Source organism: Dromiciops gliroides, chromosome 2, assembly GCF_019393635.1.
Source record: "Dromiciops gliroides isolate mDroGli1 chromosome 2, mDroGli1.pri, whole genome shotgun sequence".
NCBI lineage: Eukaryota > Metazoa > Chordata > Mammalia > Microbiotheria > Microbiotheriidae > Dromiciops > Dromiciops gliroides.
The window spans coordinates 605,579,518-606,732,950 of NC_057862.1; the positions used below are offsets into that span (position 1 = coordinate 605,579,518).

The 1,153,433-nt window shown below is 40.3% G+C and overlaps 3 protein-coding genes and 2 pseudogenes across 6 annotated transcripts; 3 read left to right on the forward strand and 2 right to left on the reverse strand.

The window, feature by feature from the left end:
• Nucleotides 1-22,300: 22,300 nt before the first annotated feature.
• Nucleotides 22,301-22,332, reverse strand: LOC122745159 (annotated as a pseudogene).
• A 1,121-nt stretch (nucleotides 22,333-23,453) lies between these two features.
• LOC122738576 lies at nucleotides 23,454-24,108 on the forward strand (annotated as a pseudogene).
• Nucleotides 24,109-95,446: 71,338 nt separating this feature from the next.
• On the reverse strand, nucleotides 95,447-763,297 carry PRKCE (protein kinase C epsilon). The gene is given in 16 exon segments (XM_043984305.1): nucleotides 95,447-99,011; nucleotides 136,943-137,089; nucleotides 147,995-148,183; nucleotides 152,203-152,341; nucleotides 224,138-224,262; nucleotides 224,265-224,297; nucleotides 326,810-326,983; nucleotides 329,402-329,601; nucleotides 333,941-334,037; nucleotides 338,569-338,711; nucleotides 360,167-360,296; nucleotides 368,154-368,239; nucleotides 369,843-369,877; nucleotides 370,982-371,141; nucleotides 530,003-530,066; nucleotides 761,880-763,297. Coding segments are annotated over 16 exon segments (2,217 nt in total). The 5' UTR covers nucleotides 762,228-763,297; the 3' UTR covers nucleotides 95,447-98,864.
• A 67,546-nt stretch (nucleotides 763,298-830,843) lies between these two features.
• On the forward strand, nucleotides 830,844-1,127,127 carry SRBD1 (S1 RNA binding domain 1). 4 transcript variants are annotated; one of them, XM_043989808.1, is made up of 22 exons: nucleotides 830,844-830,962; nucleotides 835,542-835,641; nucleotides 837,098-837,177; nucleotides 838,731-838,911; nucleotides 842,810-843,196; nucleotides 856,361-856,527; nucleotides 862,756-862,873; nucleotides 865,965-866,103; nucleotides 868,927-869,023; nucleotides 870,292-870,427; nucleotides 886,728-886,831; nucleotides 912,778-912,885; nucleotides 916,891-917,048; nucleotides 927,874-927,964; nucleotides 929,352-929,459; nucleotides 999,506-999,597; nucleotides 1,018,395-1,018,477; nucleotides 1,099,007-1,099,113; nucleotides 1,100,482-1,100,658; nucleotides 1,103,095-1,103,283; nucleotides 1,122,737-1,122,921; nucleotides 1,126,235-1,127,127. In XM_043989808.1, the coding sequence occupies exons 3-22, from the start codon at nucleotides 837,098-837,100 to the stop codon at nucleotides 1,126,522-1,126,524; spliced, it is 2,997 nt and encodes a 998-aa protein (XP_043845743.1). In that variant the 5' UTR covers nucleotides 830,844-830,962; nucleotides 835,542-835,641; the 3' UTR covers nucleotides 1,126,525-1,127,127. The 4 variants fall into 4 exon arrangements, with proteins under 4 accessions (XP_043845743.1, XP_043845747.1, XP_043845746.1 ...); XM_043989812.1 differs by having other exon boundaries at nucleotides 1,103,098-1,103,283; XM_043989810.1 differs by having other exon boundaries at nucleotides 830,915-831,132.
• LOC122744351 (eukaryotic translation initiation factor 1b-like) lies at nucleotides 992,679-993,020 on the forward strand. Its single transcript, XM_043989813.1, has one exon. The coding sequence runs from the start codon at nucleotides 992,679-992,681 to the stop codon at nucleotides 993,018-993,020; it is 342 nt and encodes a 113-aa protein (XP_043845748.1).
• Nucleotides 1,127,128-1,153,433: the final 26,306 nt, after the last annotated feature.

The following is a 1,153,433-nucleotide window of genomic DNA, read 5'->3' on the forward strand; positions in this document are numbered from 1 at the left end:
GGAACTATTAAAAGTAGGGTTTCAATCCCAGGTGAGCCATAGCAATAGAAGGCTCCATTTCTAGCTTCAGCATTGGCACCTCTTCAATCCTCCTCTCCTCTTTTTCCCCATCAAGGGACTTGGCACTTCTCAGAGTGAACGTGCCATTTGGAGACTAAGGTCTTTCCTCTGAGGAGTCTGGCCCCAGCCTGGCTACCCAGGGCCCCAAGGGCATCCAGGAAACACCTCCCCCTCTTTCATACATTTTACAATACGAGTTCCATCTACTGATAATCATAAAATCATTCACAATGGCTCAAAGGAAAAGGCAAAGCACAAAAGCGGAAGTTTGGGTGGAGTTTTCTAGGAAGCAGGTTTTGCTCTGCTCCCACCACCGCTCGCGCCTCCAACAACTCTTGCCTGAAGACCAAAAAAAAAAAAAAAAAGAAGAAGAAGAAAAGAAAAGAAAAGAAAACAGTAATCCATTTAGATTCAATCACCTCTCAGTAATATAAATGTTTGGCAAAGAGTTTCAACGGAGCTTGCAACAGTATCTTGACACTGGAAAGCCCTGAAGGGCATGTCTTTAATTCACAAGCATCTTCCAAGAAATCTTCCCTTTTATCTCATTTGAATCTCCTGTGAGCCAGGTAGCAGTAGGTGGCTTAGCAGGGGAGTGATGGGCTTGGAGTTTAAATAAACCTGAGTTCATATTCTTCCTCTTACAGCTATGTGATTCCAAGGAAGTCACAACCTTTCTCAACCTCAGTTTCTTTATCTGTAAAAGTGGACTCATCATAGCACTTATTCACAGGGCTATTGCAAGGATCAAATGGGATCATAGGTGGGAATTACTTTGCCAAACAAATATCAGCCACATAGTAAAGTGACCAAGGGGCTGTCCCTTATCACTTCCCACCTGGACTGCTGCAGTAGCCATTTTCACTGTCTGTTACCTATACCTGAAATGTCCTTCCTCCTTATCTTTGCCTTTTGGCAATTCCCAGCTAAAATTTCATCTCTTGTAAGAAGCTTTTCCCATCTTCCCTAATGCTAGTGCCTTTCCTCTGAGATTATCTTCAAGGTATACAAATTAACCCACATATTCTTCTTTGTACAGAATAGTAATAATATTAGCTAGCACTTATATGGTGCTTTAAGATTTCAAAAGTGCTTTACAAATACTATCTTGTTTGCACCTGTTAACCAAAAACAATATCACAAGTACATTGGACGTGTGTTGCAACTGGATTTATTACAAGACAAAGGCACATGTATGTGGGAACACCCTATACTAAGGGACCTTGGGAAGTAGGTATTAAGCTCATTTTACAGATGAGGACACTGAGGCAGACAGAAGTTAAGTGATCCCCTGGGGCCACACAGGTAGGAAGGATCTGAAGCTCAGTCTTCTCCCTACTTTGTCACCTAGCTACATAGCTATCTGCATGTCGTCTCCTGTCATAAGATTTTGAGCTCTTTGAGAACTGTTTTGCCTTTCTTTGTATTCTCAGAGCTTAACATACCTCCTGGCACATAGCAAGGATTTAATAAGTGCTTAATGATTTGACTTGATTTGACCAAAGGTCAGTTTTGGAGCTAGCCCCCAGTTTTGAACCCAGCCCCCTCACAAAACACACACACACACACACACACACACACACACACACACACTTTCCCATTAGGATCACAAGCTGGATCACAGAAGTAGCTGGTAAAATTCTTAGGGTTCATTTAGTCTGAAGTCCTCATTTTACAGATAAGGAAATTGAGTCACAGAGTAGTTCAGTGAATTTGCTCAAGGTTATGCAAGAAGTAAACCAGGATTCAAACTCAGGTCTTTGGATTCCAATTCCAACTGTCAGCCCATATCCCCAGTGGATTTTTTTTACTTTACTTGCACCTTATTCAGCAATTTCATTGTTGAGGGAAATCAAACATAGACAGTTTAGTTGAGTCTCTGTTAAAAATGTCTATATCTGCAGTCTCTAGGGTAGAACTTCTTCTTAACCGTTTTTTTGTGTGTCCTAGACCTCTTTGGAAGTCTGGCAAAGCCTATGGATACCTTCTCAGAAAAAAAGAGTCTTTGAATGTATAAAAGGAAATACATAGAATTGCAGAGGAAAGCAATTATAGTGAAATAGAGTTATCAAGATATTTAAAAACCAAGTTCATGGACCGTGGGTTAAGGAAGAAATAAATGTAAGGCAGAATATGCTTTGGGTTTGGGACAGGGTCCTCAGAAACTGGGAAAACAGTGGAAGAAAGCTAACAGAGCCAGCCTGATCTCACCATTATTCAAAATACTGTCTTTTGAACGAAGAAGAGTCTCCCAAAGGGAGGAAGGAGGGCTAAGGAACAACAGACCCATATTACTCCATTCCCCACTCTTAAGAACCTCTCAGTTCTAGCCCTAGCTATCTTCTCTCCTATCACCAGGAATCAGCAGAGAGGGTCAGGCCAGAGGCAGGAGAGGCAGCTATAGCAACCAATCATGGGAAGAAACAGGAAGGTTTGGAGAGTGAGGAGAATACTTTTCATTTTCTTCCCAAACATACGCTTCCTTCTTCCAAAAGCCATTCCAGACACCTTGGGCTTTGTCCCCATGTCCCTAGATTTCTGTTCTCAGTAGGGAGAAGGAGTTGCCCTGTGGGCAGGGTCCTGGCCTGAGTCAAGAACAGTGGTTTCTATTCTTGGTTCCACCACTGACTCACTCCAATCTTGAATGATTACATTGGGCTGCAGCCCAATGTCTAATTCTAGACTCTGTACAACCCCTTTGGTGTAGTTAGAGTTCCAGAAATGGCAGACGGTCCTTGAGCAAAAACAGCATGAAGCTGATCCTCTCAGGCTCAGTTTCCCAGGCTGCAAAATGAGGTCCACAGTATTAGCCAGCTTTCATATTCCTTTGTGTCTGATATATGTCAGTAGCCCCAAATCACTAATTTTTTAGATTAATAAGCTTTATTAGTATCTTTTTTTAATATTAACTAGATCCCCTACCCCCACCCCACATCCATCCCTTCCAGGATGTTATCCCTTATAACAAAGAATTTATTTCTATAAAGGAGCAAAAGTGATCAACAATCAAATAAACAAATAAGCAAACAAACAGATTAAATAAATGAATGAATGAATGAATAAAAAATAAATGGATAAACAAATAAACAAGTGAATGAATAAATACATAAATGGCTAAATAAATGAATGAATGAACAAACAGATAAATGAATAAATAATGATTAAATAAATAAATGGAATCGATACAATGTCCCACACCTATGCAACTTCTTGGGGCCAAACTTATAGTTTATACTTTAGGGAATTTAGCTTTTGATTGTCTTATGGTTGTGGTTGTAGTTTTTTCCATTTACATTGTTGTGGTCATCTAACATAACAATTTTTAAAAGATCATTTATTCATTTGTAGGCAGCTAGGTGGTGCAGTGGGTAGAGTGCCAGACTCATCTCCCCAAGTGTTTCAGACACTTACTAGCTGTGTGACCCTAATAAGCTAAAGAAGGAAATGGCAAACCACTCTAGTATCTTTGCCAAGAAAACCCCAAATGGGGTCACAAAGAGTCAGATATGACTGAAACAACTGAACATAATTCATTTGCAGAATCTATCAATTCATTCTAGGGGGAACATTGTACAGATTGAGGCATTTGGTACAGGAAGAGGGACTCAAGTACCAAGGTTGTTAAACATTGACAAAGAGTCAAGAAGAAAGATTGTAAAATCTCCTGTGTGATGGGGAACAGAGGAAAAACAGGAAGGATTTTTTTTTTAACAGGAAGGATTTTTAATCAGATAGGGGTGGTTCAAGTACCATTCTTCTTGGAGGCAGAGGAATGGACAACTTGGACAGATTCTTTAGGTGCCAGATTGCAACTTACCCTTGATGTGATCATTTCTCCCCAAAGGAATAAAAAAGGCCCTCAAAAATAACTATGGTCAAAATCCAAATAGTATTATCAAAAACCAAAGCAGCCAGTGGGGGAGAGTAGAAGGAGACTTGGCATAGGAGCTATATGACCTTCATGAAACCACTTCAAGTCTCTGGCCTTATTTTTCTCATCTGTAAAATGATAGAGGTGGAATGGATGATCTCTAATGCCCCTTCTCTTTGTCACTGTGATTTTCAAGCCACTTTTCTTTGAGGAACACCAGGTATTTTTACCTGCACAATGTAAATGGGTATTTCTGCCAGGTGTCAGGCATGCATTTACTTGCTGTTTATAAATAGATCATTTCCCAAAGTGTTTTGCAAAGGGCTCTGGGCTCTCAAATGGGATCTCATAGGGGAGAGCCAAGATTCACTCCTGAGCTTATTTAAAGCTACTACAGATAAGACTTGCACCCAACTGGGGGACGCTTTTGGTTCCCTCAATTTGTGATCCTTTTATAAAGTTTTCTTTCCTATTGTAATTATTCACATTAAGTCTGACAGACAAGAAGTGAAGAACCTACTAGGTGATTTCTCAGATCATATCCAGGTCTACTATTTTATGCTTTGATGATTCTTTTCAGAGCTTTCTTTCTCAGATGCACTGAATGGAAATAACTCATATTTTAACTGGGGACCTTCAGCAGGTCTAACCCAACTTTCCACCCTACCAAGACAAACAGAGGAAAAAGTGTTATCTTTGTTATGCCTGAAACTACAGAGCCACTAATTTTGTTATAAGACAATCATTGGGCAACCCAATTTAATGAGTCAATCAATGAAAAATAACAAAGAATTTACTAGTATAAAAATTTAAGTGTAACCACAATATTGAGGTTCATGGACTCTATTTTCCAAAGTATTCAAATTGTCCTCTTTGTGTTCCCTTCTAAACATCTTTTTGCTTTCTTCTGCTTTATATTTTCTTCTAATTTTTCCATTTCTCCCTTTGTTTTTTTAATCATAAAAGTATTTTATTATTTTCTCTACAGAGATAGTTTTCAACATTTGTTTTTATAAGATTTATAGTTTCAAATTTTTCTCCCTCCCTCCCCTCCCTTCCCCCTCTCCAAGACAGTAAGCAGTCTGATATAGGTTACATATGTTTAATCACATTAAACATATTTCTGCATTAATCATGCTGTGAAAGAAGAATCAGAGAAAAAGGGAAAAACTTCATAAAAAAACCAAAAAAGTAGAAATAGTATGGTTTAATTTGCATCTAGATTCAATAGTTCTTTTTTTCTGGATGTGCAGAGCATTTTCCATCGTGAGTCCTCTGGAACTATCTTGGACCATTGTATTGCTAAGAAGAGTCAAGTCTATCACAGTTGATCAACACATAATATTGTTGATAATGTGTACAATGTTCTCCTGGTTCTGCTCATCTCACTCAGTATTAGTTCATGTAAGTCCTTCCAGGTTTCTCTGAAATCTGCCTGCTCATCGTTTCTTAGAGCACAATAATATTCCATTACATTCATATACCACAACTTGTTCAGACATTCCCCAACTGATGGGCATCCCCTCAATTTCCAATTCCTTGCCATCACAAAAAGAGCAGCTATAAATGTTTTTGTACATGTGGGTCCTTTTCCCTTTTTCATGATCTCTTTGAGAAAAATACCTAATAGTGGTAGTGCTGGGTCAAAGGAATAGCTATATAGCCCTTTATAGCCCTTTGAGCATAGTTCCAAACTGCTCTCCAGAATGGCTGGATCAGTTCACAGCTCCACCAACAATGCATTGGTGTTCTAATTTTTCCATAGCTTCTCCAACATTTATTATTTTCCTTTTTTGTCATATTAGCCAATATGATAGGTGTGAGGTGGTACCTCAGAGCTGTTTTAATTTTCATTTCTCTAATCAATAGTGATTTAGAGCATTTTTTCATATGGCAATAGATAGCTTTGATTTCTTCATCAGAAAACTGCCTGTTTATATCCTTTGACCATTTCTCAATTGGGGAATGACTTGGATTCTTATAAATTTGATTTAGTTCCTGATATATTTTAGAAATGAGGCCTTTATCAGAAATATTGGCTATAAAAATTGTTTCCCATCTTTCTGTTTCCCCTTGTAAAAAAACCTTTTTAATTTAATGTAATCAAAATTATCCATTTTGCATTTCTTAATATTCTCTATCTCTTGTGTGGTCATAAATTGTTTTCCTTTCCTCTCCCTTTGTTTTAATATTTCTTGTTGTCTAACAAGTGTTATTATTTTCTATTTGGTATATTCTAATTTTCAGGGAGTGTGTTGCTTCAGTAAAATTTTGAATCTCTTGAGCCAAGCTATTGATTCCTTTTCCAATTATTTCTTCCATAGCTCTCATTTCTTTTCCAATTTCCCCTATAGTGCTCTTGCTTAATCTTAAAAAAATTTTAAATATTTAAAAAAAAAACTTGCTTCATTTGTCCTAGGAATTCTAGTTGAATTTGTAACCAAACTGTGTTTTTCCTTGAAGCTTTGCTTATAGATTAGTCTCAGCTGAGACAGCTCTACTCCTGAGTTCAGAACTAGGTAACTGCAGCTTGCTTCTGAACTTACTCTTTGGTACACTGTCTAGTTTCTGTGACTACTCCTCACTCTGGAATACCACCCCTAGGTACAGGTTCCTTTCTCAGTCTGACTTGTATCTATGACATAGAACTGTGTAGTGAACAAAAAAATCTGCCAGTTGGCACTTATTCCTTTTACTTGTATAAGTTTATGGCCCTATGCGATTGATTTGGGATCTCTTCTTATTCTGGTATACAGCCTCTCCCTGAGCTGGAATGCTCTGCATGGTCATCCCTGGCTAGACCCCATTCCCAGTGTCTGCAGACCTTTCTATATCTTTATGTAGACTGAACCTGGAAAAATGACTATAACATTTTTGTGGATTTATTCATCAGGACGTAATCTAGTATGTTTTCTAGATCTGTTTGTAGGAATTTCAGCTACTCTGACATTTTGGCCCTGCCTCTTAATTTATAGTCTTTAAAAGTTACCTCACTACATAGTTCTACGTCATAGATACAGGTCATACTGAGAAAGGAAACTGTACCTAGGGGTGGTATTCCAGAGTGAGGAGTAGTCACAGAAACTAGACTGTGTACCAAGGTGAGTGACTTGCCCAGGGTCACATAGCCAACATGTGTCAGAAGCAGAACTTGACGTTAGGCCTTCCTGACACTAAGATTGTCCTCTCTCATCCAGGCCATACCACCTCTGAAACCAAGTACTGTATACCAACCCAATGGCTTTCCCATCGTTTTGCATGTAACAGTTTTGGAACTAAGTATTTTTCATCCATTTGAGATTTCTTTTGTAGATTATTGCCTTGATCAATAAATCTAAGGTGGTCTTATAATTTTTTTAAAGTTATTATGGGGTAGAATAAAATTCTAGGTTGAATAAGTTTCTTTGGTATGGTAGAGAAAATCCTGGGAATTTTTATGCAGATTGAAGCATACTATGTTCACTTTTGTTGTTGTTTCTTCTTTCTGCTGTTTTTTTTTCCTTTTATTCTTCTCTCACAACACGACTAACATAGAAATATGTTTAACATGATTGTAAGGTATAACCTATATCAGATTGCTTGATGGCTTCGGGATGGGGGAGGGAAGGGAGAGAGGGAGAAAAATTTGGAACTCAAAATCTTACCAAAATGAACATTGAAAACTATCTTTATGTGTAATTGGAAAAAAAATACTATTAAAACTAAAAAATAAACACAATTGGATCTTATATTTCCTACAGTTTTCTTCTTCTTCTTCTTCTTCTTCTTCTTCTTCTTCTTCTTCTTCTTCTTCTTCTTCTTCTTCTTCTTCTTCTTCTTCTTCTTCTTCTGATGGCTACAACATCGGTTTTAATGGCAGTAACATCCAGAAATTCACAATCAGGTCTTGTTGGCAACTTCATGACCTGCTTCTTTTACACTCCCCTCTCAAGCCTGCTCTTTCTCCCCATTCTCAATAACTGCAAAACAGTCACTTCCCCCCACCCCCACCCCCACAAAAAAGAATTGCACTGTTTGACATACAGATACATAGACTTTCTCCCTCCCACTCTCCCTCCCCCCATTCCCCCAGTTTCACACATTCATGGGTTCTGTTCATACAGAAGAGTTAATAAAGGCTTTCAATTATCTGTTTGACTATGAAGATGCTTCCTGCTATAGAATATCCTTTTTGAAAGCCTACTTGTTTCCTTTTCATGTTGTTATCATGGATAGTATACACAGTATATGAGTATATACTGTGAAATATTTTTAGCAATTAGAAATATTGGGGCAGCTAGGTGGCACAGTGGATAGAGCACTGACCCTGGAGTCAGGAGGACCTGAGTTGAAATCCAACCTCAGATACTTGACACTTACTAGCTGTGTGGCCCTGGGCAAGTCACAACCCCAATTGCCTCACCAAAAAACAAAAACAAAACAGAAATATTTAGAAATTAGAAATACTTAGAAATTTAAAATATCTTATAGAAACTGGAAAATAATCATTTGAATCAATAGCTACTAATATCTTCTTGATTATTTGTACTTTTTGCTGTTATTTGGCACCTTCCCCTCTTTTAGGTATTTTGAAAATCAGTCCTGTAATTCTCTTAAAACTATGTTATTAAACTGCCTATAACTTTTGACCCAGCAAAACCACTACTAGGTCTATTCCAAAGATGACTAGGGAAAAAGGAAAAGAACCTATATTGTTAAAATGTTTTTAGTTGCTCTCTTTGTGGTGGCAAAGAACTGGAAATTTCAGGGGTGTCCATCAATTAGGGGATGCCTGAACAATTTGTGGTATATTATTATGATGGAATACTACTGTGCTATAAGAAATGATGAGTTCAATAATCTTAGAATATATGAAAAGACTTGTATGAACTAATAAAGACTGAAATGAGCAAATTCAAGAGAATTTTGTACACAGTAATAGCAATATTGTTTTAAGAACAACTTTTAGTGAATTTTGACTATTATAAATACCCAAATTAACTATAAAGGACATATGAAGAAAGATACTACTTGCATCCAGAGAAAGAACTGGTAAATAGAAGTATATATAGTATAATGTTACATACATACATACATACACCTATTTGTGTCTAAAAGTGGCCATCTCTAGGGTGGGAAAGAGGGGAGAGGGAAGAAAAAAAATACATTTACATAACTCTGTTGTATATTTAGAAGAAATAGCAAGTAGTCCATAGTAGATTTGCAGTTTCATGTGCAATTATCTCTTTTATAGCTATAGAAATGCTTGTTTTATTACATAAATTAAAAATAAAACAATTTTTTAAACTGTGTCACTTTCAACACAGATTTCTTCTGTGTGTACTCATTTTATCCCAGCTCCTCTTTTGAACTTCATTTTTCAAAAGCATGATTTCCATACTGGAGACCGAACTCACTGTGGACTACATACTAAAATCAAAATGTGACCCTGCCATACTATTATTAGGCTTAATAACAATAATAATAATAGCTAGCATTGATATAGCACTTTAAGGTTTGCAAGGTATCCATATAAGAGCTCAAAGAAAAAGGAAAAGGACCAATATGAACAAAAATCTTTATAGAAACTCTTTTTTGTAGTGGCAAAGAACTGGAAACTGGGATTGCTCATCAATTGGGGAATAGGTAAGTAACTAATTGTCTATAAATGTAATAGTATATGGTTGTGCTGTAAGAAATGAATATGGAATAGTTTCAGAGGATTCTGGGAAGAATTAATATGAACCAATGAACATTGAAATGAGCAGAATTCATATATAATTTTTTTTTTTAGGCAATGGGGGTTAAGTGACTTGCCCAGGGTCACACAGCTAGTAAGTGTCAAGTGTCTGAGGCCAGATTTGAACTCAGGTACTCCTGAATCCAGGGCCGGTGCTTTAACCACTGCGCCATCTAGCTGCCCCCAGAATTCATATATAATTAACACAAGAACAACTTTGAAAGACTTAAGAACTCTAATCATCACAATGACCAGTTACAATTCCAGAAGTGACACAGAAATAGAAATCAAGAGTTTGCCCAACAACTGGGGAATGGCTGAACAAGTTGTGGTATATGATTGTGATGAAATACTATTGTGCTATAAGAAATGGTGAGCAGGATGCTTTCAGAAAAAATCTGAAACACTTACATGAACTGATGCAAAGTGAAATGAGCAGAACCAGGAGAACATTGTATACAGTGGCAGCAATGTTGTACAATGGTCAACTGTGAATGGTTTAACTATTCTCAGTAATACAATGATCCAAGACCATGATAAAACATGGTATTTACCTGACAAAGGGGTTATGGATTCAGCGTTCAAATTAAGATGTATTTTTCGCCCATGACCAATGTGTGAATTTGTTTTGCTTGACTATGCATAATTTTTACAATTTTTTTTTCAATGTGGGAAAGAAACTAGATTTTTGTTAATTGAATTTTTAAAAAAGTCCAAAGCATTTTGGAGAGCAATTTAGAACTGTGCCCAAAGGATTATAAAACTGTCCATACTCTTTTATCCAGCAATACCACTGCTAGGTTTATAGCCCAAAGACATCCCCAAAAAAGGGAACAAAACAAAGTCCAAATGTGGTGGTTCCAATGTCCTAAATGCTAAAATAAATAAATAAGTCACTAAAAATACTGAATCATCTATTACATTGTCTACTTGCTGTTCTTTTTTTTAATTTCCCCTAATTACATGTAAAAACAATTTTTAACATTTGGATTTTTTTAATTTTAGAGTTCCACATTCTCTCCATCCTTCATTGAGAAGGCATGTGATTTTATATAGGCTATACATGTGCAGTTGTGTAAAATATATTTCCATGTTGGTCATTTTGTGAAAGAAAACAGACAAAAACTCCCCAAGAAAAACAAATGAAATAAAGAAAAAGTATGCTTTAATCTTCATTCAGACTTCAACAGTTCTTTCTCAAGAGAAGGATAGTATTTTTCATCATAAGACCTTCAGAATTGTCTTGGATCATTGTATTACTGAGAACAGTTAAGTCATTCACAATTGACCATTGTACAATGTTGCTGTCACTGTATACACTGTTCTCCTGGTTCTGCTCATTTTACTTTGCATCAGTTCATGTAAGTGTTTCCAGGTTTTTCTGAAAGCATCCTGCTCACCATTTCTTATAGCACAATAGTATTTCATCACAATCATATACCACAGCGTGTTCAGCCATTCCCCAATTGTTGGGCAAACTCTTGATTTCTAATTCTTTGCCACCTCTAAAAGATCTGCTAAAAATATTTTTGTACATATAGGTCCTCTTTATTTTTGTTTTTTACCTCTTTGGGGTACAGACCTAGTAGTGGTATTGCAAGATACTCCATCTCCCGACTCTGGGCATGTTCACTGGCTGTCCTGCATGCCCAGAATGCTTTTCCTCATCACCTCTGCCACCTGACTTCCATGGCTTCCTTCAAGTCCCAGATAAAATCCCATACTTCTCTGGGATGCCTTTCCTGATCCCCTTTAAGTCCAGGGTTTTCCCTCTGTTGATTATTTCTCATTTTTTCTTGCAATGAACTTATTTGTACATAAGAGTTTGCATGTCATCTCTCTTATTAGATTGTGAATTCCTTGAGAGTAGGAACCATCTTTCTCCCTTCTTCTTATCCCCAACACAAAGAATGACTGCAATAAATGTTTGTTGGCTGACTTGGCCTGAGAAGAGAGGATAGAACTAAATGATATTAAAGTCTCTTCCACCATTAAATCTATAATCCTATGATTAGAGTTTGAGAATTTCAAAAGATTGTGTAAAAGAGGATTTATATTTGAAGAGATGAAAAGGAGCATTTTGTGTTGTTCCTTTGCTAATTTTTTAAAACTTGCCAACTAATAGATTTCACTTTTTATTGATGACATCTTTATTTGTAAGTATCACCTTTCATTTTTTACAGCACCTTTATTTGTAAATATTTTCTTTCCCTTGCCCCTCTACAGAGAGTCACCCTTTGTAACAAAGGCTAACAAAGAGGGGAAAAAACCCAGTTGGACAAAACTAACCATCTAGGCTGAGTCTGACAGTATTTGTTCCACATTGATAGACTGCCACCTTTGCAAATAAAGGAGATCCATTTTCTCTTCTCTTCTTTTGGACTGAACTTGGTCATTGTAATGATACATTGTTCAGTTTCATTTTGTTATTGCCATACTTTCCATTTACATTGTTGTAGTCATTATGTATAAGGCAATCTTGGTTCTACTTCAGTTTACATTCATTCATTCATCATTCTTCTCTATATTCATCATAGTCTTCTTTTCTTATGGTACAATAATATTCCATAATACTGAGATGCTTCAATTCTTCATTCATTTGTTCATATTTTTTATTTTTACCATTTCTCAGATAATGGACTTCTACTTTGTTTCCAGTCTTTGTCACCACACCAAAAAGTACCCCTACAAATTTTTACTATATATGCAATATTTCCTGCTGTCTTTGACAATGGAATATCTGGATCCAGTTCCAAAATGCTTTCAAGAATGGTTTGATCAATTCACAAATGCACCAATGGTGTATTAGGGTTTGCACCACTCATTTTAAAGGAAAGTTTGTGAATTATTAAGGTTTTAAATTGAACCCATTTAAAACAACTAAATTCACTGGATTAGTTCTTTTTTTTTTTTTGGTGGGGCAATGAGGGTTAAGTGACTTGCCCAGGGTCACACAGCTAGTAAGTGTCAATTGTCTGAAGCCATATTTTAACTCAGGTCCTCTTGAATCCAGGGCTGGTGCTTTATTCACTGTGCCACCTAGCTGCCCCCACTGGATTAGTTCAAATGTCAAACAATCAATCAAAATGTATTTGTTAAGTGCACAATATGTGTTGGGACAGCTAAGTGTCTCAGTGGCTAGAGTGATGAATGGGCCTGCAGTCAAGAAGACTCATCTTTGTGAGTTTAAAACTGGCCTCAGACATTTATTAGCTGTGTGTGACCTTGGGCAAGTCACTTAACCCTGTTTACCAAAGTTCCTCATCTTTAAAATGAGCTGGAGAAGGAAATGGCAAACTACTCTAGTAGCTTTGCCAAGACCACCCCAAAAGTAGTCACAAAGGGTCAGACATGACTGGACAGCAACTGAGACATTCCTTCTAGGAGCATTGCCTGGAGCAGACAAATGGTGCATCTAGGCATAGTTCTAATTCAGAACTTCATGTCTGTAGCACAATTCAGGAAGAGAAGTTGACCCCATGTAGGCATAGAATTGGATAATTAGTTCAAATCCCAACTGGTTGATTCACTTATTAAAGAGGTCGTAGGTGATGACCCAGAGGTCCTTCCCTAGAAAGAACAATCCATCAACATTTATCAAACACTCACTTTGTGGCAGGCATTGGGCTAAATTGGGGCCACAAAGAAAGGCTATAAAACAACCCCTGTCTTCAAGGAAAGAAGCTCACATTTCAAGTGGGGAAGATGGTACAAATAACATACACACACACACACACACACACACACACACACACACACACACACACACACACGAGGTTTATACTTAGAGTAACTGGGAAGTGACCACAGAGGGGAAAGCAGCAGCTTCTGGAGGCATGATGGGGTATAGATGTAATTATGTGTCAGGAGATAGGGAAAGACCTTCTGAAGAATGTGGGCTTTGTTTCTGTTGGTTTTGTTTTGTTTTGGATGTGGTAATTAGGGTTAAGTGACTTGCCCAGGGTCACACAGCTAGTAAGTGTCAAGTGTCTGAGGCCAGATTTGAACTCAGGTCCTCCTGAATCCAGGGCCAGTGCTCTATCTACTGCACCACCTAGCTGCCCCCTAATGTGGGCTTTGAAGGAGAAGGAAATTTACCTGACCCTCCACTTCTTAAGGAGCCCCATTAAAACAAGAAGAGAAGGAAATTGTGGCTCTTCTAGAGAGACTCCAGAGTTTTTGATGCCATTCTCATCTCTTCCCACCCCCTCTTCGTAACACACACCCTTTCTGTCTGATTTGATGGAGGAGCTGACAAGGGTGGTGGTGGATCCCTGGGGTAGGGAGAATACAGACTCTTTCGGATGCTGAAAGACAGCACATGAAAGATAGCCATTCAGATCTGGTACGGCCTGTGTTGGTATCAGGTTATGTCTTTCCATTTATGCATTCTCTCCAAACCTCTCATAAGTTCATTAGTTTGGGACTTGGAGACTCGGTGAACTGAGAGAGCCTTTGTCTCAATGATATCCTCTTCTTCTCATAGGACTTTGCCCAGAACAGCTAATGGAGCCAAGGTATCCTCCAATTTATGGTAAGCTCCTTGTGGACAGGGACTGTCTTTTGGCCTTCTTCATGTTTAGCACAGCACCTGGTAGAGAGCAGGTATTTAATAAATATTCATTGACCAATGGTACTAAGATACTCATGGAATTCTAGAAGGGAAAAATCAAGGGAAAGTCCCTGAGAGAGAATTTTCATGAATCTGGGCATAGTAAAGGATATATTGCAGAGAGCCTGAAAGTATTCCTCAGTTTTCTCAGGCTCTCTTCACATTTCCTGACCTGTTCCAAGTCAGATTCTTTAAAGCCAATTGTTCAATTTCCAGCGTGAGAATTTACATCTTGAAAATCACAAATGCTACAAAGCCAGGACTTAATTTAGGATTATGTTGATGATCTGTAACTAAGAAAGTGCTGGAAAAAAATTTAATAATACAGATTAAACTTTAAAATGTGTCAGGTGATAAAGCATACTACCAACTTCCAAAGAAAGAACTGATATTGATGGAACACAGACTGAAGCATGCTATTTTTCATTTTCTTTCATTCAAGTTTTCTTATACAAAATGACTAATATGGTAATGTTTTACATAATAGTACATGTATAACCTATATCTGATTGCTTACTCCTTCAGGGAGGGAGGAAGAAAGGGAGGAAAGGAGGGATAGAATTTGGAACTCAAAACTTTAAATAAAAATGTTTATTATTCTTATTAAAGTATATTAGGTAGACACTTCCCCCCAAGAGGTGGCTGGTAAACATTTACCAGTGGGCAGCTAGGTGGCGCAGTGGATAGAGCACTGGCCCTGGATTCAGGAGGACCTGAGTTCAAATCCAGCCTCAGACACTTAACACTTAACTAGCTATGTGACCCTCGGCAAGTCACTTAACCCTTATTGCCCTGCAAGAAAAAAAAAATGTACCAGCACACCTTTATCTATTGCCTATTAGTATAGAAGCTTCTTGAAGGCAGAGATTGTTTCACAGTTTTGTCTTTTCATCCCTGGTGCTGCCTAGAGTAGTACCTGGCACATAGTAGGTCTTTAATGAGTGTTTATTGATGACATTTAGCATAGTCCCCACTACATAGTAAGCGCTTAATAAATGCTTGTTGACAGACTGATAATGTCCCTCACTGATTTATGGGAAGCAGCACCAGGCTTTCCAAAATGCCCTGAAGGCAGAAAGTGTATTTAATGACCCCAAATAACATTTGTCCTTATCTTGTTAGACTTACTCTATAGAAACAACTCCTTGTGGGCACCAGTGTATCTGTGGAGTGTGGGTAGGAAGAATCCTTTAGTAGATCCAACCTTCCTCCATGGCCAAGTCCTCAAAGTAATTTTCAAAAGAAATTCTCCCTACTGTGAATTTTCCTAACAACTTAAAAAAAAAAATTCTTTAGCGCAGGATCCCCGCCCCAGCCCCGCCTCCCCCAGGTAGCATAGTTATTTGTGTGCCTATCTTCTCCCTCCTTGTAGGCTTGAAGTTCCTACAGAATATGGGTCTCTACTTTGTATCTTACTTTGTGTTACCTTTGAAACACAGGGTTGGCACTTGGAAGATATCTGGTGAACGAAAGAATGAATGAAATGAAGCAATCTTGCCTCTCCCTCCCAGCCATATCTCCATTCCAAACTGATCACAGGAATAAATAGGGCCTGTGCTTAATAAATATTGATCTAGGTTACCCAAAGCACCCAGTTTCCATTTGATCTTGATAATTCAAAGCTGGTGCACAAGAAACAAACATTTATACTGATTTCATTTTACACAATATTTTCTCTTGAAGCTGCATGTAAATGAAATTTTTATAAGCCAAAGCCTTAATTTAAAGACATTCAAAGTAAGCTCACAGAGGAATCCTTTTGGGGGGGATTCTGAGGAGGAGATTGGTTTGTGTTTTTGTTTTTGTTTTGTGGGGCAATGAGGGTTAAGTGACTTGCCCTGGGTCACACAGCCAACATGTCAAGTGTCTGAGGCCAGCTTTGAATTCAGGTCCTCCTGAATCCTGGGCCGGTGCTTTATCCACTGTGCCACTTAGATGCCTCCAGAGATTGGTTCTTGATATCTTGTGTGGGATGGAGGGGCAGCTGCCCTTCATGACCCAACCCCATTTTTAATTAGCATAGAACTTTGGCCTGACCCCTCCTTAGGCTTTGTCCTCTCAAATTGGGAGGGAGAGGCTCATCATATTGGTGCTGAACTTTAGCCCTACTACATCCTGAATGCAAATGATCCATCAACTTCATCATCCCCAGTAGTAAGGGACTGTACATATCCCCCATCATTCCCAGCTAAGGAATCCTATTGAAATATTTGTGTAAAGTGAGTGACCACCTTATAAACTTCTTGAGTTTATTTAGGGAATGTAATCTGGCTTGCCTAACTTTAAAAATAGAAAGCCCTCTTCAGTCATCTGTTGCTCAGGGGACCAAGTCTGAGATAAAGATTGAATTATATTATCTCAAAAAAAGTAAGCAAACCCAAGGCTATTTCTCCACTACAAAGTCAACACCTGTTGGCTTTGACCCATCCTCATTCCTGTAATACTAAAGTCTTCACGTTGAGGAGAGATGAAAGAGGGTTCAATTGTTACTAATACCTAGGCATAGCTTAGCTTCTGGTAAACCAAGGATTCATAACTACTGCCAAATAAATATGGAATTATTCTTTAGGAGCACATGAGGCCAAGCTCACTCGAGGAGGCAACTCTGTACCGTGGAAAGAGAGACAGATTTGAATTCCAAGGACCTGGGTTCAAGTCACAGATGGGTCCTTTACTATACATTCAAGTCACTCTTTCTGGGCCTTGGTTTAATGATGGTTTTAGAGGATGTGGTCTCTAAGATTCCTTCTGGATCTAAATCTGTGATCCTGTGACCTCTCATAAAGGTATAACCATGGTAGTGGCATCTTATAAAAGAAACAGAAAATGACTAGATGTCGAGAAAGAAGACATGGAGGACACTTCTTAGGCAGTCAGAGGGGCCTCTAGTGACATTTCTTCCTGTATTTGAAAGGGGGAGACTTCTCTTGTTGATTATTGATACTTTCCAAAAATTGTTATTTTCAAAAATCAGCCTTTTGTCTTTTTCCTTGATTTCTCAAGAAATCTCCATCTCCCATAAGTTCTAGGCATTTATTAAGCACCCACTGTGTACTCCAAAGTGAATAAGAAAGAAAAATCAGCCCTGCCCTCTGTTCTCAGGGACCTTATAAACTAGTCTGGGAAATAAAACAAGGCCACGGCACACACTTAGGAAACAGAAGACCAAACAGTAAAGAATGCAATGCTAAATTATGAGGAAAGGGAGTGATCAGCAAAGGCTTCTTGGAAGAGGTGGAACTTGGATTGCGTTTCAAAGAATGGATAGGATTGGCAAGAAAGGACATCATTTCAACCACACTTACTGAGTTCCATTTCTAACCCCTCACTTCCCATCACAGTGTTGGGGATGACCAGAGGCCTTAGAACTGGAAGGTGACTCATTGATAATCCAATTCAGCCTTCACATTTTACAGATGATGAAAATGAGTCCTGGAGAGAGGGAAAGGAGTTCTGGAGCTGGGTTCAAATCCAGCTCTCTTCTAACATCAATTCCAACATGCTACTATATAATAACTCCTAATGAATATGAAAATAATTACAAGAAGAGGAGGGAAGGGTTGGGTTGATTGCACTTGTTGGTACCTTCCAGAATGATTTAAAGAGCTTTGACTTGGGGGCAACTAGGTGGCGCAGTTCACTGGCCCTGGATTCAGGAGGACCTGAGTTCAAATCCAGCCTCAGACACTTGATACTCACTAGCTGTGTGACCTTGGGCAAGTCACTTAAGCCCTATTGCCCCTCCCAAAAGAGCTTTGACTTGAGGGGGTGCTTATTTAAGAATGAGTATATGCACATATGTTTGTTATTTCTCAACTCTGCCTCATTACTAGGTATTATCAATCAACTTCCTGATAGTCTTATTTGGCTGTTTCATCAACAGAGCGTGGGAGAGGTGTGGTACAAAAACCAGGGCACTCTCTCATAAAGTACAGGCATTCAATTCACTTTAACAAACATATATTAAATAGATTCCATGGGCAAAGCCCTGATGAGACCTCTGAGAGGCCAAACTAAAGATAGGTATAGTAGAGAGACCACATAGGGCATGGTGTAGGAGCAGCTGGGTGGTAAGGTGGGTAGAGTACTGGGTTTGGAGTCCAGAAAGTCCAGAAAGACCTGAGTTCATTTTCAGTCTCAGGTGTTTACTAATTGTGTGACCCTAAGCAAGTAACCGAGTCCTGCTTGCCTCAGTTTCCTCCTCTGTAAAATGAGCTGGAGAAGGAAATGGCAAACCATTCCAGTATCTTAGCCAAGAAAACCCCAAATGAGGTCACAAAGAGTCAGACACAAATTAAAATGATTAAACAACAACAACAACATAGGGCATGGTGTATCAGTGGATGAAAGGAGTAGATCCTGACTCTGGAGTCAGTGACCTATGTGACCTTGGTCAAGTCATTTAACTTTAGTTAAATTCCTCAGTTTCCTCAACTATAAGATGAGTTGTTGGGCTAGATTGGCCTCTAAGGTCCTTTTCCAGCTCTAAATCTATGATCTTATGAGGTCAACTTAAAAACATTACTTTTTATAAAGGTACCATTAAAAAAAAATCTTCCAATGACTCTGAGACTTTGTTGATTCAAAATTTTCATTCAATGATGTAGATTGCAACTCATCCACTTCTGCCCATCCTGTGAGACTCCTGTTTGTATTCCATCTGGTGCCCACTCCACACACTGGACTTCTTTCTCAGTTTCTCCTGACATTAGGAGAACACCAGTGGAGCTCTCAGACTGTCCCCTTGCTGTGACTCGCCCTGGCAATGTGACCAACACATCTTCTCTTCCCTTCATATGATTTTTTTGATGACATCTGTTATTCATACTTTTCTTTGCAATTCCTCACTGTTTACATATTGCAGCCACTTAAACCCACTATCCTCCTCTTCATTGTCCTCTTTACAGTGCTCATATTTATTTCCTCAGAGGCCATTGTATTCCATGTTATGGTGCCATTTGGCAATGCTGGTAGATTGTTGGTGTTTTAAAAATGGATCTTTTAATAGATTAAAAAGATGGACAAGAAGCTTGGGGAATCATTAAAATAACTTGGCAGTTTTTCTTTTTAAAGTCATAAAATCCCTGTGTCCTTTGCAAGACACAGGACCTCTCCAAGGTTTTCCTTATATATAAAATGGGTATGATAATAATTGCTCTACTTACCTCTCAGAGTTGCTGTTAAGGAAATCACTTTGTAAACAGTGATAGACTACATCAGTGTGAGTAATGGTGATGTATTAAAAAGGGAAATTGTATGTGTTACAGCGAAGGCTCAAAACTTCCCATTAATAGGTGACACACTGAGGGCATCATATTCAAACCTTTTCCTGAGTTTCACAAATGTCTTGTCCTGGTTCTGACTATCTCCAATGATACTTGGGTATAATTATTCTTCTTTAAAAAAAAACTTTTCTTATGAACTTCACAATCATTAACATACTCAAGCATTCCATATCTAAAGGACAGAAAAAGATGATTGCCTATGAAATTGTGACTCTACCATGTACAATTTGTTTTTTTTAAATATACCTCAAATTTAACATGCTAGTAACAATACTGCCTATCCTGTCTCTGTCTCCTTCTGAATCTCCTTCTCCTTTCTTCACTGCACTTGAAAAAAATGTTTTATTGGTACTCTTTCTGCCTCTCTTTTTATACTGCTAGTACTTCTCCTCCGTGGATTCCTCCTCCATTATAACAAAGAAGTGTAATCAAGCAAAACAAATTTGTGCTGCATTGGTTTTCTGAAGAAGTCTATCTCATTCTGCACCTACAATATACCACTTCTCTACCAAGAAGTAGGAAGCATGGTTCATCATTAGTCTTCTAGAGTCATGACTGATTGATTCTTGCTTTCAAAGCTCTCTTTCATAATGCCACAGTCAATGTATAAATGATTCTTTTTAACTGCATTCTGCATCAGTTCATAGAAATCTTCTCTGGGTTCTCTGAATCTGATTCATTATATTTTCTTATTGTTGCTGTGTCATTTTTCAGTCATGTTGGACTCTTTGTGACCCCATTTGAAATTTTCTTGGCAAAGATAGTGGAGTGGCTTGCTATTTCCTTCCTCAGCTCGTTTTACAGATGAGGAAACTGAGGCAAATAGAGTTAAGTGTCTTGTCCAGGGTAACCTAGCTAATAAGTGTCTAAGGACAGAGTTGAACAACATTTATCATGGGACAATAATTATTCCACCATTCTCTAATTGGTGGGCACCCATGTTGTTTCCAGAGCTTTACTGTAATAAGAAGTGCTTCTATAAACATTTTTTGTATATATGGGTACTTTCTCTCTGATATTTTGAGAGTATACATCAATCAGTGGTGTTTTTTGTTGATTTCTTAGGCATAATTCCAAATTGCTTTACAAAATGGTAAGTACATTTCACAATGGGAAATTCACCAGTGTGCCTATCTTCCCACAGCTCCTCCAGTAGTTGTCATTTCCCTTTTGACAACTCTGTTGATCTGGTAGATATGAAGTAGAACAGAGGGTATAAGGTTCAAACAAGAATGTAAAATCTGTGAGAAAGGGACAAGTGGATGGAGTTAGGAAGGGTTGAATTCCTTTTCTAAACCCAGCTCATAGGATTCTTTTTTGTAAATCATAAAAGCATTTTATTATTTTCCAGTTACATGTAAAGATAATATTCAACATTTGTTTTCATAAGATTTTTAGTTCCAAATTGTTTTCTTCCCTTCCCTCTCCCCCTCCCCAAGACAGAAAACAATCTGATATAGGTTATATATTTATAATCACATTACACATATTAGTGTAATGACTCATTAGTCATTTTCACAGGATTCTTTTTTAAGGGGTGTGCCTACCCACTCTCTGGGGTCCTTATTGCCACATACAAAAACATTGATCTAACCTTGATGATTGTCTCTTTGATAAGGAGTAAATTCCTTAAGTTGTCCTTGATACTAGTTGCTTATTGACACTGCCAATTCACAGATTCCTACACCGAACTAGCTAGTCCTTGGAGGAAAGAGAAGGGGAGAGAGACAGAGACAGACAGACAGACAGACAGACAGACAGACAGAGACAAAGATACAGAGACAGAGACATAGAGACAAAGACATAGAGAGATCAAGTGAGACACAGAGACATAGAGATGGTGAGACAGAGACACACAGAGACAGAAATGATGGACAGAGTCACAGAGAATCTGAGAAAAGCTAACCTACTTATTGAGCCAGAGACTGAAGAGCTTGGAATAGGGAAGAGGAATGAAGAGAGAGGCTTTTGGAAAGCAGGGGACACTGAAAGAAGGGCAACACAGAGTCAGTTCCCTGGAGTGAAACTTGCATATCCAACTACCTCCTACAGTGTACCAGATAGCCCAGGGGAGAGACAGAGCACCCTGCTACAGACTATTTCATTGAATATAAAAGTAACTATAGTTACTTTTGGTTATAAGCCTAGATTTTTTGCCTTTTCGAATATCATACTTCAAGCTCTCTTCTCCTTTATAGTGTTGGCAGTTAAATCTTGTATGATCCAGACTGTGGCATTTTAGTACTTGAATCCTTTCTTTTAGGTTGCTTGCGATATTTTTGTTTTGACCTGAGACCCCTGGGTTTTGGCTGTGATATTCCTGGGAACTTTCATTTTGAGGTTTCTTTTGGGAGGTGACTAATGGATTCTTTTTATTTCTACTTTGCCCTCTGGTTCTAAGACATCTGGACAGTTTTCTTTTATGATTTCTTATAAATATGATATCTAGACTTTTCTGTTCATAGGTTTTAATTAGTTCAATGATTCTTAAATTATGTCTCCATGATCTTTTTTCAAGGTCAGTTGTTTTTCCTATGAGATATTCCACATGTTCTTCTATTTTATCAGTCTTTTGACTCTTTTATTATTTTTTAATTATTCATGGAGCTATTAACTTCTATTCGGTCAATTCTAATTTCAAGGGAGTTTGTTACTTGGGTTAGGTGTTGGACCTTTTATGCCAAGCTGCTAATTCTCTTTTCAATTCTTTCTTCCATAGCTCTCATTTATTTTCCATTTCCCCCTTCTGCCACTTTTGCTAACCTTCTCTCCTTTCATACAACACCCTTCTGCCACTTTTATTTGGATTTCAAAATCATTTTTGGCTCTTTTCTTAACTCTTGCTTTAACTCTTCTAGGAATTTTTCTTGGACTTGTGTCCAAGCTGCATTTTCCTTTGAGGCTTTGCTTGTAGGTGTTTTTGAGTCACTCTCTTCATTTGGGTTTGTGTCTTGTGCTTCCCTTTCACCACAGTAGCTCTTTGTGGTTGGATTATTTCTTGGTTAACCCATTCTTCCAGATTATGTCTTGATTTTGAACTTTATGTTGGTACTGGGCTCTGTACATTTCTGCCTGAGTTTCTGTCCTCTTACATCCTTCCCCATAGCTTTCAGTGCTTACAGACTGTTGTGATCCAGGACAAGGTTGGCTCAGTACCCTTATGGTTTGAACTCTACAAGTTCTTGATCTATGTTTAGGTCTGTTAGCTTGTCCCTTTTGGGGACTTTCAGTAGGGTGTTATGGATTCAGTCACTATTAGCTCACTGGGAAACTCTGTAGGTTAATAGTAATTAAACTGCAGGCTCTCCTTTTCATCTAGGAATGTTGACCTAGTTACTTCATGGCAGCCTTCCGTGCTAGCTAGAGACTAAAACTGAGCCCCTTGATTTGCTCGTAGGATTAAATCCACACAGTTCCTATTTGTTTCCAGAACTTGTTCCTTGATCAGTACACAGCTATGGCCCACACTCATTATTATTCCTCTTTGCTTGGAGTCATGACTTGGAATTCAGTAATGAGCAACAGAGCTCCCAGGTGGTCCCCATTCTTGCACCTTGCACTAGTTCATGTATCTCCTGGGATCTCTTTCAGTTCTGGTGTTTCCTGCCACGGTGGTCAATACTGGCCTTCTTTCAGTCCCTGGGTGCGATATTGCTCTATACATGATGGGCCTAGCAGACACCACACCCACTGTCCACAGACTCCTCAATCTATCTTGCTAAGCTGCCCTGGAGGTGGCAGGAAGAATATGACTTCTTCTTCCCAATGGAAATTATGCCTAGTATGTGTTCTAGATCTTTGCAGAGGTGGTTTGGTGAGGAGCTGGGCTGTACTGCTTCTTCTTACTCTGCCATCTTGACTTCATCTTTTCAAAGGGAATAGAACCTATAGTGGCCACAAGAGAAGATGGAGGCTCCTAGTGCATCCAGGATGGTCTGTCAGGTAGGACACTTTACCACTTCAGTGGGCAGATAATTTGTCAAACTGATCAGGCCTCCACTTTAAGTGTATGGTCTAGAAAGCCAATATGCCATTGCTCTTTATTCTGCTGCATCTAAGCAGAATAAACTAGACATGGTAGAAAAGGAGTTACTCAGAGTAACAAAATTTTGGAAGGAACCCAAATAATTAACTCTATTATGAATCCCCATATAAAGTGTTCTGTTGAGATTAAAAACCTTAAAATAAATAAATAAATAAAATTTAAATGATTTTTTAAAAAGTTAAAAACTCTAAGTGACATGATAGCAAAGGAGAAGTTTCCCCCATCACAATCAACTCATGAAATTGCTTGCTGAAAATGGTCACTTAAACAATTCCTCAGGAGTCAGTTCAGCATTTCCACTATGATGAGTGTGCATCATGGAGGACAGTGCTCAGTTGCTACTGCATCTACTTTAGATGAATTAAAAACAGTCCTGAACAGCTTCCTAAGTAACAGCCAAGACTGACCCTTCGATCATGGCAGGAATGATTTGTTCATATAGGAGAGAAATATGTTGATATGTCTATAAGAGCCAAGATCCAGAAGGTAAGCAGGATTATGAAAGAAGCTGTTTGAAGGCAACATTTTCCCACAGTTCATCAATGAAACTTCCCCAAATGGTGGAAACAATAAAGTACTTGGAAAATTTCACTGGGTTAATGTAGTTGAAATATGAAATGCCAGCAGTCTTGAATTATCCTGTTATGTGAAGCCAATGTGATTTTGGTTTAACAAAGTTTAAAAAAAAGATGTCTCATTTATAAATGAAATTTTCCTAGATTTTTAACCACAAAACTATCTATAATCCACCTATGATATAAAAATTGTCTCAACTACTCAATTGATGTCCGTTAAATCTAGTATTTGAGGTATCTACTGTGTAATTTAAGATTCTAAATGTGGATTCTAATCTGTTCCCCCAGTTTTGGGGGAAACTGACTAAAATCACTGATAAAACGAGTTTAGGTTTTTAAGGGCTTATTGGAAAATAGAAAGAAAAAGAATGAGAAGAGAATTCCAACAGCCTGGCATTCCTATCTTTCCTCAAATTTCCTGTGAAGTCCTCTGCCGCCACCACCATCCAGTCAGGAACCCAAAAAACCCCAGAGCTCTCACGCAGGCTCCCTTTCCTCCTTCCTGTCTCCTCCCAGACCATAGGAGGCTCCTCAAGTTGATTGGCTGGTAGCCTTGATAGACAGCACCCATGAGCAAACGTCATTTCCTGACGCCAAGGAAAAGCCACAATGCCTCTGAGGCATTTTCCTCATGGTGGAGCTTTCCCACAGCAAGTCTCCAGTAGGTGGCATCATTCCAATCATTACACTACATTACTATAACAAATGTAAGGAACATTTTCCCCCAGGATTACACCACTCATTTAAATGCACCAAAGGGAATCATAAGTGAATTTTATAAAAGTAACCCTCCCCCGTCAAGTTCTAATCCACCTGAGTTCATCTTCGTCTGCTCCCCTTCACATACTCCATATTCTAGCCCAACTAGACTACTAGCTCTTCTGAGAACTCAAGAACATTTAGTCTCTGGTCTCTGTGCATTTTCAGAGAACATTCCTCCATGTCTGGAAGGCACACACTCCTCATTTCTGCCATTCAGAATCCTTCTCTTCCATTCAAGACCCAGCTCAGTTACCATGCCTTCTGTGTGCTGCTTCCCCAGTCAAGGCTCTTCCTACAATGATTCATCTAGGTTTCTCCTCTGACTCTATCATGCTCAACCTTGTATTATAGAATTTGTGTTCTCTTCCCTTCTGCCTCCCCTTCCTCAAAATGTGAACCCCTCAAGGACAGTATTTAATTTCTGTCATTTTATCTCCAGTCCCTGGTGCAGTGCTTATATGTACCTAGTCAGTAATCAATATCTATTTATTATATTGCATTTATAGAGCCCCAGAAATATAGACAAGTAACTAGAATGGTGAGTGTACTTCCCATTGAGGCCTGCACCTCCCCTAAATGGGACAGTGCCCCCAAATGCCCTAATATAATTATAGCTCTGACTTTCACACACATCACTCATTTGATTTTCACAATATTCCTACAAGATAGGAAGAGCAGGTGGTATTATTCCCATTTTACAGATCAATAAATCAAGATTCATTGAGGTCAAGTAACTCACCACTTCACACATCCTATAATCCAGCAACACGGAAACAACCTCCTTGCATTTTCTTGCCCAGGACGTACCATCTCTTGACTCTGGGGCTTTTCAAAGGCTGGCTCCCATGTTTAGAATGTCCTAGATTCTACTAGATGCTGTAAGACTCAGCCCAAATCCTAGCTTTTGCAGGAGGCCTTTCCAGGTCTCTCACCTTCCCTCTTTGATTAGCTCCTATTTACACTAGATGTATCTTGTATATCCATAGAGGTTTGAATTTTTTCTCCCCCAACAAGACTGTGAGATCCTCAAGGGCCATCACTGTGTTTGCCTTTCTTTATATCCCCATTGCTTAGCACATAATTAGTGTATTTCAGGCCCTTAATAAATGATTGTTAAGTGTTGACTAACCCAAGGTCACACAATGGGTCGTGTTGTTGGTAGAGCTGGCTTTGGAAGTATCTTCACTCTCTAGAACATTATCCCATTAAAGATGATGTCAAACAAGGCAGGCACATGCATCTTGTAATTAGAATCATCTTCTTCATTAAATGTAATAATTTTCTGTTAGAATACAAGGTGTTCCTCTTATACAACTCTGCTCTGATTTTTGATTGGTTGGCTGTGGAGATGGGCTAGTCAAGGAAGGCTCACAAGGCAGAAAACCAAATATCTTGTTAGGAACTCTAGTTGGAGATGTTGGTGCAGTAGGCATTCCTAGAATTTTAATTACATAGCTGTAATTGGTATTGAAAATCCTCACAAACATCTTCCCATGGGAATAACTCAAGTTTATGAGATCCTGAAGCTTCCAAGAATGAAATTATTGAAAACTATATATTGGAGAGGCAGCTAGGTGGCACAGTGGATAGAGCACTGGCCCTGGATTCAGGAGGACCTGAGTTCAAATTCGGCCTCAGACATTTAACACTTACTAGCTGTGTGACCCTGGGCAAGTCACTTAATCCCAATTGCCCTGCCCCCCCCAAAAAAAAAGAAAGAAAGAAAAAGAGAAAACTGTATATTGGAGAAAAGAGGAAGATTAAAGGAGAAATGGGATTACTTCTCAGGATGACTGGGATACAGATGAAAGAGAGAAGGTAAAGCTGTCTGTCACCTTGCTTCGGTTTTCTCTGTCAAGGGGAATGAAAGATTCTTGTACTGGAATGGATCATCTTCAAATCATCCTCATGTGGTATGAACTTGAGGCTCCTATCCATCAGAGGTGGCGAGATGGCCCAGTGCATAGAGCCTTGGGAAGGGAATGAACCTCGGACAGTAGGTCCCATAATGCCTGTTAGAGCAGATGTCAATGGCAGCAGAAGGGTGGAACATCTGTGAGTGGAGGGCCAGACAGAATCGATGATGATCTGTAGGGCTTGCTTTGACAGGGCACAGCAACAGCCAAGTAGGGAAGTATCTGCAGGAAGAGTTTTCCGTAAAGGAGCAGTGAGGGCATCACCATAGAGAAGAGAAGTGAGCTGAGCTGCAAAGGCTCTTACTCTTCCTTATATCATCACTCTAAAGACCATTATAAGGCCTAGAGATGGGACAGGTCCCTGGAGGAAGGAGGTTCTTAACTCTCCCAATCTTAATTCCTTATGAATTCAAATATTTATGCTTTTTTTCTTGCAGGAAGTCTTGACTTAAATCCAGAGGACTATACAGGTCCCTAGAGGACAACAATGGCCCATTACATAAGGGTCTGAATTTGTTATGGGAATGACTGTAGGGTCTACCTTTTGTTAAGGCTGAAGCCAGGATAAGGCTGTAAGTCATGTTGGGAAGGGGAAGGGAATAAGCATTTATTAATTGCCTACTATGTACCAGGCACTATGCTAAGTGCTTTACAGATATCTCATTTGATCCTCACAACAACCTCAGGAGGTAGGTGCTATTATCATGATTCCCATTTTGCAGTTGAGGAAACTGAGGCAGACATGTTAAGTGATTTGCCCAGAACCACATAGCTCATAAGTGTCTGAAGCCAGATTTACACTCAGGTGTTTATGATTCCAGATCCAGCACTGAATCAATCAACTGCATCCACCTAGCTGTCTATATAAAACTCTGCCAAGATGAGGAGAATCATGAGTCTCTCCTACCTTTGGAATCTTCTCAGTAGTAAAATACAATCCTCCTCTTAGTATAAAACAAGACACTCATATATAATGTTGATTCCATTTTTATTCAGTCACACACACACACGCACACACACACACAGAGTTACATACCCTACATCTGTTTGCCCTCAGTAAGGAGATAGCTTTTTACAAATTCTAACATGGGTCAGTTCAGTTGCCCAGGGTATCTCCTGGACCTATATAGAGTTATACTTGTGGTACTGTGTCCTTGATAGAAACAGGGCAAGTCTCATTGAACAGAAGCACCATGGACAGGGATTTTGACAGCATAATAGGCTATGAATATGGTCCGCACTAGATAGTTGTTAATTCAATATTAATCAAGATAACTCAGTCCCACAATAGGAATTTCAAAGTTGAGTACATTAATTTCTCCAGGGAATGGGGCCATGGTTTCTGGGAGTAAGTGCTGTTATAGGTGGGAAGAATCAGGGCAGGTGGATGTTTGGATGGGATATAGTCTCTTCTGAGATAACAGCTATCCCTTGCTTGTGGGATGGTCCCTTGGGAGCCTAGGCCCACAGGCCCTTGGCAAAACTTATTATACATAGTCTAGAACTCTTACAGGACTATGAGAGAAATATTCACAAGCAGGAAGTATATTCATAAGCCCTGAAGGTATGCTTCACCTATACAGCTTTCTTTTTATAGGGGCTGGGGAACTCCCAAACTAAGGTTTTGCCTTTGTGATTTGCATTAGGCACAGCAAAGTTGTTTTGAATTGCAGGATAGAGTGGCATGTTTATAAGAATCCTAAAGGAATTCCTTGAATAGGGGTAATCACCTAAAGTCATAGGTGAACCATTCAAACTCATTGTGATTCTGGGTTAATTTAATGGTTGACTTTCAGGAATTAATTAGCCATCACATCATAGGGGCAATGAGTCAGAGAAGTGAGAAATACTTAAAAGTGACCCAGTCCCTCTGTATCAAGGGGACCTTCTGACAAAGGGTTTATAGATGAACAGGATAGGGGAGAGACTGGAGGCAAGGAGACCAGATGATAGCTATTTCAATAATCCAGACCCCAGAAAAAGTAATAAGGGTTTGAAGTAGGGGCTGTGGAAGTATAAATGGAGATCAGGAGACAGATGTGAGATGTGGAAGTACAACTAATTGGACATGACAGCTGACTCAATGTTGAAGGTGAGAAAAATATGACTCCCAGGTTTTAGGCCTGGGTGACTGGTAAGTGGGAGGAACTTTTTTGGGGGGGGAGAAATGATGAGCTCCATGAGATACGTGGTAAATTTGGGGTGTTAGCTGGACATCCAAGAGGAGATGTCCCATGGGCAATTAGAAATAAAGGACTGGAACTCTGAATTAGGTAGATATGTTTGGAAGTCATCTGCATAGGAGTGATAACTTAAGACATAATAGTATATGAGATCATCAAAGGAGAAAGCATAGAGAGAGAAGAGAGCCTAGAACAAGGCTTTGGGAATACATCAATGTTTAGTGGGAGAAAGAAGGAACATGAGCCAATGAGGGAGATAGACAAGGGCCAAGCAGAGAGGTAAGATGAGAACCAGGAAAGTCACAGAAGCCAAGAGAAGGTGGGGGAAGAAGGGGGAAGAATGAAGAGTCAATAGTATCAAATCCTATAGAAAGGTCAGGGCAGATGGGGATGGACAAAAAGGCCATTGGCAATTAAGAATTCATTGAGAATATTTTTCAAGAAATTATCGAGGAAAACTGCCCTGATATCCTTGAACCAGAGGGCAAAATAGGCATTGAAAGAATCCATTGATCACCTCAGGAATAAATCAAGTATCTGGTTTTATTAAAAACCAATAAGATAGGGGCAGCTAGATGGCGCAATGGATAGAGCACCAGCCCTGGAGTCAGGAGTACCTGAGTTCAAATCCGGCCTCAGACATTTAACACTTACTAGCTGTGTGACCCTGGGCAAGTCACTTAACCCCAATTGCCTCACTAAAAAAATAAAAAATTTAAAAAATTTAAAAATTTAAAAAATACTAGTCAGCATAGGAATAAAGGGAATGTTTCTTAAAATGATAAGCAGCATCTATCTATGGGGATAAAAATAAAAGCTTTTCCAATAAGATCAGGGTTTGTGAAGCAAGGATGCCCATTATCACCACTATCATTCAATATAGTACTGGAAATGTTAGCTATAGCAATAAGAGGCAAAAAATAAATTAAAGGAATTAGAATAGGCAATAAGGAAACAAAACTATCACTGCATGCAAATGATATTAGAGAACCCTAGAGAATCGACTAAAAAAAAACTACTTGAAATAATGAACAACTTTAGCAAAGTTGCAGGACTTAAGATATACCCACATAAATCATCAGCATTTTTTTAAATAAAAATTTTTATTGAAAGTTTTGAAAAAAAAATTTTTAAAGAAAGTTTTGAGATCCAAAGTCTATCCCTCCCTCCCTCCCTTCCCCATTCCCTGAGGCATTAAGCAATCAATATTTCTTTATATGACCAACAAAGCCCAGCAGCAAGAGATGGAAAGAGAAATTCCATTTAAAATAACTGTAAATGATATAAAGTATAAATCCAGGAACTATATGAATACAATTACAAAACACTTCTCATGCAAATAAAGTCATATCTAAACAATTGGAAAAATGTCAGTTGCTCATGGGCTAAGAACTCACTATTTGACAAAAACTGCTGGGAAAACTGGAAAACAATAGGACTCAAAGTAGGACATCTCCCATCCAATCCGAAGATAAGGTCAAAATGAGTGCATGATATAGACATAAAAGGTAACACCATAAGTAAATTAGAAGAACAAGGAAATAGTCTACCTGTCAGATCTATGGGGAAGGAAGGAATTCATGGCCAAATAAGAGAGAGCATTACAAAATATAAAATAATTTTGATTATATTAAAAAGTTTTTATACAAACAAAACCAATGCAACCAAGATTAGAAGCAAAGCAGAAAACTGGGAAACAGGTTTTTTTACAGCAAATGTCTCTGATAAAAACCTCATTTCTTAAATATTTAGAGTATTGTCAAATTAATAAGATTATAAGCAATTCCCCAACTGATAAATGGTCAAAGGATATGAACAAGCAGTTTTCAGATTAAGAAATGAAAGCTAATTATAGGCATATGAAGAAGTGTTCTAAATCATTACTGCTTAGAGAAATAGAAATTAAGACAACTCTGAGGTACCACCTCACACCTATTAGATTGGCTAATATGACAAAAAAAGGAAAATGATAAATGTTGGAAAGGATGTGGGAAAATCGAGACACTAATGAACAGTTGGTAACGTTGTGGACTGATCTAACCTTTCTGGAGAGCAATTGGGAACTATGTTCAAACGGCAACCAAACTGTGCATACTCTTTGATCCAGCAGTACCACTACTGGGTCTGTATTCCAAAGAGATCATAAAAAAAGGAAAAGGGCCTACATGTGCAAAAACATTTATAGCAGCTCTTTTCTTGGTCACAAAATAATGGAAATTGGGGATGCCCATCAATTGGGAAATGGCTGGACAAGCTGTGGTATATTAATGTAATGGAATACTATTGTGCAATAAGAAGTGGTAAACAGGCAGATTTCAGAAAAAAAACCCCAGGAAAGACTTGTCCAAAATGATGTAAAGTAAAATGAGCAGAAGTAGGAAAGCATTGTACACAGTATCAGCAACATTGTGTGATGATCAACTATAAATGACTCAGCTCTTCTCAGCAACACAATGATCCAAGACACATACAAAGGACCCACTAAGGAAAATGCTATCCACATCCAGATAAAGAACTGATGGACTCCAAATGCAGATTGAAACATATTTTTTCACTTTATTCTTTTTCACAGTTCTTTTCCTTTTGAGCTGATTCTTCTTTCACAGCTGTGACTAATATGGAAATGTGTTTTTTATATCGATAGCACATGTATAAGCTATATCAAATTGCCTACCATTTTAGGAAGAGGGCAGGTGAAAAATTTGGAACTCAAAATCTTGTAAAAATGAATGCTAAAAATTGTCTTGACATGTAATTAGGGGGGAAAATACTACGAAAGAGAAAAAGTAAGACACTTCCTGCTCCCCAAGAGCTTACATTTTAATGGGAGGAGCAATATATATGTAAAGTTTTAGCTATAAGTCAAATGGAAAAGTACCATGGTCCTTTGGGTGAAACTGCAAGGTAAAAGTTAATGTCACTTCAAAAAAAATTCATTGAGATATCCATTTGCAGGAGCAGGAGGCAGGGTCAAGGATAAAGAGTGGTTGATAGTGAGGCAGTATTCTAAAGGATTCACACTGAAACCAAACAAGTGTTGATTAATTATCTATTATGTACCAGGAATTGGATAGATAAGGACAAACGGGAAACATTGACTGTCCTCAAGAAACTTAAATTCTACTGGAGAAGTCCAGGGAGATTTCTTTTTGTTTGTTCTGGAGTCGGGAATACTTGAACAACTTTATAAGGGAGGAAGGAGGCAATAGAGGGGGGAAAGACAGAGCTTTACAAATGGAGCAAGGACCTGGAGGTGAGAAGGAAGCACAATGAGAATGGAGTGCCATTGAGCAAGGTAATCTTCTGCCATCTTTTTGTTTGTTTGTTTGCTTTTGTTTTTGTTTTGTTTGTTTTTTTAATCTTCTGCCATCTTACTCTGTAAAGTGTGGCAAACAGGTTAATATTCTAAACTCCTGTCCCACTGGATTGCACCACATTTGAAGTTGGCAAGGAGATTGACTGTTTGCTGGCTATGTCATTTTCTGGGTGGCTTTGGCCTCCTTGTTTGTGGCGATAATAATAGCTGACGTCTATATAGCTTTTAAGTTCTGTAAAGCTTTTGACATACATTATCTCATTTGATCCTCATAACAACCCTGGGAGGCAGATGCTGTCATTAACCTTATCTTACAGATGAGTGATTCTCTTATACTGGTTAAACTTCTGTAGGAAATAATAAGGATCGGCACCTATGTGTTTCCTTTTATCCATTTTCTGTTTTCTAGCATTCATGGCTTCTATCACCAGCATGGGTTGGAGCCCTTTTGGCTGCCTACAGTGTTGTCTTCTTGTCTTCATCCTCCCCCTTCCCTGATTTCAGGGTGGTTTGGATCTTTTCTCTAAGGAGTCAGAAAAGGGAATGAGAACTACCTCCCCTCCTCCTATTGTTTACCAGTTTTCATGTCTCTCCTCTACTCAAGAAGCATTAATGGTCGCCTCTTGCCTTTAGAATAAGATATAAATCCTTCTCAATCTGGGCCCAGCCATTTTCTCCAGACCTGACTTATGTTATTGTTCCTCATATACTTTGTGTTCCAACCAAATTGACCTAATCTCTGTTCACCATAATTGACCTTCCATGTCTTCCCTCTGTGACTTTGAAGTCGGTCCCCTAACTCTGGAAGAGCAATACCTTCTTCCCTCCTACTTTTGGAATCCCTAGGTATCTTCAGGGCTGAGCTCAGGTTTCATTTCCTATGCAACATTTTTACTGATCCCAACACCATGCCCATCCAGTATTTAGTACCCAAATTATTTTGAATATGTGTTGTATTGAGGGCAGGGACTGATTTATTTTTTCCTTTATAGCTCTACTGCCAAGCACAGTGTAGGCAGCTAGGTGGTGCCTCAGATAGAGTGCTGGCCCTGGAGTCAGAAGGACTTGAGTTCAAATCTGACCTCAGACACTAGCTCTGTGACTCTGAGCAAGTCACTTAACCCTGCTTATCTCAGTTTCCTTATTTATAAAATGAGCTGGAGTAGGTAATGGCAAACCACTCCAATATCTTTGCCAAGAAAACCCCAAATGGGGTCACACATAGCTGGACATGACTGAAACGACTCAACAACAACAAATTAGCACAATTCCTCTGACATAGTAAGCCACTTAATAAATGATCGTTGAACTGTATTTTGTTAACGTCATGAAATGTTGTTTTCATTCTTTCCTGTGGTCAAATTCACTATTTTTGTAACATTATACATTGCCTGCTATGTTCATTGTCTCCCATCTCAGAAAAAAAATTATTCCTTATATACAGGAAGCAGAGATGGAGTAGACTTTAGGAAGCATCTAATCCAATTCCATTTAAACATGAGGAACTAAAGCCCAGAGAGGTTAAATGACTTGACCTGACCAAGATCACACAGGCAGAGCTGGGAGCAGAACTGGGAAAAATGGGGAGAAGTAGCAAAAAAAAAAATACTTCAGGTGGACACGAGGGTGTTAAAGTAAAACTTTCTAAATATTGGTACCATTTAAAAATGGAATAGGTGGCGTTAGGAGGTAGTGAGCTCTCCATTACTGTAGCTCTTGAAAGGAAAGGCCAGATGAGGACTTGTTAGAGAGGTTATGAGAGGGTCCTCATGTTCAAGTTGAGGTTGGTTTGGATGATTCTATAATGTCACTGACTATTCTATTAGACTGTGATATTGTTTTCACCTTTATTTTCCATATCCTTAGCACTTAGCACAGCGACTGACAAGCAAATGCTTAATAAATGCATGTGAGGCTCCTTTAAATTCTGAGCTTCTATGATTTCACTAAGTATTCCATTAAAATGTGAGCTCCAGATTCTGGAGTTGTTTTTGTTTTTGTTTTTGCCTTTGGTGGTGAAGAGTGGAGTGGCATCTGTTATTCTTAGCACAAAGACTGACACGCAGCAATTGCTTAATAAATGCTTGTTATTTTGATGCAAAATATGTTTCTATATTAACCATGTTGCCAAAAAAGGGAAGAAAAATAAAGAGCAAAATTATGTTTTAATTTGCATTCAGACTCCACCAGTTTTTTCTTTGGTGATGGATAGCATTTTTACATCATAAGTCCTTCAGTGTTGTCTTGGATCATTTGCTCAGTATAGCAAAGTCTTTCACAGTTGTTCATTATATAGTCTTGCTATTACTGTATACAATGTTCTCCTAGTTCTGCTCACTTCATTTTGCATGGGTTCATATGAGTCTTCTTGGTGGTGGTGGTTGTTGTTTTCTGAAACCATACTGCTCATCCTTTCTTAAAGCACAATAGTATTCCATCACAATAATATACCACAACTTGTTCAGTCATTCCCCAGCTGATGAAATCCTCTCAATTTCCCAATTCTTTGCCATCAAAAAAAGAACTGCTACAAATATTTTTGTATATATAGGTCCTTTCCCTTTTTCTTTGATCTCTTTGAGATACAGACTTAGTGGTAGTATTGCTGGGTCAAAGGGTATGCCCAGTTTTGTAGCCCTTTGGGCATAGTTCCAAATTGCTCTCCAGAATGGTTAAATCAGTCCACGACTCCACCAACGGTGTATTAGTGTTTCAATTTTTTCACATTCCCTCTAGCATTTGTTATTTTCCTTTTCTGTCAGGTTAGCTAATCTGATAAGTGTGAAGTACTACCTCAGAATTGTTTTTTAATTTTCATTTTCTAGTTAATAATGATATAAATCATTTTTCTTATGAGTATAGATAGTTTGATTTCTTCTTCTGAAAACTGTCTGTTCATAGCTTTTGACCATTTAGCAATTGGGGAATGACTCATATTCTTATAAATTTGACTCAGTTCTCCATACATTTGGGGAATGAGGCTTTTATTAGAGAAACTCACTATAAATCCCCCTTCCCTCACCAGTTTCTTGCTTTCTTTCTTTAATAATGTTTGTTGACAGGACCCAAGACCAAAATTTGCTCTCTTGCCTGAGCAACAGATCAGTCAACAATAGCTCTGGTGCTTGCAGTATGTTGTAATTTTGGTGGCTTTTCTACTATCCTCCAACAAAAACAGATATGTACTATAGAGCCACATGCTTTTCTAAGACTATGGCAGGTATCCAGGCCTAAGGAATAGAGGAACAAGGCCACTCACAAATATTTTTAAACATAAGCTCAAGTCGGTCAAAGACTTGAGAGTTGACTTATAAACAACAAGAACTTGGAACTGATGTAATCTTCCTCTTGAGAACATTCTGGGCAAGTAAGTTACTGTGGGGGTTCCACAATGACTGGCTGAAAGAAGACTCTGGGCATGGAAATCTCTGTCAGGGTCCTATAAGTACTGACTGCAAGAAGACTCTGGGAAAGTAAGTCTTTGTCAGGGTCCTATAACTACTGACTACAGGAAGATTCTGGGAAAGTAAATCACTACAAGGGTTCTACAACTGACTTCAAAAGTCCCCTCTGGCACAAGCAGTTAAATTCTTATTGATACTTTATGAGTTTTATCCTCTTCTCTGAGTCAACCTTTAGGATGGTCTATAAAAAGGAGTCTTCATCAAGGACTTGACCTTTTTCCTGCTAAAATAAGGGAAGACTCAGTCGGTGTTAGCAAGAAGGCAGCTGTTGCTAGCCTTTGGCCATAGTGTCATCAACTATCCATGCCCTTTGGTGTAGGCCGTGCCTTTAACCCTCCAGAACCTTACAATACAGCCTTCTACATGAGATTTCCCCAGAGACAAATGTAATACCACAAAATTAGAAGGACATGGAAAGCTACCCAGATAAACAGATTCCCTAGAGCCAATCTACTATGACACCGAAGGTTCTCTCCCTTGTCTTCCTCCTCTACATTATAAAAGGCAGTTTAGAAATTCCAGCCTAGAAACCTGGGCCAGCTTGACTTTTATAAGCTGGCTCCAAACAGCCTCAGAGAACTGAGATAAGTAGCTGGTGCCCTCATCAGAGTGCCTGGCAACAACTAATTGTGGAAATGGTCACTGTCCCTCTCTGAGACTCAGTTCCTCAGTTTATTAAGGTGAGAGGATTGGATTAGGTGAATTCTAAGGCTCCTTTTAATCCCAAAGTTCTATTAAATCTGAGGATACTAACAAGAGAATATGAAGCATTTTCCTCACATTAACCTTGTGCGGCAGGTTATTATAACTTTACAGATAAAGACATTGAGGCTTCCACCTTCTTCAAGAAATTTTCCCCCAATACCCCTTAATGTCAGTGCCTTCCCTCTGAGATTTTTGTTGTTTAGTAGTGTCTGACTCTTCATGACCCCATTTGGAGTTTTCTTGGCAGATATACTGGAATGGTTTGCCATTTCCTTCTCCAGCTCATTTTACAGATGAAGAAACTGAGGCAAGCAGGGATAAGTGACTTGTCCAGGATCACACAGCTAGTAAGTATCTGAGGCTAGATTTGAACTCAGGTCTTCCTGACTCCAGGTCAAGCACTCTATTGACTACATCACCTAGCTGCCCTCCCTCTGAGATTACCTCCAATTTATCCTATCTATATCTCGTTTGTGTACAATTGTTTGCATGTGTTGTTTCCCCTACCAGACTGTGACCTCCTTTACAGTAAGATATCTCTCTCTCTCTCTCTCTCTCTCTCTCTCTCTCTCTCTCTCTCTCTCTCTTTCTCCTCCTAGCACTTAGCACAATGCATGGTACCTAGTAAGTTCTTAATACATGTTTGTTGACTTGCCTCAAACAAGTTCAGTGACTTGCCTAAGGTCACACAGGTAGTAAGTAGCCCATGCTGGGATACAAACTGAAGCCCTCTGATTCTGTCTAGTTTTCCTCCAGCTCCACTAGCCAGCCTCCCCATAAGATCAAAGGTTAAGCCAAGTTTTCACCCTTCATTCCCCTTCACTTTGAGCATTCTCCCTAGGAATTCTCCTCTACAAACCTGGGGCTCCATTATCCCAAAGCAGATCAACGAACAAAAGATGCTGATAAGAAGTGCTTCTTGGTTTCAATAGTGAATTAAGGGACTACAGTAAAATTATTTTTCAGAGTATTTTTTTTTTTCAGTGAGGCAATGGGGGTTAAGTGACTTGCCCAGGGTCACACAGCTAGTAAGTGTTAAGTGTCTGAGGCTGGATTTGAACTCAGGTCCTCCTGAATCCAGGGCCCAGTGCTCTATCCACTGCACCACCTAGCTGCCCTTCAGTATAATTATTTTTACAAAACTGAAATACAGAGGTGCCTTCAGGAGCTATAGGGCAGTGATGTCAAACTCAAATAGAAACAAAGGTCACTAAGCTGTACTGAAGAAAAGGGGGAAGAGCAATAAGAATTTGTATAGCACCTTCACATACATACACATAGCACCTACTATATAGTTTTATTTATATAAATATCTTCATATAGTTTATACTTAATTTATATTGTCTGCCTATTTATATAACCAGGCAATGCGCTTAGTGCTTTTTACACATATTATCTCATTTGATCCTCACATTAATCCTGAAAGGTCCAATTATCACCATTTTACAGTTAAGAAAACGGAGACAAAGGGAGGTTGAATGACTTACCCCGGGGTCACACAGCTAGAAAGTGTTTGAAGCCAGATTTGATCTCAGGTCTTCCTTGAATTCAGGCCCAGTGCTCGCAAGGACCTTTTGCTCCTTTCCTCACAGCTCCATAAGCTGACTCCTATAACCTAGACCTTCAGGTCAGCAGTGGAAAAATCACCTAACAGCTTGATAAATCAATAACCTTCATTTTAAACACAATATAAAGTCAATAGCCTCTGACCTGAGGCTGGTTCCATGCCTCCCTTATACAGAAAAAATAAATGGACTTTATGACAGCCATTCCCCTCACTGGTCATGCCAACTTTGCTTGTTTTCAGGACCGCTGCCGCAGCCAGACACAATAAGGGGAAAATGACTATAATTTGAATAGAGAATGCGGCCTCAAGCCATTTAAAAAATGTAACCCTCAGTTATTTTATTGACACTATGGATGAGGTGATGGATTTGTGTTCTCAAGCAAAAAAGCAAATTTATTTTAAAATGTAATCCTTGTGTCAGAGGTACGCAGGCACCAAGGGACCTTTCTCTAAAAGAAAGACAGAGAATACTTATGTGGACAGTGTTAGCAAATTGATTTTCTCCCCTTCCCACCCCACTTTTTCCCTTCTCTTCCCAGAACCCCAACACATACACACACAGAGAAACAGAGAGACAGAGACAGACAGACACAGAGACAGACAGAGTCCCTAAGTCAGTTCCAGGCTAAAGGATCGTCCATGGGGGCCTGTTGAACTTCCCTCCCAAGTCATGTCAGGAATGCTGCTCTTTGTTTATGGGGCCACATTTCTCCTAGTCTGTACCTTCAAAGTGGGGGTGATCATCTAGTGACTTGAAAGATCCCCATATGTTTTCCTCAGAACACTTCTATTCAGAATAATCTGCAGACATCATTTCCCTCCTGATATAGACAAAGAAAGGGAGGCTCCTACAACCTGCCCACAGTCACACCGCCACAGTTTTTCTCCAGATACCATGGGTGTCATCAGAAGTGTAGATTATTTCCCCCATATCTAGCTGGTAACTAAGGAAGTCCAAAGGAGAACCTTGCTCTTGTGATATCTTTGATCAAAGGGTTTCTTTCCTAGTAGTTTAATCATCCTGGGTTAGTCACTTAACCTGTCTGAGCTTCAATTTCCTCATGCATAAAATAAGGGTTACACTCTGTGCCCTCAAAGGTTCCTTTCAGTTAGAAATCTATGACCCCATGACCTCTATTAGGCCAATCCTCTGAGGGGGGGGCGCAGAAGACCATTGGGAACTAAAGAACTCTACCTCCCCGTTCTCCCATTCTCCCATCCTGTCCAGCTCAAATCTGTGCTCTTCTGATCTGACTTGGAAGGACATTCCTGCTGATGCTATATTTAGTTAGGGTTACTTAGGCCTCTGCCTAGCCCTGGTGTCTTCTCAACTTCCTTAGAAACAGGGGAAATATTCTTCCCCAAAGAAATATTCTCTGGAGGCTGCCCGGGTTGCCCATTATTAGCCAGTTTACTCCCACAAGACAAGATGATGCAAATCAAACAGAGAAATTCCCAATGATCAGGAGCGATACTGATCAATAAAATCGAATAGAGAGGCAGGATGGTGTAATGAACCAGGAATCAGGGTTTGAAGCCCTGCTCCAATACTTACTAGTTGTATGACCCTGAACAATTAATTTCTCCTTTTTGATTCTCAGTTTCTTCATTTGTGAAACAGGGTTGATAATATTTACTCGCTGGATGGTTATGAGAAAAGTGCTTGTCAAATCTTCAGGAGCTATGAAGGAGCGTTGTCAGGAGGCAGAGAGCAGGCTTCACTGCTTTGGGGAAACTGGCTGGTGCTTTCAAGTAAGACCAGGTTTGTCTTTGACACAAAGCCCCACCTCCTTTCCCCCAGGATTCCCTGTAGGAGGCTCTATGGCGGTGAATCATGGAGCAATAAAGACTGACATTATTTATGAATGCCTCCGGTCGCTGAATTCCCCTCAGTGCTTCCATTTTGAGGAAGGTTCAGACCAGTCATCCTTCATTCTCCCGAATTTGCCGCCACGGCCCGGGTGCCTCCTCCCTCACACCACCCACCCCACCCCCTTTCAGCTCCCTGGTATGCCATCTTCCCGAATGAGGATGAATGTAGGCTCCTCTGGGGCAGTGGACTTAACTGATTAATAGGGCTTTAAGGTCAGCGCAGTGTTTTACTCCATTATCTCCCTTGGGCTTCATGATAGCCCAGTGAGGCAGGTACTACAGGCATTTATCACACTCATTTTACTGATCAATGGGTCTCATTTTATAGGAATCGAGACTTAGGGAGACTAAGCCTATGATCATACTTTTAATGTTAGAAGCAGGTCTTGAACTCAGAACTCTTAACACTTTGCAACAGGACTCCATGACAATCATGATCTCCACGTTCCCTTTCTATGAAATACCAGAATCCTCAGTGAAGCAAAATTTCAAGTGACCCAAAGAATAATGGAAAGTCCTATGCCGAGTACAAGGCAGTCTGCAGCATTTTTACACTAGCTATGGCATAACAACTACAACAATTAACTTTTCTGTATTGATCACTATGTGCTGAGCCCTGTGCTAAGTGCTTTACAATTTTGATCTCATTTGATCCCTCACCCCTGGATGCAAATGCTGTTATTATCCCTATATGACATATGAGCAAACTTAGGCAAACAGAGGTAAAGAGACTTACCCAGAACCACACAGCTAGTACGTATCTGAGGCTGGATTGGAACTCAGGTCTTCCTAACCCAGACACCTAGCTGTCTCAGTGTAAAAATCATCAAGATATCTGTATGATCAGTAAAGGAGGAGGACTGATCATGTAGCAAGGCTGAACAAGGCTGGACCCTGAGTCAGGAAAACCTGGGTTCAAATCTACCCTCAAAACTTACAAGCTATGTGAGCTTGGACAAGTCACTTAACTTGCCTGCCTCGGTATCCCCATGTATGAAATAAGGATAAAAATAGCACCTACCTGGCAGGGTTGTTATAAGGCTCAAAAAAGATAATATTTCTAAAGTGCTTTAGAAACCTTAAAGTGCAGCCTAAATGCTTCTATTATTATTGTTATTATTAGACACTAGAAGGTAGAGAAGGCCTCTCACTTGGGGTGGAGCTTCCTTATCAGATTTGTGGTTTATGGGAGGACCTATTCTATAGCATAGGATGAGAAGGCATGGATGGGCGGTGGCCTGGTCAGCTGGAGGGATCATAAGGTCATCTAGACAGCCCCGCCTCATTTTGCAGATGGGGAAACTGAGGCCCAGAGATGTTAAGTGTCCTGCCTAAGGTCACACAAGCAGTAAGTTGTAGAGTTGGAAGGTGTGAGCTAGCCTCCTATTTATATGAGTACCCACACTGATGAAAGCATTGCTTCCCGATGTATTCAATTACAAGCAACTGGGGTGGGGTGGGGGAGCAACTAGAGCACAGTGGATAGGAGTTAGGAAGACTCCTCATCCTGAATTCAAATCCAGCCTCAGACCTTACTAGCTGTGTGATCCTGGGCAAGTCATTTAACCCTGTTTGTCTTAGTTTCCTCATCTGGAAAATGAACTGGAGAAGGAAATGGCAAATCACTCCAGTATCTTTGCCAAGAAAACCCCAAATGGGATCATGAAGAATCAGACATAACTAAACAACAACGATAATTATTTTCCCCAATGGAGATAAAATATGGGATATTGGAAAGGCCTCAAGACTGAAGAAAGTTTAAAATTACAAATAAAATAATTTTTCAATTATCTGCATGGAAGGTTAATCCCCCAAGAGAATAATCTACAACGCATTTAGCAAGCTACGGATAACCCCAACCTAGCATCTAAATTTTGAACGTATGATTTTGTGTCCTAATGGGTGGTTCTAAATAAAATTCAAATGTTTGGTGTCTGCTTCTTTATAAAATAAAGGGTTTGGATTTCAGTGATCCCTAAGGTTACCTCCAGCATTAACATTCTAGGAGTTGATGAGCCCCCAAATTCTTAGACACTGATTGAAAAAAAAAATTGGAAGTTGGTCAATAAATGGCTAAGGTTTCACTACTGGGACGTCGGTCTGGGGTAAATCATGCAAGAATGTGCACTCCTCTGCTAACAGGTGAAATAAGGTGAAAGTGACTACCCAAGACAGCTGGCAGGGAAGGAAGAGAAATCACCAACCACAGCACTGGGGTGTGTTTGGGAGCTGGGTGGAGCAGTAACCAACCTCCCCAACATCGTGGCGATGCTGATGTGTATATGTCCTAAGGGATCGATGATGATGATGATGATGATGATGAGACCATGATGATTTATCCCACTGGCTGGCAATGTTACTTCCTCCTCCTCATCTTCTGGTTCCCAGAATCACTCCCTGGCAGCTCTTAGCATTCAGCCAGTAAGCTGACAAAACCTACTATCCAGTGGGCACTAGGCTAAGTGATGGGGAAACAAATAGAGGCAAGCACAGATCATTTCTTAGAGATTATCCATATTGTGTATTGCACCGAGGGCAGAGAGAGATGAGAAATCTTCAAGGATATAGTACAGTGTCTGACACACAGTAGGCACTCAATTACTCATAAAGAGGTGTTGAACAAATGGATTATCAAAACATGAAGATAATCAAGGGTTTCTACTGCTTTTAGCCTTGGGTTCTTTCTGTTCAATGGAAATTTATTTAAGATCTGCTTTCTTGATTATGACTCAGGCACAGGATGCTTTTCCTGAGTGTTTGCTCTGTGGTTGGAACTGGGGGAATGTGAGCATGAAAATCTGGTTTGGGAAGAGTAAAGAATGAGAGGTGATCACAGAGCTTGAACCACTGGGCCATAGATTGTACATACACCATCCCAGGTTGTTGTTTAGTCGTTTTTAGTCTTGTCCAGCTCTTTGTGACTCTCTTTGGGGTTTTCTTGTCAAAGATATTGGACTGCTTTGCCATTTGCTTCTCTAGCTCATTGTACAGATGAGGAAACAGAATTAAGTGACTTGCCCAGGGTCACACAACTAATAAGTGTCTGAGGTTGAATTTGAACTCAGGAAGATGAGTCTTCCTGACTGCAGGTCCAGCATCCCAACCATTGTGCCATTCACCCATCCCACTGGAGCTAGGTAAACCCCCCCACCCCCACTAGCTATGTGGTCATAGGCAATTCAATTAAAGTGTCTGGAGCTTTATGGGGCTATTGTGATATATGTTGACATTTGACTCTATATTTTGCTGTTGAAGAGACACGTTAGTTTTCTGCTTTGGTGTCAGTTAATTAGCACCTACTATGTGCTGAGCATTGCACTAAGTGCTGGGGATACAAAGAAAGGCAAAACCAAACCAAATAATGAAGCAAAACAAATAGTCCCTGCTGTCAGGGAGCTCATGGTCTAAAGGAGGAAGGAGACAGCATGCAAACAACTGTATACAAATAAGATATATAAACAGAACTGGGAGATAATAACCAGAAGGAAGATGAGAGCATTATGGGGACTCTCCTTCCATTTTTCCTGGGATTCCCACTTGGTTTGGGCCTCTAGATCATTCAGTGGCCTTCTGCCTGGGGCTCTTAGGGGTCAGGGATCCATGGAACTGCTAAGTCACCCTGACCTGAGGGAAGATCAAACTTCGGAGGCAGGTGGGAGATCTTTTAGTCTCACATGACAATGATGCACTGTCCCCAGAGCTGTAACAGAAGTGACAGTTCTGGTCTCACACCTAGAGCTTTGCATCTTCCAATTAACCTTCAGTGTGATTATGAAATGGCTGACGTTGGTCTTGGGTGTGCCTCTCCCTGGTCTCCCTTTTCATGGTCTTCCTAGGGTCTTCCTAACCCTTCCCCAAACCCCTACCCTAGGACCTTCTTTTAAGACCTGGGTCCCTCTTGCCAGGGAGAGAGGAGAGCTACTAAACTTCATCCTATTAAGCCCACTTCAATGGATGTTTTATGTGATGAGTGTGCATAGGGCTCAGTGCAAGATGCTGAGGGAGATACAGCTAAGATACATTCCCTGCCTTCAGGGACCTCATAGTCTTATGCAGGGATTAAAAAATAATAATTGGTGACATTTATATAATAGTTTGAAGTTTACAAAGCATGTTACATGTATAAACACCAGTAGGTAGCTGGTTGTTATTGTCTTTAAGTTATTTTCAGTCGTGTCCCACTCTCCATGACCCGATTTTGGTTTTTCTTGGCAGAGACACTGAAGCGGTTTGCCATTTCCTTCTCCAGCTCATTTTACAGATGAGGAAACTATGGTAAACAGGGTGAAGTGACCTGCCTAGGGTCACAAAGTAGTAAGGATCTGAGGCTGGATTTGAACCCAGGTCTTCCTGATTCTAGGCCCAGCATTCTATCCACTGCATCATCTTAGGTATTCTTATCTTCCTTCGAGGACCTCAAGCACAGAAGAGTTCTGCCTTCCTTAAGCTCATAGTCAGTAAGCGTCAGAGGCAGGATTTGAACTCAGCTCTTCTTGACTTCAAGTCCAGTACTCTGGCCACCATACTATTAATCATAGCTCACATTTAGCTTTGGGTAAGGCATGCTTACTCTACAACAACCCTGTGAGGTAGCTAGCACACAGTGGGTATTTTGCAGATTTTACAGGTGAGGAGACTGAGGCACAGTGGCCTTAATGAAGTGGTTTGGCTAAGGACCCACAGTTGGAGAAGTGAGGACTCAAATCCAGGTCTATTGACTTCAAATGAGTTTCTCTTTCTAGAGGGATTTGCATTTTATAAGATGACAATGAGATCATGCTTAACCCAAAGGAATGAGTCTCTAAGGACATCATTTCAGGCAGAAGTAGGGGAGATATTTTGAGTGAGAAGGGCCTTCCTGATGCCCCCAGATGTCAATATAGATCCCATTCTACTCTCACATACTCACCTCTCTCCTCCTTTCAGATACCCATTTTGGCCTTTAGTTGGCAATACACACCAAGCCATCCTTCTGACACCTCCCTTATCCATCACCCAAATGACTCATGGAAAATCTGAGAAATCACTTAGTAAAGAAGCTGCCCTGGGGGAATGGACAGGTAGAAGACTTTAAATAAATGATTTCATCTTATGCTTAATTTAATAAGAACTATACCTATAGTGTATCTGCTGGTAAAGAAGATAGACAGAAGATAAGTGGCCATGATGCAAAACCTGACACTGTTCGGATATACTTACTTTGTTTGGGATTAGCCCAGATACTTGAACACGTAGGCTCTTTCTTTGTGCCCTGGAGCCTCCCTCTCCCAGGGCACACAGCCACCCAACTGGGAAAGTGACTTTCTATTCAACAGGAAAATCATGCACAGTTCACACTCTCTAAGAGCCAGCACCCAAGCTCTAAAAACACTGGACAGTCTGGCTCCTTCCCAGGAAGAGAGGAGAGGAGAGGGGAGGAGAGAAGGAGAAGGAGGAGGAGGAGGAGGAGGAGGAGGAGGAGGAGGAGGAGGAGGAGGAGGAGGAGGAGGAGGAGGAGGAGGAGGAGGAGAAGGAGAAGGAGGAGGAGGAGGAGGAGGAGAAGGAGAAGGAGGAGGAGGAGGAGGAGGAGGAGGAGGAGGAGGAGGAGAAGGAGAAGGAGAAGGAGAAGGAGAAGGAGAAGGAGAAGAAGAAGAAGAAGAAGAAGAAGAAGAAGAAGAAGAAGAAGAAAGTGATCATGAGGAAAAAAAGATAGGACACAACTGAAATGACTAAACAGCAGTGTCAAGGATGCCTGTCTACACTCCCTCCTTACCTCTGCATCGCAGAAACCCTCTCTTCCTTTAAGATGCAGCTCAAGTACCATATTCTGCAGGAAGCCTTCCCTGATTCCCCCAACAGCGAGCATCTCCCCTCCTAAACTACCTTGTACCTAATTATTTTGTATTTATTCTCTTCATATTTATTCAGCAAGTGTAAGTATTCCTCATTGTCCCCCTTCTCTACTTCCATATTGATCATATTCATCCTGAAGTCCCCCACCTCCAGATCCATATTTCCAAGTACCTCCTGGCTATTAATACCGGGATGTTCTGCTTACACTTTAAAAGCAACATGTCCTAAGCCTGTGCATTTGCCTCATTTCCCTATTTTTGTCAATGGCCACTATTTTCTTAGTCTTTCAGATTCCAGACCCCAGTGCCTTATGTAACGCTTTTTACTCCTTATTCCCCATAACCAGAAAGTGCTATCATTTCCACCTCTACTACTGAGACATGCCTTTCTTTCTCCAAAGAGGTGGCCCTATTCTTGCCAAGGCAAACCCCTCCACCTGTACAAGAGATCTCATTCCACCCCATCTCCTCCAACATATTGCCCCTTCTGTCATGCCTGCTGTCTATTGGCCCCTTTTCTACAACCCACATATGTCCATGTCTCTCACCATGACCACCCCCATCCTCAAAAAACCTCCCCCCTTGATCCTTCCATCTCTGCTAACCACCTTCCTATATCTCTTCTGCCCTCTGTGACAAAACTCCTTGAGAAGGTCAGCTCCAGTAGAAGATTTCACTTCTCCTTTTTCTCTCTCCAGCTTAAATCCCCTATGATCCAGCTTTTTTTTTTTTTTTTTTTTAGTGAGGCAATTGGGGTTAAGTGACTTGCCCAAGGTCACACAGCTAGTAAGTGTTAAGTGTCTGAGGCCGGATTTGAACTCAGGTATTCCTGACTCCAGGGCCAGTGCTCTATCCACTGCGCCACCTAGCTGCCCCCTTATGATCCAACTTTTGATCCAGTCTTTCCACTGAAACTGCTCTTTCCAAAGTTACTGATGATTTCCTAATTGCCCAATCCAGTGGCCTTTAGGAAAAATGCTTTTGTATTTAATTGGATTGAAGTGGGGAAAGATCAACAGGCAAACCAACCAGCAGGCTATTGCAATAGTCCAGGTGTGAGGTGATGAGGGCCTTCATCAGAATGGTGAAGAGAAGGGGATATATCCAAGAGATGTTGCAAAACATCTATTGTCAAGGCCTATCACCTCCATACTCAGTCAACTTTGATGTCTTCCTATCACCTCCAAGATACAATACAAATTCTTCTGTTTGGTATTTAAAGCCCCTCCTAACCTTTCCACTCTTCTTATGCATCACTCCCCTATATGTACTCTTTGATCCAGTGACACTGGAATCCTGGATGTTCCGTTAACAAGACACTCTATCTCTTGGCCCCAAGCATTTTGATTATCTGTCTCCTATGCTTGTAATATTCTTCTTCCTCATCTCTATCTCTTGGCTTTTCTGGATTTCTTCAAGTCCCAACTAAAATCTCATCTTCTACAGGAAGCCTTTCCCAATTCCACTTAATATGGTATCTTTGTGATGTCAAAAGAAAGAGAGGACAGGCCCCCACATTATTGAGTAGACCCCTTATGGTGAACTTAAGATAGGAAAAGAACAAGAATCATCAAGAGTTGGTAGCCATAGTTTGATAGCATCTTAGAAAGGAACCTCCAGTGGAAGACAATAGGAATTTGTACTTGACCATGTGTTTTCAATGTTTGGGTCAATGATTTGAGTAAATGTATAGCAGGCATGCTTGTCAAATCCATAGCTGATGGTTTTGTCTAACACAAAGCGTTACAGAGTGAGGATCCAAAAAGATTTTATAGTCTAAAACAGAGGCATCAAACTTAGAGACTTCTGGGACACAAAACTCCCAAATTCACCCTGAATGAAATTAAAATGTAATTGGGAAATGTTTAATAAAATAAATAAGAATACAATATAACATTGATAATGTTAATTTGTGATTTTCTAAGTCAACATGGGGCTGTTTCTATTTATATCACTGGTATAGAACATTAGCCTTCATCTAATTAGGTGAAATATAATATGGATAATTATAAAGTCTGATACTTGGTTTCAAAGGGCAAACTTTATAACCCTTAGATAAGAGAATGTGTGACCAGATAACAACTCTTCTGAAAAGATTTGGGGGTTTTAGTGATCTACACACTCTATGGGTCAAAGATGTGATATGGAACCAAAGAAATCTCATGCATTCTTGGGTTGTATTAAATGAAATGCAGTTTCCAGGAATGGAGGTAATGATATTTCTGAGCTCTATCTAGTCAGACCACACTTGTATCCCTTTCTGGTATCCACATTCTGTTGTAGCTACCTTAGTCCAGGTCCTTATCAGTTCTCACCAGAACAATTATAATAGTCTCCTAATAGTTTTCCTGCATCTAGTTTCCCTCCTCTAAAATCCATCCTCTACCCAGCTGCCATGTTTACCCTGAATCGCAATGTGGCTTTCAAGCAGGGAGGTCAGCTATGGACATGATTTTCTTCCTGCTCCAACTGCAAGAAAAGTGCAGAGAACAAAGAAAACCCCTCTTTATTGCCTTCATAGACCTCGCCAAAGCGTTTGATATGGTTAACAGAGAAGGTCTTTTCGAAATTCTCTTGAGAATTGGTTGCCCTCCTAAACTCCATAGCCTCATTCGCTCCTTTCATTGCAACATGCAGGGTGTCGTACAGTTCAAAGGCAACACCTATGAAGCATTCAGTATAAACAGCGGAGTCAAGCAAGGATGCGTGCTTGCTCCCATGCTGTTTGGAATTTTCTTCTCCATGCTGTTGCGTCATGCTTTTGGTTCATCAACTGATGGCATCTATCTGCATTCCCGGTTGGACGGAGGCCTGTTCAACATTACATGTCTGAGATCCAAAACCAGAGTGAGAGGTAGCACCCTTAGAGACCTGCTTTTCACCAATGATGCCGCATTTGCCTGTCACTCAGACCATGAATTGCAGACCTTGATGGATCGCTTCTCCCAAGCTTGCATGGACTTTGGCCTAACCATTAATTTTAAAAAGATGAAAGTCATGTGTCAGAGTGCTATGTAGCCCCCATTGATACACATCGGTAACTACCAGTTGGATGTAGTAAGCCAATTCTCATATCTTGGCTCTATTGTCAATGACAATTTATCACTTGATTCTGAGATCAATCAGAGGATTGGGAAAGCTACTTCAACCATGGCTAAGCTTGCCAAGTGTGTCTGGGCAAACAATAAACTGACAAGACAAACCAAATTTGCTGTCTATAGAGCATGCATCCTGATTACCTTACTGTATGGCAGCAAAACTTGGACTACGGTATACTATACAAGAGAAGAAGCTTAACAGCTTCCACATGTGCTGCCTTCGGTGCATCCTTGGCATATCTTGGTCAGATAGGATCACCAAGTGCTCTAACGCACCCAACTTCTGAGCATCTACATGCTACTGAAACAAAGACAGCTGCATTGGCTGGGTCATGTGCACTGCATGCAAGACAGGCACATTCCTAAAGACCAGTAGTACTATGGCGAGTTAGCCTCAGGCCAAAGACCTGCTGGACGCCCCCAGCTTCGCTACAGAGATGTATATAAGCGAGACTTGAGGGCTCTGGGAATAGACATCGGCAGCTGGGAGGAGATGGCCAAGGACCACACCTGATGGAGTTCAGTACTCAGGAGCAGCTTGCTCACAGCTGAGATGGGCCTTCAAGCTCGGGAGGAAGAAAAACGAATGAGACAGGAACCGACAGGCAACAGAGAACGCAGTTTTCTGATGTCCTCATTGTGGCAGGAGCTATGGCTCCCGTATCAGACTGCACAGCCACACTGTGGCCTGTGGCTCTTCAAGGTGCTGATCCATGGTCATCTTCGACTGGTGGAAGCCTACTACCCAGCTGCCAAACCGATGTTCTTAAAGTACAGGTTTGATTATGTTACTCACCCATTCAAGAATTGTCAGTGGTGATAAAGGCCTCATTTCTCAAATATATAAAGAACTGAATCAAATTTATAATAATATAAGTCATTCCCCAATTGTTATATGGTGAAAGTATATGATAAGGCAGTTTCCAAAACAAGAAATCAAAGAAATCTATAGGCAAATGAAAATGCTCTACATTATTATTGATTAGAGAAATGCACATTGAAACAACTATGAGGTACCACTTCACACCCATTAGGTAGGTTGATATGACAGAAAAGGAAATGGTAAATGTTGGAAGGGATGTGGGAAAACTGGAACACTAATGCACTATTGGAGTCATAAACTGATCCAACAATTCTGGAGAGCAATTGGGAACTATGCCCAAAGGACAACCAAACTGTGCATACCCTTTGATACAACAATATCACTACTAGCTCTGTATCCTGAAGAGATTTTTTAAAAGGCAAGAGAACCTATTTGTACAAAAAATATTTATAACAGCTTTTTGTGGTGGCAAAGAATTAGAAGTTGAGGGAATGCCCATCAATTGGGGAATGGCTGAACAAGTTGTGTTATGTAATTGTAATGGAATATTATCATACTTTAAGAAAGGACAAGCAGAATGATTTCATAAAAACCTGCAAAGACTTACATGAACTGATGCAAGCTGAAGTGAGCAGAACCAAAAGAATGTTGTACACAAAAACAGCAATATTGTATAATAAACAACTATGAATGACTTAGCTATTTTCAGCAATACAATGATGCAAGGCAATCCCCAAGGACTCGTGATGAAGAATACTACCTGCCTCCAGAGAAAGAACTAATGACATCTGAATACAGAGCAAAACATATTCCTTCCTTCCTTCCTTCCTTCCTTCCTTCCTTCCTTCCTTCCTTCCTTCCTTCCTTCCTTCCTTCCTTCCTTCCTTCCTTCCTTCCTTCCTTCCTTCCCCCTCCTCCTCCTCCTCCTTCTTCTTTTGCTGCTGCTTCTTTCTTTCTCTCTCTCTTTTGTTTTTGTTCAAGTATTGCACATGTATATAACCTATATCAGATCACTTACTGTCTCAGGGAGGGGGGAGGGAAGGAAGGGAAGGATAAAATTTGGAATTCAAACTTGAAAAAAACAATGAATGCTTTAAAAAACTGCTTTTACATATAATTGGGGGGAAAGTAAAATATTGTTTTAAAAAAGACTCTTCAGTGGCTCCTATAAAAGGATTTATGTTAAAATACAAATGATTGGTTTGACATTTAAAGTCCCTCACAACCTAAATTAATTTACCTATTCAGTGCCATACCAATCAGACTACCAAAAATTATTTTGTAGAGCTAGAAAAAATAATAACAAAATTCATCGAGAAAAGCAAAAAGTCAAGAATATTAAGGGAATTAATGAAAAAAATGCACAGGAAGGTGGGCTAGCCATACCAAATTTGAAGCTATATTATAAAGTTGCAGTCAGGGGCAGCTAGATGGCACAGTGGATAGAGCACCAGCCCTGGATTCAGGAGTACCTGAGTTCAAATCCGGCCTCGGACACTTAACACTTACTAGCTGTGTGACCCTGGGCAAGTCACTTAACCCCAATTGCCTTACTGAAAAAAAAAATCCTTATAAAGTTGCAGTCATCAAAACTATGTGGGACTGGCTAAGAAATAGAGTGGTGAATCAATGGAATAGGTTAGGCACAGGAGACACAGTTATAAATGACTATAGTAATCTACTGTTTGATAAATCCAAAGACTTCTGGGATAGGAACTCAGTATTTGACAAAAACTGCTGGGAAAACTGGAAGATAATATGGCAGAAACTAGGAATAGACCACCATCTTACAACTTATACAAAAATAAGGTCAAAATGAGTTCAAGATTTAGACATAAAGGGTGATACCATAGATAAATTAGGAAAGGAAGGAATAGTTTACCTCTTAGATCTATGGAGAGGAAAACAATTTATGTCCAAACAAGAGTTAGAGAATATTATGAAAAGCAAGATTTAAGACTTTGATTATATTAAATTAAAAAGCTTTTGTACAAACAGAAGCAATACAGCCAAAGTTAGAAGGGAGGCAGAAAACTGGGAAACAATTTTCACAGCCAGCATTTCTGATAAAGGCCTCATTTATAAAATATATCAGGAACTAAATCAAATTTATAAGAATGCAAGTCATTCCCCAGTTGAGAAATAGTCACAGGCAGTTTTCTGATGAAGAAGTCAAAGCTATCTATTGCCATATGAAAAAATGCTCTAAATCACTATTGATCAGAGAAATGCAAATTAAAACGACTTTGAGGTATCACCTCACACCTATCAGATTGGCTAATATGACAAAAAAGGAAAGTAACAAATGTTGGAGAAGCTGTGGAAAAATTTGAATACTAATGCATTGTTGGTGGAGCTGTGAAGTGATCCAACTATTCTGGAGAGCAATTTGGAACTATGCCCAAAATACTATGGGACTGTTCATACCCTTTGATCCAGTGGTACCACTTCTAGGTCTGTATCCCAAAGAGACCATAGAAAAGGGAAAAGGACCCACATGTACAAAAATATTTATAGCAGCTCTTTTTGTGGTGGCAAAGAATTGGAAATCGAGAGAATGCCCATCAATAGGGGAATGGCTAAATAAATTGTGGTATATGAATGTAATGGAATACTATTGTGCAGCAAGAAATGATGAGCAGGAGTTCAGAGAAACCTGGAAGGACTTATATGAACTGATGCTGACTCAGAGGAACAGAACCAGGAGAACATTGTACACAGTAACAGCAACATTGTGTGATGAACAATGGGGATAGACTTGGCTCTTCTCAGCAGTGCCATGATCCAAAACAGTTTCAAAAAACTCGTGATAGAAAATATTCTCAACATCCAGAAAAAAAGAACTGAATTATGAATGCAGATTGAATCATACTGTTTCTACTTTTGGACTGGATTTTTTGGTTTGAGGTTTTTCCTTTGTGCTCTGATTGTTCTTTCACAAGATCACTAATGTAGAAATATGTTTGATATGACTGTACATATACAACCTATATCAGCCTGTTTTCTGTCTTGGGGACAGGGAGGGAAGGGATGGGGGGAGAAAAGAAAAATTTGGAACTAAAAGTCCAGTGAAAACAAATGTTGAAAACTATCCTTATATGTAATATGTAACTGGAAAATAATAAAATTAATTTTTTTTAAATTAGAATGCAAAAAAATAATAAAGTCCCTCACAATCTGATTTCAGTCTCTCTTTCCATGCTGATTATACATTGCTCCCCTTCATATCCTCATGGCTAGAGGTCTGGGTCTGGAGTTAGGAAGACCTGCATTCAAATTCAGCCTCAGATACTTACTAGCTGTGTGACCCTGGACAAGTCACTTAACTTCTATTGACCTCAGTTTCCTTAACTGCAAAATGGGGAAAATAATAGCACCTACCTCCCAGGGTTGTTGTGAGGCTCTAATGAGATACCATTTGCAAAGTGCTTAACAAGATGCCTAGCACACAGTAAGCATTTCATAAATGCTTTTATTAGCTATTATTAAATTGGCTTACTTGCAGCTCCCTGTATATGACATTCCAATGTCCCACCTCCAAGCCATTGCAAAGTTAGTACTCTATCCCTGTAATGCTTTCCTAATTCATCTCCATCTCTTTGAACCCCTGACGACCATCAGATTTCAACTCAAGTGGCACCTCCTTTAAGAGGCCATTTCTGATTCCCCCAGATGTTAATATGCTCCTCCATCATTGTGTGTATGTGTGGGTATAATATATATGTATTTATATACATATAGAGAGCTATATGTCTATGTACATAGACATATATGTATACGGTACAGTGGATAGAGTACCAGGTCTAGAGTCAGGAAGATTCCTTTTCCTGAATTCATATCTGGCCTCACACACTTATTAGATGTGTGACCCTGAACAAGTCACTTAACTCTGCTTGCCTCAGTTTCCTCATCTGAAAAATGAGCTGGAAAAGGAAATGGCAAACCACTCTAACATCTTTGCCAAGAAAACCCCAAATGCAGTTATGAAGATTCAGACACAATTGAAAAATGACTAAATAAATAAGTATACTCACCTATACATATGTAGATATAGTTATAGATATACAACATATCTCCTATATTTATAACCCTTAATAGACTATAGACTCCTCGGCAGCAGGGACTGTCTCACTCTCATTTATATTTGTTTCCCTACTACCTAGCACAGTGTCAGGCGTATAACAGGCCTTTAATACACTGACTGATTAAGCATTAAAGCTTTTCCAAAGAAGGATGGGCTTCCTCGTGAGGCAGTGAACGCCCCCTCATTTAAGGGCTTCTAACAAAATGTAGAAGACGTCTCGTTGGGTATTTGGTGGAAGGAATTCTCTCGTTCAAGTCCAGAGTTGGCTTCTGAGGTCCTTGCCAAACTGTTCGATTTTGTGATTTGGGAGCAGAATACAGCCCAGCTGAACCAAACACAATTCCCCCCACCCTGGAAGGCAGATTGCTTCTCTTAAGTCACTGACCGAGTCTCCAAGATGCTCTTGATTTTAGCCAGATTCTAGAGGCTTGATGAGAAGGTAGAACACCAGATTCCTCTGGTTCTCATCAGGCAGTTCTGAGGTCATTCATTCCTGGACTGACCTCAGAGCTAGCTGGGGGCTGGTGGGTTGGCAGACAGACTCAGAGTGCAGCCGGGCCTGCCTGTGGGTCACCCTGTGGGAACTATGTTTCTGCACATACTGGAAGGGCCACATAGTTTTCTACCACAGCAGGGAAAGGGGAACATCCCCCCTGCCCCAGAATAACTTTATCTAGGCGTGATCTTGGTGACCTCATCTGTCAAAGGTGCACCTGAGGAGCCAGAAGGGAAGGCTCATTCAAGAGACAAGTTTTCTTTGTTCTTTTCCTACATGCTGGCCCAGAAGGCTCTAGGTGAACTCTGGTTCTGTGGGCCCTGGGACAATTCAATTTGACACAGATTGATCTTCCCTTATGTGCTAGGTACTAGTTATACAAAGATGAAAAATTACATCATTCTTGCCCTCAGTGAACTTACACTCTCCTGGGGTAGGAAAGAGAGAAGGGGTGTGACATAGGGGTGTTCACTCTAAACCCAGGATCGTGTCTACGATTAAAACCAATATCATAAATTTGTCTGGTGCAGAATTTTCAGGGAGGTGGGGACCATCTGGTCCAACCCCCTCATTTTACAGTTGAGGAAACTGAGGCTAATAAAGAGTAAACAACTTACCTATAGAGACACTGGAAGTGGGAGGCAGAGGCAGGAATCCAACCCAGGTCTTTTGAGTCCAAATTCAATACTCTTACCTCTGTGCCATTAGCTCCCACACCATTTCCTCATCTGTGAAATTTGGATCAGGGGTCATTCACTCGGCCCACTGTGGCTAGCAACATCCTGGAGTGCTGTCTGAGCTAGATTAAAAATATAATTAGGAAAAATATCAATGGAAATACAATGGAATGTAGATAATGTTAAGATGTTGTTTTCTAAGTCAATATGAAGCCAAGAGGGATCCTTATGTACAATTTAGTGGCCGCCATTTTTATATGAGTTTGACTGGACTACACCATGGAGGGAGGCAGCTTGCTAGAGTAGGGACTTAGAAAGTTGAACCTGGAGTCCCAAGTTTAAACACTTTCTGGAACAAGTCACTTGATTCTTCTAGGCCTCAGTTTCCTTATCTGTACAGTGAAAGGATTGGACTAGGTAACCCTGTGCTCAAAGGTCTCTACAACTATGCTATTGGAGGGTTCTAATCAGTCTATCTTTCTTGAGCCATCAGCCCATCCTTTCCTTGGCCTAGGAGACACTGTTGGTTCTATAATCTCTGACTTTCCTGATAAGAGGACCTTCCCTCCTCTGAAGGTTTGATTCCACCTTGGGGTCTTGGGTGGTTGGGTCCTTAGACCTTCCCCTCTTCCTTGCATCACAGCTGCAGCAGTTGATAACATATTGTGCAGTTACTCAGCTCTGAGAAAAACTTGGCACCTCCCTGATCTGCATTTTTTTTTTTAGTGAGGCAATTTGGGTTAAGTGACTTGCCCAGGGTCACACAGCTAGTAAGTGTTAAGTGTCTGAGGCCAGATTTGAACTCAGGTACTCCTGACTCCAGGGCCAGTGCTCTATCCACTGTGCCACCTAGCCGCCCCTCTGATCTGCATTTTTAAAGGTTATGACCCAAGTCTGACCCTGGGAGCAAGTAGGAGTCCTTGCTACCATGTCGGATGACATATGGCCAGACCAAGAATTATGGCTTCTAAGCAGAGCCCAATTTCCTGACTAACAAATATTCTTTATTCTGTTCTTCCTTTGCAATCCCTTGTTTGTAATGGCAGGCAGTCTACTCACACCAAGACAGCAGAACAGGGATTTTTACCCTGGAATTCTGGAGAGATTTCAGGAGATCTATGAAGTAGAATGGGAAAAGAAAATAATGCATCTTTTGTTTCATTGCCTCTGACCAACAGTAAGCATGTTCTTCAATTATGAATGTAGGCAACAAACATTGTTGTATTCTGAGAAGGGGCGCATAAATTTCACTAGACTGTCAGAAGGGTCTAATACACAAGAAAGTTAAGAACCATTGTTCTAGAAAGATTGTTATTCAAGAGACCTGGGTTCAAGTATTGGCTCTACCCCTGATTCATTGTGTGACCTAAGGCAAATACTAGAAGCAGTGAGGTGGTCCAGTGGATAGAACACCCAATCTGGAATCTGGAAGATAAGTTCAAATCCAGTCTCAGACTTTTTTTTTTTTTGGTGAGGCAATTGGGGTTAAGTGACTTGCTTAGGGTCACACAGGTAGTAAGTGTTAAGTGTCTGAGGCTGGATTTGAACTCAGGTCCTCCTGAATCCAGGGCCGGTGCTCTATCCACTGCACCACCTAGCTGCCCCCAGTCTCAGACTCTTACTAGCTGTGTGACCCTGGGCAAGTCATTTAACCTTGTTTGCCTCAGTTTCCTCATCTGTAAAATGACCAGGAGAAGGAAATGGCAAACCATTCCAAGTACCTTTGCCAAGAAAAATCCCCAAATTAGGTCACAAACACTTGGACATAACTGAAACAACTTAGCAACAACAACAGCACATAAAATGCCATAAAGTAGATATAAAGTGTAATATTCACAGGAAGCAGGTCCCACAGCTCCCCCAGGAAAGGCAAATCTGTTGTCTTCAATGAAAAAGGAGGCAAAGAGAACAGTAAGAGAGGCTTAAACTTCTAGCAAGAGTCCACCTTTCTTAGAAGCCAGGTTCAAATTTGGGCAAGACACATCACCTCTCTGGAACTCAGTTTCCCTATCTGTAAAATGGACTAGATGACCTCTAAGGTCACTTCCAGCTATAAATCCCATGACCTTATGATATCATGTCCAATGAGAGAACCTGTTTGGCAAGGTGGTGGTGTTGTGTTTCTAAATCATTGTCATTGTCATTTTGTTAGGTGCTGGATATACAAAGAATAAACCAATTCCCTTCTCAAGAAGGTCCCACAGTGTGATAAACTCCCTAGAGCTTAGTCCCATTTATCACCTTATTTATACCTTGTGAGACAGGCCAAGCATTTGACATTTAAAGTAACTGAGGCCCAGGGAAATTCAAGGTCATCCAGAGAATTATCAGGAGTTGAACAAAAACCTTCGACTTCTAGGTCTTGGGCCCTTTCCACTAGAATACAATGCCTCTCTTCAAAAAATTATTTCATTAAATATTTCCCAATTACACATAGAACATTCTATTTATTTACCTATTTATTTATTTATTTGGATGCATATATATTTAATTTTTCCCCAGTTACATGTTAAAATAATTTTTTTAGCTTTTAAAAAAAGTTTTGAGTTCCAAATTCTATCCCTCCCTCCCTGAGACAGTAAGCAATAAAACATAGGTTATACATATGCAATCATATAAAACATTTCCACATACAATACCTCTCTAGCATCTTTCTCCTCTCTTCTCTTCCCCAACCCCTGGCATGTATCTCTTTCCTCTGCCCCATGGAGATTCTGTGAAGACATAGGAGCTAAAGGCAGTGGGGGGGGGGCTAAGAGGAAGACCTTGGGATTGACTGTCTGCCCCAGGCAACCCAGTCATTGCCAGGACACTCAGCTCCAACCAGCAACAGGAGGGAGGAGGCCAGCCAGGCATCCTTTATAAAGTACTCCTATCATCCCATTTCCTCCCAGCCACCTGTCCTCCTACATACAGCAGCCTGAGGGAAAACACCTTTGGCCTAAAGGAGTGGGGGGAATGGATACAAACAGAGGTATGCTGGCCTCAGCTTGTACAATTAATTGTCATAGGGAACATTTATACCTTGGAAATTATCAAATACTACAAATTAGGGCTTGGTTTATTGTTCTGTTAATCAAATGACACTTGCAAGAGTGCACCCAACCTCATTAAAATGTAATTGGGAAATATTTACCAAAATAAATAAAAATGCGATAAAACACAGATAAACATTGCATTTGAAAATTAACTCAATACATAGCCTCTTGGGATCCTTAGGTATGGTTTAGCAGCTGCTGTTTCTATTTAAGTTTGATAGCACTGGTCTAGACTTTTTTTTTGGGGGGGGGCAATGAGGGTTAAGTGACTTGCCCAGGGTCACACAGCTAGTAAGTGTTAAGTGTCTGAGGCCAAATTTGAACTCAGGTCCTCCTGAATCCAGGGCAAGTATTTTATCCACTGTGCCACCTAACTGCCCCCACCACTGATCTAGACTTAAGAAAGTGAGGAAGAAAATGTTAAGAATGTAAATTAAACTTTTCTGGAGGGTTGATTGTTAAATATTTACCAGCACATCCTCCCTGCCCGCCCCCCCATCCCTACCTCCCCCCCAAAGAAACTTCCTCAGGTCTCAGCCCTTTGGGAAAGGGGATGGGTGGGGCTCGACTTGAGTTTCTTTTTTGCATTAACATCAGAAGGGACCATAGCAGGAAGGACTAAGGTTTTAGGAAGCAGGTACTGATTTGGGGCCTGGCCAGATATTGAAAACTGGGCCTGCAAGTGGCTGAAGAGAAAGGGATGAGCAGCAGCTAACATTCTGCCATGGTTGGCAGACAGGACAGCCCTAGGTCTGTATCCTCTAATTCTTCCCTGGCACTTGTTTCTCATCGAGTTGAATTGACACGCACTGAAGAAAGTAAGGGCTTTGTCTGCTCGTGTACAGAGTATCTGAAGCAGGCCGGGCTCATCTCCATGGTGTGTGACTTGATGCATAGGAGTTGGGGGAGGAAAAGAGGCAGTTAGCTTTCCTGAAAAGATCTGGGGCACTCCCAGTCAGTCAGTCAACAAGCAATCACTAAACACTATCTGCTAGGCACTGTGCTAAGTGCTAGTGATAAAAGAAAAATAAAAGGTAGACCCAGGGCCTGTAAGGAGGAAAAGCTCCCTTGGGTTCACTTTGAGTGAAATTTCAAAGGTTGGGCTCCAGCCTGCCATCCTCGCAGGCATCTGGGTGTGAAGCTGCCTGACTGAATAAAAGCCTTCTTTGACTGGGAATGGCCCATTGTGTGGGGCTCCAAAGCTCTCAGCTCCCAGCCTCCCCTCACCATCTCCCCTTTTGCTGGCAGCCATTCCAACTGCTATGAGGGTGGAAGGCAGAGGGGGGAGGATGGGATGTAGAACCTGTAACTTTGGGGATCAGACCTTCAGGCCGACTCTGGGCTTGTGACAGGGCAGCAGAGGAGGGCCCTTGCCCTGAGCTGAAGCAAAAGCCCATTGTACCCAATAGCCACTTGGACACGGGTCCTGCTTCTCTTTCCCCAGCATCTTAGAGGAAGCTCTCCACTGCTGGCCAGGCTTCCCAGTCCTATCCTTCCTGGAAGCCCTCCTGGACTTCCTACTGGGCTGAATGGGCTCTCTGTCCCCTGGCCCTGGGCACATTCTTCCACTAATTGAGATGCTGGAACCAAGTCAGGGATGTTTGAGAGGCCTCAGAAGACATGCAGGAGGGCACGGCTATTCCAGCCCCCACCCCCACCCCATTCAGGCTCTCTCCTCCCCAACCAGACTCTCCCCCTCCTCCGCTGAGCTTTAGGGCAGCAGCAGCAGGATCAGGATGCCCAGAGAAGCAGACCCAGGGCCAGACAGAGCCCATGAGCACAGCTCCCAAAGGCATTCTGGGATCAGGCTTTTCAACCTTTGAAGGAGGCTAGGACATGAGGTCTCTAAAGTCATCTCAAAGGAGTTTAAAGACCTCTCATTCTAACCATCTCATTTAACAGAAGAGGAAACTGAGCCCTTGAGAAGGGAAATGACTAGTCACACAGAGAGTTAGTGACAGGGTCCAGAGAAGGACCCATAACTCTGTCCCCTAACACCAGGCCACTCGATGGAATGGAAAGAACACCAAATTTGGAGGCAGAGGACCCAAGCTGAAAAGTCTAGTTGGACCACTCGCTACTTGTGTGACTCCAAACAATTCATTTCTTTTTTTGTTTTGTTTGTTTGTTTGTTTTGCAGGGCAATGAGGGTTAAGTGACTTGCCCAGGGTCACACAGCTAGTAAGTGTCAATTGTCTGAGGCTGGATTTGAACTCAGGTCCTCCTAAATCCAGTGCTGGTGCTTTATCCACTGCGCCACCTAGCTGCCCCCCAATTCATTTCAATCAATCTCTTTAGACTTGTTTCTCATCTGTCAGATGAGTGTATTGGCCTGGATGATCTCTGGGGCTCCTCCCTGCTTCAGAGACTGCAATCCTATGGTGCTTGCTGGCCTTCAGAAAAGAATGAGGGGAAAAACCACTGCTGGGACTGGGATTAGATGGAGTTAATGCTACCAGAATACTGACTACTTGTTTCTTTTTTTGTTTTTTGTTTTGATGGGCAATGAGGGTTAAGTGACTTGCCCAGGTCACACAGCTAGTAAATGTCAAGTGTTTAAGGCCAGATTTGAACTCAGGTCCTCCTGAATCCACAGCCAGTGCTTAATCCACTTCACCACCTAGCTGCCCCCTGGCTACTTTTTTCTTAAGAAAGTCAGCTGATGCTACACAACAGGACACACTACCCCCCCCCCCCCGCTCAAAACAAACAAAAAACCCAACAACAAACCCAACAACAAACCTCAAACCAGCCCAATGATGAGAGGCAGCCCGAGACCATGGCCCACTTTTCTTGAAGCCTGGACCCCTGGGTTCAAATTTCACCTCTGATAGCTTTTAGTCTCTGGCAACTAACTTTGTAAGACATTTACTAAGTAAGGGGAAAGTTTCCATCTGTTTTGGTGGAGGAAGGTCTCATACTAACTCTGCCAGCCCAGTTCCAACTCCATCAGACTCATGCTGAGGATGCTGGCCTGAGCTACCAGCTTCTGGTAGGACTCTCTCCCAATTTTAGCTTCAGCACTTCATTCATCTCTTATCATCATCTCTTCCTTCCTGACTGGGCTTCCAGGTTCCCTTAACCATGCTTTCTCCACACAGGTCATAGCATCATCTTGCCTTTTTCAGTTATTTCTCCCAGGCTAATAAGAAAGAAGATTAACAGCTTCTTTTCCACAAACAAATCAGGTTTTATTAATGGGAATAAAATATACAACAAAGGTGAAGTTAATAAAGCCAGGGACAAGGGAATAAGGGAAAAGAAAAATGGATAAGCTCCCTGGCTCTAGCAAAGACTGACTCAATCCCCAAACTTGCTTCTAGCTCAGCTAATTCAAAGAGCGGGCCTCGTTTCTATTAACTCACCACCTGGGGCCTGTAGTTTCTATGGGAGTCAGCTGTGCAGCCCTTCTCCAGTCTGCTTTCAGAAGCTCCCCAACAGGAAAGAGAGAGCTCCCAGCCTCAGCATTCTCTTCTACCTTTTCTCTCCCTCCCCCAAAAGGGAGGTCCTTCTGTATGGCTGAGAGAGTGGTCCCCCTGCTGACATCAGCAGTATATGTCAGTCAGGGCAGGCCAGGTGTGGCCTATATCTAATCATCCCAAGTACGTACCTAGTCAGTTTCTCAAACAATACTAAATCAATCAGGTGGGACTCCTGGGTGTCTGCCAAATTCCATTATTTTATCACAATCTTCAATTAGCTCAGTCATTGAGGGACAACCTTGAACCATTCATCTAAACATCTGTGTTCCTCAATGGACTTCTCTCTATCCATTGATACTCTTCCTGGACTCATTCCTCATTCCTCGGTGATTTGCACCCTCCTCTTTCCTACCCTCTATCCCTATTCCAGTAGTAATTAACCACTGGGCTGCTGAAGAATAAATCCCATTCTCCCACTCCCACTCCCTTATTCCCAACAGTTTCAACCCTATCCCCTGCCAAGATCCTGCTCCACATCTTCCCACCCCTTTCACTGTGCCTTCTGGAAGGACTGCTCCATAATTAACACACTTAATCTTCTCGAAAACATTTTTCTTTCTTACTCCTTTCATTTGGGGCTCTCTTTGAGACCTGGATCCTTCCTGATCACACTACATGTCTGGCCTTTCCAGTACTGGATACACTTTTTCTCCTACCCCTTGACTCACTGGTTATGGAAGGTAAGTCAGAATAACCCTTGCTATCTGTCTTCACTGTTAGAATCTCCCTCTACATGATGCCTCAACAACCTCTCCCCCTTTGAACTTCATGCTATGTAAATTTGTCACCCAATTCAGATCATAAGGGCTATAATCTACCAATACCCAGCTCACTCTTTCTCCTCTTTCTTTTCTTTTCTTTCTTTCTTTTTTTTTTTTTTTGCAGGGCAATGGGGGTTAAGTGACTTGCCCAAGGTCACACAGCTAGTGTCAAGTGTCTGAGGTCAGATTTGAACTCAGGTCCTCCTGAGTCCAGGGCCAGTGCTTTATCCACTGCTCCACCTAGCTGCCCTCTTTTTCCTTTTTTTCAGTGAGTTCAGTGCCTGCTTAATTTTTTCTCCCCAACTCAACTCATGTCCTTAGACTAGCCTTCAGCATACACATTGACATCAATCTACTCTGTTCCCTTAACTTACTCCTCTGCTCCACTTCAGCTACACAAAGAAGTTGTCATACCCTTCCTGCATCTTGCCATCACCGGCCAATGGTCCACTCCTGTGTTCATGACCTCCAAAATTCCTTTATCATATCATAATCTTTTATCACCCCATCTTTCCCTTTGCTTTTTGACACCGATCCTGTTCTTCACCCTCACCATGATCTCCATTCCCTCCACCTCTTAGTTCTTTCCCAGGTCATTGCTCCTTCACAGGCTACACTCCAAAATGTAATTCATTAATTTCCTACTCAAACCCTCCTCTGTTCCAAACTTTCTTATTACTCCTGAAGGCACCACCATCTTCCCAGTCACAGAATTTCAATACTTAGGTATCTTCCTATAGTCCTCACTCTCCCTCACTCCACATATCCCATCACTTGGCAATTCTTGATATTTCTACCTTCACAACATCCCTATTTTTCCACTCACACAGCTACCCTTGTTCAGGTCCTCCTCACTTTCCACTAGCCTGCATCATATCTTCTGCCACTCCAATCTACTTTTCTAAACACGGGCCAAAGTAATTTCCTTCAAGTATAGATCTACCACGTTATCTCTCACTGCATGCAGTGTTTTCCAGTGGTTCCCTATTATATATAAAGTCCTCTATTTGATATTTCAGACTCTTCACAACTTGGCCCCTTTCCTACCTTTCCAGTCTCCTTATATTTTCCTTTCAATACATTTCACAATTCCATTTACTTGTAGTTCTTCAAAAACAACATTTTCTCTCCAGTCTTTGTACCTACCTGTGCCTTGGTTGGATTCTATGTCTGGAATGTTTTCCCTCCTTAATTCAGCCTCTTAACCTCTCTGCCTTTTTCAAGGTTCAATTCAGATCCCACTTTCTGCAAAAGACCTTCAGCCACTTGAACCTGCCTCTCTGAGATGCCCTCCCATCAACTCAGCCTCTCCTGTTAAAATGGAAGTACCTTGAACTCAGGAACTGCTTTTGTCTTTCTTTAAATCCCCAGGTTTTAGCATAGTTCCTGGTACATTAGAAAACATTTATTAGCTACCTGTTGATTGATTCAGTGATTGACCAACAAACCCATATATATTCACAATTAATTATAAGGACACATAGAAATAATATTTGTCCTATATGCTATCTGGGATTATCAATATCCTAAATTTCCTCCATTGGGAAGATAATCAGATAACTGGGGGTTGAATATAAACATGAAATTTAGGAATAGACTTTGAAGTAGATGAGTCAGATAGTTGCATGTGTGTGTGTGTGTGCACACACATGCATGTGCACGCAGAGGAGAAAGCCAGAATGAAGGAATAGGTGGGTAGAGCTAGGAAGTTTTGTCTGGTTTCCCCATCAACCTCTCCCATCCCCAACCCCCATTCCATACAGCCAGCATTTACATAGCTCTTTATGAATACCTCATTTTAACCTCAACAATCTAGCAGGCAGGTGCTATTATTATCCACGTTTTAAAGCTGAAGAAACTGGTCCAGAAAGAAGTTTAATTAATTCCCCAGGGTCACACAGCTAGTAAGTGTCTAATGCCAAATCTTAACTAAGATGTTTCTGAGTCCAGACCCAGGGCTCTATCCATTGTACCATTAGCTGCTTCTTAAGGCATCATCAGGGTGAAAGTCATGTAATCAGAATACCTATGTTGGCATCCAGGCGCTAATACTTTTGAGAAATGTGTAGGATATAAATAGAGTATCTTCTTTCTGGGGACAGTTAGGTGGCAAAGTAGAAAGCATGCTCGACTTGGGGCAGGAAGACTCATCTCTGTGAGTTCAAATCTGGCCTCTGACATTTACTAGCTCTGTGACCCTGAGCAAGTCACTTAACCGTGTTTGCCTCAGTTTCCTCATCTGTAAAATTATCTAGACAAGGAAATGGCAAACCACTCCAGTATCTCTGTCAAGAAAACCCCAAATGGGGTCACAAAGAGTCAGATGCGACTGAAAAATTACTGGACAAATCAAGATCTTTCTCCCTGTTACCACTGTCCCATGGGGGTGTAATTGAGAGATGTAGAAAAAAAAAGTAATTGGATAATGCTTTTTGTTTTTCCTTAGAGAGTATAAAATATTCTGCTCATCTATTTATAAAAAAGATTTAAGAATAGGAAATTTTAAAAATCTAAAAATATATGTGTCATTTGCATATTATGGCCAGTTAAGAGATAGGGAAGAGGAAGATGGGAAAGGGGAGGGGAATGGGAGGAATTGAGGAGAATGCTCTGAGAGAAGGACAGAGCAGGATGGAGAGCTATGGAGAGAAGCAGAGAGATACCCACAGTGGAGAAGGAAGGCAGTGATGCTCAGCTAAAAAGACTGAAGGAGAGAAGCTCAAAAGATTTTGAGGTGAGTTGAATATTGAATTGGAGCTCACACCCGGGTGTGTATTAACCTTGTAGGTTTCAGAGTAGTCACCCAATGCATCCTTCTCTTTAAATCGTATCTCCATTTGGTCAATCAGTGAATGTTCACAGCTCTGTAGAGCCAATTCATAGACTTATATAACAGGCAGCCTACATTCCTAGATGCTTCCAGTCCTCATGCCTCTCCTTCTCTGGTTCATTTTTGCAAACCAGGGTGTGCTGGGACACACTGACTCATATTCATTGAGTTTTGGTTGGTGTGTTGAGAAACATTGGGTACTAGGTTATTGAATATAAAAATTAATACTATGAATAATTATATTTAATGTTCTACTTAACCAGAATAATGAATATAGTAATCATAGTGTTTAGAAAAGACATAAAACCTCCCAATACTCTTCTGGTTGCTGGCAATACAAAGATGGAATTGAACAGTTCCTGCCTTCAAGGGGATTACATTCTATAGTGTTCTGCTTCTTCTATGAAGCCTTCTCTGACTGATCTTTCTACCAGTGTTTCTCCTCTGCAATCCTCTAGCACTCATTTGGCAAGTAACATATACAGGAGTGTATATTTTTGAGGATGTTTGTCTTGTTTCTTCAAGCAGACTAGAGACTTAAGGAGAGAGACTAGATCTTCTTTTCTCGTGTTTCCTAATGCCTAGCATAGGACTGGGCACACAGTAGGCACCTTCCCAGGCCAGGCACACAGTAAGCACCTTAATAAATATGAATAGAAGTTAACTAAATTTGATTTAGCAAACCCATATTGAGGGAATGGGACTTTAAGACCCCTGAATTAGGGGCCAGAAAACCTGGTGCTTCTTCTTTGCTCTTCCCTTAACTATGACCTTGTGACAATTATCTTCTAGGTTTTTTTTATCTATAAAGAGAGGGGGCTAAGTTAGATGGTTTTTAAGGTCTCTTCTAATTCTATCACCTGTGATCCCATTAAGCACCAGCTGGGCTCTAGGAGAGACAGACACAGTGTGTTCTAATGACTAGACACCTTGAAGTTAGGAGGAAGACTTTGGTTCCAGTCCTTTCTCTGATACATACTAGGTGTGTAATCTTGAGGGTACAAGAGCCTCTCGGTGCCCTCCAAACAATTCTCTTAAATTAAAAAATGTCTGATCTGGTGGGGGGGGTTGTTTGTTTCTGTTTTTGTGGGGAGAGCATGAGGGAGTGTCCTCAAAGGAATTTTCTTCTACTGTGGAACCCTAGATCCATATTCTGACATGTCTCCCCCACCGAGCAATGTGACTGGGTGCTAAGAATACAAAACTGAGAGCCTCCCTCTCTTGGGGAATTTCCTGATCTAGAGGGAGAGCTCTGATGTATACACAAGTGTGAGGCAGAATGTACTTCATGGTAACTCCAACCCTTAAAGGAGAGATAGAGGCATTCTTTAGACCCCAGAGCTGGAAGATAGTACTTGCCTCAGATGGAGGCATTGGTGAGTGTTCATGGAGGAAGGGGAATCCAAGCTGGGTGTCAAACAAAGGGAAAGATTTTTTCAGTATTTCTTTTTTAAAAATTATTTTTATTTTTTATTTTGAATTTTCCCCAAGTTACATGTAAAAAAAGAAAAAACCCAAATTTTTTCACACCGATTTTTAAAAATTTTGTGTTCTATGTTTTCTTCCTTCCTCCCTCCTCAACCCTTCCTATGTAATCAAGCAATTCAATATAAGTCATACATGTGCAGTTATGCAAAATATCTTCACATTACTCAGGTTATGAAAGAAAACAGAAAAAATAACTTTAAAATATGCACTCCTCTGTTCGTCATTTTATTGTTTGTTTGTTTCGTTGGTTCTTCTTTTTTTTTTTTTGGTCAGGGCAATGGGGGTTAAGTGACTTGCCCAAGGTCACACAACTAGTGAGTTGTCAAGTGTCTGAGGCTGAATTTGAACTCAGGGCCTCCTGAATCCAGGGCCGATGCTTTATCCACTGTGCCACCCAGCTGCCCCCAAAATAACTTTAGAAAGAGAAACTAACAAATAAAATTATACTTCAATCTGTATTCAAATACCATCAGTTCTTCCTCTGTTGATGGTTTGCATTTTTCATAAGTGCTTCTGATAGCATCCTGCTCATCATTTCTTTCACAGTTAACTATTGCTAACTGTATTACCCTCCATCCTATTCCCTCTCCTTGATATTTACTCTATTTTCCATTTTCTTTCACAGTACCCCTCCTCGAAAGTGTTTTGCTTCCTACTGCCCCCTCCCCCAATCTGCCCTCCCATCCTTCGATTCTCCCGCTTTATCTCCTTCCCCTCCTACTTTCCCTCAGGGCAAAATATATTACTATACCCACTTGAGTGTGAATGTTATTCCCTCTTTGAGCCAATTCTGATGAAGGTAAGGCTTACTCATTCCCGCTGCTCCTTCCCCATCTTCCCCTCCACTCCATAAGCTTTTTCTTGTTTCTTTTATGTGAGCTACTTTACCCCCTTTCCACCTCAAAGGGAGAGATTTTAATGGGTACAGATGGGGGCTTGTGGTGGAGGGTGGAAAAAGGGTCCAGTCTTGGAAGGGAGGAGTGAAGCTGTGGAAATAGGAAAGAACAAACAGTATGAAATCGGGGGCAGTGAGGAGGACAATGTGATGGGAAGAGTATAAGAGAAGGGGAATTGTATGCTTTTCAGGCACAGTAGGGGAAGCATGAGACTTGAGACCCAGAGAGGTTTGGGTTCTAGTCCCACTTTTACCACTGACTTGCTGGGTGACTTTGGACAAGTGCCTTGACCTCTCTAAGTCTTGGGCTAGATTGTTCTTTCAGATTCTTTCTGGCTATTGTAATACGTTATCTGCTGTACTTATTTCTGCCTACTGATCCTGAATGAAAATTCAACACCTTCCACTATTTGCTGAGTCAGAAGGAAGGGGAGAGGGAAAGGGACTGACTTTGTCGTCTGAGACAGACATCCAGGAGATGGGGAATTCTTTGTCTGTTAATCCATTTGAATGGGCATAGACTCTGGGACGCTCAGCATATCTGGGTGGGTTGTTTTTAAAGCATTTCTTGAAGGGACTGAGCAGATATAAAGAGCCCCTCTCTGCCTATCACTCACTCAGTGAGCCAGCAAAAGTAGAAAGTGGTCTCCTGCCCTCTAACCTCTGCGGATAAACAACGGGCTTGAGGAATGCTGTTTGCAAGTGCAGGTTCTAAGGAACAATCAGAATTGTCATAAACATTTTTTTCCTAAGAGACCATGGAGAGAAGGGGGCTGGAAAGGGAAGGCAGCCCGGGTCTTAGGATGTGACAAGGGTCCTGAGGAAATAGCTGAGGCCATCTCCTCCCTCATCTCAGGAAAACAGCCCCACCAGGATGCACTCTCAGCATCTGGCCTTTTCCTTAGTGATGTCACCCTGATGGATCCTCTCTGCCTTCCCAAGGGCAGCTGGAAGGCTGGGGCCAATCTGACTCAATTCCATTCAAGCAGAATTTTCAGGGAGACTGACAAGGATCAGTCAGGCATATAGGAAGAGAAGGTGAAGGGAAGAAATCTTACTATTTATAGCTCTTACTATGCACCAGGCACTGTGCTAAGCCCTTTACAAATATTATCCCATTTGATCCTCAAAACCACCCTGTGAGATAGGTGCCTAGTATTATCCCCTTTTCACAGCTGAGGAAACTGAGGTGTGTGACCCTGGGCAAGTCATTTAACCCTCATTGCCCTGCAAAAACAAAAATTAAAAAAAAAAAAGAAGATGGCAGGGTTGAGTGAAAGGGTTTTTATTGTTATTTTCTTAAGGAAGAGGAGACCTTTCCATGCATCTCTCTATCATGCTCAAAATTTCTTAGAGCACAAGAATATTCCATTACATTCATTTATGGCAATTTGTTTAGCCTTTTCCTAATCGATGGGCATCTACCTTGTTTTAGTTGTTTGTTACCACCAAAAGTGCTACCATAAGTAGCTTATTGTATATGGTCCCCTTCTTTTACTCAATAATCTCCTTGGTGTATATGTCCAGCACTGGAATCTCTGGGTCAAAGGGTATGGGTATTTTAATTACTTTATTAATTCCAAATTGTTTTCCAGAAGGGTTTTACTGATTCACAGCTCCACCAATAATGCATTAGTATGCCAGCTTCTCCACACCCCCTCCAAGATCAGCTACTATATTCCTATCTTTTGTCATCTTTACTAGTTTGCTCGGTGTGAATTATAAATAACCTCAGGCATGTTTTGACTTGCAATGTTGGGGGGGGTGTCAAACTCCTGAGGAGAATGGAGAGGACAGAGTCAAGCACACAAGTAGAAGTGTTGACTGTGACAGGGAAAAGAGACTAGAGAAAAGGATAAGATGACTGAAGATCTATGGGAGTACAGTGATAGAGATGAAATAGCTGAAGTTAGATGATTTATTTTCTCAGAAAGGAGGAGGCTGAGAGTGGCTGTGTTGGGAACTTGAGGAAAGAGATGATTTGGAAGGGTTTCTATAAGGAGTGTTCTAGAGAGGCAACCAGGGAAGAGTCAAAGGATCACCGTGTAGTAGTAGTGAGGGTCCAACTGAGATTCTTAGATAACATGAATTTGTAGTGGAAATAGTCGACATGGGTATAGGATTTCTTCCAGCAGTGTTCACCAGCTCAGGAGTAAGCATACAAAAGGAAAACTGTAGATGCTCCAAGGTCGAGGGTTGTTAGGGTGTGGGACAAAGTGTGTAGTGCATTCAAGGCTGGAAGACACTGGATAATTGAACCAGGGTACTATGGAATCCAAATTGAGCATGGAGGAGAATGAAGACAGAACAGGGGGGATGGTCTAGAAGAGCTAGAGGAAACAGGAGGACTGGAAGTTGACATGAGGGTGCAATATTCTTCAGATATAGGAGGAATAAGGCAGAAGGAGCAGCAGAAGGATGGGAGATATAATTAAAGAGGAGACTTCAGAGGTTAAGATGGTCAAAGGAGAACATTCAATGAAGTGTAAAGTGTGCCTGTAGTTGAATACCCGAGTCATGGGGGTTGAGGAGATTTGTGAACTAGGAGGTCAGTCTTCAAAACAACCTCGGTATGAATATTGAAATCACAAGAATATGGAAAGGCATGATGGCTAAGGAGTGTAGTGGATCGAGCACCGGCCCTGGAGTCAGGAGGAGCTGAGTTCAAATCCAGCCTCAGACATTTAACACTTACTAGCTGTGTGACCCTGGGCAAGTCACTTAACTCCAATTGCCTCACCAAAATAAAAAATAAAAACAAATAAATAAAACAACCTCAGTATGAATATTGAAATCACCAAGAATATGGAAAGGCGGGACAGCTAAGGAGTGCAGTGGATTGAGCACCGGCCCTGGAGTCAGGAGGACCTGAGTTCAATTCTGGCCTCAGATACTTACTGGCTGTATGACTCTGGGCAAGTCACTTAACCCCAATTGCTTCCCCCCGACACACAAAAATATGGAAAGGCCAAAAGGACATGGAAAGTAGCTAGATACTGAACTCTTTGAGAAGGGAGAAAGAACAACCTGGAATCTGGTAGAAGAGAACAAGGATCTAAATAAAGTGATGTAAATTAACGGAATGATTCTCAAGGGAGAGAGGATTGCTGAGGGATGGCAGCAAAGGGAGGTCTGGAAATGGCAATGTAGATTAAGGAATATACCAACTCTTCCTCTCAGCTCAGTGTATTATTGTTGTTTGTCGTTTGTTCTGGAAGAGGACCATGTCATTGGGGTGATGTCATGACTTGCAGTGAGTTGAATTTAAGTGAGGGAGGGCTGTGCAAAGTCACCAGCCTCACTCTCTCCTCCAGAGCCATCTGGGTCCAATGGCAAGATATACATCAGGATGACTGGAGATGGCCCCATATGTTTGAGGCAATCAGGGTTAAGTGACTTGGCCAGGGTCACACAGCTAGTAAGTGTCAAGTGTCTGAGGTCAGATTTGAACTCAGGTCCTCCTGAATCTGGGGCCAGCATTCTATCCACTGCACCATTGAGCCAATCCCTCCCAGCTCAGTGTATCAGCAACCAGGGCTGAAGAGAGTGACCAGGGATGAAGACTTGTCCAAGGTCCCACAGGTAGGAAGTTACAGAGCCAGGATTCTGCATTCCTTTGACTCCAAAACCATTGCTCTTTCCACTACTTCTCACAAACAAGGATCTGGTTCTTTGACATTCTTGAGTCTGGTTAATTAGCGCAGGGGCCCGCTGAAGAGTGGAAATATGTGCCCTTGGCCAAACTGATGAAGAATCCTAAATCTCCAGGGGGAGGAGCCCAAAATGTCCAGTCTACCCCCGGACACCCAGAAGACTTGGTTTGGATTTTGGTCATTCCACTATGCTCTTCTAAGTCTTCTCTTCCCTACTTTTCCACATCTAGAGATCATAGCATTCTCTTCTTTCCACTGCTTCATGACTTTCCCTCTCAGGATTTGAACATGGCTGAATATCCTCTGTTTCCTCTTTAAGATGAGAGGGTTGGGGGCAGCTAGGTGGCGCAGTGGATACAGCACCAGTCCTGGATTCAGGAGTACCTGAGTTCAAATCCGGCCTCAGACACTTACTAGCTGTGTGACCCTGGCCAAGTCACTTAACCCCCATTGCCCCACCAAAAAACCAAAACAAACAAACAAACAAACAAAAGATGAGAGGGTTGGACTAGTTGAGATTCTGAGATTCCTTCTCACTCAAACATCCAACCATTCTGTAAATCTTCTATCAGCTTCATCATTTCTCACAGCACAATGCAATTCTGTCATATCCGTAGACCATAATTTGTTCAGCCATTGCCCAAATGAGGGGTACTTGCTTAACTTTCAGTTCTTTGATGCTACAAAAATACCAGTTATAGACATTTTTGTCCATTTTGACCTTTTCTTCTTTCTTTAATCTCTTTGGGATATAGATCTGGCAGTGGTATTGTTGATTCTAAGCATATGCATGGTGCCTCTTGGGGCATTGTTCCAAATTGCTTTCCAGAATGGCTGGGCCAATTCATATCTCCACCAATATCGATGCTCCTGTTTTCCCACAACCCTTCCGACATTAGTTATTTTGTCAATTTTCCCAATCTGTTGGGTGTCAGGAGGAATCTCAAAGTTGTTTAGTCTTCATTTTTCTAATTATTACTTGTTTGGAACATTTTTTTCATATACCTATAGATAAGTACGTGGATTTCTTCTTAAGAAAACTGCCTATTGAAATTCTTTGATCATTTTTCAGTTGGGGAAAGGCCTAAGTTTTGTTTTTATGCCTTTAGGTTGCAGTAATTGTCATAGTCACCCACAAATACTCAGTATTTCAAGTATATATATTTTCTAGTGTTATAAGGAAAACATAATAATTAAAACTCATTTCTATAGCACCTAAAAGTACTCAGTGTAATCATTACTTCTATTTTATAAATAGAGAAACTGAGGTTCAGAGAGGTTAAGTGACTTATTTAGGGTCACATAGTTAGCAAGTGTTAGAATCCTATGTTTTTTCCATTATATTATATGTCTTTGTGTGTATGTGGAGGGGACAAGGATGGGAATGGGGGAGGAAGTCAGTGGGGGTAACCTTTAACTCTCATTCCTGGAGAACCTCTTGTCTTCTCCAATGGTTACTCTAGGAAATCCTTGGAGCTAGAAAGGAGATCTTGGTCCACAGTTAATCCATTTCTCCTCACTGGCTATGGTAGATAGCATTTTACTTCAGGGGCAGAATAAGCAAACAGATAAGAATATTGCAACATTTTTTTCACAGTTGAAAAAAAAAGACCAAGAACAACAGGAAGTTGAACAGGAAATTCCCATAGAAGATGAAAATATTTTCAAGCCCTGCTGGGAAAAGAAGGAGCAAGGATAGAAGACATCTCAGGATTCAGAAGTGGCAGAGACTAGTGTATGCCACCACCAACATTTCATCCCAAGGCTCCTTGGGTTTGGGTTTGCTGTGTAATGCCTCCAATTCATACATTTAGGAATGTACACACATGCATGCCTATATAAATACATGCATATATACATTTGCATGAATACATGCATATATGTGCATGCAGACAGAACTGTTGTTATTCTGTTACTTCAGTCATGCCCAACTCTTCCTGACCCCATTTGGGGTTTTCTTGGCAGAGATACTGGTGTGGTTTCACCAGCTCATTGTGCGGATGAAGAAACCAAGGCAAACAGGGTTAAGTGACTTGCCCAGGGTCACTTAGCTAAGTAAGTGTCAGAATCTAGATTTGAACTCAGGAAGATGAGTCTTCTTTACTCCAGGCTGGATACTCTATCCATGATGCCACCTAGCTGTCCATGTAAACAGTTCCAATGCAAAAAAGACCATTCTCATAGATCCATATTCCCAAAGACTTCAGTACCCTCGGGAGGCAAAGTAACTTCCTAGACTTGTCCTCTCCAGGCAATATCCTGAGTTGCAGATCTATTCTGTAACACAATTTACCTGTCTTCTATATTCCATTTCCTCAGAGCCCAGATTTGAGTCAATTAATTCATTGTCATTGAGGTGCCAGTGACAAATGATCTAAATATGTTTTCCCTTTCCTTGAGAATGTCTTTAAACAAAGAAATAACTCTCTAAGGGTGGAATGTCAATCAGAGATATTTTTCCCCCTGCAGGGCAATGAGGATTAAGTGACTTGCCCAAGGTCACACAGCTAGTAAGTGTCAAGTGTCTGAGGCAGAATTTGAACTCAGGTCCTCCTGAATCCAGGGCCGGTGCTTTATCCACTGTGCCACCTAGCTGCCCCCAATCAGAGAGATTTTTAAGGAGGTTTGGAGGTCTTCCTGAAACCCTTGAAATTATATCACAGAAAAAGACAGGAACACAATGGATCTATGAATCACTCCAATCATCCTGGAAGATAAGGGGGTAGTTGTATCTAAACAGTCCATATGTTTTGATCCAGTCATACCCCAAGGAAGTCAAAGATAGAGGGAAAGGTATTATACACACACACACACACACACATCTATGATGGTCCTTTTTTATGGAAGCAACAACCAGGAAACAGAGAGAGTTCCCTTCAGTTGGGGAAACACTGAACAAACTGGGTCATCAATATAAAGGAACATAATTGCACTGTAAGAAATGACAAATATGAAGAGTTCAGAGAAGTTTGGAGAGATTCCATTGAAAAATTGACTGTCTGCAGAACTCACAGAACAATTTACATAATGACAATAATAACATAAAGAAAAACAATAGGGGCCAGCTAGGTGGCCAGTAGATAAAGCACCAGCCCTGGATTCAGGAGGACCTGAGTTCAAATTTGACCTCTGACACTTGACAGTTACTAGCTGTGTGACCCTGGGCAAGTCACTTAACCCTTATTGCCCCACCCAAAAAAACAAAACAAAACAAAACAAAACAAAAAACAATGAAAGACTTAAGAACTTTGGTCAATGTAAAGACTAATCATCCTTCCTTTCCTGTAGCAGAAGAGGTTGTGGACCATAGGTGTGGAATGAGCAATGGTTTATTTTGCATAATTATACATTGTAATTATAGGGAAGGGTTTTATTTGTGTGTGTGTATGTATGTATGTATGTATGTATGTATGTATGTAATCATTGGGAAGTGACAGAAATGTTTAAAAAGTATCAACAAAACATTTTTTTAAAAAGAAGAAATTAGAGTATGTGGGTAGCCACCTACTTTGCTTAGATATAAGGTCAGGGTGTCACTCTTGGCTGCTGATTATAGAGATAACAGCCTTGAGATCTTTATGCCTTTGTTGAACTGACACTGCTTTAGGAGGGGAAGTTCCTTGGAGCCTCACCCCTCTGAGAAAGACAATAAGGATGATGTGTGTTATCTTAGATTTCATTCAGTGGTCAGCCTTTTCCAAAGGTCTTCTCAGGTTCCTTTCTCTCTTCCCTAACCATAGCTTCCCAAAAGCTCTTGCACTTCTAAATAGAGCAAATCTAGGGGGTGTGCTGGTAAATATTTAACAATCAGCTCTGGAAAAAAAATGTACACATGACCCACTTTTATATTTAAGCTGCATTATTATCATTTTCTCCATCATTTTACTGCCTGGACAATCAACAAAACAATCTATCAAGTTTGTTGTTTTTTTAGCCTTTGCTGACTTTTGAGGTATGAATGTTCACACTGAAAATTTAACAGTTACCTCACACAAGGAGGTACTCATGCCCCTGAGCATATCCACCATCCTCTTTACAGATGGGGACATCAAAATACAAGGATCAAGGTGAAGGAAACTTGACAGGGACAGATAACATGGAGCCAGAAACCAAATTCTCCAATTCTGGAATTTCTTCCATTCATCTCAGGAATGAATTAAATGGAGCAAAGTAATATCCTAGCACTTCACATCCAGAGCATTAGGCTAGCTTTCTCATGCATGACTCCTATAAGAATAATAACAAGAATATAGTGTTATCTCCATTTTTTAAAAAAAATCTAGCAATAGAAAATGATTTGCCTAAAGCTACGGTGTATTAGTAGAATCAGGACTGATTTCGCCTCCCTCCATCTCGTTGCTAGTTCCTTCATTTCCAAAAATTACATTTTATTTATTTTGTATATATGTTGTAAGTACTCATATGCATTCATGTTTCTCTCTTGTAGAAGATAAGCTCCCTGAGGGCAGGCCCTGTTTCATTTTTATCATTGACTCTCCACTGCCTGTCAAATAGCAGGTGTTTGAAATGCTTCTTGTTTGAGTGAATGGATGGGTTTAAGGGTTACTTGGCAACTGACTTAGAGAGACACCGTGGACCTGGAGTTCACAGCTAGAGAGGCTGGTATCAGTTGTTTGGGCATTTCCCAGGTCTAGTGGGTCCCACTCTTCCCTATTAACCCAGAGAATTAGGAGTTTGTCATTTTGATATCTCTCAGGATTATTCCCCCCACACACACCTTTTAGCTTTCATTGCTGTCATCCACACCTGCCTACCCTGTGATATGTGGACCTGTGCCAAGCATTTTCATAATTTCTTGGTTTCTTGGAAGCTAGCAGGCATGCAGTTCAGCAGGGAGAGTTTGGGACTTAAATCCAAGTGGCTCCCTGAGGTTTAGAGGATTACTTTATATCAGTGGGCTCTCCTCTGTGTATGTATATAGTGCAACTGACTCTAGTAGTATAGCAGAAGAAGCAGTGAATTCATTTGATCAGCATTTGTACATTTGAATCACAGCTCTGCTATTTACTACTTGTACAATCTGCGAAAAATCCATTCTTTAGTTTCCTTGTCCTATAAAAGGAGATTGAACTCTTAAGGTTTCTGGTGCAGTAGAATGAACACGGCATTTGAAGTTGGAATACAGTTTCGAATCTTGGCTCTGATACTACCTGTGTGACCTTGGGTCAGTCTGTGGCTGAGATTAGGGGTCAGTTGATTTCTGGTCAAGAATCAGCATTTGGAGCAGCTAGGTGGCGCAGTGGATAGAGCACCGGCCCTGGAGTCAGGAGTACCTGAGTTCAAATCCAGCCTCAGACACTTAACACTTACTCCCTGTGTGACCCTGGACAAGTCACTTAATCCCAATTGCCTCACTAAAAAAAAAAAAAAAAAAGAGTCAGCATTTAGGAGAGATTAGGGTCAGTTCATTGTTGAGAAATGCTTCTGTTCTTTGGGAAGTTAACTGGCCCATCTGACAATTAAATCTGGGGCCTTGGCCTTAGAAACCTCAGTTCCCTAATTCAACCCAGAGTATTAACTGCTTAAATGGCCAGTTGGGGGAAATAATCAAAGCTTTGAGTGAATAGCTTTTAGGTGACATGGTCCTAACCAAGAACTCTCCAATCTCCAAAGAGACAGGCACATCATGGAGGTCCCCTGAGGAGTGCTCGATACAACCCAGGCACAAGCTACCGACTCTGCCCCGCTCCTCCCCTGACCCATTCACCCATCCCCCCCCAACTAGCCCTTGTGACAAAGGCCCAAAGTCAGCCTCCCAAGGTGAAGCAGCAGACATTTTTCTGATGGAATTCCCTGCTGGGCAGCTGAAACAGCTACAAAGGCTTAGGACCCCCTGGAGACACTTCCTGTTTTCAAACTAGACCGAACCTGTAGTTCCTGATTAGAAAATTCTGTAATGACTTTGGTAGTGGTGGTGGAAGGGGGTGGGTTTTGTTGAACTAGGGCTCGAGACTTGGGAAGTAGAGATAGAGGAGGGAAGTGTCCCCATTCCCATCCCACCCTTCCCTCCCCGCAAATAATAAAGAAAAAGAAGAGAAACCTTCAAATATCCCTCCCCAAACCAAGGACCATGGTTCTCTGTGTGTCCATAAACATAAGCATAATTTTTTTCAGAGGAAAAGATGGAGAATTCTGTCAAACAAGCATTTTTTTTCCTTGAAGAGGACATTTTATCACGTTAATCTGAAGATAGGCTAGACTGTTCAAATAAGAGCCCTTTGAAAGGAAAAGCAGAAATCCAATTCCCTTAAATAGTGTAAATATAAAAGAAACGGAGAGGAGAAGAGAAGAAAGAAGGGAACAAAAAAGAGGTGTTTTTTTTTAATAGAGTAGGGGGTGGGGGCAGCTAGGTGGCGCAGTGGATAAAGCACTGGCCTTGGATTTAGGAGGACATGAGTTCAAATCCATCCTCAGACACTTGACACTTAACTAGCTCTGTGACCCTGGGCAAGTCACTTAACCCCCATTGCCCTGCAAAAATTAAAAACAAACAACCAAAAAAAAATAGAGTAGGGGGTGCAGTGGATAAGCTTGAGGTTAGGGAGACCTCATGATGTAATGACCGTCTCGATGTGGCTGATCCTTTAATCTCCCTCTCCTGCCACAATTTCTCTGTTGACTTCCAATCTCGCATCTCCAAACCATCATCCGTTGAGATGTGTTTCATTCATCTGGAACTGGATGTCCAGTAAACATCTTAAACTCAACTCGTCTGAAATGGAACTCGTTGTTTTACCCTTAAATCCTCCGACCCTGTGACTGTAGAGGACAACCCCGCCCTCCCATCCCTCAGGTTCGCCACCTAAGGAGTCTTGCCGGACTCCTCTCTACTGTGTCTCTCACCACCTCTGCCCCACCCCCATATCCAAACCGCAAAGGTCTGCTGATTTCACCTTTGCAATATCTCTCAGATATGCCCCCTTCTCTCCTCTGACATGGCCGCTCCTCATCACCTTGCTCCTGGATTATTACAGTGACCCCTTGGTAGGTCTGCCTGGCTTAAGTCTTTCCCCTCTCTAACCCATCCTCCATTCAACCACTGAAGGGATTTTTCCCAAAGCACAGGTCTGATCATGTTACACACCCCCACCCCCAATAAAGTCCAGTGGCTCCCTATCACCTCCAGGATCAAATACAAAATCCTCTGTTTTAAAACAAAAAAACGGAGCAGCTAAGAGGCACAGTGGATAGAGCACTGGCCCTGGATTCAGGAGGACCTGAGTTCAAATTCTGCCTCAGACACTTGCCACTTACTAGCTGTGTGACCCTAGGCAAGTCACTTAACCCTCATTGCCCCGCAAACCAAAACAAAATCCTCCGTTTTTGAGGATTCACAACCTAGCTGTCTCCTACCTTTCCAGTCTTCTGATACCTTACTCTTGGATCCAGGAACACTGAGCTCCCTCCTGGATGTTCTGTGAGGAAGAGCCTTTGTCTCTCAGCTTCTGGCATTTTCTCTGACCTTTCAGTAGGCCTGGAATGCTCCCCCTCCTCATGTCCATCTCTTGGCTTCCCTGGCTTCCTTTAGTCTCAACTAAAATCCCTTCTTTTCCTAGAAGATGTCCCCAGCCCCTCTTAATTCCAGTGCCTTCCCTCTATTTATCCCGCAGATAGCTTGCTTGTGTGTGTGTGTGTGTGTGTGTAATTTATATATTATCTCCCTCATTAGATTGTAAGCTCCTTGAGGGCAGAGACTGTCCTTTGCTTCTTTTTGTATCCTCTGTGGTTAGCATAGTGCCTGGCACATAGTAGGAGCCTAATGGATGTTTATCCATTTATTGGACTAGGTGACCTTGACTAAGTCCCTTAACTGGTTTAGTGTTCCCGGCAGTGATTTAAGATCAAAAGGTGCTGAAACTGTATTGGTAGAAAGTTTGCTCAATGCAAGGTTCCTAGACCAATGACTATACAGTTTGTTTGTTTTTAACATTGCCATGTGTTTGAATTCAGTCAGTTTGAAGGGAACAGTGGGACCCTCATTACGGAGGGCTCAGGATGAGCCTCATTCTGGTCACCCTATGGGCCTCACTCTCCTTACCTATAAATAGGATAAAAAATACTTGTGCTAGGCAACCCCGGAGATTGTGATGGTGAAGGAAGACTCTTTGGAAACCTGAAGGCACCATCATCATTATTCTGGTCTTTCAGGTGATGAGGCATTCTGCGATTCATCACCTCCCTTCCAAGGGTACACAGTTTTACAAAGCATTTTACACCCCAGACTTAGCCCACTGGGCTTGTAGTCAGACACCTAGCTGGTGATTATCCCTCCCTAGCCCCCCTTGCCATGCCCTCCCCTCTGCAGACCCTCTCCCAAATCCCTCAGTTCCCATAACCCAAGGATTGGGAATACGACTGACTCCCCAAGGAATATCTTGGTCTTGTTTCTGGTTTCGCCTCTTTTTTGGTATCCCCAATGTTTAGCGCAGTGTCCAACACATAGCAGATACTAAGTAATGTGACAGACTGACTCCCAAACCCATTGTTCACCTCTGTCTTCCCACATATCTTCAGCTCTCCCTTTCTCACCGTTTCCTCACATCAGAAAACTAAGGATTCTTGCCCCGTCCTGTCCTATCCTGTCTTACAGGAATCCTTTTCAGCTACACTTCAACTCTTTAGGCAAAGGTAGTAGTTTGGGGGTTTGTTTGGGTTTTGGAGGGGAGCGTTGCAGGAAGTTGTATGACAGGCAAATCGAAAATAACCTTAGCCTCAGTTTCCTCATCTGTAAAATAAGGGGAAGAGTTGCTGCAGGGGGAGGGAATGATTGCTGTTTGCAAGTATTTGAAATGCTGTTATGGAGAAGAGGGCAGATAAGTGACCCAGTGGATAGAGTGTCAGGCCTAAAGTCAGGAAGACTTATCTTCATGAGTTCAAATCCAGCCTCAGGCACTTACTAACTCTGTGATCCTGGGGCAGTCACTTAACCTGTTTGCCTCAGTTTCCCCATCTATAAAATGAGCTAGAGAAGGAAATGGCAAACCCCTCCAGTATCTCTGCCAAGAAAACTCCAAGTGGGGTCATGAAAAGTCGACTAGACACGACTGAAATGACTGAACAAAAACAACAGAAAAGGGGAGTGGACCTTTCTGGAGACAGATCTAATAGTAATGGATAGAAACTGTAGTTCACTTTGGGATCCCTGTGAGGAAAACTTTGGAATGACAAAAGCTTTCCTAGAATGAAGAGGGCTGCCTGTAGAGGTTGGGGGGTTCTCCTTCACTGGGTGTCTATAAACAGACTGCGATGACCACTCGGGTGTGTGGGAGAGAGCAATCCCACCTTCATGGGTTGGGCTAGATGGCTGTTGACCCTGCTTCCAACTCAGAGCTTCAGTGATTCTGTGAATACTTGTTCTGATTTCAGAGTTGTCCTGTGTAATGGATTTTATTTATTTATTTATCTATCTATCTATCTATTTATTCATTTATTTTGGCGAGGCAATGAGGGTTAAGTGTGTGTGTGTGTGTGTGTGTGTGTGTGTGTGTGTGTGTGTGTTTTGGTGGGTGACTTGCCCAGGGTCACATAGCTAGTGTCAAGTGACTGAGGCAGAATTTGAACTCAGGTCCTCCTGAATCCAGGGCTGGTGCTTTATCCACTGCGCCACCTAGCTGCCCCCTGTGTGTAATGGATTTTAAAGCATTACATAAAAGTGAACCCTCCTCTACCCTCTCTCCTCTTCTCTCCTTCTCTTTCTTCTCTCCTCCCCCCTCTCTCCTCTCTCCCTGCCTCCCCTCCCCTCTCTTCTCCTCTTTGCCCTTTCCCTTACTCCCTTCCATTTTCTTTCCCCATCTCAACCTCTCCCCCTCTTACCCTCCCCTCTCCTCTTTCTCCTCTCTCCCCTTCACCTCCCCTCCTTTCTCCTCTTTACCCCCTTTCCTATCCTCCCTTTTTTCTCCCCTTCCTCCTCCTTCTTCTCCTCCTCTTCTCCCCTTCTCTCCTCCTTTCCACCTCCATTCCTCTTCCTCTCCTCCTCCTTTCTCTCCTCCCCTCTCTCTTCCTCCCCTCCCCCTTCTCCTCCTCTTTACTCCCTTACCTATCCTCCCTTTTCTTCTCCCCTTCCTCCTCTCCTCTTCTCCTCCCCTCTCTCCTCCTCCCCTTCCTCTCTCCTCTTTACTCCCTCATCTCCCCTCCCTTTTCTCTCCCCTTCTCTTACTCTCCCCTCTCCTCCTCTCTCTTCTCATCTTTCTCCTTGCTCCCCCTGGCCCCTCCCCTCCTCTCTCCTCTTTGCCCCCCTTACCTCCTCTCCCTTTTCCTCCTCTTTCCTCCTCTCTTCTTTTCTATTTCCTCAATCCCCCCTTTATCTCCCTCCCCAGTATAAAACTGAAGTATATTTTTTATTATCGTTATACTCAGTGAATAAAGCTGCAGCTTTCTTGTTCTTAAAAAAAAAAAAGTTAATTTAACATGTTAAATGATGTTGGTTCAAATAGAGGCCAAAGCTCACAAAAGCAAGTCCTGCTGAGAGGTTAAAAATAACAGGTATTCGCTGAAAAATTCCTCAACATACACGCCTCACTCAGTTTTCACGGAGCCTCACGGGTCAAGTGGGGCTTATGTCTGGACTAACAATGTTTCTCTCTGAAGGAAAGTGCCGCAAGTCACCGCAGCCTCTAGGGGCTGCTCGATTGATTTTTCTGTGAGCCAGTAACCAGCGAGAGGGAACAAAGGTTTCCCAAGCTCTGGTCAGAGCAAACTAAACACCATTCCAGGGCTGGAGTCTGCTCTCAGCTGCTGCTATTCTTCTCATTGTTTGCTTTCCGGAAAAACCACCACCCAAACCGGCTACTTTACAACGAGACGAAAATCCCAAAGGAAGTGCTCCCTAACAAGGAATCTGTTTGACTGGGATTGTCCAGAAGGAAAATGGCTAAAGGGAAATTTAGGGCTAGGGCTAGGGAGGGATCAAGCCCCAAGGGGACACCCCCTCCACCCCCACCTCCCTCCCTTGCCAGGCTGCTTCCTGGGGAACTTGGTGGGAAATGAGGGTGACTGCTGAGTCACAGTCAAGGCAGGGCAATGCTGAGTACGGGCGAAGTGGGGCTGACCACGTCAGCTCAGCTCTCAATAAGGGGCTCTCAGAAGGCCAGAGATCCAGAAACAGATGGCAGACAGTGTGTAAGGGCAAAGAAAAGTGAGCCATTGTGCTCCTGCACAGGGGGCAGAGTGTTTACAGACTGGGTATTCAGTCCTTTGGCCACCCAATAAATATTTACTGAGTGCCTACAGGGCTGGCCCATGGCTGAGCTGAGAAGCTGGGGCCTTTGTTCAGGGTATGTGCTCATCTCCCTTTCTGGGCTTTGCTACCTCTTATCTTAGGCTCCTATGCTTCCTGGAGCATCCTCAGAGAGCACCCCACCCAGCCTTGGCTTTCTGGGGCAGTGGCTTCTACTCTGACCCCTTCTATCCAAACACCCCCATCACACTTAGCTGTCTTGAGTTGGGGGGTCCTTGAATTGTAGCTCTTGCCACCCTCTCAACTCATGTGTAAGGCCTGAGACCCCAACACCAAAGATAAAACTCCAAACAGTTCCTACCCTCAAGGAGCTTACATTCAAATGGGGGAAACCAGATGAATTCAGGTGAATCATTAGCTTTATCTAGATAGAAACCAGGTTAATATCACTTCCTAGGGCATCCCATCATCCTTCTCCCCATCCCTAACATGCCTTTTATGTGTTATCTTCAACTATCAGAATATAAGCTCTGAGTGCACGGACTATCTTGTTTCCTTTTATATGAATTCCTAGCACTTAGGACAGTGCCTGACACATAATAAGTACTTAAATGGTAGGTCAGTCTGTCTGTGTCTTTCTCTCTCTCTTTCTCTCACTCTCTCTCTCTATCCATCCATCCATTCATTTCTCTCTCTCTTTCTCTTTCTCTCTCTATCCATTCATCTATCTATCTATCTATCTATCTATCTATCTATCTATCTATCTATCTATCTATCTATCTATCTATCTATCTATCTATCCTACTATAGGTTTAGCTCAGACTGGAATTTTATATTCCTTTAAATGATAAACAGACAAATGTATATTTTATTCTAGAAGAAGTAGGGAGCCACTGAAGGCTTTCTGAGCAAGAGGGTGATATGATCAGGTCTGTCTAATATCTTTAAGAATATCAACTTGGAGAGTAACTTTCCAGAGCTCCCCACACGATCCCTCCACATTCCTCCAAATAATGCCATAAGACAATTGCTGGAGCAGCAGAACCCACAAAATGACAGGGTAAGATCGTTTTCCAGCCTTAGAAGATAGGCAGGAAGGGTCTGTTGTACCGGGGTGAGAGTGGAACATGGAGCTGGGCCAGAACTACACAGATCCAGCCCTGGGGGCGAGCCTCCACATAAAAACAGGCCTCTGGGAATTCAGAGTCATCAGCATCAGCAGCTACTTCTGGAGTTTGGCTCATAGACCAGTGAGGGGTCCAGCTGTTGTCTGGGGGGAGACAGCAGGGGTCTCTGCTGGAGCTGAGGCAGAACACTGTTGTGTTGCCCATGCTAAGAACAAGGAAGCTGATTTGAGTGGCAGTAGCCCAGGTTGGGGAAGGGTGCAGGCACAGGAAACTTGCAACCACAGTGAATCAGGTTTCTGTTTCCAGGTTAAAGAGCAAACAGGCCCATGGGTACTTACAGACCAGAGCACAGGCCAGACGAGTTGAGAATGTGCCTCTCCTTAAACCGTACCACTTGGGATAGTGCATTCTGGAAGCAGTACCCCACTTTAAGAAGGAGTTAAAAGTCAAGAAACAGGCTAGAATAATGAGAAGACAGAAAAAGATGTGACCATCAAAAGTTTCTTTGGTAATAAGGAAGATCAAAATACACCTTCAGAAGAAGATGACACAGTCAAAGCTCCTACATCCAAAGCTTCCAAGAAAAATATGAATTGGTAAGGACTTTGAAGATAAAGTAAGAGTGGTAGAGGAAAAAATGGAAAGAGAAATGAGAGTGATGCAGGAACATCATGAAAAAAAGGCAACAGCTTGAAAGGTCAAATACAAAAGATCTCTGAAGAAAATAATTGCTTAAGAATTAGGATTGAAGGGGGCAGCTAGGTGGCACAGTGAATAAAGCACCTGCCTTGGATTCAGGAGTACCTGAGTTCAAACCCGGGCTCAGATACTTGACACTTACTAGCTGTGTGATCCTGGGCAAGTTACTTAAGCCTTGTTGTCATGGGGAAAAAAAGAATTAGGATTGAGCAAATGGAAGCTAATGACTTTATGAGAAATCAAGACACAATAAAGCAGAACCAAAAGAATGAAATAATAGAAGGCAATGTGAAATATCTCCTTGGAAAAACAGCTGACCTGGAAAATAGATTCAGAAGAGATATTTGAAAATCATTGGACTACCTGAAAACCATGATCAAAAAAAGAGCTTAGATATCATCTTCCAAGAAATTGTCAGGTGAAATTGCCCTGGTATTCTAGAAGCAGAAGATAAATAGGAATTGAAAGAATCCACTAATCACATCCTGATAGAGATCTCAAAATGAAAACTTCCAGGAATATTATAGCCAAATTCCAGGGCTCCCAGGTCAAGGACAAAATATTGCAAGCAGCCAGAAAGAAACAATTCAAGTACTGTGGATGAGGCCACAGTCAGGATAACACAAGATCTAGCAGCTTCTACATTAAAGGACTGGAGGGCATGGAATATGATATTCCAGAGGGCAAAGGAACTGGGATTACAACCAAAAATCACCTACCCAACAAAACTGTGTATAATCTTTCAGGGGAAAAAATGGGACTTCAATGAAAAAGAGGACTTTTAGGCATTTATGATAAGAATACCTGAACTGAATAGAAAATTTGACTTTCAAATACAAGACCCTAGAGAAGCATAAAAAGGTAAACAGGAAAAAAATCGTGAGGGATGTTAAAAGGTTAAACTGTTTACATTCCTACATGGGAAGATGATACTTCTAACTCATAAGAACTTTCTCAGTATTAGGGCAGCTGAATGGAATATACTTAGAGGGCACAGGTGTGAATTGAGTATGAAGGGATGATATCTGTAAAGTATTTTTTGTTTCTCTTTTTGTGTGTGTGTGGAGCAGTCAGGGTAGGGTGGCTTATGTCTGAGGCTGGATTTGGGCTTGGAGCCTCCTGGGTTCAGGGCTGGTACTTTGTCCACTGCATCATGTAGCTGCCCCATGATGACACCTTTAAAATAAAATTAAGGGATGAGAGGAATGTACTGGGAGAAAGAGAAAGGGAGAGGTGGAATAGAGTAAAATATCTCATATAAATGAAGCAAGAAAAAGCTTATGGAGTGGAGGGGAAGATGGGTAAAGAGCAGGGGAGTGAGTGAGCCTTACTCTCATCAGAATTGGCTCAAAGAGGAAATAACATACACGCTCAAGTGGGTATCGTAATATATCTTGTCCTGCGGGAAAGTGGGAGGGGAAGGGGATAAGGGGGGAGAGGTAAAGGAAGAGAGGGCAGATTGGGGGAGGGGGCAGTAAAAAGCAAAAAAACTTTTGAGGAGGGATAGGGTGAAAGAAGATTAAAAATAGAGTAAATATCAAGGGGAGGGAATAGGATTGAGGGTAATACAGTTAGCAATAGTAACTGTGAAATAAATGATGAGCAGGATGCTATCAGAAGGACATATGAAAAATGTAATCCATCTACAGAGAAAGAACTGATGGTATCTGAATACAGAGTGAAGTATAATTTTTTTTTAGTTGTTAGTTCCTCTTTCTATAGTTTTTTTCATCTGTTTTCTTTCACAAACTGACTAATGTGAAGACGTTTTGCATGACTTCACATGTATAACATATTGAATGTCTTGAGTTCATAGGGAGGGGTGGGGAGGGAAGGAGGAAGAGAATTTGGACCACAAAATTTAAAAAACATCTATTTGAAAATTTGTTTTTACATGAAATGGGGAAAATTCTAAATAAACACATTTATTACGGAGAAAAAGAATATCAACTTGGTGACTATGTGGAGGCTAGATTGGAAAGAGAAGAGGTTGGGTGCAGAGAAAGTATTTAGGAGACTAATGAGGTCCATTTGGATGGTTGTGGTATGAATGGAAAGAAGGGAACAAATGAAAGAGATGGAGTAAGTGAGAATGAAGAGTAAAGGATTAAGTCCTACCTAGGCTGTGGACTTGGGTGCCAGGAAGGAAGAAAAGAGGAAAGAAGGGAGGGAGGGAGGAAAGAAGGAAGGAAAGAAGAAAAGAAGGAAGAGAATGAAGGAGGAAGAATATAATAAATTCATAAAAAACATTTATTCAGTGCTTATTAATGTGCTAAGCACTGTTACAAGTATAAATGAAAAAAAGAAGACAGTCTGTACTTTCAGGGAACCCAAATTTTAACTAATGAAGACAACATAAACAAGAGAATTCAGCTGCAGGGTGGGTCAAAAGACCCAGACTTCATAGGAGTACACAAGTAAGGAGGGTGGCATGACCCAGTAATCCTTAGAATTAGCCAGGTGGCTCAGTAGAAAGAGTACTTGTCTTGGAAGACCTAAGTTTAAATCTGACCTCAGACACTTCCTAGTTGTGTGTGACCATGGGCAAGTCACTTAACCTCTATACCTGCCTTGGTTTTTCTCAACTGATAAATGGGGATAATAATAGCATCTACCCTCCCAGGTTGTTACAAAACATGCTGGATCTCTTGGATTACCCCTTTCTTTTTTGAGATCTTCACTAGCTATTCCTCTCCTAATATACTCTAGAATTTTGCCAGGAATCTAAGTCAAACTCATGGGCTTTTTGTTTTCAGATTCTATACTCTTCTCTTCTTTGAAAGTTGCAACATTCACTTTTCTCCAGCCCTTCACCTTTTTTGTTTTCCACAATATTTCTGCGACCCCGACAGAGGCTCGGCCATCATAGTCAATATTTCATTCATCATGTTGGCGTGTAGTTCATCTGGACAAACTCATCCAATGTAGCCCGGTATTCCTTTATCATCTCCTTACTCTTCCTGGATTTCAGTTCCCAATTGGCCAATTTTATTCCTTTCCTTCCAGGCCAAGGGTCATTTTTTTCTCAATGGAGAAAACAGAAGCAAAACAAAATTGGGTATTTCTATCATCTGTCTCTTCTGTCCCATGATCATCCCCTCATCTCCTAGTTGGCATGAATCCTTCTTTAATTCTCTTTTTCAAGAAAAAGATCAAATTTTTTGCTATGCTCAGCACTTATTATCAGTGTCCGCTCATTCTCAGCTTTAGGGCTACTGATGCTGACCTTACAAATGAGGTGATATACTTAGAATGCTGTGAAAACCTTAGTGAACTATACCAACATGAAATTTTAAGACCAGTCCATTCTAAAATCCATTCTTTCTTTCTTACTCACCTTTGTTTCCATCTTACATACCTATACTAAAACAATTTAAGTTCATCATTTAATTCCCATTGCATTAATATTATTCTCCCCTTTCTGCCCTCATTAGAATCCTTTTTGCTTGTGTCTTCAGAATCTCATTCTTCAGTGGTTCCCATCTCCTCCAGGGCTTATTGTCCCCTTAGAATTTTAGGGCATGAGAGCATCTCTAACTTTTCTCTGTACCAGGTGAAATCTGTTCTCTTCAAATCAAGAATATGTGGAAGATAAAGTCAGGCTTTCTTCTCCATTATCATCTGTTATAAGATGGAACATTCACTTTTCCCAAAATTCTCATCATTCATTTATCTTTGTTGGCCAGGCTTATCCAGAATAACTGTTATCCTTCTTCATTCTATATGGTACAGTGGATAGAGCACTGACCCAGAGTCAGGAAGACCCGAGTTCAAATTTGGCCTCAGATATTTACTAGTTGTGTGACCCTGCTCAAGTCACTTAACTTTTGTTGCCTCAGTTACCTTTATTGTAAAATGGGGATAATAATAACATCTATTTCTATTGTAAAAATAAAATGAGGGAATATTTGTAAAGCACTTCCCACAGTGTCTGATACCTAGAAAGTACTTGTTGAGTGGTTTTCAGTAGTGTCTGCTGATTCTTCATGACCCCATTTGGGGTTTTCTAGTCAAAAATACTAGAGTAGAATGTCATTTCCTTCTCTTGCTCATTTTACAGATGAGAAAACTGAGGCAAACAGGGTTAAGTGACTTGCCCAGGGTCACACAGCTAGTAAGTATCTGAGGCCAGATTTGAACTCATGAAGATAAGTCTTCCTAACTTTAGTTCCCACACTTTATCCACTGTGCCACTGTGGAAATTTATTTTTATTTGGGGACCCTACCTTTGGGCTGAGATTAGAAAGCCTTAGGCTCTCAGGGTCTCTTCTGTGTGGGAGGAGCTGGTGCCCCTCCCCCTCTGCTTCAGCTGAGCCAAAAAGCCCCGTGGGCTGTACAAGACACCAGGTCAGACAGCTGGCGGAATAAAAGCCCCCAGCTCCCTCCGACCTGAGCAGAGCTATCCGGAAGATCCCAGATAGCCTGTGCTGAGGCACGGGAGGCTCGAGCATCCCCTCAGCCCCAGGCGCAGCCCTGGCTGGCGGATTAACTTGGTGTGTGGGTGCAAAAAGTCCCGAGATTTGAGTGGAGAGAAGGAAAGATATATATAGACCTGGGGGTTAGACTCAGAAGGGAGACAAGAGAAGGGGGCTGCTGACGAGATTAGAAAGGTTGGAGAAGATAGACAGGGGGCTACAAGGACGCAGGAGAAGACGAGAAGGACTAGGAGCAGAGAAAAGAGAGGACGAAGGGCAGACTGACGGAGCAGACAGACAGACAGAAGGTTGGTGAGAGAGAAACACAGGGGTTCAGTGGTGGCAGTAAGGAGAGAAAAGTTAGAAGCAGGGGGATTTACAAAGTGAAAGGGGCTCAGAGTTAGAATAAAGGACCTGAGTGCCCTAAGGCAAGAGGTGGCTAAGGCCCTTATTGTATTAAAGAAGTTCCAGGCACAGCAGGTGGGAAAGAGGCGCAGCGGAAAGAGACTCACCGCAATGTAGTCAGGTTGTACATTTTATTTCCCTGTATTCATAATTTTAAATAGTATCTCATAAATAAACTCTGCTTTGATTATTTAGTTAAGAGGCTTCTTAATATTTTGCTTATCAATTTGGGAGTGGAGCAGTGTGGTGGAACTTTATAAATGGTCCACATTAAATTAATAGCAGTCAGACAGCCAGTCAGTCAAAAGTTCTAGATTAAGTACCCCAGTCAGATTAGCCCCCAAATTAGGCCCAGCTAGTCATCAAAAATATTCTTACATTTGAATGGCGACCACAAAGGGACTTACGGCCCAATTATAATTTCTCTAAACCTATAATTTCTCATATAATAATAATTTTTCACAAATCCAAAATTATATAATTTTTCCAGATTAGATATAGTTATTAATAATTAATTTTTGTACACTACCTAGCTGTGCCTAGTAGGTGCTCAGTACTTATTCCTTTTCCGTGTTCCGGTTACCCTTAGAAAGATTCAATTATCATTGAGAAAAGACCAAAATTTACCAGCTTCTCCTTTTGACAGAGAGCACTCCGGAAGATAGGTGGCTAGTAGAAATTCATCCATGTGACTATACCACGTCTCCATCTTTCCAGACACCAAAGTTGGCAACATTAAAGTAATCCTTGACACCTCCTCCTCTTTTACATTCCTCTCATATTAAACTGATCGTTAAGTTTTGTTGATTCCATTTCCCCAACATCTCTCATAGCCATCCCTTCCTTTCCACTCACATCATCACAATCCTAGTTCAGATCCTTATCACAACTTACTTAGATTACTGTAACCATCTTCAGCTTCCTGCTTCACTTTTCAATCCAGCCTGCCACGTCAATTTTTCTTGGGGCCCATAAGGAATCATGTCATCTCCCTGCTCAAAAATTTTCAGTTGTTTCTCTCTTTCCTCTTTTACCTGCAGACATTTAAGGACCTCTAGGACCTGACTCTCATTTACCTTTCCAGAATTATTTAGTATTGTTCCTCTTCATGAATTCTACATTCTAGCCACACTGACCCACCAGGTCTTTTTTGGGGGGGGGCAGGGCAATGAGGGTTAAGTGACTTGCCCAGGGTCATACAGCTAGTAAGTGTCAAGTGTCTGAGGTCAGATTTGAACTCAGGTCCTCCTGAATCCAAGGCCAGTGCTCTATCCACTGCGCCACCCAGCTGCCCACCCCCCTCACTGGGTCTTCTTCATAAACAACCTCCCACATCTTTGTACAAGCTGTCTTCCATGCCTGGAATGCTCTCTGTCCTCACCTCTGCCTCTCAAAATCCTGAATCTTCCTGACAAGCCGTTCTACCAAGTCTCAATAACATATTTTGTTGTTGTTTAATCATTCAGTTATGTGCAACTCTTTGTGACCTCATTTGGAGTTTTTTTGGCAAAAATACTGGAGTGGGGGCAGCTAGATGGCACAGTGGATAGAGCACCGGCCCTGGAATCAGGAGGACCTGAGTTCAAATCCAGCCTCAGACACTTAACACTTACTAGCTGTGTGACCTTGGGCAAGTCACTTAACCCCAGTTGCCTTACCAAAACAAAAAAACAAATAAAAATACTGGAGTGGTTTGCAATTTTCTTCTCTAGCTCATTTCATGGATAAGTAAGCTGAGGCAAACAGGGTTAAGTGACTTGACCAGCATCATACAGTTAGTGTCTGAGGCCGGATTTTGAAATCAGAGCTACTTGACTCCAGGCCCTGGTGCTGTATCCACTGCGCCACCTAGCTGGCTGCCCAAGCAGTAATATCAATGAGGTCAAATTTGTCTCTTTGATTTAGGTCCTTTGTGAATTGTCATTCACAATTTACACATTTGAGCATGCTTCTGAGACCCTGTTTTGTTTTGATTCTGTAAGTTTTGGGGCATCTCCACTATTGTCTTTCTGTTTGTAAATATTCTATATAGCATTTCTCTTGGTAAGTATAACTTGATAGTCTTATCCTTTCTTTCTCCCTTTACAATCAATTGATCAATCAACATTTGTTAAGCACCTCTGTGCAAGGCATTGTGCTAAGCTCTGGAAATCTAAAAAGGCAAAAGATAGTCCTACCCCTCAAGGAGCTCACAATCTAACTTTTCATTTGAAAAACCTTTTGGATAAGATTTATAGCTCTTCAGACAAATGTACTTTTACCAGGCTTCAAATGCCCATCATTCTTGGAGGTTAAGTAGTGGTCCAGAATTCCAAATTCCATGCTTAGATTTCATCTTCTCAAATATTGGCTAGCCTGCTAAATCTGCCTTTCTGCCCCAGCATCACTCTTGTATCAAAGATGCACCACTTGTGCCTCCAAGCTCTTCCATTTCTTGACCAGCACTTCATAATCCCCAGCAATGCTTTCTAGGTTTTTTTCTGCCCGTATCTTTTGCCCATGATTCATCAGAAACAGAGCTTAGTCATAAGTTTCGACAAGTCATAGAATCACAGAATTTCTAAGTTGAAAGGTATTTTGGTGACTATTTGCCTGATTGTATTTTTAAAAAGAAAAAAGAATCCCCTCTACATCTCTGACAAGTGGCCATCCAATCTCTTCTTGGAGCCGTCAGCCTCTATCATGCCATAGATGTCTACCTCAGGAAGACATCAGACTACTTTATTATTATTATTATTATTATTATTATTATTATTATTTTAGTGAGGCAATTGGGGTTAAGTGACTTGCCTAGGGTCACACAGCTAGCAAGTGTTAAGTATCTGAGGCCGGATTTGAACTCAGGTCCTCCAGACTGCTTTATTATTAACATCAAGTCAGGAAATAGCTGCCTTCATCCCCTCAGCAGAGATGAGTGGCTTTGACAAGATGGTGTCTAAAGCTCTATCCAGTTCCAACATTCTAAGAAAATTGTTTATCCCACGGATCTTGTTTTAGAGAGTGCCGAAACGCCTCTTCTAGTCAGGATCTGGGAATTCACCCTAGAGAGTGTGGTGTTTAGGCCCCTCTGGGTATTCTGTTAGTGGGAGAAAAGTTAAATGATGAAAAGATAATGAAATTTTCTTAAGGAAAATGGCTTAATGTTACCATAAGGGGAAAGCGTGCTAGATGTGAATGCAGGAGAGATATGGGATTGAATCTCAGATTTGATTCTTCAATTTAATTTAAGTCAAGAACTTATTAATTACCTAATATGGACCAGGCACTATGCTAGGTGCTGGATTGCCAAGACCCAAACAAAATAGTTCCTGCTTCCCAGGAGCTTACATTCTACACTTACTAGGTGTGCAACCATGGGCAAATCACTTCCTCTCTCTGAGCATCAGCTTCCACATCTGTCAAATGGGGATAATAATGCTTTTTCTACCTACCTGATGAGATTGTCCTTTGTCTTCTCCTTGTTAAGCAAAGTACTATATGTGTATGTTACTATTATTATTACTTGTAATAGTAGTATCATATGTTATAAATATTTAATAAAATATCACATATATAAACAACATATTATCTAAAATAAATGATAAATGTTTAATAAAATATTATTAAATGTAGAATAATAAATATAATGTATAAAATCATATATAAATACAACATATTTAATATAATATATAAAATTAAGTGTATCACAAATGTTCAATAAAATATAAAGTGTAATACACAAAATAATAAAATAAAATGTTATAAATGTTTAATAAAATATATAAAAAACTATATAATGGATATTATAGATAAATTATATAATAAATAATATATAAAATAGAATCTATAAAAGATATAATACATAATAATTTATAAAATAATGATTATACTAGCTAATATTTATATTCCCTTTAAGAAAAAACCCCACCAAACTAACTTGTATGAGGGTAAGGTGTTAGAATATTGCTATAGTAATAATGATAATAATGAACATTTGTATAGTGCTGCCTATGTGTCAGGCACTGTGCTAAGTCCCTTACAGTTACTGTCTCATTGGATCTTCACAACAACCCTGGAACTTAGATGCTCTTGTTATCTCCATTTTACAGATGAGGAAATCAAGGCAAATAGCAGTGAATTGAATTGCCCTGGGTCACACAGTTAGTAAGTGTCTGAGGCAGGATTTGAACTGAGGAGTCTTTCTAATGCCAGGCCTGGCCCTCTATCTACTGTGCCACTTTTTGTCTGGCATTTCATGGAATCCAGCATGGGCATCATAGAGAAAGCACTAGATTTGAACCCAGAAATGCTAAACCATACTGGCTCTGCCACCTACTTCCCGTGTGACTGTAGATAAATCATTCTCCTCTCTGAAGTTGTCTCATTTCCTATAAAATGTGAAGTTGGAATGGACAGTCTGGGAGGTCACATTTAGCTCTCAAATCTTTGACCTCTCAGGGCCATCCTGAATTAGTGTAGGTAGAATTTGTGGTGATAAATAACATAATTGAACAGTTTTATCTTGCTTGCTCTTTGAGTCAAGACTTTTGTGTTCCTGACTCCCACCCAAGAAAGCATACAATTCAATTAAAGAAACAAAAAACCTGAATTTCAGCGAAGAGGGAACCCTGTTTTTTATGCACCATTTTGAAGCAGTTGGAAGACATGTGAAGAGGAAAAGAGAGGATTACATGTACTGAGAACTGTTACTCTCTGTCACTCCGGGTTGGCAGATTTGAAAATCTTGGCCAATTCCCACAATATTCAGGGAATGGGATGTTCTGGTTGCCTGTACCATCTGGTGAGTGCAAAGTTCACAAAGGACTTCCTTGTTCAGCCTTTTGGGAAAAGTTGTGTTTAAGGGAAGGGAAAGGCCCAGTGTTACAGCAGTCAAGGGGATAATATCATTGCTTTAGAGCTGAAAGGGTCTTTAGAGGTCATTGATGGAAGGAGAAAAAGCACAGACACTGGGTTGGATCCAGGGGTGTGCTGGATCCAGCTCCAAGAGCTGGTTGTTAAATTTTCAGTCTGAATATTGGGACCTCAGAAATTGGCAAACGCTACAGATCAGGGCTTGATTCATTGTTTTGTTGATTGTGTAGACTTCAGAAAGTGAGGTTAATAATTCTGACGGAACTTAAAAGTATCTTAGGTATATATATATATATATATATATATATATATATATATATATATATATATATTTCTCTTTGGAGAGCTGTTTGTTAAACATTTATCAGCACACCCATAGCTAGATCCCACCATTGTGGTTATCACTAGATATTTACTGAGTAGCCACTGGATGCCAGACATTATACCAAGTTCTGTGGAAGGAACAAACGAGAGTAAGACATGGTCTGTCACCTCAAGGAGTTCTTTCCACACTAGAACACATCATTGGATTAGCCGGTAACAAGATAGCAGTCCAAAGGCCTCCAGAATGCTGATGTACAGCATGGGAAAATGAGGGAGACCAAATCCTCTTGGGGGTCTCTCTGGTCTCATAGACCCTCATCATTTACTTACTACAAAATTCCACCTTTGACACTTATTAGCTATAGATGAGTCATTGAATTTTTTTTACTCCGAGTTTTCCCATCTGTACATTGGGAATAATATTTATATGGGAAGCGGTTCAGAAACTTTATATAAAGTCAGCTCTCTTTTGGTGCTTGTAGAATAGAGGTCCTAGACTTAGAGTGTGTAGACATTTTTGTTTGTTTTTTAAATATTTTGATAACTTTGTTTCATTATAATTGTTTCCTTTGTAATCCTACAGCAGCTAGGTGGTGCAGTGAATAGAGTGCTGAGCCTGAAGTCAGGAAGACTCATCTTCCTGAGTTCAAATCTGACCTTAGACACTTAGTAGTTGTGTGACCCTGGGCAAGTCACTTCACTCTGTTTGCCTCAGTTTCCTCATCTGTAAAACGAACTAAAGAAGGAAATGGCAAACTGCTCCAGTATCTTTGCGCCACCCCCCCTCCAAAAAAACCCAACCCAAACCCCAAATGGGGTCACAAAGAGTCAGATGTAACTAAAAAAATGAAGGACAACAACAACAAAATTGTAACCCTAACCATTTTATTTTATGTTCTTAAATTCGTTATTCTGAGGAATCCACAGGCTTTATCGAGGGGTCCATAACACACACACACACACACACACACACACACACACACACACACAGTTAAGAGCCTCTGTTTCAGGGGAACACAGACTAAAACTGGGCACCCTACCCGTCAGAATCATCAGCTAGTCTTGTTAAACTAATCCACACCATTTTATCTCTAGTGATCAGCAATCGCAGAAATAGTAAGGAAGTATCCTAGTCCATAATAGGGAGAGGGCAGCCTATACATTAGATTCATTTTTCATGAAAATGCTAAATGCAGAAAAGCCCATTCTGAAGGCGAGATGGGCCAAATAATTTGTCCCAAACCAAACAGTCTCTTTTTTGAGTAGAGCTGGGAATATTTTGGGGGAGGGAATAAATATGTTCACTCAGATTTTAAGTGATAAGATTGAACATCAGTTGTATTTATTAGGTTCTGAAACATACACATTCACATCCTTTTGAATACAGTACATTTGGCACAGTCATGTTTACAATGAAAATAACACTAATGAATGGCAAGAAATTCAAATTACATCCATAAAGGAAAAATCCTGTACAAATAAAGCATCACAATACAAAAAAAAAGTCCCTAAAACTGAATGAATACATTTTCTATATAGCTGGAACTATTTTGCACATAATTTAAAAAGAGGTAATTTCTGAGCCTTTTTCTGAGAGAGAGAGAGAGAGAGAGAGATGGAAAAAGGGAGGGAGGGAGGGAGGGAGGGAGGGAGGGAGGGGGAGGGGGGACGGAGAGGGAGGGAAGGATGGAGGGAGGGAGAGAGGGAGGGAGGGGAGAGAGGGGGGGAGAAACTTTTGGGGAAAATAATATTTCCACTTAAAGTCCATATTGAAAGAATATTAGAGGACAAGATAGCTATTCTTAACTCTAGGGGCATTCTGAACTCTGGTGTTTTGTGTGGTTTGTTTTTTTCCCCTTGGAAAAAGAGAGAGAGAAGGAAGAGGAGCGAGGGGAAGAGGAGGAGAGAGAGAAAGGGGGGGAAGGAGAGAAAGAGTGACCCACAGTCACTAGAAAAAATGAGAAAGAATAGGCGGAAATGTAACAGTGTGTCCATTTTAAGGAACTCTCTCTTTTAAGAATAAAATAAAATAATAAACACTCAAGGTAACAGACAAAGTTATTAATGGAAACCCGATAAAGATGAATTTATTGACTGTTGGGGTGAAAACTCCGCTGTAGGATACTTCGACAGAGCCTGAGGCTTGTTATAAAAACCCAAGGCTTTATGAAGACTGAATTCCCTGCAAGGGAGAGGGAGGCCCCACTGGAGGCTTGGGAGTTGGGCTTTGTGGACTCATTCCCCGCCCCCCCCCACACACACACCCCTAAAAAATTTCCAATCATATGGGAGAAAGGCCCTCTAGCTGTTCTATCAACAGCAGAACACTATAAATAAATGGCATCTTCCTAACTGTTTAGTCCCCTGGGACAAGGGCACTCTACATGGTGGCCAGTTTTTGTCTTGATGTCCCAACCTAAATGTGATGGGGAAAGAAAAATACAGAGAGCAGTAGTGACACATGAAAATGTATGGGCAGTATTATCATGTCTTCCTAAAAATGAGATGACGTTTCTGTGCTTGTACTCAACTCCAGAAGATAGTCTTTCCCCAGGATATAAAGTCATTGAAGATAAATTAAATTAACCTAATGTTTGCTTGCTCCATTACTTCACCTGTATGCCAACAGATACACAGACTGATATAGCGTAATCATTAATATTTGAAATCATCATAAGAATAGATAATAATTACACCTGAGTTTTTAAAAGAACAAATTCGAACTGAACATCATCAATAGTCTCAAAGGCTGTGACCAGCCAGATGTGAAAAGGACACAAACTCTCTCGTGGATACCCACGTGGACGATATCTTCTGGGAACCACGGACTCTATCTCTGCTGCTGCTGCCGCCACCCACCCCACCCCCCCTGAACATGCCTTTCTCTTTCCTATCACGGTCATGATATAACAGAGTATAAGAGAACTATAATACAGGGGCTGGAGCATAGCTTAATATATGTTTACATCTTTTCAAACAAAACAAATGAACTGAAGAACACATCCCCATCTCTCCAACAATAACTTGAACCAATACACATACAGAGTATTGCACCTGGACATTATTATAATTATTCTTTCATAGACTAAAGTTTTATAATATGCCTGGACATGCAGCAGTTGATACCTTTATATTCAATGAATTAATTCCACAGGCCTTGCAGCAAACACTATGTACAAAAATCTCACCTGTACAAAAGGCAAAAAGCTTTGTTGGGCTCCTTTGCCACTCACAAGTATATATATATATAATATGTATATATTTATATATATGTATATATATATGGGAGGGGGCAGCTGGGCAATCCATGTACAATGCTTAACATGGATTCTGTTTGCTGCAACAGTAAAAGAGATAATCAAATGACCTCTGCGCTCAAAGTACACAAAATCACAGGGGATGAATACCTGGAAATCAAAGTACATAACACTATTAGCCTATCTACAGAAGGTAACTTCACAGTCATTTAGCGGCATTCGCCTAAGTTACCATTTCATCCCGCCACATGCGTGCACCCCGCCAAATGGTCATGATTCACACATCTTGACCTTCCGCCATATTTTGCTTTCTCCTGCTTCTTCCCAAAGCAGAGGTTTTAGATTAAGTTTTATACAGTCAATTAAAAACACACACATACATACACACACACAACACAACATAGTAGTACTATGATTTTATAAAAGTGTGCAAAAGTAACACACTGCAGTGAAAAATAAATATAAATAGTTGATGCAGGGTCATTAGGACCAAAAACCAGGAATAGAATTTTGGAACTGAGCTTCTCCTAGATCACCAGTGTTTCTGGCTCTTTCTCCAATGGCACATGTGTTCAGGCAGAATCTCACTAGCTGGGAGAAGTGTGGCATGTTCATCTATCTATAAACACTTGGAGACACCTATGAAAACCCCTCTCTACTAAAGCTATGATGTTTTGTATTGATTTTGGATAATCTGGTTCTCATTACATTTTAGTCCTTGAATAGCCACTTATACGATATCAAGGTTTCTTCTCTTTAGCCAGTTTGATATTTTTTTTAATGTTCTACTAATTCCAAATGCAATTTAATCAAATCAATATTAAAAAAAATAATAGTGATTCTGTTCTCGAGATTCAAGTTTATGAAGTGAGATTTGCCATCTCTCCATTGCCAAAAATATAGTTTATTTCTTCTTCTTCTTCTTCTTCTTCTTCTTCTTCTTCTTCTTCTTCTTCTTCTTCTCCTTCTTCTTCTTCTTCTCCTTCTTCTTCTCCTTCTCCTTCTTCTCCTCCTCCTCCTCCCTCCCCTTCCTCCTCCTCCTGCTCCTCTTCCTCTTCCTCCTTCTCCCCTTGCCCCTCTGCCTCCTTCTTTATCTCCTCCTCCTCCTTCCTTTTTCCTGTTCAGTAAAAAGCATGAAATTTGCATCCTTGACAAGTGACCCCTAGGAGTAAAACCAGGCTTGCAAATGGTAAAAAAATATGGCAGTGTGTTACATTTAGAATTTCTGGGACAAAGTGATTTTGTGTTCCTTGGTGAGACAGAACTTAGAGTGCCTTTGGGTCACAAGGTAGAAGATGGGCCAGGGTGGGCTAGGCGGAGCCTGAAGGAGATGGGAGCAGGGAATACAATAAATAGAGTTATAAGTAGGGGGTGTGGGCTCTTGGCAGATTGTAGTTCATGAATTACTGAATCTCAGGAAATTTGACTTTCATGGAAACCCTTCTTGCAGTCTCCTGAATCATGTATCCTGGGGCAACTTCTTAAGGGAGCAGCTCATCTCCAAAGTAGGAGAACCCCTTGAATTCCTCTTGATTGATCTGCTTAACAATTGCTTCATCAACTAGCGTGAGGACTGGTTCTTCCCGGGTAAAGTCTTGATCAAAGTTATTGACGTCTCTTTTGGTTTTCTGCAGGAGAAAAAAAAAGGAGAGGAATTGAGTTTGGGTTGATCTTCCTACCCAGGGATCTCTATTAGGAGTGACTGTACTTGATCAAAAGCCTCTTGCTCAAGGCAGGTTGCTATTGCTAAGTAAGGAGTAATCAACACTGAGGGAAGTGAAGTTATATCACTCAGATAATGAATAATAACTACCTTTTATATAATGCCTTAAGCTTTACAAAGCCCTTTACAAATATTGTCTCACTTATCCTTCCTATCCTGTGAAGCGGATGCTATCTTCATTTTACAGTTGGGGAAACTAAGGCAGAGATTAAGTAGCTTGTCCAGGGTTACATAGGAAGTGTGTGAGGCCATTTTTGAACTCAGGTCTTCTTGACTCCAGTCATAGCACTCTATTCACTATACCACTTAGACTGCCTTGGGGACAAGGGAAGGCAGCTGGGATGGAGAGGGAAGATGGGTTTAAGAAATATCTGGCTCTGTTTCTGGTTGAGAAGGCAGAGGAGGAAGGGTGACTGTGAATGATGGAATAGCAGGTAAGTGGGACTATAATACCTTATACACTCTTTGGAATGTGGAAAGGATGTGATACATAGTCAGATACTTCTCGCTTTTCAGTAACTTGTCTCTCATTCCTTTGGAATGCTCCTCTCCTTTGCCTCTTGTGGCCATGGGGAGACCTGACTTTCCCTGCCTTCCATTACACAGACAGATAAATTAGTCACCTTTGACTCTGGGCATATGATCTCCTTCTATCCCCAGATGAGGCCCAGACAAGGATTTTGATAGAGTCCAACAAAGCATTCTTACCAAACAATGGGGAATGGATGGGCGGTATCATGAACTGGAGGCAGTATCATGAACTGGAGACACCAGTTAGAAGGACGTAGCATTGATTGGGGGGAATTGGGGTCCAAGCCTGGGAAGAGAGCTCTGGAGATCACTGCCAACCTGGGAGACCAGGCAAACTGTAATTCAAAAGTACTGAGCAGAGAGGCTTGACATCTGGGTTTTCCTGCTTCTGCCACTTACTAGCTTTGTGACTTTGGGCATATGACTTCATGTCCCTGTGCTTCTTGCTTCCTTAGCTATAAACTGAGGGGAATGAACTTCAATAAGTCAAAAATCATTTCCTGAGTACCTACTGTGTGCAAGGTACTGCACTAAGGATAGAAAGATATCTATGACAGAGACTCTTTTGTCAAAGAACTTATAATCTAACAGGAGAAGAGACCCATAAATACATAACTATGATACAAGGGAGAGAGTGGGCTGAGTAGAAAAGGAGGGGTCCCAGGCAAATGATCTCCATGTTTCCTCTAACATTCTGATTTCCTGATTACACAGCATCAGGTGTGATAGGAGACACACAGAAGAATTCATGGGCCTTGCTTGCCCTCAGAGAGTTAAGCCTCCTTAGGGAAATACAGTAGAAGTATATGAAAAGAGATCTCAAAACCTAAGGCAGCATTGCCAAGAAAGTAACAGGAGATGTAGCTTAGTGGTTAGTGAGCAGCTCTCAGAGTTAGGAAGATCTAGAGTCAAGGTCTGTCTCAGATACACACTGACTCTGTGACCCAGGGAAAACCACTTAACCTCTCATGTGGACAGAGGTCACTTTGTAACGTTCTAACAGAGCAGGGGCTCATTTGTATTGGGTTGAAGCATTTTCCTCAAGGAGGACTCCCTATACCAATGGAAACATACACACAAATAGGTACTGAGTTCCAGGTGAGTGGCATCCTTATAAGGACCACCCAAGAATTCTGGAATGGGAGAGGTCAACATGGCCACAGTATGGGCAGGGAAGGCCTCCTGAGGAAGGTACAAGAGGAGTGTGCTTCTAAGTATTTAACAACTGACTCTCCAAAAATAAATGTGTGAGTGTGTGTATACACACACTTATGTGTGTGTGTGTGTGTGTATATGTATATATATATAAATGTATAAACTAAATAAACCTAGTAAGTTTGTCCTGTGTGTGCGTGCATATATACATGCGTACACACACAACAAACTTATTAGTTTCATCTGCATTATTAACACTTTCCATCCCTTTCCTAAGTCTAGACAAGCAACAGAACAAAACCAAACCAAATAAGCCTCTATTTGTAGCATTTGCCAATTTTAGTGCAGGTTTGTAGGAGGTCAGAAAGGTAGGTTGAAAGCTTCATGAGGGATTTCTAGCTCTTCATTTTAACTTTCTATCTTTCCTAAGGACTAACAGTACTCTGCACATAATGAGAAATTACATTTTGAATGAATGAATGCATGTATACAGGCATGAATGAATCAGCTGAGGCCAGATTGTGGGGGGCTTTGAGTGCCAGGGCAAAGAATTACAATCCAGGCTAAATAGCGTATTCCTATGATAGCTAGCAGACAACTGCACACAAAATAGTTGTGTAAAGGTTAGTGACTTGGAATGGGTGTAGATGGGTCAAAATTCCAAGTAATTTTGGAATGCTAGGAAATAAATCAGAAAAAAGACCACACTAAATTAAGCCAGAAGTTCAGAGCAAGATTTCATACCAACACAATGTGGGGAAGGGCTCTGCAATGCTCTACAATCACTATGAAAAAAAGATCTATGGGTCAGAGTGGAAAGCAATCTGTCCAGGAGCTTGTCCAAAAAAAGACATTTAAAAAAACCCCAAAAAACACAAGACCGATTTGCAGACTTGGGGAAATATCATAGAGAAGGGGAAGTTATCTTGTCAACTTTTAAGGACTGGTCAGTTGAGAGAATAGTCAGACAAAACAAAGGGCAAGTAAACAGTTGGTAAACAAAACATACAAGAGAAGACTAAAGGAATTGATACTATCTTAGCTTTGAAAAGAGAAATCTCAATGGGCAAAAAGTCTAACATGGCCTATTATAAAAGACAGTGAGCAACTATTTGGCATAGTGGCAAGACCCCTAGACCTCAAATAAGAAGATCTAGGTTTAATTCCCACCTAAGACACTAACTAGGTGATCTCAGGCAATTCACTCTACCTCTATGAGTCTCAGTTTCCTCACCCGTATCATGGGTATAGTTATGCAGGGTGGACCAAAAGTCACAAAGGGATCTAATGTTTTAATAACTTTTTGAAAATTATTTTTCCTTATTATGTATATATATGTATACATTTATCCTATATATGATGTTATGGTATTATAAATTTAAAACAACAATTAAGGAGTTATTAAATATTGAAACCCCTTAGTGACTTTGGGCACACCCTGACCTTGTACCACCTACCTAATGATGCTGTTGTGAAGGAGGCATATTTTAAACTTTAAAGCTGTATGTGTACATGCCTGTCTGCATGTGTGTGTTAAAAGCTAGTATTTATTACTAGTTCTTCACCTCTAAAGATAAGAGGAAAGGGATATAAATGACAACATAAAGGCTTTCGACTATATAGAACAAATAGCTTCATGATGGTGATGTGTACTTGACTGGGGCCAAATGATGGAGAAAAAAGCTGAGAAATCTCTGAGGCTCTAGAGGTCTCTTCTTAGTCTAAGATGGGTTAAGTGGGAGTGCTACATCTTCAAAGAATGGCTCTGTTTGGTTTCATGGCCAAAAGTTTGGAGGGTGGTCATTTGGGACTGGACCGGATGGGTACTATAATGGGGAGTTCTCTCTAATCATCTAATAGGAGAAAAGACATAAACAAGTAACTATGATAGAAAGGAGAGTGGGGTAAATAGAAGAGGTCTCAGGCAGATGATCTCTTAGGTTTTCTCTAACACTGATTCCCTGGCTATATGGTGTTTCTAGGCACTATAGGAGGATTCAGAGGCATCATTTGTGGGTCCTGCCCTAAGCCTACTTTATGGAAATATAACACATGTAAATGAAAAGGGAGCTCAAAACATAAGGCAGTATTACCAAGTAAGTGAAAGTATTTTCTACCTCCTCAGATTGTCCTAGGTCTCCTCCTTGCCCCCATCACCCTCTATTTTGAATCATAATTATCTATGATTATTCCACATTCCTGACGGTAGGATGGATACTCTTTGATAGCAGGAAGCATGTCATTTTGAAAATCATTGTATCCTCACTACTTAGCAAAGTAGTTTGCACATAATAGGTGATTAATAAATATTGGCTAAATGATAATAAAGTAATAATAGCTGGCATTTACATGGTGTTTTAAGGTTTGCAAAACACTTTATAAATTTTAGCTCATTTTATTCTCACAACAACCCTGGGAGGCAAGTGGTATTGTTATTCCCATTTTGCAGATGAGGAAACTGAGGCAGGCAGGGGTTAAGTGACTTGCCCTGGGTCACAGAGTTAGTAAGTGTCTAAGTCTGAATCTGAACTCAAGACTTCCTGATTCCAAGTCCATTGCCCTTTCCTTTGTGTCACAAATCTGCCTAGGTGAACAAATGAGCAAATGGGAACCCAGAGGGTCCTGAGTTGATTAGGAGGCAGGAAGGAAGAAGGTACAAGAGGGATGCAAAAACAGAAGTGGAAGGAAGGCTGCCAAAAACAAACCCGTTTACTTTGACTTTTTTTTTTCCAGAGGCTAGCCTTCTTTACAAAGAATCTCAACTTCAGTTCCCATGACCTTGTCATTCCTGGCTGCCTACAAAACTGGCTGTTAATAGGGGGTGAGTGGGAAGAACATTAGCAAAACCCTAAGTAATGTTCTATTTGCACTCACTGTTTAGCTAACAGGTTATGCCTTGATTATAGGCCATTAGGAAAGGAAACCATGTTTTAATATCCAAAAGTACATTGGAATTTTACAATGCTTTCATCCGAGGTTAGAGAGCCAAGTTCCATCAGCACTTAAAAATGGAAACACCTACAGTCAAATTGCTAAGCATGACAATGAACTTACACTTTGTCTCTGGAATTAAAGAAAGCACAAAGGGAAATGTCATTAATTCGGGAACTGTTACCAGCACACTCTCCCACCTGTTCCCATGCTATTCACTAAGCTTGGAATGTCTTCATTTCTCCCTCCACCTACTGAATCCTCATACAACTTTTAAAGTCTCCAATTCCACTGCTGCCCATTGAGGAAGCTTTTTCTGATTCCTCTTCTTTCAACCTTTTCCTACCTCCAACCCCACCCCAACCCCTCCATGTTTGCAGAAGTCCTGGGATTAAATTCTGGTTCCCTTACCATCTAGGTTACCTAGGGCAAGACATGGTGATTCTCTGTGCCTCTATTTCCTCATCTATAAAGCTAGGATAGTAATTCTTGCATTATTCACTTCATGGGGTATGGTGAGAATCAAATGGCATACACCATGTCACTTACTCCATCTACTGCAAAGTATTATATAAATCTCAGCTATTATAATTTTCATTTCCCTTATGTACTTTTCATATGTACTTTTCGTATGTTTTAGCTATGCATATTTGTATCTTATCTTCCCACCAGACCATAAGTTCTGAGAGGTAAATTTTGTATCCATTTCAGTGTAGAGTAATTTGTATATAGTAGGTATTTAATAAATATATATTGAGCTGAATTAAAAGGGAAGTAGCAGGACACAGTGGAAAGAGGGTACTGGAATCAGAGGACCTGGGTCTGAATATTGGCTCTGCACTTTACAACCTGTGTAACCTAGAGCCAGGCCCTGGGCAAATCACTGAACTTGTCTGCCTCAGTTTCCTTCACAGTAAAATGAGGAATAACAATAGCACCTATTTCTCAAGGTTGTTGTGAGGATCAAATGAGATATCTGCAAAGTGCTTAGTACAATGCCTGGCACATAGTAGACACTTAATAAATCCATTCTTTCTACCCCCACACTCCAGTTAAGCATTAGAATAGAACTTTTCTGGAAAGCTATGATAAATAAATGAAATAATGTGACTTGATCATGAAATCCTAGAAGGAGCTTGCCTGATCTGGGTCCTTGCCTCTGGATTCTTGAAGATCCTGCTAGAAGAATACAACCTCAGCAGGTCTTGCCAAGCTGGAAAGGTTTGGAGCATCATCCCAACAAGAGACTTTGTCTGCTCTCTGAGGACCAGCCCAGTGTTAAGGCTAAAATTCTAGCGAGTCTGTCTAAAATATCTAATGAGTGGTCACCAATAAATTATAAGCTTTAGCAAGAGTTAGGCTTTTAAGCATTTATTAAGGAGAATAAGAATTTGGTAAAGAGAGAGAGAAAGGCCTACATTCATCCATCTATTAAAGGGAGAGCACATTTCTAGCTCTGCTCTCCACTAGAGTCCAAAGGAAAGAGAGCGAGACAGAGCACCCGGCTCCCCCTTCCTCCTCCCACCAGCCAATGTCACTTCCTGACACCAAAGAAAAGAAGCATGGTCTTGTCCTCAAAGACCTTCCTTTCATGGCAGAGCTTTTCTACAGTAAGTCTCCAGCAGGTGGCATCATTACAATCGTTACACCAGCTAACCACCAGAAGGCTTGTCACCAGCAGGTTGGCTGCTAGGTGATGGATGAATCATGTGACCAAGGCAATCCAGGGCTCGTGTCTCATGTTCTCTCATATACTGACCACAATAAGTCAATGGCCTTCCTTGCATTCTCCTAGCATCACAGGGATACCAGAGGAACACACAAACAATATACCTGTTACTGAAGGATAACTTGCGCATTATAATCTAGGCAAAAGCGATTCTTGATTCACTTACTTTAGGGACCAGTCTAACTGTGTCACTCCTCTGCTCAACAAATGGCTCCCCTATTTCCTCTAGGATTGATATAAACTTCTGTGTGGCTTTTAAAGACTTTCAAAATCTTGACCCAAACTATCTCCCCAAACTACTCTCTTCTCTACAGTTTATGGCCTGGCCAAACCGGCCCTCTTCCCATTCTTCAGACAGAATACTTTCATCTCCTATCTCTGGGTCTTTATACTGACTCTTCCCCATGCCTGGAATGCAATCCCCTTCATCTCTCCCTCCTCATAGAGTACCTTAACTTCTTTCAATATTCAGCCTGTATGCCACATTTCCATATCTGGCCAACTGCTATTGCTTTCCCCACCCCCCACTGCCCAAACTACCTTGTTTTTATCTTGTATGTAATTTGAATACACTTATGTATGGTGTTCCAAAAGTCTTAGTATAGTCTATAGCTTTAAGAACTTTGATAAGTCACTAAGACCTTTGGGACACCTGGTGTTTGAATGTCTCCTGCAACAGACTAAACATGGGCTCTTTGAGAGCAGTAATTGTTCCATTATTGTCTTTGTAGCTCCAGCACCTATTGCATTGTCTTGCACACAGAAATTACTTATAAATGCTTCCTGAATGACTGATTCATAGATTGATCTCATTGAGCAGACCCTGTAGTGTGCTAAGGTTCATTGAGATCAGCACGATGTCATCGGTAAACAGGAGGATATGAAGAACCACCCATGGAGATTTCTTCTTGTATTTGGACTTAGTGCCGGACATCCTCCATGGCCTTAATGAACACTTTTGGCACATGAATTAATTCCTTATTTTATGCCTTGCTTGACATACCAGAGGATCATTGAGCAAAGATATTTCTGGTTGCCGCTGAGAAGGAATCTTGCATGATGTGGGCTCCTTGAGGGTGGAAACCATATTTTTGTCTTTCTTTGCATCCTCAGCCATTAGTACAGTGCTTTGCACAGAGTAAGCACTTAACTAATGCTTGTTGACTGACTGATCTGAACATATGCATAGAAGATACCATGCTCGAAGCAAGTCTCTAAGGCTATATTTTGTTCTACCAAGGCAAATTTCTTTCTTTCTTTTTCTCCTCTAGTAATCAAAAAAATGATAAACACAGTGAGATCTCTTATTTTCTACCCCTCTCAGTAGCTGCAAGGGTCATTCTGTGGAGTTAAAAAAGAAATTAAGTATAGGATAAAGCAAAGACTGTCCTACTGAGAAGCAGTACCAGTTTGAAGCATAAATAGATTAGAGAAAAAAAATCAGATAATTTTTTAGTGAGTTGATAGAATGAGGGACCATTAAGGATTCCTGGGGAGACATGTCCCTAACCTTGGAGGGTGAATCCGGGATGATGACCACACTGTCTCTGAAAGTCTTGTTAATTCCCCAGTAAAAGACAGGATACTGGGGCTAATAAGCAGGGATAAGGGGAGGATAATCCTAATGTTCTAAAAGGAGTAGAGATTATAAACAAACAATCATGATAGAGAACCCATTCATCAGACACTGTTGATCACTATGAGAAACAGAGCATGAAATAGACCCACTGAGATTGGTCAGTCATTAGTCTGCATGCATAGGATGTCCATGTTCTGAAAACCATGCACTTTCCTGTTACCCAGAATCCTCCTTTTACTTCCCTCTGTCCCTGCAACCTTGAGTTTTTTTCTTCACTTCACTTCTTCACATTTCATCAAGGCTGCTGGTTAACTTGCCATATGGTTCTTATTTAGAAGTGCCCTAACTATATTTAAATCATAATCATAAGCTTTTAAAAGCCAGTGGGCTTTCCGTTCATGTTTTCTACTAATTGTGAATTGGATGAGTTCAAAAGTAAAGGGAAAACACTTTGGTTTCAGCATGGGGCAGGATATTTATTGAATGCAGTCATCTCTTCACCTGTCCTTGCTTTCTTTTTGTTCTGACTCAAATTTATTTGCACTTGAAGCCAGAGATGATCTTGTCCCAAAAGAGATAACTCTAGAACAGAGGGCTTGTGATTGAAATATAGTCTGAATAGTTCTGAATAAGAACTGATTTATTGGATGGAAGTTCAACCAGTAGCTTTGATGTCATGTAGAAGTGAAGATGTTGGGCCAGCCAAGGGATACAAATTCCTCAAGCTAGCTGGTCTCCTTTTACAATGGCGAGAAAGGGCTTGTGGTTGAGGAGAAGCAATGGCTTTCTTGCTTTGATAACACACAATTTGGGTCTTGTCTTTCAACACCCAAATCAAATTCATCTCTTCCATGAAGCCTTTCTTTACAACTCTGGCCTTTCTCCAAACTCTAGTGGCAAATTTAATAACTTGATCCAGAACTTAAGTCTTTATAATGAATGAAAAAATAAATGAATGAATAAAAAAGCACTTTACTATGTGCCAAGTACCTGCTTAGCTCTGGGATACAAATACAAAAGCAAAGAAAATTCTTAACCCGCAGTGGCTTACATTCTAGGAAGGGAAGATAATACACATAGGGAAGTGATGGCTAGGGGGCAGTACTTTGCTTGCTGGTATGGTGAGTTGGGCTATAGGGAAGTAGATTGAAATACTTTCCAAGGACACTGAAAGCTAGGGCTAGGGAAGAAGGCAGTTGGAGAGGGCTGATGGGGAGGTGGTACAGTGGTTGGGCCATGCCAAAAAGAGTGGACTGGAGGCAGCTAGGTGGTTAAATGGATAAAGCCCCGGCCCTGGATTCAAGAGGACCTGAGTTCAAATCCAGATTCAGACACTTGCCACTTACTAGTTGTGTGACCCTGGGCAAAATCACTTAACCCTCATTATCTGAAGAAAAAAAAAGAGTGGACTAGCTGAAGCAATCATCAATCATAGGTCAATCCTGTCTCCTCAAATAGACTCTATGTTCCTTGAGAAGGCCCAACCCTATCTTTTCTTACCTCCTCCTAAAGTACTTAGCACATGGCCAGCAATATAATATTCACTTAATAAATTATTTGTCAAACTGAATTATTATTCACTTTGATAATCAAACCTTGTGTCCTTTTGGCTTTGAAACTCTAATCCTCACATCTGAGTTTCATTTTTTTCCTAGTCCTTTACCAAACATTCTAAAAGAAAAAAGTCAAAGCTCAATTAATGAAAACTCTATTCCTCAGGACCCTCAAAGAAGGGGCTTTCGACCAGAAAGTTGAGCCAAGACTCCTGGAGAGAAGAGGAGCAACTATGTGGCTTCAGCACTGGAGGGGCAAAAAAGGATAGTGCTCTGATGCAAACTTTCTTTTCTACTACTATAAGTAGTCTACTACTATAAGTAGTCAACAAATGACAAGCATTTATCATGCTTGGCTTTGGGAATACAAAGGCACGAACAGTCACTACTCTCAAGGAATCTACATTCTAATGGGAGGGATGACATATAATCAATAAGTACATACAAGAAACCTACAGTAAATGGAAGGCAACCTTAGAAGGAAAAGCTCTGATTACTGAGAAAACTAGGAAGAATATCCTATATAAGGCAGCTTTTGAGTGGTCTTGAAGAGAAGAGATATGCAAGTTTTGGTGGGGGGAGGAAGAGAAATGGAGTTAGCACCACTAGTGGCTTCTCTTTTGGTGGGAGTTTCAAACATAGGATGATAGCACTATAAATTTGGAGAACTGGAAAGGGTCTGGGATGTGCTTTACTGGAAAGGGAAGAAGAGTTACTTTAAACTATTTATGGGCATAAGGACAGGTGATTTGGATACTGCATTCCTTGGGTCTGATATAAATGCTGTCTTGTATTTGGAAAAAAATAGAGACAACATCCAGATACTTATAGAGGAAAAATGTCAGAAGAAGTCAAACTGGTGATGGGGATGTATTCAAGAAATCAATTACTAGGACAGGTATCTCAAGTCTAGCATACTGGCAGATCAATCTACCCCATTTCTAGGTCCTTATCCAGGTCTACACAATATGGTTATTGTTCAGAGTGAGGCAGCATGTGGGTGATGGGGGCTGTTTGCTGACTCTGACACTAGCTAGTCAAGGAACTACCTCAGCAAAGTCCATTAACGACCTTCCTTTCATTTTCCACCTTTACCAAATACATGTACTCCCTGCCTCACTAGATCCTTTATAAATTATAAAGTATTCTTTAAATGTGAGCTATGAAGAAGATGATCCTGGGCCTCAGTAAGACCCTTTTTCAACAAGGATCTTACAAAGACAGGAAAATTAATTTCAGACAATTGAAAAAAAAACAATTAAGGAAGACTGAAAAGTTTTCTAGTTAACTGTTATTTACCCCAGAAATTCTTTGAACAAATCATCCATCTACTAAAGTCTTCTGTTTAACTGAGGTCATACTTTGCTTTGCATTCTTCCCAGCAAAATATCTAGAGCAGCTCTCTTTGTGCTAGTGCAGAGGTGAAAATGAAGTGGGCACTCAAACAATTGGAAAATTCGTAAAAAAAACAAACCAAACCAAACCCTATAGTATAGGAATATAATGGGAAGGGGAAGGAATAAGCCTTTAAGTACCTACTATGTGGCAGGCATTATACTGAGTGCTTTACAAATATTGTCTAATTTAATAATGAAATATTGTAGTGCAGTAAGAATTGATGAATATGAGGAATCCAGAGAAGTATGGAAAGACTATCAACTAGGGGCAGCTAGGTGGCGCAGTGGATAGAACACCGGCCCTGGAGTCAGGAGTACCTGAGTTCAAATCCGGCCTCAGACACTTAACACTTACTAGCTGTGTGACCCTGGGCAAGTCACTTAACCCCAATTGCCTCACTAAAAAAAAAAAAAGAAAGAAAGAAAGAAAGAAAGAAAGAAAGAAAGACTATCAACTGATGCAGTAAATTAAGCAGCACCAAAATAATTATATGCATAATGATTATAATGTAACACAATATGATAATATAAATATTACTAAAGGAAGCCAAACTACTGAGTACTTGAGAAAAAAATAAAATGATAAAGAAGGAACGATAAAAAGCATACCTCCTTTCTTGGGGCAGAGAGAAGGGGTTTTACCAGGACAGAACATTACATATATTATCAGATATGTTCAATCTATGGGATATTTTGCTTAGTTGTTCTGCTTTGATATAAGAAAGGATACAATCTGATGGAGGGAAATAATGGTAATACAGAGGAAAAAGGCATCAATAAAACATGTGTTTTAATAAAATAAAACACTCCCCCTATACAACTGGGATACAGTCTGGATTGCTTTTTGCCTCAGGTGCTTGAATTCCTAATTATGGTTCTATGTAAAGAGAGTATGATCTACACTGGTGGAGAAAGTACTCAAACCCATACATCTTTGAAGTATGTCCATATTAACTCAAGAAGCACTCAGGTCCCATCATTTGATTATATTGCAGTTAACTATAACTCTGTCCTCAAATCATTTCTCCCACTTGTTGTAGTTGTATCAAGTAAACTCTTAGAACTAAATGCAAAGCTTTATGTGCATACTCATTAAATTTCATACCCAAGCTTGTCATGAGATCACTTTTTATCCTGATTCTGATATCTGTTGTAGCAGTGCTCCTAGTTTCATGTCATCTACAAAGGTTATTAACATTCTTATTTTAATATGTATTTATGCATGTATGCATCTTATTTGAATATGTATATATCTATGTATTTGAATATAGAATTATGCTGGATAAGGCCAAGGACAGAGGTCTATGGCATAATACTATAAGCCTTCTCCATACTGACACCAGTCCATCGATCAATATATTTTGATTTGGTTGTTCAATGAAATATTAATTCAACATATTCTACTATTGATCTGAAGCCATATTTTTTCCATCTGGTTCAGATGTCATGAGAGACTTTTCAAATGCCCTGCTGAAACCAGTGGGCAAGATAATGCCTTTGTTCTACCAGTCTAGCAATCCCATGAAACAGTAAAATTAAGCTAGTTTGGCATGGCTTATTCTGAGTAAACCTGTGCTGGCTCGGAGTGATCAACATTTTCTTTTTTAAATGCTCACAAACTATCTGCTTAATAATAGAACTTCTAGAATTTTTCTGGGGACTTGAGAGCAGGGGTTATTTTTTGCCTTTCTTTTTTAACCTTCAACGCTTAGCACAATGCCTGTACACACTCAATAAATAAATGCTTGTTGACTTGATATGACTAGTGATCAGTGTCAAGCTTTCTGTAGTTTCGAGTCCAGCCTTTGTCCCTTTCTGAAAAATGGGGAAAACCTTTGCCCTTTTCCAGTGTTCTGACCTGCCTATTCTCAGTGATTTTTCAAAGGTTGTTGACAATAGTACTGGGTTCACACCTTCAAATTCTTTTAACTTCCTGGGATAATTATCTTTGCCTGGAACTGGAAACTTGCTACTTTTTACTTCATCACTTAACTTGGGCCCTAATTTTCTCTTCACTATGTTTCTTCTACCCTTCATTTTTAGAGTCACTTGTGCTTCATCAGCCCATTAACATTTAAGTGATAAATGGAAACAAAGTAAGAATTCTATATCTCTTTTCTTGCCTATGTGATATCACCTAGTACCACTAAACTATTTTCCCTAAGCAAAAAATTCCAAAAGAACTTGGCTGACGTCTATTAAACAACCAGAAATTCTGGGGGGGAATTAACAGTAGCTGAATTCTCTTAGTCACCAGTTGTTTGCTAAGACTTACCTATTTTCCCCTAAAATAACTGGTTTCTTGTCTATTTAAAAAGGGAAGGGAGGGGCTTAAAGTACATTTTAAAGTGTTTTGGAAAAACAATAGTATTTGGTTACACAACCTGTTATTGACTAAATTCAACTCCCCAACCCTGCCAATACCCCATGGCATGATGGAATATAGCTAGTGGCTCCTCCCACCCCTGCCACCCCACAAACAACTGGTTTGTGTAAGTAGACACTGCTCGAGAAGTCCCACAGAAAGGAGGCTTTTGGCTCATAGAAACTATACCTTTTCAAAACATGTTGGTAATTTTGAGAACTAGTAATTTGAATTTCTAAACAAACTTTCAGGGCAGAAATTGGAAGAGTAGTTTTAGGTAATGTCCAGGTAGGAGGTCTGTTGAAGCTTTATAAGAAACACTCTCCCTTATGCTTCCATAAAAAACAAAGGGACAAAATACCACCAAAAAAAAATCTTTTCCTTAATTGATATTGGGAAGGAAGGAAGGAAGGAAGGAAGGAAATAAAGAAAGGAGGGAGGAATGGAGGAAAGGATGAAAGAAGGGAAGGAGAGACCAAGGAAGGGAGAAAAGGAGGGAGGGAGAGAGGGAGGAGCGAAGGAAAAAAGGGAGGAATGCTGTGTGACCCTGGGCAAGTCACTTAACCCCAACTGCCTCACCAAAAAAAAAAAAGAAAGAAAGGGAGGAATGAAAGAAGGGAAGGACAGAATGAAGAGAGGGAGGAAGGGATGGAGGAAGGTATTCAAGACAGCAAGGCAAAGTATTTTTGGAAGTTTCTTTGCCCCTTGAAAGCAGTTGGGAATCTCTCCCCAGAGGTAGTCTGGTTAAGCAACTTGTGTAGAAAGGCCTGCTATCCCTATTCTCTCTCAAAGGTGAAGGAGAAAAGTCAATTAGGGCCATCCCACCCCAACTCTGGCTCCAGCAGCATGGTTTCCAGGGCTACTCTTGGCCCTGATACTGAGATCAGCAGCTCTACTACATGACGTGCCCCCAAGCTGTTAGTGTCCTCCCGTACCCCCAAATATTATGTTGTATTGATTTTTGTATATGCTTACTTAAGTACAAACTCTTTATCTTGATAGGATGCTTTTTGTCTTATTGACAAAACAATGTACAAAAGTGAAGGATGATGATGGCTTGATTAATTCTGAGGCAAACCAAGGTCTCTTAAGTGTGATGCTGTGTCATCCCTAGACCTCTCTGTGCTCAATCCTCCTGACAATTCCTGAATTCTCCTCCAGGGTACCCTTTTTAGATGCACATACCACTCTGACTGGTAAATACAAGAACAAAAACGAAAGGTTAAACTCAGTCCAGAGTTATTTTGGTCTATGTAATGTCAGGCAAAGCCTTTGTTATTATACATTTTGGTCCTTGACCATTTCTATATCGTACTTTACCTTCACAGTCTTGTATCCATCAGATCACAGGATTCAGAGCTAGAAGGGACCTCAGGTATCATCTAGTCTACGCCTCTCATTTTATAGATAAGAAAAAAAAAAAATAAGGCAGGCCCAGAAGGCTAGGGAACTAGCTTAGGGTCACAAATGGTTAAAGAGCTGAAGTGGGATTCGAATCTAGCTCTTTTGACTCTAAATTCCTGCTCTTTCCAGTGTATGCTGTGGGCTCTTAGTCAATTGTTTTACATTTATATGTTTTATTGAAGGTAAATACTTAACAACTAGCTTCCTTCACCAAAAATGTCCCCATGACATACTTTTAAATTTAATCTGCATTATTACCATTTCCCCCCCACTGATTTCTTAAGTCTAGAACATCTACAAAACAATAAATTAAGCCTTGGTTTGTTGTGCTTTCAGATCTCTGAGGGGTAAATGCTCACACTGAATATATAACAACTGGCTCGAATCTCAACAAGCTGTCTCTGGCACCTTTTCCCAAATGTAAGAACCTTGAGTTTCTTGCCTTCTTTGACAACTCCTAGTGCCCAGTATAGGGCTCATCATAAAATAGGTACTCAGTGGATGCTTGACAAATTGAATTCACTACCTTTAAATAAAACCCAAGAAGAAAAACTTTTGGACCAGTTTGCTTTGGGAATGGCCTAGAACCTGTATCTACAAAGCAATGGGGAAAACAAATTAGTTGGACAATTTGGCCCCTAAATAGTAAGAAAACCTAAAAACTTAGGATGGAGGGAGTAAGGTGAGGGTCCGACTTGATTAACACCAAACACAGCAACTCGGTGATATACAGTGTCTAGCGTACCCAGGTATATTCTCTTTGCCCCCTAGAGCATGAGGATCAAATGAGACAAGGCACCTGAAAGGGATTTCAGAAGCATGAACTGCTGTCCTAATGGCAGGACTGGTAATGGGCAAGTTGGTGGTACCCAGTTCAGGTCTCCACACAAACCTCCTTTTCCCTAGACACCAGGGAAGGAACAAGTAAAGTGTGAGTAGGGAGAAGGCAAAAAAAAAAAAAAAAAAAAAAGGCGGAGGAGGGGATGCTGAAGATGAGTTGGCAGCACCTTTGGTTAATTTCTACCAGCCAGAGCCATCAGCCCGGGGGAATAGCACAGTGCTTCAGCTTGCCACAGGGATCCATGTGCGTCATCTATCAGACCCCAGCAGGGCACGCCACTGCCGTGGGATGGGCAGGAGGCCAGATCTGATAACACCTTTAGAAAGTGTGCGTCCTGGACTGTTAGTGGGAGGCAGGCCCAGAATAGCTCTGCTGGAATCCGGGCACCCTCTACTTAGAGCTTGTTTTTAATCAGAGGCCTTCTCGGTTCTTTCTGCCTTTTACTACAGGGACATCACTAAGGTCAATAGTGGTGGAATATTTATTTTGGGGCTGTTCCTGGTGCTTAGAGAAGAAAGTCTCCTATCTCATCCTGGCAAGGGCTGGTGTTCCTGCATTCACCTCTTCTTAATCCTTTCTCTCTTCCCACCCCCCCCACCACCATTTGTGAAAATGTTCCAGATAAAGATCTTTTCTCTTGGCTCAATATTTATTAGAACCCTGCCTGCCCTGAAATGGGAACTGCAAACACTTAAACACCCGCCCTGTGAGGCAAGATGAGGTAACCTACCCTTCCCTGCAATCGAATGATATTCTGTGGTTTCCTGAGGCACAATCCTGATGCACTGCATTCCAAGGGTCTGGAATAGGTCTTGGGTCAAAGAAGGGGAGAAAGAAAGGCAGTGTCTGTGTGTGTGTGTGTGTGTGTTGGGGGGGGGGTCTGAGTGGGAACTGGAAAGTGCTCTTTGCACAAAATATAGAATCAGAAAAGCCCTCGGTTCAAAGTCAGCTGTGGCACTTACTACCTACCTGTGTGACTTTGGGGTAGGTTAATTCTCTTCCCTGGTACTTGGTTTATTTATCTGTAAAATGAGGGCTTGGTCTAGTTGACCAGTGAGGTCATTTTTTGGCTTTTAGTCTATGATGGTAAAATCATTAAGGGCCGGGCTAGAAGAATATGCGGAGGGGCTGGACCAAGCACCCTCAAATCTTAGACTCCCAGAATGCTTGTGGGGAAGGCAACTCACAAGTCACTGAACCTCTCCAGAAGTCGGATTCTTCATCTGTAAGTAAAGACTAGATCAAGAGTAAGTTTTAACCCAGGGTCCATGTACTTTATTAAAAAAAAAAAATTAATGACTATTTCAATATAATTGGTTTCCTTTGTAATCTTATGCATTTTATTTTGTACACCTAAAAACATTTTTCTGAGAAGGGGGAGAGGAGGGTCTGTAGACTTCAAAGGGCCTATGACAAAACAAAAAGATTAAGAACCACCTAGGCCTTTGCAGCTCTAGGTGTGCTCAGGGGCTAGGACAACTCCCCCATTTTCCAGGAAGTCGTGTGGTCAAGGGGAAAGAACAGTTAGGTTTGAGACTCACAGGCTGGATCACAGTCCCAGCTCTGCCCCCTGAGAGGTAGGTTTGGGAGGCAGATCATCTCACCTGCCTGTAAACTGTAAAACACCCTGCAAATATGAAATGTGGGACCTATGACCCAGAGATGGTGACAGAGCTAAGGATAAAATCTACATCTCTTGCTTCCAAGTCCAGTCTTCCTTCTGCTATGCTAACCTGTGTTTCTTTTTCATTCCTGACCCATTTCAAACCAAATAAAGCCTGCAGCTTTCTGAAGAGTAGCAAGAGATTCATCAGCTTTTGAAAGGAGAGGAAGGCTGATGTCTATCTAGTAACTGCTGCCACCAAGAACAGTGGCCTTGGAAAGTGAACTCATAAGGGCAAAGGGTGACTTAGTGGGAAACAATGATAGAGAAAGAGAGAGAAGGAGATGAAGAGAGGAGGGGAGACCAAGAAAGAAAGAAAAAAGGAAGGATGGGAAAGAAGGAAGGAAGGAAGGGAAAAGAGGGAGGGAAAAGAGGACCAGAAGGAAGGAATAGAGGGAGGGAGGGAGGAAGGAAAGAAAGAACAAAAAAAAAAAAACTAAAAAAATACACAGAAGAAATAACAACAATAACAAAGGGCACAAATAAACAGGACAATTTTATTACTACAAAGTTATATTCTATATACACTTAAAAAAACAAATTGTATATAGAAGTTCATGGTTTCATATGCAATTCTCTTTTTTGTAATTTTTTTTCATTTTTGTAATTTTCACACAAGAATTTCTGTATTTCTTGGTGATAAATTTATTTTATAAAAATGATATATTTAGAAATAACAATCAAGTAGACTCATTGGGGGAAGGGGTACAAGTCTCTCCCTACCCCTAACCCTCCCTTCCCCAGGATTTATTCACGATGCTTGATAATTAAGGATTAGGGGAAAGTTTGGGAGCATTATGATATTAAAGACTTGGTCAAATCACATGTAATTAATATGACTTCTGATATCTAGGCCTATTCTGAGAGTAATTACTTTTTTTTTAACTTAAACATAAAAAAACCATTTCTTTAGACACAGCAGAACATAAAAGACTATAGTATATACAAATAAATTTCCATCTCCTGCCACTTTCATAAAAAGTTTCTAATAATTCCACATTGCTTTCAAGACTATGCCGCTTGTCTGTGCTTCCTTCTGAACTTCTTTCTGTTCCCTTCTGTGTATTTTTTTTTGAATAGTAATTACTTTTTTATCATTGCCACCTAGGGAACAAAAGCCTGACAAACTTGCTTTCCAAATATGATGAAAGGGCTCAGACTCTTTACACCTCTCTATGCAAGGGAGTGGGTATAGGTGGAGCTTATACCTTAGAAGGTGGGGAGGGGCAGTTAATGAACCAAGAGGTCCAGGGCGAAGTGACATGCAGAGGATTAATGTTGCAAGTCTGAGTCAGAACATCACCTAGACTTGTTGTGATCTTCCTTGGTTTTGAATGCTGAGTTGGAACAGGGATTCCCCCTACCCCTGCCAAACCAATCTCCATATTGGTTATTTTATCTTGCTTCTAACATTCCCTTGGAATTCACCATATCTCTGAGACAAGAGCTATATGTGTGGATAAAACAATAATATAGTGATTTTATGCGTGCAAATAACCATTACTGTAGCCACCTACTTAAAATGCTAGTTTGGTTACTAAAAGACAATCATAAATAATTGAGTCCAGATGGCTGATGTGGGAAACACACTTGCCACCTTTTGGTATAGAGCTGGTAGTCTAAAGGTGTGGGAATTGCTGTATCACATGACTTTGTTCAACTACTGCTTTTAAAAATAATGTTGTGGGGAGAAGATTCTGTGAGGGGATTACTGGGAAGTGATTGTGAAAAAATGTACTAACGACATAAAATTGTCTCATTTTGTGCTGCTGATTCAAATCTACACTGGAAAACACTTTAGAAAGAAGAGCAATCCTTGTGAACTGTACAGCATGTTTAAGGCTCTTCTAGCTTTTATTTTATGCTATCAATAACAATGAAGAAAAAACCCTATTTATTAAGCACCTATTATTGTTAGAGTTTTATGCTCAAGGGGAATATGGAAGGTTATGCATACCGTCCTTAAGATGTCTATAATTTTATAGCTGTTAGATTACTATCTCAGTTAAGGAAATAAGGCAGGTAGAATTATTTCCATTTCACAGATGAAGTAACTGAGACACAGAGAGAAGTGTGACTTCATTTTGTCCTTGGAAGTTTCCTTTAGTCTGATTTCAGGAGGTAAACAAATTAGAACCTTAGAGTTTGAGAAAGTCGCTGGCTCTAGTCCCTGACTCCATGTTGGAATCCTTCTTTCGCAGTTGTTCTGATAGGTAGTCATCAAGCTGTGTATGTACAACCCACTTCAAATTATTTAGCATACACCTCCCCAGCAGAATCTAAGCTCCTTCAAGACATGGCTGGTTTCAATTTTGTCTTTGCATCTCCAGTGCCTAGCTAGCCAGTGCTTTGCCCATAGCAATGGGTTACTAAATTTGTGGAATCAAAGTGAGGTCATCTACCTAAACGGGCACAGTAAACTGGTGGTTTGGTGAAGGTCAAATTCAGATCGCCTCACTCCCAGTTTCATCCCAGAATACACACTCTCTTATATCGATGTGACACGGACTGGGATCCTCTTGGCAGTCACACTGGCCTCCTCGCTGTTTCTTGAACAAGACACCCCATCTCTTGACTCTGACCATTTTTGCTGACTGTCTCTGCCTCTTGGTTTCTTTCCCTGCCTTCCTTCAAGTCTCAGGAATGGAACTTTCTTGACGAAGCCTTTCCAGTACATTGTAATTCTAATGTCTTACCTCCAAATGCTTATTCCGAATTTATCCTCTATGTACATAGCTCTTTGCCTTTTGTCCACCGCCCCCCCCCTCCCCAATTAGGCTGTGAGCTCCCAGAGAGCAGGAAGTGTCTTTTGCCCAGTGTCTGCCACATAGTACATACCTAATAAATGTTTATTGACTGAATGACTGACCCTGTGGAGCCCACTTTCATTACCAGTGCCCTAAGATGAAAATGTTTCCCTAGGAATTCTATTTCTTCCAAACAGGGACAGAGAGAACAGGTAGAACTGGCTTGGGATTGTCTTCTAATCTATGTCAGCTAAAGGAGAAAGACTAGAAGGTAGTTTGGAAATTGAACTGTTGTTTAAAATAAAAAAGATGGCTTCTAAGAAAGGGATTTGGATTTCTGGATTATGGCTTGGAATATAAGAACGACAGGGTCATTTCCTGTTCAGGGATTTCTTGTTGTTCAGTCATGTCCAACTCTCCATGACCCCAGTTGGGGTTTTCTTGGCAGAGGTACTGTAGTTTTTCTAGCTCATTTTACAAATGAGGAACTGAGGCAAACAGGGTTAAGTGTAACCCAGGGTCACACAGCTAGTAAGTGTCTCAGGCCAGATTTGAACTCACGGGGAATTTATCCACTGTACCACCTAGCTCCCCAGGTCAGAGACAGAGTATACCTAACATGGACTGCTAGGAATTGGTTTACCTGGATTCTGATAAATCTAATCAAAAAGACTTTAAACTGAAAAGAAAGAAGAATAAACTGTGTGTGTATACAAATATGTAAATGTATCTGTGAACATATCTAAGTATCTATATCCACCAAGTTAGATAGGGAAGGGAATTAACATTTATATGGTGCCCATTCTATTCTAGCCACTGTACAAAGCGCTTTACAAATATCTAATTTTATCCTTGCAACAAGCCTGCAAAGTAGGAGCTATTAGTGTCTCCATTTTACAGTTTACAAAACTGAGGCAAATAGAAGCTAAGTGATTTGCTCAGTATCACACAGCTAGTGTCTGAGGCCAGATTTGAACTTAGGTTTTCCCAACTCCAGGCCCAGTGTCCATCCACTGAACCACCTAGCTCAGAAAGCATGAAGAAGAAGTTCATAGGACACACAATTCAGGAAATAAATCAGCACTAAAATCCATGGTCTGATGGCTAGACAGAGAGCCTACTACAAGAAGGTAAAGTTGTGTTCAAATGTATCACTGAGAATGGTTAGAATAAAACCAGTGAGTAGAATATGGCTGACAAACAAGTCAGGAAAAATGCTGGGTCAGAGAGCAAAGGAGCACTGGTGAAATACTCAGGGTAAAATACAGGAACTATGGTTAGGGGTAAGGGGGAGAGAAGCATGGTGGAGAGCATCTGGCTAAAGATCATTCGAGAACAGAAACAAAGCAATATTGTAAGAAGAATATACTACAGATGATTCTGACAAAAAGAGCAAATAGATGAGCAGATCAGCAAATGGATCACATTGGGCATGATATAATAGTGATGGCAGATTGCCAAAATCTGGGTTATTTGCTGGAGGTCTTTTTCTACTAAAAGCAGAGTGGCCAATGATTTTTGACTTGCCTTAATGATAATCTCATCTTTTCCAAGTGGGGTTCTTCACTTGGGGTCTGGAAATTTGTGTATTTTAAAAAAAAATACATTTTGATATCTATTTCAATATAGTTGGTTTCTTTTGTTATTTATTTGTATATTTAATTTTATGTATTTAAAAATGTTATTCTTAGAAAGTCATTCATAGATATCATCAAACTACAAAGGCATCCCATGATCCAAAAAAGGGTGAAGAACTCCTGCTTTACAAGATTACAGTTAAGAAATCAATTAAGAGGGGCAGCTAGGTGACACAGTGGATAGAACACCAGCCCTGGAGTCAGGAGGACCTGAGTTCAAATCCGACCTTAGACACTTAACACTTACTGGCTGTGTGACCCTGGGCAAGTCACTTAACCCCAATTGCCTCACTAAAAACCAAACAAATAAACAGAAAACAAATGTCAAGAAATCAATTAAGAGAAATCTCATTCTTGATCTGATTTTTATCCACAAGGAGAAAAAGTCTGATGGGGGAAGTGATAGGAACTCTAGGGAGAAAGTAACTTATACACACACACACACACACACACACACACGCACACACGCACAAACACACAGAGCAATGTGTATGTGTATAGCTGTGTTATCTGAAAATTATATAGCCATATATAATAACTGTATGTAATAACCATATATTATATGTATATAATATATAACACATACATGTGTGTATGTATGTATGCACATAAAATATGCATAATAAATAGTACATGTATATGAATATGCAGTTGATCCTCATTCACAGATTCTGTATTTGTAAATTTGCCTACACTCTAAAATTTATTTGTAACCCCAAAATCAATACTCATGGTGTTTTCGTGGTTTTTCATGGAAATGTGCAGAGTGGTGAAAAATTTAAGTCTCTGACACTCTGCTTTCTTATTTCTGCTCTCAATACTATAAACACGTGTCCTGTTTGTGGTCTATTTAGTGCTATGTTTTTCTCATTTTTGTGCTTTCTGTTGGTGATTTTGCTGTTTAAAATGGCCCCCAAGCAAAGCACTGAAATAGTGCTCTTAAATGTAAGAAGGCTGTGATGTGTCTTGTGTTTGATACATATTTTTCAGGCATGAGTTATAGTGCTGTTGGCTGTGAGTTCAATGTTAATGAACCAACGATATGGTACATCCACAAAAAGGAAGAGGAAATTCACCAATCTGTATGTGAGGCCAAAGTAAATGTTGTGATCAGAGGCTTGTAGGAACCTAAGCTTGTAGGAGCAATAGCTCAGTCTTCACTAATTCAGTGTTTTGGCATCTTTATGAAATATAACTACTGGGAATGATGAGTACTGACTGTATGTATCAGAACTGGCAGATGACATTAGTTAGCCACTGTCAGTGATCTCTGAAAGATCATGGAGAATGCAAGAGGTTCTACAGGATGGGAGAAGGGCAAAGGTCTTGATTTTCAAAAAAGAGGAGAGAGTGGAATTTATAAGTCATAAATTCTCAATATGAGGCAAAATTCTAGAAGGTATAAAAAGGGGATCATTGATTAACATTTAGAAAATTAAGTACTCACAAAGAGCCTATAAATTTTCATTAAGAACAGGCCAGGGAGCAGCTAGGTGGTACAGTGGATAAAGCACCGGCCCTGGATTCAGGAGTACCTGAGTTCAAAGCTGGCCTCAGACACTTGACACTTACTAGCTGCATGACCCTGGGCAAGTCACTTAACCCCCATTGCCCTGCCAAAAAAAAAAAAAAAAGAATAGGCCAGGCCAGACTAGCCATATTTCTCTTTCTTACAAGGGTTATTAGGCTATTAGATGAGAGGGTCATTGTAAATATAGTTTACAGCAAAGTACTTGATAAAATCTTTCATACTACTCTGGAAAATATGGAGCGATATAGGCTAAAGAAAGGTGCTTTTAAGGAGATTCAGAACTAGTTGAATATTTGGACCAAAAAGAATAATCATTAATCTTCAGTGTCAACATGGCAGGATATCTCTAGTGGAGCATTCCAGAGAGCTATCCTTGGCCTTGTGTTGTTTAACATATTTGTCAATGACCTGGGTAAAGGCCTAGATAGCATGGTTATATAATTTTCAGATAACACATAGTTGGACAGGATATACAACACACTGAATGAGATAGTGTCCACAAAGAAAATGACAGGTTAGAATGTTGGGCCAGATCTTAAAATATGAAATATAATAGGAGTGAATGTAATGTCTTATACTTGAATTTTTTAAAAATCACCTTCATAGGTATAAGGTAGAGGAGGTATGGAAAGATCTAGACATTTCAGTGGCTTGCAAACTTCATGTTAACAATATGGTAGCCAAATATGCTAATACAATCTTAAGTGACATTAAAAACAGTATAGTGTCTAGAATCAGGGAAGTGATAATCCTGCTGTACTCTACCTTAGACGACACCTAGATTACTGTTTTCCACTGTTGGTGCCACTCTGTGGAAGGACAAGGTGGGTAACCAAGATGATGAAGTTACCCAATGAGAATCATCTGAAAGAATCGAGCATCTTTAGCTTGGAGAGAAGAAGACTTAGGGGAGCATGTGATAGTCATCTTCGAGCATTTGGAGAGCGGACTATCCCTTGAAATAGGGATTATACTTCTTCTGCTTAAACTGGAAAGCAGAATTAGCAGTAGACAGAAGCTAGAGAGACACTGATTTAGGATCCACGTAGAGAAATACTGTCCAACAGAACAGGGCTATTCAAGTGTAGATTTGGCCATTGCAATGGGAGTAGGTTCCCCTTCATAGGAGATCTTTCTGCAAGGACTGGATGTACTCTTGTCAGGCACTTGTAGACGGAATTCTTGTTCTGGTTTGGGTTGGACGAGATGATCTCTAAAGTGCCTTCCAAATCTAAGGTTCTATGATTCTCCAGTAAGTTCCAATGGGACTTCTTCCCATCATCTCATTCAAATGAAGTATCAGTTCTTACTTTCCCAATCTATTCTCATTCCATTCATATCCCATCTATGTCTATGAACCTCAAGAAAACCACAGTGGAACTGGGGGGTGGGACACAGAGATTGGCAACCAAAATGATCTAGGAGTTGGCAGTGTGGGAAGTCTTCCTGAATAAAGCTAGACTAAAAATAAATCAGGCTCCTAGTATAAAAAGATGAAAACTGACATGGAACATGACTGAAGGCTACAAAATCATGGAGGGCATGAGGGTGGGTATGGTCAGCGAAAGCTAGAAGCTGAGGAAGAGGGGTACCCCCTTTGAAGCATTAGAAAAAGTAAATATAGGACAACCTAAGGCCTCTTCTATTTCACATTTTGAGCCATCCTAGTTATCCTGAGGGATAACATGGGATGGAAATGTGATGGCAGACAATTTAAATTCATGGATGGTAATGTGTTATACAAGTTGATGATGTTGGAAAGGATGACAATGGCCTTCCCTGAATGGCCCCTCTGTGGCCCTATCAAAGATAGAATCTTGGGGTGGGGGGAGATGACAGGAAGCCTTGTTCTAGGACAATTAAATATTCTTATGTTCACATCATCATCACCCTCAGCCCCACGGGTAGACAAGTGTGTTAAGGATGGATGGAGATACACACACACACACACACACACACAATATGAAACAATCAGAAGCCAGGGCTTGGCATAACATGAATATGGGCATAGGAGATGAAGAGTGTTCATTATTTAGGGTTTTCCAATACCCTATAATCCATTAGCACTCCCAAAAGAGAGGCTCTAATGAATGCTCTTTTGGGACAATTCTTAGGAAAGGATGGGAAGAGGAAGTTGGAACAGAGTAGACATAAGGGTCCATGAATTCACTGGATTTCCATCATCCTTATATCCCACAGGCTTATGAAGTCCTTCATGGTCTCTTTTTTTAGAGGCCCAGTCCTCTGAACTCAGGAAGGGAGGAACCCTGTTCCTTTCATCAATCAAAACATGAACATAGCATATAGGAATGATATCTTGTGTTAGGTTGTTCTCTCAACGTCTCACATGTCTGTCTTGTCTCTCCAAATAGACCATGAAGTTCTCTGTTTTGCACTCATCTTAAACATCTCCTATGATCCCTAACACAAAGCTGAGCAGGAAGCACTCAATAAATACTTAAGAAACCAAACTGAAGTACATCTCCTACGCTGTTACTCTCATGCCTTGGCTCATGGTTCTCTCCCCTCATCTGGAACTGGCCTCCTCTCCTCTAGACTCTCTGCTCCACTGATCCAAGCTCTACCCATCCTTCAGGGACCAGCTTAAACCCCAACCTTTTCAAGACTGATACTAACTACTGGTTTAACCTTAGATAAATCCATTTCCCTCTCTCACCCTCTGTTTCCTCATCTGTAAATGGAAGGGATTGTGCTGAGGAATGAAGAGATGACCTCTGAGGCTCCTTCCACCTCTTCCATTCCACGATACTATGACAGCCTTCCATCATCATGCCATCCCACACATAAAGCTCTCCTTTCCCTGAATGATGGAAGCTTTTAGAGTCTGCTATTCAACCAGTCCCTTAAACATCTGCTCCAATGGTCTGTCACCTCCCCAAAGTCAGACTGTGACTTTTCTTTTTCTTGTCTCCTATGCAACAACTAACATGGGATTGGACACAGATGGTGGTATGTAGGGGTGTGTGTGTGTGTGTGTGTGTGTGTGAGTTTATTTAACAAACAGACAGAGACAAATCTTGACCAAAGAACTAGAATCTGAGTGGATGTTCCACAAACAGATATCTTGGACTTTTCAATCTCATGCTCCCCTAGAGCTCAGCAATCACTGAGGTTAGCACAGGGTCAGGTTCCTTCCCAAGGGCTCGCCAAGGTAAAGACAGAGTTAAAAGTCAAAATGATTCACTGATGACTGGCCATTGACCTGGCAATGCTTTGATGCCACTGCAGAGGGAATTCTCAGGGGAAAAAACAAATGCAGATGGTCCTCTTGTACAAATGTAAAAAAAGAACCATAAGGGCTGTTTAGCTTATAAATATTTGGAAACCTGCAGTTCTGGGAAACATCCTCAATACTTCTGTGCTTTCAGTGCTGGGGCAATCAAAGCCTCAAGCAGCTGCCCTCAGCAATCACACCACAGAAAACAGAAATAAAGATGAGCGAATGCATATGAAGTCCAAAGTAGAGGGAGCTGCTGAAATGGGGGACCTGGGCTTCTGAAGCCATGGTATGAAAGAGTTATTTTTTTCATGATGGTGGCAATGTTTGGCGCAAGCAGGCTCACTCTTCAGGATGATGACATCAGGAATTTCCCAGCTACCCTTTCAATCCTTACTCAAAGTGGGGTGGGGAGGGGGGAATGCCACTGCCCTCATCCTGCTTAGACTGTGCTGACTGTGTTGGGGTTGGGCCTGAACAATATAGAAGAGCATCCTGTTTCTCTCTTGGTACTGGTACATCATTCTAGCTTGCCTGTATCTCTGGTCCCTGAAGCCTGCCTTTCTGGATTCTGATCTCTTGTCTGATTCTCACCCTCTGCACCTGAATATGCCTTCCCTCTAGTCTGCCATCTGGTCACTGGGATCCGTTGGCTCTACTGTGAGCGTCACCCTCTGCTTCCTGGGCCTCTCTCTTTCCTGATATACTGTGACTTACATTTTAATTCTGGAACCTCACTCCTGTTTCCTTTCTTATTGCACTTGCTCACCACAGCCCAGAACTGACACTGATCCATCCCTCAATGGCAAATCCCCCCCAAATGGTTTTCCCGGTATAAGTCATAGGGAAGATGGTACAAAGGTGAGAGGGCATCCAGTTGTTCACTAGGGAGTCCTAGTCAGGGAAGGTGTAAAGCAGCCCTTCGGCTGGCTTTCTAGACTGTCAAAGGAGGTGATGACTCATTGAAGAGGGGAGGGGGTCCCTTCTCACCCATCTGCTGAAAACCAGCCATACTGTATCAGCTCTTTCCCCATAGCCCACTGACTATAGTCTCTTCTGAGCTACATTGGTTTGTCACAAATTAATTGCCTTATCTTATTTTCTAGAATGTCTGGACAATGATATGAATAGTTATGCTACTAACTATTGGGGCTGGTGACATAAACTCTCATAATCAGCATAGTGCTGGGAGCTGAGAGAATCCCAATGAATGCTTGGGATATCATTGAGGCCATCCCCCTGCCTCTTAAGGTATGTAGGTAACCTGTTAAATTATCCTGCCCTGTTACACGCAATCTCTTCCTCAGTTCTTCAAAAATCAATGGTTTCTAATAATTTTTCTGGCTTTTCAAATCAAATGAGATAGCCATATGAAGTGTTTTATCAATCTTAAAGCATTATATAAATGCTACCATTATTGCTGTCATTATTATTTTTATTCTCTATCTCCGTGCCCTAATGCATTGTGAGGGTGTAGCTTTGGAGCAGGGCCCTGTTGGATCCTACCTGTCTATTCATGGGAGTGGCATGGAGATCTGTCCCTGGGTCTCCTCCACAGGCTGCTTAAGTGAGTAAGGGCCTGGGTAGAGGGTCTTAAATTCATTTCCCAAGATTTTATTTCAGCATAGACCACTTCATGCAAGGGCATGCACCCGGGCCTTCTGCTTAATGGTTATAGCCGTGCAGCGCGGATGGCTGGATGGAAATCAGTCATGATGTTGAAGGGACACCTCCAAGTTACCAAGCCTGAAGGTTGACCTACCTGGAAAGTTTTCCCATATTGGAAGCCTTACCTTAAAGAGGGGCATTCACACTGAAGCAAACTTGAAAAAAGAGAACATTCATACAAAGAGAAATTTACTTGGCCTGCATTTTCCCCCTTCTCTTTTGCTATGACTGAGAATACAGGAGGGTGTTTTCTCCCTCCCAGACCAGCTTCCCCTGATCCTGGTGCCACGATATTGGGAAGTCAGAACTGTACCAGAAACTTTGAGTCTAACAGTTATTTGTTGTTATTTGGCATTTCTGGGATTTTTCAATAGAGTACACAGAAGAGAAGCTGGAATGTGGGCAAAACAGTCTGTCCTCTGGCTATGGCCCCTCCTCACTTGGAAAGCAGGAGGACGATCCCCTTGGGATATTCAGAAGCTGAGTTTGGTCTTGTTTCCTGGTGTTCATGAAATTTATGAACCCCTCCCCCCAGCCCCCCCACAAAAAGACGAATTTGGAACAACAATAAAATACACCTTCCATTAGCATCTAGACATAGGATGGACATACATCTATATATTCTGACCACTACGGTATTGGGATCTCTGACACATAATAAATTTCTGTCTTACACCTATCAGAGCCAATCCCCTGACTATGGTGCGTTGCTTGTGTAAAACCGACTCCATGTAGACCTTTAAGATGAGAGCATGTGCATGGCTGGAGGCAGGACATGGGCATCTGAAACCACCTAGCTTGAGCCACAGCCTTCTAAAAGGTGCACTGTCTGCCATGGAAGAGTAATGCAGCGGAGACCAAACTGAAAGCAATGGATAGCCACACTAAGAGTCACTGTGGTAGGGACAGGGGTGGGAAGAAAGGAGGATGGTGGTGATGTAGTTAGCAATCCCTCCTCAAATAACCCGGGAATGAGTCAACTGTGTACACATTGCATCCACAGAGTGGAATGTAATAAGCTTCTTGAGGGGAGAGACTGTTTGTATCCCTACTGCCCTGCCTTGCACAGAGGTTTCTTGAATTGAGCTGAACGGGGTAGGGTCAACCAGGGGGAAGACAAACAGGACAAAATTATTGTAATAGGCGAAACAAAAATCTTAAGAAGTTACAAGTCTAGAGGGGCCACTGGGGAAGGGAAGGGAGGGATGGGGCCTCACCAAAGGCATGTACTCCACTTGAGTATCAAAAGGCCTGTGCTCCCCAAGTCCCATTTCTGTAACTTACTCAACTATTCAATTGGGTCTGTGATCTCGCTGATTGAAAATTCCCTCCAATGATGCTGATTACAGCTCATTCCATACCAGCCCATCCTGGGCCAGTCTTGTCTACGTATTCCTGTAAGTTTATTGCAAGGGATCTACTTTTCACTACCTCTGTCAAATCTTAAGGTCTCTTACAACTCTGAGATTCAAGAATTAAATGAAAAGCCAAGCTTTGGTTGTGAATCAGAAAATATCTTCAGGAACGTCTACGAGAGCAGGGATGAGTTTCTTTGGGAACAGATGGAAATCTCAGTCTGGGGGTGGAGCACAATTGAGTGGAAGAAGGGTCATTAAAATGGTCTGGTCCCTTCCTAACACTCCGGAACATGTAGGACTGGAACCTTCTACCCACCTATGCATGCACAACTTGGGACATGTCCCATCTTTGCTATGCTCTCTGCCAGGCAGGCCCTGCCTAGAACAGATCTTAAAGATTTCTTTCTACCCAGGTAGGGGTAGGAAAGCTAGCCTTGTGGGATAGAAGGAACCACAGGGCTTTATTGTCTGTCATTTAACAACTACAGTTATCCCCTCCACATGACAACTTTCCCCAATGCAGTTTCTATATGTCATGAATGGGCATAAGAAATTTAATGGGAATTTGGGGGGAGTTCTGAGGAAGCTGCAGACTGACACGGGAAGACCAAAAGACAACACAGAGCCTATGACCAAATACTTAACCCAAAATTTACAATAATTATAAACACTCCATAAAAGAAAAAGAAAAAGAAAAAGAAAAAGAAAAAAACTCAGACTTTTCTGGCACAAAGGAAGGACCAAAAGTATTTATGTTGATTTTCTAGATTGTCAGTGAAGAGGGCGGGGACGGGGCTTCTTCGTCTCTAACCCCTGTGATGTAGAAGGGATAACTGTAATTCTCCTTGGTCTCTGAGCCAATTAACACAACATTTTACAAGCCCTGTCCCTCCAATCAATGAAATAGCCTGGGAAATTTCTACCATGAATGACCAGGATGGCTGATGAGTCACTAAATCAACCCTGACTAGACAGAGGTGGATGAATTCCATGGAGCAGACCAAAGCAAATTCCCTAGGGCTGATGGGGGAAGGGAAGGGGAAGGAGGAAAGTGAAGGAATAATGAGTGATACTAGATGAATGAAAAGCCTTTATTAAATGCTCACTATTTGTTAAAAACTATGGTAAGTGCTGGAGATCCAAATACAGAAAGTGAACTCAATGATATTTGATATAGCAGAAAAGGCACTAAATGTGGTTTCGGAAGAGCTGGGTTCGAATTCTGACTCCACTTCTTACTAGTATGTGTATGAGTGTGAGTAATTTCTAGGGATTCCTTCTACCTCTGAAATTCTGTGATGCTGCAGCCTTGGGTGAGTTACTTAACTTCTCACTTTCATCTGTAAAATTCTAGACTTCCACTAGATAATCTCTAAGGTCCCATCTAGCTGTAAACTTTATGGTCCTATAACTTGTGGAGTTTGGCAAGTGCTCTGTGTAATGTTAATGAGGGTGGGAGGGGGAGGAGGTAGAGTTTAGTCAGAAGAATCTAGAGACCAAGATCTAGAGTTTAATCTAGAGTTTAGCCAAAAGCCCCTAAGCACATGCTAGAATTCTCTCCAAGGGAAACCAAACTTGGTTGGTTATAAAAAAAGGTTACTATACCTAGTGTTGGCCTTCATCCCATCACTTAGGCTAGCTAACCTGGATCAATTTCTCAGGGAAGCTTCCTTTTCCATCTAAAGTTCTGCTCTGGGACTCTCAAAAGCTTGTGGAATCTAGATCTTGAAGCTGGGACTTTGGCCACATTGCCATGATCTCCTAGACCCACTGTATCTGGATTCAGGATTTGAATCAGTCTCTCTCACTTTCTCTCTCTCTCTCTCTCTCTCTCTCTCTCTCCCTCTCTCCTTTTTCTCCTTTTCTCCTTAACTCCAGCCTCCATGGACATGTGTCTTTATAGGGAGGGGAAAAAACCACTCTCTAATAAATTAATTCAAGTGGAGAAGGTAATGGCTGACAAGAACGTGTCCCAGTCTCTCTTCCAAGAGTATTTACATTTCAAAGGGGAGAATGCTTTTACTCAAGGGAACTGATTTGGAAGAATGTGGAGGTGAGGGGACTAGTGAGGCTGGTGAGGGAGACATATGGGGGTGCCTGGAGCCTTCCCAGTACTTCTTGAATTCCACTATGTAGGCAACCAGCTAGGCACTTTACAAGCTCCCTGCAGGATACTGCTAATTCCCTGCTGGGATTAGAATACAGAGCCAGGACAGTTAGCTATCCAGGGCACTCAGGCTACTCCTCTTTCTGTTAGAGCTTCCCCAAAGGCTGTTTCTAACTTCATCACTTTAACACTTGGGGAGGGATTAAAAAAAAAATCACTCAAAAAGTCTACATGGTCTCAAAACTCCATTTGGAGAGTGGAGGGGTTGGGGGGGGGGAGAGGGGAAGCTGGGCTAGGAGAACATGCACAGAAGAAACTTCCAGTATTTCCCCCTGAAAACCATCCTCCATACAACTGCTAAACAGAAGCTCCTACGTGAGCCCTGCCAGGAGATGTGTCACCCAGCATCCTACCAGGTGTAGTCCATTTGATCCATCTCAACCATGCACAAATGAGAGTACTAGAGATGGCTTTGGATACCTTCGAGTTTTCTAGGGACAAACTCTAAATTGAGGGATGGAGGGGGACAACCGTGCAAAAGGGCTAAACAGGGCTCTCATTTTTATTTTTATTTATTTTTTTTTTTGGTGAGGCAATGAGGGTTAAGTGACTTGCCCAGGGTCACACAACTAGTAAGTGTTAAGTGTCTGAGGCCGGATTTGAACTTAGGTCCTCCTGACTCCAGGGCCAGTGCTCTATCCACTGTGCCACCTAGGTGCTTTTAAAACATTTCTTTCCCAAACTGGAAGTTACTAGGCTGAGGTTCCCCACAAAGAAACGGCCTGGAGAATTTAAACATAATTGAATACTTTAATAAGTCCTTTGAGGGGGACAGCTAGGTGGCACAGTGGATAAAGCACTGGCCCTGGATTCAGGAGTACCTGAGTTCAAATCCAACCTCAGACACTTGACACTTAATAACTGTGTGACACTGGGCAAGTCACTTAACCCTCATTGCCCCACTAAAAAAAAAATGTCCTTTGAGCTTCACAGCCTAGATCATTTTAAGGACCAAGGATTGAAGGCACAGAGACAGTCAGCATGGCCAGGCTAGGAATGTGTCCCCAGAGTCTGCATCTTATATTATTTTAATATAATGTTTAATTTTTCAAGTCAAGTTGACAAGCATTTATTAAGAACCAATTTTGTGCCAGGCACTGTGCTAAGTGATGGGTATGCAAAGGAAGGCAAAAACAGTCCTTGCCCACTCTTTTTTTGGGGGAGGGGAGGGGCAATGTGGGTTAAGTGATTTGCCAGGGTCACACAGCCAGTAAGTGTCAAGTGTCTGAGGCTGGATTTGAACTCAGGTCCTCCTGAATCCAGGGCTGGTGCTTTATCTACTGCGCCACCTAGCTGCCCCCCTTGCCCACTCTTAAACATATTTTTGCCTTGTGCCTCTCTCTCTTCTTGGGAAATTGCATTCTGTAAGTTCCAGCTAGGTCCTCAAATCAGATGAAACCAATAAGGCAGAAACTGGCTCAAAGCTCATAGCTTTGTGAGGATGTAGAGGGGGAGACCATGAGAACATGCAAGGGAGAGATTCTCTGCATCTCCTCTTCAAACCATCCTCCACACAACTGACAAAGCACAGATCTCATCAGGTCACTCCTCTCCTCAAGAAGATTTAGGGGCTCCCTCTTCCCTCTACGATAAGATACAAATTCTTCTCTTTAAAGCCCTTCACGAGTAGAGCCCAATTGATGTTTCTAGTTTGATTTCATGTTATGTTCTGCCCTCTCCCTCATGCATTTTGCATGCCAACCAAATTGGCTTACTTGTTCTACAGGACATTCCCTCTCCCATCTTAGTACCTCTGCAGAGATTATCCCCAATGCCTGGAACACTCTCCCTTCTCATTTCTGCTCCTTGGGTTTGTTAATTGCCTTCAAGATTCAGCTTAAGTGCCAGACCTTTCAAAAGGCCTTTCCTGATCCCCTTTGGTTTAATGTTCCCTGTCACTGCCCCATGATTATTGCATATTTAATTATCTGTATTATTTCCTCTTAATAAAATGGTAGCTCTTGAAGGCAGTGACTCTTCATTTTTGACTTTGTATGAACAGATGAATGAAAGAAGGAATGGATGAATGAATGAATGAATGAATGAACGAATGGGTAGATGAATGAATGCATGAAAAAAATTATTTGTTTTGTGTTTTGGTTTTTTTGTGGGGCAATGAGGATTAAGTGACTTGCCTAGGGTCACACAGGTGGTAAGTGTCAAGTGTCTGAGGCTGGATTTGAACTCAGGTCCTCCTGAATCCAGGGCTGGTGCTTTATCCACTGCGCCACCTAGCTGCCCCCATGAAAAAACTTTTACGTGACTGTCATTTGCTAGACACTGTGCTAAGTACTGGGAATACAAATGTAAAAAAAATGAGAAAGCCCCTGCACTCAGGAAGTTTATGTTCTGATGGGAGAGACAGCACATAAGGGGAATAAAGGCCAAAAAAGGGAGTTTTGCTCCAAGGAATGAAAGGGATTATTGGTCCATAGGGCAGTCAACTGACATGCCCTTTTCAGAAGCAATGGGGTTTTGTATTTCCTGCACCTGACAGACTAAATGCTTAATCAATGTTTGGTGAATTAAATTGTGTCAAGATTTAGTCTGAGAAAGAAAGCTCTGAAAGTCAGTTGGAATTCCTCGTCAGTGTCTTTTGTTTGCCATCTCTTCAGCTGGAACTCCTGTCTCCCCAGGATGCCAACTAAAGTCACCGCCAGGAAAGGGATTGGTGACTCTGACTCCTGCCATCTCTTTGCTCAGGGCAATGTTGGCTCCACCGAGCAAAGGAGAGTCATTCCCTAGGCTATGGACATGCTATAGAAGGCAGGTTGGAGCTCCTTGGCCTGTGTCTCTTCCCAGGGCTGGGGATACCATTTCTCTGGAAATGGTTGCCTTCCTACCGCCCCAAAGTCAGTCTCCCCAGCCCAGAGGATGTAGCTCCTCTCCTCCCTCACAACTCTCTGCTCTTGGGGGCTCTGGGTACACACCTCGCTCCAAAAAACAGATGTAGGTTCTGAAAGATTCCAGCTGGACATCTAAGTCCTCAGCAAAAACTTCCCAGGAGATCTAAGACCAGTCCGATACAAAATTACCAAGTAGCCAATTTTGTGTCTCCATTCTTGTCTTTCCTCCCTCTGCCCCCAGGTACCCTTCTCTCATACTCCTTCCAATACCTTTATCACATCTCTTCTGATGAAAACCATGACCTCGGATTCTTTATTCACCCTGAAGTGTGAACTGGTAACAGTTGAAAGCATGACCCCCTTGTAGAGGGATATGTGTTTTAACAGGGACCAAAACCTTAAAAGGATGAAGCTCTAATTGGGGGGGGGGGATGTGTGTGATGGAGGGCTTTCCTAGTGTTCTTGAAACCAATCACACAGCTTGTCTGCAACTCTAATCTGAAATGATACAGGAATGGCCTTTGGTGACAAATATCTCTGGCTAAGGCTCTGAAGTTTCTAGTAGACCTACAAAATATCCTGAGTCAATACTTCAGACACTTTCACTTTTCCCTCTTGACAAATTAAAGCTTTCCTGATTTCTTCTTCTTTGGGGGGAATGTCCTTTGCCACACAACAAACTGCCTCTTCTTCATAACTTTCTGCACATTGCGTTCCCTTGTCTTCTCCCTCCCCACCCAGATTCTGTTGCCAAAGCCTTCAACCCTTTAATAGCTTTTCATTCTCTTTTTAAACAATTCACAGCCTTGCTGAATTAGCAGACAGCTGTTCCCCACCGCCCCAGTCTCAGTTGGGCCATGACAAAGGCCCACTTCATAGAATATTTTAAAATCTTTCCTCTTCATACTTTCTCTCAGAAATAGCATCCCATTTCAGGCTCCAGTGGGATTCATGATCAACTAGAGTACCCTGGAATCTTGCTCAGGGCTCCTTCTGCTTACTCCCTCTGGATGGTCTACTTGGCTCTTGTGCAGAGTATCCTTTCCCTTGACTTTATCTAAATTAAAAATCTCCTTTTGATAGTTCAGGCCCCCTTAGCATTTCCCCTTTCTTGTGGCCCGTGGTTGGCAAGTTTTCTTGGCAATGTCTTCCTCAAGGCTTGCTCCCAATAATATATTAATAAATATATTATTTATATAGGCTCCACAGACTCAGATAATAGAGTCTGACTTGAACTTTCCCAATGGGAAACCCATGGAGGGCAGGCAAAGGATATGTAGAGGTCTTCATCGAGAGAAATGATTATTACATAACCAATCCACTGGGGAGATCCAGGGTTTTTTTTCAGTTCCAATCTCCTCATTCTCTACTGGGTCAGGTTAGCATCTGAAGGAAATTGCTGATAAAGAGACTGAATTAACTTTCTCCTCCACCCAAGTAGGGAAGCCTATTGCTCTACTCAGGCTTGGAGCGGGTAGGGGTGGGTGGAATAGATCCTTTGCCCAGATTGCCTGAGGCTGGGGGTGGACTGGGAGCTAGAGTGATCAATGTCATGTCCCCCAGCCTTTCATTAGAATGGGTTCACCTCTCATTATAATATTCACTCTTTTCACTAATTGTTAACTAATCAGAATTGAATGCCACCCTCAGGAGCACCCACTCTTCCAAGGGCATATAAACATTTAGTGGGTTCTGCGAGAGGGTCTTTGGCATTTGAGAGTGCCACTGACCCCTTTTATTCAATATCCACTAACAATAATTAATAAAATGATTAATTATTCAGAAATTATATCTCTTGAGCTTTTTATATGTCACACTGAATCACCCTATGATAAGATTGTTCAGGGTGGAAGAAGGGGCTGGGTAGAAGTTCACAGAGATGGTGATGGCTTTTAATCAAACAAAGGGCATTCCCAAATCAGGACTGTAATGTTTTAAGTTTTATTTTTATTACACCAGACCTGGCATAGGGAACTCTCAATGAGTAAATGTCCTCTGCCAAAGCAGAGCAATGCCTTCTCTGCCACATAGAGTCGTAGAGAGTTGTCTAGAACATTGAGAGGTTGATACTTGCCAAAGGTTACACAGCCAATAGTTATCAGAGATGGATTTGAACCCAGATCCTTAAGATTTCAAGTCCAGCTCTCTATTCACTACATTTTGCTGTCTCTCATCTCTTATCTGTTATGGTTGAGGGATTGGGTGTCCCCAATCTTCTGATTAGATAAGCATTACGGTATATAGAATACCAAAAAAGTAAGCACTATGTAAATGTGATATTTATCATTATAATTTGCCAAGATTTGGATTACCAGTGTAATATTTCATGCTAAAACTACACTGAACATAATCCCACATTTCCCAGGGTCCAGCCATCATTTAGGGACATGGAGAAGGATATCTACCACTCCAACAGAAGCAAATGTTAACAGAGAATTTGGGTCAGCAGAATGCCAGCTCGCAGGAAGTTGGAAGTAACAGGGTTTTGATGTTTGGTGCCTGGAGCCACATCTTGGGCAGGCCATTGGACACCAAAGTCCTAGGGTACCAGGTATGGGACAGAATCTTATATCACCCCCAGCCAGTCAGCCAGCCACTCTACACCCTGCTCACTCAGCCACCCATTCCCAGGATGAAACAAATGCAATAGTGGCTTTTTAGTTTGTTTGTTTGTTTGTTTGTTTGTTTTACGGGGCAATGGGGATTAAGTGACTTGCCCAGGGTCACACAGCTAGTAAGTGTCAAGTGTCCGAGGCCGGATTTGAACTCAGGAACTCCTGAATCCAGGGCCGGTGCTTTATCCACTGCACCACCCAGCCGCCCCAATAGTGGCTTTAAAAAAAAAATCAATAAAATCAGAATCTTTCCTCCCCTCCTTTCATCTGGAGGGAAGCCTGAATCTAAAGCAAAAAGACTTAGGGTTCATTCCAATGGCTAGAAGAGGAAATCCTAACTTGGAAGAGCCTCTCTTCCCAATCCCAATCCTGCTCCCCCATCCATCTGCAGGGCACTGCTAGTCCTTGCTTATTTTTCTCTTTCTTTATGGGTTTCCAAACTCTGAGAGGCCAAGAACTCTTTTTGGTTCATGGCCCCTTCTGGCCTCCAGAATACCTGGGGCAAGGGTTTGTGCAGAGCACTTTCAAATTTCTGGGGAGATGCTTGAGTGGAAGAGACAGAGAAAAAGTTGAATGGGGAACAAAGGAATCTCTACAACAAGAAAGGGAAGGCTTCAAGCCTTCTGTGGGCAGCAGTGCCTCCTGTTCATTTATTTACCTTCTCTAACCTTAATCAGGCCCAGGTGTTCAGGGAGGGGCTGCTCCTGGTCGGAAGGTCCTGTAGTGGCCAGAGAACGTGGTTCTCCTCTGATGAGCTGCTTTCCTACCCAGCCGCCCTGCCCTGCCCAGCCATCCTCCTAACGCCCTGCGGAATGTAGGGGTTTAGTTCTTTCCCTGGGTATCTAGGTGTCTAGGTGTGAGCCATCCAAGGTGGTACTTACAATTCGAGGTTTGAAAGGGGGCTTGATCTTCTTTTGCTCCAGCAGCACCCAGTCAATCTCCTTGAAGAAAGGATGCTGTCTGATGGCTTCCTCCCCGCTCTGCGTTGCCACACAGCCCAGTCGCTTATTGGGGTTTTTCGTCATGAACTGGAAGAGGGAGAGATGATCAGATGGCGTTAGTGACAAAGACCCATCAGGGTCTGATTTTCTAGGGAGAACTGCTATGCTGGGAGAATTGTCTTCCATTGCCCCCTTACCTCTGCCCTTTCCTACTGTCACCTGTAAATCCACTTCTCTCCGAACAAGGCAATGTGGCATTGTGGAAAGAATGCTAGATTTGGTGTCTTGTGGGTTCACATTTCACCCTAGACCCTTACTGGCTCTGTCACTATGGGCAACTCACTTAACCTCTGTCAGCCTCAGTTTCTTCATCTGTAAAATGGAGACATGACGACGCTCACCTCCCAAGATCAAATGAAAAAAAATGAAGAGTTTGTTAAAGCACTTTGCAGACCTTGGGGTGTCATGTAAAATGTCAGCTATCGGAGTCTCGGCACAAGATTCCACAAAGCCCTGCTTGGATGCCCACTGTGACTTGAAGAGTTGAAGGCCAAATCAGCACACTGAAAGGTCTGGCAGCTTCTACCACGCTGGAAAGGTTTTGACCATGACCTCAGTAACAGGCTGAATCTGTTTTCCAAGGACTAACCTAGTTAACTACAGAGAAGCTTATCTTCCTCTGGCAACCTGCTGCTCAATGTTTTGACCAAAGCAATGTAAAATAAAGAACTAACGTGGCCTTGATCCTATGCAGCCCCTTCTGCAGTGACAGTGGCAGTGTCAAGAGAGGGACAGAGGGTGCTAAAAATCACATAGTTTTAGACTGTCGATCAATTTTAATTTAAATATTGGAACTCTGAATGTCAGATCTTTGCCTAATGACCAATGAATGTTGCTGGTAGAGCTGAACTATATTACTCTTGACATTGTTGCTATAAACAAAACTAGAAGAAACAAGGACGCTGCAGCTATTAGACTGTAAGTTCACTGAGGGCAGGATCCCTCCCCTCCCTCCCTCCTTCTCTCTCTCTCTCTCTCTCTCTCTCTCTCTCTCTCTCTCTCTCTCTCTCTCTCTCTCTCTCTCTCTCTCTCTCTCTCTCTCTCTCTCTCGTGCTTAGCACATTGCCTGGAACTTAGCAGGCCCTTAAATGTTTATTAACTGAGGATGGCTATTAGGGAATTTCTTGGGGATGCAAAAAAGAGGTTATTAGACTGGACTTTTCTTATAGGCATAAATGCAATAAAAGTGTTATTTCATGAAATGTTTGATCATCACAATTATTAAAGTATTAATAAGTATTTCCAGATGACTACTCTAAAAATAACTGTAGCTTATGTATCAACATTGGTTGATGAGGATGAAGATTACTGGCACCTAGTAGGCTTTTGAGAATTGTTTATTGACTGACCAAAATGAAGAATGCTCCCAGTTAACTCCTCGGAGATGCAAAGAAAGGGGGTTGCCAGAGTGAGGTTTTATTGTATGCATAAAAGCAGTAAAAATATACACATTCTTTCACAGAATATTTGGTCATCACACATTACAGTATTAATGACAAGCATCTGCAAATGATTATCACAAAAATAATTACAGTTTAAGCATCAACATCAGTTTCTGAGGATGAAAAGGAAGAGAAATTCTATGGAGAACTTGATGTAACTCTCCAAATTAAATCAACATATGTTGTGATATTGGTGACAAATGCACAGGTGGGAAAGGATAAAAACGGAGAAATAAATGGAAGAGCATGGTTCAAAAGAAGGAATGGGAGAGGCCAAAGACTTATAGATTGCATTGAATCCTCTATATTACGGCCATTTCCTTTGAAAATGGAATCAGTAGGTCCTAGACTTAGAAAGCAAAAAATAAATAAACAAAATAAAAAATGAAATGAAGAACGAAATGGGGGGCAGCTAGGTGGTGCAGTGGATAAAGCACTGGCCCAGGACTCAGGAGGACCTGAGTTCAAATCCGGCCTCAGACACTTGACACTTACTAGCTCTGTGACTCTGGGCAAGTCACTTAACCCTCACTGCCTCACCAAAAGAAAAATAATGAAATGGATTCTATTTTAATGGACAGAAGAAGGCTTATTATCAGTGTGGAGGTTATCCTTGATTCAGTAATTATACAGCTGGACCATCAGCTCCTCGGAGATAAGAAGAGAATGAGCAAAAAAATAAGAAGAAAGTCATGACAAAAAACGATATACTGTAAAATAAAAACAACTTAAACCTGAATTATTTAAATAAATAATTGGAGATGGGACAAAAAATGGGAAAAGCACAGCACAAATGAAAATGACACCTAACTAAAATACTTTTTAATCAGAAGTTGAACTTAAATTAACTGCCACAGCAAAGAGACCAAAAGAGCCCAGAAAGCACCTTAATCAGCAAACATCTCTCTTAGTTGCCAAACATAAAGAGAGCTGCCAAAAGCAACATGAGGTTAGGATATAAACTCATTTGTAAAATCTTACGTTGCAGGATGATGGATGGCTATGAGCCAATCTGTCTCCTAGAGCAGAAAGAATCAGTGGAAGGCAAAGCTGGTTTGTAGAAACTGTGGTAAAAGATGCAACTAAGCAAAGTCACCCTAAGAGCATTCTGGGCTGATAGTGGAAGGAGAATTAGAGACAGCAGAAAAATGGAAACGGTTTCCAAAAAATAATTTTTACAAATCATTTCTTCAATCAAGAACAACGGAATTGGGGCTGCTAGGTGGTGCACTTGAGTCAGGAGGACCTGAGTTCAAATCTGGTCTCAGACACTTAACACTTACTAGCTGTGTGACCCTGGGCAAGTCACTTAACCCCAATTGCCTCACAAAAAAACCAAACAAACAAAAAATCATAACAAAGAACAACGGAATTGACCCACTTGGACCCGAATAACAATGTTCCAATGTGTTGATAGAGGAAGCATTAAAGAGAAGGAACATAGACATGTCAGGCAGATTATACAAAATATGTAAGGTGTCCCAAATGCTTTTGTGTGGTTTTGAGCTTTTAACAATGGGCAGGTAGGTGGTTCAGTGGATAGAGTGCCAGGTGTGGAGCCAGGAAGACTTATCCTCATGAGTTCAAATCTGGCTTCAAATGCTTACTAAACCCATTTGCCTCAGTTTCCTCATCTGTAAAATGAGTTGGAGAAGGAGATGGCAAATCACTCTAGTATCTTTTTCATGAAAACCCCAAATGGAGTCATGACATGACTGAAAACGACTGAAATGTATCCTCAGAGATACAGTGACTGATGCCAAGTGCTACTAAATGATTTTTGATTGATTGGGTAAGGCTAAGCAATCGGGATGGGTGGGAAGTGGTTTGCATGAATGGATAAGTAGCAGGGTTAGGGAGCTAAGTGTTAGGCAGAGGAGAAGCTAAGTGTTGGTTAAAAATAACTCATATTTGTATAATACTTTAGAGTTTACAGAGTTTTTCTTCCAAAAAGCCCATGAGATTGCCAATTTAAGGATTCTTTAATCTCATTTTTTAAAGATGAGAACTATAAGGGTGAGAGAGATGTAGTATTTCACCCATAGTTACACACCTAATAAGTAGCAAAGCCAGGACTTGAACCTAGTTCTTTTGGGTCTGAATATAGAGGTTTTTAATCTAATTACTATGTCATGTTGTTATTGAGTCATTTCATTCATCTCCAACTCTTTATGACCCCATCTGGGGTTTACTTGGCAAAGATACTGAAACTGTTTGCCATTTCCTTCTCCAGCTCATTTGAACTCAGGAAGATGAGTCCTCTTGACTCTAGACCTGGCATTTTATCTACCTCTACCATTGGCCAAAGTCTGTAACCCCTAATATTGGTCATAGATTGACCCTTGGCTTTGATCAGGAACCGATCCTAAGTACAGATTGTCCCTTAATCCTAGATGCAGATTAATCTCTGTGCATAGTGCCTAATAAATGTTTGTTAAACTGAACTTAATTGAACCTTGGTCATAGACTGACCTGTAACATAGGCCAAAGACTGAACCCCTAATGCTGGTCATGGATTGACCCCTTGTCTCTCACCATAATTTGGCCTCTAAGTCTGAGTACAGATTGTCCCTTATCCCCCAGAGGCAGGCCAATCCATGCGCATAGTAAGCATTTAATAAATGTTTATTAAAATGAATTGAATCCTGCCCACAGACTGACCTCCAATGTTAGCCAAAGACTTAATGATTTGCAGGAAGACCCATTAACAAAATGAATCACACCAACTGCGTCTGAGGCCTCTGGGAGCTTGCCATCTAACAAACTCAATTTGACAGAGATGTAAATGCCTACTATGTGCAGTGCAGGTTCAGAAGAGATAGGTGTAGACAAAGAATGACCTTTGGCCTGAGAGACCTTAAAGTCTAGTGGGAGATGTGACATATACACAAAAAAATGATACTGAAAAATCATACAGCATATGTGAGGGGCCATCAATATGCTGTGTGAAGTCTGCTGTAGACAAAGTGTCATTGGAATTGGGTTTGAAAGCATGGGTAGGAATTCAACAGGCAGAGGAAGAGGAAAGGGGAGTACATTGTAGAAGGAGGGAAGGCGCTAATCAAAGATATTAGAGGTATCACAATTCTGAGGGTAGCAATCCCTCCACCATATCTAAAATACAACAGGGAAGTAGCACTAGGTAACGCTGGAGAGGCAGAGAGGTCTTGGAATGCCAGGCAAAGATTTCAAACTTTATTCAGTAGGAAAGAAGGAGATGCTGAAGATTCTTTGAGGAGAGAAGGGACACAACCATATCTATGTAGAGAGAAGACTATTTGGCAGTAATTATCATCTCCATGCCAATGACCCCAGATCTATATATCTCCAGTCTGGGCTTCAGTCTCATATCATCCAGTGCTTATCGGATATTCCAACCTGGATACTGAGACATCTCAAACTCAGCATGTCCAAATCAGAAATCATTTCCTCCCTCCGCCAACATCCAACTCTTTGTCCATCCTTTTCTATTTCCATAAATGGCCCCACCATCCTTCTAGTGTCCCAGTAATATCAATGCCATTTTCAACTCCTCAACCTCCCTCGCCCCATAGATGCAATCAGTTGCCATATGTTGATATCTCTCATTCTACAACCTTTCTCCCACCTGACCCCATTCTCTGTATCATGAGGGTCTAAGCCTTTCTTTAGACCTATCACAGAAATCTTCTAATGAGTCACCCTGCCCCAAGTCTCGTCCATTTTACTCCATCCTCTCAACTGCTGCCAAAGCGATGTACCTCACACTTGGCTCTAACCATGTCACCCCCCTACAAAGGCAACCCTAGTGGCTCCCTTTTGCCTTTAGGATAAATTACTGACTGTTTTGATTTTAAAGCTCTTCACAACTTGACCCCAAGCTATTCTTCCAGCCTCATTAGAGATCACTTTCCCTTCCCTCTACAATTCAACCAAACTGGTCTTTTCTATTCCTTCCATATAATATTCCATCTCCTTTGCACCAGTTGTCCCCATGCCTGGAATGCCCTCACTCATCAGCTCTGCTTTAGGCTGCCCCTCTTTCTTCAAGATGCCACCCAAATACCACCATCTTCATCAAGAGTTCTTCACCTTTTTTGTGTCATGGATCCCTTTGGTGGCCTTGTAAAGCCTATGGACGCCTTCTCACAAGAAGAGTTTCAGCTCTAAGTGAGTGAAAATAAAGATCTATTTCTTCCCATTCAAATTCACAGACCCCCTGAAATCTTTTTACAGACTCCCCAAAGGATTAGGTTAAGGACTCCTATTCTATAGGAAACTTTTCTTTATCTCTCCAACTGCTAGGAACTTCCCTTTTTAACTAACTTGCTTCATTTCTTCTTCTTTTTCTTCTTCTTCTTCTTCTTCTTCTTCTTCTTCTTCTTCTTCTTCTCCTTCTCCTTCTCCTTCTTCTCCTCCTCCTCCTCCTCCTCCTCCTCCTCCTCCTCCTCCTCCTCCTCCTCCTCCTCCTCCTCCTCCTCCTCCTTCTTCTTCTTCTTCTTTTTTTTTTTTAAGTGAGGCAATTGGGGTTAAGTGACTTCCTCAGGGTCACACAGCTAGTAAGTATTTAGTTGTCTGAGGCCGGATTTGATCTCAGGTACTCCTGACTCCAGGGCCGGTGCTCTATCTACTGCGCCACCTAGCTACCCCACTGCATTTCTTCTTTATCTTTATCCTATATAAACTAATACAACATGATATGATATAACATAATGTGACATAACAATATATATCATATGCTATGATATAACATGATTAGTGCAACAATGAAACCGCATATTATAATGTAACATAATATATAACATAATATATAACGTTACATGACATAAAACAATATACAATATGATATAAAACATAACATATGACATGACATATATAGCTAGTCTAAATTTCATTGTTTGTACTTGTATTCCTAGCACCTACCACAGTACCTGGCACATAGTAGGTACTTAATAAATAATTTTTTAAAAATAATAAACATTTTTATTTAAAGTTTTGAGTTCCAAATTTTACCCCTCCTTCCCTCCTTTTCTCCCTTCCCTTTCCCCACTCTGAGGTTGTAAGGAAGATGTAGGTTATACATGTGATAAATAATTTGGGGGGAGGCAGGGCAATGAGGGTTAAGTGACTTGCCCAGGGTCATACAGCTAGTAAGTGTCTGAGGCCAAATTTGAACTCAGGAACTCCTGAATCCAGGGGCGGTGCTTTATCCACTGTGCCGCCTAGCTGCTCGATAAATAATTTTTGATAGAGTTATATGAAGGATAGACTAGCGTGTGAGACACTAGAGATGAGACCATCTATTAGGGGGCTATAGTATAATTGGCATGTGGTAATGTTGGCATGGTAGTGGCAATGGGAATAGAAAGGAGCGACTAGGTACAGAAAGGGTTACAGAAATGGAATCAACAGTACTTAGAAAATGGAGATGAGAAGTAGATTGGGAAGAATTAAAGACAACCACAAATCTATGAATATAGGGGAAAGGGTAAGTAAATGTTGGTACCATTGACTTAGTGAGGTCAGAAGAAGGACAATAGGCTTGGCTTTGGACATGAGTTTGAAGTATACTCCTAGGACATCAACTCAATGTCCTGTACACAGTTGCAAATGGGAGTCTGGAGCTCAAGAGGGAGGAGCTGGAGATAAAGATTAGAGAGTCACCTCCATTGAGAGGGTAGTTAATACTTAGGTAATACATGAGAATATAAAGGAGAAAGTATATAGAGAGAAGAGGACTAAAGGCAGAGCCTTGGAAAATGCCTGCCTTGTGGAGTGGGGGAAGAGGGCAAGGAGCCAACAAAGAGAAGAAAGGGGGAAAAATGGAATTTACATGATACTTTTATTATATATTTAGAAGGAATTTCAAGTTGTATATATAGATTTGCAGTTTCACGTTCTATCATCCTTTTTATTATACTATGTTACGGAAATACTTGTTTTATTCCATAGATTAAAATTAAATTTAAAAAGGGATATGATTAGATCAATAAAAAGGGGATGAGGAAAGCTTAATGTCTTTGAGACCAATGGAGCAGAGCTGATGCACAAACAAAGGGTGGTCAATGTTGCCAAATTCTCTTGGGACAGAAGGGAAGCTGGAGAAAATGATAGGAATAATGGAAATAGGGGCAGCTAGGTGGCGCAGTGGGTAGAGCACCAGCCCTGAAGTCAGGAGTACCTGAGTTCAAATTCGGCCTCAGACACTTAACACTTACTAGCTGTGTGACCCTGGGCAAGTCACTTAACCCCAATTGCCTCACTAAAATAAAAAAGAAAAAAAGAAAAAAGAAATTTTAAAAAAGGAATAATGGAAATAACATCCAGGATGTTTCTAAAATCTTATTGCTAATAAAGTTTATATAATCATTTAAATTATTAGAAATGTACCCTGTATAATGCTTTAAGGTTTTTTGGTCCTCACAGCAACCTTGTGTTGGTAGCTGCTATTCTTACCTCCACTTTACAGATGAGGAAGCTGAGGCAGGCAAAGATTAAGTGACTTGCCCAGGGTCACACAGCTAGTACATTTCTGAAGCAAGATTTGAACTCAGATCTTCTTGGCTCTAAGTCTAGCTCTCAATCCACTGTTCTATCTCACTGAATTACTAGGAGGAATGAAATTGAGAGTCAAGAATCAGTTGATCAATAGATATTTTTAAGCATTATGTCCAAGTTGAGTCAAAGTGTCAAAGTAAGACACTTTGCTAGGCCCTCAAGGATCCAGCCTTCTGTTGGGGGGGGAAACAGTAAGCATATAAAAATGTAAACAAAGTAAATACAAGGCCATTTCAGGGTGGGGAAGGACCTAATACCCAGAGGTATTAGGTGGGTGAGAGACCAGGGAAGGGCTCTTGTAGGGGCAGCATCTGAGCTGAACTTTGGAGGATTCTAAGAGGCAGAGGTGAGGAGGGAGTACACTCCCGGCATGGGAGAGTCTATGCAAAGGCTCAGAGGCTGGAGATGTGGAAGGAACAACAGTTTAAGTCAGTTTGGCAGGGTCCATGAAGGGGAGTGACTTTAACAAGTCTGGAAAGTCAACTAGGGTAAAATTTTGAAGGGTTTTAAATGTCAAACTGCAGGGTTTCTATTTTACCTTAGGGACAATGGAAAGCCATTGAAGAATGATGTGATTGGACCTGTGCTTTAGGACACTTTGGTGTTATATGGAGGATAGGCTGGAGAGGGAGAGACTGGAAGCCAATGAGGAGGCTCACATGTATAGTGACCTTCAGTTTTTATAAATTACTTTCTTCACCATAAACCTTTAAGGTAGGTACTGTGAATATAACTTACCCCCATTTTACACAAGAAGACACTGAAATCCATGGAGGTTAAATGGGCTGGCTAATAAGTGTCAGAGTCAAGTTTTGAATCCAGGTCTTTTGACTACAAGTCCATTGTAATTGCTCTAAATCATGCAGAGGTAGCAAGATGAATGCAGTGGATAGAGTGCTGGCCCTGGAGATAGGACTTATTACTTCCTAGTATACTAACTAGCTGTGTGATTCTAGGCAAGTCACTGTTTACCTCAGTTTCCTCTACTGTGGAACGGGGATAATAATTGTTGTGAGGATCAAGTCAGATAGTAATCATGGAGTGCTTAGTGTCACATAGTAGGTGCTTACTAAATTCTTCTCCCTTCCTTCCCTTCCTCCTTCCTTCCCTCCTTCCTTCATTCTTTCCTTCCTTCTTTCCCTTTTCCCTTTTTCTCTTCCTTCCTCTTTCCTTCCTTCTTTCCCTTTTAATTTTTTCTTTCCTTCCCTTCCTTCCCCTTTTCTTCCTTTTTCCCCTTTTTTCTTCTTTCCTTCCTTGCCTCCCTCCTTCCTTTCCTATGCCCCCCCCAAAATGACCTGATTTCTAAGATCCTTTCCAACTTGAATTCTGCAACCCCAAGATTTGCAAAGAAAAACAGAGAGAAAAGAGAGTATGACCCAATAGACAATTTTAGCAGACAATAATCTGCCAAAGGGGTACAATAATACATACTCTTCTCATTTTACAGAGTTTGCAGGAAGATACAATGAGAATAAGACAGTGCTTATGAAGCATGAAGCATTTGGACATGTGGGAGAAATCAGTGTGGTAGAGATGGACATCTTGTCCAGCTAAACTGCTAATACTGTGAGCGAGAGCTTTTATGATCAGCCATATTGCTATGAAGATGCTATTTTTATTTAATCCATGCGTGCTTGCTTTTGTGCTCGTGCTCGTGCTCGTGCTCTCTCTCTCTCTCTCTCTCTCTCTCTCTCTCTCTCTCTCTCTCTCTCTCTCTCGCTCTCTCTCGCTCTCTCTCGCTCTCTCTCTCTCCTTGAACCAGGAGTGAAGACACTCCTGTTGGGTGGCATGTTAGGCAGGACGACAGTATTCATACAGATCTCTATCTGATGCTCCCTCCCCTTCCAGTCAGTAATCAGGATGTGATGTGTCAGGGAACAAAGATAACAAAGCAGCTTAAGTTTGTTGTACTTTGTCTTCTTCCCCCTCCCACCCCCACCCCCAGCCCCCCCAAATCTGATGCTCGAGGAGATGGATTTAGAGAGTGCACAACCACAGAGAACACAAACATTCTGTTTCTTTCCCACAAGAAGAATAATTTATCCCGAGCTATATCCTTCTGACAGCAGCCTCTGAACTATGCCTGAACTCCCAGCGCAGTGCCTAGCCTTAAGTCCTCCAATTTGGCTATGAAAGGGAATAAGAAAGACATGGAAGGATAGAAAGGGAGGGAGGGAGGGAGAAAGAGAGTCAAGGAAGGAGAAGAAGGAAAAAGGAGGGAAGGGGAAATAGAGAGACAGGTGGGGAGAGAGAGAGAGACAAAGAGAAAGAGAGAATGATGAATGAGAGAGTGAGAAAGAGATGGATATCATCCCTATCACCTAATTTGGTGATACCTCTGGGTCTATACCCCAAAGAGATCAAAATAAAGAGGAAGATGATACATATGTACACAGATATTTATGGCAGTTTTTTTCATGGTGGCAGTGAACTGGAAATGAAGGGCATACCCATCAAATAAGGAACGGCTGAACAAGTTATCATATATAAATGAAACAGAAGGCTTTTGTGCCATAAGAAATATTGAAAGAGATGGTTTTAGAGAACCCATAGAAGATCCGTATGAACTGATGCAGAGTGAAGTGGGCAGAACCAGGAATGCAAGTTACACAAAAATGATATTCTAAAGACAAGAACTTTGAAAGAATTCCAAACTCTGATCAATGTGATCATCAGCCACCATTCTAGAGGATCAATGGTGAAGCATGCATCTCCTAAAAGAGGGTCCGGAAGGCCATCCGACACATCCAATGTGGAGATTTATTTTCCCTGACTAGGTAGATTTTTCTCAAAGGCTTTCTTTTTCTTTTCAGTGGGGGAAGGGAAGGGAAGAAGAAAAAAACCCAAATGCTTATTACCTGAAAAATATATAATTAAATTTTAAAAGGTAGTGAGGCAGAGATAGAGGGAAGGCTATGGGAATAACAAAGGGGCTTAAAGGAGAGATACTCACTGCTTTGAGAATGCTGACAGCTTCTTTGCTGAGCCAGACTGGGTAGAGCACGTCATCATGGAGGATGGACTCAAAGAGGTCATCTTCATTGTCGGCTTCAAAGGGGGGCTGCCCGGCCATCATCTCATACATCAGCACTCCCAGGGCCCACCAGTCCACTGAAGGGCCATACTCCAACTCCTGAAGGATCTGTCCAGGGTGGGAAAAAGCTAGTTAGTGGCAGCGCCGGGACCCCGGGAAGAGCCAAATAAAGCTTGGGCAGACAAAGTTCAAGGGCCAAGAGGGAAGCTTTGAATGCTGATCTTTTTCTTACTGGGATTTTTTTCCTTAGAGAGGACACTCTGACTTGAGAGAGGTCTGTGTCAATGCTGTGTGCTTGACCCACACAATCCCTGAGCTAGCCCCACTGCTAAAAAATGAAACGTGGCTTTCCAACATGGTACACGATCTGTCCTTTTGTGTCCAAAATATGTTAGGTGGCATCTCACATGGAATTGAGATGGATACAATGGTATCACCAAACTCCCTCCACTCTAGAATTATCATGAATCGGGAACATGAAACATACACCACAGAGCTGGAAGGGAAGCTGGACATGATTGACTGCCGTTCCCTTACTTAACAGGTGAGGAAACTGAGGTCTCCGGAAGGGAGGTGGCAGAGATGACAGAACTCTAGATTGAAGCCAAAGGACCTAGGTTTGAATCTTGCTAATCATTTCCTTTGTGACCTTGGACAAGTAACACTATTTGTGTTTCCTCACCTGTAGATGAGGGAATTAGACTAGATAAGGGCTTAAACTTTTTCCACTCATGAGCCCTTTTTACTCAAGAAATTTTTACATGACCCCGGGTATATAGGTGTATAAAATAGGCACACATAACTTTTTACTGTTGTCAAATTTTTTGTGAACCCCCACATTCAGTTACATGACCCCATGTGGGGTTGCAACCCATAGGTTTAAGAAGCTTTGGATCAGATGACCTCTGATATCCTTTCCAGTTCCAAACTCTAAATGCTTAGAAGGGAAGTACCTGAGGTGGCACAGCTCAGTCAAGAACAATAATCGGTGAGGAAATCAGGCTGAGAACAGACCCAAGTGCTCCATAGCCCATCCTGCTATGTGGCTTTATAATGACCCCCACCCCAGCCTCTCTGGGGCTGAGTTACTGCTTGATGCCCTCCAAGACATCCTTTTAGGGCACCCTTCTAGGTCCCTGGTTCTTGTAATTCCTGTGGAAATGGTCAAGGGGGGGACTCCCATTGTGAAGCACTTGGTCTCAGGCTGAGATCTGAGATTCAAGAGCAGTTAAGTTAGGGAAGAAGCAGGCAGGATGGAGGGGTCTGGCTCCTTCATATAATGTGCTCACTCCCATCTAGTCTTAACGGGTTGCTGAATTTGGATTTAAAAAGGCAATTTAAGGAAATATAGCTTGTTTACCTCAGTTTCTTGTTCTGTAAAATGAGCTGGAGAAGGAAATGACAGACCACCCCAGCATATCTGACAAGAAAAACTCAAATGGGGTCCCAAAGAGTTGGACATGGCTGAAACAACTTAACAAAAAGTCTGCTCCCTAATCTTGACCAGCCATCTCACAGCATAGAGTGTAGAGCACCAGACTCTAAGGTCTCTTGGATTGCCTTAGATGAGCTATAGGGTTCTTTTTTAATTTGGGGTCCTACAATCCCATAATCCTTTCAGTTCTCAGTCCTACAGTACTATCAAATGGGTGCCTACAAAGGGAGAATTGGTGACAATGTGGATGGCTCGGCACAGCTTACTCCCTCTGTTGCAGAAACCACTCAAAGCATAGACCTCTTTGATGATGGGGTGGAAACATCATCATCATCGTGTGTTCTGGAGAGCATATTGTTACTGGCCAGTTTTTCAAGTCCTTGACTCAGTCTGTACCTTCCCTTTCTTTGCTCAACAGCATCTCCCCCAGAGAGAGGGCAGAGGAAGTAAAAATAAATAAAATAGAAATCTATCCTAGCAGCTGCCTCTGAGGAACTGCTTAAAGACTGCATGGAGTTTGTGGGAAAGTTGAAGGCATCACTTGTATCATTTTACTCTGTTGTTCTCTAATCATCCAATGCTCCCCATTATCCACAGAAAAGTCCCCCAAGATTTTTGTGAAGAGGAAATAATTTTTCCTTACCATGAAGCCTTAAGATTAGAGGAAGGATATTAAAAACAAAGTTCTTAAGAACCCCTTTAAGCTCTTCTTTCACCAGCTGGTCTACTTTTTTTTGAGGGGGCGGGGCAGGCAAGGAGGGTTAAGTGACTTGCCCAGAGTCACACTGCTATTGTCAAGTGTCTAAGCCTGGATTTGAATTCAGATCCTCCTGAATCCAGGGCCAGCACTTTATCCACTGCACCACCTAGCTGCCCCCCAGTCGGTCCACTTTGTTTTGGTTTTGGGTTTTTTTGGGTTTTTTTAGTGAGGCAATTGGAGTTAAGTGACTTGCCCAGGGTCACACAGCTGGTAAGTGTTAAGTGTCTGAGGCCGGATTTGAACTCAGATCCTCCTGACTCCAGGGCCGGTGCTCTATCCACTGCGCCACCGAGCTGCCCCAGTCGGTCCACTTTGAATCCCACTTCCTCCATGAAGCCTACTTTGATCACTTTATTCCCCTAGATGAACAAGAACCACTAGTTAAGTCACTGCCTTCAGTAACAGGGAGGACACCTTGTCTCTGTCTCCCTAGTACATTGGGAAGGTAACCTTTAGGTGAACTTTACACTATCTTCCAGGTGAATTTGATTGATTCCTTGGTGCCACCCTCCTCACCCTTCCCAGAGGGTTCCCACTTCTTTTGGGGTGCCATCTTTTGTAAGATTCCTGCCAGGTTTAGCTGGTAATCTCTACTTCCTAACTGCCTTCTTGAAGAGTAAGACAGTGACAGCCCACACCATGTGGGAAGGCATGCAGATCTGCAGTCAACACCCAGTATAGATAAGAATTAGAATTGTGGAAAAATAGGCAGTAACTGAACCCAGAAATGGAAGCGTCTGGGCTGTGGTGCTGCCAGAACAGGGTTAATCAGCAGCCAGAGATGGATGGGAAGGAGGAGAAGAGAATTCAAGAGAGATCTGGGGATGGGAGCCTGCCCAAGCACAGAACATACACTGAGGAGAACAGTCTCAGGGCAGAGCTGACAACCCCCCCAGAGCACCACCTCGCCTTCTTTTTATCCCTCACCTCTAATGACCTCCAATCATTACACCCAGATGTTTAGTTATATTTGCTTATATAGCCGCTCATGCTTTCCACTTCCACCTAGGTAATCTCCTTTACGTTTTCCCAATAGCCCTATTAGGGCAGGTCCTCCAGCTCTCCCCCATCTGTCAGAGGAGGAACCTGTCAGAGAGGTTTGGTGACTGGATTGAGGTTACACAGTAGATTAGTGGTGGCGCTGGGTCCAGAATGGGCTTCCTGACTTCCCACGCCTGAGCTTCCTAGAGCACTCCCAGAAGGAGCATATGAATCAAGGATGGACTGGTCCTCTCTGCTCTTCAGAGAATTCACATGTCGAGTGAGGTATCTGACAAGAGCTTTGAAGATGAATGACCTACGGAGCATCCCTGTGGTAAGGGGAGGCAATGGCTTGTGAAGAGGCACTCGTTTCCATTTTATTATCATTCAAGACCTTCCCAACTGGTCCTTTTCAAGCACCTGTCCTAGGCCATGCCAAAAATGATCTTTATTGCCCTACAACCAGGTTGGTTTGGAGAAGCTGAGAACAAACACAAACTAGGATGAGTTTATTTGTTTTCACTTTTAAAACCACCAACATGCAATAAAATGACCCATTTTCAATTTAAACATACAGGTTAAATTTCCCTTCCCTTCTGTATCCTGTCCTGTTGCTTTTGAGGGAGAAAAAAAAAAAGTCCAAATCAAATCCCTTGGGGTGATAAAGAGCCATTGATTTATTTTTAGCAATTCTTAATTCCTTGCTGCTCTTCTAGTCCTCATAGGTTGGAAAGCAGTGAAGAAAGCACTGGGGTGTGATGTGTTTCTCTTAGTTCGGGGCTTTGAGCAGGTGACAATCCTGGCCAGTTCCCTCTGATTGAATTCAACAGGCTTCTCTTCCACCTCCCCCCTCCCCAAGACGATGATAGTTCCTTCAAGGCCAGCACAGTGGCTGGGAGAAGCTGCCCACCTTTTGTGGGCTGTTCAGACCACTGTGGATGGAGCACTCACCTCTGGTGCAATGTAATCAGGAGTCCCACAGAAGGTGGTTGTGGTCACACCATTCAAAATTCCTTCCTTACACATCCCAAAATCAGCCAGCTTACAGTGACCTTCTGCATCGAGAAGAATATTATCCAGTTTCAAATCCCTGCATAGACAAAAGAATAAACCACAGTTCTTTTTTAGTGACAAAAAAAAAAAATAGGCACACCATTAACATGGGATACAGGCTTTGTCCTGAACTGACATATCCGGTTGGCTAGGGAGGCATCTCCCATGGAAATCTGAAACAAGGAAGTCTTTCTTAGATGATATCCTAAGGGGTTCCCCTATGGCTATTAAAATGAAGCCTGTGTTTTACCAAAAAAAATATTTTTTTCCTTTCTCCCCCAGAACAGGGGAGGGACTCTTGATAAAATGGGGTAATATACTAGAGTTTTTACAAATCATTAAGAAGACAAATATTTTTTTAAAATTTTAAAAAAGACAAATATTAATTTATTACCCTACGCTACACATTGATACAAAAGTGGTCCCACGTTCTGCCCTCAAGAAGCTGAAGATCTAGCTGAAAGAACAATGTTCTAAGACTTGTAACACTTTTGTTTTATCCCTCCATAACTTCCCCCTCCCTGAGGTGGTAAGCAATCAGATATAGGTTGTACATGTGCAATGATGTAAAACATTTCCATATTAGTCATTTTGTACAAGAAGGCTTGGATAAAAGGAAAAAAAATGAAAGAAAGTGAAAAATCGCATGCTTCAGTCTGTATTCAATCAATATCAGTCCTTTCTCTGAAGGTGGATAGTATGTTTCATCATTAGTCCTTTGGGACTGTCTTGGATCATTGTATTGCTGAGACTAGCTAAGTAAAGCTTCTAACAGGACATCAAACTCTAACTGACAGTTTTCAACTGAGAGAAATAAAGAATGTTAATCACTGGAAGGGGCCTCTGAAGGATCTTTTCCTTCAGAAGAGTCTCAGTTTCTTTGTCTTGATTGGGGGTTGAAAATATTGGCCTTGCCTCCCTCACAGGACTGCTGTGAAAATCTAATAAGATTATCTATGTCTTCATTAATTAGAAAGAGGATCGATGACATCGAGGGGTGTTATCTTGACTAGTGCGTGAATTGCAGTTCAATGAGACAGAGTTGCATGACGTCATCAGCCTCACTCTCTCTTCCAGAGTCATCAAAGTCCAGATTATTTATATGGAAGCCATCTGAAAACCATAAAGGGCTGCCCATGTACAAAAAAGACCCTCTGCAGTATGACCAACACACAGCGATCAACATAAGACTATGTGGAATCAAGGGTGGTACAGACTCCCAACACATGGCAGTGCAGATGAAGAGGAAGTTAATGAGAAGGCCTGAAGAGCATGGGGAACGGTTTGTGGAAGCTGGGCCTTAACAGAAGGCCCAGGTTTGGAAAGGTAGAGAAAGAGGTGGAAGGCGTTTTTCTAAGAAAAGCAGAGGGAGGTTGGGGTGGCAGTAGTGGATGGGACCAAAGTCACAAAAATCTAACTGTTTGTGTTCCTATTTTCTATCTCTGGAATGAACGTGGCACATGGGGAAGAAAGGAAACAAGAAGATAATCCCAACAAGGAAAGAGGGAGTTAAACATATGTGAAGGGAAATAGGAAACGGGGTGGAGGGGTGGAGTAGATGGCCCTCGAATACCACATTAAGCAATTTGGCCTTCACCCCCAAGGGCAAGGAGAGGCCACTGCAGGCAGGCAAATGACTTGAGGAAAAGAATGTTTTAGGAATATCCGTCTGGCAACAACAAGGATGTAGAAGCAGGCAAGGCAATAGAGGCAAGGAAAGGTCTAGGCAAAATGGTGGACCGGACTTGGATCCAGAAAGACCTGGGTTGGAATCCTACCTCCTGATGCCTCAGATATTTATAGGCTGTATGTGGGATGCTGAGCTGGTCCCTGTGACAAGGCTGGACTTCACAGGCTAGAGGGTCCCTTCCAGCTATAAATCTGAGATACTAAGGTCTCGGCAGTAATAGAGCTATCTTAGTGTGTGCCTTGTCTAGAGATAAGTCAAGGCCTGACTCATCTGCTCTCCAGTTCATATTCATACAATATGAATTACCCTTAGGGAGCCTTGGTCTGGAGACAGGAAGCCCTGAGTTCAAATCCTATCTCAGATACTTCCTAGCTGTCTGACCCTAGGCAAGTCATTTAACCCTCCTTTCCTCAGTTTCCTCATTTTAAAGATGAGGAAATAGCAAACCAGTCCAGTATCTTTGCCAAGAAAACCCCAAATGGGGTCACGAAGAGTGTAACGCGACTGAGACGACTGAACAACCACAACAATTACAACTAGGGAACCTGGATCTGGAGTCAGTAAGACTTGAGTTCAAATCCTGCCTCAGGTACTTCCTAGCTGTGTGGCCCTGGGCAAGTCATTTTAGCCCTGTCTGTCTCAGTTTCATCAACTGTAAAATAAAGATGATAACAACCCCTACCTTGCAGGAGTGTTATAAGGATCAAATGAGCAAATATTTGAAAAAGCACTTAGCACAATGCCTGGTATGTGGTAGTCACGATATAAATACATATTGTTTCCCCTTTCCCCCTAATGAGTTTAGTGCCAAGGATTAGTGTGAGCCCCACTCAGTAGCCTCTGTACTGCGGGGCATCAGAAAGGATGCCCCCACCAAAGGAAACCAGAAAGCTGCTTATTATTATTATTATTCCTTTCAAACAAAGAGTAAGAGGGCCTCCGGAGCATTTTTGTTGAGGGGGGTCTGTGAACTTGAACTTGTTGACATTGTTTAACATTATTCACTCAGTGCAGTGGTGGGGGCAGGAAATATTTTCAACTCTCTCCTCTCCAGCATGTGACCCAATTTCCGACTTCCAGAGAGTATAGGGACTAGCTCCAAAATGTGCTGACACAGCACACGAACGACTGCAGTTGGAGGAATAACAGCCAGCACACGGGAGAAAATGTCTCTCTTTGCTAGTCTCTCCAATCAGCTGCCTTAGCAAAGCACCCCCGAGCCTCCTTCCCAGCCCAAGCACTTCTTAACTGCTCCTTGTTTGTAGAACCTTGGGCTACTTGCTAGGGGACGATGCAAAGTGAAGATGAGACAGATTCACTGTACTCAGGGAGCACAGGTAAACACAGGAGATGTTATGTGAGGCATCTATGAGACAAAGAGTATCTGGCTTCCTTTGCCGGGCCAGCTCAAAGGCCATTTTCTGCAGGAGGCCTTTTCTGGTCATCCCAGCTGCCAAGGCTTTCCCCTTTCAGATCACTTGCTTCTTTTCTGAGAGTCTTTTCTCCCAGGTATCTATCTAAATGGTGTCTCCTCCATTAAAATGAGCCAGGGGCTGGTTTTGTGTCATTGCCTTTCCAAATGCTAGAGCCTTACCTCAGAGATTATCTCCAATTTGTCCTTTGCCCAAGGTTGTTTGAGTGTTGTCTCCCCCATTAGAGTGTAAGTTCCCTGAGAGCAGGGCCTGTCTATTGCCTTTCTCTGAATCCCCAGCTCCTAGCACAGGGCCTGACATATAACAGGCACTTAATAAATGCTTGTTAACTGACTGCCTTTCATATCCCTGGTGTTTAGCACAGGGTCTGGCATATAGTAAGAGCTTGTTGACTGACTAAAGTGCTATTTGAGTCCTGGAGATCAGGGAAGGCTGCCTGGAGTCAGTAACATTTGAGCTGGGCTTTAAAGGTTAAGTAGTAATCTAACACGGTCAGCTAGGTGGTAGCGTAGATAGAGTGCTGGGCCTGGGATCAGGAAGACTCGCTTTACTGAGCTGAAATCTGGTCTCAGACACTTACTAGCTTGTATAACTCTGGGAAAACACTTAACTCTGTTTGCCTCAGTTTCCTCACCTGTAAAATGAGCAGGAGAAGGAAATGGCCAACCCCTCCAGGATCTCTGCCAAGAAAACTCCAAATGGGGTCATGAAGAGTCGGACATGATCAAAAGCAATGAGCAGCAACAGCAGCAGTGATGCAACATATAGAGAAGAGGAGGAAGAAAAGAATGAGCAGAAGCAGGAAGGTAAAAAAAGATCAGGGTAAAGTAAAGGGAGGGTCAGAGAATACTCCGGTTTGTCAACAGAGGAAAATAAAGGGAAGGAATTTGAACACTGGAAATGTGGAGCAGAAAATTGTAGGAAGTCTTTGAAATTCAGGCAGAAATTTTACAGATAAGAAAACTGAGGCAGACATGATTAAATGACTTGCCCAGGGTCACACAGCTAGTAAGTGTCAAGTGTCTGAGGCCGGATTTGAACTCAGGTCCTCCTGAATCCAGGGCCGGTGCTTTATCCACTGTGCCACCTAGCTGCCCTAGTCCCCAAGTCTTTGTGGAGATGAAAAGGAAGGGAAGAGAACATTTATATCCTACCTACTAAGGGCCAGGCACTGTACTATGTGTATTTTTTCCTCCCAAAATTTTACCTTATTTGATCCTCATAACAACCCTGTGTGATAAGGTACTACTATGATCCACATTTTATTTTATTTTTTTTTAAATCAGCAAGCATTTATTAAGTGCTTCATATACTTTGTTTTTGTTTTTTTTTTGTGGGGCAATGAGGGTTAAATGACTTGTCCAGGGTCACACAGCTAGTAAGTGTCAAGTGTCTGAGGTCAGATTTGAACTCAGGTCCTCCTAATTCCAGGGCCAGTGCTTTATCCACTGTGCCACCTAGCTGCCCACTATGATCCCCGTTTCAGAGCTGAAAATACTGAAGCAGACAGATATTAAGTGACTTGCCCAGGGTCACATAGCTAGTATGTTTCTGAGGCTTGATTTGAACTCAGGTTTTCCTGACAGAGTTCTACTTAGATAGAGGTCCCTCTCTTAGCTACCTCATGATTATGAGGAACAAGAGTCACTGAGAATACGAAGGGAAAGGGAGAGATACAGCCCTTCTGTGGCACAACCTGGTACCTCTGCTAGGGATGACTGGAGGAACTTCGGTGACCTGTGTTTTACCTCCAGAAGTAAGGCCTGACACCAGTCATCAAGATTGGTGGTTTTAGTTTTGTTTTTTTTGTCTTCCTTTTTTTATTTAGAGAGCGCTCTGAGGTTTCCACAGTGAGCTACATGCATATCGGGGCTTGGAGCACGTCGAGATCACCTAAGATGTGGGGAGACAGCAGGGACCTGCTTCTGGGAGAGGACCTCCCCTGTGAAGTGGGTGGGAGCAGCCTCCTTCCACAGACTTCCACCTTTAAAACTACCAGACTGGGACACACACATACTCTTTCTCTCTTTATCAGCTCGCAGGGAGAGTAAAGTCCTGTTTCGTGAAGCATGGGCACTGTGCACTAAGCTGGGTGAAGGGGAAGTCCTACCTTGCCCGTCTCCTTCGAAGCCTTGTGGCCCAGAGAAATCAGCCTGGGGTTTTGATCTGTTTCATTTGCTCTTTTCAGTTTTAGATGCAAGTGGTGGTGTCCCCAAATCGAGGTGGAATATTGGGGCCAGCCCAGCCCAGCCCAGCCAGGAAGCCTTGAGCCAGGGCGCTGGGACTGGATCCCAGGGGGCTTTGGATTTAGAATTCAGTGGGACCACCGTGATAGAGCAATTGAGTTAAACCGAGGCAATGCAGGGGTGGTGGGGTGGGATTATCCACCACCCCCCCCCCAAGGTGTGGCGGGAATGTCAGTATCTTTGTTTTTTTCTAAACCTTCCAAGTAAACATTCCTTTGTAAATGGAACTGAGGTGCTGAGGATCCCCTAAAACTGAGGAGACACTGACTGAGACTAGTTACCTCCCAAACCCCTCAAGGGAACCAGTGAACCCTGGGGAAGGGAGGCAGGTAGTGGGGGCAGGGTGGGCACTGTCACATTATCTGTTATCTCATCAGAGCTTCACTCCAACCTTATCAAGGAGGAACTACCACAGATAATGTCCCCATTATGCAGATGAGGACCCTGGAGTTCCGAAAGGTTAAAAGACTTCCTGAGAGAAGGGAGGGAGGGAGAGACAGAGAAACAGAAACAGAGACAGAGAGAGAGAGAGGGGAGGGGAGAGGCAGAGGCAGAGGCAGAGGGAGGTGGAGGGGGAGGAGAGGGGAGAGGGGCAAGGGGTGAGAGAAGAGGAGAGAGAGAGAGAAAGAGAGAGAGAGAGACAGAGACAGACAGAGAGAGACAGAGACAGACAGACTAGAGTCCTAATGCTTACATAGTAGTTCAACAGATTGAGCTGAGGTGAAAATGGTTCTGTTTCTAAGCTTGACAATCATTTGGAGCTTAATCTATCTGGGCACCACTGTGGCATTCACTCAAGAACACTTAACCTCAAAGACACCTTCTCAATCCTCTGGCACACTGTTTAAACAAAACACAAGCACAGGCACAACCCCACTGTGAATTCCTTCAGTCACTTGATAATAGTAGGAGAGGTTAAAGAATTGCTTCATGGCCCAAGTATCTGAGTTGTGAGAGGGGCCGTCTCTGGAGAAAGACTTTAGAAATAACACAAGAGTGTTCATATTTTGGCAGAAAAAGGAGGATTGTAGTTTACCCTGTGATAAAGACAAGCTATCCTCACAGCTGTTACCAAACATCTTTAAAAAAAGCAGTCAAAGAAAAGTCTTTTTCCCAATATAGTCAAGCTCTAGACATGTGAACTCTCCATGGTCAACTTTAAAACCCCAACTGGCTTCACCTTTCTGTCGCACACTATGGTGGAGTAACAATCTGAATTCATTTGGAACCCACAGTGTAGCAGTGCAAACTCTGAACTTACACAGACCAGGTTCAATCTGGGTGAGGGAGTGTGGAGAGGAGGCTACCCCCTAACTGTCCCTTAACAAGTGGTTTGGGGGGGGCAGCTAGGTGGCGCAGTGGTTAAAGCACCGGCCCTGGACTCAGGAGTACCTGAGTTCAAATCCGGCCTCAGACACTTGACATTTACTAGCTGTGTGACCGTGGGCAAGTCACTTAATCCCCGTTGCCTAAAAAAACAAAAACAAAAACAAAAACAAGTGGTTTGGGCTTCATGCCTTTTCTGGATCAGCCAAATTTGCCTTGCTATTCCTCACATATAAACATGTTCTCGCCTATCTCTCCACGTTGTGCTGGTCATCAACCATGTCTAGAATGTTTTCCCTTCTCATTTGTGCCTCTTAGGATCCTGACTTTCCTTCAGAACTCAACCCAAATGCCACCTTCTACACGAGACCTTTCCCTGACCCCCTGACCTCCTTCCCAAATTGATGTGAATCTCCACAACCTGGCCCCAACCTATCTTTCCAACTTCGGCAGTCTAGCCAAACTGCCATTCTTACAGACAACATCCTTGATTGTTCTCCCTTCTCACCTCCACCTCCCAGAACCCCTTGTTTCCCTTAAGAGTTAGCTTCAGCAATGCCTTTCCTGATTCTCCCCACCTCCCACCCCCAAATAGTGCTACCCTTGCTAAAATTGTCTTGTACTTATATGGCGTCCATTTTACATTTTGTTATTGTTGCTGTTCAGTTCAAATCTTCATGACCCCATTTGGGATTTTCTTGGCAAAGATGCTGGAATGGTTTGCCATTTCCTTCTCCAGCTCATTTTACATATGAGGAAACTAAGGCAAACAGAGTTAAATGACTTTGCCCAGGGTCATATCATTAGTAAGCATCTAGGGCTGGATTTGAACTCATGAAGATGGGTCCTCCTGATTCCGGGCTTGGAGCTATATCCACTTGGCAACTGATTAGATATGTGGAGTGAAGAGGAATGTGGAGTCAAGGATGATACCAATGCTGAGACCTTGAGGACTGGAAGCACTTAATGTGCTGCCTCTGCACACCTCCTCTACAAAGACTCTCCTGACTCTGGTCAAGAGGAAATGAGTTGAGGCTTGCTTCTGGCACTGGGTATGGACTATGCTGAATTATCCATTGTCCACGCTACTCCTTAAAACCAAGAGCATTCATTGTGAATTCTGATTGGGAACAGAGTGACAATATCTTTGTGACCTTGGGCAAGTCACTTCTCAACTGCAGGCTGCACCTTCCTCTTGTGTAAATGAGAGGATAAGACTTCTGTGGAAAGAGTATGAGCTTTGGAATAAAAAAAAACCTGCGTCTAAATCCTGCCCCTGCAAATAACTACAAGGCCTTGGGCAAATCCCTCTATATCTCTAGGTCTCATTTTCCTCATCAGTAAAATATGGGGACAGGACTAGACGACTTCTCAGGTTCTTTCAAGTTCTAAGTCTGAGCATAGGATCCATTAGCTTTCTTCCCACTGGAAAGGGAACTGGACTACACGTGAACCAAACCCATGATCTTAGTTGATTGATATGTGGATTTCCCTTAACTTACAGTTTTTGAGACAAGACTTTCCTAGTGTGAATTACATTTTGTTTTTTAAGTGAGGCAATTGGGGTTAAGTGACTTGCCCAGGGTCACACAGCTAGTAAGTGTTAAGTGTCTGAGGCTGGATTTGAACTCAGGTACTCTTGACTCCAGGGCCGGTGCTCTATCCACTGTGCCACCTAGCTGCCCACTGAATTACATTTTAAAAAACCATGTTCCTAGGCTGACAGACAACCTCTGTATATACCTGGGGATAGCATTCATCAACGAATCCAAGAATCACCAGACTCAGTAGCCTCTCTTAAAATGCTTCTAATTACTGCTTTTATTCTCCACTTAAATTACTGTTTTCAATATGTTATTCCCCTGCTTAAGAACCTTGAATAACTGCTGTTTATCAGATCAAATCCAGACTTTTTACCCTGGCATTCAAAGCCCTTCATCAAGTGGTAATGCCTTGTCTTTTTTTCCTTTTTTCTTTCTTTTCTTTTCTTTTCTCTTTTTTTCTTCCTTTCTTTTTTTTTCTTTTTTTTTTTTTGCAGGCAATGCGGGTTAAGTGACTTGCCCAGGGTCACATACCTTGTCTTTCTAATCTTGTTTTGCTCTGTTCCTTGACCTCCTTGCCCTTGCTTAAGCACAACTCTCCACCAGTCCATTCCATGCCCTTTCAAACCCACCTGTTCCCCATGCTTGGAATGCTGTCCTTTCTTGTCTCCATCTGCTGCCTTCCCTGGCTTCCTTGAACTGTCAGCTAAAACCCCACCTCTTGCAAGAAGCCTTTCCTGGTGCCCGTCGGTGCTAGTGTATGGATTATTTGTGCTCGGCCTGTGGTGCCCAGCTCTGGGTTTGTATTGGTCTGATCAGCCACAGGCAGACACACCACCTTGATCACGACATAGTGCTAACATTTTGGTCCTCTCCGAGAATGAAGGACACCAACCAAGCAATGCTAGTGCCTTCCCTCTGAGATCGCTTCCAGTTTACCTTGTCCATCTCTAGGATCTACCGGACAAACTGAGGGAAAGGACTGTTTTTTGCCATTCTTTGTATCCCTAGCTGTTAGCACAGTGCCTGGCACCATGTGACCCAGAGCATCATTTTTCCTCTCTCGGTTCCAGTTTCCTTCTTTGTAAAATAAGTGGGTTGGTGGGATAATCTCCCTTCCAGCTGCAAATCCTTTGAGTGTTATTCTTCAGTTTAGTTCGGCTAAAGCTTCCACATTTATTTGGAAAACTTTTGGCAATACTAGATGGATATTTTGTAATGACTCTGCAGTTCCCGGCATGGTTATCGCAATCCATCCATCATCATTCCCTGGGCCTAACCACAGTGTTGATGGCCTCCGTTTTCTTGAAGTTTGCTGTAGGAAAGTCAGCCAGCCAGCCAGGCCACAGTCAAGGAATAGCTCTCCCCTGCTAAAGGACCAAGAGTAACCTTTGATTGGGGTGGGGTAAGCTTGGAAACACAGAGGGAATAGATTGTAAAACCTCAAATAAGGCCCAGCTTTCTCAGCTTGGAAGACGAGACTACTATTCTCCAAAACCCTCTGTCAAGATGAGAAATTGTCTAAGAGACGTCCCAGGCTTCCAGGGACACAAGGAGCCGCGTGCTGGAACAGCAGTTGGCCCCAGCCCTGTCACCCCAGCCCAGATAAAGAGTTGAGGAAGTATAAATGGAACTGAACCCAAGGTGAAGGGGATGTTGGGAAGCACGTCTTCCTGCAGAGGGGAGGTCACCAAAACTACTGGCAGGATAGCCGAGGCCTCCCATAAGGGCAGGGGGGACTGAAAACGGACTGACCCCAAAGAGGACAGAAAACAGTTTTTATGATTATTGAAAAGAAATCTTCTATTTTTATTTGTTTGGCTTGGCTGGCGCTCGCTTTATGGTTGTTTTTGGTCTCTCTATTGACAATAACCCACACGAAGACTGTATATGCATATGTGTTTGTATGGGTACGCGGGCTATAGGGCCGCTGCTCTGGAAGGGCTAGATAAGTAGGCATGTGATTCCACGAGGAGAATCATCAATTTTAAAGCTATGAGGGCCCTAAGGTTCATCTGGTCTAGCAAGTTCTTAACCCTGATTTGTGTCTTGGATCACTTTGTGGCAATCTGGTGAAGTCTAGGGATCCTTTCTCAGAACCAGGTTTTTAAATGCATTAAATAAAATAACAAGATTAGAAAAGAAATCAATTCTATTCAGATATAGTTAAAATAAGAACCCCTGATCTAATCCAACTCTATCTTTCATTTAATTCATAAGTGCCAAAGAGGTGTGTGGAGCACGATGTGAGGCACTGGGGCGGGCTAGATCAGAATTCATATAATTGCAGCAGTTTTGGTACCAGCTCCTATCTATCATCTTGTCTATAATCAATTTCTCTCTCTTTTTCTCTCTCTTCTCCTCGCTCTCTCTCTTCCTCTCTGTGTGTCTGTCTCTCTCTCCCTCCCTTCCTCCTTCAATCCCCCCTCCCCTCCCCATCTCTTTCTCTCCCCTTCTCTCTGTTTCTGTCTCTTCCTCCCCCTCTCCTTCTCTGTCTCTTTCCTCTGTCTGACTCTGCCCTCCTCTTTCTCTCTCTGTCTCTTTCTCTCCCTCACCACCCCTCCCCAATCTCTATCTGTGTGTGTGTGTGTTTCTCTCTTTTTCTTTCTCTCCACTTTGCCATATACATTGCATCATAATGACTCATGTACTTGTCCCTTCCTTCCATTCAAATATAAGTTCCCTGAGGGAGCGGACCATGTATATTTTCATCTTTTTATATTCCCAGTGCTTCATCAGGCTGCTAATAAATGTTTGTTAAGTTGAGTTGTACCACACATACCTAGTTATATGTTTGTACAGATGTTCACGCTGTGTGTGTAGGTGCCTGTTTCCATGTGCATGTGTGTGGGCAGACATTTAAGTCCATTTAATGCATGCAGGCATTCATTCAACAAGCATGTCTTAAGTTTCTTCCATGAGCAGATTACTGTCTGACCAAACTGAGATAAAACACATCCCTTGCCCTCATGAAGCTCATAGATAATGAGCCATTGGGATGGGGACCACAGCTGGGTTTTCACTGGCACACAGTACTCCCAGGTGAAGAAACTGCCTCTACCAAGGCAGGTCAGTACCTTTTCTATAATTTCTATAACTTTTCTATAACTTAGTGTCTTAGAGAGCCGACTAAAAATGAAGTGTCTTGCACAGTATGTATCAGAAGTGGGACTTAGCCTTAGGTCTTCCTGGCTTCAGGCTCTCTAGCCATCAGGCCATGATGCCTTTCCAGTGGGTTAGACAGTTGCAAAACAAGGTATGTGGTCTTAGGTGGTAAGGTCATTATTGAGCAGGTGAACCAAGGAAGACTTCATGGAAGAGGTGGTATGCGTATGTGTACGGGCATTTAGATGTCTCCAATCCTAGAGCGTTCTTCCTCCTTGAAGTCCTGGCTTCCTTCAGAGCTCAGCTTAAGTGCTTGCTCCTGTACAAGGCCTTTCCTGATACTCCCCACCACCACCTTCTCTTCCCCTATCTGCAAATTAATCTTGTGGCCCAGTAGATAGAAGGCAGACCTTGTTGTCGTCAGGAAGATATCTTCCTGAGTTCAAATCTGGCCTCAGAGACTTACTGGCTGGCTGACCCTAGGCAAGTCACTTCACCCTGTTTGCCTCAGTTTCCTCATCTGTAAAATACGCTAGAGAAGGAAATGGCAAACCCCTCCAGTATCTTTGCCAAGAAAACCCCAAATGGGGTCATGAAGACTTGGACACAACTGAAAAATGACTGAATGACAACAACAAAATATATATGGATGTGTTGTTTCCCCCATAGCACCTCAAGGGCAGAGACTTCTTCATAATGATCTTTGTATATGTAGCACCTAGAACAGTGTCAATGGTAGCTTAATAAACACTTGCTGATTGATTGATAGGCTCATCTACAGTTGTATCCAAATGCATACAGGGCAAAAAGAGGATGAAGGATACCCAGACTCCATCTGGTTTTTGTTATTTTGTTTGTGTTTTCCCCCCAATCTCCAGGCCTTCAGTCTCCAGTTCTGAAGAAGAAACAAAAATAAGTTGTACTTTTTCACGGAAAAACAAAAACAAAACCAAAACTTCTCCTTTGAGATCACATCCCATACAACTTGCTCTGGTCTAGTGGTTGTTTTCAGTACACCAAAAGCAGGTATTAAAGCCCTTTGACCTAGAGCTCACACCAATAGGGCAAGACCTCAAGGAGATCAGAGACTGAAAGAAAGAATCCCTGAGAAAACAATTTATTAATCACAGCCCTCTGAGCAGTAGCAAAAAAAAAAAAAAAAAAAGCCAGAAACAGAGTGAATGCCCATTGATTGGGAAATCACCAAAGAAGTTAAGTCAATGAGTACAATAAAACATTATTCTGTCCTAAGAGATGATCAATATGAAGAATTCAGAGATGAGTGAGAAGACATGTAGACTCAGAGGGAAGTAAAAAGACCAAGAAAAACAAAGTACACTAAGACTATTATAGTTCAAAATGGAAAGAACAACAGTAACACAACTGAATTACCATTAAACAACTATAGAGAAGACAGGAGAAAATGTATCCCTTCTCTGCAGAGGCTGGGGACCATGGGTGTGGAATACTTGGTAGATGAATCAATTAACTATTTATTTTCTCTCTTTTAAATTTTTTTCTTATGAAATATGTTTTGATGTATAAGGGAGGGGAAAGAGAGATATGTAGAAATCAAGGCATGTAAAAACAAAATGTATTAAATAAAAATCTTTAAATAGGTATAGGTATATGTATATATATTCTAGACGTGATTCTGGGAAATAAAAGAAAAAACAGGGGACAGCTAGGTGGTGCAGTGGATAAAGCACTGGCCCTGGATTCAGGAGGACCTGAGTTCAAATCCAGGCTCAGACACTTAACACTTACTAGCTGTGTGACCTTGGGCAAGTCACTTAACCCTCATTGCCCCACCCCCCAAAACATTTAAAAAAGAAAAAAGAAATTACAGTTGTTTTTTCTTTTAAATCATTTCCTATGCTCTTCAACAACTAGTTGATAAGCTAGTTTTCTGTAATGAAAATAGTCACCAAAGTTCTTAAAGCAATTTCAAGAGAAAACTGGGTTCAAATTTTACCTTAGTTTTTCCATCTGTAAAATGAAGGCAATAAAACTTATACTATCTACCTCATAAGGTTCTTGTAAAGAAAGTGTTTTTTGGGGAAAAAAAGTGTTTTGCAAATCTTAGTGCTGTGGAAATGTAAACAGTTTTAATTATTAGGTTCCTAAATCCTAGGTAACTCACGATCAAAATGGGCAATGAAATCATCTGGAGACAAGAGAAACCTGGGTTCAAATCGTGCCTCTAACATTTACTAGATGAGTAACCATGGGCAAGTCACAACTCCTATGAACCTCAGCTTCTTTTTCTGCTAGGTGGCACAGTGGATAGAACACCAAGCCTAGAGTCAGGAAGACTCATCTTCCTGCCTGAGTTCAAATCTGGCCTTGGCCACTTACTACCTGTGTGGCCCTGGACAAATCACCTAACCCTATTTGCCTCAGTTTCCTCATCTGTAAATGAACTAGAGAAGGAAATGGAAAACCACTTCAGTATCTCTGCCAAGATAAACCCTAAATGGGTTCATGAACAATCAGACATGACTCAAAAAACAACTGAACAAAACAAAAATTGGAATGATGATGCTTGATAGATTTACCTTAAGAACATGTTGGCAAGTTCAAATGAGATAATGTATGCAAAATGCTTTGATAACCCTAAGTCACTACACAGGGTGTCCCAAAAGTTATTAAAGCTTAAAAGTGCATTGACTTTTGGGATAAATGCATAAATGTCAGCTATCGTTATTAAATGGATGATAATCTCCTAAATTACTGATAGCAGTTGAACATTATCTACTTGGCAAGGATGAACTATGAGACACACCCGTGCCCATGCCTGTTTTTATTTGACTTGTAAAATTTCACTGCTTATGGAAAATTACCGCGGGGCACATGTACAAATTACAAAACAATTACAGTCATAAAGCCAAGTCAGAGCCATTCCCACAATCGCCCAATGTCAATTAAAGAAATGTCAATGAAAAGAGCTGTGCCCTGAGCCCGCAGGTGAGCAGAATGTAGGAGTAAGTGCAGATAGGGAAAGCTCCCTACTGCCAACACCATCATGGCTGAGAGTAGCTCTAGCGAAAACATCCTGCAGCTTCCAATTACCAGAGAGGATGGAAGAGGAGATTGGTCAACACCATGCTGGTGGGTTAGTGCTCTTGCTGTTATTTTAATTAGTTAATTAACCAACCAACAAGTATTTCTTGAGCATCTAATATTTGCCTCGCCCTGTTTGGTAGAGGATATAACTCCTGACCTTGAATTTGGGGAGCTCGCTATCTATCTGGGTAGGCGACATAAAATAAGGAGAAAACAAGATAGGATGAAATATAAATAACTAGGGGCAGCTAGGTGGTGCAGTGGATAAAGCACCGACCCTGGATTCAGGAGGACCTGAGTTCAAATCTGGCCTCAGACACTTGACACTTACTTGCTGTGTGACCCTGGGCAAGTCACTTAATCCTCACTGTCCTGCCCCCCCCCCAAAAAAAAAAGAGAAAAGAAAAGAAATATAAATAAACAAATACTAGATAATCCGCTTCAAGCAAGATAGGAGTTCAGGAGAACAGGAGATCAGTGTGGACTGGAGTGCTCTGGAAAGCTTTGGAGGAACAGCTGGGCTTTAGCTGACCCACAAAGGATGAGCAGGTTTTGTACTAGGCTAGAAGATGGAGGAATGAAGCCATTCCAGAGAAGGGGAGGAGCCTGATAAAGGCAAGGAGATTGGGGCAATCTGGATATGTCTGGGGGAGAATCACCTGACTAGAGCTGAGGATGACTATTGAGGAGTAGGGGAAGATCAGGGGAGAGACAATAGGAAGGGTTCCAAATATGGAAAGCCATCAACACTGAGGAGTGGGCTTCTACAATTTTTAGCAAAGGCTAAGGAGAAACAAGAGACTAAGGAAAGAAACAGAACTTCTTCTGATCATTTGCAGGAAAGGGTCAAGCATCTCTGCTTGCCTAGGAGCCAATACACTTTCCATTCTGGTAACTCATGAGAGTGATCTTGGGGAAATGCTTTTATTTTACCCTCTCTTTTTGCTGTTTATGCCAGAAGCTCTTTGAGTTGGCTCCAGATGAATGCCTTGGCATGGAGCACATTGATGAGGGGAAGAACACAATTAACTCTTATCTGCATTCAGTTTCCCTTAAGCGTAGATGCCGCAACCCATGTGGCTGCCCACGTTGGTCAGAAGTGTCCAAGTCCCACCAGTCAGTCCCTCATTCTTCGGTTCAAAAATTTGACTCCACAAGTACAAGATGGAAGGGGTGTGGTTAAAAGGCAGTTCAGCAGAAAAAGATTATGGGTGTTTTACTATCTTCTAGACATGGCAGCCAAAGAAATCCCAATGAGTTTAGGCTACATTTAGAAAGGTCTAACTTCTAGGAATAAAAAGAGGTTTTACTCTCCCCTGGTAAAATGAAGCCTGGGGTATTATATTCAGTCTTGGGTGTTCTGTTTTAAGAAGGACACTGATAAACTACAGATTCTCCAAAGGAACTAGAGGTAACAAGAAGGGTGAAGATCCTTGAGTTCATTCAGTATGAGAATCGGTTCAAGGAACTTGGTATCTTTAGCCTGTCAAGTAGAGACTTATGGGGTACAGTAAAACTTTTTTCAAGTATATCAAGAGCTGTCATGTGGTGAGGGGTTAGGCATGGTCTATTTGGCCCTGTAGGGCAAAACCAGGAGAAATGGGTAAAAGATACAAAGAAGCAAAGTTTAGTCTTTATATCAGGAAAACTTTCTTAACAACAAAAGCTGTCCCAGGGTAGAAGACAGAGAGTATCCCTTCATGAGAGGTCGGTAAGCCAATGCTGAGGACCACCCATTAGGTATTTTATAGTGGGGCTCTTTTTTTTTTTTCCAGATATGGGTTGGTCTAGATAACCACACTGAGCCCAATTCTACACATTCCAACTCAGAGATTCTACAATTCCTGTACTTTATTTAGCCCCTTCATGAGCAGTAGAGGCAACTTCACCAAATCACAGAATGTTTTGTCCTTAGAGATGACCCAATACTAGATCCTCTTTTTTTCCCCTAAAGAGGAAGAAACACAAAAGTCAAAGGTCAATTGACTTACCCAGGGTCACACACCACTAAGAGACAGGGCTAGCAATTGAACCCATGTCTTCAGTTTCCAAGTCCCATGCTCATTTCCTCATATTACTCCCCGTCCCTAGCCCTCTCCAGGCCTCTACTGCCCTGGCTTCTGCTACCATTCCAACACATGCACTTTTTTGGGTAAAGTATTTGATTGATTCAAACTCTGTGACCTTGAAAAAAAGCCACAATCTATTTTGGTAATGTAAATCATAAATTCATCAAGAAAAGACAGGGAGACAGAAATTGAAAAAGAGGAATGGACGTGCCATGTTTGTGCACAGGCCTAAGACAACAAGCTTAGCCCAGGGCTGCCACCATCTAGTCCAGAAACCTGACTAGGCCTGGCTGGCTGTCTTTGAGGCTCCACTTTGATTCATTTTTGGTTTCTATACAATCTCTGACTCAGGCTGTTACAAACAGCATGGTACTTAAAGGGACCTAGATTTTTTTTTTTTAAATCCAGCATTTTGGTTTTGGTGTCATCATTGATTTTTCCAAAAGAAAGACTTGAAGGAAACATGGCAAACCACATGCCTGCTAGAATGACCCCTAACTCTTGGAGCCGATGCATCTCAAGAAGCACTTAAGTGAGAGCCAGCCATGCATCCATCCCTGTGTCAGGCCACTAGGGAACCACGAAAAGGAGGTATGAAAGTTGCTGTGGAATTATGTGACTTCTCATCTCTGGACCTCAGTTTCCATTCCATAAATTGAGGAGGGCTGACCAAGATATTCCCTGATCTTCATGAGGGTAGATTGGAGAATCTAGTGGAGAATGACTGTGCAAAACAGAATGCATGAATGTAAGGGAATATCCCTGCACCAAACGAGATAGTGAATATGAAGAATTCAGGGAAGCATGAGAATGATATATCAACTGATTCATGGTACAGTAAGTAAAAACCAAAAACATAATGTACATAATAACTTCAACATTATAAATGGAAAACCAACAAAACCCCAAACTGAACAGTATGAAATGATAATGACCAAGCTTGGCCCTTGATCAAAGGAACAAATGAACCTTCTCCTTTTTTCTTTTTTTTTTAGTAAAACCTTCTCCTTTTCATAGATTCAGAGGGGACTATGAGTGAGGAGTAGTGCATATAAAGTTGATGTGCTGGTTAGTTTTATTGCACTTCTTTTTTCCTCTTTTAAAAATCTTTAATACAATCACTGGATATTCTGTATCATGTATCAGGCTCAATGGAAAGGAGAGAGATATATTCAAAAGTAAAGGTAATGTAAAAATAAAAGGTGGCACACTGAATAGAGCACTAGGCCTGGAGTTAGGAAGACCTGAGTTCAAATTTCACCTCAGACACTTAGTAGCTGTGTGACCCTGGACAAGTCACAAAACCCTGTTTGCCTCTGTTTCCTTATCTGCAAAATGAGTTGGAGAAGGAGGTGGCAAATCACACTCCAGTATCTTTGCCAAGAAAACCCCAAATAGGGCCATGAAGAGTCAGACGTGACTTAAACAAATGAACAATAAAAAAAAAGGCAGAAATAAAAATAGGATGAACAAAAACAAAGATGGTCAGATTTTGAGGCAGGATAAGGAACCCAATATGCAGAGAACTTAAATGATTGACAGGCAGAATTAGAAATACAACTCGATGTGAAAGTTGGGCCTCGTGACTCCCAATCCAGAGTTCCTTCCCTTATAGTTTGTTTAAAATCAAACTGGTAGATCAGAAGAGATGAGGAATTATGACCCATTTAGGCTGAATGTCTCTACCCTCACTTGTTAAGGTCCACCCTAATGGAAACATCAACAGTTTTTGAAGGAACAGGATGTCAATAGGATGAGCATCTCACTTGGGACATGCATAAAAAGACAGACAATGAAGCCCAGTAGACATGATGAATGATAGATAGGACTTCCAGCTGTTAGCTTTGACCATTCCAGATCTAAACTTGGAGAATTTGGCTCTTCCTGTGAAAGACTGAGTAACATATGGACAAAGACCCAAGATGCTGCCTGACTAGTCTTCCTTGGGGTTGGGCTCTCATTTCAAATCTTACCTCAAGTAAAGCCTGCTGGGTTTGAAAAGGCTCTTAATATTTGCCTCCCTGTGATGTGAGCAGGGCTAGTTTCACTGCATGTGGGCCAAAAAAGGCTCAGGAGAAACCAGGAAATAAGTGAAAGCATGATGATGTAGTCCCATTGAACACACACACACACACACACACACACACACACACACACACACACACACACACACACAAATGCTGAAGGAAGCCAAGCATTTACTGGACTTCTGTAGAACAAAAAAGGGCAGAATTCCTTTTCTAGTGATGTAATTGAAACCCAAATGCCTACCTAATTAGGACAGTTGAAAACAAAAAGCCCTCTAAGGCAACTGTATAAACCCTTGAGGGTAAAGCATTTGTTTTCTCCTCTTGTATTACCCCTAATGTTGGCCACCTAATCAGTTATCTTCCTGGGCAACTCAAACTTATGTCTAAGACCAAACTCAACTCTCTTCTCTCTTGGTTTTGGTTTTCCAGTTCCCGTCCTTGTTGTTTGATTGCTCCTGCTCTGTCTCCTCATCCACTGTGGACATTCCCTGAGGTTGTGCCCTAGACCCTCTTCTCTCCTCCCTCTCCTCCCTCTCCACTCTCTTGGTAAACTCATCAGTTCCCCTGGATTTAAATGTCATCCCTATACAGATGACCCACTGATCTGTATCATCCAGCCTCAGTGGCTCCTCCGGTTTTAGGCCTCCATCAACATTTCACACTCAACATGTGTAAGGCTGAACTCATCTTTCACTCTAAACCCTCCCCTCTTCTAAACTTCTCTCTTTCCGACTAAAGCACCACCAGTTTTCCAGGCTCTCAGGTTCATAACATAAGCATTATCCTCAAGCCCTCCTTGTGCCTCACTCGCATACCCAATCACTTGCTCCATCTTGCTCTTTCTACTTTCAGAACATGCCTTGCATGTGATACTTCCTATCTGCTCTCAGAGACACTACCTTCACTCAGGATCTTATCATTTCTTACCTTGATTAGTGCCAACAGTCTCCTGATTGGTTTCCTTTCTTAAGGTCTTTTACCATTCCAGTTCATCCTACCCAAGTGATTTTCCTTAATCACAGATCTGATCATATGACTCTATGATTCAATCAACTCTGGGGGCTTCTTATCAGCACCAGGACAAAATGTAACTCCTCTGTTTAGCTTCCAAAGCCCTATACAACCTGACCTCCACCTTTCTTTGTAACCTCACTGCTTGGTACTCCCCCTCCTGCACCCTAGGGAAGACATAACACTCCATTCCCTGACTCTTTGTCTTTCTTTGCACTGTCTGTTCCCCAAGCCTGGAATGAACTCTTTCTACCTAGGAAAGTCTCTTCCTTTAAGACACAAGTCAAATGCCACCTTATACATGAAGCTTTTCTTCATCTATGATCTTTTTCTTGAGCAACTAGGTCGTGGGATGGATAGGGCGCTGGGCCTGGAGTCAAAAAGACTCATCTTTGTGAGGTCAAATCTGGCCTCAGACATTTACTAGCTGTGTGACCCTGGGCAAATCACTTAAGCCTGTTTGCCTCAGTTTCCTCATCTGTAAAATGAGTGAGAGAAGAAAATGGCAAACCACTCCAGTGTCTTTGGCCAGAAAACCCCAAATGGGGTCATGAAAAGTTGGCCATGACTGAAAGAAATGAACAACAAAATTTCTTGGTTCACTCCAATTGCTGATACACTCTCTCCAAACTACCTTGTATTTAACTACTTAGATTATATGTATGTTGCATATACTTGTCTATTTACTTACTGTTTTCCTCATTAGAATATAACCTCATGAGCAGGAACTGTTTCATTCAATATATTCACTAAAATATATAGAGAACTGAGTCAAATTTATAAGAATACAAGTCATTCCCCAATTGATAAATGGCCACAGGATATGAACAGGCAGTTTTCAGATGAAGAAATTAAAGCTATCTATAGTCATATGAAAAAATGCTCTAATTCACTGTTGAGTAGAAAAATGCAAATCAAAACAATTCTGAGGTACTACCTAACACCTATCATATTGGCTAATATGACAGAAAAGAAAAATGATAAATGTTAGAGAAAATGTGGGAAAATTGGAACACTAATCCATTGCTGGTAGAGTTGTGAACTGATTCAGTCATTCAGGAGAACAATTTGGAACTATGGCTAAAGAGTAATCAAAATGTACATACCCTTTGATCCAGCTATACCACTACTATATCTATATCCCAAAGAGATCATAAAAAAGGGAAAAGGAACCACATTTACAAAAATATTTATAGCTGCTCTGTTTGTGGTGGAAAAGAATTAGAAATTAAGGGGATGCCCATCAATTGGGGAATGGCTAAACAAGTTGTGATCTATGAATGTAATGAAATACTATTGTGCTATAAGAAATGATGAGGGGGCAGCTAGGTGGCGCAGTGGATAGAGCACTGGCCCCGAGTTCAAGTCCAGCCTCAGACACTTGATTCGTACTAGCTGTGTGATCCTGGGCAAGTCACTTAAATCTTATTGGCCCCCAAAAAGGAAAAAAGGAAAAAAAAAAAAGAAATGATGAGCAGGTAGATTTCAGAAAAACCTGGAAAGACATGAATTGATGCTGAGTGAAATGAGCAGAACCAAGAGAACATTGTACACAGTATCAACAACATCGTGTGATGATTAACTGTGGTGGACTTAGCTCTTCTCAGCAATACAATGATCCAAGACAGTTCCAAAAGACTCATGATGGAAAATGCTCTCCACATCTAGAGAAAAAACCATGAAGTCTGAAGGCAAATTGAAGCATACTATTGTCACTTTTGTTGTTTTTTCTTTCTTGTGTTTTTTCTCCTTTTGTTCTGATTCTTCTTTCACAACATGATGACGTGGAAATTTGTTTAACATGATTATACATGTATAACCTATATCAGATTGCATGCTGTCTTAGGGATGGGGGAAAGGAAAGAGAATAATCTGTAACTCAAAATCTTACAAAAATGAATGCTGAAAACTATCTTTACATGCAATTGGAAAAAATACTATTAAGAAAAAAAAGTATGCACTGTTGCCTGATTAATTTTCTTAAAACACCATTTTCAAAAAACAAAACAAAACAACCCACCATTTTCATTATGTTGCCCTGGTATGACTGAATTTGTTTACTGTCTATAGAACCAAGTCCAACCTCCTTGTCCTAGGATTTAAGGCCTTCCACAATCTGTACACCACCTGCCCAATTCTACAAAATTATCTCTCTTCCCACTCTTCTCCAATTCAATAAAAATGGTTTGCTCATTATCCTCCAAACATATCACATGTATTCAATCAATCAATCAATCAACAAGCATTTATTTGGGCCTGCCTACCTATATGCTGTGCTAGGTATTAGAGGGAGGGAGGGAGGGAAGGAAGGAAGGAAGGAAGGAAGAAGAAGAGAGGAGAGGAGAGGGGAAGAGAGAAGAGGGGAGGGGAGAGGAGGGGAAGGGAGGAGAGGAGGGGAAGGGAGGAGAGGGGAAGAAGGGAAAGAATTCTTATTCTTTTTTGTTTGTTTGTTTGTTTGGTTTTTTTTTAGTGAGGCAATTGGGGTTAAGTGACTTGCCCAGGGTCACACAGCTAGTAAGTGTTAAGTGTCTGAGGCCGGATTTGAACTCAGGTACTCCTGAATCCAGGGCCGGTGCTCTATCCACTGCGCCATCTAGCTGCCCCAAGAATTCTTATTCTTAAGGAACTTACATCCTATTCGAGGAGACATGTACATATGTTGGTTCCTACTTCTATAGACTTCCTCTTCCATCCTCTCCTCTATTGCCTGGTTTAATTATGTTATGTGTGTTAGTCTAATTTTCCCCACTAGAACACAGGCTTAAGAGGAAGAACCATGTGTTTTATGTCTTCTGTAACCCACCTCCACATCACTGGATTTGTAAATTCTAGCTCTGCTATTTGGAATCTTGGACAAGTAATGTGACCTCTTTGGTCCTAAGTTTCTACATCTACAAAATCATGGTTTTCGACTAGCTGTTCTCTGAGGTCCTTCCTAGAGCTAACATTCTGTGATTCTACAGTCTCTATACAGTAGTAGATGACTACTCAGCCCTCAATAAATAATGTCTCTCCTTGGTTTCATCATAGCATCACCCAAAATTCAGACCAAGCAGATCCTTGGCCATGGTTTTGAAACATGTCTCTTCTCCACAATGTAACATCAGTTGCTAATAAGTCTTATCCAAAAGGTTTTGTCAAAGGAGCTAATGGTTTTATACCATGAGCAATTAGTCCAGAAGCCCAAGAAGAGTAGTTTTAAGAAACTTTTCTTTGATTTCAATGGTGACTTGGGAAAATCATTCATTGTTGAAATGCAGAGAACCCAACCTTTTTTTCTTTTTTTTTAAAAAATAGCTATAAATTAAATTTTAACTTTAATTAATAAGCATTTCATCAAAATTAGTTCAATTTTAATTACTTAGTTTTATTTGTTGCCCTATCTTTGCATCAGTTATAGCCACATTCATCCAGATTGAACTCTTGCTTATGACAAAGAAAACGAGCCAAAGCAACCAGTATGGAAACTGTATTTGAATATTGTGTATATATACTTGTATGTATACACACATGTATAAATATACATCCACACACATGCATATACATGAGTAAATATACATCCACATACATGTCTATATACATACACATATACACGTGTGAGGAGGGAAGGAGGGAGGGAGGGAGGGGGAGAGAGAGAGAGAGAGAGAGAGAGTTATCCTACTAGTCTCCTTCTACCCCATCCCCTGCAGGTGAGGAGGTAGGTTTTATTTTAGCTTCTTTGAGACCTCCATTGGTCTTGCCATTAGTCTCCCAAGTTTTCTTTTATCTGAAGTTGGTATATCACTAGAGAAATGAATATGTAGCAACATGGGTAGAACTGAACATTGCCTCCTTTTATAATGTCTGGTTATACCATAGTGGAAATAATGAGTAAATTACTGAAATGGCAAAAAGATGGTCAAGGAAAGAAGGAAATGAGTGAGGAAATGTCAACCCTGTATAATTGAGAGGTAGCTGGGTCTAAGATTCTCCTTCCCACTCCTCCTTTTCCCTGGAAACTTATCAATTTTTTAAAATTTCCGACTATGGTGGGGCAGCTAGGTGGTGCAGTGGATAGAGCACCGGCCCTGGAGTCAGGAGGACCTGAGTTCAAATCCGGCCCTCAGACACTTAACACTTACTAGCTGTGTGACCCTGGGCAAGTCACTTAACCCCAATTGCCTCACTAAAAAAAAAAAAAATCCGACTATGCTTTCTTCCCTAAATGGGCATAATAATCCCTTAAGGTCTGTATATTTCTAATAGTTACAAGACTTAGGCTATCCTGTTTTCCCATACCAAAGATGTACAGGCATAGACTAAGGAAACTTGTCAGCATATTTGGATTAGAGATATATTCATTCATTCATTAATTCCCCAAGTATTTATTAGGCAATTGCTTTGGTGGGTACAGTCCTGTGTTATGTAAGTGTCAAAACCACAGTTTTCCTTGGAAGAAGGAAGAAGGCTTTCTAAAAGCATCACAAAACACTTTTGAAAGAGATCAGATACCAGTTTAAATGGCTCATTGCTTCTCATTTTACTAAGATTTATGTCTATACCAGCTGTTTCTGCTCTAACCTCAAAATACTGATGTAAGTGCATTATATATTAATGTGAAGGATCAGTGTCGGTGCCACAGAATGAAAAAAGATTCCAGGAGTCCAGGATGTTTGTTATGTCTCAAAAGCGAATTGTTAAAAGGGCAAGGATCAACTCATTTGAACTGAAGTATACCCTTAAAGTTACAATCATACCCTAAGCATCTGAAACAAATCTTGCTCTAGGACAGAGTCAGGGATAAAGAAGACTGAGCACTGATCAAGTAATTAAACAATAATTAACTAGAATTCTAGACTTTTTTTCAACCTGTAAGAATCTGTAAGCATCAACTCGATTGATTGATTGAGAGATACCAAGCTAGAGCGGCTTCTATGTGCAAGGCACTGTGGAAGACTCAGAAGAAAGTAGACCTCGAAGAATTTGCAATCTAAGATGACACAGTTATAGGATCTAGAACAAGAAAGGACCTTAGAAGTCCCTTAGTTCAATCCTTCTCCCCTTATTTTCAATAATGTTTAAGAAGGTTAAATGTCTTGTCCAAAGTCACAGAAGTAGTAAGTAGTCGGGGCGGATATGAACCATGTCCCTTGGTACCAGAGGCAGGGATCTTTCCACTGGACTACTCTAACTACCTAGGGGGAGTTAGGAAGTACACACATGAAAAAATAACTACTACTATAAAGCAGTGTATGGTATTCACAAAATTAGAGTCTAAGTGAGAGAGTGAAATGCATTGATATTGGCAATCTGAAAGCATGCCTTCCTTGGGCTGTTAGCTCCTTCCTTTACATCTCCCCATAGTACCTATGACAGGGCTGGACATAGTGGATGTAACTATTTCTGATGTTAAGGGCCTTTATTAACAAGTTCTGCTTTTTTACTTCAAATTTGTAAACAATCATTAGGCAGTGATACCTGATATACCAGGCACTGTCCTAGGTGCAGGGAATACAAATACAAAGAATGAAACACCTGAAGGAGCTTATAGGCACCACAAAGTCAATATCGACAATATTATGCAATTGGCAAAGCTTGTCTCAATGCTCCCTGGCCTTTGCTTGCTTTGTGACTTCCTCCCACCATGGGCTGCTCCCTTCAATCTCCCACTCCACCTGAAGCTTCCAATGACTTCTATTCCAATACTTCTATTGTTTTTGTTGTTTAGTCATGTTTGGCTCTTCATGGACCCCATTTGGGGTTTTTCTTGGCAGAGATACTGGAGCAGTTTGCTATTTCCTTCTCCAGCTCATTTTTACAGATGGGGAAACTGAGGCAAACAGAGTGGAATTGTCTGAGGCTAAATCTGAATTCAGGAAGATGAGTCTTTCGGCCCTGTGTTCTATCCACAGCTGCCCCATTTACATCCTGGCTATTCTCTGGAATTTTATTTATCCCTTAGTATGAATTTAAGACAAGGTTCCCAACCCTGTCTCATTGTGGAGTGAAAGATTATCAAACATCAGTGAAAAGGTGGATAGGTGTGCTAGGGGCAGGGGGTCCTTCCCGGTAACCTGAAATTCCACCGGATATGCAATTGCTTTCATAATAGCACCTGCAGTAACACCTGGCCACTCCTGAGGAGGAAGCCATTCACACCATGTATATAAAACAAGCCCGTGAAATGATAGGATGTTTCACTTTTCAACTGGTGGCTGTGATGATGTTATGTATATGGGTTGGCCTGAGAATAAAATATGGAGCTTTTGTCACGATTTCAGTTTTACATTTTGATTTTTCTTCATAGTTGAAAAAAAGAATCATACTACATGCCATGGAAATCAGTCATCTGGTAAAATGTATTCTTGCCGTCAGGGATGAGGAGCTTTGATCACCGAGGTACCAATTAACCAATATATTCTTTTCTTTCTTTTTTTTTTTTTTCCGGGGCAATGAAGGTTAAGTGACTTGCCCAGGGTCACACAGCTAGTAAGTGTCAAGTATCTGAGGCTGGATTTGAACTCAGGTCCTCCTCAATTCAGGGTTGGTGCTTTATCCACTGCGCCACCTAGCTGCCCCCAATATATTCTAAAATCATAGACTTCTTTAACTTAGTTTTTTTAAATACTCACTTTACAGATGGAGAAACCAAGACCCAAGTTTGTTTGTTTTTTAATCTGTATAGAATTATACCAGTCTAATGCTCCAGCCTGATAGTATCCTTCCGGATCCTGATTCTGTCATCCAGCATGATAACTATCCCTCCCAGCAAAATTGATAGCAAAACATCAAATTGTTAAATAGCACAATCAAGTCAAGTCAAGAAGCATTGATGAAGTACCTACTATATGCAAAGCATTATCTAAGTGCCAGGGACACAGAGAAAGACAAAAATCATCTCTTCCGTCAAGCAGCTCACAACCCAAAGGGCCAAGTCCAGATTCCTTTGACACTCCAGTGGAGATCTCCCATCATGCTGACACTTCCTGTACTACTCCAAGCCAAGCAGCCAAAACCAGGCCCCTCCCCACCTTGGCTGATAGGTCTGCCTTTGCCTTGTCTTGTCAGAATCAGGGCCGCCATACGGTTTCCCAGTCTGTGCCATTCTTGGCCACTACATTCCTACTGTATCCTCTCCCCCATTTCCAGCTCCTTTCTATGTGTTGTCTTCCCATGTGAGAATGTAAGCTCCCTGAAAGCAGGGACTGTCCTGTTTGCTTGTATTTGTATCTCCTGGGCTTTACTACAGTGTCTAGAACATAGTGTTCACTCACTGAAAGCTTTTTTTTTTTAACCTATCCACCTGAACCATTTACAATATGAAAAGATAATAAGAGGTATCAGGTGGTGCCAAATGAGAAGCAGAGGGAATAAATGTTCTTAGACCTTGGAAGAGGCTAGTGTGGGCAACCCACTCAAGAAATAGACACCTTGGAGGCAGCTAGATGGCGCAGTGGATAGAGCACCGGCCCTGGATTCAGGAGGACCTGAATTCAAATCTGACCTCAGACACTTGACACTTACTAGCTGTGTGACTCTGGGCAAGTCACTTAACCCCCATTGCCCTGCAAAAACAAAAAACAAAAACAAAAACCCAAAACAGAAATAGATACCTTGTCATAAAAAAAGCACATGAAGTCTGATTTTTTTCCTCCTGAAATTAACTGATCCTCCTGCCAGTGAACAAATGCCAGGTTTGTGAAAGAACACTCTGCTCTACCTATCTCTACAAGAACCAACCTGCTAAGGAATTAGAGGGTTGGCCTGGCAGCTACAGGAGATATGGCTACTTACAGCTGCCGTGTTGTTTGCACAGATCATGCTGTCCTAATACCACATTAAAAAAAAAAAACAACCAAAAAACCAACCCAATCATTTTAACCAGGTTCCTCATTTCAGTTCAATGAAGACATGTATGATTTGCTTCTTACTCACTCCATTTTATTATGAAAGCAAAACCCAAACCCAATAGGCTCTGATTTTTATGGATTTTTTCTCATTAAATGTGAATTAAGAATGACTTTAGTCTCCTTATGCAATACTGTCTGCATTAAATTCCCAGAGGATATGTTGATGAAATTAATCCATTTATAAATGATATATATGTACATAGATGTGTTTGTAATATACAAATTTGGGGGTGGGGGAATTTTTTTTAAAGTGGTACCTACCAGAAAGACACTAAATGGTCCTCCACCAAAATGGTGCTTATGAGAGGCAGCTTGTGTTGTGGATAGAGGGCTGGCCTTGGAGGCAGAAGGACTCAAGCCATGTCTCTGATACATCCCAGCTATGTGACCCTAGGCTGGTCATTTAACTCCTCAGGGCCCCACACAGCTCACTAAGACTATAAGTTATGGAGCAGCTGCATTGGCAGAGGGACTTTCTGTAACAGCAGTTCCCCACATTGATGAAATCACAGATTCAGGGGAAAAAAAAAAACTACTTGAAAAGAGGCAGAACCTACCTAGTTTGTCTTCATCGTGCTAACTTTCTTTTTCACCAAATTGACCTAGTTTTCCTACTGAATAGATATTGTCAATATCACAAACGTTAGCAGAGAGATGGAGACGATCTAGCCCCAGTGCTGGTGTAGGGACTCGATGTCACAAAGGATGAAGGCATTGGAAGGACACATGATGACTCTGGCGTCATCTGCCAGTAGTTCTGCCTCTCAGCGGGTTAGTGCTTTGATAGTTTTGCCAAGATAAAATATGAGACAACCCAAACTTATTACATACTATTCTCCTTCACACATTCTTCTCTCCAGCCAATCTGGCCTATTTGTTTTTTGTTGTATTCCTTTTCCCACCTCTGTGAAGGCTACCACCTTAGAGGCAGCTAGGTGGTACACTGGATAGTTAGGAAGACCTGAGTTCAGATCTGACCTCCAATACGTTTTTTTTGGGGGGGGGGTGAGGCAATTGGGGTTAAGTGACTTGCCCAGGGTCACAGAGGTAGTAAGTTTTAAGTGTCTGAGGCCAGATTTGAACTCAGGTACTCCTGACTCCAGGGCTGATGCTCTATCTACTGCGCCACCTAGCTGCCCCCTGACCTCCAATTCTTACCAGCTGTGTGACCCTGGGCAAGTCACTTAACCTCCATTTGCCTCAACTGTTAAATAGGGATGATAACAGCAGCTGACTTTCTGGGGCAGTTGTGAGGATCAGATGAGATAAGTGCTAAGTGTAGTAGGCCTTCATGCCTGGGATGTTTTTGTTCTTCATCTTCCCTCTTGGGATCACCTAGCTCTCTCCAGACTCAGTTTCCCTACCACTTCCTTCACAGGGCCTTTTTCTGAATCCTTCAATTGTTACTGTTCTGATCACCAAAAGCATGTTGTATTGGTTTTGCATGGATCCTTTGTTTACTCACCTGTTCATTTATATCCTCCTAGTAAAATGTAACTTCCTTAAGGTCAAGAACTGTATCATTTTTGGATCTTCCAGTGTCTATCTAGCATAATATCTGAAACACAGTAAGCTTAAGAAATGCTTGTTGATCGATCGATTGATCATGCTTTCATTTTTTAGAAGCAGGGACTCAAGACCTGGCCAAAGCTTTGGATGTATGGCCACAACCTGCGGGGTCACGGGGTTCCATTCTCTAATTAGCCTTTTTGACAGCTGCATTTCTAGCCATGGCTTTTATGTATCGAAATGGGATCTTGGGGATGGAAAGTCCTATTTGTTTATACCCAAATCACAGGGAAAGGGTCTCTGAGGTTCTCCCACTAATCTTGTTGTGAGGAAGAGGAAGAGACTGGCATGTGAGACTGAAGGGCTTAGGATCACTCAGAGAACCACTTGGGAAAAGATCATCCCTGGCTTTGCTGGATGGTTTGTACCTGCTGAGTCTTTATCAAGGAATTTTCCTTTCTTATACTTGGGATAAAATAGCAAAGAGAAAGCACTAACAGCCACAGCAAAACTCTGGCCCAGTAATATAGTTCTCCTTCTGTTCAAGAAACATTTATTCTGGGGGCAGCTAGGTGACACAGTGCTGGGTGATACCTTAAGTCAGAAGGACCCGAATTAAAATCCTAACTCACTCAGAGACTTAGCTGTTCGATTCTGGGCAAATCATTTTTTTTTTTAACGTGTCTACCTTGGGGCAGCTAGGTGGCGCAGAGGATAAAGCACTGGCCCTGCATTCAGGAGGACCCGAGTTCAAATTTGGCCTCAGACACTTGACACTTACTAGTTGTGTGACCCTGGGCAAGTCACTTAACCCTCCTTGCCCAGCAAAAAAAAAAAAAAAAAAAAAAGGAAACATTTATTCTGTTGGACAAAATGAATACATTGTCTTGGAAGTATCTCTACTAAACCACCTTACATTTTACTACTAACTTATATTCACAAATAAAGCTGTCGAGTAGGGATGAGATGCAGTCAGTGTGTGGTGGACAATGGGAAGTATGATAGTTTAGGAGCCAGAGGGTCTGAGTTCAAATCTCAGCTCTTCCATTTGCTATTTGTGTGACATTGGTCAGGTCACTTCACCTCTGGGGGAGGGGGACTTATTTCCTCATCCATAAAGTGAGGGAATTGGATTAGATAGCCTTTATTGTTCTTTTTCAGGTCTAAATCTATCATCCTATGTATTTTCATGACAAAAGTTTTCATTAAAGTTAAAAACACATTATCTGTACTAGGTCAATATCACCTTGCCCCATGTTTATGCAAAAATCTGTCCCAAGGGACTTTCTAAAGGGGTGCATACTTTTAGGACCAAAACTGATTCTGTTACTATTACACAAGGGCTCATAGTCAACAAACATTTATTGTTATTGTTTACTCAATTAGTTGTGTCTGACTCTTTATGACCCTATTTGAAGTTTTCTTGCAAAGATACTGGAGCAGTCTGCCATTTCCTTCTCCAGTTCATTTTACAGATGAGGAAACTGAGGCAAGCAGGGTTAGGTGACTTGTCCAAGGTCACACAGCTAATAAGTATCTGGGGCCAGATTTCAACTCAGGACCTCCTGACCCCTGGCTCAGCACTCTATACGCCGCACCATGTAGCTGCCCTAACATCACTTTTTTTTAAAGGCAATTAGGGTTAAGTGACTTGCCCAGGGTCACACAGCTAGTAAGTGTTAAGTGTCTGAGGCTGGGTTTGAACTCAGGTCCTCCTGAATCCAGGGCTGGTGCCCTATTCACTGCCCCAGCCCTAACATCTATTAAGCACCTCTCATTTGTAAGGCATGAAGAAAGGCAATGTGTCTCCTGTCCCATTTCACTTCTTTATGACATCTCCACTGTTATGAAATAATTACTATTATATAAGACCCAGATTCTAGGGAAGGGCTGACTTTTAATCTCAGCTTGATGATTTGTCCTGGTGCTGTGCCCTTAGAAAATTCCTCTACATAGTTATACAAAGGAGTTGCCGCTTCTCCTCGCTCTGCCTTTTGCATAGGCTATATGACCAGAAAAAAAGGGGAGGGCAGGAATCACATAAAGTAAGTGAAGGAGCAACCATTTGACAGTATGTGTGCTCCCTTGGGATCTATACAGTTGCCAATAGAACTAGAGTGAGGCTCCTGGCGTGTTGATTGGACCTCTTCTAGCAGATTCAGCAGAGGATGTAGACAACTGTTACAAAGGACGGGGCAGGCACAGAGGGGTTGCAATCTGCATATCTGGATTCCAGAAAGAAGACTGTCTAATTCTCAACATTTAGACTCATCTCGGGGCACGAAGATCCATGCTTTGGAGTCTCTTTTCCCATTTCTGTGCAATTTTCCAGGGATACTATTTTGTCCTCAACCAAAAAACCTTTTATTAAGAGCCTACTATGCACCAGGCACTGCGCTAAGCACTTAAAAGGATGGCAGGATCACAGATTTAAAGCTGAAAAGGACTTTAGAGGGTGATATAATTCAATATTCTCATTTCACAGATGAAGAAACTCAGTCTTAGAGAGGTTAAGTGACCACCTTGAGGGTCACACAGCTAAAAGGTGTCAGAGGAGGGAACGGAAGCCATGTTTTCCTGGGTTCAAGTCCAGTATGCCATTCCTGGGATGGCTGAATGTGGGCTGATGGCACAAGGTGACCTGGAGATAGAGCTAGACTGGTATCCTCAGGAGCCCCTTCTTCAGATAACTGCCAGGGCAGGACTGGGGGGGGGGGATGCGGGTGGGACCAAGACCCTCCTGCCTTTCAGTAGGAATAGCCCCTTGGACTGGTTAAGTGCTGCTCTTAGCATTTAAAAGCTACTCAGACCTGTTCACACACACACACACACACACACACACACACACACACACACACGGACACACACACATTCTCTTTGTTGATTCTCAGAATTGCCTAGGGAGATGGGCAAGTGCCATGTGTCCCTAACTGGAGGCCCCAGCTTGAGACATGAAAGTGTGGGGCTTCCTTATCTTTTCATGCTGGGTTTCCTTCAACCACTGAGCAGACAAAGAACATGCAGGGCTCGGCAGCTTTCGGCCTTTGTGAGGCTTTTCCTTTCTAAGTATCTGCACATTTTTGTTAATGAACTTGTGTGAACTTTATGGAAGTTTACATGTACGTTCTGAGAAGAAAAAAAAAAGGCTCAGAAATCACCATTCCTGGACAACCACTGGTCAGGGAGAGGGCATCTTGGTAAAGGAGAAGGTGGCGATTAATTCTCAATGCTGCCTCACCAGAGAGTGGACCCTGAAATTGATTTGAAATCAGCTCGTCTTGGGCCTGTCCACTCCAAATGGCATAGAATCAAACATTATGCCCAAGTTTAATGCCCCTGTAGTAGTAGTGCTAAGTAGAGCAGTGCCTAGAATGCTGGGCCTGGAGTCAGGAAGACCTGAGTTCAAATCTGGACAAAGACTTCCTAGCTGTGTTCCCCTGGGCAAGTCACTTAACCTTTCTCTGCCTCGGTTTCCACATCTGTAAAATTGGAAGAACAATAGCACCTGTCTCCCAAACAAAATAATATTTGTAAAGCACTTTGCAAACCTTAAAGCACTGTGTAGATGCTAGCTATTATGCCAGCTATGTAGGAGCTGAGGTCATGGCTGACTGAAGGGTGAGATTATAAAACAAAGAATGGTATAGCAGGATGGGGCTTTAGAGGCATTTTATAGCTAATGCAAAGCAACTGTTAATAAATGTTTGTTGACTGATTTAATGACTTAAACACAATCACATAGCTCCAAAGCATCAATGCTTGGGCAACTTGAACCCAGGGCTTTTCACCTAAATTTCACTCAACTTTTCACTATTTTAGTAGATACACAGCCTTGTGGGACCATTTCCTATTTATGTCTCTTGATGTGCCTTCCTGATCCTCTGCCAGCTGCTAAGACCTTCCCCCAAGTTACACTGTACATGTGTATGTGTGTGTATACTTGCATATGTGTGTATATATATATATATAGATATACATACCAATATATACAATATGTCATATACACATATATTTATATATACACATATATACATAAGAAAATGAATGTGTTTATGTGTATACACACACATATACATATATTTATATATATACACCTACATGGGGAACCGTGTATATATATGGACATATGTATTCATAACATACATATATAAACATGGGTGGATTCATATATATACATATACAAACATGTACATATAGAAAACGGTATTTGTGAATGTGTATAAATGTATTTGTACATGCATGTCTCTATATAAGTATGTGTGTATATGTGTGTACACATATATAATGTGTGCTGTTTCCCTGTAGCATATAAGCTCCTTGAGGCAGAACGATTTCATTTTTGTCTGTGTAGCTCCAGCACTCAGCATGGTGCTTGGTACACAGTAAATCCTCAGATGTTTACCAACTGATGACTTGATTGATTTACGTGGATACTTGGAACATCCGTGTTCACAGGCATTTCTATACATCAGCTTGTTTATATTTGTCTATCATCAGCTGATGTGCTCCTACCTATTGCCAAGTTGTTTCCCTTTTATCAATTCAACTCAGTAGATATTAAGTTGCTTTGTACAAAATACTCAACAAATCCTATACTCACTTAGTGCCTTCAGTTATTTCTAGATTTACCTAGTTTGCTTTCCTTTGATCAATGAGCCAATCAGCAAGCCTTCAGTGATTGCCTATGACATGCCAAGGTTCATGCTAAGTGCTACAAACTCCTTATGAGAAGTGGGTAAGTGTTTACTGAGAGTTTTACCTTAGGTCCGTTCCCGGGATACCAGGGCAGCCTCACCACACCTTGGAAAAGCCCCACTGCCCACATTCTGAAATACTTGCAGACAACGGGTCACCCTGGAGGCCTCTACCAGCATGAAGAGTTTGATTCCCTCTGAGGGCATTGCTCTGATTGGTTGCTCAGATTGGTTTCATGGCTAAAAAGCTACAAGCTAATCTGACCAAAAGAGGAGGTAGACACTAAAATGGGAGTGTGACACTAGATGCGGTCAGGCGGAAATAAAGACAGCTTGCCCTAATATTCTTAATCCTCTTCATTTTAATAACGTAAAGCCAGGTCTGGAGTCAACCTCCCCAGGAGAGATCCTAGTGAAAGGATGGTGTGAAATGAGGATGTTCTACTTGTAGCATGTTGGAATGGCTCAATGATGGCTCAAATGTCAACACGTTGTTAGAGACATAGTGTATCTGGAGTTTAAGTTGAAAGTTTAAGTTCTGGAATGGAATTATGCAGTTCAAGAGAACACTTTGGCTTCTCCAACAGTAAATTTTAGGGCTTTAAAACGATTTTCCTTCCCTTTCTGAACATGTCATTACATGTGCCAAATATGCATGTTAAGCAAACTCAAGGGACACCAGTGGTGGAAAAATTGATATTAATAAGAAAAACAGAAGGACTTCAGAATGCACCATTCATTACTGAATTAATTCACCAAGTGATTGCTTATTTCATGCATATTGACCAAAAAAAAAAAAAAGGACACTAAGCATTGAGGGGAGGAGTAGGACATGGCAAAAGAAAGAAGAATGGGGGGCATCTAGGTAGTACAGTGGATAAAGCACTGGCCCTGGATTCAGGAGGACCTGAGTTCAAATGCAGCCGCAGACACTTGACACTAGCTGTGTGACCCTGGGCAAGTCACTTAACCCTCATTGCCCTGCCCCCCCACCAAAAAAAAAGAAGAAGAATGGGGCTGACACTTTGAAATCAGCTCTACATGTAAATGTTAAATTGGAGATGACTTCACAAATATAGCAAGCATATCTTAGACCTCCTGGGGTCACAGGAGAGAATCATAGAATCCCATGATTAAGAGCAGCCTCAGTTCATTTCTTATATTCCTCCCTCAGAATGCCTAGTGTCAGGATAGGATCACAGATCCAGAGTTGGAAGGGACCTCAGAGACCACTTCATTTTATAGATAAGGAAAGTAAGGCCCATAGAAGCTGTGACTGGCCAGAAAGCACAAGCATCAGGGCTAGGTGGCGTTTCAAAGCAGGTCCTCTGATTTAAGAGCACACAATGGCAGCTCAATGCACACTTATTAAGTGCCTACTATGTGCCAGGTACTTATGCTAAATGCTGGAAATATGTACAGGCTAAACATATCCTAAATAGGCTTGGGAAGGAATTAGAAAAAACCACAGGTGAGACACTCTCTCACTCTATGTATATGTATATGTATATGTATATGTATATGTATATGTATATGTATATGTATATGCATATGCATATGCATACGTATACGTATACATATGTGTATGTGTATGTGTATAGGTATAGGTATAGGTATAGGTATAGGTATATAATGGGAATGGGAGAGTGTGTGTATGTATGTATATATATATATATATATATATATATATATATATATATATATATGAGTGTGTGTGTGTGTGTGTGTGTGTGTGTGTGTGTGTGTGTATAGGGAATGGGAGAGTGTTCAGATAATTCACAAAGTGCTATTTGGTAACTGGCTGAAGAAGAGAAAACCCTGGGCTGTGGAAAAGCCAGGAGTTCTGGATTCTCATTTTGACTTGACACCTTAGGGGAGTCACTTCAGCTATAAAGCAATGAAGCTGGGCTAGAAGTTTCCTTGCAGCTCTCCAATTCTCTCAGACTCTATTCATGTTGCCTAGCACTCTGGAGGATAGGAAAAGAAGGCATCATCCCTGCCCTCAGGATCTTACAATTTTGCTAGGGGGTAATATCAATGGGTAGCTGGGTGACCCATAGTGGTTAGAGCAACCGGGCCTGGAGGTGAGGAAGAACTGAATTCCAATGCAGCCCCAGACACTAGTTGTGTGACCCTGGACAAGTCACTTCATCCTGGTTGCCTCAGTTTCCCCATCTGTAAAATGAGCTGGAGAAGGCAATGGCCAACCCCTCCAGTATGTGTACCAAGAAAACCCCAAATGGGGTCACGAAGAGTCGGACGAGACTGAAAAATATCTCGCAGGAAGCTAGTAGAGAACAAAATAAGAAAGTTTATAACCAAGTGTTCGATTATGTGGTGAAGCCTTGTAAGGAGCCTAGACCAGATGAGTCAGAATAGTTCAGGAGGACTGAATCAGATTAAAATGTAACTGGGAAATTGTTAACAAAGTAAATAAAAATACAATAGAACATAATGTTGCGTGGTTTTCTAAGTCAATATGCTGGCCCACAAGGATTCTTACGGGGGCACAGGGGCCCCTGTTTCTGTCTGAGTTTGCCACCACAGGTGTAGCTGGCACCCCAGATCTTTGAGGGTGACATCACTAAAGGAACCTACCATGTGTATTTCTTTGGTTTTTGGTTTTTTGGTGGGGCAATGAGGGTTAAGTGACTTGCCCAGAGTCATGCAGCTAGTAAGTGTCAAGTGTCTGAGTTCAAATTTGAACTCAAGTCCTCCTGAATCCAGGACCTGTGCTCTATCCACTGCGCCACCCAGCCGCCCCGAGGCAGACACATTTAAAAAAAAAAATGATTTGCCCAGAATCACACAGCTAAGTTTCTGAATGAATTAGGATCACCCCAAACACTTTTAAAGTTTACAAAGAAGCTTATCTCCTCTTAAACAACACACAAGATGCTAGAGTTTGGATCTTCTGAGGAATAAAGATAGAATGTTATTCAAATAAGTAAGAGCAGTAGAATGCTTTACTACTGAAGCACAAGCTCTCTTAGGGTGAAGCTTTTCTTTAGGGTAGCCTGCCTTGAAGCACAAGCTTGAGCCAGGTTGGAAAGACTTCAGCCTTTAACCTTTAACCTTTAACCAGGGTATATCTGATGACCAGCCTCACCAAGTTGGGAGGTCATCCCCAGAAGGCTAGTACCTACCTCCCAGGGCTGTTGTGAAGATCCAGTGAGATAATAACTGTAAAGCGCTGAGCGCAGTGCCTGCCACCATATATAAGTGTTAGCTACAATAACAGTTATTAGTTTTACCTCTCCGGGTTGTTGTGAAGATCTAGTGAGATAACTATAAAGCACTGAGTTAAAGATAACAATGATAAATAACTCAGCACAGTGCCTGGTACATAGTAGGCACTATATAAATGTTAGCTACCATAATAATAATTATTATTATTTCCTCCCAAGGTTGTTGGGAAGATCCAATGAGATAATAATTCTATAGTGCCTGGCACATAGTAGGTGCTATATTAAAATATTATTGTTATTATTATTATTGTTGTTACTAGCCATCAGGTAACACATTTTCTGGTCATGTTATCTCTTGGAATATTATGCTCTTTGTAGGTAGAGGGATTATTTTCATTACACTTAAATCATATTTTCTAATATCAAAGGCAATTAATAAAGGGACAAAATGGTCATTATTGTTTACAGATGGTCACCCGTAAGGTGGTAGAAAGCCTGTGTCAGAGCAATGATAAGACTAGAAATCTGGGAGATTCAAGCTTAAACTCTGCCACAGATACTTGCTGTGTGACCTTGGGCAAGTCACTTAGCCTCTTTCAGCCTTGGCTTCCCCATCTGTGAAATGGGGATAATAATTGCGCCTATCTCACAGGGCTCTTCTGAGGTTCAAATGGAATAATATGTGTAAATCTATCCTCTCTCTCCAAGTCCTAATCTCACTGCATGGAGCTGGGCAGACTTTTACTGTGAATGTGCCATAACAGAATAGCAGTTACTTTGGCAGCAAAGGCTAGTTTCAGAGCTTCGCAAATATTAATGCTTTCTGTAAATGCTGGCTATCGTTAGTGGCCATGGATGACCAAGAACCTAGAAGGATAAGCCTACAGGGCTCCAACAGCTTTTCCCCATGAGTAGATACCAGTTTTAGCTAATCATCACCTTAGAACCCAGCGTAGGAGGGGAGAATAGGAAGTTAGAAGGAGAGTGACATATGGCCCACCCAAGTCCTACAAGAGGTGGGAGATGTGTGCCTCAACAAAGAAAGGAGGCCTGAGACCAGCTATCGTCAGGCTTTGAGTTTGAAGCAGTAGGAGAACATGAACAAAGGCAGAGAGTAGTGAGGCTCTCATCCAGGGCTCCAAGGGCCTTTCAGGCTGATGACACTCATAGTATATAATAAATAGTTGGCTTTAATGCAAGAGTTCTTTATTGTTGTTATCATCACCACCACTACCACCTCCATCATCATTATTATTATGCATCTTAGGCCTTTTGGCTGTGTGATGAAACCTATGGACCTCTTCTCTGAATAATGTTTTTAAATTTATAAAATAAAATACATAGGAATGCAAAGGAAACCAATTATACTAAAATATAGGTATCAAAATTTTTTTGTAAGTTCATGGACACCAGGTAAAGACCCCCTCTAATAATGACTAGTTTCAACACACTGATAAGGACACACTCCCACTTATATTTTGGTTAAATAGCCTCATATATAGAATTGGATAGAACACTGGACTTGGAACCAGAAAGCTTCCTCTTCATGAGTTCTGATCACAACCTCAGACGCTTAGCTGTGTGATCCTGGGCAAGTCACATAACCCTGTTTGCCTCAGTTTCCCTATCTATAAAATGAACTGGAGAAGGAAATGGCAAACCACTCCAGCATATTTGCAAGAAAATCCCAAATGGGGTCATGGAGTGTTGGACATGACTGAAAAATGACTTAACAAAAATCTCATATATACTTACATATATACTTATACTTCTGCTCTTCATGGCATAGGCCGTGCCCATGATGAACACAAATAATTCAAACCAAATGTGACCATGAGTAGTCTGATTAATTCTCTTTACAGAGTCTCATTAAATCTCCTTTTCTTGAAATCAGGACATACAAGGCATGGTTGCTGTAGGCAGGCCCTTAATTTTTTTTTTTTCAGAGGTTCCTTTTTAGTTAGAATCATGAACACATTTTCTCTACTCTCTTAAAAAAAAAAAGTTGATAAATACTTCCTAGTAGGTAACGTGGATTTGAGGGCATTGTTTTGGTTTGGGCTTTTTTGTCTCATAAAGTGTTGAAAATTTTAAGGAAAGAAAAAAAAATCTGAAATTAGGTTCATGTGCTAAAGTAAATGATATTCAAATATGAACCATAACTAGTGAAAATCTGTCCAGTTCCATTCAGTGAGATGAGGATGTAGAGAAATTCTGATAGATTAGACTCAAGGAAAACAGAGTCCTATCTAGAGCAACCTGAAAATAAATGATACTGAAAGAATGTTTTTTCAAATGATGATCATCCATTCTCTAGCCCTCCCAATTTGGAAAGATTTGGTGACATGATACAGATACAGTAAGAAGTTCCCTCATGTATGAGTATTCCAAGTTATTCTTGCCACACTTAGAAAAGGGGGGGATCTAACTTTTTTTTTTCCTTCTTCCACACAAAAAATAACAGAAGGAAAGCTGCTACTGTAATCAGCAGTGATTACAGGCATTTCCTGTATTTTTATATCAAACTGGTTGTTTTTTTCCATTACATACCCAGTGAACTCTAGTTAGGTCAAGACACTGGAGGAAAACAGGGCCAATTATGCCTCCTATCCCACCAAGCTGCCCACTTAGCTCGGTCTTTATTATATTTTTCAAATCACTGACAACCAGGAGGGGCGGAGATAAAAGAATCATCCTGGGTCAGTCCCTGCCTGCAGTTCTTCCATGGAGCACGTCCCTGCAGGACACTCCCTGCTCCTAGACAGCCTGCTTCAACACAGCTCAATATGGGGATTTTTCTCTATTTGTCTTGAGTTAAGACTCCACTGTAGGGGCAAGGGAGTAAAACTTCCCTACTGTTTGTTGGTTCCGGGTACAGTCTTGTATTTGTTTTTTCACAGACTCACAGAATCCCAGAGCGGGAAGGAATTCTAAGAGGTCATCTGGTCCAGCCCCCTGCTTTTAGGCAGGTAATTACTTAAAATAATCAGTCCCTATGTTTATCGACCTCTTGAAGACATCCAGAAACGTGCCCCCTCTTAAACCTTCAAGTCACTTATTCCAGTGTTTCATCTTCATCTGGTCAAAAGATCCTTCCTTATATTGGACCTCAGTCTCTTAATGGCTAATAACAATAACAGCTAGCATTTATATAAGGCATTGAGTCTTGCAAAGCACATCGTATATGTTAACTCAGTTGACCTTCACAACAACTCTGTAAGGTATGTGGTGTTATTATCTCCATTTTGTAGATGAGGAAACTGAGGCTGAGAGAGGTTAAGTGATTTGACCAAGGTCACATAGCTAGGAAGTATCTGAGTCAAGATTTGAACTCAGGTCTTGCTGACTCCAGGTCTTGCCATCTAATCTACTGTGTATAGTTCTTCTTGCTATGTCTTCAATGAATGGCAGCAAGCAACCCTAGTCTCTTCCTTTCACTTAAATCCTTTATGATGTTACTCACAACCCCTATCCTTCCCTTTTCTTTTTTCTTTTTAAAAATTTAATTTAATTTTTTAAAATAATGAACTCCCCACCCCCTTCCTCAGGTTAACATTTTAGCATCCTCCAAGGTGTACTAGAATATGTTGGCATATAGCACATTTGTATATATTGGAGAAAGAAGGATGTTGTTTGTCCTTCATTCTCAAAAGAGGGCCATGACATCAAGGTGATGTCATGACTTGCAGTCAACTGGATTTCAACGAGGGAGGGCTGTGCAAGGTCACCAGTCTCAATCTCTCCTCCAGAGCCTTCTAGGTTCATTGGCAAGATACACATCAGGACAACTGGAGATGGCCCCGAATGTTTAAAGCAATTGGGGTTAAGTGAATTGCCCAAGGTCACATTGCTAGTAAGTGTCTCAGGTGAGATTTGAACTCAGGTCATCCCAACTTCAGGGGCAGTGCTCTATCCACTGTGTCACCTAGCTGCCCTTGCTTTTCTTGTTGCAGCCCCTCTTTTACTTTTAACTCTTGCCGCTTTCACAGGAGATATATCCTAGGCAGCATGTTTGCATTATTTGGATTTTGTTGTTGTTCGTTGTTCATTCTGGAAGAAGACCAATGACATCAGGAGGGTGATGTCTTTCACTTGCAAGTGAATTGGATTTAAGTGAGGCAGAGAGCAGCACTGATATACGGGCTCTTGCCTCTATTTTTTCTACCAGCTGACAGTGCCCATTCTGCCGAAACTCTCTGAAAATGTGTAAAAATGCTGTTTTCTAATCCCAGCACTTCTGAAAGACGTTTAATAAGATGAAATCTTTTGCTATAACTGGGAAGTCTTGATTACCCCACCCTCTCCCACAGCTGCTAAAATACCTATTGTTCTCTGTGTGGATTTTATAAAGAAGTTTCCCTCTGTGGAACATTGCTCACACCCAAGTTAATCAAATTAGCTTAATTGTTACACAGAGCTCCTTGAAACCCAGTATGTTCTTGACAGGACTCTTAAGATTATATTCAAGTACTCACTAATATGAGTCAGTCAGTCAACAAACACTGATTAAGTGCTTATTATGTTCCAGGGCCATGGTAAGTGCTGAGGATACAAAGAAAAGCTCCAATAACAGTTGACATTCTAATGGGAGAAATGACACAGAAAGAAAGAGGTAAAAGAAGATCTGTTCAGAATAGATGAAGGATATTAGGGAAGGGGAAGGAACTAGGAGCTGGGAGGGGCCTGAAGAGGACTCCTGAAGAAGGTGGAATTTCAGCTGAATCCTGAAGGAAACCAGGGTGGCTAAGAGAGAAAGGTGAAGAAAGAAGTGTGTGGGGGGGTGCACTGTGAGAAGATAGGAGATGGAGGGTCAAGTTCAAGGAACAGCAAGCTAGCCAGTGTAGCTAGATCCATGGAATGGACGGAGAGCAATAAAGTACAAGACGATCAGAAAAGAAAGAATTGTAAAGGGTATTTTATGCCAAATAGAGGGCATGTAGGTGGTGAAATGAATAGGATGCTAAGCCTGGAGTCAGGAGGACTCATCTTCTTGAGCTCAAATCTGGCCTCAGACATTTACTAGCTATATGCTGGAGAAGGAAATGGCAAACCACTAGCTGTGTGACCCATGACAAATCAATTAGTCCTGTTTGCCTCAGTTTCCTCATCTGTCAAATGAGCTAGAGAAGGAAATGATGAAACCACTTTGGTATCTTTGCCAAGAAAACCCCAAATGGGATCACAAAGAGTCAGACATCATGACTGAAAAATGACTGAAGAGCAAACAGAGAAATTGATAGTTGATCCTGGAGAAAAAAGGGAGCTAGTCAGTAAGAAAGCATTTATTAAATGATTAATACACTCCTCAAGTCTGTTGGGTAGAAGGGTGACATAGAACTATTGTTTAAGACAATCTGTTTGGCAGCTGAATGAAGGATGGCTTTAGAAAGGGAGAGACAGGAGGCAGGGAGATCAGCTGAAAGGCTATTGCAGCAGTACAGGTGAGATGTATTTAGGGACTAAATTGGGGTGTCGTCTGTAGGAGGTGGTATTTGAACTTGGCTGTGAAGGAAGCTGGGGAGAACATAAGACCAGTAAGGAAGAAGCGAATTCCAGCCTAGGCAAATGCAAAGAGATGAAAGCTGGAGTGGTATGCACTACAAAGAAGCCAGTTTGGATTTATTCTGGAAATAACTTCATCTATAAACTCGTGTCTATATTGCATCCTACCCAAGTATGCTCTATCCTCTACCCCCAAAATAGGCTCCTTTTTTTTGTTTGTTTGTTTGGGGGGTTTTTTGGTCGGGCAATGAGGGTTAAGTGACTTGCCCAAGGTCACACAGCTAGTAAGTGTTAAGTGTCTGAGTCCAGATTTGAACTCATGTCCTCCTGACTCCAGGGCTGGTGTTCTATCCACTGCGCCACCTAGCTGTCCCCAAAATAGGCTTCTTAAAAGCAGGGACTGTTTAGTTTTTGCCTTTCTACCCCTAGCATCTAACATGGAACTTTGCACATAGTAGGACTCTAATGTTTAGGGATAGGAACTAGAACTGGCATAGGGAATTCCCTGATGAGGAAACTCTCTCGACTGAGGTAGGTCAGTGCCTTCTCTGATAATTTATCATCTTATAGAGCTGTCTAGAGCTCTGCACAGAGAGGGTCATTTGTTCAGGTCACAGATATCCCACAGATATCAGGAGTGGGGTTTGAAACCACATCTTTCTAGATTCTAGGTTGGTTCTCTGGCCACTTACCCCTCCATATAAAGTATTCTGAATGGCACTGAAGGAATTTGAAGAACAACATACACACTGATTATAGCTACATCAAAATAACAAGACAAAGGTGCAGTGCTCAGGGACGTAGAAAGGAGATGGAAGAGGGACACAAAACAAATCAACTGTCAAAGTTATTATTGGATTAGAATATGTTGGGTTTTTAAAAAATCAAAATGTAAATACTTAGGATTTTGTTTTTTCAATTGGAGCCCAATTCTCTATTTTTTTCTCTTTGTATTATTGAATATTCAATAAAAATGTCACAAAAATTATCCTTCCCTGGCCTCTTTTCCATTTTTTTCCTCATCTTTTTGGTTTGTGGGATTTTTATCTTTTTAGAGTATTCCAATGGGTTTTTTGTTTGTTTTGCGGGGCAATGAGGGTTAAGTGACTTGCCCAGGGTCACACAGCTAGTAAGTGTTAAGTGTCTGAGGCTGGATTTGAACTTAGGTCTTCCTGAGTCCAGGGCTGGTGATTTATCCACTGCGACACCTAGCTGCCCCTATTCCACTGTTTAAAAAAAAAAAAGAAAAAAGATTAAAATCTTAGAATTTTGGCATTAGAAAGGACCTTAAAGATTGAAGTAGTCCATTTGAAGGTTTATTTGTCTTAGCTATCAGCAGAGTTATTCTTCTCTTTTGGCAGGCACCCCAGGTATATAAGGCTATGCAAGGCAGGTCATATTTTCTTTTTCTTTTTTTTCTTTCTTTCTTTTTTTTTGGTGAGGCGATTAGGGTTAAGTGACTTGCCCAGGGTCACACAGCTTGTAAGTGTCTGAGGCTGGATTTGAACTCAGGTCCTCCTGACTCCAGGGCCAGCAGGTCATATTTTCTATGAATAAACTTCACATTCTTTAAGTGAACCAACAAATCAATCATTAAATAGTTACCAAATACCCCAGTCCTTTCTTTGCTAAGTGTTAGGAAGAATATGAAGAAGTGTAAGAGGTGGATGGTCTCAGTCTCCCTCTGCCACACGCTGGCAATTTTCTTGGGAAGACAAGCCATGAAGAGTAAAATAATAAAAAAAAGAGATAAATCATGAACATACAAGGATGCAGGTCATTTGGCCTGTGGCTATGGCCATGGCATGCACAGCCTGCTGGGTAATAATAATAGTTAGCATTTATATATTGTTTTAAGGTTTACAAAGTTCTTTACAAATATCTCTCATTATTCTTGCAACCGCCCCCCCCGGATGTAGATTCTATTACTATCCCCATTTTACAGATGAGGAAACTGAGGCAGGCAGAGGTTAAGTGACTAGGTCAGGGTCACACAGCTAGTAAGCATCTGAAGCTTAAGATGAACTCAGTCAGGTTTCCCTGACACCAGGTCCAGCACTCTATCGACAAATACATCAGTGCATAAGCACTCCAGTCCTATGCTTCTGGGTTGTCCCCTTCAGGAGCTATGCACTGGCTCCTCTTTTCCTGTCTGGCCTTCAGGTGTAAGGATGTGGAGTCAGAAGAAGTGGGTTCAAGTTCTGCCTTTGTTACTTACTACCTTACTACCTGTGTGACGTTGGACATGTAATTTGACCCCTCTGGGTCTCAGTTTCCACATCTGCAAAAGAGGAGATTGGATTAGATGGTCCCTAAGGTCTCTTTCGGCTCTAAATCAAGTATCCTCCTCAAGAATTGCATTGAGAGTCACATGCAAAAGCTAATGTTACCACTTTATGGTCTCTTGATACTTTCACCCAGCTTGGTCCTCCTTGTTCTATGAGCCGTGGAGATGGAGTGAAATGTAGCTGATGGACAATTCCTATGCTCCACTGGGAGCCACATGATGTCTAATGGATGTATGAAAGGTTCCCACTACGTTGAGTGGATCTTGTGTGATAGATTTAAGGGAGGGCATGGACAAGGGTCGTGCAGGATGGCTAGTCTTGGATATGCTGTGATCTGTATCACTGATGGGAGAGTTCATATTCATGAGAAGAGAGATCCCACTAGAGTACTGGAATTGATCGCCAGTTCTCTTCACCAAAGTGTCTGAATGACTTCTGGCCAATTCCAAAAATAGAATCCATAGCCAAATACTAAAAAAATTGCTGCTCCTCGGGGAGGTCAACAGTATGTGACCCAGAACTATATTCAAGTAAGAAAAAAATTTAGTTTGTTTTAGCCAACTCTCCACCCACCAACAGAGAACAAGGTCCTATACTTTCCTGAACAGCCCATCCCAGTGTGACTGCTTTGAAGGGCAAATGGATTTGGATACATGTGTTGTAAGGCATTTGTTAACAAGTTAGTCTTGGAAAGAAAACTGGAGCTGTGGCGACTACAACCACTTTCTGCAGCCAGCTGTGGAAAAAGCTCATGTGCCTAGAAACCACTAGAGAACTTGGGAACAATTCAACATAAGGGGAATAACCCAGATCCACAGTAAAACTGCATCTCCCACCCAGAAGAGGCCATGCCAACAAGGCCTCCCTCTGGGCTGGTTATTAATAACCCAACCACCTCTCCTTTCTATTGGAAGGCATTTCAGCGCTGCACCTCCAAAAGATAGAGCTTTGGGAGAACCTTGTAAAGTTTGGGGGTCTATCTGAGCAGGTAACAACTGCTCTGCAGCATTTGGTGCCCAGTGCTCCATTTCCCCCTTTATTGTTAAGAGTGTGTTTATTCTTGGTAGAGATAAGTAGATAGGTAGGTAGGTAGATGAATGGATGGATGGATAGGTGGATGGATGGATAGATGCATAGACAGACGGATGCACACAGAGAGAGAAGGTTTGGATGGATGATAGGTGAATAGATAGATAGATAGATAGATAGATAGATAGATAGATAGATAGATAGATAGATAGATAGATAGATAGATAGATAGAAGGAGTGTATATGGGCTGGGGAGAGTGAGGTGCAAAGCTGCTGCTGAATAGATAGAGAACTCTGAAAAGTGAATGGAGCGTGGAGTGAAGTGAACATGTCCTAGGCAATCATAATATGATAAAGACCAGGTCAGGGACTCCTTGGGTGTTGGTCCAAGTGAGAGAATCAAGTCAACAAGTTAACAACAAACAAGTTAACATTGAGCACGGACTATGTGCTAGGCACTGTATTAAGCAATGGGCATACAAAGGTCCCTGAGCTGTAGCTCACAGTCAAATGGGAGAAATAATATGCAAACAACTATATACATAGAAACTATATAGAGAATTAAGTTGGCGGTAGTCTCCGAGAGAAGGCACTAGATTGAGGAACACTGGCAAAGGTTTCTTTTGGAAGGTAGGACTTCAGCTGAAACTCAATAGGTTTGGGGGACAGCGAGTAGACATGCCCAGAGTCGAGGAGATGGAGCATCTTAGGGCAGTGAGGACAGCTAAGAGAGAGGCACAGTGGAGAGAGTGCTTGGTCCATTTGCTATCAAAAACAACTTAGCTAGAAAACAGATGGAGGAGAAAGAGCCTAAAAAAATCATTGGATTTCCTAAGAACAAAGACTAAACAAATAATCTGTGTACCATATTTCAAGAAATTGTTAAAGAAAACTGCCCAAAATTATTAGAAGCATAAAACAAAGTGAAAATAGAAAGATTCCACTGGCTCACCCCCTGAAATAAACCCCAAATGGAATATGCCCAGGTATTTTATAGCCCAGATTTAGAGCTTCCAGGTCAAGGAATAAATACTGTTAAAAAGACAGAAAGAAATAGTTCAAGTATCAAAGATACATAATCAGAATCACACAAGACTAAGCAGAACTATTACAAAGAAGAAAAATATCTAGGAATAGAATCTAATAAGGCAAAGACAAAGGCTTACATCCTAAAACAATTTATCCTGGAAAGCAGCACAATTCTACAGGGATTAGAAATGGGCCTTTAATAGAATAGTGGGCTTTTGATCAATTCTGATGAAATACCAGAGCTGGGCAGAATTCTAAAAATGCAAACATAGGAGATAAGAGAAAGCTAAATGATAAATTCATTTGAGCAATGAATGGGAAGGGGGTTAATGATGATTAAATGCTTACATTTTAATAGGGCAAGAAGATACAAGTGTCTTATTAGAATTCTACTGGCTTCCAGGGTTGCAGAAGGAGTCAAGAAAGAAATATAGGGCTTGGGATTGGCTTGGTTCCAAATTGTTTTAAGAAAGGAAAGGAGAGGGATGGTAAGAGCATACATTAGGGAAGAAATGAAGAAGAACTTACTATTTCTCATAATTGTAATATAAAAAAAGAATATGCAAAAATAAAAAGGGAGTTTGGGGAAGGGGCATATAATGAACCACATGTATCGGAACTGGACAAAGAAGAGTTGAATTCACAAGCACAAATACTTTGGCAGAGAATTTCATTAAATTCACTAGAGAAACTCGTAAGTACTTGGAAGAGGTGGAAGAGGGGAGTTTAAGAAAAAGGGCAGATTCAAGGCGGGAATTAGAACAAACAAAACAAAATTTACTTTAGAGTGTGGATCATAAAGGGGGGATCAAAAAGAGAGAAAGAAAGTACACAGATAAATATGTGCACTAGGTGAAAAAAGGGAGCAAAGGAGTGGGATTATTTTCTTCACTGTAAAGATGAGGATAGAGGGAAAATAAGGTGGAAAAGTATAAGTGGATATGACAAAGGGGGAAAACAAAACACAATTATCAGTCATGATCTTGGTTGTGAATGGATTAACTCATCCATAAAATGGAGGATAACCACATTGATTACAAAGAAGAACCCAACTATGTGGTGTTTACAGGAAAAAATACTTGAAACACAGAAACTCACACCAAATGAAGGGGCTGGAAAGAAATGTGTTATGCCTCAAGTGGATTTAAAAAAGCAGGGATGGCAATCATGACATCATCCTAGACAACAGTAAAAAGATGGCTAAAAAGATAAGGAGAGGAACTACATTATACTGTAAGGCACCATCAATAATGTATAACATCAGTACTTAATATATATGCAGAAAATGACATAACATCTAAGTCCTTAAATGAAAAATTAATATGATTCAGGGAAAAATAGACAGTAAAACTATAATAGTTGGAGACTTCAATGTAGCCCTTTCAAAACCAGGCTAATCTAACAAAATGATAAACAAGAAAGAAGTTAAAGAACTAAATGGAATTTTAGAAACGTTAGGTATCATTGATCCCTGCTGACTGATCTCCACTGAATGGAAACTAAGGGAGTATACATATTTTCAATCACATATCATTTTGGCATCATCTCAATCAAATGAACATAATAGCATAGTGTTTTGTAAACTTAAGGACCCCCTAACTACTAAGGTAAGATCTCACTATTTGGGGGGTGGGGTGGAAGATTGCTTGGAAATTTGAAAAAAGTATGGAAGAAATTAGGGTTAGACTAACATGTTACATAATATCCTAAGAAGCTCTGAATGGATAGATGACATAGATATTAAAAAGGTCATGTCATAAGCATATTAGAAAATTAGGTAAGAAGATACATTTCACAATTATGGATAGATGAAGAGTTATTGACCAAGCAAAGGATAGAGAGGATCACGAAAAAGGGAAATTTTTGATTACATAAAATTATAAGGTTTTTGTCTCCAAAAGATCAATAAAATTAGCATTATAATGGAAACAGTTAGCTAGGGGGAAAAAACTTTGCAGCAAATTTCTCTGAAAAAGTAAGGGTCTGATCTCCAAGACATAGAGAGAATTGATGCAAATATTAAAGAACAAAAGTAATTTTTCAAAAGAAAATGGCCAAATGATATGAATAAGTAATACTTAAAAGAAGAAATGCAAACTATTAAGTCATATAAAATGTTGTAAATTAAGAAAAATACAAATTATACTCATCAGATTGGCCGAGAGGATGAAAAAGGAAAATAATAATTGTTGAAAGGGGTATGGCATACTGACACACTATTGGTGGAGTTGTAAAGTGGTGTAACATTTCTGGAAAGTAATTTGGAATTATACTTCTAAATCACTAAACTGTGAATATACCTTCTGATATAATAATACCAACACTAGACTTTATCCACTGCACCACCTAGCTGCCCCTGGTCATTATAATTCTGCAATATCCAGTTTCAATTGTTTTGTGGATGTTCTTTGAATTTACATTATTGTTGTTTCTGGCTCCACTTGTTCCCTTTCCATTAAATCATATTTCTTTCCCATGTTTCTGTATATTCATCATATTACCCATTTCTTAAAGTTTGGTAACATTCCATTACATTCATATATCATAATCTGTTTAGCCATCCACCAATCAAAGAGGAAACCCCTTGTTCATGAGAACAATTTATGTATCCTCTACAACTCCTAAAAGGACAGGAACTTTGAAAGACTTAAGAACAATGTAATGGCCAGCCATGACTGCAGAAGGCTGATGATGAAGTATGCCCCTTATCTTAGTAGAAAGATGATGCACTGTAGCTACAGTATAAGGTATACATTTGCAAACATGACCAAAAACAGCACAAATTTGTTTTGCTTAACTATACATATGAATCCAGTTTTCTGTTGAGAGACAGAGAGAATGACAGAGGGAAAGAGAAAGAGAGAGAGGGTGAGGGAGGGGGAAGGAGAGAGGGAAGCAGGGAGGCAGGGTAGGGAGAGGGAGAGAGAGTCAACAGAGGCTCATGGGTAAGTCTAAGCTTTATTTGTCTATTTGTCCTCTTCCACAGTGTGGAATGCTCTTGTATAGAAAACACTTGTTCAGAACATAATAAAAAATCATCTTATTGACAAAACTCATTATAAAAGTGTAGACAGCAAATAAATAAGATTTAAGAGTAAATAAAGACTGGGAGGAAGTAGAGAAATGGGATAAATCTAACTGGTCCCAATACAGCAGCAACTTAGATCCAGGAAGGTCATTTCTTAAGTGGGTCAATGAGCCAAACAAGGCTCCAACAGCTCATGATTATATTTAATTGGGAGTAGCAGTGCCTTTCCCTTGCAACTGGCTGATGGCAGTGGTCCAACTCTGTATTTCCCAGGGTGCCTATCCTCTCTATAGGGCTCAAAAGTTCCAGGTTTCCTCTTCCTGTGCAGCATCCATCTCTCCTGATCTCTGAGTCCCTCCTTCCAGCTGAGAAAAATGGCATTTCCCACCAGTCTCTTTGCCAATAAGGAACTATATTCATTTATTTCAAGTAAGCACTTTGACTGGGAAGAGGGGCTTGTACAAGGGAATGGAGTGGTAATGAAAGGGATATAATAGAAAAAGAAAAGAAAGAAAAAGTAGCAAATTTTAAAATTCATAAAAGAAAGGAAGTTCAGAAATGAAAACAGACAAAAAGGACAGTGGACACTATCATATTAAATTTGGTGTAAATTTTTTTTAAAAAATACAAAAATACAAGCTGTTCATGGCAGGGTCATGGTCTTTCCATCATTCTTTGTATATGGAAATGTCTGTGGCTTTTTACCGATTGTAAGGCTAATAATAAAAATAATGATCATAATTGTATATTTGTAAAAAGAACGATTGAGGAGCAGCTAGAGGAATCCCAGAATGCTTCATGGAAGAGGTGCCAGCTGAGCTGAGCCTTGGAGAAAGAGGAGGATTCTGAAAGGCCAACCATGGGGACTGGTACAATATCAGGTTTCCAAAGACATAAATAACCCCTGCTGTTCTCCCTCTCTTCCTACTCAACTACCAAAATAAAATGGTTTGTTCTTAAGTCAATTTAGTCGTGTCTGAATCTTTGTGACCCCATTTGGGGTCTTCTTGGCAGAGATAGGGAAGTAGTTTGTCCTTTCCTTCTCCAGCTCATTTTACAGATGAGGAAACTGAGGCAAACGGGGTTAAGTGACTTGGCCAGAGTTTCACAGCCAGTAAGAATATTTAAGGCAGGATTTGAACTTGGGTTCTCCAGACTCCAGGGCCTATCTAATACACTACCTAGCTGCCTACTTGATGGTCATGTATTTATTTATCTGTTTAAATGACATATTCCCTCGGGATATTATAAATTACCTAAGGGAGGGACTATCTTTGGTTTTGTCTTTGTACTTCAGCTGCCAAACACAGTGCTATGCATGCAGTAGGCTTGAATGAATGAATGAATGAATGAATGAATGAATGAATGACACTGCTAAATAATTCTGGCTTCTCCATAACCTCTGTCCTGGGATGAATCAGGATAGTAGCTGCCAAAGTTCAAAGCCAGGTTTTTTCCTCCTTGTTTGAAGGGGAAAGAGGAAACATCTGGTATTGGGTAGAGAGAAAGCCAGGAAGACCACCTTGGTTCACTTTCTACTTCAGGTTGTACAATGCTGGGCAAATCACTTCACCTCCTCATGACCTGCACTGGTAGTTTCCTCAGGCTCTACCAATAAAATCACACACCTGGTCCTTAAAGGGAATACAGAGACCAAGGTTCACATGCAAACAATCCTATGACCATGTGATCTAGATTTGGAAAGGAACTTAGATCATTCAGTTCAACCATTTCATTTTCCAGATGAGGGAAAATGAGGCTGGCGAGGTTAAAACACCTGGTCCCTCCCAAAATCAATGCCTCACACCTGTTGGGATGAAGAACTCTGCTGTCTCCTCAAAGGGTGGGTTTTTGGTAAAAACCAGTCCCAACTTTCAATATGCTCATGGTCTATTAGTGAGACGACATGCAAACGACTACGTAGAAACCCAATCTCTTCAGGGTAAATTGGAGGCAGCCTCATGCCTTAATCAAATCCCCAATTAATGCACATCAGTTTGATGCACAATATGACTGTTTACAGACCTCTCAAAGAAAAGGGGGTTGGGTGGGGGGACAGGGAGGGCCTGTTAGAAATGATTAGAAATCTGAGGAGCCTTAGAGCTGATGCTTCCTAAAAGATCTGGCAAGATGATGACTTCTCAGGTGAGAAATCTACCATCTTTTCCTCCTTAACTCTTAGACAAACTTCCTGTCTATAAGTCATTCCAGATCCGATTGGGAGGGGGTGGGGGAACCTCTTTTCTGGAAGACTGGTCAGAAAGCAGAAGCTGTGGATTTACCAGAAAAGGCAGACTTACCCTTGAGCTCCACACCTTCTCCCACAAGGTTATGGATGAAGGCAACATCAAAGACAAACCTATCCAAACACACCCTCTGAGTCTCCCAGGGTGCCTCTGAAACAGGGGGGTGGGGGGAATGACTACATCCAGCTCCAAGCAGGCTCCAAGTATAGCTCCCTATCTTGCTTCCATCTAAAAGACTGATTTATAATCGAGGCTCAAACAAGTAAGAAGTTCAGGGGCTTTGAAGAAAACTTTGATGCACACAAGTATAGCTATTTCTTATATGCATTTTGGGACAGATTTATTTTCTTCATATTTCAGTCTTTTCATGACTTGCTTGGCACCAAGGCTTAAAGACAGATCTGCAGATTGTGTGATATAAGTTAGATGACAATGCATATCATAAATGTTGCTGCGGCAAATATTGCCTCCTACGGAACACAAGGGAGACCAAGCTCTTCTGCAGTAGGGCTTTGAGATCACTGGAGTCACATACAGGAAATCATCTAAACCAGCCCCACTTGTGCAAAAGAAGAAACTGAGGACCACCGGGAAGTGACGTGCCATGCTTCATATCCAGGCCTCTGACTCTTGCTACTGAACCACACTGCCTCTGTTTGGCCCAGTTCTTTACATGCCCAGTCCTGTCTGTATGTTTGTCACAAGCTCTGTATAGTTGACACAGCCTGTGTTGTAATTTTATGGGGGTGGGGATTTGGGGAAACTGATGGGAAACCTGATGGGAAGTCTTTTATTTGGATGAGGGCAAGACAAGTGCTCAGGCTGTTGTCAACAGAGGGGAACTCCATTACCTCAACTGAAGACTGGGGTAATAATGATTACCAGGGAGGCAGAAGGAAGCAATGAGTTGTGAGGAAAGCAGTGGACTTAAGAGTCTGGAGACCTGAATTCAAATTTGTCTTGAGTGCTATGAACTGGGCATACACAAGTAAGTCACTTAACTATTTTATGACTCAGTTTCCCCATTGGTAAAGTCAAACCAAGAATATTTTCAGTAGAGGGTATGAGGGAAAGACTTAGTGGTAGAGATTCAACAGAGTGATGGGAGTCCAAGCTAACACAGTGATGTTTTGTTTTTTGTTTTTTGTTTTTTTTGCAGGGCAATGGGGGTTAAGTGCCTTGCCCAGGGTCACACAGCTAGTAAGTGTCAAGTGTCTGAGGCTGGATTTGAACTCAGGTCCTCCAGGGCTGGTGCTTTATTCACTATGCCACCTAGCTGCCCCCTTTTCTTTTTTTAACTTTTGTAGGTTTTTTTTTTTAGTGGGGCAATGATGGTTAAGTGACTTGCCCAGGGTCACACAGCTAGTAAGTGGTAAGTACCTGAGGCTGGATTTGAACTCAGGTCCTCCTGAATCCAGGGCCGGTGCTTTATCCACTGTGTCACCTAGCTGCCCCCTAACACATTGAGTTTAGAAACTGTTGTGCCTGAAGCAGCTGACATTTTCTGAGATAAATGGTGTGGTTTTAGGGTTGGCCTTTCATTTTTGCTGTTTCAAAACTAATCAGTAGGAGCTCAAAGCTGTGACTGCATAGCTAACTGTCTACATGGTCCAAATGAAAGGAAAAACTGAGTGATTCTGCAGGGAACTGTATCAATGGAGCCTTCCTTTCACTGCCTGGCCATGCCCTTGGTAGCCATGTCACTAGTTACAATGTCCAATACCTCAAGCACTTATTGGGGCTCTCCTTTTCCTAGGAACGGGTCTGTAGGGCTGGTGACCCCCAGCATGTTACTAATCTGATGGCTTAGTGTCTGCATCTTCAAAGTAAGAGACTGGACTAGATCATCTTGAAGGTCCCTTTAAATTCTAAATGCTATGATCCCAAGGGGAAGCTTTAGGGTGCCTTCTAACTCTCACCCTTTATACCTCCTTACCCTAGAGGAAGCTAGACCTGAATCCAGATGATTCAGACTATAAATCTCTCTCTTCTCTGCCATGCTTCCTCATACCTCTGCCCTTTTAAAAACACAATACTCTAATTTACCATGTCTTTTACTACAATCTAAAACATTTTTTAAGCTACACCCAAGCAATCTGGCATTCTAAAACATGGAAAACAAGGCCTCCTGGGATAAAGATCATGAAGGTCTTAGGGTACCCAGGAATGGCCTGCACCTCTGGGGGTCTGAATCACAACTTGTCATCCTAGCTGGAGAATTCCCCAACCTCTCCTGGGAATGCTACCCTGCTAACTCAGGAAACTGATGAATAATATGACCATGGGAAACAAAGGTAGAAATGATTCTTCCCTCACTTTAGATGGTGGACCAACTCTGGGAAGAAGGCTCACTTAAAATTCCATCTCATAAAATATTACTGTGATGCAAAGATCTGCGGGATCATAGTACAAAACATTTCCAGAAATATGCATCTACCTAATCAACTACTTAACCATATTAGAAAACACCCCTTTTGGTCCCAACTTTAGGATCTGTCCAAACATGAAAAATGTGGATGGGCTGAGAGAGGGAGGAGTTGGGAGGGCAAGAAAGTGATTCATTCCCATTCCCTGATTCAAAAAAATTGCAATATGGGAAAAGCAGAGTCAAAATCAGGAATGAAATTTTAAAAAATATATAAAATGGCAGCAGCTGAAACAACAATGCATCCATGCATTGCAAAACTCTTTAAGTTTAAAAAACACTAAGGATGAGCACAATGATTCACGGCTCACTGAATCACAAAGCTGGGGAAGAACTTGGACATTCCCAGAGTAGAAAAGTTAAAAGAAACCTTAGAGATTATGCTCACACCCATGACCTCATTTTACATGAGGAAACTGAGAGCTAAGTGACTTGGCCAAAAGCTAATGAGTGGGAAAACTGGGGCATGAACAGGGTCTTCTTGTTCTTTCTCTAAGGCTCCACAAATTAAGATAGGAGATATTTGTTAGTTAAGTGATATGTGATATCATGATATGTGAACCATGCATAAGACCTTGGAAGCTAATTTCTACTTTTGGTGCACCAGGAACAGAAATGTGAGGTAGCCATATTTACTCATAGTGCAGTGTGAAAAAAATAATGGGATTTGGCAGACGTCCAGGGGCCCCACCTGAAGATTGATTCGGAGTTGACTGAATTAAGTGAGACTGACAGACTCTGCTGATTAACTCACTTAAAGTTGACTTGATTAAAACCACACCTGCCTGACTCCCAAGAGGGAGTGTTCTCAGAGGCTGTGGACTAAAAAATCAACATAAGACCACCCTCAAGTCCAGTGAACCAATGTATTTGGATGGCACTAACCAATCAGCTCGAAGCAGTGTGTAAGGACCGCCTCTCCTCCAGACCTATAAAAAACTTCCACATGCAGTTTGCTCTAGCAATTCGCCACTGAAGCAGGCTCATGGTGGAGGACTTGAGGAAGAACCAGACCAGGCTGGAGCTCTAGGCTAGATAGGCCATTTCTTAACTTTCTGAACTCCACATGTTCTCTTTTTAACTAGTACCTGGTATGCTTTAATAAATGCTTATTGTCCAAAGACTGGTGCTAAAGCTTCTAATTTAAGAAGACCACACATTTAGTTTTAAACGTTGCAGTAGTCATCAAAGAGTATCCAACTTGGAGCACTCCCCTTAAATATTCTGTGGCTCATCTTGCTATAGCCTAACATTCTATAAGATTCAATTACATACAGCACTCTTACTTCCACTTACTTCCAAGAGCATGTACAATTTTTCCTCATGTTTTCCCAAATGACAAAACTTGCACTTATTGAGAGCCTACCATGTATGGGGCTATAGACACAAAAGAAATAGAACACAGTCCCTGCCTTCAGGGAGCTTTAGTCTAGATGGGGAGACAAACCTAAAACACCCAAACACTGGAAGTACTATGTTCATTGGCACATTTTATCCTCTGGTAGAATGAAATGTAAAGAGAATGAGAGAATGGGACTGCTAGGTATCGTGGCCTATTTTGGGTGCTTTGAGGGGACCTGCATTAATTGCCTACGTGTTATATGTAACACTGTAGTGGACCTCTGGCATGGGGCAGGAGCTCCAATGACACTCCATATATGGGAGCTATTGGAGATCAGTGGTATTGTTACATGTTAGGTGATGCACTACTCATATAGCCTTCAGAGGCCATAGAAGCTCTGAGGATTTTTCCCCCACTTTCCACTGAGAGGTGAGCAAAGCAAGGCTCTATATCTTTCTTATGTTTCCATAGTTCCCTCGGGTGACAGCGGTGATTCTCTAACACCACTGGCTCAAGCTCCACAAGCATGCTTCCTTCCCATCCCCCAAAATCATCAGTTGAGAATCACTTTAGTCAGTCAACTGTAATTAGCTTTTTGGAAGGGATGTATACAAAGGAGTTATAGTAAGGGTCGTTGGCATGAAAATCTCCATCCTCTTTCCCTCCTCACCAAAGTCTCTATGACCACTACATACAGAGTACAGGGGAAAGCAGTCATGAGCAGATGGGGCAAAGTGGTAATAAGCTCCTAGTTCCTAGAAATCCTTTTGACCCCTTTGAAGCTCTCCTTAGGCACATTGCCCTTTCTTTGCTGGGCCTGCTATGGAGTTGTGAATCTATGTCTGGTCTATCCTTGGCTACCAATGAAAAGCCTGCCATCAACAAGTCTGGGGATGCTGCTAAGATATCATGGAGGAAAAGAGAAATCTGATTTTTGGAAGCTTTTAAGTTCTTGACCAAAGTAAGCGGGGAGGAAACCTTGGCCAAGGCCGAAGCTTTGGCCTCTTTTTCTCAGGGGAAAGCCACACTTGTTCCAGTGTCTTAAATGAATCCAAGCTTGACAATTTATAGGTGACCCCTTCAGCATAACCAAGTTTACTCAGCCTATCCAAATGCAGTTCATGTTCAACATCCACCCTGTTGCCCAGTTCTTTGGACATGTAGAGTAAAGCCTCTGATTGAGATGGATTAGACATCTTATAACTTACTTTAAGTGGGGATGGAGTGGCTTTATTAATTCACCCCCATCAGCTCACTCACCACTTAGGTAATCTTGCTATCTGATAAAAATTTAGGTGTGTGTGGCTTATGATTAATGTTGCAGTATCCTGGCCACACTGTCACCTTCTCTTAAGTATTTGTGAGGATCCAGGAACAAGGTGAACACTCCTGGGGAAGGGAAGAAAGGTTGCTTGGGTCCTAACTTTGAGAAAAACAAAGTGGCAGCTCTATATCTGGGTTGGAACTGAGATTCCAGGATGGGAGTGGGGTAGTTATAGAATATTGTTGTGCCATAAATGATGAGTTTGGGGAATCCAGAGAAATATGGCATGACCTATTTGAAACAACACACAGCAAAGAAAGCAGAAACACAAAAACATATATACAATAACCATAATAATGTAAATGAAAACAACCCTAAAAGCCGGACTCAAATTCTATGAAAAGACAAATCTCAGTCCTAGAACACAGATGATGAAATAACCTTCCTTCCTTTCAGGAGAAGAGTGGTGAACTAAAGGTACAGAATGTTGCATATGTTGTCTGGAATCACCATTTTCAATTAGTCTTCCTTGACTGCTTTCAAGGGAATAAACACTTAAATAAATGCTTATTGAATCGATTTATTGTCAAATTGATTATAGACAGGGGAATGGGCAGCTGGGTGGTGCAGTGGATAGAGCCTGGGCCTGGAGTCAGAAAGGCCAGAGTTCAAATCTGAACTTCAGATACTAGCTATATGACCCTGGGCAAGTCACTTAAGCCCTTCCTGCATAAACCTGGAGAAGGCAATGGCAAACCATTCCCCTATCTTTGCAAAGAAAACCCCAGGGACAGTTGATCCATGGGGTCACTAAGAATCCAACACAACTGGACATCAAACAGCAAAATATCAGAAAATGACTAAAGGTACAAAATCAAAAGTCATCAGTAACACTAAAATAAAGGGGGGGGGTTGTGGATGAGTCGTGTCACCCTAACCTCATTCTCTTTTCTGAAATAATCAGGGGAATGATACAAACATAACACCCCTGGATTTCAGCCTAGAACTTGGCTATGTTTCTCAGGATGTTCCTATGGACAAGATGAAGAGGATGACATAATTAGGAATATTCACAAGTAGCTCAATGAGTAGAAGAAAAGTGTAGTGGCCCATGCCAACCCGCAGGAAGGTCTTTGGTGTAGTGCCCAGGAATCTGCTTTGTTGATCTGCCTGCCAGTTCCAGTTTTACTAACATTTTTATCAGTGATTTAGATGATGGTACAGGTAACATGCTTATTAAGTTTGCAGTTGAAGCTGAAAGGTAAACTGAGAACATCAGAAAACAATCAGCATGATAAAAGATCTCCAGAGGCTAGAACACATGAATGAGGTAAAATGCAAGAAGGATCAAGGACAAGCTTCCATTGCATTGGGTTCTGTAGTGGTGAAATGGAAATTCAGCATAAGACAAAAGTGTGAAAGCAAGTGCCTTAACAGAGAGGCTCAGTGTCCAGCCTGGATGAGGGGCTAGTTACTCAAGCATAGACCACTGTGCCCTAGTCAGACTACCTCTAGGGGCTTGTCGTATTCTGGGTACAACATTTTTAGGAAGGATAGTGACAAAACAGAAGGTGTTCAGAGAAGGGCAACCAGGATGATGAGCAGACTAGAAGCAATTTCAAGTGAGAATTGTTTAAGAGATTAAACATGTGAAAGTAAAAGGAACCTCAGAGGTCACCTAGTGCCTCATTTTACAGATGAACTCACAGAGGACTGTGGTATGACAGAGTGGGGGTAGCTACCTTTGAGTATTTGAAGGGCTTTAGACATGTCACAGAATTAAACTATATCAAAATTATAGCTTTTCCCAAGTAATTAATGCACAAATGTAAAAGTCTGCTCTTACTTTCATTAACAAGAAAGGTTAAACTTGTTGGATTTGGAGCTAGGAGCAGAACTAGGAACAGAGGACAAAGATTTCAGCCCTAAATAGAAAGAACACTTAGAACAGTCCCAAAGTTGAATGGGCTACTTCGAGCAATAGCAATTTCCCTAATAGTGGTGAGCTCCATAGTAGAGCCTGCCTGACTACTTGGTGGAGATGTTGGAGAGTGAATTCCTACTGAGGCAGAGGCTGGACCAGGTGATTTGCTTCCTGAGGAATATATTCCTCATCAATAGTCATCGTTGATGACACAACAGTATAGCATAACATCTCTTCATCTGCTTCCTGAGCACAGGTCAGGGCAAGACATTCCAGTCTGAGATATAAGAGATGTCAGCTTCAGCAGCATATTTCTTTGCAGGGGCTATGTGACAATAAGTTTCTTCCATAAATCATTCACACTGGGATGCTAATCTCTCTCCATTACTAGTGCCTATCACACGTGTCCAGGAAACACTAAATAAATGAACATGCAACATTTTTGAGGTACCACCTGCCTTAGGTGGAAATCTCTCACTCCCAAGGTAGTATAATATAAAAGTGGATTCCTGACTACCTGGTGAAGTTTGGCACAGCAGAAAGAGGACTGGCTCTGGTGTCAAAGGATCCAAGTTCAAATCCTGCCTCCGACATTTACTATTGGTGTGATTTGGGGCAGCTCATTTAACTTTCCTAAGCCTCAGTTTCCTCATTTGTGAAAGCAATGGGGTTGCAAACCTTAAAGCGTTATACAAATGCTAGCTATTGTTAATGAAAGTAAGAGCAGACTTTTACATTTGTGCATTAATTACTTGGGGAAAGCTATAATTTTGATATAGTTTAATTTTGTGACATGTCTAAAATGAGGCTATGAACTGAGGTCTTGCTGACTCCAGATCCAATGCTCCATCCATTGTACCACTTGACTTCCTAGGGACACTAGCATCATTTTCCACATAATGTCTTTCCTACTCCCTTCAACGTCTGGTTCCTACTTCTCTAAATACCTTGTATTGAACTACCTTGTATTTTTTTTTTTTGTACTAACTTAAATGTACACATTTCAAATAGAAAGTCCCCCCCCATACTTGGTACACAATAGGCACTTAGAAAATGCTTGTTGCTTTCTTGTGTGATGATTTGCTTACAGTAAATGGTGTAAAGACATCAAGAAGGCCTATGAGTAGAAGAGGAGTTATGTAACGAGTGAATAAAAACAGAAGAATAACCTGCATGTTGCACCAAAATCAATAAATTATTAAAAGACCTAGAAGAAGGTCTCTAGGATACTTAATAGATTTTTTTTTTGGTGGGGGGGAGGGAGGATTTAGGGGAAGGCATAGACAGAAATCATTCAAGGTGTTACAGTGATTGCCTCCATCTGTACCAATGACAGTAGTGCCTATATCTAGTGGTTTATGGATTCCCTGAAATAAGTGACAGATAGATTGGGGGAAATAAGGGGATGATAGAGGCGGGGAGGCCAATCAGGAGACTATTATAATCATTCTGACAAGAGGCAATGAGAGTTTGTTCTCAGATGGTGGCTTCATGAGTGGAGAGAAGTGGACAAATATAAGAGATATTGCAGAGGACTTAGCAATGGATTGGACATGGTTGGGGAAGGAGAGGAAAAAGTCAAGGATGATCCTGAAGTTTCAAGCCTGGGTGACAGCAGGTTTCAGTTATTTGCTCCTATCTTAATTCAATTTGATTCCAATTAACTGATCATTCTTTAATACCTTCTTGTGCCCAGTCTGTGCAAGGTGATGTGGGGACAGAAAAAGAAAGGACACAGCCTCTGCCCATTTCCTCTTAGACGTATGTGCCGTTATTGAAATATTCAACCAAATTTAATCAGGAATTTCCCTCGATACTCCCAACTTCCTGTTTGTTCTCAAGCTGAAATGTCACAGACAGTCCAAATCCCGCTTCTGATCTGCCCGGACTAACACTTCCCTCAGAGGAATGGAAACTTGGCTCTCCTCCTGGCTAGCTAGCTCCCTCTTCCTCTGTTCTCCTTTCCCCACTCCTTGGTCACTTAATATTAACTGCATCCTCACCCCCATCCCCACCTCCATCCCCGCCTCCATTATCAGAAAGTAAAGGTCACCTGTCTATTTACACAAATACAACATTATACAGATCAGTATTGGACAAGGAAGGCCACACACTGAACAAATACAGAGCCCAAAGCTATGGGCATGCCAACCTCATCTGAAGGTACCAGCCTTCTCCCAGGGCTAGCCTGGCATCTTTCATGAAGCCCAGGGGTGATAGGACCAGCACTAATTATGACCCACTGAGGTCCGACCTATCTCTAGGTCAATGACTTTGGCCTGTCTTAGTTTCCTGATTTTCAAAAATTTGAGTACCAAAACAGGTAGTCACCTACTGCTATCATTTCGGGGGCCTGGAGGAAGCACTCATCATCTCCCCTAGACCCTGACTCAAAAGATCCTCTCCTTACCCACCCACTCTGACTAATGACTGAAATTCCCTCATCAGGAGACAAAATTCCTTCGACAACGGGACATTAAAGCAAAGCTCCCCCTGGGAGAGGAAACACATGAGTTTAATTTGCACTAACTCAGCTCTATCTAGCTAGCCCCGGAGCAGACCAAAGAAGACCATGTTTCAGATTCCCTCCAGCCCCATAGGGGCTACCCCAAGTCATCTTCTTGCCATTTGCTATGTCTCCTCCAGATCTCCAGACTTCTAGAGCCAATGCCCTGGGGGAACTTCATTGATTCAGGTTTAGAGTCTCCATCTGGGGTCCCTGCTATACTAACTGGTGTGTCAATGAGAACAAACTCACATAGCTCACCATATTTATCTGGCCTCAGACCATCCTTCATATCCATGCAGCCAGACACCCTGGCCATCTTCTTGTTTCCTGTGCTGTCTCCTCCCTCTCTTGGCTCTGGGAATTCTAATCAAATCAATAGTGCCATTGCTTTTGGAAAGGAAGAGTTCGTCAACTCCCTTAAGGTCCCATTTGTCATCTGTAGGATTCCCCAAGCCTAAACTCCCTTCCCTGGCTACCACCCTTCTATGTGTTTATCTTCCCCTATTGGTATATAAGTTCTTTGGGGTCAGGGACTATCTTCTCTTTTGTATTTGTATTGCAAATATTCACCATAGTCCCTGCCACATAGGAAGCATTTAATAAGTGCTTTGCATTCATTCATTCATTCACTAAGGTATCAGTGAGAACAATTTATGTTAGGCAAGGGAAGAAAGCAGAAAGGGAGAAGGCACCGCAAAGGGGTTGGGAAAGGGTAAAAAGCACAAGGAGACACTTCATAATATTGCTAGAGGCCAACCCTCTGAATGACCTCGTCAGTCTCCATGTACAGGTCACATGCTTTTATATGCATTTCAGCACTTGGAGTCTGAGCTTCTGACATTCAGATTTCAGACCATGCCCTTTGCTGAATGCATGCTCAACTCAGGATGGTGTCGGATTCATCCATCCTCTCCTTCCTAAACAGAGGTGCTGCCATCCTTATTTGTTAATCTCTAACACTTCACATTCCCAAAATCTTTCCCCATGTTCCAAAATGATAGGTGGCTATTGCCAGATTGAAAAAAAGAAAGGTAGGTGATAGATAATAGAGAGACTGATAGATAGATAGATAGATAGATAGATAGATAGATAGATAGATAGATAGATAGATAGATAGATGATAGAGACAGATGATAGAAAGAAAGAACATTTATTAAACACTATGTGCTCCGTGCCAGACATCGGGCTACATGTTGGGAATACACATACATCCAGAATCTTTCTGGATGGATGGATTCTTGGAACTGGAATTCCACACACTCTTTTTTTTTTTGTGAGGCAATTGGGGGTAAGTGACTTGCCCAGGGTCACATAGCTAGTAAGTGTCAAGGGTCTGAGGCCAGATTTGAACTCAGGTACTCCTGAATCCAGGGCCGGTGCTCTATCCACTGCACCATCTACCTGCCCCCCTTCATTTTTAATCAGAATTAAATGCTGTTCTTTAAAGGCCATTTTCAAAACCACTTGCTTAATACATGGAATAAATTGGTAGATAGATAGTGGGTGCTCCGGGATCCTGCCCTTTGGCCATTACTGCTTCTGCTCAGTACAGGTAAGGTAAATAGCTGCTTTGTTCGGCCTTTTAGGGTTTTCTGCTCTTTACTTCAATTGTATATGTGGTTAAGGTCTTTTCATAGTGAAGATCAAGGCGAAGAGAAGCATTCTAGGCTTCCTCCATAGGCCTTCGATCTCATCCCACTGCTTCTGAGCAAAAATCATTGTGGAATACCCTACCTAGTGCTGTCCTCCACTAAGGAACTAGGAGAAAAGGGCAGCTTTGGTGTGGTGGAAAGGGCCCTGAACTGGGAGCCAGAAGACCTATGCTCGAATCTTATCTTGACGTTGCCACTTGTTGACCGCATGACACTGGATGAACCTTTCTGTTGTCTAAAGGCGGGACGCTGAAGGGTTGACCATGTGGCTTTTCTGGATCTCCCTAGAATCCAGACTGATGAGAATGGACTCAGAAACACTCCCCACATTAGCCAGCTCCTCCCTGATGGCTATCGTCATCTTTGGGACACAAGCACTTGATATGGCCTAACTACCATATGGCATTGGATGAAGAAAATAACTTGTTTGTTCTTCAGTCATCCCTGGAAACAAAATCCACTGACCACAAACCGAGAATCTATAAGCAGCTTAAGGGCTGCTCCAAATTGATGAGGACAAGTATAGAGTGAAAGCCAGAGCCCAGAGGGACTTGTAAAGATTGTCTAGTCTGGCCTACTTCCTCTTTAAAAAAAGGAGGAGATGGATTTCCCCAAAAGTAAAGCATCAGCTTTATCAGGGTCACCCTTTTAATTAGTGGTGGGGTCAGGATTTAAATCCAAGTCTTCTGGCTTTCTTTCCCTGCACCATGCTTGGGAGAAAACACCGGAATCAGCCATGAATCCTTGATTCTATTAGCCAACACCCATCTCTTCCTTCTCTCACCTCCTTCAGCACTTATTGCCTCGTTCACACAGTAGCAGTTTGTCACAGTTAATGGCATAAGGTTATGTACTGCCCTTCCACTTCAGGAGTCCTAACTTGTCTCCCCAAACAAGGATGTTTCAAATTGCCTTCTCTCTGCAGTATGGGGCTGGGCTAGATTGGGCAATCACTAAATTATCTTGGTTCAATTACCTTCTCTATACTGCTGACTCTCCACCCTAATGTAGAAAAGATCTCTTTCATAAACTCTAGATCATCATCACCAGCTCTTTCTTTTATCTCTCCAATTGGATGTTCTATGGCCTTTCAAACTCAACATCACTAAAACAGAACTCATCATCTTCTCTCCCAAATCTCTTTCTTCTCTAGACTTCCCCATTTCTGTTGGGATCCTCTTTCTCATCACTCAGGTTCATAATGCTAACATCTTCCTCCAATCTCTACCATTACATAGCCCCTATCAGTTGTCAAGTCTTATTGATCCAACCTCCACAACTTGTTTCACATCTACCCTCTTTTCTCCACCCAAGTGGCCACCACCTTAGGTGATAATGGGCTCTCATCACTTCTTCCCTGAACAATAGCAACAATTAGTCATCACTTCTTGCCTGAACAGTTGCAACTGTTAATCCATCAATATGCATTTACCATGTGTCAGGAACTGTAATAAGGATTGGGAATATAAAGGAAAATAAAAACATTCAGGGAAACCCTGAGGTGTAGTTGAATGAGGAGGAACCTAAGGCAGAGACTCATCATTAGATTGTTAGTTCCTTGAGGTCAGAGATTATCTTTCTTTTTTATTAATTATATCTCTAGCATTTAGCATAGTGGCTGACATATAGTAAGTGGCTTAATAAATGTTTATTGGGCTATAAGGTTATAAGTCCAGGCAAGAAGTACTGAGAGTCTGAACTAGGATGGTGGCTGTGTCAACAGAGAGGAGACATATGCAAGAAATACGGTGAAGATAGAAATGGTAAGATTTGGCAATGGACTGGCTATGTGGGGTGGGTAATATTAAGGAGTAATGGGCCTAGGTGACTGGGAGGAGGTTGGTGTCCTTGACAATAACAGGGAAATTGGGAAAAGGAGAAGATTCGAAAAACAATGAATTCTCTTGGGGACATTTTGAGTTTGAAATGCCTAACGTATATCCAGTTCTAGATGTCCAAAAGGTAGCTGGTGATACAAGACTTGAGCCCAGGAGAATGACTATGAATGCATAAAAAGATCTGGAAATCATGCACAGAGAGATGATCATTTAAGCCACGGGAGCTGAAGAGATGGCCAATTTAGATAGTACAGATGGAGCAGAGAAGAGAGCCCAGGACAGAACCTTGGGGCCACCCCTAGTTAGTAGGGATGTCAGGAATGAGGACTGACAGAGGAATGGTCAGAGAGACAGAAGGAGAATCTGGAGAGAACAGAGGTCCTAAGAGAGTGATCTTCTTAGTGTATCAACCATGTTAAGAGGCCAAGAAGGATGAGCATTGAGAAGAGACCATTAGACCTGACAATTAAGGGCTCACCAATAACTTGTTCTTTCCCCTGTCTCATTTGTCCTCCACTGAGCTTCTTAAATGATCTTCCCTAAGCACAGGAGGGTCCGCAGCATTCTCCTACACAAGAACCTTGACTAACCCCCCAAGGACTCATTCTTCTCCCTTCAAAGTTGAAATGGTCGCACCATATTTTTTTTTTTCCAGGGCAATGAGGGTTAAGTGACTTGCCCAGGGTCACACAGCTAATAAGTGTCAAGTGTCTGAGGCCAGATTTGAACTCAGGTACTTCTGAATCCAGGGCCGGTGCTTTACCACTGTGCCATCTAACTGCCCCATGGTCGCACCATATTGCTAGCTGTCTGCTGTGAGGGCCAAAATTTGATATACAGAGCATTATTTGGGTGACTTGCCAGAATACTGGGGTCCTGGAATAATGAGGGACCTTTTAGGTTCACCCTCCCCTCTGAACTGCCCTTTTTAGATATTTCTCCCAGGCCAATAATAAGAAAGGAGCCTTTAAGCTTTAGTTCACAAAAGGATCAGATTTTATTACTTAAGAATTAATTAAACAACAAAGGTAAAACTAATAAAAATCAAAGATAAGGAAATAGGAAAATAGAAATATAGATAAATACTCTTAACTCTAAACTTAACCTATGCAATCCCCAGACCATTTCCAATTAAGCTAGTTCAAAGGAATTTGGGGTTTTCTGTAATTAACTCACCAAAACCTGGACAGTCTACAGTTGCCCTCGCCTGCCAGGAAAAACAGCCACCCGAGACAAAGAACTTGCACCACCACCACAAGGGGAGAAGTCTGAGAGACCTCGCTCCGGAAGAAGCCTCCGCCTCCCTTCAGGAAGCGTTCAATCTTTTCTCCCCCAAAAGGGGAGGTCCTTCAAAAACTGCCTATGGAGAGTTCTCCTTCTGACACTGCTCAGCACCATGGTGGGTGCAAAGGGAGCTCCCAATGGGTCCTCCATGTTCTCAGCATAGTAAGTGAAGGGTTAAAGGGCTAGCGTCTTAATTCCTTCAGTCAGTTGCTGTTCTACATCTCCTTGAAAGTCTGGGGGAGGTTCAGGAGCCTGGGTGCTACTGCTGGCCGAGCCCGTGGAGTTTAGTTCATCCCAGCTCCCAGACTTCACTATCACTGTTCTTTCCATAACTGGCACAGAAGACAAGTGAGAGAGACAAGATCTCCATTGAACAAAGAAAGGAGCCGAGATCACAGAATTCGAGAATTTCAGAGTTGGAAGGAAGCTCAGAGGTCATTTAGTCTAACTCCCTATACATCCCTGCAAGCATTCACCAAGCCAGCACCCCTCAAGGCTGCAAAATATTCGTCTGCGCTTCTCTGGTCATTGGGAAATTAGTCCTGACATCAGGACCTCATCTGACTTTGTGCAGCTAACACCCGCTGCTCCTAGTTCTGTTTCAACAGAACAAGTCTAATATTCCTTACATGCAGCAGGCCTTCAAATACAGAGAGTTGTTCTGCAGAGGAGAAGGCCCATGGAGGAACCTGGACTGGGACCCAAGTTCCTTGGCCAATGCATCCGAGTCAACCGTTGTCTAAACACAGCACAAAAGGCAGCTGCTATCTTGTGCTGGCCACTAAATAACTAATATTTATACAGCACTCTGAAGCTTGCAAAGTGCTTTACACATCACCTCATTTGATTCTCACCATATCTCTGTGGGGTTCCCCTTTTACAAATGAGGAAACTGAGATGGAGTGAGATTAAGTAATTTGTCCAGGTTCATAGGGCTAGGTAGTGTCTGAGGTAGATTTGAACCTGATTCCAGGTCCAAGATTCTACCCATCATACCATTTCACTGCTTCATTAGGCTGAAGAGTCAAAGGCTAGAAGGTCTGAGCACATGATGAATGAGGGAGGAGAAGATCCCCAGAAATCCTAAGTTTACACTCTTCTGGGTAGGCTCATTGCTTGCCTCAACTGGAGCTACATGCAAAACCTTCCCATCCCTCCATGGGCAACCATGAATATGTATGTCTCCAGATGTCCATGTATGAGTTTAGGTGCATGTCTGTATGTGCATGAACATCCATGTCCTAGTAGGAGGTACAGCGTGGAAAGAGGATACAGAGGATACAGGCAGAAGAACAACTTGGAGGATCTGGGGCTGGTGAGGACCTTCAAGGTCAGCTAGTCAATTCCATGTAGATGAGAAAACCGAGGCCCGGGTGGACAAGTGAGAAGCTGAGATTCACTTAGCTAGCAAGTGTCAAAGCAGGGACTGAAATCGAATTCTTCTTCTTTTTTTTCTTTTAAAACCAGGTCTTCTGACTTCAAACTCCAAGCTCTTTACATCACGCCATTTTGCTTCTGCCACTGGTTTATCTTTGTGACCGAACAAGCTGCTTTTCCTCCCCAGGCCTCCAATCCTCATTTGTACAGAGAAAGGTTTAGCTCTAGCCCCTATGATCCTAAGGTACTGAATGTCCTCTTTGCCCAATGAACACCTTAGAGGCTTCTGCCACTATTGACAGAAAACTGAAAGAACTGGCAAAAAGAGGAGACACACACACACACACACACACACACACACAAAGAGACAGACAGAGACAGAGACAGAGACAGAGAGAGAATGAGGGATGCTGGTCTTGCCAAGATTTATGATTATTTTTTGGCATTTTCATGTCATCTGCATTTCTTCCCTGTTTGCTCCTCCTCACTACATGAACCAATTGTCCCCATGAGGGCTTTGGTGCTCAGGCCTATTAGTCCTAGAAAGCATCTCAGATGGAGGCTGTTGGAAGCCTTGAGCCCTGTCTGTGAGCTCTGAACTGATATATGTATTTTGTCTCTCATGTCACTAACCTGGAGAGTTAAGAACTCAAGGAGGGGAGGGGACAGGGACAGGGGAGAGAGAGAGAGAGAGAGAGAGAGAGAGAGAGAGAGAGAGAGGAGAGAGAGAGAGAGAGAGAGAGAGAGAGAGAGGGAGAGGGAGGGAGAGGGAGAGAGAGAGAGAGGGAGAGAGAGAGAGAGAGAGAGAATGCAGAAAAAGTAAAACCAGCCATTGTTAGCAGGAGAGTGAATAAAAAGGAAATCTACATAATCCGAAACCAAAACCTAGCAAACTGACTGGAGACAAAAGGGTGCAAGAAAGCAGGAAGATGGGAGGGAAAGGAAAAAGAAGAGAGAGGGGAAGAAGGAAGGAGGGGGCAGAAAGTGAGGGGAGGGGAAAGAGGATGGAGAGGAGCTATGCTAACAGAGGCTGTGTTTACATGTGAACCAGCACATAGGGATGCAGGCTGTACTGGAAACCCACCCAAGGAAAAAGGTGGGGTCATGTTTATCACTTTGGGTCTCCTTTCAAACTGTAAGCAACTGGCCTGAGAAGCGACCTCTTCTTTTGCTTTTCAGAGATTGGCAATTTAACTGCTAATTACTTTGTATATAAATTCCAGTAGGCAGGGCTGGATATTAAGCTTTAGTTTCAGCTGCGAAACTAATCCTTCAACCCTGGGCCCTGCTGGACTGTCAAACACCCCTACCAGAGGAAGTGAGGAGCAACTTAGCTAATACAACACAGTGGATGATTCCAAACTAATCCCTCTTTAGTTCTGGAATAGTCGGAGAGACACAGGCAGGGATACACGCTCACCCACTTAATCTCCCTGCCCCTTTTGTGGCCTGGTACCTTCTGCTGGCAACTGGGCTACAGAGAGGTTGTGGGCCTGGTGAATGCATAAGGCAGAGACACCATCTATGGTGATATGGGACACGGGACATGGGACATGGGATATGGAATATGGGATATGGGATTTGGGATCTGATGGGGTGGGCTTGGGGTGGGGGAAACACGTGTGTGTGTGTGTGTGTGTGTGTGTGTGTGTGTGTGTGTGTGTGAACAAACACGTGTTTGTTGGGGAAATTTCTCAACTGTAAATGCTTCCAAGGAATTTAAGATCTAGTTAATGAGATTGTGCCTATACATACAAAGATAATAGAAAGTACAAGGCAGTGTAGGTTGAGTAACAAATTAATGGAAAAGATAAATAATACAGGAGTTTAGAGGACAGGGCCTGTCTTACACCAGTGTAGCTTCCTGGAGATGAATTTGAGCTGGAAGGAGGGGCATTTATGATGGATGCATTAATAGTAGAAGCAAAGACCCCAGAAGAGGAATGCAGATGGTGGGATGAAGGTACATGGAGTAGACCAAGAGAATTTATCTGGGGGAAGCAGTGCGATATGAGGTGTGGTAGGACAAAACTATGGCAAGCCTTTAAGGTCAAACAAAGGATCTGGATCTTATTTAACAGATAACAAAGAGTCGATGGAAGTTTTTGAGCATTTGAGGTACATGCATTGAACCTTGCTGATGTGACTCCAGACAAGATAGCAGTATCTCAGATTCCCAAAATGGAAAATGGGGCTGCCTTCCTAGGTTATAGATTTAGAGTAGAGAGGGATCTCAGATTGTACCACCTAGTCCAATCAATTCACTCTATAGATAGAGAAACAGAGGCCCATAGAAATTCAGTAACATTACCGAGGTCATACAGGTTTTAAGTGACAAAGCTGGCATTTGAACTCAGATTATCTGGTTCCAAATCCAATGCTCTTTCCATTATACCAACTTGCTTTATAGTCATCTTATTGGCTCACTTTTTGGTTGCTTTGATTAATGGGAACTGAAAAGGTGAGTTTTGTTGTATATCACGTGAGACAATGTTTATAACAGGCTTTGTAAAACTTAAAATACTCTAGAAATGCGAACTGTTATTATTATGTATGTGAGAACTATAAGAATAGTCACCATCATCATCAATATTAATAGAAAGAGGGACTAGACCTGTGATTTATTGGTGTAGAGATCCCAGATGAGGAAACTCCCTTCACCAATACAGGTAGACATCTTCTATGAAATTTATATTTTTAAAGAAGTGCCTTGGGCCTTGAGGGACTTAAGGTCTTGTCTGCTATGACACTGCCAGTATATCTTCTCTCTGTACCATTATGTTACCTTGCCTCTTTAACTAGTATTAATATTAGCATGTAGAAATACTGGACAAAGGAAAACCCTCCTCAGTGCTATTTCTATTTGTAGCCCTTCTAAGAAGAGTATTCTCTGCCTAGGTCTATGTCTTCCCCATTCTTTCATGATCCACACTTATTCCTTGGCTGCTCAATTTTCCTTTCATTATTCTCCCCATGGGTCTGGTGTGTGTCCTACTCTTACTCATCTATCCCATCCCCTAAAGTGTCTATCCATCCTTCAAAAGGCAACCTGTAAAGGTTTTCTCTGTGAAGTTTTCCTCAATCACTCCAACTCAAAATGGTTTCCCTTTTCACTGATGTCCCATTGCGTTCATAGTCTGATCACTTATCTAGCTCTTGTCGTAAACCGTCTTGCATTTTTAATTGTCTTTTTATGTCCTTGGTCCTCAACTAGACTGTAAAATTCTCGATGTCAGAAACCATGCCCCATACACACCTCTCTGTGTCCAACAGCATGATTAGCAGTGATCTCATCCCTGTCTTGTTTGCTGGTTGTTTTTCCATATCCTGTGTCCCCATAGTGCCTTGACCATACAAGGTGATCCAATCAATACTTGATTGATTGAGGCCTGGGATTTGAGTCAAACCAGATGGGACCTACGTGGACTCAACCAAAGCTGCAGCTCCTCTCTCTGAGGGGTTTATGGCCAATAGTAATAAATCCCTTGACTTGAATTTAAGAAAAGGAGGAAAAAATAGGAAAAAGCAACTAACTAAATGTAGCAGTTGACAGTAGCTGAAAAAAAAAAATCCCTCGAGGATCTTTAATGTCCCTGTTTCTAATAATAAGTAGTTGTTCCTCCCAGAATTCCTGACCTCATAGAGCAGCCTGCGTAAATGTGCCTTCTTCCTTACTGGAAAGGGAGTGATTGTGTGTGTGTGTGTGTGTGTGTGTGTGTGTGTGTGTGTGTGTGTGTGTGTGTGTTGTTTTCTTGGAAGGGAGATTCAGGGGGGGGCAACGAGCAAGGCTAAATGGTCTTCAAAGAGTCACTTCCTGTTGGGTGCCTTTAACTCCCCCCTTCCCCATACATCACAAACTGAGAACCCCTTGTGACTCCTCCTTTCCCGATCCTATCTGCTGGAGACAGCTAAGACAAACAAACTCAGGAAGTGGCAAAAAGTTGGGAAGCAGAGGAAATCTATGGCACTGAAGGGAAAAGTGAAGAGATTGTGGCTGGTCTGCAAGGGGAAGGGGAAGGTCACCCCAAGGTCACTTTGTGCCAAGCCCTTTAAAATATCTTGCTTGTACTTTAATACAAAACTGGCACACACACATTTGGCCAGGGCTCCAGGGACCGTTCAAATGTTAACATTCACAATGATAAACAGCCAAAAAAAAAAAAACCCCCAAACCCTTCTATGTAAGCAAATGGGAACAAACAAGTAATCTAAAGCTTGTTGCTAAGAGACCAGCGGGCTAGGAGCCAAACTCAGTCTAAGGGTCTAGAGATTTCACGATGTTTTGAAGCAGTAGCTAACCTGTAGATGACGCCATGTTGGTGAAGGAACATGAGAGCCGATGTGACCTCTGCAGCATAGAATCGAGACCGAGGCTCATCGAATCTTGCCGGGAAACGTTGAATCTGAAACATCAGGTCTCCCTCCATTTTACATATTCCATGACGAAAAAGAGGCGATCCTGAAATTAATCAAGATTGGGTCATTGAGCTAACTTCCTTCCAGAGGATCAAAGGAGTCTGTTTTACCAGGCCCGCCTGCCTCAGGAATCAGAGACTAGCTTAGACCTTAGGATTTGGGGTATAGGAAAGAAAGAGTAACCCCCCAGGAAATACATAAGTGAGAAAAGAGCAAGAAAATGAAGAACAGGGAACACGAGGAGAATGAGCACAACATAGGAGCTGGGTACTACCTCAGGTGTGGCAGACTGCAAAGAGTACTGGAGGGAAAGGCAGGAGAGGGGGTTTAGCACCCAAATCTGTCATTAACCCTAAATGACTCTGGACTTAACAAAAATGGACTCCACTGGTGTCATCTATAAAATAGGGGAGAGAACAATTCCGGCCATGCTTACCTTTGTGGTGTTTCTAAGAGTAAATGAAATAATATATGTGTCTGCACCTTCATAATTATAAATTTAAGGACGCCTTTTAGTTTACCTTAGACCATATCCCTAAAATGAGATCTTCTTGAAAAGAAAAACATGTCTAAATGTTATATATGCATGGATATTTAAATAAATAATTACTCCCCACTACTACATTATTTTGGAGGCAGAGACTACTTGGATTCCCAAACTTGAAGAAACTTTTCCCCCTATGGAGTAAGCAAAATAACAGATAGATCATTTTCACTTCCCACTTCTTGCTTCCCCTCTTTTCTCAATGCACTTCTAGAAACTGCAAAAACTTATAAATGCCATTATTCTGAAGAATCCATCATGCCCTGTCCCCATCCTTCACCTACTTTTGCTCTCTATGAAAATGCCTGCAAGTAGGAACAGGGGTCAAGAGACAAAGTAAAGTCTCTTTGGGGAGGACTCTCTCAGATCTGTTCACTCATGTACCTCTATGAGGCTTCCCTAGTCACTGGAATATAGATGACGGGGGAGAGAAGCAATTGATGGGCCTACATTGAATAAAAACAAAGATGGATGCAGTTCCCTCTGAGCATGGGGGTGGGAGAAATATGCCTCCTTTACAGTACTACCCAATGGAAGAGCTGCTCCAGTGTGTACAGAGACCAATTTCTGTTAGGGAGAACTTTCAATCCATCTTCATTCGTGTCACACCTACTAACCGGCTCTTCTGGGTCCTCTTCTCTACTATCTTGCTTGGTGGATTAATCACATTCCATGGGTCCAACTATCATCTCAACACAGATGACTCCCAGATCTATCTATCCAGCCTCTTTCCTATGACATCATCAATTGCATTTTGGATGGCTCGAATTGGAGATGGTGTAGGCATCTCAAACTTGACATGTCCCAAACACAACACATAATCTTTGCCCCACAACACTCCCCCTTCTTCCCAACTTTCCTATATTAGGGCACCACCATCCTCAAAGTCACCCAGGTTTGGTGTGATCACCTTGGTATAATCCTGGGACTCTTCACTCCCACAAACCCACAAATGCAAGCTATTGTTCTCATTTCTATCTTGATGTCTCCTTTCCCCTCCTTTGGCAAAAACCCTCATCATCTCACACCTGAACTACTGCAATAAACTTAGTGATTTCCCTTTCAGTAAAAGAAAAAAACAAACCCAGCAACATTTATTAAGCGCCTACTATGTTCCAGACACTGTACTAAGTGCTGGAGAAACAAATAAGGAAAGAAAGACAGCTCCTGACCTCAAGGACCTTACAGTCTAATGGGCAAAGACAATACACAAATGGAAATTATAAAAGAGGGAGTGAGTAAGGGCAGGGAGAGGTTGGGGAAGAAAGTACCCAGTAAGTGATGGTAGAGTCCACTCCAAGGAACACAATTGGTAGGTGAGGAGGAATTGTTGACCTGTGAGCCCTGTTTAAACAGAGACTTTAGGAAAAGTTCTTTGCTCTTCCCTCCAGGTCTCCAATAGGAGGGCAGAGAATACCGGGGTACTGATGAGGCATGAGTACAAAAATGGATGCGGTCTCTGAAGGATGATGAGTTTCTAATGATGTTTCCAAGGAACATGTTCATGGTGGAGTCTAACAGAATGCAGCTGGTGGGAAATGTCTCAAATCTCTTCCCACTCCAATCCATCTTCTCCCACTCATCTGCCAAAGTGATTTCTCCTAAAGCTCAGGACTTGAACATATCACCCTTCCTCTCCTACTCAATAAACTGGGTAAATTTCTATGCCTTTTTACTATCTGTCCCCCACACCTAGAACATTCTCCCTTCTCACCTCTGCCTCTAGGCGTTCCTAAAAAATCCAGTTCAAATCCCCACTTTCGGCAGGAAGTCTTTCTTTTTTTTTTTTTTTTTGGCTAGGCAAAGGGGGTTAAGTGACTTGCCCAAGGTCACACAGCTAGTAAGTGTCAAGTGTCTGAGCCTGGATTTGAACTCAGGTACTCCTGAATCCAGGGCCAGTGCTTTATCCACTTCGCCACCTAGCTGCCCCCAGGAAGTCTTTTCTTAATGTGCTGGTGCCTTCCCTTTGAATTGACCTTATATTTACCTTGTCTACATCTTATACATATATAGTAATATGTAGAAATCTACAGGTTTGTTCTCCCCCCCCCCCTCCTGAATTAGAGTTGTGAGCTTCCTGGGGGCAAGAGTCATGTTTTTGCCTTTCTTAGAACATAGTAAATAAGAAATGCTTGCTGTCTGACTGATTGATTGAGGTCAGCAAGGGCTAAGGTTGTGTTGGTGGCATAAAGAATTTATATTCAGGTTACACAAGCCAGATAGAAGGGGAATGTATAGTCTGTCTTAAGACAAATGTGGAATTTTTCACATTTGTACTCTTAGAAACCTATTTTTTGAGGGCAGGATAATGTAGTTATTTCATTCTCTGGGTCAGAGATTCTTAACCTTTGCTGTATCACACATTCCTGCAGAAGTCTGATAAAGCCTATGGCCCTCTGCTCAGAATAAAGATTTTGCTTTGGTTTTAAAGATTCAAAATGGAAGGAAATGCTCAATTTCAGTTAGAGGCTAGTGGTAATAAACAAGTGACTTCCCCCCACCAAAAGTTCATACACCCTATGAAATCTATTTAAAGACCCTTTGTGGGTTCATCAGTTTCAGGTAAAGAACTCCTGTTCTAGACCTTAAAGGTAGAAAGTGAAAGTTCAGCCTGTTCCACATCAAACATGTCCACAGCAGAGTTCCTTACACTTTTCAGAGTTTGAAACTGACCACGACATGCAGGCATGGGGTGCACACATAGAAATGGGCACACAGTATGTGCACACACACAGTAGGGATGGCTTCCTCCCTCACTCTTTGTGCTTGCTTTCAGGGTTTCATTCATTTTTGCTTTCGGTCCCTTGGCCACTGTTTAGTAACTATCTATTACCCTGGTGACCATTGACATAAGTTGACGTGAGATTAACTACGGCTCTTAATATGGGAACCATTAGGGAAGGTTGTTGAATTCTCACACAAGTACCTCCCCAGGTCTCATAAGGCTTCCCCCCTTTTAGCAGGTCACATTTGGTGTCTTGGGTGGGGAAGGGGGTGAACAGGGTGGTACCCTTTCCAATCCCGAATCTCGCCCTCTTATCCTTAACTACTTTCCTTCTGTCTACAAGATGTTTAATTCTTCTCCCTAACCTAATAAAATAATCAAACATCAACATAAACCCTCCTTTTGACTCTTTAACACCTTTAATTAATCTCATGCGTCCTACTTATCATACTTGGGCTAATTACCTCTCTGATCTCCAGTTCACTCTCTGTAAAATAAGAGAGTTGGACTGCATAGACTCAAAGGTCCCTCCTAGCTCTCAACGTATGACCCCATGATGCCATATCTCTTCTTTTAATTACTATCAAACTTCCTGAAAAAGTAGTTGGCGCCCACTATCTCCAGCTCCTCAACATCCTTACATTCCTCCTGACATTTACTTCCCTGTGTAACCTTGGGCAGAACCTCCTTTAGTGGGTCCCATTTGCCACAGGTGTAAATGAGAGGACTGGATCTAGAGCTAAGATCCCACAGACCCCTAACGCAACTGCAACTGACTTCCATACCCAGTCTGTCAATGAAACAGCTCATCACAAACATTAATGAGGATCTCCTCATTGCCTCTTCTTCCCCAAACTCCTGGATGCTTTTGTAGCATTTGACACGGTCACCTCCCTGTCTTGATGGTTCTACCTTTCCCCTAGCTTCTAAGACATTGATTTCTCATAGTTCTCTTCCCTTAATTATGACTGCTGGCTTCTTGGTCTTCACTACTTTCCTCTTTCATTACTCCCTGGGCTCCTTGCTCAACCTCTCTGGATTTCTGTCTCACCATGCCTCCATTGGGGACACCTTCTCTACCCTTCTCCCCCACCCCTTCTACTTCCTTTTATGTTGTTGTCTTCCCCCATTAGGCTGTAAGCCCCCTTGAAGACTATCTTTATGCCTTTTATTTGTATTCACAATGCTTAGCACAGGGCCATGGTAAGAAACCTAATAAATGCTTGTTGACTAAACAACTTCATTTCTCTCCTCCTTCTATCACGTATTGAGTTAAAGGTTTAGAACTAGAAGGAACCTTAAAAGTTCTCTAGGCCAACCTCCTTTGTTTCTTCACAGATGAGTAAACTGAGGAAGAGAGGGCCAAGAGGCTTATACAATGTCTCCCAAGTCGAATGTCTCCCCAATGCATCCACCCTTTCTACTCTCCCCCCCTCCTCCCAATACATAATAATACTAGTATCCAATTCATTGAGCAGCTACATCTTTACAATGCCAGGACATTCTTAGCCCATGGAACTTGACTAAAATGTCATTTTAAAATTTAATCCATAGATACATACACATACACACACATATATACATATACTTACACACACACATGATCAAATTGGGTAGAGCAAATGGTAATAGTTTATCAATATCACAGAGCACTGTTCCTTTAAGGATCTCAAATGAATTTCTTTTACATCTATTGAGTGAAATATGCCCCTAATAGTAGTACTTAACTGTGCTATTTTTGTCTCTATATTCTCATTGACTAGCATGGTTCCCCAGCACATAGTGGGTGATTAGTAGGTGCTTGACGAATTGATTTGCATTTGTATAACGCTTTATAGGTTAGAGAATATATTCACACATATCATCAAAGTATTATTATTATCATTATTATTAATTAAAAACAGTCTCTTCCTTTTCTAAACTCTCATAATATTTTGCAGCTCTCTTATAAAGTTTTTACATTCTACCCCGTATTATAGTCATGATGATGTCCTATCTTTCCTATTAGATTATAAATATGTTGAATGAATGAATGGTTAAGCTCCATGAGGGAAGGAGCTGTTTTCAATTTTTCTTTCTCTCTCCCACAATGCCTCGTACAGGACTCTGCCCATAGCAAGTGCTTAATAAACATTTCTTCAATGGACCAATCTTTATTTTAAGGCTGAATAAACTGAGGCTCGTACAATGACTTGCTCAAAATGATTCATCCAGCCAAAAAATCAAACTAATGTTCAAACCCAAGACTTCTGACTGCAAATGCATTACTTTCTCTTACTTAATCAGGTTTTCTAATATCTTTGGTTGCATATTCTCAGGGACAGATGTATAGAAATGAGAGCATATGCTATAGGAGAAGAGAGAAAAGGAAGCTTATTTGGGTTGCTGTGGTTGAATAAGGAGGAGGCTGTTTGAGTTGGGTTTTGAGGGAGTCAAGAGAAGCAATCTAAGTCATTCCCTAGGGATAAGATGAAACTTTAGTGGGCTGAATCTAATCTTTTCTAGGCTGCTGGGTATATCTAATTCACAATTCATAAAAAAGTCCCCTTGTGGTTTAGAAGAATGAGTACAAATCCCAAGGTGAATACCCAAATGATTCATGTAGACCAGAACTCAATAGAAATGGGGGCCACAAAACCACACATAAAGATCCCTGCAAGAGGCATATTGACTTAGTTTTAAAATGTCATATTATCTATGCTTTATTATATTTTCCTTTATTTTGTTAAATTATCTCCCAGTTATATTTTCATCTGCTTCAAGCCACACTGGAGTGTGTTATGGGGTGCACGCAGCTGTGGGCCACATATTTGACACCTCTCAAGCAGACCGTGGGAAGGTAGGGATCCCTGTATGATACTGCCCTCCTCCTCTGCCAGTGCTATTATTGCAATTTCACTTCAAATCTTCTAAATATGCTGCTCTAAGAACAGACCAGATTTACTTCTGGCCAGGCAGAGAGCAGCAGATGGGGCAGGATCTTAGGGAACTGCGTTTTAAAATGTATTTTTTTAAAAGGTCAGGAATGGAGCTCTGGTGCATTCCAGCCAATTTCCACTGCTGTAAATAGCTTCATGGAAGCCTCACTGGAGTCTGTTCCAGGCTGTGATCCAAAGCAGCACGGGATTAAATCAAGTGTTTCTAAGCTGCAGGCTTTGTGAAAATATGAGCATATCCTGGGCTGATTTGTTTCTTTCTGCAAAATCTCACAATCAATGAACCTTTGGTGAATACCTACTGTTTAAAGCTCTGTGTCTGGTGTTGAGAATACAATATACAAGATGTGGTTCCTGCCCTAATGGAGTTACATCTAGTTGAGGAGGTAGGGCATATATGTAATCCTTTGTCATCAAGGGGCCTGATGGGAAGTATAATTTCTCTCTGGAAATAGGGACTGAAGGGTCACAGGAGGTAAGGCCACTGGGGGACAGGGGAAGCTCTAGAGTGTTTGTGCCCCATAGAGAGAACAGGTTTAGGAGAATGTGGCCAGAGGTCAGCACCAACCAACCAATTGCAAGGAAAGGGGGCTACCACCCTAAACCAAATATAGCCATGAGAATGTAGAGCCTTGACTCGGCTCATTGTCCCCCTTAAGGAATGACCTGACTAGACAGAATATTCTGCTGCCCTGTGACAAGGTGAATTTATCCCCTCTCCACTTCTTTCTCCTACTCTGACTCATCAATTCCAGGCAAATACACATCATTTACCCTTAAAATTTATTTAGTTCCTACCTGTACTTTTATAATGGGATTTATCTCCAGATAAATGAGTGAATTTTTATTATATTCTGGGCCAAGTGCTTGTTACGAAGGAATGGATCATACCAAGCGGAAAGGCAAAGGAGACCTCTGGAGCAATACCTCTAGACATAATGGAAAGTCTCTGTTCTAAATGCATGGACTATTTTAATAGCCTCTTAACTGGGCTCCCTCCCTCCAGTCTCTCACCTCTCTTCTATCCATCCTTCATGCCCCTGCCAAAGTAATCTTCCTAAAACACAGGTCTGATTATGCCACTGCCAAATTTAAAAAGAACCTTGATTAGCATCCCATGACCCACAGGGAAAAAAATATAAAACTCTGTACTCAGGCATTTAAGCCCTCTACAACATGGATCCAAATGAGATTTTTCCAGGCTTATTTTATACTATTCCCTTTCATATTTTCTCTGCTATAGCCAAAGGACGATACCGGCTACCTTTCAATTATTCTCCCTCTTGCTTTCATAAATTTGCATAAACTGTCCCCTGTGACTAGAACAGACTCACATTACATTACACACTAGAAGTATTCTCTTTCCTTCAAGGCCTAACTGTCACTTCCTGGATCCATGAAGCCTTCTTCAATCTTCATCATCTGTCTCTCAGCCCTAGCTTGAAAGGATCCCTCCATTCCCCAATTTCTCATCCCCTTCTGTACAGTGATTTCTCCCAAGCATCGATCATATAGTAATTTGTATAATAGTCCTTAATTTACATGCTTCATCTTTCTTGAGACCTTGAGTCCTTAAGACCAGGGACTGTATTGTTCTTAACCTCGGTATCTCTAGCACCCTACATATGTTATAGCAGAAAGAACACTGGCTTTGGAATCACAGAATTAGGCTTAAATCTGAGCTCCTTTGCTGCTTACATGATATTGGGCTAACCACTTTGTTTCTCAGAGGCTTGGTTTCTTCACTTGTTAAGAGACTGGGTTACATTAAATACTTTCTGAGTTCCCTTCTAAATGTAAATCCTATGGCACAGTACACCCTTAATGCTAGTGTCTCTAATTGAATTGAATTTTCCATATTCCCTTTAGCATCTAGAACAGAGCCTTGCACACAGTAAGGGCTTAGGATCACTGACTTGGTAAGTCCCCTCAGAAAGTACCATATTTATTTTACACATCAATTTTTTTAATGAACAGTGCAAACTAAAGACAGTAGGTGCTGCTTCCAGGACACATTCTGAGACCCATCCACTGATTATCCTACTGGATTTGTTTTGGAGGACTCAGACCTCTATAGGAATTAAATATAAATGGTGCATTCATTCTTGTCAGCTCTGTATTCTGTGGAATTTTCATGACTTCCAGGAGATCCGGTTGTAATCAAGAACCTCAACTGTGTTACCAATGGAGGCTGGGAGTACCATGGCTAAGTCCAGTGTGTATAGAGAAATTGCTTCAAACCAGCTGGGTCAGAACACAGATCTAATTCAGGTGTAAGAGTGAAGGAGCATTCAGCGGGTTGGGGCCCCAGATTGAGGAAGGACTGACAAGTGAGAGAATCTAAAGCCCACCCTTCCAAAAGGAAAAACAATGTGGAGTCCAGGGAAAAATCTTTCTTTGTGTGAAGGCAGGATACCTACCTCATTCCACTCCACAGAATGGAGACATGTTCATCTGGTTGGGAAAAGGGACTCAGTTAGAAGGGAACAACAGAAGGGGGCTCGGAGGGTTTTGTCAAAGTCTGTGGCTTCTGTATCCACAAATAAGGTTAGAAGAAGTTGATTTTAGAAAACCTGAGGCACCTAGAGCTTTGTTAAACTGAATTCATTGGCTGTGGAGGAGCAGACCAAAGATTGGAGTTGTAGCCATCTATCAAGAACACAGATCCAGTACTTGATTACATACTGTCTTGTCCTCTGGGGCGGGGACAAGGTTAGTATATCTTTTTTTTTTTTTTTTTTTTTTTTTTTTTAGTGAGGCAATTGGGGTTAAGCGACTTGCCCAGGGTCACACAACTAGTAAGTGTCAAGTGTCTGAGGCCGGATTTGAACTCAGGTACTCCTGACTCCAGGGCCGGTGCCCTATCCACTGCGCCACCTAGCTGCCCCTAGTATATCTTTTAGTATATTTAGTATATCTTTTCTCTCCAGTTAGATTCTAAGATCCTCAAGGGCAGGGACAATGTTTTATACGTCCCCATATTCTACATTGCACCAAGCACAGGGCTAAGCAATTCGCCAATCAACAGCAAGCATGCAATAATTTTGTTTTTCCTTCACTTGGAAGAGGACCAATGACATCACAGGGTGAACTGGATTGAAGTGAGGCAGAGCTGCACAGTCATCAGCCTCACTCTCTCTTCCAGAGTCACCGAAGTCCAGTGGCAGGACAAAAGTCAAGATTGTTGGTGATGGCCCGGGACACAGGGAATGAATGACCTTGGCATCTTCTGTGTCCAACCAAGTTCTAAGAGTTCCACAGTGCCTGCTTCAGTCGCCTTCACGGCCATTAGAACAAATTGTTCTCATCTGCCCATTCCATCAGGGGAAGTCGTCACATCCTTGGGGTAGACATCCCCCAGACACTTGATAAACACTTGCTAAATGATGAAGTATTTCCCCATGCAAAAGCAAGCATACTACAGAGACTTGAAATCAGATAACCCAGGTTTGATTCCTGGCTCAATTACTTGGATAAGTCACCAAGTCACCTAACCTCTCTAGGTCTCAATTCCTCATCTATAAAATAAAGTGGATTCATAAATCTATATAATATGATCAATCTTAAATATAGATTAAATGAAGACCTCTAGGTCCTCTTCAGGCTTGAGATCAACTATCCTGAGATTTCTATCCTTAATCATTCATTCATTTTTTATTTCTTTTGACATTAGCCAATTTTGGACTTTAGCCTCTTGCTTAGGTTTTCAACCTCATCTACCTCATTCTGGCTTGGCAGAATGCAAATTATACTCAAGAAGACTTAAAATGAAACCTTTCTAACCCCATTTTCTTCCTTCCACTCAATGGATCTTTTTTGACCTCTCTATCCAATGCATCTGAGGGAGCATGTTTTGAGGCACATGAGAATCTTAAATCATTCTGGGAACTCCTTAATTACATAAACTTGAAATCAAAAGAAAGCTGGCAAACATACCAGCTATAAGCTAATCCCCTCTTGGCATTCTTAGAGAAAAAAAAAAACCACATACACACAAGAAGAAAAAAAAAAACTTCCCGGTAAAGAAAGCAAATATGTTTTCTGAGTTAATCAGAGATTTTAAAAGCCTTTTTTCCACACTCTCCCCCTCCCCACACCTCCTTTAATCTCTGTTGAATGTCTCAAAAGTTGTGGTCTTATGATAGCAAGTAGAATAATGAAATTAGAGAGATTGTGTGTCATTGTTAATAATGATCTTCCCAGACCAAAGGGACACAACACAAATTTATGATTCACACTGGGTTCCATTTTCCCAGTTCACTAAACCCTTCCTGCCTTTGAAGGGAAGATGGGGCACACCCTGTTCATTTTTCAAGGTGTGATCGATAGCCAGGAGCTTCCTATGAGCAGCACCAGATGTTCTTGCCAATTGGTTTTGTTTGGATACACAATTATTCACCATCTCTTAACTGTTTATATGTGCAAAGATTCATTTGTGAACCAAGTTCATTTAAGTTCTCAACAAAGGATTGGATGGGCAAGGATTCCGCTTTGATGTTCTGATTGGAGATTATCTTCAACTTACTGTTTAGGAGGAATTCTATCCCTCTCCTGGCCATGCCATCTCTCACCCTCCCTGTAAGGATCTCCTTTTCCTTTTACTATTGTTGTGAGTCACAAGATGGAGTCAGTGTGTTTCACTCAATTGCCTTCATTTCTTCAACTTTCTCAGCACCCACAATATTCATTTGACCAATTAAATGATTCTGCTGACTGCTGGAGAAACACATGGGGCAGGGCGGGAGAGGAGGAGAGTCGATAGGGTGCCAGCCTTGAGTCAGGAAGATTTGCGTTCAAATCCTACTCCTGACACAGGGCTTGTGTGACTTGATGTCTCAGATCCCCAAAGAGATTCCTTAAGACTACCAGTTGACGATAAGGTACACACCTGCATTGGCAGGGAGACTTCGATTCTCTGTAATGATCAAATCACGAGTTTGGTCCAAAAAAAAAAGAAACAGAAAAGTCTACACTGAGTGGCTTAGTGTGCCTAACCCTGAGCTGAGTGTGTCTAGAAGAATAAGCCAAGTCCTTGTCTACTGAGAGCTTGAAATTGATCTGGAAAACCAAGATGAACACGCTGGAAAACACATCACGCAGCCCAAGACAGGACAAGTTTAAGTGATAAATTGTATAGCTAGAACAGACCAACAGGGTAGAGGAGTTCAGAGGAGAGAGCTAAAAAAGGGTCAGAGGAATTTATCAAGGCCATTGTGTCTATCCTATACAGACATGTTGTCTCCCCCATTAAAATGTAAGAACCATGCTTTTACCTTTTCTTTAGATCCTCAATGCTTGGTACTTTGTTTTGTGGTTCAGTTGTTTTCAGTCATGTCTTTATAACCTCATTTAGGGTTTTCTTGGCAAGGATACTGGAGTGGCTTGCCATTTCCTTCTCCAGCTCATTTTACAGATGAAGAGACTGAGGCAAATAAGGTTAAGTGACTTGCCCAGGGTCACACAACTAGGAAGAGTCTCTTAGGCCAGATTTGAATTCAGAAAGATGAGTCTTCCTGACTCCAAGCCTAGTACTCTATCCACTGTGCTACCTTGCTGCCCAATAAAAGGTAACTTAAGGTTATTTGGAAAGAGGACAGGATTAGGAGTCTAGAGGCCCACGTTTTAATTTTGGTCCTGAGACTAGTTATCGTAGCAAGTGACACCGGGCCTCAGTTTCCTCATCTGTAAAGTTGGATTAGATGATCTCCAAACTGCCTCCCTCCCAACTCTTTAACATTCTTTGATCCTATCAGTTTATAAGTCAACTTAAACTCATCGACAATGAGCGCAAAGCAACAGAATGGAACCTTGGGAATCACGGCCATCTAAATGGCCAATCCCATTCTGAGCAGAGTTTAACTAGCTTACTCAAACAGATTTCGGTACGTTTCCTTATAGGAAACCATTGGCTTGTGCCAAAAATAGGGCCAAAGGTAATTGTTTTTAGCCAGACAATGCTACCGTCATTCATGACTCACTGGGTGAGATGGTTACATAGTTTATTCATAGGAATTTGAAATTCTATCTCTACCATCTAACAACTATCAGTATTTATTTTTATTTAAATGGATTAGTTCAAGGGAGTTAGGGGTAATGTTAGATAGTGAGAAGGCACTAAGATTAAGGAGGACTAGGGCCATTTTCACCCATTAGAATCTGAGTACAAAGGTATGTGGGGACAGCTAGGGAGCACAGGGGATAGAGTTCCAGGCTTGGAAGTCAGGAAGACTCATATTTCTGAGTTCACATCTAGTCTGATACTTACTAATTGCATGACCCTGTTTGTTTCAGTTTCCTCATCTTTAAAATGAGCTAGAGAAGGAAATGGCAAACCCGCTCATGTACCCAAACAGGGTCAGGAAGAGTTGGACTTGACTGAAAACAACTGAACAATCAAAGCAAAGGGATTTTAACACTCAGTCAAAAGAATTCTTTATTGCCAACTCAGTTACTGCCGATTGATCTCCACAGTTTGTAAAGAAAACAAAATAAGTTTCAATTCCATCCAGCAAAAGATGATTTCCTTTGCCTGGGTTCATCAATATCTTAACCAAAATAAATGTCCTACTGTGTATGCCAAACCTAACAGAGTGGCCCCCAGACAGTTTACTTTCTTGACCAAAAGGGAAATCTTGCAACATATCAAATAATGTAGTTCCTACTGCTATTAAGAAGAACATCTTTGGAAGTTAGGGAGGAAGCATTTTTTTAAAAAAATAGGGTCAAAAGTTTTAGATTGGAAATGTTGCCAATTAAAAAATATAGCTTTTTTTTTTTTCTGGAGGCCTCCCTGATGTCGCCTTCTTTCCCTGTCTTGATTAACCAGACCAGATGTTCAGTTTTAAAAGGACTCCTTCTCCCAGTACTCCATGTCCCCTCCAGATATGTACTAGTGGTGGCACTTAAGGGATTTTAGTCTGCATTGTGAGGTAGCTTTGATCAGATCCCATCTGAGGCATTGTGTTCAGGTCTACGTATCATGTTTTAGGTGAGACATTGATGACCTGGAGTGTCTGGAAGAGAGCAACAAGAATTAAGGGACTCAAGTTTATGCCCTTTGAACTCATCAGGTGAAAATAACTAGGGATGTTTACCCTCAAGAAGACTGAGGGGACACAGGATGGTTCCATTCGAGTATTTGAAGGGCTATTATTATATAAGAAAGAGATTAGATTCGATCTTTTTGCCCCAAGAGGGAAGACCTAGGAATACTAGAGGGAAGTCAAGTCAGACAACAAACATTATTCAGTACCTATCATATGCCCGGCACTGTGTTAAGTCCTGAGGATACAAAACAAGGGGAAAATATAGTTCTTGCTCTCAAGGAACTCACAGTCTAATGAGGAAGAACACTTGCCAATAGCAACGTAGAAATAAGATAGAGACTAGAGATAATCGATAGAGAAGAAGGTACTACCAAAAAAAACAGATTTAGGCTTAATGTCCTGGAAAGCTTCCTAATAATTAGACTGCCAAAGAGTTAAGTGGGCTGTATGGGAGAGACAGTGGGCTCCCCATCACTGGAGGTAGTTAAGCAGAGGCTAGATGACCACTTTTGAGAGATGGGGTTCTACAGAGAGGGTTCTTATTCAGGTATCAATTAGACAAGGCGGTCTCTAAGATTCCTTCCGATTCTAAAATCTTAGGTGACCTCTCTGGACCTTGGGCTGGGAGATGAGGTGTCCAAAAATTCCACTCCATTATGTTGTGCCCAATACGGTCCTTTAGGTGTCCCCTTAAAATATATTGAGGCTTCATAGTCCATGGATTGGCCAAAAGTCAGGAAAGAACATGCCCTACAGGTTCTAGGAAAAGTTGTGAAGTCATTCAAATTTCTCTTTAGTGCAGTTGGCTAGGAGGTGGTAATTTTAAAAAATTAAATTGTGGTTACTCTTTGGGATCCTGTTACATGAGTCTTCAGGCTACTGGAAAGCTGGAGTTAAAGATGGGACTTCCAATAATAATAATAATCATAAAAATAGTATTCAGATTGGAACTACTTGAACTCTCACTCAAGGTTCTGAAAAAGATGTCAGTTCCCCATGCACATCCTTCCTTTCTCTGACTTAATCAATAGTAAATATTTATAGGGCAGCTAGGTGACACAGTGGATAGAGCACCCGCCCTGGAGTCAGGAGGACCTGAGTTCAAATCTGGTGACAGACACTTAACATTTACTAGCTATGTGACCTTGGGCAAGTCACTTAGCCCTCATTGCCCAACTAAAAAAAAAGTAAATATTTATTAAGTACCTAGTATGTGCCAGACACAATGCTAAGCACTGTGGATACAAAGAAAGTCAAAAGACAGCCCTGCCCTCAAGTAGTTCACAATCTAATGGGGGAAGACAATGCATAAAAAGAAGCTTTAAAAGGGGTGGAGAGGAGGAAAGGGAGGGGAAGAAGGGTACCGGGCAGTTTACGGAAGGACCCAGAATTGGGGCATGATGAAGTCCTGCAGCCAGGTGGAAAATGACAGGGTGTCTGCCTGGTATTTCCTCTTTAAACAGAGGATCTGAGAGGAGCTCTCTGATGTGCACCCTCCACACTTTCCAGTCAGAGGGAGACAGGGGCCCTAGGGTCATGTAGTTACTAAGAGTCTGAAGTCAAATTTGAACTCAGATCTTTCTGACTCCTGGGGCAGCTAGGTGGTAGTGGATAGAGTCCTGGGACTGGAGTCAGGAAGACTTAAATTCAAATATGGCCTCAGACATTTACTAGCTGTGTGACCCTGGGAAAGTCACAACACTGTTTGCTTCAGTTTCCTCAGCTGTAAAATAAGCTGGAGAAGGAAATTGATAAACCACTCCAGTATCTCTGCCAAGAAAACCCCAAATGCAGTCATGAAGAGTCAGATATGACTGAAACAATTCAACAACTTTCTGACTCCATACCTAGGACAGGACTAAGCTAGGTGCTTAATAGATTTATTGATTGATTCTAACTGGCTTCCAACTCATCAAAGTCTGTGCTATTATCCATATCCACCAGGCAGAACAAACCCATTGCATCCCATCAATCTAATGCTTCTGGGTTCTTACCATTTAATGTCCTATGTCAAGAAACCAAGGACTTGAGTTTGAAAACTTAACTGCATCAGCCAGGATGAAGGCAGCATAACTAGCCAATAATACACGTGAATGAAATTGGCATGTCTTAGGGGCCTGAAAACTCAGGGTCAGTGACCTGTGACACAGAAGCTGGAAAGGTGACTGCAATCTGATGGTCTGTTAGTTGAGGCAGAACAAAGGAAGTGATCATTCAGACCAAGGAGATAGATAATAGTTCTGTTGTGTCCTCCCTTCTAAGACAACATCTGGAGGGGTGGGTTCAGTTCTTAGTTTCGTCATTTAAGACGAGTTTAGGAAAAACAGAGAGTGAACCATCCAGAGCAGGACAACTAAGCTGATGAGAAGAACCTGCCGAATAAAGATGGCTGAAGGAACTTGGAATGTTTAGCACGGAGAAAGAAGACTTAGGGACTGTTGTGTAAAAGAATTAGATTCATTCTGCTTGGGCTTGTGGCTGATGAAACTGGAGCAGAGGAAAATTTAGGTTCAATGGAAGGAACAATTGGAGCTATTACAAAATGGAAAGGGAAACCTTGGGAGGCAGTGTGTGCTCTCACTGGGAGTCCTTAAATAAAGACTAGGTGGAAGACCCTAGGTGAGGGATGCTATCAAGGGAATTCTTCTTTAGGTAAGAGTTGGACAAAGAAAATCTGACATTCTGGGTGATTTTAGGTATGTCCATGTAGCTCTACATTAGCAAATTAATTTTATGTGTGTGTATAAGTGTGAGTGTGTAAATGCATATAATATAATCAAACTGGATGGGGGGAGGTACCTAAAGCAAACTGACTTAAGTTTTTCACTTCTCAACTATTTTTTTAAGTCATGCTGATACATAGCATGGTTATCTCTTTCCTACTCTTCTTTTTCCCCAGAAGTTATATAAGGTGGTCCCTGATTTTTGCAGTTGTAAAAGTGAACCAAATGATTGACATCTGCTGACAGAAATCTAAGTGAGAAATTCATTTCTGTTATGTGGAAGGAAAAAAAAAAAAAACATGACCCACTGATCTAAGTTATCTAAGTTACTCAGGTCAACTCTTCAGGGGTTAAGGGGGAGGAAGAAGAAGGAGAAGAAGGAAGGAAAAAGGAAAAAAGAGGAAGGAGCAAGAAGGAAAGAAGGAAAAAGAAGAAGGAAAAAGGATAAAGGAAGACAGAAGCAACAACACTGAGTTCCCATGACATGTACATTCAGCCCAGGTTTGAGACTGTCCTCTGGGTACAAAAACTCCAAGAAATCCATTATTGGATCATCAGGAATACACATGTTGCTTATGGAAGAAAATGAAACTGGATAACATGCCGTCTATGGCTCCTTCCAAATGAGTAGGATAGTGGAAAGGGGCTTTGGAGCCATGAAGCACCTCGGTTCAAATCCTGTCTCCAATACTGATATGATTGTCACAGTCTCTTATAGCATCAATTTCTTCATGCATAAAATGGGAATAATAATAGATGCAGTGCCTACCCTTAACCTCTTTTCAAACTCAGTTTCCTCAAGTGTAAAGAAGGAGTTAACAACAGCACCCACCTCACAAGTTGTTGTGACGCTCAAAGGAGATGGTCTATGTAAAGTGCTTCCCCATGGCATAAAGTGTTTTATAACCATCTGCTTCCTTGTGATTCTAGTCTGTCTTCCATTATTATTATGAATGTTGTTATTACTGGTAACAGTAATAACCAAAATCTAAGAAGACCTTAGTCTGGTCTTCTTAGCTAGACCATGAGCTCATGGCTTGCAAGGAGCATGTGTTTCTGACATCTCTTAATTCTCCGACACCAGAGATATTAAACTACTGAAAGAGAAGCCATTAAATCATACATAAAGATCCGTGCAGACTGCATAGAAAACGACATGTTAGTGTAACATGTATTTTGTTGTATTTTTATTTATTTTGTAAAATGTTATTCAATAACATTTAAATTGGATTTCCTCAGACTCAGGAGAGTTGTAGACAACAATGGACTATGTGGATAACGCCCATGCCCTACAACTCTTAGCTCAATACTGGACTCCAAAAAGGTGCTTCATAAATAAATTTAACAAGTTAATCAAATAACTAAGGTAAAAATGCATATACCTGCCCTGAATAATCCAGTGAGACCATAAAGGCAACAGAAAACAATTAATAACTAGAACAGTAAAAAGCAACTTAATTTAGGTGATTTGGGAGACCTTATTTTTTTTTTTTTGAGACAAAGAAAGAGATGACAATAAAACATTAGTTTTTAAATTTAGGATAAAGAACACAAAATTCCATTCAATAAATGTGGCAGAAAATACTAGATCCTGTTCAGTGCTACATGATATCCTACTTAGAGGGGTAGAGACAGAGAGAAAGGAGAGAGAAATGCAGAATGCAACAGGTGGGAAGGGACAAGGGGAAAAAAAACAAAAAACCAAAGACTCAATTTCTGCCAAAACCCCAAGAGGCAAAAACCAAACTCATTTACCAGTATTGATGTTTAAAAATACACACACATTTAAACTGGAAAAAGGAGTAAATGTTGCCAGACTTTTTTTTTTTTAATTTGTAACTCTTATCTGAGTTTTGAAAGCACAAGAATCTAGCAATTCTTTTACTCATTTCCATAGAAAAAACAAAATCGATTCCCTAATTCCTCCCCTGGAAACTGGAGCACCGGATGCACTCTAGAGCTGTAAGGCTCTTTAGAGGTCATCTGGTCCAGTTCCCTTATTTTACAAATGAGGAAACTGAGTCAGAGACTTATCCAAGTTGACATAGGTTGGGAGAACTAATAAGATTTGAGTCTGGGTCTTGTGACTCCAGTCCCAGGTTCTTGCTACTTCACAATATTGCTTTAAAAACAATGGGTGGGCAAGGAAGGAGAGATGTCAAAAGAGGGATAGATGCTCTTTAGAATAGGGATGGATTCTTCATCTGATCCATCCATGGATAGAGAGCTCAGGTGGTTGGTAACTTTGTATGGGAAAAAAGAAAATCTGACATCTTTATTTTCCCTAACTTTGGCTTTCTGTGTAACTGTTAGGTATTTTATGCATTTAAATGTACATGTTATATATTTTATGCATTTGAGTCTATTGGCTTCACCAGACTGTTGCCAAAGGGGTCCATGACACCAAAAGATTCTCATTTTTTCTTCAACCCAAATAATGTACTTTTTTTTGGGGGGGGGGCACAGGGCAATGAGGGTTAAGTGATTTGCCCAGGGTCACACAGCTAGTAAGTATCTGGTGTCTGAGGCCCGGATTTGAATTTAGGTCATCCTGAATCCAGGGCTGGTGCTTTATCTACTGTGCCACCTAGCTTCCCCACCAAATGTACTTTTTAAGTAAAAGACCTTCAGTTTCTATGGAAGAGATAACTGGAGGATGATCACTCTCCCCAACTCTCATTTCCATTGGTTGTAAAGACAAAATCACCAAATCATGTCCATTTTCTTTTTTAGGAAAAGCAATGAGGACATTCTGGAGGAGGTTGCTGGGTTATGCTATGCATAGGAACCTGGGTGGCGGGCTTTTTCTGTACGGTCATCCTCCACCAGAGTCTACAGTGAACTTCGTGGTCCCTCTTTAAATGGAAAGGGATAAGACCTTAATGTGTCAAAATAAGGCACAGGGACAATCAGACTGCGAAGTTCCTTCTGGACTCTGGTGGTCCAACTCCCTCAGTTTATAGACGAGAAAGTCTAAACCTTTGGAGTTTACCTGACTCACTGATGATCATACAGCTTTTAAATGGCAGAAGGAGAACTAGAACCCAGATCCTCTAGCTCCAAATGCAGTTCTATTTATTAGCTGTGTGGCTTTGAACAAGTCATCCTAACTCTCTGGGCCTCAGTTTTCTTCTCTGTCAGATAAAAGAATTGGACTAGGTGGCCCTAAGTCACTTAAATTCCCCCTCTCTTTGCGTTGTTCAGTCATGTCCAATTCTTCATGACTCCATTTGGGGTTTTCTTGGCAAAGATACAGGAGGGGATTGCCATTTCCTTCTCCAGCTCATTTTACAGAGGAGGAAACTGAGGCAAACAGGGTTAAGGGACTTGTCCAGGGTCACACAGCTAGTAGATATCTGAGGCCAGGTTGGAACTCAGGAAGAGAAGTCTTCTTGATTCCAAGCCCAGTACTCTATTGACTACACCACCTAGCTGTACTTCCCTTCTCTAAAATGAGGTAAGTAACCCTCACACAACCCACCTCACAGGACCTCTGTGAGGACCAAATGAGAAGATATACATCGTGTTTATATGAAACTATAATGAAAGTTACTTAGAGGGGCAGCTAGATGGAGCAGTGGATAGAGCACTGGCCCTGGAGTCAGGAGTACCTGAGTTCAAATCTGGCCTCAGACACTTAACACTTACTAGCTGTGTGACCCTGGGCAAGTCACTTAACCCCAACTGCCTCACTAAAAAAGAAAAAAAAGTTACTTAGTGCATCCTTGGCTCTCTTGCCCTCTTCTACCATCGCCTCCTCTGCCCTCTGATTCCAGGGAAGCAACACCCAAAGGAAATCAAGCCTTGTGAAGGATGATAAGAACAAGTGACTGACATCTCCATGAACCACATTCCTTTTCATGTTCTAACTCCTTTCATGAAACTGATTCTTAAAAAAAATGTGCTAATCTCAGGAAAATTAGTAACCCAGAAGTAACATACCACCCTGCACACAAAAATGCAGTCCTGTGGATTCAGAGCCTTTGGTGCCGTTGACTTGAGCCTGACTTTGTGTGGCTGGTTGTTTAGGGCAGTCAAGAAGGATTGCCATAGCGTTTCACAGATGACAGATAAACTCCAAAAGGGGATTTAAAAAAATTAATTTCTTTGATCTCCGTATTTCCTTTCAATGTTGCTTTAAAGGCTGAACAGCTCTGATGAGGTAACTTCAAGACATCCAATATATTATCTCCATGCCCTTGCCAGGAATCTGCTTAACTTGTGAAGTGCCATTGTTTGGGAGAAGTTATTAAGTCCTGCTGATGTGGACCTAAGCACAGGCAGCCATCGACGCCCATGCAGTCAGTCAGCATGCTCAGGGTGGTATGGCTGATGTGGACCTAAGCACAGGCAGCCATCGACGCCCATGCAGTCAGTCAGCATGCTCAGGGTGGTAGGGGAGTAGAACAAATGCAGTCACACTTAACCTCTTCCCTAGCCCTCTGGGGAGAACCTGCATCTCTGTTGTTGATGACTAAGTCTGGGATGGTGGCAGCTAGGTCGATGCAAGAGATAGAGTCCTGAGACTGGACTCAGGAAGAACTGAGTTCAAATCTGGCCTCAGACACTTATGACCCTGGGCAAGTCTCTTAACCCTGTTCGCCTCTGTTTCCTCATCTATAAGTTGAGCTGGAGAAGGAAATGACAGACCACTCCAGTATCTTTGCCAAGCAAACCCCAAATGGGGTCACAAAGAGTTGGATGAGACTGAAAAAACAACTAAACATATATAAAGAAATGTGGTCATTTGATTGGAACTTGAACATTATACACTCAAGTGATCATTCAATCAGCATTCATTGAGCCCTTCCTTACTGCTTGCTGATTCCCATGTTAGGAAATAGAGAGTTTTCAGGCCCCTAACCTTTGCCCCTGTTCCCAAAAAGAGTTTATAATCCAGCTGAAGAGACCAGACCAATGCAGATGAAAGGACAGTGAATAATATAGTTCATTGTTTCATTACATAGTAGGGAATTCACAAGAGAAGGAAATCAGTGGGAGAATGGATTAGTCAAGGTAAGTATAGGATACAGTAGGGGCCTTGAAGGATGAGCAAGATTTGGATAAGTTTCAAGGAAGGAAAAGGGGATTTCAAAGGAAAGGAAAACAAGGGATAGGGGAGGCAGGAATGAGCACAAGGTACTCCAGGGGTAGGGAAGAAAGGTTGCTGCATCAGGAGCATGCCACATACCCAGCTATTGCTCTCAAAGGCAGACCAGGTAACACAGTCAACTAGGTCCAGGATAAATAGATGCACAGGCAGCAGAGTTTGAAAAAAATCACCCAATGGAAAGTAAGATGGTCCATGAAGCATACCTTATACACTTACCAAGAATAACAGCCATTGGGATTAGGGAACAAGGATGAGTGCCCAGATCTGTCTATTTGCCGCCTGCCAAGGCCAGACCTATGGCAAGGGCTCTTCAATCTCCAGGACACACTCTACTACATAAAAGAAACATGAGGCCAAACCCCATGCTATGTATTTAGTAACGTACAGGGCCAGGATGTGTGATTTTTATTGATTAAGAGGGAGCTCCAGGGCAGCTAGGTGGCTCAGTGGATAAAGGACCAGCCCTGGATTCAGGAGGACCTGAGTTCAAATCCAGCCTTAGACACTTGACACTTACTAGCTGTGTGACCCTGGGCAAGTCACTTAACCCCCATTGCCCCGCCAAAAAAAAAAAAAAAGAAAAAAAAGAGGGAACTCCCTTTCCCAATGCAGATTAGGACATCTCTGCAACTTACAATCTTCAAGAGTTGCCTAGAGTACTAAGAGGTTAAATGGTTTACCCATGCCCATGCAATCAGTACTGTCAGATAAAGGACTTGCATCCAGAGAGTAAATCAATCAATAGTCAACAACCATTTATTGCTATTGTTATTCAGTCATTTCAGACAAGTCTGACTCTTCTTGACCTCATTTGAGGTTTTCTTGACAGAGATACCAGAATGGCTTGCCATTTCCTTCTCCTTTACAGGATGACAAAACTGAGGCAAACAAGATTAAGTGACTTGCCCGGTGTCACACAGCCACTAAGTGTACAAGGTCAGATTTGAACTCAGGTCTTTCTGACTTCAGGCTTGGCACCCTAGCCCAAAGGTTCCTAAACTGTGGGTTGCAGCCCTATATGGGGTCACATAAGTGAATGTGGGGGTCGCAAAAAATTTGGCAACAATAAACAACCAGATAAGGAGACCCCACTGTCTATGATACACACCCAGAAGTCTCTCCCTATCCTAAAGAGAAAAAAAAAAAGGATTTTGGAGAATGTCAATGTGACTTCAACTTTGTCCAACGTTCAAAGAGCAGTCATTAGTGGGAGTTTTATAGGTGGTGGTTTCAGATGGATTTTATCATAAGAGAATAGGAAATGCATCATATGTGGTTAAAAAGGAGGTATTACTAAGTAAAATAAGTTGGCAGGTTTGAAAATAAGAGCCAAATTCCAATGTTTGTTCTATTCATCTGTCTCTCCAAAGTATGTTACCCTTCTGTTTCAAACCTTTCAACCATTTATTCCCCTACTGCCTACAAAATAATATCCTCATCTTTAAAATGAGGGGTGGGTGGATGGGTGAGTGGGCGACTAGATGCTCTCAAGGTCCTTTTTAGTTCTAACAATGACTAAAATACAAACTTCTTGTTCTCTCATTCAAGAACTTCGAGTTTGACTTGAATCTACCAGACCAACCTTTGGTAACTTCAACCCATCATTTCAGAAAAACTGTTCTCTTCTTGTCTCCTGGCCAAGTTTTATGCTCTCAAACATCTGTGCCTCTGTTAACTTTATTTCCTTATGTCTAGAAAATGCATGAGACTCCTCTGTGTCCATCTAAGCCATATGAATCTTATAAAGTCCAACTCAAACTGAGGATTGTCTTCTTATGACGCCTTCCCAGATGAAGGCACACCAAGACTCTTCTTCCTCTGAACTCCTAGTACTTTTTTTTCCCTTTGGGGTGTGGGGGAGGGTAGGAGGCTGTAGGGTTGGGATCCAGACCTGAGATTTCATTAGTGTGGACAATTACTAGTGAGGAAACCCTCTCAAACAATGGAAATGGACATCCGTTCTACAGCTTGCAGTCTTACAATGGTTAACAAATAACAAACAATGACTATTCATTGAGTGGTATGACCTGATTGATACAACTGGCAGAAAAGGCAAGCTTGGGTCAACCAAGGACATCTAAATTACCCAGCATGGCAGCAGTTACATTCTGTATCACACATATGAATTATATCCCATTTAGTCTTGTTTCATGAATCTTATTTCTCCATCCAGACTGTAAACTCCTCGAGGGAAGGATTCTTACATTATACTTTTATATCTACCACCATGATACCAAAAACCATTCTGAGCACACAGGAAGCACACTGACTTGTTGATTATAATCAACTCATGAAGAAAATTCCATTTTCTTTACTAGAAAAGCCAAATTAGAATTGTGGCTCTTATTTCTTACTGCCTTTCACCCAAGAAATCCAGAGACTGCTCTTACCCATGAATGCAAACACAATAGCAGATGTCTTTTTTTAAAAACAACATAGCTCACAAATTGTTTTACACTTGTTCTGTGACTAATGCTTCAGTCAGTGAAATAATCAGTAATTCAGTAAAAAAAAAAAAAAACAAAAAACCATAGAAATGAGGTTCTTGGCTGTCCTATCATGGTGCAAGGAAGCTTTCAAACCTTGCAACACCACCTCCATACACAATGCCAGGAACTTCCAGACTACCTGCCCGGAAAATAGATGGATTTCTACAATAATGGGATTTCTACTGTACCATGACATTTTGCCAGGATTTAGGTTGCCAAGTGAGGAGGAGACTTGAGCAATGGTTAGGTCCTTTTGGACCATGTGGTAGACCAGCCTCCAAGATCAGGACTTGAGACTCTGCCTTGAACCTATCTGAAGATTTTCTTTTAAAAAAACCAAAACCAAAAAACTTACTTTTAACAACCATTTACATTCTGAGTCATTTTTTACAAGGGTTTATTCAGCACGTGCTCTATGTAAGGCTGTGGTAGATGACAGGACCCAGGTCTCAAAACTCCCCAGTACTTCATTTTGCCTGAACACAAGCTCTCTGACTCACAAGCCATCATATTTATGCTTCTAGCTCCCAAGATCACATCAGAGGAATTGGGGGGCAGGGTGGGCTGTCATCCTTTACAGACCATCTCACACTTCCACATTTTGAAGAACTGCAGTTACCCACTTTGAAGTGAAAATTCAAAAAGGTGAGAGATGCTTAAGAAAAGCCATACAAGATGGAGGAATCAGTAACCATACCACAACAGGAAGTCAGCTTGATGAGTATGTGCACATTCAGGATGCTCTGGACATAAAACAAAAATAAAACAGGACCTGGAGCCGGGAAGACAAGATTTAAATTTTACTTGGTGCTTAACTGGTTGTGTGACCAGAGATAAGTCACTTGAACTTTCCAAACCTCAGTTTCCTTCTTTGTAACACAAGGATAATAATATAGGGTTGTTGTGAGAATCAAGGGAGATGCTGGATGCAACATTTGTTTTGCAAACTCTAAGGTGTTACCTAAGGGTCAATTATTATTTTACTGATGCAGAAAGTAAGTCTCAGAGAGATGGTCTTGCCTAAAGTCACATATTTAGTAGGAGCCAGTATTGGAAATCAGGTCCTATGACTCCAAACCTAGTTCTCTTTCCACTATATTTATTTAGATTAAATTGGAGGAGTGACATCAGCTTGTTTAATAGACTGGCTTTTGAAACACTTTAAAAACTGTAACACAAATAACAATAATAACTCACATTTGCTCCTGCCCCCAAGGGGCACACATTCTCCTAGGGTTGGTTACAAGATGTACACAGAACAAGTTTATTTACTAGGTAAGGAAAACATGATATGAAACAGTAGAAGAATAACAGTACTTTAGGGCAACTAGGTGGCGCAGTGGATAGAGAGCTTGACCTAGAGTCAGGAGGACTTGAGTTCAAATCCAGCCTGTGTGACCCTGGACAAGTCACTTAGCTCGGTTTGCCTGTTTCCTCATCTGTCAAATGAGCTGGAGAAGGAAATGGAAAAGCACTCCAGTATCTTTGCCAAGAAAACCCCAAATGGTGAGATGGAGAGTTGAACATGATGGAAACAACTGAACAACAGAAGCATTTTAAGATTTTTCTCAGGGCAGTCTTTATAACAACCTTGTTTGATTAGTAGTAGTAGTAGTAGTAGTAGTAGTAGTAGTAGTAACTATTGTTTATATAGAGCTTTAAGGTTTGCAAAGCTCTTTACAAATATTACCTCATTTGATCCTTACAATAACACCATGAAGTAAATGCTATTATTATCTTCATTTTACAGTTGAGGAAACTGAGGCAAACAGAAGTTAAGTGGCTCACCCAGGATCACATAGCTAATAAGCCTCTAAGGCAGGATTTGAACTCAGGTCTTCCAGAATCCAGATCTGGCACGCTATCTTCTTTGTTATCTTGCTGCCTTGGTGGCACAAACAGTATCATTCCCCATTTTACAACAAGCATACTAACGAAGTGATACACAAATGGATTCTTCTGTTTATACCACCTTTGCAATATCTCTCCTACTGGCTTCCTTCTGTCTTCTGACAATGCCACCAAACTGACCCAAGCCCTTATCACTTCATGCCTGGATTACTGGTTGGCCTGCCTGCCTGAAATCTTTCTCCACTCCAATCTATCCTCCATTCAACCGTCAGATTAATCTTTCTAAAGCACTGGTCTCACCATATCACCATCTTAATTCAATAAACTCCAGTGCCTCCCTATTACTTTTAGGATCAAATAGAAAATCCTCTGTTTGGCTCTTAAAGCCCCTCACAGCATGCTCCATCCCCTACCCTTCCAATATTCTGAGTCCCAGTGACACTAAGGACCTTGCTCTTCTCATAAAAACACCCATCTCCCAACTACAGGGATTTTCACTGGCCCCAACCCTCCCCCCCAGCTCCCCACTCCATGCCTGGAATTCTGTCCTTCCTCATCTCTAACTCTTGGCTTTTCTGTTTTACTTCAGGTCCCAGACAGAATCCTATCTTCTAAAAGATTTTCTTGGTCCCCCTTAATGCTAGTGGCTTTCCTCTAAAATAATCTCATTTATCTATCTGTACACACACACAGACACACACACATCTTAAATATTCGTGTGTGTGTGTGTGTGTGTCTGTGTGTGGATATAGAGATGGACAGAAGGACAAACATAGATAGATGGATGGATCAATGAATAGATGGGTGGATGGATGGGTGGGTGGGTGGATGAATGGATAGATCGATCTTGTGTATACGTGGTTGTTTGCACGTTGTCTCTGCCATTAGACTCTAAGTTCCTCAAGAGTTGGTATTATTCCTTTGCCTTTTTTTGTATCATCTGCTCTTAGCACAGTGCCTGGCACATAGTAAAGGCTTAATCAATTCTTGTTGACCTGACGTCCTTAGCTACACTTTGTCATCCATTCTAATTACTAGAAATAACATAAAATAATAAAACTGGGTATACTGTTGGATACATCAAAAATTCAGATTTCCCACCTATTTAAAACCCCAGTATGAGTGAGGTTTTACTGTCTCGCCATCTCTGTTGGAGATAAAGCTGAAATGTCCCAGTGAGACCCAAAGAGCCACTTGAGGGTACCCTGAGCCAGCCCCAAAGATGGTCACCACAAGAGAAATAACATCTCCACAATGTGCAGGCTTTCAGCAATGTTCCCACGTACTCACTAACATGGGTCAGCCAGTGACAACAGTTGCCTCTCTGGTCTGACAGTACAGTGAGAAACTTCTATCCTGCTCAGATCATCCAAATGGAAAATTTACAAAAGATACTGTTGTATCAGTTCACAGGCTATGCCCCAAGTGCCAGAAATAACTTATTTTCACAATTTATTTGGACAAAATGTTCTGTATAATGTAAAATTATTAAATTGATGTAAGAGCAGGATTCCTAACTGGGGCAGATGATTCCCCCTGAGACTGAAAATCGAAAAGCAGCAGGCAATGTTAACCAACTGAAGATCTGTCTCTTTCCGTTTGTGATTTGGAAGAGAAAAAATGAAACTAAAAATGTCTGTAGAAAGGATAGTTATGCCACCAAGACTCTATTCTGGGAGATTTGAATTTCACTGAAAGTAGAAGAGGATGATATATGATGGGGAAGAAAAATGCAGAGTGGGAAGAGTCCTTCATCCAGATGACCTGGGTTCAAATGAAAAAAGTGAAGACTAGAATTTTGGAAAATACTCAAATTTTTCCTTCACTGAGTCAACAGACCCTGGCTCAAATCTGGTCTCTTACTCCCTGTAATTACTACCTATGGGCAAGACATTTAATATCCCTGGTCCTTAGTTTCTTCAAGTATAAAATACAGGGTTTGGGCATGATGATGGTGGTGATATAGCTAATATATATTATCTCATTTGCTTCTCATAACAACCTGTAGTTGTTTTTCAGTTGTTTTCAGTCCTGTCCAACTCTATGTGACCCCATTTGGGGTTTTCTTGGCAAAGATATTAGAGTCGTTTGTCATTTCCTTTTCCAGCTCATTTTACAGATGAGGAAACTGAGGCAAGCAGGGTTAAGTGACTTGCCCAGAGTCACACAGCTTATAAGTGTCTGAAGCCAGATTTGAACTCGGGAAGATCAGTCTTCCTTGACTCCAGGCCTGGTACTCTATCTGCTGTGCCACCTAGCTGCTCAACAACCCTGTAAGGAAGGTGCTATAATTATTCCCATTTTACAGATGAAAAAACTGAGGCTGGAAAAAATTTAAATCACCTACCCAGGATTGTAAAACTAAGGAGGTATGTGATGCAGGATTTGAATTCGGACCTTCCCAGCTCTAAGAATGAACTCTATCCACTATGCCACCTAGCTGCCTGCATGGTCTTTGATGTTTCTTCAGGGTTTAAATCTTTCCATTTATGATCTTATGAAATTCTGACCCCACCATTTATTATGGGACTTGAGAAAAGTGATACACCATCTCTTGACCTCAGTTTCCTCATCTGTGAAATGAGTGGGTTGAACCATATTTTCTCCAAAGGCTCTTCGGGCACTAAATCCTCTGACCCCAACACAGACCATGTCACACGTGAAAGGAAGAGAAGTAACCGTTCTTTTCTTCCTTCTAGGTTGTCTGCCGCATTTTTCACTCTCCCTCCTCCACCTCCCAAGTGATGCCAACTAACTTGCCAGTTCTCTTTGGGGAAGTCCCGAGCTTAAAAAGAGAAATAGGGAGTCTTTTAGCCCAGAGTCCTTTCAAATGCATGTGAAGACTCCAGTATCCCAGAGAAAGGCATGGATTTTTGCCAAATGATTGGCTGAGGCTAAGCCGTCCACACTGCACAACATAGGACATGATTTCAACACAGATGAAGCCACCCCCGTGGCCCAACAAGCAGGAGGTGAGGGTATGCTGGCCGTACCACAAGACAATGAGATCTGCTAAGGCATGAAAGAACTAGCCTGGTCTATATTCTAAACTTGTGTAAGCACTTTCCTGGAATCAGCAACATGACTCAAAGCACCTGTGATACTTTATGACTTGGAAATATAAGCCAGATATTTTGGGAGATATTTTTGTGATTGGAAAATACTCAAATTTTCCTTTCTATTTACATGTTTACCCTCTGGTGGCATCAGATCTTGATAGTGTAGATAAAACAGACTTATCAGAAGTACCTAAATCTAGAACCAGACCCAGGGCATTAATTCTGCTCAAAATGAAGAAGCAGTTCACTCAAATTCCATGACGCCAGAACTTCTCTGGGCTGTTGTCTTGAATAGAAAATCCTGAGCAAAGCAGGCACCAAAATAGACCTTCTTTTAGCCTGACCACGAATTTTAAATTGGCACAGAGATTTATGTTAGAGGAGTCACAGGCATGGGGAGTCAGAGGCCATAACAAGAGAGGCAGTTTTAATTCCCTACTTAGGAAACAGCCCATTTCAAGTGCCCATTTGAAAAGTTTAACCCAAAAAAGGGAAATGCCTGGGCTAACCGAACATAGTCCAATAGGAGTTTTGAAGGGATAACCTGACAAATATTCCCTGAATGTCTGATATACCCTAGTACTTTTTCAGGCATCAGGGGAGAGACAACTAGTCTTATCATCTATTCCCTTCTCTTCCTCAAGAGAATTGTTTTCTTTTCCTTAGGCAAAGGCATATTTAGGCTTTACTAATCCAGCCTTTTAACCTACATTTTCCTCTTCCTCCTCCTCCTCTTTCTGGATTAAGAGGCTTGGAAACCTTTTTCAAAACAATCTATAATACAGTTCAGAAGTGTGAAAGAATTTAAATGAAAAGAGTTTAAATGAAAGGGCATTTTAAATATGAACTTTAAATGGGGAAAATTTTAAATTAAAAATGAATTTAAGTGAAAGGACATTTAAATATTGAAATTTAAATGGTGAAAATTGTAAATGAGAAATGAACTTCAATGAAAAGGCAAGAATGTACAAAGGTCAAATGCTGTAAGTGCTCGATCTTTCACGTCAAAGAAAAACCAACATTTTCACCGACACTAACACTTTCAAAGAAAGAATGACATCTATAGAAAGTGCAGCCACACTGTTTAAAAAGAAAAAGAAAGAAGAAATGTCATCCACGGGTCACAAATGGTTATGTGGGTTCAAAGTAGGCAGCTAGGTGGCACTGTGGATGGCAATAGACAGAGGCAGAATGCCCTGAGTTGGAATCCTACCTCGGACACTTGCTAGATGTATGTTCCTGGATCAGTCATTAAGCCTATGGGAGGGGGAAGGGAACAAGCCTTTATTAAGTGTCTACTATGTGCCAGGCACTGTGCTAAGCTCTTAGCAAATATAAATGGGGAAAATAATATCTACTTCACAGGATTTTTGTGGATGATCATGTGCATAATAAATGTAAAGCACCTTGTAAAATCTTAAAGCACTATATAAACACTATTATTACAACACACTACTACTACCACCATTACTATCAAAGTCTTAGAATCCTAGATGATGAGACTACTGACTACTGCTACTGCTACTACTGCGTGCTGCCTGCTGCTGTTCTACTACTACTACTACTACTACTGGCACCATAAAAATACTACTGTTACTATCAAAATCGGTAGAATCCTAGATGATTAGGCTTCTACTACTGCTACTTCTTACCACCATTACTATCAGTCTTAATAGTCCCAGATAATACTACTACTACTATAATTACTATCAAAGTCTTAGAATCCTAAATGATAAGAGAGACTCCTACTCCTCTTTCTCCTCCCTTAGAATCCTAGAATGCTAGATGATAAAAGAAACCTAATAACACCAAGTAACCTTTCCCTCTGCCTCTTCCATAGCATTCCCCATTCCTGATGATCTTTTGTGTGTCCACAACCACTAAGAGTCACTGAAACCACTATTTCAGCCAAAGTCTCCAAGATCGTAGATTTAGGGCTGGAATCCACCTTAGCAGATACATTTGGTTCAACCATCATATTTTACAGGTGAGAAACTTGAGACGCCTAGAGGAGCTGTGACTGCCCAAGGCCACAGACACAGAGGTAGTAAACAGAAGAGCTACGGCCAGACAAATGGTTTTTTACCCTCAATGGAGTATTTCTCTATGGCATCATGCTGCATCTCTTCTAACATTCCCTTCTCATTGATTTAATATAGAGAATACTCAGTAAATGTCTGTAGTGATAGCGATATGGCTACTGTTTTTCTAAACCCCTCCGATTTCAGTGCAGACTCCTTTGAATGCTGGGTCTACCGTCTTGTCTTTGTAAGAAGATATTTTGCATTAAGAATCCTGACTTCCTTCCATGCTCCATACCCAGGAGGACCATGCAGCCAATATTAGAAGGAAAACAGAAAGCTGGGAAACAACTTTTATAGCCAGTGTTTCTGATAATGTCCTCATTTCTAAAATATATAAAGAACTGTATCAAATTTATGAGAATACAATTCATTCCCCAATTGAGAAATGGTCAAAGGATATAAATAGGCATTTTTCAGATGAAGAAATTAAAGCTAACCATAGTCATATGAAAAAATGTTCTCAATCACTATTCATTAGAAAAATGCAAATTAAAACTACTCTGACATACCACTCATACCTATTAGATTGGCTAGTATGACAAATGACAAAAAAGGAAAATGATAAATATTGGAGAAAATGTGGGAAAATTAGAATACTAATGTACCATTGGTGAAGTTGTGAAATGATCCAATCATTCTGGAGAACAAGCCCAAAAGGCTATAAAACTATGCATACCCTTTAACCCAGCAATACTACTATTAGGTCTATATCCCAAAGAGATCATAAAAAAGGGAAAAGGACCCCATGTACTAAATATTTGTAAGTGCTCTTTTGTGGTGGCAAAAAATTGGAATTGAGGGGATTGCCCATCAATTGAAGAATGGCTGAACAAATTGTGGTATGTGAATGTAATGGAATACTATCGTGGTGTAAGAAATGATAAGCAGGCAGGAATTTAGAAAAACCTGGAAAGACATGAACTGATGCTGAGGAAGTAAGCAGATACCAGGAGAACATTGTATCAGTAACAGCAACACTATTCAATGATCAACGGGGATAGACTTAGGTCTTCTCATCAATACAATGATCCAAGACAATTCCAAAAGACTTGTGATGGAAAATATTGACATCCAGAAAAAGAACTTTGGGGTCTGAAATGCAGATTCAAAGCATACTATTTTCAACTGTGTTTTTTTTTTCTTTCTCGTGTTTTTTTCCTTTGTTCTGATTCTTCTCTCACAACATGATTAATGTGGAAATGTTTAACATGATTGTACTATACAACCCGTATCAGATTGCTTGCTAGCTTTTGGGGTGGGGGGGAGGGGGGGAGAGGGAAGGGAGGGATGAAAACATCCTAAACCCATATAGACAGAGAAGGAATCACCATTAAGAATGCTTCACTGGGAGAACAAAAATTTTAAAAGCAATTATGATATGATGGAAGAACTGCTCCAGAAAATGATGCAAAAATGATGTTTCTTGAGCTGTTTAAAGATGACCACCAGTCTCAGTGTCCTGGGAGCATCCTTCACTTTTCTTTTCAAACTCAGAGGAAAAATAAACAAACAGGGGCCTGATTCACACAACCTCCAATGCTTTTTCCCAAATACTGGTCCCGTCGCCCATCAGGTGGGCTTTTCAGAGCCAAGTTCATGGAAACATGTCTTTGGATGTGACCAAAAGGCAAAGAAAAATTCAAAAATTATTTCAGCTGTTGAAAGGGGGAAGAAAACCCCCACCAAGAAGGCGAATTGTAGCTATGTGTTTATTTGAAAAAGAAAAGCCTAGCCCTCCATGGTCCCTTCCAGCTCTAATTATTTCAGGGCTTCTTAAATGTTTTCTACTCCTGACCCCTTTTCACCCAAGAAATTTTTATGTGAGTCCACATATATAGGTATATAAAACGGATAGACATACCTTTTCGCTGTTGACAAATTTTTCACAACCCCCCACATTCAGTTACGTGACCCCCCCATATGGGATCATGACCCACAGTTTAAGAAACTTTAATCCATCTGATCCTATGGCCCAGAGCCTATTCTTAGTTCTCAGTTACTGGTTTGGGCTTAAGATCTTGCTATTCAAATAAGTACATCACTATAATGGAAATTTGGGCAATCTCTCCTCCTCATGATAATCTCTGTCCTCTTTTTCTTCTATATTTTGATCAATCTGTGATGCAATCAATGTGTCATTGTATGATTCTTGTCCACACTCTCCAGTAAATCCTTCAGTCCTTTACAAAGTATCCATCCAAATTTCTGGGAGCCTTCCTCAAGTTTTCTTGACATTGTAAGAATATTTTTCAGTCTCTTTTTTTAAAAATAATGTTTGACTCTTCATGACCCCATTTGTTTTCTTGGCAAAGATACTGGAATGGGTCCCCATTTCTTTCTCCAGTTCATTTTACAGGTGAAGAACTGAGGCAAACAAGGTTAAGTGACTTGCCCAGGGTCACAAGGTAGTAAGTGCCTAGGGTTGGATTTGAACTCATGAAGATGGATGTTCCTGACTATAGGCCCAGCGCTCTATTCACTCTTCCACCCAGTGGCCCAGAGAATAAGTGCTGTCTGTTGGGCATTCCCTCCTGTCTATGACCTACCCACTTCTTTTGCCAGAGGTTATTGTTTCTATAACAGTTGTTTTTTGGGTTGTTTTTTTTGTGTGTGTGTGGGACAATGAGGGTTAAGTGACTTGCCCAGGGTCACACAGCTAGTAAGTGTCAAGTATCTGAGGCTGTATTTGAACTCAGGTCCTACTGAATCAAGGACCAATGTTTCATCCACTGCGCCACCTAGGGGCCCCCTCTATAATAGTTTTTAACATTGCTTCTACTTTAAAATATTTCATTGGTAATATGTTGTCACCCATTCAAGGTCACCATATGTCTTAACTTTGTACCTTGGGGTAGATTCCAACTTTTCACTCTTTGGAGAGAAGAAAGACCACCTCTTCCTCAGACACTGGAGTTAAGGAGGAAAGAAGAGAAGATGATGTTTAAGGGGTTATGAGAGATCAAAGAGAAAAGAAGGCACTCACAGTAAATGTCCTCCAGTTTCTCAATAATGTATGAGGCAAAGGAGATGTGGGAAGCCTGAAGAACGGAAAATCAAAAAGATTCATAACAGTCACTGTGGGGAGTACAGTAGAGAATCAATTATACAGAAGTCAAAAGATGGTCTCTTTCAAAGGGAGGAGTTTGGTCTTCACTTCCTTGAATTTCACCAATCCCCTCAACAAAGGCAACTCAAAAGTACCTTCTTTGGGGGCCTTGACTCCCTTACTTAACACTTTCAGAATTTAACTGTCATTTTGGGCCCCTATATAACCTCAGGTATCGTTTAACTTTACCACCATAGGATCATCATCTAGGAGCAAAAGAACATAGCTGTGAGTCATTCAGGGAATTTACTGAAAAGGCAAAAATGATGTTTTTCAACATTTTTCTTTCTGATACAGTTTTCAATGCAGCAAAAAGCACCAGCTGCCTGTAGAGAGATATGTCCATGCTGGAAAGCAGGATTGAAAACTATATACGCTCTACTGAATTCTTGCAACACTGAAGAAAGAGGTAAAAAGAGGACACCCTGCTCATAGCACCTTGCACAGAAGCAGGACATGGTAACTCTCTGTGACTGCTGAATAAATGAAAAACACAACGACAAATGATACTGAAGACAGAGGACACAATGGCAATGATAACTGGTGCCTAGCTATATATTCTCCACTTCCATCTCCTTATGAAGTTGATATTTTGAACCCAGGTGTAGGGACTTATATTTATCCCTACTCAATTTCCTCTTTTTAGATTAGGCTACACTTTGGCTCAGCTAACAAACACTCTGCCATGTTGTCATCTTGATTCAACTATGTTGGCTTTCTAAGATCGCTGTTTCCCTTTCTAGAAATTAAATAGCCACCCCTTTAATAATACTTTCTAGAATTTTGCCAGCATCAAACTCAAGCTGAGTGTCTTATAGTTTTTAGAATCCATTTTTTCTTCTTTTTTGCCCTTCTCTCAACCTCCAGTATCATCTTCCATTCTCCATCTTTTCCAGATCACTCACTGTGGCTCCTTAGTCACATTTACCAGTTGTTGGGGTTTTTTTTTCCCCATACCTTGGGACATAGGTCACCTGAGCCTGGTGACCTAAATTCAAGGACAACTAAATGCTCTCTTTCTATCTCCCTACTGATCCTGCTTGTCGACTCTCTAACAGTCATTTTTGTTCTGTCTTCTCTAATCCAAAGATCATTTCCCTGGCAGAGGAAAGGAAGTCAAACAAAATTTGGACTGCACTGCTTTTCTGTGTCACCTGTTTTCATTGATGCTATAAATTCCCTCTATGCAGGAACCATGGATTGTCTCAACTTTGTATGACCCTCAGCACCTGGCATGGTGTTTTGCACATAGTAGGTGCCTCATAAATATCCATTGAATTGAACCTTGTTGACTGGGAACAAATCTAAATATTAGTTTTAAATGGATAACGTCCAAATGGTGAGTATGTATGTGGCTCAAACTTTCTACTGGTTTTCGGAAATGTTGAGGCATGTGAATGTGGCAGACAGAAAGTCTGTCTCTTAAGTCAGCCTGAAAACATGAAAAGAGCAAACATCTCCAAGACCTCCTTGAAATGGCAGCTGACTGAAGTCACCAGGATGTCAAACCCACAGGGATCCCAACAGCCTGGAAGTTTGAAGATTCAGAATCAGATGGGTTTGGTATGCCTTTGTGCCTCAGGAAAGAATGCTGCTGCCCAAAGCATAGGATCTGTGAAGGACTAGGGAGAGAAAAGGATCACCAGGAGCCTGCAGATTGCAGCCTATAGATTCTATAAGGCTCACTGGGAAAGGCTCAAGTGGCTAGGCAAAGGGAAACTTCCCCAGCTAAAAGTGATGCAAAAAAAAAAAAAATACAGCAAAGGAGGCACATGTGGTAATTGACTTAGGTTAGAATGTTATTTTAAGGTGATAGAACAAAGTGCTTTTAAGCCTAAGGAAACTCACAGTCTTTGAAAAATACCCTGGAACATCTGCTCAACAGAAAACTCAGTTGAATTTGTGCATCTCAGAAGGAGAATACAACACACGGTCCGCCAGGCGATTTGTGGAGCTTGTTTACACATTCAAAGCATCAACCCCAACTTTCTATTCAACCCTGCCCCGCTATCCCCCACCCCATCTATTCCCTACTCTTCTCCTCTCCCACCCTGGTTTGTGAGTGTTGAGACTCAGACCTTTTGCCTTCTTTCAATGTAGTTTTGTTTGGTCGAATAAATATTTAACATCCTGGACAATGAGCCAGTTCCTTCCGAAACATTTCATCCCATCTCCACACAATGACTGTCTATCTGGATCACAGCCAGTCCCACTCTAAGTTGCTGAAGACAAGGGCCGGATGGATGGGGGTGGCCATCTGAAGTTCTCCTGTCCTGACCTGCCCCATGCCATGGGCAGCTGGGACATGGAACACAGGATATTTATATCATACCCGCACAGAAGTTTTGTAGATTGAAAGGGGTTTACCATATTCAGGGGGAGGAGAGAACTGAGTTCACTACAAGGGAACCTGATCCATTTATCAGCTATAGTACCTGAACTGACTGAACTACAACCGTGCCTAACACTCTGAGGAACAGAAAATGACGTCTATGGGTTCATCAGCATAGGCTAAGAGGTGCAGGGCATAGGAGGAAGAGATGAAGGAGGGGGTGAGCACAAAGGATAAAGGGGGGAAATGGAAAAGGGGGCAGGTAGGATCAGAAATGTCTCAGACCCAGGGGGCAGCTAGGTGGTGCAGTGGATAAAGCACTGGCCCTGGATTCAGGAGGACCTGAGTTCAAATCCATCCTCAGACATTTGACACTAGCTGTGTGACCCTGGGCAAGTCACTTAACCCTCATTGCCCCACAAAAAAAAAAAAGAAAGGAAGGAAGAAAGAAAGAAAAAAGAAAAGAAAAAGAAGAAAGAAAGAAATATCTCAGACCTGGACGAGATCTTAGTCCAGGGGTTCTAAACCCTTTTTGTATTATGGATCCCTTTGGCAACAATCAGAGAAACCTATGTAGTCCTTCTGTTTTGAAAAAAAGAATAAAGGTTTGGATTTTTAAAAATAAATGCATAAAATAAAATATGTAAAATTACAGAGGAAACCAATCATATTCAAATACTTGTTATCTAAATATTAAAAAACAACAACTTCACAGACCCCAGGTTCAGAACCCCTAAACTCAATCCCTATCATCTTACAGATGAAGAAACTGAGGCCCACAGAATTTTCCTAAGATCACATAGCAAAGTCGTGGCAGACAAAGCAAAAAGGCAGGTCTTCAGATGGCCAATCTAGTGTTCTTTCTAACAGAGAGCTGAGTAATCCCTGCCTCCTCTTCCTACTCCTCAGAGCAATGGTATGAAAAAGATAACATATAAATTGCCTAGATGATGCCTATGGCATTGGTGGGGGGAGGCGGGAAGGGACGCAATCAAACACCTCTTCACAACGCCTTATTGAAGTCCTAAGCATTCATAACAATATAGGAGAAGATTAAAAAAAAATGCTGCAAACTCCCTAAGTCCCCACTAGTAGCCAACTTCTTCCTTAAATCAAATAATACCACTGGGGAGGAGGAAGAAAGAAGGTTTTGAAGGTAGCATAGATAATAATTACAATGAGGATTTATGATATGTTTTTCTTTGGTTTTTTGTTTTTGTTTTTGCAGGGCAATGAGGGGTAAGTGACTTGCCCAGGGTCACACAGCTAGTAAGTGTCAAGTGTCTGAGGCCAGATTTGAACTCAGGTCCTCCTGAATCCAGGGTCAGTGCTTTATCTACCGTGCCACCTAGCTGCCCCTATGATATGTTTTAAAGCCCATACTGGGTACACAAACATCTCGATGAGGTGGCAGTATGTTGAAATCACCAAGGGTAACTGATCGAGTCTTACTGTGTTCATTTCCAGGCTCCATGTTTTAAGAGGAACATTGGTGAAACAGTTATATCAGAAAAGAGCTAACAAAATGGTGAAGGGTATGGTTGTTCTCTCTCATGAGGAGGAGAGTAAAAGACATGAAAATGTTCCAAGCTTGAAAACATGTAGTATTCTTGTGGGCAAGTACTTAGAAGGCTATGGTACCGGGGCAGCTAGGTGGTACAGTGGATAGAGCACTGGCCCTGGATTCAGGAGGACCTGAGTTCAAATCCGGCTTCAGACACTTGACACTTACTAGCTGTGTGACCCTGGGCAAGTCACTTAACCCCAACTGCCTCACCAAAAAACAAACAAATCTTCTACTAGAAGGCTACAGTACCCCCAAGAATATGAGAAGGGTCTCTAGCTTCCGAGGAACGGAGGCTACTTCCATCAATGACGATGAGAAATGCCAGGCTTGCTAACTCGTAGAGAAGTTATCAGGAATTGCTTGAGGCATGTAGAGGTTAAGTATCTGCACAGTGAAGTGTCAGAAGTGGGATCTGAAGCCAGGTCTTCCAATGCTAAACCCAAGCCTATGCAAAGGGTAGACTTGGGGAATGCTGTAAATAATGATAGTGGACATGCAGAGCTTTGTTGGATCAAGCACTTTCCCAACAACATTCCTAGGAGGTAAGCAAGGGAGCTGTTATGATCCCATTTCATGGATGAGGAACCTGAGACTCAGAGAAATTCAGCAGATTGCTCAAGGCTTCTTGGCTAAAGATAAAAACAAAAAGAAATGAGCCCAGAGACTCAATTCTGTGTGGCCTTGGAGAGCAGAAACCAATGGCTAAGCATTCCAGGCAAACATTTTAAATCCGTATAAAGAATAACTTCCTGATAATTTGTGTTATCTAACATTGAGGTAGGCTGCCTCCTAAGGTAGTGATCTTTCTGTCTCCAGAGGTGTTTAAGCAGAAGGGATACTTTCAATAGGTTGGAGGTTGGATTAGCTGACATAGAATGTTCCTTCCAATTTTTAAGTTTCTATGAAAGCTAAATGTATACATGACCTATATTTATATATTGTCTGAGTCTAAGAATAACATGTTAGGTCATCTGTCATTACACTCTAAACACTGTACATATATGGTCTACATGCACTTTTTAGAGAAACGGAACTGTGTATATGGGAGTGGGGAGAGAGACAGGAAGGGATGTTCTCTGAGGCAGTGTTATGCAATGGGATAATCAAGAACTAAGGAAAGAGGACTGGGTTCCAATACTCACCCTGCTGCTATATTATCTAACTTAGGCAGGATCATTTAATCTTTCTGATTCTTAATTTCCTCATCTGAAAAATGGAAATATAATAGCCTTTTCTTAAAAGGAAGGAAGGGAAGGAAAGGAGGGAGGGAGGGAAAAGGGCATTTATTAAGCACTTTGTGACAGGCATTGTGCTAAGCACTTTACAAATATTATCTCATTTGATCCTCACAACGATCCTGGAAGGCAGGTGCTATTATTATCCTTGTTTTACAGATGAGGAAACTGAGGCAGACTGAGATTAAGTGACTTGCCCAGAGTCACACAAGTAGTAAATATCTGAGGTTAGATTTGCCCTGGGCTTCCTGACTCCAGATCCAGGCCAATTCCAGCATAATATCCACTGAACCACCTGGTTCCTTCCTATATACTCTGCAATTTCAGCTGTGTGAGTGCCACCTCCATTGATGCAGACTGAAACCTTCCTACACGACCCTCCCTCCAGAGCTTTTTTTTTTTTTTTTTTTTTTTTTTTTTTAAGAATCAGGTGGAAAATAAGGCTGGGATAAAACACTGAGGTTGGATTCCCAGTAAACTTCCAACTTCCCCTCTGGGCAAGGGGTGGCACGGGACACACAGGGCCAAAGTCAGTTTTTTCAGCCGGAAATGTCTGCAGAATCCCACTCCAGCAAACCTGTGGGTACCATCCCTGTCCTCTCCAACTTTTCCTGCATTTTCACAAAGCCAGTAAAGCCAAATGGGCCGACCAGTCCAACACCATGATTCCAGTGGCCGCCCAGCACAGGAGGACCCAAGAAGCTTGGAACGGACGAGGGCCTCCCTCTCTAGGCTTGTCTCAGAGCATCAAGGTGGTGGCTGGCATGTTGAGGACGGAAGATCACTCTTCCTGCATTCTCAGCCAGTTCCTCCTAAGGTTACCTAGCTCCCTGACTTAGTGCCATGTCTGTGTATTTAAGCACAATGGGCAAAGTCTGGCAACAAAACGCCCTGAAATCATCCTCAAAGTGAATGAAAAATGATATCTGCAGAAACCTCAACTTTAAAAAAAAACAAAATAGAAAAATTTGCCCCGACATGGACTTTCCAGATATAACCATCAGACCTGATGCAAGATCCAAGGCCTGTGAAGGGCCTGGACACAAAGCTCCGCACACCACAGTGTGTTCTTCCCCTATGTATGTAGCTGTAATGCAGAAGGTCGTGATCAAAATGCTTAATTCCCATAACATGGCCCTCTGTTCCTTCCATCAAACACTGGGGGGGGACACATAGCACATATCAGAGACATGATTGAACCCAGGTCTCCTGTGACCTATAGGCAAGTTACTTTACCTTCTGAGCCTCAGTTTCTTCATTTACAAAATGAGAGAGTTGGGTTAGAAAAGATATCCAAACTCTTCTAGCTCTAAATTGATCGTCCTCTAAGTCTTTCCTGTAATTTCACTGAAACTTATGATCAGTTCTGGAATCGAGAGAGTCTGGACCCAGAGTCTAGAGATCCTGAGTTCAAATCCACCTCAGACATTTAATAGCTGTGTGACCCTGAGAAAATCATTGTACTTCTGTCTACGTTAGCACCCTCATCTGTAGAAAGGGGGGTCATTTTGGCATCTACCACCCAAGGTAAAATTGTAGTGAGGATCAATGAGATAATATGTGTCAAGAGTTTTGCAAACCTCTAGGTACTATATAAATATTATTATGATGATCATTTACAAAGTAATCTCTCACTTTGATGAACTCCTGTGCTATTTAAGTCTACACGCACAGTGGGTTATCTCATGGTCTAGCTGGGAAGAGAAAGTGTATGCACACATGTGGAAAGGATAGAGTACTTACAAAGCTTCCTATCCATGAGAGGGGAGGCTATGCACCAGATGTGCAGAGGGGGAAGAGAGGATGAGATACGAGAGAGAGTATGTGTGTGTCTGTTGGGAGGGGCGTAGTTTTCTCTCTTTTCTAAGATGGACTATTTTGTCAAGGTCTCCCATTTGTGCCATCACTCCCTACTTTATATTATACTTATCTGTGTTTGTGTTATGGATGCCTTCTATAAAATGTAAGCTTCCGGAAGGGAGACACTGTCCTGTTTTGGTTTTTGTCTTCATATCTTCAGGGCCCAGCACAGTGCCTTGCACAAAATAGGCATTGAATAAATATTTATTGAGTTGAATGGAACTGAACTGAATTGAATTGAACATGAATTAATCAGGGAAAGTTTCCTGGAAGAGAAGAATTTTAAATCCAACTTTTCAGAAGAGCAGGGACACGTAATGCCAGGGACCAAGAGAACATCTGATTTCCAGTGAAGAATATTTCCTGCATGATAAATGAAATCCAACTTTTTTTTTTCTTTCCTCCTTCTTTTCAGGCATAATAATTCACTGATTCTAGGATGCCATCTCTAAATTATGTTAGAGGAATTCTGCACAGCGTGCAAAAGAGGATGTCAGCCTGAGCATACTTCCCACGCTTTCTGATATGCTTGCAGAAATAAATTAAAACCTTCCTCTGGGGCAGCCTTCCTGCTGCTAATAAAACTTCATGAAATCTACTGGCCCTTCTCCATCCCCAGGAAGCTGGAACCCTTTATCAATTGCTTAGGACTCGGTACTTAGCCCCTTGTTTCAGAGTCCCAGGGATGTGACAATTAGCCCCAGGTTTACAACAGCTGTGATGGAGATGGGGAAAGAAATCCTCAAAGCCCAGGCATTTTTTTTCAGAATCTCAAGTTAATAGGGAGGCCATATTATCTTCTGTAGGAAGCATAAGCTGAGGAACATTTGGAGTAAAAGTGTCCTATGCCTTAAGCTTTGCAGGTCTTAATTTCTGGTCCTCTCCTTTTGATCACTGGTGACCATTACCAAGTTTCTATTTCTTTTCTTTTCTTTTTTTTTTTTTTTGGAGAGACAATTGGGGTTAAGTGACTTGCCCAGGGTCACACAGCTAGTAAGTGTTAAGTGTCTGAGGCCGGATTTGAACTCAGGTACTCCTGACTCCAGGGCCAGTGCTCTATTCACTGCGCCACCTAGCTGCCCCAAGTTTCTATTTCTTATTTGAATGAATTAAATTCCTTGCACAGTGAGAGACAGAGAGAGACAGAGAGACAGGGACAGATAGAGACTAGGACAATAAAGACAGAGAGAGACAGAGATGGATAAAGAGAAAGACGGGGCAGCTAGGTGGCGTAGTGGATAAAGCACGCGCCTGGATTCAGGAGGACCTGAGTTCAAATCCTAGTCTCAGGCACTTGACACTTACTAGCTGTGTGGCCCTGGGGAAATCACTTAATCCTCCTGCCCTGCAAAAAAGAGAGAGGGGAGGGGGGGAAGGGGGAGGGGGGGAGGGGGGAGGGAGGGAGAGAGAGAGGGAGGGAGGGAGAGAGAGAGAGAGAGAGAGAGAGAGAGAGAGGAAGATGGAAAGATAGAGATGGATAGAGGGAGATAGAAAGATGGATAGCTAGAGAGAAATGGATAGAGAGGAGAAAGAAAGAGTAGAATGGAGAGATGGATACAGAGAGAAGAAAGGAAAGAGGGGGACAGAGAAGGATAGATAGATAAAGAGATGGATAGAGATGACAGAGAAAGATAGAGTTGGAAAGATAGATGGGTAGAGAGGGGGGGATAGAGGAGAAAGAAAGAGAAGAGAGACAGACAGACATTTGAATAGAAAGTTGGATAGATAGATTGATAGTTCTGTGATATCATGGGTATAGGGAATTCTCAGATGAAGAAACTCCCCCTACCAATGCAGCTCAGCACCTTCTTTTCATTCCATAGGTTTAGAGGGTTGCCTGGGAAATTGAGAACTTCTGGGACTTGTCCAGGACTAGATAAAAGGAAAGTGAGGAGAAAACTAATCACAAGCACAGGAACTGAGGAATGTCTTTAAAAACCATGGGCCCATTTTAGACCCAACTCACTCCTTGTGTTACTGTTGGAAAACTAGCTGCTGAACACCATAAGAACTGGCTCTTTTTTCCCCCAGTAGAATGGTTTTGCTTTGACTGAGGGAGAGAGATTCTTCCCATATGTGTCAGCTTGACCCATGCGTTCTTGCTCATTCATTCTACCTGTCGAATGCAGATGAGATCCTACCAAGAGAATGGAAGTAAAATTCAAAGGTGGAAGGATGTCAAGACAGCCTGAAGAGACTTTGCTATTGGTGGAGGGGTCATGCTCCTGCCCGGCTTGAGATGAACTATTTTTCTGGGTAGACTAGTCTGGTGGCACAATGGATATAGTCCTGAACTTGGAAGTTAGGAAGACCTGAGTTCAAATCCAGTCTTGGACACATATTAGCTTTATGACTTGGGGCAAGTCACTTAACCTATGCCTGCCTCAGTTTCCTCATCTCTAAAAGAGGGACAATAACAACACCTCCCTTCAAGGGTTACTGTAAGGACAAAATGAGATAATATTTGAAAAGTGCTTTATAAACCTTAAAATGCTATATAAATGCTAGCTTGCTATTATTGTCTTGAACATGCCCTTTGTTGACCCAAGAAGCTGAGAGAGGGCCAGGCAAGAGGGGAAAATAAAACATCACCACACCTTTTTTTTTTTTTCTTTCCAACTCTTAAGGTCACACCTAATGTCTTATAAATCCATCCAGACTGCAAGTGGGAGGGGGATATGTATGTGTGTGTGTATGTGTGTGTGTATATATATGTAAGGGAAATAAAAGACCAGAAATAATATTTTCTTTCCACTGCAACCCACGTGGTTTAAACCCATTAAACTCTGAGGTGATTACAGAAATTAGACACCTTTTAATGAGTGGGGCACCGGAGCCTGGGTGTACCACCCAGCAGGCATGTCAGAACGGCTTGGCAAATAAAACAGCTTTCTCATGGCTCAGGGATTCCAAGGAATATTGTTTACTTAGATTTAATAAACTGAACGATCACAAAGAGCTCATCAGAAATTTCAAGTGCCGTGAAGTAAATATAATCGAAAGGATTTGACTTTACAGACTAGAGATATGCATGCTGATGAGGACAATGACATCACCTGAGGTTGTCTCAGGGTGACTCAGAAATGAAGTGGATAACCTTTCTGAAACAGTTTTCTCATCGGCTAAACGTGGATGATTTTTTTTTAAACTCACCTTGTCTCTTTCACCCCCAGGGGGGTCTTGAGCAAAAAAGAGAAAGCCAACCCCCAAAGTCCAGTTTAAAAAGAAAAAAAAAAAGGCATTTACTGCGAGCCTGTTGTAGGCTCAGCACTGTGAATATGGGCTACCAAGAAGATAGTCTTTACTTTTACAGAAGCTTAGTCAAGGACACGTAAGGTATATACGTGGAGCAAGATCAGAGAGCTTGCCAGATGAGAGTATTGAATCCAGGGTTAGACACTGTGGCCTGACTCTCGGAGATATATGAGTGGAAGGCTTCGTGCAAGAGGCAGGGGAGGAGAGAGTCCATAGCAGAATGATCAAGGGAAAGCCTCAGGCCTACATCACAGGTTCCCTAGCCTTGATCTAGCACAAGCAGCAGGTGTGTGAACTTCCAGATGTTTCCCTTGACCAGAGGCATTTCCTAGGAAAATTTCAGCTTGATTAACAGGGGAGAGAACAAACCAGGTCGGCTCCCTGAGGACTGGACTCTGGCTTGGACCCACCATTGATTGCAAAACATGTGTGTAAAGGGCTTTAGACCAATCTGGTACATGCTGTCCCCTTCTACTGCTTCTCTATCTCTTGGCATTCTATGTCAACACAGGCTTAAAGGATCCATGTGCCTGGTTCATGGTGCCCTTCAATACTGAATGGGGTGGGGTGGTTCTGGGGGATTTTTATGGGACATGAATATGCAATGCATCCACTGGAGAGGAGCTGGAAGGGTAGAGTGTCTTCAAGGTCTTGTACTCAATGACCTTTTATCAAGGGGAAACTACTTTCCTGGTGATACCTATCTTTATTATAGCCAAATCTCACTTTATTGACACCTTATCTTCTTGGTCGAGACTAGATCCTCCCCCTCATTTCCTTTAAGGTATTTATTATCAAACCTGATGTGTCTGATGTGCAAGTTTCATTTCTCATATTGTTTTTGAAGCTATTAGTTTTTTCCCCTTTCTGGTACCTTCTCTTCAAGATCCTTTCATCTACAGTACTTATTCATCGTCAGGTTGGATTTTTCCCCCGATGCTTGGTCATTTTCTTGTCAGTCTCTGATGGGTTTGAATTTCCTTGGTTGTTGTTCATTCATTTCAGTCCTATCCAACTCTTCGTGACCCTATTTGGGGTTTTCTTGGCAAAGATACTGGAATCGTTTGCCATTTTACAGATGAAGAAACTGAGGCAAACAGGGTTAAGTGACTTGCCTAGAATCACATAGCTAGTAAGAGGCTGACTTTGAACTCATGAAGATGAGTCTTCCTCTGAGCCATGTCGCTGCCCCCTGAGGTTCTTTGGTTACTCTTTTTTCTCCATTACCTGTTTGTTTATGTGGAAGTCTTAAAAAAAATTAAGGATTAAGAGCTGGACTCTGTAATTCAATAGAACTTGAGTCCCCATTACTTCTGAGACAGCCCATTACACTTCTGGACAACCCTCCTTTGAGGGAAGTTCTTCATTATATACTGAGGATCACTTCAACCCATTGCTCTCAGTTCTTTTCTGTGAGGTCAAGCAAAATATATTTAATCTCTCTTACATATAACAGTCATCAGCCTTCTTCCACCCAGCCTCCAGCTCTCTAGGCTACATAACCTTGGTTTCTTCAAGTAAGTGTGGTTTTGAAACCTCTGAGCATCCTAGTCTCCTTAAAGTGTATTTTCCTAAATGGGCTCCATCCAGTTGGTCAATATGCTTCCTAAGATGTGCCCAGAACTGAAAACAACTCTCCAAATGTGGTCTGACCTGGGCAGAATACAAGAGGATCATCCCCTCCTTTGTTGTGTATGATATAAGTTAGGCAGCTAGGCAGGGCAGTGGATAGAACGCCAGGCCTAGAGTCAGGAAGACATGAATTCAAATCTGGCCTCAGACACTTACTAGCCATGTGACCCTGGATAAGTCATTTAACCTGTTTGCCTCAGTTTCCTCATCTGTAAAATAGGCTGGAGAAGGAAATGGCAGACCACTCCAGAATCTCTGACAAGAAAATGTGGTCACATAGAGTCGAACATGACTGAAACCACTAAGTAGCAACAGTAGAGCCTAAAACCATATTAGTTATTTTGACTATCACACCAAACTGCTGACTCATGTTGAGACTGTAGTCAATTAACCCCACCCCCCTCCAAATTTTTGTCATGGACTGTACTGTCAAGTCATAGCTCCTCCCATCTTGTGCTTATGGAGTTGAGGTTTTGAATCCAGGTGTAGGGATTAACATTTATCCCTTTTAAATTCCATCCTATTAGGGGCAGAACTATTGTTCTAGCCTGTTGAGATCTTGGAGTATCCTGATTCATCCAGTTTATCTATTCATTCCTTCTAACTGACTGTCATCTGTAAACCTCTTAAGTAGGCTACCAATGCCTTCATTCAAGTGATGGAATAAAAGATGCTAAACAGAAATATGGCTCCCAGCTCCACCAACATCCCAGGGCATCCATAAAAAAATTAATCAGAAGGCTGTTGCATAGCATCTGTCATTCCCCAACCTCACCAAGATGCCAGGACGGGCGAGCTCAAAAGCTACATAGGTGGGATTGCCCTTTTTCCTGTGCTGAGCTCCATGGAGGCACAATGAGAATGATGGGGTCCAGGGACCTGGATATGACTCTTACCCCTGATGTACTGATTACCAGGGGGAGCTCTCTGTGCATCACTTCCCTCATCTATAACATGGAGGTAATAGAAATTTTGCTCTCTAACTTACAGGGTTGTGAGGAAAACAGTTTGGAAACCTTGAAGACCTTGTATAAATGGTTTATTATTAGTAAGGAGGGGCAGTGAGTAAATGCACTGGACTTGGAATCAGGAAGACCTGAGTTCAAATTCTGCCTCACACCCTTACTTGCTGTGTGACCCTGGGCAAGTCACTTGACCCTTATTTGCCTCTGTTTTCTCAACAGGAATTGGGATAATAAAATCAGGATAATAATAGCACCTACCTCCTAGAGCTGTGAGGATTAAATGAGAGAACACGGATGAATTGTGCTTTAAAAACTTTAAAGCACAATATAAGTGCTATTATTACTATTACTATTACTTATTATTTCAGTATTACTATTATTATATTACTATTGCTATTTTGCTATTACTTCTCTTTTTCTGCTGCCCTTGAATTCGGAGATCATGACCCTGGGCTGGTTCTCTGTCTGTACTGTCTCCCAACATAGTTGAGCAATCACAGTCACTGGATAGGGGGAGGTATGGGCATGAATGAGAAATTCTTCCACTCTGTGGCATTCTTTTCCATCTATTATCTCATTTGACCCTCACTATTATTGATAAAGAAAAAAAGCAGAGAAAGGTTAAGGTCACAGAGTGAATTAGGAGTAGATATGCGGATAAGTAAATTGTTGCAAAGGTCCTTCTGATTTATGAGATATGAGAAATAAGGAATCTTGTTCCTTGCATATGCTTTAAGTCACACCTTCCAAATTACAGGGTCTTAAATTACTCCAACAAGACAGAGTAAACACTGTATCTTCTGCTTTTCTTGGTTTTCTCTTATTAGACTATAAGCTCCTTGAGGACAGGGACTGTCATTCTTTTTTCTTATTTATATCTACAGCGCTTGACACATAGTAAGCACTTAATAAATGAATTAAATTGAATTGTTTCTATATAATTTTGCTCAGGCCCACGTTCCACAATTAGTTCCAGATCAGAATTTGCTTACTTGGCTACTTCTTCATTCCCTTTTTCTCTCTAAAAATGATGGTTGGTCCCCTCTTTATTATTGCTTGTACTAGTCACTAACATACCCTCCTGGGACTTATTTCTGCTCTTACACATAATGACATCTTCCCTGCCTTTCTCTTTTCCTCAATGCCAGCTTACAATGGAGAAATGCATAAGTATGTTAAGAACTATCAAAGGGGATGGGATGGACACCCCAAGTTCAAAGAGTGGGAGATGAGGAAGAAAGGATAAACTCAAAGCCCTATTCAAATAGAGTTGAAAATATTTATTCACTAATTAAATAAGTCTTTATGTGCTTACTCTGGGCTAAGCACTGCGTGAGGAGCTTGGCATACCAAAATGAAAATAAAACCATCTTTGCAAAAACAAAATGTCCACATCAAGATGCACACAAAACAAATATAAAGTTATTTGGAGGTTGGGGCTCTAGCATTGGTCAGGGAAGAATCCGAAAAGGCCTTATGTAGTAGGTGGCAATGAGCTAGCTGAGCCTTGGGAGGACTCTACAGATTCTAAGGGGAAAGGGGATGGCTTCCAGGCAAAGAGGCAGCCAGGGCAAAAAGCCATGGAGACAGGCAGCGGAATGCTGTAGAGGAAGAAGAGAGAGCAGTACAGTTTGGAGGAATGTAGAATATATGAAAGGCAACAGTTTGCAATGAGGAAGGAAAAGGTAGTCTGAAGGCAGACCATGACGGGTGTTAAGTGACAAATGGAGAAGTTTGCATTTTATCCTAAACCAGGCCATGTAGCAAAGCCCTTCTCATAATCATGTTTTTAAATGTATAAAACAAAATATACAAGACTACAAATGAAACCAATTATAACAAAATATAGTTATAAGAATTTAAAAAAAAATAAAAAACCAAGCCATCTCTAGGGCAGGTAAGGGGGGAAGGGAGGGAAAAAGGGGAAAAAAAGAAATACATATGATTACTTTAGTTTTATTATATAATTAAAAGGAATAGCAAGTTCTAAATAACAGATTAGCAGTTTCATGTGCAATCATTTTTTTATTATGCTATGTTATGGAAATGCTTGTTTTATTCCATAAATTTAAAATAAAATTTATGTTATAAAAAAGAAATATCATATGAGGGAACCAATTAAAAGGGTCTAAAATCTAAAAATGAACATAAAAACCAGGTTCAAAGATCTCAGGCTAAGAGTGCCTGGGCTAGAGGTTCTTACCTCTAGGAAGCCATTGGAATTTACCGAAATAAAGTAGTGACATAGCCAAGCCCCTGCTTTAGGAATATCTATTTGGCAGCAGAGTGGACAATGGACTGGAGAGGGGAGAGACAAGAGCCAGACATATTGATTAGGAGGCTTTCTCGACAGTCCAGGTAAGAGGGGACCTGGAGTGGGTTGTGGTTTTGTGAGTGGGGAGAAAAGGAAAGATGAGAGATGTTATGGAAGTAGAAATGACAAAGTTTGGCAAATGACTTGATCCAGCAGGGGAGGGAGAAGAAAGAATCAAGGATAACTCCAAGGCCATGAACCCAGATAGATGACTAGAAGGATGGTGGTAGGCAAAGTAGAAATAGAGAAGTTGGGAAGAATGGAGCAGGGGAGAGGGAGGGAGAGGATTTGAGATGTCTCTGGGACATTCAGTAGAAAATGTTCATTAGGCAATTGAGGTCCTCTCTCTCTTAACGGGGTAAAATATCCTCTCATGACAAACATCCCTATTCCATACCATGGCGCCATATTTATGGCCTAACACTCAGAAGGTAGAGATTTTAAGCATCAGGTATTTCAGATATCCTACATTTTAGACCTTCCCTACTTTCTTCTGAGGAAGCGATAGAGAAATTTCATCTAGAAATTTTCTTTTCCTCATTCCATAATTGTTAGCAAGTAAACTATCAAAACTATCAAAGACTTGGGGTTACAAGTCACTATAGTTATTATCTAGTCCAACCCCACATTTGATAATACAAGGAAACTGAGTCCCAGAGAACAAATGGAATAGGCCTTGTAAATTTTAGAAAGCTCAGAAAAACACAGGTCTTCTGTCTCCAGATCCAACTATTTCTACATCTCTTAGGTCCAGGTCAATGCATGCAATTGTTATGAAGATCACACGAAAAATATTCAAGTGCTCTAGCTCAAAGCTTCTTAAAATGTAGGTCCTTCATATGGGATCACATAAGTGAATGTGGGGGTTGTGGAAAATATGGCAACAGTAAAAGCTTATGCAAACCTATTTTATAATACCTATATATCCAGGGTCACATAAAAATTTTTCAGACATCAAGGGGTCAGGACTGGGAAAAGTTTAAGAAGCCCTGAGCTAGAAAAGCTGGCTTTTCTTATGCCATTCTTTTTTTTTTTTTTTTAAGTGAGGCAATTGGGGTTAAGTGACTTGCCCAGGGTCACACAGCTAGTAAGTGTTAAGTGTCTGAGGCCAGATTTGAACTCAAGCACTCCTGACTCCAGGGCCGGTGCTCTATCCACTGCGCCACCTAGCTGCCCCTGCCATTCTTTATGTGAAGTGGGTGTCCGTGTTTTGAGTTGTTTCTCCAGGACCATCTGTGATATGTCCTATAAACAAAGGCAAAAGTATTCTCCTAGAATCCAAGGCCCTCCAAAACCCAGACCGATGCTATTCATCCAATCTTAGTCGCCATTATCATCTGACCCTAGTTTTAGCTTCTCTCTTCATTGCTCCCCTCCAACACTATTCCTGACTCCATGCTCTTACTCATTCAGCATCCCCGTCTCACATCATTCTCTGATTGTTCGCAACAGGTATGCCTCTGTCTCCTCAGTGAGGTTAAGTGATAGAATCAAGAACCTCAGAGTCAGAAGTTCCTAAAAGGCAAGGATTTTTGTCTTCTGCTTTTTTTCCTCTTAGCAAAGACAGTCATATAGTACGCAGTCGCCTGAGGAACTGAACTGTGTTTGTATAGTCAGTGGCCAAGGTTAGACACACATGATGTGATCATAGTACAGGCCATTTCGTAGTTTAAAAACTTCATTATCCTATCGAGAAATTGAATTTGCCACTTAGGTCACATTAGCAGGAGACAATAACCAACCAACCTAAATGAACACAGCCAACTTCCCTGTAGAGGAAGAAGAGAGAGCAGTACAGTTTGGAGGAATGTGGAATATATGAAAGGCAACAGTTTGCAATGAGGAAGGAAAAGGTAGTCTGAAGGCAGACCATGACGGGCGTTAAGTGACATTTGTTTTGAGATTGTGGCAAAAACATCAAAAGAATAAAACTTAATTTTTTTTTTGTTTTTTTAAAGCAAAATTCTGTCAAAACCAAAATTTTAAAAATCATCAAGTTCTAGGCAAAATGCTTAAATAAATGTCATTGTATCAGGCCACACATGTACGTGGTCTGATACAATGAATGGAGGGTGTGATCTGTAATCAGAGAAGCCAGGATTGGATCCTGGTTCTTACTTGTATGATCCCAGACAAGTTAAATCACTTCTCTCTGTCTCAGCAGTTTCTTTCTTTACAAAATGAAGGGGCCAGACTATTTGACCTCCAAGGTCTGTTCCAGCTCTAAATATAAGATCTGAGATGCCTTTTCTATGGGACATATCAACAGAAGTAAAATTAACTGAGAAGCAGAGACCCGAAATCTCTGAGTCAATTGACCTGGGGCCATGCTTCTTGGTTCCTTGATGGGCCCCAAAGAAGAGGCATGTTTACCAGTTTATCTAAACTGATAAAAATACAGATTCTTCATCTTACAATTTGGGGCATGTGTTTGAATGTTCTAAGCCATTCTTTCCCCTCACTTTCAGTAGAAGAAACCACTATTTGTTTCTTTTCCCTCAAGCTATAAGGGACAATCCTGGTTGGACTCACAAACAGGACTGTAGATTTTAGAAACTATCTCAGAGGCCATCTAGTCCAAGCCTCATTTTACAGATGAGGAAACTGAGGCCCATGGAAGATCAGTAATTTATCAGAGGCCACACAGTTGCTAAGTGTCAAAGAAGGGATTTGAACTCGGGTTTCTCCACAGACATGACTCTAATTACTTCACACTTGACACTGCATCATAACACAAAGCTGTGTTTCATTAGCCATCCTTTGAGGCTGAGTATTTTTTACTAGAATTTTAGTAACTAAGCATTTCTAGTTGCTATGTTCCTTTTGGTTGGGAGAAGTTGTATGTGTGTGTTAAAGAAAATGGAAAAATTACAGTACAAATGACTTTCACTCTGGCTTGAAAGATTTTTTTTTTTCCCCTGCCTTATAAGCATGCCTATAAGAAGTCCAAACAAGCTCTGAAAGACTTATATAACATATTTCGCATTTTTAGGGGCTATAATTAGGGTGATAAGATTATGGCAAAGATCCTAGAACAGATTAAGGGCACAACACTGTGATGAAAGAAGCCTTGGGTCAGTAAGAGTACAGACCTGAAACTGTTTGTGTTGAACAAGAGCTAGGCATGAGGGGCAAAAGGGAGCCTATGCTTTACACAATGCCTTAGAGAAGTTATTTTTCAGAGTAGCTACATAAAATAATCCATCTCCAAAGTTGTTACAAATTGGTTTGGGTTCGTTGTGCCCTTCTGGGTTTAAAATGAAGTTTTGAAATGAGAAGCACATAAGATAAATCAGAGCATTGCTACTCCACCCACCCCACCCCCCAAAAAAAAAAATAGGCTTTAAAAAGAATGGGAGGCAGCCACAGTATGATGGATTGATAATCAGTGAAATGAGTGCTGGGCCCTGCACTGCCATTCATTAGCTATGTGATTTCAGCTAAGCCATTTTCCCTTTCTGGGCCTTAGAGAAAGGGGCTAAATCATAAGTCAAACCCCTTCTGCCTGCTGGCTGCTGCCTCAGCAAACACACCTAATCTGTCCAAAGCAGATTAAAATATAAGTGGAGAATATTTGATGAGAATGAATAAAAATATGATAGAACGTAGATAATGTTAATTTGTGGTTTTCTAAGTCAATATGACGTCCACAGGAATACTTATTATGATAAGTGGCCATTGTTTAGTTTTGAGTTTGACATGCTAGATGACGGAGGTATCTTGCAACTCCAACAATCTATGTTTCTTCAGACAACCCAGAGCCATAGTGTATGGGGCAATCTTGGAGAGAGGAAGATCTGGTTTGAGCTGGGCCTCTAAAATATGCTACTTTGTGATCCTGGGAAAGTGACTTCACTTTTCAGTGTCTCTCACTACTTTAACAGTAGCAGAACAGTTAACAATCTTCATTGGTAGAAAGAATGTCCTCACCAAGAGTTCCCTACGTAATGAAATAGCAGGTTTGTAATATAGGCCCTAACATAGATCAGACACCCAATATAATGATGATGAAGATAATGACAATCAACTAAATCAGCACGTATGTTGCTCTTTAAGGTCTGCATAAGATTTTACATATATTATCTTATTTGATCCTCACAACAACCTATTGTTATGCAGATAAAGAAACTCAGGCTGAGAGAAGCTCTAGCGTCACAGTAAATGTGTAAACTTGGACTAGAAAATGTCCAAGAGAGGATATGAACTCAGTCTTCCTGATTCCCAGTCCAACACTATACATTACTACACCTAGTTGAAATACCACCAAATTTCTGAAGAGATTTCTGGTATACCATTAGATGTAGATAAAACTGAAGTGCTTAGTTTTACCCAACACAAGAGGCTGAACTATGCCCAATACCTTTTGAAGTCCAAACTCTACCTAAAGTCAAATCCACTATTAATCCAGAAAAGGGAAAAGTAAATGTACAAACATTTCTTCTTTAACCAGGTTTTTTGCAGTGATATGACCCATTATGGGAGACCGATCTTTTGCTTTCTTTCTACTGGTATGAGGTATGGGGTAGGGAACACAGATGAATCGACCCCCATTTATTGAAGAATTATACAGATATGCTAACACAGGGACATCAAAGTATAATAGAATGACGTCTTTTTCCAACTGAGGCTGATATTCTACCACCAAACAGTTAGCAGAAAAGGCCATGGGGAAATGACTCAAGAGAAAAGAGGAAGGAGAAATATTCATGGTCTAAAAAAGAAACTTGTGGAGCAGCTAGGTGGCACAGTGGATAAAGCACCGGCCCTGGATTCAGGAGGACCTGAGTTCAAATCTAGCCTCAGACACTTGACACTTAACAGCTGTGTGATCCTGGGCAAGTCACTTAACCCTCGTTGCCCCACCAAAAACACACACACACACACACAAGAAACATTTTAGAAAAAGCTAAGGGGAATGATGGGAGGAAATTAGAGATCAAGCATCCTATAAACTGTGTAAAGCCACTTTGGACAATCTCATATGAAGCCTTAAAGAACATATAGACCAAACTTTACATGAGTGAAGGTCTCTAGGTTCAGAGACCTACGATCTTTAGTTTTCTCCAATTTCTACACTCTTGTGGCTTTTGTTGGGTTTCCTTAATTCCTTGGTGACCATTTCTTGAGGAATAATCTAATCTTTCTTGACAAAACTGAAGAGGAAAGTGTTTCTTCCAAGTCATATAACAGTCTATATAAACTAGGAAAAGAGTATTCCACCAACCAAATGTGGTGGTTGCCACAAGAACAGACCAGTTCCAGAACTCAGAGAAAGTATGGACCGTTGGCTTGGTCACTGCCAGTAAGAAACTAGAAGGGAAAGAGCCAAGAGAGATCTCTCCTGCCCAGGTCATTCCATCCCACATACTAGGAATGCTAATATTTGCTAATGCTAATCCAATGGTTATAGCACAGCAAGTTTTTCTTTGTTCTGAGATTTGTTTTCAGGGTTCTTGTGAGCATCAAATTAGGTAATATATGGAGAGTACTTTGTAAACCTTGGTGTTCTATAAAAATTTTGTCAGCTATTACTGACATTTATTAATGATAATAAATTATCATTATAAATATAAATTAAAATTAATAATGATACTATCATCAGTTCACATTAGAGCAGTTTGGTTAATGTTCACTTTAATTGGCCAGTGCTGATGTTACCCACAGTCTGACCTTGATTCAAAATGACATGTGCTTAGAATCAATCAGAAGGGGTTTCTCCCATGAGAAGCAAAACCAAAGATAAACAGATAACAGAACAGACATATCGAGGAATCAAGGCACTATTAAAGTTTAGACTGGCTAAGTAGATATCAGGACAGACACCTAATAAATAAGGGGAGATAAAATTCTATAGCAAGCAAGAACATCAATTAGGTGAGTCTACTACCTGCTCAAAGCTAGGAGACAGAGATAACCTCAAGGGTCAGGACCATCATTTCCAAAAAATCCCCCTCAACTCTCAAGAATATGACAAGCATCCAAGCTTTTCCCACCCCACCCCAAAAGGGAACTTTCCAGTTTTCAAGTGGTCACCCCATCTATCCTCTATAAAAGCTTTTGCCTTCCCTCTGTCCTGAGAGGAGGAGAATGTTTCTAAGCCCTCTTCCCTTATGGGTGAAGTCTTTGACTTCCCTCTCCATCACTTTCCCTAGTGCCAAATAAAAACTAGTTTAATTCTAATTGGACTGTGGGTGAGAGTGTAGTTCTTTACTGAGGAATACCAAAGAACCACCACAAATCCCCCCTGTCAAGAACATGCAAAATAGAATTAAGAAAAAAAAATGAAAGTTATATAAGGGTAAATGCCAAGCTGAACTACCTACAGTAGTGAGAGCAAACCTTCAGAAATAATTTACTTCAGTAGTCAAAGACATCAAGTCTTTCTGTACATTAAAGAGGAGAGAACTGTGCTTAATGGAAAATTAAGTGTCTTAACTAGAAATTAAGTCAGTGATGGGGGCAGAGCCAAGATGGCAGAGGAAGGACATTAAACACACCGAGCTCCTGACACAATTACCCCCCAAACAGCAATAAAACAAGCCCTGGAGCTGCAAAACCCACAAAAACACACTGAGATTATTTTCCAGATTAAAGGGAGCCATACTGGGCTGTGAGCAGAATCCAACTCCCCTCCCCCCCCCCCCCGCCCCGATCGTGCCAACACAGACCCCAAACACACTGTGCAAGGGGAATTTAGACCCAGCCTCTGAATCAGCTGCAGTACCAGCGTCTTCTGGAACTAAGCTTACTGTCAGGTGAGAGGGATGAACGGCTGGCCCAGGGGTGGAAAACACAGGGGTGTCTGTGGGACCTGAGGAGGAGTTCGGCTATACCACCCCAGCAGGGAACAAGGAAGAAATCTTGAGCGGGAGGAGGCCCAGGAGGGGTGCAGGCTCATCAAAGCTAAAAACCACCACAGCACTCTGCTGGCTGGTTAACTAGCAAGTTGGCTTGAGGTTACCTTTGGACCAGAGAACAGGCCAGGTGAGAGAAAAGCCTGCCCTCCCTCAAACTGAAACACCTGGGACCCTTTAAAGCTTGACACAGTGTAGCTTGCAATAGGGCCCCACTGTAAGAGGGAGCTAAAGGCAAGTAAAAAACTGCAAGATGAGCAAGGAAAGAAAGTTGAGAATGATAGAAGGTTTCTTTAAGGACAAGGAAGATTGAGGTGCACCCTCAGAAGAGGATAACAACCTCAGGGCTCCTACATCCAAAGCTTCCAAGAAAAATATGAATTGGTCTCAGGCCATGGAAGTCCTCAAAAGGGACTTTGAAGAGAAAGTAGGAGAGATAGAAGGAAGATTTAGAGAGGTGGAGGAAAGAATAGAAAGAGAAATGAGAGCAACACAGGAGAGCTACGAGAGAAAAAAAAGTCAATAGCTTGAAAAGCCAAATGGAAAAGGAGATAAAAAATCTGTCTGATGAAAATTATTGCCTGAGAACTAGGATTAAACAAATGGAAGCTAGTGACTTTATGAGAAACCAGGATACAGTAAAGCAAATCCAAATGAATAAAAAAATAGAGGCCAATATGAAATATCTCCTTGGAAAAACAACTGACCTAGAAAACAGATCCAGGAGAGATCATTTGAAAATCATTGGACTACCTGAAAACCATAATCAAAATAAGAGTTTAGACAGCATCTTCCAAGAGATTGTCAGGGAAAATTGCCCTGATATTCTAGAAGCAAAAGGCAAAATAGAAATTGAGAGAATCCACTGATCACCTCCTGAAGGAGATCCCAAAAGGAAAACCTCCAGGAATATTATAGCCAAATTCCAGAGCTCCCAGGTCAAGTAGAAAATATTGCAAGCAGCTAGAAAACAGGAACTCAAATACTGTGGAGCTCCAATTAAAACAAGATCTAGCAGTATCTACATTAAAGTATCAGGGGGCATGGAATATGATATTCCAGAGGGCAAAGGAACTGGGGCTACAGCCAAGAATCATGTACCCAGCAAAACTGAGTATAATCTTTCAGAAGAAAAAATGGGAATTCAATGAAAAAGAGGAATTTCAGGCATTTGTGATAAAAAGACCTGAACTGAATAGAAAATTTAACTTTCAAATATATAAGACCCTGGAGAAGCATAGAAAGGTAAACAGGAAAAAGACTTCATGAGGGATATTAAAAGATGAAACTGTTTACATTCCTACATGTGATGAAATTAAGTCAGTGAGGTGGTCAAAAAGCATTTTATTAAGCATTTACCAAGTTCCAGGCACTATAAGAAGCTTTGAGGATACAAAGAAAGGTAAATTCACTCCCTGCCCTCAAGTAACTCATATTCTTTGTTGCTTGTTTTGTTTTTGTTTTTTGGTTGGAGGAGAGGAATGTTTATTTTTTTATTTGTCTTTGTTTATATTTTATTCTAAACTTGACAAACACCAAATAAACAAGAGTTTTCACACACATTGTAGAATAGAAGGAGGAACCTATACAAACGTAAAGCTTGAGTTTTATCAAAGTATATAGTAAAATTCAATATGGCGCTTTCTAAGTTGTTGTCCTTGTCTGTTCTAGCCTTTCTGACCTACCTTCTGTCCTCTTCTCATTTTTTTTTGCAACCTAATGCTACTCTTTTCATCTCTCCTCCTCCTCCTCCTTCTCTTCCTCCCTCCTTCCCCCAACATCCACTTAAGGAACTCATATTCTCATGGGGAAGGAAAAATGTAAAGTACATCCAAGATACATGGAGATTATAGCAGCAAAAAGGAAGAGCCTCCTGCAAGAGATGGAATTTGAACTGAGTCTTGAAGGATGCCAAGAAACCCAAGACATGGAGGTGAAGAAGGAGAATATTCCAGGTATGAAGGACAACCAGCACAAAGGCAAGAAGATGAGATTTGGAGTGTCACTTTTGAGGAACAGTACAGCTGGAGAATAAGTTGTTTGGGGAAAAGATAAGAAGGGGCCAGGCTCCAAAGAACTTCAAATGTCAAAGAGGATTTTACCTTGGATCCAAGAGGTAAGAGGGAACCACTGGAATTTACTGGGGGGGTGGGGGGGAGGGAGGGAGAGAGAGAAGGAGCGAGGGAGGGTGGGAGAGAGGGAGAGAGAGAGAATATATGTCTGTATGTGTGTGTGTGTATGAGAGACACAGAGAACAAGAGAGAGAGGGAGAGAGGGGGAATAGAATGGGAGAGAGTGGAAAGAGCGCATGAGAGAGTGAGAAAGAGACAGACAGACAGACATAGTCAAACTTAAAATCAAGAGGGTCTCAGCTGAAATCTCCAACCAGAACCTGATTTTTCCAATCTCTAATTACTGGCAGTGATGTTTTAGAGAAAATTCTTTTGGATAAAAGAATTTAAAATTTTATCCAAATAATGTAAAATGATCTCTAATTTAACATGAGGAACATGGAAGTAAATTCTGAAGAATACAGTTTCATTCTATGTTGTATGTTGTATGTTCTGTTTTGTATTGAAACAGCATTATTCGCTACTCCATTATTAACTTCATAAATGTCAAGTTTAGGACTTTGTACTTTCTCTGCCAAAAATGTCAGGATCTGGACAAAGCATGAGGCTGAGATGTTTAGAGGTCTATAGTGCATAACACTCTACAATGTAAGCTTTTTCTGCTTTCTTTTCTAAGAGCCAAGGAGGGTATGTGACATAAGCTGGGTTAGAAGGAGGGATGCACATGAATATCTTCTGCAGGGAAAAAAAAAAATAACCTGACACAAGCTAATATTTAAGACTAAGAAAGACAATTAGCAAACCCATGAACCAGCGACTCAAAAAGAAAAACTCTTCAGTGGATATGAACACCCTGCTCTCAAGGAATTGTTAGCTTAAGATCCTGGTCTTGATTGTAGATACTAGTAAATGAAAGCATCTGAGGCTGGGTTCCCATTATGAAATTCAAGATAAATAGAATTAAAAGTTATTTGTGAAATTAACACCCATTATCATTTACTCATAGGCATTAATGGAGTTAATGATGGGCAAAATATCAAAGTTAAAATAGATGATTATTTTGAAGAATAATAAAAAGTAAACAGGAAACAATTTCCTGATTGCCCTTTCAACTAGGTGGTGCAGTGAATAGGACAGGTGGACCTGGAAGCAGGAAGACCTGAGTTCAAATCTGGTCTCAGACATTTACTAACTCTGTGATCCTGGGTAAGTCACTCAACTTCTATTTACCTCAGTTTCCCCAACTGTAAATGGAGATAATGACAGCATATAACTTGAAGGGTTGTTGTGAGGCTCAAACAGGATAGTATTTGTAGGCACTCCATAAATGCTTATTCCCTTCTCCTCCCCTTTCCCACTTTCCTGATAGAGAGAGGCAGGGAGACAGACTAACATCTATGGAATTTAGTTGTGGCCTCAGCTAAAGTCGGCATTGCATCTAATATTGAAATTAGTCAACTGACTTGCGTTCTGTTTCAACAACGAACATTTCTTTGTGTTAATGATAATGAAAGCTGGAAAGAGACCTTCACTGTGAAAGTCCTGTCTCCAAACTTGCTATACCCCACAGCACTGAAGTGAGAGGACCTGGATTCACACCTGGGCTCCATCACCTGCTAACTTTGCGATTTGGGTTCTTCTCTCTAGGCTTTTGTAACAAGCAGAGGCGGATTTGGGGGAAACATTGGCTAAGTTAGTCATAAAGCCCCTTCCAGGCCTCATTCTTTTGTTTTGTTTTGTTTTGTTTTGTTTTGTTTTGTTTTGTTTTTGGCAGGGCAATGAGGGTTAAGTGACTTGCCCAGGGTCACAGAGCTAGTTAAGTGTCAAGTGTCTGAGGCTAGATTTGAACTCAGGTCCTCCTGAATCCAAGGCCAGTGCTTTATTCACTGTGCCACCTAGCTGCCCCCCTGTAATTTCATTTTTGTCACTAATGGTCTATGCAACCTCAGGCAAGTCCTTAAACCTCTCTGCCCTTTGATTTCCTGGATGCTACATTTTGGTCAATGAGGAGATAGGAGTAGATGGTCTCTCTGGTGCTTTCCAGTTCCAGTTCTATCAACCTATGAACCAACCTATAAGGATTTCCAGAAGTTGAAATGGTTTCCTATTCAGAGTCACTCTTCCTCAGAATATCTAGAAGCATAGAAACAATAACAACAATAACAAAAATTGTGAGAGGAAAATTTAGAAAAAAATGTCCTCCCCACTTTGGGTTATTTTCAGTCTTTTTCTTGGCCCTCATGTCTTTAGCCCAACTGTGAAACTATTTCTAATAGTTCTCCAGGGAATGAAAGCTCAGACAGTAGGTTTTCTCCCTCAAATTCTCACAAGGATCTACAATTTATTCTTCTTCTACTTCTTTTTTTTTTTTCAGGGCAATGAGGGTTAAATGACTTGCCCAGGGTCATATAGCTAGTATGTGTCAACTGAGGCCAGATTTGAACTCAGTTCCTCTTGAATCCAGGGCCAGTGCTTTATCCACCGCACCAGCTAGCTGCCCCCAGGGTCTACAATTTCATTGACATAGGTATTCCCTCCAGTGATGAAGATCATCTATTTATGCTGGCTCATTTCATCCCCAAAGAAATATATGATCCAAAAAGAGGACAGGCTGGTCACATGGTGAGAAAGGGGGATAATGGGCATATAGCCTGAGTGTGCCACTGGTATGTTCCCCGCGTCAGAAGAAAAGGGTAGATTCTTCACTTTGTGCCTTGGCCCCTTCTAGTTTTCTGGTGAAGCCTATCAACCCCTTCTCAGAATTATGTTTTAAAATAACTTTAAAAAAAGCTACATTTCAGTTAGAAGTCAGTAAAAATAAAGATATCCACACTGCGTGGGATACTGCTGTATGATAACAATGATTTTTGATAAATAAAGTTTCTTTTAAAAGCCCAGAAACTTAAATTCCCAAGAAGGAAGGTGATGAGTATGCTGAGATGAGTGGAAGAAACACATTATCATGGCCTTAAGGGGAAAAAAAAATAAAGAAGTCAGGTCCAGAAAATGAAATCAGGCTACAAGCAATGAACAATTTGAAAAACTGTGGAGAATGTGCACTGGTGAACTATTTCTTCATCCTCCTGTCATCTGCCCATTGCCAGTTGCATTTTAAGGAGAGTAGCCGGGACTGGGAGAATATCTGGGAGGCTGGTAGTAACATCATCACATTTGTGGGCTAAAGCACTTCTGAAATCAGTTCACTTGAAGTTCATACATGGACTAGTAGTTAACAGTAGTTTGAACTTTTAGCCTGAGAGATATCCTGCCCATTTGTAAGCAAACATGTGGTGGGGACAAACAGTTTTTATACAACCCTTCATTGTACCCTGATAAGATCTAGGGAAACTTTTTTTTTTCATAGTTTAGATTTCTTTATTCAAATATCACTCACAGAAAATTCCCCATCTAGCTCTGCCAGCATTCTCTCCTATCTGGGAAACAGCCTTAATTAACAATGCTATTGGAAACTAGAAGGGAGAAAATCTGCAACACAGCATCCGAAAGGCTGGGTTTCCTTTGGTTTCTTCAGGCAGCCTCTTCCACAATGGATCAGGGTGGGCTTGAACATGCTCAAAGAGACACTACCCCCACCTGCTGTCTCCGGCGATCTGTTCTGACAGCAGCTGCAAAGACAGTCATAACTGCCTTGGGTCTGTTTCACCTTCATTCCCTAGGGCCTGCCCCGAAATCGTACTGAAACTGAGACAAGTTTCAGTGGGCTGAGTGGACTAGGTGAGAACAATATTACGACAACGTCCTGCCTATACAAGGAGAATTGCTTGGGAGTTACATGGTGGTTGTTTCCTTCAAACACATCATAATTGGAGTGAATAATGTTGTGTGTGTGTGTGGTTTTTTTCCCCCCTCCCCTCTTTTCTTTCTTCTCCTTTTCTTTTTATGGAAAGTAAAACAATACAGAGCTATAGTGTTACAAACCTGGAAAAGCAAGCATTAGCCTGAGGGATATTTGAACTAGAGCTGAGTAGTTTGTGTAACAACCCAACGCCGCTGCTAAATACATTACCTGGTTATTTCTTTGTGTCTGTCAGGTGGTAATAATGCCACCTCACTTTTTTTCACAGGAGTATAATTACTGATGGGAAGAGGTGAAAAAGTCTCACAAGCCTACCGCAGAATTTTCAACTCTTATCTTCAGCTTGGGCTTATATATTTCAGGTCCTAAAACTGGGCTATAATTCTCATGAGAAGAGACCCTTGGGCTCTTGGGATTCCAGTGAGACCAGAAAGGAAGAAGGAAGAATCCCATAGATGTTAAAGGTTAACATCTAGGCACTAAGTAGGCTTGGAGTTTGGAAGGCAAATGGTTTGCAGTCCAGCTGGAGTGGAGAGAGGTACCCATTACTAGCAGGACATAAGAAGAGCTGAATTAGGAAGTCAAGAGGTCAGACCAGCATGTTGTGGGTCAGAAGATGACTACAGGGATGATAGGAAAGAAGAAAGACAGTAAAGGGGTGATTTCCCTTCAGAGTCTGGATAGGTTATCAAGGAAGATCTGGACCAGCATCTGAATAAGATGAAACTCAGGAATCTGACTGCCTGATTGGACAGGGACTGACTGCATCACCGATTTCCCAAAAACAAAATGCTTTCTTACAAAGCAGCCTGGTACCTTCTCTGTCCCTTAGACAGTTTTCTTGAGGCCCAGGCTCCACAAAGGCAGTAAGTGTCAAGAATAGAAACTGAACCCAGAGCCTTCTTGGCTCCGAGGCTAGTTCTCTGGTCAAAATGTTATCTTGTCACTCACCTGATAGAAAAATAGGAAATATGGGTTTTGTTTGTTTGTTTTTTGCAAGGCAATGAGGGTTAAGTGACTTGCCCAGGGTCACACAGCTAGTAAGTGTCAAGTATCTGAGGCTGGATTTGAACTCAGGTCCTCCTGAATCTAGGGCCAGTGCTTTATCCACTGCACCACCTAGCTGCGGATGAAAAATAGGAAATATGAAAGGGAGCCTATGGTTCGATTCTTCATACTGCTCTTGCTTTGGCAATCCAAAATCCTCCATGATCTGACCCTAATTTATATAATTAATCCTAGCTCCCACTACTCCCCTACACAAATCTGCTCCATGCTAACTGCTTACTGTATCCTTGAATACTGCTATGTTTACCATGCTCCTCCCTCCTTGCTTCTAGGCCTCCCTCAAGTAGGACCTCTTCCAGGAAGACAATCATCAGTCATCACGGGAACTCCTACAACACAATCCATTTCACTCAGATGACACTTGGCATGTACTGCCTTCTATTGTGATTCGCTATCCGTGTTTTGTCTCTTCATCTAGAATGTAAAACAGAAGCCTTATCTAATGCCTTTCTTGTATCCCCAGAGCCAGCAGTGAAATGAAGGAGTCAGCCTCTACCATTTTGCATGTGCATATTTTTTTTACCCAGGAGAGCTGGTTGTTAAATATTTATCAGCATAGCCCTGTCAAAGGCATGTCAAAGGCACTCAATAAATATTTCCTATGAATAAAAAGCGTACTCTCTGCTCACAGCAGGACTGTTTCTCTCTCACACCGGCTAGTTTCTTTTATTGAAGAATGGAAGCAGGGGAGAGCACTCACCAGTAGGCAAACATTGATGAGGAAAAAACTGGCAGTTCTGCCTCACAAGGATGAGAGAGAGAGTCCTCTATCTCTTTCTTCTACCATATCATCCATTTTATTTTTATTCTATGTCAATTCAGGAATGAATATCCTAGTCCGTAGGACTGAGAAGTAAAAGGGGAAATGGAAAATAATAAAATTCAATCCACAGCTATTTGAAAGGAAAGTTAAAACTGGTCACAGTTAAGTGTGTCTGCAGTCCTATTGTCCTCTATTGCCTCCAACCCAAAAAGGGGTTGTAGGTGCTACTCTAACAGCTACAGTAGGACTTTACAATCCTTGGAACAATGAGAGTCAGAGATCAAGAGAATGTTAGAACTGGAAGAGGCCTTGAACACTATCTGGTCTGAACCTTTTATTTTGTTGTTCAGTCCTGTCTGACTCTTCATGACCTCACAGACCACAAGATGCCAATACTGTCTCTAGGGTTTTCTTGGCAAAGATATTGCAGTGGATACTGAATTAAGGCAAACAGAAGTTAAGTGACTTGCCCAGGGTCACACAGCTAGTAAGAAAGTTTCTGAGACTATATTTGAACTCAGGCTCAGCACTCTATCCACTGAACCACACTAGCTACCTTATCCTTTATTTTACAAGCAAGGAAACTTTGGTGAGGGTCTTTATTCTTGGACTAGAAAAAAGTTTCTGAGTTTTTATTCATTTTCTCACCACTAGTGATAATAATATTGACAAGTCTAGTGAATCAAATATATGCAATGACATATCTGTGAGAAGATACACTAGACCTGGTAAAGGAAAAAACTAGTTCTTTCCCCCCAAAATAGTCCTATCTTGCACTGAATGACTGAGGAGGTCTATGACCTCTCTACCCCCTGGAGACCCTTAAAAAATCAGAGGAAATCCCCAAACATTTGGGATATTTTGAATATGACCTAGCCCAAAGTCAGAAGAATGGATGAGATAATCCCTCAAAAAAAACTTCAGTTCAAGGAATCTTACATGGGACAGCAGAACATGTCTGGGAGCAATACTAACTCTGAAGAATCAAATTTCCAAATAGCCAAAGGGAATTACAAAGATGCATGATAGCATCTAGATGTGTAGAGTATTTTTTCCTTTTTTTTCTTTTCTTTTTTTTTTTTTTTTTTTGCGGGGCAATGGGGGTTAAGTGACTTGCCCAGGATCACACAGCTATTAAGTGTCAAGTGTCTGAGGCCAGATTTGAACTCAGGTACTCCTGAATCCAGGGCCGGTGCTTCATCCACTGCCACTTAGCTGCTCCAAGGTGTATAGAGTATTGATCCTGGAGTTAGGAAGACCTGAGCTCAAATAGGAATCAAATACTTAGCAGTTATATGATCCTGGGCAAGTCACTTAACCTGCCTGCCTCAGTTTCCTCATCTGTAAAACAGGGAAAATATTAGCATCCAACTCCAGTGATTGCTATGTGAGGATCAAATGAGATGACATTTGTAAGATACTTCATAAACTTTATAGCACTCTATAAATGCTAGCCATTTTCACCGTCATTTTTTAAAGCTAGACTACAACATGTTACCCGATACAGTTAGTCACTAGAGAAGCAACATAAAAACGTATCAATAATAGTAATACCTAGCATTTATATGGCACTTTAAGGAATGAAAAGTTCTTTATCTATTATCTTATTTGATCCTCTGAGGTAGGTGCCATTATAATCTCTATATTACAGGTAAGGAAAATGAGGCTGGGAGTGTCTGAAGTCCCAGAGTCATACAGCTAATAAGTGTCTAGGTCACATGTGAATTGGACTTTAAGTCTAGCATTCTTATCCATCTCACCACTTGACTACCGCCCCCCACCCCACCCCAGATGCTTATGACTGGGAGTCATAGGAAAGGAGGCTATCCAGGCATGTTGTGTGAGTGAAAGGTGAAAGATAAAAGATGGACGCTGTCTGTCTTATCTTGGGACCCTGGAAACACCAAAGAAATCAGAAGAAAATTTAAAAAGTTGTGGTCTGGCAGACATAGCATTAGATTTGGAGTCTAGCACTACCACACCTCACATGTAGTAGATGCTTAGTAAATGCTTGTTGACTTGTCTTGAATCAAAGGACCCAGTTTGATTCGTGGCTTTGCTACTTACTGTGTGACTTTAGACAAGTTACTTCTCCTTTTGTGGTGGCAATCACACTAGATAGATGGTCATTCAAATTCCAATGCTTTACAACCCTAACTCTATACCCCACCTGAAAACAGACTCCAGTTCACTGAGTGGTTCTTCTCTCTAGAGGATTTATGGGAAGATGAGAATAAGAACTGCACAGGAAGAGAAGGTAGGGAAGGGTTACTCAGGTACAGGGAGTGCCACACCAATGAAACCACGGCTCCCACAAAGTATCCAAGTCAACAATCTCAGGTCAAACCCATTAGTTATGGCCCACCTTCATGGCAGCAGGATCCACTGAGACCTGGCTCACTAATTGCTGTGCTTTGCAAACAGACTGTGCCGATCACTTTGAGGGACAGTCAGAACAGGTCTCAGAAGCATTAAGTCACCTCACATGTAGGCTGAGTCTGTGACTCAGTGCAGCTCCATAGCTCCATAATTTCCTGGTAGATGTCACCAAGGCTAGCCCAACATGGAACATATCTGGATGGGGGCGGGGGGGAGGGCTTTCTGCAAGAAGCTCATGATATCCTTTGAGTGATGGCAGACAAAAACTAATGGGATTTCAATTTCAATTCAATCCAACCCTATAAACATTCAGCAAGCACCTATTAGGCACAAGACTTAATAAGGATACAGGGACAAAATGAAATAAGTCTTTCCCTTTAAGGAACTTACTTTCTTCTGGATTTCAAAGGTATATGGAGAGGAGGAAATTTTGGCCAATGAAAAATTTCCAAGATAAATCCTATAAAAAAAAAAACTATATAGGGGCAGCTAGGTGGTGCAGAGGATAGAGCACCGGCCCTTAAGTCAGGAGTGCCTGAATTCAAATCCAGCCTCAGACACTTAACACTTACTAGCTGTTTGACCCTGGGCAAGTCACTTAACCCCAATTGCCTCACCAAAACAACAACAACAACAAAATTTTTTTAAAAACCTATATAATCATTGTGTTATGCTCTTGTACAAGAACCTAGAATGGTTTCCTATGCTACCTTTTCAGGTCCAAATTCCCCTGCCAGGTTTACAACTTCCGACCCCACTCTTCATTCACTTGATGTAGATTATTATTATTAATCTTTCTTATTCACACACCTGACTTTTGCTCATACAGTCCTCCTACTCTCTGAATAACCTTTTCCTGGGCCCACATACATGACACTAGTAATCCTTCAAAGGCAAATATGTCCCTCTGCAAAGCCTTCTCCAACTACTCTGGGTTATATAAATTACTTCCTTCCCTAAATTTCTGTAGAATTTATTGGCTATACCATAATTTTATACTTATTCAGATGTTACATAATATTGCTTTCTCACTGTTTTACCTGTGTTAATCTTTTCACCCCTTTCTGCCCCCACCCCAAACAAGTAGACTATTAAGATCCTAGATAGATAGATAGATGGATGGACGGATGGATGGATGGATGGATGGATGGATGGATGGATAGACAAAAAGAAAGAGCACATTTATTAAGCATCTACTATGCGCCTGGCACTGTGCTAGGCATCTAGATGCAAGCCAACAAGACAGTTTCTACCCTCCAGGAATTTAAATTCCCAAAGGCAAAGACAAAACATAATGAGGAGGGGCAGCTAGATGGCGCAATGGATAGAGCACTGGCCCTGGAGTCAGGAGTACCTGAGTTCAAATCCGGCCTCAGACACTTAACACTTACTAGCTGTGTGACCCTGGGCAAGTCACTTAACCCCAATTGCCTCACTAAAAAACAAAACAAAACAAAACAAAAACCATAAGAGGAGCTAGAAAGAGGAAAGGCAGGCTACTGGTAAGGATGTATACCAGTCTAAACAGTGAGTTGAGCTGGCAGAAAACTCAATATGGCTGGGGTCCCTTATGATGTTAGCACGGGAAGGAACCTCAGAGATCATCTCATGTGACTGCTTTCAGGAGAAGAGGCCAGGGACTCATCAACCAAGACAGCAGGCCTCATCATAGGAAAGGTATCTCAAGGAGGGAAGAGACTAAATGCAGGGACCGGGTTTTATATCTTCATACTTTCCATAGCACAAAGCACATAGAAAGTACTCAGTAAGTATTTGAAAATGTGAATGGGTAATAAGCAACATTCTTATAGAAAGTGTGCCCCCAAACCCCTCCAATATCCCTACATACATGATAAATACAGTTGCTTGTACACCCAACTAGGTCAATATGCTTTTTCTTCTCTTCTCCCTTGCTGGACAGCCTATGCCTTGGAGCTGCGATGGGTGATCAACCTTTTCTGTCCCAGTATCTCAACTCTACAGTCTCTCAGTTTGTGATGGCAAAGAAGGCATTTCATCTGAGAGGAAACTGGATCAGGCCACATGGAGGATTTTGACTCTTCTAGGACAAATTTGAGTTAACTTCCACTGATGGAAGCCTGCAAAGGCTTAGTCAATTTCTGACCAGATTCTAAGCTCCAAATTTATGAAATGAGCAATGGCCAATGTTTCATTAGCCAGTGAGAAAAGAGTGCCTTAGCAAGATGGGAAGAACCTTAAAGGTCATCTAGTCCAACCTATTTTTGTTTACATTTAAGGAAACTGAGGCTCAGAGAGGGCAAGTTATCTGTGCAAGTTCACATAGCTAATAAATAGTTTAGAATTCGAGTCTGGTTCTTCTGACCAGAGCTCTTTCCACAATATCATGTTTCCTTTTTTTGCAGAAATGACCCTATATTCATTCCCATTTCTTACCTTCTTTAGTCACATCATTCCTCAACTCAAATGACATTACCTCTCTTAGACATTATCTAAAAAGTATCCATCCAGGGGGCAGCTAGGTGGCATAGTGGATAAAGCACTGGCCCTGGATTCAGGAGGACCTGAGTTCAAATCCGGCCTTAGACACTTGACATTTACTAGCTGTGTGACCCTGGGCAAGTCACTTAACCCTCATTGCCCCGCCAAAAAACAAAACAAAACAAAACAAACAAACAAACAAAAACGAATAAAAAGTATCCATCCTTGGGTCCAGAACCATACTCAATTCCTCCTTGAACTCTTCCTTAATTACTCCAACCCTTACTGATCCCCCTTCCTTTGAACTCCAGAGTAGCTAAGAGGTAGAGGAGCCTTGGAGGCCTGCAGTCAGACCCACTCTTGTACATCCATCTACAACATCCAGTCCAGTGAAGGAGAATCTCCTCCTCCAAGAAAGTCTGTTCTGCTCTTGGGCTGTTTGAATTGTGAGAAAGTTTTTCCTTATGCCAAATTCAAATCTGCCATTCTACAACTCCTACCCATTGCTTTTACTTCTTTTCTTTTCTTTTTCTTTTTTTTTTTTTTGGTGAGGCAGTTGGGGTTAAGTGACTTGCCCAGGGTCACACAGCTAGTAAGTGTTAAGTGTCTGAAGCCAAATTTGAACTCATGTCCTCCTGACTCTAGGGCTGGCTCTCCATCCACTGTGCCACCTAGCTGCCCTGCTTTTATTTCTTTTAAGGCCACACCATGTGAACTGAATGTTTCTTCCACAGGACAGCAATGAAGAGAGATAGTATGGTCCTTGCTGCCCTTCTCCAGTCCCTTCACCATCTCAATAAGTCCACCTCTGATTCCCTCATATTATTCACTACTGTTTTGTGACTACTGATCTTGAAAGCTCCTTAAGATCAAGGTCATGTCTTATACTTCTTCTGAATATATGTTCCGGTAGAACATAGCAAGAGTTCTTTATAAAATTGTGGATTACTTGGGTCAATGTCTCCACACCTCTCTTTGGGTATGGGCTACCACATTAAATGTCATAGGATTCAATTCAAATGAAAGCAACAAAAATTTATTCTGTATCAAGGCACATGCTAGGGAGAAAAAAAATGAATCGGTCCCTGCCCCTGGGAGTTTACATTCCACCAGAGGATGCAAGGTGTACACAAGTAGATAAATTCATAGAAATGTCCAGAGTGTCCTAATAACTGGGGATTGTGGGGGAGGGAGGATCAGAAAAAAATTCTCATGAAGGAAGTGGCATGCGAGGTAAACCTTGACGGAAGTTAGGGATTCTCTTAGCAGGAGAAAGTGAATTTCCAACAAAAGGGGTAGTGGGGCTTTTCCTGTGACATAAGAGAGCTCTTTCTCCTTTAAAACTCTCTTCCCCCCACTCCCACCATGGCCGTCCCATATCAGACCTAGTAAGAAATACGAAGCAGTGGTTGCCCTTCCTTCCTTTGACAAAAAGGATGGTTTAGTATCGATGCTGTCATTGAAAACCGATATGCTTTATTCAGAAGGCAATGTTTCTTTCATCTTCCCTCCCCTCTAATCCTTAAAGAAAGACTGAACTTCGTGAATGCAGTAAGTTGGTTTCTTTCGATTACATAACAAGGGGAAACGACTTGATCCACACTTTTTCTGTACCTTTTCAAAGTGATTACAGTCAAGAGTGGGTCTTTCTCCTCCAACTGGATGGCTCTCCTTCTATAAATGTAACAGTGACCTTTAGAAGCCGCTTTAATGGGAGCTACTTCATTTTCCATGTTTCTCTGTTTCCAGGACATGATTAATTCTTGGCAAAGACTGCTATTCTCACAGCTGAAAACACTGGCAGGCCACAAATGTGAATTACTAGGTTGGGAAATGAGAAACTATTGCTCTCCACAGAGCATGCTCCTTGGGAGAACTTTTGCTCGTGATTAATTAAAATCATTATTAATTCAGGCTTAATTAATCAATCAGGCTCCCAAATAGTTTGTGTGTGTGTGTGTGTGTGTGTGTGTGTGTATGTGTGTGTGTTGGGGTTTTTTTTTTAAGAGTTACACTGCTTTACACAGATCCCAGGTTATAGCCAGACCGTCTCCTAAAATCGCACCCCACAGCCGCCTGGTCACTTTCCTGTCCAGCCAATAAAAATTCCCAAGCTTTCCAGGTCTGTCTCTAGGCCAATTGGGATGAAAGGCAAACTCAAAAAGTATCACAGGGAGTTTACCTAAATGGAATAGACAAAGATGGAATAGAGGGAAGATTGACTGGGCAATGAAAAGGGTCTTATCAGAAATGTCTGCCCCCCTCTTTTAGTGACAGGTAGGGGAAGGTACCACTGGCTTACTAAGACAAGAACTTTTCATCTGCAGCTAATTACCCAAGTGTCAAAACCAGACCTTCTAAATTCAACACTAGCAGTGAATGATGAGTGGAAAGGGTATTGACAAGACTATAAGAGATATACATTTCTCCTCCTCCTTACTGTGTGGTCTCAAATCACTTCTCTGTCCCTATTTTTGTCAAAGATGGATCATAACAACTGCTGCAGGGTTGTTGTGAGAGAAGTAAAATGGATAACAGAAGTATAAGTCACTGGTATTATCGGAAGGTTCAGAACCCAACCAACTGACTGAGTGGGCTTCTGAATACTTTCTGCTGTGGTGAGGGCTTTCCATGAGCTCAGAAGAATCCTCATGAATTTCTCAAGAATTCAAGAACCCTCACTACAACAGTGATATGACATACATAGATCATACTTCTGTTTGTCTCAATTATAAAATGGAGATAATAATAGCACCCACCTCCCAGGCTTGTTGTTGAGGATCAAATGAGATAATTGTAAAGTGTTTGGCACACAGTAGGTACTATATAAATGTTAAGCTATTAGTAATCATTAGTTACCCTGGGCAAGTCACTTAACCCCTTGCTTCCCTCAGTTTCCTCATATCATAAAGTGCCTTTCATGAGGGATACATCTGTTTCACACCAACACCAAACCAGTTACCCACAGAGATTTTTCTCATCAAGGCCACCTTAGGAAGGATGACTCAAAGGAGGCCTTTGGAAGAGCCCACATCATCTCCAGGGGAATGTTTTGTAAGAGAATGCCCTACAGGGGAAGACATGGATGGACTTCATACTCATACAACGGCAATTATCCAGTGAAAAGAACTCGTTTACTCTGGGAAAAGCAGAGGCTGAGACAAGAAGCGGACGACAGTGAAGAAAAAGGTAGCTTAAGTCAAAGGGGTTACCATATGCCAAAGGCTTTACAAGTTTTACAGCACTCTATAAATGCCAACTATTATTAGAAGATGACACAAGACAATATACCCTGCTGTGTCAGAGAAGAAAAAAGGCAAGAGAATTACCCATCTGGGGACATATGCATGACTTCCCAAAGGGACCATGCATGTAGCCCCACCTCGGATGAGAGTAATTTCAGAATCCCAAAGGCTTTCTCGGTATTTAACAAGGGAAGTCCCCATGGGGTTACAAAGTAAGTTAAAATACAACCCAAACTGCTTTAACACTGGTGGTTCATACCCACCCACTGACATGCTCACACAGATGCTGTAGTTTACTGGAAGGAACCTGTGGATTTGGAGTAGGGGGTTTAAGCCCTGCTGGGCAGCTCATTTCATTTTTGAGGACCTAAGTTTCCACATCTATAAAAGAGGGGGTTGGCACTGCATAAACAAGAAGGTCCTTTCTACCTCTGAAATTCTACAGTTCTATGATCTTGGTGCAATTGTACAAAAAAGGAAAGTCAGCAGAAATACAAGGATCAAAAGGGACATCTCTGTCAGCATAAGACATTTTAATTTCTTTTATTTCCCCTTATTTTGTATATATTTCATATTTCCATGTATATGAGGTATCCCAAAAGTCTGTGTCATTTTAATCGATTAAAGACTTTAGGAACATCTCATATGTCTCCCCTAATAAAACGTAAGCTCTTTGCAGACAGGAGCCGGTTCTTCCCCCAGGAACCAAAGCCTTCACACATCAAGCCCAGAAGTAGTGATGATGCCCATGAATGGCAAACTCACTAAATTACCCTGCAGGGGGAGTCAAGCTGTCCTAGATTTTTTTTTCCCCTGTCAAATACCCAAGAATTTTCCACTTGGATCCTCAACACATCAACTATGGAGAGATTTCTGTGGACTGTTCCTCACCTTTATCTTGCAGTACAAGAGGTTAGAGAGACACACTGTATCAGGAAACAGTAGGCTTTAACCCAGATACAGAAAGAAGGATGATTAGGCTCTAAGTATAGTTGGGAAGGAGCCTCCCTAAATGGTGTAGTGGAAAGAGCACTGGTCCTTGGTCAGGAAGATCTGAGTTCAAATCCGGCTTCAGACACTTACTAGCTGCATGACTTTGGGCAAGTCACTTAATGCCTATTTGCCTCAGTTCCTCATTGGTAAAATGGAGAAGGAAATGGCAAACCACTCCAGTAGCTTTGCCAAGAAAACCCCATAGACAAACGCCCATGGGGTCATGTAGAGTTGGACACAACTGAACAACAACAAATAGTTAGGAAGCATTTTCAAAGCCCACCCCACCCCTAAACCCTCCAAATGTCATTGATTCCATTTAGAAAATGATGTGGAGAAGCCACATCTTTTCTTAATAGTTTCCTTCCATGCCCCTCCCCCTACACTCCAGTAGTCTCCCCATGGGGTGATATAATTATTTGCTTTGAGGGGTTGCAATGAGATATTCCACAAAATCCTGCGTCATAAGGCAAGCCTCTTTCAGCATTATTTGAGCAATTAGTAACACATAAACAGATTAGATTCATGTTCTGCCTACTAGACTTGCTCTCTTCTCCTCTCTGCAGTTATGATTAAGGAGAGCAGATACACCATACTCTGTCAGGTTCTCTTCTTGAGGCCACTGTTAAAAGGGCCCTTTGTTACCAGTTCCTACCATTTACTGATAGCAGAAAGCCCCCTTTTCTTTCTGCTATCTGCCCAAACCCTACTACTTCCCAGGGCCTGGCTCAAACCATACCTGACCACCCCAGCTCACACTAATCTCTCTGGACTGAGGACTTCTATTGCTTAGAGTAAGTGATGCATATTTCCATAGTATGAGAGCTCTTTGGGGGCAGGGATTAGTCATTAGCCTCAGGGCCTGGCACATAGTAGGTGCTTAAAACATTGAATTAAACTCATTTTATCAGTTCAGTAATCTCTGGGTTCCATCTTCTTATCACCTACTGATGACTCTAGGAAAACCTAAGGACAGAAAGTATGTCATATGGTGCTTCTACACTGCCAGTATACCTGGAGCCAGGTATGAAGCAGGCATAATAAAGGGCATTGACAGAATACTTTAAGATAGGGACTAGACCTGGGATTTTTCTGGGAGTAAAGAAACTCTCTTCCCCAAAGTAGGTCAGAGCCTCCTCATCACTGAGAGTTGTTGAGAGCTCTTAGTGAATGAGTGACTTGCCTAGTGGGACACAGTTAATAGTATCACAAGCAGACTCTGAACCCAAGTCTTCCTAGCTTCAGGGCCAACTGTCTATCCACTGTGACATGCTTTTTCATAGAATACTTTAAAGTTTGTAAAGCACTATCTCCATCTATCTATCTATCTATCTATCTATCTATCTATCTATCTATCTATCTATCTATCTATCTATCTATCTATCTATCCATTCATCCATCCATCCATTCATCCATCTACCTACCTATTTAACTTCATTTGAGCCTTATAACAACTCAAGGACATAGAGGTGCCACAGATATATACAGGACAACCTATTTGTTGTTGTTGTTGAGTTCTTTCAGTCCTATCAGCCTCTTCATGACACCATTAGAAGTTTTCTTGGCAAAGATACAGGAGTGTTTGGCCATTTCCTTCTACAGCTCATTTTACAGATAAGGAAACTGAGGCAAAAGGATTAAGTGACTTGTCCAGGGTCACGTAGCAAGTGTCTGAGGCCATATTTGAACTCAGGTCCTCCTGACGACAGGACTGGTGCTCTATTGACTGCACCACTCAGCTCCCCCTCTTAAAAGGTGAGGAAACAGGTTCAAAGAAGTCATGATATTATAAGTGCCAAAGGCAGAATTATTGATTGGCTGATGGATTGTTAAAGTTTCAGAGAAATTCACATGGTGAAAGACTCTTGGACAGCATATTTATGAGGATGAATGGGAATGCTCCAAAAGAAAAGAACTGGGATAAAATCGAGATAAATTTGAACAGATGTCTACCAAGTACATCATTTTAGGTGCCTTGAAAGATTACCCAGGTAAATCTCAATATCAAATGTCATATTAAAGAAATCAGATTTTGAGGCAGCTAGGTAGTGCAGTGGATAGAGCACTGGCCCTGGATTCAGGAGGATCTGAGTTCAAATCCTGCTTCAGACACTTAATACTTACTAGCTGTGTGACCCTAGGCTAGTCACTTAACCCCAATTGCCTCACCAAAAAAAAAAAAAAAAAGAAAGACAGAAAGAAAGAAAGAAATCAGATTTCAAATTCATTGGAGGGCCTACTCTGGAAAGTAAGTCAATGAACTTTTTTTTTTTGGGGGGGGGGGTGAGGCAATTGGGGTTAAGTGACTTGCCCAGGGTCACACAGCTAGTAAGTGTTAAATGTCTGAGGCTGCATTTTAACTCAGGTCCTCCTGAATCCAGGGCTGGTGCTCTATCCACTGCGCCACCTAGCTGCCCCTGTCAATGAACATTATTGAGCACCTACTATTTGTATGCCAGGCAGTGGGGGTACAAAGAAAAGCAAAAGATAGTTCCTGCCGTCAAGGAGTGCACAGTCTAACGGAGGAGTTGTTAGTCTATTATAGAATCCTCTTCAGAGTAGAGAGTGTGTAATGGAGATCCGTCTGCAGGGTTTAGATTGGAAGCTGTTTGAGGGCAGGAATCATGTCTTATTAGTGGCAGCATCCTGAATTTGGAACCAGAAGACCCAAGCTCTTGTTGCAAGTTGCTTCTTATTACTTGGGTGACTTTGGACAAGTCATTTTCCCATTCAAGGATTCAATTTCCTGACCTGCAAAATGAGGAATATTGGCCTAGAGAGGTCTAGACTCAAAGAGTTGAGCTTGACACCACTACACCATGTACAAAGGGGCCCCTAACCAGTACATAAGGATCCCTGCGGGCCTCCTTTTGACCTAGAAATCCACAGAGTAACAGTCCCTGTTTTTTTGCATTTTTATTCACTTTGTTAAATATTTACTGATTATATTTTAATCTGGTTCTAGCAGCATTCAGGACACCCTTGAACTAAATAATCTCTCTGGTTCCTTCAAGTTTGGGAGCTTATGGTCTTTGTTATCCACTAGCATGCCTTGCACAAGTCACTCAATAAATACCGTTTGAATCATTATTTTGTTGTTCAGTCGCGTCCGACTCTTCATGACCTTATTTGAGGTTTTCTAGGCAAAGATGTGGTTTACCATTTTCTTCTCCAGCTCATTTTACAGATGAGGAAACTGAGACAAACAGGGTTAAGTGACTTTCTCAGGGTCACATAACTAGAAAGTGTCTGAGGCCCAATTTAAAGTCAGGAAGATGAGTTTTCCTGGTTCCCAGCCCAGTGCTCTATCCCCCTAGCTGCCCTTGAATCATCATTAGGTTTTCTCAAAGCAGTCCTCATCAGTAGCCATTCAAGGACATGAAAAACAACCTCCCCTTCACATCCAGCCCTATTAACACTCGAGGAGCTGGACATGGTGAAAATACAGGCAGGCCAGGTGTATAATTAAAGTACTCAGATAAAAGAAACTAAGACATGTTCCCAAAGTCAACTGTATCCTGAAAATGCAAAGCTGAACAGTACTATGGGAAGCAGGCCTCACTGTGGTCTACAGGCTCAGCTGGAAGAGTCAGGGCATTGCTGAGGAATGAAAGCCCCAGGAAAGGAGTCACTCCTTTCCCTCAAAGCAGCTCTGGATAGTTTGGGCCATTCACTCTACCCTCCCAGCTCAGAACAACCACGTGACCAGGCCCCCTCATTTCCTGACATTCCCCTGACACAGACCACACTGCCAAAGGCAATAGGAAAATCATGACTTTGAGGGCAAAATAATAATGTCTGGACATTTTTCCCTAAGCCCATTTTTTTACTTTAGTTGGAAGGACTTGGTGGTTTAGGGAGGGCATGGAATGGTCAAAATACTTAGAATGGCCCTGCTGACAAACCTCTTCCTTTTACAGATTAAGAAACTGAGGCTGAAAGTTGACTCGCCCAAAGTCACGCAGGTAGTTAGTAGGCATTCAGACCCAGGCTTATTGTCTCCAAACCCAAAGTTGTTTGCGCTGTCCCGCCGCCTTTAATGCCCATGATTTATCTTAAACAGTCTTTTCCCCCTGTTTATTTGCCATGGCATATCGCTTAAGTATCAAAGCTGACTTGACAAGCCTCTATTGTTCAGGGCATCACTTCCCTCCTTTTAGGAGACAGACACTGTTTGGGGCCTCTCCCAGGTTTTAAAAAACTCCTTCTGAGATGAGAGATAGTGTCACTGTGATGAAACCAAGTCCTCCACTACCCCTGGGCTTCTTGGAGCCTGCATTCATTCCTCCCTTATTTTGCCAATCTCATGCCTTTCCCTCCCTGATACTGTCTTCTCAGCTCAGAACTGAGCATGACTTCAGTGAAGGGAAAGTTTTTAAAGGCATCAAAATATTATCAGGACTAAGTAATAACCTTCACAAATGGCATTTCCATGTAACACTTTAAAGTCCATGCTTAAATCTTAACATTTTAAACACTTGAATCACAACCCTTTAAGGTTTTCCCCCACAACAACCTTATGAAGTAGGCAAGGAAAGAATTATGATTCCCATTTTATTGATGAGGAAACTGAGGAGCCATGGAGTGGCTTGCCTGTGGTCACACAGTCAGCAAATCCCAGAGTCAGGATCCAGCCCCTGGGCTCCTGATCCCTAATTCCCAACTGGACTCATCTCAAATGTCACCCTCAGAGGTAAGATCTTTCCTGATCTTCCCTCAAGCTCCTCAATAGGCTCTGATCAAAATTACTTTGCAAGGGAGCACCTAGGTGGACCAGTGGACAAAGCATTGGCCCTGGATTCAGGAGGACCTGAGTTCAAATCCAATCTCAAACACTTGAAACTTACTAGCTATGTGACCCTGGAGAAGTCACTTAACCCTCATTGCCCTGCAAAACAAACAAACAAACAAACAAATTACTTTGTATTTACATTGCAAATAATTCACATTTACTTTTCTGTGTATATGTGGATATACTGCCACTTCCCATCTCCCTCCCACACCCCTCCTTGAGAGCAAATATGATTTTCTACTTATATATATATATATATATATATATATATATATATATATATATATATATATATATACTATTCCCTAGCACAGTGATTGACACACAGCAGGCTTTTAATAAATGCTTGTTGGACTGACCATAATTCCCCTTTTTCATACCTAATGTACTTAAATAACTTTTTTTCTCATTGCCTTTTACATTTCTTCCCAGTTTCATTTCATTTCTAAATATTTTCTGACCACCCCCTCAATAGCCCCATGTTGTCTCCTGATGCTGACCTTGCACTGAGTCATCCAGCCCACTTTCCCATTTGGCAGCATTGCCATTTGGGTTTTCTGCCCCTTTGTTAGGCCAACTTGGTTTTATTATGTCCCTTCTCTTATTTTTAAAAATTTTTTTATTTTTCTATCTATTAATTCTATCCCAATGTTTTTTTCCCCCCTCTGCTTCTCTTGCTAGTCTTTGGATATCATTTAGTCCAACCCATGACTTGGTACAAAGAAGTATGGGGTGCTTCAGCCTCATTATGTTAAAAATTAATAATTAAATAAAATAGCTGAGGTGCCTCCACCCATCCTGCTATGTAGGAGCACAGAATTTAAGAGTTGGAAGGGATGGTCTATTCCTTCAAGCATCTGGAAGGCCTCGATGTGTTTCCATTATCTCCAAAATTCCCTCTCTGACCCAGCTCCTACAGATGCTGAAAATATTCAGTCCCCATGGCAACATGCAGATTTTTTGTCTACTTTTTAATATGGTTGAAAATGTTATAGGTCACCACTTGGCCAGTGGGATGGCTGACAGCAGTACCTTTAACAACTGTGGGCATATAGATCTGTCTCCTGAGGGATTTGTCCTGTTCCAAAATTGTGAGTTTACAAAGACCTCAGGACATATCACCCAAGAGCAAAGCTCACTGGCCCAGACTTAGCTGTAACCACTAGACTGCTGAAGAGTGGGTGTGTCCAAGAAGTCCTAGTGACCCAAAAGAGTCTTAGAGAAACTTCAAGTTAGCTTCAAGAAATCTTTAAACCCGAATCATGGTGTCTTAGGTAGAGAGATAGATGACAGATGGATAGATAGGTAGACAGACAAGACAGACAGGTAGATAGATATAGATTTAGATATTTAGATAGAGACAGATATAGATATATATATTTAGAGATAGAAACAGAGAAATTTAGATAGCAATAAAGAGACAGATATAGACAGATATCAAGATAAATAGAAGTAGATAGATTTAGATATTTAGACATTGAGCTAGAGGGAGAGAGATGGTGGTAGCTAGGTGGCTCAGTGGATAGAGCAGCAGCCCTGGATTCAGAAGGACCTGAGCTCAGGTCTGGCCTCGGACACTTGACACTTATTAGCCGTCTGACCCTGGGCAAGTCACTTAACCCTCATTTCCCTGCAAAAAAATAAAAAATAAAATAAAATAGAGGGAGAGAGATATAAATTTAGATAGAGATGGATGGATGGATAGATAGATAGATAGATAGATAGATAGATAGATAGATAGATAGATAGATAGATAGATAGATAGATAGAGAAAGATGGATAGATGGATACTGAGATAGAAAGAGATATGGATTTAGATATTCAGATAAAGATGAAGATATTTAGAGATATAAATAGAGATAGAGATAGAGCTAACAGAGACTTCTGAAGTCATCTAGTCCAACCCCTGCATTTTAGAGATGAAGAAACTGAGCCCCAGGGAAGTTGAAATGATTTTCCCAGGCTCATCCTTCAGTTTTCTAGTTTTAAGATCTTGTCCCAACAACTCCAGCCTGCACTGACTTTTCAGCTACACCACTCACTCATTCTGGCAATTACTCACGGCCTTCCTGGGGTTGCTCTCAGTTTCATTTTAGTATTCTTGCTTCCCCAGTGCGGAGGACACCAGTTTGAGAGTCAAAAGACTTGGACTTATTTAAGTCCTATCCCTAAAACCTTTGTGACAATGGACAAATCGCTTCACCTCTCTTCGAGTTTCTTCACCTGAAAAATGAAGGGTTGGACTAAATAATCTTTCTGGTCCTTTTGACCTCAAAATCCTAGTACCAGAGGGTGAGCTCTTCCATATCTTTTTTTTTTTTCCTTCCATATCTTTTTCCCCCTTCTATGTCTTAAATGTCTCCCTCCTCAGAGCTGTAAATAAGCCTGGAGCTTAGGTCCAAGGTGCTGAAATTTAGAGGGAGCTAAGAGCATGGGTACTACTTCGAGCACGTAGAAATAATTGAGTTTACCACCCTGTAAGCAAGAATTATTCACTAATTTTTTTCTCCACCACAGCATCCTCAACTCAGTTTGTCCAACAAAGTTTATCTTGAGGCACTTTTCCTGCTACTTGTCTGACATACATTCTGTCAGGAGTCAGATATGCCTCTGTATGTAGCATAGGGCTCATCTATCACACATTGTTGTTCAGTCATTTTAGTTTTGTCAGACTCTTCATGGCCCCATTTGGGGTTCTCTTTGCAAAGATACTGGAGCGATTTGCCATTTCTTTCTTCACTTCATTTTACAGATGAAGAAACTGAGGCAAATAGGGTTAAGTGACTGTCCAGGGTCACATAGCTAGTAAGTGTCTGAGGCCAGGCTTGAACTCAGGAGGATGAGTCTTCCTGACTTCGGCACACACTATCCACTGTGCCATCTAGCTGCCTAATCACACCTTAATTAGAATTTTAATATTTACAGCCATAAGATACCTTAGAACACAACTTTAGGTCAAATTAACAAGCATCATTTTGGGGCAGCTAGGTGGCACAATAGAGAGTGCACTGGGCCAAGATTCAAGAAGACCTGAGTTGTGGGAGAGAAGGATTTTAGTTAAGATTTACAGGGAACCAGGAGACAGAGATGAGAAAGAAGATCATTCCAGGCACGGGGGACAGTCAGTGAAAACATAGTCTTTGAGGAATAGCAAAGAGACCAATGTAACTGGATAGCAGAGTATTTTATCTTTCTTTATAGACCCAACACTTAGCACAGTGAGTCACACATAAGGGGCATTTAATAAATCCTCACTGACTTGGCTTGACTGTTCTGACTGTGTCCACTACAAATTCATCATCCATTCTTCACTAGACTCTCATTGCCACATGTCAATGCTTTTTTTCTTCTTCCCTGATCTTAGTACTTACGATCCCAAAACTTTTCTTCTTTTTAAACCATTTATCCCAGCATGCTCCAACCACCTACTGAGCAGTGGATCTCACTTCATTTTTCATTTTTTAAAACTGTGGCCATCCAACATGAGTTTCTTCTCTCCCCCAATTCCATGTTTCAAATTATCTCAATGTTACACACCCTCTATTCTCTCCTAGTTTGCTCATCTTGGTCATCTTGATTCACTTCTTGCCACTGGACTAGATGACTCTGGAGGAGAGTGAGTCTGATGACTTTGCATAGCTCTGCTTCACTTAAATCCCATTCACGTGCAAATCAAGACATCACACCAATGATATCATTGGTCCTCTTCAAGGACAAACAACAACAAACAAGGGTTTCCTCGAGTCTCAGGGGTTGATTTCCCTTCTCTTGGAAAGTGACATCACCTCTATACCTGTGCCCTTGATGCCATATTCATTTGTTAATTCTTATTCCTCTATTCTGATTTTCCCATTATTAATAATCACCACTACCACTCACCCACCACTTTTTATTTATTTTATATCCTGGATTTAATCATCTGTAAACATACTATATTCCCTCTCCCCTAACCCCCTTAGCAGAATATAAACTTCTTAAAGGCAAGGACTCATTCACATTCATCACTGCCTGGCACAGTGTAGGTGTTTAACAGATACTTGTTGATTGATTACTTGGAAACAGGGTTCACTGATGCCAAGACACAATCGAGCTCTTCCCAGAAACCCTTCTACCACTCTGCCTCACCTTTCTTTTAAGTGTCTTTCAAGGGTCCTTGAGGCAGTGAGGTGTTATAGTAGATAGAACTCTGGGCCTGAGTCAAGAAGATCTGAGTTCAAATCCAACCTCAGACATTTACTAACTGTGTGACCCTGGCTCAGTCCTTTAACCCTGTTTGCCTCTGTTTACTCATCTAAATAAAATGAACTGGGGAAGGATATGGCAAACCACTCTAGTATCTTTGCCAAGAAAACCCCAAATGGAATCATGATACAAATGAAACACAATCAAACAACATTTATTTACCATCCAACCCTTTGGAGTATATATGAGAAACATACAAACTGACCTCATAGAGGTTCATCTGGTTAGGGAGACAAAGCTGACATAAATAAAATGCTTATAGCAACAAGAAGAGGACATGTTTAAGAACTGCCAAATGATAGACAAAAAAGTATTAGAGGAGTCCCTCCATTATCCGGCCTGGGCAGGGCTTGGGCTTTATGGCACGGGTGAGACTGGACAAAAAGCCAAGATTTCAACAGAGAGAAGAGAGAGGGGATAGATTTTCTAGATGGGGGCAGAGATGATACGTGGTGAGAATATAGGTGAGATCTAACTCCCTGGTCACCCAAACCCCCTTGCTGTAGCCCCAAATTCTCTCTAAGGAGCAGCAAGAGTCCCTCTGGATCGAGGAATCTTCATCTGGGCTTTGGGACTTTGTTTTTTACATTTTAACAATTGCATTTCAATATTACTGGTTTCCTTTGCAATTCCATGCACTGTATTTTACATGAATACATTTTTCTACCAGAGGGGCCACAAACCTCATCCAGTTGCCAAAGGGGACCACAACACAAACAAGATTACAGACAAACAGGCCGATGGGGTAAGGGCCCACACAGTCAGGGCTTCTGTCCAATCCTTCCCTGAGAAAAGAATGGCTTACAGCAAAATCAGCGAGGCCCATGAGCTATAGACTGGTAATAAGCTTAGCTGCCTGGCAACTAGCACACAAGAGTACCACAAAAAATGGATTATACACCACTGATTCGTCCCAGATGAGTATACTATTGACCTCTTAACTGAAATTAATTTTTATCTTCTGCCTCCTGGCAGGGCAGGTGAAGAAAGTGAACCCTGAGAAAGAAACACCTGGAGTAAGAAAACCCTGTTTCCACTTCTGCTCTCTGCTGTCTCTGCAGAAGAGCTGTCACAACACAGGCCTCTGTGTCAAACGCCACAGGAGATTCAGGCTGAATTTTCCTGGAGCCCAGCAAATCTCAGAGCTGGAAGAGGCCTCAAAGGCTACTAATGGTCAAGTGCTATGTTGTACAGAGCCGAGGTGTCGATGTGTGGCCTGAAAAGCTCCTCAGTGTGGCCAGACCGGATTAAAATGTCATTAAGAAGTATTTAACAAAATAAATAAAAATACAATAAAACACAGATTCCATTTTAAACTGAGTCAGTCTGTGGCCTGTAGGCATCCTCATGTCTGGGTTTGTGGTCCTCATTTCTGTTTAAGCTCAACCCCCCTGGTGTATGGTACAAGTGACTATCCAGGACTCACCCAAAACACTTCTAGTGACTCAGAATCCACCACCTCCCAAAGCAACAATAACAACAACAACAATTGTTAGAAAGTTTCTCTTTCCATCAAACCTAAATCTGCCTAGTCCAATTCTTAAATGTGACAGACTTTCAACTTCTGGAATCAGTACGGCAATCAACAGGCCCTGCGCTAGGTTCTATGGAAGCTGCTTCTCTTCCCCAGGCTCTCTTCTTTCCATCATTTCTCATGTGGCACGACCACCAGTCTCCTCACCATCCTAGTTATCCATCCTCTGAACGTCTCAATTTACTGATGTCCTCCCCAAAATGTAGCATCTAGAAATAAACCCAGTACTGCAGATGGGGTCTAACAAAGGCAGAAGACAGTAGGACTGCTACTGTCTGTATTATGGATACTATGTCACACGACAGCAGCCCAACGACAATTAATCCTGTTCATTTTAAGAGTGTGGTATGCTAAGAACTTCATTCTCCAGACTGAGCCCCGTCATGCCTCAGCTGCTTTTTTCTCTACCTCTGTAGCCTCCTTCTCCCATTAGTGAGTTCTTCCATTTTGAGGACTTTACCACCGTGCCTCCATACAGATTTCTCCTTCTGTTTCCCCTCTTTCCAGGCCCGTTTTGTGGCTCTTCCATCATTAAACTATAAGCTCTTGAAGACAGGGACATTTTTGCTTATTTATATTTATATTGTTTATATTTGTATTCCTGGCTCTTAGTATAGTGACACATAGGAAATGCATAATAAATGCTTGTTGACTTGATTTGACCACCCCAAATTTTCAATATGAGCTTATATGTAGACTGGCCTCTCCAATCTTGTACATGTAAATCTGATTCTTTGAATTTGGGCACTTTACACTCATCTTTATTAAATTTCATCTAATTAAATTCAGTCCATTGCTTTAGTCTGTTGAGACTTTTTTCAATTTTGCCATCCAAAGGATTAGCTTTGCCTACTAGCTATATAATAGCTGTGAATTTGCAAAGTATGCTATTCATGACTTCAAGTCATTAATAAATAAACTAATAGGGGCAGCTGGGTGGCACAGTGGATTCAGGAGGACCTAAGTTCAAATCCAGCTTCAGACACTTGACACTTATTAGCTGTGTGACCCTGAGCAAGTCACTTAGTCCTCATTGCCCTGCAAAATAAATTAATAAATGAATGAACAAATAAATAAGTAAATAAATAAATAAATAGATAAATAAATAAACTAATAAGGATGTTAGCCAGTGAGGCCTTGGCTAGAGACCTCCCATCAAGCTGATATTAGTCCATTAAAGGCACCTCTTTGGCTGTTGTCACCCAAATCATGGAATCACAGAATTGCAGGGAGCTACTTCTCAACTATACATGAATAGGATTCTTCTCTAAGACCTGATGAGTGAGCATCCACCCAGCTTTTCATTTGTGGTGTCTTAAAGATAGTCAAGACCCAGTTCATTTCTGTTTCTCTGCCAGTGTATCACTAGATTTTATCCTGATGGAATCCTAATAGAGCCCTTTAAAAGAGGCTGCCTTCTTTAAAAATGTAAGTATGTACCCTGAGGAGGTGTAACAATTTAAGCCATTATCATTCACTCAAATCTTACCTCAAATTAACTTAAAAAGGTTTCCAACCCCCACCCCCACCTAATACATGCCTAAGAGCCAAAGACTGAGAAGAGGGGAAGTTTTGACAAGTAGGAAGGTAATTTTGCAAAATGGGGCACTGCCCATGGAGGATAGCTCAAGGTGCAGTGCCGGTCTGGTGGGCTTAGGGTAGGGTGTGGCCTACTGGGAGGGGAAAGGAGGTGAAGAGGGAGGCCAGGAAGAGTAAGGTGTAAATAAAAGAAAAGTAGAGGGTGCCAAAGAGAGAGCCACAATTGGACACTATCGGGTTCTGTCTTTTTTTCTCCACTTATCAAGGAGACTACATGCACTACTGATGTTCTCAGGGAAATTCAAAGTGTTAAGTATTTAAGCAGAAGAGACTGTTATGAGGACCCTAAAAACATTCATTAAACTCCTATTTGTGCTGAGCACTGTATAGAACTATAGTATGGGGGTATGTGGTACTTAGGCTAGGTGGTACAGTGGATAGAGCGTCAAGTCTGGAATCAAAAAGACTCATCCTCATGAGTTCAAAATCCAATCTCAGACACTAAGTAGCTATGTGACCCTGGGCATGTTACTTACCCCTCTTTGCCTCAGTTTCCTCATCTAAAAAATGAACTGGGGAAGGAAATGGCAAACCAGTCCAGCGTCTCTGCCAAGAAAACCCCAAATGGGGTCACAGAGTCAGGTATGACTGATCAACAGCCACCACATATGGTACTAGTACCACACAATAAAAGACAGTCCAGTCCCTGGACTCTACAGGGTAATCTGCCATCTTAGAACACTCTATCCTCTTGCCAGGCCAATATATTTAAGTGGAATCACATTTTCGCAGATGTGGGAACTCTCTTGAAACCATGCAGATCACAACCTATTCAAAGCCTTGGAAATAATAACAGCTAGAATTTACACATCATGTTAAGTATTGCAAAGAACCTGACATATTTATCTCATTTTATCCTTAGACCCTGAGTGGGAGGTGCCATTAATACCCTCCTTTTTACAGATGAAGAAACTGAGGCAGACCAAGGTTAAGTGACTTGCCCAGGCTCACACACCTAGTATGCATCAGAGGATGGATTTGAACCCAGTTGTCTACTGACTCCAGATTCAGCATTCTACCCACTATACCACCTAAGCACCTCTGAGACTTCTGGATTTGGAGTCAGAAAACCTGTATTTGAATATTGGTTTTTCTACCTACTTTCCATTTTGTCCACTTCCCACTGGCCACTGCCCATCTTCTTAGATAAAGGATAACAGCATATTTTAGAAGCAGAGAGCTTGGGCTTTTTGTTAACCCCCAAGAAGAGCTTGCTTCTAAAAAAAGTATATGCTATTATTTACTGGAAAGTTGATCTGTTACCTAGAGGGCATATGCATGGAATTATATTTCCCAGAGGGGGAACACACTTTATTGACACCCTTTCTCAGGTCAGGTCCCCCCTTGTAACCAAGGGCAAATGTCTCTGAAATTACCTTATTGGAGAATCTCAGAATTGGAAAGGACTTCAGAAGCCAACGTGATCCTGAACAACAATCCCCTCTACAAACATACCCAACAGATGGTTCTCTGCCCTTTGAATGAAGACTTCCACTGAGCGTGAATTCACTACCTAGCAAGGCAATATTCCATTTCTGGAGAGTTCTAATTGTTAGTAAATGTTTCCTTCTATCAAGCCTAGTTTTTCCCCCTAAAAACAATACCGATATCTTTTGTTTTGACTTTACTAAGATTTCTCCTAGTATCTCTCCCAAAGAATCATGCCATATAACATTTTTAAAGATTAAAAAAGGAAAAAGTAGAAGAAAAGTGAGCAAAACTAATGGATCTAACAAAAATGTCTGGAAACAGATGCAATGTTCTATGCATACAGATCTTTTATCTCTGCAAAAGTATGTAGCGAGGGTGTCTTCTCATACCTCTTTTTTTGGGACCATGCTTGTTCTTTTTAATTCTGCAGCACTGACATTCAATTGTTTTGTTTTGTTGTTGTTGTTTTTGTGGGGCAATGGGGGTTAATTGACTTGCCCAGAGTCCCACAGCTAGTAAGTGTCAAGTGTCTGAGGTCCTCCTGAATCCAGAGCCGGTGCTTTATCCACTGCACCACCTAGCTGCCCCCCTCAATTGTTTTGTGATTGCTGTTCTTACTCAGGTGGTTCTAGTCAAAGTCAGTCTTATAAAAGCATTAATGATGTAGGGATATTATGTTTAGAGCTATAAGTGGCCTTAAATCTCTATGCTTATTTTCAAAGCTCTAGTACTATTCCTTATTTACAGACAGGGAAAGTGAGATTAAGAGAGATGAAATGCCTTGTCTAGGGCACGTCAATAACAAATAGCAGAGCCGAAACTCAGACCCAGGGTATGTGGCCCCAAATTCAGTGTTCTTCCCATTACATCAAGCCAAGTTCAGAATGAAAACTCAGTTCAACACTCAAGAACAGAGGATCCTAAAAAGTTTCATTCTGAAATCCAATAAAAGGCTTAGGGTTCCAATGAATAACAGCTGGGGAGGAAAATGGGCTTTGTTTGGTGCCTTTGCTGAAAGGGTTAGATAGCTCGGCTTCAGGTTTCAAGATTAAACTTTATTTTTATTTTTCATCTGCCCCACTAAGTACCCACTGAACTGTGCACAAATAATGGTCCTTTGGATTGGGGTGTGTTCCTTCACAAACTCCACAAAGATATTAGATGTCTCTCTTACTCCTTCCACCTGTATGTAACTAACAATTTGTGGAGTAACTAAAGGAGCTCAGTATCCTTTAATTCACAAGCAAGAAGAGCTTAGCACCCTGCAAATAATTCTTCAGTAAGAGGGGAATAAGACATACTGCATAAGGAGAAACAATATGGCCTGGTAGATAGAAAGTTATGGAGGAATAAAAACATGGGTTCAAGTCTTACCCAGAGCTGACACATTCTAGCCATGTAAACCTCCAGGAAATTCTGTTAAAGATTATAAATCACAGATGAGCTGTTGATCTTCACTGATGGAGGGATTTTACACCTTAGGAGTGGGGGTGGGGGACCCCTTCTAGGTAGAAGTATATTCAGAAATGACTGTGACATTGATAAATTCTTTTTTTTTTTAATGTGTATCTTTCTTTTTCCTTTTTATGGTGGTTTGTTTTTTGAGTTGTTTGTTTGTTTGGAGGTGGTTTTTTGTTTGTTTGTTTAATATTTTTCTAGACTTCCCTGAATTCAGACTTTATGTTATAGGACTAGGCTCTGAGTGCTTCTGGAGGGAAGATCTGGACCTTGATTGGTCCTGTCTGTATTCTTTGGTCTTTCTGAGGGTTTCTCCAGAGATTGAGTGTTATGTTCTTCAACGATCTCAGGGGCAGCTAAGGCTGAGTATCTATAAGCTTCGAGGGTATCAAACACAGTATGATCCAGGGAAAAGTCTTAGTGTCCCTCTCCTGACCTGAGCTTTGCAAACTCCTGCCCGGGGTTTAGATCTTAACAATACAACTGTGGGCTTGCCCTTAATGGGAACTCCAGTAGACTGCTGCTAGACCCCCCCCCCACCACCACCACCACCACCAAACACCTTCAGCTAGCTAGAAATCCCTGCAAGTTGACAGTCGTTAAACTTTAGGTTCCCCCTTAGTCTGAACTCTCTGCTCTGGTTATTCCCCTGTAAGATTCATCCTGGGCTACAGGCTAGATCTGAGACACTGCTACAGTTGGCTGGCTGCCTCTGTTCCTACTTCTTGTTTAGCACACTGCCTCTGCCTGTGACAATTCCTTGCCCTGGTCTGTCAATCTTAAATACAGGTTTCTTCCTTGATTCCCACTGGATCTGTAACCCAGTTCTCAAGTATGAATGACAGAGCTACTAGTTGCACCTATTCCAGCTCCCTGAACATCACTGTGCCTCTACTTGCCCTAGTCCACAGCCCCAGACCCCAACTCTATCCTCACATGTGGTGCCTTCCTGGCTAAATAAAGCTCATCCCCAGGGTCAGAAGATCTCTGCTGATCTCCCTACGGGGACCTAGGCTGGAAAAATAAACTCACTGTGATTTTTTCCCTTTGGATTTCCCAATCAAGACTTGATCTCAAGCATTTCCTAGGTCTTTATGAAATAACTGTGGCAGGAGCTGGACTGTACAGCTCTCTCCTATTCTACCATCTTAGCTGATCTCTTATTTTGTTTCCTTTTAAACCAAGTATTTTATCATCAGTTATACGTAACATCTGGCATTTCTTAGGGCAGGTAGCTGGCAAAACAGATAAAACACAGGACTTGCAGTCAGAAAGACCTGAGTTTGAATCTTGCTTCAAGCGCTTACTAACACTTAGCCTGTTTTCTCATCTATAAAATGGGCATAATGATAATAACAACTTCCTCACAGAGCAGTTGTAAGAAACTGACATTTGTAAAGTACTTTGCAAACTTTAAAGCCCTACATAAATACTAATTGTTATTGTTGTTATTTGTTATAGCTTCCCTGGTCCAAAGGAGTTGATGGGCATTTGTTAGTCTTTATTTATTATGAGTTAAGAGACAACTTATCTTGCAGTCAGAAAGCTCACTGACCATGCCAAAAAAAAAGCTATTCTCTTTGCTGTCTGTACCTCTGCTCATGCTAGTCTCCCTAAAATGCCATTTTTTCTTCTACCTATTAATCAAAACACTACTTGTCCTTCAGGGTGCCACTCAAGTCCCGTGTTTCTCCATGAAGCTCTCCTTGACCAACTCCACCCATAATGATTCATCTCTTTTCCTTGTATGACTCCTTTAATACTTACTCTTGGCATTATTCATTTGGGCCTCACCTCTCCAATCAGAAAGTATACTCTTGGAGGGGAGGGCCAAATCTTTCATATTCCACAGCAAACTAATATAGTTTGAAGTTGCCCACTAAAGATCTGTTGACTGACTGACTGACTGACATAAAGTCCTCTGAATCTCAAAACATTCCCTCCCAGCAAACAGTGAACTAGAAGCAGCTCTCCATATTGCCTTCTGCTCTGTGCCTGTTGTTGGAATTGTGTCTTAGTTCTCTTCCCCTTCTCCACCACCAAAAATCAAAACATCAGAAAAGCTGTCCTCATTGGGTGTTCTAGAGCCTTGGTGTTTGTTGGCCATGCAGGGATGTCATCGCCTTCCTAACATCCCAAAGTGACTTGTCATATGGGCTTGTCTGACCCCTAGCATAGGCTTGCCAGTAGGGAAATTATAAAAACAAAATCAAAGAACCAATGACACCTTAACATAGATTTAGGGGATGACATTTGATGGACAAAAATTCAATAGAAACTTGGCACAATTCTCCAAGAATGCACCTTTTACATAAAGTGAATGTCATCTACTGGAAATAAAAGCTACATATACAAATTGAATTGTGGACATAGAGTAGAATTAACTGTGATGTGTTAATGCTATGTGGGATTTGTGGGTGATAGGGATGGGGGTGAATTAGAGGAATGAACAAGTCATTACCCTAGGAGTTAAGGAGACCTACATTCTGGTTTTGACTCCCATGGACCAGTGGACTGAGAGTTAAGGAGACCCATGTGATCTAGTTTTGACTCCCAAAAGACTGGTGGAATGGGAGACCCTTGTTGTGACAATGGAGGAGAGACAAAACTGGAACACGAGTCTCCCCAGCTCCCATTCCACTTGTCTTTTAGCTGTATTTAGCTAGAGGAATCAGTCCCCAAAAAACACGTGCCCGTTAAATCCAAGTATATACACTTGTGTATGTAATGCGAAAGGGAATTTCAACTACTTCTTACAAAACACCAATGCCAGTAAGATCATTTACCAAATGAAAGAATGTTTACATTACACAAAAAAAGGAAAACTAAACAGGAGAAGATGCTTTGTTCACAAAAAGGCAAACCACATGACACTGCAACTTTGGAATGACTCACGACAACTTCATACCTTTGTCTGAGACAGGCTGTGGGATCCTAAGGAGAAGTAGGAGTGAATTCTGGCATCTGATCACTGCAAAAAGCAAATCTTATTTGTCAGGAATGGTCAGTAGGGTAGTTCAGTGAATAGAGAACTGGACTTGGAATCAAAAAGACTTATCCTCATGAGTTCAAGTCTGTCCTCAGACACTCACAAGGTGTGAGACCTTAGGCGAGTTCCATCACCCTGTTTGCCTCAGTTTCCTCATCTGTCAAATGAACTGGAAAAGGAAATGGAAAACTACTGCAGTATCTTTGCCAAGAAAACCTCAAAATGGGGTCACGATGAGTTGGACACAACTGAAATCACTGAACAAGTACAATTTGTCAGGAACTTTAGACACTGGGGCCCAATGGGGACAAGAGGAGAGGAACAGAAGAAGCAACTGAAGTCCAGACTTGGAGTAGGAGACAGCTTCCATTAAATCTTTGGGAATATTTTAAAACAGCAGGACATATCCTCAGGGCAAGGGTTGGTTGTCTACAGGGATTGAGAGATCTGCCAAGGAGCTGTAATGGATGGAACCTGGAAGGAAAGTCTTTCCAGTTCTATATAACCTATAGGAATAAGATCGAGAGTGGAAAAACAAAAATAATATTAACAACGATATCTAAAACACTTTAAAGTTTGCAAAGCGCTTACATATGTTATCTCGTTTGATCCTGACACAACCATGTGAGGTAGGTGATCCTCATTTTATTAGTGAGGAAACTGAGGCTAAGAAAGTTACAGGCTTCTCCCAAGATTCTCTACATTCCACTCATCATTCAAAGGTCATTTCAGGCCCTACCTTTCCCTAACAACCACAGTCCACATTGACCTCTCTTGATTCTTAAAGACCATGTATCACTTCTTGTCTTCACTGCTCACTAGGCATTTTCCCCCTATTTTCTTGCATTGTTCATTGATTTCTCATGAATAGAAGTTTTATCTCCCCAACTAGATCAGACATTCCTTGAAAACAAGGTTCGTGTCTTAGAAAACTTTGTCCCCTTCTCAGTGCCTGTGTTGTTGTTCAATTGTTTGGTGGTATCCAACTCTTCATGAACCCATGGACCATCGCACTTCTGTCCTCCGCTGTCTCCTAAAGTTCACAGTCCAATTTCCAAGCACTCTGCTCAAGTTCATATTCATTATTTCCATGATACTATCCATCCATCTCATCCTCCACCATCTCCTTTTCCTTCTACCCTAACATTAGCTTCTTTTCCAATGGGTCCTGTCTTCTCATTATGTGGTGAAAGCATTTAAGCTTCAGCTTCAGGATTTGACCATACAATGAATAGCCTGAATTAATTTGTATTGATGGATTTGAACCCAGTGTCTTGAACAGGTTCAATCTTTTTTTTCCCCAAATAAACATTTAATAAGTGCCTTCTGTGTGCCAAGCATGTGCTAAGCACTCTGGGATACAAACCAGAAAAAGAAAGACAGTTCTTGACTTCAAGAAGCTTACAATTTAGTGGGGGAAGACAAAGCAGAAAGCGAAGTTATATAGGGCCCTGGGGATAGGGTCAGACAAAGTATCCAGCAGGTGGAGTCAAATCCAAGGAGTATAGCTGGTGGAAAATGAGTCAATGAAAAGGTAATAATCACTTCTTAGCCCATCATTATGAAAGTACAAGATCTGGGGCAGCTAGGTAGCACAGTGGATAGAGCACTGGCCCTGGAGTCAGAAGGACCTGAGTTCAAATCCGGCCTCAGACACTTAACACTTACTAGCTGTGTGACCCTGGGCAAGTCACTTAACCCCAACTGCCTCACCAAAAAAAAAAAAAAAAAGGAAAGAAAGTACAAGATCCAGAAGCAACAGACCCTTATTGGTCATGAATATTCTGTGGTGGAATCACCTTTCTTAGTGATTCTATGAACTTCAGACCTGGCTCAGCACAAACAGATAGTTCTGTAACCTCTAACATGGGCCAAGTTTCACCAAAGGTTTTTTTTGTTTTGTTTTGTTTTTTTAAATGACAGAAGTGCTTATTTGAAAACTGATTAGTAGTGATTTGGTTTCAAGGTTACTGATTGACCTACAAATCAGTATATGTACAAGCCAGGTCAATCAAACACTTCAAAGTTATCTTGGCTCCAACTTTTTATAAGATTTAGAATTTTAATGCTTAGCACAATGTCTGGAACATAGCAGGTGCTTAATAAATGCTTACTTATTGATTGATCTAGTCCAATTCTCATATTTTTCAGATAAGGAAACTGAGACCTGTAGAAATGAAGTGAGTCAACCAGGGTCCCACATGCTACTATAGCTTTCTCTCTATGAATGTTGTGAAGAAACCTTCTCTTTACTCACATAACCAACCCCCACTAATTCAGACCCAAAAGCATCCTAACTGGACTCTCTGATTCCAGCCTCTCCCTTCTTCAATGCTCCACCCAACTACCAAATTAATGTTCCTAAAGCATAGGTCTGTGCCAGTTCTGCTCATCAGTGGCTCCCAATTGCCTTGATGATAAAATAGGAATACTTCTTTTTTGGCATCCAAAACCTTTCACAATCTGGCTCTAAATTCTTTTTCCAGACTTACTTCCCATTACTCCCCCTATGTATACTCTATCCACCAGCCAAAGTAGACTACTTTCAGTTCTTCAAACACAAGAATCAATCTCCTACCACCATGCTTTTGCATTGACTATTCCCCATACCTGGAACACTCTCCCTCCTCACCTTCATTTCTTCAAAGCACTGGCTCCTTTGAGACTGAGCTCAAATACCACCTCCTGTGAGAAGCCTTTTTGTGATTCTCCCAGTTGTTAATATTTCACTCTTGCTCCCGTAATTACTTAGTATTTATTTCATATCTATAGGGTAGTTTAAAACTGCAGTAAGACTCACACATCACATATTTGGCATTTATTTATCTGTACACATCTTGTTTCCTTTCAGAGGAATGGCAGCTCATTGAAGGCAGAGACTTTTTTGCTCCTATTCAATGCCTGGTACACAGTCAGTGCTTAATAGATACTTGCTGAATTATATTGAATCGAGTTGAAAGAGAAACCATCTTTAATCTAACTTATATGAATTCTCAGTATATTTAGGTTTTTAAAAAAGAGGATTTGTAATTGCATTGGGATTGTCACTTTTTCATGACATGGGAAGTTAGGGGGCCCATAGGAGAGAGTGCTTGACTAGGAGTCAGGAAGACCTGAGTTCACATCTTGCCTCAGACACTCATTTGCTATGGGAATCACTTAACCCTACTGTGCCTCAGTTTTTTCATCTGTGAAATGTGGATAATATAGCAACTATCCCTCAAGGTTGTTATGAGAATCAAATGAGAGAACATGAAATGCTTTGTAAACCTTAAAACGCTATATAGATTGGGGCAGCTAGGTGGCGCAGTGGATAGAGCACCGGCCCTGGAATCAGGAGTACCTGAGTTCAAATCCGGCCTCAGACACTTGACACTTACTAGCTGTGTGACCCTGGGCAAGTCACTTAACCCCAATTGCCTCACTAAAAAAAAAACAAAAAAAAAACAAAAAAAAAAAAAAACGCTATATAGATGCTAGCTATTGTTATCATCATCATTATTATTGGCCCACACAGTTCACGTCCACTTTACATCTCATGAGTCACTGTCCCTTAAAAAACAATGCATCCCTTGGTGGCCAACCTTGGCTAGGCTGGTCCTTGGAAAAAAGATACACAGGTTGATGCTGGGCTCATCCTTCTGCAATGCCATTCCACATTAGGAGAAACCAACAGGACTACTGACTCCCTGGCATTATACTTGACCAGGCAGGGCCCCATCCATGCCTCAAAGAGGCATCAAAGTAGGGCTTTGATATATGATTTTTGGACCTAACTTAAAATATTCCTCTCTCCAATCAAAAACACATAAACGCAGACTAAAATGAAAATTCCTCCCAATCATCCATACAGCTTATTGGTTGTGTGTGTGTGTGTGTGTGTGTGTGTGTGTGTGTGTGTGTTTATAGATAGCCTGTTTGCTATTCTTCAAAGCTAACAGTCAAAATAAATACCAGAGTTCATTGAAACGACATTCCCCCCCCCCCCCCGTCATGAACCCTTCCTCTACAGCAAGCAGAGAGAGATCACTGAAATCTAACTCATTTAAAAACATCCTTCTTTCTGCTTTTTAAGGATTTTTCCATTTGATGTTTCCCCCCATAGCAGTGAGAATAACTGGGGACTTATTCTCCATTTCCTTGCTGAGTCCTCAAAGCTGTTGAATATAAGCTGTACAGCCCTAGCAGGGAATCTTCCCCCAACCAAAAACAAAACAAAACAAACAAACAAACAAATAAATAAATAAAAATAAAAACACAACCCAACAATTTAGAAACAAAATTGCAATTACAAAAGAAAAAAAAAACATGCCTATATTTACTTGTGACAAGTTTTGTGGGATCCATTTGGTTGATATTGTTACCATGAGATCCCAAGACACAAACTGTGTATTAATCTAAATACATCTGAGAATTGAATTTCCTATGACAACAAAAACAAACTCACTACATCCATAATGTTTCCCCCAGGAAGAAGATAAAGGAAAGGGAACCGAGAGACAAGCAACTAACTCCTTACTGAAGTCATAATTTCTCTTCTATATTACCTATTTTTATCATTATTCCTACTTTCCCACAAAAACCTGAGCCCTGCTGCATGCATGGTATGCTCGAAAATTTTGAAAAGGTGCGAGAAAAAATATAGTGCAGTGGAAGGAGTAGGCATCCAGAGTCAGAGGGGCTGAACGCCAGCTCTGCTACTTACACCTTTGGGGGCATTTGGGCAAGTTATTTAAACTTCCTGTGTCTCAGTTTCCTCATCTGTAAAACAAGAGGGAGAGAAAGAAGTGGACTAGAAGACTTTGAGTTGTATTCTAACTCTACATCTATAATTATTGACACCTTAAAAAAAGTTTCCTCCAGTTGTTAATCACAGTTCTTTCTCAACTCTTCCGGGGCTGATGACTCTATTGGATAGAATTTCCCTTTTCTCTGACTCCCCTTCTTTTCTTGATCCTGCTCCTTTTATCACCTCCTTACAACCTCCTGGGGAAAAGTGATCTGGGACACTGTAAAGACGTGGTTTGCTTCTTATTGGAAATCTCAATAAATTATTAAAATTAGGCTGAGCAATTATTTTTTAATTTCCAGCAGCCTCCAATCCCTTAAGTCTACCTAGAACTGGCAAAGCTCAGCTCAGATCTCATGTGACATAGAAAAATAGACAGAGATAGATAGATAGATAGATAGATAGATAGATAGATAGATAGATAGATAGATAGATAGATAGATAGATAGATAGATAGATAGATATGTAAAATATATAGGTACAGATATAGAAATGTGTGAGTCTGTGTATATATATACACAAAAACATATATATCTGTATATAGACATGCATGCATACATACACATATACAATTGCATGTGTGTATATATGTACACAGTAGTGTATGTATACACACACATATATACACAATTATATATATATATATATATATATGCATGTATGTATATATCTTCACAAACACACATATATACATGGCCGTGAATGTATATATGTATATGTGTGTGCATATATATGGCTATGTGTATATATACGTATGCATGTATTCACATAATACATATATATACACATAGTACTGCATGTATATATACACACACAGAATTGTATATATCTTCATATACATATATATATTCATACATATATGTATATATACTTGTATCTATACACACATATCTCCATCTATCTATATGTATTCATATACACAGAAACATACATGCATACATATATATGCCAGAGCTCAGGAAGAGGGGATAGATATGTTTATCTCCCCTTCCTAAGCTCTGGTATATAAGTAATATTATAATATTATATATTATATTACATATTATCATAATATATTATATATGAATATGTTATAAGTATATTATCTATATTCTATCTGTTGTATATGCATACATATTATATATAAATATATTAATGTATATTTGTATATGTAAACATACAAATGTAATGATTGAAATGACGCCACCTGCTGGAGACTTACTGTAGAAGAGCTCCACCCATGAGGTGAAGGGCTTTGAGGGCAAGACCAGGAGTCTTTTCTTTGGCATCAGGAAGTGACATTTGCTTGTGGGAGGAAGAAGGGGGAGCCTGGCACTCTGACTCAGGCTCTTTCTTGTGGACTCTGGAGGAGAGGGGAGCTAGAAATGCGCTTTCCCTTTAATAGATAGATGACTGTAGGCCTTTCTCTCTCTCTTTACCAAATTCTTATTCTCCTTAATAAATGCTTAAAAGTCTAACTCTTGCTAAAGCTTATAATATATTGGTGACCACTCATTAGATATTTTAGACAGTTTAGCTAGAATTTTAGCCCCTTAACACAAATATATGGATATATAGTATATATTTATATTATGATTATTATTACATACTATATTATATATTATTATATGTCTATATATCTATATAGCTTTTTCATTCATATGTGTGTGTGCGCCGCACATTAGGCCTTCTTTCCCAAAATCATTGAGGAGTATCTTTGTATTTGTCTTTTTTACATATTTGTGTGTGTGTGTGTGTGTGTGTGTGTGAGTGAGATTAAGTGTGACAAAAGAAGATAGAAAGCTGACCTTGGAACCAGGAAAACCTGATTTGATTTCAGTTCCCACTTCTGATACATGCATGACTATGTAGCCCTGGCCACATCCCTTAACTTTTCAGTGGTTGAAGTAATTTCTAAGACCACAAGTCACAGAAAAGGTGAGGATGTGTATTAGTTGAAGAGATTTCTCATTTGGGAGTTCCTGATACCAGACATCCCAGGTCCAGTTCCTATCCTATGTAGCAAGGCTTCTTAAATTTTTTCTACTCTCTGTGACTTTTCACCCACGAAATTTTTACTTGGTTTTACAGGTATATGGGTATATAAAATAGGTATACATAACCTTTTACTGTTGCCAAATTTTTCACAACCCCCACATTCAGTCATGTGACCCCATATGGGGCCAAGACCCACAGTTTAAGAAGCTTTGCTATATAGAACCTGCTAGACTCCCTCATTGGGATGTAAGCTTCTTTTTTTTTGTTTTGTTTTTTGTTTTTGCTGGGCAATGAGGGTTAAGTGACTTGCCCAGGGTCACACAGCTAGTAAGTGTCAAGTGTCTGAGGTGGGATTTGAACTCAGGTACTCCTGAATCCAGGGCCGGTGCTTTATCCACTGTGCCACCTAGCTGCCCCGGATGTAAGCTTCTTAAAAGACTTTCTTTTTTCTCATTGTATCTCCAGCAGCTCACACAGTGCCTGTCATTTAGCCAGCATTTAATAAATAATAACGTACTGGCTGATTTGGACATAATTGGGGAGGGTCTTCTCTTCCTCTCTGACTCGTGTGTTAGCTGTCTTCCCAAAGATAGATTTTAAGCTCCTGGAGGACAAGAATGACATCTCCTTCTATGGCCTTATTCCCATGGGGACCAATTAATTCCTTACACTCCTCAACATGTAATCAGAGCACAGGAACCCACATTCAGTGGGTTTTTATTGGAATTCTGATTATTGTCCATGTCTATTATCTCTGGAAAATTAGGAATACTTCATTTGGTTTCCCCTCTTCTAGTCTGTCAGGGGAGACTGGAGCCCAACTAGCCTTCCTCACGAATGGATCCCCCCTTTTAATGGTCATTTGATGCCCCACAGAGCCTAGACATCACACACGTCCTCCAGGCCGATTTCAATGGGCTTATATAATTGACCTCCAAGACTCTCTCAGAGCAGCACCTAGCAGGGCCCCACACCTGCTCCCTCTGAAGCTCAGCCAGGGAGCTGGGCTCACCAAACACAGTCAATAGTTTCTTCTCAGCACTCAGACTTATGCAATGGGGAGGGGAATTCTCAAAGAAATGTTTTCCTAGGTGACATTTATTCCTACATTTCTAAATAAAAATAATCCCTCTAAAATAATTAAATCTGTACTTAACATGATTATTGCCTTGTGTGTGATAAACAAACAAGAGTGAAAGGAATCTTAATAGGATTGAAAGTAAATGTTTGCCTTCCTTAATGAGATGACGGCATCCAAGTCAAGACCAAGTTCATGGTGGGAAAGGTACATACTTGGCAAAGGAAATATGAGTCCAAGAGTAGTGAGGTGTAGCCAGGACAATAACATATTCTCCTTCTCCTCCTTCCCCCACCATCTTAGAATGCCTCCCCACCCCATCTTCCTTGTATGTACAAATCTCATTCATGCTTCAAGGCCTTTCACAAGACCCACCTTCTCCATGAAGTCTTCCAGGATTGAACTGTCACCACCCTCAACCACCCACCCAACACTATCCTTTTTCTTAACTCTAGCATTTTTTAAAGTTTTTTTAATTAAATTTTATTTTTTTTAATTAACAAAAATCTCTCTTCTCATAACAAATATGTACAATCAAGCAAAACACATTCCCCACATTGGTCATGTTCAAAATGTATGCCTCATTATGTACCCTGTAAAGGTGTTGAGTATTAACTATTTAAACTATACTACTGAACCCTTGGTTGTATATAGACAGAAAGTAATACAATGTTGGAGTCAGAAGGCAGCCCAAGAGTCATCTACTCCAAAACTTCTTAAACTGTGAGTCTTGACCTCATATGAGGGTCATAACTGAATGTGGGGGTCACGAAAAATTTGGCAACAGTAAAAAGGTTATGTATACCTACTTTATACACCTATATACCTGGAGTCGAGTAAGAATTTCTCAGGTGAAAAGGGGTCACAAATGGAAAAAGTTTAAGAAACCCTGATCTAGTATATATTATATCTATAGAAATAAATATGTTGTAAGGCAGAAGTAAAGGCCAAAGAAAAACTCAGGCAAAATATTGCAATTAAATTTGAGAAAGGGATAAGGTATTTAGCACAATCCTAAATTATAGAAACAATTCTCAATCAGGGAATCCTAAGTTTCCTAATTAGGTTATCAGGTAAGAGAGGTTTAATAGGTTGTCCCTGAGCTTTTCCTTGGAGGAAGGGAAGGATGTAAACAAATGGAGATAATGACAAACTTTCCAAGCAGAAGAAGAAGCACCAACAAACTGCTTCAGCTTAAGCCCCAACCTGGCATTTTCCCATGGAACATCAGAATTCAATTCCTGTTTGCCCATACCTAGATAGCAGTTGGTACCATCAGAAATTGGCTCTCGGGGCAGCTAGATGGCGCAGTGGATAAAGCACCAGCCCTGGATTCAGGAGTACCTGAGTTCAAATCCAGCCTCAGACACTTGACACTTGCTAGCTGTGTGACCCTGGGCAAGTCACTTAACCCCCATTGCCCCGCCGAAAAGTAAAAAAAAAAAGAAAAAAAGAAAAAAAAGAAATTGGCTCTCAAAGTTCTCACTGCATGGAGTTGGGGCCCCTCTAAGGGAGAACATCAGAATCTGGCTTTTATTTAAGGTTACACGGGAATAAGAAAAAGACCCTAAACTCCCATTCAAGCACTCAGGCTAACTAAACACCAAATATAGAATAGGATTGATTTCACATGACTAAAAAATGCAAAGACTTGTACCTGAGCCCATAAATAGGGACAACAATTCTCTCTATGTCTGTCTGTCTGTCTCCCATCTTGCCCAGGGACCTAATTCAACTGACTTAGACTAAGAAGGGTTTCTTAAAATTTTTCCACTTGCTACCCCTCTCCACCCAAAAAATTTTTACACAACCCCAAGTATAAAAGTATATAAAATTGGTATACATAACCTTTTACTGTGGCCAATTTTTTTTTTTTTTGCAGGGCAATGAGGGTTAAGTGACTTGCACAGGTAGCCAAATTTTTCATGACCCCCACATTCAGTTATTTAATCCCATATAGGGTCTCAACCCACAGTTTAAGAAACTTTGACTACCCTCAATAAGGGCCTGTGAAGTAGGAGCTGCTATTCTTCCCACTTTACAGTGAGGAAACTAAGGCAAACACAGGTTAAGTGACTTGCTCCAGGGTATTACAGTTAGTGTCTGAAGCTGGATTTGAACTCAAATCTTCCTGACTCCAGGTACAATATCCATTGTACCATCTAGCTGACATTTATGCCATTTTTATCTCTTCGGTCCCTTGGACTACTGGTATCAAACTCAAATCCCTAAATGCAGCCTATTGACTTAGAAAACCACAAATTAACATCATCTGGGTTGCATTATATTTTTAATTTACTTTGTTAAATATTTCCCAATTACATTTTAATCTGCTTCAGGCTTGGCACCACGAAGTGTTACATGACTGCTCTGTCCTAGATTATAAGTACAGTGGAAAGGACTTGATCTTCTTCTTCCCTTGGAATCCCAGAGTACTGGGCAAAAAATCAGGGACTCAGTAAATAGAATCATAGGACTTAAAGCAAAAAAGGGAGTCAGAAGCTATCAAATCCAACTCCTATTCACAAAAGAGGAAACTGATGCCTAGAGTGGATAAGTGACTTGCCCAAGGTCAAACAGACAGTCAACAGCAGAGCTGAAGTTGGAACCCAGGTCTTCTGCTTTCAAATCCAGTGCCTTCTCTCCTATGTCACACTGTTTCCTCTGGTTCCAAATCTACTGTTCTTTCTATCCCATTGCTGACTGATTGATATGATAAGAGAATTCATATTTACACAAGAAGGGATTAATTATATGGTGATTATTTGCTTTATGAAAGGATTCATTATGAGGTTCTTTTAATCTACTTTATGCTTTTAAACTAGCTTAGTGAATTTCAGAAAAAAAAATTTTAAATGATTCACTTTACAAGAATGTTATTGCTTGCAACTTTTCAGTACTGTGTGTTTTGTGAAGTGAAGCCCATCTGTACTCTGTAGTTTAGTGGTGGTATGAAATGGCCGGGGGGGGGGGGGGGTGAGGAGGAGGTGGAAAGATGGTTTCCCTATAACCTTGGAAAAGTGAGGGATGACTGAAAAGACTGAGTAAAATCTACCGTAGAAGTCAATACGTGGTGGGAAAAGGTGATACACAGGGGAGCAGAAGAAAGTCCCTTATTGTCCTTGTTGGTTTTGCTTTTTTGCTTTCCAAAATACAAGTAGAGGCATCCAGCACAATTCTATATTCAAAACAACTTTCCGGTTACACATTGGGTCTCCTGGGAAGCACAGCCACACCAAAGTTAGACAAAGTCTATACTGCCAGGCTTATAGTTATTCCCTCCACCCCCATGCATCCATTTCCACTACCAGAGACATCTGGAGGATGAGCCTCAATCAATATAAACTATACACCCCACTCTTTTGCAGACAAAGAAAATGAACACTGGGAGATTAAAGGATTTGGCCAAATTATACAATTAGTTTACTAGTTAGTGATAGAATATGAACTAGAATCCAAGTGTTTCACCTCCCAATTTAGTACTTTTCTCACCATTTATCAAATCTCGATCTCACCCTTTAGATGAATAGAAAAAGCATTGTAAGAGATTGAATTTTTCATCTTCAACTCCAGCTTGTATGGCCGATCAGTCCATAATATCTTTGCTTCTTTACTGCCATCTTCTGGTACCTGGCCTCTAATGTGTTATAGCATTGAATTATGCATCAATTATAATGTATTAGTATTATAATTTATAAAATGATGTCACTTCTATGATCCATTCCTCATTATATGGGGAAATCATTTGAGTAGATTTAATGAAATCTCTGCTATTCTACAGTGAAGAGGCTATGACCTAAGGAAGCTCATGGACTTTTCGAAGGTCACAAAGTAAGCCAGCAGCAGGGCTGGGACTAGATCCTAGGTCATCTGCATTTAAACTACTGTCTTTTCCGTTGGACCAGGAGTTAGGCCACATGATATAGCCCAGTTCTACCCCAAGGGAGTTTAGCTGTTGCTAGGATCCCTTCATTCCTACACAGCTAATTAGATAAACTCTCCTCTCAAAGAAAATCTTGCCCAAGGTTACACTGGTCTTTCCAAAGAAGAAACCCACCATGCTCATAGATTTTCTGTAGACAGAGTACACAGTGCTACTTCAAATGTTTTTCCACCTGAAATTCACCATTCTGGCATCCCACCCCCTCCAAGGAGACCCGGTTTGCTGAGCCGCCCTACCTTAGTCTGGAAGCAGCAGTAGAGTTGTGTTAAGTAGGGGTGTTTTCGTGCTAGGGCTAGAATCCTCTTTTCTGTCATGGTGCAATCTACATCATCATCCTGAAGGATGACATCTTTCTTTAAGACCTTCACAGCATATACTTCATCTTTGCCCTTGAGCTCTGCTAGCATGACCTGAAACCAAGCAAAATATTTGTGTTAAGCATTCCGATATCCAGATACCTATATCTAGGAAAAAACCCACATAGGGCAAGAAGGTACTTAAAGACCCTGTTCTTTGTAAATAACAAAGTTTGATCATATAGGCAAGAACTAATCGCATTAATTTTATTTATCTAATTCACATTTATATAGCACCACGTTGTTTGGAAAACACTTTCTCCATAATAACCCTACAAGACTGGTAATGCAAAGATTATTTTCTCCAGTTGACAGATGAGAAATTGAAGGCTCAGAAAGGTTAAGTCATATGAACATGGTCAAACGGCTGGTAAACATCAGGATTTGAATCCAAGCCTCCAAGTCCAGCCCTCTTCCCACTATATCATATTGCTTTTATATAGCAGGTAGGAAAGGTTCTTTTTTTATTCCCATTTGACTCATGACATTTCATGGCTATTCAACTGAATCCAGCAACTTAAAAATCTAAGTAGGGAATTCTTGATGCTGGCCTAAAGACCTTTGACCGCCTACACATAACCCACATTCTTTAAAATTTACTTAAGCTTGAGCTTTTCCCCCTAACAATAGAAGCGATGGACTTATTCGGTTAACATAAACTCTATCTTTACAACATGGAAACTCTGGATTGTCTAATTTTCCTCTCATAGTGCCAATACAATATGGTGTACTTAGAATGAAGAATATTAAGTTCAATTTCTCTCAAAGTTCTCACTGCACAGAGTTGAGCCTGGTCCCAGTACTGTGGTCCAGGTCTTCTTTAGCCTGTCTAAAGAATGTAGCTACTTCAGGAATTACCTTCTAGTAAGGTAAAGGCTTCTATCCTGGCCCTGCCCCTGAGATTTCAGGGTCAGATAGAAGGAGGTAAGGGACCTGGAAAAATACCCTGGAGCAATTGCATACATTCATTCTCTTTGAGGTGGTCAGTAGGAGAGACATGGAACAGGGCCATATGTCAAGAAAGCCAGCTGACCTACATACTAGGGCTTTCAAGTGTCCAGGACTTGCCAGAGCATGTTTTCCCTTCATCTGCCAGGGCTGGTCTGCTTGTCTCCAGTGTCTCTGCTCTTTACATTTCTGAACGGCCAACTCCTATTAGCTCCCTGTGCAATCCTTGGTTTAGAAAGGTGCATGATGACCCCAGATTAGGCTAAGGTTGGGGTTATGGAGGAGGTCAAGGGTTGGAGTCCAAGCCCTGATTTATTTCTTAGGCTTCCCATCTAGAATGAGCTTTATTATTATCTTTATACACACACACACACACACACACACACACACACAACTTTATATGATAGGACCATCATGAGGATTGCCACATCATCATAAACTGCCTTTAGGCAAGTGGGACATTGAATCTGTATCACCTCTCCTTATGTTCACACACCTGGGAAGTGAAAGCTGTAAAAAGCTAAGCCAGAGGACACTGCTTTAATGCTTTGGATGGACCCACATGTGCGTAATCCATCCTCTGTTGCAGATCACAATCTTTCCACATGCCTATGGGATTCCTGTTCATGTCTTTCCATTAATCCTCCATAGAGTATCTATCATGCCACATGCAGAGAGAAACACTGAAACGAAGGGGCAAACTGCATTTCCCTTACAAACAAGCCACTTTCTAGATTTGCTTTAGATCACAAGCTCACAAAGGATAGGGGTCTCACCTCATAACCTGCTTCATAGAGAACTTGGGCCAGAGCCCCAACACGGAGGGGGGGATGGGTGATTTTTGTTCTCTGATGTGGATAAAATGAGGCTAACATCAGACTACACTTGCTCAGGTAGAGCCCCTTAAGAGAAAATAATAAAGTCCACAGGGACCATTTACAAAGTCTTTGGAATGAATTAAAAGCAGGACCTCAGACTGTCCACTAGTGAAAGGAAGAAGGGGGAATAGGAGATAAGAAAGGAGGAGGAGATACAGGAAAAGGAAGAAAAGGAGATGACTATATATATGTATGTACATACATACATACATACATACATACATATATTTATACACATATAAATACATATGCATATACATATACACATGTGTGTACTTTAAACACACACACACACATTTTTTTTTAACTTTCCAAAATGTTTTTATATCATTTACTTCATTTGGCCCTCACTAAAACAAACAGCAAACACAGACGCAAAAACATAAAAATCTAAGGGTAAAGAGAAGCAAAGTGTTAATTTCCTCATTTTGGAGCTTCGGAGTTTAAATGACGTGCTAAGGTTATCCAGCTGGCTATAATAGGCAGGAAACTTCACAGGAACTATTTGAACCCAAGGTAACCCAGCATTAGAGAGTGTAAATGAGGCAATAATGCCTTGAACACCGTGAACCCCTAATGAATGCTTGTTGAACTAAATGGAACACCTGGTTGAGCAAAATCACAGCAAATCATTGACACCACACACCTTGCCAAAGCTTCCTTTGCCTAACACCTTGATGAAATTGAATTCTTCTAGGCCCATGCGCTTCGTCTGGCTCTGCCGGACCTCACCATTCTCTCCAGGGCTGGCCAGTTGACCATCTGTTGCTGATGCCGCCCGGTGCTCCTCCCCTCGGTTGTCAAATGACAAGGCCTTCCTAATGTTGTTTTCAAGTTCTTTGATTTCTGAGAACAAGGATGACAAATCATGGAATTAGGCAGACAGCTCCACTGGCCTCTATTTCCTTCTAATGTTCAAGCTTTTGAACTTGCTCCCCTCCTCACCCTTAGACCTCCTTCTCTACTCTCTCCTCAAACACTGTCATAGGCCCAAAGTGTTACACCTGTTGATTTATTTTAGACCCTAGGTTTAAACTGCACAGGGACACTGGACAGTAATATATTTCATACAGGGCCTGGCCCCATACCCATACAGGTAGACAAGACGAGGCTTTAGTTAGACCTCAGAAGCTTGTGACATTCCCACAGTAACAAGCTTAGCAGGTCCTATTATAGGATCTAAAAATAGTTCCAAGAATGACCATGACTACTAAGAGCAGCAAGTCACAGTTGATACCCCTATTTTCAAATAGTTCTCATCTCAGTGACTGCTTTGCTTTGTTCCTGGATTTGCCCCAATTACCTATTTAGCAATAAGGCTTTTTGGGAAGATGAGGAATGACTTATGATTAACAATAGAATCAGTCCCAAGTACGTATGGACATATAGAAGATTATCTCAGACATGGTAGGAATCCTTCCACACATTCAGGAGATTTCACAAGAACAAACTGTCTTTCTCTCTCTCTGTTAGATTATGTGACGTATATTATATGTGTATGATAACACTAGTTAATCCTTTGACCTTTCGTATTTGAAGAAGCTTTATCGTTAGCTACTCATTAACTAAAGGCACACACTAGACTGTGCCGAAATGGACTTCTTCAGCATAATCTGATTTCAAAATATGTCTATGAATAAATAGGATTACTAGAAGGGGTACATAGAATTATTAACCCTTTGGAATCAAGATAAGGCTTTGCTTTTACAAGACACCCCCCAGGTAAAAGGATCTGTGACTTTTCATCCAAAGACCTAAAGGTGTGCACTTTTGTTTGTTTTTCCCCTAGAATTTACCCTGCTGATTTAGAAGTCATCAGAGTCTAGGAAAGGAATCGGGTTGTGCCTACATAGATGTATCAGGATTCTAGCTTTGAAATTGGTTCTTTGAATATAGGTCATAACATGAAAGAACTAGAAGGGATCTTAGAGGATATGTAGGCCAAACCCCCAACTCTGAAGAAACCAAAGCCCAGGGAAGGAATGCCTTTCCCAAGGTTGCACAGCTCTAAATGACTCAGCTGGGTTTCAAACCCAGATCCTCTAACTAAAATCCAAGTCTCCCACTTCTGCTACCCTTGGCATATAGTGTTGGGGACAAAAGAAAGCCTCTCATTAAAGTGACCACCCTCCCCCAATCCAGAGCTTCCTGTCTCCAAATAAATCTGCGTTAACCTCCACTTACTGTCATGTAAAAGCAAGTCTCAGAAGGAAAAACTCTCCAAGAACACATACAACAAGGTCAGTTTTAGATGCTGTAACTTGAATAGCTTTTGGAGGGCAGTATTTCATTAATATAGGATAACGAGGCATGAGGCTCATGGGCTATTTCCTTAAAATACCTTGAGAGATCACAGAAAACATGCTTTCCCGTGCTCTCTAACAATGAGCAGCACACATAATACTACTTTTTAGCATTCAAAGTGCCCTGCCATCTATTTTTTCCCCTTCAACTTCACATTAACCATATGAGGTGAGTATCAATATCTTCAGTTGACAATTGAGGAAACTGAGGCTCAGAACCAAAGTAACTTGTCATGCAGTAAATTAGTCCAGTCCTTATAACCAAGTCTCCAAACTCCTACTTACCCTACTGTTCTTCCCAGAACAATCTCTAATGATCATAAGTGATTTTTTTTTGATAGAACCATAAATTTAGAGTTGAAAAGGACCTTAAAAATTAACTGGCCCAGGGGTCCTCAATCTGCAAGTCTGTGAATTTACTTTATTTTATTTTTTTGTGGGGCAATGAGGGTTAAATTACTTGTCCAGGGTCATGCAGCTAGCTAGTAAGTGGCACGTGTCTGAGGCCAGATTTGAACTCAGGTCCTCCTGAATCCAGGGCTGGTGCTTCATCCACTGCGCCACCTAACTGCCCCCTATGAATTTAATTTTTTAAAAATATTTTGATAACTATTTCAAAATGATGGGTTTCCTTTATAATATTATGTACATTATTTTATGCATTTAGAACCATTATTCTGAGAAGGAGTCCTTAGGCTTTATTAGGCTGCCAAAGGTATCCATGACATAAAAAAAGTTTTAAGAGCTGGTCCAACCTCTTTATTTATAGAAGTGAAGCAATCTGCTGATGGCCCCAGAAGTAGTAAGCAGCAGCAGAGCAGCTTTCTCGGCCCAAGTCCTCAGACTCTCAATCATACCATCTCTCCAGTACACCCTGAGGCTTCTCTGGGGGGCATCTTATAAAGCACATATGGTAACACCCACATAGTCCCAGAGATCACTCCTATTTATTCCAAAGCCACAGGCATAGTAGTTATTAAATTAAAGATCATCTTCAGCCTTTCTTCAAGGTCCTCATTCCCCAGTATCCCTCAGCAATGAAGGAATAACTAATTAATTTCCTTATGGTAAGCAATTTAACCCTGCAATGAAATTAGTTCCTTGTTAGAAGCTTAGGTAAATAATCTATAAATAAAAGGAAAATAATCTATCAATATAATTTGTAAATAAATTATAAATAATCACTTTTGTGGGATCTATCTTGAGGTTAGGCTACACTGAGCCAGGAGGCTGGGGTTCCAATCTCACCCTGGCCACTAATTCAATGTAACCCACACTAAGTCCCTTCATCCCTCTGGGTTCTAGCTTTCCCATTTGTATAATGGGAGCAGTAATTAACTATTCATTGGCCCTGCCAATCTCACAGGCTAACGGGAAGAGAAACAAAAGAAAGTGATTTGAAAAGACAAAAAGTGGACCTTTTCAGGGGCAGAGCCAAGATGGTGGAGAAAAGGCAGCTAATGACTCAGCTGGGTTTCAAACCCAGCTCTTGGAGCTCCTCACATGATCTCTCCAAAAACCTCCAAATAATGCCATAAGACAATTCTTGGAGCAGCAGAACCCACAAAAGGATGGGGTGAGATCATTTTCCAGCCAAAGACGGCTTAGAAGGTAGGCAGAAAAGGTCTGCTATACTGGGGTGGGAGTGGAGCCCACACCTGAGGCTGTGTCGACTCAGATCCAGCCCCAGGCAGGCTGGGCCAAAGAAAGAGACATCCGTAGCTTCTCAATCAGCTGCAGTAGTGGCCTCCTCTAGAATTCAGCTTATGGTCTGGTGAGAGGGTGGAGCAGTTGGCTGGGGAAGCGGGGTGGGGAGAGAGATTACAGGGGTCCCTGTTGGTGCTGAGGGGGAACTCAGCTGTCTTACCCAGCTGTCTGGGAACCAGGAAGCAGTCTTGAGTGGCAGCAGCCCAGGTTGGGGAGGGGCACAGGCTCGCCTAGAGCTTGCAACCACAGTGAAACATAATTTTGTTTCTGGGTTAAAAAGCAAGTAGTCCTGGGGTGATTTACAGACTAGAGCACAGGCCAGACAAGTATAGAACATGACACTCCTTAAATCATACCACCTGGGACCCCCTGAAGCTTGGGACAGTGCATCCTGGAAGCAGTGCCCCACTTTAAGGAGTTAAAAGTCAAGATATAGGCTAGCAATATGAAAAGACAGAAAAAAATGCAGACCATAGAAAGTTTCTTTGGTGACAAGGAAGATCAAAATACACCCTCAGAAGAAGATAACAAAGTCAAAGCTCCTCCATCCAAAGCTTCCATGACTTGCAGTGAGTTGGATTGAAGTGAGGGAGGTCTGTACAAGGTCACCAGCCTCACCCTCTCCTCCAGAGCCATCTGGATCCAGTGGCAAGATAGACATCAGGACGAATGGAGATGGCCCCTGATGTTTGAGGCAATTGGGGTTAAGTGGCTTGCCCAGCGTCACACAGCTAGTAAGTGTCTGAGGTCAGATTTGAACTCAAGTCCTCTCGACTCCAGGGACAGCACTAGCTGCCCCCCTAGTCCACTAGTGACTAGAGAAAAGAAAGGAAAGAGGGGAAAGAAAGGACCATAAACCTGGATGATATTTTGCTTCTCTATATTGGCACAGAGAAACTCTAGAAAAGGTAGTCACTCAGGCAGGGTTTAATAACTGAATGACTGAATGAGAAAAGGGAATGTGAAGACCTTCCTCAGACTGTGAGTCACTCTCACCCAAGCTTTCTTCCTCTGAGGAAATAGGACTTAAGTTTACCAATTGCATTCAGTTAAATCCGACACTTACTGAGAACCTACTATATGTCAAGCATTTCTGGAAAAAAAAAAAGATTATAACAAGCCAGAACCCCAAAAACACAATTTGAAAGTGAGAAAAAAACATCACAGCTTCTCACCCTGATCACAAGGGGAGGTGGGCGCTGACTTGGATCGATCTTCTTCAGATGGGGAGCTCCCAGGGACTGGCTGCTGAGACTCAGCACCTGCAATTAGCTGAGAACATACAAAGGCAGACACACACATGGTTAGCAGGAGGTTCTCTGGTCCCAAATCAGCCAAAGAAAGGAGAGGCAGCATGCTTTCCAAATATCATCATTCATTTTAAAGGTTGTGATCTCACAAGGCTTCAGCTCTCTTCTCATTAAGGGAGAGAGATACAGACAGAGAGACAGAGAGAGACAGCAGGAGAGGAGAGGAGAGGGAGAAGGAGAGGGAGAGGGAGAGAGAGAGGGAGAGGGAGAGAGAGAGGGAGAGGGAGAGAGAGAAGGGGAGGGGGATTTCCAAGTGTTTGTATGATGCTCTGATTATTTTTATTCCACCCATGAAGTTATTCTCAAATCCATTTGTTCTGTGAAAGCTTCCCAGATCACCTAGGTTAGAAGTGATTTCTATCTTCTCTCTAAACTCTTAGAACACTTTCTGTTTATACTACTCATTCAGCCCCTAATCTCATACTGCTTTGTACTGTTAATTTTTTATTCATTTGTTTAAATTTTACCAAAATTATATTTTGATTTAAATAAAAATAATTTTATTTACTTTATTAATTTTTATTTCTATGTAGCAATAGCTGGCTTATATACAGAAATTTACAAAGCACTTCAAGTCTATGATTTCATCTAATGCTTACAACAGGCATGTTAGGGAAGTACCAGGGACAGAGAGATTGGATCTGTGATATTATTGATATAGGGAACTTCAGAATGAGCAAAGTCCCTCTTCCAATGCAACACCTTCTCTGAAACTTATAGTTATAAGTGTCTTAAGTGGGGGCAGCTAGGTGGTGCAGTGGGTAAAGCACCGGCCCTGGATTCAGGAGGACCTAAGTTCAAATCCAGCCTCAGATACTTGACACTTACTAGCTGTGTGACCCTGAGCAAGTCACTTAACCCTCACTGCCCCTTCCCAGGCTCACACAAGGAGTGTCAGAGACAGTAAACCTCGAAGAGATCAAAGAAAGAGAAAAAGGACTCATGGATAAAAATATTTATGGCATCTCATTTTGTAGTTGCAAAAAAAATGGACACTAAGAAGGGGCCCATCAATTGGGGAATGACTGAACAAATCAGAGTATACTAATATCATGCCATGATTGAGCTCTAAGGAATGATAAAGAGAGATCATTTTGGGGAAGACTGCTATGAACAGATGAAGAATGAAATGAGCAGAACCAGCTGAACAATTTTTATAATAACAACATTAAAAATAAACAACTGTGAAAGCTATGAGAACTCTGATCAATTCAGTGATCAATCATGATTTTAGAGATCAATGATGAAATATATTATCTACCTCCTAACAGAGAAAAGATGGACTCAAGATACAGAATGAGACACCTTTTTAGACATACACAATTAGGGGAGTTATTTTGCTTGACTATGCATATTTGTTACATTTTCTTTTTGTTTCCAATATTGGAAGGATTGGGAAAGAGAGAAAATTGAGGGTTTTAAAAATCTGATTAAAAAAAGGATCAGAGGTGGGATTCAAATCCAGGCATTCCTGACTCAAAATCCAGAACTCTATCTGTAGAACCATGTGTGCACTTTTTTCTCCATTAAATGGGATTATAAATTAGTTAAGTGGGGAGGAGGCATGTTTTCAATTTCTCCACACGCCTCACTGTAGCATAATGAGGCAGTCACAATACAAGCTCATGCTCCTAACTTTACCAACATCTCTCTCCAGGGAATCATTCCCTGCCCTAGGCATTGGTAACCCTGTTGAGGTTTCCTTAGTAGGTTGGATTTCTTTGGCTCTTGCCCTTGTGGCCCAGAAGAACCATTAGGATGCACTTTCTTTCTGAATAGACCCTCTGCACAGACGCGGGCTTTGACACAACATCAAAATCAGGAACTGCAGCTGAGAAGCCATCTTGCGTTCCAAGCCACAGAGGCCTCTTTTTTCCAACCTCTCATTCTAAGTTGAGCTGTGGCAGTCATTCCGACAATGATATAGGAACAAAAGGGACTAAACCATTTTCCAGCATTTGGGTTCCATGGAATTTGAGTGATAAAAATATCACCATCATATACCCTTATTTTTGGTGGTGTCACTTGCTGAAATGATCCGTGTTGGCCTCCTTCCAATAGGCCTTACAATGATCCAGGATATTAGGATGAGGCCCAGCTGCTGGAGGGGCACAGAGCTGTGCAGAAATCTTTGGCTTTAATGTCATTTTTTATACTATATTTTAATCAACAATAAGATTGCTTTGTTACATTATTTCTGGCCCAGGAGAAGGGGAAAAAAAGGATGTCTTTGATGGAAGAGTTGACTCTCCCCTTAAGAATACTACTTGAAAAAGATCTTACATGTACAAAAATATTTATTTTTCCAATTTATGTAATTATCTAATTTATATAAATAAAACTGTATTTATCTTTTTGTGGTGGTAAGCAAATGGAAATTAAGGGGTTGTCCATCACTCAGGGAATGACTGAACAAATCTGGACGTAATGGAAGACCAACATGCTGTGAGAAACAATGAAGGGTGTGGTTTCAGAGAAATTTGAGAAATCTCATATGGACTGATGCAGAGTGGAGTGAGAAAAATCAGGACAATAAGTGAAACCATAATGTCACCACTGAAAAAATTAACAATTTTGAAGACTTAAGAGTTCTGATTCTTACAACAATCAATCGTGATTCCAGAGGACTGATGAGGAAATATGTTACCTACTTCCAGACAGAGAGATGATAGACTTAGGATACAGATTGAAACACACAGTTTTAGACATCATGAGAATGTTTTCCTTGACTATGCATATTTGTAACAAAAGTTTTGTTTTTCTTTGTTTTTCACTTTGTTGGGGGGGGAGGAGTGAGAGGAAGGAAAAAATGCTTGATAATTGAAAAAATGATTACTAAATATATCTACTGCATGATATAATAACTACTGACTCCTTTAGCTCCTTGGACTCCAATCCAGCCCTATTCTGGTTGGTGGATATAGAAATGAGAGGGTTGGAATAAGAAGATGACCACTAGAGACATGTAGGTCATAGTTAAATTCTCCTAACAAGGGTGACATTTTCCATTTAGCCTTTGCAACAATACTTTTTAAAGGCCATAAACTGGAAAACATGTTTTAGGAAGGCAAAATGTCTCAACCCTTCCACAGCCAAGGGCAAAAGCATTTTTGAGAGTCACAGGGGAAAGAAGGCAGGCAGCATCTATAGCCAGATGCTGTCTGGGAAACTGATGGCCCATTTAAGCAAGCTCCAATGATGAAGAAGAGATTTGGGGTTCTCTTGCTTTTCTGATCTAGTAGAGTCCCTTGGACATGCTTTCTTTCTTCTGGGTTGTCAACGTCCCCTGGTATAGATTTCTCTGGAAAGTTAGATGAAAGTCCTCTTAATTTTCTGCCTAGAGCCAGCACGGTAAAGTATTGGAAAGGGCTGGCTGATGGAGATCACTCCCCCATGCCAGGATTTATAGTTCAATTAACTTGCTTCCATTTTTCTCATAACCACTTTTTCAAAGATTTCTGAAAACTTCCAGGCAGGAAGCCAAGGTTGGTGAAGACCTTAAACACAAAGTTGCTGCTAAAACCTTGAGGGAACAACTTACATCTGTGGGCCCTGACTTATGAAAAAAAATATATACTATGTACATGTCATCTATGTATCTATATGTATATAAATACACACATACATGATATACATAAAATATATGCCTGTATATGATATATACCACACATGTATACACAAGTATGCACATATACACATGGCATTGTATATATACACAATATATACACACACACAGTGTATTCCAGTTTTAAGCTATTAAAATTTAAAGACATATACATGTACATAATCCATGTAATGCACACATACATATGTGATAGGTATATGTGCGGATGGACAGATGGATCAAAACAATCATTCCCCTGATCAATGAGTGGCAAAAGGATCTTTTTCTACTGCATTTAGAATTTCATACAGATATGAAATTCAGATTGGTTTCTCTGGAGAAAGACACAGATGTTTCACGTCATGGAATTTTGACCACATCCATGGGTAGCTACATTCCAACACTACCTCGTTTCTACTTTCCTTCCCCTCTAGAAAAAGTATGATGTTCCAGGGTTTGGGGCTTTGTTTTGTTTTTGGCATTTATCCTCATGCCACAGGTGGATTCCATCCCCTGATGCCAATCTTATGCCAAGCTGGGAGCATGGCACTCAGTGAGGTTTTCTGGAGGAAATTTCAAAGTCCTACTCTTTAAGCTTAGATCTTTTCTTGAAAAATTTTCCTCCAGGCCAGTGAAAAATAACAACGACTGGGACAGGTTTGCATCTTGACTCAAGTCTGTCTGTCTGTCTGTCTGTCTGTCTGTCTGTCTGTCTGTCTGTCTGTCTTCCTTCCTTCCTTCCTTTCTTTCTTAACGCAGAATCATTTCAAGTGAATACTATGAATCTCCATGGCTTGAGATAATCACGCTTCCTGAATCCCATTTTCCCCGCTCCCTACAAGGCAAAGCCAACAGTGTTGAAAAGTCTCAGAGCAGCTGCTTAATTTACCTTTTTCCTCCTCTGACCACTGTTGGTGATTTTGTCCGGAGTGACTCCCAGGTCGGCCAGCACTTTGGCGATCCCCCTTGCATCTACCCCACAGTTGGGCGCGACGTTTGTTTCACAGCGTCGATGTACATTCATCTTGCAGACTGAAAGGAGACATTGAGGATCAAATGCATATGTTTCCCAGAAAAAAAAAAAAAACTAACACAATAATAATTACAAAAATCCCTCCCAAGGTTCAGGAAGATGAGTGAACCTCATCTTAAAGAAGACAACTGATTTTTTTTTTATTCCTTCCATATTCGCCCCTTCCATGAAGCTAACATTGCCTCACTCTTCCCTCCTTTGAAATAGGGAATGCAAATTTCATTAATACCTCTTTTGCCAATGAGGAAACTGAGGCTCAGGGAAGGTCCAGTGACTTTTCACTGAGCATGCGGGAAATAAGTATTACCTGTGTGACCTTTAGCAATTCACTCTTAACCTCATCTGTTTCTGCATCTATAAAATGAGGGGATTGGACTGATGTTTAACATTCTTTCCAGCTCTAAATCTCTGATCCTTTATAAGTCATTCAATTAACATCTATTAAGTGCCTACTATGTGCCAAGAACTGTGCTAAGCACTTGGGGATAGAAAAAGAGGCAAAAGACAGTCCCTGCCCTTGAGTAGCTTACAATCTAATGGATAAGTCATGGAAACAATTTAATCCAGGTCTCATTACTCTGTCAGGTATGCTTTTGTTGTTGTCCCCTGTGGATTTTTTTTTAAGTTTCATTGATATTTTTGTTTTTAAATCACTTTGATTTCCTGATATACTCTACACCCCCACCAGCTCTCCTATTCCACATTATATACTATATATGACATATTATATTCTTTTATTTATTTACACACACACATTATATTCTTCTCTTGTGGCAAATAAAAATAGTTACTTAAAACAAACTGACCTCGCCTGAGAATATATATGACATTCCACACCCATAGCCTCCCATCTCTCCAAGGAAAGGAATTTATCATCTTCTAGAGATATAAAATGTCAGAACTTAGTGATTAAATGGCAAATATAACATTTGACTTGGACTCGAGAGGCCTAGTTTTGAATCTGGCCTCAGACACTTATTATCTTTATGATCAAAGACAAGTCATTTTACTTCTCAAAAGCAAGGCAGGGAGGTGGTGGTTGTGGTCAGCAGCAGGGACTTGGAATCAGGAAGACCTGAGTTCAAATCTCTGCCTTAGACACTTACTAGCTGTGTGACTTCAGGCAAGTTCCCTGACCACTTTTAGACTCAGTTTCCTCATCTGTAAAATGAATTACTGAGAGGATCAAATGAAATATTTGTAAAGTGGTTTGCAAACCTTAAACCTCTATAGAAAAACTATACTAATTATTTCTTTACCTCTAAAATGAGACTAGTATTATTCATTCTACTTACTTCAGATGAGGGAACACCTGATGGGCAGAGAGATAAATGATCTCCCCCAAATCATAACCATAATCAGAAATAGAACTAGGATTCTAACCCAAATCTCCTGACTTCCAGATCAGTGTTCTTTTTACTTGACCCAACCCCATGCACCTGTTACCTCCTCTGTATTGCTTTCCAGGTTCATAATTTGCAATATCTTCTCTTGAAGTTGAAAATGTACTATTTTTTTTTCTTAAGCTGTATCTTATTTTGGGTGGCCCACAGTGTTTTGTGAGAGCAAGCCCTCAAACTTCTATTTCTCTGATTGCTGACTCCCCCTATGGCTCATCTTTGCAGCAAGATGGTGCCCATAGGCTTGCTGGATAAATGAGGGAATATCACACTGTCCTGTATAGGTAGTCAGCACTTTGATTATAAAAGAGCAGGCTTGTCTTATCTGTGTGTCAAGAGCTCAGAGAAAGAGACCAGGTTGTGATATGTTACTGGGGAAAAGGTCACAGGGTCTTCTCAGAATTCTCTAGTCAGCACAGCAATTGTGGCTCTGTCTAGAACAGAGGGGCTGCTGGGGTGAGGTTAAAATTGCTTCCTCATCGCAGAATCTCTCAATCCCTCTTCTGTTAGAGGAAATGACAATCTGGAGGGATACATTTTTGGCCAAGGGGTTACAAGAAGTCCTGAAATGGATTTCTGGCCCTAAGTTGGGTGGCAGTAGAACTGAAAAAACCCAGGGTAAGGTAGTAGTTCACAGTTAAGAAGAGCTAAGAAAACTTAAAAAAAATTCAGAGAAGGACTCAGAAGAAAAGAAAGGAAGGAGGGAAGGAAGGAAGCAAGAAGGAAGAGAGAGAGAGAAAAAGAAAGAAAGAAAGAAAGAAAGAAAGAAAGAAAGAAAGAAAGAAAGAAAGAAAGAAAGAAAGAAAGAAAGAAAGAAAGAAAGAAAGAAAGAAAGAAAGAAAGAAAGAAAGAAAGAAAGAAAGAAGAAAGCAAGCAAGCATTTATTGAGCACTTTACAGGCTAAGAAGAGTTAATAGAAGTGTTTAAGAAGAGGTCAAAGGATATACCTGTTTTTAGCATAGATCTTTGTATGTTCTGACACAGCCTTGGCTGAGGAACAGGCTTGGACTGACGAAAATGAAGGAAGCTTCATTAGATGAGAACACTATAATAGTTACAATCCCTTCTGCCAGGGTGAGAATTACTAACCATAGCACCTCCATTGGAGAGAGAAATGAGTTGTAAGTGGTGGTTCTGAAATTAGCAGCTCAATTGAGGATATGGCCAAGGAAGAGATTCTCAAAGTTAGTCTATAGATCCTTGGGGGTCCCTGAGACCCTTTCAGGAGATCCGTGAAGTCAAAATGATTTTCACAATAATACTAAGACATTATTTGCCTATTATTTCCATTCACTTCAGCAACATACATGGGTGAGGCTAGATTTTCTAATTATATTTCAACCAAAACAACATATCACAACAGATCGAATGCAGAAGCAGATAGGAGAATCCACTAAGCCAGACATTAAAAAACAAAAAAACAAAAACCCACTTACAAAAAAGATGTAAAAACAAGGCTACTCTTCTTTTCACTATCTTTTTTATTTTTAAAAATATTCCCTAAAAATATAGCCTTTTTGGGGGCAGCTAGATGGCGCAGTGGATAGAGCACCAGCCCTGGATTCAGGAGTGCCTGAGTTCAGGTCAGGCTTCAGACACTTAACACTTACTAGCTGTGTGACCCTGGGCAAGTCACTTAACCCCAATTGCCTCACTAAAAAAAAATATATATATATATATATATATATATATATATATATATAGCCTTTTTCAATTAAAATGTTACTGATATTAACATGTAATGGGTTATTATTAAAAAATGGAAAAAATAAATGGACAATTACATTTACTTTGTGGAAGGCACTCTGCCCAAGGCTGGAGACACAAAGAATCAATCGATCCACATTTATTAAGCACCGAGAAAGCAAAGATGAACCCTGACCTCAAGGAGCTTATGTTCACACAGGGAAAGCAATACATTAAGTCACACCATGCAAGATAAAGCCTAAGCAGATGGAAGATAACCTTGGAAGGGAGGCACTAGTAGTGGGGTGAGAAGAGCAGAAAATGCCTCCTAGAGAAGGTGACAATAACTAGTGAAGTTTTTTATTGTGTATTTTTCAGACTAAGCATGAGTCTTTTCTTTTTTTCTTTTTCTGAGGCAATGAGGGTTAAGTGATTTGCCCAGGGTCACACAGCTAGTAAGTGTCAAGTGTCTGAGGTCACATTTGAACTCAGGTCCTCCTGAATCCAGGGCCAGTGCTTTATCCACTGCGCCACCTAGCTGCCCCTTAGACATGATTCTTAAAGGAAGCCAGGGAGCCTAAAAGTTGGAGGTTAGGAGGGAGAGTCTTCCAGACATGAAGAACAACCAGGGCAAAGGTGCAGAGGCAGGCAATGGGGCATCCCATGTGTGAGGAGCATCAAATAGCCAGTATAGCTAAATTGTAGCATGAATAGAGGAAAATAGAATGTAAAAGAATAATAGCATCTACCTCCCAGGGTTGTTATGATAATCAAATGAGATAATAACTGTAAAGTGCTTAGCACAGCACCTGGCACATACTAGACTCTTAATAGATGCTTCTTTCCTTTTCCTTTCCTTTTTCTTTTCTTTCTTTTCCCTCTCTCCCTCCCTCCTTCCTTCCTCCCTCCTTCATTCCTTCTTTCATTCCTTCCTTCCTTATTTCCTTTCTTCCCTTCCTCCTTCCTTCTTTCCTTTCTTTCTTCCTTCCTTCCTTTGAATTTTCTTTTTTTTTTTTAAAGGGGAGACTTTCTAGGCAGCAAAGAAGGAGCCAGTCAATAGGGAGAGGTTGAAGATTAGAGAAGTAAGGATAATAGTAGGAGCAATCTTTCAGAGATGAGATCAAGGGCATATGGGGTCAAGGACGGCAAGAAGAAGAACCACCTGATCATCAGAGAGATCTGAGTTCAAATTGAGCTTCAGACACTTACCAGCTGTGTGACCCTAGGCAAGTCACTTAACCTCTATTTGCCTCATTTTCTTCAAATGTGGAATGAGGATAATAATAGCACCTACCTTGATCAAGTAAGATAATAATTATGATTAGCAAAGTGCCTGGCACCTAGTAAGTCCTATATAAATGTTGTTGGTGGTGGTTGTTATTATTATTGTTATTATTATTATTAGAGCAAGGATTTCAAGAGTGGAAAAGAGTATAAAGTTGAACTGGTCTACCAGGGGGACAAAATAGGGAAAGGAGGAGAATGTAGAGTAATATAATTGGATTTGGAATTGGTTGAATTGACAGGTGCAAAGAATTTGCTTTGGCTTAATGGACTGATGTCAGTGTTTCTGAAGGTCTCAAATAGAATGCCCCAGGTATCTGTGCTTGGCCCTATACTGTCTAATACTTTTATCAGTGACTTGGATAAAGCATCAATGATATGCTCCTAAAATTTGTTAATGAAACAAAGTCAGGAGGGAAAAGTAACACACTGGATAAGACTTGAGAGCAAAAAATAAATAAATAAATAAGAAATTTTTAAATGTCTTAACATACTATAGAATTGGGCTGAATCTAGTAAGATGAAATTTAATAGAAATGAATATAAAGTCTTACGCTTGGGTTCCAAAAGTCAGTTTCACACTATGGAGGAACTTAGTTGGACATTAGTTTGTCAAAAAAAAAAAATGTTGGAATTTTATTAGACTGTAAATTCATCATGAAATAGCCAAAATAGCTATTGAGATCTTAAGATGGATAAGAGTTACAGCTGCCACAAATGAGAACTTCCCAGTACTAGTACTAGTCAGTTCCAGGTGTCATATTTTAAGGACACTGATAAACTGGAGAGCATCCTTGAAGGCAACTGGAACGTTAAAGAGTTTTGAGTCAATGCCACATAAGAGGCAGTTGAATGAACAATTTAACCTAAAGAATGAAGACTCAGGAGATATATGGCAGTATCAACTGTTTGAAGGGATACTGTTTGAAGATTTAATTTTTATTTTTAAAAAATTGGGGGCGGCTAGGTGGCGCAGTGGATAAAGCACCAGCCCTGGATTCAGGAGTTCCTGAGTTCAAATCCGGCCTCAGACACTTGACACTTACTAGCTGTGTGACCCTGGGCAAGTCACTTAACCCCACTGCCCCGTTAAAAAAAAAAATTAACAAGCATTTATTAAGTAACTATTCCTGTGCTATCTCATTTGATCCTTACAACAGCAGCCCCTGTAGGTAGATGCTATTATCACCCCCATTTTACAGATGACCAAACTGAGGCAGAGACAAACATTAAGTGACTTGTGCAGCATCACACAGCTAGTAAGTCTCGGAGGCCAAATTTGAATTCATTTCTTCCTGAATACAAATCCAAGGCTCTCTCCACTGCACCGTCTAGTAGCCCCTAAAGAAGTGATTAGACTTGTTCCATTTGGCCTTGGAGGGCAGAACCAGGCAAATCAGTGGAAATTACAAAAAATACCAATTTAGGCTTCATCATCAGAATAAATTTCTAACAATTAGAAGCTATCCAAAAGTAAAATGTGTTGCCTTGAGAGGTGATAGATTTCCTCTCCTGGGAGATCTTCAAGTAGAAGCAAGTAGGGACAATTAAGTGACTCAGCAGATACAGCACCCAACCTGGGGACGAAAAGATCTAAATTCAAATCCAACCTCAGACACTCACCAGCAGTGTGACTCTGAGCAAAACACTTAATCTCTGTTTGTCTCTGTAGCACCTACCTCCCGGAGTTGTTGTGAGGATCAAATGTGATTATAATTGTATCTGCCACACAGTAAGTGCTACATAAATGTTAGTTCGTCATCAGCAGCATTACCATCAGCCAGGCATGACAAAGGAGGGAATTCCTTTTTGAGGATGTGCTGGACTACTAGATGGTTGCTGAAGTGTATTCAGTTCTAAAAATTCTGATTCTATAAATATATTTTCCTTGTTTGACTCTCGAATCATCCAGTTGGGTAGATATATCAAATGCTGCTCACCAAGGGTTAAAAGAGGAACTGAGCAGAGGCCAAGCAGAGTGTCATGCACCAGGCCACCTGCTCTCCATGAATGACTGGGTCACTGGCCTGAGGGAAGGAGATGTCATGCGCCCACCCAGTTGGGAGAGGAAATGAATTACACTACTCAAACCTAAATGCCAGTTGCCCTGGGGACGTTTTAGGCCTGCTTTCTTGGAAAAAGAAACCCACTGTAGCCTCTCACACTCTCACTGGGGTCATCCCAAGAAATTGAATTATTCTTAATAAACTCCCTATATAAGCTCTAGTACCTTAGCTGGGTTGTCTGCACATAGTATTCCCCGCTGGGTAATTGGATGTGATTACAGGCTAATGGAAGCAGAGATTAGCTCTCTTACCTCCTCTCAGAAACAGCTGCCCTTCCCCCACTACAATGCCCTACCTGTTAACAAACCCATCAACCCAGGTTTTTGTGGTCCACACAAATTGGCCTTCTTTCTGTTCCTCACACAAATCGTTCCATCTTCCAGGCCTAGAAGGCTCTTCTTCCTCCCTCCCCCCTCAGGAAATGCTTCTCTTCCTTGGAGATGCAGCTCAAGTACCATGATTTCCCAATCACTCCCTTCTACTAGTACCCTCCCTGTCTCATATTTACCTACTTTTTATTTATTTTTATTCATATGCACTTATGCAATATAGGAATATATTGTTGCTGTTTGTCCTTTGTTCTCAAAGCGGGCTAATGACTTCAGAAGGTTGTTGTCTCGACTTGCTCGTGAATTATATATATATATATAGAGAGAGAGAGAGAGAGAGAGGGAGAGAGAGAAAGAGAGAGAGAGCGCAATTATATAGATATTTTATATATATACACACATATTATATATGTATACACACATACATATGTGTGTATGTACATGTGTGTGTATATTGCTATTTCCCTGATAGATTATAACCTTCCCTTTCCTGGGGCCAGGGGCTTTGTCACTTTTGCCTCTTTATCCCCAATACCTACGAAAGAACCTGGCATATAGTAGGGATTTACAAAATATTTGATTGGTTGATTATGGGTTAAGAGGAAGAGGAAGGACAAATACAGATCTCTAAGATTCAGGGATGTGCTGGAGCCAGTTTATACCAGTTTGCTGTTTGTTAAATTATCAATCTGAGCATTTACGCCTTAGAAATCAACAAACAGGGGGCAGCTAGGTGGCACAGTGGATAAAGCACTGGCCCTGGATTCAGGAGGACCTGAGTTCAAATCTGGCCTCAGACATTTAACACTTCCTAGCTTTGTGACTCTGGGCAAGTCACTTAACCCCAATTGCCTCGCTTAAAAAAAAAAAGAAAGAAAGAAAGAAATCAACAAACACTAATTGATTGATTGCTTCATTGATTGTCTAGACTCAAGAAAGTAATGGAGAAAATGTTAACAATCAGGTTAAACCTAAAAGTGTGGGGGCAGCTAGGTGGCACAGTGGATAGAGCACTGGCCCTGAAGTCAGGAGTACCTGAGTTCAAATCCGGCCTCAGACCTTAACACTTATTAGCTGTGTGACCCTGGGCAAGTCACTTAACCCCAATTGCCTCACTAAAAAAAAAAAAAAAAAAAAACTTAAAAGTGTGTCCATTGTATTGTGGGGTGGGGTGAGGTGGAGTTGGATGTTAAACATTTTCCAGCATAGCCCTGCTCAGATCCTACACGATGTCTAATGGAGGCAACAAGGTGGTGCTGGGTTCATTAAGTGTGTGAGCAGCATCTGAACTCTGTAGGTGCCACCAAGCCCAGTTTAGTTGGAGGCCAAGAATAGACTGTGTGACTATTGCCTGGAGGGAAACTATTGCAACTCACTAAGATAGACTTGTAAGGCAAGGAAAGTTTGCAACATGCTTATATGGAAGGAGCATCCACACCAGTGGATCCACAGTTCCTTTTAGATCCAAAGTATTCTAGAAGTTACCCATATAACTTGACCATTAGTGCCCTCTTGTGTTCATATGCTAAACCTACAGGTCTGAGATGTGTCAGGAAGATCTCAACAAAATCTTTATTTTTTACAAAAAGTTTTTTTTTTAAACTTCCTGGAAGAAAAAGCAATATTACTTAAATGGGGAGGCAATATTACTTAAATGGGGGGAGCAATATTACTTAAATGGGGGGGGGGAGAAACAATACTACTTAAATGGGGGGCAATATTACTTAAATGGGGGAGCAATATTACTTAAGTGGGGGGAGCAATATTACTTAAATGGGGGGGCAATATTACTTAAATGGGGGGAGCAATATTACTTAAATGGGAAAAAATGAATTTCTCTATGCACACTTTAATGAAAATAAATCATGTGATACAACCATAATGAAAGAGGCTCAGGGGCCAGCTCCTTCCAGAAAATTTCCCTGACCTCCTCATAGCATTTTGCCTCCATCTTTCATTAGCTCCAATCATGTTCTACATCATATCATATTCATGTGTCAGCACACCATGAGGGGAAGCGAAGAGTTGAAGATGACTTTACAGTTGCAAAGCTGACATGAAAAAGGGCAATTCAGAAAAGGGTCTCTCCTCCCTCTTCCCATATATATTCTCGCTCTCGCTCTCCCCTCCCTTCCCCCTCCCTCTCTTGTCTCCCCTTCTTTCCTTCTCTCCTTTCTCTTCCACCCTCTCTTTTCTCTCCCACTCTCCTTTCCTTTCCACTCTCCTCTCTCTGACTCTCTCTCTTCTCCTCTCCTTTCCCTTCCCTCTCACCCTCACCCTATCCTCTTCTTTCTTGTTTCTCCTCTCCTCCTTCTTCTCCCTCCCTCTCCTCCCCTCCCCTTTTATCTCCTTTACCTCCTAACTTCTCTCCTCTCTTCTCTCTCCCTCTCCCTCTCCCATTTTTATCATACAAGGAAATACTTGTTGCAGGAATTTCCCCTGACTTTGCCTCTATATTTTCATGTTTTCTGTAGCTGAGATCAAAACTAAGATATATAGATATATGTACAGACATCTATACATATATCTATATATATCTATATATATATGCACACACACACACACTGGGAGAGTCAGGACTATTGCAGATTCTGTCAAAGCCAAGAGACCAGTGTTATCTTTGGATTATAAAATCACAGGTTAAGAGCCAGAAGGGAAGTTATAGGCTAGAAATTCCAACTCTGTCATTTTGCAGATGAATAAACTGAGGCCCACAGAGGTCAAGTGACTTGTCCATGGCCACACAGGTAATAAAAAGCAGGGCTGGGATTTGAAAACAGACCCTCTGAGTAGCTTGTCTACTGTTTTAAATCTAATATTCTTTCTCCTTTGTCATGCTGTCTTGACATCAGTGAAAGGGATTTGAACAAAAGCAGGTCCCCTCTGCCTGTCTCATTCTCCTGAAAATTCCATCCACTCGACTCACAAGGACAGAAGGCTTTTACTTCTCTGGCCTCATGGGTGGGCCACATCGGGCCACCTAGAGAGTGTCAAATGCACCTGACCAAAAAAAAAAAAAATGCACAAAAGCTATGTGATCTCATCTTAGGGAGGGGGCAAAAGGGGATCAGGGAGGCTTAGGTCAGAAACCTCTGGATGCAGAGACAGTAGCTATCACACATTTGCAGTGGCCACAGCATGCCTGGGTGCTTTGAGAGAGAAGTTGTCCTGAACCCAAAGGGAACAGTCATTCAAAGCTTCCTTGGGAAAATAAAGAGAGTCAACATTTGTCCTCCCTGTACTACACGAGCCACCACTCGAACTACTGTTGTCTATTCTCATCAACCACCCAATAATCCTTGCTGTTCTTAATAATGATGCCCTACAAGACCTTGGAGTGCTTTCTGAATCATCCAAGGCAGGCTCAATCAAGTTCCACATTTTACTGTGAACACAGTGTACTCCTTCTGCCTCAGTGACATGGCTCCCGTCTCTTTCCCTGTCTGAAATGCCCTTTCTGAATCCCCTCCTCACCTCTGAGTCACAATTCGAGATCCCCCTCCTTCACAAAGCTTTCCCTGCCCACTCCCATCCCACACTGACATCTTTCCTCCTTGGTCTGATCTTTTACAACAGTAAACTTTGCCATTTCTTTGGCACTTAATCAGAGATAGCCTTATGACCTCTCAAATTAGTGTCTTCTGTTATTCTTTAATCTTTCACAAAGACATGTCTTGTCTCCCCAGATAAAGGAAGACACTGCAACTTAGATTTTCTTACATCACCAACAAAGCTTAGCTCAGTGTCCTGAACATAGTGAAAAATTCTAAATATAATCAATGCATTAGGGATCATTTTTAAATGCTGCTATGTATCAAATGCTATGGTACATACTAGGGAAACAGAAGAGTGACAGTTTCCCCTTGAGTAATTTACATGGGGGGGGGATGCATACATATCATAGATATTGTATATAAATTGTGGTTGTTTGTCCTTAGCTTTCCAAGAAAACCAATGACAGCACGATGGCTTGACTTTTGTGTGAACTGGATTTAAGTGATGCAGATTTGTGCAAAGTCAGCAGCTTCACTCTCTCTTCCAGAATCATCGAAGTCGTCAGATATAAGAGGCTCAGTGGGTAGAGCATCAGCCCTGGAGTCAGGAGGACCTGAGTTCAAATCTGGCCTCAGACTCTTGACACTTACTAGCTGTGTGACCCTGGGCAAGTCACTTAACCCCAATTGCCTCACCAAAAAAAAAAAAAAAGAAAGAAAGAAAGAAAGATGATAGATAGATAGATAGATAGATAGATAGATAGATAGATAGATAGATAGATAGATAGATAGATAGATAGATAGATAAATACAAGGGGGTAGCTAGGTGGCACAGTGGATAAAGCACCAGTCCTAGATTCAGGAGGACCTGAGTTCAAATACAGCTTCAGACACTTGACATGTACTAGCTGTGTGACCTTGGGCAAGTCACTTAACCCTCATTGCCCCCCCCAAAAAAATTTTTTTAATTAAAAAAATGCAAGGTAGTTTAGGGGAGGAGGAAACTAGTAAGCATTAGAAAGGCAGGTAAGGAAAGTTTTCAGGTAAAAGGTAATTCTGGAGTTCAGTCTTGAAGAAATAAGGGATTCTACAAGGTGGGGGCAAGGAGAGAGAGCATTCCAGGCATAAGTGTGAGTCAAGGAAATGGCACGGGGCCAGGGGTCAGAATGTTGTATACTAGGAACAACCAGAGAAAAGGTCAATCAGCCTGGACTGTCACACTTAGGAAAGGAAAACACTGTATATAACAAGAATTGAAAGGTAGTTTAGGACCAGGGTTTTCAAAATAAAGCAAGGAATTTTATATTTTTATTAATTTAAAAACATTTTAAATATCTTATTCTAGAGGTAATAGGGAGGTGCTGGAGTTTAATGAGTAGGGGAGTAACATTGTCAGATCTGAACTTCTGTAACAATCACTTCAGCAGCGGTGGGGAGAGGGAATTGGAATGGGGAGAGGCCTGACGCCAGGAGACTAATTAAGAGTTCATTGCAATAGTTCTGAGTTGAGAAGTAATGAAGACCTAAACTAAGGTGGTGGTTATGGGAGTAGTAACATGGGTGTGAGAGGGATTATGGATGTCCAAATGACAAGATTTGGCAATGGATTGGGTATGTGGGGTGTGAAACAAACAATGTTTCCAAGGCTTGGCCATGTTTACTGGGCAACTACCCTAACATGAGTTAGGTTATTTTAATTCTTTTCCTTAAGTAGTCCTGAGATGATCCTCTCGACTTGATTGGTTCAGTTGGCTCTCGACTTGATTGGTGGGTTCCTCTCAGAACCTCTGTTTTGAGGGCCCCAGTAGCCATCCTTCGTTCTCTGGACTTCTGTCTTACCCTCCCTTAGACTGTAACCTCCTTGAGGGCAGGGACTATCTTTTCTTCTTTGTTGTGTCTGTATCCCCCAAGCATAGTGCTAGGAAGTCCTAGCTTCTTGACGGACTTCCTGAATGCCTGAGGATTCAAGGTCACAAAGAGGTCTCACTCCCTCTAGGAATTATCTGACTGTACACCAGCAGCAAAATCAACACCAGGAAGCTGAATCAGTACAGTATTCCTATTGAATATCTTTGATGAATGTCTTTCTCCTGCTATGCTAAGTAAACCTCCTTTTGTCACTTGGTAGATGACCCCCTAGTGTCTCATTTTGTTCCATTGTTGAACCTAAACTACCAGGGACACCAGCCTAAATTAGGCCCAGCCCACAAAATGGGGTGTGAGAAAGTGAGTTATCAAGGATAATGTCAAGGTTGTAGAATGAGGAGATTGGCAGGATGGTGATGCCCTCAGCAGAAATAATGACTCACATGTGGTTAATGAATATATTTGACTAACCACAATTCATTTTTTTTTTAGTGAGACAATTGGGGTTAAGTGACTTGCCCAGGGTCACACAGCTAGTAAGTATTAAGTGTCTGAAGCCGGATTTGAACTCAGGTACTCCTGACTCTGGGGCCGGTGCTCTATCCACTGTGCCACCTAGCTGCCCCAACAATTCACTTTCAATTGTGCCATAGATCAATGTTGACTGGGTTATAAGAAAAACAAAAAACAAAACTCCAATATCCTAATCTTCTGATGAAAGGACCATCTGTATTTATTTTGTTGTGTGAATACCAGGTAAAATTCAATTTAAAAAAATAACACAAAGTAGCCAGACACACTTCAGGCATGTTGGCTTTAAGGAAAACAGCAGAGGTGGAAAATGTAAGTAGGGGCAAAAACGAGGGCCAGAGCAGTCAATTACAGTGAGTTCATACTTGGAAAAGTCTGGACTTGAACCCAGTCTTTGTGACTTCCTTTCCATTGGGTCATGCTCTTCCTTCCTAGTCCTAAATTCCTCAGGACTAGGGAGGTGATGCCCCCTGCTTACTCTGCCCTGGTGAGACCACACAGAAAAGATTGTGTTCAGTTCTGGGTAACACGTTTCAGAAGAAGGCAAACAGGCTGGGTAAAGGTCTCAGTTATGAAGGGCTATGAAAAGAACTGAGGCTGATTAGCCTGGAGAAGAGCTTCCTTCCTGGGCTCTTCATAACCCTAGATCCCGGCCGTCTCTTTCCCTGTAAAACAAAGGGATTGGACTCTAAGGTCCCCACTCCAGTTCTAGATCTACGATCCAATCTGAAGAGACGTCATGTGGAAAAGTGATCAGAACTCTTCTGTTTGGCACCAGAAGAGGAGCAACGGGCGGGAATTATACAGGGGCCGATTTAAAATTAATATGAGAAGACACTTCCCAAGGATGAGAGTGGTCCAAAGGTAGAATGGGAGGCCCCAGGACCTGGGAACTTACTTAGCCCCTCTTTGGGGTTTTCAGGAAAAGATTGCACAGCCACCTGGCTGTGTTATAGAAAGCATTCTTCTTCAGGTCTGGGTTGGATTAGGTGTCCACTGGATGTCCCTTTCCTCCGTAAGATTCTGTGAAGATATCCCCTCTAACTTAATCACTGAAGACAGAGGGATCAGAAACTCACCCACTTATCCACTGACTGCTGGCATATTGAAGCTCTATAGATAGTCAGAGTCTTATTACTAACCAAATGAAACCAGTCTGGAAGCAATATCACAGGAAAGGCAGGAAACCTTTCAGCTCTGAAAAAATACCCAGAGTCACGTCAAGATGCTAAGCCAGTCTGGGCAAAGACCCTTCCCTTGGCACATCTTCTAAACCTGTTACATTTAACCTCAGAGTTAGGTGGAACTGAAGCTAATGCCAAAGGGGACATCATGCATTAGATGGGGACAAAGAAAACCAAGGTGTTTGGCAGCACCTACAATGTAAGGCCTTGTCTGCTTTTTTTCTTAATTATATTTATCTCGGGTCCCTAATACCTTCATGGTGGCTATGAATGGTATATGATGGGATGAGTATCGGCAGAAAAGAAACAAGGGAGGCCAAGTGGGGACTGAATATCCTGTTTAGGAGGGGAGCAAAAATAATGATTTTGGAGTTGAGAGGGCTGGTAGTGTGTGTGTGTGTGTGTGTGTGTGTGTGTGTGTGTGTGTGTGTGTGTGGCTGCAATACTACAATGCCTCAACATGTCATACGAAAAATAAAACTCAGATGAATTAGGGCCTAAATCATTATCCAGCAGAAGGACTACTCATGTTTAATAAATCATCCCAGTTGAAAAAAAAAAAGAAGTAGAGCAAGAAAATTGTGCAGATGCTTCTGGGAATGGCTGAGGCATATTTATTTCTAAGACATTAAATAACCCTTGAGGTGCTTAGGAAAAACAAGGGATGGATGAGTCAAGGGAGAAAGACTTAGCTACTTTGGTGGGCCCTTGATTTACAGGACTAAAGGAAAGAATTAGGGAGTTTCTTTACACACACGCATGCACACACATCACTTTTTTTTCCTTTTCTTTTCTTTTTTGGTGGGGCAATAAGGGTTAAGTGACTTACCCAGGGTCACACAGCTAGTCAGTGTCAAGTGTCTGAGACCAGATTTGAACTCAGGTCCTCCTGAATCCAGAGCCTGAATCCACTGCACCACCTAGCTGCCCCCCTCCCTGCCCCCCCCCCACATCACTTTCTATGTCAGGATGTGTTCCCTCTTCTAAAGAAAAATCTATGAGCAACCATCCAGAAGCACCACCTTCCCACCCTCCAGAGCATACACATACAGCCCAGGGATGAAGCAAGCCATCGGCAGACCCGAGTTCTAATCCCAGCTCCATCCCTAATTAGCTGTAGGATCTTGTGCAAACCAATATACTTCTTGGGGACTCATTTTCCTCCTGTTAGACAAGCAGGAAGTGAAGGGGAAAGGGGAAGGGATCAGGCATTTATAAAGCACTTATTGCATGCCTGAAACCATGCTAATCCCTTTAGAAATATTTCATTTGATCCCCATAACAACCTTGCAGGGTAGGTGCTATTATTATTTCTATTTTACACTTGAGAAAACTGAGGTAAACAGGGTTAAGTGATTTGCCCAGGGTCACACAGGCGCTGAGTGTGTGAGGTCAAATTTGAACTCAAGTCTTCCTGACTACAGGATCAGTGAACTACCTAACTGATGATGAGGATGTTTGTTTCACAAGGGTGCTGTGAGGTTAAAATGATGACATTAAGATTCGTCAAAAATCTTTGAAGCTTGTCCACAATCAAGATGTCATCGTGTACTGCTCCTGAGATGGCTCAGGTCTCTAGAGGTTACCACATTCAGGAGTTGACAGATTCAGTTCAGAAGTCATGAGCCAGCCAGACATAGGCCATTAGTATTCCTACCATCCTACCCCCTCACTCTCACCTCCACCACTTCTGCCCATTTCTCAAAGAGGACAGAGACATCTACAAAGTGAATAATCTACCTGGCCACATAACTTGAGTATTTTCTCTCCTGTAGCCTCAGTTTCCTTATCTATAAAACAGGAGGGAAGAGTTAGGAAGAGAGTCTGGATTGTATAATTTCCAAGGTCCCTTTAAATTAAAAATTTCTGAGATTCTTTGTAGTAACTTTCCAATGGGAAGAAAATGGTGAATAAAGAAAAGTAGCCAAGAAGATGAAAGAATCAAATTCATCTCTCAACTGAATGTAGCCCATTAAGGAGGCAGGGAAGGGCCAGTACCAATTGTGAACAATAACTCCCTTGAGAAAGCACATTTCCTAGGGAGGTAAACAGGGGACCTGGGAACTGAAAGTGGGGAAAAACAGGAAGTCCCACTTTAATAGCGAGAAGGAAACTTCTCTGTTGTTTTGGGACTGCGATCTTCCTACTGACACAGAAGTATTCCTTTAGGGGCAGGCAGAACTTATTGGAAAGGAGAATGGAGGCAACCAGGACCCAAGAGCCTTCAGGATCCTTTTGTCCTTGGTCCTTTGTATGCTGCCTCTGGGTCAGTGAGGCACGCACACACGTGTGCCACATATTCTCTGGGGCAAGAAAAGGAAGAAGGAAGCTGGACAGCTGAGGCTTAATTTGGGATGGCCATTGCAAGAAGACAAAAGGGCTGAGAGGACTGGAATAGTTCCTAGAAGGACCCAGAATGCTACCCTGACTCAAAATGCAAGACAAAAATGACTTCCACTGGTGGAATAAGATGTGAAATTTGACAATTAGAGAATCATTTCTTTGCATTTTTAAAGGTCCTGGGATCTAGGCTGCTCCATTTAAATTGCAAATATTATTGGGTGGACTCAAAAATTAAATCTTTATCTGGTAACACATTAGTGCAAGAGTTCTTAATAATAGTCATAAGAATAATGATTAGAATGTTAGCTAGCACTTGAAGATTTACAAGAGCAAGTAGGTGATACAGTGGATAGAAGGATTGGGCCTTAAGTTAGAACAACTCATCTCCCTTGAGTTCGAATCTAGTCTCAGACACTTACTAGCTGTGTGACCCTGGGCAAATCCCTTACCCCTGTTTGCCTCAGTTTCCTCATCTATAAAAATGAGCTAGAAAAGGAAATGGAAAACCACTCCACTATCTCTGTCAAGAAAACCCCAAATGGGGTCAGGAAGAGTCAGACACAATTGAAACAACTGAGTAACAACAAAAAGGTTTACAAAACACTTTACAAATATTCTCTCATTTGGGGCAGCTAGGTGGCACAGTGGATAAAGCAGTGGCCCTGGATTCAGGAGGACCTGAATTCAGACACTTGACACTTACTAGCTGTGTAACCCTGGGCAAGTCACTTAACCCTTATTGCCCCACAAAGAAAAACAAAGACAAAAACAAAACAGAACAAAACAAATATTCTCTCATTTAATCCTCACAACAACCCTTGGAGGGAGGTGCTATTACTGTTCCCATTTTATAGATGAGGAAAACTGAGGCAGACAAAGATGAAGTGATTCACTCAGGGCCACACAACTAGTAAGTATCTTCGGCTACATCTGAACTCAGGTCTTCCTGACCCTAGGCCCAACACTCTATTCACCTACCGCCTTCTTAACCCTTTTTGTCATGCCCCACCCCCTTAGTACTCTGGTAAAATCTACGGACACATTCTCAGGATAATGTTTTTAAATGCATAAAAAAAGAATTTAAAAGGAAATCAATCATACTAAAAGGCAACTACTAGAATATATATATATTTTTAAAAACCAAGTTGATGAACTCTAAATTAAGAAACCTTGTCTAAGTGAGAATCAAGGCTTTGCAGCAGGGAATACACCCATAGCAGTCTTGGAGGAGAGGGATGGAGGTTGGAGAGATGTCCTGGGATTTAGCAGAGTGACTACTAGGAGGGTACCTGAGATAGCATACTTGATCAGAATATGATTGGAGGACTTGGCTGTTCGCACGGGATAAAGACAGTAACTAAAGAGTGACCGACCAGATTTAGAGAATTTTTCTCCATCTATAAAAGAACCCAGAGAAGCCCAGGCTTCCCCCTGCTTCTAACTGCAGCTCGGAGAAGCTGTGGTTCTCTGTCATCCGGGATGCTGAACAAGGGTGCTCTCCATGGTCAGGGGCTGGGCTCTGAGCACATTAATATTTCAGAAATGACAGCGTCTGCGTTTTAGTCCCTAGCATACATCAACATCTCACTTAAGATATTTATTTTTAAAAATCAGACATCACCTCATTGGTGCCTTATCCTAGCCAAAGCAGTGCTATTTTCCGCCATTCGTTCCGGGAAAGTTTCTTTTTCTTCTTTCTGGTGGCAAGTAGGAGCAAATAGCCCATACAAGATTAATCTTCCCAGAGGTCCGCTGTCCTAAGGGACACTGGCCTCCTTCTTGTTCCTTATAAAAGACTCTCAATTTCCCATCTACTTGCTTTTCCACTGGCTAATTCTCCGACATGGAATATTGTCCTTCCTATTCTCTACCACCCAGCTTCCTTCAAAGTCTTGGTGAAATCTGACCTTCTGGAAGGGGCTTTTCCCCCTCAATGCCAGTGACCTCCCCCATTTTGCCTGGCAGAGATCTTGCATGCATATAACCATTTGCCTGTTGACTCCACCATTACAATGTGAGCTCCCTGAAAGCAGGGACTGTTTTTGCACTTCACTTTATCCCAAGTACTCAGCATAGCACCTGTATGTTGTTCAGTTGTTTCAGTCCTGTCCGACTCTTCCTAATGCCATTTGGGGTTATCTTGGCAAAGACCCCGGAGTGTTTTGCCATTTCCTTCTCCAGTTTATTTTACAGATGAGGAAACTAAGGGAAACAGGGTGAAGTGACTTGCCCAGGGTCACACAGCTACTAAGTGTCTGAGGCCAGATTAGAATTAACAAAGATATGCCTGGCACTCTATCCACTGCACCACCTAGCAGCCCCACTTGGTACATAGTAAGCAGTTATTAAATACTTTTTAATTTGACTTGTCACTTCCCTGCTTAGAAACAGGAAGGGGTTTCCTGTTTTCTTCCCCCATCAAATCCAAACTTCTTTGCCTGAATTTCATGGCCACTTGCAATCTGTTCTTATTCTACCTCTTGAGCTTTGTCTTTGAGTGCTCCTAACATGGGATGTGAAGGACTTATCAACTGGGAAATGGATAGAGAGACATACATATGACAGAATATTCCAATGCCAGAAGTTATAATGAATACGAATAATTCAGAGAAGCATAAGAAGACATGAATTGATGCAGAGTTAAATAAGCAGAACCAGGAAAACAAGATATACAAGAACTGCAACAATGTAAGTGGAAACAGTAGCATAAAAGAATCTGAACATTGTAATTATAATGACCAAGGACTGCTCTGAAGGAAAGATGAGAACATATACTTCTCTCCCTTCTTCAAAAAGGTGGCAGACTATGCGTCTGAAATACTGCATACATAAACTGTCAGTATTGGTCAATGTGTTGGTTAATATTGTTAAACTGCTTTTTCTTTCACTTTCTTTTTTATTCTTTATTACTGTGAATGAGGAGAGTGATATAAAAACAAAGATATTAACATATTTAATAAAGATTTTAAAAGGATCTTAAAGATCACCTACTCCAACCCTTCATTTTAGATCCTTAAAAAGAGGAAATTGAGGGCTAGCAAGGTAAACTGACATATACAAAATCACGCAGGTAACACTGGAAGAGTCAGAATTTGAATGGAGCTCCTCAGATTCTAAAGTCTTGCACTGACCTGCCTCCCATGAACCTTGTGTTTTAATCATACTGGTCTCATTTCTATTCCAATGAACTAACTCATCATGCTCATTCTTAATTCTGATATTTAGTTTCTGTGGTTCCCCTTTCCTGGAATGATACTCTGCCTTCCTTCCAAATCTATCTCCTAACCAACTCAGGTCCCCCTTCCTCTAAGAAATCCTCTTGAGTACACCAACCCATATTATTTTCTCACTTCTCTGAACATCTATAGCACCTCAAATTTGGGCCACACAATTTCCCACTTTGCCCTGTCTTATGTTGTTCTCTGACAGTTAAGTATGTTTGTCTTATCTCTGCAACTGACCATGACTCCCCTTCTAGGCACTGACTCTACCTTATAACCTGTCCCCTATGGCAACTAACATAGTGATTAGTACATAGTAAAGCATTAGCATTGTAAATACCTGAGTAGTTGATTGTTGGACAACTGGTCTGCAAGGACTCTGGCCTCACTGAAGATAAGAATTTTTTCATAATATACATTTGTTCCAACCATTGTTTTCCCTTTCCCCCTCTCCACATTGTTGGCCTGGGTATGAGGTAGAGCAGGCCATCAAGGAGATTCTTGTCATAAAATATCCTTGGTATTCTATAGAAATTAACCTTCTGGAAGTGAGATTTAGATGGAATGCTGGAGATCAGTATTTGGCTGAGAAACAAATACGTAGGACCTCAGGGTCAATTCCTTCTAAAGTTAGTGGATGTAGGAACCAGTGGAAAAATCAGATGGTAAAATGGGTCAGAATGGTACCAACTGACAAATTTAGAGATATAGTGCTCTGATACTTTGACTTAATATGGATATTCTAGTACCTACCTATATTTCGTTGTCATTGCTCCCTGTCTCTGTGACTCTTGTCTGTATGCTCCCATAAATCTTTGACAGGGGACCACCCAACAGCCTGAGATACAGAGCTTCCCCAAGATTTTTTAATGTTGTACGGATAGCAATGGAGGATGGGGTTGTTCAGTGGTCACCCTTTATTCTCACTACATACCTGACCTACCTCCTATCTTGTCATACATCATTCTGACTGACAATATTCTCAAGTTGTCTCTCCTATGCAGTTGTTCAGTGGGAATAGGTCACAGTGTGCTCACGTCCATCATGCACCTCATCACTACCTCTTGAATGACCTCCAATATTCTCTAGGTTTCTCATTTCTCATGATTCAAAGCCACACAGTATCAACAGAATAGTGATATTTGAAAAGATGGACTTTTGTTTCAGGAGGAACGTCTAGTTATTAAAAGCATTACAGCAGACCCCCAAACAATCTGTTTTCTCTCCTCTTCCTTAATGCTGGATATGGTTCAGGCCAGCAAAGTATTGAGAATAAGAGACCCCATTGTGCTTACTGTTTGTTGACTATTTTCAAAAGCATTTTATTTGGTAGAGAAAAACAATGGCCTGAAGGTTCTTCTCCTTGGACACTTAAGTATATCTAATAAATATTTGTTGGATTAAACTGAATTAATTAAACCCTGGATAACCTACCTGTATGCCCTCAACAGGTGATATCACTTCTATTATTGAAAATTCCTACTTGATGAGACTTATCAAGGATGCCTCTAGGTACCATCATGGAACAAAGGAATGAAAGCTATTCCCTAATCTATGTCTGTCATCATCCCCTTGAAAAAGTCAGCTTTAAATTTGCTTCCTCTGGGGAGCCTTCCATGATTAACCCCTCCCCTCTGAACTTTCTACTTTCCTCATAAGACCCTAACCCTTTTGTGTTCAATTTACATGATTCAATTTTGTTGCTGGTTAATGTTGCATAAATATGTGTTTGTCTTGTCCCCCCAGCTAAATCATAGGGCAGGGACCATACCTTAAATCTTTTCAGTATTTCACCCTATAGTGTTTAGAATAGGACTCTTCATACACCGGGTGCTCAATAAATTCTTGCTGATTGATACAATGCAATATAAATTCAATGAACAAAACAAGGCAATGTATCTTAATCTAGTAGCTACTGTGTGCAAAGTATATAGTCTCCTTGCCTCCTTGGCCAAATCTAGAAATCAGCTTTTTTCATGGTAAGACAAAGAGGGAAGGGATTTTGATGAGGAGGAATGGCGTAAGAGCAGAGCAGCTGAAAATGCCTTACCTTTGCACTGTAAACCTTGTCGCAAGAGACCCCAGAGCAAGGATCCACAATGGTCACAGAAAGTAGGGACTTTATAGTTGTGGATACTGAATTTGTGGGGCATGTTGACACTGAAGCGCTGGGAGCCCACCTACAAGGAAGGAAGAACAGAGGGCTTACTCAGGATACTTTCCCTCCCAGTATTTTTTCCTTTTTTTTAGAAAAACACAAGCATCATACATGGAAGATCCTGGTTCACATCTGAAATACTAATGGTAAACAAGTTGGCATGGGGTCTTCTTCCCAAGTTTGAGCCTTTGCTCAGCCTGCTCTGTATTAACCAAGGATATTTTTCTTTGAACCTTCTATTCATTTTTCTTCAAGGCCCAACTCAAGTTCCACCTCCTCCATGAAGCCCTTTCTGAGTGTTCCTTCCTCTGAACTATACCACTTATAATCTGCAAACTCAAAACTTAATTATAGATTATTACTGTTAATACTTCCCTTTTGTTCTTACTCTCCCTACCCCAACTCCAACCCCAAACATACTAGACTGAAATTTCCTTGAAGGCAGGCCCAGTAACTGAGACTTCGTAAATCCCCCAGCACCACGGACAGCACCTTACAAAAAGTAAATACTCTACAGCCTACCTGAAAAGAATAAATGAAAGGCTACGTGGGAAGAGGGAAAGGGCAATGGCCTAGAAGATGGAAGCTCTGAGGTCAAATCTTGGCTCTGTATGACCTTCAGAAAGGTGGTTCATTCCATCAGAGAGCTATAGATTTAGAGATGGAAGAGCCATTGAGTCCCCTCATTTTATAGGAGAGGAAACTGAAGCACAGAGACTCATGGCTAGTGAGTGTCTGAGGCAGGATCTGAACTCCTATGTTCCTGATTCCACGTCCAGTACCCTATCCACTACTAGCTCTCATCTGTCAAACAAAGCCCACAGAATTTCTGAGAATCAAAGAAAATATGAATGAGAAAGAACTCTATATGGTTATGTGTCATAATATATATATATATATAATATATACACACATATATATGTATATATATATATATATATATATATATATATAAACACATTCATATGATGCTTCATGGCTTGAATAGAACTTTATATGAATTATCTTATTTGATTCTTACAACAACCCTAAAGAGCTATAGGTATTATTATCCCCATTTTATAAATGAGAAACCTGAGGCTGAGAGATATTAAATGACTTGCCTATGCTCACAGAGCTAGAAAGTATCTGAGGCCAGATTTGAACTCAGTTTCTCCTAACCCCATGTCCAGGTATTAATCCACTACACCATGTTGCCTTTCTAAGGAAATAAAAGGCCCAATTATTAACAGTTTTCTTTGAGGAGCATTCTGGGTTTTCTTGTTACTTAAACTGAGATGTTCTCTTCCTGCTTCCCATTGAGTAATCTAGATACATGCTGACTTTACCACCTCTACTCCCTCCCACCAAATGGCCTTGAGCAATCATAGAGAGTGGGGTGCTGTCATTGGCCTTTCCAAAATTGGTTGTCTTGTTGTGGGCTTACAAAAGTGACAAGACAGAGAGAGTAACTTCCCCGACTGTCTGCTGTTTTCTCAGTGTGGGCTGATCAAGGAAGTCTTTGCCAGCTGTTCAGTGACTCTGAGACAAAGGAGAAAAGGGAGGGCTACTATGCTTGGGCTGTCTGATAAAGTGTTGAGACTCCCAAAAAAAGCACAGACTCCCACATGCACAGAATCATTCCATGTTACTAATCTACCACAACAGAAACCAGTCAGATCCCTTGATAGCAAACTCCAAGAACCAGATCATCTCTCTTGTTGGAGCAGATGAGATTATATTAAATATCATTTGAGCTGAGTGAGACACTGTTTAGCAAGGGCCTTATCTAAATTTCTCAGCTCTACAAATTTATTCCACTCATGAACAGTTTGCCTGTTTCTCATTTGTATATTTTTGACCCTAAGCTCAGAGGCAGCATGGTAAATAGTGGAACAAATGCAGTCAGCAGAGACATGAGTTCAAACACTGTATATGCATTAACTAGCTGAATGTGGGTAAGTCATTTAGTCTTCCATTACTTTTCTCACCTGGAAAAAAAAGGGGGTAAGAGGTTATGAAAAATGGGGATGTTAATATCTCTCAGAGTAAATGGAATAATGTATATAAAGTCATTTGTAAGCCTTAAAGCACAAGGTAAATCTCCAGTATTACAATGCATTTTTAAATGTATCTAGTGTGTTGTTTACAAATCTAAATATGGGTTCTAATCTGTTCCCCCAGTTTTGGGGGAAACTGGCTAAAATCACTGATAAATTCACCAAGAGTTTAGGCTTTTAAGGATTTATTAAAGCTTGGATCTATTCTACCAAATTCCATTATTTTAACACACTAGACAGTGAAGTAAATTGTATCCTCTTCTGCCCTGTAGGACCATGCCTGTCTAATGCCCTGAAAATTCCCCAGGGAGACACATGGTGTCCCCCATGACACCGGGATGTCATGCACAGGGTGAGAGGCCAAAGGGAGAATAACAAGATGTGAATTACACTCATGTATGCAGGGGAGCCAGCTCCAACATTCTCTTCTATCCCCTTGACTACAAACCCCCTGAGGTCAGGCTTCAAGGTACAGAGAAGCAATGTTTTCATTTCAATCAATCAACAAGGATTTATTAAATGCCTACTAATTTCCAAGTACCATTAGGTTCTTGAGATACAAATGCAAAGATTGAAACAATCCCTCCTCAAGTGGGAGTTGACATTCGAAAAAGGAGATAACTATATTTATGAATATATATGGAATAAATATAAAGTGATTAAATACAAAGTCATTCAAAGCGAAATTGTTTGGGAGAAAGAATACTAGAAGTTGTATATTTGTGTATGTGTTTGAGGTGAAGGAGAGGGTTGAGGAAGGCTTCATGCAGAAAATGGTGCCTGAATTCTGTAATAAAGAAGGAAAAGGGGGGCAGCTAGGTGGCACAATGGATAAAGCACTGGCCCTAGATTCAGGAGGACCTGAGTTCAAATCCAGCCTCAGACACTTGACACTTACTAGCTGTGTGACCCTGGGCAAGTCACTTAACCCTCATTGCCCCGCAAAAAGAAAAAAAAGAAAAGAAAGAAAAAGAAAAGAAGGAAAAGGGTTCTATGTGGCAGCAATGAAGAGAGAAAGCATTTCAAGTAGACAGAACAGCCAGTGCAAAGTCACAGCGATGGAAGAAGGGGTCCTATGTCTGAGGAGCATTGAGAAGGCCAGTCTGGCTGTCTAAGGAGTGTGGGGGGGGAGTCAATTCCAGTAAGCCTGGGAAGATATTCTCATCCCACAGGAAAGAGGAGGAGAGAAGGTGGGACTAGAAAACAGATGCAGAGGGAGACATGCATCCTGTTACAAATAGACAAAGAGGAAGAGAAACTCAGGGAGACATGCAGAGAGAGAGAGATGGAGAGAAAGTGAACAAAGCCAAGAGAGGAAGGGAAGTGTTGAAATCACAGAAAAATAGCAATAAGTTGTAGGGGGGAGGTGGGGAGAGGAAGGCAAAAGAAAGGAAGAAAATCTGAGCATTGTTTGGTTACTGCACTTGAAGGTGCAGTGGTAAGTGTGAGCTCTTTCTTGACACATTTATAGTCATTTTCAAGGGGAGAGAGATAATGGGAGCCAATCTGAAAGAACACTTTTACAAAGGAGAGAAGCAAAAGAGGCTGATTCTTGCATCTCCATCTTTATTAGAATGTAAGTTCCTTGAGGCCAAGGACTGTCTTCACTCTTGTATTTTTATATCTAGAGCTTAGCACATAAGTACCTAATAAAAGCTTTTTCATTCATTTGTTTGTTCATTCTTTCTTTCATTCATTTGTTCATTCATTGAGTTAGAAGGGACCTTAGAGATCATCTACTCCAAATATCTCATTTTATAGATTAGCAACCTGAATCTCAGAAAGAGGGAAGTGAAGTGACTTGTCCAAAGACATATAGTTTGGGGCAGTCAGGAGTAGAAACCAGGACTTTTGAACTTCCAGTTTTTGCTTAATTAAGATTCTTGTTTATCTAAGAATCTTGAAGGCTTCTGCTTTCTAAGGCAGGGAAAAAAAAAATTTATCTGTCAATGGACACATGCTGATTTTATATATGCAATGTCTCTGACTCCACTTATGACAAGTCCAAGCTGCCTAAAGAACTGGGACTCAGTAATTTGACTCTTCTACAGTTTTATTTTCAAACCTCTACTGGATCCTTATGAGTTTTTCTAGCTCTTGCCCCCAGTGAAGTAATTCAGTACCTTATTATTTAGTTGTTTTCAGTCATGCCTGACTGTTCGTGACCCAATTTGGGGTTTTCTTGGCAAAGATACTAAAGTGGTTTGCCATTTTCTTCTCCAGCTCATTTTACAGATGAAGAAACTGAGGCAAACAGGGTAAAGTTGCTTGTGCAGGGTCACACAGCTAGTAATTATCTGAGGCCAGATTTGAACTCAGGAAGATGAGACCTCCTGACTCCAAACCTGGCACTTCATCCACTGTAGCATCTAGCAGCCCCACATTTCAGTGCTTTAGAAACTCAGATATACACATAATTTCTATAATTTCTTCCACCTCTTCCTACTGTCTGCTTGTGAAAATGACAAGACAGAGAGAGTGTGTGTGAAGACCGGTGGTTACAGCTTAGGGCTAGCAGCCAGGACACCCAAATGATAGCCTGAAGTCCTGGCACTGCTTCCCAAAGGAGGATCTTTAGAAAAGTCACTTCCTATCTTTGGGGTAGTCTACCTACCACTTAGCAAAACACTGAAATTCCCAAACCTTAGTATATAGCTTAATCAAAGGTTAAAGCACAGGACCCAAGTTAAAAACCAGCCTCAGACACTTCCTAGTTGTGTGACCCTTGGCAAGTCACTTAACCCATGTATACCTCAGTTTCTTCATCTGTAAACTAGAGATAATAATGGCACCTATAGGATTATTGTGAGAATAAAATAAGAAAATATTTGTAAAGTGCTACATAAATGCTAGCTATTATTAATGATACTATTGTTATTTCTCTTTAATAAACCATGAGTAGTCCATTTTTAACCTTTTTCTAGACAAAAGATCTAATTTCAATAAAAATGTATTTGCTTGTTTGCGAAAGAAGCTTACCAAAAAATTATGCACATGATACAACCTGGTAATCTTGGAAGTATTTCGTTATGGGGAATTCTTTCTTTCTTTTTAATTCTTTGTAGTCAGAATCTGACATTACCGCTAATTCCCCACCTCTTAATTACACCATCCAGACAGAGCTGGTATAGGGTACACTGGGACAATGTGGGGAAATGCTTGGAGAGGTAAGATAGATGTTCCTTAACCCAAGTCTCCCACCAAGAAGCACTGCCCTGCTCCTAAAAGAAGAGATTTTGCATCTGAACTGTATTATGCTATCATGAACCCTGGCCAAGGCCACCAAAAAGTAGTTTAGAGAATCAGATTTTTCAGAATTATAGAATCAAAGAGTATCAGAGTTGGAAGACAACATTAGTCATTGCATCTGATCCAGCATCTGAACAGAGGGTCCTCTACAATCTCCCCACAAGCATTATCTTGTTTGAATTTGAAAACTCTTAGCAATAGGGCACTCCCTACCTCTTAAAGGAAGCCCATTCTGCTTTGGAGTTGCTTATTGGTTAGGGAGTTTTCCCTAATATCTACTTGACATTTGCCTCTCAACAATTTCGTCTCCATTTGATTCCATTCCACAAATGCTACTTAGACATTTTAAGCTATGGTTCTAAGTCCCGTCCTTGGAGCCAAGCACAAGTCTAATCTCTGACTACATCTGGAGTGTTGTGTTTGGTTCTGGGCGCCAGTGTTTTAAAAAGATGTGGATAAGCTGGAGAGAGTCCAGAGGAGGGCAACCAGGAAACTCAAACTCCTTGAGTCGTATGAGGATCGCTTGAAGCCAATGGGGCTGTTTTGACTGGAGCAGAAAAGATTTAGGGGGAATCTGGCACCTGCATCCAAGTATCTGAAGAGCTATCAAGTGGAAGAGAGATTAGGCTTATTCTGTTTGTCCCTAGAGGTTGAATTTGCCAAGGCCAATTTAGGCTTGCTGTAATAGACACAACTAGGAAAGTGATCCAGGAGAGGAGGGGGCTGCCTGGAGAGGGGATGGATTCCCCTGGACCAGAGATCAAGCATAGGGTACAGAACCACTTCTTGGACATGTTAAAGTACACAGTCCTTCCAAGTATGTACTGGCCCAGATGGTTATTGAGTACTCTTTCCATTTTCAGATTCTCTAATTCGAATCCTCCTTCCACAAGACAACTTTTCAATACTTGAAAATAGCTGTGCTATCTCCCCCAAATCTCTCTTCCCCAAGCTGAACATTTTCATTTTCTTCAACCAATTTCTATTATAATATAGTACATGTCGAAGTATGCCTTCACCAACCTGATCACCCTCTTCTAGATGGGATCCCATTGGCCAATGCCCTTCCTAAAATGTGGTATCAGAACTGAATATGATACTCCAGAGGCGAGACTATTGTCTCTATTATCCTAAATGCTGCTTCTGTTAAAGAAACCTAATTTTTTAAAAAATTAGTAACAGGAAGCCCTGGTCACTGATGCCATAATGCCTACTTGTCTCTGTCTTTCTATCTCTTCGTCTATGTCTATACTACATATCTATATATAACTAGCTATATCTATATCTATAGGTCTGTGTCTGTGTCTACGTCTGTATCTGCATCTGTATCTGTGTCTATGTAGGGCAGCTAGATGGAACAGTGGATAAAGCACTGGGGCTGGAGGCAGAAAGACCAAAGTTCAAATCTGACTGGGTAAGTCATGTAACTCCTGTCTGCATAAAACTGGAGAAGGAAATGGCAAACCACTTCAGTATCTTTGCCAAGAAAGCCCCATGGACAGTTGGCCCATAGGGTCATGAAGAGTCAGACACAACTGAACAACTAAACAACAATATGTGTGTATGGGTGTGTGGGTGTGGGTATGTATGTATGTATGTATGTATGTACATGTGTGTATATGTGTGTATATAATGTAGAATGTATAAAAATATGTATGTATGCAACCATCCTGAACATAAATGCAATGCAGACCACATATACACACATAAAAACATTGAACATTTGTTCCCCTAAATATGTTCTTCTTCATTGTTTTTATCAGACTTGATTATTCTCCCAATCTCCCCCCACCCTCAGCCCCCCGCAAAAAATCCCTTCTTTCAATAACCTTTGATCCTTCTTTCTTTCACTCCCACTCCTAGCCAATCAGCCACAAAATCCTACCATTTCCTCCTGCCAAATAGCTTGGATTTGCCCATTCTTCTCCATTTTTACTGTCTCCAGGTAAAGACGCCACCCCTGGCTTACCACCAGTAGGCCATCAGCTCTCAATGTACCTCTGCTAGTTGGCATGGATTGTGTAAAACCATGCCAACTCTATCCATACGTGCCCAATTTTAAGACCTCCAGCTAGAATTAAGTTAGCCTTCAACTAAGAAAGCAGAATGGAGGTCCGGTACATGGTCAGTTAAATCACTGCATTTTTGCCAGGATCATCAATCTGTCTGATGGCCTGCCATCCATCATCCCTGGAGTTATAGGTAGTCCTGCTGCAATGCTAGCTCAGCTTCCTAGGCCCAGAAACAATCCATATTTCACCCACCCACCAATCAGCTTCTTCCAGTTTACTGGCAAGAATGAAAAACCAAAATAAAATTTATAGCATATTGTCCCTATAGGCTGGAGTCCCAGAACTCAGCTACCAGTGGCATGGTGCCCACAGACACAGAGAACTCAGATGAACTCTGGTGGGGGGGGGGGCGGGGAGAGAACAAACCAAACAAACCAAATCCCCAAGTTTTTGTTCAGCAAATGAGGAGACTGGATGTTAGACAACTAAGCCCCCCCCTCCCCCTCCAGCTTTGGGAAGGTTATAGGGTATGAATGATGGAGTAAAAACCCCCAAGACTTTTATGTTATCAATGTTTACCTCATCGTGTGTTTCCTGTTTCTTTAAGCCCGCACACTTCGTTATTATAAGTTCATGGCATCTCTTGTGAACCACGCAAGTGCAAACTGCAAACAACAGAAGATGGGCAGACTGAGCTTTGGGGGAGAAGATGGTGAGTGCACAGGGGAGAAGGGAATGGGGTGGGATAGGATTTCAAATATAAGATCGAATTGACAACCACAGAACTGTGACCCGTCTGTCTTGATTTCAAAGCTGCCCATCAGCCTCTCCCCTCAAACCCATCACAAAGCTCTTTGAAAGGTGCTTTGTCATCCCTGAAATGAGGATAGGCTAAATGCTTTTGGAGGAGAATTAAACATTTATGCTTAAACAGCATCTGTGGTTTTCCATGGTTCTGGGAGCCCTGATCAATTTCCTTGTTTCATTCAAAGCATACGCCAAGGTCAGGAAACCATTTCCTTTCTAAGCTCTCCCACTGGCATAGTTGTTCCTGTTATGGGCATTATGATGCTTACATGAACTCAGAACAGTGCCAAGTTGGTGGATGGAGCAGGGAAGCTCTTTAGCCATTAGTGGGTCTGCTATGACAGCTTTTTCGGATGTCTTTGTTTTTCTATCAGGTAAGGTCTCGACCTTCCACATTGTAAAAGTTCCATTTAATTTGTATCTTTGCATGAAAGAGTCCAGAGCCCTTTGAGTATTCCCATAGGACAAGGTGCCATGCAAGCCCCTAGTTAGAAGTGATAAAAAGAAAAGCACCCCACTCTGTGCTAAGAAGCAGTGGTAGGAACCCGCATTCTACCCTGAAGGGTATGATATTTTCTAATTAAGTTGAATAACTTCCTCTAATTTTAAGATACAAGACAACCAGGGCTGGGCTAGGCAGGCTGCTTCTAGTCCTGATAATAAAAAAGCAAAAATATGAATAAACGGGATACCCAGTTTCCGAATTATAAAATGGACAACCAAGCCTAACACTTATAGTAATTTTTTAAAAGACCCTTAAGCATTTCAAGGGAGACTTTAATTTTTAAATGGCTTAGGATGTTTCCCAAGTCAAACAGCAGATGGGGGCAAAGGAATCAGTATGGGAATGCTCAATAAATACTGAACAGGGTCAACAGGCAAGGGGGCTAAGTGTGATCTCATAGGATGCATTAACACAAGTGAAGAGATAGGACAGAAATAACCCAGGTCAATAAAGTGGGGCTTCTGCCAATCCTCTATCAGGAATTTTGGTTTGACAAAATTAAAAAAAAAAAAAAGAATTCAAATGTCTAAATGAGACTGAAAATTCTGAGCTATCTGTTGTAATTAGCAAATAAAGGACTGGGTGTGGCTGGTGCTCTTGGTGACTCCCCTGAAATGGAGTATAGTAGCCCCTGGATCCCATGACAAAGTGAAAGGGGAGGGGAGGGGAAGGGAATCAAGAAGAAAGCATATGAAGGGAAGAATCAGGGTGGGAGGGTCAAAGAGCCAGGGACTAGTTTAGCCTAGCACATCAATGAAAAGGTATCATTTACACACACCCTCCAAGTCCTTTAAAGAAAATCTATCCAGAGAGAGAGAGAGAGAGAGAGAGAGAGAGAGAGAGAGAGAGAGAGAGAAAATCTATCAATTCATCTATCTTGGATGGGACTCAGTTTTCTAGATTTGCTCATAGGCTACACACGAAAGCAGTGGCTTAGTTCATATTGTACCGCTTACCTTGACATTGGTATCCCTGTTTTCCTATGACACCCCTGAAAGCAAGAACAGGCTCACTTTAGGAAATGAAGTTTCAATTTGAGAAAGAGAGAGAGAGAGAGAGAGAGAGAGAGAGAGAAAGGGAGGGAGGGAGGGAGGGAGGAAGGAAGGAAGGAAGGAAAGGGGAGAGAGGGAGAAAGACAGGAAGGAAGGAAGTAACAAAGGAAGGAAGGAAGAGAAAGGGAAGGAGGGAGGGAGGAAGGAAAGGGGAGAGAGGGAGAAAGATAGGAAGGAAGGAAGGAAGGAAGGAAGGAAGGAAGGAAGGAAGGAAGGAAGGAAGGAAGGAAGGAAGGAAGGAAGGAAGGAAGGAAGGAAGGAAGGAAGGAAGGAACAAAGGAAGAAAGGAAGGAAGGAAGAGGAAGGGAGGGAGGGAGGAAGGAAGGAAGGAAAGGGGAGAGAGGGAGAAAGACAGAGAGACAGAGACTTACCTCCAACCGCCCAAAGCACAGGTATTCCAGGAAATGTTTAACTGGATTCTACTGACCAGAGGAATTTAATCCCTTTTTGCCTTTGAGGATGAAAGGATGCTTACCTACTTAGATGATGGATGCTGGCATGCTCTAGCCTGGGAGGTGAGTATACCATTTGGGTTATGTCTTGTCATTTTATTTTCTGCCCAAGCAGTGATTTGACTAAGGTCCCTCAGAAAGTTATTGAGGGAGCTGGGAGTAGAACTGACTCCCAATTTTCTGACATGCTCTCCAACAATCTTTTTTTTTTTTTAAAGGGGCAATGAAGGTTAAGTGACTTGCCCAGGGTCACACAGCTAGTAAGTGTGAAGTGTCTGAGACTGGATTTGAACTCAGGTCCTCCTGAATCAAGGGCCGTTGCTTTATTCACTGTGCCACCTAGCTGCCCCTCCAGCAATCTTTTTAATACCCCATGCTCCTTCTTACCCTCCACTGAGCCTGGCATAGGGCTGGATATTACCAAATGCATGGGATGTATTCATAAAAGCCTTAAAGATCTCGATTAAATTAGGAAGAAATAAAAGGGCAAGTATCATTGCTTTCCAAATAAAGTTTATAGCCCCCTGCCCACCCTGCCAGGCCTCCAAACTGAAGAAAAGAAAAACTAATGGGGAGGAAGAAGAGTCTTACCAGATGAAGTCCCTGCAGTGAGAACAATAGGTGGGCTGCCGAAGATAGGTGGCCATGAACTTGTGGCCATTAACTTGATGGACCCTGCGGCGGACAGCCCCCTGCCGCTTCCTTGGCCGCATCCGCTCCCTGAACACACGTTCCTCATTGTCTTTGGGTGCTGGGAAGGGATGAAAAAAAGAACAAAAGCAAAGACAAGGTGAATGAGGTGAAATCCTCTCTTTCTCCATAAGCAACTACTCCATCACTGGGTGACTGACTCTTAGCCTGCAGGTGACAGATTGGAAAAAGTCCTTTATTTGTGGAATAAAAACTAACGGCGTTCAGACTGCCCTCGTGTTCTGCTCCCCCATGAGCTCCTGGGGCAAAGACCTCAGGTTCCAATCCAATCCCCGAAACTTGGAGGCTTGAATTTATCTGGCATCTCTTTTCTTTCTCACTAGACCCAAGTCTTTCTGCCATCCTTAAAATACTTTCAAAGGAAAATCAGCAACACCCTCCCTCCCAGTATGCTTCAAACATCTGACCCGAGAGGAAAGGGACACAATAAAAATGAAAGGGCTCTAGTCCCTAGAACCCTCCATCTTAGGTTGCAATAAATACCCCAGTGTGTGTGTGTGTGTGTGTGTGTGTGTGTGTGTGACAGGGGGAATCCTTCCCCAATAACTCAATAATAAAAGGTTTGCCTTTTCCTCTTCCTCTCCCCTCCCACATCCCATCCCACCTCATCTCTCCTCTTTCTATATCACCTCCAGGAGACTTGTGGAAGTATAATTACAGGGATCGTTAGAGAGATTGTGCTCACCACAACCACTGGGATGTCATTTTGGAAGGAAAGCCCAGAGCCACCCCATGACAAATCCCTGAACATCTCAGAAGAAGTGCCAAAGCCTAGTTTCCTCCCAGACAGGCAGTAAGCATCCCAAAGCAGCCATCTGTACAATGTGGAGCAGGAGGTATGGGTTAGTTCCATTTGTGAACTCTGGGTCAGTTTGTTCTCATCTAGACTGCTGAGCACTTGTGAGGGAGGGCAAGGGTCAGGAGCCACCTTGCAGAGAAGCAGTTGCCTGCCACAGACACTTGAGGCCCCCTCACCCTCACCCTGAGGTAGCCTCCCACTAGCCTACCACAGTGCCTGAAAAATTTTCCCATGAGAGGTTCATTGCTTTGAATAAGTATTGCCTTTTTTAGGCTCCTCTTTTAAGACGCAAACCTTCCTGCAATAGGGGGACACATTCAATCCCTAGGAGGGCTTGTATTCATTCACTGATCAATTCCCATAACAGGAAAGGGGAGAAGGAAAAGGAAGGCAAAAGGAATGGAAGGAAAGAGGAGGCGAGAGGTAGGAAGAGAAAGGGAGCAGCAAAGGCCCAAAAGATGAAGCAAAGAGCCTGTAAGACAAGGAAAACTCTTCTGGCTCCATGCCTTGGCACTGGAGTTGGACTGAAAACAACAAGTTGGCCAATGCATCTGCTTAAAGTGGTCTCTACCCAGCAGCCCTCCCACAAAATGGAAATGCCCTTATGTTTCCAAAGGAAAGGTCACTTCTGTCACTGGGCAAGGCCTGGATTTCTGTGCTCTGGCCACCTTCAGCTTACACTGCCTGGTCAGCTGCTCTGTTCACTGACTTAAGGAAAAAACAAAGGCAGGACGGACTCCCGGAGTGCTCACACAGCTGTTTGGGATCCAGTTTATGAGCTGCCTCAGACAAAGAGAAGGAGGGTCAACCCTCCCCCCCCCCACACACACACACACAAATGCTTGGTTATTGGACTTAGTCAACTTTCTCAAAAAACTCCCTGGAAACCATGGGCTTGGCTGGTCAAATAAATAACAGAGATGTAGCTGTGGTTTGTGATGAAGGCATAAAGCTAAGGAGAGAAATGCTTTGAACAGCTGGCCAGGTTGTTCCATGATAGCCAGCATCATAGATGCAGAAAGCTGAGGGTCTCTGAGTGGTGGTGGGAGCTGAGCATGCAAACCTGTGGTCCCTGCTTCAGCTGAGGCTGAGTCAGGCAGTCGGATAGCTTCAGTTCAGGAAGTCTGAGCTATAGGGAGTCTAATACTAATCAGGGGTCTGTGCTAAGTACAGGACTAATATAATGACACCCTGGGAGTAAAGAGCTACCAGGTCATCTAAGGAGGCGGGAACAGGCTCAGGTCAGAAATGTTGTGAGTGGGAGATTGGGATCATGAGTGAGTGCCATACTTTCAGTGGAGAGGGGTGGGAGAAGGGAAGAAATGAAGGAAGGGAGGAAGAAGAGAGAGACAGATGGAAGGAAGAAAGGAAGGAAGGAATCCCTATATAGATATATATATACAAGTGTATGCAAGCACATGCTCCAGCATACATGTGAATGGTTTACTCCATACAAGGGGCAGCTCCATATATCTGAGGCAGACCACATCCCTGAGTCAGCATTCCAGGGACATTTGTCTGTAGATTGCAAAATGTTAGGTATTTTCATGCCAATCAATAGCTCATAGCCTCTGTGCTCATAAGTCCTTGAAACAGACCAAAGCGCATGATAGCATCAGCAGAATACTCTGCAGTCAACCAGAAAGGATTCCACATTGCATTTCTTATTACATTTTTTTTATCTTATCTTAATTTGTCTCCTTTCCTGGGCAGGCTGAGGCAACTTCACTCTGAACTGAGAAGCTAATGCTGACTCAGGGCTAGACAGCACACAGCATCATAGGTTTTGAGCCACAGAAAGCTTTGAAGATTATCTATTCCAGTGCCTTCATCTTGCAAGTGGAGAAACTGAGGTACTGAACAGTCATATGACTTTCCATAGGCAGCAAAGAAAACGAGGGCAGAGATGAGATTCAAACCCAGTTTTCTCTGGCTGCAAATCCAATGCTTTCCCCATTTTGCCACACTGTTCCATGCCCACTTTCATTCCTCAGGGATATCCCTCAGGAAACTACAAGGCAATGTGAGGGATAGCAGGCAATATAAGACTATCGCCTTCAGTGATTAAAGTGGCACCTTTCTGGAAGTTTCAGTGGGCCACCTTGTCTACCCTATCAACCAAATATTCCCCCAAATGCCCCTCCAGCAGTGGCAAATTGGATTTTTATTACTAACATTGATAGGAATGCTTAAGTACACAAAGTGATTTATATAATTTATCTCTTTTGAGCAGCAAAAGAACCTTGCAAGTGATCACCATTCCCATTTTACGGATGAGGAAACTGAGGCTGACAGGTGAAGTGACTTGCCTGTAGCCACAAAACTAACAAACGTCAGAGATGGAGTTTGATTCCAGATCTCCCTGACTCCAAAGTCCCTATATGGAATCCTTTTTTAAATCTTCAGGATCAGGGGCAGCTAGGTGGTGCAGTGGATAAAGCACTGGCCCTGGATTCAGGAGGACCTGAGTTCAAATTCATCCTCAGCCACTTGACACTTACTGGCTGTATGATCCTGGGCAAGTCACTTAACCCTCATTACCCCGCAAAAAAAAAAAAAATTAAAATCCTCAGGATCATAAGAATGCAGATTTAGAGCTGGAAGGCTCCTTGGGGGTCATCGCTCCCACTCCCCTCCATTTAACAATTGAGGAAACTAAGCCACAAAGAGGTTAAGTTACTGCTCTGGTGGTGTTTCTCTTTGGGTCAGGTGGGCTATCTACCTTTCTTCTTCCTGCTTCTGGAATGCTTTTTTAATGAAGAAAAGAAAGAAAGAAAGAAAGAAAGGAAGGAAGGAAGGAAGGAAGGAAGGAAGGAAGGAAGGAAGGAAGGAAGGAAGGAAGGAAGGAAGAAGGAAGAAGGAAAGAAAGAAAGAAAGAAAGAAAGAAAGAAAGAAAGAAAGAAAGAAAGAAAGAAAGAAAGAAAGAAAGAAAGAAAGAAAGAAAGAAAGAAAGAAAGAAAGAAAGGAAAGAAGGAAAGAAAGAACGAAAGCCTTTATACTAAGTGCTACTAACTGTAGAGAATTATGGGAAGCACTGGAGATACAAGTAAAAAAGGAACATAGTCCCTGATCTCAAGTCACTAACAATCTATTTGGGGGATGGGAGAGAGAGAAAACATATATGAGGTTTCAGTTAGATGGAAACAACTGAGGTTACTTGAGATGAAGAAACAAAAGCGATAGATGCTAAACTATCTTCATTAATGTCATTTCCACTGATAAAATCACAGCCATTTTTGATGTTGAACCACATGACGGTGCCAAAGACTTGGAGGGTTAGAACTTTCTTTTCTAGGTCTTTTTAGCAGCCAAGGAGATAAGGCTGAAAAGGTTACTTTGTATTTTAAGGGAAGGGGAAAAGTTTAATTAAAAGGTGCCCTTTGCAAATTTGTATGTTTTAAGTAAAGTTTGGTTGTTACATTTTTTTCAATTGGTTTTTAGTTTCTTTAGTTTGATTGAATAAAAATGTCCTTTATGACTGAGTGCTCAATAAAGTTTTTAAAATAACAAATATAATTCCCTGGGTAACTACTCTAAGGAAATGTATTATACTAGAGCTTGCATTTTTGTTTATATGTCTTATAACCTACCCTCTATTAAATGACAAGTGCCTACTTAAATTCTTGGGCAGCTAGGTGGCACCATAGTGCATAATGTGTTGGGCCTGGAGTCTGGAAGACATCCTTATGAGTTCAAATCTAGCCTCAGACACTGAAGTGTGTGACCCTGGGCAAGTCAATTAACCTTATTTGCCTCAGTTTCCTCATCTGTAAAATGAGTTGGAAAATGAAATAGCAAACTGCTTTAGTATCTTTGCCAAGAAAACCCAAAGAAGAGTCGGACATGACTGAAACAACAATTTAAATACCATTGAATGAAGCTGGAGAAAATCATAAAATGCTAATTTGACAAACTGCAAATTTATGCTATGTAATTTCAACCGGACCCTCACTGCACCAAGACAATCCTTTTAAACCTCCCCAAATGACATAATGGCCCATTAGCCATAGTGCTATCTCCATACCTTTTCTCCCTCCTCAAGTCTCCCGTACCACCTTCTCCCCCAGCCCTCTCAGCTGAAAACCTTGACTCATATTTCACTGAAATAAACTTGAAGCCATTACACAGGATCTCCCTCTTCTCAGTGACACTGGACTCCCTGCTGTTCCATGCACAAGAAATCCCATCTCCTGCCCATTTCTTTTCTTTTTTTTTTTTTAAAGTGAGGCAATTGGGGTTAAGTGACTTGCCCAGGGTCACACAGCTAGTAAGTGTTAAGTGTCTGAGGCCGGATTTGAACTCAGGTCCTCCTGACTCCATGGCCGGTGCTCTATGCACTGTGCCACCTAGCTGCCCCTGCCCATTTATTTTCACTAACAGTCCTCCGAACCTAGAATTCTCTACCTCCCAATCTCTGCCTCTTGGCTCCTCTGGATTCTTTCCAATCCCAGCATGATCCAACCTGCTACAAGAGCCCATGTCCCTTTTAAGGTGAGTGTTTTCCATCTGTTGAATAGCTCCAATTTCTCCTGTATACATCTTGTTTGAACACGGTTGTTTGCATGTGGTTTCCTCCATTAATCAGATCAAGTTCCTTGAGAGAAGGGCCTGCCTGTCTTCAACCTTTCTTTGTCCCCCTGGTGCTTAGTACAGGGCCTGGAAGGTGACAGGGACTTCATCATTCCACAAGGAATTGTTGTTGCTAACTTAGTGTTCTTTCCATTGTACCATTCAGATCTGAGTTAACTCCAACCCAAGACAATGGCACCCCAATGGACTTGGCTTAAGAAAGCAGAAGCCCAGAGCAGGTGAATTGTTCAGGAACCTACAATGGTTCCCAGCTGCCTGCAATAGGCACAGAATGGAAAAAGCATTGGGCCATGGTGCAGCTAGGTGGCATAGTGGATAGAGCACTGGGCCGGGATTCAGGAGGACCTGAGTTCAAAACTGGCTTCAGATACTTGACACTTACTAGCTGTGTGACCTTGGGCAAGTCATTTAACCCTCATTGTCCCATCAAAAAAAAGTTAAGTGACTTGCCCAGGGTCACACAGCTAGTATGCATCTGAGATCAGATTTGAACTTAGGTCTTCCTGACTCCACCATACCACCCAGCTGCCCAAGCTAGGTATCAGCCCTTATTTTCCACTATTCCCCCACACCCACTCTCCAATTCAGTTTATCTTTTCATTCTTCCCTGCCCACACCATTAACTTTCCTGCCTCCTCTATTTTTCTCCAACCCAGATCCCCTTGCTTCCTAGCAGGTGCCAGTCCCTTCCCTCAGAACATGCTCAGCTGCTATTTGTTGAGCATGTTCTGGTGTTGGGTGTGGGAAGGAGGGGGGCAGCCTTGACACATTCAAGTACTACATTTAGGACTACAACAAGGCCTAGGTTGCCTTCAACAACTAACAACCCACTTTGACTACAGTGCTCTAGTTAGTTCATTTGAATGGAAATCCAAATGGAACATTTTCTTCAGCATTGCAGAGATAGCTGACTTAGTTCTCCATTTCAGTGGATTTTGGAGACTTTAGTCTCTGATCCATTTCATAGGTGAAAAATGCCAAGATCAACTGAGGAAGCAGGGAAAGGGGGAAAGAAAGACAAATATCCTGAAAATAAAAATGAAAGAGTGGTGTCCTTTATCCCCAAAAGAAAATAAGCTTGCAATATTTTCTAGTTAAATGACTGCTGCATGACAATAAATTTTCAGCATTAAGTAAATATTTATGAAATGCCAAAGAACATGTTCTTCATGCTGAACTCACACAATACATTAAAGACATTTTCTACTCAAAACAGGAAAAGGGAAACAGCAATTAATTCCCCACAAAGAGATTATTCTATGCTATCTATATCTTCCCAGAATTTCAAACAATGTCGATCAGGAGTATCTTAACAGAGATCCTCCAAACTGTCTACATGTTGTATTTCCTTTGTAATCTAAGGGCAAGGGAGTCAGTGGCACTTCAAGATTTGTGTCTCAAAACTAAACAAAATAAACATTTTTTTTCCTTTCTCTGCTTTATTTTCTGAATGATTTTTCCCATGATCATGGTAGTGTCCACCTGATGCTCAGAGATCTCAAATAAAGCATCATTTGGAAATGGATCCCACTGTGTTTTATTGGATGAAAAGAAAATACGCACATTTAATTTCTATGTCAAATACTCTTACACTGGTAACAGGAAAGCAACAAAGTGAGCTCTCTTTGGAAGGGCTACCTCCTCACTTCCCATACCATATTTCTTTCCACAAATCTATGTGTCTAGAAGGTTCCCCAAAATAACACAATTTAGAAACAGAAATTTTTTTCTGCAACAACCATTTTGGGTTTGAGTGTTCGCCTCAAACATTTTGGGGTTGACAACACCCTATTCTGATGGGAACTCAAATGTAATATTACTTCCATTATTGCCGGGAAAGCTGACTTAGTTCTCCATTTCAATAGATTTTAGAGATCTTAGTCTCTGATCTATTTCATAGATAAAAAATGTACAGATCAAGTGGAGAAGCAGGAAAGAGGGGGGAGATGCTTTTTCGCTGACTATCCCTCTAGCCCGGAATTTACTCACTCCTCACCACCACTTAGACTCCATGGTTTATTTCAAGGCTTAAGTTCAAATACCACCTTCTAAATTGAAGGTGATTCATGTGAGATATATGGACCTTTGTCCATGTGAACTCAAATGGGGGTAATAAATTATATCTTTATTTTCACTAAACTCTAACTGAAATGTAGTACTTCCTAAGTTACAAACTAAAAACAAACAAAAACTCTAGGATCTAGAGAAAGGGTGCATAGGTTTTTCCAGACAGATCCCCCCAAAAGGTTAAGAATAAGAGGTCTTGTTCCAAATGAAGCTTTTCCTGATCTGTCCCCAACCGTCTGGTGCCTTTCCCCCAAATTTACCATGGGCAAAGTTGGATGCAGAAGCAGGAATTTTTTTTTCCAGTTTCAAGGATCACATTTAGGAAGAGGAAAGTCACAACTAGACAGAGCACTGAAGAATGCATTGAACATTTTTTGAGGAGCTGAGTTCTAAGAGAATAGAGAAAATCAACAGGAGAGGAAAAGGAATGAAGATTTAACCCCCAAAGTCCAGTTTGGTTCTTGGCAGATTAAGTTAGCTGACTGTATGACTTTCTGATGGAAGACAGATTTCCTCTGGGAAACCCATCTTGTCTTCAATACCATATTTGGCCAATATTTGCACATGACACAAGCTAGCCCCCCTTCTCTTCTTCTGTGCCCCTTGTTCAGAAAGCTCCTGTCATGCTTCTTATTCAGGGCACTGGGAGAATATGCTTTCCTTTTCTAGGGGAGTCTCACAGTGGGAGTGATACACCCTTCATCTTCTTTACTCTTGCTTGGTACAGAGAGGATGAGACATATCACCTGAATGCAGTAGCCACATACACATACTTGGTGTGGCAGAATGCCTGTCTTCATTCATTACCTCCTTGGATTGACAACCTTAATGTTCTCCCTTCCCTACTGTGGTGAACTCTGATGTAACTTTGACACTACATCTAAGTATGCAGAAATGAGAATGCCAAAGGAAGAAAATCTTTTAATATGGGAATGTGGAAGGTGGGTAACACTGTTGTAATTAACTTTTTAGGCACAGAAGTGACTCTGCCAACCAGTAGAGGGCAGCTCTGCCTGCTGGTGACCAGGTTCCTGGGTGCAGAGCAGTACCTAACTAACACCAGGACCATGGATTGCCTGTTTTTGCCTCTTGAAGGCTCCCCTTAGGATACTACAATATTGGCAGCCTTTAAACATGACTAACTGCCAAATGGATGCCCCATAGGGTAACTGCTGCAAACAAAGTAAAAAAAATAATAATCTCATGAAAGGATCAGTCACTATGTGAGGTAGAAAAATCTATTTCTAACATTTCTGCAAACTGGAAGCTTTCTAAGCAAAGCGTTTGCTGAACTTTGGGTGGTGTATTCATTGCCAACACAGCTGTAGGTGAAACTACAGAGAAGACAGCAGAGCGGGGGGAAGCACAAACGTCCCCCCCAGTTTGGAGTTCTTCAGGAAGCAGTACTTCAACCCCTCAAACATGAAGTGTGGACTGGTTAGCCTGGTGCTAATAAAGTCAAAGTTAAATCCTTATGAGGATGACTCTATTCCTTAGCCTTAGCCAGTGGTGCCCTTCTTACTGATCACACATGGGCCAAGGGAACCCAAAATGTCATCATTTGAAGAGGTACCAGTAGCCATTCAACACCCTAAACCTCAACAAGAATCTATCCTACAATATACCCAACAATTTGCCAGGCTACTTGAAGACTTCTAGTGAGGCAAGAAGCTACTTTGTGCCGACAGCAGCCTGTCCCACTCGGGGAGATCCTGTTTGGGGGAAGATTTCCTTTATATCAAACCTGAACTTGCTCTTTACAATTACCATCCATTGACACATGCTCTTGCTCTGGGGCCGAGCAGAACAAGATTATTTTCTCTTCCATTTATGGTCTTTTTCACAGACAACCATTTAAATACTTGAAGATTATTGTCAAGTTCCCCCTGATTAAGAGAGCAAGTATGAAGATGCTTTAGTGCAGTCCCAGCCCAGTTCTTAGTTCTCTGGATGGTAGTTTAGGTCAAGACTCAAATACTGGTGCCAGAAGGTGATGTATCTTTAAACTTAAAGACTTGAGCAATAAAGAAAATGCTCAACATAGACTTATTTCCAGGCTATGTCCCTACTGAGTCTTGGGCTTCCTGTCTTAGTGCTAACTGGGAACAGGAAGGTCACGGTCTCCAGTCCTGACATAAACTCAGGAATACTCAGGAATAGTCCTGCATTAAACTAGCTCACCCATTGTAAAGGCAACTCTAATAATAATAACTCCCATTAGACTGGGAGCTCCTTGAGGGCAAGGATTGTCTCTTCCCTTTCTTTGTTTCGCCATAGTAGGTCTTAATAAATGTTTATTAACTGACATTATGCAGAACTTTGAGAGTATCAAATCACTTTCCCCATGAGATGAGAGAAAAGAATATCTAGCTGTCTGTCTGTATATATGTATGTCTATCTTTCAAAGCTATCCATAATCTGGACCCTTCCTACCTTTCTAGTCTCCTTATACCTTTCTCCCTTCCACATAGTCATCAATGACTCTGGGTCCTTTGCTGTTCCTCCCATATAACTTTCCATCTCCCAACTAAGCATTTTCACTGGCTATTTATCATACTTATAACACTCTCTCTCCTCATTTCTTCCTCCTAGTTCCTCTGGCCTCTTTCAAGTCTCAGCTAAAGTCTCACCTTCTGCAAGAACTTTCCTGTCCATGTTAATTTTAGTGCCTTCCCTCTGAGACTATAGCACAGTGCCTGGCACATAGTAGGTGCTTTAAAAATGCTACTTAATAACTATATCTGAAACAAGAGATCAATCTATGCAAAGATGTACCCTGGAAAATAAAGACTGTGAATTTTATTGATATCTTACACGTCTAAGTGTGTTGTTGGATGGCCTATGTCATGTTGTCTTGGTAGTTCTGTGTCTTTAAATGAATTAGGTGCTAACCTGGTTTCTCTGGAGTAGAATTTGAGAAGCACTTGAAAAGTCTTGCTGTCTTTGCTTGATAGCAATAGAAAATTCCCTATAATAAACTTTGGTGCTTTAGCTTAAGGCTTTGATTTCTGGTAAAGATCAGTCATTGATGCCTCAATGTGGATGAGGTACAAATCTTTTTTTGAAAGAAAGATTTTATACTGGTGAGGAAAGGTGAACAGGGGGGACTGGGTCCCTGAGGTATTCAAGGAAAAGGCCAAAGAATGGACAGAAAGAGACTATATCGGGCTGGGAAGTTGGGAAGACATTATAGGCAAAGGCCATGGCTGATGCTGCTCAAAATGAAAGAGGCTAGCTCTTAAGATCTACCAAACACACAAAGGTCCCCTATAAATTAAGTATTTTCCTCCAAAAGAAAATAGAATAATGATGACACACACAGAGAAAAACTGACAAAGCCTCTGGAAAACTCAGAAAGATTATGTATTAGGGAGAGGGGAGGGAGGGAGAAAAATTTGAAACTAGAAATCTTATAAAAACAAATGTTGAAAACTGTCTCTACATGTAACTGGGAAATAATAAGGTACTTTTATAATAAAAAAGATTGGCTTCCAATTATTTATTGGTTTTAGAAATATTTTTATGACTTTTTCTTTTTAATTTACAATGTTTGTTGTATTTTGGTTTCCTATCACCTACATTTTCCAAAGTATCACTTCCTCCAAAGCCATCTCTTATAGAAAAATATAAAAAAAAAAAAACGGTTAAGTAAAACTGATTCAATAATAAAACCCAACATTATATAGAGAGTTGCACACCTTTATATTGACTCTGCCACTTCTGCAAAGAAAGGAAGGAGGTAGGTTCTCATATCTCTTCTTTGGGGTCAAGCTTGATCATTATAATTTCACAGCATTTAATTTTGTTTATTTTGTTATTGCTGTTTCCTTTTACATTGTTACAGTCATTGTATCTATTGATTTCCTGGTTCTGCTTACTTCACTTTGTATCAGTTCATGTAAATCTTCCCTAGCTTCTCTGTATTCATTGAAAAAGAAGACATAAAGGAAACATGAAGAAGTGTTCATACTTCCTTAAGAGATGTGACAATGCTCATTAATCAAAGTGTGTGGAATTATGGGGGAAGGAGCTAGTCCTTGTTTGGTTTAGGGCTTAGACATGGCTCTGCCAGGCTTGAAAAAGCCAGCTCACCAGCTCTACATTAGCCTGAGACAGGAAGAGCTCCATCAGATGAGACAACCCTGACAACTAAGAAGAGACTTAGCTATTGAGAAACAGAATTGAGAAGAAATTGTCTCTCTAGAAAGTATTTCTTCCATAGCACTCTACCCAAGTAGATTAAAATATAACTGAGAAATAGTTGACAAAATAAATAATAATACAATAGAACATAGATAATTTTAATATGTTGTTTTCTAAGTTACTATGGAGCTGCAGGGATGCCTATGTGTTTTAATGGTGCCATTTCTGAGTTTGATATCACTATCTTAACAGCAAATCACCCACAAGGAGATGCAGTGCCCAAGAGAGCCAGCACAGAGATGTGAACTGTGGAGTCAAGTTGAGCTGAGGAGAGCAGTAGGTCCAGGGAGCCTAATGAAAATGCATAACTCTGAAGGAACACTACACCCAAAGGAGGAGGTATGAGGACACCATGAGAAGGAAAAAGACATCTAGGCTCTGTAGTGCCAGAGATGTCAGCTGACTTGGATGTGTACATTCCCATCTTGTGCACCAATCTTCTAGTAGTATATTCCATGTATTTGCCTACTTTTCCCACCATTTCTAGGGGGAAGGGAATATGTATTTTTATATAGCACCAACTATGTGCTAGGCATTGTGCCAAGCACTTTTTACAAAGAATACCTCATTTGATCCTCTGAGCAACCTTGTAAGGAAGGTGCTTTTAGTAACTCCATTAGTCAGTTGAGGAAGTTGAAGCAAGCAGAGGTGAAGTGACTTGCTCAGGGTCACACAGCTAGGAAGTATATGAGGGTGGGTTTTAACTCTTTCCTTTCCAACTCCAGGCTCAGCATTCTATCGATTATACCACCAGTTGCCTCTATATGTAGCTGTGGGAAAGCATGCCCCAAATTTATACATTTCATTACTGTTATCCTTATTCTGCCATTTCAGTAAAAGCCTTTGCCTTGAGCTAATTATGTGGTCTAGCTAACTACTGGAGGTGAGGTCTTGTAAGCTATAGTTTTAGGAGTTTAGATAGTTTAGGAGTGTTGATCCACAGAGCACCTTAAACCTTCAAGGGGAATCATCCCCCAGGGAACCCAATAAGAGAATTCAAGTTGGGGTAGTCCCGAGTAAGAACAGCACATTTCATTTGACTTTTCCTCCTGAATAGTTAACATTTACATATGTTTTATGCTCTTCAAAGAATGGCAGGTAACATCTAACATTATCTAAAGTATGTTCAATAACATTATCTATAGACATCGAGTTGGTGCAGTGGATAGAGAGCTTGGCCTGGAGTCAGGAAGTCCTGAGTTCAAATCTGGCCTCGGACACTTACTAGCTGGGTGACCCTGGGCAAGTCCACCTCAGTTTCTTCAACTGTAAAATGGGGGTAATAACACAACTGACTTAACAGGGTTATGGTGAAGTTCAAATGAGATTATATTTGGAAAATGATCAGCATATTACCTAGCTCATAGTAGGCACTATGTAAATGCTTAGTGACCTCCTTTCCCTTCTGTCATCTTATTTGAGCTCCACAATAACCATGCTAGTGTTAACTAAAAACATATCACAAGTCCATGAGACATCGCATCATACCTAGATTTATTACACGAGGAATGAATGTGCATGTGGAGCCCTGGGCAAGTCACTTAACCCCAATTGCCTCACTTTTTAAAAAAATGAAAGTGCTAGTCTTGTTTTTAGAAAAGGGAAAATTTGAGAGAGAAGTTTTCTGGCTTATGTTAGAAAACCAGACCTTCTGACCAGGTCGAGGAATAGTTAGCAGTCCTCACCACCGCCCCCACCACCACCACCACAAACACACACTCACACCAACACACAAAGCCAGACTGCTTCAACCGCATGACAGAGAGAAGTTCAGGGTGCAGGAACCTGGCTAATTTGCCAAGCTGACTGCAGTAATTTGATATACTGAAAAGAATGGGTAAGGAAACACATGGTATATTGCTGGGGACTGGCTAGCCACCAGCTCAGCAGCAAACTCTTGGAACAAGATCTTCCTGCTTTGGGAGCCAAAAAGAAGGAAGAAGTTTCAGATGAAACCATCCCCTCCCCCTCAAACCTGTTCCAAATCAGCTGCTCATCAGCACCCCTGACTCTCCCAGGCAATCCTGAACCTGGAAAAAGGAAAAAGGGCCTGTTCCCTTCTCCCCATCACCAGCACCCTGCCTCTGCCCCAGGATGGAAAACCTGAGAACATGGAGGCCAATTTCTTGGATCGCCAAGATTTTCTTTTTCATCCCAGAGCAAGGGCCTCATGTCAGCCTCAGAGCCCATTTCTGGAATGTGGAAGCAAAGGGACTTTGGGATGATCATCAGATCTTCTGCCTTTGGCTCCATTAGACCACATACGAGTGAATGATATAGCATATGGCATTTATTAATTTTTAGAAGAAAATATCATTTATTAAATTTTAGAAGAAAATCTGTGTAGAGATTTGCTCATGAAGGCTTCCTTTTTTGTTGTTGAGACATGTCTAATTCTCTATGATCCTATTTGGAGTTTTCTTGATAAAAATACCAAAGTGGTTTGCCATTTCCTTCTCCAGCTCATTGGACAGATGAGGAAACTAAGGCAAACAGGGTGAAGTGATTTACCCAGGGTCACACAGCTAGTAAGTGTCAAAGGCCAGATAGATAGTTATATATCTATATCTATATCTATGTAGATATATATTTGGCAGGGCGATGAGGGTTAAGTGACTCGCCCAGGGTCACACAGCTAGCACATGTCAAGTGTCTGAGGTCGGATTTGAACTCGGGTCCTCCTGAATCCAGGGCCGGTGCTTTATCCATTGTGCCACCTAGCTGCCCCCTAGAGGCCAGATTTGAATTCAGGAAGATGAGTCTTGCCGACTGCAGGAGCAGCCCTCTGTCCACTAGATCACATCACTGTCCAAACGCATTCTTTACTTTATTACAATACTGCCTTGGAATACGGCAGGCAACACATTCTTGAGGTGAAAGGGCGCGGAATGAAGAATCCTTCCTGCAGTCTCTTTCTGAACAAGGCAGAAAATTACTTTCTGCTTCTGGAGGAAAGGCTGGGAATGCTGAGAGCTTGGGTGAAGTAGCCTTTCCCTTCCCCTTCCCTTCTGCTTTCTCATGTTTCTTACAATCTAAAAGTAAATTAATCTCCCTCCTTTGTGTTCAAAGCTCATTGCCAGCATCATCATAACGCACTTAGCATTCTCTGATATGTTCTAGTTATTTGAATCCGTATGCATCTACCGGACTAGAAGTTACCTTGACAGAAGTAACAGTTTCTTACCTTTGTTTCAATCCTTTTGCCTAGACTATAGTAGATATGTAGGAGATGACTCGGTGAATGAGGAAAGGAATACCAGAATCCTTTGAAATAGCCTCTTAAAGTGGACCATCATTTCATCATTTCTTACGGGGAAATCTGTCTGTTCACTGGTTAAGGGAGGAGAGCAACTTAGATTGGAATTGGATAAATAAGTTTTTTGCTATCTAAGAGAGATTCGGAGGGAAGGAAAAGCAAAGTCATTGTTGCCTCATCCACATAGGCAAAGGCAAAGTTGTTAAGAGTGCACTCTTGAGGGGGCAGCTAGGTAGTGCAGTGTTTAGAGCACAGCCCTGGAGGACCTGAATTCAAATATAGCCTCAGACACTTGACACTTCCTAGCTGTGTGACCCTGGGAGAATCACTTAACCCCAATTACCAAAGAAAGAAAGAAAGAAAAGAAGGAAGGAAGGAAGGAAGGAAGGAAGGAAGGAAGGAAGGAAGGAAGGAAGGAAGGAAGGAAGGAAGGAAGGAAGGAAGGAAGGAAGGAAGGAAGAAAAAAGAGTACACTTTGGAGGGTCAGCTAGGTAGAGTAGTGGACAGAACATGGGCCCTGGAGTTAGGAAGACCTGAGTTCAAATATGATGTCAGACACTAGCCGTGTACACCATTGGGCAAACAGTCCAAGCAAATGCAATGAGGCCCTAGTGCACTGAAAAAAAAAATCTATCTCATTTGCAAAATGTGAGTGAAATACAAATGAAAGACATGTCAAAAGATCCATGTTTTATCCTAATAAGAGTCTGTGACCCTTACTTCCTGCTGAGAGGATACAACATGTAAATAGACTGAATTTCTCCCCTATATCATCTACCAGAAGGACAAGTACATACAGTAAGTACTTATACATGCTTGTTCACTGAGGCAATCCATCCTTGCCTACGATGTGCAACATACTGTGAATAACATTAATTAAGAATTCATTAAAGGAAAGATGGAGATAAGCAGAACAGTAAGATCCTTATTGCAACTTTCTGCTGGCACAAACGCAAGTCATTATGGGTAAGTCTTCCTAATGGACAATACGATTAAAATGCCTTCTTGCAACACAGAACCGCCCCAGTCTGTCTGAACAGCACAGCAATTCCCAAAGGGCCCATCAGAAGACAATGCGACAATATATTTAAAGCCTCCATGCACTAGATTCCTTATATACCCTTACCTCCACCAAGCAGCAGAGTTTTGTCATTTCCATAAAATAATAAAATCTATACATTTCCCTACTCTCCTAGAATTCCGTTACCAAAAATCTTTAATTAATAAGCAACCTCTATGAACGTTTCCTATTTTCATGCTTACTTAGCTTTAAACTTCATGAGCCAATTTAATTAGTTTGTTAATCCATTGGCCCACCCGGCAAAATAAAAGGAAGAACTTGTGCTACTGTCACCATGTTCAGAGTCCTATGCTACATTTCATTGCCTATTTTTAAATTATTGTAAGATAGAAGGTAGGTGGGGCTGTGATATTGACAATGAATCCTTATCTACACAAGGGGAATTTGGGGGCAAGGCAATGAGGGTTAAGTGACTTGCCCAGGGTCATACAGCTAGTAAGTGTCAAGTGTTCAAGACTGGATTTGAACTTGGGTCCTCTTGAATCCAGGGCCGGTGCTTTATCCACTGCACCACCTAGCTGCCCCCTGGAGATTATTTTTCTTAAGAAACTTTCCTAACTAGCTCTGGAAAGGGGCAGAACATTCACAGAGGACAAAGAAGTACTGAATGGCATGCTTGATTCCTACTCTGAAAATAGGAGCTCTTAACTTGGGGTTCACAGATAGATGTAGGGACATCTGTGAGCTTGAATAGGAAAAAATATACATCTTCATTTTTATTAGCCTCTAGTTGAAATGTAGCATTTCCTTCAATTATGACTTTTTCAAAGTGATGATGAGAAAGGTTTTCCAGGCTTCTCAAGGGTTCCTTCTTCTAGTAGACATCCATGGTCCTTCTAAGGGGACCAGACACAAAGCAACCTATCAGCAAGTGCCAAATGACACAGAATCAAATTCTTTATGCAGAGAAAAATCAGGCTGGATGAACCACCACAGGAAAGTGTGGCTAATCAGAGAAGGCTCCCTGAAGGAGCTTGGCTTTTTCAGTTGGATCTTAAAGGAAGTAAATGGGCCGGGAGCTGAAGAATGGAGGAAGAAGGGCATCTGGTCCCCATTGTAACCCACGTTAGTTCCTGCCTTAGCCAGCCCATGTTATGCCTCAGGTTGTCTTTGACTCCATCCAAGCCTCTACAAATTCCCAACTGCAGGAACAAGGTAAGAAAGCAAGTCAATCCAACTCAACGAACATGTGTGCAACACCCTGGCCAAGCTCTGGGGATACAAACAATAAAATGAAAAGCAGTCTGGGAGGGTGCTGGCTCCCAGGGAGCATGCATTCTGTACGCGGAGAAGGAAATGCAAAGTCAGATTTGAGAGAGAGAGAAGCTAACAATTGGGAGAGGAGGGACCAATAAAGGCTTGGGGCGGGGGGGGGGGGGGGGGGGGGGGGTGTTGAGGACACAACTTGAGAGGTGGCAGCTTCTCCCCCCTCCTCTAAAAGGGTCCCAGAGGAGACCTCCCATAGCTCACCCCACCCCTTCCTTACCAGTCACAACCTTTGTCCAAACCAGGTACCTTTCTGGCTCTCTGCTTCTAACATTAACAGACAAGGAGATTATTTCCCCATTTGACATCACTGAGTTGCAGAGATGGAGAGGGTTATGGACAATGAACCCAGAGGCCCCCAAGGCATAGGGTTTTTTGTGGGGCAATGAGGGTTAAGTGACTTGCCCAGGGTCACACAGCTAGTAAGTGTGTCAAGTGTCTGAGGCCACATTTGAACTCAGGTCCTCCTGACTCCAGGGCTGGTGCTTTATCCACTGCGCCACCTAGCTGCCCCCCAGAGGTGGTCCAAGAGCTCACTCCCCACCTAGGAGATGACTTTGCAGGGACCTTCCCACAGGGAAGCTTCTGAGGTTTCAGAACAGTACCTGAGCATTCCGGACCAGCAGTGCCCTAAGCTAGAGAAGGAGCAGAAGGAACCTCTCTAGGAGATGGAAGACAATATGGGGAAGTAAAGCATCTCCTTACCCCCTAATGCACTAGGAACAGAGACCTAACTTCACTAGGAGGGAACCTAAGCAGAGAATCAAGGGCATGTTACTCATGACAGATAAAGGGGCCTCCCCTCATTGCTCTGGCCCACGTGACTCTCCCTCTTCTCTGGACTCCAATATCACAGACTATCTATACTACACTTTGGCAATACCATATGCAGTCTTGTATTGTTATTCACCTGCTGTCATTTAGTCGTGTCTGACTCTGGGACCCCATGGACTATAGCAACCCAATGCTGTCTGTGGGGTTTTCTTGGCAGAGATAATTGAGTGGTTTGCCATTTCCTTCTCCAGTTCATTTTACAGATGAGGAAACTAAGGCAAACAGGGTTAAGTGACTTGCCCTGGGTCACACAGCTAGTAAGTGTCAGAGGCTAGATTTGAACTCAGATCTTTCTGACTCCAGGCCCAGTGCTCTTTCCCCTGATCCACCTAGCTGTCTCCAATTACCTCTTACATGTGCATTATTAGTCTTATTTCCTTAGTGACTTTCAGATGCTTGAGAGGAGGCATCTTGTCTTCCCCTAGTTTCCCTTAGGACAAGATGGGGTCATTCAGTAAATACTCAAATAATTATTTATTGAATGATTGAATGAATGAAAATCAATCTAAATTTGAAACAGTCTTAGTAAAATTTTTTTTTTGGGGGGGGAAGAACAAATCTATTTCTATGACTGTTGCTAGGAAGCTAAATCGCCCATAATTTAATTAATTGTATAGTAATATAAAAGTCCTTAACATCATAAGGCTTATTCTAGATATAGACCAGAGCTTATATGTAGGTTGAGTACACAGCCGTTTATGTGACTTGATGTGATTTGAGGGCATTCTTAGAAGGACTTGTCACTAGGCAGCGAGGTAGCAAAGTAGATAGACTGCTTGAAATGGATTCAGGAAGATTTGAGTTCAGTAACACTGGACAAGCCACTTGCCTTCTGCCTCAGTTTCCCTAACTGTAAAATGAGGCGAATAATAGCACTCATCTCAGAAGGCTTTTATGTGGATCAAAGGAAAAGTGCTTAGCACAGTGCCAGGCATAGAATAAGTACTTAATAAATGTTTATTCCTTTCCCCATATGCCCCTAGCATAAAAAAGTTCTTCCTCTGTTTCCTGATATTTTACTGCTAGACCTTTTCTTCTTTGAAGTAAGCAATGCTCTTCTTTTAAATGTAAATTCCTCTGGAAGAGGAATGTAATACATGAAGTCACAGGCACTTTGGTATGACTTAGTTTATGACCTGCATCTCTACCTATAATAGCATGCTGAGCCTACGCTATAGTCTTAAGAGGTACTGAAAGAGCAGGTCACAGAAGATAGACCTCAAGGGTCTCGCATTGCCACCTGTCTAGACAGATGTGACCAATGGTACATACAGATACACTATGCCCAGATTGACACAAAGGAAGGCACAAATGTGTAAGAAAGACTGATTTGGCAAGATACTGACTGATTTTCCCAAAGGACAAGAGATGGGATGGCATTTCCATCACAGGGTACTGGTGTGAGGCTAGCATCTGAGTAAGTAGTGTTCCAAAGTAGTAGAGATTAACGGAGAAGCTCTTGAGAAAGCCCCATATCTCAGCTCATCTGGGACCATTAAGCCTTTGTCACAGTCTTAACTGATGCAGGAAAGGGTCCCTCCCATGTACCCTGCCAAGTGGACAATCAGCCTTGTTCTCCCCCCTCCCCCAGCAGCGACCCCACGGAGTTAAGCCATTTGTTCCTACAGTGCAGTCAACTGAGCTTCTTGCTACAAAGAATGGCCGGATTTTCTTTCTCTCCCTTCCAGTGTCAAGAGTGCCTACTTCCATTCACAGCAAGAAAGCTTGGGGAGGGATCTGCTATGTTAGGCAAAAAAAGCAACGGAGCTATGGGCAACAGGATTTAAATAGAGCACGCTTTTATTTATAAGCAGGAGGGAGAGCACTGAGAAGATAACAGGCAGGTTCTGTGAGTATATTCTCCGCCCTGAAAATTCCCCAACTTGTGTTTCACCCACATCCGCTGCAGTACTGAGTTCACGAAGTACAGAGAAATGGCCTCAGGTATCATGTCCACTAAGCAGGTGAAAAGGGCAAGGTGGCTCAGCTGAGATCACCAGATAAGGTAGAGAGAGGGTCAACAACAGTCATCACCATACAGGTCACCACCTCAGCAGCAGTTCAGGGGAGAATGAGGGGAAAAGCAGACATTTCAGCTGGTCTTTTAATTCTCTGATTATAGTGCACCCACAAATAGCACCAAGCTGTCAAGAAGGTGGGGGGAGAGGGGGGACTCAGCGGGTATGCAGTGAGAGAAAGGGAGAAAGGTGATCATTCTTGCCAAAAGACATCACACCCATGGGAGGGGGAAGTCATGACTTTCAGCTGATGGAGCTGTGACAGCTAGGTGGGGCAGTGGATAAAGTGCTGGTCCTAGAGTAAAGAAGAGCCTGAGTTCAAATTCAGTCTCAGACCTTTCTGAGCTGTGTGACCCTGGGCAAATCACTTAACCTCTGTTTGCCTCATCCTCCTTGTCTGTAAAATGGGAAGAATAATGACGCCCCCGTTTGGGGGTTGTTGTGAGGATCAACTGAGATAATAATTGTAAAGCACTTTGTACAATGTCTGGCACATAATAACTGCTAGTTAGATGGCTGTTGTTGTTGTTATCACAACAAATGAGATGTTTATAAAAAGCACTTAGTGCAGCACCTGACACATAGTAGGTGCTATATAAATGCCCATTCTCTTCTCTTCCTTTTGAGTCCACCTTGACCTAAATCATGCAACTCAGAAATCTGGGCTTCTTCTGTAAAATGAAGGGATTCAACTAACTGATCTCTAAGCACTAAACTTCAATGACTTATGGTCATGTGATATCAGAAGGGGTAAATGAGTTCCATGTTGACTTTTATTTATTTATTTGGGGGGGACGGGGCAACGACAGTTAAGTGACTTGCCCAGGGTCACACAGCTAGTAAGTGTCAAGTGTCTGAGGACAGATTTGAATTCAGTGCTTTATCCATTGCACCACCTAGCTGCCCCTCTGATAGCAATAGCATCAATAGTGTCCCAGACCTCTGGGACATGGACATGGGCATGGGAACCCAAGATTCTCAGAATTACTACTTAAGAAACTGCAGTTCCACATAATGGGTCCCATAATTACTGTATCCCATGGACCTTTCCACTCTCATTGATGAAGAAGCACAGACAAGAGATATCTGCTAAATCACATATATCTGAACAACTATGGAAACTCGGCCCAATGGATTGGTCTCACTTTGCCCTCCAAGTGCCCACAATAATCCTGTTACAGTATGTTCTTACTAGATTCATGTACCACAGCATAGTATGAAACAAGTTCAAGGAAAGAGAATCCCCCAGAGGAATGGAGCCAGGCCAAGAAGAAACCCCAGTGTTCCTGACCTCGTAATCGAGTTTCTTTTCACTCTGCCATTCTTCCTCATGTAAATGCACTATGACATCTTTATCAACCTCCTTCTGAATTAAAAAGTGAGAAACTGAAATTAAGTAAACTGCCAGGGCCAGGAACTGAAATTCAGAGAGGGGAAAAAAAAATACAACCTAAGCCTTTTTGAAACAACCCAGTAAAACACTTGCATCTGTAGATGTCACTTCAAGACTAGTCAGATACCTTTGAATACCTATAACAAGGAGGAAAATGGGCAAATGCATTCATTAGGATCTTGTTTTTATTTCCTTTATGGAAAATAATCCTTTATTTATTTTAAGTAAGGCGTTTTGTCTTCATTAAAGTTATTGTTGCCAACAAGGAAATGAAAGTGTTTAAATTTCACATATTTCACATAGCAAAGGCCCAGACTTATTCCAGACTGACAAGTATAACCAAAGTACAGGGTTCCATGTGAGCTCAGAGATGCCGGTCCTTCACAACAGAATTTTAAACCAGACCCAGAGTAAAGAATGTATTCATTTTTACCTAAAATTATAGGTACCAGCTGGAGTCAGGAAGACCTAAGTTCAAATTCTGCCTCAGACACTTACTGTGTGACCTTTGGTAAGTCACTTAACCCTGTTTCCCTCAGTTTTCTCATTTATAAAATGAGTTGGAAAAGGAAATGGAAAACTGCTTCAATATTTTTGCCAAGAAAACCCCAAATGGAGTCAGGAAGAGTCTGACATAACTGAAAGACTAACAACAGGGGGCAGCTAGGTGGTGCAGTGGATAAAGCGCTGGCCCTGGATTCGGAAGAACCTGAGTTCAAATCTGGCTTCAGACACTTGATACTTACTAGCTGTGTGACCCTGGGCAAGTCACTTACCCCTCACTGCCCTAAAAAAAAAAAAAAAAAAAAAGACTAACAACAACAAAACAAAAAAGCTAGTGTCTTCTCTCCGTCAACTATCTCTAACTTATCCTGTATACATCTTGTTTATATGTAGTTGTCTGTCCCTGTTAGACTAAGCTCCTCGAGAGCAGGGACTGTCTTTTGCCTTTCTTTGCATTCCCAGGGCTTAGCACAGTACCCAGTACATAGCAGGTACTTAATAATGTTTATTGTTGACTGACTCTGAGACAAAAGTAGAACAAATATGATGATCTTCATTTTACAGATGAGGAAACCGAGACCTAGAAAAATAAAGTGATGGGCAGTACAGATTTGGAGTTAGACGGTCTGGATCCCAAGCCCAACTCAGCTACTTCTGTTTCCTCAAATCAATTAAAACCACCATTAATCAAATAGTGCATGATATGCCGTGGATACAGACAAAAATGAAACAGTTCCTGCCTTCAAGAAGCTTATATTCTTTGGGGAGAAAGAATATACACATGTATATGGAGACTGTATCCAAAATAAACATGGTAGGTAAGGAACTGTTCTTCTTACCCTGTGTGACCTTGGGTAAGTCACTGAAACTGGCCCCTACATTCTTTATCTAGCACAAGCTAGAGGATTGCTAAGGTCTTTTCCAGATCTAAATCCTTGGGCCTATGATCCTAATGATTCTTTGTCCACATTAAGAGAACAGGAATCATGACCAGCACCCAGTTTTTCTGGCTCACGGTGCCTCATGGCCTTCTTCAGCTACCTTTGCCTTGCTGGTTCAGAAAACACAAGACCAATGCACCACTCAGGGACCTCACCATCTGCAGAGAGCAGGCTGGCGACAGGACTACTGCTTTCTCAGCTTGGGTGTTTCCTGAGCGTGGCGATGACATCGACTGTCTCTAAAATTCTGCAGCCTCTGTCTGGCTCTCACTGAGTAAAGCTCCACAGGGATAATTTAAGAGCTTCTATCTTCTCTGGAATCCTCCGAGGGCAGGGTTACATCTGACTGCCAGGAGCCAGGGACACCATCTCATCGAGATTTGCAGTTTCGCGTAGAATCATCTTTTCTTATTATACTATGTTATGGAAAATGCTTGTTTTCTTCCATCAATTGAAAATAAGATCAAGGAAAAGTCGAGAAGGGAAGGCAGACCCTTGTAGGGAAATCTTCCCTTTGCACCCCTTGCCAATCCAGGGAAGAGGATCAATTACATAGTTCTCCAAAGCAGGTGAAGGCCAACAGAAAGAGAGTGGAGCCCTGGTATCTGTGGCAAAGGCTATTTGTAAGTGGGTGTGAGTGGTCCCTGGCTGTGGTGAGTGTGTGCTTTGGCAGGCGAGCATGGGGTAAGGTGACCACAGTCTGGCAAGGTGTGTCGGCTCTGTGTTTCATGGTGAGGCTAGGGCTGCAGTTCAAGCTGGAGGAAAGCTGGCCAGCTGGGATGTGTGGGGCTGTGGGGCCATCCATGGGCCTGGGAGTTTGTCTTAGTCAGGGTTTTCTGGCTGGATTTCTAGCACCACTTCTATAGCCTGGGGCCACTATGGAGCAAAAAATGATGAGAAGTGGGTCACCAGGCTTCCTTCTGAGTACAATTTAGCTAAATTTGGGGTAGAATTGAGCTCACTTCTGGTTTTCTACTTCACAAAGGTGTTAACTGATTGCCTGGAGGAGGGAGGGGTACAGTGGGCAATCCAATAACCAGCGTTTGATCCTGCTTTGTTTGCATTTTGGACACCAGTCTTTTAGAATTTATTTCATATTCACAAATTTTCTTTTTCTTTTGGCCAGGGGGTGGGGGAGAGAAGAGGGTTTGGAGGCAAACAGGGTTAAGTGACTTGCCCAGGGTCACACCATCTGAAGCCAGATTTTAACTCCATCCTCCTGACTGCAGGGCCGGTGCTCTATCCACTGCACCACCTAGCTGCCCCTCATTTTCACAAATTTTCGATGGAAAATAGGGCCAAGTTAGCAACCTAGAAAAACCAACAGATTAACTAATCGTCTGTGTGTGTGTCTAAAACACGCTTAGTCATAGCCTGTCCTTGCAGTTCCTGGCAAGCTTATCAGAGAAGCTGGAGAGGCCACAAAGACACAGCAATGGGCTGGAATGTAGGGGACTTGGTGTTCAGCTTGGCTCAGCCAGCTGACTTGTTCTGTGAATTCCAGCCACTTTGGCTTGTATCCAGATCATTCCCCATTGCTTAGTAGCTCTGGGACTTCCAAAAGCCTACAGTTACAAGTTGAGAATAACTGATCCTGTTTTCTTTCTTTTTAAAAAATTTGTTTTTATTCTGAATTTAACAAAACACCAAAAAAGAGAGGTTTTCATATACACAGTAAAAAAGAAAAGTATAATAGATGAAACCATAAATCTTTATTACAATTTGCTTATATGTGTGTACACACAAATGCATGCGCACACACACACATACACACTATATTTAAAGCTGTCCTACTTACTGGTTTCTCTTTGAATTTTCTTCTTTTCTTTTTCTTTTTCTTTTTTTTTTTCTTTTTTTTGGTGAGACAATTGGGGTTAAGTGACTTGCCCAGGGTCACATAGCTAGTAAGTGTTCAATGTCTGAGGCCATATTTGAACTCAGGTCCTCCCTAATCCAAGGCCGGTGCTCTATCCACTGCGCCACATAGTTGCCCCTCTTCTGTTCTTTTCTATACATACAATGATTCTCTTTTATTCCTTTTCTTCTATTTTTTTAGGCAGCTCTATCCCTAGCTTTCCCTTAGTCCCCAAATCCACACCATACACATGCAAAAAAAAATTTTAAGTAAAAACACAACTCTTGTAACAAATAAGTATAGTCAATATAACAAATCCACACTTGTGCAATGTCCAGTTATGTTCATCTCATTCTGCACTGGGTCAATCAACACTCTGTCATGAGATGGGCAACATGTTTCATCAATGGTTCTTTGTCATCATTCAGAGTTCTTAAGTCTTTCCAAGGTTGTCTTGTTTTACAATATTGTTGTTATTGTATAAATAGTTTACCGGATTTTTCTGTTTGCTTCAATCAGCATCAATCTTCCAAGGTCTCTTTTTTTTTTTTTAAGTGAGGCAATTGGGGTTAAGTGACTTGCCCAGGGTCACACAGCTAGTAAGTGTTAAGTGTCTGAGGCTGGATTTGAACTCAGGTACTCCTGACTCCAGGGCCAGTGCTCTATCCACTGCGCCATGTAGCTGCCCCCCAAGGTCTCTTTTTATCATTTCTTATGACACAACAATATTCCATTGCATTCATATGTCATAATTTTTCAGCTGTTCTCCAATTGATGGGTACTGACCCAGATGTTGTTTCTAGTTCTTTGCTACAACAAAGGAAGGAAGGAAGGAAGGAAGGAAGGAAGGAAGGAAGGAAGGAAGGAAGGAAGGAAGGAAGGAAGGAAGGAAGGAAGGAAGGAAGGAAGGAAGGAAGGAAGGAAGGAAGGAAGGAAGGAAGGAAGGAAGGAAGGAAATTTGGAAACTAATAAATCATCAGTAACTTTGGAGAAAAGAATTTTGTTGGAATGATAAGGCCAGAGGCCAGATTGTAATGGGTTAGGGTTAGGGTTAGGGTTAATAAAAGAGGAGAAAAAGTACAGACAGCTATTGTAGATAGCCTTCTTTATTCTATTGGGTCATGTCTTTTGTTTTTATATATTAAAATTTATTTTCCATATATCTTGTGTATCAGACCTGTCTCAGAGAATGTTGTTTCTGTGAAGATTATTTCTCCCCAATTACTTGTTTCACTTCTAATATTAACTGCACTGAATCTGTGCAAGAGCTTTATAATATTACATAAACAAAATTATCCTTTTTATCTTCTGAGAATCCTCTCTACTATTGAAGAATTCTTGTCTGGTTAGGAACACATTAATAATGATGATGATGATTACTAACATTTATATAAAAATTTGAGGTTTGCAAAGTTCTCAACATTGTTATGTCATTTGATTCTCACAACAGTCGTATGAGGAGTGTTATTATCTCCATTTTACAGATAAGGAAACTGAGGCTAATAGTGGTTAAATGATTTGCCCAGGGTCATATAACTAGTTAGTGTCTGAAGCAGGATTTGATCTCTGTTTCCTGACTCCAAGTCCCATACTCTATTCATTGTCTCATCTGATGGTCAATTATTTAGTTATGAAATGATTTTTTTCCCTTGCTTATCTAATTTGATTGAGATTTGTTCTTTTATAGGCAGGTCATTTATCCATTTGAAGTGTATTATGGTACATAATAAGAGATCCTGGTCTAAACTTAATTTCTCCCAGACGGCTTTCCAGTTTTCCTAGCATTTTGTTGAATAGTGGAATGAATCTTTACCCTAGTAATTGGGGTTGGTGGGTTTACTATATATACTACACTGATGTTTCTATGTTGTATGCCTAATTGGTTCCACTGACTGACTTTTCTAGTTATTAGCACCAAATAGTTTTGGTGATTATTCCTTTGTAGTATAGTTTGAGATCTGGTACTGTTAGACCTGTTTCCTTCCCACTTTTTCCATTATTTCCCTGGAGAACTTTGATCTTATTTTTTCCCAGATAAATGCTACTTTTCTGAAATTGTTTCTTGTTTCATTTAATTTTTAGTTGACTCCCTAGCATTCCCAATGAAGACTTTAATATCATTTGTAGAAAATGTTAATTTTATTTCCTCTTCCCCTATGTTTAGTCCACCAATTTCTTTTTTCTTGTCTTAATGCTATAACTAGCATTTCTATCACTGTTATAAGTCTGAAAAGCTCTTTCTCTTGAACAGTGGTGTTAAAGAATATATTTACTTGATCTAATCTGATAGAAAAAGGATTCTAGTTTATCTTGATTATATGTAATGTTGACTCTTAATTTGAGGTGGATACTACTTGCTATGTTACAGAAAAGTCCATTTATTCCTATCCCGCTTAGCATTTTTAAACAGAAATGAGTATTATATTTTGTCACAATCTTTTTCTGCATTGACGTAATAGTGTGACTTTGGCTTTGCTATTATGTGCTGATTATGGTCATCATTTTCATAATATTGGACCAATATAGTTGGTATGAATTCTATCTGGTTATAATGTATAATATTTTTATGTGTTGCTGTAGCTTCTTTGCTAATATTTCATTTAAAATGTGGGAGTCGATGTGCATTAGAGAAGTGATCTATAGTTTTCTTTCTCTGATTGGTCTCTCCCTGGTTTAGGTATCAAGATCATATTTGTATTATAGAAGGAATTTGGCAGGATCCTCTTTTTTCTAATTTTTTGCAAATAGTTTATATAATACAATACTAGAATTATTTTATCTTTGAATTTTTGATTAAATTAATTTGTAAATCCAGCTGGTGCTGATTTTTTTTCCCTTTAAGAGTTCATTTATAGCTTGTTCAACTTCTTTTTCTGAGATAGTTTGTTTAGCTCTCTATTGTTCTCTATTAATCTGCATATTTTGGTTTTATAGATATTTATCAATTTTAATTAAATTGTCAGTTTTATTGGGATGTAATTAGACAAAATAGTTTACAATAATTTCCCTTATTTATTTGTTACCTGTTATAATTTCTCCTTTTCTTTTTTGATACTAGCAATTTGGCTTTCCTCCCTTTTTTAAAAAAATCAGAGTAGTTAATGACATCTTTTTTAAAAAAACAGCATCTAGTTTTATTTATTACTTTATTACTTTAATTTCTTTTTGTTTTTGCTTTCAATTGTGTTAACTTCATCTCGAATTTTTAGAATTTCTTTTTTTGTGTTTATTGGTTTTCTAGGCTTTTTTTAAGCTGTATGACTAATTCATTAATCTGTTCTTTCTCATTCTGTTTATTAGAGATATAAACTTTCCCCTCAGGACTTCTTTAGCTACATTCCAAAAGTTTCAGTATATTATCTCATTGTTGTCATTTTTTGGATGAGATTTTCTATTGTTTCTATGATTTATTTTTTTGACTCATGAAGTCCTTAGTAATAAATTATTTATTCTCTAGTTAATTTTGAATCCTTTTTCCAAAGGCCTTTTATTGATCATATTTTTACTGTATTGTAGTTGGTAAAAAATATATTTAATATTTTTGCTTTTCTGCATTTGTGAGGTTTTTATGCACCAGAACACAGTCAATTTCCGTAAAGGTAACATTAATGCTTGAGAATACGTCTACTGCTTTCTATTCCTATTTAATAATCACCAAAGATCTATCATATTTCACTTTTCTAAAATTCTGTTCAAGTCCTTGACTTTATTATTCATGATTTAGTTAGACTTGTCTAAGTTGAGATGGGTACATTGTATTTACCCAACTCTTACAGTTTTAGTATCTATTTCTTCCTATAAAATGATTCACTTTTCTTTTAAGTATTTACATGTTGTGACATCTCATGTGTAGACGTTTATATATGTGTATAAAACACATTATATACATGTGCATGTGAAGGAATATGTGTGTACATTTATATATGTCTAAGTGCACATATGTATTGTACTTGTGTGTACATGTGTGTGTATGTATTAGATTTATACACACATACAAATACAGATAGGCATAGAGAGTGTCCCAAAAGTCTCAGTGTAGGGTTAAACCTACATATATTAAATATTGATATTAAGGCATTGTCAATGGTGTTTTTAAGCAGTTTTCTTATTTATCTTCTTTAATTATCTATTTGTACTATTGCCTTGCCCGAGGTCACTGATTGTCACCGCTGTTCTTTTTGAGTTTACCTGAATCACATAGATTTTTGTTCTTGTTTTCTAAATATTTTACAAGTACCCATCCATCACACATTCCATTTACTCAGCTTCAATTCAGGGTTGGCTTCAAGCAAAGGAAGCAAAAGTGGCTTGCTTTGGGTTGGAATTTGAAAGGCTTTTAGAAAGTCTCCCTTTTCTCAACTGATAAATTTTTTTGATTGAGTGTTATCTTTTATAGACTCCTAGTTTGGCTATAAATACTCCCCTTAAAGGAGCAATATATTAATTCCCTAATATCTTAGTCTAAATGAGCCTATAAGACCTTATTCCTCCTAAGGAAGAGATTGGGGCAACATAAAGGCTAGGTGGCAATAAATAATTATACCTGACATTGATATAACCTTTTAATATTTTAAAATTTTTATTTCCATCCACAAATTCTCTTCCTCCAGCCCCTGCCCCATCCATTTTGAAGGCAAAAAATGTGATACCCATTATTCATAGGAAGTCATGCAAAACATAATTGCCTTTTAAATTTTCCAGAGTACTTTCTTTTTGACATCTGTATAAGGTAGATTAGTATGTGTGTATATACACATATACATGCACACATACATATATGTGTGTATACATATACATACACATACACGTATGCAATATATATGTATCTACATATATATCTGTATTCTACAGGAAAGGAAACTGAGGTTCTGAAATGCTAAGTGATTTGTCCATGGTCACATAGCTAATGTGTCAGAGTCAATCTTTTAGGCCAAATCTCAGTTTCAAGTCTAGAGCTCTCTCTGCTCTTTTAAGTAGCCTTGTAGGAAAGGAAAACAGAAAGGAGAGTCTGGAAATGATGAAGATTTAGTGTTGAAAGGAATCTTAGGGGTCAACTAACCCAGTCATTTTACAAGTGAAGGAACCTAGACCCAGGGAGGTAAACTTTGCCCAGCTTCATACCTGCCATAAGAGACTGAGCAAGGAATTAAACCTAGGTCATCTGAATCCAAATGAAGTCCTCTTGCCACTACGCCATGCAAACGCTTGACCTGCCTCCACTATAAAATGCTTTCCAGGGAGCGATTCACCTGCCCGAAATAGAAAAGATGGGCTTGTCTTTGAAATAGCACAGACCAGCAGAGCCACCTTTTCATCACAGCTCAAAGGGAATGGGGCAGAGCTCATCATTCCAGGATACCTGACTGTGGTGAGCACAGGGCTTTTCAGTTCATCCCTGGCACCCTGAGGTTGCCTAGGAAAGGTTGAATAAAAGCAGCAGAAAGGAATCTGGATGGAGCAAATAGCGCATATGAAGGAGATGGCAAAGCTTAGCTAACTGAAGAACTGACAATATCCAGATAATTGGAAGGGGGAAAAAAGGGGGGATACTGCTATGTGAATGAATCCAATTAAAAATGTGGAGCCTGATTATCAGTTTGGTATGGCATCCTGGAAAAGGAACTGAGCCAGGAGCCAAGAGACCAGGACAGGGTTCAGGCCCATCCTGTCACTCTCTTTACCTATAGGACTTTGGACGTGTTACTTTACATTTCCAAGACAATCACCCAGGGGCAGCTAGGTGGTGCAGTAGATAAAGCACTGGCCCTGGATTCAGGAGGACCTGAGTTCAAATCCAACCTCAGACACTTGACACTTACTATCTTTGTGACCCTGGGCAAGTCACTTAACCCTCATTGCCCTGCCAAAACAAAACAAAACAAAAAACCAAGACAATCACTCCGAGAGATCACTCACTCCCACCTCCAAACTTCAGTCATTTTATGTCATTTATTCCATTGTCTGTTAGTTCTAAATGTCTATGAAATTTAATTTTAAGCACCAAAGTGATGCAGTGGATCGAGTGTTGGATTTGGGGTCAGGAAGACCAAAGTTCAAACTCTTCCTCAGACAAATAAGAGTTGTGTGAACCTGGGCAAGTCGCTTAATATGTTTCCTTCAATTCTCTCATCTATAAAATGGGGATTGCAGGGTTGTTGCAAGGATGAAATGAGATAACATGTATAGTGCTTTGTAACCTTAAAGCTCTCTATAAATGCTGGCTATTATTAATAGCAGTAACAACTATACCACCACCAATGATGATGGTGGTGGTGATGATGAAGATGATGATGATAAATTTCCCCGTTGACCTTTGGGTGGAATTCATGTTACTAGGTAATGGCTCAAATCTTTTCTTCACTTGGCTCACAGACACATTGCTGCCACCTTTGAGGGAGGCTATCTTTAAGGAATTCTGAAAAACAGAAACCTGGTGTGTAAGAAGAAAAGGGCAAAGAGAAGAGGCTGTTTACTTGGATCCTGTTGGACTCGGAAGAAGCAATCTGGGCACACTGAAATGTGGTGGACTCTTTACACCCACCCTTGTCTCTACTGAGGCATCTGGGACAGTGGATATGGGAAGCAATTCAGTAAATAAAAGGCCATGGCAAGAGGAAATTCTGGTCATGATGAAATCAAGTATGAGGCCAGAGAACTCTGAGTCCTGCCTGATTTAACTTGAATGGCAACTTCAATGATATGGTCACATAGCAAACAACCTTATTCAAGGTTAAAGACTTAACCCTGACATTAAATCCAGAATGCCTATTGATTTCACATTATTAAATCCTTAAAATTAATATTAATCCTTAAAAACTCACTGGTACATGCTAGGAAGCTGTCTGAGTTTCAGAGAGACAAAATTGATTTACCCATGGTCACACAGCTAGTAAGCATCATATTAAGGGCTAAAATTCTAGCTAATCTGTCTAAAATATCCTTGCCCTCAAAGACCTTCGCTTCATGGGTGGAACTCTTCTACAGTAAGTCTCCAGCAGGTGGCGTCATTCCAATCGTTACAATCAGAAGCAAAATTGGAAACCAGGTCTTCCTAATACAGTCCTAGAACTCTATTCATATTCATTTTAATATCATGTTATTTAGCAATTTGGAACTTTTGCCCCAAAAAGTTGTTAAACTGAGGGCAGCTAAGTGGTGCAGTGGATTCAGGAGGACCTGAGTTCAAATCCGGCCTCAGACACTTGACACTAGCTGTGTGACCCTGGGCAAGTCACTTAACCCTCATTGCCCTTGGAAAAAAAAAAAAAGAAGAAAAGAAAACGAAAAACAAACAAACAAAATGAAATGATGAAGGATGGTTTCAAAGACACATGTGTCCTGATTCAGAGGGAATTGAGCAGAACCAGGAGAACAAGTAATAGACAATTACAACAGTATGTGGTGTCCCAAAGATCTTAGTGCAGTTTTAGTCTTTAACGCCCTGTGCAGTGACCAACCATGATTCCAGAGGACTCATTTAATATTTTATTTTTCCCAATTACATCCAAAAACAATTTTTAACATTCATTTCTAAAAATCTTTAAGTTCCAAATTCTCTCCTTCCACATCCTGCCCCAAATTGAGGAGGCAAGCAATTTTATGTAGGTTATACATGTGCAGTCATGCAAAACATATTTCCATGTTAGTCATGTTGTGAAAGAAAACACAGACTACGAAAAAAAAACCCACAAGAAAAATAAAGCAAGTCATGAAAAAGTAGGTTTCAATCTGCATTCAGTCTCCATCTGTTCTTTCCCTGGAGATGGATGGCATTTTTTCATCATAAATCCTGATTCCAGAAGGCTCATGATGAAACATATTACTCACTCCCTGACAGAGAGGTGATGGACTCAGTGGAAAAGATTTTTTCTTGGATGAGGCCAATGTAGGAATTTGTTTGGCTTGGCTGTCCATGTTTGTAATGGGGGAGGGGGCAGAGAACATATTGTTAATATAATAAACAATACACATTTATATAGCACTCAATTTTAGACAATGCTTTCATCACCCACCAAAAACAAAAAACAAGACATGAGGTAGATGGTAAAGGTATTATTACTACCATTTTATAAATGTAGACGCTGAGACTCAGAAGACTGACCACAGTTATACAGTTGAATCACTGTTGGAGCTGGGATTGGACTTCAGATTCCTCCTAATTCTAAGACAGATATTCTCTCTTTATCTTACTAAAGGTTGTAAAATTGGATGGTATATCTAAGGCAATTGGTAACACAGAAGTAGAGCTACAAATATGAGTATTCCTAATTCCACTGACATTTAAACCATTTTCAGAGGAAGCTTAACACTTAATCCACAAATGAGTATTAAGCATCCAGCCTTGTCCTCCTTCCTATCAGAGAGGCCTTCATTGCAGAAAATGATGGTGAGAGCTGACAGTACAATTCTGTTTTTTGCCCTCCATAAACACTACATTATGTTCATCAAGATGGTCGATATTATTGATCATAATTCAACATAAATGACACTTGACCACAAAAATCAGCCTAATGCACTGTAGAAAGTTGCTTGCTTTCTACCCCTAGAGTTTTTCCTGAGCTTATTGAATTTGGAGAATTCTCAACCCCAGGCTGGAGTGAAGTTATCTGTAAGGTTTTTTTAAAAGTCCTGCCATGGGGGCAGCTAAGTGGCGCAGTGGATAAAGCACTGGCCTTGGATTCAGGAGGGCCTGAGTTCAAGTCCAGCCTCAGACACTTGACACTTAACTAGCTGTGTGACCCTGGGCAAGTCACTTAACCCTCATTGCCCTGCAAAAACAAAAACAAACAAAAACAAACAAAAGTCCTGCCATATCCAAGGCTCCTTCTAGGATAATCCAATCATAGGCCTGAGAAACAGAAGGTGTCTAAAACAACATCTAGGCTGATCCTCTAATTTTTCAGAGCAGGAAACTGAGGCCCGGATCTTATTGTTTGGCCAATCCTCCAAGGTCAGCCCTATTCAAAGGAATTGAAACTGCAAGGAAGCTCAGAGGCCCTTTAATCTAACCCTCTCGTTTTAGCCACTTCCCCAGGTTCTTCTTTGTTCTTCACTCCTCAATTCTACATCTTCCCAAGAGTTCCTGGACAGCACCCAGGCATCAGCAGCCAATATCCCAGCACTGTGAGGTTGACAAAGAAATGGATTTGTTGATCAGCCCACTGACAAGTGAAACTGGAATCCATGCTGGATACAAGAAGAGTTTCAGCTAAAAAGTAAGATGATCCCTAAAACCCAAGTGCTAAGTGGGAAGGTTGTGATGAATTATGAAGGAGTGGGCAAATTCAAAAATAAAAGTTTCACTGAGCTTCCAAGGGTTTGGTTTGCAAGTGCATTCAAGATATGACAGAAGCATTTTCTTGTCTTGTTCTCTACTTTTAATGACTGTGGCCCAATTCAACTTTTCTTTCAGAAATAACCTCCTCCAATTCCCCCAAGGAGCAAACTTCCTCTACCCTAAGGTTGGGCCACATGGTGCAAAACACTTAACGGCTGATAATCATATACCACCTAAAGGTTCACAAAACACTTTGCATGCTTAATCCCATCTGACACTCATACTAATTCCTTTAGTCAGGTATTTTTATCCCCACTTTCCAGATGAGGAAAACTGAGGCTCAGAAAATTAAATGACTTGTTTATGGTCACAAGGCAAGTAAGTGTCAGAAGTGGGATTTGGACTCAGTTCTTTCTGAGTACAGCACACTACTGAAAAAGTGGGCTGAGTTTGAATCCTGTACCTTTGTAACCTTCGGCAAGTCAATAATCCTCACTGGGCCTCATTTTCCTCATCTGTAAAATTAGGGGATTGGACTCACAGAATGTAAACTCCTTCAGAGCAGGAACTGCATTTTTATTTGTATTTCTGATCAAATCAGTCAATACTTAAAGAAATTAATTCCGGCTATCCACCGGAAGCTCAAATACTGATGCAGAAGCTTAAATACTCCAGCCACATAATGAGAAGATGAGACTCATTGGAAAAGACTCTAATGTTGGGAAAGATCGAAGGCAAAAAGAAAAGGGGATGGCCGAGGATGAGATGGATAGATGGTGTCATGGAAATAATGAATGTGATCTTGGACAGACTTTGAGGGATAGCAGAGGATAGAAAGGCCTGGCTAGCTGTGGTCCTTGGAGCATGATTGAACAACAACAACCACCAATTTATAGGGTCTAACATCATTCTCTGCACATAGTAGTTGCTTAATAAATGCTTATTGAATTGAATTAAATGAACTGAATTCAATGATCTCTAAGGTCCTTTCCAAATCTAAAATCCCATGTGTATAGCACTTTACAATTTACAATGTGCTTCCATACTTGATCTAATCCAGTGTTCATCACAGCCCAGTCAGAGGAGAAGCAGGGTAGAGATCCATATTACAAATAAGTAAAGTAAGGCTTACTCAAGGTCACATCAAGTCTAGGTAGAGTTAGAGAGACCTGAGAGACACTGCTGGAGAAGGGTTGTTTCTGAAGGAAAAGTTGAGTTGGGCCACAGTCCTTAAAAGCGGGGAACAAGACGAGAAAGTGCTTGTGTCATCCTATGTTATGTTGCTGATACTTCTCTATGTGGAAAGTCTCAGGCAGATAAGAGAAAGAGTAGTTATATCTTCCTGATCTCTTGATGCCCCAGGCCCAGCAGGACTAGATAGGTGTCATGATTTTGGAGGTCATTCTGTTCCCCCCACCCCTTTCTAGATGTGGAAGGGAAGGGGGGGGCAGTAATTGAATACATTAATCAAGTCACTACACCCTATCCAAAGTAAGTGATAAAATGTTACAGCCTGATTAAGACGCCAGCATTTCTTCAGATGGGCTCTCGTTACTTGGTTCATTTACTCAATCAAAATCTTAGCCATCTTGATCGCCCAGCTCAAGTCTCAACTCTTCCAATAAGCCTTCCTGACCACCCCCAGCCCCTGGTGTTCTCTCCATGCCCTGATCCACTACAGCTCTTATAGTCTGAAGCATTCATCTGGAAGAATATTATACTCTGTCCTTCAGTACTCTCTGACAATTTCATGACTGCACATTCTGTTTCTTTACAAACACAGGGTTATACCTGATTTGATGGGATTTCCATTGTAATTAAGAAAAAGTAATCAGGGGCAGCTAGGTGGTACAGTAGATAGATCACCAGCCCTGGAGTCAGGAGTTCAAATCCGGCCTCAGACACTTAACATTTACTAGCTGTGTGACCCTGGGCAAGTCACAACCCCAATTGCCTCACTAAAAAAGAAAAAAAAAGGAAAAAAAAAAGTAATCAGTCCAGAAAGCAAATTAACAAAGTAATATTTGGGATAGAGGGATAAACTGTCATTCTGTTTATTCTTCTGTTCCCAAGGCTAATTGATGATCTTTATTTCACATTTAATTCAGTTCTTATTTACAAATATTTAAAGTATTTAAATATTTTAAATAGTGACTTTAGTTTAAAGAGACCATTCAGCTGACAGTAGATATGTCAACATGAGTAAAATTTTGTCTTAGTGAAAATTAATAGATAGCCATGGTCATATATATGTGTGTGTGAATGAATTTTCTTCTTAAAAAAATAACATTCATGGGGTAGCTAGGTGGCGCAGTGGATAGAGCACCAGCCCTGAAGTCAGGAGGACCTGAGTTCAAATCCGGCCTCAGACACTTAACACTTACTAGCTGTGTAACCCTGGGCACGTCACTTAACCCCAATTGTCTCACCAAAAAAAAAAAAAAAATCTCAAATGGTTTGGAATTTTGTTTTTGCCAAATGAAACTGAATGAACATTATAGCTGCAACAAGACTTTTGGAATGCCCTGTGTTACAGACAAACAACTTGGAAAGACTTAGGAGGTCTAATCAATGCAATGACCAGCCATGATTCCAGAGGACTCATTTAATATTTTATTTTTCCCAATTACATATAAAAATAATTTTTAACATTCATTTAAAAAAATTTTTAAGTTCCAAATTCTCTCCCTCCAAATTGAGGAAGCAAGCAATTTTATATAGGTTATACATGTGTAGTAATGCAAAACATATTTCCATGTTAGTCATGTTGTGATAAGCACCCTTCTTCCCACTTGCTTGAAATGATGTATACTAGAGTCTTGTGGTTTGATGATTCCCCTCAATTGCCAGTTTTAGAACAAGGCCATAGGATTTGATGTACCCATTCAATATAAAAATCACTGAAATGTTTGGGTCTAGGGTCTGAGTTAATGTGTGGTGTGCAAATACAATAACTGGCTGGCTAGTCATGAATTATGGTGTAGAGAAAAGACAAGAAAAGAAGGGAAAGAGAGGGAGAGGGAGGAAGAGAAGAGAAAATGAGGAAGAATGATGCAGACAGACAAACATCAGGGAGTGGTCATGAAATGATCAATGTACCAAGCCCAGGGGAAGTTCAGGGTGTTTGCTTTTTTTTAAACAGAGAGACCTATTTGTTCTCTGAAAACAAATATTGGCTGCCCCATGCCAAGCCCAGCATGGTCAAAGGCTTCTGTGCCAACTCATGCCACAGACAAGTACAGGTTTCCTGGAAAGATGAAAATACGCAACCAACCAATCCCCAAAGCACAGAGGCTTTGCTCCTAGACGTCTCATGTTGACACAACCATGCATTCTCTTTATGGCATAACAATAAAAATTCCTTTTAAAAATTTAATATCATCTTCTGAGATCAAGGATGATTTCTGTATGCACACACTGACCCAGCAAAGCAGCATTCAGCTGGGCCCAGGAGAGCAGTACCTTGTGGAGACTACAAGAACAGGGACAGCATGGGCAAGGTGAGGACATCAGTAACCCAGGAGCCCTGAAACACCAGAGGCAGGAATTATCTCTTCTGACATGTCCAGAAACAAAATGCATTCTGCACTTCTCTACTTGTGAATTCCATGGTTTATCAACTCTCCCCTCTCACACGGTGTGTTTTTGTGGGAGAAGGTGTCTCAGGTTTATTTATGAAGAAGTGTTATTGCTACTGTTCTTATTATACCATTTCTGTAAATGCCTTCACTTTGAGATAATTGTGTTTTCTGGATGTCTGGAGTCAATACTGGTACAATGGATAGAGTGTCAAGCCTGGAGTCAGGAAGACTCATCACGAGTTCAAATCCTGCCTCAGACACTTACTATCGGAGTGATCCTAAGTAAGTCACTTAGCCCTATTTACCTCTGTTCCTCATCTGTAAAATGAGCTGGAAAAGGAAGACCAACCACTCCAGTATTTTTGCCAACAAAACCCCAAATGAGATCATGAAGAATCAGACACAACTGAAACAACTGAACAACAACAAAAAAAGTCAATATGAACACTAATGCTGCCAAAAAAAATTTATACACACAAATATATATATAAACACTAATGGGGCTAATGAGCTATAGGTCTATATAAGGGTCTATAGAGGACCTTGAACCTGAGGTAACCATCCCCTGGGTGACTCAACCTGCAAGTGAGATTTGCGATTTAGGGGAATAGAAACAGAAGGAATGTTACACATGCATAGTGGCAATACTGCAGAATGAGAGATCTGATTTAGACAGAAGTCTGAACAGTCTTGTCCATTAAGAGACCATCAGGGGGCATCTAGGTGGTACAGTGGATAAAGCACTGGCCCTAGATTCAGGAGGACCTGAATTCAAATCTGACCTCAGACACTTGAAACTTACTAGCTGTGTGACCCTGGGCAAGTCACTTAACCCTCATTGCCGCCCCCCCCCCAAAAAAAAAGGAAAAAGAAAAAAAAAAAAAGAAAGACCATCAGGGATCCAATGATGTTGGATAACACCAGGACAAGTTACTGGTCTGGTCTGGTCCTGACAAGGCTTGACATTGTGGTAATCTTTCAGCACCAACTTTGGCTCTTTGGTAACCACAGGAGACACATAGAGCTTAGATAATTTAGATTGAAAAATTTTTCAATCTCCTGCCTGTCACACCTTTTTTAAAAAATCACAGTTGTTCATGAGGAGCTAAATGGATTGTAGTAAGTTCTGTCTCCTTTCATTTTCTCTCCCTGCCTGGAAGGTGGAGAGAAGCTAATAAGCAGAGAATTCAATTCAATTTAACAAACATTATTTAGTGCCTACTATATGGCAAGCACTGTGGTAAGCAATGAGGATACAATATCAAAAAATGGAATCAACCCAATCTCAAGGAAATCTATCAAAATAGAAGATAAGGAGGAAATAAAGAAATAGGATGACTCACAGACTGAACAGTAAGATGGCATAGTGAGTGGCAAGAGCATAGGAGCTGGTATGATGAAGCCCTGCCTCAGACATTTATCTAGCTGTATGACTCTGGTCAAGTCACTTAACCTCCTCCCTCTGTCTCAGTTTCCTCATTTCTAAGCTAGAGATAACAATAGTACCTACCTCACAGGGCTGACATGGGAACCAAATGAAATAACAAATATAGCATGCTTGACAAATCTTAAAGCAATATATAAACGTGCTAGCTAACATCACTGCCATCATCATTCTCTTTGAACTCCTATAAGACTTAGCATTTTTATTATGTAATTTAGAAAGGTAGCATGGCCAAGTGTCCAACCGTGGATCAGGAAACATGGAGCAAGGCAGGGGCACGGAATAGAGCAGGTCAAGGAAGAACTACCACCAGTAAGAGGAAGGTGGCCTCTGGTGAGCAGTAACTGCTACATTCATGTGTTTCTGGGATGTTAAACACCTGGAAGTGCTTTCTCCCAGTGTATTCCCGGAAGTTAAGCTTCCTGGGCAATGCCCCAGTGACTCTAATGACCTAATTACATCTTTTCTAAAGAGAGCTCCCCTCACCCCCCCACCCAGAATGTCCTTTTGTCTTTCTTCCAGGGCCTCCATCTACTTTGTTGTTGTTGTTCAGTCATTTCCATCTTTTCCGATTCTTTGTGACCCCATTTGGGGTTATCCTTGGCAAAGATATCAGAGTGGTCGCCGTTTCCTTCTTTGCCCCATCTGTATAATGTCTCCCAAACCCCAGGAGTCAGAGATATTGAGCACTTATCAGAGTAGTAAGGCTGGATCTTACAGATATTTGTTTTATCCACAGCGCTTAGCATGGTAGTCTGCATCCAGTAGGTTCAGAACAAAATATTTATTAATTGATCACAACTCTAAGACAAAATATCCCTTTATAATCTCAGAGAGACAGTGGGGTATAATGGAAAGAGAACACAGGACCTGAACTCTGGGTATTATGATTAATTCAACCAAATCACCTTGTCTCTTAGGGACTCAGTTTCCTCACTACACTATGAGATCTTTGGGTGGCATGACCTCTAAGGCAAAGCTTCTTAAACCTTAAACTGTGGGTCACGACCCCATATGGGGTCACATAACTAACTGTGAGTGTAGCTAAAAAAAATTGGCAATAGTAAAGGTTATGTATACTTAGTTTATATATATAAAAATTTCTCAGGTGAAAAGGGGTCATGAGTGGAAAAAGTTTAAGAAACCCTGCTCTAAGGCACCTTAGGATTCTAAATTCTTTGATCCTATAACCTCTAAGGCCCCCTCTGGCAGTCGCATCTAAACTTGAGAATAGAGATTGTTTCATTTTTCATATTTGTATTCCCAGTCCCTAGCATGATACCTGGCATACAGGAGGTGCTTAATAAATGCTTGTTAATTGTTTGATTGATTGACTTTATTGATCCAATTTACCCTTAACTGAGTCACTGGGAGATTTCATGGCTAAATGTACTAAAATATTCCCAAGATTTGTGATTTCATTGCTCTCCACCAGTATGGCTCACAAACCATTTTAAGTACAAACAAGTACAGCGATGGATGGATGGATGGATGGATGGATGGATGGATGGATGGATGGATGGATGGATGAATAAATGCATTCATGCATGCCCCAGCAATCAGCTAATGAGAAAAGCTGTGTGTAGGCTTCAGGAGATCCCATTATTGCATTCACAAATATCTGCATCAAAGTGCTGCCAAGTGTTTAAATACTGCGTTTTCTGAACAAGGTTCCTCACGACCACACGGGGGCAGAAGAATCAATGTCTTGATGCTGAGGTTCCATCAGTTGTTCTCCAGACAGTAGATAACAGATCTTAGGAGATCTGTCCCTGGGCTGAACCTTTCCTGTCTGGCCCACTGCTGTAGAACAATGGCTCAGGACCACCCAGTTGCAGTGTCCCCCAAGGTCCCGGGGTGGGGGTGGGGGTGCGGGTATTATGCCTCCCTGCCTCTGCACCCCACCCCCTTGCTTCTGAAACTCTTTCCAAGGGTCTCTGCTCAACCCCCAGCCAGCAAGCATGCTAATTTACTACACAGCACGCAAAGGTGGGCAGGTAGAGACACTGAATAAATAAATCAGTCAGATTTTAAAAATAAAATGTCAACATGTTAAAAACAAAAACAAGCAAACAGACACAAAAAAAAACCACCCCTGAGGGAGCAAGTGAAAAGCACAGGCCCGAGAGAACAGGAGGTTTGGAGAGCAGAAAGTCCAGCCTGTTCTGTAGCTGAGGAACAGTCACAAGGGATGCTGGGAAGGAAGCCGTATGCTGCAGGCAGGCTGGTGGGAGATTGGGTTTCAGCTTCTGGGGAGGCCAGCATCATTCTGGTTCCCCGGGAGCTCCCCTAACCCTCACCCAAAGCTCTGACATCTGGTGACAGAGCATCCCCTTAGCAGCACCCAGAACTGGCCCCTCATCGCAGGAAACCACTCGTGGTCCTATACTGAACAGGCAGGGACCCCACAAGACACTGTTTATGCACCCTGCTGGCACAGAATTAGACCAAAGACAGGAGCCAGAGGCCGGGAGGAAGGGTACAGCTCTTACAAATGTTCAGAAGGCCGTCACCATGCCTCTAGCATGCTAGAAATCTGGCCAGTGTGGCTTTCCAAATTGCTTTTTCATACTTTCTCATACATCAATGTAACCTGCCAACTCCTGACACTTAACAAAGAGCCGGAGACTCAGAGTCAGGAAGACCTCCTGAGTTCAGATCCCGCACATTAGCTACGTCGACCCTGTCGCTTGAGTTTCCTCAGCCTCAGTTTCTTCATCTGAAAAATGGAGATAATAATAACACCTACCTCCCAGGATTATTGTGAGGATCGGATGAGGAGCCGTCTGTAAAACACTTGAAACACCCTGGACATGATTATTCATAATAGCAGAAGAGTAAGCCCAAGATAAGTCACTGTCCCAGTGACTCAAACTCCAAGAAGAGACATAGTAAATTCAATGAGGGCCCACTCTTCCCTATGGGACACTCTTTCCAATGTAACTGACAGAAAGCGTTAATGCCTTCGAGCAGAGGGTCGCATGGGAAGTCAGAAAACATACAGGTGGGACCCTTTTTAAAAAACCAGAAAGAGCCAAATGGGAAATTTACCAGACAGATGTGTCGGGGAGTGGTTATTTTATTTAGAGAAGCTGCAGGGTGTAATGTTCACAGTGCTGGGCTTGAGAGTTAAGAAGATTCAAGTCAAGGGCAGCCCCTGACACTTAACAGGTGTGTGATTATGGGCTAACCATTTGACTTTTCAGAGCTTTGGGTAATTCTCTTAATACTATCAATCGTAGATGGGATTTGTGACCTTATTTGGTGAAGGGAGTGCCCACACAGGTCATTAATATAACCTAATTGCAAAAGAAATGTCTCTCCCCACAATAGATTACCCAGGGAATTTGAAGAAATCAGGTATCTAGGTGGCACAGTGGATAGAGAGAGGGCTTGGCCTGGAGTCAGGAGTACCTGAGTTCAAATGCAGCCTCAGACACTTACTAGCTGTGTGACCCTGGGCAAGTCACTTTATCCTCTTTGCCTCAGTTTCCTCATCTGTAAAATGAGCTGGAGAAGGAAATGGCAAACCACTCCAGTATCTCTGTCAAGAAAACCCCAAATGGGGTCCAGAGTCTGACTCAACTGAACAACAAAATGATTCAGTACAATGCAGTCCTTGTTTTGCAGTCAGAAAATCTGTTTTCAAATGTAAACTCAGCTAAACTACCTGAGTTGCCTTGGGCAAGTCACATAATTGCTCTGTACCAGTTTCCTCATCCATAAACTAAGGGTATTGGACTAAATGTGAGTTTTCCTCTAGTTCTAAATCCTAAAACAAGCAAAAACCCAATTCACCTGGGACTTTTCCAAAGCACATCTATTACAAACATCAGTATGTATGGGTTTCAGGGGGCAGCTAGGTGGTACAGTGGATAGAGCACCAGCCCTGGATTCAGGAGGACCTGAGTTCAAATCCAGCCTCAGACGCTTGACACTTACTAGCTGTGTGACCCTGGGCAAGTCACTTAACCCTCACTGCCCTGCCCCCCCCCAAGAAAAAAGTATGTATGGGTTTCTGAAACACAAATCTCTCAGACTCACAGAGCTAGAGCAGAATCCATCCATCCTTAGAGGCCTTCTCTCCCCATCCTCTCATTCTTCAGATAAGGATACCCTGGCTCAAGGAAGCTGAAAGACTTGCTGAGTGTCTCACAGATAGTAAGTGCTGATAACAAATCCAGCCCACTTTGCCCGTGCTCAAGTTATTTCTGACCAGCTAAAGCAACGTGGCTTTTGTGCCAACAGTGTATGAAATAAAAAGTCCTGGTACAGGAGGAGAATGATTCCCTTAAATTGCAGTCCAGTTATAAGCATTTATGAAAGTATATTGGGGGGGGGGGCAGCTAGGTTGTGCAGTGGATAGAGCACCGGCCCTGGAGTCAGGAGGACCTGAGTTCAAATCCAGCCTCAGACACTTAACACTTACTAGCTGTGTGACCCTGGGCAAGTCACTTAACCTCAATTGCCTCACCAAAAGAAGAAGAAGAAGAAGGAGGAGGAGGAGGAGGAGGAGGAGGAGGAGGAGGAGGAGGAAGAGGAGGAAGGGGGAGGAAGGGGGAGGAAGGAGGAAGGGGGAGGAAGGAGGAAGGGGGAGGGGGAGGAAGGGGGAGGGGGAGGGGGAAGAAGGGGGAGGGGGAGGAAGGAGGAAGGGGGAGGGGGAGGAAGGGGGAGGGGGAGGGGGAGGAAGGGGGAGGGGGAGGGGGAGGAAGGGGGAGGGGGAGGGGGGAGGGGGAGGGGGGAGGGGGAGGGGGAGGAGAAGAAGAAGAAAAGTATATTAGGGGTTAGCAAAGTTTCGAAAGTTAATGTGTCTTTAGTGTGCATTTCTTTAAGGAGTTATCCCTTTATGGACGATTTGGCACACTGAATCACCAGAGTACTCTTAATGAGACCTAATAGTCCAAGCAACCTCCACTAATGCCTAACTCACCATCAGGGAGTATGACTGGGATGGAGAGAATCTGGTGCTCTTAGCTAGTGATGCCTTAAATCTAGTAACAAGAACAATAAGACTGGGAGCCAAAAGACCTGAGTTTCAATCCTGATGCTTCCCAGCTGTGTGACCAGGAAGGGAGCCAACAATTAACCTCTGGGTGTTTCTGTTTCCTCATCTTTAAAATGGGATAAATTTAATTCTTGAGCTACCAATCTCACATGGTGGTGGTGAAGAAAGTACTTTATAGACCTTATAACTTCATAGATGTGAGTAGTTATTGTTATTATAATCAAAGTATATGCTGGCTTTATCATTTATATTAGCACTTAATCACATATTGCCTTGCTATTTAATTTTGTATGCGTGCCAGTCCTGCTCCCAATTGGACTGTGAGGCCCTTCAGAGGAGGACTTTCTCCTTAACAATAATACCACCTTCTAGATTTGAGAGTTTGCCAAGAGCTTTCCCTGGTTTTTCTCTCATTTTCACAATAGCCCTTGGAGATAGGTGGGCCAGGCATTTTACATCAAGGATTCTAGTCTAAGCCTGTTAGCTCTATTGCTTGTGGCTCTGTCCTATACACCAAGATTTTCTCGCCTTGTATTACCCACAACATTAAGCCCCTAATAAGTGGACCCAAATACTGGCTGACTAGAATGTTAGAATATAATTAGAATAATGTAGTTACTATGGTGTTACTTAATACAGAAACATGACAGGCAAGCGTTGGGATGTTTATCAGGGCTGGGAGACACAGACACAGACAGAAAGAGACAGAGAGAAAGACAGAGAGACCCAGAGAGACAGAGACAAAGGGAGGAAGAGAGGGAGGGAGGAGAGGGTGAGGGAGGAAAGAAAGGAGGAAAGGAGGCAGGGCTAGCGACAGGGAGACAGAGACCCCTGTGTGTCTGCCATACCCCGACTTGCTCCAAGTGCATGTCAAGTCTGGCTATGAGCAATAAATAACCCAGCCTCCTCACCTGAACACCTGTTCACAAACCACAGATCCTGGAGCCAGACAAAACCAAGCAAACAACAGATGCATTAAGTATGTTCAAGGAAGAATAAGTCAGGCGAGTGAGAGGGACATTTGGGGGAACAGGATGCAGAGAAGTCTTACTGACGTCACTACCACTGCTGGTTGGCAGGTTTCTCCTGTGGCTTCCACGGTCTAAACATAAGCATTCAATTGAAAAAACTTGCTAAGAGAAACCTAACAGTGGGGGTGGGCCTCCTGGACCACTTTCCCTCACTGATGCTCACTGGCATGGTGAGACAACAAGGCACGATAAAGAGCCACTGGATTGGGAGTCAGAACACCTGGGTTTTCATGGTGGCTCTCCTACTAATGACCTGTTTGACCTTAGGTGAGAGACTTCACCACTCTGAGCCTCAGTCTTGTAATCAGTAAAATAAGGGGATTGGACGTCGCTCCCATTTACTAGCTGTATGACTCTGGACAAGTCATTGTACTTTGCCTCAGTTTCCTCATCTGTAAAATGAGCTAGAGAAAGAAATGACAAACGACTCCAGTATCTCTGCCAAGAAAACCCAAATTGGGGGTCACAAAGAGTTAGACATGATAACTGAACAACAAAAAGCAGGGTTAGGGATAGAATCTCCTTCTAGAAACTGGACTAGCTCTAGAGCTGAAAGTGATCTAAATCCCTAATATGACAGAAGAAGAAAAAAATGAGGTCTACAGTAGCTAATGCATGCCAGCCAGGAATTGAACCCAATGCTCAATGCTCTTCAATGTTCTCTACGTCAGATCTGGTGTTCTCACCACTATGTCCCATGACCTACTTCTTCTTTTGGGGGGGGGGGGCAATGGGGGTTAAGTGACTTGCCCAGGGTCACACAGTTAGTAAGTGTCAAGTGTCTGAGGCTGGATTTGAACTCAGGTACTCCTGAATTCAGGGCCGGTGCTTTATCCACTGTGCCACCTAGCCCCACCCACCCACCCCCAGCCTAATTCTAAGAGCCTGATTCTAACAAAAGAAATTGTTTCAATCTGTATTCAAATACCATCAGTTCTCTCTCTGTAGATGGATTACATTTTTCATACGACCTTCAGAATTGTCTTGGATCATTGCATTGCTGAAAATAAGTCATTCACAGCAGATCATCTCCCAATATTACTGTTATTTTGTATACAGTAGATTTCACTTTGCATCAGTTCATGCAGGCCCCTCCAGATCTTTCTGATAGTATCCTGCTTATCATTTTGTTTTTATAGTAAACTACATTTATATAGTACTTGAAAGGGAGATAAGAGCCTGATTCTTTGGCTAAGATGTCTTCTAGATACTAAAGGCACCCCCTCTAATTCTAACTCTAATTCTTGAATTGCAATTTCATCAAAATATACCTATTGGGGGCGGCTAGGTGGCGCAGTGGATAAAGCACCGGCCCTGGATTCAGGAGGACCTGAGTTCAAATCTGGCCTCAGACACTTGACACTTACTAGCTGTGTGACCCTGGGCAAGTCACTTAACCCCCATTGCCCCGCAAAAAAAAAACAAAAACAAACCTATTGTTGGATTGATGCCCAAACACAGCAATCCTTGGGTGAAACAATTATAGATTTGCAATATAAGTGACTGCTAATTGCAAAGGAACCCACCCCCAATAATATAAGCCCAACATAAAGTCCATCTCATTACAGTATCTTTCACTAATGAAAACTTAGCATCTTGCATATGAAGAGATAGCCTCCTCACCAGTAGGGTGTGGGTGCTGAGGGGTTTCCCTACTATCTGGCAACCTGGTCCATCAAAACTCATGACTTGATCTCCCTCTTTATCCATAGCACATAACTTAACTGGCTAGCCAGGGCTGGGAAGGCCATCACCACTTCCCCTGACCAACGTCATGGAGGAGTGAGGTTGACGACTACACAGCTCTGCCTCACTTCAATCCTATTCACTTGCAAGTCAAGACATCACCCTACTAATGCCACTGGTCCTCTTCCAGAAGAACGAATGAACAACAGCAGCGAGGGCTGAGAAACTAGATGGCACAGTGAATCGAGCACTAGGCTAGTCAGGAAGACCCAAGTTCAAATGTGGTTTCAGACACTTACTAGCTATGTGACCGATGGCAAATCACTTAGCCTCATTTGCCTCAGTTTCCTTGTCTGTAAAATGAGCCAGAGGAGGAAATGGCAAACCACTCCCTTATGTTTGCCAAGAAAACCCCAAATGGGGTCATAGAGTAGGATAGGACTGAAATGACTGACTAACAAAAACCAGGACTAACGATAGAATCTATATTCATTTCTTCATTCAACATATTAATTTGGATTTTTGTTTATTTATTTAGTGGCTGCTAAACACAAAGCACTGTAGGTGATTCAGAGATGGGTGAGACACAGTCCCTACCCTCAAGAATTTTATAATCTGGGGCAGCTAGGTGGTGAAGTGGATAGAGCACTGGCCCTGGATTCAGGAGGACCTGAGTTCAAATCCCACCTCAGGCACTTAACAATTACGAGCTGTGTGACCCTAGGCAAGTCGCTTAACCCTAATTGCCTCACAAAAAAACAAAACAAAACAAAACAAAAAACATCATTGAAGAATCTTATAATCTAGTGGAATAGAGGAAGTACATGAATAAATATTTAATAATACAAAGTAGAAGATGGTAAATGCATAAGAACTGTACCCACAAGACACAACTGAGACTTGTAGAGGAAAGGAACACTATGGAAAGATTCTGAGTAGGGGAGTAACATGATCAGAATTCTGCATCAGAAGAATCACTCTGGCAGAAGGATCTAGAATGGATTGGATGGGGAGAGAAATAAAGTAGGGAGACCAGTTAGAAGTAGCAATGACAGCCTGAAGTATTATGTTGGAAGGAAGAAGCTTGATGAAAGATGTACTGTGGAGGTAGAAGTGACAAAATTTGACAATGTTGGACGTGGTGGCAGCAGAGGAAGGATGAGAAAGGGAGAAGTCAGTGATTATAATTCCAAGGTTTTGAGACTGGGTGAGCTGGGAAAATGGTGGTATTGTTGGCAGAAAAGAGAAATGTCACCTCTGGGGAGGTGAGTAATAGATGATGAGGATGGTGAGTTAGCTGGGTTTGAGACAGGCTGAAGTGGAAACATCAATGGGACATTGAAGGGGAGGCATTCTGCAGGCAGTTGGAAGTGTGGAGCTGCTGGTCTTGCTTTTCTTTTGTCATCAAAGTAGAGGGTGACAATATGAAAGAGTGATACATCCTAATGTGTCCAGAGAGGGGGCACAAGATCTGGATGGTGGTAGAGAGAGCACTATACTTTTTTTTTTTTATCACCTTTTGTCTCTCATTACCTCTACCTGCCTTAGGATTTTGTTCTTCCCTCCTTCCCATCCCTTCCTGTACCTTCCCACCCCCCCACCCCCCTCTCAAATCACACTAGTCACACTGTGGCTTAACTAGTCTCTCTTTCATTTCCTTCATTAGTTTTTTCTCATTCTGTCTCTTATTTCTGTATTTTTCAGCAGGAGAGAGCTGATTTAATAAAGCTCAGAGAGAAAAGCAAGGTTGGACAGGTCCTGAGATGTCATACATACAGCAGTGGAGATGGGCACCTGTTCTGAAACTGATAGTTTTAGAGAGCTGCCTGGGGCAGAGGATTAAGTGACTTGCCCACACTGAAACAGCCAGTGTGTATCAGACGTAGGACTAGAACTCAAGTTTTCCCCTTACTCCAAGGCTAGCTCACTATCCACTAAGCATCTTACAAAACCCTCAAAAAAAGTGAATGTTGATGGGGGTGATGGGCAGCAATTCTATTTATTGGAATATTCTACTGTTTGGATTCTGCATAAAAAGGAGTTTTACTATATAAACAGTCAGCCTTCCCCAGAGGCAAAACACATTCTATCCTATTTTAAAATTCATTATTTATTTATTTTTAGCTTTCTTTTGGGGGGGGGGAGGCAATTGGGGTTAAATGACTTGTCCAGGGTCACACAGCTAGTAAGTGTCAAGTGTCTGAGGCTGGATTTGAACTCAGGACCTCCTGAATCCAGGGCCAGTGCTCTATCTACTGTGCCACCTAGCTGCCCCTAGCTTTCATTTTTTAACATTTTTGAGTTCTGAATTCTCTCCCTCTCTCCCACCTCTTCCCTATCCATTGAGAAGGCAAGAAATGTGATATCAATTACACATGTGAAATCATGCAAAACATATTTCCATATTATCCGTGTTGCAAAAAGAAAGAAAGAAAAGAAAAGCAAGAAAAATAAAGTGGGAAAAAAATAGGCTTCAATCTGTACTCAGCACATTCTACTCCAAAGGGATAACAGAAGGACTGCAGTTCTTTTTCTTTTCTTTTCTTTTTTTTTTTGAACATTTCTTTTAATTTGGGCCTTGGCTGCCCAAAAAAAGACAGTCCCTTTGGGTGCAAGAAGGAATAACAGAACAGTCATACACGTTTGTAAAAAACCTAGGAAACAGAAGCTTTCGGAAGAGGGTGAGGCTATTCTATACAGGCATCTGTAGTGAAGGGAAATGAATTCTTTGGTTCCCATCCCTCCCCAGTGCCTTAATTCCAGGATAGAGCCGAACTCATCTTTCACTGCCATCACAATTAGCGGAGTATTTTTAGTGTGTTATGTAATGCTCATCTGCCCAATTTGGTTGGTTTGGGTTCTTTTCTTTCCCCCCTTCACATTTCGATGGTGGATTGACCTGAGCAGTGGGGATGACAAACAGATCATGATGAGCCTGTAAATAGATTGCTGGGAGGGGGTGGTGGTGGAAGAGGAGAGGGGGTAATGGGGGGAGGGGAGCCGGTGGAAGGAGAGCTCTTGAGATAAAACAAGGGATTTTATTTTGGCAAGCTAGGGCTAAATCAGTCTGACCTAAAAGAGGAAAGTGGGGGAGGGAGGGGGAGGGAGCAAGGGAGGGGGGAAGAGAGAGACACAGAGAGACACAGAGAGAGACAGAGAGAGAGAGCGCGGGCGCTAGAGACAGAGAGAGCGCTAGTGCAAAAATTCTAAATTGAACGGTAATGTGTTTGGAAAATGCTATTCCACCCCCAAACCTCAGAGACAACACTTGAGAGCAGATGAAAGGGAAGAGGCAGAAAGCATTTTCCCAGAAGTCTGCCCAAATGGGGGACCCAAGATGACTTGACCCACAAGGAGCTTTCACTTGGGTGTTTCCTTACGTATCAAGTCCCAGATGGCTCTAGCAGAGGCTTTATCAGCACTATTAAGGGGGCAGAGATCCACCTTCACAGATTCTGGGGGAAAGGACCAGAAAAGCATCTCCATACACTCCTCCATTCAAATGCACTCATTTTAAAAAGGCCAATGCAAGTCGCACATCATATATGAAGCTTCCACTCATCACCTCAGCCCACACTAGTATCTACCTCCTTTCTACCACTATAGCCCTTATGCTATGATGCTACCCAGTGGGTATTTGTCACCAACTATATAACTGTTTATCAGAGCGTCAAACTTGGTCCGACTATGCACTACAATATGGTACCACAGGGATCAGCAATGGGAAAACTCGTGTATCTTTTGGGCCATTTCTTTCAACGCGTACTTTCTAACTTGTTATGTAGGAGAAAGATGACCATAAAGAGTTGTACTCTGACTCCCAGTCAAGGAGGAGGGCTGGGGAGTAGGAAATTAGAAAAACATAAAGGCATAGGGAGAGTATTAGGGGATAGATGACTTGCTAGCCTCTCCCTTATGTCACCTGGTGCCTTGAACATGTTGTTGGTTTTCAGTCGTGTCCAATTCATCATGACCCCATTTGGGGTTTTCTTGGCAGAGATACTGGAGTGGTTTGCCATTTCCTTCTCCAGCTCATTTTACAGAAGAGGAAACTGAGGCAAAGAGGATAGAGTGACTTGCCCAGGGTCACACAGCTAGTAAGTGTCTGAGACTAGATTTGAACTCAAGTCTTCCTGACTCCAGATCTGGCACTTTATCTACTGTACCACCTAGCTACTTCTGCCTTGTACAGAGCAGGTACTTAAATATGGATAAATATTGAGTTTAACTGAATTGAGAGATGAACCCAGAGCATGCTGGGCACTCTATGCCTCTTGGTGGAAGTCTCAGAGAATTCAGTCTATGCACCAAAAAGTAGATTATAAATACATGCCTGCCAACCTTGTCATCTCTCAGAACTTCCTGGCTATTTATACTACAAAGGGCTGTGAGATTCAAGTCTGAAATTTCCTGGGAAAGGAGAAGAAATAAATGGAGTATTTTCCTGGATCCTCTGAAAATAACATGGAGGGTTTTCAAGAGCTAACTATCAAATCTTATTTCCCACTGTTCCAATCTATACCTTCTGCTCCATCCAATACGGTCTCTTCACAGTTCCCACCCATGCCATGTTAATTCCCACCTCTGTATCTTTGCCTATGCAATGTCCCCACATGCACACCAGACTGAAAAGCTGTCTCTCCTTCCTTCCTCCTATCTCAATGTTACATGTCTGTGTATTCATTTTCCCTGGGTTCTGAGTATACTCTTGTTAATTAAATGACTGAAACTACAGACATGAGATGAAGACTGTAAGAAAGGTCTCAGATAATTTGAGGTTGTTTTCTTTGTTTATGGGAACAAAGCACAGAAACTGGGTGACACACTGGATAGAGGGTTGGACCATGGAATCAGGAAAACCTGAGTTCAAATCCAGCTCCAGATATCTGAGCTGGTCATTTAATCCCTGCCTCAGTTTCCTCATCTGTAACATGGGTACAATAACAGCACCTACATCCCAGGATAGTGGTAAGGATCAAAATAAGTTAATATTTATAAAGCATTTTGCTAACCTTATAGCAAAGTAGAAATGCTAGTTGTTTATTGTTGTTGTTGTTATTGTTATCATTGTCAAAAAGTCGAGTTATCAGGTAGTCAGCCCAAAGGAAGATATGCCACATAGAAACCCTCAAACTTCTACATAAAAGGAGGATTTCTGCATTTTCCGATGATCTCTTCATTCCCCAGTTTCTGCTGCATGGGCATTTCTTTAAATGCTCCCTGCTCATTTGTTGCCTAGTCTTTAATTAATCATTCCCTCTCCCCCTTCATCCCCCAATACAGTCACTCCATAGTAAACACTGAAAAAGACCCTTCCTCATTATCCACGGAATATGTGCTGCAGATTTTTCTCCTCTTAAATCTGACACAGGGAATCATCTGGCCTTTATAAGACCTGGAAATATCAAAACATGCTCTGAATCCTTATAAGTCCCAATCAATAATACACAGAAAGAAGCCTTCTCCTCAGATTACAGCTAGAATTCAAAAACTGAACTGTCAAAGGAAAAGCTGGGCGGTTTGCCGTTGGTCCAGGGCTACCCTGAACCCAACAGAATACACACTTTTTTTTTTTTTTAAACCTTAGGTCTCAACTCCAAGATAATCACCAAGCAACCAAACGCTGGCTGCTAAGCAACGCAAGCCACAGAAGTTTACCACTCATGTCTCTATTAAAGAGACCCAGGCAACAGTTAGCAACAAAGCAGGTACCCTCTCCCATCAATGAACTAGCCTCGTTCACACAGTCACGGGGTAGGGGGTGGGGGGAATCTGAGGATGAGGGAAAAAAAATGCAGATGCCTTGGAGGACCAAAGGTTTGGGTTTGGGTTTTTTGGGGGGAGACGACAATGAAGAACAGGTTTTCTATCCTTCTTCCCAAAAGGAAAGGAGGCAATGTGTTGCCCTAATGGTCAGAAACCTTGGAATCAAATCCTGTCTTTGAGCAAGTCACTTCTTCTATCCTCAGGGTCCCAGTTTCTTCCTCTGGAAAATAGGGGGTTGGGCTAGATCAGGAGATGTGTGAATTTGATTTTTTAAAAATTTCAATAACTATTCCAATACAATTGATCTCCTTGGTAATCTTATGCATTTTATTTTCTGCACTTAAAAACATGATTCAGGGGGCAGCTAGGTGGCGCAATGGATGAAGCACCAGCCCTGCATTCAGTAGTATCTGAGTTCAAATCCAGCTTCAGACACTTGACACTTACTAGCTGTGTGACCCTGGGCAAGTCACTTAACCCTGATTGCCCCTCAAAAAAAAAAAAAAAAAGGTTCAGGCTTCACCAGTCACCAAAGAACTCGCTTTCTCTCTCTCTCTCTCTCTCTCTCTCTCTCTCTCTCTCTCTCTCTCTCTCTCTCACACACACACACACACACACACACACACACACACACACACAGATAAGGACTATTATGTCTTTAAAACTAGAAGACAACTCAATCACTATCTCTGTGTTTCCTTCCAACTCTCTAATTCCTTTTTTTCTGTCCTTTTTCTTAGGATCATAGATTCACAAAGCTCTAACACTGGGAGGGCCTTCGGAAGCCATCTAGTTCACCTCTATTTTATAGAGAAAGAAACTGAGGTACACAGAAGCTAATTAGTAATTAGTGCCAAAGGCAGGATTTGGACCCAGGTCTTCTGAGTCCTTTGCTTTAACTAGTCATGACTGACAGAAATGAAATCAAGTCAAGGACTTAGAAGACCACCTTACAGTTCTATGATACTTCTCACTAAGCTTTGAGGAAACACAAGAGCAGGCATTGTTATCCTCACTCAATGGACCATATCAATTGCCCTGGCTCAGAAAGCTGACTTGCCTACGGTCACATCCCAAGTTGGATGCTGAGCCCAAACCCAATTCCAAGTCTCCTGACTCCCTACTTTCCCCACTAGACTACACTAAATTTAGCAAGAGGCTCTGCAGGGGCATTTTGAAACCATTAAGTACAATCAAATCTTGATTACTCGGGGGCTGATTATGAATCAACAAGCATTTCTGTCGCCCCTATTATGTATGTGCTCGGCATTGTGGGGGATGAAGAAGAGATAAAGTTGGGGGAACCAGGCTAATACAGAGGACAATAAAAGACAGCATATAATTAAGTGCTAAATTGTGTGGGGGGAAAAAAGATGATGAATCATGTAGCAATTCAGAGTGAAGAATTTCATATTCGGTCTGAGGGTTATTGGGCTCCCTCTCCCCTTCTCCTCCTCCATGTCCCTCCCTACTTACCTGTCCTCTAGTCCCCTAAAGGATAGTCAGGGAAGAAGAGACAGCACAAATATCAAACCGATCACTGGGCCCCTCGTGAAAAAAACTCTGATAAGAGACAGAGGTCTGACAGGAAAGAGATGGAGATGTCTGGACTCTCTTTGAATTTTGATTGCTTAGACTCTACCCCACACTACTGCCCAGAGATAATCCATTTCTCATTAAGACAGATGATTTCTAAGGTTCCTTCCAACCCTTTGACCATGCACAATTCTATGCCTCTATTCAATTTAACAAACCTCTATGAAGCCTGTCCTATGTGAGGCCCTCAGCTGAAGTCTTCTGATGCTGCCCCATGCTGCAGCATCAGTCCATTAGAATGTAAACTCCTTGCAGGCAGGGAATGTTTCATTCATTGCACTTAATGTGACACACAGTAGGTACTAAACAGAAATTGGTTGATGGATTGAATCTTTCTTTTTTTTTTTTTTTTGGCAGGGCAATGGGAGTTAAGTGACTTGCCCAGGGTCACACAGCTAGTAAGTGTTGAGTGTCTGAGGCCCGATTTGAACTCATGTCCTCCTGAATCCAAGGCCAATACTTTATCCATTGCACCACCTAGCTGCCCCCAGAAGGCTATTTCAATAGTCTAGATAAGATAAAATAAGGAACTGAGGCAGGGTGGTATCACCAGGGGCAGAAAAGAGAATGATGTCAGAGAAAGAGGTGGAAATGACTATCCTTGGCAACTTCATGGATGTGGGGGTGAATGAAAACTCAAAGCACGAACAACTAGCAGAGTAATAGTGTCATCAATAGAAATCACTCAGTAGGAGGAAACAAAGGTCAGAGCAAAGAGGGTGAGTTCTACTGAGACATATTGAGTGTGACATGTTGGCAGGACATTCAGAAGTTGAGCAGGCAGTTGGAAATGTGGGACTGGATGGTGCTCAAGGGAATGGACTGGATTAAAAAGAGATTTATTTGGGAGTTGTCCACATAGAGGTGAGGTGATAATGAAAGCAATGGAAGTGGACACTGGAAGAGATGAAGAGAACAGAAGAGAGTTCATAATATAGTCCAGGACAATGCCTACATTGAGTGGGCAGGGATGATAAACAGGAAACAATCAAGGTGATTGAGAATGAGCAGCCAGAGAAGTAGAGGAGAACTAGGAAGAAGCCAAGGGAGAAGAGGCTGGAGGGTGTCTAATATCAACAACCTGGAATCCTCCTGGGGAAATGAAGTTACACTAGGAGAGAGAGCAATACCACATCAAATAACATGACAAATGGGAATAGTCCCTTACATTTGGCTTTTTCACTTTTTCAAATACTTCCCCATCTGTTATTTCATTTGATTCTATTAGAGGTTTTTTTAGTAGATTATTAAAGAAGGTGTCTGACATGTATAACTATATCAGATTGCTTACCATCTCAGGGTAGGGAAAAGGGAGGGAGGAAGGGAGAGAATTTGGAACTCAAAAGTTAAAAAAAAAAAGTTTAAAATTGTTTTTTACATGTAATTGGGGAAAATATTATTTGAATTTTTTTTCAATTTGAAAAATAAAAAATAAAATAAAGGAGGTTTTCTGACATATATAACCTATATCAGGTTGCTTACCATCTCAGAGAAAAGGATGGTGAGGGAGGAAGGGACAGAATTTGGAACTCAAATTTTTTTAATGTTAAAAATTGATTTCACATGTAGTTACAGGAAAAGGTTATTTTAAATTTTATTTAAATTTTAAAAAATAAAATAAAGTATCTGACATGTATAACCTATATTACATTGCTTACCATCTCAGAGAAAAAGGATGGGGAGGAAGGGAGGGATAGAATTTGGAACTTTTAAAAAATGTTAAAATTTGTTTTTACATGTAATTAAAGAAAACATAATCTTTTTAATTTGAATTTTTTTTAATTAAAAATGTGTCCTAGAGGCAGCCATGGGTAAGTGGAGAGAGAACTGCCTTTAGAGTCAGGAGGTGAAATTATAGATCCAATCCAAAATTAGACTGGGAGATTTGGTGCTATTGTCTCACCTAGTGCAACTTAATCTCCCCAGGAGGACTGGTCTAAAGATCCATTGCCTACCCTCCCTACCCTGGTGTGAGACTCTGCTCATGACCAGTTCTCCTCTCAGGCACCTTCACTGGTTCCTATCCATCATCCTGTCCACTGAGTGTGGACCTCCTCAGCACAATGTTCTCAGCTCTCTTTCCTTATTTCGCCTCCATTCCTTGCTCCACTCCTGTGACTCTACTTGTCGCTTTTATATAGATAACTCCCAAACAAATCTCGCTCTAATCCCTTGAGCTCCAGTCCTACGTTTCTAACTGTCTGCCCAACCTCAGAATGTCCTGCCAATGACTTAAACTAAACACGTTTGAACAGAACTCACCACTTTCCCTCCAAAACCTGTCCCTCCTTCCCCAGATGGCCCATTTCTGTTGAGGATGCCAGGACTTACCTAGTCACCCAGTCTTTGATGCTTCATTTTCACTCACTCCCATATCCAGCAGGTTGCCAAGGACAGTCATCTCTGGCACGGTTCCTCTCGCTGTTACCACCCTAGCTCTTGTCCTGACTGCCTCTCATCCAGACTATTTTAATAGCCTCCTAGCTCATTCCCAGGCCTTTAGTCTGGGGTACGATATTCTGCTAATTCAACTTATCTGACTCTGGAATCTAGACTATATCGGTGGGCATTTTTGCTATCCTGAGAAGTTTTTATTACCTAGAACATTCATCTTTGACCTTGCTCTTTCCTTGTTTCCTTTTACAGGGCCAGTAAATAAGACAGAACTAGACAATGGTCTCTGTGAAAAACTGAGCCAGCTTGATAAGTCAACAATGTGACAGGTCAGACAAAATTGCTGCCATCTTTGAGGAGAATGGAAACCTAAGATATCACTCAAGTACAGAACTCTCAATAAGGAAACATCCTCAAGGAATGCATATCACCCTTCATCCAACTTATGATTTTTTTTATTGGCAGCTTAGTTTGCAGTAATAGAAGCAAAAGGTCCAGGAAAAAGGGAGGGGAGAGAACTGGAGTACTCTGACCTAGACAGTCTCCATTTAGAGTGATGGATTCAGGTTTGCGTGCTTCATCTTTTTTTTTTTTTGGGGGGGGGGGGTCAGGGCAGTGGCAGTTAAGTGACTTGCCCAGGGTCACACAGCTAGTAAGTGTCAAGTGTCTGAGGCTAGGTTTGAACTCAGGTACTCCTGAATCCAGGGCTGGTGCTTTATCCACTGCGCCACCTAGCTGCCCCTGCGTGCTTCATTTTAAGAAGCACATTGACAAACCAGAAAACATTCCTACTGAGGCAATCAGGATGGTGAAGGGGACAACATGCCATATGGAAATAGGTTGCAGGAACATGGGAAATTTAGTGTGGAGGAAATAAAAGATTTAAAGGAGGAGGGAACATGATATCTTTAAGAATTTTAAGGCTTCCATGTAGAAAAGAAATTAAATGAATTTTCTTGGAATGAGGAGCAATGGATAGAAGCTACAGAGAATCATATCTTGACTTGGGGGGGGGTGCAGGACACCGTTAAGTGACTTGTGGCAGGGTCACATGGCTAGTAAGTGTCAGAAGCCAGATTTGAATTCAAGGCCTCCTGACTCCAGAGCAGGTGCAATCTACTGTGCCATCTAGCTGCCCCCAGATGTTGACTTAATAGGATGAACTCTTTCCTGATGTGAGATATACAAAAGCAGAACTAGCTACCTCAGGAAGAACTAGAGTGCCCATTGCTGGAGGCCTTCAGGAAGTGGCTGGATGTCCCTTGGTGGGAAGCTTGCTAAAGTCTGATTTAAACTAGAAGGCCTCTGAGGTCTCAAAAAATCTGAGATGGCATCTTTATAACCAAAACTTGCTCATTTTTTCTTTCCCATTATCTGTCAATTGATTTTAAATGTCTTTCATTGTGAGAGAAATTGATAAGAATCATATTTAAGACACCATACACTTTTAGAAAAGCACTATCCTTTCTGACTCAGAACTTGGTAATATCCTTCCCCCTAATATCTTGCTAGGTAAAACAATCCACACATCATCTTTGTTCTACCCCAATCCTCTCCTTTCCTCCAGTCTTAAATAATAATGATAATAATAGTAATAACAATAATGCCCCTTGCATCCTAAGTAATGTATTTATATTTTATGAACATTTTTATTAGAAGGCTTTTTGAGGGCAAGGACTAAGCATTGGAATAATTACTAACATTTATATAGTACTTAAGGTTTGCCAAGTGCTTTATGTTTATTGTCTCAATTGGGCCTTATGACAACCAGACAAGGTTCAGAAGATCATAGATTTAGAGGTAGAAGAGAGGCAATCTAGTCCTCCCCCATTATCCTTCCCTCTTCCTCCCAATACATTTTAAGGATGATAGGTTCAGGGTGCTAAAGTGATTTGCTCAGGGTCACACAACTAGGAATTATCAGAGGCAAGATTCAAACCCAGGTCCAGCTTTGTCTCTGCTATACTTCTTGTACTTCCTTATATTTCTCACAGTGTCTTTGTACTAAGCTGAGTAGAAAGCAACTACTCAGTCAGTGCTGGTTGGTTGAGTGGGAGTAAATAAAAGATGGATAGATTTTAAATTTATTTTCCCTCATTTTATCCCACCTTCCACATCATCCATTTTTACCCTGGGGTTGAAGCACTTAATTTTTCCCCCATGGAATCTTTTTTCCCTTTTCTTTTTTTGACATTTAAAAATGTCCATAACTGGGGCAGCTAGGTGGCGCAGCGGATAGAGCACCGGCCCTGGAGTCAGGAGTACCTGAGTTCAAATCCGGCCTCAGACACATAACACTTACTAGCTGTGTGACCCTGGGCAAGTCACTTAACCCCAATTGCCTCACTTAAAAAAACAAAACAAAAAAAAAAAAAATTGCCCATAACAATCTGGTGTGGCCATTCGTAGCTCTTACCCTGACTATTTTTCTTTTTTTAATTTTATTTATTTTTTAATTTCTGGAATAAAATAAGTATTTCCATAACATAGTAGAATAAAGAAAAATGATTGTACATGAAACTGCAAATCTAGTATATACAACTTGCTATTCCTTTTAAATATATAATACAGTTATCATGTAAATTTCTTCCCCCTCCTTTTTTTTTCTCCCTTCCCCATGGAATCTTTAGGGAACAGAACATTCATTCAGAAGCTGATGTCCATATTCCATCTAGATGCCTGGGCTGAAGTGTTTGGATCATTGCCATTCCTACCTACAGCAAACAGAATGCCAGGTTTTCTGGTTACATTAGCAGAGAACTGTTCCCAGACACAGATACCAGGTGAGGGGTGGGAGGTGGGAAACTGGTCCATACAGTACACAGCAAGAATATGAAATGTTCCCAGCACACAGAGAGATAACCAAATCCAGATGGGACTGGCCCAGCGCCTGGCCTCTCTCGCCTAGGCTGCCCAGCTCCCCAGTTCCCTTTTGACAGGCCACTAGAGAATGGGCAGGGCAGAGGTGGGGTCTCCTGAGCAGCCCCTAAGCCCTAGGCAGAGAATACCAAACTCCCATTGCTCCTAACAAAGTTGCTCTCTCCTCCCCTGACAAGGTAAAAATGGGTCATGCTGTTCCCCCCAAGCTGGGGGAAATTAAACCATGATACTTAACAAAGGAATTACTGAGGCAGCAAATCTGCTAACAGAAACTGCCATTTGCTATAGATGGTGGAGGTCTTCAGAGAAAGATTCCGAAGGCCCTGGGGGATCTGCGACAAAGAGCAAGGCATCATCCTCACAGAGCTTCAGAACAAAGGCAATGGCTGCTGCCCTCCAGGCTGACTCGGAGTTACCATCATGAGCTGACACAAAGCGGGCTCTCCAGTTCTGGGGGCTGGCTTGTATTACTTTGAACAAGTCTCTTAACACCTGTGAGCCTCAAATGTTCAGATAAGGCTAGGAACACCTGCCCTCTCTATCTCTCCTGGGTATTCTAATGATTCAAATGAGCGAATGAGGTAATGGACTGGGAAGCCCTTGTGAGCCAAGACAGCATCTTTATCTCCATTTTACAGTCTCACTAGACTCAAAGAGATGAAACCACTCATCCAAGGTCACCCAGATCCTCAGGAGAGAACCGAGACGTCCTGAGAACTTTGAATCCCACTTCTAGTTCTTCATATTAGCCTGGATTGTCTCTCCTCCAGACAGACACGTGCTACCTAGGACACATGGAATGTCAAGTTAGTCGTCCCTACTGAGGTCTTTTTTGTCTAGCTTGGCTTTCAGACTGGGTCTCCCTATCTCTCATAAACAGGAAAGACTATGGCCACTGACTGGCTGGCCCTACTGCCGATCAGCATTGAAGCTTTGATGGACCCTGCTTCTGACATGGCCAATTCGCCATGCCTTAGACAACCTGGTGTCTGCCCCACCATCATCAGCCCTCCTCGTGAATGTCAGACTTAGCACTGGTACCCAAACTGGCTTTAACCCTGCTGAAGCTCAGAACTCCAAAGGTCTGGTGCTCCCCCAGCCTCACTAGCCAGGATTATAGACATTTGCCACCATGCCTAGCCCTGCCATCGTTTGTGTAGGGCAACATCTTTCATTGAAAGCAATATGTTTCTCTGGTCTATCTTGACTTTGGAAGCAACCAGCCAAGAGTCACAAATGTTCCCTATAAAAAGTGTTCCTGCAAACAAGGATCTGTGTTTTCTTGGGTGGTTTTGCCACTGTCATTGTCTCCTAGGGGTTTTCCCCACCTCCTATTCCTTTTGTGGTCTGAAAGATACAATTCAAACAACTCAGATCACATACAGAGTGCCAATTGTGTATGAGAGTGTGTGTTTGAAGAGAGAAGCCATCATTTCCTGGTTTAGAAGGGCAGGGTTCCAATCATGTTGTCCAAACTCAGGATCAAACACAATGACCCCAAATCAGAAGGATTTTTTCCCCCCACATAGAGTAGAGGGGAGATGTTGGGAGGAACCATTTCCCATCTGGGGGATCTCAGATGTTGCCGATGGAACTGAGCAATCTATCTCCAATTAACTTGGGGCCCATCACACCCCTTGGAAAAGAGACAGCATGTTGTGGGGACACAACCAGTCAGCCAACACCTTGTTTGCTAAAATAAATTGTTACATTGATGCTGTCAACTTGACTGTGTGTTTTCTTTCTCTTGACCATTTGCCCCCCTCCCCCTCGCAAACAAACTAGAGCCTAAATCATCTTTTTATCCTAGGTCTTAAAGAAAAACATCCCTTTGCTTTCAATTAAACTTAAATGAAGCTGGCTGATTTGCATAAATCCTCTAATCATGACAAAATGCTGTGGATGGGACCCAGGCCTCATCAATGATGTAAAGCTGGCTCAGGCAGCTGTTCAGAGCTCTGCAGACATCCTGGCTTTACTTACGTCAGCCTTATGCACAGCATCATAACCACTGTTATGACATTTCTACATTAGTCGAGCTAACCTTTTCACTGACCCCTGGAACACAGCACCCACATCCCACCTCTGCATATTTGTTCTTGTATTCTGTCTCGGTCCTTCCTATCTATTCAAACTCTACTTGTCCTTTCAAACTGAACCCAAGTTTCATCCATGAACTTTTTCCTGGCCACTCCAGTCCAAAATGAGTCCAATCAAGCCTCACTGTGTGTACCACTCCTTTGATACTTACACATGTCTTATTGAAACCACATGTATTGCTGTTTAACTAAGTGTTACATATGTATTAATACTCATCAAAAGCTTCTTCTGCATAGTTTGATCAAGCCATTCTTCCCAACCATCTTCATAAATTCAATTGACACTTCTTAAACAGAACTCTGTGTACATAGGCAGTAGAGTCCAAATGGGGTGATTCCACTATCATTATTGGTAAGGATAGATTACTGTTAAAATGTAGGCAGATCCATTCCACTTCAGTTCTGTTTGCTTTCCTTCTAGTTTCACCTACAAATACTTTTCCAGGATCATTTGGCTTAGCTAGATTCCTCACCAAGTTTTCTACAGGCACATTTTTTTAGCAGATGAAACTACTCCTAGTCTTCAGTTTTTCCCCTCTGTGATGTTTTACAAACTGTCCCCTCTAAGCCAATGTTGCCTTTGGCTGCTACATCTCTTTGCTTGGCACACTTTTGATGGCTGAAGCAATTTCCTGGCTCTTTGGTCTTCTCATTGTCTCAACTGTCTTGCATCAGTTAAACTTCTCTAGAAATGATAGCTACATGGTGGGTGTAAGCATGTAACAGCATGTTACTAAAAATGCTTTCTGCATGAGCAGTAGAATAACAGTTATTATAGAGGACACTTTTTTTTTTGAAGGGAGGAAGGGCCAGATCTCTGATTTCTTGAGCATGAAAACTCTCTCCCCTGTTAGAGATTATCAATTAGTCTCTAATTTACAGCCATCTGTAACTTAAGGGTCATTAGAAATTGCCCAAAATGCTGAGATGCCAAAACATGAAGGACTCCCATGCTTTAGCTGCCTTCTCAACCAGGAAGATCCTCTCATCCCTGAAACCCCTTCCTCCTTTTGTGAGTAAGGTCCCAGGCCAGTCATCCTTCACTCCTCTCACGCCTCCACTTCTAGCTCTATAGACTTTACCTCAACTGCTTTCTTTCCTTGAAATATCCCTCTCCTTCTGTAGCCCCCTCCTCCTACTGGTGAATTTCACTGAGAACTGTAAGAAATAGTGACCACTTGTGATCAAGGATATGCATTGATGAAGTGAGCCAAAAGTATGGGTGATCAGAGAACCAACTAATTGGTCCACATTAGGTTCAAGGTATAATCTGAAGCTTGATGATTTCATTTACAACTTCATGTTACTTTCCATTTTAAGGAAGAGCCCAGGACAATTATCCTTCTCTTCTCTTCCTGATCTATTTCTGACTCTCCAGATTTCAACACCAAGCCCCCATGAGGGGCCTTCCCCTTCTCTCCTCCCACTTTTCACCTTCCTTCCAAGAGTTGTCTTCCTCAATTTGCATGTAAACTCCTTGAAGGCAGGGACTATCTGTCTGAATTTGTATTCCTAACATTCAGCACAGTACCCAATCCATAGAAAGTGCTGAATAAATGCTCCTATTAGATGTCAGAGGCAGCACTTGAACCCAGACTATTAAACAGGATTATGCCTTGAACCTAGTATGGGTTTTTCTGATCACCTGGCTTGACTTTATCACTATATGTCCTAGGTCACAAAGGGACTGGTGAGAAAATGTGAACAATTCCCAGCAAACACTTTTTCCTTACTAGATAAAGGTTCAAAGCACAGGTTATCAATCTTCCTGACTCCAATTATGGCTCTCTATTCATTCCATCATACTTCTTCTCCATGAAAGTCATAAATGAGCAGAAAAGGAGGTGGAGCTGGTGATACAGCAAACATGAGAGGTATCAGATAGCCAGCCCAAAAGGGAGACATAAGACACTGGAACCCTCAAAAGAAAAGAACAAAACAAAAGCCACTAACATGTTGAGTAAATTCTCTTTGCATACAAAATTTCTGAGTATGTCAAAACAGCCTAAGTAAAAAATGATTAATAATGTAATGAAGAGTCACCTTCATCAGGAATCAATGTCCTCTCTATGAAAAGACCTCTTCCAGAAGCACATGAAGTTTTGTTTTGTTTTGGGGTTTTTTTAAGTGAGGCAATTGGGGTTAAATGACTTGTCCAGGGTCACACAGCTACTAAGTGTTAAGCGTCTGAGGCCGGATTTGATCTCAGGTACTCCTGACTCCAGGGCCAGCGCTCTATCCACTGCGCCACCTAGCTGCCCCACACATGAAGTTTAGAAGAAAGAAGGTACAGTAATGAAAATAGGTGGGGAAATACATAAATACATCAAACACCAAATCTGATTCTTTTGTACCACTAGCTGTGTGACCTTGACAAGGTCCATAAAGCTCTCACAGAGCCAGTTATCTTATTTGTAAAATGGGCTAGCACTACCCATCCTCTCTACCTCTAAGTACTTCATAAATTGAAATGCAGCATACACATCTTAACATTAGCATCATTATTATTGTTGTTAATGTGGTTATGCACAAAAGGGGGACAACTGGATCGCCCATGGCCTCTCAGAAGAAAAGCCTAAGATACTCTGAGCTCTAACAGACTTGCCTTTTTAATAGAATTTCTTGTAACATTTATCTCTTGTTTTTACATCACTGAGATTTTACACCCCCACCCCCACCCCGTCTTGTTACCCAATCCCTCTCCCAGGAAGCCATCCTTTGTAACACAGAACTTCTTTTAAAAAAGAAAAAGAAAAAAAAAGTAAGAGAAAAGGTCAGCAAAACTGACCGAAAGATCAGAAACATCCAACGTTATATGCGATGTTCCATGCCCATGTTTTTCTCAAGTCTGCAAGAGAGTCCGGAGACTTGTCTGATCCCCTCTCAGTCTTTGAAACCAAACTTATTCTTTGTAGTGTTGCAGCATTCAGCTTGGATTGTTCTGTGGTTGTTCCTTTCATTTACATTGTTGTGGTCATTGTGTATTTTGTTTTCTTGATTCTGCTAATTTCACCTTGTAGCTGTTCATTTAAGTCTATTTCTCTGTATTCATTATATTACTTGCAGCACTGAAATAGTCTTTCTAATATATTTTTCTTAACAAGTAGCAGATTCTCCAGGTATCTAGGTGGCACAGTAGATAAAGCACTGGCCCTGAATTCAGGAGGACCTGAGTTCAAATTTGACCTCAGACACTTGACACTTACTAGCTGTGTGACACAAACAAACAAACAACAACAAAACAAATAAATACACAAGTGGCAAGTTCTCCTTGACTAAAAGTTTAAAAAAAAAAAAAGCTTCCTGGGGGCAGCTAGGTGGCACAGTGGATAAAGCACTGGCTCTGGATTCAGGAAGTCCTGAGTTCAAATCCGGATTTAGACACTTGACACTTACTAGCTGTGTGACCCTGGGCAAGTCACTTAACCCTCATTGCCCCGCCCCCCCCCAAAAGCTTCCTAATATCTCTGCATTTCTACTAATTTCATTTCAACCCATCTCATAAAATTTTGGCTATAATCCATTGTGGGTACAAATAAACTAACTAAAGGGATATGACATATAATTCTCCCACTCTGGATGAGAAATGGGAAGAGTCTGCTGGGAGTTGTCCAGACTTTCTTACGTGGGCCCCTTTATGACAAGTCAATGTGTTGATAGACAATCAACCAAATGTAAGGGTTAAAGCTACTACTGGAAACATTGATTTCATTGACAAAGTCATCTTACTTAGACAAGCATGGAATAAAGGATTTGGGTCAAACTGTTAAAAAAATATATATATATATTTTTTTTAATTGCTTTTAAAACTTCTGTCTTCAAGTGATAATCTTCCCCTGGTTCTTTATTCAAATTGTATCCTTAGAGCAATAATAATTGGACAAGCCAATGAGAAGACTCATATTCTTCTGCTTCATGAAAAGAGATGGGTTTGAATTTTTCAGGATTGATTGAACCTTAGTGAACACCAAATATGCATATAATTTTCCAAATCAGTCAACAGTTTATTTTTTTAATCATTCTTCATTCATAGCTCACCAAGACATTGATCTTCATGGATATCTGTTTTCGGGAGGCCTACAGATGTTTCGGTTCGTAAATTTTGAGCAGCTTATGCTGACAAAGCCAGACTTGGACTTTTATCTGTGTAAAAGCACAGCTTTCCCTTCAGCCTTTCATAACACAGAAACAGCTAAAATTGTTTTGCAAGGACTTTCCAAGGGAAGAGCAGAAGTCGCATTTAGTCTAGAAATTAGGAATGAAAATTCCAGCGAATAAAATAATTTTCTAGAAATGTGATACTTTTATTCAATGTCATTACTTGTTCCACAATGATGCCTAATATACCTTAGAAAACAGTCGTCTTAAGCTAACTTATGAGTTTTCGGTCTTATATCATATTATTCCTTCTGAGACATTCTAGCTCTAGCTAAATTGGCCTCCTTGATGGACGTGACATTCCATTTCCCATCTCTGTGTATTTGCATAGACTGTCCTCTATGCCTGGAATGTTTTCACTTCTCACCTCTAACTCTTGGAAATCCCTACTCTATTCAAGGTTCAGCTTAAGTGTGACCACCTACAAGAGGTTTCTCCCAGTTCTTCCCAATTATTAGTGTTCCCCCTTCCTCTGGAAAATCACTTTGCATTTACTTATCTGTGTTCTTGTTGTTTTTGTCCATTAGAATGGGCAACTAGGTGGCGCAGTGGATAGAGCACCAGCCCTAGAGTCAGGAGGACCTGAGTTCAAATTTGGCCTCAGACACTTAACACTTACTAGTTGTGTGACCCTGGGCAAGTAGCTTAACCCCAACTGCCTTAAACTTCCAGGGCCATCTCCAGTCATCCTGATATATATCTTGCCACTGGACCCAGATGGCTCTGGAGGAGAAAGTGAGGTTGATGACATTGCACAGCCCTCCCTCACTTAAATGCAATTCACTGCAAATCTCGACATCACTCCCAATATCATGATCCTCTTCCAGAACTAAGGACAAACAACAATAACAATAACATCCACTAGAGCATAATCTCCTTGAGAGTGGGGACTACTTTCATTTTTTCCTTTATCTCCTCAACTAGCAGAATTCCGGACACTTAGTAGGCACTTCATTAAATGTCTATCAAATTGAACTGATGAAAAAATCCGCAACATGGTGGTAGGCTCCCTGAGTTAAGCCAGGCTGGTCCCCTCAGTGGCCACACTCAAAAGGCTAGCTTTGTAAGACAATTCAGAGCTTGTGTGTGCTCCACTAAAACTCCAAGCCACAAGGGGGCATCAGAGAAGGCCTTTGGTTAAAGATTCAATTCATAGTGAAAATAGCAAATGAACTCTGTATAGGGCTAACTCACTCAATTATCCATTTAAGATATCAATTGCTCACTACTTGCAAGAATCTGAAAAGGCAGAAGGTGATTAATCTGACACCTGAGAAACCTTATCCGTTTTTAAAATTCCTAATCTGATTGTAGCCCACGGACTTTTCCACCAAATTGGAATATCTATGACCCGGTGTCACTAGTCTCCCGGTTAGATCACAGAACCACAAAATATAATTTCATTCACCTTCTTGGGTTTCAGTTTCATTGTTTATAAAATGAAGGGGTTGGATTATGCTAGCATTTCTTGACCATGGCTCTGTGAACTTTTTTTTTTTTAATATTTTGGACAACTGTATAACTGTTTCCTCATCTATAACATGAAGAAGCTGGATTAGATGACATAGGAAGTCTAAGTCTCAAATCCTCTACAGGACTAAGGCATCCAGACCAGGGCACTGCCATTTCCAACCATCACTACTTCCCTCCCTCCCCAATATAACCAGATGTTACCCATTCCAGCAAAGCCCAATTCTTTCCTCCTTCAGGGAGCTTTCTTTCTTGTTATTCTAATATATATGATTCTCATACCACCCAATCTAGCTCTTGATTTTCTTCTCTTTTGTTATGTTACTTAATTCTTTCTGTTGTAATCTTGTCTTCCAAGATAAACTTCCCAAACAACTCAGGGCAGGAATCCAATCTCCCTTGTCTTTTAGAGAAGTCTCTATTACTTAATGGTTAGTCTAGACTTGGAGTCAGGAATGCCTGGTTTCAAAACCTACCTCAGACACTTATTTAGCTATGTGACCCTTGAAAAGTCATTTAATTTCTCTAAGATTCAGTTTCCTCATCTACAAAATGGCAATAACAAGAGATTTCCCTCGCTGTATTAGTGTAAGTAAGGATGAAGTAAGATCATTTATATAAAGCATTATGCAAAGCTTTAAATCACTATACAAAAGAAAGCTATCATTATCATTACTATTTTGATTTGTCCAAAGCACCTAGTATAGAGCTAGGCACAGAGCGAATGTTCAAGAGCTTTGTCACTGACTAATGTGTAAATGTGGATCTTAACTTGAGTAAATATAAGAAGAGCAGATAGACCGGTTGGGCTGTCACTTCTGTTGGAGAAATGCCACAGTTTCTTTAAGCAAGTCCATTAAAGTCCTCTGAAAAACAAAGAGACGGCATCCCACAAAGGCGGTTCCAGAAGCCTTGAATACCACCAGTAGGATTTCAGCAAAGGAACTTGTATGATAATATTAGAGTCATCACACAAACCAGATGAAAAATGGTCAAAATACCCACTGATGGGGGCAGCTAGATGGCGCAGTGGTAAAGCACCGGCCCCGGATTCAGGAGTACCTGAGTTCAAATCCAGCCTCAGACACTTAACACTTACTAGCTGTGTGACCCTGGGCAGGTCACTTAACCCCCATTGCCTCACTAAAAATATATATATATATATATATATATATATATATATATATATATATATATATATATATATATTATTTGTTATATGGGATAGTTCTCTGGAGGGAGGAAAGGATACTGAAAAAAAAACTTAGTGATGTCAAGAATTTTTTTTTAATTTTCAAACAATAATACCTGATTCTTAACAATTATTTTACAGATTAGAAAGCACTTTCAATACATTTGATCTCACCTGAGTCTCAGATAAGCAGTGAAAGTATTATCATCCTTATGTTACAGATTCATCCATTCATTCAACAAGCATTCATTATGCACCTGCTATGCACTAGGCACCATGCTAGGTGCTATAAACACAAAGATAAAAGTGAAATAGTTTGTACCTTCAAGGAGCTCATAGTCTATTTGGAGAAAATCACATATCATATACAAAGTAAATGCAAAGTAAGCAGGGGGTGGGGGAAACCAAGGACATCAGAAAATGGCTAATGTAGGAAATTACCCCTGAAATGAGTCTAGAAGCCGAGAAGGCCAAGTTGGGGAGGTAAGGGTAAATGATCCAAGAATAGGGGTTCAGGGTGAAGAAAGGAGGAAGTAGGAAAGAGTAGGGGTAGCCTGTGAAAAAAAGTACTCTGAGCCTCCAAATCATAATCTATGAAATGAGGAGGTTGGATTAGATTCTAACTCTGATATTTTATGGACTGTGATTTGAATAACGGCCATATCTGCTGCTGAGACTCTGATCGGGCTTCTTCTACCTGCCCCTCCCCCAAATTTGTGTTAATCATCATAGCTGTAGCTATGGGCTACATAACTGTGAACCAGTGGGCCTTCCTGTATCAGGCCATTCCTACCTTCTGCCCAGGTCATCAGGAACTTCTAGGAGGTGGCACAGTTGGTCAGTGACTAGTCTGCCACAGGTCCAGCAGAAAGAACATTCAATTCAGTTCCAGGAGACCTGAATTCTAGTTCTAATTTCCATCATTATCTTACTTTGTCAAGTCATAACATCCCTTTTGGACCTCAATCTCACCAAATATAGAGGTATAAAAAAGCATTCAAGACTTCAATTCTGGCAAAATTTTAGAATTAATTATTAAAGAGATGATTAGAAAGCAAATGAAAATCAAAGAAGCCAAATGACTTAAGGGAGGAAGCACAATGTGGTGGAAACAACAATGAACTTGGAATCAGAACACAAGGACTAGAATTCTGGCCCCAACTCCCTAGCTGAATTACCTCGGCCGATTTCTCTCTCTCTCTGGACCTGGGTTTCTGTAGTTGTAAAATGAGGAAGTTAGGTAAACAGTGGAAAGACTATGCTTTCTAGAGACCGAGGAACCGTGTTCAATTTCCAACTCTGATGCTTATACCACCAATGTAACCATGAATGCGCATCTCGGCTTCCCAGGCCTCAGTTTCTTTTCTTTTCTTTTTCATTTTTTTTGTTTGCGGGGCAATAAGGGTTAAGTTATTTGTCCAGGGTCACACAGCTAATAAGTGTCAAGTGTCTGAGGCTGGATTTGAACTCAGGTCCTCCTGAATCCACTGTACCACCTAGCTGCCCCCCCCCCTCCCCAGGCCTCAGTTTCTTAACTGTAAAATGAGAGTTCAGACTAGATGACTTCTGAGGTCCCATCCAACCCTAGATCTATGACCAAGCAAATAGACAAACAATGAGTATTTATTTCTTAAGTGCTTGTTGTGTGTGCTGAACACAGGGGTAAGCATCACAAATACAAACAAAAGGAGAGTTCTTATCCTCAGGAAGCTTATACAGTAATGGCTGAAGACAACACACAAAGGGAGATGAAATAGGGTGAGGGAAGGTACCCAAAGGGGACGGGGCGTAATGACAAAGTCTGAAATGTCAGAAGCTGAGCCAAGAAGGGAAGGAAAGTTGGTCAGCCTAGACCCCTCCACAAAATAGAGGCCTTGGGAGAAATTAACCAATGGGAGAAGGGGACTGGCATGGAAGATGGCTATTTCAGGGTGAGGAAGCCACAGATCCTATGGAAAGTTCCAGAACAAGATGGCAGCTGATTCATGATAACAAAATCTGGAATGTAAGAAACAAAGCCAAGCAGGAAATGAAGTTTGGCTAGGTTGGGCCCAATGATCCTATGATCCAATTATCCCTAAGATCCCTTCCAGCTTTTACATTCTGTGATTCATCCAAGGTCATACAACTAATAATATAAACTTAAAAGATATGTTAAGATTTGCAAATCATCATCATCAACAACAACAACATGCCTGTTAGGTGGCTGATCAGTGGGAGGTCCAGAGCTTGAACTTTCATCTACCTGGCCTGAAAAACTCTTCTAACTCCACCATAGGGCCTCCAAACAGTTAGGAAAAGCTCATTCCCAGTAGGAGAGAGTAGGGAAAAGCTTCATATAAAAGATGACTTGAAAAATGGGTAGGATTTCAATAACCATAGGTAGGGGAGGGAGGGAAGAAAAGAGAGGAAAAGAGGGGTGTGAATTCCAGACACAGGTGATGATGTGAACAAATGCATAGAAACAGGAAAGGGAAAAATGGGTTCAGAGAACAGTGAATAGACCTGGTTGGCAGACTCTTAGAGTATGCAATAAGGCCATAAAAGTAGTCAGATTGGAGCCAAATTGGGTTGAGCCAAATGATAACAAATAAGAGAAAATAGAGCTCCTCAAGTCTGGTTTGTGTGTGTGTTTTGTTTTGTCGTGCCATCTTCTCTATGGAGAATAATAATCTATAAAATGGAAAAGTAGAATATGGATAATGAGAGATCATGAGAGAGTACCTGGTCACTTCAAGCACATTTAAGATCCCAAGCCCAAATGAACCACAGACCAAGGAACTTGTAGATGTGACCTTGGAAAATTTGTTAGCAATCATTGGACAAAAAGATACCAGAATATATCACGGATTGATATGCAAATATAATGGAATAATACTGCTCCATAAGAAAGGGTGAATATGAAGCACACAGAGAAGCAAGGGAAGACATATGAACTGATGCAAAATAAAATAAGCAGAGGCAGGAAAACAATACATACAATGGCTACAATAATATAAATTAAAAGAACAGCCACCACAAAAGCAATGAAATGAAACAATGCGGCATAATTATAATGGTCCCAAAGAAAAAAGAAAAATAGGTACCTTTCTCTTCTTTGCGGAAATGGAGGACTATGGGTATGGAACATTGCATACATTGTCATTCTCAGTTGATCTGGTGGTTAGTTTTTCTGAACTGCTTTTTTTTTCCCCCTTTCTTTTTTTTTTTATTCTTTGTTATTAGGAATAGTCCTCTAGGCAGGGGAAGGGAAAGAACATATTTAGAAATGAAGGTGATTTTAAAACCAAAAATATCAATTTAAAAGATTTTAAAATAAATGTTTGTTGGATTGGGTCTAATAACTGTTCACGTAACTCAAGTATTGTCATGTGGGAGAGCATTAGACTTATTCTGTGTAATTGCAAAGAACAGAATGAGGACCAAAAGACATTAGCTATGGGAAAACAGATTTCAGCTCTACATAAACAACTTTCTAACAGAGCTGTTCAAAAATGAGATAGATTCTCTGTAGCACATAGTGATCTCTCCATGACTAATTGTATTCAAAAGGAAGCAGGATGATCCAAGATGTCCATTTCTCTGTATCAGGAATGTCTCAGAGAACTTTCCCACACTGGGTACAAGGTTGGATTAGGTGACCTTTAAGGTCCCTTCCAACTGGATTCCTTATGAGTTGGGTGTGGAAGCATGCACAGAGAGATTGATGATCAATGAATGAACTGCCAGCTTAGATTGCTGTGGCAGCTGGTTTCTGAGTATGTATGTGTATGAGTGAGACAGGGGGATTAGAGGGAGGGAGAGGGAGTTAAATAACTGCGTCATATCTTGAAATATAGTACTCATTCAAAAGAGGTATTCAGAGTGTAGGCTGAAAAATATTACACATAGGCAGTTATTAAGTTCTTTAGAAACAAAACAACTGAGAAGAGCTCAATGAAAATGAACTCTCTTCTCTTTCAGAGCCACAGAGAGGCTGAGGAAATCAGACTAATATATGTAGCTTAATTATATTATCTACTGAAAGAGTATTTTCCCTCTTTACATGTCCATTATGGTTAGAAGAAAACCTATAGACTGATTTGAAAGTTGTCGGAACATGTTCAAAGGTGGATCAAAATCCTATTACTTATGGGAACTCGGTGTGAGCATTCCCCCAAATCAAAGAGTTGGGGGTCTAGAGCACTCAGTCCTCACTAGAACAGAGGTTAACCAAAGCCTGCTAGAAGACATGCTGAAGTCACTGGCTACATGTAGAGCAAACACACCAAATGTTTTTCCCAACTAATGCTTCCTTTTTATTCCCACTGCCACCAATAGTTCAAACCCTCATAGCCTCATTATTGCAAATAGCCTTGGACCTGATCTTGCCTCCAATCCCTCCCTACTCCACATCAATATCATTACCATAGCCAGATTCACCTTCTGAAAATATTAACTTTTAGCAAGTCCTTCCAACCATTTAAAACCATCAACTGGGGCAGCTAGGTGGCACAGTGGATAGAGCACCGGCCCTGGAGTCAGGAGTACCTGAGTTCAAATCCGGTCTCAGACACTTAACACTTACTAGCTGTGTGACCCTGGGCAAGTCACTTAACCCCAACTGCCTCACTAAAAAATAAAAAATCCCTCAATATGTCTCCTGATTCCCAGAAACCTGCATGCCTAGAGTCTAAGAGAGGACTCCTCTGGTGAGTTCATAATCTCCTTGGTTGAGCTCAGATTTTATCTTGTTCCTGAACTGAAGAGCAAAAATGAGTCTTGTGTAGTCTGTCATCTACCCTAACCTGTAGAAACTGTCCCCAATTTCTGTTCTGTGGCTTACGTGGATAAATATGCATGCACCCTATCTGTGGTTGTCAGCTATGTAATAAGCTTTTGGTGGGAGGGAGCTAAGTTGGCCAACAGTGAGCTAACTGCTTCCCTCCTATAAAAGAGAGAAGGGGGAAAACAGGGAAAGTGGGTTTTATTCTGAATCCCTTAAACAACATCATGCCCTTAGAATATCTAATGTGTAGTAAATAGATGTAATTCTAGCCCAGGGGACTAAAGACTCAGTCATGACCCTCCTCCAACTCAATCCAATTTTGGAAATTGAAATGTTTGGAGATGTGGGGTTGGGTTCTGCAGATCTCGTCTCTAAATATATCCCTATAATACAGGCTGCCTCCGGATCCTGTGGTTGGGATTTGGACTTTTACATATATATAAAACAATCATCTAATTGCGTAGCCTGTAGACACATCATCTTATCTGATCCTTCCAACACGCCAGCAGGTTAGGAAGAGCACAGTTTTCTACATGAGGACACAAGCACAAGGAAGGAAACTGACATCCCTACTGGGACACAACATGTCAGAAACCCAGGCTCCTTAATTCATAATCCCAATCGCTTTTTATTGGACCACATGGCTACAATTACTGAAGTTCTATCCCCAGGGGAGGGTAATGTTTGAGCTGAAGGTTACTGCAACAGAGGCATTCATTCCCTACTCATAGGGGATATGGAAATGGGTAAGCAGATGGTAACAGAAGCTCAAAGTCAGAATTTTCTAAATGCATGTCCACATCTGGAGAAAGAAGGGACTGCACCAGATGTGCTTCAGGTCTTTTGCAGCTCCCAAGTCCTAGGTATCTGTGACTTTTACCCTTCCAGATGCCTAAGCCCAGCTTGTTTAGAAACCAATTCACATCCTTTGACATCTAGAGGCTCTTCCATTGAATGCGTGGACTGTTTCCAGTTTTGCTAAAGGGAAAAGCAAAGAAACACCGAATCTCAAAGTTGCAAGAGACCTCAGTGCAGCCCAGACCTGCACAATTAATTTCCCTCTGCAAGGGGATTGGTCTCAGTTGCTCTACTCAGATGATGGAGGTAAGGATGTTCTTGCCCTGAACCCCTCTCAGGCTGGCCCAAGTGCTGTTCCATGACTGCCCTTAAAGCAGAGGTACTGCCTTTCCGTGAGCACTTCCCTAGGTCATGGGTTCTCTCCCACCTCCTGAAATCTCTCCTCCTTGGAATTGTCAGTCAACAAACATTGATTAGGTGCCTACTATGTGCCAAGCATGGATACGCTAATCCATGTGATAGGGGCCTGAAGTGGGGTGTTGGCTATATGAATGAAGAGGAGTAGACTGTTATGAGATAAACAACAGGAGAACCAACAAACTTTGGCCACTGACTGACTATAAGGGGTGAAGAAGCAGTTGTGAATTTAAGTCCCTGGGAAGGATGATGATACCCTTGACAGTAACAGCAAAAGTTTGATTTAAGGGTGGGTTCTAGGGAAAAGACAACATAAGGAGATAGTCAAGGTAGATCAATCCCCACCCATGCCAGCTTACTGAGAATAGCTCACTCCATTCCACTCAAAAGGCAAAGAGAGGAGATAGAGTTCTTACTGGTCACTGCCCCGGAGCATACACCTCACCCTCTAAAAGACACTTGCTAAGACATGAGGATAGGCTTGGGGGTTAGGGAGAGGTTGAGGATGGGGTTCCAATGAAAACTTCGTGGTTATTGTTGGGGATTGTTGATAGTTCTTAGGCTTTAACTTCCGTGAAGGGCTGATGCCAGACCCAAAAGAGGAGAAGTTGAACTCTTGAAAAGTAGAGGGAGGGTAAGAGTTAGTATAGAATTGGGGGGGGGGGGAGTTGTTAGAAAAAAAAAGGAGGTATAGTTTGCTATTGCTTGGGTTGGGGGTGGGATATAGCCCATCTTTTTAACCTCCAATTGGTTGATGACACACCCTTTAAATTTGGCCCTGGAGACCACTGTTCCTTGTATTAGTGCCTCACTGGATAGAGCACGAAATCTGAAGCCAGCCTCTTCAGGTATTTGCTACCCATGTGACCCTGGGCAAGTCACTTCACTGTCTATGTCTCGGATTCCTCCTCTGTAAAGTCGTATTTCACAGAGTTGTTGGAAGGACTCATGAGATAATGTATATAAATACTATATAAATGTCAGTCATCATTTAGTCTCAGCTCTGCCACTAACACATACAAAGCCACTTTGACAACATGGGCCTCAGTTTTCTCATCTGTAGAACAATGGGGCTGAATTGACTCTGGTCCCATGAGTTCCTAAAAATCTATGCTTTCTGGGAGCCTGTTTCTCTATTTCTAAAATGGGGATAATAATACTCACTCGAGCTACCTCATAGGTGAATTATAAAGATTAAGCAGGATTAGGTGCACCAATATACATTAATGAGCACTCTGAAAAATATAAAGTGCTATAAATAAAAGTTTTCATTATTACTGCTTTGGTTAACAATGGCTGGACTAGAGGGGAGGAAAGAAGTCCTTTATCCAAATTCAATTGATAAAGCACCTAAGGGATGTTCTGCATTTCCCCTACCTCACCCTCTGCTGCCCAGAATCTTCCTATTTTACTTCCTTTTATTTGTCTTCCTATTGCATGCCTCAAAAACAAATAGCATTTTGTTCATCATTTAACTCCTTTTATTTTTTGTCTTGGAACATTCCTTAAAAACTAAGAATCATGGGGTTAAGAGAGTCATGGGATTGAAAGCTAAAAGAGACCTTGGAGAAGATCTTGCCAACCCCTTCATTTGGTAGATGATGTCACTACGAGGTCCAGGCTGAACCCACTTGTCCAAGGTCACCTAGGCCTCAAGGACAGAGCCACCATTCCACCCCAGATCCTTAAAAGCTAGTGCTCTTTCCACTAACTGATGTTGTCTCTTGGGATTCTGAGAGGTCATCAAAATGGTCACCCTGCTTCTGGGCATAACTGATCACTCCAAAGGCATCCCTATTTTTTTTTCCTTGAAAAATATTTTGATTGCTGTCACCTTCAATTCCAAATGATTCTTCCCTCCAAAAGAGTTCATGTCCTTCCTTTGTCACAAAGTATTTTTTTAAAAGGAGGAAAAAAGAGGGAGGAGTTAAACAAAGCAAATGACCGCATCACCCAAGTTTGAAAGCACACGCAGGTTTCCACACTTGTAATGTGGAAAAAAAGAGAGGGAAGTCCCAGGCTATTTTTTCAAAAGCAGTTTTTCAACCAGATATCAAATTTAAGAGAATTGGAACATCTCTGGGACAAGAAGAGATGAGGCCTTTTCTTGAAACAGTCCCATCTGCTTTAGTGAAGTCAGGGACACCTTATCCCAAGAGAGTCTGTGAAGTATCACATGTATGGGGAAAGAAGGGAGGGACAGGGAATAAGTGGCCTTGATCTCTTCCATGTGGAGAATTTGCCTTGGCCCAGCACACTGACACACTCATACATAATACAATTAACTCATTATAAAGTAAAACCCTTAAAATGTAATTTTGAGAAGACTGCTTTTATGCACTGAGCTCTCCGTGCCTTCTTTTTGCCTTCACACTATCCAAAAACCTTGTGATCTAGACAGAGAAAAAAAAACTTTCCCAAAAAATGACACTGATCTATAGGGATGAGAAGGAAAACAAGCTTCATGATTCACAGTGTTCAGAAATCCCCCTCGGAATTTAAATGTCAACACTTAGCAACTCCTGGGTGAGGGTGGCATGTTCTAGCCAACTCAAGAGACCATACAAAGCCCCAATATACACAAACTCGTCACTGGGAATAAATAGAGATAAATGGGAGAGCCCTTGAACAACTGTAAAGCCCATTTAGGTCTTTTCTTCGATTTCTACTTCAGAGGCCATCAGTGAATATTTAAATGGCTTTCTTCCCAGTTTCCCCCACCTCTACTTTGTCTCACTCATCCATACAAAGAAAGGAATGGACTGGAGTGGGGAGAAAAGCAGTGGCTTTGAAATCAGAGGGTTTGGTTTCAAATTCCAACCCTACTCTTATTCCCTGCCTGACCCTGAGGGACAAATCACTTCATTTATCTGATCTTTCATTGCCTCATCCAAAAGATGAAGAAGTGGGGCTCCGTGATTCCTGAAGACCTTGCCTGGCTTTAAATCCTATTATTTATGACTGCAGAAACAGATACCTATATATCATACACATATAGTCACTCACCTTCACTATAGATGTGCGTGCATGCACAGCCGTAATATAGATTATCTATGATCTATAATACATCTACATTATATGCAGATATTTATGTATCTATTTCCCACAGATAAGACAAAACAAACAGCTTCCAAATGAACACTTAGATGCTAACCTGACTGTGTCACTTTCCTTGATACCTAATATTTAAAGCCCTTGGCAATCCAGCTCCTATCTTTATTTCACCTTTATTTCATATTCTTCCCCTTCACACACTTTAAAGCAAATGAACTGTTCTTTAAATCTTCCCCTCTTCTGAACTCCCCTATTTCTTTCAAGGACACCTTCATCCTCCCAGGTATCCAGACTGCCAACCTCGGCATCATCGTCAATGCCTCACTCACACTCACACCATACGTCCAGTCTGTTGCCAGATCTTGCTTCTATCTTTGCCAAATCTCTCCAAGACACCCTCTTCTCTTCATTTGCACAGCCACAGTCGCAGTCCAGGCCTCATCAGTTCCTGCCTGCACTATGTGTACTATTCTTCACATTGGGCTCCCTGCCTCAAACCTCTCCTCTCTCCAGTACATCCTTCACTAAGCTTGACCATGTCACACTTCTGCTCATTAAACTCTAGTGGCTGCCATTTTCTTCCAAAAGTCAAACATAAACTCCAATGTTAGGCATCTAAAGTTCTTTATAAGCCAACCCTTTCCTACTATTCCAATATTCTTTTTTCTTTTTTGGAAGCATCATTATTCATTTGTTGTTGTTGTTGGGGTTTGCCATTTCCTTCTCCAGCTCATTTTACAGAGAAGAAAACTGAGGCAAGTAGGGTGAAGTGACTCACCCAGGGTCACACAGCTAGTAAGTGTCTGAGGTCACCCTGGAATTCAGGTGCTGCTGACTTCAGGACCAGGGCTCTATCTACCATGCCCCTAGCTGCCTCCTTTTCCAATATTCTTATACCCTCCTCTCTTCCAATTATTCTATAATTCAGTGGTTTACTTGTAGTTTCCTGAACACAGCACCCCATCTCCTGGGTGTCAGTGTTTGCACTGGCTATTCCCCATGCCCAGAATGCTTTACTCCTCATCAGGCCTTAGTTTCCCTGGCTACCTTCAAGACTCATCCAATCCCACCTTCTTCAAGAGGCCTAAGTCTGACCAAATTCTAATGCCTTCCCCTCTGACTGCTTTCCATCTATCTTGTATCTATCTTGTATTTATTTACATACTGATTTGGGTGTGGTCTCCTCTATTCAACTGTGAGCCCTTGAGGACAGGAATCATGGTGGGTTTGTTTTTTCCCTTCTTGATATTCCCATTACTAAGCCTAGTGCCTGGCATATCCTTAAATACTCGATAAGTGTTGCTGACCTGTTGACTATGCATCCCATCTTTCAGTCTCTAGAGCTTTGCATAGGCCACATCCCATAGGTTTCCCTCTTCCCTCCATCTTCAGGAATCTTTTGCTTCCCTTAAGAAGCAGTATATACAGGCTCCGTTTCTATACAACACCTTTGCAGCTCTCAGCCAGCCAGGTTGTGAGTGCCTTTTCCTCTTAAATTTGCTTTGTATTGACTTCTCAGTGCCTACCTTTGATTCCCCACCCCCTCAGCAGAACATAAGAGATAGTTTCCATTTTTTTCCTCCGTTGCCTAGTGCCTGGCATAGCCCCTCTATCATAGGATATGCTTAAAATAAAGAGCTGAAGGAAATTTAATTAAATAAAGTCAGTCTTTCTGGGACCTCAGTAGAACAGATTCAGTTGCCAAAGTCCCTCAGTCCAAGGCAGCTTCATCTATGGGAGCCTTCCCCTGCCCCAGGACATCTTTGATAGCAAGGGTATAGGATACAACAAATAACCACAATAAGGATGCAAGCAGTTTGGTGTCCTGGTGACTGGAGCCCCAGACCCAGAGTCAGGAAGACCTGAGTTCAGTTCCAGCTTCAGATACTTAAGCCATGTGACCCTGGACAAATCACTTAACCTCTGTCTGCTCTAGTTTACTCTTTTATAAAATGAGGATAATAATAGCATCTGCTCCACAGGCATGTTGTGAGGATAAAATGAGATAATGTTTATAAAGTGCTTTGTAACCTTTAAAGCACTACATTAAAGCTAAATAAATAGGAGTATGCAGACTCCTGTTTATATAATAGTTAGAAAAGCACTTTATTTATGTTAGTATTCAATGCAAAAGAATGCTTGATCTGGAGCCAGAGTCCTGGGTTCAAATCACAACTCAATCAGATGATGATCCAGAGCAAATTATTTTATCTCTGTGGGCCTCGGTTCTCTCCTCTGTAAAAGGAGGAGATTGGCCTAGGTCAGGGGTTGGACACGATATCAGGACTCTTGGGCCTCAAGATACCCTTGAGAGTCTGTAAATAGGAAAAATTGGGCTAGAAGATCCCTAAGAACCTCTCTCTTTCCAGATCGGATCCCACGACCCTACGTTCTCAGTCAGTCCTCACAACAACCCTGGGAGGCACCCACTACAAGTTATCATTATCACCATCTTGCAGACGGAAAAAGCTGAGTCTGGAGGACTAGGGATTTAGGGAAAGGGGTGGGGTATAAATGATCACAGCTGGTGAGTGACAATGATGGAGCTCAGCTATGTTCATATTTTTACAGTAACTGGCCAATTCCTTCCATAGAATCCTTCAGGAGAAGTGACACAGCACTGAGTTATTCTTCATTTTCACTTTCCTCTCAATGCCCCCGGGCTCTCATGCAGTGCAGCAGCTCTCTCTGCCTGGAACTTCTTGGAAGCCCTGCTGGGGAGGAGTTGATGTAAAAGGAAGGAGCCGTGGATGGAAATGCCACTTTATCCCTTCTACCTTGCTCATGAGCAGCAAGTGAGACTCCTGTCTCCACAGAGGAACACATGATTAGACCGTTTCCGTGGCAACCTCAAACAGCAGGTGGATGCTGGGACCAAATAAGATCCTGGGGAAATTAAGTTAGGGGCTGGAGACCGTGTTGGCTTAATCCTAAGGCACATCATGGAAGTGAAAGGCTGCTCCCTTCTGTGGGAGCACAGGTGAGGCAGCCAGGTGAGATGGGAGCTGAGAGAAAGAGAAGGGAGAGGAAATAGGCCTTGTTCTAATGACTGTCATCTAGAAGGACTATTAAAAAAAAGCCACAACAACGCTTTGGGCATAAAAGCCTCACAAGCCAGTGAGTACATTGTGTTCATCACAATGAGTGGGTACTATTTGTAAAATGCAATTTTCCATCTTGGAGGAGGGATGGGGGCAGGTGAGTTAAGATACTTGTCAAACTATAGAGTACGCTGAGCTATGCACTCTAGAAACACGATGGCCCCTGACACTCAAAGGGGCAGGATTAACACCCAGGTTATCATCTATATCGAAGGTATACCATATATCAGGCTTATTATACTTATGTGTTTGGAATGGCATTACCAAATCTGTCATAGGTTAGATTCAACAATAGCTATCAGGGCCAATGTGAAACTCAGGAAATCAAATATCAGAGATAAGGGCAGCTAGGTGGATAGAGCCTAGAGTCAGGAAGACCTGAGTTCAAATCCCACCTCAGACAACTACTTAGCTGCATGACTCCAGGCAAGTCATTTAACCCTATTTGCCTCATCTGTAAAATGAGCTGGAGAAGGAAATGGCAAACCACTCTGGTATCTTTGCCAAGAAAATCACAGAGAATCTGACACAACTAAACCAACTGAATAATAACAAGATGGTTGGGATATAGCATTTGGAGATGGAGGACCTGGGTTACAATCCTGTCGCTTCTACTTGCCATCCATGAATGGATACCCCTGTACACTTGTAGAACAAGGGGCCTGGGGCAGCTAGGTGGCGCAGTGGATAAAACACCGGTCCTGGATTCAGGAGTACTTGAATTCAAATCCGGCCTCAGATACTTGACACTTACTAGCTGTGTGACCCTGGGCAAGTCACTTAACCCCCACGACCCCGCCAAAAAAAAAAAAAAAAAAAGAACAAGGGGCCTGGAATAGTGACAATCCCTTCCAACACAAATCTGAGATCCTAGGATAGGCCACAGAATGGAATTTTCCCACTTGGGAAAGATGGGAGCAAAATTCAGAAAGTTAAACAAACGCAAAAGCCTCAGGAAGTCTTGTCTGAAGATTCAAGTTTGGACCCCTATTCTTACACATCCCTAAAAGCAGCCTCCTCTACAGAAATCAGGTTACATAAAGAGCCACATCAGCTGACCCCCGGAGGACTAGCCATGTGGAAAGAACAGAAGGAGGGGAATGGCCCCTCTCAAAGCTTCCCTGACTATCACTGGGATACTCCTCTACACCCAGGGAAAGCATCACCTTTTTTCCTTCCCAGAGGAACCTGCTGTATCTCCCCAGCAGGACCTAATTAGCCTCATTGTGTCTTATTCCCATCTTACTGGTGTTGAGAAACTCGTGGGTGTGAATTAGAGCTGGTGAGAAAATAGAAAAGTACTTTTTGCAGTTGTCGATGGGGACGGATATGAGAAAACTGTCAGTCAAAGCATGAAGCTTAGTATTTAAGGGTTAGGGAGTGGGAGGTTTGCTGAAGTCAGAGCCTCTCAAAATTAAGCATCATATGATGACTCCGCCGCCCCTCCCCGCCGTGTTTCCTGAATTAATTTAGGATCATAGACTTAGAGCTGAAAGGGTCTTTAGAGGTAATGTCATCAAAGACTTGAATCTTACAGACGAGGAAACTGAGGTCCAAAAGTTAAAGGGACCTCACGTCACCCTGGTAATAAATAGCAAACCCCAGATTCACTGATTCCCAGCTAAGCCCTCTTTCCATAAGTCCTGTACTCTTTTCGCTACCTACCTTTGGCTCTCCTTGTTACTAATTCATTCCTTAACAGAATTGCATCACCAGCCTCATTGTAGAGAGCAGTGTGGTTCAAGGGAGAGAGCACCAGACCCAACCCCAAAGGTACCAAAGGGGAATCCCTCCCCAATCACCTGTTACCAGTTTGACCTCATCTCATCAATCAGGCATCTCAGTTTCCTCATCCATAAAATGGGAGGTGGGAATGAAGGGTTAGACTAGACACCCTCAAAGGTCTCTTCTTTTGTTGTTCAGACACCTCGGTCCCGTCTGACTCTTTGTGAGCTCGTTTGGGGGGTTTTCTTGGTCAATATACTGTAGTCTTCCTGATTCCAAACTCTATGCACTGCACCCACCTGGCTGCCCAGATTATGTGAATCATGATGCCCTTTCCTTTTGAAACCATCTAAAAATGTCTCCATTCTGTCAACCTTGTTTCCTTTGGATCCTGCTTTGCCTTCTTCTAGGACTGAATCGAACCAGGCCAGCTGTTAGAGCTCCACCTCTTGTTGGATTCCCTTTAATACTTGAGAACTTACAGGTGCCATGTTTTAAAGGCTCCCTTTTGTCCCTCCCTCCAGCCCCTGATTCATCCATTGTGCTTTGTGATTACTTGATCATTTATTTAGTATGAATCCTATTCCTGCACAGTAAGCACCGGTGTCATTTAAAGGGTTAGCAAACTGAGCCATGGAGAGAAGAAAGTATATTGAATAGTTTTCTATTAGGAAAAGGCCTAGAAGAAGCCACCTAGGCTTTACCAAGCTCTGTCACTTACTGTGTGACAGAGAACAAGGCCTCTTATTTCTCTGTGCCTCAGTTTCTTCCCTTGCAAAATGAGGACTAAAAAAACCTGTCCTCTCTACCTCACACGGTAGTTGGAGACCAAATGAGATAAAAAAACATAGTTAATTGATTTTTCTTCATTTTACACATGAGGAAACTGAGACCTGGAGAAGGAAATGACTTGTACTAGGTCACACAGATAGTTGATGCCAGGCCCAAACTGGAATCCAGGTCTTCTGGCTTTTTAATAATTGGACTGCATGTCTTTGTTCTAGTAAGCAATCCTTAACTGATGGAAAATATTCCTCTACTGGGGAGGGACTGACATGCAGGCAAGTGTGCAGTTTTGGAAGGGATGTGAGGGGAAGAGAGAGGGAGAAAGAAATAAAGTGCCGTCTGGTGTGGCTGCATCCCATCCTGACCACACCAGGGGATAAAAGATATCTGAAAATGCTCTGGAAAGGTCAAAGGTCTCCTCAAAGGACAACCACTCACAGAACAGAGGTCTCTTGACAGTTTCACTCCATGGACCACTTTGGCTGGACAAGAGGGCCTTTGGGTAACATTTGCCTCCCGATTCTTTCTACAGCTCCAAGAACTCCCACAAATAACATGGGGAAACAGGTATATTTTATGAGTTTTCCCTGAAAAAAATGTAACAACTCAACTGTGAATTCATTTCCAGAATGAAAATTCCAATATTTGAAATGCAAATTCCACAATTTGTAGAATCTGTTAGAGGCAGCTGGGTGGCACAGTAGATTACAGCCCTGAGACTGAAGTAAGGAAGACCTGAATTTCAAATCTAGCCTGAGACACTTACTAACTCTGTGTGACCCTGGGCAAGTCGCTTACCCTCAATCTGTGTCAGTTTCCTCAACTATAAAATGAGGATATAATAATAGTGCCTACCTCCCAGGGTTGCTGTGAAGATCAAATGAGATCATTTTTTCCCCCAGGGGCAACAGGGGTTAAGTGACTTGCCCAGGGGCACACAGCTAGTAAGTGTCAAGTGTCTGAGGCTGGATTTGAACTCAGGTCCTCCTGAATCCAGGGCCAGTGCTCTATCCACTGTGCCACCTAGCTGCCCCAACATCATATTTACAATGCACTTAAGCACATCATAGGTCTTAATAAATGCTTCTTCCTACAAGAAACTGACCTGCCTGACCTGAAGAATATCCTTCATAGACAAGAGTTAGGGATCACTACCGTACCCATTTCCAAAACTAAAGACAATATACTTCAATATATTCCCCCTATATCTAATTTGACCAATGATAACTCTTGAAAGTCACTCTAAAGGTAGCTTTATTTATTTCAACTGCCAGCTGCAGCTTAAAAACCTCTGGGCAGCTATGGAGCAAAGTGGATGGAACACTGGCCCTGGAGTCAGGAGGACCTGAGTTCAAATCCAGCCTCAGACACTTGACACTTCTTAGCTGTGTGACCCTGGACAAGTCACTTAGTCCCAATTGCCTGGCAAAAATAAAAAATAAAAGAAAGTGAATAGGAAGCTAAGTACAGTGAAGGCCTTCTAAAACCCTGACCTGCTGAGACTGACGTCATCACCACACATTTACCCCCCAAACCCAGCACATTCTGAGCCGGGGGTCTCACCAAGTCACAAGTAACACTAGGTCTCAGGGCAGTTACCAGACCAATATCTGGAGTCTCCCTGTCTCTCGAAGATGATTCAGAAGCAGCAGCTGAGCTCAGCCTGCAGAGTATATACCAAGGGACCCGTTTGTAACTGGGGCCATCATCAGCACTGAGTCAGGGTCGGGTCTGCCTCCAACTTGAATGAGTCAGAGGGAGAGAGGCAGCAGAGAGGAGCAAGGATTCCTGAAATCCAGGCCAGTCCTCTGGTTCTGATTAACAACATCTAGAGAGCCCACCAGAAGTGCAAATCCTCTGGTCCACCCATCTAGAGCAGTGTACCTTGTCCCCAGACTGAAACCCAGGAGCAGAAAGGGCTTGTCTAGCGGTCCTGCTGTGTACAGAGCACAGCAAGGTGCTGCAAGCAGGAAGGGGGAATTTTTTTTTCCAAACTATGATATAAACTTTAAGTTACTTCAGGACAATTCTGCATTCAAAACCTATGCCTCAGGCACATAACCACCTTAATTCTGAAACTTTGGGGTATGGGCAATTTTTTAAACCTCCTTCCTTTGGAAATTTGTTTCTTCTAAACAAGCTTGGACCCAAAAGAGAAAAGAAAGTAGAAGGGAACCTCCTTCCCCTCCATGCAGAAGCAGGGGACAATGGTTATGGAAAAGGCAGTCAGTCAATAACATTTATTAAGCGCCTACTATGTGCCAGGCACTGTGCTAAGTGTTGGAGACACAAAAAGAGACAAAAGGCAGTCTCTGCTTTGAATGAATTCACAATTTAAAAGGGGAGACTTACTAAAAAAAAAAAAAAAGTACAAATAAGCTATTTGCAGGAAAAACAGGAAATCAATCAATTAACATTTATTAAGCACCTACTATGTGCCAGACACTGTGTTTTTCAATGGGGATACAAAAAGAGGCAGAAGATGGCTCCTGCCTTCAAGGAGCTTACAATCTCAAGGAAGAGAGAACATGTAAACAAATATGTTAGGACAAGATATACGTAGGAAAAATAGGAAATGATTAATCAAGGGAAGGCACTAGAATTAGGAGGGGATGAGAAAGGCTTCCTGCAGGAGATGGGGTTTGCTGAATACTGCCTACACTGCCAGACTCAGCTGACCAGTTAGTTAAGTTTGTTTTTGCTGAATTGCATTTTTTTCTCTTTTTTTTTTTTTTTATTCGTTTTTGGCAAGGACAGCTCTCTAGGGAAGGAAGGAGGAAAGGATCCCTTTAGAAAGGAAGGTGAGGTAAAAACAAAGGATGTCAGTAAAAGCTGTTGTTTAAGTAAATCTACTCCCTCTTGCCTTCTTCGTAGAATCCCCAGGGATGGCTGACCACAAGCAAGATGAACCACTAACATTTAAGGACAAGGTGACAACTTTGGTGCCAGTGGCACCCACGGGTGGAGAAAATGGAATTGAGTAGATCATTGTCTAGCACTCTCATTGGCTCAAAGGTCTTGTTTAAGAGTCTGGCACTGGGGCAGCTAGGTGGCGCAGTAGATAGAGCACCGGCCTTGGATTCAGAAGGACCTGAGTTCAAATCCGACCTCAGACACTTAACACTTACTAGCTGTGTGAGCCTAGGCAAGTCACTTAACCTCAATTGCCTCACCAAAAAAACAAAACAAAAAAACAACCCAAGAGTCTGGCACCGAGTGTATGCAGAGAGGACGAAATCAGGAATCTTAACTATCAGGCTTAGGAGAAAAGTCCAACTGGCAGTAAAATGCCATTCATACTCATCTCCTCCCACAAGAACAGCCCTCATGCCCACCCCAAGACCCTTCTTTTGCACTGTTCTTTCTGCCTGATTAATGATTTCCCCCACCAAGACCAATCTTCAGTATTCTCCTTGGCTCAATCCAAATCCCACTTGAGACTAAGGCACTGACACGGAGACAGAGTCCCTGGGTTTGAACTTCAGCCCCATCTACTGTCTCCTTGGATGGCCTTGGGAACCATTCTCTAGGCTTTGGTTGTTTGTTTTTTCTTTACCTATAACACCAGGAGGTCAGGCTGGAAGATCCCTAAGGTACCTTCTACTTCGACCACCAAACCAAACTTATTTCATGGGTTAGAGCTTGAAGGTACCCCCTCTGAAAACCGAGGCCTTAAGAGACTGTGACTTTTCCAAGGTCACATAAGCAGGCCATGACCAAGGGGATTTGAATCCACATGTTCTGACTCCAAATCCACTGCTCTTCCCACCCTCACTAATTTCCTTTCTCAAGGAGAACATGGAAGGGCCACTAGGTCCTAAATGTCTCCATAGTCCCAAATGCACTTAGCACAGGACTAGGTACACAGTTGAATACTTATTGATTGAATTTTTTGAGTGGAAGAACTAGGGAGAGGAAAGCACATGGCACTTTAGTCACCAAAGGTACCAGGTCAATTGGAATGAAGGACAATCTACAAGGGCATCATATCTGAGGTCTTTCTTACTTGCTGTGGGAGCTTAGGCAAGTCAAAACCTCAGTTTTCTTGTCAGTCAAAGGGGTACAATAAGATCTATCTTGTCTATTACACTGTTTTGGGGGGGATTAAATGAAAGGATGAATATGAACGTGCCCCCACATGTTATATAGTGCTATAAAAGAAACCAAGGAATGTGGAAAAAGACCTGGGAGTTTCAGGGAACTCACTTGTGTTAATATTAGTCAAAAGTTTGATATGGCAGCCTCCCCAAAATCTGCTGGGATCTTTGACTGAATTAACAAAAGTATAAGGTCTAGAATGAGTGAGGCTGGTATATGGCTATATATATCACTCTTCTCTGTCCCAATCAGCCCACATATAGTATTCAGTTTGGGGTGCTGAATTTTGGAAAGGCCATTGCTAGGCTGGATCCCATCCAAGATGGTGGGAGGACTTCCAACCTAGCCATATATAACACCCATTCATGATTTCAGAGAATGCATGATAAAACTCACTGCAATTTTCTGGCTACATTCAGGATTTTTCCCACCATGCCCCAGAAACTTAGGTCACCCTAAAAGCTCACTCCAGTCCTAGAATTCACTTGCTGGAAGTGCTCTCCAGTCCTGCTGTCTCTCCCTTGGATTGGATATCTCTTTCCCAAACCTCCATTTAAAGAGGGGCCCAGGCCAACTATGTCTCATTCCTCTACCATGAGCCATACTGGGTACCTTCATTCCCCCCATTGCTTTTTCAGCTTCCTTTTGTGTAGTATCTTTTCCCCATTAGAATATAAGCTCTTTGAGTGTAGACACTCTCTTTCTATTTAAATTCTGTATTCCCAGTATTTAACATCGTACCCGGAACATAGTAAATGTTTAATAAATGCTTGTTGACTACTAAAGAGACATGACAGATTTAGGGTACAGAATAAAGCACAAATATTTTTGTAATGCAGCCATCAAGGGAATTTGTTTTGCTTGACTCTGCGTATTTGTTAGGAGAAACGTGTGTTTCTTTTCTTTTCCCCCAAAAGAGTGGGGCATGGGACAGAGAGAAAACAGATTCGTGTGATTTTTTTTAAATGGAGGTGGGGGTGATATGGATTCAAGATGTTGCCTGCACTTTCAGACAAGTTCTCTGCATTATTACTTAACTTCAAACTTTGCTGCAAGAGAGGTCTCATGGAGTGGGACCAGTAGGTTAAAGTATATAGCATGAAAGCAAGACCCAGTGAAAGAAGCAGGAAATATCCAACTTGAAGAAGAGCAAACCTGTCCGGCACACGGTAGTTGTCTTCGGATATTTGAGGGGCCGGTATGTAAAAGACAGAGTAGACTCAAGAGGGAGTTGGTCATCTTAAGACTTAAGTGAGTGTGGACAGTGCCAAGAGCACTGGTCAGAGGAGCTGGGTTCTGATACTGTCTTGGATATTAACTATCTGTGTGTCCTCCTGTTCGCAGCCAAGTGGCGCCATAGTGCATAGAGTCCTGGGCCTGAAGTCAAGAAGACTCATGTTCCCCACTTCCAGTCTGGCCTCAGAACTAGCTGTGTGACCCTGGGCAAGTCTTTTAACCCTGTTTGCCTTAGTTTCCTGTAAAATGAGCCAGAGAAGGAAATGGCAAACCAACTCCAGTATCTCTGCCATGAAAACCCCTAACAGGGTCACAGAGAGTGAGACACAATTGAAAATGACCCTGGGCAGGCTTCTTCGTTCCAAAGTTACCTGGACAAGATGGCTTCTGAAGTCCTTTCCTACTCTAGGTATATGATCCTATGATTATTCTTGGACTCTAGGGACAGCTGGGTAGTACCATGGATATAAAGCCTGAGACGGGAATCAGGAAGACCTGAGTTCAAATCTAGCCTCAGATACTTGCTGGTAGCTGGGCAAATCACTGAACTGCCATCTGCCTCAGTTTCCTCAACTGTAAAAATGGGGGAAATAATAGGACCTACCTCCCAAAACTGTTGCAAGGACCAAATGAGGTAACATTTGTAAAAGTGCTTAGCTCAGTGCCTGGCTTGTGGCAGGCACCTAATAAGTGCCTATTCCTTTCTCTTCTCCTCAGAGGACAGAACTAGAAAAAAAAAAAGAGTGGAAATTGCTGAGAGGCAGATTTCAGATGAACATCAGGAGAATAACTACCCAGCCAGTTCTTGAAATGGAATGACCTGCTTCAGGAATCCCAAAGTCTTCTCAAGCTAAAGCTGGACAATCCTCATCAGGGATTTTACAGAGAATGCTTCAGGAACCTCTAAGATCCTATCCATTTCTTGGCTCCACTGAGTCTGAGGAAGGCCAGGTCACCTGTAAGTCTGATCGATGCAAAGAGATCCTTCTGAAATGCCAGTGAGATCTAGCCTTGTTAGTTAATTTCCCTCCTTTCCTGCCCTTCCTATCTCTAACACCAACCTGCATTTCCACTCAAAGAAGACAGCTCATCCTTTTCCAAACAGTGTGTGTCTTTATATGGTATGACCCGGAGACTCCAACAGGATTGAGTGGCTTTATTCTCCTCCTTCTTCCCTCACAGCATGAGGTGATGCTCCAACATTATCCCTGTCCCACTGGTCCCTTACAGAAGGCCTGCCGGGGTCAGAAGGCAATGAACACGAAGAAATCCCTCTCTCTGCACGGTTTTCCACTAAAGTACACACACACTGACTCTAGGGCACTTAATGCTGCTTTACCAGATTCCAGGATGTTTCCAGTTGATTATCAAAGCCGCAGTCTACTATGACCCATCAACAACCAATTTGGCCACATCCAAATGGATTCCAATTCCCTCCCCACCAGGCTCACAGCAATCAGCTCATCAACATACATAACACTGAGAAGCTTGATATTGATTGCAGAATCTAATGGACTCATTATTCAAGGTTCATTCTGACCTTTCAAATAATTGGAACGTTGTCCCTCTCAGGCTCCCAAAACCAGGCAAGGGATTGGAGGAAGGAGAAAGGGAGAGGGGGGGAGGGGGAAGCAGGCAAGGATGTGCCTGTGGCTTAGCTGAAAATTGGGCGAGTAGATGACCTGGGTTATTTTCCCAGCCAAGAGGGAGATAGCCTGTAATAGACTGCCTGCCCTGCAGCTTTATTCTGAATTAACAAGGAGCTGTTGTTGCTATAGGAGACAGCAGGGGAAAACGATGTGTTCCCAGGTGTGATTAACATTCATCTGGGCAGTTAATCTGACAGTGTCACGCCACAGCCATATCATCTGCAATGACTTGGTGTTGTTGCTGTTGGCCAAAAAATGGTCACCAGAGGTTAAAAACTGTCCTAACTCAACAAGCCTACCTCATGTATACACGCGCACACACATGCACACACGCACACACACACACATACACACACACACACAGCCTCATTCTTTCTTCTCCAATACACATAATACATCGTGCAACCATGCCTGCCTGAGCATAGCTTGCTGACCACTGTCAGAAACATGTCATGCAGTCTTCTCAGGAGGAGATAAGGGGAATTGAGTGATCTGGGGGAGAACAAGATAGGGGATGGAATTGTGATGGACCCATTTTCCCCACGACAGAATAAATGAACTGTCTGGGAGTTTGATCCCCATTGTCCAGCATGTTGGTATAATTTCTTTCAGGAAAAGATGAGTTTAGGATTTTATCTCCCTGACTACCTGGTGGAAATTAGCCAGCAGATAGAAAAGTCTGCTCAGCAATTAATGGTGGCTAGTCAGTGAGCATGAAGGCTACGGAACCTGATAAAACAGGAATCAGGATTTTTAGCTGGGGAAGACCAAAAGGGAACATCGGACAGTAGTAGTCTGGAAGTATAGAGTTTTCTGCTTCCATCTATCCAAATTCTACTTAATCTTGAGGCCAAGATCAAGTCCCTCCCAGCTCCTCCAAGAAGCTTCTCTGATGTCTCCTTTCTCTAAACATAAGTTATACTTATGAGCAGAACCATGTGAATTTAATAAGAAATTATTATGTATATTATATTATAACTGTAACAAATGTGGAGAAGCTAGGTGGCACGGTGGATAAAGCGCTGGGCCTGGAGTGAGGAAGACCTAGGTCCAAATTTGACCTCAGACACTTAGTATGTGTGTGACCCTGGGTAAGTCACTCAACCCTGTTTGCCTCAGTTTCCTCATCTACAAAATGAGCTGGAGAAGGAAATGGCAAACCACTACAGCATCTGCCAAGAAACCCCACATGAGGACAAAAAGAGTCAGACACAATTGAAAAACAACTGAACAACAAAAACAATGACTGTAACACAATGAAAGCAAAAATTGGACCAAATGCAAAACAGAAAGCATACACATCATTAACAAAACTGGTTAGAGAAGAATCGCATCAAGGTAGGTGAAAACCTGAAAATCTTAGAAGACAGATAAAATCCATAATTGTTGGCTCAAACACTTCACGGTGAGGCATGAATTGCTGGAAAGGCACTTTGCAAACTTCATCTGATGCAATCCCAATTCTGCCTCTAACAGAAGGTGGCACGTATCTACATCGAAAAGATGAGAACATCTGTGACCCTTCCAAAAATAGACCAAATATGTATTTATTTAATTGGATCATCACCCTAACCCTATAAAGTAGGTGCTAACATTGTACCCATTCCCTAAATGAGAAAACTGAAGTCCAGGAGTTAAGTGGCTTGCCTAGGGTCACACATCTATTAAGCATCTGAGACAGATTTGAAACCTAGGACCTCCTGACTCCAAGCATAACTCTCCATCTATGCTGTCTTCCTATCTAGCACTAATTTTCTAAATATATCCACTTATGTACATTTTCCAACCTTAGCTAGATTATAAACCTCTGTTTGCCTCAGTTTCCTCATCAGTAAAATGAGGAAAATAATAGTACCTGTTTCCCAGGGTGGCTGTGAGGATCAAATGAGACAATATTTGTAAAGTGTCTAGCATACAGAAGGCACTATATAAATGTTAGCTACTATGATTAATAATAATATTATTATTCATTCCTAGAGGTTGTGTCCCCAGCCCTAGATCTGCAGTAGGTATTTCTTTTACAACAACAACAACAAAACTTGTCAACTGACCAACTGCCCATTAATGATAACTGATCCATGTAACGTCAAATCTTCTGGGTTTGAGCACTGTTGGATTCCATGAAACCAAGAGTCACATTTTGACTTGTTCTAAAAGAAACACGGACTGTGAAGCCTGGGAGAAAATGGTCTAGGACAAAAGGAAATTGACCAGCACAAAAACATGTTTGTGAATGAAGGGGGGAAAGCCAACCATCTTTCCCTCCTCCCCTGCAAAACCATGTTTTTCCAGCCTCCTGCTGCTCTCTTCTCAGAGGCCAGTGTGACTGGGGGGATATGTTGAAGGGTTGTATTGACATGGAGAGCTGGTAGAATAATTTTAGCGCATATACTAGTTTTCTTTCATACCAGTGATTGACACCCTAAAAAACAGTGTCCAGGCTTCCCACAGTCAACATACCCAAACTTTATGAGGACCAAATAGTCACATGCCCAACCAACCACCCACTTCTCCCTCATATAATGACAAAATTTCAGAGTAGGGAGGGGCCTCATAGACCATTTGGCTAGACTCATTTGTGAACAGAAATCCTCTTTTACAGTATAATCAGCAAGGGGCTATAGATACAGCCTTTACCTGTAGAACTTTAGTGAGGAGCGATCCATTCCACTTTTGGAGACTTGTGAATATTAGGAAGGTTTTCTTTATCTGCTTATCTCCATCTTCTACCCCTGATTCCTAGTCCTACCCTCTGAGGCTAGGTAGAGCAAATTTAATCTTTCTTCCCAATAACAGCCTTTCAAATACTTAAAAACAGTTACATCATGGCCCTGTGCCTTCCTGGGTCTCATTGTTTTTCAGAAATCTTCTGGAGATTATCGATCCAGCCATCCCTGGAAATCCAATTCCATTCCCAACTCCTCCATGAATCCTTCCAAGTCTGCTCTAGCCCACAGTTACATCTCCTTTGTAAAGCCACAGATAGATTTCAATTGCCCACCTCACTGGTATCAAACTGAATTAGAAATGGGACCACTGGACCATAATGTAAGGATCATGTGAGTTGAATATTGGCTCAGAAAACCACAAATTAATATCAACTATGTTCTATTGCATTTTTGTCTTATTTCTATTGAACAGAATTTTATTTTCCAAAATATATGTAAAAACAAATTTTAACATCAATTTTTTTTTTAATTTGTGTTCCAACTTCTCTTCCTCCTCCATTCCCACCCCCCACCCACTAGAACTCAAGCATTTCAAAATAAGTTATACATGAGTAGTCATGGAAAACATTCCCACATTAGCTAGGTTGTGAGAAAAGACAGTCAAAAAAGACCCTATTGCATTTTAAAAGTTATTTTGTTCAATGTTTTAATCTGCTTTGGCCAAACTCAGGAGCATTGTGGGCCATGATGTGTTTTTGACATCTCTGGCCTACATTACTCATATTTATACATCTAACATTGCTTGAATTAGTTCTCAAAAAATGTTTGTTAATTTTACTGTAACACAATATCATATCGTCCCCAGATGTTGTCATTTATGTTAGATTTGTTCCCTACCAACTGGATGATAAGCTCTTTCTCTCTCTGGCAAGGTCTGGTAGATTAAATAATTTTTATTAATTAGAGATGTGCTACTTTTTTTTTTCTAGGTTGGGGGAAATAAACTCAGTTAGCCCCATCAAATTAAATTAGTTTTGTTCCTATACTAAGAGTGACATACATGGGAAGCTAAATTTGGGAGCAATCCCTGAAACTCTCCAGAAATTCACTCCATGTACAATTATTTCATCAAGGGGGTGACCAGCTGACACAGCAACCATGCCATTCATACAAATGACAGGCTCATAGGATATAGAAGCTGTTAAGGAACTTCCTGGTCCTACCTCATCTTATATGTGACTGGGGGGCAGAAAATCTTAATGAATCTTAGCTCCAACATTTAATCATCTACATGACCATAGGCAAGTCTTTAGTTCCTCAGTTTCTTCATCTTCAAAATGGGGGGGGGGGGTGAAGTATTCTTATCACCTCCCTTCAGAGAGCTGTTATAGGCAAAGTGCTTCGTAAAGACTAAATCAGCAGAGCACACATTTTTGGCAAACTGGTGAAAGGTTTTTATCAGCATGAAATCATTTCCCAGCTAAAAGGTAGTGAGGGCCCAGTACAATTTTGAAGTCTAGACTCCCTAACACAAGAGGAATTCAGATCAGGGGATTCCTATGGTCTTGATAGTTCTTAACCATTACTGACCTTTGCCCTTTATGCAATCTAGTGGGGGGGGGGGAAGGTAGATGTAAAAGGACCAGTTGGATGAAAATAAAGTCACTGCTCCTTCTCTTACTTAGGGTGCCTGGCTGGAGGTTACACTTTCCCACCAGCGTCCTGGAAGAATTTCTTGTGGTCTAAGTTCAGACCAAAAGTAGGAATTGTAACAATTTAATAGCATTTCACTCTTCTTGAGAGTTTTAATCTTTTTAAAAGTATATACTTTAAAAAAAAATAGGAGTCTCTTTAAAATGTGGATTTCTTTAAATATTTAAACCCAAATAAAGGGTGTCTATCTGCTACAAATACCCTTCACTATCTAAGAAGAAGCCTGTCTATCAATAGTCATTTTTTCTATGAAAAGTCATTTTTCAGAAATCTTAAAATTATATAACTATTGAGCTTCCTGCTATTCTGGTTTCTAAGATATAAGAGCCTGGTTTTATTCTTAATAGTCACCATGGTTTAAAAAAAAAAATACCAGGGCTCTATTGATTTTTATATGGCATTTTCTTATTCTCTCCTAAAAGGCCTGTTATAAAATGTTCAAATCTATAAATGTACCAGACTCACTGAATCCAACCCCCTTTCTTGGGTTTTCCTTCAAATACAAGACCCCAAATTTGCCCTATGATCACAATTACTAATTGTGTGATAGCTAGAGCAAATATGGGTGGGTGACTTCCCATAGGAGGGACTTCTGGGAATAATCCATAACCAGCCACTAATCTATACATAAGGATACCTTTTGTGCCATGCTGACTTAGTTTTAAAATGTAATGTTATCTAGACTTTACTGTATTTTCATTTTGTTCAATATTTCCCAATTGTATTTTAATCTAGTTAAGATGGGCCACATTCAAGGTTTGAAACCTCTGCACTAGATGACTCCTAAGAGTTCAGGGCATAATCACAGTCTAGTAAACATGAAAAAATAAAAATTTACCTGATACATATGCTGCACTACAGCTAAAAGCACAGTGACTATTCTAAATCTCCAGACCCTTTATATTCTAGAAAAGGGTAGAAGAGAGAAAAACCACCTCCCAACCCCCAAAGATCTAACATGCACTGATTTCTTTTTGTTGTTGTTGTTTTTTTGTGGGGAGGAGGTGGCGCAGGGCAATGAGGTGACTTGCCCAAAGTCACACAGCTAGGAAGCGTCAAGTGTCTGAGGTCACATTTGAACTCAGGTCCTCCTGAATCCAGGACTGGTGCTTTATCCACTGTACCACCTAGCTGCCCCTCATGCACTGATTTCTTTCGGAAATTCCTTTAGACCTTCCTACAAACAGCCTCTGCCAACAACACAAACTACTTCAAATACAGAGGGGTGCTGAGCCCTGTACTAGGGACCATAGAATGCTAGGATCCCACCCTTCCTGCACCATCTTTCCATTTCCAAGCCTTTACATAATTGGTCCCCAGGCCTGGGATGTATGTATTCACTCCTTACCTCTACCTTGTAAAATCACCAGCTTCCATCATAGCGAGTTAGGTACCACTTAATACCCTAAGCCTAGAGTCATCTTCTGAGTTATTAGCCCTCTCCCTCTTGATATATTTTTATAAATGCTTTGTATTTCCTCACTTGTGGACATGCTAGACCCCCAAAGCCACCTGAGACTTGATACTGGCAGATGAAGGGCTGGGGGAGGCTGCGGGGGGCCCTTAGAATACAGAATGTTAAAACATATAGTATTAGAACGGAAACTGCTTTGTATCACCAATGTCACCATTATCAGTGATAATAAATCTCACACATATTTAAAATGTTTGTTGAATTGAATTGAGCAGAACTGGATTGAATTGAATTGAACCAAATGCTCTGAAAGGCTTTTGGAAACGGAATTCTCATCCATTAAAGCTTGAGAGAAGGAAGAGTGGAAATTACAGACAGCTGAATGCAATTTCCCAGCTTTATCTTTGCCTAACACACTAAAAGCCTGTAAACACCAGGGGGAAAAAATGCTTCACATCCAAAGAGATAAAATTCCTGAGCTGTGTGAATAGGAGAAGAATAAGGGGTGTCCAAGAATGCTATTTCCTGGAACTCAAACACTAAAAAATCCCAAACTCAGCCTTTGGGGAACTTGCCATCACTGGGGCTCAGCCAATCAAATCCCAGGGTCCAAAAAGTCCTGGAAAGACTGAGGACTTCAGCTCCCAGAGGATGAAGAACTTTGTACTCTGTGTGTGATCTTCACTGTTATGCAGACCCTCAAATGTGGCAGATGTTCACGAGGATTATAAGGACAACCATTTCAGTGGTGTTTACTTTATTGTTTAACGATATATCTCTATGTATCAGAAAGTTCACAGTCCAAAAAGGATATTGTCCATCTGTACCTCAAGGTCAGCTCTCAGCATTCTCCTGAATCCCATTTTTCTGTCCCTCTTTTCCCACCTTCTGGTGCCCCTTCCTCTTGGGGCCTTTCCCCTCCCAACTACTGCGGCATCTCACTTAACCCCAGCTTTTGGTGGCTTCCCAATGCCTTTAGATTAAGATTCCAAGCTCTTCCATCTATCATGTCAAAATCTTCAGAGTTCAGCTGTAATTCACCTTTCCATCACACACTCATTTTCAGGACTGATTGCCCTCCCCCCAAACACATGCACGCACGCACGCGCGCACACACACACACACACACACACACACATACTTTAACATCTCTAATTCTTTGGTCACTTCTTATTTCCTACACCTGGAGTACCCTTTATCAACTTATCCCTTATCTGTGGATGTTGAAATTTTACCTATCATTCAAGACCCAACACAGACTGACACCTCCATGAAGTTAAGCCAGATCTCCTCAGACAATTTTTTGTGTTTAATAACTCCTTGCACAATGTCTTGTACAAGGTAAGCACTTAATACATTTTTTGAATAAATGAATGAATGACTTCCCTTGATAATGTCTTATCTTACAAAATTTTCTCTCTCTTCTATTGCATCAAAACTTTCTTCCCTTAGTGCCCTAATTTCAGCTCTTCTCATGCTTAAAGGGGCTAGCTCTCTTTTTGTGGTGGCTAAGAATTGGAAAACAAAGGAATGCCCATCAATTGGGGAATGGCTAAACAAGCTATGATATATAATTGTAATGGAATATTATTGTGCTATAAGAAATGACAAGCAAAATAAATAAATAAATGAATGAATGGATGAATAAATAAATAGATCAATCTCAAGTGAACCCCTGAGTTCCATTATCTTGACACATTCCCCGCTTTGTTTCTTCGAGGAACAGGGTGTTTCTTGATAAAAAAACACCCTGTTCCTAAGCTGATAGAATTGGGAAAGAACAACTGACTGGTGTACTAGATTGTAAGCACATCTGGCTGGTACTTAAGGGTACTTAATGACTTTGAATGACACTAGCCAATCAGCTTGAAGAACCTCCCATTTCTGGGAGAGGAACATGAAGCAGGAAGCAGACGCTGGGGAGAGTCTTCTCTCTCTTTTGGCTGGAGAGATCGGCATGGTGGCAGGACTTCACAGGGGAGTTTTAGGAAGGCGAGGATTTCAGGCTATAAGAAATCTGTTCTCGATCTTTTTCTTTTACTATCTTTCAATAAACTCTTTAAAAACCTATACTGGTTTATCAGTGATTTTAGTCAGTTTCCCCCCAAAAATGGGGGGATAGATTAGAACCCACATTTAGAATTTTAAATTACACACAAGACAATCCCAAAGGACTAATGATGAAGCATACTCCAAAGAAAGAACTGATTTTGACTGAGCACAGACTGAAGCATGTTATTTTTCACTTTATTTCTTTCATTTTTTCTTTTATTTGATTTTTCATACAAAATTACCAATATGATATTGTTTTAAATAATTGCACATGTATAACCAGTATCATCTTGCCACCTCAGAGAGGGGGAAGGGGAGGGAAGGAAGGAGGGATAGAATTTGGAACTCAAAACTTTAAATAAAAATGTTTATTAAAATAAAAAATAAATATAAAGGGGCTAGCTACATCCAAGAGTTGGAAACCAAGTGGGTGCCTATTTTTTGTTTGTTTGTTTGTTTTGTGGGGTAATAGGGGTTAAGTGACTTGCTAGTAAGGTAGGTGTCTATTAACAGGAGAATGGCTGAATAAATTATGGTATATGAATGTCATGAAATATTACCACACCATAAGAAACAAGAAAAGGATTATAACAATCCTCTTTTTCTGTGCTTCAAATATGGAGATGTTCATGTTTATAGATGCTTGTCAAATTTATAATTTTTTTTTAAAGAAAATTTGGGGGAAATGAAAGGGGTTATTAGTTAATTCAAAGACAATAATCTTTAATGGAGGGAGGATTTGGGGGAAATGCAAGAGGTAGCACTTTGAGGTTCATTCTCCCTACAAATAAGGCTAGTCCTGTTCCTCCCGACCCTTATTTTTTTGGTTTTTTGTTTGTTTGTTTGTTTTGCAGGGCAATGGGGGTTAAGTGACTTGCCCAGGGTCACACAGCTAGTAAGGGTCAAGTGTCTGAAGCCGGATTTGAACTCAGGTCTTCCTGAATCCAGGGTTGGTGCTTTATCCACCGCGCCACGTAGCTGCCCCCCGACCCTGACCCTTATTTTTAGCCAGGGAGAGAAGGAAAAAATGGTGAAAGGGAATTCTAGTATTCCCACAAATTATTAATATTTAGACTAGAGAGAAGAGGCTAGATACTCCCAGCCCACTCCCCCACCCCAAAGAGGCCAGACTCTCTCCCTCAGATACATAGTACACAATCCAAATGCCAAACTGGCAATACCAACCGCATTAATTTATACAGCCTTTAATACTGGCAGAGCTGTCCCATCCATCACCCCATTTGAACCTCAAAGCAACTCTATGAGTTAGTCAGGAAAGGTATTATCCCCATTTTCCAGATGAGGGAACTCCAGCTCAGAAAGGTTAAACATTTGCAAAAGGTCACACAGCTAACAAGCAGTAGAGCCAAAATTAGAATGTAGGTCCTCTAACTCTATCAACTTCAAGTGTTCTTTTCACAACACCATGAAACATGAGCTATTTACTCACTAATTCATTCAACAACTGTACTTGATCTCAACTATTTCATTCAGAAAAACAGCAGGACACAAAGAGAAGTCATTTTGGTCACATTATCTTCTTGACCCACATGCACAGTGGTTAGTCTGACCAAAGATCAGATGTGTCCAGATTTGTGAGTGTTCCATTCCCACAAAGGGTCATGGCAGCTAGATAAAGCCTTTTTTTTTTTTTGGTGAGGCAATTGGGGTTAAGTGACTTGCTCAGGGTCACATAGCTAGTTAGATATAGTGTTAATTGTACTGCCAAGTACACGTGGTACATGACTGCAACCCTATCTTGTAAATATCTGTTCATGTCTTTCTAAGGACAAAATATAACTTTTATTCACAATATTCCTATATTTCAAAATGGCAAGCTCTTCTCACTTCAGGGGTTGCATAGAAAACTCTGAAGAATCACCTAAAACACCAAGGCCATAGACATTACATATATAAAAACACATAAATGCAAGGATACATAGTTTGGAATGATGAAAAGAACAGTAGATGAGTATCAAGATTCAGAAAAGTCCTTTAAATTCTATGGGCTTTGGTATTCTCATCTGTCAAATGGGATAATAACTGATTCTTTTGTATATGTGAGTTGATGAATTGTAAGCTCGCAAGCTATATATGATTTTGTGTATAACTTGTATAATAAGATGATCACTGATTTATCTTTCTCTTCTTTCCTTTTTAATTTTTTTTCCATAAAACCCTATTTTCTCTCCCTTCAATCTCCCCTTCCCCTCAAAAAAAGAAAAACAGATTCAGGAGGACCTGAGTTCAAATCCAGCCTCAGACACTTGACACTTACTAGCTGTGTGACCTTGGGCAAGTCACTTGACCCTCGTTGCCAAAAGGAAAGACAGAAAGAAAGAAAGAAAGAAAGAAAGAAAGAAAGAAAGAAAGAAAGAAAGAAAGAAAGAAAGAAAGAAAGAAAGAAAGAAAGAAAGATAAAACTCAAATAACAGATATACACAGTCAAACAAAACAAATCCTGTTGTTAGCCATATGCAAAAAGTATGCCTTAGTGTGTACCCTGAGTCCATCCTCTCTGTCAGGAGGTGGGGAGCACACTTTATCACAAGTCATCTGGAATCATCGTTGGTCATTGTGGTGAATGAGGTATCTCTGAAATTCCAGGATTCTAGAATTCCTTGCAATATGCATTTCACAGACCTCAGAAATGTGAACTGTGATTCTTGTTCCTCAATGAGGTCAGGTGTTACTTTGGCACACTATACGTCTGTGGTATGGACCAATCAGAAACAGCAATTTTATACTCACTGCTTTGATTACAGCATACTTAGCCAAACTGCATAGTGCTTTATAGGAGGAAACTCCATACAATATGATATTTACAATAGAAGGCTGATTTCCTGATTCCATTACACAAACTATACTTTAAATTTTTTTTTTTAAAGCGGGGGCACAATGGGAAGCCCGAAGGAAGAAAATAGGACAGACTCTCATTCAACCAGCTGAGGCAGTCTTCAATCCTGAAGTGACTAAGCAGTGGCTCATTGGGAAATTCCCTCAATTGTCTATCCCCATGATGCTTCCTAGAGATAGGGATAAGGAACGAATGCCTGCTTTCTCAAGGTCTGTCCCTAAGGGTCTCAGATTCTTAGATCCCTTATTGTCTTGTATTTGTACGAAGTGTTACTCTTTTCCCTGGTCCTCAATTTCGCCATCTCTAAAACAGAGTGGTTAGAATATAAGGTCTTTCCCAATTTTAATAGTCTATTAATATCTTAAGTTGGTATAACACTTTGCAAATTTCAGAGTAGTATGGAGTGTTGAGAACAGAAGCGTGCTGGTAGATGTTTAATAATGGGCCATTAAGGATGGGGAAAAGGGGTGTGGGAAATGCACACACCACATGCTTTTAAATGTAATTTACATTATTTAACATTTTCCCCATCACTTTCTTAAGTCTAGACGATCAGCAAAATAATAAATCAAGCCCTGATTTGTAGAATTTGCCATTTCCAAGGTGTAAATGATCACACTGAAAACTTAACAGTCTGTTCTGGGAGCCAGCTTTTGACAGCCAGCTGCAGAAAACTTCTGGGTGAGAGGCAGCAGAGCACAATGTAGGGGGTGGGCAGGAAAGGGCATTAGATGTGGAGGCAGGAGTCTGGTTCTATGCAAAGCACAGTTTAGATGCCACCTCCTCCATGAGACCTTTCTTGAGCACACACATCCCCATTATGAGAACCCCACCCCCATGACACGTGTGTGTGTGTGTGTGTGTGTGTGTGTGTGTGTGTGTGTGTGTGTGTGTGCAGGGCAATGAGGGTTAAGTGACTTACCCAGGATCACACAGCTAGTAAATGTCAAGTGTCTGAAGCTGGGATTTGAATTCAAGTCCTCCTGAATCCAGGGCCGGTGCTTTATCCACTGCACCACCTAGCTGCCCCTGAAGTGACTTTTATTGTTTTGAATGTTGTATCTACTCTACATAGCGATCCTTTGAGAACAAGGATCGTTTCATTTTTGTCTGAGTATTCCTAAGGTCTTTGCTTCATCCCTTAATATCACCTGGGGCAATACCGCCACTACAGGTTACCAATCACTATAACCTCTGAAAGAATTTAAGATAAATATTACCCAAAAGGCAACATAAGAGGACATGGCCAATGTGAGGAGGCTGGAGCATATTCATTTTTTTTTTAAAGCAACTAGAAAAAAAAAATTTTAAAGGAACTAGGAAGAACTAGGAAAAAATATGTCATCCAAGAAATATGTGATCAAAAAAAAAAAAAAAAAGACTGGTCACATGACAAAGCAGGGGATAACCAATGAATCGGCAGCTAATAGGCTATACTGAAATACTAATAATATTAAGAGAAGATCCTTAACACAGTGGGTGTATCGATTCCATTATGAGAGGACATGGCCACAGGTCACACAGGTTAGATAGGCACAGATGGCTTGCCAACCGCATTGCTAGAGAGAATGTCCATGCTGATGAGATCGCAGATGCATTTTTGTCTCCCATAAGGCCTTGTACAAAGTAGGTAATTGATAAAGAAAGCACCCTAAATAGCCCTTCTCTCCTTTCTTCCTTCCAGGCATCCCACCCTCCCTTCTTTCCTTCTATCTTCATTCTACTGACATTAAATAAACGGTGGCTGGGCACATCACAGCTGGAGTATGACAGTGTGTTTCATAAATCAAAAAGTTGTTATATTGAATTCTGCCCTCCCTGATGGTTAGGTCCTAGGGGAATACTCATTGCTAATGGCTTGAAAGAGCAAATAAGCCTCCCCAGGACCCATTTAAATGTCTGAGTAGGATCTGAGGGAAGGAGAATTTGGGATCACTTATATCATCTTGGGTCACTTAAAAAGAACCTCCAGGGAGTCTCCTTATTCCCTTAGGAGGCTATTCAATATCCCAATAAGACTCACAAATTCTTAACAGCTTTCATAGTGTCCAATCTTGTTGTTTTTTTTTTCTTAAATTGATCCTATCCGTCCTTATTAAACTATGATTGCCTCTTCACCTCAGTTAGGGGAACATTTTTTAGAATCCTGTGACTTAGTTGTTGATCCACGAAACCAATCTGCTCCTTAATTTTCTCTCTTTCATCAACTTATTTTTGTTAATCGTTTTCAATTAAATAAACTGCAATTGGACTAGGCCATTCGGGTTCGGAGGTGCCTCATCGTCTCAGCTTGAACTAGAAGGCAAAAATCTGATTTGTCAGTCAATCAGCAGTTCTGCTAAGCATCTGTGGAGCTCTCTGCCTTGGGTCAGGTGCTGCGCAGGGAGACAAAGAATAATGCAGGGTCCCTGACCTCAAGAAGCTTATAGTCTAGTCAGGAAGATAGAAAACACACATGAAAAACACATAGAGAGAGACACCTATCGATGGTTAGAATTTGGTGAGAGGCAGACAGATTTACTATCACTCAATCAACAAGAGTTATTAAGCACTGTACTATGTGCTGGGGATACAAAGTAAGGCAAAGACATCATCCCTGTCCTCAACATGCTCACATTCTAAAGAGGGAGATGACATTCCAATAGCTGTATAAAGGAGATATATACAATATACAGGCCAATGTAATCTGAGGGAAGGCACTGGGGAAGGAAGAGTGGGAAATGGCTCCTCCAGAAGGTGGGATTTGGGCTGATCTTTGAAAGAAACAAACAAAGTGAGGAATTTCAGGCATAGGGGATAGCCAGTGTGAAGGAATGGAGTCGAATGCATGAGGACCAGCAAGAAGGCCAGTACAAAAATGAAATGCTCTCCCTATAGAAGTAGTGGGTTTCCAGCTACGTGGCCCAGTGGATAAAGCACTGGCCCTGAAGATAGGAGGACCTGAGTTCAAATCTCACCTCAGACACTTACTAGCTATGTGACCCTGGGCATGTCATTTAACCCTACTTGCCTTAAACATCTGGGACCATCTCTAGTCATCCTGATAATATATCTTGACACTGGACACAGAGAGCTCTGGAGGAGAGAGTGAGGCTGGTGACCTTGCACAGCTCTCCCTCACTTCCATCCAGTTCAGTGCAAGTTCTTATACCTGTCATGGTCCTCTTTGAGATCTAAGGACAAACAACAGTGGATTCCCCCCTGGAGGAGGTATTGGAGTAAAGCCTTGAGGACCACTCATCCGCTCTTCTACAGAGTATATTCTTGTTCGCGTGAACAAGATGGCTTTTGAGGTCCCTCGCCAACTAGGAAGTTCTCTGATCCGGAGATGAGGGAGGAAGGGATGTCTTTTCCTGATGATGAAAGTGCAATAAAAATGGGCTTTTGACTTCAGTAAATGCACTACCTGCATTCCAATGTTGGGAAGAAAAAAGAAATATATATACATATATATATATATTTTTTTTTTGAAGAAAGAAAAGCAAGTATGATGATCTTTTAGAATCTAAACTGTTCAAAGTACTGTGGCTTAAAAATGGTCATGACAATAATAAACAATACAAGGCGATGTGTGACACCACTGACAAGTTAGCACATAAGGCTAGAAAGCACTGAAGGAGTTCAGAAAAAGGACGGGTCACTTCTGACTGGGGTGGTCAGGGAAGGCTGAGCACTTCTTGAGAAGAGCAATTTTAACATAGGAGAGGGCTTAATAAATGTCTGCTGCATTGAAATCATGGAGGAAGTGGAACTTGAGACAAGGCACTTGAGTAGGCTGAATAGGACTCCTATTAACACAGAGAGAGGCAGGAGGGAGAATGTGCCAGGTGGCTCAAACCACTGTCTCCCTGAAGGGACCCTGGTAGAGAGAACCCAGGACCCAGAGCCTCAGAACCCAGAACTGCAGTTATGTGGCGGATCACTGATCCTGTTTACAGCCATCATTGAGGGGAACACCCTTTGTGAAAAAAGAGCCTGCTATTCCCACCAACACTAACCGTGGACCGACTACCACTGGTAGTCAGGTAAAGCCCAGGAGCCTCAGGAAAAAGCAGAACCACCCAGAGAGCCTACCCTGCTACCAGCTCTGTAATGTGAGGCTGCTACACAGGGAAGTGACTGGTCCTTGTAGAGACCTCTTCAGGTGATGGAACCCCCTGCCCCCCTACTCAGGGACCCAACCACTGAAAAGAAAGTTCTCACTAGCAAAGTCCCTTGTCACGATCCAATAGTTCAAGAGCAGACAGGGTTCCATCAATGAAACTGGCATGAAAGAAGATGCATTACAATCTGCTCTGCCCCTGCACTCTAAGGACATTAGGTCTTGCATATGACTTGCAGATGGCACATCCTTGAGATCAGGGACTGTGTTGTATCCCTAGCTATTAGCATAGTTCTTTGCACATAAGAAGCACCCTCTAAATGTTTTTTCCTTCATGTATTTGTAGGGAAATAAAGTGGGCAGGCCAAAGTTCTCATCACACTGGTCCCACTGAGCTAGCCATTTTCCTATCTATTTATGCCTGTCCTAACCTTCCATCTAACTCGGAAGCTCTAATCAATCACAGAATTTCTGAATTAGAAAGTCCTCTAGTCCAACCCATAACCCCCAAAATGACCCCCACTATAATACATCCTATAGTCAGGCATGAAAACTTTGCTTGAATGCAAGGAGCCCTCTGCGTTCCAAAGCAGTCCATTTCATTTTTTTGAATAGCTCTCATTCTTAGGAAATGTTTCTTCTCTTTCTTACGGTTTCTCCACGGCATCCAGCTTAGGGCTCTGCCCAAACCCACTGGATAGTGTTGACTTGATTAGTTACAGCCAATGCCTGACTAATCAGAGACTGACTCTCCCCCAAGGAGTCTCTCGGTCCTCTGGCAGAGTATTCCCTCCAGTACCTCTCTGACCTCGTTAGGACTGAAGACTCATTGGACTGTGTTCAAGCTAAAAAAAAATAAAATAAAATGAAGTCTGAATGCAAAATGATCTCCACAGATAAAAATGGCTAACCTGACGGGGGCCTAACAGTGTGGACATTGTTAGGAAAGTAAAAGCAGGCAGTTACACCCACTTCTGAGTCTGCTCCCATGCTGTGTTTATGAGGAGCTGGCCTTGGCAGGCACTTGGAGAAGAGAACAGAAATTCCATCTGCATTTTCACTGTGATGACCCCATGCAAATCCCGTGAACTTGACAACTGAAAGCTTGGAGAAGCCGCCTCTGGGAAGTCATCCATCAATGAAAGGCCTGGCACATGCATGACTGAGTCGAAGAAGTTTAGCTCACTGTGCTTTTAAGAGCAAAGCCGTCCCGGTTGCAAACTGTGAGAACAATCCATTCTAACCCCAGCGTGTGGTGGGAAATCGGCTTCATGCAAACTGCCCGTTTGGCCCAAAGTGGATGTCACTTTGTAAGGGGGTGGAGTGCCCTTATGTCAGTCTGCTTGGGAATCTCCTCCACTTGAATTTGGCTGCAGGGCCTCATTCTTAAACAGTAGTGGAACTTAAACTGTATACAGCCTCGCCAATGAATCATCCACTTAGTTTCTGCTGGAAATCTAAATTGGTCACACCCCTCCCGTATAGACTTTGTGGGGGGACCATTATAGGGGAACCTACAGATTCTGTGGGAGGTCCAGTCCAAACCTGAACAGACAGATGCATACACTCTGGAAGGAGAATGAGCTTAAACTAAGTACACGCGTGGCCCGAGGGTGAGATCACAGCTCCCAAGTCCCTTTCTCCCTCCAGAGTCTTTATGACATTCCTGGTGATAATTCTCCCATGTATTCCTTGGTGTATTTCCTCATGATCCCTGCTGCAGTTCTCTGAAAGAGTGGCTGCCTTTCTCTGGTGAAGTTGTCTTCCTCGGAGTTCCTCTTATCTCTGAACACAGACGCCGCCATTTGTCACTGCTGCTCCAGAGGCAGTTACCAAGGTCCTGACCCGGTCAGTGATTGAGAAACTCAGTCCTCCCATCTCCAAGGTCAAATCTCCCTCAGGACTCCCTCACTCCTGGGGGCCTAACACCACTTGACTGCTACCGGAATGAACAATTCCAAACCGGGCTGCTTTATTTATATATAGGACCAGAGGGGTTTCTGATCCTTTCATGTAAACTGACCATTTGGCCCAAAGATGTCTATCACAAGGTATTTCCCATGTGTCCTTCTTATGGGTTATTTTCGCAGAGGGCCAGACAAAGATCTCTAGGGTTCTCTTTTACCCACGAGGCACACCAAACGCCTCCAGGAATCCCTTTCACACATCAGGCAATGCCACTGAAGGCTCAGATAGAAATTTCTTCACAGTCCCTTGAAATTCCAATATGAACTTGATTATAGACTATCATATTATTCTCTGCTAGTTTCCTGTGTATTAGCCTTATCTCCAGGCCAAACTGTAAGCTTCCTGTGGACAATATAACAAGAGGCTCCAAGAATTATAGAGCTGGGAAAAAAAAAAAAAAAACTTTGAGACTACCTAGGCCAACCACCTCCTTTTTTTTTTCTTTTAAACAGATGAAGTCACCGAGCTGAAAATGATTTGTTCAAGTCACAGCTAGAACCAAGAGCACCTAAGTCTTGGTTCATTTTGTGAATTATCTGAACACCCTCTTGTTTTCATTAATCTCACCCAGGACTTTTTCTAATCCCTGTTGTCGTTCAGTCATTTTTCAGGTCTCTAGAACAATGTGTGACCCTATTTGGGTTGGTTTTTTTGGTTTTGGTTGTTTGTTGTTGTTGTTGTTTTGGCAAAGATACGAGAATTGTTTGTCATTTACTTCTCCAGCTCATTTTATAGAGGATGAAACTGAGGCAAACAGGATTAAGTGACTTGTCCAGGGTCACTCAGCTAGTAAGTGTCTGAGGCTGGATTTGAACTCAGGAAGATGAGTCCTCCTGACTTGACTTTATCTACTGTGCTACCAGCTGCCCCTTTTCTAATCCCTACCTGAGACCATTTAGGATATAATTAGGTATACTGAGCTCCTGCTGTGTGGCAAGTCCTCTGGTACCTGAACATTTACCTCTAATGCCCTATATCTGTGTGAAATTGGACAAGTCACTTATCTTCCCTGGACCTGAATTTCCTCATCCATAAAACGAGGGTATTGGACTTAGAGAGCACCTGAGCTCTCGTCTAGATCTTGATCTAAGATCTTATGAGCCCTGAACTATGCCCTATAAATGTAAATGTAAGAAATGAATTGGGGCAAGTATCATTCTTGGTCCTGGTATTCTGTGATCCTCTGAGATTCCTGGGGCTCAAGAAATTATATGATACTACCCTATTCATGCAGACATGAGACACGGATGGCCAGTTTAATTGTTCTAAGGAGAGCTGATAGCAAAGTGTCAGCACCAATTATCATTCTTTTGGCCCCTAGCCAAATGATAGCATGGTGGCTATCATTTTTCATAAAGGTGAAATCAGCAAAGGCATTTGATCAATTCGTTCCATAAAGAATGGTGTGTTCCAAACTCATCCTTCTGGTTTAATTAATGTCAATTTTCCATCACTTGCAGCTCTTGCGTTTGTTTAACATGAATATTTGGGACTACATGTTCAATATTTGCTACGTGTTCAAAAAAGAAAGGAAAAATGTTTTAAAGACCTACAATTCACTGTCAGGGAAGCCTAAGTATCATTTTAAGCTGAATGATTTCATTTCAGACCTTAAACTAATTCTCTCCAGATGCATTTTGTCTCTAACACATTGACATTTTCCTTGAGAGGCAGTGTTGTATACAGGATCATCCTGGATTTGGAGTCAGTAAGACCTGGATTTGAATCCTGCCTCTGACTAGGTGACCCTGGTCAAGTAATTTATCCTGAGTTTCCTCATTTGTAAAGTGAGGAAGTTGACTTGGCGACCTCTGAAGTCTCTTCCAACTCCAAATCTATGATCCTCACTTTCTACTTCTTTCACTTCTATCTACAAACAGGCCCAAAACGTTTTTTTGTTTAAGTCTTCACTTGACCTCACTCCCTCCCTTGAGCTACCCTTATGGGTTCTTGTCCTTCTACTACCAAACCTAGTGAACTTATGGAACCAAAGAGAACAAGTCTAATTTCTCTTCTATGTGACAACATTTCAAGGACTTGAAAATGGCTATCATATTCACCCCCCTGCCAATCTTCTTTCTTCTCACATCCAAATCAATTACCAAGTCCCAGAGAATCTGGTGCCATCATCTAGCTTATATCCGTCACCTTCTTCATAGTTTCACAGTTACTAAGGTTCTTCCCTGAACTGTTGTGACTTCTCCCAACTAATCTTTGTTCCTGCTGCTGCTTCTTCCTTCTTTCTTCATGACCTATAAGTCAAAGTCTGGGTTGTTCAGCTTAGCACTCGAGGTCCTTGATATCTGTATATTCTATCATTCTCCTCCATAAAGCCACCGCTTCAGCAAAAGTCTATATTGCTTGCAATCCCCTGCGGTTTCCTAGCTCAGTGCCTCTACCCATCCATGTCATTCTCTACTCCTGTTATGTTCTCCCCTGAACAGCACCACTGAAAACTACCCATTCTACAGAGCCTGGGCCAAGCGCCTTCACAACACAATCAAGTAAGAACTTAACACACTTTACTTTGCATTATATTTATTTTTGTTTTTAAACAATCATTAAGGATCAGAAAAGGACATGTCACAAGAGCAAGGGATAACAGACGACTAGGCCAAGTGCTACACAGTAATATATTAAAAGACACAAAAGAAAGTTTCCAGTATACCATCATTTACAACCTCATCATGCCCACAAGATCCTGAAAGATCAAATCATCCTTGTAATTCATACCTCATCAGTACCCTCTGCCCCTGCACCTATCCCAAAAGAGGGCAGAGCAAACGTCCTTTTAAGAACAGTCCCCAGGACAGTCATCTCTTTATTTCCCACCTAGTTGCACTACTTTGGACTAACCCATCATCCTCGCCTCCCTCAAGTACCACCCTCCCCTTTTTCAGCTCCCTCCCCCCTTTTTTTTTTGGTGAGGAAATTGGGGTTAAGTGACTTGCCCAGGGTCACACAGCTAGTAAGTGTTAAGTGTCTGAGGCCAGATTTGAACTCAGGTACTCCTGAATCCAGGGCCGGTGCTCTATCCACTGCGCCATCTAGCTGCCCCCTCAGCTCCCTTTTTAATGATGTTTTCCCCCATTAGATTGTAAGCTCGTGGAAGGCAGGAACTGTCTTTCTCTTTCATATTTTAATTCCCAGCATTTAGCACAATACCTGACACACAGTAGGTGCTTAAAAAATGTTTACTGTCTAGACTGACTGGTATGAAGCTCCATGAAGTATTTAAGGAAATACAAGGATTAAAAACTAGGCAGGAAAAGAGAGTGTAAAGGAGTTTTGAACTGTGAAGGAAGAAGGAAGTATCTATACTGATGAAGTCCCATAACAAAGTAGACAAGTTCTATCCACTCTACTAAACTATAATTCTCTACATAGAAGGAGCCATGTCTTACACTTTTTCTGTATTCTCCTAGAGTATCTACTATAGGGCCCGGTCAATAGAAGCACTTTTAATAGAATAAGGAGCGGACTAGAGTTGGAATCCTGAATGACTGGGTTTGAACCCCGACTCTGACACTTACTAGCTACATAATGATGAGTGGGTCACTTAAGCTGTTGGCATCCTTCAAGGCTCAGTTCAAGTTCCATTTTATGAAAGAAGCTTTTCCAGGTCCTCCTTCAACTTAATTCTATATCATAATTGTTTACACATCTACTATAGTAGGAATCCCATCAGATTCCTTTTTTTTTTTTTTTTTTTTTTGCAGGGCAATGGGGGTTAAGTGCCTTGCCCAGGGTCACACAGCTAGTAAGTGTCAAGTATCTGAGGCCGGATTTAAACTCAGGTCCTCCTGAATCCAGGGCTGGTGCTTTATCCACTGCACCACCTAGCCGCCCCTCCCATTAGATTCTTAATGTTGACTTCTTAAGAGCAGGATCTTTCTTCCCCCTTTCTTTTTATCCTCAGCATGTAGAGCAGTGCCTGGCACACAGTAGGCACTTAATAAATGCTTACTGACTAGACTACTGGAGCCTGGCAGGGTTGTTACAAGGAATGTTTTGCATGGAAGTATATGACACGTAGGCCTATAGTTGTATTACAAATATCGAGAAATAGCATCATGGTGGTGTCCTAACCTTAAGTCCTTGGTCTCAATGGAATCAAGATTTAATCAGTTTTCCTTGAATAAAAGTCTTAATCAATTCTGAGGCGCCTTGATTCCCTGAAACTAAGAGACTTGGTCTTTTTCTTTATAGACTAAGAGTGGAAATTACTTTGTTTAATTCAATTAAGAGAAGCATCTCTTTGTGGCTTTGAACTAGATTGAAAGGGAAGTCCCTGAAGAGGGAGTGACTGGTTTCAGAAGATATTTTCTCCAAGGGTGTGTCATCTGTAGCTCTGCTTGGTAAATCAAAGCAATAATAAATGATAAATATTGTTTCATTTGATCCTTACCACCATCCTGGGAGATAGGGGCTATTATCATCTCCATTTTACAGATGAGAAAACTGAGGCAGATAGGTTAAATGACTTGCCCAGGATCACAAAGCTGATAAGTGTCCAAAGGCAAATTTGAACTCAGGTCTTCCTGACACCAGGACCAGCATTCTATCCACTGAGTCAGTTAGCTACCTAAAAAACCCTAAACTCAAACTATCTACCTCTGAGGTAGAATTTTATCTTTTGTTTCACACCAACTAGAAAACATAAACTTGGAAGTTGCTTGGGAAAGAGAAGATGTTCTGATTAACCTAGGGAACAGAGACCCTCTCTCCAAGCAGTAACATCTATATGTTTATAAATTGTCTCTTAGAGACCTTGGCTAAAATGAAGAAGGTGGTTTTTCTTCCACATTTAGTAACCATAAAACACTATAGAAATGTGAGCCATTACAACTGATCATCCACAAATTTGTGGCTCAAAATTTAATTTATTAGTGAAAACTGAAGTAATGTGAAAAGCTTCATTCCTATCAACTAAAGCAGTTGCTACTCCTAAAATCGCATTTTAAGGGAGCAATGCAGAAGCCGATCTTGATTAGAAAAAGCAAAAGGTGCTAGGAGTTTGCCCATCCCCCTCCCCCCCAAAAAAATAAAATAAAGAGGGGAGAATGAATCTAAATAGTTTAAAAACAAAATGTTTTAAAACTCAAGTCATCGGGCATCTGTATGTGAATTGTCTCGTGCCTGCAGCAACAATCATTGCAAAAGGTAAGAAGAGGGTGTTCCAGGAGAAGATCACCAATGGCTAATAGATAATAGCACCTATCTCCCAGGATTGTGGGAGCTAGTACCGAGCTCCATTTCATTAGAGAAAGGCCAAGATTTTGTAAGAGCACCAAAGTCCCAAACATGTGATAAAAGCTCCCCCTCCCTCCCCATTTGTTAAAGCCTACAGTGAGATAAAGAAGCTGCAGAGAAAGGAATTAATGGGATGGCCCAAGCCAAAAACAACCTTAAAAAAACAAAAAAAGGTCAGTTGTGAACTATAGAGCAAAGCCTGCAATTTTAATCTGAGCAAGCCAAAGGCAGGGAGATGAGGGCAAAGAAGGGGAGGGGAGGCCAAGAAATGCTATCTGTGTCAGAGGAATCTGGTCTAAAGACTGTAATTTCAAGTTTAATATATTAAGGCAATCAATAAAGCCTCAGGAATTCAGAAATAGACCAATAATTAAATCTCACATTTCTTTTTGGCATCTTAGATAATCAAGCTTTTGGCATTTATTATCTCATTGGATCCCTATGACAATGCTGTGAAGTAGGTTAATATCATTACCGAATGACATATAAGAAAAGTAGGACTCAAAAGAAGGGAGATCACCACCCCCATCATTCAGCTTTGTTGTTGTTGTTCAGTTGTTTCAGTCATTTCTGACTCTTCATGACCCCATTTGGGGTTCTCTTGGCAAAGATACTGGAGTGGTCTGCCATTTCCTTCTCTGGCTCCTTTTACAGTTGAGGAAACTGAGACAAACAGGGTTAAGTGACTTGTCTGGGGTCACGCAGTTAGTTTCTGAGGCCAGGATTTAAAAATGAGTCTTCCTGACTCCAGGCCCAGCACTATCCATTGTACCATCCAGCTGACCTATTATTCACTCAGCTAGTTAGTGGCAAAGCCAGGATTCGATCCCAGGTCTTTTTCACCCCCAATGTCAGTGCCCTCAAGTCCACACTTACTCACACATAAAGAAAGTATCGGGGCAGCTAGATGGCGCAGTGGATAAAACACTGGCCCTGTATTTAGGAGGACCTGAGTTCAAACCCAGCCTCAGACACTTGACACTTACTAGCTGTGTGACCTTGGGCGAGTCACTTAACCCTCATTGCCCTGCAAAAAAAAAAAAAAGAGAGAGAGAGAGAGAAAGAAAGAAAGAAAGAAAGAAAGAAAGAAAGAAAGAAAGAAAGAAAGAAAGAAAGAAAGAAAGAAAGAAAGAAAATAGGATTGGGGCAGCTAGGTGGCGCAGTGGATAAAGCACTGGCCCTGGATTCAGGAGGACCTGAGTTCAAATCCAGTCTCAGACACTTGACACTTACTAGCTGTGTAACCCTGGGCAAGTCACTTAACTCTCATTGCCCCACGAAAGGAAGGAAGGAAGGAAGGAAGGAAGGAAGGAAGGAAGGAAGGAAGGAAGGAAGGAAGGAAGGAAGGAAGGAAGGAAGGAAGGAAGGAAGGAAGGAAGAAAGAAAGAAAGAAAGAAAGAAAGAAAGAAAGAAAGAAAGAAAGAAAGAAAGAAAGAAAGAAAGAAAGAAAGAAAGAAAGAACGGACGGACTCACAGGAACCGAGCAGATTTCCATGAGTATTTCACTTTGGTCCTTGTTCCAATTCTACCCTCTCCAATCAGTTTGGGTAATTATGGAACCTAAGGCCTGCTTCTAGCAGTTGTTGAGCAGAGCTGTCTCAACAGTTCTACATCAACACTCTCAGCCTTTGCTAAGAACTGGGCATTGCAAAGTCAGAGTCTATGGTCAGGTGGGAAATCTCCTACATGCTTGTAACCACCCGCTCACATGTCAAGTCCAACCTCACTCTCTAAGGCTCTCACTGAAATTGGATCCAGGATTCAGACCCAAGTATTTGGACGCCAAGTCCACTTCTTGCCTCTTAGATGTTATTCTCAAAAACAAATCTTATTGCTAAAATCTCCTCTAGAGAAGAACTTTTATATTGTTAAGGTGATGAAAGGAAAGGATCAATAGCCCAAGAAGATTTTAGAAGGGGCCCACAGAGTCGGGCTCTGGTTCCAGTTCAACAGTTAATTTGCTATGTGATTGTGGATCAAGTCCTATATCTCTCTGGGCCTCAAGTACTCTCATCTTTGAGATGGGGATAATAACATCTGCCTTAGGTATTCTAAAAGTAAAGATGTGAGAATCAAATAGGATAATAAGCATGAAAGGCCATTATAAAGGGGAGAAAAACCTAAGGAAAAAAGCTTTATTGTTCTCATCATCAACAAAATTATTCTGAGTACTTGCTATGTGTTAGACATTCTGCAATGCACTGGCTTATTAACACCTAAAAATCATGAGAAGAGGAATCATGTTTTCTCCTTGCTTATACTACTTTGAGACAAACACTTCAACAGCCAAACGATGCATGAGATTACATAAATGTGTATACTTATATAATGTGCATGTTTATCGTTTCCAGCACATTCTAGCTACCATCTTCGGACTTTGAAATACCTGTATGTTCAGTCCTTCCATGAGATGACAGCAAGTCTGGGGGTCGGGGGGTCTTTATTTTTCCTTATTATCACTTCCTTGTGTTTTTTCTGACCAAACACTGCTCGGCAAGAGTACAACGCTTTCTCTTAAGATTCTTCTGTTGAGATTACCCTGTTCACCTGATGAATGGTGGTTTTTACTTTCCACAAAAAAGATCGCCCCCTCCCTGCTTGGTTGGTCTTCATTTCACAAATGTTTGTTGAGTTTTCTGTGAGGCTATCATGAACCTGCTAGAATAAGGGACTTCTTCCCTTACACTGGCTCCATGCCCCTCTACACAGTCTCACTCACTAAAGGCAGGCAGAACTTTTCCCTCTCTAGGTCAAGTCGATCCTAGGAGCAAACCAGCAGAAATGAAGGGAGATGGCTGACTGTACTCCCATCTCCCATGGCACATCCTGCCCAAGCATGGACTGCGAATGTATTGAACCATTAATGGAGCAGTACTCTGCATTCATGCAAACCAAATATACAATAATACAAGTTGTTATGCCTGGAGTTTGGCCGTTACGTTGTCACCAGGACTAGAAGAGCCAGCCAGAAAATATGGCCGGGGCAGGGGCACACAAAGACCAAAGGTTAGAATGGGCAGCAGGTGAAGAATCTGGAGTCATGGATTTCGACTTGGATGGGGCCATAGAAATCTTATCCAGTGCTCTTGATTTACCAATGAGGAAACTGAGGTATAGGCATATGATGGAATTTATCCAAGGTCACTGAGCTGGGACAAGAGCCAAAGCCCTCTGACTCTAAACCCACTTCTGTTGTTATTGTTCAGTCATCTCAGTCATGTCTGACTCTTTGTGAACCTATTTGGAGTTTTCTTGGCAAAGATAGTTGAGTGGTTTGCCATTTCCTTCTCCAACTCGTTTTACAGATGAGAAAAGTGAGGTTTAAGTGACTTGCCCAGGGTCACACAACTAATATCTGAAGCCACATTTGAATCCATATCTTCCTGACTCTGGCCCAATGCTCTATCCATTGTACCAACTAGCTGCCCCAAAGCTAAACTCACTACTATACTACAAAAATTAGTATGTACACATACGCTCACATCCAAATGGAAGTCCACAAAGCTATTCATTTCACCACACAGTTTATCAATAGTGTGTAGGTCTACATTCCCTTTTGAGATCTGAGACAAAGTTTTCTCTGGGGTTGCACAAGGCTTTTGTAGAAATATTTTTGATGACGAGGGCTAATTTGGGGGGACTGATGCTATGGAGGACTAATCTGGGGACTTGTGACTATTTGGCTATCTGACTTCGTTAATTTAATGTGGGCCGTTTATAAAGTTCCACCACACTGCTCCCAAACTGATAGACTAAAAATTAAGAAGCCTCTTAACTAATCAAAGCAGAGTTTATTTATGAGATACTATTGAAAATTAAGAATACAGGGAAATAAAATGTACAACCTGACTACTTTCCTGCAGTCTCTTTCCACTGCTCTCTTTCCCACCTGCTGCACTTCGAACTTCTTGAATACAATAAGGGCCTTAGCCGCCTCCGGCCTCAGGGCATGTTACACTTTCTCTGGTTTGTATTAAGGCCTGTAACCTTGTCAGCCCTGTCTCTCCTTTTCTGAACCGAACTCTCCTCTGTCCTTGTCCGCGCTCCCCTCTAGTCAGCCCCTCCTTCTTTCTAGTCCATCCTTGCTCCTTTTCTATCTAGTCCCTCCGTCCGTCCTCCTGTCTCACTCCCAGGTCTATATATACCTTTTCTTCTCTCCACTCAAATCTCTGGGCTTCCTTCACCCCCACAGACCAAGCTAATCCACCAGCCAGGGCTGCAGCTGGTTGGGGGGGGGGGTAGCGCTCCAAGTTTGTGCCTCAGCACAGGCCATCCTGGACAAGGCCAGTATCTCTTGGATCCCTCCACTCAGGTCGGAGGGAGCTGGGGCTTTTTCCCCCAGCTGTCCGACCTGGTGTCTTGTACAGCCCACGGGGCTTTTTCGCTCAGCTGAAGCTAAGGAGGAGGGGGAGAGACCCTGAGGGCCTAAGGCTTTCTAATCTCAGCCTAAAGGTAGGGTCCCCAAATTAAAATAAATTTCCACACTTTGAACAAGAGAAATCCCAATTTGAAGATGATTCTAGGTTAAGGGGTAGACAAGATTAGGGATCCCTCAGTACCTTCTTCGAAAAGCATAGCTAAGGGGCTCAGCCTTGAGAGTTAGGGAGATGAGAAAGAACCCAGTTCCTTTCATTGCCTTCCTTCTACTTCCTCTGCTTATCTCATGGTCCTATGTTTCTCTGTCTACCTCACAAGTCCCCCCATGCCTCCACTGATCAGAAATGGAGCATAAGCCAAAAAGGGACCTTAGAGTTCACTGAGTCCAATCCTCTCATTTTACAAATGAGGAAACTGAGGCCTCAGGACAGGAAGTGAGATGTCGTGATTCTCCCCTTAGGATAACACGAAGATTGAAAATTCACAGAAAAAATTAAAGTTTAGTGTGAGAAGCTGGACAATGCAAATTAATATTAAATAATCAGTTCTATAGTGGGGGGGGAGTGGTAAAGGTGTACAGGATATACTTTTAAGTTTAATCTCCTTTATTAACTTTTCTCCACCACTTTCTTAAGTCTGGATAATCAACAAAACAAGAAATCAAGCTCTGATTTGTAGTCTTTGCCTGTTTCCAAAGTGTAAATCCTCAACACTGAACATTTAACAATTGGCTCTCTGAACTGGTATAAGGCTAGTTACCAACACACTCCTGAGAAGTGACCCTCAAGATCACCTAGTCAAACCCCTTCATTTAACATTAGAGGCCCATGTTAAATGGCTTGCTCAAAGCCATATTTAGTAGCAGGGCTAAGAGTACAACCCAAGTCTCCAAAGTCTTACTCCAACATTCTTTCCTCTACATTGTCTAAATAACCAATTGGCAGGAGAGAGACAGAGATAGAGAGACAGAGAGGAAACAAGAGAGAGAACAAGAAAGAGAGAGAACCAGACAGAGAGACAGAGAGAGAGAACAAGAAAGATAGAGAGAGACAGAGAGAACGAGAGAGACAGAGAGAGAGAGAACAAGAGAGAGACAGAGAGAGAAAACGAGAGAGACAAAGAGAGAGAATGAGAGAGAGAGAGAACGAGAGAGAGAGAGACAGAGAGACAGAGAGACAGAGAGAGAATGAAAACTATGTGCTGGGAGTGAATTTGTGTTAAATTAGGGTAAGAGAACCAAGGACAGAAACAATGAGCTGGGTGCTGTAATGGTGTGTTTGGGGCTTAGAGTGAGTTTGAACAGGTGTGGTGGGAGGGAGCTGAGAGGGATAGTGTGGTGAGAATAGAAACTGTGTAGGGGGTAGGTAGTTGTAAGCCTTCCCCCTCCACCTACACACACACACACACACACACACACACACAAACACAGAGTATTCTATACACAAGTATCAAGTTAGCAGTGGTTTAAGTTTCTATCTTGTACAGCGTGGCTGAGCCATAAGCTTTTGAACTCTTAGTGGTTTGTTTTGGATAGAGAGTTCCTGAGAGCATTGGATGACCCAGGGCACTGAGCAATATGGTCCTAAAGTGGGAATTGAGATTTCTGAGTAGTTGTGTAGGCTCACTTTACACTAATGCACCGTAATAACAAGAAATTCCCATACTTTAAAAGGAAAACTAACCCATAAGGATAAGCAAAGAGAGGAAGTGACTGAAGTGGAGGAAGCCATGATTACCAACACCTCTGCCACTAGTAGACAAACCACAAGTCAAGGAGTGGGGGCTACAAGCATGTACTGGACTCTGTCTTCCCAGTGCCAAGAATTCTTACCCATAGCAATGGCAAGGAAAGAAGTAGGCATCTACCTCCCTACTCCTTACACACTTGCAAGCCCTATATTGATTTTTTTAAGCTCTATAAAATATCTCTCTTGGTGCCTAGGGCTGCTAGACAGAAAGCTCTCTGGGGTCAGAGAAGTATCTAACCTAAATTCTAAACCCTGACACCTAGCAGAGTGCTCTGCTCACAGCAGTTGCTTAATGAATGTTTTTTTCTGCATTGCACTGAAAAATGACTTAAGGAGAGCCAGGTTTTGCTAGGAATCAGCAGGGTTCTAAGGTGGGAGGGGGGTGGGAAGAAAACCCTTTGGGACCATTAATTTAATGCTAAATCAAATTCCAGTCTCAGTTCTATTAATGAAACATACTTAAGGTTAACAGTAAAACAGTGCTACAAAAGCAATTTAAACTAAAAAAAGAATAGCAGATTTGGAAAGTGATGTTTAACTTCCCTTGAATCTACCAGTTAGGAAGGAAGGAAGGAGAAGTAGGGAGGTAGAAGGAATAGAGGAAGAAGGAAAGAAATGCATAGGGGCAGCTAGGTGGCGCAGTGGATGGAGCACCAGCCCTGGATTCAGGAGGACCTGGGTTCAAATCTGGCCTCAGACACTTGACAATTACTAGCTGTGTGACCCTGGGCAAGTCACTTAACCCCCATTGCCCCGCAAAAAAAAAAAAAAAAAAAGAAAGAAAGAAAGAAAGAAATGCATAAGCAAGATCTTTTAAAAATTATTTTTATAGTCAAGGCTATATAAACCCAATGCATTAACAAAGATTCAACAATTCATTTCAGTAGGCATGTATTAAGCACCAATTATTGTCAGGCACAAGGACATACAGATAAACACAAATTACTCCCCTTCCCTTAAGAAGCTTACATTTGGGGGTGGGGAGCCACAGGGCCCAGGGAGAATGTGAGGATGCAGCAAAGACAGAGATAAGACAAAATACAGTAAATTGGGGAGAGGAAAAAAAAGGAGATCATTATAACCTGGGACTTGGGGGGAGGGGAAGGGGAAGAGGGAAAAACCTCATGGAGGAAGTGATTGATACCTGATATTTAGAAGATCCATAAGCCTGATAAATTTCTGCAGACAATGCTCTCAGAAGAACTTTGCAAGTCAAGCATGTGTCAAAACTGTGCATTTCCTTCTATTAACAGCTTTAAAATACCTCTGAAAGAAAGTCGCTTCTTCTCTACATGGGGTTGTCCTACAAATGACTTTTTAAAAAATAAATGTTATTGGTGGTATATATCACTTAAATTTCTCCCACTCTATTCCAGAGAGCCATCCTATATGATAAATAATATTCTTAAAAATGGAGAAAAATAAACATAATTGATCAATGCATTGAAAACGTCCAAAAAGTAAGTCAATGTATCATACCCATGGACCTTCCACCTTTGCAAAGAGTGTGGGGGTGGGAAGGTGGGGGGCATGGGGGTATATCTTCTCATAGCTCTTCCTTGGAGCCATGCTTGTGGTTTTGGTTTTGGTTTTTGTAATTTCTGCAAGTTCCTCTTGGCAGAAGGTAGAGCTTGTCCTGAAATATCAGCAGGTCCAGCCAGAGATGGCATTTTAAACATTAAAAAAAAAAAAAAAGGTTTTGTGTAAAGGGGAAAAAAAAAAATCAACCTCAGATTTTATTGTTTTCCTGCCCTCATTTCTCTAACTTGTGGCCAGGTCTCTTTGGCTACAGAGAAACATGAAAATTTCCTGGACAATTCATGCAAAAGAAACTTCTTCTGCCCTCCAAGATTGAGATGAGACATAGCCTCGCCTTAAAAACTCTTTGGACAACTAAGTTCACTATACAGAAACAGGTTCCTAAATACCTTGTTTCTCCTGACAGCTAACGGATGGGATGCTCTCTCTAACCCCAGCTTCAGTCTGGGAGTCTGGGGAGCAAGGAGGACAAAAGAGACCCCGGGGCATCTTGGTTTATAGTTTTTCTCTGACAGGAGCAGCCTTGGCAACTTTCTGATTCCTAAAGAGCCCCACCTAATTGTGATGATAAATGTTATAATAACTAGCATCTATATAGCTTTCTAAAATTGCAAAGAGCTTTCTATCATATATCATTTAACTCTCAAGACAACCCACTGAAGTAGTTATTATTGGGGGGGGGGGGGGCGAGGGGCAATGAAGGATAAGTGACTTGCCCAGGGTCACACAGCTAGTAAGCGTCAAATGTCTGAGGTCACATTTGAACTCAGGTCCTCCTGAATCCAGGGCCAGTGCTTTATCCACTGTGCCACCCAGCTGCCCCCAGTAGTTATTATTTTCATCGCCATTTTGCAGATGAGAAAACTGAGGAAGACAAAAGTTAAGCAACTGACCCAAGGTCACACAGCTAATAAGCATGTAAAGCCACATCTGAACTCAGGTCTTCCTAACTCCAGGTCTAACATTACATCCACTACACCACCTCACTGCCTATATTTTGAACATACTTACTTTTATATACTTATATTTGTATGTGTCATCTTTCCCTGCGGAAGCAAGCTTCTTGAGTGCAAGGAATATTTTAATTTTGCCTTTTAATCCCCATTATCTAGTACCCTGCCTATCACACTGTGACACTTATTAAATGTCTGCTGATTGATCAACTGACTTTCAGTCACATCAACCTTCAGGAAAACAACCACAAATCTAAAAGTGCCAAGCAACCAAAACAGCCACCTTGAAGACCATGAAGTATAAAGACCAAGCACAAGAGCACAGTCCCTTGGAAACTCTATATCTTATTGACTTTTATTTAACACAGAATTCTAACAAGCTTGGTTATCACAATTTCATAGCACGTAAAATCACTGTGGCACAGCAGCAAATTAGAGAAGTAGGAAGGAGACTGGGCTACCAATGGGAGAGATATTCTCTGAAGTGACTATTTACAACAAGAGAGGAAATTAAAATATTAAAAAATAAAAAACAGCCACAAGGCAGTGCATACAGAGTGGGGCTTGATTGCTGTGTGTGTTTGCTGAGCTAACTTCTTTCTCTTTATTTATTTTTCTTTTCTATAAAGGACAAGTCTCTGGGCAGGGAAGGAGGGGCATATTGAGAAAGAAAAGTTATCAATAAAAATTTTTAAAGCAATTATAGGAATTTTAAAAGCACAGCACTGTAGGGTCATTCATTTTAAGAATGACTAGTCCAGTAGATCCAGAGGGATGTCTGTATTATCACTACTTGATATCCACCATGATCATCTTATACCATCAAGCCAATCTTCCAGTATGTGTTAGATCCATACAGAGTCAGGCCCAACAAATTATTGTTATTGTTATTAATAATTATCCATTATTATATTGTGTTATATTGTTAATAATTATTAATAATAATTTAAAATAAATTTAAAAATAATTAAAATAAATTATTTTTTAAAGGCTAAAATATAATTTATATATTCTGTTGAAGGAGGCAAGCAAGAGTTAAATATATTTGAGAAAGACTAGACTATGCACAGGGTGAATTTTTCTCTTTTTCAATTTGTAGGGAAAACTTCATTCCATGGATAATGTATTTATAGGTAATATTCATTTCTCAACAATATCATAAGAAAAAGGTCATTTCTGCATTAATAAACCCATGTGACTACAGCGATGTGAGCTTCACCCTGTGTTCTCTCTACATATGACAAAATTAAAGCAAATCCTGTTCTATATATGGATTCATTCCATTCTCTGCTTCTGCTACTCTTGACATGTTGTATATAGAGAGGAGGAACATGGGAGCACATCAAGGGGGTTAGTGACAATCCCTACAGATCTTTTTAGAAGTAGATCTTTTTATGTACCCTTGGCCATTTGAACTGCTGATTTACGGGACAGGATAGAAATTGAACCCCTCTGTAGCTATACAAAACCTCATGTCTAAAGTACTTGCATTATCTTTTCAGTTTTTCATTTCCTCCCACACTACACAACCTCTATGATATAGGGAGGGTGAGGATTTCTATCCCAGAATTACAGATGGAAAGACTAAGGCCTACAGAAATAATACTTCCCCCCATTCCCCCAGTCCTGTTTCCCTCATACTGTTGCAAACTCTTGGAAAGTCATTTTGTGCCTGAAATGACAAATACGACACAGATTCAGTGTCATCAAACAATGATAAATAATTGGAATCAAAATAATCACCAATTCTCAAGAGCCAGAAGGGGCTTTCAAGATTCTCTAAGCTCCTGAGGGCAACAAGTCCTTCAGCAGCACCCCTGACAAACGACATTCAGCCAGCAACAGAGAACATAGAACATCTCCAGGAAGAAACTCATTATTTGGAGAGTTATAATTATCAGAGAAGGCATCTTCCCCTGAGCTAAAACCCGCCTTGTCTGAAACTTTCTTAGTTCTGTCCTCTTGAATATTAATAGCCATTCATATTCTCTCCCCCATATCTTCTCTTCTCTAACCCAGTCATTTATTACTCAGCAAAAGAGTGGAGGATTTTTCCAAGATACCTTCAAAGGCGTAGTTTATAGGCCCTCTTCATCCAGGTGGCCCTCCTCTGAGCATGCTAGAGTTGGACAGTATGACTCCTAAAACAGGGCACCTCGCCTTGCAGACATTCACAGAGGGGGTCTTACCAAGACATAGTAAAGTGGGAATAGAAAGTGATCCATGACTATACTCAAAGAGCTATGGGACTGTGCATACCCTTTGACCCAGTAATACCACTACTAGGTCTGTTTCCCAAAGAGATCATAGAAAAGGGAAAAGGACCCACATGTACAAAAATATTTACAGCAGCTCTCTTTGTGGTGGCAAAGAATTGAAAATCGAGGGAATGCCAATCAATTAGGGAATGACTGAACAAGTTGTGGTATATGAATATAATGGAATACTATTGTGCTGTAAGAAACAATGAGCAAGAGGAGTTCAGAGAAACCTGGAAGGACTTACATGAACTGATGCTGACTGAGAGGAGCAGAACCAGGAGAACACTGTACACAGTAACAGCAACATTGTATGTGGAACAATGGGGATAGACTTGGCTCTTCTCAGCAGTGCAATGATCCAAGACAATTTAAAAGAACTCATGATAGAAAATGAACTGTGGATTCTGAATGCAGAATGAACTATACTGTTTTTACTTTTTGGCTGTTTTCTTTTTCTTGTTTAAGGTTTTTCCCTTGTGTTCTGATTCTTTTTTCCACAATATGACTAATACAGAAATATTTTTATTGTAGTTGTACATATATAACCTATGTCAGATTGCTTGCTGTCTTGGGGAGGGGGGAGGGAATGGAGAAAAAATTAGAACTAAAAATCTTATGAAAACAAATGTTGAAAACTATCCTTTCATGTAAGTGGAAAACAATGAAATACTTTTATGATTAAAAAAAAAAGGGATCTGTGATCCATGGGCATGATTCATGCCCATGGGATACCTGCCTCCTTGCTAGGAAAATTTACACATGTAAAAAAATCACCAATAATACAAGACACCAAATTTAAAATATACAGAATGAAACTAAGAGGATAGAACAAAAATCTATTATGCTTCAGATAACTAAAACAGAACCACAACCATAATTTCCAATACGGAAATAATATAAAATAATGTCAAGAAAGACAAACAGTCCCCACAAAAAAAAAAGACAGAGAAACTACATAATTTTAAACCCACTATTGGCAAAGGGGGGGGAGACATTAAATATCTGCACCAAATGAAAAAACATCTAAATTCTTAACAGAAAAGCTAGGCAAACTACAAGAAGATAATGATAGAAATGCATAAAGGAGGACTTTTTAATATTCTTTTAGAGCTACATAAATCTAACAGAAAAATAAACAAGAAAAGAAATATGGGGCTTTACAAATTCTTTGAAAATTAGATTTGACTTGTCTATGGCAACTTCTGAAAGGGAATGTTAAAGAATGCACATATATTTAGCATCTTTTAGTACCTTTCCAAAAATTTATCATGTGCTAGGATATAGAAGAAGTACAAGAAGACAAAAATAGTAAACATCTTTTACAGACCACAATACAACAAAAATAGTTACGAATAAAAGAACATGAGCAAAAGATACAGGTCCAAATGGGAGAGTGAGTAATGATAACCTGCATTAATCATAAAAACAACAAAAATTCTGCTAAAGAGATAATGACAAGGAGATGAGTTCAAAATTTATAACTAGAAGTAGTTAGCTTTCAGAGAAAAATGTATTTGTCTGAAAACATATTTATATCTCAGGAAAGTATAAAAACAAAGAATCATGGATTTGAGCATTCAAATAAAAAGACTAGCAAATTTTAAAATTAACCCTAAAATTATTACAAACGACAAAATCTGGAAAATTATAAGAGAAATAGAGAAACTTGGGAGCGGGGGGAAGAGAACTGATAACCAAAGCATCTATTTCTTTTAAAAGACTGGCAAAATCAACAAACCATTTGTCAATCTGATCAAGAAAAGGAGAAAGGAAGAAGAAATTACCAAAGTAAAAAAATGAGCAAACTAAAAAGGAAATAAAGAGAATCACAAATAACTACCATGTACAGTTGTATGACAAAACTGAGAATTCAAAAAAGTAGATAAATAGCTATGAAAAGATAAAAGACCCAAAATTAACAAAAGAAGAAATATAAATCTTATACACAGCCAAGGAAAAGAAATAGAGTAAATTGTAAATTAACTGCCCAAGAGAAAAAAACCCAGCTCTAGATGGATTGACAAGTGAATTTTATCAAATATTTAAAGAGCAATTATACCTATTATAAAGGTTGTCATCAAAACCAGAGACATACCAAATTCCTTTTATGGGACCAATGTGATTCTGAGATCCAAATCATGAAAATTAAACACATACACATACACACACACACACACACACACACACACACAGAACTATAGACCATTTACACTAAAGAATATGGATGCAAACATTTTCAATTAAATACTTATAAAGTATAGCCAGAAAATAATTCACTATAACCAAGTTGGATTCATGCCTGGGATGTAGGGATAGTTCAACATTTAGAAAACAAGTAGCCTAATTATATAAATAGTAAAAATAGCAAAAACCTCACTATCATTTCAATGGAAACAGAAACATCTTTAGACAAATTACAGTATGCATTTATATATATTTTTAAAGTCTGTAAAAAGCATTGTTGTGGTAGGGTCCTTTCAATATGATCAAAAGCATAAATCTAAACCAAGATCTAGTACTAATTATAAAGGGGAAATACTAAGCCTTCTCTCCAGTGCAAATAAGAGAAAAGCAGACATGATCTCCTTCCGCCCCCCTATGATAGGGAATAATTCTAGAAAGGCTACATATAGTACTAAGAAAAGAGATCATTCAATCAACAATCAACGGGCATTTATTAAACACCAGGTTCTAAGCATTGTGTTAAGGACCAAAAATACACAGATACCAATCCAATTTTTAAAATACACTATAAGGGGCAGCTAGGTGGCACAATGGATAGAGCACGGGCCCTGAAGTCAGGAGTACCTGAGTTCAAATCCGGCCTCAGACACTTAACACTTACTAGTTGTGTGACCCTGGGCAAGTCACTTAACCCCAATTGCCTCACTAAAAAAAAAAAAAAATTTCAATACACTATAAAGACACAAATCCAATACAAAATACAACACAGTCCCTACCTTCAAAGAGTTTATATTCTAATGAGGGAGATAGCATGTACACACATAAGTATACTAATAAAATAGACCAAATAAAAGGTAGTTTGGAGAGGAAGCTGAGCTAGCAGTTTAGGGGGATCAAGAGGGTAAAGTCTACATGCAAAAGATGGTCTTTGAGGTAAGTCTTGAAGGAAAGTGGGTGTTGCAAAAGGTCAGAGTAAGGACAGAGGGCGTTCTGCCTGGAGAGCCATTGCAAAGGCATGGAGATTGGATAGTGTCAAGTTGGTGGGAAGTCTCCCAGAGGAGAGCTTAAGGCGTCCGGGCTTGTGCTATTGTGGTGTGTCCATCAGGGGCACACCCCTCTGGACTTGTCCATCCAGTCCAGGAATCCTCCTCATCCTGGAAGTCCACTTCAGCCCTGGACCTCACACCTCCACAGTGCCCTGTGCCCTGGGGCCCCTCCCTCTGACTGGGATGGCTCTTCCCAATACCTTCATTTAAGGAGGGTGCCCAGAAGGGCTATTATTCCATTTCTCACCAGGCTGCACTCCTCCAAACTCCACCATAATCCACCCTGATCCAGGGCCTTCTTTCCTCTCTCCCTTTCCAGAGTCCTTTTTACCACTGTTTTCCCCATTCAAAAGTAAGCTCACTGAGAGCAAGAGCTGTTTTTTCTTTTTGCTTCTTTTGTCTTCCCAACAAAAAGTAAAGGGCAGGATGGGAATTTCAAGACAGTCACACACTGGAGCAGCAAACACTGGTCCAGATGTGAGGAGAGGAGAGGGTTGTGGGGGGAGATGTGTCACACATGGTGCACTTGTAGATCAGCTTGGCCAGCTGGGAGTTGAAGCCAGGGTGCTGTGTATGGAGCCAGGCATGAGCTCCGGCTGCAGACTTGAAGGCCATGAAATAAGTCAGGGACTTATGGAAAACTTGGCATTGTTATATCTGGATATGTGATTTGATGTTGACCCCACCAAAAACTTGGGTGCAGCTTGGGCACCTGCATCCAACACAATAGGAGAAGTGTAGACAGGCATCCCAAAGGTGGACTTAGAAGTTGGCTCACAAGGAGTTTCCCCCACACTCAGAACAGACTTGGGGGCAGGGAGCAGGGCGGCTCTTGGAGTGACTTGGGGAGCAGGGGGGTGAGCATGGGGCAGGTGCATGGACACTGGAACCGGAGGTATGAAGTCTGGCTGTCCGACCATCTGGTTCAGAGCCTCGGGCTGCATGATGAGTGCAGCACTGCACGACCAGCCCTCTGTCCTTGTGCTCTTGGGCACGGAGTAGGAGGCTGCACTTGAAGAGGATGCGGTACCCAGAAGGAGGCAGAGTCAGCCCCACCTCCACCAGTGGGCAGAGGTTGGGTTCATAAGCCTGCACCAAGTTCTTGGTATTGAGGACCTTGTGGAAAGCCACCACCAACCCAGATTGGGTCCAAGAGATCACCATGCCCCCAGCCCCCGTGGGCCTCGAGGGCTGAACTATCAACCTGGAAACCCTATTGACCTCCTGGCCCCAGCTCCCTGGTGCCATCCTCCCCTCAGCTTTGGGTGGGGTCTGGGGCGCCAAGCCAAGCCAAGGACATTTTTGGCCACGACCTTGGGAGTGGCCAAAGCAGGCAGGACTATGGCTTTATGGGCCACATTTGCTGCCGTCAGCATAGCAGCACTATGTGGAGCACTATGCCCTTCAGCTTTGTGCCATCCCCAAACTGGACACTTTGGGACTCTCGGGGGCAGAGGTCATGGGGGGGGGACCTTTGGGAGGCCAGCCCCAGCTGGGAAGACCCCTTCAGTCGAGAGGACAGCAGCAGGAGGATCAGGGTCTGAGGGAACACGTGGCACTATTCTTGTGACATTCCCCCAGGATGTTTTAATAGTTTTAATAGGAACTTTGAGAGGTGAGGAGGAACGAGAAGAGGCTGGAGAGTGTTGTCCCTGCCAGCTGCCTCTGAGGGGGAGCAGGGGCATATTTATCAGCTGTTCCCTCATCTTCATCTCTGGGTGGACTGGTGCCCAATGGTTTGGGGGAGCTGGGAGGATTTTCTAAAGCTGGCAATGACTTTTATTTTTTAAATAATAAACATTTTTATTTATAGTTTTGGGTTCCAATTTTTATCCTTCTTTCCCTCCCTCCCCTACCCCTTCCCCGAGGCAGCAAGGAATCAGATATGGGTTATACATGTATGATTATGTAAACATTACCATATTTGTCATTTTATACAAGAAAACTTGATTAAAAGAAAAAAATGAAAGAAAGGGGAAAATAGCCTGCTTCAGTCTGTGTTCCATCAGTATCAGTTCTTTCTTTGGAGGAGGATAGTATGTTTCATCAATAGTCCTTTGGGATTGTCTTGGATCACTGTATTGTTGAGAATAGTCAAGTCATTCACAGTTCTTAACCAAACAACATTGCTGTCTCTGTGTACAATGTTCTCTTGGCAATGACTTTTAAAAAGGGTCCCCACCCACCTGGGCAAGCTAACTGCTAGGAAGGATGCCTGCCTCTTTGAGGCTGGGGGCCACACCAGACCAGCCCAAGCCAGAAGGATGAAGGAGCTGTCACTGCCTGGCCCTGAGGTTCCTGAGCATAGGAAAGAATCAGGTGGCAGCAGAGAAGGCCCCCAAGACACTGAAGACCCTCCCCAAAGAAGTGTATCAGCTAGCATTTATATCGCACCTACTATGTGTCAGGCAGGGCAGTCAGGTGGTTCAGTGGATAGAATGCAGGGCCTGGAGTCAGGAAGACCTGAACTCAAATCTGGCCACAGATACTTATTAGCTGTGTGACCCTGGGCAAGTCACTTAACCCTGTTTGCCTCCGTTTCTTCATCTGGAAAACGAAATGAAGAAGGAAATGGCAAATCACTCTAGTATCTTTGCCAATCCCAAATAGGGCCACAAAGAGTCAGACGCAACAGAAATGAATGTCATGTCATGTACTGCTCAACTCTGACATTTGGTGGTTCAGTGACCATCATGGACACTCAACAGCAGCATACTGCAGCCTTCTAAGTTGTGGAAAGATGAGTTCCTTGGACCACCCACCACCTCCTCGTTCTATCTGACTAGTGTTGCCACATTGGGAGCATGAACAAATACCTTTTACCACATCCCTGAAAACAGTCACTCACCTTCCACTTGCAGACCTCCACTGATATTCGGAACTCGATACCCTCCTAAGTTTGGCCCATTCTATTTTTTATAAGTTCTAAGGAAGTGAGGAAATTTCCACTCACAGGGCCTGGTTCTATCTTTACGGATGATGCAAAACCTATCTAATCTTTCTTTCTTTCTTATTCTTCACATATTTGAAAACAGCTATCATGCCCCAAGAGGTCTTTGGTTAGCTTGTCCCTTACTACATCTTCTGCCTTTCAAGTTAAGTATCTCTGTTTCATTCAACAGATCCTCATATGACATCGTTTCAATTCTCCTCATCAAGAAAGTCTCCTTCCTTGTAACTAACGTTCCTCTATTTCTCAATCTCATGTGGTGTCCAGACCTGATAAGGTACTCCAAATAGGTTTTAGCCAGGGCAGAGTACAGTGGTCAGATGCTAGAAGGGATAGAAGATGGAAAGAGGAGATGACAGAAGGAGGCAGATAATATTATTGATAGGGTTAATCTTTTAACCTACAATTTTGCAGTATCACATCTGATCTAACCCAGCCTTTTCAGATCTTTTGGGGGGGGAGGTAAGTGTGGAGAGATTCTGAATCTGTCATCCAAGAGGTTCACTTTTCTACTCATCTTGATGACAGTGGCAAATCTGAGAAGCATGTTATCCATGCCATTCTGCTATATTACCTGAGTGACCTAAGACAAGTCACTTAACCTCTGGGGCCTCGGTCTTCTCATCTTTACAATGAGAGGGAGGTAGACTCCAATTGTAGGTCAATAATCCTATGATTCTACAACCTATAAAAATGGCAGAGAGCCACGTCCTTCCAAGTAGGCATTAAACATTGGATTAAATCATTCAAACCATGTCTAAATAGACCTAACCATCAGCACCTAGCCCAGAGATCACTCCCCCTCTGGGCCTCAGTTTCCCTATCTGCAAAATGAAGGTATTGAATTGATTGTATAACCTCCAAGGTGTCACTTCTAGCCCTTGGACTCTTTGTCTCCCAGAAGCTCATCCTCTCTGGATGAGTCATGAGCTGATACTTCTGCTTGAATCCTAATGAAAAGGCATCACCCCTAGAATAAGTCAATTTCAAATACTCAAATAACAGAGAGATTGGTTTTCTTAGTACCTGTACTTCTTTTTTCTTTTTTCTTTCTTTCTTTTTTTTTTTTTTTTTTGGAGAGGCAATTGGGGTTAAGTGACTTGCCCAGGGTCACAGAGCTAGTAAGTGTCAAATGTCTGAGGCCGAATTTGAACTCAGGTCCTCCTGAATCCAGGGTCAGTGTTTTATCCACTACGCCACCTAGCTGCCCCTGTAACCATACTTCTAATATCACTTCCACATTCTGTTATCTTTAGTTTAAGATATTGCCTTGCCAATTAAAAGAAAAGCCTATATCAACCCTTCAGCTGTTTACCTGAATTCCATTTAACTGCATTTAGAGATGTATTTAAATAATCTACTCTCAACTAGCCAGCAGCTGGAAGGGGGAAAAAACCAACTATCACCTTATCCAAGTTTCTCCTCTTGCAGTTACTGCTGATAAAGCAGGCTTTAATTTCTATCAAGAGAAGCCATATTAAGTCCATGAATTAGTTATTTATAGCTTTTCCTCAGAGTGCTGGATTATCTACCCACCAGTTTTATCTTGTTTTCAATCTCTAACAAATGAAGACTTTTATCCCTCTAAATGGAATCAACTCTCACCAATCTATGATCAAGGGGTCCTGTATCAGTGAGCAATCAGTCCATCCCACCTAGACTCCAGGGACTGAACACCTCTCCCGCTGATCCTGAAGAGCACATTAATGAAAAGCCACTGCCAGGTTGAAGATGCACCCCTCACTACCTCAAACCTGGAGGCCTAAATGTGGAAACCCCTACTCCCTTATGCCTATGACCACTAGGGGGAGATAAAGTTAGCTCTCACAAAAGAGCTGCTTCAGCCTGAGCCAAGAAAAACCCAACAGGCCAAGAATGAGACATCCTTGTCAGAATTAAAGGATAAACCAGTTGCCAATCAGGCCTGTATTTTCCCTGGCTCCAATGGAGCCCTGTGGTTTACGTTAATGGGGTTTTCCTTTGCTATTTATACCTTTGGATAAATTCAACCAGAAAAGTGGGGTGGGAGCAGAGAATGATGGAGACTATCGATCCTCATAGATGCCTAGAACTTCTTCTATTAAAATAATGGAATACGAATGCACTTTATCCATCTGTATCATAATCTGTAACAAGCCCGGTACTTTGCCTTCTTTGAAGAATAGCAGAACTAGAAGGGAATTTAGAAATAATCAGTCTAAACTGCCTCATTTTGGGGCAGCTAGGTGGCACAGTGGATAAAGCACTGGCCTTGGATTCAGGAGTACCTGGGTTCAAATCTGGCCTCAGATACTTGACACTTACTAGCTGTGTGACCCTGGGCAAGTCATTTAACCCCCATTGCCCCGCCAAAAAAAAAAACAAAAAACAAAAAACAAAAAAAACTAATAAAATAAATAAATAAATTGCCTCATTTTACAAATGAAGAAACAAGTCCCCCCCCACCAAAATGAGCTACTTAAGGATCATTAGGAGCCATAACTTCCAACCTCTTGGCCTGTGCTCTTCTTCTGCACCTCCCCCCACACACTTTGGGGGCTAGAGCTGTAATTTCATCTCTAGACAAAGTTCCCATAGAAGGGAAGCTGATGAAAGTCAGGAAGACCCGAGTTTGAATTTGGTCTTATACATTTCCTAGCTCTGTGACCTGGGCAAGTCAATTAACCTCTGTTTATCCCAGTTTCCTCATCTGTAAAAATGGGTATAATAATAGCACCTCCCTCTTCTGGTAGTTCTGAGGATAGATGGTCTGTTTCATTCCTACCCTACCAACATGCAGTGTGACGGCGGCCTGGCATCATAAATCCACATATGACACACAAGGAGACAAAAAGCCTGACTTCGTTACACTGGCTTATTTACAGGCCAATGAGGAAAACCGAGAAAAGAGCAAAGGAACAGCTAGGTTGGGGACATTATCCAATTAGGCCAGACTTTCACCCAGCTGAGGGAGCTAAAGCAGGTCTTGACCCTCTTTCTTCTCATCACATCTTCATTTCCCATAAACCTTTTACACACACACACACACACACACACACACACACACATATATAATCCAACCCCATCTTCATGTTCCAGGGTCAAATCAGAGATCCAGCAGTGTCTTCCTCCATCACCAGATAATAATAGCAAACAATAAGCCCTAACGAACAAAAGCCTTTAAAGGGAGTGAGGCTAATCAGAAACAACGGTGCAAACATATTTATTATGGATTTAAATGAATGGAGCTCGCTCTAGTTCCTTGCTCGTGTCCCCTAAAAGCCGCAGCATGGATCACTGTGCCTCAGGCTTTGACTTTGCAGACAACCATGCACAGGGAAAAGTGACAATTCCCTCATATTGGTATAATTTGTTAAGCCTTTCAAAGCTGTTCCCATCTGTGATCTTACTTTGGGAGATTGACAAGGGAGGTAATATTATCCTCATTATAGGGATGAGGGAGTGCAGACATGGAGACATATGACTCACCCAAGGTCACAAGGGTAAACAAAGAGGGAAGAGGAGAGCCCAAGGATTCTAATCTCTAGTCCAATATTCCACTATGAACGAGTGAATGAAGCATTTATTTGGCCCTTTCTGTGTACAAAACACTGAGCTAAATGCTGGGGATACAAATTGAAGAGAAAGACAGCTCTTACTCTCAAGATCTCCCTGGTCCTTAGGCTGCAGTATAGCAAAGCTGATGTCCATGCCTCCTCTGTAATGTCATTTGCACCGAATCAATCTCATCAGTTTCTGATGTTGAACCATTTGACAATGCCAAGGGCTTGGGTGGCAAGAACTTCCCTTGCTGGGTCTTTAAAAGCTGTGGTTGCCATACTTGCAGGAGCAGGTGCCAGGATGATGGTTATGGACAGTAGGCTGGGAACAGTGCTTTTTCCAAGGCTCTGGGGTTCAGTCCTTGTCTTCATCAAGGTCAGAGGGGAGATGGTGCCCCAAAACACTTCTAGGAGTGGCCTCCTTTTGCCATGGTTCTTGTCATTCCTCGTGCCAAAAACATCCTATTTCCCTCTGTTTGACTGCTGAAGTCTTAACCATCCTTTAATAGCCCCACTAAAAAGCCATCTCTTCCATGGAGCCTGCCCTGATCACCCACCTTTCATGTTGGCAATGAATTTCACCTCTCAAACTTCACATAGCACTTCATTTCAAAACTCCAATGCAATAGCTGCATAATACTGTGTACCACTGTTATCTGTGCTGGTGTTTATCCTGTTATAGGACTTCAACCTCAGGATTCTTCCTTCCCCACTTTGAATTAAAAAAAACAACAACACAGGAAGAAGTTCTTCTTATCTTCTGAAAAATACTAATATAATCCTGGCTTCTCTCAGGGTTAGTTTGTTTTGTTTTTGCTGAATAATATGTGTGTTTATCATTTTCATAGTATGTTCACATACAGGAATATTCAAAGCTGTTCTGCTTGTTGTCTCTGATTCCTTTTATTCTCTCTCTCTCTCTCTCTCCCTCCCTCCCTCTCTCTGAATCCTACCCAGACTTCCTCTCTCTGCCACAATACCAGTCCCAATGAAAAGAGGAAAAAGAAAAAGAAAGAAAAAGAAAAAGAAAAACCCTCTTCTAACAAACATGCATAGTCAAACAAAACAAATTCCTGCATAGGCTATTTCCAAAAATATATTTCTCATCTCCACCATGAGTCCATCACCTCTCTGTCTGGAGGTGGGTAGCTTCATCACTGGTTTTCTGGACTTGTGGTTAGTCATCACATCATAATTCTTAATTCTTTCCAAGTTGTTTTTTTCCTCCACATTGTTATTATTAGTGTATAAATTGTTCTGTTCACCTCATTCTAATCTGTTTTCTCAGGTTTCTATGAAACTGTTCCCTTCATCATTTGTAACCACAGAACAGTATCCATTCCATTCATATAATATAATTTGTTCAGCCATTCCCCAATCGATGGGCACCTCCTTTAGTTTCCAGTCCTTTGCCACTACAAAAAGAGCTGCTATAAACATTTTTGGGTATATGGTTCCTTTTCCTCTTTTCCCCCCAAAGCAATGTCCATGTATTAATATTATAACCAGACCCTACCAGAAAATCACAAAACCCTAGCTAGAGCCTTTTCCCTATACAACTGTGTTCCCTAATATCATTTCATTCAAAACTGTGGTTTTCATGGAACCAGTCAACAAAACAATCCAGGTCAGTCTATATAACATTTCATTTAAGGTTCACAACAACCTTGTAAAGTATGTTGCAGTTCGATGCTACGTTTTTAAAAAGTATTTCAAATTCATTCATTTTATGAAAAGAATTTATGAAAGAAAATGTATGAATTTTCCAATTTACGAAACAACAGAAAAGTCCAAAATAATAGATTCTTCCCTCCTCTCCAATAACATAAATTCAACTCAGTCTTTAAGGTGTAGCTCTAGTCTCGCCTTCAGCTGGAAACCTCCCCTCACTGCCCCAGCCTTAGTGATCTTTCCCTGCTTTGATTATGACCTCCTAACTCGGTCCTTAGCACAGACTGATTTATCTTGTTATTTACCTTTTTATATTTCTATGCCCTATCCCCTGATTAGAACAGGGACCTCTAGAGGCCCCTGGAGACCGAAGACTAGCTTTAACCTCTCTGTATTCCCAGAACCTGGCAGAGTATTATGTATACAGTAGGCATTCAGTAAATGTCAGTTGACCTCCATGATAATGATACTTCCACCCCATGAGATCCTGGGGCTTTCCAACAGAGATTAAAGGAATCCAAAACAAAGCAATAATTTACAAACAAGAGCAAATAATGATTATGATGTCTGATACACCAGAAGCCCAGACCATCCCTACAGCCAGCCCTTGAACACATCCAGCACTCCCATTCATGAGGCAAATCATGGGCACTCCTCCCATAGGGCTCCTCAGCCATCCCTTCCCCTAACATACACATACATCTCAATCCACCCCCATCCAGCTGCCTCCTTCTGCTACATTGGGTCCTTGGGCAGGCAGTACAGAGAGGCAGCAGGCGCCTGGCAGACAAGTATTTTAACCCAGAGTAAAACGAAAAGGAAAAAAAAACACACACACAATAACAATCACATGTTTCAAAACAGCTCACAGCAGAGGCGACCAATGCAGAGAAAAATGTGCTAGAGTTTCTAGCCTGCAGGCAACCCCTGCTGAGCTCTAAATCCAAGAATTCAAAGCACATGGACACATATGCATATACCCATGCATGCATGCTCAAGTGTGTGTGTGTATGTGCCTGCACACTTGAGCGCTCACACACACACACACACACACACACACACACACACACACACATCTCATCAAATCAGAATGAAGGCTCCTTCTCAGGAACAGAAGGGTGCTTTCAATCTGCATTGCCTGGCAATAAACGAGTCAGCTGACTGTTCTCTGCCTTCCATCAGGATCCAGAGGGCTGGGCAGGGCCCCCTTCTATTGTTCCACATGGCTGATTGGGAAACAGGCTTTCAAGCATCCGTGCCTTTTGAACATGGCACACCAACTTAACTGAATGGCTCTGATCGGAAGGAATAAATTTTTTTTTTAAATCTCTGTAGCACTCCACAGTTTACAAAGTGCTTTCCTGTTGAGATAAGTAGCATAAGAAATGTAACCTCCTTGAAGACAGGGTCTATTTTTGCTTTTGTTTTTATATTCCCAGCCCTTATCATGGTGCCTGGAATACAGGCACTTAATAAATGCTTACTGATTGATTGGTTCTCATTTTCTAGACAAGGACACTGAGGCACAAAGAAAAGACATGACTGGTCACAGGTCAAAGCAGAGACTTAACCCAAGGTTGCAGTGCTGTTTCCACTACACCACACGCTACACCTGTTGAGTTCAGGATGGCAAATGAATGGATTTTCCATCCCTGGGTAAAGGTATTTCACCAGCCTGTAGTCCATGTCTCTAATCATTACCTCCAGCACTCCATTATTGAGTGCCTCTGGTGTACAAGGCATCGAGCTCCATTAATGTTCACTAAATGAATCTGTCTAATTAATCCCCACCTAGTGGCTATAGATTCCTACTCCAGCTTAATTCCTGTCATAGATTCTTTGGGGACACAAGAAAAAAAGCATTCCTGCCCTTTAGACACTTAGAGTCTTGATGGGGATAAAAGACTAGCAGGCATGAAGCAATTAAGAGAAAAATTGAATCCAGGATGCAAGCAGGTGTTACAGCTAGTGTGTGATTCTATCTGTAAGTGCTTGAAGACTTCGGATGAGAGAGGGTCCAGGAAGGAATCACAGAGGAGGTGGTCCTTGGGCTAGGCCTTAAGAGAGCAGGAGGATTTGGGTAACTTGGAGAGCAGAAGGATCAAAAACAGTTCAGCAGGAGGAGAGATGGCTAAAAAAAGTACGTAGGGAGAGAGCCCTCAGGGTCACACTTGTTAGCTTCTGGCAGAGCAAGGAGAGAGTTAATATCTGGGTAACGACAACTGCCTAGGCAAGGCTTTCAAATGCCACGGAATCAACTGCATTTGGCACAGGTGCCATCTTAGGAGTCATGCCATGTATAGGAGGGAGCTGATTAAGGAGAGTTCCACTGTATATTTTTTTTTAAGATGAGGGTTAAATATACACCATAAGCCATGAATTATAATGCATAAGTACAGAGCAGGTAATTACAAAACCTTTTTATCCAGCTCTATTACACCTCATAAACTCAGCTCGCTCTCTCCAACACAAGAGAGTGCATAACAAATTAAGGACATAAAATCTGCCCTGCACAGAATCTACAGAATAATCTCTGGTGGGGCTACAGGGAACGTTGGCCAGGCATGTCAGAATCAAATTAATTACTCTTCTAAAACCCAACTCTTCATCCATAAAAATCAACTGCAATGCTGGGAAGAAAGCAAGAAAAGAATTGATGGCAAGGGCCAGGCAGGTCTGAGTTGTTGGCTTCGTCCACAAGGAACACCCAGACGACGGCTGCCAAGGATGACGGTGATAATGAGGATGATGAGGATGATGGAGGGAGGGAGAAAGAACTCCCCACTCAGATTGTTTTCCCAAAGGGCCAATTTCTTGTTGCTCTCCCAATTCACCACCCTCCTGCTCACTACCCCTCATATCTCTCCAAAGGGAGAAAGAAAAAGAAAAAAGAGTTGTAGGATTCTAAGCAGTGAGGGCTGCTTTGCTGACTCGTTCCCAGTGAGACACTTCTCCAGACAATCAGTTAAGGACTAGCCAAGAAGAGGTCATTGATCTCTGCTTGAAAAGCTTGGCTGGCTCAGTATGGGGAGGGTCTAGCACTTACCAGATGTTCCATCAACTGGCTGAACTCACGCCAAAGGAGCTCTGCAGATCTACAAAGGGACGTCTGTTCCCCAAAGCAAGCATCATGCAAAATCAAAAGTGCTCTTGACTGCCTCTGAAAGTGCTCCTCTTTTGATGGGCCAGGCATCAATGTCAGTCTGGGTATCAATGAACAGAACCCTGCCCTTGGCTAGGACCAAGCCCAGCAGCATAGGCTTGAAAACAGGAAGGCTCTTAGAGATTCCCTAATCCAACCCCCTGATTTTAGAGAGAAATAAACTGAGGCCTAAAGAAGGAATGCATGTGACTCATGCAGGGTCACATAGGCAGAAAGTAAGATACCTGGGATTTTGACCCTAAGTCCTCTGATTTCAAAGCCAGTCCATTCTCCATTACACCACCACAATCTCTATAGGCAAAGGCTCAGCCTGCCATGAGGGAGGGGTCTGTTTCCCCAGACTGGTTTCTACAGCAACAAGGAAAATGCTAACATGGTTAGAAAGAAGCCCAGCAAAGCTAGCAGGAGCTGCACCAAAAGTGAAGGCCAAAGCCTGGAAATCAAACCCAACCCCCCCACCACCACCAAAGAATATGCCAGCCCAACCAGGGGAAAAATTGATAAGCCTGGGGGCCAAACTCTACCCCCAAATGATTAAATTTCCTTCCCTCTCCTCCCTTCAGTTGTTGTTCAGTTATTTTCAGTCATGTCCAACTCTTTGTGACCCTGTTTGGAACTTTCTTGGCAAAGATACTGGAGCAGTTTATCATTTCTTTCTCCAGCTCATTTTTTTTTTTTTTTGCAGGGCAATGAGGGTTAAGTGACTTGCCCAAGGTCACACAGCTAGTATGTGTCAAGTATCTGAGGTTGGATTTGAACTCAGGTCCTCCTGAATCCAGAGCTGGAGCTTTATCCACTGCACCACCTAGCTGTCCCCTCTCCAGCTCATTTTACAGATGATGAAACTGAGGCAAATATCATAAAGTAACTTGCCCAGGGCCAAATGATTAATAAGTATCTAAGGCCAGATTTGAACTCAAGAAGATGAATTCCTGACTCCAGACCTGATGCTCTATCCACTGCACCACCCAGCTACCCCCTCCTCCTTTCTATACTACATCCCCCCCAACCCCCCCCCCAAAAATCGAAAGGTATACTGAACACTCCAGAAGCTTAAAAATGCATCCTTCCTCCAGTGTTCAGCACACAGGTCTTCACTAAATGTTTGCTAAATTAATAAGTATTTTTAAAAGGTAAGCAAATCATGCATATTAGACATGAACGATTAGATAGACTTGGTGAGGCATAGATACAGAGTGAGAAAAAGAGAGAAAGGGAGGGACAGAGAGAGCCTGTGGCAGTAAAGGAGAAGGATACTTAAATGAAATGGATAGATAAAAATATGCAGATACTACTTGACAGAAGTATGAGCTCAGGCTGGTTCAGATCAACTGTGGAATTAGATTAGATAGGAAGTGTGACAATAGGTAAAAAGTATTTTCAAAAGCATGTTCAAAAAATAAAGTCTGTGTGTTTTTCCCTTGCTGAATTTGATCTAATGACAGGGAAACTACACCCAAACCAGAAGAGAGGCATTCAAAGGAAATAGAAACAGACCCGCTACTATAGTGTTATTTCTAAATCCAAACTTATGATTTAAAAAGTTGTCTAAACACGTGAAACCTGTATCTGATTGCTTACCATCTCAGGGAGGGGGAAATAAAATAAACAAGTAATTGAGGGAAAACATTGTGCAAAGACTGTTCTCCACCCCACTTTCCAGATCATGGTGTGGACTAGAGTATGGACAATTGTATTTGGAGTCAAAGGAACTGGGATTCAGTACTGATGCTGCTACTTACTTACTACTGGGGACCCTGAATAAATAATGTAATTCCCCTGGGTCTCACTTTCATCTGTGCAATGAGGAAGTTGGATTAGAAGAACCTGAATGTTCTTTCCTGCTTTACATCCTAAGATCTGGGAAAGGGCTCCTTCTCTAGGCTGACACACGGAGCCCAAACAATGCTTAGAGTTGTGTGTTTGGCCTGAAGTCCCACTATTTGGTTCTGGAACCACTAACTGATAAAGGTCAATAACCTAAAGAAATCCCACATGCCCCAAGGTCATTACAGACTTAGAAGGTCAGAGCTTCAAGGTAGCTACAAACACCCTGATGTGTCCCAGAAAGAGGTACCTGGAGCTGAGGCCATTAGAGTGAAAGAACAGGTGAGAGTCAAGGAACCAGGGTTCCTGCCCCAGCTCTGACACTAGATATGCAACCCTAGGGAAAGTCAGTTACCTAAGTCACCTTGGGGAAGTGAACCTAAGTTATCCCATCTATTAAATGGGAATCAAAATACTTTCCCTACCATCTTGCAGTGGTTGTGAGGTAAGAGCTTTGTGAGCCTCAAAAACCTATACAAATGGGGGCAGCTAGGTGGCGCAGTGTGGATAGAGCACTGGCCCTGGAGTTGGGAGTACCTGAGTTCAAATCCGGCCTCAGACACTTAACACTTACTAGCTGTGTGACCCTGGGCAAGTCACTTAACCCCAACTGCCTCAACAACAACAAAAAAAAACAAACCCTATACAAATGAAATTATTATAATTATAACAAACCGCATGGTAAAGTCTGAGCTGATGATACCTGTAAAATAGGGGAAATAATACTTAAATACCTACCCATATGGTTGTTGGGAGGAGCAAATGAGATAACATAAGTAAGGTGCTTTGAAACCTTAATGTGCTATATAAATGCTAGTTATTATTATTACACAAGGCAAATTCACCCCTAAATTACTATACACACACGCACAATCTCATTTTTAATCCTATCCACTCTCTCCTTCCCTACAACCAAGCTCAAGTTGCCCCTATTCTAAATTTTTTTCTCTTGATACACTCAAATTACTGCCTTACATTTCTCCTTCACTGTGAAACTCCTGGTAAGAGCAGCCTCCACTAGCTGCCTCTACTTTTTCATCAACTATTTACTCCCTCAAACTCTTGCCATACAGCTTCTAAGATCATCCTTCTCTTCAACGTCATCAGTGACCTCTTAGCTCAATCCAATGGCGTGTTATCCATTCTCAATCTCCTTAAACTTCTGTGGCATTTGATTGATATTCCGTTCTAGATCTAAGATCTTGAAAGCAGGACGTTTTTCTGTCTGTCTTTGTAGCCCTGAAAGTTCCCTAGTGAAGCCCCTGATCCATGGGAGACATTTAACAAATGTTTGTTGAATTGAACTGAACTGACCCCTCGCTTCTTCAGGACACTGTCTCCCTGCTAGGTTTCTATGATGCTGCTCTCTCCTGGTTCACCTCCCCTTTGTCCAGTCATGAGCTCTTTCACTGATTCAACGTCATCCTCCTGCCCTGAGGTTGGGCATCCTCTAAGACTCTGCCCTAGGACTTCTTCCTTTATTATTTATTTTTTTTTTTGCAGGCTATGGGGGTTAAGTGACTTGCCCAGGGTCACACAGCTAGTAAGTGTCAAGTGTCTGAGGCCAGATTTGAACTCACCCGGCTGCCCCCTTCTCCCTTCGTTATACTGATGGTCTCTCCCTTGGCAATGTCATCTACTCTCATGGCATCAAACCATCATTTCTATTCGATTAAATCTCAAGTCTCTATAGAAGAACCTTGATCTCTCCTCCAGTGCCAAACCTACATTTCCAATGGTCAAAGCTGGAAAGGGCTTTAGAAGTCATCTGGCTCCATTTGATATTTTACAAATAAGAGCCCCGAGATGACAAGGGGAAATACAGTTTTGCAATCATTAGGCCCCCTATTCCTAAATCCAAAGAGGAGTCCCTTAGTCCTGTGCATCTCCTGAAAATGGTAAAAGGCCAAGCTCTTTCTCTTTTCAATAATCATGTGTTAGAGAATTTTGCAGCTGTTGCAACTTCCTCCAGATGGGCATTCTCAGTTCTGAGGGGGGACTCCTTTTAAGCAGATCTGATGCCAGAAAACCCAAAGACAGAAAACATAAGATCATCAAACTGGGAGAAAGACAGGGACTTAAGAGAGCATCTGGTCCAATCCTCTCATTTTACAGATGGGAAAACCAAGGCTCAGAAAGTCACTTGTCCAAGGTCAAACAGGCAGCAGCAAATAACAGAGACAGAATTTAAAGCCAAGTTTCAGATAGATTAGTATGATTCAGTCATCTCACGGGGGGGGGGGGGGGGGGGGGGGGGGGGAGTTTTCCTGAAAGGCTGATTTAAATATCAAGAACCCATGATTGCCTGAGAGCATTTAAAATTAAATTTACAAAAATTAGATGCAGGCTGCATGAATGCACGGGCGTGCACACGTGCATACACACACACACACACACACACACACTCAGTCACTCACACATCCATAGGTGCATACCTGTTACATAGTGAGGTGGCACCACGTTAGATGTAGGCACACTTCCAAAATACATGCTTAGCCTCAGCTATCTTTCCTTTTCTGGTGATTTCAGGCACACTTCTGAAACAATTTGCAGACTGAGAGCCTTAGGTTTGTTCATAAAACCAATAACCAACCTGTTAATCCATCTTTGTAAAGATTAAGAAAAATAAGCCAAGACAAAGATATCACACTCAAGGAAACACCAGCTCAAGCCTGGGGACATTTTGCTTTGTCATTTCGATTCTATTGACTTTTAAGCGGTCACTGAGTTGTTGCCTTTAAGGAACCACAGAGTTCACTATTTCAGGGCAGCTTGTGCAGACCGCTATAAAAAACCATAACACACTAGTAAGGAGAGGCCTTGTAACTGAATTGTGAATTTATTTCCCTCTGAAATGATCTTCCATTTATTCTGTATATATCTTGTATGTATATATATATATATATATATATATATATATATATATATATCGCTTCATCTGATACTTGAAAGAAGCCAAATAGCCTAAGAATCAGAGATGGGGGGGGGGGGGGGAGGAGAAGAACATTCCAGGAATAGTTGACAGCCAGGGCCAAAATGTGGAGACGAGAGTTGAAGTGTCTTATTTGAGGAACGTTAAGTAGGCCGGTGGAAGTGGATCATAGAGCATGGTATAGGAGAATAAAGAAAGATGAAAAATGGAGGAAAGGGCCAGGTTATGAAGAGCTAACTTTAAATATCAAACAGAGAAGTTTACATTAGATCCAGAAGGTAATAGGGAGCCCCTGGAGTTACTTAGTAGGGAGATGATATGGTCAGACCTGAGCTTTAGGGAAAATCACTTTGTCAGCTATGTGAAGAATTGAATTGGGGCAGGGAGATTTTTGAGGGAGAAAAAAATATCAATTAGAAAGCTCTAGTAATAGACCGGGTAATAAGGGCCTGAACTAGTTTGGTGAAGACAGGGTCATATGTAAGAGATGTTTTGACAACAGAAATGATAAGACTTGGCACAAGACTGTATATGAGTGAGTGAGAAATGAATCAAGGGGGAAACTGAGGTTTTGAGCCTGGGTGACTAGAAAGATGGTGGTATACTTAACAGTAATAGAGAAGTTTGGAAAGGGGGAGGGCTTAGGAGGAAAGTTAATGAGTTCCATTTTGGAGATTTTGAATTCAAGATGCCCACTGGAGTCTGAGATGTCTAAAAAAGCAATTGGGGGCAGCTAGGTGGCTCAGTGGATAGAGCACTGACCCTGGATTCAGGAGGACCTGAGTTCAAACACGGCCTCAGACACTTTACACTTACTAGCTGTATGACCCTAGGCAAGTCACTTAACCCCAATTGCCTCACAAAAAAAAAAAGGCAATTGACCAGTACTGTGTTGTCCCTGATTCATCACCCTACTCACTGTAGCAACTATTCTAAACCTTTTCTTCTCTCAAGTCTCCCACACTTCTTTTCCCCAAGCTTCTCTTTTGATGAGACTTACGCTTCATCAAAAAACAAAAAAAAACACCTATGGTCATTCACTAAGAGTTCCCTCTGTTTTCCTCATCATCATCTCATATGTCTCTGACATCACCCCTCACTGTTTCTTCCTTCACTCCAGTCTTGGAACATGAGGTGGCCTTTCTGTTTCCCAAGGCCAACCCCTTTTTTTTGTGTATCCTCAATCCCTTCCCATCTCATCTTCTTCAAAAGATTACTCCCATCGTTATTCTTTCTCTAATCTCTGTGGCTACTTGCTTACTCCCTACAAATATGTACAAGTCTCCTTCAACCTTAAAAAACCTTTGCTAGATCCTAGCATGCCTGCCAGATATTAATCTATAATTCTCCCCTTCTCAGCTCAAGTCCTTTAAAGGATCATAGGTCATACAAACTCAGTGCCTCCGTTTCTTCTCCTTTCACTCTTTTCTTAACCCTCTGCAATCGGGCTTCCAACCTCATTATCCAACTAAAACTATTCTTTCCTGACCTATAAACAGGTTCTTAATTGCCAAATAATGATGTCCTTTTCTCAACCCTCCTCCTTCTGAACCTCTCTGCAGCATCTGACCAATTGACCACCTTCTCCTGAATACTCTTCCTTCCTGAATGACCACCCTTTCTCACTCTCCTTTGATAGATCTTTACCCACCAACTACAGGAGTCCCCCAAGGCTCTGCCCTTGGTGTTCTCGTATTTTCTCTTCATACTTCCTCACTTGGTTAAATTATCATCTCTATTGAGGGGATTCACAGATGTATTCATCTAGCCCCAGTCTCCCTCCTGAGCTCTGACCTGCAATCACCAACTTCCTGTTGGACATTTTGAACTGGATATGCATCTCAAAAATCAACATGTCCAAAACAGAAGTCATCATCATTTCCCTCCACCTAAATACTCTCCTATGCTGAACTTCAGTGTTACTATTGGGCGTACCACCATTCTTCCGGTCATCAAAATTCAAAACCTCAATGTTATTCTCATCTCCTCAATCTCACTCATCATACATATCACCTATCCAATCTGCTCCCAAATCTTATGATTTCTCTATAGAATATCTCACAAATATCCCCTAGTGCAAGCTCTCATCACCTCTCACCTGGACAATTGCAATAGCCTTCTCTGTTCTGAAGGAGATCTGTGAAATCTTTCAATTGGTATTTCATTTTTTGTGTCCTGAAGTTCTAGGAAGTTCTCTTGCATTGTTTTTTGTATTATGGTGTTTCAGGATTTTCATCTTGCTATATTCTTCTCAAAGACCTATCTATGATCCTCAGGTTATCTCTACTCATTTTGTCTTTCAGAGTGAGTATATTTCTTTTTAGAGATATTGTTTTTTGCTTCTCTTCTTCTAGACTGTCTTTCCCATTTCTGTATCTGCATTCCCAATCTACTGTTCTCTCTTGTATTTCTTTGGTGAGACTTAGAATCACAGATTCTAGTTTTTCTATCCATTATTTTAGTTGTACAGGTCATAAGTTCTCTTTTCAACCACTGAAGAGCAGTGTGTTGTAGTTCCACGGTTTCCTCACCTTCCACAGGATCTTCTGTCTAAGTGTTGGATCATTTTCCTTTGTATTGCAGTATTAAGTCATAGATGCCTGAACTCATTTATTAGACCCAGAAGCCATATTTCCTTTTGTTATTGATATTTCCCCTGTTTATTAATCTGCTTATGTTCAAGGTCTTTGAGTTTTCTTTTTCCTAAGATGTTTGGTACTTTCAGAGTTGTTGGTTTTCCCCCCTTATTTCCCCCTATTGTTCACTCTCTGACTCTCTCCCCTCTCTCTGATTATTTCCTTGTGGGTTAGATCTCAACATCTCTCTGCCTCCTCCCAAACTGGGCAATTCATTTTTCATAAGCCTAGGTCTCTGCCCCAGGTGATATTTGAGGGGACAGAAAAGGCAGAGCTGAATACTGAGTTCTTTCCCTCAGACTTAGTGGACTGTCACACAGCACTCTCACATACAATGTGCTGTCCCATTCCCTCTGTTCCTCAGTTCTCTGACCTGACCCCAGCAGTTCAAAACATTATAATGCTGGTGTTAGCAAGGTTAATTTCTACAGTTCTGGTCTCTGAGACCCTGGGAAGAAGGATGTGAGGGTGTGGTGGTGAGCTCTATTTCAAACCCAGATGGGTATCCTGCCCCTTTTTCTCTGTTCTTCTGCTCTCCTGCAGAGATCTTTCACAGGAAAGAAAGGTATCCATATCAGCTTGTTGTCTGTCACAGCCCCAGAAAATCTCTGCCCCTGGAATGCTGCCATAGCGGTGACTGTTTCTTATGGTCCCAACAAACTTCCACAGATCAGAGCCAGGATCTCCACAGAATGGGGGGGAGGAGAATGGGCAGGGGAGAGAAAGGAACCAAGGTGTGGAGTTGGGTTTGGTTGTAAGCTCAAATATCAGGTTCTGCAGTAACTTGGTGCTGCTGATAGTGTGGGATGTAGGGAAAGGGTGCTGAGTGAGCTCAGGGTAGGTGTCAGTTTAAGGGTTTGTTTGTTTTTTGAATCTTCTTTTGGATTCTGGGTATTCCAGACCAGGGAGACAAGTGAAGAAGCTGCTTTATTCTTAGTGCATTAATATCTGTTTCAGAGTGAGAGGTCATGGGGAATCAGAGAAAATGTCTAGTCCTCCATCTTGCCAGTGGCATGGACCACAAAAGCCTTCTAATTGGCCTTCCTGACTCAAATCTCCCCCCACTCCGATCCAATCCTCCAAACAGTCGACAAAGAGATTTTCCTCAAGTAGATGTCTGAATATGTCACACCTGTGCTTAGTAAAACTCCACTCCTCCATAATCACATTCAGAGTCCTTTCATGAGGGGTATTGAAGTCCTTCACAACCTACCTCCTGTCCTCCCGATCATTGTGTATCCTACTCCCCTCCACCCATTGCATCATCTCGCCATAGTGACCCATCTGCTATTTCTCAAACATGATCCTCCATCTTCTACCTCTGTACCTTAGCACCGGCTATTTCCCACGTCTCAAATGTTCTCCCTCGGAACCTCCACCTCTTAGAATCCTTGGCTCCCTTTAAGATTCACCTCAAAGATCACCTTCTCTAGAAGTCCAGTCCTGGTTTTCTCAGCTGCTGAAACAAACCCCTCTAAGGTTACCTTCCATCTAGCCTGTACTTATCTTCTATGTTCTGATTCATCTGTGGACTTACACTTTGGAAGATAGCTCCTTAAAGGCATGAACTGGGCTTTTTGTCTCCTTTTTTGTTTGTTTGTTTTTTCTTTTTCTTTATAACCCAAGAGCTTAGCACAATGCTGGTCACACAGTAAGTACTTAATAAATGCAAACTGGCTGATTGATAAAATAACACTAATGAAGCTTAGCTACTTAACACAATCCTTTTAAAATGTAAAGAACAACCCTATAATTAATATATTTTCTAAATTTAATTTTTCTCTTATATCCCTTTTTTTTTTTAGCGAGTCTCACCAGTGTGACAGTGAAGTTCAGGAAATGGTTGCTATCCTAATTATGAAAATGTGTCCTCTTTGGAAGACCAGATTTATCAGGGTCTGTTGTAATTTCCTGCTTCTTCTCTAGGCCTGCTTTTCTTCTAAAGGAGTCTCTCTCTCTCTCTCTCTCTCTCTCTCTCTCTCTCTCTCTCTCTCTCTCTCTCTCTTTCACTCACTCACTCTCTCTGTCTCTTCCTCTCTCCCTTTCTCTCTCTCTCCCCCCCTCCCTCCCTCCCTCCTTCTCTCCAGTCTTTCCTTGTATATTATGGCAACACTCTGGTATACTTCCCCCTTTAAAAACTTCACCACCAGCACAACTGATGAAGGCCTTCAAGACCAGAATGTCAATGGTATTATCCAAAATGCAGCTAGGTGGCGCAGTGAATAAAGCACCGGCCCTGGATTCAGGAGTACCTGAGTTCAAATCCAGCCTCAGACACTTGATACTTAATAACTGTGTGACACTGGGCAAGTCACTTAACCCTCATTGCCCCACTAAAAAAGAAGGAAATGTCCTTTACCCCCTCATCCTAGGAACTGAAATGGTTTCATATTAACTTGATATGTTGATTCAGACAACTTCAAAATCTTCCATATAAACCTACTCACAGCGGCAGCTAGGTGGTGCAGTGGATAAAGCACCAGCCCTGGATTCAGGAGGACCTGAGTTCAAATCTGACCTCAGACACTTGACACTTACTAGATGTGTCACCCTGAGCAAGTCACTTAACCCCCATTGCCCCACAAAAACAAACAAATTCTGCCTCACTTAACCCTGTTTGGCTTAGTTTCTCATCTGTAAAATGAGCTCGGGAAGAAAATGGTAAACCACTTCAGTGTCTTTGCCAAGAAAACCCCAAAAGGGGTCACAAAGAGTCAGACACAAATAAAATGATACAACAATAATAACATCAGGAACAGTATCTTGAGGGTGACAATGAACAGGACCTCAACAAATGTTTATTGATTAAATAAACTGCAGTGATGAAATAGCTCTGTGTCTGATGAATGAGGGTCAAGGATCACTGCAAGAAAGAGGCTCCTGCATGGTGGCTGGAAAAGGTCTGTGTCATATTTTCTTTCTTTCTTTCTTTGTGAAGAGGCAATGAGGCTTAAGTGACTTGTCCAGGGTCACATAGCTAGTAAGTGTCAAATGTCTGAGACCAGATTTGAACTCAGGTCCTCCTGAATCCAGGGCCAGCGCTTTATCTACTGCACCACCTAGCCAACCAAGAATTGCATAAAGGATTTCATCAGAGAAATCTATGGCTGGAAAAGGTGAGGCCAACATGTGGGATGAGTAAGGGCTAACCCATGGATGGTTTCCATAATGTCTACGTAGCCACACAATGTTAATTGGGAGGAAGGGAGGGAGAGAGAGAAAGAGAAAAAGAGAGAGAGAAAGAGAGAGAGAGAGAGAGAGAGAGAGAGAGAGAGAGAGAGAGAGAGAGAGCATTTATAAAGCATCTACTAAGTGCCATGACTGTACTAAATACTTTGCAAATATCTCATTTGATCCTCAGGTTAGAGGAAGACTACACACACACACACACACACACACACACACATCCAATAGGATTATTCCCCTTTAAAGAATGAGCAGGAAGCCATGGAAATGAATTGGCCAAGGATGGGAGGGCACAGATGGATTACATTCCACATCACTGGATAGACATGTGATTTCCTTGGTTTGGGTATTCCTGCCAATGTGGATCGTAACTTATCCATGCCCTCTCATCCTTTACAACACTTCCCCATATCCTCCTGCAAATCTTCCACAAGGGGATCTATGAGATCCCAATTCCATCGAAATATCAACATAACATGGTATAATATGATAACGATGCAAAACAGGATGTTTTAGGGAGACAGAAGAACTTATGTTTGAAACACATACATGAGGAGGTTTATAAAATAGAGAAGGGAGATTAAAGGCCGAGTGTTAATGGCTCACACTTAAGGACAGTGAACGTACTTGATTCTGAAAATGTGAATGTTTCAACAAAGCTGGGTTAATAAGAAGAATCAATATGACTGCCAGCAATGGCCAGCTTCAACCGGATAAAAGAACCAAGTAATTGGTCCTGAAAGACAGCCCTCTAAATCAGGTTAGATGAATGGAAATACCCTTTTTCTTTGAAGCTGGGACACGTGGACACCAACAGCAGCAAAAGATTCAATTATAAGCCACTACAACCCAGTCTGAGCTAAGCTGAATACGGAGGTTTCAGGAAGTGAGTCCTCTTCTCTACAAAAGGGAGCTGGAAGGAGCCCAAAGAAACAGAAAGGTCAAATGCCATAGTACACAGAGGGCTTGTCAAATGTGAACCCAGCTTAAAATGTATCCTTTAACGTGTTTATTCTTTTATCAATTATTTCATTAGTAAACTGACAGACCAGTTGCTAAGAAATGTATATGGGGAAAGAGGAAAAGGTTGTATGTATATATGTATGTATGTGCGTATGATGTGTTATGTATGTATGAGAGTATAAAGCTTTCTATTGTATATAAAACTCTTCTCATATGTAATATAATATATAATTGATTTGTGTGTTTTAAATAATTATTTTAAATTATATATAATATGTACATATATAATTTACATGTGTATATATAAATTTATATGGGGAAAGAGGGAGAGGTTAAATGTGTGTGTAGGGGGTAGCTAGGTGACACAGTTGCATTGGCCCTGGATTCAGGAGGACTTGAGTTCAAATCTGGCCTCAAGACACTTGACACTAGCTATGTGACCCTGGACAAGTTACTTAACCCTCATTGCCCCGCAAAAAATAAGAAGAAAGAAAGAAAAAAAATGTGTGTATATGTATATATGTATACATATAAATGTTAGATTATTAGGGTTAATATGTTTGTAAAACTCCTCCCATGTATATAATATATATATATATAATTTATAAAATTATGGGGTTAATATAGAAATATGAGACTTCACTTCATATGCTTTATAATATATTTATATATACACATATTATATATATCTCTTTGTGTATAAAAATATATATGAGAAACTTTTCACTTCTAGACATGATTTGCACCTGGCAGCCTAGAATAGAGGCTCAGAAGCTAACCTTAAATCCAGAAATCTTGGATCTAAGTCCCATCTCTGGCACATACCAAATGTATGCAAGACACTTGACTTTTTAGTGCCTTGGACAGCCTTCTTAAAATTACAGAGAAATCAGGAGGATTTCCATACCAGGAGATTCCTAAACTAATCAAATTAAAGGTCCAGAACCTTCACTCCTCTCACCATCTCAATAGATAGACAGACAGATAGATGATAAAGGGAGCAATACATACACATATTTATTTACATTTACATTTTTGTTTATTTATGATTGTTCTTTACTATATATGCTAATTCTCATGTGAGAGCTGAAAGGGATTCTAGCAATTAAATAATCTAACTTTTCCATTTTGGGGGTAAAGAAATTGATGCGCAGAAAGGGGAATGACTTGCCCATGGTCACTTAGGCTGGTGGAAGTACAAGAGACTGGATTAGAACCCAAGTATCCTGAACCCCGAATTCAATTTTCTTTCTCCTGTACCATGATATCTCCCAATAGCTTCCCAGCACTTGGAATTTCTATGATAAAAAGCTGGTAATACTTTTGACCATGTTTCTAAAATAAAGAATGCTGAAGCTAAACCCACCATTCTCCTTGCTCATCGAGGGCTCCTCAAACATTCTGCCCTAACACCCAGGGAAAGCAGGCTTCATAAATGATCATAAATCGCTCTGCTTTCCAAAAACTGAGAATTCATTTTTCTTATTCACTGGCTAATGCTTGGCAGTCAGTGCTGTTAAGCACAGATGATTCATTTAAAAGGAACTTACTCTGTATCCAGAGGCCATTTGGAAGGAAATGAGCAGTTCTTGACTTATTTCTCATAGTGTATTTGTAGCCATGCATCTCTGAGACACTGGAAATGCCTTGACAGAGGCTTGAGGCTGTCTGTTCACAACATGCTATTGTTTCTGAGCTGCCTTGATGCAGCTCTCACACATCTGGCCATTCCTGAGAACCCCATCCCATCAGAGGAAAGGAGAGAGCTAAAACCTGGTGACCAAGGGCACTTCTCCCTAAGCTTGAACTTGAGAGGCCATAGGCAAATTACAGCATTCTTCAAAACCTGGATCAGATTAGGCTCCCCTCAAGTTGTCATCCCACTTTAGCCATTGCTAAGAAAACTGCCAATATCCAGCTTCTTGATCTGAATGCCACCTTCCTTGTTCCTTGAAACAGGGAGTGACCTCTTCCCTCTTCTGGACTCTCAGAATATTTTGCAGTAACTTCTCGTCATAATCTATTACCATAACTGAAGATCAGCATCTGCTCTGCAAGTTATAGTCTGGGGCTAAATGGAGATTAATTGACTAGCTCAGGATTAGAGAGTCAGCACTTGTCAGAGGCTAGTCTTGGGCCAAGTCATTCTGACTCCAAGGCCAGATCTCTCCCTCTCACAATATGGGGCATTCTTTTCTTCTATAGATGAGTAAACTGAGGTTCAGGGAAGGGAGGGAAGGAGGCTGGCATTAATTAAGCACCTACTCTGCTCCAGGCACTGTGCTAAGCACTTTACAAATAGCTCCTTTGATGCTCATAACAACCCTGAGATGTGCATTTATTAGGACCTACTATATGTCAGGCACCGTGCTAGGCCTTGGGAATGTAAAGTCAAAATGAAATTGTCTCTGCCTTTGTAAAGCTCTCATTCAGTCTGGGAAAGCAACAGGGACACAAATGAACTGACTTGACAAGGTCATACAGCAGGCAGATGATAGAGCAGGGACTCGAACCCAGTCAGCCCGTTGTTTATCTCACTATTCCCATCATCCCCATTTGACTGCACTGCTTTTTAATTATTTGGTGCCTATTAACTGGGAGCCAAATGATTTAAAATTAGATCAAGGGGCAGCTAGATGGCGCAGTGGATAGAGCACTGGCCCTGGAGTCAGGAGTACCTGAGTTCAAATCCAGCCTCGGATACTTAACACTTACTAGCTGTGTGACCCTGGGCAAGTCACTTAACCCCAATTGCCTCACTAAAAAAAATTAATTAAAAAAAAAAAAGAGTCATCTATATAGGGATGGAAATCCATGAGAGCTAATGAGATCACCATGGGAAGACCATAGAAAGAAATTGGAAGAGGACCAGGAAATAAGAACAGAGCTTTAGTAAACACCTATAAAGAGGGCAGCTAAATGATCTAGTAGATAAATAGAGCACAGGACTTAGAATCAGGAAAACTCACCTTCCTAAGTTCAAATCTGGCCTCAGACACTTATTAGCTGTGTGACCCAGGGTGAGTCACTTTACCCTGTTTGCCTCAGTTTTCTCATCTGTAAAAACGAGGTCAAGAAGGGAAGGGCAAACTACTTCAGTATCTTTATCAAGAAAACCCCAAATGGGGTCACAAAGAGTTGCGGTCATGACTAAAAAACAACCAAACAACAACAACGATACTTAAGGAGGTAGGAGAAGGATGATGGCAGTCAAATAAGATACTGAAATTTTTTCTGCATTAGAAGGAATACGTCACTTCTTATCCCTGGGCCCCAGTTTCTCCATCTATAAAGGGAAATAAGGAAAAGAAGGCTAGACTGGACAACCAGTTGACTTTTAAGGTCTCTCCCAGCTCTAAATCTTATGACTAATATCAATGAGTGCCATTGCTCATTATTTTTTGCTTGTTCTCTCATGAACATATTCTCAATGAAAAAGTTATTGCTATATTATATAGACTAATATATAACATATAAAAATGCCACAGTTATAAACTAAATACTAGTTCATGTCAACAGATAGGGGAAATTGGCACATTTATGAATAGTGTTTCTGTCTATTCTTTTGTTTCCAAAGTTAATGGAAGCATTAGGCTTAGTAATAAGTTGTGCGTTGATTAGAGGCACCTGGAAAAATGACAATGTTTGCAATCTACGAAGTTTGTATATTGTACCGGGGAGTTTTATTCACTAAATTCCTGAAATATTTTCATACTACTTCTGTTCAAAAAGGTCTTATTAAAAAGGTATCATTTAGACAATCACTAAGCTTGGGTACTTTATGTGAAAGTACCATTTATGGATTTGCTGATTGTTTTTCCCCATTATAGCCTTGAGACAAACTTTGAAAGATATCTATTGTACTGTGTTATTCAATACAATAGAAGCTTATGCTTGATAAAAAAAAACTTAATTAGCCATCTTTTTTATCTATAACCTCCCCAATTTTGTAATGTTTTCCCTGATACCTGCCCCCAAAGATGGAAGTGGTTTTCCTTCATCTGATTTCACAACAAATAATAATAGTGATGATAACAGTAATAGCTACAATTTATAAAGCATTTACCACGTGCCAGGCATTGTGCTAAAAGAAAGATTTTATTTGATCTTTAAAACAACCATTGGGAGTTTTGACACTTTCCCAAGACTCTGTTGTTGGGAGGTAGATGCTGTTATTAGCCCCATTTTACAGATAAGGAATCTAATTGGGCAGCTAGGTGGCACAGTGGATAGAGCACCGGCCCTGGAGTCAGGAGGACCTGAGTTCAAATCCGACCTCAGACACTTAACACTTACTAGCTGTGTGACCCTGGGCAAGTCACTTAACCCCAATTGCCTCACTAAAAAAAAAAAAGATAAGGAAGCTGAGGAAAACAGTTGTGACTTACCCAGCTAGTAATGTCTAACAACAACATATTTGAACTCAGGTCTTCCTGACTCCAGATCTGGTGGCCTATCCACTGCCCCACAAAGCTATCTAATACCCCTCTTATGTAGTCATCTCTGTACTAATTGGTATTATTTTGTGTACCGTCTTAGTATGTGACCCCAAAATTATAAGGTACCTGAGGGCAAGGACCCAATATTTCTAGCTCCCTTGGCTCCTATCAGAGCAATAAATATTTTTCAATGCTACTGAATGAAAATCTTACTTCATCCATGAGAATTTCCACGATTCTCTACCCGTGGACAAGATCTTCCCAGTCTATGGAAGCCCAGAGCACCATGGGTGCCATTTGTTCACTCACTCATCATATTCTGTTTTGTATTATACTGGTGGGTGTATTCAGCTTACCTCCCTGGGTGGACAGACTATAAAAATCTCTGAGATACCCCTTTATCTTTGTTGTCCAATACCTAGAATGGAGGCTCACACGTAGGGGGAGCTTAACAAATGTTTAATGAAAGAATAGTCAATCAATTAACCGGAAATGTTATTTTTTAAAAACTCCCCAAGATATAATACTCTATTAGTGCATATGATATATTAAGGCCCTAAGTGGAGACATCCTCCACATACCAAAGATTGCCAAATCTCTAAGTTAATTGATAAGTATGAGAGGGTTCTCTGAGGCTCAGAGAATCTATGTGACTTGCTTATGGGCACAGGGAGTCAGAGGTCACAGCTGGTAAGGGTGAGAGGTGGTATTTGAACCCAAGGTTTCTGACTCTGGGTCCAGCAGTCAGGCTATTATATTAAGCTGCCTTTCACAATTGTCTTAGACAGCTAAAAATAACATTCCCTTCAGCTCTAGAGAACTGAAAACACTTGGGCTCTCTGCAACAAATGAGAAAAAAAAAATGTTCCAAGCAGAGGAGAAAAGAGAGAGACGTATTATGTACACACCTTCACTTGAATACCTTCTGCCAGACAACTGTAAATTTATATGTATCCTGATGTTTTTGGAATATAGATGGGTTTTTCTATTGACGGCCATTTGTTAAGCTAGGAGGGTTGATTCAAGTTAATTATTAAGTGATGACAGAACAAAAGAGCTGTGAACAGAATCCAACTCAGCTCTATCTCCATTTCCACTTTGTGCAAAGTACACTCACTGGGGTCTTTCATTGTGTGATATTTCTTCTTTTGACATATGCTTGTATTCTATATAGATTCAGATATGAAAAGGACCCCAAAGACCATCTAATCCAATCCTCTTTTTCACAGATAAGGAAATTAGAGGCTCATAGAGTTTAAGTGACTTGCTTACAGTCACAAAGTCAAAGATCATCTGGTCCAACCCCCTCATTTTACAGATGAGGAAATCGAGGCCCCTGGAGTTTGAGTGACATGCCTATAATTCACCCACACATCAGGCGTGGGATTTGAACTCAAGTCCTCTGCCTCCTGGGTCAATGCCCTTTCCACAATAGCACACTGACTCCCTTTCTTTCACATATGTACATATCCTGTGCAGTGATCCAAGATTTTTGTCCAAAAATAGGTTAAAGGTAAAGGTAAGGGGGTGGCTAAGTGGCACAGTGGCCCTGGATTCAGGAGTACCTGAGTTCAAATCCAGTCTCAGACACTTGACACTTACTAGCTGTGTGACCCTGGGCAAGTCACAACCCCCATTGCTCCGCGCAAAAAAAAAAAAAAAAAAAAGGTAAAGGTAAAAAAGTTAATCTGTTGTGACTGTGTTTAAATCTAGATTCTTCACAGATCACCAATTACACCCACTCCCCCACCGCCAACACTCACTAGCTCCCAGCCTTGTCTTGCTGTCCTTCTGCAAACAAACCCCACGGTGGGCACCCGGGGCCGAAAAGTTCCTGGGTCACATGGAGTTAATATGGAAAAACAAACAGAAAACAATGAGATAAGAAGCTAAAGTTTAAAAAAACTGAAAGTTCTCTCTCCTTCCGATTGCTGGGATCTTGATCCCGGCTGGGATTTCAGAAATAGCAAGAAAGGGGAGGAGGGACTGAAAGTTTTCTTTTCTGGAAAGCAACACCTGTTAGCTCTTTGCTGATTCTAGCATCTGTCAGCATGTCCAGGGCAAGGAGTATTTTCATAAGATGGAAGAGATAAAAATTCACAAAGAACCGAGCCAAATGGAAATCATCTTAGCCATTAATGTGGCAATGAGAAGTAGGAGCAGGAATGAAATCAATTGTTGGTAATTTATTTATCTGTCTGACTGTCTTTTCCCTCCAGTTATAAGCAAATGTGTTTTCCTTATTGGTCAAGTAGAATCTTGCCATCCATTGCTTTATACAAAATTTAAAACTCTGCCCTCCTATTTGATTTCTCAAGTTCCCAGAGTAAATATACAGCTGAATATATACTAGCGTAATTTCTCGGCATAGAAAATGTATATTTAATTATCTACTTGACTGCAGTTTACATAGGGAATGGGTAAGTGATTAATTTTGCATGGCTGATGTCTAGCTGGAGTCTAAGCTCACACAGCCTATAGGAATCTTTAGTTTTCTCAGAATTGGGGGGGGGGAGGAAGAATGGGGAAATAGGGAATGGCACAGGACCATGATCAACAACATTCCATTTTCTGGGATAGCTTACATCACACTCTTTTTTTTTTTTTAATTTAGTGAGGCAATTGGGGTTAAGTGACTTGCCCAGGGTCACACAGCTGGTAAGTGTTAAGTGTCTGAGGCCACATTTGAACTCAGGTCCTCCTGAATCCAGGGCCAGTGCTCTATCCACTGTGCCACCTAGCTGCCCCGCATCACACTCTTTATAGTTGAAAATACAGGAGATAAGCCAGCAATGGCAACTGCAGCAAAGAGCAGAAAATGCAAATGACTGATTTGGGTGAAAATGTTGAAGTTTACAACTCATCCCCAGTAATGGAGGTCTGGTAAAGGCTTGATTAATTCTCACAATGATTCCTCACCTGCCCCTCCATCATCCCCTGCGGTCACTGAATTACTCTGAATTAATACAGCACATGTTGAAAATCAGATGATTAATTAGCCAAAGGAAAATCAGCAGACACCATTGAGAGAGGCATCATTTGTCCAAGTTCCTTTGGGAAACCTCAGATTAACTGGTTCCTTCTTTCCCCTTGCATCTACTCACATAGAACAGCAACAATTCAAAGCTTGTTGGGAACCTTAATAATCGCCCAGTTCCATACCCCACCCCTCTTTAGTTAACAGAGGGGCAGGGCAACTAGGTGGCACAATGGATAGGGCACTGGCCTTGAAGTCAGGAGGACCCGATTTCAAATTTCACCTCAGACACTAGCTGTATGACCCTGGGCAAGTCATTTAACACCAATTGCTTAAACATCCAGAATCATCTCCAGTCATCCTGATGTATATCTGGCCACTGGACCCAGATGGCTTTGGAGGAAAGAGTGAGGTCAGTGACCTTTGCACAGCCCTCCCTCACTTACATCCAATTCAGTACAGGTCATGATATCACCCTGATGTCACGGTCCTCTTTGGGTATGAAGGACAAACAACAGGGGGGAATAAAGTGTACTAGTGTGCAGCAATCAGGAAGAACTTGGTTCAATTTTGGTCACTGATATTTACCAGCTGCATAAGCCTGGACAAATCACTTTATTTCTATGAGACTCAGTTTTCTTATCTGAAATATGGAGATGATTTAACTCATAAAGTTATTGAGAAGCTCAAATGGGATAATATGTGTGAAAAATGCTCAAAAACTTTGAAGTGTTTTGGAAATAGAAAAGACAGTTTATAGATGTCAGCATCATTTCTAATTTACAGATGAGGACGCTGACACTCAGAGGTGCCAAGGGGTTTGGCCATATATACCCAGTGATTTAGTAGCAGAGCTTTGTGAGGCCCAAGCCAGTGCTCTGCCCACTAACTATGGATGCTTCCCTAATTCTTAGGTTCTCCTTCCCCCTGCAGGCCCTTTTCCTGCCTTACAGAATTCAGAAGCATGTCTCTGTTGCTGTCCTTTGCTGGAACTTCTCCCAGAACCTGGGGTCTCCTCACCCTGGGACATCCAACTATTTCCGTGGCTTTCTTAACCTGGAATATCCTTCCATAAGACTCCCCTCTCCCCTTGGTGAGTTTCTCCTGGGGCCTCAGTTTTGTGGATGGGCCCAATGTGGCTTTCATTCCCCTGTCAGCCCTTTTCCCAGCTTCTGGATTTCAAAAGTGTTCTGGGCATCTTCACTCCTCCTGCTTTACCACCACCACCACCACATTGCAACTGACTTTGAGGTGTCTTTCCCCATTGGAATGTAAGTCCCTTGAGGGTAGAGACTGTCTTTCCTTGGGTATTTAATAAATGCTTGTTTCTTTCTTTCTTCCTTCCTTCCCTTCTTTTATCATATACATATATGTGTGTGTGTCACACACTCACCCACTCTTACTTTTTTCCCCTAAAAGGGAAAAGAATAGATTATGTGGGTGTGGTAGTCTGTCTATGAACTTAATTATCTCAGTCTGGCCACAGAGACTCTCTCAAAATTGACTTTGAAGAAGGGTGTGGAGTCCTCTGTGACTTTCCTATTTCAGTACCAACCCCATTTCTTTAACCACTAAAATTAACTCATTGACACCAAATTTTTCCTTTGTGACAACACAGCCAATGCCTCTTTCCCACAATTTTCAGGGAGAATAGGAGGTGAGACAGCCTAAATAATTCTAATCTCTAAACAGGGCTATAGCCCAATTTACTCTTCCAAAGAACCTTTTGATCAGATATATTAAGATAGAGCTAAAGTGTCTGGCTTGGTTTCACATAGTTCCCTTGATTTCATTCTCACTCCCAACATAAAACCTCAGGTGTTAAAAAGTGAATAAATTACCTAAGAGACCCAGAAAACTGGGAGCAGAAAAGAGGAAGAACAAAGCAACCTTGAGCCAGGAAATCACCATTCTTCTCCATTATCCGTCGACAACTGGGAATCTGGGAAATTTCTCCACAAACTAACACTCAGTTGCTTATGGTCACATATAAGACAAGGTCAGTTTGTTTGCCCTGCCTCTAAGGAATGCTCCTACAGAAATTCAAATGTAAATATGCAAGTGTAACTATAGATATTGGTGACTTAGTCATTTCACTTCTGAAAACCCAGATACTCCAAACACCAAAAACCATAAGTGTGAACAGTGAGAAATGATCGTTTCTTTCAAGCTTGCCTTACAAAAACACTAGAGTAACTCCAATTTCCATCAGTTTCTCTTGGTAAAGCAGATTAGTAAATCAAAATAATCCCTGTTCTCTGAGAGAGTTAACAGGTAGACAGATGGCTTTTACCTTCTAGTATCCAGGCCCAAGCATTCAAATCCACCCCCCCACCCCTGCAACATCAACAGAATGGGATTAAATATTGCTTTGCCAGGTCTCAGCAACACTGAAGACAAAAAACTTCCCTTTTGGAGCACACCAACTTGGGAGCAGAGGAGATAAAATGCCAAGATCTCTTACCTTCACCTGATGACCCAGAGAGATCGATTATCACATATACTCTTCCTTCTGGTTCCAAATCAATCTGCAATTAAGAAAAGAATGGGAGACTTTATTAATGAGCTTCTGAGCATGGCCTGCTTTCCATATATGATTTGACATCACCAACTATATTTAAACTCAGGGCAACTGTAATAACAGACATTTATATGGATCTCTGTTTCACAAAGCCCTTTGCATTCAGTGTGCTTTTTGAGGCTCAACAACACTGCAAGGTAGGCATTTCATGTAGCACTATTTCTATTTAACACATGAGGAAATTAAGGTGTTGAGAGGTTACTAAGTGCCTTGTCCCTGGTCCCACAGCTAGTAAGTATAAGAGGCAAGATCTGAACCCAGATCATTCTTGCTCCAAGTCCCAAGCTCATGCTGACCTTCCCACAGCCACGTCATAATTCAACAAGGATTTACTGTGTGGCCAAGTCTGTGTAGAGGGCTTTAGGATTTACAAGAGAAGAATAAGGCGCAGACCCTGAACTCAAAGAAAATGTCACTCTGATTGAAGAGGCATGACAGATACTCATAAGAGAATATTTAAATGCTAAGTTGTTTGACACTTACTATAGGGAAATAATGAACATGTCAATGTTGGTTGAAGGGGTTATAGGAAATTTCATGGCAGTTCTGAGCCTTGAAGAATGGGCAGGAATTATCTAGGCTGAGGAAAAAGGGAATGGAAGGAGGAAAAAACCATACATGGAGGTGGGTACTGGCATGGCATGAGTGAGGAATAGCTGGAACACACAAAAATGGGAGAATCTCCTGCTGCTTCAAAGAGAACTTTTCCCTTGTTTTCCAAATCTCAGGCATGGGTTCTGCTGGGGTTATGGTATTAGAGAAGAGAGGAATCAGGCTTTGAGGCTGATCACGCACCAGGGATGCTTCTAGAAGCAATGAGGCATGGGATGCTACACCCCCAATTCCAGAGCACCTTCTCTGTGTCCCAGAATCAGAGGATTTCTGAGCTGCAAGGAATCCCGGCAGCTACGCAGTTCATCCCATGACCTAAAAAATCTTGGTTCTCTACTTTAACCAACAAACCATCATCTAGCTTTTTTGCTCAGAGGCTTCCCCTGGATGGTCCATCTCACTGTTGTATCATTCTAATGCTAAGAAGTTTTTCCTGCCAGCTAGCCCAAATTTGCCTTGATGTCCTACTCATCCTTCATTACTCCAGCCCACACTGATCCCTCCCCAACCTTATCTGAATTCCTATAGCTGTACCAGGTACCTGATGCTGCTGAACAGCATTCTGCCTTGCTCTGTTCTCTAACAGGTTCCCGGACATTAGCTGGGAACTAGACTATTAAGCTGGTGATAGGCAAAGACCATGTTTTTTCAATTCAACTCAACAAATATTTCTTAAGCCCCTCCTCTATCTACCATATGCTAGAAGCTGGGGGATGCAAAGATAGAAATGAAACTGCCTGTCTCACGGAGTGAAGGTTCTACTGCTAATAAACATGAAAGATCAGGGAACTGAGGATGTGCTTTGAAGGAATTCAGAAATTTTATGTGATAGAAGTATGAAATGGACCACATTTTAAACAAGGGGGAAGCAAGTACACAAAAGCATAGATATATGAGATGATCTGTCATGTAGAGGGAATAGCTATCAGGCCAATTTGAAGAGAAGGGTAAAAGACAGCCAGTCTTTGAAAGGCTTTGAATGCCAGGAAAAAGGATTCTGTAAATAGAGACAAAATGAAGCCATTGAAAGTTGTTGAGTAGTAGGTACTAGTAGTAGTAGTAGGTTTCAGGAGCATCCATTTGGCAGCTGTAGATTCAAGAGAAGGGTTTGGAAGCATATTTTCTTATATCACCCTCAATGCCAAGACAAAGTATATGACAGAGACCAAGGGTACATTGGCCAATTGGGTTGCAGAATGTTTCTATCAATGAGACTGAGGAGATGAAAGTGGCTAAAGCAGAGAGTTAGGGTTAGGGTTGGACCATCGTTCCTCTGTTATGGAGACAGGCAGACAGACAGATAGAGACAGAAAGACAGAGACAGAGAGAAAGACAGCAAGAGGCAGAGAGAGAAGACAATTAACCAAGCTGAAAACAAGGCAGGCCAATACACACTGCAGCCCACTAGAGCAAATGGTTTCAAATAAGGACTCTATACTGCCCTGTCCAGCTAAATTAATGTATAACTGAGGAAACCGTAATAATGGCCCGATCCAAGGCAATTAAGCTATTTAATATTATTTTTCTAGCAGAAACCCTTGGACAACAGACATATAATGTGAATGATACGATGCTATGCTACTTCATGCCTAAAACAATCTAATCACAAATTCTATTCAAGGATGACATCAGAACAGGATACTGTGGACAGAGGAATGAATTTGGAGGCTCTGTGACCTTGGGTATCTATCTACCTGTGTCACCTCGATGGTTCTCATTTTCAACTGTAAAACGAGGGCTTGGGATTAGGTGGCTTCTAAGGTCCTTTTTAATTCTAATTCCCAAAGACTCAGAAAAAAATTAGATCTGGCTCCCTCAGGAAAGATAGTTGAGAGGATTTATTATAATTATTTCAAACCCCTAGCCTCTAAGTGACCCTGACTATAATGACAAACAACATTTAAAGATGAATACCAGAGACTAACCCACTAGAGCCAGCTCCTTCGCATACTATATGACCTCTCCACCATCTCTTCACTATGTGGCCTTTATTCTAGTCTTCATTTTCACCTCATATACTCCACCCCACCCCTAATGTTGCACTCCTCCTCTGCATCCTTCTCCTCCCTCCATTGGTGAGCTTGTACCTTAGCTATCTCTATGTTGCCTACACTCTCCCCTCCATTCCCCCAACCTTCAAATCCCACCCTGTGCATGCTCCTCCTCCTTCCATTAATCACCTTATCTTGCTTGCCACAAAACTGCCCAGCCCCCTCTGCAGGGTGCCAATGCAAGCATCCCCCCTCTCCCACTTCCTTTTCCAGATCTTTATATACTGTCTTCCTCCTCTAGGGACTGTCTTGCTGGATTTTATTTGTTTGCGCAGGGTTCAGTACAATATCTGGAAAACAGTAATAACTTAGGAAATACTTTTCCTAGATATGTATAGCACTTGTGTTATTGGTAACTCAGTTATTCATGAGAAAAGGGAAAGACAAGACAGTGGACAGTGTAAATCCAAGGAAAAGCCTCCCCTTAACCAACAGTCTCAACCTCATGCCACTAAGCAAGATTTCTCCTAGACCCACTGAAATGAGTGGAGAGGAGCTCAATAGCAGATCTTCACATATTAAAGCTTTTTTTTTTTAACAGAAATTTAATTTCACTTTTTTTTTTTTGCGGGGCAATGGGGGTTAAGTGACTTGCCCAGGGTCACACAGCTAGTGTCAAGTGTCTGAGGCCGGATTTGAACTCAGGTCCTCCTGAATCCAGGGCTGGTGCTTTATCCACTGCGCCACCTAGCCGCCCCCATATTAAAGCTTTTAAAGACACTGCTCTGTTTGGGGATTTTTAACCTGTTCATAAAGGTATTTACTGTCACTTCATCTTCCACCCACACATCCTCCCCTACCCTTTTCCCTGGAGTTCCCCAAAGACAACCTACATTCCAGTGCCCCTTCCCCAATTCTGAAGACTCATCAATTGTCTTTCTATCAGACCTTCCTAACTTTTTCTGTCCCATGCCACATTTGTAAATTTGAAGGATTCCTTGGAAAGGAGGGAAGAAAGTGCTTTTAGCACTCAACTGACAAAATCATCAATAAGGAAATAAGGAAACCCAGTAAGTCTGGAAGTGTTAGCTGCCACGGTTAGCAAATATTCAGTTACTCAACATTTATGAAGCTCCTACTGTATGTAGATAAGATATACAAAGTTCAGATAAGATACTGTCTCAGCCTCCAGGAAGCTTACAGTCTGACAAAAGAAGATACAAACACAGATAACACAGTAAGGCTTTGGAAGGCACTTTCTTGGTTATATGAATCAGGCACTCAGATCGAAGAACTGCCCTTCACCTAAGAGGGTCCTCAGGTGTGGCTGAACCACTAAATCGGGGCAAAGCTGACAGCTTTCTCATCGCCCACTGGAGTGCCCACGATGTACACCATGGGCAGCCCCTCCAAGAGCCCTCACTCAATACAGCAACATTGGCCCCAGGCTGATTGTTACACTTTCCAAAGAGTAGAGATGACATTTAGCCTTACAAAGGTATCTGCTTCTGTTCTCAGTGGACCCAGTGGATCATGTGGTCTATGAGGGCGGGTCTTGTATACAGTCTCACCTTCGTGTATCAACAGAGTAGTCAGGTGAATGTTTGTGGAACTACAGTAGATTGAATGGAATTTACCTAAACATTTAAAGGCAAAACTGGTCCTGAGGATTTGTAATGAGGATAAAACCACTTTTGTGGATGCCTTTTTCAAGCCCAATAAATCAATGGCTTAACAAGAGTAGGAGACATTGTTCTCCAAACTGCTCTATTTTATTCACATCCAGCCTCAGACAATTACTAGCTGGGTGACCCTGGGCAAGTCACTTAACCCTGTTTGCCTCAGTTTCCTCATCTGTAAAATAAGCTGGAGAAGGGAATGACCGATCACTCCAGTATCTTTACCAAGAAAACCTCAAATGGGATCAGGAAGAGTTGGACACAACTGAAAGGACTCAACAATAACAACAACAACAACAACAACACACATTTTGCCTCTGACTCCATCAGTTGGAAAAGCAGTCTTCAGCTTTTTACCCTATGCCTGGATCAGGAGGGAATGCTGATGACTACATAAAAATGGGAAATCCACTGCTCTGTTTACCTCTCTTCTCCTCTTTAAGAGGTCATGAAAACATGATGAAATGACAAGAGACATTTCCCAGTCACCTCTCAATGATTTACATTATCCTCTATTTGGGTGATCTCTATATATACATCATGTCTCTACCAAAATCACAAACTCCCTGAGGAAAGAGATTGAGAGCCCAGTATGTTCAGGGCACACGTCAATGTTCGACTAAACCCTTCTTAAAGACTGAAGTCAAAATACCAAATAGCATAGAGAGTCAGTCCCAATTGTTAACGAGGTTTGCAAAGCAAACCTTACATATGTGGTTTTATTTGATCCTCATAATAATCCTTTAAGGTAGCTGCCATTATTATCTGCATTTTACCCATGAGGAAACTAAGGCACAAAAAGGCTAAGTGACTTGCTCAGGGTCACACAATTGTCTGATCAGGATCTGAATTCAGGTCCTCCTGACCGATTCCAGGTCCATCACTCTATCTGCTGTATAACCTAATAGGAACATTTTTCTTTCTTTTTTTTGTTTTTGTTTTTTGTTTTTTGGGGGGTTTTGTGGGGCAATGAGGGTTAAATGACTAGCCCAGAGTCACACAGCTAGTGTCAAGTGTCTGAGGCTGGATTTTGAACTCAGATCCTCCCGAATCCAGGGCTTGTGCTTTATCCACTGCACCACCTAGCTGCCCCTCTCTTTTTTTAATGTCAATGAATAGTATTACCTTTTAAACTCTGTGTGCCAGCATGTGGTTTTACACAGATGTTGTTCTTTGGAAGAAAGCCAAGGCATTATAATAATAATTGGGATAAACACAAACTCTTCTGCCTGGCATGTCAGGCTTGACTCCAGCCTACCTTTCTGGGCTTACTGCTCATTATTCCATCTCAGGGAGGGGAAGGTGGGGGAAGGAGGGAAGGAGGAATAGAATTGGGGACTCAAAAGTTTAAATAAAAGTGTTTAAAAACTGGGTGGGGGGAGGAAACCAATCAAAGTGAAGGAGGAAAAGGCGATCTAAGATCACAATTCTTGGAGAAGTTCAATAGTAATTGAATACAGGGGGAGGGGGGAGGATGGGAGGAGTGTAGAGATTTATAGAAATATTCTTAGGTAGAATATCAACTATTTTACTTGTCAGTAATATCAGTTGGGCTGGGAACCACTCATCTAATGGTTTCACTTCTTTGTAAAATCTCTCAGGTCAGTTATTTTGGAGTCCTATGTCAAATGTGGATCGGCAGAATTAGATTTCTAATGACCTTAAAGGGTTCTCTGAGTTTGGTCAGTCTTCACTCATCGAAAGAGAAGCAGGTTTTAGCTTATGGGCCAAAGTGTGAGCAAATAAACACATAAATAAAACACACACCAAAACTCCAAGAAAGAAAGAAAGAAAGAAAGAAGGAAGGAAGGAAGGAAGGAAGGAAGGAAGGAAGGAAGGAAGGAAGGAAGGAAGGAAGGAAGGAAGGAAGGAAGGAAGGAAGGAAGGAAGGAAGGAAGGAAGGAAGGAAGGAAGGAAGGAAGGAAGGAAGGAAGGAAGGAAGGAAGGAAGAAAGAAAGAAAGAAAGAAAGAAAGAAAGAAAGAAAGAAAGAAAGAAAGAAAGAAAGAGTAGTTGGGGGCAGCTAGGTGGCGCAGTGGATAAAGCACTGGCCCTGGATTCAGAAGCTGAGTTCAAATCCAACCTCAGACACTTGGCACTTACCAGATGTGTGACCCTGGGCAAATCACTTAACCTTTACCGGCCCCCCCCCCCAAAAAAAAAAAAAACACAACAACAACAACAAAAAAAAAAAACAGACTAGTGATGAGTGTTGAAGCTGGAAGGGATTGCTATTGTCTAGTCTAGTCCCTCATTCTATAGGTGAGGAAACTGAGTCTCTGAGAGGTGCCACTACTAGGAGAATGCTCACATTGGATGATGTTGTGAAAGCAACACCCTCAAGAACTCAAAGGTTTCACTGTGGCTGCCTACTTTACGTCTACCTACTTTACTGCCTACGCTATGGTCCCTACTTCTGGCTGCCCTCCCCACACTGCACCCCAACTGTAAAACCAACCTTCATCAGAAGTCCCATTTCTAAAAGTGACTGATCTATAAAATGCTGGGGTAGGAAGGGATGACCTGCTGGGGCGCAATGAGCCTAGATCTCAGCTAGGTATTTTAGGGTGAAACTAATCTGCAAAATTAATTTACCCTGAGGAACAAATGCCTGCCACATCAACACCCTCCTTCAGCCACCTGGTTAAGGATGTCTGCATTTTAAAGAAAACTGAACTCAGCGGAATCTATAGTTGCAGAGATTTTAGACAAGGTCACTGGGCTTAGTAAAGGCTTCCAGTAGGTTGAGGAAGAGATTTGGGCTTGGGGTATGACCCCTTTAAGCACATCTGGCATGCATAGGGGCAAGACTGACTCTATTCAGCTTATAGTTATTTACGAACTCCTTTTATGAGACCAAGAATTATTTAGTAAACATATAGTTTGTAAGAAAGCTGGTGAGAAGGACTATTTGGGAATCTTTTAAATATTTTATGCCTAGTATGTGAGAATTAAATAACTGTCATCCCCCCATTGCTAAAAAAAATTGTTTAAAAATATATGTAGACAATTTCCATAATGTGAACCGAAACATCTAAGGAAATGTGACTGACTGGGACATCTTTAGACCGTGAACAGATAAGTGTAGAAACCATATGCAAATCACTGTTGCAAATAAGAACATGCTTTATTTATTTATTAGAAATAAATTCTCTTAGAAATAGGGACTGAGTGAAATATTTATTGTATGAGCTCAAGTAGGATCACAGATGTAGGGTTGGAAGCAGCTTTAGAGGTTAGAAGATACTTTAGAGATCATGCGGTTCAATGCCATACTTTACAGATGAGTAAACTGAGGCACAGAAAAGTTAAGTGATATGTCCAAGGTCACACAGGTAAAAAGGGGTAAAACCAAGCTGTAGCCGAACAGTAAGATAGAGCTTCATGTAGGATGAGGAAGAGATTTGGGGGCTAATTACATCTGGCACACACAGGGTCTTTCTACCACACCATACTGCCTCACACCAGGGCCATGATTTCTGAATAAGGGAATCTGTGGGTTTCTGAGATGGAATGTCACAGAGAACCTAAGATAGCTAGTAAATGTCTGAAGCCAGATTTGAACTCAGGTCTTCCTGACTCTAGGCCTGAGGCTCTATCCACTGCACCACTTGGCTGTCCCATACATCAGAACAGAGATAATGTCAAATATGTAGTTTTCTAGTTGGCGGAATGTCCTGGATTTCAACCCTGAGCAAACCCTGTTGCTTCTCACACAGATAGATTGGGTTCCACAGAATCAGATCCAGTCATGTTCCATCTCATCAATGTAAGTCATCAATGTAAGGATGCTAGTGAATTAACCCAAACTTCACACACTTACTAGCGAGAAAGCACCTAAGAGGCCATCGTCTCCCTGATGGTGGGTCAATAACGTCTTCGTGAGAAAAGGCCAATACATACGTGCTACTACGTGGTTACTTTATCAATTCCAAGAAAGTCTTCCGCTGTGATTCATGCGGAAGGAACTGAAGAACCCCCGCAAATAAATCATGCATACTTGCAACAAGAAAAGCTCTTTGGATTGTGAACAGGGTCGAAGGAAAGAATGGCCAAGGGGCCTAAGGCATAATGATCAGGTTCCAGGCTGTTAGGACTGGTGGTCCTTGGGCCTAATTTAGTTCAATTTGTTAAATACTGGGATCTCCAATCAATCAATCAACATGCATTAATTAACCACCTACTATGTGCTCAGGTCCTCCTTACTCCAGGGCCAACACTATATCATCTAGCTTTGCAAGAAGTAGGATTTTTGGGGGGGTAGGGGGTTGGATTTTTGAAGGGCCTTGAGGGATGAGTAAATTTTGAGTAGGCAAAAGGAACAGGTGAAAAATCCAGGCTGGGGGTCCAAATGTATATAGATGGAGAAGATAAATCTGGGTTTGTCTCTCCTGACTTCTTCCTCTACCCCCCCACCACTAAAGACAAAGGATTTCCCTAAACAGCCCTGAGGCCTATCTATCCAGGATTTGCCCTGTTTCTCTAACACAGAGAATTCACAAAGCCTCTTTTCATTTCTTTCTCCCTCTTCATTCCTGCCCTCAGTGGACATGGTACAAGATTGGGACCTGCTAGCTTTTTTTTAGGATGGCAAGCTTTTCACACACTGTTTATTTCTCTTTGCACTGTCCTTCCCACTGACACACCCAGGTGAAGTCTGTAGAGTAAGGAAAAAAAGCATGGGAAAATGTGCAGCTCAGTGGGTGACTGAGCACATTCCCTGCTGCCTGCAGAGTCGGCTGGCCTTTGCAGCTGGTCCCTCTGAGACATTCATGGGCATCCCTTTTGAGCCACCACACGCAAGATTGCTATAGAATGCTAAGATGTTGTCGCTGGTGAAATGAAAGAGGAAGTCCCTCGGTCCTGTCATGGGACTATCAGCATGGGAAGTCACTGGGGTAGGTGTGACAGTGATGACATTTAATGCAGGAGACACAGTATCAGACACTGGAAGAGAACATGCGAATTCTAATCGGAGGACCTTGGTTCAAATCCAATCTGTACCACTTAATATCAGTTTCCTCATCTATAAAATGGGTCCCTTCCAGCTCTACCTCTATGAAAACTCTACTCTATGAGTTTTAATATCACTCAAGAAAACTACCTGCTATCTAGAGGTAAGGGGCAGCCTAAGAATTGGAAAACACAAAATGGAAGTAAGGGGATGCTACTACTCAAACAATGTTAAGGAGATTTCTTTTCTAGCTTTCTCCTCCAGAAAATAGAAGGATTAAGAACTGGCTAGGTTGCTGATGGAAAGCAAACTTGCAGATATTGTTGGGGTTTTTTGTTTGTTTGTTATTTAAGCCATCTCATTAACAACCAGTCTTTCATATGACCACATGACCCTTCCAGATTCCCCTATCTCCATCCCTACTCCTCCACTCCCACCTCTACTCCACCACAGCTTCTTTCCTTTCAACAGGAAGACTTTCCCAATCCCTCTGAATTCTATTACCTTCCTTCTGTTTATTACTTTCTGTTTCTCCTGTATAGATCTTTGTATGTAGTTGTTTGCATGTTGTCTCCCTCATTAGACTGTAAGCTCTTTGAGGGTAAAGTCTTGCCTGACTTTGTATTGACAGAGCTTAGCATAATGCCTAGCACATAAAAGGCAATTAATAAATGTTTACTGGTTGATTGATTGATACCTCTAGTTACTTTGACTCAGAGCACCCCAAGCCTAATACAGTCATTCTACTTTGACACCTCCCAAATTTAGAGGCCTGGGAAGAAAGAAGGCAGAGTCAATGACCACTCCGGTTCTTATCCATCTTTTCCCTCATTTTCATTAAGCTACTGCACTCTAGTCTGATCCAAGGTGGTTGGGCCAGAAACCATTCTGGGGCGGGTTCTTGACTTAAATACCTTCCATCACCTCCTTCAGTCCTGTGGCTGATCAACTTATCCTTAAAGGTTCCCTTTCTCTCTCTCTCCCCACTCCTCACCCGAAGGAGACTCAACCCTCTCAGGGCCTTCTCTCTTTTCCTGAGGAATTGACAAATCCCTACTTAAAAGGTATGCTGATCACTTAATCTTTCCCTTTCTTCTCTCTAATGAGGGCCTTTTCTGGATGTCTATTTACCTTAAAAGATGACAACAGAATTAATGAAGCTAAATCCCCTAATTGAATGGTTACCTGTTTCAGGCTGCAAGTTATTACTGATTTGATTCCCTAAAGACCACCTGAGCCACAGCCTGGATGTCTCTGGTGATGTCTGCCTTATTAAAACGTATGCAGAGGGGCAGCTAGGTGGTGCAGTGGATAGAGTGCCGGCCCTGGATTCAGGAGGACCTGAGTTCAAATCCAGCCTCAGACACTTGACACTTACTAGCTGTGTGACCCTGGGCAAGTCACTTAACCCCAATTGCCTCACAAAAAATAAATTAATTAAAAATTAAAAAAAAAACAAAAAACGTATGCAGAGCCAATTTGAGTTTGTGCTGGGAAAACTAGTGATCCCTTGCACCATGTGACTTCCTTCCCAAAAGACTGTAACCTCCTTCAAGGTTTTGTGTCTATATCCTCAGCACCAGCAGAATACCTAGCCTTGAGTCATTCAATAAATACTTTTTGCATGGATCAGTGAATGACCTGAAGTCTTTAGGAAGGTTCTTCTTGGCCCAAATTTTATCACCTCAAATACAGCCTAGTGCATCAGAGAGTCTTTCTTTTGGGTTAAGGTGTTGAAAGGAGGTGGTACAGCTAGGGGGCGCAGTGGATAGAGCACTGGCCCTGGATTCAGGAGGACCTGAGTTCAAATCTGGCCTCAGACACTTGACACTTACTAGCTGTGTGACCCTGGGCAAGTCACTTAACCCCAAGTGCCTCACCCCCCCCCCAAAAAAAAAGGTGTTGAGAGGAGGAATAGTAATACTCTAATGTAAATTAATGCATTAGATACTTTCAAAAAAGCAATAGAAAGTACTAGGAGAGAGGCATCTAGGTGGCACAGTGGAAAGAGCACCGACCCTGGAGTCAGGAGTATCTGAGTTCAAATCCGGCCTCAGACACTTAACACTTACTAGCTGTGTGACCCTGGGCAAGTCACTTAACCCCAATTGCCTCACTTAAAAAAAAAAAGTTAAAAAAAAAAAAAAAAGAAAGTACTAGGAGAAAGAATTGGACCAGTAGGCCAAAAGACCTGGGATTTAATCCTGCATCTGCCACTAAAGAGCCATATAACCTTGGACAAGGGACTTAAATTCTCTAGAATACAGCTTCTCCATCTTGAAAATAAACACAGTTAGAACAGATGGAATTACTTTTAACAAATAATTAATGGATATTTATTATTAAGATGATAGATTTGAGATGAATAGGACCATATGGATCACTTAAGTCTAATGTCTTTAGAGAGACTGAACTTGGAAGGCCCCAGGCTCAAATCATAGGTGAGACCCCTACTGGATTTATGATCATGGATGAATGTCACAAACTCTCAGAGCTGGAGTTTCCCATAAAATGGGGGTAATAACACTTGTAACATCTACCTCAGGGGCTGCTGTAAAGCTCAAATGCCAGATGTTATTATTTATTATTGTAAGATCTTGGACCAGATATGGCAGAGGTGGGGGAGATATAAAGAGGAGTAAGATTCAGTCCCTCAAAAGAACAACCAACTACCAAAAAATCAAAAGTGAATGTAACAAAATGTAAAAGATCAAGCATGACTCACTATGAGAAGACACCCCCAACCCAGCCTGGCGCAGAGGTGGGAGGATCATAGGTTTTACACATTGCTTGTTTTCTGATATTTCAATATATTGATCAGTTATGCTGATTTTTTTAAAATACTACTTATATGGGATGGCTTTTCTGGAGCAGTGGGATGATGATAATGATGAAAAAAATTTAAAAATCAGAAGACATCAATAAAACTTTTTTAGAAAAAAAGATACAGTCCCTGACTCAAGGGGAGTATAGTATGCGGGACAATGGTGGGAAGGAGAAGAGGTTCTAAAGCAAATGTGCAGAAAAACTGTAAGTCAGAATGCAGTGAAGGCCATAAGGGAGATATGTGCTCTAGAAAGGGGTGTGGGGATCAGGGAATACTTCAAAGAGAAGGTAACATTTCATCTGGGCCTTGAAAAATTGGTAAGATTTCAACTGATGAAGACTGGAGGGGAGGAGGGAGTTCTAGGGTGAAGAGAATACACCAAAGAGAAGCAAATAGACAAAGGTTGTAGTGGGGAGGTGGGGCTGGAAAAAGTGACCAAGTAGTATGGTTTGATAGAAGTGAAGAATATGCATGAGATATTACATATATATATATACTTGGAAATCAAAACTGGACATGGTCTTGAACTCAAGATTCAGTTTAAAATTTATTCTTTAGCTGATGGAGAACCATGGAACATTAGTGTTGTTGGTCTGGGGATGAGTTAGGTTGAGCCAATGCTGTGCATTAGGAATTCAAATCAATTAAGCTAGGTGAGGCAGTAGATAGATCACTGGGCCTGGAGTCAGGAAGACCTGAGTTCAAATCCAGCCTCAGACTCTTATTAGCTGTATGACCCTAGGCAAATCACTTAAGCTCTGTTTACCTCAGTTTCATCATTTGTAAAATGAGGATAATTATAGTACCTATCTTTCAGGGTTATTTTGAAAATCAAATGAGAATAGTTGTAAGGAACTTAGCCCAGTGCCTGACACATAGTAAGCACTATATAAATGTTAGTTATTATTGTTATTAACTCACTTCAACGAACATTTGCTGTGTCCACCATTTACCAAAAAAAAAGGGGGGGGGGGCCAGAAAAATTAATTTGACAGTGATATAGAGAATAGATTGAAGGCTGAGAAGCTAGGACCAAGACAACCCTCCAGTAGTGTATTGCAATAACGCAAGTAAGAGATAACAAAGGTGGGCAGCTAGGTGGCAAAGTAGATAGAGCACTGACCCTGGAGTCAGGAGGACCTGAGTTCAAATCCAGCCTCAGACACTTAACACTTACTAGCTGTGTGACCCTGGGCAAGTCACTTAACCCCAATTACCTCACCAAAAAAAAAAAAAAAAGAAAGAAAAGAAAAGAAAGAAAGAAAAAGAGAGAGAATGAAACACAAACAACAATTGTGAGAATCCATTAAGATTATGGGGGGAAAGTTCTCTCAAAAGTTAAAGCATAGCTCATCTGCATTTTAAAAAGCCAGAAGAGATAACAGGGGCCAAAGAGTTGGAAAACAAAGTGGGAGGAGTGAGCTCATGGTCAGCTCTGAAAATGTATGTTTCTATGACAGTTTTGCTAAGAGCAGATTTGTTAGCTGGGAAGGAAATGAGATCCATCCACAACCCGGGAGCTGCCACCCAAGAAGGGCAGGCTATGAGGAGTAAAAAAGGAAGAGGAAAGGGAAGGAGGGAGATCCCTGGTGATGTCCTTCCCACTTTGGCCAAAGCCTAGTCTCCATGTGTGCCTCTCTGTGGAGTGTAGGCTTGGGGGCTCTGATGCCTTCACCCTTATCAGAACACACTCACAAACGCTGGGCACAAGATCTAGAATCCAGCACAGCTTTGGCTGCTGAGGCAGCCCATCACCAACTCTTCTGTGGGCCTGTGAGTCTGTCTGTCTGGAGGGCCAAGAACTCCTTCAACAGCCGACAGGAGGGGCTAGGGAATTACTTGCAAATGAACAAATCAGGTGTGAAGAACCTGAACCCATCTGGTAGAGACAAACTCCCTCTGCCTTGGGAGCGTGCAGATGGCGTGCTGGGAATGGGACTTGGCTCGATGAGGACACAATTACCAATTCATTCTGCTTCTTTCTGCCAATTTCATTTCTCCTGTAGTTGCTTTGCCTATGCTGGAGTATTTACATGTACCCCTGATGCGTAAATCAGGTCAAATGTGATACTCTTCAACGTTTCCCCATCTGTCAAGCCCAATTAAGTCAATTCTAAGACAATGACATTTTCCAATTTAAAGGGAGCCCAAATTAGCAACCTCTTTGGGGCTAAAAGAATACAAGACCCAGGTCACCGCTCAGAAAGCCTGGCCACACCAGGAGAGCTGTCCAAGAACTGTGAGCGCAGTTTACCAGCCAAAGGCTTCTCTTGACTCCAAAAAAGCCAGGTACCCCCCTCCACCCACCACGGAAGCGACCAGTCCAAGTCCTCCTCTTCTGCAGGGCTAGTGTACACCCTAACTGTGGCATCTGGATTTTTCCAGGCACATGCTTGTGTGAAGCAAAATAAGACTATGTTAAACTTCTGCCAACCAGAACATTTGGTTAGCTGGATTCCCAACCCCTGCGCTGATTGACAGAATAAGATAATTTCAAAGGTGGAAGGAACCTCAGAGGTCAACCAGTCCAACCACTACCCAAACAGGAATTCTCTCTACAACATCCAGCCTCCACTGGCAAACTTTCAGGGACAAAGGAACTTGGGAAAATTTCTGTGTCATTCACTTCATTCCAGTTTCAGCTTCCTCCCTTATAACACCATTACAAGAGGTGCTTTTTTAAAAAAAGAAAAAGGAAGAAAGGGAGGGAGGAGGAGGAGGAAAAGAGAGAGAGAGAGAGAAGGAGAAGAGAGGAAGGAAGGAAAGAAGGAAGGAAGGGAGAGAGGGAGGGAAAGAGGGAGAGAGGAAGGAAGGGAGGGAGGGAGGGAGAAAAACAGAGAAAGGGAGAAAGAAAAGAGGAAGGAAGAAAGGAAGGAAGGAAGGAAGGAAGGAAGGAAGGAAGGAAGGAAGGAAGGAAGGAAGGAAGGAAGGAAGGAAGGAAGGAAGGAAGGAAGGGAGGGAGGGAGGGAGGGAGGGAGGGAGGGAAAGAGGGAGAGAAAGGGAGAAAGAAGAGAGGGAACAAAGGAACAAAGGAAGGAAGGGAGAGAGGGAGGGAAAGAGGGAGAGAGGAAGGAAGGGAGGGAGGGAGAAAAACAGAGAAAGGGAGAAAGAAAAGAGGAAGGAAGAAAGGAAAGAAGGAAGGAGGGAAGGAAGGAGGGAAGGAAGGAAGGAAGGAAGGAAGGAAGGAAGGAAGGAAGGAAGGAAGGAAGGAAGGAAGGGAGGGAGGGAGGGAGGGAGGGAAAGAGGGAGGGAGGGAAAGAGGGAGAGAAAGGGAGAAAGAAGAGAGGGAACAAAGGAACAAAGGAAGGAAGGGAGGGAGGGAGGAAGGAAGGAAGGAAGGAAGGAAGGAAGGAAGGAAGGAAGGAAGGAAGGAAGGAAGGAAGGAAGGAAGGAAGGAGGGAGGCAATGAGGCAGGGAGGCAGGAAGGAGGGAGGCAGGCTAGGCAGGGAGGAAAGAAGAACTATACACTACACAAAACATTGAGATGAGTAAGCTGATATGACTGAAAATGTACTGGATTTGGAATGAGAAGACCTAGCTTCACATTCCAGCTCTCCCCTCCTTAGACAAATCGCTCTGGGTTTGTTACTTTCATCAGTGAATTAAGCTTTGGGGCTAGACTACTGATCCCAGCTCTAAGCCCTAATGTCCTGTAGACTCAACTTCAGTCAATCAAATTATTTTGGGGAGAAAGACAAACTCTAAGGAAAAGTCTGAGAAGAAACATTAAATCACATTTTAACTCTCAAGGTCCATCCTGAGCTCAGCAAATACTCAGATTACCCTCATCTTGCTCTGTTTTCTACACAATGAGAATAGATGTTCAGGAAGAACATGCTGAGGCCCTGCTCCAGGCTAAATTAAGTTCAACAAATTATTATTAATCACCCATCACATGAAAAACACAACACAAGGCCCTGGTGATATAAAGGAGACATTAGACACAGTTGTTACCCTCAAGGAACATATATATAATCCAGCAGAGAGAGAAAACATATAAACAACTGAAATTCACAATGTGGTTGCTCTTATTATCATTATCATGATCACATTTTTGTTGGATTTTTCTAGGCATGGTATTTGTGAAAAGCAAAACAAAAACAAATGAAATTTCTATTGACCCGAATCTGATTAATCAAGATGTTTAACTGGATTTTGTCCCCTGCCCATAATAAAATTATTATAATATTTAATCCACTTTAAAGTTTGTAAAGTACTTGTCTCGGGACAGCCCGGAGAGCTAGGTAGTGCAAGTAATCATTTTATAGATGAGAAAACAGAGGCTAAGAGAGCTAAATGATTTACCCATAGCCATAAAGTTGGTAAAGATCTGAGTTGAGTCAAACCCAGAGATGCAAATGGCCTGTGAGACATGGAGAAGGAGGGATCACTTGTACCTGAAAGAAATGGCACCTGAACTAGACCTTTTGAAAGGAGAGTACCTATGAAAACTACATGCACAATGACTACAAGATTGTAAACGATCCCAAGTCAAATCAGCAAGAACGAGCACGGCCTCAGAGAAGAGACAGGAAAGGTGGCAGGTCCACATATATGGAAGTCCACAGATTTTCTTGATGTACTGACTACTTTTGCTCACTATTTTGTTGATTTTTTCCTTTAAAAATATTTTTTCAAATATGTATGAACGGCTCTTTGGGAGGAAGAGGGAAGAGATACTGGGAGAAATGTCCATAAAATTTATTTTTTAAAAAAAGGGAAGGACTTCAAAAAATAGAAAAGGGTAGTAGGGGGCAGCTAGGTGGTGCAGTGGATAGTGGTGCAGCCTTGAAGTCAGGAGGACCTGAGTTCAAATCCAGCTTCAGACACTTGACACTTACTAGCTGTGTGACCCTGGGCAAGTCACTTAACCCCAATTGTCTCACCAAAAAAAAAAGAAAAAAAAGAAAGGGGTAGTAGGATGAGACTAGGGGATAGTGAGCGGTCCAAACTGACTACAGAATTGTATCAAATAAGAGCACAAAACTATGCAGCAGGCAAGTGGCAAGAGGCATAGTAGGTATGGCCTAGTGGTGGTCTTGGAGTCAGGAAGGCCAAAGTATTGAACCCTACCTCAGACACTCACTAACTATATGATTCTTGGTAAGTCACTTAGCCACTGTCAGTCTCAATTTCCCCATCTGCAAAATGGAGATAATAACACCCACCTCCTAGGGTTGACATGAAGATCAAATGAGATCACAGGAGCACAGATTTAGAGAGCCAAGTGTATGTATGGAAAACACTTTGCAAAAACTTTAAATCACTATATAGATGTGAAGTATCCTTGTTATTTGTCTCTTCCTCCCTGCTTGTGGATGGAAAATCAGGGAATATATGTAAGAAAAGAGCTGCTGCAGGAAGAAGATGCACCTTGGGAGAGACACCAGGATAGACTGTGGGCAGCAGCTGGCTGGGACAAAGATGGGAGTGAAAGGTATATGGACATGGTGAGGCTGAGTCACATGGGGACTTACATAGGGAGAGGCAGAAAGAGAGAAGGAGAGAGGGAGAGAGGGAGAGAGGGAGGAGGGAGGGAGGGATGGAGGGAGAGAGACAGAGAAAGAGGAGGAGGAGGAAAAGGAGAAGAGACAGAGAGACAGACAGAGACAGAGAAAGAAACAGAGAAAAGCAAAGAGAGACAGAGAGAGGAGGAGGAGGAGGAGGAGGAAGAGGAGAAGAGACAGAGATGGAGACAGAGAAAGTGAAAAAGAGACCAAGATAGCAGCATAGGGGAGAGCCATGTGCCATTCAGCAGAAGAAATGCAAAGTCATGGGAGAAAGGAACTGAGACCTTACTCTTCATAGCTACTCTGAGTCATGAGTCCAATATATGTGGAGAGCAATTCTCTAGGGCTCCCAGTCCACAAAGGTAGTACTATAAGTCAGAAAGATACTATGTGTCTGTAAGAAGAGGGGCAGGGGGTTGTCTTGGCTGTCTTTGGGCTTACACATTAGGATTCCTTGAGTGGAAGCATGATCTCCCAAAATTTTACCTGGATCTTTGGGTTTTTGAGGCAATCGGGGTTAAGTGACTTGCTCAGAGTCACATAGCTAGTAAGTATCTGAAGCTGAATTTGAACTGAGATCCTCTATCCACTGTGCCGCTTAGCTGCTTGTTACCTGGATCTTTTGTCAGAAAAGCCACCAGCAGGAATGTTGCAGCCAGATTCTATTTGAATTCTATTTGCTAAGCAATAAGGATACAATGAAAATTTCTGAGAAGGAGAATAACATGATTTGACCTGTGCAATGGGGCAGTAATGTGAAGAGCAGATTGGACAGGAGAGAGAAGGGAGCTATGGGGATGGTAGTGGTAACTTTAACTAGGATAATGGCAGTGGAAATCAGCAAAGCTTTACTCCTCACCAAAACCAGCCAGGGAACCCAGATATTTCAGTTGGATTTGAGAAAGATTTAAAGGATTGTGAGATAAACAGCCCAGCTAGCACGAGAGAATTCAATGAGAGCCGAGTTGCCTTTGGGAAGTTGCACTGGGATCTTACTTCCTGTCTCTACAAAATTTTTGATGAAAATGATCCATACATATACATCAAGGGTAAAGATAATGAGAAGGGAACAGGCAGATTGAAAATTAAATTCGATAACAAACCATTTCTTTACACTCACATAACTGATCATAAAGGGTAGAGGACACAATATTGTTCACTGTATAAAAATAGCATTCGGTTTGGCAGAGCCAAAGGGCCACACCTTCCAACAAGGTTACCCAGGTATATGTCAAATTCATACCCAATTCCTTGAGAGAAATGAGAGAGACTTGCATAGGAAGAGCACATGGACAATGAGGTGAGTCCAGAGTTGAACTGAAGGACAGCTGTGATCAGGATAATCTTTGGAGAAAATAAGTAGTAATTTTATTGATTCTGAGTTTCTCCCTGAAACAAAGCAACAGCATTTTAACAATGGCATCCTTTTGGTGATGTTATATGATTTAGTTATAGAACATCATAGTCCCAAAAGAACTGAAGTCAAGAGTACCATAGCATATTTCCAACCAAGAACTGTCCAAGAGAAATGATGTAAAGGATGCCCAATCCAAGAAAGGTTAGATGGGAAGAGAAGGCGGGCCAGTGACATGGTGAAAGTGAGGGGTGACCCAGAGATAGCCTGCCTGCCCCATGGTCTAGACTCAAGAGAACTAGACAGAGGTCTCCAGCACAATGGCGGAAGTTCCTACAGAGGATTTATAGACAAGTATGGAGACGAGGCAACCACGTGAAGTGACCAGGGTTGTGTTACAATCCACATTATTGGACGGGAAACCCACATGGATGAGACCACAAATCCATCCATCAATCAAATGCCTTGTAAACAATGCTGAGAAAGCAAACACTCTGGGAAAGGGACTTGGACCAAAGCACATCGGGGGGTTGAGACCAAAGGGAAAATATCCCCCTATGGACCACTAGAATGACTGCCCTGTGCCTGATCCCTGCTGTCTCTCCGCCAGTCTTGCAAGGCAGTGAGAGCTCAGCACACACACCTGGGCATCAGTGCAGAGTGATGGCCTACGATTTCACTGATCTGATCCCCCATCCACACCCCTAGGGGTCCACACGAAGTGTTTCTTCCTAGGGTTGACTCACTTTTCAGACTCTGTAAACTGTGTGCTCTTAAAACACCATCTGGTCCCTATAAGCTCCTAATTAATTTTCTGCCTTCTGGAGGCAAAAGGAACAATTAGCTTGACTGTAGTACATCTGAGTACGCGTGGAGACACACATATAACACATATGTGTATTAAAATACACACAGCACAGAAAAATACAGGCCTTTTCAAGATGCTGAAAACTATAACAGTTTGAGAAAATCTTTCTCACCCAGCTCCCCAAGACTGACACCTTTGATGGTAAGTTAGAAAGGCAGTATGGTATAACAGAAACATCTCAAGAATCAGAGGATCTGGGTTCAAATCCTGACTCTGCCTATGACTACCTGTGTGACTTTGAGCAAGTCACGACTTCTCTGAATTCTAGGCACAAAGGAAGAAGAACGAAGAGAAGTAGAAAGAGGTAGGACAAAACCAGGGGCAACTAGGAATCAAGGCAGGCTGGGACAAAGAATCCATAAAGGGGTACAGTGTGAAATAATACTGGAAAGGTAAATTAGAGTCAGATTGGGAAGGGCCTTAAATACCAAGCTACATTTTATCATGAAGGCAACAGAGAGCCACCAAAAGATTTTGAGAAGGGGAATGACAATTATAGGGAGACTATGAACAGCTATGAGGACAGAGTGGAAAGGGGTGAGATTAGAAGCAATGAGCCATCACATGTGTCATCTCCCCCATTAGAATGTGAAGTCCTTAAGCTCAGGGACTGTTCAGCTTTTCTATCTGTAGGCCCAGGGAGCCTTGAAAATTTTCTTTCATCTATATATTCATTCCAGGAACTCATCTAGGAAGCTATTGCAGTAGCCCAATCCTGAAGAGGACAAAGATTCTATCCAAGAGAAGGGAAGACACACAGGGGGACGTAACAGTTGTCTTCAAAGATCTGAAGGTCCGGATTGTGGAAGAGGAAAGAGTTCAACTTTTTCTCCTAGGCCCATGAGAGGACAGAACCCCAAGCAATGGGTAGAAGTTTTGGAGGGGTAGAGTTAGGTCTGATGCAGGACAAATCTTCCCAGCAATGGAAGCTGATTGTGATGCCTTGGGAGGCAGTGGGTTCCTCCTAAGTAGTGGAAGTTTTCAAGTAGGGTCTGAGTGGTCACTTGTCAAAGATGTGGCAGCGGAGATTCTCAGTCAGATAGGCACCGGATGAGGCAGCCTCTGAGAGACATCTCTCCCGGCTCCCAGACTCTGTGGTTCTGTGCAAGCTACGGCAATCATTCGGATGGGCAGTAACGAGACGAAGAAGGGTGAAATGAAAAGAGAGGGGTGGCAATGGGAAAAGAAGGGATCAGATGGGAAAGATATCACATAGAAGGAATCAATGGGTTGGACAGTAGAGGTGAGAGAGGAAAGAGTCAAAGATAATTGTAAGATTTAAAACACGGGAGGAGTGGATGGTCACAGAAACTGTGAGGTTAGGAGCAAGAACAGGCCAAAGAAAGAGAACAGGTGATGATTAGCTACCAGGAGAAGTTAGGGCTGGGAGACTCAGCTAGCATTCCATGCTCTGGGCTGATTCACCTAAAACGTCTTTTATTGTGCTGTTGATCTCATCTCAGCCCTTTGAAAAAAGTCACAAGTTTGTCCAGGGCCCAGCAGCTACGCTCCCCAGACCAGCGATCATTTCCAACCCCCGTGGCATGATCCCTGTTCCAATGCTTTCTCTTACTTGCTTGCCTTTTTTTTTTAAAGAAAGGAAAGCATTCGAGCTCCATACATTATGGAGATGGAGGGCAACAAAGAACGTGGAGAAGGACCCCATGTTGATGCAATTATTTCCGTGTGTTCTTTCCTTATACTTTCACCATTGTTCTGTGTTGGGACACAGAGAGAGAGAGACAGAGACAGAGAGGGAGAAAGGGAAAGAGAAAGAAAGAGACAGAGAGGGAGGAAGGGGGAGAGAAAGAGAGACAGAGAGACAGAAAGGAAAGGAAAGAGAAAGAGAGACAGAGAGGAAGGGAGAGGGAAGAGAGAGATGGAGAGGGAAAGAGGGGGAGAGAAAAAGAGAGACAGAGACACAGAAAAAGAGAGAGAGAGAGAGAAGAGGCAGGGAAAGAGAGCGAGCTCAGAGTGACTCTGGAGCTTGAGAGTTGAGAGGAGGATGAATTATGGCCCAAACTGCATTCCACACTCCCCAGCTCATGATGTTCCCTTCAAAGCTGGAGTTCCATGGCTTTCAAGCCTTCTGAGTTGATGGGTTTCACAAACCCCTTTGCCATTAAGAGACTTTCTCTTTCACAGGCCACTTGGCTAGGCCTTGGCCCAATCCACCAGCACTGCAAATCACACTTCCCCTCCAGAAGGAATCCTGCCACACCCCCTCACTCCACCCCCAACGCATTCTGACACCCAAGAATCAAGTCAACTCACACTGAATAAGTCAATAGCATTGGCACCATGGTGGCTGCAGACTGCAGAGGAAGGAATTTGTCCCTTCTCTTGGTTTCTCCCCTTGTCAGGCCCAACCATCCTCCTGGACCCTGGCTGTAACCTTCTATATTTTAACTAATATCCCCAGGGGAAAAAACATCCAGAGAAAGGAGTCAGATCATGTAGATCTGCAGGGAACTTTGTTTTCATGGCCCCAATAAGGGATGCCAATAAGGGCACCTTCAGCTCTACGAGGATCCCAAAGGCCGAGGCCTCCTGACCCCTAGGCCACCCTCTGGAGCGCTTCTCCACATGAAGCAAGGAGAGCCATCACTAAATATCTGGGCATCCAAGACGTCCAAGTGAACAGCTCTGGCTCGCTTGTCACACCCCCACACACTCAGGAATCCTGAAGGCTACTGGATACACTCTGTGGTGAAGACAAGAATGTTTATACAGGTTTTTGTCGTTATCCGTGTTTTCAAACATGCGTGGTGACTGCTGAGGCTGGGCAAGAGAGAAAACACTGTTTAGGAGATGGAAAACAGGCCTACACCTCCCCCACTAAAACCTTGCCATTGTTTCCCCTCCAAAGCCATGAGCGGGCCAATTTCATGTACTCAAAGGCCTCCCTAGGAACACTGGACCCCAAAGAAAAATGAAATCAGTGAAAAGGTGTGGATGTGAAAGGGAGCTGGAGGTCAGAGCTCCCACAGTGGAACCATCTCATTTCCCAGGGACATCTTCTAGTATCTTCCTAAGCAAACATCTGCCTTGATAATGAGGGCTCTGGGTTAGTTTATTCCCCTCCGGTTACAACTTCCTGTGTGGTATTGATCTCATAAATGCTAACTTATGGCTCAGATAAAAGCCAACTTCAACATTCAGCAGAGGTATGAGGCACCAAGATTCTCCAGTCAATGGAGATCCAAAGTTAAAGAGATGGAGAACTCCAAGCCGTGCTGTCCTAATTACTTACACTATTGATCATAAGTATGTAGAATAAATACTTAGGATTATTTTTGGTTTATACCTATAATTTCATCTACATAGGGAACTCTGAAAATTTCCACCACCAATGCATACTGGCAATTCATCTGTAACTTATGGCCTTGGAGAAGGATGCCAGGGCACTGAAATAAAATAAGCAACTTGCCTGTGGTCACAGAGCTAGGTGTTGAGAAGCCCTGGTCTTTCCGAATTCAGTGACTTCTCTGTAAAAATTAAAATGTGTCCTCCTATGAATACTGAAGATGAGAACTAAACCTTCATTCCCAATGGGACAAATCAAGATATCTGTCCTGTTATTGGATAATATATGGCAAAGAAAAAGGTCACGCACGGGATCCTAACAGTTCTAGCTTTGTTCCCAAGCAAGGAGCTTCTCTGTGTCTTGTCTGGGGAAGCCTCCGAACCCCTTCTCAGAGAAATGGTTTTAAATGCACAAGATAAAACGTGTAGAATTGCAAAGGAAAGCAATTATAGCAGAATATATTTATTAGTATGTATAAACATATATATATATATATATATATAGCATATATAAACATATATTTTTTTAAAGGTCACATGCAGGGAGCAGCTGGGTGACGCAGTGGATAAAGCACTGGCCCTGGATTCAGGAGAACTTGAGTTCAAATCCCGTCTCAGACACTTGACACTTACTAGCTATGTGACCCTGGGCAAGTCACTTAACCCTCACTGACCTGCCCCCAAAAAAATAAAAAATAAAATAAAGTTCACATGCCCTACACTAAGAATTCCTATTCTGGAGGGAGTCTTCTCAGTGTTCTATCTCCAGGAATGAGGACTAACAAGTTATCTTCTTGTCACAGCCAAGATGCCCCAAGAGTACTTACTAACTACTTCCTTACTGCAATGCAGAGGATGGTAGGAAAATTACCATTCAGGCTGCCGAAGCTCCTGATTCTGCATTTATATATTCCAAGTCCGTCTGGAACTTGGAGAATAGGCAAGTAAAACCTATAAAGCTGAATCCCTAAATCACAGACTTTGTGGGAATAGCTGTAACACGGGCTGATATAATGCACTGATGGAAAAGGAGAAGGGCGAGTGGGGAGAGGAAGAAGGAGTTTCTCTAGTGCTCCTCCCAGGCTAAAACAAAATACCGCTAGCCCCATTTCACAAAGAAAAGCCTTGAAAGATGCTGTCTTCTCTCCGAGTCTATACCAGACATGATTCCCCGCTGCCATATTTCTCAAAAGTCAGAGGAATTAGCCTGTTTTTTTTTTTTTTAACAAAGGATACCATCACGCCAATGCCAATGGAGGAACCATCCCATTGTTCATAGAGATAATGATGCACATTTCTATAGCTCTTTGAGGTTTCAGAGCACTTGCCACACAAGCCCATGAAGTCATTGGAGCATTTCTGCCTCTCAACAGAAACAAAACAACTTAACATTTACAACTCAGAAACAGCAAAAGCCATGATTTGAACCCAGGTCCACTGACTCCAAGCTCAGCAGTCATCATTCCACCAGTGAGACGCCTCACACTCTCAGTGAGTGCAGACTGGTCCTCAAAATTCCCAATTCATTCCTATGAGCTGAGCATCTCTGAAGGAAACTTCATCAAGACTTTTTAAAAGATGAGTCAGACAATTGGGGGATGAGAAAACTGACAGTCACAGACTTTGTGCCTTTCCCGAGCCACATCTCTAGTTAGCAGTCAATCAATGAGTGTTCGCTGAGGGACAACCGTCTTGTCTAGGCTCCGGGTCTAAGTCAGATGCAAGGAGAGGAGATGACAGGCCTTCCCTGTCCCAGATGAAATAAAAGTCTCACTGGGCGACCTGGACTAACACAAAACAAATAGAGAATGAGAGAAAACTATATGTGGTACCGATTTTCAGCAATTCATCAGGAGAAAAGAACTGTGTGAGGTACACTGTTCCCAAATGGATTCATGGTGGAGGTATCAAAATATGAGAAGTATTCAGAATCACAGATTACTTCAGGAACACTCACCCAAGATGCAGCTGGCCATACTCTCTTCGTTTTTAGATTTAAGGCCAAAGCTTTGTCAAAATGCTTTTTGGAGTGTTGAATGTGGAGTCACAAGCCTTGGGTTTGAATCTTACATTAGATAGTTGCTGGCAGTAAGACCTTGGGCAAGTCACCCAACAATCAATGGATCAGGAAGTAATAAGCAAAAGGCATTTGCTAAGCAGCACTAAGAATGTGTCAGGGGGAGCAGCTAGGTGGCACAGTGGATAGAGCACAGGCCCTGGATTCAGGAGGACCTGAGTTCAAATTCAGTCTCAGACACTTGACACTTACTAGCTGTGTGACCCTGGGCAAGTCACTTAACCCTCCTTGCCTCACCAAAAAAAAAAAAAGAATGTGTCAAACACTGCTGGTTCTAACAATGACAATAACAACAATAATAATAGCTAGCATTTATTAGGCACTTACTGCTTGTCAGGCACTAAAGCACTTTTACAAATACTACCTTCCTTGATCCTCTCAACAAGCCTGGGAGGGAGGTGCCATTACCATCCCAATTTCAGCAGGCAGAATGTGAAGGACTTGCCGAGAGTCACACAGCTAATGTGTACCTGAGACCCAATGTGACCTCAGTCTTCCTGACTCCAAGTCTAATGCTCCATCCACTGAGCCTAAGCTCTGGGGATCTAAAGAAAGGAAAAATAGACAAGGAAAACAAAAACAAAAAAACAGTCCAGGTTCTCCAAGAGCTTCCAGACTAATGGGGCTGGTGATAACATGCATATAAATAGATACATTCAAGGTACAAACTGAGTTAGAAGGTTACCTTAAAAGGGAAGGATGAAGTAAGGGGAGGGGAGGCGAGGGAAGGGACAGGAAAGGCTTCCTGGAGAAGGTGGGATTTAAGCTCAATCCAGAAGGAAGCCAGGCAAAAGGAAGAGGCAAAGATAAGGAGGGAGAGTTCTCCTTGGCATGGGGGACAGTCAGTGCCGGGGCACTAAGATGGGAGATGGTGTGTCCTGTGGGAGGGACAGGAAATGGGTAAATCATGTGACTCTGGGGTGCGTGGAGGGGAGTAAACTTTGGCATAGGGGCAGCTGGGGAATGCAGCGGATAGAGCTCTGGGCCTGGAGTCAAGAAGACTCCTCAAATCTGGCTTCAGACACATACTAACTGTGTGACCCTGGACAAGTCACTTAACCCTGTTTGCCTCAGTTTCTTCTTCTGTAAAAGAAGATGGAGAAGAATATGGCAAATCACGCCAGCATCTTTGCCAAAAATATCCCAAATGGGGTCATGAAGAGTTGGACACAACTGAAATGACTGAAGAACTTTAAGACTTAGAAATGCAGGAGCTGCAACACATATTCTATTTGATTCTGAAAGTAACAGAAAGACACTCAAGTTTACTGAGGAAAAGAAAGGACATGGTTATATTCTCTCTTGGTTTTTTTCAGTCGTGTCCAACTCTTTGCAACTTTTTTTTTTTTTGGGGGGGGGGAAGGGAGTTGGCAAAGGTACTGGAGTGGTTTCTTCTTCAGTGAATTAAGGCAAATATATGTTAAGTAACACAGCTAATGAGTGTCTGAAGCCAGATTTGAACTCAGTTCTTCCTGACTCCAGGCCCAGTTGCTCTATCCACTGAGCCACCTAGCTGCTTCAAGCTACTCTACTCCTTAGAAAAATTCCTTTGGCAGCTATGTAGCGAATAGATTGGAGTGGGAAGAGGTGAGGCAAGGAGAGTGATTATAACATTATTTCAAAAGTCCAGGCGTGATGGGGACCATAACTAACCATGGGGACCATAACTGATGGCTCTGTGAATGGAGAGAGGGAGTAAAAATACAAAGAAGTTGAGAAGGTAGAAATGACAATATTTTACAAGTGATCAGATATATAAGGAGAGAACGAAGAGTAGAAAAGGCCAGGGTTGTGGAACTGGGTGATGAAGAGGATGGAGAAGAACAGTTAGAAGAGTGAAGAAAGGGTTTGAGAGGAAACACCATGAATTGTTATGGACATATTGAGGGTGAGATGCCCACAAGACCTCCAATCCAAAACACCCAGCCATTAGGCAACTGGTAATGGGAGACCAGAGCACAGAAGAGAGGATAGTGCTGGATGGGTATCTCTGGAATTGAGAAAAAGGAATGCAAGGGAGCTCATGAGATTTTCAAGGAAGATGGTGCATAGAGAAAAGAGAGCCTGGAGCAGAGCCTTGGTGGGCAGTCACAGTTAGGGGGCAAGATGAGGATGAAGAGTTAGCAAAAGAAACTGAGGAGTGAACTGATAAATAGAAGTATGTAGAGAATGCCGTTACATATATATACACATTTCCATCTAAAAGTGGCCATCTCTAGTATGGTGGGGGGCAAGGGGAAGGTAGAAAGTTTCATGATAAATTTATTATATATTTAAAATAGCAAGTTGTACAAAATAATCCGCAATTTCATATGCAATCATCTTTTTTTAAATTCTACTGTTATGATTTTAATTCATAAGTCAAAAAGAAAGAGAGAAGAGAAGAAAAACTGAGGAGTGGTCACAGGGGTAGGTGAACCAAAAATACAGTGTTTAATATTGTCATTTCTACATTCTCCACCTCTCCATATTCGTCCCCCGCCCTGCACTCACAGAGCTATCATTCTAGTTAATGTCCCCATCCCCTCTCCCCTGGACTACTGAAATAACCTTCTCATTGCTCTCCCTGCCTCACCTCTCCCCACTCCAATCTATCCTCTACAAAGCCGCCATTATGATCCTCAGTTTCCCGAAGGTGGAAATTCTCATTTCACAGGGCTATTGTGAGCTGATTTGAAAAATATAAAGAATATGAAGAATAACCATTATTGTCATTAGTATTATTATGTGATCTTTACCCAACCACTACGAAAGAGACCCTCCCAGACAGTTTGCTTTTAGAGGATATGTGATTTCATCTTCAATCACACAAGTCTCAGACTCACTAAATAAGCAGGGAATCGATTTAAGCATGAAGTGGTCTGCCCGGGATCACACACCTAATCGAGTGTCAGAGGCTGGATTTGAACCTCAATTTCCCTGCCTCCGGGTCCAGCATTCTACCACCATACAACTCAGCCTGCTTAACAGGAAAGCTATCCCAACTCCATATCCAGACAGCCACTTGGTAATTTTCCAACGAGGAGGGGATTTGACATAGGTGGGCTGACAGTTGTTTATCAATGTCTCATAGGGATGGAAATCGGGCAGGAGCATTTCATTCTGAGCATTTGCTCAGAGGCAGGCTCAGTTCACACTGGGCACTAAATAAAGGCTGGAAAGAGGAGCAATTGTAGCTGAACTAAAGGCTTCCCTTTCTTTGGCCTTCTCTCTTATCATAAATGCAGCCTGGGGAACCCAAGGGAAAAACTATCAACTCAAAGCCCAGCAGTTGCTAAAGAGCTGCAAAAAGCTCACCTCCCCAGGGATCCAGAGATAAAATGGTGGGGTTGGATAAAGCCCAGGAAGAGAGGACCTAAGATACCCAATTGTTGGAGGCCTTTTCTCTATTCCACCCAATACTGGCATCTCCTTTTTTCCTTTTCTCTTCTTCTTCTTCCTTTCAGGGTAACTAACCATTTTCCATTACTGAGTACAGTACACACAGGAGAGGCTCAGAAAATATTTGTCGAATGAATGAATTTCATTACTTTGTTCTCCCTGTCATCTCCAAACCTGTATGTGCACACAGCTAAGGTTAGAGTTCATTTGCAGGACTTGGTTTCCAGCACGTTTCCTATGGGCTCCTGCCAATAAAGCATTCCAGGTCTCTGGTGCTCTTTAAATCAACTCAAAAAATTGAATTCTTTTTTAATTTTTCAAAGAAAACAATACAGGGGAAAAAAAATGTTAGATGTGGCTCAGTGATTTCATCTGACATCCTTTAGAGCCAAACTGCTCTGTGAAGACCCCGGAGGAGTGTTTCCCAACCTAAATCATATTGTGGATTAGAAATTCTTTACCCTAGACTGTCCTAAAGTCAAAAAGCAGCAGTTCTCAGAGGCTCGGGGGCAAAGACCTGGGGCTCAGAACAGGCAGAGAATCATGGGTAAGAGAAGCAAAAATGCAGGGATAAAGCAGAGTAGAATGTTTGTTTTATTCCATCATTTTTTTTTTTTTTTGAAATTTAATTAAATTCTTAAAAAAAGAAACTGTGAGGTTTGGTTTTTTGTAGGGGTGAGCTTATGAGGTTTTAAGTGATATTGATGATAACTGATATTTATGTAATGTTTTAAGTTTCCCTGTCTTATCTCATTTGAGCTTCGCAATCCTTGTGGGCTAGGTACTACAGGTATTAATATCCCCATTCTCTAGATAAGTAAACTGAGGTTCAAAGAGGGTGAGATGACTTATCCTGAGAAGTTTAGCACTCAAAACAATGTGGTTCAATACCATCCTCCAAGTGGTGGAGATGTTTGTTCTTCTATACACAGATACACATTTTGGCCATGAATTTGATTCTCATCAGGATGGATTCCTTAAATCCCAACGGAGAGTAAGGAAATCTGACACTAGGAAGGGTGCCAGGAATTAAACAAGGGCTCTGGATAAGAAGGGTTCTGGCAAATTGTAGTGGTTGGAGTACCATGGGTCGTTCCGTTATCGTTGGCGCGGTTGCCAGGAGAAGAAGGAGCATCTCATTCCACAGCCACCCAAACAATGTAAGCAGCCAGACAACAAGGGTTCAGGAGATGTTTCTATTGTCTAGACTTTGAATTTCACCAAGAAAAGGGCTCTGCCTCATACAGCAGGTTTATTTTGGTAAAAAATAATAGTCTGGGGGCAGCTAGATGGCGCAGCGGTTAAAGCACCGGCCCTGGATTCAGGAGTACCTGAGTTCAAATCCGGCCTCAGACACTTGACACTAACTAGATGTGTGACCCTGGGCAAGTCAACCCCCATTGCCTGCAAAAATAAATAAATAAATAATAGTCTGCCATTCCCTGTCCCACCCCACCCCAGTGGCCTTAATCAGCCTCCTCTGGCTTGTAGAGCTAGGAGCTCACTGGGGACTGAAGCAAACACTGTGGCATGTTCTCAGTAGGAAGATGTGGGAAAAAGGATAATCCACCCTTACAGTGACTTGACTGGAAACCTATTGCTTGCCTCTCGGCCTGTTCAAATCCTAGCCAGTCCTCAAGGTCTTCCAAGTCCATGCTTCCCCAGAGATTTGTCACCAACAATAATGCTGACCAACCAAAGAACTTATGTCTATAATTATAGGCTTTAACACTTCATTTAATTACATTTTTATTATTTTTAACTTGTATCATATCAAGAGAGGCATCATAGGCTAGTGCAAGGTTTTTGGTTTTTTTTAAGTGAGGCAATTGGGGTTAAGTGACTTGCCAAGGGTCACACAGCTAGTAAGTGAGTGTCTGAGGCCGAATTTGAACTCAGGTACTCCTCACTCCAGGGCCAGTGCTCTATCCACTGTGCCACCTAGCTGCCCCTAGTGCAAGGCTTTTTAAACTTTTTCCACTCATGACCCGCTTTTGCCCGAGAAATTTTTATGTGACCTCGGATATATATAAGGTATATAACCTTTTACTGTTGTCAAATTTTTCATGACCCTCATATTCAGTCACATGACCCCATATGGAGTCGCAACCCACAGTTTAAAAAGCTAGGGTCTAGTGGATAGAGCCACAACCACAGAATCAGCAAGACCATTCTGAACCTCAAATGTGTCTCAGTGTGACTCTGAGCAACTCATTCCATCTCTCTGCGACCCATTTTCCTCATCTGTAAAAGAAGGGGAAGTGGATTTAACAGCCTCTAAGGTCCTGTCCAGCTCTACATGACCCCATATGGCCCAGTAAAGGCCACCCTTAGAGTCAGGCCTTTAAATCCTACTTCTGATACAAACTACCTGTGTGGCCACAGGCAAGTCAAGGAGCATCTCACTGACCCCAAGCAGCACTCTAAAATTACAAATGACAACTGGATTGCCAGTCTTCATTTGGTAGAGGTTGTTTCCACATCAGAAATTCTGCACAAAGATAAAATTATAGGTCTGAACCCCACACACACACCACACCCCATTCAAATGAAAAAATAAAACCGCATGTCATTTGACTATATTCAATTTAGCATTTCATTGACTGCTCTCCTGGATTGCTCATTCATTCTTTCAGAATTGTGTCTCTTGTTCAACCAGAGTGCACCATGTTCCTTGTGGACAAGGCTTCTATTTCTCTTGTACCCCAATCCTATAACATCCATGAGCAAGGGGACAGAATGTGAAAGAACCAAAGATCACATGCACTTCATCAGAGAACAAAGCGGTCTTTTGTTTAACAGATATATCTCTCATGGAAAGAAATTTACCGAGTTCAACCAGTTTGGAGCCCAGCTGTTAACCTTAGCACACGCTCTCTTATGGATGATGTGGACGGGTGATACACAAACCATACTCTTGAAAATGAGGCCCATTCCTTTGGCCTCCTGATCTTGGGGCAGAGGCCAGTGATCTTCTTTGAAACACAACCCATCCTGAGCCTGCACTCTCAAAGAACAGCTGTGTTTCTGAATATGGTTAGATAAGTGTCTCAGGAAGGTGTAATGGTTTCCTGGCTGGAGATTAGCACACTGGATGAGATAATGCAAAATTCCCTGAAGTTCTGCAGCCTGGAACTGGATGCCAAAGGCATATTAACTCTATCCCAAACAAGGTTATGCTCCTGGGCTGATCACAGAAGCAGGAAAACTAAAGGGCTTTGACATTTCCCTGGACAATATGCAAAAATGTCGCATCTTAAGCTAAGAAAAGCCACCAGCTCAAGACCCCTGTATGGAGGTCTGACAGCCCAAGAGACTTTACAGTCACACAGTTGTAGAGCTAAAAGACAGCTCAGCATCATCTGTCTAATCCACCTCTATGTATGAGAAACCTGAGTTCCATATGGTTTAAGGTCAATCAGTCAATAAGCAATTATTAAGCACTTACTGTTTGTCAGGCACTACACTAAGTGCTAGGGATATAAAAACATTGTCTTGACGATCACAGAGATCATCAAGTGATCTAGTGGCTAGGGACAGAACTGGCATTAGGCCCCAGATTCCCATTTCTGTTCTCTTTCCTCAAATTCCCCACCATAATCTCAATGGTCCTTCTCCTCTGCACTGGACCAGTGCTCCTTCTAGGAAGTCAGCCAGAAAAAGTCTCTCAGCACCTATCCATCACAGCACACACACACACACATACACACACACACACATCACACAGCCCTCCCAAGAGAAAGAAAACAGTATTGGCAAAGTAACTAAACCTAGCTAAGTCCCATGAACAGCCACCATTTCCATTGCTCTCTTTTTTTCTGTCCTCTAAGGTCCTACTCTAATTCCTGTTCAATTCTACTTAGAAGTCCGTGCAGTAGATACCCGAGTTAACTATGAACTATATGAAGATACTATCTGCATCCAGAAAAAGAACTAATAGAAGTATATGTAGAATAATTTTACATTTATTTTATATTTTATAGACACACACACACCTATTTGTGTCTAATGATAGCTATTTTTTGTCGAGAAAAAGAAATTTACATGATAATTTTGTATATTTTTTTTTTTGGTGAGGCAATTGGGGTTAAGTGACTTGCCCAGGGTCACACAGCTAGTAATTGTCAAGGGTCTGAGGCCGAATTTGAACTCAGGTCCTCCTGAATCCAGGGCCAGTGCTCTATCCATTGTGCCAACTAGCTGCCCCAATTTTGTTATATATTTGATTTGTTTTGTTGTTGTTGTATATTTGAAAGGATTAGTAAGCTGTGCAAAGTAGATTTGCAGTTTTGAGTACAATCATCTTTTTTATTGGACTATGTTAGGGAAATGTTTGTTTTATTCCATAAATTAAAAAGAAAATTTAAAAAGAAAGAAAGAAAGAGGACACCATGTGTTTCAGTGGAAGAATAATCCTCCTGATCCACACCGTACATAATTAATTTTAACTGGCAGATGCCTAATGCTGGACTCTACAGGGAATGGAAGGACAGAGGGGAGAGAGGTTCAAATGAAATAGAATATGGAATCTGTCTCTAAGACTAATGGGGATGATTTTCCAATTTGACTTTAATGTATTCCACAGTTCAAAAAAGCTGTTATCTCCCTTCGCTCTCCACCTACCTCACTCCAGCCTGGACAACTGCCCAAATCTGGAGCTGAGCAATCAATAAATAAATATTTGCTTAGCAACTAATACTAATCAATCAACAAGAATTTATTGAGCATTTTATTACATTCAGCCAGGCACCGTGGTAAGCACTGGGGGTACAAAATAAAACCAAACAGTGACTACCCTCAAGGAGCTTACTACAATGGGGGACCCATCCTGTAAATAACTATGTACCAATCCGATACAAAGGAAGTAAAGGGGAGAGGAAGGCACCAGCAGCTGAGGGAATGAGGAAAGGCCTCCTACTGAAGGTATCATCAGTGAGTTGCTTAAAAAAAAAAAAAAATCTGGGGATTCTGAGAGGCATTACAGAGGTAGAGAGGAAGAGCATTGTGCCGGATGCTGTGTGTAAAGGCCATGGGAGAAAGAAGATGTGGTTCCTGACCTCAAAGGGCTTATGCCTCTGCAACTCAAAGAGATCTTATTATTATAGGAATCCCTTGGAAAGATAGATGAGTGTCATCTGAAGCAAGACTCAGACAGAAGGAGAAGAGATTGAACACAGTCCTTGAAGGACTGTGTCAATCCAGAAGGGGGAAGCAGTCTAAAATCAATGTTGGGATAAGCTTAGTTCATGCACAAGAGAGGGAGGACACCCGCCTGCCTTCTGGGAACTGAGGGAACATGCCAAAGCATAGCAGGGGATGAATTCTGCTACAAGTAGGGTGCTATGAGATTGTAGACAGCCTTGAAAGCCAGTTAGAGAAGTCTGCCCAAGGTCCTGTAGGTAATAGGGAGCCAATGAAGGCTTTAAAGCAGAGGAGTATCAAGATGGAAGTCATGCTCTAGGACGATTGGTTTGAAGGAGACATGCAACATGTCCTGGGCAGGTGGGAGTGAGAGGGGATGCCAGAGTCAAGCATGATGAGGTCACTTTTGGGGAAACCATAGGAGGCACACCAAAACAATAACCCCTGAGTCTACAGAACCATATCTTCCTTAGTTGTGAACATCCACAGGCACTGTGGCAGACAGCCTTAAGAGGGCAGAGTTGAAAGGAGCAGGGAGTGTCGCCAAGTCAGGGGCAGAGACCACTACCGTGTCACTGCCCGATAAGGTAATAGGCAGAGAGCCCCAACCCAAGTCCTCTGTGTCATAGCTCTGCCTCTAACCTGTCTGGTACAACTGACCTTGGCGATAAAGTGTTAAGAGAAGGGATTGCCCAGCAGTGGGATGGCTTTGGGATCTCCTTCAGCAGTGAGCACAAACAGGAAGCTGGGGGATGAGTTATAACGGCTTCATCAGCTCTCCAGAAACACCTGGTCAGCTTCTCCTACTGCAGCGAAAGCCTGGGAGCATTGGGATTTGCGGGGAGGGGCGGGAGGGTGGTTATTATTCACCATAATGTACTAATGAAAGATGATGGGAACAGAATACCCTCCCCCTCCAGCCTTCCACAATTCTTTTTCCCTAAGTTCCCATCTGGCAATGGCCACTAGCTCACTTAGTCAACTGTGTTCTGAGAGCCCAAAATGCTACTGGAACAGTACTAGGTGCTATGAAAGAAACAAACAAGTACAGGGAAGGGTCCTTGACTGGCAGGATAACTACATGTGTGCCTGTAAAAACACAACTAACCCTCAGGGGGCTGGTGTTAAAGGGGATAGAGCACCACACTGGGGAGGCAGGAAGACCTGAGTTCAAATCCAGCCTCAGACACGTATTAGCTGTGGCTACTTGCTTCACCTGGGCGAGTCACCTAACCTCTATCTGCCTCCGTAAAATGGGGATAGTAATAGCATGTACCTTCCAGGGTTGTTGTATGGATCCAATGACACAATAACTGTAAAGCACCTGGCACAGTGCTTGGAACGTAGTAGGTGCCTTATAAAAGTTGTTGTTGTTAAAATGCCAATGACTCCCATAGGTCAGAGTGAATAGAAGTAAAGAGGAGGGAGAGGTCATTGTGAGAAGAGGTTCACAGAGGAATGAGGACTTGAGGTGGGCCCAGGATAGGTAAAATTTCAAAAGGTCAAGAGGCATGCACCCCAGTTGTGGGGAGAAGTGTTGAGCAAAAGCATTGTCCCCAAACCCTAAAGAAATTCAAGATGGTAAGATGATTACCCTGCATAGAATTAGTTGAGGTAGTGAGAGATGAGGTTGGAAAGATAGATTGGATAGATTGTCTAGGGACAATCTTGACTCCCGGGCTAAGGAGTCTGGACAGTTCTTCATAGGCAATGGGGAGCCATGGAATATTTTTACACAGAAGAGAAGCATGATGAAGAGTCTTGTTTGAGTCTCAAACCACTCTTTGACTTTCTACAAGGTATTTTCTCCCTTAATTTTACCCTAGGTAGATGCAAATGAAGTCCAAAATTAGGTATCAGGCAGCCCGGCCTAATGATGGAAAACAAGCAACCCAGCTCTAATCCAGTTCAATCCAACAAACACTTGACTATATGCTTGCTATGTTGGTCAGTCAGTCAATTAACATTTATTAAGAGCCTACTATGTGCCAGGTATGGTGCTAAGTGCTGAGTATAAGAAACAGAGTGGGGGAAATAAATATATACATCGTAGTGCACAGGAGATACAAAGACAGATGGGCTAACTACCTTGTTCTCATGAATGTGTGGTCCCCACTGCTAATTAACAGAGATTAAAAAAGAAAAAGGGGGAAAACACGAGAAAAAAATAGTTCCAAAGCTAAAGCCAATGTCTTGTTCCCAGTAACCACTTCTTGCCTACTTCTGAAGATAAAGTGAGCCCCCTTCCTATGTCCATGGGCTTTTTTTCCCCTCTGAATATCATGATAAATGCTCTTGAAATCCAATCTGTCTCTGAAGAACTGTAAAAGGCTTTCCAAAGTCAGAGGGATGTTCAGGGTTCCAGCAATCTCAGATGAAGACTCTCAGAATGGCTTCCATGGCAAAATTTCCTCAGAGTTCAAGTATGAACGGTGAATTCACTCGCACAGCTTCACACACACATGTTCACAGACTCATGAGCCAGAATCTCCACGCCCCAACACCCACAGGCACACTGCTCCCCATGTAGATGTCCCAAATACCCATCCTTGCTTAGGCCCTTACGTCAGTAGCATGATCACACATCCACAACTCTACTCTCCTCTACTCACATTCTCAGCTCCAACTCAGGCTCCCACAGGACTCCCAACATGTCACACACACACCTCCATATACTTACACGCTGCAACACAACCAGATGACCGAAAAGGAAATTTGGATTAAGCAATAATGGAGAGAGTCAAGTAGAAGCTGGATGACCACTTTTAGGGAAGGTTACATAAAGGATTAGAGACTCAGTCTAGCATTTATTAAGCACCCAAGATGTCCTGGGTACCATGTTAAAGTGCTGAATCTGATGGGGCTACTGAACAAGAGATCCTGTTGGGCCCATCCACTGTACAGGCTCTACGAGTCAAATATTCTAGTTGGTGAAAAAAAGAAAAATGGACCATTTGAATCATGTAAGTTACCAGAATATCTGGGCATTCTCCTCACTGGTCCCACAATTTAGATCATTTTTCACTACTCATGCAGGTGTGGGCAAGAGTAGGAATAAAGTTCTTGAGGAAAAATTCAGTGCACATTATAAAATAATCAGGTTTGCCATAATAAGGGTTACTGAATAAAAATTCGTCCATTTCTACCGCTACTCCCAAATATCCACAAACAGAAAAAGAAAGACATACAGTGTCTGGCATATACTTGGTGCTTATTAAACGTGTATTGACTGTTTGGTCCTTTCAGTCCAGTCTGACTCTTCATGACCCCTTCTGGCAAAGATACTAGACTGACTTGTCATTTCCTTCTCCAGCACATTTTACACACGAGGAACCGAGGCAAACAGGGTTGAGTAACTTGCCCAGGGTCACACAGCCAGTAAGTGTCAGAGGTTGGATCTGAATGATTGACAAAGCCAATTTGTGGCATTCTAGAATTAGGATCCAGAAAGATATTGAGAGACTAGAAGAAATACCACAGAAATAAAAATCAGCAACACAAGATTTAAGATGTGTGTTTAAGCAGCAGTTCACTTGAACGATCCTATGGAATCAAAAGTGTGATGTGGCTCTCAAAACAATGTGATTTTGTGTTGCATTAACAGAAGTGTGACCACAGTATAAGGAAAGTATTAATTCCACTACACTCAGTGCTGCTCAATCCACATCTGATATACTGTGTTGAGTTCTGGGTAACACATCTCAAGAGAGACATTGTCAGTCAAGTTAGACACTGTCAAGTACACAGAGGGGGTCAATGAGAATGGTGAGGTCTCCTAAAATTTAGCAAGGAGGATCAGCTAAAGGAAGAAGGGGCAGTTAGGTGGCACCATAGTGCACAGAGTGCTGGTCTCGAGGTCAAAACATCTTCCTGAGTTCAAATGCAACCTCAGACACTTACTATCTTTGTGAGCCTAAGCAAATCACTTAACACTGTTTGCCTCAGTTGCTCATCTATAAAACAAGCTGAAGAAGGCAATGTCAAACCACTCCGGTATCTTCACCAAGAAAACCCCAAATGGGGTCACAAAGAATAGGACATGACTGAAATGACTGAAATGACTGAGGAGGAGCAACAACAACAACAACAACAATAAATAAAGGAAGAAGGGCCTTTTAAACCACAGAAGAAAAAATTAGGGAAAACATGATAGCAATTTTCAAATATATGAAGGGCTACCAGGTGGAAGAGATTAAATAGACATTCTATATTGTTCCAGAGAACAGAAGCAAATTTAGTGCAGGGAAACTATTGAGAATCTAGGTCAATATAATGAAGAGTTTTCTAACGATTAGAGCTGTCCAGGAATAGACTAAGGTGCCATGTAAAGTAGTAAGATTCTAATCACCAGATGTATTCAAGTGGAGGGTAAATGATTCACTGGCAAGTCAAGACATTACCCTCCTGAATCACTGGTCCTCTTAGAGAATGAAGGACAAACAACAACAACAAATGACTATGTGGAGGACTTGTAAGATTCCTTCCAGCTCTTAGATTCCATGGCCCTGTTAGTAATCATTTCCTTTCCCCAGCCTGAAGCCAGGATAGTGTCTTCTCTTTTGCATCTATCTCCCTCCATTTCCCCTCCACTTTCATCCCCGCCCCGCCCCCCCCTTCAGTGTCCATGACAAAAATCTAGAGATGGCAGGAATTCACTAAATTCCCAATAACTCACCCAGTCCACCAGTCGGTGGTGTATATACTTCTTTTCCTAAACCAGGATTTCTCCTCCTTACTTTTTCTCACAATGAAAGGTGCATGATTTTAACTCTGTATTTAGATGCCTGGAGAAGTTATTTCAAACTGAATAGACATATGTGTGTGCATGTGTATGTATGTATTTGTTTTCAATAAAAGGGACCAACCTCCCTCCTTCTGTCCCTTCAGCTTTAAAGAAAAGGACAAAAACATTACAGAAAGGAGCCAGAAACGATCATGAATGATTCTTTAGAGTAGGGTTAAGGAGGTAGGTGCACTCCATAAGTGACTGGGTTTATGACTCAGAAAACATCCTTTGGGTTACGGTTTACAATCCTCTAAGGGAGTTTTTTCTCACCAGATGGGTCATCCTTACTTATCACTCTCAGTCTATTGATCAATCCCCTCCCTCCATCATCTCCAGGGATGCACAATATGTGCACAGATAGGGAGGGGGCTGTTAAAAATCCACCATTTCCATTTTTTCTGAGTCATCTTGAGGAGACTACAAATTGCATCATGTTGTTGTCATGGTCATTGTTGTTTTTCTCAAACAAAGCTGGAGAAATAAAATCATATGGAAATCCTTAACCGACAAAAAAATGAATTTACTCCTTTCCTAAAGGAGCTTACTACTGGACTACTCCAACCCCTACCTCACTAGACTCCAATAGCACTTATTGCATGAATCATTCATTAAATACCAGTGATTACATTGAAAATTCACTTTCTGTGCATGGGACTTGTCCCTCAAACCCTACTGTAAGCCCCCATGATGGCAACAATTCTGTCTCATCCTTATGTTTTTGTTCCCCACAGTTTACAGTATAAACCTGAGCCCTTGATAGAGACTCAACAGATACTCATTTAATGGAATTTTACTTTTAGAGAAGTTTTTAACATCCTGTTTGGATTCTATGCATTCTCACTCCCCTGCCCGATCTTCTCAAAAGAAACAAACAACAGCAAAAGGGTACTTTTAAGTAATTACATGTCATCCCCTGCATGGCCTTCCTGAGCAAGCAACCTCTCCTCCCCCTTCTCTTCTCCCTCTGTACTAGTGGGTTCTCAACCTTTCTTGAGGCATGAAGTCCGACCCACTTTGGCAGTCTGGTGAAGGCTACAGACCCCTTCTCAGAAAAGCATTTTAATGCATTTTAAAAATAGATAAGATTTCCAAGGAAACCAATTATATTGACTACATTTTAAAAACCAGTTCATGAACCCCAGGTTAATAACGCCTACTCTATATTATCCCTCTTGGTTATCTCATTGGCTCCAATCAGTTCAGTTATCATCCCTATGCAGATAATTTCCAGATGTCTTTACCCAGCCTGAATCTCCTCCTGACTTCTACTCCCACATTACCAATTGCCTTTTGTACGCCTCAAACTGGATGTTCAGAAGGTATCTCAAACTCCACATATCCAAAAGAGAAATCATCGTCTTACCCCTTTCCAAACTCTCCCATTACAGCGGAGGGCATCAGCATCCTTAAACTCAAAACCTCAGGTTATACCCATTATATCAAATCTAGTCATTTCTACCTTCAGGACAGCTCCTGCTTATAATATCCTCTTTTCTCTACTCACACAGAAAAGAAAAAACTTAGTACAAACCCTTGACTATTCCAACTAGTCTCCCTGCCTCAAGTCTCTCCTCACTCCAATACATCCTTCATAATGTTGTCAGAGTGATTGTCCTAAAATGCATGTCCAATTATGTCATCCCCTCTGCTCATTAAAACCCAGTGGTGGGACAGCTAGGTGGCACAGTGGATCAAGCACTGGCCTTGGATTCAGGAGGACCTGAGTTCAAATCCAGCCTCAGACACTTGACAGTTACTAGCTTTCTGATCCTGGGCAAGTCACTTAACCCTCATTGCCCCTCCAGGAAAAAAAAAAATGAAAAAAACCAAAACCCAGTGGTTCCCTATTGCCCCCAGAATCAGATACAAAATGTTCTGTTTGATATTTAAATCCCTTCACAACAGGGTCCCCTCCTACATTTTCTGCCTTCTTAACACTGGCCACAGAGGACCCTCTCCCAAGTCTGCATTTGCAAAGGCTGTCCTCCATGCCTGAACATATGAGTAATCACCAGCTCCTGGCTCACATGTCACCCTTCAAGATTCAGCTCTAGTCCCACCTTGTACAGGAGGCCTTACCCAGTACCCCCACACACACTACTAGATCCCTCCTGAGATTACCTTACATTGACACTGTATATATCTTATATATTCATAGCTGTCCTCATGCTCTCTCCCCTATTATAAGTGAATGCTTGAAAAGGGGGACATGTTTTTGCCCATCTTTGCATCCCCAGTGCTTAGTACTGTGTAAGACTTTAATAAATGCTTGTTCACTGAGTGAGTGACTGACTAGCTGGGCTTCCTGCTGCAGTAATGCTCTTTAATCTCCCATTTCATGTTCAGACATCAACATTGAATTGCCTGTTTCTAACGTGATCTAGATTCGATCAAATCTCTGGGCTCATTAGCTATTATTGGAAGGAAGAATGACAAACTCTTTCTGACAGGAAAGTTTAAATTGCTTTCTGAGTGGGGAAACTAAGTTTCTTCTCCATGAAGTCAGTCTCAGTTAGAAGTCCATTAAACTCAAAAACCCAAATCATATAATGTTTTCTGGGACTGAATACAGTCTTGTTCTCAGTACTTAGTTTCTTGTTCCTTTTTCCTCAAGTGATGATCATTACCATTATCACAATTAACACTGAAAAGGAAAACGAAGCACCTACAGGCAGCTTTTCCTGATTAACCTCAAGACAGAATTATGTCTCTAACATGTTCCCAGCATCTCCATTTATACAGTATGTTCTCCATGGTATCCAATTGGATAGACAATCCAGAGAAGTGGTCAATCATCCATCCATCCATCTACACATACATACATACATGTGCGGGCATATTTACACATTTATGTGTATATGTATTTGTATACACATTTATGTGTATGTGTATTTGTATACACAAGTACATGTGTCTCATACAAATGTATAACATATACCATGGTTGGATAATGAGCTTAGTTCAGAATTGAATGGGAAAATGAATGCAGGTTAGATTGTCTTTGGGAAATTGTGCACTACTTTTAGTGACTCCAAACATCTCCCTAACATCTCCTTTTAACACCAGCATTTTTCTAATAATGCAAGTGATGGAAAACCCCAGGCTCTGAAAAATCAAAGTCATAGGTCACCCAGAGAGCAATGGAGAGACAAACATGGTGGATGTGAGTAGAGTATCACATATTCCCAACAAAGAATTGCTCAAAGGAAGCAATGTAAAAGATACTTTCAGAGAAAGAGGTATGACTAGAAAAGGAGGTATGCTAGTCAAGTGGTAAGAGGGGGAGGGATTAACAATGGACAGCCCAGGTACCCCACTGGTATCCAAGGAATGTCAAGAGATCTAGACACACATTAGGTGCTCCACTTGTGGTGGACTTATGGGAGGATGCTAAAAAACAGCTGCCCATGGTGAGAGACATGAATAATTTGTGATTTGCACCACTTGAGGATGTAAAGGCATCGATCAGATCACAGACAGATGAAAGTACTGAATTAAGCATTATTTATATTTTTGGTAAGTACCTCATCTTATAATTTTGTCTCCACATTATATTATAAAGAGTCCATAGGAAAGGATTTTATCTTCTATTTTTCCTATGTTCCCCAATGGCATGTACTGTAGGGTCTTAGTTTTATGCATTCTGTTTGTTAACTAACAAGATAGATAAATTTTGTCTCCACTTGGGAAAGCTGCCTGATAAGCAACAAAAACTAATTTTTTTTCTTTCTTTTTCTTCTTCCTTGCAAGAGATGGTTTTCTAAGGGGAAAAAAAGGAGAGAGGAATGCATTTGGGAAATGTACGTGATTTAAAAAAACAAAATATAGCAATAAAAGTTTATTTTTAAAATTACTAAAGACCTTAGTCAACAAGCAGGTCCCAGTAACAGAGAAGCTCTTAGTGATGTTCTAATTATATACTGAGATAAGGTTGAGAACCATATTCTTCCCATTTAACAGATGACTGTAGATCATGGAGGGGCCAATGGTGTGGTCAAAGATCAACTTAGCCAAAGCAATACAACGAGTTCCAGCTCTATTCATTAAATAATCTTTTTGTGACAGTATTGAGAGGAAGCTACGGACTATTTTCTGAGACCTCACTAAAAATCTAATGAATACTTTATTTAGAATGGCTAAATGGGGGCAGCTAGGTGGTGCAGTAGATAGAGCACTGGCCCTGGATTCAGGAGTACCTGAGTTCAAATCCGGCCTCAGACACTGTGACCCTAGTCAAGTCACTTAACCCTCATTGCCATGCCAAAAAAAAAAAAAAGACTAGAATGGCTAAATGTACGAAATATACAACACATTTGGGAAATACAAAGTATACAACACATTTCAGAAATAATTTACTCAACATTTTTCGCACCAGCTTATATAAAACAACCCACAGGGATGGAAGCAAGGTTTTTGCTGAGAGGTACTTAAAAGACAGAGAGAGATCCACAGAAATATCAACAATAAATACTAAATAACAATAACAACAAGTTTTTAAAAACCTAAATTATAGTTGATAGTCTGGAAATGGAGAAAGAAAATCCTTATGAAAACGAGATACAGCGGAAAGCGCTCTGGCCAGATGAGTTGGCTCAAGCCTAGAGGCCGGTGAATGGCTTGAGCTGAGAGCTCTAAGCTACAGATTGGTGTTTGCTCCAATAAATGGTGAGCACCTGAGAACTGGAGATGGGAGGATCAGAAAGGGGAGAGACCTGGTTGCTTAAGGAGGGGAAAACCTACACAGGTCAGAGAAATGAAACAGATTATAAAGTTTCTGTACTGCTTAGCCATGAGGTCAGGCCCATGAGTAGATGCTTGTACCTCCTGCCAGAGTAAAGATAGTAAGACATAATCGTTAACAAACACACAAAACCACCTCTGAATTTGAAGTCAGAGGACCTGGGTTTGAACCCACTATATACTGTGTAGACTTGGGCAAGTCACTTCCTCTTCCTCAGACTGCTTCCTCATCAGTGGTTAGGCGAATTCATTTTACTTTTCTTTACATCCCAAATGAGATAATATTTGTAAAGCACTCAGCAATAGTGCCTGGCACAAGTTCTTTCATCATTTTTTCATTTGTGTCCCACTCTTCATGAAGCCTTTTTGGGGTTTTCTTGGCAAAGATACTAGAGTGGCTTGCCATTTCCTTCTCCAGATCATTTTACAGAGGAGGAAATTGAGACAAACAGTGACTTGCCCAGAGTCATACAGCTAAGAAGTATCTGAGGGTTGATTTAAACTCAGATCTTCCTGACTCTAGGCCCAGAACTCTATCCATGGCACCACCTCGCAATAACTGGTACTTAATAAATGCTGCTTCCATTCCCCACTCCCATCCCCACCCCTTCCTCAGCACTTAGCGCAAGATAGTGAGCATCTAATACGCATTTTATTGGCTGACTGTCCACCACACTAAGCTGCCTTTAGGGCATTCTACCACACAGTTAATAGGACTCGCTGCAGCAGCACCAGACGGAATCCATCAGCTGAGGCTCATGGCTCCTAAGGGAAATCGCTACTGTGACCAGAACCCACAATTCTGCAGTACCCTAAGGGAGGGAAAAACATTGCACTCACCATAGAAACCAGTCCCTGACCTCAGCTCCCCGCACTCAAATCTGAAATGCATAATTCTTGGGTAGGAAGTCATGAACACCCTACAGTTACATCATGTTGTAAGCTTGAAATCATTGGTAAAAGCTGCTTCCCTGAAGCGGGGCAATGTGGTGGAACTGGGCATGGCTCTGTCCCCAACCCCATCCTGCCTTCTCCTGCTACCATGCTCTCCCAGCTGAGGAAGGTTGTGTATATTCCAGGCCTAGGTTAATGGGCCCAATGCTCTCTTGCAAATCTTAGGCTAGTTCATGAAATGCCTTTGCTTCGAATGAATTGTGTTCTCTGGCTGACACCATGGGAGGTCATGAGCAATCATTTGGAGGCGCTGAGGACTCCACAGAGCACCACTGAGCCATCCCCCTTGGCAATGGGCACCTGCTTTCTTTCCAGTTCTTCATTTTCTTGTATGCCCTGTTGGCAAATTAGTGCTCTCTTCTTACACCCGAGATCCATCTCTGTGGCGCCCCTCATATACTTGCCTCTTTACTGGCCTTTTTCAGCTTGGGGATCTGGACAAAAGAGCTGCCCTGGGTTCCAGTCTCAAACCTCCTCTTGGGCCCCTATCACCTAGCATCCTGACTCCATCCTGCTTGTGCCCTTAGCCTAGGCTTCCTATTTCCTCTGGCTGCTTTCCCCCATGTCCTGATCTCCTCTCTTCCAGACCCCAGACTAGTGACTATCCCCGCTCCCCCTCTTGATTGCTCCCTTTGATTGACAGCTTAGTTTAATTTGGGAATACTTATACCCTAAACCCTTCTAAAGCAACTTAACAGGAGATGGGAATAACTTTATTCTGATGACAAAAGAGCATATGAGTGAGTCTAAGGCAGGAGTTCTTAACCTGGGATCTGAGAAGCTGCATTATCAATGTGTGTGTACACACATGTGTAGTGTGCAGTATATCTACACATGTGTATATAAATGCATGTGGACATCACATGTTTATATGTGTGTGTAATATAGGCACATACATAATACGTATGTGACTGTATTTCAATATGATCGGCTTCCTTTACAGTTGAATGCATCCTGTTTCATTCACTTAAAAGCACTCTTCTGAAAAGGGGTTCACAGGCTTTGCCAGACTCTCACCAAACGGGCCTGTGAGACACACACACACAAAAAAAAAAGGTTAAGAAAAAGGGACCCTGGGGTGTGCACTTTTCCCATTTCTCCTTCCTCAACAGCCCTTTCACCATGTTTTTATAATCTTATCCTACTTAAACTTGAAGAATCCTGGTTTCAGTCCTTTGGGGCCCACTGTTTAGTCTCTATACCCATCTGAACAATTGGCTTATTTGTGATGTTCATTGAGAAAGGGCCAAGAGAGGGAGGGCTTTGAACATATAGGCCTGGAAACCTCATTAGGGCTGGAGTCTCTACCCAAGATATCACAGAGCCAGCTCCCAAATTTATCATATTATGGTATACAGGGAATTCTTTCCAGGACCATAAAAGGAGAATATATACCCAGTCCCATTGTCCTGGACCTTCACAGAATAAATTACTCAGTTTAAAATATCCATTTTCTCTAGTGGCATTGGTATTCTCCTTCTAAAATTCTGCTTTTTCCATTAACTACAAAGACTAATTCAGTAAATAATACGTCTAAATCTGACCCCTTCCCTCTTCTCTCATAGTCATCATCTTGGTTCAGATCTTCATACACAGAACTGCAATGTGTAAGTAAATAAAACAGCAGCAAACTGAACATTATCTAATTATAATGAGTGAGTCTGCTCCCGATCCCCTCCACCCCCCAAAAAAAAAGAGATAGGAAAATGTAATCAGGAAAGCAAATTCAGAGCTCCAGACTGTCTTGGCTTTACCCATTCTAATGTTGTAGTCTACTGGGCAAAGCCATTAAGACCTCAAGGTTAAACCCTGGAGATTAAGTGTTTTACACCCTTATCACCCCATGGCCTATTAAATTCCCACCAACTGTTTGTTATTGTCTCCACCCAGTGTTATAGGATCATCAAAATAAACCCTGGGGGGGCAGCTAGGTATCGAAGTGGATACAGTACCGGCCCTGGATTCAGGAGTACCTGAGTTCAAATCCAGCCTCAGACACTTAACACTTACTAGCTGTGTGACCCTGGGCAAGTCACTTAGCCCCAATTGCCTCACTAAAAAAATAAAAAAATAAACCCTAAGTCCCACCTCCCATTCTCATTCCTATCCTCCTAAACCCTTCTTCCTCTGTGTCCCATGTCAATTCTACTATCCCTTTCCCTTGTATCCTTTGGAAATTCCATTCCTTAATGAACAAACTTCCCTCCATTCTAAAACTCTTCCTCTAGTACTTATTGCAGTTATATTTGTATTCATAGAGAGACCCGGCTTCTTCCAGATGACACTGCATCTTTGCCATCCTTGTCATCACTGTCTTTACATCCCTCTCCATGCAACAGGCTACCATCACACTGGTGAAAGGAGAATTAGAATAATTAGAATATTCCTTTCTCAGCCGAACTCCTGGGGTGGGGTGGGGGGGAACCTTTCTACACTAAATGTCTCCATTTTCTTCTCTCTCACTCCTCAACCCTTTCCAATATGTCTTCCAGGGATTAGAAACTATCACATGTGAGGATCAAGGAATTGGAAGTGTTTGCTAGAAAACAGAACTCTTTGGGATTAGATGATAATTGTCGTCAGGTATTTCAAGGTTAGTTTGAGAGATACGTCCATTTTGTTTTAAAAGATGTGTTATTTGAAAAATAAACAAATAAAAAATTTAAAGAGAAGTAGTAAGTTTCCCATTATATGAGATCTTCAAGCAGAGACTAAAGGAGGATTATAAAGGGGATTCCTATTCAGAAAAGGGTTGGACTAGATAACTTCAGAGATACTCTCTACCTCTGGCATTCTGGGATTTTATGAAGTAAAACAGCTGGCTAGAAAAGTAGGTTGGAGTTCAGGTTGATAAGGGGGTCAAGTGCAGTGAAAGTGGAGGTGAATAAATTGAATGAATGAGAAGGGTTGAACATCTGGAGGTCCTAGTAAGGGCATAAAAAGGGTTTGATAGATATATAGGGAATCAGAGGTAAGAAGCAGCTAAGGAAGCCATGGTCAGGGAAAGAGCATACCAAATTGAAGTTAAAGACAAACTTCTGTGGGAATTGTTTGTTGGTGGGTTGTTGTTTGTTTGGTTTTTTCCTAGAGAGTATTCCTAACTAGATTATAAACTTAAATGACAAAAATGGAGCTATAGATCTGTGTTAATAAGAGTCAAAGGGGTTAAGGAACCATAACATCAGTGGATCCAAAGGATCAACGATGTGGTAAGTTTGCTGAGGGCTAACAGTAGAGAATGGGACAGAGCAGCAGAATGTTATCTTGGGAAGATGGGAGTGGATCTGGTCTGGCCAAAAGACTATGGCATCAGGGAGATCTGAAGAATATGGTCCGGATAAATGGTACATATGGGAAATGAAAAGGGAAAGAAGGGTGGCATTTCCAATAGTAAGTGGCACTAGGGATAGGAAAGGTGGTTGATCACTCTCTTCTGCCACTGAGTCAAGTATAGTGAATGAAAGAAGAAAAGACTGCATTGGAATGTTCTCTCTCCTCTCACCCTGCCCCCAGCTCCTCTCTCTACCTCCCTTCCTCCCCCTGACAATTCTACCATAAGCTTATCAAGGCAGAGGTTGGATTTTATATTTCTTTGCATACTTTGCCCATGAAATGAGCAGAAAAAAAATATATTTACTGGCTGGCAGCAGGTATATGAGATGGTAAAGAAAAGAAACAAAAGAAAAGGGAGAATCAAAAATGAATGAAGGCTTTGTAATAACCTGTCAACTTGAAAACTATTCCCACCAAGAGTCTGTATTGGCTTTTATATCTGTGGGAGTTTTATTAATACACCTGTGCATGGCTCTGGGAAACCAACGCTGACCTCTTCAGAAGGTAAAAGGAGAAGCTGTAGGGAGATATCTAAAACTCCAGAAAGACCTGAGATGAAAGATTCAGGAACAGAAATTGGCCAGTCTTCAAAGAGAGCTGAAGGAGTCTTAACTAGCACCTGGCAAACAGGGCTTTCTTTCTCTCTGGGCACCAGCACCTTGGGAGGAGATGCATTTTGTGGGGTGGGGTTGGGGGGGTGGGACATACTGTCTCTCTGAGAAGGAATGCCTTTATGTTTATTTCATATGGTAACCACCATCCCTGTACCTAGCTACCTCTTCCTCCAGACTCACTGGGAACAACTACCTCAGTGGGTCACTCCAAAGGACAAGACGTCCTCTCTTGCTTCAATGAGGTACCTGGGTAGGATTACCCTCTTTACTGCCACATCTGCTCTAAACCCAGATGGTCCTTTGCATCATGCATCCCTAGTTCCAAATCTGAATAGCTCCTTAATCTTCCCCCAATCCAATTTGAGACCGGTGCAATCGCAGTCAAATACAATCCAAATAGGAAACTCAAGGCTTTATTCTGAAAGAATATGGTGAGAAGAGAAGTGAGGAAGAACAGAATTCATGTGGGCCCAGAAAAGGCCATCAAGTGGTCAGAGACACCCAGAATCTTGTTCCTCTGCAGTGAAGGGATTCAGATATTCTTCAGGTTCCTCGTGGGTTTTCCAAAAACCAGAAATGCCCCTCTCCCTTCCCTTGCATCTCAGACCTCCAGAAAAGATCTGTCTCCATATGAGCTGACGCAAGAGAACTGGAGAAGCATTTTCCTTTACCCTAGCCAGCTTAATTCACCCCTAAAAGACAATAAGCAACACCCAGCCTGCAGCTTAATGCCTTCCTGGCTCTCCCAGCAATGCATTTGCCATTTTCAAAGGCAAAGTCTCTCACTAAGGAATTCATTATTCATGGGAGTCACAGGCCCCAAGTGCTCCTCTCTGTCAAAGGAGTAGGCTCGGCCTGTGCTCAGAGTTTGTGAAAAGCATCCTTAGGAGAAATCACTTTTTTAAAAAGTCAATATCAGAGAAGGCAAGCAGAGAGTTTAAAAGGGCCATAATTCATAAATCGATGATGCCATACTCCCAAGGAAGACTTTCACATTGACTCCACGGTCCCATTTGCAGTGAGCTAACACAGCTGTAAGCCTCCACTGGGTCTCCAGTTCAGGTCCCAGCATAATTAGGCTTTGTTATTGTGAGAAATCAAAAATCTGCCCTCCTAGCATCCAAGACACAGAATGTGTCTCAGGCACAGAAAGAACAACGATCACTGAGTTTGTCTGGATTCATGGTCCAGCTGGCACATCTGGTCAAGACTAATTAATGGGAGGGAGACTTGAGGAAGTACAGCTCAAGACAGTTTTGACTGAGTCAGGGTACCTGCTGTAAAATGTGAAACTTATGAAATAAACGTGTGGGAAATTCAGGTAGATTTTTTTTTTTTGCTCATGGGTACTAATGTCCACAATCAACATTTTATTTAAAACAAATACAATGAAACTGGATAATATTTCTATAAACAAAACCTCACAGGTAAGGAAGCAAATTTGAAGGAGGTGGCTCCTGTCCTCACAAAGGTCTGCTCTATGAACCCTGACCTTCATGGAAGCAGGTTAAAACAAAAAAAAAGATAAAAAAATTCGATTCTGTCAGTAACGCTATTTGAGAATCATTGAAAGGATTGAGGGCTGGGAAATCCAAGGGATTCCAAACCTTAAAGATCTCTGCTCAGGGCTCATTCACTTCCTCCCTCACGTGACAGACACTTGGATAGAAGAAGGATGAAGAAGGGACCTGAGCAACTTTGAAAAAGTTGATTCTAAAAGAATTCGTGAATTTTAGGCCTGGAATTTTCAGTATTTAATTGAATTTCATAAGGATGTTATTGAACTCCTGTTCTACACCCATCCCTGATCCTGTTAGAAAATAAACAAAAAAGCTTAGACATGGCCCCTGCCTTCAGTGATCCTGCAATTTGACTAACATTACAGGACCTTAGGGCCAGTCATTTCACCACCTATATAATAAAGGGGTTGTGCTAGATGACCTCTGAGGTCCTGTGTGCCCTGTGCTTAGCACTGTGCCCAGCACATAGTAGGTACGAAAAATGACTTTAGAGATCAATCTAGTCCAGCTTCATTATTTTACAGATGAGGACACTGAGGCCCAGAGAGGTGAAGTAATTTGCTAGAAGTCACAAAGTTAAAGGGCTAAAGGACTGAAATACAGTAAATGACATTTCATCTTCTGCCTTTGCATGAAATTCACCACCTCACCCTCCCCCACCAGCCTGGAATGCTCCCTCTCCTTTTCACTTCCATATCTTACAAGCTCTAAAGCACTTCAAGGCTCAGCTCAAGGGCCATCTCTTACATGAAGCCCTAACTGATCCCCCTCCTTATGAGCGACCTCCTCTCTCACACACACCAAAATGACTTCATTTTTATGTAAGGGGGAATACCCCAATGAAATTTCATAAAAAGTTAAAGAGCATGAAAGGCCACATTGAGAAGTAAAGGGGACAGCTTTCAGAGGAAAAATAGCTTTTCCCCAACTCAAAAAGGGTGGAAATCGTGAATACCTTAATTGCATATGAAGAGGTTAGCAGAATGATGAATGTATCTCTAAAGCAGAGAATGCATTCACACCTTAGTTTCTAGCCACTCATCTATGTAAGATTTTCAAAGGAATATGGGAAGTGAAAATGACTAATCATTCTGAAGCTTAGGGAAAGACTTTTGAGCAAGGAAGAATTATTCCTAGCTGAACATAGTGCAGTATCCCCAGCCTAGCTAGTAGATAAAGATAGGGAGGGGAAAAAAGACTGACTTCAGGTGTCCCTGCAGAGATGGAACAGAAGAACAATAGACTGACCTAGTCAGCAGATGCACAATACTGAACCACCTTCCTTGCCCAGTCAAGCAATAGTAGACCAAGATAAGAAGCTAACACTTGGACCAGTGGCCTGGCCCAGTAGCAGACTGGCCTCCACGCTATAACCTAAACTCAAATGAAGTGTATCTATCAGTTAGTTACCAATCCTATGAAGAGCTAGTTCATTTGAACCAAGAACATGAACTTCATAATTTTATGGAAAGAAAAGGGACACTGAGACCCTGTAGTATCAAAGTTGAAAGTTATTGAACCTTCTGAAAAGAATTATGGGTTGTTTTTTTTGTTTTGTTGTTTTGTTTTTTGTTTTTTGCAGGGCAATTAGGGTTAAGTGACTTGCCCAGGGTCACACAGCTAGTAAGTGTGTCAAGTGTCTGAGGCCGGATTTGAACTCAGGTCCTCCTGAATCCAAGGCCGGTTATCCACTGTGCCACCTAGCTGCCCCAAATTGACCCCTCTAAAGTCTCGTCTAGCTCTAAAACCCATACTGCTATAAGTAAGTGGGCAATATGGGCTAATGAACATTTAACTTGGGCTTGGTCACTCCCCAAAGTGAAAAGTCTCCCAAGTACAGAGTACTCGAAGAGCAACCTTGCACTGGGAACCTCAGTTTGTCCCTTAGAGAAGAAAATGAGAGGAGAGAAATGTGAGCTTTTGCCTATCCTATCCCATGGTCTCATTTCCTGTCTCTTTCTGCATGTTTTTAATTAAGTGCCTCTAAAACTTCTGTGCCTCAGTTTCTCCATGAAGGGAAATAATCCAGCCTCCAAAAATCATACTTGCTATTTGATTGTCTGGGCCAACCACCTTGGAATATCCACCCCCACAACCCAAGAATAAGAGTACCATAATAAATCCATTCTCCAGCTCCCCCGAGCTGCAAAGGTTCGTCTGTCTCTCCTGAAAAATAAAACTGGACAGTTCCCCAACGCCCCCAAAATGTGTTCAGTGGCTTGCAACAAAGTTGCCAGCACAGCGGCCTGCATGTGTATAAATACTAGTGGCCTCTGTTACTATGCATCTCCTGATAGGATGACGGTTTCCTGCAGTACTGTTTCCTCTCATTGTACTTTAGTGAAACAAAAATGTTCAAGTGAGCTCAATTACTCAGGACCTGAGCTATTTTAATAGATCCACCACTATGAGCCTGAAATACCCTGTGCTACCCTCAGATAACAGGAGCAAAAGGGATACGTGTCCATGATGACCAGAAACCAGGAGGCTCATTGGTATTCTTTCCTGTACTCATCCAACATCTGTTTTTCCATGTTTTCTTCGTGTTCTCAGGGCATTAGCTTCTCAAAACAAAATGCAGCTTATGACAAAAGTTGCATGGGCAGACATGGCATAGACAAAACGGCTTCCTTTGGGTCTTGAGTACTTTGCACTCAGATGTCCACTTTATGTAAAGTGGACAGTATGTTCTCAGGAGTCTTCAAGAAAGATCCAGGGGCATAGGTGAGGCCCTGGTCAGTGGGAGGCATAATCCACTTGGGCCATGATCATCTGTGATGGAGCCAGAGAAGGCCTGGGAGGGTTGTCATTCCATGTCGCTCCCAGGCTTTCCTCTCTCTTTATCAAAGAAAAAATGGCTCTGTTGTGTCTTCCTTGGAGTCCCAGGTGTCTGATCAAAGCTCCTGTTGCCTTTGTTGCATAAACATGAACACACAGCCAAGCTGGTGTGAGATTTGTAAAAGCAAAAGGGCATAGTCTGTTGCTAGATACAAAAGGAGATGTACACAAATGAGAAAGAAGGGTTTGGGGTTAAGTACCTAAGAAAATGCAAGTTCCTGAATAGTAACTGGATAAACTGTCCCAGTCTAAAAACTTTAGAGAGTGGTTGGTTTTTTTGTTTGTTTGTTTTGTTTGTTGTTGTTGTTGTTGTTTTGCGGGGCAATGAGGGTTAAGTGACTTGCCCAGGGTCACACAGCTAGTAAATATCATGTGTCTGAGGCTGAATTTGAACTCAGGTCGTCTTGAATCCAAGGCCAGAGCTTTATCCACTGTGCCACCTAGCTGCCCCAAGAGTGGTTGTTTTTAAGGGCTTGAAATTGAAGGACTTCTGTAATTCACTAACTTGGTGGAATTTTAAAATAGGTGGATGAATGAAACTGGAACTCAAGTCTCCCCTGATCTATTCCAAACTCAGTTATCCTTACTTATCTAGAACCCAGCTGGGATAATGCGTAGGTATTAGGGTCCACAGATAGTAAAGGAAGGTACTGGAAGCTGGGGGAGGGACACGTGGCCCAGAGACGAGCTTTCCAAGACAAAGATAACTAACTGCCAGTCCTAAAAGGGTGAGTTCTATACAATTAAACAGCCATTTTCAACACCAGAACTGAGCTCTCAATCCATTTCTGTTACCAGATGCAAGAGCTCAGGACTGAGCAATAATTTTCTATTTTACATGCAGCCTTTCAATTAAATTAAATTCAACTACCATTTATTAACCACCTATTATATAGAAGCAAGTCACAGTTCTAGGCCCTCTGAATACGGTGAATCAGGAAAGCTTTCCTGTAGCGGGTAGCGAGCACCCGAGCTGATCCTCAAAGGAATCTAAAGATCATAAGGCACAAGTGAGGAGTTAGTGCATTCCTGACAATACGATATAGTCTACGCAAATGGCTGGAGACAGAAAACAGAATTCTGAGTCTGGGGAATAGCAAGAAGGCCAATTTGGTGGAACGGTGAGTGTGTTAATTGTATTTAGAGCTAAAAGAGACCTTAGAGGCCATAGACATGTATTGCTTTATTTTTACAAGCAAGGAAACTGAGGCCCCCTGGTTAAGTGACTTGCCCAGGGTCACACAGATTTGAACCGGGTCTTTCTCAACTCCAACACTCTAACTACTGCACCATACTGCCCAGTTTGACCACCGCTATAGGGTTTCTGGAGACAGCCCCTTCAGTGCCTAACATCATAGCCTATAATTACAGAAACTCTATGGTATGATTCCAACGAGCCTCTCCAACCTCATTTCTCCCTGTGGAGCAGCCAGGCCCGTCTTATCTTCTGCCAATTGACACTGTGCTCCTCACAGCTAGTTCTGCTAATTCTTTTCTCCCCACCTAGAATGTCCTTGCTCAAAATCTTTCTGTCTGAATCCTGTTCATCCTTCAGCTATCAGCTTTAGTCCCACTCCCTCCAAAAAAACCTTTCTGGGCCTCCTCAGCCCACGATAATCTAGGTCTCTCACCTCCCATATCCCAAACTGCCTGTACTGCTCACTGGATGATCATCACATTGTTATTAGGTTTTTTCCTGTCTGTGTCATCTCGGCAACAAGATTGTAAACTCTAAGAGGGCAGGATATTTTTGTGTATTTATCAACAAATAATGATACATTTTATACCTATTAGGAACAAGAGTAGCTAGGTAGCACAATGGATAGAGTGTCAGGCCTGTACTCAGAAGGGCTCATCTGACACTTACTGGCTGTGTAACCCATGGCAAGTCATTTAACTCTCATTGCCCTGCAAAAAAAAAGGAAAGGAAAGGAAAGGAAAGGAAAGGAAAGGAAAGGAAAGGAAAGGAAAGGAAAGGAAAGGAAAGGAAAGGAAAGGAAAGGAAAGGAAAGGAAAGGAAAGGAAAGGAAAGGAAAGGAAAGGAAAGGAAAGGAAAGGAAAGGAAAGGAAAGGAAAGGAAAGGAAAGGAAAGGAAAGGAAAGGAAAGGAAAGGAAAGGAAAGGAAAGGAAAGGAAAGGAAAGGAAAGGAAAGGAAAGGAAAGGAAAGGAAAGGAAAGGAAAGGAAAGGAAAGGAAAGGAAAGGAAAGGAAAGGAAAGGAAAGGAAAGGAAAGGAAAGGAAAGGAAAGGAAAGGAAAGGAAAGGAAAGGAAAGGAAAGGAAAGGAAAGGAAAGGAAAGGAAAGGAAAGGAAAGGAAAGGAAAGGAAAGGAAAGGAAAGGAAAGGAAAGGAAAGGAAAGGAAAGGAAAGGAAAGGAAAGGAAAGGAAGAAAGAAAAGGGAGGACTCATCTTCCAGAGTTCTAATCTGTTCTCAGACACTTACAAGCAGCATGACCCTGGGCAAGTCACTTCACCCTGTTTCCCTCAGTTTTCTCATCTGTAAAATGAGCTGGAGAAGGAAAAGGCAAACCTCTCTAGTATCTCTGCCAAAAAAACTTCAAATGGGGTCATGAAGAGTTGGGCACAACTGAATAACAACAATCAACAAGGTATGTTCCTTTGTGTATCCACATAGTCTTGAACATGGTAGGTCCTCAATATATATTTGTTAACTTTTTGGATGCAGAAATGTCACTGAACAAAATACATGGACAAGTTTTAAAGAGTAGAATATTAAGCTATTAACAACAATATGAAAAGGTGCTCCAAATCACTAAAAACAAGAGAAAGTCCTATTTAAATGACTGAATTTTCACTTCACAACCAGCAAACTAGCAAGGATGAAAAAAGATGGAAATATTAAGTGTTGAAGGGGCTCTTGGGAAACCATAAACTATATCTGTTGGTGTAGCCGTGAACTGGTCTACCCATTCTGCAAAACAACTTACAATTAGGCAGGAAAAGTCATTTAACCACATCTCTCTCAACTTCAATTCATCTTCCACATAGCTACCAGAATGATTTTCTCCAAGGATACATCTGAACACATCACTTGCCTACTCATAAACTCCAGTGTCTCCTTCCCTATGACCTCTAGAATCAAATATCAATCTGTTTGGCACTGAAAGCCCTTTGCAGTGTGGCCCCAACCTACCTTTCTAGGGTTATCACACATAGGTACTCTCCTTCATGAATTCTATGATGCAGATTAATGTTTTTACTGCTCTTCCCACACGTCCATCTTCTGTCTTCATCCTCGTTCTCTCTTAATGTCTGAAATGAAATCCTTCCTACTGTTGCCTCTAAGGATTCTTAGTTTTCTTTGAGGCTCAGCTCAAACACCACAGTCTATAGGAAGCCTTCTTTTCCTGATCCCACGGTATCCATCCCTCTCCCCAACCCCTCACTCCACCTGCATTATGATGTCTTTTCTCACAATCTACCTTCCATTTAAATACCTTATATTTAGCCTGCTGCAGGCCCTCATCACCTCACATCTGGACAATTACAATAGCCTGTTGGAGGGGGTCTACCCACCTCAAACCTCCCCTTACTCCAATCCATTCACCACTAAAATGATTTTCCTAAAAAAAAAAAAATAATAATTTTTAAAAACCAGGTGTGATTATGTCACCCCTACTACTCAATAAACTCCAATGGCTCCCTATTACCTCCAGAAGCAAATACAAAATCGTGCTTGGCATTCAGTGTCCTTCATAACCAAGCCCCCTCCTACCTTTTCAGTCTCCTTATACCCTACTCCCCAATACACACTCTTTGAGGCAATGATACTGGACTCCTGGTTTTTCCACAAACAAGACCTTCCATCTTTCTGCTCCAGGCATTCTCTCTGCCTGTACCCCATGGCGCGAATGCTGCCCTACTGTACTGTGATTCCTGACCCCCTTGGCTTCCTTTAAATCTATAGGAAGCTGGGGCAGCTAGGTGGCTCAGTGGATAAAGTACGGGCCCTGGATTCAGGAGGACCTGAGTTCCAATCCAGCCTCAGACACTTGACACTTACTAGCTGTGTGACCCTGGGCAAGTCACTTAACCCCCATAGCCCTGAAGAAAAAAGAAAAAAAAAGAAAAGAAATCTATAGGAAGCCTTTCCCAACCCCTCTTAATTCTAGTGCCTTCCCTCAGTTAATTACTTCCCATTTATCCTAGACATAGCTTGTATGTTTGCTTGTTGTCTCCCCCATTAAATTGTGAGCTCCTTGAGGGCAGAGACTTTCTTTGGCCTATTTTTGTATCTTTGGTGCTTCTCATAGTGTCTGGAACATAGTAGGTGCTTAATAAATGTTGATCAAATGAAGGAATATTTCTTTTGTATATATTTTTGTAGAAATATAGAGAAATGTCCTTGTCTCATCTAGAATGCAAGCTCTCTGCAGACAGAGAATATTCCTGTCTTTACAACCCCAGTGCCTACCAATCCGTAGACACCGAATAAATGTCTGTTCATTAACAGATTCGAGTGAAATGAACAAAAGCAGTAAAAACAGATGCTCAACATCAATCAGTGAGTTATGGGAGGATTATGGGCCCCAGTTACCCCAACAGTTGTTTGGGGAGGTCAAGGAACTTTTTCCTTGAAACCTCAGGAGTTTTCCCTTGAAATCAAGTAGGCCTCTCCTTGAGCTCAATCAAGGACATACACACCCAAAAGATATAAGCAGCACCAGATCGAATTGAGCATGCTCCAGGACCACCACCCTGCATTCCAGTTCTCTTGAGTACCTGGATGAGGTAATCCTGAGCACCTGGATGTGGTAATCCTGTTGGGAGAGACTACACCAGGAGAAGACCACCTGGAACCGCCCACCAGCAGACTGATCGGACCCATCAGGACAGAGTTAACGCCCATCACCAGATTGCTCACAACCTCTCTCTCCTACCCCAGCGGAACTCCAGAGAACCCCCGGCCTCTCACGCAATAAGGGACACTCTTACCCACGCCATCTAAACCCCATAAAAGGGCGCTCCCTGAGCTAGTCGAGGAGGAAAGCGTTTTGTTTCTTCAAAACCTTCCTCATGGCCAGTTTCTCTTGTACCCCAAAAAACCTGTTCTTTTATTCCCTAATTAGGTCTTGTAATTCTTTACAGAGGAATCCTAAGGACCCACATGCTTTCTCCCCATATCAAGTGAGTTATGATTCCAAAAATGTTTTAAGTCACAGGCCTTGAGAGTGATGGGAAATTGGATTTAGTAGCTGGAGCACTGTAAAGAGTTAATACTCTACTCATAAACCCACTTTGCATTTATGGACTGGGAAGGAAGAGCCCCAAACTCCCCTGGGTCTAAGTGAAACAAAAGCAAATGCTAATCAAAAGAAGGACAAAAAAAGTCATCTAGTGGACAGTCAGGAATGGTATTTACAAGACACATGTTCCAAAACTTCTCCCCCCCGGGGTAACTACTGCAGGAGGGATGGGAGAGACAAGCAAGTCCATGGGGGACACACCAGAGCATGACTTTCTAGTTAACATTTAATCCTCGGGGCCTGGAGGTCCAGAAAACAAGATCAGACCCAAGCTCCAAAGAGGGAAAGATCAATCAGTGGCAAAGGAAGCCTTCTCTTTTTATGACCTCATTTTTATACCATTTTCCTGCCCCTTCAGTAAGGTGAGCTCATAGAGACCTAAGGAATACAACCTTGGGAAGAAAGGCAAGGGTTTAGAATGGCAAATTACACAGGAGATTAGCCAGAAAGTGGAGAAAGGGGAGAAATTGAGGATTTAATGAAATGCCTCAAAGGAGACTGAAGGGGAAAAGACTGGGAACAAAGGCGTTTTGAGATAGCTGTGTTTAAAGAGGCCACAGAAGGCATTCCAACACTTACAGATTCAATTGAAAATAAACAAACAGCCCAATCCCACAGAAAGATAAAGACCTACAAACTGGTCTGCAACCCAAAACCGGGAAGGAGGCTGCCCCAGGGGCCAACCCTGAGCTATTTATGTTGGTAATGCAGTTTGGGTGGGAAGGCAAGGGAAAGTAAATGGATTATACTGTGGCCATAAGAGCAAAATCACTGAGGGGAGAAAAACATAACCAAATCATAAAGAGGAAGGACCCAGAGGAGGTCATCAGAGGGATGTTTTCTGTGGTTAGTTTCCGACTTGGATTTCTTTCTGGATTCAGAAAAAGGGAAACAGTATTGGTTGGTTACTAGAAATCATTCCCTAGTTCATTTGGGCTCAGGGTTGCACAGGCAGGTACCATGGGGTTGGCCAACCTCTCGAGGCCAACTAACTACACAAAAAAAGGCCAGAGGGTTCTGATCAGGTTTTTGCTTTAGCTTGGGTATGGGCTGGGCGGGGAGGGGAGGGAAGAAGAGGGGGAGGGGAGAAGACGGAAGAGACGGCTGGAAAGAACATTTAAATAAGTAAAAAATGGAGGGGGGGTAAAAGAGCACCAGATTTTAATACCTATTTGACCCTGAACAAATCACCTAAACTCGCTCTGTAAAATGGGGGTGGGGAAGGGAGAGGAGAAAGATGGAAGTGGATGACAGATTACTCCATATCTTGGCTTAAGTGAGTGTCATGGGGTGCAGAGCACCCCAGAAGTTCTCTGGGGCACATCAAGGAATCTTCTCCGTGAGAAACTAAACCAGAGGACAGATATGCCTAGAGAGATAAGCGGAACCACCCTTCATTCTGGTCTCCCTTACCCCTGGGGAGATAAATTTGGGTGTGGCTGCGGCCTTTGTGTCCTGAAGAGAGATCCGTAGCCACCCCTCACCCAATTCCTCCAGTCACTACCACTGGGGGATGGCCCTCCCTCACTAAAGGAACTTTCCACAGGCAGATGATCCACCCCCATCAGCAGTCTCCTGCTCGAGATTGGTACCTCTGAGCCACGTGCTTTGTGCCTATCTCCCCATGAGAAGTCCAAGGATTTCTTTCATGGTTTCCCTTCCCCCACCTTCCCTTCCCTTGCCCCTAAATAAACTACCATCTTATTCTTACTACTTTTGTGTATAAAAGGGTGTAATTCTTTAAAGAGGAATTCCTAAGAACCCCAACCCCTAAACCAAACCCCATACCCCATTTCCCCCATTACATGAGGAATAAAATAAAAAACAAAGAGCATTGGTTATGGAGAAAAAGGACCTCTGACACTGCCTATGTGGGAATCTTGGACCTCACTTTACTGGTTCATACAAGAAGGGGTTAAACTAGATGGTGACTTCTAAGGCCCCCATCAGTTCTGAATCTGTTACTTACAGAAAAGAAAAAGTAAGTGTACTCTCCCTTCCCTCCCCTCCTCCCTCTGTCTCTGTGTGTCTGTGTGTCTCTGTCTGTCTCTCTGTTTCTCTCTCCGCCCCCCCCCCCCATATTGTTAAGTAAGCTCTTCCACATCCTGGTAATAATAATAACAATTACTTTATTTGCATTTATATAGCACTTCAAGAAATACTCTCATTTTATCTTTACAACAACCCAGTGAGGTAGGTGCTATTATCCTCATTTTATAAATGAAGAAACTGAAACAGACAGACATTGAGTAACTTGGCCAGGGTCACACAGTAACTGTCTAAGGTCACATTTGAACTCAGATCTTCCTAACTCCAGGCCCAACACTCTACCTGCACAACCTAGCTCCAACAGGTAGAAACTGCAAGTTCAGTGCCTAAAAAAACCACTGGAGAGAAAGGAATTGTAGCTTGCTGAAGGGGTTTAAGAGGAACTCAAACTGAAAGTTCTAACCAGGCCATTTGGCATAATGGACAGAGCTCTTACACGAGTTAGAATGCTGTCTGAGATACTTACTAGCTTTATGACCTTGGACAAGTCACTTAACCTCTGTCTCAGTTTCCCCAAATGTAAAATTGGTAATATTAATAACACCATCTCACCCTTGGTGAAGATCAAATGAGATAAACTATATTGTGGTCTTTTAAAGGGCTATAAAAATGCTGGTTGTTAATTTTTTCTAGCCAACAGACAACAACTAATGTCAAACCCACTAGAGTAACAAAAACTTCTGATATTTACATAACCCTTTAGGTCTTCTTTATAGTACCTAGTAGGGTGCCCTTCGCAATGTAAATACTTAAAAAGCATTCACTGGATGATCTCAATTGAACCTCCCCACAGCCTTATGAATGGGTGCTATTAACCCCTTTTAGAAATAAGGAAACATGAGGGTCACACAGCAAGAAAGTACCTGAGGCACCAAATATGGCCATAGTGACACTTTGCCTCTGGGCAGGAGATAGGATCAAAGGCTCTCTTAGTCTGTTCTAACTTTATGGCAGATAAAAAGTGGTTGACATAATATATAACACATAATACATGCACATATAACATACACAGAACTTATATAGTGATGTGTATGTGTGTACATGTATATACACACATATACATATAGTTCTGGACCTAGGACATATACACATATGTTTGTATACTGTGTATGCATGCATGCATGTATTCCTAGGTCCAGAACTTATCCCTGTTTGAAAAATAATTTAGCAATACATGGGTAAAGGCACAACCAGTATACTGCAGGAGAGAAAGCACACCAGGATTTAGGCTCAGATCCTCTCTGATTTCTGGCTCTGCCTGTATAAAGCAGGTCAAGTCACTTAACCTTTGTGGGCCTGTTTCCTCACCTATAAAATGAGGGTGTTAGAATAGGTAACCTCTAAGTTCCCTTACAGCTCATGGGAAGTAGGAGTGGCCAACCTTTTTACAGATGGAATTCTGAGATGTACATCTTAAGAATCATATTGATTTCCTATTTCCTCTTGAAGGGCACCATTGGGGGGAAATCCCAAGAAGGCCCTCCAAGAGCGTCAGGGCCTTCTGCAAACTTCCCTCTGGACCTTTTTGTCACACTCTGGTGTGTGAGATTTAACTACTCTTCTTCAATGATTCAGTCACTCACAACAAAAGGAACTGGCAAAGAGAAAGTTCTGTGTGTGTGTGTGTGTGTGTGTGTGTGTGTGTGTGTTACACACACACACACACACACACACACACTTTGGAGGAATGTTTCTTAAAGGAGGGTGGGGAGGGGGAGGAGTTCAAAACCACAAAGAGCAGGAAGTGTCATAGGCTTCCCCTCACTGTGACATTATGGAAGCCAATCAGCATCCCCTGGTCCTGGCTGAGGCTTTATGAAAAGTGGCACGTACAGAAAAGACAGCAACAGAGCGCTTTCCAAATGGCAATCGATCTAAAAGAATTCAACAAGAATTTGCAAAAATACTCTTTCTTATACAGGATGGATCTCTGAGAGGGAGGATTGATACAGTAGGAAATTAAGATGATGCAAAAATGGAAAACAGCAATAAAACTTATTTTTTAAAAAGCTGAAAAGGCTAAGAGCCAACTATATGTCAGGCTCGGTGCTAGGCTTTGGGGACAAAGACGACCCCCCCTCCAAAAAAAAGGGACAGTCCTTGCTTTCAATACCAAGGAAGCAGCTGTTCTGATTTGTTTTGAGAGGAGGACCAACAACAGTAAGGGGGTTTTGCCTTCCTCTAGAGCAAAGCAGATGGAGGAAGGGGGAGGGGGCAGGAGGGAAGTGGGAGAACTTTTTGAAATCCCTTGGATTTTCCTCGCATTACTTTAAAGCCAAGAATTGAGTTTTTTCCTTAATACTCTTTACCATGTCACTCCCTTGATGAAAGCCCCCTGATGTCTTTCTGTTTTCTATCAGAAGTCCAAATTCTTCTGTCCTGGTTTTCTTGGATCTGCCTAATCTGACTCAGCTTTACCTGTATCCAACCATACTTCCTTCTCGAGACCCACACATTCTACTTACTCTAGTCACGTCTATCTCTTCCTCATCCATCAGACACTTAATGTGTACATTCTAGCCTCTGCTCTTTCAATCTTCTGAAATATTCCTCCATCTGCCTTCTGACTATCCAAACATTCAGGTTCTGCCTTCTCCAAAAAGAATTCCATGATTGCCCCAGACCATGCTGACCTCCCAACATCATTTATTACCTGTACCAAGAAATGTGGTCCTTCACTTGTCCTGTATTGTCTGTCCAATGTTACCCTCAAATGTTAGTGAATAATTCAATTCAACAAGCATTTATTTATGCAAGGCCCTGTACTAGGTGCCGGGGATAAAGAAATAAAATAAAGCATTCCTGAGCCACAAAAAGCTCCTCCTCCTCCTCCCTCTTCATCATCATCACCACCACCACCACCACCATCAAGTATTTCTTAAGTTACTATTATATGCTATGTATTGAGGATAAAAATTCAATGAATGAATGAAGCAATTCCTACTCTTCTAGAAATTAAATTCTAATGGGGGGGGGGAGCTAGATGGTACAGTGGATAAAACACTGGCCCTGGATTCAGGAGGACCTGAGTTCAAATCCGACCTCAGACAGACACTTGACACTTACTAGCTGTGTGACCTTGGGCAAGTCACTTAACCCTCATTGCCCCGAAAAAAAATTTTAAAACAAAAAACATAAAATTCTAATGGGGAGACACCAAGTGCATATGTAAGCACATGCAGAATAATACAAGAAAGGAGTGTATGGGTAGTTGTAGGAATCATGAAAAATGCCAGTTTGATCTGTCTTTTGAAGGAATTCTGAAGTGGAAGAGAGGAAGGAATGCAAAGGCACAAAAGCAGAGGTGTTGAGGGTGTGACTTAAGATGGTGAGTATAGAGGAGAGATGCTGGGGAGTTAGGTTTGACAACTGATGACACATGGGGTGTGGGAGAGTGAAGGGTCAAGGATAACATGACAAACCTGTGAGATTGGTATCTTCAACACAAATAGGAATGTTGGTTTTCTGGGAAAGATAATGAGTCCTACTCTAGACATTAAGTTTGAGATGACTGTGGGACAACCAGTTTGAAGTCTTCAATGGGCAACCAGTGATATGGGGAGCTCATCGGAGAGAATGGGGATGGATAATGTGTATAGATCAGAATCAGATAATCTGCATAGAAATGGTCATTAAACTCAAGGGAGCTGATGATGTTTGTAAAGGGGGTAGAAAGGAAGAGAGAGCAGGAGAGAAGGGGGAAGGAAGGAAGGAGAGAGAGAGAGAGAGAGAGAGAGAGAGAGAGAGAGAGAGAGAGAGAGAGAGAGAGAAGGAGGAGGAGAAAGAGAGAGAGATACATTCTACTGGTCTTGTCCCTTTTCCTCAACTATAATGTGATCTCCTTTGAAGGCAGGAACCATGAATTCCTTCACAGGGTTTAGCACTGAGCTAAGCACACAGGTGCTCAATAAAGTCATGTTGTTTAGCTAATTGAATATCTCTACTTATGGTGTGCCCAAAGAAGCATTTTTAAGATCTGCAATGACAACTTAGAACATGTGGATTTTGGACAGTAACTGTGAGATCTGATTTTGGCTGTAGAAAGACAGTAGGAGGAGAAGGGGGGAAGGAGGAGGAGGAGAAGAGAGAGGAGGAGAGAGAAAGAGAGAGAAAGAGGGGGGGGGGGAGGGAAGCTGCTGATGAAGATTGGTGTGTTCCACTGGATCAAGCCCAGGATCGGAGACAGGGTACCTGAACTTGAAGGCCAGCTCTGTGGATGGCCTCCTGTGTGACACCCTACTTAAGTGGGCCTGCAGAATCAGGGAGTTAGCCTAGATGGAACACTTAAGTGTTTTTCCAGCTCAAAATCTTAGGAGTCCTTACTGCATAATCCTATAATGGAAATAAGGCATTAGCCCAGAGGGTGGAGCTCTCGGGGCCAGGACCTGAACTCCCGCTAGGTGGCAATATTGTTTTCCCACAGCTATGCAAATAGGCAGAGGCCAGGGAGTGGGGGGAGGAATCTCTTGTAAATGGATATAAATGATGAAATCTGGACATAAAAACCCCTCCCAATTGAGAAAGGAGCATCAGCCTGAAAACACAGGGCTCCTGTAGGACACTGCCAAAGCACCCAGTAAGGAGACACAATGAACCTAAATCTGGGTCTAAGCTCAGTCAAGTCCCTGGGCAACAAAGGCTAATGGGCACAGTAGCTCTAAGCATTGTATAGGCAAAGAGCCCCAGGCAGCAAGAAGGTTTGATCGGCCAGCCATGTGACCCCCTGGTAAACCCCATCGCCATTCTGGATCTCATAAGTAATATAGAGACAGTGATGGCTTCCTCACCCACCTGGAAACTGAAGACTGCCCCTTCTCAAGTCCTTCTTCCAAATGGGAACTAATATGCTGACTTACTCTCTTCCCTCTCTCCATTTGCAATGTGAAGCCACGGATGATATCAATAAAGCATGAATCTCTCTTCTTAGAGGACAAACCATGTGCTTAAAGTAATTCAATAGGGGCAGCTAGGTGGTGCAGTGGATAAAGCATTGGCCCTGGATTCAGGAGGACTTGAGTTCAAATGTGGCCTCAGACACTTGACACTTACTAGCTGTGTGACCCTGGGCAAGTCACTTAACAACAAAAACAACAAACAGAAACAAATCAGAGTAAAGTAATTCAATAATTCAATGTAGTTATCCTATCCTCTTGGGAAAGGTTCATTCACTCAATCAATGAATCAGTGACTTACCTACTATGTGCTAGACACTATGCTAGGTGGTTGGGAATACAGAGACAAAAACAAAACAAAACAAAAAAAGCCCAGTCCCTCAAGAAAGATCTTCAAGGTCCTTACATTCTATCAAGAGAGACAATGGTATATACAGATGTATATACAACATACATATACAAAAACAAGCTAAATTTGGAAGGAAAAGCCCATGCAGCTGGAGGAGGGTGGGAGGGAGGATCAGGAAAAGCCTCATGTGACCTCAAGGGAGCACGCCTGCTGAGTTCTGAAGGAAAATAGGGCTTCTGAGAGGCAGAGGTGAAGAGAGAGCATATTCCAGGAATTGGGGAGGGAGGATCATGGGTGAGAAACAGCAGGAAGGCCACTTTGATTGTAGCGGCCCTCAGAGAATATGAAGGGTAATAATATATAATAAGTGCAGGAAAGTAGGTTAGAAACAGGTTGTGAAGGGCTTTAAATGTCAAACGAGTCTATATTTGGTCCAAAAAGTAGAAGGAAGGTCGTGGGGTTTTACTGAACAACTATGGTCAGACTCCTGCTATTTTAAGCACCTACTATGTGCAACACATCATGCTTCATAAGCCAAAAGTTTATTCATTTTCCATTTAGCTTCTTCTTTCCTTTTGACATATCTTGCTCAAAAACCTTCAAGGGCTCCCCTTCATCCACAAGATAAATGCTAAAGTCCTCTGGCTGACATTTAAGCTGCCAAAGTGACCATACTAAAGGGAAGGTTTAGATCATGACATTCCCACCTCCACGTGCTCTTCGATCCAGGGACAGTGGCCTCACCACTATTTCTTGAAACGAGACACTTCCTGACTCTGGGCATTCTCCCCTGGAACACTTCCCCTCTTCATCTCTACCTCCTGGCTTGTCTGGCTTTCTTCAAGTCCCAATTTAAATCCTGCCTTCTGCAAGAACCGTTTCTCAATCCTCCTTAATGCCAGTGTCTCCCCTCTGTGATCATGTCTAATCCAGCCTGTATATATCTTGTCCATATATAGTCATTTGCATGTTGTCTCCCGGCTCATTAAGAGCTGGAATAGCTTTTGACCTTTCTTTGTATCCTTGGGTTCAGCACAGGGCTTGGCACAGTTATCAGTGCTTAATAAATACTTATTGACTGATTGACCCTACCTGACCAACTCAGACCCTCTACTTGAGCCAGGCCATTCCCTTTACCATTTTGGACCCCGAAAATGACTCCCCACCTCCATGCTTTCCTCGTATTGTCCCATTCTTCCATATTTCCCCAAGCCTCCCCATCCTTCAAAGCCTAGAGGTAGAGACTAGGTCATGCATTGTTCTAGTATTCCCAATATAGCATCCAGCAGAGTATTCAGCACATATTAGGCAAATACCCAGATTAATGCAAATCGACTATGAAATAGGATACATTGGAATCCAAGTTTTCTTAGAACATTCAACTTTTCCATCCACAAGAATAACATTTTGCACTCAGAATCCAAAGACCCGATTTTTTTTTTTAGTGAGGCAGTTGGGGTTAAGTGACTTGCCCAGGGTCACACAGCTAGTAAGTGTTAAGTGTCTAAGGCTGGATTTGAACTCAGGTACTCCTGACTCCAGGGCTGGTGATCTATCCACTGCACCACCTAGCTGCCCCCCAAAGACCCGACTTTGAGCCCAGGTTTTGACGCTATACCATGACCTTGAATAGATCAGGTAGGCCTTGAATAGATGAGGCTTCAGGGGCCAGCCTCTTGGGAGAAGGAGAAAATTTTCACAGCAGATACCAGCTGTTCTCTTCAGAAAAGCCCTGAGGTCAGCGCAGAGATGCTGTTGTCCAACCGACTTTCGGGCCTGTCCCACACTAGAACACTATTCTAGAATACCATCTGGGCTGGAGTCGCTTCATCAGACATTGTCTAGTTTAGGAAAAAGATTACTGGAAATCCTGCAGTACAGGATGTGGGATAGGGTGGTAATATGGGGTGGTAGCCTGCTTCAGAAATTCTCAGACGGAGTTTGGACATGTGAGTAAAATGACGGCTTTTCTGAAACCTTGCTGAAAAAAATCTGCATGCTCTGGCTTCATCCAGCTTCTTCCCTCTAAGGATTTAGGACTGGAGTTTGGCTTCTTTAAACAGACTTAGTGTAATTTTGGGGAAGGGTGTAACATCATTAATTCATCGTGTGTGGTTTTTATTATATCATCTGAATTAGCAGCTCTCACAAGAAAGCCTTGATTAAAAATAAATAAGAAAAGAACAGTTTTCAAGAAGACCACCTACCTTTCCACTAGAAAATACTCCATTTGGTGCTGGTATCTTTAAGATGAATTCCCCTGGGGTAAAAGCCCATGGGAATGTTCTCACATGAGATTTAAAGCTGGAGATCACTGAAGTTTGGTTAGTCCCCCAAAAGACCCTGGAAAAAATTGCCTGCACTTTGTACTGAGCCCTATGCTAGGTACAATAAAAGGAGGAAAACAGAAGGTCTTGTCCATGAGAGGTTCCAAATTTAAAGGGCTCTAGAGCAATGTACAAACATCATGGGCATAAATGCTGGGAAAGTTCTTGAGAGGGAGAAAAATCTCTGTAGGCAGGAGCAGGGAGGGAGGGCTGTGGGAGGGAGGATTTGAGCCAGGGCATGAATGATAAGCAGAATTCAGAGAGATGTAACTGTTATTTGAGAGCTCTCATTCTCAAGACCAGAAAGACCCATAAGTGGGCATACAAAACTCCAGCAAACAAATTAGGGTTTCTCACCCTTCAGAGGTCAAGACCCAGACACTGGGATAGTGAGGTCCCTGGAATGCCCCACTACAAGACAGGGCAAAGGAATGACCCTTCAAGAAATATCAATTCAATTCAACAAATATTGATTGTCCTGGATGTTCTGAAAGCCCTTTGGAGAAGGGGAAATGCAGTATAAGTGCTAAATAGTATCACTGGGCTGACTCAACCTATTTCTAGAATTCTTATCACTGTGGTATCAAAGTACTCCAGATTGGACCCCAAGGGCTCCTAACTACTCCCCCAGGGAGTTATCCTTCCTGTCAACTGCTCAGAGGATTTTTCCTGCCTTTCTGTTTCTGATTATCCCTATGTAGAACTGTGCCTTGTCTAACACAAATTGGAACAGGGCTGTTTCTACCCATCCTTGAAGATCCAGCTCAAATGCCATGCCTCTCCCCGCCCCATGAAGTCGGCCGTGATTCTTCCCAGATAGAGATAATCTCTTCCTCAGACCTCAAACTCTCTCAGGCATCTGGGATTTCTGCTGTGAAACTCTTTATTTCCCACCCAGCTACAATTCTTTTTGACTTCTCCATCACATGTCCCTTCCCCATTAGACTGTAAGTTCCTTGAGGTCAGGGACTGTCTTTCTTTTATACATTAGTATCTACAGCACTTAGCACAATTGCTAGTACATATTTGACTGACTGACATTATACATTGCATCTATCCTCCAATAACTGTTCCTTGAGGCTGAAAATCACATCTTAGTCTACTAGATCAGGGCTTCTTAAATCTTTTCCACCCATGACCCCCTTTTGCCAGAGAAATTTTTACACTATCTCAGGTATATTGGTATATAAAATAGGTATACATAATCTTTGACTGTTGCAAAATTTTTTGCAATCCTCACATTCAGTTTAGGTGACCCCATATGGGGTCGCAACCACGGTTTAAGAAGCTAGGTACTAGACCCTCTCAGTGCTCTCCCCACAGGAAGCCTTAATAAATGTTAATTAAAATGAATTATTTTGGGGTTGTATCTCATTGCTCTTTCTATTCAAAGTCAGCTAGTTGGCACAATGGATAGAGTTCAAATACAGCCTCAGACACTTACTAGCGATACAACTTTGGGTAAGTAACTTCCATCTGCCTCAGTTTCCTGCAAAATGGGGATAATAACAGCACCTACCTCTTGTGAGAATCACATGACATAGTATTTGTAAAGTGCTTAACACAGTGCCTGGCACATAGAGGCACCAAGGCTAGCTCTCATTATTATTATTGTTCCTGTTGTTGTTGTGATTATCCACATAGGGATATTGGAGCACCAGCAGCAGCCTCTCACGTCTGCCATTATCCTTTGGTTTGCTCTGCTCTTAGTACTACCTCTGCCTCTCTTGCCTTTTTTTTTTAAGGTAATTCAAGGTTAAGTGACTTGCCCAGGGTCACACAGGTAGTAAGTGTCTGAGGTTGTATTTGAACTCAGGTCCTTCTGACTCCTGGGCCAGGGCTTTATCCACTGAGCCACCTACTTTCCCCAGTACGTCTGTCTCTTAACAAAAATACCTTGAACCTGTATAAGGCTTTTAACTTTTCAATTAATTATGAAAAAAGATTACTATCTGTACAATACAATTAACACTTCATCACTTACTCTTTGTGTAGTAAAGTTGTTTGTTTTTTTTAATGTGATTGCCTAGTTTCCTCTCTAGATGTTAAATTCCTAGAAGAGGAAGAATTTCCATCTTTTTGGTGCCCTCAAAAGCACCCAGTACAATGTCTTGCAAAGAATGATGAAGTCTTGAATAATTATTGATTGGTTTAAAGCTTTTTAAAGGTCTTTCCTCTCTATCCTTTCAGTTAATCTCCTGCCAGCACCATTGTGAAGTTGAGGACAGGGAATTTTATCCCCTTATTAAAGATAGGGAAAATGAGGCCTCCTGAAAGTCATACAGTTGGTGGCTGAGTCATAACTAGAAGCCAAAGTTAATTGATTCTCCACAGAGGGCTCCTTCCAATACCCATGGCTTCACTCTCCTTCTCAATACAGCATTGCCTCCCTAGATAGATCACTCAATGACTGTCAAGTCTTTGTTTAAAAAGGGTATCCTCTGCATCCACTTGAGCTGAGAGCTTCTTGCTACACTTCATAAGGCTGTGGAACTCTCAGGGTTGTTTTCTCATGAACCAAGAGGCAGCACAATCAGCCCATCCTCATCCACGGCCAACATGCTTTCTTACCTAGATTCCCAAAAGGAGCCATGCCTCCTCTTACAGAATCCCAGCTGACAACAGACTACTGGCTCTAAGGACTAAACTGGGCCAGAGAAGGCCTTATTGATGTCTAAGTCTTACCAGCCAGCTGCTAACGTGTTCACCCAGTGACCAGCCAAACACCTCGGGTGCCTTGTTGGCACAATGACCCATCAGCCAACTAGCTCCATTCAGCTGGAGTTTGGATAAGTGCCCAGAGCCTGCCTGGGTCCCTGCTTGGAGGCACCAGCCATGGCCTGCTAAGAACTAAGGGAGGAGGAAATGAAGAAGAAAAATGGATTAAGCCATAAGGTGCTAAGAGAGCGCCAAGACCCAAGCGATAATCATCCTAGAATCATTCTCTCTTTTCTAGACTAAGTCAATGCCAGCCATGAGGGAGGGAAAACACAGGAAATGACTTTGTAGTTTCTTTCATTTTCAGCCTCCTCAGTGATGCTTTCTACTGAATTCTGTACTGATGTGCCCACCAGATTCTACTTCAGCACAGCCAGATGGTTGGCTTCTTTGAAGGGTTTTTTTTTTTCCTCTTAGGGAAAACATTGCCAGAGGGAAAGATTCCTGTTCAAGAAATCAAAGTATTCAGGCTCTACTCTTAGCTGTGGAATCTTCCTCTCTCTGGACCTCACTTAACCCAGCTTTAAAATAAGGAAGGCATAATCCCTGATGACTTGATTTACCAGAGATGGTTAGCAGAACAAAAAGATGTGAAAGGGCTTGGAGTCAATTGGGTTAAAGCCATTTAGCCAAAAGCAGGATGGATAATTTTTTTAAAAATAGATAAGCACATGAATATTAAGCATGAGATAATCGAGTTACACCATCAGTTGATGTTGTGGACATACCCACACATATGCACACACTACTCATGTCTTGGACTCAACATTGGAAGCCCCCAAAACCAATATGTCAAATAACTGCAAAAGCAGCTAATTTGTTTTCTTTTTTTAATTTTCTTTTTAATTTATGGAATAAAACAAGCATTTCTATAACATCATATAATAAAAAGGTGATTACACATGAAGCTACAAATCTATTATATACAACTTTCTATTCCTTTAAAATATATAATAAAGTTTTATGGAAATGTCTCTTTTTTTCTTCCCTATCCACTCCCCCCCCAACATTAGAAACAAATGGGGGGGAGGGGAGAGTTTGTAAATACATGTAAAATTATTCTATACATAATTCATTTTCTACTGTCTGCAATGTTATCACCATCATCATTTTGTTATCCAGGAATAAGTTTATTGCTAGTAAAAAAAAATCCTCCTTATATATGTGTGTATTCAAAATATATTCAGCACCTATTATATGCAGAAGAATCCATCCTGGTACAGTGGAGAGAGAGCAAGGCACATCTTCTCAGGGCCCCAAGCAATTATCAACAAGTATGTTTCAGATAAGTTGCTGATCTGCATTGGTGGAGGGAGTTTCTGTACTAAGGATTCTAATCACCCATGGAATCACAGAGCTGTATTTCCCAACAAAAAATGAACAGAGCAGTGTGGTGGGTACCATGTATGTTGTTGTTCAGTCATCTCAGTCCTGTCTGGTTTTCTGTGAGCCCATTTAGGGTTTTCTTAAGAAAGATACTTGGACAGTTTGCCATTTCCATTCTCCAGCTCATTTTACAGATGAGGAAATTGAGGCAAGCAGCGTTAAGTGACTTTCCCAAGGTCACACAGCTAGTAAGTATCTGAGGCCAGATTTGGACTCAGGTCTTCCTCACTATAGGCCCAGCACTCTAACCACTGCACCACCCATCTATCCATACCATCCATACTTCATGACAAAATAAGACACCTGCAAAATTACAAAAACCAGAATCCCTGATGTCAAGGAGCTTATAAGCTAGCTGGGGGTTGAGAAAGAAGATAAACGTTCACAAATAGCAATAATACATGTTAAAATGTAATTTATATATGAGACATCAAATATAGATCGATAAAGGATTTGAGGAATAAACATTCATTTTGAACTAGAGAGACCATTAAAGATTTCATGAAGGAAGTCACAAATGGGCCTAACTTTGAAGGAAGAGGGTTTTGGTGGGTAGAAATGTGGAATAAACTTCTCTAGACATAGGGGATGGCCAATATGAATGTACAGAGATGAGAAAGGGCAAGATAAGATTTTTTTTAATGGCTGGAGTATGGAATACCTGAAGGGGAATAATATGAAGTGGATGGAAGGAAGGAAGAAAAGAAGGACAGAATGAAGGAAGAGAAGAAGGAAGGAAGGAAGGAAGGAAGGAAGGAAGGAAGGAAGGAAGGAAGGAAGGAAGGAAGGAAGGAAGGAAGGAAGGAAGGAAGGAAGGAAGGAAGGAAGGAAGGAAGGAAGGAAGGAATTATGTGCCAGAAATTGTGCTAAGAGCTCCACAAATATTATCTCATTAAATCCTCACAACAATCCTGAGAGGTAAGTGCCATTATTATCCCCATTTTACCATTGAGGAAACTGAGTCAGAGAGAGGCTGAGTAACTTACCCAGGGACATGGAGCTAGCAAGTATCTGAGGCTGGATTTGACATCAAGACTTCCTGATTCTGGCCAGGCCCACTGCTCTATACCCTGTGCCACCAGCTGCTTGAAATTAGAGTGAATTGGAGCCAGATTACAGAGAGCCTTGAATGTCGGAACAGGGGAGACATTAAAGGTCTTTGAACAGGAAAATGACATGAGCAGAGCTATACATTAGGCATATTAGCCTGAGAGCAGTGTAAAGGCTGGGTGAGAGAGGGCAGAGAATGAAGACCAGAAGGTCAGTTAGGGGGCAGCCCAACTCGGCCATCACCATGAAGAACAAAGAGGGTGGTCACTGCTGGGAACTGCCCAACTGAATGAAATTCCAAAGAACCTAGAGAGCAAGGCCAGCCGCTGATGGCCACTCCAATGGTCACTGATTGGCCTATGGTGACAACCTGAAGCTACTTTGTCCAGCCCACCCCCATTTCCTGCTGGATGGCCAGAACCCAACTCTTTGAACAAGGGAATGACTCCCAATGTTACCCTGATTCTCCTTATCCTGCCGGGCCCTCTTCTTGCCCTTTCAGTTGCACAAGCTGCATCCCTGATTCTTGGCAATGTGCTTGACAAAACCCTGGGTTTAGAGTCAAGAACAGCTTGAATCCTGTCTGCCTCTCAGTACCTGTATGGTTCCAGGGCAAGTCACCTAACTCCTCCCTGCCTCAGCTGCCTTACCTACAAAGCAGGAAGGAAAATCCCGGTAGTCCTTACCTCAAGGGATATAATATATGAAAAGGGCTATACAAATGTTTATTATCATCATCATTAAACACGGCTTATTCATACTACAATTCAGGTTCTTACTTGAATAGGAACTTCTCAGCTGTAACTAGCCTCTTCTCCCCAGACTGAACAGATTTTCCTGACTGACCTAACGCTCCTTGGGGAAAGGCATGGGGTTTTTGTTTGTTTGTCTTATCTTTGTATCCCCAGGAATGAGCACAGCAGTGCCCAACTCATGGAAGACGCTTCATAATTGTTTGTTGTATTTCATTTAATTGAATCAGTACCACGGACCCTGCTCAGGGGCAACCAATGTGACCAGCCATGGTGGGAGAGGGGATGGGGCAAGGGACAAAGAGAGGCTGTTAACAGTAATCCAGGCAAGAGACCAGGGGCAGCTAGGTGGCTCAGTGGATAAAGCACCCCCCACCCCCGATTCAGGAAGACCTGAGTTCAAATCCAGCCTCAGCCACTTGACACTTACTAGCTGTGTGACCCTGGGCAAGTCACTTAACCCTCATTGCCCCAACAAAAAAACAAACAAAAAAAAGAGTGGAGGCCATTCAAATAAGGAGGGGACTGATGGAAGAGATACTGGCTGACACCCCTGTGTATTCCATGCTCCTTTCAAAGGACAGGGATACACAAAATATTTGCCAGAGAAATGTCAATAGAGCAAAGGTAAATTCTAATGAAGAGCTAACCTAGATGGATGAACATGTGCATGTTTCTTTGCAACCTACCCTAACACATCTTGCCAAATCCGAGTTGTCTTCACTAAATTCCAGCAAGCTAAAGTTGTCTATTCGAGTCCCTGGTTCCCATAGGAACATAAGGAGTGGGGTCAATGCCCAACTCTGGCATGCTTTCTCACTGAATGCAGAAAGGGGTGAACCTTCGGGCAACCGGCCCCAAGGAGGCCTTCCTGGCTGCAGCTGGATTGGGATGGTGACAGCACACTCGCTCCCCTCACTAGGAGGCCGACACGGAGGGCTGAGGGTTGCATGTGCCAAAACATATCCCTTTGGATTTGCGGATTAAGAACACCCACCATGAGGATTTGCTGGAGCCACCAGACTGAGAGCACTGTTCCCTCTCAGTGTGTTGCATATTCATGTCTCAGGCTTGATTCAGAAGGTACAAGACGCCCAAGAGAGAACAAGCACTGACCGCATAAACTCAGCATGGGGAATGCTAAGGCAAGAGAAGAAAAGAAGGGAGAGGTAGAGAAGGTGTGGATTGAAAGAGCAAAGGGAGGAAAGGAGGGAGGGAGGGAGAGAGAGAAAGAAAACCTGGGCAAAGAATTGCTGATTGCCCAGAAAGGTGCCTGTCCTGATTCTGGCCCCCTGTGCTGTGCTCACAACTCAGTTGCACAAGTATTTATCAAGCTCCTCCCTCATGACAGGCTAGAAAACAGAAATGGTAACATTTGAGCCCAGCTTAGATCAAGTCATATCCCTGATACCTTGTGAAAAAATGGATTCATGGGTGAGAATTGTAGCAACCTTACAAGAGAAGAAAAAAAATAGACACTGACCAAACACCAGGAAGATATGAGACTGCCTGGCCTTGCAGCCCTGCAGGGGGAACAGCAATAGAGAGCTATAGGCGTGACACCAAGCTTCAGAACATCCCTCTTTGCCTGTACCTAGTCTCTTAGCATCCCTCCCAGAATGCCTCTCTTCTAATAGGGTTCTCAACCAGGAAATCCAACTTAGAACAGACCTTGTCTCTAGATGAGCAGTAGACTGAGTTGGTGTTAGGAGGGGGTGCAAGGAGATGGGGAGGTGGGTGGAGCTGGTGCAATGAGCCATCTCCCCCCAACCCCGCAGGGGATTTCTATTTCTGACTTGAGTTGCCAGTCAGCGGCAGCTGTGGTGTGACAGCAGTGGAAAGCTCTGGCTTCTGAGCTCAGACTACAGGGGACAGACAGCTCCACTGGAGCCAAGGTGTCTAGTGGATGGTGGGGTGAACCAGGTATAGATGGGAGCTGCTGCTAGTGTCCAAAGAGGAGCCAACAGCTAGGAGCTCTGTCACAGTGCTGCCTTCCAGCCCTCTGCAGGGATTCCTATGCCAGCAAGCACACAGGACTGGTGACCTTGGTTTTGGAGGCCCAGAGGAAAAGAAGATAACAAATGTGCTTGGAATGTGTCTTTCCTCTTCCCCTTCATGACTGAAGCACCACAGCCCCAGTCTTGGTAGTATCTGAGTCACACTCACAAGTATTCTATGAGTCTGCCACTGGAAAGGACCTTCAAATGTCATGTATTCCAGTCTCCTGTTTTACAGATGAAGAAACAGAGATTCACAGAGGTTAAGGGTGATTGGAGCTAATGAGCAGACATTGCCAAGAGGAAGATTTCCACTCCACATAAGGAAAGACTTCCAAAAAAGGCACATCCAAAAATGGACTGCCACCACTGGATGTCTCCAAGAAGAGACCCGATGACCACTCATTAGGGATGAGGTAGATAAAAGATCCATGAAGTGAGTACAAGTAGGGCTAAAAAACCTCTACTGTTCCCTTCACCTCTATTCAGTGCCTTGCCCCACACCCTACAGGGATACATACAGTCAAACTGCATGTGGCAAGTAGAAAGCACCTTGGATTTGAAGTCAGACGATCAGGGTCTGAAAACCAGCTGGGACATTACCAGCTACATGACCTTGAATAATGTCACTTCCCCTCTTTGAGACTCAGTCTCCTCATCTATAAAATGAGGAGGTTGACCTGGATGACCTCTAGGGTCATTTCCAGCCCTAGTGACCCATGACTCAAATCCAGCTCACCTGCTCTCCCAGTCTACTGCTGTCCTCATTGAACCATAAGGGCCACATCATCTCAGGGAATATTGCTCCCATTGCTGCATTTGTAATAATGACTCCAATTCTCTTACAAGCCAGAATTAAGGACAGGCATCTAGGCAATTACTCTATAATTCATCATCAATCTGATGTGAAGCTCAACCTGACTGATGCTACTCACTCTGACCATTCCATTCCCTAAGATCCTACTCTTATAGCCTGTTCCCGCCGATGTACTACTCTTATTCTGTTCCACATATGAGAGCACCATGATCCCTCAGAGAGAGGGAAACCGCCTCTCTTATGTGCTCTCAGTCTCAGTTCCCTCATCTGTATATTGGAAACAACATTACTTCATAGATTGTTTCATTAGATACATTTGTATCCTAAATGACCAGCACAGTACCCAACACATAGTAGACACATAATAAACGTTTATTATATTGGACTGGATTAGCAGGCTCTTAACAAATACTTGCTGATAGATTGATGTACTATGTTTTGTGACCTTTAAAATGCTACAATGAATGTTAGTCTTGTTTCCTCTTCTGTATCCCATCCACAGAACCTAGCACATTGCTGTGCACATTGGAGGTACTCAATAAAACAATTTAGCAATATACTTATTGACATAATCTCCTTAACATTTGGGTTAACAGCTACCTAAGATGACTGGATAGAGGCCACTTGGTTCCATCATACTGTGAGGGCACCAAGCTGATACTCTTCTTCATCTTTTTTTTAGGATTCTCTTTGTCTTTTCCTCCTTTTCTTCTTGTTCTCTATTGCTAACCAGCATGGTATGGTATTAGGAGCACTGAACTAAGAATTAGGGGGCCTGGACTCTACCCCTAACTGATTTCCCAGGAATAGTATAAGCCTCAGATGAGGCCATGAGAACCTCCTTCTTTTTCCAAGCATTTTTGGGGTTGCTCCCTAACTTTGCAGAGCTTAGGAAAGCATAAAGGGCTTCACTAGTATAAAAGGCAATTATTTGGTCCTTGCACCTATGACATGCATGATACAACAAAAATGACAAGAAACATTTACTAAGGGCCTATGATGTGACAGATATTATGCTAAATGCTTTACAAAGATTCCCTCATTTGAACCTCACATCAACTCTGAAGGGGAGATGCTATTATTATCTGCATTTGACATTTGAGAAAACTGAGACAGATTAAGTGATTTGACCAGGTTCATACAACTAGTAGGTGTCTGAGGCTGGATTTGAACTCAGGTCTTCCTAACACCAGGCCCAGTGCTCTATCCACTGTGCCATCTAAAAAGGAGTATCAGATTTGGGGATCAGAAAAACATAGATTTGAATTTTGCCTCTTCTACCTTGTTCTACCTTCTACTTTGGCCAAGGTTGCTTATTTTGTTATAATAATAACAATCCCTGACATCTATATCGCCCTTTCAAGATTGCAACATGTTTCACAACCATTACCTCATTTCCTCTCTGGACCTCAGTTTCTTCATCTATAAAATAAGAGGGTGGGGCTAAATGATCTCTAAGGACATTTCCTGTTCTAAATCTATGACTCTGACATTAACTTGGAGAAAGAGAAGAACAAGTTTACATACAGCTGTAGATAGAATTCTACCACTGGGTCACAGGGACCTTTGCCAAGGTTGCTGGCGAAGAGGTGGAGTTCTGTTGGGGAGAGGTCTCCTGCCATCACACCATCACCTGCATGTACCAACAACTGAAACCTTAAGGATCACTTTCCAGTCCTCTCCAAGCTACAGGTCTTGTGATTTGGGGCCATTATCACAGGTATTTTAATAGACATAGTCACCCCCCTGCCTGTTGGAAACTGAAAAAGTCCTGAGACAAAACAAAAAAGGAGGAAGGGAGAAATGGCCAAGGTCTAGCAAGGGGCAGCATGGGCAGCTCTTGGGGAAAGGGAGTGGGGGACCACCCAGCTTTGTACACTGTGCTGAAATCTCACAGGAGACACAAGGCAGGGACAGACATTCAAGTGGGAAAAGGTCAACTCCTGGCCAAAAGGTTCACTACCTCCCCCACCAGGCCTTCCAAAGCCTGAAGAGGTAGGAAGAGCTGAGCAAGGGCTAATGTCTCATTAGATGACTGATGGACTTTCACTAAGCTGACTGACAGCTAACAGCATCAGCCAGAAAAAGGATCCCTTCAACGCGGGCTCCTTTGATTCCTGTATAAATAAATCCTGGCGTGTTTTCTTTCTTTCCCTAGCTGCCCCACCACCACCACCACTTCCTTCTTCCTGAGCTGTTTTTCTGTCTGTTTTCCCTTCTGCCTCCAGCTCATCACCATCCCAGCCAACATTTGGGGAAAAAAGAATCACAGCTTGGAAGGGGGAAACTGGACTGGACTTCACTCCTCCTCCTTCCCAACTTCCCACCCCTCCATCATGCTCTACCACTAGAGACCTCAAAGACTAAAAACCTCCTCCACCCCCATCCAGGGATCAATTAGAGACAGGAGGTCACCTGGACCATTCTGAAGGCCCATCCCAAAACTGCCAAAAGGCTTCAAAAGAACACAACAGCTGTTTCTTCAAGTCTGTCCTTAACACAATCAGACTGGCCAACTCTAACAATGAACAAACTTAAACATTTTCCACCCACACAAATCAGCTCAATAATTCCTTAATTGCTTCCTATGAAAAGTGCAAACAAAGATTCTTACTTTGTTTTGGTTTGGTTTTACCGAGGTTTGAGATTTTCCTTGTCTCTGGGTGGTAATAAGCAGCTTAGATTTTATGAAGGATGAAATAAATTGGGTACAGACAGGGACAGCACTCATGATAATTTGCAAATCAAGAGAAGGTAATGGATGGGGCACTGGGAATCAGACCCTCAATTATATGTGTGGTCTATGTAAAGAAAGGGGCGTCTACTGAGAACTTTGGAGCAACCTACACATTGGTTCAAATTATTCGGATGAGAAAAACTTTTAAAGTTATTTCTATCTTTTCGTCCACTTTGGGTAGAGCTCAAGAAAATTCATAAGCTAAGTAATATAAGTTAATACCAAACTGCTCCACCCATTCCATCAGTTCGATCAGAAAGCTTTTTAATTGGCTTAAAGTGATGCTAAGATTAGAAGAATGAACCAATAAACTCAGTTCAAAGGGCCCAGGGGGGTAAACCCCCCGCAAATAGCCTGACCGCTGTTCTGGGAGAAAAGATTCCATTCCCCTCTGGGATGGGCAATACAGAGTGAGAATATCAGCAGATAAAGGTTCAGGTGCTAGGGAACTTTAGTTAAGGGTAAACTTAGAAAGTTTAGGTGCCACCTAGTCTAAAACTAGATAGATACATACTTCTAATTAATTCCCTTACCTTGTGTTATTTCTGAATTTGAATATTGTCTTTCTCCTTTTAAATAAGTGATAGAAATATTTATAGCATCGAGTGCATATTGAAGGAATAGAGGGTAATTGAGAAGGAAGAAAGCAGGTACTGGAAATGGGCGGATAGTTTAGGAGAGAATTTAAGTGACTGGCCCAAGGACACATAGGTAATCAGTATATGAGAGAAGATTTGAACAAAGGTATTCATGACTCAAAGTCTAATATTCCATCTGCTCCATCGCCTAGATCCCTAAGAGAAATCATCGACTCTGACATAAAATTCTAGACCTTAGAGATTTTTTAAAAACCCAGATGTTTGGGGCAGCTAGGTGGAGCAGTGGATAGAGCTCTGGCCCTGGATTCAGGAGGACCTGAGTTCAAATCTGGCCTCAGACACTTGACACTTACTAGCTGTGTAATCCTGAGCAAGTCACTTGATCCCAAATGCCTCACACAAAAAAACAAAAACAAAAACAAAACCCAGACGTTTGGTCTACACATTGCCTAACATCCATATATTTCAGTACCTTCCATTTTTTTTTATCCAGCTAGATATTTATTGTAACCATAATGAACAGCCCTAATCTGGAACTGTGACCCTTGCTGAACCACTCAGACTGGAGTGTCAATACATACACAACCCACCCCTGCTGAAGAACAGTCAGCATGACTTCAGAAGTAATCAAGACTAACAAAGAGGGTGGAATTTTTGTAAATGACTTGTGAACAGTACACATAGGGAGAGTTGCTCCCCAGAAACCTATTTGAATCATGGTTTTTAGGACTGAGGTGGGTGAGAATTGAAAGGGCCTTCAACGGTACCACACAGAGATGACTGGCATTAGCAATTAAGATTTGCTGACTCCCATACAGAATAAACCTGGTTAGAACTCTGGTTATTAAAAATGAGCTAATCTGATTTAGAGAATTTTTGTGGGATTGATTGCCAAGATCTCTAATAAATCAGAACAAATTACTTGAATCTCCCCCCACGGACCAGCTGCTAAAATCACCCAGTTCTTGGTGGGCACCAAAATCTGATTTTTTTATAATATCTGTGCCCTCGGTGACAACAATCAGCCAGCATTTATGTGTATCATGATGTGGATACTGGAAGGAAGAATAAGGCATCATCCTTAGCCTCAAGGAGTATACGGTCTAGTCAAGAAGAGGAAAGAAAAGCGTTAAATCTAAAGGAGATATAAACAAGAAGAATGAACAAGAATGAGCATCTGAGGGCTGTTGGGAATTTTCAGGAGAGAGAGGGCCATGTAGAATAATGCAGGAGGAAAAGGGTTCAGAGACAAAGTAGTGCAGGCATAAAATTTGGCCCAACAAGCATTAAGCACCTACTATGTGCCAGGACATGTGGTAGGAGTTGAGAACACAAAGGCAAAATGTTTTTTTAAGTCCCTGCCTTCAAGGATAAATATCCTATATACTGCATGATGTCCTCCTCATATCCTCTACACTTTATGATGTTCTCCCAACCAAGGTCAAGGCCCAATAATGTCATCAATACATTCGTTATAGCCTGAATCCCTATCTCATTCACCACAGCAATTGTTCCAAACTCTTTCTTCTCTCCCCAAGACTCTTATTTCATTCTCTCTCCCTACCATTTCTGTTGAGAACCTCTATTCCTATTATTTCACTGAGAAAATTGAAGCCATTAGCAGAGTTTCCCCTTCTCCTCCTCATCTCACACTTCCTTCTGATATCCCCAGTCATCTCCATTGTCACTGGTCTCTGATGACGAGGTGGCCCTTCTGCTTTGCACAGGTCAATCCTACTACACGTACCCTTGATACCATCTCATCCTATCTTCTGAAGCAGACTGCCCAGCCTTCTAATTTCTCTAACCTTCTATCTCTTCCTATCTACTGGCTACTTTCCTGTGCCTACAAACACATCCAAGTCTTTCTCATCCTTAAAAAACAAAAAACAAAAAACAAAACAAACAAACATGCCTATCAGCTGTCCTCATATTTGTCTCCTCCCCTTTTCAACTAAAGTCTCTGAAAAAAGGATTTGAAAAAGGCACACTTGGTACCTCCCTTTCCTATTCTCTTCCTCTCTTCTAAACCCTCTATCTGGCGATCAACTAAAACTACTCTCTCCTAAGTTCCCAGTGTTCTCTTAGTGGAAAATTAACGTTCTTTTCTTGGTTCTGAATCTTCTTGACCTATCTGCTACGTCTGACACTGCTGACCACGCTTTCATCCTGGATACTCTCTCCTTTCTGCTTTTCCGTAACACTACCTGCTCTTCTACTGTCTGCCTGCTCCTTCTCAGTCTCATTTGCTGTATTTTCACCCATATGACAACCACTAACTGTGGAGCTTCCCCGAGTCTTTGTTCTGGGCCCTCTTCGCTTTTGATTCTAAACTATCTCACCTCATGAGACAGTTGGTTTAATTGATTTAATTATCAACTTTATGTGGATGATTCCCAGATATATTTATTTAGCCTTAATCTCTCTCCTCAGCTCCAGTCTCTTACAATCAACTTCCAGTTGAGCATTTCAAATTGAACACCCCGCCCTCCGCCCCGTAGGCATCTGAAAATCAACATGTTTAAGAAAGAATGAATTATTGATTTTAGAAAAACATGAATAGACCTGCACAAAATAATGAAGAGTGAAATGAGTAGAACCAAGAGAATGTTGCATACAGTAACAGCAATATTGTTTTAATAACAATTTGGGGCAATTAAGTAATTTAGGCTATTATAAATACCCCAACTACAAAGGACCTAGGAAGGAAGATGCTATCTGCATCCAGAGAAAGAACTGATAAATAGAAATATGTATAGAATGATTTGTATATTGTATATATATATATATATGTGTGTGTGTGTGTGTGTGTTTGTGCATGCACGAGTGTGTATGTGTGTGTATACACACACACACACACACACACACACACACACACACCTATTTTTGTCTAATGGTAGCCATATCTAAGGTAGGGGGAGGACACAAAAAGGGAAAAAAAGATATTTACACAAAACTTTATTATATATTTAAAAGGAATAGCAAGTTGTTCATAATAGATTTGCAGTTTCATGTTCAATCATCTTTTTATTCTACTATGTTATGGAAATGCTTGTTTTATTTCATACATTAAAAATAAAGAAAGAATTTTTTTTTAAAAAGAAAGAATGAATTATCTTTCCCTAAAATATACCTTCTCTTCTGGACTTCCTCAATACTGTCAAGGGCACCACCATCCTTCATGTCACCCAGTTTCACATCCTGTATCACCCTCAACTTCTCTCTCTCCCCACATATTTAATCCACTGCCAAATCTTCCAATTTCTTTTTCTACAACATTCTTCCCTTGTTTATCCTTGTCTCTCCACACACATACAACCACCACCCTAGTTCAGTCCTCCATCACCCCTTGTGAGGATTATTGCAATAGCCTTCTAATCGGTCTCCCTTTCTCCACACCAAACCATCCTTTATGCCGCTAACAAAGTGATTTCCTAAAGTATGAGTCTGACCATGGAATTCCTCTACTCAATAAACTCCTTATTACCTTCTAGGATCAAATCAAAAAAGTCTTCTCTTTGACATTTAAACCTCTTTACAACTTGGGCCCTTCCTAATCTTCTTCCATTCTTCTCCCTTCCTTCCACGTAGTCTACAATTTAGCCATACTGGCCCACTCACAATTCCTCAAATACAACAGCCCATTTCTCATTTCTGTGGCTTTGCACGGCCTATTCCTCATGCCTGGAATGCATTCCCTCCCAACTGCTGAACTCTTAGAATGTCTAGCTTCCTTTAAGACTCAACTAAGTAAGCACCTCCTCCAGAAGGCCTTTCTGATCACCCCAGCTACTACCACCATTCTTTCCATCTGTTCTTTATCTACCTTGTATGTCCTGATTGATATATGTCACTTCCCCAAACAAAGCATTAAACTTCTAGAGGGCAGGAATTGTTTTTCCTTTTTTCCTTCTATCCCCATCACTTATTGAACACATGGCCTGCGACATAAGTATAACTCTAGAATAGTGTTCCAGGAAGGAAGGAGGCCCTGTGAATGGAGTGTGATATTATACAGAGCAGTATCTTCCTTAACCCACCCTTGGGGGAATCACACTTCCATTGGGTCATCAGGATCTTATCAAATGTTTCTGTTACAGTAGATAATCAAAGCCAGGTTCAGCTGGTATGCCTACATACATGTGTGCATGTAAGGGGTAGGGGATGGAGTGAGAAACTGAGTACTCTGTCCCAAATGATACTGGATGATGGAGCAGGTTTCAATTTACTTCTTTACTCCATCCATCTTCCTCACTCGAATTCATTACCTTAGGACCTAGCCACTGTATACACAAAGGCCCCAGATGAAAAAGAGAAGGGAGAGTGAATCATGCAGCTTCTTTATTTATATAATGCCATATATCTCCAGAAACAGGACCAGTGGCTGAACAGATAGTCTTCCCTTTTCCTTTAGAAACTTCTCTTCTTGCTCCTGATAGTCATTCCAAGGAATTCATGGAGATCCCACTTTTAAGGGTATTTAGGGGAGAGTCGAATTCAAGTTAGTCCAAGGTTTAATATCTGAAGCATTTCCAAAGATTGAATTCACTTTTTTCATTAGTGATATCTACTTCCTTTGTATTTCTCCTTCAAAAACCGGAGTTTCCATTTTCTCATATGTGCAATGGAGAGGAAGGGGGGGGAATAGAGCTAGAACTATAGTCAGAGGCAAAAGTGCCAATCCCAGTTCTGTCTTTTACTATCCTGCCTTGGTTTCCTCTTTTGTAAAACAAGGAGGTTGGACTAATGATCTCTAAGAATATATACTTTTAGATCTGGATAAGACCATTTGGGATGATCAAGTCTAACCCCCTCATTTGACAGATGAAGAAACTGTGACCAAAAATAGAAAGTGAATTGTTCGAGGTCACAAAGAAAGATCAGAGCTAGGATTTGAACCCTGGTCCCAAAAACAATGGACCAATCTTTCCACTTAGTCATGCTGCTATTGCTGCAGGATTCATTGGATAAGGCCATCCCCAGCCTCTAGGGAAAGAAGAAAGGCATTCTTCAATATAGAGGAGAAGAAAGGAAAAGGGCAGAGTAGTACATAGAACTCAATACTCACCTCATCTTTTTGTTGTTGTTGTTGTTGTTGTTGTTTTGTTTTTGCAGGGCAATGAGGGTTAAATGACTTGCCCAGGGTCACACAGCTAGTAAGTGTCAAGTGTCTGAGGTCAGATTTGAATTCAAGTCCTCCTGAATCCAGGGCCGGTGCTTTATCTACTGCGCCACCTAGCTGCAACCCCTCCCCCGACACCTCATCTTTGAGGTGAGAAATGTTGGTTCTGTCCCCTCAACTGTTAGCTCCTGCCCATCACTCAGATGCAAAAAGGCAATTTAACAATTGCCCAAGTTTTACGGGTTAATAACTACCTCTTTACCTCTCCTGGGTTGATTATTTTGGCCTGAGGCCTTCAGGTGAGAAAGAAACTTACCTGACTATGGTATCTATAGACCAGAATTCATCCTACCACTGAAGATCTCCAATAAACATAGCCCAAACTGGAAACCACCCAGTAAACAAAAGGGAGCCACTGACCTCAACAGAGTTAGGCACTGGTTTCTTTTATCATCTCCTATTTCTCTTTTTCCCCCACTGTATCTCTTTTAACTTGGGTAGTGACCATCTAACACAACTGGAACCAACTGTAGGGTTGGCTTTGCTGTGGTTCTTACTATGCTGTGCCTCTCAGTTCTCTCCACTAACCATGTTAACACAATTTCATTGATTTTTCCTAAACTTGAAGAGAGGAGGGTGAAAGAGAACTGGGGGTGGGGTGGGGGGTAGAGATCCCTATCTGAGCAAGGCTGTGTTTTCTAAAGTGAAAAATATGGCAGAAGCCCAGCTCTCTGAGGCAGTCCAACACACTAGTGGGTGGTCTCTTGATTTTGGGATTGGGGTGTGGAAGTCAAGAGTCAAAAATTCTATTTCTTCTTTCAAAATTCAGACCAAGACATTTAACTTAACCCTTCTCCCTAAACAGGCTGTTTCCACCACCCCATCCACCTAAATTGGAGTGGGGGTAAGAGCAGAAAACAAGAAAAGAGCTAGTGGGAGGATGGGGGGTGGGGTAGAATGAGACAAGGATAGGGAAGATGCTTGATATTAGCGTTTTGAGGGAAGTCACAGAAGGTTTTGCCCCATAACAACAACTGTTCTGTAGAAAAGGGTAGGATTTTGGGAAGAGGCCAGATTGAATAATAAAGCCTCCACCACAAAGAGATCCAAATAAGAACCTTCTGGTTCCCAACCCCTACACAGGTTGAAGACCAAAACCCAATTGAGGGTCCACTGAGATACTGCCAAAATTTTCCCCTCGCTGGACATGTTGTTCTTGTTTTCAAGAAAGCTTATTCCCTAGACTTACTCATCACATGGATCTTTAAAAAAAAAAAGCCAACAACAACAACAACACACAACACAACAATAATAATAAAATATTTGTGGATTTAAGTGAATATTAATTAAATACATATGGTTAAATTTCTCTGAGAATTACACATGGGTTTTCAAATGAAGGCAGAATGCTTCATCAAAGCATGTCTCGAGATCTGCTGAAACCCAGATATGTGAAAACCGGCTGTTGGCAGCAGGGTGGTGGGGGATGCGGTGGGGGATGTGGCACTGAGATGGCCCCATTCCTTCCCGGGTATCCACAGGCAGGACCATTGTTGTTCAGATTGGGAATAGCTCCCGCACCAGTCCTGTTCATCCCTACAAAAGACATAATCCACGGAGAGGCTGAGCGCCATGTCAGAGATTTGCTTCTCTTTAATGTGTCTGGGTCAAACCATTTCGCAATGCATAATAGCAAGATCAGGCAGGATAAAGGAAAGAATCACAAATATTTTTTTAATATGCATTTACCAATGTGGGCTTTGAAAATGCTATCTAATTTGTCTCCAACCTAACAGATGGCAATTTCTTTCAACTCCAAAGATAACTGTAATCCCTTAGCTTTACGCTCTGGTGTTAAAAGGTATGATTTGGATTTGCTGTAGCGTGGGCTTTCAAAATGAAGGGGTGAATTACTGTCAACTTTTACAATGGTAAATAATGGATGAAAAGAGATCTAGCCCAGTAGAAACTGACCAAGACTGTGCCTGCCTCTCCCTGTAAGCCCCAGACCTGAATCTCATGGAATTACCACTAACTCTGTATTGTTGGCCTCAGAGAATCATGGAAATTAACCTAGAAAGGACCTAAAAAAACCCTTTAGTCCATGAATTCTTAACCTGGGGTCTATAAACTTGGAGGGGTTTTTTTGCTTTTGATACTTTGATAATTGTATTTCAATAAATTTGGTTTCCTTTGTATACCTATTTATTTTCTTTTATATATTTAAAAATGAGAGAAGCCCATAGGCTTCATCAGAATGAAAAAGGGGTCCATGAACACAAAAAAAGCTAAGAACCCCTGCTCTAGTCTGATCTATACATGTTACAGATAAGGAAACTAAGGGATGCCAAGTGTGTTGCCAAAAAGATAAGGAATGGGGCAGTGAACTAGATGATAAATTCTAGGCTACGTCCCAGTTTTAAATCCTGTGAATCTACCGGGCTCAAGTATACAATAAGAAATATGAAAATGACCTCAACCTCACAACCCTTCTCATGAATATATAATAATAACACGACTAAGGAAAACTCAAGTTAGTGGTCAATTACAGGGAAAATTAATTGGTAAATTCATTAATTGGTTGATTAAGTATAAACAACTCAGTTACTTAGGATTTGTTAATAATTTATTTATAACTTGTCAATCATTTATTTATAATTTGTTAACCATAATAAATATTATTATTTTAATAAACTATTGATAATTATAATGTATATGATAAATTATAATAATATAACAAATAAAAGATTCAAATTATTTTTCGGTTAAGTTTTTGGCTTTTTGCTTTTGTAAGACTCCAGATTTCTTCCTTGTAGGGGACTCAGTGTAGAAACTACCTCCTCCCATTAACAATTTATTGTCAGAGTGTTGACTGGGGCAGTACAGATAAGGTGATTTCCCTAAGGCTACTTCACTAATATGAGTGAGGGAAAGAACTTGAACCCTAATCTTTATGAATCCAAAGCCAGTTGTCTATGTACTAAGACACACTCCCTCTCTTGAACTTCCAAAAATGTGTTAAAATGTCATGTCTTACATTTCATAGGGAGATTAGCCCCAGTTAATGTGTATTATATATAAATATAATATATCTTATAAATATTGACACAAAGACACGGTCTGCCTGGAGAAAGCTCAATAAATGAACATCTAGTTTAAAAAAAAAAGACAAGAGCTAACTATTCGTAAAACAATATTATATCGTTCTACTAAAGGGTTCAAATCCTAGGGTTCTTTGAAATATCAAGGGCCCCTAATGTATTTCAGATAAGCTTAAAAACTGATTTACATATAATTTTAGAAACACATTTATTATATAAATTGAGGGATATCAGTAATTGAGTCTTATCTTACTTAAAAGCAAATGCTTCTTCCCTGATGTGGCCATTAGCTACTGTTTATTAACAGCTCACATGGATCTGGAACTTCAGGATTTACAAAGCCATTTCCAACCCAACCCTGAAGCCCTTAGTGGTAATTTTCCCCAGTTTTACCAGAGAGAGAACTAAGCTTCCGAGAGGCAAGTGACTTGTCCACAGTGGAACAGCCAGTGTCTGGGCCAGGACAGTAGCCCAGATTCGAAGTCTATGGTTCACACTTCCCAAGACACCTCCTCTCCTCCTGGCTTAGTTTTTAGCTGTAACATTCATAAATACTCTTATACAGAGACCAACTGATTAAACGGTGCTCAGTGACTTTTAGTAAATTGGTGCCTCTTGACATTTCTATTTTCAATCTAAAAGTATTTAACCATTAGCTGCCAGCTTCATTAAGGCTCCAGGAAATCTAAAGGGCATTAAAAAAAAAAAAAGCCAATGCCCAACTCAGCTTTGGGAAGAAGAGAACAAATACAAACCATTCTGTGAAGCAAACAATATCATTTGGATTGACTACTACCCAACAGCAGCCACCAGCTAAATAAACCATTAACTTAAGAAAGAAATGTCAACACAGATGCTGTTTTAATTTGCTGAGGAGTGGTGGGAATGAGACTGTACACTCCTAAATGAGAGATTCTGTCCTCTTTAATCCCTATGAAGACCTATAGGGGCATGGTGCCTGCTACCCAGCTGAGGACACGACAGGTGTTCAGTAAATCTTCCTTGGCAGCACCAAGGACTGCGAGCTGCTGTGGGCAATGTAAAACAGAAAAACAGAATCCTTAATCAGATTTGATACTAGAAAACCCATATCAGTTTCTTCATAGCTACCTAAATGGGGTGCTTTCAGGAGTTCTGGGAAAGGTTTGCCCTATCATGATCCCAAAAAGCTATCCCACTTAAGGGCAGATGCAAGGGACAGCTAGACCTTCTAGTCCGAGACAAATCCTGCCTCATACACTTAATAGGAGTGTGACCCTGGGAAAGTCACTTAACATCCCAAGCCTAAGAAAATGAGGAAGCAAAATCTATAAAATGGGGATAATAATAATACTGCCTCAGGGGGTTATCGTGAAGATCAAATGAGAAAATATTTGCAAAATGCTTTATGAACCTTAAAGTGCTATAAACTTGCTTGAAATACCTCTACTTCAGGGCAAAATCTTTGATTCCACAATGAGTGCTCCAAGCTTAGGGTAACACCTAGATACTAGATAACATAACAGACAAATCACTGGCCTGGGTTTCAGACTATGTGGACTCTGGTCCCAGTTCTAAGACAGTCTTAGGGCTCATCTCTTTTGGCTTCCATTTTCATATTTCAAATAAGGGATTTGGACTAGATATCTGATTCTATGACTAAAAGTCATTCATACAAGGAATAAATGAATGCTATCAGACCTTTTTGTTGTTGTTCCTATGAAATATATCCAGGAGGGCAGAGGGGATAAGGGGATAGCACAGAATGAGGAAAAAGAGGGCAGCTATACTTAAAAATAAGAGAATATGAGTGCTAGGTTTATGTAGTATGCATATGTTATGACACAGATAGTGTATATGGTACTAAGTATCATCAGAGTTTGAAAGAAGAGGACAGCTATCTGGATAACTGTGGGTGACTGGGTGGAGTTAGAAGACAAAGCATATTGGGAATGAAAGCATATAAGAAATGAAATTGAGTAGGTTGAATGAAACCAGATTATGAAAGTCCTTCAGTTGACTTGGCACAATAGGAAATGCCAAACCTAGCTGTTTGGGGTTTTTTTGCAAAGCCATAAGGGTTAAGTGACTTACCCAGGGTGACACAGCTAGTAAATGTCAAGTGTCTGAGGCCAGATTTGAATCCAGGGCCGGTGCTTTATCTACCACACTACCTGGATGTTTCTGAGGAGCTTCTCTGTCCTTCCATTTTCTCTGCTCTCAATGAACAGCTGAATCTATTCTTACCAAACACTGCTAAGCTTTTAAGTTCATCTAAACACCAACTTTGCTAAAAGTTTTCTATTCTCTGCCCTCATTGCTCTAATATGTGACAAATTGCATCCCACTAAACACTACTCCACCGGAAGAGATGGTAACTCCAAGAGATGACTCCAATTCCTACATTCTTTGAGGACTCAGGTTTCTGAAGAATTTTCTTGGATGAGTGCTTGCCCCAAGTAGGATTAAAGGGTATGCATTCCTAATATCACTGAGCATGATAATCCTAGGCCAAAATTATTCCCTGAGTGGAAATTAATCACTCCAGCTAATTCTTGATTACCTATCCCTTTACAGAAGGGAGTTGGAACTGGGAGTAGATGATTGCCCTAAAATCAGTTCTTTGGCTCAGGCACAATTAATTAGGTTGTGAGATTCTCAAGGGCAGAGACTCTTGCCTTTCTTTGTACACCCAGCACTTAGCACAGTGTCTAGAATATAGTAAGTTCTTATTAAATGCTTAATGACTGACTGAGGGATGACAAACAACACCTTCCTAATCACTAAAATTACTTGGTATTAAAATTGAAATGCCATTCTTTCATTCAACCAACTCCAATGCCCCATTCATCCATGAAGCATTCTATGATTACCTCTACCCAGAAGTAATCTATTCTTTCCAGATTGTCTCCTAGGCTTTCCTTCACTTTTGTCTCTCTTACATCCTCATTATATTCTATTTTGCAATATGGTAGATTTGTTTTATGGTATCTAGGAGACATACTGCAAAGAATGCAGGACTTGGAGTCAAGAAGACTAGAGTTCGGGGGTGGCAAGGTGGCTCAGTGGATAAAGCACTGGCCCTGGATTCAGGAGTACCTGAGTTCAAATCTGGCCTCAGACACTTGACACTTACTAGCTGTGTGACCCTGGGCAAGTCACTTAACCCCCATTGCCCTGCAAAAAAAAAAAAAAAAAAAGAAGACTAGAGTTCAAATCCTGCCTTAGACATATACTAGCTGTGGGTTTTCTTGGCAAAGATACTGGAGTGGTTTGCTATTATTGTTGTTGTTGTTGTTGTTATTAATTTGTGTCCATATCTTCCTCCAGTAAAAGGTTTATACTCCTCAAGGGATACCATATTATATTGTTGTCACACAGTTTTGCATACAATAGGGACAAAATCAATGTTTGTTGAATATTTTTAGATGCAGCCAACGTGGGAATTTGCTTTGATTAATTTGATTAGGCATTTATGTTCTAAGGGTTTTGTTTTTCTTCTTTTTTCTATGAAGTAGGAATGGGGGGTGGAGAATGGGGGAAGGCTGAAGAAGAAAAATAAATAAATGCTAAATAATTTTTTAAACTAAAATTCAATTTTAAAAAATAAGTGTTTGTTGAGTTGTATTGACTGAAGGTGAATGAATTCCAAAGAAACAGCAAGTCATGGATGGCCCCTTTTCTCTAAGATATCTATTCTCAAAGTGTGGTCTGAGGACCCCTGAAGGTCCAAAGCTCCATTTTTTTTTTGATAAATTATTTTTATAATAATATTGAGACCTTATTGGTCTATTAAAAAACTCCTTTTTCCAACTACTCATCTGTGTGAAGCCAGATTTCCTTCTTCTACTTCAACCAAAACAACATATCTCAACAGACTGAATGGAGAAGCAGATAAAAGAATCCAGCTGTTTTATTTTTAAGCCAGACATTAAAGAGACTTAACAAAAAATGTAAAGCAATTCCACTCTTCCCACTAACTATCATTTTTTTTAAATACTTGGCTTTTTTTATCAGAAATATGTTATTTAAGTTAACAGGTAATAGGTTTCTTATTGTTATTTTAATGAACCAGTAAATAAACATTTTAAATTTGTATGAGTTTTCATGTTTAACATGCTATCAGTAGATACAAACCGCATAAACAAAAGCTCTTTGAGGAGTATAAAGGGACTGAGATGGAACCTCTCACACCACAGATAATATTACCCCCATTATACAGATGAGACAATTGAGGCTCATAGCCATTAATGGTCACACAAGTAGTAAATTTGAATTTACTACTGGATTTGAATCCAGGCCTACGGTTCTAGAGAAGGTGAGGAAAAAGGCATGAGTCATCAGTTTTGACAATTCATTTGAAGAATGGCAGAGAGCGTGATCTGGACCCTGCAGAATTGGGAAGGATTTACATGAGAAGAGAGGAGGAAAAATGACATTTCAAGGGAAGGTCACAGAAAACCAAAGACACAGATGTGGGTATAAGCATGAGTGTATTCAGGGAACAATAAGGTAAGCGTCCTGGCTGGAATGGAGTTTATATGTTGAAGAATAATGAGCAACAAGATCAGTTGGATTGGATGGAGGTAGATTAGGAGGTAGATTAGGAGGAAGCCTTGAATATCAGATTAAGGAATTTGCCTGTTGTCTCCTCCATTAAATTGTAAGCTTCTTGAGGGCAGGGACTGTCTTTTGCCTCTTTTTTTGTATCTCCAGCGCTTAGGACACCGTCTGGCATGTAGTAGGCATTTAATACTTACTGATTGATTGATAGCCCATATTTAGAGAACTGTGAGACTAAACATGTAGCTCCCAAAGTTCACCTCATATATAAAAATAGATTAGTTTTGGGGAACAACTGATTTAACATACGACATTACAGCACTGGGCCGCTAGGGGGTGAAGCCTTGCTCTTTGGGAGCTCGGACATTCTAATCCCTTTTCTTGTTTCTGCCACCAACCTCTAAAGCTCCAAACCCCACACCCACCCCACCCTCACCATGAGAGAGGCCCCAGCTCCCATCTTTGAATATGTTAAGCTGGTTTCCTTGGCCCTTGCCAAGCTCCCAGAAGAAACCTACTAGGTTGAATCAAAAGAGAAGGGAGCAGACATCTGAGCAAAAAGAGAAAAGAAAGAAGAAAAATGATGAGGATACAGTTGAGGGAAGGGAGTTAGGAAATACACAGAAGGCATTTTAGCCAGACTGATCCATCACTTGAACATACTAGTGCCTCTCCATGCGATGTGACCAGCATCCAGAACGCCTGCCCTAATCTTCTCTCCTTGGCCTATTCTTAGCCATCCTTCAAGGCAAAGCCATGGAGCAAGCAGCAAAGCCTTGGAGTCAGGAGAGGCCCTGGGTTGAAATGCCCCCCTCCAACATATGCTAACATTGTGACTTCAGATATATCATCTCACCTTCTGGATCCTCAGTTTCCCCATTTTGTAAATGGGGAAAATAATAATGCCTTCAGCACTTGCTTTACAAGTCTGTTGTAGGGACCAGAGAAGACTAACGGATGTCAAACGTTTTTTCCATCTCAAAGTGCTCTCTAAATGCTAGCTGTTAGTAGCTCATACCCTAGTCGTCCTTCCATTCTGATGAGAGCATCATTTATACCATTCCACCTTTCCTAACCAATCCTGTCCATGCTGCTCCCTCCGTCTGCCCGCTGCTAGCTCTTATCACTGGAGAAGGAAATGGTGAACCCCTCCAGTATCTTTGCCAAGAAAATCCCATGGACAGTATTGGTGGGCTATGGTGACTGGGGTCACCAAGAGTCAGAACCGACTGACCAACAGCAGCAATAGCCCTTACGAACCGTGCTTCACTTGTTATTACCTGCTTGATCTGACATTTAATCCATCTGGGAGTTATTGAGTAGCAGTTTCATCTCCCAAACTAGATTGTGGAGCCCATAGAGCCAGACTCCCAAGGGGTAGAATGAAAAAAGAGCTAAGTCAGTCCCAATTCTGTGTCTTGCTACCTGTCTGAGCCAGGCAAATCCCAGAGCCTCCTTCAGCCTCAATTTCCTCATTTGAAAAAGTAGGGGGGAAATACCTACCTCACAGGGTTGTTGGAAGAAAAATGCTTTGTAAACCACAAATTACAATGCAAATGTGATTTATTATAGCAATAATATTAATGATCCCAGTACCATTTCTAGCCAAACCTCAATTTTAAAATATCTGAGATAATTATTATTAGTAATAATACATCCCTCCTTAGGCAATGGGAAACATCAGGCCTGGTACACCGCTGATAGACAAATTAGCAGGGACCAAACATCTTTATTAAGAATCTGCCCTCCTTTTAGCCTCAGCATCTCCTACCACAGAGGCTAGAAGCAGGGGTAATTAAGTTGGAAGCTGCCCTAGAGAGAAAACCAGTGTGTGTCTTGGGAAGGGGGAAGGGAAGAATAGGATAATGAAGTCAAAAAGAAGCTGAGCAGGAACACTAAGATAAAGCAGGAGAGTCAGCCTCCTGCCTGACTGAGGCTCACCATGGATATCTTCAGTGACCTCAGATTTATTCCCCTTCCCTAGAATTTGAGACCTCCAACTCTTGGGTTCGTTCTCTCTCTCTCTCTCTCTCTCTCTCTCTCTCTCTCTCTCTCTCTCTCTCTCCTCCCTCCCTCCCCTGCATCCCTCCCTTCTCTGCCCCACCATCTCTTTGTCTCTTTCCCGCCCTTCCCCACCTCTCTTTCCCTCCTTCCCTCCCTCTACCTCCCCCCTTCCCTCTCTCTGATCTATTACAACCTACTCTTGGGAATGGATCTGCTAGAGTTGGTCACCTGTTCTTAGCACTCCTTCCCCCAAAACCTTTCCAAGACTACTTTCCTCCTCTCATCCTTCCTTCCCTCCCCTTTCCCATACCTTCAAGCTGTCTGATGCTCTTAGCAGGGAAAAAAGCTCAGATCAATTAATTCACATTCAAGTGTTAGAATTTGAATGTATCACCCTTCCCAAGGTGTTTGGATTTTCAAAGAAGAGCCCCGAAAAGATAATGTTCAATCCAAAAGAATAATAAATACACTCCTAGAAAAAGAAAACAAATAAGGTAGAAATTCAAGGTCTTTGGTATTTGGATGGGAAAGATTTTATTGTCTTTTTTTGGGCGGGGAGACAAATATTTTCTCAATATCCCTAAAAACACCTCTTGTGTGATTAATAGTTCTACTATTCATAAGGTCAGTCTTGTGATTATTGTGCATAGATATTTTCAGTGACTCCCTATGATATTTATTGCCTCTTAGAAAAAATACAAACTCTTTAGCTAGGTGGTACAGTGGATAGAGCACTGGGCCTGGAGTCAAGAAGACCTGATTTCAAATCAGACCTCAAACACTTCTTAGCTGGATGACCCTGAGCAAGTCACTTAACCTTTCATTGCCTCAGTTTCCTCATCTGTAAATGAGAATAATATTAGCACCTGCCTCTTAGGATTGTTGTGAAGATCAAATGAGATCATAACTGTATAACACTTAGCACTGTGCCTCGCACAAAGTAGGCATTTAATATATGTTTACTGAATGAATCCCCTTCAATTTTCACTATATATGTCTTGTATGTACAGGTACCTGCACGTTGTCACACACGTACATACACTTGGAATATAAGTTCCTCAAGGCAGGGACTAAATTTTTGCCCTTTTTTAATGCTTAATGTTTACACAGTGTTACACACAATAAGCACTCAATATATGCTTGTTTGCAGACTTACTGACAGAAAAAAATATATACTCTTTTGGGGGGCAGCTAGGTGGCACAGTAGCCCTGGATTCATGAGGACCTGAGTTCAAATATGGTCTCAGACACTTGACACTTACTAGTTGTATGACCCTGAGCAAGTCACTTAACCCTTACTGCCCCACAAAAAAATAAAATTAAATTAAAATACTCCTTTTTCCTTTGGTGGAAATCTATTATTCAAGCTTTAAAAAAAAAAAGTATTCCCAAACTGTAATGACTGGATTCTGAGGCACTATTCTCCCAGGAATACCTGAATGATGAATTATCAGAGAACCTAGGGAAGCAGGCAGAGCTAACAACCTGAACCAGGACCACTCTTCTGCAAGTGAGCTGAGCACAAAAGACATGTCATAGACAGGAAACAGGAACTTAGTGGGTGGCCCAAGAAAGTGCTTTTGGCTCTCAGAAGGAGCTGATATGAAGATAACAGGATCCAGGAAAAGATGACTCCCACTTGGGGGCCACTTGACCACAGGGGAGTCTACACCAAGAGAGTTTTGGCTTAGAACAGCAGGAAAACAAGTCAGACTTCACCAAAGCCCTCAGACTTGCAAATAGGTCAAATCAAGTCACTAAGTATTAATTAAGAACTAACTATATTCCAGGGGATACTTGTTGAGTCATTTTAGTCATGTCCAACTCTTCATGACCCCATTTAAGGTTTTCTTGGCAGAGATACTGGAGTGCTTTGCTATTTCCTTCTCCAGCTCATTTTACAGATGAGAAAACTGAGGCAAACAAGGGGTAAGTGACTTGTTCAGGGTCACACAGCTTAAGTAAGAGTCTGAGATGAGATTTTGAAGTAAGGCCTTCCTAAATCCAGGGCCTAGGCTCTATCCAGTGCTCCACCTAGGAGACACAAGTACAAGCAAGAAAAACAAAAAAACAAAAACCCAGCCCCTGCCTCAAGAATTTTATATTCTAATGAGGGTGAACAACACTTTAAAAGAACCCAGACTAGAAGGAAGGAGTGAACATGGCCAGCCTGCGCAATTACAGTAACCCAATATTGGGGGTTTTTTGTTTGGTTTTGGTTTTTTGGGGGTTTTTTGGTGAAGCAAATGGGATTAAGTGACTTGCCGAGGGTCACACAGCTAGTAAGTGTCAAATGTCTGAGGTCGGATTTGAACTCAGGTACTCCTGACTCCAGGGCCGGTGCTCTATCCACTGTGCCACCTAGCTGCCCCCCAATATTGTTTTAAAAAGAACTCTGGAGAGCAGATAGGTGGCACAGTGGATAAAGCACTGGCCTTGGATTCAGGAGGCCCTGAGTTCAAATCCGGCCTCAGACACTTGACACTAGCTGTGTGACCCTGGGCAAGTCACTTAACCCTCACTGCCCTACAAAAAACAAAAACAACAACAACAAAACCCAACAACCCTCTGAATGACTAAGCCATTTTGACTATTATAAATGCCCAAGGGGGCAGCTAGATGGCGCAGTGGATAGAGCACTGGCCCTGGAGTCAGGAGGACCTGAGTTCAAATCCAGCCTCAGACACTTAACACTTACTAGCTGTGTGACCCTGGGCAAGTCACTTAACCCCAATTGCCTCACAAAAAAAAAAATTTTTTAATAAATAAATGCCCAAATTAACTACAAAGGACCTATGAAGGAAGATGCTATCTGCATCCAGAAAAAGAACTGACAAAGAGAGGTATATATGGAATAGTTTTTACATATATATACATATTTTGTGTAGCTAGTGGGTGGGGGGCAAAGGAAGGATAAAAAGGAAAAAAGACAGTTATATGATAACATTATTACATATTTAAAAGGAATGGCAAAATATATATAATAGATTTGCACTTTCATGTGCAATCATCTTTTTAGAAATTCTATTATGGAAAAAGTTCTGTTATTTCATAAATTAAAAATAAAATTTTTTAAATTTCTAATAGGTAAAAAATAAAATAAAATGGAAGTTCCAGGAAGAACTGTGCAATCCGAGGAAGGGGCCACAATCTACATACAAATTAAAGAGTTCAAAAAGAAAAAGGGTTAGGAGTGAGACTAGGACTTGAGGGAACCTCTCTGCTGATCACCAGTCTCACATCTCCAACCGTCCTTCTGACACAGAACTACATTATCTTTCCCCTTAAACCCTCAACCTTTACTACCTTCCTTATTCCTAGAAAGGGTGACACCATCCTCCCAGTCCTTCAGTCATTCTGTGCTCCTCATTCTCTCTCATTGCCCATATCCAAGCTGTTGCCAAGGCTTGAGGATTTCAGCTTTGTAGTAGTATCTCCCTTCTCTCCTCTGACACTGCCACCATTCTAGGACAGGCCCCCACCTCAAAGTTTGATTACACCAATCGCCTGCTGGTGGATCCATCAGCCTCAAGTCTCTCCCCACTCCAATCCATCCTCCATTCAGCCCCCAATCTCAGACAAAGACAGAGACAAAGATTACTACAAGTCATCCTAAAGCAGAAGGGGGAAATCTTTGGGAGTCACAGAGGAAAGTACTTCTGCATCGAGCAGGAATGGGAGCAGGATTTAGGGGAACCAAGAGTGGAAGAACAGCTAAAGTACAGCAGGACATGGGGGGAAGAGGGCACTATTGTGGGACCTGAGCCTGCAAAGTCGAGGAGGAAGGAAGTAGGGTCTGAACCTCCCACCAGACCTGGCTGAGAATAGTAGTGCTGTCAACAAGACTCACTAATGTGGGCTACATACTGACATGTCTTTGTCTAACAACCAGAATCCCATGCTCTGTCAAGCTCTGTAGCCTCCATTCCTGGCACCCTTTTGAGGCTCACTGCTACCATAATTTGTAGTTTTTTAGCACAGTTCCCCTTTTAAGGTTTTAGGCTGTTTGTGGGTTTGTCAAGGGGAAGGAGTAGGTGTTTCCCTAGAAGTATCTATTTTCACCTTTATTCTTTTCTCTTTGAACTGCTTGGTTTGCTTGTGGCCACACTTGCTAGCCATTTTGGTAAAGTCTCTGTTGTACTAAATCAGGGGCTCTTAAACTGGGGTCCAAACTCACCCAACGGGTTCTTGGATAGATTTCAGGTGATCAATGAAGTTAAATGTAAAAAAATTTTTAATCGTATCTTTATTTTCACTATTTTAACATTTCCTTCAATTGCTAATTATTCTGAGAAAGGAAACACAGACTTCACCAGACTCCCAAAGGGGTCACTGGTACAAACAAAGGCTAAGAATTCCTATTCTAAATGAACACCATTTTAGTATATTCTACCTAGTTGTCTCATGGTCTCTAAAGTTGGGGTCCTCTTTTCCCAAAGTCTCATCACATCAGTTCCTTCCACCAAGTAGAAATACTCAGAATGTAGTGGGAAGCAGTGTAGCCCTGGTATCTAGGCATTACAGTGATAGTTGGATTAGACCCACTCTAGAAAAGGGAGAAAGAAGAATAACTGGGACATTAAGAATCATAATCGGGCAGCTAGATGGCGCAGTGGATAAAACACTGGCCCTGGATTCAGGAGGACCTGAGTTCAAATCCGGCCTCAGACACTTAACACTTACTAGCTGTGTGACCCTGGGCAAGTCACTTAACCCCAATTGCCTCACCAAAAAAAAAAAAAAAAAAAGAATCATAATCCAGGCAACCTGGTGTAGTGATAAAAGGACTGCATTTGAAGTCAGAAGACCTGGGTTGGAATCCCAACAGACAAGGGTGATTCTATCATAAGAATTAAGGATCTTTTACCCAACAAGTCCCATTTTTGAAGCTCTACCTGAACTAGCTCAGCTTCTTAAATCTTCCCTCCTCAGTTAAGCTACCCCAGCCCACAGTGATCTCTCTCCATGTGGTGGAACAAAGGATGGATTTGGAAAAAGAGGCCCTGAATTCTAATCCTAGCTCTTCCACAAGGTCTGTGTGACCTTAGGCAAGTACCTTCATCTTTCTTGGTCTCAGGTTCATGATCTGGTAAATCAAAAAGGTTAGGTTAGGAGGCCCCCAAAGGGCCCTTCCACCTCTAATCCTACGATCCTGCTTTTGACTTCCTTGGGCATGCACTGCCTCTGCTGCTCACCTAACACATCACACAATAGCTTCTGTCATAGATTTTTTGGTCTATGTCTTAGCTTCCCCAGTTAGAATGCAAGCTCCTTGAAGTTAAGAACCAATTATATCTTATATCTCTTCACAATACCTAGAACAGTTCCAGGCAAATGATAGGGACTCAGTAAACATTTGTCGATTGGTTGATAAAGTCGATATGATGAAATTTTGTCCAAAATGGAATCAAGGACACTTTTTTGTCCTATAATAATGCTAAATTTGTGGACATTTTTTCAAGCTTTTGACAATACGTATATTACAGTCTCAACGGTCCTGATGGATATTTTGGCCATTCTGTTCCATCCAAAGAGTATTTATTAAGTGCTTAGGCAAGGCTAGGCACTGTATACTAGGTAACGGGGGTACAAAGACAGAAGTCCCTTCCCCTAAAGAGAATCATATTCTACTGGGGGACACAACACACAAATAAAGATAAGGCAATCTGAGGAGGGAGAGAGCACCGACCCCAAGGAAGGTCAGGAAAGGCTTTTCCAAGGCTCTCCTAGGGATACTGAGAGGTAGAGGGGAGAAGAGGATGTATTCTGAGCATGAGGTAGATGATGGAAGGTAGAGTTCAAGGAAGAGGATCTAGCCAAGTTTGGCCAGACTTAGAGAATGGGTGACTGGAAGCAATGTGAAAGATGTCTAGAAGGTTGAGTTGGGCCAGACTTTGAAGGACTCTAAAGGCCAAAAGAATCAAATTATCTGCCTAATGGGAAGAAGGAGGCAAGGAAGATTCTTGATGGGGAAGAGACATGGTCGAGGTAGTGTTTTAGGAAGATTATCTTGACAGCTGGAGGATGAATCAAAGAGACAAGAGACTGGGATCGGGGGAACAATTATGAAGGTATGGCAATTGGGAAAGCAGTAATGAGGGGCTGACCTAGGGCTCTGGTTTGGTGAAGGGAGAGATGGGTATAGATTGAAAATACATCATGGGGACAGAATTAATAAGTCTTGACTGACTGGATATGTGAGGGTGCGGAAGAATGAAGAGTTCAGGATGAACCTGTTCCCAACAGGATGGATGGTGGTACCCTCATCAGAAATCGGAGAGTTTACAGTTGGGGGTGGGGGGAAGAGTGAATGCTCAGGATCAAATTGAGAAAGAATGACTACATAGGAACCAGAGCAATGAGTCACAAAAGTCCAGCATCATTTGCATACTCAGGGCATAGTGGCCCAAAGGTGCCAGCCCTGTCCCTCTGCAGCTGGGGCCCAGACCCTAAAAGCATGATCTCAGTATGTGCTCTAATTTTTTTTTTTAACTTAAAGGAACCAAAATGGACATTCCAAGGAAGGACACAACAGTTCATCCTTCAAAGGACAGTGCCAAGTTTGCCACTGGTGGCTCTGCAGGCATTTCTCAGCCTGCAGTTTCTTTTCCAGCTACTCTCAAATGTGAAAGGAAATTCCTGTTCTCTCAGTGTCTAAACAGCACAGGAAATGGAAGGGCACCAGTCCTAGCTGGGGCTGGTCTGTTCATAAATTGCGCACTGACATTTAATAGATAACGGTCATCATGCTTTATCTCTGATCTCAAGCTGATTTCCACAGAATATTCATTCTCCTACATGAGCCATTTTTTAAAAGGAACAAGTCAGACTATATTGACATATATCCTCATATGACACCCATGCACCACTGCCTTGTCCTATAATTATCTTTTTTTATGTGCGTAATCATTTCATCTTTGTATCTAGATTGTAAGCTCTTTTTTTCCCCTTGAGGCAATCAGGGTTAAGTGACTAGCCCAAGGTCACACAGCTAGTAAGTATCCGAAGCCAAATTTAAAGTAAGGTCTTACCGACTTAAGGAGTGGTGCTTTATCCACTGCACCACCTATCTGCCCCAACTATAAGCTTCTAAAGAGTAAGACCTGTGTTTTCTCTTATAACCTGCATTGGTCTCAGCACATAATAGCTTCTCAGTAAATATTTGTTCAGTGGAACTGAACTTCATTAAATAACTTGTTCATGTTTTTTCCCCAAGCCTTTTCCTACTTTCCCCACCCTAGCCATCTATACCACTTCATTTCTCCTTCAGTCCTTCCTTCTTCTCCCTACTTCTTCTGCCCCTTGTGTCTTCTTTAGAGAATCTTTTCATGTTCTTTTTTTTGGGGGGAAAGGGGAGGTCTTAGGACCCAGAAAATAAGGCAAGTTTCCTATCCAACAGCCTTCAGGATTCCAGATTATATCTTTATCTTTACCCAATTCATCCACCCTCACTGCATCAGAACAGGAGTTGGCATCACCCTGTTCTGTCTGGAGAACTTCACATCCACTCTTCTCCATTGTCAATCTCTCCAGTATTTGGAGGGAGTTGCATGATCTGTGAGTTATTAATACTCACCTACCTATAGCTCAAGGTTAATCAGGAGAAATGCCTTCTGCTGAGATCTGACCCTTCTACAGTCATTCCTGATGCTTCTATGATTCAGCATTCAGGATCACTTGTATCTGTCAGAAGCAATTTGCCCTCATATTCCTAGCATAGGGAAACTTCAGAATTGTCGGCTGTGGTTCAAAGGTCTCCAGTGATCTTCCCCCCCAAAAGCAAAGCCAAGCCTCCTCTCTTCACCACCTCTCCAAACCCCGCCCATCCTTCAGACCTCATCTTTTCCAGGAAGACTTTGCCCAGAACTAAGAGCAGCCCCTGTTCTCTCTCTCTGACTCGGAGTCCCTATGGAACTTACGGAATTGGCCACTCCTCTACCACCCTGTACTATTGGTAAGTTGTTCTGATGTACCGGGCTTTCCTACCTCCCCACCTATAATGTTCCTGCATCCTCTCCTTCTCTCGTCTCTCCCTGCCCAATCTCCAACACAGGACCATGCACACAGCAGGCATTCTGGGTCCAGAACCACCAGCCATTGCATGGAGAAAAACGAAAGTAGCAATGGTGGGAGGTCTCCCACCAAAGGGGTTTCAGAGGAAGTTGAAGGAGAAACCTTAGTACATCACCTAAAGAATAAATAGCAAAGAGAGCTGAGTTCAAATTCAAAGGACCTGGGTCAAGCCATGTCACTTCCTACAGCAACTCTCTCCCATTAAAAAAACCCAACAAAACAAACTCCAGTGGCTCCCTATGTCTTCCAGAATCAGATATAAAATGATGTTTGGCTTTTAAAGCCTTTAACAAGCTGCCTCTTTCCTATCTTTTCAGACTTACTATATGGTCCATTGACACTGGCTTTCTTGCTGTTTCTCTCTCTCTTTTTTTTTTGGGGGGGGGGTGCAGCAATGAGGGTTAAGTGACTTGCCCAGGGTCACACAGCTAGTAAGTGTCAAGTGTCTGAGGCCAGATTTGAACTCAGGACCTCCTGAATCCAGGTCCATTGCTTTATCCACTGCGCCAACTAGCTGCCCCTCTTGCTGTTTCTCAAACAAATACTCCATCCCCCTGCTAAAGGTATTTTTCTCTGGCTATCTTCCATGCCTGGAATGCTCTCTCTCCTTGTCTCTACCTCCTGGCTACCCTGGTTCTATTCGGGTCCCAGCTAAAATCCCACTTTCAGGAGGCCTTTCCCAGCATCCTTCTTGTTTGTTTGTTTGTGGGGCAATGAGGGTTAAGTGACTTGCCTAGGGTCACACAGCTAGTAAGTGTCAAGTGTCTGAAACAGGATTTGACCTCAGGTCCTCCTAAATCTAGGGCCAGTGCTTTATCCACTGTGCCACCTAGCCGCCCCTCAGCATCCTTATTTTTTTTTCAACTTTTTAAAAGTGAGGCAGTTGGGGTTAAGTGACTTGCCCAAGGTCACACAGCTAGTAAGTGTCAAGTGTCTGAGGCTGGATTTGAACTCAGGTCCTCCTGATTCCAGGGCCAGTTCTCTATCCACTGCGCCACCTAGCTGTCCCCACCCAGCTTTCCCTAGGAGATCACTTCCTATTGAATCAGTCTATATCTTAGTGGTTTGCAAATTCAAGGGGCAGTAGCTCCTCTTGGACCCTGTGATTCTAGCTTTCGACTCTGTTTCTACTTTAGAAAACTGCCTCCCGCTCTGGCTTTTTCAACTTCAAGAACTGTATTCTCGGTTGCTGGTGTCAGTTTATTCAAACTGCCTTTCTTCTCCCTATCTGGGTAGGAACCTCTCAGCTGACACCCATCTCATTCTCCCTCCCCCCCTCCCCCCCTCCACTGGAAAGGCTTCACCCAACACCATGGAAACCACTCAGCTCTAGCTCATGGTGAAGAGACACAGGATGGGTGATGGATTGATTGAATGAACACAGACTCAGGTTTACATGAAGACAGAAAGTCACAAGGAAATCAAATCAATGCAATCAAGTATGTATTGAGTACCAATCATGTGCTTAAGGGAAAATATAGAGACAGGAAAAGGCAACAGGAAATAGATAAGATACAGGAAACAGAGTCCATTGTATGTCTGTGTATATATATCAAGCGTGGTCACTTTAAGACTAGGGTACCCATCTTAGCTGTGGATAAATTGTGGATAAAGGTACCATGTACGTCTGTACATGTAATGTGGGGGAGGGGTGACAGGGTGTCTCCAGTTTCAACTTCTGTTTTTACTGAAAAAAGATCAGCCAAAAAGACAATAACAGCTACTAGACCCGTATGCCTGCTTTCGCATCACTATAACATCTTTAGAAGGATGACCTAGGAATACATTACGGGCATCCTCAATGAAAATATGCTAAGGGAAGAAACAGGCTTACATAGGTAATTTTCTACAATCACACATCTGAGTCAGACGTTGAGAATTGCAGGTCCCTCTGTGTTTACTGAATATTAATTTTAAGAAAGCATTTGGGGGCAGCTAGGTGGCATAGTGGATAGAGCACCGGCTCTGGAGTCAGGAGTACCTGAGTTCAAAACCGGCCTCAGACACTTAACACTTACCAGCTGTGTGACCCTGGGCAAGTCACTTAACCCCAACTGCCTCACCCCCCCTAAAAAAAAAAAAAAGCATTTGACTAGGCAGAGCAAACTACAGCCTTGAAGGCTCACCTCAGACAAAGTAACAACAAAACTCTACTAGATTCTATGATAGATACCACCCTGCTAAAGGATCTTGAAATCAGATGAGGTATTAAACAGGGAGACTGGATAAATCAGGATCACATCTAGAATAAAATAAAAATTCCTCAGGGCACCTAGGAGTTACTAGCTGTGTGACCTTGGGCAAATCACTTAACCCTCATTACCCTGCCAAAAAACAAAACAAAAAAACTCATCAAGACATTCAAGGCCTTCGGCTTTGCCCTTGCAGATGTATTTCTTTATTCCACCTCCTTCAAATTCACTATATTCTGGTCAGACTGGTCCACTAACTGTTCTCCAGACTTCTCATTATGTCACCCTGGTTTCTCACCTGACTTCACGAATCAGCTCAGTACTCCTCTGCCTCTGGAGCCTTCCCTGATTTCCCCAGGTGCTAGTGTTTCCTCCCTCAAGAGACTAACTTATCTAGGTACAAGTGAGCATCCCCTTGTAAGATGGAAGCCCTGGGGTAGCAGGGACAGGATCACTTTTCTCTCTGTATTCTCAGCACCCAGCAAAGTGCTTACATCCAGGTCCATCATCATCAGGGAAGATATCCTGTGCCATGGCCCAAACAAAAGAAAAGGATTTCCTGTTGTGGTGAGGATCTCTAAATGCTCCTCTTCATAAATGACATCATACTAATTGATCAAGTCCTCGGAACACAACAAAGGCTCCTTAGCAAAATTCTTATCAATGTGGAAAGAGACAAAAGACAGTTTGTGCAAACAAAGTGGATTAAAAAAAAGGATGGCCCACTGAATGAAGCCATCCATGTTTTTTGTTTGTTTGGTTGGTTGGGTTTTTTTGCAGGGCAATGGGGGTTAAGTGATTTGCCCAGGGTCACACAGCTAGTAAGTGTCAAGTGTCTGAGGCCAAATTTGAACTCAGATCCTCCTGAATCCAGGGCTGATGCTTTATCCACTGTGCCCCCTAGCTGCCCCCTATGTTTTTTTGGACAAGTGCTAGATAATGAGCAAGACCTAGACTTTAGCAAGAGGACGCAACTGGGCTAGATTCCATGGAGTAACTAACTAGAGTCTTCACGTTCTATGCTGCTCAACGCCGCAAACTTTCATCTCTTCCACAACCAATATTCTCCTGCCAATACTCTATAGCCTTGAAAATCACAGTTTCAGGAAAACTCAAAACGACAAATAGCCCAACGAGTAATGGAAATACACATGGTGAGAATAAGATGTCTGTGACAATTTGGTGGCCCAGTGGAGAGAGAGCTCCAGATCTAGAGTCAGGAAGATCTAACTTCCAATGGAGCTCCAGACACCTCTGGGCAGGTCACTAAACTCTGAGTCAGTTTCCTCATCTGTAATAACGGCCCCTACCTCCCAGGGTTGTTGGGAGGATTAAAAAAGGTCATATTTGTAAAGCACTTTTCAAACCTTAAATAACGACAGCATGCTGAGCAGGATGAGTTCTATTTGAAGAGTGTCATGACAGATACATGACAGAAAAGGAGATGGCCCAGTTATGTAGGCGAAAAAAGAGGCATTTGATTAAAGAGATACAAAAAGAACAAGAAGAGCCTCTGGTTCTTAGCTCCATTCACTATGGAGGATCTATGAACAAAACAGCAAGCAGGCTACCAAATGCATTGATTGGAGAGGCACCTGTACCAATGAAATCACAGTTCTTTTTTTTTTTTCCTTTTTTTTTGGGGGGGGGCAGGCAATGGGGGTTAAGTGACTTGCCCAGGGTCACACAGCTAGTAAGTGTCAAGTGTCTGAGGCCGGATTTGAACTCAGGTACTCCTGAATCCAGGGCTGGTGCTCTAAACACTGCGCCATCTAGCTGCCCCCAAAATCATAGTTCTTTTAAACCAGTAACTATCTACACTCATTTCCTCCCCCCACTGCCTCCACACACACAAAGCACATTGCCACTATATAGTTGGACAAATGACAGCACCCAAGGGCTTATGCAGTAGCAACATCAAACTCAGCTCTTTCTTACCCCTTCAGTATCACTGGGTCTATACTAGCACAAACTGGGGCTCTGTCCCTTGGTCATAAACGATCCCAGGTAGGGATACACTGGAGCCAACTTATAGGAGAACCTGCATCAAATTGCTCGCCTTCTCAATGAGGGGGTTGGGAAAGGAGGGAGAGACATTGGAACTCAAAAGTTTATAATGCGAATACTAAAAATTGTTTTTATATGTAATTGGGAAAAATAAAATACTCATTTTTTTTTAATTTTGAAAAACTTTCCCTTTTAGTGTTCACATCTTGAAAATTAAGAAACTACAGGTCAGAAGCCTAGTTTATTACTTTGTTAACTGCCTAAACCAGTGATGTTAAATGTAAATAAAGAGGGTGCCACTAAATCATATATAAGGATTCATTTCAGCCCCGTATGGATTTAGAAAAGTACATATTAACATTATCTATGTTTTATTGTATTTTTATTTCGTTAAATATTTCCCAATTACAGCTTTTTTTTTTTTTTGGCGGGGCAATGGGGGTTAAGTGACTTGCCCAGGGTCACACAGCTAGTATGTGTCAAGTATGAGGCCAGATTTGAACTCAGGTACTCCTGAATCCAGGGCTAGTGCTTTATCCACTGTGCCACCTAGCTGCCCCTCCAATTACATCTCAATCTAGTTCCTGAGACAATAGGGAGCATTGGGGGTCACAACAAGATTAACGCTTTTGGTCTGTACTTAAGAAAGTGATGGAGAAAATGTTAATAGTTCAGATAAAACTTAAAAACATAAGGTGAATTCTCAGAGAGAAAGTTGTTAAATATTTATCAGCACATCCCCCAACCATCAAACATCTGCTGGGCTACATTAGATACATGCCTTGTTATAATCAGGTCTAGCATTTAGCACAGTGCCTAGCATACAGTGAGTGCTTAATAAATGCTTATTTCTGGTAATGGTGGTGATTATGCTGCTAACTGACTTCAGTGGAGAACTTGGCTAACTTCTTATTCTATTTGTGTGTGCCTCCTGAATACTGGGCACGTTCTGGGCAATATATGGGATCTTCAATGACTGAGACAGCTTTGCAGAGGGCCATCACTGCATGCCAGCATCCCACTTCACTCCACACCCCCAGATTGCAACTGGCAAGCCTCTTAGCATCTCACAGTTGGACCATCTGGCATTACAGCTGATACTGCCTGACGCGGGAGAGCTTCCCATTGCAGAACACGTCAGACAGAACCACGGGTACACCGTGGCATTTAAATTGTCATCGGGGACCTTTGGTTTGGATGAGAGAGCTAAATTAGAAGCATGTAACATGTTAGAAACAACAACTCCTACATAAGGGGGGGAGGGGGAGAGGCAGCTAGAACATAGTGATATGCACCATGCTTCTGGCAAGGACCATGGGGCCACACAGCAGATGAGGTGTGTGAGCTCACATAGATCCCACACTGGAGAGAAAATTTTCATTCCCTCCCTGCCCCCCTCCCCCCCTCCCCCAGGAGTGGAACTACATACAAGAATAAGTTATTTACAAAAGGATAAAGGGGAACATATGAAGGACAAACTGTAACCCTCAAGTTCTATGAATGAATGGAGTGGTTTTAGCCAAGAGCTGTAAGGAAATCAGGCCACCTTTTTTCCTTCTTCACGGTAACTGCTACTGGTGATATTTCCTTATTGTTAAATAAGAGCAAATATTATAAATCAAGGCATCGAGGAGCTACAATTTCATTGAGGTTCAGACAGGCTAAGCAAGTTACCCATTATCACATAGCTAGTAAAGGTTAGCAACAGAATTTGAACCCAGGTCAGTTTGACTAATGGTCTAACACTATCCATTAGGCCCTGCCTTGCTAGAGTGAGTGTGTGTGTGTGTGTGTGTGTGTGTGTACAAATTAAGACAAATAATACAAGTAATGACAAGAGCTGACATTTTTCTAAAACTTTTCCAGTGTCTTAAAGGCTTTCTATACATTCTCCCATCGGAACTTCACAAGAACTTGCTGGACAGAGAATCAAAGTTCCCTACGCAGTCTCACATTTACTAGGTGACAGAGCCTAGTCTTGAACAAAGGCCTTCTTTCTCCACACAGTGTTTTCTTTCCACCACTGATCCAAGTTACTTAAATGACTAAACAGTTGCCTCTAACTCCAAGAGAGCTGAGAAACCAGCAGGAAAAGGGCCTCTAAGAAACAAAAACAAGTGATGTCTGAGAGCCCATAACAAAAGCTCATCACTTCTCCTCCCAGGAGAGCCCCTTCCAATGCCCTCCCTCCAAGCTTATTTTATTTTATCAAATGCACAACTGCCCCAAGATTGGTTATCTGGCTTCTGGAGACACCAGTGGTGAGTACAAAGGGAAGATGAAATATCACTGGAGGCTGGCATGAGGACAATCATGAAAGGTAACAATGAGGAAGAATACAGAAAAATTATCAAAAGCAAACACTTAAAAAACAAAATAAATGGGAAGTACAGATCAAACCATTAAAAAAAAAATGAGGGGCAGCTATGTGGTACAGAGGATAGAACACCGGCCCTGGATTCAGGAGGACCTAAGTTCAAATCCAGCCTCAGACCCTTGACACTTACTAGCTGTGTGACCCTGGGCAAGTCACTTAACCCCAATTGCCTCACTTAAAAAAAAAAAAATGAAAAAAATACAACCAGCCATCTGGGACTATTTTAGTATTGGGGCAATTAGCCTACACACCTCTGAGAGCTCGGGGGTACTCTACTGCCCAGATACTGCTAGTGAGGGTCTTTATAAAGACTCTGAGTCATCCCCAAAAGGTTAAATTACATTCATTTTGTTTTGTTTCAGAGGGATACTAGCTAGAGAGCTGGCCTTGGAGCCCGGAAGCCTGAGGTTCAAGACAGGCCTTTAACACAACTGACTCTGTGACGCTGGACAAATCACTAAGCCATCTGGGCAATGCTCTATCATGATAAATTTCAGAGAAGGTGACAGGCAAACAGCATTGGAAGTTTTCTCATTCTCATTACTTATATCAGTAAAATCATAAGTGTAGTTTTTCTTCTTTTTAAGAAGACAGGGAAATTTAAGAAGACAGCTTTGCTTCAAGGCACTTAAAAATGTCAGGCATTTTAATCAAGAAATATTTACATTTTTTAAAACGGTTTTGATGCTCCTATTTTCTGGAAAATTCACTTATGACAAGTCATCATTTTCCCTCAATGAATAATAAAATAATGATAACAATAATAATAGTATAGATATAAATGTATATACACCTTATACCAATATGCTTTATTAAAACCACTTCTGCCCTTGAAATATCCCCGTGACTAGTGGAAGAACTGGTAGGAATAGGCAGAGACAGGGGAAACATATTCCTCTCCTCTCTAAATTTGTTCAGCATCAGGAAGGACTCCATAAATCCAAAAAGGCTGCCCTTCCAAATCCTATGTGCCAGGAATCCCCATAAACACCCAGCTCCTCATATGCAGTTCAAAGATAGCACACTTTTAGGACAGATTTAAATAGTTTATATAACCCATTAAAATTGAACTCCCTATAACAAGGGTTGCTGAAGGCCAGTCCCTTCACAGCAATGGGCTGTTTGTTGGCATCTCTAAGCCACACAGAGATAAGGAGGGATTTACCTGGGACAAGGTGACCTGATTGCCTGCATTCATAGGGGCATAAGAGACTGGGGGAGGGAAGGTCAAGACAAATTGCTGTGTTTGGACCCTAAAGAATCAGAGCAATCTAGGCTTTTAGACCTTGGAGGTCATCTAGTCTAGTCTTCTAATTTCACAGACGGGGAGACTGAGGCACAGAGAGGGAAAATGATTTTGCACAAAGGTATTCTGGGAAAAGGAGAGACCAATGAAAGTCCTAGAGAACAGCACCTAAGAACAAAAGAGTTTCTGGTTACTTCTGGACCAGAGTCTTGGCCCCAAAGGCAGGAGCCTGCCCTAGGTTCTACTATACTATTTGGCTGGGTTTGGGGCATTATCTGTTGTTTTTTTCTGTCTCTATGGGAACTGCCTTTACAGCAGCAATTTCCTACTCTAACCCCTGTGCAGAAGAGTGAAAAAGCAGACTCCCAAAATGGAAGGAAGTACTGACTACAGCTCCTTTTGTGGTGGCAACTAAAGGGGCGCCCATCAATTAAGAAACGGATGAACAAATCAGGGTATATGAAGGTAACAGGAACACTATCTGTACTGTAAGAGATGACAAAAGGGACAGTTCCAGAGAAACCTAGAAGATTTGTATGAACTGATGCAGAGTGAAGTGAGCAGAACCAGGAGGACAAATTATAAAAAGATAATATTGTAAAGACTCACAATTTTGAAATATACAAGGAACTCTAACCCATGATTCCAGAGCATCACTTAAGAAACAAGCCAGGGCAGCTAGGTGTCACAGTGGATAAAGCACTGGCCCTGAATTCAGGAGAACCTGAGTTCAAATCCAGCCTCAGACACTTGACACTTACTAGCTGTGTGACCCTGGGAAAGTCACTTAACCCTCATTGCCCTGCAAAAAAAAAAAAAAGAAAAGAGGGGCAGCTAGATGGCGCAGTGGATAGAGCACCGGCCCTGGAGTCAGGAGTACCTGAGTTCAAATCCAGCCTCAGACACTTAACACTTACTAGCTATGTGACCCTGGGCAAGTCACTTAACCCCAATTGCCTCACAAAAAAAACAAAACAAACAAACAAAAACAAAAAAAAAAAAAGAAAAGAAAAGAAAGGAAGGAAGGAAAAAAGGAAGGGAGGAAGGAAGGAAGGAAGGAAGGAAGGAAGGAAGGAAGGAAGGGAGGGAGGGAGGGAGGGAGGGAGGGAGGGAGGGAGGGAGGGAGGGAGGGAGGAGGAAGGAGGAAGGAAGGAAGGAAGGAAGGAAGGAAGAAAGAAAGAAAGAAAGAAAGAAAGAAAGAAAGAAAGAAAGAAAGAAAGAAAGAAAGAAAGAAAGAAAGAAAGAAAGAAAGAAAGAAAGAAAGAAAGAAAGAAAGAAAGAAAGAAAGAAAGAAAAGAAAGAAAGAAAGAAAAGAAAGAAAGAAAGAAAGAAAGAAAGAAAGAAAGAAAGAAAGAAAGAAAGAAAGAAAGAAAGAAAGATAGATAGAAAGAAAGATAGAAAGAAAAGAATAGAAAAGAAATGTGCCAGCCACCTCCTGACAGAGAAGTGATTGGTAGATTCAAGGAGTAGACCGAGACAGCCAACGCAGGAATTTGTTTTACTTACATATTTGCTACCAGATTTAGGTTTTGTTTTTCTTTTTCTTTTTTTCCAGTGAGGGTAAGAATAGTTGGGAAAGAGAAAAGATCGATTTTGGTTCAAAAAAAACAATTTTTTTTAATAGAGGGAAAGGAAAGAGTTTTAGACCTTAACTAAAGGTTCAATGGATGGCTAAGTGGTGAGGTAGGTCCCCCATTCTGAGTTGTGGCCTCCAGCGGCAAACAGAAAACAACCACCAGCCACCAACCACCAACCAAGTGTAAAGTGTGGGGTCTAGAAGAGCTATTTATTTAAGAAATCTATACCACCACCTCCCAGGGTGACTACAATTCCCATGTTATTCATAGATGCTTAGTTTGGAAGGGTCCTTTGAAATCATCTACTTCAATCCTCTCTATTACCACAAGAGAAACTAAGTCCCTGATTTACCCCAGTTAGTAGCAAAGGTGGGACAAGAAGGCTGATGTCCTCGTGCCCCCTTCAGGACTCTTTCCATTGCATCATATGCTCACTCCTGTAATAAGATCTTGAGGGATAGGACTGTTAACATGGTTTGGGATTTTCTATCCTTAGAGCCTAGCACAATGCCAGGAACTGAGTAGGTACTTAATAAATGCCTATAGAATTGAAATTGAATTGAATTTAGACACTGTAACTCCCTATTGAAATACATATATGTTGATTGATTTTTTGTTTAAATCCTATTAGTTGTTTCTATCAGTTAACTAACCAGGCCAGTTCTGCTACAAACTGATATTAGTTCAGAATTGAACTAATCCCAGTGGGTCTACAGGCCTGGGATGAAAAAGGCCAGGCTCAAAAGAAAGTAAGCTTTAGGTTTCTGTTTTGGGGAGGAATCTAGAGAACCCCCAATCTCCCCTCTCCAAATCTACTTAAAGCTTTGGTTTCATTCCACCTTGGAATTCCCCTCAGGGCTCAGGGCCTTACTCAGAAATATCTCTCTACTCCGACCTTCTCCATTGGTGAGTTCCTTCCAGGGACCTAAAAGAGTCATTCTTCATTACCCTCTAATGACACTACTGACTTTTTGGACTTCAACATTTTGGGGTACCTTCTCCCTACATTCCCCAGTTTTTTCAGCTCCCTTTTGTGTATTATTTTCCTCCATTAAAATGTAAACTTCTGGGGGCAGTTATGTGGTGCAGTGGATAAAGTACCAGCCCTGGATTCAGGAGGACCTAAGTTCAAACCTGACCTCAGACACTTGACACTTACTAGCTGTGTGACCCTGGGCAAGTCACTTAATCCTCACTGCTCTGCAAAAAAGGGGAAAAAAAGGAAATTTCTCAAGGGCTGAGACTGTCTTTCTTTTTGTTTGTATCTGTATGGCAAAGATTTAGCACAATGTATAGCAAATAGTAAATGTTTAATAAATCCTTGTTGCCTGCATGAAAGGAAGGATTTACTTGGACATGGGAATATGAACACAACTTTCTGCACATCACTGTTCCTGGCCCCTAAACACATAATTCCTGTGTCACTAGTAAACATAGGCAAATCTAGGTAATATTTTCATCATTTGGAAGGTTTTTTTTAAAATCCCTATCTCATATGGTTAAACAAGGCTGTAACAGAATACCTATTTGTAATGATGAATTTCATATACTATTATGGCTATCTCATGTACAATTCTGGAGCAAGCATGTCTAGTTTGGGTCAAAGAGCCAGTACTTTTCCTATCATTAACAAGGTTGTTTTTCCTTATGCTCAATAGCATATCAAAATTCATATAATAATAAGTTTTACTAGAACAGCGTTCTACTGTACCCAATTCAGATCTCAATTATCTGCCTTAATGGAGAATAATCCCAAACAAAAGATGGACAAAACCTCATTTCCACTTGGTTCCTGAATACACTATAATTTGTTACAGTAGGTGCCTTCTAATGATATTCTTCTCAGTCTGGTGTTTTGCATCACTGAGTACACATCCAGGATGGCCCAGGGAGGACTGGTTCCTATTCCTATTTCTGTCAAGGACGATGCTATTCTTTGAGCCACCCAGTTTCAAGGCCCCGAAGTCATTCATCCTCAGCTCCTCACTCTCACTGACCCCACTTCTCCATAAGCTGCCAAATCTTATCATTTGATACGTTCCACATGTCTCACATCCATCCTCTTTCTCTTCATTCATGTGAGGAACTCATCACTCATCATTACCTACTCTAGGGCAATATTTTCCTAATTTAATGAATTTTCCTAATTCATTATTTCTCCCTATCTTGTGTCTCTCCATGCTGATCCATCCCCTACACAGTGGCTAAAGTCACATCCTAAAGCCCAGGTCTGACCCCATTATTCCCCAGCTTGCTAAACTCCAGAAGGTCCCTATAACCTCTAAGACCAAATACAGCCTCCTCTTTTGGGTATTTAAAGTCCTTCACAAGCAAACTCTAACTTATCTTTCTAGCCTAATTAAACATTACTCCCCTTAGTGAGCTCTACAATCCAGTCAAACCAGCCTTCTTGTCACCTGCCAGATTCTATCTCCCATTTCTGTACTTTGGCACAGGCTGTCCTCCATGCATGGTAACACTCCCCGCTCACCTTGGCCCCATCAAAGCCCTAGTTTCCTTCAAAGTTCATCTCAAATTCCACTTCCCAGCTACTAATATCTCCTTCCCAAAATGGTGGTGATGGTGGGAGTGGTGGGAGGGTGATGATGATGGTGGTAGTAGAGGTTGAGTCATGTCCAACTCTCCATGATCCCATTTGGGGTTTTCTTGGCAAGGATAATGGAGTGGTTTGCCATTTCCTTCTCCAGCTCATTTGACAGATGAGGAAAGTGAGGCAACCAGGGTTAAGTGATTTGCTCAGGGTCCCATAGCTAGTGTCTGAGGCCAGATTTGGATTCATAAAGGATCTTCCTGATTCCTAGCCCAGTGCTTTATTGACTGTACCATCTAGCTACCCAAAATTTACTTTGTATTTATTTCATATATATTTTATATGACATATGTATATGTATATATATTTTTTCCTCCCCCTAAAGAATGTTAGATTCTGGAGGGAAGGACTATTTCACTTTTGTTTTTATATTACCAGTACTTAGCAAACTGCTTTACAAATAGTGGGTATTTAATAAATGTTTGATTACTTCATTTGCTATGGAGAGTCTAGATCAAATAATCAAGGCCTATCTGTTTTCCTCCCAAGAGTTACCACCATTATCCATTTCACCTATTCATGCTAATAGGAATTAACTCCAGGGGCAGCTACATGGCGCAGTGGATAAAGCACCGGCCCTGGAGTCAGGAGGACCTGAGTTCAAATCTGACCTCAGACACTTAATACTTACTAGCTGTGTGACCCTGGGTAAGTCATTTAACCCCAACTGCCCCACCCCCCCCCCAAAAAAATAGGAATTAACTCCAGCCTACCCTGATGAAGTTTGAACTTCAAAATCAATAACTTGTTTGCAGATAGAAGTGGCCACCTAGCTCCAAACTCTAGAGATGAGGAACATTCCTTGTATTGAAGCCATAACTAATATCTGTGGTGCCTAGAGCAACCTCCACAAAATGTGTCCCTAGAGAAGCAACAGAAAATAAATCCTCAAATCAACCTTTAAAGACAAATTCAGCCGGGATTGGGCTCAGAGTAGAGTTTACCTGAAGTCTTAAAGACAGGCAGACAATAAAGTATATCATCTGGTAACTTCCTATTTTAACTACTTATTCTTGCTAATTAGGTCCTCAGCTAGGTTGTTTCTATACTGTTTTTACATTCTATAAATATTATCAATACTCCCCTTAATTCCAAGCCTTGGAACAAAGGCCTAATGACCACATCCTAGTTATAGCTTTGCTTTGTATTGTCTCCTAATTATCTCATGTCTATGTTTGTCTAGACCCAGGTTTCTTAAGCCTCTGTTCCTAACTTTGTGTTCTGTTCATAATATTCTTCACTTCGTGCCATGGATTCTTTGGTAGACTGGTGAAGTCTATAGAGCCCTCTCAAAATGTTTTCAAGTGCATAAAATAAAATACATAGAATTATAAAGTAAATCAATTATATTGAAATACCAAAATATTTTGTATAGTATTTTATTTTCCCCAATTACATGTTAAAATAATTTAAAAACATTTTTTAAAAGTTTTGAGTTCTGTATCAAAATGGTTTTAATGTATTTGTGAAGAAGGTTAAGAACTACTGATCTAAACTAGGAACTCTCCTACGACAAGGTCTTTCCCTCCTATATACCCTCAAACAGTGCCTAGCCAATGAATATAGTAACTGTTCAGAGAGAAATTGAATATATGACTCAGAGAACCAGCCCTGACCTGGTTTCTTTGTTGTTGTTCAGTCATTTCAGCCATGTCTGACTCTTCATGACCCCATTTGGGATTTTCTTGGCAGAGATACTGGAGTGGTTTGCCGTTTCCTTCTCCAAACTCATTTTGCAGATGAGGAAACTGAGACAAACAGGGTTAAATGACTTGCCCAAGGTCACACAGCTAGTGTCTGAGGCTAGATTTGAACTCAGGTCTTCCTGACTAAAGGCCGAGTGCTCTATCTACTGTGTCACACAGCTGTTCTGGTTTCTACCTCTCACTGTAATCACAGGCAGCAGTAGCCTTTGTAGTCAGAAAGAGCACAGTTTTAATCTTACCTCAGAGAGGTAGTAAGTAGGAGTAAGTAATCCCATCTTACTAGCTCTATGACTCAGGCCAAATACTTGATCTCTTTGGGCCTCAGTTACTTTATCATTAAAACAGGGATAATAATAGCACCTACCTTACATAACTGTTTCTTTTTCTTTTTTAACATGACTGTTTCAAGGATGTATATAAAGCACTTTACAAACCCTATAGGGTTATATAAATGCCAGCCATTATTACTGGATTCCTCACTGCCTAAACATTGAACAATGAGGGATGGCTAGGTGATGCAGTGAATAGAGCACCGGCCCTAGAGTCAGGAAGACCTGAGTTCAAATCGGGCCTCAGACACTTGACACTTACTAGTTGTGTGACCCTGGGAAGGCACTTAACCCCAGTTGCCTCACCAAAAAAAAAAAAAAAAGAACAATATATGAAAAGGTCTGTACCAATTCACTTTTTTCTTCTCAGTTCCATTAACTACAGAAAAACTAAACTGACCATGATTATAAGTGAGATTAAAAAAAAGCTTTCTTTTCCTTTAAATGCCAAAACAACCTTGATTTGGGGACAGCCATCAGTGCAAACCACAAATTCAGAAAAGCAAAACTTTCTTCTCCCTTGGCTTCAATGGAAAAGTCTTCCTTCAATTACAGATAAGCTTGGGGGTCAGACTCCCACCAGGAAGGGTGAGTTAGGACAAGAGAGTAAAGAAAACTGCCCAGAGAACATGGATGGGAGAGGTGAGCAGAGCAGAGCCCACTGGGCAAGGAGAGGTGTGAAATTCACAGAAGGATAGGATCGCCCTGAGGAGTTTCTGAACCTGCACTAACAAGCTGTGGGGTCAGGGTGGGTAGACAAGGGGCATTATTTATGACTACCTCTCAACTCCAATCTCACCCTCCTTCCTCTCCTTGCCATAGGCCTTCAGAGTTGCAAGTTTCCCCCCTACAGAAGGGAAATACACTCAGAGCAATAAAGGAGTGCCACAAGGAAGAGGACTATGCTTAGAAAAGAGAGAGAAAAGGGGCAGCTAGGTGGCACAGTGGATAGAGCACCAGCCCTGCATTCAGGAGGACCTGAGTTCAGATCTGGCCTTAGACACTTGACTAGCTGTGTGACCCTGGGCAAATCACTTAACCACAATTGCCTCACCCTAAAAAGAGAGAGAGAGAGAAACTGGAAATCCCTCAATTGTAAATATTGGCTCCTAGCTTGGCCTTGTACCTGATACTTTTGCTAGTCCCCCCCACGGCCTTAATCTCATTCTTTGTTGTGTTGGAGTTATTTGTGTCTCCATTTATAGTTAACCCTTCTTCATCTCAGGACTTAGGGGTGTGGCCCCCTGAGATGTAGAAGATCTGAGTAAACTGTTTTGGCCCTCCCTTTGTACCAGAGAAGAAGTCTGAACTATGATGGTATTAAAGGATAAAATATGTTGATATTATACAATACTATATGTATATTTTATGCATTTCTGAGTTTCTAAATATTTTCTGCCTCCTCTGCTGGCCTCTGTATGTTGCCTGGAGCTTCTGCAAAAATCCCAGAAAATTCCCATTTAATTTCTAATGCTGACCTGGAATATATTGAAACCCTGATGGGGAAAGTTGAGATGGAGAAGAGATAAGTGGAGTATATGCATGTGGTTAAGTGTATGTCATCTTCCCCTGAGCTCCCTGAGAACAGGGATCATAAAATCCTTGAGGACAATGGCCAGCATTTTTATTTTTGCACCCCGAGCATTTAACCAGTGTCTTGATATCATCAGGTAACAGAAATTTATCATGATCATTTCCCCCAAACTCTCCCCTCTTCCTACCTTTCCTATTACCCTTGAGGAGAGGACCTTCCTCCCAGGGACCCAGGCTTGAGACTTCACTTACCCTCGGCTCTTCTCAGACACTCACTCTATATACTCTGACCTGTTGTCAAGTCTCCTTTTTCTTCTTTTATTTTGTGTTTTTTGTTTTTTAATCTCCTTCTTCTTACCATCTTCATATCATCTCTCTTTTGAGGTCCTCTTCTCTCCATGCACACAGCCCACCACCCTGGGGCAGGCCCTTATCCTCCCATGCCTGGACTATGGCAATAGCCTTCTCACAAACTGGCCTCAAGTCTCTCCTCACTCATTCCCATAGGAAGGGATTTTCCTAAAATGACCTCCAGAGGCTCCCTACTACCTCTAGGATCAAATATAAAATCTCCTGTTTGGTATCTGAAGCACTTGGCACTGTGCCCCTTCCTACCTTTCCAGGCCGCTCACACTTTTCTCACCTCCAGTCATTCTACAGTGGCCCCCAGGGTGGGCCAACCTGCTGTTCTTCACAGCTGGCTTTCCATCTCCAGGCACTGTGCTTTTGTATCGACTGACCCCCTGCCTGATGGACTGTTCTCTCTTCTCACCTTTGCTTCCTGGTATCCTTTAAGGCTCCCGTCAGGTCTCATTTTCTGCAAGAAGTCTTTCCGATCCCCACACTTCTCTTTCTCTCCCTGTGTCCCCAGTACTTTCCCTCTGAGATTACACCCCATCTAGTATGGACAATTATTTCCGTATTGTCTCCTTCATTAAAATCTGCTCTCTACAGGGGTCTCTGTTTTTGCCTTTCTTTTCTTTTCTTTTTTTTTTTTTTGCAGGGCAATGAGGGCTAAGTGACTTGCCCAGGGTCACACAGCTAGTAAGTGTCAAGTGTCTGAGGCCAGATTTGAACTCAGGTAGTCCCAAATCCAGGGCCGGTGCTCTACCACTGTGCCATCTAGCTGCCCCTGTTTTTGCCTTTCTGACATACAGTAAGCACTTAAAACTTGTTGGCTCACTCACTGACTGACATTTATTAAGCGTCTCCCAACCATACAAGGACAAAAAAATCAGAGCATTCTTGTCTCCAGGAACTAGACCCTCATAGCCTATACTTGTGTCTATAGCAACTAAGAAAAGGACACCATTTTGGCTGGGCAAGGCCAGGCTACTGAAAGGGAACTTGACCATTTTTCTTATTATTAATACAAGAAATGTCAAACCTCTTGGTATAAAGTTTTGGTTTCTTTTTTTTACCCCCTTAAAAAGTTTAGGAATTCAGGGGCAGCTAGATGGTGCAGTGGATAGAGCACTGGCCCTGGATTCAGGAGGACCTGAGTTCAAATCTGGCCTTAGACCCTTGACACTTACTAGCTGTGTGACTGGGCAAGTCACTTGACCCCAATTGCCTTACCGCCCCCCCCCCAAAAAAAAGTTTAGGAATTCCCTGTAGAATTTGGTTTTTCTTTTACTTGTTATAAAAAGAGGGAGGAGGGATTCCATCTTTGTCTCTTCATTTTATTAATTGTCCTCCTCTTTTTCTTCCTTCTCCTTTTCCTGTCCCCTTGCCCCCCGATGACACAGAACATGACATATTTTTGTTTTGGGGGTGGGGAGGTTGAGAATGTGAAGGAGTCAAACAAGTTTCCTTTTTTTCCTTGGACGCTTTAGTCACCAGACTACGGTAGCAGGAGGGTCTAGGGCTTTTCACTGTTTGTTTAATAGAGATACAAAGAGTTGGTTGAACTAAATGGTTCTAAGTCCTCTTTATAAATAGACCATTCCGTGAAGCTACATTTATTTCATCCCCGTAACTGCTCAGGAAGCCAAGGAGAGCCCCACCATAAGAAACAAGCGTCCACTGGCTAGAAGTAGAACGAACTCTATCGCCCCTCCACCAGTCAACTCTCCCTTAACTAGACCTGGGACTCAGGGCTCCTGGTTGTAAAAAGTTCCTGGAGGGTAGAGCTGGTATTTTGTTTATATCTTTGTTCTCTAAGCCTTGCACAAAATCTGGCACAGAGTGAGTCCTAAGTGACAGTAGAATTGCATTAAATATTTGGTGGACCCTTTTAGTAACCTAACTCGGTCTTTCTCCCCCTGACACAGTGTCCTTCTCTTTTTCTAAGGGCAATAAATAAGTACCTAAAGATCAGCTCTATGGAGAGATGGCAGGTGAAATGAAGATACCAAAATGGCTGTTAGTTAGGACTTCAGACTGAAACTGTCTAGGGCAGGTCTTTGAAAAGAAGTGGAAAGGGAGAAGGGGTGGGGGGCCGGGGCGGGGGGAATCCCCAAGCCTAAAGCATGGATATGAGAAATAAATAAACAAACATACACAGATGTGGTCAGGCTGGGTGGGGCCTGAAATGTGCCCTGTAGCCTGCACAGTAAAGCGGGATGAGCTAACTTCCTAGGTTGACTTCAACTAGTTCCGTTTTTTCCGGTGAAAACGTCAAAGGAATAAAACATCCCACTCAACCTCGAGGGTTCCCAGGTCGCCATCTATGATCGACAGGAAGCAACAAGGGAAGGCAGAACCTCAAAGGTTTCCTCTGAGTTCCTAGAATTACATCTTAAGCGTGGGCTATTAGAGGTAACTCAAGCTTTACCTCAAATCTAACTAGAAACTTGTACCTCGGGGCAGCTAGATGGCACAGTGGATAGAGCACCGGCCCTGGAGTCAGGAGGACCTGAGTTCAAATCCGGCCTCAGACACATAACACTTACTAGCTGTGTGACCCTGGGCAAGTCACTTAACCCCAACTGCCTCACTAAAAAAAAAAAAAAAGCAGCTTGAGCTTAAAAAGTGTGTTGGATCTAGATAGATAGACAGACAGATAGATAAATAGATAGACAGATGATAGATAAATTTCTACCAGAGAGCTAACTATTAAATATCTCTTCCCCAAAGTTTCATTTTAAATCTAGCTTAAATTACATGGCTGCTCTTTCTTTCTTTTTTTTTTAGTGAGGCAATTGGGGTTAAGTGACTTGCCCAGGGTCACACAGCTAGTAAGTGTCAAGTGTCTGAGGCTGGATTTGAACTCAGGTACTCCTGACTCCAGGGCCGGTGCTCTATCCACTGCACCATCTAGCTGCCCCAACATGGCTGCTCTTTCTCACCTCAGCTCCATTGCCCTTCTTTGATAAGTAATTTCAAGGACAGGGCAACTAGGTGACACAGTGAGTAGAGCACTGGCCCTGAAGTTGAGAGGACCTGAGCTCAAATCTCACCTCACATACTTACTAGCTCTGTGACCCCAATTGCCTTAAAACATCCAGGGCCACCTCCAGTCATCATGATGTATATCTTGCCACTGGACCTGGATGGCTCTGGAGGGCAGAGTGAGGTTGGTGACCTTGCACAGCCCTCCCTCACTTAAATCCAATTCAGTGCAAGTCATGACATCGCCAGATATCACCATCTTCTTCAGGAAGAAAGACAAACAAAATTTCAAGGGCAAATGAAGACAGAGATCTGTCAGTCAATAAACATTTACTTAATACCTACTATGTCTGCTCAGTCAGTCAATAAGCATTCCTACTATGTGCCAGGCACTCTGTGGATGCTAAGGATACAAAGAAAGGTAAAAATTAGTCCCAGCTCCCAGGGAACTCACAATTTAACGAGGGTGACAACTACGAACAAACAAGATCTATACAGGATAAATCAAAGATAATCAACTGAAAAAAGGCACTGACATCCCCCTTTTACAGATAAGGAAACTAAGACTGAGCTAGGCAACTGGGCTAGAGTCATATAGCTGATGTGTACCCACAGCAGGATTTGAACACTGGTTTTCTTGGCTTCAAGGCCAGTGCTCTATGCCACATTTCTTACCACTCCTATAAAAGGTTCCTTAAGAGTAAGGAGTACATATTATTTATCATTGGACTTACCCTAGTACAATCAAATATATTCTATTCAAATCACCAACCATCTATTACATACCTGCAAAGGACTCTGGTATGTGCTGAGGATACAGACAAAGACCCCCCCCCCCCCCCCCCCGCCACCACGGGGCTTACATCATCTATGGGTATTGTGCAAATCATATGCTTAATAAATACTTGTGGAATGAATGAATGGCATTTATTGTCCTTCCCAATGTGCTCCTAGATGACTTCTGCCATTCCATCTTCTATTACTCCCCTAATTTGGATTTTCTCTTCAGGTTAGTCTGATCTCCTTCCTCTTCCTTGAACATACCATACTCATTCCTACCTCTGTGCTCTTTTTCATGTTGGTCTCCCTACTTACAGCCCCATCCCCCTTCTCGACCAAGCCAAACCCAGCTTAAATTCCCACTTTCTAGAGAACTCCTTTACTGACCATCTCAACCTGAACTGCCTTAGAGATCTTGCTAGTTACCTTTTCATGTATCTATTTACAGCCCCTGTAAGCTACGTGGAAGATCAGTAAGGATAAAACCTGTTTCTTTTACTTCTATATCCAGGGTAACGGTGTACACAGGGCTTTATATATAGATGTGATAGTGTGGTCCAGAAGGGATTCTTGTTCAGGTATAAGTTGGACTCCATTGCCTTGGAGGTGTGTTCAATTCTGAAATTCTGTTCTCCTGCTCAATAAATAAACGTGCTGACTCAGGTGGCTGAGACCTTGGGAGCCTGCCATTAAAACTCTGGGGTCCGACAACTGTGCTGATACCTCTGTCAAGAGAGAACCAGACTGTGATGAAGGCCAAAGAAGAGGCACTGATGTTGGAGATTCAACAGTGAGGGTCATGATTACACTGAAGCCCCCAGCAGAGGTCAGGAGAGGCAGTGGCCAGGGAAGAGGGGAGGAACAGAGAGAGAAAGCAAAAAGGCTTGGAGTGGGGGGAGGGGGGGAGGGGAAGGAACAGAAGTGGATTCAAGGGAAAGGAAGGGGAAGGATGAGAAGGGGAGAGAGCACAACATAGGTGGGAGGTGTTGAGAGGGAAAGCCTGACAAATAGCTGAGTCATACAGATTTGTTTATAGTAAGGAAAGAGTTTACCATGGCAGGGTCAGGTCATCACCAGCAGAAATTACAGAAGATTTATCCTTAAGAAATAACTCCAATTGTGCAAGGAAACCTTTGGCAAATTATTTAACCTCCCTGGGCCTTAGTCTCATCTGTAAAATGAGGGTGTTAGGGGGGCGGCTAGGTGGCACAGTGGATAAAGCACCGGTCCTGGATTCAGGAGTACCTGAGTTCAAATCCAGACACTTGACCACTTAGTAGCTGTGTGACCCTGGGCAAGTCACTTAAACCCCATTGCCCCACCAAAAAAAAAAATGAGGGTGTTAGATTAGCTGGTCCCCGAGATCTTTTCCAGATCTCTTTATGAATCTTTGATTCAGTCACCTGGTGGTGGTGGTTTGTCCTTTGTTCTTTGTTCTCCAAGAGGACCATGACATCAGGATGATACCATGACTTACAGTGAATTGGATTTAAGTGAGGGAGGGCTGTGCAAGGTCACCAGCCTCACTCTCTCCTCCAGAGCCACCTGGGTCCAGTGGCAAGATAAATATCAGGACAACTGAAGATGGCCCTGGATGTTTAAGGCAATTGGGGTTAAGTGACTTGTACAGGGTCATACAGCTAGTAAATGTCTATGCTGAGATTTGAATTCAGGTCCTCCCAACTTCAGGCCTCTATCCACTGTGCCACCTAGCTGCCCCCAATCACATGGTAGAAAATGTGCAACACATCACTGCAATTTTCAAAACTTTAGTGCCTACTGAATACTTAGCAAGACATAATGCAGTGGTGAGAATTTCATCAGAACCTCACTATCTTTCATAAACTAACAGATAAAAAATCCCACCGGACCCAGAACCTCATCACAGATAGAACTGCTGCTCACAATCACCCAGCTACAACCTTGATCCAAACAATAACAGCAACTTCAGAACAGTATTTATAAAAGAGGCTGACATACCCCAAACTCATAATCTCTGACCTACACAGAATGAAAAGCTTTCAAAATATAGAAACCTAGCAGAGAAATCTAAACGGGGGCGGGGGGGGGGGGGAAAGCTAGGAAGAGCTACATGTCATTATTGTAATCCTGTCTGAGGTAGCAGAGTTGCCCTTTCAGGGAGTTTGCATCCCAAAATTATTTAGTTACCAAAAGGAGGTGGCTTATTCACCTGTATATATTCACTGTAAAAGAATGGCATGAGTTGAACTTGCCCTCCAGCTAACTGTACCTGAATGCCTTCAAAAAAAGATGAGGCTGAGGAGAAAACAATAATACCCATTAACAGGCTGTTATCTGCCCTTCCTGATTCCATTGGCCCATGTGCGCTAACTTGCTCTGTGCCCCATAATAACAAACACAGTGCTTTGAGCTCTGCCAAGGATTTGACATATGTTATCACATTTGATCCCTCCAGTACCCCTATCAATGAGTAATACAGCATTATTCCTATTTTACAAATGAAGAACCTGAGGACAACAGAGATTAAGTGACTTGCCCAGGATCACAAAGCTAGTCCAGCCCTTTCTCCACTACACACTGGCAATGAATCAAATTCCAAATAGCTTCAGACTCTATTTGTGATGTTGGCAGGAGGTGACTCTCTGCAGAAGCACCCTGCCAGCCTGTGCAGAAGTGACCCAAAGAGGAAGGAATGGGCAGAGGGTGAGGAGAATGGCTTGCCTTGAACAAGAAGATTTTTAAAGGGAGATTGAAGGAAAAAAGGGTGATGTCATCTTTACCTCCTCACACCCTTCCCATAATTCTCTGCATCCCTTAAAGGGAGGAAAACCATTTTTAAAAATTCTTTAAGGCAAAGAATGACAATTTTTTTGGTCGTGGTGAATGTTCTGGCTTTCTTCCCATCTAATCCTACCCTGAACCATATTAGCAAATGGATATCCCCTTCACCTATAGTTCAGAAGATCAAAGTCCACACTATTTGAGTGATGATTCTCGGTCTAGGCACAGTGCCCAGAACATCTAGACCCAAGCCAGATGCTAATGCCCATATGCTAAGATGAGTCGTCCCTGTCTTCCTCCTGATGGATAGGTCCTGGCTAGGGGCCAAGTGCAAAGCAGAAATGGAGACTAGTGAGCCCCGTGAGCCCCATCTGTCCTCCGTGGGGGATCTCCTTCTCTTTTCTCTGCCTCCAGGGCTGTGGCTTATTCTGCACAAAGGACCCATCCACACAAACACGATGCCCCTCCCCCCACCACCACCTAGCTATGTTATATAACCCAGCCATCTGAACTTCATGAAACAGCATTCCTAAAGTCTTCAAGCAGCCTCAAAGAGGGCTAACGTTGGAAGGTGTAAGATATAAGCAAATCACAAAGAAATAACACAAGGGAAAGCCTCTCTGGGCCTCAGCCTCTTTCTCTGTAAAATGTACCTCCTAGGGAAGGCTCAAAAAATGTGAAATGTATGTAAAGTCCTCTGCAAATCTTCAAAAGTCATTTTCAAATGTGAGCTCTTATTGTAATAACCAGGGGATAGGGTTAAGTCAGGTTCTGAAAATGTCTTCCTGTTGCTACTGAATGGTGTGACAGAGAAAGCCTGGCCTGGAACCCCTTACAAGGTATCCATCCATATTGCATTGTTCCTCTCCTGGACCTGACCAGAGACGTTCAAGTCTGATGCAGTCAGGACCAGCCCTATATTGCAGGCAGACTAGGAGCATAGATTTCGAAAGTGACTTTCAAGAGCTTCTAGTTCAAGTCCTCATTTTAGAGAAGAGAAAAACTGAGACCCAGAGGGCCAAGTGACTTGCCCAAGAACACGCAGGTAATAAGATAAGTAACAAGCCCATGATTTGAACCCAGGTCTTCTGATCTCTATCATCCATTCACTGCACCAAGCTACTTTCTTAGTCATGAAACCTCATATTTTGTACAACACTTTTCACACTCATTATTCCAATTGTTCGTTCCAAGGGGTGGGCAGAGAGGTATTATTAGGAGCCTTATATTACAGATGGAACCTGCCTTCTTGATCTTCAGCAACCACAGAAAACTCTCTCCAACTCCCACTCATGCCTGAAATTCCATCGTCAGAATTTAATGCCTTTAGATGAAAACACTGGTTCCCATCTTATTAAAATGCAAATGTTCCTGAGATTTCACAGTCCACTCTGACATTCCCCTTACTAGTGATGTTGCCTGCCACAGGGAATTTATTTCATCACTGAGCCTCAGTTTCTTCATTTGCAAAATAAGGATAATGTTTGTAATGCCTGCCTCAGGGGGTTACTATGAAGAAGGCCTTTGGTCAACTAGGATATACAATATAAATGTGGGTTACTGTGATAATCAGAATTTGGGCTATTATCAATCAGGCAGGCACACCTAAGTGCAGACAACGGGAGGGCAGATCATAGATCACTTAGTGCCGGATGGATGGAAGGGCCTTATGATTCTGTAAAGTCTTAGGCTCTCAGCCTCATTTCCTCATGTATTAAATGGGGATCATGCCATCTTCCTCACAGGAATGTTGTAAGGATTGAATAAAAGGATGGGAAAAAATGCTTTGAAAAGTACTAAGTGGGATGTAAAATGCACCCGTGTTAAAATTAGAAGCATGCCAAGCATTATTTCTATCCTCGTCATCCCAATACTGGGTGGTTATAAATGGTTGGATACTCTGGATTTACCTAAAAGATAAAGTGAGATAATGCAGCCAGTCAGGCATCCCTTGAAGCAGGTTGAGATGAGGGCCACAACTCATTTATGCTCACTCACTTACTCACCCACCTACAGACCGGGAGGGATTTGATTTTGAAGATTGGTGTGTAGGAAGAACATTTGGCCCTTGAGTTGGCAGGCCTGGCACAGCTACCCTCCTGAAGGGGAATCTACCACTCCAGGCAAATGGGAGATACAGATCTACCCTTCTGGTAGGTAGCTGTCTGACAGAACAGCAGAGAGGTGTGGGGGCAGGCATACTGCTGCTAATGGTTTTCCCTAACTTTGGTTATTGTTACCTTCTTCACCTGAACTTTTAGCTGGTTATTCAAGGTCCACACAGCCCCGGTTCTGGATCCTCCACAAAGTCTTCCCTGACCAGGGTTTGTCTCTATGATGTCTCTTGACATATATCCCCTTCTCATCCTTGACACAGCCAAGACCCTGGTTCAGACCCCTGCATACTACTGTAGTAGCCTCCGAATCGGTCCCTTAGACTCCGTTGTCTTTCTATCCTGATTCATCCCCCACACAAATGTGATTTTCCTAAAATTCCGGTCGGACTAAGTCATTATTCTACTCAATTAATTAAGCAAGTAAGCATTCATTAAGCATCTCATATGTGCCAAGTACCGTGCTGGGGGCTGGGAATACAAATATGATTTCAGGGGTTCCTCTTGCTTCTAGGATCAACTATTACATTCTTCTGTTTGGCTTTTAAGGGTCTTCCCAACCTGGCCCCAAACTATGTTTCCAAACTGATTATACATCACTCTTCTTCCCACATTCAACTGATCTGTAAAAAAGGACCTTCTATACGGTTCCATCTCTCATCTCCACATCTTTCCACTGGCTGTGTCCCCATGCCAGGACTATATTTCCTCCTCACTTCCACCCCTTGGAATGCCTTGTTTGCATCAACACTCTGCCCAAGTGACACCCTCCACCAAAAGCCGTTCCTTTTCTTCCCTTCCCAGCCAAATAAATATCGCTTATTTTGTAGATAAGGGTGTTATGCAATGTATTGAATGTATATAAGAGTTGTCTGTCTCTATAGAATATAAGCTCCTTGAAGCCAGGGACTTTTATCATGGTATCCCCATTATCTAGCCAAGTGCCCAGAACATTGTAAATGCATAATAAACACCTATTGCCTTGATTTGTTGATTTGCCCAAATGCCACACAATTTATAGGGAACTGAGAGCATTTAGACTCTTTCAGTAGTAAAGAAACAACCGATTAAAGCCTCTGGTTAATAAGACTGATTGAAAACAGCTTAACTCCCTTCCTAGCCCTAGTTTTACTCTGTCTCTGTCCCTTCTCAAAGAAGGTCCTCCCAGCATCAACCTCCAAATGTTTTGATATCCTTTCTCTAATTTACCTCAACTAAATTTTCTTGTAAAAGTTGGGGATCACCCTTCATGCAATCTGACCTAGGTATGCACTTTGTCCTAGGGGCCAAAATTATGAGTGACAGATCTCCTACCCATTCAATATAGCCATCTATATTTGCAGAGAAGTACAGAGAGTGCTGGGCCTGGAGTCAGAAAGACTCATCTTCCCGAGTTCAAATCTGGCCTCAGACATTACTGTGTGACCTTAGGGAAGCCACTTAACCCTGTTTGCCTCAGGTTCCACATCTGTAAAATGAGCTAGAGAAGAAAATGGCAAACCACTCCAGTATCTTTGCCAAGAAAACTCCAGATGGAGTCCCAGTCAGATATGACTGAAAAATGACTGAACAACAAATCTGTTGGTTATTTTTAATGTGAAGCTATCTGATCTCCCACAAGACCATGAGTGAGTACCTTAAGAATAGGATGTTTTCTATTTCCTGGTATCTCCTCGAATGCCTAGCACTGGGCCAGATATACATTAAATCTTTATTTACTGAATACCCCTATGGAATCTGGGGGTTGATCTTCTTAGGCCTAATCCCTGAGATCTACATCTTGGAGGGAGACTCACATACAAACACAGCACAGAGTCTGTCTTGTACAATCACCCCAGAAAACAAACATGCCATTGTGATTCAATAGCATTCCAATTCTAGCCACTGGGAAGAAGTTGTGAAAGTCCCATGTTGGCCTATCAATCAATCAATAAACATCTATTAAGCACCTTACCTTGTCATATGCCAGACACTGATCAAGGCACTGATCTGCCAACAGAAGCTAAACAATCCGGGCATTATAATCTAATAGAGCAAACAACATGTGTATGTGTAGGTATAGACAAAAGTCACAAGGCACTAGCATCTGAACGTGCCACTCGAGCTAAGTGTTGAAGGATTCCAAAGAGGCTAAAGTAACTGTTCAGGGGGTAGGGGTCCAGCTGCTTTTCTATTCTGCATCTCTGGTCTTTTAGGTCCTCCTTCCTCCCCTCTCCTTCCAACCCCTCTAACCTTTCTTTCTCAAGTGCCCTGTGACTTTAGAATGTCCTAGATCCCTCTGGTCAGATAGGAAATCCATCTGATAAACTGGCACACTGAGATGAGAAGGATTTACTGTGTTCTTCCTCCCAGATAATTTAACCCAAAGAAGCTCTAAAGATGGATTCTGAAGCCTTCGTGAGAGAGCTGTTTGGGGTCAAGAAGGCCTTGCTGGTGACGCCCTGTAAGTCACACAACAAATGTCTATTTGTGAGCCATCCCCCATCCACCAAAATCAATTTTTAAAAGCCTTTTCAGCCTTGCTGTAACATCATGTTCTGATGGCTTGGACATGTCTGCCCAAATCACATGCTGACGTTTCAGCCCGACCCTGGCCTTGCTCAGCCACAGCCATTACCTTGACAGAGACCAGAGGCCCCACCAAAGACGGTGATGTTCTTGGGAGGAGAGCCAACAAGAAAGAGATCAACACAAACCTACCAGAAACCCCTTTTTCTGTCTGGGCTCACCAGACTCATAATGTATAGAGAGAAATCAGCTCTCTGGTCTCTAACACTCACCATCCTCTCTGGATCATAATTCTTTTTTTTTTTTTTTAAGTGAGGCAATTGGGGTTAAGTGACTTGCCCAGGGTCACACAGCTAGTAAGTGTTAAGTGTCTGAGGCCGGATTTGAACTCAGTTACTCCTGACTCCAGGGCCGTGCTCTATCCACTGTGCCACCTAGCTGCCCCCAATCATAATTCTTATCAATAGGCAAAAGAACATTAATAATGAATCACATATCACGTGAGAGAAGTATTTAACCCAGGTACCACTTTTTTAGTGGAAGAGGAAGGAGACACATTTATAACAACCCAGGATAAAATCTATAAAATTTATAGCCTATGTTCATAGCCTTTTCCCTCCAATTTCATGAACCACCCGGAGCGTATATGTACACATGTATAAGTATACCCAACTGTCAGAAAATACGTCAGTGTCTGCTATAACAACAAGCATAGTGCTTGGCACATAGTAGGTGCTTAATAAAGGTTTATTCAATTAGACTGAACTGAGAACAGCTTCTGTGTCAAAGGCACTTTAGTGTCATGTTTTCATACATAAGATCTCATCTGATCCTAGGATTAATGAGTTCAAACTGAAGGGAGCCCACGGGTCATCTAGTCTAACTCCCTCATTTTGCAAGCAAGTAGAGTGACAAAACTTTCACCAGGTCGGAAGGTAGCAACTCCCTCAGCCAGGATTCAAAACCAGGCCCCATCATCACAGGCCACAGGCAGTGCAACTATTTTTATCATCCCCATTTTGCAGACAAGAAAACTGAGGATTAGTTAAAAGAGATTTCCACAACAAGTCACCACAGAAGATAAGATAAATTGTAAACAGAGTAAGTGATTAATAAATATTGCTCATTGGTTGATTGAAACAATTAACAAAACAGTTAAATACTAAATTGTAAACAGTGGGGGCTAGAGGAGGGGAAGAAATCTTCTGGGGAAAATGGTGGATAGAATTTGAATAGGTAGAGAGAAAGAGGAGGAAGAAGGGTATTACAGGTAGGGAGAACACCAGGAACCAAGGGTGTGTGTCCACGGATACATGGGTAGGTATTTTTCAATTGAACACTCTTTATTTCTTGTTCCTGACTTGCAGAACAGTAGCACACAGAAATCTGCAAGACTGGCTTGTTTTCAAGTTGACTCCTCAGTCATGTTCTTAACACAGAGAAATGTGAGCATGAGGCAGTTGAGATCTGATTATCTATTGGCTGAGAGGGAAATTTCCTGGTTGCCATGAAGACCTACAGCCTGAAGTACTACTATGTTGATACCAGTATACAACGAATCTCATGATCCCTAAAACATCTGACAAAATGTGTGAGCAGTACCATTCCAGCTCCCATTGATTCTCCTAGAATGTCCAGAGGTGGCCCTTGGAATAATTGAAAAGTTACTGCTTTGAGCTTCAATGCCCCAAGGCTTTTTTTTTTTTTTTTCTGTGCCCCTGTTCCCCAAAGATGCCCTATGTCATCATTTATCTATCAACACTCCTTAGCAACAGAATCCCAGGAGAGGATCTGATATTCGTAATAAAGCCTGAATGATTGATGGGACAAGGTGTGACCCTTTTAAAACCAATTTACATTTTAATAGGGATCAAAGTCTTAATCCAAAATTTTGGTGGCAGGACAGTTGAGGAAGCTGATTTAGGGGCAGACAGCCCTCTCCTTGGGCAGTTAGGTAGTGCAGTAAATAGATAGAGTGCCAGACCCAGAGTCAGGAAGTTCAAATCTGGCCTCACTTACTAGCTGTGTGACTCTGGGCAAGTCACTTAACCCTATTTGCTTCAGTTTCCTTATCTATAAAATGAACTAGAAAAGGAAACAGCAAAACACTCCAGTATCTTTTCCAAAAACAAAAACAAAACTTCAAATCAAGAGTAGGATACAACTCAACAACAACAACAGTAACAACAAAAGCCCTCTCCTTGATGCTACCAACTGCTTATAACAAGACTTGCTAATCTCCTTCCATTTTACACAGCTCTTTCAGCTTCTCCATCAAAGGCACAGATTTTATCTATAATTTTTGTACTTGTAGTGATGCTCACTGCTGAAATAATGATGTCAATACTATTAACAACAGAAACCATAAGAAATGAACTTGTTTTTGAGAAAATCTTTGGGAATGGGGCAGCATTGCCAATACCATTATGGTTTCCAGCCAAAGGACACATTCCAAATGCATGTCACAGTGTGTCTTTCCAGTCCCACCCACACCTGGGTTGAAAACACTGGCAGTGACATCATCTATGATAACAAAGCATAGCCCTCTATTACCATCTCCTATTGGCAGAATAACTAGGGTGGGATCACTATGGCTTTGCCCCAGGATGCCAACATAATTGGGATATGCTTCCTCCCTGCATTAGTCTAAAGATCATCTCCCTATATTTATAGCATACTTCAATGTTTTCCTCTTCTGTTGAACTACTGGCCTAGGGTCCCTACACTATAGCATGACCATAGTATGACTACAGTATGATACTATAGTATCTACTATTGTAAATGCTCTCACATCTGAACCTGCCCAGCTAGTCCTTTTGTGATATTGCCCTTTTACCATGCCCACCTTCTACCCCAAAAAACCCATGGAGGCAAAGACTGAATTCATTGGGTGAAATCCACTCCTCTGAGTACAACTATTCCCATTGTTGGACCATCTTTTTTTCCTCAGCTGTCATCTGAATAAATGTCCTCTGGATAACTGTGGGGGCCTATCTCTCCCTTTCTCCCAAATGAAAGAGTTTTTAAGTATGATTCTACCTACTGGATATAAAATTCACCTCCATTCCTGCAACTTACACAACCAGAATTCTCCCTATGACCTGAGAGACACCAGTATTCTGTGATGGAAAGCATATAAGTTTACACAGCAAAACTATTTCCTTCTACTAATAATTTTCTTTGAGATGTTGATTAATACCCCTGGGGCTGTTTTTTCTTTGTGGTAACTTACAGTAAACTATAATAGATCCAATTGACCTTTTTTGTGTGTTCTATGAATGTGAAGTTTACTTTAAAAGATGGAAACAATTCCATTTAGAGTTTTTAAAAAATGATCCATGGAACATGTGCACATCATTAATTAATGGAAACTCCCCCTTCAGGAGACAAGAAAGAAAATAAGGCATGCTAAGGTTCAAAAGAATTGACAAAAGAACTTTGAACTCCTGTAGCCTCAAGACCTCCCTCTGCCCCTTTGGAAAAGGGCCTAGGTTAACCCAAGACGGAAATGATTGGCCATATGCTCACTGGTACTTCTCCCATGTGGGTGTGAAGAAATGTCTACTTGTACTATTTCCCATTTTGTTGTCTTCTTTTTAACACAAGGTCAACAAGAGACTCAGAGGCACAAGTTCTTATCGATGCCACAGCTTTTATAAGAATCATACACTTAAAAAAAAGGGGGGGGGGGCAGCTAGGTGGTACAGTTGATAAAGCACCGGCCCTGGATTCAGGAGGACCTGAGTTCAAATCTGACCTCAGACACTTGACACTAGCTGTGTGACCCTGGGCAAGTCACTTAACCCTCACTGCCCTAAAAAAATTAAAAATAAAAAAAATTTTTTAATTAAAAAAAAAACAATCATACTCTGTTTGGGATAATCCCTCCCCACCAGAAAAAGAAATCTAGAACAGGCCACAGAATCAGAATGACCTTTATAACAACAGTCATCATAATGGGACTCACATCCCATTCTTTGAGACACATGCCCGATTCCACAGACACTGTAGAATCTTATATGCCTCAAGGCATATAAGGAAGGAAGCTTGGCATAGGGCAAAAGCTTGGGAGACTTGAAGTATAAGACCTGGGTTCCTAAACCTGCTCTACAACCAGCTAGCTTGGGCAAGCTATTTGACTCTCTGGGCCTCAGTTTCTTCCTCTGCAAAATGAGGATAATACAACTTATATTACCTACCTCACAGACTTGTTTTTAGGAAAACATTTTATAAATTTTAAAGAACTATATAAATGGCAGGTATCTATTAGTGTTATTATTATTATTCTCTATCCTAAAACAAATGAATATCTAGAAACTAGTGAAGTCTATGATCTCTCTCCCTCTCTCTCTCTCTCTCTCTCTCTCTCTCCCTCTCTCTCTCTCTCCCTCTCTCTCTCTCTCCCTCCCTCTCTCTCTCTCTCTCTCTCTCTCTCCCTCTCTCTCTCTCTCTCTCTCTCTCTCTCCCTCCCTCCATCTCTCTCACTCTCTTCCTCCCTCACTCTATCCCTCTCTCTCTCTCTCTCTCTCTCTCTCTCTCCCTCTCTCTCTCTCTCTCTCTCTCTCTCTCTCTCTCTCTCTCTCTCTCTCTCTCTCTCTCTGTCTCACTTGGGCAGGAAGATTGGAATCCTTCCCCACTCTTCCTCTCCTACCCTTCCACACCCATATCAAAGATGCCTAATATATGCTTCATTTTCCACCCCGGGAGAATTAGGATGAATCAGTGTCATGAGGTCTGATTAACAAACTTCTTATATCTTTCTAAAAACTTGAAAAAGAAATACCCTTGAGCAATATGGGAAGCCCTTGCATAGCATAGTATCTCAAATTGATTTTGAAGGATGTCTGGATTCCTGAGACTGTATACATTTCTAACATGTTTTATAAAGATTTGGGAAGCCCAAGCTGTAAGTCAATGGTCCCTGCTGTCCAGATAGCCTCCAGAGGATTTAAGCAATTCCAGTAGGGGTTATTGGCAAAGTCAGGGGAGAAGTGAACTTAGTAGAGGGGAGATAAGAGAGAGACAGGAGGGAATAAGTTGCATATGATGGAGAATGGTAGAGACTATAGAGGTCATTTCACAGCCGCACCAGTATCACAGATCACCTACTCCTGAAAATCCCTACCAGCGTACCAGTGCTGACTTAACAGCAGGGCAATATTATCCCAACTTTGTATCTTCCCCATATAAGCAGGTATTTAAATAGATATTTGCTGGGAGGGGGAGGGGGGTCTTGCTATTCTTTGTCTATGAAGAAGACACTACTGACCTCCAGCAGTGGGGATGGGTCTCACAGGGTTTGGGAGTGGGGCAGGGGGGAGTGGCGGCATCCATACTCTATCTACTTTTTCTTGTGATGATTGGGGCCAATGTGGCCATTGGGGATCAAGAGTCCTGGGTTCCAGTTTCTGCTCTAGCACTAAATAGTTGTATGAACTTTGATAAGTCACTTCTCCTTTTTAGGATTCAGTTTCCTCTTTAAAAGAAGAAGTCTGAACTAAAAAATCTCCAAGTCCTAAAAAGGGCTACAATTCTGAGGTCTAATTCTGTTTCCTAGAATGCTATAAACTAACAAAAAATCTCAGCAGTATGTGAAAGAGAACAAAATGATTTGACCCCTAAAAAACCAAACCCACATGGTGGGCTTCCAAACTCTAACCATCTGAAATCGGAGCATCCTCTGATGGAAAGAAATGGAATGTTCTCTTCACGTGGCATGGCCAATAGGTAACTCACTTTTATCATCAGCTGCCATTGATCAATGGATATGTATCAAGTACAGATCTGCTATCCCCATTTGTCTCTTAAGTCCTCCACTTCATCTCACCATTAAGGTGCTAGGGAAATGAAAAATGCCACAGATTAATTGTTCCAATGGCATGAACGATTTATGCACCACGGGTGGAAATCACATAAGGTTTCACAAATCATAAATAGGATATGGTCCCTAATGGGAGATGGGGGAAGGGTATGTGTGTGTGTGTGGAGAAATTACTTCATTTTCTAAATCACTAGAGAAAAATAACATAACATGGGAGAAAGAACACTAAGCCAGGAGTTAAGACCTCTAATTTCTAATTGTTTTATCTGACAAATTTGGGCAGCAGGAGGGCCTTGGAGAGGGAAACATATTGTTGGACTTGATATTCTCCAAGACCCTTCCCAACTCGGAGATTCTACTGGTCCACAATTCTTGTCCATCTCTACCACTAATTCAGCATGTGGCCTGGGACATGGCCCCATATCTCTCTGGCTTTCATTTTTTCCTCTGTAAAATTAGGGAGTTTATTACTAAGGATCGTATCAATTTCTCTTACAGTGTTTCGTTTTTAACAGAGCTCAGTTAGCAAAATTAAATTTACCCAAACACAGCTTTTTAAGACATATTTAAATAAAAACGGATATGGTTTTAAAATGTATGAAGTAACAAATGTTTGCTAAGCACCTGCTAAATGCAAGGTATTGTACTAGGTGGAAGGGATACAAAGTTGTTCTCAAATAACTTAGAGTCTAACAGGGAGACATGATATGTATAGAAATAAGTATGATACAAAGTAGAATGTGATTAGGGCAAAGGAAAGACCTAGCTAAACTCTGGAACACTCACATCTTATCAGTTTAGGAATTCCATGTCATCCTTCACTCTCCTTATGTGACCAGCCTATCTTCTCTTTCTGTCATGTAATTCTTTTGCTTTGTCTGAAATCGTGATTGCTACCCCTGCTTTCTTTGCTTCAGCTGAAGCATAATAGATTCTGTTCCAGCCTCTTAACATTTACCCTGTGTGTATCTCTCTGCGTCAAATGTGTTTCTCGTAAACAACATATTATAGGATTTTGGTTTTTAATCCATTCTGCTATCAGCTTCCGTTTAATAGGTGAGTTCATCCCAATCACATTCATAGTTATGATGACTGTTTACTCCATGCTATTCTTCACCAGTTTATCCCCCGACTCTTTCCCTCTTCATAAATGTTTTACTTATGATCACCATCTTCCCAAATATCCCCTCTTTGTTTCCCCATCCCTTTGTTTACTTCCTTATAAGGTAAGATAAATTTGTATATCCAACTGAGTGTGTGTTATTCCCTCTTTGATGACAGTAAGGTTTAATCTTTGGCCACCACCCCCGCTTCCCCTCCCTTATAATACTTCTTCATGCCTTTTTTGGGGGGGCGGAGAGGATTTACCCCATTCATTTTCCCCCCTCCTTCTTCCATGCAATTTCTTTCTTACCCCTTTATTTTGTTATTTGGGGTATCATCCCATCACTGTCACCTTATAAGCATACCCTGTCTACATATACTCCTAATTATTCTTATAATAAAGTTAAGACTTACAAATATCATCCCATCAGTGTCACCTTATAACCACATCCTGTCTACATATACTCCTTCTAATTGCTCTTATAATAAAATTGTTAATACTTATAAATGTTATCTTGTCATATAGAAATATAAACAGTTTAACTTTATTGAATTTCTTCAGTTTTTCTTGTTTCTTTTTTACCTTTTATGTTTCCCTTGAATCTTGTATTTGGAAGTGAATTTTTTTTATTCAACTCTGGCCTTTTAATAAGAAATGTTTGAAAGTCCTCTATTTGACATACAATTCTTTAATGACATACTTCACTCCTGTTCTCCTTCAGAGTTATTGGTTAGTAATATGATATGACCTATTCATACCCACCATGTGACTCTTCAGTGCCCTTCTTGTAATGTTCATCTCTAGTACCTTGGGGCCAGTGGGGTACCAATTATCTCTGCCATACATCAGTAAGATATTTTTTATTAAAAGATGAGCTTCTGTTGTTATAGAAGCTTGTGGTCACTAAATTTTGCATTTTCCCCAACTCAAATCAGTCTGCTCTCTTCTTTTTCTAATCTGGGCCCAACTCATTGTCCATCTCAGAAAGACAAACTATTGGACAAGCTCTATAGGATTTCCACTCAGATGCATGTTGAAATCTAGGCAACAGACACTCTTCATCCACTTGGTCTTTCCTATGTGGATGAAAGAGACAAGCTCCTTTGAGTGATTCTAGGAGGCTCTGCATTGTCCTGAGGCTTGATATGATCAAGCCACAAGCCTCATATAATCCACAAACAGAAGCATTGAAAGGACCTCACTATCTACAAGCCTCCTTAACCTAGATCAAGGATTCTCAACCTTTTTTGTGTGGTAGGCTTCCCAGGCAATCTGGTGCAACCTATGGAATTCTGGGCTCCCCCACCACAGTGGTGAATACTTTTGGCAAACATACATTTCCTTGTTTTATGTCTCATGTAATATTTACAAGCAAAGGGTCATTGAAACGGGTTCCATCTTCAAAGAAATTATGAACAATCTTGATATAAGGATAGGAAACACCTTGTTGTAAATGTGGCATTTATTAAATTTGTTTAAAGTCAACAAACAAAACACAAAATTCAGATGGAATAATCACAGAATACTACATAGAGAAGGTAGGACCTAAGCTGGGCCTTTCAGGAAGAAGTAGTTCATCAGATAAAGACACAGAAGGTATGTGTTTAATCAGGGATTGAACTCCATCTTGCTAGGGAACTGTAAGAGTCAATGTGGTATTAAATTTAATTTTGGGGGCAGCTAGGTGACACAGTGGATAAAGCACTGGCCCTGGATTCAGGAGAACCTGAGCTCAAATCCAGCCTCAGACACTTGATGCTTACTAGTTGTATGAACCTGGGAAAGTCACTTAACCCTCATTGCCTCGCAAAAATAATAATAATCACTATACCTCAGTTTTCTCATCTAGAAAAAAATGACAGCAACACTTGCACTATTTACCTCACAATGTTTCACATTGTAAAAAACAAAACAAAACCAGGACCAATTATTATACATATAAATCAAAGTAGTCATTAGCTTATTACTACCACTACCTCCCTGGGAATGACTGTCTTCACTACTTTGAGGCAGCTGGTGACTAGGTCTTAAAAGACCTGAGTTCAAATCCTGCCTCAGATACTTACTAGCTAGATGAACGTGGGCAAGTCACTCAAATCTGTTTGCCTCAGTTTCCTCAACTGCAAAATGATGATGATAATAATGGCACTTACCTCACTAGAGAGTTGTGAGGATTAAATAATATACTTGATTAAAAAAAAAATCAATGAGTACCTGGCACATAGTAGGTACTGTATATAAATGCTTATTCTTTTCCTTTATCCAAGACCTAAATGTGAAGCTCCCTGATGGTTAGGTCCTATTTATATGGCATCAGAATCCCTTTGAATCCTAGCACAAGGTAGGCATTCATCACATGTTCATGGCATTTGTGTATAAACATTTTTTCCTCTCCAAGGAAGACTGGATCATTTCCCCTATAGAGATTAATTGAACTCATTCACACGAATAACATTCACTCACCTTGGGCAAAGATGGGGGAGGGACTCTACTAGACATTCCTGACTTTCATCCAGGCATACATCTTCACCTAGGCAATTTTGCTGGCTGAGCAGCAGACTCACTAATGAGCCCTGCACAGCTGAACCCTGCCATGCCCACCATCAAGCACCAGGGTGAGCCAGCCCCAATAGGGCAGTGGATACAATGGAAAGGGGTGTGTGGGGGGGAGGTGGGGGGGGGAGGGCACTCAGAACAACATCTGCAATATGACCAGCCCCACCCCCAACCTAAGGGAGCCAAAGAAAATTACTGTCCCCATGCAGCCCAGAGAGACATCTTGAAGGTTAAAACTACTGAGCTGAGACCCCAGCATGCAGTGCAAACAGATTCTGAAGACAGACAGCAATAATTGTTGATTCATAGGAGTTTAAGCTACTTAGAGATAAGCGATGGAGGAAGGGCAGTTTCTCCTAAAAGAATTCCAAGCCCAAGGTATTTATTTCATCACAGCACAGGGAGAAGGAGGAGGGGAAATGCACTGGAAGGTTAAACTCCTGCCCAGGAAAATGTACTGTGCAGCATAAGATCCAAAGAAGGCAGAAGTGATGTGTGACTCATGGTTCTCCACTTTCCACGTGGCAGAGAGATTAGGAAGCACGGACAGTGTCTCCTCAATGCACAACTCCGAGGAGCACGCACTTCACCTAGGGCACATCAGGGTGGAAAAGGAACACTTGTAACAATCCCAGGCCCCAGAAGTCTGTGGGTACCCTTGCACCAAAGCCACAGAAAGCCACACGCATTGAAATCAGAGCTTTACATCTGTCTCTTCCTTTGGTTTCACATTTCAGTCTAGGAGGCATGTAGCATTTCTTTTTTTTTTTTTCTGTTTAGAATTTTATTTTCCACATTACATGTAAAAACAAATTTTAACATCAATTTTTAAAAACTTTTTGTTTCAACTTCTCTTCCTCCCTCCCTTCCCACCTCCCACCCCCAAGAACTCAAGGAATTCAATATAAGTTATGTATTTGAGTAGTCATGGAAAACAACTCCACATTAGCTAGGTTGTGAGAGAAAACAGATAAAAACAAAACTTCTGATTAAGAAACAGTCAAAAAAAAATGCTTCAATCTGTTTTCAGATACCATCAGTTCTTTCTCTGTAGATGGATTGCAATTTTCATAAGTCCTTCAGAGTTATATTGGATCATTGCCTTGCTGAAAATAACCACGTGCTTCCCAGCAGATCATCTTACACTATTGCTGTTATTTTATATACAGTACATACATTTCACTCTTCTTCAGTTCATATAGGTCTTTCCAGGTTTTTCTGATAGCATCCTGTTCATCATAACTTTTACAGAGTACCTTAAACTTAACGAAGAAATGTCTTCACAATAGCCCAGCAAAGTAGGTACCATACGTTTTACCATTATAGTCAATCATCATAACTATTTCCCTCCATCCTATTCCCTTCGCATACTATTTACTCTATTTTCTATCTTCTTTTAACCTATTCCTCCCCAAAAGTGTTTTGCTTCTGACTGCCCCCTCCCCAGCTCTGCCCTCCCTTCTTTCACCCTTCCCTCCTTATCCTCTTCCCCTCCTACTTTCCTGTTGGGTTAAATAGATTACTCCTCCCAATTGGGTGTGTATGTTATTCCCTCCTTGAGCCCACTCTGATGAGATTAAGGTCTTTGAGCTAATTCTGTATTCTAAATTGTTCTTCCTCCCTCCCTCCCCAACCCTCCCTGTGAAATCAAGCAATTCAATATAAGTCCTGGCATGTAGCATTTCTTAAACAAGGGCCCCCAGAGAGCTGTGTTCTTTCTTCAAAGGATTATAGATGGTAAAATGGAGGGGACCCTGAGGTCATCTAGTTCAACATCATCATTTTACAGAAGAGGAGATTACAGCCCTAAGGAACTTGTCCAAGGTCACACAGGTATTTCATTACAGATTCAGGACTTGAACACAGGCCAACACCAAAGCTAATGCTCTTCCCCTTTTTTGCAATTGTTTCATGTTTATGAATCTCATCTGCCCATAGGGCAGTGGAAAGAAAACTGAAACAAATGTCTCTGATAAGCATCTGATATTCAAGATATATGGAGAATTGATATATTTTCCAGTTGATAAAGGATAAAGATAAGCTGGGATGGCTAGGAGGAACAGTGAATTGAGTTCCAAGCTTGGAATCAGAAAGACCTCAGTTCAAATCCAACCTTAAACTTACTAGCTGTGTGACCCTGGGCAAGTCACTTAACCTGTTTGCCTCTAGTTCCTTCAACTGAAAATTGGACATAATAATAACACCTACATCACAGGGATGTTGTGAGGACCAAATGAGATAACTTATTTGTATAAACACTTAGCACAATGCCTGGTAAAAAAAAAAAGAAAAATAGGCTAATTAATGCTTATTGTCTTCCCTTCCCATTCCTTTTCCTTCTTCCACACACTGAAAGGAGAAACACCAAGCCACTCTTCCTTTTAATTCTGCTCTTTCCTGTCAAGATTAAAGTTCTACATGGGGGCGAAAGTTCTAAGCCTCCAGGATATGTTTTTAAAGGAATTAAGCCTATAATATGCTACCTTCTCCTCCATATTTATCTAAAACCTATTTATTCTTCAATTCCCAGCTAAAATCTCCCTGTCTCCATGAAACCTTCCCAAAATACTTCAGCCCACACTGATCTCTCCCTTCCCAGAACTCCTGTAGTACTTAGACTTTGTACCAGATGATTTAACCCTTGATCACATATCGCCTTGTGACATCTCTTGTAGAATTGCATTGTGTGATTATTTAACAAGGAATACCATTCACTTCGTTATACAGGGGATGACTTGCCTTCCCAAATAGCACTTAAGGTCCCTAAAGGCAGGGATGATTTCTCACTGCTCACAACACAACACTAAGTACAAGGAGATGCTCAAAATTCGTTGAATGAGTAAGAGATAGTTATTATTCCCATCTGCTCAAAGGCCACCTGTTTGCACCTCATAGGATCACATCTCCAGTGATATACTGCTAGGTTTCTTACCACCATACCCACCTCACCTAGAAGACAGCACCACCCCACAGGGACCAAAACTGATCTGATATTCCCCCAAGAATCAGCCAGCAAAAGACGCCCCCCACCCCAATTCAAAAGACTCATTGATGGATCAAAATAGTAGTCCCCTTCCATTTCAACAAGAGTCAGTTCACAGTGGTAGGGGCACTGCTGCCACAAAAAGGCTTCTGGACACCACATCTCCCGTGCCCTCATAAACCTGTAGAATTCAATAACAACCCCCCAACTTCAGGCCCTTGAACCACTCTTTCTTACTCCCTCCCTCCTTTCTTCCCTCCCTCCTCTGTCTCTGTCTCCTTCTATCTCTCTGTCTCTGTCTCTGTCCCTCTCCCCCCCTGGCAAGTGGCCCAAGGCTCCATCAAGCAAAGGAATGTTGTTGCTGTGAGAATTCCGAGTTCATTTACTTTGTACTATCCATGTTGGGAAGGGACTGTGGGAAGAAACCTCAGAAACTGGCATTTTGCTTTAATTTTTCCCTAGGATATCAAGCATTGGTTTGATCTTGACAGAATAAAGACAAAAGAGAGATGTCCAGCTTCTTTAGAGACACACCCAGACCCATCCACATTATGCAGTATGCATATTACATCTGTACATAAAATGTTTTCTTACAGTTTCTTACACATGTACTTACATATTGTGCTCAAAATGCAAAGATGGCTTTAACTGACATGGTCCAACTGTGGGGAGCCTTTAATTTTTCTTTTCTTTTCTTTTCTTTTCTTTTCTTTTCTTTTCTTTCTTTTTTCCGAGGCAATGAGGACTAAGTGACTTGCCCAGGGTCACACAGCTAGTCAAGTGTCTGAGGCTGAATTTGAACTCAGGTCCTCCTGAATCCAGGGCCCGTGCTTTATCCACTGTGCCACCTAGCTGCCCTGAGCCTTTCATTTTTTGTGTTTAAACAATTCAATTGTAGAGACGTCCCCTGATTTTGTGGCATTGCACAACTGCCACTTGATTGAGGGTACACAGCTATTCCATGAAGTGGATAGAGCATAGCTTTGGTGCTAAAATTGAAGGGGATGTTACTATAAGGTGCGTGCTGCCCAGGTTATCTGAAGGCTGATATATAGGGTGGTATAGAAGATGGAACCGTAGTCACCCTAAATTCTTTACTGAGTTATAACTACATACAAACAAAGCAATAAGTTTTCTCTAAAAAGAGAGAGGGAGGGAAAGAGGGAGGCAGGGAGGCAGGGAGGCAGGGAGGCAGGGAGGCAGGAAGGAAGGAAGGAAGGAAGGAAGGAAGGAAGGAAGGAAGGAAGGAAGGAAGGAAGGAAGGAAGGAAGGAAGGAAGGAAGGAAGGAAGGAAGGAAGGAAGGAAGGCAAGTCTTGGAAGTTACTTTTCCTGTAGTGGCTCACTTGCACCTTCTACCTTCTCTCAACTAATCTGCCTTTCAACCACACAGCTACACAGCCACAAAGTATGGCTGGAGAATAAAAGGAAAACTAATTAGCACAGGCAGAGAGGAGCATAGTTATTTCCCTATATTGTCCTCCAGGCACATTATGTTTCGACCAAACTGGTCTATGTGTTCTTCTCTGAGCTAGCTTCTCCATCTCCCACCTCCATGTCTTTGCATAGATTAGTCTCTCAATCCTCAATTCCACTTCAAGAAACAACTCATTGAAAAAAAAAAAAGTATCTTTATGGGGGCAGCTAGGTGGCACAGTAGATAAAGTACCAGCCCTGGATTCATGAGGACCTGAGTTCAAATCTGACCTCAGACACTTGATATTTAATAGCTGTGTGACCCTAGGCAAGTCACTTAACCCTCATTGCCCCACAAAAAACACAAACAAACAACCAACTCATTGGCTACTTACGACAGAGAACCTTTCTTTATCTCTATAGACTTTAGAGTTCTCTCCCATCAAAAAATCATTTTATACTTATCTATTTTTGTGTTGTTCACACTTATGTGTTTGTGAATAGGTAGCTAGGTGGCATGGTAAATAGAGTGCCAAGCCTGGAGTCAGGAAGACCTGAGTTCAAATATAGTCTCAGATACTTACTAGCTGTGTGACCCTGATCAAGTGACTTAACCTTGGCTGCCTCAGTTTCCTCATCTGTAAAAATGACCTGGAGGAGGAAATGGCAAACCACTTCAGTATCTTTGCCAAGAAAACCTCAAAACAGAGCCACAAAAAGCTGAACAAAAATTTGTGTGTTGTATGCCCAAGGAGAAAACTTAGTTCTTGAAGGCCATGATGACTATTCACTTTGTCTTTTTTATCCCTATGATTTCTAAGAGATGCTCACTGGACTGGGGTAGATTGAATGGAATGAGACTGGATCAGTTGCAGGCCATTTAGATCAGTCCTAATAGCTAGTGTAACTAACAGCTGTTTGGTTGGTTAGTTGTTGTCCTCTATCCATTTGAGCTTCAAAACTCAGCTCAAATCCTAGTCCTGTCTCCTCCCCCAACCCTGACTCCCTATCTTCTCACTAAAATTACGTCCCATTTACACTGCTTAATATCTTATAGATAGACACACAACTGTTTTCATTTTTTCACACCCATTAGAATGTAAGCTTCTTGAAGGCAGGAACTTTTTCTGTCTTTCCATCCCCACTTATGTCTGACACATAGTAATACATGTTTATTGACTTGATTTGATTGACTTGGTAATATATATGAAGGAAAGTTTTAAAAAATTAAATTGCTATATAAATGTAAGGTATTAATAGGTGGTGCTGTGGATAGAGTGTTGGGCCTGGATTCAGAAAGACCTGACTTCATTTTTGGCCTCGGACCATAATTTGTGTAACCCTGAGCAAGTCACTCTAACTTCTCTTAGCCTTAGTTTCCTCATCTGTAAAATGGGAAAAATCATAACACCTCCCTCACAGAGTTGTTGTGAGAACCAAATGAGATAACATGTAAAGTGCCTCACAAACCTTGAAGTACTACATAAATGCTAGCTATCACTACTGATATTTTTTTCCTATTTCTGCATTAGTCATGTTATAAGAGAAAAATCAGAGCGATGATGAAAAACCTCAAAATAAAAAAAAAACAACAGCACCAAAACCAAAAGAAATAGTATGGTTCATTCAGCATCTATACACCACAGTTCTTTTTTTTTTTTTCCCCCCTTGGATTTGGAGATCCTCTTCTATCATGAGTTCCCTGGAACTCTTCTGTACCATTGCATTGGTGAGAAGAATATAGTCCATCACAGTAGATCAACACTCAATGTTGATGATACTTTTTATAATGTTCTTCTGGTTCTGCTCATCTCACTCATCATCAGCCCACGCAAGACCCTCCAGGTTTCTCTGAACTCCTCCTGCTCATAGTTTCTTACAGCACAATAGTATTCCATTGTATTCATATGCCACAACTTGTCCAGCCATTCCCCAATTGATGGGCATCCCCTCAATTTCCAATTCCTTGCCACCACATAAAGAGCAGCTATAAATATTTTTGTACATGTGGGTCCCTTTCCCCTTTCCATGATTTCTTTGGGTAAAAGACCCAAAAGTGGTATTGCTGGGTCAAAGGATATGCACAGCTTTATCGCCCTTTGGGCATAATTCCAAATTGCTCTCCAGAATAGTTGAATCAGTTCACAGCTCCACCAACAATGCATTAGTGTTCCAATTTTCCCACAGCTTCTCCAACATTTATTATTTTCCTTTTTTGTCATTTTAGCCAATCTGATAGGTGTCAGGTGGTACCTCAGAGTTGTTTTACTTTGCATCTCTCTAATCATTAGAGATTTAGAGCCTTTTTTCATATGGGAATAGAGAGCTTTGGTTTCTTCATCAGAAAACTGCCTGTTCATATCCTTTGACCATTTCTCAATTGGAGAATGACTTGGATTCTTATAAATTTGATTTAGCTCCCTATATATTTTAGAGATGAGGCCTTTATCAGAAGTACTGGCCACAAAAATTGTTTCCCAGCTTTCTGCCTCCCTTCTAATTTTGAATGCATTGCTTCTGTTTGTACAAAAATTTTTTAATTTAATGTAATCAAAATCATCCATTTTGCATTTTATAATACACTCTATCTCTTGTTTAGTCATAAACTGTTTTCCTTTCCAAAGATCTGATAGGTAGACTATTTCCTTTCTCTCCTAATTTACCTATGGTATCACCTCTTATGTCTAAATCGTGTATCCATTTTGACCTTATTTTAGTATAAGGTGTAAGATGTTGGTCTATGCCTAATTTCTGCCATACTATCTTCCATTTTTCCCAGCAGTTTTTGTCAAATACTGAGTTCCTATCCCAGAAGCTGGAGTCTTTGGGTTTATCAAACACTACATTACTTATCACTACTAATATTAATAGCAGAGGTAAAAATAATTATTGTTGTCCTCTAATTGAAAAACCAGATAATTTAGCAAGATGGCTCAGACTCAGGGGCAGCGAGGTCGCACAATAGATAAAGCACCAGCCTTGGATTCAGGAGGACGTGAGTTAAAATATGGCCTCAGACACTTGACACTAGCTATATTATCCTGGGCAAGTCACTTAACCCTCATTGCCAGAGGAGGAGGAGGAGGAGGAGCAACAGCAGCAGCAGCAGCAACAGCAGCAGCAACAGCAGCAATAGCAGCAACAGCAGCAGCAGCAGCAGCAGCTGGCTCAGACTCCATCCCCCTACATAGAAGAGGAATTAGAGAGACCAGTCAGAAGACATTCTACTGGATATGATCTGGGATCAGCAGACAATTTCCAGCCATTCCATTCTCCAAACTGATGGAGACTTGTGTAGAGGCAGGTAAATGTCTAGAGAAAGGATAGGAGAAGTGACAGGTGCCAGCATGTAAACAGTTAAGAAGCTTTCCCTCTCAGTCAGCAAAGTTGTCGGCAGCCAGCTAACCCAGGCATCAAGGCAGAACCCGGGCACCAACAGGGAAGATCAAACTTTTCTCCATATAGCAGCAATTACATCATCCTGCTCTGGACCCAGTCTATTCTGGGCAGTTAACACAATGTGAGCATCATTCATTTACTCAAGGATCCTGAAAATGCTTCCCCCAGCTCGGCCCATCACCATAGCCATATCCACAGCGCCCCACAGTTGTCCTCCTCTACCTTCCCCTTTAACACCCCTGTCCTCATCCATTAAAAATGAGGTTAACACTCCCAGCACAAGTCACAAATGATGCTAGGTGGGTAATGTGTGTATGCGCCTGTGCTCTGTGTGTGAGAAAGAGACAGAGACAGAAACAGACAGAGAGACAGAAACACAGAAAGCAAGAGACAGAGAAAAAGAGATAGAAAGGTAGAAACAGAGAAAGAGACAGAGACAATGAGAGAGTGAGGAGTGAGGAACGAGGAGAGAGGGAGAAAAGGTAAGAGAGAAAAGTGAAACGTAGCATGTAAGAGTACACAAAAGAGGAGTGTACAAAAATATATAAGGAAGCAAGAAAGAAGTGTGCTAGAGAAAAAAGGAGAAAAATCTGAGGGGGAGAATTGTGCAAGAGAGAATGTGTAAGAGGAAACCATGTAGCAGAGTATGAACATGTGTTAAAAAAAAAAGAGAGAGAGAGAGATGTGTAAGAATGAGAAAATGAGTATGAGAGTGAGAAAAAGCTGCATTGGGGCAGGAAGAAGGGTGGATCAGTTTTGCATTTATTTACAAGGCAGTTTGGAGGTTATAAACAAAACCAACCATAACATTTCAATCTTTCTTCCCGTCCAACAACATTCTACCATCACCTGCTGTCTTGTAAGAACACCTTGAGATTCAGGACTGAAAATAGGAGGGAGGTAGTGTTTGAGCATGCTAAATTTCTCCTCAGGTCTCCACCTCTGTATTTATTTTGCCCTTCCTTTTGCTCTTCTTGGCCCTTCTGAGGTGACCTCAGTGCCCAATGGTTATTTTATCCTTGGTAAGAAGTGAATCAATCAGCAAGTGTCTACCGAGGACAGCATGAGGTTAGAACAAGCTGGGTTACAGTCTCTTGAAAATGTGACTTTGTACAAGATACAACCTCTCTGGCCCTTAGAATTTCCATCTATAATATGAGAAGGTCTTAGACCATAGAGACAACTAGGTAGGTGATAAAGTGGATAGAGTGCTAGGCCCTGGAGTCAGGAAGAGCTGGGTTCAAATTCTCCTGGATTTTATCTCTTCTCCGGACTTTTATATCAGTACTTTCTCCTGGCTTCCTCCTTCTTTAATTTTCTGATTGTATGATCTCTAACATTCAGATTAAGTTTAGCCATTTGGGGGGCAGCTAGGTGGTGCAGTGGATAAAACACCAGTCCTGGATTCAGGAGGACCTGAGTTCAAATCCAACCCAGACACTTTACACTTACTAGCTGTGTGACCCTGGGCAACTCACTTAACTCTCACTGCCTCGCCCCCCAAAAAAGTATCTATATGAACTTCTTGAAGAAACTACTGCTATTTTAGTGACCTCAAATCTAGCATCATCCTCAACTCCTCACTAGCCCACCTAACCAACTTCTTGCAAAATCACGTCATTTCTACTTTTACAATCTCTCTCGTATTTGGTCCCCATCTCTTCACTCACACAAGCACTCTATAGTTCCTTTCTTCATCACTTTTTGCCTGGAGTACTGCTCCAATAGCCTTCTAACTGCTTTTGTTTCACTCACTTTCCAGACACCAATTTAACCCATCTTCCACACAGCTGCCAAAGTGACTTTCCTGAAGCATAGGTCTGACCATGTCATCCCCCTACTCAATAAACTCCAGTTGTTTGTTCAGTCATTTTTCAGTCATGTCTGAGTCTTTGTGACCCCATTTGAGGATTTCTTGGCAAAGACACTGGAGTGGTTTGCCATTTCTTCTCCAGCTCATTTTAGAGATGAGGAAACTGAGGCAAACTGGGTGAAGTCGCTTGTCCAGGGTCACACAGCTAATAAGTGTCTGAGGCTGGATTTGAACTGACAAAGAGGAGTCCTCCTGAATTCAGGCAGGGCAGTCTAGCTACTGTGCCACCTAGCCACTCCTCTATAAACTCCAGTTCCTCATTACCTCCAGAATCAAATATAAAGTCCTCTGTTTAGCCTTTAAAGCTCTGCATAACTTTGCCCCTTCTTACTTTTCCATTTCCATCTCACATTCCACCCCCTTCTACACATCCTAATGGTCCAGCTATGCTGGCCTACACTGACTATCTTTTTCCTGCTCTGCTGGTCTCCTGACTGCGCTGCACAGACGGACGCTGACTGGAGTTCGACTCGGCCCGGCTCGTGGTTAGCAGCACGCGCTTGACTCGGTCTCTCTCTCTCTCCCCAAAGGTGGCCTTGGGCTTTTGGTGAGTTTTATATGGAATATAGACTAAGCTTAGACTTAAGACTATTTGTTTTGTATTTCTACTTTCCTATCCCTCTAATCAACATCACCTTGTAACTACCATACAATAAAAGCTCTAACTAGAAAACCAGAAGCTTCTTCCATTTACTAGTCTGGGAGATAAATTAAGGGAAAGGTTAAAGAGGGGAGATTTATGATCTAATATCCAATTTTAAATCTCCCATCTCCCTGTGCTGTCCCAATGCCTGGGCTTCTCTCCTTCCCTCCCTTTGCCTCTCAGTCTCCCTGTTTTCCTTCAAGATGGAGTTCAAATATTACCTTCTGTATGATACTATCCTTGGTCCCTCTTGATTAACTTCCATCTATGCTGTCTATATCTTCCACATACCAAGTTATTTGCACGCTGTTTCTCCCCCATTAGGAAGAGAGCTCTTTGAGGGAGGAAACTGTTTTTGTTTTTATTTATGTCTCAACTTAGTCTTGGGTCTGACCCATAGTAAACACATAATAAATGAATGTTGACTGAATGACTGCCTCAATGTTCCACCTGAAAAGAAATGCATAGCATCCCACTATTTCCCCGCCTTAAATGATTAATGAACTGGGTCATATCCTTTTCTCCCCCTTTCACTGTAAGCACAGGTTTAAACACAGGATAACAAGGTCAAGTATGGGCACACCCAGTTACAGAGCACCCAATTCTCAGCCCTTATCTCTTGAGCTCCAGCTGAAAGTCTCATTCCCCTTATGTTCAGTCAATGTCAAGAGTTTGATCTAGGTTGCTCAAGAGAAGAAAGCTAGCCCCGTTTCATCGATGTGAAGTACAATCACTCTGACTATACAAGAATTCTTCTTATCATTCTCCATTCCCTTTTCTCCTCTTCCCATGCATATAACAAGTGCATGTAGTTTTCTACAAGGCACAAAGTGAGGGTTTTAAACTGGAACCCATGCCCAGATATATCACACTGACTGAAGACTCCTGTTGCCTAAATTCAGTGCTTAGAGTTAATGAATTATTCCCTGTCAAAATTCAAATATTTCTGAATTGGAGTAAAAGATTTTAAGCCCTTCATACTTTAGTATAAATTAGTATTTCTTGGGTTAGCTGAAAATAAAACATTCATAAATAGAATTTAGGTGGACTAACCACTAAGTCTACCAGGGAAGAGAGGAATAAGTTTCAACTAAAGCTGGGAGGGTTTCTGGGACCCAGGAAAACACAAGGTACATAAGTACCCCAAGTCTAACATTTCTTTGTTTTTTCTACATGATTAATGTGGAAATATGTTTTGCATGACTTCATATGTATAATGCATATTGTATTTCTTGCCCTTCTCAATGGGTGGGGAAGGTGGGAGGAAAGGAAAGTATTTAGAACTGAAAATAAAAATAAAAATATTTCACATACTCAAACCAAAAACTGGGGAAGAGGTTCAACTCTCCACTGGGGAGATGAAATCTCCCTGGATCTCTGGATAGCCCTAATCTCACAGTACCTTCTTTTGAGCTCTCAGTAAAGCAAAAATGAATGTAGGAAGGAAAGAAAAACCAGCCCCAAACTTCCCCTAAATAGTTAAAAGGATGGACACAAAAAAGAGAGGCAGGTAGGGAAGCTCCCATAAATATGAGGAGAGAAGGGTAACAAAGGGACAAGAAAAGGCCAACGGGAGAGAGAGTGGTACCTCCTTGACTGAGGAAAGGCTTGACATTTTCAAGGCTGAGGCAAAAAGGGTAAACACTACCCCATGTCCCTCCTGTTTCCATAGCAACCTCCCTTCCTCCCCCTTCTTTTGGCCATGGACAGGGCACGCCAGCGAGTCAAACTGACACCAGAAATCTTAACCAGGGACTGTCAGGAGCCTTTTGTTTCCCAGGCAGGACAGTAGTCTGGAAGGGGAAGGGGGAGAGAAGGTTCTTCTTAGAAACCACAAGGCTCACGGATCAGAAGAAAAGGAGGAAGAGACTCGCAAACTGAGCCCATCTTCCAAGACTAAAAGTCCCTGAGGAAGGACTATTCAATTACTCAGTGAGTATTTACTGAGTGTTGATGCTGCCTATCTCCAGTCCTATACCTGACTTGGTGAAGAGTCAGGGGTATTGGCTATGAAGTAGAAGGATTCATTTCAATCTCCATGCTACCTGAGTGACCCAAGGCAAGTCACTGGAACCTGGGTGGGTCTCAAGTTTCTTCATCTTTACGCAGGAGACTATTACTTTTATACTAGCCTGACTACTATACAAATACTAGGGGATTGGGGTTTATAGAAGATACACAGAATAAAGGCAAGAATATGGACCAGGAAGGTGGAGAATGAAGGCCTTTGGTTCCCTAAATTTTCTTCTAGCTCCGATTCATTTGCACAACAATTAGAAAGGCTCTTGGAAATAAAGTGAAAATCCCTTGTGGGATTTTCAATGACAGAGTCACCAGAATGGATGTTGAAGGGCACACAGTCCCCATCAATGGTTAAAGAGTAGTGACACTAGGGGCAGCTAGGTGGTGGAATGGATAAAGCATTAGCCCTGGATTTAGGAGGACCTGAGTTCAAATCCAGCCTCAGACACTTTACACTTACTAGCTGTGTGACCTTGGGCAAGTCATTTAACCCCAATTACCTCACCAAAAAACAAAAAAAACAAAAAAAACCCAACCAAACAAAATACTCCTCAGCAAAGAGTAGTGACACTAAAATTTCTAAGCTTCTCAAATGGTTGTCTCGGACCATGGACTTTATTCAGCACCAAACACAAACAAATAAAAGAATAGACTCAATCTTAATTTGGGGGCATTCTAACTGGCTGTTGTTGGCTTCCCCTCAACTAAAGCCTAGAAGAGCTATAATTCTGTCATTGTCAGGGAGAGGCTCTCTCATCATTGCACTAGAGCCCTAAATAACCTAATGACCTAAATAACTAACTATAGCTCAAGAGATAATAGTAGAGAAAAGCTCAGTGGCAGAGACCTGCAGAGATGATGGGGCCAGAGGAGAGTAGAGATTGAACACCCAGCAAAGAATAACAGAAAGGGGTACAATAACATCACAGGAGGATGTCAGAAGTTCTCCAATGTTAGAGCTGTAAGCTGTCCCACCACATATAGGCCCTGGCCACATGGGTTTCTGGTATGTTCCACACACATATGCTCAAAAAAGATCTTTTATTGTCCCTTTATTTGCCAAGTTGTTTGATTAAATGTTTGGGGCTTTTTTTTTTTTTTGGTGAGGCAATTGGCATTAAGTGACTTGCCCAGGGTCACACAGCTAGTATTTAGTGTCTGAGGCCAAATTTGAACTCAGGTCCTTTTGACTCCAGGGCCAGTGCTCTATCCACTGCACCACCTAGCTGCCCCTTTATTTTTTAATTTTGTTTTTGGGTTTTTTTGGGTTTTTTGCGGGGCAATGAGGGTTAAGTGGCTTGCCCAGAGTTACACAGCTAGTAAGTGTCAAGTATCTGAGGCTGTATTTGAACTCAGGTCCTCCTGGTGCCCCTTTATTTTTATTTAATATATCCTCTGGGAAAAATAAAAAAAGAAATTGACAAGGGGCAGCTAGGTGGCGCAGTGGATAGAGCACCAGCCCTGGAATCAGGAGTATCTCAGTTCAAATCCGGCCTCAGACACTTGACACTTACTAGCTGTGTGACCCTGGGCAAGTTACTTAACCCCAATTGCCTCACTAAAAAAAAAAAAAAATTAATATACCCTCTGTCTGTTTGGTGAAATACCCTGCAAGCCAGGGTTTTAAAAGGGTGCTGACCCACAAAGTTTTTCAAACCTAAGGTTACTTTTCTAGGGGTCCATATGTTAGAAGATAGGCCCTGTGTGCTGCAAGGAAAATAATAATAACAGGGACAGCTAGGTGGCGCAGTGGATTAAGCGCCGGCCCTGGATTCAGGAGGATCAGAGTTCAAATCCAAACTCAGACACTTGACACTTACTAACTGTGAGACCCTGGGCAAGTCACTTAACCCTCACTGCCCCCCCCCAGTAATAATAATAATGATAATAATAACAATAGCATTTATATAGTGCTTTATAGATATGATCTCAATTTAATCCACACAGCAAACCTGGGAAGTAGGGGCTATTATTATCATGCCCATTTAACAGATAAGGAGGGGCAGCTAGGTGGCACAGTGGATAAAGCACCAGCCCTGGATTCAGGAGGACCTGAGTTCAAATCCGGCCTCAGCCACTTGACATTTACTAGCTGTGTGACCCTGGGCAAGTCACTTAACCCCAATTCCCTCACCAAAAAACAAAACAAAAACATATGAGGAAACCAAGACATACAGAGATTAGGTGACTTGCTGAAGGTCACACAAATATTCTTTGTCTGAGGAATGATTTGAACTCAGGTCTTCCTGACTCTAGACCTAGAGCTCTATCCATCTCACCATTTAGTTTCTTAATGATAGTATCCTACCCTGTAAGGTCTATTCAAGTTGTACATTCTATTATCCTTGTCATAGAGGATGCCATGGGGAGGGGGGCAGGATATACAGAGGAGAGGGCATGAACTTCCCTGAAGGTACTTATAATCACTTGGTAAATCAAGAATAACACCCCACCCCCAAAGCAACAAATCACACAAGACAAAAAATAATTAAATATTAAACCATATGGTAGAGACTCTTGTATAGATAGAATAGTGCTTTGTTCTTTTGGCTTCCTTACTATGCCTAGCACGGGGTCTTGAAGAAGAGCAGGTTTAATAAATATCTGTTGAAAAAACAAACAAATTATTGATGTAGTCCACAACTCTCCTTTCCCTGGCCTGGATGCCCCAGTGAGGTTCAGTTTCCCATTTTTCTCTTCTGGAGTGATTGCTCCTTTACACTATTTCCCCATAGGACCCTGTGGCAAGCCCATAAAACCCCAACATCCCCTAAGCAGCTCAGCTCTCTGGCCAGGAGGAAGAGGCTGCAAGCTGTTTACTCAAAGAACAAAAAGACTTCTGGACACAATTGTGCCCAAAAACCTATGGTCAGGCCCAAAATAAGAGGGTTGGCTTGGATGCCTTATCAGGTCCCTTTCAGCTCAAACAACCTAGGATTCTACGCCTTGAGCTCAGCGAGGAGCGAGTGTGATTCCTGGGACAACCATCCCTATTAACTTCATAACCCTCAAGAGTCAGGAAGTGCTTCCAGGATGTCTAACCTCACTTCCTCCCCCTGCCCCTTCCTCAGGGCAAATAGAGGACAGCAGTTCTCAACCTCTGTAAAAATTCTCTCCACATCAAGAAAGCAGTGGAGGGAAGCAGGAAAAGGGATGAGCTGCCGCCTGCTGACTGTGAGGCCAAGGCCCAGTCACTCACCCTCTCTGATTCGCCAGTTCCCAGTTTGGAAAATGTGAACAATAATAAATCCTTGGGATGTCTAACTCACGTGTTTTTGTAAGGAAAGTACTTTGTAAATAACCAACGTCACAGGCCTGTCACAGGCCTGAAACAAGGGGGAAGGGCTACTCAGGTCCCTGGCAGATTGGATATCCTAGGGTGTTATGACCTGAGCACAGAACCCTGTGGCAATCACAACAGGAGAGGTTATTGTTAACCTTAAGAAATGTTGATTGTTACAGGTGGTGATTTTACACCACAGATCTGTTCCTGGAAAGGAAGTGCATATGTAAATATGATTTCTGCAGGCATTTGGTAGATATCCAGCAGCAACTGAGAAGTGCATTACTACCTGAGTCCAGATCTAACCTCGAATACTTACTAGCTTTGTGACCCTGCGCAGGTCACTTAATCAAAGTCTGCCTCAGTTTCCTCAACTGTAAAATGGGAATTATAATAGAACTTACCTCTTAGCATAATTGTGAGAATCAAATGAGATTATTATATTATTTGCACTTGGGAAACCGTAAATTGTTTAATTATTATCGTCGTCGTCATCATCATCATTCACTATCAAGCTCGTGACCCTCTCTGGCAATATGTCCTATCTTTGCAGGCTTGGCTGCTTTGATAAGAACAAGGACATCTTGTATGTTTCTAGAGATCTTATCCAAAATACATTGTTAAGTAAGAGGCCTCAGCTTCTTTGTGATCCCCCCCTCCCCCCTTTACAAAGACATAATGTGCTCCTTTTCCAAGCATGGAAACATGAGACCCTGGGAGATAAAGTGACCAACCAGTCACAGAGCACATTGGTGGCCAGGACAAGACCTCAGATTCCTCAAAGTGCGTTTCTTTGCACCATACTATATTACCTGCATTCTGATACCCAACAAGCATATAATTTGGTTTACACTGAATCTTCATGGATAGATGAATTAGATGGATATATGGATGGATGGATGGATGGATGCATGGATGGATGCATGGATGCATGGAGCCTGGCACTAGTGCTAAGCACTAGGGGTACAAGAACAAGTAAAGAAGAGAGACATCTTCAGTTCAATCTGGCCAAATTATCACACATTCTGGATCAGTGGAGTCCTAACCAAGTTTTACACTCTTTATTTTGAGTGCTGGGTTGTCTCTGATCCCTGGTACTGAGCTTTCCTTACCTCTTACCAAGGATTACTCAGAAACAAGCTGTCTTGCTTCCTTTTTCTTTGCTCTACTTGGACATCTGCAAGAGCATCTCAAATGGAAAATGTCTTCCAAAGTCTTCTCATGTCTCTCTTTGAGAGAGCTTCTGGTCAATGCCCAGGGAAAGACTGGAATGGGTACTAACCACCTAACCCCTGCAGCCTCACCCTGAGATCTGAGGACATCAGTCAGCTACAGATGTGACCATTTCATGCCATACTTTAGTGCCTTCTCCATTGCCTCAGAAATATTAACTCCTCTGTTTAGCTTCTAAGTTCCTTCACAACTTGGCCCCAAGTTATCTTTCCAGCTTCATTGTCCAGGACTCTCTCCTTCCAGCATTTTGGGATCTAGCTCAAATAGATGTCTCTCTCCTCCCCCTCCCATATTATACTCCATCTCCCACCTCTAGGTCTTTGCACTGCCTGGCCACCATGCCTGAGATGCACTCTCTCCTCCTCTCTGCCTCCCATAATTCCTCTCTTCCTTCAAGATGCATCCTCCACAAAACCTTTCCTGACCCCTTCAAATAGAGTAGCCTTCTCTCAAATTACCTTGTGTTTAACTGCTGAGCTGGGTAGCTCATCAGGAAGACCAGAATTCAAATACTGCCTCAGGAAGTAACTAGCTATGAGCCCCTAGGCAAGTCACTTAACCATAGTATGCCTCACTTTCCTCATCTATAAAATGGGGTTATAATAGCACCCACCTTGCATAATTGTTGTGAGAATAAAATGAGATCTTTCAAAGCATTTTGCAAACCTTATGGTTCTATGTAAAGGTATATTATAATTCTTCTTCTACTACTACTAATTATTATTATTTCTTCTGTATGTATTAATATATGTCCTTACCGTCTCCCCCATTTCATTTGTTGTATTTGTATTCCAGCACTAAATAAATATTTGTTGGGGCAGCTAGGTGGCACAGTGGACAGAGCACCCTGGAGTGAGGAGTACCTGAGTTCAAATCCGGTCTCAGACACTTAACACTAGCTGTGTGACCCTGGGCAAGTCACTTAACCCCAATTGCCTCACTAAAAAAACCAAAACAAAAAACCAAAAAAACTCGCAAAAACAAATAAATATTTGTTGATTGATGGACAGATTGGTGATGGTGGGCTGCCACCAGCACCACTAGAAATAGAGCAGGACTTCAGTCAACCACTAGGTTTTTATTGATAATGTGTCATCTAAGAAGAACTTCAACATTAGCAAAGGGTTTTATGAACATTATCTCATTTGAGTCAAATGTTACAATGAAATAAACTTAGCTTTGTCCAGACAAGCTATTTATTCAACAGGGCATGCAATTACAAAATAAATCAGATCCCAGGCCTGGAGTCAGAAAGTCTCCCCTTTAAGAAATCAAATCTGGCCTCAAACACTTACTATCTATGTAACCCGGGTTAAGTCACTTAACCCTGTTTGCCTCAGTTTCCTCATTTGTAAAACAAGCTGCAAAACAAAATGGCAAACTGCTCCAGTATCTCTGCCAAGAAAACCCCGAATGGGGTCACAAAGTAGACACAACTAAAAAAGAATTCTTCAACAACAACAACAACAGAGACAATGGATTGGATCAGTCTAGGGAACTGTTGGATATAAATTTGGGTATGCAGGTTAGAGCCTTGAATATCAGGCTGAGGGGGGATGAAGCATTACCTGCTTACGCAGTACTCCCATGGGAGATACTGGCCATGCAGGATGTCCAGAGAATTGAACCACCGTGTATATCTTCTCAAAGGTTGATGGTTTTCCAAGATACACATACTATTTATATCCTACAGAAACTTAAAACATGCTGGTTATCAACCCTAGATATACATCCTGAGATGGCACTGCATGCCACTTGGAAAGTATTTATTCCATTCATACCGAGGCTAGCTTGCTCAGGGATGGATGGAGCTCTCGTGAATCCATGTTCTCTTCATCTGTAAGTAGGAGAAATCTGTTTCTGGCTGCTTCTATAGGATCTATTTGCTACATTTCCTATCCCCAGACACAACCTACAGGAGCCTTAGCCAACAATAAGGACGGGTCTTGAATCAGAGGCCATTTATTCGAGTCCCTGCATTTTACAGATGAGGAAACAATGACTGAGGAGATTAAGTGATTTACCAGAGAATAGTATAGGTAGGAAGCTTCACAGGCAGGATTTGAATCCAGATCTTTTGACTATAGAATCAGTACACTATACTTTGCTAGAGATGCTATTTGAGTTTATCTATTTCAAGTTCAATATGTTCTTAACAGATTTTTTTTTTTGGTCCAGGGAGATATTCAATAAACACTTGTTTGATCTGTGAGCTATTGTTTTGTTTTTTGGGGGGGAGGGGTTGGTGAGGCAATTGGGGTTAAGTGACTTGCCCAGGGTCACACAGCTACTAATTGTTAAATGTCTGAGGCCACATTTGAATTCAGGTCCTCCTGAATCCAGGACCGATGCTCTATCCACTGAGCCACCTTGCTGCCCCAAGCTATTGTTTTTTTAAGGTTATTGCTGAAAACTAATTAACTTGTGGCTATTGTCAACAAGATTTGGCCACTGTTAATTTTAGTTGTAATCTGTTGTTACTGGTCAGTTGTTTCAGTCATGTCTGACTCTTCATGACCCCATTTTGGGGTTTTCTAAGCAAAGACACTGGAGTAGTTTGCCATTTCCTTCTCAAGCTCATTTTATAGATGAGGAAACTGAGGCAAACAAGGTTAAGTGACTTGCCTGTGTCTGAGTCTGGATTTGAACTCATAAAGAGGAGTCTTCCTGATTCCAAGCCTGGTGCTCTTTCCACTGCACCACCTAGCTGCCCATATTAACTGGAATGGCCATGCTTAATTAACAACTCATGAAGAACAAAACATGAATAATTTTCTTATCATTTCGGTTTTTGGAGCAGATACCACATATAAAAAGTTAACATCTTCCATGGGGCTAATTTTATTAGGAGGCTACAAATTTCAATTTATCTTTTTGGAGACTTAACAGCATTAATAATAACACTGCACTTTCCATGTTAATGTCAAAATGGATTTGCCAGCTAACACTTCAAGATTAGGTCTGAATCAATTCTAAAGTTGTCTTTTTTTTTAATTGAGTTCCTATTTGTCCAGTCCTTTCCTAGGAACTATGAAAAATATACAAGGAGAAAGGATCTTACTGTCTACTTGAGAAAATATCATGTTCAACCACACACGTGTGTGGAGACACACACACACACACACACATAACAACACAAGTCAATCCATAATTAAGTACCAGATTATGTGGCACAAGGTGCAAGGAGGTCTTCAGAGAAGGAAAAGATCTTCTTCAGATGCCACAGTCAGGGAAGTATGAAACAATGTTGGGGAGGAAGAACAATAGTAACAGAAACTCAGTTTCTTGTACAGGCCTTTCTTGTTCTTTGTTTATATTGAAAGCCGCTGATGATTATTTAATAATCATTAAATTCACAATGAAAAAGAAAACCTAATTTTTAAAAAGATAGGTAACATTGGAAGATACAGTTGATATCCAGAAAGACTGTGACAACCTAGAATTGGGCTGAATTCAAAGATTAAAATTTAATAGAGATAAATGTAAGGTCTGACACTTAGGTTAGTAAAATTGACTTCACAAGTACAAGACAGTGATGCACAACTGAAGAGCGGGTTCTCAGAGAACAATTCAGGGCTTTTGGTGGGAATATTTTTTGTAGACTTAGGCAGCTAGATAGTACAGTGGATAGCGCACAGGGCCTGGAGTCAAATCAAAGACCCGAGTCCAAATCCAACCTCAAACATTTTCCAGCTGTGAGACCCAGAGCAAGTAACTTAGCCTCACTTCAGTTTTCTCAACTATGAAATGGGGATAAAAAGAGTTTCTACCTTCCAGGGTTGTTGTGAGGATCAAGAGGTAATATTTGTAAAAAGAGCTCAGAACAGTACCTGCCCCAGAGTAGGCACTATATAAACCTTAGCTATTGTTATCATCATTACTAATATTACATTATCATCATTATTGAAACTATTGATATTGCTTGGTGTGAACTAATAATGTGAAATGGCAACCAAAGAAGCTAATGTAATTCAGGGCTACATTCAGTAAAGCTTCCAGGAATAAGAAAGAAGTCAAGGGTCCCTCTGTCCCAACCCAGTCAGCCTACATCAGAAATACTATAGTCAATTTTAGGCAGGATACCGATGAGACGAAGCATGTCTAGAGGAGGGTTATTTGAGGAACGACAGCTGAAGGAACAAGGGGCATCAATCTTGGAGAAGAGAAAATTTAGGATGTGTTCAAGTACTAGATGGAATATTTATATATAATTACAATAGAGTTTGTCCTGCCTGGCCGCAGAGGGCAGAATCAGAAACAATGTATGGAAATTTCATAGGAGAAAACTGAGGTAGGATGTCAGGGAAAACTTCCTAACAATCTGGACTATTGAAAAATAGAATGGGCTATGTATCAGGAGGTAGCAGATTCCTCCTCCTTAGAGATCGCCAAACATAGAACTGAATAGCAAGTCAGGTACTTTGTAGAAGGGAGTCTTTCTCAGGTAAGGGTTGGACTCAATCACTCAGTCTGTCAATAAACATTTGTTAAGCACCACCCATAAGCCAGGCAGTGTGCTAAGTGCTGGGGATACAAAGAAAGGTGCAAAGAAAGGACAAAGTCCCAACAATGCAATTCTGGAATTTCTGTGAATGAAGTGGCACTTGAGTGGAGCCTAGAAAGGTTGTAATTAGAGAAGAGTGAAGGAAAAGAATAGAAATACCAGGAAGGGGAAAGGAGAGTGACAAATGTAGGAAACATGCATGGTTGGGGGGGGGGGAGGGGGAGGAGGAGGGTAGTGAGAAGAGGAGGAGGGTAGAGCAGGTCTGGGAGTACATAGCAAGGCTGATTCAACTTTTTCCACTCTCGACCCCTTTTCGCCGACGAAATTTTTATACAACCCTGGGTATATGGGTATATAAAATAGGTATGCATAACCTTCTAATGTTGCCAAATTTTTTGCGACCCTCACATTCAGTTACACAACCCTATATGGGGTTTAAACTTAAGAAGCTTTGGAGTAGAGGACACATCTGAGAGCGGTAAACTTTGGTACATTTTCAAAGAGAACCATTTTCTTTCTGACAGATGGGAAAAAACACTTTATACTATGAGGTAACTCAAACATTTGCAAGGAAAAAAAGAGAATACCTCCAAACCCATACATACCTCAGATCCACCTAGTTGGAGCCAGAATAGAAAATTTTTGTTGATACTGCTTTTGTAGTGAAATATATCTTCACCTTCTTATTCAACAAGATCAATAATCACAAATGGCTATGAATGAATGAATGAAAACTAACAAATGTCTGCAAATCTATATATCCGTCCTTTGTCTCTCTCCTGAGCTCCAACTTTACAACCACCTGTAGGAGGCCTCAGTTGGCATCTCAAATTCAACACATCCTAAACCAAACTCATCATCTTTTCCCCTAAACTAACCCATACTCCTAACTTCCTCATTTCTTTCAAGGACACCACAATTTCTCCAGTCCCCTAGGTTCATGGCCTAGGAATCATCTTCAACTCTCCACTCTCTTTTCTACACCCCAAAATCCAAGTTTTATTATTTCTATATCCACAACATATCTCATGTCTGTTATCACCTCTCCCCTAGGAAGGAAGAAAATATTCCATCACCATCATACCCCACAGCATGTTCAGCCATTTCCCAATGTATGGGCATCCCTTTGATTTCCAATTCTTAGTCACCACAAAAAAGAGCTGTTAGAAATGTTTTTGTACATATAGGTCCTTTTCTCTTTTTTTCTGGAAGTTTTTCAGATATAAACCTAGCAGCGGTGTTGCTAGGAAGAAAATAAACAGTTACTAAAGCACCTACTATGTGTCAGGCACTGTGTTAAAGCCCTCTACAAATATTTTCTCATTTGATCCCCACAGCAGGGTAGGTGCTGTTATTATTCCCATTCTACAGCTGAGGAAATGCAGGCAAACAGGATTTAAGTGATTTTCCCAGGTTAATAAAGCTAGTCATTATTTGAGGTCAGATCTCAACTCAGGCCTTCTTGATTCCAAGCCCAGAACGCTTTCTACAGTACCACCGAGCTACCCCTAAAACCATGAAAAGTAGTTACTATTATTATTTGGATTTTAAAGTTGGGGAAACTCAGGCAGATAGAGCTTAAGTGACTTACCTAGGTTCACACAGTTAGTAAATATGGGATGAGGTGGGATTTGAACTCAAAACCTCCGTACATCCACCTGGATGCCTCTAGACAGGCTATTGCAACAGCCTCCTAATTATTCTCCCAGCAGCCAGTCTATCTTCCAATTCATTGTCAAAATGTCACTCTCCTATGTAAAAATCTTCAGTGGCTCCCTAATGCCTCTAGGGGCAAATGCAAAATTTCCCACTTGGTACTTAAAGTCTTTCACACTTGAGCTGGAGCTCTTCTTTACTGGCCTGAGTCTACTTCACAGCTGTGAACTCCATCTACACTGGCCACGCACGGGATGCTCTTCCTTCTTTGGCATGCCATCTCCTGTGTTTGCCTAAGCTGCTTCCCATGCCTACAACATTCTTGCCTCTTCATCTCTGGGGACCTCAGTCTCTTTTTCAAGATTCAGCTCAAGTGATATCCTGCTATCTCCTTAAAGAGGCCTCCCCTCCCCACCCATGGGTAAAATAAATAAACAAACAAAACAACAACAAAAAAAAACCCACCTTTGTATTTGTCATACTGAGTAGAACTTAGTTATCTGTGAACATGTTGTGTTCCCCTAGAAGACTAAAAGCAAACTGAGAGCAAGGACTGTCTCATTCTGGTTTTTTTATGCCCGGTACACCACCAGGCCTGGCCCTTTAAAAATGCCCCCTGACTCACTGATTATCCCATCCAGGTGCAAGAATGCCACCAAACCTAGAAAGACCCATGAGCTACAAGGGCACAGGACCCAGAATTCAGTAGAACTGATGGTAAATTATACTCTGCTCCTCTTCTTTCCCGATATTTTTAGATGATCAGTTACTCAGGATCTAGTTCTTGGCCAGGATGAGGGAAAAGTAGCCAAGAAGCCTAGGAAAGCCTCCAGGCCTGGCCTGTCTGGTTCCCTGGGCACCCAGGCTCTGACCCAGACCTGTACCCTGGTCAGTGAATTCTTGCTTAGTGACTATACGACAAAAGTCTGATCACCAGGACTAGAGCTTGGCCTGAATGGATGGCTGCTGGCGCTTCACTTCCCTGTAAAGAGTCAAGCGAAAGGGCAGCTAGGTGGTGCAGTGGATAGAACACCGGCCCTGGATTCAAGAGGACCTGAGTTCAAATCTGGCCTCAGACACTTGACACTTACTAGCTATGTGACCCTGGGCAAGTCACTTAACCCCAACTGCCTCACCAAAAAAACAAACAAACAAAAAAAAAAGAGTCAAAGGAAAACAGGATGTTACTGGAAGTCGAGAATGTGGCATGGAAGCCATATTGGGAGGTATGGATATTGTTGTTCATATCTAGCCTTTATCAGCATGAGGGACACAGTGGAACTCTAAGGTTCCTTTCCAATCCTAAAATCCCAAAATCGTGGTGCCAGAGAAAAAAAACAAACTGCAATACACAGGTATCTGATAAATGCTTGAAAACTGTCTACCTGGTAACATGACAAGTCTGGGGCCTCCTCCCTGTTCTGACAGTGCAGACCCAGGGAGAAGCCAACAGCTGGTGTGTCTCCTGCTGTGTTCAAGAGACACATCAGATGCCGATTCTCAGCTTTTCTGTGTGGGAAGGAAGCAGGAGCTGTTTCCATTTTATTTCAGATTCATCACGAACCATGTCTTGGAGAATGAGGAGGAGGCCAGGGAAAAACTTTCCCTCCCCCACTGAGGGAGTCCCCAAAAGTCAGACCTGCAGTCTCTCTGGGTTTTTTTTTCCCTTCAGGGGGGTGGGGGAACGTTTCCAAAGTTTTGTTTTTTCATTATCGTTTCTGTTTATTTCCTCTGGAGGAAGGGAAACGAGTCTGAGGCAACCCTGGGCAGGCTTTCTCTCTGCCATCACACCTTTCCTGTCCTCTCCTCTTGCTACTTCACTGGCAACGATATTGTCCTTGCCAGCTCCAGGGTACCTCTAGACCAGAACCTACCCAACGTTGCTTCTTCTGCCAATACATCTCACTTTACTGTCCTTTCCTTAGACGGATTCCTATCCTAGAGTTTTCTCCCTTTAGCCCAGGAGGCTTCTTTTTTTTTTCTTTTTCTTTTTTTTTTTTTTTTAGTGAGGCAATTGGGTTTAAGTGACTTGCCCAGGGTCACACAGCTAGTAAGTGTTAAGTGTCCAAGGCCGGATTTGAACTCAGGTACTCCTGACTCCAGGGCCGGTACTCTATCCACTGCACCACCTAGCCGCCCCCTCAGGAGACTTCTTAATTCCCAAGGGTAGCATCTCTTAAATGTCATGCCACTAGAAACAAGAAGGCAAGATATCGTGGTGCAAGCTCAGGACACCCCCTTTTATCTGCAGGGGTCACCCACAATTTTGGGAGTGGTGGTGGTATTGAGTCATTTAGTCAAGTCTGACTTGCTGTGACTCCATTTGGGGTTTTCTTAGCAGAGATATGGGAGTGGTTTGCCATTTCTTTCTTCAGCTCATTTTAGAGATGAGCAAACTGAGGCAATCAGGGTTAAGCATCTGCCCAGGGTCCCACAGCTAGTAAGTGTCTGAGGTCATATTTGAACTCAGGACTTCCTGACTCCAGGCCTGGTTCTCTACCCACAGTACCACCTAACTGTCCCACACATACCCATATTTGTAGTTAACATGCTCAGCTTTGGTCTCATTTCCGTCACCCAGTCCAACAGATCCGCAGAATCAGAAGATCATTAGACACAGAGCTAGAAGGGACCACAGAACCCATCTGATCCAAATTCTTCATTTTAGAGCTAAGGCAACTGAGGAACTGTTCCACTCTACACATGGAATTAGAAAGGACAAGATGTGATTCCCAACCCATGGTTTCCCCTTTCCCCCCCTCTTAGCTGAGATCCGAATAACTCATAGAACAAAGAAGCTACTCCAAAGGAACTTCACAGGCATCAGAGCCCCTCTGGGCATGCAGGCCCCATCCCCAGCCAAGTCCCCAGCCATTCCACTGGGCAAACCTATTATTTTCTCTCTTAAGACAAGATAGGAGACTTAATCAGGTCAGTAACATTTGATCTGAAAATAAGCACCCTCCTGATACGCTCTGGATTATAGGAATTATGGCCTGCAAAGCTACCTTCTCCCACTATCATGTCAAGGGATATTCAGAGATGAATAAATTATAGAGCCAAATGCTATCAAATCCACAAATGAAAGATATCCTAGCCCATCACTCCAGCAGCCAGAGATCTGAGGTTGATCTGACTGTAGAAAACAGACATTTCCTAAGATTTTTAATACCTACCTTCTTCCAGCGAGTATGTAACATGTACTCAGGGAAGGGATGGTGGCTGGCTATGGCAATGAGGGGGATGGCTAGGGTTACAACCAGCCAGCTATTATACCCTTCAGCTTCCAGACACATGGATGTTTTTGCCAAGTTATTGCTCTCAGCGGAACATTTTTGTTCTCAGCCTGAATGCAAAGGTGGGTCTATTCAGGAAAGGCTAGGTCAAATTCTTCAGCTTCTGGAGTTTGAAGCAGGTAAAAAGAAAAGGGGGAAGTTAGGGGGTGCTGTGGATAGGGCATCAGTCAGGAAGACCCGAGTTCAAATCCACTTACTAGCTATGTAACCCTGGGCAGGTCACTTTACCCTATTTGTCTCAGTTTCCTTACCTTTAAAATACACTGGAGAAGGAAATGGCGAACCACTCCAGTGTCTTTGTCAAGAAAACTCCAAATGGGGTCTCAAAGGGTCAGACGCAACTGAAATGACTGAACAATAATAACGACAAAAAAGGAAAGGGCTTCTTCTCCCTGTGGAATAGTCTGTGATGTATAGACTTCATTCATGAAGAGCCCAACCTTTGTGACTTTCCCCATCACCATCCTGCAGTTTGGGAAAAAAAGCAGAGAAGATGAATGGTGGGGGTACACAAGCAGGACTGGGGTTTGTTTGGCAAGGCGTGTGCGGTGATAGGCCAAGGGACAAGGAATTCAGAGGTGGAGGATAGTACATTGTTGAACTGGTCAATTATATAGCATCAAGACTTCGAGAATGAAGCCAATGTTTAAATGCCATGGGTTCTTACAAAGATTCACTGAAGCTACTGAAGCTGTAAAAACCTGGTTCTGACCATGTGTGAACAGTAGCAATAATGCCTCATATTAATATAGAGGTCCACAGCTTTCACTTTTATACTCATTTGTCTCATTTTGGTCCTCATGCAAGGTAGGCTAGGAAGGGTATTATATTCCCCATTTACTAGATCATATGATCATAGATACAGGGTTGGGAGGGACCTTGTATGTTCCATCTAATCCAACTCCCTTATTTTTCATATAAGGAAACTGAGGCACATAGAGGTTAAGTGATGTCACCATGGTCACACAAGTAATAAATGACAAGGGTAGGATTCGAATCCAAGTCCTCTGATGCTAAATCCGATTACCTTTACAAGGCAAGCTATGAGTTGGGAGCAGAGCCAGGACCAAAACACTGGTACCCTGTGTCGCGAAAATGTCTAAGTCCGATGAAGAACAGAAACAGCAAAGTCTCCAAGCCATAGAAAATAGGTTTATTGAGAGAGGGCCTATCTCACAATAAAGTCTGTCTCAGGTAGGACCTGAGAGACCTCGAGCCTAGGGACTTGGTGGTTTTTATATCCACTCAGGGCTTAAACAAACTCCTCCCAAATATACAAAAGATTAAAAGTGCTCATATACCAAAAAAACACAGGGTGTACATATTTTTTCTTGTCCCAAGTTACACTTGCCATTACAAGTTCTCTTGACCTCTTGACCTCTTTCAATCTGCAATGCTGATTGGTCCCACATTCACTGTCCTACACCCATGAAGTTCTGACCTCATATGGGTTTTTGACAAACACCTATAGGTTCATTTAGCACAGCTGATATTGGTAACTTTTTCTCTGGAGCTGATTGGCTCCTTCAGCTTAGAGGATGCTATTTCCAATACCTTGTGGTTAACCACAAGGATCAAGGGACATCAGTTATAATGATCAAGACACAAATTTACTATATAGGCGATACATAAGAACATATTACTGCATTTGCTTTATCCACAAAAGAATATTAAAAGTACATTAAGAACAAGTTACATAATTTCTAAGAGACTGCATGAGTAAATCACCATTTGTTGTCTATTAACACTTATATCTAAGGACTGGGGAAAATCTCACACACCTGACCCATGGTCAAGGGCTTCTTCTAACCCTCGAGTTTTACAAGAATCTAAAGTTATGTACACTGGTTGTTTTGGTAACTACAGGAAACCCAAACATTCTGCCTGGGTTCCAATCCCTTCCAACACAGACTGCCCAAGGTAATAAGGAAGGGATCAGAAGATGCAATTAGGACATCATTGCTGTCTGGTCCTTTAGAATATTTTGTGCCTAAGACCTCAAGCAGCTTAAAGCACTGCCCAGTACATCAGCCTTTTCCCCGGGGATGCATTCAACATGTAAAACTATCTGGACTCTTCAGAGCTGGATTTCTCATCCATGATAGATAGAGAACTGGGTTCTCTTGTTCTCCCTCCTTCCACTATAACCAGGAAAGAAGGAACACATTTATTAAGTATCTACCATGTGCCAGGCACTGTACTAAAGGCTTTTAAAATATTATCTCATTTGATCCTCACAATATCCCTGAGAGAGTTAGACCTGGGAGGGTTATTGTTAGACCCATTTTATAGTTGAGGAAACTGAGGCAAACAGAAGTTATGTATTAGCTCTACAGTATAAAGACCAGTTTAAGCCAGAAACCTGGGGATTTCTTTAGTTTTTATATGCTGCCTACAAGTAGCCTTAGAGTCAGATAAAGGTTAGGACCCCAAATGAGGCTACTGACTGACTTCATTCACTCACAAATCAACTTCTCAGCCCCCCTGACTGTGGTTACAAAGACCAAACAACAGTCTAAGTTTCATTGGTACAAGCCACTGGTAGTTATCCTGGGTAATGGAGATAAATTATAAAATCCTCATATAACCCCTGAATTTCATTTTATTCAGCAGTTTCATTTTCAGCTTTCACTTTAAACCAATCTTTTAACAAAAATCGCTAACAAAGTGCAATGGTTTACAACTCATCTCCATGTCCCTCCCTACTTGCTCTGGAGAAGCAAGAACCTGGCCAGAAGGCAAAGATACAAGAGTGGGGGAGGAAAGGAAGTTGATAATCTACACCCTAGAAAAACATCCCCTAAATAATCAAACTGCAATTTCCTTATATTACATTGAAGAGGCATGGCTTGATTTTGCCTATATTTAATTTTCAAATATAATCATGAAAAATTAATGGATGATAAAACATAACTTCATCCCAGTGGGGTAAGTTTCCACAGGCACAAGTATGAGATTACACACTTGTCTTCAGATAATATTATAGGTACCTTCCAGAATTGGATCCAGAAGGACCTGAATTCAAATCCGGCCTCAGACACTTGACACTTACTAGCTGTGTGACCCTGGGCAAGTCACTTAACCCCCCACTGCTCCACAAAAAACAAAAACAAAAAAACAGAAGAAAAAAAATTATAGGTACCTCTTTGGGTCTTTAAACAGATTAATCACATTAATAATAATGTCAGCAGCAACAAATGCCAATCCACAGTAACATAGTTAGAATTCCATCTAAGACAAATACTATTGTGAGGCAGCATCAGGAAAACCTGAGTTCAGATCTGGCTTTAGACACGAGCTGTGTGACCTTGGGCAAGTCACTTAATCCTGACTGCCTCCAAATTTAAGAGGAAAAAAAAAAAGACTATACTGTTGTAAGGACCAGAACTTTGACATTTGTACTATTAAGTACTTTCAAGCTGAATGGATCCGTGGTCCCACCAACGTGGATACTAATTGCAGAGGTTTGGATCACAATCCTTTTAGCAGCTTTTCATCCCATGTGACTTTTGTCCATTACCTTCAAAGGGGCCCACCCAGTTGACATTAGAGCACCTGAATTTTAATACAGATAACACAATAGGATTTACTCCTTCTCTCTCCCCTTCAAGTGATTTACAGTCTATCACTTCATTCAGATCTCAGCCTTTAGAGGATTTCCAATATGCATGGAAATCCTTTTGTTCTTCGAGGATTGACTTTTAAATCATACTCCCTGCATTGATAGTTCCAAATCTCTTCTCTCTTCAACTGCCTATATCATCCTGTCTCAGCTGGGAGTCTCTCCTACTTTATTCAGGAAATAGAGATCATAAGCCATTGAATTCCTTCTTCTCCCCGGTCCCAAACCTCAGAATTCCTCTACACTATCTTCCATTCTCTCTTCCAGGCTCTAAAGCCCTTCTAGACAAGGCCAACTCCCCAGCTAGTATCTTGGATCCCACCCTCTCCTATCCCCTCCACAACCTTCCCTTCAATCATTTCCCTATCTTTCTTTCATCTTCAATATCTCTTATCCAATGGCGCTTTCCCTAGTACTTAAAAATATGCCAACCAAGGGGGCAGCTAGGTGGCGCAGTGGATAAAAGCATTGGCTTTGGATTCCGGAGTACCCGAGTTCAAACCTAGCTTCAGACACTTGACACTTACTAGCTGTGTGACCCCGGGCAAGTCACTTAACCCCCATTGCCCAGCAAAAAAACAAAAAAAGAAAAAAAAAAATATGCCAACCAAGAAAGTGAGAGAAAAGAAGGAAGGAAAGGGGGAGAGGAAGGGAGGGAGGAAGAAAATCAACCTTTAATATGACCTTGCCATTCCTTCAAGCTATTAATATTTTTTCTCCCTTTTGATATGGTCCTCTGGTTTGGTTTCTCAAGGAGATTTCTTGATGTGCCCCAGAAAACTTCTGGGGTGCTCTGGGCCCCATGACACTTTCACAGCCAAAATTGTAGAAAAAGTTGTCTCTACTTGTTGCCTCTAATTCCTTACCTCTCACTTAATTGTAAACCCCTTGAAACCTAGCTCTTAACCTAGGACTATACTAGAATTCCTGTCTCTGATGTTATCAACCATCTCTAAATGCCGAACCTCCTATCTTTCTCTCAGTACTCATACTACTTAAATTCTGTAGCTTTTGAACCTTTTGACACTGACCCCCTTCTGGATTTTCTCTCCTGCCCTTGGCTTCTGTGGCACTGCTTTCATTTGGTTCTCCTTCGATTCTCCATCCATATCCAGCCCTGCTAATCTTGAGTTTCCCTCTAGGCTGTGTCCTAGGGCCTCATTTTCCCATCTCTTTGTTCTATTTTTTATCAGATCCTATGGGTTTGATGTGATCAACAATGTACAAATAACAAACAGATATAGATAGACAGACAGACAGAAAGACAGATAGACAGATAGACAGACAGATAGACAGACAGACAGACAGAGAGACAGACATCAGGCCTAATCTATCTCCTGAACTCAATTCTCAAATCACCAGCAGCTGATTGCATATCCCCACCTGAATGTCGCCCTGGCAAATTCCACAGTTCTAACATTGAACTGATTATCTTCTCCCCTAAATCTGCCCCTCCTTCAAACTTCCACTCTCTCCACCAGTATCCTTCCAGTTAGCCAAGCTGGTTATCTTGGAACATCTTTGACTCCTGCTTGCTCCTCACCCATCTATATCAGCTGCCATCTTGTTGATTCTCCCTATCTACCCTCATCTCTTTGATGCCTTCTTTACATTCAAACAGCCACTACACTAGTTCGGGCCTTCATTGCCTGTAGCCTGGACAACTTCAGGAGCCTCCTAACAGGTCTTCCTGCCTCAAGTCTCTCCCCTCTCCAATCTAACCTCTACACAACTGCCAAATTAATATTATTTTTTTTTTAAGTGAGGCAATTGGGGTTAAATGACTTGCCCAGGGTCACACAGCTAGTAAGTGTTAAGTGTCTGAGGCCGAATTTGAACTCAGGTCCTCCTGACTCCAGGGCTGGTGCTCTATCCACTGCACCACCTAGCTGCCCCCAAATTAATATTCTTAAAGTACAGGCCTAATAGATGGGCTACTCCTCCACTAAAAAACCAAAATAAACAAAAAGCAAAACCCTGCTTTTTATTACATCTGGGAAAAACTACTAACCCCATAGCCTCGAATTTAAAGCCTTCTAACATCTGGCTCCAACCTACCTTTCTAGGCTTACATCATATTTTTTTTTTTCCTTTGTGTTCTCCATGTTCCAGTCAAATTGGACTACTGGCTGTTCCCTTAAATAGGCATCCCCTTTTCTACCTCTGTGTCTAGGCACCAGCTGATGCCCATTCATGGAATGTAGCATCCTTCCCCTCCCCCACCTTTGACCATCTTCATCTCTCTTCAATGACCAGCTCAGCAGTCACCTCCTATAGGAAGCCCTTCCTTATCCTTCAGGGTTCTGGGTCATCTCTCCTACTTCCAGTTACTCAGATGTGCTAACCTGTGTCCATTCTGACTTCCCCAACCCCCCAGTAAAGACAAATTCCTGTTAGGGCAGGGACTCTTTATTGTTATTTTCTACATATTCTCCCTTAGAACTGGGTGTGCGCAGTAGGGTAAGGCAAGGCAATAATCACTTATTCAAGCCAGAGGAAACAGGGAGGTTAGGTTAAAAATAAGGAATTATTTCCTTAGAGGGAAAAACTAATTGGCACAAGAAGGACAAAGGGTACTACTGGGAAAACATTTTGGTGGGAGGTTTTAAAAACTAAGAGATTTGGGGGTGGCTAGGTGGCACAGTGGATAAAGCACCGGCCCTGGATTCAGGAGGACCTGAGTTCAAATCTGACCTCAGACACTTGAGACTTACTGACTGTGTGACCCTGGGCAAGTCACTTAACCCCCATTGCCCTGCAAAAAAAAACAAAACCAAAACTAAAAACTAAGAGATTCTCTGTTTCGCTGTGTCCTTGCCTGGAAGACTAGGAAATAGACCTACAGATATTTCAAGCATCCTATATTAAAATTTCTCCCGGAACCAATCAGAGCTCTCCTTCCCAAACTTCCAAGCGCTTTTTTTTTTTTTCCTTTTTGGCTCCATAACCCTCTCTAAGCCAGTGCTCTGAAGCATGCATGGACTTCTCCTCTCTGACATCAGCCTTAGGAAGGAAGAAGCCAACACCACTTCCCTTATCACAAACTACCTCAAAGTTACAGAAGACAATGACAATCCTTTCTGAAAAATTCCAGCACAAAAACCCATCTCCACTCCAATCTTCCCTCACCCTTGAGGGTTTTACTAGCCTTGGATACATGGATCAGGTTGGCTAGATGCTTTTAAGAGGAGGATTTCAGATGCAAAAGATTGAATTTTTTACAGTGAAACCATATCCTTGTTATTTCCTGCTTACATTCCTAAACTCTAATCCCCCTCTTCCTCTTCCTCCTCCCTCCTCATCTCTTCCTCCTCTATCCTCTTCCTTTCTCTCTCCCCCTTTGTAATTTTGCTTCTCTCCTCAGGGCTGTTTGCAACAGCTGCTGAATTTCACATATCTGGGAAGTTCATTAACATGCTGTTTACTCGGTGTTCCAGATCACTAACATAGATGCAAAACCAAGCCCTTTACCTTCCCATAACTAACCACTTCCCCCCACAAACTAGATGCACTCCCTTTAGTCTTTTCCTTAGGTCACTCTCCTGAACTCAAAGGCAGCTTTGAGTCTATATTATAGCACCCACATCAAAGACAAGCCACATTAATCTTGCTAAATGGAGAGCCTAAATGTGGTAGTATCCATGATTTGGTTGGAGAAAACACCTGCCTAACTCATCTGGCTATCAATTTGGGAAAATTAATGTTACTCTAGAAAAGTAATATTTTTAAAAACCAACACACACATGTATACACACACACACACACACACACACACACACACACACACACACCCCTCCAAGGTTGTTAACCATGCTCCACAGGCCTGGCCATAAAATGAATGTCTGAGCATTGATATGTAGCCAAATTTGACATTTGCATGTTGTATTGAAGAGGCCATTTGTGAAAATAAAGTTAAGCTAGTCAGGAGAGATTGATATTTGCTGTTATCTCAGCCGCCTGGAGCTTACAAATAAATCTAACCTACCTAACAAGAGATAAAATGAACTAGGAAACAAAGCTGGGCATTGGTTTTTCTCTACCTATTAGTGACATGCTAAAACGTTCTTCTTATTCTTTTGAAAATTGAATACCATAAAGCACTGATTTTTAAATATGGCAGTATAAGAATATGATTAGTCATTTGGGAAGACTGAGTCATAGAAGGCAATAACCTCAGTCTGTTTTCAGTATGATCTTAGAAAAGTCACCTTCTACATCCCCATTTGATAGATGAGCAAAGTGAGGCCAAGAAAAGTGAGTTTCCAGGGCAGCTAGGTGGCGCAATGGATAAAGCACTGGCCTTTGATTCAGGAGGAGCTGAGTTCAAATCCGACCTCAGACACTTGACATTTACTAGTTGTGTGACCCTGGGCAAGCCACTTAACCCCCCATTACCTGGCCTCCCCCCAAAAGAGAGAGAGAGAGAGAGAGAGAGAGAGAAGTGAGTTTCCCAAGAAGTAAACAACAGAACCACAATCTTCACTTTAATTCTAGATCTGGTATTTCCCCCCACTACACAATAGAAACTTGGTCATTCATTGAGATCTAGGTAGATCAGTAATGTCTACTAGAAAGAAGAGTTGAGCAGGAGGCATTCCATGGGCAACAAACAGGCACTTAGTGAGTGCTACCAAAAGGAAATGCAGGTACACCATAACTCTCTGGGAACCAGGAAGCCATTTTGCTTTAAGGGATTTAGAGAGGGATAGCCCTCTACCTTAGAATCACGGAAGGGGGGAGCTGAAGAGACCCTTCTTTTACAGATGGAGAGTTTGGGACTCAGAGAGACCTACTCAAGATTACATGACTGGTTGTTGGGAAGGCTGACATCCAGGTCTCCTAACTTCCTCAATACTGTACCCCACTGTCTCCAAGACTGCCCTTTGAGGGCTTGGTATATTATTTCATAAAAGACTCCCAGTCTCAGAATTACATAGACTGCTCAGTCCTAAAATTACAACTTGGCTTCACTTGTTCAGTTTCTTTGTTGTTGTCCAGATGTGTCCGACCATTTGTGACCTGGTGGGCCATACTGTCCATAGGGTTTTCTTGGCAAAGACACTGGAGTGGCTTGCCATTGCCTTCTCTAATGGAAAACAGAGGTTAAATGACTTGTGGGTCTAATACCAGATTTGAATTTATGTCTTCCTGACTCCAAGACCAGTGTTCTATCCACTGAGCCACCAAGCTGCCTCCTAGTTTAATTTCTACCCTGCAGCCAATTGGAGCTAGTACCTAAGCCCCGTCCATGTCTCTCTCCACTTTATATTACCATGGTGTTTGACAGTGTTCCTTTGCCCTTATTATCATATTCTGCTTTCATCATACTCATTGTTTCCTACTCATTAGTATATGTCATATCCCCTCTGTGACATCCTAAGATCAAGGACAGGGCCTGGGTTATTTTCCCTTTCCTCAGCACCTAACACAAGGCCTTGCCCATAGTAGCTAAGGCTTGTTGAACTGAATTGAAGGGGCAGGAAAGATGCTTCTGACAATTGAGGTCTTTTGCCTTGCTGAAGGGCCCAAAATCAAGCTGTTTGGACACCAAACAGATAGGCTTGAAGTGAGGGAAAGGACCTAGGGGTTAAATATCCCCAAGAACTGAGTCTGACCATCCAAACCAAGGCTAGAAATGATTTAAGTTATCATCAGCAAATTCATCTCTTTCCTGTTCAGGGATTTTGTTTGTGTGTTTTTCCTGTTTTTAGTAAAAATTCCTTTCAAAAAACACAATCTTGGGGGCGGCTAGGTGGCGCAGTGGATAAAGCAGCGGTCCTGGAGTCAGGAGGACCTGAGTTCAAATCCAGCCTCAGACACTTAACACTTACTAGCTGTGTGACCCTGGGCAAGTCACTTAACCCCAACTGCCTCACTTTAAAACACACATACACACACACACACACACACACACACACACACACACACACACACACACACACACACACATACAATCTTCTTTTGGATGAACTAAGAGGAAAAGGGATGATGCCACACCTCAGTTGGGTTAAACAAGTGGGTCAGTGGAGCCCTGGAGATTAGGGATGGTGGTAGTGGAGAGGATGGACCTGTTCTAGAACCAAGAGTGAGCCAATGAAGAGTGGGTGACCAATCAGGAGGAATACAGTTCAAGCCTGCTGAGGGAGGCAGCCCCTCCTCACAGGGATCACACTCTCAAAAACTGTTTGGACAAAAAATTAAAATAATTTATGGGAGATCTTCTGATCCTCGGGAATTTGCTTCATATGACGGGCTGTCGCTGTTTGCAAAATCAATATCTACATTCAATTTGGGGGGTACAATTTGCATCTAAATTTCCTCAGACATCAATATAATTGGTATCAAATCCCATCTGCTCAAATCTGTGTTGACCCACTGGCCTGGGAGCAGATAACAAAAACAGCAGTCAATGAAGGCTACCGTGATAAAGAATCAGTAGGCACAGAGATGTTGTCCCATGGGTCATGTGATGATAACAGCAACCCTGGACATGTCACTGGACCTGAGTTGGACTGGACTGGGTGATCTATATGGTCCCTTCTGGTTCTGATTCTATAAGGCTGGGTTTAACTACAGCGCCTGTCATTGGGGGATGATGCCCTTTGGTCGTTAAACTTTATCAATGTAGAACAATCAAGCATTCAGCATTTCTCATCAATGCCTGATGGGCTACAACCCCAGTGGGAATGCTGAAAGGCTGGTTCTCAAGTCTCTGATTGCTCACATTGCCTCTGAAGCTCCCAGGCTTCCATTTTGCTCACTTCAGAAGAGCCTAAATGATTGAAACCACATGAAAAGCATGTTCATAGAGCTATCTCCCTCTCCCCTGCACCCCTGTAGAGTCTATCCACAAAACTTGTGGGGCCAGGGAGTGGAATGTGGCCATAAAGGAGAAAAAATAAGCTGAAGAATTGGAAAGGAGGGGGTGGAGGATGGAGAAGCCACACATGTACACACACAACCAAAAAAAAAATTTTTTTTAAACCCAACAACAAAATAACTCAGACTCAAAAAAAATGAGCCTACGGGAGAATGAGGAGGACATTCTCTCTGTTTCCTAACAAAAATTCCTGCGAAGACAGGGAAAAACAAGGTGTCTTTTGGGGGCCTTGGCAAAGATCAATCATTCCAACTCCTTCAAACATAAGGAACTGTAGCTGGTATTTAAATGGGTCTCTAGAACTTTTTTCTTGTAATTTAAAAAGTAATTATTTTACCTACTGATGTGTATAATAAATTCTTGTCAGCCTGACAATACAATCCAGTGCCCTCCCACCCCCAACCATTGTCCTCCCCACTAGTCTTCACATCCCACAAGTACGTACACTACTTTGGTTATTATTGGGTTTCTTCAGGGAGCTTGAGAAGGGGCGTTTATTTTGTTACATGTAGGTGCTTTTAGCTATCTCTTTCTCACATATACATTCACACCTCCCTCCCTCTCCCTCTCCCTCTCCCTCTCCCTCTCCCTCTCCACACCTCCCTCCCTCTCCCTCTCCCTCTCCCTCTCTCTCTCTCTCTCTCTCTCTCTCTCTCTCTCTCTCTCTCTCTCTCTCTCTCTGCAAGAAAGGTAAAGACTATAATGCCATCAAATTCTCTGCCTCCTACCTGGGATTATGTTCTTTCCTGTGGGTGGTGAAGGTTTCATTAAAGTATCATGTGGGAACAAAGAAAACACAAAGATGAGTATTATCAAGATACCCAGTGGGGCAAGGGAAGAGACCAAACCTTTGGGGGGGGGGGGGGAAGGAAATTTTTAAAGAATGGAAAAATTAAAAGAAAAGTTTTTTTTTTAAAGGAATTTTTCTTTCCACTGAGCCACCTCCTTAAAGAAGGATCCAAAGAGCCAGTTCTGAGGGAAAATGGCTTCTTGAGAGAACAGACATAGGAAAAAAAAAATGAAAAACAAGAACAAAAGTAGCTTCTTAAATGTATTTCACACATAAAACCAGCTCATCATAGCCATTGGTAGAAGAGGAGAGTAATTATCTGTCTAAAACTTTGCTCTCACTTTGTCACTTCTCTGATTGAGAACTTCCCTTGGCTCTCTATCCCCAACATGACGAACTACAAAGTACTCAACAGCTTAACCTCACTTCTACCTATGCAGATGAATATATATTTACTCTTAACTCTAAGACTTTGCTCCTTCTGTATCTGTTACCCTTCTCTCTACATCCCAAGGCCCACATCCTCCAAAGCCCACCCTGATCATCATCATCTTATAAACTAAAACACAACTTAGCATTCGATCACATACTGTCTAGTGCAGTTCACTGTTTTATGTGGAAGTCTTGTCTCTTGGACTACTGTGGCTACTGGATGTAACCTCCTTGAAATCAGGGATCTTTATTCATCTCCAGGCTACACTCCTGATTAATTTCCTTTTTTTTTTTTTTTAGTGAAGCAATTGGGGTTAAGTGATTTGCCCAGGGTCACACAGCTAGTAAGTGTTAAGTGTCTGAGGCCAGATTTGAACTCAGGTCCTCCTGAATCCTGGGCCGGTGCTCTATCCACTGCGCCATCTAGCTGCCCCTCCTGATTCATTTCCAAAGCACTGTGTCCACTATACCATAAAGACCTCTTCACCCTGGAAGCTAATTCCATCCCTGATCCATTTCTCACATGGGACTTAATCTCAGCTCCAGTTGAGCCCCTCCCTATTATTGATTGGTTCCCCCAAAAAATCTCCATTTTAAAGAAGAAACCCAGGCCTTCAAAGTCTTAAACCCTCTACAAGCTGCATTATTGACTCGTCTCCATAGGACTTTGTCTATTATAAGCTCAAGATAGGTATCTTCATTGAAAATCAAGCAAATACCCATCAATTTGGGAATGGCTAAACAAATTGTGGTATATGATGGTGATGGAATATTGTTGTGCTATAAGAAATGATATGCAGGATGACTTCCAGAAGGCCTGGAAAGACATGCATGACCTGATGTATAGTGAAGTGAGCAGAACCAAGAGAACATTGTGCACAGAGAGCAGCAATACTGTTTGATGAAGAACTGTGAATGACTTGACTAAGATAGACATCTTCTCTTCACCATCCCCTAGTTTTCAGCTCTTTTTCTTTTTTTTAAAATGTGTTGTCTTCCCCCATTAGAATATAAATTCCCTGAGGACAGAGATTGCTTTTCTTTCTGCTTGAAGTTGAATCCCCAGCATTTAGCAGAGTGTCTGGCACCAAAGACGGCTTAATAAGTGCTTGTTAACTGATGGACTGTGTCTTCTTTCATATTCTCCCACAGTGTCCAGCACAACACTGGCCACATATCAGATATGCAGTAAAGACATGACAACTTGATAACTTAGGCAGGCATCTCTTCTACCAAACTAGATGAGTTGGGTTAAGCTGAATTTTCATCCTGTGCTTCCCACTCACTAACTCACTCACTTGCCCCACCATGTGTTTCACATTCATGTACAAGGACCAGAGATTAAGAGAAAGGTATGCCTAAGGAGAAGAGCATATGTTGAATGTTCTGATGGATGGCAATGGAGGAGGAAGTAATCTTCATTTCAGATCCAAGTGACACAGCAGATTTTTCTTTTGGACTAAATATTTCATTTGGCTTCAGTGCAAGGGAAAGATTGATAGAATCCTTTGATTCTAGAAACAGTTGTGATCAATCAACAAGAATTTATTAAGGGCCCACCTACTATGTGCTAGGCACCATGCTGGTGCAAATATATTAATCTAGGGGTGCAAATACATTCATCTCTGTGCAGATGAGTTTATATTCTAACAGGGAAGATAGCAAAGAATTATATAGCTATGCCACAGTGTAAATAGATGATAGATAGAAAGACAGATAGATAGATACTGTCCTCGTGGTCTCCCCTGAGACAGCATATAGGTGTCTATGTCCACAACAGAATAAATATTAATAAATAATTAATCCCTATATCAGATTACCTGCTGTCTAGGGGAGGGGGGAAGGAGGGGAGGGAGGGAGAAAAATCTGAAATTGTAAAGCTAGTATAAACAAAAGTTGAGAACTATCTTTACATGTAACGGAAAAAATAAAATACCTTATATGTAAAAAATAAATAAATAATCAACACAGAAGTAAAGTACGATAGTTAACTACAAGGTAGTTTGAGAAGGGGAGAACACTAGCAGTTGAGGAGTTTGGGGAAAGCTTCATGTAGAAAGCGGTGCTAGTATGGAAGGAGGAGAGGGGTTCCATGGGATGGAGGTGAAGACATGGAGAGAGCAAGTACAAAGTCACAGAGAAAAGACATGAAGTGTTGTATGTGTGGCAATGACCGAAGGCCAGGCTGGATGCATTGCAGAGTATGGAAGAGGAGGAATTTACAAGGCAAATAGAAAAAAAGGTTGGGGGCAGGTTGTAAGGGGTTTTAAAAGCTACACCAAGGAGTTACATTTGATTCTAAAGGCAATAGGGAGACACTGAAGTTAACTGAGTAGGAGAAAGCAAGGTCAGTGCTACATTTCAGGAGGATCGACTGAAATAGAGAGAGCTGGTAGGCAGGAAAATGAATTAGGAGTCTATTGCTATGGTCTAGACAAGACAGAAAGAGAGCCTGAAATGATGTAGTAACTATGGGAATAGAGATAAGGGACTAGATGCACAAGACATTATGGGAGTAGATGCAACAGATTGAACATGAGGGGTGAAGGAAAGTGAGTTACAAACGCAGAGAGACTGGAAGAACACTGATATTTTTGACAGAAATAGAGAAGTTTGGAAGAGGGGTAGTTTTGGAGGGAAAGATAATGAGTTCTGTTTTGGACATTGTGAGTTTGAGATACCTAAGGGAAATCTACATATGTCCTTTCCACATTGTTTGGGTTAGGGGCATGGTGCCCCCTCCATCTGGAAAATCCACATAAAAAATTTTGGCCCTCCCTTCATACTAGAGAAGTCTGAATTATTATGGCATTAAAAGATAATATGTTGATATTATATAATACTATACATATATTATATGCATATCTGAATTTCTAAACTATCACCTGCCAGTCTTTACATATGGTCTGCAGCTTCTTCAAAACTCCCAAAAAATTCCCATTTAATTCCTTAAGCCAGTCCACAATATACTGAAACTGATGGGGAAAGTTGCAATGTGGGAGGGATAACTGTAGTTTGTAAATATCGGGTCAGCAACTGGTGATATGAAAGTTCAGGAGAAAGACTATGGCTGGAAACAAAGATCTGAAGGTCACTAGCATAGAAATGATCATTAAAACCATGGAAGCTGACAAGAGGACCTAAGAACACCTACTCTTATCAAACATGAGATCTGGATGACGAAGCAGCAAGGGAGACTAGGAGGAGTTAATAAGAAAAGTAAGAGGAGAACCAGAAAAGAGCAGTGTCACAAAATCCCAGAGACAGATGATCCAGAACAAAAAGGGGATCAATTAACAATGTCACTGAGAATATGAAAGGGTCTAGTGAAGGCTTTTATTTTTAAGGATGCAGGAGACTTGGGCATGTTAGAAGGCAGCAGGGAAGGAATCGGTATATAGGGAAAGGTTAAATATTAGAAATGGGAGCGGGGAGGTGGCTGAAGTGGCTGAGGTTGCAAACTGCTGGAGAAGAGATGAAGGGATAGTATTAAGCACACTTGTACAAGGGTTGGCCTTGGCAAGGATGAAGTCCACTTCATTGTCAGACTGGAGAAAAAGAGGAAGAAAGTGGGAGCTCATGTCAATTGGTTTTGAGATGATAAGAAAAGGAAAATCAGGAGCTCAACCCCAAAAACAACCTTCAAGAACAAATTCTATCACAGGTCAAGATGACTGTGAATATAGTCATATGATAATCAAGAAACTCTGGTACTGGAAAATGCTCCAGAGATCAGCTTATCTAACTACTTCCCTTCAGATAGGATTATACTTAGCATCGTCCACACATGAGTATTTAAAACATGCATGTATGTGTGCACATGTGCACATACACAGAAAACAGGAGAACTTTGGAAAGCTTCTCTGAACCCTCCGATCCAATGTCACCTAAACTCCACTTATATTTATGTTTGCTCTATGTCCGAGTCCTCCCTTAAAACAAGCCTAATTATTTCTGGATGAAATATCAATGTTCCTGGACAAGTTTTTGAACAATCTTATTCAATGCGTGTCTGTCTAGCTCAGTGCTCATAGACTCTAGAGAGCCCCAGAAAAATGGGGGTGCATGTGTGCAATCAAACCAGCAGTTATCTCACCCCTCAAATTTGTCCATCTAGATCCTTTCTCACCTATATGTATGTCATTTCACTCCTAGTAAAGTGTAAACTCCTTGAGGGCAGGAAACCTACCCTTTTCATCTTTGTACCTTAGACATAGCAGATGCCTAATATTTGCTGAATTTGTTGAGTTAAAATCCAAATAAGTATATTCTATAAAATCACAGAAGGGCTCCAAACATCTCCACTGAAAACCACAACCTCGCACTATCCTCAATTTGCCCCACCCTATTATGTCTGTACTTAATGTATAAAGATGATATGGGATGCCTTGCATTTGTATAGCACTTTCACAGTCATTATTTCACTAAGTCATAGAAACCGGGAATTTTAGAAGGAGAAGGGAATGGCACAGATGATGTTACTGATTTGCCATTCACGCAACAGAATTCTGAGCCCTGTCTCCAAAACTGGCAGCAGACTACAAGGAGCCTTCCAAACATACTCTGTTTCTGGGCCTCCCTGGTGACCAATGAATGGCACACACGTTGGAAATTCAAGGGACAGCCAAAAGCCATTTTTCTTTGTGCAGAATGAACTGTGACCTTGGCCTCGTTGGCATCAAGCACCAGACAACTGAGCTAACAGTCTGGACACTAACCCAGAATAAAAGGATCACTGGTTAGAGCAAAGGGAGGGGCAAGACTGATAAAGGCAGTTTCTACACATGCAGAGAGAAATATAGGACAATTCTCTGAATGACTTGGGCCTGAATACAAAATAGGCTGACTTAAATCATATGGATATTTCAGGAAAGAGTATATTTGGTTAGGAGGTTGAATGATGGGATGCGATGGAGGACGAGAAGGGGGTTAGGGTAGAAGACGCAAAGAAGAGATGGAATGATCCAGATAATTGCTTGCTTTGTCTTCTGAAACAAAGAAAATAAAATGAAATGATTGTGGGAAACCCAGAAAAACATTACAGCAAAAGGTGAAATGAACTATGAATTTATCTTTGCCTGTGTCTGTGTATGCCCACATGCGTGTATTTAATTTGTAGCCCTAAATCACACTCATGAGTCACAGTGACAATCCATTCTCTTGCTGGATATGTAGAACTGCAGAAACCATATTTACTTGTTCCTTCAAGGAAATTTATAGTTTTTTCAACTTAAAATTTTAATTACTAGGGGATGGGGGGAGAGGGGAACATTTATTTCTGTCAGATAAACCTAGATGACAGGCTGCGTGGAAGGTCTGAATTGAGGGTCCCATCAATAGGCCTTCTCTACAGCCCCCTCAGCTATTTCATGCTCTATTCTAATTGTTCTGAGTACTTCTTACTTGCATCTGCCTTTTTTGGAAAAGGCAAAATACCTGTTCATTTTCCTCCTCTTCTCCCCAAAAAACTGAAAGATGGGGATCAGGAAAGAGAAAAAAATATCAGATTGGTCTCCTCATCTGATCCCATTTTTACAGTTTTTTTTTTTTTTAAGTGAGGCAATTGGGGTCAAGTGACTTGCCCAGGGTCACACAGCTAGTAAGTGTTATGTGTCTGAGGCCGGATTTGAACTCAGGTACTCCTGACTCCAGAGCCAGTGCTCTATCCATTGCGCCACCTAGCTGCCCCTTATCTGATCCCATTTTACAAGAAAAAAGGCGCCAAATAAAACACTTTCGCTCCCCTAGGCTGAGCTTATATAAACATTTAACTCTGCAAATCCCCTCATTCTCCTGACACATATTGCATTAGGCCTTCTGCTCAAATATGTTAATAAAGTAATGCTTTAGCTGTCCAACACTGTTAAGGAATAAGCTGTCCTGACTGAGCCAATTTCCAGATGGCCAAAGCTTATCCCTCTAAAGGCCAAACTTTTTTTTTTTAATTTCATATTGTAACCTTAAAAAAAAAAAAAAGGACCCCCAGGACTTTTCGTATCCCCTACACTGCCCATCACAGTGCTTTGCACACAGTATAATCCTACCATAGCTAGAGCTGGCAAGGACTTTAACCCTCTCATTTCACGGATGAGAAAATGAACTAACTTTTCCCAGGGCCTACAAGTAGCAAGTGGCATAGCCTACATTCAAATGCAGGTCCTCTGATCCCTACTCCAATGTATTTTCTACTCTACCTTGTTGTCTCTTCTAGGCCTTTATAACAAATGTTTGTTCAATGAAAAATAAAGGGAATTTACTCTTTTCTAAATTCTGGATTCCATCTCCTATCTCTTTGCTTTTGCATAGATTATCCCCCATACCCACTTACCCCTTTACCTCTTAGAATCTTTAGCTGCAAGGCTCATATAATGAGCTACCTCCTACTGAAGAAATCTGATGAAGTCTTTCCTGATACTCTTATTTGTGGGTGTTCTCCCTCCTTAAATTATCAGGAATAGGGCAAGGCATTTAACCCTCATTGCCTCCCAAAAAAAGTTTTAAAAAATTATCACGGATATACTCATCTGTTCACAAGTTGTATGCCCACTGTAGAAGGTAAGCTTCTTAAGAGAAGGAACCATTTTTTGTTTTGTCTTTGTAACCCCAGTGCCCAACACAATGACTTGTACAAAATAGGCACTTGACAAATGTTTGTTGGCCTGGATTGCAATAAGCTAATAAATGAAATTGTATTACACATTTGTCAGCCTTTTTAGTGTTCTGAACATAATTTAACCTTCTCTTGATGACTCAGGGTCAATTATATAAATGAACAATATAATGATGCACTTTGGGGTTATCTAACTATGAGGGTTATTTTGCCTTTATACTCATTAGTCTTAGTTTCTGAGATGTTTTTAAAGTCCCTCTGACTACTCTTTCTCCTGCTGTGTGTACTAATATAATGTGTTACCTTAATTTTCACATAATTGATTAAATGGCTCTGATTCTCCTATGAAATGAAGGATATAAGCTATTTTTCTTCATCTTCAGAGACCCTTTTCACCTAGGTATGAAAGTCAGAGAAGGTCAGAACTAAGAGGAACTTAGAGATAATGTACTCCAACCTCCTCTTTTTAACAGAGGAGGAAACTGAGGACCAGAGGGGCTAACCAAAATTTGCACTTATACCCCAGTACTTTTCCCACTCTAGCACTCCATTTATTTTTACAGGTTTATGGCAATGCTCTACATGGAAGGCAGGAGTTGCTAAAAGTCCAACCTCCAGTTAAGAGGGGCATTATTATAATACTTTATCATCTTGATTGGAAGGTAGAACCTATTTTACCCAAATGGGGTCCTTTTAAAAAGACAGATGCAAACCAGATTTCTATAACTAAATTCTACTTTATTTTATGCACTACAAGAGAATAAACCCTCAACAGAGAGGCAATGTGATGTACCAGAAACAATGTTGCATTTGAAGTCAGGTGACCAGGTCCTGGTTCTGCCACTCACTACCCAAGCAAATTGGGCCTTGGTTATGGTATCTATAAATTAGTGGGGTGGGGAGAGGCAGACCTATATGTCCTCTAAGGTTCAGTCTATCTATGTTTGGTGATATATTTTTATCTTATGTTGATTTTGCTTAAAGGGAAGCATACCAGTATTTAAACCATGTGTCTATTCTAAGTTTATCCAAGTGTCTTTACAGTAGTCTGGCTTGGACCGTATGATCCCAAAAGCCAAGGAACACATCTATCTGTTTTGGTTTGTATGGTACCCAGAAGAGCATCTTGGATTTTGTAACATTCTCCTGGAACCTCTTTTTCTTTCCTAGGGGCTCAAGGGGAAGGAACTCCAAGTCTTTGTCATTTTCTCAAGATTTAGTCCCAAAACCAAAAGTTTTGGCAAACAGGAGAATCTACATTTCTTGAATGTCTTGTTTCATCTTTGTATCCCCAGCATCTAGCATGGGATTTTCATTATTTTTATTATTATTTATTTTCATATTATGCACATAGAAATACTGAGATGTACGTTGAATTGAAGTAATGAAATTGGAACAACCAAGCCTTTCTGACTTATTTAACTTGAGAATCAAATCTAATACATCATGATAAGTGCATCAGAGAGTGGGTAAAATAAAGTGAACTGTGAGGTCTGGGAATAAAGGTTGTTACCAACTTGTAAAGAAATGATCAGGGAAGAGCTAGCATTTTTACAAAGTACTATACATCTTTTACCTTATTTGAGTTGGAATTCACATACAAGAAGGGGCAGGAAGTCATTCAATTATAGTCTTCATATTGCTTTCTATGTGTTTCTTGTGAATTTTCTTGCATCCCCAACAAAATCATAGCTCCCTCAAAGATTAACACTCTATTTCCTGTCCTGTAAACTTCATGGTACCTAAAATGGGGTTGAGCCTCAGTAAGAAAAGAACAGAGTGGGCTACAGGCATTTCAAACATTATTCTCAATGTTCAAGAACTTCCTTCTCTACTTAGGATTACAACTCTTATGTAGGTTTCAATCTCTTGCAGAAACCCCACAAAAATTAACATGTAATCATTTGGCTTTTTAGGCGCTGTGACCAAGTGGTAGTGGATCCCACCTTTCTTATTCATAATGTAATCACCTATATTAATTTTTCTGCACTTTGCTAAAAACCAAGAAATCATGGCCCTTTAGGAATATCAAAAGTGGTTATTTCATTAGGTCTTAGTTTTAATTATTTTTAGTTTTGTAGCTTCAAAAAACACTTGACATTTAGTGGTAAGATGACACCCTCTGAATGAAAAGCACTTACATACCAATTCTAAAATTTCTATGGCTCAACTCCCACCAAGGACAAGGGCCCTCCCGTTCTAGTTTACGTCCTTCATGAGGGATCATGAAGCTTTACCATTTAACTCCAGGGGCCTTATCCCTCAGGGAAAGACAGAAATATATTGAAGGTTTGGCCATCTTTTTGCTTGCTTGCTTGCTTTCCATTTTACCTACCCTGCTCAATAACTAAAAATGTTTCCTCTGGTGACCAGTTCACTGAAGCCTCCCCTAGCAATTTCCTTAGCTGTAATTATACTGATTCACTCAGTATATTCACTCATTATCTGAGCCAAATTAATGTTTTTGTTTTTGCTAGGTCTTGGGCCCCCACACCCTCTACTCCAACAGCCTGTCTCATAGAGGGCTGCCCCCAAAACAGCTCAGGCCAAGGCCCAGTAGCAGGTAGTGAATACAGCAGTAGCCTCTTCCCCCTTCCCCTTTTAAGGAGGACCTCCAACTCTGAGTGATAACATCTAACTCTTAACCTAGTTAGAGTCCTATTCCCAAGCAGTATACTCTAGAGTAGAAGCTACAAAAAAACAAAACAAAACCCACTTTGCATTGTCAGTCTGGGCATTTTAATCCCAAGCATGGAGATTCTGGGTAAATTGAAGTGTCTCATCAAGGATGATGGGGGTCAAGAAGTGGAACATGAAAAAAGGAGGGGGCAACAGGACAGCTTAACTGTTACACTCATTTCCACTGAATTTTATAAGAACAGGGAAGGGCCTCCAAAGGGTTGGCTGCATCTTCTGCAGAGGCATTTCTAAAAAGATATGGACAAGAACTGCACCGGTTGAAAGGGCTGAGGGGGAGGGGGTGTTGTAGAAATGGAAGCAAAGGACTAGGTAACAATCATTTGATGAATACTCATCTTCCTCCTTAGACTGTAACTGAATATGGGAGGTGTCAAAAAATTTGGCAGCAGTAAAAAAGTATGTCTACCTAATTTATATAGCTATATACCCAGGGTCATGTAAAAATTTCTTGGGCAAAAAGGGGGAGAGAATGGAAAAAGTTTAAGAAGCCCTGCCTTAAACCACATAGGATGGTGGTGGACTCTAGCAGAAAAAAGCTTTGATTTTCAGGCATGACTTTAAGAAACAGCCTCCCTGGTCCATTTAAGTGCTCACTTGAAAATCATTAAGCCCTAGACCCAGAGAAAGTAGGTGGCACATTGCATAGAAAGATTCATCTTCCTGAGTTCAAATCTGGTCTCAATCACTTCCTAGTTGTGTGACCCTGGGCAAGTCACTTACCCTTGTTTGCCTCTGCTGCCTCATCTATAAAATGAGCTGGAGAAGGATATGCAAACCACGCTAGTATCTTTGCCAAGAAAACCCCAAATGAGGTCAAAAAGAGTCAGACATAACTGAACAACAGCAAACCTCTAGACCTAAGGAGTAGGTTGAAGATGGAGATATGAGATAGTATGAAAGAAATAAGAGAAACCCCAATGTGTTAGAGTCATTGCCCTCTGAAAGGCACATCATGAAGAAAAGCCCAGAACTAAGAATAGAAACAATGGGGAAAATAGAATCTAATTTTTTTTAAAATTCTGATTGAGGGGGCAGCTAGGTGGTACAGTGGATAAAGCACCGGCCCTGGAGTCAGGAGGACCTGAGTTCAAATTCGGCTTCAGACACTTGACACTCACTAGCTGTGTGACCCTGGGCAAGTCATTTAACCCTCATTGCCCCACCAAAAAAAAAAAATTCTGATTTACCCCAAACCTTCCAATTTACCTACATTATTTCATGCACTCTGCTCCAGCAAAAACAGACTATTCTTTGTTTCTAAAGCTCATCTTCTTTTCTCTTACCTCTGTGGCTTTGTACACATCACCCCCCACACCTGGAACAAACTTCCTCCTCAGCCCTCCACCTCCACCTACAGACATCTTTGCTTTCCCTCAAGATGCCTTTCTTTCTCGATCCTCCCAGCCTCTCCTTCCTTCCTTGAACAATTTCTCCTGGGTTTTCTAATTTGCCTCCTGGCTCTTTTTGTGTCTCATCCTGCTCCCCACCTTGCAGAATTTGAAAAGTCCTGGGGGCAGCTAGGTGGTGCAGTGGATAAAGCACCAGTTCTGGATTCAGGAGAACCTGAGTTCAAATCTGACCTCAGACACTTGACACTTACTAGCTGTGTGACCCTGGGCAAGTCACTCAACCCTCACTGCCCGCCCCCCCCCCCCAAAAAAAGAGAATTTGGAAAGTCCTAGAGGGCAGTTAGTATTATTATTTTTATTTGGGGGTTAGTATTATTTTTCATCTCAATATCCAACACTTTGTACTGAGCCCCATACTGGCAATAGTTCAGCAGACCTATGATCCCAAATTCAAGTAGACCCTCCACTGGTACTGACAGCCATTCCCCCATATCTTCTTTCTGTTGCAATTCTTGACCACTGACCTTCCATAAATTTTCCACAGTGAATCCATCCAATGGCCCAGAGGCCTTCCCCTAAATCTTTTAGCTATCCTTTGCACCTCAGGATGGGTCCTTGTAAGTGCCTACCAGATGTTTACTGAATTGAATTTCCAAGGATCCATCTGCTATGTAAAGTCCACTCATGCACACATGATGTTGTCAACCCGAAAATTTATGAAACAATATAACAGAATTAAAGTCTTCAATCAGGTCAGCGGAGCTATAACTCAAGAGTATCGCAAAGCAGATTGCTAGGAATACTCAAAGATGGGAACTGGGGACAGGGTTTAAATGGGGTAACAGAACAGAGAGAGCTATGAGACTGCCCTTGGGAAGAGTAAGTTTCTCACGGTTTCATAAGGTAAGTAGTTGTGCATAACAAGCTTGGGGATTTCTGAAAGGGACAGTTTTGGGAGATCTACAAAATAACAAGCTGGAATCGACAAAGTCTAATCAGCCCCAGACAATTCAAGGGCCTGGGAATGGAGACTAGATGTAATGGGGGGAAAAATGAGGTACGGGGTTGGGTTAGGGGTTCTTAGGAATTCCTCTTTAAAGAATTACACCCTCTTGCACAGAAAAAGTAGTTAGAATAAGGTGGTAGTTTATTTAGGAGTCAGGGAAGGGAAGGGGAGGGGGAGGGGAAACCATGACAGAAATCCTTGGACTTCTCATGGGGAGATAGGCACAAAGCACATGGCTCAGAGGTACCAGTCTCCTTGACCAGGAGACTGGAAAGTACTTTTAGAGAGGACTGATGGGTGTGGACCATCTGCTGGTGAAAAGTTCCTTTAGTGAGGGAGGACTATCCCCCACTGGTGGTAGCTGGGGGAATTGGGTGAGGAGTGGAGGACCTTCCCCCACTGGTAGTGACTAGAGGAACTGGGTGAGGGGTGGCTACGGATCTCTCTGCGGGACACAAAGGCCGCAGCCACACCCAAACTCATCTCCCCAGGGTAAAGGGAGACCAGAACGAAGGGTGGGAAGCTAGCTCAGTCCGATTTGGTTCCACTTATCTCTCTAGGCATTATCTGTCCTCTGGTTTATTTTCTCAAGAAGATTCCTCGGTGTGCCCCAGAGAAATTCTGGGGTGCTCTGCACCCCATGACATAGGGGAGGATCAGAGAGTTCTTAGTAAACTAGTCTACGTGATATGATCAGAAAACTAACAAGAAAATTCACTTACCCCCCACCCCCAAAGAAAAGGAAAATCTAGGAGGAAGAAAATGCGCCATCACACATCCCCTCACCTATAGAACCTTTCCTGGCCCTCAGATCTCTAAGGGAAAGGAAAAGTTCCTCTCTAGCCCATCTACTAGGGTAGTTACTAGGGGGTCTATTATAATTTTAAATGTTCCATTCCTATGATTCTATATCCTTTTTTTCCTCTAGACCCTTGGGGTATGGGGAGTAGCAGGCAGGAAAATCTATATTCTCCGGTAACTCCAAGTGACTTTAGTAGGGAGGCAGAAATTTTGAGACAAGTATAGTATCCCTCCACCCCTACCAAGGAGGCCTCCACTTATCCTTTTGTTCTCACACTCAAAACCATCTCTTTGACCTTCATTTACAAAGGTGATAGATAACAGCCTAAAGCAGACCCCTTTCCTAAGGAGATTTGTACTTTAGCAAATCAAAGGGTTTAAGCTAAATCAAAGTTCTAATCTACAGGTGGGGGCAGCGGAAGAATTCTTTCCCTGAATCTTTCCCAGGGCCCCTACTAAGATGAAGGCGAAAGGGAAAATGGGACCAAAGTGGAAACAGGTGCTTTGTGGATTCAGCCCTCACACCTCCTCCCCTCCCCCCAGCCTTAACTGACCTGGGATTCCCCAGACCAATCCCATAAATATGCAGATTTATTTCTATTTGAATTTAAAAAAAAAACCAAAACCTAAAAATCCTAGGTCTCTCAATCCATTAGCCTAGCCTCTTTAAGCAGGTGGGTGGGGATGGGTGGCCAGTACATAGAAAGCAGGGCAGAGGTTATCCAGAACAAAGAGTGGCCCTTATGAATTATGTGAAAAGAACTCAATGGACCTACCTTAACCAGATCCTATCCATCCCATCCCCCAGAAATTACTCCGTATTTACTTTGTTGGGTTTTGTTTGTTTGTTTTTTATTATTATTATTATTTTTTTTTGCTGGGCAATGAGGGTTAAGTGACTTGCCCAGGGTCACACAGTTAGTAAGTGTCAAGTGTCTGAGGCGGATTTGAACTCAGGTACTCCTGAATCCAGGGCCGGTACTTTATCCACTGCGCCACCCAGCTGCCCCCCTCTGTATTTACTTTTAATAAATTGTCATTTACTTACTTATCCACACACACACAGTTCCTCTTCCTCTCCCCCACAGTCCAGTGTAAGCTCCCTGAGAGCAGGGACTATTTCCATTTTATTTCTGTATCCTCAGAACCCGCCAGGAAGCCTAGTAGCCAGAAGCATAATTAATTCCCTTTTATTCAAGAATCATTCAAGACCCACCTAAAGTCTCAGCCCCCTCCTATGAAACCTTCCTCAGAGTAAAGCAAATCAGAGCTTTCCCTGGCCAACCCCTAGAAAACGCTCTCCCTCACAGCAATGCTCAGATTGCTCTCTAATTGAGGCAGGGACAAGGCTTCTACACTGTATCAGGCCCCTCCTCTTCCCCACACCCCACCTACAGTTTTGATTAAATACTTGCTGAATTGAATTGAAAGCCACTCCAATCCCCCCAGAGTACCAGGTAGAAAAAGGACTTTAAAAATCATCCCTATTGAAATGCCTTTATTTAAGGAGTCCTTACAGGTGGGCTGAACGTTAAACAAAGTGGAACCAAATCCAAACTGAAGAAAACAGCTAAATGAGAGGGGAGGGACAAAGCATGACTTTCACTTTGTAGACAATTCACCACAGGGCTCATTTAAATAGCAAGTTCCCCTCAGGAGTATTTAAAACAGGATTTAATAGATACCCTAAAAGCCTCCACTTTCTTGCCACTCACTCTCTCCTCAACCCCACTTACATTCTAGCTTCCTCCCTAGTCACTCTACTGAAGCTGCTCCCCGAAAGGGCACCAGGGGAGCTCCCAATGGCTGAAGCCAATGGCCTCTTCTCGGTCCTCATCCTCCCCCCCCCACCTCTATGCGGCTCCTCCCTCCCAGCTTCAGAGAAAGTGCTTCAGATTCTCCTCCCACCTCCCTAATGAATTACTCCTCCCTTGGCTCCCCATTCTCTTCCCCCTCCTGTGGGTGTTCCATTACGGGGCCCCCTCCTTAAGGCTCTCCTGCTCTTCTCCACTATGTCCCTTGGCAACCTCACACCAAGGCGTCAACTACCATCAGTCTGCCCATAATTCTCGAATCTGTTGTTCTGGTCCTGACCTCTCTCCTGAGCTACAGATGTCCCAGCAGCCCCTCAAAAGCAGCTCATCCCAAACTGAGCCTGTGGTCTTCTCTTCTACCCCACCCCACCCCTACACTCCTTCCTTCTGGCTTCACTATTTCTTTTCTCTTTGGGGGGTTTGGTGCCATCATTCTCTCATTTCATAAGCTTCCACACTGCTTGGCTTCATCAAACATCAACAATCCCACCCTGTTGAATTCCCCAGTGTACACCCCTCCTCTCAGTCCCCCCAACTAGGTGTCACAACAATACACCAGGCATCAGAAAGATCTAAGTTCAAATACGGCCCCAGATACATCCAGTGTGACTCTGGGCAAGGCATCTAACCTCTGAATGCCTCAGTTTCTTCAAATATAAAATGGAGATTAAAATGATACCTACCTCCCATGACTGTCATGAGGAATTAATGAGATAATATTTGTAGAGCACTTGGTACAGTGCCTGCCACTGGCATATAGTAGGTATATAATAAATGTTCTTTTCCCTCCTTCTCTCTTCTTGCTGCCTCCCTTGTACAGATGATCTTCCTGCCTCCATTCCTGCCCGCCCCCCCCCCCCCGCCCCCATTGACAAAATGGATAGAAGACTGGAGTTGGAGCCAGGCAGAGCTGAACTCCAGCCTGCTTTTGGTCTCTATATACCCATCATGTGGCATAGTGTTTTGCCCACATATATGTATTACATTTCTAGCTCCATCTCATATTACACACCCCTCCACAGCCTATGCTTCAACCACACTTCTATTTTCTACCTTTTTTTGCCCTCTCCTATCTCCAAGCCTCTGCCTAGAATGATGTTCCTGCCCCACCCCCTTACCTGTTAAATTTCTACCCACCCTTTAAAGAATATATCAGATGGGGGGCAACTAGGTGGCACAGTGGATAAAGCATTGGCCCTGGATTCAAGAGGACCTGAGGTCAAATCCAGCCTCAGACACTTAACACTGGCTGCGTGACCCTGGGCAAGTTACTTAACCCCAATTGCCTCACCAAAAAAAAAAAAAAAAAAGAAATGGTGAGGAGGCAGATTTCAGAAAACCCTAGAAAGACTTATATGAACCAATGCTGTGTGAAGTGAACAGAGCCAGGAGAATATAGTACACAGAAACAGTAACACTGAGGATCAGAGAGTTCTTAGTAAACTATGGACAGTCAGGAGTGGAAGCCAAAGAGGAATGAAGGAATGAACATGACTGTCCTGGACACAGGGGCAGAGGGATCTCTAAAGGGTGAGAAGGCTGCTGACACATGGTGAAGAAAGAAAGTCAGAGACCCGGGAGATGAAGGCTTTGCAACTTCTAATCTTAGAGCAATTCCTTGGACACTGAGAGATCCCCACATTCAGAATGTACCAGAGAAACGACTTCAAGGCAGGCCTTCCAGATTCTGAGAATGGTTTTCTATCCTTTGCAACAGCCTCTAGTTGGGGCTGCTGCTGCCACTGCCATTATTGCTGTTGCCTCTGATCAACATTGCATTTGTATTCATATGAGACTGAGCCAAAGGAACCAGGCTCCTTTTGTACTATCAAGAAACAGACAGAGAGGAAAGGGAAATAGAAAAAATACAGACAGAGAGATAAAGAGGAGAGGGATAGAGAAAGAAAGAAAGAAAAAAAAGAGTCAGAGTGAGAGAAAAGAGAGACAGAGAGAGGAGAAAGAGACCAAAGGGAAGGAAGATAAGAGAGAGGAGAGTGTAATGGAATTGGAATGACGCCACCTGCTGAAGACTTACTGCAGGATGCTCCACCATGAGGAGAAGGCGTCTGAGGGTAAGACATCTGGCTCTTTGGTGTCAGGAAGTGACGTTTTCTTGTGGGAGGAAGAGGGGGCGAGGCTGGCTCTCCCGCTCTCTTTCTTCAGGACTCTGACTGAGAGTGGAGCTAGGAATGCTCTCTCCCTTTAATAGATAGGAATCTAGGCCTTTCTTTCTCTCTTTACCAAATTCTTATTCTCCTTAATAAATGCTTAAAAGTCTAACTCTTGCTAAAGCTTATAATTTATTGGTGACCACTCATTAGATATTTTAGACAGACTAGCTAGAATTTTAGCCCCTTACAAGAGACAGAGAGAATAGCTAAAGACAATACAGGGACTGGGTCTGTGATTTCATTAGCATAAGGAGCTCTCAAGCAAAGACATTTCCTCTATCAATACAAACTGGCACCTTCTTTGCAACTTCGGAGAACTGCCTTGGGTATTCAAAGGTTAAGTGACTCACCCAGGGTCATATCACTACCATGTTCCAGATCTTCCTGGTTTCAAAGCTAGCTCCCCATCCACCAGGCCACATCACCTCTCAAAGAGAATACAAAAAAATTTTTAAATGAACAAAATAGAACGCAATTTTTTTAAAAGTCCTGTAGAGTCCATTTACATCCAGCTTCCCATAGCTGTAAATGTGTATAACACCAGGGACTGAACATAGATGCCTACACAGATCATCTCTGTCTGCAGGGAGTCACAGAATGCCACAGAAACTCAGAGTCAGAAGGGATGTCAGGAGCCACTTCATTCAGCACATTCCTCCTAGCTTTGTCACCTGATATCTGAAAGGCAAGATACTTGTGAAAACAGCACAGGGTCAAGGAAATGGGCCTAGAGTCTTCCTTTGGATGTGTCCTTCCAACATGACATCAAAAATGACTTACTAGGGGCAGCTAGGTGGCACAGAGGATAGAGAACTGGCCCTGGAGTCAGGAGGACCTGAGTTCAAATCCTACCTCAGACACTTAACACCTACCAGCTGTGTGACCCTGGGCAAGTCACTTAACCCCAATTGCCTCACCAAAAAAAAAAAAAAAGGATACTATTTGGACCCAGTCATTCAGGCAACAAGCCAAGTCAACAAGCATTTCTTTTCAATGCCTACTATGTGTGTCAGGCCCTGTGATGAGCACTAGAGGAGTCACAAATCCACTCAATTCCTCTACTGTTTAAACCATAAGGCTTCTTCTTGTCCATAGGAAAAGCCATAGAGGCTTGGTGAAATGGTCACATCTAGGTAAAATATGTCTACAGCATCCCCCTAATGGACATAAACCTTGCATCCCTGACAAAGGAGATGTAGTCAGTCTAACCTGACCTGGGCTCAAGGAAGCCATCTGTGTGGCCTCTTTATGAACGCTGTTTCTTTTTCTAGGTGTTCACCAAGCATACTTCCAGTAATACATTCCAGAGATTTTCTAGGCATCAGAGTCAAGCTGTCTGGTCTGTAGCATTCTCTTCTGTTTTGTGACACATCAGAAAATTTGCCCTTCTCTACTTCTCTCCCATAAGTGACAGGTTTTTTTATGGATCACTAGCACTAAACTCTGTAATCACATTCATCAAAATTTTTTCAATTCCCTGGGATGTAGTTCATCTGGGCCTAATGACTTGAGTTCATCAAGGGGATTGAGATACTCTCTTACCATCCCCTTTTTTATCTTGGCTTTGAATTCCCCTACCATCCATTTTTGCCCTGTCCTTCTTAGTCCAAAGGTTATTCTTGTTGGCATTAAAAAAAAAATCGGGAACAAAATAAAATTTGAATAATTCTGATTTTTCTCTGTTCTTCAGTTTCTCCAGTTAGCATTATCTCATCCATCCTGTGCAACAACTCTACCTGTTCTTTGACCTTCCACTTTTTCCGATAAAGCTTTATTTAAAAAGAAACTTTTCATTTTCCTTAGTATTCCTTGACAAATGCAATCCACTGAGCTTTAGTGTTCCAAACAGTATTTGCCACATGTTAATTTTTAAATAACATAAGGACAATGCTTTTTCCTTTTTTTCTTTATATCCCTAAAGCCTAGCACCAAGCCTAACACATAGTAGGTGCTTAATAAAGGTTTGCTGATTGACTGAATGTTCATCTGCCCTACCCCCTTTACCTGTCTAGTTGCTTCTAAAAAAAAAAAAAGTCATTCTAAAACCATATTCTACTTATGTGCCCTAACCCAAGAAGTCTTAATGAGACCAAATCTGTCTACTTTCATTAAGATCTCTGGTCCACTTTTTACCCAATCTTCACCATTTGTGTATGGTTACTCCAATACCATGAGTATTATTCCTGGCTCCTTTTCAGATTTGTGAATTTCTAGATCTCTTTGCTATACCTTTTCCTACACTATAGTTACTTTCTGTGGTACTTGGCTCAGTGGATATTCATAGATACTTTTCTCTTTTCTCCTTCCTTTTCATTTTTTTACTCAAAAAGGTCATGAGCCCTTTTGGGTAAATTACCTCAGTAAAATTTTTAAAATATATATTTTACCAGCCCTTGTTAAATACTCTCCATCGGGTAGCTAGGTGGCACAGTGGATAAAGCATGGGCCCTGGAGTCAGGAGGACCTGAATTCAAATTCGGCCTCAGACACTTGACACTTACTAGCTGTGTGACCCTGGGCAAGTCACTTAACCCTCATTGCCCCGCAAAAACAAATAAACAAACGAATAAAATAAATAAATAAATAAATAAATAAATAAATAAACAGGGACAGATGTTAAAGCACTATGATTATTACAAAATGTTTGTGATTAGAGTTGTATTATAAATTATAATTATAGTTTATTTTATTTCACAGCTGACCCAAATCTGTCTCCAGCTTCATTGCACATTACCACCCTTCCTATATACACTGCAATCCAACCAAAGTGGATTTCTCTCAGTTTCTCACACATGACACCATTTCCTACCCACATGCCTTTTCTCTGGTTGTTCCCCAGGCCTACAATGCATTCCCTCTTCATCTCTGCCTTATGGAATCATTCTCATCCTTCAAGGCTACCTTCTACACAAAGCTTCCCCTCATCCTCCCATCTGGAAGGACCTTTCCTTCCAAAACTACTTTGTAAGTATTTGTATTTATTCTATAAAGATTTAGTGTACCTGTCTTCCCCATTAAAACACATACCCCTTTTGAACAGGGATTATTTCATTCTTTATATTTCCACTCACATTGCCTATCAGTACCTTGCCCTTAATAAATGCTTGTTGATTAATTAACTTACTCAAAAGAACAAGCCCCATTACAAATTCTGGGAAGTGAAAATACAGCCCAGAAAGATATGAAGCATAGTATAAATTTTTTTTTAAAAAATAAAAAAGGTTGGAGCAGCCAAATTCAAAACCAAACCACTGATCTTCAGTTTAAAGAAACTATGGGGGCAGCTAGGTGGCGCAGTGGGTAAAGCACTGGTCCTGGATTCAGGAGGACCTGAGTTCAAATCCAGTATCAGACACTTGACACTTACTAGCTGTGTGACTCTGGGCAAATCACTTAACCCTCATTGCCCTGAAGAAAAGAAAAGAAAAGAAAAGAAAAGAAAAGAAAAGAAAAGAAAAGAAAAGAAAAGAAAAGAAAAGAAAAGAAAAGAAAAGAAAAGAAAAGAAAAGAAAAGAAAGAAACAATGCAGAGCAGATTCAAGGTCCTAAACTAGTGGGGAAACAGTATTATATTTCTTACTTAGGGAAACTGTATAATTGTTTTGTAACTTTAATTAACTCCCTGATGCATTCTCTTGAGATAATGGTCATCATTTGCATAATGGCAATAGAATCCATAATGGTATTTTCCTACCTGGAAAATGTATTCTTCCCTGAGTAGTTAGGGGATAGGATTCTAGGGGAGGAAGTACAGATGGAAAATTGTGTGTGGTGGTGGGGAGGGTTCTTAAATCACTGAAGTCCACAGTGGCCTTATTGGTCATGAGCACCTGGAGAAACAGGGAACACTTGGCAAGATACTAGACACATAATAGGTTCTTAATAAGTACCTGCCAACTGAATAAGTAATTTCATCAGTATAGTATTGTTTTATGTGGAAACTCTCCACTGATACAGAGTAACATCTCTCCATGACTTAAGTTTTGAAAAAGGTGCCTGTGGCCCAGGGAGATTAAAGTTGCCTTTCCATTAACACAGCTAGTAGGCAGGACAGTGCATAGAGCATCAGGCCTGGAGTCAGGAAGACCTGAGTTCAAATCTGAACTATAAACACTTACTAGCTGTGTGACCCTGGGCAAGTCACTTAACCCTGTTTGCTTTAGTTTCCTCCTCTGTAAAATGAGCTGGAGAAGGAAATAGCAGACCACTCCAGTACCTCTGCCAAGAAAACCCCAAATTAGGGTCACAAAGAGTCAGACATGACTGAACAACAACAACAGTATGTACCAGACCTTTTATCCCCAGCCTCTCACTGGTCCATAGCAATTAACTAAGTATTTTCAGTTCCGTTGAAAAGGAGGAATGAAACAGCCTAGCTGCCCCCTGCAATTTTTAATAGTAATGAAAGTTGACTTATCAAGCTCTTCAAGGTTTGCAAAGCACTTTAAATACATTATTTCATTTGATGTTGACAAAAGTCCTGCAAGATAAGTATTATTATTATTCTCCCCATATAACAGATGAAGAAGACTGTGGATCCAGAGAGACTGCGCACCTTCCCTAGAATCACACGGCTGCAAAGGATCACCCAAGCTCCCCAATTCAAAGATGAAAACACCCTGCCCACCACACTATGCTGCCTCTAATTTTACTTACACTTATTCTCCAGGGTCTCCCCTTGGCCAAATGATTGGAATTTGGTTAGAATTTGAGCTGCTCATCAATTCTTTAAAATGTCCACTTATCAGAATAAAGCACTGAAGCATCAGTTCCCTAAAACAAACAGTATCCTGATTCAATTTTCCAGGCTTGTATCAAGACAATTCATCTTCCACACAGCTGCCAAAGGGATTTTTGTTCAGTGCAGGTCTGACCATGTCACTGATCCACTCAATAAACTCCAGTGGCTTCCTATTGCCTCTAGCATAAAAGAGAAACTGTGTTTGTTGGGCTTTTAAAGTCCTTCATGGCCTCTCCCCAACCTCTTTCCAGCCTTGTTATCCATCGCTCCATTTCGGGACATCTAGGGCCTAGCCAAACTGGTCCTCTTTTTTCTTTTCTTTCTTTTTTGTTTTTTGCAGGGCAATGGGGGTTAAGTGACTTGCCCAGGGTCACACAGCTAGTAAGTGTCAAGGGTCTGAGGCTGGATTTGAACTCAGGTCCTCCTGACTCCAGGACCGGTGCTTTATCCACTGCGCCACCTAGCCACCCCCAAAACTGGTCCTCTTTCACAAGTGAAGTATGACACTCAATCTCTCCTCTCTCCCTTGGCACTAGCTGTCTCCCATGCCTGGAGAGTGCTCTCTCTGCACTGCCCCCCACCCACCCCATTCAAAGAATCCTTTACTTCCTTCAAGATTCAGCTCAAGCACCACTTCCCATATAACACCCTCCCTGATTCACACCCTACCCCCCACCCCCAACTGCTAGAGCCCTCCCTTCCCAAACTGGCTTCTATTTGTTTTATATTTATTCTGGGAATACTTAACTTATGTGGACATCTTCACCTTGTCTCTCTCTATAGAAAGAAAACTCCTGGAGAACATGGGCTGTTTCTTTTCTGACCCTGTAACCCCAGCCTTAGCACCAGGCCTAATCAATCAGTAGGCACTTAATCGATGATTGTTGATTGACTGACTGTTTTCATGAGAGAATTCAAGGTTCAAGGAGCAGGGAGGGAATTCTGTTGCATCTGAAGCATAAAATGTTAGGCTTCAGTATTGTATCCAACAGCCTCTCTCAAGTAAACGGTTACCTCTAAAATGTACCTTATCACTGCCCTATGCAGTGTTCCCCCTAGAAGCCTCAAGGCAGAAAAAGTCTTTATCAAGAGCTGTTACATTTCTGTTTCAAGGGCACACAGGCATCTTATCCTCAAACTAGAATTTCAACTGCTCATGGATTTTCTTGTGCCCCTCTCAACACCTAGCACAGGACTGAGCAGACACTAAATACTAATAAAGATTTGTTCAACAAATGAATGAAGTTCATGCCTGGCATGAAGCATTTCTTCCCCTTCTTTCCTATCTGGGCCAGCACCCGGGCCCCCATCTGACACTCTCCCAGCCAGCCCCTTTTCCAAAAAAAGCAGGATTTCTCGCTCCAAAGATGAGGCCTAAGACAAGCTCTGCCCCTTAGGTGACTCTAAAGAAAGATGTTCTCACCTTTCTTAATGCCACTTCATGGAGATTTAACAAAGGAAAAAAGGAGGGAAATGTGTTACTGTCCTCAGAGGTGCTAATTAGAACCTATTTCAGCTCAGCTGGCCTGCCCAGCACTGAAATACCTTTCAGGGCTGGCATAGTCCTTGAGAAAATGAGAGAGGGAGAAAAAACACTATTCTACAGTGAGATTATATATGTGTGTGTATATTCTGTTATTCCATTTTATACTATGTATTATAATTGTATTATATATGATATATTCTGTTCTATGTGTGTATATATTCTATTATATACTACATATTATAAACATGATATATTATATATTCTATTCTACATGTGTATATTCTATTCTATATTACATATTATAAATATGATATATATTCTAATCTATGTGTATATGTATATTCTATTATTTGCCATGTATTATAATTGTATACTATATATTATTATATATTCTATTTTATTATATGTATTCACACACATAAAATTTACCTTCCTTAATGAAGCTTCCATACAAAAACACTGGCCCAGATAGTATGCCTTCACCCAGGAAAGGAATTCACTAGATGGTGAACAGAAGTCTCAAAGCATCATATAAATTTTCCTTTAACTGAGAGGGGGCAGTAAGGCAGAAGTGTGAAACACACAGCCCATGTAGTCCCCAATACTTTTGAATGTGGCCAGAACTATATTAAAATGCAATGGGGGGGGGCAGCTAGTTGGCGCAGTGCATAGAGCACCGGCCCTGGAGTCAGGAGTACCTGAGTTCAAATCCGACCTCAGACACTTAACACTTACTAGCTGTGTGACCCTGGGCAAGTCACTTAACCCCAATTGCCTCACTAAAAAAAAAAAAAATTAAAAAAAAAATGCAATGGGGGGGGGGGGTCAGGGCAGCTAGGTGGTGCAGTGGATAGAGCACTGGCCCTGGATTCAGGAGGACCTGAGTTCAAATTTGGCCTCAGACACTTTACACACTTACTAGCTGTGTGACCCTGGGCAAGTCACTTAACCCCAATTGCCTCACCAAAAAAAAAAAATGCAAGGGGGGGGGCCTGGAGTCAGGAGGACCTGGGTTCAAATCCAGTCTCAGAGACTTGGAAAAAACCTTACTAGCTGTGTGACCCTGGGCAAGTCACTTAACCCCAACTGCTTCACCAAAAACAAACAAACAAAATTCAACTGGGGGGCAACTAGGTGGCACAGTGGATAGAGGAGGACCTGGGTTCAAATTCGATCTCAGAGACTTGAAAAAAAACTTACTAGCTGTGTGACCCTGGGCAAGTCACTTAACCCCAACTGCCTTACCAAAAAACAAACAAACAAATAAAATGCAACTGGAGGGCAACTAGGTGGCACAGTGGATAGAGTACCAGCCCTGGAGTCAGGAGGACCTGAGTTCAAATCTGGCTTTAGACACTTGACACTTACTAACTGTGTGACCCTGGGCAAGTCACTTAACCCCAATTGCCTCGCCAAAAAAAAAAAATGCAACTGGGAAATATTTAACAAAATAAGTAAAAATACAGTAGGACATAGATAATGTTAATATGTGGGGTTTTTTTTAGTGAGGCAATTGGGGTTAAATGACTTGCCCAGGGTCACACAGCTAGTAAGTGTTAAGTGTCTGAGACAGGATTTGAACTCAGGTACTCCGGACTCCAGGGCCGGTGCTCTATCCACTGCGCCATCTAGCTGCCCCTATGTGGTTTTAAAGTCAAAATGCAGTTATAGGGATCCTTCTTTTTGGTTTAGTGGCCCCTGTTTCTATGTGAGTTTGACAGCATTGCACTAAGGGAAAGGACTTAAAACAGTCCTCTGAAAAGACATGACAAGACACTAAGTCTTCTTGGCTACAGTGGATCTGGAGACTTTCAGACTACATACGGGAGAAAGGGATGAGGAGGATGAGGATGGCCAGCACTTACAAAGCACTTTAAGGTTTAGCACATCCCATTATCTCACAATTGTGTGAAGTAGGCACTGTTACTATCCCATGAAGAAACTGAAGCTGAGAGATGGTTAAGCCACTTTCCCAGAGCTACACAGTTAACAAGTGTCTGAGACTGTCTTTGGTCTCCATGTCCACCACTCCATCCACTGCAGTACTGAACTCTGGACTAAATTAACAAATGTGCTCATGTGACTGAGCTTGTGCCTTGGCTCTATCATTTACTAATAAATTGGATGAGATGGTGTCTAATGTCCCTTCCAATACTAACAACCAGTGATTCTTGTTGCATACTATGAGCCAGGAGCTCATCCTAGAGGATGCCTGAGAGACTTACAGGAAGTCAAAGATGTCCAGAGCCCAAACTCACCCTGCAATTGTCTCTCCTTTCCTCCATCAACTATGTGAGTTTCCATGTAGCAATCCAGGAACATGTGGCAAAGACCTTATATGCCAGGGGCTTTCCTACCGGGCCCCAGCCATCATCACACCGGCCGAGGGGGGCTGCAAACCTTAATCATTCCCCCAGAGTCAGTCTGAAAGCACCAATACTTCACCTCCTCATACACCAAAAGTAATTAGAAGATTTCCTGGGTCTAGTGCCTCCATGTGTATCTTCTTTCATTACCTTCCCTTTCAACATTTTCTGTAGGTGTCTTTTTTGACACCTAAATTGGTCAATGAGTTCTCTAGCTATGACAAAAACAAACAAACAAACAAAAAACCACACACACCAAAAACCCAAGCTGTGATTTCCTTGGTTAAAGGGAATTCCCCAGTGAGGACAATTCCTCCACCCATGCAGGTCAGCACCACCTTCTAACTTAGTACTAAAGCAGTAAGCTGTTAAGCAACTTGCCCCCAGTTCACAGAGACAGCCTATGTCTAAGCTAGAACTTGAACACAGGACTTAGCTTTAAGGCCAGCTCTCTAGCCAGCACTATGCCATGCAAACTTTAACTTTTTTTTTTTTGGGGGGGGGTGAGGCAATTGAGGTTAAGTGACTTGCCCAGGGTTACAGTTAGTAAGTGTCAAGTGTCTGAGGCTGGATTTGAACTCAGGTCCTCCTGAATCCAGGGCCGGTGCTCTATCCACTGTGCCACCTAGCTGCCCCTAACATTTTTATAATTAAAAGAACCACAAAGAAACAAAGTGTTTTTGTGATACAGATTCACCACCATTACTGGAAAAACAAAAAGAAAAATGACAGCCAATAGACATGAATGTAAGCTGTATCCTGTGAGTAGCAAAACCAAAGTCCATTTTAGGGATGAAAAGAAGTCTCCAGGTTCAACTGCCTCCTCTTAAGGCAACTGGTGGCACAACACACAGAGCACCAGACCTGGGAGTTAAGAAGACTTTCAGTCAAATCCGGCCTCAGACACTTACTAGCCATGTAACTCTGGACAAGTCACTTAACTGCTGTCTGCCTGTTTCTTCCTATGTAAAATGCAGATAATGACAGCACTTACCTCCCACGGCTGTTGTGAGGATCAAATGAGATAATGTTTGTAAAAATGCTTTGCAAACCAGAAGGTACTATATAAATACTAGCTGTAATTACTACTATTATTATAACGACTAAACTTCAAAATCAGAAACTTTCCATTTGCCCTGTCCTCACCAAGAATGAGTCTCCTTGACAACTGCAGAGGGCTTTCAGGAAGGGAGACATAGGACTTTAAAGAGAGAGAAAAATAATATATATATATAATTTCATTATATGTGAGCACAATTTCACAAATGCCTGAAGTGACATTCCTGTTTCTATGACTGCAGAATTTTAGAATACATTGTATTTGTTAGAGCTGATAGTACATTAAGGCCAACTTCTACCATCCAAGACCAAGAAAAATACTCTAATTCAAAAATAATAGTGGCAGACATGCCAAGCGGTGAGGATGGAGTGGGTTGGTGGGTGGTTAATGTTTTCATATTACTCAGGTACAACTAAGGTTGTAACTTAACTATTATATGTCAAAGGGAGGGTGAGGGGATAGGGTGCTGGTCTTGCTACACTTTTCCTTAATTCTTTTTCCTACTTAGAGTTTCCATATATAACTCTTTCAAATCTCCTCACCTAATTTATTATATTTGTTTGGGGATTTTTTTTTTGTTTTTTTGGTGAGTCAATTTGGGTTAAGTGACTTGCCCAGGGTCACACAGCTAGTAAGTATCAAGTGTCTGAGATCACATTTGAACTCAGGTCCTTCTGAATCCAGGGCCGGTGCTTTATCCACTGCCCCAACCTTATTTATTATAAAAAGCCCCGCATAGGTTTCTGAGTAAACTAATCATATCAACCTATGTAGCATTGACCACATAACCCTACAAAATCAATCAATCCCCAAGCATTTATTGAGCACCAGCAGGTGCTGGCAAAATGTGCAAGCGTTAAGGATACAGAAGGATGAAGCAAGAGACCTCATTCTGCTCCTCCTTGCCTAAGATGATCATTCTCTCATTCATTTTACCTGAATGAGACACTCAGCCAAGGCCAAGGAGGCTACAAAGATGGGGTCCCTGGCCTCAAGAAGCTCATGATGACCAGGCACAGAAGCGGAGTCTCATCTACAACACCCCAACAAGTGGGTTGTCTCTGCCTGAAGACCTCCAGTGAGGAAAAAGCCAGTACTTCCCAGGCAGTTCATTCTAGCCCAGAACTGCTCTAATTGTGATTTTTTTTTTTTTGGCTTACAAAAAGCTTCAATCTACTAAGAATTGGAAAATGTCCCGCTTCGATATTCCTCAGGTAACAGGCAATCCAGTTCAATTCAATAAGCATTTATTCAGAGCTTGCTATGTGCAAGGCATTGTGCTAAACCCTAGATTATAATAAAAGGTTGAATTCTGAGTGCTATGAATTGATCAGCAACCATTTATTAAGCACCTAAATTCCAAATACTGTGCAAAGTACTGGGTGCACAAGTACAAAGTAAGATAATCAGTGCTGCAGCTCTACCCTCCCAACCAGCCAACCAAGAGACCATGCCTAGGAGGAGCTAAACTCAGTCACTTGGCTCAGAACGGCATGGGACCAGGTGTTATCATCCTTCTGCCAATGACCACAGGCATAACCATCCCCTTCTCTCCCACTCCCCAGTCAAATCAACATTCCCATTGCCTCCAGAAAGAGGTTAATAGGGGGCAGCTAGGTGGCACAGGAGCTAAAGGAGAGGCCCAGGATTCAGGAGGACCTGAGTTCAAATCCAGCCTCAGACACTTGACACTTACTAGCTGTGTGACCCTGGGCAAGTCACTTAACCCTCACTGCCCTGCCAAAAACAAACAAAAAAAAAGAAGTCAATGGACTGCCCTATTTTTCCACTCATCAGCCCAGTGATTTCCTTCCTAAGCTACCACTCCCATATACATGTTCTCTCACCATAAAAATATAAACTCCTTAAGGTCAAGTGGGGACTGTCTAGTTTTGTACTTTTATCTCCAGTACTTAGAATGCTTGTCAGGGTAGCTAGGTGGTGCAGTAGATAAAGCACTGGCCCTGGATTCAGGAGGACCTGAGTTCAAATTTGATCTCAGACACTTGACACTTGCTAGCTGCATGATCGAGGCAATAACCCTCATTGCCCCAAAGAAAAAAAAAAAAAGGAATGCTTGGCACATGGTGACTAATTAATGAATGCTTTTTATTCATCTATTCATTCATCCCCTGCCCTCAAGTATCTTACATCCTACTGGGAAGATACAACATGCTCATAAATAAGTAAATACAGGATACATACATGTATGCAACCATAATTTATACAAATATATTTAAATATTAAATTAATTCTCTATTAATTTAATTAATCAAATTAATTGACTGATTTACTATATAAACAAAAAATTTGTTTAATAAACAAAAACATATAAAGTAAAGTCAAACTGGGAGGGTGGCAACTGAAAGACTGAAGAGAGGCCTTTTGTAGGAAGTGGCACAGCAATGATAAAATCATACTTCTTGGTGCAACAAGGGCCATATGTGTCCTTTCCATATAAGACAATCCTTTTCTTAGCCCTAAAACAACTTCTCTTAGGCTCTGCTGTGTCCTGGTTCTTTGTTCCCAGCCATATCTGCTTTCAGGAGCCAAGTCCTCATTTTCTTATAGACTGGTAGGCTAAAGTGTCACTGTATCGTTCTTTCCAGAAGACTTCTGGTGACTTGGCAAGGTTTGTGCCAGAAACTTGAATGCCTACCAGGTGCAGCAGCCTTGCTGAGTGGTTTCTTCTCATGACTTAACAACTGCATTCCTCATTTGGCAATTACAGTTGCAAATCACCTTCCATTTGCAAAATGCAGTAATACTGGGGAAACTCTGAAATTCTATCTCTTTATACTAAGGTTAATAGGATTGTGTGTCACTCACATTTTAGCAATAAAGTAAAATTGTAAGTCTCTTTAAAAGATTTTTAACCCCCCCATGTTTCTTTGCATTTAAAAATACAGTCACAGAATATTTGGCATTATATAATCTAAAATGCATAAATATGTATTATATATTCATATAGAGAGCTCATTGCTAAACATGCATGTTGAACAGGGAACACATCTGTTCATACTCATGTACACATGAGCACACAATGCATTTTATTTTGGCAGGACAATGAGGGTTAAGTGACTTGCCCAGGGTCACACAGCTAGTTAAGTGTCAAGTGTCTGAGGCCAGATTTGAACTCAGGTACTCCTGAATCCAGGGCTGGTGCTTTATCCACTGTGCCAACTAGCTGCCCCACACGATGCATTCTTGAAAAAAGTTTTCAAAAAGAAATATGTTTAATGTGATTATACATTTATAACCTATATCAGATTTCTTTCTGTCTTGGGGAGGGAAGGAAGGGAGAAAAATTTGAAACTAAAAATCTTATGAACAAATGTTGAAAACTATCTTTACACAGAACTGGAAAATAATAAAATATTTTTATGATTAAAAAAAAATTGCAAAAGTTACCCAACGAAATGTTCACTGGTCCTCCTGATAGGATTATAGGACTTAATGCAGGAAGGAAGAGCCCTTAGAGATCCTCTAATCTGACCCACCTCCCCCATTTCACAGATAAGGAAACTGAGACCCAGAGAGATACACTGGATTAACCAGAGTCACACAATAAGTAAATGAGAGCCAGGATCTGAAGACACTATCATAACTGAAAAATTAAATTATCCTCCTCTCAGTCCACTCCTCCCCAGTCACCAAGTTTAGAAAACACAAGTTTCTGCATGTTTTTAGTACTAGATAGCCCCCATGAGTGAGAAGGCTGAGTTAGGAAAATGTGGACTTGCTCAATAAAATCAGCTCAGCAGGAATACTATGGGGCAGTGTTCTGTAGAACTGAGCCTCTCCCCTCTTGCCAGTGGATGGCCAGAGAAAGTATCCTTTGTGGATAAATTCAATTCACCCCTTATTGAGAGCCTGCTATGTGCTAAGGGGGACAAAAAAGCTGAATTAAAAAAAAAAAAAGGTTTCTCCCTTCAAGGAGCTTACAGCCTAGGAAAAGAGAAGTGAACTCATATATAAATAAATAGAATATGATATAGAGAGTAAAAATACATGAGAAGTGCAAAATTTGAAGGGAGGTCACAAGAGGGAGAAATAGCTTTGTTATTTTCACCAGTGGGAAAGAGCACCCCACTGTCAATTGAGGAAATGCATTCCTGTCCACTCTGGCCCCATGGGATTTCACCTGCAGGTCCGTTAGTAAGATTTCAAACAGCTGTCCTGAAACAGCCAATGGTATGACATATAGCAAGGCATGTGAAAGTACTTTGCCAACTTAAAGCAGCCTAACCATATGAAGCAGTGTTCTTATCAATCAGTTTCTAACTAAGATAACAGATAGTGAGTCCCTTGATCCTGCTCTATGTATGGGAAGGAACTGAATGTTCAATAACAAGGGAAATGTCCTGTTTGTTGTTTCCAGGGAAACAGGCTGGGAGAAGAAAGCCAAGAAGGAGTTTTACTCTTGACAATTCTTTTGTCTTGCTACTGAAGTCACTCTTACCTCAGCTCCCAAAGCAGTGACAATACAGGAGTCAAGAAGGAAAGAGGTGGGTGGCTCCGTCCTTAAGGCCTCTTCTCCATCCTAAGGCCACAAACTTAGGGTCACTGACTTAGAGCTACAAGGGACCTTCAACTGAAGTCTAAAGGTGAGATAATTGTTCTAGATAAACTCACACAGGGTATGTAGGCTGAAGCAGGATTTGAACCCAGATCTTTTGCGTTCTTTTCACTTCCTAGTTCCACCACTTCATTCATAGCCAGTTTTTATTTCATCTACAATCCCTGAAGACAGGGAATGTCCTTCCTATGAATACATTCATAATATCTAAGCACCCCAACTTTGAAAATAATGTGGATTTGTTAAGATAACAATAATATGTGACTTTCTGGAAGATGCAACGTTACCTGTCGCTCACTTGCTGCTTGCCTTGCTTGGCTTTCCTCTTTAATTGTGTATAGTGATGTTTTGGAACCAGCTTGAACTGGCTTGAGAAACAGTTGTTAAATTTTCAGTGAGGGCATTGTTACCTTAGAAATTGGCAAATCGGGGCTTGATTTGTTGTTGTTTTGTTGCTTGTCTAGACTTGAGAAAAGCGGCACCTCCATGGCGCAGAGGATAGAGTGCCTGGCCTAGAGTCAGGAAGACTCATCTTCCTGAATTCAAATCTGGCCTCAGGATACTTACTAGGCTGTGTGATCCTGGGCAAGTCACATAACCCTGTTTGTCTCAGTTTCCTTATCTGTCAAATGAGCTGGAGAAGGAAATGGAAAACCGCCCCAGTATCTTTACCAACAAAACCCCAAATGGGGTCACGAAGAGTCAGACACAACAGAAAAACAAGTAAACGACAGACTTAAGAAAGTGGTGGAGAAAATGTTAGTAATGCAGATTAAACTTTAAAATGTATCAGGTATACATTTCTCCCCCAAGAAAGCAGGTTGTTAAAGATTTACCAGAACACTGCTGTTATACATATCTATATGAATGTATAATATACACATATACAATACAACCCTCACTGATGCCCCCTTAGAGCCTTGTATTAAGATAAGCCTTTGAGGCAGCAAGGTAGAGCAGGGGATAGAACACTGGCCCTGGAGTTGGAAGAACCTGAGTTCAAATCCAGCCTCTGATACTTATTACTTGTATGACCCTGGGCAAGTCACTTAACCTTGTCTGCCTTTAAAAAAAAAAGGCAAGCCTTTTACAATCACTTAAGGGATTACTTGAAATGTTTTGCTGTAATTGCTTTGTTTTTAAAATGCCTTTCTGGCATGTCACTCCAGTCACTGTACTGCTTGTCCTGTGTGGAAAGAATTTCCTGGGAGCAGACTGATGGGGAGGCCTGAAGGAACCTTGTGTACTGTAACCTCAAGGCAGCTCAAAGTCCCAAAAAAGGACTGGGGAGGAGACTGGGAAGGGCAAAGGAGTGGGGGGTGAGGGTCTGAGACCGAGGAGAGGAAAGCATACGTGTCTACCAAAAGACCTGGCAACTCTTCCTTAGCTCTGAAAATGAGATGCCCTTAACTCCTCTGAGGGTGCCCACTCCAACACCTATGTAGTCTGGCCCCCATTCAAGCCCACAGGTGAAGCCCAGGGTCAGCCAGCAGTGTGGCTGAAGCCCAATGCCCATCTATCTCTCTATAACCCCAGCCTAGAAAGGGGACAAGGGAGTACCCAACAGAGATACTCCCGTGAGCTAAAGTATTATTTCCAGGCCCAGTGACACCGGAGGCCAGGCCTGGCTCATGTTTTTAAGAGAACTACAGTAGTGGCTTCTGGCCTCCGGAATAACCTCCACCTCTCCTTGCCTTTCTTTACGTCTCCCTAAAAGACACGGTGGAAAATATTTATGCCATCTGGATGGAGCTGGCATGGGAAGTGGCATGGGGGAATGGAGGGGGAGAGAGAGCGGTAAATAACCTGAGAAATGAACCTCTGAGTTTCCCCAAAGCACAGAGCTTTTAAAAACTTGTCCTACTGGTTTCAAATTAGCCAATATCCAGAAGAATTTGTTCAATGCAGACATAATGATTCATCTAAATTCATTCCAGTCCTAAAAGGGAAAACGACAATGAATCTGTTTTCCAAGAAACAGTAGTAATAGATCTCTCTGATGCGCTAAGGCGCAAGATGGATGGCAAGCAAAGAGGCTTCAAGCTGACACGGTTCTCACCCCACTGGAGGGCGTGGATGATTGAGCTGAGGACGGGTCGAACTGGGGAGGGGATGGAGGTCATCTACCTACCAGGTAACAGGAGGTATTTTCCCTTTAGCCTAATTTTTTAAACCTTGATAAGTAGCCATTGGGGGGAGGGGGAGGGGGAACTGGGGGGGGGAGAAGAGGAAGGTTGCATGTGACTAAGAGCAGAATTTGTCTGTAGAGTATTTATTACAAAGCATTCATCCACTTCATTCTATGCGCTCCTCCTCTCATTAGCCCTGGGTCACTGTCTGCCGGCACAGGAAACACACCCATGTTGAACACAAGTCACCTACACTCAAACTATCCTTGTTCCAGCCCCTAGAAGGAGGAATCTCAGCTCAGTAAAGCTGAGGCACACCATGGCTACAAGGGGCAAGGAAAGTAGAAATGTGGAGTTTGACGCAATTACGGGAATAATTCAAGCACAAAATCTTTCCACTAATGAAATTTTTGTTCTTTCTTTCTTTCCTTTTTTTTTTTGGGCGGGGCAATGAAGGTTAAGTGACTTGCCCAAGGTCATACAGCTAGTGTCAGGTGTCTGAGGCTAGATTTGAATTCAGGTCCTCCTGAATCTAGGTCCAGTGCTTTATCCACTGTGCCACCTAGCTGCCCCTTCCCCCCTTTGCCACCCCTCCCCCAATGAAATTATAATAGAAGCTCCCACTAAGAACATATTTCCAGGTTTGCAAAACACTTTATAGGCCTTATTTCATCCTCACAACAAACCTGTGAGGTAAGTGGTATCATCATCATCACCCCCCAATTTACAGACAAAGAAACTGAGGCTCAGCAAGTCTGTGACATGGCCACAGGTCACACAGCTAATAAGTGAAAGAATTAATTACTTTCGGACAACTATCTTCATCCAGGTCCCCAGAAAAAATTGTTTATCTACTCACTTTGGGGAGGTAGGCAAGCCCAGGCCCAGAATCACTGTAAGCTCAAGGACAGGGACTATGTATTGTATTCCCCACAGTGCTTCCCCAATGAGGCTTAGGCACATTGTAGGGTTAGGGTTAAAAACTGAACGGATGAGTGATTGACTGATAGGCACTTTAACCCTGCCGTGTATTCTTTGATCCAGTGGCACTGGCCAGGTATCCTAGCTATTCCGCAAACAAGAGCCTCCATTTCTAGGCTCTGAGCATTTTCTCTGGCTGTTCCAATATGCCTGGAATACTCTCCCAAACTGAAATCCCATCTTTTACACAGGAAGCCTTTCCTAACCTTCCATGTATGACCTAGAGCTGATTGCTTACCATCTCTGAGAAGGGGGAGGGGTGGAAAGGAAGGAAGGATAGAATTTGAAGCTCAAAACTTTTTTTAAATGTTTAAAAATTGTTTTAACATGCAATTCGGGGGAAATAAGTTTTAATTTAAAAATATATTTTAAATTTTTTAATATGTAACGGAGAAAAGGGGGGCAGCTAGGTGATACAGTGGATAGAACAGCTGCCCTGGAGTCAGGAGTACCTGAGTTCAAATCCGGCCTCAGACAGTTAACACTTACTAGTTGTGTGACCCTGAGCAAGTCACTTAACCCCAATTGCCTCACTAAAAAGAAAAAAAAGTAATGGAGAAAAAATGTTATTTTAAAATTTCCTAGTGTCTTCCCTTCTCATTTATTTCCTATTAATCCTGAATATATTTTGCTTGTATATGTTTGTTGTCTCCCCCATTAGATTTTGATCTCCTTGAGGGCAAGGACTTTCTATCACCTTTTTCTTATATTCCCATTACTTAACACTATGCCTAGCACACAGTAGGCACTTAATAAATGCTTACTGACTGACTACACTGTGAAATGTCACAATGCCAAAACTGGCGTGGGCAAGAGAAGTGATGCTAGCTACATTTTTGTCTAGCAAAAACCCTGTTTCCTGACCATATCCCATCACAGTCTCCTTCCTACCTCCTCCTACTTTTGTAGGTGTCTTTTCACAAAGAAACTGGTCAGGGGTGGCTAGGTGGCACAGTGGATAAAGCACAGGCCCTGGATTCAGAAGTACCTGAGTTCAAATCCGGCTCAGACACTTGACACTTACTAGCTGTGTGACCCTGGGCAAGTCACTTAACCCCCATTGCCCTGCAAAAAACAAAACAAAACAAACTGGCCAGTTTTTGTCCTCCCAGCTTCCAGTCTGTGCTTTGAGTTATACTTGATAGCTCCCCAATAATCTGGCTGCTGAATTCTTACTGAGATGCAAAAGCCATCAGCATTTGACTTAGAAATAGGCATGCCAACTGATAGTCAAAGGATATAATTTTCAGAGGAAAAAAATCCAGCTATCAATGGTCATATGAAAAAATGCTCCAAATCACTAATAGAGAAATGCAAATGAAGGTAATTTGAGACTTCATCTTGCACCCATTAGATTGGCGAAGTTGACAGAAAAGGTAAATGATAAATACTGGCAGAACTGTGGGGAAACAGGTACATTAGCACACTGTCACTAGAGCTAAGAACCAATCCAGTCATTCTAGAAAGCAATTTGGAGCTATATTCAAAAAGTTAGTGACCTGTGCATACCCTTTGACCCAGCAATGCCACTACTAAGTCTACGCCCTGAAAGAGATCAAAGAAAGAGGAGAAGGACCAAAACGTCTAAAAATATTTATACCAACTCTTTTTGTGATGGCAAAGAACTGAAAACTAAGGATGCCCATCAATTAGGGAAGGGCTGAACAAGTTGTGTTACATGAACGTGAGGGAATACAACAGTGCTGTAACAAGTTATGATGGGGTTGATTTCAGAGAAACTTGGCAGGACTTGTATGAACTGATGTAATGTGAAGTGAACAGAACCAGGAGAGCAATTTACACAATAATACCACCTGTGTCAAGACTAACAACTTTGAAAGACAACTCTTATCAGTGCAATGACCATGATTTTAAAGGACTAATTATGTAGCATGCTACCCACTGCCAACCGAGAGGGAATGGATTCCGGGGGTAGATTGTGACTTTTTTTTTTACATGACCAATGTGAGAATTTGTTTTGTTTGACTAAGTATATATATATTAGCAGGGTTTTGTTTTTCTTTATTTTTCAGTTTGGAGGAAGGGAGTAGGTAGGAAGAAAAAAAGGTGAATTTCTGTTAAATCAAAAATTAATTTTTTAAAATTTGTCCTAAGAAATAGTAGATCATTCATAGATTCTCTGGAAACATACCCTGACTCAGCTCAATATTAGCTCTGTAACTGTAGATAAGCTACCATTTCTGGTCCTCACATTCCTCATATGCCAAGTGAGAGGGTTGGACCCAATAATTTCTAAGGCCACTGCCAATTCTATTCTATATCAATTAGTACAGCCATGAGAAGTCTTGCCTGCTACTTGAGTCTGATGGCATGTCCTTGGACCTTGAGATGAAAGAACAGTTTCATTAATTAAAGTAACCATCAAGGTCCCTAAGAATCCAGTGTAAAAGTGCTGATTGGATACTTTTACTCCTCAATCAAAGATACCCTAGCATCAGTCAAGTGAAAAATGAGAGCACTAGATCTTTGTGGAGAGAAGGGATGATGAGAGTGATGGGGAAGACAAGGGACACAATACAAATTTCCTATTTTGCAGAGGCTCTCAGAGATAACCAACCATCATCACATCTTTATAACAAAAGATTTCTTCACTTCATGCCTTTCATAATAAGCAGGAGTAAATGAAATGGGGATCTCAATAGGTGTGAGGTGGGGGAGAGGGAATGAGAGAACCTATTTTTTGTTTTCGTTTTTAGGAATGATGAGTACAAAGCCTCCCAAGTTCCAAATTATTTCCAGAGAAGATAATATAGCAGTTCAATTTCACTTGGGGTTACAGTCAGCCTGGTTTAGGTACCACAGTAGGGGAAATGTGTAAACCTTGGGCCTCATCTCATATAACCCTCTGAGAACTAGTCTTTGAAACTAGAGCGTTTTGTTACAAATGTACTTATAAATATGTCACCAGCTACATCCAGAGCATGGAGGGACTTGGGAAAAAGATTAGTGGGCAAATTCTCCTCATGTGGTTGCTGTTGACCTGCCCATGTTCAACTCCAAACATTTATTTCATTTTTTTTCTTTTCTTTGTTTTGGTGAGGCAATTGGGGTTAAGTGACTTGCCCAGGGTCACACAGCTAGTGTCAAATGTCTGAGACTGCATTTGAACTCAGGTCCTCCTGAATCCAAGGCCAGTGCTCTATCCACTGTGCCACCTAGCTGCCCCCTTTTTTTTTCATTTATTTCGACTAAAGTATTCTCCCATCAAAAGATCTTTTCCCTTCTTTACTTATTAGTACCTATCAGTGACTAACAATGAACTTGCACTCTCCATTGGGATTTCATAGTCTTAGCATTTCTATCAGGGAAGGAGGGAAGAAGCGAAACTCAAGTCAATATTTTCCCATATGACAGTCCAGACTCAAGGCATTTTTCTCCATCACCAGGGGGTTATTCCCTGCTGTTTCAAAGGTTCCTTCCTCCACCTGGGAAATATATAAACCAGGCCTTAAGTGACAGATAGTCGGGCATATATCTCACTTACACATAGAAATACCAACCTCTATCAGTTCACAGAAATGTCTTAGCAACACTCATCTGCCTGAATCCACCTGTTTCTACCACACCAAATCCATGGGGTCAAAAACACAGAGTCAAATTAATTCTAATTACCTTTTTACTACTGGTTCTAAGCACATAACGGTGATGCAAACTGCAAGAAGAAAAAGGAGGGGGGGAAAAAGATAGAGTAGATAGATGAATGGATGAATAATAATAGCTCACATTTGTATTGCTTTATTCAATTAGATTGTTAGATTGTTAGCTTCATGAGAGCAGGAGATGTCTTTTACTTCTTTTTATATCTCCAGAGCCTAGTACAGTGCCTAGCACATAGTAGGTGCTTAATGTTTGTTCACTGACTGATTTTACTTATCTCATTTGGTCTTTATACAAACCCTGTTTGTTATAAAATGCAAATATCATTATTCAAATTTTACAAGTGAGGAAACTGGGTCTCTAAGAGATCTAATACTTCTAAAGTTCCACAAGTGGTAAGCTACAGAGCAAGCCTCAGAGGAGAGTGTTCTGACGCCCACCAATGACTGACTGCCTGTCAGCTCTAAGTCAAGAGCTCATGCTGAAGTGAAGGGCCCATGAGGCTGGGGGTGGGGAGACCCGGGTTATAGCTTCAGAATTGCTGCTAATGGTATGATTCTGCAGTCACACTTCTCCCGGCAATCTCCCCAACTTTGTTGTTGGTTTTCAATAAAAAATAAAAAATCACCATGAATATTTTCTCCAACCAGCTCTCACCTGCCAAATGGCAAGTATGTTAATGGTTGTAAACAAATCATTTTAGTGGTTTTGTTTTTCAATCCAATCCAATCCATGAGCACTGATTAAGTACCTACAATGTTAATATAACATCAGCTAACATTTCTCACATTCACCCATTCTCTCAACTCACAGGAGCCACCCCCATAGTTCAGGAGTTTATCACTTCTTGCCTGGACTATTGCAGTAGACTTTTTTATTCCGCCCATAAAAATATTTTATTATTTTCTAGTTACATGTAGAGATAGTTTTCAACATTTGTTTTTATAAGATTTCTAGTTTCAAATTTTTCTCCCTCCCTTCCCTCCCTCCCCAAGACAGCAAGTAATCTGATATACGTTATATATGTACAATCATATTAAACATATTTCTGCATTAGTCATGCTGTGAAAGAATCAGAGCAAAAAGGAAAAACTTCAAAAAAGAAAAACAATAACAAAAACAATAGAAATAGTAGGGTTCGATCTGCATCTAGATTCTACACTTCTTTTTTTTCTGGATTTGGAGAGCATTTTCCTTCATGGGTCCTTTGGAACTATCTTGGACCATTGTATTGCTGAGAAGAATCAAGTCTATCACAGTTGATCAACACACAATGTTGTTGATATGCAGTAGCCTTTTAATTGATTTCCTGTTTCCTCTCAAACCATCTTCCACACAGCTGCCAGATTGACATCTCTAAAACACAGGCCTGATCAGGTCATTCCTCTGCTCAAGAAGCTATGGAGGCTCCCTATTACTCCTAAGATAAAACATAAATTCCTCTGATTGACATAAAAAGCCCATCATAGTCTGGTTCTGGTCTTTCTTTCTAGGTTAGATTTCACATTTGTTCCTCTAGCCACCCAAGAGGGACACCTTGATGTACTCCTTGTACAATATTCTCTCTTGCCTCTGTGGCTTTGAGCCTGTCCATCATGTCTAGAATGTTCTCCCTTTTTATCTCCACTTCTAGTTATCCTCTACACCCTTCAAATCTCTTGGCTAAAGGCCCAAATTCTACAAGAGACCCCTCCTGATTCTCCTGGTTATTTCTATCGTACCTTGGAAAATTAATTTGTATTTATTTATCTGTTATTTTTAAATTTGTGTATTATATTTATTTATGTGCATACTATCATCTCACAGTCCTTGGTTTTCCTGCCTGCCAAGAATGTATGGTCGTTGTGGGCAGGATCCAGTACCTAGCACAGTGCCTAGCATGTAAAAAGTGTTTAATAGACTTGTACTTAACTGCATTGAAAGAGCTTTCAAAATAGAGCATTCTGGGAAGATAGCAGTGTAGGTCAGAAATTTCCCAAGTCTCCAGATTTCCTCCACAAACAGAAAATTGCCATGAATTGAACTTAGAGCAACAAAAATAAAGGGGTAAAGCAATCCTCCACAGAAAAGATTCCAGGGGCTGAAGTTTATCAAGATAGATCGAAATAAGGGGCATAAAACAACTTTAGTAAACCAAATGAATTAGTGAGATCTCTTAGTTCCCATAATGCAGATTACAAACCATCTATGCCTATGGAAAATGTAATTTCTAAAGATGTTATTTTTATAAAGGATTCCTTAAAACTACCCCAGGAGAGGTCCTGAAAACCACTGATGGTGATGACAGACAGACAAAAAGGCACATGGAGGAAATCAATCACGGGGCTAAGAATTTGGTGACCAGAGTTCTGATCTGTCTTTACCAGCAGCCTTGCTATTTAACTCTCTCAAGTCTAGGTTCCTTTGTCTGCCAAGTGGGGATAATACTAACTGTTTATCTACATACCATCAAATGATATCATCAAATGGAGGGGGAAAACCCCAGTTTTAAGTATAAAGTGTTATACCCTGTCTCACCATTGTTCATATGGACATAGACCAGCAGGCAGGAATGATCATTCAATGCTGTGAAATTCCTGGATCAATCAGTCAGCAAGTGTTTAGTAAGCACCTACTATGTTCCAGACACCAGGATGCTAATACAATCCGGGAAACACGACATGGTAATAGTAGAAAGAGCCCTGGTCCTGGGTTTGGGTCCATACTCTACTACTTCCCATTTATGTGGTGGTAGGCAAGAGACTGGACCTCTCTGAACCTCAGTTTTCTCATCTATCAAATGAGGTAATAATAACAATCCCTGAGAGGCAGTCAACAGAGTGGATAGAGGACCAGCCTTGGAGTCCGGAAGACCAGGGTTCGAGTTCTGCTGGTGATATAGTCATTAACTATGGGATTCTGGGAAAGTTCCTTGACCTCTAGCAGCTCTCTAAATCTCTTAAATGCTAATCTGCACTATCAGAGGGAGTTCCCAAATTGCCTCTCCACCCCCCCCCCCAAAAAAAACCCCACAAAATTGCACTATCTACCTTCCAAGGCTGTTGTGAGAAAGGGCATAAATTGTTATATAAATGTGAGTCATTGTTATTATTTCTTCAGAATCAAGAAGAACTCTCTCTATAAAACCTTTTGTCCCATATTTGCACGCGCGCGCACACACACACACACACACACACACACACACACATGGAGTAGGGTCCGGTAAAAACACACAAACATACCACAGAATGCCACATCAGAAACACTAATCCACTTAAAATCTGAAAGGACACACAGAGAACTTTCATACCTCAAATTCTATCTCCCCCCACACATACACACACAAAGGAGGAGAGAGCAGGTTCTCCCATCTCTGCCTCTGTCTGTAGGTGGGTGGGCCTGTTCACCGGGAAACAACTTCTGAGCTGAGGCAGGCAGTGAGGCTCATTGTATGAAACATCCATGCCAACCCCAAATCATATTTTAGTTGGCCCCTTGTTTTTAATCTCTTTTACGTTGTTCTCCGTTTCACGTGTGCATGTTACATACCTGAAGGTCAGGTACCATGCCTTCTTCTCCTATTTCCTCCACAGTGTCCAGCTGTGTCAGGGACATAAAAGGCACCCCAGAAATACTGCCTACACTGAATTAGACTGAGGTCAGTTCACTCAGCCCCCTGAATTCTTTGTAAAACAATCTGATGACTAGGTTCTGGTTTCTGATCACTACATCATCTCCCAGCATCCAAAGGATCTTAATCCATCTTCCAAAGGTACCTGATTCCCTCTTCTAAGAGAAATAGAAAGCCTGAAAGAATCTAGAAAGAATCTGGCTCTTTGGGTGGTGAATAAAGAGATATGTCCTGTGGAGGAACCTTGGGAGGAAAACTGCTGAGCCTGGCTCCGCTCCATAAGGTGACAGCCTCATGACACCATTTTCCTGCTTGTTCCAGAATCTCTGTCTTATCTGCCTTCCTCCCCCTTACCCCTTAAAATAGTTTGCCTTATGGTGTTCTGTGCATAGTCAATTCAATAAACAATGATAAACTGGGGAGGTGAAGGGAAAAGTGGATAAGGAGGTGAAGGGGAAGAGATGCTGAGCTCTGCTCTACTTGGGGGTCCAGAGGTTGGAATTTCTTGGTGAAGGAGCTTTATAACTCTCACTTGCTATTTTAATCTTAATCAATTAACAATCATTTATTAAGTCCCTACTGTGTTCTGGGCACCCCGCTGGGCACCGAGAACGCAAAGACAAAAACAAAACAGTCCCTTCTCTCAAAGAATCTACATATGAGGGGGAAGCCAATATGAACACAAATTACATATATATAAAATAAGTGCAGGGTAATTTGGGGGTGGAGACTAGCAGGGGTGGCAAGGAAATTTATAGGATGGGAAAAGCTAAGGAAGATATTCTGATGAGAAATTCAAGTACAGTTTGATTTCAGGGGCTCAGCAAGAAGCATGGGAAATCAGTTTTAAACTAGCCTGCCATCTGCCATATTTATCAACTAGTTGACCTCAGTTTCCCTGTCTGGAAACTGCAGATAAAAAGACCTCAAACATGCCCTCTCCCAAATTCTAACCAATTATTGCTTAAATGTCTAAAACAATTTACCTCCTTTCATAGAATTTTTAATTCCACCATCTCATTTCAAACTTACAACCATCTTGTGAGACAGACAGACAGAACAGGCTGTGTGAAGGGGAAGGAACACCGATCTGGAAGTATGAAAACCTAGTTCTGAACCTGGACTCTCTTACTTAGTGCCTGTGTGACCCTGGACAAGGCACTTCATCTGAATCTCTGTTTCCTCATCTATAAAATGGGGATGATGTCATGTGAACGAAGCCCTTTGGGAAGCACTAGACATAAGTTTTTGTTGTTGTTATCCCCACCTTACAAGTAAAAAAACCAAGACTCAGAAAAGGTTAAGTAATTTGTTCAAGGTCACATAACTAATTAGCGGTAAAGCTGGGTTGGTGATAAATAAATAAGCAAACTGTTGCTGCTTAACAAGTATCCATTGGTCCACAAATGCTTTTTTAAAAAGCAGCAGAGGACAAACTGAAGCCATCTTCTTTGCAAGAAGGAGAAATATCCAGACTTCTAAGATCTGGCCCTTACATTTTCAGTGTTTCTTTCTTCCCCTCAGCCCTCAATTACATTTCATACACACAAAATTAAACTGGATTAGTCAATAAAGGTTACTACTAGACCAAGCATTAAATAAACGTTGTGGGGTTTTTAAAATACCCGATTCTGTCCACTGAAGGGAATACATCATATGCAATAAACATTTATCAAGCACCTACTGGGCAACTAGGTGGTCCTCCTGGGGTCAGCCTCAGACACTTAGCTGTGTGACCCCGGGAAAGTCTCTTAACCCTGTTTGCCTCAGTTTCCTCATCTATAAAATTAACTGGAGAATGAAATGGCAAACCACTCCAGTATCTTTCTCAAGAAAACCCCAAGGGGGCGGCTAGATAGCACAGTGGATAAAGCACCGGCCCTGGATTCAGGAGTACCTGAGTTCAAATCTGGCCTCAGACAGACACTTGACACTTACTAGCTGTGTGACCCTGGGCAAGTCACTTAACCACCATTGCCCCGCAAAAACAAAACAAAACAAACCCCAAGGGGCAGCTAGGTGGTGCAGTGAATAGAGCACAGGCCCTGGAGTCAGGAGGATCTGAGTTCAAATCTGAACTCAGATACTTAACACTAGCTGTGTGACCCTGGGCAAGTCACTTAACCACAACTGCCTCACCAAAAAACAAAAACAAACAAACAAAAAACCCCAAATGGTGTCATGGAAAGTCAGACATGACTGAAATGATGTAACAAGAAGAAGCACCTATTGTGAGCCATGCACTTTGCTAAATCCTGGGGATACAAGAAGCTTACAATCAAAAGGGAAAGACAGCATACAAAGAAATATAATCTGTGCACATGCATACAAGTACCTATATGTAAATACATGTTTGTACACACAAGCCTCCATTTGCCTCAGTTTCCTCATCTGTAAAATGAGTATATCGGGGTTATTGTGAGGATCAAATGAGATAATAATTGTAAAACACTTAGCACCTTGCCCGGCACACAGTAAGCACCATATAAATATTAGCTATTTTTGTTATTACTACATGCTTAAGACAAAGTATGGAGGTGGATGGAGGGTCTGTCTTGAAGTAAAAAAAAAAATCCCTGGGTTCAAATTTTGTCTCCGATACTTTCTTGCTATAGGACCTTGAGCAAATCACTTGATCTCAAAGCACCTCAGGCAACTCTCCAGGATTCCTCTACTAAGTCCTAAATTCTATCAGTCGGTAGAGAAGGTTCTCACACATCCTGGTTATGTGATCAAGGGCATGTCCCTTAACCTTACTCAGTTCCCCCAGGCAACAACAGCTCTCAAAGATTTATCAGTTACAGACTTCTCCATCTTCAGAAAAAAGGAAAAATCTGAACAACAACAAGGACAACAACAAAAAAAGTCTTATCTCTCCCTAGTAGGCTGTAAGCTCCTCCAGGGCAGAGATCAGTCTTATCTTTTTTATTTCTGTATCTCTTTTAAGGAGAAAGAAATGTGTGTTGTCATGTATAATCAATATCAAATTGCTGCCCTTCTCAAGGAGGGGGAAAGGGCCGGAGGGAGGGAGAGAGAATTTGGAACTCGAAATTTTTAGAAATGATTGTTAAAAAAATTTCAGAAGAAATTAGGAAATATTTAACAAAATTTAAATCATTTTTATTATTTTGATTTTAGTTATTGTTACATTTTAAGTTTGAAATAAAAATCATTTTATAATTCAATTTTATTTATTTATTCTTGTTACATTGTAAGTTCAAAAATAAAAATAAATTTTAATTCAATTTTAATTGTCCTTGTTCTATTTTAATTTCAAACTAAAAATAATTTTTAAAAAATATGTGTGTGTGTGGTATTCTAATAGGAGTTTGCAAAAGAAAGAGTCATAGTGCAGCCTGGGAAAAAGCTTCTCAGAAAAGGAAGGATTTGCATTAGATTTGGGGGGGGGGGAATAAGGGCTAAGTGACTTGCCCAGGGTTACACAGCTAGTGTCAAGTGTCTGAGGCTGGATTTGAACTCAGGTCCTCCTGAATCCAGGGCCACTGCTTTATCCATTGTGCCACCTAGCTGCCCCCATTGCATTAGGTTTGAAGGTAAGTTTTAAAAGAGAAGAAAGCAGAAGGGCATCCTGGAATGGCTAGAATGCACACACAAAAAAAGCTAGAATGGCACAAGAAAAATCTCAGAGGAAGGAAATTACCAGACAAGTATGAAAAGACTGAGGAAAGCAGCCTGCTGGGGACTACCAGGAAGATAAGGCTCTAAAGGCAGGCAAGAGTCAGGCTCTGGAAGGCTCAGAATGGCAGGTTAAGAAGTTTGGATTTTATCCTCAAAGTGCCAGGCAACACTGCAGGTTTTTGAGGCGGGTGATGTGATGAAAGCTGTGTTTAATGTCATTATCCCTATATGAGGTTCCACTCTAATAAAAAAGCAGCAAGAACCTCAGCGTGCGTTGGAGGAAAACAAATGAAAAGTCACAAGACTTGAGCAGAAAATGTCACCTCCATGTAGTAAGTCCTCAGGTACCTAGAAAACTTCAATGACATATACCTTTTTAAAATGAAATCTTTTTTAAAATCAATTCAGTTGGTAAATACCAGAGACTAAATACTGACTCTGTGTGGGACAATGGCCTAGGCACTATGGGGGGGAATGGGGAGAGTGGAAAACAATTGTCTAGATGTCCTTTCCAGGCTATTTTGGGGACTAAAACACATCCACCTGAAGCAGGCCTTCTTAAACTTTTTCCACTCATGACTTCTTTTCTCCTGAAAATTTTTTACACAACCCTGGGGACATAGGTATATAAAATAGGTATACATAACCTTTTTACTGTTGCCAAAATTTTCATACTTCAAATTTTCACATGAGGTCTCAACCCACAGTTGAAGAAGCTTTTCTATAGAACAGGTGACTAACTGCCTAGGTGATATGATCTCAGGGACTCTGGCTTCTACCTCACTATATTCTAAAGTGAGCATTTCTGTGCATTTTCAAGATGGACACTGCATTCCAGGGGTATAAAAGGAAGTGGTCTGGCTGTAGAATTAGGGGGCCCTGGGGTTCTGCTCTTGGTTCTGCTCCTAGCTACCTGTGTGACCTTGGGTAGGACGCTGGACTCCTCTGGGTCCTCAGTTCCTTATCTATAAAATGAAGGGCTTGGAAGTAGTTGACCTATAAGGCCTCCCAACTCTAAATCTCTGATTAGTGTCATCTACAGGCTTCACATTATGAGTCTGCAGATCTCATTTATAGACCCTTCTTTCTTCCAACTAGGTCCTTAGTCATCATATCTCAGCCAACCGTAAAGGTTATAAAATTAGTCAATAAACATTGAAGTGCCTACTATGTGCCAGGCACTAGGATACACACAAGAGGAAAAAGAAAGTCCCTGCCCTCAAGGAGTTTACAATCTAAGAGAAAGTAAAAGCTGGGAAGGTTGGGGTGGGGGAACAATAGATACACGTTAAGAATTAAGTAAGAGTACCAATTAGCAACATGGCACAAGACAGCCTCTCCAAATTAAATGATTATTCTGAGGGTGTACAATTAGTCAGGACCAGATCCAAGTCTCCTGACTTACTCCTGAAAGGAAAAATTCCTATACTAGGAATCAAGGTCTGTGGGATCCAGTCCTACCTCTGACGACGTATCAGTTTCTTGGGATGTAAGAGATCATTGCAATGGGACAAAATGATAGACAAACAAGTGAAGACAGTGCTGGGCTTAGCATCAAAACCTGGCCTTGAATTATACCTAAAGCACTGGCTAGCTGCATAACCATGAGCCCAGGCACTTAACTTTGAAGGGCCTCAGTTTCCTCATTTATAAAATGGGGATAATTTCACATTTCCTACACCTTACTGAGTTATTATTAGGAAAGTGTTATACAAGTAACATAGGATTTCTACAAAGCTGGGGGGAATGTTAGGAATGATCTAAACTAAGAATTCTTAACCATTTTGTGTCATGGACCCATTTATCAGTCTGGTGATATCGATAGGTCCCTTTCTTAGAATAATATTTTTAAATGCCTAATATATATGTGTATGTGTATATATATACACATATAAGTGTGTGTGTGTATGTATGTATATATAAAGATTGCAAAGGAAATCAATTATATCAAAATATAATTATTGGGGGCAGCTAGGTGGCACAGTTGATAAAGCACCACCCTGGATTCAGGAGGACCTGAGTTGAAATCCGGCCTCAGACACTTGACACTTACTAGCTGTGTGACCCTGGGCAAGTCACTTAACCCTCATTGTCCCGCAAAAAAAAGAAAGAAGGGAGGAAGGAAGGAAGGAAAGAAAGGAAGGAAGGAAGAAAGAAATATAATTATCACAATAGTTTTTTAAAGCAAACTTGCAGACCACAGGTCCCTGATCTGGACCAATCCCTACCCCTTTTAGAGATGAGAAAACTGAAGCCCAGGGCAGTAAGTCACTTTCCCAAAATCACATAGGTAAGTAGCAAGATCAGAATTTGAACCCAGGTCCTTGGACTCCAGATCCAGTCAGCATTCTTTCTATTGAACCATGTTACATATGACCTCAGATAAGTCATTGTTCCTCTATTGATTTTCATTTCCTTTGCAAAATGAGGACTATGCCCCGTTCTCTAGATGCTTTCTAAGATCCTTTGAAGCAATAAGATTTTATTAGTCTGTTGCAATGAGCCTGATGGTCCCATTTGACCAAGATTCTATCTCTGATGGAGACAATGAGGTAGGGTTTACCTTCTTTCATTCATTCATTCAGCACACCTTTATTTCTTTATTAAGCACCTACTATGTGATTAATATAATATCAAGCTAGGTGCAAGGGAAGATGCAAACATAAATGAGTCATTTCCTCTGATCTCAAGAAAATAGAGAAGACAGAAGCTGTATAGAATGATGGCTAGAGAGCCAGCTTGGAAAAAGAGGAAGCCCCAGGTCCAAGTCCTGCCTTTGAGACACACTGGCTGGGCGACCCTGGCTTGTCACAACCTCTCACAGCTTCAGGCAAAGTGTCGCTGGCTCTCACCTGCAGAGAAGATGTCTGGCTACACTGATAGAGTTTCTTCATCCTGGAGTTCTATATACCAGTGTAATCTTGGGCCCCATCTCCAATCTCTCTGCCCTCAAGCAGGTGATGATCTGGGACAACTGAAATCAGTTTAGTGACATACCCAAATAATTCATCTCCCTCCATACATTACACCAAGAACCTGTGATTTTGTTGGCAGAGGATCATCCTCTAAACAACCAACCCATCTATAGAGTTGCTTTAGGTATAACCTGACTGGTTCACACAACTAAGGAATGTAAGAGACAGAACTTCACCCCAAGCCTCCAGGCCTGTGAGCCTCCGAGCCCAGCATTCTATCCCCTATACCATGCAGCTTCTCCTCTCCTACAACCCTTTGCAAATCCATCATCCAAAAATGCTTGAACCTGATTCTGTTTATAGCCTATAATACCTCTTGGGCTAATGAGTGCCGTAAGTCTCCTTCCTATTGTGTACAATAAGGAGGCCCTTTATTAGCTGCCTGGTACATAGTAGGTGCTTTAAAACATGTTTATGGGATTGAGCAGGAATATAAATACTTGAGCTGAGTCCTGAAGGGAGCTACAGGGTTTCAAGGGGCAAAAGTAAGGAAGGAATACATTCCAAGCATGGGAAAGAGGTATTAAAGGCCAGATCTGAACTAAGACCTTCCTAACTCCAAATCTAACACTGCATCCACTAACCCAGGAAGCCTCTATTCAGTCTATACCAGTTAACATACTGGGAGGATGTGAGACAAGGGAAGGTCAGGTGGTGATCTTCAGTGCCATTTTGTACCTGGGGTGGCACATACCCTCTGATGCCAACATTCTCATTATCCAATGGTATCTAGAGATTGACAACCTCCCGGGAAAATTAATTCTCTATGTTATAGGCATAATAACGGAACAGCTTTTTTCCTTAAGGTGGCATATGAGTAAACATTGTACTGAGTGGCAAAGATGCTATGAGAATTCAGGAAGAGATTGTGGAAGCTGAAGAAATCTGAACTCGTTGAGAGGGGAAGGGGCTTACCTCAAACAAGCCTCACCCCTTTATAATTATCCAGGCCCCGTGATTCCATCAAGCCCTCCCTTTCCTATCAGTTATGACCCCATTCTCACCATCTGCCCTGCCACACATATATCCCACCAGCACCACCAACCCTAGGCTTTCTACCTCTTGTTTTAGGATTGAAAATCAACATGATCTCTGATACTGTAAAGAGTATAACCATTTTTTACACAGAGAATCCCAGTGATTCTGATTTGGAAGCTCTATAGACTTATTTTTCCTTCCCTAGCCACTACAGTGTCTTAACCATCCATGTCATATGCAACTCTCCAACGTCTTGATGCCACCCTGACCCTACCCACTGGGCAGTCTGGTCCTTGTTCTAGTGTTAACAAATTGTCCTTTATTTTGGACCTAAGCCTTGTCCCTCAGGAAAATTACTATGCATATGTTTTATATTTCATTTTTTATGTACCTACTGCTTCCCCACAACAGAATATAAACTCCTTCAGAACAGAGACTATCTTGTTTTTGTCTTTGTAACCCACGTCTAAGGGCACAGTACATTCTTGTTCATCAGCACTGTTGTCAACTAGGGAGGGCTTCGTGGAGGAGGCACAACCCTAGGAAGCAGTGAATAAGTCTAGGGCCTCTTACTTCTAAAACAGGGTCACTTTTCACTCAGTTTCCCCACATTTTGTCAGGGGTCAGTGACTGAAACACCCAAATGACAAGAAGGGTTTTACAGAGTACCAAGGAAATGCTTCTCCAATTGCTCCTTAAAATTCAATTCTATTCAATTATGTAGTAGAGAGTACAGATGCCCAGCCCTGGGCAAGACAAGAGAAGACAGAGCCAAGTCCTCAAAGAGAATAAATGAGGAGGTGCCTAAAGGTGTGGTACAGACAGTGAGTGCTATAGTTCAAAGGTTTTATAGAAGAACCTGAACCTTGAAAACTGGCATTCCAAGCAGGGGACAGTATGAATAAAGGCACAAAGGGAGGAACATGAATATTATCTGAGGCAGCTGGCAATACAGAGGACAGAGTACAGGACTTGCAGGCAAGGAAGACCTGAATTCAAATCTAACCAAAGATACTTAATAGCTATGTGAATATCACAAGAAGTAATAATGGACAGCTAGGTGGCCCAGTGGATAAAGCACCTGCCCTGGATTCAGGAGGACCCGAGTTCAAATCCGACCTCAGACACTTGACACTAGCTGTGTGACCCTGGGGAAGTCACTTAACCCTCATTGGACGGCAAACAAAACAAAACAAAAGAAATAATAATATTTGTAAAGCACTTAGCACAATGTCCAGCAGTGTACAGGCTTGTTTCCTTCCTTCCTGCTAGAAGACTTCTAACATCTCTTCCAGCTCTAACCTTCAGTGATTCTATGTGAGGTGAACAGTGAAAGTGGACATCAGGCCTTTATGGAATGTTAGAATTCAGTGGGAAAGAGCATAGAAAAATAGTATGGGGTCAGATAATAGGGAGGGAAGAAAAGAGGGAACAAAAACCAGGCTGGGGATATTTGATTTAAGCCACTGAGAACAAGTTATTCACCAAAAAAGAGGCCAAGGTACGAATCCCTACAGATACATGAGGTTTCTGGTTTACCCAATGTGTTCATTAAGCGATATTGTTCTAATCGGGCTTTCTGAGAACTAGAATACTATCGGGGATATCTAGAGTGGAGAAAGGAATGGGTGGAGGCTAATCAATCTACTCTGTGAAAAAGAAGCATCTAGTTCTTACAGAAACAAGCTTAGAATCAGCAAGACCTAGGTTCAAATGTCACGGCAGATACACACAGACTGAAGGAATGTTACTTATCCTCTCAGTGCCCCCAAGGAAAGTTTAAGACTACAAATTGCAATTACCAATCTATATTGGTAGAGGGTTTTTCCATACTGGTAGATCTTTACACTGATTAAATGAAAGGTTCAGACAAAAACAAATAAACAAATCCAACAACAAAGACAAGATTATCTTAATGGAAAGGAGTGTGTCCTCTGGACACATGGTAAATTCCTTTTTGAGAATTCCCCTTGCTACTAAAGACTGGTTGAGATAAATTAAATGTTAAGTGGTGAAAAAAAAATGTTAAACTGTGGCTGGGAAAATGTCCCCTCCAAAGTCCTGCTCTGACACTAAGGAGCCTTGTGATCTCAAGCAAATCATTTAACCTCTCTGAGTCTCAGTTTCCTTGTCTGCAAAATTAAAGGACTGGATGAAAGGACTTTCTAAACTGTAAGAGAGGGCCAAGCCTCAGTCAGGAAGACCTGAGTTCAAATGCAGAAGCTTCAATCACTTATTAGCAATATAATCCTGGACAAATCACAAAATAGCCCCTACATCACAGAACTGTCGTGAGGATAAAATGAAATTTGTTATTATTATTATTATTATTATTATTTTGCGAGGCAATGAAGGTTAAGCGACTTGCCCTGGATCACACAGCTAGTAAGTGTCAAGTGTCTGAGGCTGGATTTGAACTCAGGTCCTCCTAAATTCAGGGCTGCCGCTTTATCCACTGTGACACCTAGCTGCCCCCGAATGAGATATTTATAAAAGTACTTAGCACAGTGACTGGCATACAGTGTCTAATAAATGCTTGCAACCTTCCCTTCTCTCTATACCTATGATAGATCCTTTTTAAGCCCCCCTCTTTGGAAGGGACTTAGCCACTCCTGATGAAGTAGCACCAGAGCAAGTGGCCTAGATAGATCCCTAGACATTTTCTAATGGCCCATCTCTCTGGGAGTGTTACTGAACTGTCTTAGGAGAAGATATTAGCCAGTATGTTTACAATTAACCCCATAGCTTCACCCATAGGTTGCCCTCATTATCTGTGTCATCTGTTTTCACACTGGAGGAACTTTAGGAGGAAAGGAGCCAGCTCCCTTCTTAATAAGACCCACAAATCAAGCAATGTAGACTGGGTCAGTGAAGAGAACAGTGAACTAGAAACTAGGAGATCTGGGTTCTCATCTTAACTTGATCATTGGCTCACCTGGTGATTATAGCAAGTCACAACTTCTCTAGCCTTCTGTTGAACGGGATATAACACCTGCATTACATAGCTCACAAGTGTTATGACTCAGTCAACCAACTGACATTTATTAAACATTTACTATATTCCAGGAACTTTGCTAAGTGCTAGGCATGCAAAATGGGGGAGGAGCAAAAATGGTTCCTGCCTTCAAGGAGGTGACATTCTAATTAGGAAGACAATGTGAAAATAACAGAATAAATGAAAGGCAGGTTTAGAGGGGTCAGACACTAAACAACACAGGAGGAGGGGGAAAGGTTTTGGCAGAAGGTGGGCTTTGAGTTGAAACTTGCAAGAAGCCAGCAAAGCTATGGAACAGAGGTGAGGAGAGGCAATAACCAGTGGCCAAGTGATGAACAAAAAGTAGGCCATTGTAGCTGGTTAGCAGAGTTTTCAGGGGGCAGTTAAGTGTAAGAAGACTGGAAAACTAGGGAGGCGCCAAGTTAGGCAGAGCCTTAAATGTGAACAGAGGACTTTTTCTATTGAACCCCAGAGAAAATGAGGAAAATCTTTTTGGCAGCTGTGTGGCAACTAGATTGGAGTGGAAAGACACCTGATGAGAAGACTAAGCAAGCAGAAGTCTATTGCAGTAGTACAGGAGAGAGGTGATGAGGGCTATGTGAGGGGAGAGAGAAGGATGTAGGAGAGATCTTGGGAAGAGAGGAATGATGATGTTTGGTGACATGTTGATATACGGGATGAGAGTGAGTAAAGAGTTAAAGATGATACTGAGATTGGGTGGCACACTCACCACTAAGGAAAGTTCAAAAGAGGGAAGGGTCTGGGGGACAGGATGAGAACAGTCCGTGGAACTGTTTTGAAAAGTACGCTGTGCCAAACGGACTCAAACCATGATTATTAGGAGAAACAGAATTCATCTATAGATAATGGACTGAGGAGCCTCTGGGGCAGACTGTTGCCTTCCCCTCCAAGGGAAGAAATTCTGGGCTTTCCAGGGATCAAAGGCAGGGAAGCAGTGCCCCGAATCCTTCACCATCCCCTGCAGATCCTTAACACCATCCCCTGCCTCTTCTCATGTCTCCATCATGGATAGTTCCCAGCCATACATACCCACTGGTGAAGATGACTTCCCCCAGCCACAGGTCTGACCCTGTGAATGCAGAACACTCTTTTGTAAGCGGCCATGTTTGTCTAGGAGCAGTGAATTCTCTCCCTATTGTCCTGTCCATTTCATCTACAAACACAGCAGCACTCCCTCCTGTAGGGCCCCCCTCTCTCCTTTCGTCAAACCAAAGCCCAGCACCAAAAAGCTATCCAAAGCCATAGGTTTGGCAGATTCGGAGCCTGGTCCTCGAATCAAACAGCCTTTCAGTCATCCACTATATACACAGACAAATAAATGGAGTTTATTTCTAGTATGTCTAGACTAAGGGCCAAGTGTGAGCTTGAAAGGACTGTGGACAGGGTGAAGAGAAACGCTCTGACTTTTCCAGATCAGTACCCCTGCTTTCCAAGGTATCCGCTGCTATTCTTCCTCAGGTTTTACTGGGGAATCTTGCTGAAGCTTCCCTGTAATCACAGTAACCCTGGTTTCTGTCAGTCTACATTATATTCATCATAGAGAGTCTCACATTTCCCCCCAAGTCCCGTTCTGATCCATATGGATAAAAATACATAGATACAGCACTAACCGTGGCTGACATTCAACTTTTGACCCTTAGGAGGTTGGATCATAAAACAGGAAAGTCTTTGAATCTGAAGCTCAGAATGTTACCAACGTTCTAAATTCAGGTTTGGGAAACAGAGATCTGTCCCTCTGTTGCTAAGAATATGAATAAGCCTGGAAAATATAAATATAAATATGGAAGATATAAACAAATCTCCATGCCTGCTTTGCCCTGGAAACAAGTAGAAAGATCTGAAAACACAGAAAACCATTCCGAATTTGACACTTCTCTGCCAGAAGCTTAACTGTGCTTGCTTCTCCCTCCTTTTTCTGAATGCCAAGGTTGAATGTATTTCAACTGATATGACATTGACAAGTCCTGTTACCAATACTCTAATATTTTGACAATTTCACCAATCAACTAGACCTCAGTCTTAGAAATAAGTATCATATTGCACAGTACCTTAAAAGATAAAATAGGGCAATAATGGAACTTTTAACTAGAGATGCACAGAAACTCTATTACCCACAAGTACAACCTTTTCAGGCAGTCCAAGAAAGAGACTCTAGGTGGGCTTGTAGCATCTCTGAGATTTGTTTACAGCAGGCTCAGCTCATGTTTCAGGGACTCAGGAGAGGAGGTGGGTGTCATGGAGCAGATCACATTTCTATCCACAGATAACAGAAAATGAGCAAACCACCGTGCAACAGATTAAAAAAACAACGAATAGGTTTCCACTAGAAAAGCTGAACCACCTCCACTCCGAATTTATTTGACCTCAGACAAATGAATCGAGCAGGGTACCCCCCTTAACTGGTAAGGCGAATAGTGAGCCACTGAACCACCTGCACTCCGAATTTATTTGACCTCAGACAAATGAATCGAGCAGGGTACCCCCCTTAACTGGTAAGGCGAATAGTGAGCCACTGAACCACCTGCACTCCGAATTTATTTGACCTCAGACAAATGAATCGAGCAGGGTACCCCCCTTAAGTGGTAAGGCGAATAGTGAGCCACTGAACCACCTGCACTCCGAATTTATTTGACCTCAGACAAATGAATCGAGCAGGGTACCCCCCTTAAGTGGTAAGGCGAATAGTGAGCCACTGAACCACCTGCACTCCGAATTTATTTGACCTCAGACAAATGAATCAAGCAGGGTACCCCCCTTAAGTGGTAAGGCGAATAGCGAGCCACGTGCCTTTTCCAGGGGCTGCCAGGGGTGGGAACCCTCCCCCACAGCCGGGCCACCAGCCCTCTGAGTGACCAGAGGACCAGGGCTGGGTGGCCAGCTTTGGCTTCCCTTACTTTAGTTCCCCAGCTCCACAAACTGCTGAGTTCCCTGACATGAACACGGAACCAACCCAACGTGAACCAGTTGGGATGGAGGTGAGGTGGGGACCAAGGGAGAGTGGGAGGAAGAGGGAAACAGGAATAAGGAAGCATAAAGGAGCTCACTGTCTCCTCTTCTCCAGGTTCAGTTTCCTAGTCCCAGGCCTCTCCCTTTTCTCCCCATTAAAAATGCAGGTGGCCTATCCACCGGAGCCGAGCCCCTCTCACGTGGTATCAGGCAGTGAGCCCAAACCCAACTACCCGCGCTCACTTCAATGCAAGCACTTCGTCCAGAGAAGCCCGCCCTGCCCCTGGCCCGGCCCGTGCTCCTAACGCACTCCGCCCCCGCCCCCGCGCTCTCACCCAGTCCTCGAAGTGGCGGCTCCCGTTCTGCAACAGCTCCTCAAACTGGATGGTGCAGTTGGCAACGAAGTCGTCGTACCCGATGGGGGCATCGTGGAAGACGGCCAGTTCAATCTTGCGCCCGTTGCACACGTCGGTGACAAATTCATCGTGCCAGGCCGGGCTGTTCGTCTTCTGCTTGGTAGCCGTCTGTCCGATGCGCGAGTCATCGACATTGAGGGCGATGTAAGGGTCCAGGAGGAACGTCTGAGGCCGGGGTCCCACCGCATGGCGCAGTGACCAGGCTGTGGGTTTCAGGCTCACGGCCTCACAGATCTTGATCTTCAGGAGGCCATTGAAAACTACCATGGTCGAAGGCGGGCCGGTGTGGGTGGGGGGCCGGGATAGGGAGCAAAAGGGCCGGGGTCACTCAGCCCAAGAGTTCGGCGAGAAATAAACAAGGGCTCTCTGAGCTGGGAGGAAGGGTTGGTGCGGTGGGGTCTTCTTGGGGCGGGAGGGACGGGGACGCCCGGGTCCCCCCTCTCCCGCCCACCTCTCTCAGGCTTACACTCACGCACACACACGCCTACACCCTACCTACACCTTGTAGTGCTTCGCCCTGGCTGTGGCGATTCCCAAGCGAGTGCATGTATTTCCTCGCTGGGTTTCTAACGGAAAACAGAGAGGGGGGTAGGGATGGGGATGCGGGGAGGGCTGGGGGACGTCCGTCTTTGGATCAAATCTCTCTCCTCTCCCCGCAGCACACCTACGGCAAATTGACAGTAAATATATACACTATACAGGCTCACCCTCGTCTCTCTAATGCTCCCAGTGTATAGAACTGGGGGGAGGGGGGAAGAGTGGGCGCTGCGCCCAGCTCCTACCTACCTTTCAGAAGCATGATCCCCGGGAAATTGTTACTTTGATGGGGAGTGTTTGGTATTTAGGGAAATGGGGAAGGAACAGGGAAGGGGAGGAAGGATGCAACACAAAATTCGACCAGGATCCTCCTTGTAAATCCAGCTTCTGCGCCTTTAGGAAAGGAGGGGTGTGTGTGTGTGTGTGTGTGTGTGTGTGTGTGTGTGTGTGTGTGTGTGTGTGTGTGTGTGTGTGGTGGAGATGAAAGGGGGAATGTTATATATATAAAGAGAGATGCATGTCGATAGGATGTGATCCTGTTTAAAAAAATAATTTAAACCCCAAACCACACATGCACACACACCTCCCCTGCATACACACACACAACTCCCACTGCTTCCTCCCAACCCCTCGTTGCCTTCTCGTTGCCCTTCTTCACCCTCAGTCTGTATTCGAGAAACGCCAAAAGCCAAGAACCTTACATCCGCACAGGATTCGGAGGTCTGTTTTGCTGCTGCTGCTGCCGCTGTTGCTGCTGCTGCTGCCGCCGCCGCTGCTGCTGCTGCCGCCGCCGCTGCTGCTGCTGCTGCTGCTGCTGTTGCTGCTGCTGTTACCGCTGCTACTGCAGCTCTAGCCGCCGCCGCCACCGCCGCCGCAGCCGCCGCCGCCGCCGCTGGGGCTCCACCTCACAGGCCAGGCAGGCACTAACCCAGGACTCACTAGGAGCTGCTGGGGCTGGGGCTCCGGGAGCTTTCGGCTTTAAGCCCCACCTCCCTCCGTTCTAGCTCGGCCTCTGACACTCGCTCCCCCGAGCTCTCTCCGTCTGTCTCTAGATCTCTCTCTCTCCCTCTCTCTCCTCCAGTGAGTGTGTGTGTGTGTCTAATGCAGGAAATGCGCAAAAGACGTCAGTGTGTATGTGTGTGTGTGTATGCGCGCGCGCCTGTGTGTGTGTGTGTGTGTGTGTGTGGAAATAGAAAGTTTTGCCGGTTGGGGGAGCAATACGAGAAAAGTGTGCAGAAGATGGGGAGGGAATAGGGAGAGTGGAAAAATCTTCCCTCCGTTTATGCAGTCGGGGGAAGTGGGCGGGCATGCTGGGGATCGGGTCCCGCTTGCCCCTGGGCTAGCGGGGTGGGAGGAGGGGCGCTTCGGGACCAACTAAATTCCGTGGAGAACAATTCGGTGAAGAACGGACGAGGCGACTGGGACGCGCGTCCCTTCCAAAGTCCCAGCTGCCGCGACTACCCTATGTCTGGGAGGAGCGATCCGGCGCTGGAGGTTTCGGGGAACCTCATCTCCTTCGCTCTCCACCCCCTTCCACCCAGGTTCGGGGAGAGGTAGCAACTCGGAACGTCCGGGCAAAGAAATGGGGGGAGGGGCGTCGGCCTCTCCCAAGGGGCTCCACTCGGCTATGGGGGATGAAGTCCCCGGAAAGGGCGCGGGGGTGGGAGGGGAGGTTTGTGGTTGTTTCTTTGTTTTGTTCTGCTACAAAGTATCCTTTTTGCAACATTCCGGGCTTTGGGATCGTTCTGGTGCTTCTCGCTCTGAGACTTGATAGAACCCGGTATTTGGAGGTGTTTCGTCGTTAAGTGTGTTGGGTATGTATGTGTGTGTTTGTGCATTTTCGAGAAAAAGTACCTATTAATATCTATTTTGGACCGTCCCCTGCCTCAGACCCCTCTTTGATCAACCCAAGCTGACAGCCCCCGTCCTTGCTACGGAGAAGCTGGGCGCGTATGGGAGAGAGGGAGTATGTGTGTGAGTGTGTGTGCGTGTGTGTACGCGCGCGCGCGCTTGTGTGTATGCTAATTTCCTCCGTAACCTTTAAACTCTCTCTCTCTCTCTCTCTCTCTCTCTCTCTCTCTCTCTGGAAAGCTGCAGCGGTGGCTAAGTCACGTGAGGGCCGGAGCCCTGGGCTGCTGGGGAAGAATGTCCTCTGCTCTCTGCGCGCCGGGGAAATGAAGCGCAGCCGGGCCAGGATCCTGGCTGGCTGTCCCGCGCCGGCGGAGGCGGGCGGGGAGCCGGAGAGGAGGGCCAGGGGGAAGCAGAGGGGAGGGCCTCAGTGCACGGGCTCCGCTGTAGGATTGGCTTTGGAAAGAAACGGTGTCAGCAAAGGGAGGGAGGCGGGGAGGGATAAATGAAATCGGAAATTTTGCAAAAGAAAAAAAAAAGTCTCTCCTCCGCAGCCCACCAGCAGAACAGAATAAAAACTTAACCCTGGTAAAGACCTTGGAGTCTCGGGGTTCAACCTCGGCGTCTGGTACATCTTTGACAGGTGCTCATCCTCCAATCTTCGAAGTACAGAAAACAGCCCATTTCGTTTTGTTTGCGTGCGCGCGCACCTAGTCATGGAAAAAAAACACAATTGTACAGAATCAAATTCTGTCTCCAGTAGTCCTATTTCTGTCCTCTGAAGTGACACGAACTAATAACAATAACAATACTTAACATTTATGTAGCTTAAAGATTTGCAAAGAGCTTTCCCAATCTTATCCCATTTATCCAAGCAGCCACCCTGGGAGGGAAGGTGCTACCTACCTGGAACAAAGTTAATCCCTCGTGCACGATTCTAGACTTGCCTTGTGGAGGTAAAATCAGCTGAAGAGTTAAGCACTTCTGCAAATAATTCAGTTGATAAGATAATTCTAGTTGATATAATACTTACTCTAAAAACATGAGGCAGATAGTAACTGCTGTTTATATAGCCCCTTTAAAGTTTGCACAAGTACTTGCAAGTACTGGTAGTACTTAATTTAAAATAGAGTAATAGGTCCAAAGCTGCAAGGAGCTTCAGCAGCCAGCTAGCCCAGACCACTCTTTTTTTTTTTTTTAAGTGAGACAGTTGGGGTTAAGTGACTTGCCCAAGGTCACAAAGCTAGTAAGTGTTAAGTGTCTGAGGCTGGATTTGAACTCAGGTACTCCTGACTCCAGGGCCGGTGCTCTATCTACTGCGCCGCCTAGCTGCCCCCAGACCACTCATTTTACAGATGAAGAAACTGAGGCCTAAATCAAGGAAAGTGGCATGCAATTAAATGATAGCCAGAACTAGAACCCTTTGGCTCCAGGTACAGTGTTCTGTTCCCTACCACAAGCTTTCTCAGGAATTTCCTTTAAATGTCTCCCTCTCCCACCCTCCTCCCCTAACTATCTCCATAATTCAGTATTTCCATTTTTATCCTGGGCAGTACATATTCATAAGTCAAACAAACCCCTATAGAATTACTGGAATGTCATCCCTGTTGCTCAGAAGACAGGATGGACAGGGTAAGAAGCTTACATCCAACTCCCTTATTTGGTGACAACGGAGATTCCTCAAGTGCAAAAGACTAGGAATTAAGAAATGATTCTCAAATGACACAGATCTAAACAGGCTTCTTGAGGACCTGTTAATTGAATAAAGAAGGATGAAGAAGGTGAATTACTGTGGCCACCATCAGATTTCTTTTCTGTAGGTGCATTAGTTGTGGTTCATTTATATTCTACTCTCCGCAAAGATAATGGAGTGGTTTGCCATTTCCTTCCCTAGCTCATTTTACAGATGAGGAAACTGAGGCAAACAGAGTTAAATGACTTGTCCAGGATCACAGAGCTAGTAAGTGTCTGAGGCCAGATTTGAAGTTAGGTTTTGCTGACTCCGGGCAGGGTACTCTATACACTGCACCACCTCGATGCCCAGGTGCATTAGTAGGAGCCAATAAATAGAAAAACTAAAATAGGACAATGAGGTGGAGCAATGGATAGAGAACCTGACCTGAAGTCAGGAAAACCTAACTTCAAATCTGGCCTTACTTACTAGCTCTGTGACCCTGAGCAAGTCACTTAACCCTGTTTGCCTCAATTTTTCATCTGTAAAAATGGCAAACCACTCCAGTATCTTTGCCAAAAAAACAAACCAAACAAATGAAAAACCCAAATAGGGTCACAGAGTCTAACATGACAAAACAACAAAAAATGTATAATTTGAAAATATAATCTAGAATGTGTTGGGAAGGGATAAGTGACTTTCCTAAGGACACATAGCTAGTAACTGAGTCTGTATCTGAACTCAAGTCTTCCTGATTGCAGTTCTAACTCTATCCTGGGCCACCGGCTGTCTTTGAGCTGAATTGTGAAGTTTCAGTGTCATGTCATACATCCTTAAATCCAGAACCGGAAGTAAATTGAATAAATGGAAGAGTGTGACTGTCATTTCAGAAATTAAATGTTCTTAAACCTGCTAATGTATGGAGTCTTAGGAACCAAAAAGCCTTGCCTAGCACCCTGGGTAGGGTTATAAAAAGATAACATTTATGCTGAAAGATTTTAATCTATTTTGAACTCTTGGATTCCACAAATTCCATAACCACGATTTGACCTTCTTCCATTACTACAGTGTTCCTTTCTCAAGAGAGAAAAATATCATTTTGGAAAACAATTAACAAAGACAACAATGTTTGACAACTGATATAGGTGTCTTTGGTGTATGTTTAATTCAGACAGAAATGCCGGGGATCTGGTTTGGGTTTTTGGTCTGGACTTACTATTGCATCAGTGTGGGGAAACTCCTTCCTTGATGCAGATCAGCAAGTTTTCATCAGCAAGTTTTCTGTACTTTATGATTTCTGTAGCAGTGCCTGGGGCACTGAGATTTAATGATATCCATTGCTACAAGATGGTTCATGTCAGAGTTGGGACTGAAATCCAATTGTTCCTGACTCCAAGGCATGTCTGACTACCTTGGTGTGAAGGTAACAATAGCACTTGTCTCACAGGGCTGTGGTAAGGATCAAATAATTGTAAGGACATAAATTTAGAGTTTGAAGGAACTCTCCAGGTACTTTAAATTCAACCCCTTTGTTTCATAAGTAAAGAAACTGAGACAGAGCAGTTATGATTTGGCCAAGATCACACAGGCTTTAAACTCAAATCTTGGACTTTAGAACCCATGTACATTTAACTGCACCATCCTTCACTTAAGCAAATGTAGAGAAGGCTCTTTGCAAACTTTAAAGACCCATGTATGTCACATTATTATATGCAACTTTGCTATTTGCACCATCCTACCATCTATTTCTAAACATTTTCCCTTCTGCCTTTCACCAAACTTGGCAGAGTTTTTAAAAATTACATCTCACTGGGGACTAGAGATGTCAAATTTGAGCTTTTAAAATTATCATTTCTGGACTGAATAAAAAAAAAACACTTCAAATTTGCCTTAGAGGGAAATTCCTTCAACAGATTGCTTTTCTTTAGACTAATGATAATAAAAAGAATCAATAGTGTTGTGGGGGGGCAGGGATTAAAATCAGAAATTTCCTATGAAAATAATGAGTCACTCCTTACTTCAAAAAGCAACCAAAGATAATAAATTACAATAACCATCTTGACAAAAACTTTTCATCTATGGTCACTTTAAACTCTAAAATTCTATGAATAATAGCTAGCATTTATTTGTAAAGCACCTTAAGGTTTACAAAGCAGTTTACAAATATGATCTCATTTTATCATCACAGCAACCCTGGGAGGTAGATGCTATTATTATCTCCATTTAATAGATAAGGAAACTGAGTCAGGCAAAGGTTAAGTGACTCGCCAAGGTTCACACATTTAGTAACCATCTGATCTGATTTGAACTCAGGTCTTTCTGGTGTTCTATCCAATGTACTAACTATTGATTCTATATATGCAAGCCTAAAATATCCAAGTGGCAGAAGACTTTATTTCAGTGAAATGTTACCTGGGTCCCAAGTGGAGATTGGTTATTTTGTGATACTTTATTACTTGGGAGAAGGAAGGAAGGAAGGAAATGTTCTAAGAACTGTTTTCTCCTATTTGGAGAACACCCAAACACTGGAACACTTGAAGATACAGAACAAATCCAGGTCTGGACTCTGTTTTACACTCTGCATGAACAAAGACAGGGTGTTTTATTTTTCCCAGCTTTTGTGTAGCTCTGATTATTAGGAAATTTTTCTTTCAATTCTGAATTCACCTCTTTGAAACTTGCACCCCTTGCTCGATATTTTTTTTTTTCAGGGCAACTAGGGTTAAGTGACTTGTCTAGTGTCTGAGGCCGGATTTGAACTCAGGTCCTCCTGAATCCAGGGCCAGTGCTTTATCCACCGTGCCACCTAGCTGTCCCCCAATGCACCCCTTGCTCTTGATTCTGCTGTCTAGCACCAAGCCAAACAAGACTTGTCCCTCTTCCAAATAATAGTGTTTCAATTACTCAAAGACTTCCGTCATTTTCCCTGTGATCAGATGTAACCCTACCCCGCCCCCCAACTTCACATATTCTATGGTCCAACTCTATTGGCCCATACCTCACAGAACTTTCCATCTTCCATATTGGTGCCTTTACGCTGATTGGCCTCCATACCCAAAATGCTTTCATTCCTTCCCTCCAATTCCTGGAATTCTTTGTTTCTTTCAAAACCTAGCTAAAGTGTTCCCTTCATTAGGCTTTTCCTGGTCCCGCCAACTGCTTGTCCCTTTCCTTCCGACGTTACTTGATCTCATTTACAGATGTGCATGTGTTCATATATTGTTGTTCAGTTGTTCAGCCATGTCCAACTCTACATGACCCCATGGACTTCATCCATGGGGTTTTCTTGGCAAAGATACTGGAATACTTTGTCATTTCCTTCTCCAGTGTATACCCATTTTACAGATGAGGAGCTAAAGCAAATAAGTGATTTGCCCAGGGTTTCACAGCTAGTAAGGCCAGATTTGAATTCAGATCTTGATTCCAGGCCTGGTGTTCTATTCACTGAATCACCCAGCTGCCCAATTCATATATACACAATGCACATATATACATCCATACACATATATGATCATATATAGATGTACATAGACATACATACATGCTGTTTCCCCCATTAGAGTTTAAATTTCATGAGAGCAGGAACTATTTTCCTTTTGGTTTTGTGTCCCCAGGAAATGTATAAGTGCTTACTAGATGCTTTCTTGACTGATTAATATCCCTAGTTGTTCACCTGATGCTCAGATGACACAAACTTGAGGTGTTTCACCATCCTAGATTATGGAATTTAGATTTAGAAGTGGAAAGTACTTTAGAGGTCATGTAGTCAACCTTCCTCATTTAAAATATAAGGAAACTGAGGTCCATGAGAGTTGTGTCTTGCCCAAAGTCACACAGGAAGTAAGTGGAAAAGCCAGGATTCAAACTCCAGTTTTATATTTCTTCTGAACCACATTGCCTTTCTTGTTGCCCTCCCCTAGAATTAGTCTAGCTAATTAACGCCCTTCCTAAAGTGTGGTGGCCCAAACTGAATATGATACTCCAAGGTGTGGTTTAACCAGAGCAGATTGGAGTTGGCCCGTAAGCTTCTTATTCATGAACATTCTACCTTTCTTAATGTAGCAGAGCATCACATTAGCCTTTTCAGCTGCTGTCGCCCTGTGTTGAGTCTGTAGTCTCAGACACTTCTTTTTCGGATAACTTGCTCCCTAGCCACATGTCTCTCAAGTTGTCAAGTTGATTTTTTGAACCAGAAGACTTTTCATTTATTCCTATTAAATGTTACCCTATTAGATTCAACCCCATGTTTAACAACTTTTCAAAAATAGTATTTTTGAATCCTGAATCTGCTGTTCAGCATAATAAATATCCCTCTGTGTGTCTACAAATTTTCTAAGCATGTTATCTGCACCTTATTAAAGTCATGGAAATCAGTATGGTACAGTGGGAAAAGCACTGGCTATGGAATCAGAAGGCCTGTATTCAAATCCCATGTCTGATGTTTATTACCTTTGTGACCTTGGGCAATTCAATTAACCTCTTCTGTCAGGACCTCAGTTTCCTCATCTATAAAATGAAGGAAGGGAGGCTGGACTAAATGGCTTCTGAGGACCCCTCTAGATCTATGATCCCATGATCTTAAAGAATATAGGGAAAAGCACAAATCCCTGGGGCACTCCCACTATAGACCACAAAATGTGGAACAGTTGTCTGTCATATTCTACTTGTGCTCAGGTAAAGAAATTTGATCACCTGGGTAGTGAAACGTAATAGCAAACAAAAAGAAAACTCTTCCAGAACTCAGCTGGCCCCCTGCCAGACCCACATTCATCTAGCTCTTTGCCCCACTCAGTCCCAGTGAAGAACCCCGCCCCCCGCTCCCCAATTTTTTAGCTTCATGCCTGGTCATTCTCTTGTCTGTTTTTATAGTAGCCTCTAGCTCTACTGCGAGTTCTGGTGTCCTACAGCAATCAAAATGGGGGAGATAATATGCAAATAAATATATGCAAAGCAAGCTATCTACAAGATAAATAGGAAATAATTAAAAAAGGGAAAGCACTGGAATTAAGAGGGGTTGGGAAAGGCAATCTGTAGAAGCTGGGATTTTAGTTGGAACTGGAAGCCAGAGAGGTCAGTAGTCAGAACAAGAGGGAGACCATGGAGAAATGGATAAAGCACCAGCCCTGGATTCAGGAGACCTGAGTTCAAATCCAGCTTCAGACACTTGACACTAGCTGTGTGACCCTGGGCAAGTCACTTAGCCCTCATTGCCCTGCAAAAAAAAAAAAAAAAAAAAGAGGGAGAACATTCTGGGCGTGGGGGACAGCCAGAGAAAATGCCAAGAGATCTTGCTCCCTGCACTCTCAAATCAGAGACAAGTACATTCTACCAGAAGAGAAAAATTGATGTCTAACCTACTTAGCTCTTATTCAGATGTGGGTGTCTGAATTAACCTGACCAATCATTCAATCCACAAATATTAGTGGAGAGCCTACCATGTGTACAAAGCACTTGTTGGAGGTGCTATGGGGGCAAACGTGGTCCCCATTCCCAAGGAGATTATAATATAGTTGAGAAAACTAATCGTATATTTATTACACATGACCTTGGACAAGCCATTCAACTTCTCTTGGCCTGTTTTCTCCTCTGTAAAATGAGGCAGTGCCTGAAGTCTCTTCCGACTCCAGTTTTTTGTGGTCCAACAATATAGACCACCATTTTGCCAACCAAATGCACCAGGAGGTACAGGACCTGAAAGGAGGGAATTGGAAAAGATGAGTTCTACAATCCTTTCCACTCCTAAATCTTATGATTCTTTAACTCCAGATGATTTGGGAGTTCCTGCCCCTTATCTAGGGCAGCAGCTGTGTAAACTAGGCTTTCCTTTCCACCCACCCCGCCCTCAACCCCTTTGCCCATCTTTCCCCCAGCGCTTTCAGTTCCTTTGAGCACTTTTAGAGCCAAATTGCCTATGCCCATCGTGATCAGCACTAACAATATACAATTAGAACCAAAGAAAATGTCAGAATTGGAAGAGACACAGAGATCACATGACCAACCCCTTCATTCTACATATTGGGGAAACTGAGGCCAAAAAGATTAATCGATGTGACCCAACTCCTTATGTAGTCTATATCCAATATACAACAACCTAAAGGTATTTCTTCAATTACACAAGTGCACATAGTAAACTACACAACCGCCAGAAGATGCCCGATTCTTGGCCATTAGGGGCATATTGTTGAGGAAGAGCCTTACTGGCATTCATTGTCCATTGTAGTATTGATTATATTGGAAGATAGGTATATTTTGGAATCCTACCACTGTCACACAGTTTCTATGGATCTTATTTCTGGACCTGAGGTGGGACTCCAAGGTCTATGGGATGATACTGCCCTCTGGTGGAGTGAGGATGCAAAGATCACCCTGGCTCTCGTAACTGCTATGCCCCTCAGTCACAACCAAATTCCCAAGATGCTTCTCCACTTCTACCAATCCTTTTGGGGTGGGCAGGAGGGGAACTTTCCCCTAACTCAGTCCTTCTTGTTCCTCTGTCTCCAACTCCCCAGGTGTCCCCTTCACTTTCACTTTCCAGGCTGGGCCTAGAGCCCATTTGCCTGATCTTTAGAAAAGAATCCATTTGACTGCTCCAGTTTCCTTCTGCAACATACCCTCCCACCCCCAAAGTAGAGGGAAAAGAACCCAGGAAAGCAACCACCTTGGCCTGGGAGAGAGTTTGGCTGTGTGAGAGAAAGAGAGAAGGTGTGAGTCTTCCTGCCAGCTGATTTGGATACTCAAAACGCTGAACTGGGCTGGCCTAGCAACAGTGTCACTCAGGGCCAATTCTGAATTCCACCCCTCTCTAAGGTTCTGTCCTCACAGAGGACTTGGCTCAGCACAGCAACAGTACAAAGAAAATGAGAAGAGTAGGGTACATGGGACCAGGGGATAGTGGAATCCAAGACCCAGAGAAAAGAAGGCTCGATGCTGAGACCATTTGAAACACTCTTGCCAGGACAGGTCCTGAGCAACATTGAGAAATAGTCAACTCTTATCTTGGCTTCCCTCTGATATTCACTTTCTTTTCTTTTCTTTTAATTCATAGAACAAAACAAGCATTTCTATAATGTAGTACAATAAGAAAGATGATTGCACGTGAAACTGCAACTCTACCACAGACAACTTGCTATTCCCTCCAAATATACAAGTTATCATGTCAATTGTTTTCCTTTTTTTTCTTCCACCCTCCCTACCCCCAGATGTCTACCAAGTCATTTTGACTATTATAAATACACAAATTAAAAATAAAGGGCATGTGAGGAAAGATGCTATCTGCATCCAGAGAAAGAACTGATAAATGGAAGTTTGTGTATGATCTTCACTTTTTCTTTTCTTTTCTTTTTTCTTTTTTTGCAGGGCAATGAGGGTTAAGTGACTTGCCCAGGGTCACACAGCTAATAAGCATCAAGTGTCTGAGACCTTATTTGAACTCAGGTCCTCCTGAATCTAGGGCCGGTGCTTTTTCCATTGCTCCACCTAGCTGCCCCCTGATCTCCACTCTCAAGGACAATCTTTTCCCTTTCCAGTGTTCCCCACCACCAAACTAAAATGCTCAGTGCTCTCATGATGGTCTCTAGTTGCCCAGCATCACCTTCACTAAGAGGTTCTACCATTGGCTTACCTTTACTGCTGGTGATATAAAAGTATTCCCTCTTCCAGAATCAGTTTCTTCCCTAAATCACCATACTCTTTTTTTTTTTCCTGTGGGGCAATGAGGGTTAAGTGACTTGCCCAGAGTCACACAGTAGTAAGGGTTAAGTGTCTGAGGCCAGATTTGAACTTAGGCCCTCCTGACTCCAGGACTGGTGCTTTATCCACTGTACCACCTAGCTGCCCTCCACCCCCCCCCCCACCCCGTCAGCCCCATACTCTCTTGCCTCTCCACAGCACCGCCCCCCCCCCCAGCCAATTACCACTTAGGAAATCTAATTTATATGATGGCTGTTATTTGGCACCACATTTTTTTTCTCTAAATGCTCACAAACTATCCCTCTCCTATGACTGAGATCAAGAGGAGAGAAGGTAGACATGCGGAAGGGGATGGAATGGAGCTGAAACCAAGAGAAACGAGCTGTTGTGCTACTCAATGAGAGTGAAATAGGCTCAGCAGCTCTTCTTTCTCCTACTTTGACTATGAACCCTTCTCCAGTTTCTATACCTTGTTTAAATGTTCTTAGGAAAAATGGGCAGCTAGGTGGTTTGATGAATAGAGCACTGGGCTTAGAAGCAGGAAGACTCGTCTCCCTGAATTCAAGTTTGTCCTCAGGTACTTACTAGCTGTGTGATCCTGGGCAAGTCACTTTACCCTGTTTGCCTCAGTTTCCCCATCTGTAAAATGAGCTGGAGAAGGAAATTATAAACCACTCCAGTATCTCTGCCAAGAAAATCCCAAATGGGGTCACTAAAAATCCAACTTGACTGAACAACAAAAGAAACAATGTTCCCCATAGCCCTGTAGGCTGAGCTACCCATAGTTCTTTTTTTTTTTTAATAGTTCCTTTTCTTTAAGAGATATTAAAATTCTCCTTAAGAGCTGATTGAGGGCAGCTAGGTGGCTCAGTGGACAGAGCACCAGCCCTGGAGTCAGGAGTACCTGAGTTCAAATCCGGCCTCAGACACTTAATACTTTCTAGCTGTGTGACCCTGGGCAAGTCACTTAACCCCAATTGCCTCACCCCCCTCCCTAAAAAATTAAAAAAATTAAAAAGAGTTGATTGGCTCAGGAGACTAAGGCCCAACAGTTGACTTGACTTTTTGAGTACAAAAGGCCAGGAGAAACTTCAACTTGCTTGCTGAGGCTTCTGACTTCAGACAGGATTACTAAAACTAGGAAACTGCACTAAATTGAAACAGTGTGAGCTCCTCACTGAATATCCTTCTGGAATATCCTTTTCCTACTATGGGTAAGAGAATGTTTTCTGATTAACTTTTGGATCTTATACAAATATTTCATGTTATTCCAGTATTGACCCCAAGGTACCAGATTGGTCTGATTAACCCTGGCCTATAATAAATGTGTATTTCCATTTATGATTTTATACTGAAATAAATTACATGACCATTAACAGGGGTTTTTTTGTTTACAACTGTGAGTTTGTTTGTTCTTTGTGTTTTCTTCTCAAAGAAGTACATGATATCAGGAATGTGTTTATCATGACTTGCAAGTGAATTAGATTTAAGTGAAAGAGTACTGTGCAGTCACCAGCCTCACTCTCTCCTCCAGAGCCATCTGGGTCCAGTGGCAAGATATAGATGAGGACAACAGGAGGTAGTCTCAGATGTAGTTTGAAATGGAAAGAGGGGCAGCTAGATGGCGCAGTGGATAGAGCACCGGCCCTGGAGTCAGGAGTACCTGAGTTCAAATCCAGCCTCAGACACTTAACACTTACTAGCTGTGTGACCCTGGGCAAGTCACTTAACCCCAATTGCCTCCCTAAAAAAAAAAAAGAAAGAAATTGAAAGAAAAGAATCTAAAGCATGGGAGGTTTCCTCAATCATACCAGAGTAGCAGTTGAACTGACCAGAGAGAGTTTTGTTGATTTCTGATAATATCTTAGAGCATACCCACTAGACTGCCTTTGGACCTGGTAAAGTAGAGAATTTGTTAAACTAGACTACAGAAGATAAAGGAACAGAAAGTTAATGTTTTTGTTCTTGTCTGTGCCAAGGAGGAACTATTCATAGTCTAATTTCACACACCCACACCTCATAGGTCTTTATGTAACCATATTTGTCCTAACCCCAGTCAAATAATTATTTCTGGTAAAGGAAACAAACAAAATAACAGTTGAGTGCTTCTATCTTCTTTCCATCACCCATTATCATTGTTCAGCTCACCTGAACTATAGTTCAGTCATTACTTTGTTACTTTGATCTGCTTTTTGTTCCCAACATAGATGAAAGTGCTTTTTTTTTTTGCCATTAGTTTTTATTATAGGATTACAGATTCCAAAGCTTGAAATGAAAAATGGGCAAGCCACTACAATACAAAAAGGACAAACATTGCATTAATTTTTTAAAAAGAGAAGTCTGCAGACCATTGGCCAAGTGAGCTTGGCTTTGATTTCTGGAATAATTCTAGAGCATATTGTTAAAAGAATAGTTAGGGGGGGCAGCTCGGTGGCGCAGTGCATAGAGCACCAGACCTGGAGTCAGGAGGACCTGAGTTCAAATCCGACCTCAGACACTTAATAACACTTACCAGCTGTGTGACCTTGGGCAAGTCACTTAACCCCAATTGCCTCACTAAAAAAAAAATTTAATTAAAAAAAAAGAATAGTTAGGGAACACTTAGAAAGGGAAATAGCAATTTCTCTTCAGATAGAATTTATGAAGGGGATAGAATCAAAAGCAGAATCATAAGGCCTCCATGTTGATACATGCATATGAAAACCAACAAGAGGTTGACAAAAAAGCACTGAACAAGTGACTGAATCATACATGTTTGCTTAAATATATGTAGAGGTTAAGGAGAGCAATTCAGGATCAGATCATTCCCAAAAGAGATTATAGAAAGGCATCCATAAGGAGCCTAGGCTATCCAGGCCTTTGGGAAAACCTGACACTCTTTTTTTGGCTGGGCAATGAGGGTTAAATGACTTGCCCAGGGTCACACAACTAGTAAGTGTCAAGTGTCTGAGACAGGATTTGAACTCAGGTCCTCCAGATTCCAGGGCCAGTGCTTTATCCACTGTGCCACCTAGCTGCCCTCAAACCTGACACTCTTGAGATTGCCATCCTCCCTACCCTTGCTTTCTTACTTCTGCTTTGAGGCCATCCCATAATCCATCTGGGACACTTGAATGTTTGCATGATGAGATGGAAAGTCACCATCTTCCCTGATACTGCCTCCTAATGTCCTTCAGGTCTTGCCATATGACCTGCCTCTGTGCCCTTCTGTATCCCTGGCATTGTTATATGATTTACTGACATAGCCTAAGGAGTCTTGGACCTTGGCATCTGACCTGTCCCTAGAACATCCAGGATTTCCCATCTTCCTGTAGACAAACTTTATCTTATGTGTTTTCTCCTATGAAGAGAGTGTGACCTCCCTGAGAGCAAGGATTGTAGCTTTTCCTTTTTGTATCCTCAGGACTTAATACAGTGCTTGGTACTTAGTAAACACTTAAATAATGGTTTTATATTCATTCATTCATCGATAACAGATTATTCAGTGAAGTGGTGGAAATTATGCAACTCATCACTGTAAGTCGCAAAAGTGTAGTATCTACTGGATGGGTAGAAAGACAGAATTAGTAGTTGGAATTATACACTAGAAGCTCTCTTTACAAACTAACATATGGCATCATTGAGAATTCAGGAAATAGAGTATATTTGAACTGGAACATTTTTTCCCACAACCATCCAGATATAACATTGATCCACTCAAATTTAAGAACAATATTTTTAATAAATGTCATCATACCATACTAACATATCATCATCCCCAAACTACATGGAAGGAAAAGCTTTCACAATACGGAGAACTAGCAGAAGAAATGAAGACCACATGGGAACAAAACAATCCTTCAAATAACATTAGTCTCCTTTCCCTCTGCTTGTAATTCTTAGTGTGGTTTCCACCTCTGGTCTTGGTTTAGAGTTAGGGCTAAGAATCATGAGTTGTTAGAGATTGTGGGAGTGATGTGGGTATAGCCAGAGATAAGATTTTGGTGGTGAAGGGAAAGGGGAATGGAAGATTAAGAGGCATAATTCAATTTCATTGAATTCAGCCAATATTCATCATCATTATTATTCACCTACACAGGAGACATTGGTCTATGTGTTGCAGATACAAAGATGAAAAAGAATATGGTCCCTTCTCTAAAAGATTTTTCAGGGGGCAGTTAGGTGGCGCAGTGGATAGAGCACCAGCCCTAGATTCAGGAGGACCTGAGTTCAAATCTAGCCTCAGATAGTTAACACTTACTAGCTTAAGTGACTGGGCAAGTCACTTAACCCTCACTGCCCCACAAAAGAAAAAAAAAAAAAGCTTTTTCAATCTGATTGGAGGGATGAAACCAAAATGTAAATACTTATAATACACGTGAGAACAAGATTAAGTGAACAGGAGAGGTCAAACAGGGGGAAGGGAGAATCTCTTCTAGCTGAAGGGATCAGGAAAGAGCAGTATCTGAGTTAAGACTTAAAGGAGAGCAGCTAGGGGCAACTAGGTGGCACAGTGGACAAAGCACCAGGCCTGGATTCAGGAGGACCTGAGTTCAAATCTGGATTCAGACACTTGACCCTTACTAGCTGTGTGACCCTTGGGGAAGTCACTTAACTCTCATTGCCCCGCAAAACAAACGAACAAACAAACAAACAAACAAAAGTAATATGGATGAATTGAGAGGGAAAAAAAAACTGTAGAAAGGGAAGGAGACAAGACTGGAGGGAAGGAGGGAGGAAGACTAAACTTGAGGGTTAAATGACTTGCCCAGGGTCACACAACTAGTGGAAGGCTAAAGAGAATGTCTAGATGCATGGACCCTTAGAGCTAAAAGATGCCTAAGAAATAATCTAGCCTAACACTCTCATTTTATAGATGACAAAATAGGCATAGAGAAATTAAATGAGTTACACAAATGCACAAGGTCAGTTTAGAGAAGGAAATGGCAAACCACTCCATTATCTTTGTCAAGAAAACCCCAAATGGGGTCGCAAAGAGTCAGACAGGGTTGAAAACAACTGAACAACACAGAGTCTGTTAGTGGCAGAGCAGGGACTCAAACCCCAGGTCTCCTGAAATCCAATTCACTGCTCAATCTATGATGTCATTCTACCTTGCCACTCTTCCTTTGCTTGCTAAAATTTCAGGTTAAAATTGCACTCTGTTCTAGATCAGAGGTGTCAAACATAAGTACTAGCAACAGAAACCAAATTAAAATGTAATTGGGAAATATTTTACAAAATGAAAATGCAATAGAACATAGATAGTGTTAATATGTGTTTTTCTAAGTCAACATGCTGACTACAGGAATCCTTATGTATGGCTCAGTGGCCCTCATTTCTATGTGTTTGATACCACTGCTCTAGATTGAGGAAAGTTTAGCCCAGGATTTTATACAAAGGCAATAAGAACAAATAGAAATTGGAGCCACTAAATGGTAATGGTACATAAGGATCCCTACAGTTTCTAACGAACCAAGAACAAATTCCAGGAACTTAAGTGGAATAATATATACCGAGAGGCCTCTGGTCTCCTCTCCAGGACACCACCTTTATCATGTATTTGGTACATTCTCTTTCTATTGTAGGAATAACCTAACAATTGATGTTTCTACTTAAATAATACCATGCACGTTTGTATAGTGTTTTAAGTTTTTCTTTCTTTCTTTTTTTTGGTGAGGCAATTAGGGTTAAGTGACTTGCCCAGGGCCACACAGCTAGTAAGTGTTAAGTGTCTGAGGTCACATTTGAACTCAGGTCCTCCTGACTCCAGGGCCAGTGCTCTATCCACTGTACCACCTAGTTGCCCCAGTGTTTTAAGTTTTTCAAAGAGTTAATATCCATCATCTTATTTGGTACTCTCTCCCAACCACAAAGGTAAGCAGTCATTATTATCCTATCTATATATGTGGGAAAACTTAGTCTGGGAGACATTGGTCAGAAGTCAAGGTTAGATAGTAAATTAGGGATGGGACTTGAACTAGTTCTCTAATCAATCAACAGATCAACAAGAACTTATTAATTGGGGCAGCTAGATGTTGCAGTGGATAAAGCACCAGCCCTGGATTCAGGAGGACCTGGGTTCAAATCTGGCCTCAGACACTTGACACTTACTAGGTGTGTCAACCTTTGGCAAGTCACTTAGTCACTTAACCCTCATTACCCTGGGTGGGGGAGGGGTGGGGAGAGAATTTATTAATCACCTTCCAAGCTCAGTGTTAGACTCTGGGGATACAAAGACAAAGTTGGAACAGTCCTTGACTTCAAGGCATTTACATTGTATCAAGGGAGATAAGACCTATGTATGAAAGTATATACAGAACAAATAAAGGGTAACTTGAAGAGGGAGCAAAACAGCAGCTGGCAGGATTGGGGATCAGGTTTTTTACACTATAGAATGTTGCCTCCTCAATCTCTTTTACTATTATGGGCACTATTCAGATACTCACATGCAGTCAGGTTCACCCTGCCCATCCCAGATGCTAGTCAATCCTTGCCTTTCCCCCCATCCTAGCTAGTAAAAGCTGGTGAGGCAAAGGCTGTAACATCTGGGAGAATCCGGGCAATCTCTTGAGAGCCATATCAGGGCTCCCTTTTAGCATTCACACTTCATTCATGTGTTCTCATCTGCAGACTTGGCAGTGAGTGGAGACTTTGGCTTGGGAAAATCTCTTATTTGAAGATGAAGTCATGAGGGTTTTGGAACTTAAAATGGAAGGGCTAGAATGAATAAGTGAGTACATAGAGGAATTATGTCATATCTACTCTTTCATAGGTGAGGACTGATTTTATAGTGCCTGGCACATGCAATATGTTCATTCATTCATTTAAAACAATTGAGTAATTATCATGCAACAGGCAACTTTTCTGGGTGCTATAGAGGGAGACCAAGACTAATAAAAGTACAGCTTCCTGACTTCTCAAGGCCTATAAATGAGTAGGGGCCCCATGGGTGTAACTTTCTGTTTGTTTCTCACTATAGTGTCCCTACCACTCCACCCCCAATAAGACATAAATTAAAGGATTTGGTTTAAAACTTATCTAGGGAGGACTTGTCCTTATATTTTCTCTTGATTTCTATTTTTGGCCTCTGGAAGCTGCTTGTCAGGTTAACATAATTGGAGTACCAAAGTAGAAAACTGGATGGAAGTAAATGGTTGTTGTTTTTTTCCTTTTTCATACTTTTTTTTTTTTGCCAGTGTGCTAAGCACTTTATTGCTTTTTTCCCCCATCTCATTAGGAAGAAGCATGCTAGCTTCCTTCCTTTCCTTTTTCATTCTTGAAAGTACAAAAAGAACTTTCCATACCCTTGTGGGGACCAATTTTTAATTGGGGAGTGTTAGCTAAGTGGCTCGCCACAATATTGGGGTAAGGAAGGAGACCGACAGCCTCCCTCAAAACAGAACAGGATTTATTTTAACAAGAACAAACTTTAAAAAAAAACACCACAAACAGGATAAGTAGGATCAAGGGAAGGAAATAAAATGGGGAAAGGGAAATTATACAGCCTGTAAAGATACCACCGTCCAGGAATCAACTGAGAATATGCAGCAGAACTCCTCTCTTCCAGTATCCAGCTAGAATGCCCAATTCTCCTCCCCCAATCCCAGAAAAAGCCCACACAGCCCTAGCCAATGGGATGGCCGCTCTGACAGTCACATGACTGCCCTCACTAGGCTTCTAATCATTATAATTTTGCCAGGCCCATGTAGGTGTGGGCAAGTGGTGATGACATGAGGTGCCAGCGCCATGACAACGGCTACAACCAGTAGGTGGAGCACCGTGCGGTTTGCGGAGCCCCAGGCCAGTGCCCGCTAAGGCATAAAAACTTCAAATAACAATTAATTCTTTACACCCTCTGACCTCATAATCCTACTACTGGGCAGATACTCTAAGAGAGTCAAAGATAGAAACAAATATTTAATATGCATCAAAATATTCATAGAGTCACTCCTCTCAGCATCAAAGAACTGGAAGTGAACTGGGTGTCCATCACCTTGGGAAATGGTTAAGACAATTCTGGCATATGAAGGTAGTGGAAAATTATTGTGTAAGAAATAATGAATAAATAATGAAAGAAAATCAGAGAAATATGGAAAGAGGTGTATGAACTGATGAAGGAAATATGTAAATGAACAAATAACAAAAAGGCAGTTGAATTCTGAATAAAGGAAAAAACTCCTCAAAAGCCTCAGAGGAGGGGCAGCTGGGTGGCGCAGTGGATAAAGCACCAGCCCTGGATTCAAGAGGAGCTGAGTCCTCAGATACTTGACACTTACTAGCTGTGTAACCCTGGGCAAGTCACTTAACCCTCATTGCCCTGCCCAAAAAATAGTCTCAGAGTAGAGATAATGAAACACACCTCCTCCCTCAAGGTCATGAAGTTAAGGATCACTAGAACGGAATATTGTAGACATTATCTGATGGTCTCTGCTCTGTTCTTTGACACAAGGAAGGCAGCAGAGGTAGGTGGACAACAGCAAAGAGCACTTTCTCATGGAAAGAAAGTGACCAAAGACTGATTTGATGCAGGTAAATGCAGATTAGAAATTTTACCTGTGGGTGTGGATAGAGTGAGCCTTCTCCAGGGACTTCAAAGACTGTCAGAAAAGTCAGTTAAAGATGCAATCCTATCTCAGGACCAAGGTCTGAGCAGAGCCAATCCCAGTATAGGGAACTTTGAATAACACCTCAGGCTTTGCCTTTTAAAAAATTTTTTTGGGTGGGGCAATGAGGGTTAAAGTGATTTACCTAGGGTTACACACCTAGAAAGTGTCTAGTGTCTGAGGTTGGATTTGAACTCAGGTCTTCCTGAATCCAGGGCTGGTGCTTTATCCACTATGCCACCTAGCTGCCCCAGGCCTTTCTTTTGGATGTACCTTCCACCCCTCCCCCTTCATCCCTTTATACTCCCTCTCTCCCAACCCTCCATTTTCAGCTCCATTTTGTGTTTTGCTTTCCTCCATTAAAATGTAAATTCCTTGAGGGTAGGGACTGTCTTTCTTTATGTATTTGTGTCTCCAGTCCTTAATACCTGTAAAGGGCTAAAATTATAGCTATGATGTCTAAAATCTAATGAGTGGTTGTCCCAAATTAGAGGCTTTAGCAAGAGTTTAGACTTTTAAGAATTTATTAGAGGGGGCAGCTAGGTGGCGCAGTGGATAGAGCACCGGCCCTGGAGTCAGGAGGACCTGGGTTCAAATCCGGCCTCAGACACATAACACTTACTAGCTGTGTGACCCTGGGCAAGTCACTTAACCCTCCAATTGCCTCACTAAAAAAAAAAAAAAAGAATTTATTAGAGAGGGCAGCTAGATGGCGCAGTGGATAGAGCACTGGCCCTGGATTCAGGAGTACCTGAATTCAAATCCAGCCTCAGACACTTAACACTTACTAGCTGTGTAACCCTGAGCAAGTCACTTGACCCTCATTGCCCCGCAAAAAAAAAAAAAAAAAAAAAAAGAATTTATTAGAGAGTAATCAGAGGGGCAGCTAGGTGGCACAGTAGATAGAGCACTGGCCCTGGAGTCAGAAGGACCTGAGTTCAAATCCAGCCTCAGACACTTGACACTTACTAGCTGTGTGACCCTGGGCAAGTCACTTAACCCCAATTGCCTCACGGAAAAAAAAAAAGAGAGTAATCAGAGGTAGGTGAGGAGAGAGAGAGGTAATAGATTTAACTATTTCTAAGAGACCTCATCATCTGACCTCTCCAAATCGAGGTCAGGAACCCAAAAGACCCCAATGCTTCCTCCCTCCTCCCAGAAGTCTCCTCTCCAACAGAAAACAAGGCTGTCCACACACACACAACTCCAAGCTAATTGGTTGGCAGCCCTGATTGACAGAACAGGCGGCTTTACAAAAGTAACTTCCAGACTCTGGGCTGACCTTTGAAATCCCAGAAAAGGTCAGTTCCGGATGCTGAAGTCACATGGCTTGTTCTCACATGCCTTCTCCACATGGTGGAGCTTACCTACAGTATATCTCCAGCAGGGGGTGCCACTCCAGTTCTCACATACTGGGCCTAGTGCACTGAGAGTATTAAATGAATGCTTGTTTCCTTCCTTTTATCCCTTCTTTCCTCCCTTCCTTCTTTCCTTGCTTCTAGTCTTTCCACCTTCCTTTCTTTCTCCTATAGATGCAGATAAGGAGGCTGGATCTTCTATTACCCCGAGGAAGACATGACACTATCTTTTTTTTTTTTTTTTTAGTGAGGCAATTGGGGTTAAGTGACTTGCCCAGGGTCACACAGCTAGTAAGTGTCAAGTGTCTGAGGCCAGATTTGAACTCAGGTACTCATGACTCCAGGGCCGGTGCTCTATCCACTGCACCACCTAGCTGCCCGGACATGACACTATTAATTGCCATTTTTAAAGGCCTGAGGTATTCATTCATTCCTTTTACAAGCAACCACCTATTCTGTACATTGCTACTTCAGTATGTCTCTGATCTCATTGATAAGAGCACTACTTCTGTCAGTATATATCTTTCTATCCCTTCTCATCCTGAGTGATTCTTGTTCATATTTTGTCATAAATTCTTTTTTTTTTTTTAGTAAGGCAATTGGGGTTAAGTGACTTGCCCAGGGTCACACAGCTAGTAAGTGTTAAATGTCTGAGACTGGATTTGAACCCAGGTACTCCTGATTCCAAGGCCAGTGTTTTATCCACTGTGCCACCTAGCTGCCCCTTGTCATAAATTCTTCACCAAGGTTCTACCCAATACACTAGAGGTCAGGCCAGTACCAGAACTGTGCATCTAATATCCTTTACTTTTAAGACATGACTGGCTTTTCTCTCTTCTGATCATTTCATTGATGATGTCTTTAATACTCCTTCTTTGGTGTAAACAGTGCAATTTACTTAAACCCACCATGTATCTCTTCACTGTTCTTTGAATCATTCACAATTGTGATCTTACACAGATTGTAGAGTCAGAATGTGATAAATTCAATGTGAGAAACTAATGGGATTTGGCAGATACTCAAAGGCCCACCTGGAGATCAATCTAAACTGATTAAATTAAGTGAGAGTGATTGACTTTACTGATTAGCCTACTTCAAGTTAATTAGATTGTAACCACACCTGGCTAGTCCTTAAGAAGGCTTTGTTCTCAGAAGCTAAGGACCTTGAATTCCACTTGAGACCACCTTCAAGTCCAGTTAACCAATGGATTTGAATGATGCCTGCCAATCAGTTTGAAGCAGTGTGTAAGGACCGCCTCTGCTCCAGACCTATAAAAACCTTCCACACTCAGTTTGGGAAGAGATCATGGTTGAAGCGGGCTTGTGATAGAGGACTTGAGGAAGAACCCAACTGGTGCTAAAGCTTCTAATTTAAGGTGACCAGACATTTAAATTTTAAACATCACATCATAAAAGGACCACAAAGTATTTTGAGAGATGATGTCCGTCTGAAGATGTCTGGAAAGATCCATATGAACCCCTAACCACCAGTTGACACTAAGAAGGCAATAGTAATGTAGGCGTAGGGTTGGCTGCCTGACAACCATGATTTTTCCCCTAATTTCTCACACCACCTTAGGAAGCATGTTAACTTTCCATGACACTGATTTCCTTTCTTTCCCACACCCCCTTGCAAGCTTCCTCTACCCCTAATTTTTTTTTAACAAGATTTCACCCATGTAAAAATGTTATGGCTCTGGGTTTCAGGAGTCTACACCAAGTGTTTGTCCTGGCACCTCATTAGAAGTGACCCTGCCCCAGGATCTCTAAAGCTGTACCATCCATCAGATATGAGTATTTTTTAAAATAAGGGTATAAATCCCTATATGAAAACAAAAAAGGGCTATCTAATAAAAAAATAGAAGGAAACAGAAAAATTAAGCTAGCTAATTCCCCATCTAGCTCTGGAATAATTTCAACTATCAGGACCAGTTGGAAATAGAGCTTTTCTTTATCCCTTTCTTATGGTAAAGAGATAGCGAAGCTAAATGGGTTGCAGCCAGACCTTATTCAGAGACTTCCATGGCCATGTGTTAAATGAGACTGGGAGATTCTACAGAACCCAAAGTAGAATGAATGCTAGAGGGGAAAGAAAAGATTGGGGTATTTCTCTGGAATGTGGGTAAGTCACAACCTCTGAGTTTTATTCGATTCTTCTGTTACAAAGGAATGAATAAGCTCTAGGGGTGCTTATAGGACTATGAATCTATAATCCCAGTTCTGAGATAATGTTGGGGAACGGGAAAAGAGGGCAGAAAAAGGTTATAGAAACAAGGTAACCAAATTGCCACTTTCAGAGACAAGATAATTAAATACACACAAATGAAACAAATAACAATACAAGACAATATACATCACCAACCATTGTTTGTTTAATGTTCTTTTCCTTGAATTTGGGAACGTAGAAGGTAGAGTGGATTGGAAGCTGGAGTTGGAGTTACAAAAACCCAAATTTCTAAAAAACAAAACAAAACAAAACAAAAACCCGACCCAAATTTGAAATCTGACTCAGACATTAACTGAATGGCCCTGGGTAAGTTATCTAATCTCTCCTAGCCCCAGTTTCCTAATCTATAAAATGGGAGTGATAAAAACACCTACCTCATAGAGTTGTGGTGACGATCACATAATAATAACATATATAAAGTACTTTGTAAACCTTAAAGGCCTATATAAATACTAACTAGCTATTGAATCTGAAGCTTGATTACCAGTCCAGGTAATATGAAGAATGATTTTTTTCTTATAGCCAAGAAGGAAAATGAAGAGGAGTGTGTTATGGGGAAATAAGTAGGGAGGTTTGGGGTTTGGGATAGGGGTTCTTAGGAATTCCTCTTTAAAAAATTACACCCTCTTGAACACAAATTCAATAGAATAAGATAATAGTTTATTTAGGGGCTGGAGAAGGGAAACCAAGAGAGAAATCCTTGGACTTCTCATGGGGAGAAGGCATAGCACGGAGGTGGTGTAGCTCTGAAATACCTAACTCCTTGAGCAGGAGACAGGCAGGTACTTTATTATAGAGGACTGATGGGGGTGATCATCTGACTGTGGAAAGTTCCCTTATTGGAGGAGCACCATCCCCCACTGGTGATGGCTGGGGGAGTTGCAGAGGGACTCTTCCAGATCTTTCAAGCCATCTGTCTCCTCCTCCAGCTATGCCTAATCTTATCTCCCCAGGGGTGAGGGAGACTGGAATGAAGGGTGGTGGTCCCGGAGCTAGGGAGCTAGCTCAGTCCCAATCTGGTGCCACTTATCTCTTTAGGTGTGTCTGTCCTTTGGTTTAGTTTCTCAAGGAGAAGATTCTTTGATGTATCCCAGAGAACTTCTGGGGTATGCTGGCCCTATAACAAGTGGATGAACACCTGGGTTTACTTTGTTGTTGTTGTTGTTGTTTTTTTAATTGATCTCATGGTTTGTTTGGAAGACAAGCAAAAAATCAACAAAACAAAACAAAAAAAGGATTACAGAGAATATAGTATTAAATGATTATAGATCAGTGCTGTCAAACTCAAATAGAAATAGTGCCATTAAAGCATACATAAGGAACATAAGCACACTCAGAAAACCACAAATTAACATTATCTGTACTCCATTATTGGGCAGCTAGAATGATGCATCTGGAGTCAGGAAGATTCATCTTCCTGAGTTCAACTTCAGCCTCAGACACTTTACTAGCTGTGTGACCCTAGGCAAGTCACAACCCTCTTTGCTTCAATTTCTTCATCTATAAAGTGAGTTGGAGAAGGAAATAGCAAGGCACTTCAGTGTCTTTGCCAAGATTGTTTGCTGTTTTGTCCTTTGTTCTGGAAGAGGACCGTGACATTGGGGAAATGTCATGACTTACAGTGAACTGGGTTTAAGTGAGACAGGGCTATGCAAAGTCATCAGCCTCAATCTCTCCTCCAGAGCCATCTGGGTCCTATGGCAAGATATAGATCAGGACAACTGGAGATGGCCCCAGATGCAATGGGAGACCCTAGACTTTTAAAAAATAAGGTTTTTTCCAGGTCTCAGATTGTTTGAGGCAATGCCCATTCAGTGATTAAAGTTAGGTAATAAATGAGGTAAAGAATGACCTCTTTGACCTAGTTTTTTTGTGTGTGTGTGTGACGCAATTGGGGTTAAGTGACTTGCCCAGGGTCACACAGCTAGTAAGTGTCAAGTGTCTGAGACCAGACTTGAACTCAGGTCCTCCTGAATCCAGGGCCAGTGCTCTATCCACTGAGCCACCTAACTGCCCCTACCTAGTTTTCTGTTTATTTGTTTGTTTTTGTTTTTGTTTTTTTTTGGCAGGGCAATGGGAGTTAAGTGACTTGCCCAGGGTCACACAGCTAGTAAGTGTCAAGTGTCTGAGGCCGGATTTGAACTCAGGTCCTCCTGAATCCAGGGCCCGTGCTTTATCTACTGCACCACCTAGCTGCCCTCCCCCCCACACACCTAATTTTTTAAAAAATCAATCTGGGAGTGGAAGACCCTCAAAGTTTCTGTGCAAAACAGAAGCAATTGCAATCTACACTCACTCTAAGCCATCAGAGTCCAAACCATGACCAAGTGAGCCTTGGACTGAGACTTATTGTTAACCAATCAATGAGAGACAGAGTGATTTGGGTTTAAGGCATGGTCCTTAAAAACTATTAAGATATCTTGCAAGGTTTCAGCAATAAAAGTTTTTGTCCCTTTGGGCAGAGCACCTGCAGGTAAACTGAAACCTGGAAAAGACTTTAGCTTAAAAAGGTGAAGGTCTCCCACTGCATTGGGATTATCTCCAGTTGTCCTGAAAAATATCTTGCCACTGAGCCCAGATGGCTCTGGAGGAGAGATAGAGGCTGGTGACTGCACAGCTCTGCCTCACTTAAATCCAATTCACAGCAAGTCATGACATCACCTCTCCAGCATCAGGTCCTCTTGGAGAACAAAGGACAAACATCCACAATCCATGAGTAGTAACTATCCTACTGGGAACCTAACTGACCAGCTCCCATTGGGCAATGAAGCTCCTTCCTTCCTTCCCTACTTCCTTCCCCTCCTTCCTTCCTTCCTCCCTCACTTCTTCCTTCTCCTTCTTCCCTCCCCCCCTCCTTCCTTCCTGTCTGCCTTCCTTCCTTCTTCTTTGCCAAGAAAACCCCAAATTGGATCATGAAGTGTTGAACACAACTGTAAATGTTCCATTGTAGCTTTTATTCATTTTGTTAAACATTTCCCATTTACAATTCAATTTGATTTGGGCCATACTCGGGAGTATTGCTGGCAGCCCACCCCTGGCCCCCTTCTCCGTTTGACACTTCTGTTATAGCCTGTTAATTAGGAACAGCCTAGATATGGGGTAACAGTGCAAAATGTTAAGGAGCTGGTCAGCCCAGAATGCTGCTCAATCTCATAAAATGTTGCATTTTAACATTTCCCTCAGGGAGCAGAGTAACTTTTGTCTTTTGCTTCTCACAGGTCATGGGTTTGAATCTAGTCCACATCAGCTATAGCAGGCTTTGGTGTGTCCATCAATCTTCCTTAAGTGAAGGTATCTTTTATCTTTTTCCCCTCTTAAGTTTTTTCAAACAATTCTAGGTTGCTAAACCTTTTCCAAGGCAAACAATTTGAGTTACAAACAATTGCTTTGATTGGTACAAGTAAAACCTCATTGACATAAAATTCAAATATTCTCTAACTGAAGAGATGGCCTTTAAGAAAAGTGTAGATAAATAGATAGATAGATAATATATAATAAATATAATAATACATAATAAAATGATATATATACATATATATTTAAACCAGCTGTAATTGATTCTGTTAAGGGCTAAAATTCTAGCTAGTCTGTCTAAAATATTTAATGAGTGGTCGCCAATAAATTATAAGCTTTAGCAAGAGTTAGACTTTTAAGCATTTATTAAGGAGAATAAGAATTTGGTAAAGAGAGAGAGAAAGGTCTAGATTCCTATCTATTAAAGGGAGAGCGCATTTCTCGCTCCGCTCTCCACCAGAGTCCAGAGGAAAGAGCCCGAGCCTGAGCGCCAGTCTCTTCCTTCCTCCTCCCACTAGCCCACGTCACTTCCTGACTCCTGGTCTTGCCCTCAAAGACCTTCCCTTCATGGGCAGAACTCCTCTACAGTAAGTATCCAGCAGGTGGCGTTATTCCAATCGTTACAGTCCCCCCTGTTGTTCCTCAAGAAACAAAATGTTTCCTTGACGGAACAGTAAAAAGAATATAATAACTATTGCTAACTAATAATATGTGAACAACAATATAGAAAAGGAAGAGAGGAAAGTTTTGTCCAGAGGGGCGATTTTTTTTTTTGTCCTCATGAACCGACGCTTTGACATTAGTCTTGCAAAGGGAGGGCCTCTGCAGAGAGTACATGTTACAGATGGTGTATATTATAACAGAAAGAGAAAAAACACAACAAAAACAACAAATCAAAACTGTTCATTTAAAGTCTCTGAAAGTCTTTTCTCAGATGTCCTCTAGGTGTAGTCGTGGAATGGAAGTCTTTTCAGGGGTTGATGTGTGGATACTGGTAATCAGCCAGGAAATTTCCTACAAAATTGAGCTTAACACAACTTTAAAATAGCTTTGTCAATAATCAAATCCAACAATGAAAGTTCTCAAAAACATGTCTAAGGGAATTCAGAATCTTGGTTGTTACACATGAAACATATAATAAAAAAATTGAACCATTCTTTAAAATTATAATATTACTATAGTCCCCCCCTTATGGAGGGTAATTGAGAAGACAATTGCTGCGATATTAATTATTAAAAATAATTTTTATCTTTGTTTCATCACTTTTTGCATCATCTGCCTAATTATCCTCATGCCATTATGAGAAATTAGAAAATCTAATATAATTGGTAACAGGTGTCAAGGCCAAATTCAACACTGTTATTTATCATGACACCTGAGATAATTATGGGGGTTACCATAAAAGAACAGAGAAATGATGGGATATGAGCATTCCCACACTTGAGCAATATGTACTGTCCATGCAGTATGCCAGGTCTAAAATAGGTGGATGGAATATATGTCCATGCCACCGAACATATTGGAGGAAACTGAGTCAGACTTAATCAGATGCATGGGATTGAGATGTCCATGGCATCAGGCATATAGGAGGGAGCATAGAAGCCAGGTGTAGAAGTGAGATGGGTGGGATGAATACTTCCAGCCATCTGTACAATATTGTGGGGAAAAAGAGAATAAAATATTAAACCAAGAGAATCCAACCTCAACATTTGTCAAAAGCCGTTCCCTCGGCCATACCTTGACTTCATGCATGTCTCCCCTCATGTGACAGTTCAGTGTCTGCTCTTGCATGTATTCCTCTTGTGATTGGATGGCATCTTGGCCAACTGGCATCTGATAACTCAGAATAAAGGCAATTAATGTCTTAAATGATAAGTTCCCATAATCCAAGTCTCATATGGATTTAAAAATTGAGGATAATAAATGATTGCAAAAAATGTGAATACATCTTGACTCAGAACACAATATATAGTTATGCAACAATTTCAAATAATCTTTTTTTTTACTTAGTATACAATTACTTTTGTGAAAAATCAGAACATACTTAAATACAAGTTAAAGCACAACAGAATCTCAAAGAACTTTTTTTTTTGAAAAAAGAAAACTTTTACAAATGTTCCCCTCTTTTTTTTTTTTTTTTTGGAATATGCTTATCAAAAATAATACTTCTAGAATCAATTTACACTTGCCATGGCAAACAATTTGCTAGGGAAATGCTTTAAAGAGTTTGATCAAATAATCAGTTGAGAAAAAATAACAAAAACAAACAACTCAGAATATGGGAGCACAATACTCCTAGAATTAACATTGTATTATGAAATCAAAACCATGTTTCAAAATTAGATAGATGAATGAATAGAAGAAGATACATGTGGAACAATAAAAGACAATGAAATTCAAACTAGGGAAATCTAAATGAATATGAACTTAATATCAATAAGAGTATTATAAAATATAAACTGGACCACATGACTATAAAAAGCTTTTACAAATATTCTCTTAGTTTTAGAAACTAAGTATAAAACACAATCTCAAATGCATGAAAACCTCTACGAAAATAAACCTATACCATTAATTTCAAAATGTACATATAATAGCATAGAAATCCTATGTAACCTCTGAACTGATACTATTACTCTGAGTGAATTCAGAACACTTTTGATTCCGATATCTAAAATCCCCAATACTCATATCAATACCTTGCTGCTTACTTCTACATTTCTGTAAAATATATACCCTTCCATGGCAAAAGAATCGGAGTCTTGAACTATGTTGATGATTGTCATTCTTATTCGGCTTAAGTTTTTCTTCTTTAACCCCTCTATATTGTCTGTCAGCCTTTTCACCATACAAATGCTTTATAAGATTACTAATTAAAGACAAAAGCAGGTTAGCAAAATTATGAACAAAACGAGCATATCTGGAATTTAAAGGGTTTTCTAAAGTTGTCTCAGAAGCACAGCCAGGCTGGGGAAGGGGTGAGCCTGAAGCTGCAAATGCAGTTAGAGAAAGTTGAGCATGCGCATTAGATCTTTGGACTTCCCGGGCCAGGGAAGCAATGGGCTTGGCCATGGGAGGAGTAGAGGGTGGGGTTTGGAGAGGAGGGGAGGGACCAGAGCAATTAGAATCAGACTTGATTTTGAACTCAGGCCTGGATTCCTCTTCCCCCACTTGGCCTCCAGGTGCTAGGGGATTAAAAGCTTCTAGAGGGTGGGTCATTGCCTCCAGGCATGCAAAATTAAAGCAACAATTAGTGTTAGAACTGGGAAAAGCTGCAGGAATCTCTTCAGGTTTCTCTGAAAAAGCATGGTTGGGAGAGGGAGAGATATTTCCTTGTGTGAGTAAGTTGCTGGCTCTTTTAACAAAAATAAAAAGAAAAATAGAAAATCCACAAAAACAAAGCATTAACATGATCTTATCTCCCATTTGTCTGGTTAAACAGACTAAAATCAAAAATAGGGTAATTAGGGAGTTTAAAAGGTCCATTCGAAAAAATTTAAAGGAAAACACAGCCAGTGCGCCAGTACTTAGCAGTTAAAGGGAGAGGGAGGGGAAATTTCTTACCCAACCAGCAGATCAGAAGACTGAGGGTTAGCTTTCCTCTTCGTGGTCAGCCATCTGTTAAGGGCTAAAATTCTAGCTAGTCTGTCTAAAATATTTAATGAGTGGTCGCCAATAAATTATAAGCTTTAGCAAGAGTTAGACTTTTAAGCATTTATTAAGGAGAATAAGAATTTGGTAAAGAGAGAGAGAAAGGTCTAGATTCCTATCTATTAAAGGGAGAGCGCATTTCTCGCTCCGCTCTCCACCAGAGTCCAGAGGAAAGAGCCCGAGCCTGAGCGCCAGTCTCTTCCTTCCTCCTCCCACTAGCCCACGTCACTTCCTGACTCCTGGTCTTGCCCTCAAAGACCTTCCCTTCATGGGCAGAACTCCTCTACAGTAAGTATCCAGCAGGTGGCGTTATTCCAATCGTTACAATTCCAAGTGCTTCTCCCCTCCCTTACATTATGAACAAATGAAACTTTCCACTAGGCTCCTAATGACACAAGCAGAAATGCCAAAAATTTTCCATCAGATATTTCCTAATGGAAGTGTCAATCTTTAAAATAGCCAGCTTTATCAGAAGCTATGGGACAGTGAACAGAGGACTAGAGATAGAATCAGAGGATCTCAGTTTGAATCTAAGTTTTCCTCCACTTTTTTTTTTTTATCATGACCCAGGCAAACTCTTTTGGGTTCTTTAGTTTCTTCATTTGTAAAATGAGGGTCACTTCGAATTCCAATCCTGTGGTCCTAAGTCATATGCATGACCAGTTTCCTATTGGATAGTTCAAAACTAGCTGCCCCAACGACATCTCAAATTCAATATATCCAAAACAGAACTCATTATTAAAGAATCATACTACACATATGACACTCAGTTTCCTTATCGGTAAAATGGGGATAATTGTACCTACCTCCCAAGGTTGTTTGTGAGAAAATGGGTAGTTGTCTCCTCTCAATGTGGATATAACAGTCAATCATACTCCTCCTGACCTGTTTGTAGGACAAAGGTCTCAGATCCCCTTCTCCCCCTCAGGTTAACAAAATCACGTGGTTCAAGGAGCCCTGGTCTCAGTAAGGTCCACTCCTGAGTTATGCCAATACAAGGAAGAGGGGTGGGTATACTGTGTTCTGATTAGCTAGTTTTTGCTCATAGATTGTAACCTTTGAGTAATCGGACCAGTGATGAAAAAGGGGAGGGTCCATGCATGTTAGAGACTAGGGTATAAAACAGGGCCTGTGACCCCCCTTTCTTTGCACCCACTAGCTGCACACTAGGGTACCTCCTTCTCATTAGAAGGAAATAAAGAGGGGCGGCTAGGTGGCACAGTGGATAAAGCACTGGCCCTGGAGTCAGGAGTACCTGAGTTCAAATCCAGCCTCAGACACTTGACACTTACTAGCTGTGTGACCCTGGGCAAGTCACTTAACCCCCATTGCCTTGCAAAAAAAACCAAAAACCAAAACAAAAAACAAAAAAAGAAGGAAATAAAGAGCCTTTGCCACATCCCTGTTGAGTTCCTGAGAATTATTGAGAAGACGATGGTTTTTTCCCCTCACATTGTTGTTGTTGGGGTTTTTTGTTTGTTTGTTTGTTTTGTGTATGAGGTAATTGGGGTTAAGTGACTTGCCCAGGGTCACACAGCTAGTAAGTGTCAAGTGTTTGAGGCTGGATTTGAACTCAGGTCCTCCTAAATCCAGGGCTGGTGCTGTATCCACTGTGCCACCTCGCTGCCCCTCCCAGTGTTGTTTTGAAGATAAAATGAGATACTATTTCTAAACATTGTTTCTGGGTAATTTAATAATTTTATTAATAAGATCAACATGTTGTTGATAAAAGGACGGTCAATGGACATCTCTCTCAGACCAAAGATCCAAATGGCAGTGGATTCACAGTTTATATACCCTTCTAACTGTAGGTGGTCTATCAAATAGCAAGCAAATCTAATTGGTTGGCATGATTGGAGATGGGCTATAATGAGGTCTTGGGATATGTGGTCACTCAAATCTTGGTCAAAGATACATTAGAGAAAGAATGTAGACCCCCACCTAAGCTGATAGGAGCACACTAGCTTCCACCTGGATTTAGTTTGGTGCAGTCTATATCCTATCTATAAAAGTCCTTCAGAAAAAAACCCTAGAGGAAATGAGAAAGAAGGGGTGGATTACTGAATGTCCCCAATATATCAGTTATTAATAATTATTTCTCACATTAATCATGGAAGCAATAATTAATAAGAGGGTTCAGTGACAATCTTGAATGCCAAAGACCATTCATGGAGTCCACTCAATGTTTATATGCCCTTGAAAGAATGGGCTTTCCTGAAGGTGGCAATCAACTCTGACTGGTTAACAATTAATGAGAGAATGAAGATTATAATGAGAGGTGGACCTATTCTTTTTTTTTAACTTATATTTTATTTTTTTAAATAACATTTTTATTTATAGTTTTGAGTTCCAATTTTTATTCCTTCTTCCCTCTCTCCCCTCACTTCTCCCTGTGGCAGTAAACAAACAGATGTGGGTTATACATGTGCAATTATGGAAAACATTACCATATTAGTCATTTTGTACAAGAAAACTTGAATAAAAGACAAAAATGAAAGAAAGAGAAAATAGTATGCTTCAGTCTGTATTCCATCAATATCACTTCTTTCTTTGGAGGTGGATAGTATGTTTCATCAATAGTTCTTTGGGATTGCCCTGGATCATTGTATTGCTGAAAATAGTTAAGATATTCACAGTTCTTCATCAAACAATATTGCTCTCTCTGTGCATAATGTTCTCTTGGTTCTGCTCACTTCACTATACATCAGTTCATACAAATTTTTCCAGGCCTTTCTGAAATCATCTTGTATGTCATTTCTTATATAGCACAATAATATTCCATCACCATCATATGCCATAGCTTGTTTAGCCATTCCCCAATTGATGGGCATTCCTTTAATTTCCAATTCTTAGCCACCACAAAAAGAGCTGCTATAAATATTTTTGTACAAATAGGTCTTTTTCTCTTTTTGGGGATATCTTTGGGAAATAAACCCAGCAGTGGTATTGCTGGATCAAAGGGTATGCACGGTTCAGAATGGTTGGATCTTTTCACAACTCCATCAACAGTGGATGTGTGCTGCTTTCCCACATCCCCTCCAACATCCAATATTTTCTGTTTTGTCACTCTAATATTTGTGAGGTGATAGCTCAGAGTTGTTTTCATTTGCATTTCTCTGATCAATAGTGATCTAGAGCATTTTTTCATATGATTTTAGACAGCTTTGATTTCTTCGTCTGAAAATTGTTCATATCCTTTGATCATTTATCACTTTGGGGAATGACTTGAATTTTAAAAATTTGACTCAGTTCTCTATATAGCTGAGAAATGAGGCCTTATTTTTTGGGCAGGGCAATGAGGGTTAAGTGACTTGCCCAGGGTCACATAGCTAGTAAGTGTCAAGTTTCTGAGGTCAAATTTGAACTCAGGTATTCCTGAATCCAAGGCCAGTGCTCCATCCACTGTGCCACCTAGCTGCCCCCTGAAATGAGGCCTTTATGAGAAATACTTGTTTTAAAAATTCTTTTCCAGTTTTTGAGGTGGACCTATTCTAATGAGCATCTGGGATATGTCACTGATCACTCAATTTTAGTAAAATAGACATTTCTATATTTATATCACCTGTCTGACAAAAGGGAGAATCCACATTTTCCTAAATCTGAGTAAAACACCAGGGTGGGGTTTGAACAAGATTGAGAAGAAAGTTAATCCAATCTCATTATCATCTATGTCCTTCAGATGCTGGCTTGACCTAATAAGGTTTCAGAAAGAAAAAAAATACTGTGTCATCCCAATGTGAACAATTAGTTATTTAATAATCATTTCTCTCACTAAGATGAGTTAAGTTCCTCTGCAGATACTTATTTGCTGTGTGACCTTGGGTCAGTCACCTTAATCAGTTTGAGCCCATTTCCCCATGTATAAAAATGCTATTGTTAATAGTACTTATTTTTGGGTTTGTTTGTTTTTGTTTTTTTGTTTTGGGGGGGCGGGTTCAGGGCAATGAGGGTTAAGTGACTTGCCCAGGGTCACACAGCTAGCAAGTGTAAAGTGTCTGAAGCTGGATTTGAACTCAGGTCCTCTTGAATCCAGGGCCAGTGTTTTATCCACTGTGCCACCTAACTGCCTCCAATAGTACTTATTAATAGTACTTACAGGATTGTTATGAAGGCTAAATGAAATAGTGTATGTAAATTGCTTTGTAAACCTTAAAGCATGCATATGTGATGTTAAGGGCTAAAATTCTAGCTAAACTGTCTAAAATATCTAATGAGTGGTCGCCAATAAATTATAAGCTTTAGCAAGAGTTAGACTTTTAAGCATTTATTAAGGAGAATAAGAATTTGGTAAAGAGAGAAAGGCCTAGATTCCTATCTATTAAAGGGAGAGCGCATTTCTAGCTCCCCTCTCCACCAGCGTCCTCAGGAAAGAGTGAGAGCGAGCGCCAGTCTCTTCCTTCCTCCTCTCACTAGCCCACGTCACTTCCTGACGCCAAAGAAAAGACTCCTGGTCTTGCCCTCAAAGACCTTGGCTTCATGGGCGGAACTCTTCTACAGTAAGTCTCCAGCAGGTGGCGTCATTCCAATCATTACAGTGAGTTACTGTTATTAGAACATACAGCTTCATGATAACACATTAAATCACACTGTGAATTAGTTCACCAATCAAATTCTTCATTGCCAGGAGAAGCTAAGTACCTTAAGGGAGTTGGGTTCCTAGAAGGATCAGGGAGAGAAGAGAAAGGTGAAAGGGTCAGTGCTCAGAGAGAAGGACAGAAATTGCCATTGACTTGACAGTTTTTCTGATGATCTGCTCTGGTCTCCAACAGTAATGACACCAGAGACTAGCTTCATCACAATGGGAGGAAAGAGGGGTTTTTACACATTTGCACACATGCTGTATGAACCTGGAAAAACAGCTCAGTTGTCACTCTCCTTCATAGATCTCAGAGACCCTGAAATACACAATCAACATGAAATAAAATGGAGAAGTTAGAAGTGCAGGAGGAAAATGGTTATTCATTTTTGGACAATGATAACAACAATGATAACATGGCTAACATTATACAGATGAGGAAATTGAGGCAAACAGGGGTTAAGTGACTTGCCCAGGGTTATAGAGCTAGTAAATGTCTCAAATTGGATTTAAACTCAGGTCTTTTTTTCTTTTTCTTTTTTCCCTTTAAAAAAATATCTATATAGTACTTACTATGTGCCAGACACTGTGCTAAGCACTTTACAATTATTATTTAATTTAATTCTCATAACAACCTTTGGAGGTTGGTGTTATTATTATTTCCATTTTACAGTTGAGGAAATTAAGACAGACACGGGTTAAGTGATTTGCTCAGTTACACAACTAGTAAATGTCTGAAGTAGAATTTGAACTCAGGCCTTCCTGACTCCAAGCCCAGTACTATATCCATTAGCTGTCTCCATTGGATGTGACCAATGCAAGAATTTGTTTTTCATGGCTGTACTTACATGATAAAGGAATTCAGTATTCCTCCTTCCTCTCCCCCTCTCTTTTCCTTCCTTCCTTCCTTCCTTCCTTCCTTCCTTCCTTCCTTCCTTCCTTCCTTCCTTCCTTCCTTCCTTCCTTCCTTCCTTCCTTCCTTCCTTCCTTCCTTTCTTTCCTCCTGCCTTCCTCTTTGTTTCTTTCTTTCAGGGTATGGGGGGAAGTAGAAGGAAGAAAAAAGAATGCTTGATAATTGGAAAAAAATTTAATTTAAAATTTTTGCAATACTCTTAATTTTGTTCCTCATAAGACAAGGTCTGTGATATTACTAGAATGTGAAATCGTCATTCCAATATTTAAAATTTTCTGATCAGAAGGTTTGTTGAGTGGTTATTCTACTTGAAAAAAGTCAATAGTCAAAGCTCACAAGGTCATAGAGGTCTCCAATACTCCTTTATCTAAAAGCAGGACAGAATAAATGTGGGAGCAAAAAATTGATGCCCCTATATTCAGGGGTGACATGTCAGTGATGGGCAGGGAGAGCTCAAGGCTTCTCCCAATCTAGAGCCTCAGAGCATGTCTCCCTCACCCACACATAGCCAGGCAGGAAAGAGAAAACACCTAGACTGGCTAGTTTCTTTAGAATACATTCTAACTTCCAGCTCTGCAATTGAAAGTTTCCTCTTCTGCATATGGTAAGCAGACTGGAAGCAATACCTGTGCATGTTCTTGAGTCCACATGGGAACTGCAACAACAAAACTTGTTGTGCATGTTCATAAGGACTGTGGTTCATTGGCCAGTCTGTCATCACAGATTTTATGTCATTCATGTCACAAGATTTTTTGAAGTCCTACATTTCTCCAGCGTAGGTTGTATTTGATGGTCCCAAGAGATATCATGAGGCAGCAAGGTACAGTGGAAAGACTTCTAGATTCAGTCAGCAATCCTAAGTTTGAATTCTAGTTTTGCTACCTGTGTGACCTTAGATGTAATTTCCCTTCCCTAAGCCTTAGTCTTTCTCATCCTTTAAATGAGAGAGTCAGACTAGATGCCAGTTCTTGGTCTACAGTCCTGTGTTCCTTTTGTGGCATAAAAACCTCTCCTTTAGGGTTACAGCAAGCTCAGTGTTGGGGCAGTGCACTGTTGTTGCTTTTCATTAGTGGGATCCATGGAGGTCTGGAGGCTGAGCTGTGACTGTCTCAACTGAGAGGAGGTTGCTACTTTAGGGCTAACTGGGAATGAACTATGAAACTTCTGATTTCTCCCTGATCCTTCATAGAGCTGTCACATAAGTCACTTATTACATCTTCTAATTCAAACTCAAACACCCATAAGCTTGTCTATCAGGCTAATAACAGTCATATGGACCTGTGTCTGGATTCATAATTGATTAGGTAGAACATGGAATATAGAACAATTAATTTTGCACTGTTGCATGTTCAAAACTGACCTCTAACCATAGTTACAAACTATCCTTTTTTTTTTTTTTTTGCAGGGCAGTTGGGGTTAAGTGACTCCCCCAGGGTCACACAGCTAGTAAGTGATAAGTGTCTGAGGCCGGATTTGAACTCAGGTCCTCCTGAATCCAGGGCTGGTGCTCTATCCACTGCGCCATCTAGCAGCCCCTTCAAACTTTATCCTTAATCCCAGCCCAAACCTAGCCACCCATTTAACAAATCCCTTGTTCCCAAGGGAAAGTGGGAGGGACAAATGGAAACACAGCTCAAGATGGTCAAGAGTGTTATCTCTCTATAAGAGTAGACATCTCATGAACATATCCACATGATCCTTGACACATGCTCTGTTCAGGTAATGGTCAGGACATTAGAACTTTGGGAGAACCAATTATCTGGAAAATGTTTAAGAATTAAGGCCAGGGAGGGTTGGAACCATGATTTTCCAGCTCCCTCTCTTTTTTTAGTGGGGTACTATTTTATTTTCCAATTACATGTAAAGATTGTTTTCAACATTGACTTTTGTAAGATTTTGAGTTCCAAATTTTTCTTTCCCCTCTCTCCCTTCCCCTCCGGCCCCTCCCAAGATGGCAAGCAATAAGATATATATTATATATCTTATTATATATGTACAATCATGTTGTACAAATTTCCATATTAGTCACATTGTAAAAGAAGAATCAGAACAAAAGAGAAAAACCACAAGAAATAAAATAATAACAACAACAAAGTGAAAATAGTATACTTTGATCTTCATTCAGACTCCATAGTTCTTTTTCTGGATGTGGAGAACATTTTCCATCATAAGTCTTTTGGGATTGCTCTGGATCATTGCATTGCTGAGAAGAGTCCTTCACAGTTGATCATCACACAATGTTACTGTTACTGTGTACTATGTTCTCCTGGCTCTGTTCACTTCACACAGCATTGGTTCATATAAGTCTTTCTAGGTTTTTCTGAAAACTGCCTTCTCACCATTTCTTTCTTTTTCTTTCTTTCTTTTTTTTTTTTTGTGAAGCAATTGGGGTTAAGTGACTTGCCCAGGGTCACACAGCCAGTAAGTGTTAAGTGTCTGAGGCTGGATTTGAACTCAAGTCCTCCTGACTCCAGGGCTGATGCTCTATCCACTGTGTCATCTAGCTGCCCCTCTCACCATGTCTTACAGCACAAGAGTATTCCATCGCATTCATATACCACAACTTGTTCAGCCATTCCCTAATTGATGGGCATCTCCTTGATTTCCAATTCTTGCCACCACAAGAAGAAGCTCCATCTCTTTTGAAACAACCAGTAGATGGGTGGCAGGGACAGAGTACTTACAAGGAATAAGCAACCTTTTCAGATTTAATACAGCTGGGTTGTTTATTTAACAGAGAAATGCCAGCTCCAAATGTCAAATGAATTGGTATTTAAATAGACATGATTGAAGGTCCAAAGCCATTCATTAATGCTGAGATCACATCTCACTCAAAAATAAAGTAATAATACTGTAGTGTTTGTCTACTTCAGGTGTTTTGCCTGTTTCAATTCAGGTCAAGTGATTGGTAGGCATGGACATGAGAGATGAGGTCTCTGAACAAAGGGCCGTGTCTATCAAATCCTCCATTCCTCTTCCCCCTGGCAGGCAGAGTTCAGCCTTTCTGGTCTCTGCTGACATTGATCAAACTTGGCCAGCAGGATGCACATCCTGGTAAAGGTTATACTCACTATATTCAGAACAGGTCCATTAACTCACAGGAGAAGCATAATTAGGAGGCAAGCCAGAGCTTCTGCTTGTCCTCTGTTCCTTATGGGAAATAACTTAGCACTGTCAGGGGAAAAAATGGTCAAGGGGGAAAAATATTTACCCGAGGGGGCTGTTGTCCCAAACTTACAATTTCCTAGCTATTACTGTAGTATTCTCATGTCAGCTTCTCTTAAGCCATAGGCACCTGTGGTTTGTCCTGGTAGGTGTCAAAGAAAACATGGGCACGGAGAAAGAGGAAAATGCTGTTTAGGTGACCTAAAGGACAAATAACATAGGATGTCCTAAGAAGTAGGGAGCACCAACAGAAATCTCAAAAGGGTAAGACAACACTTTTCATCTCTCTCTCTGTGTCTCTGACTCTGCTTCTGTCTCTGTCTCTCTCCATATTTTTTTTCCATCCCTTTGTCTCTGTCTCTGCTCTGTCCCTCTCTATCTCTCTGTCTCTCTCTGACACCCTACTTGGACCCAAATTTGACCACATACACACTCTGGAAAATGCTCAAGAACTAAGGCCAGGGAAGGTTGGAGCCATGTTATTCCACCTCCATCTCTTTTGAAATAGTCAATAAATGGATGGCAGGAACAGAGTACCTAGAAAAAATAAGCAACCTCTCAAATTTAATGCATATGGGGTATATGTATGTGTGCATATAAATATATACATATATTTTATGTATTTCTATTTTATTTATATAATTATAACAATATATAAATATTATATTTCTATATAAGTATATAAACATACATATTTATATACACACATACATATACATACACACACATGAGTAAAAGAGTCACTATGCACACATATTTTTTCATATCCCCACTGCCAGGGGCTCACATTTATTTATTTATTTATTTATTTTTTGCGGGGCAATGGGGGTTAAGTGACTTGCCCAGGGTCACACAGCTAGTAAGTGTCAAGTGTCTGAGGCCAGATTTGAACTCAGGAACTCCTGAATCCAGGGCCGGTGCTTTATCCACTGCACCACCTAGCCACCCCCAGGGGCTCACATTCTTTCTCTGTGGCTAATTTCCCTTAGATCTGCCTCTATAATGGCAGATTGCAGTTTCCCCACAGGAAGGGCAGATGCTAAAACTTAATATTCTCAGTGTTATAGAGGTACTTTTGTGGGTGACTATTCCTACTAATACTCTAGTTCCATCAATAACCATTTATTAGTCACCTACTATGTGCCAAGTACTATGCTGAGTTTCTGCTTGTGTATTTTCTATAGCCAGCCACTAATGATTAATTATTCTTAATTATTCTTAATCAAAACATTTATTACATAATTCAAAACAAGCACATAATGTTTATACAATATTATATAACATTTACATAACATGAATCTTACTTTCCACTAATACACATATAGTCTCCTTGAGAGAGTGGACACACACTAAAAGTCCCAGTATAATAAGACATGCATAGATTTCATGTATGACCAGGGGAATTCACAACACTGGAAAACTTTGAAATCTTACTTCTGTCTTAGGAATAGTCCCTAAAAGTTCTTTGTCCAACATAGCTTCTATATCGACAAATGTTTCCACTCCACGTGCCCCCCCTCCCCGAACTGATCCATGCTGCCCTGGATCAACACCATCATGAGAATGGCATCTCACCCAGAGATGATGCTTCTTTTCTGATGCTCTGTTCCTAAGCTCTTCTGCTTAGCTGTGCTTGCTCCTCCATGGTAATTATAGTATCTATCACTTCCAGCTTCAGACTTAGCTGATACCTTTAGCTGAAGTAGTGTTGTCCTCTTTTAGGAAAAGGAATGGACCCTTATCCTAAATTTGACAAATTCTTGTGAATTCCTGCTCTGTTTTTGGCCAGCTCCAAATTTTAAAGGGGTTACTTGTTGTTGAGTTTAGTTATAGTGAGCATGGTATATAAATACAGTGTTTTACAGAGCCTGATAACTTTCTTTTATCTTATGACCCTCTGGTCTACTGTTCCAAGAGACAAACTAGAATCTGAGTTGTTGCTGTTGTTTGTCCTTCATTCTGAAAGAGGACCATGACATCAGAGTGATGTCATGACTTGCACTGAATTGGATTTAAATGAGGGAGGGATGTGCAAGGCCACCAACCTCAATCTCTCCTCCAGAGCCATCTGCGTCCAGTGACCAGATATACACCAGGACAACTGGATATGGCCCTGGTTGTTTAAGGCAATTGGGGTTAAGTGACTTGCCCAGGGTCACACAGCTATTACGTGTTTGAGGTAAAAATTGAACTTAGGTCTTCTTGACTCCAGGACTAGTGCTCTATCCACTGTGCCACCTAGCTGCCCAAGAAGCTGGGTAACCACAATAACTACTCTAGGTCCTCATTTCTCTTCTTCATGTGACTTCTTCCTGTTCTATAGTACCCAGTAAGAGAAACAACCTTGGGCCCTTCCCATTCAAGAATTAGCAAATTGTATATAGTAGACTTGCAGTTCAATGCACAGTATAAGGTAACAATGGTAGGAAGTTAGATTGCCAAGGGGAACCTAGAAGGCACAGACTGGCATAAAGATTACTTGCAAACTGTTTCACAAATTAGGGGAGTGACATCCTGAGACTATATGCTAAATTAGGGGAAGTCAGCTAGGCCTTACTATAAGAGCTCCTCAGACCTGCTAATTGCCTGTGTCTATAACAAAGCTACTTAAACCATGGTCAAGACCCCATAGGGGGTTGTATAACTGAATGTATGGGTCACAAAAAAATTGGCAACAGTAAAAGGTTGTGTATATCTATTTTATAAACCTATATACCCAGGATAGTATAAAAATTTCTCAGGTGAAAAGGGGTCATGAGGGGAAAAAGTTGAAGCATGGACTTGTAGCAGATATAGCCCAGGTCTATAAGTCTCAGATAAGCTCCAGACATGTGCAGTAAGACCAGCAAAGAACACCAGCAAAGTGCTAAGGCAATTAGCTAACCCTAAAATATTGCTGATAACTTGGAGATGATGCATATATATTAATGAACAAACCCTAAGGTGTCAAAGATAAGGGTTAATCATTCTTACAACACCAAGATCTTATAAAAACAAGACCCCAAATTCCTGCCCCACCCCAGCATTCCTCCATCTGCTACAAGTCCATGCCACCCAAGTGCTCCCAACTCCTATCTGTAGTTATATAAGTGACTCTCTATGACCCTCCCTCATCCTATTCTCTTCCCCATGTCACCACCTCCCTCCATCACCCCATCCCTCATCCCCACATCATCTGCCTCTGTGTCCTCCTTCCTGTATAATTGAAGGAATACTCTCTGCTGCCATTGTGCTCTTTCCTCGCAAGTATCCAGACAGAACTCCTTCTGGTCCCATTCCCTTAGTCATGAACTGAGAACACTAGAGTTGAGACTATAAACTATTCACAACTTTCCCTACCCCGAACAAGGCAGGAGAAATGAATTCATGGGTAAATTCATCAAGGATGAATAGCTGAACTTTGTGTTCCCTCCCTGCAGACTTTTCCCTTTTCTATAGATCACAATAAATTAATTAATAATCCTATATATTATCTGGCAATTCACTCACCAAATTGAATTGAATTGGATGTGGTTCCAAGGCTCCTCTGTCTTTACAAAGAATAACATAAAGAAACAAATTCCCTTTCATTTGAGAGGTGTTCACATTTAGCACCTGAGGCCATGTGATCATGCCTATTTTTTTCTTGAAATTAACAAACACACACATATATTTCCCTCCTAAAGTTCTGGGTATGTTTGAATATGCCCATTATCACTTTCCTCCACTGGTAATTATAAGCTCCTAGAGGGCAGAGACTGCCTTTTGCACCTTTCTGTATCCCAGGTATTTAGCACAGAGCCTTGTACATAGTAAGCACTTAATAAATGTTTATTGCCTTATGTTGTGTTGTGCTGTATGAATTTCAAGATGATGTTCCCTCATTCCCCCCAAGGTTCTGATCATTTCCATATCACTCCCACTGTTCAGTATTACGTCCAGTAGACATCTTAAACTAAATCTGTCAAAAACAAAACTCATTATCTTTTCCTCTAAACCCTTCCCACTCTTTTCTCTATGACTGTGGAGGGCATAGCCACCCACCTGGTCCCTTAGGCTTGCAACCTAAGTGTCATCCTCAACTCCTCACTATAGCTCACCTTTCCTACCCCGGTATCTAATTTGTTACCAAGGACGGTTGAAGTTACCTCTGCGACATCCCTGGTATACAGCCCCGTCCGTCTTCTGACACTGCCACCACTCGGGTACAGGTCCTCATCGTCTCACCCCGGACTAAATTCTTATTTTTATTTTTATTTATTCTGGGTGATGCAATTGGGGTTAAGTGACTTACCCAGGGTCACACAGTTAGTGTCAAGTGTCTGAGGCCAGATTTGAACTCAGGTCCTCCTGACTCCAGGGCTGGTGATCTATCCACTGCGCCACCTAGCTGCCCCTGCCCCTGGACTAATTTCAAAAGCGTTCTGTTGAGTCTGCTTGTCTCATATCTCTTCCTACTCCAACCCATCCTCCAGTCAGCCACCAAAGTGATTTTCTTAAAGTGCAGGTTCTATTGTATTATGTTCCCTACTCAGTGCTCTGGTTGGCATTCAAACCTAGTTCCTTCCTACTTTTCCAGTCTTCTTACACTTTATTCCCTGACCTCCTGGCTGTTCCACAAACAAGACCTTCAGTCACTTGGTTCTGGGCATGGAATGCTCTCCCTTCTCAACTCCCCCTACTGATTTCCTCAACTTTCTTTAAGTCCCATCTAAAAATCCCATATTTTACAGGAAGTCTTTCCCAACTCCTCTTAATTCTAATGCATTGCCTCTGTTAATCATTTCCCATTTATCACTGTCTAGCTTGCTTTATATATATTTATTTGCATTTTGTCTCCCCCAATAGATTGTAAACTCCTTGAGGACAGGGACTATCTTTTGCCTTCTTTTGTATCCTCAGTGTTCAGCACAGTGCCTGGCACATAGTAGGCACTTAATAAATATTTGTTAATTGGTTTGTTGATTAATTGAGTTGAGAGAGCAGTTTTCTTGGGGCTCCCTGCATTGATAGCAGAAAAAGCAGGTATATGATTGCTAGTATTGTAAGATAGAACTGACTTTCCTAAAAAAAACTGGCTAGTGACTCAACTTTTGAATCATCAACTAAGAATAATTATCATTAAACACCTTGTGGATCAAATCAGAAAAACAAAAGAAAATACATCAAAAATATCTTCCCACACCAAGATAATAAATTATCAGTAATCTGTGCTAACTGAGGCAAAGGAAAGCATAAATAAGTGGTCCTTGGACACACTCTAAATGTCATTTTAAACTATAGACTCACTTATCTTTCTTCAAAGCAATTACCAAATAACCCAATTGTTAATTTGAATTTCTCATTCTTAGAGTCAGAGAAGTATAATGCATAGAGTTTGAAACTTACCTCAGATACTTGTTAGATGGGAGACACTGGTAAAGTCATTTAACCTTTGTAGGCCTCATTTTCCTTATCTATAAAATGAAGGAACTGGACTCCATGCCCTCTAAAGTCTCTACCAGTTCTAAATCTGTGATCCTATGAAGAACAGTTCTGGAACCAGGACGGTAAGTTAAAATCTATTTTTTAAGAATTGATGTATGTGATTGTAGCAAAGACACTTAACCTTTATGTGCTCCAGCCTATGCTCTAGTATTTATCTCCCAATTCATAAATAATTTTAGTAGAGGAAATTCTTACAGATTTTCTGAGTATGACTATTTCTCAGTTTATCCTTGCCAAGCTGTGATATAGCTAAAAACAATAAGATATCCAAAAATTGGCTAGTAAAAGGTGAGGAGAAGAGGGAGCAGTTAAAAATGAAAAGAAAGAAGGAAACTGGGTAATTTGTAAAATCAGACCAACTCTTCGGTGTTTAAAAATTGGCAATATCTTAAAGGAATATTTCCTGTGTAGCTGGTGTTCCTATTCCCAGCATCTGGAATGGTTGGTTCAAGAAATATTCAGCTGATGACCTAAATCATATGAAAACTTCTACTATTTTCTGGTCACTCATGTTGAGCTACTTTTGGTGATAAAGGGTACCAAATACAAACAAGAATCTTGTTTTGAGAGTATCTTATCTGGATATTTTTACCTGGGTAGGTTTGATAGAATTCAACTTAAAGCCATGTAGCCAGAGGGATTTTACCCCCAAAGCTCCTAAGAGGCTGTCATTATGAACTCTACTAGGGCTTCTGCTTTATATCAGAAATACTTCTGATATGTGGTCATAGAGAAAACATGAGCTTTTCAAACCTCTTGGATCCATGTGATTTTCAAAGAAGAACGGTAGTAGAATAAATTTGAATTATTTATCTCCTCTTCACTTCCTCCCCCCATAGCCATTTTTTTTTCTAGTTTAAAGCACCAAGAATAAATTTAGATTTGTTCTGATATTCATTTAAACCAAACACTACTAGATGTTGGAATTCTTTCATTAAGTTCATACTGTCTTTGAAATTGTTTGGCATTTTGGAATTATGCTGCTAGCAAAATCTGTAGCTGTTCTACTCTGCTGAAGGAAGACTCCTATAGTTGGATTTCAAAGAAAGTCAAGCTATCAGCTCTCATGACAGCCTGAAATGTTACTTTGATAAATAAAAATATTTTTGAATCTGCAATTTTGTTTATCCATCCCTTAGCTATCTGGATCTCTGATTGATCTGACTCATTTTGTTCTCAAAACTAATAAAGTAAGATTCTATAGACCCCAGAACTGCAAGGAATGATAGGATAGAAATATTATATTTAATGGACCCTTAAAGGGCCTTGAGCAACTTTCTATAATTAATTATCTCTTACTGAATTCAAAGAAAGAAACAAACAAACCAGTATGCTATTGGTCTAGGCTGATGTGAGTTTTCTAGTGATATGTTGGAACCTTGTCTCCACCCAATATTTACTGTTGGAAATCTTCAAATACAGTTTTGTTTAGTTTTTACAACTATACATTATGGAATCTCCATTTACCATATAGGAACTCAAGGTAATAAATATATATGAGGTTGTTGTTGTTCAATCATTCAATTATGTCCAACTTTTCATGACCTCATGGCACCAACTGTCAATTTTTTTTTTTTTTTGGCAAAGATATTGAAGTAGTTTGCCATTTCCTTCTCCAAGGGTTAAATTACTTGCCCAGGGTTACAGAGCTGGTAAGTGTCTGAGGTCATATTTAAACTCCAGAAGATGAGTCTTGTTGGGGGCAGCTAGGTGGCAGAGTGGATAAAGCACTGGCCCTGGATTCAGGAGGAACTGAGTTCAAATCCAGCTTCAGACACTTGACACTTACTAGCTGTGTGACCCTGGGCAAGTCACTTAATCCTCATTGCCCTGGGGAAAAAAAAAAAAAAAGATGAGTCTTTTTGACTTCAGGCCCAGAAGTCAATCCACTGAGCCACCTAGCTGCCTAAAGCAGTACCTAAATGCTACCTATCATGTCCTACCCCCAACTCAAGTTCTCTTCTATAAACTAAACATTGTCATTTTTTTCAAACCAATCCTTATGGGGTCCCATCATCATCCTTTCTCTGTCTCTCCTGATGGCTCTTCTCTATGTGTGCCCCAGTTTATAAATAACTTTTCTAAGCTTTAGTGTCCAGAACTCTGCTGATTAATTTGAGACATCCTTAGAGGAATGAAAATGCATTGTCTTTGGCTTACAGGCTCCTAACTGCAGCCACACACAAGATGATACAGGTAGAGGAGGTAGAATTGGCCCAAATATGCAGCCTTGCATCATCCCTTAGCAGCATTTCCTACAACCCATTAACAAAATAACCCATAATTATGTTTTTGAAGTTCCCAAACTTATATGTCACTCGATTCTAGGGCAATGGATAGTAGGATAGTATGATATATGTGGTAGTATGTAAGAAAAGTATTGTAACAATTGGAATGACACCACCTGCTGGAGACTTACTGTAGAAGAGTTCTGCCCATGAAGCGAAGGTCTTTGAGGGCAAGACCAGGAGTCTTTTCTTTGGCGTCAGGAAGTGACGCGGGCTAGTGGGAGGAGGAAGGAAGAGACTGGCACTCGGTCTCGGGCTCTTTCCTCTGGACTCTGGTGGAGAGCGGAGCTAGAAATGTGCTCTCCCTTTAATAGATAGGAATCTAGGCATTTCTTCTCTCTTTATCAAATTCTTATTCTCCTTAATAAATGCTTAAAAGTCTAACTCTTGCTAAAGCTTATTTATTGGTGACCACTCATTAAATAGTTTAGACAGTTTAGCTAGAATTTTAGCCCTTAACAGAATGAAAGTAAGAAAGTCTTTTGAATGAAAGAAAGGCTTTGGAAGTACTCCATGGACCCTGTCATCAGGTGAGAAAGCTGCGCCAAGAAATGCCAGCAATGTAGTTTGCCATAGAGATGGCCAATTAAGCCTTCATCATTAACTGGTTCCAGAATCCTCTAATCTAGTGATGTTAAACTCAGTGACAGTAATCTGTCCATAGGTATCCCTACCAGTGACCTATTGATCTAATATTAAAATGTAATGTCATCTATGTTTTATTGTATTTTTTATTCATTTTGTTAAACATTTTACAATTACATTTTAATTTGGTTCTGCTGTAGTCTGAGTGTGGCATGAAGCCTACAGGTCACATGTTTGACACTTCTGTTCTAGTCTATTGGCCAGAAGATAGTAAAGTGTGGGAACTAGGTATGTGATAGCTAAGTTATGTATAAGAAGATTTCACTGAATCTTCTCAATGGTCTTTGCTAATTTTTTTTTAAAATTTTCATTGCGTCTCCTGCAAAACAGCTCCACACTTACTCTGTTTAAGTGGCAAGAGCAATTATAAAGCATTTCATTTAGGGCCTATAGATGCAAGTAGATTTTTAGCTTGGAGCACAATTCTGGAAAATTTTACTTCTCATTAGAATAATTGAAATGGAGGTGTTACTCTTTTGAATAACATCAGAAATTCCATATTCTTGAAAAATCTATATGATTAATTTTCACAGATTTATTTACTGCTTCTTCAAGGTTCATTTGGCATTTACCCATGACTCAAGGTGGTAATCACTTGAATGTTCTCCTTTTATTTCATAAAATAAATTTTTATTGACATCTTCTGTTTCTTACATCATCATAGTTATCTCAAGTGTCCTTCCCTCTCTTCCTTCCAGAGAGTCATCCCATAAAACAAATAGTATTTTTTGACAAGAAAAAAAAATCAGCATGACTGATCAATACATTGAAAAAGTCTAAAAACATGTACAATGTGTAACACCTGTGGCCCTCCCACCTCCAAAATGGAGTAGGTTAGGGGGCGACTTCTCATATTTCTTCATTGGAGTCCTACTTGGTCCTATACATTTTTTTTTTAATTTTATTTTTTACTTTTTATTATTACTTTCCTTTTTTGGTATATAGTTGTTCTTTCCATTTAAATGGTTGGGGTTTTTTTGTAGTTTTTTTTTGTTTGTTTGTTTGTTTGTGGGGCAATGAGGGTTAAGTGACTTGCCCAGGGTCACACAGCTAGTAAGTGTCAAGTGTCTGAGGTCAGTTTTGAACTCAGGTCCTCCTGAATCCAGGGCCAGTGCTTTATCCACTCGCCACCCAGCTGCCCCCTGACCATTTTTTTTTTTTAGTGAGGCAATTGGGGTTAAGTGACTTGCCCAGGGTCACACAGCTAGTAAATGTGTGTTAAGTGTCTGAGGCCGGATTTGAACTCAGGTACTCCTGACTCCAGGGCCGGTGCTCTATCCACTGCACCACCTAGCTGCCCCCTGACCATTTATTTTTATGAATTTGTTTTAGTTTCCTATATATTTGAGAAATGAGACTTTTATCAGAGAAATTTGCTATACATTTTTTTCCATTTCCTGCTTTGCTTCTAATTTTGACTACATTGGTTTTATTTGTGCAAACCCTTTTAAATTTAATGTAATTAAAACTATCCATTTTACCCCCATAATCCTCACTACCCTTTGCTTGATCATTAACTTATCCTTAGTATTTTAAAAAGATTTTAAGAAAATTCTTATCCTCTTTTAGGTCATTATTTTTTCTCTCTGATTTTTTGGGAGGGGCGGGGGTGGGGCAATGAGGGTTAAGTAACTTGCCCAGGGTCACAGAGCTAGAAGGTGTCAAATGTCTGAGGCTGAATTTGAATTCAGGTCTTCCTGAATTCAGGGCCGGCACTTTGTACACTGTACCACCTAGCTGCCTCTCTGATTTGATTTTTAAAATATAATATTAAACATTTTTATTTAAAATGTTGAGTTCCAAATTCTACCCCTTCTTCTCTCCCCTCCTCCCTGAGGTAGTAAGCAATCAGATATAGGTTATACATGTACAATTATGTAAAACATTACCAATTATTAATTTTGTATAAGAAAACTTGAAAAAAAGAAAAAAATGAAAGAAAGTAAAAAATAGCATGCCTCATTTTATGATCCATCAATATATTAGTTCTTTCTTTGGAGGTAGATAATATGCCTTATCTCTGATTAGTTTTGATTAGACTTCTTTGCTACAACCCTATTCCCAAAGGTTCTGTAGGAATGCCTCAAATGGCTCTTTTTTGTTGAATGTTCATTTTTTTATTTTTATCAGTGCTGACTTAAATCTACAAGAAATGCCATTTTGGGTTTCATCTTAGGATCTTTCCATTTTTGGAATGTGTTATTTATTCCACTCCCTTTTGTGACTTCTGATGGGTGTGGAACAATCTTGTGTTGTTCAAATTTCTTTCCTTTATATTTGAAAGTCTCCCTCCTAGATTCTTGCAGAATTTGTTGTTTGTTACGGGAATCATTAAATTTAAGTAGTATGTGTTTTGGAGGCTTTTTAAAGAGGCAATTTGTACATTCTATTGATTTTTTATTTTCTATATTCAGAAGTACAGGATAGATTTTTTCCCCATATTATTTCCCACACAATGTTTAGGTTTTTCCTGTATTTGTCATGTTTGCCAGGGAAACCTATGATCCTTATGTTGTATCTGTGCATACTGTCTCTGAGGTCAATGGTTTTGGCTTCTGTATAGATCATTTGTTTTATTAATGTTGTTGGCTTTTGCTTCTCATCTGCCCAATTCCCCCTTTCTACTTGCAAATCTTTTACTATCTCTTTTATTTCTTTAGAGAAATTCTCTACCATGCATTCAATATTTTCTAATTTTCTAATTGAAAGTAATTCCTAATTTCTTATGGATTTCATTTTCTATTTGAGCCCTTTTGGAATTTCTCTTGTTCCACACTCTTTGGTGATTCCATAGGATTCTGGATTTTATCAAGCCTTGGTTCAATTTCCTTTGTCTTGTAATATTTATTAAGAGAGCTTTGTGGGGGCAGCTAGGTGGCGCAGTGGATAAAGCACTGGCCCTGGATTCAGGAGGACCTGAGTTCAAATCTGGCCTCAGACACTTTACACTTACTAGCTGTGTGACTCTGGGCAAGTCACTCGACCCTCATTGCCCTGCAAAAAAAGAGAGAGAAAGAGAGAGAGAGAGAGAGCTTTGTAATCTCTTTGAGGATTTATTTCTTCTCTTTACTCCTAGTTTTAGGGTTCTCTTGATTGATGTATCTATTTGTACTTTAGTTGTTTTGTTTTGTTTTTGTGGGACAATGGGAGTTAAGCGACTTGCCCAGGGTCACACAGCTAGTGTCAAGAGTCTGAGGTTGGATTTGAACTCAGGTCCTCCTGAATCCAGGTCTGGTGTTTTATCCACTGTACCACCTAGCTACCCCTGTACCTTAGTTTTTACTGAATATTCTTTCTCATTAAATCTTTAGTGTCTCAGTCCTTTTTTCTTTATATTCCATCATCATTCACTTTCTAATTCCTCTCCCTTTGCTGTTGTGTAGACCACTGGTGCTAAATTGAAGGTTGTCTCAGCATGCTCCCAAATTGGGGGATTTAGTGTTTAGTGGCTTATTTAGTCTTGACACAGTCACATATACCAGTACATCACCCCAGTTCCTCTCTTGGCTCTCTTCTGAGGTTGGGCTGAATCAATGTCTTGTCACTTGTGTGTGTATAGAGGGTTTCAGAGAGTGTTTTAGATAGAGTCTCTCCAGACTTTAGTTTTTCTAACCCAGGATATATTCTAGGAAGAAAGTAGAAACCCTCCCACTCCCAATCATCACATAGCTGGGCAAAATCAATGCCTGTAGCTTGGTGCCAGTGAGGGAGTGGGCAGAGGTTGAGATGTACCAGAAAATACTTGCATTACAAGGGAATCCCAGTTTGTGAATCTCCATAAGGCATATGGAGGTGGGAGAGGAGGAGGATCCTGAGTAATTGCTTTTAAGAATTAGCATTCTCCAGTGTTAATTCATAAGGATTTTACCATATGAATGGGGTTATGTATATTCCCCCTCTGAATTTAGGAGTAATTACTCTAAATCTGGTGTATAATTTCTCTTAAATTAAAGAATTAATGGAGTATGGGGAAGACTCCAATCTGCCATTTTGTTTATCCCATAATCCAGAACCAATCTATACCTTCTGATCTTGAACATGCCTTATGCCTTCATCCCCTGACAACTTGTTACCTGGAATTAGTTGATACGTTTTTCTTGAACAAGAACCACTTTTATTGTGTGTCTTACAAATGGTCATTCTGTCATCACTGGAAGACCTCTTGTGAGGGGAAATGTACCAGTTCTCAAAGTAGCCCATTACACTTTTGGATGACTCTAGTTAGGAAAACTTCTTTGCATCAAGCAAATGTCACTACTCACCTTACAATTGTCTCTTATTTCATGACCACCATCTCTTTCTTCATTTTCTCTCTTACCTTAGCTTTCAAGATACCAAAATTTCTTTGCTCTCTTCACAGTTCTCTAAATGTATTTTCTTAATCTCCTTTACTCCTTTTCCTGTCCCGTAAATACAAGTCAACTAAAGACTTTGTCCTTGGACCTATTTTCTTTTTTCTCTATTTTTTCTTACATGGTGATTTCAGTCATATCCATGATTTCCATGGTAATTTATATACAGGTGACTTTCAGATATATAGCTCTAATCCTAACCTCTCATTTGAGTTCTTGTCCCACATTTCTATATGTCTAAATGATATTTCTATCAATATATTCCATTAACATCTTAATCTCATATCTAAAACAGAAATTATCAGCTTCCCTCCAACACTTGTCCTCCCTCTCAACTTCCCTATTTCTATTGATGGTACCACAATTCTCCAAGTCCTCTAAATTCAAAACCACAGAGTCATCTTTGTCTCTTCCCTCTTCCTAACCGTACTTCCAGCTTCACAACATGAATTGTCAACTCATATTCTTCTTCTTTAGAAATACCTTTCATACATGGTCATTTTCTTCCTACTACCACTGCTACCACTTAGTTCAGGTCTTCATCACTTCTTAGAGTATTATAATAGTCTCTCAATTATTCTCTCTACCTTCAGTCTTTCTTCAATTCTGTCTTCACACTACTGCCAAAGAAATATTACTAATACACAAATATTATTTCCCTTCCCACTCTTTGTGATCTAGCTATATTATCCCTCTTTGCTCTCCACATACAACACTCAATCTTCTGCCTCTATGACTTTACACTGGCCACCCCCCCCCAATTTGCAGAATGTATTTCCTACATACATATCCCTCATAGAGTCCCTTCCTTTCTTTAATTGTTGTTGTTATTGTTCAGTTGTTTCAGTCATGTCTGACTCCTCATGACCCTGTTTGGGGTTTTCTTGGCAAAGATACTGGAGTGATTTGCCATTTCCCTCTCCAGTTAATTTTAAAGATGAGGAGACTTTCTTTTTTCTTTCATTTTTTTTTTTTGGTGAGGCAATTGGGGTTAAGTGACTTGCCCAGGGTCACACAGCTAGTAAGTGTTAAGTGTCTGAGGCTGGATTTGAACTCAGGTCCTCTTGGATCCAGGGTCAGTGCTTTATCCACTGAGCCACCTAGCTGTCCCTATTTGAGCCATATCTTAAAGAAAAGTCTACTTCTTAAAGAAAATCTCCTTGGGGCAGCTAGGTGGCACAGTGGATAGAGTACCAGCCCTGGATTCAGCAGGACCTGAGTTCAAATCCGGTCTCAGACACTTAACACTTACTAGCTATGTGACCCTGGGCAAGTCACTTAACCCCAATTGCCTCACCAAAAAAAAAAAAAAGATATAGCTCAAATATCATCTTCTGCATGAAGGTAAAAGAGGCCATGCTTTGCTTCATTTCTTACTTAGCCTTAATCACTGAATGGGTGTTGCCTCAGACAAAATGAGACCTGGGAAAGACCTTAGCTTAAAAAGGCCAAGGTCTCTCACTGCATCTGGGGCATCTCTAGTAGTTCTGATCTGTATCTTGCCATGCGTCTCAGATGGCTCTGGAGAAGAAAGTAAGGCTGGTGACTTTGCACAGTCCTGCCTCACTTAAATCCAATTCATTTGCAAGTCATGACATCCCCTTCCTAATATCACTGCTCCTCTTTGAGAAGGAAGGACAAACAACAACAACCACTAGTCTGTGTGTGTCTGTAATTTACTTGCTCTCTCTCTTGTTAGACTGTAAGATCATTACAAGTGGGACCGGTTTATTCTTTGTATTTTTATCCTCAGCACCTAGCACAATACCTGGCACAAAGTGGGTGCTTAATAAATACTTTTAGACTTATTGCTCACAAGTTTTCAGTGCCTCTCCACTGTCTTCATTGCCAACAAGCATTCCAATGCAACAAGAATGCTAATATAGCAGAAAAAAGAATTTGGCATTAAAAGACCTGAGCTCCAATCTTGCTCCTGTCACATACTCCCTGAGTGTTCTTGGGCAAACCACTTAACATATCTGTGCCTCGGTTTCCTTATTTTTAAAAAGATGGGGATAGACTACATGATCTTTTAAATTTTCTTTCAAAGGACCTTTGTTCTAAACTGCTTATTGTTCAAGTGCCTCCATAATCTGATTTAACCTTCAGTTCTAGTTATATAACATTACTTTCCTTCATGCACCACACTCCCCAGGCATCCTGAACTCATTGTTCTCCAATGTGTCTTGCTTTCTCTTCCACCTATAGGCATTCTATGTGCTCTTTTGTATCCTGGGAATACAGTCTTTCTTATACGTATATAAATCTTATTCTTCCTTTAAGGCCCATCTCAGGTGCAACTTCCTCAATGAAGACTTTCCTAATTCCCCCAATTAGAAGAGGAATATTCCTTCTCAAATCTCTTATGGCTTTCATTGCCTTCTCCTATATACCTAACTATATTCTAATTGGCATATTAGGCATTTGTGTCTTATCCCACCAGCTAGATATTACAATGGATAATATGCCAGCTCCAGAATCTAGCCTCAGACACTTACTAGCTGTGTGACCTTGGACAAGTCACTTAACCCTATTTGTCTTAGTTCTTCAACTGTAAAATGAGCTGGAGAAAGAAATGGCAAACCACTCTGTTGCCAAGAAAACCCCAAATGGGGTCATGGAGAGTTAGACGGGACTGAAACAACTCAACAACAAGAACAACAAAGTATCCCACCCCACCCCCACTAGAATGTAAGCTTCTTGAAATGATACACTTTGTCTTGTTTTATATCCTTATACAAAATGTGTTGCACATGATGAGGACCTAAGAAATTTCTGTTGAATCTAATTCAATTGTAGAAAGTGGCTGGTATAGTGATATTCTAGAATTCATTTCATAGCAAGCATATATTTGTTTTTGCTTTTTTTAGTTGGGCAATGAGGGTTAACTGACTTGCCCAAGGTCACCCAGCTAGTAAGTGTCAAGTGTCTGAGGCTGGATTTGAACTCAGGTACTCCTGAATCCAGGGCCAGTGCTCTATCCACTGTGCCACCTAGCTGCCCCCAACAAGCAAATATCTGAAAGAATTGAATGTATTTTACCTAAAAAAGGAATTAGGGGTGATAAGACAATTATCTTTAAGTAGACTGGACAATAGAATGGACAATAAGCCCGATTCTTATGAGCAAGTGCAGAGTACTACTGATACAATTCCTTATATGGAAGAGCCTAGGGAGTCTGCTTTCCAGGAGAGTCATGATGATATAGAGTGCTTTGGAGAGGCGTTGGTGCATGAGCTGATATTCTAAAACTGATTTTAGTAGGCTAACTATGTGTTGTATAGCAGCCTCTTTGATGGGTTGCATTTGTGGAAATGGAACTGGAAGTGCCTTCAAAGAAGCATTAATTAGCCTTGACCACTCTTGCTCAGACTATTCTCTTTGTTTGACTTGTTTTCTTTGGTTGACTTCTTTCTGCTAGACAGCACTTGGTAAGAGACAATGTAAGGGGGGCAGCTAGGTGGCACAGTGGGTAAAATACTCACCCTGGAGTCAGCATTCAAATCCATTCTTAAATATTTACTAGCTGTGTGACCCTGGGCAAGCAATTTGACTCCAATTGCCTTCAACAAGAGAATGAGACAATACAAGGAAAGAAACCTCAGGTCCTATCCCCATCCAAAGCCAACATTTGGCCACATGTATATGAGCTTTGGTTCTTTGCATACCTAGACATTTTTCCTTTCATTTTAGATGAAGGAAATTGATGGCTACAATTTTATGAGTTTTGACAGGTCAGGAGAGCAATTAATCCAGGAGTTTGGGAGTCCAGAAATCTGGAATCTGAGAATCAAGTGCATGCTGAGTTTTGCAGTTAGCCCAGCATCAATACCTTAAGGAGAGAAGACTGATCTTTAAGTTCAGCTGAGCAGTATCTAAGACAGGGACTCATCTGACAACATGCTGCATTTGGACTTAAACTTGGTAGGCCTAATGCTTTGTAGAAACTGTGTTAAGAGTGAGCCCATTATCCCCAGAGGTGGCATAGTGGATAGTATTGGGGTAAAGGTTTATACATTTGGTTTTCTCATATTAAAGAAGTAAATATCCTTTTGTAAAAGCTAATTCATGGCTTTCAAGTATTTGAAGAAGCAAGTCAAGATGGTAGAGTTAAAGGAAGCAGTACCATGGGCTCTCTTTCACAAACTCCTCTGAACAGATCTAGAAAAGGCACCAGACTGAATCCTGATGGGTAAATCCAAAAAAGCCACAGTGAATTCTTTGTACAGACTAGCTTGGCATAGGGATATACAAGTCTGCTGATACTGGGGATGGGATTGGGCAAGGAGCACACAGAACAAGGATCCAGCTCGAGAGGACATTTCAGACTCTTGCTGGGGTACCTCTAGACCCATAGGGCACTGCAGCATGGACAGACTTCAACTGGCAGCTTTGTAGCCCACTCCTCAGTCCTAGGTAGCTGATCCAAGGCAGAGTGAGAAGGGGGCATGTACATGGCAGTACCATTCCTTGGCAGGGTAGCTTTGGGTACCAAGGCTTCGGTACTAAGAAAGGAGAAAGTTCAGAAATCAGTAGTAACAGTGGTGTGGCTTATACCTCGGGCACAAAGCAGAGTCTCATTTCTGGCATCTAATGTAGCTTACAGAAGAATGAGAGTGGGAATCCCAGGCCAAAGAGGAGCCTACAGTTCTGCCTCTCTGAGTCAAGAGCTTACTAGCTGGAGTCCAGCAGCAGTTTACTCCTGTACATTCTCTCTCTCTCTCTCTCTCTCTCTCTCTCTCTCTCTTTTTGGTGAGGCAATTGGGGTTAAGTGACTTGCCCAGGGTCACACAGCTAGTAAGTGTATAAAGTGTCTGAGGCCAGATTTGAACTCAAGTCCTCCTAAATCCAGGGCCGGTGCTCTATCCACTGCGCCACCTAGCTGCCCCACTCCTGCACAATCTCAAACTCTGGGACTTGCAAAGCCTAGATTTTGCCTGGACCAGACCATTATGGGAGCACTGAAAACTTGCTGCAGTTCTCCAGCTTGTCAGGTTGTGACCACTACTGGATTCAATATATGTGGCACTGACTTAAAACTGACCATATATATGTATTGTTCTTGATTACTCTGTAGCCCATTGTAGACTTGTTGAAGTACGAACAGTGAGAAGACTAATAAAAAACAGTGGTTAATCAAGTATCTGTATGTGTATGTGTATATATACACGTAACAAAATGCATGTACCTATGGATACATGCATATGTGCACACACATACATTAACACACATGAACAAACAAAAAAAATGCTCATCAGGAGCAAGACAATGTAAAGACTGGTGTACAGAAGACTGGAAAAGGGTGATTTTTACTGATGAAGTTCACTTTTTCATTTGAAATCATGCCAAAACCTTTGTCAGAATAAGTCCAGATGAATTTATAATCTCCATGTATCTTCATCAGACTTTAAAACTTTCAACTTAAAAAATGTTTAGGAGTTTTATACTTCAAGTGGTCTTGAAAATCTTGTGCCTATTGTGGGACTGATGATATCTGACAAATATATTGATATACTGCGAAGCAGAGTTGTTCTAGAATTACAGAAATTCCTTAGTGGAGATAGAATACTGCAGAATGATTTCACATCAAGAAAGTTTAACAAACTGATCCAAGAGATAGAGATCAACATGCTTCTGTAGTCTGAGTACTAACCTGGTTTAAACCTCATTGAAAAGCATGTGTTATATTCAAAGCTAGGCTTGGAAAAATGGACCATTTATCAAACTTACATTTAATACACAATGTGATAAAAGAGTAAATTCATGATGAAAAATTTAAAAATGTGTCAAAATCTCATGAAAATGCCAAATTCTGTAAAAAAAAAAAAAGAAAAAGAAGGCTTGCCACCAAAGGAAGATATATTGTACATTAAGTTTTTTTTGTTTTTAAGCTGTAAAAAAGTTTTAAGGGTTAGTGTGCCAACACATTTGCTTCCTTTACTTGATCTTATATAAATAATTTCCCTGCAGGGTCATGGTGGTCTGTAATACAGAAAAGACTAGAAATAACATATTAAACATTTACTTAGGTAACAGTACAAGATGCAAAAGAATCACAGTTTCTGTTGTGAGATTCAAACTGTAATTGCCTCCCAGGAATTAATAGAAAAGATCACAAGGGGTTCTGAAGACTTACTGGTAAGATGAGGCTTGGCGAGAGAGGATCTGAATAGGTTTTGTCCATGCCCAAGAAAATGCTAATTAGGAGCTTGAAAAACTAACAATTCAAAAGCTTGTACTTGTACATTCTACTGTACCTCCCTTGCTCTTATCCTTATCCTCCTCCCCTATCAATATCCTCTAACCCTATACACCCACCCTTTCCACTGTGTTCTCAGCAGTTCCTGTTCCTTAATGAACAACATCCCTTTATCTTGGACCTCTTTCTTTCATACTCCTTCTATCTACTAGTCTTCACTATTAAATAGGGAGGGACAAGTGATTGGATCATGTTTGTGCTTTAGGAAGATCAATCTGACAGCTGAGTGAAGTATAGACTGGAATCAGGAGAGAATTGAATCAGGGAGACCAAACAGTAGGCTATTGTATTAGTCAAGGTGTGAAGTGAATAGAGCTTGTACCAGGGTGGTGACAGCATTAGAGGAGACAAAGGGACATATACAATTGGGATTGTTGTTGTTTGTCCTTCATTGAAGAGGACCATGACATCAGGTCATGTCACGATTGGCAGTAAATCTGATTTAAGTGAAGGAGGGCTGTGCAAAGTCACCAACCTCACTCTCTCTTCCAGAGCCATCTGGGTCCAGGATGACTGGAGATTGCCTTAGATGTTTAATACAATTGGGGTTAAGTGACTTGCCCAGGGTCATACAGCTAGTAAGTGTCTGGTGTGAGATTTGAATTCAGGCCTTCCTAACTTCAGGGCCAGTGCTCTATCCACTGCACCAACTAGATGATATTTTGAAGGTAGAATCAGCAGTACTTTGAAATAAATTAGATATAGAGAATGAGAATAAGGAGTTGAGGATGACACCTAAGTTGTGAGCCTGAGTGACTGGGAGGATGGTGGTAGCCTCAACAATAATAGGCAAGTTAAGAAGAGGGGAGACAGGGTTGGGGGGGAGATGATAGTTTTGGACATGTTGAGTTTGTCTATGGGACATCTACTTTTACATGTCCAATTGGAAGTTGGAGATGTGAAACCAGAGGGCAGTACAGAGGTTAGTAGATTTAAGAATCCTTAGCATAGAGATCATAGTTGAACTTAATGGTACTTGATGAGATTACCAAAGGAAATGGTAGAGAGAGAAAAAAAGAAGAGAACCTAGAGCCTTGGAGGGCACTTAAAATTTACTAGGCTTGACCTGGAGGAAGATCCAGCAAAGGGTACTAAGAAGGACTGGTCAGACAGGTAAAAAAAGAACCAAAAGAAAGGAGAGCCATGAAAACCTAGAGAGGAGTTTCAAGGAGAAGGGAGTTAATGATGTCACAGGCTGTAGAAAGGTCCAGAAAGATAAGGATTAAGAAAAGATCATTAGAATTGGTGATTAAGAATCTCATTGCTTGTTATTGTTATTCATCCTTCATTTTTGGGGGGGGGCAGGGCAATTGGGGTTAAGTGATTTGCCCAGGGTCACACAGCTAGTAAGTGTTAAGTGTCTGAGGCCGAATTTGAACTCAGATCCTCCTGAATCCAGGGCCGGTGCTCTATCCACTGTGCCACCTAGCTGCCCCCATCCTTCATTTTCAAAGAGTACCAATGACACCATGAAAGTGATGTCTTGACTTGTCTGTGAATTGAATATGAGTGGGGCAGAGCTGTAAAAAGCTATCATTTTTTCCTCCAGAGTCATCAAAGTCCAGTGTCAAGACAAAGGTCAAGATGACTGGCAATGGTCCAGGATGCAGTGAGTGACATTGGCCTTTCTGAATTAAGATCTTTCCTAGGTCTCAGTTTGTCTGAGGCCACACCCATTCAATGACTAAGAGCTGAGCAAGAGTTGAGACAAAAGATGGTTCAATTTATCAAGTCTTTATAAGCCATCAAAACCCAAACAATGAGCCACTGAGGTTTGGACTGAGTCTATTATTGGCTATTCTCTGAAAGCCAGAGTAATTTGTATTTTAAGGTGGTGTCAAGCAGTTCTATTTCAACAAGATGGGATTTTAAAAGCCTGTCTTTTCAGAGCTCTATTTCAAGAAAAGGAAGAAGGAAGAAGAAGAGGAGAAAAAAAAATAGCAGCAATCTCCAACTTCTGCCCAAATTGGCATGTTGGGTCTCTAGAAGGCAGTGACTACTACTCTCAAATAACATGATAAAGATAGTTAAAATATTCTCCTAAGAACCTAACCCACTCCTTCCCACAACTACAGCCTCCATGAAAACTGTAAGCTTAAACTTAGATCACCGTAATTGTAGTGAGGCACATCTTTAAGAAATATGTGTGACAAGGTTTAACACAGCACTTGGGCCAGAAGTTCATCTCTCTGTATAGAGACTTCATGCAGAACCCTTGTTGTTCATCCTTCATTCTTGGAAAGGATCAATGACATGATGAGGGTAATGTCTTGACTTGTATGTGAATTGGATATCAAGAGAACATTGGTAACTTTGGAGAGAGCAGATTCAGTTTAATGATAAGGATTGTAAGCCAGACTGCAGAAAGTTAAGAAAAGAGTGAGAGGAAAGGAAATGGAGGCACTGATTGTAGAATGCCTTCTAAAGGAATTTAGCTACTAAAGGGAGAAGAGATATTGAACAAAAGCTCACAAGGATGGATGGACCAAGGGAAGGCTTTTTGAGGATGAGGGAAACATATGCATGTTTTTAGGCAGTAAGGAAGCAGCCAATAGACAGGGAGAAATTGAAGATGAGTGAGAGAGTAGGAAGGATAGAAGGGGCAATCTGCTGGAGAAGATGTGATGGAATGGCAACATTTGTATGTGTAGAGAGGTTTTCCTTGGCAAAAAGAAGGGGTTTCTCTTCTTGAAAGATAGTGGAAGAAGATATGTGGGTAATATGAGATGAAGAGGAGAGGAGAAGATGGAGCTCTCAGTGAATGGCCTCACTTTTCCCACTAAAATAGAAAGTAAAGTTCTCAGCTGAGAGGAGGGGCAAGGGAGCCATGGGAGGTTTCAGAAATTCATTATGTTACTTTTAAATGCCACCCTACTCATTTTTTTTCTTTCTAAATTTCCTATTGTTTCCTTCTGTACATTAAAAAAAGTTCAAATAACCCTCTTTCTTTGCTTTTTTCATTTTTGATAATACTATTGCCAAACCCCCTTTCCCACTCAGTTATCATTTCATTAAAAAGAAGAGAAAAAACAAAACTCTTTTAAAATAAATATGCATAGGGGCAGCTAGGTGGCGCAATGGATAAAGCACTGGCCCTGGATTCAGGAGGACCTGAGTTCAAAACCGATCCCAGATACTTGACACTTACTAGCTGTGTGACCCTGGGCAAGTCACTTAACCCCAATTGCCTCACTTAAAAAAAATATACATGATCATGCAAAACCAAATCCAAACAATGTCCATGAGAAAAAGAAAGAAAATGTATATCTCATTCTACACCTTGAGTCCATCACTTCTCTGTCAGGAAGGGAGGAGGATGTTTTATTAACAATTCTTTGAAGTCAAGGTTGTCTATTTCATTATTCAAAATTTTCAACTCTTTTAAATTTTTTCCCCCAAATTTACAATGTTGTTATTCTATAAATTGTTCTGGTTCTGCTTACTTTTACTCTGCATCAGTTCATATAATTCTTCCCAGGTTTCTCTGAGACCATCCCTTTCATCATTTCTTTTCTTTTCTTTCTTTTTTTTTTTTTTGTGGGGCAATTGGGGTTAAGTGACTTGCCCAGGATCACACAGCTAGGAAGTATTAAGTGTCTGAGGCTGGATTTGAACTCAGGTCCTTCTGACTCCAGGGCTGGTGCTCTATCCACTGAGCCAACTAGCTGCCCCCTTTCATCATTTCTTATAGCATAATAATATTCCATGATTACATTTATACAGCATAATTTGTTCAGCCATTCCCCAGTTGATAAGCATCCCACTGGTTTATAGTTCTTTGCTAATACAAAAAGAACTGCAATTACATGTATATGTATATAGTATGTGTGTGTGCGTGTATGTATGTATGTATTTGTGTATATATATATATATACACATATATGTATATGTTCTCTCTCATCTCATGTACAGGTCTAATTGTTGGGTGAAAGGATATACACAGTTTAGTGACTTTTTGAACATAGTTCCAAATTGCTTTCTTTTTTTTTTTTTTTTTTTAGTGAGGCAATTGGGGTTAAGTGACCTGCCTAGGGTCACACAGCTAGTAAGTGTTAAGTGTCTGAGGCCGGATTTGAACTCAGGTACTCCTGACTCCAGGGCCGGTGCTCTATCCACTGCGCCACCTAGCTGCCCCCAAATTGCTTTCTATATTGGCTAAACCAATTCATAGCTTTGTCTATAGTGTATTAGTGTTTCTGTCTTTCTTTTGTCTCTCCAACAATTGCAATGTTTCATTGTTGTCTTCTTTAATTTGGTGGACATGAGAACCTCAGAATTATCTTTTTTTTGTTTTTTGTTTTTGTTTTTTAGTGAGGCAATTTGGGTTAAGTGACTTGCCCAGGGTCACACAGCTAGTAAGTGTTAAGTATCTGAGGCCGGATTTGAACCCAGGTACTCCTGACTCTGGGGCCAGTGCTCTATCCACTGCGCCACCTAACTGCCCCCTCAGAATTATCTTAATATGTGTTTTTCTCATTATTCATGATTTAGAACCCTTTTTCATATAGCTGGTGATTGCTTGAGTTTTTTTCCCTTTGAGAATTGCTTTTTCATATGCTTTGACCATTTATGTATTGGGAAATGGCTTTTGTTCTTATATATTTGAATCAGTTCCTTGTACATTTTGAAAATAAGATTTTTTTTTCTTTTTTTTGGTGGGGCAATGGGGGTTAAGTGATTTGCCCAGGGTCACACAACTAGTAAGGGTCAAGTGTCTGAGGCCAGATTTGAACTCAGGTACTCCTGAATCCAGGGATGGTGCTTTATCCCACTGCGCCACCTAGCTGCCCTGAAAATAAGATCTTTAACCAGAGAAACTTGCTGTACAAGTTTTCTGAGTTAACTATATTGATTTGTGCAACACCTTTTTTATTTTATGTAATTACTATTGTCCATTTTTTTCTTCTCTGATTTTCTCTATCCCTTGTTTAGTGATGAATTATTCCCTAATCCATAGTTGCAAAACTTAATCCAGGACTCCTTTAATTTGAGTATGATATTCCCCCCTGCCCCCACCCCATTCTTCTTCTTCTTCTTCTTTCTTCTTCTTCTTCAGAAATCCAGCAACTGGCTCACTGTTTTCCATTCCTCTTTAACTCCTCTCTCTACTTTAGGGGATTTCAACATCTATATTCATACTCTCTCAAACTCTCTAACCTACCAATTCTTCAATTTCCTTAAATCTAGCTCTTGTAGGATTGCAGGATCTGCTTCTTCACACCACCCCAGCCACACAGAGGAACAGAGGGTCACACATTGTCTCTCATCATTACCCACAAGTGTTCCACTTCCCTAATTTAAAACTTCTATTTCCCTAATTAGATACTGTGAAATTCTACTATCTGATTATAAGCTCCTATCATTCCATATATCCGTATGCTTTGTTCTGTTTGGGGGAGGCGGGTTGTGACCTGGCTCAGGGAGCTAGTTCACCCAAAGAATTGGAGGCTCATCACGAATCTTGTAAAATAAAAAGAGATTTATTAGGAGAGGAATATATGGTGGGGGAACAGATCACCTTGGTTACTGTCCCACTGGAGTAAGAGAAGACTGGTCTTTTGTATCTTTACAAAAGAAAAGGGAGGGAAGGGAATTACAAAGCAAAGGGAAATGCAAAGACTGGGGCCAGATAACTAATAGGGGATCTTTGATAACAGAGTATCAGTAGGATATACAGCATCCAACCATATCCTGCAGGTCCTCTTGCAGACCTTAGTATTGCTTATCAGCATACTGGGGTCATGTCCTGCCACACCTCATACATGAGGTGGCAGAGAGAGCTGCCTTTTCCTCCATCTTGGGGGGGTTCGGATCTTTAGGTTTTTTTGGGTCTCACTGAATTCCCATAACAGTTCTTCCTAAACCTATTCTCTGTCTTTATTACCTCCACCTTCAGGATTTTCTCAGGCTGTTTCTTCAATAGGCTTTAACTCTACTTTCCTCCCTCTCTGATCTCAATCATATAATTAACTCAGTTAATTCTACATTGTCCTTAACTGTTGGGTCCCTTGCTTTTTGCTTGTCATACCTTGCCAAACCTCCTACCACCTGCCTCCTCTTCTATTCATGTTGCTGAACAGAGCTGGAAGAAGTCCCACAACCACAATAACCAGGTATATTATAAATTCATTCTATCTAATCTCAAATGGACTCTCACTACAGCAAGGCAATCCTTTTTTTTTTCTACTTTTCTACTTTTTCTACTTTTCTACTTTTCTACTTTTTTCTACTTTTCTACTTTTTCTACTTTTCTACTTCACTTATATCCTTTTAAGATAGAAACTCCCCTTAGAAACTGTTCCAAACCTTCCCTTTCCCAAAGCCTACAATTCCCCTTTTACTTTATTAAGGAAGAGTTTATTTGCTGTGAGCTCCCTCTTAGCTCTTTCTCTTCATTAAAAAAAAAACCACAAAACTCTTTGATATCATCCCCTCCTTTTTTCCTCTTTCCTTTAGTCTTTGATGATGAGGTGGCTCTTTTTCTGGCCAGGTTCAACCCTTCTGCATGTGCCTTTGATTTTGTCCCCTCCCATCTTCTCCAACAGATTGAAATCATCCCTTCTCTCTCTAATCTCCAACTTCTCCTTTTCTACTGGTTCTTTGTCTGCTGCCCTCAAAAATATACAAGTTTCCTTTGTTCTTAAAAAGCCTTCACTACTACTGACCATCTCAAACTATTATTTTAGATCTCTTTTCCCGTTCTCAGTCAAACTCCTATGGAAAAAACAAACACCTGTCTCTACTAGCTTTGCTGCTTATGTGTCCTTTCCTGTCACTCCTTCCTCAACCTTTTGGATTTTGGCTTCTGACATCATTAGTCAACTCAAATTGCTCTCTCCAAAGTTACTGATTATATGTTCATTGTCAAAACCAGTGGTATTTTCTCAGTTCTCACCCTTCTTAAACTTTTAGATGCATTTGAAACTGTTGACCACTCTCTTCTGGAAATTCTCTTCTCTTTGGCTTTTTGTGACATTACTCTTCCCTGGCCTTCCATAGGTGTCTAACCACCTATTTTTAGTTTCCTTGGAGGCATCTAGGAAGCATAGTGGGTAGAGTGCTAGGCCTAGAGTCAAGGACAACCTGGGTTCAAATCCAGCCTCTGATACTTACTAGTTATGAAAGCCTGAGCACTTGAAAAGGCTACAAGCCAAGACTAAAGTAGAGGAAAAGTTGGTGCATGATCTTTTGTTTGTAGATAATTGTGTACTCAATGCAGCCTCTGAAGCTGAGATACAAAAGTATGGATCGATTCTCTGCTACTTGTGCTAATTTTAGCCTCACAATTAACACCAAGAAAACACAGGTGCTCCACCAGCCATCACCACACCATCCATATGTGGAACCATCAGTTACAGCAAATGGAGGTTTTGAATACTGTGGATAAGTTGCATGCATTGATGGAATTAGCTCAGTGTTTGGGAGGATTTGAAGGAAAGTGTGGGAGAAGAGGTATTGACTGCCTACCAAACTGAGTCTATAGAGCTGTTGTGCTGACCTTATTGTTGCATACTTGTGAAACCTGGACAATATACCAGCGCCATGCCAGGAAATGGAATCCCTTCCATTTTGAATCATTTTAGGAAAATTCTAAAGATCTTCTGGAACTATAAGGTACTAGACACTGAGGTCCTTTCTCATGCCGAACTACCAGTCTATTCAAACTCTACTGCAGAGAGCACAACTCCAATGGGCTGGTTATGTTGTTCAGATGCCAAACATACATTTGCCTAAAACACTATCTTTTGAAGAACTCACACAAGACAAGTGCTCACATGATGGTCAGAAGTGATACAAGGACACTCTCAAGGTCTCTCTAAAGAACTTTGGAATTGATTGCATGACATGGGAGACACTAGCAAAGGACCGCCCAGCATGGCAAGCCCTTATCAGAGAAGGTGCTGTGCTCTATGAGCAAAGCAGAATTGAAGGAGCTCTAAAGACATGTGATATGTGCAAATTTAGAGAATTCATCCCAAATATTTACATGGACTACTTATGCCTGATTTGTAATAGCACATTCCAAGTTCATACTGGTCTGATCAGCCACAGTCAGACACCACCCTGTAACTTGACTCTAACCTAATGATGTCATTTTGGTCTTCGAGCAAAAAGGACAACAACCAACCATCATCACCACATAAAATGGAGATAATAACCCTTATTTGGCAGTACTATTGAGAGGATCATATGAGATAATATTTGTGAAAAGTTAGCACAATGCCTGGCACACAGCTGTGTAAATACTTATTATCTTCTCTCTTCTCTTTTTCTTCCTCCTCCTTCTCCTTTTTCTCTCTCCCTCTTCCTTCCCTCTTTTTGTTCTTTCCCCCTTATCCCTTTGATTCTTTGACCTCATAAGTTCACATAGGTTTAAATATTATCTCTAGATTTATTATAATATCTAAATCTTCCAGATCTATATGGTAGATAGTAGAACAAAGCATAAGCTAGTATAGTAGCTAGCAATTTAGAATTTTGTATATATAGTAGAGTAAAATTATTGTTCATCCTTCATTTTGAAGAGGACCAATGATATCACAGGGTGATATCTGGACTTGTGAGTGAAACGGATTTAAGTGAGGCAGAGTTGCACAAAGTCATCAGTCTCACTCTCTCTTCCAGAGTCACTGAAGTCCAGTAGTTGTCCAGTCAGGATAACTTTCCATGGCCTGAATGGCATCTTTGATTTCTGACCAAGCTCTATGTGCTAGCGTATATAGGATGTTCAGGGAGGACTAGCATCTCTGATGTGAAAAAGCTTGCCAAGTCCTTTTCAGGGTGAACGAGCACATCCAAGTTTGGTGTCCACCTTCACCCAATTCTCAATTGTGGCTCCAAGAAACTGTAGCATACCAGGTGGCCACACCCTAGTAAACCATCTCATCAGATGGGCTAACCCAGGTCGAGAGTAACTGAAGGACCTCAAACTAGTTGGCAAGGTAAGGGGATATGTACCCCAAGCATGTGAAGACCTCCTGTGGCCAAAGAAGTGGCTGAAGCTAGTAGTACAGTAGCTAGTAAGGTATACACTGGTATAGTTAGCTAGTAGAGAAAAACATATACTGGTATAGTAGCCAGTAGAGAAAAGTCTATACTTCCTATTCCTTTTAGGATCAAATGTAAATTATTGTTTAGCTTTTAAAGTCCTTGATAACCTTGCTTTAGTTGCCATCCTCATTGTTTACTACTTTCCCTCCTGCACTTTGTGATCCCATTACATAGACCTTCTCTGTGTTCCTTACACATGACACTTCTTTTCCCATTCCTGTGCTCTTTACCCTGGCTCTGTCCTACGCCTGAAACCCACTCACTTATCACCTCTGCGGAGAGAGAATTCCATTCTTCTTTCAACAAGCTGGTCAGACACTACCTTCCATGTGGAGCCTTTCCTGATGGCCCCTCCCGTAGCCTCCTCATTCTCCCTCTTCCCCCCTTCCTCCCCTCCCCACCACGTGCTACTGACCTCCCACCCAAGCTACCTTGTAATTTAGTATTTTTAATTAATTGTTTTATATTCTGATATTCTTTTTGTTTGTTTTTTGGGTGAGGCAATTGGGGTTAAGTGACTTGCTCAGGGTCATACAGTTAGTACGTGTCAAGTGTCTGAGGCGGAATTGAACTCAGGTCTTCCTGACCCCAGGACCGGTGCTCTATCCACTGTACCACCTAGCTGCCCCAGTATTCTGATATTCTTATATATATCCTTGTCTCCTTCATAAGCATGTAAACACGAATAAGAGCGGTTTAATTCATTTTATTTGTATGCCCAGGAAATAGCACAGTGCCTAGTAAATGATGATGATGATAACAATAATAATAAAAAATAACAGCTAACATTTCTATAGACCGGTAATAAAAATCTTGTGGTCTGATTTTAAAACAATAACTTAAACCCCCAAATCCTTTAAGAAAAAGTGCTTATTAAACTTAAAAAAAAATACTAGTGCAGAAAAAAGGGAGGAAGACATAAATTAAAACCAGGTCCAGAAAATGACAAAAAGCATCGAGTACCCCAACCCCAAGCAGTCAGTAGGCTCCGCCCCACTTCGCTCAAGCCTTACTATAGTAATTGAGCAACTAACCCTGGCTGCCATCCTAGTCTCGATCATGCCCTGCCCCTTTCAGGTCTGGCTTCCTCAGTGGTCTCTGGACTGACCACGCCCCACCCCCCTGCTTCTTTTCCCTCCTGCCTTTATTTTTCTCCAATATGGCTCCGCCTTTCTCTCTTCGCCCCGCCTCCTGCTTCCACCTCTGCTTTCCCATTTGTTCCCGGAGCCGCCCGTCTCAGCCCCCGCCAGTCGCCGCTTCCCTTTCCCTCCGTCGGCCTTTTTTTCTCTCTCGTGTCGGGGCCGCGTGACGTCAGCCGCGCCGGGAAGGCTTGTGGCGGGGTTTGCTGGGTTTGAATCGCTTCCGTCCTGAACCGGAAGGCAGCCGGTGAAGGAATCTAGGGCCTCCCGGCACGCCGGGCGGGAAGGTGAGCTCTGCGGGCTGTTCTCGCGACCCCCTCCCCCGGCCCCTGGGCGGCCTCGTGGCCCATGTGAACTTCGCTTCTTGTTCTGGAATTGCCGGAGCTTCAGGGCGGAAAACCCCGCAGTGAGACATTTTCACAGTTTCAGGCCGTCGTGTTGCGGGTGTGAATGTGAGGTAAATAGGGCGCACCTCAGCCCGCCATCTCCTGTGTCAGGCGGCGCAGGCGCTCAACCCCACACCCAGACCCGATAGGCCAAAGAAGCGAGGACCGGGGCAGCCTGGAAAGGCGGAAACAAACCTCGCAACCCCTCCGCAAAAACCCGTGGGGAAGAACCCCCAGGCCCCTCGCTCCCACATGGTCCGGTTTACCAGCCCGCTTTCAATGGGCTCCGTCTGAGAGTCAGGAGCCCTCAGTTACCCCCGAAAGCGTGGTTAGCGTGACCGTGGCATTCATTCAGGAGCTTGTCTAGGATGAGGATGACCGGGCTTCCACCCCGTTATGAGACCTATGGCCTCCCAGATCACGTAGTTCAGCCTCTTAACCACTTTGCAAACCGAGTCTCACCGTTGTGAAATAATTCGGTCATTCTGTATTCGAAGGGATGGACGGGCTTGGAGGGATGGAGGGAAGTCACCGTATGATTGAGTGCTTGCCCTTTCATCGGTGGTTGGATGGATAGTTGATGTTTTCACATTCAGCAGAGAGAAGGTGGGCGTTGTTTGCGTATGGGGATCTAGCTTAGGAGAATTTGGAGCGGTGGGCTGAAGTTGATGAAATTAAATAGACCTAAATGTCAGGTATCTCATTCGTTATAAGAAAAGAACAGGATGGAGGGAGACTCGTTCTTCGTGTGAAAAATAACAGGAGTGTCCAGTGTGACCACTGCGATCTTAGAAGCTAGGTTAGAAGTAGCCCGGCCAGTGGTGATAATCTTACTGCGCTCTGCCCTGGATGGACAGAATGGGAAGTTGTGTGTCCTCTTCTGGGCGCAGCGTTTTAGAAAAGATACTTAGAAATTGTGTTGTGTTTGAAAACCAGCCAAGACCAGCCGAAGGAACCGGGTAGATGTTTGGCCTGGAGATGAGCAGATTTGGAGGGAGTGTCTTTAGATACTTGAAGGTCTGTCTTGTGGAAGAGGTGTTAGACTTATTTTTTTGGTCCTGGAGGGCAAAGGTAGTACCAAGGAGAGAAAGTTAGAGAGGCAGATTTTGGGTCAGTTTAAGGTCAATTACTCTCAAACAATTGTACCTGTCTATGGGAAGGGCTGCCCAAGGGACCACTGAGTTTCCCATCACTAGAGGTGTTCAAGCAGATCCTGAATGGCCTCTTGCCAAGAATTTTGTAGATGGAACATTAGTAGGGCAGGGGCTTTTGGGTTAGTTGATCGCTGATGTACCTTTCTGCTATAAGATTCTTTATATTTATAAGGTTCTTAATGCTTGCTGGTTAGAAACAGCATCAAGGTGTTAAATCTGGTGCTTCTTGGAAGTTACTTCCCCACATGTTTCTTGAAGATTTGTTGTTTTTTTTTCTGATTGCAGTTTTATTTTATATTTGAACAGGTTCCTTTTTGACTTTTATCTTTTTGCCAGGTTTCCATGGTCTTCTCCCTCCTACCTCAGCTTAATCACAGCACCCAGCGTTCTTCTTAGTCACCATATAGTAGGTGGTGCTGATTTGGAAAATGCCTACGCATCTACAAAATAGGTTTTGTTGAGGGTAAGGAAGGTGGATAAGACAGCTTGGAAGTAGGGAAATTCTCGAGATCTGGTAAGAATTGTAGGCCCTACTGTGCTGTCATTCTTTAGCGTGTCAGTACTACATACACAGGGTTTACTAGTTGTTGTTAGGCAGAAGAAATATGCCATTTATACCTTAGATATATTCATATATATATATATATATATATTCATAGTGTCTATCTTCCAAAAAGCTCCAGTAGATTTTCAGTTATTATCTTATAACATACTTTAGATCATTATGAGTTGTAGCGAAAAAAAAAACAGTTAATATCTAGAAGCTAACTTTATAGTAATGAACCTCTTTGAACATACCCATTTTAGTACTGATTTGATGGACACACAGTTGAGCATAAGCTGAATCTTGTAAAATTAATATTTATTATATTATTATTTCTATGATATTGTTTTCATTTACAATAGTAATTCAGCTCAGGCAAGATGACGGCAAGAAGAAAATCAAAGAAAGGATAATTATAATAAAGTAGGTGATGGTTAGGTTATATATTAACAGGTATTATGATGGAAAGAGTACAGGATTTGAAATTAGAAGAGTAGAATTCAAATTCTGGCTATGCCACTTTTTATATTGTCTTGGACAAATCACTTAACTTCTCCGGGCCTCATTTTCCTTATCTTTGGAATGAAGTTGGACTAGATAACATTAGTGCTATTTTAAAATATTTTTAAAAACATCTCTTATGAAATAAAGGGATATCATTGAGATTATTCTCCTCATGAAGAAGCAGAATCATAGAAAGGTAAAGCTAGTTAAGTAATTCAATTAAGGGCAGAGAGGAGACCAGAACCTAAATTTTACAATCCTGTGGATGATATTACAGAAAAGGAATCAATGTGTATGTCAAATGAATTACTTTATCAGAAGTACTTTTTCTAAATGAAACCTAGTAGTTACCCAATAATAATTTATTGAATGAATGAGTTTATTAAGCACCCTTAAAATACTTCAATTAAATACACATAGAAAATAAAGTTAATGCTCTTACCTTATTTTAAAACAAACTGCCACTTAGATCCTTCCAAAGCTACACTCCTCCACATAAAACTTTTACTTTCAACAACAAGCATTCCATACTATTTGATCCTTGAATTTTGAGAGGAATTTTAACTTTGTTGATAGTATCTTTAAGTTGATAGATAGCATTTTAAAGACATTATTGTTTCAAACCTTGTCATATCTCTGAATTCAGCATGAAGAAAATTCTGTGAAAGCCAGTATTTTGAAGGCCCTGTATCTTTTAGGTGTTTCCTGTACTATGGAGAAGAGTTAGAGGACTAGAGAGGGGGAAAGTAGTCTACTTTTATTTTATTTTTTTTGCCTACTCTGAGGTTCTTAGTGGATTAGTTACAGTGCATTTCTGTTTAAAAAAACAAACAAACAAACCCAAAACAGAAACAAAAAACAAAACCAAGAGCCTGAGAGCTTGATATTATGTTATTTCTTTTCAGTTGTGTCCAACTCTCTTCATGACCCCTTTTAGGTGTTACTGGAGTCGTTTGCCATTTCCTTCTCTAGCTCATTTTACAGATGAGGAAAATGAGACAAACAGGGTGAAGTGACTTGCCCAGGGTCATGCAACTAAGTAAGTGTCTGAGGTCTAATTTGAACTTAGGTCTTTGTGGCTACAGGCTCGGTGCTCTGTCCACTGTGCCTCATAGCTGCCTGTTGACATATATACACCAATTGGCATATGGTATTTAAATACATAGCATTCTCTCAATTTAACAGCCTTTATGGAAGGCCCAATGTATATAAAATATGCTATTATTGCATGTTGTTTCTTTAATGTTAAAACAACATTCTTCAGCTCTGATCCCTGTTGGGTATATGGTTGTTGTCCTGGGTTCTCAAAGAGGACCAAAATGACATCACTATGTTGGGGTCAAGTTACAAGGTGTCTGACTATGGCTTATCAGACCAATATGAGCTTGGAATACTTTACCACAGGTTAGGCACAAATCGAACATTTGGAGTGGAGATGGCTCTAAATGTGCATATCTTATGTTTCTTCTGAGCTACTGCAACTCTGCTTTGGTCACAGAGCAGAGTGTCTTCTCTGATGATGGTACGCTGTGCCGGAGAGTCCTGTGCCAGTGTCTTCCATGTCATGCATGTCATGCCATTCCAGAATTCTTCAGAGAGACCTTGAGAGTGTCCTTGTATCACTGTGTGAGTTCTCCATAAAATAGTCTGTTAGGCAAGTGTTCATCTGGCATTTGAACAAGGTGGCCAGCCCATTGGAGTTGTATTCTCTGCAGTAGAGTTTGAATGCTTAGCAGTTTAACTAGAGAAAGGACCTCAGTGTCTGGTACCTTATCCTGTCAGGAGGAGATCTTCAAAATCTTTCTAAGACAGTTCAAATAGAAGAGATTCAGTTTCTTGGCATGGTGCTAGTGTACTGTCCTGATCCCTGTTAACAGTTCTAGAGGTCTCCTTGTTTGAGATGACTCAACTCATTTAAAGATTGAACACCACCTATTTGTGGACAGCTTTTGCTGATATTTTTGTAGTGTATTAAGGCAGAGGTGCAAACACCTGTGGGCCTCAAGTAGCCAACTGAACCAGATTAATTATAATTGGGAAATATTTAAAAAATGAATAAAAATACAGATAATAGTAATATATGGTTTTCTAAGTCAATACGCTGTCAGCTGGTACATATGTAACCTTTTAGTGGTCCCTTTTCTATTAGAGTTTGATACTAGTGTATTAAGGTATAAGATCCTCTCAGTAGCTTATGATATGAAATACTTTGCAATTCAAAAATTCTATGACTCTGTAAACCTTGTTCCTTTGTTTTTAATTCTTTGGGGAAAATCAGTTTATTCTGCAGGTAGGAGAAATCATCTGGGATTGTTAACATCTTCTTAAGAGCACACACCAGGCCTCAGACCTTAAAGGAGCCATTAGAGGAAGCAAAAGTGAGTAATTCTTCAGTGTCCACAGAGTTGCCTTTTTATATGGAGTTAGTATAATTTTCTTCTTTTTTTACTGGGAGTTTCTTGCTAAGGGAGACACCACAGTCCTGAAATTTGACAGAAATTCTTGATAAGCTAGTTGCCTTGAGTCTGTTGAGCTCTTTCACATTTTATCTGTTAAAACTAAGTGGGTAAGAGTTGTCATCATTTTTTCTTTTTAAAAAAATTCCTAAAGGAAACTCCAAAAATGAATCTGTAGGATGCCCAAACAGAGCATGACTAATTCAGGGTATTTTTGAGTTGAAGGGTTTTGTGCGCGCGTGTGCGTGCGTGTGCGCACACGCGCGCACAAAGGTGACTGCTATAGCAGTGTCGTGTTTTCTGGGGGTAGGGCTGGCCCACATAATCCATATGTTTAATGTTTATTGCTGTTCCTCTAGCCCAGGATATTAACAAATGGTTTTAAGTATGTGAGATACATTTGTCATAATTTAACTATATTATTTGTGTAATATAACATTTCAGATAGAGTTACTCTCTTTTGTATGGCAAGTAATGTTTCTATTTCTTAGGCCAGGAATTAGACCATTCTCTTAGTATTATATAACATGTATTGTGAGGTATTCATTTTGTAAATACAGCCAGTTCTCACTTAAGGTAAGTTTTGCAGACCTTCCCCTCCCTTTACAGGGCTCACCTGTGGGCTCTTCAGGCCTCTGCCATTGGAGTGGGGGACCCTGACTGGGACTGTACCAGCAGCACCCCAGTGAGCCCCAGGGATTCCTACCTGATAGAACTGTTTGCAGTTGCTGTTCAAAATTGACATGGGTCAATCCAGCCCCAGACACTTGACACTAGCTGTGTGACCCTGGGCAAGTCACTTAACCCTCATTGCCCTGCCAAAAAAAAAAAAAAAATTGACATGGGTCTTTTAAAAGACAACTGAAATACAGTCAACTTTTGAATTTTTTGAAAGTGAATTACCCCGTTTAAGGATTAGCTTCTTGACTACTTCTTGAGTCACTTGGGTGCCCACTCCATGCAGAGGTCTATGCTAGATACTGAAGGCATATAAGTGAAGAAGGAAATGACACATCTCTGTCTTTGAGCAGTCTTCAGTATGGTGGAAGAGTTTCTAGTTTGCTCCAATTATCCTTGAGTCATTTTAGTTGAGCAATTAAACATGTAAAGTTATTTATAATTAGAGCTGAACAGAGAACATAGATATGGACACTTACACGGCTCTTAGGAAACGTTGGGTGGCTGTTAGCAGATGGCAGATAGAGAGGAGATGAGACTAGTGTCTGAGCTTGATCGCTGTATTTTCTTTTATCCATTTTACTTTCCAGAGCACGGTTAATGGAGAGTTAGCTTTGAATGAGTTTTTACTTTAAGGTAGCTGAATAAAGTGATTAGCCTATTTGTGCCTCATATTGATTACATGCTATGTTTCTTTCAGATGTCAACATTATCAAGAAGAGCAAAATTAAAAGTTCAGGCTGTGGTGGAAGAAGATGAGTTGCCTTCTTTTCTTAAATCGTAAGTGTTTTGTTGTGGGTGTAAAAAGATGTTTATTTCAGACAATATATCCTTTCACATGCTAATTTTGCTGAAAAAATGCTGCAACATGGAAAGAGCTGCTACAAGAAAAAATAATGCTTTCTGTTGTACTTTTTAAAAATTTAGTGATAATTTTTTTACATCATCTACATTTCCTTGTGTACTCTTTCAATCTTCTCTATCCCTTATAATAAAAAATAAACAAAAAGGGAAAAGTTCAGCAAAACTAACAATTGTTTTGAACTTTTATTCCTAATGTATTATCTCACTTTTTCCCTTGTGAATTCAGGAGTGATAGGGAATGATTATTCTTTCTATTTCACAGATAGAAATATTGAGTCCTCAGAACCAGAACTAGAATCCAGGTTTTTGAGGCCAGAGCTCTTTCTATTCAACTCAGCTATTAAGTATTCTGTCCTTTTTTGCATTTTCTCTTAAGAATATGTATATTCTAAATGGACTTTGATTATTAGTTTGTGAAAAATTTATTTTATAGTTACCATTGACTTGAGCTCTGTCCTCAACATCTCCTAGATCAGCAACATCCTAGATGGATGGGACCTTCTTTAGAGATTTCTTATTCCTTCTCATGCAGGATCCCATACTATCCCAGTGTTAATTTCTCCAGGAGAAGGAAGTTAGTCTTTAAAAAAAAAAACTAGTGTTGAATAATAACAAACATCTAGCATTGGTTATAGAGGATGGTGGATAGAGATTGGTTTAATAGAATTGTTCTGAGTTGGTTTCCTTACTTTCCTCATGGAGTATGGCTTTTGCATCTGTTTTGTTTCTGCACTGTGATAGGGACTAAGCCAGAGAGATATTAGGAAGATTTGGGAAGTGTGTTGTTTGGTTTTTGTATGATGTGTAAGAAAGTGCAGTAGTGTTTCCAGTTTTCTAAGTAAGCAGCTTTACACTATAGGGTGAATATAGAATTACTTGAAGTCACTGAAATATAGATCACTTGATACTGGCTGTCCATTAAACCCAGGAGGCACTCTTAAAGGCCATATTATATATTTATTTGATTTAACATAATTTATTTAGATTGAAAGTTAAAGATGAAAAATTCTCAGTGATTGTGGGGTAGTGGACTTGCCCAGGGTCACACAGTTAGTGTCAAGTGTCTGAGGTGAGATTTGAACTCAGGTCCTCCTGAATCCAGGGCTGGTGCTTTATTCACTGCCACTTAGCTGCCCCCTCCATTGATCATACTATCGAAATAGGAAGTAAGGGTGACGTTGAAAAAAGGGGAGAGTAGGAAAATAGAGGTTAAAATATTGAGACTCCAAGAGAGAAGAGTCAGTGATCTTCTCTCATATCAGGGAATTCTCTTTTTACAGAAGATATTTTATAATCATTATAATGTACTAGGTTGTGCTTACTCAAAGATAGACTGTGCCATGTTGAGGTTTTCTGTCTTGCTTTAGAACATTCTCGTACTAAAACACTGCAGTTTGTAGGAAGCATGTGCGCGTGTGTTTTGTGATAATTTTATTTTCCTAGAAAATGTTCTGTTAATTTTCTCCTAGTTCATCTGAATCTGAAGAGGATAATGATGATGATAGTTCTTGGGAGCCCCAAAAGAAAGCTACCAGCAGTTTGAAGTTGCCCAATTCTAATAAAAGCAAGCCAAAGAAAGTGTCTGTGGTACGGAAGAAAGTCCCCCAGATCAGCAGTAGTCCAATAAAGGTGGCTATTAAAGAAGAACTGGTAGGTATCCCAGGTAGACATAAGCTCCATCCTATTGTCTTTGCAGAGCAAAGCATGTACTTTACAAAAAAAGCTGGAGAAACAAGTTGTCTTTCATATTGTTTTCTTCTGGATAGAGTGTATTGGTTGCCTGGTAGCTTTTGAAGATGCATTTGTGCCTTGCAATTGCTATATACAATAATTTGGATTTAACTTTAATTTTATCTTTAAAAAGATTACAGATTAATTATTTGCTTTGCAAAAATTTATTCAAGTCACCAAAAAATTTACCTTTTAATTTTTTTAAACTGGAAACTCTTTTAGTATGTTAAAAATTGAGTTGACACACAACATAGTTAACACTATGCTTATTGTATTAGGCACACCTGTATTATATATTTGTCATTAGATATTGTGTTTATGGAAAATTGCATGATTACAAAATGAACCAGTTTTCTTTTTTGATTGGCAAGCTATCAGTTTTTCATAAAATGCTGCTCAACTTCCATTATACCTCCATGTTTTCTGTTTACTGCATGCAAGCTTTCTACTAAAAGAACTAAGTATGATTGAGCTTTGCCTGTAATTGAAAAAGCTGTACCTCCTGTCCTGGATGTTAGTCTTTAGTTGTTTAAATTTTTGTTTTTAACATTATAACCCTAATAACAATTAACAAAGACAAACATGTAAAATAAGGAATGCAGTCTTACACGAGACCCTTAGCATTTAATAAAATGGAAATAAATGAACATCATGATGAATGGAAAAACCATTTGTTCTGTGTTTCCTTTCCAATTTGTCTTAGGAGTCTGTTATCTTTGAATTTGTTTTTCCTTATAAAAATGTTGTCAAAGTGCATGCAGTTCTTCCTGGTCCTGCTGATTTTGCTTTGCATCACTGCATATTTCCATGTATTCTTCATCTTTTTATAATTTTTCTTACATGATGCTAGGGGTATGAAGTCTTTCCATAAAGCTTACTGTAATAGAGTTGGAAGGAAGCTGAAGTTTTCTATCTCAGTTATTAACTGTAAGTAATTCTATCAGATTCTTCTACTGATATTGAATATTTTTAAAATTAAAAAATAAGGTAGGGCAGAAAGAGGAAAACAGGCTAACTCAGAAAAATGTTTTTATTTAGAATTTTTTAAAGACATTTTAGAGGATTTTAGAGGATTTTCCCCACAATTCCTTATAAATTTGGCAAAATACACTTTTTTATTCCATTGAAGGAGTATGTAACTTGGGGAAATGAAGTTCTCCTCAGTTAACCAGTTTCCCTGGTTAACATTTTTGGGTGGCTGTACTGTATGAGGAGAATTGCCAGCCCAGCCTTTAAGTACCTCATGCGCCTAATGAGGACACCAATGACCAACAAGATTATTTCCTAACTGTGATCCTGGGGTGAGGCTCAGCTCTCTTCCCTTGATCAATAGGAACTGGATAGAGAGATGGACTTTAGAGAGTGACCTGTGTTGGCAGTGTGGCTCTGGGCAAGTTATTTCATATCTCAGTGCCATAGGTGACTCTTTGAAGATTACATCACAGAGGGGTTTCCTCATTTGGCAGAATACAGAATAAAAGGAAATCTGTTTAAATAAAAAAAGAATCATGAGGGCCTCTTTCCATTGGGAATACCACACTGGTCAGCCATAGTTTTAGAATTCTACAGCTAGATAGGCATCTTATACCTAAATTGAAAACAATTTGGAAAAGCATATGAAAATAGGTTATCACAAAGATTTCACCATTCTTAATCACTTTCCTTTATGAAGACAAAAACAGGAATTTTAGTTAATTTAGTCAGAAGAGAAAAGGCTGATGGGTGATAGAGCAGTATACACATTAACTTGCCATCTATTGTGCAGGCCTCTACATAAAGGATTTTTACACAATGTGAATTTGCCCTGGGAGTTGGGGAAGGGAGGGAAGGAGGCCAGAAAGGTGCCAGTACGTGGTTCAAGATGGACAGAGGAACAAGAGCAGGAACACTGGGGCTAGCCATGTTGGGGCCTGGGGGAGGGGGGAGACAGGGCCTGAACGAACACAGGAGACAGACAGCAGGTTTAAGGGGCGGGTGGGTGGGGCTGGGCAGAGACTCTTGGTATGGATGATCAGAAGACAGACATTGCTAGACCAGGGGTGAGGAGGTTGGGAGTGTTAGTCGGGATAGGTAGAAGGGGGTGTAGGTCTCCATTTGCAGTGATTGTTCTCTCCTCACCATATCTGTTCTGCTTTCATTTGGAAGAGTTTTTGGTTTTTTTGGTTTGTGCGTGGGGTGGGAGCACCAAGGTAAGAACCAAACCCTCATACTGAGGGACAGGAACAGAGAGAGTACACCATAATGTATTAACATAAGGTCGTCTTTGGGAATGCAAATTTCTTTCAGGATTCTTTACACGAAGTCAGATTTGCAATAGAAATTTATGTAAAGTGAGACCTTCTGCAGAAGAGATAAAATAAAAAGAGATTAACTTAAAGTATAATTATAGAGTATATCTATTTATTTATTTAATTTATTTGGTTTTAATAAACATTTTCATTTAAAATGTTGAGTTCCAAATTCCTTCCCTCCCTCCCCTCCCCCCTTCCTGAAGTGGTAAGCAATCAGATATAGATTATATATGTGCAATTATGTAAAACATTAATAGGTTACATTTATATGATACTCTTAAGATCTGTAAAGTACTTTACATGCATAATCTCACATTTGAGTCATACAGTACTTTTCTAGGAAGGTGCTCTCATTATCTTCATTTTACAGATGAGAAGATTCGATTCAGGTTAAGCGACTTACTCAAGGCCACACAACTGTTAATTGTCTTAGGTGGGATTCTAACTAAGTCCCCAGGATTTCAAGTCCAGCATTCTATCTGCTATGCCATAGGGTCTCTGTAGCATGACAGATAAAAGGAAGGAATTCTTGACAGTAAAGTCTATTAAACACCAGAATAGGTTGGGGGGGGGGGTGGTGGTGGTGTTGTGGGGCAGTGGTGCAACAAATTTTGTGAGAGGCTTTAAAAATTAGTTTTGATTTCTGTATTTTTGCAATAGTTTAGTTGAGTCTTGCCTAAAGGTTTAAGGGATGGATTCAGGGTCTCAGGTCCTTTATCCACATAGCTTTATGAAAATGTCAAAGACTTTGAATTGTTTTGCTTTGATTATTTCATTTGTGGATAATTTCGGCAGCTTATTTCTTGCTGGATCACCCATACTTTTGAAAGTTTGATTGCTTGGTTCATTTGTTTATTCAATAGATGTTTATGGAACCACTAGTATGTGCATAAATGTCTCTACCAGGGAATGAGAAAGGTGATGAAAAGAAAGGTAATCTTAAATCATGCAATGTTGTCACTTGTGAACATCTGTTAAAGAGTTTGATTCTGGAGTAGGAGGTTTGAAATTCATTATTGAATTTCATTTATGTATGCTATTCCTACCCTCCTGGTCTCTTGTAGAACTGAATTTTATTCAGTGCTTTTATGGTGACATAGTTCCTTTGAGTGCACTTGGCAGCATTTTGTCAGTGATTTGTGTACCATAAACTTTTGGGGGAAGATGTGATAGGTTGGTGGTGTTACATATTTGAAATTTATTAAAATGAAATAGACACAGTGGATTTTACTTATTTGCATTGTTCTATTTGTGGGTGAAATTCAGACTGAACACAGTTGCTTTTTCAGGTGTCTATTGTAATTTCAGGGAAGGTTGGGTCTTCCAGAGTTATGAGTTGGTTAGATCTTTTACCTGCATGAAGGTTGAAACCTTGTCTGTTCTTTACTCTGCTTTAATGCTTGTGTTTGCTTTGCTTCTCTGTGCCTGGGGGACACAGATTAAAAACTTTGTAATTGAATTTAAAGGCTTTTGGGGAATTGGCTTTGATGTTGTTTTAATCACATGTTTACTTGATGGTTTGACAGAATAGGTCTGTGCTTATTGATGATGTTTCGGAAGACAGCAAAGATGAACTCAAAGCTTTGCAAAACCAGAAAACTACAAATAGCACACGGAAGAGAGTATCTAATAAGCCTCGAACGCAGAAGGCCAAAAAACTGAAGGTTGAGGAGGTGATCTGCAGAACTGACAACTTAGATGGTGGTGGTGGTGGCATCGAGATACCATCAACAAGCACCATGCAGGGAGGAATCAGCATAAAGAAGGGAGAAGATGAAGAGGACCTTACATTTGGTGAACCCCCTTTAAAGAAAATAAAATCTACAATGTTTCCTCAGGGACAGCCTGTCAAAACTGCAGGAAATGTCGGCAAGGTTCAGGAGGAGTTGGAAATGAACTGGGACATGGTACAGGTATGAAATAAACTTTTTCTTTCTACTTCTTTTTATTGCTCTCTTTGAAAAAGGGAATGCTTTCAGAATGCTGAGGGAAGGCCCTAACAATCCCAGGGAACATGTTCCATAAATAACAATATTTTCCCATATAACACAGATAGTCCAACATATCATCTTTTGTTGAGTCTCTAGAGAGAAAAATAACTGTTTCTTAAAGTAGTGGTACCTTCCTTTAAAATCTAGATTTTAAATAGATAATTTAGGAGGTGATTGTTCTCATTACTAAAATATTCATTTGGGGTTCCTATGTATAACTCCCTGCTGTATTTAAATGTTTATTTTCAGATCATGAGCTACTTGACAATGGCAGAGGCCAAAGAAACTTTGAAGTGTTAGAAGCTATTGCCTAGCACCTCTCAAATTATAATATAGTTCGGTGGTAAAGTAGGAGAAAATTGATGAAAATTAGACTTAGTGGCAGTTTTTTAGGTATATGTATATGTATCTTATATGCATATAGCTTTTCAGGTATATATATCTGTACATATATAGATATCTATACTATTACATGAGTTCCACTGTAGTCCTACTCTGCTTCAGTGTGGTGTGAAGGTGATTCTTCTTGAAGTTTATACTGGTGAAGGGTGACTGACTTCTGACAGGTCCATGCATGCTGGAAAGCCTTAGATCATGGCCCTTTGGCAGACTGTGTTGTGTGTCTCTTATCTGGGAATCAGTTTAAATAACATAAGTGTGAAGGGGCTCATCCCCAGAAAAGTGGCAAGCATGTGATGCTTTTTTGTTTTCCTACCCCAACTCCTGAAGACGACTACTAAATTTTGCAGGGAAGTACTCTTACTGATGAAACTTTATGGATCTGTTGAGGTTTTGAATTAATTATTATATAAAATGGGACATACCTCTCCATGAATTATTGTGGCTGAAAAACCATCATCTGCAAGTTCATTGTGAGGTTAATGCTTCCCTCATGTATCACTTTGATCCATGGAGGCCCCCATAATCCTGTAGCTTTATTCTTTAGCTATAGATTAGCCAGAGAGAAATAACAGAATTTGCTAGTGTTTCCATAGATTTTTGCTTGGAACAGCTGGCTGTTATAGCTATAGCATTAGAGAACTTATTCTTGTTCTGTGCTAACATTTTGATATATTAGTCATACAGTCACTTCTTGATTATATGTGCCATCACAGGGGATTAGAGGCACAGATAATATAAAAGAGTGGTTAGCAAAAGTTTTTTATAGATGGCTTAGAAAACTGATGCTTAGGTTCCACTATTAAAATCTTGGTCAAAGCCTCATTGTGGTATGTAGGTGACCTTGGGTTTCCAAAGATTATGCCAACAGAACACAGACTCTCACAGGCTTGTCCAACTAAGCTTGTGGGTCTGGTAGTGGAATATGCTTCTGATATTTGAAGACCGTTTTAGCTGCTGCAAGAAAGGCTGACCTTAAGATGAACTATCAGGCAATGGTTTTTTTTTGGCATATTAATTAATGAAGATAACATATTAAAACTTGGAGAGATTTTAATTTTTGTTGGTGGAGGGAATACCTTTTTTGACAAAACTGTAGGTCTTTTGAAGTATTCAAGTAATCTTTAATTTAGTTGGCATTTACTGAACACAGAGAGGAAGACACAGAGGGTTGGGGGGGGGTGGGAATTGGCATAAATGTACATGGGGTAGTGCAAAAAAACCTTTCAGAGGTTGAAAATGAGGTAGTCCAGGGCTGCTTTTAATGGTTTAATTCTGTATTCACTGTGTATGTGTGTGTGCACACATGTGTCTCCATTCTTCAGGGGGCAGCTCGATGGCACTGGCACCTCTTATATAGAGGACTGGGCCTGGGGTCAGGAAGACCTGAGTTCAAATGTGGCCTCAGACTCATACTAGCTTGGGCAATTCACATAATCTCTGTTTGCTTCAGTTTTTTTAATCTGTAAAATGGGGATAAAACCTCCTACTTCCAGGGTTGTTGTGAGGATTAAATGAGATAATCGTTGTAAAGCATTTAGCACACTGCTTGAAGGCACATAGTAGACCTATAGAAATGTTAGCTATTATTATTATTATTCAGAACCCTTATTATTTTATTTTAACTTTGTACAACTTCATTTAGGAGGTCAATTTTTAGGATTGTAGATGGACTACTGGTCCAGCACATTATCAAACCTGAACCTTTTTTTTTTTTTTTTTTTGTGGGGCAATGAGGGTTAAGTGACTTGCCCAGGGTCACACAGCTAGTAAGTGTCAAGTGTCTGAGCCCGGATTTGAACTCAGGTCCTCCTGAATCCAGGGCCAGTACTTTTATCTACTGTGCCACCCAGTTGTCCCCTGAATCTTCTTTCTTGCTAGTGGTTTTTTCTGTTCTTTCTCTGTCTCTTCTGTACCCCTCTGCTCTGAGGACTTCTTTACTGTTGCTATTCATATAACAACTGGTGAAACCCTTTGGATATTAGATTCCCAAAGAGAAACAGAAAGAGGGAAGGACAAGGACAGTTGCAGAAGAGAACAAAAAAGGGGCAAGGATTGATTGAGAGAGAGGTGCTACCTTGGGTTAAGGGTCTGTGATAGAAGAGAAGCAGAAAAATGAAATAAGGAGAAGAGGTCAAAACTTGGTTAACTGGCACAAAGAATAAAAATATCCTTTGTTGTGATGTATTATAAATATTTAGTAAAAGTAAATTTCTTCATGGCTGTTTTATGAATATTTGGAATGTTTGAGAATTTTAGTCCTTCTTGTCAAATTTGAGCAGATTTTCTTGCCTCCTACAGAATCTTCAAATTGTTTTTAAATGGTTTCTGGCAGCTGCAACAATCCCACTCATAGTGAATCTGGGCATCCCTTGCTTATGAGTTTGGAGAGGTGGTTGCTACAGCTGTCATCTGTTCTGAGTACGCTAGTGGTAACTCTTTAGATACTAAAGAGTTTAGATACCTTTTCTTTTCAAATAGATGTAGGAAAATTGGGGAAATTTTTAAGGAAGTACTTAATTGTTTGATTTTTTCCTTTTACTGATGGACTATTCAAAATCTTTCCTTCAGCTCACTTTTTTTTTCTTTTTTGGTAGTATTTTATTTTATTTTCCAGTTACATTTTTATAAGATTTTGAGTTCCAAATTTTTTTCCCTCCCTCCCCAAGATGGCATCAGTTCACTTTCTGACAGTAGGCTTTAGCATAGGCCATAGAAGGGTTGAGTGTATGGGTATGCATCTGATCATGTGTATCTAATTGCTCTCTAAACCTATTTTGAGGTAATTTTGAGGTAATTTAGGATTTTCTAATGTCAGTCACACCTCTTCTTCCTTACATTTTTGTAGGTAGTTGGGAGTTAACTGACTATTGACACAAATTAACCACCTAGTTAATTAAACACACATAGTTCCCTTGTACCTTAAGTATTTAGAGAAAACATGGAATAATTATTTGGTGTCTGTTTCTAACCAGAAAAATTAGACAAATCTCCTAGTACTATGAATGCTATGCATGACTAGGAAGAAAGAACTCACTGTTGTTTCTTATTGCAAATACTTTTAAAGACCTTGTAGTTACATGGATCAGAGAAAGATGATTACGAGTTGACTACTTGAGTTTTCTTATTAGTTGCAATCATTTCTTTATTTTAGAAAGTAGAAACACATAATTCTCTCCTTTCATAATTCTCTTTTGGTACATTTTTAGCTTCTCATGGAAAAGTAATCTCTAACAACCAGTATTTTCAGAACTTCTGTGTGTAATATTTTAGATCATTTTTTGCTTTTAGTTTTGGGGAACACTTATTTGCCTGTGTTTTTATCTTATCTTTTTCTGCGGTTGAGGCAGTCATTCAGTTAGTCAACAAACACCTTGTTGAGAAGGGTAAAACACAGTCCTTACTCTCAAGGAGTATGTGACAACATGAAAACAACTATGTACCAACCATCTATAAATTGGAAATAGTCAGAGGAGAAGCATGAGCACTAAGGAAGATCAAAAAAGGCTTCTTGTGGAAGATTGTATTTTAGCTGGGATTTGAAGGGAGACAAGAAGCCAGGAGGCAGAGAGAAGGGAAAAAATTGTGACAGGAGGAGAGAGAGAGTGAAAATGCTTAGTCAGGAAGTGGAATGTCTGATGTGAGGAGCAACAAGTAGTGCAGTGTCATTGGATCACCAAATATGTGGATGGGAACAAGGAGACTGCAAAGGAGGGAAAGGGCCAGATTATGATGGGCTTTCAAGTCAAACATCTAGGGAGTTCTGGGTTGCTAGGTGGCGCCATTGTGCAGAAAGCTGAGCCCGGAGTCAGGAGGACTCATCAAATCTGTCCTCAGATACTTAGCAGCTAGGTGACCCTGGGCAAGTCACTAAACCCAGTTTGCCTCAGTTTCCTCACCTGTAAAATGAGCTGGAGAAGGAAATGGGAAACTACTCCAGTATCTTTGCCAACAAAACCCCAGATTGGGTGACAAAGAGTTGGACACGACTGAAAAATGACTAAATGACAACAAAGCCAAATGGAGAATTTTATATTCAATCCTGCTGGTAATAGGGGACCACTTGAGTTTATTGAATAGGAGTGTCATGGTCAGACTGGCACATTTTAAGATCCATTTGACAGTTGAGTGGAAGATAGACTAGAGTATTATAGTACTAGATACCTAAAGAGTAAGGAAGAGAGGCTATAAGAAACTGTAAGAGGGTCTTTGAAAGGAAGGGGAGAGAGTTCCAAAGATAGACTTTGCCTATTTGCAGTTTTGCCAAAAATCATCCTGTAGCAGCTGATTCTTTTTTTTTTTTTTCAGAGAAGAATTTCCCTTAATTGCCTACTATGTAAGTTCTAAAGGTGAGGAAATTTGATAAGCTATTCCTCTGGACATCCCTCCTCTCCTCTCTTCAGTTTTTATGATCTTTAAAAGGATGCTTTTTATGTTTGAGCAACAATGGGGAAAAATTTGAATCCTCATACTGTGTAATTTTGTGGCTTTGGTTAGGAGAGTTGTTCTGTTATTCTGGAAAGTGGGTGTACTAAGAAATTGCCAGTTGTAATGCTCTCATGCTATTTATTCTGCATCTCCCTGCCTTTGATGGTGTATTTGAGGCCATGTTGAGCATACTAAATTGACATACTCATTTCATTGTGGAAACTTAGAGCTTAAAAGTGATAATTACCTCTACTGGGAATATTTGGTAGGGTTAGTCAGTTTTAATCTTTTAGGGATGTTAAGTGCAATACATTCGTGCTTAGTTAACTGCTTGGGTTTTTTTTTTTCAATCTCATAGCTAATTTTACTGCTTCAGGTAAAGTTTTTGGGATCTAGAATTACATTTGTGAATCAGATTTTATTTTTATGTAACTTTTGAGGGGACTTCTGACACAAAAGTTTGTTCTCACTTAAGACAATATTCTTAAAAGCTTTTTTTCTAGATTTAAAAAATCCTTTCTTTAATATTTAAAATACTGGCAGGTAGACAGATATTCTTAGCATCTGAAGTCAGAACTCCTACTCTTTTTATTCTCTGAAATTGATTTCTGATAAAGATATAATGTGACCAATAGAAAATTATAATAGATTGTTGTAATAGAAACATAAGAGTACTTAATTCAAGATGCTGTTTTCATTTGCAAATGTCAGAAATAATAAAGGAGTCAATGAACTGTTAAAAATAACATCCATCCAGATTATTTTTTTCCTGTAAGTTAACAGCTTTGTAAAAGGAAAGCTATCAAGGTTGAGAAGTATACAAATTGAAATAAAATGAAATATTTTCCAGCAACATCCAGAGATTTATTTTTATTTCTGGAATGTTTCTGTAGCTGTTGTTATTCATAGGAAAAATAAGAAGCAGCCTGTTGTGGCCAGGGAAAGAGCACATATTGGGTGCTTAGGTAAAGAAAGTAGGTGGTCTTAGTTACGCACCTGAGAAAACAAAACATTATTGTATGTGATTCATCTGTTGTAAAGGCTTAAGGGGTAAAAAAAATTTTTTTGAAAGTTATTTACTCTTGGAAACTGCCTCAGAAAACAGAATTACAAAAAATGATTTATTTTACTCTGTGCTCTGTAACCTTTTTTTTTTTCATCAGTAAATGGTGTTCCTGCACCAGTAATGTGAACTGTTTGTTGACAGTTTAACATGGAGATCTTTGCAACTGAAACCTGCAAATTGAAGTTGAATTCCTTAAACAGTAAAATGTAGGTGTCTGTTAAGCACTGTTATTGGTGTGAGCCTAAGAAATTAGGGCTACCCATACTGAAGGAAAGAGACACCTACACGAACATCCACTCCCCTAAGACATAGGCACATTTATCATCTTGATCATTCAAAAGAATTAGTATCATTTTGGGAATTACATCTATTTATATCATTAAAGAATAATGACTTTACCTAAAAATGGGCATATACTGTGGTCCATTTTGATCTTACATCTGTTGCGTCTGAAATCTCAATTTTTTTAAGTCTTAAAAATGATTTAACAACTGGGTCATCTTCTAAACATTTTAAGAAAAGGGTTGAGAAATTTAGCCTTGCAAAGGATTTTCTCCTTAGACAAATAGATCAGGGGAAAATTTGTACCTTCCTTTATCATTTTTACCTTGTTTTATAACTGTAAAAAACAAACAAATTTCTCATTATGACATAAATTTGGGTTTGGAACAGTTTGGCTGCATGGTAGGTGCTATCATTATCCTCATCTTATAGATGAGGAAACCAAAGCAAACAGAAGTTAAATGACTTGCTCAGGGTGATACAGCCAGTGTTAGAGACTGATTTATTTTAATTTTTTAATTTTTTTTTTTGCGGGGTAGTGAGGGTTAAGTGACTTGCCCAGGGTCACACAGCTAGTAATTGTCAAGTGTCTGAGGCTGCATTTGAACTCAGGTCCTCCTGAATCCAGGGCTGGTGCTTTATCCATGGCGCCACCTAGCTGCCTCCTGAGACTGATTTTTAATTTGGGTCTTCCTGACTTCAGGCCCAGTGTTCTATCCACAACACCAAAAGGAAGTGTGATATAAATCCATTTCAGCATTTATAATTTCCTTCATGTTAGTAACTTCAATATTTTTAATTTTGTACAGTGTCTTATGTATAATATAGATCTTTGAGAATTATTTGTCAGTTAAATAAAGGAATGGGTTAAAGAGAAACCTTTGTGCAGGCTAGTTCACTTAGCAGATTATCTGGATAAACTGAGGATCTTCAAAGAACATGGCTGGATAAATGAGCTTGTGCTCTTTAAGAGTTAGGGCCTCTTGTCCTCATCTCCCATCTGACATGCTGGGAATTGTGCCAAGAAAACTTAGTGAAATGTAACTTTAAAAAAATGTAACTTGGAGGCAGCTAGGTGGTACAGTGGATAAAGCACTGGTCCTGGATTCAGGAGGACCTGAGTTCAAATCTAGCCTCAGACACTTGACACATACTAGCTGTGTGACCCTGGGCAAGTCACTTAACCTGCATTGCTCCACAAAAAAACCAAAAACAAAATGTAGCTTATCAGTGAATAATAAATATGAAATTTGGAATGAAGTTGGTATAGACATTATTGTTCATGTTCCTCTTATCTTCCCTTTATTTGTAATTGATAGGAAGTCTATTAGTGTTGTAAATATATATTAATTTATTTGATTCTTTGGCAGAAAAAATGAAAAACAGCACACAAACAGGAATTGTCCCAGGTTCAGTAAGTTTCAGTTAAGAAAATCTAGATAGAATTCAAGGACTATTAATCTGAGTTCTAGTAACTTGTTAAAAATTTTTTTTTGTTAATTTTATTTCAGTATAATTGGTTTCTTTTGTGAGCCTATGTATTTTATTTTATTATTATTTTTAAGTACATTCTTCAGGGTGCAGAGATTTCATTAGATGCAAAGAAACCCTTCATATGATCTGTCCATGCCCACTACTTATTGCCATATAATCTCTCTTATGTGTCTAAAGTCCTTAAGAATTACAATCAATGTCTTTCACTTCCTTTCCTTTTACACTCTTCTTAACTTTGCAGTTTGGCTTCTGACCATATCATTCATCTGACATTTCTCTCTGCAGTTAATAATTTCTTAATCACTAATTTTAATGTGTTTTTTTTCCCCTCAGTTCTCATCCTTTTTGAACTCTTTTTTTCTCCAGATTTTCGTGGTCCTCTTCCAAGCCATCTGATTGTTCCTTCTTATTCTCCTTTCATGGATCTTCCAGGTCATGCCCAGTAATGGTGTGCCCCAAGCACTCTGCTCTGGGACCTTTTCTCTTCTTCCTCTATACCATTTTTCTTGGTGATCTTATCAGCTCTCATAGATTTAGTTATCATCACTCTACTGAAGATTCTTAACTACCCTAACTTTCCTCCCGACTTCCAGCCTCACATCTCTAACTGCCTATTAGATATCTCTAGCTGAATGCCTTATAGAGATCTTAAATTCAGCATGTCCAAAACCGAACTAATTATCTTTCCCCTCAAACCTTCCTCCCTTCTACCACCATCCTTCTTAGTCACCCAGACGGTTCTCAGATGTATTTTATTCAGCCGTAATTTATCCAATCTCGTTTTAAAATGCCCATTGGTCGTTAAGTTTTCCCCTAAATTCCTTCCCTCTTTCTAATTTTCCTCTTACTGTCTAGGACATCACCATCCTTCCAGTTATCCGAGTACAAAGCCTAGATGTCAACCTCAGTTCCTCACTCACTCTTATCCCATCTTATTTTTCTTGGCGATCTCCTCCACTCCCATAGATTCAGTTATTTACTGATGATTTTCAGATCTACTTCTCTGTTGCCAAAGCCTGTCTATTCTACTTCCAGAGCTGCTTCTGTGTATGTCCCCTTTTCTTCTCTGGTTCTGTGCTGGACCTCATCCACTCACACTTGAATTACTGCAAAAGTCTGCTGGGTTTCCCTGCCTCAAATCTCTCCTCACTACCATCCATCTTCCACTCAGTTATCAAATTGATCTTAAAATGTGTAGGTCTGACCATGAACTTCAGTGGCTCTGTCGATCTCCAGGATGAAATATAATATCCTCTGTTTGCCTTTAAAACCCATCATAACCTGGGCCTTTCCCTGCTTTCCATCCTATTTACACTTTGCTCCCATTCACATATTTTGTGATCCAATGACACTGATCCACTTGCTTTTCCTTGATCAAGATATATGAGCATTTTCATCGTCTCTCTCCTCATGCCTAGAATTTTCTCCTTTCTTCTCTCTGCCTCCTGGCTTCCTTGGCTTCCTTGAAGTTCTAGCTAAATCTTTCACAAGAAGCTTTTTTTGATCCCCCTTAATGCTAGTGCTTCTCCTCTGTGATTATCTCCAGTTTATTTCTTGTTTGTACCATTAGACTATGTATTGTATTTTTTTCAAAACACAGAACTCATTAATTTTATTTATTAGGTCATCTATGTTCCTTTCCCAGACCTCCATCCCTTATGACAAAATAGAAGCACAGTGGGGCAGGGATGGAAGAAAAAATTTTAGCAAAACTAACCAACATATCAATGTTGCCCTTCCATAGTCTCAGAACTCTTCAGAGGTGGGTGATGTACTTTATTCTTTCTTACAATTGCCCTTTCATTATTGCCAGTCTTTGAGCCATATACTGTGGATAGTACTAATAATCTTAGTAGAGAGCTACTCAAAAAGGGTTAGTGGCTCATGATTGCCTCTAAGATAAAATACAAACTCCTTATTCTGTCATCTGAAGCCCCTCCCAATCTGCCTTCAGCCCATCACACAGACTTATTTCCTATTATTTCCCTTTACCATCTCTCCATGACAGCCAAACTGGCTTACATACTGCTTGCCAAATTTGGTATTCTGTCTTCCATGCCTATGGCTTTTCACAAGCTCTCATTCTTGGCATTTACTTTATCTTCATCTTCAGCTCTTAGAATCCTTTAGTTTCTTTCAAGACTCAACCTGGTTCCTACCTCTTCCATGGAACCTTTTCCTACTCCCTCTTTTCCCCAAATAAGTAATTAAAAGGTCATTTTTTCATCTGTTATCAACCATGGAATATTACAAACTCCTTGAAGATGAAAAAAATAGTCTATCTTCTTTGAGTACATTCATAAGGTCTTTCTCCAGCATGAAGTCTCTGATGTTGAGTAAGCTATGCCTTTTTGCTAAGAGCTTACTCACATTCAGGATATCACTTTGCAATCATAAAACTTTTCTCCATAAAGTGTAAATTCTTACATGCTGAGTAAGGCTTTCTCTCCCACAGAAAGTGTTGCATAGATTGTATTCATAAGGTTTTTCTCCAGCTGGTAAGGCTTTTTCACCTTCATTGTTTTCAAAAAGTTTTTCTCCCATATGAACTCTGATATTGAATGAGAAGTGACTTTTTGTTAAAGCCCTTCTTATATTGATGACATTCATAACGTTTTTCTCTAGTATGAATTTTCTGATGATAAGAAAGGTACCCTCTCTGGTGGAAAGCCTTAGATACACTGCATTCCTAAAGTGTGTTTTTTTTTTTGATTTTTTGTTTTTTTCCAAGGTGACTTCTCTCATGGTGAGTAAAGCTTCCTCTAGCAGAAAGGCTTCTTATATAAATTGCATTCATAAAGTTTTCTCCCGTATGAATTCTCTAATGGTCAGTGAGGCAAAAACACTGATAAAAGGTTTTGCTACATTCATTACATTCTAAACGTTTTTCTTCAATGTGAAATCTCTGATGTAGAATAAGCCACTCTCTCTGGTTGAAGGTCTCACATTCATGACATTCATAAAGTTTTTCTTCACTATTAATATTTGATAGTTGAGGAAGTATGTTTTCTGATAGAAGGCTTTTCCACATCTTTTACATTCAAAAGATTTCTCTCCAGGATGAATTCTTTGATATTCACTAAATCTTGTGCTCCAATGGAAGGTCTTCCCACATTCATTACAGTCATATTTTTTGCTTCAGTATGAATTCTCTAATGTTCAGTGAGCTATGCCCTCTGACTAAAAGCCTGTACACATTCATTGCATCCATAAGGTTTCGCTGCAGTACAGATTTTGTAATCAGAACTAAGGCATGCATTGCAGTGAAAGGCTTTCTGACACTCTTTGCTTTTAACAGGGTTCTCTCCAGTATAAACCTTCTGATGTTCACTGAGTTTTGTCCTCTGGCACAAAGCTTTTTCACATTTTTTATATTCTAAAGATTTCTTTTCAGTGTGAACCATTTGATGGTTAATAAGGTATGAACTCTCATAGAAGACATTCCCACATCCATTAGGTTCAAAAGATTTTGTTCCAAGATGATGTTGAGGAAACCCCTTTGATCCAACATGCACTCCAAGTTATTACCTTCATTAGGCTTCTCTTCATTATGAACTCTGTCCTGGGAATTAAGGGGACCATTGCCGTTGGACTTCCCACATTCATGACATTCATAAGGATTCATTCTAGTATGATTTTTCTATTGATGAGTTTTGTGGTCTATGAATTTCTTTTTGGGGGGTGGGGTGGGGCAATGAGGGTTAAGTGACTTGGCCAAGGTCACAGAGCTAGTAAGTATCAAGTGTCTGAGGCTGGATTTGAACTCAGGTCCTCCTGAATCCAGGGCTGGTCCTTTATCCACTGCACCACCTAGCTACCCCTATGAATTTCAATAATACCTGAGTTACACTGGTATAACTAGTATATGTTATAGATTTCTCACCTCTTTCACACTTAGAAAATATCTTCTTTGAACAGTTACAACATTTCCTTGGCACTGAATACACCCTGAAACTCTTTCTTTATCTGTGCATCACTTTAATGGAGAGTCTTTTCTAAAGATCCTGTCTGTTGTGCCAGGAAGTCTGGCTCAAGGCACACCCACTAGAGACTGCCAGATCAAGGCAAAAAAGCCTTGAGTTTCCTTGAGAGCAGGAACTGTTTCTTTTTTTTGGGGTCTTTTTTCTTACCCACAATGCTTGGCAAAGGGTAAGTACTTGGTGCAGTGGATAGAACACTGGGCCTGGAGTCAGGAAGATACTTATTTGACTTAAGATATTTATTAACTATGTGATCCTAGGCAAGTCCCTTAACCTCTGTTTGCCTCAGTTTTCTGAACTATAAAATAGGGATAATAGTACCTGCCTCTCAACGTTGTTATGAGAATCAAATGAGATAATATTTGTAAAAACCAAAAAAAAAAAAAAAAGCCAAACAAAAACCCCACACAGTAGACTCTATATAAATACTTATTCCTTTCCCTTATTGTTGATGTGATCAGATTGCTGGAGTGGTCCATGACGTAAAAAACAATTAAGAAACCCAAAGATAAATCACTGATTTATTTCTACTAGTTTAGGTATGATTGCTTTCTATTATGTGTGAGATTAGAAACTGCATTAGTGAGGATTTAAAATGCCCAGGATAGTGAAGTTTGCACATTGAGACTATAGGGTTCATTTCGCTGTTTATTGTGTCTGTATATTTTGGAGTTCAGTCTGTTCTTACACATTTTGTGCCAACTTTCCAGTTGATTTATGGCATTGTTGTCATGGTTCTTCATTTTTGGCACATCTTTAAGTGTTGATAGTGAAATAATTATTATTTTTGTGCCTTTCCCCCCATATTTAACAAAAGATCTTTTTGGAATTAGGCAGGAGGCAGCTAGGTACCTCAGTGGATAGAGTACTAGACCTGGAGTGAGGAAGACCTGAGTTTAAGTTTTGCCTTTAGATCCTGGGAAAGTCACTTAACTTCCTTTTGCCTACAGTATTTTTGCTAAGGAAACACCATGGATAGTGTGGTCCACAGGGTAACGAAGAGTTGGATATGACTGATTGATTGAATGGCAGCAGCACCGACAGCAATAACAACAACAATGGAAGGATGCTTTTATAATTATTTGCCTCTTTCTCCCACATGCACTTTTCTCCAAACCTCATGTATCCTAATGTATTTTTTACAGAGCTCAATAACCTTAAAAATGCCACAAAGTACTATCAGTTTGATTTTTTAAAAAATAAGCAAACCAGTTTGGAAATTAGTATTACATTTTAATATTGTGATTATGTCACTAATAATGCTTATTTATTGTAGAGTGTAAGTGGTGTTTCTATTTAATTAAAAAAAAAAGACCAAGAAATTTCTAAGTAACTACATATTTGGCCACAAAACAATTTTAAAATTATTTTAAATTTCATATGAAATAGTTACATTTCAAGATTTTGAACCCTTAAATATCTCTTATCTCCTTTTAGGTTTTATCAGAAAGGATCAATATTGAACCTTGGGTATGTGCCAATATCATCTGCCTTTTTAATGATGATAATACAATTCCTTTCATTGCCCGTTATCGAAAAGAGCTTATTAACAATCTTGATGCTGATGCTTTGCGAGAAGTACAACAAGCTCTAGAGGAGTTGAGGTAAGGAGCCTGTGGAGAGAGTCGGTTTAATGGGTAAATGAGAAGAGGGAGCAGCAAAGAAATAAACAGTATGTTTTTGAAATTCCAGTATTCTTTCTTTTTAAAAATAAACATTAAGTTTTGAGTTCCAAATTCTATCCCTCCTTGTCTCCCTCTCCTCCCCCTTCTCTGAGGTGGTAAGGTTATACATGTGCAATTGTGTGAAACATTACTATATTAGTCATTTTATATAAGAAAACTTGAATAAAAGGAAAAAAATGAAAAAACATTCTTCAGTCTGTGTTCAATCAATATCAGTTCTTTGGAGGTGGATGGTATGCTTCATCATTAGTCCTTTGGGATTTTCCTGGATCATTGTATTGCTGAGAATAGTTAAATTATTCACAATTCTTTAGCACAATATTGTTCTCCTGGTTCTGCTCACTTCACTATATATCAATCAGTTCATATAAGTTTTTCCAGACCTTTCTGAAAGCAACCTGTTTGTCATTTCTTATAACACAATAATATTCCATCACCATCATATACCATAGCTTGTTTAGCCATTCCCCAACTGATGGGCATTCCTTTGATTTCCAGTTCTTAGCTACCACAAAAAGAGCTGCTATAAATATTTTTGTATAGATAGGTCTTTTTCTCTTTTGGGGGATGTCTTTGGGATATAAACCTAGCAGTGGTATTGCTTGATCAAAGGGTATACACAGTTCTATAGCCCTTTGGGCATAGTTCTGCATTGTTCTTCTGAATGGCTGAATTAGTTCACAATTCCACCAACAGTGGATTAGCCTAGGATTGTATTTCTTGAATGGTTATATAGCATTTGCATAGTTGACTAGAGAAGTCCAGGTTCATTCTATTTTGGTTTATGCTTGTCTGTACATACTCTCTTGCTATACTGTGCTGTGCTTTTTTTTTTTTTTTTGCAGGACAATCAGGGTTAAGTGATTTGCCCAGGGTCACACAGCTAGTAAGTGTCAGGTGTCTAAGGTTGGATTTGAACTCAGGTCCTCCTGAATCCAGGGCCAGCACTTTATCCACTGCGCCACCTAGCTGCCTTTCCTCTTTGTAGATCAGTGTACAGGAGGGAGGGAATTTTGAAGGCCTGATAATTTATAGTACTGTTTCTTTCTGAGGGTTACTGGGACTTGGGTTTTTTTCAATGGGCAGAAGTAGGGCTGCCAGTGGGAGATTCAGAAATATCCATTTTCATCCTAAACTCAATTTTATATGCAAACTTTTAGCTTACATCAAATAATTGTCTTTGTTATATAAAATATTTAGTGGACAGGATTTTAAAAATGAAATGAGATAGGATTTTTTCATTTTCTTTTTGTCTAGATATTTTAGCAAATAAGTATTTTTGATTAGTGTGTTCTAATTTTCTTATGTAAGTATTATGGAAATGACTTTTGTTTTTGTATTTTTCGCCTTGCCTGCCCATTCATTATCAGAAGTGTTGTTTTTGAATACTAAAGACAGGAATAAGTATTCATTTTGAAGTTATGCATCCTCAGGGGCAGCTAGGTGGCACAGTGGATAGAGCACCGGCCCTGGATTCAGGAGGACCTGAGTTCAAATCCGGCCTTAGACACTTAACACTTATAGCCGTGTGACCTCGGGCAAGTCACTTAACCCCAATTGCCTCCCCCCCCCAAAAAAAAAACAAAAAAACCAAACCAAAACGTTATGCATTTTCACTGGGTTCATTACAGATCTATGTTACCTTTTCTCAACTGGACTGTCAGTGCAGCAAGGCAGTACTTTTATTCCTCCCTAATTTTGATTCTCTGTCAGATTTCTCAAATAGAGAGAGAGTGAAGAGAATAGGAAGGCTCTGAACTTACAAGAGGGAGGAAGCAGTACCAAAAAGTTTTTGTGTGCAGAAGAAAAACTTGTAAAGCTTTACAAATATGGCTAAGTTGTCTACTAACTATATTTTTTTATCTGGATAGGAAAAATAGAAGTTGTGCAACAGGGTATTTTTGTGATGATGGATTATGTTAGTAGGAACCTCTGCTTGGTATAATTTATTATAATTTAAAAAAATACCATTGACTAAATAAAAGCTTTATTTTCAGATTTGTTTATGGTGATGTCAGTCTATTGACTTCCCTAAATAAGTAATGCCTTTTTTGTGACTTGGAAATTTTTTTTACATAAAGCATTTTTCTTTTAAGATCTGATGTTATTATCTTTCATCATAGAGCTGAATATTCTTTTCATGAATTAGAAAAGCAAATGGCCTTCATAGATAGAGAAAAGGCTTTCCTTCTATTTTTTTTTAGCTTTAAAAAATTAACTTCCTTTTTCCTTTGTATTTTATCTGTCTTTTTAACATTCTAATTTATTTATTTATTGGCAGGGCAATGGGGGTTAAGTGACTTGCCCAGGGTCACACAGCCAGTAAGTGTCAAGTGTCTGAGGCTGGATTTGAACTCACGTACTTCTGAATCCAGGGCCAGCGCTTTAACCACTGCACCATCTAGCTGCCCCCTATTTTTTATTTTTAACATTCTTTTCTTTTAAGATTTTGAACTTCAGATTCTCTCCCTCTCAACTCCTCCACCACTTACTAAGTCAAGCAATATGATATCCCTCATACATATGAAATCATGCAACATATTTCCCTGTTAGCCATTTTTTTTTAAAGCAAGAAAAATAAAGAGAGAAAATTATCCTTGAATTTGCATTGAGTTCATCAGTTCTCTCTGTGGAGGTGGATAGTATTTTTTCATCATGGGCCTTTTGGAATTGTCTTGGATCACAGTATTGATCAGAGTAGCCAGGTAATTCACAGTTAATAATCATTATAGCATTGCTGTTACTGTGCGTAATGATTTCCTGGATCTTTTCAGTTCACTTTACATCAGTTTGTATAGGTCTTGCCATGTTTTTCTGAGACCATCCTCATCTAAATAATTTTTTGAAAAAAATTTTACATTTTATTTTTCTCCATTATATGTAAAAACAATTTTAACATTTGTTTTTAAAAATTTTTGATTTCCAAATTCTCTCCTTCCTTCCTGAAATCATGCTGCTTATGATTTCTTATAGCACAGTAGTATTCCATCACGATTATATACCACAACTTTTTCAGCCATTCCCCAGTTGATGGTCATCCCCATAATTTCCAATTCTTTGTTACCATGAAAAGAGCAGTTATAAATATTTTTGTACATATAGGTCCTTTTCCTTTTCCTTTGATCTCTTTTGGGATACAGGCAAAGTAATGGTATTGCTGTGCCAAAGAGCATGCAGTTTTTTTTTTTAAAGTGAGGCAATTGGGGCTAAGTGACTTGCCCAGGGTCACACAGCTAGTAAGTGTTTAAGTGTCTGAGGCCGGATTTGAACTCAGGTCCTCCTGACTCCAGGGCCGGTGCTCTATCCACTGTGCCACGTAGCTACCTCCAGAGCATGCACAGTTTTATAGCCTTTTTTGTATAGTTGCAAATTGTTCTTAAGAATGGTTGGACCAGTTCACTACGCCACCATTAATTCATTAGTGTACCTAATTTTCCTTCATCCCCTCCAGCATTTGTCATTTCTGATAGGTGTAGGGTATATCTCAGAGTTTTAATTTTCATTTCTCTAATCAGTAGTGATTTGGAGCATTTTTTCATGCTTGTACATAGCTTTGGTTTCTTTATCTGAAAACTACCTGTTCATATTCTTTGACCATTTATCAACTGAGAAATGACTTGTGTTCTAATAAATTTGACTCAGGTATCTAAATTTTTACAAAATGAGATCTTATCAGAAATTTGATGTAAAAATTTTTGATGTTACTTCATTGTCTATGGTATTTTTTAGCATAATGTAGAGTCCCTGATTGTCTCTTTTACTTAGGTCTGTTTTTGCTTTTGCTTTGTCTGAGATCCCAGTTGCTACCCCTGCCTTTTTAAATTTCAGCTGAAACTACTTTCTTCTCCATCCCTTTATTTCAATTCTGTGCTAGTTTTTCTGTTTCAAGCGTATCTCTTATAAACAACATATTGTTGGATTCTGGTTTCTAATCCATTCTGCTATCTGCTTCTGTTTTATGGGTAAGCTCATTCATTCCTATTCACAGTTATGATCACTATGTATTTCCTTCTGTCCCATTTTCTTTTGTTTCTTTGTCTCTTTTTAATCTTGTCCCTCCTTAAAAGTCTATTTTGCTTCTAACCACCATTTCCCTTAATCTGTCCTCCCTTTTTATCATTCCCTCTCCCTTTCTATTTTCTCTTTTCTCTCCTATTTCCCTATTGGATAAGTTATATTTCTATACACAGCTGAATGTGTATATATATTTTCTTTCCTCTTTAAAACAATTCTGATGATAGTGAGTTTCAAGCATTGCCTACCATCCCCTACCTCCCATTTTCCCCTCCATTGTAAAACTCTTCCTTGAGAGTTTCTTTTCTGTGAGAAAATTCCCTCCATTCTACCTCCCCTTTCCTTAGTCTCTTAGTATATCTTTCTTTCTCACCTCATTATTTTTTAATTTTTTTGGAAATCATTCCAACATAATCGACTTATATGTATGCCCTCTGTTGGTGTAAACTTTTAATTGCCCTAATAATAAAAGTTCTTATGAATCAAATGTATCTTTTCCCCCCATATAGGAATGTAAACAATTTAACTCTATAGGGACCTTTATGATTACTTTCATGTTTACCTTTTATTCTTGAGTTTTGTAATTTTTTTTTTTTGGGCGGGGAATGGGGGTTAAGTGACTTGCCCAGGGTCACACAGCCAGTAAGTGTCAAGTGTCTGGAGCTGGATTTGAACTCAGGAACTCCTGAATCCAGGGCCGGTGCTTTATTCACTGCGCCACCTAGCCGCCCCCAAGTTTTGTATTTTAATGTCAAATTTTCTATTCATTTTTGTTTTTTTCATTAGTAATACTTGAAAGACCTCTATTTCATTAAATGTCTATTTTTCCCTCTTGAAGGATTAAACTCAGTTTTTCTGAGTAGGTGATTCTTGGTTGTAATCCTAGCTCCTGTGCTTTTTGGAATATCATTCCAAGCCTTCCATTCCTTTAATGTGGAAACTGCTAAATTTTGTTATCCTGACTTTTGCTCCATGATATTTGAATTGTTTCTTTGTGGCTGCTTGAAGTATTTTCTCTTTGGCATGGCAACTCTGCAATTTCGCTATAATATTCCTGGGAGTTTTCATTTTGGGAACTCGTTGAAGAGGTAGATTCTTTTAATGTCTATTTTACTTTCTGGACCTTAGATATTGGGGCAGTTTTCCTTGATAATTTTTTTTTTTGAAATATGATGTCTAAGCTCTTTCTGTGATCATGGCTTTCAGGTAGTTCAGTACTTCTTAAATTAACTGTCCTTGATCTATTTTCCAGGTCAGTTGTTTTTCCAGTGAACTATTTCATATTTTCTTCTATTTTTTCATTATTTTTACTTGATTGTTTCTTGATGTCTCCAGTAATCATTAGCTTCCACTCGACCAATTCTAATTTTTAAGGAATTATTTTCTTGAGGGAGATTTTGTACCTCTTTTTTCCATTTGGTCAGTTCTGCTTTTTAAGGACTTTTTTTTTTTCCTTTCCCTTCCTTCTTTTCTTCCTTCCTTCCTTTCTGCTGGGCAGTGAGGGTTAAATGACTTGTCCAGAGTCACATAGCTAGGAAGTGTCAAGTGTCTGAGGCTGAATTTGAACTCAGATCCTCCTGAATCCAGGTCTAGTGCTCTATCCACTGCACCACCTAGTTGCCCTGTATTTTAAAATTTTTTTAAGAAGCTTCTTTTCAGGACTCTGCTGATTTACCGTAGAGCCTATTAGTATAATTGTATAATGGCACCTGATCAAGAAGAACCACTCAAATCTATTTAACTTTGAGGTATCTTAGAAGGAAAGAGAACAGAATATACAGTCTGTGCTCTTTGGCATATATAGTCTTTATATATACACTGTCTTACTCTCCCTAGCATGATGCTTGCTGTTTTCAATCTTTATAAAGTTGGACTCCCTTTGTTGTTTTTAATCATCAGTAATTCCATGTCTACCATAGTGCCCATGACCCTGCAGTGCCATACTTAAGGTAGTGTTAGGAAAGAGCAGCTGGAGTAAGAGTGTATATTTAGGCAAACTACCCAACTTAGAGAGTTGAGACCCAGATCCCTCAATCTTGCAATGAATGCCATCAGGAAGACAATGATTTACAAACAAAACAAAAAATTATTAGAATATATGGTTATTGGGTAATAAATAGTTTTTATTTTTAGGACTGTTGCAAAGAAGACTCATACCACAATCCAGAAGATTAAAAAAGAAGGGAAACTGTCAGAATCCTTGTTAACAGCCTTGTTAAACTGTAGAACTTTAGAAGAATTAGACCATGTGGTAAGAAGTTATTTGTTTCTATTTCTTGCTTAAGAAATAACTGCTTTTGTTTATAATGTACTTAAAAGAAATTCATAGTACAGAATCCAGATGATGGGAATTGATCCTTTGGTATTTAATGCAAAACCTGAAATAGTAAATTTGTTATTTCCTCAAATTGAGGCTAGTTTTTTATTTCTGACTTTTTTGTTTGTATATTTTTTGCAGGGCAATGAGGGTTAAGTGACTTGCCCAGGGTCACACAGCTATAAGTGTCAAGTGTCTGAGGCTGGATTTGAACTCAGGTCCTCCTGAATCCAGGGCCAGTGCTTTATCCACTGCACCACCTAGCTGCCCCTCTGACTTTTTAATTAAAGAACAGGAATTATATCATGTTAGTGAAAGAAGAGACCTTAGAGGTTATGAAATCTAATTTTTCATTTTACAGATTGAAATTCAAATTCAGTAAACATTTATCAAGTGCCTACAATTTGCAAGATTATGTACAGTATGCTCAGGTTAAAAAGATTACCACATGGAGGTAGATATGGAGAATTATAACACATTTATAGAGTGCTTCAGAATTCAGGAGGCATTTTTATCAGTAGCTTTGTGAGGAAGGTAGTTCAATTATTATGATGTTCATATTACAGATGAGGAAAGTAAAGCTCAGTGTGCTCAAATAGCTTTCCCATAGTTATATAGTTTGGTGATAGTGATGGGATCAGATCCCCATTCCTTTGTAAACACTCACCTCAGTACACACTCACATGCCCCGTGTGTATGTACATATATATCTGTATATACATTTATGTGTATATTTATGCCTATATGTGTATGCATATGTATATATATGTGTGTGTGTGTGTGTATTTGTATATGTATATGAGAAAGAGGGAGAGAGAGTGTTAATGACCATGAGCAAAAACAATGATATAAACATAGAAAATGAGACATGAAATCTTATCCATACTCTAATTTTTAACAAGGCAGAACCCAAAGAATTAAGAAACAACAAAAAAGGAAATAAGATGCTTTTGTTCTCTCTACCCTTTCTGCCCTCCCAAATTCTGCCAGTTTTGATTCTGTTTTCTGATTCTGTGTGTGTGTTTATTTATGTTGATAAAGTTCTGGTTGTTCTGTAGACTCTAGTTTTTTTTTACTTTTATTCTTGCATGCTTCAGTACATCTTCAAACAGATACCTTTCTCCATAGAGTGGATAAAAGTGTAGACAGAATTCTAGGAAAACGTCTATCTTCAGACTGAAACTTTGGAAGTGAGATTGTAATATACCCGTCTAAATGGAGGGGTGGTATGAGCCTTCTTTCTGAATTGTGACATATAAGAAGGTTGGGTCTCATAGGCCTGTGCATATTGTAGCTGTGCATACAACATTCTAAAATCTTTAGGCAACAGTGGCTTTATCTGGTCTTTGGTGTTCATTTTATTCCCACTTGCATTTCCCAGTATCATTTGGGGTCCCACCACAGTGGAAAGAACTCTGCCCTTAGTTTTAGGAGCCTTGGGTTCTAATCCCAGCTTTGACACTTTTGGTTGTGTTATATGAGTGAGTCACGTAACCTTTCTTAGTCACAGTACACTTGTAAATTGAGGATAGTAATACTTGTACTGTCTACCTAATACAGGGTTATTGTCAGGATCAGATGAACTGTGATGCTTGATCATGATGCCCCAGTGTGGTAATAGCCCTTGAGGGCAGAGTTTATTTTCATTTCTCTCTTTGTACCCCTAGTTTCCAGCACAGTACCTGGCACATAAGTGCTTAGCAAATGACTTGCTCAGTTGAAAAGAATTATTTATAATTCCATTATCTTGTCATTTCCCAATTGTTTTTTATATCATCTTCTTTCCTTCCCATCTTGCCTGGCTTAGAGAACAATCTGCTTACCTGCAGAAAACTCTGGGTTTAGAAAACTCATAGTGTTTAGAAAAATCAAATGAAGTTAAAATTAGGGTAGAGAATGTAGGAGGTATTTGATTTATTTTTTACTTCTGGCCCTTGATTTTCTGCCTAGTTTTCTACTGCCCAGTTTGGATTAGGCCCAATGATAGCTTTGGTTCAAGCTGTGGCCCAGTGCAGATTTTTGGAGTTGATTAGAGCCAAACTTATTGTATCTTGGTACTTTTACACTCGTGTTAATGAGAAAGGATGCATCAGGAAGCCAATTTATATAATGAATACTAGGACAGATGAAACCTTAGAAAGCCTTGGAAGACTGAGGGTATTTGTTGCCCATTATGCTTTCAGAGTGTAGAGATGTGCCATATGCCTTATTCTGTGCAAAGCCCGACACAGTACTACGCACAAATAGGGACTAATAAATGATTCTCATGTGTAGTTCTTGCTTATTGCTCGCTAGCAGAATCGACCACATTTACTGACCCACGTTTTCAAGTGTTTTGAATTTTCAAGGCAAAGCCAAAGAAACCCTGATTTTGTATCATTAAGAGAGACAGCTGTTCATATAACCCAGGCGTGGGGAAGAAGATGACTGGCTTTGCTGCTTTCCAGCAGAATTGTGATAGAATATATTAGGGAACTATGTAGGAAGGGAAGCGATATAGGCAGATCTCATCTGAAATTGGGGTTAGGGATGGTATGACTAAAACACGTGTAATTTGAAAACCTTGTTTGAATGATTAACTGCAGCCTTCTCTACTTGACACTTTTTTAACCTTCAGGGTCATTAAGTAACATTTTCTAGAGTTTCTTCTTTTTTCTCCCCTGTCAAACCTCTATAAGAAATTAACTAACAAATCAAAAGGACACAAATCAAGGAATAGGAAGGAACAGGCATAGCAAGGACCCTGTGAAAATTCTACAAACCAAAGTTTCTTGAAAATTGAGAGTTGTCTTTTTTTATACTAGCCTTTAGAGGGAAAAGACAGCAGTTTATCCTTGTATCAAATTGCCATATTAATCAATTAATATTTATTCTATAACCTGTTTGAAAAAAGAGTATGGGGAAGAGGAAAAGGGAGTCAAGGGCTTCTCTGGTTGGAATGTGTATGATCATCCTTAATTATGGTGTCTAATACAGGCTTTTGCTGCTTTCAACATGTTTATGTTTTCTGACCTTCCCTTTATAGTCAGCCCCATATAAAACTGGGAGTAAAGGTACCAAGGCCCAAAGAGCCAAACAACTGGGATTAGAAGGAGCAGCAAAAACACTACTTGAAAATCCAGGGGCACTTAATCTGCTCTCCTATGTGAAACCCGGTGTGAAAGGTAAGTGTTATATAACACATCGTGACTTGGCATACAGCTTATGTATAGAAACCAATTTTATCTATATTATAAGTTTACTTGGAAAGTATGGCTTCCTATTTTCTCCCTAGTCAAATTCTTTTCCATCACCTTGAATACGAGAGAAGAAAGTGACATAGAAAAACACTTGGGAAATGAGATCTTACACATTCACACACACACACACCCCCACCCCCACAAATATACACTCTGCAATTTAAGGATTAGACAATCTGAAAAGATGGTTTGGGCCTTGTGGTTCATTCAGTTCCTTAGGAAGTTCCAATTACAATTCCAACTACAAGCCTTTAGAGGGTAGTCTGATAACAAAATGCCACTATTTTGTCTTGAACCTCTTAGAATAGTAGCACAGACTGATTTTTCTTTTGCAGTTTAAACTTGTGGCAGACTTGGTAAAATGTTGTCTATTTGTATACAAATGCACACACATATTATCTTTCTTTGGATTATAGGGAAGAGAAATACAATTAAATGATTAAAAGACAAAGCAGAAAGAATTATTTGTATTTGGGATGAGAAGCAAAGATAGAATTTGAATTTACTTATTTTTATGATCATCTTAATTTCAATCTCACTACAGTTTTCTAGCAAGTTGGAACATTTAATTAATCATTTTTCCTGTAAGAATAGTCACTGCCAGGTAATTGTATCCATGATAATTGAACCTAGAGGTCATACTGCATAACTACACATTAAGAGTTAGCTGCCTTGAGCAGAATGGTCTTTATAAAGTCATGGCATTTGTTTTAATGCTGGAGGTTTTAAATATTCATAATTTTATCTTTCTATTTTTTTCCCTTCTGATAGTCCAATAAGCTTGAATTTATTTTGCCTTTTTTGCTCTCAGTAGTACTTTGTTTTAAAATTATGTCCCCAATGGTTAGGTTTTATATAATCGGATCTCCTTCAGTTGACATTGATGGGGAGATACTACCGTTAGACATTGATATATAGCATTTGATGATGTTTGTGATTTATTGGTGAGTACAGCAGTTCTGTATAGGTACAACAGTGGCAGTATACATACTGCCGTAGTACAGCCCTACTTGTATCCTTTCTTTTTCCCCCATTTCTAATTAGAAGTGTAGGGGGAGAATGATAGTCTAAAACAAGAGAAATAAAGTCTCAATGAAAAGGTTCTTATCTCTACTCCTTTCCTGATTCTATATGCATTTCCTCTCATATAATCAACTGCCTTTCCAATGCTTCTCCCCCCCACTCCCCCTTATTCTTGAATATGTAAGAAACGCATTTCATTGTTTTTCTTTTTTCTTTTTTCTTGTTAAGTGACTTGCCCAGGGTCACACAGCTAGTAAGTGTTAAGTGTCTGAGTTCAGATTTGAACTCAGGTCCTCCTGAATCCAGGGCTGGTGCTCTATCCACTGTGCCACCTAACTGCCCCTCATTGTTTTTCAAGTAGGGGAAGACATAGCTGGCCATGAGCAAAGTGGGATGAGGTTCATCTGATGGACTTTATGTTCCAACAGAAATCCTTTACCGTTTTCTTCCCTCCCCACCACCAGTGGCTTTTCCTGAATTTTTTGGTGTCCATTCAGAGTAAAATTGTCCCTGTATAAGGGACCTCCTTGTGTAAATGAATTTTTTAAAAAGCCCCTCAAAATTTCTCTCTTATACTTCTACTAAAACATGTTTAGCCATGTCTTCATGGTAATGTACTTGGTAGTTAGGGGAATAGCATGAGAAAGTTAGTTACCAGGGCAAGAGTTTGCATTTTTTATTTTTTGGAAATTCTTGCTTCCTTAGCTTTGGATTTCTTGTGGGTCTTGTTTTATCCAAGTGCCAACCTTTTTGGCTCTTGAGGAATTGTTTGGTTATGTCAAACTAGAATTATAGTGGAGGGTTTTAAATATGAGCCCCTCACATTGGGGTCCTCTGAAAACTAAGATGGTTTCCCAAAGCAGGTTCAGGAACACCCTAGAGTTCTTATTCTCCTTTTTCTGCCATCATTTTTATTGTGTCTATGAGTTCCTCATTAAACTTTATTTAAAGATAACCTTTGGAGTAGTTTTCCCCATAATCTCACATATGAGGCACTTTGAGCTTCAAGAAATGAGCAAATGATGAATGGTTTTCCCAGATGTTTATACTATAGCCTGGGGAAATCTCCATTAATGTGTTCGAAGAAGTTACCTCTTTGTGTCTTAGGAGAGTTTGCTTTTTCATGGACTTAAAAAAGGACAGAGTAGGAGTATTAATACTGGGTTCCAACTTTTCATAAGGTATTTTCTTTCTCACAGAAGCTCTGCTATTTTTTAATCTTCCCAGTACTTGTAGTCTTCTGGATTACTTATTGTGGGAGGAAAGGGGTTGGTAGTGTCATGTGTATACCTTTAAAGACCTGGCTTTCAGAGAAGAAAGAAGACTTGCTTAAGGTCACATAATAATTAGGTGGGTGAATAAGTATGTTATGCTCTGGGCCTAAGAACTGTTTTTTTGTGAACTGAGATCATGGTCAACAGGACTTGAGTACTTTTTTGAGAAAGTAACATTAAAAGGAGTGTATTCATTACTGACTCACTCATTAAGGGAAAATTATAAGAGTACTAGGGTGACCAGTGCTTTTTGGGGAAGTTTTTCTTCCCTTTCAAGCAGTTTTAGGTTAGTGAGAATGGGTATTAAAGTAATTTAATGTGGGGGCTATTTCCTTATGTCTTTTTATGTTTGTCTATTTTAGATTTTATTTGGACTAGAGATCTATTAATTGTATGTGGGCTCTGAAAAATATTTTACATTTCTCTTTTTTCCCTAATCTTCCTTCCAAAGGACTTTCAACTCTCCAGGAGATTGAAATGGGAGTACAGCATATCTTAGCTGACATGTTTGCTAAAGATAAAGACACATTGGATTTTATCAGGAAACTGTATGTGCTTCTATATTACGGGTTTTTGGTCTGTGGGATTGTGCTGTTAGGTCTTTGGTTCATGCCAATGGCATAGAGTTATGATTAGTTTAATCCTCTGAACATAAATTCATATCAGAAATTTATATTCAGAGGGGATTTTTTTCTCCCTGCCTTTGAATCAGACCTGTGATTTCATTGGTCTGGGGCACTTTGGATGGGGAATGAATCCAGATTTGCTCCTGATCATCACCTTACAGTCTTAGAGAGTTATCTCAGTTAAGTGGCCTGCCTACAGTCATGGAGCCAGTATGTGTCACAGGCATGATTGCAAACCAGAGCTTTCTGATTTGAAGGCCATATCTATATACTAATGTCATTTTGTCTCTCACATACTGTACATTTTTGCAGGTACTTTATTTTTGTTTAGCTCCTTTTTGGTATAGATAAGTATTGTTTCTTCTAAAAGTTTGAATGTTAGGAACTTAACTGCTCAGATACTGTGTGAGTTTATGTTTTACTGAGTTGAACAGGAGAATAATCTATTTCCAAAGAGTTTTCATATATTCATGATAGTTGGTTAAATTTTCTAAACTTGTATCAGAACCTCTTTCATGTCTTATTTTTGATTCCTACACCATAAGAGTAGGCATTGTTTGTAAATGAGTTAGTCATGGTATTAGATAATAAAGAGGCTACTGGAACAAGGTTTTTTTTTGTTTTTTTTTTTAAATTTTATTTTTTTTACAAGAATCTGTCAGGATAGAGGTCAAGATCTAGAGTTGGGAAGACCTGAGTTCAAATGTGGCCTTGCACACTTCCTAGCTGTGTGACCCTGGGCCAAGTCACTTAATTTCTGTTAGCCTGTGTTTCCTCAATTATAAAATGGATATATTAATAGCATCTAGCTTCAGGGTGGCTGTGAAGATAAAATGAGGTGATATTTGTAAAGCACATTGCAAACCTTAAAATGCTATATAAATGCCAGTTATTGTTTTCAGTATAATTATGAGTTAGTTATCTTTAATAAATTTCATGACTGTTGTTGATGACCTTAAACTCATTCAGGCCTATTATTGATCTAAAGATGGACCAGGGGAGATTATAAATAGATAAGCACAACCTATTCCAGTTGCTGACACAAATAAAAAAGCTTATGTTCCACTGAACATCGTTTTGGGATATGCTTAAAATAATTCCTTGGCATTTTGACTAACATTATAAACTATGTATAGTCTTACTGTTCCATTGCACATTTATTTTTAGCTGCTTATATTTGTGCATTATAGGTGCTTACGTAGGTATATTTGTATCCAGTCATCTCTGGCAAAGGTGTCATCGAAGAATGTAAGCGAGAAAGATATCAATAAATTTCAGCTTTACCAGAACTTTTCATGCAACATAAAAAATATTCAGCATCATCAGGTAAATATGTGAATTGATTATAAATAGTGTCGGGGATAGTGATAATACTTAGGATAGTGCTTACAAAGATCTGCGATTTCATTGGTTTGTTTTTTTCTTTCACTGAAGTAGATAAGAACCTCTACAAGTCTTACTAAAAAGTCTTCAGATATTTTTTCCCCAGAAAAATCAGGCTCCTTGTGCCTAATCTTCTTGTTATGAGCCAGTTTGAATTTAGCTAGACTATTCTTTACTTTTAAGTTAAATTTTCCCGATCAACAGAAATCCGTTTTCTTTCCCTCTTGCCTCATCCCATCTCATTGAAAAAAAATAAGAAAAAGAAAACCCTTATAAGAAGTATGTGTACATAATCAAGCAAACCAAATCTGGCGTCATCCATCTCCATAAAACCAGCCATATTTCTCATTCTGTACCCCGAGTCCCTCCCTTCTGTGTTAGGCGGTGTAACGATTGGAATGACGCCACCTGCTGGATACTTACTGTAGAGGAGTTCTGCCCATGAAGGGAAGGTCTTTGAGGGCAAGACCAGGAGTCAGGAAGTGACGTGGGCTAGTGGGAGGAGGAAGGAAGAGACTGGCGCTCAGTCTCGGGCTCTTTCCTTGGGACTCTGGTGGAGAAGGGAGCTAGAAATGCGCTCTCCCTTTAATAGATAGGAATCTAGACCTTTCTCTCTCTCTTTACCAAATTCTTATTCTCCTTAATAAATGCTTAAAAGTCTAACTCTTGCTAAAGCTTATAATTTATTGGCGACCACTCATTAAATATTTTAGACAGACTAGCTAGAATTTTAGCGCTTAACAGCGGTCACTTGGTTGCTTCATCATCCACACTTCGGAACTGTAGTTGCTCATTGCAGTGATCAGAGTTTGTAAATCTTTAAAAGTTTTTTCCTATAACAATATCGAGATTTTATAAATTGATTTTCTAGTTCTACTCACTTCATTCTTCAGAGCATTCTTTTCAGATTTCTCTGAAACTATCCCTTTCAGTCAGTCAGTGAACAAGCATTTACTAAGCACTGACTGTGTGCCTGACTCTGTTAGATGCAGGAAATAAAAAAAAAGCAAAAGGCATTCACTGCCTGCTCCCAAGGAGCTCACTGTCTCATAGGGGAGACAACCTGAAAAGAACCATGCGCAGACAAGACATAAGCAGGATAAATGGGAGACCATCACTAGAGGGAAGGTACTGTAATTAAGGGGGATTGAAAAAGGTTTTATTAGAAAAAGGTGGGATTTCCAGTTGGGATATGAGAGAGGCAGGGAGTTTGAGATGAGATGGGAGAGAGTTAATCATTTCTTATAGTAGTATTTCATTGCATTTATGTCATAATTTGTTCAGTTATTTTCAGTTGGTGTGTACTCCCTTTGTTTTTAGTGTTTTGCTACTAGAAAAAGCTGCTATAAGTGTTTACATATATGGTGGGTCCTTTTCCTCTTTCTTTGGTAGTACTGAGTAAAAAGATGTGCAGAATTTAATGACTTCTTGCATATGGTAGCCAATTGCTTTTCATAATGACTGGACCAATGTACAGCTCTATTATTGCATTATATGCAATGAGGACAAACTAATCCAATTTTGTTTCACCTTTGATAGTGTTGGAAAGGCCACTAGTTTATCCCTATTATGCACAGTGCCTCCTCTTGTTTTAGATACATACTGCTTAACATGTTAAAGAAAAGCCTTTTTATTCCTATATCTTCTAGTATTTATTTATTTATTATTCATTCACCCATTTATTTATTCATTCACTCAACCATTTATTTATCTGTTCATTCACCTCTTCATTTATCTATAACAGAAGTGAATATTGTCTTTGGTAAAAGTCTTTCTGTATCTGTTGATATTTTTATATGATTTTTGTTAATATGTCATTTAGTCTGATAATAATTTTTCTAATATTGAACCCCCCCTTACATACTGGGAACAAATATGTTTTGATCATTTTGGTAAGTTTTGCAATGTTATGAAATCATTTTTAATATTTAAAAAATTTGTATATCAATATTTATAAGGTATATTAGTCCATGGTTTTTTTTCTCTATTATGACTTTTTAGTTTAGGTTTAGTTTAGATCAGTGATGTCAAAGTAAAAAATAAAACGGGACCACTAATCCATCTATAAGGATTCATGTGGACTGTATATTTTATTTTTTATTTATTTTGTGAAAAATTTTCCAGTTACATTTTAATCAGGTTTTGTGCCACAGTTACAAGTGTTGCAGGCCTGCAGACCTGTGGACTCTGTGTTTGACATCTCTTATCTAGGCCATATTTGTATCATAGGAGAAATTTGGTAGAGTCCCTTCTTTTGCTATTTTTGTGAGTGGTTTTTATAATATCGGAATTAATTATTTGAATATTTGCTAGAATTTGCTTATAAATGTATTTCATTATGGGAATTTTTTTTGAATTAATTTATGACTTCAATTTTCTTTTTATGAGATTGAGTTGTTTAAATTGTCTATTCCTTATTCTATTTATCAGGACAGTTTACATTTTTGCAAATATTCTTCCATTCAATTTAAGTTGTTGATTTTATTAGCGTGTAGTTATAAAGAATTGTTTCTAATGATATCCTTTTTTTTTGCTTCTTTTCTGCTTATTTCATTTTTGATACTGGTAATTTTTTTACATTAAAAATGAAATTAAATAATGATTTAATCTTTGTGAATGTTTGCTTCAGTTTCCTTCCCTTTAAAGTGAAGCTAATAATGGCCCTTACCTCTCAGAGTTGGTATGAGGATCAAATGAGGTAATATTTGTAAAGGGCTTAGCACAGTGCCTGGCACATAATACATACTCTATAAATATTAGCTGTGATGATGATATCTTATTAGTTTTTTTCCAAAAAATCTAGCATGTAATTTTATTGATTAATGTTGTGTTTTTTTAAACTTTCAAGTTTATTAATGTCTTCATTGATTTTTAACTTTTTTATTAGTTTATTATTGGTTTTCTAGTTATGTTAAGTTTCATGCCTAATTCCTTGCTCAAATCTTTCTCTCCTTTATTAGTGGAAATGTTTATGGATATCAGTTTTTCCCCTAAGGATTGATTTGATTGCATCATACATATTTCGATATGTTGTCTCACTTTTGTCATTTTCTTTAATGACATATAGATTGTTCCTATAATTTATTCTTTGACTCACCAATTATTCATGCTTATATATATTTAATTTATTTAAGTTTTCAACCTTTGTTTAGATAAAATTTCCAATTGCAAATTTTTTCTCCCTCCCTCCCCTCCCTGCTCCCCTCCCCTAGACAGCAGATAATCTGATATATAACATTAAACATATTTCTGCATTAGTCATATTATACAAGAAGAATCAGAACAAGAAGGAAAAACCTCAAAAAAGAAAACAGCGGCACCCAAAACAAAAGAGATAGTATGATCCAATCAGTGTCTATATTCCACAGTTTCTTTTCTTTTCTTTTTTTTTTTTTTTCCTGGATTTGGAGAGCCTTTTTCATCATGAATACTTTGTGACTTTCTTGTATCATTGGATTGGTGAGAAGAATCTAGTCTATCACAGTTGATCAACACAGTGTTGATGATACTGTGCACAATGTTCTCCTGGTTCTGCTCATCTCACTCATCATCAGCCCATGCAAGACTGTCCAGGTTTCTCTGAACTCCTCCTGCTCATCATTTCTTACAGCACAGTAGTATTCCATTACATTCATATACCACAACTTGTCCAGTCATTCCCCAGTTGATGGGCATCCCCTCAACTTCCAATTCCTTGCCACCACAAAAAGAGCAGCTATAAATATTTGTGTACATGTGTATCCTTTTCCCTTTTCCATGATCTCTTTGGGAAAAAGACCCCAAAGTGGTATTGCTGGGTCAAAGGGTATGCACACATGCTTATATTTTTTAGTGTCTGGTAAATTTTCAATCTTTTTCTCAATGACCTTTTAGTGGATATATGCTTTTATTACATTATTATCAGTAAAGGTGGTGTTCAGTATTTATACTTTTATTTTTTTGTGAAGTTTTTAGTTCTAATAGTTTTTGTAACTTACATGAATCATGTATTGATTCCTTTTTATATTCATTCAGTAATCACCAGAAGTCTGCTAAAACTGACTTGTAAAATTCTATTTAAGTTCTTCTTTCTTGTTTAATTTTTAGTTAGATATCTCAGGTTCTGAAAAGGGTCCATTTATATCCTATCTCTATTATAATTCTTATATATATATATGTCTCTTTGTGCAGCTAGGTGGCGCAGTCGATAGAGTGCCTGGCCTGGAGTCAGGAGGACTGAGTTCAAATCTGGCCTCAGACACTTACTGTGTGACCCTGGGCAAGTCACTTAACTCTCTTTGCCTCAGTTTCTCATCTGTAAAATGGGCTGGAGAAGGAGATGGCAAACCGCTCCAGTATCTTTGCCAAGAAAACCCCAAATGGGGTCACGAAGAGTCGGAGGTGACTGAAACTGCTGAACAACAACAATGACAAAACCCCTTTAACTTTTCTTTAAATATTTAGATACAATATTATTTGGTATGTACATGTTAAGTGTTAAAATGAATTAACTGTCTATGATAGCATTCAGCAACATGTAGTTTTCCTGGTAATCTCTTTTTAAAAACAAAATTTTTGTTGTTGCCTCTGAGATCAGTCCATCAGTAAACATTTATTAAATGCCTATTATGTTGCAGTGGGCTACAGAAGGAGACAAAAGACAGCCCCTGCCCTTAAGGAGCTCACAATTTTATGGTGGAGACAACATGCAAACAAATATATTCAAAGAAGATGTGTTTACAAGATGAATATTATATAATTAGCATAGGGAAGGCACTAGAGTTAAGAAGGGTTGGTAAAGGCTTCTCTGTAAAAGACAGGATTTTAGTTGAGACTTAAAAGGAAGCCAGGGAGGTCAGTAGGTGGAGTTGAAGAGGGAGAATTTTGTAGGAATGGGGGACAGCCAAAGAAAATGACTACCAGAGTTCAGGTATGGAGTGTCTTATTGGTGGAATGTCTCAGAGGCCAGAGCTCACTGTATTGAATAGTACATTTTGGGAAGTAAGGTAAATCAGGAGGGGGCTAGATTATGAAGGAACCAGAGTCAAAGGAATGACAACAGAACATTTTGTATTATCTCTGGGAGGTGATAGGAAGCCACTGGAGTTTATTGAGTAGGGTGGGTGACATGGTTCAACCTGAACTTTAGGAAAATCACTTTGGTGGCTGAATGAAGACTGGATTGAAGTAGGGAGAGTTGAGGCTGTTGTAATAATCCGGGTGTGAGGAGATGAGGTCCTGGATCAGAGTGGTGTCATTATCAGAGGAGAGAAAGAGAAGTATTCAATAGATATTACAAAGGTGAAGTCAACTGGTCTTGGCAATAGATTGGATATATGGGATAGTGAATAATTGAGGATATTTCCTAGCCAGAAGGATTGGGAAGATGATGTCCCCTTCTATAGTAATAGCAAAGGTAGGAGGCAGGGAGGGCTTAAGGGGAGAAGATAATGAGATATGTTTTAGACATGGTTAGTTTAAGATATCTGGGTAGCTAGTTGGTGCAGTGCCAGGCCTAAAGTCAGGAAAATTCATCTTTCAGAATTCAAATCTAGCTTCAGATACTTACTACCTGTGTGAACCTGGGCAAGTCACTTAACCTTATTTGCCTCAATTTTGTCAAGTTTAAAATGTCTACTTAGCCAGGTTGAGATGTCTGAAAGGCAGTTTGAAATGTGAGATTGGAGGTCAGCAGAGGATTTATGGCAGGATAGAAAGATTTGGGAAGTTAACCATTTTGTTGTTTTGTTGTTGTTCAGTTATAGAGATAGTAATTAAATCCATGGGAGCTGATGAGATCACCAAATGAAGTAATGTATAGAGAGAAGAGGGCTTAGGACAAAACCCTGAGGTTAGAGGGTATGATCTGGATGAAGATCCAGAAAAGAAGACTGAGAAGGAGTGATCAGATGAGTTTAGATCATGGTAGCTACCTTTGCTTTTTTGATTTCAAAAGTAATACGATAGATATTGCACTATCCCCTTATTTTAACTCAATATGAGTCTTTATATTTCAAGTGTGTTTCTTGAGAAGAACATATTGTTAAATTTTGCTTTCTAATTCATTCTACTATCTTCTGTTCATGGGTGGATTCATTCCATAACATTTGCAGTTGTGATGTTAATTTAATGTTCTATTTCCCCCCCTCCTATTTACTTGTATTTTTCCTCTTTGTATTCAACAAAGAAGTTGGTGAGAGAAGAGTGTGCTTAGCAATATTTCTGTGTTGCTTCATGTAGTCTGCTTCTTTTCTCTCCTTTTTTCCCCTTCTCCTTTACCTAGTCATAGGTTCTTTTTTTTTTTTTTTTAGTAAGGCAATTGGGATTAAGTGACTAGCCCAGGGTCACACAGCTAGTAAGTGTTAAGTGTCTGAGGCCAGATTTGAACTCAGGTACTCCTGAATCCAGGGCTGGTGCTCTATCCACTACGCCATCTAGCTGCCCCCAGTCATAGGTTCTTAATCTTTTTTCATGATGTCTTGAAAGATGAGAATTTATTTTCCCTGTGACTATTTCACAAATCTACCCTCCATCTTGTTCCTTTACTACCATGCTTCCTATTCCCTGCAGCTTCTTTGTTGGGTTGAATGTATTTCGACACTTATTTTTGTTTTTAGAGGTTTACATATTTTATCCCCTTCTTCATTTCTACAGACTTTTACTTGGTACATGTTGATTCTGTAGGATAAATTTTTCTTTCCTTCCTCCCCCTTTCTTCCCAAGTTAATTCATTTCTCCTCTCTCCTCTTTCTTCTCCTCTCTTTTCCTACCCTTCTTTCTTCCTTTCTTCTTTTCTCTTTTCTTATAAGATAATTAGAACATAGTAAAACCATTCCTAGACCCTTTGACTTATGACTTTTGATAGAGGTAGGTGATTCAGTGGATAGAACCTTGGTCCTATAAGTAGGAAGACCTGAGTTCAAATTCTGCTTCAGACACTAGTTATATGACCCTGGCAAGTCACTTAATCCTGTTTGCCTCAATTTCTTCATCTGTAAAATGAGCAGGAGAGAAAGGAAATGGCAAACCACATTAGTATCTTTCACAAGAAAATTCCAAATGGGGTCACAAAGAAAAGGACATGACTAAACAACAGAAAATGACTTTTGATCACATTATGATTCTGAGGGGACAGTTGTACAACACCAGTTATAACAACAACAATAACATTTATATAGTTTATATAATTATATAACAATAACATATAACAATTTAAAGTTTACAAAGTGCTTTATATATGTTATCTCCATGAGGTAATTGCTGTTATTAGGACCCCCATTTTACATTTGGGAAAATGGAGGCACAGAAAATTTGAATGACTTTCTCAGGGCAATACAGCTACTTTCTGAAGCAGGATTTGAACTCCCATCTTTAAAAAAAATAAGAATAAACCTTTTAATTTAAAGTTTTGATTTCCAAATTCTGTCCCTTCTTCCCTCCCTACCTTCCCTCCTCTTTGGCAGTAAGCAATCAGATATAGGTCATATATGTGCAATGATGTAAAACATCACCATATAGTCATTTTGTTTTGTGTAAGAAAACTTGAATAAAAGAAAAAATGAAAGAAAGTGAAAAACAACATACTGCAATCTGTGTTCAATCAATATCAGTTCTTTCTTTGGAGATGGATAGTATGCTTCATCATTAGTCCTTTGGGATTGTCTTGGGTCATTGTATTGCTAAGAATAGTTAAGTCATTCACAGTTCTTCATCAAACAGTATTGCTGTCTCTGTGCACAGTATTCTCTTGGTTCTCTGCTCACACATATAAGTCTTTCCAGGACTGCTTATCATTTCTTAAAGCACAATAGTATTCCATTACATTCATATTGTAAGGGGCTAAAATTCTAGCTAGTCTAAAATACCTAATGAGTGGTCACCAATAAATTATAAGCTTTAGCAAGAGTATCGACAAAGTAGCAGGGGTTTCCAAATTGTCATTGATTTTTCTAATGCTGTGGCTTTGTCTGTACCACAAATTTACCATAAGGGTTTATTCAACTGGTGAATGATTACATTCAGCTTCTCATCCAAGGTCAGGTTTATTCACTAATACTGATCTAGATGCTCCTGCATGTTTATTAAGGACAATAAGAATTTGGTGAAGAGAGAGAGAAAGGCCTAGATTCATCTATCTATCAAAGGGAGAGTGCATTTTTAGCTCCACTCCCCACCAGAGTTCTGACGAAAGAGAGCAAGAGAGCCTCCTCTTCCTCCCACAAACAAACGCCACTTCCTGACGCCAAAGAAAAGCCGCCCCCATGGCTTGCCCTCAGACGCCTTCTCCTCCTGGTGGAGCTTTCCTATAATAAGTCTCCAGCAGGTGGTGTCATTCCAATCATTACAGTCCTCCCCCCTTTGTTTATTTGAGAAACATGTGTGGTGTTTACTTGATGAAACAGTCAAAAATAACAGAATATAATACCCTATGCTAACAAACTATATATATATATGTATATATATATATATATATATTTTTTTTTTAGTGAGGCAATTGGGGTTTAGTGACTTGCCCAGGGTCACACAGCTAGTAATTGCTAAGTGTCTGAGGCCGGATTTGAACTCAGGTACTCCTGACTCCAGGGCCAGTGCTCTATCCACTGCGCCACCTAGCTGCCCCAAAACAATATGTTAATAACTATAGAAAAGGAAAGTTTGTCCAGAGGGGCGGTCCCTTATGAACCAGTGCTTTGACACTGCCTGCAGAGGGAGGGCCTCTGCATTGTGGTCTACATAGTCGCCATCGTAAGCAAACCTGCTGGAGACTTACTGTAGGAAAGCTCTGCCATATACCACAACTTGTTTACCATTCCCCAATGAATGGGCATTCCCTCAATTTCCAATTCCTTGCCTCCACAAAAAGAACAGCTATAAATATTTTTGTACATGTGAATCCTTTTCCCTTTTTTATGATCTTTTTGGGACAAAGACCTAATAGTAGTATTGTTGGGTCAAAAGGTATGCACAGTTTTATAGCCCTTTGGGCATTGTTCCAGATTGCTCTCCAGAATGTTTGGATCAGTTCACAGCTCCACCAACAATGCATTAATGTCCCAATTTTTCCACAGCTTCTTCAACATTTATTATTTTCCTTTTTTGTCATATTAGCCAATCTTATAGGTATGTGGTGGTACCTTGACTCTTCACTTTTGCAGGAAATGTTCAGTCCTTGTTTGGTCCTATTTTGTATTCTCTGAGTTCTGAGGTTGCCTTCCTTAGGTATTTTTTAGTTTTATATTCTTCAAAGTTCTTAAGGTTGGCTCAGGTCAGGAACCTGCAAATTTTCAATGTACCCTAACCAGGCTAATCAAGGGTAAAGTGTGAGTACTCCCTTCTTGCTTTGTGCTTTGCAAGTTCTGGCCTCTGGATCTGGGCAATACAACTCTAGACTTGACTCTCATTGAAGCTACTGTAGATTTCTGCTTGTCCTATTCTGCTTTGCTCTAGTCACTCAACTGCAGGCCTCAGACAAGGCTGGAGCCTGAATCCACGACCCTGCTTTCAGTTTAGATCACAGAATTATAGCTCACTTCTGTTCTAGATCCTTGCACTGTTCTTCTAGATTCCTTGCATTGGTATGTAGGCTTTATCAAAGAAAAAGTCCGTTTTTCACTTGATGGGATCTGTAGCCCCACTCTAGGGTCAGATTGAGAGCTGCCAGTTGCCTCCTTTTTGCTCCTTGCCCAGCCTCAGACTTGACTTCTGTTAGTATTTGGTACCAGCTCCCATTTTTGTACCAGTGCTGAAAAGCTTTGAATGGTGTCATTCTAGGTAGACCCTGTCCTTAATGCCTGTTGTCTTCTCTTTGTTTCCTATGCTGATTTGGGCTAGAAAAATGACTCATTGTGTTTTTTTATTTAAATTTCCTTGGATTTCACCTCTCAGTTTAGTGTTCTTTCTAAGTTTTTGTTGGAGTAATTGTGGGGTAGAACTGGACAGTATTGCTTCCTCCTAATCTGTTATCTTTGCTGGGCTCAGCTAGACTATTCGCAACTAGACTAGCAGATACACAGTCTGTTACTGAGTTCTTCATAGAATCCTTTCCAGCTTTTTGTACCAGAATAGCCCAGGATCACCCTCCCTCATGCCACCATGAAGCCTTGGAACTGAGTAGAGAGGCAGTAAGGTACAGTGGAAAGAATGCTGGATTAAGGGGTCAGAGAATTTGGGTTCATCTGCCTTGATGAATACTTAGAATTTGTGCAGCTTATTTGGTAGGTTTTTTCACTCTTTTGGCTTTCATTTCCACATATGTAAACATGAGCAGTGGCCTCTAAGATGCTTTGTAGCTCTAAATCTCTGATCCTATTGTTCTGTGATCCTAAGGTTATATGGGATGTTTGTATAACAATAATGATAACATCTTGGCTTCATAGAACAGTTACTTTCTAAGAATTCAAACAACTTTAACCTGGATTATTTAAATGTTATTCCATTATATCCCACAATTTTTGGCGGGGCGGGAGGGGGTGATTAGGAGGTGAACCAGATCTGTGATTTCAGTTGTGTAGGGTGCTCCTAAGTGAGGAATGTCTCTCACCAATGTCTAACTCCAGTATCTCTGAAACTTAATAGTCTTAGAGAGTTGCCTGGGAGTCCTGGAGATGTGAAATGACTTTTCCATAGAGCCAGTCAGAGGTGAGACTTTAACCCAGGCCTTTGTGATACTGAAGCTAACTCCTGATTTATAGTGCAATGCCATTTTATAGATAGGAAAACTCATACAGAGAGCAGTTTAGTGACTTATATATATATATAAAGTATATATATATGTGTGTGTGTGTGTGTGTGTGTGTATTTATATTCCAAGAATCGAACACCTACACTTTAAAAAAAAATTATTTTTTTAAATTTCAAGCTAAGATCTGCCTTATACCTCCCACCACCTTGTTTTCTTTCACCTTTTCTCCCTAAACCTTCACCCTGCTTGAGAAAGCAAGAAAAACAACAGCACTGATAGAAATGTGTAGTCAAGCAAAACAAATTCTCTTATTGGCCATATCCAAAAAATATGTTTCAGCCTACATTCTGAGTCTGTCACCATAATCAGGAGGTGTAGGCAGTATGTTTCATTGTGAATCCTCTGGAATTAAAATTCATCATTGTGTTGATCACAGTTTTCAAGTCTTTTGAAGTTATTTATCTTTTCAATGCACTTGTTATTGTATCAGTTGTTCTCCTGGTTTTGCTCACTTCACTCTGCATCAGTTCATCGTTTTCCCATGTTTCTGTAAAACCATTCTGATGTAGGAGATGAAAAAAGGGTTAACAGGAAAACCTAAGACCCAAGCTTTAATTCAGATATTAGCTCTCAAAGGGATTCAGAACCCAGTTAATGGATAACTTACAAGTCAGAATGCTAGGTTATCGTACCCACAGTGATTAGTACCCATAACGGGAACATAGGGAGAGAGGCCATGAAGACCTTAGACTAAATAAATGACAGGCTATAGAAATTTAGACTAGAAATAAATAAATTAAGATGTTTTGAAACTAAGCATAGGAATCAGAAAAAGACATGTGCAGAAAAGGCCAAATTTGTTCCCAGATTCACTTTATGAAGTAAAAACCCCCAAAACACACCTCCACTGAAAAAGGTACCCACCTGGGGGGTTGTTTTAGGACCCCAGGAACTCCAGATTAGGATTAGCCCTGCCCTGTACCTCCCCAAAGTGGAGAATATTATAATGAGTAAGACAGGCTCTCCCTTGTACCTCCCAAAGGTGGAGATTATTATAATGAGACTGATAATCAATTTATCCATACTATAAATATAACTGTCTTTCCTTTCCTTTACTTATTTGACAGATACCTTTCTACTATTCTGGTTCTCTCCCTGTGGTCACTCACAGTATTGCAATAAAACTTGGGAAACTGAGTGACTGAGTCTTGTATTCTTTTGGGACAACTCATGATAAATTTGACCCCATCATCAATTTCTTTCATTGTTTCTTATAGCAGAACAGTATTTCATCATATATGTATGTATACATATTGAGAAATAATTATTAATAATCAGTATCTTGGGGGACCCAGAGATCTTCCCTTCTTTCTTAGTCTTTTATCCCTCCTCCATTCATCTGGGTCAAACTAGACTTTAGCTCACAAAGGAGTCTTGAGTGGATACTGATCTTTTGTCTAGATAGCCGTAGAATTTATTGATGAGATTAAACCACACCTAGATGAAAATATTTTGCTCTGATCAGCTTGTGTGGGTGTCCTGCGTTCCTTTCTCTGATGTCATCCATGAACTTTTAATATAACCCACCTTTAAATAGTGTCAGCCAATTAGATTTGTTTTCTATGTGATGGACCTATAGTGGAAGGGTATATGAATTGAGACCCAACCACAAGGATGGGGTCTTTGGTTTGAGACTGCCATAGACCTGGCTTTTGTCAAAAAAGGATAAAAAACCTGGACAGGTAGCCATCTGCTCTCTTGGTACCACAAGAAGCTAAGGAGACACTTGGTCAATACCTTAATGGTAGAAATTGATAAATTGATAATTAGCTTACCCAAAACTTGTGTCTATAGTAATTATTTTAACTGTCACAACACACACACACACACACACACACACACACACACAATTTTTACCATAACTTGTTCAGTCATTCCCCACTTGATGTAAACCCTTTTAAATTTCTAATTCTTTCTACAACAAAAAGATCTGATGTGTGTGTGTGTGTGTGTACACACACATACATATACACATATATCACACACACATACCTCTATACCAAGAGCTTACCATTATTAATGTAGAATTTAGTATAGACACCATATTGGCTTGCTTCACTTAAACTCAGGACTCCCAAACTTGAGAGACTGCCAGCCTCAGCCTCCCTGGAAACAGCAATTACAAGCATGTACCACTATGCCCAATCTTTATGGCTGGAAAGCTTAATGTGGAGTCAGCAAGACCTGAGGTCAAATTTTACCTGACACTTTCTAGTTGTGTAACTTTGGGCAAGTAATTTAATCTCTGTCTTCCTCAGTTTCTTCAAATGTGAAGTGGGGATAAAAATGACACCTCACAAGGTTGTTATAAAGATCAAATAAGGTAATGAATATAAAGTACTTTGCAAAGCTTCAAATGTAATGCAAATGCTAACTATTACTATGCTAGCTAATATCTCCCTGATTGACTAGCATAATGTTTGCATATGGGTGCTTAATAAGTTTGTGAATTAAATTTTGATTGGTTGAATCTAGTAAGATGAAATTTAATAAGCATTAACTATAAAATATTAGTCACGGAAACTATATAATTCATACAATGGGGAACATATACCTGCAGGTTACGTGAAAAGGATCTCCGTAGTTTAGTGATTTGTAAGCTTACTAGGAGTCAGCAGGTTGTCATCAGCACCAAATAAATTATTGTGATTTTAGACTTCATTAATGGCTGCATAGTGCTCACAATCATTCTTTTGTGCATGCTACCTTGGTCAAACCACACCGATAATGTTGTATTATGCTTTTCATATTTGAGTATTGTTCATTGACAAGGTGATGTGCATTCAAATGAGGGTAAACAGGACGGGGAAGGCACTTGAAAGGGTCCTATACAAATATTCATCAATGGTCATTTTTTCATCTGTAAATGAGAAAATTTGTGCAGTGAAGATAGTTTTCTTTAAATATTTGGAATTCTGTCCTGTGGAATAGGGATTAAACTTGTTTTGACCCCATGTTTTTACCAGGAGCAGTGGGTAGAAGATACAGAGACATAATAAGGTTTGATGTAAGTAAAAGCTTGAAATAATTTGAGATACCTCAAAATGTTTCTGGTTCATTGGAAGTGTTTGTGCAGAATCTGAATGACTAATTTTCAGTGATGCCATAGAAAATAGCTTTCCTTTTCAGTTTTGAGTTTGATGAACTGGGCTTAGACCTGTCTTTTAACTGAAATTCTTCAAATTTCGTAATTTGTCACAGATTTGCCATTTTGATAAGTCAGCATTTTTCTTTACAAACACAAGAGTGCCATCTAGTGGCCCGAGAAAGTAACAGGTTGCTATAGGGTAATCCTGTTATGAATATGGGGGGAAAATCTTTTTAGCAACACATTGTGGCATATTGAATCCTGCCTTTACTGCCTTTTTTTGGATATCTCTTTTATTTTTTACTTGACTTTTATCTTTCATGTTTTTAAATTTCCCATAGAAACTGTATTCTCTTTGAGAGTAGGGATTATGTTCTTTGTATCAATTATAGTACCCAGCATGTTACTTTGTAGCTAGTAAGGACTTGATAAATGTAGTTTTTCCTTCATATCTCCCTTACTTGGTTGTGATGAAAGTATAATGAAAAATTTTACAAAGCTTTTGTTTTACATATATAATTATTATCAATAACTTTATTTTTATTGTATGATGGTTGACAAGTAAAAATTTTATATAATGTAATAATCACGAATTAATTTAACAGATATTTGAAACATCTGTTATAGGTGATTGGGGATGACAGAGATAAGATATAGCCTCTTTTATTTAATATATTGATTCTATTTTTCCATGAATTATATGTAAAATCATTCAAATTCTGTTTGGGGTTCATCCTGTATAACAGTGTAGTTAAAATATGTATGCTAAACTTTTAAAATAATTTGTTAATTCCTTGAAATGTTACTTGATAACTTGTAGTTTAAAACAGTACTGCCTAGTGAAATAGGAGTTTTTAATGAAAACAGGGACCTATAGGCACAATGCTATGATTGTTTAAACAGTTTTATTCTATATTAGATTTGTTTGTTTTTTTCTGGACTTTTTTTGTTGTTGAAAATTACATTTTAATGTGATATTTAAAGATAAACCTGAACAGTTTTGATTAGTTAAAAGCTGAATTTTCAACATTGCTTTGGCAGTCAGTATATGCAGTGCTTTAATATTTCACATAAAATTTTTATTACGAGCTTGGTTGTTCAAGGATGTGTCAGGACTGGTATGTCAGGAAAGCTGTTTAATATAAATGGGTTCTGTGGCCTGAAGGCATTTTAAACCATTGTATTTAACATATGTGACATGTCTGAGTTAGCTAGTGATTGAATTAAAGTTCAAGATTGACACAGGATGCTGAATCTTGACAGTGCTTAGGGCTGGGAAAATAAAGTACTTCTCAAATGTTAACGTTTAATAACTTTTTTTTTGTGGGGAGAAAGTAACTTTTTGAATTTCTAATGGGTACTGTTTCTCAATTTCCTTTAAGGACTTTTTAAACATCTTAAATTAGTGGTTCATTTATCAAATGTAATGAGAATTTGTTTTATATTTGTGGGCTTGTTTTGAATGTCACAAAAAGTAAAACTTTTCTCTCTTTTCCAATCTTTTTTTCAGACCTAGCACAATTATTTTTTTAATTGGCTATTTTTCTTAGATATTACATAGGTTAGGAGGCTATTTTATAGAGATGGAAGGTATACTTATCTTTGTCTTTTTTGGAATATTGTGATCTTTTGCATGAGCATGTTTCAAATATCCACTAGAATTCACCAGAGGGTGAAGTTGATTATAGTAAAGTATATTTTTGGGGAAGATCAATATGAATTGAGGAACTCTGAATATAGTGTAGTTTAAAGAAATCTTTGTGTAATATTTTCAGATGCTCATAGTAGCTTCTTTTTAATACTAACTCGAAGTATGCTAATAAAATGTTTGCTTGATAGAAGTTCTTAACGGACCTGTTTAAACGAACAGTAAAAGATGTTTTGTGAAGAGCATGTAAATGTTTTAAGTAAATGAGTGCTTCAGACAAGTTTAAGAATAAAAATATATTCCAAAATTTAAATATTCCCTTTGGAATTTTATTTATATTGTTATTTTCTAGCAAATCCTTTTTTTCATAGCTTAAAAAAAGATAGGCTATATTTTAGACCTTGTCATGCTGATAACAAATTTGGATAGTTTTATAATTCTCAATGACAGATCTAGATTAAGAACATTTTATTCAGTAAGTTATTGAGTAATTTCAGTCCCTGTGCATGTGACTTTATCAGAAGTCAACTGTTAAATATAACCAGAATTGCTAGCTGTAAGGACTATTCTATAACTTTAGTCATCAGTTCATTTAATAATGCTTGTTGATTGATTACCAAAATATATTTTGGGGAGAAGATTTAGAACTCACTTAACTTTTCCAAATGACTGGCTTGCTTTGTGGCATAATGTCACACAGATGCTCTTTCATAAATGTTGACTTAATAAGTTTATCCTTTATATATTTTGTATGTCATCTGTCTTTGCCATTTATGTTTGCACTCAGATTCTGGCCATTAACCGAGGGGAAAATTTGAAGATCCTGACAGTGAAGGTCAACATTCCGGATAATGTGAAGAATGAATTCTGTAGTTGGTGTGTCCAGAACAGGTCTGTCTGCTGATTTTAGTAATGTCTGTCTGTCTGTCTCTCTCCTTTTTAGCACCAAACTATAAAATAACTTTGAAGATCTTAATGCTTTAAGGTCTTGGTTGAATCAAAACTTTAATTTAAAACTCTGTAACATTAAGTGTCTGAGTTACTCAATGTAGTTTTTTCTTAAAATTTTGTAATGAAGATAATCTTTTGATAGTATAGACATGTTTTGGTCATTTTTCTTTTCTTTCTTTCTTTCTTTTTTTGGTGAGGCAATTGGGGTTAAGTGACTTGCCCAGGGTCACACAGCTAGTAAGTGTTAAGTGTCTGAGGCGAGATTTGAATGCAGGTGCTCTATCCACTGTGCCACCTAGCTTGCCCCTGGTCATTTTTCTTTAAGGAAAACTTCTAAACAAGTACTACTTAAATTTGTGTGTGTGTGTGTGTGTGTGTGTGTGTGTGAGAGTGTGAGAGCATGTGTTTAGGTTTAATATTTTAAGTTACATACGTGGGGGGAGTTATACTTGTGTGAGATAGTTGTCAGTCAGTAAATGTTTATTAAATGCCTACTGTGGGCCATGCAGTGTGCTAAACTCTAGAGATTAAAAAACAAAGCATAGTGTAGAACATTGGTGTGATCGATGGAGAAATAAATGATTTGGTTATCAGAGTATACAATAGGCTACCTGGACAGGAATAAGGATAAGGAATTTGGGAAACTAATCATAAACTTAGTATGAAAGTGTGAGGTAGTAGTGATTGAGTAGTGATTTCTGTCATCTGGACAATGATTTCAATTCAGCAAGCATTTGTGAAGCTATGTCTTAGGTACTGAACTCGGTACTAGTGACAGAATAACTAAAATAAAACAATCCCTGACATTAAGGAAGAACTTACTTAAGAGGGTAGTCCAGTAGTCCAACGTACAAGGTGATCAGCTCAATGAATAGTTATTTTGTGAGTGGAGAGGACAATGAAATGTGGAGGTAGAATTGACAGGTCTAGGCAACTAATGGATATGGAAGTCAGTGAAAATAGAGTGTAGGATAACTCCTATTTTGTTAATGTTAGTGACTGGAAGCATAGTGATTTTCTTGAAAGAACTTGGGAAATTAGGAAGAAAGACATAGGTCTGGAGCAATGATTAGAAATTCTGTTTTGGGACATTTTTGAGTTTGATATGTATGCAGGTAGTAATATGGAACTGAAACTCAGTTATGAGAGCTAAGTGTGTAAATTTAGGAGTCATCTAAATGATGATTGAAATCCATTACCTGGTGATCAGATCATGTCACTCCTCTGCTTCATGAATTCTAGTGCCTTGTAATTACCTCTACCATCAAATACAATTTTTTTTCTGTTTGGCATTAAAGCTTTTCATGATGTGGTTGTGGCCTGCCTTTCCAGATACCCTCCGGTACTTTATGATTCAGCCAAACTGACTTTTTTTTTCTTTTTCCTTTTTTTAGGGAGGCAGTTGGGGTTAAGTGACTTGCCCAGGGTCACACAGCTACTAAGTGTTAAGTGTCTGAGGCCAGATTTGAACTCAGGTACTCCTGACTCAGGGCCGGTGCTCTATCCACTGCACCACTTAGCTGCCCCAAACTGACTTTCTTGATGTTCCTCACATGTAATATTCTGTCTCTTGTCTCTAGGCCCATGCACAAGATATCTCTCATGACTAAAAGAGGTGTGTTAGTGGTAGAGAGGAAGTGTAGTGGATAGGAAATCAGGAGTCAAGAAGACCTGAGTTCAAATTCTACCTCAGACTTATTATTTGTGTGACCCTGGGCATGTCACTTAACTTCTCTCTCAGTCTCATCAAAAACTCAGTTTCCGCATGTGATTGTTATGAGACTCTAATGAGATAACATATGTAAAACACTTCATTGACTTTTAAGTAGGGCAGTTATTTACTGGATTGAGGGCAGACCCTAGAGTCAGGAAACTCATTTTCCTGAGTTCAAATCTGGTCTCAGACACTTATTCACTGTGTGACTGTGGGCAAGTCACTTAACCTCATTTACCTCAGTTCCTCATATGTAAAATGAGCTGGAGAAGGAAATGGTAAACCACTCCAGTATTTTTGCTAAGAAAACTCCAAATGGGGTCATGAAGATTTGGACACAACTGAAAACAACTGGACAACAACAACAACAAACTTTAAAGTGCAATATTAATAGTAATAATGGCAATAATATTAATTGTATTAATAGTAATAGTTCCTATATCATGTTCACATCTTGGAGAGATGTGTTTTAATAAAGTGGTATCGTTAGAAGTATCCCTATTTGGGGGCGGCTAGGTGGTGCAGTGGATAAAGCACTGGCCCTGGATTCAGGAGTACCTGAGTTCAAATCCGGCCTCGGACACTTGACACTTACCAGCTGTGTGACCCTGGGCAAGTCACTTAACCCCGATTGCCCCGCGCAAAAAAAAAAAAAAAGTATTCCTATTTCCCTCTCAGCAAGCCCTCCCATATGACAAATAGTATTTTTTAGAGGAAAAACAATTAGCACAATAGACTGATACATTGAAAAAGTCTGAAAACATGTACAATGTTTAACATCTCTAGATCTCCCTCCTCCATGAGGGGGATGGGTTGAGAGTATCCCCTCATATTTCTTCATTAGAATCCCACTTCATATTTATAATTTTGTTACTTTCACTTTTGATTTTTTGTTGTTGTTATTCTTTCTATTTACATTGTCATAGTTACCGTGTGTATTGTTTTCTTTGCTCTGCTTGCTTCACTCCTCATTAGTTCATATAGAACTTTCTATGCTTCTCTGTATTCATCATTTTCATAATTTTAAGTTGTTTATCGATTCCCAAATTTATGGGCATCTACTTTGTTTCCAATTCTTAGATATAACAAAAAGTACTGCTATATTTTGATACATATAGGGATTTTCTTATTGGTTGCTTCCTTCAAGTATAAGCCCAGTATTCAAGTCTCTGGTTCACAGGGTATGGACCTTTTAGTCACTTTATTTGTGTAATTCCAAATTGCTTTTCCCAATGATTGTACTGTTCTATTATTCCACAACCCTCCAATATTGACCTTTGGCATTTATTGCCACTTTTGATATTTTGCAGGGTGTGAATCAAAACTTCAGGGATATTTTTATTTGGGTTTCTATTTTTATTAGTGATCTGGAACATTCTTTCATGTAGTTGTGACTACTTTGCAATTATTCTTTTGAAAATTGTTCATATCATTTGACCTCATCTATTGGGAAATGTCTGTTAGTATAATTTATACATTAGAAGGTACATATGTCTATATATTATTTGTATTTCTTAGATAGCATTTATTGGAGAAATTTGACACAAATTCTTCTTGATTGTTTCCCTTTTGTTTTAATCTGCTTTACTTTGTATCACTAACATTTAGCATAGTGCTTAGCATATAGTAGGTATATACTAAATTCCCATTGATTGACTGAGAATAGAATCACAAATTATAAGCCTGTGAACTTTGTTTCCTAGCAAAATTATTGACCACATTATTAAAGGGATGGTTATTAAATACCTAGAAAAGAAAGTTGTGAAAGTATTCTTGCAAAGTGGGAGCAAATTATATTTACATAAAGTCTTGCCTTGGTTGATACGTTGTTGTTGCTGTTCCCAATTTATTGTTTTTTTTTATTTTTAGTGTTCTTTTCTTTTTAAATTTTGAATTTCAAATTCTCTACCTCTACCTCCTCCCCTACCCACTGAGATAGTAAGTAATATGATAGCAATTATATGTGTGAAATCATGCCAATCATATTTGCATATTAGTGATATTTAAAAAAGAAATGGAAAATGTTATACTTCAATTTTCACTCAGAGTTTATCAGTTCTCTCTTTGGAAATGGATAGCATTTTTTCATCATGAATTCTTTAGAATTATTTTGGATCATTGTATTTTTAGAGTAGCCAAATCTTTCACAGTTGATCACTATTATGATATTGCTATTAGTGTACACATGGATCTCTGAGTTCTTCTCACTTCACTTTGCATCAGTTCATGTAGGTCTTGCCATGTTTTTCTGAAATCACTCCCCCATCATCATTTCTTTCTTTCTTTTTTTTTTTGTTTTTTTTTTTTAGCAACAAACATTTATTTTATTTTTTCTGGTTATACGTAAGGGTAGTTTTCAACATTTATTTTCATAAGATTTAGAGTTCCAAATTTTTCTCCTTCCCTCCCTTTCTTCTCCTCTCCACAAGACAGCAACCAGGTTATATATGTACAATCCACAAGTGCTCTTTTTATCAGTTCTTTCTATGGGGGTGGATAGTATGCTATAATACCTATAATTATGAAAACTCTAAATATGAAAAATGTAAAACTAAATAATATATTACAAATATTTTATATGAGAAATCCTATAAGAATTAAAAGTAGTACAAGCCTTCATTCTTACTATTACTTAAGACTTCATATTTTGTAAATTTTGTTGAATATAATTATATTTTTAATAAGTTATAACTTTGAAGATGTTTAACATAATATAATGATTTTTATATATGTATATATATCATACTTATAATAAATTTAATTTTGATGTTGGACTTTTTCACTTGAATAAAGAGTTATAATTTTTACCCATCACCAGACACCATCTTAAATATGGTTATTTATTGATGTTATTTTAGTGTTTTTGATTTGAAACAAGGATAGACAATGGAAACTCACTAACTACAGTAAAAACAAAAATGGTAGGATAATTTCACAGGTTCTCTTGTTGAGAAATTAATATTCGTTTTCATTTTTAGCCCCAAATTTATAAGGCTGTCCTTTTTCTTTTTCTTTTTTTTAAAATAAAAGTATTTTATTATTTTCCAGTTACATGTAGAGATAGCTTTCAGCATTTGTTAACATAAGATTTCCAGTTTCAAATTTTCTCCCTCCCTCCCCCCTTCCCCCAGACAGCAGGCAATCTGATATAGGTTATACACACACACACACACACACACACACACACACACACACACACACACACACACACACACACACACACAAAACAACAACAACATTAAACATATTTCTGCATCAGTCATGCTATAAGAGAAGAATCAGAGTAATAAGGAAAAGCCTCAAAATAGAAAAACAACAGCACCAAAAACAAAAGAAATAGTATGGTTCAATCAGCATCCATATTCCATAGTTCTTTTTTTTTTTCTTTTTCCTGGATTTGGAGAGCCTTTTCCATCATGAGTCCCCTGGAACTCAATGTATTGGTGGGAAGAATCCAGTTCATCACAGTTGATCAACACACAATGTTGATGACACTGTGTATAATGTTCTTCTGGTTCTGCTCATCTCACACATCATCAGTTCATGCAAGTTCTTCCAGGTTTTTCTGAACTTCTCCTGCTCATTGTTTCTCACAGCACAATAGAATTCCATTACATTCATATACCACAACTTGTTCAGCCATTACCCAACTGATGGGCAACCCCTCAATTTCCAATTCCTTGCTACCACAAAAAGAGCCTCTATAAATATTTTTGAACATGTGGGTCCTTTTCCCTTTTCTATGATCTCTTTGGGAAAAAGACCCAAAAGTGGTATTGCTGGGTCAAAGGGTATGCACAGCTTTATAGCCCTTTGGGCATAATTCCAAATTGCTCTCCAGAATGGTTGGATCGGATCACAGCTCCACCAACAATGCATTAGTGTTCCAATTTTTCCATGTCTTCTCCAACATTTGTTATTTTCCTTTTTTGTCATATTAGCCAATCTGACAGGTGTCAGGTGGTACCTCAGAGTTGTTTTAATTTGCATCTCTCTAATCAATAGTGATTTAGAGCATTTTTTCATATGGGAATAGATAGCTTTGATTTCTTCATCAGAAAACTGCCTGTTCGTATCCTTTGACCATTTCTCAATTGGGGAATGACTTGGATTCTTATAAATTTGATTTAGTTCCCTATATATTTTAGAAATGAGGCCTTTGTCAGAAGTACTGGCCATAAAAATTGTTCCCCAGCTTTCTGAATCCCTTCTAATTTTGGATGCATTGCTTCTGTTTGTACAAAACCTTTTTAATTTAATGTAATCAAAATCATTCATTTTGCTTTTCATAATATTCAGTATCTCTTGTTCGGTCATAAACTGTTCTCCTTTCCAAAGATCTGAAAGGCAGACTCTTCTTTCCTTCCTCTCCTAATTTGCCTTTGGTATCACCTCTTATGTTTAAATCATGTACCCATTTTGACCTTATTTTAGTATAAGTAAGATGTTGGTCTATGCCTAATTTCTGCCATACTATCTTCCAGTTTTCCCAGCAGTTTTTGTCAAATACTGAGTTCCTATCCCAGAAGCTGGAGTCTTTGGGTTTATCAAACACTACATTACTAGTGTCATTTATTACTGCATTTCCTGAGCCTAGCCTATTCCATTGATCCTCTACTCTATTTCTTAGCCAGTACCAGATAGTTTTGATGACTGCGGCTTTATAGTAAAGCTCCAGGTTTGGTACAGCTAACCCACTTGCCTGTGCATTTTTTTCATTATTTCCCTTGATATTCTTGACTTTTTATTTTTCCAGATGAATTTTGTTATTATTTTTTCTAGCTCTATAAAATAATTTTTAAGTAGTCTGATTGGTATGGCACTGGATAAGTAAATTCATTTAGGTAGAATTGTCATTTTTACTATATGAGCTCTGCCTATCCATGAGCAATTGATATCTTTCCAATTATTTAGATCTGATTTAATTTGTGAAAAGTGTTTTGTAATTGTGTTCATAGAGTTCCTGGGTTTGTCTTGGCAAGTAGACTTCCAAGTATTTTTTACCATCTACCATTACTTTAAATGGAATTTCTCTTTCTATCTCTTGCTGTTGGACTTTGTTGGTCACGTATAGAAATGCTGACGATTTATGTGGATTTATTTTATATCCTGCTACTTTGCTAAAGTTGTTAATTGTTTCAAGTAATTTTTTAATTGATTCTCTAGGATTCTCTAAGTATACCATCATATCATCTGCAGAGTGATAGTTTTGTTTCCTCCTTGCCAATTCTAATTCCTTTAATTCCTTTTTCTTCTCTGATTGCTAACGCTAACATTTCTAGTACAATATTAAATAATAGAGGTGATAATGGACATCCCTGTTTCACCCCTGATCTTATTGGGAAGGCCTCTAACTTATCTCCATTACATATAATGCTTGCTGATGGTTTTAGGTAGATACTGCTTATTATTTTAAGGAAAGCTCCACCTATTCCTAAACTCTCTAGTGTTTTTATTAGGAATGGGTGCTGTATTTTGTCAACAGCTTTCTCTACATCTATTGAGATAATCATATGATTTTGGTTGGTTTTCTTATTGATGTGGTTGATTATGTTAATAGTTTTCCTAATGTTGAACCAGCCCTGCATTCCTGGTATAAATCCTACCTGGTCATAGTGTATTATCCTGGTGATCACTTGCTGTAATCTCCTTGCTAATATCTTATTTAAGATTTTGGCATCAATATTCATGAGGGAAATTGGTCTATAATTTTCTTTCTCTATTTTCCCTCTGCCTGGTTTTGGTATCACCACCATATTTGTGTCATAAAACGAATTTGGTAGAACTCCTTCTTCACCTATTTTCCAAATAATTTGTATAATATTGGAATTAATTGTTCTTTAAATGTTTGGTCTAATTCACCTGTAAACTCATCTGGCCCTGGGGATTCTTTCTTAGGGAGTTCATTAATGGCTTGTTCAATTTCTTTTTCTAATATGGGCTTTTTTAAGGATTTTATTTCCTCTTCAGTGAACCTGGGCAGTTTGTATTTTTGTAAATATTTATCCATTTCATTTAGATTGTCAAATTCATTGGCATACAGTTGGGCAAAATAATTCCTAATTATTGATTTAATTTCCACTTCATTGGTGGTAACATCACCCCTTTCATTTTTGATACTGGTAATTTGGTTTTCTTCTTTCTTTTTTTAATCAAGTTAACTAATATTTTATCTCTTTTATTGGTTATTTCATAAAACAATCTCTTAGTTTTATTGGTTAATTCTATAGTTTTCTTGCTTTCAATTTTATTAATTTCTCCTTTAATTTTCAGGATCTCTAGTTTAGTATCTAATTGGGGATTTCTAATTTGTTCTTTTTCTAGCTTTTTAAGTTGCATGCCCAATTCATTAATATCCTCTTGTTTTTATTCATGTAAGCAATTAGAGCTATAAAATTTCCCCTAAGCATTGCTTTGGCTACATCCCATAGATTTTGGTATGTTGTCTCATTATTGTCATTCTCTTGGATAAAGTTGTTGATTGTTTCTATGATTTGTTGTTTAACCCATTCATTCTTTAGAATGGAATTATTTAGTTTCCAGTAATTTTAATTGCATCATGATCTGATAAGGATGCATTTACTATTTCTTCCTTTCTACATTTGACTGTGATGTTTTTGTGCCCTAATACATGGTCAATTTTTTGAAAATATGCCATGTACTGCTGAGAAAAAGGTATATTTCTTTCTATCCCCATTCAATTTTCTCTAGACATCTATCATGTCTAACTTTTCTAGTATTCTATTCACCTCTTTCACTTCTTTCTTATTTTTTGGCCAGATTTTCTAATTCTGAGAGGGGGAGATTCAGATGCCCCACTAGTATAGTATAGTCTAATTCCTCTTGTAACTCATTTAACTTCTCCTCTAAGAGTTTGGATGCTATACTACTTGGCGCATACATGTTTAATATTAATATTGCTTCATTATCTATAGTGCCTTTTAGCAAGATGTAGTTTCCTTCCTTATCTCTTTTAATGAGATCTATTTTTCCTGTGCTTTGTCTGAGATAAGGATTGCTACCCCTGCTTTTTTTACTTTAGTTGAAGCATAATATATTCTGCTCCAGCCTTTTACCTTTACTCTGTGTGTATCTCTCTGCTTCAAATGTGTTTCTTATAAACAGCATATTGTAGGATTCTGATTTTTAATCCACTCTGCAATTCACTTCCGTTTTATAGCAGAGTTCATCCCATTCACATTCACAGTTATTATTACTGTCTGTTCCCCTCCATTCTATTTACCCCCTTTGTACTTTTCCTTCTTCTTTCATCCTATTCCTCCTCATCAACGTTTTTCTTCTTACCCCTGCCTCCCCCAATCTGCCCTCCCTTTTTATCACCCCCCCTCCCTTTTCTTTACCCTTTTCTCCCTTGCTTTTGCCCTCCCTTATATCAGTCCTCCCTTCCCCTTTTACTTCCCTAAAGAATAAACTAAGTTTCTTTATCCAAATGAATGTATATGTTATTCCCTCTTTGAATCAAATCTAATGAGAGTAGGGTTGAAACAATATTCACCCCTCCCTTCTTTCCCTCTATTGTCATAGTTTTTTTTTACCTCTTCATATGATGTAATTCACCCCATTCCACCTCCCCTTTCCTCTTCTCCCCCAAAACTCCCTTTGTAACACCTTAATTTTCTTTGTATCACATCAAAAACAATTTATATTTATATCCTCTTTCTGTAATCCTTCTGTCTGTCCAAATACATTTACAGTTCTCAAGAGTTATAAGTATTATCTTCCCGTGTAGGGATATAAATAGTTTAACCTAATTGAGTAACTTTTTTTCCCCCCTGTTACCTTTTTAAACTTTTCTTGAGTCTTGTATGTTAAGATCAAATTTTCTATTCAGTTCTGGTCTTTTCATCGGGAAACCTTAAAAGTCCCCAATGTCATTGAATGTCCATCTTTTCCCCTGAAAGAGAATGAACATTTTTGCTGGATAATAGATTCTTGGCTGCAATCCAAGCTCCTCTGCCTTCTGGAATATCATATTCCAAGCCTTGCAATCCTTTAATATTGAAGCTGTCAGGTCCTGAGCAATCCTGACCATGGCTCCATGATATTTAAATTGCTTCTTTCTGGCTGCTTGGAGTATTTTCTCCTTTACCTGATAATTCTGGAATTTGGCTACAATATTCCTTGGAGTTTTCCTTTTGGGGTCTCTTTCAGGAGGTGATAGGTGGATTCTTTCAATGACTATTTTATCCTCTGATTTGTAAGGGGCTAAAATTCTAGCTATACTGTCCAAAATATCTAATGAGTGCTCGCCAATAAATTATAAGCTTTAGCAAGAGTTAGACTTTTAGGCATTTATTAAGGAGAATAAGCATTTGGTGAAGAGAAAGAGAAAGGCCTAGATTCATCTATCTATTAAAGGGAGAGTGCATTTCTAGCTCCATTCTCTACCAGAGTCCTTAGGAAAGAGAGAGTCAGAGTGCCAACCTCCCCCTTCTTCCTCCCACAAGCAAACGTCACTTCCTGACACCAAAGAAAAGCTGCATGGTCTTGCCCTCAGAGACCATCACCTCATGGCAGAGCTTTTCTACAATAAGTCTCCAGCAGGTGGCGTCATTCCCATCATTACAGATTCTTTAATATCAGGGCAGTTCTCCTTAATAATTTCCTGGAATATAGTGTCTAGACTCTTTTTCTGATCATGGCTTTCAGGCAGTCCATCGATTCTCAAATTGTCTCTTCTGGATCTGTTTTCCAGATCAGTTGTCTTTCCAATGAAGTATTTCACATTTTCTTCTATTTTTTCATTCTTTTGATTCTGCTAGACTGATTCCTGGTGTCTCATGGATTCCTTATCTTCTAACTGTCCAATTTTAATTTTTAAGGTGTTGCTTTTTTAAATGAGATTATGCACCTTTTTTCCCATTTGGCCAAATGAATTTTTTAAGGCATCATTTTCTTCAGTGAGATTATGTACCTTTTTTTCCATTTGGCCAGATGAATTTTGTAAGGAATTGTTTTCTTCAGTCAATATTTGTGCTTCCTTTTCTAAGCTGCTGATTCTTTTTTCATAATTTTCTTGTTTTGCTTTCATTTCTCTCCCTGTTTTTTCTCCTACCTTTCTCAGTTGACTTTGGAAATCCTTTTTGTGCTCTCTTCCCATTTTTTCTTCTACCTCTCTCAAATGATTTTTATTATTATTATTATTTTTTTTAGTGAGGCAATTGGGGTTAAGTGACTTGCCCAGAGTCACACAGCTAGTAAGTGTTAAGTGTCTGAGGCCGGATTTGAACTCAGGTACTCCTGAATCCAGGGCCGGTGCTTTAACCACTGCACCATCTAGCTGCCCCCAGACTATTATTTGAACTCAGGTCTTCCTGACTCCAGGGCCGGTGCTCTATCTAATGCGCCACCTAGCTGCCCCTTAATTGATTTTTTTTTTTTTTTTTTTTTTTAGTGAGGCAAGTGGGGTTAAGTGACTTGCCTAGGGTCACACAGCTAGTAAGTGTTAAGTGTCTGAGGCCGGATTTGAACTCAGGTATTCCTGACTCCAGGGCCGGTGCTCTATCCACTGCGCCACCTAGCTGCCCCTCAGTTGATTTTTAAAATCCTTTTTGAGCTCTTCCAAGAAGGCTTTTTATTCTTGAGACCAATTCAACTTCCCTCTTGAGACTTCACATTGTGAGGGCCAAAATTTGATATACGGAGCATTATTTGGGTGACTTGCCTTAATATTGGGGTCCTGGAAATATGAGGTACTCTAATCTCCTCTTTGAACTTTCGTTTTAGATATTTCTCCCAGGCCAATAAGAAAGGAGCCACTAAGCTTTAGTTCAGAAAGGGATCAGATTTTATTACTAGGGAATTAATTAAGCAACAAAAGGGAAACTAATAAAAATCAAAGATAAAGAAATAGGAAAATAGAAATACAGATAGATATTCTAAACTTAACCTATTCACTCCCAGACACTTCCCAATTAAGCTAATTCAAAGGAATTTAGGGTTTTCCATAAGTGACTCACCCAACCCCAGGGTCAGTATGCAGTTTCCAGTGCCATGCTGAGACCTGCTCGCCAGCCTGAAAAGCCCGAAAAACTTAAACACGCCCTGCCTACTGGAAACCTCCTCGCCTTCTGGAAGCCTCCTAGCTCCCTTCTGTGAGTGTTCAATCTCTCCTCCCCGAAAAGGGGAGGTCCTTTAAAAGCTGCTCAGTAGCAGTAATCTCAGGGTGGGCCAGGTGTGTCCCCTCCCAAATGATTCAGCTAAAAAAGTGCAATATTTAATCTTTACCACAAATAATTTTTATCACAACATGTAGGCAATTTGAGAGTATTGTCCTCACCTGAGTTTGTGTTTGCCACTTCCCTGTTGATACAGAAGCTCTCAATGGTGAGCTCTTTTTTTCTTACTCATACTGCAGCTTATCTATCTATCTATCTATCTATCTATCTATCTATCTATCTATCTATCTATCTATCTATCTATCTGTCTGTCTGTCTGTCTGTCTGTCTGTCTGTCTGTCTGTCTGTCTATCTATCTATCTATCTATCTGTCTGTCTGTCTGTCTGTCTGTCTGTCTGTCTGTCTGTCTGTCTGTCTATCTATCTATCTAATCTATTTATTTATTAAGTTGAGGTCTGCTCTGGGGGCGCCAGGGTCCCTGTTTTGAGCTTCTTGTGCTGGGGTATATGGGCTGTGTCACCAGCTTTTTTACACTGAGGCCTCTATGGCTTGTGGATTTCCCCCACCCTGGACTTCCTGTCTGAGCGCGCTAGTATCAGTAGGCCTGGTTGCGCCTGTCCTGTGCATGACCCTCCAGCTGGCAACCTGCCCTCTTGGCTGGTGCAGGTGGGTTTTGCCACTGTCCTGCTGCACCACCAGATCTTTGAGCCAGGATCCAGGGGCCTCAGTTGCTTGGCTGTGGCCCACAGCTTCCTGCTGACTTGCCCCGACCCCCTTGGCGCTGCACTGCTGCCCTGTGCTGTGCCTCTCTTTTGCCTGAGTCAGACTGACATTTCCTAAATTATGTCTGGTTGGAAGACTGTGTCTCTGTCTCTTTGCAGGTTCTATAGTTTCAGAATCTGTCCAGAGGCTTTTTTTTTTGGTGAGGCAATTGGGGTTAAGTGACTTGACCAGGGTCACACAGCTAGTGTTAAGTGTCTGAGGCCAGATTTGAACTCAGGTCCTCCTGACTTCAGGGCCGGTGCTCTATCCACTGCGCCACCTAGCTGCCCCCAGAGGCTTTTTTTAATGTTCTTTTTGAGGGAAAAGAAGGAGAGCTTGGGCAGCTGGCTGATTCCTCTCCACCATCTTGGCTCTGCCAAGGCTGTCCTTTTTCAATGATATTTGTAGTCCAAAATCTCTTGATGAATCTGTTAAATTATTTTTCATTTGTTGTTAATTCATTGATCAGATGTAAAAGATTTATTGAATGGGTTACAAATCCAATTTAATTTATTGGAAAATTTGCTAAAATATTCATTGAAAGCTACTTAAAAGAATTCCAGAAGATTACTCATGTCTTTTTTGATATCCAGTTCCAAAGATAGTTCATTTTCCAATAAGAAGTAATGTGTCGGGGCAGCTAGGTGGCACAGGGGATAGAGCACTGGCCCTGGAGTTAGGAGTACCTGAGTTCAAATCTGGCCTCAGACACTTAACACTTACTAGCTATATGACCCTGGGCAATTCACTTAACCCCAATTGCCTCACTAAAAAAAAAATAAATAAAGTACTGTGTCAAAGCACTCAGTACTGTTCTCAGTTGTGTGGTTCCAAAATTTTAGTTTCTTAATATACTTTTTACTTTGTCTTGGACATTGTGTTTGTACCTTGTAATGATTTGTTGAGTTTGTAAATTTTTTGGAAAGTTCTGTGCTAATTATGTTAATCTTTGTAGCCCTGTCATATCACTTGTACACTTAGGTGAAAAGGATGGTCAGTGAAAAAGACAACCAGTTCTTCACTCAGTCCAAATAGATGAATAATAACTGTCATGGGAAAACCATCTAACGTCAATGTGTATTAAAGTAACATGCTTGCTGCCTATCTTTCTGCATAAAATGGTAAATAATCAATAGTGAGTTGATTTTGTAAAATTAGTTATTTTGATAGCATCATCTAATATGCTTTTAAGTTGTGTTTTCTCTTTGATCACAAAAATTGTGTATATTGCAGGATTACTCTACCATATTCACTTTATTATTATTATTTTTAATAAATGAAATATTCCTCCCAGTTTTGCCAGTCATTGATTTTATTCGGTCTGTACAAATTCCAAAACAAGAGTACCAATTGATTTATTTCCTATAACTTTTCTCAAGTTGTTACTTATTTTGACTAGTTTTTTTATTTGATTTTCTAGGGTTCTTTAAGTAAACCATCATATCCTGTATAAATAGTGATATTTTGCTCTCCTCATTGCCTATTCATTCAATTTCTTTTTCTCATTTTCTTGTTAAAACTAGCTAGCCATTTCTAGTGTAATATTGAATAATAGTAGTGGTAATGGACATCCTTACCTCATCTGAATCTTACTGGAAAGGCTTATAGTTTATTACAGAAATCTCTTCCTTTAGGTTTTAGAGAGATTCTTCTCATCCTTTTAAGAAAAGTGCCATTTCTTCCTTTGTTGTCCAGTGTTTTTTAATGGAACAGATGTATTTTGTCAAAAGCTTTTCCAAAATTCGTTGATGATATTGTATTATGATAAGTATTGTATAATTATATTTTTCCTAATATTGAAACAGCCCTGCATCCTGGTATAAATCTAGCCTAGTCATAGTTTATGATTTTTGTGATATATTGTTGCAATTTCTTTGCTAGTATTTTATTTTAAAATTCTGCATTATTATTTGGGAAATGTGTCTATAGTTTTCTTTCTCTGTTTTTCTTCCCCTTGGTTTTGGAATTAAGATAATATTTGTTTCATAGAAGGAACTTGGTAGGATTCTTTCTTTCAAAGTATTTTTAAAAAATAGTTTATGGAGTATTGGAATTAATTGTTATTTAAATCTTTGATAGTGTTAAGGGCTAAAATTCTAGCTAAACTGTCTAAAATATCTAATGAGTGGTCGCCAATAAATTATAAGCTTTAGCAAGAGGTAGGCTTTTAAGCATTTATTAAGGAGAATAAGAATTTGGTAAAGAGAGAGAGAAAGGCCTAGATTCCTATCTATTAAAGGGAGAGCGCATTTCTAGCTCCACTCTCCACCAGGCCCAAGGCAAGAGAGTGAGACTGAGTGCCAGTCTCTTCCTTCCTCCTCCCACTAGCCCTTTGTCACTTCCTGACACCAAAGAAAAGACTCCTGGTCTTGCCCTCAAAGACCTTCACTTCATGGGCGGAACTCTTCTACAGTAAGTCTCCAGCAGGTGGCGTCATTCCAATCATTACAATAGAATTTCTTTACAAATCCATTTTCCCCCGCCTTAGGGAGGTCATTTATGGCTTCTTGAATTTCTTTTTCTACCGTAGGGTTATTTTAAGTAGTCTCTTTCCTGTTGGGCACTTTATATTTTTAAAAATATTAATTTATTTCATTCAGATAGTCAATTTTATTAACATATAGTTGGGTGAAGTAGCTTCTAATAATTGCTTTAATTTTATCTTCATTGATTGTACATTCATTCTTTTCAGTGTTGATACTGGCAATTTGGTTTTCTTTGTTCCCTTAAAATCAAATTAGTCTACCTTACCCCCAAAGAAGTTTTCGATGGTCTTCTGCTTTCTCTGTCTGCTCATATTTGGCTTACTATTTCTTGTCTTTTAACTCCTTCTTTAAGTGTGGTGCTGCTTCTAGGACACACTGTTCAAGCTACAGTGTGGCCTGGGGGATGGTTGGGCTTCTTCTCAGCCTGCCTGGCCTCGCTTTCATTTGATTTTCATTTCATTTAACTCTCCACTGGGGTGTGTGTGTGTGTGTGTGTGTGTGGGGAGGGCTGCTTCTTGGCTCCACTCCTGTTCTCAACTTCAGAGGTTCCCAGGTGTTTTGGGTTAAGGGGGGGCAGGCTTTAATCTCACCTGGCCTGTTCTCAGGTCCGGAGATAACCTCAGGCCTATTTACTAAGAAACCAACCAGCAAAGCTTTCTGTGGTGTGGTTCTCAGCTTCCGATGAGACTACTACCCTGCTCACTTCCCCACCTGGATCACTCCCCAACCTGGATCACTCCCCCACCTGGATCACTCCCCCACCTGGTTCTTTGGGGATAAGGTAGACCACAATACAACCTCAGAAGAAGAAGATAATAACAGGGTCAAAGCTCTAACATCCAAAGCTTCCAAGAAAAATATGAACTGGTCTCAGGCCATGGAGGCTCTCAAAAGGGACTTTGAAGAGAAAGTACGAGAAATAGAAAGAAGATGTAGTGAAAAGGAGGAAAGAATGGAAAGGGAAATGAGAGCGATGCAGTAGAGTCATGAGAAAAAAGTCAACAGTTTGAAAAGCCAAATGGAAAAGGAGATTAAAAAACTCTCTGATGAAAATGGAAGCTAGTGACTTTATGAGAAACCAAGACACAGTAAAGCAAATATAATTGAATGAAAAAATAGAGAGCAGTGTGAAATATCTCCTTGGAAAAACAGCTGACCTAGAAAATAAATCTAGAAGAGATAATTTGAAAATCATTGGACTACCTGAAAACCATGACCAAAACAAAAGCTTAAAAAAAGGATTTCAAATACTGTGGAGCTCCAATAAGGATAAATAAGATCTAGCAGCTTCTACATTAAAGGACTGAAGGGCATGGAATATGATGTTCCAGAGGGCAAAGGAACTGGGACTTCAGCCAAAAATCTCATACCCAGCAAAACTGAGTATAATTTTTCAGAGGCAAAAATGGGATTTCAATGAGAAAGAGGTCTTTCAAGCATTTGTGATGAAAAGACCTGAACTGAATAGAAAATTTGACTTTCAAATACAAGATCCTGGAGAAGCATAAAAAGGTAAACAGGAAAAAGACTTCATGAGGGATATTAAAAGATCAAACTGTTAACATTCCTACATGGGAAGATACTACTTTGAAATCATAAGAACTATCTCAGTAAGAAATTCAGGGGCAGCTGGGTGGTGCAGTGGATGGAGCACCAGCCTTGGACTCAGGAGAACCTGGGTTCAGATGTGACCTTGGACACTTGACAATTGATGGCTGTGTGACCCTGGGCAAGTCGCTTGGCTCCCCGGTTGCCTCATCAAAAAACAAAACAAAACACAAATTCTTCACAAGAAATTCATAGAAGATAGGGCTGATCTGAATATGAGGGGATGATATCTGTAAAGCATTTATGTTTTGTTCTTTGTGGGCCAGACAGGGAGGGGTGTCTTATGTCTGGGGCTGGATTTGGGCTTGGGGGGGCCTCCTGGGTCCAGGGCTGGTGCTTTGTCCACTGTGCCACCTAGCTAATCCATGATGACATCATTAAAATAGGGTTGAGGTGTAGGAGGAATAAACTGGGGGAGGGAGAAGGGAAGAGATGGTCTGGGGAGAGGTATTTCACATGAAGGAAACAAGAAGAAAGCTTATAGAGAAGAGTAGAAGAGGGGGAAGGAGTTGGGGGAGTGAAGCGAACCTTAATATCATCAGAATTTGCTCAAAGAAGGACTAACATACATACTCAAGTAGGTATAGTAATATACTTTTGCCCTGGGGGGAGGGAGGGAGAAAGGGGGGGGAGAGAAGAAGGAGGAAAGGGCAGATTGGGGAAGAGAGCAGTAAAAATTACAACACTTTCAAGGAAGATGAAGATGTTCTGCGTTATTGCACCAGTATGACATATTGAATTGCTTGATCTCATAGGGAGGGTTGAGGAGGGAGGGAGGAAGAAAAATTTAGAACACAGAATTAGCTCAGGGACCCTGATCTCATTGGAGTGGGCTCATGGAGGGAATAGTTTTCATACCCAATTGGGAAGAGGAATTTATTTAACCCTGCAGGAAAATAGGAGGGGAAGAGGAGAAGGAAGGAAGGGTGAAAAAAGGGAGTACAGAGCGAGGGAGAGGATAGTCAGAAGTAAGGCACCTCTGAGGAGGAATGGGTAAAAAGAAGATATAGTAAATGTCATGGGAAGGGAGTGGGATGGAAGGAAGTAGTTATGATGATTGATTATAATGGCAAAATGTATGGTACCTACTTTGCTGGGCTTTTGTGAAGAAGATTCTCTGTCAAGCTTAAGGTACCATATAGAGGTTGTGATAAACAGGATGCTATCGGGAAAATCTGGAGAGACCTACATGAGCTGAAACAGAGTGAAATGTACTGTATACAAAATAACAGCAATAGTGGGGGATGATCTGCTGGGAAGCATGTGGTTGTTTTCAGCAAGGCAGTGATCCAATGTAATTCTGAGGGACTTAGGAAGATTGTAGCCCATCTGCAGAGAAAGAACTGATAGTATCTGAAAAAAGATGGAAACACATTAAAAAAATTTTTTTTTTCATTTCCAATTTGATAAAAAAATAAAAAAAATTTTTTAAATCAATCAAATTAGGCAATAGTCTGTATATTACCCCCCTGCTTACACCCTAAAAAACCAGCCCTTAGTTTTATTTATTAGTTCAGTTTTAAAAAAACAACTTTCAATTGTATTAATCTCTCCTTTGATTTTCAGATTATGGGTGGTTGTTTTGTTTTCGTGAGGCATTTGGGGTTAAGTGACTTGCCCAGGGTCACACAGCTAGTAAGTGTTAAGTTGTCTGAGGCTGGATTTGGACTCAGGTCCTCCTGACTCCAGGACCGGTGCTCTATCCACTGTGCCACCTAGCTGCCCCATGGGTGTTTTAATTGAAGGTTTTAAATTATTGTTTTTCTAGTAGGATGCCCAGTTTGTTAGTCTGGTCTTTCTTTTTTTGATGCAAACTTTTAGAAATATAAATTTTCCACTATTAATTTGGTTCTAAGTCACAAATGCTGTTTCATGGTTATAATATAGTAATTAATGATTGTTTCTATGATTTTAAAATTCATTCATTCTTTCTAATTATTTAGTTTCCAATTAATATTTAGTCTTCAAAAGCTATTGAATCTAATTTTCATTGTACTATGGTCAGAAAAAAAAAGATGCAGAAAAAGATGCTTTTTTGCATTTGTTTGTGAGGTTTTTATACCCTGATACGTAGTTAATTTTTGTGAGGGTGTCATGCATAGCTGAGAAATAGATTGTCTAATTTCTGTTCTGGAATTCTTTAGAGGTTTATCATTTCAAACTTTTCTAAAATTCTATTCATCTTTTACCTTCTTTTTTGTTTATTTTATGGTTAGTTTTATCTAGGTCTGAGAGAATATGTTGAGATACCCACTAGTGTAGTTTTAGTGTCTCTTTCTGTAACTCGTTTAAGTTTTCAGTCAGTAATTTAGATCCAATGCCATTTGGTATATATTTGTTTACTATTGATATGATTTCACTCTGTGGTACGTTTCAGTAGAATGTAGTTTTCCTGATCATATCTTTTAATTAGGTCTCTTTTTGCTTCTGCTTTGTCTGAATTCATGACTACTACCCCTTGCCTTTTTTACTTCAGCTGAAGCATAATAGATTTTCCTACAGCCCCTTACTTAACTCCTATTATCTTTCTGTTTCAAGTATTTTTCTTATAATCAACATTTGTTGGATTCTGATTTCTAGTCCAATTCAGATGAGAGTGAGGTTCAAATCTATCTTCCCCTCTGAATTCACATTCTTTATTGTATAAACTCTTCCTTGAACACCCCATTTATGTGAGATAATTTTCTCTATTTCCCTTCTCTCATCGCTCTTCTATTTTGAGATCATCTCCACTTAATAGAATCACACCCTGGCTTTTTATCTATGTAGATTCTCTTTAATTGCCCTAGTGATGATAAAATTCTTAGGGGTTATGTGTATCATCTTTACATATAGGGTTGTAAACAGTTTAACCTTTTTATTTATTTGTTTGTTTGTTTATTTATGCATGCTATAAATAAATAAAGTCAGATTTTCTCTTCTGCTCTGGTATTTTTATCAGGAATGCTTGAAAGTCATCTGTTTCATTAAATTTTATTCAAATCAATTTCCCCTCCCCTGTAGAATTATACTTAGTTTTGTTGGGTAGATTACTTTTGGTTGTAATCCTAGCTCCTTTTCTTTATATTATAGTATATTCCAAGTATACTGCTTGTTGCTTTCTTATGGTGGTATCTGCTTAATCATGTGTCATCATGACTTTGGCTCTGTGGTATTTGACTTTTTTCTTTCTGGCTATTTATAGAATTTTCTCCTTGAACTGGGAGTTCTGTATATTACGTATTACATTCCTGGGTGTTTTTATTTTGGGATTTCTTTCAAGAGGTTACTTGGTAGATTCTTTGAATTCCTACTTTGCCCTATGGTTCTAATATACCTGTGCAGTTTTCTTTTATATTTTCTTGAAATATGATGCCTAGATTCTTTATTTGCTTTCACATAATCCAGTGATTATTAAATTACCTTTCTTCCATCTTTTTTTCCAGGTTATTTTTCCTTTGAGATTTTTCAGATTTACTTCATTTCCAATCTTTTGACTTTGTTTTGCTGTCTCTTGATGTCTCATGAAGTCATTTACTTCCACTTGGCCACTTTCAATTTTTAAATAGTTATTTTCTAGAGTGAGGTTTTGCATTTCTTTTATTTGGCCCATTCTGATTTTTAAAGATTTCTTTTCTTTTCTATTTTCTTTTCTTCTCTTTTTCTTTTTTCTTTCTTTTCTTTTCTTTTCTTTTTTTGTGGGACAGTGAGGTTTAAGTGACTTGCTCAGGGTTACATGCTAGTATGTGTTAAGTGTCTGAGGGTAAGGGTTAGGGTTAGGTGCTCTATCTACTGTGCTACCTAGGTGCCCAAGAATTATTTTCTTCAGTATTTTTTGTACATATTTTATGAAGCTGTTAATTCTCTTTTCATAATTTTCTTGCATAGCTCTCATTTCTACTTTATCTTTTTTTTTTTTTTTTGGCAGGGCAATGAAGGTTAAGTGACTTGCCCAGGGTCACACAACTAGTTAATGTCAAGTGTCTGAAGCTGGATTTGAACTCAGGTTCTCCTGAATCCAAGGCCAGTGCTTTTATCCACTGTGCCACCTATCTGCCCCCTCTACTTTATCTTCTTTCATTCTTATTTGATTTTTTAAATATTTTTTGCCCCTTTTTTCTTTTTTAAATCTTTTTAACTCTAAAGGAACTTTTGTTGGTCTTGTATCCAAACACATTTTCCTTTGAGACTTTGCTTGTAGATGTTTTCAAGTCATTGTCTTCTTCTGTGTTTGTGTCTTGATCTTCTCTCTCACCATATTAGTTCTTTTTCCCTTTTTTCTGGGCCAGTGAGGGTTAAGTGACTTGCCCAGGGTCACACAGCTAGTAAGTGTCAAGTGTCTGATGCCAGATTTGAACTCAGGTCCTCCTGAATCCACAGCCAGTGTTTTATCCACTGCGCCACCTAGCTGCCCCCACCATATCCCATTCTTGACTTTGGACTGTAGATATCTGGCTTGAGATACTCGTCTGGGCTTCTGCAAATTTTTGGTGCTTTCAGAGAGATCTTATCCCAGAAAAGGTCCGTTCACTGCCCTTCTGTTTTTCTCTCTGCAAATTTCTGACCTGATTTGGGTCTCTTGGCTTATATATAGTTGAATTTCAATGGACTGCTGCTGGATTCAGTCACAATTAGCCCCTTGGGAGGTTCTGCAGTTTGACAATAACTGAAACAGTGGCACCTTCTTGGTTTTGGCCTCTTGCCTTGGTTTATTGCACTGCAGACTTATGTGTATGACTGAAGATTAGAACAGAATCCCCATTCTCTATTTAGTCTTAGATCTATAAAATGATGTTTCTGCATCTTATTCCTTACTCCTTACAGGGGTAGGGCCCTTGCTCCCTTAAGACTGTGACCATAACTGCTTCTCTCTACTGTGGAACTGTGACCCAGAATTGGGTAATGGTGGACAGAGCTGTTATAGGGCACCTGTTCCTAATCCCAGTTCTAATACAGGGGTCCCCTGGGATCCCTTTCTGTCTAGATATTCAGTCCCCTTACTGTTCCTGGGCACTAGGATGCTCTCTGCTGCTGCTGCCCCCATAGCCTACTGCCACTTCCATACTTCTATTTCTGGGCAACTGGCCAGCCCCATCTCCAGTATACTTCCATCTCTCTATCTTTCTAAGTTGCTATGGGCTGGAAAAACAACTCACTGTGACTTTAGGCTTTACTAATTAGTATTTGGTCTGCAGCTCTAAATATGTCATTGTAGGGTAGGATATGAAGGTGAATTGTTAGCTATTACTCCACCATCTTGACTCTGTTCCTTCCTTTTTTTTTTTTTCCCTCTGCGATTGCTTGAAATATGGTTTCCGGGTTTTTTGTTTGGTCATGATTTTTAGGATTTCTATGACTCTTAAAATTATTGTTCCTTGACCTGTTTTTCAGGTTATTTTTTTTAAATTGCAGATACTTCATTTTTTCTTCCTTTTTTCAATATATTAACTTTATTTTAATTTTTTCTGTTTATCTCATAGAGTTACTGCATTTTGTTTGATTCATTCTACTTTCAGAAAACCCATTATTTTGGTAAGGTTCCTTGTTATTAGTGTCCCCCCCCCCCCCCCCCCCGCTTTATTTTTGCCTTTTTGTCCCTAGAGTTTACCACAAAGCTCCTGTTGCATCTTATTAACCTCAATATAAAACATAAAATCCTTTCTTTGGAATTCAAAGCCCTTCACAATCTGGCACCTTTCAACCTCTCTAGTCTTAGACTTTTCTACTTCCTCAATTACTCTTGGATTCAGTGATACTGGTTTCCTTGTTGCTCTTTGAACAAGATTCATCATCACTATATTGGATATTTTCAGGGGATTTCCCCAATATCTAATGTACCAACTGTAAGGTCTAAAATTCTAGCTGTGATGTCTAAAATCTAATGAGTGGTTGCCTTGAATAAGAAAACGTATAGCACCAATCTTTGGGCATTAAGTAGTTATTAAAGTATATTAGGGTTTATTGAGTAAAGAGAAACATGTGGATAAAGTATGAGATTTGTCTACTTTACCTATCCTGCCTGTCCCTGCCATAAAGCCGCAGTCTGGAACCCAAAAGCCCTGGCTTCCTCTGTGGCTTCTCCCAGAAGCCACCTGTGAAACAGGAAACAGGGCTGTCCACACACACAGCTCCAAGCTAATTGGCTGGTAACACAGATTGACAGGACCCACAGACTGCAGACATCACTTCCGGATGCTAAGTCACATGCGTTCTTTTCAGGGTGGAGCTTCCCTGCAATATCTTTCTTTCTTTCTTTTTTTGTTTTTTGTTTTGTTTGTTTTTTGGAGGGGCAATGAGGGTTAAGTGACTTGACCAAGGTCATGCAAGCTAGTAAGTGTTGTGTCTGAGGCTGGATTTGAACTCAGGTCCTACTGAATCCAAGGCCAGTGCTTTATCCACTGTGCCACCTAGCTGCCCACCACAATATCTTTCTTTTCTTTTTTTTTCTTTTTAATAAGGCAACTGGGGTTAAGTGACTTGCCCAGGGTCACACAGCTAGTAAGTGTTAAGTGTCTGAGGCCAGATTTGAACTCAGGTACTCCTGAATCCAGGGCTGGTGCTCTATCCACTGCGCCATCTAGCTGCCCCACAATATCTTTCTAAACAGGTTGGTAGTGCTCTAATTCTCACATCTCCTTCCTCATATCCTCTTTCTGTCTTCCCTGGCTTCTTTCATATTCTAGCTAAAATCCTGCCTTCTATGAGAAACCTTTCCTGATTGTTCTTAGTGCCTGGCATGAAGTGTCGTCCTTCTATTATTTTTCTCTGGTTAGTTTGCTTCATATCTTGTTTCAGTTAAGTTGTTTTCCTGTTGTCTCCCTCATTATTATACTATGATCTTGAGAGGATTTTGCCTTTCTTTGTATTCTGAGCTCTTAGTATAGTGACTGGCACATGCTTAAATGCTTATTTTATCACTGGCATATATGTAGAAATGTTTGTTGATTTGATTTACCTTTTTGTTCCAAGCTCTTCTCTTTACAAGTTTTTTTCTCTTAAGAGCTCTCATTTAGGGTTTTGTTTTTTTATTTTGCCTAATTTCTTACAGGTTTAGTTCTTTTTTTTTGCCACGGCCGCCCCCCCCCCCCCAGGTTTTATTAGCATTTTCTCATATTCGTTGTAGAGTACCTTTCTTCTCCTGAGTTTATCTTTTGGGCTTCTCTTAAATCCTAATATTTTTTCATTGTGTGTTCAGCTTTTTATTTTGTTTAATCATATTTACAACTTTGTTTCTTAGATCAAGACCTGTAGTAATGCTAGATTCCATCTTCTCTGGATCTTGTTGATAACAAGGCCTATGCTGGCTTCCTCAGAATGGCCCTTCTGCTATTGGATGCCTGCCTTTTGATTGGACATTGTGCTCTAGCCTCTATCTCTGACCTTTAGCTTTAACATCTTCTACCCTGGCATCCCTGATTTCTGACTGGTGAACCTTTACTGTTTCTAGCCTGGACCAACTATGCTACTTTCTAGCCATCTTCAAATTACCATGCTCCATCTTATCCATGCTCTACCTCTTAATCAGATTTCAACCTTTCTTTCCGAGAAAGGTCATGTCAGTCAGTTGCTCAAACACAAAACAGTTGCAAACACCTTGTCCATCCCTTTTCCATGTGTATTACCTTTCTCAGACAAGCCAAGAAACCATTTTACTTGTTTTTATTGCTATCCCTAGTACTTAGGTGCATTAATTAATTAATTCATCCATCCATCCATCTGAGTGGCCCTTTTCCCAGGATTCATCTGTGCATTTATTTTTGACCTCACAGAGCCCCCAGGGTTTAGACTTGTTCTCCTAAGTTTTCACTTTCCTCTCTACGGTGACTCTTCTTTCAGCCTCCCCAGTTTTGCTTGTTCTTCCGTGGAGTTCTGGATTAGATTCAGGAGCTTTACTTCTGTTTCTTACTAGTTTCCTTTCTCATTGCTCATTCTTGGGTCCTTTTCATATACATATTGGGATATCTTTGAGAACTTGGTTCCTCTGTGACATCTTGGGAAGAATTTTCTCCAATTATTTAAATCTTTCTCTTTTTTTTAAGGAATATTTTGTAATTGTATTTGGCAGTGTCAATTGACTCCCAGATATTTTGCAGTTATTTTGAGTAGAATTTCATTTTCTATCATTTAGTCTTGGTTTTTTTCCTTATATGTGTGTTGATTATTTTTCTGTGGATTTATTTTGTATCTTGATACTTTGCTGGAAGTATTAATTGATTGACTTTTCTAATTCTCTGATTTCTAAGTAAATCATCATTTCATTAGGGAGCATTTATTCAACTATTTGTTGATTCTTATTTGCTTTTGTTCTCTTGTTCTTACGCTAGCATTTTTAGAACAATACCAAATTATATTATGGAGAGTTGTCATACTTGCTTTATTTTATTTTATTTTATTTTTGGAATAGTTTATAATTATCAGTCGGTCAGCAAGTACTCAAGTGTTTACTATGTACTAGGTACTGCTAACACTCATTTATAATGGTAATATTAACAGCACATTAAGGGTTGCAGAATGCTTTACAAATGCTGTCTCCTTTGATCCTCACAACTTTATATGGTTGATTTTATAGTTATTCCCATTTTATAGATGAGGAAATTGAGCTAAGTGACTTGTTTGGGTATCTCAGTTTCTCTCAACTTTCAAGTACTATATGAATGCTAGGTTTTATAATAGATTAGTATTATATTTTTTCAAAGGCTTTTCCTACTTCTGTTGATATAATTATATCATTTTTTCGTTTAGTATGCTTTCTTAGGTTAGTTTCCTCAGTATTGAACTATGTTTGCCTCATAGTGAATAAAATTTTCATGTGTATTTTGTTGTCCTTTTGCTAGAATTTCTTTTAAAATCTCCATATCATTATTTATTAGTGTCAGTTGTCATTCTGTGTTTTATCCCTCCCAGATTTAGGTGTTAGGAACATATTTCTTTTGTAAAAGGAGTTTGGTAGAGGGCTCCCTCTCTCAATTATTGAGAACAATATATGACAGAAGTATTAATTGTTTAAATATTTAATAACATTTATCTTTAAGTCTGTACCAGTTTCCTTCCCCAATTCCCTTTTGTAGTTGTTTAATGGCTTACTTAGTTTTCTTTCTGAAAGAGCATTTCTTTTTCTAGTGTTCCCCTTTTCCTGATCATTGCATAGTCTTGCTTATGTTGTATGGTTTTAGCATAGTGTTTCTTCTTTTCTGCAGGTGGAGACCGTTACGATTTGCCAGGCCAGAATTAATGAAGATCTTACATGATTCAGTAGATGATTCCTACAAACGCCTCATTTATCCTCTCCTCTGTAGAGAGTACAGGTATATAGCACATGTGCTTTATTTTCCACGCACACAGACACACATGCACACATATGGCTTATTATATAACAATTACTCAACAATTATGTAATGCAAAAAACTGATATACAATTATCAGCATCTTGATATGAACCCTCATTGCTCTCTTTTGGAACTCTTAAAAATAGACCACAAAATTACTCTTGCTTGGTGAGCTTCAGATACTGTTAGCAATATGGGATCATTTGAAACTTTGTATTTCTAATGGAGCCGAATAACCATGCTGAAGAAATGAATTTTAAAAGGAGACTTGGAAAAGAAGAAGCAGTAAATATGAGAAATTAATGAGTGTTTGTTAGAGATGGTTTTTGGAGGACAGAGAGCCAGGGAAAATACAGAGCAATAGAAAATGTGTTTTGTTTACAATACTGAAGAAGGAAGAAGATCATTGGTAAATAGGAGGGTTTCTTTTTGGAGAAATACTTAGTAGCTATGATGAGCAAATGCTATTAAAACATGAAAATAGGCTTCTGAAAGAGTATACTGGATATACCGTGCTATAAAAGCCAGGAGAAGATCAAACAGATGCAAAGAAGGGTTGTTAGTAGGTGAGAAATGAGATGAAAGCCAATGGGGGGGGCATGTCCTTATTGTTATACCTCATTAGTCAATTCTTACTACTCCTTTTTCCTCTTAACTTTGGTTGGCACTTCATTTTTAGATCCAAATATTCCTTTTGCATATTTCTTTGTTAGGTTATTTCTTGTGGATCATACTCATGAATATTTTTATTATTTGAACCAGAATTACTCTGAACTTTAAGGATTTAGCTGAATCTTCATTAGCCCCAGGATATCTAGCAGCCTGTTTCCTTTCCTTGGTATAATTGGATGCCTACCTCAGAAGAGTCTAGGGCTGGAAGTTTTGGGCAAAGGCCATGGAAACATGGATGGAGCGCTCTAACCAAAACTTCTTACTGAAGTCCTTACGCCACATTATTTTCATATTTTCTTTCTTGACCCTTAATCTAAAACTTTTAAATTCTTTTCAAACCTCTTTTGAGTAACTTTCCATCTTTTACCTTTTTTTTTTTCTTGTGGGGCAATGGGGGTTAAGTGACTTGCCCTGGGTTATACAGCTAGTAAGTGTCAAGTGTCTGCAGCTGGATTTGAATTCAGGTCCTCCTGAATCCAGGGCTGGTGCTTTATCTACTGTGCCACCTAGCTACCCTCCCATCTTTTATTTTTTAAGTGATGCAGCAAAATTTTTCCAAGGCCATATTGGAACTTTGTATTCTTTTTTTTGTTTGTTTGTTTTTTGGTGGGGCAATGGGGGTTAAGTGACTTGCCCAGGGTCACACAGCTAGTAAGTGTTAAGTGTCTGAGGCTGGATTTGAACTCAGGTACTCCTGAATCCAGGGCTGGTGCTTTATCCACTGCGCCACCCAGCTGCCCCTACTTTGTATTCTTTTTGATTAAGAAAAGGAGAGAAATTTAATTTATGCACTGGTAGTACTGGTTACACTCATCTACCATTTCTCTCTTTGTTCTTTTTTTTTTTTTAAGTAAGGCGATTGGGGTTAAGTGACTTACCCAGGGTCACACAGCTGGTAAGTGTTAAGTGTCTGAGGTCGGATTTGAACTCAGGTACTCCTGACTCCACGGCTGGGGCTCTATCTACTATTTCTCTCTTAAACCTTTAGTGAACTAGTTCAACTTGACACCATCGTCTTTTCTTAAGTCCCTTGCACTCTTACCTGTTATTGGTCTTACTCTTTGAAGCCCCAGTCTTCAATTATTCCTCTCATCTTCTGCTTTCAGTCTTGTGGTAATGAGTAGCTGTGCCTTCAGGTCTCATCTTATTTTGGAAATAATTTTGGAAAGGTGAACGAAGATAGTTTGAAATTTGATAAATTGCTTGAATAAGCAATTTGGAAAGATCATCTTGTTTCTTCAATATTATTATTATTTTTTCTATTTATATGTATATATATATATTTCATTAAACATTTTCTAATAACTTATACATTTTTCTCTGTTTTTTTCTTTTTTAAAAAAAATATTTTTATTTGTAATTTTGAGTTCCAATTTTTGTCCCTCTCCCCTACCCTCCCCCAAGGCAACAATCATATATGGGTTATACATGTATGATTATGTAAAAATTACCATATTTGCCATTTTGTACAAGAAAACGATTAAAAGAAAAAAAATGAAAGAAAGTAAAGAATAGCATGCTTCAGTCTGTTCATCAATATCAATTCTTTCTTTGGAGGAGCATAGTATGTTTCATCAATAGTCCTTTGGGATTGCCTTTAATCATTGTATTGTTGAGAATAGTCAAGTCATTCACAGTTCTTCAAACAATATTGCTGTCTTTGTGTACAATGTTCTCTTGGTTCTGCTCACTTCACAATCAGTATTATTTTCCTGAATTATGGTTTTATACCACAGCATTGAATTTCTGTTTCTTAATTTATCATGTGTTGTGTAACACACCCTTCTCCCTGCTCCCCCAAGTCACACAGTGACTTTTTGTGAGAAGGGATTGAGGATAAAATATAGAAAATGTGGTAAAAAGTTTTAACAGTCGGTTGGATAATGGAGAGACGCTAGTTTTTTTTAGGACCACCCTTTTGGGGAGGAGACCAACAGCATGAGCTACGCACACCAGTCCGCCTGCGACGCACGCCAGATTGCCTGCTGAGCACTTGACTTCTGGGGTGCGAGCTTAAAAGGCAAGGAGAGAACGGAAGTGGGGCCTTTTTTCCTGCTCCGTTGGTCTCCTGGCTGCGCTGCACAGACAGATGCTGACTGGAGTTTGACTTGGCCTGGCTCTCGGTTAACAGCACGGGCTTGACTTGGTCTCTCTTCCCAAAGGTGGCCTTGGGTTTTGGTGAGTTTTATATGGAATATAGACTAAGCCTCTACTTAAGACGATTTGTATTGTATTTCTACTTTCCTATCCTTCTAATCAACATCACCTTGTGACTACCATACAATAAAAGCTCTAACTAGAAAACCAGAAGCTTCTTCCATTTACTAGTCTGGGAGATAAATTAAGGGAAAGGTTAAGTAGGGGAGATTTATGATCTAATATCCAATTTTAATCTCACAAAATAAAAAAGTTCACAGTTAGAGAATGCTTTGAAATTTTGTATGAAATTTCATATAATGCAGCAATGAACAAAAATTTTTTTTTGACTGGAGTTATGATTTTATCAAGGCAACTGGGTGGTGCAGTAGATAGAGTGCTGAGCCTGGAGTCAGGATGACCTGAGTTCAAATTTGGCCTAAGATGCTTAGTAGCTGTGTGACCTTGAGCAAGTCACTTAACCCTGCTTCCCTCAGTTTCTTCATCTATAAAATGAGTTGGAGAAGAAAATGGCAACCAGAAGGGGTCACAAAGTATCAGTTATGGTTAAAACAACTGAACAGCAACATGATTTTATCAGTTTATAGAGCTCCTGTTGGGAAGATTTTTTTTTTTATCAGTAGTGATCTGCACCTGGATTAAGCTATTTGAAATAATGAGAGGTTCTATGGCTTGCCTTGGGCCATCCAGCCAGTATGAATCATAGGTAGGACTGGAATCCAGGTTGTCCTGGGCCAGGTCTCTATCCCTCCTAGTCTATCCTGCTTCTCAGTAACAAAAATATCCTTGAAATAATTCTTGGCTTTGGTGTTTCTCTCTTTTTTTCTTTTTTCTTTTTTTTTTTTTTTTTGCAGGGCAGTGGGGGTTAAGTGACTTGCCCAAGGTCACACAGCTAGTAAGTGTCAAGTGTTTGAGGCCGGATTTGAACTCAGGAACTCCTGAATCCAGGGCCGGTGCTTTATCTACTGTGCCACCTAGCCGCCCCTGGTGTTTCTCTCAATAAATCCATTTGTTTTATTTAAAACTCTGGGAGAATGGTTGTGTCAAACCATTAAAAAAAAAAAATCTTTTCCAGGATTGTAGATTGGAAAGAAGAAAAACTAACATCTTTCTTTCTTTCTTTCCCTTTTTTTTGGTGGGGGTGTGTCTTCTAAGATCAAAACTTACATCAGATGCAGAGAAGGAATCAATAATGATGTTTGGAAGAAACCTCAGACAGCTACTTCTAACAAGCCCTGTTCCAGGACGAACCTTGATGGGAGTGGATCCTGGTTACAAACATGGCTGCAAGTTAGCCATTATTTCTCCCACCAGTGAGTGCCTTTCTTGATATTTCCTATGAATAATTATATAGATTATAATAATCTCATTTAGCTGAGTTTTTTTTAATAAACAATAACTTCATTCTCTTATCAAGGCTCCTAAAACTTCTAGATGATCAGCATCACAGTTGTTACTATAGGGGTTAATTGAAATTTTCTTTTTTCCCCACTTCATTTTTCACTTTACCTGGGGATGTTGAGTTATTTTCATTTGTTACTGTATTAAAAGGTGGCATACTTCTGGAAGATTTTGTTATATAGGTTTATTGTTTCATGACGATAAGTAAAGGAGACTGGTGTTCCATCATAGCTTGTCATTGTGTTTCTGATGTTTTATGTTAAGCCAGGCACTTTTAGGAAGAATTGGAAAGAAGGGAAACTGTTTTGTCTCTAATCACAGGCATTGTGAATTTTAAATAAAATTCATATCCTTCAGCTAAGGTAGTGCTTTTAGATTCAGGGTGAGCTCTTTTACAGTGATGTGTTAATTACTTGGGACATTTTGACACAGTTTAGTTTTTTTTGCAGCAATGTTTGTGTGTGTTCTTTTACTGACACTAGGCTGATCACAAATGTCTGACCTTGACCAGATGAAATCAGATTGAGCTCCTACCTTTAGATATTCTCTGACAGTTGAGTACAGTATTTCATGCGAAACATGCATGTTTTGTTGTGTTGTTTTATTATGTTGTTAATTCTTCTGGTTTTAAGATGGATATTCTTTAAGGAAATTTATGAGTTGTAACAAAGAATATTTTTCAATGACTCTTAGAGCGATTATATCAACTGTTGATGTAGAAAAGTCAAGTATTTCAAGGATTTTTCAAGTTCACTGTGGAACAGGATAATTCCTATTCAAGCTCAAAGGAAAGAGGGTTTTTTTGTTTGTTTGTTTTTAAAAGAACTGACAGAATTTTGCTGCAAAACAGCCTAATGCAAAGAAAAGCAAGCATGATCTTTCAAAGGGACCTTACAGCTGAAGGAGTTGATACTGATGCCTCTGCAGTAAGGCCATAGGCTTCTTGAAGTTAGAAGAACTAAAAGAAGACCAGTAAAAAAATGAGCAACTGAGAACCATTGTTATGAAGAAAGAATGTTTTTTCCTGGGTAAGGACGACTAGACATGGACAAAGGTTATTTTTACTGATGAAATTCACTTATTCATTCAAGCATATACTAAAACTATAGTCAGAAGAAGGCCTAATGAATCTGTAGAATATCTACCCCGCCATAATGTATTGAGTTGTTTTTTTTTTAAGCTTCCAGTGAGCCTGGAAGTCTTATCCCCATTGAGGGAGTGATGAACTCTGATAAATATATTGATATATACAGAAGCTGAATTGTTCCAGAATTACAGCAGTTCTCATGTGTTAATGGAATACTATAACACTTTGTTGTACCAGGCCACATAGGTCATGAAAGATTTAAGAAATGTTACCAAGTGATGAGATTTCCTAGGAAATTACCTGCTTTGAATCCCATTGAAAAATTTGGATATTATCAAGGATAGATTTGGGAAAATGGACCATCCATCTAAAGTATGCTAATATCTATTCTGATAAAATATGGTTTCATGATGAAGAATTTGAGAATATATAACTCAATGCCAAATTGTTTAAAATACAAGTGATTGAAGCAAAGGAAGGACATATATGCTTGTATGGTTTTTTTTTGGTGGGGCAATGGGGGTTAAGTGACTTGCCCAGGGTCACACAGCTAGTGTCAAGTGTCTGAGGCTGGATTTGAACTCAGGTACTCCTGAATCCAGGGCCAGTGCTTTATCCACTGTGCCACCTAGCTGTCCCTAGGACATATATGTTAGAGGGTTTTTTTTTAAAGATGTAAAATGTTCTGATCTTCATTTTGCTAATAAATTTACTTTGTGCCAAGTAATTCTTATATCACTGGAAATTCAATGATTTTAGCCTTTCCATAGAATATGCATATAAAAATAAAAGGTTGCCACTATTAAATACATTTTCCTGTAAGGTATTTCTAGAACTTATTTGATATATCTCTTTAGAAATACTTTCTTCCCTCATAGAAGAGGGCAAAGGACCCTCATGTCCAAAAATATTTATAGCAGCTGTCTTTGTGGTGGCAAAGAATTGGAAATTGAGGGAGTCCTCATCAGTTGGGGAATGGCTAAACAAATTGTGGTATATGAATGTATTGGAATACTATTGTGCCATAACAAACGTTGAGCAGGAGGAGTTCAGAGAAACCTGGAAGGACTTATATGAACTGATGCCGACTGAGAGGAGCAGAACCAGCAGAACATTGTACACAGTAACAGCAATATTGTGTGATGAACAATGGTGATAGACTTGGCTCTTCTCAGCAGTGCAATGATCCAAAACAATTTCAAAGAACTCATGATAGAAAATGTTCTCAACATCCAGAAAAAAGAACTGTGGATTATGAATGCAGATTGAACCATACTGTTTCTACTTTTGGGCTGTTTTTTCCCCCTTTCTTTTTTGAGTTTTTTCCCTTGTGCTCTGATTCTTCTTTCACAATATGACTAATGCAGAAATATGTTTAATGTGATTGTACATATATAACCTATATCATATTGCTTTCCATCTTGGGGAGGAGGGAGGGAAGGAAGGGTGGGTGAAAAATTTGGAACTAAAAATCCTATGAAAACAAACGTTGAAAACTATCCTTACATGTAACTAGAAAATAATAAGATATTTTAATTTTTTAAAAAAAGAAATACTTTCTTCCCTTTAAAAAAAAACAAACTTTTCCCATGAAGGTGACTACATTTGCCAGTGAAAAATGTAACGAACTCTTAACCTGAGGTTGTTATAATAGGTCATTCTTCTTCAAATGATTCTTGTGAACTCAAGATATAATAATCCCATTTCATTTCTTTTTATATTTCTTGAGTTTGTGTCTTTAGGAAATTATATGGTTGCTTTTTTCTTGAATCCTGAATGATTTAAATTTTCTCAAATAACAAATCCATCTGCAAAATAGCTAAAATGAAAATGCCTTCATCTTCGAGTTAGAAAATATAGGGTAGGGGTGGCTAGGTGGCACAGTAGATAAAGCACCGGCCCTGGATTCAGGAGTACCTGAGTTCAAATCCGGCCTCAGACACTTGACACATACTAGTTGTGTGACCCTGGGCAAGTCACTTAACCCCCATTGCCCCGCCAAAAAAGAAAAAAAAAGAAAAGAAAATATAGGGTAGTATAGTATAGTATAGTATAGTATAGTATAGTATAGTATAGTATAGTATAGTATAGTATAGTAATTTCCTTGTGGATGTTCATATTACTTAGTGGATCTGTTTAAAAACAAAACTAAATGAGGACAGTGATGCTACTTTTTGGGGGGGTTGGGGTGAAGCAATTGGGGTTAAATGACTTTCCCAGGGTCACACAGCTAGTAAGTGCCAAGTGTCTGAGGGCCGGATTTGAATTCAGGTCTTTCTGAATCCAGGGCTGGAGCTCTATCCACTGCGCCACCTAGCTGCCCCAGTGATGCTAATTTAAAATTTTTTTTTTAAGTGATGCTACTTTTAACAATAAATAGGATAGCTTTTTTTTTTTTTTTTTACAATAGTATAGTATTAATGCTTTCTTCACAGCAACTATATCTTTCCCATACTTCTGATAGATAATCCTAGGTTTAGGAGGCTTTTGCTAGCCCAAGTCTGCCACTTGGTACTACTTGACTCTGTGCAAGATATTAACACTTCTGGGTCTTAGGTTCTCTATCTGTAAAGTCAGGGGATGGATTTGGTAGTCACTAAGGATCATTTGAAATTAAGTGTTTTTTGGGGGGTGGGGTGGGGCAATGAGGGTTAAGTGACTTGCCCAGGGTCACACAGCTAGTAAGTGTCAAGTGTCTGAGGCTGGATTTAAACTCAGGTCCTCCTGAATCCAGGGCCAGTGCTTTATCCACTGAGCCACCTAGCTGCCCCTGAGATTAAGCTTGATGATGATATGTAAATCAAGCAGGCAGGTTTTCATAAACAGTATTCTGTAACAAACATCCTTACAGTCTTACAACTCATTGAAAAATACAAAAAAATGTAAAAGTACAAAGAATAAAATTCCATTGTATTTTTTAGCTGTTGAAAAAAATCCACATTAATTCAGTAGAATATGATGCCAGTTTAAAGTCTCTGTACTCTAACAAGTAATTTCCCATAACTGTCTCATGTCTTTTCTAAAGATGTTTTGAGGAATAAATGGAAAAGTAATTGAAACTAATCAGTTATTCACAGTAGACAACTGAAACTTCCACATGGTCTTAAATCTATTTTAACCATTTGCAAGTTCAATAAATAGTGAAAATAACTAATTTCTTTTGATTTTCCTTTGCAGAAGAGGAAAAGCAGCAATCATTGATTAAATGTTTATTGTATTACAGGGATTGTGGTTAAATGCTGGAGATACAGAGATAAAATTGAAACATTTCCTTCCTTTGAGGAACTTGCATTCTAGTCAGGAGAAAAGTGTGTGTGTGTGTGTGTGTGTGTGTGTGTGTGTGTGTGTGTGTGTACACATACATACACATCTTGTATATATGTACAAGATAGATGCAAGGTAATATCTATCTGTCTATCTATATGTATAAGTGTGTGTATACACACACACACACACACACACACACACACACACAGAGGATAGATGCAGGTTAATCACTGATTCAGGAGTAACAAGGTGCAGTGTGTAAAGTGCCAGGCCTGCAGTCAGAAAGCTCAACTTCTTGAGTTCAAATCTGGGCTTCAAACACTTCACTTACTGTGACCCATGTCACATCACTTACCCTGTTTCCCTCAGTTTCCTCACCTGTAAAATCAGATGGATAAGGAAACAGCAAGCCACTTCAGTATCTTTTCCAAGGAAACCCCAAATGGGGTCACAGAGAATGGAATGAGGTTTAAATATAACAAATTAGGGATTCACTGAGATCAGGAAAAGCAGCTTGAATTCTCTTGAAGGAGACTAGGGATTACAGAAGATGAGGGTGAATAGGGAGTGTGCATTTCTGGCACAGGGAATAGACAGTGCATAAGCATGTAGATATGAAATGAACTGTCATGTGTATAGAAAAATAAGGTCAGTTGAGGACATAAAGTGCATGAAGGGTTGTAATGTGTAATAGACTGAAAAGGCAAGGAGAGGACAGGTTTTGAAGAGCTTCAAATGCCAAATAGAGGAGTTTACTTTTGATTCTAGTTGTCATGAGGATCCACTGGAGTATATTGGGAAGAGGAATGATGTGATCAGACCTGGTCTTTAGGAAAATCATTTTGGCAACTGTTTGGAAGATGGATTGGAGTAGTAAGATGCCTAAAGCACAGGGTCTGCTTAGGAGGCTATTGCAGTAAACAAGTTCACAGGTGCTAAGGATCCAGAATAAGATAGTTGTGAGCTGAGAGAAGAGGACAGATGCAGAGATATTGTGGAGGTAGAAATAGTAAGATTTGGCAACATAATAGGTATATGGAGTGAAGGCCAGTGAAGAGTCAAGGATAAAACCAAGGTTGTGAACCTGGATGGCTGGAAACCAGTAGATTGTTCCTGCATTCTGCTGGTTCAGAGTGACAGGTCTGCAGGCTCCCCTTTGGTCTGGAATTCCTACCCTGGTTATTCTGATATAGACTTTAGACTCTGGTTGGTGCTGGAACTGTGACCATTCTGTGCTCCTGATGTCAGAGCTACACAGCTGCTACTTCCTTCTGACTTTGTTCATTGCTCAGTAACAGTCCATGATGGCTCCTTCTCCTTGAACACTATACCCTATGGCATGAATCCCTCTCTGTCTGTCTTGGATCTGGGTACTGTAATGATTGGATGATGCCACCTGCTGGAGACTTACTGTAGGAAAGCTCCGCCATGAAGGAAGGTCTTTGAGGGCAGTACCATGCGTCTTTTCTTCTGTGTCAGGAAGTGACGTTTGCTGGTGGGAGGAGGAAGGGGGAGCTGGGCGCTCTGCTTCTCTCTCTTTTCCTGAGGACACTGGTGGAGAAGGGAGCTAGAAATGCGCTCTCCCTTTAATAGATAGGAATCTAGGCCTTTCTCTCTCTCTTTACCAAATTCTTATTTTCCTTAATAAATGCTTAAAAGTCTAACTCTTGCTAAAGCTTATAATATATTGGCGACCACTCATTAGATATTTTAGACAGACTAGCTAGAACTTTAGCCCTTAACAGTACGAAATTGTAGAGCTGCCAGTTAGTACTTACTCTGCACCCTGCAGAAGGTAGCTCCTTCTGATGGTGGTCTGATAGCTTTTTTTGCCTTGCTTCACATTCTATGTCTTTTCATTTTGTTTCTGCACTTTTCCTTGCTACCTCTTTCCTATTCGCCACAGACCTCTCTGTATCCCTCTGCTGACCTGGTCTAGAATAATGATTTACTGTGATTTTTTTCCCCTTGGATTTCCTGATAAAGATTTTGTCACATTTTCTAGATTTTTGTAGAGGAGTCATGGGGGGAGTTTGACTGTACTTCTACTTGCTATTCCTCCATCTTGGCTCTGCCTCCAGATGCCTGCTATGTTCAAAGCATTATGTTAGGCGCTGTAGGGAGACAGAAAGAAAAAAAATAGCCCTTGCCCTCCAGGAGCTTTCAGAATTCAGGAGGAATGCATCAGGCATGCACGTAATTACAAATTAATTTCAAGGGGAAAAGGCACAAACAATTGAAATCATTAAAGACATCATGAAGGAGTTGAGAGCTGATTGGGGAATAACTAGTAGGTTATTTTCTTGGGAATGAACAGTTCATTAAAAGGAGTAATATGAAATAAGACTGGAAAATTAGGTGGGGGCTCAATTATGGAGAGTTTTAAGTCGTGGTCTGAAGATTTACCATTTTTTGTTAAAGACCATAGGGAGATATTGAACACCTTTGAGTGTGGTTGTGATAAAAATCTGTGTTTTAGAAATATTAATCTAGTAGCTATGTGGAAGTTGACTTGGAAAGAGGAGAGAGAGGAGGCAAGGAGACTTAAGTCTTGAGTTACTGCAGCTATCAAGGTGAGAGGTGATGAGGGCCTGAAGCTAGAGTAGAGATTGTGTGGATAGGTGTAGAGAAGAAGATGAATGAGAAAGATATGGTGAAGATAGGATTGAAAGGAGTTGGCAGTAATAGAACTTAGAGGTATGAAGAATAAAGAATTGTCAAGGATGATTTCTAGGTTGTAAACCTGTTCTAATAAAAAGATGTTGGTGTCTTTAGCAGAAACTGAAAAGTACTAATGAGAGATGTGTTTTTGAGGAAATATAATGAACTCTGTTTTGGACATTTTGATTTACAATTGTTGCAGATCCTTGAAGTGCTGATAACTAGAAGGAAATTGATTTTATGGGACTGGAGTTAAAGGGAGATATTAGGATTGGATATGTAGATTCATCTGTTCAGAGATAATAATCCAGTCCAGGAGAACTGATGAGATAAGCAGGTTAGAATCTATAGAGAAAAAGAGAGAAGATGGTGTAGGATAGGACATTTCAAATTGCTCACTCTTTGTGGAAGAAGAGTGATGATGCCACAAAGTAGACTGAGAATGAGCGGTCAGAGAGTGTCATGGGAAGGGTATAGTCAGCAGTGTTGATATGTGCAGAGAGGTCAAATAGAATGAGGATTAAGAAAAGACTGTTAATTTAGCCCTTAAGAGTTTGTTGGTAGTCCTTAGAGAAAGTAGTTTTAGTCATAGTCTGGTTGAAAGCCATAAATGGGAGGTGTGGAATGACTTTCAAAGGGAAAATATATATAAACAATAGTTTCAGGGAATTAAGGGTCATGTGAACACCTGGCAAATTTTCTGAGCAGCAAAGTAGGATTCAGTGGTAGGAAAGAGAGAATGTGAGAGAAAAGTCCTTCAAGTGATTGAGGGGGCAAGCCCTTGGTAGAAAATGAAGGGGATTAAATTACAAGCAGAAGGCCTAGCCTCTACCTTTGGATTCAGGAGCCAAGGATGAAAGAGCTGGGGATGATGTTAAAGAATTTTGAGATATAGTGTAGGAGAAAGGTGGGAGTTTGTGATGGATGAACTTGGGTTTTTTTTTTTTTCAGTTAAAGGGGAAGCTGTGTTCTCATTTTACTACTACTTATAATCTTTGCCCATCCTCCTTTATAAAATTTTGCAAAGGAGTTCATATTCCAAACTAGTGTTGTCTGTGGTTGCCATGTGTCTTCATTTGAAAAGATCAAATGTTTTCTGATGGAGTTGGCTCCTTTATTTTCTTTGTTGTATTGATTGCTATACATAGTTTACAGTTCTATAGGAAATGGTATTAGTATTTGATACACACTGTCTGCCCCATTTTCCATTTTTCAGTGTTTTTGAATTGGTCAATCTGAAGTTGGTTTTTTTGTTTTTGTTTTTGCAGGGCCATGAGGGTTAAGTGACTTGCCCAGGGTCACACAGCTAGTAAGTGTTAAGTGTCTGAGGCCGGATTTGAACTCAGGTCCTCCTGAATCTAGGGCCGGTGCTTTTCCATTGTGCCACCTAGCTGCCCCCTGAAGTTGTTTTTAATTACAATGTCTTCATTTTATCTTCATTTTTCTGATATTGGTGTTGATTTTGATCTTTGTTCTAACAAGATGATTGTTCATATACAGATATAGTTTAGCAATGACTTTTACATTAATTAGTAACTAGTTTTCTGTCCAAGTCTGTCTTTACCTTTCTTTGTATCCCTAGTGCTTAGTACAGTGCCTGGTACATAGTAAGCATTTAAAAGGTGCTTCTTGACTTGACTTCATATATAAGACAATAGCTGTGTAACCTAGAGATGTAACTTCTCAGAACCTCAGTTTCCTTACCTCTAGAATGAGGATAATAATTGATGTCACCTTTCTCAAGAGTTGTTGTCGAGATCAAATGAAATAATGTGTACTGCAAACATTAAAGAATCACATAAATTTTTTGTGATGCTTTTTATGGTGTGTTGTTTTTACCAGCTCCTAAGATCATCTTGAAGAAAATGTGCACGATGTACAGAGCGAAGCTTCTTTGTCATCCACAAGCCTTGGGTCTCTTTTTAGTCTCTACTCAGGAGTAGAGCCACATTTTCCAATGTATTTTTTTGCATTCCTCCCTTATGCCCAATTTTCTGTTAAAATCACTGAATGTTAAAGTATATGTTTCCTTAATTTGTAGAATATTATGCACTTTATTTCATTCTCCAAAGAATTTATCTTCTCATTTTCTGCAACACAAAAAAACTGAAGTTATCTTCAGAATGGTCTTTTTTGCTCAAGTTCATTCTGAACACTACAATATAAAATGATTTATCAAGCATAAAATAATGGGTTTTTTAAAATTGCTTTCAGGTGATAATAAAACCAAATCCTTCAACTCCTTTAATTACCTTTCCAAGGAGAAACAGTGAGCAAATATTATTTTTAGCTGCAATTTCCTATTTCTTTTGGTATCATTTGTAGAAAAAAAATTCAAAATTGACTTTACTTAGTCCCCTCAGTGGTATGTTGTCATTGTATAAGCATTTTACATTTAGAAGACCTTCATTTAATTTGAAACTATGCCCAAAGGCCTATAAAACTGCATACCCTTTAACTCAACAGTACCATTCTTAGATCTGTACCCCAAAGAAATAAAAGAAAAAGAAAAATGACCTATATGTGCCAACATTTATAACTGTACTTTTTGTGTAGGCAAAGAATTAGAAATTGACGGGATGCCCATCTGTTGGGGAAGTGGCTGAACATGTTGTGGCAAAAGATTATGATGGAATATTAATGTGCTATAAGAAATGATGAGCAGAATGCTTACAGAATAATCTGGGAAGATTTACATAAACTGATGCAAAGTGAAATGAGCAGAACCAGGAGAACATTATATATACTAATAGGAATATTGTATGCTAATCAATTGTGAATGACTTAGCTATGCTCATAAATACAGTGATCCAAAACAATTCCTAAGGACTTAAGGTGAAAAATGCTATCTACTGCTACAGAAAGAACTGATGGAGGGGGCAGTTAGGTGGCTCAGTGGATAAAGCACCGGCCCTGGATTCAGGAGGACCTGAGTTCAAATCTGGCCTCAGACGCTTGACACTTACTAGCTGTGTGACTCTGGGCAAGTCACTTAACCCTCATTGCCCAGAAAGAAAGAAAAAAAGAACTGATGGAGTCTGAATGGTGATTGAAGCACACTTTTTTTTTTGGTTCGCTTTTTCTTTTGCAACATGGTAACATGGAAACATTTTACGTGACTACACATGTATAATCCATATCAAATTACTTTCCTTCTCAAGGAGGGGAAGGAGGGAGGGAGAAATAGGTAACTCAAAAATAAAAAGAGGATATTAAAAAGCTTTGTTTACATGCAGTTGAGAAAAAATTAAATGTAAAAAAAGACCTGCAATTAAATTAATAGACACACATATGTATAGTCTAAAAACTTTAAGTCTTAGCAGCCTCTGCCCCTTTTTCTGCCATTTAATTCCTGAAGAAGCAGATGATTGCCCAAGACTTAAGACTATTATAAATGTTTCTTGAGTTGTAATAGCCAAATAATTTATTACCAAGTAGCTAGAATATCTACACATCTTTCTGTACTTAGTGATTCTTGGAAAGTAGGAGGAAGGTATTGTGTGATGATATTTCTGTGATGTAGACAGTAGCAAGACCCCAAAGTACACAGGGATAGTCTTGATTTAGTGAATGTAATTCAAATTCTTTTGAAATGCACTGTCAAACCATTCCCCTTTCCTCTTAAAGCTTGCCAGACTTTAAGTTTGGATATAGTCAAGTTGACAGTATCTTTGGTTTTTTCAAATTCTAATTAAATGGCTTTCATTTTTTATTTCTCTAAGGTCAGATACTTCATACTGATGTGGTCTACTTGCATTCAGGACAAGGATTCCGAGAAGCAGAGAAGTTAAAAAGGCTGTTGCTGAATTTCAAGTATGAAAACATAACTTTCTGGTAGCTTATTCAACTAGGAAGATCCATAAAGGAGTGTGTAAAAGGGGGAAGAGCCTTCATATAAGTGGAGAGAAGGCATTGCATAAATAGCCATGTCTCAAGAGAGGAGGATATATTTGGAAACTCAAAGGAACTATTTTTGTTTACCAATGCTAGACATTTTATTTTTCTATTTAAGCTTTTCTCCCATACTTATTAAGCACTAGACTCATTGTTCCCATAGACAGTCCGTAGGAGTTCTTGAAAACATGGCCAGTCATGTAATTAGCCATGAAGTATTTCGTGTTGTGGTTTTTGAATGCTTTTCTTCTTGAGAAATGTTCTTTTTTAAGTAAGTGTATCTAGTAACAAGTGTTATGTTAGATTGATATTTGTTAGTGTTAAGAGTGTGAGTATTTGACAGGAGAAATACTGTATAAAATACTGTGTATCACCATGGACATCTGGGAAATATAGGACAGAAACATTATTAGGTTTGAGAAGAGATCTTGAGAAATCATCTGATCTCTCCCTTTGTAGCTAGTTGGGATCATCTTAAGGCAGTTGAACATTTTTCCTACTTGCATTAGGACCTTGCTAGACATTGTATATTTGGGTTTAATCTTGGATTTTTGGACCAAGTGACATTTTTACTTGTTTCTCTGTTTAAGACCATGTAATGTAATGTAATTCCAAACTCTAATTTGGCCACTTTTTTTTTAAATTTTTTTTTTTTTTACAAAGACATCCTACTTAATTACTTACTTACTTACTTAATTATTATTTTTTTTTTTAGTGAGGCAATTGGGGTTAAGTGACTTGCCCAGGGTCACACAGCTAGTAAGTCTTAAGTGTCTGAGGCCAGATTTGAACTCAGGTACTCCTGACTCCAGGGCCGGTGCTCTATCCACTGCTCCACCTAGCTGCCCCAATTTGGCCACATTTTAATGACCATTTTTAAAAATGCTGTCGAGTTGGGGCAGCCAGGTGATGCAGTGGACAGAGCACTGGACCTGGATTTAGAAGGATCTGAGTTCAAATCTGGCTTCAGACACTTGACACTTACTAGCTGTGTGACCCTGGGCAAGTCACTTAACCCCCATTGCCCCGCCATAAACCAAAACCAAAAAACCAAATATATATATATATATATATCCTGTCAAGTTTCCAAGTCAAAAGGAAAATTGATTATCCTGGGAACATGGGGCATATGGGTAACAAGTCCATTTTTCTTCATCATCATCATCAATGGTAAGCAATGGTATGTGCCAAAATGCAGGCACCAATTAAAGAGTACCTACTTTGGAATGCATTTTCTCATTGCTGATTGTGAAGGTATGACTATTAGTTTGCTACTTTTGTGAGACTTTTTTTTTTCCTTTTAAAGCTGTAGCACTGTAGTGATTGGAAATGGGACTGCCTGCCGTGAGACAGAAGCTTACTTTGCAGATCTGATAATGAAAAAATACTTTGCACCACTAGATGTTGTTTACTGGTAAGGATGTTTTAGGATTTGTTTCATAATATATTTTGATAGTGCTTGTAACTTTTATGGATGCTTCTGATATCTTCCTTTTCCCACATTTTTTTATGATTACCCTTTTTATTTGACTGATTATTTCCTAAGTCAGAGTTTCTTCTGAAGACATTGGTATTGATAATAGTTGTTGTACTTTTTAACATAGTGAGGCCAAAGGTCTCTTTCCCAGAATGCTGTGTAATAGTAGAAGTGAAGTCAGAGTGTTCCTCAGAATAGCCGAGGTAGCAGAAAGTCAGGATTCCTTGATTCCTTATAACACCATAAGTATTGAGGAATTTGAGGAAATGTAGATTGTGATTGATAGAACTATTTTTGTGGCTTTGATGCACTTTATAGTTTCAGACTAAAGTAATACTTTAAAGAAGTCCTTTTGTTTGGTTCTCATTTGTCCTTTTATCAGATTTTAGTTAAATTGAGTGTATTGGTAAGCTCCAAAAATTTTTAGAGAGGATATGAACTGAAAATTTATATAACAGTATATATGGATATGAAGTAGAAGTGATGAGTACATTTAAGGCGTTAGATCTCGTAGAGTGACTAAAGAATGATGGACAGGGGTTTTCAGTATTGTATAGGAGGTAGCAGCAAAAAACATTCCAAAGAATAAGAAGAACAAAGAAGCAAAATGGCAATCCGATGAAGCTTTACACATAGCTAAAGAAAGAAGGAAAGCAAAGGGAAAGGGAAAAAGGAAAGATATGCTCAGCTGAATGCAGAATTCCAGAAAACAGCAAGGAGAGATGAGAATGTTCTCTGTCATGAGCAATGCAGGAAAAGTAGAAGAAGACAATAGAATGGGAAAGATAAGGGAGCTCCTCAAGAAAATTAGAACTGTCAGAGGAATGTTTCATGCAAAAATGGGCATGATAAAAGCCAGAAATGGTAAGGACTTAACAGAAGCTGAAGAGATGAAGAAGAGGGAGACAGGTTTATATAGGAGAACTATAAAAAAAAGATTTTTTAAATCACTGATAAACATACTGGTGCAGTTACTGATCTAGAATCAGATATCCTGGAGAATGAAGTCAGGTGGGCCTTAGGAAGCATTGCTAACAATAAGGCTAGTAGAAGTGATGAAATTCCAGCTGAGCTATTTAAAATCCTAAAAGATGATGCTGTTAACATGTTTCACTCACTATGCCAGAAAATTTGGAAAACTCAACAGTGGCCTCTGGATTGAAAAAGATTATTTTACATCCCAGTCGTAAAGAAGGGCAATGCCAAGGAATGTTCAAATTACTGAATAATTGTCTTCATTTCACATGCCAGCAAGGTTGTGCTTAGGATTTTGCAAACTAGGCTTTAGAAATCTTTAAACCAATAATTACCAGAAGAGCATGTTGGTTTTCAAAGAGGCAGAGGAACTAGAGACCAAATTGTCAATATTCACTGGATTATGGAGAAAGCAGAGGCATTCCAGAACATCTGCTTCTACTTCATTGACTACACTAAAGCCTTTGACTATGTGGATCACAACCAAATGTGGCAAGTCCTCAAAGAGATGGAAGTACCAGATTATCTTGTTTCTTGAAGAACCTGTATGTGGGTCAAAAAGAAACAGAACTAAATATGGAACAACTGATTGGTTTAAGACTGGAAAGAGAGTATGGCAGGTCTGTATATTGTCACTTTATTTGTTTAACTTATATCCAGAGGGGCAGCTAGGTGGCACAGTGGATAAAGCACCAGCCCTGGATTCAGGAAACCTGAGTTCAAAGCCTCAGCTTTGAGTTCCAGCCTCAGACACTTGATACTTACTAGCTGTGTGACACTGGGCAAGTCACTTAACCCCCATTGCCCTGAAAAAACAAAACAATAGTAACTTATATGCAGGATACATCATGTGAAATGCTAGGCTGGATAAATAAAAAGCCAGAATTAAGATTGTTGGGAGAAATATCAGCAATCTCAGATATGCAGATATGCCCCTCTGTTGGCAGAAAGTAAAGAATAATTAAGAAGCTTCTTGATGAGGGTGAAAGAGGAGTGTGTAAAAACTGGCTTGAAGCTTAATAAAAATTAAACAGATCTTGGTAACTGATCCCCTCATTCCTGGCAAATAGTGAGAAAAGAAATGGAAGCAGTGTCAGATTTTATATTCTTGGGCTCAAAGATCACTGCAGACAGTGACCACAGCCATGAAATTAAAAGATGCTTGCTATGACAAATCTGGACAGCATACTAAAAAGCAGAGATATCACCTTGCCAGAAAGGTCCGTCTAGTCAAAGATATGGTTTTTCTAGTAGCAATGTATGGCTGTGAGAATTGGACTATAAGGAAAGCTGAGCACTGCAGAATCGATGCTTTCAAATTGTATGCTGGAAAAGAATTTTGTGAGTCCCATGGACAGCAAGGAGATCAAATCAGTTGGTACTTAAAGACATTAATTCAGACTATTCACTGGAAGGTCAGATGTGCTCTAGCCAAAAGATGGGGTCATAAGAACCTCAAATCACAATTAATCTTTACAGTAGGGTTGTGGAGAAAGTCTTGTATTATAAACAGAATACAAATTGGTGCAATTTTTATTTTAAAAAAATAGAATAGCAGTGAAAGTAAAGTGCTTTGAAATGTGAAACTATTTCTAAATATTCATTCCTTAGACATTTGAGTCACACAAACCTTCTAAATTATCAAGAATAAAAAAAAATCTACATTTTATAAATTATTGATTAAAGTATTGACATATTGGTGCAGTTATTCTGTAATTAAATTTAGCAACTTGCTTTTAGGAAATTAAGTAGTTTTTATTACCATAGTAGAGGATAATTTTTTTTCTTTTTTAATTCTACATATCATCAATGCTAGTACTTTCTTCAGTGTTGATACTTGTTCTGAAAGTCCAGAGCTCAACACATCTTTGTCTTCTTATATTCTTTGTCTCTACTTCAGTATGGCAATAGAAATGTTCCTAGGTAGGGGCGGCTAGGTGGCGCAGTGGATAAAGCACTGGCCCTGGATTCAGGAATACCTGAGTTCAAATCCGGCCTCAGACACTTGACACTTACTAGCTGTGTGACCCTGGGCAAGTCACTTAACCCCCATTGCCCCACCAAAAAAAAAAAAAAAATGATCCTAGGTTCTTGAAAGCTATGCCAAATGAGAAGTTCTGTCATGCTGTGGAAGCTTTGAGTGTGGTCTGAGTAATAAACTAAATCTGTTTTCTGAGGATCTGTTTTTCATAAGTATGAAGAGGCTCTAATAAGTAGTAGTCTGGCTGCTTGGTGATCAATTAAATTTTTTTTGTTTTTTGTTTTTTTTTGTTGTTTTTTATTTTAAATGAGGCAATTTGGGTTAAGTGACTTGCCCAGGGTCACACAGCTAGTAAGTGTTAAGTGTCTGAGGCCGGATTTGAACCCAGGTCCTCCTGACTCCAGGGCCGGTGCTCTATCCACTGCGCCACCTAGCTGCCCCTCAATTAATTTTTGTTCAACAGCATTCCTTGAAATAAAAGTACAAAATGGGTTCTCAGTCCTATGTGGTTCCTTTTCACATGGTGGCAGCATGATAGAAAATAGAAAATGCTAAAAATAATAGTTTTTAGGCAGTCTATAAACTTTAACTTGGCTCTTGGTATTCTAAATGTAAAATGTTTATTCAGTGACAAAATGAGTAAACATATTCCTGGAAGAATTGAATTTAGATATCTTGACAGTCTTACTATATACAAAACCAGAAAGAAAAAGGAATTTGCAATTAAATGGAAGGAATGTTTCCAAGTTCTCTCTTGGTAAGGTAAATGAAGGAATTAGCTGAATTGCCTCTTTCTTGTACCTAGAAGCAACAATAAACATTAATTTTGGAATTTGTTTATTTCCTATTGTAATACTTACCATGAGTTATTTGTAAGAAGACCAACTCACAAATAATTGTAACCTGTGTACCATTGTCTCTTGTGGAGCTTAAAGAGGTAGAGAAATTCCATGAAGAACTCAATGAGACCGCTCCAATTAAATGAATGTATTCTTTGATGGTTGATTAAATCAGTGCATAGGTGGGAATAGGTGGAGATGGTGAAAAATATATTGGGAAGTTTGGGGCGGCTAGGTGGTACAGTAGATAGAGCACTGGCCAGAGCACTAGCCCTGGATTCAGGAGGACCTTTGTTCAAATCTTGCCTTAGACACTTGATAATTACTAGCTCTGTGATCCTGGACAAATCACTTAACTGCTATTGCCTGGCTCCCCCCACCCCAAATATACATTGAGAAAACATAGATCAGGAAAAAGGAGTGGGAGAGGCCAAGGACTTGTAGACTATAGGGAAGTCACATACACATATATCATGAAAACTTTCTTTGAGAAAATAATTTTCAGGCATTGATCATTGTGAACACCAAGTAACTTAATAGAAAAAAAAAACATTTGTTTATATTGTTTTTACATCACTTTTATTTCAGAATATAACCTTTCCCCTCCCTTATACATTGATCCAGCTCTTATAATAAAGGATTAAAAAAAGGAAAAAAAGCAGTCCAATAAAACAAACCAATACATCATTTGAATTTACAGATTATGCAGTGTTCTATAACCATGGTCTTGTGTAATTTAAGATTCTAAATGTGGATTCTAATGTGTTCCCCCAGTTTGGGGAAAACTGACTAAAAATCACTGATAAAACGAGTTTAGGTTTTTAAGGGTTTATTGGAAAATAGAAAGAAAAAAGATTGAGAACAGAATTCTAACAGCCTGGCATTCCTATCTTTCCTCAAATTTCCTGTGAAGTCCTCTGCCGCCACCACCATCAAGTCCGGAAGCCAAAAGGCCAGCGCTCTCCGCGCAGGCTCCCTTTCCTCCTTCCTGTCTCCTCCCAGACCATAGGAGGCTCCTCCAGTTGATTGTCTGGTAGACTTGATAGACAGCACCCATGAGCAAACGTCATTTCCTGACGCCAAGGAAAAGCCACAATGCCTCTGAGGCATTTTCCTCATGGTGGAGCTTTCCACAGCAAGTCTCCAGTAGGTGGCGTCATTCCAATCATTACAGTCTCCCACCTTTGCAAAGAAAGGATACATTTTCTCTTCTCAGAAACCATCCTTGATCATGATATATAGCATTTGGTTTTATTCCTTCCATTGCCACTGTTACTGTCATTCTATACCGGCATACCTCAGAGATATTGTGGGTTCAGTTGCAGACCACTGTAATAAAGTGAATATTGCAATAAAGCAAGTCACATGAATTTTTTTGGTTTTCTAGTGCATATTAAAGTTATGTTTACACTATACTATGGCCTATTAAGTGAGTAATAGGATTAGGTAAAAAACCCCCACCACTATGTACCTCAATTAAAAAGTACTTTATTGCATTCTAATCCTCATTTGAGCCGTCAGTGAGTTGTAATCTTTTTGCTGGTGGAGGGTCTTGCCTTGATATTGATGGTTGCTGACCAGACAGAACGGTGGCCTAATTGTCAGCCTATCTTGACTTTCAACATGCCTTCCTCACTAAGCTTAATAATTTATAGCTTTTGATTTAAAGTGAGAAATATACTGCTCTTCTTTATACTTGAACACTTAGAGGACCTTGTAGGATTATTAATTGGTCTAATTTAAATAAAGTTGTATCCCAGGGAATAGGGAGACTGGGGTGGGGGGTTTGGGTGGGGGGAGTGGGGCGGGTGGATTGTTGATGGGGGCAGGGAATGGGGGGGAGCAGTCAGAACACATGCTAATAACATTTATTAAATTTGCCATCTTTTATGGACACAGTTTGAGGCACCCCAATACAATTACAATAGTAACATCAAAGGTTATTGTGCACACATCACCATTACAGGTATAATAATAATAATAATGAAAAAGTTTGAAATATTGTGAGAATTACCAAAATGTGACATAGAGACATGATATGAGCACATGCTGTTTGAAAAATGGTGCTGATAGACTTGTTCAGTGTAAGGTTGCCACAAACCTTCAGTTTGTTTAAAAAAAAAAATGGAGTTTCTGTGAAGCACAGAAAAGCAAAGTGTAATAAAACAAAGTATCTTTGTATATAGTTTTTCTCTTTCTACTTATTTTGTTTTATAAAAGACTTCTCATGCTTCTCTGAATTCTTCATATTTGTTTCTTAAGGTTACTAGTAATGAAAGGTTCTGTTCATATACCCCATTTTAACTGTTGTCCAGTATGCAATGGGCATTTTTTGTTTTGTTTTGTGTTTCTTAGTATTAAATCAGTAGTGCTACAATGAATATTTTGATGAATATGGAACTTTTGTTACTATTCAAGAGGTGTGCCTCCTTTGAGTGTGTGCCCTGATGTCATAACCCTTTTACCATGGAAACTTGTTCTAAAATTTTCTCTTCGTGATTAATAAATTCCTCTCTTGTCATACTCTTTCCACCCCAGTTATTCTGTACCCCTGTAGGTCATCATTCAAACCACAATCCTTATTCCTCTATCTTATTTCTGTTTACCTCAACCTGCTCCACCAGTGTCCCAACCCAAAGCTCCATACCCTTCCACTGTGCTAAGTGGAATGCTTATTCCATAGGTTTCAAAGTTGCTTTCATCTTCTGGCTTTCCCTGAGACCTGGCTCCCTCCTGATGATATAGCCTCCCTAGCTGCTCTCTATAGCACTGGCTGCACTTTGACTCATTTCTCCTACTTAGTGGTTGAGTTTAGGATAGTGGGGGAGTGGATATACTCCTTGCTCCCCGACTGGCACTTGAAAAACCAAAGTTGGGTGAGTATCCCAGAGAAGAAGGTGGCTTACTGTAACTTCTCAGAGTTTGGCTGAGGAGAGATACAGGATGATAAGTAGTAGGGATAGTGGGATCTCGTGAGAGTTTTTAAAGGAAAGAATAGATTTGGGGACTATTTGTAGGCATCAGGGAAGGAACTAGTAGATTGCAGGATATTAGAGATTAGAGATGAGCATATGATAGTGGGGACAATCTGCTGGAGAATGTGGGAGCAGATGGTTACATGTTGAAGGTTTGTACTTGGTTAGAAGGATGTGTTTCTGTATAATGTCAGGAGCTAAAATTCTAGCTAGTCTGTCTAAAATATCTTATGAGTGGTCACCAATAAATTATAAGCTTTAGCAAGAGTTTAGACTTTTAAGCATTTATTAAGGAGAATAAGAATTTGGTGAAGAGAGAGAGAGGCCTAGATTCATCTATCTATTAAAGGCAGAGCGCATTTCTAGCTCCACTCTCCAGAAAGAGATTGAGAAAGCCAGCCTCTCCCCCTCTTCCTCCCACAAGCAAATGTCACTTCCTGATGCCAAAGAAAAGCCGCATGGCTTGCCCTCAGACGCCTTCTCATGGCAGAGCTTTCCTACAGTAAGTCTCCAGCAGGTGGCGTCATTCCAGTCGTTAAAATAAGGAACTGGAGTAAAGGAGGAAGAAGGAGTATAGTGTCAGGGAGTTGTGAGATGAAAAGAAGTGGTTGTTAGATGAGGAGGAGCGGAAAAGATCCAAATTACTCCAAATGACCTGTTTATTTTGGTCAAATTTTCAGTAAGAACCTAGGGATGGGGCAGCTAGGTGGAGCAGTGGAAAGAGCACTGACCCTGGAGTCAGGAGGACCTGAGTTCAAATCTGACCTCAGACACTTAACACTTACTAGCTGTGTGACCCTGGGCAAGTCACTTAACCCCAATTGCCTCACCAAAAAAAAAAAAAAAAAAAAGAACCTAGGGATGAGGGAGAAGAGAAGAGCTAGGAGGCTTGAAACTCAAGAGAAGTTTTGGAGCAACTATTGTGGAGAGTGGGATAGAGAATCACTTAGGAAAGAGGAAAAGGATCACCATTAGAGCTTAAATAACACATTTGTGATAGACTCAACACACTTTATTTTCCTTTAACTCGTTCAGTAGCACAGTAGTAGTAGTAGTCTTGGAGGAGGTGTATGAAACAGGAATTGCCTCCACAGTATTCAGCCTCTGCTTGATTATCTCCAATAGTAAAGATTTAAGTACCAATTGAGGCAGTTTATTCTTTTCTAACAATATGAATATTGGGAAGCTTCTCCGTATGTTATCCCTAAGCTTATAAAACCAGTCTGAACCCTTTCTTGAATGACAGATCTTTATATTCTTGAAGTGCTTCAGTTGTTTTCAATGATTTTCATAAAATGAAGTGTCCACAACTGAATACAATATTATATATGTCATTTGACCAGGGTAAAATTTTAAGGGCCATCTTAGATTGTGGGCCTAGGATCCCATTGACTTTCTGGGCTGCTATTGTCATACTATTGAATAATATTTTTACACTGTAATCTATTAAAACCCCAATGTCTTTTTCACTTAAACTCTTGTCTCACTATGTCTTTCCTATCTAGTACTTAATGTAAATTTCTTTTTCCAGGCTGAGTATAGGACTTTACATTTATCCTTATTAATCTTCATCATGCTAGATTAGGACATTTACCCCTCTTTAGTCTTGCAGTAATTTAAAATTTTTTCATTATCTTTCAAACATAACTAAGTGAGGCTCAGCAACTGCATCTACCAGGAATTGTCCATATTTCCTGTTAAGATGTAGTTTATCGAGGTTTTGTCAGTCTACATTATGAACTCTCCCATTCCTGAATCTGGGCCTTTTGGTTTGTCCTCAAGTTCTCTCATCTTAAAAAGGAGAGACTCCTTGTGGCAGGCTGGGTTTGAGAGTGGTAGTGGTTGGGACTATGCCAGTCCTATGTTTACATATAGCAAGGTTCCCTTCTCCTTACTTACAAAGTGGTCTTTGGTTGTATAGGAAATACAACAACAATAACTTTGGAGCTGAATGATGAGTTTTAGTTGAATGATGAATTTGGAAGCCAGACTGCAGAGAATTAGGAACAGAAGTAGAGGCACTGATTGTAGACAATTTTCCTTCCTTCCTTCCTTCCTTCCTTCCTTCCTTCCTTCCTTCCTTCCTTCCTTCCTTCCTTCCTTCCTTCCTTCCTTCCTTCCTTCCTTCCTTCCTTCCTTCCTTCCTTCCTTCCTTCCTTCCTTCCTTCCTTCCTTCCTTCCTTCCTTCCTTCCTTCCTTCCTTCCTTCCTTCCTTCCTTCCTTCCTTCCTTCCTTCCTTCCTTCCTTCCTTTTTTCGTGAGGCAATGAGGGTTAAGTGACTTGCCCAGGGTCACATAGCTAGTAAGTGTCAAGTGTTTGAGGCCAGATTTAAACTCAGGTCCTCCTGAATCCAGGGTTGGTGCTTTATCTACTGTGCCACCTAGCTGCCCCCTTTAGACAACTTTCTTAAGGAGAAATGTCACTTATACTACCATTGCTCTCTGTGTGATATTTTTATTTTTAATTTGGTAGAATCATTGATTACCTCAGGTAAACAGTTTCTCTTGAGAAAAATTTTGAAGAAAGCTATTGATGTGAAGAGGCAGAGCAGACAAGAAAGTCCATAACATACATGGAGGGTAGTCTATGCAAAAGCCCAGACAGAGGAAAGAGATGGAATATTGTGTGAGAAGAAGAGAATGAAGATTATTCTTGCTCAACCAAATAGAGAAATTTTGAGTAATAATCTGGTAAATAGGTGAGAGTCATGTTATGAAAAGTGTTCAAAGTCAAACAGTGACAGAATTTGTATTTAATCTGGAGGAAATAGGTAACTTTTTTGTTCAGTCCTTTTTCAGTTGCATCCAATCCTTTGTGCTCTCATTTGGCGTTTTCTTGGCAAAGATACAGGAATGGTTTGCCTTTTCCTTCTTCAGCTCATTTTACAGGTGAGGAAATTGAGAAAACAGGATTAATTGACTTGCCCTGAGTCACACAGCTGGTAAGTGTCTGAGGCCAGATTTGAACTCAGGAAGATGAGTATTCCTGGCTCCAGGCCCACTGTGCCATGTAGCTGCACTAAAAAATAAATTGTTGTTTAGTTGTTTCAGTGGGGTCCGATCTTTGTTACTCCTTTTGGCTTTTCTTGGAAAAGATACTGGAGTGGTTTGCTGTTTCATTCTCTAGCTCATTTTACAGATGAAGAAGCTGAGGCAAACAGGCTTAAGTGGCTTGCCCAGAGTCACACAACTAGGAAGTGTCTGAGGCCAGATTTGAACTCCGGAAGATTAGTCTTCCTGACTCCAGGCTCACACTTCTATACACTATGCCACCTAGCTGCCCTGAAATTTACTACTGGAATTTATTGAGCAAGAGAGTGTTCCATTGCTTCTAGTTCTGCCCTCTGCAGCAAAACAAAAGTCCATTTCCCCTTCTATATGACATCCTGGCAGATACTTGATTATTCCTCGTTTATATCCATTCTCAATCTTCTTTAACTTGAGGAAAATGGACTAAGAAGATGTTGTGTGGGGCGGCTAAGTGACGCAGTGGATAAAGCACCGGCCCTGGATTCAGGAGTACCTGAGTTCAAATCCGGCCTTAGACACTTGACACTTGACACTTACTAGCTGTGTGACCCTGGGCAAGTCACCCATTGCCCCCCACAAAAAAAATTCAATTCAATTAAAAAAAAAAAGATGTTGTGTGATTATTTGTAATCCTGGTTCTTTTTCTTTTCCTTCTTCTCAATTTATGTTGCAACCATTGGAAACAGGTTTTTGTGACTGATTAGCATTTTTGATATAGAGCTGCTTTTTTTGCTTTTGGGATATGCTTTGCACCAGGGATGTTAAAAACTCATGTAATTGTTATGTCCAACATTATCTTTTGCATTTCCTTCATTTTACTGAAATGGCTAATGTGTTTTTTCCCTTCTGATATTTAAATAAAACATTTCATTGACATATGTGATTGGAAATGAGGCATCAGGAATATGTCCTTTTTTGTGGTTTTAAAATTCTATCTGGACTCAATTTGACAGTTTTTGTTTGAAAATAAATACATTTCACCGCTCTTATAACTCGTGCTTTCATATACCTATGTCCAACCTAAATAACTGTAGGACTTCTTTTTTCTCTCTTTTTATTTAAAAAAAAATGTTAGCCTTTCTTGCAGATCTATGTTTATTGACTTAGATTAGGACTGGACTAGAGCCCAGTGACAGTCATATCTGGTCTTATGGTTTTTTGTTACAAATCTGCTTTTGTTGCCAGGTCCAATAAAAATTCTTGATTGTTTTTGTTAGTTTTATTGTGAGTTCATGCCAAAGATACGATGTATTGTAACTAAAACAGATGTTCTGTTTAGACAAGTGTATTTGCTTTAAAAGAACTTAAAATGTAAATTAAGCAACGTTATGTTAGTCTTGAAAATGAGAATTAATTAACATTTATATTTCATGACTGTATTAGACCAAATGAAAAACCTTTAGGAAGTAAAGAATGGCATTCTGTTTTGATCAATTTTTCCACTGTTAATCATTTCAGTTTGAGCTGGATGTGGGTAGACTATACTATAATCTCTTAGTTGACGTCTCATTCAGATTGACCTCATTGACCAGCACGATCATGCACTTCCTATGTATACTCAACAAAAGCACAATTGTTTTTTTTTTTTCCTGCAGAAAAGTGCTTTTCTGTTTATGAATGCTTATAGTAAACAGGTGAAATAATCTCTATTCTGAGACTTCACTTTAAAGTCACCAGTAGGATTTCTGGTAGTAGGGATCTATTGTAAAGGTGACTCCATTTATACATTGAAATCTAATGAGGGAGCAGCTAGGTGGTGCAGAGGATAGAGCACTGGCCCTAGAGTCAGGAGTACCTGAGTTCAAATCCAGCCTCAGACACTTAACACTTAGTAGCTGTGTGACTCTGGGCAAGTCACTTAACCCCAATTGCCTCACTAAAAAAAAAAAAGAAGAAATCTAATGAGGCCCTCCTTTATAGCAAATATCTGCTGGAGTTGGTAGTTCTGCCAACAGAGGGTGTATTTTTACATACTTCTATTTGTAAATTCTTTTACCTCTCTTTTAGCAGTAGTACATAGTGTGTATAGATGTCTCTATTATTAATAAATTTAAAATGTTAACAGTTCTACATTATTTTTTTTCCTTTTTGGCTGAATGTCCACATTTCCCTAATTTCTTTGACTTTAAATTGCATGCTGTTTGCCCCTTAGCTTGGGCAAAAACTCTTTCTGGCTCCTGTGCTTATTGGAGAATACTGAAGTTCATGCTTTAGAAAAAGAATTTAAAATTTTGTAGAATCTCTAGTCTTCCATTTCTCTCATTTTGGTTGTATTTGAAGCAAGACTTTAAAGTTGCTCACAAACCTTCTTGCTTTTAGGGCAGCAAGATTTAAAGCTCAAAAATCAAATTTTGAAAATTGTTCTCCAGAAATCTAGTTCATTTGTACTTTTTAGGTAGGTTTATTGGGAAAACCAAACCATACCTAAATATCCTTTTTGATTCTAATGTGTGGCTGATTCTTTGCGTTATGCTATTCAGATTTTTAAGAAATGTCACTTTAAAGTCTTCTCAGACCATGCATTTCTAATGTTACACCAAGCTTAATTCCTAATACTTTTCCACTTCATAGCATTTTCAGTTTGAAAGGAACCTAACATTTGGGTTCACATTATGATAACTAGGTTTCAAGAGGTTGGAGGATTAAAGATGTCTCAGGTCTAGTTGCAGAATGAAGTTCAAAACTACTTTTAAAACTTGCCTGATTTGTGGGTAGAGGTGGTTTTATTTATTCACTACTCATGCAGCATTAATTCGTATTTCATCAGGTACCTACAGTGCTGTAATTCTAGAAGTGACCTGGGGACTTGATTTACTTCAGCTCGGTTTTCTTTATTAATGTGCCATGAAAGAAGTACATGAAAGATAGCCAACATCAAAGCACCTTTTAAAGTAAAATGGTTGATAGGAATTCTCTGGTATTTAACACTGTCTGTCAAATGTTTCAGCTGGTTTGCATCCGTTTACAAGCTATTGCTTGCTGCATTAAAAGAAATCTAAAGCAGTTGTTTCAAGTTTTTTGGGGGTGGGGGTTGGGATGAGTTGGGTGATGGCTAGAAGAAGAGGTTAAATGGAATGTTGGAATTGTAGTCGTTTTCAATTCATATTTTCCAAAGTTCTTTTTTTTTTTAAGGGGGAAAAGGGGAAATCATTTCCTAAATAAGGCATTTAGTTTTATTTTTTATCAGTACCTGCTCATTTTATTTATCAGATAATTGAAATGGGTGGTGGAAGAAAATTAACTAAATCCCTGTGAAATAAATGAAGATTTGAATAAAGGCTATGCTAATATTTTATTGAGAGATTGTTTAACCAATTTAACTGCCTAAACTATTTATTCTTCCCTGAGCTATGTAAGAAAAAGCTTTTAAAAAATTCATATTGCACTGGGGCTAGAGAAACAAGAAAGGAAAAAAAAAAGAATGGTTAATGAAGGTTTGCTTTTTGTCCTTCCTTCCCAGGAAGGAGTTGGAGTTCCACTTCCATGTTGAGAGCATGAGGGAAATACATGCTGGAAGACATGCTTGCAAGTGTGGTCTTTTTTCATATAACGGTAGTTTGTGGCTCTTCCTTGCCTTAAAGTATCCAGCCAAGTATGCCTGTTCTGCTACAGGTCTTTCACTTCCCAGGTTATGCAATAAATAGTTTATTATTTCAAAGAACTATTTTGTATACTTTGAAAATTTTTCATATTTATACTACTCACTTGTCAAAGCATGACCAATTTCTTTCTTTATTTTTCTTGTTTTTAATTTTTTTTTTTGTAAGATGGCTAACGTGGAAATATGTTTCGCAGGACTGTACCTGTATAATCTATATCAAAGTGTCTTTGTCGAGAAGGTAGAAGGAGGGAATTTGTAGTTCAGAATTAAAAAAAAAGAATGTCAAATTGAAATGAAAGAATGTCAAATATGAAAGTTTTTAACAGTCGGTTAGGATAACTGAAAGACGCCAGTTTTTGAAGGACCACCCTTTTGGGGAGGAGACGAACGTGGTAAAAAATATGAAAGTTTTTAACAGTCGGTTGGGATAACTGAAAGACGCCAGTTTTTGAAGGACCACCCTTTTGGGGAGGAGGAAAAAATTGAAATATAAAAATGAAAAAAGAAAAATCATTCATAATTAGAGGTAGATTTAGATATAGTGTGCTTGCCCAGTGTCAATGAAACCATATCCCTTTCACCCATGAAGGGAGGTGTACTGAGGGGTGGAAAGCAATGTAAAAAAAAAAGTGTGGAAATACTATGCTTTTGATGGCCCTTGCTTTCTATTGTTATTTTGGGTAGATAGTATACTAGCTTTTTGCCATTTCTTGTTCCTTCTGAACCCAAAGCAAAACTCAACCTCTTTTTGAGTATTTAATCTGATTTTTACTTTATTCCTACCATTTCTTATCACCTCTTATCACCTCAGTTCCTGTTATGTCTTTTAGAACTTGTTTGTATGTTGATTTTTCTGTTCTTCATAATTTAATTGCTAGGATGGTTTTCCTAGCATGAAACTTCAATTTATTTCTTTGCAATTTTTACCAATTGCTTCTAATTCTTTTCCTCTGGGGCCATATGAATGAAGTCTAATCCCTCTTGCACATACTCCTTTAATATTTGAATAAAATTTTCAGTCATTTTTTTGGTTACCATTTTAATTTTTCACCATATTTAATAGTTTTGAACTTGATATGAAATTATATGATGTCAGGTTGTCTGATAGGATAAAGAAATTTGTTTAAAAAGAAAAAGGAAATCCATGGAGTGATAATTTGGTTGGAGGTTTTTGGCATGTGTAAGTTACTTTAAAACTTTAAAAAATTATATTGTTTTCACTGTCTTTTATTTTTTGATTCTGCTTAGTTTCCTTTACATTAGTTCATGTAAAGTTTTATATACTTTTTAATGGAGATTTTTGATGAAGAATTTGGTTTTAAATGGGAATCAAGAATACAGGAAAAAAAACCCTATTAATTCCATTGAATGATAGATGGAATTAGATATTTCTTTTGGACACCCTGATTTTGTGTTTTATCATTGATTTCTGTGACTTGCAACCAGATCTCCCACTTTTACTTTCACCACTACTAAGAAGGGCTCTAATGATCACCTGACAATCAAAGCAGTGTAAAAATCAAGAAATATTCTTTATGTGGATACAATTTTATTGTGGTTTTGAGAAGCATGTATTCTCATAAGAGAATGATTTTGCTGTCTCATAGCAATAATCTAAAAATTAACACTCTTGAATGCTGGTTGAATTGTCTGTATTAAATGTCTTTTTTTAATGATATAAGGTCTTTTCATAGATACTCTGTGGTCTTGAAATAAGTTGGTTTTTTTTCTTTTTCCTTTCCCTTTTTTTTTTGTTTTCCTCATTTTCTTCCCCTTTATTCTATATTGCCAAGAATATATTACTTAGTTTGATATAATATTGAAATTCACACCTATTCACTTCTGAAGTTGTACTTGCATTATGTAGAACTGTTTTGTTACTTTTTCAAGGCCAATTTATCATTAGTGATGTGTATTGATAAAACCTCATTGTGTAGAGGTGATCCTAAATTTTCAGAGAATATTCTGATGCAGCATAAGTTTTGTCACATTCCACCAAGCTAGCAATATTTCTTGTAGGGATCTGGTGAAAAGGACTGGTTTGGAGAGAATTTTCATCAGTGGCTGTCCCACAGGTGATTGTTATTTTTACCCAGAGAAATTCATCATTGTCTTCTAATTCATAGAGAGATTTAATTCTCTCATTGAAAAAAAACCATGGATTTTTCACGTACTGAGTTATCACCTGTAATCAGGAAAAATAGTGTAGCATGTGAATTTTTATGTATTGTATATCTTTTTAGTAAGGTTGCCATTATTTTCATATTTACATGCATTCACTCAGATTAGATTCTTAGTAATTAAACATGAATTCTTTCCTTTTGATTTAGGAAATAATTCAATACATATTTAACCTTCTACATTATGAAAGGCACCAGGGATAAAAAGACAAATAAAATTTTTGCTTCTACCTTATTTCTTAAATTCAGTCATTTGTAAAGTCTTGTCAATTCTACAGTTTTTATTTCTATCCCTTCTGTATATGTACTCTCCTACCATTGTTTAGTAATTCCCCATAACTGCTTTTGCAGACCATTGTAATAGGTTTATAAGTGGTCTCCCTGCCTCTCTTCTCCCAAGTCTCTTCTGGGCTCTCCTCTTTCCAAATGTGGTAAAAAATATGAAAGTTTTTAACAATCGGTTAGGATAACTGAAAGACGCCAGTTTTTGAAGGACCACCCTTTTGGGGAGGAGATGAACGTGGTAAAAAATATGAAAGTTTTTAACAGTCGGTTAGGATAACTGAAAGACGCCAGTTTTTGAAGGACCACCCTTTTGGGGAGGAGACGAACAGTCTGACGTGCGCAGCAGTCGGAGATCCTAACCGACTGTTAAAAACTTTCATATTTTTTACCACACTAAATAAGGACCCTAAGTCTTTACTTTTCATCTCTTTACTTCTCTTCCCTTTATATACCTTCTCTATTGGTGATTTAATCAACTCCCTTGAAATAAATTATTCTTCTAATTAGGATGTCCATATTTATGTATCTAGACCTTTTATCTCTCCTGAACTGCAGTACTATAGGACTAAGCTCTTTGGAGGTCACTTCTACTTGGATTTTCTGAAGGTATCTTAAGTTTAACATGTGTAAAACAATTCACTGTCTTCCCCTCAAAATTGTCCTCCCTTTAAACTTGTCTATTTCTATTGAAATTACCACCATATTTCCAGGCACCCAGGTTTGCAGTCTTGGAGTGATCATTGACATTTCACTTTCCCTTATCCCTGTAACCCTTCTCTTATCCAACCCTTTCTCATGGAATTGGAGGTTTTAGTTCCAAAGAAAACAAAGAAATATCATTTTCTGGGTTACTGGGGCATCTCAAATTACTGTTCTCATGATAAGCATTTTCATAAAGACCAAATAAAAATAATTACAGATTATGTGCTAATGTTTTTTATATCTTCTGAAGAACTTAATAAAAACTCTCCATATTAAATCTTCATATATTTTAATATGTTTTGACTTCAGTGCAGATGGCCATATTAGAAGATGGATAAAAACATGGTTCAGGAATAAGAACTGACAAAGGCTAAATGGTTGTAGAACAGATGTGTCAAATACATAGCCCATGGGTCCATGATATTCCTGTATCAGTGGGAACTAGATTAAAATGTAATTGGGAAATATTAAACAAATTAAATCAAAATATAGTAGAAGGCAGATAATGCTAATATGTATTTTTCTAAGTCACCATGCAGCTCACTGGAATCCTTATATATGTTATTAGTGGTCCTCTTTTCTATTCTATTGTATTCTGTCCTCTTTTCTAGTTTGACCTCATTATTATAGATATCACTGAAGCCAGATATCCATATGCCATGTATATTTTCATTAAGAAGAGAGTCAGGAGTCACTGGACATGGTGATCCCTAAACAATATAAAACTTAAACACCAATGTTAGTTCTACTTAATAATTAACTGTTTGAACAGTCAGGTCACTGACTTGTTAGATTAGGTATTATATAAATCAATGCTAAATTAGAGGATATGACACATTATTGAGGCAACTCCAGGCCAACACAAGCTTTTGCTACTAAAATTGGGAAATAGATAAGAGACATTAGTCTATATTATCATTTTGTGATTCTATTTCACTGATGCAATCAGTTACTGCAATGAAAGGATGAATTCAATTTGTTCATGAAGTATGACAGAGGACATTAATGGAACATTATGAACAGCATCATCCCATAAAATGACAAAGAGTGGAGGAAAAAGAAGTTCACAGAGAACTTGGCAAGGGAAGCAACTAAGCCAGATTATCCTGTGGGGATATAAAGCAAAAACTGGAAGGAAGATGAACTGTCAAAATATCAAAAAGGTCTTTCAGTTTTTACAAGAACTTTCTTCTTGGGGGCCAGCTAGGTAGCACAGTTATGAAGCACCCACCCTGGATTCAGGAGGACCTGAGTTCAAATCTGGCCTCAGACACTTGACACTTACTAGCTATGTGACCCTGGACAAGTACTTAACCCTCATTGCCCTGCAAAACAAAAACAAAAACACCCCCCAAAAAACTCTTCATCAGTGACTACAGAGCCACCACATACATAGATCTAACACTGCAGTCCCCATTATACTACATGTAGAATTAGAAGTAGCAATAAAGAGAATAAAGATGGGAACAGGAGCCTGTGTAGACAAAGTATACAAAGAGGAAATGTGTTCTGAGAGTGACAGTTTTGAAGGCACTAAATGATGGAAAGGTAAAATACCTGACAAAGGGCAAGATCCCAAAGGTTTTTTTTGTTTGTTTGTTTTTGGTGGGGCAGTGAGAGTTAAGTGACTTGCCCAGGGTCACACAGCTAGTAAGTGTCAAGTGTCTGAGGCTGGATTTGAACTCAGGTCCTCCTGAATCCAGGGCTGGTGCTTTATCCACTGCACCACTTAGCCAACCCCGATCCCAAAGGCTTTTTAAAAAAAAGTCTCATTACCTAAAATTACTGATTCATTTGCTTACTTTCCCTTTTTCGTCAGAATCTTTATGAGACTAATCTATATTATTGTTGAGGATAAAACTGAAGGTTTGTGAAGTAAACAGCAAATCTTTTTGGGATTATATAGCAGAACACCTAGGTATTTCATTGAGCTAATTGTTTCTGCATTTAATTAAGGATTTGATTTTGTAGAGCTGAAATACTCAAATGGTTTTTGATGTCATTGATTTGGGAACTCCTTCCATTGATATAGATTGCAACCTATTGCCCATCCTGTGAGATTCTTGTTCATGTTTTCCCAAATGTTTGCCAGGTGAGTCCTACCAATATGTGGAAATCTTCCTTGCTTTTTCCCTACATTGCAAGGGTACCAGTTTAACATTCTTACTGTTTCCTTATCATTCATTTCTTTTTCCATGTGACCAGTCCAATTTCCCTTTCTGTCATATATTTTCATGACATTTATTCCTACCCTTTTTTTTTTTTTGAGAATTCCTTGTCATTTATATGTTGTAGCTTGTTTATACCAATAATATGCCATTCTGTTGCTCTCTGTGTAATGTTCATAATGTTCTTTGGAGGCAGTACTGTTTTGGGCCTTGCTGCTATACAGGAACCCTGGAAAAATGTTTTTGCTAATGCTTCATTTTGCATTCATACTACATAGTTCTTTACCTGGATGTGGAGAGCATTTTCCATCATGGGTTTTTTGGCATTTGGATTGTATTGCTGAGAAGAACTAAGTCTGTCACAGTTGATCATCAAACAGTGTTGCTGTTGTGTAAAATGTTCTCTTGGTTCTGCTCACTTCACTCAGCATCAGTTCATCTAAATCCAGGTTTTTCTGAAATCTGCCTGCTCATCATTTTTTACAGCACAATAGTATTCCATTACATTCATATACTACAACTTGTTTTGATTTTACTTTGGTATGCAGTGTAAGATGTTGGTCTATGCCTAGTTTCTGCCATACTGTTTTCTAGTTTTCCCAGCAGGTTTTGTGACATAGTGAGTTCTTATCCTGGAGGCTAGTCTTTGGTTTTATCAAACAGGAGATTCCTATATTCATTTACTATTGTGTTTTGTGTGCCTAACTTATTCCATTGATCCTCCACTCTATTTCTTAGCCAGTACCAAATAGTTTTGATGATTGCTGCTTTAAAATATGGTTTTAGATCTGGTACAGCAAGGCCATTTTCCTTTGCGTTTTTTTTCATTAATTTCCTTGATATTCTTGACCTTTTGTTCCTCCAGATGAATTTTGTTAAGATTTTTTCTAGCTCTACAAAATAATTTTTTTAGTAGTTTGATTGGTATGGCACTGAATAAGTAAATTAATTTAGGTAGAATTGTCATTTTTATTATATTAGCTTCCCCTACCCATGAGCAAATGATATTATTTCACTTGTTTAGATCTGATTTTGTTTTTGTGATAAGTGTTTTGTAATTGTGTTTGGGTTTGCTTTGGCAGGTAGACTCCCAAATATTTTATATTTTCTACAGTTATTTTAAATAGAATTTCTCTATCTGTTGCTGCTGGGCTTTGTCAGTCATATGTAGAAATGTTGATGATTTATGGGGGTTTATTTTGTATCCTGCAACTTTGCTAAAGTTGTTAATTGTTTCAAGTAATTTTTTAGTTGATTCTTTAGGATTCTGTAAGTATACCATCATATCATCTGCAAAAAGTGATAGTTTTATTTCCTCCTTGCCTATTCTACTTCCTTCAATTTCTTTTTCTTCTCTTATTGCTAAAGCTAACATTTCCAGTACAATTTTGAATAGTGGTGATAACAGACATCCTTGTTTCAACCCTGATCTTATTGGGAATGCTTCTAACTTATCTCTATTACATGTAATGTTGATGGGTTTAGATAGATATTGCTTATCATTTTAAGGAAAGCTTTCTCAGCATCTCTTGAGATAATCATATTGTAAGGGCCAAAATTTAATATATGGAGCATTATTTGGGTGACTCGTCTTAATATTGGGGTCCTGGAAACAATGAGGGACCTTTTAGGTTTACCCTCCCCTCTGAACTGCCCTTTTTTAGATATTTCTCCCAGGCCAATAAGAAAGGAGCCATTAAGCTTTAATTCACAGAAGGATCAGATTTTATTACTTGGGAATTAATTAAACAACAAAGGTGAAACTAAAAAATATCAAAGATAAGGAAATAGGAAAATAGAAATCCACATAAATATTCTTAACTCTAAACTTAACCTACGCAAACCTACCAGACAGTTTCTAATTAAGCTAGTTCAAAGGAATTTAGGGTTTTCCTTATTACTCACAAACCTGGACAGTCTACAGTTTCCCATGCCTAGCAGGAAAAACAACCGCCGAGATAGAGAACTTGCGCCACCACCGCAAGGGAAGAAGACTTGCGAGACCACCTTCCGGAAGAAGCCTAGTGTTCCAGAAGTACCCTTTGCCTCCCTTCAGGGAGCGTTCCACCCCAAAAGGAGAGGTCCTTCAACAACTGCCTATGGAGAGTTCTCCTTCTGACCTTAGTAGCATACATAACCTCAGGGTGGACCAGGTATGACCCTTTCCAAATGCGTCAGCTAAAAACTGAAATATTAATCTTTACCACAAATAATTTTTACCACAATATGATTTTGGTTAGTTTTGTTATAGATATGGTCTGTTATGTTGATAGTTTTCCTAATATTGCACCAGTCCTGCATTCCTAGTATAAATCCCACCTGGTCATAGTGTATTATACTTGCTGTAATCTCTTTGCTAATATTCTATTTAGATTTTTTGCATCAGTATTCATTAGGAAATTGGTCTATAGTTTTATTTCTCTGTTTTGGCTCTTCTTGGTTTAGCTATTAGCACAACATTTGTTTCATAAAAGGAATTTTATGGATTCCTTCACCTATTTTTCCAAATAGCTTATATAGCATTGGAATTAATTTTCCTTTAAATGTCTGGTGGAATTCAGTTGCAAACCCATCTGGCCCTGGAGATTTTTTCTTAGGGAGTTCCTTGATAGCTTGTTCAACTTCTTTTTCTAAAATGGGCTTATTTAAAGATTTTATTTCCTCTCCTGTTAATTTGAGCAATTTCTATTTTTGTAGTCATCCATTTCATTTAGATTGCCAAATTTATTTGCATATGGTTGGTCAAAATAGCTCCTAGTTATTGCTTTAATTTCTTCTTCATTGGTGGTGCATTCACTCTTTACAGTTTTGATACTGGTAATTTGGTTTTCTTTTTTCTTTGTTTAATCAAAGTAAGCAAAGGTTTATCTATTTTTTTTTTTCATAAAATCAGCTTAGTTTTCTTCATTAATTCTCTGGTTTTCTTGTGTTCAGTTTTGTTAATCTTTCCTTTGGTTTTCAGAATTCCTAATTTGGTATTTAATTGGAGATTAAAATTTTTTTTCTCTCCAGTTTTGTTATTGTTGCATGCCCAATTTATTGATCTACTCTCTTTTTTTTTTTTTTTTTTTGTGGTGAGGCAATTGGGGTTAAGTGACTTGCCCAAGGTCACACAGCGAGTAAATGTCAAGTGTCTGAGGCCAAATTTGAACTCGGGTCCTCCTGACTCCAGGGCCGGTGCTCTATCCACTATGCTGCCTAGCTTCCCCTATTGATCTACTATTTCTCTATTTTATTCATGTAGTCATTTAGAGATATAAAATTTCCCCTAAGAACTGCTTTGGCTGCATTACATAAGTTTTGGTATGTTGTCTCATTGTCATTCTTATTGATTGTTTCCATGATTTATGTGATCCACTCATTCTTTAGGATGAGATTATTTAGATTCCAGTTAATTTTTGGTTTATTTTTCCATGGTCCTTTATTACACATAATTTTTATTGCATCAAGATCTGAAAAGGATGCATTTACTACTTCTGCCTTTCCGCATTTGACTATGAGCTTTTTATGCCCTAATACATAGTCAGTTTTTTTGTAGGTGTCATGAACCACTGAGAAAATGGCATAGTCCTTTCTATTCCCATTCAGTTTTCTCGAGAGGGCTATCATATTTAATTTTTCTAAAATTCTAAAATTCTATTCATATCCTTAACTTCTTTCTTACTTAGTTTGTGAATAGATTTATCTAGTTTTGAGAGAGGGAGGTTGAGGTCCCCCACTAGTATAGTTTTGCTGTCTATTTCTTCCTGTAACTCACTTAACTTTTTCTCTAAGAATTTGAATGCTTTACCACTTGGTGCATATATGTTTAGTGTTGATAGCATTTTACTATTTATGGTATCTTTTAGCAACACATAGTTTCCTTCTTATCTCTTTTAATTAGGTATATTTTTGCTTTTGCTTTGTTTGAGATAAGACTTGCTACCCCTGCTTTTTTTTTTTTTACTTCAGCTGATGCATAATATATTCTCCTTCAGCTTTTAACCTTTATTCTGTGTGTATCTCTCAGCTTCAGATGTGTTCTTATAAACAACATATTGTAGGATTCTGGTTTTTAATCCACTCTGCTGTCTGCTTCCATTTTATGGAAGAGTTCATCCCATTCATATTCAGTTATTATTACTGTGTTCTTTCTTCCATCCTATTCTTCCCCTTGTTTATACTATTCTCTCTCTTTTCACTAGGATTTTGCTTCTGACCACCACCTCCCTCAGTCTGCCCTCCTGTCAGCTTCACCTCCTTTTCCTTTCCTGTTTTCCCTCCTCCTTTTTCTCTCCCTTCTCTCAGCACTCCACTATTTTCTTTTTCTTTTCCCTACCTACTTCTGCCCTCTCTTCTCTCAATGCCCCACCCTTTTCTTTCCCCTTTCGTCTCTTACTTTCCTATAGGGTAAGATAAATTTCTATACCCCACTGAGTGTGTATGCTATTCTCTCTTTGAACCAAATATGATGAGAGTATGGTTGAAACAATGCTCATCTCCCCCTTCTTTTCTTCTGTTGTAATAGGTCTTTTGTGCCTCTTCATGTGATGTGATTTACCCCATTCTATCTCCCCTTCCCTCTTCTCCCGGTATAATCCTTTTTGTCACCCCTTAAGGTTTTTTTTTTTTTTTTTTAAGGCAATGGGGGTTAAGTGACTTGCCCACGGTCACACAGCTAGTAAGTGTCAAGTGCCTGAGGCTGGATTTGAACTCAGGTACTCCTGAATCAGGGCTGGTGCTTTAACCACTGTGCTATCTAGCTGCCCCTAAGGTTTTTTTTACATCAAAATCAACTTATACCCATGCCCTCTGTCTATGTGATACCTATCTGCCCTGATAGAGATGAAGTTCTTAAGAGTTATAAATATCTTCTTGTATAAGTATCTGTAGGATTGTAAACTTTTGGTTTTTGTTTTTGTTTTTTTAGTGAGGCAATTGGGGTTAAGTGACTTGCCTAGGGTCACACAGCTAGTAAGTGTTAAGTGTCTGAGGCTGGATTTGAACTCAGGTACTCCTGACTCCAGGGCCGGTGCTCTATCCACTGCACCATCTAGCTGCCCCGGATTGTAAACTTTTAACCTTATTGAATTCCCACCCCATTTTACCTCTTTTTTTTTTTTTTTTTTTTTAACGGGGCAATAGGGGTTAAGTGATTTGCCCAGGGTCACACAGCTAGTAGGTGTCAAGTGTCTGAGACCGACTTTGAACTCAGGTACTCCTGAATCCAGAGCCGGTGCTTTATCCACTGCACCACCTAGCCGCACCCCCCCCCCCCATTTTACCTCTTTATGCTTCTTTTGAGTCTTGTATTTGAAGACTGAAATTTCTATTTATTTCTGGACTTTTCATCAGGAAAGTTTTAAAGTCTCCTATTTTTTTTTAATGTCCATCATTCCCCTGAAACATTATGCTTAATTTTGCTGGGTAGTAGATTCTTGGTTGCAATCCAAATTCCTTTGCCCTCTGGAATATCATATTCCAAGCCCTGTGATCCTTTAATGTTAAAGCTGCCGGGTCCTGTGCAATCCTGATTGTGGCTCCATGATATTTAAATTGTTTCTTTCTGGCTGCTTGTAGTATTTTCTCCTTTACCTGATAATTCTGGCACTTAGCTACAATATTCAACTTAGTTTTCTTTTTGGGATCTCTTTCAGGAGATGATCAATAAATTCTTTCAATGACTACTTTTTCCTCTGGTTCTAAGACACTGGGGCAATTCTCCTAGATAATTTCCTGAAATATGCTGTTCAGGCTCTTTTTTTGCTCATGGTCCTCAGGTAGTCCAATATTCCTTAAATTTCCTGGTCTATTTTCCAGGTCTGTTGTTTTTTCCTGAAGAGGTATTTTGCATGGTCTTCTATTTTTACATTCCTTTTTTTTTTTTTTTTTGTGGGGAATGGGTTAAGTGTCTTGTCCAGGGTCACATAGCTAGTAAGTGTCAAATGTTTGAGGTCGGATTTGAACTCAGGTACTCCTGAATCCAGGGCCAGTGCTTCATCCACTGTGCCACCTAGCTGCCCCCTGTTTTTACATTCTTTTGATTCTGCTTTACTGGTTCCTGATATCTCATTGAGTCATTAGCTTCCATCTGCCTAATTCTGATTCTTAAGGAATTATTTTCCCTAGTGAGCTTTTGCACCTCCTTTTCTATTTGTCCAGTTGTATTTTTAAGGTGTTATTCTCTTCTTCCAAGCCATTGACTCTCGTATAACTCTCATTTCTTTTCCCAATTTTTCTTCTACCTCTCTTATTTAATTTATAAAATACTTTTTTAAACACTTCCAAGAAGGCTTTTTGGTCTTGAGACCAATTCATTTTCCCTTTTAAGGCTTCACATGTAGGCATTTTGACATTGTTGTCCTCTTCTGAGTTTGTGTTTTGGTCTTCCTGTTGCGATAGTAGCTTTCTATGGTGAAGGTTCTTTTCTGTTTCTTACTTATATTGTAGCCTGTTTCATGCCTTTTAAATTTGAGCCCTGCTTCTGGGGGCACAGGGAGGTACTGTCCCAAGCTACTTGTGCTGGGAGCCAGGCGCCTGATCACTGGCTTTCTTTTCTGAGTCCTCAGGGGCTCATGGCTTGTTTACTGCACTGGGGCGGCCAAGCCTAGTTGCATCTGTTGTGTAGTTTATATCCCAGCTGGCATTTTGCATTCTCTGTTGAAGCTGGGGACCTCACAATTGGCCTGCTGTGCTACTAGCCTGCTGAACCAGGACTGAAGGTCCTCAGCTCCTGATCTATGTTGTGACTAAAATCCTCTCTCTGGCTTCCTTGTTGGACTGGTAGGTGGCACAGTGGATAGAACACTGCTCCTGAAGTTGGGAGGATCTGAGTTCAAATACAGCCTCAGACATTTGACACTTACTAGCTGTGTGACCCTAGGCAAGTCACTTAACCCTCATTGCCCTGCAAAAAAAAAAAAAAGAAGCTAGTGACTTTACACAGCCCTTCCTCACTTAAATCCAATTCATTGCAAGTCATGACATCTGTTATGGTCCTCTTTGAAAATGAAGGACAAACAGCAACAACGCTCTTGCTTGCCCAGACACCCTTTCTCCTCTGCTGCACTGCATTCCCTTTGTACCCAGGTGAGTCAGATCTTTCCTGAAGTCCTTCTAAGTTGTCTTAAGCTAGAAGACATTTTCACTTCCTATTTTTATAGTTTCTTTAGCTCCAGAATCTGTTTAGAGGCCTAGTTTAACATTGTTTCCAACGAAAAATTAGGAGAACTCGGGCAACTCCCTGGCATCTCTCTACTATCGTGGTTCCACCTCAGTAGATATACTGTTCCATAATCTCTATAGGATGTTCAGATATCTGGTGGAAACTGAACAAGAGATATTCTTCATCCGTTTCATGTTTCTTGTGTGGATGAACAGAAAGAACACTTTTCTGTGCCTACATGTCACCAGCAGGAACTTTATGGTTGTACTTAATGTGGTCCCCACAGTGTTCTTTCCTCTCCTTCCCTCCTTTCCCCTCCCCTCCCCTCCCCTCTCCTCTCCTCCCCTTTTCTCCCCTTTCCTCTCCTCTCCTGCCCTTCCCTTTCCTCTCCTCTCCCCTCCTCTCTTCTCCCGCACAATGTTATTTTCAAACAGGATCATTCAAAAAGACCTCAACCATTCATTTGGAATCCTTCCTTGATTTGCACTACTTGCACTACTTGGTGTTAGACTGTGATGGATTTTCATTACAGTGGTGGATTCTGTAGCCAAGAATCCTTATCGTTGTTATATGTCCCACTTGATGCTTTTTATCAGAGGGTCATTGAGTAGTGTTATTTAGGCTATTACATCTTACAAGGAATCCTGAATGATCTTGATATGTGATTGGGAGATACCTTGTTGTAAATGAGCCTGGAAGGAATATTTGGTTCCTCTCAGTTGAATACCTTTTCATAATCAATCAATAAAACGGACAATCTGATCTTAAATTCTCTTGTATCTTTGTCAATTGTGAGATGGTAAAGGTATAGTAAATTCTTGAATATAGTTTGTGAAAGCCCACTTTTTCCCTATTAATATATTTATCAAAGATGCCCACATTTCATGTACATATGACCTTCCTAAAAAATGTTTTTAAAAACGGAACTCTACCTTAAATGGTTTCCTCTAATAAGATATCTCCAATATGTCAAAATTATATTTTACTTTTAAAATACCAATAACCCTGATTACTTTATTTTTTAATTTTTATTCCATAAATTAACCCATTTATTGTTGGACTGTGGGCTACAGATATTTGATGGGGAGAAGATTTTACTGGTCTTTCAATTCCTTCAGTCTTCTAATGGCAGATTTGGCTGTGACTTGCAGAGGTGGTATTGTAGGTCCATGCACCACCAGCTACTGTTTTCAAACAGGATTCACAATGCCAGATACACACAGCCTGTCTCTTCATTTTGGTCTTGCCATAGAAGGAGCAGGTATACTTGGCATGCTGGCTAATTTCAATTTTCTTCACCATTTTTCTGAGGGATGCACTATAATGTGTTCCATATTTACCAATAATTCTGACCTCCTTGGTATTTTTAGCCATGTTGTGGGCTGCAGGCCCAGAGCTTGGAGAGGGGTCACTTTGTTTAAATAGCCACTGATTATTAATAATATGAATGATTAATTATGAGAAGAAATTATTAATTATTAATAGAAATTAAAAGTCTTACATCCCCTATATTTAGTAGATTCCCTTCTCTTTTCTCATCCCAATGTTACAGAATCCTTAGATGCCCAAGTGAAAACCACCTCACCTGTTACCATTTCTTGTTGTTTTATTCCCTTCTGTATCAGCCTTCCCCCTCCTATGTTCTAATTCATCTCTGCCCACCTTTTTTTATCATAAGAGTATTTTATTATTTTCCAGTTATGTATAAAGATAGTTTTCAATATTTGTTTTTGTAAGATTTTGAGTTCCAAATTTTTCTCCTTCCCTCCCCCCTCCCCAAGACAGAAAACAATCTGATATAGATTATATATATACAAATCACATTAAACACATTTCTGACTTAGTCGCGTTGTGAAAGAAGAATCAGAACAAAAGGGAAAAACCTCAATAAAGAAAACAACAACAACAACAACAAAATAGAAACACTATGGTTCAATCTGCATTCAGATTCCACATTCTTTTTTCTGCATGTGGAGAGTATTTCTTTTCTTTTCTTTTCTTTTTGCGGGGCAATGAGGATTAAGTGACTTGTCCAGGGTCACACAGCTAGTAAGTACCAAGTGTCTGAGGCTGGATTTGAACTCAGGTCCTCCTGAATCCAGAAGCACTGCTTTATCCACTGTGCCACTTAGCTGCCCCAGAGAGCATTTTCTATCATGAGTCCATTGCAATTGTCTTGAATCATTGTATTGCTGAGAAGAGCTAAGTCTATCAGTTGATCATCACTCAATTTTGCTATTGCTATGTACAGTGTTTTTCTGAAATCTGCCTGCTCATCATTTCTTATACCACAATAGTATTCCATTACATTCATATACCACAACTTGTTCAGTCATTCCCCCATTGATGGGCTTGTTTTCCAATTCTGTGCCACCACAGAAAAGAGCTGCTATAAATATTTTTGTACATTTGGGTCCATGCAAGAATAAGGAAGTTATGTTCCTGTTGTGTTGTCCCTTGATCCTACTTTATCTGTAATGTATTCGGTTTTAGGAATCCTACTTTTGAAAAGACATAAGCTGAAGAGCATCCAAAGTAAGACAGCTAGGATGATGAAGGGCCTTGTGTGTGCCCTAATGCTTAGTGTGAGGATCATTTGTAAGAGCCTGAAGGAAAAAAACAAAACAAAAAAAGGATGTTAGGATAAGTGTCTTCAAATTATTGAACCACTATTTTCTGGATCTCAGATTAATATTTCAGAAAGCTTTGGTTTTGCATAATGCCAGTACTATTTTTCAGGAGTCTCTAAATAAAAATTTTTGTCTAGCATTTAATGTCATTCATGATATGATTACAGGCTTCTATGTAGACTTTTAAAAAATTTTACTTTCCACACAGTTTAAATTCCAGCCAAATTAGCCTATTTCTTGTTCCGATAAACATGTTAAACCCAAAATATACAAAACTGAAATCATTAACTTTCCTTCCAAATATTCCCCCCCTTCCAAATTTGCCTATTACTACAGATCTTTCAGTCACTCAGGCTTACAACCCAGAAGTCATCTTTGACTCCTCACTCACTCATTCCCTATATTACATCTGTTCCAAAGTACTATTGATTTTATCTTTTTTTTTTTTTTTTTAGGCAGGGCAGTGAGGGTTAAGTGACTTGCCCAGGGTCACACAGCTAGTAAGTGTCAAGTGTCTGGGGTTGGATTTGAACTTAGGTCCTCCTGAATCCAGGGCTAGTGCTATATTCACTGCACCACCTAGCTGCCCCCTGATTTTATCATTGTAACATCTCTCTTACATACCCCCCTTTTTCCTCTGACACTGCCACTACTCTGGTTCACATCCCCATCACCTCACACCTGGGCTATCAAGTAGCTTCTGGTTTGTCTTCTTGTTTCTACTCTCTACCCACTACACCTCATGCTCCATTCAGCTGTTAAGCTGACCTTCCTAAAGTCCAGGTATGAACATGTCATTTCCACCACTGCTGCACCATTGAGTAAATTCAGGTGGCTCCCTATCACCTCAAGGATCAAATATAAAATCTTCTGGTGTCCATAGTCCTTCATAACCCAGTCTCTTACCTCTCTAGTCTTCTCATACCATACCTTTCTCTTACCTACGCTCCAATCCAGTGACAGTGACTTTCTTGCTGTTCCTTGCACAAAACACCCCACTATTTAACTGAACTTTTTCACTGGGTGTTCCTCATGATTGCTCTCCCTCCTGGATGCCCTAGGTTCCTTCAAGTTACATATAAATTCCCATTTTTTGCAAGAAGCCTTTCTCTATCTTTTTTAATGCTAATGCCTTTCCTCAGTTGATTATCTCCAATTTATCTTGAATATATCTTGTTTGTACATTCTTGTTTTTATATTTTCTCCCTTTTGAAATGTGAGATCTTATGTCCCCTATGAAGCCATCCCTAGCTAAAAGTGATCACTACCTTTTTACTTTTTTTTTTTTAGATACTACTTTTGATTCTTTTCTTAAGGTCTTTCATTGCATCTTGTACTATGCAATTTTGTATACATATTTCATTACTTCTTTCTTTCCTTTAGGTGAATGTAAGCTACCAAGGCAGCAAGTGGTACTGTGGATAGAGTGCTGACCCTGGAGTCAGGAGGACCTGACTTCAAATCTAGCCATACAAACTTACTAGGTACTAAACCCTGGGCAGGTCACTTAACCTCCATTGTCTTTGCCAAGAAAACTCCAAATGGGGTCTTGAAGACTTGGACCCAGCTTAAATGGCTGAACAAGTTGCTTGAAGGCTGAGATTGTTTTGTGTTTGTCTTTGTAACTCCAGCACCTAGTACAGTTCCTTGTACATAGTGGGTGATAAGTGAGTGTTTATCAAATTGAATTAAATTAATTTCTCTTTCCCTATACCTGGTACAATGCCTTTAATTTAGCAAACATATATGAAACTCTTTTCATGTTCCAGATATTTTGCTAAGCATCTTTTTACATAAGTGTTTTATAAGTATTAGTTGAATTGACTTGAATTGGCTTAATCCTCATCTCAGTGAGCTCAATATCCAAAGATAAATACATCTTATTTCTTTATTTCTGTTAAGGGAAACATGGTTATCCAATAATCTTTTTTCAAAATCTTAAAGTTATTTTTGGTGCCTCTCTTCTCTTCACCATTTGGTGGCCAAGAACTGTCCATTTTGCCTCCACAACATTTTTTTTTTCAGTCCATACCCTCCTTCACATTCTCCCTACCATCATGTCCACCTAAGGCATAGAAAAGTGATATTCACCTGTTTTTCTGGTCCCACGTCTCTTTTAATTTCAACTCATTCTTTATGCTGTTGATAATTATCTTCCTATTACAGACTTTGAATGAAGGTAAGTCTCTAAGTGATAATTCAAGGAGAATGAAACTCGGAGTTATGGATATATTTTCATAGTGCTCCAGAGAAGAGGATGCTTTCAGATGCATTCCAGAACCAGTTATGCAGATAGACTACATATAATTTGTTCACTTCTCTAGAGGTATTTATTACCAAGAGTTAGAGAAAAAGTCTAGGACTTTTGCAAGTAATGGGTTGTTGACATAGTGTGGAACTAGGGAAGATATCTATTGTTTTAACATAAACACAGGAACATATGTAGTGTTATGGGTATGTGAAGGAAGGAGGCAATATTGAGTCTGTGAGTTTTGATGAGTTGTTGAGTGTGGTAGAGGGCAGAGACGAGAGGGAAGAAGAATAAGATGAGTTCTGATAGATATGTAACATAAATTTACTTTGAGGTACTCCTACTTTATTCCATTTTTTCTCTTCCCAGTGGTTGGGTAGTTGTACTGGAGAAAATAGCATTTCTGTGTGCTTGGCTGTTTTTTCCCTTGGCCATGTTAGTCTTCATGTAATATGGGAAAATGAGGTTAGAAACTCTGCCTTTGTATGTAGTAGAATACCTTGAATAGGTTGTGTAGCTTATTATTAATAATGATAACAGATTGCATCTAAATATTATTGATAATATACAATCTATTTTCTTTCTTCATAGCAACCCAAGGTAATTCCTGTTTTATTAATTCCATTTTAAAGATGAAGAAAATGAAGCACAAAATGTTTGTTATTTGTCCATGTACACATGGCTAGTTAGTAGCGAGGACTTTTGACTTCCAATTCCAGTGCTTTTTCTACTGTACCATGGTAATAGATCTTATTATAAGTATACCTCATTTTAAGCATTTAAATATACAATTAAAGAAGTTAACCTAAAATACTTAAAATTAAATCTTCTTTGTTGCATTAACTTATAAATATTTAATTTAGGGGCAACTTTTTGGAACCTTTCTATGTATAAAAAAGGAAATATATCTGTATTTCTGCATCCCTGAATGGTTTATTGATTTATAAACAATAGTTTGCTTATAACATATAGTGTCGTTATATGAAGCTGGTGTTCTAGGTACCATTGTCTTGGTGCCTTAAAAAGATAGCTCTATTAAGCAAAAATAAATTGTATGTTTAAACTGTTGTAGTTTTGTTACTATAATATGGGAAGATACTCATTAGAGGTTTCCTTGTGTTAGAATAGTAATGGTTATTCACTGACCTACCAACATGGATCAGATTAAAAGGGTTTTGAATATTTGAAAAGTGAGAAGCTGATCAAACCAGAGATAAATATTTGGTTGATTAAGCAGATAGGTGTTTTTAAATCTAGCAAATTATGTTCTTTAAATAGAGAACTGGAAATCTTGGTTGATTTTTATAGAAGTCTCACCATTCTCTCTTAAAATAACATTCCTATTTAGGAAGTCTTTTAAAATATATATAAGGGGGCAGCTAGGTGGCGCAGTGGATAAAGCACCAGCCCTGGATTCAGGAGGACCTGAGTTCAAATCTGGCCTCAGACACTTGACACTTACTAGCTGTGTGATCCTGGGCAAGTCACTTAACCCCCATTGCCCCGCCAAAAAAAAAAAAGAATAAAAAAAATATATAAAAAACTGTGGTGTCAAGACTCATTTTCATTTAAGAGCAAACTATTGGGTTCCACTTGTTATTTTGCATAGGAGAAAACAACAACAAAATATTAGTAAGCAACAGTGGTAAGAGAAGGTGAAAGGTGGCTTCATTTATATTTTTGTCCCTCTCCAGCATACATGAAGCAAAGAACATAGGCCTGCTGTGTGTTTCAGAGGACCCTTATGTGAATTATTTAAACATGAAAGGGGATTAGCATTAAAAGTCTGTGATCATGTAAAACATTTGTAATTGAATATGGTTGTTGGAAATAATTCTTTACATAACTGAATTGTAGCAGTCTTGGTGATAATGAATCAAGTGGAGGAAAAGAAAATCTTGGATTTCAAGCTGAAAGGGACCTAAAACAGGTCTTCTGAGTTTCTATTAATACTCTACCCACCTTGCCATGTAGCAGCTTCTGAGAAGCCAGAAGGCTTCAGATACTGTCTTAGCAATATACCGGCACTTCTGTCCAGACACTAGCCTACTTAAACATGAAGAGCTTTACTACCAATAGGTTTAATATGATTAATTCTAATTTTAAAGTGATTAATTCTTTGGTCAAAGGTACCTGTGAAACAAAGAAAAATGCTAAATGACCCTCCATCTTGTGCAGCCTCCTTCTGTTTATGCAATATAACAGAAAAGGGGGCAGAGAGGACTTAGAAGTACAGCTTTTAGACTATATAGACACTAATTTAACTGTTGGTAGTCTGTAAATATGATCTGCTTTTCTAACACTAAGGTCATGTATTAGAGAGTCAGCCTTTTGTGGTAAAAAGGGTGCTGCACCTAGTGGTAGAAATAACCTGAATTTAAATCCCATCTCTTGATACTCATTGGCCATATGAATGTGGGCAAGCCATTAAGATTCTGAGCCTCAGTTTTCTTATTTGCAAAATAAGCATAATAATATTGACCTTACAGGGTAGTTTTAAGAATTAAATGATATGGTAAATGATATGGTAAAAGCTTGATAAAGGCTTGTTTCTTGCTTTCTTCATCTACAACAGAAAGGGGTTGGATTCGGTACCATGCTGTGATTCTCTGAGTACATCCATGATTTGGTAACTGGGCTAGTCCTGGGGCTAATAAGTAGCCACCCTACAACCTAGGACATCTCTGAAGAGAGAATGGTTTTATTTAGGCCACTTAAGCTCCTGAATTTTGCTTTGTTTCATGATCATGGATTATATTTTTTTGTCTCCATTAGATGCCATATTAAAAATGCCTTCTCACTTTGGAAAAACAAAAGAACTAAATGATAATGTGTTTACTTTACAAAACTTAAAGCTCTCTATAAATATTAGTTATTGTTATTATAGATGTACATAACTGTGTTGACATTTTCTCTATAGGAAAAACTAGAATACATAAACAGTTGCAGGCAAATGGAAGCATGGTTCAGGTTCTCTGTGGAATGGCAAATACATTTTTTGGTTCTATTGTACATCCAATAAGAGCAAGAAACATCCCTTCAATGGGACAAATGGTCATCTTACATTGCAGTGCTTCACTGCTAACCCAGTAAATGGGGAAAACTAATATTGATGACTACCATTTCTCAAAGAAGTTTAACAGATGTGAACTAGTCATGAAGAAACCAAAGGTGCATAGAAATTTTCCGAGTCAGGAAATAATACAGGACTGCTAACTTTACCAAAGAGAATATGGGATAGCCAAGGCCAGTACCAGTTTAGCATATAAATTTATGGCAAAACTTTATAGAAGATGATAGTACAAAATTAAAAGCAGTGTCTCATTATAAAATAGTAAATATGGTAGAGACTTTTTTTTTTTTTAGTGAGGCAATTGGGGTTAAGTGACTTGCCCAAGGTTACACAGCTAGTAAGTGTTAAGTGTCTGAGGCTGGATTTGAACTCAGGTACTCCTGAATCCAGGGCTGGTGCTCTAGCCACTGAGCCACCTAGCTGCCCAAGACTTATTCTTCATAGGGTTGATTGGTTGTTTTTTCTTCATTTTAAAAAATAATAAATATTTTAATTTAAAGTTTTGAGTTCCAAATTTTATCCCCTCTGCCCCCCTCCCAGGTGGTAAGCAATCAGATATAGGTTATACATGTATAATTATGTAAAACGTCACCATATTAGTCATTTTGTACAAGAAAACTTGGATAAAAAGAAAAAAATGAAGGAAAGTGCAAAATAGCATGCTTTAATCTGTGTTCAATCAATAACATTTCTTCTTTGGAGGTGGATAGTATGCTTCATCATTAGCCCTTTGGGATTGTCCTAGATCATTGTATTGCTGAGAATAGTTAAGATATTCACAGTTCTTCATCAAACAATACTGCTGTCTCTGTGCCCAACGTTCTCTTGGTTCTGCTCACTCCACTATACATCCTTTCATATGAGGCTTTTCTGAAATCATCTTGCTCATCATTTCTTATAGAACAATAATATTCCATCACCATCATATACCATAGCTTGTTTAGCCATTTCCCAATGGATGGGCATTCCTTTGATTTCCAATTCTTAGCTACCACAAAAAGAGCTGCTAGAAATATTTTTGTACAAATAGGTCTTTTTCTCTTTTTGAGGATGTCTTTGTGATATAAACCTAGCAGTGGTATTGCTGGATTAAAGGGTATGCACAATTCTATTGCTGTTTGGGCATAATTACAAATTGCTCTCCAGAAAGGTTAGATCATTTCAAAACTCCACCAACACTAGATTAGTGTGGCTGGTTGGTTTTTAATGAATTTTTTTCTTTTTTTACAAATTTCTTTTATAAGTTAAAATTTATTGGAATGAATCGGCTGGAGAAAATCATGAAGCTGTTCTTGTTGGATCCCCTAAAATAAATGTTACATAATCTTAGCTGGGTCCTCACTGCAGCAAGGCAATCTCTTAATTTCTCCCTGATTTACCACTTGCAACAGTGGCTCTTAGGAACTTTTTCATTCATCCTCAAACCTCCATGATACCCGCTCAACCACCTTAATTGAGGAACTCATCTCTTAATTCATCAAAAATTTGAGATAATTTACTGAAAGTTGTCTCTTCTCTTTTCATATCTCACATCATTCAGTTATCTTCCTACACTGTCTTCCTATATACTCCTGTCTCATATGAAGAGGTCTTCCTTCTCTTTGCCAAAGCAGACTCCTCAGAATGTGCCATTGATTCCATTCATTCCTATCTTCTATGGCAGATTGACCCCCACCATCATCCTTACTTTCTCTTGACTTTTCAGTCTCTTTTCATCTACTGACTTCTTCTCTGATGCCAAAAAATATATTCATGTCTCTTCCATCTTTAAAGAAATCCTCACCTCATCCCGTCACCCCCCCCCTTCTTTTCCACCAAAGCTCTGATCTTATAGATCTCCCCTCTTCTTGGCTAAAACCCCTTGAGAAAACTCTACTGTATGTGTCTTTACTTCCCCTTTTCTTACTGTCTTTTTCTTTTTTTTTTTTGGCGGGGAATGGGGGTTAAGCGACTTGCTCAGGGTCACACAGCTGGTAAGTGTCAAGTGTCTGAGGCCAGATTTGAACTCAGGTCCTCCTGAATCCAGGGCTGGTGCTTTATCCATTGCACCACCTAGCTGCCCCTCTTACTGTCTTCTAAACCTTATTCAGTCTGGCTTCTGACCTCATAATTCAACTGAAAATGCTTTCTCTACTTTCCAATGTTTTCTTAACTATAAAATCTAATGAGCTTTTTTCAGGCCTCATCCCTCTCAACCTATCTCTGGCCTTTGACTCTTGATCATCCTCACCTTTTAGATACTCTCTAGGTTAACAATGCTCTTTCCTGGTTCTGATCTGATCACTCCTCAGTCTGCTTTGCTGGACCTTCAGACAGGTCATGTCTTTGTCCTGAGCCCCACTTTTCTTTTTCTTCTTTACTATTTCACTGGGTGACCTCATCAGCTTTCCTGGGTTTAGTCATCGTCTTTATGCAGATTATTCCCAGATCCCTCTATCCAGCCATTCTTTTTTCTGAGCTCTAGCTCTGCCTTTCTTTTTCTTTTTCTTTTTCTTTTTTGTGGGGCAATGAGGGTTAAGTGACTTGCCCAGGGTCACACAGCTAGTAAGTGTCAAGTGTCTGAGGCCGGATTTGAACTCAGGTCCTCCTGAATTCAGGACCAATGCTTTATCCACTGTGCCATCTAGCTGCCCCCTCTGCCTTTCTTTTTGAACATTTTGAACTGGTTGTTCCATAGCTCTTGCAAACTTAATATGTCCAGAAAAGAACTCACAAATGGTACTCTTTTCCCAGTGTCTTTACCAAAAATCTTTCCAACTTTTCTAATACTGTTGAAAGGTACTACCTAGTCACCCTGCCTTGAATATTGGTATCATCCTTGATTCTTCACTCACCCTCATCCCACACATCAGATATGTTGTCAAATTTTGTAATTTCTACCTTTGTAAGATCTTTTATATAAAAACACCTCTTTACTCATATAGCCACAAGCCTAGGTCAGGCTCCTAGCAGTTTTTCTTCAGATGGATGTAATAGTCCTCTGGAAGGTCTCTACGTCGTGTCTCTCCACATTTTAGACAGCCAGGTAGTGTAGTGGGTAGAACATTGGACCTGGAATCAGGATGACCTGAATTCAGATCCAGCCATAATTATTTACTAATGACCCTGGACATATTACTTAACCCCTGCCTCAATTTTCTCATCTGTAAAGTGTGGATAATATTAACACCTCTCTCCCAGGGTTTTTGTGAGGAAAGAATGAGATCATATTTATAAAGCATTTTGTAAACCATAAAGATTTAAGATTAATGATAACTACTCCTACTTACTCTTCCTTCTCCTCCTTCTTTTACTATCTGTCCTTTACTCAGCTGCCAAGTGATTTTTCTGAAGAATAGGTCTGATATGTCACACCCACTCATGAAACCTGCTAACTCTTCACAACCTGGCTTCTTTGTAACTTTATATTCTTTTTGCACTTTTTACCCCTTTCATGATTGGAATGCTATTGCCTTTCTCCTTGCTTCCTATTTGTCTTCCTTTAAGATTCAACTTGAATGTTACCTTTTGCTCTGAGTCTTTGTTGGTCCCCCCGCAAGACTTTACTCTTAGTCGTTTGCTTTTTTTCCCCTTCATTACTTACACTGTGCCTGGCCCAAAAAATATTCTTTATAAATGCTTGTTTACTGACCAACTGACTAGATATGATAGAAGAGAGGAATATGTTTGGAAATGAATGTAAAATATAAAAAGTAATTAATTTGAAAAGTAAAATTTAAATTAAAAAAAGTCAGAAAAATGAATCTATAGAAAACTCATATTAAGATCCAGATAAGCCAGGTTCTCTCAACAATATTTATTCATGAAAATGAGAAACCAAAAAGTAGATGAAAAGTAGAACAAATCTACAAGTTTTTATATTTACTTAACCTAATATTTAAGGTTCTTTATGATTTGGTTCCAAACAACCTTTCCAGACTTCTTTCACTTTATTCTCTTTCATGTGTGCTGGCCATGAATTTGTAAATATCATTCTTCCATACCTATAATATACTTGTTCTTCACTGAGATCATAGGAGAAGTTGCAAAGAATAGAAATCATCTTTTTTCTCCTGGTTGAATCTGAAAACCAGGAAATTGTATCTTGGGATGATTGGGCCTAACAGTATCAACTAGTGGGATGAATAATACTAAATTTCCAGAGCCTTTCAACAGTAAGCTTGTTGCAAGTCGTAATACATGCCAGGCAGCTACACATTGCAGTGGATGCGAGTGCTAGGGCTGAAGTCAGAAATTCAACTATGACCTCATACACTTACTAGCTTTGTGACCATGGGCAAGTCACTTAATCCTGTTTTCCTCAGCTTCCTCATTTACAGAATGAATTAGAGAAGGAAATGGCAAACTATTATAGTTTCTCTGCCAAGAAAACCCAAATGGGGTCATAGAAGAGTTGGACACAAAAAATGACTAAACGACAGCAACAAAGTAATACACACTCCTGAACTTGCCATAAGATGACTTTATTGCTTACTTTTATCATAGATAAGTCACTGAGGAGTTGAAAGAACAAATGAATAAATGAAAAAGCATTTATTAGGTATTTACTATATGCCAAACACTGTACTAAATGCTTGGAATAAAAATTAAAAAGAGATAATCCCCTCTGTCAAGGAGTTTATATTCTATTGGGGGAAATGAGACATAAAGGAGAGTAGTGGATAAAGAAGATGGTTCTATACTGAGAAAGTCACAGTTCAGCCATATAGCAATATATGTCATTCATGCCGCCTTTCCAGAAGCAAGGGTATTTGATTACTGTTACTAGAACAAGGGGTAGGATTGAAGAGTGGGGCAAGGCAGTGTATGACTGCAAGATGAGCAAAAGTGAAGAAGCTTGGTTGAAGGAGTAGAGTGGGCTAAATATAGTGGGCTCTTACCTACTTGGATATCACAATCATAGGGCAAGAAGTCCAAAGCTGAGTTACTAGCTCCTCCAGGGTATGGTTTTGGAGATCTTCATCAAAGGCTATCAATTTAGAAAAATTTCCACAGACCACTATACATTACTGAGTAATTCTTGCTAGTCATACTTGGCTTTACATTTTAGGACTTTTTCTGTCATGTTGTATTGATGTCATTTTCACAATGAAGCATTGGAATTTTGGAGGGAAGACTTACATCTGTATGTAATCAGAAGAACTCAAGAGTACTGCTTCCCATTGTAAGCAAAAGAAAATTGTCGTAATATCATTATATCTGAGAGCTAATATATAGATATCACGAATGTTTGTCTAGTTGGTTTTTCAGGAGAAAAAGATATCCTTGATTGACAGGACATTTATTACAACTCAGATTTCATTTTGCCAGTTAATATATCCATCCAAAGTGCAATTATCAGTAATATGAAGCTTTTGGAAAAACAAAAGTAAATAGGAAATGTTGTTCTTATTCTGTTTTATCAGCTTATATAAAGAAAGAGCCCAAACAGAATGATGTGGGGTGGATTTTCAGTTTTGATGAAGGATCTTCTTCAACCTAACATCCAGTCAGCTGTGTTGAGGAATAGACAGATTGATTTTGTCAGGAGAGTGAACAGGAATTTCATTTGACTGCTGTTTGTCTTTTATATTTGTACTTAGGTTTCCAATCGTTATTCCTCCCCCCCTTTTTTTTTATAACTTTATCATATTGAGTAGCTCCTTTTTCTAAAAAGCTTGGATTTAGCTATTTCTCCTCTTCATTTACTCATTTGAAAAGTTTTTCAATAGGAATCTAGAACTAAATGAGATTGTAACTGATTGTGCATTTAGATTGAATACTAAGGTGCAACTTTACCTTGAACTTGACTAATTTCACATATTTTTATATATATTGTCATGCTGAAAGAAATGGCTTTTCTCATTTGTTTGAGTAGGATTCCTTGGAGTTAGCAGCATTTTTGATTGAATAATTTTTGACATTTTAATTTGACAAGAAACAATTCATAGAAACAATTTAGACTTTACTAGTTTACTCTCTTGTCATGATTATGACATTTTCCATTCAGTGACTGACTTTGGAAGTAAGTGTTTTATAAACCATTTTATATTTTACCTTCAAAGTGTTAGTAAGTGTATATTAATAGTAACTTCAACTTTTGTGTTTCAAAAATTCTTTTTTACTAAAATGAGCTATTTCCAGTTTAAATTAGCAAAATCTTTTTTTTTTTTTATACTGTGATTGTAAGTAGTAATCTGTTTTGTAAATTTAGGTGGAGAATTAGGGAATGTTTTATACTCTGTGCTAAAGCCCTTCCTGATAAACTGTAAAAGTTGTTTTCTGGCAGGGCATCTGTACGCTAGATAAGGATATTTTGATTTCCAGAAACCATTGCTAGTAAAATTAAAGCCAGATACTGAACACATCTTTATATTCCAGTAAACACATAACAGTTAAGTCTAAATTCTTTACTGTGCTACTCTTGTCCCTTCAAAGTTTGGCTATAGCTTACCGTCCCATTACTTATCTCCCATTACTCCCTTTCATATACCCAGCACCATAGCCAAAATGGATTATTGGGTCTCCCCTGAACATACCCTCTACCTTCCTACCTGTGTATATTTATTAGACAAATATTTAATATGTTATTTTCTTATTTCTCTTTACCAAATCTACCTGTCCAGATCATTCCTGTCTTAAAGGCAGCTAGGTGGCACAGAGGACAGAGTACCAGCCCTGGAGTCAGGAAGACCTGAGTTCAAATCCGGCCCCAGACACTTGACAGTTACTAGCTGTGTGACTCTGGGCAAGTCACTTAACCCTAATTGCCTCACCAAGGGGGAAAAAAAAGACTGGCTTAAATGTTATTTCTTCCAAGGCTCCTTTCCTATTTTCCCTAGGTATAAATGTGCTTTTTTTTTTTTCCCCCGTTTGTTTTTAGTGAGGCAATTGGGGTTAAGTGACCTGCCCAGGGTCACACAGCTAGTAAGTGTTAAGTGTCTGAAGCCGGATTTGAACTTAGGTACTCCTGAATCCAGGGCCGGTGCTTTATCCACTGCGCCACCTAGCCGCCCCCATAAATGTGCTTTTCTTCTGTGCCCCCATAGCACCTTACTTGTAAGGAAGACAACACATTTTGACTTTAGCTGTGTACATGCCTAATTTCCTTTATAAGCTTCTTGTTAGCAAGGAGCATATTTATTCATTTTTTAACTTCTTCAGTGCTTTACAAATGCTTAATTGTTTTATGAGCTGTTGAACTGAATTGTCATTAAAATCACGTACAAATTTGTGAATTTTATTATTAGCCAAATTGCCACTTAAGTACAATTTGACTTTCTTTTATAGGTTATACCGTACTATTCTTTTTTTTTTTGGGGGGGGGCAGGGAAATTGGGGTTAAGTGATTTGCCCAGGGTCACACAGCTAGTAAGTGTCAAGTGTCTGAGGCTGGATTTGAACTCAGGTCCTCCTGAATCCAGGGCCGGTACTCTATCCACTGCGCCACCTAGCTGCCCCACTACTATTCTTTTTTACCTTAGAAAAGAAAAATTAAAATTAAATTTAGCAAAAATTTTGAAATCATCATTTGTGTACAGGGTGCATCATACTAGACTATGAAACTTTCAATACATAAAATTCTATATGAATACGTTTTGAAGGTATTGTTTTATTTGCCGAAATGCAAATTAAAATGAACTTAAAACAGAATAGTGTAGTGGATACTTTTAATTGAGAAGCTAAGACATTTAAAAAATTTCCTTTTAAAACCTACTTTTGAATGAGGAAATTTCATTCCTATAGGAAATAACGGAGATAATTTTTTTAAAGCCTTTTCAGGGGGTAGCTAGGTGGCACAGTGGATAAAGCACTGGCTCTGGATTCAGGAGAACCTGAGTTCAAATCCGGCCTCAGACACTTGACACTTACTAGCTGTGTGACCCTGGGCAAGTCACTTAACCCTCATTGCCCCACAAAAAAAAATTTTTTTTAAATAAAAATAAAACCCTTTTCAGCAATTGTATACTAGTTGGGATAATTACTAATACTGAGAAATGAGGAATTTTGCTGTTTAATTTCTTCAATATCAGATTTTTTTAATATATCATATTCAGGGCAGTTAACAGCTTTATAGAATCTCTTTATTTTTATTTTTTTGTTTTTTGTTTTTTTGGGTGGGCAGTGTGACTTGCCCAAGGTCACACAGCCAGTGAGTGTCAAGTGTCTGAGGCCCGATCTGAACTTAGGTCCTCCTGAATCCAGGGCCTGTGCTCTATCCACTGTGCCACCTAGCTGCCCCCAAATCTCTTTATTTTTAAATCTCAAAACAACATGATTCTGGCTTTCAGCAAAATTTTTAATGAGTGACTTTATACTTTATACTTTTTGTTTTAGATTTGTTTTTATATTAATATTTCTTTAAATCTGTCTGAAGAAATATCTTTCTCCCTCATCTCTCAAAAACCCCAAACCTTTTAACACCTTACAGTAACTTGGGATTTTTGAAAATCATTGTATCTTAAACACAAACAGGGAATTCAAGAAGGAAATATTAAATAGGATGAGACAGTTTCACATTTTTAAAATTGTATATCCACCTGGAGGTTATACTGAAGCCTCTCATTAAGCCTTTTAATATTTGTTTATTTGTTTGGTTTAGGTGCCATTGTGAAAATTGAGAAGAAGGGCCTCTGTGTGTAGAGAAGAAGAGCTTTAGCTGAAAATAAAGACTATCCCTAAGGATTTATAACTACTAGAAAGACCAAAAGAAACAGCAGCAGATGTGGAAAGGCTTTAGTAGGAATGACAGAAGATCTTGAAGGCAGCTAGCACGGAGCTGGGAGATAGAGATGATTACGGTGTTGACTTTATTTTAAAACTTCCGGGCACTTCCTAAAAGTCATAGTGCTTCTTTTAGAATGAGTAGATACAGCTATTAGTCTTTGACTTGTATGAGGAAGTGGACAAATGTGCTTTTGTTTGGCCAGTGTGGAAGCTAATCAGTCCCATAAACTCAGAATCCTAGAGGTGAAGTGAACCTTAGATGTCATAGAGAATTGTTTCTCAGCTACGTATTGGCATCAGTTTTTTTAAACATCCTCAGTACTTTCAAATGACCTTCTTAAAACTCTGTAATAGAAGCTGATTATTTTTTCAGCTTTTCTCACCTCCAGCTCCCTCCCCCTTGTCTGTTCTAAATTTCTATATTGTTAACTCCCAAGAACCTCCCCAAGGAGGCTGTAACTGATAGTATGATCCACTGTAGAGAATTTATTTTATTATTTTGGAAACATTTACTAACTTTTTTTTTTTTAATTTGGTGAGGCAGTTGGGGTTAAGTGACTTGCCCAGGGTCACCCAGCTAGTAAGTGTCAAGTGGCTGAGACCAGATTTGAACTCAGGTCCTCCTGAATCCAGGGCTGGTGCTCTGTCCATTGTGCCTCCTAGCTCCTCAACATTCTCTTTTGATGCCTTATCATGGTATGGCCCTAACCTTGATTTTTGGCAGTTTTGTCAGAGGACATGTTCTGGGAGGTCCTGGAAAGACTTCTAGTACAGCTCTGGAAATAAACTTTTGTGCATCAATTGAGAACCACCTAAATTTTTTTTCTGATTCCTAGTGCCTTTGAAATGACCAGATCCTACTAAGGCAGAAAGATTTTATAATTTATATTAGTGGGAAGCGTACTCACATTGTAATTTCCTGAAGTAAAGTATTGGTCTGAAATATAGTTTTGATTGGAGAAATGTTGATATCTTCTTAATCTCATCAATGCAACATTCTGGCCACTCTTAAGTAGTGTGGAATTCATGATCTGTTCTGCTTTTGGACAGCACTAAGTGTCAGGAGTTGTTTTTTTTAATATTGAGCTAAAACTTACTGAAATAGTAAGTTTCTGCCCATTGGTTCTAAGTCCTATTTGCTGGGACCAAGCAGAACAAAGTTACTTTTTCTTGTATGTGATAATGCTTCACAATGGTTGTACCCTCTGCAGGTCTCCTGTAAACTAAACATTTTGGGTTCATCAGATGATCCCCATGTGATATGGTTGCAAATTCTATCTTCAGGGAGGCATTTTAGCTTATCAATGGATTTTCTAAAACTTGGTGCCCCAACCTAGGTACAGTACGATATGTCTAACTTAACCTGCTCAGGGCAGAACAAAATCATCACTCCTCTCTTTTCTGGGTACTATATTTCTCTTAATACAGTGTAAGACTAAATTATCTTCTTTGACTGTCATATCACATTACTGATTTATAGTGAAATGCCAGCTAATCATGTTTCCCCCAGCCTATACTTGAAAAGTTGATTTTTTAAAAATCCAATAATACTAGCTTCTACTCAATTCACTATTATAATCTATAGAAATGTTTTTGTATAACATTGCAGCCATTCATTCAGCTTTCATTTAAATGAAGACACTCATGTACACTTTTTCGTTATCATGTATGAATGTATACTAGGGAGTAGCCTTACATTGGAGAGTTCAGTTGGATGTGGAAAGCACAATGTCCCTTTATTACAGGTTCAGCTATTCTTCTTTGTGTTTTAAGAAAATGTAAAAAAATCTCTGTTTTGTAGATTTTGCTTAGTTTGATGCATACATGGAGGTAGTGATTCACACATGTGAGTGGCTTAGAGTTTGGCTCATGAGGGGGTTGTTGAGTGGTAAAAGATAATGAATGACTTTAAAACTGATAGATTTTTGCTCTTCTATTAATATGAATAATATAATATAATTCTGAGGTCTACCCCAGAAGCTATCTGCTGATCCTTAGCTCTTGGCTTGAGGAGAAACAAACTTAGTGATATACCACAGCTGTCAGAATGGGCAGCAACCAGTCTTCATTATGGAATCTTGGCAGTTCTTATAGTCTTCTTGGCAAACAGTGTTTCTTTTCTGATACTGAAAAACAACATTTAAATTGTTTTAGATATCAGTTTTGCAGTAAACACCAGTTAAAAGGCAGTAGGATCAAATGGAATTTGCTATGGGTTGAGAGTGAAAAGAAATCTTTTCCTTTCTTGGCTTTACTATTGTGACCATGTCACAGAAACTTTCTGTGCCTCAGTTTATCATTCCATAAAATGGGGAGAATAAACATTGCTCTGACTACTTCCCAGGGGTGTTTTGAGGATAAAAATAGTTTTGCATTTGGAATAGTGCCTTTCAGAAAGTTAAAAGTACTATACAAATTTATTCATATTTTTTATTTTGAGATTCTTTCTTGGAAATGGCCTTGTGAGATGAAAATTTCTCTGAGTACAACATATCAGCTCCTGTCTTTTGCTCTGTATGCAACAAGTATGTTCTTTTAATTTTTGTTCATTTCCAATTTAGATGGTAGAAACATGAGGTGCCCACTACCTCTAGGCTGTAGAAATTCCAATGTATTTGTAGGGTTTTTTTTTTTAAAACACCTTTTGTAGGAGACTTGGCTTGAGTGTTTCTCCCAGCAACAAATCTTTGGCACTACAGCATTGTTCTAATAGTGGCATGTGTCACAAGATTGATTTAACAGAGTCTGAGGTTTGCTCTTTTCAGACATGCGTTCTCTCGGCAGCGACTGTGCGGCCAGTGACATGGCCACCCGCTGCTGCTGCTTTTTCTGCCTTCTAGCGCTGCTTGTGAGACTAAAGCACTTTGACACCTGCCATTTGGAACCTTTTCTTGCTGAAAAATGTCAGCATTTTCAGACAAGATGAAGACAGATAAAAATCTCCTCTTTCTTAAGGCTCTACTTGGGGCATTTGTTCATTGATGGATGAATAGGTATTTGCTTGTTTTGTTACTTTAGAGAAAGAAGGTACCAGCACTCAGGCTTGTTATGGAAAAGAGATCCATTTCAGAGCAGGGGGCCTTCTTCTTGTTTGTAATCACACATAAATTTAGTGTTTGTACCAATGAAGGCATTATTCCTTCTTTACTCTGTTTTATGCTGGGCAGGGCTGGGGAGCATTATGCCTTCCATGCCTTTCATTTACATCAGAATTGCTCAGTAAGAAATTATAGGGTTTTTGTTAAGAGAAGTTCCTATTACAATATAGTTTTCATACCTCTGCATAAATCATATTACTCAGTTTTTGATTAGCAAGAATATCCATTTATAGAATAAGTATGGAACTTTCAAAGTGCCCCTGGGATTATGCTGCTCTTTTAAGCCTGGAGGTCCAGGGGAGATGAGGTAAGAAGATGACCAAATAGTTAACTAAGAAGAAAAAAATGTCAAGCTTACTCGATCAGTGTTGTTGGCCTTGTATGGTTCCTGTCTTCTGGTTTGTCTTTGAGGTTGATTGGTGCTCAGTTGTATTTAAGTAGTTCAAATTATAAGAAAGAGCACAAGTTGGTAGGATAGCTCTTCAACATCATGTGAGAACTCACAGTTTTATAGTGCTTCAAGACCAATAAAACACTTCTTCACATCAACTCTTTAGGGCTGATATAGTGTACACAAAGTAGATAAGCAGTTGTGCCTGCCAGTATGCTTGGGGCCAGCAATACAGCGACACTTACCTCGTATATACCATATATTTTTGTATCTGCATATTTAGTATTTCCTCCAGTAGAATGTAAGCTCTTTGAGAACAGAGGCTATTTCATTTTGTCTCTGTATTGCTGTGTCAGGCACAACTGCTTATCTACTTTGTGTACACTATATCAAGGCTACTGCATAGTGAGCATGTCACATTATTCTTTTGAACTTCAGCCCAGAAACTAGTTATTGTTTCATCTTTCTGTTTAATGTGTGTTTAACACTTACACTATAGGGTTGGGTGATACAAAGACAAAAAAATGAAGATACAATCCTTACCTTTAAGAAGACTAAAGGATAAAATATATACAAGGTAATTTTAGTCAGGAGAAAGCACTAACTCTAAAACAGGAGTTCTTCACCTTTTACTTTTTTGTGTGTCATGGTCCCCTAGTAAATCCTCTATATCCCTTCTTAAAATAATGTTTTGTTTTGTTTTTTTTTTCCAGGACAATGAGGATTAAGTGACTTGCCCAGGGCCACACAGCTAGTGTCAAGTATCTGAGGCTGGATTTGAACTCAGGTCTTCCTGAATCCAAGGCCTGTGCTTTATCCACTGCGCCACCTAGCTGCCCCCAAAATAATATTTTTGAGTACAAAAAATAAAATATAGAATTACAAAGGAAACCAATTATATTGAAATATTGAAATACAATGATCAACACATGATTTTTTCCCCCTTGAAATTCACAAATACCTGTTAAGGGCCCTTGAACTAGAGGGTTCAGGATACGCGTTCCTAGAAACAGAGGAAAACAACAGTGTATATCCTCCTATGGAGGATAGCTTGAATGTGAAAATGTAGTGGAGGAAGGAGTCAGTGACATGATTTAGACATCAAATGTTTGGCTAGAATGAAGAGGGATATTTTTTAAAAGTCTGGAAAGATGATAAAGACTCAGTTTTCAGTGCCAAGCTTCAGAGTTTATTATATCTTAGAGGCAATAGGGAGCCACTGAAGATTCCCGAGCAGAGAAGTAAGTTAGCTCAATACTGTAGGAAGATTATTTTGACAATTGTATGAAGGATGGACTGGAGAGGAGAGAGACTGGGGGGCCAAAGCCCAATTAAGAGACTCTTAGAATAGTCCAGTTGAGAAATGATCAAGGCCTGAAGTTCCTTATATCTATATGAATGATCCTATGAACTCTAGGGTGTTGACTGTATGTTTAGAGAGAAACATGCATTGTTTTTGGAGGTGGTGGTAGAACAGTACCTGTTTTATGTAGGCAAGGAGAGTAGCAGTAAGATTTAGAAGTTTCACCTTTCCTCTTTTTTGCTGCTACCTCAACAAGACTTGACAACTAATTAGAAAATGGGTTGTAAGGGGAGAGAGAGGATGTAAAAATTTTTCTGAGATGATGAACTTGGATGGGTGAAAGCTGGTGGTGCTCTTAATAGAAATAGGAGTAGTGGACCTAGGGAAGATGATAATGAAGTTCTGTTTTAAACATGTTGAGTTTGAGGAGCCTTTGAAAAGTAAAGATACCTAGCAGACAATTAATAATACATCACTTTGGAAGGAGGTGGGAACTTGTAGATAAAGTGTAAGTAAAGGAATAAGAGGAATGAATTTGAGACTAGGAGAACTGAATAAAACTTTGCCTACTTTTTGTCACTAATGCACAGAGGATGGACATAGGGATATGGAACCAGCTTGAAAATAATTCAGAAGAATCTTAGCAAACAGACCTTAAATGATACAAATTTCTTACAGTTAGAATTAAAAGAAACTGAGTCACACTAATTCAGTTGTGCTCATGCGCTCTCCATTTTTCTTTTTGCTTTTAACTCCTTGTAGTTACTCAGATACCTGATGGGTCTGTGATTTCCCCAGAATGAAGACCACCTAGTGTGGGAATACCATCTATTCAGTTTGATTGGGACCTATTTATGGCTTATTAATAAGCCCTAGTCCCTTATGTGCATGTTAAGTGACTTGCCCAGGGGAGCTAGATGTCACATAGAGCTTCAGGTCTGGGGTTAAGAGCACTTGAGTTAAAATCCGGTCTCAGCCACTTACTAAATGTGTAACCTTGAGCAAGTCACTTAACTGCCATTTGCTTCAGTTTCTTCTTCTATAAAATGGGGATAATAATAGTATCTACCTCCCAGGGATGTTGTGAAGATAAAATGAAATATTTGTAAAGCATTTATTAGCACAGTGCCTGGCACATAGCAGGCATTATATAAATGTTAGCTGCTACTATCACTGTTATTGTGGTGGTGATGATGATGATGACGACGATGGTGATGTCATCAGCATTGAGGCTTGAACCCAGGCTTCTTGACTCCATTCAGTGTTCTTTCATAATAATGCTTTTTTTTTTTTTGCCTTCTTTCTTCAACCAGTGACTTTAGAAAAGGCTGCTTAATTATTCATTGGAAATTATCCTAATGATTGTGAAAGATTTTCATCCTTTGGGGATTTATAGTAGTGTAACTTTTAATTAATTATAAGATTCAGGCAATCATACTACTTTATTTTTGGCACTCCAGTTCAGAATGCTCATGAGTATTAAAAAAAAATGAAAAACACAAACTAAAACCCACTACATTGACATAATATTTTTCCAGAAATAAAGTGATTTGAAACTTAAACCATTTTTATTTGATGAATCTATAAAATTGGGAAGAGAAATCCATTTGAGATGTAACATTGAAGCTCTTCAGATCTGATTATAGTCTTATGTCTATTAGAATATGAATTATTAAAATTTTAATAGTGCATTAATTGTCACAGTAATTTGTAGCCAATGACATTTGCTTTGGAGGTCAAGTTTAATGTTGTGAAAAAATAGAATGTTAAACTAGAGCTTTGGTTGGAGACCTCCACCCAGTAAAATAGCTCAAAAATTTTCTGTCTTTGGAATAGAAGAATGAGAATATTTTACATTCTTTTGGGGGGGGGGCAATAAGGGTTAAGTGACTTGTTCAGAGTCAAACAGTAAGTGTCAAGTGTCTGAGGCTGGATTTGAACTCAGGTCCTCCTGAATCCAGGGCCAGTGCTTTATCCACTGTACCACCTAGCTGTCCTGAGAATATTTCACATTCAGTCTCAAAGGATGGCAACTTGAACTTCTACTTACCAAGAGGTCAACTCCTAATGTTTAATAAAGATGTTTTTAAAAAACTTTTTTTCATAAAAAATCGTTGAACAACTACATGAAGAGAGGCCTCAAATATTATACCTTATATAATGTTACCAAAAACTGGTGGTTCGTGCTGTGTGTATTAGTCACAATCTCAGTAAAACTGGAACTGGATAACTGGGTAAATAAACTAATACAGTCTATTTTATGGCATATGGCTAAATAGTAATTAAATGCAAATTAAGTGTAAAAGTAGTAATAGCGATAACCTATATTTATATACTACTTTAAGATTTACAAAGCTTTTAAAAATATTAGTAAAATTGATGGCAAAATTTCTTCAGGGGGTGGGCCAATTCCTTACTAACATAATGGGGGCATACTTTTCCTATTTCACTTTAGGAAGTTTTTTTAAAAAATAAATTCTTTCTCTTTATTTCCTGAATTTTAAGTTAATTATTAATATTGAGATGGTTATTTTGCCATTGCAAACCATGCAATTATTTACTTCTGTATTTGCACAGGTATCACTTATGCCCTTGTGGTCAGAAGTTTCTTCAGGCCCTAGTACCCTCTCACCAGTGCTGAGCAAAGTCCTGCTTCTGGCTAATTTAAGGCAAAGGCAGAAGAGAAAGGATAGATGTGGAGAGGGAAGAGGGAAGAAAAAAGGAAAAAATATTGTGGTTTAGAAAGAAGTGTTTATGGGGGCATTGGTAGAGAGCTTATAATAATTGCCTCTGAGCAACTAGTTCTCTAGTCTGCTTTTCACTAGGTAAACTTAGCAACCCACATACTAGACACAACCTTTATATAACCTCATTTTATCACCTTTCTTTTCTGATTCCTAGTGCCTTTGAAATGACCTTTGATGTTATCATTGTTTACTATCTGTATTATTGACCAGAAACAAAAATATCAAAATAGAATTAAATGTTATTTTGTGACATATTATGGTATTTAAAAGCACATTGCCATAATTTAGCAACCTTGTGAATGAAAGCCAGGAGGTTTTTTGTTTTGTTTTGTTTTGAGCATCTATCGATGATAGAGAAATTTTCTTCTCCCATCTTCTTATACTTGTGTAGAGCACCCAAATAGGGCATTCTAAAATTCTGGTCAGTAGGAGTTAATTTGCATATCATAATATATTTTCAGCTTCTTGTCTTTACCTGGATGTCCTGTTGGTACTTCGAACTGTGTTCAAAACTAAACTTAATGTCTTCTCTCCAAAATCTATTCCTTCTAACTTCAATTTTTCCTTTGTTATACGCCATCCCCTCAGGCAGCAAAGTTTAAAATTGGAGCACCATCTCAGACTCTTCCCTCAGCTCCCATACCCAATCAATTGCCAGTTTCTGTTGATTTTCATCTCACACTATTTCTCAAATGTGTTTCTTGCTTTCTACTCCCATTGTCTCTACATTGTACAGGTCCCACTTGGACTATTGTAGTATTCTGTTTACTGACATTTTTTTCTCCTACCTTTCCTCTTTACAACCTGGCCCCTAAATGTCTTTCCATTCTTCTCTACACTAGCTACACTGGCCTACTTGACATTCTTACGCACCACCAGTCATCTCCCAACTCTGCATTTACACTAGCAGTTCTGTGTGCCTGGAGTGCCCTCTCTCACCTTTGCTTCCTGTCTTGCCTGGATTCCTTCAAGGCTCACCTGAAATCCTACCTTCTGGCCTTTCTCAGATCCTCCTGCCTTCTATTCACACTGTGTATATTTTGTATATGTATGTAGTTACTTTTATTAATTAACATATCATATATAGTTATTATCTGTGTAATTATTATATTTTCTTCCTCCAATAGAATGTGAGCTCCTTGAGAGCAGAGACCTTTTGTTGGTTATTATTTTTATTTGCAGCACTTAGCCCAGTGTCTGGCACATAGGAAACATTTAAGGGAAGCTTGTTGAACTGACTAATATATTGTTGCAATGCCATAACTCCTCTCTAGTAGTCAATCCATACATTTTTGTTTAAATTGCATTGCATTGCTGACCTTCTGGATTTTTACATAAATGGGAAATGGTCTCTTGGCCCTATTCTGTGTTGGTATATTATGGTACTGAAAAGATACTCTTTTGTAGTAAGAAAAAAACCACGAATTAAAAAAAAAAACAAATCTTATTGGGAAAGTTGGGCAACATTATAGAATTTACATCTGAAATCTGGGCATGTGATTTCTATGATCCTTCACCATGCTGTGCTTAGAGAGAAATTCTTTTGAAAGTTGACTTAGAATTAGGCTCCCACCAGGTGGTGCTCATGTTACATATTTGGAAATAAAGGTACATTGAAAACAACCAGGTGGTTTGGAATGATCTCTCTCTCTCTCTCTCTCTCTCTCTCTCTCTCTCTCTCTTTCTCTCTCTTTCTCTCTCTCTCTCTCTCTCTCACCCCCTCCCTCTCTCTCTTCTCCTCCCCTTCTCTCTTCCCCTCCCTCCTTCTGTCCTTTCCTCCTTCCCTTCCTGCTCCCATTTCCTCTGCTTGGTTTCTCCAACCAAAATACTTTTTGTAGAGTGATAAGATTCCTTCCCTCTGTTGATTGATTCCACTTTATTGTCTAAAGCTTGTTTGTACAAAGGTATTTGCACTTTTGTCTTTATAGACTGTCAGCTCCTTTAGGACAGGTACTGACTTTTTCCTTCCTTTGTATTCCTAGTGTTTAGCACAGTGCCTGGCATATAATAGGTGCTTAGTAAATGTTTATCAACTAACTGATTAGTCAGTGCCTCTGATTGTACTTCTCTAATGTGGAAAAATCAACCTGCAAGTTAGTATAGGAGCTAAGAGACTGGGTGACATTTTGAGATGTTTGCATCATGTTTGTATGTAGGACTTTGAAGGAGGATGCTTGTCAAAGTAGCATATTCCTTAAAGTTTTTTTTTTTAACTCATAAGTGTTTTTTTCTTGGATTAATTTCTATTTAGCAAATTCAATAATCATTCATTTCAATGGCTAGAGTATTTGTTTAGGTGTTGGTGATAGGTCTTTTTCTCTTTTGGGGGTTGTCTTTGGGATATAAACCTAGCAGTGGTATTACTGGATCAAAGTGTATGCACAGTTCTATAGCACTTTGGGCATAGTTCCAAATTGCTCTCCAGAATGGTTGGATCTTTTCACAACTCCACCAACAGTCAACCATGCTATTTTTGAAGTACATTGTTTCAGAACTCATTTTTTGCCACACATGATTCAGTGAATTCAGAACTAGACAGACAATACTGTAATAAAATTACTAGGAATAAGTTGTGTGAAATGCACAGATATGAAGCATTCTTTCCATTCTATTCTGAGTAGTTAAGGGCTTTTACCCCCATGACTTAATGTTATTTTCAGAAGTGTTAAAGTTGCTAATCTCCCATATACTACATATTTAGGATAAAGCCTGTTCTTAGGCTAAGCATTCTTATGTTAGTTTATTTTGGGATCCATATTAATTCTTCAGTAGATCTATGGACCTTTCACATGCATCCTCATTCATCAGTTTTTGTCAGGTTCAGAAAGGAGATGCTCAGAGTTATCTTGCTCAGTCAACAGTCTTCATAATGAGATTTGTTGAAAAATATTTTGTTTTCTCCAAGAGATACACTAATTCCAGTTATCTTGCTTCTTTAGTGAAAATTAAGTTCACTAGCAGTTTTCACACTTTCCAGAGTTCCAAATTAATCTTAATTATTCAGTTCTGTTCCAACTTCTGGAACACTCCAGCAAATTATATCTCCCAATACTTGTGTAAAATGGCTTATTCCTACTGTTCTCTTACTGTTTTAAATTTTAAATCCATTTATGTTTGTGAATTTTTGAATGGCTGTTCCATAGGCAGAGGCCGTAGGCAGAATGGAAGTGAAGAGAGCTCTGCTGGGGACCCAGGGGGTCACCTTTGCTTTGTACAAGGAGGAAGCTGGGTTCTACACTCTCCCGGCCACTAGGAGAGTCATCTTCTCTGGTGGTAACCCTATTCATTTTCATTTCCCCTATCTCCCCTGCAGCTAGGTAGCACATTGGAAAGAGCGCTGAGCCCCAAGTCAGGAAAGAACTCAATTTAAATCCAGTCTCAGTTACTGTGTGATGCTGGGCAAGTCACTTAACCCTTGTTTTCCTAAGTTTCCTCAACTATAATATGGGTCTAATGATAGTGTTATGGGGGAACTGGATGGGGAGTTTGGGGTAGGTTTCTTAGGAATTCCTCTTTAAAAAATTACACCCTCTTGCACATAAATCCAATTACAATAAAACAATATTTTATTTAGGCACTAGGAAAAGGAAATCAAGAGAGAAGTCCTTGGACGACTTCTCATGGGGAGAAGGCATGGCATAAAGATGTGGTTCTTTGTGATACCTATCTCCTTGAGCAGGATATGGGCAGATATTTTTTATAGAGAACCAGTGGTGGTCTGATGGAGTGATCATCTGACTGTGGAAAGTTCCTTTATTGGGGGAGGACCATTCTCCACTGGTGGTAGCTGGGGGAAGTTAGGTAAGAAGTAGCTCCCATCCCTCAAGCCATCTCCACCCCCTTCATGCCACTAAGGCAACAGCCATACATACCTAATGTTATCTTCCCAAGGGGTGGGGAAGACTGAAATGAAGGGTGGTGGTCCTGGAGTTAATTCAGTCCAGATTGGGTGCTGCTTATCTCTTTAGATGTATCTGTCCTTTGGTTTAGCTTCTTAAGGAGAAGGTTCCTTGATTTCCCCCAGAAAACTTCTGAGATACCCCAGGCCCATAACATTAGCATCTACAAATGAGATAATATTTGTAAATACTCCTAACATAGTGCCTGCCACAAACAAGGTGCTTAATAAATGCTCATTTCAATCTTTTCACTAAAGAAACTTTCTATGGTCCGCATCTTTCTCTGTCTGCTCATTTTGCCTGTCTTTTACTTGACTTTCAACTCCTTCTTAAAGTGGGGCACTGTTTCTAGGCTGCACTGTCCCAAGCTTCAGGGGGTCACAGGTGGTACGATTCAAGGAGAGGCAGGTTCTTCACTCATCTGGCCTGTTCTCTGGTCTGTATGTAACCCCGGGCCAACCAGGCAACAAAACTTTGTGTGCTGTGCTTGTTAGCTCTGGTGAGCCTGAGCCTCTTCCCCACCTGGGCCACTGCTACTCAAGCCTACTTCCTGCTTCCCAGCAGGGGTGAAACACCCAAGTTCTGCCTCAGTGCCAGTGGAGACCCCTGTAATCTCCCCTGACCAACTGCTCAGTCCTCTCACCAGACTGTGAGCTTAGTTCCAGAAGATGCTGGCACTACAGCTGAATCAGAGGCTCTAGGGGTCTCTCTATGGCTTGGCCTGCTTGGAACTTGATCGCCTATGGTCACACAGCTAGTAAGTGTTAAGTGTCTGAGGCCGAATTTGAACTCAGGTATTCCTGACTCCTATCCACTGTGCCACCTAGCTGCCCCTCCTGTAAGCCATCTTTGGCTGGAAAATGATCCCAGCCCATTCTTTTGTGGGTTCTAATGCTCCAGGAATTGTCCTGTGGCATTCATTGGAGGTTTTTTGGAGTGATCATGTCGTGAATTCCAAGAGCTTACTCAATAAATGCTTATTTCCTTACTTCTGCACTTCCCTTATCTCTGTCTCTTAGCTTCCCAGGTTTCTTTCAAGACTGAGTCCATATTCTACCTTCTCTGCAGGAGGTTTTTTCTGGTCCCCTCAGCTATACTCCTCCCACTTACCCTTTCCTTTGGGGGGGGGGGACAGGGGGGGCAGCGAGGGTTAAGTGACTTGTCTAGAGTCACACAGCTAGTAAATGTCAAATGTCTGAGGCTGGATTTGAACTCAGGTCCTCCTGAATCCAGGACTGGTGCTTTATCCACTGCACCACCTACCTGCCTCCACTTCCCCTTTCCTTTTACAATGAAATTACCTTCCCTTTTTTGGGGGGGTGGGAGGCATAGTATATATCTCATATGTACAGTATTTTGCAAGGTATCTCCCCGTTGGAATGTCAGCTTCTTGAGAATAGACATCATGTTTTACCTTTCCTTGTATCGGCACTACTTAGCACAGTGACTGGAACATAGAAAGTGCTTTTAATAAATGCTTATTGACTTGACTTGATGGTTTGGAAGGAATTTGAAACCCTCCCTCCTTTTCCATTTTAATTACCGTAGGGCCCTGCATTTCAATGAACTCTAGAATTTTCCAACCAGGAGTGAAGTTAATCACCCATCTCATTATTATATTTTTTCTTAGGACTTAAAGCAACCTTTCTTGCCATTTAAAAAAGAAGACAAGGCAACAAAAAAGCTTCCGTCTCAAAAAAAAAAAAAAAACCCAACAAAAAACCCAACAACCCCTTCCACATTTCCCATAGAGCTTTCACAGTTAAAGGAAATCGTTGCTCTTTTGCCAACATAAATGAGTAGTCACTCATGGAAAGTGAGTATTTGTAAAACTGGCTTAAAGAAAACTAATCAACTCACAATATAAAATGACAAAATTGTAGTGGTGGTGGTGAGAGCTTACAAAATAGCAATTTTGAATAGGGGCAAATCCCATGAATTTTAATTACTGTTTGTGAAATGGAAAGAATTTGATATATTTGAGGGATTTTCAAATATTTATGGGCAACATCCTTGGAATTTTGAGATGTTTTAAATTGTGCTGTGGTGGTGGAGGGATGTGTGTGTATTTTAGAGAATTTGATGTTTGACAATGTGTCTATATGTGGGGGAATATTTATCTATGATTGAAGGGATTCTTTCATTAATGTATACTGGTAGTATTGAGGATTTGCTAAAAGAGGTTCATTATGTCTAAATGAGCTAGTTAGTTTCTTAAGAGAATAAAACCCAGATAATTTATATACAAATTAATATTTATCAGAGATCAAATCATGTCTTCTAAAACATGTAAATTTCATTTGATGGAAGTCTAATATACATGTTGTTTCTATTCCTGAACAATTTTATGAAGTAGTAATAACATAATAAAATAATCTTGAATGTTTTAATTAGATGAGCCTGTTATTTCCTTTTTTGAGAGCAAGAAAGTAATGTAATGTGCTAGACCTCATTTGCATTGTGTTACTTTATAGTAAAATATGTTAAAAATACCAAGTGTTTGAGATTAATGCATTATACCTGAATGCCATTTGTCTTTTGAAATAGAATACATGGGACAAACATGTCTCAGGTGCCTCTGTATCTTATAGTAGTTTCATTTTCACTGTTATGTTGCTACATTAAAGAAAAATAGAGTGAAAAATTTTGTCAATAAATAATAGGTGTATTGCAAAGACTTCATAGTATTTTTTTCTTGTGGCTTTATGATGTTCTTATGGAAACTCTTAAGTGAGAAAGGAGAAATGAGGTTTTTTAATTTTTGTTTGAACAATTTAGATTGGAAAAAATCATCACTCCAAATTTGATTTTTTTTTTAGTTCTTATTATGTATGTCTCTTAGATATTTTTAACATTATATTGAAGCAATCAGTTTCGAGGGCTTTCTGTTCATTTAGATTATTTAAGCTTTCAGATCTATACTTAATAATGAACTGTTTATTGGACCCAAGGTATCCAATAACCAAAGCATATGAAATTTACTACATTTTGTATTGATTTAATATTATTGTTAATGTAAAAATGTTGAGTACCTCATGTCACATCTGTTTTATATTCTTGTGTTTAAAAGAAGTTCCAGCATGGTTTTTGAGGGGAGGATATATAATATTATCTGAGTTTTTAAAAATAATTTTGCTTAGCCTGTTGAATTATAACATCTGAATCATCTGTCAAATATTCATATACTTTACCTAAAAGCACACCATTAACTGGACCTTTTGTATTACTGTTTGTAATTTTAAAAAAATTCCTTTCCTTGGCATTTGCATCTTTGGATGCTTTTAAGGCATAGTAACTGAAAGTTACTTTTACTTTCATATACAGATACAGTCTTTACTTCAAAAGTACCTTGCCATTTCAGAGGCAATGCCCATTAGAGTAAGTTAATAACATTTTTTGAAGATTATTTTTCTCTGACTAGACATTGTTTGTTTCTTGTAACAGAATCATAAATATTCTATATTTTCTATTTACCACACTGTATGGAAGAGTTTAGTTCAAATCTTTTTTTTTTTTTTTTTAGTGAGGCAATTGGGGTTATGTGACTTGCCCAGGGTCACACAGCTAGTAAGTGTTAAGTGTCTGAGGCCGAATTTGAACTCAGGTACTCCTGACTCCAGGACCGGTGCTCTATCCACTGCGCCACCTAGCTGCCCCCTCAAATCTTATATTAATAGTGTTTTATTTTTAGTAAAAATATAGCTATTTAATTTTGTTTTACTTAAAGCTTCAGTATTTATTAATGTATTTCATTTAAAATGCTTAAGGGGAAAATACATATTCATTATTCTTTATTTGAAGGCCATAGAAGGGAAGTATAGCTTTCTTATAGAATCATATTACCTTAGAATTGGATAGGAACTCAGAGGTCCTCTAAACCAATTCAATTTAGCAAGCATTTCTTAAACACCTTCTATGTCCTCGGCACTAACACTACGTGCTGAATATAGAGAAGACAAAAAACTAAACTCTCACTCTGTCACCAAGCATTTCTAAAACTCTTAAATATAGATTCTTTTCCTTAAGAAAATTCCCTTTGTAACATGCCTGTCAAGTGTCACCTAGCTTTCATTTGTTCCTACAGTGGGGAATTTGCTGCCCCTAGAGTTAACTCATTCTGCATTTGCACAAAGGTTTAATTTTTAAATTTTGTCTTAGGACCCTCAGTATCTGATTTCTCTGCAACTTTCATCCAACACTCCTTTTAAAAATCTTTCCTTCCACCAAACTAAAAAGATAGTCCTCTTACACATGATAATCCTTCAATAAATTGAAAATGGCTGTTCTCCCCAGTTTTTGCTACTAATCTTCATAGGTAAGTTTTCATTTCCCTCACTATTATGGTTGCCCTCTTCTGAATGGATTTAACTTAGTTTTCTAGCAATTCATAAATTTCCTCATTCTGGACCCTATTTTAGAAAGAGGCAGCACTCTCTTGGAGTCATGGAGACCCGAGTTCAAATTTCATCTCATTCACTTACTAGCTGTGTAAGTCAAAGTCTCCTAGCCTCAGTTTCCTGTAAAATGAGTAAAATCTGTAAAATGAGGACAATATTAGCACCTATTTTTTAGGGTTATTATGGGGATAAAATAAGATATTTACAAGGTGTTTTGCAAATCTTAAAGTGCTACATATTATTATTGTTATTATTAAATACCTCCCAAGACCCCATGGCCCTTTTTTGTTGTGGTGGTGGTGCCACACTCTTCACTTGTATTGATTTTGCAATTCAATAAAAATCATAGGTCTTATATCTCATAGCTAAGATGACCTATCATTGTAGTCAATAGATGTCTTTTTGAGTTTCAGTTCTGGTATTTAATGTAAGTTATCACTTCTAATTTTATATCTCCCTCAGATTTGATAAATATATCATCTATTCCTTAATCCAATTATTTATAAAAATATCAAAAATAACATGTCGATAGACCTATGAATTTCCCTTCTACTTTAAGAAGTTAAGTTTAGTCAAAAACTTAACATCAATACAATCAATAAAGCTTACTTAATAACTTTTCATTTATTCTTATTTTATTGATAACATTTGTTTTTACATTACCTTCATTTTTTAATATATCCCTCTTTGTCCCTTACATCATCCCTTGTAATAATTATTTAAGAAAGAGGAAATAAAAAGCAGTTATACAAAACTAACCAACTCTTACCTATACTTCCCCATTTCTTCAAATGAGTATGTATATAACTTTTCTTTTTTAAAATTAAATTTAAAAAATTTCAATTAACTAGCATTTATTTTCCTGCTTTAACCCCCAATTTAAAAGGAACAACAACAACAACAAAAAGTCCTTGTACCAAATATGCACAGTCAAGCAAAATAAATTTCCCATGTTGTCTACGTCTAAAAATGTAACTCTCATTCTTCATCTTGAACCTTGGTAGATAGTCAGACAGAGGATTTTATATTTGATCCTAGAGGCAATAGGGAACTAGTATAATTTATTGACATGATTTTGGCATTTTATTCCATTCGATACTGGAAATAGACATTTATTGACCAGTACATGATCAGACCTGTGCTTTAGAAACATAATTTTTTTCAACTTAGTGGAGGAAGTATTGGCGTGTGGAGACCCTTCAGAAGTCTGTTTCATTAGTTAAATTGTGAGATGATGAGGGCAACTATGGTGGTGGCAGGGTCAGAGGAAAGAACAAGATGTGACATATATATTGAAGAAGTCATGAAGGTAGAAATCACAAGGCTTGAAAGCATATTGACTATGTGAGATGAGTGAGAATGAGGAATTGAATATGGGTATTGAGGTTGTGAACTTGAATGACTGGGAGAATGGCTATGCTCTTGACAGTAATAGGAAATTTGGGAAGAGGAGACAATTTTGAGGGAAAGGTACTGATTTCGGTTTTTACACATTAGATTTAGATCTTTTGGTCATGTTGGATTTGAGATGACTATGGGAGGAGCTCAGGAGAGAAATTTGGCTTGGATATATAAATCTGGAAGTCATTTGCATAGAGATGAAGATGATAATTGAATCCACGAAAGCTGATACGGTCACCAAGCAGAATACGTTAAAGTGGCAAGAGAAGTAAACCCAGGACAGATCCCTTGACAGGTACCTGTGACTAATTGGCATGATTTTGATTGAAGACTCAGAGGAAGAGACTGAGAAGAAGCAGTTAGATAGCAGAACTATAAGAAAACAATGTCATGAAAACATTGGAAGCAGCTCATATCCAGAGGAGAGTGATTGAGAATTCCAGAGGCTTACAGATATGTTGCGTGTGTAATTTAAAATTCTAAATGTGGGTCCTAATCTGTCCCCCCAGTTTTGGGGAGAAACTGACTAAAATCACTGATAAACAAGTTTAGATTTTTTAAGCGTTTATTGAAAGATAGTAAAAGAAAGAGAAAGATTGAGAACAGATTTCTTATAGCCTGAAATCCTCGCCTTCCTAAACTCCCCTGTGAAGTTCCCTGCCACCATGCCAATGTCTCGCAGCCAAAAAAAGTGAGCTCCCTGCGCGGGCTCAGCTTCCTCTTTCCTCTCCTCTCCCAGAAATGGGAGGCTCTTCAAGTTGATTGGTTGAGTGGGCCAGAAGGTGGTCAAAGTTCAAAATTGTTAGCTTCTGAGAACCATGCTTTCTTAAGTACTCTCAAGTACAAGCCAGATGTGCTTAGAATCTAATTAACTAGAAGTCAGCCATTAATCCAGTCAATTCAATCAGTTAAATCCATTATCTTAACACATGTGAAAGATGAGGTTTGAAAAAAGGCCATTCATTTTGTCACCTAAGAGGTGGCTGGTAACTTTGGAAAGAGAAGATCCATTGGAATGATGAGCTCAGAAGCCAGATTGCATAGGGTGTAGAAGAGAATGAGAGAAGTTGTGGTTTTTTTTTTTTTTTAAAAGGAGTCCAGGGAATGACCCAAAGGGAATGGGAGGGAGGGGAAGAGAACCAACTTAAACCAGTTTCATCTGATCAAGGCCAGAGTGTTCTGGGTTAGCCTAGGGTCAGTAGCATATACATGCATAACCATTACTTTTACAAAATTTGCACACTTTTATAGCTACCCTAACTGGGTTTTCCTCATAGGTTTTTCATTGACATTCTATACTCTCTTCTCCCTCTATATTCTCTTTTAGTAATCTCATCAACTCCCACTGGTTTAATTATCCTTTCTATGAAAATGACTCATACCTAATATATCCAGTATCATTCTTTCTTGAGCTTCAGTCCCACATCAGTTGCCTTTTGGAAATTTCAAACTGGCAGCCTAAAGGCATCTTAATCCCAATGTGTCTAAAAATGAATTTGTTATCTCTCCCTCTAAACCATCCTCTTTTTGAAATTTCCCATTTTTGTCTAAATGTACCCCCATTCTTCCAGGTTCATATTCTTATGCTACCTCAACCCACATATGTATATCAAATCTTGCTATTTCTACTTTCCTAACATCTCTTGAATCTGACTCTTCATTCACAGCTACCACCTTAGTTCAGATTTTTATCATCTCTCACCAAGATTAGTGGAACATCCTCCTGATTATTCTGCCTTCTTCTCCTTAATACTCTTTTTTTCTCAAGGTTTTCATGTATACCTCCTGCTGGTTCTCTTCTTGCCTGTCAGACTGCTTCTTCTTAGTCTTCTTTGCTGATTCTTCATCCAGGTCATATCGACTAACTTTGGGTGTTCCCCAGGACTTTGACTTGGACCATCTTCTTTCCCTGTACTGTTTCACTCGGTGATCTCATCAGTTCCCGTGGATTCAATTTTCAGATGATTTTCAAATCTACTTATCCAGTGTTAAGCTCTCTGCTTGCATTTCTAGCAGCCTATTGAACATCACAAACTTGATGTCTTATAGACATTTTCAACTCAACATGTACAAAATTGGTCATTTTACCTACATAACATCTCACATATATTCCCTTCTCTTCTCTGACACTACCACCCACCTTGTTGCAGGTCTTCATTACCTCAAGTCTGGACTATTATAGTAGCCTATTCTCTGCCACACTTCTTTCCTCACTGCAGTCTATTCTCCACTCAGCTGTCAAATTGATCTTCCTAAATTACAGATCTGACCATGTCATACCTAACCCTCTTTCCCACTGCCTCCTTACTCCATAAATTCCAGAGGTTGCCTATAACCTCCTGGGTCAAATATAAAATTTTTTTGTTTGGCATTCAAAGCTTTTCATAATTGTGCCCATTCTTCCTTACTTACTCCCATGTATTCTGTAATCCAGTGACACTGGCCTCCTTGCTTCTCCTTGTACAAGATAATCTATCTTCTAATCCTGGGCATTTTTGCTCACACTCTACCATGCCTGGAATTCTCTCCCTCCTCATTTCTGCCTCCTGGCTTACTTGGCTTCCATCAGTTCCCAGCTAAAGTCCTATCTTCTACAAGAACTCTTTCCAAATTCCTCTAATGATAGTGCTTTACTAGAGTTGATTGTCTCCTATTTATCCTTTATGTATCTTGTTTGTTATTGGTTTGTTGTATCCCCTACTAGACTGTTAAGGTTCAATAATTTTATTTTATGCTTATGTACTGCAATTTGTTTAGCACTTCACATATCAGTCTTTGTTTTTAATTCCTTGTTGCCACAATAAGGGTTGCAAAAATTATTTAGAATGGGGGGCAGCTAGGTGGCGCAGTGGATAAAGCACTGGCCCTGGATTCAGGAGGACCTGAGTTCAAATCCAGCTTCAGACACTTGACACTTACTAGCTGTGTGACCCCGGGCAAGTCACTTAACCCTCATTGCCCTGCAAAAAATTTAAAAAGAAAATTTAAAAATTATTTAGAATGTATAAGACATTTTTGTATTTGGCCTTCTGCAGTGTATTGTTCTAGTTGTAGCATATTGTATATATGTTTTAAATATATTTCTTGTGTACTACACAACTTTTTATTTTCTATTCCTCTATTCTTTTAATTGAGAATGTATCTATTCACATTTAGAAATATATAAGTATGGGCCTCCCATGGCCACTGCCACCTCAGCACTGACGCCTCCATTGCTGCCCTCCACCCGCCTCCCCTTCACTCCCCGCCCCACTGCCTCCCTATCTTTATTTATCTCCCCCTTTGTCCTCACAGCTTCCTGACACAGGGTCCTCCCGGATGTGCTCCACAGGCATTTTATCCCCTTACTGGCCTCTCACTAATATCACTCACTAATATCACATGGCCCCTACCTGGAACCTCCAATCTTTTGACCCCTTTGCTGATGCAACTAAGGGTGGTGACTTACTCCCAGCAGGGACTGAGGATTACATTCATATAAGAATTCAACAACGAAACGGCAGAAAGACACTGACTATTGTTCAGGGAATTGCAGATGACTATGACAAAAAGAAGCTTGTGAAAGCTTTCAAAAAGAAATTTGCTTGTAATGGTACTGTGATTGAGCATCCCGAGTATGGTGAAGTTATCCAGCTTCAAGGTGACCAGAGAAAGAGCATTTGCCACTTTCTCTTGGAGGTTGGCACTGTCAAGGAGGGACAACTTAAGGTTCATGGTTTCTAAAATGAGCAAAATCACATGGAGTATTTCTTGAACAGTTTTGTTCTCTAAGCCAAATTGGCTACCTTGTGAAATGAGTCTCTGCAGTAAACAGACTTTCATTTATTTAATCGTTCAAAAATCCATTCACATGTGTATGATTACAGAAAACATGTCTGTAGGCTAGTAACACATAAGAAAATTGCAGTAAGATGGTAACTAAACCCTTTATTCATCCTAACACATTTCCAATGGAAAATATTTTGTTTTGAATGTTTATTGTTCTGTTTATTACTTTTCACTTGATTTAAAATGTTATTGTTGTATTAAACCATGTATGTTGCAGCTTAACAATAAAAAGCTTATTAACATTAAAAAATACATAAGTATGCCCCTCCCATATTCCTTTTCTTTTAACTCTGCATTTTATTCACTATAGTTTGTTTTGCTCTACACAAATCTAATTCCAACCTTTTCCTTCTAATTTTTCCTCTGTCCTGTGTACCATGCTCAATCTCAAATTCTTCGAGTTTACTTCTATTATTTTTGTTCTCCTCTTTCTTATTCTTGCCTTTCTTTTTCTTTCCTTGTTTATATATAATCCTCCATTTCCCATTTCTATCCACTCCTGGCATCACTCCCACCCTACCCTTTCACCCCCCTTCATTCTCTTCCTATCTGTCTATCTGTTGCTTCTCTGTCTATTTTTTTTGGATTATCATTCATATTAGACCTGGGGGTTCCTGGAGGCTTTTTCCTGAACCCTTTATTCCCTTTCTGTTTTCTCTCACCTAGTGATCTCACCAATTCCATGGGTTTAGTTGTCTCTATTCAGATGACTCTGAAACCCATATATTCATCCCTAGTCTCTCCTCAGCTCTATTCTTTCTTCAAATGTCTACTGTATATTTCAAAGTGGATATACTATAGGCATCTCAAACTTAACGTGTCCAAATACACCTCATTATCCCCTCCCATCGCTCTTCTGAATATCCTTATTTCTTTCAGTTAGCTGGTCTGTCAAGGTATTTAAGTATTTATTATGCCAGGCACTGTGCTAAGCTGTGGGTATTTAAACATTCTAATGAGGGACAATGTATAAATTAGTAGGCACATACAAGATCTATACAGAGTAATTGAAGGTTATCAAGATCATTGCCATCCTTCCAATCACCTGTGTTTGAAATTTTGCCATCCCTAACTGCTCCCTCACTTCCATCTCCCTCAATCCTACCTCTCAACTTCACTGTGCTCTCTGGAATGCTTGCTCCAAAGGTGATAAACTTGCCTTTTATCTGAAATGTTTTCCTTTCTTACCCTTTTCATCCTCTAGCACTCCCTAAAGCCTGTCCCCCTCCATCACTGGTCACCCTTACCAATACTATTTTCACTTTTACTCAGATCCCTGACTTGCTGGTTATGGTGTAGCAGTTTGGAAATCCTTAGTCCCCATTGACAGTTCCAGATCTTTCCTTTATTACCATTACTCATACCTCTTATCCTTTGAAGTAAACAATATTCAAATTTGTCACTTAGTTCAGATCCTGGTGGTCTTTATCCTTCTTTCTTCCTCAGTGAATCTAGTGCCTGTTTCACGGTGTTTCTGTTCTCCCCAAATCCTACCTTTCTGATTAGATTTCAGTGTACACATTGATACTACCTCAAGTAGCCTAACTTCCTAATTCCTCAATCTGTTTAGTTCTGATAACCTACTCCTCTTCACCTCAACCACATGGTGATCAAGTGTATGATTTTGTTTTCACCTTTGCTTTTGTGAATTATATATTTCTTTTATCTGATCATAACTTTCTATCCTTTCATTTTTCTCTTGCTATATGACCTCTAATCCTCCTCTTCTTCCTCACCAAGACCCCAAATTCCTCTATACCTCAGTTCTTTGCAATTTAATTATCTCTAGAAAGGTTATAAGCATTGATAATAATTTCTACAGTGTGCCAAGCACTGTGCTAAGAACTTTATAAATATTGTCTCATTTAATCCTTATATTGCTCCAAGAGAGGTATTGTTATTATCTCCATTTTATAATTGAGGAAAATGAATCAAACAGAGGTTAAGTGATTTGCCCAGGGTCACACAGCAAGTAAGTGTCTGAGGCCATATTTGAAATCGGGTTTTCCTGATTCCAGGCCTAGTAATTTGTCCACTGTGCCACCTAGCTCTCTACAGTGACTGCATCTTTCTCTCTTCTCTTTCTCCATTTCTTGGTGAATGACTTGACACTTTTCTCTAAATTTTGAAAACCATTGTCTCTTGTCTTGTCCCTGATTATGCCTTACAGAACCCCAACATTGTGTTACTCCCAATATTCTCCACTCTATTCATTCCTATTCATATACTTTTGAACATGCTTAGAGAAAGTCAAAACTTACTTTACTACTGTTAAATAATCTTAACAGGGTCCTCACTGCAACAAGACAATCCTTTTATTCTTTCCTTTTTTTGGGGGGGGGGTAGGGCAGTTGGGGTTAAGTGACTTGCCCAGGGTCACACTGCTGTCTGAGGTCAGATTTGAACTCAGGTCTTACTGACTCCAGGGCCGGTGCTCTATCCACTGCGCCACCTAGCTTCCCCTATTCCTTCCTAATTGATTCTCTTTCCCACTCACTACAGGAGCTATTCTAACTTTTTCTTCTTTCCTCAAGTCTTTCCTGGCCCCCACCTTCCTACTTTTGTAGTTAAGAAACTTATCTCATATTTCTTGAAAACGTTGAAGCCCCTTTTCTCTGTCTGCTGATATTGTTCCTGCTGTGTACAACTGCACCCATATCTTCCCATTCTGGAAGATCCCTTACTTGATCCGATCATCCCAGGTAGTTATTGATTGTCATTATCTCTTGTCCAAAGCAGAACTCATCTTTTCCCCTAAACCCTTCCCTTTTCTGGCTCCAAACTATGGTGCTATCTTCAAGTACTCTTACACAAATTTATATATCCTCTGGTTGGTCTCCCTTTCAAGTCTCTTCCTGTTCTAATCCTTTGTCCACTCAACTGCCAAAATGATTTTCCTAAAGTGCCGGTCTGATTATTCCACTCTACTTATAACCTCCCTTCCATTTACTGGCTTTCCTGGCTTTCTTTTAGCCTCAGCATATATCCCATTGTTTTCAAGAGATCTTTCCCATTCCCCCTCATCATGTTAGTGCCTCTCCTCTGATTCAGATTTTTTTTTTTAATATTTAGATTTTATTTTCCCAAATTACATGTAAAATACAAATTTTGACATAAATTTAAAAAAATCTTTGTGTTCCAAATTTTCTTCCTCCCCACCCCTCAACCTCCAACCCCACCAAGAACTCAAGCAATTCAATATAAGCTATACATGAGCTATCCTCTTCTGAGGGTGTACCTCAATCTTCCTTGTCACCAAAGAAACTTTCTATGGTCTGCACCTTTTTCTGCCTCCTCATCTTGCCAGCCTGTTTCTTGACTTTTGACTCCTTAAAGTGGGGCACTGCTTCCTGGATGCACTGTCCCAAGCTTCAGGGGGTCCCAGGTGGTAAGATTTAAGGAAAGGCATGTTCTCAGCTCACCTGGCCTGTGCTCTGCTCTGTAAGTAACCACAGGCTGCTTGCTTTTTTTACACAGAAACAAATCTGGTTCACTTTGGTTGCAAGCAAGGGTGTGCCTGTGCCTAACCTGGGACTGCCACCCAAGACCATGTCCTGTGTATGATCCCAGGCAAAACATCAGAGTTCTACCTCATTTCTAGCAGAGACCCCTATAATTCCCCCCCCCCCCAACCACTCAACCCTCTGACCAGACTGTGAGCTGAGTTAGCTGCAGCTGCAGACAATTCAAAGACTTTGGAAGTTTCTTTCTCTGGTGGGGCCTGGGGCTGGATCATTGTCAGCATGGCTGTGGGGTTGGGCTCCACTCCCACCTCGGTACAGCATCCCCCTCCTGCCGACCTTCTAAGCTGTCTTTGGCTGGAAAATGGTCCCAGCCCATCCTTTTGTGGGTTCTGCTGCTCCAGGAATTGTCTTATGGCATTATCTGGAGGTTTTTGGAGTGATCCTGTCAGGAGCTCCAAGTGCTTATTGCCTTTCCTCCGCCATCTTTAGTGCCTCTCCTCTAAGATGACCTTGAATCTACTTTATCTTGTATGTGTGTAGCTGTTTCATGTTGTCTCCTCTATTCATATGTCAGCTCTTTAAGGGCAAGTGCCTTGCTTTTGCCCTTTTGTGTCCCCAGTACCTAGCACAGTACCTGGCACACAGTAAAAACTGAATAAAAGCTTGTTCTTTTTTTATTTTTTTTTATTTTAAAGTGAGGCAGTTGGGGTTAAGTAACTTGCCCAGGGTCACACAGCTAATAAGTGTTAAGAGTCTGAGGCCGGATTTGAACTCAGGTAGTCCTGACTCCAGGGCCTATGCTCTATCCACTGCACCACCTAGCTGCCCCTGAATAAAAGCTTGTTGACTGACTGATATAGTAGACGATCAAGAAATGTTGGCTGACTGATTCTGTACAGTTCTGGGACAAATAGCTTTTCCCCTTATCCCTTATTCCTTCTGGTGTCATGCCTTCTTCCCTTTTACCTTATGACTCCCTTAAACCAACCCTACTCTGAGCTCTGCCCCTTCACTCCCCATTCCCAATTTCTTCCTCACTTCTTGATCAAGTAAATCAATCAACAAGCACTTATGAGGTGGTTACTCTTTTCTAGGCCCTGTACTGGCCCTAGGGATAAAAATAAATGAAGTGTTGTGTTTGAATAATAGCAAGAAGGCTACTCCGCTTGACCACAGAAAATGAAAAAGAGAATGATAGATAACAAGGTATAGAAAAGTTGATGCCATGTCGTTAAGGGCTTTCAAAACCAAACAGGAGTTTATATTTCATCCTAAGGGCAATGGAGATCAAAACAAACAAACATTTTTTCATTATTTCCTTTGATATTCTTGACTTTTTGTTCTTCCAAATGAATTTTTAAATTATTTTTTCTAATTCAGTAAGGTTTTTTTTTTTTGGTAATTTAATTAGCATGACATTGAATATCTAAATTAGTTTAGAAAAAGTCATTTTTATTGTATTGACCCTGCCTACCCATGAATAATTAATATTTCTCCAGTTATTTAAATATGAATGCATTTATAGAAAACCGTTTTTATAATTTTGTTCATGTAGTTCCTGGGTTTGTTTTGGCAGGTATAGTCCCGGTATGTATTGTCTAGGTATACTATCTGGAGTTATTGTAATACATAGCTAGACTATTACTGTACTTTGCTGGTTGGTCTCCATACCACAAATCTCTCCCCAATTCACTTCATCCTCCACTGAGCTGTCTGAGTGATCTTCCTAAACTGCAACTGTTACCATGTCTTCCCCCCCCCCCCCCATTCCAGCGGCTCCCTGTCATCTCCAGGATCAAATGTAAAATCCTCTATTTGGTAATCAAACTCCTTCATAACCTCCTTCTTCTACACACTGCCCCCGCCTTCTCCTGTCTTTTTCTACCTTACTCCTCACTGTCCCCACACACTCTCTGATCCAGTGACACTGGTCTCCTAGGCAGCTTGTGGATAGAGCGCTGTGTCTAGAGTCAGGAAAACTTGAGTTCAAATCTGGCCTCTTACATTTACTTTGTGTCCCTTAGCAAGTGGAAAAGCTAATAAGAACATCCAGAGTCTGATGAGTGAGTGTCCTTTTTTGAGGAGTAGCAAGGAGAAAGGGAACAAACATTTTTTGTACGTTGCAAATATTATCTCATAAGAAAATGCTATCATCACCGCATTTTACATTTGAGGAAGCTGAGGACAGTGTTGAGTGACTTGCCCTCCCTCATCATCTCTGCCTCCTTAAGTCTCAGCTAAAATACTACTTTCTACAGGAAGCCTTTTCCTTATCCCCCTTAATGCTTGCACCTTCTTTCTGCTGATAATTTCCAACTTGTGTGTGTTGGTGTGTAGAGCTTGTTTGTGCATAGTTCTTTGCATGTTGTTTCTCCTGTGAATTCCTTGAGATCAGGCACTGTATTTTATCTTTCTTTGTATCCCCAGAACTTAGCACAGGACCTGATATGTAGTGTTTAATAAATGTTTGTTGACTGATAACTAAAATACATGCATGACTTAAGGTCATATTGAAAAATAGGATGACCGCTCTCTTTATCTCTTCTCACATCAAACCTTGGTTATTTTCATCACAGAGTTTGCTGCCTTGTTCTCTTACAAATTATTCCCTCAGTACTGCTGTTAGAGACTGGACAAAAAAATTATAGAGGTTGATTAGAATTCAGGTTTACCTTTCCGGACACCAAGTATGTACTCAGTGTTTGATGCTCATGCCTAATTAAATTGTCATTATCAAATATTGAGCTCCTGAGTGTTTTCCTGTATGTAGAAGTTTGTTTTTCTTTCATATAATTTGTAGTAAGACAAGGACATAAATGATTAAATAAGTAGATAAGAGAGGATGTATGACATAAAGATCCTATTTTGTGAACTTTTATTGTTTTTTTGCTCATTTTCTTTTCTTTCTCTTTTCAGCATTGTCAATGAAGCTGGAGCATCAATCTACAGTGTGAGTCCTGAAGCAAACAAAGAGATGCCAGGCTTAGATCCTAATTTGAGAAGTGCTGGTAAGAAAACACTATTGGCCATTATAGTAAAAATAAAGTTTTTGCTTAAAAAAAAATATTTTTAGGGGCGGCTAGGTGGCGCAGTGGATAAAGCACCGGCCCTGGATTCAGGAGTACCTGAGTTCAAATCCGGCCTCAGACACTTACTAGCTGTGTGACCCTGGGCAAGTCACTTAACCCCCATTGCCCTGCAAAAAAAAAAAAAAAATATATATATATATATATATATATATTTTTTTTTTTTATGAAGTTGCCATTTTAGGCCCCAAGAACTTCTGCAGGGACAAAAGATAGTGCCAGCAAAGCATACATAGGGGAAAAGTGGTCATGAAAATTGTTGATGTTATAAAACAGATCTTTATGAATAAAAAGGTTGATAACCACTGTTTTAGACCTTTTACTCACATGGAAAACACACAAGCTTTATAAATATATCACTTTCACAAGAACTGGTATATCAAAAACTGAGCAATTAGACTCAGAGTAGACATTTCTCAAGTGGAATATTTTAGGGGATAAGACTGATCTTTCACAAATATTGATAAAGGGTATCATAGAATTTCACATTTGGAAAGTGTGGTAATTTTGAAACTCTTGGTGTTTTTAATGCATAATATCTCATATGAAAGGCATGTGATAAAGAGCTGGTCTCAGAGTCATGAATACCTGGATTCAGATCCTGTCCCTTATACTTAAAGGCTTTATGACCCTGGACAAGTCACTTTAACTATTAACTTCTATAAACTACTTTCTAAGAGTGAAAGTTGTAGAGCCAGTCTTCATGTACCAATGGGAGAAAATAATTCTCTCCAAACCAACCAAATTTATGTAAAGTATCTATTTCTGATAAACTTAACAGACACTACATTGCTCTCAGTTTTAACAAATCTATATAGGGTGATATAAGAGACATAAAATCCTTCTTTACCTGTGTGCATATTCACTGCTAGTCTTTTTAAAACTTCTGTAAAACAGACTCAATGTACTCTTTGTATTTTACCTCTTCCATTTTGTCAGTTCTCATTGTTAACACTTTGTTCAACATTTATTTTTGGGTCAGGCCCCTGGGATAGCAAAGGTGCATAACTTCATTCTACAAATGTTTATTAAATGTTTACTATGTGGAAAATATGGTCTTTGCCTTGAAAGGATGTTTTAATCTAGCAGCAGAGATATGGCAAGGATATAAATGACCATAAGTTAGTTGATAAGAGAGAAGGTATGACATACTATGGAAGGTCCTATTAGGAAGAAATTATTTCTGATTAAGATTATCAAAGGTGGTTTCTTTCCCATACTAGGAACTTAATAAATGCTTATTGAGTCATTCATGGAAAAGATGGCATCTGAGTTGGGTCTTAAAGGAAGGAATGGTTTTTAATAAGTGTAGCTGGAGGGGGAGTGCATTCAAGAAAAAGGGAAAATCATGAGCATAAGCACGGACTTAGGAGACAGTAGAGTGAATTTGAGGGACAGTAACCTGTTCTGTTTGGTTGGCATTCATGTGTGATTGGGAAGTAATGGTGCCTGAAGGAAGGATTATACCAAATCTGGAAGGCTTTCTTCCTTTCATCTTTCAAGTCTAACCTGATAAACATTACCACTCATGTGAATTGGTCCAATAACCCAGATAGAAAGGAGGAAGGAATAAGAATAGTGTGGCTTCTAGGTTCTATGTCATAGGAAATCTTTAGTGTCCCTTTAAAACATTGTAACAAATAATACTAGGGTTACATTAGGGTAGATGGAGGACTAGGTGAAATCTTTCTTTTGGTTCTTTTCCAAGAACTTTTGCAAGGTGGCTATCCCCTGCAAAATTCATCTAAGTGGTGCTGAGTGTCCAGGATTGAATCTCCTAGAACCAAGTTGATTGGATGATCAAATGGCATGTATTGGGGGTAATGTCTCCATATATATATTTCAGTCAACAAGGGCAGCATGGTACGGTTAGAAGATCTTGGGTTCTATGTCCAGCTTTAACACTAACTGTATGGTTTGGGGCAAGTGACTCCACCTCTCTAGGCCTTAGAAGATTCTTACATATACAGGGTGTCCCAAAAGTCTTAATGCAGTCTTAAGCTTTTGATAACTTCAAAAGTAAAAATTCTATAAAGTTGCAAAAGATGTAAATTTGAAAATTTGATTATTTAAAATTTTACACTTATTTAGTTTTGTGAATTTTTTTATTTGAACAAGATGGGGTACCCTGTCATCATGTATTGAATATTTGACAATTTCTGAAAGACACTCTCAGAAAAGTAGGTACAGGTGATCCTTTTGCTCAGCTACCTGGATCACCTAACTTTTATCCATTTAACTTTTTCTTGTGGGTCCACAAAGTTGTTGTGTATCCATCAAAACTTCATTTTTTGGATGATCTTAAGACTAGGATTGTAAATGGAGTCCTGTCAGTTACAGAGTGGCAGTTGATGAAAGTTTTTACAAAGTCTGAAAATCTAGTAGAACAGTATATAGTGCGACACAATAGGTTTTTTTAATTTTTTTTTTTTTTTGGCAGGGCAATGAAGATTAATTGACTTGCCCAGGGTCACACAGCTAGTTAAGTGTCAAGTGTCTGAGGCTGGATTTGAACTCAGGTCCTCCTGAATCCAAGGCCAGCACTTTATCCACTGCACCACCTAGCTGCTCTTTTAAAAATTTTAATAGGAAATTTGTCAGTATTTTAAAATTTTAAATAATTAGCCTTCCCCCCTCAAAAAAATTGCTGGCATTTATACTGAGTATTACAAAAGTCTTAATGCAGTCTTACTGTTATTAAAGCTTCAGATAGCACTAAGACTTCTGAGTCATCCTATATGCCAACTCCTCCGGTACATAATAATAAGATATAAAATTTTTGGAGTGTTTTCATGTAACCTCAAATATTTTTTCCTTACATTTTCTTGTCTGAAATTCATTTTTTAAACCATCTTTGCAACCAGGTATCCAATGAGTGTATACCTCCCCTTACATCAGAATGCCTCTCATTGATAAATGATAAACATTGCTAGCGCAGAGTCCCTATGCAAACCTTTTTCTTGAAACTATAAATGAAATCTAGAATAACAGTTTCTTAAAGCAACTTTATTTAATGTACCCTTGAATTCTCTACTGATGTAACTCTTAACACACTTTTGAAATAGTATTATCCCTTGTTCTGGGCAGTCACAAGGTCAGTGTTCTTTGTGGCTCTTGCCAGACTGCACTTGCTGCTTGTTATTTCATTTTATCCACATGTAAGATATTTTATTTATTGGTACCATTTATAAAAGCTTAGTCTATTGTTTTATAAATACAAAGTTACAGGTAATTGATTTTTTCTTGTAAAATAAATTACAGATAATTGTAATGATAATGGACCTATAATTTATTTTTTTTACCTCTAAGTATATGGACAAGATTTGCATGGACAATTCTCAATTTGAAAAAAAGGGGGGGAAAACGACTTATTTGATTAATTACCTTCACATGACAAGACTTGGACACTGCAGATAAGTTGCAATCATTTTTGTCAGGCTTTAATAAGGAGAAAAATTTTACCCCATTTGCCTGCTGCTTCAGTCAAATGAGGACATTTTATTTTATAAGAATCATAATTCTGACAGTTGGGGTGATAAAAAAGAACTCTAAAAACTCCATTAAGACTTCTGCAAGAAAAGAGAGTTTTCGTAAGAAATCACATTTTGTTTGCACAGTTGACTAGCATAAAGATTTTTTTATATTCTTCTGAACCCAAGTACCTTTTTTCTTTTGTCTAATAGACTTATAAAAAGTGTTTTATAAATGTGAACAATAGAAATGTGCCACTCATTTCATTAAAGACAAATACTAAATCATCAATTTTATGGAGGAAAAAGTACATCAGAAAGTAAATTTTTAAAAGAACTTGACAGATTGCTAAAAAAAGAATTTTAGAAACAGTACAGCTCTTGAGTAATTCCTTAACATAAGTTACATAGTTTAATTCCATTGAGGAAGATATGTGATAATTAAAAATTATGTCACAAATCCTGACCTACAGAAAAAGAAACTTAATAAAAAGGTCTTCTGTACACTTTATTGTAACTTTTTAAAGGAAGTTAATTTCAAGTCAAAGGATAACTTCTTAGACTCTGGAAGCTTAAGTATTGATCATAGAATAGAGATTTTAGCATATCTATATGGGAATTACTTAATTTTTAGTGCATTAAAGAAATAAGCTTCATGGATTACTTTTTAAAATTTTAGTTATACTTCTTACCAGCAGTTGATATTGTATTGAAGATGAGAGTTATATTTTTATTTTAAGAATATTTTTAAATTCAACAAGTAATTTCATAGCCTTTTCATATTTTATAATTTAATTTGAATGAGTATAATATCTCTAGACAATGTTTAATCCATATAAGATCACTCCATATATGAAACCAAATTAATCATAAACTGGTAGGTTAGAATTAGAACTTCATTCTAGCAGTTATTGGTCTCTGGGTTTCCAAAAGTGAAAATAAACACTTATGATTTAGTCCTTATCTCTTTCTCTTTCCTTGGCCTCCCTTCCCTCCTAAATTATAGAATATACCCTATAAGGAAAGGAATTATGAAGTTATGAATTTTCTTCCTTCCCCTTTTTCCGGTTATCCACCCATCTCTTCTTTCTATTGCTTCCTTTCTTCAACTCTCTATTCCTCAGTTTCATCACTTGTATAATAAGGGCCTTCTTGGACTTAGAATCAGGAAGCTCTTGCTTTAGTCCACGTTAGGCTATAGCTTTTGTGACCCAGGTCAAAAACATTTAACCTTTTGAGTCTCAGTTTTTTATCTGAAAAATAGATTTTGTATTAGCACGTCTTCTAGAGTTATTGTGAAGCTCCTGTGATTCTGAAATTCTGTAGGTCATCATTCAAACTTCCATTTTCTATCCTGTACTGCCCTGTCCCTTTTTCCATCCCACTCAACTCTCCTGCCCTGAAGTTCCAACCAAATGCCTGCAGTTCTTGTTCCATAGGCAACAAACTTCACTTCAGCCTCAATCTTTTCCTCTCCTACTCTTTTCATTTTCTAGTTATTACTGAAATCAAGCTTCTCCTAATGACAGTCTCCCTGGTCATCCTTTAACTCTTGGTGTGCCACAGGGTTCTTTCCTGTACTCTTTTCTCTTGTCCCTGTATACTATTTCACCCCCCCATGGGTTTGATTATAATCTCTCTGCCGACGGTTCTTAAATCTACCTATCCTGCCCCTACCCTTTTGCTATACTCCAGTCGCACATCTCCAGTTGCCTTTCAGATATCTTGAACAGGATGCCCTATTGAGATTTTCTACTTAACATGTCCAAAACTGAACTCATGGTCTTTTCCCCTAACCACCCCGGAGCTTTGCCTCCTGGCCCTAGCCTTCCTTGTTACCATCAGATTCACTTGGTCCCTCAGGCTCTCAAGTCCCAACTAAAATCCCATCTCCCACAAGAAACCTTTCCCAACTCCTCTCAATTATGGTGCCTCATCTCTTAATTATTTCCTGTTTTACATTGTATTTAGCTAATTTTATACATATTTATTTGTCTCCTTCATTAGACTGTGAGCTCCTTGTGGGCAAGGGTTGTCTTTTGCCTCTTTTTGTATGCCTAGTGCTTAGCATAGTACCTGGCACATAGTAGGGTCTTAATAAATATTTATTGATGGGTTGAGTGATAATGTATGGAAAGGATATTGCAAACCTTAAAATATTATATAAATATCACCTATTATTAGCTAATCTTTAGGTCTAAAATCACTCTATGAAAGAGGCAGAATTAGCCTTCATACCTAAGTCTCTTTGACTCCAAAGGTGATATGCTTTCCACTATACTTTACTTTCTCTGGTGTTTGCAAAGCAATTTTTCCTCAAACAAAAAGTATTCCTTTTTGCCAAAATATTTTTTGGCTCTTGACAAGCAGAAATGTATGCTCAGACATTGGGACGACGTCTCTGGTATTAAGAAATGTAAAGAACACACTTAAATACTGAAGTGATTAGATCCACTGTAAGTAGTGTCCACTGAACTTCATTACCTTGGTTCTTCTCTGTGTGCCTATATTTTGGGCAGGTCAATCAATAAGCAGTAAACTTTTATTAAGTGCCTTCTTTGTGCCAGGCACTGTGCTATGTGCTAGATGGAACATTTCTTAATGAATGGGGTAAATTTTGGACCTGATGGGCGTAGCCCAACCATAGGGCCCTTTCCAGGGTTGTGCCTGTGAGACACTATAATCTCCTAGGCTTCTGAGATTTTCCTGGCAATTGGGCTGCCAATTTCATATGATATTAAATTTGAAAAGGAATTCCAAAGTCTCCTATTCCAGATGTTTCAGTCTTACCTCCCAACTGTTTGAGCCCTGAAAAACTGAACAAGATTAAATGTAATTGGGAAATGTTTAGCAAAAGAAATCAAAACACATTACAATATAGATGCTAATTTTTGGTTTTCCAAGTTAATATACAGCCTGCTGGAATCTTTCAATTTGAGTTTGGCACCACTGATCTAGTCCAGCACATCCCTAAATAGGAATTCCTCATTTAGCTTTTCTTTGATGATCTTCAGTGAAGGGGAGCCTGCCATTTCCAAAGACAAGCATGTTCCACTTTGGGTGAGCTCTAATTGTTAAGAATTTTTTGAGACTTCAAATCTGTTTCTCTAATTTCTACCCATTTTTCTTCACCCATCTCTCATTCTGGCCACTGTGACCAAGCACAGTACTTGTGCTATTTGTAAGATCTTGGGCATGTGAGTTAACCCTCATGGGCATCATTTTTATTGGAGTTTAAAATGAGGGGTTTGGTTTAATTGAGGTCCCTTCCAATTCTGGATCTGTGAACCTATATGTAAATCCTCTTCCATATGATACCCTTTTAGGTATTTGAAGGTAGTTGTCATATTTCCTCAAATCTTCTTTTCTCGATATTAAATGTTTTGAGTTCTTCATTCATTGCATGACTTAACCTTCAGCTCTTTTACTATCCTGTTGCATTTTTGGATGCCTTTATCAATGTCAGTGTCCTTTCTTTTTTTTTTTTAATTAATAAAGTATTTTATTTTTTTTTTCTGTTACATGTAAAGATAGTTCTCAACTTTTGTTTATACAAGCTAATCTTTCTTTTTTTTTTTTTTGGTGAGGCAATTGGGGTTAAGTGACTTGCCCAGAGTCACACAGCCAGTAAGTATTAAGCGTCTGAGGCTGGATTTGAACTCAGGTCCTCCTGACTCCAGGGCCAGTGCTTTATACACTGTGCCATCTAGCTGCCCCTGTCAGTGTCCTTTCTAAACTGTGATGTTAAGAACAATCAGTCAATAGGATTTTTCAACCCAAGAAACAGAAGCTCATTAAATAAAATATAAAACTACTCTAATTTACCAGTTCAGATTTTCAGAGGAGATTTTATATAGGCCTTCAATTGAATCTTTCACATTGTCTTCATACTCAGAGAATGTTTTTCTGTTTATGGGAAATAATCTTACCTTGGTTTTCATATTGGCAGAATGTGGGTAAAAACTGAACATCTCTATTTCTTTGCATATAGCTTTAATAGTATTATTGAAATTTTAAAAAATCAGTAGCATATGTTTTATAGGACATTAAACATATCTGTGGCAGTCCAGTCTGTAATTAAAAGAGTGATTATCAGAGGAGAGCATTTCTCCTGTATAACCTTTTGTTACTTTGAGAAAACAGTCGTATGTGAGAGCCTCCTTTGCAAAAGCAAAAAGCGGATCAGATGACAACACGGCATTGCTCTCTAAGCCTGCCCTGTAAGCGGTGGTTCTTAGTGTATGTCAAAAGTAAATAAGGGATTTGAAAAAACTTGTGTGACCAACCAGTCAGGTTGACTATAGATCTTATCTCTCATGATTTGATGACATATCATTGAGTACAGAATCTCTGATAACCAATTTCTATTTGGCAGCTTCTGTTCCTACATGTTTGAGATTTTCTTTTTTAATTGCTGGACTACTATATTAATGCTGACCTTTAGCTTTATGAACAAGCTAGGTGACCCTGACATTTTCATTTGTTTGAAGGATATAGGTGACTTAGGTATAATCATAGTAGCTAGCTTTTATATAGCTGGTGTTATGTGTCAGACACTATACTAATCACTGTCTAAATATTATCTCTTTGAATCCTCACAACAACCTTGGTAGGTGCTGTTGTTACCCTTATTTTACAGATGAGGAAACTGAGGCAAACAGATTACATGACTTACCTAGGATCATACAGCTAGTAAGTATCTGATGTCAAATTTGAACCCAGATTTTCCTGACTTTAGGCCCAGTACTCTGCCCACTGGGCCACCTAGCTTTAAACAGTATTCTTTGTTGATTGTGATGCCTGGAACAAAGGTAACTTGTTTAAATAGGCAGAAATCCTATTTCTCCATCTACTTAGCTAACCCTACATATGTTGTTTCGTTGTTAATATGGAGAACATACTATAAAAGATAGGAAAATTATCAGATATTACTACCTCTTTGACCTTGCACAAGTTACTTAACCTTTGTCTGCCTCAATCTTATCACCTGTAAAATGGGGATCTTAACACCTATTTCCAAGGGTTGTTGTGAGGATCAAATGCACTTATATCTGTAAAACTCTTTTAAACCTTAGAGTGCAATATGAATGATAGTTATTATTATCATAACAAGATGGCATCAGACAAAGGGAAGTCTGAAGTTACTTACATTGGAAAAATTTCTGAATATAAATTTTGGTCTTCCCCAGACATGGCATTGGTATTGCATGAGTGGCTTCCCTTCTAGCTCCTTCTTGGGTAGTCTTGTCCGCCACTGAACTGGGCCATTGCTCTTTATGTTACAAAAACACTAAAGCAACATGTGTATTGTCCATCAATTATCCTTTGCTCTCACAATGGGACTGACCCATCTGTTTAATTGATCATATTTTATAATATTCTTTATATCTCTTTGGTAGAATGCCCCATTTTATGTATTTCAACATGTTTACTTACACCAGGCACATCTCCACTGCCCAATGGTGATCCCACTGCTATTTCTACTTTCTAAAAAAATAAAATAAATCTAGATAGTGTAGAATACTAAAATATAGCTTTTGTATCTGCCTGTCTCCTACAAATAGAATCAATAAACATATCAGAGAAATTATAATATCTTATATCTCCTACAATTTGTTCCCATACCTGTCCTCCTACAAAATATAATAACAGATCAGAGAACATGGTTAAGAACCAGATCAAAGAATTTAATATCTCCTACAAGACAAAACTAGATCAGAGACAGACAGAAAAAAATAACATAATATCAATTTAATATTTTGTTGTCCCAAGAAGAAAGAAATAACACATGATCATGTGTGGAGTCTCCCCTCCCAAGAGAGCCCAAGGACTCCCTCTTTCTGAGGGTATATAAGGTTTTCTCTGCTTACTGGTTACAGGGTAGTGTCAGTTTTACTATTAGCATGATACAAACTAACCTAAAGCAAATACTATAAGAGGCAGCTTAAAGACACAGGAAGAGTTTACCAAGGACAAGTGTCATGGGGAAAATAGGGTAGGGGGTTAGGGTCCTTAGGAATTCCTCTTTAAAGAATTACACCCTTTTGCACACAAAAGCAGTTAGAATAGGATGGTAGTTTATTTCAGGGCAAGGGAAGGGAAGGGAAAGGAAACCATGAAAGAAATTCTTGGACTTCTCATGGGGAGAAAGGCATGGCATAGTGTGGCTCTGAGATACCAGTCTCCTCGAGCAGGGTTAGGGTTAGACTGGTAGGTACTTTTATAGAGGACTGATGGGGGTGACCATCTGACTGTGGAAAGTTCCTTTAGTGAAGGAGGACCATCCCCCACTGGTGGTGGCTGGAGGAGTTGGATAAGGGGTGACTGCCAATCTCTCAAGCCATCAACTCAGGACACAAAGGCAGCAGCCACACCCAAATTTATCTCCCCAGGGTTGAGGGAGACTAAAACGAAGGTTGGAGGTCCCTTAGCTCAGGCCGATCTGGTTCCACTTATCTCTTTAGGTGTGTCTGCCCTTTGGATTAGTTTCTCAAGGAGAAGGTTCTTTGTTGTACCCCAGAGAACTTCTGGAGTGCTCTGGGCCCATAATGGAAGGATGTCTAGATATTTGCTCTATTTACTCTTTGGGGGAAAGAAGATAGTGAATGGGGACTCATTAGTTGAAGTTTAGTCAAAAGGGGTATTTTGATTTGTTTACTCTCTTGGGGAGAGATGTTAGTAAATAGGAACTTAACTGTTAGCTTATCTGGGTTCAGCCTGAAGTTTTAGCCAAAGGGCATTTTCCAGGGTCTCATAAAATCTATTTAGATAATAAGGTACCTCCATCAAATCCAGGTGATCCTTGTATTCATGTTAACAATAGATAGATAAATAACATGTATGTGCATATATTTATGTATGTATGTATAGGATGCTACAGTCTAAAAGTGGTAGCCTTCTACTACCCCACATGGTGAAAAGATTTTAGTTTTTAAAATGCCAGTAGATCTTTTCTATCCTTCATTTGTTGTTTCCCTCCTTTAAGTTTCATCCTTATAAGCCCTTTGGATAACTTTGCCTAGTTGGGTCTCTAGCCAACCTTTCTTTAAACTAATTTCTCCTTCCACTGTTTCTTACTGTTTTATGAGATAATACTGCTCATTTAAACATCTTCATAAAATTTTGCCAGTGATTTTTATTCTAAACTGCTATATCTCTCCACTTTGCTGATAGGTCAAGTGTTTGCTGACAACAGTTTTTTAATCTTTTTTGGCTTTAATATGATAATTGATTCACATCAACTAATCTGTATGAAATTACTATTAACAGTATTGATATCCTATCTTTCATCCATTTCCCATTTATTTTTGTTCTCAACAACTTATTTAAATAGGTCATGCTTATTTGTTTTAATTGTTTGCCTTATCAGTTGTTTTGCATTCCCCTCCAGTAGTTTTGTAATCCCCTTCCTACTTGTTTTGTAATCTCCTTACTGGGCCAGCAGTTTTCTTTTTCTGTAAACATATAAAAAGATCAACTCTTCTTACTCAGAGAGACAGTCTCCATTGTGACTCTGTCTCCCAGCCATATATTCTTCTCCTAATAAATCTTTTTATTTTACAAGATTCCTGGTGAGCCTCCAATTCTTTGGCTGAGCTATCCCTCCTGAGCCAGGTGAACAGCCCCCCACCCCCACTCCCCCAACTTAGATTGTAAATTCCTCAAGGACTGGGACTTGTTTTATTCCTGGTTTTGTATCTTTATTACTTTGTACATAGTAGAAAATTTTTTTTAAAATTATTATAATTATCTTCACTATTCTTTATGTACCATTTTAAGATTTTAAAAGCATGTTATGTGACCTATCTTTTTGTAATACCTTTATGAAATAGGTTATATTATTTTCCTTCTTTTATAGATGAGGAAATAGGCTCAAGAGTTTAGTGACTTCTGAGTCACCCAGCTAATGAGTCTGTGAGGTAGTATTTGAATCTAGTTCTTTCTCTTCTACTTCACTATTTTTTTCCTGCCTTCCTCCTGTCTCTCTTCACAAATGAGAAACAAGAAAGACCAAAGTCTTGTGAGTGATTATATTTAAAAACCATTTTATACCTTTATATAATGCATGTTTTCTTCCAGTAGAAATTCAGATGATTAAGAGCACCCTTCTCTCCCTCTTTCCTCCTTGTCTTCTTTCCCTATCTCCACATAGGGAAACATATTCTTACCTTCAGGTGCTCTGCCCAAGGAATATAAAATTCAATTGCTAAAACCTCCCAAGATATCTTGGGGTTTATGGGCTGGATTTCATTTTTTAAGCAACATGACTTAAACCCAAATCACCATGGCCCTCATTGATTGGTCAACAATAGGTCCCAGTCCAAGCCTCATTGGGTCATTGTTTGAATTCTGATGACTCAGGGTGAGTGTAAATAGCAATTGTTTCTGTTTTAGACAGAAACCCTGAGCGTCTTCCCCTTCCATATGGATTTCTTGTTTGTTTTTGACTAGGCAAAAGAGGTCTTTCTTTGCCTGATTTCTTATCTAGCCTTAATCACTGAGAGGGTGCTGCCACAGAGAAACTTAGATCTGGGAAAGTCCTTAGCCTAAAAAGGTCAAAGTCTCCCATTGAATCCTGGGCTATCTCCCCTTGTCCTGATCTATATCTTTTCCTTGGACCCAGATGGCTCTGGAGGAGAGAGTGAGACCGATGACTTTGCACACCCTTGCCTCACTTAAATCCATCTCACTTACAAGTCATGACATCACCTTCCTAATGTCGTGATAAAGGACAAACAATAGCCCCTCATCCAAACCTGAGTCTTTCCTGAAGACAATCTCATTCCTTTCCATTGCGATTTTTTTCATGTTCCCTGACACATTGGACCAGAAGCAAGAGTCTAAATATTCTTTGCTTCCCCCTGCCAATTTGACACCCTCTCTCTCCATTATTGTTCTGTATCTTTGTTGAGATTCTCTGAGGACAGGTACTGTCTTTGCCTTTCTCTATATCCCAAATACTCAGCATATTGTTTGGTACATAGTAGGTGCTTAATAATACTTGCTGTTGCTGATGATTACGGTGATGTTGATGGCAATAATAAAAGTAATAACAGGACATTTATTTCACCAGTTCAAACAAGCAATTAAATGCAAACTTTGTGCAATGTATTGTACTGTTCCTGGGGGGTAAACAAATTTTACATTCTACTTCAGAAAGATAACATGTTAACAAATATGCTTATAGTTTGAGGATAGTGAATGAAAACACAACTAATGGGTTCAGTAAAGATTTCCTGTAGGTGATGACATACAAGAACCTCAGATGAAGTCAGAGATTTCGAAAGGTGGAGGTGAAGAGAGAATTTCATTCCAATCATAAGGAAATGCCTGTGCAAACATATGAAGGCAGGAGATGTGATTCTTTGTTTGATTTTCACATCAGCCTTATATGGTGAAAATAACAAGTCAGAGAGACTAAGTGACTTCCTCATGGACACACAGTAAGCATCAGAGGAAGAATTTCTACCCATTTTTTCCCTTGAATCCAATTCCAATGTTCTTTCACAGATTTTTTTTTTTTTTCCCTCACTCTAATCTTTTGTTTTCCAGGTCACTCACTCTCTTTTTGAAAGCAATTTAATGTTGGGTCACAATGTTTCTTTTCTGTTCTAGTACCCTCTCACTTGAATATAAACATTGATGTCCCCTCCAGTCCTCCTTTACTCGATTGTCTTGCATCTTTACCTTAGCTCCTGAAAGTAAATACAACGTATGTCACCTTCATCACCTTAAGGTGTCTAGTTCTCTTTCCTGTTTCTCCTCTTTTTCTGTGAAATTCCTATCTTTTCATTTTAAGTCTACTTTTCATCTTCTCCAAAGCTTCCGATGTCTGTCTTCCCCCTACTTCGGCTCTCTCTCTCTCTCTCTCTCTCTCTCTCTCTCTCTCTCTCTCTCTCTCTCTCTCTCTCTTTTATTCTCTCATCATTTCCCTTCATTCTCTATGTCCATCACACCAATTTTGTGCTCTTCTGTTCCTTTCATTTTCTTGACCCTGTATTGTTAACCAGTTTGACCATGTGTTATCTCTTCCTTCTCCAATATATCCTCTGAACAGCTGCAAAAATCATCTTCTAGAGGCACAGATTTGTCTATGTCAATTCTTTGATAAAGAGCTTTTTTGTTCTTGTTGTTTGTTGTTTTGTTGTTGTGTCTGAGTCTGTGACCCATTTGGAATGTTCTTGGCAAAGCTACTAGAGTGGTTTTTCCTTTTCCAACTCATTTTACAGATGAAAAACAGAGACAGGGTGAAGTGACTTGCCCAGAATCACATAGCTAGTAAGTGGCTATGGCCGGATTGGAATTAATGAAGACAAGTCTTTCTGATTCCAGGTTCAAAACTCTATCCATTGTGCTACCTAGATTTAGTTCCTCTATATTACTTCTAGGATAAGCTATAGATTTCTCATCTTAGACCTTAAGCTTTGCACATTCTGGCTCTCACCAACCTTTCCAAGCTTATTTCATGTTACTGTTTTTTGCACATGTTCTTGACTCTATGTGACCCTGAACAAGTAATCTTCCTAATGCTCTTTAAACTATACATTGGAGGAAGATTCTGACTACATTAATAGAGGAGATTTTGTCATCTAGGATTCTTCTATATCAGGGAAATTACAGATCTAAGTTCCTTTCTCATTATTACCTGTCCTTTGTACATTATACTTTTCCAACCAAAATGGCTACTAGATGTTTCACAAATATGTCATTCCATCTTATTCATCCTTTAGTCAAACAGTTAATTAGTAGGCATTGAATAATTACCTAATATATATTAGTTACTTAGGTAATGAGAATACAAAAGTAATCCCTCCTCTTAAAGTCCTTGAATCTGATGCAGGTGAGAACAAGTATATATTTAAATGAATAAAAGGAGGAGGTAGATGGCAGAAATATGCCAGGGCTAAGGTTGGTAAGTGAAGAGTATCAAATAGACATGGTTTCAAGATATTCTAGAGAAGAGGACAGTGTGGTGTTGAATGGACTAACTGTGAAGTTCAGTTGTAGTTAGAAACAGGTAAATGGCCTGAGAAAGTACTAAAGGGTACTTTACTTAGACATGAGCATGAAGAATAAATGCAGAATGTAGGGAGAGAAGCAGTGACAGATGGTTATTGGTCAAACAGAGCAGTATCAAGAATTATGGACTGAGGAATGGAATACTTGTAGTTAATGGTAAGATCTAGGCTATGAACATCCCTATGTGTTCCCCGAGATGGAATGTAGTGATTGGAAAAGATGGAAGAATTGAAAAGTTCAAGAGTTAGACTGGAGCACTGACATTAATGTTCCCCATTTAAAGGATCTGTTTATGGTAAGAGGAGAAAACAGTGATCTAGGTGCTGACGGAACTTCTTGAGAAAGGGGAATGAATGGCTTATGGGCTGTTGTACAACATTTTCTATGATCTGAATGTGGTAGAAAATTTTGAGTGAACTTAAAAGTAGATTTTGCTGAGTGATAGTTGCAGTAGGAGAGTTTAGAATTGGAAGTGGGGGCCTTGGCCTGCAAAGTGTGTGAGAAGGGTCGGAGAAAAGGAATAGCTAGTGCTAGAGAGGATGACCAGGGATGTGGTGTCATCTGAGGGAAGCCAGACCTTGGTGAGCGCAAGGCCATGCATTCTAGAATGTCATCCTCCCTGATGGGAACTCATTCATTTGAGTTCAGGAAACTCATTAAGTATTTATTAATTATCAGTTAGACCCCACATACTAGATTGGGTGTTGGGCATATGAAGAATTCTTAATCTTTTTTCTTAATTCTTAATCTTTCTTTAGCACAGTTCCTGGCAATAGTAAGTGCTTAAGAAATGTGGGGGTTTTTTTTTTGTTGTTGTTGTTGTTTTTGATAAATGTTTATTAACTGTTAATTGATCTAAAGTGCTGCATTCTTCTCGAAACCTTCCCATATCTTTCTTTTTTTCTTTTTTTTCAAAGAATTTTTCACTTTTTAAAAATTCTAAACTTAACAAATACAATCAACATTTCTATATATATGGTAAAACAGAAGAAATTGCAAATCTCTTATGTTAAGCTTCCTTTTCTTTTTAACTGTATAATAAATCCGATGCATAACTTTCAAAACTATCCTGTTTGCACTTCTTTACAGTTTTCCTTCAGGTGACTTCTGTTATTTTGTTGTTGTTAATCTTCAGTAGTTAATTCCTACTTTCTTTTCTTTTTCTTTTTCTGGCAACCCTATCCTCAGATCCTTTACCCTTCTTGTCTTGCCTTGGGAAAAAAAAAAAAAAGAAAATCAAAACCCTTGTAATAGACATACATAGTAAAGCAAACCAAGCCACATATTGTCCATTTCCAGAAAAGTATGTCTTATTCTGCTTCTCCATCACCTGTCTGGCATGAAAGGAGTAGTGTGCTTCATTATCTGTTATCTGAAGTCATGGTCTTATGGTCTCAGAGTTCTTAAGTCTTTCAAAATTGTTTTTCTTTACAATGTTATTGTTATTTTATAAATTATTCTCCTTTTTCAGTCCACTTCATTCTTTATCAGTTCAGTCAAACTGGTTCCAACATTCAAACAGGTTATTCCAAAATCATTCCTTTTGTCATTTCCAATGGTGAAACAATATTCTGTTATATCATAGTGAATAATTTTTTTAGTCACTCCCCATTCGATTGGCACCCCTATAGTTTCCATTTCTTTGCAACCACCAAAAATACTGTTATAAAGATTTTGTACATTTGAGGAAATGCACAATTTAGTAACTTTTAAATATGTTTCAGATTCTTCTCTAGAATAGCTGATTCTGTGAACTTTCCAGTTGATCTTTCCTCAAATTACCTTATGTTTATTTCTGTGTTCAAATAAGCATACAATCATATTGATGACAGGGTCTGTTTTATTTTTGCCTTCATATTCTTATCCCTTAGCCCATCGTGCCTCTCCCTGTCATTGCTTCAGTTCCCTTTCCCAAAAGCAACTCATTACTTTGTTTCTGAATCTGGAGACCTTTTCTCAATCCTGATCCTCTGTTGCTTTTATCACTATTTGACAACTGCCTCTTTCTAAATACCTTATCCTTCTGAAGATATTATATTATTGTGTTTCTCTTGTCCTTTCCTCTATATTCATTTCTCTTATCCTTGTGGATTATTTTCCTGTTTCAGAGTGTGTGTGTGTGTGTGTGTGTGTTTGTACATGCTGCTTGCAATCAGGGTTACTTGACTTGCCCAGTGTTATACAGTTAATAAGTGTCAAGTGTCCGATGTCAGATTTGAACTCAGAACCTCCTGACTCTAGGGCTGATACTATATCCATTGTACCACCTTTCCGCTTCCTGAACTCTTAATGTCTGCTTTCCTCATGGTTGTGCATTTGTTCTTGACCCTTATCTCTTCTTTCTACTTTCTTTCCCTCTCCCATGTTTATGTCCTTCAGTATTTATGATTATAGCCAAACTGGATTGCCTGCCATCCTTTATTCATCTTTTTTTTTTTTTTTGTGGGGCAATGGGGGTTAAGTAACTTGCCCAGGGTCACACAGCTAGTAAGTGTCAAATGTCTGAGGTCAGATTTGAACTCAGGTACTCCTGAATTCAGGGCTGGTGCTTTATCCACTGCGCCACCTAGCCGCCCCCCTTTATTCATCTTTATTCCTTTTCTAATTCTGTCCTTCTTACTTATGATACCACTTTACTCTTGAAATTGTTATCGTACTTTAAAGTTTAGCTGGAAAGCCTTTCCTCATCTCCTAATATGCATAGGATTTCTTTCACATTTCTCATTTCCTTGCTTTATGTAGTTTTTACAATGTTTTAATTTGATTATATGTCATATTAATTTATTTGATTATGGCTTTAATAAGGTCAGGGTATGAAGTTTTAAATTATCTTTATATGTGCTTTGTACCCATAGTTGTATTTGCCTTGGGATTTGTACTGAATAAATACATGTTGAAATTTAAGATTTTTGGAAATTTGAATTATTCACTGCTAAAAGGAGATCCTCATTTGCCTTGGTGAAAACAAAATGCTGTATTCTGTGGGAAGATGGGGAGAATTGGCTGTCTGGGCTCTGTTTTGTGCTGAGAATTCTACTTTTATTCTTGGCTTCCTTCAGGACTCAGCTGAAATCCCACATTCTATAGGAGGCCTGTACTGGATTTTCCCTACTCCTGGCTCTTAGTGCCTTCCCTGTGAGATTACTTTACATCTGCTCTGTGGGAATATATGTGTGTTTGTATGTATGTATACATGTATGTGTTTGTATGTACTTATTTATATCTTGATTCCTTCATTAAAATATGAGCCTTTTGAGACCAGAGATCATCTTTTTACCTTTACTTGTATCCCCTGCATTTAACAAAGTGTCTTCCACATAGTAACCACTTAATAAATGGATGTTGACTCCTAAATTGTCAGGACTTCTCATATGAGTTAAGTTCATTTGATATTTCTTCTTACCTATTGACCATGTTTCTGCTATTTCTTCACTCGTGTTGCTGGAGCAAGAAGCATAGTGTAGTAGAAAGAACATTGGACTTGGAATCTGATGTATCTATGTTCAAGTTTTTGTTCCACTATTTCTTGGCTGTTTGATCCTGGGTATGTCATTCCATCACTTTGGGTCTCAGTTAATTGTTAGAAAATGAGGGAGAAACTTCATGATATGGTGGCTAGAGAGCTGATCTCAAGCCCTACTTCTGACACCTACTGGCTATTTGAACCAAGGCAAGTCACTTCACTTCTCATTGCTCGAGGCCGTTTCCTCTGATTCTAAGTTGAAGAAAAGTTACCAACCAGCATTGGTAGACAGTGTCCCCTCCTGATTTGTCTATATCAGTGAAATCACAGGTATAGCCCCTCTCCCCAGCTTGTAAAATGGAGATCATCATTCCCTTACTATCTTCCTCCCGCACATGGCTGTTGTGCATAAAGCACTATATAAACATGAGTTGTTATTTTTTAACATAAGCATGTGTGTTATGCACTGGAGATGACTTTTTCTTACTATTCTAATAAAAAATTCTTAGTTTCAAGCAATGCCTGAGATTGCTATGCTGGGAGTTAATTTTTTAATTGTTTCTTCATCATAATCTAATATTCTTTGTGTGATAAAAAGAGAATTCTCTAAATTTGGTTAGAATTTGCCAACTAAATTGTTCGGTTCTTTTTGGGAGAATGGGGGGGGGGAGTAATAAGCACTTACATCACTTTAAATACTAGTAAGTAATTATCTGGTACTGCTTTTCACATTAAACCACACTTGTTTTCTAATTCTGTTTTTTCAGTTTCCATAGCAAGACGTGTTCAAGATCCGTTAGCTGAGCTAGTGAAAATTGAGCCGAAGCACATCGGAGTTGGAATGTATCAGGTAAAGCAATGTAGAGCTTTTAATTTAAGAGAAATTTAAGAAATCTATCAGTCTTTCAAATTATACCCAAACCCAAAATGTGCAAATTAAGGGTCACAAAGTTGATTCCCATTTTCAGATTTGACGTGGAATTGGTAGTTAATATTTATAAGTCATCATGGTGTTATTTCTCCCCTTATTCTTTGTTTTTTAAAGGTTATGACTGAAACTTAGAAATGACTGCAGTCAGATTTACAGTCTATTAAAAACATTAGATCAGACTAGTAACTTGATATGTAGACCCTTCTTTTCACATCATTATAGTGGTTGTGGGGAAAAGGAGAAAGCTGGCTCTTGTGTAAATGAGGATGAATTATTGATCTTCTGAGAAGAGGTTCTTAACTTAAGACGCTAGAAACATTTTCTTGTGTTTCAATGATTTATATAAAATGTGTTGATATAGTTATTTGTCTTGTCATTAGGCATTGTGGTGGGAGAACATTTTTTTTTCTAGTTTTGTAGTTTTTTGTTTGCAAGTAAGTACAAATGAGATATTTATAACTAACTTAGCATAGTGCCTGGCACATAGTAAGCACTATATAAATGGTAGTTGCTGTTGTTATATTGTTGTTATATTGAATTTTTACTAACGGACAACTAGGCATAATGAGCTTAATTGTCTCTTGTGTTCACATCTTTTTTCCCTTTGAACTGAATTTAAAGCATCTTTAGATGTGAACCGAGATGATATCCAGGATAGAATTCATGGGAGATTTGTAGTAGTTAGGAATAGCATTTTGAGTGTATGATATATGTCATAGAATGGGAATTTTAGATCTAGAAGGGACCTTATCTGTCATTTAGTAGCTCACTTCCCCCACCCCTTGTTTCACACATGAGAATACTGAAGCTTGGCTAACAGTGGCAGAGCCAAAAATTAAAACCCAGATTTCCTGCCTCCTAGTCCAGTCTTCTGCCATAAGAAAGTCAAATCCCATGGTAGTGAATACCATTACAACAAAAGTCTTTCTATTACTAAAACATATCCAAAGGCTCAGCTAAGAGAATACTTAATTTCAAGCTGTATTTGACATGATGAAATTTCAGTATAATCAAAAGGTTTGGCTAGAGTTCATTCTAACGAGCCTTGACCTGTAATTGCTTTGAACACAAATTAGGCATATATAGTAATAAATGTTATAGAGATGAGCAATTTTGGACAAACGGTGCTGAAAAAAGAAATGAAATCTTTCAAAGAAAGGATGTTAAGTACTTAGAGGAAATAGTAGAGACCATAAAATTACTCTTTCAGTACAGTCTGAAATACTTTTGGTTTAACAATAGCTAAAATTCAAAAGGCAGTATGCTCCAATCCTTGTCCTATAAAATTGCGGGAATTGATTTTAAAAACACATGGCTCTTAGTATTTATGGAGAGGGAGGTGGTAGAGATAGTCAGACATCATATCCCCAGATGACCTAAAAAGGCTTCTTTGCTGGAACATGGCTTGGTGAGACTCCCAAGAAAACACTTTGGGATAAGGACAAGATGATGCATTGTTGGCTGTACTGTGGCCTGTGGAAAGATGCCTTATTTTGTGCTGAAGGTTCAAACCTTATTCTTGAGTTATCAGTACTCCATAGACAAGATAGGTTCATTTGATATTTCTTCCTACTTGGTAATCATGCTTTGGCCTTTTCTCTATTTGTTAACTTTGTGACTTGATTGTGAGCAGGATCATGAGAAAGAAAAAAGACCTGGTTCAGCCCTTTGTTCTCTTCCCTTATAACTTTAGTGTAATTTTTAATTTATTTTTTTTTTAGTGAGGCAATTGGGGTTAAGTGACTTGCCCAGGGTCACACAGCTAGTAAGTGTTAAGTGTCTGAGGCCAGATTTGAACTCAGGTCTTCCTGACTCCAGGGCCGGTGCTCTATCCACTGCGCCACCTAGCTGCCCCATTGTAATTTTTAATAGAGGTGGAGAATAAATTTCACCAAAATGAGTTTGGGGGGTTCTTCTTGGGGATTCCTAATGGCCTTGTTACAACTAGACCTTTTTCCCCTAATTTTTTAGAAATTACTGAATTGCTTCTCAGAATGAAATCATTTTCATTGATGAACTCATTAGTGAAATTTGAAATGTGCCAGTTTATTTTCCTAAAGAAACAGTACTTTGAAAAGAAAAATACAGTTTTTAGTCACATGAAGACATTAACACATTAAATTGTTTCCTGTATGATATGATATGATAACATGTATTTTGTTTGACAGTAAAGAAAATTACTTCTAAATGGTTGCTTGCTGATTGACCTCAAACTCTTTATCCCTTTATTTCTGCATCATTTATTAGTATATTGGGAAAGAACGATGTTTTCCTGTTGATAGTCAAATGAGGACTTTACTCGGAAACTCCATTTTTCATTTTCAAGCAAGCATCTTTGAATTTTAAAAAGCAAAACAGGATAAACACAGGATTTTTAGAGCTGGAAGAAATGCTAGAGGCCATCTAGCCCAGCTTTCTTATTTTGCAGATGATTAAGCTGAGACTCTGGGAGGTTAAGGGATTTTCCCCAAGATCACAAAAGTAGTAATGAATAGTAGCAGTGTTTAAACCTAAGACCTCCGGCTCCAGAAACAGTGTTCTTCCAATTTTTAAGCCAAATACTATCTTCCATAATTATTCACAAAATAAACTTGCGAAAATGTTTGAGATCCTGTTCTGCCTTTGGATTTTTGTAAGTTAACACACATAGAATAATTAGTAAAGCCTCATTTGCTACTGTGAAATATATGTGTCAAGTCCAAATTTTCTAGAAAATCAAAAATATTTTCTTTTATTTATGAAAGTAAAATTGAGATAGTTTATTTTAAAGAAACAAAAGATTATAACTCTGATGACTACAGCATAAACTGTTTTAATTAAAAATTTTGTTCATTCTTGAAAATCAAGAATTCTTGAAAATCATTCATTTAGATAATGATTGTTTTCTCATTGTTGAAAATGTTTTTGAGCTGTAATTTTACCCTATGATAAAGGTATTATGACAAAGTAGATGTGAGTAGAAAATTTTTATTTAAAATCCCTTACCAGTAACACTGAATTATTAACACTGAAAGATCTAATTTCCATTTTGTCTGCTCTGTTGATGTTCTACACATTGCTGACCTTGGATAATGAAACTAGATGATCAATTTTAGTTTCTATTCAAGTTCACTTTCCATTTTTGTTGTATCAGCACAAAGTCATGTCATTTAGATTACTGAAAGTTTAAGGGAATTTTTGGGAATACTATTTAAAATGATTATGATGATTTTTTTGAAATCAATTTTAGTGATTTCATGAATTATTTAACTGTGCATAATGTGTTTTCAAAATCTCATTTTCAAACCAAATAGTCCCTTAAAGCAGAGTTTGAATACTTTCTTTAGAATTCTCATTTCACAAATGAAGGTTATTTTCTTAAAACTTCAGAGTACTTTACAATCTACCAGTAGGTCAGCCTCTTAAAGGAATGTTGATTGTGCTGTCAATCCTAATCATTCTATTAGGTAGTTTTGCTGAATTCTTTTTGAGGAGTGTACTTTGTTGGTGAGTTCGTTTGAATGTTAAGAAGTATCTTCCAAGGTAACATGCAGCAATCAAAATAAAAAGAAAAGAATGTTGACATTGTTTTCACTTTCAGGAGAACTTTTAGAGAAAAATTATCTCTGTATTGATCAGTTTTTTTACCCTTATTTACATGGATGGACTAGGTGGATCAGGTGTTTGCCATTACTATTTAGAGAATAGAGTTGTAATGATGGTTATATAGTATGGTTGGCATCTGGGAGAAGTTACTTTAACATTTAAAATAAATCTGGTTTTTGTAGATTGTTTTTTATCTAAATTATGGCACTATTGTAAGCTGTTTGATTTTCAGACACATTTAGTTGCTAATGCTTTTGATATAGTTATGGCATAGTTGTGAAGTCTCATGTTTATTACTTGTGTGGCTCTGAGCATGTCAGTTAAATTTCCTGAATTTCAGGTTTTTTCCTGTTGTGGAATGTATTGCCTTTTTCACAGGATGGTTACGATAAAAAAACAACTTATGTGTATACCATGCAAGGGCACATAAATGAGTCATTTTTAATTATTATTACAGCTCACCATTTATTGTATTTTTAAACTGTCTGCAAGACAGTAGTCCTTTGCAAAATGTGCTATAAAATTAAGTTGCTTCTTGGGAATAATTAGAGTTGGGAGTTTGGAGACAGTTTTTAAAAAATCATAACTGGTAATTTTTTTCTCTATATCTTTTTAAATGTTACCCCAAATTATAATACAATTCTTGTTTCTCTTTCCATTTCCCTAACCCTTAAATCCTATTTACCCAACCACATCCATTACAGTATAATGGACATCTTTTTGTTAGTTTGTTTTCCAGTTGGATAGGGTCTCTCTGATAAATGTTCACTATTAAAAACAAAAACAAAAAAAGAGTAGCACCAGTGTGGTATTATTTCTCTGATATGAATGATGAACAGCTTAGTTCAATATAATCTTTACAAAATAATAAATGATGGTGCTGTAATCACTCAATCATTCTTATAAATGATCTTTTTTGTTTCTTTCATTAAAATTTTTTTATTGCAATTAGCATATTCTTTTTCAGAGGCTTGAATTTGAAACCTCAGAATTCTGATTACCTGATAATGTTTCTCCTTATATAAATGTTCTCAAATTTTGAACACTGAATAAAGCTCAAATCTTGTGAATGACTGTTTTTCTTCTGTAGAGTTTCCCATGCTTTTATGTGTATAGTCAATAAAGTGTGTGTGTTTATGTGTGTGCATGTGGGTCATTTATAAGCCAGTACTGGTAAACATCTTCAAAATTAGACATGAAGTAAGGAGATGAAGAAGGGGGAAGAATCCAACACTGAAGAGAAAGAATATTAGATAAGAAAAAGAATTTGAGCATCTAGAAGCACTTACCATGTGCCTGTCCTGAGTTTGGCATCAAGGTAGAGTGGTCAGGCAATTGTTTGTTGTTGTTCAGTCGTTTCAGTCATGTTCAATTCTTTGTGATCCTATTTGGGGTTTTGTTGGCAGAAATAATGGAGTGATTTTCCATTTCCTTCTCTAGCTCATTTTACAGATGAGGAAACTGAGGCAAAAAGGGTTAAGTGACTTGCCCAGAGTCAGACAGCTAGTAAGTAGCTGAGGCTGAATTTGAAGATGAATCTTTCTGACTCCAGGCTTTGTGCTCTATCCACTGTACTACCTAGTCACCTAACTTCTGTTTGCCTCAATTTCCTTATTTGTAAAATGGAGATAATAATAGCACTTACCACCAAGGATTATTGCAAGAATCAAAATAAATAATTTCTAATGTGTTTTATAAACCTCAAAACCCTACTTAAATGCTCATTATTGTTGTTACTAGGCATACCTCCAGAACCCCATGAGTCATTGAAAGAACTTTGTTCCTACAGAAGTTCTGAAATATCTGTAATAATTTCTAAGTCCCTTCATACATATTAGTAAGGTTGTTGTAAAATTGACCATTTGCCAGTTATTATTTGTTTAAAATAGTTTAATGAGGGGCAGCTAGGTGGCGCAGTGGATAGAGCACCAACCCTGGATTCAAGAGGACCTGAGTTCAAATCTGGCCTCAGACACTTAACACTTACTATCTGTGTGACCCTTGGCAAGTCACTTAACCCCAATTGCCCCACAAAAAACAAACAAAAAACCCCCAAAACAAAATAAAATAGTTTAATGAGCAGGTTTTGTATTTTACAATCTTATATTTTTACATATATTTTATACTCATTAGCTGGACCAGGACAAGTATCTAACTAGTCTTTTTCTTCCTCTAAAAAAGGGAGAGTAATGGAACCTACTTCACAAGGATACGGCAAACAAAAATTAGATAACTCATATAAAGTGCTTCTAAAATCTTAAATCACCATATAAAGAATCGCAAAGATGATTTATCATTAAGTACCAGCTGTATACAAAGCCAGAAGTAAAATAGTACCTGTCCTTGAGGAACTTACCATCTAACAAGAGGAGACAACTTGTATTCATATGGATATACAAAACATAAATAAGAATACACAAATTTGGTGAGAAAGGTAATAAATTCTGGGAGAAACAGGACAGGTATCATGTAGAAGGTTAAATTTGAGTTCAGCCATTAAGGATACTATGGATTCTCTCAGACTCGGAGATAAGGAAGGAATACATTACAGGCAATGGGGAAAGCCATTGGAAAGACACAGGAACAAGAGATGGAAGTGATGTCTGAGAAATAGTAAAAAGACCAGTTTGCCTAGACTGAGGAGAGTCTGGGAGTGACGTAGACAGACATGAGCTTTTGGAAAAATCGTTTTGACAGCTGTTTTGGGGGATGGATTAGAAAGGGGGAGTTTTACATTATTGTAGTAATTGTGTTTATTGTTTTCTTGGCTCTGCTTACTTCATTTTGCATCAGTTCCTACAATTCTTCCCACATTTCTCTGCATTCATATTTGGTTTTTCCTACAGATATTAATATTCCAATACTTTCCTTTGCCACAGTTTGTTCAGCCCTTCCCCAACCCATGGGCATCTACTTTATTTTCAATTTTTTGATACCACAAAAAGTTTTTTAGCATACCTTTTAGTAATATGAGAGCATATCCCAAGCTGAATACATGGTATGAATTAGTCATTCATATTGAATGCATTATCAGTGTGCCAGGAATACCCTTTACAAGGAGAGTTCATTTGTAATCAATAACTTTGATCAGGCTACTCTTGAGCATGACTTTTCTACATGTAGTATTTCAAGTTGATTCTCTTATGCCTGCTTCTTGAAGATGAGGCAAGCCTTTGTTGTCTAAAGACAGGCCTAACAAAAGTTAGAAAGGTCCATCACCTAATTGGCCATCAATTATGGATTTTCCTCCCATAGCTACTCATGAAGACACCTAAAGTATAGAGGACTCCCAGTCTGTCCTTTTGAAGAGATCACCCCCAGCAACAAAATCACTGAAGCATTTAAATACTGACATATACTTGGAATATGCAGCCAAAATTTCATTATGCAGTTGGAGAGTAAATTGATTTGGAATAAGGCTAGAATTGTAGAATGGGTGAAAAAGCTCTATCCACAGTACCCGAGTAGGAAAATCTCAACTGATTTGAATGTGTTCAATAAATAGGTCATTCTGCCACCACAAGGGAGCTGCATAAGATAGGGTGTGAGGCTTCTGACCTAAAGAGGATCATCAATCAAGCTAAACCTGGTAAACTTTAGGTGAAAATTAGGCTAGAGGGGGCAGCTAGGTGGCGCAGTGGATAAAACACCAGTCTTGGATTCAAGAGGACCTGAATTCAAATCCAGCCTCAGACCCTTGACATTTACTAGCTGTGTGAACCTGGGCAAGTCACTTAACCCTCATTGCCCTGCAAAAAAAAAAAGAAAAGAAAATTAGGCTAGAAAGAATAAGGTATTATCCAGTCTGGGTTATTTTATATCTACTTCTAATCATTTTACCCTTATATGTTCTTATATTTGAATATGCTCTTTTCCGTTTTTCTCTTTGGCTCCCTATTGACTACTCTCAAGAAGTATCCATTTTAGGTCACAGATCACAAATTTCCATAATCACAATCTTCTTCAATGAGATAAGAATAAAAAATGTGACATGATAATAGAGCTAAGGACATTTTAAAAAATATAAAATGGAAAGCAAATAACAAGATGTTAAATCAAGCAGCAATCATTATAATCCATTTTCAAAAACTATAACTCCCACCCCCACCCCAAACTCCTGGGTAGCAGTAGGCTTGGATATTATTTAGCCACTTCAGATTTGTTTTACTGTTTCCACAATACAGCAGAATCAGAATACATCAAGTTGGTTACAGCATGTTTTTAGATGTGTTTTCAACAGCTTAATTGGATACCCTTTGTTGATCAAGGTGGCACTGAACCATCATGGGAACCAGGGAGTATGATAGAGAACATTTGTGTTTACCCATACAGTTGGCACCAGGTAAACATTCAAGCTTGGCCTTTCCAAGATTACTGTTCCTCATACAAACAAGCAGGCAGATATTGAAGTTACATTGGAATTTTGGGATAGCACCTGGATGAACAGGTATAATTAGAACAGATTTCTGCTGCCATGTCTTTTGGTATGTCTCTTCTCTGTTCTATCCAAGGCAGTGGAGTTGGTGGTGGTGGACTGTGACTTGTCAGTTCCCATTCATGGGTTTTGTTTGTTTGTTTGTTTGTTTGTTTTTTGGTGAGGCAATTGGGGTTAAGTGACTTGCCCAGGGTCACACAGCTAGTAAGAGTGTGTTAAGTGTCTGAGTCCAGATTTGAACTCAGGTACTCCTGACTCCAGGGCCGGTGCTCTATCCACTGCGCCACCTAGCTGCCCTTTTTTTCTTTTCTTTTTTTTTGGGGGGGGGCATTCATGGGTTTTTGCAAAGCTTTCCCTTTTTGTCCTTTTTTTTTTTTTTTTTTTTGGGCGAGGCAATGAGGGTTAAGTGACTTGCCCAGGGTCACACAGCTAGTAAGTGTCAAGTGTCTGGGGCCGGATTTGAATTCAGGTCCTCCTGAATCCAGGGCTAGTGCTTTTATCCACTGCACCACCTAGCTGCCTTCTGTTTTCATACTTTTTATGCTGCCAAGCCTGTATATATGAGCTTAGGACAGATTCTGAGATATGTAGTCTAAAGGCCTTCTGAGCCTTAAACATTGTAAGAACATGGAAGTGCTTCAGAGAGGCCTTTTACATAAATCAGTTATTATTGTAATCACTTTAGCTAAAAGTGATCTTTGAGGCTTCTTATCCCTCATCCCATCATATTCAATGATTGCTATACAAATAACCTGTTTCTAATTATTATTATAATTGTTTTTGCACATATTTTATCTCCTCTTGCCCTTGCTCAATTATATGGTCTTTGAGATCCAATGATTTTGCTATTTTTTCACCTTTGTATCACTTGCTCTCTACCTTATACTTGATAAATGTTGAGTTTATTAAAATTATAGCTAATGACGACTTCTCCATAATGAATGAACAAGTGAAAAGAATTGTTTGGAACAGACCATGGAAGGAAATGCCATTTGCTACCCACTTCTATTCTTTGTCATCTCAACATTCTTAGATCTTTTGAATAGGTACTTTGAGGTTGGGTAGGTTTTGTTTTGTTGGTTGGCATGTTTGAAATAAAAGGTTAGGTTACAGAGAAATTGCAGTGACAGACCAGAGAGATGTTCAGGAGTAGCTTGCTAAACTTGTCTCTTCCCTATTGAAAATCCACTTGTGGGGGCAGCTAGGTGGTGCAGTGAATAAAGCACCGGAGCTGGATTCAGGAGGACCTGAGTTCAAATCCGGCCTCAGACACTTAACACTTACTAGCTGTGTGACCCTGGGCAAGTCACTTAACCCTCATTGGCCCACACAAAAAAAAAGAAAAAAAAAGAAAATCCACTTGTAATCCCAGCTCTGCTGCTGGCAAGACCTGGTGCATCTCTGAGCCTCACTTTCTTCATTTGTTTCTTCATCCAGTGGGTGTCTTAGTCTAGATTAAGTGATGTCAAACTGAAATAGAAATGGGAGCCCCTAAACCATACATAAGGATACCTGTGGGCTGCAGACTGACTTAGAAAACCATACATGTTGATATATTTCTTTTTTTATTAATACATCAATACATTAAAATCAAATAGGAACTACCTTTTAATCCAGTTCAGGCTTCAGTTAGGCATATTGTGGGCTGTATGTGACCCTTGGGCTACATTCATGTTTGGCACCTCTGGTCTAGATTACTGTTAGAGTCCCTTTGAACTCCTCATCCTATCACCCTGTAAGCTTTTTTACCTTTATAGAGAATGATTATAGTGTGAGTAGAAACTAGAAAAAAATACTTCTTTTACAGTAATGTTCCTTTGTGTCACTCTTGACATGATCAGATCATGAAAACATTTCTTGGAGAGGGGAGAAAGGTCCTTTATCAACACAGGAATAGCTTTGTTTATAGGAATGTAATGTGATACATTAGATTTTTTTTTTTTGAGGCAATTGGGGTTAAGTGACTTGCCCAGGGTCACACAGATAGTAAGTGTTAAGTGTCTGAGGCCGGATTTGAACTCAGGTACTCCTGACTCCAGGGCCGGTGCTCTATCCACTGCGCCACCTAGCTGCCCCTAGATTTTTATTAAGCAAAATTTATTCATCTTCTAACATTGAAAAATGACCACAGAAAAGCCCAACAGTATTGTTTTCTATTTTCATTAGCAGATGGCTGTCGCCAAATATTTTATTAAGCTCCTGTATGTGCCTGACACTGTGCTAAGTACTGGGGATTTAAAAGAAAGACAAAAATATGTTCCTACCCTCAAGGAGCTCATATTCTAATGGGAAAAACAATGTGCAAAAACTATGCAGATATGAGATGTGTGCGTGTGTGAATGTATGTATATATATATATATATATATGTATATATATATATCCATCCATATATGTATGTGTATGGATAGTATAAACAGACGGTAATTTCAGGAAGAAAGCACTAGCAGAGGAAGGACAGAGAAAGTCCTCTTGCATTAAAGGAAGTCATGGGATTTAGGAAGAGGGAAGGAGAGCATTTCAGATATGAATAACAGTTAATAAAAACACAGAATTAGGAGATAGAATATAATTTCCCAGGAACATCAAGAAGACCAGTGTTGCTATATTATAGAATACATGGAGGAGACAAAAGAGTTACAAGATTGGAAAGGTAGGAAAAAGCTTGGTTGTAAACATTTTTAAAAGTTAAAGAGAGGATTTTATATTTAATCCTGGAGGGATTGGGGGCCACTAGATCTGGAATGAGGAGAGGCTTTAGGGGAAAAGATAATAATTTCAATTTTAAACTTATATGTTTAAGATCTCTAGAATATGCATTTTGAAATTTCCAATTGACAATTGATGATCTAGCACTGGAACTTGGGGGAAAGGTTGGGGTTGGATATATAGATCTGAGAATCATCTGCATAGATATGATAATTGAACCCATAGGAACTGATGAGATAACCAACTGAAATTGTGTAGAAGAAGAAAGACCCAACAAAGGAGACCTGAGAAGTTGTCATACATGTAGGAAAAGAACCAAGAGAGAGCAATGTCACAAAAACCTATTGAGATTATAAATGTAATCCTTTTTTCAGAGGCCCTCTTTTGAAATGAAGTCCAAGGTATATTTTGACCTCTTACTTTTCCTGCTTTTCAATTCCTGGGAATTAAAGTATCTGCCATTGGAAGGGCAGCCATCGTTTTCTTTTAAATTCCCTCAGGTTCACAAACATAAGTGAAGGGGGAAAGGATTAAAGACGTATAGTCTCTACTATAGTCTAGGCACTGTGCTAAATACTTTACTCATACTATCTCATTTGATTCTCACAACAGCCCTAAGAGGTAGAGGCCCATTTTATAGTTGGGGAAACTGAGGCAAACATTAAGTAACTTACCGAGGATCACACAGCCAGTAAGTCTTTGAGGTCAGATTTAAACTCGTCTCCCTAACTCCAAGCTTAGGCATCTATCCACTGCATCCCCTGGCTGCTACATAAAATAGATTTATTTACACAGTAAATAACACAGAGACTTTCCTATCCAAAGCCATTGAAAACTAAGAGATACCTTTCAGTGAACCATATCTCCCTAGTCCTGTATGGTTTTCATGAGTTAGAGTACTTACTGCTTTCGGTGGGGCTCCCATCCAGAGGCATAGCTGCGATGAGCTCTTCTATGTCAGTATGGCTTTTGGAGGACTATTTATACATGGCTTTATTGTTGGCAGTTCTCTATTTGCTGCACCATAACAGTGCTTTACCACTGTGCAGTAGCTCTTATTTGCCCCTTGGATCTTTTTTGTGTTTTTACTGCTCTCTACTCCAAGATGTTATAGATTTGATGGTTTTTTGCTAACCTTTCTCAGTTATGGCACTTTTTGCAGTTCAGCCCTCCTTTATCAGATAGTACTTGTTATTTTCCTCTCTGGGGCATTATTCTTCAAGGTAGGGATTGTCACATCACCTCCAGAAGGAGCAGATGATCAACCAATTGAAGATTAGGAAAACAATGTTGCATTTGCTTTGGTGGCCAATCCTAGGTTTTTTCCCTAGCACAACCACACACCCCTAATCTCTAACAGGAAACCCTCTTCTGTTCAATGTAAACTACCAACCCTTCCCTCTTAAGAGCTGGTCTTTATTCTGTCAAGTTAGTTATAATCTGAACTAACCTACCCATAGCAGCTGTGCAAAATTACGTCTTTTGCTCTCTGCCCTTCAGATTACCTCATGGCTGAAGTAGGTTCTCTTTCAAGGGCAGGCTTTATGTTTAGGGGCAGTTTTGTGAGTCATAAAGGTTAGCAGGCATGAATGAGTTATGATCTGCCTCAGATGTCTGTCTGTTACATTATATTTCTCAATAAACCTACCCATCTTCCAAGATTTTTTATTCCTATTGGGGGTAGCAACCTCCAGTTTACAGATTTTCACAAACTTTGTGTCATCTCTGACTTCTCATCTTCCCTCAGCCCATATCCACATACCAGTTAGGTGCCAAATCTTCTTATTATTTCTACCTCTACGTCTCCCCAACTCTTTTCTTTTCTCTAATGCATTCAGACCCTCATCACCTTTCTCCTAGGCTGTAGTCATAATAGTTGGTCTCCCTGCCTCAAGTCTCTTTATCCTCAACACAGCCACCAAAGGATTTTCCTTAAGCACACATCTGATCAGCTCACTCCCCTACCCAGTAAATTCCAGTGTCTCCACAATCACTCAGTTCAAATATTATTTCACATCTAACTGATTCTTTTAAATGTCTGTTTCTGTGTAAATTTTATAATGTTCATAGTCATTAACATAGAAATTATAAAACAGAATTTTATATACAGAACTTATAAACAAGTAGATACACACATTGAGCTTGTGTGCTCAAAACCTTTTTTACTCCTAAGAGAGTGTGGTCAAAAAAGTTTGGCAACCATTTCTCTAGGTTACTAATTCTCACAGAGAGAGGGTCACAGTGTTTTGACTCTGATTTCTCACAACTTTTTGAAACTTGTTTTTTAAAGCCCCACTCTCCATGTGAAAATTTCTTTCAGGTGTCTTTGGGACTATATCCTTGGGCACAAAAATAAGACTTTGTTTTCCATTTTGGGTGACTTCATGACGAATCCAGCCCCTTTGCCTCCTCTTCTGTAGTATATAGTATTCTTTACTCCATATGGTCAAAAATGAATGCACTTCTTCAATATATAATTTTGCATTCCTGAAGGTTTAGAGAAAGAATTCCTTAGAAGAGAGGTATTTTTCCAACTCACACTCTCAGTTGACTACTACCAGTAAGATTTAGTTTGTCTCTCCATTCAGAAGCATTTTGTCTGTGTGTGAAAACTAAAAAAAACCAAAAATTTTTACAATGATGTCAATGTAATTGATTTCTTTTGTAATCCTATGTATTTTATTTCATGCTTCAAAACACTGTGAAAGAGAGTGCATAGACTTTACCAGACTGCCAAGAAGTTCATGACAGAAAAAAGAAAAAAAAAACCTGCTCAAACTCATCTTCACTTTTCAAATGCAACTGGAGGCTCTTATTACTCCATGTACTGCAAACTTGGGTGGTTTATTTTGTTTAATAATCTAGATCAGGGCAACCACACATTTTCTCATACTGGAATTAATCAAAAGTTATATTTCGCTATAAGTGGGATATTTCTCCAAATTATATATAAGACTTTCATTTCATTATTTATTTGGCATTAATTGGGCCAGAGGGTATGAGTACAGTTAGGTTTTTTGGAAGGGAACTTGCAAAGACTTTAAGGCATGATGTGCAACTGAGTGTTGTTAAATCTCAGAGGTGTGATTATGTCATAACAGCTATAACCTCTGAGCTCGCTTTATTACTTTTATTAAAACAAATCTGTATAGCGGTGCTATGTAGATTTTCTCAATGAAGGAAATGAGGTGCTTAATTTATTATGTGAACAGCTCTTTCAACTAACCACAGCATGATTCACTGAGGCCCAGTGGGACACCATGGTTCCATGAAAATGGCCGGTTTCTTATTTGTGGACCTCAGATTTCAACACCAGAGCATTCAGTTTGTCCACAGAATGGTCAATGCTTTTTCAAAGTGAATGATATTTATAATTTTTTATCATCATTTCTTTATTCCATCATGGGCAATCAAATGTTAAATTATAGCAATCAATCCATAACAACTTGTTAATGAAAAAAGTATCCATATTTTGGAGAGTTAGGGGGAATAGAGTGTCTGTAATTTTCTTAAGCAATCTTCATACCTACCTGAAAAGACTTTAAAAATAAAGGGCTAGCAGAGGAAGCATAAAATTTGTTTATACTGATGCCAGCTATGCTTGTTGCATAGCTCCTGAGTGTTAGATATGTTAAGGGAAATGCATGCATTTCAATTCCTTCTTTTTTGTCAGGTTACATTTAAAAGTAGACCATATCAATGTGCAGGAAATACAACCCTATATGTATTAGTTTCTGAAAAATATATTATTAGACTGGAGATGGGATGCCAGAATCACGTGACACCATAAAATGAAATATACTATACAGGGAAAGTTTAGAAGCGGTCCATCTGGCTAGTCTTATAGAGTACAAAGCACTTGTTGTATACTTGCAAACAGCAGTTGAAAGGCCAAGAAAGGTTGTTTCTTCTGGAGTTGTGCCATATCCAGCATCATCTTTGGTGATGGGAACCTGCCTGGAGGAGAAGGAAAGGAAAATAAGGGCTCAGTTCAATAAGATATTCTAAGGGTCTTCGCATTCTCCAGGCACAAATACCAGTTATTTGCCATAAAATAACCAGGAGATCAGTAAGATAGTTCATTGAAATTCCATGTGCCCAGTACCTGCTGTACACTTAGGTCATGGTGAAAGTTTGGGTCTTGGTGAGTGCTGGAATTTCACCTCTACTCTTTTGAGGTAATGTTATGTTTCAATCAAGCAATTAATCAACAAGCATGCTGATGCCAAGCACTATGTTAAGTTCTGAGCTTAGAGATCTTAAAAATGAAAATGATTCCTAATCCCTTAGTCACTTACATTCTGTCAAAGAGACAGCATGTACAGATAGAAGAATAGACAAAGTAAATAGAAGATAATTGGTGCCCTCTCTTCTTTACTAAGAGTAAAGATGCTGTACTGAAATGAGGTGATTTATCCATCTATATCACATTCTGGCTATAGAGACTCAGTATTTGTACATTTTAGGGGTGGTTGGACTTTTGTGGGGATTTATCTAGATCAGCAGATAATTAGCTGATTAAGATGTAGCTTAATCCACCACCATAAGGTTGTTCTTAAACATGACCATCAAGTGATGACCACTTAGAAGACTCTGTCTCCTTACTGAGTAATTGAGGAGCAGCAGAGGATGGTGGGTATAGTGATGTACTTGGAGTAAGGAAAACCTGATAGCCTGGATTCAAGCCCCACTTCTGATGCTTCATAATTATATAACCATGAACAAGTGGCTTAACTGCTGCCAGTGTTGTTTCCTTATCTATACCTATTGAGAAGCATACTTACCTCATAAGGTTGTATTGAGGCTCAGATGAGGTAGTATAAATAAAGTTCTAAGCACATCAGAGACAGGGACAGAAGAAATTAGAGCCAATAACCAGAGCATAAAAGGTTGTGTAAAGTCATCAAATGAAGTCATTTTTAGCATCTCAATTCTTCCAGTGAATTGAGACCGTTTATACGGAATTTCAGAAGTCAGCGAGATGTGTAGGAGAAGAGGGAGGACCTGAAGGTTTTGAAACAGGAAAAGAAAATCAGGAGTTCCTGATTCCTGTCAGGAAGTCAAGCATGAAAGCAGTTTAAGGAGATGAATGAACAGTGGTTAGTAATGGCTGACCCAAATAGACAGTTTGGCATGGTGAGACCTGTGTGCTAGTTACAAGAGACAAAAAGTCTACTTCTTCATTTGAGAGTAGAATCGAACTTCTTGATGAGCTAGTGAGTCCTGCTTTCAGCTCTTGTAGAGAAGTGGGCCTGGAGCCAGAATAAGACTTCTCTGAGGAAAAACAGTGAAGACTCTGATAAAGCAAAGCCTATCTAAAAGCCAGGAAGATTTTTTGGGAACGAAATAGGAAAGGATCATCAATGATTGCATTAAATTAAGGAAAGGAATGAAACATGGGCAAGAATTACATTGTGAGCTATTCTAGTCAATACATTCTGTGGCTAGATCGGAGTTATCTTAAAGTGCCCATGCATGCAAATGTGACAGTCCTTCATATTAACAAATTATTGCTCTGTTAAAATATCCATTTCTTTCTCTCTTTTAGCTGTGCCTATTCATCTTCAGTATTTTTGACTACTTGGTTTTGCTTATACTATGCAGTTTTTTAGAATATATACATTAAAAAATCTCATTCTCACTGTCAGCCACTACTTTCTCATTCCGTTCTTTCACTGCTCTCAGCTTTTTTCCTGATCAAGTGCTTGTAAAAGCATTTTCCCTCTCCCTCTTTCCCTTTCCTTCTCTCCTTCCCTCTCTCTGTATCCCTATTCTTTTTTCTATTCATCCCTCTCTCCATCACTATCTCCCCCTCTTCTTCCCCATTCTTCCCCCCCTTCACTCTCCTCCTACCTTTCTCTCTCCCCTTTCTCTTCTCCCTCCTCATTTCCCTTTCCCAACTCTTAAAGAGTTTCCCATGGAATGGAAAGGTTAAATGAATTTCCCAGTGTAACAGAGACAGGAATTTAATTCCCCATCTTCCTGAACCAGAGGTAAATACTATTCTCTGCACCTGTCTTATTCTTTCTCTCTGATTCTTGACCGCCTTTGTATTGGGGGGGGGGGCAGTGTAAGAGAAAAGAGATTTCTTTTTAAAAAATATCTTTTTTTACACAATTGTTACTTTTCAATATTCCTTCACTCTTCTCTTGAAATAAAGAACAGCTTAATAAAGCAAACCAGCACAATGACTTATAATAACAATCTGCATAGGTAGAAGGAAGTGTGTTTTATCATCACTTCTCTAGAAACAAGATTAGACATTATATAAAATCCAAATTCTGATATCTTTTAGTGTTTTGGACATTATGATAGTTATTGTGTTATTTTCCTGGTTCTACTTTCTTTGTTCAGCATCTGATCATCAGGTTCTAGGCCAGACCTAGGATAAATTGATCCCTAATTAAGACTCATGATTAAAAGGTATGGACCATAAAATTTAAATAAAAATACATTTATAAGACTTTTCATTTTATTTTTTCAGTTGAGCATTTTAAATTTTCTCTCCTTTTACTCCTTCCTATTTAAAAAGAAGACATTAAAATCCAAACTCATAATAAATATGCATATTCCAGCAAAACATGCCCACATCATCTATATTCAAATGTCCGTGTCTTATGCTGAATCTTGTATAACGTTCTGTAGAAGGAAGGTAGCCTCCGGAATCATGATTGATCGCTGCCGTGATCAAAGATCTTAATCTTTTCAAGGTTTGTCTTTATAGTGTTTTGTTGTATAATTTGCTCTCCTGTTTCTGTTTGCTCTCTTGGTTCTGCTCACTTTGCTTTGCTTTAGCTTGTACAAATCTTCCCAGGTCTCTCTGAAATTATCTCATCATTTCTTTACAGTACAGTAGTTATCAAGGAGTTGAGGTGATGAAGTAGATAGAGTGCTGGGCCTAGAGTCGGGAAGACCTGAATTCAAATCTGTCCTCAGGCACTCACTAACTGTGTGATTCTGGGAAAGTCACTTAACTTCAATCTACTGGAAAAGGAAATGGAAAGTACTCCAGAATCTTTGCCAAGAAAACCCCAGATGGGTCACAGAGAGTTGGACACAATTTAATGACTGAAACAGAACAACAAAAGTAGTCTTTGTATGTACATCTGTATGCCATATTCTCTGAAGCCCTTCCCTAGTAGATGGGCAAACACGTGTTTTCTAGTTTTTTTGCTACTACAAAAAAAGCTATTATAAATGTTTGTATTTTGGGATCCTTTTCCTATTTCTTTGATTTCTTTAATAGTAAAACCTTAAAAAGTTTACCATCAATAATTCATGTGAGTGCTACTCCCTTTAGCCTCTCACAGGGCAATAGAAATTTAACCAAATCTCAGAAATATCGATTTCTTAGAGAATTGGCTTTTTATTCCTCTTACAGCAAGGAAGCCTCGCTCAGGCCGTGGTCTCCACATTAACCAAATCCCAAAATCTGCCTTTTTGCCCTTTTAAAGGGAAACTAGACCAACTTAAGAGAAACAGATACTATTTCTACCATATACATTGTCCAGAGTTTCTTCTGAATTCTTTATATTTTTCACTTCTTAAGGATCAATTAAATTATAATATATTCACATGCCATAATTTATTCAGGTATTCCTCAACTGATATGGTTAGCATTTTTCCCCATTTCCTTTCCTGCTATAGAGTGCTGCTATGAATATTTTGGGGACCTTTCTGTCTTTGAGCTCCTTGCCAGTCAGTCTACATGCTTGGAACTGTATTAAGTGCCAAAGATACAAAGAATGACAAGGTTGCCCTTAAGAAAATACATTTTTTAAATTAATTTTTTTCTCATTGTTTTTAGCATTCATTTTTATTTTGAGTTCCCGATTCTCTCCTTCTCTCTAGCCTCTCCCCTGTCCATAGAAAAGGCAAACAATCTGATACCCGTTAGACATGTGAAATCATGTAAAACATATTTCCTTATAAGCCATGTTATAAAAAAGCAAGAAAAATAAAGAAAAATTTTTAAATATTCTTCAATATGCACTTAATATTTGTTAGTAAGAAGTGTCGAATATTAAAATAGGTTTTTCTGTATCTGCCTGTCTCCTATAAACAGATCAGAGAAATAATCTTTAATCTCTCCTACAAAATTAATAAACAGATCAGAAAATTATAATATCTTACAATATCTCCTACCAAAAAAAAATAAAAAACAGATCAGACATGTCTCCTACAGAACAAAACCAGATCAGAGACAGACAGAAAAAAACATAATGTCAATTTAATATTTTGTTCCAAGAAGAAAGATAACACAACATGATCATGTGGAGATCACTCTCCTCTAAGAGAGAAGTTCGGAGACTCCCCATTTCTGAGGGTATATATGGTTTTAGTCCACTGATTACAGGGGGTTGTCACTTTCAATTGTATGATACAGAAATCAACCCAGAAGCAAAAAGCAGTTTAACAATTTTAGTTATAACAAGTATGGAGGGAATACAGAAGCATCATGATAAGACTACAGGATTCTAAAAAAGGGTTTAGCAAGGATGAGGATGCCCAGATGTTACCATAAGATAGGGACTTACTATCCTGAGGGAAAAGAAGTCACTAGGTAGCATCTTTTATCTGCTAGCTTTCTGGGTTCAGGTTTCTAGTTCAGTTGAAGGACATTTTGCTCCTATTAACCCAGGGTTTCATAAAAAAATACTTTTGGATGATAAGGTACCTCCATCAAATCCAGGTGATCCATATATTCATTTAACAGAACATATATTTGAATGGGAAGATAATATGTAAATAAGTACATACAAGATATTAACAGGGTAGATAGAAAATAATCTAAAAGAGAAATATTGCCAAATATTATAAACAATTTATAAATTTTTCTCAAATAATTCCAAACTCTTTTCCAGAACATTTAAACTATATTTTGGAAAGTATGGCATCTCCAGAAGCACTTGTTTTGGATTTTGTTGACCTCTCCAACATGCCTCTTCACTTTTCTCTCCCCTTCTTTCTCCCCCTTTCCCCAGTTTTTAACCTTTCCTTTTTATGTTGTCTTCCCCCTTGAGATTATAAGCCCTTTGAAGGCAGAGACTGTTTTGCTTTGCTTTGCTTTGCTTTTTTAAAATTTGTATCCCCAGTATTTAGCACAGTGCTTGACTTATGGTAGGCACTTAATTAATGTTTATTGACTATTGACTAATGTTGCTACTACTGTCATAGTTATTATTCCTTCAATAAAGGCTTTTCCTGTCCCTGGGAAAATATTAACTATGATCTGGCCTTTCTATTCCTTTTTTGAAGTTTAAAAGCAAATGTGATTAAGATGTTATAGTCCTCTCACATGTGTTTTGTTTATGGTATTAAAGTTAGTTTTCTTTGAATAAGCACATACTTGTGATGGGGGAGATTGCTTGTCAGTTTAGTATGAAAAAGAGGGCATGGTTTTGTTTTGGTTTTTTTGCATAGAATTTTTTATATTTGAATTTTAATTTTTATTATGAGCTAAACAAATGTCAAATAAAATAAAGATTTGAATAAACAAAAATAATTGTTGTACATCAAACTATTATATATAGCTTGCTTTGAAAAAAATTTTTAATTGATATTTTCTGTTTCTTATAAATATCCTATGTATCCCTCCCTGAGAGCCATCCAAGGTGACAAAAGTGTTTTGTTTTTGTTATTTTTTTAAAAGAGGAGAAAAGAAAAAGTCAGCACAGCTGATTGATAACATTGATAAAGTATAAAAACATGTGCCATGTTTAATACCTGTGAACCTCCTACTTCCATGAGAGGGTCTTTTCATATCTCTTCATTTGTATCCCACTTGATCTTTGTAATTTTGTTACATTTATGTTATGGGGTTGGGACAATATCAAGGGAATTTGGGACTATTAAAGTTTAAACTGGCCAGGTAAACTAAAGGACATGGGTCTGGCGCAACTCTCCCTGAGAAGCTAAGCTCATCAGGACTGACACACCTGAGCTTTGGTGCTCTCCATACTTCTTGTTTTTAAATTGAATTATTAAATTTAACCGCTTTGTATCTTGGAGTTTGCAGCCTTGGGCTTTTTCTGAAGGAGTGGGTATAGAACAGTCCTTGAGGTCTGTATGTTTTGCTTGCATAATGAGCATATTTTCTTTTAATGTTCTTTTTTGCTTCTCTTCTAGGTTTTCACTTCTGTGTATTTGCATTCCCAATCTATTGTTTCTTCTTTTGTTTTGTTTTGTTTTTTGGTAAAGCTTGCCATTGCAAATTCAAGTTTTTCCTTTTCCCCTCCCTTCCCCCTTCCTCTTCCTCTCCCTCCCCCTCCCCTTTCCCTTCCCCTTTCCTTTCCTTGGCAATGAGGGTTAAGTGACTTGCCCAGGGTCACACAGCTAGTAAGGTCACGTGTCTGAGTCAAATTTGAACTCAGGTCCTTCTGAATCCAGGTCCGGTGCTTTATCTACTGCGCCACCTAGCTGCCCCTGAGTTTTCCCATTTTCATTATTTTTGTTTTGTGCAGGACAAATTCTTCACTCATGATTCTCATTTCTCTTTTAAACAACTCAGGAATATCATCATGTGGTCCCATGTTCTCAACTTCCACCGGGTTGTATGCCTAAACTATTTTACGAGATTTGGAGGCCATATTTACTTCTGTTATTACTGTTTTCCCTGTTGATTAATCTGTTTATGTTCAAGGTTTCTTCTTTCTGAAATCTGGTACTTTTGGTCTTTGTCCCGCCCTCCCCCACCCTTTTTTTAATCCCTTATTTCTGACTCTCTTCCCTCTAATTGTGGTTTCCTTAGGGGCTGATCTCAAAGCATCTCAGCCTTTTCCCATACTGAGCAATTCACAAGAACTGGTTCTAGTTAAATGCTGTGATCTTCCCTCAGGTTTGGTAGAATACTGTACAGTTCCCACAAATGCATTTTTCTGACCTGGTGACCTGTCCCACTTCCTGTATTCCTTAGTTCTTTGACCCTATACCCGTAGTTCAGAGCTTTGCAGCATTGGTACTTCTGGGCTGCAGTCCCCTACAGACTTTTGCTTTGGAAGGGCTGTGGCCAAAGCTGGATTTTGAGGCCTAAGGAAGTTTCTGTGACCTAGAGCCAGGATTTCTAAGGCTGAAAAAAGGGGAAGGGATTGGGATTGGTGGTGGGTGGGTAGGGCACTATTTCATTAGGATAGTCCATTGGAAAAAGCATAATGCTAGGAGTTAGAGTACCTTGATTCTTTGTGGCTCAAATATTGTGTAACCTTAAATAGTTCAAACTACCTCTTTGTACCTGTATTGATAACATCAATAATATCTGCCCTGGCAACAGAATAGCTGTGGTGAGTATTATTGGCCCAGAGTTGAGAAAACCTGAATTCATTTTTGGCCTCTTGACATACTATGTGACCATGGGCATATCACTTGGTGGTCCAGGAAGCTCTTCTAAGATTTCAAATTATTAAGTAGTTGCTGATCTGCATCAATAGGAAATTTTCTCCATAGGAATTTGCTATGTCAATAAACCACGAGTCCAGTTAAAAACAACAACAAAATAAACTCTGTGTCTTTCAGGATTATAAGAATAATATGAGACAACAGAAGATATGATAATATTTTGATAGTTAAATTGATGTTAAAACCCAAATATTTGGGTATTTTTAAATATTTCATATGGTCAGGCTTTTGCCTAAAACAGTGGTGTCAAACTCAAATAGAAATAGTGCCACTCAACTCTGTAAATCCCTGAAGGCTGCAGTCTTGATGAACCCTATTGGACACCTGACCTAAAAGATATGCACAGTATAAAGAGGAATCTCATTTTTTGGTCTACGTTTTCCTTTGGTTATAAGAGTCTTGTTTATTCCTATTACTTGGATTCAGGAAATTTGAGATAGTATTCTATTTATTCTGCTTATACACATATCTCCCTACTTAGAATGTTGCTAGACAGTAGGGATTGTTTCATTTGTTGATTTTCTATCCTCACTCTCTATTCCAGTGCCTGGGGATAGTAGATGCTTAAAAAATATTTGTTGATTGGTTGATTATTGTGTTACCTTATCATCTCTGAGACTGTATCCTCGGGCAATTCACTTAACTTTTCCAATCCTTCCCTAACTTATGTGTGAGATGGTCATAATATTTGCACTACCTACATTACAGGCTTGTGTGAAAAGTGCCCCCCCCCTTAAGTTTAAAGGACTATATAAATGTAAGATATTACTCTTCTTTCATAATATTTACTATTTAAGGTTATCAAATAGCTATAAAGTTTTGAATTTGGGAAAACTTTCAAGGTCACTTTGTCCATTCAGACAGGTCTAAAGGAATGGTGTGTAGAGAAAACTTTCAAAACAAAGGTTAAGAATAATGATGGGGTTGCAGTAATTATGCCCAGGACTGAGGAAGCAGGGGCCCATTGCCTAAGCTACCTCCTTATAAATATTATAGGGAGAGACGTGTAACATCCCATTTGAAAGTGTACTTGTGCCTTCTGTTTTCTGGAAGAATTGTTATTTCTGGAAGTTTTATTTTTAAGCCATTATGTGTTAACAGCACCTCACTAGATATTTATGTGATTTTTGCTCACATCTAAATTCAGTTCATAACAATATTTTGAAGATGGTCATGGACAGGGGAATAGAGATTTTAGAAACTTTCATGTTTTGGGGTAGGATGATCTAGTTTTGGGTTGTCTATAAGAAACAGCTGTTTGTTGACAGCTTGTTTCTCCTCTCATAATCAAGCTGTTTTTCATCATATAATTACTTACTAGTTCTGTGTTTTGGAGGTTTGTTATAGATTTACATTTGGTTGTAGAGTGGATGCCAAAATGCCATAGTTTAGATAAAAAATTAGTGATTTCCCTGTAGTCATTCTGCTGAAATCTGCCTAAAGAAGATTTCTGAAAAGTGCATTTAATATACTTAAAGGGAGGTATTGCATTTTGTGTGTTCCTTTTTCCTTAGATTATGCCATGTGTATGAAGAGGCAGGGAAGACTATAACAGGAGTATGGGACAGACAGAGATAGCAATTCTTGTTTTATATTATCTGACTCTCAACAATATGGGGCGGGGGAGCAGCTATTTATCTGGATCTTTCCATTAATGTAGTTGAGCAGTATTAATGCAAACAGCAATATAGATTTAATTTTGATTTATTAAGACAGATTTTTTTTCTTACAAAATACCAATCTGATGTGGAAACTAACAGTGAAAGGGAATAAAATTTAATTTAAAAAATTATTTGTGACCCAAAGATGACATTTTTTATTTATTCAGTAAGCTAAATAGTTGAATAAAGACAGTCACTTTAACCTTAAAATAGTATCCTTTCAATTTCTGATACAGAGTAGTCCATTTTAGAAAAAGACCTCATTTCATTCTGAATTATGCTAAGTTGAAGCCCATTTTAAACTAAGGGTGACCCTGTGTTTTAAGAAAACCAGCAAGAAAGGTAAAGATACTATTTCTTCAAAGAGTTCCATGCTTCGAAATAGAGATTTTTCAGCCATGGTGAAAGACATCGATCCTCTACAAATAGGAATGTTTCTCCCATATTGGCTTGAATCACTTAAATATATTTATAGTATGATGTCACTTCAAAAAAATTCCACTGTAAAGGCTAGAGTGTCATTTGTTTTTATTTTTACATAATTCAAAGCAACCATTAAAGGTATACCACAATTTCTGTATGTAATAAAGCTTATATAATTTAAATGGTGCTTCCTACCTTTTTTCTTCCCCTCTCAAAGATATTCATTATTTTTCTTAGTATATTTCTTTTTATTATTTTTTAAATATGTAGTGATATGCCAAAAGATTGAATACTTCATTTATGATTCTTTAATTCCTGTTTACAAGATGGTGAATAATTAGGACTATTATTAATATAACCTTAATCTCACTTATTCATTGTGTAACCATGTGGCACAGATTTTCTCAACAATTCCACATGAACTTTCTTTTAAATATACAAGTTATTGGAATATTTTGCCTCATTTTTAGGGAGTATTTGGAGTAGCCTTTATCTTAGGGCAGAATAATTCTCTGTGTCAGTGAGACTCTGGCATTGATTTACTCTCCAAAACTGATGCATGTTTAATTTGGAGAACAGTTACTATCTAGAACTAAAATTAAGGTTAGACATAGTCAGAATTCTTTAAGAGATAGTAATGTTGCAGTTCCATATTGCTATTTTAGCTACTTAATTATATATATTCAGGATAATATTTCTTTACCTTAAAACATAAACCATATGTTTTAAATATATAAATTATATGTAAACTTAAAACATACAAACCTATATGTAGAACCAGACACTTTAAGATTATATTTGGAACAAATTTGAGCAGGTAGGAAATGATGAAATATTAAGCTGCGTATTTCATGCATGAAGCTGTACACTATCATATAGTGCTCTATCAGTTACTCAAAATCTGTTGTCTTAGTAATGCTCAGATTCAGCTTTAAATGAATTGTAGATGATCCAATTTGAAAGCACTTTATTTCCTGGGTGCCCTGAGGTAAGATAGCTTTAATTTAAGGGGTCAGCTAAGCTATATCTTAAATATGAATAGATTAATATTGTGGCCTCTAATTTCTCTAAAAAGAAACTTAGATTGTTAAACATATCGTGAGAAAATATAACATTAGTATATACAGGTTTGTCCTTTCTTTCTTCCTTACCCTTTCTGTCTCTGTATCTCCCCGTTTCTCTATGTGCAAGTTTATGTCTCTTGCTCTTCCAAAAAGCATAATAAATGACAATTATTTATTTTGTTCGATGTGTTATTTATTTGGCTGATATTTTCTTTAAAAGAGTCCATATAAAGATCATTATTAGAAACATTAATATCTGTGATCTTTATTTTTGAATCAGCTTTATGATTATACACTTTTTACATGCCAGTCATTGTCTAAGATTTCATTTTTGTTCTGCTTTCCATTACATACCATGAATTATATGAAATTAATTTAATCGCTACCACAAACAGAAATTAAATGTACCCTAATCCAGAGTTACGTTGTTTGCTTTTACAACTGTAAGTCATAAGTAATTAATTTTCCTTGGAAAATTAATTCATTTACCATTCCCAGTAGCATCATATATTGACACAGGGTTATAGATAGTTAATATTTTTTTCAGCATGCTGGCCTCAACTTTGGAAGACCTTAAATCAAAACAAATTAAAATTTACTCAACTGTATATAATTTGGGGTTATTTAAAACGAATGTTGTCTTTATATTGCTGTCATCCAGGTGACTCTCAAATTATATTCAACTTTACAAAATATCAAATAGTCTAAGCTACTTAAGTGGGAAAAAATAGCTGCTAGAGGTGCTCTCAACAGTACTTTTTCTTTTGAGCAAGGTCAGACACTGCCTTTTCACCAAGGGAGCAGGTAGCAGTCTTGTCTTAGAAAAGTTTGCCTGAAGTTCTCCCTCTGTGAACAAGAGGGCTGACTTGCTGACTCTGGGTGCTTGCTTTAAACTACTGTGGTTCGGGGCTGATAAACAGAAAGGGGTCTGCCAAGAAGGGAGAGAGGACTCAAATCGGTCAACAGAGCTCAATCTTTTCTCAGATTTAAAAGGTACCATTAGGTACAATAGCTATTTTAAAAGTATATCTTTATATGTTTTAGATTCCCAGTTGTCCTTGCTGCTTTTCCCAAAAGTTTCTTTTATGAATTCTCATTCGGTTCCTTTTCATTTTAGTAATCTCTATTAACTTATTTCTCAGAAAGGTGAGTGCAGAAACTAAAATGGCCCCAAATCTTTCAGAGTAAGTTGGAGATGTTTCTTCCTCTTGAATTCTAAGAACTCAGAAAATATTAGTGAAGCAGATTCTGTTTTCTTTTGCATTTGCCATGGGGATTATTACCAAGTAGAGGTCCCCCCCCCTTCTGATTCATAGACACATATGGTGTTTGTTGCTTTATTTATATTTATGTATGTCTTGGAGGTAAAATTCTAGTGGCAGAAATGTTCGTTTCAACGACCAGGGCTTTTTCTATAAATGTGCCTTTGTGGATTGGTAGCTAAATGTTGCATAAATTTATTTGGGAGGTTGGGGTCAGTTTGTGCTATTTATATCCTTAGGAAGGAAAATAAATATCTTTAATTACAATGTAAAAGTGCAATTAGGCTAGGGACAAATTTTTGGCCTCAAAATTATATTTATTTTGTTGTTGTTGCTACCATGCTCAGTTTTCCTAGTCTATAGCCTTACAACATTCGACATCTTAGGAGGGCAGTTCACATGAGAGAAAATCTTATGTTGTCTTCTCATATTATAAAGAGATGCTACCTTCTTCCATCCTTGTGTATGGAGGGACATACTTTCATATATTTATACCTTAAGGTCCAGTCTCTACAGATGGAGGATTATTAGTATCATACTGATTACTGTCATTATCAAGTCACATGGGAAAGAGTCAGCATTTTATACTATGATGTATCTACCTGAGGTTTTTTGGTTTTATCTGTTTCTGGAAAGGTGCTGCTTTTGCTGTCAGAGGACGTGGTTTCTGCTGTCTCTGCTACTCACTATGTGATGTTGGACAAGTCACTTATCTTCCTTGGGCTTCAATTAGGAAACTGATCTGTAAAATAAGAGGACTGGACCAAATAGCTTCTAAGGTCTTTTATGGCATCTGATCCTAGATTAAAAGAATCTTTAATGTTCTGACTCTTAATACATATATCCTGATAAGAATTTATTCCTATTAGGATGTCCTTAAATTCTTTTAGCTGTATTTACATACATTTAGTTATTTATACATGGTAGGGATGCTAATTTTTTTATGGGTCTATAAAGAAATGTACCTTTCTGAAAGAACAAGTTATGTTCCATTTTTTCCTGCTTTGGGGTAGAAAAGTTAGTAATATTAATAATAATAATAGCTTCCACTTATAAAACACTTTAGTTTGGATTGAAGACTTATTTTGAGGCACAATTATTATTTCAATTTACTTAATTTTTTAATTATAAGGATCTCTTAATTTAATGCTCATGTATTACAACTTTAAAATTATACACACTATCTTTAGGGGAAAGCTTTGATTACTCATTGTGAATCAAGAGGTAGATTTGTGTCTATTTATATGCAGATGGAAGGTGGGGTGAGGAGTGTAGAAAGGGGGATGTACTAGATTTAAAATTTACTTGATATGCTGACATGTGCCCTCATGAAAATTTCATTTCACACTGGCAGTTGATTGGGCATTTCACATAAGTATAAATTCAAGTGATTGAAATGGAAAGGCTTTTTGTATACTTTTCTTCAAAACTAAAAATTTTTGTTTCTTATTTCCCCTTCTATTTCTGTTTCTTATTTTGAAATGAGGTTGTTTTAGCTATAAATTTAAGTGCTCTACTTTGAGATAATTTACTGTGTGTGGCCCAAAGCTATAGGTTTATTTGAGATTGGATATATATTTGTGCCATGTATGCACAGAACTATGTGTGTATGTCATATGTATTAGAAAATACTCTAAAGTCTGAGGAACTTCTTTCAGAAGCCATCTTGGGCTATAGCCACCATATTTGTCTGTTTCCAAATAGTGCATATACATACACATTCTTTGATAAATCAGAAATATAAAGCAAAATTGGGTTTTTGAAACTTTTGTTTCATGTTGAAGATTGAGGTATGTCTATCTCATGTTGTATTCAGTGGAATCCACTGGATATAAATCTAGGTAAACTTTACATAATAGATGTTCTAGAAAAATGTGTAGACTCATAGATTCTGAGTTCAAAGGAACCTTAGGGATCACCTATTTCAACTCCTCCATTTCACAGGTGAAGAAACACATCCAGAGAGTTTCGATAGTTTATCCAAAGTCATACATGTAGTACTAGGTTGAGCCCAGATTTGAACCTAAGTTGTCTGATACTAAATTCAGAACTCCTTCTAGTAGATCATGTTGTATAATAGAGCATTTTTGCAAATAAATTATATTAGAGGAACTTTCTACTGAGAACATTTAAGCATATCCTTTTGATATGTAATTATGTCATGTTCTACACCTCCGATTATCAGTGTCTATTTTCATTTATCTGACTAAATCTAGGCTTTATGTCTAAAGTCATAATTGTTGAATAGAAGTTACTAAACTGCATTTATATTTATCTCATCATTTAAGAAGATTAATTTGTTTAAGGGCAAAAAGACAGTAGTATACAACTTCTACACGGTACCATAATTACCTTTCTCTCCAGAAACCTTCTTAAATGAATCAGAAACCTGAAAATCTGAATCCAGACCTTATATACTTCTATAAGGATGAGTTGGCTGTGATTGCATTTTAAGATCTCTTAGAAACCTTAGCAACAATTTTCTATTAACACTGATAACTAAATCTCCCCATTGGGAATTATTTTATTAGTCAGTGCTCCTCTACCATGATATCTTCCTGTTGTATGCCATTTTTATGGTTATATTTAACTTTTTGATCATCAAAAGTCTCTGTGCAATGTTACTGCCCTTTCCTGGTGTAGTATCATTGTAATTGGCTGAAATTTCATACTTATGGTTATTACTTCAAAAGCGCAACTCAGATGTGTTGGAAAAATCTAATTGTCTTCTGCATTAGATTATAAGATCCTTGAGGGCAGGGATTATTTTTTTGCCTCTTTTTTTTTTTTTTAATCCCTAGAGTTTAGCACAGTGCCTGGCATATAGTAGGCACTTAGTCAGTGCTTATTGATTGATTGGATTGATTGGTATTCCTGTTGCTCAGGATTGAGAGTAAACCAAGAATTCAGGTAAATTGGGAAATCTCCAATTTATACTCGTTTATACATTGTTGTTTGCTTATTGTCTCCCCCATTAACCTCTAGGCTCCTTGAGAGCAGGGGTTTTTCCCTCCTTTTTTTGAATCCCTAATGTTTAGCATAGTATCTGGCATATAGTAAGTGCTTAATAAATGTTTGTTGACTGGTACTACATAACTGAAGTATTGCTTCTCTACCACAAGCAGAAACAGACTTGTTTTTAAAAGCTAGGCATTCTGTTCATCAGCAGCTGTCTGAGTTTTTGTACATTTCCTATGCCCGATAAATTCTTACATATTTATTTTTTATCTTTTTCTTTTTGAAGTAAATCAAGAAAATAAAACTCTATAAGGCTGAAATATAGATGTATGTGTATGGTATTTTAAATTATTTTCCTCTTTGTACAATTGAAAAGTTTCAAATGTAGAAATATGCTTGTGGATAAAGATAATGTCAAGATGAAGCTAATTTTGAAATAATCCTGGGAGCTATAGTTGTAATTTGATTAAATTTAACTTATTAAATGCTTACTACATACAAGGGACAGTGAGAAGAAAATACATAATAAATATGGAAGAAATATAGACAGTGCCTGCTATAATAAGTGCTTACTCTGAAGGGGCCACCAAGAAGTCTGTAATGATTGACATGCATTCTGCTAGTCTTCCCTCCTTCCCCCACACCCTACCTCCCCTCTTTTTTCCTGCGTCAGTGTTAGTCAGTCAAAGTATATAGACAAAGCTGAGTGAATACCAGTTTCCCCAGTACAGGGGCTATTTTTTCAGGAAGTCTAACTCAAACCAGATGTTTTGCCTAGACCTAGAGTTTGTTCCTGCCAAGCATCTCATCAGAGGTCAGAGTTCTGGGCTCCGGGCCCTGCTAGAATTCTTTCACAAATTGCTATTCGGTGAGGTTTTAATCCTAATGGAAAGAATAATGTGCTTGTAAAATCTGCAGTTATTACAAACACAGTATACATATTGTGGACTTCAAATGACTACATATTTCATTCCCATAAACAGGGAATGCAGATGAATGCCTTATGTGATAGCTTTAGACATTCTAATTTAAACCAAGTATATAGTTTATACTACTGTTAACCATTTGCATTCTTAACATTCTCATAAAATAACTGTTATCTTTAAGTAACAACCAATAGCAAACAAACAAAAATACCTCAGACTTAAAATCCATGGATTCCTGAACAAAAATTAAAGAGCCAACATTTTAAAAAGCCATTTGTTTTTATAAGTAGATGTTTTTACTTCCTTAAAATTTAAACATTTAATATCTTTGAAATTTGGAATCACACTTTAAAAAATAATCATTGAATGTTGTAGAGCTTGTTGGTAGTTCTTAAAACAGAACAAGTGAAAGAATTTTGTAGAAACACAATTCAAATTAGAACTCAATTAAGAGAAGAGGTATTTTACTGTTTTAAAATAGGAAAATGTCATCAATATTCAGGTAATTTTGAATTATGGCAGTTCCCTGGAGCAGAATGATGATGAATTGGTGAAATATGGTGTAGCTATGCTGCTGTGCTGGTCTTCCTTTTTGGTAGCATTTGGCATAACGTTACGAATATTAAGACATGCCGACTTGGGGATGCCACCACTTCTGCTGCTAGTATTCCTGATACTGCTGCTGGTTGTTGATTAGGAACCCAGAATAAATTCTCAGGTAGCTGAAGCTGTGTGAAACTTGAGAAGTCAACTTCAACAAGAGATAAATATGGTAATTAGGTCATGGCTATCAGAATTAAATAAATGTGTCGTTCACTTAAACATAGGAAGTTATGTGTGAAAGCAAAACGGACTCTATCTTCACTGAAGTCAGAATGACAAAAAGTAAGAGAGCAAAGTTTGACTGCTTTTAAAAAATAAAAAAGACATTTATTTTTAGAAATATGATTCCACTCTGTGCTAGATCATCATTTTGTACCAATTGGAAGTATTTTTTGGATTTGAAAAGTTGAGAAGCTTTTATTTGGAAATGCATACTTTTTTTCACTTCTAAAAATTAGTATGTCACCATAGTTCATCACTCATGTGTCATCCTAATTGCATTTGGATAAAAGCTACTTGGGTATTATGTTAGTGAACATGAATCAACAGATTGTCAGTGATTGTCCTAGAAAGAAATCTTTTTGTAAAAAGTAGGATTTTTTTCTTTTAAGTTAAAAAATACTGAATTATCTGGCATGGCCATTATCATTTAAGTAGAAATCTGATTTTAATTTTAATTCTTTACTTTTTACTACAACTTTACTAGACAACTGTTGATACTGAGGATAATTTGCATTTTTCCAAATAGGTAGGTACCTTTGCAGCAATCTGACTGCTTATCAAGAAGAAAAAAGATAGTTATTATGGTTAGAAAATTGTTGAAGTGAGTTGTACTTTCAGGCTTTATTAAAGCAGTCAGAAAATAAAGAGAATTTTTCGCTAATCTTTATAATTTTATATGCCTGGAAGGACAGATATCTTCTAATAGTGCTATCAACACTTCTTTATAATCCTCCCTCCTGGCTTTAGAGATTGTTGAGCCCTCACCTTCCTCTGTGAGTGCATGAATGTATAATACAATTTAGTAGTCTATTAATTAATTTTATTTAAAATTTGTCTATGATGATCTTTTGAATTTCTTTGAAGAAACTAAATACATATTATTGTGACTATTAGCTTTGGTGTTCTAAAAGGGCAAAATAATGTTAGCTTCATCTTTGTTTAAGCAAATCATAAATTTGTATTTTCTTTTTTGTGTAGGTAAGATGATTCTATTGTCAATTTCTATAATGATACAGAAAATAAATATTTTAATCCTGAGTCTGGATTTCATTCCATATGCCATAAACATTCAGGTGCAATTAAAAAAAAGTTCAAGATTACAGTCACTTAATGAGAAACAAACAATTTCATATTAATGAGTTCCCATTTCCCAATAATTCTGTCATTTGTAACTTGAATCAGTCATCACCCCAGCAAATGGTTCTTTCAAAACATTATTTGCAATTTTGCCCTCTGTTTTTTGTCCTTGATGTTGTGAAAATGGCCGTCTACTGTTACAGGAATGAAAAGAGATCCCATTCAAACATCTTTTGTGTTTCCACTTTCAGTGAAAAATGTTTTTCAAACCTGCAGCTGGTTATTTCTGCAGGAGTTCCCACTTATGCTCAGCTTTGATTGACATTTTGAAATGGCAGCTTTTCATGAAAAGCTGTTAACTTGTAGAATTCGGTTATGGTACTAAGACAGACTGACTTTGTTCTGCGGCTGGGACCTGTCCAAACTAAATAGAACCCGGCATCTGAGTTTAATAGTGCTACTCAGCCGAGATAGGGCACTTTTTCTTTTTCTTTCTTTCTTTTCTTTCTTTCTTTTTTTTTTTTTTTCAAACTCTGGTGCTTCTGATGTGTTTTTAAACCTGACCTGATAGATACTCATCTCAGCATCTTTTCTGTTCTGTAATTGCTTTAATTGGCATTTACATTTGTTCTGTTTCTTTCACTTTCACATGTAACTAAAACTCTACCTCATCTAAAAATGTGAAACTAAGTGATAAATAATGCAGGGTTTTGGAATTAATATTCTAGTTCAAAGAAATGGTTTTAAACTTATAACTACTTCATGCGGTAGTGAGAATCCAGTGGTCTTGAAAAGATGGTGCTGAATGAGAAATTGTCATTCATTCAGTTAATATTTAATTGAGCACTTAGAGTTGGAAATGTACTATTTTAGGGACTATAATAAATAATAAATAAAGCATAGGCCTTGCCCTTAAGTAGCTTATATTCCAGTCCCTTTGATTGATACTTGGGTGAAGTAGTGACTAAAATATTATAATTCTCTCTTATTTTTTCAATTCTAGCTCACGAAAAGGCCCTGGAAGACAATAGTAGATGAATGCCAAATGAAATGTTGACTGAAGAGTAAAAACTAGATTTTTATTTTATTTTGGGAAAGTGTTTTAAGTAAATCAGTCTGATTAACTAGGGCACCTTAAGCCTGACTCCCAAACACATAACCTTTAAATAATAAAGACTGGCATTTATGTGGTAACTTCTGCTTTAAAATTTTCTTATGTATTCTTACAGTCATAAGCTTAATACCACAGACACCATAAAGATTATGTTACCCAGCCCCTTACCTTTATAGATAAGTAAGGTAAGCCACAGAGAAGTTACGAATTGTCTGAGGTTCCCTAGGTAATAAGTAGGAGAACTAGAATTTGAATCCCAATCCTCTAACTCTGAAGTTAGTTTTCTTTCTCAGTGCTGCACTGTCTCTCGTTGCCTAATTTGACCTTTATAATATTCCTGTGAGTTGAAATAGCCTGGGTAGCTGTAATTTTATAAGTAATGAAACTAACTTTTAGCATTTCCTTTTTCTGTTACAGTGGATTGTCAGTCTTAATCATCTATTAGTTTAGCACAGTTCTGAAACATAGGAGTTGCTTAACAAATGTTTATTGACTTGAAATGCCATATATACATACATTGTTTCACCTGCCTGGACATTTGAACTCTAGTTCATGGGATTTTAGAACTGGCATGAACTTTAGCAATATTTTAATCTAGTGTCTTTCAGTTTGTACTGTAGACCAGTAATATATCTATTCATCATAACCTCAAAGCAAAGGCTCTCTACTGTTTTAGGGTAGGAGCAGGGAAGACATAGACAAAGAGGAGTCATGTTTTTAAGTTGCAAGTTTTTACAAAGTAAAGACGTTTGGAAGCAAAAGTTTGAGTACCCATAAAACTTTACCAGTTATTGGCAGTTGGGAAAAAATAGTTTACCCTTATCAGTGGATCAAGAAACTGAGGCCCACAGATTTTTAGTGGATTTCTGTTGCCTTTGGGATAAAATACAGATTCTTCTGTTCAGCTTTTAAAGTTCTATACAACTGGACCCCAACCTTTCTTTTTATCTTCATTGGATATTATTCCCAAGTTAAAAACTTGTTTTTAAAAATTAACTGATTTAGCATCATAGAGTTAGAACTGGAAGGGACCTTAGAGGCCATTGAATACAATTTCCTCAATTTATAGATTTGGAATCTGAGCGCCAGTGAGGTTAAGTAATTTGTGCTGGGCCACACAGCCAATACGTGTCTGAGACGGAATTTGAACCTAGGTTTTCTTGATTCCAGGGTCAGTGGCATGTAGATTTGTAGTGTTCTTTCAGACTCACTAACATGCCATTTAATCCCTTTGGTCCTCAGTTTCTTTACATCTGAGATGAAAATGATTGGGATAGATTTCTGCTGTTTCTTCTAGAAGACAGAACTAGGAACAATTGTAGTAGTTTTAAACAGCCAAATTTACCCTTAATGTCAAGAGGATATTCCTAACAATTGGAATGCCAGCCTCTGGAAGTGGTGGATTCTCTCTGTGATTTTTAAAGCATAAACTTGATCATTTGTTGGGGGATTCTTTTTGTGTGGGGGTTGGAATAGTAGCCATTGTGGGCCCTTATAACTCTCAGTCTGTAATTCTATAAAATACCAATTAATCAACACACAATTATGTGCTAGGCACTGTGCCAAACTCTGGGGATACAGATGAACCCAGAAAATATTCTTTGCCCTCAGAAAGCATACATTGTAATGGAGGTGTCAACATATGTAAATCAGAACTCATAAGATATATACAGAGATAACTTTAGAGGAGATGGCACTGGAGGGGAAAGGGGAAGGAAAAGCCTCCTGGAGAAGGTGGCACTTAAGCTGAGTCTTAAGTAGCCAGGGATTCAGAGAGTTGAAGGTTGGGAGAGAGAGCATTCCAACCCTTAGTAAACTACAAAGCCATAAAGATGGGAGGTGAAAAGTTTCCTGTAAGAAATAGCAATTGGTCAGTGTAACTGGATTATAGTATGTAGAAGGCATTGAAATCTAAGAATACTGGAAGGAAGGGGCCAGGTTTTGAAGAGTTTTAAGTGCCAGAAGAGTTCATATTTAATTCTAGAAGTAATAGAAAGCCAGTGGAGTTTATTGATTGGAGGGTAATATGGTCAGACCTATGTTTTAGGAAGAATCACTTTGGCAGCTAAGTGAAATTTGGATTGGAATAGGAAGAGACATGAGTCTGGGAGGCAAATTAGAAGCCTATTATAGTAGTCCAGGTGAAAAGTTGATGAGGGGTTGAACTAGAGTGGTGGTTCTTTTAGTGATAAGAGGAGAATATATGCAAGAGAGATTGTAGAAAAAAAATTAAATGTAGCAACTAGATAAACAGGTCCACAGATCCTTGTGTCAAGGAACTTGCATTCTAATCAAATATAAGATATGTGCCTAATATTTGTGTACTTAAACCTTATATATAACTCTAATACAAGACCAAATGTGATAACTACAAAAGAGAGATCCTGACAAAGTATATGGGAAATTTGATTTTACTTTGGGCAAAGCATGTGTTAGAGTGAGGTGAAATCGTGAAAGAAGTCATATTCCATGAAAGAAAGAAGGTATTTTAACAATCTGGGAATTCATGATGTTAGTTAATACCTTTAACAAACAAATGTCTATTTAGCAACAACTAGTTTTGGTACTTAGCTAATTGCATGTCTTCTATAACTTTTTTTCATATATGTGAAAGACATTGCTATGAACAAAAGCTGCATTTTTGATATACTGAATTAAATTCTTGTTTAAAAACAAACAATTCTATATTTTCTCAGTTGTGTTATACATAAAAATGTGATCCACTATAGAAATTCATCTACAAAAACGTGCCCACATTCTTTTCATATTTTCATCAAGGAGGCCCTATGTATATCCAAAAAACACTAACATTTTCTAGAAATAAGGTGAGCATATTGCCACTGGCGCCTCAGGCACCTTTTTATTTTAGTAAAAGTTCCATTTAGTATCTTTTTCATTCTTTTGAATCATTCTCTTATTTGAGATACATTGTGAATCCATTCTCAGTGCTTTATGGTTGTGTTGTCTTAGCACAGATTGCTTCCATATGTACCCAATTGTTTAGCCACTCTTGCTGAGTTTCATTGCTTTAAATGTTATTACCACTTTACTTAAGGTTTAGAGATTGGAAAGTCTAAATATAGGTAGTTCTACTGCTTCTTGATGAGGCAAGGTCAATGCAGAAACACCAACAGATCTGTTTTATTTTTTATCTGTTTGTTGTCCTCTTGGTTTCATCTATAAGTGTCCTTAACGTAATATAGCTGAGCTGGATTTCATGGCAGGCTTTCCAAAGGCTGTTTTTTTTTCCAACTGCTTTTTTTGATGTTTTATGTAGCAATACTACTTTTAATGTTGTTTGAGTCTTCATGGTATTGCAAAAAGCTAGTATTCTGATGTGGTTGTCTCCTGTCTATCTTGTCTTTCTAGGATAAAGATAAATCAAATAAAATTGTTTGTGTTTTCCCCCCTGGTTAAGGTGGTTTCTGGCTCTTTAGACTCATTTTTTTAAACTATTTTGCACTATTTAAACTTATTTAGGTAGATTCAGTGTTTGGACATTCTATTTCCTATTTTTCCAGGGTCATCAACTTATTTAATCTGGTATGTCAGAGCTGCTATAATTATACACAATACCTTCTCAACCTCAATTTTTCTTCTCATTTGGTGTTACTCTGACCTTTACTCTCACCAGCCAGTGGTTTGTGTGCAGAAAACTGATTGCAGAATTACTATCCATTTGTACCAGTTGATTCAAATTTGTTAAGATATATTATGCTATTTGGTACTCAACATATCGAATGTCTTAAAGCCTCTATCATTAAGAAAGTAATAATTTGTCAAAACCTTGCAGGCCTGAGGCCTTTGAGTTATCTAAAAACTTTTAGCTTCTTTCATTCCTTGGTCTTGAATCATATTTCTTAACCTAATTTTAATTGTCTTTTGATGTCACCAAGTATCTAAAATGTTTGTTGCTTTAATTTGATTCATCAAGTTATTCATATAATATCTTTATTTCTTCATCCTTTGCAAAGAATTTTGGGACTGAAGCTTCAATTTTTTCATACTGTCTGTTTACGACCATGGTGAGTAATCTAAGCTTCATGGTGAACACAATTTCCCATGAAATAAGGTTTCTCATTTATTACCTTTGGCGGGGCACAATGAAGCAAACCTCCTTTACTTGCCTCTTTAAAGGAGAACTTTTAAGCCATACTATTTTTATTTCTTGAGGTTTTATTTATAGTGGGAATATCAATTTGAATATGTTCCAATTACTTCAGTATTATATTATTAGTTCTTAGACAAAGATCACACATTAACAGTACTAATGGGAGAATTAATGCTAGAAAACTGTATAATTCATGGTAGAAAAGTAACTAAGCCCACCGCCCTCTCCCCTCTTACTCTTTTCCCCCTCCTCCTGCACCTCTATGTGCAAGGCTCTGCTGTCTGTCAGCCCCTCGCTGGGAGGAGCACCCTCCCACGGCTCCTAGGGCCACACTGGTCAGGGCCGGAGTGGGGGTCTCAGTATGGAGAGATGAGTGCCTGGGAAAGGAAAGTAGAAGACCTACTGCGCTACCGGCACTGGGCTAAGTGGTTTACAAATATCATCTCATGACAACCCTAGGAGGCAAATAGGGTGAAGGGACTTGCTGGACTCGCCCAGCTAGGAAGTGTCTGAGTTTAAAAAAAAGAAAAAGAAAAGTAACTAAACTGTTCATTTGCTTTAACACAATGATTCCACCACTATATGGGATTACTGAAGTTAGTCAAGGGCAGAAAGAAAGGTCCCATATTATTCAAACTATTAATGGCAGCATTTTTTTGTACTAAAAGCCCGGAAACAAAGTATATGCCCATTGATGGGGGCATGGCTCAGCAAATTGTGCTCTATACTTAATATTAGCTATTATTGAACATAAGAAATGATAAACATGAGAAGTTCAGAGAAACAAAGAAATAAATCTTTAGACTGTTTAAATTTGTATTTTCTAGTATGACATTTGCCTTACCAATGTTATTTGTATGTTTTAGTAATTTCTAAATTTAATCCACATGAACAGTGTTTTTAAAATTTGCCATCTTGGGGAATATAGTATCTTTATTCTCCATTACTGGTAAACACAGTAGAGTCCTTTGGCTGCCCATTTTCATATTAGATCTTGTCTTCTCACTGCTTTCCCCTTGCCTCAGCCTTGAATTATGTGTGCCATCTGCTTCCTCTGCTCCTATTCATAAGCCACTGGAATGAAGCTTGGGCAAGTCCCACAACCATGTTGACTGGGCACATTACAGATTCATGTTATCTAATCTCAGCAGCATCCTTGCTACAACAAGGCAGTCCTTTTAGTTTTCCTAAGTAATTCTCACTCCTTACAGAAGCTATTCCAAACCTTCTGTTGCCTCTTCAGGTCTTTCATATAGTCCCCATCCCCCAGTCCTATCACTCGAGCTTGCCTTTGTTGTTGTTCATCCTTCGTTTTGAAGAGGAGCAATGACGTCATGGGGTGATGTCTTGACTTCCATGTAAATTGGATGTGAGGCAAAGTTGCACAAAGTTGTCAGCCTCACTCTCTCTTCCAGAGTCATCAAAGAACAGTGGCAGAACAAAGACAAGACGACTCACCATAGCCCAGGATTCAGTGGATGACCTTGCTCTCTTTAGTGTCTGACCAAGCTCTAAGTGCTCCACAGGGCCTGCTTCATCTGCCTTTATGGTCATTGGAACAAATTGTTCTCATCTGCCTATTCCACCAGGGGAAGTCTGCACATGCTTGGAGTAGATCTCCCCCTGATTCACTGATGGGATCGAGGCCTGTTGATTACCCTCAACCTCAATTTTGCCTTTCTGCTGAGAGAGTTTAGTGGGGTGTGGCTGCTGTGCGTGCCTACACCCTGTTGGAGAGAAGTTGAGGTGAGAGTTGGGTGAAGGTCGACATCAAAGGTAGATGAGCAACCCTCAGTAGCCCTCAGCAACCTCACACCTGAGGTACTAGTTCTCCCTGAACATCCCATACACCCATATACCTTTGCCTTTAATGTGAAAATAGAGGCCATCTGACAAGAGCTCCCTCTTCTATTCTCTTCATATCAAAACACCTTGATATAATCTCCTTTTCCTCAGTCTCTGACAAAGAAGTAACCCTTCTCACCAGTCAACTCCTCTTCATATGCACTTGATTTCATCCCCTCCTCTTTCATAGATTGCATCTTCATTCATTTTTTCTCTCTTGAATTGTCAACCTCTTTTTCAACTGATTCATTTTGTACTGACATCAAATGTTTCTTCCTTGAAAAACGTTCACTAGAGCCAACTGTCCCCACAAGTTATTTTTTTTTATATCTCTCCTCCCTTTCTCAGCCCCGCTCCTCAGAAAAGTTGTCTAGACTTAACTGTTTCTACTTCTCCTCTCAGTCAGCTCTCAATATTCCCTGGCTTTTGAGCCTATTCTTTTACTGAAACTGCTCTCCACAGAGGTACCACATTTGATGGTCTTTTCTCAGTCCTAATCCTTTTTGACCCCCCTTTCCTGATGGATAGCCTTTCCTCTTCAGGCATCTATGATAGGTCTCTCTCCTGCTTCGCCTCCTGTCTGACTGCTTCTTAGTTTCCTTTACTGGCTTATCATCCAATTCACACTCCTTAACTCTGAGTATCTCCCAATGTTCTGTCTGTCAAGAGATCCTCTTCTTTTCCCTTCATAGTCTTGGTAGCCTCATCAGGTCCCTGTGACTTAACTATTATCTCTTTGCAGATGACCTGCCTAGCTTCAGTCTTGCATCATCAGGGCCTATATATTTCAAACCAGATGTCCCTGAGACATCTTAAGCTCAAAAATATCAAAAACTGAACTTTTATTGCCTTTCTCATTCAGACATCCCTATTTGTGTCAAAGATTCTTTCACTGTCTCAGATTTCTAATCTCTGCATTGTCCTAGACTCCTCACTGTTGCTTTATCCATATATACAGTTAGTTGCCAAATCTCCAAATCTTGATATTTCTACCATTATCACTTCTTTTGAATCTCACCTCTTCTTTATTCACACAACTACCCCCTTAGAGCAGGCCTTTATCACTTCTCACCTTGATTACTGGATCAGCCTCCTAATTGGTATCCTTTGTCTCAAATCTTTTTCCCACTCTAATCAATCCTCCACCCAGCTGTCAAAGTGATTGCTCAATAAACACCAGTGGCTCCCTATCATCTGTAAAATCAAATATAAATTCCTTTTAAAGCCCTTCACAATCTGCATTTCCAACCTTTCTTTCAGTCATCAATCCAGCCAAGTTGACCTTTCTGTTCTTTGCACAAGACACATAATTTTTCATCTCTCTTGTCTTTCTATCTCTCTGATAGTACTGGCTCTCATCCATGCCTAGAATTTATTCCTCTCATTTGCCTTGTGAAATCTGTTTCATCCAAAACTCTGCTTGAGGGATACCTTCTACTGTCTTTTCTGATTCTCCCAGTAGCTACTCTTACCCCATTACCAGCTATTTACTGACTTAAGTACAGTGTACCCTGAGAGTAGGGACCCTTTTTTTTTGTCTCTGTGCTAAAGCTGTCTGCTTAAGAATTTTAACATTGGTATTTTCCCTCAAGAATGTGATCTTAATCTCAGTGTCTATGATTTAAGGGTGTCCAAGTCAAGGACCTCCTCTATCTGCCATCCATAACCCTAATGTAATGAGAAGGCCTGTTTTTCATTGGCAGCTACACAAACTGATGAACTGAGAATGTAGTAGTACTAAGCCATGGGTTTTTTTTTTTAATTGTAGAGGTAAATAAAGTTTGGACAAAAGGCAAAACATTGATAGAGAAAGATAATTTTTTCAGCCTTCCAAGAGTCAAAGGATAAAGATAAAAAAGATGATTCTTTTAAAATATGAGAACAGTAAACACATCTGATTTTGCTACATGAAGTGATTGCTATGATGGGTAAGTTGTCTTAAGATCTATGTTCCTTATAGTAAAGCATGTTTGTCCAAGAAAGGTAATTTAATTTCAACTCTGATTATTTAGTACAGCTAGTTCTTGCTTTAGGTAAATCCATAGTACATAAATTTTACTTTATGTGAAGAATTCCGAAAGAAATCTACATTCTAAAAAACCCCTACCTATGTTAACTTTACCATACAGGTCTGTCATCTCTCTCTCTCTCTCTCTCTCTCTCTCTCTCTCTCTCTCTCTCTCTCTCTCTCTCTCTCTCTCACACACACACACACACACACACCCTCTGACTCTCTGTCTCCCCCCCACATCCCCCCTTTTCTTCCCTCCCTCTCCTCTCAACATGGCCCTCTTGTGGCCACTCACCCCCCCCCCAAAAAAAAAAACCCACAAAAAACCAAAAAGAAACCTAAGTGAAAGCAAGAAGAACTGAACAGGAGAAAAACTGTCTCTGCTGCCAGGGACTTGGCTTGAGACCTCCAACACTGAGAGAAGAGACCTCTGTCTCAGTCCTGCATGCCTGTCCCCAGTCCCCATGTGTCACCCATCCTTTCAGGAAAGGATGTTCATGTCTATCCTCCATGTTCTTTTTCTGAGCTCTGGCCAGACCCTGCCCTGCATGGTGCTTGCTTCTCTGTCCCTGGCCCCAGATGTCCTTGAATGGTGTGCCAGTCCCCTCCCTAAGTGGCCTGTGGAACCTTCCTACCTGCCTTCCCCATGTCCATGGGCAAATTCACATTACATAAAAAATGATCCACTACATAAAACTAGAATGTTCTGTACTCTGAAACCTCAATAGCATTTAGTAACATGTGTTAGGTATTTAACTAGATTTCAGATTTTAAGAGTTAAAGGCACCATTATACAGGGCTTAAAGGACTGGTCTTTGAGTCAAAGTTTAAGTTCTGCCTGTGGCATATGTATCAACTAAACTATAACAATAATAATGGCATTTATATACCACTTAAAGGTTTACAGCATACTTTGTCTTTACAACAACCCTGTGAGATAAATGCTATTATTATTATTTCCATCTTGTAGTTGAGGAAACTGAGGCAGACAGTTTAAGTGACTTGGCCAGGGCCACACATTTAGTAAATATCTAAGGTGAGATTTAAACTCAGGTCTTCCTAACTCCAAGCTCAGCCATCTATCTACTGCATCATTTAGCACAAAATGTATTTATTAAAAGCATTTTAATAATCCAGGCAACTCTCTTAGGGGTTCTTAACCTGATCTGTGTGAACTTATTTTAAAAAATATTTTGGTAACTATTTCAGTTAGCTGTTTAGTTCTAATCCTATGTATTGATGTCAGTTCTAATCCCATGTATTTGATGTTAAGCACCTGAAAAAATTCTGAAAAGAGATCCATGGGCTTCACCAAACTGCAGGAAGGGTTCATGGCACCAAAAAAAAAAAAAAAAAAGGTTAGAAAGACTGGCTCTAAGACTATGAATAATAGGCAAATTTTAGGATTTACATTAGTGGAGTGAGTTCTACATTTTGTGAATTCCATTTAACATGAAATCACAAGACCATGTCTCTTCACCCCCACAAAAGGGGGGGAAAATCAAGGTATACTTTAAGTGATCATTCAAAATATTTGATAAAATACAAGTTTGTTTTCCCATGCATTTAAGTTTGTTATTATCATATACAAAACATGTACATCAAATATAACATTCCCAGTAGTGACAAAAACCCTAAATGGTTAAAACTCAACAAGATGAGTTTATTTCCAGGGATTTCTCATACACAGTAAAATAATCTGTGTTATTATTTGGCTGAAACCAAAAGAACCTTAGAAAATAAAGCAAACACATGATTTTACAGATGAGGGAACTGAAGCCCAGAGAGTTGTTCAGAGTCTCAAAAGTAGTCAGTAGGAGACTTGAAGATTTCAAAACAGTAGGTTTGTAGCACTTTCTAATTTGAAATATGTAAAATAATTTTTTCTGATAGTTACATTTTTCATCTAAATGTAAAATCCTCTCTTGGTAGGTCCTAAAATCCTTATCTGATATGGGAGGGAGGAGTAGGGAAGAGAAGGGAGGGCAAAAAGGAAAAGAAAGGAAGAACTTATGAAATGCCTCCTTTGTGCCAGTCATGGTGCTAAGTGCTTTACAAATATCATCTCATTTGTTCCTCACAACAACCCCAGAAAGGTAGGTGCTATTATTTTCCCATTTTACAGTTGAGGATACTGAGGGAGACAGAAAGATGAACTAACTTGACCAGGGTCACATGACTAGTATGTGCCAGAAATCCAGTTTGAAGTCAGGTCTTCCTAACACCAGGCCCAGTACTTTACCCACTGTGCAACTTAGCTACATTGATATGCAGAGGAAGCAAGGGAGAAGAGTCATCACCAGTGCCCACAGAGTCTGTAGTAAGGTATGTCATCACATGAAGAAAATTCCAAAAGTGAGTGAGTATTTTTTTTTAAATATGCAAAAATATAGTATCTAAGTATACAAGAATATAGTATAAAGTATTAAGGGATCTTAAGATCTTAGATTAGATATACATTTTAGAACTATTTAATAATTTTCCAAGGTGGCCTTTTTGTTTAGCCAGTGCCTTGGATTTTATCTTCTCTGACACACTTTGTGGTTCAAAATACTTCTGATATATGAATTTATACCTATAGAAGTGAGACTAAATGATGGACCAAGACAGTATTATCACTGTTATTTAATTTTTTTTATGGAGTTCTGATAGAAATGTCTCAGGACAAATTGTTATCCAGCTATTATTCTTTAGTATTTAATGTTCTATGGATTATTACACAGGTGGATAAAGTGATTACTTCTTTCCCTTGAATGCAAGTATTGGGTTATAACCTTGTCTTCCGTAGATTCACTGAAAGCATTTTTGTGACAATTCCAGTAACAGGATTTCAGGGATGACATACCTTACCTCTTCCTGTTTCCACATGGTTTAAATTCCTTCAACTAATCCTCTATATCTTAAAAGCTTTTTATTTCATATAGTTTGGAGATTTTGAGTATTTGTTTTGACAAAAGCCATTAAAACATTCTTAAACTTTTATGGATGAATTTTACATTCAGGCAGTTGTGGAAGTCATTTGTGTCAGTAATAGTGATTTGGTTCCAGTGCAATCCTTAAAGATATTTGGAATTCTTGTTTTTTGTTTTGTTTTTGTGGGGCAATAAGGGTTAAGTGACTTGCCCAGGGTCACACAGCCAGTAAGTGCTAAGTGTCTGAGGCCAGACCCAAACTCAGGTCCTCCTGAATCCAGGGCCAACGCTTCACCCACTGCGCCACCCAGCTGCCCCTGATATTTTGAATTCTTAAAGATATTTTGGGGTTTGTATTTATAGTATGGGATTTTGTCAGCTCTTAGGCCTACATAATTTTAGCTACTAAGCATGGCTTTCCATGTATCTAGTAGGTTTAAAATTCTTGTAACTTATAGATCTATATTGCACAGTATCCATCAATTTATTTCATAATCTGTATCAATCATTAAGTCCAGGCTCCCTAAGTATAACCTTTTTGTAATTTCTATTGGCAACGACATGATTCTGAATTACTCTGATAAACACTTCTGTTCCTGTAAACAAATCTGTATGACTTAAGCTATTTTAACCTGTAAGTAACATACTCTGAGAACGTCTATTGGTTCTCTTTTTCTTTTTTGACAAGGAAACTTTGATAACTGCCTCGGTTTGACAAAGACTTTATATTGTTAATATCATATGGGTTTTTATTTAGATATCTTCTATGTCCATTGTAATTTATTTTCCCTTAAGAAGAGTATTAATTAATACAGAGATAATTTGGGTATAGTTATCTAAATATGTTCTATTAAGCTTTGATTTCACTAGGCCAATCAGTCTCTTCACACAGCCTTGGCTTTTTCCTTGATAGCCTTATATTTGATTTGTCCTGTGTGGCATTCATACATTGGTTCAATTTGACCTTAGAATTAAAGTTCAAGCCTTCATTCTCTATTCTTTCTTGGCTTACATTAATAACTTTACACTTAAAGTCTGTATGACATTTTAATATCATTGGAGAATATTTCCTCAAGGTGAAATAGCTACTTGATGTGTTTTTCTGTGGTGGGATATAATTTGATTTCTCCATGTAAATCAAGTAATTAATATAATGTTTTAGTATGATTGATGAATGAATGAATGAATGAATGAATGAATGAATGGAAAAGCATTTCTTAAATGCCTACTCTGTGCCAGGCACCATGGTGATTATTAATAACACTTCTAGAGTTTCTGTTAAATGTGGATTTTCAATGCCTTCAGGTTTTTCCAGATTTCTCTCTTCAGATTTAAGTATTTCCACAATTCCTTACTTTTTTTTTTTTTTTTTTGATGAGGCAATTGGGGTTAAGTGATTTGCCCAGGATCACACAGCTAGTAAGTGTTAAGTGTCTGAAGCCAGATTTGAACTCAGGTCCTCCTGACTCCAGGGCTGGTGCTCTATCCACTGTGCCACCTAGCTGCCCCAATTCCTTCTTTAATCTGGGGTTAGGAATGAAATTATTTCTTATGATTGCCATCCATCTCAGTATAACTTGGAGCTGAAGATATTTTTAACAACAAATAGCACCTATTTCCAGTATTATAATAATACAATTGTCAGCCCATAATAAATGCATCCATGTCTTTCACGCATTTCATGTGCACTCATAATTTTCCCATTTTGATAGTCATTACCATCTCCACTGAAGCATTCCTAGAAGGTGGGTTATTGGTATTTTTGATTTGTCTTGTCTTGCCTTCTTATGTTACCAGAATAGGAGCCAGAAGAGGTTCTTTTAAAGTGAGATACTCATGTCAAGTATGAGGATCTGGTAGACAGATAGCTTATAGTTGTCTTCCACTCATTGTCCTCTACATCAAGTTGATGACCACCATAGTTTTCAGTAGGACCAGCTTGCAGACTTATATCCTATCTGTTTTTTATATTCAGAGGAAAGTTTATATCACAGTATTGAAGTTGCTAACCTAAACAGTGGCCAGTTTTTCCATGGATTTTTATCATGGTCTCAGGACACACAAAGTCTCTGCTCAGAGTACATTACCTATACTGACATTCTCCCACTTGGACATTTCTATTCCCCCTTCACAAAACGGATAATAATCCAGTTTTGAGGAATTTTTATTATTAATTATTATTATGTGATGATGGTAATAATGGTAGTACTATGATTTATTGTCCACTGACACTACAAGGACAACCCCCCATTTTGGGAAATTCCTTACCTATGTAAAAGAAAATTTTGTATTTAATATGGTTTATTGTAATTCTTTTTCTTACATGTTAAGAATTAATCATCATAGTCACCTGTAACCTTGTAAGTTGGTATTCTAGAAGTTCAGGTTTTTTCTTGTAACTTCTGCCAAAGTTTTGTGTACCCTACAATACCCTTTCCCAGTCCTACTTCTGTCAACAAAATACTTAAGATATTTACTATTTAATGTGAACAAACAGCCCAACCTAAGATAACTGTCATCACCAATTATTACTGAGTGTATATTATCTTCATTTATTTTTTGGGTGGGGCAATGAGGGTTAAGTGACTTGCCCAGGGTCACACAGCTAATAAGTATCAAGTGTCTGAGACTGGATTTAAACTCTTGCCCTCCTGAATCCAGGTCTGGTGCTTTATCTACTGAGCCACCTGGCTGCCCCATGAGTGTATATTATCTAAAGACAATTTTAAGAACCTGTCTAGTACATATATAAGAATACTTGCAGCCTGGGAACCTTACTGACACATAGCAACATTAGAAGCAGAGTATTTTCCTCTCTGTGAGTTGGAGCAGTCCTGCCTCCAGTGCTTTGCTGCTGAAGGCTTATAATTCTACCCTTATATTTGTGGCAAGAAGAAGGGAAGAGTCCGCTATCTGGCTCCCTTATCTGGAAGAATATGCTGAGGTACTCTGGTAACCTTGGGGTTGCCCTTGGTTTTCTTTTTTTTCTTTTTTTAAAAAATTATTTTCGCAAATTACATGTAAATACAAATTTTGACATCAAATTAAAAAAAAACACTTTGTGTTGTGAATTCTCTTCCTTGAGTTCTTGGGGGAGGGAAGGAGGGAGGAAGAGAATTCACAACACAAAGTTATGCAAAAAATTTCCACATTAGCCAGGTTGTGAAAGATACCAGACAAAAACAAAACTTCAGATAAATAAACTAACAGAAAAAATTATGCTTCAATCTGTATTCAGACCCTATTAGTTCTCTCTCTGTAGATGGACTGCATTTTTCATAGGACCTTTAGAGTTGTCTTGGATCATTGCATTACTAAAAGTAACCAAGTCCTTCATAGCAGATCATCTTACAGTATTGCTGTTATTTTGTATGTAGTATATTTTATTTTACATCAGCTCATGTAGGTCTTTCCAGGGTTTTCTGATAGCATCCTGCTCATGTTTTTTTTTTTTTTTTTAATAGTAAACTACATTTATATAGTACTTTTAAGAGAGATTAACCCATGAGGTTGATTCTTGCAACAACAGTAATAGATAACATTTATATAGTACCTTACACCTGACAGAATTTTCTTCACAGTAGCCCAGCAAAGTAAGTACCATATGTTTTATCATCATCAATCATTTCTTATCATCAATCGATCAATCCCCACATTTACCCAATCATCAACCCGTCAATAATAATCATCATCATCTTACATAGTCTTGCCTCTGCTTCACAATTTTTTTCAGTTACTGTTGTTAACTGTTTCCCTCTATCCTATTCCCTTCCTCATGATATTTACTCTATTTTCTATCTTCATTCACCCTATCCCTCCTCAAAAGTGATTTGCTCCTTACTGCCCCCTCCCCCGATCTGCCCTCCCTTCTTTCACTCCTCCCTCCTTATCCCCTTCCCCTCCTACTTTCTTGCAGTGTTAGATATATTGCTTCACCCAATTGAGTGTGTATGTTATTCCCTCCTTGAGCCAACTCTTATAAGATTAAGGTCTTTGAGCCAATTATGATGAATGTAAGGCTTATTCACTGCCCCACTCCTTGCCCATCTCTCCCCCCCACTCCATAAGCCCTTTCCTATTTCTTTCATGTGGAATTTCACCCCATTCTACCTCTCCCCTTCCCCTTCCCCTAGTGCAGTCTTGTCACCCTTCAATTTGACCCTAAAGACGTCATCATGGGGCAGCTAGTTGACACTGTGGGCAAAGCACCAGGAGGACCCAAGCTCAAATCCGGCCTCAGACACAACACGCTCACCCACTGTGTGACTCCAGGCATGTCACCCAACTCTGACCATTCCATAAAAAAAGATAAACAAAATAATAAATAAATAAATGAAATAAACAAAAAATAAATGCTTTATAAATATCATCCCTTCATAATCAATTCCCAGCTGTACCCTCTGTCTAAATTTATTCTCATTTGCCCTAATACTGAGAAAATTCTTATGAGTTAGATGTATCATCTTCCCATGTAGGAAAACAGTTTAACCTTTTAACAGCCCTCTTAATTTCTTTTTCCTGTTTACCTTTTTATGCTTCTTTAGGGTCTTGTATTTGATAGTCAAGTTTTCTATTTAGTTCAGGTCTTTTCATCATGATTACCTGAAAGTCCTCTTTTTCATTAAAGTCCCATTTTCCCCCTTGAAAGATTATACTCAGTTTTGCTGGATAGGTGATGCTTTTTTTTTTTAAAGTGGGGCAGTGAGGGTTAAGTGACTTGCCTAGAGTCACACAGCTAGTAAGTGTCAAGTGTCTGAGACCAGATTTGAACTCAGGTCCTCCTGAATCCGGTGCCAGTGCTTTATCACTGTGCCACCTAGCTGCCCCCTATGGATAGGTGATTCTTGATTGTAATCCTAATTCCTTTGCTCTCTGGAATATCATATTTTATGCCCTCTGATCCTTTAATGTAGAAGCTGCTAGATCTTGTTATAGCCTCACTGTGGCCCCACAGTAATTTAATTGTTTCTTTCTGTCTGCTTGAAATATTTTGTCCTTGACCTGGGAGCTCTGGAATTTGGGTATAATATTCCTGGGAGTTTTCCTTTTGGCATCTCTTTCAGAAACAAAAACAAAACAAAACAAAACAAAAAACAAAAACAAAAAAAAGAATTCACATTGCCCTCTTTTTTAATTCATTTTGGATTTGTTTCATTGTGTCTTCATTTCTCATAAAGTCATTAGCTTCTATTTGCTAATTTTTAAGCAGTAATTTTCTTCAGAAAGCTCTTGTACCTCCTTTTCCATTTGACCAATTTGGCTTTTCAAGATGTTGACTTTTTTTCATGACCCTCCTGCATCACTCATTTCTCTTTACTTTATCTTCAAAGTCCTTTTTGAGTGCTTCTATGGCCTGAGACCAATCCATATTTTTCTTGGAAGCTTTAGATGTAAGAGCCGTGTTGTTGCTATTGTCTTCTGAGGATGCACCTCGATCTTCCTTGTCACTAAAGAAACTTTCTATGGTCCGCATCTTTCTCTGTCTGCTCATCTTGCCTTTGTTTTATTTGACATTTAACTCCTTAAAGTGGGACACTGTTTCCAGAATGTACTGTCCCAAGCTTCAGGGGGTCTAAGGTGGTACGATTTAAGGAGAGGCAGGTTCTTCACTTGCCTGGCCTGTTCTCTGGTCTGTAGATAACCCCAGGACAACTTAATAATTAACCAGGCAACAAAACTTTGTGTGCTGTGGTTGTTAGCTCTGAGGAGCCTGTGTCCCTCCCCTACCTGGGCCACCACCACTCAAGCCTACTTCCTGGTTCCCAACAGGGGTGAAGCACCCAAGTTCTACCTTGACCTTGGTTTTCTTACTAAATCTGTCTGGCCATAATTCGTATCCTTCATTCAACCTCACTGGCACATATTGACTTGTGCATTTGGGTTTTGTTTTCACATTTAAATAACATTGAGACATGCCTCATTCATTTAGAGAGCATTTGATGTTAACTTTTGGAGAATAGGAAATAGAGCTTGATCATTTCTCTAAATCTTAGAATTAAGTAGAACAGAAGTTTAAAATTCATTATTGGAGTGTGAATCAGTGGTAATTTGACAAAATGTACCTTGCTAAGATGTGATTTCCTGTTAGTTTCGGTCAAGGCTAGCCTCAGATATAGGCAGAGTAGCTAGCTACCTACACCAGCATGATCTAAATGTCCCATCAGCTATCTGTTCACCAGCTCATAAATGAGACATAAATATCTCACTTTAAGAGGACCTCCTGAAAATTAGATAAGAATGAAAGGAGGGAGAAGGTATATAAAAACTTTGTGATTAATAATCATCTGCTAATTTATTAGTTATAAGGGAGATATGACTCCTCTAACTATATCTGAGAATTAGACATACTGCTTCTAATCACTTAGCTTAGATTCCTGAACTGAAAATCAGTTCTCTAAATCCTGCTCCTATCTTTTGCTCATGATAACGGTTTAGGTGAGAATTATCTCCTTGTCTTTCAGGGGTAAAATTTTTTTTAAGATTAATTTTTAGTTCCAGTTTCAGAATGTGAAGGAGAGCTGCCATGTTACTGCTTATATTCTAGAAGTATTTCCATGTGACCAGGAAGTTTTCGCCTAGCTTATAGACTTTGCCCAGATGATATTGACTAATTAATATGTCCGACAGGAACAGCTTGATAAAGGAGAATGAATTTATTTAAAGCCAGCATTTGGAATATGCCTAATTCATGGGAGGGAGTTGAATAGCTCAAGCAATACCAATCCAAATAGATTCTTTACTCCAAATTTATTTATTTATTCTTTTTTTGGGGGGGGGTGAGACAGTTGGGGTTAAGTGACTTGCCCAGGGTCACAAAGCTAGTAAGTGTCAAGCATCTGAGGCCGAATTTGAACTCAGGTACTCCTAACTCCAGGGCCGGTGCTCTATCCACTGCGCCACCTAGTTGCCCAAGGAAGAAGTTAGAAAATCTTGTTATTAATATAGGACAATGACTTCTGACTTTCCACTAAAGAGATGAAATTGGATCTTTTCTGTGGCCAGGGATCTAATTCACTGTTAGTATGTGATATGTTCACATTGCTTTATGTTGATGTGTTTCTAAATGAACCCCACATGCCAACAAATGTTTTCTCCTTAACTACTCTAGAGAAGATACGCTAGTTGTGGATTTTACATGTGAAGAAAAATCTGCTATGTTTTGACCTCTGTTCAGTGTAGTAAATCCCCCCAAATCAATTTTGTTTTTTTTCTAATCTATTCCTCACATGACTCCCCCCTTCCTAATATTTCATTATTAGATTTTTACAGACTTTTAGATTTGTATGTACCACAAATTTGTCAAGGATGATGAATAGTAAAAATAAAATTCTTTGTTGTGTACAATATGGGTAAAATATTTCAAATGACAGATCTACATCAATAACAGTATTGTTTACGGGGTGGTGAAAACTATATAAAGCTAATCCAGGGTCTCATTTTAGTTGGGTTTCAGAAATTTGGGTCACAGAGGACAAGGCAAATTACATTTCTTCTAGTATGGTCTTTGGCTTTTTAAATCCTACTATTTGGAAAGCTTCCATTATTAAAACATACCTTTTCCTTTATGTTAACAAAACTATAAGAATAGAAAGTTTTACGTACTATTAGTGTACTTGATGATTTTGCTTAACTTTTTTTATGTTAAGGAGCTATGGAAGTCTTGCTTATAACAAAGTGACTAATTTAAAAAATCTAAATATAGCAAGATTTTTAAAAAGATATTTGTCATTCCTGGTATAGCAATTCCAAGTTTCTTTCATCTACTTTATTTTTTATTTATTTATTTTTTTTAGTGAGGCAATTGGGGTTAAGTGACTTGCCCAGGGTCACACAGCTAGTAAGTGTTAAGTGTCTGAGGCCAGATTTGAACTCAGGTACTCCTGACACCAGGGCCAGTGCTCTATCCACTGCGCCACCTAGCTGCTCCTACTTTATTTTTTAAAAATGTTTTTATGCTCTTTCTTTTTTATCAAAGACACCCCCCCCCACTGTTGACCTCTTCCTTGTGACAAAGTAAACCAATTAAGTCTTACAGTACAGTAACCATATCTGCCCATATAGACATTATTCTATCCAAGCAGCCTCCTGGCTCTTAACCATGAAGAGGAGTTTATATTTTATTATCTGTGCTGTACATTTTGGGTTTTTTTTTTAAGTTACTCAGTTTAACAGTTTCATTTATGTTATTTTAAGCATTGTATTTATTTACCTTTTAGCTTCTGCTTTCTTCACTCTGAATTGGTTCATACAAATCTTCCTATGTTTACTGAATTTCTCATATTCATAATTTCTTCTTACTTGAAATATTCTGCTACATTCATATAGCATATATTTTTCCCCTCACTTATTCTTTTAATTTTAATTTTTTTTTTATGGAGCAGTGAGGGTTAAGTGACTTGCCCAGGGTCACACAGCTAGGAAGTGTCAAGTATTTGAGTCCGGATTCGAACTCAGGTCCTCCTGAATCTAGGGCCGGTGCTTATCCACTGCACCACCTAGGTGCGCGCCGCCCGCCCACCCGAGCGCCCGCCCCCCCCCCCCCACCTATTTTTAATAGATGAGCCATCCACTTTGTTTCTACTCTTTTTGCCAACACAGAGTGCTACTGCTATAAATCTTCTGGTATGTATTTGACCTTTCTTTCTGTCTTGGGAAATATGTTCAAGAGTGGAACTGCTGACCCAAAGGGTATTGATAAATAGTCACTTTTCTTGCATAATTCCTAATTGCTATTCTTAACATTTGTACAATTTCACCTTTCCAGTTCCTGTCTTCACACAGTTGCTCCAACATTGACTGTTCACATCCTTTGTTATCTTTTTCAGTTGTTATGGTGCAAGGTGAAACCTCTAGTTTTCACAATTTGCATTTCTCAGAATTTTTTGTTCATAGAGAATGGCTTTCTATATTTTGATTTGGTAAATGCTCTAAATAAGAAAAATACAAGTTAACACAACTCTGATGTATCACCTCACACCCATTAATTTGGAAAAGGTGATAAAAGATGGAAGTTTTTTGTGAAAACATGCACAAAAATACATTCTTGGTGAAATGGAATTATTACAGAATTTCAGAATTGAATGGGAGCTTAATGATCATGGCTTGAACGAGATACCAGAGAAAGAAATCTCTGTATGAGATACTTGGAAAGTAGTCATCAAACAGGATTCTCTTATTCTTCAAAATCTTTTAAATATCACTAACAATGGATCAGCAATCAAATTTGCCAGTTGGTTTTTATCGTTTTGTTTTTCCATTGCCCAAGGGTATTGTTCATCTGGGCCAGGGGATCTCTTGAACATGGCTGACTTGCTCTATAGGATTTTATTCGGTGGTCTCTTACTTATCCTCATCCTGTACCCTTTAAAATCTAAAAAAATCCCCAGTTACAGTGGTATGCCTTAATATACTTGCTAATTTCTATGTAGGTTACTTATGGTAGATGATGGTAGAAGCAAAATTTGAACTTTTTCAATTAAAAAATTTTTTTTTTTCGTGGGGCAATGAGGGTTAAGTGACTTGTCCAGGATCACATAGCTAGTAAGTGTCAAAATTCTGAGGCCAGATTAAAATAACATCCTCTTTTTAGATTATCGGGGAACAGGAGAAAACCTTAAGTTGAAAGGAAATATTTATTTTGACCACCTCATTTAGATTCTGCAGAATATGTACTTTGGTCATTTGTATGCTTATTACTTGACTGCTCTGAAAGAAACGAAATAATGTAGATGTCCTAAGTCTTTTCTTTGCGAAGGAGCTGTTATCTGTCATTCGTAGCTAGTCTGGTTAGATAGGAAATAATTGTTTTTTAAGTGACAAAACAGTCTCAGTCAGACCTTCAAGATAAGCTTGCTCGTTTTTCTAGTGATGCTTTTTTGGCTGAGATATAAACAAGTAACAGGGCAGGAAGAAAAAGAGAAAATGGCAGACCAGAAATCTTATGAGAGGTAGATCATTGCCCTTTCAAATCAAGCTGCTGGTGATTTTGAAAAGCCATCTACAAATGTTATGTTTTTCTTGAAGTATATTGGAATAGTTATCTGCTTGCCAAGAAAATAATTTTACAGTAAGAAAATACTATATTGAGCCAAAATACAACATAAGTTTTTTAAAGTTTATTTGTATAGTCAGAAATTTTATTGGAAGGCTTGCCCTCCAGATGATCATATAATGTTTAATTCATAAAGAAATTGCACTCTTTACCAGATGATGAACAAAAAGAATCCTTAACTTTTTTCAAAGACTCACCTTAAGGGCCACCACTTCAATGAAGTCTATCTTGGTCTCCATAGTTTTTGATGCCCTTCTCCTGGGAACTGCTGTACATATGTTTTGTATGTATTTTGTGCTTATCTGTGTTCATGTTCTTTGTAATAAACTCCTTAAGGACAGAGATTGTTTTCACTTTTATCTTTGTGTCATCAGAACTTGGCATATAATAAGTGCCCAATAAATTTATGAATGTATGGATAATAAAAATTTAGTGGTCTTTTTCTTTGTACCCAGAGCAAAAAGGGCATTTGTTGTTTGCATTGCTGGAAGATAGAAGAATGTAGAGGACAAGGATTTCTTGTAGATATCTAAGCACTTTGGCAGTAAGAAAAATTATATAAAATCCCTCTTTCTCTTTCTCTTTTTGACAACTAATTGATCAAATCAGCGATGGTCAACCTGGAGCAGTGTTCCTGCCTTCATTTATAAATCAAGGATAACATTACTGTCTCCAGTGAAAGTCACTAACTGCAGCTGATAGCACAGGTTTTTTGTAAGCAATACTCATTTAAATAAATTTGGGGAATCATTTCTATTTGTTAAATGATCACTTTTTGTAAACCATTTTAATTTTCACTGCTTGTATTGTTAGACATTCTACCCTACTTCTCTAACTCCTCCTCCTCAATCCTCCTGAAACATATTATTTTAAAGGTAATTCAGTTTAAGTAATTCTTCACAACAACAGGCTAGATGGCCACAAATCATAGAAAATACTGAATGGTTTAATAAGTATGTTTTCTAACTCATAAAGTCATAGAATCATAGGTGTAAAGCTTTTCTAAGGCTCAGTCTTTTCCTATTCATCATTAAAGATCATAGTAAAGCTAATTGAGAATAATAGCAGTATGATATGAGGCTTTCTTAGTGTTTCTAAAATGAATATAAGTATTATAAAGAAATTTGTAGGAAAGGAGAATGCTTTCATACTCTTTTTTTGGAGAATAAATGCAGCCAGGGTGAGGAATGTTATTCCTTGCTCTGATGGATCTGTAATCTCATTAATGTTAGGTCATATACGTCTTCTTATCCTGTGCAATACTTCTCTGTTTCCCACTGTATGTCCTCCCATCAGTCATGGAAGAGGAGTTCAATAAGGACGAAGAACAAGCTTAGGTTAAGACAGAGGGAAAGGTGGAATGGTAAAAGATTTTGATAAAATAATTGCAGAACTCATGAACGTGTATGTAGGACCTACATATGTATGTATGGTTGATGGCAATATCAAAAGTATGACCATCTCTGTTACTCAGCTGGAATAAAAGAATAAATCATGGGAGTTGAGTAGATTGAGAAATTGGCAGGTTAGCATTTTAAAGGAATCATCAGTATGTGTGGGGTAGAGAGAGAGAATGTAGATCAGACCCTAGATTCATTGATGAAAGGAACATGTCCTGGGGGTTGATAGGTAATAGTTACCAGGATCTGGATTGAGAAATAAGTTTGGATGGCATGTACCTCACAGGAGGAGTGGTTGCTGGGTGGTGGTCAAGAGAGAGTCTGGAAGTAGTAAGGGGGAGGAAAGAATATTCCAAATCTCCCACCACAACTGGTGAGTTGTAATGTATAAGAAAACATTTGGCTGATATTGGGAAAATATTGGCCAATAGATAGGGTGGTGAGAGAAGCGCTGTTATCAAGAAAGAACCAGATCTCAGCAAGTGCCAGATGATGAGAGAGGAAGAGATTTAAGATAAAGAGAAATTTGTTCATTATGCGATGGGGTTCCAGAGTGGAAAGAGTGGGTAAATCTGAAGTTAGATAATCTTGGTGGATAACATTGAAGAAGTTGGGAGTAAGAAAGCAGGCAGTTAGGACTGGGGACTAGGGTATTTACATTGATAGCCAGGAATCTAGAATCCCTGGAATAGGGAGAATAAAAGGGGATAGGATTGTTACCCATAAGGAAAGATTCCAGGAAGAGCATCAGTATTTGGAAAGGGATCTGTTAAGGGAGAGCAGAAGAGAGACTGTTTGAGATCCTCTGTTGAGGTACAGTTTCAAAGCAGGTAGTGATCATGTGTCATTCGAAGCCAGGCTCACAATAGACAGGAGCAGATCTGTAAGACCCTGGGATTCCAGTAGCCTGGTCAAGCAAAACAGGGATTTTGAGCCAGGCTGGAAAAGAACACCCTGGGGCCAAAACCATAAGCAAGGAGGGGAAGATCGGTTCTGGTCTCTGGGTGGCCACAGAGGACAGCCTTGAGAAATCTTCTGGGGAGCTTAGAGAGGGACCTCACCAAGGTTCTGGGTGTATGTATCTCATGATGCTACTTCAGTGTCAGTGGAACATACAGACACTCTGTCTTTTAGCCCTTGCTCTGCTTCTTTTTCTGCTAATAGAACCTCAAGGAAGTTGGTCAACCTCTTTGGATCTGTTTACTGCTCTATGAAGTGAGGACGTTGGACTAGATGACATCTGAAGTTCTGCCTAGGCTATTATGAATGGAAGTTCAGAGTAACTTAAGTAATTTAAAATAGAATGGTCTCAGTCTTCTCAGTGAAGCAGGACACTCATTAAAGACGGGAGTGTAGCTGGTAACATGAGGAGACAAGAAAATAATGGATGTAGGGAACAAGAGGAATCTTCAGGATAGAAGTAAGTGTAACCGCCACATTTAGCTATATAAGTGGGATATCTATATATTATAAAGGCAAAAACTTCCTAAAGAATCTATCTTGTTACTCAGGTGACTTTGCTGAGAGAGAGAGAGAAAGAGCGAGCGAGCGAGCGAGAGCGCATGTGTGAACGAACATAAACATTCAGGACGATTTTGACAGCCAACATGGAGACTATGAAAGGGAGAATTAAGGCCACTTTTTGGATTCCACATGTCCTGGCAACCCCAGGCAAAAGAGATTTAACTTAAGCCAACAGACAGGTAACTGAGGAAGAACATAACCACATTTAATTATGCATAATGAATATTAATTTGGTAGCAGTATGAAGGTGATTTGGATTGAGAAGGAAGTAAGCCAAGGTGACTTTTGCGATATTTCTAGAGATTGGTAATAGGGGCCTGTACTAGGGCGATGGCAAGGAAGAAGAGATGGATATAAAAGGTGGCATTGGCACAGCTTGCTAACTGGCTATAAGAAGTAAGACAGAAGAAAGAAGTCAAAGATAACACCAAGGTTAGGATTGTACTAATGTCAGGAGGAATGGGCAGATATAGCAAGAAAGACAAGAACCTTGATTTAGGTATGGACATATCAGGTTTGAAGTGCCAGGAGGATCGCCAAGAGGATTTATTCGAAGGTAGTCAACAGAGTGTAGAGCTCAGAAGTGAGGTCTGAATCTTAAAGAATATCTGCCTTAAGGAGAGAATGATTAGAGAGGTGGGAAGAATCAGAATTTTGAAGTTGGGATAGATTCCAAAGGTCATTTATTCACATCAGTACCTGAACAGTCATCCTGTCCATTAATAATGATAATGGTAAAAATAATATCTAAAACTTACATAGAACTTCTACCCATTTATGCTAGTTCTGTCTTCTGAGCAAAAGCAAAAATAATAATAATAATAATCCTTTTACTTCCACAGGACAGTAGGACATTGCTATTCCTTTAGGCCAAGGTATTCAGAATATCCAGGAGGAAGGGGTGGTCAAAAGTGCCAAATATGATAGACAAGTCTAGGAGAATGAGGATTGAAAAGTGCCTTTGGAGTTATTTTGTAGTGTTACAGTAAAAATAAGGTAAACTGAGGCACAAAGGTCTGAGCATGATCAATTTATTAGGGAAGCACAAATTTACTAATAAATAAGATCTCAACTTCCTCAGTAAAGTTAAGATCCCAAATGAGGTTGGCAGCTCTCCTTAATAGTTTTAGGTAACAGAATAAAGAACAGGACTTCATAGGTGAGGAACAAGTTATATTTGGTTAAAAGCGCTCCACATCATGAATGGCAAAATCAGTATGATTGGTTACAGAACGGAGGTGTGGAGAACAATATGATTGATTAGAAATTAGGAATGAGGGGCTAGCAGCAGTCCCATTCTTCTCACCTCTAACTAAGAAATATTCATTATGTGAGTCTACCTGCAAGGCGAGAGATAGGTGGTTCAGATGTTTTTAATAGCAAACTAGATGTCCTTTAGCTTGGTGGTGTAAAGATACTGTATCAGATTCCCTGGAGTCCACTGACATGCCTTAAGGATAACAGGTTTCCTTGAGGCAAGTTTTTAGTAGAAGTAGATAATTTTTTAACTAACTTCAGGGACATAGAAACATGACTTATTATTAGGACAAAATCAGTTGATTGTAAATAGGATCAATTTTTAAAAGACAGAATCAGTTTAGTAGGTCAAAGGTAACTTTAAAGAATATACTTTTGTTTCACATTAAGGGCAAAAGAGAGCATAGATTGGGGGTGAAGAGCAGATCTTTTAGTCAATAGGGCCTGGTTTCAGCTCTTGACTCTGACAGTCGTGCTTTGCAATCCCGGATAAATCATTTAGCCTCTTAGAATTCCATGTAGCTCTTTTGAGAATATAAGTTCTACCTTGAGGTTTCATCTTATACCCCTCCAAAATGACAAAGATGACAAAAAATGAAAAGAGGCAGCGTTTTGGGGAGTGTATGTGAAAAAACAGGCACAGTCATGCATTGTTAGTGGAGCTATAAATGAGTATAACCATTTTAGAAAGTAATTTAGTATTGTGCAAATAAAATGACTAAAGTGTCCATATCCTTTTGGTGCTAATACTTAGTCTATACTGCAAAGGGGTCAATGATAGGAAGAAAATCCCCATATTGTACCAAAATATTTCTTTCAGTAATTTTTGTGTAGCAAAGATCTGGACACAAAGTAATGCCCCTGGATTAGAAAATGACTAAGCATATTTTGGTATGTGAATGTAATGGACTATTACTATGCTATAAAAAATGACATAAATATGAAGAATGATGAAAAACTTAAATGATTTGATGAGAATAATATGCACAATGACATAATAAATAGAAAGAACAAGAACCACAAAAAAAATCAAATGTGAGTGTTGCAAAATTACAAACGAGCATGATTCCAAAGAAACAATATTGAGAAGATGCCCATATCTTTAGTCCCTTTATTTCCTTTGCAGAGGTGGGAGAGCCTTCCATGTAGAATATTTCTTCAGTTTTTATCAATGTTTTGATTGTTTGGGCTGATATTTTTTCTTTTCTTACCTCCCCCTTCCTCTTTTTAAAATTTAAAAATCATTTATTATAATGAATGGCTCTTTGGGAGGGGAAGTACTGGGAAAAATTCTTGATGTAAAAGACAAAAGGTATCAATAAAAATTTCTTTTAAAATATAAATAGCAGAATGGTTGACTATCTGCATTGATAGAAGGAGACTGCTCACAGGAAGCTCTTCCTTACAATGATGAAATCAGAAGCAAGGCCAAAAATAAAAATAAAAGAGGGACTCCAAATCCTGGTTACAAGATGGTAATAGAGTGAAAAACAACTTAGTAATATTTCTATTATTCTGAAAGTTGAAATCCATTTCTCCAAATTAACCAGGGATGTTTATTTGCTTAATACTACTTTAAGTGCCACCAGCAGTAATATATTTGTAATTGATAGAACACTGTAGATAGGAAACTTTTTAAGTCATGGGTTCCCTTTATACCATTATGAAGTTTGCCAAGATAGAAAATGATTTCTTTACGAATAAAGCTCTCTTCTTCCTCTTTTGAAACTTCACTTGTATTCCCTTTGGCTAGGTCAGGTATTTTGCCTGTTCCTATTATCAGTATCCATACAGTATTCAAGATGGATGCTTCTTCTGTTTGTTTCTATCTGAAAACCAACTCACTAGAGTCCCTTTATTCTTTTTTTTTTCTTTCTTTCTTTTTTTTTTTTTTTTTTGGTGTGGGGCAATGAAGGTTAAGTGATTTGCCCAGGGTCACACAGCTAGTATCAAGTGTCTGAGGTCGAATTTGAACTCAGGTCCTCCTGAATCCAGGGCTGGTGCTTTTATCTACTGCACTGTGCCATCTAGCTGCCCCTGAGCCCTTTTATTCCTAGGGAATCCCATATCATATCTGAAGCCTCATGCTTTCAGATTGCCAGCCAGGCATTTAATGAGGAAAAAACTTTTACAGTAAGTGGAATAACAACTGTTTGGGAGTCAGGCTGCAGTTGACTACATGAATGGCATCAAAGGCTACTTATATACACAAACACATATCTATATAGAGAGTATTCTGTCATTTAAACTCATAAAACTTTAGACCTGAAAAGATATAGACATTACTAATGGGTTTATTAACAAGGATCCTTGTTTCCATGTCCAAAAAAATACTCAAATTAATACTTTTAAATCCAAGAATACCTAGTTTAAAAACATGGCTCTCAAAATCTCTGTGTATAAAATTGATATCTTTCTTGGGGCAGAGAGTTCTCTTTTGTACAACTTCAGGTCAAATTGGCTAGACTTTTAATTTTATTGGAAAGAAAAGCTTTCTCTTGTGACTAAAATATTGCATCTCAGGTTTGACTGGTCCACCTTCTATATCCCACCCCAAATCTCTAAAAATAGAAGTAAAATATAATCTCCCTTCAATTACACTATTAGTATAGTTAATTGCTGATGGTGGGTATTTGTGTGCATATATACATGTGTAAGATGGTGTTACTTTTAGCCCAGCCAGGTTTCATGTTATTGCATATTTTGATATTAAGTATGTTACAGGGCAGTTATCTTCTTGCTTTTCTTTGTTCATAATGGACAGGAAGGTAAAAGGCACTGTTTAAGAAAAATATTTAGCAACATAATAAACTTTTGGGAGTCTTCTACATTTATAGAGCAAGTACTACTATCTTCATTCTTCCACCTTACATAATTGTATCCACTAGGGGACATAAGTGCACCTAGCACACAGAATGAGCCCCAACTTGATCATATTAAAATGAATACAGCAGATTGTTATAATAATATTTGAAAAGCTTCATTTTAAAATGTATGATTCCTAAAGAAACTGTATATTTTATTAACATTCCCAGGAAAATGCTTGAAGGGAGGATCAGTGTCTGCTAGTAATAATTATGAATTAAGTACCAAGCAAGCCGCTCATCAATGAGCTAGTGATGGATAACTATTTATCTTGTTCATTTACTGAATTCTCACATTTTTTTTTTTGCAAAAGAAATTAATGTGATATACTCCCAAGTATAATAATGGCTTTGAAGAAGTTTCAGATTTAAATTATGTCTATTGAAAGAGACCTACATGTTAGAGCTTGCTGTTGTAGGGCATTTGAGGGGAGGGGCAAAGCAAGTAAATTTTAGCTCTAGAATATTAAATAACATTTCTTTGGTATTGGAGAGTCCTATTGATGAAATAATTGTCTTTTTTGCTTTTTCTTTTATTGTATGTTCCTGAAGGGTAGTAACTAGGTTTTTCTGTATTTTGTCTGTGAAATATCTGCTATTATACTATGAATTATGGGGGTATTTGGTGTCCTTTGACTGAGGAGTAGTTTCTAAAGAGCTTCACTTACCTTTGAGATGTTTTATTCATCAAGCAGGAACTAGTCTACTAAGCATAATGAACTGACCAATGGCTGTCCTTATACAGTAGTTCAGATTGGTGTTAAATTAGCTAACAACTTGGATTGTCTTGAGAATTTTAAGTTTAAAATAAAATATGAACAGTTACTTTGTGCAAAATTAATGGAAAAATAACTTATCTTTAAGGAATGTATTACAATATAGAATGAAAAACAAATATATATAGTAATACTACTTACATACTATATAAGCAAGTAGAATAATAGGCTATGAAACTTGAAAAGGACCATAGAAATTCCTTTGTCCAGCCCTTTCTATGTATAGATGGAAAAAACTAAATCCCACAATTGGCCAACATAATATAAAGCATATATGTGTGTGTGTGTGTGTGTATACATATATATATATACACACACACACACATATATATATATGTCATAAAACATTACACTTCATTGTCTCAGTTTCTGCATCTGTAGAGTGGGGGTACTTATACTAGCTACCTCAGTGTGTGAGAAAAATATTTTCATACCCTTAAAGGACAAATATGGGTTGTTGTTAGTACTATTAACAATGATGATGATGATGGCTGACGTTTATATAGTGCTATAAGTTTTGCCAAGTGCTTTACATACAGTATTTCATTTGACCCTCACAATAATCCAGTGACCTAGATACTACCTGTCTACTAGATGAGGAAATAGGGAGGCTCAGAGAGATTAAGTGATTTGCACGGTTACACAGCTAGTTAAATGTTATCAGCAGAATTAAGGCCTGTGCTTCTCCCTATTCTTTCCTCTATACCTTGGCAAACTCTTCTGCAACACAGCTAATTCCTACAAATTCATTACACTTTATGCATAAGTGTGGAGATGACAAAGTAAGGAAGGATGGATGTGTCTGTTCTTAATTATTTTAAATACTGTGTGGTTAATCAAGTAAAGCCTAGAGGACATAATGCCAAGTTATTTTGATGGTGACTGGTGCCCACTTGCAAGTGCTTTTAAATGCTACTAACTTCTGTCCGCCCCAGCTCAAGCCCTTAAAGAACTACTAAGTTGCTTCTACATTTTACTCATTTAGAAAATGGAAGAATTTTCCTGGCAACATGGAACCTTGAGAATGGAGAAACACTAACAAAGTGTGCCTTGAAAATATTTGCTGCTACATGTAAATTATCAGTGCTCTACTGGAACTTTAAGATATAGCATTTTAATCTGGTTAAATACAGTATTTCTGTGATACTCAAATTAGTTTTGGTTATCAGATATGAGAAAAGGGTACAGTGATCACTTGTGTGCTGCTGTTTGGACAAGTGAACCAGCATTGGTCTTGAGCACACAGTATTCTGTTTTCCCAAATATTTCCCAGTCAGCTCTGCCTTTCATGGGTCATTCAAAACATGTTCCCTTGGATGACTCCTTTGAGCTGCCATGTGTCAATCAAAATGAAGTGGGTGGTTACTTGTGAGCTAAAAAAATAAGCCTTCTTTATTTGAAACTGGCTGTACTTTTCCTGAAAACCTATTTTGTGTTTTTTTTTTCTTTTTCCTGTTTCAAACCTAATTTTGGGCTTTAGCAGCCATAAGGAGTTGGAATGGAGGCTAGAAAGTGCAAGAGTGGGAGACGACTAGGACATACAGACTGCTTGCTGAGTATTTTTTTAAAAAACCTAAATAAGTATTCAATTAATTATTGACCAGAATTAAAACTATAGATTTAGTTTCATATCTTCAGACATGAAAACTTTGCTACTAAAGTAGTAGCTAGCTCCTCAACAGAGTACTTTGCCAGTGTCATTTCCAAATGGTAGTTACATAAAATAGTTTTCCTTTTTTATCAATAAAATAATTTTGCTTATACTGTTATAATTTTAAAACAATTTATGTAACATTTTAAAACATAGAAAAATATTTGCTCTTTGGAAGAATTGTTCTTTAACTGTATAAAATATTTTTAGGACTTTGCTGGAACAAAAAATGGAGTGGTTTATTTAACAGTGCTTCAAAAATTTGTGGTGGAGTAATAACAAAAATATGGATACTGACCTTGAAAAAGCTGACTAGTACAAATGACTGACTGCCTATATTTTTTTAATCTCATAAATTTTAGGTAAAATGATATGACCCAAACAACATTTCCTTGAATTTAAAACAGATTCTTTTCCAAATAACTTCCCAAAAAGTTCAGGGTTAGAATTTTCTTTAAAAAAATTTTTTTTTAATCTCCCCCCCCTCCCCCCAAAGCATGATGTCCTCAGGAGATTGGCAGAAGGCAATTCTTTCTGTCCCTAACATCCTCTCATCTGGTATGTTTCTTCCCTGGCTTCTATTACAATAGGTAGTACTGCTCTTAGGGTGAGCCCCTTACTCAGAAAAGCATCAAATTGAGCTAAGAATATCAGCAAAAGGTTATGTATTGTGCTTCAGCTTTGCTTCTTGGGATTTGGGAAAATATGCCAGTGCTTTGATGCCTTGATATAAAGAACTCCTCCATTTTTCCTACCAAACATTTTTCATTATCTTTTGAAAATATTATAACTGCTCTACTATAGTCTCTCACAAACTGGGCTTAGGCTGGGGAGGACAGTGGATTGAACTCTTGTAACAGCTGACACAGTGGCATCTTCACAATTCCTTGTGATTTTTAGACCACTTTTTTTTGGGGGGGGGCAGGGCAGTGGGGGTTAAGTGACTTGCCCAGGGTCACACACCTAGTAAGTGTCAAGTGTCTGAGGTTGGATTTGAACTCAGGTACTCCTGAATCCAGGGCCGGTGATTTATCCACTGCGCCACCTAGCTGCCCCCCGATTCCTTGTGATTTTAAATCATTGGTTGGTTGTTGACATTATTCTTGAAGAGGACCAAAATGACATCACTATGTTGGAGTCAAGGCACAGTATGTCTAACTGTGGCTGATCAGACCAATACGAGTTCACAAGGCTCTACCACAGGTTGGGCACAAATAGTCCACATGAACATTTAGAGTGGAGATGTTTCTAAATTTGTACATCTCAAATTTCTTTTGAAACTTATAGCTCAGTCAAATGACTTAACATAAGTTGTTTATTCTTCGTCATTATAATAATAATCATCACAATCCTCCTCCTCCTCCACAAACAACTTTGGGCAAATATCCTAAATCTCACTTTTCTCATTAATAAAAAGAGGACAATCTCTTTTATCTGTTTTCCAGGTTAGTTGTTTATGGAAGAAGTTAGATGGGGCGGGTAAGCAATACTTCTTCCTTATAATTAATCATCTTGACTCTACCACAACTGCTAGATCTTTTTGGGATGAACTACTTTCTAGAGAAGTCTCCTCTACTTTGTACTTAGATAAGTGAAGTAGAAGGAAGAAGCAGAGTGCAACTGATCTGGAAAACAAAGAAAAAAGAAAACAATTTAGGAATCATTGAACTACCTGATAACTATAAAAAGAGTCATCATATTTCAAGAAATCAGAAAATTGCCCAGATCTCTTGGAATCAGAGGGCAAAAGGGAAACATTTAATTTGGTTCCTGCCTTAAAGAAACCTCAAAATGAATACTTTCGGAAATATTATAGCCAAAATATAGATATTCCAGGTCAAATTAAAAAAAATATTGCTAGCACCCAGAAAGAAAAGTTCAAATACCAAGAAGCCACAATCAGGATCACACACAATTTAGTAGCCACCACTACCAAGGAAAGGAAATATTGGAATAAAACAGTTTTAAAAATTAATGAAAATAGAAGCTGTTAGGGGATAACAGGAGAACAAAACAATAAGCTAGATAAGCCTTTAGTCCACTTGATTTTAAAAAGAAAGAAGAAAATTGAATTACTGGTATCAAATGAAAAACATGAATTCTCAACAAATGAATAAGACATAAATTATTAGTTGCCATTTCACTCAATTATATGCCAGTAAAACTGACAATCTAAATGAAGCATATGAATATTTACAAAAATATTAATTGCCCAGATTAATTGTATATGAAGTAGAGGACTTAAATAATTTGATCCTAGAAAAAGAAATTAAGCTATAAATGAACTTCCAAAACCATGGGGATAGGGGATGGAAGGAAAGGGAGGGGACAGGACCAGGTGGATAAAAGTAAATTATCTCAAACATTTAAAGAACAGTTAACAGTAATACCTAAAAGTGTTTAAAAATATGAAAAGAATCAATACTACTAAATTCCCCCCAGGATATAGATACGGTCTTGATGCCTAACCTAGAGAGAGTTAAAACAGGGAAAGAAAACTAAAGGCTAATATCCCCTAATATTGATATCAATATATTTTTTTTTTTTTGCAGGGCAATGGGGGTTAAGTGACTTGCCCAGGGTCACACAGCTAGTAAGTGTCAAGTGTCTGAGGCCGGATTTGAACTCAGGTACTCTTGAATCCAGGGCCGGTGCTTTACCACTGCGCCATCTAGCTGCCCCTTTGATATCAATATTAATGAATATTCATGTAATAATTTAAAATAAAATATTAGCAAGGTGACTTTAGCAACTTATTACAGTAGCCTTAGGCTGGACTTATGCCAGGAATTACATAGCTATTTCTATATTAGGAAGACTACAAACATAATTAACCATATTAATAATAAAAACAATAAAAATCATATGATTGTGTCATTTGATAAAGAAACCAACTTTTGACAAGATAGTGCTTTAACTCATGTTAAACACACTAGAGGGGCGGCTAGGTGGCAAAGTGGATAAAGCACCGGTTCTGGATTCAGGAGTTCCTGAGTTCAAATCCGGCCTCAGACACTTGACACTTAATAGCTGTGTGACCTTGGGCAAGTCACTTAAGCCCCATTGCCTCGACCAAAAAAAAAAAACCACTAGAAAGGGGGGTGGCTAGGTGGCACAGTGGATAAAGCACTGGCCCTGGATTCAGGAGTACCTGAATTCAAATACGGCCTCAGACACTTGACACTTACCAGCTGTGTGACCCTGGGCAAGTCATTTAACCTCCATTGCCCTGCAAAAAAACCCCAAAAACAAAACACTAGAAAGAACAGTAGTAAATGGAAATTTCCTTAATATACACAGAATCTATTTGAAACCAAGAGGCTGCATCATCTGTAATAGAAACAAGCTAGTAGCTTTTCAGTTGAGATCAAGTGTAAAGCAAAGAAGAAGAAATAAAGAGGTTGGTCAGTAGAACAGCAGCAAGTTATCGTAGCAAATAAGCACTGTATCCTATTATTAAAGTGGAAGATCCTTGCTATTGGAGAAAGAACTGATTATTCATCAAAAACTGTTGGGACAGGGCAGCTAGGTGGTGCAGTGGATAGAGCACCGGCCCTGGATTCAGGAGTACCTGAGTTCAAATCCAGCCTCAGACACTTGACACTTACTAGCTGTGTGACCCTGGGCAAGTCACTTAACCCCCATTACCCATCCCCCCCAAAAAAAAAATTAAAAAAAAAAAACAAAAAAAAACTGTTGGGAAATTTTGAAAGCATCTGGCAGAAACTAGGTATAGACTAACATTTCACCCCATATAATAAGACAAATTCCAAAAGGGTATATAATTTAGACATGAAGTTGACAGCATAACAAATTAGTGGAGCATAGAAGAAATTTTTTATGAGATCTGTGGACAGCAGAATTTATGACTAAATAAGATATAGCTTCAAAGCAAGTAAAATAGACAGTTTTGATTATATAAAGTTTTTTTTCCCACAAACAAAACCAGTACAACTAAATTAGAATGGAAGCAGGAAATTAGGGAAAAAATCTTTGTAAGCAAGTGTTTTTGAAAAAAAGTTTCATTCCTAAGATACATAGGTAAACATTCAGTTGATAAAAATCAAACCCATTCCCCACTTGATTTGTCAAAGAATATGAATAGGCAGTTTTCAGAGGGGAAAGTCCAAGCAATTGATAATCATATGAAAAATAATACAAAGCACTATTAATAGAGAAATGCAAATTATAGCTATTCTAAGGTACCACTTTACACTCTTTGGATTGGCAAAATTGACCAAAAAAGGAGAATGGCAAATTCTAGAGGGGCTATGGGAAAATATGGTCCATTAGGTCTACCACTGATGGTATAGGCTTTGAAAAGCAATTTGAATTTATGACCAAACAACTATTATAAAGTGTATAACCTTTGATTCAGGGTACTAGGTCTATAGCCCCAAAAATATCAAAGAAAGAGGAAAAAGACAAATGTACAAAAACATTCATGAAAAAGGGGTTGGCCTTGGCAAGAAGGTCTATCTGTTCATGTGAGATGGGGTTGAAAGAAGATGTAGCAGCAGGTTCCAATTCTTCAGCAAAATATGAGGCAATATTCTTAGCTGAGTAAGTGGGAAGAGGAAGATCCATGGGAGGTTCTAGGAGGGATATAAGATTTGGAAAATCTGCCATAGTGAGTGGAATAATGAGTTAATTAGGGAGGTATTAAAGAGTTGCCAAGCAACAGTGAGGGACCATTTGAGGTTATGTAATATAAATTTTTTAGTGGACCTTCTCAGGATAGTTGTGATTTTCTCCACCTTCATTCATTAGGAAATGTATAAGCTCTAAGGCAACAGCAGATGATGGCAGTGATCAAGAGTGAAGCTTGGCAGGGCACAGTCTATAAGTGGGCAAGAGATAATCCTGAATCAAATTCTTGTCTGGTTGGGCTTGAGAGAAGAATGTACTGAGTTTTTAAATCATTCATTCTACCAATGTAGGGATGGAGTAAAAATGGAAAGAGCACTGTGAGAAGAAACCTCAGAGAGGAAATGGAGTTAATTAGAATATTTATTAATTCCTCTATCCCTATCCTCCCACAAATTTGGGGAAATAATAATATCTAATCAGAGAAAGCCCAAACTTTGAATTTATAGCCTTAAATATGAATGGTTTAAACTTCCCAGTAAAATGAAAGAATAAGAAAATAAATCCAAATAATTTGCTGTATAAAAACCACACTCTGAAAGCATCTAGACACAATAGAGTAAGCATAAGGGGTTTGGACAGAATTCACTCTGCTTAGGGAATGCAGGAATCACTATCAAGATTCCAGATAAGATAATAATAAACATTGTATAAAGGAAACACTACTAGAATAGCAAAATGTCAATGATAGTAATATTTTTTTTCCAAAAAATAATAAACATTTTTATTTAAAGTTTTGAATTCCAAATTCTGTCTCTTCTTTCCTCCCTCCCTAAGGTGGTATGTAGATATAAGGTTATATACATATGCAATTCTGTAAAACATTACCATATTAGTCATTTTATATAAGGAAACTTGAATTAAAGAAAAAAATGAAAGTGAAAAATAGCGTGTGTCAGTCTGTGTTCAGTCAGTATCATTTCTTTCTTTGGAGGTGGATAGTATCCTTCATCATTAGTCCTTTGGGATTGTTTTGGATCATTGTATTGCTAAGAGTAGTTGTCATTCACAGTTCTTCATCAAACAGTATTGCTGTCACTCTGCACTACATTCTCCTAGTTCTGCTTACTTCACTATATATCAGTCCATATAAGTCTTTCCAGGTCTTTCTGAAATCCTCCTGTTTGTCATTTTTTATAGCACAATAATATTTTATCACCATCATAAACCACAGCTTATTTAGCCATTCCCAAATGATGGAAATTCCTTTGATTTCCAATTCTTAGCCACCACAAAAAGAGTTGCTATAAATATTTTTGTACAAATAAGTCTTTTTCCCTTTTGGAGGATGTCTTTGGGATATAAACCTAGCAGTGATCAATGATAGTAATCTAATAATTGTAGAATGCTTTTAATATTCTTACTCAGAGATGAATAAGCTGAACAAAAAGATAAATAAGGAAAATATAAAGCTAAATATAGTGTTGAAAAGTTAAACCTTTGGTGATTTCTGATTGGAAATTTTTTTAAAGTACATAAATCTCAGTATCACATGGTAAGTTCTTAAAAATTGAGCCATTGCTTATGTCTGAGGCCAGATTTGGGCTCGGGTCCTCCTGGGTGCAGGGTAGGTGCTTTGTCCACTGTGTCACCTAGCTGCCCCATCATGACATCTTTAAAATAAAGGTAAAGGGTGAGAGGATTGCACTGGGAGAAAGGGAAAGGGAGAGGTAGAATGGAGTAAAGTAGTTCACATAAAAGAAGCAAGAAAAAGAAGGGTAGATGGTGGAGGAGTGGGGGAGTAAATGAGCCTTACTCTCATCAGAATTGGCTCAAAGAGGGAATAACATATACACTCTATTGGGTAATCTATTTTACCTTGCAGGAAAGTAGGAGGGAAAGGGAATAAGGGGGGAGGAATAAAAGAAGGGAGGGCAGATTGGGGGAGGGGCAGTCAGAAGCAAAACATTTTTGAGGAGGGATAGGGTAAAAGAATAGAGCAAATATCACGGGAGTGAATAGGATGGAGGAAAACACAGTTAGAAGTAGTAACTGGGGAAAAAATTGAAGCAGAGGCAAGAGCATTGTAAGAGGAGGAGGAGGAGGAGAAAGATGGTACTTTGCTGGGCTATTACAAAGAAAATTCTTTGTCAGATATATAAGGCACTATATAAATGTTTGCTATTATTGTTGCAATAATCAACCTCATGGGTGTTTTGTAAGGAACTCTCCCATTTTTTATTTTTTTGTTTTGTTGTTGTTGTTGTTTTTTGCTGGGTAATGAAGGTTAAGTGACTTGCCTAGGGTCACACAGCTAGTAAGTGTCAAGTGTCTGAGGCTGAATTTGAACTCAGGTACTCCTGAATCCAGGGCTGGTGCTTTATCCCCTGTACCACCTAGTTGCCCCCAGAACTTTCCCTTTAAAGTACTATATAAATGTAGTTTACTATTAAAAAAGAAAGAAAGAAAGAAAGAAAGCATCCTGCTCATATTTATTTTCTGATAGCATCCTGCTCATATTTATTTTTCTATCAGAAAAACCTGGAAAGACTTACATGAGCTGATACAAAGTGAAATGTACTGTATAAAAAATAACAGCAGTATTGTAAGATGATCTGCTGCGAATGACTTAGTAATTTTCACCAATGCAATGATCCAAGACAGCTCTGAAGGACTTGTGAAAAATGCCGTCCATCTACAGAGAAAGAACTGATGGTACCTGAATACAGATGGAAGTATATTTTGTTGTTCTTAATTCCTTTATCTAAAGTTTTTTTTGTCTACTATGTTTTGCACAACTGCACATGTATAACTTAGATTCAATTGCTTGAGTTCTTAAGGGAGGGATGGGGATGAAGGAAGAGAATTTGCAACACAAAGTTTTAAAAATCAGTGTTACAATTTGTTTTTACATGTAAGGGGGGGAAAAATTCTAAACAAACAAACAAACAAATGAATAAATTATTATTTTCTTACAAATCTAGTGAGAAGACCCTATGGCCTGGGAAAAATTGACCCATTGCTAGGACCTGAGGAAATAAGTAAATGTTAAAAGGCAAAACAATAACTACTAAATTTATATTAAACTGTATAAGATTTCAAATAGTAATCAGTTAAAAAATACAGAAAACAGTAGGGGGGGCAGCTAGGTGGTGCAGTGGATAAAGTTCCAGCCCTGGATTCAGGAGTACCTGAGTTCAAATCCAGCCTCAGACACTTGACACTCACTAGCTGTGTGACCCTGGGCAAGTCACTTAATCCCCATTGCCCCGCAAAACAAAACAAAACAGAAAACACAGATCTAAATGGAATCTTGGTATTCAATTTTTTAAAAAATCAGGCTGAGTTAACTTTATTTATGTTATATTTATGTTTTATCCCTAGCATCTGCCTTGGTTCTTTGGACAGACCCTCAAAATGAATCTTTACAAGTTAATTCCTGAAAGGGAGAGGGAAACTTAGTAAACATTAATCTCTTCCCATTGGTCTGGGGTTAGGTCACTGTAGGTTTTGTGCTATCAAAAATAGCTTTAGAAAAATTGCCCAGTTTGACTTCTGCCACCTCAGAGTCCTGGGAAGTAGTTCCTCTGGGCCTGATAACTTGAATTCATTTAGGACAACTATGTGCTCTCATTTCCCTTCCCCTTCCCCTTCCCCTTCCCCTTCCCCTTCCCCTTCCCATCTTTCCTTTTCTTTTTGTTTTGTTTTCTTTCTTTTGTTTTTGTTTTTGCAGGGTAATGGAGGTTAAGTGACTTTCCCAGGGTCACAGAGCTAGTAAGTGGCAAGTGTCTGAGGCCAGATTTGAACTCAGGTCCTCCTGAATCCAGAGCCAGTGCTTTATCTACTGTGCCACCTAGCTGCCCCTCATTGTCTTTTATTATCTTAGGTTGCAATTCCATTTATTTCTGACCTTTCCAGCTTCCAAATAATTTTTTGTTCTTGAGAAAATAGGAGGAAAATAAAAGTTGAACAGTTTTACTTTTTTACTGTCATTTGTTATCCATATCCTATTTGCCCTGAGATAGTTGTCTCCTTTCTTTGATTCTCTTCTTTTTCCTAAATAAACTTTAAATAATAGCACTTTTTTTGCTGTTATTGTCATTTCCTGACATCTCCTTCTTATTCTGAGCTTTAGTTATTTTGAAATGTCCCTTTTAGAACCATGCTATGCTTTATGTTTATCCTTCTATAATCTCCCTTGCTTTTTTTCTTGTGCCTTTTTTTTTTTTTAATCAAAATATAATTTAGGGATGCCCTGCAACCACACCGGTGTCTTTATATGCTTCCCTTCCCATTCCTCATTCCTCATTGAGTTACTTATATTTTTTCTTTAGAATATTTTTTTTTTAAGGGAGGCAATTGGGATTAAGTGACTTGCCCAGGGTCACACAGCTAGTAAGTGTCAAGTGTCTGAGTCTGGATTTGAACTCAGATATTCCTGACTCCAGTGCTGGTGCTCTATCCATTGTGCCACCTAGCTGCCCCTAGAATATTATTCTTGAAAATTTCCCATTTTCCCCCTCACCTCCACCTTTCCCTATTGCCTCATACAATTTTAGGACAATTGATTCCACTCTACTCTATCTTTTCTCTTTTAGTTTTTTAGAATATTCTTTCCCCAGACCTAGTATGCTTGACAAGCAGTGCCTGCCTTTCCTTGCCTTTTTTTTTTTAATCAAGTGTTATAAAATGGAGTCATTACTCCCTCATATGGTTCCCATTGTGTAATCAATCGATAATCAGTCAGTAAGTATTAAGCACCTTCTGAGTGCCAAGCACAGATTCCTGGATAATAGAAACTACTTATACTTACAATGTCATACCTCTCTTCTAAGGCCTATGATTTCCTTCTTTCTTCTGTCCTACTGGTCTATAATTCCTTCCTATTTTAATATCTCTTCTGTTTTTCTCCTGCATAATTGGGTATTCATCAATATGTATTCCACCATAGAGCTTCACTCTGGTTTCAGAATTTCCTCATATGAATTATGCCTTCTTTATGTATAATACAATTCCAGCATTTCCTCTTTTTTTGGATAAAGGTGTACCCTTTCATTTTGATTGCTGTGGATAAGTTCACTCACCTTAGCAGTATGCATTTTAGGGATGTCCACATAGATGATGAGGTTGACACACACATTGTCAGAGCTAGCTCATTATTTGAGATACTCTGAAGGAAACTGTAGGAGAGGAGAGGTATTAGACTGCCTATCAAACTGAAGGTCTACAGAGCTATTGTGTGCCTGTGAAACCTGGACAGGCTAACAGTGCCATGCTAGGAAACTGAATTGCTTCTATCTGAATTGTCTTAGGAAAATTCTGAAGATCACCTGGCAAGATAAGGTATAGGACACTGAGGTCCTTTCTCAAGCTAAACTGCCAACCATTCAAACTCTATTACAGAGAGTGCAACTCCGATGGACTGGCCACATTGTTCAAATGCCCAAAGTACATTTACCTAAAAGACTTTTATGGAGAGCTTGCACAATACATGCATGCACATAGAGGTCAAATGAACTTTCAAATCAATTGTGGAGACACTGGCACAGGACCACCTAGCAAGATGTGCCCGTATCAAAGAAGGTGCTGTGCTCTGAGAGCAAAGCAGAATTGCAGTAGCTCAAAAAAAACTGGAGACGTGCAAGTTTAGAGACATCTCCACTCCAAAAGTTCATGTAGACTATTTGTGCCCAACTCGTGGTAGAGCCTTCTGAGCTCATATTGGCCTGATGAGCCACAGTCAGACACGCTGTACCTTGACTCCAACATAGTGATGTCATTTTGGTCCTTTTTTGAGAATAAAGGACAACCACCAACCTTTTCAGAGTCATTTTCCAGGTATGGATGTCACCATACCAAGGCTCACTGATATATATGACATCAAATTTTCTTTTGATTTTACCCAGTTTTTGTGCATTTATGCTTCAAAATCTGAAATCTTCTATAGAATTTTAAAGTTTGTGAAGTGGTGGTTTACCTACCTAATTGAGGCAGTGGAATGGTACAGTGGGTTGAGTGGAGTCACAAAAACTCAAGCATTTTAATTCTAACTCAGATACTAGCAATGTGAGAGCGAGCAAGTTGTTTTATGTGTCAACTAGGAGTTCCCTATCTGTAAAGTGGGGATTGTGGTTGCACCTATCTTTCAGGGTTTGGGGGGAGGGGTCAGGTGAGATAATGTATATAAGGTGACCTCCTTAAGTCACATAGATATTAAGTGTTTATAGGTAGGATTTGAACCCAGGCCTTTCCTGATAATAACAATAATAGCTAGCATTTGTATACTTTGCAAATATTATCACATTTGATTCTCATTATCTTGGAAGGTAAGTGTTATTGTTTTCATTTTACAGATGAGGAAATTTGAGTCAGACAGAGGTCTCCCCAGTTAGGTTCTGAGCCCCTTTTTTTGTGTCCTCGTGCCTGGCATGTTATAAGTGCTTAATAAATGTTGATTGACTGACAGATGTTGAGTGATTTTCTCAGTGTTGTACAGCTAGTAAGTGCTTGATTCTAAGTCCATTGCTATCCACTGTAGCGCCCAGCTACCAAGTAAAGTAGTATCCTCTTCACCACCTTTTCTGTCAATCCCTATAAAATTTAATTACAGGAACAGGTTTTTTTTTTGTTTTTTTTGTTTTTTGGGTGAGGCAGTTGGGGTTAAGTGACTTGCCCAGGGTCACACAGCTGATAATTGTTAAGTGTCTGAGGTCAGATTTGAACTCAGGTCCTCCTGAATCCAGGGCCTGTGCTCTATCCACTGCGCCACCTAGCTGCCTGACAGGAACAGTTTGACAAGCAAATCTTTTAGTGTGGCCCTGGGTGTCAAAATATAACTACCTTTGATCTAGTTATACCGTAAATTTTTTTGAAATATATAAAATGTGACAAACTGACTTCCTCTTAGGAACACTGACTTCACTTTTTTGAACAATTTCCATTTTGTTGTTTTCCTCTAAATCACCTGACTTTGAAGAATTCTACTAACTAGCTAGCTGTTCCCCTCTCACCTTGGGAATTCCCTAATCTTTTCTCCAATAAGAAATCAGATTACATAATCATACATGCTGTTTTGTGTCCTGTTTATTGTTTTCTTGATTGATTGATTTCTGTATTTGGAGTCCTTGTGCCTGCTGAGGGGCCCTAGACCCAGGCTATTATGCACATTTTGTTAACAAATTGCATAATTTGTCAGGGAATAATAAGTATATCTGAGGTTTTATTGCTAACATCTTAGATTTTGTTATGGTTATTGTTTGTGTCCCTACTACTATTTTACGTTGCTGCTGCTCATGCAGTTAGCAACCTGGCACATGGTAGGGGCTTAATATATGTGTATTGACTAACATGGAAGATATATAGATATAGATAAGAGAGAGAGAGAGAGCTTTTTACTCTCCTTTTCTTTTAAGTTTAAATGCTCTTGATGGATGTGTAAAACTAGAGGCACATATGTTTTTGCCATTCTTTTATAAGTTGACCAAGATACTATGATTCCTATATTTTCCTTGTGGTTCACAAATTTGAATTTCATTCTCACATGCTATCTTTTTCACTAGATTCACTTGTCAAGGCTGCCTTTTCTCCTCTGAAATTCTTGCCTTTATTAAGAAGTAGTGATAAAAATATTAATCTTATCCCTAAGGTCTTTAATTTATTTACTAGTACTTCATTATCTCAGCAGAGCCAATATTTGAACTCCAAACATCTGAGATTTCAGTCAGCAGCAGAAGCCCTGTTGCTATTATTTAATAGCCATAGATCTTACTACTTAAGAGAAGCTGGTTCAGGGATTTTTCAGTCCTACATTTCTTATTAAAATCAAGCTCACTAATTTATCTAAACTATAATAACTTTTGAGAATTTCATTATTTAGATTGTGACAACTTTTAAATCTTATTCACACTAAACATGTTTGTTTCCAAATCATATATTGGGGAGTGAAAACTAGTCCAAATAATTGGTTCTCAAAACAGATTATTCTTCTAAAAATTTGCTACATCATAGTGATCATTATTGATCCTATAGCATTTAAAACCTTCAGGCAATATACTTTGGAAAGGCTGAATGGTTCCAGTGTAGTAAAATAATTAGACAAAATAACTGTTATTTTGGATGAAAACCAACCTGTTGTACTTGCATTGCCTCTCAAAACCACTGTGGCTCAGCCCAGATTTTCCTGAGTGATTTATGAGAGCCCTTAGGCTCTAGAAACATGGTGATTGAATTATCTCCTGTTTAGAAAGCTTTCATTTTCCTGGTCAAGCTTCTGAGGAGTGTTGTTTTTTTTCCCCCTTCTTTCTTCTGGTGAGAACCATTCCAAGTAAGTTGTATTCCATGATTGAACATAACATTAGAAGATCATAGATTTGGTGGGTAGAACTAGATCTGTGACAAAGGACACAGATTTCTTGTAACTTTTAGTGGGTACAAAGAATTGTGTATATGCTATTGAACTGCCATAGGAAATACATTTGGAAGAATCATGGAAATGGAGACTGAGGATTTCAAGAATTACCTATGTTTTGGACTGTAAACATTAATTTAACTGTTTGTGTTCTAAATTTGTAAAATTGTCCAAAGACTAAAGAGTTGCTTTGTCTAATGCTGAGTTGCTTTTGGAAGAAGTGAACCACTTTCATATTAACATTATCATTATAAACTCGATGATATAAAAATTCAATGAATTAATATTTATTAACTGCCTACAGTTTTCCAGACACTGTGCTAAGGGCCCGAGATACAAAAAGAGGCAATAGATAGTCCTTGCCCTCAAGGAGCTTATAATCTAATGGGGAAAGACAAAATGCAAATACAAAAGAAATCTAAACAAAGCAAGCTATATACAGGGAAAATAGGAAATAATAGTAGGAAGGCACTAGAATTAAGAGTTTGGGAAAGACTTCCTATTGAAGATGGATTTTCAGATGGGACTTAAGGGAAGCCAGGGAAGTCAGTGCAGGGAGTTGAGGACATTTTGCATTCCATGTCCAAAACCAAATGATGTGTCTTGGTCATGGAACAGCCAGGTGATGGTGTTACTGGATCAAAGTGTGCATATTTTAATGAGTAAGGTATAAAAAGACTAAAAAGGTAAGAGGGAGCTAGGGCTTTAAATACCAAACAGAACATTTTGTATTTGACCCTGGAGGCAGTAGGAATCTCCTCAGGTTTTTTGTTTTGTTTTGTTTTTTTCCTGATAAAAGTATTTCTTTTTCCAGTTACATGTAAAGATAGTTCTCAACATTTGTTTATACAAGCTTTCCAATTTCAGATTTTTCTCCCTCCCTCTCCCCTCCCCTAGACAGCAGGTAATCTAATATAGGTTTGTGTGTGTGTGTGTGTGTGTGTGTGTGTGTATAATAACATTAAACATATTTCTGCATGTCATGTTATAAGAGAAAAAACAGAGCAATGAGGAAAACCTCAAAATCGAAAAGCAACATCACCAAAAACAAAAGAAATAGTATGTTTCAATCAGCATCTATACTCCACAGTTCTTTTTTTTTTTTCCCCCTGGATTTGGAGATCCTCTTCCATCATGAGTCCCCTGGAACTCTTCTGTACCATTGCATTGGTGAGAAGAATCTAGTCCATCACAGTAGATCAACACACAATGTTGATGATACTGTGTACAATGTTCTTCTGGTTCTGCTCATCTCACTCATCATCAGCCCACACAAGACCCTCCAGGTTTCTCTGAACTCCTCCTGCTCATAGTTTCTTACAGCACAATAGTATTCCATTACGTTCATATACCACAACTTGTCCAGCCATTCAACAATTGATGGACTTCCCCTCAACTTCCAATTCCTTGACTCCACATAAAGAGCAGCTATAAATATTTTTGTACATGTGGGTCCTTTTCCCCTTTCCATGATCTCTTTGGGGAAAAGACCCAAAAGTGGTATTACTGGGTCAAAGAGTATGCACATCTTTATAGTCCTTTGGGCATAATTCCAAATTGTTCTCTAGAATAGTCTCCTCAGGTTTTTTATTGAGTAAAGGAGTAAGATAATTGGACCTGTGCTTTAGGAAAATCAGTTTAGTGGTTGAATGGAGGATGGGTTCAAGTGGGGAGAGTCTTGAGGCAGGGAAACCCACCAGCAGGTTATTACAGTAATCAAGATATAAGGTAATGAGATGCTGTACTGAGTGGTGACAGTGTCAGAGGAGAGAAGGGTCTTATACAAGACATGTTGGAAAGGTGAAGTCAACTACTGTCCAAATGGAAAGGACAGAGCCAGTCAGAACTCAGAATGGCAAATAAAGGTGATTCTGGAGTTGATTTCATTTTGTGGTCAAAGGAAATAATAAACATTATGTTATGAGCAGTTTTGTCATTTAACCGTATAGATATTTACCTTCAAGTTGAGCTAAAAGATAAGTTTAGCTTTGTTTCTATATCAATTGCATTAGATGAAGGAATAGAGAAATTCTATGAAGACCTTGACAAAATCCTGCAAGCCAAATCGATATTTGCCTTGTTACTTTGTTTACAGAGGTATAAAAGTGATGGCTTGGTGGGTGTTAAAGACTTCTTTTTTTAAAAAATTAATAAAGTATTTTATTTTTTCCCCATTACATGTAAAGATAGTTCTCAACTTTTGTTTATACAAGCTTTACAGTTTCAGATTTTTCTCCCTCCCCTCCCTCCCCCCTCTAGACAGCAGGTAATCTGATATAGGTTATAGACTAGTTCAGTGTACTCCTCAACAGCCTTTAATAGTACTTTAAAGTTCTTCATAATACAACTCCATCCTATGTTTCGAGACTAATTTCACATATTTTCCCCTTAGGTTTCCCACACACTCAATAAGTATTATTGAATATTATTCCAGTGATGATCATGTGCCTTTGAATAATGTTATACTCTAGGACAATAGAAAAATCAGAATCAAAGGTGACTCAAAAAGCAATGGAGAAATAGATATAGTGAGTATAAGTAGGTCTAGCAGCAATCAACTTGCATGTGAGAATAGTATATATTTTTTACGATTATGTAAAACATGACCATATTAGTCATTTTGTACAAGAAAACTTGAATAAAAGAAAAAATGAAAGTGAAAAATAGCATGGATCAATATCAGTTCTTTCTTTGGAGGTGGATAGTATGTTTCATCAGTAGTCCTTTGGGATTGTTTTGGATCATTGTGTTGTTGAGAATAGTTAAGTCTTTCACAGTTCTTCATCAAGCAATATTTCTGGCTCTGCACAATGTTCTCTTGGTTCTGCTCACTTTAGTATACATCAGTTCATATACGTCTTTCTAGGCCTTTCTGAAATCATCCTTCTTGTCATTTCTTATAGCACAGTAATATTCCATCACCATCATATACCATAGCTTGTTTAGCCATTCCTCAATGGATGGACATTCCTTTGATTCCTAACTCTTAGCCACCACAAAAAGAGATGCTAGAAATATTTTTGTACAAATAGGTCTTTTTCTCTTTTGGGGGATGTCTTTGGGGTATAATCCTAGTAGTGGTATTGCTGGATCAAACGGTATGCACAGTTCTATAGCCCTTTGGGCATAGTTCCAAATTGCTCTCCAAAATGGAGAGCTAATCCACCAACAGTAGATTAGCATCCCAGTTTTCCATTAGGTACTATCTTAAGGGGATGATAGGGTCATGTTGTTAGTGTTTTGTTTGTTTTTTTAAAAGAATGTGAGAGACCTTGGTATATTTATAAGCATTGGGGAGGAAGGCTTTAGATAGGGAGATAAAGAGAGAACACGTTGTAAAATTTCAGAATAGACAAAATCATAGTGGGCTGGAATAGTCAGGGAAAGAATAATCATATTAGTGGAGAAAGTGCCAAATTCTGAGAATTCAGTTAAGTACTAGAGGTAAGTTTTTTCTCTTGCTTCATACATTGCCAATCATACTTAAAAGAATTGGAGAAAATTGCCATTAAGGTACTGTAGATTCCTTAGTTCTCCAAGGGTAGCAGAGACAACATGATAGGTTATTTCAGTAACTAGATCCCCTTTATTTTCATTGTTCTTTGAATTTTGTCTTTTCAGCATGATGTGTCCCAGACTTTACTCAAAGCAACTCTGGATAGTGTGGTGGAAGAGTGTGTCAGCTTTGTGGGAGTGGATATCAACATCTGTTCAGAAATTCTATTAAGGTGAGATGGGAATTCCCTGGCTATAGATCAGAGAGAGTTGTGGGTTTTGTTTTCCTCAAGCCTCAAACACAGCTTAAGCAAGAGGGCATGTGTGGGTTCACTTACCAGTTCCAAGGAATCAGGAAGAACACATATCACCTCTGCAAAGGTACTGACAGCTCTTTGGAAAAGGAAAGTTTCAGAAGACAAGACTTAGTCAAAAGTGTAGTAACATCTCACATTATCACTTTCAGTATGTAAAATCCAAAATAATGAACAGATGTTAGTCATTGAATCCATTAGTGTCACTGACTAGAAGTTAAATAAATGTGCACAGGTTAACATAGATAAGAGGCTTCCCACCATATGTTAATGGATTACTTACATACAAGTTCACACTAGTACTAACCAAAAAATAAATGTTTAATCACTCCAAGTTTCAGGTTATGCCTTTTTCCTCCCCATCTCTTTAATTTTTGTCTGATCAAATTTCCTTTTGAAAAATGTTTAGAATGTTCCCAACTCTTTTCTTTCTTGTTCCTTAACTCATGTAAGATCTTTCCTTTTCTTTTTCTTTCTTGTTTCTTAACTCATGTAGGATCTTTCCTTTTCTCTTTTCTTCTTACCTATTTCTTTCCATCATGTGTGAGGTCTGATTGAAGTACTCATGTCCCATACATAAAAATTGGTCATATCTTATGGTCAAATACATGTTTGTTCTCCTCCCTTCTCCCCAACCAAGCTTTCTCCTGATCTACACATAAAAAACTGTCTGTTTTTTAAACTTATTTCCAAAGCACAAGGTCCCCATGATGCCATAAAGTTAAAATTATATGAAGTTAATTAAATGCTGCTTTGTTAGTCAGGATACCTTGTGCTCTTCTAGGATATAGAAAGACAGACACTATTTATTAATATATAACATTCATAATCAGATATTTTTCTGCGTTTCATGAACTTGTTATAATAATGAGAACAGGCTGACAAAAAATAGATGTCAGAACTTATGTCTATACTGCCTTCTGCTTCTGTCTCATCCTATAAGTTAAATGAGAATGGACAAAATCACCACTTGAGTGGATGAGCCAAGTAAGATGAATTATCTTAAAAGAGTGAGAGTGGACAGACTTCCTTGCTTTATTGTTAATCAATTTACTAGAATTTCTTAGTACTATTACTACATTATACTCTTTTCTCTCTCCTGCTGACCTCTTCCTTAATTTAAATTGCCTTTTGACCCTTTACAAAACAGGACCTATAAATTAAAATGTTACTTTTGTTCTTATGAAAAAAAAATCAGTGTCTTTTTGAGTGATACCCCTTTGTGGAGTTTTTGTTCGTTTTTAATATACTATCACTGCCATACCCCTCACTTGTTTTCCTCTTTAGGCACATTGCAGGTCTGAATGCCAACCGAGCTAAAAATATCATTGAATGGCGAGAGAAAAATGGACCTTTCATTAATCGGGAGCAACTGAAAAATGTGAAAGGGCTGGGACCCAAATCTTTCCAACAATGTGCAGGTTTTATTAGATTCAATCAAGATTACATCAGGACATTCTGCAGGTGATTCTTCTAGTCCATTTTGTTATCCTTAAGAACTGAAAATGTTAGAAAAAGATGTTAAAGTTTCTTCTTGACTTCAGCTATACTAAACCCAGTGCCAAGATGAAGAAAGTTGGGGCTACTCAGCATTGAAGGTTCAGAATCTTTAGTAATAAGCACATTTTGTAAATACTGCTCTGTGATGCCCAGGTGCCCATCCGGTGCATATTTTTAAATGATGTTGTCACCATCTTAGAGAGCCAGATATAAAATCTAAGGACTCATAAATTGTTAAAAAGATTTGCTAAATCCATTTTTAAACTGACAAGGGTCTTTAAAATGTTATCCTGAATAACTTAAGACACCTGTGGTTGGTTTCCTAAGATTTTGATATGAGTGGACATTTCTTATTCTGAACTAAGATTAAGGATTTCATACTTTTTTTTCTTTGTAGAATGATTCAGGGCTTCCAAGTGGGCATGATCAACCCAGTAGATTTTTAGTTACTTTAAATTTCAAAGTAGACTTCATCCTGCAATAGTCTTTGGAACCCAAATCTAAGGATTTTTTAAAATGTTGAAGTCAGTATAGTTAATTTGTCAAGCTGTGTCACATGAAATATTCCTTACATAAGTTGGTGCTAGGAAGTTTGCCCTATGCTGATGAATCATTGCTAAACAAGGATTTTAAATAAGTTATCATTTTCCTTCAAAATGAAAGTTTAACCATTTTGAACTTAGTTTTTCCTACTTAGTTTATTTTTCCCCACTCAAACTCATGACCAACATCACAGCAACAGATTTTATAGAAGGAAAGGAATTGGCTGTACAAATAATTATTTTTGAAGCTACCGAAATGAACTTAATATTTTAATTGATTTGAAGACATATTGTGATCTATCAAAGGTGATTTAATGTCTTTTCTTAAAACAGAAGAGGAAAGGATGGCGCAGGAGCTTTGCTTAGGTTCACAGTAGTAATCTCCTTCATAGATACTATGTTTATATTGCTTTAGAAATGAAATTACAGAGTCCAGATGAAATAAACTGCATTTTGCTTTAAAAAATTAGTTAACGGGGCAGCTAGATGGCACAGTGGATAGAGCACCGGCCCTGGAGCCGGGAGTACCTGAGTTCAAATCTGGTCTCAGACACTTAACATTCACTAGCTGTGTGACCCTGGGCAAGTCACTTAACCCCAATTGCCTCACTAAAAACAAAACAAAACAAAACAAAAATTAGTTAACAGTTCCATGTTATAGTTGACCTGTCTGAACATTTTTACACAGGTAAAATTTTTCATCCATATTAGCTAATCCTGGCAGAGGATTCTATAGTTTCATGGTCCAGCTTAGAAGGGGGTAAAATATTATAAGGCAAGGATCTGGTTGGGAAGATATTTTGGCCACTATGAAGCCAATTAGCAGTTTAACGACTGTAAATGTCTCACAATTCTTAGTCCTAGAAAATACCTAGAAAGTCTTCAAAGCATAGCCTCAGGCAAGTTAATCCAGCAGAGTAGTCCAAAGATGTTGCCGGATATGAGCTTCATGACAACTCTCTGAGAGCTTCTACTTTTAAAGTATATCTGTTCATCTCTACTTGTTTGGTGTTACCCTAGCTTTTATGGTCTATCCTTTCACTGGTCTCTCCACTAGACTTGCTGGTTGTTATTTCCTGTTAGGGTACCTTCTCTAGAAAAGCACAAGAACCCCCAGTTTCTCCCTTGTCACTAATATAATCATTTTGTGATTGCTTAGAGACCATGTTTTAGGACCCTAATAGCTGGATAAAAAGTATAATAAAGGAGAAATAATGAGACAATATTAGAAAAGAGCAATTTTCATCTTCAAAATTATGTGGAAATAGGGAGGATAAATTTGTTGTCAGGAAGCCAACACCCGCTCATGAGATGCCATTTTACTTCCCTTGACCCTTAACTCACTGGGTCACAGAGTATTTCCATAGGAACAACTTGCTTTCTCCAAGCAAACTGGCTCTGATTTTCTAATTCTGCCTACCATAATTCTGGTCACAGATTATATACTTAATATTTGTTGAACAAGTGAATTTATGGATAAATGAATCAGTTACATTAGTCCTTTCTCACAATCGAATTTTAGTCTGTGTTCCAAATATGTATATGTGTGTATTTGTGTACATTTGTCTAAGATCTTTGGTTTTTACATACACATGTGTGTATATATACAAATATACCTACATACAAATATACATATACTTTGGTTTTAAGTCAGTGATAAATGGTACATTTCGATGAAATGAATAAGTGGCCAAAAATAGATCATATATATCTATGGTAAAGATGTTGTAATAACCAAAACTCCCTCCCTCCCTCCTTTCCTTCCTTCTTCCCTTCCTCCATTTTTTCTCCATTTTTTTTTCTCTTCCTCTGTTATCCTACCTGCCTCCCTTCCATTCTCTCTCTTTCTTTGTGATAGCAGTCTGCAAAATGAATCTTCAACAGGGGATCAAGTCCTGAGCGCTTCTGTGACAGCTCCAGTAGATGTTCAGATTACAGATGAGAAACAAGGCAAGAAAAAGAGCAAAACAGCTCCAAAAGCTGCACTGAAGCCAAATCCTTTGGACCAAACATGTATCCACCCAGAATCATATGATATAGCTATGAGGTAAGATTGAAACGTATATTAGGATTCTCTCAGCTGTATACCAGATAGAATACCACACAGCAAACAATCTTTGGGCATAATAGGGAGCTTTAGTAATTCAGCTTTGGGAACCAAAAATATGATCATGTTTTACTTGATTGCTCTTTTGGAATTTTCTGAATGCTAAGTTATAGGACCTACTATTTTTTTCTCAGTGAAGAAAGAAGGCAGTGTTTCTGACTTTGCTTTAAGTTCATAAACCCTGTACTAATAGTTCAGAATATGTCATAGAAATTATATCGCTCGGTCTTCTTTGTGTTTGGAAAATTAATTAGAGGCAACTGATTAGAACCTGCCTAATGACTTCTGAATGCCTACGTTAGCCAGTCAGTTGCCAAGCATTTATTAAGCATTTTCTGTGGGCCAGGTACTGTGCTATGTTCTGGGGACACAAAGAAAGGCAAAAAAAGCCCACAAACAGTCCCTGCTCTCAAGGAATATACCATATAATAAGAGAGACAACATGCCAAAAAGTATGTATAAATAAGATATATACAGGATAAATCGAGGGTAGTCTCAGAGGGAAGGCACCGAGATTAAGGAGGACTAGGAAAGACTTCGTGCAGAAAGTAGGACTTTCACTGAAACTTGAAGAAAGCCAGGAAGTGGAGATGAGAAGGCAAGAGAATTCTAGACCTGGGAGACAGTGATGGAGTATTGTGTGCAAGAAACAGCACAGAAGCCAGTGTCCTGGAACACACTGAAGAACAGCTGCCCTTGATGTCACATGACCCAAATGAATGACATCTAAGAGTACTGAAAGAACTGGCCCAGGAAATTATTAGGACACTTTGAAATGAGGGAATACTTTGTTCATTTCTGGGCACCATGGTTTAGGAGAACATTGATAAATGAGAGAACATTCAGAGGACAACCAGGGTGATAAAGGCCCTCTGACTCATGCCATCTGAGGCTTGCTTGAAAGAGCCATGCATGTTACCCTGGAAGGCATTCTAGGACCACAGCTCTCTAGAGCTAGAAGACCATTTAGCACAGGGGTTCTTAACCTGGGTTCACCAACTTGTTTGCTTAAGACCTAATAACTATTTTTATATAATTGATTTCCTTTGTAATCTTATATTTTGTTTTATGCATTTAAAAACATGTCAAAAAGGGGTCCATTGGTTTCACCAGACTTCAAAGGGGTCCATGACACAACAAAGGGTAAGAACTCCTGATCTAGAGCTACCCCTACATTTAACTGAGGAGGAAACTAGGCCCCAGGAAGATTAAGTGACTTGCTCAAGGTCATGTAGATAGAAAGTGGAAGAGCCAGAATTCCAACAAGCTCCTCTGACTACAGAGCCAGGGCTCTTTCCACTGAACCAAGCTTAGTCTCAGAAGGCAGAAGTCGAAGAGAGGCTATTGAGGTTGGCTAGAAGAATTCAATTCCTAACATTTAGGGCTATACAGAAATGAAATGGGCTTCTTTGAGAGGTAGCAAGTCTCACCCTTCTTTAACTGTTCAACAACAACTGATTGATTGACCACTAGCTGGGCTGTGGAGAAAATTCTCATGCAAGTACAGTCAGTCAGGTCCCCTCCAAACCTGAGATTTGGGGAAATCATGATTCAGGGCATAAGATCAAAAGATTGTTTAAATGAAGCACTTTTGTTTCATTAAAAACTGTATTTGAAAATATTTTTAAGCTATTTTCACTGAATTAGCTGACTGAATTTAAAAATAATGAAAGTATTTAACTTTTACTTAGGGAAAGGAAAGGGGATAAGGATTTATATACCTACTCTCCACCAGTAACTGTGCTAACTGCTTTTACAAATGTTATCTCAGTATGGGAGGCAAGCTTGAGGAAAACAAAACCACTAGCAGGCTATTGCAGTAGTCCAAACATGAATCAATTAGAGCCTGTTTCTGGGTGGTGGCAATATTAGAGACAAAAATGGGCGTATTCAAGAGATGAATATCAAAGGTGAAATTGACAGACCTTTAAACGAATGCATATGGGGAGTGAGCAGTAATGAAGAGTCAAGGAAGACACTTATGTTGTGCACCTGAGGGACTGAGAGTCAGATGTTGCCTTCTACTGTAATGGGGAAGTTTGGAGTGTGGGAGAGTTTAGGGGGAAAGCTAATGGGTTCAGTCTACTGAATATCCAGTTGTAGATGTCTGAAAAGCAGTTGGAGAGATTGGAGGCCAGCAGGAGTTAGGGCAGGATATGTAGATTTAAGAACTGTGAACATAGAGGTGATAATTAGATCCATGAGAGCTAGTGACATCACCAAATGAAGTTGTAGAAGAAAAAGGGAAGAGAACCCAAGATAGGAACCTCTTGGACCTACAGTTAGAGGGGATAATCTGGATGAGGATGCCTCAAAGAAGACTGAGATGGTGCAGGTCATATAGGTAGAGGGAGAACCAGGGGTGTGGGAATGGTATGCAGAAAACCTAGAAAGAGAGTATTAAGGAGAAGAGGGTAAGCAACAGTGTCAAAGGCCGCAGAGAGATTGAGGAGCTAGGTAACACAGTGAATAGAACGCTGTGCTAGGATTTAGGAAATCTGAGCTCAAATCCAGCTTTAGATGCTTACTAGCTGTGTGACCTTGGGCATGTCACATAACCCTTTTGCCTCAGTTTCCTCATCTGTAAAATGAGCTGAAGAAGGAAATGGCAAATCACTCCAGTATCTTTGCCAAGAAAACCTCAAATGGGGTCATAAAGGGTCAGACACAACTGAACAAGAAGAACAACAACTACAACAACAATGCCCCATCAGGGAGAATATCAATAATTATGTCCCCATCATATAAGTATATCTTGTGTTTTCTTGCACATAATTCAACAAATATTCACTGAGTTAATTTATTGATTTTTATTTCACTTATTCTAAAAATATTTATTAATTAATTCAGTACATACTACCAATTACTTAACAACCAGTCACCAAATGTTTAAGACCCTACTGTCAAACATTGTGCTCGGCACTGCACAGTGTGGGTAGAAAAAGATTATAATACATTATTACAAGGAATATATTTGAAACATAAATATTAACACAAAGCTGAATTTCAGACAAAGAAACAGTAATAATCAACATGTTTAAAAGATAAGCAGGGAAGCTACATTTTGCTTAAAAGTAAGAAAAGTGATGAATAGTATCAGTACGTAATATATATGCCCAGAATGACAGCATCTAAATACTCAGAATAAAAAAAAATCACATTGAGATATACATGGTAAAACTATAATTTTCACCTTCCTATCCCATTCCCCAATTGAGAAAGAAAGAAAATTCTCTATTAGGAATAAAAATACAAATCAAGCAAAGCATATTTCCACATTGATTATGTCAAAAAAAAAATCTTAGTCTGCACTCAGATTTCTTTACCTTTTCTGTAAGGAAATAGGCAGCATGTTTCAGCATTAGCCCTCTGGAATTCTGGTTTGTTGTTACTCTGATCAGAACTCCTGAGTCTTAAAATGTTGTTCGTATTTATGGTATTGTCTTTGTAAATTTTTCTGTTTTTATTTACTTCATTCTGTACCAGTTTCTACAAGTCTTCCTAGGTTTCTCTGAAATCATCCCCTTCATAATTTCTTACAGCACAGTAGTAATCAATCACGTTCATATGCCAGAATCTGTTTAGCCATTCCTCAGTTTTCAGTTCTTTGCCACCTCAAAAAGGTATGTGTATATATATACATACATATATCCTTTGTTAAGGTTTATTTTGCTTAAGACTAATTCCTGTTTTAATCAACTCTCCTTATTCCCCATTCTCCCTTCCCCTCCTATTTCTCTGTTAAGTAAAATGCATTTATTTTCCCAGCTCCTTTTGTATATGTTCTCTCTTTTGACTACTTCAGAAAAGAGTGAAATTCAGGTGTTACCTGTTCCCACCCACCCCTTCCTCCTTATTTGTATAGAATTCTACTTCTCTACCCTGGTCATATGAGATAATTTCCCCTAACATTTTTCTCCTTTTATTCCCTTAGTGTTTCTTTTAAGGTCATTGGAACATAATAGAACCACTCCCAGACCTTCAGTCTCTATTGACCCCCGATGGTAATAGGGTTCAGAGGTTACACATATATCATCTATTAGAATACAGCCAATTTGTCCTTGTTAAATCTCTTATGATTGTTAATTCATGTTTACCTTTTTATGTTTCTCTTGACTTCTGTGTTTGTATTTCAAAGTTTTTAAGCAGCTCAGGTCTTTTCATCTGAAGTGCTTTGAAAGCCCTCTATTTCATTAAAGGTCCATTTTTTTTTCTCTTGTAGCGTTCTATTCAGTTTTGCTGGGTGCTTTATTCTTGACTCTAAGTCTATATCCTTTTCCTTCTGAAGTACTGTATTACAAGCCTTCTACTCTTTTATTGTGGCAGCTGCTAATTTCATATGTGATCCTGTCTATGCCATGTTGGTACTAGAATTCTTCCTTTAGGTCTGCTTGCAGTAATTTTATTTGACATGGAAGCTCTGGATTTTGGTTATAATGTTCCTGAGAGCTTTTATTTTGAGTTTTCTTTAAGGTGATGTCCAGTGGATTCTGTTTCCACTTTGCCTTCTGATTCTAAGAGATCTGGTCAGTTTTATTTTATAATTTTTTCAAATATGATTTCTAGGCTTCTTTTAGTCATGGCTTCCAGGGAGTCCTGATTCTTAATTTTTTCTTCTTGATCTGTTTTCCAGGTCAGTTATTTTTTCCTATGAGATGCTTTACATTTTCTTCCATTTTTAAAATCTTTTAAGTTTGTTTGTTTGTTTGTTTTTTTAGTGAGGCAATTGGGGTTAAGTGACATGCCCAGGGTCACACAGCTAGTAAGTGTCAAGTGTCTGAGGCTGGATCTGAACTCAGATACTCCTGACTCCAGGGCCAGTGCTCTATCCACTATAATCCACCTAGCTGCCCCCTAAGTTTGTTTTAAGATTCCTTGTTATTTTATGGAATCGTTGGTTTCTATTTGGTCATTCTAATTTTCAGAGAATCTGTTGCTTTGGCAAGACTTTGTACTGTTCCAAGCTATTAATTCATTTTCCAGTTTTTACTCCCATAACTCATTTCGTTTCTAACTTTATTTTTCCTTCTAATCCTCTCATTTCACTCACAAAAACTTTTTAAATTCTTTAACTTTTGCTTCATCTTTTCCAGAAGATTCCAGTTTGAGTTGAATTTGTGCTCACACTGTTTTTTCTTTTTCTTTTGAAGTTTTGCTTATAGATGTTTAGAGTCATTTCTTTCTTCTGGGTTTATCTTTTGAGTGTTCCTATTCCCGTACTCGTTTTTCATGGTGGGATTCTTTTGTTTATTTGTTTGCTTGTTCTTCCAGCCTGCTTCCTAATTTTGGACTTTATGTAAGGACTAGGCTCTGCACACTTCTGGGTAGGTCCTATTGTTGCTTTCTTGGAGTATTAAGTGTTGTGTTATTCTATGATTTCAGGGACAGCTTAAACTGAGTTCTTTCATCCCAGGGAAACCTCTTACTGTTAGGAAACTTTTCTTGGCATCAAACCTAAGCCTTTTCTTCTTTATAATGTCTACCCATTGCTCCTACTTCTCCACACTGGAGCCAACCACATTGAGGCTTATTCCTTTTCCAAGCAACTTTTTCTTAAAAGAAACTATCATCTTCCATCCTAATTGATCCTTTTTTTAGACTGAACATCCTAAGTTTCTTCACATAATCATTTACATACTAATTGCCCTTCTCTGAAATACTTTGCAGCTTATCAATGTCATTCCAAACTTTGACACCTAGAAGTGAATACACACTCTGGATGTGATCTGATCATGACAGAGTACCATGGAACTAGTCGCAATCACTGCATTTTCCTTAGTGAAGCCTGTGATCACTTTAGCATGTTTTACTGGTTATTTCATACTGTGGCCTCAAACTGAGCTGGCACTTCACTAATAGCATCAAATCTTTTTCAGATGAACTTCTCTCTAATCATTCTAATCATTTACTTGGGAAGTTGACATTTTTGAGCCTAAATGTAAGATTTAGTATTTTTCTCTATTAAATTCTGTCTTGTTAGAGTCAGTCTAATGTTCCTCAAAATTTGTTTGAGTCTTGACACGGTCATCCAGTATCTAAGCTCTGTCTTCCAACTTTATGTCCTCTGGATATTTGATAGGAATGCCCATCTATGCCTTCATCCAGATCATAGATAAAATTGTTCAATGACAGCAACCATCAAAGGTTTCCAGGACACTTTGCTAGAGAGCCCCTTTTCAAGCTCCGTTGAACCCATCAGTTCCATCTCTGGTCGTGTTTGGTCATTCAGACAGTGCTGAATCCACCTCAAGTTGTACTGTTTTCTACGTCACATCCCTCTCTCTTCCACAATGCATTGTCAAATGCTTTGCTAAAACCTATGTAAAAAAAAAAGTATACACACACGCACGCACGCACACACACACACTCCCCCTGATCTGTTTGTCTTATTTCCTTTTCAGAAAGGTTTAATAAGGTTCATTTGTCATGACCCTTTTGGGGGTGGGGGGAAAGGTAATGCTGTGGTGACTCTGGGGATCACTGCTTACCTAACCATCCTTTTAATAACCCCTTCTCGAGTCTTGCCAGGAGGAGAAGTCTAGTTCATAAATCTAGAGCTGGAGGGGACCTCAGGTGGCTTAGTCCAGCCTCCTTATTTTATGGTTGAGGAAGCTGAAGCCCAGGGAGGTCAAGGAACTTGGCCAGAGTCACACAGGTAATAAGCATCCAAAGTAAAAAGTGAACCCAGATCCTCTGGGACCAAAGCCAGTGCCTTCTCCATTTAACTATATCGTCCATATTATCATTAAAAAATAGTGCATCGCTTAACTGTCTCTGTTCCTTTGTCCTTCTCCCATCTTCCCTAATCTTTCAAATATAATTAGCAGTGGCTTTGCCTTCAAGCCTGTTCACCATCCGCATTGTATTTCTTTTGAGCCCTACTACCTGAACTTTTCAATGACAAATAGGTGTTGGTATCTTACTCTCTCTTTCCCCATCGTAAGTATCAACTCACTCTTAGTCATTTTTTTCCAGTTCAAAGGTAATTCTCCTTGACAGAAAAGACACAACAAAACCAAGAATTAAATACTTTTACCTTCCTTCTGACATGTCCACCCTGAGCAATAGTCCTGTGTGTCTCCCCTTTTTTGTTCCTGTTTGTCCCTGAGTATAACTAAAATGCATCCGAAGATATTAGGGTTTCCAGTTCTTTTATGCTGGTTCCCATCCTGATTTTCCATATACTAAATGAAGCATTTCTGGCTTGAAAGGATTCCTGAACCTACTGGGTTTCTTTTTTAAATAACCTCCTGTGGCAATGTGTCTGGTGCCCTAATTGTCGCAGATTTACAGTCTAGAACAAAAATCAGTCAGATACACGAGGAAAGGACATTCAGTATACTCCGATCATTATGCAAAACTCTTTATTAAACCCCTACATGAGGGTGGCTATGCCATGTTACATATTTTGAATAGTTAGTAAAATAGCTACTTTCTCACCAGAAAAGTGAAGCCCAGTATTTTTTTCCCAGGGGTTACCTTGCCTCCAAAAATTCCTTCCCTATTTGTGAAATAATATTTTGGCTGGCAATGACAGCCAGAGACAAGCATCATATTTCTCCTGTTGCTTGAATAAAGTGCCAGGAGATCATGCGTTGTGTTGCAGATTACACTGATTTGTACATGTTGCAGCGAGACCTGGAACTCTTCCAAAGAATCTGCTGTATTAAGGATTTGATTCACTCCAGATAGTTAAGCTGGAAAGTTGTGTTAGGCTCTTGATATAACTTGACAAAGGCCAGGAAATTTAATGTCAAGTCTGTCACTCAACACTCATTGCAACCAAGCATCAGCCTCAACTTTGGTTTTCCTGCCTCTCAGCAGTTTAAGACACAAGTAGTAAGATTTAATTGTTTATCATTTCAGTTTCAGAAATTGAAGTTAAAATAATAGGTCTCTAAAAGGAAATGGTATTGAGATATCAGAAATGCCATGGACTGGATAAAGATATATCATGGGATGAATTTTATTCAGTCTTACTCTTTGATAGTGATGAATTACTCAGTACTTCATTATCCTTTAGTTGTATGTTTTTCTAAAAATGAGGCACAATACTTTTTTTAGGGGGGTGCAATGAGGGTTAAGTGAGTTACCCAGAGTCACACAGCTATTAAGTGTCAAGTGTCTGAGGCCGAATTTGAACTCAGATCCTCCTGAATCCAGGGCCATTCTTTTATTGTGAGGGACAAATCCATCCTCTTCTCAATAATTCTCAGGAACTCAGCAGTGAAGTGACAAAGGCTTTATTTTCTTCTCATGAGAAGGAGGCACCCTAGTGTGCAGCTAGTGGGTGCCCAGAAAGGGGGCTCGCAGGCCCTGTTTTATACCCTAGTCCCTAACGCAAATGGACCTTCCCCTTTTTCATCACTGGTCAGGGTTACAATTTACACGCAAAAACTAGCTAATCAGAACGCAGTATTCCCACCCCTCTTCCTTGTGTGGGCATAACTCAGGAGTGGACCTTATACTTCCTTATATGGACAGAACTCTGGAGAGGACCTAATTGAGACCAGGGCTCCTTGAACCATGTGACCTAGCTAACCTGAGGGAGAGGAGGGGATCTGAGACCTTTGTCCTACAAACAGGTCTGGGGAATATGGCTGACTGTTATATCCACATTGAGAGGAGACAATTACCCATTTCTCACATTTATCTACTGTGCCACCCCAGGCACAATACTTAAAAGAATAGAACCTGTTTCAGGCTGATGAAGATAGTCATAAAATTCATTTTAATTTACCTGAAAACAAAAACACCTATGTGGAATTTAGATAATTGATTTCATTAAGGACCTTGTGGAAAGGCTTTATCAAGTTTTCATGATTTAAAAGTAGAATTATCCCAACCTTGGGGTCACAAATGGGATCTGTGCTCTTTTGCTGCAAGTTAATGAAAGCAAAGGAAACCTAGGGACCTAAATTCTACTTTTTTCTCTTTCCTCAAGTTCAATAAACTAAAATCTTGGAGAATAGAGAGGACAAAGGGCAACATCTCATGCATAACCTATAGCCATAGAGCATTAGTATAGCATAGTGGGAAGGGTGCTGGACATGGAATCAGGAAAGACTTGTGCTCAAATCCCACCTTTGACAATTGCGAGTTATGTAGTTTCTTATCCTGAGACTTCATTTCTACCCAAAGAGCAATGGAGAGGTGTCTGAAAGATGTGAATAGGTTACAACATAAAACAAGGAGCTTCAGAGAAGAATTAGAGTCAAGGAGGTTATCAATGAAATGTATAAGTGAAGATGAGCTGGTTGCATGACTAGTGTGACGGATAAAAGGTGGCACAGCCTGAATGCTCCACTGGTATCCAGGTAATAGAAAGAAGCAAAGAAGACTCCAAACATACTGGGTCAATCCCCATGGAGAATTTATGTGAGGAGGATGTGAACCAGAATGACATGGGAGAGTTTGCAATATAATTCATTGGCGGGAACATCCAAGTAGATGGGATCACAGATTCATTTGAATATTTAAGTATCTACCTAGTATAAACCAATCCTGTGAGCATTTATTGTCTGCAATGTGCATGAAGCTATGCCAATCTTCACCAAATCATTATGAAGATAAGATTTGCTAATATATGTAAAGTGCTATATGTCAGCAATTACCTAGTCTGAATGTACCCTACCCCATAACAGATGTTTAAACAGGCTTAGAGTGAGTACATAACTTTCCCAAATAATATCTTCCCATTCCTACCCAAAGACTGGACATTTCCAGGAGCCTAGTTTTATGGTCAGGGAAGATAGATGGTGCTGAGACAATCAGGATCGATGCCATAGAAAAAAGTTATCATTCTTTGTCACTGCCCTATTGGATCAATAGCCAACAGCCTGAAGCTGCCAGATATTTAGCAGTATTTTCCAAAGTAGCTATAATTAGATCTTGTAGTAATATACAACCTTCAGTAAGAGACTTAGAAACAATTTTATTAAAGTCAGCCCCTTCAATGGAAAGATGCCACCTGTAGCCTAAGCCCATTTGATTAAGGTACTAGTAAGAGTGGTTATGAGATTTGTTTTGTTTGTTTTTGTTCCCAGTTAATACCAAAGTAATTTCCTGCCTTTCCCAAGAGATAGCAACTAAACCCCATTGTCTCTTATAAAATAAACTAATGGCTATAAAGGTATCAGGCACTTAAGAAACAGTTGATGTAGATTCTTGGCTTTGTTCTTAATTATTTGCATTGTAACCATTTCTTTGCCATCATATTAAAAATGTCACTTCTAAAAGGGAGAAGATTCATTCTTTTTCGACACAATTCATATGCTTTTGCAGTACCAGAGCTGTTTAATTTCAGCTCTACCGTCACTCGTCTCTGTATTTCTGAACAGGGCTTTTTGATTTGTCCTCCTCTCCTAAATACTCACAGCCGCTAATCCCCGTTATGGCTTTACAGCCAGCAAATTAAATTATATTAGTTCTAAACACAATGTTTTTGAGCTGTAGAAGTTCCATAGTCTTTGAAACCACTAACTTCATTTTATCCAACTCTTACTCTGTAACCTAAGAACCAAACAAACTTTTTTTTTCTCCAAAAAGAATAATAATAAATTGCTCCCAGGCGGTAACTCTGGATGCCAGTTTTCAACTGGGACTTAAATCTTCTGCCTGAATTGCAAATCCCTCAGAGCAGGAGAACTAATGAAAATTGACATGTTGGCAATTTTTACTTTTCTGATATTCTTCTGGTTTCACATTTGGACGTCTCTCAGTTGACTATAGGAGGTGTCAGACGAGGTAGTAAGAGTACTTTTTAACAAATAAAACAGACCTTATACATGTAAACAAGTGTCATACTTCAAAATAGTGTCCTTGAGAGCCCATTTAATATTCTGATCTTATAGGCATAATCTAAGATGTCAGGTATGACCATAAGAAAATGAGGCCAGTTTTTAAATTCCCACATGCTGCAAGTATTTTATTTTAAAATAATTTATGTGCTTCATAATAGCCACCATGTGAAAGTTATACAATTATTCCAGTAACATATCCATTGTTCAAAATTTTTCTAGAACCTGTATTTGGAATTGCTCTCTGAATCTATCTCATTATTTTGACCATCCTCAGTTATAGCAAATCTTTATCCTTAGAAAATGACCTTTTTCTTGGAAATATTATAAAAATTAGTCATAACAAAAGTTGATTGTTCTAGATATGCAAGTTGTGACTATAAAGTAATGAGACTCATTTTCCTGGGGTGGCTCTGAAAGCAATTTTGGAAGAGTTTTGAACAGTGACAGTTATCTTTGAATTGTTTGTAACTTAGGTGACTATTGAAGGGCATGGTGCTCATTTCTGTATATTAGTTCAGTGTCTGAATGTGTTTTAATAGGACTCTCTTTTTTATATAATTTACCTTTTATTATGGAATAAATTTGTTTCATACTAAACTCAAAAAGAAAATAAAACTGATCAATTTAACTGTTTCTTTTCTCATACACTATTGGCAAATACATCCGAATTTAGGATGATTTAAAGCTTTCTTAAGAAAAAAGTCATCATTAAGAGCTAAAAATTCTTGAGAATTCTAAGCAGCACATTTTCTTCCAAAGTTGATACTAAGTACTAAATTTCTGGAAACAATGAATGTGAAAACAGCTTCCAATCGTATATGGCCCAGTATACAATTAATACAGCATGCCCAAAGTATCCAGTTTCCGTGTATATGTAACAGAGCTCTGAAAAAGAAGGAAACATTTAGTAGGCTCCTCAGAAGTTAGAAACAGGTAATAATCTCATACTCATAAACCAAGTCTTTTGGAAGACAAAGACTACAGCCCCTAATCTGTGACAGCTTCTTTCTTGCTTCTCTTCATGGTTATTTTATACTGCTTTATTTCTTTGTATTTAGAATGATGACCTCAGAAGGCATGTTAGTACCAGGTGAAAACATTAAAAGTGTGTTTACCCAAAAGCTATATACCATTTTAAAACCCTATCTAATCAGAACTTGTATCATCAGAATCTATCCACTGCCCTGTATGCAGAGTCTAATAATTTTTTGGTTTAGCTTGCTTTTTTGTTCAGTCATTTCAGTCGTGTCCAATTCTTTGTGAGCTCATTTGAGATTCTCTTGGCAAAGATACTGGAGTGGTTTCCTGACTCATTTTACAGATGAGGAAACTAAGGCAAACAGGGTTAAGTGACTTGCCCAGAGTCATGTAGCTAGTAAGTGTCTGATGCCAGATTTGAACTCAGGGAGATGAATCTTCCTGAGTGCAGGCCCAATACTCTATTCACTGTGCCACATAGCTGCCTAACCTAGCTACAAGCCATTATTGAAAACTAGCTGCTTTAACTTTTTCTGTTAATGATGTGCTGAGAAAAGTCATTTAAAACTTCTCTATGTTTGGCTCTGTTATTTTCCAGTGTGTTTGGTGGGTATGTACCCCCATGTCTACCTCTAATATATTATCATTTTAAGTCATGCTCATCCCTACCTGACAAAAAACTTGCATGTGTCACAGTTACTTGCTCTAACAAATAGGACAGGAATTTGCTATGATAGCTGGAAGGTGATGAAAATGGTAATTAACATTGTACTTTTGATGTGACCACAAGCAAAACAGATGTTTTAGAGAGTGCACTAATCCTTTAATCTTAAATGAATATTATAGGGAAGATAACCAAATACTTTTTTGTTGTTGTTCTGCCATTTCCGTTGAGTCTGACTTTTTGTGACACCATTTGGGCTTTTCTTGGCAAAGATACTGGAGTAGTGTGCCATTTCCTTTTCCAGCTCATTTTACAAATGAGGAACTGAGGCAGACAGGGTTAAGTGACTTGCCCAGGGTCACACAGATACTAAGGTCTGAGGCTAGATTTGACTCAGGAAGATGAGTCTTCCTTACTCCAGCCTGGCACTCAATCCAGTTTGCCACCTAGCTGCCCTTTTCTAAGTATTACTATTAATGATAATTGTTCACATGAATTACAGTGCTTTAAGCTTTGCAAAACACTTCATATACATTAGAGGTGCTATTACTTATGCCCATTTTTTAATTGAAGGTTCAGAAAAGAATAGTTGGTGTAATTAATTTAAATATGGATATTAAGCAAATGTAATTGGTCATATTGTTTAGTACTTTAAGCCCGTAAAGTTGGTATTGAGAAGGAAGTGTTTGCAGTTAGTGGTGATGTGAATAATATTGAATATATATTTTCTGTTTCCTGAAGAAAAAGCATGCCACTAGAATTATATTTTAAAATCCAGTTTTCCCTCCAAGAATTAATTCTTTGAGGTTGATTTTCTTATCATTGAATCTTCACACTAATTTTTACTAAGAATTACAACTTTCAAATTCACACATATTTAAGAAATAACTGAATTTAAATATTTTCTTTTTGGTGACATAATGCTGATTAAAACTAGAATATAAAAGTCATCTCTGATAGGACAGTCTTAAATATTTAGAGTGAATAAAGACAACTGGAAGTATTTTACCCTCATAGTGTGTGTCCCTCTCTGTTTGGGACTTAAAATCATATGTGTTTCACCCACAAGGCACATGCTAATATTTAGTTGTTTTTAAAGTGATTATGTTGCATCACTATTCGTTCTGTGGCATATCATGTTGCTTTTTAATGTAAAGAATCCAGGCCTCTCAGCTCCTAAATGATATTCCTGGAAATTATTACACAAAAGTGACTGCATCTGAAGTCTTATGAAGTTTTAGAGAATTACTCTATCTTGTACAAAATTTCTTATTCCCTGTAAAAAGAAAAGGCATAAGATTCTTATGAAAAGTATTAGTCATTTCTGATTATTTGGAATTACGTTTGAAAGTAAGCATGATCTTCAATCATGAGGTCTGTATTTTAACTTTGTACAGATGTGTTGCTAAAAGAACACGATGTGCTTATTTGTTGCATTTATGCTACTTTCTAACTTTTAAGTAAGATGGATGAAATTATGTATTAAATAAAAAACATCAGTGGCTCAGCATGACTGTTTTTAGACTGAAAAAAACTGTTGACATTCAGTGGCACAAATGAGAGTTTGACTTATAATTCATTGACTTTGGAAAAAAATTCCATTTAAAATCAGTTGTTTGAAATTTACCCAGGTTTGAGGGTAAATGATCATTAATTTATGCTGGTGACATTGTAGCAATAATTTGAAAATGTATTGTTTAATTTTTAATCAATTAAATTTTAAATATAGATAATATATTTCTTGCTGCTATTAATCCCTGTCTCCATTTGTCACTTAACATTTTCTGCTCTAAACCTTGAAGATAACATTTCATTTGAAACTTTTTTGTGGGGGAGACTGGGAATTCGAACCTCCTTGATTTGTAAAGGCTAAAATTTCATAACCAATTCCTAAACTTTGTGTTGTACATTACCAACAGTACATAGTCCCACGATCAAAATTCAGTGTACATGTAGGTAATATTCATATAAGCAATGCAATAGGAGATATTAAATGGGCATGGCACCATACTAGCTAGTGCTAAATCTAGCAAGATTAAGGTTAGCCATTTGTTGGATAAAATCTATACCCAGTTTACTTTATGGTTCCTTTCTCTCTGAATTACTTTGATTGCCATTTTCCTGTTCACCCAACTCTGTTGTAACTTTACCAAAGTTTTCTAAATAAAAAGGTATTTAACTTTGTTTTTAACAATGCTGTATCAAAATAGAGTTGGATCAATGTGCAACATGAACACTGACCCCAACCTGCTGCTTTTTATTGATTTCTGTGGCAAATGCCTCCAGGCTTTGGGTGAGAGTAAAAATGATTTATAAAGTATGCACACAGCTTAACCGGGCTACTTTTCTCTCCCCACATCTGTAACCACTATAAACAGCTTTCAAAAATGTGGAAATGACTGGTAGCATCTAGTCCCTCATACAAAGCCAGAAAGATCCAAGTTAGCCAACTGTATTAAGTGTTTCTGATATCAAGGCTAATACTTATTCAGTGTTTGGAGAAATTTTTGCCCCTTTACCAGCTTCTAGACTGATAATGAAAGATTTATGTGTGGCCTGACACCACTTAAAATCACTGCTCAGCCCCAAGAGTTAATGCCATAGACAACTCAATAATCCAAAGCAGCAGTGCGTGAGTCATTTTGGTAAACTTCACGTTGTTGGCTTAGCCATTTTCTTTCCATGGTTGTGTTACTTTTTAAATTTATGTCTTCTATTTTTATATCACCTTCTTTTCCAAATATATACCATCCCCTTCCACTGCTCAGAGGGCCCATCCCTTAAACAGGAGTTCTTAAATTTTTTAATGTCCTAGCCGTTTTGGCAACAGTCTGGGAAAACTTGTGGAGCCCTTCTCAAGAATGTTTTTAAATGCCTAAACTAAACTCATAGGGTTTCAAAAGAAACCAACCATATTCCAATGCAATTATAAAATCCACAGACTCATTAAGAAACCCTACCCTAGTTAACAAAGAATATGAAAAAAGAAAGAAAACGGTTCAGTCAAACCAACCAATACCTGAGCTGAGTCTGACAGTCTATGTGACACTCACATCCCAGCCCCAGACTTCTGCAAAGCAGGCGTTTTCTTTCCTTTTTTTTTTTGAGACCAATCTTGCTCATTATAATTACACAACACCCAGTTTGAGTTTTTGGCTGGGGGAAAAGGAGTAGGTAGGAATGTTCTTTGCATTTGCATTGTTCTGGTCACTGTGTATACTATTTTCCTAATTCTGCTTTCTTTACTTTGCATCAGTTCATAAGCTTTCTCATTCTTCTTTATGTTCTTCATAATCACTTCTTATGGCAGAGTGATTTTGATTACATTCAGTTACCCAGATTTCTTTAGCCCTTTTCCATTCAATTAGCATCTACATTGGTGTGGTTATTTTCAAAAAGCAGTTACAAAAATCATAATATCAGTGTATATTGTAATCTGGATGTGTATGACACCTTTATTCCAAAGAGTTTAGATCTGTTTCATTAAATCGACAAATTTTTATTAAATTTTTGCTAAGTGTAGATCACCATGTTAAGTACTGAGGGAATTAAAAGTTAAGAGAAGACATACTTCCTACCCTCATGGAGTTTACTTTTTGGGAGGGTGACACAAACATAAAACTATAACACACAATATTACATAATCTCAGTAGGAAGGTACAAAACAAATAGGTAAGTGCTCTGTGCTTGCTTCATGGGAATACCATATAAGTTACTCCCACCCACCTGGGTGGAAGGGAGCAGGGGTTGGAAAAGGATCAGAGAAATGTTAGGTGTATTTGGAATTAGGTTTTAAGGATTGGGGTAGGGATTCAATAGGCTAGATGAGGAGGCGGGACATTGAAAGCCTTGGGAATAAGCAAAAGGCTGGAGACTAGACAGTGTTCAGGAAATTCAGTATTTTGCATTTTTTAACTGAAGGGAAAGAGGTAAGGATGGAAAAGTAGGGTGGCCTCAGTTGTGGAATACTGTAACATTTTTTCATTTATCCTCTTTTGCTCTTGCATCATCCTTAAAAAAATGTGGCCTAGAGGTCAAATTAATTATTCCTACACATACAGCCAAGCCAATGAAGGACATAGGTGATACTGAAAGCCAGATCTGCCTGCTCTCAGTTTAGTGCTGCCTCCACTGGATTTCTAATTCTTGTACAATGTAGTTGGAGACTTATTTCCTCTAGTCACATTTATTAGTAATAAAATATTCCTCTTCATTAGAGAGATTCAATATGTGAATATAACATTGTTGTTTTTTAAGGGGGCAGGGAGCACTGGCCCATTTAGCATAGATAGGCTGTAGATAAGGGGAAACAGCCGGGGTATTTGAAAGTTACTCAGCTAATAGCCATACAGTTGTAGTCCATTAAAACAGGGTGAATGCCAGGGGGAAGCCTGGTCAGCAAAGCATGGATTATTTAGAAAGTTGAATAAGGAAGTTGGCTGCTGGTAAAGATGGTCATGTTACATCTGCCATGTCAGTCAGAGCTCAGACAGCTGTATCCTGTCCCTGGGACCTTGTCATGCCACAGCCCATCCATCAGCACCAACAGTTACCAGCTAACCTTCTCAGCTGTGCTTTGGAGATTCTGTGCATGAACACATACACACACCACACGCTCATACAATCTCTCTTTCCACCTCCCTTCTCTCCCACCCCACCAACACACACACACACACACACACACACACGCGCGCACACATGCACGCACGCACGCTTTCTATTCCTATCAAACTACCAGTTTCACTTCAAGTCAACAGAGATTTAGTGCCTGCTGTTCTAGGTACTGGAAGTTGAAATGTGAATTTTTTTCTTATGCTATAGGGGAGTTAAAGTATATAAGCAACTATAATACAATGAATTAAAAGTGCTATTGGAAAAGAACAATCAATTGGTTCAGACCCGTCCAACTCTCTGTGACCCCATTTGGACTTTTCTTGGCAAAGATACTGTACTGGTTTGCCATTTCCTTCTCCAGCTTATTTTACAGATGAAGAAAGTGAGGTACACAGGGTTAAGTGACTTGCTCAGAGTCATGTAGCTAGTCTGAGGGGCCAGATTTGAAAGAGATGTGCCTTGACTTGGTGGGGGGGAGGGGGCGTCATGGGGTCAGGAAATATGCAATGGGAACACACAAAAGAAAGATCAGGTCCAGTGGGGTAAGCAAAGGGTGGTTGATGCAAGCATACACACACACATATATTTATATTAATGAAAACTATATGTATGTACGCAAATGTACATTTGTGTATATATGTGCTTTTTTGTGTATATAATTTTAAGTTAGGCCTTGAAGAACAGGTATTAATTCCACAGGCAAAGATGAAAGAAAAGATATTATAGGCAAAAAGAACAATGTGAGCAAAATCAAGTAAGACATATTATGTTTAGAAAATAATAAATAGTCCAACTTGGCTGAAACAGAGACTATGTCAAGGGGAATAGTGGAAGATAAAAGTTGCAAAGGTAAGTTGGAGTCAGACTATAGAGAAATAGAAGTTTGTCTTTTACATTCCCCAATTGATAAATGGTCAAAAGATATGAATAGGCAGTTTTCAGACAAAGAAATCAAAGCTATCTGTAGTTATATGGAAAAAATGTCCTAAATCACTATTGATGAGAAAAATGCAAATTAAAAGAACTCTGAGGTATCACCTCACATGTATCAGAGTGACAGATATAACAAAAAGGGAAAATACTGGATGTTGGGGGGGTACAGGAAAACTGGGATGCTGTTGGTAGAGTAGTGAAAAGATCCAACCATTCTGAAGAGCAATTTGGAACTGTGCCCAAAGGGCTATAGAACTGTGCATACCCTTTGATCTAGCAATACCACTGCTAGGTTTATATCTCAAAGACATTCCCAAAAAGAGAAAAAGACCTATTTATATGAAAATATTTATAGTAGCTCTTTTTGTGGTGGCTAAGAATTAGAAATCAAAGGAATGCCCAACTGGGGAATGGCTTAACAAGCTGTGGTATATGATGGTGATGAAATATTATTATGTCTAAGAAATGACAAGCAGGATGATTTCAGAAAGGCCTAGAAAGACTTGTATGAACTGATGTATAGTGAAGTGAGTAGAACCAGGAGAACATTGTGCACAGAGACAGCAGTATTGTTTGGTGAAGAACTGTGAATGCCATAACTCTTTTTAGCAGTACAATGATCCAAGAAAATCCCAAAGGACTAATAATAAAACATACTATCCACCTCCAAAGAAAGAACTGATGTTGATTGAACACATGCTAATTTACTCCTTGTTCTTCAGAGTTCCTTCTGATTATGAGCTGCAGCCTGCTTGCAGCACATGAAACCAAGAAAACTAATCATCAGTTGTGTTCTATTAAGCACCACTTTGTACTTTCATACTGTATTAGATTCTGAAAGGGATTTCCAACAGGCATAGTCCTTGCTATCTAACAACAAAAATAAACACAACAAGAATAGCAGATCATTAATATGGTGCTTCGTGATTTATAAAACTCTATGTACATTTCCTCATTTGATCTTCACAACAGCCATGTGAAGTAAGGGCTGTTTATTATCCCCTTTTTCAGATGAGTAAAATAAAGGTAGGACAAGTCAAGAACCTTGCCCATGGTTACAGAACTAGTAAGTATCTGTCAGAATTTGAACCTGTACCTTCCTGACCACGTCAGGCACTTTCCCATTATGTCACATGAGATTAAAAAAAGAAATTTGAATGAGACTGCCAGGCAAAGGAAATGTAAGAAGATTGAATTAAAATGACTAGTGCACAACATCTAGAACAGTTTAGGATACACAATTAAATGGTCACCAAATTTTTGATCATATATGTTATCTATGCACATTTCAGAGATAAGTAAAAACTTAGGGATAAAACAATGAAGGGAATTTAATGATGCTGGGTAAAAATATTAAGGTTTTTTTTTTTTTTTTGCTTTGTTTTGTTTTTAACTATTAAAGGTTTTTATCTCTCATTGGCGGCAACCTTTGTGAAATTGGAAAGCCCGAAATGCAACAAAAAATAAATTCAGTTCTTCAAAAGGAAGGAATAGAAGGAATTGCTAAGAGGTTGAAAACAACAGTACATACATTGCAAATAATCATTGATGGTCTGAGTCAACCTGAAAGCTTTGACTTTCGAACAGGTAAGGTGTGAATACTGTTAACACCTCATATTTATGTTTCTGTATTTCACTGTATGTACCTTTTCACACTTTCACGTTTCATCACTTTCACATACTTGTCTTTTTTTCATTTTTCCATCAACAACATGTCTCATAGGCATCTCAAACTAAAACTTGTCGAAAACTGAACTCGTCTTCCCCACAAAACCATTCTCTTTTTTGAACTTCCCTATTCCTGTTGAGGGCACTACCATTCTTCCAGACATTCAGGTTTTCAGCCTTGGCATTATGCTTCACTCCTTACTCTTCCCTCACTCCACTTGTCAAATTTTATTCTTTCTACTTTCACAATATTGCTTTCATCTCTCCCCTTTTATCTACTCACACAGTCACACTCTAATGCAAGTCCTCATAACCTAGACTATTTTAGTCACTTTCTAATTGGTCTTTGTCCCTCAAATGTCCCTCTATGATCCATTCTCTACAGAGCTACCAAAGTAATGTTTTTAATGTTCTAGTGTGAACAGTTTACTCTCTCACTTAATACACTCCAATGGCTCCCTCTTGCCTCTCCAATAAATATAAGCTCCTCTGTTTTATCTTTTAAAGCCTTAAGAAGCTGGTGTCAGCCTACGTATTCACCTTTATTATGCATTATTCTCCTGCTCAATGAGCTCCAATGACTCCCTAGTACCTTAGTTAATACAGATGACCTAATTTAGGTAATGTAGATGTAACCACTTGTGCAGGAAGCCTGAGTGACCCCATGTTTAGACCTTGTTTAACTTTAGGGTCACCCAATCGTGTCAGACAACCTGGAAGAGATGGTGGTTCAGAAATATGCCCTGCACGTGTACACTAATCCCATCTTCCTATGATACTGTCATGGAGGCAGAGCAGCGGCAGCACTAGTACCAATCAACATACTTATGCCCTCATATGGAAATTGTTTACTCCAGTTTATAAAGTCACTGGTGCAGTTTGAAATCCCTGCAGGCCACACCCAGCTAAGACTTAGAGAAGTTAAATAGTTTATCTGATCTTTCATTGAAGTCCTGCCCTAAAGTTGTCCTATGCCTCATTGTGGTATGCATGGAGGTGCCTAGAGGTTCTCAGAGGATGTACTACCTGCGGTCCTGACAGGGCCTAGCTTTGGTGGGATATCTGTTGTTCTAGGGCTAGCCCCCCTAAATTCTAAATGGCTCATCACCAAGTGATGTTTCTGTTGTTGTTGTTGTTGTTGTTTTTTAAATACAGCAAATGATAAATACCATATTCTCTTAAGGTTTAAAGGCATTCTGGTCTGTGTAATACCCAATGAATCTTTGGTAGTATTAAATGATTTACATTGTCTTTTTTCTGCATTACGTTTTCTCAAATGTGCTTACTTTCCCAGAACCATAGTCACTATCTCCTAACCCTTTTCTCATTTTTCCTAAGTGTTTTTCACTTGAGATAATCAATTCTGGCAGATACTATTAGAGTATTTATAACTGAGTAAATCAGAAGTTACTTGGATTAGGAGCAGGATATAGCCTTGTCTGTCAAATTGTAAAAATGTTGATATTGCAACTTTACAGGGAGAATTTTCAGTTGTCCCCATGGCCCAGGCTGTCTTCAGGAACATGTTAAGTAGTTCCTGACTCAGATTTTCCATGCAAAATTAAACTAAACAGCTGATCAGGAATCCTTAGGGACTCTAAAGCAGCTGGTTGCCTGCAAGAAAGGGGAAAGAGTTTTCATGCATACAGCAATTCCTGTGGGGCCTTACAGCCCATCTCATCCTTAGGCCTGTGATTTTACTTTTCATGGACATGGCCTTTCTCAGTGTGATATTACATTACAACAGGTTTCTTGCTCTTGATATTCACTACATCACCATCAAGTAATGAGGTACATTCTCTTTCTGCAGAACTACATGCTGGACAGTCTGTCCAAATTTCAGAGGTTTTTTTGGAGTATTGAAAAAGGGGTGGGGGTGTGTGTGTGTGTATTTAAAGGAAAAAACCTGAATTTTCTTTTAATTCTCAGTTGTGCTATGATTGGTCGTGGGGAGAAGGGGATAGGTCAAGGAATAAAGAAAAGAACTGACCAGTTGTTGAGGCAAATGTGAAAGACGCCTTCAGTGAGCTGCCTGGATGGAGCATGACAGCTGTTTAGGAAGAGGAGAGGAGAAGGGGTGGGGGAAGAAATGAAGTGTCATAAATGGGAGGTTTGAGTGTTCTTTATTGCTGTAGTCAATGCTTGGTAATCCTAGAAAAGAAGACCAACGGAAAAGAGGGATTAAAAAAATCCACAGGTGACCCACAAGCCGTTTGTTTCAGCATCCTCCCCTATGCAGGCCTTTTTACCTGAGCACCATGCTCACAAAAAGCCAACTCGATATCAGTTTCATCCTCTTCCCCCCTTTCTCTCTGCTCTGTGAAAAAGACACTATTGAATGAATATGTGTGTGTATGTATATGTATATGTTTTATAGTAGTAACAATAATAATAATAGAAGCTGTATTTATAGTGCTTTAGGGTTTGCAGAGCACTTTGTGGATATTATCCCCATAATAAGCCTAGGAGGTAAGTGTTAATATTATCACCATTTTATAAATGAGGAGACTGGGGCACACTTATTTAGTAAGTGTCTGCAGCAGGATTTGAACTCAGATTTTTCTGACTCCAGCTCTGGCTCTCTGAAGAGATAAGAAGAATGCAGAGTCTAAATAGTCAAGAACTGGTCACAAGTGATAGTGCAAATACAGTGACATTTTCTAGAAACCATTCCGTTGATCTCTGTTTGTGAGACTTTCATTCACATTATTATGCAAAGTTATAATCTTCTCCGTCAAGTAGGCTCTGTGAAGGCAAAACCAGTGTCGTCTTCATCTTTACCTCCTGCCCCAGTATTCCAGGGCCACTCCTTACAAAACATAGGAGGAAGTTGGAACATGTTGGATAGAGAAATTTGAGAATGTTGTGAGTAGACAGAGACTCCAATCAACTATTCTCCTTTTTTTGTGTAGTTTAATGAGTGTTGTGGTATTGTTAGACCAAAATCACACTCTCATCTGTCTGTCATCTAGCAGTGAACGGCTCTATGGCCTCTTTACTCTTTTGGACTCACTTGGTATTGTATTAATGTTATTTTTAAGTTTCTTCAAATTGCTTAATGTGCATGTCTGTCCTCTCTCCCAACTAGATTATAATTAACTCTGAGGACAGAGTTTCTGATCCTTTGTATCCCCATGGTGCTTAATGTAGGTTTGGGCATACAATTAGTACTCAACAAGTACTGACTGACCAATATTGTGATTGATTTTCTTTCTTTTTTTTTTTCTTTAAGATTTTGATAAACCTGACTTCAAGAGGAGCATAGTCTGCCTAGAAGATCTGAATGTTGGGACAGTTCTCACTGGGAAAGTTGAGAATGCTACTCTCTTCGGGATTTTTGTGGATATAGGAGTGGGCAAGTCAGGGCTGATTCCCATCCGAAATGTTACCGAAGCAAAGCTTTCTAAAGTGAAGAAGAGGAGGAGTCTTGGGCTGGGTCCTGGTGAGAGAGTGGAAGTCAAAGTGACCAATATTGATATTCCCCGATCTAGGATAACCCTAGACCTCATTCGTGTTTTGTGAGCATCTCACTGGACCCCAAAATTTTATTTAATTTCATTTTTAGCAATAATAGCTCAGATATGTGAGAACCTATCAGGGGATCAGAAACAAGTCATGTTATCAAGAATTTTTTAACAAGCCCCTTGTTAGTCACTGCCTGTTGAATAACTAAGGAGACTGAATATTTCTTCTGGAACAACTTGCTGTATTCCCCCTCAGGGCAGACACATGCCAAAGAAGCTCACTTGGTCCATTTGGTGATGCTTTTCTGAGTGAAATTAGCTTGTCATTAATGGATATTTAGCCATTTCTCCAACTTGTTAGAAAACCATAGAGCACAAGTCTCCTTTGCAAGCCTGTCTTCAAGTGGCCTTCTGATATGTAGAGTGGTTCTCCACATAGTTGGATTCAGTGGTATGAGTTATGAGTCAGACATAAGTCCAGTTTGTGAGTTATATGTGACATTTCATATGCACTCTATAATTGGAGTGTACAAATCCTTTGTTTATTGCCCCTTTATGCTAAAAAGTTCTAGAGACCCAAGTCTGTAGCTTTGAATACAGAAAGTTATTGAAAAAAATTGTATGTGGTTTTCTCTCTACAATAAAACTTTCATGCAGTAAACTTGCTTTTGTTTTGGTGATTGTCTAATGAAATACAAAGAAGTCATAGCTGGGAAATGTTCACTTATGGAGACTGTCACCAGACATAGCACATTTCCCTGAAAAGTACTTATAAAAGTATCGAACCACAGGTCAAGGAGATGCTCTGAAAGAAAGGGCACCCTCTTGTTGTCCACAGAGTAGCACTGATTGGCCGTCCTTCAGGAGCAGATCATCAGCAGCCCAGCCTGAGTAGTCAGCAGCCTTTTGTCTTTGGCATTCCTGGTCCAGAAAAGTGGTTACTCTCCCTCCCCACTGTCGGGAAGGGGATGCGGTTAGACCTGAGATTTCACTGGAGTAGGAAACTGCTACTGAAGAGACCCTTCTGCCAATACAGATTGGTGCCTACTCTGCAATTTATCACCAGAGAGTTGCCTAAGAAATGAAGCTGCTCATCCAGGGGCACAGCCAAGATGTATCCAAGCAATCCATCATGTCGGTCATCAAACACTTAGTAAGCTTTGACTGTGTGCCAAACACCAGGCTACACCCTAGGGATCCAACAAAGGCAGACACAGCCCCAGCCCTCAGGGAGCTCACTTTCTAATGAGGGGAAAGGTATCCAAATTCAACTGCATCAAAGAAAGACAGTGAAAATGGAAGGTAGGTTAGAGGAAAGGCCCGAGGAGGTGGAGGGCAAGTCTTCCTAGCATGAACAATAGTCAGTTAAAAGGAAAGGCTGGGAAATGGGAATGTCTCGTGTGAGGAACAGCAAGGCCAGTGTTGCCTGGTCACGGAGAACAATATGAGGAATGTGTAGGATAATTAAAAGATAGGAAGGAGAGAGGTTGTGAATCATTCTAAATGCTAAATACAAGCTTTTACATGTGATCCTGGAAGTGATGGGGAGCCACTTGAATCAATGTAGGGGTAGTGACGGGTGACGATAGGAGATGATGTGGGCAGAACTGCCCTTTGGGAAAATACCTTGGGCAGATCTGAAATACCCTCTCTCTGCCCCAGTGTTGGCCCCAAAATATTGTGGGCCAAGTCATTGGTAGGACTTTTCCAGTCTTCTAGGACCTTGAACTCCCCATGTAATCTATAGTCCAATGACACTTTCTTCCTTGCTGTTCACTGAACACGACACCATCTCCTGACTTGAGGCACTTTGACTGGAATATTTGTGCCCTCTCTTCATTTCTGCTACCTAACTTCTCTGGCTTCCTTCAGGTCTCAACTAAAGCCTTACCTTCTGCAAGAAGCTATTCCCAGACCTCCTTTACCATAGTGCTTTCCTTTGGAGACTCCCCCCAATTAAACCTGTACATGTCTTATTCGTACATGGCTGTTTTCATGTTGTCTCCCTCTATTAGAATACAAACACTTTGAGGATAGGGTTGGTGGTTTTGCCCAACAACATGCTTGTTGATCATCTGACTGACTGATACTGACTGTGTGATGTTTAGCAAGCCATTTAGAGGAAATTCCTTCCTTAAGAGTTCCCTATATCAAAAAAGAAAAAAAAAATCAAAGGTCTAGTCAAATTTTAAAAACAACCAACTATTTCACACAGCAATCAATACACTTAATGTAACTGATTTCCTTAAGAGATGATATTGACAGAAGATATCAGTTCAAAAAGAGATTAGACAAATCTATGAATGGCCCATATATGGTCACTACCAGAAGCTGGAGGGCATGCTGAAGCAAGCTTGTACCATTCCAGAGAGCCGATTGTTAAAGTTTCACTAGTATCATTTACACCTTGGAAACTGACAAATGCTGCAAATCTGGGTTTGATTTTTTTTTCATTGATTGTTTAGACTTAAGAAAATTATAGAGAAAATGTTAATAATGCAAATTAAACTTAAAAGTGTGTCCCGTGTATTCCTCCACCCCTCATTTAAACATTTACCAGCACATCCTTTTATGTAACTAACCTTTTAAAACTGATATCAGGAAGAGCAACCAACCTTCTCATGGCAACAGGAGAGCCCTGATAGAATTGGACTGGGATACTCAAGCCAATACAACAATTCTTAGGATTGCAAGTGACTCTCTCTCTATACTAGTAAGAAAGGAGGAAAAAAAGCTCTCCACTAGAAATCTGTGGGCAGATTGGGTTTCCAGTTAGTAGAGAAGACCAAAATGTCCCAAGGGCTAATGAAGTGGTAGAAAGAGCCCACCTTGTTCGTTGAATATGGAAAAGGAAAACAGCAGGGCACATTTATTGTCTGCTGAGCTAAAAATGAATTTGCTGCACAAAGGGTACTTTAGGTCAGGGGTTTTTAACTTGGGGTTTGTGTACTTTTTAACATTTTTAAAAATAACTTTCAATAATTATATCTGTGCCTGCATATACATACATATATACACACACATATGCATTTAAAAACTCCACCAGACTGTCAGAGTATGAGACAAAAAGGGATAAGAACTTCTGGTTGGGGCAGCCAGGTGGCACAGTGGATAGAGTACTGGCCCTGGATTTGGGAGGACCTGAGTTCAAATCCGGCCTCAGACACTTAACACTAACTAGCTGTGTGACCCTAGGCAAGTCACTTAACCCCAATTGCCTCACAAAAAAAAGAAAAAAAAAAGAACTTCTGGTTTAGGTTAAATATCAAAATCCTTTTTGAAGCCATCAGGTCAATTCAGCATGAATATAGCTTACTGTAGATGGCAAGGAAATACTGGCCTAATGGAGGTTTTTAAGGAAAGATCTCAACAGCCTTTTAAATTTATGGTTGAGTCAATAATCAGAAAGGATGCACCTATTCTGTACCAGACCAGGTGACACTGAGGTATCTTCAAGCCAACTAGGAGAACTTGTCCAAAAATGTCACTTGGTTGAACTTCAAGGGTCAAACAGAACGAAATTGAAAGGAGTTGGCCCCTCTCTTCCTCACTTAATTTTAGCACCATTTTTGGTAGGAAGCTGCCAGTGAGCCAGGTCTAAGTAACTCTTGAGTCCATTGTGAACAGCAGACTCCAGAATGGACTGGGATATTTGCCAATGCAATCTGTTCCACAGGAAGAAGGGTATGGATTACTTTACACTTCTTTATATAGAAGATGGGGCTGCAGATGAAGGGGGGAACATATGATTAGGGAGACAGGGGATGAAAGCCAGCTCAAGTGCTTTCAAGGATTTCTGTGGGCTCTGGAGAAAGAAATTGCTTAACCTTCCTCCAGGAAAGGTTTTTTGGTGTCTTATTCTGTCACTAGGAAACTGAGCAAGCATCTCAGTACCCTCAAATAGTTTACTAAATAAAGATCCTCATCGTCCCGATGGAAAGTTGGGTGCCTGAGTGCTGAACCTAAGGGCCACGGCCCAGCCCCCTTTGGAAAGAAGCTAATGAATTGATCACTGCCATAGATCCCATCTAATTATTTGACGAGAGGTGGACTGAGCAGCCAGCCTCAGAAGGAGCTGTAGTTTAAGTGGGAAAACATCCTATGGAGAAGGAAAGGGAAAAGAGGAGAGGGCAAGGAGGGAAAGAGAGGAAAGTAGAGGGGAGGAGAAATGGATAAGGAAGGAAAGGGAGAAGAGGAAGAGAGGAGATGGAGAGAAGAAGGGAGAGGAGGAAAAGAGAGCAGAAGGGAAGGGAGTTTTCTAATTTTGTGACCTTGGGCAATTCTCTGGACCTTGGTTTCTTAATCTACCAAAAAATGGATTTGGAGCTGATGACCTCCAAGACCAATCTTGACCGTTTTAAGACTAAATTTCCCAGTTCTGATAAACCTCCCAACACCGCACTTTAAAGATAGGAATAGTGTGAACATAATTAGGTTTTCTCCCCAGCAGAATAACCACAGATGAGATGAGTATATTTGGACCCTTTCCACAAGCTAGGAGTTTTGTTGAACATTTACCATTGTCAAATGACTGTACCCACTTGCCTTTCAGTGGTGAATGCCAAGCCTAATTCATTATGTGTACATATACTCCAGAGGGTTAAAGTCAGTCTGTGAAGGTGAAACTTAGAATGCCAAGTTGGAATTGTGAACAGTTTTTGAGGGTATCAGTGGGCAATCCTTTCTGATATTTAGTGGGTGGGGCGGGGGGAGGGGGGTGCTCCATTAAACTGAAGAAGAAGCTGAAATACAGAGAATTCATGTTTTACCCAGGGTTACATTATTCAGTCAGTGGCCTAGAATCCCCAGATGGAGATATACATCTACTAGAGTCAATCTTGAAGGTTCTCCCCTGCAAAATCATGCTTCTCAGATTCATTTGAATTTTTTCTAGGAACTTCAGAATATACTTCCTGTCCCTATAGCGATAGGGATATACCTATACCATGGGTATAGGAAAAGCGCCCTACTTACTGTGTAAACACTGAAGGTAACAAGACATATTAGCCCATAAACAAGTGAAACAATTTCTATTTAAATTATGACATTTCAGAAAATCCCACCTTCTTCATCCAAACCTATTAGCTTCCAGCTTTACAGGACTGTCTTAAGGATTCTCCCCTGCCTTCTGGAAGGAAAACAGATTTGGAGTTGCTAGAAGAGAATCTTCCCTCTTCTTCAATCTGCACTATGTGATTAAACTAAAATAATAGCAGAAAATAAAGTCTAGATTTTGTTTCTCCAAATCATGTATCAGTGCCATAATGTTCCTCCAGCTCAAGGACTATGTACTTAATATTCAATCTGGAGACTCATATTTCCAAAGGCTTCTGTTTCAGACATTCTCACTGATATTCTGGAAGGCTGTGTGGTTCGGGATTCCCACCACTTAATCATGTAGTTTCTCTCTCCTGGGACCATATGTCTGGGTTCAAGCAGTCAGTGTTAAGGAAAATGTAATTCCTAAGCCCTCCCTTACTGTTGGTCCCCCCAGTTAGCTATGCCAGATTATAAGTATTCTGTGGGCCACAGACATCTCAAACCATAGCTCATGAGCCCTATCGCTATATTTTATTTTTGCCAGTCAGCCATAGGACACAGTTCATAATAAAGGTATTTTAATTAAATGGCAATGTAAATAAAGGAACCAAAGAAAATTCCCTCCCATGAACTTTGTTCTTATTCTTCTTGAATTTATATACACTTAGTGGGAAAAGTTGACCTTCAAAGGAAACGTGGAACAACTACACATGGAAAACAAATATATTCACTAAAAAAAAAAAAAAAAAAAAAAAAAAAAAAAGGGGGCAGCTAGGTGGCGCAGTGGATAGAGCACCGGCCCTGGAGTCAGGAGTGCCTGAGTTCAGATCCGGCCTCAGACACTTAACACTTACTAGCTGTGTGACCCTGGGCAAGTCACTTGACCCCAATTGCCTCACTAAAAAACAAAAAAAACAAAACACAAATATAGCCAAGTCATCTGCATGAAGGGATATTAATGTCATGCAGGTAATACATGTCACCAAGACATACACATAGAAGGGCAACTCGCAGCTTCAGAGCCTGCTTCAGAGGTGACTAGAGGGCTAAGAAAGGGTGTCCCTTGAAAAGCTTGGATCCTAACAGGTCCTCAGCTTTTGGGCTGCTTTGGACTCTGCCATCATGCCTTCCTTCCTCAGGAAGTTCATCACTGGGAAATCTCATCACTACCCCCTGCTCCTCTGATTGGAGGTTAATCATTGGGTTCCAGGACCTCTATTTAAAGAGTGGGCTCAACATAGGTTTTTCTTTTCATTTCCCACCAGCTGTAAAACTTTGGGACTTCTTTGGAACTTTCCACTATGCCCTCCAGGCTGGGTGCCTTCTCTACTTCCCTCTTTTCAGCTTTCTCTTGTCTGTTATCTTCTCCCATTCCACTCCTTAGTAGCAAGGAATGGCTTTTTTGTATTTGCCTCTCCAGATCTTAGCACAGTGCTTGGCACATAGTAGGCACTTAAATGACTGATGGATAAACCTATTATCTACTAAGAATACTGTTTAAGTCATTCGTGTGAGGAAATTAAATATAACAGAAAGCTACGTTAAATATCCTGAAAATGGGTGAAGGTTATCCACTAGAAAATGTGGCTGAGATTCCTTTTTGGATGTCTTTCATTATGACATCATGCATTTTCATGTGTTACATGCTTATGATTAGATTTTAGTCTAGACTAAAGGCAAGACAATCACTTCTCATTGTCCACTAGAGATAAACAAGGGCCCCTATATTATATGGAATCAAAAGATATTTGGCAGGGCAGCTAGATGGCACAGTGGATAGAGCACCGGCCCTGGAGTCAGGAGTACCTGAGTTCAAATCCGGCCTCAGACACTTAACACTTACTAGCTGTGTGACCCTGGGTAAGTCACTTAACCCCCATTGCCTCACTAAAAAAAAAAGAGAGAGAGAGAGATTTGGCTTCAGATACTCCCTCTGACTCTAGCTGTGGGTCTATGAACAAGTCACCCTCTGTAAAATGGAGCTATTAACACCAATATCTCAAGGGTATTGTAAGGATCAAAAAAAATGATTAGGAATTTTGTAAGCCATAAGTTACTATAGAAATGCCATTTCTTAGGCAACAAGCATTATTGAGTGTTTACTATGTGCCAGGCATTGTGCTAAGCATGGAAGATAAAAAGTAAGGCAAAAAACACCCCCCCCCTTTAAGGAGCATGCAAATAACTGTGCAGACGAGATATATAAAGGATACATTGGATGTAATCACAGAGGAAGAACACTACCATTGAGGTGACCCTTGAAAGGCTTCTTGTAGAAGGTGGGATTTTAGCTGGGGAACTTGAAGGAAGAAGACAAAGACGCAGGAGGCAGAGGTGAGGAGGGAGAGAATTCCAGGCATGGGGGACATGTCCTCAGCTATCAGTGTCTTATTCAAGGAACAAGGAAGCCAGTGTCACAGGATGACAGTATGAAGTGGAGGGGAATAAGATGTAAAAAGACTAGAAAGTTAGGAAGAGACCAGATTGTGCAGAGCTTTAAAAACTTCAACATCATAGTCATCTTCTTTCATCCCCCTTTGTAGGTTGTTTCACAGGCGGAGTTAGATTGCTTGCAGTACCAAGGAAGGCTTGAGACAGAAAGCCAAATTTACAAGGGCCAGCTGGAGGCCTGACTACTGCTGCTGCTACCTCCATTCCTTCTTTGTTTAGAAGGCTTCTCCAGATCACCCCCTTTCACCTGGAACTTTAGAAGCTCTGAGCAGAAGGGGCTAAAGGGTATATTTAGAAATTATGCTCCCTTTATCCAGACAGAGAACTTTGGCTTCAGGGCTCGAACTCCTGGGCTCTTTGGAGGTTGGTTCCTGTGTGACTGTGACTGGAAGCTATTGAAATTGGAAATGAACCTGAAGACAGGGCCAAAAAAATTAAAACTGACATCTGGCCTCAGGCTTGTCGCATCCCTCAGAGCACCCAGACCTCCTCCTTCCCCTCCCATCCCTTCCAAGGGCTCTAAGCAAGGGCACGTGCAAAACTGGAATGCCTGTGTCTTATTGGACAAGTCTTATTTAAAAATAAATTCTCCCCTCCTCCCCCTCCTTTTCCCAAGAACAGATTAGGGATGTCCTCAGGACTTTGGGCAAACCTTTCCTAAGGACACCTTCTGGCCCTCCCTGGACAGTGGTGAACACCAAAGCAAACAGGTTCGGGCTTTGCCTTCAGGGACTTGAATTACCTTGTCACTTGATCTTGGCCTGCTTCAGAGGTAACTAGAGGGCTAAGGAAGGGTGTCCCATGAAAAGCTTGGATCCTGCCAGCCACTTAAAGCAATCAGGGCCGAACGCACAAAGGGCAGCATAAACCCCTACTAGCACCATGACAAGTTTACGTTTTCAGAGCTTGGTGTCACATCTGGCCAATGTCCATCCCCAAAATTAGTGGATTATGCCCTTGTTGACACTTGTCCCTGTAATAATTTGTTTAACTAATAGCTTTGATTTTCATGGTCATAAACAAGGGCTATTTGTTAAGCTTGGCAAAGTGGAGGAAAAAAATGTACTTCTATTTGCTTTTGTGTTCCAAAGGCTTATTAGTGAGTTTTCTTTTTTAAATCACCCTCTAACTCTTTGGCCTCTTCCAACCCCTTCTAATTCTAGAGCCATCCTTCTGGTAATGATTTCTTATTTATTCTTTTGATAAAATTGTGCTCTGTGTATATATATTTATTTGCATGTTGTCTCTCCCATTAGATTGTAAACAGGCAGGGGCTGTCTTTTGCCTCTTTTTGTATTCCTGACATATAGTAGGTAGGCACTTAATGAGTGTTTATTGATTGATTTATTGATTGGCCCTAATGAGGACAAATAACATGGCCCATAGGAAAGTACCCTGGGCTTGGAATCAAAGGAGTTGAGTTTGAATGCATCCTCTACTACCTTCTTTGTGGCTTTAGGCATATAATTTAACTTCATCTTTTAAATTAAGGGATTAGACTACATGACCCCTAAAGCTCCTCCCATCTTTAATCTGTGATCTAATAATCATTAGGTTGAATGGATAAATATCAGCATTAAAATAGGCATCACCTTAATTTGCTGATTGATAATTAAAATTCAGAATTTATTATGCCGGTTGTTGTTCAGTCCTTACAGTTGTGTCCAGCTCTCTGTGACCCTATTTGGGGTTTTCTTAGCAAAGATACTGGAGTGGTTTGCCATTTCCTTTTCCAGCTCATTTTACAGATAAGGAAACTGAAGCAAACAGACTTAAGTGATTTGTGAAAGGTCACACAATTAGTAAGCATCTGAGGCTGGATTTGAACTGACTCTAAGCCTGGCACTCTATACATTGTACCACCTAGCTGCCCTATCAACTGTCTATTCCTATTAACAAAGAAGCATTTTTGATGTTCAGGTTATTTGTTTGCAATCTTGCAAACTAGCTACTCAGTCATGATTTATCCTGGCTGAAAACATGAAACCAACTCCTTGGTACCTAATGAGGGGTCTGAAGAATGTCTGGTAAAAAGTTGAAATGGTTAACAATGTATTATTTATATACAAAATGATATCATTTTAGAGATGAAAGGGACTTTAGAGGTCAGTTAATCCAAATGCCTCATTACACTGATGAGGGAACAGCCCAGGGAGTAGACTGGGAGGATCAGAAAGATCACTTAAATCGCTTGCCTTATTTTACAAATGGAAAAACTGAGTCCCAAAGAGATTGTGATTTGGCTGAGATTCCATACCCAGTGAGCAGTAGAGCTGGACCTCGAATCCAAGCTGCTTGATTCTCAAGTCCAGAGCTTTTTCTGATACACTAATACATTGCCCAATTTTAGAGACATTTGGGGGTTGGGGGGGGTAGGGAAGGGGACAGATTGAGTCTTTTGCTAGGAGGCTGTACGTATTAGGCACTTAATAAATGCCTACTGGCTATTTCTGTGCTGGGACAGGAGTCTACGAGTTATTTATTTCTCCATTTTTGTAGGACCCATGGTTTTAATGATCTAGGGCAGCTGTGTCAAGCTCAAATAAAAATTGGGCCACTAAACTATCCATAAGGATCCCTGTAGGTCACATATTGCCTTAGTTTTAAAATGTAGTGTCATCCTGTGATATGATAGAAGGTATAAAACAGAAGGGGGTGGGGAATGGTTGGACTTGACCTGCTACAAGACCAAAAGAAATAGAAAGGTGAACACAGTCTGTGAATATGAAGACCAAGAGAAATTTTGAGGTATGATGAGCAAATCCTAGGGAATGAAAGGAGATAATAAATTGTAGCTGAGGCAAGAAATGAAAAGGGCAAAAATGAAAGGCTGAATAGGAATACTTGGAGTAGAACAGTGGAAAATGAGACCACCACCAAACATTGCCATCCATAAGATTTAAAAGCAACCTTTAGAATCCTGAGGGGGGAAAAAGCTTTCAAATAAAACAATATAAAGTCTTTTGTTACAAAAACAAAAAAGTAATGTTATCTATGTTTTATTACATTTTTTATTTCTTTAAAAAATTTTAATTTTAATTTTTTGGGGGTGAGGCAATTGGGGTTAAGTGACTTGCCCAGGGTCACACAGCTAGTAGGTGTCAAGTGTCTGAAGCTGGATTTGAACTCAGATACTCCTGGATCCAGGGCCAGTGCTCTATCCACTGTGCCACCTAGCTGCCCCTGATGGTGAGATTTATCTTTTTTTTTTGTATCTTTTTTATTTCTTTTGTTAAATATTGCCAGTTTTTAATCTCCTTCTACTAGACTTGACACCTGGTGGCTACAGGATGTGGGTTTGATGCCTCTGAGCTAAAGAACTCTCAATGAGGCACCCTTTCCACCAATAACTAGTTACAAGTATTCTGTCTGTAACTTGTAGTCAGAGAGTTGCCTGGTTTGGTGAGAGTTCAAGTGACTTGCCTAAGTCACACAGAGGTAGCATTTGATCCCTGACTCTGAGGTCAGCTCTCTAAGCACAAAGAGCTGTTTTCTTTGTCATTTAGTGGAATCTGTGATGTGTGTGTGTGTGTGTGTGTGTGTGTGTGTGAGAGAGAGAGAGAGAGAGAGAGAGAGAGAGAGAGAGAGAGAGAGAGAGAGAGGGAGAGAGAGAGAGAGAGGGAGAGAGAGAGAGAGAGAGAGAGAGAGAGAGAGAGAGAGAGAGAGAGAGAGGGAGAGAGAGAGAGAGAGAGAGAGGGAGAGAGGGAGGGAGGGAGAGAGAGGGAGGGAGCTTGCAGGAAACTTCCTCAACTGATAAAGATTATTCCTTCCCTACAATTTACTGAAGAGATTTGTCTCTTGCCTGCAATCATAGAGACAGTGTATGTCAGAGACAGAATTTGAACCCGTTTTCTTGACTCCAAAGCTTGTTCTATATCTATTATACCACACTGCCACCCAATTGTTATTATCACCTGTAAGTTTTAGCATCCTGGGGTGGAGCCCCAGTTTTCCCCCTCTAGTTACAGCTCTTGTCTAACTATAGAGTGCCCAACCTAATATCAAGCAAAGAGAATTATGTCAGTCAAAGCTTTTATTTGTTAATTCAAGGACTAGCCTATTATTCTAATGAGGTTATATTACTTGGAACTCTACCTCTTGCACCCTTTTTCATCTAACCTGATGATCTGAGAGAGGTTTCCACATCCACCTCTATGTGTAACCTATGGGATACCAAGGCCAAGGCGGAAGAAGCCTCAGTCTTAGCAGATGGATGAAGGCAATTAGCCAGGAAGCACATGTGAGTGACAGGCTGTATTGCTGATGAGGAAATTCCTTACTGCATATGTGCCCTCCCAGCTGTCAGACCTGGGGTTACAGGCCAAGGAAGAGAACATGGTATTCCTTGTCCCTTTCCAAGGGCAGCTGGGCTCCCAGAAATAAAACATCTCTCCCGCATCCTCAAAAGAAGAAGAGTGGATGGTTCTGGTTCAATGAACCTTATTATTCTAGCAGGAAGGAAAAAGCACTTGCTTTTTGGCCAATCATTGAGATCCTCCTCAGAGAAGTTTTTCTATGGATGTTTTCCAAGTGGAATGAGATAGTATTTGTAAAGCACTTAGCTTGCACTGGGTACATGTTCATTCCCTTTCCTTCCCAGAGCACTGGCCACTGAGCCAGACAGTGCTACTCACTCAGTACTTTCAAAGGAGTGACTACCTTATTTTTCTTCTGCAATCACTGGGTATAAATCACTAGGGGCAGCTAAGTGGCACAGTGTATAGAGTACCAGGCCTGGAGTCAGGAAGACTCATCTCCCTGAGTTAAAATCTGGTCTCAGACACTTACTAGCTGTGTGATCCTGGACAAGTCACTTAACTCTCTTTGTCTCAGTTTCCTTATCTGTAGAAATGACCTGGAGAAGGAAATGGCAAACCACTCTAGTATCTTTGCCAAGAAAAACCCAAATGGAGTCACTAAGAGTTGAACATGACTAAAACCAGCTGAACAACAAGCTTATAAAACATTGCTCAGCCTTAATGTCCAGTCTGGGAACAACTTTCCAAAGCAGTGTCCAGATATCAGCTCTGAACTTCAGAAGTTGCACAAATGTCTCCATTATACAAAACCTTTATTAAGTATTTGTTTGCCAGTGGGATGCTGTTGAGATTGTTCAGGCTTATTCCTTGCTTCTTGGGAGCTATAGTCACTGAAGGCAGTGATGATGATCCAGACAGAGAATACTTTAATTTTTAAAAAAAAATTTGCGGGGCAATGAGGGTTAAGTGACTTGCCCAGGGTCACACAGCCAGTAAGTGTCAAGTGTCTGAGACGGATTTGAACTCAAGTCCTCCCGATTTCAGGGCCGGTGCTTTATCCACTGCGCCACCTAGCTGCCCCCAGAGAATACTTTAAAGGACAGAGGACCGATGAGCCAACGTTAAACAAATATAAATGATAATTACTTAAAATAAATACCATCAAAAAAGGCTGATGTAATTAGTGAACTAAAAGGAATTCCAAGTTCTCATTACAATGATCTCTTTCTCCTGTTCATATGTTCAAGGAAGGATCATTGGAGAACAGAGGGATTTCGGGAGCTATTTGAAGAGTGGGAGTCAGAGAAATGTGACCTGGTATTTTTCAGCACTATTATGCAGTGGTGATGAGCGGAGTCCCTTGAGGGTGTAAAAAAGAGGAGAAAGGAGTCAGCGGGGAAGGGAGACCTCTGATATGATGGAGGGCTTGGGAGGGGGTGTCGAGGAGCTTCAATCCTGCTCCATCCTCTTTGAAAGATCTGAAGGAAGGGGCAAAACAAAGAGTGGAGAAAGTAACTCGGGCAGCAATATCAAGGTTTATGAGGACAGGGTGATGCCAGAGTCTGGGAACATCTTTATTCACAGAATCACAGCTCTAGACCTGGAAAGAACTTTAACAGTGTTCTAATTCATCCACTTCATTTCACATCTGAGGCCAAGAGAAGGTAAGTGACTTTCCAAGGCCACACAGACAGTATGCAGCAGAATTGACTGAGGTCTTCTAACTCCAAATCCCGTGATTTTGCATCGTGCTGAGGTCTTGGAGAAGGCAATGGGGTAAGGGATCATTCCTTAGAGATCATCCAGCTCAGGGGTTTTTAACTTTGTGTGTGTCATAGATTCCTTGGGTGGCACCCAATGGATGCCTTCTCAGGATGATGATTTAAAATAACGGAAATGTCAACTATCAGTTAAGACAGTAATCAAAATACAGATGTCATTTTCAAAAATCCAAGGTCATGGCCCCCTGAAATCTATGGTCCATGAGCCCCAGGTTAAGAACCCCTGCTCATTTTATAAAGGCATACAGACCCAGGAAGAGGAAACAATCTAACTTGTGATAGCTTGCTATCATGGAGTCAGGAGCAGAATTCCATTTCAGTGCTCTTTCCAATGTACATAGGTGACCATCTGTGAATAAAGATAAGTGGTTTGGGGAGCTATTTTGAAGATAAAGCAACTGAATTTGGGAATATCTTGAAAGGATGCTGTCTTTTTCAAAAGTAAGTCATTTACCTGTTGCATAGGCTAATGAGTTTAAGTCCCTTGCCAATGACTCAATGATAAGCCTAGCCTATGGAGCTGCTGGGCATAGAAGGGAACCAGGTGAAAGACTATGGAGAAATTTATTGTGTGAATATAATAGAATGCTACTGTGCTCTGAGAAATGAGGAAAAAGATAGTTTCAAAGAAACATGGAAAAATGTATATGAACTGATACATCAATATTATATAAAACTATTTTGAAAGACTTAAGAACTCTGATAAACTAAGTGATCAACCATGATTCCAGTGGACTGATGAAGAAGCCAGCTGCTCACCTCATGATAGAGAAATAATGGACTATAATGCAGAATGAAAAATGTGTTTCTGGATATGACCAATGTGAGAATTTGTCTTGCTTTACTATGCTTTTGGGGGGGGGCAGGGCAATGAGAGTCAAGTGACTTGCCCAGGGTCACACAGCTAGTAAGTGTCAAGTATTTGAGGTCAGATTGGAACTCAGGTCCTTCTGAATCCAGGGCTGGTGCTTTATCCACTGCTCCACCTAGCTGCCCCTGCTTGACTATTCTTATTGTAATACAGCGGTTTTTACTTCTTTCTTTTCAATGGGTAGATCAAGGGTGGAAGAGAAAAAATATCAATGATTGATAATTGAAAAAATAAAATAAAAATAACTAAAATAAAGACAAAGGAAAATAAAAAAATTAAGAATATGGCATGCCACCTCACATGGTATTAGAGCAAAGATTCTAGAATATTCATTTATATATTTAAAAAGGAAACAGAAATTTTGCTTGATGATGACACTCAAAAATCATAAGCAGTTTCTTCTGTCCCCAAAAGAGAATTCTGGGGTTAGGGATTTCTGTGCAGAAATATATGTAACTAAGGTTTAAAAAAAATTCCTGACCTCAGAAGTGTGTGTCCATAAGTAACTCTCATCTAAATTGGTTTTGAGGTGGGGGGGAGTACCAGATTATTGCAATTTTCTTTTATCTTTGACAGGCATCCTGAGCTAGCCAGATTACTAGAAAATTGTCTTCTAAACTAACCCCAGCTGGGAGATTGTGTTCTAATGAGTTGTCTCCTGGGAATTTCTGGTAGAATGAACAAATTCAGACCCAATCCCTCTCTCCCCTTTCCTTTCACCATATCCCCAGGCCATTTAGAGACTAAGCCGCCCAACACCTTCTTTAGAACAAGTTAGTAATTAGCACTGCCATTCAGATTAAGTTGGAGATAGAAGAGTCAAAAGAACATGTTCCCTGCTTTTTATTTGGAACTTCCATTGTACTTCTCATCTGTCCAGATCTCACAATGTCACATGTTCTTAGACATTGTCTCATCCTGCCCCTAATTGTTTTTGTGTTGAGTCTTTAAAATCCATGAAGATAGACTACGGCTTCTCCTTACAGCTCACCGAGTTTGGCACAGAACTGGGTGTGTAGTAAGTATTCAGGAAATACTTCTTAGTTGGTTGGTCGAATGCCTCAAATTCAGTTCAGCTCATTCTTTCCTGGTTTGATAGCAAAGAACCGGGATACCTAAGATCTCATGAAATAAATAGGAATTTGACATGATAATTTGTAGATCGTTAGAGCTGGCAGCAGCAGCTCATCCCAGCGCCTGAGAGCCCATTGTTAAATTATTGACAACCCAGAAATCAGCAAAGGCTATGAGTGAAGGCTTGATTTATTGTTTCATTGATTATCTAGACTTAGGAAAGCAATGGAGTACATGAAGATTCAACTTTAAAATGTCCTTAAAAGTGTCCTGCATATCTCCCCCACCTCATTACTTTTTTTTTTGGGGGGGGAGGTCAACTCTTGTGTGTGTGTGTGTGTGTGTGTGAGGCAATTGGGGTTAAGTGACTTGCCCAGGGTCACACAGCTACTAAGTATGTAAAGTGTCTGAAGCCAGATTTTTACTCAGGTCCTCCTGAATCCAGGGCCAGTGCTCTATCCACTTCGCCACCTAGCTGCCCCATTACTTCTTGTTAATATTATGAGACATGATGCAACAACAGGGATAATTTTGTTCAACCAAAACCTTATTGTTAATATATCAAGTGAGGTCCTAGACATTGATTAGTTTGACAATGGTGTTTGCTCCGGTGATGGAGGATTGTTGTTCAGATGTTTCAGACTTTTCATGATCCCATTTTGTGATTTTCTTGACAAAGACACTGAGTGGTTTGCCATTTCCTTGTTTGCAGTTCGTTTTATAGATGGGGAAACTGAGGCAAACAGGCTTAAGTGACTTACCCAGGGTCACACAGCTCATAAGTGTTTGAGGTCAGACTTGAATTCAGGACCTCCTGATGCTAGTCCCAGCACTCTATCCACTGTGCCACCTAGCTGGAGGATGCCCAGAATGACATCCAAATGGAAGAGGGATTCCCTATAGATGGTTAGGGTCTTCATGCTACTCCTGTTTGTGGATGATATTATGTGGATTCTTTTGGACCCTGAAACACTGAAGATCCTCCCAAAAGAGGTCCCCAATCACTGAAAAATTTGACCCAACTATCCACACAGGCTAGTTGGTGCAGTGAATAGAATACCAGGTTTGGAGTAAGGAAGACTCATCTTATTGAGTTCAAATTCAGCCTCACACTCTTACTAGCTCTCTGACCTTGGGGAAGTCACTTAACCCAGTTTGCCTCCGTTTCCACATCTTTAAAATGAGCTGGTGAAGAAAATGATAGAGCACTACAGTATTTTTTTAAAATCCCAAATGGGGTCATGGAGAGTCATATGTGACTGAAAAATGGCTGAAAATCCACATGGGAAAAACCAAGTGGATGAAGATTACTTATTGTACCAAAGATGATATGAAATAGGAAAGACAACCCATAGAGCTAGTTCTTCTGTATTCATGTCTTGAACAGACATTGAATATATGATGAACTGGGCCCAGAACTGAACAAGAAGAGAGTGGGCTGACTTGCCTTTGGGAAGTGATGCAAGTCTTTTAATGACCTCAAGCTTCTCCCTGAAACAATGGTCCGTTTAAAAAATATGGCTACATGTTATGGAATATCATAGTTTCTGAAGAAGTAAATGAGCATCACCCAGAGGTCAAGGAGATATTCATGGTGGTTAATAGCAGACTGTAACACATGACCAATAAAGAATAACCAAGGATAGATGTTGTAGAGGATGTCATGAGAGAAATGTGTATGACTGGGGAAAAAAGAGATGAGCTAGTCCCACAGTGAGAGGGAGTGTTAACTAATAAGAGCTCATAGGATCCATTGGTGTCTCTGGCAATGGCAAGGTCTAGAGCAGGGTTATGGACTCCTTTGGGTTCACAGACAGGTGAAATCTATGGGCCCCTTCTTCTAATCATGCTCTTAAATAATTCAAAGAGAATGTCCAATTTAAGTTAGAGGTTTGTGAAACTGAAGGTGAAAATCCCCTCCTCCCCCAAAATCCCTTGAGGCTTTGTGGACCCCAGGTTTAGAACCCTAATGAACAGGAAGGTCCCCAGTTCTGGGATCCTCTAGGCAATCTCACAGGATGAGAAGGTGTGGATAGGCTGATACTTGAAGGAGGGAAGGAAGGAAACAAATATTTATTCTATACATTTGTTTATTATATATATATTATTTATTTATTCTACTATGCACTAGGCATTGTGTTAAGTGCTTTACAAACATCTCCATTGATTCTCTCTCTCTCTCTCTTTTTTTTTTTTTTTTTTTGCGGGGCAGTGGGGGTTAAGTGGCTTGCCCAGAGTCACACAGCTAGTAACTGTTAAGTGTCTGAGACCGGATTTGAACTCAGGTCCTCCTGACTCCAAGGCCGGTGCTCTATCCACTGCGCCACCTAACTGCCCCTCCATTGATTCTCACAACTTTGTGAGGTGGAGGTGCTGTTATTATCCCCATTTTCCAGGTGAGGAAACTAAGGCAAGCAAAGTGACTTGCCCAAGGTCTCACAGCTAGTACATGTCTGAGATCAGATTTGAACTAATTCTGATTCCAGGCCTACTACTCTATTCACTCTCCTGTCGAGCGGCCTTAGAAGGAGTATCCACATTGATAAAATTGTCCATCCACTGGAGGACCTTGTATTCAGCTAAAGATATTTGCATATAATATTGTACATGGCCATACAAGACTTATTGATGGAAAAAGATAACATGCCCAATTACTGATTCAGTGGAAGCATACTGAGTTACCCTCTACTTCCCTTCCTCATCCTATTTCCTCTTTCCTGTAACATAAAAAAATAATATAAAGACAAGACTTTAGCACAAAGTCCTCAGTATAATCCTAATGAGAAAGCCTTAGTGTTACTTTAACTAATAGTGCCTGGCACTGAAATCTGTTCAGATCATTTTTTATCAAAGACCTAACCAGGTTGTAAAGGGAGGTGCCTGATTAGCTCAGGAAGAACTCCTTCCTGAAGTCACCAGGGAAATGATGAGAATAAGAGGAGGAGGAGGAAATCTGTGATTAATTCCATTTATAGAAGTATCTCTTGAGTTCACCTTTAACCAGACAGACTGAGAGGAGAATCCTTAGAGGAGAGTAGTTAAAGAGGGATTAAATGGCTTTAGGAAAAGGATTCCCCAGGGTGTGCCCAAATCAGATGATTCTTGTTTTGTTTGATGAATCAAAACTATTAACTGAACGTTCACTCAAACTCTATAACTGATTTTTCTTATTGTACAATTTTGTCTTTTGTTTGGGAATATTATAAATTGTGGGTAGAAGTGGCTTTTCGGGCAGCCTTGGCAGGCAACCCGCCTAGGGGAAGGAAACCTGATTTTAAACCTCTTCTGCCTCGAGGCTATGCCCATATATGGGGAAGGCTTCGGGAGTTAACCCCGAGGAAAAATCAGGAGTCGGAGTCCCTTAGGCAGTTGGATGTTGGACATCACATCCCTCTGGCAACTCCTGCAGCGGCACTGGTGCCAAACTGTACTGGCTCTGCCTCTCCTTTGGATCCACTAATGTCGTGGAGAGGGAAAACCTGCTGAATGGGCAACAAACAGCTTGTTTTCCATATGGACTGCACAGCCACACTGTGGCCTGTGGCTCTTCAGGGCACTGATCTGTGGTCGTCTGCGACTGGTGGAGGCCTACCACTACTAGAAGTGGCTTATATCACATTTTTCATCCCTTGAACTTTCTCTAAGAAAAAAGATACTTGGAATTAGAATTATTTAACAGACTTCTCTGTCAGATTTGTGCCTAAACAGAGTTCAGAATTTTTCTTCCACCCCCGTAAGTGACTTGATGTACCTGTGGGGGAAGGGAACTTTTACTTTAAATATTTTATTGTTATCTTTTAGTTTTTCATTATTTCATTTTCAAATATATCCTTTGTCCCTCCCTTATTTTTGCATTAATATTGATTGTTGATATTGGCCTTTAGTTTTCATTCCCTTGCTTAACTTTTTCATATTTGCTTATCAAGACCATATTTGTCTTAGAGAAGGAGTTTGGTAAAGTGTTTTATATCTATATTTGCAAACGATTGATTTATATAAACTTATATAAAGTTTTTCTTTTAATATTTAATAGATGTAACTTGAAGTCCATCTAAACCTTTTCCTTCTCCCACTCCCCATGTTAGTTAATGGCTTTTACAATTCTTTTCCCCAGAAACTGGGTTGTTTAAATTCTGTTTCTTGTTCTGCCAACATGGGTAGTTCATATTTTTGTAAATACTCATCCATTTCATTTGTTTTCGATTTTGTTGACACATTTGCCAGAATAGTTTCTAAGAATTTGATTTCTAACCTTTTAATCTCTTGTGAATTATTCTTTTTAATTTTGGCAATTTGGGTTTTCTCTTTTCCCTCCCATCAAAATAACTAATGTATGTCTATTTTTTGCTCCCCCCTCTCCAAGCCCTATTTTTTTGCTTTCAATTTTATCTCTGATTTTCAGATTTTCTATTTTGTGTTCATTTGTAGGTTTTTAATTTGCTCATTTCCTAGGTTTAAAGATATGTTATCCTCAATGAATCCATCACTTCTTTTTCTCCTTTGTTGCTGAAAGTGTTTAGAGATATAAATTTACCCCAAAGACTCCTGCCACTGAATCTCAAAAGTTATGGAATGTTGTCTCAGTGGTATAATTTTCTTCTTGGTTCTGGCTATGATTTGTTCTTTCACCTACTCATTCTTTAGGATTACATAATTGAGTTTTCATTTCAGGCTGAATTCTTTCTTTAAATTCTTCTTATTGCATAGGAGCCTATAGTCAGAAATCCTCTTCTGTAGGTCCTGGCCCCCTCCATAGATCTGAATGGGGCTTCAGAGGGATGGATTGGACACCCCCCCCCATCAATTAGGTCCTTTTTTATTGTACCTTTTGAGGTTCTGGGGACTTCATTTATTATCGATGATTCTCTGTTATTTTTAGATTTACTGCTTCATTTGGTGCTGTCTTCCATGGTTTCTAAGGCTGTTGTAGAGGGATTGCCTAGAATCACTACCTTTGCCTTAAGTAGTAGGTTCAGTTTCCATCTCTGGTACTTACTACCTGTGTGACCTTGGGTAAGTCAGCTCACTTCCCTGGGCCTCAGCTTTCTCATCTATAATATAAAGGGAGGGGAGAAGATGATCTTAAAAGTCCTTCCCTGCTCTAAAGCCTTTAAAGTGCTCTAGAAAGGTGATTCAGGACTGCAAACTTCAAAAACATATATGTATATGTATGTATATAAACTAATAGAATTCAAATACATAAATATACATTTAAATAAAGTAATACTACATACATTCAGATATTTTGATTTATGTAAAATTTATATAAAATATAAGTTTATATGTGTGTCTATATATACACACATACACATGTGTATAGAAATGTATGTATATTGCATGTATGTATATGTGTGTATGTGTGTGTTTATATATATATATATATGTATGTGTATACACACACCCATTTCTGTAATGTCCTACCACTGTGTGGCTATGAATAAACGATTAATGAGAATTGCATAGGCAGGCCAGGACCTGAGGGTGAGGCAGGGCTCAGCTGGCTTATGGGGTAGTTGTCAATCCGTTCAAGTGGTTCGGCAGTCAGCCAATATCGTGTGTCATGGTGGAAGTAGCACCAACAACGGATGTCAGGTGTTTTAAAGACAAGTTACAGGATTGATCAGAATAGCTATTCTAGGTATGTGGTGAGCTCACATGGCAAGAAAGCAGATTCAAATATGCTCCAAGTGTGAAGTAGACAAGTTGCCACATAATGAACTAGAACTGGGAATCAGGAAATCAGCATTAAAGTTCTGGCTCAATGTTTAATAATAGAGTGACCATGGTACGTTCAAGAATCACAAAGCTAAAAAGGGACTTTGGCAGGGGGGCAGCTAGGTGGCACAGTGGACACCTACTAGCTGTGTGACCTTGGGCAAGTCACTTAACCCCCATTGCCCCACAAAACAAAACAAAAAAGAAAGAAAGAAAGGAAGAAAGAAAGAAAGAAAGAAAGAAAGAAAGAAAGAAAGAAAGAAAGAAAGAAAGAAAGAAAGAAAGAAAGAAAGAAAGAAAAGAAAAAGAAAAAGAAAAAAGGGACCTTGGCAGCCATTGTGTCCAACCCATAGCTGAATAAATATTCCCCCGAAACTTCAATCGTTCAATCAACAACTCTTTCTTACGTTGTCTATTATGAGCCAGCCACCATGTTAGACACGGTGATATATGACTGCAAAGAAAGAGACGATCCTTACTTGCAATGAGCTTACATTCTACAAGGGGCATCTACAAGTACATATAAAATATATATAGCACAAACATAAAGTAAATACATACAAGGAGGTTAAATACAAAGTAGATTGAGTGGGAAGATAACCAACAGAAGGGGGGGACATCAAGAAACACCATGCAGAAGATGGTGCTTGAGTTGCATTTAAAGAGAAGGTCATGTCGACATAGAAGTAAGCAGAGTGCATTGTGCTGGAAAGATAGGTTGAGGTTAGGCTGCATAAATACTTTTTTTTTTTTTTTGTGGCGCAGTGAGGGTTAAGTGACTTGCCCAAGGTCACACAGCTAGTGTCAAGTGTCTGAGGCTGGATTTGAACTCAGGTCCTCCTAAATCCAGGACCAGTGCTTTATCCACTGTGCCACCTAGCTGTCCTTAAGACTATTTTCTTAAAAATAACACTCTCATTGGTTGCATTTATCAAGAAATATTGTATGATTTTCAAACATGCATGAAAGACTCCTTTTACAGAATGCAAAATACCTGTTGTCCCAATGGTGACATCCAGTTGCATGATGAATCCATTAAGTCAGTTCATCAACGATTCAATAATAGTTCACATTTATATAATACCTTAAGTTTTGTGAGTCTCTTTATAAATGTTATCTTACCTACCCTATGAGGTAGGTGCCATTATTACTCCTATTTTTTTTTTTTTAGTGAGGCAATTGGGGTTAAGTGACTTGCCCAGGGTCACACAGCTAGTAAGTGTCAAGTGTCTGAGGCCGGATTTGAACTCAGGTACTCCTGACTCCAGGGCCGGTGCTCTATCCACTGCGCCATCTAGCTGCCCCATTACTCCTATTTTATAGATGAGGACACTAGGATTCAGAGAGGCTAAGTTTTGCCTAGGGTCTCACAAGTAAGTACCTGCTCCATTTTCCATCAGCAGCTCTGCTTCCTTTGACTCCACAGAACATCATCCTCCCCAAGGATGTGCTGATCACCTGCCATCTTATCCAGATTAACTCAGCTTTTGATACTCAATGCCTTCTCAACTGTTGTATCTGCCCTCTGATTGGAGAGTTGAAAGGAAATAAATTTCTTACTAAGCCTTCCTTAGAACTTCCTATTTTCCTTCCACTGCTAGGTTTGACTCCATGGAACATACTCCCACCTACCCATCTTTTTCAGCCTCCTTTTATGTATTCCCACTCACCATTAGATGGTTAACTCCTCGAGGCCAGGGACTACCTTTCTTTCATTCAGATACAGATATGGATACATACACACATTTATGTATATAAAGGTATATACACATATATGTAAATATAATATATAAATACAAATATTTATGCTCTTATCACTGTGTTTGGCACTGTGCATGGGGCGTTCTTGGCAAGGATACTAGAGTGGTTTGCCATTTCCTTCTCCAGTACATTAGACAGAGGTTGTGACTTGTCCAAGGTCATACAACTAGTAAGTGCCTGAGGCCAGATTTAAAGTAGGCCATTCTGACTCCAGGCCCAGGGCTCTATTCATTGAGCCACCTGTTGAATTGAATTTTCTGAAGTGGGATTCGAACCCTGGTTGTTCTCATTCCGAATCCAGTGCTCCTTCCAGTCTTCTACACACATCCCTGTGATACTCACTGTAGATAGCCAAATAGCTGGGTCCACAATTGAGCAGGAGGAAGTGAGCAGGCTGGATTGCATTTAGGGAATCCCCCAGGGCTCTTATTCATCCGATAATGCAACCTGAGACAAACACCTGTCTCTTTAAACAGCAGTGTTCTCCCTGTAATGCCGAGTGGTTGCGGATCTTGGATTACCATATGCTCCAGAGAATCAGAACCGAGGGTGACTCAAAGGACACGGTGGCGTATCTGGGCGGTCCCGTGTTTCTGGCAAGGACCTGTGCAGAAGTGGCTTGAGTGAATCGCTGAAAAAATGTATGATCAGAAAGGAGAGGACTCGAAGGGGGAGAAGGCTTGCAGAGCCTGTAATTTGCACTCATTCTGAGAATGCCTACGTTAAGGACATGCCAGGTACATTCAAGAATACTGAAGTGGAAAGGGAGGTTTGCCTTATGGGGCAGGGGACCACACAGATGCCTCTGCAGTCCTGATCAAAGCTGATTAGCTTCTGGGTTACACACATTCCACCAGGCATGCCTTGAGTTAGGACCCAGGGGTGACCACACATTACATGCCTCCCGAAAGCAAGCAACAGGATCATAGACTTAAACCTAGAGTGGACGTTAGAGGCCAGTGAAGCCAACCACCTCATTTTACAGACAAGGAAACAGGAACAGAGATATGAAAGGATTTGCCCAAAGTGATACAATGAGCTACAGGCAGCTGGGTGGAACAATGGGGCAGCTAGGTGGCACAGCGGATAGCGCACTGGCCCTGAAGTTGGGAGGACTCTGAGTTCAAATCTCACCTCAGACACTAGCCGTGTGACCCTGGGCAAGTCACTTAACCCCAATTGCCTTAAACATCTGGGGCCAACTCCAGTTGTCCTCATGTATATCTTGCCACTGGACCCAGATGGTTTTGGAGGAGAGAGTGAAGTTGATGACCTTGCACAGCCCTCCCTCACTTTGGCATCACCCCCACGTCAAGGTCCTCTTCCAGAAAGAAGGACAAACAGCAACAAGAGATGGAGCAGCGCATGGAGCGCTAGGCCTAGAGTCAGAAAGACCTGAGCTGAGATCTAGCCTCAAGCCCTTATTAGCTGTATAACCATGAACAAGTCACTTAACCTTAGTTTCTTGATTTGCAAAAGGGGAGCAATAATCGCACCTAGACTTGACCTGTTTGTTGTGAGAGAAAAAATCCGGTAAAGGCCTTTGTAAACTTTAAAGGGCCACACACACGCTGGCTCTTATTAACTACGGAGTAAAAGGCAGAGCCTGATTTAAAACCCCCAGCAGCTGCACTGATTTGCCAGAACAACCACTCCTTCCCCTGCGCCTTGCTTTGCCGTATTCTCCGTTTTGAGGCCAATATATGGCAGTTGTATCAATTTGGTGATCATGAGTATTGTCTCTTTCCCTTAAGAAAATCCATGCAGCTAGGTGGCGCAGTGGATAAAGCACCAGTCCTGGATGTAGGAGGACCTGAGTTCAAATCTGATCTCAGACACTTGACACTTACTAGCCGTGTGACCCTGGGCAAGTCACTTACCCCTCATTGCCCATTTTTAAAAAAAAAAGAAAGGAAGAAAGAAAGAAAAGAAAAAGAAAACAGGGAAAGGAGGGACTCCCCTAGGGGCGCACAGCCAGGGAATATCGGGGAGATAATCTAAATATAAATGTGAGAAGATGCTGCTGTACAAGGCTCCTTCTTTTGAACTGCAAGCTCCAAGCTACTACCAGCTCCTAGCCATGCAACCGGCCTTTGGCTTCCTAAAGGGGCTGACTTTCTGGAAGACAAGTTCCCATCTCTAAGCATCTATCGATTGCCCAGTGAGAACAAAGCCTCTGCTACGGGGCCTGGAGAACAGGGGCTGCTTCATTCTTTGTGCTTGTCTCTCCAGCCTTTGGAGCACAGGGCTTGGCACACACTAGGTGCTTGTTTGCTGATTGATTATCGTGCACACAAAAAAGCATGAGCAAGTGGAAAGGACTAGGTGATCTCTAAGGTCCTTCTCAGCTTAAGCTTCCTATCATCTTCCATCTAGTCAGTCTATCAGTCAGTCAATACATAATTTTAATTGATATTTTGATATTATTTCATCTTAAATGAATCATTCTATATTATTTAATGAAATATAATATTTCCATCTTAAAAACTATGTTTCAGGCGCTGTACTGAATGCTGCAGATATAAATATAGAAAAGAAAGTCAGTCTCTGTCTTCAAGGAGCTTATAATCAAATGGGGGTGAGGGAACAACACATAATAACAATTCTATTATGTGAATTTTGTCTTCAGGGAGGTTGGAATCTGCTTGCGGAGGCAAAACATGAAAAATTAAATAACAAGAAATAAAGAGTAGTTTAATTCTGGACCACAAGGCAGTTCGTGATTAGTTGCCAGATTCAATTCAACCAATGCTTATTTATTAAGGGACTATAATGCACAAGAAGGAAGAGCTGGGAGAACAAGAGCCAAGTAAAAATCCTTGTTTAAAGTCCTTTCCATCCTGCTTCAGGGATACAACACTCACACGGGCAGGTCAGTCATATGCTTTGAAGTGTAAGAGAATATAAATTAGGGGAATCAGCAGAGGCTTCTGGAAGGTGGCAACTGAGATGGACCTCCAAGGAAGCTAAAGATTCTGAGAGGCAGAAGGGAGATAGGAGTGTATTCCAGGCACATGGGACAGCCTATAGGAGAGCATCCAGGGAAGAAATGCATTGTCATATACAAGGAAGAGCAGGTAGGCTAGGCTGCCTGGCACATAGAGTCTGTGAAGGGAAGCAATGAGAAATAATTCGTGAAAGGTAGGGTAGGGCCATCACAGTTTGGGTTGAGAATGACCCCAGGGTGATGAACCTGGAGGATTAGAAGGATGGGAGTGCCAACATAAATAGAAAAGTTAGGGGAAAGGTTGATATGCAGGGGAAGATAATGAGCTTCATTTTGGACATATTGAGTTTGAAGTGCCTGTGAAGTAGCTAGCTGGAGCAAGCCAGCAGGTAGAATTGGAACTCAGGAGAGCCACTGGGGCTGGATATATAGACGTGGGAATCATCAGCATAGAGATGATTACTGAAACCCTGGGAATGATAATGTAATCAGAGAAAGAGGAGGAAAGGAACCAGAAGTCAGGAAAGAACCTCAGTGTGTACCATAGGCATGTTTGGGAAAATTAAAGAGTTTTCACAGCCCCTTCCTTGAGATAATTGATAAGATGCTGTTTTGTCACCAGGCAGAGGGTTGGGATAAAGGTTTCTACTTGGCAAGATGGTCAATGAGAGGGTTCATGCCCCTGGAAGACTGACTGCTGGATAACTAACACAAGCCTGGATATCATGACCAGTCTATGGATCACAGAATGTTACAGGAACAACAAATAGGAACTTTAAGTTCAAAGAGGAAGGTTTGGCCGCATTTCATACCAGATGCAGGAGGAAAATGCTGAGCCAAGGAAGTCCAGCGCTGGGTACTCTGTGTACTTGGCCCAGCTTGGCACCGGGGGAGCCCCTGTTTGGGGTGTTCTTCCTTGCCAGGAGTTTTGTCAACCTGAGGAGTCATTTAGCATCAACTTTACAGTAATGAAATCAGTAAGAAAGCAAATCAGAACAAGCTTCCAGCAGGCACTCCCCCTCCGTCCACAGGGCCCCCTAGCCCATCAGCCTCACTCTGGGATTGGAT

Bases quoted from the DNA above. Each gene is read 5' to 3' on its own strand.
- SRBD1 (XM_043989808.1), top strand. From the start codon at position 837,098: ATGTCAACATTATCAAGAAGAGCAAAATTAAAAGTTCAGGCTGTGGTG. The intron at 866,104-868,926 runs GTAAGTGTTATA...TTCCTTCCAAAG, and splicing joins TGTGAAACCCGGTGTGAAAG to GACTTTCAACTCTCCAGGAG. The intron at 929,460-999,505 runs GTAAGGATGTTT...TTCTCTTTTCAG, and splicing joins CCACTAGATGTTGTTTACTG to CATTGTCAATGAAGCTGGAG.
- LOC122744351 (XM_043989813.1), top strand. From the start codon at position 992,679: ATGGCCCCTACCTGGAACCTCCAATCTTTTGACCCCTTTGCTGATGCA.